The sequence below is a fragment of the Arabidopsis thaliana genome, chromosome 3 (assembly GCF_000001735.4).
Source record: "Arabidopsis thaliana chromosome 3, partial sequence".
NCBI classification, from domain to species: domain Eukaryota; kingdom Viridiplantae; phylum Streptophyta; class Magnoliopsida; order Brassicales; family Brassicaceae; genus Arabidopsis; species Arabidopsis thaliana.
This window is the reverse complement of record NC_003074.8, coordinates 22,090,891-23,103,041: the sequence shown is the minus strand read 5'-3', so window position 1 is coordinate 23,103,041 and position 1,012,151 is coordinate 22,090,891. Positions and strand designations below refer to the sequence as shown.

At 36.9% G+C, this 1,012,151-nt stretch overlaps 282 protein-coding genes, 39 long non-coding RNA genes, 23 other non-coding genes and 16 pseudogenes across 604 annotated transcripts in view, besides 1 other annotated feature; 183 read left to right on the top strand and 177 right to left on the bottom strand.

The window, feature by feature from the left end:
• Positions 1 to 2,474, top strand: part of AT3G62455 — a pseudogene marked incomplete at both ends in the record, with an annotated part of 4,013 nt that extends 1,539 nt beyond the window's left edge. The window contains one exon of the mRNA in view: positions 1 to 2,474. This exon is cut by the window's left edge and continues 1,539 nt beyond it. The product of the transcript in view is annotated as an uncharacterized protein (mRNA).
• Positions 2,475 to 3,971: 1,497 nt separating this feature from the next.
• AT3G62450 (DNA mismatch repair protein) lies at positions 3,972 to 5,023 on the bottom strand. Its single transcript, NM_116110.2, has 2 exons — positions 4,799 to 5,023; positions 3,972 to 4,536 (listed from the first exon to the last, which is right to left on the bottom strand). The coding sequence occupies exons 1-2, from the start codon at positions 4,896 to 4,898 to the stop codon at positions 4,412 to 4,414; spliced, it is 225 nt and encodes a 74-aa protein (NP_191804.1). The 5' UTR covers positions 4,899 to 5,023; the 3' UTR covers positions 3,972 to 4,411.
• A 292-nt stretch (positions 5,024 to 5,315) lies between these two features.
• Positions 5,316 to 6,938, top strand: SAF1 (F-box/RNI-like superfamily protein; the record flags this gene model as incomplete). The annotated part of the gene is made up of 3 exons (NM_116109.1): positions 5,316 to 6,260; positions 6,430 to 6,567; positions 6,648 to 6,938. The coding sequence occupies 3 exons, from the start codon at positions 5,316 to 5,318 to the stop codon at positions 6,936 to 6,938; spliced, it is 1,374 nt and encodes a 457-aa protein (NP_191803.1).
• A 446-nt stretch (positions 6,939 to 7,384) lies between these two features.
• Positions 7,385 to 9,591, top strand: AT3G62430 (Protein with RNI-like/FBD-like domain). The gene is made up of 3 exons (NM_116108.2): positions 7,385 to 8,622; positions 8,731 to 8,871; positions 8,960 to 9,591. Exons 1-3 carry the CDS (start codon positions 7,738 to 7,740, stop codon positions 9,245 to 9,247), a joined length of 1,314 nt encoding a protein of 437 aa, NP_191802.1. The 5' UTR covers positions 7,385 to 7,737; the 3' UTR covers positions 9,248 to 9,591.
• A 600-nt stretch (positions 9,592 to 10,191) lies between these two features.
• On the top strand, positions 10,192 to 11,456 carry BZIP53 (basic region/leucine zipper motif 53). Its single transcript, NM_116107.2, has one exon. The coding sequence runs from the start codon at positions 10,758 to 10,760 to the stop codon at positions 11,196 to 11,198; it is 441 nt and encodes a 146-aa protein (NP_191801.1). The 5' UTR covers positions 10,192 to 10,757; the 3' UTR covers positions 11,199 to 11,456.
• Positions 10,489 to 10,575: a sequence feature (AT3G62420.uORF1).
• A 5-nt stretch (positions 11,457 to 11,461) lies between the features above and the next one.
• CP12-2 (CP12 domain-containing protein 2) lies at positions 11,462 to 12,098 on the bottom strand. The gene has a single exon (NM_116106.3). It carries the CDS (start codon positions 12,034 to 12,036, stop codon positions 11,641 to 11,643), a length of 396 nt encoding a protein of 131 aa, NP_191800.1. The 5' UTR covers positions 12,037 to 12,098; the 3' UTR covers positions 11,462 to 11,640.
• Positions 12,099 to 12,220: 122 nt separating this feature from the next.
• On the bottom strand, positions 12,221 to 13,446 carry AT3G62400 (cytochrome C oxidase subunit; the record flags this gene model as incomplete). Of its 2 annotated transcripts, NM_180407.4 has the most annotated exons (2): positions 12,221 to 12,758; positions 13,339 to 13,446. In NM_180407.4, the coding sequence occupies one exon, from the start codon at positions 12,627 to 12,629 to the stop codon at positions 12,369 to 12,371; it is 261 nt and encodes an 86-aa protein (NP_850738.1). The 2 variants fall into 2 exon arrangements, with proteins under 2 accessions (NP_850738.1, NP_001319820.1); NM_001340157.1 differs by lacking the exon at positions 13,339 to 13,446 and having other exon boundaries at positions 12,553 to 12,747.
• Positions 13,447 to 13,684: 238 nt separating this feature from the next.
• TBL6 (TRICHOME BIREFRINGENCE-LIKE 6) lies at positions 13,685 to 16,053 on the top strand. Of its 2 annotated transcripts, NM_116104.7 has the most exons (5): positions 13,685 to 14,474; positions 14,674 to 14,866; positions 14,953 to 15,143; positions 15,219 to 15,377; positions 15,458 to 16,053. In NM_116104.7, exons 1-5 carry the CDS (start codon positions 13,900 to 13,902, stop codon positions 15,765 to 15,767), a joined length of 1,428 nt encoding a protein of 475 aa, NP_191798.1. In that variant the 5' UTR covers positions 13,685 to 13,899; the 3' UTR covers positions 15,768 to 16,053. The 2 variants fall into 2 exon arrangements, with proteins under 2 accessions (NP_191798.1, NP_001326574.1); NM_001340156.1 differs by having other exon boundaries at positions 15,219 to 16,053.
• Positions 16,054 to 18,006: 1,953 nt separating this feature from the next.
• On the top strand, positions 18,007 to 19,519 carry AT3G62380 (F-box/associated interaction domain protein). The gene is made up of 2 exons (NM_116103.3): positions 18,007 to 18,535; positions 18,802 to 19,519. The coding sequence occupies exons 1-2, from the start codon at positions 18,190 to 18,192 to the stop codon at positions 19,431 to 19,433; spliced, it is 978 nt and encodes a 325-aa protein (NP_191797.1). The 5' UTR covers positions 18,007 to 18,189; the 3' UTR covers positions 19,434 to 19,519.
• On the bottom strand, positions 19,514 to 22,336 carry AT3G62370 (heme binding protein). Its single transcript, NM_116102.5, has 8 exons — positions 21,999 to 22,336; positions 21,707 to 21,774; positions 21,478 to 21,544; positions 21,254 to 21,408; positions 21,035 to 21,105; positions 20,632 to 20,700; positions 20,360 to 20,460; positions 19,514 to 20,107 (listed from the first exon to the last, which is right to left on the bottom strand). Exons 1-8 carry the CDS (start codon positions 22,251 to 22,253, stop codon positions 19,808 to 19,810), a joined length of 1,086 nt encoding a protein of 361 aa, NP_191796.1. The 5' UTR covers positions 22,254 to 22,336; the 3' UTR covers positions 19,514 to 19,807.
• Positions 22,336 to 30,296, top strand: AT3G62360 (Carbohydrate-binding-like fold). 2 transcript variants are annotated; one of them, NM_116101.3, is made up of 28 exons: positions 22,479 to 22,697; positions 22,926 to 22,991; positions 23,084 to 23,170; positions 23,248 to 23,304; positions 23,412 to 23,476; positions 23,591 to 23,766; positions 23,943 to 24,004; positions 24,202 to 24,285; positions 24,468 to 24,627; positions 24,829 to 24,944; positions 25,045 to 25,173; positions 25,234 to 25,323; positions 25,475 to 25,546; positions 25,659 to 25,754; positions 25,832 to 25,909; positions 26,121 to 26,249; positions 26,386 to 26,556; positions 26,682 to 26,885; positions 26,980 to 27,093; positions 27,179 to 27,411; positions 27,599 to 27,644; positions 27,726 to 27,974; positions 28,151 to 28,381; positions 28,553 to 28,644; positions 29,008 to 29,236; positions 29,322 to 29,678; positions 29,762 to 29,835; positions 29,917 to 30,256. In NM_116101.3, the coding sequence occupies exons 1-28, from the start codon at positions 22,587 to 22,589 to the stop codon at positions 30,020 to 30,022; spliced, it is 3,684 nt and encodes a 1,227-aa protein (NP_191795.1). In that variant the 5' UTR covers positions 22,479 to 22,586; the 3' UTR covers positions 30,023 to 30,256. The 2 variants fall into 2 exon arrangements, with proteins under 2 accessions (NP_001327489.1, NP_191795.1); NM_001340155.1 differs by lacking the exon at positions 25,234 to 25,323 and having other exon boundaries at positions 22,336 to 22,697; positions 29,917 to 30,296.
• A 979-nt stretch (positions 30,297 to 31,275) lies between these two features.
• AT3G62350 (F-box/associated interaction domain protein) lies at positions 31,276 to 31,962 on the top strand (the record flags this gene model as incomplete). Its single annotated transcript, NM_116100.1, has 1 exon — positions 31,276 to 31,962. The coding sequence occupies one exon, from the start codon at positions 31,276 to 31,278 to the stop codon at positions 31,960 to 31,962; it is 687 nt and encodes a 228-aa protein (NP_191794.1).
• Positions 31,835 to 33,553, top strand: WRKY68 (WRKY family transcription factor). Its single transcript, NM_116099.3, has 3 exons — positions 31,835 to 32,670; positions 32,751 to 32,900; positions 32,994 to 33,553. The coding sequence occupies exons 1-3, from the start codon at positions 32,408 to 32,410 to the stop codon at positions 33,412 to 33,414; spliced, it is 834 nt and encodes a 277-aa protein (NP_567127.1). The 5' UTR covers positions 31,835 to 32,407; the 3' UTR covers positions 33,415 to 33,553.
• A 2,022-nt stretch (positions 33,554 to 35,575) lies between these two features.
• On the top strand, positions 35,576 to 35,822 carry AT3G09765. Its single transcript, NR_141564.1, has one exon. It is a non-coding gene; the product is annotated as an other RNA (long non-coding RNA).
• A 1,423-nt stretch (positions 35,823 to 37,245) lies between these two features.
• On the top strand, positions 37,246 to 40,403 carry AT3G62330 (Zinc knuckle (CCHC-type) family protein). 2 transcript variants are annotated; one of them, NM_116098.4, is made up of 6 exons: positions 37,248 to 37,363; positions 37,623 to 37,937; positions 38,028 to 38,493; positions 38,798 to 39,099; positions 39,357 to 39,737; positions 39,902 to 40,403. In NM_116098.4, the coding sequence occupies exons 2-5, from the start codon at positions 37,623 to 37,625 to the stop codon at positions 39,711 to 39,713; spliced, it is 1,440 nt and encodes a 479-aa protein (NP_191792.1). In that variant the 5' UTR covers positions 37,248 to 37,363; the 3' UTR covers positions 39,714 to 39,737; positions 39,902 to 40,403. The 2 variants fall into 2 exon arrangements, with proteins under 2 accessions (NP_001326688.1, NP_191792.1); NM_001340154.1 differs by having other exon boundaries at positions 37,246 to 37,363; positions 38,798 to 39,737; positions 39,902 to 40,293.
• Positions 40,404 to 40,643: 240 nt separating this feature from the next.
• On the top strand, positions 40,644 to 41,237 carry AT3G62320 (Polynucleotidyl transferase, ribonuclease H-like superfamily protein; the record flags this gene model as incomplete). The annotated part of the gene is made up of 2 exons (NM_116097.1): positions 40,644 to 41,041; positions 41,120 to 41,237. 2 exons carry the CDS (start codon positions 40,644 to 40,646, stop codon positions 41,235 to 41,237), a joined length of 516 nt encoding a protein of 171 aa, NP_191791.1.
• Positions 41,238 to 42,310: 1,073 nt separating this feature from the next.
• On the top strand, positions 42,311 to 45,802 carry AT3G62310 (RNA helicase family protein). 3 transcript variants are annotated; one of them, NM_116096.5, is made up of 7 exons: positions 42,311 to 42,759; positions 42,891 to 43,093; positions 43,184 to 44,268; positions 44,640 to 44,765; positions 44,861 to 45,099; positions 45,180 to 45,298; positions 45,397 to 45,802. In NM_116096.5, the coding sequence occupies exons 1-7, from the start codon at positions 42,481 to 42,483 to the stop codon at positions 45,524 to 45,526; spliced, it is 2,181 nt and encodes a 726-aa protein (NP_191790.1). In that variant the 5' UTR covers positions 42,311 to 42,480; the 3' UTR covers positions 45,527 to 45,802. The 3 variants fall into 3 exon arrangements, with proteins under 3 accessions (NP_191790.1, NP_001325530.1, NP_001325529.1); NM_001340153.1 differs by lacking the exons at positions 44,640 to 44,765; positions 44,861 to 45,099; positions 45,180 to 45,298; positions 45,397 to 45,802 and adding an exon at positions 44,522 to 44,637; NM_001340152.1 differs by lacking the exons at positions 44,640 to 44,765; positions 44,861 to 45,099; positions 45,180 to 45,298; positions 45,397 to 45,802 and having other exon boundaries at positions 43,184 to 44,637.
• Positions 45,759 to 49,038, bottom strand: DUF7 (agenet domain protein (DOMAIN OF UNKNOWN FUNCTION 724 7)). Of its 2 annotated transcripts, none has more exons than NM_116095.3 (7): positions 48,334 to 49,007; positions 47,839 to 48,252; positions 47,470 to 47,718; positions 47,198 to 47,282; positions 46,895 to 47,098; positions 46,705 to 46,809; positions 45,759 to 46,610 (listed from the first exon to the last, which is right to left on the bottom strand). In NM_116095.3, exons 1-7 carry the CDS (start codon positions 48,793 to 48,795, stop codon positions 45,961 to 45,963), a joined length of 2,169 nt encoding a protein of 722 aa, NP_191789.2. In that variant the 5' UTR covers positions 48,796 to 49,007; the 3' UTR covers positions 45,759 to 45,960. The 2 variants fall into 2 exon arrangements, with proteins under 2 accessions (NP_191789.2, NP_001190163.1); NM_001203234.2 differs by having other exon boundaries at positions 45,784 to 46,610; positions 47,198 to 47,285; positions 48,334 to 49,038.
• A 110-nt stretch (positions 49,039 to 49,148) lies between these two features.
• On the bottom strand, positions 49,149 to 51,498 carry ARFA1E (ADP-ribosylation factor A1E). 3 transcript variants are annotated; one of them, NM_001203233.1, is made up of 8 exons: positions 51,293 to 51,498; positions 50,608 to 50,764; positions 50,227 to 50,297; positions 49,970 to 50,089; positions 49,767 to 49,885; positions 49,586 to 49,667; positions 49,456 to 49,502; positions 49,225 to 49,371 (listed from the first exon to the last, which is right to left on the bottom strand). In NM_001203233.1, exons 2-7 carry the CDS (start codon positions 50,753 to 50,755, stop codon positions 49,497 to 49,499), a joined length of 546 nt encoding a protein of 181 aa, NP_001190162.1. In that variant the 5' UTR covers positions 50,756 to 50,764; positions 51,293 to 51,498; the 3' UTR covers positions 49,225 to 49,371; positions 49,456 to 49,496. The 3 variants fall into 3 exon arrangements, with proteins under 3 accessions (NP_191788.1, NP_001190162.1, NP_001190161.1); NM_001203232.1 differs by having other exon boundaries at positions 49,461 to 49,502; NM_116094.4 differs by having other exon boundaries at positions 49,149 to 49,502; positions 51,293 to 51,411.
• Position 51,499: 1 nt separating this feature from the next.
• Positions 51,500 to 51,572, top strand: AT3G62285. Its single transcript has one exon. It is a non-coding gene; the product is annotated as a tRNA-Phe (tRNA).
• A 160-nt stretch (positions 51,573 to 51,732) lies between these two features.
• AT3G62280 (GDSL-like Lipase/Acylhydrolase superfamily protein) lies at positions 51,733 to 53,718 on the top strand. 2 transcript variants are annotated; one of them, NM_116093.5, is made up of 5 exons: positions 51,733 to 52,178; positions 52,291 to 52,473; positions 52,549 to 52,712; positions 52,978 to 53,248; positions 53,332 to 53,714. In NM_116093.5, the coding sequence occupies exons 1-5, from the start codon at positions 51,926 to 51,928 to the stop codon at positions 53,556 to 53,558; spliced, it is 1,098 nt and encodes a 365-aa protein (NP_191787.2). In that variant the 5' UTR covers positions 51,733 to 51,925; the 3' UTR covers positions 53,559 to 53,714. The 2 variants fall into 2 exon arrangements, with proteins under 2 accessions (NP_191787.2, NP_001326329.1); NM_001340151.1 differs by having other exon boundaries at positions 51,890 to 52,178; positions 52,978 to 53,718.
• A 3,170-nt stretch (positions 53,719 to 56,888) lies between these two features.
• AT3G62270 (HCO3- transporter family) lies at positions 56,889 to 60,830 on the top strand. The gene is made up of 12 exons (NM_116092.4): positions 56,889 to 57,512; positions 57,592 to 57,674; positions 57,773 to 57,965; positions 58,047 to 58,185; positions 58,263 to 58,428; positions 58,615 to 58,781; positions 58,858 to 59,031; positions 59,105 to 59,200; positions 59,286 to 59,417; positions 59,499 to 59,818; positions 59,892 to 60,162; positions 60,248 to 60,830. The coding sequence occupies exons 1-12, from the start codon at positions 57,409 to 57,411 to the stop codon at positions 60,512 to 60,514; spliced, it is 2,112 nt and encodes a 703-aa protein (NP_191786.1). The 5' UTR covers positions 56,889 to 57,408; the 3' UTR covers positions 60,515 to 60,830.
• A 1,543-nt stretch (positions 60,831 to 62,373) lies between these two features.
• Positions 62,374 to 64,776, top strand: AT3G62260 (Protein phosphatase 2C family protein). 3 transcript variants are annotated; one of them, NM_116091.4, is made up of 4 exons: positions 62,374 to 62,818; positions 63,200 to 63,385; positions 63,459 to 63,694; positions 63,965 to 64,776. In NM_116091.4, exons 1-4 carry the CDS (start codon positions 62,651 to 62,653, stop codon positions 64,524 to 64,526), a joined length of 1,152 nt encoding a protein of 383 aa, NP_191785.1. In that variant the 5' UTR covers positions 62,374 to 62,650; the 3' UTR covers positions 64,527 to 64,776. The 3 variants fall into 3 exon arrangements, with proteins under 3 accessions (NP_191785.1, NP_001327483.1, NP_850737.1); NM_180406.1 differs by having other exon boundaries at positions 62,472 to 62,818; positions 63,197 to 63,385; positions 63,965 to 64,752; NM_001340150.1 differs by having other exon boundaries at positions 62,410 to 63,385; positions 63,965 to 64,775.
• A 256-nt stretch (positions 64,777 to 65,032) lies between these two features.
• On the bottom strand, positions 65,033 to 66,024 carry UBQ5 (ubiquitin 5). Its single transcript, NM_116090.3, has one exon. The coding sequence runs from the start codon at positions 65,902 to 65,904 to the stop codon at positions 65,431 to 65,433; it is 474 nt and encodes a 157-aa protein (NP_191784.1). The 5' UTR covers positions 65,905 to 66,024; the 3' UTR covers positions 65,033 to 65,430.
• A 65-nt stretch (positions 66,025 to 66,089) lies between these two features.
• AT3G62245 lies at positions 66,090 to 66,162 on the bottom strand. The gene has a single exon. It is a non-coding gene; the product is annotated as a tRNA-Ala (tRNA).
• Positions 66,163 to 66,233: 71 nt separating this feature from the next.
• AT3G62240 (RING/U-box superfamily protein) lies at positions 66,234 to 69,687 on the top strand. Its single transcript, NM_116089.3, has 7 exons — positions 66,234 to 66,556; positions 66,746 to 67,054; positions 67,158 to 67,366; positions 67,449 to 67,497; positions 67,576 to 67,665; positions 67,753 to 67,815; positions 67,900 to 69,687. The coding sequence occupies exons 1-7, from the start codon at positions 66,389 to 66,391 to the stop codon at positions 69,448 to 69,450; spliced, it is 2,439 nt and encodes an 812-aa protein (NP_191783.1). The 5' UTR covers positions 66,234 to 66,388; the 3' UTR covers positions 69,451 to 69,687.
• A 208-nt stretch (positions 69,688 to 69,895) lies between these two features.
• On the bottom strand, positions 69,896 to 71,511 carry DAF1 (F-box family protein). The gene has a single exon (NM_116088.3). It carries the CDS (start codon positions 71,451 to 71,453, stop codon positions 70,068 to 70,070), a length of 1,386 nt encoding a protein of 461 aa, NP_191782.1. The 5' UTR covers positions 71,454 to 71,511; the 3' UTR covers positions 69,896 to 70,067.
• Positions 71,512 to 71,886: 375 nt separating this feature from the next.
• On the top strand, positions 71,887 to 74,024 carry AT3G62220 (Protein kinase superfamily protein). 3 transcript variants are annotated; one of them, NM_116087.4, is made up of 8 exons: positions 71,887 to 71,978; positions 72,165 to 72,262; positions 72,345 to 72,595; positions 72,683 to 72,809; positions 72,891 to 73,164; positions 73,242 to 73,374; positions 73,464 to 73,550; positions 73,638 to 74,024. In NM_116087.4, the coding sequence occupies exons 2-8, from the start codon at positions 72,178 to 72,180 to the stop codon at positions 73,764 to 73,766; spliced, it is 1,086 nt and encodes a 361-aa protein (NP_191781.1). In that variant the 5' UTR covers positions 71,887 to 71,978; positions 72,165 to 72,177; the 3' UTR covers positions 73,767 to 74,024. The 3 variants fall into 3 exon arrangements, with proteins under 3 accessions (NP_191781.1, NP_001326308.1, NP_001326307.1); NM_001340148.1 differs by having other exon boundaries at positions 72,345 to 72,809; positions 73,638 to 73,988; NM_001340149.1 differs by having other exon boundaries at positions 71,887 to 72,262; positions 73,638 to 73,942.
• A 682-nt stretch (positions 74,025 to 74,706) lies between these two features.
• On the top strand, positions 74,707 to 76,441 carry EDA32 (Putative endonuclease or glycosyl hydrolase). Its single transcript, NM_116086.3, has 2 exons — positions 74,707 to 75,205; positions 75,570 to 76,441. The coding sequence occupies exons 1-2, from the start codon at positions 74,929 to 74,931 to the stop codon at positions 76,130 to 76,132; spliced, it is 840 nt and encodes a 279-aa protein (NP_191780.1). The 5' UTR covers positions 74,707 to 74,928; the 3' UTR covers positions 76,133 to 76,441.
• A 622-nt stretch (positions 76,442 to 77,063) lies between these two features.
• AT3G09755 lies at positions 77,064 to 77,280 on the bottom strand. The gene has a single exon (NR_141563.1). It is a non-coding gene; the product is annotated as an other RNA (long non-coding RNA).
• AT3G62200 (Putative endonuclease or glycosyl hydrolase) lies at positions 77,238 to 80,261 on the top strand. The gene is made up of 3 exons (NM_116085.3): positions 77,238 to 77,665; positions 77,784 to 79,302; positions 79,398 to 80,261. Exons 1-3 carry the CDS (start codon positions 77,371 to 77,373, stop codon positions 79,603 to 79,605), a joined length of 2,022 nt encoding a protein of 673 aa, NP_191779.1. The 5' UTR covers positions 77,238 to 77,370; the 3' UTR covers positions 79,606 to 80,261.
• Positions 80,262 to 80,268: 7 nt separating this feature from the next.
• Positions 80,269 to 82,017, bottom strand: AT3G62190 (Chaperone DnaJ-domain superfamily protein). 4 transcript variants are annotated; one of them, NM_116084.3, is made up of 6 exons: positions 81,831 to 82,017; positions 81,470 to 81,562; positions 81,353 to 81,383; positions 80,783 to 80,815; positions 80,569 to 80,707; positions 80,269 to 80,482 (listed from the first exon to the last, which is right to left on the bottom strand). In NM_116084.3, the coding sequence occupies exons 1-6, from the start codon at positions 81,894 to 81,896 to the stop codon at positions 80,428 to 80,430; spliced, it is 417 nt and encodes a 138-aa protein (NP_191778.1). In that variant the 5' UTR covers positions 81,897 to 82,017; the 3' UTR covers positions 80,269 to 80,427. The 4 variants fall into 4 exon arrangements, with proteins under 4 accessions (NP_191778.1, NP_001319819.1, NP_001327418.1 ...); NM_001340145.1 differs by having other exon boundaries at positions 80,569 to 81,005; NM_001340146.1 differs by having other exon boundaries at positions 80,569 to 80,815; positions 81,831 to 82,003.
• Positions 82,018 to 82,443: 426 nt separating this feature from the next.
• AT3G62180 (Plant invertase/pectin methylesterase inhibitor superfamily protein) lies at positions 82,444 to 83,458 on the top strand. Of its 2 annotated transcripts, none has more exons than NM_001340144.1 (1): positions 82,444 to 83,458. In NM_001340144.1, exon 1 carries the CDS (start codon positions 82,467 to 82,469, stop codon positions 83,208 to 83,210), a length of 744 nt encoding a protein of 247 aa, NP_001326183.1. In that variant the 5' UTR covers positions 82,444 to 82,466; the 3' UTR covers positions 83,211 to 83,458. The 2 variants fall into 2 exon arrangements, with proteins under 2 accessions (NP_001326183.1, NP_191777.1); NM_116083.3 differs by having other exon boundaries at positions 82,482 to 83,420.
• A 1,074-nt stretch (positions 83,459 to 84,532) lies between these two features.
• On the top strand, positions 84,533 to 86,868 carry VGDH2 (VANGUARD-like protein). The gene is made up of 2 exons (NM_116082.3): positions 84,533 to 85,782; positions 85,859 to 86,868. Exons 1-2 carry the CDS (start codon positions 84,705 to 84,707, stop codon positions 86,545 to 86,547), a joined length of 1,767 nt encoding a protein of 588 aa, NP_191776.1. The 5' UTR covers positions 84,533 to 84,704; the 3' UTR covers positions 86,548 to 86,868.
• Positions 86,869 to 87,085: 217 nt separating this feature from the next.
• AT3G62160 (HXXXD-type acyl-transferase family protein) lies at positions 87,086 to 88,915 on the top strand. The gene is made up of 2 exons (NM_116081.4): positions 87,086 to 87,644; positions 87,834 to 88,915. The coding sequence occupies exons 1-2, from the start codon at positions 87,234 to 87,236 to the stop codon at positions 88,707 to 88,709; spliced, it is 1,287 nt and encodes a 428-aa protein (NP_191775.1). The 5' UTR covers positions 87,086 to 87,233; the 3' UTR covers positions 88,710 to 88,915.
• Positions 88,916 to 89,011: 96 nt separating this feature from the next.
• ABCB21 (P-glycoprotein 21) lies at positions 89,012 to 94,389 on the top strand (the record flags this gene model as incomplete). Of its 3 annotated transcripts, none has more annotated exons than NM_001340143.1 (12): positions 89,012 to 89,354; positions 89,451 to 89,831; positions 89,923 to 89,977; positions 90,072 to 90,247; positions 90,320 to 90,780; positions 90,860 to 91,385; positions 91,486 to 91,759; positions 91,853 to 92,703; positions 92,785 to 93,051; positions 93,137 to 93,400; positions 93,487 to 93,780; positions 93,934 to 94,287. In NM_001340143.1, exons 2-12 carry the CDS (start codon positions 89,463 to 89,465, stop codon positions 94,285 to 94,287), a joined length of 3,891 nt encoding a protein of 1,296 aa, NP_001327192.1. In that variant the 5' UTR covers positions 89,012 to 89,354; positions 89,451 to 89,462. The 3 variants fall into 3 exon arrangements, with proteins under 3 accessions (NP_001327192.1, NP_191774.2, NP_001327193.1); NM_116080.3 differs by having other exon boundaries at positions 89,433 to 89,831; NM_001340142.1 differs by having other exon boundaries at positions 89,133 to 89,831; positions 93,934 to 94,389.
• AT3G62140 (NEFA-interacting nuclear protein) lies at positions 94,293 to 95,959 on the bottom strand. Its single transcript, NM_116079.2, has 7 exons — positions 95,709 to 95,959; positions 95,540 to 95,614; positions 95,393 to 95,450; positions 95,163 to 95,218; positions 94,941 to 95,003; positions 94,778 to 94,855; positions 94,293 to 94,673 (listed from the first exon to the last, which is right to left on the bottom strand). Exons 1-7 carry the CDS (start codon positions 95,763 to 95,765, stop codon positions 94,416 to 94,418), a joined length of 645 nt encoding a protein of 214 aa, NP_191773.2. The 5' UTR covers positions 95,766 to 95,959; the 3' UTR covers positions 94,293 to 94,415.
• A 76-nt stretch (positions 95,960 to 96,035) lies between these two features.
• Positions 96,036 to 98,254, bottom strand: LCD (Pyridoxal phosphate (PLP)-dependent transferases superfamily protein). Of its 2 annotated transcripts, none has more exons than NM_116078.4 (2): positions 96,677 to 98,254; positions 96,036 to 96,463 (listed from the first exon to the last, which is right to left on the bottom strand). In NM_116078.4, the coding sequence occupies exon 1, from the start codon at positions 98,046 to 98,048 to the stop codon at positions 96,684 to 96,686; it is 1,365 nt and encodes a 454-aa protein (NP_191772.1). In that variant the 5' UTR covers positions 98,049 to 98,254; the 3' UTR covers positions 96,036 to 96,463; positions 96,677 to 96,683. The 2 variants fall into 2 exon arrangements, with proteins under 2 accessions (NP_191772.1, NP_001327694.1); NM_001340141.1 differs by having other exon boundaries at positions 96,036 to 96,417; positions 96,504 to 98,198.
• A 395-nt stretch (positions 98,255 to 98,649) lies between these two features.
• AT3G62120 (Class II aaRS and biotin synthetases superfamily protein) lies at positions 98,650 to 102,012 on the top strand. 3 transcript variants are annotated; one of them, NM_001340140.1, is made up of 13 exons: positions 98,650 to 98,853; positions 99,178 to 99,222; positions 99,262 to 99,384; positions 99,476 to 99,565; positions 99,670 to 99,786; positions 99,859 to 100,046; positions 100,221 to 100,287; positions 100,420 to 100,542; positions 100,623 to 100,775; positions 100,855 to 101,139; positions 101,251 to 101,469; positions 101,563 to 101,656; positions 101,751 to 102,012. In NM_001340140.1, exons 2-13 carry the CDS (start codon positions 99,193 to 99,195, stop codon positions 101,813 to 101,815), a joined length of 1,554 nt encoding a protein of 517 aa, NP_001326276.1. In that variant the 5' UTR covers positions 98,650 to 98,853; positions 99,178 to 99,192; the 3' UTR covers positions 101,816 to 102,012. The 3 variants fall into 3 exon arrangements, with proteins under 3 accessions (NP_001326276.1, NP_191771.1, NP_850736.1); NM_116077.3 differs by having other exon boundaries at positions 98,721 to 98,853; positions 99,178 to 99,384; NM_180405.1 differs by having other exon boundaries at positions 98,750 to 98,853; positions 99,181 to 99,384.
• An 808-nt stretch (positions 102,013 to 102,820) lies between these two features.
• AT3G62110 (Pectin lyase-like superfamily protein) lies at positions 102,821 to 106,021 on the top strand. Of its 2 annotated transcripts, NM_001340139.1 has the most exons (8): positions 102,854 to 102,889; positions 103,013 to 103,085; positions 103,180 to 103,556; positions 103,995 to 104,312; positions 104,397 to 104,517; positions 104,606 to 104,780; positions 104,867 to 104,937; positions 105,017 to 106,014. In NM_001340139.1, exons 3-8 carry the CDS (start codon positions 103,539 to 103,541, stop codon positions 105,727 to 105,729), a joined length of 1,416 nt encoding a protein of 471 aa, NP_001326987.1. In that variant the 5' UTR covers positions 102,854 to 102,889; positions 103,013 to 103,085; positions 103,180 to 103,538; the 3' UTR covers positions 105,730 to 106,014. The 2 variants fall into 2 exon arrangements, with proteins under 2 accessions (NP_567126.1, NP_001326987.1); NM_116076.4 differs by having other exon boundaries at positions 102,821 to 103,085; positions 105,017 to 106,021.
• A 211-nt stretch (positions 106,022 to 106,232) lies between these two features.
• Positions 106,233 to 107,356, bottom strand: IAA30 (indole-3-acetic acid inducible 30). Of its 2 annotated transcripts, NM_116075.3 has the most exons (3): positions 106,841 to 107,356; positions 106,614 to 106,710; positions 106,233 to 106,503 (listed from the first exon to the last, which is right to left on the bottom strand). In NM_116075.3, the coding sequence occupies exons 1-3, from the start codon at positions 107,205 to 107,207 to the stop codon at positions 106,449 to 106,451; spliced, it is 519 nt and encodes a 172-aa protein (NP_191769.1). In that variant the 5' UTR covers positions 107,208 to 107,356; the 3' UTR covers positions 106,233 to 106,448. The 2 variants fall into 2 exon arrangements, with proteins under 2 accessions (NP_191769.1, NP_001327812.1); NM_001340138.1 differs by having other exon boundaries at positions 106,240 to 106,710; positions 106,841 to 107,265.
• Positions 107,357 to 112,074: 4,718 nt separating this feature from the next.
• Positions 112,075 to 114,415, bottom strand: AT3G09745. Of its 4 annotated transcripts, NR_141562.1 has the most exons (4): positions 114,012 to 114,415; positions 113,558 to 113,862; positions 112,875 to 113,104; positions 112,075 to 112,748 (listed from the first exon to the last, which is right to left on the bottom strand). It is a non-coding gene; the product is annotated as an other RNA (long non-coding RNA). The 4 variants fall into 4 exon arrangements; NR_141561.1 differs by having other exon boundaries at positions 113,558 to 114,415; NR_141559.1 differs by lacking the exon at positions 112,075 to 112,748 and having other exon boundaries at positions 112,751 to 113,104.
• PIL2 (phytochrome interacting factor 3-like 2) lies at positions 112,333 to 114,495 on the top strand (the record flags this gene model as incomplete). Of its 4 annotated transcripts, NM_116074.2 has the most annotated exons (6): positions 112,333 to 112,408; positions 112,534 to 112,981; positions 113,065 to 113,172; positions 113,251 to 113,316; positions 113,419 to 113,484; positions 113,580 to 114,495. In NM_116074.2, the coding sequence occupies exons 2-6, from the start codon at positions 112,547 to 112,549 to the stop codon at positions 113,943 to 113,945; spliced, it is 1,041 nt and encodes a 346-aa protein (NP_191768.2). In that variant the 5' UTR covers positions 112,333 to 112,408; positions 112,534 to 112,546. The 4 variants fall into 4 exon arrangements, with proteins under 4 accessions (NP_191768.2, NP_001190160.1, NP_001078329.1 ...); NM_001203231.1 differs by lacking the exon at positions 113,251 to 113,316; NM_001084860.1 differs by having other exon boundaries at positions 112,333 to 112,981.
• On the bottom strand, positions 114,265 to 116,868 carry AT3G62080 (SNF7 family protein). 2 transcript variants are annotated; one of them, NM_001084859.1, is made up of 9 exons: positions 116,738 to 116,868; positions 116,468 to 116,662; positions 116,316 to 116,375; positions 116,069 to 116,236; positions 115,781 to 115,963; positions 115,406 to 115,536; positions 115,084 to 115,252; positions 114,852 to 114,981; positions 114,265 to 114,763 (listed from the first exon to the last, which is right to left on the bottom strand). In NM_001084859.1, the coding sequence occupies exons 1-9, from the start codon at positions 116,849 to 116,851 to the stop codon at positions 114,525 to 114,527; spliced, it is 1,389 nt and encodes a 462-aa protein (NP_001078328.1). In that variant the 5' UTR covers positions 116,852 to 116,868; the 3' UTR covers positions 114,265 to 114,524. The 2 variants fall into 2 exon arrangements, with proteins under 2 accessions (NP_001078328.1, NP_567125.1); NM_116073.3 differs by having other exon boundaries at positions 116,468 to 116,866.
• Positions 115,515 to 115,803, top strand: AT3G09725. Its single transcript, NR_141558.1, has one exon. It is a non-coding gene; the product is annotated as an other RNA (long non-coding RNA).
• Positions 116,869 to 118,475: 1,607 nt separating the features above from the next.
• AT3G62070 (uncharacterized protein) lies at positions 118,476 to 119,525 on the top strand. Its single transcript, NM_116072.4, has 2 exons — positions 118,476 to 119,160; positions 119,247 to 119,525. Exons 1-2 carry the CDS (start codon positions 118,560 to 118,562, stop codon positions 119,330 to 119,332), a joined length of 687 nt encoding a protein of 228 aa, NP_191766.1. The 5' UTR covers positions 118,476 to 118,559; the 3' UTR covers positions 119,333 to 119,525.
• A 266-nt stretch (positions 119,526 to 119,791) lies between these two features.
• Positions 119,792 to 123,194, bottom strand: AT3G62060 (Pectinacetylesterase family protein). Of its 2 annotated transcripts, NM_001340136.1 has the most exons (13): positions 122,715 to 123,194; positions 122,358 to 122,440; positions 122,089 to 122,218; positions 121,927 to 122,000; positions 121,731 to 121,817; positions 121,502 to 121,626; positions 121,349 to 121,409; positions 121,183 to 121,236; positions 120,991 to 121,068; positions 120,783 to 120,888; positions 120,526 to 120,671; positions 120,312 to 120,418; positions 119,792 to 120,061 (listed from the first exon to the last, which is right to left on the bottom strand). In NM_001340136.1, the coding sequence occupies exons 1-13, from the start codon at positions 122,917 to 122,919 to the stop codon at positions 119,947 to 119,949; spliced, it is 1,371 nt and encodes a 456-aa protein (NP_001326878.1). In that variant the 5' UTR covers positions 122,920 to 123,194; the 3' UTR covers positions 119,792 to 119,946. The 2 variants fall into 2 exon arrangements, with proteins under 2 accessions (NP_001326878.1, NP_191765.2); NM_116071.5 differs by lacking the exon at positions 119,792 to 120,061 and having other exon boundaries at positions 120,083 to 120,418.
• A 689-nt stretch (positions 123,195 to 123,883) lies between these two features.
• On the bottom strand, positions 123,884 to 125,040 carry AT3G62050 (Putative endonuclease or glycosyl hydrolase). Its single transcript, NM_116070.3, has 3 exons — positions 124,707 to 125,040; positions 124,427 to 124,624; positions 123,884 to 124,342 (listed from the first exon to the last, which is right to left on the bottom strand). Exons 1-3 carry the CDS (start codon positions 124,735 to 124,737, stop codon positions 124,098 to 124,100), a joined length of 474 nt encoding a protein of 157 aa, NP_567124.1. The 5' UTR covers positions 124,738 to 125,040; the 3' UTR covers positions 123,884 to 124,097.
• A 1,398-nt stretch (positions 125,041 to 126,438) lies between these two features.
• Positions 126,439 to 127,714, top strand: AT3G62040 (Haloacid dehalogenase-like hydrolase (HAD) superfamily protein; the record flags this gene model as incomplete). Its single annotated transcript, NM_001340135.1, has 5 exons — positions 126,439 to 126,563; positions 126,668 to 126,926; positions 127,004 to 127,129; positions 127,221 to 127,418; positions 127,493 to 127,714. The coding sequence occupies exons 2-5, from the start codon at positions 126,834 to 126,836 to the stop codon at positions 127,712 to 127,714; spliced, it is 639 nt and encodes a 212-aa protein (NP_001319818.1). The 5' UTR covers positions 126,439 to 126,563; positions 126,668 to 126,833.
• Positions 127,664 to 130,038, bottom strand: ROC4 (rotamase CYP 4; the record flags this gene model as incomplete). 3 transcript variants are annotated; one of them, NM_001161212.1, is made up of 9 exons in its annotated part: positions 127,664 to 128,058; positions 128,166 to 128,251; positions 128,345 to 128,399; positions 128,491 to 128,579; positions 128,667 to 128,820; positions 128,898 to 129,086; positions 129,281 to 129,383; positions 129,747 to 129,767; positions 129,950 to 130,038. In NM_001161212.1, 9 exons carry the CDS (start codon positions 130,036 to 130,038, stop codon positions 127,903 to 127,905), a joined length of 942 nt encoding a protein of 313 aa, NP_001154684.1. In that variant the 3' UTR covers positions 127,664 to 127,902. The 3 variants fall into 3 exon arrangements, with proteins under 3 accessions (NP_001154684.1, NP_191762.1, NP_001190159.1); NM_116068.5 differs by lacking the exons at positions 129,747 to 129,767; positions 129,950 to 130,038 and having other exon boundaries at positions 129,281 to 129,476; NM_001203230.1 differs by lacking the exons at positions 129,747 to 129,767; positions 129,950 to 130,038 and having other exon boundaries at positions 127,754 to 128,058; positions 128,667 to 128,817; positions 129,281 to 129,478.
• A 700-nt stretch (positions 130,039 to 130,738) lies between these two features.
• GLP10 (germin-like protein 10) lies at positions 130,739 to 131,684 on the top strand. 2 transcript variants are annotated; one of them, NM_116067.4, is made up of 2 exons: positions 130,739 to 130,961; positions 131,049 to 131,684. In NM_116067.4, exons 1-2 carry the CDS (start codon positions 130,850 to 130,852, stop codon positions 131,597 to 131,599), a joined length of 663 nt encoding a protein of 220 aa, NP_191761.1. In that variant the 5' UTR covers positions 130,739 to 130,849; the 3' UTR covers positions 131,600 to 131,684. The 2 variants fall into 2 exon arrangements, with proteins under 2 accessions (NP_191761.1, NP_974477.1); NM_202748.1 differs by having other exon boundaries at positions 130,803 to 131,684.
• On the bottom strand, positions 131,658 to 138,508 carry AT3G62010 (metal ion-binding protein). 2 transcript variants are annotated; one of them, NM_116066.4, is made up of 19 exons: positions 137,948 to 138,508; positions 137,493 to 137,624; positions 137,308 to 137,379; positions 137,080 to 137,150; positions 136,896 to 136,995; positions 136,710 to 136,808; positions 136,443 to 136,569; positions 135,908 to 136,047; positions 135,763 to 135,822; positions 135,448 to 135,683; positions 134,818 to 135,247; positions 134,367 to 134,690; positions 133,648 to 134,253; positions 133,387 to 133,560; positions 133,059 to 133,292; positions 132,704 to 132,987; positions 132,343 to 132,612; positions 132,130 to 132,252; positions 131,658 to 132,025 (listed from the first exon to the last, which is right to left on the bottom strand). In NM_116066.4, the coding sequence occupies exons 1-19, from the start codon at positions 138,095 to 138,097 to the stop codon at positions 131,893 to 131,895; spliced, it is 3,765 nt and encodes a 1,254-aa protein (NP_191760.2). In that variant the 5' UTR covers positions 138,098 to 138,508; the 3' UTR covers positions 131,658 to 131,892. The 2 variants fall into 2 exon arrangements, with proteins under 2 accessions (NP_191760.2, NP_001190158.1); NM_001203229.1 differs by having other exon boundaries at positions 131,665 to 132,025; positions 134,818 to 135,238; positions 137,948 to 138,428.
• Positions 138,509 to 141,720: 3,212 nt separating this feature from the next.
• Positions 141,721 to 143,989, top strand: AT3G62000 (S-adenosyl-L-methionine-dependent methyltransferases superfamily protein). Of its 2 annotated transcripts, none has more exons than NM_001203228.2 (9): positions 141,721 to 142,110; positions 142,186 to 142,239; positions 142,348 to 142,431; positions 142,527 to 142,652; positions 142,926 to 142,993; positions 143,083 to 143,152; positions 143,225 to 143,290; positions 143,378 to 143,459; positions 143,560 to 143,989. In NM_001203228.2, the coding sequence occupies exons 1-9, from the start codon at positions 141,862 to 141,864 to the stop codon at positions 143,817 to 143,819; spliced, it is 1,059 nt and encodes a 352-aa protein (NP_001190157.1). In that variant the 5' UTR covers positions 141,721 to 141,861; the 3' UTR covers positions 143,820 to 143,989. The 2 variants fall into 2 exon arrangements, with proteins under 2 accessions (NP_001190157.1, NP_191759.1); NM_116065.3 differs by having other exon boundaries at positions 141,833 to 142,110; positions 143,378 to 143,455; positions 143,560 to 143,957.
• Positions 143,990 to 144,023: 34 nt separating this feature from the next.
• Positions 144,024 to 145,988, top strand: OMTF3 (S-adenosyl-L-methionine-dependent methyltransferases superfamily protein). Its single transcript, NM_116064.5, has 9 exons — positions 144,024 to 144,425; positions 144,516 to 144,560; positions 144,666 to 144,749; positions 144,848 to 144,973; positions 145,075 to 145,142; positions 145,217 to 145,286; positions 145,368 to 145,433; positions 145,509 to 145,586; positions 145,683 to 145,988. The coding sequence occupies exons 1-9, from the start codon at positions 144,132 to 144,134 to the stop codon at positions 145,722 to 145,724; spliced, it is 873 nt and encodes a 290-aa protein (NP_191758.1). The 5' UTR covers positions 144,024 to 144,131; the 3' UTR covers positions 145,725 to 145,988.
• Positions 145,989 to 146,075: 87 nt separating this feature from the next.
• AT3G61980 (serine protease inhibitor, Kazal-type family protein) lies at positions 146,076 to 147,042 on the top strand. Its single transcript, NM_116063.3, has one exon. It carries the CDS (start codon positions 146,345 to 146,347, stop codon positions 146,696 to 146,698), a length of 354 nt encoding a protein of 117 aa, NP_567123.1. The 5' UTR covers positions 146,076 to 146,344; the 3' UTR covers positions 146,699 to 147,042.
• Positions 147,043 to 149,776: 2,734 nt separating this feature from the next.
• On the bottom strand, positions 149,777 to 151,719 carry NGA2 (AP2/B3-like transcriptional factor family protein). Its single transcript, NM_116062.3, has one exon. The coding sequence runs from the start codon at positions 151,211 to 151,213 to the stop codon at positions 150,314 to 150,316; it is 900 nt and encodes a 299-aa protein (NP_191756.1). The 5' UTR covers positions 151,214 to 151,719; the 3' UTR covers positions 149,777 to 150,313.
• Positions 151,720 to 155,808: 4,089 nt separating this feature from the next.
• Positions 155,809 to 155,934, top strand: AT3G61962 (Putative membrane lipoprotein; the record flags this gene model as incomplete). The annotated part of the gene is made up of 1 exon (NM_001125415.1): positions 155,809 to 155,934. One exon carries the CDS (start codon positions 155,809 to 155,811, stop codon positions 155,932 to 155,934), a length of 126 nt encoding a protein of 41 aa, NP_001118887.1.
• A 1,778-nt stretch (positions 155,935 to 157,712) lies between these two features.
• AT3G61960 (Protein kinase superfamily protein) lies at positions 157,713 to 161,277 on the top strand. 2 transcript variants are annotated; one of them, NM_116061.3, is made up of 13 exons: positions 157,713 to 158,276; positions 158,374 to 158,491; positions 158,597 to 158,655; positions 158,741 to 158,805; positions 158,908 to 159,001; positions 159,088 to 159,168; positions 159,266 to 159,377; positions 159,477 to 159,531; positions 159,623 to 159,852; positions 159,940 to 160,256; positions 160,326 to 160,584; positions 160,661 to 160,731; positions 160,888 to 161,277. In NM_116061.3, exons 1-13 carry the CDS (start codon positions 158,046 to 158,048, stop codon positions 161,074 to 161,076), a joined length of 1,881 nt encoding a protein of 626 aa, NP_567122.1. In that variant the 5' UTR covers positions 157,713 to 158,045; the 3' UTR covers positions 161,077 to 161,277. The 2 variants fall into 2 exon arrangements, with proteins under 2 accessions (NP_567122.1, NP_001030916.1); NM_001035839.1 differs by lacking the exon at positions 160,661 to 160,731 and having other exon boundaries at positions 157,754 to 158,276; positions 160,326 to 160,529; positions 160,888 to 161,270.
• Positions 161,278 to 161,533: 256 nt separating this feature from the next.
• On the bottom strand, positions 161,534 to 163,654 carry AT3G61950 (basic helix-loop-helix (bHLH) DNA-binding superfamily protein). 6 transcript variants are annotated; one of them, NM_116060.3, is made up of 4 exons: positions 163,349 to 163,654; positions 162,338 to 162,931; positions 161,897 to 162,265; positions 161,560 to 161,790 (listed from the first exon to the last, which is right to left on the bottom strand). In NM_116060.3, exons 1-4 carry the CDS (start codon positions 163,379 to 163,381, stop codon positions 161,710 to 161,712), a joined length of 1,077 nt encoding a protein of 358 aa, NP_567121.1. In that variant the 5' UTR covers positions 163,382 to 163,654; the 3' UTR covers positions 161,560 to 161,709. The 6 variants fall into 6 exon arrangements, with proteins under 6 accessions (NP_850735.1, NP_567121.1, NP_001325697.1 ...); NM_180404.4 differs by lacking the exon at positions 163,349 to 163,654 and having other exon boundaries at positions 161,534 to 161,790; positions 162,338 to 163,123; NM_001340132.1 differs by having other exon boundaries at positions 161,897 to 162,931.
• Positions 163,655 to 164,464: 810 nt separating this feature from the next.
• MTPA1 (Cation efflux family protein) lies at positions 164,465 to 165,872 on the bottom strand. Its single transcript, NM_116059.3, has 2 exons — positions 165,690 to 165,872; positions 164,465 to 165,597 (listed from the first exon to the last, which is right to left on the bottom strand). Exon 2 carries the CDS (start codon positions 165,595 to 165,597, stop codon positions 164,593 to 164,595), a length of 1,005 nt encoding a protein of 334 aa, NP_191753.1. The 5' UTR covers positions 165,690 to 165,872; the 3' UTR covers positions 164,465 to 164,592.
• A 916-nt stretch (positions 165,873 to 166,788) lies between these two features.
• AT3G61930 (uncharacterized protein) lies at positions 166,789 to 167,532 on the bottom strand. Its single transcript, NM_116058.4, has one exon. It carries the CDS (start codon positions 167,444 to 167,446, stop codon positions 167,117 to 167,119), a length of 330 nt encoding a protein of 109 aa, NP_191752.1. The 5' UTR covers positions 167,447 to 167,532; the 3' UTR covers positions 166,789 to 167,116.
• Positions 167,533 to 169,679: 2,147 nt separating this feature from the next.
• On the top strand, positions 169,680 to 170,588 carry AT3G61920 (UvrABC system protein C). The gene has a single exon (NM_116057.5). The coding sequence runs from the start codon at positions 169,841 to 169,843 to the stop codon at positions 170,402 to 170,404; it is 564 nt and encodes a 187-aa protein (NP_191751.1). The 5' UTR covers positions 169,680 to 169,840; the 3' UTR covers positions 170,405 to 170,588.
• Positions 170,589 to 172,585: 1,997 nt separating this feature from the next.
• Positions 172,586 to 174,036, top strand: NAC066 (NAC domain protein 66). The gene is made up of 2 exons (NM_116056.2): positions 172,586 to 172,806; positions 173,017 to 174,036. The coding sequence occupies exons 1-2, from the start codon at positions 172,635 to 172,637 to the stop codon at positions 173,847 to 173,849; spliced, it is 1,005 nt and encodes a 334-aa protein (NP_191750.1). The 5' UTR covers positions 172,586 to 172,634; the 3' UTR covers positions 173,850 to 174,036.
• A 2,626-nt stretch (positions 174,037 to 176,662) lies between these two features.
• On the bottom strand, positions 176,663 to 177,300 carry AT3G61900 (SAUR-like auxin-responsive protein family; the record flags this gene model as incomplete). The annotated part of the gene is made up of 3 exons (NM_116055.2): positions 176,927 to 177,300; positions 176,819 to 176,853; positions 176,663 to 176,735 (listed from the first exon to the last, which is right to left on the bottom strand). The coding sequence occupies exons 1-3, from the start codon at positions 177,227 to 177,229 to the stop codon at positions 176,663 to 176,665; spliced, it is 411 nt and encodes a 136-aa protein (NP_191749.1). The 5' UTR covers positions 177,230 to 177,300.
• A 2,801-nt stretch (positions 177,301 to 180,101) lies between these two features.
• On the bottom strand, positions 180,102 to 180,492 carry AT3G61898 (uncharacterized protein). The gene is made up of 2 exons (NM_001035838.2): positions 180,476 to 180,492; positions 180,102 to 180,389 (listed from the first exon to the last, which is right to left on the bottom strand). The coding sequence occupies exon 2, from the start codon at positions 180,340 to 180,342 to the stop codon at positions 180,172 to 180,174; it is 171 nt and encodes a 56-aa protein (NP_001030915.1). The 5' UTR covers positions 180,343 to 180,389; positions 180,476 to 180,492; the 3' UTR covers positions 180,102 to 180,171.
• Positions 180,493 to 180,716: 224 nt separating this feature from the next.
• On the bottom strand, positions 180,717 to 180,836 carry MIR166b. The gene has a single exon (NR_141708.1). It is a non-coding gene; the product is annotated as a microRNA ath-MIR166b precursor (primary transcript).
• A 2,713-nt stretch (positions 180,837 to 183,549) lies between these two features.
• Positions 183,550 to 183,832, bottom strand: AT3G00960. The gene has a single exon (NR_143887.1). It is a non-coding gene; the product is annotated as an uncharacterized misc_RNA (transcript).
• Positions 183,833 to 187,648: 3,816 nt separating this feature from the next.
• HB-12 (homeobox 12) lies at positions 187,649 to 188,888 on the top strand. The gene is made up of 2 exons (NM_116054.3): positions 187,649 to 188,156; positions 188,343 to 188,888. Exons 1-2 carry the CDS (start codon positions 187,803 to 187,805, stop codon positions 188,694 to 188,696), a joined length of 708 nt encoding a protein of 235 aa, NP_191748.1. The 5' UTR covers positions 187,649 to 187,802; the 3' UTR covers positions 188,697 to 188,888.
• A 6,195-nt stretch (positions 188,889 to 195,083) lies between these two features.
• CYP78A9 (cytochrome p450 78a9) lies at positions 195,084 to 197,175 on the top strand. 2 transcript variants are annotated; one of them, NM_001203227.1, is made up of 3 exons: positions 195,084 to 196,126; positions 196,299 to 196,922; positions 196,995 to 197,174. In NM_001203227.1, the coding sequence occupies exons 1-3, from the start codon at positions 195,152 to 195,154 to the stop codon at positions 197,061 to 197,063; spliced, it is 1,668 nt and encodes a 555-aa protein (NP_001190156.1). In that variant the 5' UTR covers positions 195,084 to 195,151; the 3' UTR covers positions 197,064 to 197,174. The 2 variants fall into 2 exon arrangements, with proteins under 2 accessions (NP_001190156.1, NP_191747.1); NM_116053.3 differs by having other exon boundaries at positions 196,299 to 197,175.
• Positions 197,176 to 198,904: 1,729 nt separating this feature from the next.
• On the bottom strand, positions 198,905 to 200,551 carry AT3G61870 (plant/protein). 2 transcript variants are annotated; one of them, NM_116052.4, is made up of 3 exons: positions 200,131 to 200,551; positions 199,606 to 200,035; positions 198,905 to 199,325 (listed from the first exon to the last, which is right to left on the bottom strand). In NM_116052.4, the coding sequence occupies exons 1-3, from the start codon at positions 200,338 to 200,340 to the stop codon at positions 199,147 to 199,149; spliced, it is 819 nt and encodes a 272-aa protein (NP_191746.1). In that variant the 5' UTR covers positions 200,341 to 200,551; the 3' UTR covers positions 198,905 to 199,146. The 2 variants fall into 2 exon arrangements, with proteins under 2 accessions (NP_191746.1, NP_974476.1); NM_202747.2 differs by having other exon boundaries at positions 198,983 to 200,035; positions 200,131 to 200,404.
• A 95-nt stretch (positions 200,552 to 200,646) lies between these two features.
• Positions 200,647 to 202,992, top strand: RS31 (RNA-binding (RRM/RBD/RNP motifs) family protein). The gene is made up of 6 exons (NM_116051.4): positions 200,647 to 200,770; positions 200,862 to 200,988; positions 201,787 to 201,899; positions 201,984 to 202,213; positions 202,301 to 202,615; positions 202,701 to 202,992. Exons 2-6 carry the CDS (start codon positions 200,883 to 200,885, stop codon positions 202,729 to 202,731), a joined length of 795 nt encoding a protein of 264 aa, NP_567120.1. The 5' UTR covers positions 200,647 to 200,770; positions 200,862 to 200,882; the 3' UTR covers positions 202,732 to 202,992.
• A 2,317-nt stretch (positions 202,993 to 205,309) lies between these two features.
• On the bottom strand, positions 205,310 to 207,774 carry DAG1 (Dof-type zinc finger DNA-binding family protein). Of its 5 annotated transcripts, none has more exons than NM_116050.4 (3): positions 207,524 to 207,774; positions 206,338 to 206,842; positions 205,434 to 206,253 (listed from the first exon to the last, which is right to left on the bottom strand). In NM_116050.4, exons 1-3 carry the CDS (start codon positions 207,545 to 207,547, stop codon positions 205,892 to 205,894), a joined length of 891 nt encoding a protein of 296 aa, NP_191744.1. In that variant the 5' UTR covers positions 207,548 to 207,774; the 3' UTR covers positions 205,434 to 205,891. The 5 variants fall into 5 exon arrangements, with proteins under 5 accessions (NP_001118885.1, NP_850734.1, NP_001325590.1 ...); NM_001084858.1 differs by lacking the exon at positions 207,524 to 207,774 and adding an exon at positions 207,188 to 207,313 and having other exon boundaries at positions 205,484 to 206,253; NM_001125413.2 differs by having other exon boundaries at positions 205,310 to 206,842.
• Positions 207,775 to 209,737: 1,963 nt separating this feature from the next.
• On the bottom strand, positions 209,738 to 210,576 carry AT3G61840 (auxin response factor, putative (DUF688)). Its single transcript, NM_116049.4, has one exon. It carries the CDS (start codon positions 210,494 to 210,496, stop codon positions 209,969 to 209,971), a length of 528 nt encoding a protein of 175 aa, NP_191743.2. The 5' UTR covers positions 210,497 to 210,576; the 3' UTR covers positions 209,738 to 209,968.
• A 1,010-nt stretch (positions 210,577 to 211,586) lies between these two features.
• On the bottom strand, positions 211,587 to 215,153 carry ARF18 (auxin response factor 18). Of its 2 annotated transcripts, NM_116048.3 has the most exons (13): positions 214,826 to 215,153; positions 214,439 to 214,554; positions 214,257 to 214,355; positions 214,130 to 214,186; positions 213,886 to 214,038; positions 213,723 to 213,807; positions 213,545 to 213,635; positions 213,301 to 213,465; positions 213,097 to 213,210; positions 212,952 to 213,024; positions 212,384 to 212,863; positions 212,115 to 212,302; positions 211,587 to 212,004 (listed from the first exon to the last, which is right to left on the bottom strand). In NM_116048.3, exons 1-13 carry the CDS (start codon positions 214,869 to 214,871, stop codon positions 211,863 to 211,865), a joined length of 1,809 nt encoding a protein of 602 aa, NP_567119.1. In that variant the 5' UTR covers positions 214,872 to 215,153; the 3' UTR covers positions 211,587 to 211,862. The 2 variants fall into 2 exon arrangements, with proteins under 2 accessions (NP_567119.1, NP_001327870.1); NM_001340129.1 differs by lacking the exon at positions 214,826 to 215,153 and having other exon boundaries at positions 211,607 to 212,004; positions 214,439 to 214,774.
• Positions 215,154 to 215,719: 566 nt separating this feature from the next.
• On the top strand, positions 215,720 to 215,851 carry AT3G61829 (uncharacterized protein; the record flags this gene model as incomplete). The annotated part of the gene is made up of 1 exon (NM_001125412.1): positions 215,720 to 215,851. The coding sequence occupies one exon, from the start codon at positions 215,720 to 215,722 to the stop codon at positions 215,849 to 215,851; it is 132 nt and encodes a 43-aa protein (NP_001118884.1).
• A 467-nt stretch (positions 215,852 to 216,318) lies between these two features.
• Positions 216,319 to 216,411, top strand: AT3G61826 (uncharacterized protein; the record flags this gene model as incomplete). The annotated part of the gene is made up of 1 exon (NM_001125410.1): positions 216,319 to 216,411. The coding sequence occupies one exon, from the start codon at positions 216,319 to 216,321 to the stop codon at positions 216,409 to 216,411; it is 93 nt and encodes a 30-aa protein (NP_001118882.1).
• Positions 216,412 to 221,163: 4,752 nt separating this feature from the next.
• Positions 221,164 to 221,235, bottom strand: AT3G61825. Its single transcript has one exon. It is a non-coding gene; the product is annotated as a tRNA-Gln (tRNA).
• Positions 221,236 to 221,266: 31 nt separating this feature from the next.
• AT3G61820 (Eukaryotic aspartyl protease family protein) lies at positions 221,267 to 223,322 on the top strand. The gene has a single exon (NM_116047.3). It carries the CDS (start codon positions 221,517 to 221,519, stop codon positions 222,966 to 222,968), a length of 1,452 nt encoding a protein of 483 aa, NP_191741.1. The 5' UTR covers positions 221,267 to 221,516; the 3' UTR covers positions 222,969 to 223,322.
• A 1,052-nt stretch (positions 223,323 to 224,374) lies between these two features.
• AT3G61800 (ENTH/VHS protein) lies at positions 224,375 to 228,679 on the top strand. Of its 2 annotated transcripts, NM_001340128.1 has the most exons (3): positions 224,425 to 226,038; positions 226,160 to 226,381; positions 226,511 to 228,487. In NM_001340128.1, exons 2-3 carry the CDS (start codon positions 226,196 to 226,198, stop codon positions 228,317 to 228,319), a joined length of 1,995 nt encoding a protein of 664 aa, NP_001326668.1. In that variant the 5' UTR covers positions 224,425 to 226,038; positions 226,160 to 226,195; the 3' UTR covers positions 228,320 to 228,487. The 2 variants fall into 2 exon arrangements, with proteins under 2 accessions (NP_191739.1, NP_001326668.1); NM_116045.3 differs by having other exon boundaries at positions 224,375 to 226,381; positions 226,511 to 228,679.
• AT3G61810 (Glycosyl hydrolase family 17 protein) lies at positions 224,492 to 225,874 on the bottom strand (the record flags this gene model as incomplete). Its single annotated transcript, NM_116046.2, has 3 exons — positions 224,492 to 225,546; positions 225,630 to 225,683; positions 225,775 to 225,874. The coding sequence occupies 3 exons, from the start codon at positions 225,872 to 225,874 to the stop codon at positions 224,573 to 224,575; spliced, it is 1,128 nt and encodes a 375-aa protein (NP_191740.1). The 3' UTR covers positions 224,492 to 224,572.
• Positions 228,680 to 229,208: 529 nt separating the features above from the next.
• On the top strand, positions 229,209 to 231,345 carry AT3G61790 (Protein with RING/U-box and TRAF-like domain). The gene is made up of 3 exons (NM_116044.4): positions 229,209 to 229,726; positions 230,010 to 230,396; positions 230,703 to 231,345. Exons 1-3 carry the CDS (start codon positions 229,499 to 229,501, stop codon positions 231,066 to 231,068), a joined length of 981 nt encoding a protein of 326 aa, NP_567118.1. The 5' UTR covers positions 229,209 to 229,498; the 3' UTR covers positions 231,069 to 231,345.
• Positions 231,346 to 231,429: 84 nt separating this feature from the next.
• Positions 231,430 to 235,622, top strand: emb1703 (embryo defective 1703). Its single transcript, NM_116043.2, has 4 exons — positions 231,430 to 233,839; positions 233,958 to 234,577; positions 234,661 to 234,873; positions 234,956 to 235,622. Exons 1-4 carry the CDS (start codon positions 231,580 to 231,582, stop codon positions 235,226 to 235,228), a joined length of 3,366 nt encoding a protein of 1,121 aa, NP_191737.1. The 5' UTR covers positions 231,430 to 231,579; the 3' UTR covers positions 235,229 to 235,622.
• Positions 235,623 to 236,474: 852 nt separating this feature from the next.
• Positions 236,475 to 238,499, bottom strand: AT3G61770 (Acid phosphatase/vanadium-dependent haloperoxidase-related protein). The gene is made up of 2 exons (NM_116042.4): positions 237,715 to 238,499; positions 236,475 to 236,955 (listed from the first exon to the last, which is right to left on the bottom strand). Exons 1-2 carry the CDS (start codon positions 238,405 to 238,407, stop codon positions 236,794 to 236,796), a joined length of 855 nt encoding a protein of 284 aa, NP_567117.1. The 5' UTR covers positions 238,408 to 238,499; the 3' UTR covers positions 236,475 to 236,793.
• A 313-nt stretch (positions 238,500 to 238,812) lies between these two features.
• Positions 238,813 to 242,744, top strand: DL1B (DYNAMIN-like 1B). Of its 3 annotated transcripts, NM_116041.3 has the most exons (14): positions 238,813 to 239,078; positions 239,320 to 239,383; positions 239,462 to 239,566; positions 239,676 to 239,780; positions 239,970 to 240,020; positions 240,114 to 240,175; positions 240,302 to 240,392; positions 240,621 to 240,685; positions 240,877 to 241,071; positions 241,157 to 241,276; positions 241,378 to 241,448; positions 241,529 to 241,805; positions 241,900 to 242,268; positions 242,368 to 242,744. In NM_116041.3, exons 1-14 carry the CDS (start codon positions 238,950 to 238,952, stop codon positions 242,494 to 242,496), a joined length of 1,833 nt encoding a protein of 610 aa, NP_191735.2. In that variant the 5' UTR covers positions 238,813 to 238,949; the 3' UTR covers positions 242,497 to 242,744. The 3 variants fall into 3 exon arrangements, with proteins under 3 accessions (NP_191735.2, NP_001325984.1, NP_001325985.1); NM_001340126.1 differs by having other exon boundaries at positions 241,900 to 242,719; NM_001340127.1 differs by having other exon boundaries at positions 241,529 to 242,268; positions 242,368 to 242,717.
• Positions 242,745 to 242,842: 98 nt separating this feature from the next.
• On the bottom strand, positions 242,843 to 242,915 carry AT3G61755. The gene has a single exon. It is a non-coding gene; the product is annotated as a tRNA-Ala (tRNA).
• A 457-nt stretch (positions 242,916 to 243,372) lies between these two features.
• On the top strand, positions 243,373 to 245,465 carry AT3G61750 (Cytochrome b561/ferric reductase transmembrane with DOMON related domain-containing protein). 2 transcript variants are annotated; one of them, NM_116040.2, is made up of 3 exons: positions 243,373 to 243,994; positions 244,072 to 244,471; positions 244,556 to 245,465. In NM_116040.2, exons 1-3 carry the CDS (start codon positions 243,788 to 243,790, stop codon positions 245,143 to 245,145), a joined length of 1,197 nt encoding a protein of 398 aa, NP_191734.1. In that variant the 5' UTR covers positions 243,373 to 243,787; the 3' UTR covers positions 245,146 to 245,465. The 2 variants fall into 2 exon arrangements, with proteins under 2 accessions (NP_191734.1, NP_001326254.1); NM_001340125.1 differs by having other exon boundaries at positions 243,373 to 244,471.
• A 560-nt stretch (positions 245,466 to 246,025) lies between these two features.
• SDG14 (SET domain protein 14) lies at positions 246,026 to 252,231 on the top strand. 2 transcript variants are annotated; one of them, NM_001084857.2, is made up of 23 exons: positions 246,026 to 247,219; positions 247,303 to 247,358; positions 247,443 to 247,611; positions 247,881 to 248,000; positions 248,073 to 248,141; positions 248,231 to 248,299; positions 248,392 to 248,483; positions 248,620 to 248,712; positions 248,915 to 249,050; positions 249,158 to 249,230; positions 249,317 to 249,416; positions 249,508 to 249,632; positions 249,821 to 249,966; positions 250,066 to 250,170; positions 250,313 to 250,377; positions 250,459 to 250,684; positions 250,792 to 250,878; positions 250,990 to 251,034; positions 251,118 to 251,207; positions 251,303 to 251,389; positions 251,476 to 251,550; positions 251,623 to 251,726; positions 251,819 to 252,231. In NM_001084857.2, exons 1-23 carry the CDS (start codon positions 246,494 to 246,496, stop codon positions 251,907 to 251,909), a joined length of 2,949 nt encoding a protein of 982 aa, NP_001078326.1. In that variant the 5' UTR covers positions 246,026 to 246,493; the 3' UTR covers positions 251,910 to 252,231. The 2 variants fall into 2 exon arrangements, with proteins under 2 accessions (NP_001078326.1, NP_191733.3); NM_116039.4 differs by having other exon boundaries at positions 246,070 to 247,219; positions 250,795 to 251,034; positions 251,819 to 252,205.
• Positions 252,232 to 252,566: 335 nt separating this feature from the next.
• RMF (reduced male fertility) lies at positions 252,567 to 254,615 on the top strand (the record flags this gene model as incomplete). Its single annotated transcript, NM_001340124.1, has 8 exons — positions 252,567 to 252,826; positions 253,230 to 253,429; positions 253,508 to 253,552; positions 253,686 to 253,850; positions 253,926 to 253,973; positions 254,072 to 254,242; positions 254,335 to 254,442; positions 254,533 to 254,615. The coding sequence occupies 8 exons, from the start codon at positions 252,567 to 252,569 to the stop codon at positions 254,613 to 254,615; spliced, it is 1,080 nt and encodes a 359-aa protein (NP_001319817.1).
• A 575-nt stretch (positions 254,616 to 255,190) lies between these two features.
• On the bottom strand, positions 255,191 to 255,519 carry AT3G09705. The gene has a single exon (NR_141557.1). It is a non-coding gene; the product is annotated as an other RNA (long non-coding RNA).
• A 597-nt stretch (positions 255,520 to 256,116) lies between these two features.
• On the top strand, positions 256,117 to 256,637 carry AT3G61723 (PHD finger protein). The gene is made up of 2 exons (NM_001125408.1): positions 256,117 to 256,333; positions 256,431 to 256,637. The coding sequence occupies exons 1-2, from the start codon at positions 256,256 to 256,258 to the stop codon at positions 256,572 to 256,574; spliced, it is 222 nt and encodes a 73-aa protein (NP_001118880.1). The 5' UTR covers positions 256,117 to 256,255; the 3' UTR covers positions 256,575 to 256,637.
• Positions 256,473 to 257,296, bottom strand: AT3G61721 (annotated as a pseudogene). The gene is made up of 2 exons: positions 257,263 to 257,296; positions 256,473 to 256,841 (listed from the first exon to the last, which is right to left on the bottom strand).
• Positions 257,297 to 257,643: 347 nt separating this feature from the next.
• AT3G61720 (Ca2+dependent plant phosphoribosyltransferase family protein) lies at positions 257,644 to 260,031 on the top strand (the record flags this gene model as incomplete). The annotated part of the gene is made up of 1 exon (NM_116037.1): positions 257,644 to 260,031. One exon carries the CDS (start codon positions 257,644 to 257,646, stop codon positions 260,029 to 260,031), a length of 2,388 nt encoding a protein of 795 aa, NP_191731.1.
• A 418-nt stretch (positions 260,032 to 260,449) lies between these two features.
• Positions 260,450 to 260,520, bottom strand: AT3G61715. Its single transcript has one exon. It is a non-coding gene; the product is annotated as a tRNA-Gly (tRNA).
• Positions 260,521 to 260,595: 75 nt separating this feature from the next.
• Positions 260,596 to 263,810, top strand: ATG6 (AUTOPHAGY 6). 4 transcript variants are annotated; one of them, NM_116036.4, is made up of 10 exons: positions 260,596 to 260,939; positions 261,174 to 261,520; positions 261,635 to 261,805; positions 261,903 to 262,027; positions 262,121 to 262,169; positions 262,434 to 262,592; positions 262,673 to 262,758; positions 262,863 to 262,934; positions 263,064 to 263,213; positions 263,322 to 263,810. In NM_116036.4, the coding sequence occupies exons 1-10, from the start codon at positions 260,789 to 260,791 to the stop codon at positions 263,563 to 263,565; spliced, it is 1,554 nt and encodes a 517-aa protein (NP_567116.1). In that variant the 5' UTR covers positions 260,596 to 260,788; the 3' UTR covers positions 263,566 to 263,810. The 4 variants fall into 4 exon arrangements, with proteins under 4 accessions (NP_567116.1, NP_001327722.1, NP_974475.1 ...); NM_001340123.1 differs by having other exon boundaries at positions 263,064 to 263,810; NM_202746.2 differs by having other exon boundaries at positions 260,610 to 260,939; positions 262,673 to 262,934; positions 263,322 to 263,790.
• A 43-nt stretch (positions 263,811 to 263,853) lies between these two features.
• Positions 263,854 to 267,915, bottom strand: AT3G61700 (helicase with zinc finger protein). Of its 4 annotated transcripts, none has more exons than NM_001340121.1 (9): positions 267,096 to 267,915; positions 266,614 to 266,757; positions 266,049 to 266,204; positions 265,797 to 265,902; positions 265,338 to 265,526; positions 265,068 to 265,227; positions 264,688 to 264,989; positions 264,502 to 264,591; positions 263,854 to 264,300 (listed from the first exon to the last, which is right to left on the bottom strand). In NM_001340121.1, exons 2-9 carry the CDS (start codon positions 266,626 to 266,628, stop codon positions 264,239 to 264,241), a joined length of 1,080 nt encoding a protein of 359 aa, NP_001327945.1. In that variant the 5' UTR covers positions 266,629 to 266,757; positions 267,096 to 267,915; the 3' UTR covers positions 263,854 to 264,238. The 4 variants fall into 4 exon arrangements, with proteins under 4 accessions (NP_001327945.1, NP_001327944.1, NP_001078325.1 ...); NM_001340122.1 differs by having other exon boundaries at positions 266,391 to 266,757; positions 267,474 to 267,915; NM_001084856.2 differs by having other exon boundaries at positions 264,502 to 264,606; positions 267,474 to 267,915.
• A 242-nt stretch (positions 267,916 to 268,157) lies between these two features.
• Positions 268,158 to 268,376, top strand: AT3G09695. Its single transcript, NR_141556.1, has one exon. It is a non-coding gene; the product is annotated as an other RNA (long non-coding RNA).
• Positions 268,377 to 268,933: 557 nt separating this feature from the next.
• AT3G61690 (nucleotidyltransferase) lies at positions 268,934 to 275,503 on the bottom strand. Of its 3 annotated transcripts, none has more exons than NM_001340119.1 (10): positions 274,448 to 275,503; positions 274,179 to 274,367; positions 273,950 to 274,042; positions 273,671 to 273,853; positions 273,489 to 273,591; positions 273,209 to 273,394; positions 270,696 to 273,028; positions 269,956 to 270,262; positions 269,694 to 269,802; positions 268,934 to 269,574 (listed from the first exon to the last, which is right to left on the bottom strand). In NM_001340119.1, exons 1-10 carry the CDS (start codon positions 274,691 to 274,693, stop codon positions 269,565 to 269,567), a joined length of 3,759 nt encoding a protein of 1,252 aa, NP_001327686.1. In that variant the 5' UTR covers positions 274,694 to 275,503; the 3' UTR covers positions 268,934 to 269,564. The 3 variants fall into 3 exon arrangements, with proteins under 3 accessions (NP_001327686.1, NP_191728.2, NP_001327687.1); NM_001340120.1 differs by having other exon boundaries at positions 268,938 to 269,236; positions 269,352 to 269,574; positions 269,694 to 270,262; positions 274,448 to 275,158; NM_116034.5 differs by having other exon boundaries at positions 269,694 to 270,262; positions 274,448 to 275,158.
• A 367-nt stretch (positions 275,504 to 275,870) lies between these two features.
• Positions 275,871 to 279,619, bottom strand: AT3G61680 (alpha/beta-Hydrolases superfamily protein). Of its 3 annotated transcripts, NM_001340117.1 has the most exons (6): positions 279,225 to 279,619; positions 278,772 to 278,877; positions 277,339 to 278,433; positions 277,181 to 277,240; positions 276,617 to 277,033; positions 275,871 to 276,514 (listed from the first exon to the last, which is right to left on the bottom strand). In NM_001340117.1, the coding sequence occupies exons 3-6, from the start codon at positions 278,410 to 278,412 to the stop codon at positions 276,116 to 276,118; spliced, it is 1,950 nt and encodes a 649-aa protein (NP_001327424.1). In that variant the 5' UTR covers positions 278,413 to 278,433; positions 278,772 to 278,877; positions 279,225 to 279,619; the 3' UTR covers positions 275,871 to 276,115. The 3 variants fall into 3 exon arrangements, with proteins under 3 accessions (NP_001327424.1, NP_191727.2, NP_001327423.1); NM_116033.5 differs by lacking the exon at positions 278,772 to 278,877; NM_001340118.1 differs by lacking the exon at positions 279,225 to 279,619 and having other exon boundaries at positions 275,959 to 276,514; positions 278,772 to 279,061.
• Positions 279,620 to 281,011: 1,392 nt separating this feature from the next.
• On the bottom strand, positions 281,012 to 284,453 carry AT3G61670 (extra-large G-like protein, putative (DUF3133)). 2 transcript variants are annotated; one of them, NM_116032.4, is made up of 6 exons: positions 284,136 to 284,453; positions 283,876 to 284,022; positions 281,750 to 283,667; positions 281,615 to 281,675; positions 281,313 to 281,536; positions 281,019 to 281,226 (listed from the first exon to the last, which is right to left on the bottom strand). In NM_116032.4, the coding sequence occupies exons 2-6, from the start codon at positions 283,988 to 283,990 to the stop codon at positions 281,172 to 281,174; spliced, it is 2,373 nt and encodes a 790-aa protein (NP_191726.1). In that variant the 5' UTR covers positions 283,991 to 284,022; positions 284,136 to 284,453; the 3' UTR covers positions 281,019 to 281,171. The 2 variants fall into 2 exon arrangements, with proteins under 2 accessions (NP_001326344.1, NP_191726.1); NM_001340116.1 differs by having other exon boundaries at positions 281,012 to 281,536.
• Positions 284,454 to 286,378: 1,925 nt separating this feature from the next.
• Positions 286,379 to 287,053, bottom strand: AT3G61660 (uncharacterized protein; the record flags this gene model as incomplete). Of its 2 annotated transcripts, none has more annotated exons than NM_001340115.1 (1): positions 286,379 to 287,053. In NM_001340115.1, one exon carries the CDS (start codon positions 286,918 to 286,920, stop codon positions 286,501 to 286,503), a length of 420 nt encoding a protein of 139 aa, NP_001325625.1. The 2 variants fall into 2 exon arrangements, with proteins under 2 accessions (NP_001325625.1, NP_191725.1); NM_116031.1 differs by having other exon boundaries at positions 286,501 to 286,890.
• Positions 287,054 to 287,825: 772 nt separating this feature from the next.
• On the top strand, positions 287,826 to 290,960 carry TUBG1 (gamma-tubulin). Its single transcript, NM_116030.2, has 10 exons — positions 287,826 to 288,159; positions 288,335 to 288,647; positions 288,752 to 289,152; positions 289,291 to 289,344; positions 289,419 to 289,523; positions 289,626 to 289,700; positions 289,793 to 289,837; positions 289,973 to 290,101; positions 290,192 to 290,296; positions 290,373 to 290,960. Exons 1-10 carry the CDS (start codon positions 288,031 to 288,033, stop codon positions 290,439 to 290,441), a joined length of 1,425 nt encoding a protein of 474 aa, NP_191724.1. The 5' UTR covers positions 287,826 to 288,030; the 3' UTR covers positions 290,442 to 290,960.
• AT3G09685 lies at positions 290,557 to 290,795 on the bottom strand. Its single transcript, NR_141555.1, has one exon. It is a non-coding gene; the product is annotated as an other RNA (long non-coding RNA).
• Positions 290,961 to 292,017: 1,057 nt separating the features above from the next.
• AGP20 (arabinogalactan protein 20) lies at positions 292,018 to 293,001 on the top strand. The gene is made up of 2 exons (NM_116029.3): positions 292,018 to 292,527; positions 292,650 to 293,001. Exons 1-2 carry the CDS (start codon positions 292,413 to 292,415, stop codon positions 292,757 to 292,759), a joined length of 225 nt encoding a protein of 74 aa, NP_191723.1. The 5' UTR covers positions 292,018 to 292,412; the 3' UTR covers positions 292,760 to 293,001.
• Positions 293,002 to 294,316: 1,315 nt separating this feature from the next.
• On the bottom strand, positions 294,317 to 295,307 carry AT3G09665. Its single transcript, NR_141553.1, has 2 exons — positions 294,893 to 295,307; positions 294,317 to 294,444 (listed from the first exon to the last, which is right to left on the bottom strand). It is a non-coding gene; the product is annotated as an other RNA (long non-coding RNA).
• On the top strand, positions 294,390 to 294,795 carry AT3G09675. The gene has a single exon (NR_141554.1). It is a non-coding gene; the product is annotated as an other RNA (long non-coding RNA).
• Positions 295,308 to 296,514: 1,207 nt separating the features above from the next.
• CRF6 (cytokinin response factor 6) lies at positions 296,515 to 298,044 on the bottom strand. Its single transcript, NM_116028.4, has one exon — positions 296,515 to 297,862. It carries the CDS (start codon positions 297,766 to 297,768, stop codon positions 296,821 to 296,823), a length of 948 nt encoding a protein of 315 aa, NP_191722.1. The 5' UTR covers positions 297,769 to 297,862; the 3' UTR covers positions 296,515 to 296,820.
• Positions 298,045 to 298,937: 893 nt separating this feature from the next.
• RRP41 (3'-5'-exoribonuclease family protein) lies at positions 298,938 to 301,827 on the top strand. 2 transcript variants are annotated; one of them, NM_001125406.1, is made up of 12 exons: positions 298,938 to 299,207; positions 299,962 to 300,020; positions 300,121 to 300,185; positions 300,275 to 300,321; positions 300,414 to 300,474; positions 300,567 to 300,608; positions 300,688 to 300,752; positions 300,840 to 300,918; positions 301,013 to 301,049; positions 301,139 to 301,341; positions 301,426 to 301,515; positions 301,613 to 301,821. In NM_001125406.1, exons 3-12 carry the CDS (start codon positions 300,132 to 300,134, stop codon positions 301,658 to 301,660), a joined length of 726 nt encoding a protein of 241 aa, NP_001118878.1. In that variant the 5' UTR covers positions 298,938 to 299,207; positions 299,962 to 300,020; positions 300,121 to 300,131; the 3' UTR covers positions 301,661 to 301,821. The 2 variants fall into 2 exon arrangements, with proteins under 2 accessions (NP_001118878.1, NP_191721.1); NM_116027.5 differs by lacking the exon at positions 298,938 to 299,207 and having other exon boundaries at positions 299,850 to 300,020; positions 301,613 to 301,827.
• On the bottom strand, positions 301,811 to 304,058 carry AT3G61610 (Galactose mutarotase-like superfamily protein). Of its 2 annotated transcripts, NM_001340114.1 has the most exons (9): positions 304,002 to 304,058; positions 303,452 to 303,543; positions 303,299 to 303,373; positions 303,148 to 303,204; positions 302,900 to 303,063; positions 302,688 to 302,822; positions 302,496 to 302,598; positions 302,302 to 302,401; positions 301,811 to 302,221 (listed from the first exon to the last, which is right to left on the bottom strand). In NM_001340114.1, coding segments are annotated over exons 1-9 (936 nt in total). In that variant the 5' UTR covers positions 304,003 to 304,058; the 3' UTR covers positions 301,811 to 302,012. The 2 variants fall into 2 exon arrangements, with proteins under 2 accessions (NP_001327278.1, NP_191720.1); NM_116026.3 differs by having other exon boundaries at positions 303,452 to 304,058.
• A 659-nt stretch (positions 304,059 to 304,717) lies between these two features.
• Positions 304,718 to 307,620, bottom strand: POB1 (POZ/BTB containin G-protein 1). 2 transcript variants are annotated; one of them, NM_116025.4, is made up of 7 exons: positions 307,080 to 307,620; positions 306,853 to 306,987; positions 306,636 to 306,757; positions 306,475 to 306,538; positions 306,016 to 306,295; positions 305,105 to 305,914; positions 304,718 to 304,988 (listed from the first exon to the last, which is right to left on the bottom strand). In NM_116025.4, the coding sequence occupies exons 1-7, from the start codon at positions 307,336 to 307,338 to the stop codon at positions 304,973 to 304,975; spliced, it is 1,686 nt and encodes a 561-aa protein (NP_567115.1). In that variant the 5' UTR covers positions 307,339 to 307,620; the 3' UTR covers positions 304,718 to 304,972. The 2 variants fall into 2 exon arrangements, with proteins under 2 accessions (NP_567115.1, NP_850733.1); NM_180402.2 differs by having other exon boundaries at positions 304,718 to 305,914.
• A 711-nt stretch (positions 307,621 to 308,331) lies between these two features.
• Positions 308,332 to 311,144, bottom strand: HWS (Galactose oxidase/kelch repeat superfamily protein). Of its 4 annotated transcripts, NM_001340112.1 has the most exons (3): positions 310,563 to 311,144; positions 308,796 to 310,140; positions 308,535 to 308,654 (listed from the first exon to the last, which is right to left on the bottom strand). In NM_001340112.1, the coding sequence occupies exons 1-2, from the start codon at positions 310,572 to 310,574 to the stop codon at positions 308,893 to 308,895; spliced, it is 1,260 nt and encodes a 419-aa protein (NP_001327207.1). In that variant the 5' UTR covers positions 310,575 to 311,144; the 3' UTR covers positions 308,535 to 308,654; positions 308,796 to 308,892. The 4 variants fall into 4 exon arrangements, with proteins under 4 accessions (NP_191718.1, NP_001327207.1, NP_001319816.1 ...); NM_116024.3 differs by having other exon boundaries at positions 308,332 to 310,140; positions 310,674 to 311,108; NM_001340111.1 differs by having other exon boundaries at positions 308,535 to 310,140.
• A 3,925-nt stretch (positions 311,145 to 315,069) lies between these two features.
• Positions 315,070 to 317,020, bottom strand: SLD1 (Fatty acid/sphingolipid desaturase). Its single transcript, NM_116023.2, has one exon — positions 315,070 to 316,995. It carries the CDS (start codon positions 316,787 to 316,789, stop codon positions 315,440 to 315,442), a length of 1,350 nt encoding a protein of 449 aa, NP_191717.1. The 5' UTR covers positions 316,790 to 316,995; the 3' UTR covers positions 315,070 to 315,439.
• A 1,839-nt stretch (positions 317,021 to 318,859) lies between these two features.
• Positions 318,860 to 319,083, top strand: AT3G61571 (uncharacterized protein; the record flags this gene model as incomplete). Its single annotated transcript, NM_001125405.2, has 1 exon — positions 318,860 to 319,083. One exon carries the CDS (start codon positions 318,860 to 318,862, stop codon positions 319,019 to 319,021), a length of 162 nt encoding a protein of 53 aa, NP_001118877.1. The 3' UTR covers positions 319,022 to 319,083.
• Positions 319,084 to 319,103: 20 nt separating this feature from the next.
• Positions 319,104 to 323,601, top strand: GDAP1 (GRIP-related ARF-binding domain-containing protein 1; the record flags this gene model as incomplete). 2 transcript variants are annotated; one of them, NM_116022.5, is made up of 15 exons in its annotated part: positions 319,104 to 319,603; positions 319,748 to 319,846; positions 319,931 to 320,053; positions 320,395 to 320,508; positions 320,702 to 320,810; positions 320,890 to 320,954; positions 321,054 to 321,221; positions 321,342 to 321,455; positions 321,564 to 321,704; positions 321,919 to 322,215; positions 322,296 to 322,361; positions 322,446 to 322,648; positions 322,743 to 322,797; positions 322,894 to 323,079; positions 323,211 to 323,601. In NM_116022.5, the coding sequence occupies exons 1-15, from the start codon at positions 319,400 to 319,402 to the stop codon at positions 323,403 to 323,405; spliced, it is 2,139 nt and encodes a 712-aa protein (NP_191716.2). In that variant the 5' UTR covers positions 319,104 to 319,399. The 2 variants fall into 2 exon arrangements, with proteins under 2 accessions (NP_191716.2, NP_001327121.1); NM_001340110.1 differs by lacking the exon at positions 323,211 to 323,601 and having other exon boundaries at positions 319,181 to 319,603; positions 322,894 to 323,169.
• On the bottom strand, positions 322,851 to 325,301 carry AT3G61560 (Reticulon family protein; the record flags this gene model as incomplete). 3 transcript variants are annotated; one of them, NM_116021.4, is made up of 6 exons in its annotated part: positions 324,923 to 325,301; positions 324,596 to 324,776; positions 324,361 to 324,502; positions 324,135 to 324,204; positions 323,704 to 324,037; positions 322,851 to 322,858 (listed from the first exon to the last, which is right to left on the bottom strand). In NM_116021.4, exons 1-5 carry the CDS (start codon positions 325,122 to 325,124, stop codon positions 323,871 to 323,873), a joined length of 762 nt encoding a protein of 253 aa, NP_191715.2. In that variant the 5' UTR covers positions 325,125 to 325,301. The 3 variants fall into 3 exon arrangements, with proteins under 3 accessions (NP_191715.2, NP_001325840.1, NP_001319815.1); NM_001340108.1 differs by lacking the exon at positions 322,851 to 322,858 and having other exon boundaries at positions 323,871 to 324,037; positions 324,923 to 325,242; NM_001340109.1 differs by lacking the exon at positions 322,851 to 322,858 and having other exon boundaries at positions 323,611 to 324,204; positions 324,923 to 325,239.
• Positions 325,302 to 325,679: 378 nt separating this feature from the next.
• On the bottom strand, positions 325,680 to 326,800 carry AT3G61550 (RING/U-box superfamily protein). Its single transcript, NM_116020.3, has one exon. It carries the CDS (start codon positions 326,596 to 326,598, stop codon positions 325,960 to 325,962), a length of 639 nt encoding a protein of 212 aa, NP_191714.1. The 5' UTR covers positions 326,599 to 326,800; the 3' UTR covers positions 325,680 to 325,959.
• A 247-nt stretch (positions 326,801 to 327,047) lies between these two features.
• AT3G61545 lies at positions 327,048 to 327,120 on the bottom strand. Its single transcript has one exon. It is a non-coding gene; the product is annotated as a tRNA-Glu (tRNA).
• A 10-nt stretch (positions 327,121 to 327,130) lies between these two features.
• AT3G61540 (alpha/beta-Hydrolases superfamily protein) lies at positions 327,131 to 329,656 on the bottom strand. The gene is made up of 10 exons (NM_116019.3): positions 329,316 to 329,656; positions 329,096 to 329,232; positions 328,840 to 329,013; positions 328,514 to 328,750; positions 328,334 to 328,434; positions 328,186 to 328,258; positions 328,031 to 328,099; positions 327,832 to 327,939; positions 327,615 to 327,740; positions 327,131 to 327,537 (listed from the first exon to the last, which is right to left on the bottom strand). Exons 1-10 carry the CDS (start codon positions 329,641 to 329,643, stop codon positions 327,343 to 327,345), a joined length of 1,548 nt encoding a protein of 515 aa, NP_191713.1. The 5' UTR covers positions 329,644 to 329,656; the 3' UTR covers positions 327,131 to 327,342.
• Positions 329,252 to 331,637, top strand: PANB2 (Phosphoenolpyruvate carboxylase family protein). 2 transcript variants are annotated; one of them, NM_202745.4, is made up of 6 exons: positions 329,252 to 329,628; positions 329,721 to 330,136; positions 330,290 to 330,496; positions 330,597 to 330,743; positions 330,944 to 330,997; positions 331,102 to 331,637. In NM_202745.4, the coding sequence occupies exons 2-6, from the start codon at positions 329,729 to 329,731 to the stop codon at positions 331,348 to 331,350; spliced, it is 1,065 nt and encodes a 354-aa protein (NP_974474.1). In that variant the 5' UTR covers positions 329,252 to 329,628; positions 329,721 to 329,728; the 3' UTR covers positions 331,351 to 331,637. The 2 variants fall into 2 exon arrangements, with proteins under 2 accessions (NP_974474.1, NP_191712.1); NM_116018.4 differs by lacking the exon at positions 329,252 to 329,628 and having other exon boundaries at positions 329,686 to 330,136; positions 331,102 to 331,600.
• Positions 331,638 to 334,199, top strand: AT3G61520 (Pentatricopeptide repeat (PPR) superfamily protein). The gene has a single exon (NM_116017.3). It carries the CDS (start codon positions 331,768 to 331,770, stop codon positions 334,066 to 334,068), a length of 2,301 nt encoding a protein of 766 aa, NP_191711.1. The 5' UTR covers positions 331,638 to 331,767; the 3' UTR covers positions 334,069 to 334,199.
• A 2,832-nt stretch (positions 334,200 to 337,031) lies between these two features.
• Positions 337,032 to 339,547, top strand: ACS1 (ACC synthase 1; the record flags this gene model as incomplete). Its single annotated transcript, NM_116016.2, has 4 exons — positions 337,032 to 337,479; positions 337,580 to 337,711; positions 337,968 to 338,128; positions 338,542 to 339,547. The coding sequence occupies exons 1-4, from the start codon at positions 337,312 to 337,314 to the stop codon at positions 339,545 to 339,547; spliced, it is 1,467 nt and encodes a 488-aa protein (NP_191710.1). The 5' UTR covers positions 337,032 to 337,311.
• A 1,106-nt stretch (positions 339,548 to 340,653) lies between these two features.
• Positions 340,654 to 342,501, top strand: AT3G61500 (BPS1-like protein; the record flags this gene model as incomplete). 2 transcript variants are annotated; one of them, NM_116015.5, is made up of 5 exons in its annotated part: positions 340,654 to 341,178; positions 341,259 to 341,361; positions 341,468 to 341,620; positions 342,315 to 342,350; positions 342,473 to 342,501. In NM_116015.5, 5 exons carry the CDS (start codon positions 340,654 to 340,656, stop codon positions 342,499 to 342,501), a joined length of 846 nt encoding a protein of 281 aa, NP_191709.5. The 2 variants fall into 2 exon arrangements, with proteins under 2 accessions (NP_191709.5, NP_001154683.1); NM_001161211.1 differs by lacking the exon at positions 342,473 to 342,501 and having other exon boundaries at positions 341,468 to 341,645; positions 342,270 to 342,414.
• A 70-nt stretch (positions 342,502 to 342,571) lies between these two features.
• AT3G61490 (Pectin lyase-like superfamily protein) lies at positions 342,572 to 345,281 on the bottom strand. 5 transcript variants are annotated; one of them, NM_001340106.1, is made up of 5 exons: positions 344,855 to 345,281; positions 344,141 to 344,613; positions 343,882 to 344,056; positions 343,711 to 343,781; positions 342,572 to 343,626 (listed from the first exon to the last, which is right to left on the bottom strand). In NM_001340106.1, exons 1-5 carry the CDS (start codon positions 345,181 to 345,183, stop codon positions 342,905 to 342,907), a joined length of 1,770 nt encoding a protein of 589 aa, NP_001327412.1. In that variant the 5' UTR covers positions 345,184 to 345,281; the 3' UTR covers positions 342,572 to 342,904. The 5 variants fall into 5 exon arrangements, with proteins under 5 accessions (NP_001327412.1, NP_191708.1, NP_974473.1 ...); NM_116014.3 differs by having other exon boundaries at positions 344,929 to 345,281; NM_001340107.1 differs by having other exon boundaries at positions 342,632 to 343,626; positions 344,855 to 345,003.
• Positions 345,282 to 345,911: 630 nt separating this feature from the next.
• Positions 345,912 to 353,262, bottom strand: AT3G61480 (Quinoprotein amine dehydrogenase, beta chain-like; RIC1-like guanyl-nucleotide exchange factor; the record flags this gene model as incomplete). 2 transcript variants are annotated; one of them, NM_001340105.1, is made up of 23 exons in its annotated part: positions 345,912 to 346,667; positions 346,751 to 346,813; positions 346,905 to 347,021; positions 347,197 to 347,274; positions 347,361 to 347,496; positions 347,594 to 347,721; positions 347,817 to 347,858; positions 347,958 to 348,017; positions 348,240 to 348,297; positions 348,489 to 348,671; positions 348,793 to 348,905; positions 349,034 to 349,213; positions 349,389 to 349,442; positions 349,636 to 349,810; positions 349,882 to 350,024; positions 350,148 to 350,343; positions 350,547 to 350,770; positions 350,859 to 351,291; positions 351,558 to 351,970; positions 352,068 to 352,149; positions 352,262 to 352,410; positions 352,730 to 352,837; positions 352,930 to 353,262. In NM_001340105.1, 23 exons carry the CDS (start codon positions 353,062 to 353,064, stop codon positions 346,566 to 346,568), a joined length of 3,372 nt encoding a protein of 1,123 aa, NP_001326817.1. The 2 variants fall into 2 exon arrangements, with proteins under 2 accessions (NP_001326817.1, NP_001319814.1); NM_001340104.1 differs by having other exon boundaries at positions 346,566 to 346,667; positions 352,262 to 352,290; positions 352,930 to 353,058.
• Positions 353,263 to 355,597: 2,335 nt separating this feature from the next.
• On the bottom strand, positions 355,598 to 357,528 carry LHCA2 (photosystem I light harvesting complex protein). Its single transcript, NM_116012.5, has 4 exons — positions 357,254 to 357,528; positions 356,742 to 356,929; positions 356,123 to 356,637; positions 355,598 to 356,027 (listed from the first exon to the last, which is right to left on the bottom strand). The coding sequence occupies exons 1-4, from the start codon at positions 357,304 to 357,306 to the stop codon at positions 356,010 to 356,012; spliced, it is 774 nt and encodes a 257-aa protein (NP_191706.2). The 5' UTR covers positions 357,307 to 357,528; the 3' UTR covers positions 355,598 to 356,009.
• A 2,741-nt stretch (positions 357,529 to 360,269) lies between these two features.
• On the top strand, positions 360,270 to 361,531 carry BRH1 (brassinosteroid-responsive RING-H2). Its single transcript, NM_116011.2, has one exon — positions 360,758 to 361,531. It carries the CDS (start codon positions 360,829 to 360,831, stop codon positions 361,339 to 361,341), a length of 513 nt encoding a protein of 170 aa, NP_191705.1. The 5' UTR covers positions 360,758 to 360,828; the 3' UTR covers positions 361,342 to 361,531.
• Positions 361,532 to 362,929: 1,398 nt separating this feature from the next.
• Positions 362,930 to 364,689, bottom strand: SYP73 (syntaxin of plants 73). Of its 6 annotated transcripts, none has more exons than NM_001203224.2 (9): positions 364,432 to 364,689; positions 364,224 to 364,349; positions 363,959 to 364,118; positions 363,785 to 363,870; positions 363,629 to 363,697; positions 363,502 to 363,546; positions 363,350 to 363,412; positions 363,192 to 363,268; positions 362,930 to 363,101 (listed from the first exon to the last, which is right to left on the bottom strand). In NM_001203224.2, exons 1-9 carry the CDS (start codon positions 364,585 to 364,587, stop codon positions 363,089 to 363,091), a joined length of 795 nt encoding a protein of 264 aa, NP_001190153.1. In that variant the 5' UTR covers positions 364,588 to 364,689; the 3' UTR covers positions 362,930 to 363,088. The 6 variants fall into 6 exon arrangements, with proteins under 6 accessions (NP_001190153.1, NP_001326528.1, NP_567114.1 ...); NM_116010.1 differs by having other exon boundaries at positions 363,058 to 363,101; positions 363,629 to 363,690; positions 363,781 to 363,870; positions 364,432 to 364,648; NM_001340102.1 differs by having other exon boundaries at positions 362,943 to 363,101; positions 364,224 to 364,658.
• Positions 364,690 to 364,910: 221 nt separating this feature from the next.
• Positions 364,911 to 367,379, bottom strand: CYSC1 (cysteine synthase C1). 4 transcript variants are annotated; one of them, NM_116009.4, is made up of 10 exons: positions 366,993 to 367,363; positions 366,754 to 366,863; positions 366,615 to 366,672; positions 366,259 to 366,522; positions 366,036 to 366,173; positions 365,899 to 365,950; positions 365,737 to 365,816; positions 365,599 to 365,658; positions 365,443 to 365,523; positions 364,911 to 365,348 (listed from the first exon to the last, which is right to left on the bottom strand). In NM_116009.4, exons 1-10 carry the CDS (start codon positions 367,155 to 367,157, stop codon positions 365,250 to 365,252), a joined length of 1,107 nt encoding a protein of 368 aa, NP_191703.1. In that variant the 5' UTR covers positions 367,158 to 367,363; the 3' UTR covers positions 364,911 to 365,249. The 4 variants fall into 4 exon arrangements, with proteins under 4 accessions (NP_191703.1, NP_001190152.1, NP_001327883.1 ...); NM_001203223.1 differs by lacking the exon at positions 366,615 to 366,672 and having other exon boundaries at positions 364,916 to 365,348; positions 366,993 to 367,379; NM_001340099.1 differs by having other exon boundaries at positions 365,047 to 365,348; positions 365,443 to 365,658; positions 366,993 to 367,295.
• Positions 367,380 to 367,647: 268 nt separating this feature from the next.
• PIP1A (plasma membrane intrinsic protein 1A) lies at positions 367,648 to 369,799 on the bottom strand. Of its 2 annotated transcripts, NM_001084854.2 has the most exons (5): positions 369,598 to 369,795; positions 369,058 to 369,444; positions 368,498 to 368,793; positions 368,119 to 368,259; positions 367,707 to 368,024 (listed from the first exon to the last, which is right to left on the bottom strand). In NM_001084854.2, exons 2-5 carry the CDS (start codon positions 369,383 to 369,385, stop codon positions 367,929 to 367,931), a joined length of 861 nt encoding a protein of 286 aa, NP_001078323.1. In that variant the 5' UTR covers positions 369,386 to 369,444; positions 369,598 to 369,795; the 3' UTR covers positions 367,707 to 367,928. The 2 variants fall into 2 exon arrangements, with proteins under 2 accessions (NP_191702.1, NP_001078323.1); NM_116008.4 differs by having other exon boundaries at positions 367,648 to 368,024; positions 369,058 to 369,799.
• Positions 369,800 to 370,889: 1,090 nt separating this feature from the next.
• On the top strand, positions 370,890 to 376,334 carry AT3G61420 (BSD domain (BTF2-like transcription factors, Synapse-associated proteins and DOS2-like proteins)). Of its 2 annotated transcripts, none has more exons than NM_116007.5 (20): positions 370,890 to 371,347; positions 371,446 to 371,524; positions 371,612 to 371,673; positions 371,760 to 371,823; positions 371,927 to 372,041; positions 372,108 to 372,183; positions 372,274 to 372,369; positions 372,454 to 372,498; positions 372,800 to 372,856; positions 372,956 to 373,111; positions 373,214 to 373,279; positions 373,826 to 373,949; positions 374,133 to 374,189; positions 374,309 to 374,436; positions 374,525 to 374,698; positions 374,794 to 374,907; positions 375,048 to 375,125; positions 375,258 to 375,305; positions 375,503 to 375,571; positions 375,742 to 376,334. In NM_116007.5, the coding sequence occupies exons 1-20, from the start codon at positions 371,282 to 371,284 to the stop codon at positions 375,805 to 375,807; spliced, it is 1,740 nt and encodes a 579-aa protein (NP_191701.4). In that variant the 5' UTR covers positions 370,890 to 371,281; the 3' UTR covers positions 375,808 to 376,334. The 2 variants fall into 2 exon arrangements, with proteins under 2 accessions (NP_191701.4, NP_001326379.1); NM_001340098.1 differs by having other exon boundaries at positions 371,088 to 371,347; positions 371,423 to 371,524; positions 375,742 to 376,049.
• A 273-nt stretch (positions 376,335 to 376,607) lies between these two features.
• SK21 (SKP1-like 21) lies at positions 376,608 to 380,332 on the top strand. 2 transcript variants are annotated; one of them, NM_116006.4, is made up of 10 exons: positions 376,608 to 376,753; positions 377,333 to 377,500; positions 377,909 to 378,133; positions 378,223 to 378,414; positions 378,499 to 378,609; positions 378,707 to 378,776; positions 379,219 to 379,319; positions 379,393 to 379,574; positions 379,765 to 379,880; positions 380,058 to 380,332. In NM_116006.4, exons 2-10 carry the CDS (start codon positions 377,465 to 377,467, stop codon positions 380,078 to 380,080), a joined length of 1,056 nt encoding a protein of 351 aa, NP_567113.1. In that variant the 5' UTR covers positions 376,608 to 376,753; positions 377,333 to 377,464; the 3' UTR covers positions 380,081 to 380,332. The 2 variants fall into 2 exon arrangements, with proteins under 2 accessions (NP_567113.1, NP_001118876.1); NM_001125404.1 differs by lacking the exon at positions 380,058 to 380,332 and adding an exon at positions 379,974 to 380,030 and having other exon boundaries at positions 376,618 to 376,753.
• A 13-nt stretch (positions 380,333 to 380,345) lies between these two features.
• On the bottom strand, positions 380,346 to 382,121 carry AT3G61410 (U-box kinase family protein). 3 transcript variants are annotated; one of them, NM_116005.4, is made up of 6 exons: positions 381,765 to 382,121; positions 381,535 to 381,656; positions 381,341 to 381,462; positions 381,144 to 381,248; positions 380,787 to 381,060; positions 380,346 to 380,685 (listed from the first exon to the last, which is right to left on the bottom strand). In NM_116005.4, exons 1-6 carry the CDS (start codon positions 381,928 to 381,930, stop codon positions 380,590 to 380,592), a joined length of 885 nt encoding a protein of 294 aa, NP_191700.2. In that variant the 5' UTR covers positions 381,931 to 382,121; the 3' UTR covers positions 380,346 to 380,589. The 3 variants fall into 3 exon arrangements, with proteins under 3 accessions (NP_191700.2, NP_001326697.1, NP_001326698.1); NM_001340096.1 differs by having other exon boundaries at positions 380,346 to 381,060; NM_001340097.1 differs by having other exon boundaries at positions 380,369 to 380,685; positions 381,535 to 382,070.
• Positions 382,122 to 382,395: 274 nt separating this feature from the next.
• Positions 382,396 to 384,196, bottom strand: AT3G61400 (2-oxoglutarate (2OG) and Fe(II)-dependent oxygenase superfamily protein). Of its 2 annotated transcripts, NM_116004.2 has the most exons (3): positions 383,554 to 384,196; positions 383,057 to 383,384; positions 382,396 to 382,896 (listed from the first exon to the last, which is right to left on the bottom strand). In NM_116004.2, the coding sequence occupies exons 1-3, from the start codon at positions 384,084 to 384,086 to the stop codon at positions 382,645 to 382,647; spliced, it is 1,113 nt and encodes a 370-aa protein (NP_191699.1). In that variant the 5' UTR covers positions 384,087 to 384,196; the 3' UTR covers positions 382,396 to 382,644. The 2 variants fall into 2 exon arrangements, with proteins under 2 accessions (NP_191699.1, NP_001325662.1); NM_001340095.1 differs by lacking the exon at positions 382,396 to 382,896 and having other exon boundaries at positions 382,935 to 383,384.
• A 355-nt stretch (positions 384,197 to 384,551) lies between these two features.
• AT3G61390 (RING/U-box superfamily protein) lies at positions 384,552 to 386,804 on the bottom strand. 5 transcript variants are annotated; one of them, NM_116003.3, is made up of 7 exons: positions 386,408 to 386,804; positions 386,213 to 386,316; positions 386,006 to 386,127; positions 385,825 to 385,929; positions 385,494 to 385,710; positions 385,086 to 385,409; positions 384,552 to 384,990 (listed from the first exon to the last, which is right to left on the bottom strand). In NM_116003.3, exons 1-7 carry the CDS (start codon positions 386,622 to 386,624, stop codon positions 384,772 to 384,774), a joined length of 1,308 nt encoding a protein of 435 aa, NP_191698.2. In that variant the 5' UTR covers positions 386,625 to 386,804; the 3' UTR covers positions 384,552 to 384,771. The 5 variants fall into 5 exon arrangements, with proteins under 5 accessions (NP_191698.2, NP_850732.1, NP_001325791.1 ...); NM_001340094.1 differs by having other exon boundaries at positions 384,664 to 384,990; positions 385,163 to 385,409; positions 386,408 to 386,693; NM_180401.2 differs by having other exon boundaries at positions 384,552 to 385,409.
• A 4,160-nt stretch (positions 386,805 to 390,964) lies between these two features.
• TRM14 (Phosphatidylinositol N-acetyglucosaminlytransferase subunit P-like protein) lies at positions 390,965 to 394,560 on the top strand (the record flags this gene model as incomplete). Of its 3 annotated transcripts, NM_001340090.1 has the most annotated exons (7): positions 390,965 to 391,080; positions 391,192 to 391,483; positions 391,750 to 391,901; positions 391,994 to 393,076; positions 393,170 to 393,291; positions 393,379 to 393,568; positions 393,651 to 394,560. In NM_001340090.1, the coding sequence occupies exons 3-7, from the start codon at positions 391,763 to 391,765 to the stop codon at positions 394,271 to 394,273; spliced, it is 2,157 nt and encodes a 718-aa protein (NP_001319813.1). In that variant the 5' UTR covers positions 390,965 to 391,080; positions 391,192 to 391,483; positions 391,750 to 391,762. The 3 variants fall into 3 exon arrangements, with proteins under 3 accessions (NP_001319813.1, NP_001327158.1, NP_191697.1); NM_001340091.1 differs by lacking the exon at positions 390,965 to 391,080 and having other exon boundaries at positions 391,179 to 391,483; positions 393,651 to 394,273; NM_116002.4 differs by lacking the exon at positions 390,965 to 391,080 and having other exon boundaries at positions 391,460 to 391,901; positions 393,651 to 394,273.
• On the bottom strand, positions 392,552 to 392,922 carry AT3G09655. Its single transcript, NR_141552.1, has one exon. It is a non-coding gene; the product is annotated as an other RNA (long non-coding RNA).
• On the bottom strand, positions 394,533 to 396,800 carry AT3G61370 (pre-mRNA-splicing factor CWC22-like protein (DUF3245); the record flags this gene model as incomplete). Of its 3 annotated transcripts, NM_001340088.1 has the most annotated exons (5): positions 396,686 to 396,752; positions 395,760 to 395,820; positions 395,178 to 395,313; positions 394,986 to 395,065; positions 394,662 to 394,896 (listed from the first exon to the last, which is right to left on the bottom strand). In NM_001340088.1, the coding sequence occupies exons 3-5, from the start codon at positions 395,244 to 395,246 to the stop codon at positions 394,662 to 394,664; spliced, it is 384 nt and encodes a 127-aa protein (NP_001327737.1). In that variant the 5' UTR covers positions 395,247 to 395,313; positions 395,760 to 395,820; positions 396,686 to 396,752. The 3 variants fall into 3 exon arrangements, with proteins under 3 accessions (NP_191696.1, NP_001327737.1, NP_001327736.1); NM_116001.4 differs by lacking the exon at positions 395,760 to 395,820 and having other exon boundaries at positions 394,533 to 394,896; positions 396,686 to 396,800; NM_001340089.1 differs by lacking the exon at positions 395,760 to 395,820 and having other exon boundaries at positions 396,398 to 396,730.
• Positions 396,361 to 396,679, top strand: AT3G09645. The gene has a single exon (NR_141551.1). It is a non-coding gene; the product is annotated as an other RNA (long non-coding RNA).
• Positions 396,801 to 396,900: 100 nt separating the features above from the next.
• AT3G61360 (Tetratricopeptide repeat (TPR)-like superfamily protein) lies at positions 396,901 to 398,738 on the top strand. Its single transcript, NM_116000.1, has one exon — positions 396,904 to 398,738. The coding sequence runs from the start codon at positions 396,916 to 396,918 to the stop codon at positions 398,410 to 398,412; it is 1,497 nt and encodes a 498-aa protein (NP_191695.1). The 5' UTR covers positions 396,904 to 396,915; the 3' UTR covers positions 398,413 to 398,738.
• Positions 397,636 to 397,870, bottom strand: AT3G09635. The gene has a single exon (NR_141550.1). It is a non-coding gene; the product is annotated as an other RNA (long non-coding RNA).
• Positions 398,561 to 400,410, bottom strand: SKIP4 (SKP1 interacting partner 4; the record flags this gene model as incomplete). 2 transcript variants are annotated; one of them, NM_115999.5, is made up of 3 exons in its annotated part: positions 400,285 to 400,410; positions 399,358 to 399,861; positions 398,561 to 399,262 (listed from the first exon to the last, which is right to left on the bottom strand). In NM_115999.5, the coding sequence occupies exons 2-3, from the start codon at positions 399,837 to 399,839 to the stop codon at positions 398,668 to 398,670; spliced, it is 1,077 nt and encodes a 358-aa protein (NP_567112.1). In that variant the 5' UTR covers positions 399,840 to 399,861; positions 400,285 to 400,410. The 2 variants fall into 2 exon arrangements, with proteins under 2 accessions (NP_567112.1, NP_001327045.1); NM_001340087.1 differs by lacking the exon at positions 400,285 to 400,410 and having other exon boundaries at positions 398,668 to 399,262; positions 399,358 to 400,283.
• On the top strand, positions 399,924 to 400,150 carry AT3G09625. Its single transcript, NR_141549.1, has one exon. It is a non-coding gene; the product is annotated as an other RNA (long non-coding RNA).
• Positions 400,411 to 400,511: 101 nt separating the features above from the next.
• Positions 400,512 to 402,008, top strand: AT3G61340 (F-box and associated interaction domains-containing protein). 2 transcript variants are annotated; one of them, NM_001340086.1, is made up of 1 exon: positions 400,512 to 402,008. In NM_001340086.1, the coding sequence occupies exon 1, from the start codon at positions 400,520 to 400,522 to the stop codon at positions 401,825 to 401,827; it is 1,308 nt and encodes a 435-aa protein (NP_001327275.1). In that variant the 5' UTR covers positions 400,512 to 400,519; the 3' UTR covers positions 401,828 to 402,008. The 2 variants fall into 2 exon arrangements, with proteins under 2 accessions (NP_001327275.1, NP_191693.1); NM_115998.3 differs by having other exon boundaries at positions 400,561 to 401,988.
• A 982-nt stretch (positions 402,009 to 402,990) lies between these two features.
• AT3G61330 lies at positions 402,991 to 407,049 on the top strand (annotated as a pseudogene; the record flags this gene model as incomplete). The annotated part of the gene is made up of 1 exon: positions 402,991 to 407,049.
• A 238-nt stretch (positions 407,050 to 407,287) lies between these two features.
• Positions 407,288 to 409,621, bottom strand: AT3G61320 (Bestrophin-like protein). Of its 4 annotated transcripts, none has more exons than NM_001340084.1 (4): positions 408,360 to 409,234; positions 408,127 to 408,294; positions 407,834 to 408,040; positions 407,288 to 407,744 (listed from the first exon to the last, which is right to left on the bottom strand). In NM_001340084.1, exons 1-4 carry the CDS (start codon positions 409,221 to 409,223, stop codon positions 407,568 to 407,570), a joined length of 1,416 nt encoding a protein of 471 aa, NP_001327826.1. In that variant the 5' UTR covers positions 409,224 to 409,234; the 3' UTR covers positions 407,288 to 407,567. The 4 variants fall into 4 exon arrangements, with proteins under 4 accessions (NP_001327826.1, NP_191691.2, NP_001327825.1 ...); NM_115996.4 differs by having other exon boundaries at positions 408,360 to 409,169; NM_001340085.1 differs by lacking the exon at positions 407,288 to 407,744 and having other exon boundaries at positions 407,785 to 408,040; positions 408,360 to 409,169.
• Positions 409,622 to 409,891: 270 nt separating this feature from the next.
• On the top strand, positions 409,892 to 415,432 carry AT3G61310 (AT hook motif DNA-binding family protein). The gene is made up of 5 exons (NM_115995.6): positions 409,892 to 411,053; positions 411,369 to 411,436; positions 411,538 to 411,669; positions 411,755 to 411,916; positions 411,998 to 415,432. Exons 1-5 carry the CDS (start codon positions 410,597 to 410,599, stop codon positions 412,241 to 412,243), a joined length of 1,065 nt encoding a protein of 354 aa, NP_191690.2. The 5' UTR covers positions 409,892 to 410,596; the 3' UTR covers positions 412,244 to 415,432.
• AT3G61300 (C2 calcium/lipid-binding plant phosphoribosyltransferase family protein) lies at positions 412,423 to 415,472 on the bottom strand. Its single transcript, NM_115994.4, has one exon. The coding sequence runs from the start codon at positions 415,378 to 415,380 to the stop codon at positions 412,462 to 412,464; it is 2,919 nt and encodes a 972-aa protein (NP_191689.1). The 5' UTR covers positions 415,381 to 415,472; the 3' UTR covers positions 412,423 to 412,461.
• Positions 415,473 to 416,134: 662 nt separating this feature from the next.
• Positions 416,135 to 418,635, bottom strand: AT3G61290 (O-glucosyltransferase rumi-like protein (DUF821); the record flags this gene model as incomplete). The annotated part of the gene is made up of 5 exons (NM_115993.2): positions 416,135 to 416,650; positions 416,741 to 416,951; positions 417,053 to 417,117; positions 417,251 to 417,443; positions 418,118 to 418,635. 5 exons carry the CDS (start codon positions 418,633 to 418,635, stop codon positions 416,270 to 416,272), a joined length of 1,368 nt encoding a protein of 455 aa, NP_191688.1. The 3' UTR covers positions 416,135 to 416,269.
• A 637-nt stretch (positions 418,636 to 419,272) lies between these two features.
• AT3G61280 (O-glucosyltransferase rumi-like protein (DUF821)) lies at positions 419,273 to 422,082 on the bottom strand. 2 transcript variants are annotated; one of them, NM_115992.4, is made up of 6 exons: positions 421,721 to 422,082; positions 420,869 to 421,467; positions 420,563 to 420,755; positions 420,276 to 420,340; positions 419,962 to 420,172; positions 419,273 to 419,818 (listed from the first exon to the last, which is right to left on the bottom strand). In NM_115992.4, exons 1-6 carry the CDS (start codon positions 421,895 to 421,897, stop codon positions 419,453 to 419,455), a joined length of 1,611 nt encoding a protein of 536 aa, NP_191687.2. In that variant the 5' UTR covers positions 421,898 to 422,082; the 3' UTR covers positions 419,273 to 419,452. The 2 variants fall into 2 exon arrangements, with proteins under 2 accessions (NP_191687.2, NP_001118874.1); NM_001125402.1 differs by having other exon boundaries at positions 419,962 to 420,340.
• A 450-nt stretch (positions 422,083 to 422,532) lies between these two features.
• On the bottom strand, positions 422,533 to 425,008 carry AT3G61270 (O-glucosyltransferase rumi-like protein (DUF821)). Of its 2 annotated transcripts, NM_115991.3 has the most exons (6): positions 424,635 to 425,008; positions 424,005 to 424,531; positions 423,736 to 423,928; positions 423,580 to 423,644; positions 423,282 to 423,492; positions 422,533 to 423,192 (listed from the first exon to the last, which is right to left on the bottom strand). In NM_115991.3, exons 1-6 carry the CDS (start codon positions 424,770 to 424,772, stop codon positions 422,830 to 422,832), a joined length of 1,497 nt encoding a protein of 498 aa, NP_191686.1. In that variant the 5' UTR covers positions 424,773 to 425,008; the 3' UTR covers positions 422,533 to 422,829. The 2 variants fall into 2 exon arrangements, with proteins under 2 accessions (NP_191686.1, NP_001327420.1); NM_001340082.1 differs by having other exon boundaries at positions 424,005 to 425,008.
• MIR8182 lies at positions 424,763 to 424,890 on the bottom strand. Its single transcript, NR_141548.1, has one exon. It is a non-coding gene; the product is annotated as a microRNA ath-MIR8182 precursor (primary transcript).
• Positions 425,009 to 426,190: 1,182 nt separating the features above from the next.
• AT3G61260 (Remorin family protein) lies at positions 426,191 to 427,981 on the top strand. Its single transcript, NM_115990.5, has 5 exons — positions 426,191 to 426,560; positions 426,963 to 427,016; positions 427,098 to 427,185; positions 427,275 to 427,356; positions 427,445 to 427,981. The coding sequence occupies exons 1-5, from the start codon at positions 426,341 to 426,343 to the stop codon at positions 427,637 to 427,639; spliced, it is 639 nt and encodes a 212-aa protein (NP_191685.1). The 5' UTR covers positions 426,191 to 426,340; the 3' UTR covers positions 427,640 to 427,981.
• A 2,021-nt stretch (positions 427,982 to 430,002) lies between these two features.
• AT3G09605 lies at positions 430,003 to 430,232 on the top strand. The gene has a single exon (NR_141547.1). It is a non-coding gene; the product is annotated as an other RNA (long non-coding RNA).
• Positions 430,233 to 430,290: 58 nt separating this feature from the next.
• MYB17 (myb domain protein 17) lies at positions 430,291 to 432,313 on the bottom strand. The gene is made up of 3 exons (NM_115989.4): positions 431,604 to 432,313; positions 431,216 to 431,345; positions 430,291 to 431,127 (listed from the first exon to the last, which is right to left on the bottom strand). The coding sequence occupies exons 1-3, from the start codon at positions 431,734 to 431,736 to the stop codon at positions 430,491 to 430,493; spliced, it is 900 nt and encodes a 299-aa protein (NP_191684.1). The 5' UTR covers positions 431,737 to 432,313; the 3' UTR covers positions 430,291 to 430,490.
• A 971-nt stretch (positions 432,314 to 433,284) lies between these two features.
• AT3G61240 (DEA(D/H)-box RNA helicase family protein) lies at positions 433,285 to 436,895 on the bottom strand. Of its 2 annotated transcripts, none has more exons than NM_115988.3 (10): positions 436,166 to 436,895; positions 435,935 to 435,995; positions 435,601 to 435,835; positions 435,272 to 435,510; positions 434,651 to 434,902; positions 434,381 to 434,561; positions 434,201 to 434,289; positions 434,053 to 434,126; positions 433,828 to 433,966; positions 433,285 to 433,722 (listed from the first exon to the last, which is right to left on the bottom strand). In NM_115988.3, exons 1-9 carry the CDS (start codon positions 436,450 to 436,452, stop codon positions 433,888 to 433,890), a joined length of 1,497 nt encoding a protein of 498 aa, NP_191683.1. In that variant the 5' UTR covers positions 436,453 to 436,895; the 3' UTR covers positions 433,285 to 433,722; positions 433,828 to 433,887. The 2 variants fall into 2 exon arrangements, with proteins under 2 accessions (NP_191683.1, NP_974472.1); NM_202743.1 differs by having other exon boundaries at positions 433,546 to 433,710; positions 436,166 to 436,859.
• A 456-nt stretch (positions 436,896 to 437,351) lies between these two features.
• Positions 437,352 to 438,617, top strand: PLIM2c (GATA type zinc finger transcription factor family protein). The gene is made up of 4 exons (NM_115987.4): positions 437,352 to 437,676; positions 437,759 to 437,858; positions 437,957 to 437,985; positions 438,067 to 438,617. Exons 1-4 carry the CDS (start codon positions 437,539 to 437,541, stop codon positions 438,439 to 438,441), a joined length of 642 nt encoding a protein of 213 aa, NP_191682.2. The 5' UTR covers positions 437,352 to 437,538; the 3' UTR covers positions 438,442 to 438,617.
• AT3G09575 lies at positions 437,418 to 438,455 on the bottom strand. Its single transcript, NR_141546.1, has 2 exons — positions 438,181 to 438,455; positions 437,418 to 438,095 (listed from the first exon to the last, which is right to left on the bottom strand). It is a non-coding gene; the product is annotated as an other RNA (long non-coding RNA).
• SDR1 (NAD(P)-binding Rossmann-fold superfamily protein) lies at positions 438,549 to 440,193 on the bottom strand (the record flags this gene model as incomplete). Of its 3 annotated transcripts, none has more annotated exons than NM_115986.4 (5): positions 439,998 to 440,193; positions 439,652 to 439,904; positions 439,485 to 439,550; positions 439,201 to 439,371; positions 438,549 to 439,106 (listed from the first exon to the last, which is right to left on the bottom strand). In NM_115986.4, the coding sequence occupies exons 1-5, from the start codon at positions 440,015 to 440,017 to the stop codon at positions 438,726 to 438,728; spliced, it is 891 nt and encodes a 296-aa protein (NP_191681.1). In that variant the 5' UTR covers positions 440,018 to 440,193. The 3 variants fall into 3 exon arrangements, with proteins under 3 accessions (NP_191681.1, NP_001190151.1, NP_001326283.1); NM_001203222.1 differs by having other exon boundaries at positions 438,686 to 439,106; positions 439,652 to 439,925; positions 439,998 to 440,089; NM_001340081.1 differs by having other exon boundaries at positions 438,726 to 439,106; positions 439,652 to 440,165.
• A 2,952-nt stretch (positions 440,194 to 443,145) lies between these two features.
• Positions 443,146 to 444,410, top strand: AT3G61210 (S-adenosyl-L-methionine-dependent methyltransferases superfamily protein). Its single transcript, NM_115985.3, has 2 exons — positions 443,146 to 443,385; positions 443,535 to 444,410. Exons 1-2 carry the CDS (start codon positions 443,227 to 443,229, stop codon positions 444,159 to 444,161), a joined length of 786 nt encoding a protein of 261 aa, NP_191680.1. The 5' UTR covers positions 443,146 to 443,226; the 3' UTR covers positions 444,162 to 444,410.
• A 49-nt stretch (positions 444,411 to 444,459) lies between these two features.
• AT3G61200 (Thioesterase superfamily protein) lies at positions 444,460 to 445,587 on the top strand. Its single transcript, NM_115984.2, has 3 exons — positions 444,460 to 444,967; positions 445,061 to 445,207; positions 445,300 to 445,587. The coding sequence occupies exons 1-3, from the start codon at positions 444,692 to 444,694 to the stop codon at positions 445,441 to 445,443; spliced, it is 567 nt and encodes a 188-aa protein (NP_191679.1). The 5' UTR covers positions 444,460 to 444,691; the 3' UTR covers positions 445,444 to 445,587.
• Positions 445,588 to 446,442: 855 nt separating this feature from the next.
• On the top strand, positions 446,443 to 447,158 carry AT3G61198. The gene is made up of 2 exons (NR_143962.1): positions 446,443 to 446,640; positions 446,735 to 447,158. It is a non-coding gene; the product is annotated as an other RNA (non-coding RNA).
• Positions 447,159 to 451,405: 4,247 nt separating this feature from the next.
• BAP1 (BON association protein 1) lies at positions 451,406 to 452,883 on the top strand. 2 transcript variants are annotated; one of them, NM_001203221.2, is made up of 2 exons: positions 451,444 to 452,439; positions 452,667 to 452,883. In NM_001203221.2, the coding sequence occupies exon 1, from the start codon at positions 451,627 to 451,629 to the stop codon at positions 452,203 to 452,205; it is 579 nt and encodes a 192-aa protein (NP_001190150.2). In that variant the 5' UTR covers positions 451,444 to 451,626; the 3' UTR covers positions 452,206 to 452,439; positions 452,667 to 452,883. The 2 variants fall into 2 exon arrangements, with proteins under 2 accessions (NP_567111.1, NP_001190150.2); NM_115983.3 differs by lacking the exon at positions 452,667 to 452,883 and having other exon boundaries at positions 451,406 to 452,588.
• A 976-nt stretch (positions 452,884 to 453,859) lies between these two features.
• AT3G61185 lies at positions 453,860 to 454,347 on the top strand (annotated as a pseudogene). Its single transcript has 2 exons — positions 453,860 to 453,919; positions 454,023 to 454,347.
• A 526-nt stretch (positions 454,348 to 454,873) lies between these two features.
• Positions 454,874 to 455,318, top strand: LCR54 (low-molecular-weight cysteine-rich 54). Its single transcript, NM_001035835.5, has 2 exons — positions 454,874 to 454,952; positions 455,090 to 455,318. Exons 1-2 carry the CDS (start codon positions 454,904 to 454,906, stop codon positions 455,269 to 455,271), a joined length of 231 nt encoding a protein of 76 aa, NP_001030912.1. The 5' UTR covers positions 454,874 to 454,903; the 3' UTR covers positions 455,272 to 455,318.
• Positions 455,277 to 457,550, bottom strand: AT3G61180 (RING/U-box superfamily protein). The gene is made up of 5 exons (NM_115982.3): positions 456,818 to 457,550; positions 456,498 to 456,617; positions 456,270 to 456,402; positions 456,024 to 456,188; positions 455,277 to 455,928 (listed from the first exon to the last, which is right to left on the bottom strand). The coding sequence occupies exons 1-5, from the start codon at positions 457,360 to 457,362 to the stop codon at positions 455,752 to 455,754; spliced, it is 1,140 nt and encodes a 379-aa protein (NP_567110.1). The 5' UTR covers positions 457,363 to 457,550; the 3' UTR covers positions 455,277 to 455,751.
• A 672-nt stretch (positions 457,551 to 458,222) lies between these two features.
• Positions 458,223 to 458,678, top strand: LCR53 (low-molecular-weight cysteine-rich 53). The gene is made up of 2 exons (NM_001035834.2): positions 458,223 to 458,299; positions 458,394 to 458,678. Exons 1-2 carry the CDS (start codon positions 458,251 to 458,253, stop codon positions 458,570 to 458,572), a joined length of 228 nt encoding a protein of 75 aa, NP_001030911.1. The 5' UTR covers positions 458,223 to 458,250; the 3' UTR covers positions 458,573 to 458,678.
• Positions 458,679 to 459,732: 1,054 nt separating this feature from the next.
• LCR52 (low-molecular-weight cysteine-rich 52) lies at positions 459,733 to 460,059 on the top strand (the record flags this gene model as incomplete). The annotated part of the gene is made up of 2 exons (NM_001035833.1): positions 459,733 to 459,781; positions 459,875 to 460,059. 2 exons carry the CDS (start codon positions 459,733 to 459,735, stop codon positions 460,057 to 460,059), a joined length of 234 nt encoding a protein of 77 aa, NP_001030910.1.
• Positions 460,060 to 460,859: 800 nt separating this feature from the next.
• On the top strand, positions 460,860 to 461,329 carry LCR8 (low-molecular-weight cysteine-rich 8). The gene is made up of 2 exons (NM_001035832.2): positions 460,860 to 460,977; positions 461,100 to 461,329. The coding sequence occupies exons 1-2, from the start codon at positions 460,932 to 460,934 to the stop codon at positions 461,276 to 461,278; spliced, it is 225 nt and encodes a 74-aa protein (NP_001030909.1). The 5' UTR covers positions 460,860 to 460,931; the 3' UTR covers positions 461,279 to 461,329.
• Positions 461,330 to 461,682: 353 nt separating this feature from the next.
• AT3G61170 (Tetratricopeptide repeat (TPR)-like superfamily protein) lies at positions 461,683 to 464,351 on the top strand (the record flags this gene model as incomplete). The annotated part of the gene is made up of 3 exons (NM_115981.2): positions 461,683 to 463,332; positions 463,439 to 464,114; positions 464,204 to 464,351. Exons 1-3 carry the CDS (start codon positions 461,805 to 461,807, stop codon positions 464,349 to 464,351), a joined length of 2,352 nt encoding a protein of 783 aa, NP_191676.1. The 5' UTR covers positions 461,683 to 461,804.
• On the bottom strand, positions 464,225 to 467,239 carry AT3G61160 (Protein kinase superfamily protein; the record flags this gene model as incomplete). Of its 6 annotated transcripts, none has more annotated exons than NM_202742.3 (13): positions 466,771 to 467,226; positions 466,506 to 466,664; positions 466,321 to 466,413; positions 466,161 to 466,220; positions 465,806 to 466,078; positions 465,647 to 465,721; positions 465,505 to 465,561; positions 465,279 to 465,419; positions 465,137 to 465,187; positions 464,958 to 465,053; positions 464,767 to 464,850; positions 464,586 to 464,688; positions 464,225 to 464,510 (listed from the first exon to the last, which is right to left on the bottom strand). In NM_202742.3, exons 1-13 carry the CDS (start codon positions 466,831 to 466,833, stop codon positions 464,449 to 464,451), a joined length of 1,317 nt encoding a protein of 438 aa, NP_974471.1. In that variant the 5' UTR covers positions 466,834 to 467,226. The 6 variants fall into 6 exon arrangements, with proteins under 6 accessions (NP_974471.1, NP_191675.1, NP_001326847.1 ...); NM_115980.4 differs by having other exon boundaries at positions 466,527 to 466,664; NM_001340078.1 differs by lacking the exon at positions 464,225 to 464,510 and having other exon boundaries at positions 464,554 to 464,688; positions 466,527 to 466,664.
• A 647-nt stretch (positions 467,240 to 467,886) lies between these two features.
• On the bottom strand, positions 467,887 to 472,711 carry HDG1 (homeodomain GLABROUS 1). The gene is made up of 9 exons (NM_115979.5): positions 472,103 to 472,711; positions 471,816 to 472,024; positions 471,615 to 471,732; positions 470,858 to 471,544; positions 470,665 to 470,763; positions 470,373 to 470,573; positions 469,793 to 469,970; positions 469,201 to 469,568; positions 467,887 to 468,562 (listed from the first exon to the last, which is right to left on the bottom strand). The coding sequence occupies exons 1-9, from the start codon at positions 472,271 to 472,273 to the stop codon at positions 468,167 to 468,169; spliced, it is 2,427 nt and encodes an 808-aa protein (NP_191674.1). The 5' UTR covers positions 472,274 to 472,711; the 3' UTR covers positions 467,887 to 468,166.
• A 189-nt stretch (positions 472,712 to 472,900) lies between these two features.
• Positions 472,901 to 476,875, bottom strand: FUS6 (COP9 signalosome complex subunit 1). The gene is made up of 7 exons (NM_115978.4): positions 476,318 to 476,875; positions 475,369 to 475,689; positions 475,157 to 475,273; positions 474,991 to 475,076; positions 474,415 to 474,649; positions 474,121 to 474,323; positions 472,901 to 473,356 (listed from the first exon to the last, which is right to left on the bottom strand). Exons 1-6 carry the CDS (start codon positions 476,705 to 476,707, stop codon positions 474,147 to 474,149), a joined length of 1,326 nt encoding a protein of 441 aa, NP_567109.1. The 5' UTR covers positions 476,708 to 476,875; the 3' UTR covers positions 472,901 to 473,356; positions 474,121 to 474,146.
• A 358-nt stretch (positions 476,876 to 477,233) lies between these two features.
• Positions 477,234 to 481,130, bottom strand: GAUT1 (galacturonosyltransferase 1). The gene is made up of 11 exons (NM_115977.4): positions 480,731 to 481,130; positions 480,493 to 480,645; positions 480,140 to 480,165; positions 479,981 to 480,040; positions 479,765 to 479,890; positions 479,612 to 479,675; positions 479,488 to 479,534; positions 479,039 to 479,373; positions 478,587 to 478,944; positions 477,898 to 478,476; positions 477,234 to 477,803 (listed from the first exon to the last, which is right to left on the bottom strand). Exons 2-11 carry the CDS (start codon positions 480,641 to 480,643, stop codon positions 477,528 to 477,530), a joined length of 2,022 nt encoding a protein of 673 aa, NP_191672.1. The 5' UTR covers positions 480,644 to 480,645; positions 480,731 to 481,130; the 3' UTR covers positions 477,234 to 477,527.
• Positions 481,131 to 482,512: 1,382 nt separating this feature from the next.
• Positions 482,513 to 484,783, top strand: AGL13 (AGAMOUS-like 13). The gene is made up of 8 exons (NM_115976.2): positions 482,513 to 482,757; positions 483,379 to 483,454; positions 483,626 to 483,687; positions 483,783 to 483,882; positions 483,985 to 484,026; positions 484,117 to 484,152; positions 484,279 to 484,427; positions 484,541 to 484,783. The coding sequence occupies exons 1-8, from the start codon at positions 482,576 to 482,578 to the stop codon at positions 484,626 to 484,628; spliced, it is 735 nt and encodes a 244-aa protein (NP_191671.1). The 5' UTR covers positions 482,513 to 482,575; the 3' UTR covers positions 484,629 to 484,783.
• Positions 484,784 to 485,614: 831 nt separating this feature from the next.
• Positions 485,615 to 486,461, top strand: AT3G61118. The gene is made up of 2 exons (NR_143961.1): positions 485,615 to 485,744; positions 486,220 to 486,461. It is a non-coding gene; the product is annotated as an other RNA (non-coding RNA).
• A 22-nt stretch (positions 486,462 to 486,483) lies between these two features.
• AT3G61117 (uncharacterized protein) lies at positions 486,484 to 486,612 on the top strand (the record flags this gene model as incomplete). Its single annotated transcript, NM_001125401.1, has 1 exon — positions 486,484 to 486,612. The coding sequence occupies one exon, from the start codon at positions 486,484 to 486,486 to the stop codon at positions 486,610 to 486,612; it is 129 nt and encodes a 42-aa protein (NP_001118873.1).
• A 388-nt stretch (positions 486,613 to 487,000) lies between these two features.
• Positions 487,001 to 487,376, top strand: AT3G09565. Its single transcript, NR_141545.1, has one exon. It is a non-coding gene; the product is annotated as an other RNA (long non-coding RNA).
• Positions 487,377 to 487,464: 88 nt separating this feature from the next.
• On the top strand, positions 487,465 to 488,657 carry AT3G61113 (Ubiquitin related modifier 1). Its single transcript, NM_001125400.2, has 4 exons — positions 487,465 to 487,649; positions 488,004 to 488,079; positions 488,168 to 488,250; positions 488,343 to 488,657. Exons 1-4 carry the CDS (start codon positions 487,627 to 487,629, stop codon positions 488,458 to 488,460), a joined length of 300 nt encoding a protein of 99 aa, NP_001118872.1. The 5' UTR covers positions 487,465 to 487,626; the 3' UTR covers positions 488,461 to 488,657.
• Positions 488,658 to 489,039: 382 nt separating this feature from the next.
• AT3G61111 (Zinc-binding ribosomal protein family protein) lies at positions 489,040 to 489,951 on the top strand. 2 transcript variants are annotated; one of them, NM_001125399.2, is made up of 4 exons: positions 489,040 to 489,125; positions 489,303 to 489,404; positions 489,571 to 489,599; positions 489,686 to 489,951. In NM_001125399.2, exons 1-4 carry the CDS (start codon positions 489,123 to 489,125, stop codon positions 489,810 to 489,812), a joined length of 261 nt encoding a protein of 86 aa, NP_001118871.1. In that variant the 5' UTR covers positions 489,040 to 489,122; the 3' UTR covers positions 489,813 to 489,951. The 2 variants fall into 2 exon arrangements, with proteins under 2 accessions (NP_001118871.1, NP_001326659.1); NM_001340076.1 differs by lacking the exon at positions 489,571 to 489,599.
• A 185-nt stretch (positions 489,952 to 490,136) lies between these two features.
• RS27A (ribosomal protein S27) lies at positions 490,137 to 491,521 on the bottom strand. Its single transcript, NM_115975.6, has 4 exons — positions 491,330 to 491,521; positions 490,951 to 491,052; positions 490,628 to 490,656; positions 490,137 to 490,536 (listed from the first exon to the last, which is right to left on the bottom strand). Exons 1-4 carry the CDS (start codon positions 491,330 to 491,332, stop codon positions 490,410 to 490,412), a joined length of 261 nt encoding a protein of 86 aa, NP_191670.1. The 5' UTR covers positions 491,333 to 491,521; the 3' UTR covers positions 490,137 to 490,409.
• Positions 491,522 to 491,551: 30 nt separating this feature from the next.
• On the bottom strand, positions 491,552 to 491,632 carry AT3G61105. The gene has a single exon. It is a non-coding gene; the product is annotated as a tRNA-Leu (tRNA).
• Positions 491,633 to 491,720: 88 nt separating this feature from the next.
• AT3G61100 (Putative endonuclease or glycosyl hydrolase) lies at positions 491,721 to 492,713 on the top strand. Its single transcript, NM_115974.5, has 3 exons — positions 491,721 to 491,785; positions 491,894 to 492,103; positions 492,188 to 492,713. Exons 1-3 carry the CDS (start codon positions 491,776 to 491,778, stop codon positions 492,466 to 492,468), a joined length of 501 nt encoding a protein of 166 aa, NP_191669.1. The 5' UTR covers positions 491,721 to 491,775; the 3' UTR covers positions 492,469 to 492,713.
• A 475-nt stretch (positions 492,714 to 493,188) lies between these two features.
• AT3G61090 (Putative endonuclease or glycosyl hydrolase) lies at positions 493,189 to 494,002 on the top strand. The gene is made up of 3 exons (NM_115973.3): positions 493,189 to 493,247; positions 493,360 to 493,563; positions 493,638 to 494,002. Exons 1-3 carry the CDS (start codon positions 493,220 to 493,222, stop codon positions 493,946 to 493,948), a joined length of 543 nt encoding a protein of 180 aa, NP_191668.1. The 5' UTR covers positions 493,189 to 493,219; the 3' UTR covers positions 493,949 to 494,002.
• Positions 493,873 to 495,943, bottom strand: AT3G61080 (Protein kinase superfamily protein). 2 transcript variants are annotated; one of them, NM_115972.4, is made up of 9 exons: positions 495,803 to 495,943; positions 495,482 to 495,635; positions 495,306 to 495,396; positions 495,136 to 495,210; positions 494,971 to 495,059; positions 494,758 to 494,876; positions 494,539 to 494,679; positions 494,384 to 494,460; positions 493,873 to 494,305 (listed from the first exon to the last, which is right to left on the bottom strand). In NM_115972.4, exons 1-9 carry the CDS (start codon positions 495,888 to 495,890, stop codon positions 494,159 to 494,161), a joined length of 981 nt encoding a protein of 326 aa, NP_191667.2. In that variant the 5' UTR covers positions 495,891 to 495,943; the 3' UTR covers positions 493,873 to 494,158. The 2 variants fall into 2 exon arrangements, with proteins under 2 accessions (NP_191667.2, NP_001327024.1); NM_001340075.1 differs by having other exon boundaries at positions 493,943 to 494,460; positions 495,803 to 495,912.
• A 220-nt stretch (positions 495,944 to 496,163) lies between these two features.
• PEX11E (peroxin 11E) lies at positions 496,164 to 498,948 on the top strand. Of its 3 annotated transcripts, NM_001084853.2 has the most exons (9): positions 496,220 to 496,330; positions 496,445 to 496,510; positions 496,875 to 497,074; positions 497,206 to 497,280; positions 497,379 to 497,453; positions 497,556 to 497,636; positions 497,719 to 497,781; positions 497,862 to 498,035; positions 498,134 to 498,440. In NM_001084853.2, the coding sequence occupies exons 3-9, from the start codon at positions 496,883 to 496,885 to the stop codon at positions 498,167 to 498,169; spliced, it is 696 nt and encodes a 231-aa protein (NP_001078322.1). In that variant the 5' UTR covers positions 496,220 to 496,330; positions 496,445 to 496,510; positions 496,875 to 496,882; the 3' UTR covers positions 498,170 to 498,440. The 3 variants fall into 3 exon arrangements, with proteins under 3 accessions (NP_001190149.1, NP_001078322.1, NP_191666.2); NM_001203220.1 differs by having other exon boundaries at positions 496,164 to 496,510; positions 496,878 to 497,074; positions 498,134 to 498,948; NM_115971.3 differs by having other exon boundaries at positions 496,245 to 496,510.
• PP2-A13 (phloem protein 2-A13) lies at positions 498,460 to 500,226 on the bottom strand. 2 transcript variants are annotated; one of them, NM_115970.4, is made up of 3 exons: positions 499,550 to 500,226; positions 499,340 to 499,458; positions 498,460 to 499,132 (listed from the first exon to the last, which is right to left on the bottom strand). In NM_115970.4, the coding sequence occupies exons 1-3, from the start codon at positions 499,874 to 499,876 to the stop codon at positions 498,706 to 498,708; spliced, it is 873 nt and encodes a 290-aa protein (NP_567108.2). In that variant the 5' UTR covers positions 499,877 to 500,226; the 3' UTR covers positions 498,460 to 498,705. The 2 variants fall into 2 exon arrangements, with proteins under 2 accessions (NP_567108.2, NP_974470.1); NM_202741.1 differs by having other exon boundaries at positions 498,464 to 499,132; positions 499,340 to 499,461; positions 499,550 to 500,132.
• A 1,403-nt stretch (positions 500,227 to 501,629) lies between these two features.
• Positions 501,630 to 505,826, bottom strand: NTMC2T4 (Calcium-dependent lipid-binding (CaLB domain) family protein). 2 transcript variants are annotated; one of them, NM_115969.3, is made up of 13 exons: positions 505,651 to 505,815; positions 505,453 to 505,562; positions 504,954 to 505,055; positions 504,606 to 504,656; positions 504,123 to 504,243; positions 503,800 to 503,918; positions 503,604 to 503,702; positions 503,422 to 503,502; positions 503,243 to 503,328; positions 502,817 to 503,042; positions 502,560 to 502,724; positions 501,938 to 502,487; positions 501,630 to 501,649 (listed from the first exon to the last, which is right to left on the bottom strand). In NM_115969.3, the coding sequence occupies exons 2-12, from the start codon at positions 505,555 to 505,557 to the stop codon at positions 502,110 to 502,112; spliced, it is 1,533 nt and encodes a 510-aa protein (NP_191664.1). In that variant the 5' UTR covers positions 505,558 to 505,562; positions 505,651 to 505,815; the 3' UTR covers positions 501,630 to 501,649; positions 501,938 to 502,109. The 2 variants fall into 2 exon arrangements, with proteins under 2 accessions (NP_191664.1, NP_001030908.1); NM_001035831.2 differs by lacking the exon at positions 501,630 to 501,649 and having other exon boundaries at positions 501,855 to 502,487; positions 505,651 to 505,826.
• Positions 505,827 to 506,916: 1,090 nt separating this feature from the next.
• CYP76C7 (cytochrome P450, family 76, subfamily C, polypeptide 7) lies at positions 506,917 to 509,069 on the top strand (the record flags this gene model as incomplete). 2 transcript variants are annotated; one of them, NM_115968.2, is made up of 4 exons in its annotated part: positions 506,917 to 507,293; positions 507,626 to 508,130; positions 508,205 to 508,489; positions 508,639 to 509,069. In NM_115968.2, 4 exons carry the CDS (start codon positions 506,917 to 506,919, stop codon positions 508,966 to 508,968), a joined length of 1,497 nt encoding a protein of 498 aa, NP_191663.1. In that variant the 3' UTR covers positions 508,969 to 509,069. The 2 variants fall into 2 exon arrangements, with proteins under 2 accessions (NP_191663.1, NP_850731.1); NM_180400.1 differs by lacking the exon at positions 508,639 to 509,069 and having other exon boundaries at positions 508,205 to 508,633.
• Positions 509,070 to 509,358: 289 nt separating this feature from the next.
• AT3G61035 (Cytochrome P450 superfamily protein) lies at positions 509,359 to 511,479 on the top strand (the record flags this gene model as incomplete). 4 transcript variants are annotated; one of them, NM_001340074.1, is made up of 5 exons in its annotated part: positions 509,359 to 509,802; positions 509,876 to 510,403; positions 510,944 to 511,026; positions 511,135 to 511,179; positions 511,277 to 511,479. In NM_001340074.1, 4 exons carry the CDS (start codon positions 509,773 to 509,775, stop codon positions 511,148 to 511,150), a joined length of 657 nt encoding a protein of 218 aa, NP_001326537.1. In that variant the 3' UTR covers positions 511,151 to 511,179; positions 511,277 to 511,479. The 4 variants fall into 4 exon arrangements, with proteins under 4 accessions (NP_001326537.1, NP_001326538.1, NP_001326536.1 ...); NM_001340073.1 differs by having other exon boundaries at positions 511,135 to 511,479; NM_001340071.1 differs by lacking the exons at positions 511,135 to 511,179; positions 511,277 to 511,479 and having other exon boundaries at positions 509,393 to 509,686; positions 509,731 to 509,802; positions 510,636 to 511,002.
• Positions 511,480 to 512,188: 709 nt separating this feature from the next.
• AT3G61030 (Calcium-dependent lipid-binding (CaLB domain) family protein) lies at positions 512,189 to 517,387 on the bottom strand (the record flags this gene model as incomplete). Its single annotated transcript, NM_115967.5, has 18 exons — positions 512,189 to 512,342; positions 512,431 to 512,635; positions 512,707 to 512,870; positions 513,578 to 513,709; positions 513,829 to 513,940; positions 514,086 to 514,235; positions 514,324 to 514,379; positions 514,668 to 514,796; positions 514,889 to 514,987; positions 515,080 to 515,113; positions 515,303 to 515,388; positions 515,486 to 515,566; positions 515,670 to 515,768; positions 515,869 to 515,948; positions 516,195 to 516,291; positions 516,648 to 516,698; positions 516,838 to 516,897; positions 517,334 to 517,387. The coding sequence occupies 17 exons, from the start codon at positions 517,385 to 517,387 to the stop codon at positions 512,590 to 512,592; spliced, it is 1,530 nt and encodes a 509-aa protein (NP_567107.5). The 3' UTR covers positions 512,189 to 512,342; positions 512,431 to 512,589.
• Positions 517,388 to 518,103: 716 nt separating this feature from the next.
• On the top strand, positions 518,104 to 521,569 carry AT3G61028 (Putative endonuclease or glycosyl hydrolase). 3 transcript variants are annotated; one of them, NM_001203219.1, is made up of 9 exons: positions 518,104 to 518,187; positions 518,289 to 518,326; positions 518,639 to 518,693; positions 518,828 to 518,938; positions 519,049 to 519,087; positions 519,175 to 519,251; positions 519,593 to 519,824; positions 519,894 to 519,989; positions 521,322 to 521,569. In NM_001203219.1, the coding sequence occupies exons 4-9, from the start codon at positions 518,833 to 518,835 to the stop codon at positions 521,534 to 521,536; spliced, it is 765 nt and encodes a 254-aa protein (NP_001190148.1). In that variant the 5' UTR covers positions 518,104 to 518,187; positions 518,289 to 518,326; positions 518,639 to 518,693; positions 518,828 to 518,832; the 3' UTR covers positions 521,537 to 521,569. The 3 variants fall into 3 exon arrangements, with proteins under 3 accessions (NP_001190148.1, NP_001078321.1, NP_001327266.1); NM_001084852.3 differs by lacking the exon at positions 521,322 to 521,569 and having other exon boundaries at positions 518,161 to 518,187; positions 519,894 to 520,292; NM_001340070.1 differs by lacking the exon at positions 521,322 to 521,569 and having other exon boundaries at positions 518,161 to 518,326; positions 519,894 to 520,331.
• Positions 521,570 to 525,473: 3,904 nt separating this feature from the next.
• AT3G61020 lies at positions 525,474 to 527,555 on the bottom strand (annotated as a pseudogene). Of its 2 annotated transcripts, one of them has the most exons (5): positions 527,170 to 527,555; positions 526,936 to 527,072; positions 526,563 to 526,766; positions 526,291 to 526,440; positions 525,474 to 526,009 (listed from the first exon to the last, which is right to left on the bottom strand). The 2 variants fall into 2 exon arrangements; another variant differs by having other exon boundaries at positions 526,936 to 527,555.
• A 176-nt stretch (positions 527,556 to 527,731) lies between these two features.
• Positions 527,732 to 532,084, top strand: AT3G61010 (Ferritin/ribonucleotide reductase-like family protein). Of its 3 annotated transcripts, NM_115965.3 has the most exons (16): positions 527,787 to 528,131; positions 528,250 to 528,455; positions 528,551 to 528,587; positions 528,859 to 528,969; positions 529,114 to 529,194; positions 529,324 to 529,432; positions 529,584 to 529,636; positions 529,752 to 529,887; positions 529,966 to 530,158; positions 530,250 to 530,596; positions 530,720 to 530,802; positions 530,878 to 530,961; positions 531,054 to 531,126; positions 531,276 to 531,337; positions 531,485 to 531,550; positions 531,625 to 531,715. In NM_115965.3, exons 4-14 carry the CDS (start codon positions 528,863 to 528,865, stop codon positions 531,291 to 531,293), a joined length of 1,284 nt encoding a protein of 427 aa, NP_191660.3. In that variant the 5' UTR covers positions 527,787 to 528,131; positions 528,250 to 528,455; positions 528,551 to 528,587; positions 528,859 to 528,862; the 3' UTR covers positions 531,294 to 531,337; positions 531,485 to 531,550; positions 531,625 to 531,715. The 3 variants fall into 3 exon arrangements, with proteins under 3 accessions (NP_001319810.1, NP_191660.3, NP_001319811.1); NM_001340068.1 differs by having other exon boundaries at positions 527,732 to 528,131; positions 528,551 to 528,969; NM_001340069.1 differs by lacking the exons at positions 527,787 to 528,131; positions 528,250 to 528,455; positions 528,551 to 528,587; positions 528,859 to 528,969; positions 529,114 to 529,194 and having other exon boundaries at positions 529,413 to 529,432; positions 529,514 to 529,887; positions 530,878 to 530,951; ... (1 more) ...; positions 531,276 to 531,550; positions 531,625 to 532,084.
• A 982-nt stretch (positions 532,085 to 533,066) lies between these two features.
• On the top strand, positions 533,067 to 534,084 carry AT3G60990 (glycosyltransferase family protein (DUF23)). The gene is made up of 2 exons (NM_115963.2): positions 533,067 to 533,241; positions 533,624 to 534,084. Exons 1-2 carry the CDS (start codon positions 533,069 to 533,071, stop codon positions 533,757 to 533,759), a joined length of 309 nt encoding a protein of 102 aa, NP_191658.1. The 5' UTR covers positions 533,067 to 533,068; the 3' UTR covers positions 533,760 to 534,084.
• Positions 534,085 to 536,268: 2,184 nt separating this feature from the next.
• AT3G60980 (Tetratricopeptide repeat (TPR)-like superfamily protein) lies at positions 536,269 to 537,733 on the top strand. The gene has a single exon (NM_115962.4). The coding sequence runs from the start codon at positions 536,364 to 536,366 to the stop codon at positions 537,600 to 537,602; it is 1,239 nt and encodes a 412-aa protein (NP_191657.1). The 5' UTR covers positions 536,269 to 536,363; the 3' UTR covers positions 537,603 to 537,733.
• AT3G60975 (uncharacterized protein) lies at positions 537,730 to 539,039 on the bottom strand (the record flags this gene model as incomplete). The annotated part of the gene is made up of 4 exons (NM_001340067.1): positions 537,730 to 537,744; positions 537,961 to 538,035; positions 538,169 to 538,296; positions 538,985 to 539,039. The coding sequence occupies 4 exons, from the start codon at positions 539,037 to 539,039 to the stop codon at positions 537,730 to 537,732; spliced, it is 273 nt and encodes a 90-aa protein (NP_001327250.1).
• A 643-nt stretch (positions 539,040 to 539,682) lies between these two features.
• Positions 539,683 to 540,092, top strand: AT3G09555. The gene has a single exon (NR_141544.1). It is a non-coding gene; the product is annotated as an other RNA (long non-coding RNA).
• A 373-nt stretch (positions 540,093 to 540,465) lies between these two features.
• Positions 540,466 to 541,126, top strand: AT3G60972. Its single transcript, NR_143960.1, has 3 exons — positions 540,466 to 540,524; positions 540,713 to 540,815; positions 540,903 to 541,126. It is a non-coding gene; the product is annotated as an other RNA (non-coding RNA).
• Positions 541,127 to 541,325: 199 nt separating this feature from the next.
• ABCC15 (multidrug resistance-associated protein 15) lies at positions 541,326 to 545,760 on the bottom strand. The gene is made up of 11 exons (NM_115961.3): positions 544,371 to 545,760; positions 544,192 to 544,278; positions 544,026 to 544,103; positions 543,468 to 543,914; positions 543,210 to 543,374; positions 542,833 to 543,127; positions 542,536 to 542,750; positions 542,150 to 542,455; positions 542,007 to 542,070; positions 541,672 to 541,911; positions 541,326 to 541,594 (listed from the first exon to the last, which is right to left on the bottom strand). Exons 1-11 carry the CDS (start codon positions 545,505 to 545,507, stop codon positions 541,467 to 541,469), a joined length of 3,162 nt encoding a protein of 1,053 aa, NP_191656.2. The 5' UTR covers positions 545,508 to 545,760; the 3' UTR covers positions 541,326 to 541,466.
• A 175-nt stretch (positions 545,761 to 545,935) lies between these two features.
• On the bottom strand, positions 545,936 to 547,399 carry AT3G09525. The gene is made up of 2 exons (NR_141542.1): positions 547,041 to 547,399; positions 545,936 to 546,126 (listed from the first exon to the last, which is right to left on the bottom strand). It is a non-coding gene; the product is annotated as an other RNA (long non-coding RNA).
• Positions 546,041 to 546,737, top strand: AT3G09545. The gene is made up of 2 exons (NR_141543.1): positions 546,041 to 546,182; positions 546,408 to 546,737. It is a non-coding gene; the product is annotated as an other RNA (long non-coding RNA).
• A 1,974-nt stretch (positions 547,400 to 549,373) lies between the features above and the next one.
• On the bottom strand, positions 549,374 to 550,482 carry AT3G60966 (RING/U-box superfamily protein). The gene has a single exon (NM_001035830.3). The coding sequence runs from the start codon at positions 550,322 to 550,324 to the stop codon at positions 549,905 to 549,907; it is 420 nt and encodes a 139-aa protein (NP_001030907.1). The 5' UTR covers positions 550,325 to 550,482; the 3' UTR covers positions 549,374 to 549,904.
• Positions 550,483 to 550,512: 30 nt separating this feature from the next.
• AT3G60961 (P-loop containing nucleoside triphosphate hydrolases superfamily protein) lies at positions 550,513 to 561,723 on the bottom strand (the record flags this gene model as incomplete). The annotated part of the gene is made up of 6 exons (NM_001125398.1): positions 550,513 to 550,696; positions 550,785 to 550,857; positions 550,940 to 551,047; positions 551,127 to 551,207; positions 551,337 to 551,406; positions 561,641 to 561,723. The coding sequence occupies 5 exons, from the start codon at positions 561,721 to 561,723 to the stop codon at positions 550,789 to 550,791; spliced, it is 411 nt and encodes a 136-aa protein (NP_001118870.1). The 3' UTR covers positions 550,513 to 550,696; positions 550,785 to 550,788.
• AT3G60965 lies at positions 551,649 to 561,551 on the top strand (annotated as a pseudogene; the record flags this gene model as incomplete). The annotated part of the gene is made up of 1 exon: positions 551,649 to 561,551.
• A 2,634-nt stretch (positions 561,724 to 564,357) lies between the features above and the next one.
• On the bottom strand, positions 564,358 to 567,366 carry AT3G60960 (Tetratricopeptide repeat (TPR)-like superfamily protein). Of its 3 annotated transcripts, NM_115960.3 has the most exons (3): positions 566,092 to 567,366; positions 564,747 to 564,844; positions 564,358 to 564,576 (listed from the first exon to the last, which is right to left on the bottom strand). In NM_115960.3, the coding sequence occupies exon 1, from the start codon at positions 567,311 to 567,313 to the stop codon at positions 566,102 to 566,104; it is 1,212 nt and encodes a 403-aa protein (NP_191655.2). In that variant the 5' UTR covers positions 567,314 to 567,366; the 3' UTR covers positions 564,358 to 564,576; positions 564,747 to 564,844; positions 566,092 to 566,101. The 3 variants fall into 3 exon arrangements, with proteins under 3 accessions (NP_191655.2, NP_001325930.1, NP_001325929.1); NM_001340065.1 differs by lacking the exon at positions 564,747 to 564,844 and having other exon boundaries at positions 564,388 to 564,576; positions 566,092 to 567,352; NM_001340066.1 differs by lacking the exon at positions 564,358 to 564,576 and having other exon boundaries at positions 564,666 to 564,844; positions 566,092 to 567,352.
• Positions 565,625 to 565,759, bottom strand: MIR1888b. Its single transcript, NR_141541.1, has one exon. It is a non-coding gene; the product is annotated as a microRNA ath-MIR1888b precursor (primary transcript).
• Positions 567,367 to 567,485: 119 nt separating the features above from the next.
• AT3G60957 lies at positions 567,486 to 569,259 on the bottom strand (annotated as a pseudogene). Its single transcript has 3 exons — positions 569,164 to 569,259; positions 568,767 to 568,876; positions 567,486 to 567,849 (listed from the first exon to the last, which is right to left on the bottom strand).
• Positions 569,260 to 570,787: 1,528 nt separating this feature from the next.
• On the top strand, positions 570,788 to 572,606 carry CYP76C8P (annotated as a pseudogene). 4 transcript variants are annotated; one of them is made up of 5 exons: positions 570,788 to 570,983; positions 571,057 to 571,584; positions 572,125 to 572,207; positions 572,316 to 572,360; positions 572,458 to 572,606. The 4 variants fall into 4 exon arrangements; another variant differs by having other exon boundaries at positions 571,817 to 572,207; another variant differs by having other exon boundaries at positions 572,316 to 572,606.
• A 129-nt stretch (positions 572,607 to 572,735) lies between these two features.
• Positions 572,736 to 578,567, bottom strand: AT3G60950 (C2 calcium/lipid-binding endonuclease/exonuclease/phosphatase; the record flags this gene model as incomplete). The annotated part of the gene is made up of 22 exons (NM_115959.5): positions 572,736 to 573,295; positions 573,370 to 573,441; positions 573,612 to 573,692; positions 573,777 to 573,816; positions 573,888 to 574,051; positions 574,144 to 574,247; positions 574,618 to 574,675; positions 574,759 to 574,890; positions 575,010 to 575,121; positions 575,267 to 575,416; positions 575,505 to 575,560; positions 575,849 to 575,977; positions 576,070 to 576,168; positions 576,261 to 576,294; positions 576,484 to 576,569; positions 576,667 to 576,747; positions 576,851 to 576,989; positions 577,119 to 577,145; positions 577,342 to 577,472; positions 577,828 to 577,878; positions 578,018 to 578,077; positions 578,514 to 578,567. The coding sequence occupies 22 exons, from the start codon at positions 578,565 to 578,567 to the stop codon at positions 573,272 to 573,274; spliced, it is 1,884 nt and encodes a 627-aa protein (NP_567106.5). The 3' UTR covers positions 572,736 to 573,271.
• Positions 578,568 to 579,340: 773 nt separating this feature from the next.
• AT3G60940 (Putative endonuclease or glycosyl hydrolase) lies at positions 579,341 to 581,596 on the top strand. Of its 2 annotated transcripts, NM_115958.3 has the most exons (8): positions 579,341 to 579,367; positions 579,469 to 579,506; positions 579,819 to 579,873; positions 580,008 to 580,118; positions 580,229 to 580,267; positions 580,355 to 580,431; positions 580,802 to 581,030; positions 581,105 to 581,596. In NM_115958.3, the coding sequence occupies exons 4-8, from the start codon at positions 580,013 to 580,015 to the stop codon at positions 581,425 to 581,427; spliced, it is 774 nt and encodes a 257-aa protein (NP_191653.1). In that variant the 5' UTR covers positions 579,341 to 579,367; positions 579,469 to 579,506; positions 579,819 to 579,873; positions 580,008 to 580,012; the 3' UTR covers positions 581,428 to 581,596. The 2 variants fall into 2 exon arrangements, with proteins under 2 accessions (NP_191653.1, NP_001325824.1); NM_001340064.1 differs by lacking the exon at positions 579,341 to 579,367 and having other exon boundaries at positions 579,427 to 579,506.
• Positions 581,597 to 582,766: 1,170 nt separating this feature from the next.
• On the top strand, positions 582,767 to 585,892 carry AT3G60935 (annotated as a pseudogene; the record flags this gene model as incomplete). Its single annotated transcript has 1 exon — positions 582,767 to 585,892.
• Positions 585,893 to 586,170: 278 nt separating this feature from the next.
• AT3G60930 lies at positions 586,171 to 589,015 on the bottom strand (annotated as a pseudogene; the record flags this gene model as incomplete). 2 transcript variants are annotated; one of them is made up of 3 exons in its annotated part: positions 586,171 to 587,011; positions 587,080 to 587,801; positions 588,986 to 589,015. The 2 variants fall into 2 exon arrangements; another variant differs by lacking the exon at positions 588,986 to 589,015 and adding an exon at positions 587,878 to 588,627.
• A 782-nt stretch (positions 589,016 to 589,797) lies between these two features.
• On the top strand, positions 589,798 to 599,714 carry AT3G60920 (beige/BEACH domain protein; the record flags this gene model as incomplete). Of its 2 annotated transcripts, none has more annotated exons than NM_001340063.1 (27): positions 589,798 to 590,893; positions 591,119 to 591,193; positions 591,309 to 592,000; positions 592,105 to 592,251; positions 592,332 to 592,736; positions 592,899 to 593,033; positions 593,155 to 593,259; positions 593,437 to 593,550; positions 593,658 to 593,734; positions 593,952 to 594,033; positions 594,288 to 594,614; positions 594,772 to 595,394; positions 595,665 to 595,749; positions 595,933 to 596,127; positions 596,241 to 596,552; positions 596,764 to 597,213; positions 597,349 to 597,491; positions 597,593 to 597,662; positions 597,768 to 597,851; positions 597,972 to 598,025; positions 598,129 to 598,197; positions 598,290 to 598,379; positions 598,483 to 598,599; positions 598,787 to 598,936; positions 599,215 to 599,274; positions 599,354 to 599,413; positions 599,493 to 599,714. In NM_001340063.1, 27 exons carry the CDS (start codon positions 589,858 to 589,860, stop codon positions 599,712 to 599,714), a joined length of 5,979 nt encoding a protein of 1,992 aa, NP_001325702.1. The 2 variants fall into 2 exon arrangements, with proteins under 2 accessions (NP_001325702.1, NP_191651.3); NM_115956.3 differs by having other exon boundaries at positions 590,011 to 590,893.
• On the bottom strand, positions 599,670 to 601,498 carry AT3G60910 (S-adenosyl-L-methionine-dependent methyltransferases superfamily protein; the record flags this gene model as incomplete). 2 transcript variants are annotated; one of them, NM_115955.6, is made up of 8 exons in its annotated part: positions 601,132 to 601,498; positions 600,900 to 601,013; positions 600,732 to 600,800; positions 600,617 to 600,636; positions 600,478 to 600,530; positions 600,334 to 600,364; positions 600,141 to 600,222; positions 599,670 to 600,065 (listed from the first exon to the last, which is right to left on the bottom strand). In NM_115955.6, the coding sequence occupies exons 1-8, from the start codon at positions 601,313 to 601,315 to the stop codon at positions 599,860 to 599,862; spliced, it is 759 nt and encodes a 252-aa protein (NP_191650.2). In that variant the 5' UTR covers positions 601,316 to 601,498. The 2 variants fall into 2 exon arrangements, with proteins under 2 accessions (NP_191650.2, NP_001326988.1); NM_001340062.1 differs by having other exon boundaries at positions 599,860 to 600,065; positions 600,900 to 601,368.
• Positions 600,484 to 600,754, top strand: AT3G09495. Its single transcript, NR_141540.1, has one exon. It is a non-coding gene; the product is annotated as an other RNA (long non-coding RNA).
• Positions 601,499 to 601,802: 304 nt separating the features above from the next.
• On the top strand, positions 601,803 to 603,750 carry FLA10 (FASCICLIN-like arabinogalactan-protein 10). The gene has a single exon (NM_115954.3). The coding sequence runs from the start codon at positions 602,201 to 602,203 to the stop codon at positions 603,467 to 603,469; it is 1,269 nt and encodes a 422-aa protein (NP_191649.1). The 5' UTR covers positions 601,803 to 602,200; the 3' UTR covers positions 603,470 to 603,750.
• Positions 603,751 to 604,942: 1,192 nt separating this feature from the next.
• On the top strand, positions 604,943 to 606,167 carry ZPR2 (binding protein). Of its 3 annotated transcripts, NM_001340061.1 has the most exons (3): positions 604,943 to 605,095; positions 605,571 to 605,724; positions 605,826 to 606,159. In NM_001340061.1, the coding sequence occupies exons 2-3, from the start codon at positions 605,600 to 605,602 to the stop codon at positions 606,016 to 606,018; spliced, it is 318 nt and encodes a 105-aa protein (NP_001319809.1). In that variant the 5' UTR covers positions 604,943 to 605,095; positions 605,571 to 605,599; the 3' UTR covers positions 606,019 to 606,159. The 3 variants fall into 3 exon arrangements, with proteins under 3 accessions (NP_001319809.1, NP_191648.1, NP_001118868.1); NM_115953.3 differs by lacking the exon at positions 604,943 to 605,095 and having other exon boundaries at positions 605,211 to 605,724; positions 605,826 to 606,161; NM_001125396.2 differs by lacking the exon at positions 604,943 to 605,095 and having other exon boundaries at positions 605,567 to 605,724; positions 605,823 to 606,167.
• A 177-nt stretch (positions 606,168 to 606,344) lies between these two features.
• On the bottom strand, positions 606,345 to 608,303 carry DHDPS1 (dihydrodipicolinate synthase 1). 2 transcript variants are annotated; one of them, NM_180399.3, is made up of 3 exons: positions 607,871 to 608,303; positions 607,510 to 607,593; positions 606,345 to 607,427 (listed from the first exon to the last, which is right to left on the bottom strand). In NM_180399.3, exons 1-3 carry the CDS (start codon positions 607,954 to 607,956, stop codon positions 606,500 to 606,502), a joined length of 1,098 nt encoding a protein of 365 aa, NP_850730.1. In that variant the 5' UTR covers positions 607,957 to 608,303; the 3' UTR covers positions 606,345 to 606,499. The 2 variants fall into 2 exon arrangements, with proteins under 2 accessions (NP_850730.1, NP_191647.1); NM_115952.2 differs by having other exon boundaries at positions 607,510 to 607,590; positions 607,871 to 608,178.
• A 485-nt stretch (positions 608,304 to 608,788) lies between these two features.
• On the bottom strand, positions 608,789 to 610,231 carry AHL18 (AT-hook motif nuclear-localized protein 18). Its single transcript, NM_115951.2, has one exon. The coding sequence runs from the start codon at positions 609,836 to 609,838 to the stop codon at positions 609,041 to 609,043; it is 798 nt and encodes a 265-aa protein (NP_191646.1). The 5' UTR covers positions 609,839 to 610,231; the 3' UTR covers positions 608,789 to 609,040.
• An 875-nt stretch (positions 610,232 to 611,106) lies between these two features.
• Positions 611,107 to 618,645, bottom strand: AT3G60860 (SEC7-like guanine nucleotide exchange family protein). Its single transcript, NM_115950.4, has 11 exons — positions 617,037 to 618,645; positions 616,602 to 616,919; positions 616,156 to 616,501; positions 615,631 to 616,053; positions 615,233 to 615,525; positions 614,806 to 615,079; positions 614,083 to 614,582; positions 613,640 to 613,961; positions 613,177 to 613,555; positions 612,395 to 613,092; positions 611,107 to 612,158 (listed from the first exon to the last, which is right to left on the bottom strand). The coding sequence occupies exons 1-11, from the start codon at positions 618,236 to 618,238 to the stop codon at positions 611,532 to 611,534; spliced, it is 5,382 nt and encodes a 1,793-aa protein (NP_191645.1). The 5' UTR covers positions 618,239 to 618,645; the 3' UTR covers positions 611,107 to 611,531.
• A 146-nt stretch (positions 618,646 to 618,791) lies between these two features.
• AT3G60850 (uncharacterized protein) lies at positions 618,792 to 621,163 on the bottom strand. Its single transcript, NM_115949.3, has one exon. The coding sequence runs from the start codon at positions 620,987 to 620,989 to the stop codon at positions 619,043 to 619,045; it is 1,947 nt and encodes a 648-aa protein (NP_191644.1). The 5' UTR covers positions 620,990 to 621,163; the 3' UTR covers positions 618,792 to 619,042.
• An 898-nt stretch (positions 621,164 to 622,061) lies between these two features.
• Positions 622,062 to 625,469, top strand: MAP65-4 (microtubule-associated protein 65-4; the record flags this gene model as incomplete). The annotated part of the gene is made up of 13 exons (NM_001340060.1): positions 622,062 to 622,185; positions 622,398 to 622,481; positions 622,564 to 622,761; positions 622,849 to 623,100; positions 623,200 to 623,406; positions 623,494 to 623,649; positions 623,759 to 623,918; positions 624,049 to 624,200; positions 624,278 to 624,365; positions 624,461 to 624,534; positions 624,619 to 624,693; positions 624,781 to 625,036; positions 625,126 to 625,469. The coding sequence occupies exons 2-13, from the start codon at positions 622,410 to 622,412 to the stop codon at positions 625,467 to 625,469; spliced, it is 2,034 nt and encodes a 677-aa protein (NP_001319808.1). The 5' UTR covers positions 622,062 to 622,185; positions 622,398 to 622,409.
• Positions 625,470 to 626,596: 1,127 nt separating this feature from the next.
• Positions 626,597 to 629,059, bottom strand: ARP7 (actin-related protein 7). Its single transcript, NM_115947.3, has 5 exons — positions 628,442 to 629,059; positions 628,098 to 628,239; positions 627,608 to 627,849; positions 627,348 to 627,531; positions 626,597 to 627,262 (listed from the first exon to the last, which is right to left on the bottom strand). Exons 1-5 carry the CDS (start codon positions 628,742 to 628,744, stop codon positions 627,042 to 627,044), a joined length of 1,092 nt encoding a protein of 363 aa, NP_567105.1. The 5' UTR covers positions 628,745 to 629,059; the 3' UTR covers positions 626,597 to 627,041.
• An 11-nt stretch (positions 629,060 to 629,070) lies between these two features.
• PBF1 (N-terminal nucleophile aminohydrolases (Ntn hydrolases) superfamily protein) lies at positions 629,071 to 631,273 on the top strand. 3 transcript variants are annotated; one of them, NM_001203217.1, is made up of 8 exons: positions 629,071 to 629,279; positions 629,414 to 629,521; positions 629,994 to 630,075; positions 630,184 to 630,313; positions 630,399 to 630,541; positions 630,641 to 630,727; positions 630,930 to 631,013; positions 631,140 to 631,211. In NM_001203217.1, exons 1-7 carry the CDS (start codon positions 629,233 to 629,235, stop codon positions 631,002 to 631,004), a joined length of 672 nt encoding a protein of 223 aa, NP_001190146.1. In that variant the 5' UTR covers positions 629,071 to 629,232; the 3' UTR covers positions 631,005 to 631,013; positions 631,140 to 631,211. The 3 variants fall into 3 exon arrangements, with proteins under 3 accessions (NP_001190146.1, NP_191641.1, NP_001030905.1); NM_115946.3 differs by having other exon boundaries at positions 629,103 to 629,279; positions 630,930 to 631,273; NM_001035828.2 differs by having other exon boundaries at positions 629,103 to 629,279; positions 630,641 to 630,731; positions 630,934 to 631,273.
• Positions 631,136 to 632,523, bottom strand: AT3G60810 (DUF1499 family protein). Of its 2 annotated transcripts, none has more exons than NM_115945.3 (7): positions 632,327 to 632,523; positions 632,186 to 632,242; positions 631,983 to 632,105; positions 631,827 to 631,893; positions 631,627 to 631,719; positions 631,434 to 631,547; positions 631,136 to 631,339 (listed from the first exon to the last, which is right to left on the bottom strand). In NM_115945.3, exons 1-7 carry the CDS (start codon positions 632,461 to 632,463, stop codon positions 631,286 to 631,288), a joined length of 645 nt encoding a protein of 214 aa, NP_191640.1. In that variant the 5' UTR covers positions 632,464 to 632,523; the 3' UTR covers positions 631,136 to 631,285. The 2 variants fall into 2 exon arrangements, with proteins under 2 accessions (NP_191640.1, NP_974469.1); NM_202740.2 differs by having other exon boundaries at positions 632,186 to 632,227.
• A 205-nt stretch (positions 632,524 to 632,728) lies between these two features.
• AT3G60805 lies at positions 632,729 to 632,801 on the top strand. Its single transcript has one exon. It is a non-coding gene; the product is annotated as a tRNA-Lys (tRNA).
• Positions 632,802 to 633,418: 617 nt separating this feature from the next.
• AT3G60800 (DHHC-type zinc finger family protein) lies at positions 633,419 to 635,928 on the top strand. The gene is made up of 7 exons (NM_115944.4): positions 633,419 to 633,978; positions 634,144 to 634,369; positions 634,459 to 634,550; positions 634,655 to 634,778; positions 634,872 to 634,957; positions 635,244 to 635,309; positions 635,437 to 635,928. The coding sequence occupies exons 1-7, from the start codon at positions 633,769 to 633,771 to the stop codon at positions 635,554 to 635,556; spliced, it is 924 nt and encodes a 307-aa protein (NP_191639.2). The 5' UTR covers positions 633,419 to 633,768; the 3' UTR covers positions 635,557 to 635,928.
• Positions 635,929 to 636,093: 165 nt separating this feature from the next.
• On the bottom strand, positions 636,094 to 638,419 carry AT3G60790 (F-box family protein; the record flags this gene model as incomplete). The annotated part of the gene is made up of 4 exons (NM_115943.1): positions 636,094 to 636,408; positions 636,486 to 636,656; positions 636,745 to 637,362; positions 638,057 to 638,419. The coding sequence occupies 4 exons, from the start codon at positions 638,417 to 638,419 to the stop codon at positions 636,094 to 636,096; spliced, it is 1,467 nt and encodes a 488-aa protein (NP_191638.1).
• Positions 638,420 to 639,208: 789 nt separating this feature from the next.
• On the bottom strand, positions 639,209 to 640,429 carry AT3G60780 (hypothetical protein (DUF1442)). The gene is made up of 2 exons (NM_115942.2): positions 640,288 to 640,429; positions 639,209 to 640,008 (listed from the first exon to the last, which is right to left on the bottom strand). The coding sequence occupies exons 1-2, from the start codon at positions 640,345 to 640,347 to the stop codon at positions 639,412 to 639,414; spliced, it is 657 nt and encodes a 218-aa protein (NP_191637.1). The 5' UTR covers positions 640,348 to 640,429; the 3' UTR covers positions 639,209 to 639,411.
• Positions 640,430 to 641,262: 833 nt separating this feature from the next.
• Positions 641,263 to 642,853, top strand: AT3G60770 (Ribosomal protein S13/S15). Its single transcript, NM_115941.4, has 5 exons — positions 641,263 to 641,408; positions 641,485 to 641,557; positions 641,975 to 642,113; positions 642,213 to 642,399; positions 642,484 to 642,853. The coding sequence occupies exons 1-5, from the start codon at positions 641,386 to 641,388 to the stop codon at positions 642,515 to 642,517; spliced, it is 456 nt and encodes a 151-aa protein (NP_567104.1). The 5' UTR covers positions 641,263 to 641,385; the 3' UTR covers positions 642,518 to 642,853.
• Positions 642,854 to 643,839: 986 nt separating this feature from the next.
• Positions 643,840 to 644,426, top strand: AT3G60760 (uncharacterized protein; the record flags this gene model as incomplete). The annotated part of the gene is made up of 2 exons (NM_115940.1): positions 643,840 to 643,893; positions 644,112 to 644,426. 2 exons carry the CDS (start codon positions 643,840 to 643,842, stop codon positions 644,424 to 644,426), a joined length of 369 nt encoding a protein of 122 aa, NP_191635.1.
• A 1,157-nt stretch (positions 644,427 to 645,583) lies between these two features.
• On the bottom strand, positions 645,584 to 649,374 carry AT3G60750 (Transketolase). Of its 2 annotated transcripts, none has more exons than NM_115939.3 (7): positions 648,556 to 649,374; positions 648,314 to 648,404; positions 648,105 to 648,210; positions 647,734 to 648,016; positions 647,504 to 647,652; positions 647,264 to 647,417; positions 645,584 to 647,177 (listed from the first exon to the last, which is right to left on the bottom strand). In NM_115939.3, exons 1-7 carry the CDS (start codon positions 649,036 to 649,038, stop codon positions 646,218 to 646,220), a joined length of 2,226 nt encoding a protein of 741 aa, NP_567103.1. In that variant the 5' UTR covers positions 649,039 to 649,374; the 3' UTR covers positions 645,584 to 646,217. The 2 variants fall into 2 exon arrangements, with proteins under 2 accessions (NP_567103.1, NP_001190145.1); NM_001203216.2 differs by having other exon boundaries at positions 646,107 to 647,177; positions 648,314 to 648,401; positions 648,556 to 649,346.
• A 146-nt stretch (positions 649,375 to 649,520) lies between these two features.
• Positions 649,521 to 655,797, top strand: TTN1 (ARM repeat superfamily protein; the record flags this gene model as incomplete). 3 transcript variants are annotated; one of them, NM_115938.6, is made up of 17 exons in its annotated part: positions 649,521 to 649,932; positions 650,031 to 650,578; positions 650,734 to 650,836; positions 651,036 to 651,212; positions 651,372 to 651,554; positions 651,884 to 652,000; positions 652,102 to 652,206; positions 652,329 to 652,499; positions 652,596 to 652,811; positions 653,034 to 653,232; positions 653,424 to 653,629; positions 653,713 to 653,934; positions 654,034 to 654,543; positions 654,631 to 654,900; positions 654,967 to 655,011; positions 655,093 to 655,278; positions 655,367 to 655,797. In NM_115938.6, exons 1-17 carry the CDS (start codon positions 649,717 to 649,719, stop codon positions 655,655 to 655,657), a joined length of 3,765 nt encoding a protein of 1,254 aa, NP_191633.3. In that variant the 5' UTR covers positions 649,521 to 649,716. The 3 variants fall into 3 exon arrangements, with proteins under 3 accessions (NP_191633.3, NP_001327227.1, NP_001327226.1); NM_001340058.1 differs by having other exon boundaries at positions 649,678 to 649,829; positions 655,367 to 655,657; NM_001340059.1 differs by lacking the exon at positions 655,367 to 655,797 and having other exon boundaries at positions 649,678 to 649,932; positions 654,987 to 655,011; positions 655,093 to 655,106.
• Positions 655,769 to 658,152, bottom strand: AT3G60730 (Plant invertase/pectin methylesterase inhibitor superfamily). The gene is made up of 5 exons (NM_115937.2): positions 657,634 to 658,152; positions 657,054 to 657,467; positions 656,778 to 656,969; positions 656,550 to 656,681; positions 655,769 to 656,183 (listed from the first exon to the last, which is right to left on the bottom strand). The coding sequence occupies exons 1-5, from the start codon at positions 658,085 to 658,087 to the stop codon at positions 655,816 to 655,818; spliced, it is 1,560 nt and encodes a 519-aa protein (NP_191632.2). The 5' UTR covers positions 658,088 to 658,152; the 3' UTR covers positions 655,769 to 655,815.
• A 1,013-nt stretch (positions 658,153 to 659,165) lies between these two features.
• On the bottom strand, positions 659,166 to 661,271 carry PDLP8 (plasmodesmata-located protein 8). 3 transcript variants are annotated; one of them, NM_115936.4, is made up of 3 exons: positions 660,281 to 661,271; positions 659,561 to 659,668; positions 659,166 to 659,438 (listed from the first exon to the last, which is right to left on the bottom strand). In NM_115936.4, the coding sequence occupies exons 1-3, from the start codon at positions 661,005 to 661,007 to the stop codon at positions 659,434 to 659,436; spliced, it is 840 nt and encodes a 279-aa protein (NP_191631.2). In that variant the 5' UTR covers positions 661,008 to 661,271; the 3' UTR covers positions 659,166 to 659,433. The 3 variants fall into 3 exon arrangements, with proteins under 3 accessions (NP_191631.2, NP_001326962.1, NP_001326963.1); NM_001340057.1 differs by having other exon boundaries at positions 659,168 to 659,668; NM_001340056.1 differs by having other exon boundaries at positions 659,195 to 659,438; positions 659,561 to 661,271.
• A 263-nt stretch (positions 661,272 to 661,534) lies between these two features.
• AT3G60710 (F-box family protein) lies at positions 661,535 to 662,844 on the bottom strand (the record flags this gene model as incomplete). Of its 3 annotated transcripts, NM_115935.1 has the most annotated exons (4): positions 661,570 to 661,920; positions 662,001 to 662,141; positions 662,287 to 662,581; positions 662,669 to 662,844. In NM_115935.1, the coding sequence occupies 4 exons, from the start codon at positions 662,842 to 662,844 to the stop codon at positions 661,570 to 661,572; spliced, it is 963 nt and encodes a 320-aa protein (NP_191630.1). The 3 variants fall into 3 exon arrangements, with proteins under 3 accessions (NP_001325775.1, NP_001325774.1, NP_191630.1); NM_001340055.1 differs by having other exon boundaries at positions 661,535 to 661,920; positions 662,216 to 662,844; NM_001340054.1 differs by having other exon boundaries at positions 661,535 to 661,920; positions 662,001 to 662,844.
• Positions 662,845 to 663,747: 903 nt separating this feature from the next.
• On the bottom strand, positions 663,748 to 664,819 carry AT3G60700 (hypothetical protein (DUF1163)). Its single transcript, NM_115934.3, has 2 exons — positions 664,267 to 664,819; positions 663,748 to 664,180 (listed from the first exon to the last, which is right to left on the bottom strand). The coding sequence occupies exons 1-2, from the start codon at positions 664,638 to 664,640 to the stop codon at positions 663,895 to 663,897; spliced, it is 660 nt and encodes a 219-aa protein (NP_191629.1). The 5' UTR covers positions 664,641 to 664,819; the 3' UTR covers positions 663,748 to 663,894.
• Positions 664,820 to 666,988: 2,169 nt separating this feature from the next.
• Positions 666,989 to 668,178, bottom strand: AT3G60690 (SAUR-like auxin-responsive protein family). Its single transcript, NM_115933.2, has one exon. It carries the CDS (start codon positions 667,778 to 667,780, stop codon positions 667,268 to 667,270), a length of 513 nt encoding a protein of 170 aa, NP_191628.1. The 5' UTR covers positions 667,781 to 668,178; the 3' UTR covers positions 666,989 to 667,267.
• Positions 668,179 to 670,935: 2,757 nt separating this feature from the next.
• Positions 670,936 to 673,082, bottom strand: AT3G60680 (DUF641 family protein (DUF641)). The gene has a single exon (NM_115932.4). It carries the CDS (start codon positions 672,794 to 672,796, stop codon positions 671,297 to 671,299), a length of 1,500 nt encoding a protein of 499 aa, NP_191627.1. The 5' UTR covers positions 672,797 to 673,082; the 3' UTR covers positions 670,936 to 671,296.
• A 3,590-nt stretch (positions 673,083 to 676,672) lies between these two features.
• Positions 676,673 to 678,606, top strand: AT3G60670 (PLATZ transcription factor family protein). Its single transcript, NM_115931.3, has 5 exons — positions 676,673 to 676,850; positions 676,968 to 677,144; positions 677,251 to 677,325; positions 677,505 to 677,645; positions 678,003 to 678,606. The coding sequence occupies exons 2-5, from the start codon at positions 676,968 to 676,970 to the stop codon at positions 678,345 to 678,347; spliced, it is 738 nt and encodes a 245-aa protein (NP_191626.1). The 5' UTR covers positions 676,673 to 676,850; the 3' UTR covers positions 678,348 to 678,606.
• Positions 678,607 to 679,564: 958 nt separating this feature from the next.
• Positions 679,565 to 681,698, bottom strand: AT3G60660 (spindle/kinetochore-associated-like protein). The gene is made up of 9 exons (NM_115930.3): positions 681,465 to 681,698; positions 681,259 to 681,383; positions 681,002 to 681,114; positions 680,809 to 680,896; positions 680,605 to 680,672; positions 680,421 to 680,526; positions 680,316 to 680,345; positions 680,098 to 680,211; positions 679,565 to 679,952 (listed from the first exon to the last, which is right to left on the bottom strand). The coding sequence occupies exons 1-9, from the start codon at positions 681,559 to 681,561 to the stop codon at positions 679,875 to 679,877; spliced, it is 819 nt and encodes a 272-aa protein (NP_191625.1). The 5' UTR covers positions 681,562 to 681,698; the 3' UTR covers positions 679,565 to 679,874.
• An 826-nt stretch (positions 681,699 to 682,524) lies between these two features.
• Positions 682,525 to 683,927, bottom strand: AT3G60650 (uncharacterized protein). Its single transcript, NM_001340053.1, has 2 exons — positions 683,554 to 683,927; positions 682,525 to 683,061 (listed from the first exon to the last, which is right to left on the bottom strand). Exons 1-2 carry the CDS (start codon positions 683,689 to 683,691, stop codon positions 682,768 to 682,770), a joined length of 432 nt encoding a protein of 143 aa, NP_001319807.1. The 5' UTR covers positions 683,692 to 683,927; the 3' UTR covers positions 682,525 to 682,767.
• Positions 683,928 to 685,493: 1,566 nt separating this feature from the next.
• Positions 685,494 to 687,291, bottom strand: ATG8G (Ubiquitin-like superfamily protein). Its single transcript, NM_115928.5, has 6 exons — positions 687,131 to 687,291; positions 686,888 to 686,937; positions 686,757 to 686,812; positions 686,475 to 686,527; positions 686,261 to 686,379; positions 685,494 to 686,171 (listed from the first exon to the last, which is right to left on the bottom strand). Exons 2-6 carry the CDS (start codon positions 686,922 to 686,924, stop codon positions 686,071 to 686,073), a joined length of 366 nt encoding a protein of 121 aa, NP_191623.1. The 5' UTR covers positions 686,925 to 686,937; positions 687,131 to 687,291; the 3' UTR covers positions 685,494 to 686,070.
• Positions 687,292 to 690,378: 3,087 nt separating this feature from the next.
• Positions 690,379 to 692,802, top strand: HAM2 (GRAS family transcription factor). Its single transcript, NM_115927.5, has one exon. The coding sequence runs from the start codon at positions 690,675 to 690,677 to the stop codon at positions 692,544 to 692,546; it is 1,872 nt and encodes a 623-aa protein (NP_191622.1). The 5' UTR covers positions 690,379 to 690,674; the 3' UTR covers positions 692,547 to 692,802.
• Positions 692,803 to 693,148: 346 nt separating this feature from the next.
• Positions 693,149 to 693,630, bottom strand: AT3G09485. The gene has a single exon (NR_141539.1). It is a non-coding gene; the product is annotated as an other RNA (long non-coding RNA).
• Positions 693,631 to 694,294: 664 nt separating this feature from the next.
• Positions 694,295 to 696,729, bottom strand: CDS5 (cytidinediphosphate diacylglycerol synthase 5). 2 transcript variants are annotated; one of them, NM_115926.4, is made up of 7 exons: positions 696,263 to 696,729; positions 695,832 to 696,142; positions 695,559 to 695,749; positions 695,347 to 695,471; positions 695,137 to 695,270; positions 694,954 to 695,069; positions 694,295 to 694,882 (listed from the first exon to the last, which is right to left on the bottom strand). In NM_115926.4, exons 1-7 carry the CDS (start codon positions 696,503 to 696,505, stop codon positions 694,803 to 694,805), a joined length of 1,200 nt encoding a protein of 399 aa, NP_191621.1. In that variant the 5' UTR covers positions 696,506 to 696,729; the 3' UTR covers positions 694,295 to 694,802. The 2 variants fall into 2 exon arrangements, with proteins under 2 accessions (NP_191621.1, NP_001327716.1); NM_001340052.1 differs by having other exon boundaries at positions 694,422 to 694,882; positions 694,954 to 695,270; positions 696,263 to 696,709.
• A 483-nt stretch (positions 696,730 to 697,212) lies between these two features.
• On the top strand, positions 697,213 to 697,495 carry AT3G60613 (annotated as a pseudogene). The gene has a single exon.
• A 498-nt stretch (positions 697,496 to 697,993) lies between these two features.
• Positions 697,994 to 699,805, top strand: AT3G60610 (annotated as a pseudogene). The gene has a single exon.
• A 512-nt stretch (positions 699,806 to 700,317) lies between these two features.
• On the bottom strand, positions 700,318 to 702,932 carry VAP27-1 (vesicle associated protein). 3 transcript variants are annotated; one of them, NM_115924.4, is made up of 8 exons: positions 702,406 to 702,932; positions 702,248 to 702,318; positions 702,082 to 702,163; positions 701,866 to 701,981; positions 701,602 to 701,757; positions 701,467 to 701,520; positions 701,052 to 701,129; positions 700,318 to 700,747 (listed from the first exon to the last, which is right to left on the bottom strand). In NM_115924.4, the coding sequence occupies exons 1-8, from the start codon at positions 702,503 to 702,505 to the stop codon at positions 700,634 to 700,636; spliced, it is 771 nt and encodes a 256-aa protein (NP_567101.1). In that variant the 5' UTR covers positions 702,506 to 702,932; the 3' UTR covers positions 700,318 to 700,633. The 3 variants fall into 3 exon arrangements, with proteins under 3 accessions (NP_567101.1, NP_001030904.1, NP_001030903.1); NM_001035827.1 differs by having other exon boundaries at positions 700,339 to 700,747; positions 701,052 to 701,540; positions 702,406 to 702,647; NM_001035826.1 differs by having other exon boundaries at positions 700,339 to 700,747; positions 701,052 to 701,520; positions 702,406 to 702,647.
• AT3G60590 (cytochrome P450 family protein) lies at positions 702,785 to 704,814 on the bottom strand (the record flags this gene model as incomplete). Of its 4 annotated transcripts, none has more annotated exons than NM_115923.3 (3): positions 702,861 to 704,156; positions 704,276 to 704,305; positions 704,622 to 704,707. In NM_115923.3, the coding sequence occupies one exon, from the start codon at positions 703,997 to 703,999 to the stop codon at positions 703,289 to 703,291; it is 711 nt and encodes a 236-aa protein (NP_191618.2). The 4 variants fall into 4 exon arrangements, with proteins under 4 accessions (NP_850729.2, NP_191618.2, NP_001118866.1 ...); NM_001125394.1 differs by having other exon boundaries at positions 703,289 to 704,156; positions 704,276 to 704,310; positions 704,622 to 704,668; NM_180398.4 differs by having other exon boundaries at positions 702,785 to 704,305; positions 704,622 to 704,727.
• Positions 704,815 to 707,224: 2,410 nt separating this feature from the next.
• Positions 707,225 to 707,468, top strand: AT3G09475. Its single transcript, NR_141538.1, has one exon. It is a non-coding gene; the product is annotated as an other RNA (long non-coding RNA).
• A 329-nt stretch (positions 707,469 to 707,797) lies between these two features.
• Positions 707,798 to 709,219, bottom strand: AT3G60580 (C2H2-like zinc finger protein). The gene has a single exon (NM_115922.3). It carries the CDS (start codon positions 709,033 to 709,035, stop codon positions 708,169 to 708,171), a length of 867 nt encoding a protein of 288 aa, NP_191617.1. The 5' UTR covers positions 709,036 to 709,219; the 3' UTR covers positions 707,798 to 708,168.
• A 1,114-nt stretch (positions 709,220 to 710,333) lies between these two features.
• Positions 710,334 to 711,889, bottom strand: EXPB5 (expansin B5). Of its 2 annotated transcripts, NM_001340050.1 has the most exons (4): positions 711,642 to 711,889; positions 711,429 to 711,541; positions 711,157 to 711,341; positions 710,334 to 710,921 (listed from the first exon to the last, which is right to left on the bottom strand). In NM_001340050.1, exons 1-4 carry the CDS (start codon positions 711,793 to 711,795, stop codon positions 710,579 to 710,581), a joined length of 795 nt encoding a protein of 264 aa, NP_001319806.1. In that variant the 5' UTR covers positions 711,796 to 711,889; the 3' UTR covers positions 710,334 to 710,578. The 2 variants fall into 2 exon arrangements, with proteins under 2 accessions (NP_001319806.1, NP_001325988.1); NM_001340051.1 differs by lacking the exon at positions 711,642 to 711,889 and having other exon boundaries at positions 710,402 to 710,921; positions 711,429 to 711,567.
• Positions 711,890 to 713,135: 1,246 nt separating this feature from the next.
• On the top strand, positions 713,136 to 719,120 carry AT3G60565 (annotated as a pseudogene; the record flags this gene model as incomplete). Its single annotated transcript has 1 exon — positions 713,136 to 719,120.
• A 1,143-nt stretch (positions 719,121 to 720,263) lies between these two features.
• On the bottom strand, positions 720,264 to 720,584 carry AT3G60560 (uncharacterized protein; the record flags this gene model as incomplete). The annotated part of the gene is made up of 1 exon (NM_115920.1): positions 720,264 to 720,584. One exon carries the CDS (start codon positions 720,582 to 720,584, stop codon positions 720,264 to 720,266), a length of 321 nt encoding a protein of 106 aa, NP_191615.1.
• A 1,551-nt stretch (positions 720,585 to 722,135) lies between these two features.
• CYCP3;2 (cyclin p3;2) lies at positions 722,136 to 723,302 on the bottom strand. The gene is made up of 2 exons (NM_115919.3): positions 722,787 to 723,302; positions 722,136 to 722,683 (listed from the first exon to the last, which is right to left on the bottom strand). The coding sequence occupies exons 1-2, from the start codon at positions 723,194 to 723,196 to the stop codon at positions 722,401 to 722,403; spliced, it is 693 nt and encodes a 230-aa protein (NP_191614.1). The 5' UTR covers positions 723,197 to 723,302; the 3' UTR covers positions 722,136 to 722,400.
• A 1,165-nt stretch (positions 723,303 to 724,467) lies between these two features.
• Positions 724,468 to 725,638, bottom strand: AT3G09465. The gene is made up of 2 exons (NR_141537.1): positions 725,295 to 725,638; positions 724,468 to 724,881 (listed from the first exon to the last, which is right to left on the bottom strand). It is a non-coding gene; the product is annotated as an other RNA (long non-coding RNA).
• A 1,487-nt stretch (positions 725,639 to 727,125) lies between these two features.
• AT3G60540 (Preprotein translocase Sec, Sec61-beta subunit protein) lies at positions 727,126 to 728,178 on the top strand. Of its 3 annotated transcripts, none has more exons than NM_115918.3 (2): positions 727,133 to 727,217; positions 727,640 to 728,178. In NM_115918.3, the coding sequence occupies exon 2, from the start codon at positions 727,665 to 727,667 to the stop codon at positions 727,908 to 727,910; it is 246 nt and encodes an 81-aa protein (NP_191613.1). In that variant the 5' UTR covers positions 727,133 to 727,217; positions 727,640 to 727,664; the 3' UTR covers positions 727,911 to 728,178. The 3 variants fall into 3 exon arrangements, with proteins under 3 accessions (NP_974467.1, NP_191613.1, NP_001327136.1); NM_001340049.1 differs by lacking the exon at positions 727,133 to 727,217 and adding an exon at positions 727,220 to 727,339 and having other exon boundaries at positions 727,640 to 728,090; NM_202738.2 differs by having other exon boundaries at positions 727,126 to 728,079.
• Positions 728,179 to 728,487: 309 nt separating this feature from the next.
• GATA4 (GATA transcription factor 4) lies at positions 728,488 to 730,029 on the bottom strand. Its single transcript, NM_115917.5, has 2 exons — positions 729,485 to 730,029; positions 728,488 to 729,407 (listed from the first exon to the last, which is right to left on the bottom strand). The coding sequence occupies exons 1-2, from the start codon at positions 729,692 to 729,694 to the stop codon at positions 728,895 to 728,897; spliced, it is 723 nt and encodes a 240-aa protein (NP_191612.1). The 5' UTR covers positions 729,695 to 730,029; the 3' UTR covers positions 728,488 to 728,894.
• Positions 730,030 to 732,089: 2,060 nt separating this feature from the next.
• On the bottom strand, positions 732,090 to 732,732 carry AT3G09445. The gene is made up of 2 exons (NR_141536.1): positions 732,617 to 732,732; positions 732,090 to 732,193 (listed from the first exon to the last, which is right to left on the bottom strand). It is a non-coding gene; the product is annotated as an other RNA (long non-coding RNA).
• Positions 732,733 to 736,033: 3,301 nt separating this feature from the next.
• On the top strand, positions 736,034 to 736,286 carry AT3G09425. Its single transcript, NR_141534.1, has one exon. It is a non-coding gene; the product is annotated as an other RNA (long non-coding RNA).
• Positions 736,066 to 736,286, bottom strand: AT3G09435. The gene has a single exon (NR_141535.1). It is a non-coding gene; the product is annotated as an other RNA (long non-coding RNA).
• A 268-nt stretch (positions 736,287 to 736,554) lies between these two features.
• On the top strand, positions 736,555 to 737,337 carry AT3G09415. The gene has a single exon (NR_141533.1). It is a non-coding gene; the product is annotated as an other RNA (long non-coding RNA).
• A 3,125-nt stretch (positions 737,338 to 740,462) lies between these two features.
• AT3G60520 (zinc ion-binding protein) lies at positions 740,463 to 741,611 on the top strand. 2 transcript variants are annotated; one of them, NM_115916.4, is made up of 2 exons: positions 740,463 to 740,675; positions 741,003 to 741,611. In NM_115916.4, exons 1-2 carry the CDS (start codon positions 740,575 to 740,577, stop codon positions 741,289 to 741,291), a joined length of 390 nt encoding a protein of 129 aa, NP_191611.1. In that variant the 5' UTR covers positions 740,463 to 740,574; the 3' UTR covers positions 741,292 to 741,611. The 2 variants fall into 2 exon arrangements, with proteins under 2 accessions (NP_191611.1, NP_001327390.1); NM_001340048.1 differs by lacking the exon at positions 740,463 to 740,675 and adding an exon at positions 740,683 to 740,786 and having other exon boundaries at positions 741,003 to 741,512.
• Positions 741,612 to 742,765: 1,154 nt separating this feature from the next.
• On the top strand, positions 742,766 to 746,288 carry AT3G60510 (ATP-dependent caseinolytic (Clp) protease/crotonase family protein). Of its 3 annotated transcripts, none has more exons than NM_001035825.2 (14): positions 742,766 to 743,152; positions 743,238 to 743,318; positions 743,555 to 743,623; positions 743,713 to 743,776; positions 744,053 to 744,132; positions 744,234 to 744,317; positions 744,461 to 744,545; positions 744,756 to 744,841; positions 744,930 to 745,051; positions 745,144 to 745,204; positions 745,280 to 745,378; positions 745,450 to 745,574; positions 745,659 to 745,700; positions 745,785 to 746,090. In NM_001035825.2, exons 1-12 carry the CDS (start codon positions 743,039 to 743,041, stop codon positions 745,456 to 745,458), a joined length of 954 nt encoding a protein of 317 aa, NP_001030902.1. In that variant the 5' UTR covers positions 742,766 to 743,038; the 3' UTR covers positions 745,459 to 745,574; positions 745,659 to 745,700; positions 745,785 to 746,090. The 3 variants fall into 3 exon arrangements, with proteins under 3 accessions (NP_001030902.1, NP_191610.3, NP_001190144.1); NM_115915.5 differs by having other exon boundaries at positions 742,825 to 743,152; positions 745,473 to 745,574; positions 745,785 to 746,288; NM_001203215.1 differs by having other exon boundaries at positions 742,924 to 743,152; positions 745,144 to 745,378; positions 745,473 to 745,574; positions 745,785 to 746,078.
• Positions 746,193 to 749,197, bottom strand: CER7 (3'-5'-exoribonuclease family protein). 4 transcript variants are annotated; one of them, NM_115914.4, is made up of 10 exons: positions 748,926 to 749,142; positions 748,661 to 748,800; positions 748,227 to 748,436; positions 748,034 to 748,129; positions 747,829 to 747,943; positions 747,644 to 747,724; positions 747,365 to 747,553; positions 747,036 to 747,274; positions 746,878 to 746,936; positions 746,193 to 746,792 (listed from the first exon to the last, which is right to left on the bottom strand). In NM_115914.4, the coding sequence occupies exons 2-10, from the start codon at positions 748,795 to 748,797 to the stop codon at positions 746,602 to 746,604; spliced, it is 1,317 nt and encodes a 438-aa protein (NP_191609.1). In that variant the 5' UTR covers positions 748,798 to 748,800; positions 748,926 to 749,142; the 3' UTR covers positions 746,193 to 746,601. The 4 variants fall into 4 exon arrangements, with proteins under 4 accessions (NP_191609.1, NP_974466.1, NP_001327293.1 ...); NM_202737.3 differs by having other exon boundaries at positions 746,294 to 746,792; positions 748,661 to 748,817; positions 748,926 to 749,197; NM_001203214.1 differs by having other exon boundaries at positions 746,417 to 746,792; positions 748,661 to 748,809; positions 748,926 to 749,159.
• A 3,386-nt stretch (positions 749,198 to 752,583) lies between these two features.
• Positions 752,584 to 753,734, bottom strand: AT3G60490 (Integrase-type DNA-binding superfamily protein). Its single transcript, NM_115913.3, has one exon. The coding sequence runs from the start codon at positions 753,513 to 753,515 to the stop codon at positions 752,745 to 752,747; it is 771 nt and encodes a 256-aa protein (NP_191608.1). The 5' UTR covers positions 753,516 to 753,734; the 3' UTR covers positions 752,584 to 752,744.
• Positions 753,735 to 754,690: 956 nt separating this feature from the next.
• AT3G60480 (StAR lipid transfer-like protein) lies at positions 754,691 to 755,591 on the top strand. Of its 3 annotated transcripts, NM_115912.5 has the most exons (3): positions 754,691 to 755,073; positions 755,189 to 755,270; positions 755,349 to 755,591. In NM_115912.5, the coding sequence occupies exons 1-3, from the start codon at positions 754,834 to 754,836 to the stop codon at positions 755,360 to 755,362; spliced, it is 336 nt and encodes a 111-aa protein (NP_567100.1). In that variant the 5' UTR covers positions 754,691 to 754,833; the 3' UTR covers positions 755,363 to 755,591. The 3 variants fall into 3 exon arrangements, with proteins under 3 accessions (NP_567100.1, NP_001327547.1, NP_001327546.1); NM_001340046.1 differs by having other exon boundaries at positions 754,803 to 755,073; positions 755,189 to 755,591; NM_001340045.1 differs by having other exon boundaries at positions 754,803 to 755,270.
• Positions 755,592 to 755,920: 329 nt separating this feature from the next.
• AT3G60470 (transmembrane protein, putative (DUF247)) lies at positions 755,921 to 758,284 on the bottom strand. Its single transcript, NM_115911.3, has 2 exons — positions 756,885 to 758,284; positions 755,921 to 756,435 (listed from the first exon to the last, which is right to left on the bottom strand). Exons 1-2 carry the CDS (start codon positions 758,227 to 758,229, stop codon positions 756,158 to 756,160), a joined length of 1,623 nt encoding a protein of 540 aa, NP_191606.1. The 5' UTR covers positions 758,230 to 758,284; the 3' UTR covers positions 755,921 to 756,157.
• Positions 758,285 to 759,465: 1,181 nt separating this feature from the next.
• Positions 759,466 to 760,721, top strand: DUO1 (myb-like HTH transcriptional regulator family protein). The gene is made up of 3 exons (NM_115910.2): positions 759,466 to 759,738; positions 759,836 to 760,097; positions 760,170 to 760,721. Exons 1-3 carry the CDS (start codon positions 759,542 to 759,544, stop codon positions 760,611 to 760,613), a joined length of 903 nt encoding a protein of 300 aa, NP_191605.2. The 5' UTR covers positions 759,466 to 759,541; the 3' UTR covers positions 760,614 to 760,721.
• AT3G60450 (Phosphoglycerate mutase family protein) lies at positions 760,712 to 762,183 on the bottom strand. 2 transcript variants are annotated; one of them, NM_001340044.1, is made up of 4 exons: positions 761,725 to 762,183; positions 761,478 to 761,636; positions 761,279 to 761,387; positions 760,712 to 761,075 (listed from the first exon to the last, which is right to left on the bottom strand). In NM_001340044.1, exons 1-4 carry the CDS (start codon positions 762,154 to 762,156, stop codon positions 760,855 to 760,857), a joined length of 921 nt encoding a protein of 306 aa, NP_001326035.1. In that variant the 5' UTR covers positions 762,157 to 762,183; the 3' UTR covers positions 760,712 to 760,854. The 2 variants fall into 2 exon arrangements, with proteins under 2 accessions (NP_001326035.1, NP_191604.1); NM_115909.5 differs by having other exon boundaries at positions 760,727 to 761,075; positions 761,725 to 762,151.
• A 1,107-nt stretch (positions 762,184 to 763,290) lies between these two features.
• AT3G09395 lies at positions 763,291 to 763,495 on the top strand. Its single transcript, NR_141532.1, has one exon. It is a non-coding gene; the product is annotated as an other RNA (long non-coding RNA).
• Positions 763,496 to 763,521: 26 nt separating this feature from the next.
• On the bottom strand, positions 763,522 to 765,251 carry AT3G60440 (Phosphoglycerate mutase family protein). 2 transcript variants are annotated; one of them, NM_115908.4, is made up of 4 exons: positions 764,818 to 765,251; positions 764,497 to 764,655; positions 764,275 to 764,383; positions 763,522 to 764,099 (listed from the first exon to the last, which is right to left on the bottom strand). In NM_115908.4, exons 1-4 carry the CDS (start codon positions 765,220 to 765,222, stop codon positions 763,897 to 763,899), a joined length of 876 nt encoding a protein of 291 aa, NP_191603.2. In that variant the 5' UTR covers positions 765,223 to 765,251; the 3' UTR covers positions 763,522 to 763,896. The 2 variants fall into 2 exon arrangements, with proteins under 2 accessions (NP_191603.2, NP_001327708.1); NM_001340043.1 differs by having other exon boundaries at positions 763,522 to 764,383.
• Positions 765,252 to 765,424: 173 nt separating this feature from the next.
• AT3G60420 (phosphoglycerate mutase family protein) lies at positions 765,425 to 767,029 on the bottom strand. The gene is made up of 4 exons (NM_001203213.1): positions 766,597 to 767,029; positions 766,188 to 766,346; positions 765,986 to 766,094; positions 765,425 to 765,887 (listed from the first exon to the last, which is right to left on the bottom strand). The coding sequence occupies exons 1-4, from the start codon at positions 766,972 to 766,974 to the stop codon at positions 765,712 to 765,714; spliced, it is 822 nt and encodes a 273-aa protein (NP_001190142.2). The 5' UTR covers positions 766,975 to 767,029; the 3' UTR covers positions 765,425 to 765,711.
• Positions 767,030 to 767,183: 154 nt separating this feature from the next.
• AT3G60415 (phosphoglycerate mutase family protein) lies at positions 767,184 to 768,618 on the bottom strand. Its single transcript, NM_115906.4, has 4 exons — positions 768,264 to 768,618; positions 767,859 to 768,017; positions 767,640 to 767,748; positions 767,184 to 767,543 (listed from the first exon to the last, which is right to left on the bottom strand). The coding sequence occupies exons 1-4, from the start codon at positions 768,594 to 768,596 to the stop codon at positions 767,332 to 767,334; spliced, it is 813 nt and encodes a 270-aa protein (NP_191601.1). The 5' UTR covers positions 768,597 to 768,618; the 3' UTR covers positions 767,184 to 767,331.
• A 771-nt stretch (positions 768,619 to 769,389) lies between these two features.
• On the bottom strand, positions 769,390 to 771,615 carry AT3G60410 (hypothetical protein (DUF1639)). 3 transcript variants are annotated; one of them, NM_115905.4, is made up of 4 exons: positions 770,525 to 771,615; positions 770,359 to 770,430; positions 770,156 to 770,257; positions 769,390 to 769,737 (listed from the first exon to the last, which is right to left on the bottom strand). In NM_115905.4, exons 1-2 carry the CDS (start codon positions 771,428 to 771,430, stop codon positions 770,362 to 770,364), a joined length of 975 nt encoding a protein of 324 aa, NP_567099.2. In that variant the 5' UTR covers positions 771,431 to 771,615; the 3' UTR covers positions 769,390 to 769,737; positions 770,156 to 770,257; positions 770,359 to 770,361. The 3 variants fall into 3 exon arrangements, with proteins under 3 accessions (NP_567099.2, NP_001030901.2, NP_974465.2); NM_001035824.3 differs by having other exon boundaries at positions 769,429 to 769,737; positions 769,931 to 770,257; positions 770,525 to 771,557; NM_202736.3 differs by having other exon boundaries at positions 769,449 to 770,257.
• An 88-nt stretch (positions 771,616 to 771,703) lies between these two features.
• Positions 771,704 to 773,994, bottom strand: SHOT1 (Mitochondrial transcription termination factor family protein). Its single transcript, NM_115904.3, has one exon. The coding sequence runs from the start codon at positions 773,947 to 773,949 to the stop codon at positions 772,273 to 772,275; it is 1,677 nt and encodes a 558-aa protein (NP_191599.1). The 5' UTR covers positions 773,950 to 773,994; the 3' UTR covers positions 771,704 to 772,272.
• A 2,706-nt stretch (positions 773,995 to 776,700) lies between these two features.
• AT3G09365 lies at positions 776,701 to 777,195 on the bottom strand. The gene has a single exon (NR_141531.1). It is a non-coding gene; the product is annotated as an other RNA (long non-coding RNA).
• A 3,185-nt stretch (positions 777,196 to 780,380) lies between these two features.
• HAT3 (homeobox-leucine zipper protein 3) lies at positions 780,381 to 782,462 on the top strand. The gene is made up of 4 exons (NM_115903.3): positions 780,381 to 780,870; positions 781,029 to 781,387; positions 781,472 to 781,551; positions 781,945 to 782,462. The coding sequence occupies exons 1-4, from the start codon at positions 780,672 to 780,674 to the stop codon at positions 782,252 to 782,254; spliced, it is 948 nt and encodes a 315-aa protein (NP_191598.1). The 5' UTR covers positions 780,381 to 780,671; the 3' UTR covers positions 782,255 to 782,462.
• Positions 782,463 to 783,413: 951 nt separating this feature from the next.
• On the top strand, positions 783,414 to 786,271 carry AT3G60380 (cotton fiber protein). The gene has a single exon (NM_115902.3). The coding sequence runs from the start codon at positions 783,898 to 783,900 to the stop codon at positions 786,127 to 786,129; it is 2,232 nt and encodes a 743-aa protein (NP_191597.1). The 5' UTR covers positions 783,414 to 783,897; the 3' UTR covers positions 786,130 to 786,271.
• A 145-nt stretch (positions 786,272 to 786,416) lies between these two features.
• AT3G60370 (FKBP-like peptidyl-prolyl cis-trans isomerase family protein) lies at positions 786,417 to 788,405 on the top strand. Of its 2 annotated transcripts, none has more exons than NM_001340042.1 (7): positions 786,417 to 786,557; positions 786,665 to 786,740; positions 786,824 to 787,008; positions 787,122 to 787,231; positions 787,361 to 787,469; positions 787,584 to 787,660; positions 787,920 to 788,401. In NM_001340042.1, exons 1-7 carry the CDS (start codon positions 786,422 to 786,424, stop codon positions 788,040 to 788,042), a joined length of 816 nt encoding a protein of 271 aa, NP_001327191.1. In that variant the 5' UTR covers positions 786,417 to 786,421; the 3' UTR covers positions 788,043 to 788,401. The 2 variants fall into 2 exon arrangements, with proteins under 2 accessions (NP_001327191.1, NP_567098.2); NM_115901.4 differs by having other exon boundaries at positions 786,431 to 786,557; positions 787,920 to 788,405.
• Positions 788,406 to 788,614: 209 nt separating this feature from the next.
• On the top strand, positions 788,615 to 790,784 carry EDA14 (embryo sac development arrest 14). Its single transcript, NM_115900.4, has 9 exons — positions 788,615 to 788,814; positions 789,021 to 789,095; positions 789,181 to 789,271; positions 789,458 to 789,549; positions 789,671 to 789,764; positions 789,858 to 789,937; positions 790,128 to 790,208; positions 790,292 to 790,391; positions 790,473 to 790,784. The coding sequence occupies exons 2-9, from the start codon at positions 789,040 to 789,042 to the stop codon at positions 790,563 to 790,565; spliced, it is 687 nt and encodes a 228-aa protein (NP_191595.1). The 5' UTR covers positions 788,615 to 788,814; positions 789,021 to 789,039; the 3' UTR covers positions 790,566 to 790,784.
• Positions 790,785 to 791,797: 1,013 nt separating this feature from the next.
• ARABIDILLO-2 lies at positions 791,798 to 796,554 on the top strand. Of its 2 annotated transcripts, none has more exons than NM_115899.4 (10): positions 791,798 to 791,957; positions 792,310 to 793,957; positions 794,050 to 794,130; positions 794,445 to 794,576; positions 794,701 to 794,916; positions 795,010 to 795,104; positions 795,238 to 795,301; positions 795,380 to 795,555; positions 795,642 to 795,948; positions 796,033 to 796,554. In NM_115899.4, exons 2-10 carry the CDS (start codon positions 792,446 to 792,448, stop codon positions 796,234 to 796,236), a joined length of 2,787 nt encoding a protein of 928 aa, NP_191594.1. In that variant the 5' UTR covers positions 791,798 to 791,957; positions 792,310 to 792,445; the 3' UTR covers positions 796,237 to 796,554. The 2 variants fall into 2 exon arrangements, with proteins under 2 accessions (NP_191594.1, NP_001319805.1); NM_001340041.1 differs by having other exon boundaries at positions 791,856 to 792,102.
• On the bottom strand, positions 796,530 to 798,890 carry AT3G60340 (alpha/beta-Hydrolases superfamily protein). 2 transcript variants are annotated; one of them, NM_115898.3, is made up of 12 exons: positions 798,784 to 798,883; positions 798,560 to 798,654; positions 798,283 to 798,367; positions 798,145 to 798,196; positions 798,030 to 798,050; positions 797,839 to 797,943; positions 797,669 to 797,731; positions 797,518 to 797,583; positions 797,396 to 797,434; positions 797,204 to 797,323; positions 797,031 to 797,123; positions 796,530 to 796,937 (listed from the first exon to the last, which is right to left on the bottom strand). In NM_115898.3, exons 2-12 carry the CDS (start codon positions 798,645 to 798,647, stop codon positions 796,653 to 796,655), a joined length of 1,017 nt encoding a protein of 338 aa, NP_191593.1. In that variant the 5' UTR covers positions 798,648 to 798,654; positions 798,784 to 798,883; the 3' UTR covers positions 796,530 to 796,652. The 2 variants fall into 2 exon arrangements, with proteins under 2 accessions (NP_191593.1, NP_850728.1); NM_180397.2 differs by having other exon boundaries at positions 798,560 to 798,890.
• A 433-nt stretch (positions 798,891 to 799,323) lies between these two features.
• Positions 799,324 to 804,669, bottom strand: HA7 (H[+]-ATPase 7). Of its 4 annotated transcripts, none has more exons than NM_001340039.1 (22): positions 804,536 to 804,662; positions 804,229 to 804,332; positions 804,007 to 804,126; positions 803,817 to 803,915; positions 803,541 to 803,678; positions 803,331 to 803,465; positions 803,065 to 803,244; positions 802,770 to 802,976; positions 802,569 to 802,688; positions 802,350 to 802,469; positions 802,132 to 802,254; positions 801,920 to 802,024; positions 801,692 to 801,836; positions 801,434 to 801,589; positions 801,108 to 801,346; positions 800,982 to 801,014; positions 800,826 to 800,907; positions 800,571 to 800,731; positions 800,272 to 800,484; positions 799,990 to 800,172; positions 799,720 to 799,895; positions 799,324 to 799,632 (listed from the first exon to the last, which is right to left on the bottom strand). In NM_001340039.1, exons 2-22 carry the CDS (start codon positions 804,277 to 804,279, stop codon positions 799,533 to 799,535), a joined length of 2,886 nt encoding a protein of 961 aa, NP_001327362.1. In that variant the 5' UTR covers positions 804,280 to 804,332; positions 804,536 to 804,662; the 3' UTR covers positions 799,324 to 799,532. The 4 variants fall into 4 exon arrangements, with proteins under 4 accessions (NP_001327362.1, NP_001327363.1, NP_001190141.1 ...); NM_001203212.1 differs by having other exon boundaries at positions 799,369 to 799,632; positions 803,065 to 803,240; positions 803,327 to 803,465; positions 804,536 to 804,669; NM_001340040.1 differs by lacking the exon at positions 804,536 to 804,662 and having other exon boundaries at positions 804,229 to 804,493.
• AT3G60328 (uncharacterized protein) lies at positions 804,517 to 804,675 on the top strand (the record flags this gene model as incomplete). The annotated part of the gene is made up of 1 exon (NM_001125392.1): positions 804,517 to 804,675. The coding sequence occupies one exon, from the start codon at positions 804,517 to 804,519 to the stop codon at positions 804,673 to 804,675; it is 159 nt and encodes a 52-aa protein (NP_001118864.1).
• On the bottom strand, positions 804,536 to 806,112 carry AT3G00950. Its single transcript, NR_143886.1, has 2 exons — positions 805,612 to 806,112; positions 804,536 to 804,591 (listed from the first exon to the last, which is right to left on the bottom strand). It is a non-coding gene; the product is annotated as an uncharacterized misc_RNA (transcript).
• Positions 806,113 to 807,512: 1,400 nt separating this feature from the next.
• AT3G60320 (bZIP domain class transcription factor (DUF630 and DUF632)) lies at positions 807,513 to 811,156 on the top strand. Its single transcript, NM_115896.3, has 4 exons — positions 807,513 to 809,005; positions 809,104 to 809,288; positions 809,376 to 809,599; positions 810,180 to 811,156. The coding sequence occupies exons 1-4, from the start codon at positions 807,814 to 807,816 to the stop codon at positions 810,967 to 810,969; spliced, it is 2,391 nt and encodes a 796-aa protein (NP_191591.2). The 5' UTR covers positions 807,513 to 807,813; the 3' UTR covers positions 810,970 to 811,156.
• Positions 811,157 to 811,573: 417 nt separating this feature from the next.
• AT3G60310 (acyl-CoA synthetase family protein) lies at positions 811,574 to 815,360 on the bottom strand. 2 transcript variants are annotated; one of them, NM_001340038.1, is made up of 8 exons: positions 815,034 to 815,360; positions 814,763 to 814,949; positions 814,498 to 814,672; positions 814,155 to 814,358; positions 813,729 to 814,031; positions 812,539 to 813,629; positions 811,987 to 812,174; positions 811,574 to 811,891 (listed from the first exon to the last, which is right to left on the bottom strand). In NM_001340038.1, exons 1-6 carry the CDS (start codon positions 815,259 to 815,261, stop codon positions 812,663 to 812,665), a joined length of 2,064 nt encoding a protein of 687 aa, NP_001327463.1. In that variant the 5' UTR covers positions 815,262 to 815,360; the 3' UTR covers positions 811,574 to 811,891; positions 811,987 to 812,174; positions 812,539 to 812,662. The 2 variants fall into 2 exon arrangements, with proteins under 2 accessions (NP_001327463.1, NP_001319804.1); NM_001340037.1 differs by having other exon boundaries at positions 811,625 to 812,174.
• A 133-nt stretch (positions 815,361 to 815,493) lies between these two features.
• AT3G60300 (RWD domain-containing protein) lies at positions 815,494 to 817,904 on the bottom strand. 2 transcript variants are annotated; one of them, NM_001203211.1, is made up of 8 exons: positions 817,513 to 817,779; positions 817,316 to 817,345; positions 817,209 to 817,247; positions 816,987 to 817,124; positions 816,560 to 816,699; positions 816,353 to 816,456; positions 816,168 to 816,283; positions 815,531 to 816,085 (listed from the first exon to the last, which is right to left on the bottom strand). In NM_001203211.1, exons 1-8 carry the CDS (start codon positions 817,669 to 817,671, stop codon positions 815,660 to 815,662), a joined length of 1,152 nt encoding a protein of 383 aa, NP_001190140.1. In that variant the 5' UTR covers positions 817,672 to 817,779; the 3' UTR covers positions 815,531 to 815,659. The 2 variants fall into 2 exon arrangements, with proteins under 2 accessions (NP_191589.3, NP_001190140.1); NM_115894.5 differs by lacking the exon at positions 817,316 to 817,345 and having other exon boundaries at positions 815,494 to 816,085; positions 817,534 to 817,904.
• Positions 817,905 to 818,335: 431 nt separating this feature from the next.
• AT3G60290 (2-oxoglutarate (2OG) and Fe(II)-dependent oxygenase superfamily protein) lies at positions 818,336 to 820,619 on the bottom strand. The gene is made up of 3 exons (NM_115893.4): positions 820,129 to 820,619; positions 819,379 to 819,626; positions 818,336 to 819,201 (listed from the first exon to the last, which is right to left on the bottom strand). The coding sequence occupies exons 1-3, from the start codon at positions 820,378 to 820,380 to the stop codon at positions 818,628 to 818,630; spliced, it is 1,074 nt and encodes a 357-aa protein (NP_191588.2). The 5' UTR covers positions 820,381 to 820,619; the 3' UTR covers positions 818,336 to 818,627.
• Positions 819,323 to 821,413, top strand: AT3G60286 (uncharacterized protein). Of its 6 annotated transcripts, NM_001340031.1 has the most exons (4): positions 819,323 to 819,553; positions 820,154 to 820,321; positions 820,787 to 820,862; positions 821,052 to 821,337. In NM_001340031.1, the coding sequence occupies exon 4, from the start codon at positions 821,078 to 821,080 to the stop codon at positions 821,216 to 821,218; it is 141 nt and encodes a 46-aa protein (NP_001319803.1). In that variant the 5' UTR covers positions 819,323 to 819,553; positions 820,154 to 820,321; positions 820,787 to 820,862; positions 821,052 to 821,077; the 3' UTR covers positions 821,219 to 821,337. The 6 variants fall into 6 exon arrangements, with proteins under 6 accessions (NP_001319803.1, NP_001325888.1, NP_001325890.1 ...); NM_001340035.1 differs by lacking the exon at positions 819,323 to 819,553 and having other exon boundaries at positions 819,814 to 820,294; positions 821,052 to 821,319; NM_001340034.1 differs by lacking the exon at positions 819,323 to 819,553 and having other exon boundaries at positions 819,814 to 820,321; positions 821,052 to 821,319.
• Positions 821,414 to 822,350: 937 nt separating this feature from the next.
• UCC3 (uclacyanin 3) lies at positions 822,351 to 823,557 on the top strand. Its single transcript, NM_115892.4, has 2 exons — positions 822,351 to 822,568; positions 822,667 to 823,557. Exons 1-2 carry the CDS (start codon positions 822,409 to 822,411, stop codon positions 823,173 to 823,175), a joined length of 669 nt encoding a protein of 222 aa, NP_191587.1. The 5' UTR covers positions 822,351 to 822,408; the 3' UTR covers positions 823,176 to 823,557.
• Positions 823,558 to 824,204: 647 nt separating this feature from the next.
• On the top strand, positions 824,205 to 825,245 carry AT3G60270 (Cupredoxin superfamily protein). Its single transcript, NM_115891.2, has 2 exons — positions 824,205 to 824,445; positions 824,616 to 825,245. Exons 1-2 carry the CDS (start codon positions 824,280 to 824,282, stop codon positions 825,011 to 825,013), a joined length of 564 nt encoding a protein of 187 aa, NP_191586.1. The 5' UTR covers positions 824,205 to 824,279; the 3' UTR covers positions 825,014 to 825,245.
• A 504-nt stretch (positions 825,246 to 825,749) lies between these two features.
• Positions 825,750 to 829,243, bottom strand: AT3G60260 (ELMO/CED-12 family protein). 4 transcript variants are annotated; one of them, NM_115890.4, is made up of 10 exons: positions 829,018 to 829,243; positions 828,655 to 828,786; positions 827,864 to 827,973; positions 827,660 to 827,728; positions 827,364 to 827,479; positions 827,236 to 827,290; positions 826,947 to 827,067; positions 826,647 to 826,694; positions 826,461 to 826,555; positions 825,750 to 826,304 (listed from the first exon to the last, which is right to left on the bottom strand). In NM_115890.4, exons 2-10 carry the CDS (start codon positions 828,737 to 828,739, stop codon positions 826,203 to 826,205), a joined length of 801 nt encoding a protein of 266 aa, NP_567097.1. In that variant the 5' UTR covers positions 828,740 to 828,786; positions 829,018 to 829,243; the 3' UTR covers positions 825,750 to 826,202. The 4 variants fall into 4 exon arrangements, with proteins under 4 accessions (NP_567097.1, NP_001078320.1, NP_001030900.1 ...); NM_001084851.2 differs by having other exon boundaries at positions 825,753 to 826,304; positions 828,934 to 829,199; NM_180396.2 differs by having other exon boundaries at positions 825,896 to 826,304; positions 828,655 to 828,783; positions 829,018 to 829,199.
• Positions 829,244 to 830,868: 1,625 nt separating this feature from the next.
• On the top strand, positions 830,869 to 832,772 carry CKB3 (casein kinase II beta chain 3). Of its 3 annotated transcripts, none has more exons than NM_001125389.2 (5): positions 830,869 to 831,284; positions 831,371 to 831,589; positions 831,678 to 831,787; positions 831,884 to 832,046; positions 832,198 to 832,772. In NM_001125389.2, the coding sequence occupies exons 1-5, from the start codon at positions 831,080 to 831,082 to the stop codon at positions 832,326 to 832,328; spliced, it is 828 nt and encodes a 275-aa protein (NP_001118861.1). In that variant the 5' UTR covers positions 830,869 to 831,079; the 3' UTR covers positions 832,329 to 832,772. The 3 variants fall into 3 exon arrangements, with proteins under 3 accessions (NP_001118861.1, NP_191584.1, NP_001325549.1); NM_115889.5 differs by having other exon boundaries at positions 831,884 to 832,049; NM_001340030.1 differs by having other exon boundaries at positions 831,884 to 832,772.
• Positions 832,773 to 833,013: 241 nt separating this feature from the next.
• AT3G60245 (Zinc-binding ribosomal protein family protein) lies at positions 833,014 to 834,354 on the bottom strand. The gene is made up of 5 exons (NM_115888.3): positions 834,237 to 834,354; positions 833,994 to 834,033; positions 833,633 to 833,721; positions 833,452 to 833,534; positions 833,014 to 833,355 (listed from the first exon to the last, which is right to left on the bottom strand). The coding sequence occupies exons 1-5, from the start codon at positions 834,237 to 834,239 to the stop codon at positions 833,292 to 833,294; spliced, it is 279 nt and encodes a 92-aa protein (NP_567096.1). The 5' UTR covers positions 834,240 to 834,354; the 3' UTR covers positions 833,014 to 833,291.
• A 191-nt stretch (positions 834,355 to 834,545) lies between these two features.
• Positions 834,546 to 841,394, bottom strand: EIF4G (eukaryotic translation initiation factor 4G). Of its 3 annotated transcripts, none has more exons than NM_001084849.2 (9): positions 841,004 to 841,394; positions 840,786 to 840,898; positions 840,530 to 840,664; positions 840,343 to 840,410; positions 840,209 to 840,265; positions 838,593 to 839,930; positions 835,758 to 838,501; positions 835,164 to 835,358; positions 834,546 to 835,077 (listed from the first exon to the last, which is right to left on the bottom strand). In NM_001084849.2, exons 1-9 carry the CDS (start codon positions 841,198 to 841,200, stop codon positions 834,747 to 834,749), a joined length of 5,178 nt encoding a protein of 1,725 aa, NP_001078318.1. In that variant the 5' UTR covers positions 841,201 to 841,394; the 3' UTR covers positions 834,546 to 834,746. The 3 variants fall into 3 exon arrangements, with proteins under 3 accessions (NP_001078318.1, NP_001078319.1, NP_001078317.1); NM_001084850.1 differs by having other exon boundaries at positions 834,597 to 835,077; positions 840,530 to 840,670; positions 841,004 to 841,392; NM_001084848.1 differs by having other exon boundaries at positions 834,597 to 835,077; positions 840,343 to 840,404; positions 841,004 to 841,318.
• Positions 841,395 to 843,197: 1,803 nt separating this feature from the next.
• Positions 843,198 to 843,957, top strand: AT3G60238. The gene is made up of 2 exons (NR_143959.1): positions 843,198 to 843,447; positions 843,529 to 843,957. It is a non-coding gene; the product is annotated as an other RNA (non-coding RNA).
• Positions 843,958 to 846,864: 2,907 nt separating this feature from the next.
• Positions 846,865 to 848,479, top strand: ATL4 (TOXICOS EN LEVADURA 4). Its single transcript, NM_115885.3, has one exon. The coding sequence runs from the start codon at positions 847,248 to 847,250 to the stop codon at positions 848,250 to 848,252; it is 1,005 nt and encodes a 334-aa protein (NP_191581.1). The 5' UTR covers positions 846,865 to 847,247; the 3' UTR covers positions 848,253 to 848,479.
• A 1,663-nt stretch (positions 848,480 to 850,142) lies between these two features.
• AT3G60210 (GroES-like family protein) lies at positions 850,143 to 851,995 on the top strand. Its single transcript, NM_115884.3, has 7 exons — positions 850,143 to 850,423; positions 850,525 to 850,583; positions 850,691 to 850,741; positions 851,113 to 851,178; positions 851,266 to 851,313; positions 851,404 to 851,433; positions 851,528 to 851,995. Exons 1-7 carry the CDS (start codon positions 850,333 to 850,335, stop codon positions 851,597 to 851,599), a joined length of 417 nt encoding a protein of 138 aa, NP_191580.1. The 5' UTR covers positions 850,143 to 850,332; the 3' UTR covers positions 851,600 to 851,995.
• Positions 851,996 to 852,473: 478 nt separating this feature from the next.
• On the bottom strand, positions 852,474 to 854,150 carry AT3G60200 (uncharacterized protein). Its single transcript, NM_115883.4, has one exon. The coding sequence runs from the start codon at positions 853,720 to 853,722 to the stop codon at positions 852,805 to 852,807; it is 918 nt and encodes a 305-aa protein (NP_191579.1). The 5' UTR covers positions 853,723 to 854,150; the 3' UTR covers positions 852,474 to 852,804.
• A 915-nt stretch (positions 854,151 to 855,065) lies between these two features.
• Positions 855,066 to 858,873, top strand: DL1E (DYNAMIN-like 1E). The gene is made up of 15 exons (NM_115882.4): positions 855,066 to 855,537; positions 855,627 to 855,690; positions 855,778 to 855,885; positions 856,010 to 856,111; positions 856,197 to 856,247; positions 856,339 to 856,400; positions 856,539 to 856,629; positions 856,722 to 856,786; positions 856,977 to 857,171; positions 857,264 to 857,383; positions 857,473 to 857,543; positions 857,625 to 857,850; positions 857,928 to 857,978; positions 858,065 to 858,457; positions 858,547 to 858,873. Exons 1-15 carry the CDS (start codon positions 855,391 to 855,393, stop codon positions 858,673 to 858,675), a joined length of 1,875 nt encoding a protein of 624 aa, NP_567094.1. The 5' UTR covers positions 855,066 to 855,390; the 3' UTR covers positions 858,676 to 858,873.
• A 43-nt stretch (positions 858,874 to 858,916) lies between these two features.
• Positions 858,917 to 860,542, top strand: AT3G60180 (P-loop containing nucleoside triphosphate hydrolases superfamily protein). Of its 2 annotated transcripts, NM_115881.4 has the most exons (8): positions 858,917 to 859,056; positions 859,154 to 859,205; positions 859,286 to 859,403; positions 859,551 to 859,707; positions 859,837 to 859,917; positions 859,997 to 860,104; positions 860,193 to 860,265; positions 860,354 to 860,542. In NM_115881.4, exons 1-7 carry the CDS (start codon positions 859,027 to 859,029, stop codon positions 860,259 to 860,261), a joined length of 615 nt encoding a protein of 204 aa, NP_567093.1. In that variant the 5' UTR covers positions 858,917 to 859,026; the 3' UTR covers positions 860,262 to 860,265; positions 860,354 to 860,542. The 2 variants fall into 2 exon arrangements, with proteins under 2 accessions (NP_567093.1, NP_850726.1); NM_180395.2 differs by lacking the exon at positions 860,354 to 860,542 and having other exon boundaries at positions 858,981 to 859,056; positions 860,193 to 860,302.
• Positions 860,543 to 861,877: 1,335 nt separating this feature from the next.
• Positions 861,878 to 862,887, top strand: AT3G60176. The gene has a single exon (NR_143958.1). It is a non-coding gene; the product is annotated as an other RNA (non-coding RNA).
• A 3,079-nt stretch (positions 862,888 to 865,966) lies between these two features.
• Positions 865,967 to 871,019, top strand: AT3G60164 (annotated as a pseudogene). Its single transcript has 2 exons — positions 865,967 to 866,248; positions 870,858 to 871,019.
• On the bottom strand, positions 866,511 to 870,530 carry AT3G60170 (annotated as a pseudogene; the record flags this gene model as incomplete). Its single annotated transcript has 1 exon — positions 866,511 to 870,530.
• Positions 871,020 to 873,554: 2,535 nt separating the features above from the next.
• On the top strand, positions 873,555 to 879,778 carry ABCC9 (multidrug resistance-associated protein 9). Of its 3 annotated transcripts, NM_115879.7 has the most exons (11): positions 873,643 to 873,871; positions 873,951 to 876,310; positions 876,402 to 876,488; positions 876,577 to 877,212; positions 877,307 to 877,471; positions 877,554 to 877,848; positions 877,931 to 878,145; positions 878,226 to 878,531; positions 878,616 to 878,679; positions 878,769 to 879,008; positions 879,086 to 879,778. In NM_115879.7, the coding sequence occupies exons 1-11, from the start codon at positions 873,847 to 873,849 to the stop codon at positions 879,211 to 879,213; spliced, it is 4,521 nt and encodes a 1,506-aa protein (NP_191575.2). In that variant the 5' UTR covers positions 873,643 to 873,846; the 3' UTR covers positions 879,214 to 879,778. The 3 variants fall into 3 exon arrangements, with proteins under 3 accessions (NP_001327769.1, NP_191575.2, NP_001327770.1); NM_001340029.1 differs by having other exon boundaries at positions 873,555 to 876,310; positions 879,086 to 879,553; NM_001340028.1 differs by having other exon boundaries at positions 873,822 to 873,871; positions 878,226 to 878,679.
• On the bottom strand, positions 879,530 to 881,070 carry AT3G60150 (NADH dehydrogenase ubiquinone 1 alpha subcomplex assembly factor-like protein (DUF498/DUF598)). 4 transcript variants are annotated; one of them, NM_115878.3, is made up of 5 exons: positions 880,718 to 881,070; positions 880,503 to 880,619; positions 880,179 to 880,213; positions 879,865 to 879,965; positions 879,530 to 879,778 (listed from the first exon to the last, which is right to left on the bottom strand). In NM_115878.3, exons 1-5 carry the CDS (start codon positions 880,888 to 880,890, stop codon positions 879,692 to 879,694), a joined length of 513 nt encoding a protein of 170 aa, NP_191574.2. In that variant the 5' UTR covers positions 880,891 to 881,070; the 3' UTR covers positions 879,530 to 879,691. The 4 variants fall into 4 exon arrangements, with proteins under 4 accessions (NP_191574.2, NP_001326483.1, NP_001326484.1 ...); NM_001340027.1 differs by having other exon boundaries at positions 879,530 to 879,776; positions 880,718 to 880,977; NM_001340026.1 differs by having other exon boundaries at positions 880,179 to 880,619; positions 880,718 to 880,977.
• Positions 881,071 to 881,617: 547 nt separating this feature from the next.
• On the bottom strand, positions 881,618 to 881,954 carry AT3G00940. Its single transcript, NR_143885.1, has one exon. It is a non-coding gene; the product is annotated as an uncharacterized misc_RNA (transcript).
• A 263-nt stretch (positions 881,955 to 882,217) lies between these two features.
• DIN2 (Glycosyl hydrolase superfamily protein) lies at positions 882,218 to 886,502 on the bottom strand. Of its 2 annotated transcripts, NM_115877.4 has the most exons (12): positions 886,155 to 886,502; positions 885,279 to 885,348; positions 885,105 to 885,160; positions 884,699 to 884,774; positions 884,521 to 884,598; positions 884,331 to 884,418; positions 883,850 to 884,224; positions 883,546 to 883,763; positions 883,408 to 883,442; positions 883,211 to 883,313; positions 882,828 to 882,936; positions 882,218 to 882,722 (listed from the first exon to the last, which is right to left on the bottom strand). In NM_115877.4, the coding sequence occupies exons 1-12, from the start codon at positions 886,287 to 886,289 to the stop codon at positions 882,332 to 882,334; spliced, it is 1,734 nt and encodes a 577-aa protein (NP_191573.1). In that variant the 5' UTR covers positions 886,290 to 886,502; the 3' UTR covers positions 882,218 to 882,331. The 2 variants fall into 2 exon arrangements, with proteins under 2 accessions (NP_191573.1, NP_001327679.1); NM_001340024.1 differs by having other exon boundaries at positions 882,828 to 883,313.
• A 2,657-nt stretch (positions 886,503 to 889,159) lies between these two features.
• On the bottom strand, positions 889,160 to 893,016 carry BGLU16 (beta glucosidase 16). Of its 3 annotated transcripts, NM_115876.5 has the most exons (12): positions 892,553 to 893,016; positions 892,415 to 892,484; positions 892,147 to 892,205; positions 891,979 to 892,054; positions 891,812 to 891,889; positions 891,595 to 891,682; positions 891,258 to 891,513; positions 890,462 to 890,795; positions 890,338 to 890,369; positions 889,977 to 890,079; positions 889,775 to 889,871; positions 889,160 to 889,596 (listed from the first exon to the last, which is right to left on the bottom strand). In NM_115876.5, exons 1-12 carry the CDS (start codon positions 892,697 to 892,699, stop codon positions 889,392 to 889,394), a joined length of 1,545 nt encoding a protein of 514 aa, NP_191572.1. In that variant the 5' UTR covers positions 892,700 to 893,016; the 3' UTR covers positions 889,160 to 889,391. The 3 variants fall into 3 exon arrangements, with proteins under 3 accessions (NP_191572.1, NP_001078316.1, NP_001030899.1); NM_001084847.1 differs by lacking the exon at positions 892,147 to 892,205 and having other exon boundaries at positions 889,202 to 889,596; positions 889,977 to 890,046; positions 892,553 to 892,796; NM_001035822.2 differs by lacking the exon at positions 892,147 to 892,205 and having other exon boundaries at positions 889,202 to 889,596; positions 892,553 to 892,608.
• An 869-nt stretch (positions 893,017 to 893,885) lies between these two features.
• Positions 893,886 to 897,111, bottom strand: BGLU27 (beta glucosidase 27). The gene is made up of 12 exons (NM_115875.5): positions 896,954 to 897,111; positions 896,797 to 896,848; positions 896,545 to 896,705; positions 896,236 to 896,367; positions 896,034 to 896,111; positions 895,859 to 895,946; positions 895,506 to 895,761; positions 895,295 to 895,410; positions 894,966 to 895,183; positions 894,722 to 894,859; positions 894,522 to 894,630; positions 893,886 to 894,408 (listed from the first exon to the last, which is right to left on the bottom strand). The coding sequence occupies exons 2-12, from the start codon at positions 896,802 to 896,804 to the stop codon at positions 894,090 to 894,092; spliced, it is 1,623 nt and encodes a 540-aa protein (NP_191571.4). The 5' UTR covers positions 896,805 to 896,848; positions 896,954 to 897,111; the 3' UTR covers positions 893,886 to 894,089.
• Positions 897,112 to 901,590: 4,479 nt separating this feature from the next.
• AT3G60110 (DNA-binding bromodomain-containing protein) lies at positions 901,591 to 905,513 on the bottom strand. The gene is made up of 3 exons (NM_115874.6): positions 904,586 to 905,513; positions 903,977 to 904,490; positions 901,591 to 902,830 (listed from the first exon to the last, which is right to left on the bottom strand). The coding sequence occupies exons 1-3, from the start codon at positions 905,047 to 905,049 to the stop codon at positions 901,883 to 901,885; spliced, it is 1,926 nt and encodes a 641-aa protein (NP_567092.4). The 5' UTR covers positions 905,050 to 905,513; the 3' UTR covers positions 901,591 to 901,882.
• Positions 905,514 to 905,937: 424 nt separating this feature from the next.
• AT3G09355 lies at positions 905,938 to 906,220 on the top strand. Its single transcript, NR_141530.1, has one exon. It is a non-coding gene; the product is annotated as an other RNA (long non-coding RNA).
• A 374-nt stretch (positions 906,221 to 906,594) lies between these two features.
• On the bottom strand, positions 906,595 to 910,312 carry CSY5 (citrate synthase 5). Of its 3 annotated transcripts, none has more exons than NM_001340022.1 (19): positions 910,104 to 910,312; positions 909,967 to 910,020; positions 909,809 to 909,850; positions 909,613 to 909,678; positions 909,457 to 909,522; positions 909,254 to 909,367; positions 909,098 to 909,161; positions 908,879 to 908,961; positions 908,730 to 908,782; positions 908,569 to 908,646; positions 908,326 to 908,454; positions 908,118 to 908,160; positions 907,933 to 908,019; positions 907,699 to 907,800; positions 907,410 to 907,517; positions 907,284 to 907,334; positions 907,126 to 907,199; positions 906,991 to 907,042; positions 906,595 to 906,888 (listed from the first exon to the last, which is right to left on the bottom strand). In NM_001340022.1, exons 1-19 carry the CDS (start codon positions 910,152 to 910,154, stop codon positions 906,796 to 906,798), a joined length of 1,410 nt encoding a protein of 469 aa, NP_001327513.1. In that variant the 5' UTR covers positions 910,155 to 910,312; the 3' UTR covers positions 906,595 to 906,795. The 3 variants fall into 3 exon arrangements, with proteins under 3 accessions (NP_001327513.1, NP_191569.2, NP_001327512.1); NM_115873.3 differs by having other exon boundaries at positions 908,879 to 908,946; NM_001340023.1 differs by lacking the exon at positions 906,991 to 907,042.
• Positions 910,313 to 911,293: 981 nt separating this feature from the next.
• Positions 911,294 to 912,260, bottom strand: AT3G60090 (VQ motif-containing protein). The gene has a single exon (NM_115872.2). It carries the CDS (start codon positions 912,182 to 912,184, stop codon positions 911,711 to 911,713), a length of 474 nt encoding a protein of 157 aa, NP_191568.1. The 5' UTR covers positions 912,185 to 912,260; the 3' UTR covers positions 911,294 to 911,710.
• A 1,847-nt stretch (positions 912,261 to 914,107) lies between these two features.
• Positions 914,108 to 915,767, bottom strand: AT3G60080 (RING/U-box superfamily protein). The gene has a single exon (NM_115871.3). It carries the CDS (start codon positions 915,405 to 915,407, stop codon positions 914,487 to 914,489), a length of 921 nt encoding a protein of 306 aa, NP_191567.1. The 5' UTR covers positions 915,408 to 915,767; the 3' UTR covers positions 914,108 to 914,486.
• A 358-nt stretch (positions 915,768 to 916,125) lies between these two features.
• Positions 916,126 to 916,207, top strand: AT3G60075. The gene has a single exon. It is a non-coding gene; the product is annotated as a tRNA-Ser (tRNA).
• A 177-nt stretch (positions 916,208 to 916,384) lies between these two features.
• Positions 916,385 to 919,799, top strand: AT3G60070 (Major facilitator superfamily protein). 6 transcript variants are annotated; one of them, NM_001340018.1, is made up of 14 exons: positions 916,385 to 916,841; positions 917,030 to 917,255; positions 917,339 to 917,408; positions 917,512 to 917,708; positions 917,804 to 917,879; positions 917,957 to 918,040; positions 918,135 to 918,214; positions 918,296 to 918,422; positions 918,509 to 918,568; positions 918,659 to 918,709; positions 918,802 to 918,960; positions 919,045 to 919,177; positions 919,286 to 919,487; positions 919,575 to 919,799. In NM_001340018.1, exons 2-13 carry the CDS (start codon positions 917,101 to 917,103, stop codon positions 919,468 to 919,470), a joined length of 1,377 nt encoding a protein of 458 aa, NP_001326855.1. In that variant the 5' UTR covers positions 916,385 to 916,841; positions 917,030 to 917,100; the 3' UTR covers positions 919,471 to 919,487; positions 919,575 to 919,799. The 6 variants fall into 6 exon arrangements, with proteins under 6 accessions (NP_001326855.1, NP_191566.5, NP_001326856.1 ...); NM_001340020.1 differs by having other exon boundaries at positions 916,713 to 916,841; positions 917,041 to 917,255; NM_115870.6 differs by having other exon boundaries at positions 917,041 to 917,255; positions 919,286 to 919,799.
• A 164-nt stretch (positions 919,800 to 919,963) lies between these two features.
• Positions 919,964 to 920,751, bottom strand: AT3G60060 (NAD(P)-binding Rossmann-fold superfamily protein; the record flags this gene model as incomplete). The annotated part of the gene is made up of 4 exons (NM_115869.1): positions 919,964 to 920,138; positions 920,220 to 920,350; positions 920,452 to 920,534; positions 920,676 to 920,751. The coding sequence occupies 4 exons, from the start codon at positions 920,749 to 920,751 to the stop codon at positions 919,964 to 919,966; spliced, it is 465 nt and encodes a 154-aa protein (NP_191565.1).
• A 320-nt stretch (positions 920,752 to 921,071) lies between these two features.
• On the top strand, positions 921,072 to 923,042 carry AT3G60050 (Pentatricopeptide repeat (PPR) superfamily protein). 2 transcript variants are annotated; one of them, NM_115868.3, is made up of 2 exons: positions 921,072 to 921,280; positions 921,353 to 923,042. In NM_115868.3, exon 2 carries the CDS (start codon positions 921,390 to 921,392, stop codon positions 922,809 to 922,811), a length of 1,422 nt encoding a protein of 473 aa, NP_191564.1. In that variant the 5' UTR covers positions 921,072 to 921,280; positions 921,353 to 921,389; the 3' UTR covers positions 922,812 to 923,042. The 2 variants fall into 2 exon arrangements, with proteins under 2 accessions (NP_191564.1, NP_001326964.1); NM_001340016.1 differs by having other exon boundaries at positions 921,088 to 921,280; positions 921,358 to 923,017.
• A 271-nt stretch (positions 923,043 to 923,313) lies between these two features.
• On the top strand, positions 923,314 to 927,190 carry AT3G60040 (F-box family protein; the record flags this gene model as incomplete). 5 transcript variants are annotated; one of them, NM_115867.2, is made up of 9 exons in its annotated part: positions 923,314 to 923,707; positions 923,984 to 924,150; positions 924,255 to 924,330; positions 924,793 to 925,760; positions 925,841 to 925,984; positions 926,078 to 926,326; positions 926,402 to 926,462; positions 926,557 to 926,694; positions 926,786 to 927,128. In NM_115867.2, the coding sequence occupies 9 exons, from the start codon at positions 923,314 to 923,316 to the stop codon at positions 927,103 to 927,105; spliced, it is 2,517 nt and encodes an 838-aa protein (NP_191563.1). The 5 variants fall into 5 exon arrangements, with proteins under 5 accessions (NP_191563.1, NP_001325684.1, NP_001325683.1 ...); NM_001340013.1 differs by having other exon boundaries at positions 924,790 to 925,760; positions 926,786 to 927,105; NM_001340012.1 differs by having other exon boundaries at positions 926,078 to 927,190.
• A 517-nt stretch (positions 927,191 to 927,707) lies between these two features.
• AT3G09345 lies at positions 927,708 to 927,950 on the bottom strand. The gene has a single exon (NR_141529.1). It is a non-coding gene; the product is annotated as an other RNA (long non-coding RNA).
• On the top strand, positions 927,778 to 929,181 carry AT3G09335. The gene is made up of 2 exons (NR_141528.1): positions 927,778 to 927,883; positions 929,027 to 929,181. It is a non-coding gene; the product is annotated as an other RNA (long non-coding RNA).
• On the bottom strand, positions 928,965 to 929,221 carry AT3G09325. Its single transcript, NR_141527.1, has one exon. It is a non-coding gene; the product is annotated as an other RNA (long non-coding RNA).
• A 2,821-nt stretch (positions 929,222 to 932,042) lies between these two features.
• AT3G09315 lies at positions 932,043 to 932,293 on the bottom strand. The gene has a single exon (NR_141526.1). It is a non-coding gene; the product is annotated as an other RNA (long non-coding RNA).
• Positions 932,294 to 933,057: 764 nt separating this feature from the next.
• Positions 933,058 to 937,462, top strand: SPL12 (squamosa promoter-binding protein-like 12). Its single transcript, NM_115866.4, has 10 exons — positions 933,058 to 934,149; positions 934,238 to 934,419; positions 934,524 to 935,020; positions 935,107 to 935,181; positions 935,262 to 935,369; positions 935,459 to 935,576; positions 935,658 to 935,793; positions 935,865 to 936,015; positions 936,102 to 936,668; positions 936,755 to 937,462. Exons 1-10 carry the CDS (start codon positions 933,632 to 933,634, stop codon positions 937,184 to 937,186), a joined length of 2,784 nt encoding a protein of 927 aa, NP_191562.1. The 5' UTR covers positions 933,058 to 933,631; the 3' UTR covers positions 937,187 to 937,462.
• A 203-nt stretch (positions 937,463 to 937,665) lies between these two features.
• Positions 937,666 to 938,412, top strand: SK5 (SKP1-like 5). Its single transcript, NM_115865.2, has one exon. The coding sequence runs from the start codon at positions 937,737 to 937,739 to the stop codon at positions 938,196 to 938,198; it is 462 nt and encodes a 153-aa protein (NP_567091.1). The 5' UTR covers positions 937,666 to 937,736; the 3' UTR covers positions 938,199 to 938,412.
• Positions 938,413 to 939,440: 1,028 nt separating this feature from the next.
• SK13 (SKP1-like 13) lies at positions 939,441 to 940,128 on the top strand. The gene has a single exon (NM_115864.2). The coding sequence runs from the start codon at positions 939,484 to 939,486 to the stop codon at positions 939,946 to 939,948; it is 465 nt and encodes a 154-aa protein (NP_567090.1). The 5' UTR covers positions 939,441 to 939,483; the 3' UTR covers positions 939,949 to 940,128.
• Positions 940,129 to 940,174: 46 nt separating this feature from the next.
• QWRF6 (QWRF motif protein (DUF566)) lies at positions 940,175 to 942,227 on the bottom strand. 2 transcript variants are annotated; one of them, NM_115863.4, is made up of 6 exons: positions 941,261 to 942,227; positions 941,052 to 941,171; positions 940,845 to 940,961; positions 940,671 to 940,760; positions 940,447 to 940,577; positions 940,175 to 940,342 (listed from the first exon to the last, which is right to left on the bottom strand). In NM_115863.4, exons 1-6 carry the CDS (start codon positions 942,110 to 942,112, stop codon positions 940,324 to 940,326), a joined length of 1,329 nt encoding a protein of 442 aa, NP_191559.2. In that variant the 5' UTR covers positions 942,113 to 942,227; the 3' UTR covers positions 940,175 to 940,323. The 2 variants fall into 2 exon arrangements, with proteins under 2 accessions (NP_191559.2, NP_001118860.1); NM_001125388.1 differs by having other exon boundaries at positions 940,470 to 940,577; positions 941,261 to 942,158.
• A 1,860-nt stretch (positions 942,228 to 944,087) lies between these two features.
• MAP2B (methionine aminopeptidase 2B) lies at positions 944,088 to 947,337 on the top strand. 4 transcript variants are annotated; one of them, NM_001203210.1, is made up of 12 exons: positions 944,088 to 944,377; positions 944,473 to 944,656; positions 944,893 to 944,935; positions 945,022 to 945,129; positions 945,365 to 945,464; positions 945,543 to 945,688; positions 945,786 to 945,877; positions 945,958 to 946,052; positions 946,266 to 946,362; positions 946,460 to 946,603; positions 946,699 to 946,916; positions 947,011 to 947,337. In NM_001203210.1, the coding sequence occupies exons 2-12, from the start codon at positions 944,491 to 944,493 to the stop codon at positions 947,119 to 947,121; spliced, it is 1,320 nt and encodes a 439-aa protein (NP_001190139.1). In that variant the 5' UTR covers positions 944,088 to 944,377; positions 944,473 to 944,490; the 3' UTR covers positions 947,122 to 947,337. The 4 variants fall into 4 exon arrangements, with proteins under 4 accessions (NP_001190139.1, NP_850725.1, NP_567089.1 ...); NM_115862.3 differs by having other exon boundaries at positions 944,312 to 944,377; positions 944,458 to 944,656; positions 947,011 to 947,323; NM_001035821.1 differs by having other exon boundaries at positions 944,317 to 944,355; positions 944,458 to 944,656; positions 947,011 to 947,323.
• Positions 947,338 to 947,400: 63 nt separating this feature from the next.
• On the top strand, positions 947,401 to 948,798 carry AT3G59980 (Nucleic acid-binding, OB-fold-like protein). Its single transcript, NM_115861.3, has 3 exons — positions 947,401 to 947,942; positions 948,074 to 948,280; positions 948,371 to 948,798. Exons 1-3 carry the CDS (start codon positions 947,472 to 947,474, stop codon positions 948,512 to 948,514), a joined length of 822 nt encoding a protein of 273 aa, NP_191557.1. The 5' UTR covers positions 947,401 to 947,471; the 3' UTR covers positions 948,515 to 948,798.
• Positions 948,559 to 951,878, bottom strand: MTHFR1 (methylenetetrahydrofolate reductase 1). Of its 3 annotated transcripts, NM_115860.4 has the most exons (10): positions 951,277 to 951,878; positions 951,102 to 951,184; positions 950,834 to 951,007; positions 950,439 to 950,612; positions 950,238 to 950,338; positions 950,020 to 950,131; positions 949,708 to 949,788; positions 949,435 to 949,612; positions 948,889 to 949,223; positions 948,559 to 948,796 (listed from the first exon to the last, which is right to left on the bottom strand). In NM_115860.4, the coding sequence occupies exons 1-10, from the start codon at positions 951,737 to 951,739 to the stop codon at positions 948,719 to 948,721; spliced, it is 1,779 nt and encodes a 592-aa protein (NP_191556.1). In that variant the 5' UTR covers positions 951,740 to 951,878; the 3' UTR covers positions 948,559 to 948,718. The 3 variants fall into 3 exon arrangements, with proteins under 3 accessions (NP_191556.1, NP_850723.1, NP_850724.1); NM_180392.1 differs by having other exon boundaries at positions 949,435 to 949,788; positions 951,277 to 951,821; NM_180393.1 differs by lacking the exon at positions 949,435 to 949,612 and having other exon boundaries at positions 948,889 to 949,088; positions 951,277 to 951,821.
• On the top strand, positions 950,592 to 950,857 carry AT3G09305. Its single transcript, NR_141525.1, has one exon. It is a non-coding gene; the product is annotated as an other RNA (long non-coding RNA).
• Positions 951,879 to 952,458: 580 nt separating the features above from the next.
• ASHH4 (histone-lysine N-methyltransferase ASHH4) lies at positions 952,459 to 954,853 on the bottom strand. 4 transcript variants are annotated; one of them, NM_001340008.1, is made up of 12 exons: positions 954,691 to 954,853; positions 954,490 to 954,610; positions 954,285 to 954,396; positions 954,084 to 954,183; positions 953,930 to 954,008; positions 953,659 to 953,830; positions 953,483 to 953,563; positions 953,252 to 953,402; positions 953,142 to 953,169; positions 952,973 to 953,063; positions 952,818 to 952,865; positions 952,459 to 952,727 (listed from the first exon to the last, which is right to left on the bottom strand). In NM_001340008.1, exons 1-11 carry the CDS (start codon positions 954,706 to 954,708, stop codon positions 952,829 to 952,831), a joined length of 990 nt encoding a protein of 329 aa, NP_001319802.1. In that variant the 5' UTR covers positions 954,709 to 954,853; the 3' UTR covers positions 952,459 to 952,727; positions 952,818 to 952,828. The 4 variants fall into 4 exon arrangements, with proteins under 4 accessions (NP_001319802.1, NP_001326226.1, NP_001326227.1 ...); NM_001340009.1 differs by having other exon boundaries at positions 952,973 to 953,169; NM_001340011.1 differs by lacking the exon at positions 952,818 to 952,865 and having other exon boundaries at positions 952,704 to 952,727; positions 952,973 to 953,169; positions 954,691 to 954,713.
• A 476-nt stretch (positions 954,854 to 955,329) lies between these two features.
• On the top strand, positions 955,330 to 958,762 carry AT3G59950 (Peptidase family C54 protein; the record flags this gene model as incomplete). 5 transcript variants are annotated; one of them, NM_001340006.1, is made up of 10 exons in its annotated part: positions 955,351 to 955,557; positions 956,079 to 956,151; positions 956,246 to 956,620; positions 956,695 to 956,780; positions 956,855 to 956,905; positions 957,025 to 957,404; positions 957,652 to 957,790; positions 958,044 to 958,099; positions 958,190 to 958,260; positions 958,390 to 958,574. In NM_001340006.1, exons 3-10 carry the CDS (start codon positions 956,413 to 956,415, stop codon positions 958,572 to 958,574), a joined length of 1,176 nt encoding a protein of 391 aa, NP_001325933.1. In that variant the 5' UTR covers positions 955,351 to 955,557; positions 956,079 to 956,151; positions 956,246 to 956,412. The 5 variants fall into 5 exon arrangements, with proteins under 5 accessions (NP_001325932.1, NP_001325933.1, NP_191554.1 ...); NM_115858.6 differs by having other exon boundaries at positions 956,079 to 956,620; positions 958,390 to 958,762; NM_001340007.1 differs by lacking the exons at positions 958,190 to 958,260; positions 958,390 to 958,574 and having other exon boundaries at positions 955,330 to 955,557; positions 956,079 to 956,620; positions 958,044 to 958,103.
• On the bottom strand, positions 955,897 to 956,099 carry AT3G09295. The gene has a single exon (NR_141524.1). It is a non-coding gene; the product is annotated as an other RNA (long non-coding RNA).
• Positions 958,603 to 960,186, bottom strand: AT3G59940 (Galactose oxidase/kelch repeat superfamily protein). Its single transcript, NM_115857.2, has one exon — positions 958,603 to 960,142. It carries the CDS (start codon positions 960,031 to 960,033, stop codon positions 958,777 to 958,779), a length of 1,257 nt encoding a protein of 418 aa, NP_191553.1. The 5' UTR covers positions 960,034 to 960,142; the 3' UTR covers positions 958,603 to 958,776.
• On the top strand, positions 958,761 to 960,149 carry AT3G09275. Its single transcript, NR_141522.1, has one exon. It is a non-coding gene; the product is annotated as an other RNA (long non-coding RNA).
• Positions 960,187 to 962,082: 1,896 nt separating the features above from the next.
• Positions 962,083 to 962,453, top strand: AT3G09265. Its single transcript, NR_141521.1, has one exon. It is a non-coding gene; the product is annotated as an other RNA (long non-coding RNA).
• Positions 962,454 to 962,721: 268 nt separating this feature from the next.
• Positions 962,722 to 963,550, top strand: AT3G59930 (defensin-like protein). Its single transcript, NM_115856.4, has 2 exons — positions 962,722 to 962,981; positions 963,095 to 963,550. Exons 1-2 carry the CDS (start codon positions 962,915 to 962,917, stop codon positions 963,268 to 963,270), a joined length of 243 nt encoding a protein of 80 aa, NP_191552.2. The 5' UTR covers positions 962,722 to 962,914; the 3' UTR covers positions 963,271 to 963,550.
• A 573-nt stretch (positions 963,551 to 964,123) lies between these two features.
• On the top strand, positions 964,124 to 964,195 carry AT3G59926. The gene has a single exon. It is a non-coding gene; the product is annotated as a tRNA-Asp (tRNA).
• Positions 964,196 to 964,245: 50 nt separating this feature from the next.
• Positions 964,246 to 964,319, bottom strand: AT3G59923. The gene has a single exon. It is a non-coding gene; the product is annotated as a tRNA-Val (tRNA).
• A 176-nt stretch (positions 964,320 to 964,495) lies between these two features.
• On the bottom strand, positions 964,496 to 968,091 carry GDI2 (RAB GDP dissociation inhibitor 2). The gene is made up of 12 exons (NM_115855.4): positions 967,799 to 968,091; positions 967,335 to 967,481; positions 967,138 to 967,245; positions 966,872 to 967,044; positions 966,664 to 966,775; positions 966,487 to 966,567; positions 966,318 to 966,380; positions 966,083 to 966,184; positions 965,683 to 965,807; positions 965,139 to 965,349; positions 964,978 to 965,052; positions 964,496 to 964,871 (listed from the first exon to the last, which is right to left on the bottom strand). Exons 1-12 carry the CDS (start codon positions 967,883 to 967,885, stop codon positions 964,821 to 964,823), a joined length of 1,335 nt encoding a protein of 444 aa, NP_191551.1. The 5' UTR covers positions 967,886 to 968,091; the 3' UTR covers positions 964,496 to 964,820.
• A 988-nt stretch (positions 968,092 to 969,079) lies between these two features.
• On the bottom strand, positions 969,080 to 969,324 carry AT3G09255. The gene has a single exon (NR_141520.1). It is a non-coding gene; the product is annotated as an other RNA (long non-coding RNA).
• A 113-nt stretch (positions 969,325 to 969,437) lies between these two features.
• AT3G59910 (Ankyrin repeat family protein) lies at positions 969,438 to 972,559 on the top strand. Of its 2 annotated transcripts, NM_115854.5 has the most exons (4): positions 969,438 to 969,521; positions 969,724 to 970,613; positions 970,953 to 971,385; positions 971,466 to 972,559. In NM_115854.5, the coding sequence occupies exons 2-4, from the start codon at positions 970,009 to 970,011 to the stop codon at positions 972,261 to 972,263; spliced, it is 1,836 nt and encodes a 611-aa protein (NP_191550.1). In that variant the 5' UTR covers positions 969,438 to 969,521; positions 969,724 to 970,008; the 3' UTR covers positions 972,264 to 972,559. The 2 variants fall into 2 exon arrangements, with proteins under 2 accessions (NP_191550.1, NP_001327032.1); NM_001340005.1 differs by lacking the exon at positions 969,438 to 969,521 and having other exon boundaries at positions 969,523 to 970,613.
• Positions 972,560 to 972,569: 10 nt separating this feature from the next.
• On the bottom strand, positions 972,570 to 973,537 carry ARGOS (auxin-regulated gene involved in organ size). Its single transcript, NM_115853.5, has one exon. It carries the CDS (start codon positions 972,999 to 973,001, stop codon positions 972,609 to 972,611), a length of 393 nt encoding a protein of 130 aa, NP_191549.2. The 5' UTR covers positions 973,002 to 973,537; the 3' UTR covers positions 972,570 to 972,608.
• A 2,874-nt stretch (positions 973,538 to 976,411) lies between these two features.
• Positions 976,412 to 979,060, top strand: AT3G59890 (Dihydrodipicolinate reductase, bacterial/plant). 2 transcript variants are annotated; one of them, NM_115852.4, is made up of 9 exons: positions 976,412 to 976,564; positions 976,669 to 976,888; positions 977,109 to 977,346; positions 977,526 to 977,659; positions 977,747 to 977,821; positions 977,896 to 977,997; positions 978,087 to 978,196; positions 978,308 to 978,395; positions 978,477 to 979,060. In NM_115852.4, exons 1-9 carry the CDS (start codon positions 976,551 to 976,553, stop codon positions 978,543 to 978,545), a joined length of 1,050 nt encoding a protein of 349 aa, NP_567088.1. In that variant the 5' UTR covers positions 976,412 to 976,550; the 3' UTR covers positions 978,546 to 979,060. The 2 variants fall into 2 exon arrangements, with proteins under 2 accessions (NP_567088.1, NP_974464.1); NM_202735.1 differs by having other exon boundaries at positions 976,558 to 976,888; positions 978,477 to 978,844.
• Positions 979,061 to 980,105: 1,045 nt separating this feature from the next.
• Positions 980,106 to 980,282, top strand: MIR827. The gene has a single exon (NR_141707.1). It is a non-coding gene; the product is annotated as a microRNA ath-MIR827 precursor (primary transcript).
• An 802-nt stretch (positions 980,283 to 981,084) lies between these two features.
• Positions 981,085 to 982,166, bottom strand: AT3G59880 (uncharacterized protein). Its single transcript, NM_115851.3, has one exon. It carries the CDS (start codon positions 981,971 to 981,973, stop codon positions 981,596 to 981,598), a length of 378 nt encoding a protein of 125 aa, NP_191547.2. The 5' UTR covers positions 981,974 to 982,166; the 3' UTR covers positions 981,085 to 981,595.
• Positions 982,167 to 984,743: 2,577 nt separating this feature from the next.
• AT3G59870 (uncharacterized protein) lies at positions 984,744 to 986,933 on the top strand. The gene is made up of 6 exons (NM_115850.4): positions 984,744 to 985,190; positions 985,551 to 985,754; positions 985,843 to 985,959; positions 986,052 to 986,201; positions 986,351 to 986,409; positions 986,546 to 986,933. Exons 1-6 carry the CDS (start codon positions 984,990 to 984,992, stop codon positions 986,679 to 986,681), a joined length of 867 nt encoding a protein of 288 aa, NP_191546.1. The 5' UTR covers positions 984,744 to 984,989; the 3' UTR covers positions 986,682 to 986,933.
• Positions 986,934 to 988,133: 1,200 nt separating this feature from the next.
• AT3G59860 lies at positions 988,134 to 989,191 on the top strand (annotated as a pseudogene; the record flags this gene model as incomplete). The annotated part of the gene is made up of 1 exon: positions 988,134 to 989,191.
• Positions 989,192 to 991,309: 2,118 nt separating this feature from the next.
• AT3G59850 (Pectin lyase-like superfamily protein) lies at positions 991,310 to 993,939 on the top strand. Of its 2 annotated transcripts, none has more exons than NM_001340004.1 (4): positions 991,310 to 991,904; positions 992,407 to 992,696; positions 993,157 to 993,385; positions 993,481 to 993,939. In NM_001340004.1, the coding sequence occupies exons 1-4, from the start codon at positions 991,344 to 991,346 to the stop codon at positions 993,697 to 993,699; spliced, it is 1,299 nt and encodes a 432-aa protein (NP_001326406.1). In that variant the 5' UTR covers positions 991,310 to 991,343; the 3' UTR covers positions 993,700 to 993,939. The 2 variants fall into 2 exon arrangements, with proteins under 2 accessions (NP_001326406.1, NP_191544.2); NM_115848.4 differs by having other exon boundaries at positions 991,433 to 991,904; positions 993,481 to 993,938.
• A 1,163-nt stretch (positions 993,940 to 995,102) lies between these two features.
• Positions 995,103 to 996,799, top strand: AT3G59845 (Zinc-binding dehydrogenase family protein). Of its 2 annotated transcripts, none has more exons than NM_115847.4 (5): positions 995,103 to 995,496; positions 995,569 to 995,746; positions 995,830 to 995,996; positions 996,089 to 996,171; positions 996,249 to 996,799. In NM_115847.4, exons 1-5 carry the CDS (start codon positions 995,257 to 995,259, stop codon positions 996,619 to 996,621), a joined length of 1,041 nt encoding a protein of 346 aa, NP_567087.1. In that variant the 5' UTR covers positions 995,103 to 995,256; the 3' UTR covers positions 996,622 to 996,799. The 2 variants fall into 2 exon arrangements, with proteins under 2 accessions (NP_567087.1, NP_001078315.1); NM_001084846.1 differs by having other exon boundaries at positions 995,118 to 995,496; positions 995,576 to 995,746.
• Positions 996,800 to 997,520, top strand: AT3G59840 (allyl alcohol dehydrogenase-like protein). The gene has a single exon (NM_115846.4). The coding sequence runs from the start codon at positions 996,896 to 996,898 to the stop codon at positions 997,187 to 997,189; it is 294 nt and encodes a 97-aa protein (NP_567086.1). The 5' UTR covers positions 996,800 to 996,895; the 3' UTR covers positions 997,190 to 997,520.
• An 80-nt stretch (positions 997,521 to 997,600) lies between these two features.
• AT3G59830 (Integrin-linked protein kinase family) lies at positions 997,601 to 1,000,395 on the top strand. Its single transcript, NM_115845.3, has 11 exons — positions 997,601 to 998,150; positions 998,230 to 998,304; positions 998,382 to 998,486; positions 998,580 to 998,665; positions 998,763 to 998,883; positions 998,973 to 999,115; positions 999,198 to 999,319; positions 999,424 to 999,509; positions 999,599 to 999,723; positions 999,809 to 999,940; positions 1,000,030 to 1,000,395. The coding sequence occupies exons 1-11, from the start codon at positions 997,719 to 997,721 to the stop codon at positions 1,000,034 to 1,000,036; spliced, it is 1,434 nt and encodes a 477-aa protein (NP_191542.2). The 5' UTR covers positions 997,601 to 997,718; the 3' UTR covers positions 1,000,037 to 1,000,395.
• Positions 1,000,396 to 1,000,817: 422 nt separating this feature from the next.
• On the top strand, positions 1,000,818 to 1,005,063 carry LETM1 (LETM1-like protein). Of its 4 annotated transcripts, none has more exons than NM_001340002.1 (15): positions 1,000,818 to 1,000,967; positions 1,001,221 to 1,001,863; positions 1,001,951 to 1,002,263; positions 1,002,358 to 1,002,504; positions 1,002,604 to 1,002,692; positions 1,002,789 to 1,002,881; positions 1,002,968 to 1,003,094; positions 1,003,209 to 1,003,273; positions 1,003,360 to 1,003,534; positions 1,003,643 to 1,003,837; positions 1,003,932 to 1,003,979; positions 1,004,053 to 1,004,199; positions 1,004,287 to 1,004,369; positions 1,004,451 to 1,004,566; positions 1,004,648 to 1,005,063. In NM_001340002.1, the coding sequence occupies exons 2-15, from the start codon at positions 1,001,283 to 1,001,285 to the stop codon at positions 1,004,734 to 1,004,736; spliced, it is 2,268 nt and encodes a 755-aa protein (NP_001319801.1). In that variant the 5' UTR covers positions 1,000,818 to 1,000,967; positions 1,001,221 to 1,001,282; the 3' UTR covers positions 1,004,737 to 1,005,063. The 4 variants fall into 4 exon arrangements, with proteins under 4 accessions (NP_001319801.1, NP_001327201.1, NP_001030897.1 ...); NM_001340003.1 differs by having other exon boundaries at positions 1,000,818 to 1,001,118; NM_001035820.3 differs by having other exon boundaries at positions 1,000,878 to 1,000,967; positions 1,004,650 to 1,005,014.
• Positions 1,005,064 to 1,005,075: 12 nt separating this feature from the next.
• LSM6A (Small nuclear ribonucleoprotein family protein) lies at positions 1,005,076 to 1,006,573 on the bottom strand. Of its 3 annotated transcripts, none has more exons than NM_115843.3 (4): positions 1,006,446 to 1,006,573; positions 1,006,087 to 1,006,226; positions 1,005,508 to 1,005,621; positions 1,005,076 to 1,005,422 (listed from the first exon to the last, which is right to left on the bottom strand). In NM_115843.3, exons 2-4 carry the CDS (start codon positions 1,006,199 to 1,006,201, stop codon positions 1,005,376 to 1,005,378), a joined length of 276 nt encoding a protein of 91 aa, NP_191540.1. In that variant the 5' UTR covers positions 1,006,202 to 1,006,226; positions 1,006,446 to 1,006,573; the 3' UTR covers positions 1,005,076 to 1,005,375. The 3 variants fall into 3 exon arrangements, with proteins under 3 accessions (NP_191540.1, NP_001327469.1, NP_001327468.1); NM_001340001.1 differs by having other exon boundaries at positions 1,005,134 to 1,005,422; positions 1,006,087 to 1,006,272; positions 1,006,446 to 1,006,539; NM_001340000.1 differs by having other exon boundaries at positions 1,005,134 to 1,005,422; positions 1,006,087 to 1,006,539.
• On the top strand, positions 1,006,558 to 1,008,679 carry AT3G59800 (stress response protein). 2 transcript variants are annotated; one of them, NM_115842.4, is made up of 5 exons: positions 1,006,558 to 1,006,954; positions 1,007,358 to 1,007,459; positions 1,007,890 to 1,008,025; positions 1,008,117 to 1,008,163; positions 1,008,257 to 1,008,679. In NM_115842.4, exons 1-5 carry the CDS (start codon positions 1,006,868 to 1,006,870, stop codon positions 1,008,443 to 1,008,445), a joined length of 561 nt encoding a protein of 186 aa, NP_191539.1. In that variant the 5' UTR covers positions 1,006,558 to 1,006,867; the 3' UTR covers positions 1,008,446 to 1,008,679. The 2 variants fall into 2 exon arrangements, with proteins under 2 accessions (NP_191539.1, NP_001327718.1); NM_001339999.1 differs by having other exon boundaries at positions 1,008,117 to 1,008,679.
• On the bottom strand, positions 1,008,639 to 1,010,642 carry MPK10 (MAP kinase 10). The gene is made up of 6 exons (NM_115841.2): positions 1,010,371 to 1,010,642; positions 1,009,969 to 1,010,098; positions 1,009,741 to 1,009,878; positions 1,009,325 to 1,009,657; positions 1,009,052 to 1,009,232; positions 1,008,639 to 1,008,977 (listed from the first exon to the last, which is right to left on the bottom strand). The coding sequence occupies exons 1-6, from the start codon at positions 1,010,592 to 1,010,594 to the stop codon at positions 1,008,802 to 1,008,804; spliced, it is 1,182 nt and encodes a 393-aa protein (NP_191538.1). The 5' UTR covers positions 1,010,595 to 1,010,642; the 3' UTR covers positions 1,008,639 to 1,008,801.
• Between the last annotated feature and the right edge of the window lie 1,509 nt (positions 1,010,643 to 1,012,151).

The following is a 1,012,151-nucleotide window of genomic DNA, read 5'->3' as shown; positions in this document are numbered from 1 at the left end:
GTTACTTATTTGTTCTTGTTGACGATTTTTCTCGGAAAACATGGATATATTTTCTTGCTGACAAATCAGAAACTTTTGAAACCTTCAAAGTCTTCAAAAGCTCAGTCGAGAAGGAAGCCAGGACTGTTGTTCGAGGGCTGCGCACAGATAGAGGTGGAGAGTTCAACTCAGACAACTTCAACAAATTCTGTAGCGACAATGGCATCAAGCGACAACTGACAGCCGCATACACGCCACAACAAAACGGAGTAGCAGAGAGAAGAAACAGAACAATCATGAATATGGTTCGTTGTTTGCTGTCTGAGAAGGAAATGCCGAGATCTTTTTGGCCAGAAGCTGCTAAGTGGACTGCTCATGTGTTAAATCGAAGTTTCACAAGGTCAGTCAAAGACATGGTGCCTGAAGAAAAATGGTCGGGAATCAAACCAAAGGTTGATTATTTCAGAATTTTTGGGTCAGTTGGTCATGTTCATATTCCTGAACAGAGACGAATAAAGCTTGATAACCGCAGCCACAGATGCATTCTACTCGGAGTAAGTGATGAATCAAAAGCTTACCGCCTTTTCAATCATGTTACAAAGAAAGTCACAGTAAGCAGAGACGTCATTTTCGAAGAAGATGCAAAGTGGGACTGGAATCTCAGCACCTCAGAACCAAACGTCCTTGTTTGGGGAGAAGATGGAGAAAATAGTGTCGATGCTGGGGAAGACACAGATGTAGAAGAAGCTGATGTTGCTGCCGATAATGAAACTGCAGAGGAACAAGATGAGGTTGCAGTGGAGACAGTGACACCTAGAGTTGCTGCTCCGTCTGAACTTGGGGAAACGTCTAAAAGGGTGAGAAAGGAGCCTGCCTGGATGAGTGATTTTGTGAGTGGTGCGGAGATAGGGGAGGAAGAGGCAGAAGAAGATATGTCTTATTTTGCCCTGTATATCTCCAATGACGATCCGGATCACTACTACGATGCTGCAAGGGAAGAAAAGTGGCAGAGTGCTATGGAAATGGAGATCCAATCTATCGAAAAGAATAACACTAGGGATCTTGTGGAGCTGCCACCGCAAGCGAAAAAAATTGGCGTAAAGTGGGTCTATAAAACGAAGCTGAATGAGGAAGGAAAGGTGGAAAAATGCAAGGCTCGATTAGTTGCAAAAGGCTACTCACAGAGGGAAGGTGTGGACTACACTGAGGTTTATGCTCCTGTTGCAAGATGGGATACCATCAGAAGTCTCTTGGCAGTTGCAGCTCAACAAGGTTGGAGTGTGTATCAACTAGACGTGAAGAGTGCTTTTCTCTATGGAGAATTAAAAGAGGAGGTGTATGTTGATCAGCCTGATGGGTTTGTCAGAGTAGGGGAGGAAGACAAAGTCTACAAGCTGAGAAAAGCGCTTTACGGCTTGAAGCAGGCGCCGAGAGCTTGGTTCAGCCGAATTGAGAGCTATTTCAAGAGAGAAGGATTTCAGAAAAGCAGCTATGATCACACTTTATTTTTTAAGAAATCTGAGAGCAAGATATTGATGGTGAGCTTGTACGTTGATGACTTATTATTCACAGGAAATGATGAGTTGATGTGTGTGGAGTTTAAGGCATCAATGCAAAAGGAGTTTGAGATGACAGACATGGGGAAGATGAAGTTCTTCCTTGGAGTGGAGGTTCATCAAAGTGAAGATGGCATACATATCTCTCAAAAGAAGTATGCTAAAGAAGTTTTGGAGAGGTTCAATATGGGGAACTGTAATTCTGTCAAGAATCCGATTGTCCCAGGTACTGAACTTTTGAGAGAAGGCGTCCGGGGAACTGATGCAACACTCTACAAACAGCTCGTTGGCTCCCTAATGTATCTTACGGTAACTCGTCCTGACTTGATGTTTGTAGTGTATTTGCTTTCTCGTTTCTTGGCTGACCCGAAGGAAGAACATATGATGGCTGCTAAGAGAGTACTAAGATACTTAAGTGGAACACTGGATTTTGGAGTCTTTTACAAGAGATCGTCGGTGTTGAATTTGTTGGGTTTCACAGACAGTGATTATGCAAGAGATCGGTATGACAGGAGAAGCACTTCTGGGTATGTGTTCTTGCTTAATGGTGCAGCAATATGTTGGAGCTCACGCAAACAGGACATTGTCACTTTATCGTCTACAGAAGCAGAGTATGTTGCAGCAACTTCCTCGGCGTGTCATTCTGTTTGGCTGAAGGGAATCTTGCAGGAATTGGGTGTTGAAAGCTGTGAGTGTATTGACATTATGTGCGACAACAGTTCTGCAATCAAGTTGTCAAAGAATCCAGTCATGCATAGGAGAACAAAACATATTGATGTGAGGTATCATTATCTTCGTGACTTGGTAAATGAGGGAGCTATGAGATTGTTGTTTTGTGGAACAGAAGATCAAGTGGCTGATATCATGACTAAGCCAATCAAGCTGGATCAGTTCGAGAAGCTTAGAGAGATGCTTGGAGTTCGGCGCTTGAAGGATTAAACTGATGCCAATGTGCGTTTCAGTTTAAGGGGAGGAATTTGTTGGGTTTTGAATAAGTCAATCACTAAGTCAAGTCTTAGCTTGTTTTTAGGAACTGATTGAGTTTTCTTGTTTTGAGTTTGTTTCGTTTTTCAGTTCCGTTTCTTATTCCTTAGTTTTCGTATTCACGTTGTAAGGCTCTTATAAAAGCCAATTTCAGTCTAATGAATTAAACACGAATCATTCAGAGAATTGTATTGACTCTGTTTTTCTATACTAATGTCCTTTTGTTCTCTGTCTAAAGGCTTTATGTGTCTCTGTGTAATGAAAACATCCACGTTTCATCTTCCTTTTGTTCTAAATCTGTGTCTCTGTGTAATAAAAACATCGACCTCTCATCTTCCTTTTGTTCTAAATGCATCTTCCTTTTGTTCTAAATGTGTGTCTCTGTGTAATAAAAACATCCACCTCTCATCTTCCTTTCGTTAAAACTTAAAAACTCTTTTAGAAGGCATAATTTTTTTATAAGAGCGCACAACAACTGTTGTTACTAGTATTTTCTTCCAAATCAAACACACTCGTAATAATATTATTTAGCAAATCTGTGAATCGTTATTTTCTTAGCAAATCATTTCGAAGGTTACACTAGTTGTTACCCAACAATATTATTTGGCAAATCTGTCTCTCGTATGATTCATTGCCACACTTTCTCTAGGGCTAGTTAGTTCTGAATTCTGATGGTAGTGATGACGATATTGAATCTGAATGCGACAATGATGATGAAATTGGGAAGTTGTGTTAAAACAAGTACTCATCCCGAAGAAGTAGATAGAGAGTCTGCAAAGTGATTGACGTATTGTTTTGCCCTAGATAGAAACATGGAAGCTGTTGTTGATGAAATGAAACTAAATTTATCACATGATCCGATCGTTTAGGTTTGATGATATGCATTTAGAATCTGTCATCAAGCTTTTTTTGTAATAAAAATAATATTAATAACAGTTGTGCACTCTAATGAAATTTTTTAAGCATACTTTCTCTGAGAAAGTGAAGAAATGCAAGTAGGACGAGATGATCACGAAACGGAGTTGTCCTTACAAGAACTTCTATCAGAGGGCTTATAGGTCAAGGGAAGTCTAGAGAGGCGTGTGCAGAGGAGATGCTTGACAAAGGATTGAAAACTCCTTTGCTTGACAAGTTTGCTGCAGCAGAGATGATCTTCGTGATGACTAGAACCGAATTCAAACATGGAAGATTGATGACTTGGGGATCTTAACTGGATATTTCAACTCCTTTTTAATGGGTAAATGGTTCTTGGTTAATATTGCAGCCAACACTTGAGGTTCTAATGGCTCAATGAGAATCCATTGAGAAGCATCAGGAAGCCAATATACGAATGGAGAGAACACAAGCTGTTTTATAACATCAGCACAACATGTATGGTTACTTATCAAGTCCAAAACTCAAACATGTCTCTGCTCTTTGTACTATAACATTTGCCTGAACAGCAACACATTATCTGTTATATCATTGTAACATGCTACAATAGTGGGTTTATAGTTTTCAAAGGTCTTATTTAACCTTCAAACACACATAAACATATGCGTATAATGTAAACCTAAGCATTTCCTACTATGAGTGATAGTAGTTGATCAAAATTTCAAAACTAGTCTTGTATTCTTTGAGATATATAACTTGTGCAGTTCTGCGACACAAGTTATGAAAGACGTATATAACATATACATACACAAGACTTAAGAATCTTTGATGGTTTGACCTTAATATATAAACATCTCCTATCTTGGTAACATGGGTCAGGAGATGCTGCACTTAGCATTTGGCAAAAAATACTAAAATGAAATATTGAACTTTCAAGCAGTAAGAAACTGAAGCAGCATTTGCGAAAGTTTTGAGAGTGAAATGAACTTAAACGAGAATTAAAGAGCTCCTTGAATGATTTATGGGGTTTTGCTTGTTTCTGCGTCCTTGTTCCTCCAAGGATTAAGAGCTTCTCTGATGGCTTGAGCTTCAGGAGAATTTTCCAACGCCCGTCTCTCTGCTTCTATTACAGTAACCTTGTCGTCTGCAAGACAATTTCATCAAAAGATGGAAAGTAAGAATCTTCAATATCAATAAGCATTCTTACAAGATCAGATTTGATATTAAGCATAAAAGTCCCCATAAACCAAAAATGCATAACATTTCTATCCAAAATCCAGTGAAATTAAACTGCTCACAGAAACCATGTCAAGCAATTTTCGATCTAGTTGATTGATTGACGAGTTATGGAGAAAAACACACATAAAATTGAAAGCGAGAAAAGAATAGAAAAGATGGGAATTTACAGAAACCAGTCTTGATCATGAAGAATTCCATGCCTCCGCCGATAATAGCCGATCCAATCGCGATCTTCAAATACCAATCCAGAAATCTCGTCTTCATCATCCAGAGATATAATTTCTAAGATACTTTCCCGGTGAAGCAAAGATTTAACCCAACTACCCAAGATTTATGCCCGGAAGGGTTTCAGTTCACCGTGGTTGTAATTTGTTTCGATCTGCTTCTTCTTTCTTCAAAAGTCTCAAATGATAACAATGTCCAAACACCAAAACGCTGTCGTATCCAATTTTGGTTAGAGTGGTCGGTTTAGGCAAACCAATTAAAATTTCAAGTGGCGCGGTTTAGAATGGCAAGCAGGAAAACGAAAGCAAGTCACACGCGTGGCACGTTTACATTGGATTAATCCATATAATGCATTGTGGTCCTGCGCACGGAGGATTTTCCTAGATTACTGGTTTTATTCACTTGAAGCGGGCTAGGGTTTTGAAGATTACAAGGGAAGTCTCTAGGGTTTGCTAAAGTATGGATCGGATCAGCAATCTTCCAGACGAGATTATCTGCCACATCGGTTCTTTCCTCTCGGCCAGGGAGGCTGCTTTCACTACTGTTCTCTCTAAGCGTTGGCATAATCTGTTTACCATCGTACCAGATCTTCATTTTGATAGTTCGGTTAAGGATGGAGAAAGTCTTACTGATTTTGTGGACAGAGTAATGGCTCTTCCAGCCAGTTCTCGAGTAAACAAATTGTCCTTGAAATGGTGGTTTGATGAAGATACTGACTCTGCTCAGTTTGATGAAGATACTGAGCCTGAAGATACAGAGCCTGCTCAGTTTGATCAAATCAACCGTTCTCTACGTGTTGTGCTCAAGCGTGGGGTCGCGGATTTTTATTTGTGGGTACATGGCAAACAAGGATATACACTGCCTTTTGAAGTTTTCACTTGTGAGACAGTTACTAAACTCTCACTAGGGTCTGGGTTTGCTATTGACTTTCTCCCTGAGAATGCCCTACTTCCAGCGCTCAAGACTCTCTCTCTTTATCACGTTAGGTTCTACGAGTTTGGTCGTTGTGCGTTCAAAACGCTTCTTGCTTCGTCTCCCGTGCTCGAGGAACTAACCGTGTGTGGTGTCAACTGGGAACTTTGGAAATGGTCCCGCACTGTTTCTAGTTCTAGCCTTAAGAGACTTACTATAATGCGTAAACAGTGGGATGCTTTTGATGATTCTGATTTTAAGAGCATTAGTTTTGATACTCCTAGTCTTGCCTACTTATATTACTCTGATTATGTTCCTAAAGAGTATCTAAGTGTTAATCTCGACTCCCTTGTTGAGACTAAGCTCTATCTTTGTCCGGAAGAAAATTATATGTGGGGTAAAGGAGATGAAAAACGATTTAATCCAATAAATCTGCTTCATGGGCTAAAAAATGTCGAGACTCTTAACTTGTACACTATCATGACTGCAGAGGTAAGTTTACTCTATTGTTTTCACTCGATCTTTAAATTTTTACAACTACTTTTTAAAAAATGTTTTACATTTTGGAACATTAGGTGACGTATAAGAATCAAAATCTTGCTAGGTAGTTCTTATGTTTCTAATACTGTAGTTGGTTGGTTTTCTTATATATATGTTTCAGATGTTTTATGTCTTCCGTGAAGCACTCCCAGTGTTTCAAAAGCTGTCTCATTTATCCGTTAATCTCTCTAACTTCTGTTGGTCTTCTATGCCAATGCTGATCAAGAAAGCTCCAAATCTAAAGACTCTCAACATCGACGTATGTATATTGCAAACACAAAAGTTCATTAGATACTCATATAGAACCTTGAATCTCAAGTCTTCTGCGTCTTGTTTCAGGGTCCCTTGCACTACGAGAGTTACTATCGTTGTGCAGGCGATATTTTTTGCGAGTGCGTGTCAGAGTATTCTTTCCTAGTTTCATGTCCTCTGGAAGTCCTAAAGATAACTGAGTACTATGGTAGCTTTAGAGAATTGATGCAAATGAAACATTTCTTGGAGAAATTGTCATGTCTCGAGCTAGTGGAAGTTCATTCTCAAGCAACTGGTGAAAGAAAGCTGAAACTCATAGCAGATCTGGAAAGGCTACCCAGAGCTTCGTCCAAGTGCAAATTCGAGGTCGTTTCCTAGATTTACTTATTAAGTATCTTCATTGATTCAACAAAATTAGGTACAAACCTTTGTTGACATATAAGAACGTTTGTCGTTTTTTTTTTTTTTTTCCAATCTATTTTCAAACAAACAGCTTCGCATTTTCTCATATTCAACTATAGGAATTACACGTCCAATTTAGATTGAACCTTCAAAATCGTTGAAATAATAATTTATTTTATTCTGAATTAAATAGAATAATCTGAAAAATCGACTGAAAATATATGTAATTTTAATTTGGTAGTTTTGTTATGCTTATACCAAATAATTCAAAAATCTAAACAATTCAACCCCACACTAAACCGAAATTTGGAGTGGCGGACTACAGGTGGCGCAAAATGATTGGCTCAAAAACGAAAAGGTTTTGTTTTTGTATCCGAGTATATAAAAAATGAGCAAAATTAATAGATAATAAAAATTCAAATTTCTTTCCTCTGCTCTCAAGAAAATGCTACGGCTCCGCTCTACTTCTTCGTCCATTTCTCATTGAAGATTCAATTTCGCTTCAGAAATCTCTCAAATTGATCGGATTGAGTGTCTCGTCTACCCCAATTTCTGCAAATTACGCTTCGGTTTTCTTGGTTCTGCATAAACGCGATTGCGATGATTTCTAGGTTTCTGCTTCATGCCTACATGTGAAGTAAGCTCGTCTTAGCCTTTGAAATTGATCTAGTTTGGGAATTTTGGTTGATGTTGAAGTCAAGTCACTGAAGGTTCCATTAGAAATTGAGGTTTTTCTGGGTAGTGAAAAGAGGGTTCTTTAGGGTTTGAGAAAAGAATGGATAGAATCAGTAATTTACCAGATGGTGTTATCTATCGCGTGATCTCCTTACTTTCGACAAAAGAAGCTACTTGCTTGAAGTATACCTCCAAGAACTGGCTGAATCTGGTTACCATCATACCGATTGCTGTTTTCGTTGATTCCTCGGCGTCTGCCATTAGTGCAAGTTTCAAAGATTTCGCTGATCGAATAATGTTAGCTCGACTTGCCAGTCACCGTATTAGGAGATTCTCTCTAAAGTTGCAGTCTTTGAATTTTGCTCAGTATAAAACTGTCAATGATTGTTTACGCAATGTGTTGGAGTGTGGAGTCTTGGATCTTGAACTGGACATCAATGTCAGAGGAGATTACTCACTGCCTTCTGAGATCTTCACTTGCAAGAGCGTTGTGAAAATGAAACTAGGGTCTGGTTTTGTTATTGACATTCTCCCTAAGAATGCTTGGCTTCCTGCTCTTAAGACTCTCCTTCTTGATACAGTTCGGTTCGAATTCGATAACACTGCTGGTTGTTCGTTTACAAAGCTTATTTCTGCTTGCCCTGTGCTCGAGGAGTTAGTCATAGATGGCCACAACTGTGAAGATTGGAAATGGTCTCGCAGAGTATCTAGTCAGATCCTTAAGCGACTTACTATTCGGCGTAAAGAATGGGTTCATGATGGCTCTAGTTTTGAGCCTATCAGTTTGGATATTCCTAGTCTTGAATACTTTAAATACTTTGATACTCTCCGAGATAGCTATCCAGTTGTTAAGCTCAACTCCCTTGTGGAAGCTAAGCTAGAACTTCCTTCTCTTTATATTGGGGATACCTACAATGTTAGGAATCTGATCAAGGGGTTGAAAAATGTTCAGATTCTGCGCTTAGGAGCTGTTGACACGATGCACGTAAGTGCTCTCCACTGAGATATTAAAATAAAAAATCTTTCTATACATTAGAATGTTTATTGAAGTTATGACTGACTAGTTTTTTTTTTTTTTTCAATTCTGTTCCAGCTGTTTTGGGTCTTCAGGGAAGCAGTCCCAGTGTTTGAGAACCTGTTTCATTTATCAGTTAGTACTCATGACGCTATCTGTTGGGATGATCTGCGTATTCTTCTTGAAAAATCTCCAAATCTAAAGACTCTCACCATTGAGGTGACCAAAAACCCCAAAAGTTCATTGGACAAACAAAAGAATTGAAACTCACAAAATCTTCAATCTCAAAATTCCGGTCTTTTTGCAGGCTTTGCATTATCATGGCTATGGGGATGAAAACTCTGTTTGCGAATGCTTGGATGGGTATTCTTTCCTTTTGTCCTGCCCTATTGAGATCCTAAAGATAACTGAGTTCGGTGGAGAGATTGAAGAAATGGAGCAAGTAGAGTATGTCTTGGAGAATTTGCTGTGTCTGGTGCTGTTGGAAATTCATGTTAAGACAAAGAAGATTGACAGAAAGCTGCAGATCTTGGCGGATCTCCTAATGCTTCCGAGAGCTTCATCCAAATGCAAAGTCCAGGTCAAGTTTGTTTGAACAAACAAGTGTTTGTTGCCTCAACATGAGAACTGTTGGAGAAATGGTGCAAATAAAGCACATGTTAGAGAAATTGCCAAGTCTTGAGCTTTTGGAAGTTCAGCTTAAGCCAATAATAAGAGCTGACACAAAGATTCAGATCATGTTGGATCTCCTAATGCTACCGAGAAATTCATCTAAATGCAAACTTCGTATCAAGCCCTCTTGAACAAAATCTTAACATATCCCATTTATTGACATGAGAGAACTGAGTTTGTTTTTGTATCACACTCTTAAATCTTTGCATAAGCTCAGAATCTAGTTTGTGAAGATTGTGAGAGAAGTAATCTTAAAAAGATCAAACTTTTGTTGACATAAGCTTGGCGTTTTTCTTATCTCTAACTGGATTTTTCGAGTGTGTAAGGGAGAGCTAAGCCCATCAGCTGAATTAAGGCTATTATAAAGCCCACGAGCCAACTTCCCAACTCAGTCTTGTGTTTTGTAATTTAAAATCGTGTCAATAAAATGATGTAATCGTCACGTCATCATTTAAGTTTTAACCAAAGAGAGCCGCATATAAACAACAATCTGGTAGACTTTCGTTATAGTTAATGGTCGTTTTATAATTACGCTTATGAATTGTGTGTTAGACGTTGCTTTCGTGAGGAAATTTTCAAATTCAGAAATATATAATATTCAGTTAATTAACACTTGGCAATAATATTTGATATTTTCTGAGGAGGCATCTTGGTGGAATATTCCATCCGTGAACAGACGGAGAAACTTCCCTCAACAAAACGTGCTTCCCTTATAAAATTCCAGCTGGCGGCGTCACAGCTGGCGTCAGTTTCCCCCAGTTGCGTTTTAAAAAAAAACAAAATAAAAAGATTTATGACCAAAAGTTAATTATCTTCCTTTATTAAAATATTGTAAAAATAAAGAAAAAGGCTTAGGACAGCTCATCACCATCTTCTCCTTTAAAAGGATAAGCTTGGTGTTACTTTATCGCCTTCTTTCGTTTGGCCTTTGATCCTATCATAAGCTTTTTTTCGTTTATCAATCTTCTCGATTCAGCCACAATTCTTGTTTCTCAGATAATTCATCTCCTTTCTTTGATTCGTTTCCTTCTCTTCTGTCACTCAGATCTAGATCTAGATCTAGGTTTTTTTCTTTCTCATCGGAAATTTGGCTTAGAGGCTTGTTTTGATCTAGGGTTTGGTTTTTGGGAATTTTGAAAAAAAAACAAAATTAGGAATGAATCTATGAGCTACTCAATCCTGTTTCGTCGGATTCGAATTCTACACTCTTTCTCCGTCGTTTACCTCTACTACACCTACGTTTTCTCATGAAGTAATCGTTCTCGATCTCAGTTTTCGTTTTTGATCTAACTTATTCTTTGATAGATTTAGAAATCGGGGATTTTCAGATTGTGTTTTTGAGAGGTTTTTATAGGAAAATATCTCTAGAAGAAGAAGAATAATATTATATTGATTTTAATTTTGGTGAGAAGAAGTCAAAAAGTCAACGAGAAATGGGGTCGTTGCAAATGCAAACAAGTCCTGAATCCGATAATGATCCGAGGTACGCCACGGTGACGGATGAGAGGAAGAGGAAGAGAATGATCTCTAACAGAGAATCTGCTCGGAGGTCAAGGATGAGGAAACAGAAGCAACTTGGTGATTTGATCAACGAAGTCACTCTTCTCAAGAATGATAACGCTAAAATCACTGAGCAGGTTGATGAAGCTTCAAAGAAATACATTGAAATGGAGTCTAAGAACAATGTCTTGAGGGCACAGGCTTCGGAGTTGACGGATAGGTTGAGATCATTGAACTCTGTGCTTGAGATGGTTGAAGAAATTAGTGGTCAGGCTTTGGATATTCCTGAGATTCCTGAATCTATGCAGAACCCTTGGCAGATGCCTTGTCCAATGCAACCAATCAGAGCTTCTGCTGATATGTTTGATTGCTGAAGATGGATGATTCATATCTGAAGGATCAAAAATGAAGCATTGAGTTCGAGTCTTTGGTCTGTTTTACTTACTGTCCTTGTTGTAACAATTAGTGTGTCATTGGTGAATTGAGTCTTGTGTTGTCAATGGACAACGCAATCTTTATGCAATTTCAATTTGTTCGTGTCTTTGTATGGTTTTGTAGCCTCAGTCCTCTAGTCTTGTGTCTCATGTAATTGGTGTCTAATGTGTTTCTTATTGAATTCAAGCTTTCTTATTATTCGCTGCGCATTACCTGTTATGAAATTTTGGCTTTTGTATTCGTTTATGGAACTACAAATTACAAATGTTTTTAGAGCTAATTCAGATTCAAAGACATGATTTATATAACCTGACATTACCAAATGGACCGGAACAAAGATTTGTCGTATACGTATGAATCCGGAACAGGATCTTGATCGCTTCAGTTGTCGTAAGTACGGCACTCGTTGGTCTCAGGATTGTCTTTGCAGTATTCCTCCAAAGGGTCCGAACCATCAGCCTTCTTCTTGTCTCTAGCATGGCTAGCTGCTGCGCTAAGTTCTTCAACCTCGTCCCACGCAGCTACACACTCTCCACTCACAGGATCGCCCGCACAAGTCTCCTGAGCTTCCTTAATGCTTTTCTCCACTACGTCCGATATCCCTCCTTCCGGTGCTGCTTTAATCGGCTGAAGTTTCATCATCCGGTTAGTTGTTCTTGACCCAAGATTCCACGAATTGTTCAAATGGACCGGACCGGCGAGACAAACTGGCCGATTCTCGCTGGTGACGAAGACACGCTGGGTTGCAATGTTAAGACCAGTAGCTATAGTTGCCATCTTTGGATGGAGAAGGTACACGGCAGCCTGTGAATATAGTTTTTGATAAAAGAAGATAGTTCAGATAATTGGGAGGGAACAAGATATATGAAGTGTGCGTGAATTTAATTCTGTGAACCCCATTTCTTATCCTCTATTAACCAACAATTAAGTTCCACGTATTTGATATCGTTTATGAAGCAGTACGATGTTGAAAATTTGCAGCCATCCAAGCCGTTTTCTAAGATACAAGTGCCTGTTGCGTATTTTATCCAAAAAAGATGAGAAAAAATAAGCTGGTAAGTATAATAAAATGATCACACACTGTTTAAGGAAAAGTCAAGACAGATGTCTCAAGTTTCAACCACTGTATCTCCGGAAAACAATGTGTTAACAAATATCCAATTTTGATGTCTGAGTGGTTGTTTATTTCTCAAGCAACCAACTTTCTTAGGTAACTTATCTGAGATCTCAAGAAACCATAAAAACAGAAAAATCGAGCCAACAACATTGAGAGTGAGAGAGAGGCATTCCCATTCACTCTTCAGAGGCGACAACACCGATCTCACCTCTCTCAAGCAAATCATAGAAAGTTCTAGTTTTCCTCTGCTCATTCCAATGGTGCATCTTCCAGAGACCACCAGCAGCTAAACCAAGCGTCAAACCAATAATCAATTCCTTGACAACACTCGGGCCTTTCAATGTGGCATGCGCAACCTTGTGTCCTGCCATTTCTTCTCAACCTAGCACACATTTTAATCATAGAGTCAATACTAACATAATTGATACTTTCACAATGCTCACGATTCCTAAAGCTGAAAACTTTATTGACAACCAATAAAACATCTATACACACACACACACTAATCTACCTGATCTCTTAATTTCTACTGGTTTGCACTTGGAGTCTATATATACACATAAACATGTACAATTTCGATCCATTTTCTGTCTAACCTCTTAACTACGTCTCTATTCAAAGGAAGATATCAAAGGCTTTGAATTTATTCCCAAAATGATACAAGAACCCTAATCCACAGGATCCAGATACTGAAAATAAAATTGGCATTTCTCCCGAAGAAAAGGATTAACGTTTCAAAGCATCACAACACTAAGAGCATCAAATCTAAATCAACGGAAGATTTAAACGAGAAATTCCGATCTTAAGCACACCGATCTACACGGGAAAAAAAACGAGAAATGGATTCGAATCTGATAAAAATTAATCGTAACTTCACAATCCGCCACCTATCTATAACGAAAATCACCACAAAATCATAAAGGAAACAACAATTATCATCAAGGGAAGAATATGGACTTTACCGAGTCAGATTGTGTAGATGAACGAGACAGAAGCTCACGACGAAAACGAAATGGTGGGTGATTGAAGAAGTTGCGTAAGCAGATAATCACTTCTCTACTCCATTTGTGTCTTATTGGGCCTTAAACATGGGCCTGATCTCTTATTTCTTCAATGGGCATTTTATGGAATTTGCTTTTTAAAAAAGTAAACCATTCGCTGCTCGTGTTCCCCGAGTGTGTCCCACCACGTTAATAATGCCAAATCCAATCTGTCAACACACTAAACTAATTTCCTAATCCTGAACTTTTTTAAATAATCATTATCTTTCCCTCTGTTCCGTTAATTATTGTAAAATTCATGAGCTCACGAGTTTGTAAGAACGTCATTATCATTTCTTCACCGAATCTCTCCTCTATACCCCACTAATTCAACCACCTTTGTCGACTCCAAAATTTCAATCCTTTTCTCAAACAGTTCCATTTTTCGATTTCAAATTTCTCTGATTACAGATAATTATGAAACTGTTTTTTCTTAACTAACTTATAACAGTTACAGAGAAAAAATAAATAAAGAGATAGAAGATGGAGAGACAAAGAAGTTTCTCTGTGAAGTCCACAAGAGTCTTAGCATTCATCATCACAATAATCTCTTCCGCCATTGTTTTCTTCACTTTCTTCTCCTCTTCCTTACTCAAATCTAACTCTTCTCTTTACCCAACACCAGAAGCTAACTTCCAGATCGATTTAAGCCCTATTGCCGCCATTTCCGATTCTTCAGTTTCTCCTCAAGCAAGTCCGATTCTGATCTCTACCCATTTCAATTCACCCGAAAACACTTCCGGGTCTTCAAAAATTTCTGTTTTTGAGCAGAAGATTAGCGGCGAGAGTTTGGTTAAGGAAGTTAGGGAAATTGCTAATTTAACTTCGATTAAAGTGATTGAACTTCCGAGCAACAATGGTGAAGATAAGAAGACAGAGAAGAGAATCGAAGAATGTGATGTTACGAAAGGGAAGTGGGTTTACGATAGTGATTATCCATTGTACACAAATGCGTCTTGTCCTTTTATCGATGAAGGATTTGGTTGTCAAAGCAATGGAAGATTGGATCTTAATTACATGAATTGGAGATGGGAGCCTCAGGATTGTCATGCTCCCAGGTTTAATTTCTTCTTTCTAATTTTGTTGTTTTCCTCGTAGGCCTTTAAGAAGATCTCTCTATTGAAGTAGTAGTGGTTGGTGATAGTGACTGATGATGATAAGTGGGATTCATAGTTCCACTGAGCACTTAATCTCTCTGAATAAGTAGGAATGCAATTCATGGTCCTGAATTGGAAATTGTGGTATGTGTGAGTTTAGGTTCAATGCTACAAAGATGCTGGAAATGATTAGAGGCAAGAGGCTAGTGTTCGTTGGAGATTCAATTAATAGGAACCAATGGGAATCTATGCTTTGTTTGTTGTTTCAAGCTGTTAAAGATCCCAAGAGAGTATACGAAACGCACAACCGAAGAATCACCAAAGAGAAAGGGAATTATAGCTTCCGTTTCGTGGTACAATATGACTTTAATCTTAATGGACCATTAAGTGTATTTCAGGCGTGTGGTTGTGTTAATGTCATGTTTGTGTACTTGACTAGGATTATAAATGCACTGTGGAATTCTATGTTACTCATTTCTTGGTTCGTGAGGGTAGAGCAAGAATAGGAAAGAAGCGAAGAGAAACACTTAGAATCGATGCTATGGATCGAACCTCTTCCAGATGGAAAGGTGCTAATATCTTAGTGTTCAATACAGCTCATTGGTGGTCTCATTACAAAACCAAATCAGGGTCAGTACTTTTTCACTTTAAAACTTCAGAAGAAGAATGGAACCAAGATATTGATTGATTAGTTTGGGTTTGCAGGGTCAACTACTACCAAGAAGGAGACCTGATTCATCCCAAACTCGATGTATCAACCGCTTTTAAGAAAGCTTTGCAGACTTGGTCATCATGGGTTGACAAAAATGTCGATCCGAAGAAAACTCGCGTTTTCTTTAGAAGCGCTGCACCTTCTCATTTCAGGTCATTGTCCTGTCTCTCGTGTGGTTTTATAGACCGATCATATGTCTCCATTATCATCTCTTTATTGCATCTTTGGACAGTGGAGGAGAATGGAACTCAGGAGGTCATTGCAGAGAAGCCAACATGCCGTTGAACCAAACCTTCAAACCAAGTTACTCGAGCAAAAAGTCCATTGTTGAGGACGTACTGAAGCAAATGAGAACACCGGTAACCCTCTTGAACGTTAGCGGTTTATCTCAGTACAGAATTGACGCCCATCCTTCTATTTACGGAACAAAACCCGAAAACCGGCGTTCAAGAGCTGTCCAAGATTGCAGCCATTGGTGTCTCCCTGGTGTTCCTGATACTTGGAACCACTTCCTTTACCTCCATTTGCTCCATAAACGATAAATACAGTTACAAACTAATCAAAGCTCCAGTTACGTGTTCAAAAGTTTGTTTAATGTAGGCATTGCTCGATCCGATTTAACCAACCAAACCAAAACCATTTTGGAAAACCCACTATGACAACTGAACTGAAAATACAAAACCAAATTTTCGTTTTCCTGTGACTCACGCTGGTCCCGTGAATGTCAATCTCTTGGTTCATTGTTTAGGAAAATAACTAAATAAAGTTACTTGGACCATCTCTTGGTTCATTGTCTACAATTGTGTATGTAAACAAATCTGATGGTCAAAAAAAGAATATACGACCATTTAGAATAATTAGTAAACAAATAGTCTTAAAGACCTCCTCAAGGAATGGAGTTGATATTCTTCATCTTATTCTTAGCGATTAACTCCTCAACGTGCACATAATATAAGCGTCAGCGACCTCCTCTGGGAATGGAGTTGATATTTTCATCCCTCTTTGTGTATTTAGAGATTTGTCTCCGGGAAAGTTGGGTTTCTCAGGGAACCATCAAGCGTGGGTTTGTGGCAGTACACTAGGGTTTTTGCTGACAGTCAATGCTTGTTTCCCATTTGTGGTTCATTTAAGAAACCCGTTACGTCTCTGCCACCTTTGATATCTTTTGAGGATGTTCAGCGGTTGCTTCAGTCTCAAGTTACATCCCCCAAATATATAAAAAAAGGTATAAAAAAAGGAAAATACTCAACCTTACAAAAGAAAAGGAAATTTCTGTGATGAATTTCCTTTTGTTAACAAAATTTACTTTATTTCATTGAAACCTTCTAACGGCTAGAAATCTATATAAAATCTAGTAATCTACCATTACCAAACAAAGTGAATCTTTAGCACCTTTTTTTTGTGATTTTGAAGAAACCGAACTTTTGCTTATAAGTACTCTCTTCTTCTTCTTCTTCTTCTTCGTCTTCTTCTTGAGAAATCAAAATTATCTTTTATCCTTCTTCTTCTTCGAGAAAGAAAAACCAAAAAACACAAAATTAATCATCTATTTCTCTTTTAATACACGATGCAGTTCTCTTGTCGACACAGAGAGAATAGATCGCCGATGTATGTGAGCCTCGGGATTGAAGTAAGCCGTGATTTCATCATCATCATCTCTTTCGTGATTGAAGTATCTCATGGATCGATCAGAACGCTTTCAAATCCCTTGACGCTTTATATATATACTAGATTTTAACCCGCAGTACACCGCGGAAACAATTTATTTTTTAAAGTTAGTATACATAAAAGTTTGCAAATTGTATCTATCTATAAATATTTTTATTTTATAGTTTACAATTGTTATTAAGTAACGTCCTGTCAAACCCGTCCCGCCAACCCGTCCCATAAAAAAACATTTATTTTATTAATGTTAATCTTATTTATAATATGTTTATGAATTATTGTCTAAATATTTTGTAATTTTGTAATAATTAAATGCTATCAAATATCTCTGCGGTTTGACGATTATAATTGAATTGTTATAGTCATCGAGAAAAACAATATCAAAAATGATAATTTTGTAGTAAATAAATGATATTAAATATTTTGGAAGTTTTATTTTAGTAACTAATCGTGTAGTTAATGTGGAGAGATTTAGGGAAGATTGTTAAATGTCAAATATTTAATTTGAAGATTTTTTTCCTAATTATCAAAAACAAACATTAAAATCCAGTGGCAGCTATTGTAAATAAGTCTCAACTATATATTTATTTCACAAAATTGCTGAAAAATGTATATATAGATATATATATATTAATTAAAGTCCTGATTTTACGTACTGTTATGGATTGAATCTCAAAAAAGATTAACATGAAGTCGGCACGTACTCTGGAAGGAGGGGAAATATGTAGTAAGCTGAAAAGATACGTGTTATTTGACAAAAGAAAAAATAATAATTAGTTTCAAAATTACAAGAGTCATCTTTACATGGCCCTACCTAACCGGATAATCAAATGTATACCAATTTATTTTTTGCTAACACGTGTAAACTGTAAAGCTAACGATAATCTTTTTGAAAATATTCATTTAGATGATCGTTTTTACAATTACCAAATATGAAGATATATTTATACATATATGTTCTTCCTATAATTGGTTTACTTTCATTGTATGTAGGTTTATTCTCTTTTTCGTTTCCTTTTTGTTGACAAACTTTATTACTAGTGGATCTTTTTCTCCCAAAATATTCATTATCGTATATTGACTCTTCCTTAGTTTTGAGAATACAAAGGGCTGAAAGAAATATTAGAGAATATTTCCTGAATCGTCTATTGAAAGGAAAAGAATTACAACATACGTACATCTATGTATATATAATGAAATCCAAACACTTGCGAAGTTGATAACGTTGAAGAGATTCTTGAGCGTCTTCCGGTGAAATCGCTCTCCCGATTCAAATCCGTGTCGAAGCAATGGAGATTAATGATCGAATCTACCTATCTCGCCAAGAAACGTCTTGTCCGACACCCAAATCCAAAACTCCTTGTTCTTCGATTGGAAATGTCTAGTGATCGTTGTTCAAGAACCCTATTTTTGGAAACTTATTCAAAAGATCATCACGACCACATAAACATCTTTATTCATTCTTACACATCTCCAGTTCCATATCCCAAATATTCTACTTATGATACAGTTGGTCAAATAATGGGGTATTGCAACGGAATAGTCTGCATCTACGATCTCGGTTACATTTATCTGATTAACCCCGCAACGAGAAAACTCCGGATTCTTTCTCCCGAGTTTTTGCGAGAGTATACAGGCCGCACTGGTATGAAACACTTTTATTTCTAGATTTTTATGCTGATTATATACAATATACAATATACAATATATCTATTATAAATAAATTGTTTCACAAAAAAAATAAAAAAATTATAAATATAAATTACAAAGTAAATTAAGTATATATATATATTTAAGTACTTTTCAATTTTATAAAGGGCTATATTAATTTATATGCATAGAAGAATTACCAAAAAGTATAGACGTTGACTAGTTGTTATAGTACTTTAATGTCTATTTTTTTTTCTTTAGGTTGGTCGAATGATTTGCCAATTAATGTGGGATTTGGAAGAGACATGGTTACAGGAACATACAAAGTAATCTTGATGTATTTATTCGATCGTAATTTTGTCAAGACCGAAGCCTTAAACCTAAAAAATGGCGAACGAAGATACGTATATTTCCCCATTTCTTACGGTCAACTTGGCAATGATAAAAGATCAATCTTTGCAAATGGATCGCTTTATTGGTTGCCAAAGCCAGACGTTGATTTTTACACTAATCAACTAATAAAGCTGGCAGCCATCGATCTTCACACAGAAACATTTCGTTATGTGCCACTACCGAGTTGGTACACCAAATACTGCAAAAGTGTGTACTTATGGAGTCTAAAAGATAGTTTATGTGTATCTGATGTGCTACAAAATCCGAGTGTGGACGTATGGAGTTTGCAGCAAGAAGAGCCTAGTGTGAAGTGGGAAAAGATGTTTTCAGTTAATATCTTAAGCACGAATTGTTTAGACGCAAACTTTTGGAAGCTCTGTCTAGCTGCTTATTATTTTAGGTCGACCGGAAGAGATCCAGCTAATAATACTTTAGATCAGGTCCCCGATGATCACTGCACCAACGTTTTGTATACGGAGAAATTGGGTTCTTCGGTCTAGTTTCATTGTCCAATGCTTTAAACAAATACTGTATGTTTCTCTATTTCTTCAATTAATGAGTTTATATATTGGCTTTCTATTTCTTTACTTATTATAGTCTCCTCAATGGCCAATACTCGATATTTATCTCATCTTTAAACGACCATGCCTCAATGTTTTCCTTATCATGCTGCACTGAACGTTTTTTTATGACCAACTTTCAATTTTCTATGCGATCTAGAATTAATCTCTGTAAGTCGATCGATACGGTTGCAACAGCCACATAAAGCAACAACAAATCAACCCATTTTACCTATAAGCCAAAAAAGAAGAACCTCTCTCAACGTGGAACCAAATCAGCAATGAGACCAAAGGGACTAATAACCATATTTCTCCTACAGATTGTTTTCCATGGGTGTGAATGGAACGTTCCTGGGACTAAATAGCCTATATGCAATAAAACCCGAAAACACAAGAGATATCATGGACAACAAAATGGCTGTAATGCTGGCCCCATCGCTAGAGCCCTTGACAGTTGAAGCCGTGAGACCCGAAGAAGACCCCGAGGAGATATCTAGCGGTGTCCAATCGCAGTTGATCGTGTAGTGTCCTGATCCATGCCATGGTTTGCTGTCCACTGGGTACCAGAATGCGACGGACATTTTGGCCGGCGAGCCAAGCGTGAACTGAACATCCTGTAGATATCACCAATCTAGGACTCTTAGTTTCTTAAACAGATGTTCTTTATACATAACTCATATTGACCAGGTTTCAGTTCTACCGGATAGATTTGTTGTTTCTACAACTACAAGTGTCTGACACATGTGGATTTGGTTTAAGAGTAACTACTATTTCATAGAGGGAAAAAATGCCTGGAGATTATACTAAATTTTAGGGAAGGGCCAATGGTAACTAAACGTCATCGATCGAGTAGAAGATTTACTGACCTGTTGGAGACGGTCCATTGTCCTCAAGGGCCTTGAAAACTCAAAATAGTAAGTTCCTTTCTTGCCATCTGGCGTGTAAGGGCTGTCTTCCTCTACATAACCTGTTAAAAACTTCAAAACCAAGTAACTAGAGGAGATGCCTATGGCTACGATATGGTTATAAACACTGCGACTAAATTACACCTCTTATTTTTTCCAGTTAAAAGCACGATTATTATATATCTCTGTATTGGGAACTCATGGAACTGATTATGAAGGTATGTAAGGCTGACCTGATAGAGTGGTGAAGCTGCTGTGCCACCACGCTCCATGCCAATCGTTCTGTGCACTGGAATCATTTCCTGTAAAAAGAATATCCATGTGATCACATATTTGTAATTTGCACACGAGAAAGAGATCACTCTAGAGTAGCTAGCATCCAATTAGAATACACACAATTTATAATTTAAGGACGACTTATACTTGGGGAAACACATTAGAGGGTTAAGAACCTAACAAACTTGGTAAATAATTGAAGACCATAGTCAATTACTAAGCTTCCATGAACCAAAGCAGATAAAAAGGTAATTTCTGTTCTTAGTTGAAATTGGTTATTCTTTAACATCGTCATAGGGAATTTTTCAGTCATTAAAAGCTTTTTGAGTTATGATATAGCCCTCTGATATAAGAAGGTACCTGAGGGTCCAAGACCATCAAGGTACCGACAATGTGGATTCCATGCATAAATGTCAACCAGATGACCAAATCTGTTCATATGAAAAACACACAGAGACATTCAATAAAACAAAATAAACAGAGGTTCAGATAAGGAGCTAAACTAGATTCACTATATTGGTACAAGACAAGAACAAAGTAGGAGAGAGACAGAACAAACGACATTTTACTACAAATCACCTGTCACCTCCATTTCCTTCCCCGTTGTCTATTGGATTACCACCGTAAAGCCGTCCTGGAATAGCATTTCCAATGGAGAAATGCATAATATCAACCTCGAAGCCTCTGCAAGCCTTGCTGGTACATGAGTCTGTCCCTTCTTTACAACCACCCATCTTGTGGACCAGAAGGTTGACATCAGTTGTTTAGTTGAACAAAATACTCAAGCCAAATGAGAAACTTACATTGTGATAAGTAGCTTGATCACCAATTTGGAACATGAGAGCCACTGAAGGACACTTGTTGTTTTCACTGGATTTAAAGAAGCAAGCGGTTCACTACAAATAATGATAGACTTGCAATTTGAAGTTATGTACGCAGTTACTATCTACTTCAGGTAATGAATGGTCACCGGTTCTTGGATCATGCAGAGGTCTAGAAAGGGTATAATCAAATAATAAAAGACACACTTACCCTTTATCATAAGCGTAATTTCCATCAATCTCCAGAAGAAAGTAGATATCTCGACCATCATGTAGTGCCTACAAAGATCTACCAATCAAATGTTAAGAAGGAAATCGAACTCAAAGTCCATAAAATCCAGATTTATCAATCGAATCCAAATGTCGGAATGAGGTCAGCATCACTAGTCCTATGGTCAAACTCACCAAATAGATCTTGGCAAATCTGAAATTTCATCAATATTATACATCTACAAGTAATGCCAATAAGATAATGCAAAATCCGATTCGAATCAACACATTACCTTGACTGTCATCTTCCCGGCGTCATACTCGTGATCGGAGTCCGGATCAAGTGCAGGTCGGAGCGGGAACTCGGAGCCGTCAATGTCCTTCCAGTCATCGTTGTGACCATCGAGGGTGATAATCCCCGGTCTGAAATCGGCTAAGACCTGAATCTCCGAGTCCGATTCACAACTCCATTCGCCGGATTCCTGGTGAGGTACAACCGTCTCCGCCGTGAAAATCAAGAGCCACGCTACAACCACGAGCTGAAGCATTTTGATTTTTCTACCGGAAATTTGGTTTCTACAGTTGACTGACGATTACTTGACTCTTCTTCAAACGGTAAGCAAATCACGACAGCTGTAATTAAAAAACAATTATTTTTAATTAAATATTATTTTTAATTAAATATTATTTTTAGTGGGCTTTATAAAGCCCATTAAGCCCTAAAGAGTCAAGAGAACCTTGATAAAACCAACGGAGATCTACAGATCGGAGTCATCGGTCCGATATCTTGGATCCGTGCTCCATTGACGAACAATAATCATTCTTCTTTTTCTTAAGTTCAACCATTTTAGCTCCTTCACTGGAGCTTCACGTCGGGTACAATGGCGGCCAGTAGGAAGATTTGTCATTCTCTGATCGTTTTCCTCATAGCGATTTCTACAGTCTACGGTGTTTCCGCGGATTCGATAAAAGGCTGCGGTGGTTTTGTCGAGGTTTATCTCTCTTTTTTTTCTTTCTTTCCCGATTCGTTTTATCCATCGTTCTGATTGCTTCCTGACCGATTTTACTAGCTAGTGTGTGTGTTTGCTTCTAAAGTAGATTCAGTGTAGTTGGAGGATGTTTTGATTTTTGGAGATTATCATGGGTTAACGAACTAGCAGCAGTAAGAACGATCGGATCTGGATTTATTAACTAACGCTGCTGAATTATTAAACGTGCAGGCGAGTTCGTCTTTGGTCAGGTCTCGGAAAGGATCCGATGGGAAACTGGATTTTTCTCATATCACAGTAAGAATTCAATTAGTTGACTGTTTTTTTTTCTATCTTTTTCTGAGTGAGGTTTCATTGATTTGTTTGTTTGTTCCCCTTCAAATTACAAGGTTGAGCTTCAAACAGTAGATGGATTGGTAAAAGACAGTACACAGTGTGCCCCAAATGGTTACTATTTCATCCCAGTATATGACAAGGTATTCATCATACCCTTTTCGGGGTTAATCGGTGTTGCATTTATTCTGCAAGTGATTTCTATGCTTTCTTCTCGTAGGGCTCATTCATTCTCAAGATAAATGGACCTGACGGATGGTCATGGAATCCAGATAAGGTTAATCTGTTTGCCATTTTTTCTCTGAGGATTATGCATCAAGAATCTTTCTTGATAAAAAAACATCCGGCTTGTAGCTAGTTATGACATTAAATTTGGTGTTGCAGGTAACTGTTGTTGTTGACGACTCTAGTTGCAACAACAATGATGATATTAACTTCCACTTCACGGGGTTCGTTTTAGTCTATGCGTTTGCCTCTTTTTTCTTTTTTCAACTTTGTAATTGGTGGTTTGGTCATCTTTCTTCGTTTAAAATTTTCATGCTTTACTCTTTTGTATATTGCAGTTTTACATTATCCGGTAAAGTCTTGGGAGCTGTTGGTGGGGAGAGTTGTCTGATTAAGAATGGAGGCCCAGCAGATGTCAATGTTGAATTGTTGTCTTCTGATGGATCAGAAGATCCTGTCGCTTCTGTTCTCACATCGTCAGATGGGAGCTACTTATTCAAGAATATTATTCCAGGTAAGGAGTAAGCTTTCATCATCAGTGTCTCTTTTTCTATTTTTCTATCACTTTGTTATTCTTGCCTTGCATGTATGTAGTTGGAAGTTTTCCCATAGAGTAATATCAAATGTCAAGTGCCTAGTTTCCAGGTATCTTGTTATAATCAAATGACGAGCCTGTCTGATTGGTTGCAGGAACATACAATATCCGTGCATCCCATCCAGAGCTGCAAGTTGAAGTTCGCGGTTCAACAGAGGTCTCAGATCTTTTTGATTTTGCATTTAATTTTTATTTTACTTTTTTTGTATAAAATTCTCCAGACCAACCTTTTCCATTTTAAGTTCACATGTCTTTCCCTACTCGGTTCTTTACTATTGTATCCGTTTCTATATATTTGGCTTGAACTTTGTTAATTATGCATGCTAATAGTTCAAGTTCTCTGTTTACCTGTAGGTGGAACTTGGATTTGCAAATGGCATGGTTGATGACATATTCTTCGTCCTTGGTTATGATCTTAAGGGGTCGGTTGTTGCTCAGGTAATCCCTCTATTGCTCTGTTTCTTTTTTCTTCCGATGTTCAAATCCAACTACATTCCTCTGCTTTCATGAGTAGAATCTGAATATCATTGGTTTGATTGGGTTCCTATCCATCATGCACTTGTCTGTCTCTATTCTTAATTTTAATTTTTTTATAGAAATTATTTTGTTTCCTTTTGTAGGGGAATCCAATCCTGGGTGTCCATATATATTTGCATTCAGATGATGTTTCCATGGTAGATTGTCCCCAAGGATCTGGTGACGCTGCTGGAGAAAGGAAATCTCTTTGCCATGCTGTATCCGATGCAGAAGGAATTTTCAGTTTCAAGTCCATCCCTTGTGGTAAATCATTACTTATCCATAACCAATTCATTGAGCATTCATTTTACCTTAAGCTTTAGCCTGATGAATTATGTATTGTACAACATAAGTTAAATGACTATTAAGCATGTTGAAGTTCAAGAAGGACGCTTGGAATTCTGGTTGCATGGTCCAGCTCTATATTTCTATTGACCTGTTTTTTGGTCACTTTGATTTACTCAGGAAAATACGAATTGGTGCCGCATTATAAGGGTGAGAATACGGTCTTTGATGTTTCACCTCCTGTTATGCCTGTATCTGTAGAGCATCAACATGTCACTGTTCCCCAAAAATTTCAGGTCAAGAATAACTGCAAACTCTTATACCACTCTGTGTTTCTATAATCGGACTCTGCTTACATGTTCTGTCCACTAAATATTGAACTGAATGCTCCTTTAGGTAACAGGATTCTCCATTGGGGGTCGCGTAGTTGACGGTAATTCAGTGGGAGTTGAGGGCGTTAAAATCTTAGTAGATGGTAGTCTAAGATCTGTCACAGACAAGGAAGGCTATTACAAGCTTGACCAGGTATACGTAAATGCTATCTTCAATTTAAATTTATACCATATACCTTGTTCCAGTTGTAAGCCTGCTAAATTGGTTGTTACTCAACCTCTCCTAGTGAATTTTTTGAGGCTTCTAGAGTCTAGAGTAAAGAATATGGCTAGATTTCTGAAGGTTATGTACTAAGCAAAGCATATGTATTATTATATATATAAATTTTGTGCCATCTGGTTTTATTTCACCACCCTTCAATCTTATAGCTTCATGTTGTGATCAATAGTTTTTACAGCAGGGGATGTAACGTAATATTGGTTTAATTCCGTAGGTTACCTCAAACCAGTATACAATTGATGCAGTCAAGGAGCATTACAAGTTCGACAAACTGAAGAAGTTCATGGTATCGGTCTCACTTATTTTTTTTCTTGCGTGCTAAATTAATTGTTCCAGATATGGCTTCACCTCACTGAAGTTCAGCAAACTAAAGTAATCACTTAAACTTCTTTGCTTAGGTTTTACCAAATATGGCTTCACTTCCAGACATCAATGCTGTATCCTATGATATCTGTGGTGTGGTGCGAATGTTTGGTTCTCGTCACAAAGCAAAGGTAAATTCTTGTTCATAGTTATGTTTCTATGTTGTTACTTGTCTCTCATGTTTAACGTTCTAATATTTTAAATCTAGGTAGCTTTGACTCATGGACCCACAAATGTCAAACCACAAATGAAGCTAACAGATGAGACCGGAGCTTTCTGCTTTGAGGTTTGTTGATGCGGAGATGTATCTCTTGTAAATACAGTAGACAAAAGTTAATTTCATCAAAGAAACCAAAAAGGCATTGCTTATTTGGAGAGTTGTTTCTGGCTTATGTGGGATCTCGTTGCTTTTCTGTTTATGACTGAGTTCTTTATTTCTTACTCTGTAACACATTCTTTTTCATCTATTTATTGTATTTCCATCATATATATTCCAGGTTCCACCAGGCGAATATAGGCTGTCTGCTTTGGCTGCTACACCAAAGGGTGCTTCTGAGCTTCTGTTTTTGCCAGCTTATGTTGATGTTGCCGTTAAAAGTCCTTTGTTGAACATAGAATTCTCTCAGGTGATTCGCTTTGAATGACTCTACTCTCTTGGAAATGTTTTTGTAGCATTGTATATATAGGAGTTGGATGGCCAATATACTTCCACATGTTCTGGATGTTTTCTTTCTGTTAAACTTTTTTTGGGTGTTGATGCAGGCCAGAGTCAATGTGCATGGTTCTGTTACTTGCAAGGAGAAATGTGGTCCTTCTGTCTCAGTGGTGCTTGTGGGAGCTGCTGGTGATCGTGACAAGAAGACAGTTGTTTTAACCGACGAGAGCAGTCAATTTCTATTTTCAGACATATTGCCTGGAAAATATAGAGTTGAGGTGGGCTGCTATAGTTTCTTCTAAACTTTTTTCTCCTGTTGGGTACTTCTGTAAGGAGACGGAAAAATTCACATTACTAGCTAAGTACATTAACTAAAATTTCTAGTCACGGTTGATTATGTTAGGTGAAAAGTATTTCACCGGAAGCCGCATCTGATGAAGACAGTTGGTGCTGGGACCGTAGCTCCATTGATGTGAATGTCGGAACTGAGGATATCAAAGGGATTGAATTTGTCCAGAAAGGTTACTGGATTAATATTATCTCCACTCATGAGGTGGACGCTAGAATCGCTCATCCTGATGGATCGCCTACTAGTTTGAAAATCAAGGTATTCTTTGTCAGGTGGATTCTCCATGAGTTTTGGCTATTTAGAGTTAACATCTATCAAAACTAATGGTTTTCTTCGTTTGTGGTAACTACAGAAAGGTTCACAGAAAATATGCATTGAGTCACCTGGAGGGCATGAGCTTCAGCTTTCTGACTCATGCATGTCCTTTGGGAGCAATTCAATAAAGATAGATGTCTCAAATCCACAGGTTTTATTTTGTAATCTTCTCTCTTTTGTTTCAGCATTCTTTGGCTTGTCCTTCATTTAGCATCTCTATGCGTTTCTTTCTGCAGCCTATTCATCTGAAAGCAGAGAAGTACCTCCTCAAAGGTCTGATAAATGTGGAGTCTAGTTCAACTATTGAGTCGGAATTGCAAGAGAATTTCATTGTTGACATTCAAGACAAGAAAGGGAATGTTATCAACACTATTGCTGCCAAACTTGCATCTGATGGAAGTGGCGTTTATGAGTACTACACCTGGGCTAGTCTTGGTGAAAAGATTAGCTTTGTTCCTCAAGATTCTAGGTATGACCTGCTTTTATGATTTCAGGGGAGCTTGAAATAGACTTCTAATGTTTAGAGTTCGGTTTCTTAGGAATGTATCATAACTCATAGAAGAGAAATTCGTATTTCAAAATCAAACACCAAAAGAATATTATTGGAGCTATTATTCTTTTTCAAGTTACTCAGCAATATCTATGTTCTGTTTCAGGGGTAATGTAGAGAAGAAGATGTTGTTTTACCCTAAAGAGATTCATGTAAGTATTAACTAGAAGTATTGCTAGCCACAAAAGATTCTAGAATGGAATATCAAGCTTAATTTATGTTTATTTTAATAGGCTGTAGTGTCAAAAGATGGATGTCAAGCTTCTGTTTCTCCATTTACTGGTCGGCTTGGTCTTTACATACAAGGATCAGTCTCTCCTCCTCTTCCTGGTGTTAATATTAAGATTTTTGCGGCAAAGGACAGCCTTATTTCTTCACTTAAGAAAGGGGAAATAGCTATTGAAACAAGCACTTTATCAGCTGGTTCATTTGTTGCTGGGCCTTTGTATGACGATATACCATATGCCACTGAAGCTTCAAAGGTTGGTGTATATTATACTGATATATTTTTCATGTGCATGTAAATTGACCTTGAGATGATGTTTTTCTTCGCTTTTCTAATCGTAGGTTAAATCTCATGCATTTGGCTACACTAAAATTCTCACTTACATTCAATTGTTTTGAAATAATGTGTTCCTAATCTGGCTTGCACATGCAGCCTGGCTACCATATTAAAAGGTTAGGACCATATTCCTTCTCCTGCCAGAAGCTTGGTCAGATCTCTGTGCGTGTAAACTCAAAGGACAATGCTGAGACATCAATACCTCCACTGTTGTTATCATTAAGTGGCGATCATGGTTACAGAAATAATTCCATATCTGGCGCTGGTGGACTCTTTGTGTTTGATAGCTTATTCCCTGGAAATTTCTACTTGCGTCCCCTTCTTAAGGTAATTAATCCATACGCCCTTGCATTCTTAGCAAAGCTTGACTGACTGTGATCTTAAATAGAAATGCCAATAGCTTTCATTGGGAACATTCTTCGAAGGCTTTCTCAAAACGTTAAAGTAGCCGAAAAGAAATTAAGGAAATTTTTTCTGATTATCTATCGTGTTTCTCAGGAATATTCTTTCAAACCTTCAACACTGGCTATAGAACTGAATTCTGGGGAATCCAGTGAAGCTGTCTTTGAGGCTACTCGTGTTGCCTACAGGTTTTGATCTATTTCTAAATCATCCTTTTTCTCACTATTCGTTCCTGATTTTACTTTTGTCAAAATAAGCTGTTACCTTGATTAGATTTTGGAAGAAATTGCTTTCTACTCCTAAAATTGCTTATTTAAGTATGATTACACCAAGGTTTCAGTTCTCCTGAAATAAAATTAGACCAAAACACTGTTTTTGAAACTTGTACCAATTCAAAATGACCAGTTACATACTACATTGGTCACTTTAAGTTTCAATTGCAATCTCATAGATTTCCACTATTAGCACATTTTGATTTTTGTCCACATATGTGTGGGCTTAGATTACATTCTTTATTTCTGTAACATTATATCTTGTCAATTCCTGTGCAGTGCAATGGGTAGAGTCGCTCTTCTATCGGGCCAGCCACAAGAAGGTGTTGCAATTGAAGCTCGCTCTGACTCCAAAGGATACTATGAGGAGACTACAAGCGATATTAATGGAAATTATCGACTGAGAGGGTTACATCCAGATACAGCATATGTAATTAAAGTGTCGAAGAAAATTGGTTCAGCCAACAATCAAATTGAACGTGCATCTCCAGAGTCGGTTTCTCTTCAGGTTTGTTTCTGTTTGTCCATATAATGTTCATTCTCATCATCCGCAATTTCAACAGAGTTTACCTGACCATTGTATTGTCTTATAGATTGGTTATGAAGATATCAATGGGCTCGACTTTTTGGTATTTGAACAACCAGAAACGACCATATTGACATGCCATGTCGAAGGAAAACAAAACGAAGATCTAAACTCGAATCTGCTAGTGGAGATCAAATCAGCCATTGATAAATCTAAGATAGAGAATGTCTTTCCACTACCACTCTCCAACTTCTTCCAAGTAAAAGGCTTACCCAAAGGTAAGCACCTTGTGCAGCTTAAATCCAGTCGTCCTTTGATCTCCCACAAAGTAGAATCAGAGATTATTGAAGTTGATTTCGAGACCAATGCCCAAATCCATATTGGTCCACTTCGATACAGCATTGTGGCAGATCATCAGAGTCAGGTAAATAGATAACTTACATAATCTTCGACATTTTTTCCATTATTCTTGTTTGCTCATTGTGGTTTGATTTGTATCGACTTCAGGAAGTGACACCTGCAGCTATATTGCCACTGGTTATTGGAGTTTCGGCAATTGCTCTATTCCTCAGCATCCCCAGGTAATAATTTATTACCAAACTGTAACATTTGTAATTTGGAACATTTCCACAACTAGTAATCCACATGCTTATAAAAAAAAGGTTGAAAGACATCTACCAAGCCACGGTTGGAATTTCGTCTCCCGGGTTCACTACATCTGCCAAGAGAGAACCTCGAAAAGCTGTTGCTAGAAAGAAGACGTTCTGAAGAATTTATTCATCTTCGGTCTTCTTTTTTTTGTTTTTTGTTATATAGTATCGTTAGAGGGAATTTATTCAAAACATTGCAGAACTCAGAAACTCCTCTAATCCATTTTAAAGTTTAGAGAAACACTCTTAACGGTCAATTTAGTCTTCTTTTTTAAATGTGAATTGTGTTAGAATCTTTTTCTCCATGACTATTTCCAAAAACGCTGTTATCAGTTTTTACCATTACTTTTTAGATTTAATTTTTAATGATACAGTTGGTACAAAATTCAAATACATCTGAGAGAATTCCTATTTATTTTTTTCTATTAACTAAATTATCAACAAATCTCCACTTACACTACTATATATATATATATATGTTGTATCTTATTTAGTTACAACAAATATCATAACAGAAACAATTGTTAGATATCAAAAGGTTTCTCTTAGATTTTTTTATAGATGAAAATTTAAAACATTAATTTCAATTAAAAACTGTTAACAAATAAATCAAAGTATTAGTACTTAAAAAAAAATTATGTGAGAGCAAAATATTTAATCCTTATCTTTAACATTTTCTTTTTTATTTTGTATTTGGTATTTATTAAAGATAAAGATTATATATAGCTGATTTATTTATATATTTCATAATTTTACATAAATTAATTTTATACTTTTTTCAAAGTCATTAATTTTCAATCTCCAGTAGTTGAAAACTGATGATTAGATCATTAGATACATATTTTTTTTTTCTTAAGTATATAATATTGATGATATAGAACTCTCAACTGGGAACTATCTCGTTGCAAAAGAATGGAGAAAGACAAAAATAATCGTGAGACTATCATTACATCAAATGATATTTTAGAAGAGATCTTTCAATATCTTCCAAGCTAAGTTCAAGGCCGTGTCGAAACAATGGAGATTGATGATCGAATCAACCTATTTATCCCACAAACGTCTCGTTCGATGGGGATTACAAACCCCGAACACGAAACTTCTTGTTGTTCATCAACTGTCATCAAATTCTGACTCAACAACTTTGCTTTTGAAAACTTTTAAAAGAGATCATGACAATAACGGACAAATATGTCTTTCTTCTTCTAGTTCTTATACTTTTCCTGATAATCCAATCAACCAATCTCGACACGAAACTATCCAAGTCTTGGGGTCTTGCGACGGATTGGTCTTGGTTGGGACCTACGATTTTAAGTACCTTTACTTAATCAATCCAACGACGGGAGAGTGGATATTTGACAATTTTTCTAATATATGTATTTTTGTTCATTTGAAGGAGAATTTGTGACCATAAGGCCATTTTGCGTTGGATTTGGAAAAGACATTATTACAAAATCATACAAGGTGATTTTGATGTACTCAGAAAAAAATCATCCTCATGGATATTTTGATGGTTTCAATATCAAAGCTATATCTCTTGATAATGGAAAGCAACGAGACGCCGGTTGGTACGTTTTAGATGAGCACGAAATTTGCAATGAACAAACACCGGTTTACGCAAACGGATCACTCTTTTGGTGGACAACATTTACTTCTTGGAAATATCGAATATTTTCAGAATTACCTTCACAGATATTAGCTTGTGATCTACACACACAAAATTTTCGATGGGTATCAATACCGGAATGTTACACCCGTTACACTCGTGGAGTGCAAATGTGGAGCCTAAATGAGCGTTTGTGCTTATCAGATGTGCTACACAGACAATGTTCAGAATTAGACGTTTGGAGTTTACAAGATTCTACTCAAAAATGGGAGCATTTGTTTTCTTTTAATATTCTTAATATCGATCGATTAGATGCAAAATGTTGGATGCTTGGTCTAAGGGCTGCTCACTTTCGAAGGATTGGAGAGGACCAAAATCAAGTTTCGTTTGATAGTATAAGAACGGTGATTTGGTATTCGCCGACTATGATTTCTCCATCAAATTTGTTGGTTTGATGTTGTTTCAACCTTCTATGATTAAATAAATCTCAAAAGCTTTTGAGTTTTTAACTTCACAAGTACAAGTAGAAAGAAAAGCTCTTGACTTAAAGAGGAAGAGAAAAAAAAATGTTTTGTATTTAAAGAAGGTACAGTATAGTGGAATGACTTGAAGTATTGGGCTGCACATGATCCAACGCTGAGGATTTTACAATTATAATTCAAAAGCATATATCTTGGTCATACCGGTTAACTACTGAAGCGGTCAAAAATAAAACACACGAAAACGTATCTTGTCCAAACGACACGCAGATTAATTACTGTTTAAACACATTAAGCCACGTACAATAGCCGGTCACCAATTCAAGGCATTTATTTAGCAGGCATCCATGTTTCATTCCTCACTCTCTCTCTTTTTCTCTAACCATAAAATCTCTTTGATCTCTTTCTCTGTGTTTTGATAATGGAAAATGTTGGTGTTGGGATGCCGTTTTACGATTTAGGGCAAACAAGGGTTTACCCACTCTTGTCTGATTTCCACGATTTATCGGCGGAGAGGTATCCGGTAGGGTTCATGGATTTACTGGGTGTTCATCGTCATACACCCACCCATACGCCGTTGATGCATTTTCCGACCACACCTAACTCGTCCTCGAGCGAAGCTGTGAATGGAGATGACGAAGAAGAAGAAGATGGAGAAGAACAGCAGCATAAGACAAAGAAGCGGTGAGTTTGAGCTTTTGTTTTCGTTTTGCAAACCAAATTGTAGCAACTATATATGCTTGCTGAAAATTGGGATTATATAGGTTTAAATTCACTAAAATGAGTAGAAAGCAGACGAAGAAGAAGGTGCCAAAAGTGTCATTCATCACGAGGAGTGAGGTTCTTCATCTAGATGATGGTTATAAGTGGAGAAAATACGGTCAAAAACCTGTCAAAGACAGCCCTTTTCCAAGGTAATTAACACTCATATATTTCCTTTGGGATAGATTAAAAAAATTATGAGGTTTACAAATTTTTAAGGGGTTGTGTTTTTTTCCCTTTGCAAGAAATTATTACCGTTGCACAACAACTTGGTGTGACGTGAAGAAGAGAGTAGAGAGATCATTCAGTGATCCAAGCAGTGTAATCACCACTTACGAAGGTCAACATACTCATCCTCGTCCACTACTCATCATGCCCAAAGAAGGCAGCTCTCCATCCAATGGCTCAGCTTCTAGGGCCCACATTGGCCTCCCTACACTCCCTCCTCAGCTTTTAGATTACAACAACCAACAACAACAAGCGCCGTCTTCTTTTGGAACCGAGTACATTAACAGGCAAGAAAAAGGAATTAATCATGATGATGATGACGATCATGTTGTGAAGAAGAGTCGAACTCGGGATCTGCTGGATGGAGCTGGTTTAGTCAAAGATCATGGCCTTCTTCAGGATGTTGTTCCCTCTCATATCATTAAGGAAGAGTATTAGTTAATCGCATAATTATGTAGCTAGCTAGCTAGGTTTATTTTTTCTAATTGTCAGGATCCTTACCTCTCATATCATTAAGGGTGATGATGTTCAAGATGACACATGTATTTGATTTTTGATGGGTATTTTTTCTAACGAGAGGAATCATACTTGTTTAATTGAGATATACTATTCCTTTATTTTATAGTAACCCGTTTGATGATCTAGGATGAAAACACTAATTAATCTTATTGAACCGTTTGATATATCCAAACTCGAACAATGTACAATATTTTGAGAGCAATGATACGTTCTAGCTAGGGTTTAATGTTTTTTTCTCCATATGGAGCCAAAGTCGGTAAACCTTATTAATTTCTGATTGATTGTCCCTTCAACAGAGAAGCATAATTAGGTGGATTCAAAAGGGTATATTGATGTGGAAAAAGCCAAACTAATGTTATGTTACATAATGTATGCATGGATCGAAAAGGATATGGGATGGATCAGTATATATTTAATTAAGGAAAAAGATAACTTGAGCTTATATATATGATAATTGTAAAAAAGATATTCACCACTTGTATTTCATGATTACCCTGCAGCGTTGAAAATATATAATACACTGTCAAGTGTCAATGTCGCTTGCTATTTTAAACTTTTAACGTTTTCTTTTTGGTTTTTATTTTATTCTTGTGGTTTCCTCTAAAGCCCAAAAACGAAAATGAAGGAGTAAAACAAATTCAAATTCTAACCTAACCTCTAATAAATGATTTTTACTTTTATGAAAAACAATGACGTGTGGACTATTATTGTCTATTATGATACTCTCATGTATGTTTGTTAATTAACATTTGAGATTCGTTCCGTCTTCAAGCTGTTTGGAAGCAGTATTAAACATAACGTTTGAATTGAGTCAAACATCTTGTATCTTTTTGGATTAGATTAAAAAAATAACAATAATTAGTGGTTAATAAAATTATTTTTGTCGTAATTAATGGTTAGAAGAGACAAAGGGTTAAAATTAAACCTAAGGTAAAAATAGTTATTAAATCGCTACATATCTTCTAAGATTGTAACTAATAAAATGCAATAATAAAAAAATCTCAAATAATTTGACCCCAAAAAAAAAAATATAAACTTACATGGATTTTATGTAAGCTGATAAATTGCAGGTTTAGGCTACCTTTTTAAATTATTAATTATATCAAGAAAGATTGTTTGGAAGTTGCAATTGGCAAAATTTGAAAATTTGTTGTCATACTCAATAAATAAATAAATAAATAAAATGTCATACTATTTCCGTCCTTGCCTCGCTCCACCGATGAAAAACATCATCGCATCTTTCAATTGTCAATTCCATCATGAGATCATTAAGGAGAAAATCGGTTTCACGATATGGATGATTGGTGAATATTTCATTATCGATTTCAGAGATCGAAAATGGATTATCTGTTATCAAACGAAGCATTGGAGAACTGCCTTTCCCTAATGCTTCTAATGATGATCACCATATTCACACATGCCATTGGTATGAAGAGTGTCGTCGAAGGCTACTCATCGATGGAGATGCGAAACTCCGAACTCAAATAGCTATCGCCCTAACCAAACTAATCGATAAACAAAAAATCTTTCTTCATGATATTTCTTCAGGAAAACTCAGACAAGAACGAGCAGAAACTGTTAGGTTAATAGCGTCGTTGTAGTTGCTGCCTAAACATGAAACTTTGGGACGTGCGACTATTACTTTTTATAGCGGAGAAATCAGGAGATGCATGAAATCTATATGCCATCAAGATATAGAGCTTAACCAGTTATGTGTAAAAGCAAGTGGTGAAAATTAGGTTAGCTTGCTTTCTAAGAAATTGCAAGAACAAAGAGATATGTGTGACCAAGCGTTGTATCAGTTGGTAAAGCACCCTCAACTCAATCATCTAACTTTTTTGTTACTGAAATATATATAAAAAGCGGTTTAGATTCTTAAATTTTCGTGACTATATATATTTATACATAGAAAGCAATCTTTTTCGGGACCGCGAAGAACGATGGTCCAGCATAGGAGGCAGGCAATATATGAATGTGTTTTTGTAAGTCCATACTAGGGACGACGCCAATGTGTTATTTTAAAATTGTTTATCTTATATTGAATTTTGAACCTTTGCGATATTATTCGATTTCATTTTCTTTATGGTCACATAAGCGATTAATACTTTATTTACGCATCATGGGGTAAATCGATAAAGTTTACATATTATTCATTTGGGTTATTAATGTAATTTCACATGCTGTTGATTAGTAAGAGAAAGAAATATTGAAAAATTTGTAATAACAATTGAATAAAGCTAAAAGGAAACCTAAGCCCTTATTGCAAATCTGGAGGTGGCAAAAAGGGGAAGAAACCCTAAAACGATTGCCGTCCTACCCGAGGATTTAGTAAAAGAGAGATCATCCAACACCTTCCAGTGAGATCTCTAATTCAATTCAAGTCGGTATCGAAACAATGGAGATCGATGATCAAATCCACCTATTTCGTTAGAAAACATCTGGTTTGTCCTTTCCCATCAAACCCAAAAATTGTTGTTGGATCAAGGACTCATGATGACGAGAACTCGCTAACTATTCTTCTAGAGACTTTTTCAAGAGACCATCCAGGTGAAATCGACACACAAATCAGTTGTTCTCCTTGCTCTTACATTTTTCATGATCCAAGAACAGTGTGCCCAACTTTAACCTTATGTCGAGTTATAGGGCCTTGTGGTTTGGTCTGCATCCAAGAGTTAAGGTACTAATTATCATGTACATAATTTGGTTGACTAGCTATCATGAGTCTTTGCATATGCAAGGATTACAAAAATTGGTTACGTTTTCGATATCGTCAGTGAATTTTAGTTTTGTCTTCCTTTTTTTTTTTGTACCTGTGATATAATCATTTCAACAAATCTAATTTCCTCAATTTTTGTTTGAAAGTATTGTAATGACAATGTTTTCGTTAATCATCACTAATATTATAACCTAAACTTTAGCTGTCGGGAAAAAATTGAATCAAGTGTAAATCAAGAGAGGACCGGAAAGTTTATCCAACGCAGTTGCATGCAACATGGTCCAGGTTATATGTCGTACGTTTAATTCGTCTCAAACTTGCAAATTTTATGAAAGCAAATTTATATATACTTAAAAAAAAAATAAAAAAATTGATAATATAATTTGAATATTAACATATGTTTGTTGTTTCTCTGTAGATTTTATGCCTCTATTGCTATTTGCATTGGATTTGGGAAAGACATATATAGTTACAGGAACATACAAAACGATAAATATAAAATTTCCCGAACGTCTTCATGACTATGCTGTGCATCTCAAGACCTCGGTTTTGACTTTTGACCCTCAACAATGGCAGCGAACAAAGATACATTGGTGTTTTCCCGATTTTCAACAGAAACATTTCTAGTGAGCAAACATCAGTCTTTGCAAATCTAGATTTAATCTAGTGAGCAAACATCATTTCTAATGGCAGATTTAATACGATATAATGTTGTTGTTTTTTTTCTTAACTACTCTAGATTAATGATAAATGGCTTTTACTTACAATTTTAAAGTTTTGTTTTCACTCCTCTTCTTCAATGTATAATAATAAGAACTCGTTTGAGATTTCAGAGCATGCATAAAAGATTTCTAATAATATGTTTTTTTTTTGTAGATCAACTCATTCTGATTACCATAAGTAAAACGACGCCGGTTATTAATAAAGAACGTGACAACTTACAAAACGACGACGGTTTTTAGTTGAGGGTATATGTGTTATTTACAGAATACGAAGGTTCAAAAGAAGAAATTAAAAATTGAATTTTGGGAGCTGTAAAATTTCAGTTCACACACACAGGTACCGAACCCTAATAGCTAATTTGTCTCGTTCAGCAATCTTCTTCTTCTCGTTTCCCAGAATTTGGGTCGCCATTGATTCGCACCTCGCAAGGTAGGATAAACCCTAATTTTAAATTTCGTTTATCTCTATGAAAGATGGCAACTTTTTTGATTTAATCGTATTGACTAATGAAGAATTTTCTCATAATTATGTTATTTGTCTTTTGTGGAAAAATCTGGTGTCTTTCTTCTAAATTCACAATTTTTCTAATTCTTAGTGATAGAGTCTTCTACGGATGAATGAACTCTGGATTGAATCATTGTCTTTGTGGAAAATTGAAATTGAAAGTTTGTGTTTTTTTTTTTATCAGATGGAAAGCACTAGATCAGATCCAGAGCTTGATGATGACTTTAGTGAAATCTACAAGGAGTATACTGGTCCTGCAAGTGCTGTGACCAACAACAATATCCAAGACAAAGACAAACCTGTCAAACAACGTTCTGAAGAAAGATGTGATGAAGAAGAAGAGCAACTTCCTGATCCCAACTCTGTACCAACTGATTTCACTAGCCGTGAAGCTAAGGTTTGGGAGGCTAAATCCAAAGCTACTGAGAGGAATTGGAAGAAGAGGAAAGAGGAAGAGATGATCTGTAAAATTTGTGGCGAGTCTGGTCATTTTACTCAGGTAATCCTCAAACTAACTCCTTTTGTAGTATATGCATCATTTGGTTGTCTATCTGATTGTTGCATCATTACTCTTTGTTCTTTATGTTAGGGATGTCCATCTACACTTGGTGCCAATAGGAAGTCTCAAGAATTCTTTGAAAGGGTACCAGCTAGGGACAATAATGTGAGAGTTTTGTTTACTGAGAAAGTTATGGAAAGTATTGAAAGGGAGACCAGCTGCAAGATTAAATTGGATGAGAAGTTCATAATTGTTAGTGGCAAGGACAGATTGATCTTGAGGAAAGGTGTTGATGCTGTTCACAAGGTTAAGGAGGATGGTGAGATGAAAAGTTCTTCTGTTTCTCACAGGAGCAGATCCAGGTCACCTAGGCGAACTTCTGTTGGACCATCACGTGCTCGAAACTCTGAACCTCAAAGGCAGCAGCTGCCATCACATGGTTCGTCAAGTTTCCCAGAGCGCTCTGGAAGGCAAGATAAGTTTGTGGATAATCGTTTCCGCGAAGAGACTCGTGTTCGTGAGAATCAGAGAAACGTTCCTCGAGGATCACCACAAGGTAGGGACAGGATAGGATACCTTAGAGACCTGGTTATTTTCTATTTTAGTCTTGTCTTTAAGGAAGTTGATTGGTCGTTTTCCGGCTTTTTTTGGCCGAAAGTGTCCATTCCTTGTCTTTATTTTGCAGCCAAAGGTAAGTCCTTTTGTTCAAGCATTTTGTACAGTTCTGAAGTAAATAAATGTTTACTGAACTTTTGCTCGATCTTCTCTGAATGAAGTTGAGATCACGTATCTTACTCTAGCTGTAACCTTTCATTCAGTCTCGTGGTCAGGCAGTTAACATTATTATTCATTTTATGAAGCTTATGGTAGTGACAGAGCTCGGAGTCGTTCTACACATTCGAAATCTCCAGGGAGACCTCGTTATAGTGGATGGGATAAACCGTATGATAGGCAAAAGCCTGAGGTGAGTGGTTATAGGTCTGAAAGATGGGATCAAGAGAGAATGGGTGGCTCCAGCGATATTCAGGTGAGTCATCAGTTTGAACGCCCTCCTTTCCCACAAACGTTAGAAGAACTAGAATTGGAATATACGAGGGATGCATTGGAGCTTGAAAAGAAACGCGATAAGGAAGAAGATGAGGAGAACAACAAGCATCGTGAGGTAAGAGATCCAGTGACTGAATGTGTTTTTCTTAGATTCAAAACCGAGTATAGGCTGGATTGAATTCTATCACCTCAGAAATCGCAATTCCTAGGAGTTCCAACTATGAAGGTTTCATGTTTTTTTACATTTTAGTTGCTCATAGTATTGGATGGCAGTGGATCTCTCCATATGTAATATAGTCCCCAATCTCCTAGTGAAATGCAATTCCTGTTGAGGAATTTCAGCTTCTGACATCAATTTGTGCGAGTTTATAGACAATCCGGGAACTGAGAGAGAGTTACATGAAGAAACTGGCTGGACTAAGGGGTATGAATGCTAAACAATGGGATGACTTCCTTCAACTCGATGCTCAGAGACGTCAACAGCAAGCACGGCAGCAAAACTCTGGTCTGAGTTATGGTAACTATAGACAGTTTCCTCCTTATGCTGAGTTTGATGATGGCTACTCTTCAAATCCTCCTCCCTATGGTGGAAACAATATGCCAATGGATTCCAAGGGAAGATATCCAAATCATGGAGATAACTATTCTTCAAGGCATCAAGACAACAATTATGGTGGGTTCCAACGCCAGAGACGTGAAGAATATGGAAAAGCCTACAATCGTTATTAGATGACTGTAGTCAGAACTTGTTTGGTAAGTTGTTTCTCCTCTATGAAGATGAAAGTTAGTAATGTGCTGTTCTTGGAGTTTATGGTTTTGATTGAGTAGCAGATCGAAGTGTACATTGTGGATTTTTGAAGAGTTCATCTTTGTCTCTCCCTACTTTGTGGCCTAAAAAAGTTGTTTGAAAATTTCAGGGTCTGCGACTCTGCTGAATATGTGTTACGACGAACGAGCAAACCAAGGGTTGTAGGTAATCTGAATTCTTATTAGGTTGTACACAATGTGGCTTGGAGACAATGAGCAAACTAAGGGTTGTTTCCTTGCTGTTACGTCACTCTCATATGTAGTAATGTTGAATACCACTATCCTTTGGCTTTTGTTTTTAAATATCTAAAGATTTCTTGTTTAAGAGTAGTGATAAAACCATTATGATTGTACTCGTAGTTTAGCCTTTAAAGATATTGTTTTCTTTGAGATATGTTTCATTTGTGCATATGAATCTCTTTTGCTTCTGTCAAAATGGATTCTGTCTGGCCATGGTTTGCAAGAGTTCTCTGCTTTCCAGGAGCTAACGTCTCAAAACTTGATCGGAAGAACTTTGTTTAATACTAATTTCAAAGTTTCCCCAAATCTCGTTCTGACGTGCATTAGTTATGTTTTGACTCTTCGTTTTCCTCTCCAAAAGTTGCGACTTCCGCGCTTCCCAATAAAGATGCAGAGCTTGGTTGGAACTTGAAAGAACTTTGTGGTGACATTAATAATGCAGAGCTTGGTTGGAACTTGAAAGAACTTTGTGGTGACATTAAAAGGGTCGTATTGTCTCTTCGTTTTCTTCTCCAAAGGTGCGACTTTTGTTATTCCCTTTACGCCTATATAATGGCGGACGCATCTCCCAAGTTTTAAACATATATCCCATTCTCTCCTTACCTTTGAGAGATGTCGACATCCACTGTAGAAACTGGATATGGTGGTCGCATCAGAGTGACAGTGGCTAGAAATGACAGAGACATTACCAGTGAAGTGAGAACATTTCTGTGTAATAAAGAAAACGCGAACAAAATCATCGGTCTGGATACAGAACGATCGGTTGTAGGAGGCGATAGCGAATACCCACCGGAGAGCAAGCTCGTGATTCTCGAGCTCAGTGATGGCCAGAATTGCCTAATAATCCCGCTTCCTTATGTACAAGGTAATAAGCTGCCCGTTTCTCTCACCAATTTCCTCAATCTTCCAGATTTCACCTTTACAGGTGTTGGTATAAACAAGGCTTTGAAAATGCTCAAGAGCGAGTGTGGTTTGACCTGCAAGAATGCCGTTGATATCGGACCTTCGTCGTGGGCCTCTCTCAGCTAGATTCGTGGCGAGATCAAACTTCATTTCAGTCATTGGGTCTCGTTTTGGAAACCAACAAGCCCTATCTATGAAGATTGGGACAATGACAGTCTTACCGAGGATCAGATCAATCTTGCAGCAGCGAATGCTTACTTGGCTTTCAAAGTTGGGAATTTGATTAGAGAAGCTATGTATTGAGTCATGCCTCTGTTTGTTTTTTTGTTTGTTTCGGTCTCTCCTATGTTTTGTCTTGTTTTGCTCGTCAATTGCCTGCAGTTCAATGGACGATTTTGTCACCATCTTAAATCATTTTGGCCCCAAGGTCTAATATTTGGTAAGGTATGCCCGTATGGGATTGTTACTTGTTAGAAACTTCATCACTTTGCAACACGCGACATTCGTAAATCGCAACCCCCATTACTTTACCCGGCTACCAAAGGGTTGAATCTTCTCACCAAAATAATTTAGTCCATAAAAGGTACAAATATTCGGCTTGTCATCTCGTTAATTATTGGGCTGGGCCTGAAATTTTAAAACCTATTACAAATCTATTATTAGCCCACAAACCTGGAACAGTTGGGCTCTTTTAAAAATTTAAAATTATGGGTACTGGAATCCAACGGCAGAGACAATGGATAAGCCTACAATCGTTATTAGACCTTTTTAGTCTGTCTGATTGTGTACAGAAGATTTGTTTCAGTTTAGGCATTATTGCATTTTGAAGACTTGATGGAATGGTTTATGTGTTGCCATGAAGAACTTATTCAGGAAGATAAAATCTAACGTTATGACATTACTAATATTTGCCTCATGAATCTTAAAGGTCAAGACAGCTGTACTACATGCATTTAACTTTCGACTCTTCGGTTTCCTCTCCAAATGATGTGGCTTTTGAAATCTAACGTTATGACATTACTAATATTTGCCTCATGAATCTTAAAGGTCAAGACAGCTGTACTACATGCATTTAACTTTCGACTCTTCGGTTTCCTCTCCAAATGATGTGGCTTTTGAAATTCCCTTTTACCTATAAAGATGCAAGTATATCTTGAGCACTTGGATTCATCATGTACCCTCATTATTCCAGTAAAATATGAATTCGAAGTGTTAAGACGATAATTTCAGTATATTCAGATATTGGGCCGGCCTGACAACTTTATACTTATTACAAAAGCCTATATTAGCCAACATAACTAACACTTGGCTCCTTTTCCAAATATTTTGAGGGGGCTAAAGTATATATTGTTTAGATTTGGGGTCAAATTGAAAATTATAATTAAACTTAAGCCGCCTCTCTCTTCTTCTAACTCACGCAGCCGAACCCTAGCTTTCATAAAATTTTCATTCATCATCGTTCTTGCTTCTTGCTAAAGGCCTTGCCTTGTGCTTCCTCGTCCTATCTCTCTTACCTCCGTAATTTGTTCGTAAGAGAAGTATCGTGATGGGTACTGAGAGAAAGAGGAAAATTAGTCTGTTCGATGTTATGGACGATCCGTCTGCTCCGGCGAAGAACGCCAAAACCAGTGGTCTTCCCGACGGCGGAATCAACAGTCTGATCAATAAATGGAACGGGAAGCCTTATTCACAGAGATATTATGACATTCTGGAGAAACGGAGGACTCTACCTGTCTGGCTGCAGAAAGAGGAGTTTCTCAAAACGTTGAACAACAATCAAACCCTAATTCTGGTTGGTGAAACCGGTAGTGGTAAAACTACTCAGGTAAAGTTTTCATCTTTTCCATTCAGATATTTGGAATTTGATATGTAGGCTTGGGAATGATTGTATATGGAGGAGAGTTTCTTTTGTCTAGAGAATGAAAGGCTAATGCTGAATTTTGTTTATTTGTACAGATTCCACAGTTTGTGATAGATGCTGTGGATGCTGAAACATCGGATAAGCGTAGGAAGTGGTTGGTTGGATGCACACAGCCTCGTAGAGTTGCTGCCATGTCTGTGTCCCGTCGTGTTGCTGAAGAGATGGATGTAACTATTGGGGAAGAAGTTGGTTACAGCATCCGTTTCGAGGACTGCAGTAGCCCCAGAACGGTTCTTAAGTAAGCATTGTCTCTTCTTTTAGCTTCTCATCTTTATAATTGATGTATTTGTGGACTTGTATCTAATCATGTGTTACTCACTATGACCAGGTACTTGACTGATGGTATGCTCCTGAGAGAAGCAATGGCGGACCCTCTTCTAGAGAGATACAAAGTCATTATTCTTGATGAGGCCCACGAAAGGACTCTAGCCACAGATGTGCTGTTTGGTCTTCTGAAAGAAGTGTTGAAAAATAGACCTGATCTTAAGTTAGTTGTGATGAGTGCAACTCTAGAAGCTGAAAAGTTTCAGGATTATTTTAGCGGTGCTCCTCTGATGAAAGTTCCTGGTAGGCTTCATCCAGTTGAGATCTTTTACACTCAGGAGCCTGAGAGGGACTATCTTGAGGCTGCTATTAGAACTGTTGTCCAGATTCACATGTGTGAGCCACCTGGCGATATTCTTGTTTTCTTAACTGGGGAGGAGGAGATTGAAGATGCATGCCGCAAAATCAATAAAGAGGTTGGTAATCTTGGGGATCAAGTGGGGCCTATTAAAGTAGTGCCACTGTATTCTACTCTTCCACCTGCGATGCAGCAGAAGATATTTGATCCTGCTCCAGAGCCTGTAACAGAAGGTGGTCCTCCTGGGAGAAAGATTGTTGTCTCCACTAACATTGCTGAGACTTCTCTCACCATAGATGGGATTGTCTACGTCATTGACCCTGGTTTTGCTAAGCAAAAAGTCTATAACCCTCGAATCCGTGTTGAGTCTTTGTTGGTGTCCCCAATTTCAAAGGCAAGTGCTCACCAGAGATCTGGTCGTGCCGGTAGAACACGGCCTGGAAAATGCTTCAGGCTTTACACAGAGAAGAGTTTTAATAATGACTTGCAGCCGCAGACGTATCCTGAAATATTGAGATCAAACCTTGCAAATACAGTTCTGACCTTGAAAAAACTGGGTATTGATGACTTGGTGCACTTTGATTTTATGGATCCCCCTGCTCCCGAAACACTGATGCGAGCCTTAGAAGTTTTGAATTACTTGGGAGCACTGGATGATGATGGTAACTTGACAAAGACAGGTGAGATCATGAGTGAGTTCCCCTTGGATCCACAGATGGCAAAGATGCTCATAGTCAGTCCTGAATTCAACTGCTCAAACGAGATTCTCTCAGTTTCAGCTATGCTATCAGGTACGCCCTTTACCTTTATCTTTTTGTTTTTGCTACCTTGGGTTAGGTATGTAGTTAAGGGTAGGCGTAAACTTGCTGGCAGTTTCCATTCTGCATATATTCTAATGTGCATTAGATCTCATCTTTTATCGTTCATGTGTATAATTGTCATTTAGAATTAAGTAATAGAGTTAGGTTGTCATCAGCTGTCTCTAGTGTGGATTCTGCATATCCATGGTTAGGGGGTGTCCTAAGCAATTGTTGATGCAAATAGTTGCAGTTTCTCAGTTATTCTCTCTCATGAAGCAAATGGTATCAGTCTCATCGCCTCTATGCATCTGCTGACCTCTTCCCTGGACCTCTTCTGTTATAATTACCAATTCTTTCTCTAGTACCGAATTGCTTTATTCGGCCTAGAGAGGCTCAAAAAGCAGCAGATGAAGCTAAAGCTAGGTTTGGACACATTGAGGGAGATCACCTCACATTGTTGAATGTCTACCACGCTTTCAAGCAAAACAGTAAGTGATTATCCCTTTATCTTCCTCATTGGTTTATAGTTGCTTTAGACAAATGTAATGACTGTAACTAACTTGATCAATGTGAATTCTCGCAGATGAGGATCCAAATTGGTGCTATGAAAACTTCATCAACAATAGAGCGATGAAATCTGCAGACAATGTTAGACAGCAGCTAGTCCGGATAATGTCAAGATTCAACCTGAAGATGTGCAGCACTGATTTTAACAGCCGCGACTACTACATCAACATAAGGAAGGCCATGCTTGCCGGTTATTTCATGCAAGTGGCTCACTTAGAACGTACTGGCCATTACTTGACCGTCAAAGACAACCAAGTATGTCAAAACAAATTCAGTTTAGGTTGTTTCCATTTAAAATGTTTCTCTTTGTTCTAATCTGATGGTTATATTGGCAGGTGGTTCATTTGCATCCATCCAATTGCTTGGATCACAAACCGGAGTGGGTAATCTACAACGAATATGTTTTGACTAGCCGGAATTTCATCAGAACTGTGACAGACATTCGTGGTGAATGGTAAGTTCTTGCATTTCGTGTTCTTGTTTTCTTTGGTTATTATCTCTCGGAGGTTTTCTTTTCTAAAAAAATCTCTCTTTTGCCATGTGGATTCATAGGCTAGTTGATGTTGCTTCTCATTATTACGATCTTTCGAACTTTCCCAACTGTGAAGCCAAACGTGTAATCGAGAAGCTTTATAAGAAGAGAGAAAGGGAGAAGGAAGAGAGCAAGAAGAACCGGAAATGAAGGAGAATCTTATCCTCTCATGTCGGCATCTGATTCTACTTGGACAAGAGGACCAATCCGTGAAGCCTGTTTCATAATTATAGTTACCTATTTGATCATAAGATTCTAGCAATTATCGTTTTCGGAGCTGTTGTGTTGAAACAAATATTTGCATTTGACCCAAATGGTTGTTTCTTTTAAGAGCTTTGAAGATTCTTATTACTGAGTTCCCTTTCAGGCTTTCTCTATGAGTTATGACAATTAGCAATAATAATTTTGGAAGATTATAATTTTCATATATGATTCATGATTGACAAATCTGAAAGAGAAAAGAGATACGAGACGCAAGGCGAACAGAGACATTACTTGATATATTAGTCAAAGTTATGTTTTCTACCAACAACGTACAGAGATCTCAATTATTCTTAAACACAAAGGTTTGATCAACGACTTGCTTATTTCCATGGGGCAGCGAGAATTGCCTGAAATTCGTGATCTACATTCTGAACCTCTTGGTCAAGAACAGCTGCTTGAGACTGCATCCGAGCTATCTCATTGTCTAGTGTGACTTTTGCTTCCTTCATCAACACTTCTTGCCTCTGCAATTCAACAATATCTTCTTCATACTTCCTTCTTTTATTGTCATTCTCTGTGATCTTTTCCTCAACAGCTTTTAATTCCTCCAATGCGCATGTCTGCCTTTCTTTAATGGACAGTATCTTGGCTATCCTAGATCGAGGTGTTGTAACATTGAACCCGTGTTTCTCAAGCTTGAGGAAACACTCGTCGATCCTGTTAATCGAGCTTATTGGATCGTCGACTTGTAGATTGTTGACTTTCTCTAACAGCGAACTAAACATCACCATTCTACCAATGGCGTCTCCTTCACGGCACTCTTCTTCGCTCTCTAGCAGAGGGCTGAAATGTGGACTCTGTGGCACGACTTTGAAGACCTCCATTGATTCAAGGACTTTCCAAAGCTGTGACTTCTTTACAAATGGCAGAACCATTGTCGACTCTCTCCCTGGGGGAGTTTCCACAATATCGACATGCTTTTCCACAACTGTATTAAGCCCTATATCAGGAGTCCGAGAAACAGATTGCCCTGTGGAACAAGGTGAAAAGCAAAACAATGAGAACCGAAAGCTAAAAGAGCACCAACTGTGTAAAAGATGTGTCAGCATTTAATCCAGCAGTACCCGATGATGAATTTCCAGTGTGGACCCATGAAGCGAGAGGCCTATCATCATCAGTCATATCGGCATGTTCAATAGTGGCAGCCTTTGAATTATTACCAGACACACCTACATGTTATTATGCCAAGAATGTTTCAAGATTGCAAAGAAACAAATGCTGGTTTACTTATCCACTAAAGTTAAGACACCATACCAATCTTCTGCTTAGGCTCTGCGACTATGAACTTGCGTGGCTGTCCTCTTTTCCTCTTGTTAACACTCACCTTCTCTCCAACAGAATCATTTGTAGAGCTCTTTTGATTCTTCATCGCTTGAAGTTTCTTCTTCGGAGTTGTTTTTCCTTGTGTTTTGACTGCTGCAGCTACGCCCAGGACTACCGATGGGTGAAACTCTTTTGCTAGAATCAGTAAATATGTAGATTCATTTCGGGACACAAACAACTACCAATAAAAATAACCATCATACTTGTGAAGGTAAAGAATGATATAACACTTACGTGCTGCTATCTCCGGTTGGCTTGTGACTGGAGCGCTCTCATTCATCACAACATCAGCCAAACTATTCCCTAGTTCTCCAGATAACTGCTGCAGGAAACACACAAAGTTAACCCTAATTACCCAATAATTTATGTCATTGGAGCAAGATTGCTTCAAGCAAGTTACATTCACTGAAAAAGTTATAACCTTAACTCGTTGATTCAAAACTTAAGACTGTTAAAATAGCGTGCAACTAGAGATAGAGAGGGACGGGAGGAAATATCTAACTCACAGCTGCAGTTTCGAAGAGCGGTGTTTCATTCACAGTGACAGATACTCTACCAGCCTCTGCAACATCTCCTCCATTGAAAGAGGCAGGAAGAGGGTTATGCATAGCTCCACTAGAAGAGCGTGTCGTCCTCACATTGATTCCAGTACCCAAAGCTTTTTTCTCTTTCAAGGCAGTTCGAACAGTGATCCTTATGCGGGTTGAAGCAGCTGTTTCTTCAACTGCATGCGAACTTTCCTCGCTACCTGAAACCTAAAAATTGGAACCAAAAATCAGATTACAATGTATGTTTTCCAAAAAGATGCACAAAGGATCCAACACAACAAATACACACAATGGTGTTGTTTCATTTAAGAAGCACGAAGTAAGTACCTTTTCTTTTCTATGCCAAATTCCATCTTTCCACTCTATAGAAGGTCTTAACTGCAAGCGGCTAAACTCCTTACTCTCCCTGTTTGGCCCCAAATCCACTGCGTATCTCTTCCCAGCAAGAACTTTACTAACAACACCAGGACACCAACCAGACTCTACTAGCGCATCCACGTTTTCCATCAATTTGTAATCTCTTAAACCAATAGGCAATGGCGAAGGTCGGATTTCGGAATAAGAAACGCTTATCTTTGTGCAATTAACCTCTTCCTCCTTCAAAGTCTTCAACTTCACCAACATTGTCCCATCCTCATCCTCCTTAATGACCATAGCCGGAGCCCAAACATCGCCCAATTTGTCTACCTTGGTTCTGACTTCAACAGACTTTCCAGCACTAAAATCTGACTCAATCAATTGCTTCAACAACAACAAAAAATAACATGATTTAGTGTTGAATCAAACTCAATGAAGAGAAAGAGAAAACTCTCAGACACTTACTTGTTTCTCGCATCGAAACCACTCTTCATCTTTCCAAACGAAATGGGGACGCAGATCCTTTCGTAGAAGCTCAATGACATCAGGTTGGAATCTAAGATACACTAAGAAACGCCGATTTCCCAAAACTTTAACCACCGAGCCAGAACACCAACCACCTTTATAAGCAGCGTCAACCACGTCACCTTCCTCAAAATCGACCTCTGGAAATGGATCCGGCGGCGGAACTGGACGCATGAAACGATGCACGGTGGTTTTGATTAACGGAGGAGAATAATCATACTTGAGCAGAGGATCCAAGTGACGGACAGAGAGCTTCTTCCGCTTCGATTTAGCTAGATTTTCTTCGAGAATGACACAATACCAGACATTTCCACTACCATACTCATACTCTTGAGACGAGATTTCAATTTCAGAACCTTTAGAAACAGAGAGTTTCTCCTTTCTTCCCGTAGTTAACAACATGCTTTCTCTCAGAAAACCCTAAGAAACAACCACAATCTTCTCCACCAGAACCCTAGACCTAAGAAGAGAGACGAAAGATAAAGTGAGCTCTCCTTCTTTGGGAAACCTTTAGAAAAAATGCCGCTAAGATTTTGAGTGTATGTAATTGTTAAAAGTGTAGTGGAGATCTACTATTAATTAACTTCTTCTTCATTTTTCTTACAACGTATTTAATTATGATTAAATCGGGAACTGTAGCTCTTTGTACTGGTGCTGCCCCCATCCAATCAGATTTGCGGATTAGTTCTAAATTCAGTTTTTTTTTTTATTAGTATACTTGATGACATATAGGAATCAAAATACGTTGATTTTGATTTCTCTTAGTTATACCGTTTGAATACTGTTTGGATTCTGTTCCAACATTTTTCAAGTTCATCTCACGAATTTGGGCCATCTCAAAGAAATATATTCGGTAAATGCAGAAGCCTAAAGAAATTGGATGCCGGCAAAAAAAAAAAAAAAATTGGAATATCCGCCGAAATTGGGCCCCATTTTATAAGAGTCTGAATTATAGGATAAAAGCAACAAAAAAAAAAACTTGTAAATTATTAGAGCGAAGAACAAAGAGTATGAAATGATAAGAGTTTGAGACGAAAGAACAAAAGATAGAAGGAAGAAGACAAGACTCTCCTCGATTAAAAACCAAACCACACGTTGTTCTCCTAAGCCTGCAAGTTAATCACACATTTGAGTAAGTCTTTAACAATCAATTTCTTACTAATACGATTTCAAAAATTGTAAAGTTGTATACCTTGTTTGCGATGTTGTTAGAGAGCCAGTCAAGTCCCTCATAAAGCCCTTCTCCGGAGGTAGCACATGTGCTCTGTATGTACCTGTTCAACAAACCCCACCAACGATTTACATCAGCTTTTCATGTTACGATATAGGTATCTGGTAAATAAAGAGATTTGGTTTGGTTTTCTTTGGCTCACCAGTGTCGTTGACGGAGAGAGTGAAGTCCAAGCTTATCGGTTATCTCAGCGGCGTTCATCGCATTTGGAAGATCTTGCTTGTTAGCAAAAACGAGAAGCACAGCATCTCTCAACTCATCCTGCAACAGTCAAAAAGGAAACAAAATGATGCCAACTGCTTCATAATGTAACATTAGAGAAGGAGATTTTTGTTTGAGTTTTACTTCGTTCAACATTCTGTGAAGCTCATCTCTGGCTTCCACAACACGGTCACGATCATTGCTGTCCACCACAAAGATAAGTCCCTGAGTGTTCTGGAAGTAGTGCCTCCACAATGGACGAATCTGGATGAGCAAGCAAACAAAAAAGGTTATATTGGAATAGTGAAAGTGCCATTCAGTAAAATAGGACAGCTCATGGAGAATCAAGGATTTAGCTATAGTAATTGTCGAATGCTGGTAAAGGACTGTAATCACAATACCTTGTCTTGACCCCCGACATCCCACACGGTAAAGCTAATGTTCTTGTATTCCACAGTCTCCACATTGAAACCTAGCAAGAACAGGTATTGTCAATACGACAGATCTAAAAAATTCAAGCACTCATTCTATGAATCATACACAAACCATGAATCAAAGATGAATGCCCTTGAGCAAGTAGAAGTACACCGCATGCAAACCAAATGAAAAAACTTGCAACTATATATTCAAGTTCCAATCTAATCTAGGAATCCAACCATGATACGAAAAATTCAACCTAAGCCCTTGAGATGATTGCATAACAATGTGTCAATTTCACATACTAAGTTTAGAGATGAATAATAATTAGATGAAAGAAAGAGTATGCAAAGTTAGAAACTCACCAATGGTTGGAATCGTAGTCACGATCTCTCCAAGCTTGAGCTTGTACAAGATCGTAGTCTTACCAGCTGCATCGAGACCCACCATGAGGATACGCATCTCTTTCTTTGCAAAGAGCTTGCTGAACAACTTTCCGAAGGATAGACCCATTTTTCAAGCCTGTTTCAGAGTTTTCAAATAACACCTTCAGTCTAAACGCATACTCAATTGCAGCATTCATATGGAATAAATACTTTAGAAAACAATCACAAAGCAAAGAAGTTATCATGCAATCCTAGGATTATAAATTCTCTGGAACTCATTTTGCATCAATCACATAGATTCAATATCCATCACTTGAGAAAACAATTACAACGCAAAGCAATCCTATGTTTCCAAATGCTCTCGGATCTCATTCGTATGAGCAAGTTTCAATAAAATCAACATGATTAACAATAAGAGATCTAAATTTCGATCTGAAAAAAGACAAATCTAGATCACTATCTATAACGATCATGCAGGATACAGATCTATCAACCCTAAGGAAACGAATCACAAGAAATCATGTCACATCCATAACGAAATTAAGCGCATACACACAGATCTGGAGATGACGGACTCCGATCGCGATATACATAATCGAAAGAGACGATCAAGTAAACAAAAAGAGAAAGAGGGATACAGATTCGGCGATGAACGGAGACTTACCGGGGAAAAAACTACGCCGAAGAAGAAGAAGACTCTAGACTTAACACTGTCGCCGATGGTCGTCCAAAGAACAAGAAATGGTCTTCGAACGTGAGAGGAGGAATCGTGGAACACAACTATTCTCTACTTATTGCCAAAAAAAATCACAAATTCTCGCTTTTACAAATATTTGTATTTATTTTATTATTTTAGCTTCGATAACAAGTAGCGGGGATAGCTCAGTTGGGAGAGCGTCAGACTGAAGATCTGAAGGTCGCGTGTTCGATCCACGCTCACCGCATTTGTTTTTGTTTTTTCGCACTCGATTAGTGGGCCTGGACTTCGAACAAAATATTCGATAAGGTCCATTTATTTTCGGATTTGGCCCATATTAATCAAATAAGTTGTACGGAGTATTTTAATAGCTCAACAAGTTCTGACAATCCTTATAGAACATGGCCGATCGGATCTATAGGTTGATTGATTGCTTTTACTTTGAGATTATTTAGAGATTTATATAATGCGACTTGCAATAGTACTTATTGACTTACATTCAAAAAATTTGACTTTCTAAGCCAAAGACATTACTATATGTAAAAGCTTCAGATCGTGAATCTTGATTAAAATTATCTGAGTAGCAAGAATTCAAAAGAAATGGATTACACTGTTTCCTCTCTACAATGCTTCTTCTTAGTTTTATGTCTCTCTCTTTTGGTTTGCTCTAACTCTGAAACTAGTTACAAGTCAAACAAGAAACCTATATTGATAAACTTCGGCGACTCTAACTCCGACACCGGAGGAGTTCTTGCTGGAGTTGGACTTCCTATCGGACTCCCTCATGGCATTACCTTCTTCCATAGAGGCACTGGTCGTCTCGGTGACGGTCGACTCATCGTTGACTTCTACTGTGAGTCCCAATTCTTTCTCTTTTTTTTCAACAAGAGTTTCAATTCTTTAAATATATGTTTTATGTACATGTAATGTTATATATTTGATTAAACCTTTTGATATATGATCAGGTGAACATTTAAAGATGACATATTTGAGTCCATATTTGGATTCACTTTCACCAAATTTCAAAAGAGGAGTCAATTTCGCAGTCTCGGGCGCCACCGCTCTTCCGATCTTTTCCTTCCCTCTTGCCATTCAAATTCGTCAATTCGTCCATTTCAAAAACCGTTCTCAAGAACTTATCTCTTCCGGTAATTACTTTTGTCCCAAACAATTTATACATATCTCGTCTTAATTACTTACAAAATATGTTTCCTTGTTGATAGGTAGAAGAGACCTTATTGATGATAATGGATTTAGAAACGCGTTGTACATGATCGATATTGGACAAAACGATCTTTTACTTGCTCTATATGATTCGAATTTAACCTATGCACCCGTTGTCGAAAAAATTCCTTCCATGCTTCTTGAGATAAAGAAAGCCATACAGGTACTTCATTTCTTCCACAATTTTTTTTTATTTTTACATATACGTAAACTGTTAGCCCCAAAACTTATTTTTTCATAAACTTATTAGGGTGGTAAATCGGTAACTAAAAACTTCAGGGACATTATTTAAGTAAAACTAAAAAACTCTACCCATATTTGATTTTCCAACTTTCTTGGGGCAAATGGGCAATTGTTTAAAACTTTCTAGTTGACTATTAAACCATACCTAATACGGCTGATTTGTGATTTGGTATGTTGTACTGAAGACTGTATATTTATACGGAGGGAGAAAGTTTTGGGTACACAACACAGGCCCATTGGGCTGTGCACCAAAAGAATTGGCGATTCACCTGCATAACGATTCGGATCTTGACCCGATTGGTTGTTTCCGGGTTCACAATGAAGTCGCCAAAGCCTTCAACAAAGGACTCCTTAGTCTCTGCAACGAACTGAGATCCCAATTCAAAGACGCCACTCTCGTCTACGTTGATATTTACTCCATCAAATATAAACTCTCCGCCGATTTCAAACTATACGGTGCGTATCGACCGCATCTATAAAAGTCCTATTTTAATTAGTTAACCGGTTTTGATTGGTTTATTTGGTTTATGAGGTTTCAGGATTTGTGGACCCGTTGATGGCTTGTTGCGGTTATGGAGGAAGACCTAACAACTATGATCGAAAAGCAACGTGTGGTCAACCCGGTTCAACTATTTGTCGTGATGTAACCAAAGCAATTGTATGGGATGGGGTTCACTATACTGAAGCTGCTAACCGGTTTGTCGTTGATGCTGTTTTGACGAATCGGTACTCTTACCCAAAAAATTCCCTTGACCGGTTTTGGTAGATCTAGAACAAATCAATCTATTTGACTGGTTTGGTTAATAAAGTGTTTGTTTTCGATATAATCAGAAAAATAAAATAAAAAAACGACCAATGTGTGTTATATACATGTAAGGATCTTAGCCGTTCATTAATCTCACTAATCAGTCCAACTATTGATGGTACTAAAATGACTAATGGTTACGCTATCAAGTGAATGTGTCAAGTCAAACTATATATTGAGCCATTATCACCATGTTTTTGGCTCCATCTTCTTACAGATTGAAATTCGAGTGTTTACATGCGAAATGATGAGAGAAAATGACCAACCACTTTTTCTATTTTGTCTTTCACCTCTCACATATTTTATTTCATGTTTCTCTCTCAATTATTATCGCTCGTTCATAATAGAAAAAAGTCGTCCCTAGCTAGACATCATTATTGTTGGAATAATATTTGACTGCATTGCATACATTCACCAAGCACAGTTAAATTGTGTTCGACTATTGTGATGTCATAACACACATCAAGTGTATATTTATTATTGTGTTCGTTGTATCTGGTTTACTAATCTCGTATGGGACGACAACATATATCATTATTGGATTTGTAAATTTGGTACTAATTTCCTTTGAATTTGAATACGGATATGTACCTAAAAGTAAATGGTGTGTATGTGTAAAACGAAAGTTGGCATATTTGAAGTTAACTTGGTAGTATTATATATGATGGTCCAACATGCAAGAACCTCGTATTAATGGAATTTTAAAGTGAAAGCAAAGATTCCTCACAGCTTCTATATAAAATATATTGGGTAGATGAAAATAATTAAGCACATCATCATAAAAGCATATATATTTTAAATATGAAAATTTTAGCTTTGTGAAAAAAAACAAAAGACATGAAATGAGTGAAATGCATGATTGAATCTTTAATAATGTAGCAAATAATATGTACACTGTAGTGTTGAATAAATTAGACGATACTATTCATTCAAAAAAAAAAAAAAAACTAGACAATACTCAAAAAAGAATTGATATGTGTGAGTTTGGTGGACAACTTTTACAAAATCTAGATGAATAATTAATATGAAAGTTGATCAAACTATTAAAAACAAATAAGCAGTTTTGCTGTTAGAGCAGTGTATAGAGTGTGTTACCCTCACTTGGCTCGACAAACTGTACCAGACCGGTGAAAAGAGTCTCGATGTCAAATTAGATGCATGGCTAAAATACAAATTAATAGAGCACCGATTACTTGGTTAGTCACAGTCTTCGATTATTGTCAAACATATAACAACTCTTAAACAGTTAAACCTGTCCCAAATAAGTATTCACTTGATTAATTGATATTTTAAAATTTTTACAAGTAACCAATCCACTGAAACAATTACGCCCCGTTAAGATGTATAAAGAACTCAACGTCATAGGCAGGCGATATAATACTTCATATAAATGAGTCGTTGACTGCCTTTTTCATCGTGTCGTATAGAGACAAAATCGAACTCAATGTCATAGACTCGTAGGCGTGTGATTTGTGGTTAATCGGTTACATGATAATTTAAACAAAATTCGTGTAATATATATAACTAAATGTTACGTCATGTCCCGTCCTCGATCTCAATAATTTAATCCGGGAAATATCTATGGAGTATACACATAGTAGTTGACCTTTTCTCGAATTAAGTATAGAGACAAAATTAAACAAAAACTTATTTAAGATGAGAAGCATATAAACCAGAAAGTGACATTCATTGTTTATATAGAAAAGGTTTTAAAGTAACAATCGTTAGGAGTAAATGATAGAAATATCTTTTTTAAGCATGCTTTTATTTAGGTCCAACCATCAATCCAGACTTATGATTGAATAAACCTCTCTAACGAGGAAAAACAAGTTCAAATTAAGTTTTTTTTTTTAACGTAAAATAGTAACTTAATAGTAATGAAACAAAATTAGACGGTGGATTCAAATTCAAACTCATTTTTTTCCTAATAACTTTCATTGTGATTGTCTACTCATTTTTATTTTTAAGAAAGTAAAGCCACTATATATACAAAGAAACAAGGACTACAAAAGGCATACTCACATGTGCAGACCAAATGCGTACGTGTATTTACATGATCTTCATTCGCAAGTCAGTCAATAACTTTCTAATAATTACGTAGCTATGAGTTATAACTCGAATTCTAAATGAAATCGAATAGGCTGGTTTCTCGTGATGAAGAGCCTCAAGTGGCTGCAGTGTTTTCAAGAATTCTTGTTATGTATCTTATCATACAACCAAAAAAAACAAACCAACGCATGTAATGATGATTTCTGATATGTTTCCATAGAAACTTCAAGAGGTTTCATCATAAACTTCAAGTGGCATGAACTAGAAATAAATTAGATGTCATCATGATATTGTTTATTAGAAAAAGGTAGTTGGGAAATATATGGCTGTGAATTCCAATATTGTATGTTGTGGTTGCGTCGAATGCTAAGAAATGAGTTGTCCAGAGCACATGGCCTTCAACCTCTCTTCATACATACATTTACGTATGTTAAAACAAAGAACATGTAGTTTATATTTATTGTGTAAGTAGAAGATATATGGTGATGGTGGTTACATTTTTATAATGAAGCAGTTAATACACGGTGTAAGTACAATCTGCAGCAGAATGTTGGAAGGACAACTTAACGTGTTAAAATCCAATTCCTAAAGTAAGTGACAAAAAAAGAAGGTAATGAAACGAATGGTGATTGGATCATTTAATTAGGTCAAACTCTGCTTTATTCAAGTTTATTAAAAGATGTTCGTATTTGTTAGGTTGAGTTCTTACTATTACAACGTCAGTGTATGGATTAGATGTATATTATCTCGCCACCACCCCTTCCAAAAGTGACCCTTTTTTCTTCTTCTTTTTTTGCCTTTACACAAAACATCGTACAGTTGCCTTTTTAAGAAAGCAGGTAATGAATGTTTAAGTCGTTTCCTCACGTAGAAGATTTGATTTTTACTCAATAATACTATAACTTTTAGTATAAATTTTGAAAAAAAAATTGGACGTCTTCGATCGAAGGTTTTTTCTTTTTCTTTTCTTGGGAACAATGTGGACATTACTTAGAAACATTTTTAATAACGTAAACTGAACTAAACTTTTCAAAGATAGAGATTTGAATACACAATCTATAACTCTAATTTTTTAGTTTTTCTCTCATTATAAATCATGTAACTATGTGATGAATAATGATTTTTACAATAAAAAGGTCAAAGGTAACGGTGGTGGCTGGCTACATTATAAATGATTATAGTAATTTTTTTATAAGCTTACCGTCGAAAAACTTGACGCGCTTCGTTAATCCTTCCTAATGATTTGTTAATAATGTCCGTCATTATTAGTATTATATATAGGGATGCTTCGGCTTCATCTTTCTTGCCACCAAAGACATATACTTTGCAATTTGCACAGCTGAAACCACTCTTCGTCACTTTCTTGTCATCCAAACAATACACAGTCCCCTTTTTCTCCATTATTACTTCTCAAAAAAAATCATGTAAATTTGTTCCATGAATCATTCCCAATCTTCTTCAACGAGATTCATTGTTATTACGAGCTCCTTAATATTTGGTTTTTTGCTTTTAGCTCTTATTGTCTGGATTTTTGTGCATTTTTCTTCTATCCCCTAAACTTGTAGTATTGAGAATGTTCTCTAATATGGGTTTCAAGTAGTCTCCTTTTCGTGTCTCCCTCATATCGGGTTTAAACTCATCTTCTAACTCTTCTTCGCGAGTGTCTAACCAAAGAAGCTCTCCAAGTGTTCGACGATTTGTCTGATAGAAAACGAAAAACAGAGTAACTTAAAAACAGAGTAATTTACAGAGAGAAGCCACCATGGAAGAGACTTTTGTTCCGTTTGAAGGTATCAAGAATGATCTTAAAGGAAGGTTAATGTGCTACAAACAAGATTGGACCGGAGGAATCAAAGCTGGGTTTAGGTACTCAATTTGTTTACTTTTTTTCAAAATTTATATGTTTTAATGAATTTTTCACCTATATGACTTCTCATTTCTGTAGGATTCTGGCTCCTACCACATACATATTCTTCGCGTCTGCGATTCCTGTTATTTCATTCGGCGAACAGTTGGAACGAAGCACTGGTATTTAATCTTCTCCTCTGAAAAGAAAAAAAGTTATCAGCTTTGTGAATGTTAGTAGCAAAAGATCGCAACTTGAATAAGATTCTGTAATTTTGTAGATGGAGTTCTTACCGCTGTTCAGACACTGGCCTCTACAGCCATTTGTGGAATCATTCACTCGATCATCGGAGGCCAGCCTCTGCTTATACTCGGAGTTGCAGAGCCAACTGTTATTATGTACACATTCATGTTTAACTTTGCTAAAGGGAGACCTGAACTGGGACGCAATTTATTCTTGGCTTGGTCTGGATGGTAATGTTTTCTCCTAACTTGATTGTTAATCTTGTTAAAATGTGAGGAATAAGGTGTTAAAATCTTGTTAAATATGTGTAGGGTTTGTGTCTGGACTTCGTTGATACTGTTTGTGTTGGCTATATGTGGAGCTTGTTCATTTATCAACAGATTCACCAGAGTAGCTGGAGAATTGTTTGGCCTTCTTATAGCTATGCTCTTCATGCAACAAGCCATCAAAGTAAAAGAATTTGCAATTTTTTAAGGTACCAATAAATTGTATTTTGATTGCCTCTAATGCTTTGATTATATATCCAGGGATTAGTCGATGAATTTCGCGCTCCTGCGAGAGAGGATCTGAAACTTGTGGAGTTTTTACCTTCCTGGAGATTTGCAAATGGGATGTTTGCTTTGGTTCTTTCCTTTGGTCTTCTGATAACTGCACTTAGAAGCAGAAAAGCAAGATCATGGAGATATGGAACAGGTAACGAGGCACTTAGTCAACTTTTCTTTAATTCTCATGATCTGGAATCTCCTTATTCTATGGATCTTGAGAGAAATCAATAATCAATTAAGCAGTCATTGCTTACAAGTGGGGAGATCTCAGTCAAATATTCCTTGTTATGGAAGAACTTAATTCCTTTTAAAAAAAACATTATTCTTGGACCAGGCTGGCTTAGAAGTTTAGTAGCTGACTATGGTGTGCCACTCATGGTTCTGGTGTGGACCGGTGTCTCCTACATCCCAACAGGAGATGTTCCAAAAGGAATTCCTCGGCGACTTTTTAGCCCAAATCCTTGGTCCCCTGGTGCTTATGAGAATTGGACTGTTGTAAAGGTGTGTCTTTATCTTGAAATTCAAACACACCCCAACAAGAACATATGACTAATGAACAGTGACTTTGATTTCTCAGGAGATGCTTCAAGTTCCAATTGTCTACATAATTGGAGCATTCATTCCAGCAACAATGATTGCAGTTCTTTACTACTTCGATCATAGTGTAGCATCACAGCTTGCGCAGCAGAAAGAATTCAATTTGAGAAAACCATCTTCTTACCACTATGATCTGCTTCTTCTTGGATTTCTGGTAAGAATCTACAGGAACTAGTAATTTCTTCTTTTGCTTGACCTTGATCTACTACTTACTCCGCCATTTTCAGACCTTAATGTGTGGTCTACTTGGAATTCCTCCATCAAATGGAGTCATCCCTCAATCACCAATGCATACTAAGAGCTTAGCAACACTAAAATATCAGGTACCTTACCAGCATCGTTTTTTGTTTTGGGATCTTTTTCTCCTTCAGGCCTTGGATTTAAGCTTCTTGTTTGCTCTTTCCACAGCTGCTTCGGAACAGACTAGTTGCAACTGCTCGCAAAAGCATCAAGCAGAATGCGAGTCTAGGACAGTTGTATGGAAACATGCAAGATGTTTATAATCAAATGCAGACTCCATTAGTCTACCAACAGCCTCAGGTAAAGAATATCCTGTGTAACTTTTCAATGGAAAGTAATTTGGTTTGGGGCTAAGTGGTGGATAAACTATCTCTTCTGTAGGGTCTGAAAGAGCTAAGAGAATCAACAATCCAAGCAACAACATTCACAGGAAATCTCGATGCTCCAGTTGATGAGACTCTGTTTGATATCGAGAAAGAGATTGATGATTTATTGCCAATTGAAGTCAAAGAACAGAGAGTAAGCAACTTGCTTCAAGCAGTAATGGTTGGAGGGTGTGTTGCAGCTATGCCTCTCCTTAAAATGATCCCTACATCAGTCCTTTGGGGCTACTTTGCCTTCATGGCAATCGAAAGCTTACCCGGAAACCAATTCTGGGAAAGAATCTTACTTCTCTTCACAGCTCCTAGTCGTCGATTCAAGTAAAGTCTCAATCATTTTCATCTTCTTTTACTCTTTCAAGAATCATTACTCAATTACTCAACAAATTTGCAGGGTCCTTGAAGATAACCACGCGACATTCGTGGAAACCGTTCCATTCAAAACGATCGCAATGTTCACAATTTTCCAAACAACTTATCTCTTAACTTGCTTTGGTCTCACGTGGATACCAATCGCTGGAGTTATGTTCCCTCTACTGATCATGTTTCTGATACCCGTAAGGCAATATATCCTCCCAAGATTCTTCAAAAGTGCTCATCTTCAGGACTTAGACGCAGCAGAGTACGAAGAAGCACCCGCTTTACCGTTCCATCTCGCAGTACCGGTAAACGACTCCATTACTAATTCGAATCAAAATCCACTTTTTTAGCTTCTTGAAAAATCTTATTAACCGATTTTGGATTTTGCAGGAAGCTGAGATGGGATCAACTGCTTCGTATCCATGTGATTCTGAGATTCTTGATGAGTTTATTACAAGAAGCAGAGGAGAGTTTAGACACACATGTAGTCCTAAAGTTACTAGTTCGACTTCAACACCGGTTTATAATCGGAATCTCTCTCAAGTGTTTAGTCCTAGAGTGATTGATTTAAGAGGTGAGATGAGTCCAAGGCTCTCCGGGAAAGGCCAAAATAGTCCAAAGCCGAGTCCTTTAAACCCATCATCATCGTCGAAATGAGTTTACCGATGATGGAGGCTTGATAAAACCGGAGGAGATTATGTTTAAAATTAGTTAATTAATTGATGTTGTATCTTATGCATTCTTGAGTTTTTTTTTTCTTTTTACCTATGTTTAAAATTATGTTTGCATTTCTGTTCTTGATTTAGAATCATTGTAAAATCTCTCTAAATACCATGTCAAATGTCGGTAAAACATTATACTATGTAATAATAAAGCCATGAAACATCAGCTTATAATATAGACGTTCACGATAAAAGAAAGTTCGAGAGAAAAAATCTAACGGAAACATGAAAATAAAGAACAACAAGAAAAGTTAGTGGCTTTTGCCTTTTGGTTATGTGGTTGTCTTAAACTGTGTTTGTTGCGTCTCGATTTTTATTGTCGGATCAGAGATTAGATTAAGACATTCTCATTGACCATTTTTCCACGCGTAGGTACAGTAACTTAACCTGATTAAAACCATTCTAGTTTGACTAATATAATGTTTTAAAGATCCTTCGCAGAATTTAAATACAAAAAAGGGCTAAAAGTTGCACCTTTTTCTTATTAATATTATAGTCGAAATCTTAAGGCCAACTATTCCCTTAAAATCCAACAAGGAAGAAAACCTTACTGAATCCAATGGGCTTAATACTTTCAGACAGTTTAAAGATTTATGGCTTTCCTCGAAATTATGATCCATTAAATGCGTGTCTCCTCATTGATGATCATCAGCAAATCGTGTGTCATATTATATTAACCCTAATCATAATATATTAATACTATAACACCAGCAACATTATGCTGAGTCATACATATATATGCTAATAAGTACTAGTAGTTGTTAATTTTTATTGGTAAGATACCATAACACTAGTTTTATATTAGACTTTACACGAACAAGTTTCAAAATTTTAGCAACGCATTAGATCTTGAGCATCTTGGTTTCGTCTAAAGAAACATTATTTAGTTGAATGTCTTACATAGTAAGACAAATATTTTTGGGTAATATATAAAAAATGTGATAATTTTTAACTTTTAAATTAGTATTTAGGTTAAATTAGATCATACATTCTTAATATGATAACAAAGTGTATTACCGCCTTAATAGACAGTTTTTTTATAAAGAATGGTTTTGCACCTACTCTATACAAATAACATGTCTTATTATATTTTCGAAATGTTAAACTTACTCATATTGCTTAGGACAAAATTTTTAAGTAATAAATAAAACGTGTGGTAATTCTTAAATTTGGATTACTATGTCAGTTTAGATATTTTAATTAATTTTTCCAATAGTCAAATTGAGAAGGAAAAAACAACCACATAAAATAATAAATTAGGTAATGGCTTTGGATCATAGAGAGCACTTAACTTGTTGATCTACGCAATGTGTAAAGCTTGATACCACTAAACTATTATTCGTGACAAAAATTAAAAAGAAAGAAAAGACTGCTGACCTGGCATGACAGATAGTTAAACCTTGGGAGGCAAGTTCATCCTGGTGATTTTAACGGTCCAGATTCATCTAGATGCAACGCCATTGTGTGATTAAAGATCGTCACTTGCAGGTGTGTACACGGACAAACCTTTAGAGATTCTGGTCGAGAAAGTTCTGTACTTCCTAAAGTACCCCTAAACATTTAATCCTATTACAGAAATATCCCCGTTATTTCCAAAGAAAGTCCTCGGAAGTTGGTAAAAGTTTAAAAAGGAGTGGTTCAGAATCCGACGTCGTTCGAGGGTACGCGCGTCAAAGCTCGAATGACACGTGTCATAATTAGGGCTTAGTCTTAGCCGTGTGTAATCCACAAACTAAACAGAGATCATAATCTACATAAGCAACCGACTCGCCACAGATGATGGCCACGTGTCAACTGAATTTTACCGGTTACCCAGTCACCCATAATCGAGTCTTTTTCTTCTTATATATAATCAGAGAGAAAAAGCCCACGCGGCTCAGAAATTTCGTCCACGAGAGGAATAAATTCACACGCGAACTTCGATAGTTGTTAATTTTCGTTGAACACAAGTGACGAATTTGAGAGAGAAAAAAAAAGAAAATCAGAGATAAAGAATTTGAGTTTCTTGGAATTAAAGGATCGATTTTGTTGAAGTGAAATTGAAATTGATTGTGAAAAGAGAAAGAGACTGATGGTAGCAGAAGCAGAGGTTGTGTTTCAACAGAGTTTACCGGCGGTTCTGGAGATTGAGTTGTTTGACGGAGTTTCCTCCGCCGTTAAATCTCCCGTTTCTTCTCCGAAATTGGGTTTTACTCAGTCAACGGCGTCGGTTTCCGGAAGTTTAACGACTTCTCCTGTGGTAAGTCTTGTTTAAAGTTTACATTTTTATTTTCTGGGTGAGAATTTAAGAAGCTGGGTTCTGAAACGTAATTAGAAATTCGACTGAATTATTGGTTTTAGTCTATTAGGAATCATCAAATAAGATGACTTTATTGTAAATATTTTGCAAACATATCCTTGGATCTCTTAGGCTTAGAGGACCTCTAGTTCATGTGTGTTTGCGTGTCGTAGCAAATATAGATGCTTGTTGTCTATAACTTTGCCTTAATGAAGCAACTTTAAAGCTGTTGGAGAAGCCCTTTGTAGTTATTGTGTGTTGTTAACTGTCTTGTCTTCACTGCTTGTGTTTTATTTGTTGCTATACTCAATTGAGCATCCGTGTATACCTTTTATTTAGCAGGCTGATATCTTTCCAGAGGGTGATTGCGATCCTAGTGTCTTGGATTATATTCCGACCATCCGGTCTGGAAGCTTTGCTGATATTGGGCCAAAGAGAAACATGGAAGATGAACACATTCGCATAGACGATTTATCTTCTCAAGTTGGTTCCCTTTTTGAGTTGCCGAAGCCTAGTGCTTTCTATGCGGTATGTATCGTTGCTTCCTTATAATCTGATGCTCTTTTAAGTATACATTCTGACTTGACTTTCCTCTGCTTAGGTTTTTGACGGGCATGGAGGACCAGAAGCAGCAGCATACGTACGGGAAAATGCCATTAGGTTTTTCTTTGAAGATGAGCAGTTTCCACAGACATCGGAAGTGAGTAGTGTTTATGTGGAAGAAGTTGAGACTTCATTGAGAAATGCGTTTCTTCAAGCTGATCTAGCTTTGGCAGAGGATTGCAGTATCAGCGATTCTTGTGGTACCACCGCTCTGACTGCTCTTATTTGTGGAAGGTACGTGTTTCATTCAGTTTTGTTTAGTTCTCAATCTATCTTTAGAATCTTAAGAGATCTCTTGCGCATATACGAAGATGTGCACAAAGGTAAATAAATCTATTGTTAGGATCTTAAGAGAGCTCTTACATATACTAGATTGTAAGTATATAACCTGTGACATGAGCAATATTGGCTATGGTTTTATACTTTTGGTTACTCTTTCTGTTGTTGTCTTTGGGGTTTAACTGTGATTTTCTCATGGGATACTTATGTTCTTGTCTTTTGCAGACTCTTAATGGTTGCAAATGCCGGAGACTGCAGAGCGGTTCTATGCAGGAAAGGCAGAGCGATAGACATGTCTGAAGACCATAAACCGATTAATCTACTTGAGAGAAGAAGAGTGGAGGAATCCGGCGGTTTCATCACTAATGACGGTTACCTAAATGAAGTCCTAGCTGTAACCCGAGCTCTGGGCGACTGGGATTTAAAACTGCCACACGGCTCTCAATCTCCACTGATCTCGGAACCAGAAATCAAGCAGATAACTCTAACTGAAGACGATGAGTTTCTTGTGATTGGGTGCGATGGGATTTGGGATGTCTTGACGAGCCAAGAAGCGGTTAGCATTGTTAGGCGTGGCTTAAACCGGCACAACGATCCAACAAGATGTGCGCGAGAGCTAGTGATGGAGGCTCTGGGGCGGAACTCATTTGATAATTTAACTGCGGTGGTGGTATGTTTCATGACAATGGACAGAGGGGACAAGCCGGTGGTGCCATTGGAGAAGAGAAGGTGTTTTAGTCTTTCGCCTGAAGCTTTCTGTAGCTTGAGGAATCTGTTGGATGGCTGAAACTAGTGTGTTTTCTGGTGAAAACCGATGATTATATAATTGATGATGACGAATAATCTCTCCCACGGCTGCTTTTGTATTTAGAGATTTTACGCAGCTGAGAGAACTCTTTTGAGATATACTTGTGTATTAAGTGTGTTTGTTGTGTGCACAGTATGCGATTACAGTTTTGTGTACATACATACTGTTAGTTGTCTATGAATAACGAAAAAGAAAAGATTAAGTGATCGCCACTTTGTCAAGATAAAATTGCATCTTTATTTTTTTGATCAAGATAAAACTCCATTCAACACGACCATTTAAAACTAGGAATGTATCATCATTTCGAGACTAACTTTCGTTCTTCGCTTAATAAGATTTACAAATTCATGCAGCAGAAACTATTTTTGAACAACTTCAGTTTAAAGATAAATCAAACTTATTCAAAAATCATTAGCAACACGTTTAGAAACCAAAAAGACAAGGCTACTACTACGCATGAGAGCAGCCTTAAGAATCAAAGCGTAGAAACTAATCACTCATCACAAAACTAAAATCCTAGATCGAATATTATTCGAGAATTAATCACTTGACTAAAAAGAATACAAGACAAATCATAAATTCCGCTACGTTGCCATTGCAAATCATCTATAAATCTGCAAACAAATGATTTGAAATGCTCTCACAACTACGTTATAGGATGATTCAAGAAGTAGCAACCAATGAATATCAAAGTATAGAACGAACAACATAATGAATATCCATAAAATCCTAAAACCTTCCATAATTTATAATCCAGAACGAAAGATGTTCAACATAGAATCCATGATAACTCAAATTAAAGAGCTTACAAAATTCCCAAATAGAAATGCAGTTTTTAAAAGATAAGAGAGAAAGAGAAGGATCGATCTACCGCTACAACAGATCAAGCTTCAACTCCTTCTTTCTGGTAAACGTAGGTGAGTCCACACTTACCACAGTAATGGCGATCAAAATGACTCGCCATGAAAGTCCCAGCTCCACAGGTTGCGTTAGGGCACTCCTTCCTCAAACGCTGAACCTTTCCAGATCCATCGATTTTGTAAAACTGAAGAACAGCGAGCTTAACCTTCTTATGCTTGTGCTTGATCTTCTTCGGCTTGGTGTAAGTCTTCTTCTTCCTCTTCTTAGCACCACCACGGAGACGGAGGACGAGATGAAGCGTCGATTCCTTCTGGATGTTGTAGTCGGCGAGGGTACGGCCGTCTTCAAGCTGTTTCCCGGCGAAAATCAATCGCTGCTGGTCCGGTGGGATTCCTTCCTTGTCTTGGATCTTCGCCTTCACATTGTCGATGGTGTCGGATGATTCAACCTCAAGGGTTATGGTCTTCCCCGTTAGGGTTTTCACGAAGATCTGCATCTTTTGAGGCAACGGCTGCTGAAGATTATCAAAATGGGGATTTTGTAGGCGAAGGAGACCTCTAGGGTTTCTTAGCTCAATTACGTTACTACCCTTATTTTATTTGGGCTTAGTTTTGGGCTTTCACAGAGCAGTCTATTGGGCCATTAAGCTCACCAAAAGTTATAAAAAAAAGAAAATAAAAATGGAGATGCAGGGAATCGAACCCTGTGCCTCTCGCATGCAAAGCGAGCGCTCTACCATATGAGCTACATCCCCGAATGATTCTCAACACTTTTTTAACTAAATAGTATCAACGATTAATTTATTTATGTATTTGTTTGACTGGCCTTGATGATTAGGAGACCTTTGATATTCTTCTTCATCTAGCCCTTTTATTTAGCGAGCCCTCTTTCGAGAACCCTAGATCTCTCTTGCTCATCAATCTCTATTGTTGTCGTTTCGAAACAATTTCCTTATCTCGATCTCAAATTCAGGAAGAGACATGGATGATAGCTGTGCCGTCTGCGCTGACAATCTCGAATGGGTTGCCTATGGATCTTGTGGTCACCGAGAGGTTTGCTCCACATGCGTCGTTCGTCTCCGATTCGTCCTCGACGATCCTCGCTGCTGTATCTGCAAGACCGAGTCTCCTATCGTTTTTGTCACCAAGGTGATCACGTTTTCTTAATCACTGTTTGCTCTTCAATTGCATCAAATAGATAATTCAGCTAGAATTTTGTAATTGCCCTTCTATTACAATTACATAATAGTGATGAAGTTTTGAACTTTATCTATCTTAGCTCCTTTATGTCCCCCAATGAATGCATATATAAGGGATTTCGTGTAAATTTTTTGTCAGGCATTGGGTGATTATACAAGGACGATCAATGATTTCTCCACCTTCCCATCAGCACCAAGGGAAGGTCGAGTAGGAGCTTTCTGGTATCATGAAGACACTCAGGCTTTCTTTGATGACTTGGATCAGTACAGGATGATCAAAGCTATGTGTAGACTTTCTTGCGGTGTTTGTGATAAGACGGAAGATAAACCTAGAGAAGGAGGACCAAGACATCATCGTCAGCGGATTAAGAGCGTCGAACAGTTGAAGGGTCATTTATATCATAAGCACAAATTGCATATGTGTGGTTTATGTCTAGAAGGGCGAAAGGTTGGAGCTTCATATCTGCAGCTTATTTGTTATTATCTTCTCGGAAAATTTGCACATTTGTTTACATCTGTGTGTGTGTGTGTCTCTCTCTCTCTGTGGACAGATATTCATATGTGAACAAAAGTTGTATACTAGGGCACAACTGAACCAACACATACAGACTGGTGACTCTGAAGTTGATGGAAGTGAGAGTGAAAGGGGAGGCTTCGCAGGACATCCTATGTGTGAATTCTGTAGGAATCCTTTCTATGGTGATAATGAATTGTATACTCACATGTCTACAGAGCATTACACCTGTCATCTATGCCAAAGGTAATGCCAATTTATATTATGAATTCTTACTGTTGAGAGTATGTAACCTGAATGACTTCATTGATTTTAATATCCAATATAGGTCACAGCCAGGGCAATATGAATATTACAAAAACTATGATGACTTAGAGGTAACATCAACAACTTTCATTACAGCACAGGTTAAATTGTGGCTGCATCTGTTCTGATTCTACATGTTCATGCAACAGATTCATTTCCGTAGAGACCATTTCCTCTGTGAAGACGACTCCTGCCTTGCTAAGAAGTTCACAGTTTTCCAGAATGAATCAGAGTTGAAAGTAAACACTTTTAAAGAATTTCTCCTGTATCTTTTTTTTTAGTTTGACTCCATAGACTTTTGTTGAGGATTTCTATTCTTTTTTCAGAGGCATAACGCTATTGAGCATGGAGGTAAAATGTCTCGGTCTCAGCGAAGTGCTGCATTACAGGTATGTAACACCTCTTGCATGTTGTCATTGTTAATTTATGGTCCAGTTTGATTGCCTGTGTTTAACAATTGGATTCAACTCCAGATACCGACAAGTTTCCGATACAGTCGTGGAAATGATCAAGAGAATCGTCGAGGAAGACCCCGATCATTTCGTCGCGAGCCTGGTGATGAAGAATATAATCTTGCAGTTCATGCCGCTCTTCGTTTATCTGAGTCTGAGTATTCTCGGCAAGAGCCTGCTCCTCCACCCTCAAGTGCACCACCCGGATTCTCTGAAAACAACAACATACACGTGGATGATACTGATCCCCTTATTCAGCCAATGGAATCTCTATCAACTACAGATATGGAACCCTCTTCACGGTATCTTCAAGCTGTAGGAAGCTTTGGTGGTGGTGGTTCACGTCTTGGAGAATCTGCTTTTCCTCCTCTTTCTGGGCAACAGAGTTCTGGACAGAACGTAGAGAGTTTACCAACTAACACCATGGCTGCTCGTCTAAGACGCCAAACAAATCGAACTTCTACTGCTTCCGCTATTGCTAGTCCTTCTCAAGGATGGCCAGTGATTAATCGAGGCCCAGGACAAGCATCTATTACAAGTGGAGGTAATCATTCTTCTTCAGGATGGCCAGCTATAGGTCGAACGCCTGTACAAGCCTCTAGTTCTTCAGTCCAATCTAGGTCCCATAACAGAGTTTCACAACCTCGACCTCTGGCTTCTGCAGTTCCACAGGCTGCTCGTAATGCAAATAGGATTCCTCACTCTTCCTCAGCCCCTAATCTATCTGATACAAGATCACTTCAGCCTTCTCATTCAGATTTTCCTCCAGTTTCTTCTGCTGTTGTGCAAAATCGTAAAACATCATCAACCACTACACAGGGATCGTCAAACACTCAACCCCCTCCAGATGTACAATCTGCCAACAAGTCATTGATTGAGAAAATGCGATCTGCACTTGGTCATGATGAAGATGTATTCGTGGCCTTCAGGAATATATCAGGACAGTATCGTCAAGGTTCCATTGATGCAAAGACTTATTTGGAGTATGTGCAAGGTTATGGATTGTCTCACTTGGTTATTGATCTTGCTAGACTGTGTCCTGACCCTAAGAGGCAGAAGGAACTCATTGATACCCATAATGCCAGTTTGAGAGAAGAGGATTCAAAGGATAATGGTCGGAGTGCTGCGCAGAGCTCTTCTCAGCCTAAAGAGAGTCAAAGTTCAAAGAAAAACAAAGGAAAAGCTGTGAAAGTTGTTGACCCTAAAGAAACACTAGCAGATAACTTTATGGACACAGTAAGGAGATTACAATCTTCTCAGAATCCACAGGAAGAAGAAGAGGAGGCGATATCAAAGGATAAGAATACCTATAGATCAGACAAAGGCAAATCACAAGTAGTAGGAACGGATTCTTCTTCCACAGGAAGCAAACAGCAACGTAAGAAAACTTCTAAGTTTCACAGAGTACGGCTTGGAGATGGATCAATGGCTGCCTTGCTGGATCTTAACAATTCTACTCGCGAGTCTGAACAAGAATCTAAGGATAGTAATTCCAACAGTAACCAAAATCAGACCGGTGGTTTACCGGTTCGTGGGGTTTGGCGTAAAGGAGGTGCTAACCTTTTCTCGTAAAGAACTAATTCTCTCTCTCTCTCTCTATGTTATTTTGGCTTATGAGTAAAGTGTGCGATTAGATGTTTACTCTCTCATTTTTTTGTCAGAGTGATAGAGAGCTTTTTGAGCAAAATTTAATTTGATATAATATGGTGTTTTTGCTTTTTCTATATTTCATCTATTTCTGACTTAATTAAATTAGTCTTTATTTGGCATTAAAAAAGGAATTAGAATCGTAAGAAATAATCTAAACGCAATTTTTAAAAATATTTTGTTTGAAGTAATTTATTTCTTTAATGTTACAAAAGAGGGTTGATTGAGCAAATTTTATTGGTATAGTAAGTTGTGTAAATATTGTGTTTATCATCAGAAAAATTTCTACTATATTTTTTTATTTTGTTTTTTTTTCACAGTGTTAAATATAAAAGTTTTAATACATATTAGCATAATAAAGTAATGGAAAAAAAATAAAATTACAATTAAAGTTTTAATACTTTTTATTATTAAGTTTTAAAAGGGAAATACAAATGTGTGATTACAAATCCAGGAACCACAATTGAAGTTTATAACTGAAAAACAACATAAGATAGGTAATACACCCAAATTTATCCATCCTTAGATCCCTTAAAGGTTTCTTAGTAAAAAGTAACGACCAAATTCTCCGAACGAGCCTCGAACTCTCCCACCCTATCAGCTGCAGCACGTATCGGAAGCAGTTGAATATCATCCAATCCAATTGGCTGATACAGATCCACCCTCTCCAACATACGACCATAACGAATCAGATACTCGAGAACACGTAACTCGTGCGTACCACCATAAAAGCTCCACACCTCCACTTTCTTAAGTGTTTTCTTCAAACATTCATGACTGGTATTCTGCCCCCAATAAGCCTCTGGATCGATCTGAGGCACCATCTCTTCGATGGGCCGAGGACCCACCATCTGGAATGAGAGTGTCTCCAGATACGGAGAACTGTTAAGCATGAATCTGATTCCAACAAACTCATTAGGTTCAAAATTTGTCTTCAGAACCAACTGTCTTGTCTCCATCGGTGCTTTCAGTCGCACCGGGTCTTCACACTCTTGGATCAATTGAAGGACATACGGACAGATTGTGAATGTCTTAGCAGACAACATACTGTAGAGAAATCCACTGATTATTGCTCCTGCACTCACGTTGTAACGGCTCTCTTCACGGTAGTCCAGATATGCCTCCTCCATTAACTTGTTCGCACTCGCGAACTCAAAGCGATAGACTTTCCCAAAGTACTTGAAGATCTGAATATTGGGCACGTCCAGTGTGGTTTGCTGCGCGGAGAAGGAACAATACTTGAAAACCAACTTCATTAACCGGTCGTTATATCCGGTTATCGCATCAAGACCAATCTCCCAACAGTTTTTGATGTTCAAGATCTCGAGAAGAGGTGTCTTTGCTATCAAAGCCGATAACATCTCGAGACGGATCCAGCGGAAGAACATGGTTTTCACCATACCCGGTTTCGCGAGCCTCGATGGTTCAAACCGGCAACCGAATAACTTCAACGTCACGAGACTGGTAATCTTGTAAAAACTCTCCGGTAATTTGATCAAACCCGGTTCTAATTGTGCAGCGTCGTTATTGGTAACCCAACGAGGTTCTGAGAGGTCAAGAAAAAGATGCTTGACATTCTTGGAGACAGCGAATTCGATCAGTGTGGTGACCCCTTCTTCAAAAGCATACGAATTAGAGAGACGAAGCTCGAAGCTTTCAACAACTCCACCGGTAAAATTGTTAACCCAACCAACCATATAGGCAACTAATGCAGCCCTTTGGTAATAGCGAGCAACGGAATCATCAGCGAATGTCACGATCTCGTCCTCTCTGAAAGAGATGTTTCTCGTTTCGCGACATATGTGTCTCCAGCGGGTGGAAAGGCGACTGGTGCTCAAAGCCTCCTTGAAGGAAAGGTTCGAAATGATCAGGACGAGCAGGAAGTCTGAAAGCGTCGAAATGATGTCCACTGCACTTCCTGAGTCCATTGTTAATGATTTTGGAGTAAAAGTAATGGATTCAGGAAGAGAATAATGTGTGTGGCGTGAGGGAAAACAGTGCTCTTCCTTGTCTTTATATATATTTTTGAAAGGTTGCGACTTTTTGTTCGTTTGGCGGTTCTCGTTTCTCTAACCGCTCTTTTTACAGAGGTTAGGGTTTGTCCGTTACTCATTGAAGAATTGCAACGATACGCATTTTCTAATTAATTCACAAAAGCCATATTTAATTAATAATCGAACCCGACTGGGCCGATAATAAATTTACTTATAATAGGCTTTATTTTTACGACCCAATTAATTAGGCCCACTAATTATTGCGGTTAAGGAACGTTGACTTTAAGTCAAATTAGAGAGAGCACAGTCCAGGGACTAAAGTGGGTCCCTTGGATTTCTTCCTCTCTTCACCGATTTCTTAGATCTTCGAAACCTCTCTCTCTCTCTCTCTCTCTCTCTCTCTCTCTCTCTCTCTCTCTCTCTCTCTCTCTCTCTCGTTCGTTTGGTTTTTGGATCAGTGTAAGCTTCTCCATTATTTTCGGATTCGCTTCCTTCGTAGTTTGTTCGTTTGCTCTGATTTGTAATCGTAGCTTAGTTTCCGTAGATTCTCAAATGATAACGCGCTTTACGAGTTTTGGGTGTGACTAGGGGTTTCTCTCTGTGTTTTCTTATTCCTCAATGTTATTTCGAAATTGAATGCTACAGATACAGAGATTCAATGAGCTGTTTTGGCTGTTGCCGTGAAGATGATTTGCCTGGAGCTAATGATTATGGAGGTCACAATATGACCAAACAATCTGGAGGTAATTTTCAGTTACTGTCTCTCATCATGTTCTTAAATTATTAATCTCTGCTAATTTGTTTTCTTTGATGGTGGGAGTGAAGGAAATGATGGAAGGCGCAACGGCTCTGAAACTGCACAAAAAGGTGCTCAGAGTGTGAAAGTGCAGCCTATAGAAGTAGCTGCTATTCTCGCTGATGAACTGATTGAAGCAACGAATGATTTTGGAACTAATTCTCTTATCGGTGAAGGCTCGTATGCGAGAGTGTATCACGGGGTGTTAAAGAATGGTCAGCGTGCAGCCATTAAAAAGTTAGATTCTAACAAACAGCCTAATGAAGAGTTTCTAGCACAGGTTTGGTTAATATAGATAGGTTATTTGTTGATGGATTATGGACTTATGGTCCCACTTTACATGTTGAATTTGGGAATGAATCTTCAGGTTTCCATGGTTTCGAGGTTGAAGCATGTTAACTTTGTTGAGCTGCTTGGTTACTCTGTTGATGGGAATTCGAGGATACTTGTCTTTGAGTTTGCCCAAAATGGATCTCTTCATGATATTCTTCACGGTACAATTAGAAATGACTTTGTGTTTTATTTTTGTTTAGAGAGTGGTTTTGTTGATGTTAACATATGCTATGCTTTCTCAGGGAGAAAAGGTGTGAAGGGAGCAAAGCCTGGTCCACTCTTGTCGTGGCATCAACGAGTGAAGATTGCTGTTGGAGCAGCAAGAGGGCTTGAGTATTTACATGAAAAGGCAAATCCACATGTCATCCACCGTGACATAAAATCCAGCAATGTTCTAATCTTTGATAACGATGTAGCCAAGATAGCTGACTTTGATCTCTCAAATCAAGCTCCTGATATGGCAGCACGCCTTCATTCAACTCGTGTTCTTGGAACCTTTGGTTACCATGCCCCTGAGTAAGTTGGTTTTCTTTTCTTCTTATTCTCCATTGTTCAATCCTCGATCTCTCATATGCTCGTATTCTCTTTACTAGATATGCAATGACTGGGCAATTGAGTGCCAAGAGTGACGTATACAGTTTCGGAGTTGTACTGCTCGAGCTTCTTACAGGTCGAAAGCCTGTTGATCATACATTGCCTCGAGGCCAGCAAAGTCTAGTCACATGGGTAAATTTTTCTGATCTCTTTCAAAGATGAACAATCTTGCATCATGTACTTTTTTCAAAATTCTTATTATAACAATCAAAACTCTGTAGGCTACACCAAAGCTAAGCGAAGACAAGGTTAAGCAGTGTGTTGATTCAAGACTGGGAGGAGATTACCCTCCAAAAGCTGTTGCTAAGGTATAAACTGTAACCAGCCTTGAAGATAGAACCACAGTCTTGATATAATTGTTTTGTGTTTGATCATCGTTGTTGTTGATAATGCAGTTAGCTGCTGTTGCTGCATTGTGTGTACAATACGAAGCTGATTTCAGACCAAACATGAGTATTGTCGTGAAGGCTCTGCAACCATTGTTGAATGCTCGGACCGGACCTGCAGGAGAAGGAGCACCTTAGTGTTAACCCGTAGCCGTTACCGTTTAAGAAGTTCTTTTATTTATACTGGAAACATAATTTTCTCATACAACAACAAACATAGTGTTCATAGAATTCTGACATTGGAACTTATTATGATTTGACCACTAAAGTCTCCTGTTTTGTTTTAAATTTAAATTAAATACAAGTGGGAGTAACTGAATATTTTTTGAAGTAAGCTATGGATTAGAAATTTGTGCGAAATATATCAAATCTTAAGAAAAATATGCTGTTTTACAGACTATTATTCAGCCAAATACGAAGATGTTGTAACGGTAATAATTTGATTTGTTTTATAAAAGAAATGGAAAAAGAAAATAATTAAAATTACAAAATGATACGAAAACTAACCGAATTTTGGATCTTATCATTTGATATAGACATTTGATCGTTAAGCGTATCTAATAATTCAACTTGTTTTTATACAACAAAGAACACATCGTTCATAGAATTCTGATGTTGATAGTAATGATTTGACCACTAAACTATCCTGTTTAAACTAAAACAAGTGGTGGTAATTGAAATCTTTCTAAAATAAATTTAAATTTGAAACAAGTGGGAGTAATTTATTACATTTGTTATAGATGATTTTCTTAGAAATTTGTTTTTTCTTTATTATTAGATAAATAGTATAATATTTATATTCCCTATTGATCAACTGTTACGTTTATTGACTATTTTATCAAACATACCAAAAAAAACATGAATATCTCGTAAAAATTTGTGGAAAATTGAATGTGCAATGAAGAAATGAGTTTGAAAAGGTCGTGTGACATAAGTATAATACAAATTACTCGATAAGAAAACGGAAGGAAGTTTCGTCGGGCTAACAAGCATTGCTTCGTGCTCACTTAGAAAGCTCTTGTTGAGCTAATGATGAGTTTCAAATTCCCTTTTTTTTTTTTGTCTGTGCCTAGTAAACAAACATTTCTCTGTAAAGAAGTACTAGTTGATGTAATATATTTAACCTTTTACGTAAAATAAAATAAAGTTTCATCGTGGAAAGTGGAAACACTGACGAGTGAGGAGTCTTGGTCGTCAACTAGGAGATTGAGATTCCTTTGAAGAAGATTGAAGAGAAAGAAGTGGTTTTCGTTGATAACAGAAAGTCCTTCAAAACAAAAATTCCTTTTCGCGATCGGCGATGAATACGGCGGGGAAAGAAGATTTGGGAACGGCGGATACGGCTGAGGCTCAGTACGTGATGGCGAAGACCTCAGTATGGTGGGATATAGAGAATTGTCAAGTCCCTAAGGGTCTTGATGCACATGGGATTGCTCAGAATATTAGTTCGGCGCTTAAGAAAATGAACTATTGTGGTCGGGTCTCAATCTCCGCTTATGGTGATACGAGTGGTATCCCTCATGTCATCCAACATGCTCTTAATTCCACCGGAATCGAGCTCCACCATGTCCCGGCCGGTGAATTCCTTAAACCCTTTTATGGTTTTCTAAATCTAGATCTACTCTCTTTTTCCTTTCTTTTTATTTGTTTTTTTTTTTCTGATAATAAAGATCTGCTAGTGAGCTTGAATGTTGTTGATCGTTGATGTATGCCTTATGTTTCTTTTCATTCTTGTTTTTTGTTAACAACTAACGTTGTAGGCATTTATAATCATTGGTTGTATTATTTCACTTCTCAATCGAAATCGTTTTAGGGTTTTATACTGTTTGGTTTGCTGTTGATTTTGACTACCTCGATCGTTGTTATTGATCAAAGAGTGTTAATAACCAAAGTGTTTCGTTTTCCTTTTTTTTTTGTGTGTGTGTCGATGTGTTATTTCAGGGGTGAAAGATGCGAGTGACAAGAAGATTCTAGTGGACATGTTGTTTTGGGCATTTGACAATCCTGCGCCTTCAAATATTATGTTAATTTCAGGAGATAGAGACTTTTCCAATGCTCTTCACAAATTGAGTCTGAGACGGTACAATATTCTCTTAGCACACCCTCCTAAAGCATCAGCGCCGCTAAGTCAAGCTGCAACAACAGTATGGCTTTGGACAAGTCTATTAGCCGGAGGAAACCCTCTCATACGAGGCAAAGTTAAAACCTCACAACTTGTTGCCAATGCGTCAACTTCTAGTAATGTCATGAGTAGTCCTCCTCACAATCAGTTTCCTGATCCTCCTAGATCAGGTCCTTTGCATGCTCGTCAGCCTTACCTAAACCCTGATCCTTTTGTGAATAACAGAGATCCCAATGCTGCCAGACCAGGACCTTCTAATATGCGGCCACTTTGTCCTAATGCTATCCGTCGTCATCGCCAAGAGAAGCTGGAACGCGCTCTCCCTCTACTGATTTTATTGGTCTTTATGTTTATGATACTTGCAACTGTGAACTCAAATTAAATGCTGCATGCACCATTTTCATAATAATGAGCTGTTTTTGGCTGTTGCCGTGAAGATGATTTGCTTGGAGCTGCAGACTACGGAGAACTTAATCAACTCAGAAGTTAAATGCTGCAGCCACTATGTCTTTCTCTTTATTGATTCTTTTCTTTCTCAGCTTGTGTTTTCGAGCTTAGTTGTGTGAGTATTTACCCTGATGTGATTATACGCAATTACGCATTGTTTTATCTCCATGGGAGAAATCACGATTTTGAATTCCGACGAATGATTTTATTGTTATATATTTTTATATAATTTGTTTAATATTTATAACCATCCATATATTTTTCTTGTAAATCCTAATTCATCATCGACAAGTTTAGCACAAGGGAACTTCTTTTAAGTTTTAGCTACAAACATTCATATTCGATAATGCCAGAAGTAATGTACATTGTCACTCAAAGAACAAGAAGTGGGTACATTAGTGTTATGCGTATTATATAATACTTTTAAACAACATAATGCCACAATCAATGATTAAAGTAGAAAATTTTGCTAGAATTATCTCATTTATTAAAAAGGACGGCTTTCCGAAATATTAATTTTAACCAACTATTAAGATGTCGACAATAATCATTTGTTTTATCAACTTGTTTCTTGTTTTCATACTACCACGTTAATAAATAGGCTTAGCTTAGGAAATTTGAAAAACAAAATTCACCATTTTCAAATATTTATATGTAAAATTTGAATCAAACAAAAAGTATATAGAAAAAACATTGACTACTGTATTAGATAAAAAAAAAAAAGATTTCAAGGGAAGTTAGGACGTAAACGTCGTGACAGATGGAAAACAGAGAGAAGTTTTCTTCGTGAAAAACAAAAACGGTGAGTCTTTTTCGTTGAAGTTGAAGTAGAAGTCATCATGGTCAACGTCAACTACAAGAGAACGGACGTAAACGAAACGGTGCACGAGAGCGTCCACTAAACCAACCACAGTATCACACCACTACTCAACCGATGCCAACAAGGCATAAACCACGACTCTCCACCAATCAAAACGCTTCACTTTTTCTTTCCTAAACTACCCTTCCCCTCGCCGATACTGTAGGGACAAAATTGTCAAAGAACACTCGCTTCATCATCAGGGAAATATAAAGGGAAGAACAGAAAAACCTTTTCGGCTAATAATTGAAAAATCCCTTATTCGAAGATTCCTTTGGCGATTCGTAGTAGTAGCTTACGGCGGCGGAAGATCGATGTCGACGAACTCGGCGAGTGATGGGGATTTCGGAACTAATTCGGTGCCGGCAGAGATGGCTGAGGCTCAGTACGTGAGAGCGAAGACTTCAGTGTGGTGGGACATAGAGAATTGCCAAGTCCCTAACGGTCTTGATGCTCATGGAATTGCTCAGAATATCACTTCGGCGCTTCAGAAGATGAACTATTGTGGTCCTGTTTCTATCTCTGCTTATGGTGATACCAATCGCATCCCTTTGACCATTCAACATGCTCTTAATTCCACCGGAATTGCGCTCAACCACGTCCCCGCCGGTAACTTCCCCCTTTTAAAACTATCTCTATTACTTAGTTTCTGTATCTTTATCTGCTTGGTTAGATTTCAATTGTGAATTGATTGTTTTTCTTTTCATGTGTATGGTTACTGTTTCAGGGGTGAAAGATGCGAGTGATAAGAAGATACTAGTGGACATGTTGTTTTGGGCGTTAGACAATCCTGCACCTGCGAATTTTATGTTAATATCAGGAGACAGAGACTTCTCCAATGCTCTTCACGGATTGAGAATGAGACGTTACAATGTTCTTTTGGCACAGCCTCTCAAAGCATCTGTGCCACTTGTTCATGCTGCAAAGACTGTGTGGCTTTGGACTAGCCTATCTGCTGGTGGAATCCCTCTTACACGAGCCGAAAGCTTACAACTTGTTGCCAACCAAACGACCCCAAAGCCTGGTTCAGAGATTCCATCAAGCCAACCTCTGGATTCAAATTCTGACTCCAGGAGAGTCTTTGACAACAAATCCAAAGTCAAATATGTTCCAAAACCATCTAATCATCAGCCTAACAATAATTACCGTCAGCAACAACAGAATACTCAAGGGAAACAGTTTAAGAAAGCCCCACATGAGTTCTTTGGCACTAGCGAGCCATCTGTTTCCACTAGCAGACCTCCTCCTCCCAATTTACCCTCTAGCAATGTTAACACTTTCCCTGGTAATGTCATGACTAATCCTCAGAATCAGAATCAGTACACTTATCCTCCTCGCCCTGGTCCATTCCCTCCTAGACAACCTTACCCTAACACTGATCCTTCTTGGAATAATGGAAACAGCATCCCAAACCATGCTCAGAACTATTATCCCAATGCTGCTAGGCCAGGTGCTGCCACTATGCGGCCACCTTATGGTAATGTTTTCCGTCCTTACCGCCCAGAGAATCTGAATCCTCCAGTTGGTAATGGTTTCCGTCCAATGCAGCACCCGCGAAATGACGGGCCTAGATTTCCGTCTCCACCTCTCTTGACTCCACTTGATATCAGCAATCTAAGTGTGTCTCAATATCCTAGTCAAACTCAAAACCGTCCTAATTTCAATCCTCAAGTTAGACAAGAATTCAGACCAAAGATGGAATCCTCATATACTCATAATGGTCCAAATAAGAGTTATATTCCACGGTGTAGTAGTGCCCCGGTAACTCAATCTACGACAACCACTGCCCACACCTACCCTTCCAGTCCTGGAGTTCCACCTTCTCAGCCTCCAATGGTTACTGGATCTGGTTCTAGCAATGATAGGTGGGGAACACAAGAGTGTCCACCACCATCTGAGTATGTTCAAGGCCTTATAGGCGTTATCTTACATGCTCTACACATCTTGAAAACTGAAAAAGTTATGCCTACCGAGCCAAATATCTCGGATTGCATTCAGTATGGAGATCCTAAGCATCACGGTACTGACGTAAAGAAGGCTTTGGAAAGTGCTTTGGAGCATCATATGATCATGATGACAAATGTAGGTAAACTAAAGCTCTACATTGGCAAAAATGAAGCTCTATGGAACTGTGTAAACCCTTTAGGGGCAAACGCTAAGCAATACCCAAAAGAAACTTGGGATAGAATACAACAGTTTCTAACCTCATCTTCTGGGCGTGTGGAGTTTACGGCAACTACGTGCAGGTTAGAATGTTTGTTTACTTAAGGATCTATAGTTCCTTCCTTACCCATGAAAATGTTATAACATCCTTTTCGTCCTCTTTTGATCTAATATATAGGTATGAAGCTGCACAAGTTCTGAAAAAGGAATGTCTAAAAGAGTTTACTTTAGGTGACATACTACAGATCTTGAATATAACAGCAACCACAAAGAAATGGATTACCCATCATCAAACAGGATGGAAACCAATTACTATTAGCCTTGCTGCAGAGACCACAAACGAGACAGCTACTGAAGCGGATCCAGGTATCCAAACCGTTGCCTGAATCTAATCTTTGTTCAATGAAATACCGAAGAAGATGTAGTAGCAGCCATAAACAGAGCATATATGGGTACTACCTTGAATATCAAATATAGAGAACACTAAGACATGGAAAAATAGGGTTTTCCATATCTAAAACTTCAGAATGAGATGATTCTGAAGTCTAAGTACTAGTTCCTTAGTAGAAGCAGCACTTTTTTTTTTTAATTTTACTTTCAGTCGGTTCAGTATGAAGGAGTTAAGGCTAAAAGTTTGGGGTAGTTAAAGTTTGGACCTAAATGTCATGTACTAGATCATGATTAGGTTCGTAAAAACCTTAGTGTTGCCAACTTGCCATCATCAAGAAGATCGCACAAATTCATGAGGATGTGATTGGGAATCTCTGCATCACCAAAGTTTCTGCATTAGTTACGGCAATCTGTTTCTTTTGGTCTTACTATAGAGGTTACAGTTATATTCGTGATATTCCTAATGTCGTTGGGAAAAATATCTGTAATCTTACCTCTTTTTTCTTTTTACCTACGTATGTCTTATTCTGAACCTTCAAGCTTTTCCTTTTCTTTTAAAAGACGTTTATGTTTATGTATGAAAGTAATTTCTACTGGTACTTTCGTTTATCATATTGTTTAACATAACAGGTGTTAGAAATGATGATCTGAAAGTTGTAGCGAAATCTTGCGCATTCATTCTATAATTTCTAAATTTTAAATAAAGCTATCGATCCTGAGATACAAGTTTCTTAACAAAGGTCCAAGTAGATTCATTCGTACAATACAAAGGTTACATATCCAATGATTCAAAGTGTTGTGTTGAAAGAGACTTTGAATCAAGGAAGGAAAGGATTGTGAGATGGGAACGTCTGTTTTTGCAGATTATATGCCCTGCAAGTGCCAAAATTCCCAATAAACACTAGTACTAATAATAGTTCCAGTTAATACAGTAATAGAAAAACACAAGTGAAACTCACCTGTTAGCTTTGATTCCACCAAGTCCGATGGTTCCTAAGACAATCAAAAGGAAAGGTGCACCGATCAACCAACGGTTACCTCTTTTGGCAGATGAATATGGCCGAGGAACCCCAGTCTTGACGACCCTCGAATACACACCTTATCAAAATTGAGAGTCCCATCAGTGTGTATAACCCATTAAGAACACATCTGAGTGTTGAGTAGTCTTTTTACCTGCTCTGTAATACCATTGACCTTTAACATCACCTGCAAACAGAGACCAATGTTGGAAATTACAAAGCTTGATATTGTACTAGAGATAATGGTTATGGAATGTATCGAAGTATATAAAAACAGAGTAAACGTGTCCTGATTCTGCAGACTTGTAAACCCAAATGAGCTAGATTTTATTCTCATTCTTCCAATTCCAACAACAATAGCTCCAAAGGAGTCAAATCTGCGATATCAATACCAAAACTAGAAATTTCACTCATTGGGAACTAGAGAAACATCCAGACATCGAAGCACTCTACCTAATGAGCAACTCATTGTTGCACTGGCCTACATTCAGTTTCAGAACATCTCGTGCAAAAATGAAGACAGGCAAAAGATAGGAAAAATAAACACTTTAACGTTCGTCAAAGCTATCAGGATTTAGTTCCTCATGCAGTGGTTAAAAATTTCACCGTATGCATTCATCAGGAAAGTTCACCCACAAGTAGCACCTACTAGCTCATTTGGGTTTGTGCAGACCAAAGATTCTCTGACAAACAAGGAAAAGGGTTCAATCTGAGAGAGAATTACCAGACTCTAGGCAAGAATAAGCTTCAGATATCTGCAGCAAAAATTTCAATACTAACTTTAAACTTGTCTTGTGAGAAGAAATAGAAGAAAAGAATTTGCAGAGAAAAGAGCACAAACCGATTTGAACTTAGACTCGGCAACAAGCTTCTGATCATCAGGAAATAAGTCAGGATGTGATTCCCATACTTTCTTCCTGTAAGCAGCTTTAACCTATCATCGATTCATATCAACACATGTATTAAAATAAATCCACCAATCTCCCTCGCAATTCCCATACCTAACAAACAAAACTTGTGGATATACCATCGATTCAACTAAAATTGACATCACCAAATTCGAGTCTATAATCGAACCATTTCAGCTCTCAAATTCAAAAGACAGATAGATTCAAAAACCCTAATTGATCGAATTCAGTGATCGAAAATCTCGCGGAGAAACTCACAAACGACCGTAATCGAAAAAGAAGAGAAGAAGAAACCTGAGAAGGATCGGGACGAGAATTAGGAGGAAAGCCGAGCAAGATCTTGGCTTCCTCCACCTCCATTTTCCAAAAAGCTTCCCGCGTCTACGGTTTCGCTTCAGAGAGTCGGTCCTTCATATATTAATCTCATTTTTAGCTTCAGAATCATACGTGTACCTCTCACAACCACTGCCCTACATTTCATTTTCTTTCGTAAATATATAGTTTTGAACTGGACCAATATATACTTTTTAAAAATAAAATTTTGTAGAAATTGTTGGAAAATGATTAAAAAAATGTTCAATTATCACAAGAAAATTAAAATTTAGTAAACAGAGAGTTTCAAAATATATATCTACAAAAATTCTTATCAAAATGTTCGAATTTCAAATATACCACAAAATCTTATTTTAGAAATAAAAAGTTCATAAAATGTCGTAAATGATTTGAGAACTTTCTTCTAAACTCTAAATATCATTTTCTTTTTAATCTAAAAAATGTAATATCATTTTGTCATCATCAACTAAAATATTACACAACCGTTTAACCCGAAAATTAACGCGCAATTCACTCCCTACCATATGTAATTATTAACAAAAAAAAAAACTAAAAGCTAGCTGCCAAATATAGACGAACTATAAATATATACAAAACATGCATTATCTTTCTAGCTATATCAAAAAACCTCTCTTCTTCCTCCGAGATCCGTTCCTTTCCGATCCCTTTCTCCGTTCATACGAAAACACAATCATGAACACTCCAATCAAACTCTTCTTTCTCTTCATATTCGTTGCCGCAACCGCAACGGCTAAACCAGTCAAACGAACGAACTACCTTTTCACACCGCACGCCAAAGCAGTCGCGGGAATCTGCACCGTTATCCCAACGGACACAAGTCTATGTTGCAAAACCCTTAAACACGTTCCTACCAATGACCCCATCGAACTAATCCGAGCATTAGTGGCTGCCGCTGAAACATCCGTCAAACAAAGTGTGACTTTCCTCTCTGGAATCAAACCAAAACACATGTCAGACGCAACCGCAACCGCAGTGGTCAACAGCTGCGAGAAAAACTTGAATTACGCGTTGGAAGATTTCGCCGATTTTTGGAAAGCTACGGGGAAAGATGTAACGACGTTGGCTCATAATTATTTTACGTGTAAAAAAGAGTTAATGTCAATCATGGGGTATCATTCGACTTGTTTGGACGATATTGAAGACAAGATTTTGTTGAAGGAAGTGGGGATTGGGATTGGAGTTGGGAAGAATCTAACAAGTGATTCTTTTGATGTGTTTAATAACTTGAATACTATTTTCAAGACTTTTGGTATTAAGGTGAAGCTTAACGAGGAAGACACTTCGCCCCGACCGCCACCCTTGTCTGATTATTATTACTGATGATCGTATTAAGGGATTGGATGTAATAATTAATTATATCGTGTAAGGCCTAGAGCAATCGCGAATGGAATCATAGATGGTTGGTTCTGTCATGTATGATTATGCGTCGTTTGTGATGTAATGTTGTAGGTTTTATACATGTACGGACGGATTTCGTGATGATTGGAAAGGATATATTAATTAATGAAATGTTATTATTTTTTGTCTCTATTTCAACATTTTTCTTTTAAATACATATCGTTAATGATAACAAAAGTATTAGAATGATGATTTAGACATTTAGCCTCAGGAAATTTTGAAATCTGCAAAAAAGTTATATTATCTGCTAATCTCATTTGAACATATCCACAGTCCATCGTGTATTCGAGTTACAAGTTTTTTTTCTCTCTATATAAATGAGAGTGGTTTAATTATGCAGTTACGGTTGTTGACAATTGACAATTAACCGGTTGTTAACTGTTAACCACTGCGAATTAACAAGGCTAACTACACAATTAAATCTCTCTAATATCGTGATATCTATGATGCAAATTTTCTCTCTCTTTTTTATTATCATCATTCCGTAATCGTTATTGCTATTTTAGTATTTTTTACCGTTTTGCGTCATCAATAATATAATTCGAGCGTAACGACAGTTTACCGTATACAATAGCTCATTTGGTTGACCAAAGTCTAGGAAGAGGTTGAATCATATTTGTTTGATTTATTGAGTATCATATGATTTCGGTTTTTTCTGTTTTTCTATTGAATAAAAGCTTACGAATTCGGTTTTTCTATTCAAACACTTTAATCAAAACTAATTTTGAATCTTTAAGCTCATAATCCTTTCGTTATAAGACATAAATTAGTATACCATTCATGCAATGATACCGTCATAGAGAAGACATAATTTCTTACTAGCTACCAAGTTTTATTGTAGTGTACCAACTAGTTTTAACCTTAAAAGGATGAGAGCAAACTCTCAATAAGAAGTTTTCGAATACTTTACTTTCGGATAAATAACTAAACTTAGGAATGAATAATCCAAAATATATTCACAAGATTAGAATTAGAGGATATGTTATATGTATAAGTAAACTAGAGTTACTGCCACATACATTTTTTTTGGTTGGATCTACGTTTTATATTTTTAGTAATCGAACTCTTGATCAGGACATAATCAAATCATCTTGTGGTGACCAATTTTTAGTCTCATAGCCAATATTTGATTAGAGAATTTTTAGCCATTCAACGACCTTAAATCTCTCCCTAGCTCCATGCAAACCCTAATTTTAGAAACTACAAATCCTATAAGAATGTCTCCACAATGCACCACAATCTCTACCAGCCCCATTAATAAACCACCGGGCTCTGTTTCAATAAAAAAAATCCCCTCCCTCTCATATTTACCTCCCGAATAAAACCGGAGGGAGAGAAAAAACATAAAAAGCAAAAAAAAAGGTAAAATCAAAAAGGGGAAAAATATATAACAACAAAAAAAAAAAGTTAGAAAAAATGGCAGTAGGAAAGGTTGTGGTATCTGTGGCATCACTCCTCCTAGTGGTGGGTGTTGCCATAGGAGTTATCACGTTCGTTAATAAAGGAGGCGGCGCCAATGGCGACAGTAATGGTCCCATAAACTCTCATCAGAAAGCGGTTCAGACAATTTGCCAGTCAACCACAGACCAAGGTTCGTGCGCGAAAACACTCGACCCAGTCAAAAGTGATGATCCAAGCAAGCTTGTCAAAGCCTTCCTGATGGCTACTAAAGACGCGATCACAAAATCCTCAAACTTCACGGCTTCGACCGAAGGAGGTATGGGTACTAACATGAACGCGACCAGCAAAGCCGTTCTTGATTACTGCAAGAGAGTATTGATGTACGCTCTTGAGGATCTTGAGACCATTGTTGAAGAGATGGGTGAGGATCTTCAGCAGAGTGGAACTAAGCTTGACCAGCTCAAACAATGGTTAACTGGAGTTTTCAACTACCAAACCGATTGTCTTGACGACATCGAGGAAGTTGAGCTAAAGAAGATCATGGGTGAAGGAATCTCTAACTCCAAGGTTTTGACCAGTAACGCTATCGATATCTTCCATTCCGTTGTTACCGCGATGGCCCAAATGGGTGTCAAAGTCGACGATATGAAGAACATAACCATGGGAGCCGGAGCCGGTGGAGCTGCACGTCGCCTTCTTGAAGACAACGACTCTAAGGGACTCCCCAAATGGTTTTCTGGTAAAGACAGGAAGCTTATGGCTAAGGCCGGACGTGGCGCTCCAGCTGGCGGTGATGATGGTATCGGTGAAGGCGGTGGTGGTGGCGGTAAGATCAAGGCGACTCATGTAGTGGCTAAGGATGGAAGTGGACAGTTTAAGACCATTTCTGAGGCGGTTATGGCTTGCCCGGATAAAAACCCTGGAAGGTGCATTATCCATATCAAGGCTGGTATCTACAATGAACAAGTCAGAATCCCTAAGAAGAAGAACAACATTTTCATGTTCGGTGATGGTGCTACACAAACCATCATTACCTTTGACAGAAGTGTTAAACTTAGCCCAGGAACCACTACTTCACTCAGTGGCACCGTTCGTAAGTCCCACAAAACATTATGTTTTACATTGCTACATAATCGGCCAAGGTACTAACATTTAATATGTACATGCAGAGGTCGAATCTGAGGGATTCATGGCGAAATGGATTGGGTTTAAGAACACTGCTGGTCCATTGGGACACCAAGCGGTCGCACTCCGTGTGAACGGAGACCGTGCGGTCATATTCAACTGTAGATTCGACGGTTACCAAGACACACTCTACGTCAACAACGGACGTCAATTCTACAGGAACATTGTTGTATCCGGTACAGTGGATTTCATCTTCGGAAAATCCGCAACTGTGATCCAAAACTCTCTCATCCTCGTCCGAAAGGGAAGCCCCGGACAATCCAACTACGTTACGGCTGACGGTAATGAAAAGGGTGCAGCGATGAAGATCGGTATCGTCCTCCATAACTGCCGTATCATACCGGACAAGGAGCTCGAAGCTGACAAGCTAACCATCAAATCGTACCTAGGAAGGCCGTGGAAGAAGTTTGCCACGACTGTGATTATTGGAACTGAGATTGGTGATTTGATTAAACCAGAAGGATGGACCGAATGGCAAGGAGAACAAAACCACAAGACTGCTAAATACATTGAGTTCAATAACCGTGGACCGGGAGCTGCCACTACTCAGAGGCCTCCTTGGGTTAAGGTGGCTAAGTCTGCGGCTGAGGTTGAAACTTACACCGTGGCTAACTGGGTTGGTCCAGCTAACTGGATCCAAGAAGCCAACGTGCCCGTCCAACTAGGATTGTAAGAGGACAACACAAAAAAGTTAAGAATAAAACAGTATGTGATAATGTTAAGGTAACGATACGACGTCGTCTCTGGGGATCAGAACTCTTTTTTGGATACTATATACAAAGATAGGGTTCTAGACGTGTTGAGATGATGTTTGTATAAGATTGCTTTCGTTTCACGTGCAAAAGAGGAAAAAAAATTGTTTTGTTATTTTTTTTGTAGTACAAATAATTAATTTTTTTTTATCACATGTTGTATCCTTAAGAAAATTGATACACAAAATATTTTAAATACCATCATTTGCTAAAGTTTACCATATTCCACTTTCATGATTATTCTTACAACTACAAAAATAAAAATAAAAAAATCTAGTAAAAATAAACAAACCAAAGATATTTATTTCACATACGTGTTAACAGACATGTACTAGTTTTGACTTTTGACAAATATTCACAGATTTTAATTATTTTGCATTGCTATTGTTTAAGTCTAGATAGATATATTTTTTATGAGAAGTGTAAAATGTTAGCAAAAGCGAGCCCTACATCACCTAATTATAGTCCACTTCAAAGCGAAGCTGTCCCATAGATAAGACTTCACCAATATCTCACACAATATATAAGTATAGCAGTCTTCTACCACCAGAAATGTCACACAACTCCTAAGCCAATCTTTTCTTTAATCAAGTCAATCTTTTCTTCAATGGCTTTTTCATTAACCAGAGTAAACCGAGTTCTTATTCAAGCATGTGAAACGACCCCATCAGTAGTGTTGGATCTGTCCTTAATCGATAATATTCCGGTTCTACGATGTTTCGCTAGAACAATACATGTGTTTACTCATGGACCTGATGCAGCTAGAGCCATACAAGAGGCATTGGCTAAAGCACTTGTCTCTTACTATCCCTTGTCCGGTAGATTGAAAGAGTTAAACCAAGGTAAACTTCAGATCGATTGTACCGGGAAAACTGGAATTTGGTTCGTTGATGCGGTTACTGATGTTAAGCTAGAGAGTGTTGGTTATTTCGACAATCTAATGGAAATACCTTACGATGATCTCCTTCCTGATCAAATCCCTAAAGATGATGATGCAGAACCGCTTGTCCAAATGCAGGTAAGTATTTAATCTACAATCCGCTAGAACCGGTTTGTTTGACAATTAGTACCGATCTTGAATTATGAACGGTAGTTTTCAAAATCCGGTTCAACGGTTAATAAAAAGCAGTTATAAATTAAACCGATTAGCTTGACGACTGTATTCGACTGAAGTTAAACTGAACCGGATTTTATAATGTTACTGCAGGTGACCCAATTCTCTTGCGGCGGTTTCGTAATGGGCCTTAGATTTTGCCACGCAATTTGTGACGGCCTTGGAGCGGCCCAATTCCTTACCGCGGTCGGAGAAATCGCCTGCGGCCAAACGAATCTCGGCGTCTCTCCCGTCTGGCATAGAGATTTCATTCCACAGCAGCACCGTGCGAATGATGTCATATCTCCGGCAATCCCTCCGCCGTTTCCACCGGCGTTTCCAGAATACAAGCTAGAGCACTTAAGCTTTGATATCCCATCAGATTTGATCGAACGGTTCAAACGTGAGTTTCGTGCGTCGACCGGAGAGATTTGTTCAGCCTTCGAGGTCATCGCCGCTTGTTTCTGGAAACTTCGTACGGAAGCGATAAATCTGAGAGAGGATACAGAAGTGAAGCTCGTATTCTTCGCTAACTGTCGTCATCTTGTTAATCCGCCGCTCCCGATTGGTTTCTACGGCAACTGCTTCTTCCCGGTGAAAATCTCCGCCGAAAGCCACGAAATCTCGAAGGAGAAATCAGTGTTCGATGTGGTGAAATTGATCAAACAAGCGAAAACGAAGCTACCGGAGGAATTTGAAAAGTTCGTCAGCGGCGACGGAGACGATCCGTTTGCGCCGGCGGTGGGATATAATACGCTGTTTTTATCGGAGTGGGGAAAATTAGGATTCAATCAGGTGGATTATGGATGGGGTCCACCATTACACGTGGCACCAATCCAAGGGTTGAGTATTGTCCCTGCTGGCATCGTAGGATCTGTGCCGTTGCCGAAGAAAGGTGTACGTTTGATGACGTGGTGCGTCGAGGAGACTCATTGCCAATTGTTCGATGATTTGATGACAAATAAATTGACATCTAACAAAACCGAATAATCACTAATCCAGTTTATTAAAATATTGTATAGTGGAATTTGGGAAAACGAGTAAGAAAATTCATTGGCTGCTTGAAAGTTGATTCGTTACGTACTGAAGTGTAATGTGCACATAATAATAATAATAAAAATTGTAAAGAAAAAGTTATGAGTCATTCATTTGCCAGCTAAAACAAATGCAAGTTGCATATAAGAAAATCAATCTGAATTTGATATTTTGTCTGCATACAATAGAAATGCGGTTAATGGCAATTGTTTTATACTGTATGAACAAAGCAAAGTAAATGTTGATTAGTCACACTAAAGTTTGAAAGAAAACTCGTTTTTTGGTACTCTTTTCTTTGTGAAAGAAAAAGTTAGGTGCTAATAAGACTATCCGCAGAACAGAGACCAGACCACTTGGCGTCTGACCTGTCACGTCATAACAAGGTCGTTTTTGACGACTCTAGTCCTTGTTTCTGGAAGTAGGTCCTGAACTTCCACTTGAATCAATTCAATAGACGTAAACGTCTTAAGAGAAGTTCTTGAAATCGAAAATCCACTGCTTCTTCTTCAAGTAATGAATTAGAGTATATTATATATTCAACCCTCCACGATCCTTGTTTCCTCGGCTACTAAGAAAAGGAAGTGTATCTGTGTTTTTCAGGTACATGCTTCTCTGTTTTTTGTTGTCCAATAAAGTTTAAGGTTTCAGTTTTCTAGATTTTAAAGTTTGGATTTTTAGCTTTGGTTTTCTTGATAGGATCAAAGAACAATGGATAGTGTAATAGAATCAGAGGAGGGCTTGAAGGTGGATTCACCAAACAGAGCAGACGCAGAGACTTCAAACTCTAAAATTCATGAAGAAGACGAAAAAGAACTTAAGACAGAGTCTGATCTGAAAGAAGAGAAGAAAAAAACAGAGAAGAACAAACAAGAAGAAGATGAGAAGACCAAAACTGTACCGTTTCACAAGCTGTTTGCCTTTGCAGATTCATTTGACATCATTTTGATGATCCTCGGAACAATAGGCGCGGTGGGTAACGGTCTTGGCTTCCCTATCATGACGATCCTCTTCGGAGATGTCATAGATGTGTTTGGACAAAACCAAAACAGTTCAGATGTTTCTGATAAGATCGCTAAGGTAATAAATATATTCTACTCTTTTACCTTTCTAGTTTAGACCCACAAAAAAAGACCACAATGATTGATCTTTAATACAACTTTACTCACAGGTGGCTCTGAAATTTGTATACCTTGGGCTTGGAACTCTAGTGGCAGCTCTTCTCCGTAAGCACACACTCGTTGATTCTGTCCGAAATCTTTAGTGGGTTTGAATGTGAAAGATTTTAATCTTTTAGTGGATGTTTTTGTATATAATCAGAGGTTTCTGGTTGGATGATCTCTGGGGAGAGACAAGCTGGAAGAATAAGGAGTCTGTATCTGCAAACTATATTGAGACAAGACATTGCCTTCTTCGACGTCGAAACCAACACAGGAGAAGTTGTTGGAAGAATGTCAGGTGACACTGTGCTTATACAAGACGCCATGGGAGAGAAGGTAACAGAACATGACACAGTTACAAATTTTGGGGGTTGAATTAGATTACTAAGTTTCAAACCTTTTTTGTAGGTTGGAAAGGCTATTCAATTGGTATCAACGTTTATTGGTGGATTTGTGATAGCTTTCACTGAAGGATGGCTTCTTACATTAGTCATGGTATCTTCAATTCCACTTCTAGTAATGTCTGGTGCAGCTCTAGCTATCGTCATTTCCAAAATGGCTTCCCGTGGACAAACTTCTTATGCGAAAGCTGCGGTTGTAGTTGAGCAAACAGTTGGGTCAATAAGAACGGTTGCATCGTTTACTGGAGAGAAACAAGCGATAAGCAATTACAATAAGCATCTTGTCTCTGCTTATAGAGCAGGGGTGTTTGAAGGAGCTTCCACAGGACTTGGACTTGGTACACTCAACATAGTCATCTTTTGCACTTATGCTTTAGCGGTTTGGTATGGTGGGAAGATGATATTGGAGAAAGGATACACTGGAGGACAAGTTCTCATCATCATCTTCGCGGTTTTAACCGGTTCCATGTGAGCTTCCGAATCAACTTTGTTGGTCCTTCAACTTCTTATTTTCTGTAAGCTAATTTGCTTTTCATGCTAATATCAGGTCATTAGGACAAGCATCTCCTTGTTTAAGCGCGTTTGCAGCTGGTCAAGCTGCGGCATACAAAATGTTTGAAGCAATCAAAAGAAAGCCGGAGATTGATGCTTCCGATACAACTGGAAAAGTTCTTGACGATATTAGAGGAGACATTGAGCTTAATAATGTGAACTTTAGTTACCCGGCAAGACCAGAAGAGCAGATCTTTCGCGGGTTTTCACTCTCTATCTCGAGTGGTTCAACCGTGGCTCTAGTTGGGCAGAGCGGAAGTGGGAAGTCTACTGTTGTGAGTCTGATAGAGAGGTTTTATGATCCACAAAGCGGTGAAGTCCGAATAGATGGGATTAACCTTAAAGAGTTTCAGCTAAAGTGGATCAGAAGCAAGATAGGACTTGTGAGTCAAGAACCGGTTCTGTTCACTTCAAGCATAAAGGAAAACATCGCCTACGGGAAAGAAAATGCAACAGTCGAAGAGATTCGTAAGGCCACAGAGCTCGCAAACGCGTCTAAATTCATTGACAAGCTTCCTCAGGTTGAGATTAAATTCACCTCTCCTCTGTTATTTTTTTGTCTCTGTTTTCATTTTGATGAAGCTTGTAAATGTAACTGAATTAACTAACTGTACATTGCAGGGTTTAGACACGATGGTTGGAGAACACGGAACTCAGCTTTCAGGTGGGCAAAAACAGAGGATTGCAGTAGCTAGAGCGATTCTGAAAGATCCAAGAATCTTGCTTTTAGATGAAGCAACAAGCGCACTTGATGCAGAGTCTGAGAGGATTGTTCAAGAAGCTCTTGACAGGATCATGGTTAACCGAACAACCGTCGTTGTCGCTCACAGATTGAGTACGGTGAGAAATGCAGACATGATTGCTGTGATTCATCAAGGCAAGATCGTAGAGAAAGGTAAAACTCAAAGTATCTAACACATATACATGTATATATATATATATCCAATCCTATCTGATAGTAAGTGCTGATCATAAAATGTATGATCAGGTTCTCACTCTGAGCTCCTAAGAGACCCGGAAGGAGCGTATTCTCAGCTCATACGTCTACAAGAAGATACTAAACAGACAGAAGATTCAACGGATGAGCAGAAACTATCAATGGAGTCCATGAAACGGTCTAGTTTAAGGAAGTCGTCACTAAGCCGGTCTTTAAGCAAAAGATCTTCTTCTTTCTCTATGTTTGGTTTTCCAGCAGGAATAGACACCAACAACGAAGCTATACCAGAGAAAGACATCAAGGTTTCTACTCCGATCAAAGAAAAGAAAGTCTCTTTCTTTAGAGTCGCTGCTCTAAACAAACCAGAGATTCCTATGCTTATACTCGGATCTATAGCCGCGGTCTTAAACGGAGTTATTCTTCCGATATTCGGGATTCTAATCTCAAGCGTGATCAAAGCATTTTTCAAACCACCTGAGCAGTTAAAATCCGATACAAGGTTTTGGGCAATCATCTTCATGCTTCTTGGTGTAGCTTCAATGGTGGTCTTCCCAGCACAAACGATCTTTTTTTCCATAGCCGGATGTAAACTAGTGCAGCGGATAAGATCAATGTGTTTTGAGAAAGTTGTTCGTATGGAAGTTGGATGGTTTGATGAGACTGAGAACTCAAGTGGTGCTATTGGAGCTAGGCTCTCTGCTGATGCAGCTACGGTCCGTGGTCTAGTTGGAGACGCATTGGCTCAAACGGTTCAGAATCTTGCGTCTGTAACCGCGGGTTTGGTCATAGCGTTTGTGGCGAGTTGGCAGTTAGCTTTCATTGTTCTCGCGATGCTTCCGCTAATCGGGCTTAATGGTTATATATACATGAAGTTCATGGTTGGCTTCAGTGCAGATGCAAAGGTACGACTAAACTCTCTTTGATTTTCTATACAAGTTACATATCTCTATTTTTTGTCTGATGAAACGGAAAATTGTTGGCAGAGAATGTATGAGGAAGCGAGCCAAGTAGCGAATGATGCGGTGGGGAGCATAAGAACGGTTGCTTCATTCTGTGCAGAGGAGAAAGTGATGAAAATGTATAAGAAGAAATGTGAAGGTCCTATGAGAACAGGAATACGTCAAGGCATAGTTAGTGGTATCGGTTTCGGTGTTTCTTTCTTCGTCCTCTTCTCTTCTTACGCCGCCAGTTTCTACGCGGGTGCAAGGCTTGTCGATGACGGGAAAACAACCTTTGATTCTGTTTTCAGGGTAAAGGCAACAAAAACATTTCAGAAACTCATGATTCCTGTTTTTTGTCCCCTTCTAAAGAGTGTTTTGTGTTGTTTCGAAACAGGTTTTCTTTGCTTTGACAATGGCGGCTGTAGCTATTTCTCAGTCAAGTTCATTGTCTCCTGATTCCAGCAAAGCTAGCAATGCGGCTGCATCGATCTTCGCGGTTATAGACAGAGAATCGAAGATTGATCCAAGTGATGAGTCTGGGAGAGTTCTTGATAATGTTAAAGGAGATATCGAACTTCGTCATATTAGTTTCAAATATCCTTCAAGACCAGATGTTCAGATCTTCCAAGATCTCTGTCTGTCTATTCGCGCTGGCAAGGTAAGATATAGAAAAAATGAATCAGTTTGGTTCAGTTCGGGTCAAATAAAGTCTCTTATTTTGTTTTGTTTTTCCCTCTGTTTCAGACAATAGCTTTGGTTGGAGAGAGCGGGAGCGGGAAATCGACAGTGATTGCGTTGCTACAGAGGTTTTACGACCCTGATTCTGGTCAGATCACTCTTGATGGAGTTGAGATAAAGACATTGCAGCTGAAATGGTTAAGGCAGCAAACCGGGCTTGTGAGCCAGGAACCGGTTTTGTTCAATGAAACGATTAGGGCAAACATTGCTTATGGTAAAGGAGGAGATGCTACTGAAACCGAAATAGTATCCGCAGCTGAGCTATCTAACGCTCATGGCTTCATCAGTGGACTACAACAGGTAACTTTAACCGCACCCAACCAAAATTCTAAGTTCTAACATTGAACAGCTTAAAATAACCCGAATAATCGAACCAAAAAAAAGAGTGTCCAGCCATAATTTCCAGGTCCATATGGATACAGATTAAACTGAAACTTTTGCTTACCGTTGCAGGGCTATGATACAATGGTGGGTGAAAGAGGAGTTCAATTATCAGGTGGGCAAAAGCAGAGAGTAGCCATAGCCAGAGCAATCGTTAAAGACCCTAAAGTGTTGCTACTTGATGAAGCCACAAGTGCTCTAGACGCTGAGTCAGAGCGTGTGGTTCAGGATGCATTGGACCGGGTTATGGTTAACCGAACCACCGTGGTGGTGGCACATCGGTTATCAACAATCAAGAACGCCGATGTAATTGCAGTGGTTAAGAATGGAGTCATCGTGGAGAAGGGAAAGCATGAGACTTTGATTAATATCAAAGATGGTGTTTATGCTTCTTTAGTACAACTTCATCTGAGTGCTTCTACATAAAATTTCCTTTCTAATGATTTTTTAGCATTTCTGAGTTAATACTATACAATGGAACTGACACCAAAAGATTCAATATTTTGATTCATTGTGAATGTTTATATAGATTATTGAGTCAGTAACACAAAATATTAATCATCGTCTTCACTTTCATCACTATATGAGACTAAGGCTAAACCAGTTTGCAGACCTTCAGTAGTTTTACCTGTGACATTGCCTTTTACAGAATCTAAAGAAGCCTGGTCGATATGGCTGGCCGGTTTTCCATTCCCTGGGATCTCTTTCTCTTCTTTCTCTGTTGCTTTAGCCTTCTTGGGTTGTGGCTTGACTTTTATGATCGCTTTAAATGGACGAGTCGCAGGATTTCTCTTCCCGATTGGTTTTTGTTCCTGTAAAAGAGTTCAAGATATATATAACCCCTTGTGATTCAAATGCTCAGATGAAGATCTGCAAATTTTATCTAACATTCCAAATTGAATCATGAGATACTCACCTTGGTGACTGGCGCTGGTGGTGGCAGTGCTGCTTCCTTTGGTTCGTGAAGGATTGCAGATCGTGCTGCAACCGCTGCCTGAAAATAGAACCATGATACAATCTTAATCTAACAATTTTGTAAGCTTTTGTTAACTGTTATTCAAGATTCAAAAGAAAGTTACCTGGAAATTACGAAGCTGTTCATCTTCTTCATTTGCCAATTGACGTTCATATTCCCTCTTTGACTATAAACAACAAGTGCAAATGAGGGTGTTAAGATGACAGAGAAGATATAAGCCCAAAGATCACGCCATAAAGTCATGATCCTTCAGAGCTTATAAGCACTAACTCAGTAATATCTACACTGATATGCAGTCCATTGGCAATAAAAGAAGATAGCTCACCATTTCCAGTTTATCAAGAAACTCGGTCTCATCTTCATCCAGAGCTTTGGGTGGCCCTGTAAAATCCCAATTCAATATAGTCTCTTCTTTAGTCAAACCATTCAACAGAAGGTAACATACCAAAAATTTGAATTTCAGAAAAGGTAAACCAAAGCAAAGATCTTGACATAAGAATTGATCACAGCTTGAAACAATGGAATCAATACTGCTATACAGAGATAGTGACTCACTATGCTTGAATCGTTCATTAAACTCAGCGTCCTTCTTGTCTTTGTTCTCTTTCAAAATCTGCAATTGAAACACATTACAAGTGAGGAAGAAGAAAACGAATGATTTACTCATGGGACTGAAAACGACAGTGAAGGATGGAGAAATACCTCGTAGAGAGCCCTGTCCCTCTGGAATGTTCCATCTTCAACTCTTTCTCCTCTTTCTTTCTTCGATTCATCTAACTGGATCACCAAATCAATTTCTCAGAAAAAACAAGCAATTTTAAATTGAATTTCACAAAACTAGGGTTTCGATAGAGAGAGAGAGAGAGAGAACCTGTTCCTCGGAGACGAAATTGAGTAACCTAATAGGTTTTTCTGTCTCATCAACCATCTTCTTCCTCTACTCCACAACACAATCACGCTTTTTTTGCTTAGCTCTGAATCAAAAAACAGTCGGAGTTTCTTACTCGCCGGATTTAAGACTCTTCTTCTCCGATAAACCGCCTGATGGATGACACGTGGTATCAAGTTAACTCAAATCTCAAGAGTTTCAAATTCTCCAGGAATACCCATTGGTTATTATTTAGTAGGATTTGACCTGACAGGTTTCATCGGAATCAATTTAGTACTTTTGACCCTTTTTTAATTGAACTTTGAAGTTGGTAAATAGACATAATAGACATAGATGTGAAAACGAACCAGAATCATACAAAACAATGATAAATTAGGTGTCATTACATATCTATGAATATGCTTTCAATGTGAGGGAAAAAGTTTTCAATAAGGAAAAATTATTGGAACTGCGACAGGAGATTCGCAAGCAGAATGTTTGAGGAAGATAAGATTAGACGCACATGATTTTATTTGCAATAATCATACAAAGCCGTTAAACGTTATAAAAGACTAATAAAAAGAGAGGGCCTCTCAAGGTTAGCTTCTTCTTCCATTGCAAGCCGCTCCTCCACAAGCTCATCAATACATGTTACCTCCGGAATCTTTGCCCGTGGCTCTTCCATCGCCTTATTGTTACACCGGCAGTTGATCTATGAAAGAGTCTCAATGAGGCTCTTGTGGATTATCAAAGTATATCTGCCACCAAAACCAAAACATATGTTTAGAAGAACAATACCTTAATTGGTTTGGTTCATATACGATCAAGCAATCATCACCTAGAGCATGGAAAAAAGATCTAAAGTTGTCTGCTTTTTTACAGTCCACCATTTTGAAGGCAGAGAAGCCAACAGATGTTAAGCATGGCAATCAACTCTAGATGGTAAGCAAGATTGTGAATCTGAAGCATACCTGGTTACTACAATGCAGGAAGGTTTTGACAAGTCATCTGATCCTTGACTAACTCTGTTATTGCGTCTCTCAATCTCTCATAATCCTCAGTTTTGTTATAGACCTGATGAGAGATCCGAACATACGCAGTAATTAGTCCACTGTCTTTGTCTTTCACTCCTTCCTCTCCATCCCTCAATCCGAGATAAAAAACTGGAACCTCAACTGAGTAATGAACCCGCAGATATGACCGCAACTTAATAGCATCTTCATCACTTCCAACACAGAGTTTTGAAGGTAAACCGATCATAACCATCCCAACACACATTTCTGGAGGTGACCCTAGATTCGTTCCCCAAGCATCAGCCAGCATTAAACCCATTCTAACAGCTTCATCATGGTTCTTCATCATTATCCCTTCCATCCCTCCCTCGAACCTGTTTACAAACTCCATCACAGATGGAACCACAAGCTGTGAACTGTAATCCCTAGTCCCAATCCAGGCACTTTCTATAGGCAAACCATTTCCAAACTCATGAGACACCACAGGGTGATGAACATCAGACTCAGAACCACGTTTCTTACAATAGAAAAACGCGATAGACGGTGGACAAAAGAACCATTTATGCAGATTACTCACATAGTAATCAGCTCCGATTTCTTTCACATCAACTTTAACACTACCAATGGCATGAGCTGCATCAACAAAAACCTGCTCCACACCTTCCTCTCTGCAGATCTTAACCAATTCTCGTACCGGCATCAAAACACACGGCATCGACGTTATATGATCAATGATAGCTAACCTAACCGTTCTACCATTCGCTCTACCTTTCTCTAGTCCTTCTCTAAACTTGGAGATAATCTCTTCGTTCGAATTTACAGGGAAAGGTAACCTAACCTCAACAGTAGAACCTCCCACACGAGAGACATAAGCCTGAATCGACTTCTTCACACTCTGAAACGCACAGTGAAACATCACTACAGTATCTTCCTTCTTATACTTCCCTTCCGAGAAACACCTTCCAACTTTCTGAAGAACAATAGCAGCAGCAGTGGTGGCGTTATCAACGAGAGAGACCTCATCAACATCATCGGCGTTGATTAGGTCACTGATCACAGTTCGAGAAGCGAGAAGTCCACGACGGAGACCGTTGAAGTAGAACTCATCAGGCTGACGGAGATAACGAAGCTGCCACTCGCGTTGCGCCTCGAGAACGGAGCCAGGACAGCACCCGAAGCTACCGTTGTTGATTCTGGCAACACCGGTCTGGTGGTGAGCGAACTCAGAGTCGATATCTGACTCGGTTAATAACCCAGCGAGACGTGGCTTCTTCGGTGCGCGGTGATTGTGACTCATCGAATCGCCATTGCGCCGCTCTCCCGCCTCCATCGGAATTGAAAAAAATCAGAGCTAGGGTTTCGTCTCGAATCCCAAATTGAGAGAGAGAGAGAGAGACTGTGTGGGTTTTTGGGGGTCAAATCATTCACTGTTGGTACGTCATCGTTGATTTTTGTGGTGCGGTAACACTTTTCCGCTTCCCGACAATTCATAAAAAAAAATTCAAAATTTTAGTGAAATTAATAATTATATCATTTTATATGCGTTACACAACGTTAAATAAATTTTAATTGACATGTGATGATCGATGATCATTTGCATCCTTGTTAGATTTGAGTTTAATCATATACTACTAATTTATCATTTGTTAACTTAAATGTTAAGATTTGACCGTTATTTCAAATTTGGGCTTTAGTGGGCCATTAAGGTGGGCTGTTACTAGGTCGAGTTATAATGACATGTGAGGATTGATTTTACTCATGAGTAATAAAATACAGCTTTTTTATTCCATGACCTAACCATTATTCAAGTTGCAAATGGATCGACTGCGAAACTGGATTAGAATATAAATCCATCTTTTCTCCACAACTATAGTATAAATAATTAATGCATCGATCGTTGACTTATTGGGCTTGGCCCATGTAAACTAAGCATTTAGGCAAAAACCAGATCCAACCCTAACACGTGGCCGTATATAATTGGAAGTTCAGTAACAAAGCTCGTCAAGCGAGTCAAACGTTCGCAACTTGTAACGCTATTTTGCTCTCTCGATTCCTTTCTCTCTTCTCTTATCTTTGCTGCTTCTTTTGCTCCGCCGTCTTCAGCTCAGTCCTGCTTCAGCTCTCCGGCGAAATTGGTAAGTTCTTCTTCCCTTTACCTCAAACGTTTCTTATTGTTCCGTGAATCTATTGTGATTTTGGTAATTCGCTAGGATGTCTTTAGTGTAATCCATTGTCGTGTTTCTTAGGTTCCTTAGCTTTTTAGTTTTCGCCGGATTTTGTTTTTGTGTGAGTGGACAGTAACTCGATTTTGGTTGAGAAATTGACGGAAATCTCAAACGATTCGCAGATCCCGAAGTAGCTTGCCATTGATTTTACTAATCCATTAGCTTGGTAGTGATAAACCTTGATTTTCATAACTTTGATTGTAATTGGATTTCGTTATTGGTAATGCATTTCAGAAGAAGAAGGTTGCAATGGCTGATCCCAGTGAACAAAAAGAAAAGGTTGTGAAAGAAAAGAAAGAAAAGGTTAAGAAAGAAAAGGTTGTGAAAGAAAAGGTTGCAAAGGCTTCTTCGAGTGGACAGAAGAAGAAGGACGTCAAGAAGGAAACGGGTCTCGGACTCAGTGTTAAGAAAGATGAGAACTTCGGGGAATGGTATTCTGAGGTTTGTTTATATGTTCAACGATGAGTGTTTCCACATTCTTTTTTGTCCCAAGCTGGTTATATGACATCTGCTTTTCTTTATGTCTGTCTAGGTTTGTAAACAAGATATGATTGAGTACTACGATATCTCTGGATGTTATATTCTACGGCCATGGTCAATGGCCATTTGGGAGATTATGCAAGTGAGTATCATCGTTTCTTTATTGTGATTTGAGTTAATCACATTGATTGAAAGTGGAATCAAGTGTGTGAAATGATCATTTTGTTTTCATTGGTTTTTCCATAGATTTTCTTTGATGCGGAAATCAAGAAAATGAAGGTCAAGAATTGCTATTTCCCTCTGTTTGTATCTCCTGGTGTCTTAGAAAAGGAGAAGGACCACATCGAGGGATTCGCCCCTGAGGTTTGTATATCTTGTAGATCTTGTTTGTGAAGAAAAAGGCCTTCTTATAACAGATCTCATTGTTTTGTTTAGGTTGCGTGGGTTACAAAGTCAGGTAAATCTGACTTGGAAGTCCCAATTGCTATTCGTCCAACCAGTGAGACAGTGATGTACCCTTACTACAGCAAGTGGATAAGGGGGCACCGTGACTTGCCTTTGAAGCTTAACCAGTGGTGCAATGTTGTTAGATGGGAGTTCAGCAACCCTACCCCATTTATCCGGTATTTTATTATCATATACTCCTTTCTACTTTTTCTGTTCATTATCATGTTAGTACTTTTTTTCTTGAGCTAGTCATTGTTTCTGCTGTAAATATTCGGCTTAACGTTTGGATTGAAACCTTCGACACAGAAATTTGCTTGCCACAGCCCACTGCCTAACCTATTTAATTGCAGGAGCCGTGAGTTCCTTTGGCAGGAAGGTCACACTGCATTCGCCACAAAAGCAGAAGCAGATGAAGAGGTAGGTGAACCTAAAACTTTTGCATGTGATCCAATCTCTCCTTTTTTTTTTGCTGCAAACTAAGCGTTATATTAAGCAGTTCAACATCATTTAGGTGAAATTGTTTCATCATACGGCTTCTGTTGTTCTTAGGTCCTTCAAATTTTGGAGCTTTACCGTCGCATATATGAAGAATATCTTGCAGTTCCAGTTGTGAAAGGTATGAAGAGTGAAAATGAGAAGTTTGCTGGTGGACTTTACACTACAAGTGTAGAGGTATGTAATCTTTTTGTTCTGAGACTTAACCTTTTTTCTTGTGGGTTTACTCTCTGTGAAGTTGAACTTTGATTTTATAGGCTTTCATTCCAAACACTGGTCGTGGTGTACAAGGTGCAACCTCTCATTGTTTGGGACAAAACTTTGCGAAGATGTTTGAGATCAACTTTGAGAATGAGAAAGCAGAGACAGAAATGGTGTGGCAGAATTCTTGGGCCTACAGTACCAGGACGGTAAATACTTGGAAGTACTTAGATTATTTTTCTCATGTGCTCTACAACTGTTAACTTATCATTTTCAAACCTTTTATAGATTGGAGTGATGATTATGACTCATGGAGATGACAAAGGCCTGGTACTCCCTCCTAAAGTCGCATCTGTGCAAGTTGTTGTGATTCCTGTTCCCTACAAAGATGCTAATACCCAAGGAATTTATGATGCTTGTACTGCTACTGCATCTGCCTTGTGTGAAGCCGGTATCCGTGCTGAAGAAGATTTAAGGGACAACTACTCTCCTGGATGGAAGTATTCAGACTGGGAAATGAAGGGTGTTCCATTGAGGATTGAGATTGGTCCCAGAGACCTAGAAAATGATCAGGTCAGTCCGTTTAATATCTCATCAATTCCTTCGACATATAATATTGAAGTAAGTGCCTGGTTTAAATATGTAACTTGTAATGTAGCTAAACGGATTTCATTTATCCCATAGGTCAGAACTGTGAGACGTGACAACGGAGTTAAGGAAGATATCCCAAGAGGTAGCTTAGTCGAACATGTTAAGGAACTGCTTGAAAAGATCCAGCAAAACATGTATGAAGTTGCTAAGCAAAAGAGGGAAGCATGTGTTCAAGAGGTAAAGACTTGGGATGAGTTTATCAAAGCTCTTAACGAAAAGAAACTCATTTTGGCTCCCTGGTGTGATGAAGAGGTATGTTACAGCAAAAACTTCTTATTCCAGCTTATAGAATTAAAACTCAAGAAGATAACAATTTTAAGTTCCTTAAACTTAAATTCTTTGTAGGAAGTGGAAAGAGATGTTAAGGCACGTACGAAAGGTGAAACAGGAGCAGCTAAAACCCTTTGTTCTCCATTTGATCAGCCTGAACTCCCTGAAGGTCAGAGACCCTCTAAATTTAGAATCTGTTTGAGAAATTTGGCTCATAAATTTAGTCCATCCATTGACACGAAGCTTCAATGTTTTCGATGCAGGCACTCTCTGCTTTGCTTCAGGAAAACCTGCAAAGAAATGGACCTATTGGGGCAGGAGTTACTAAGTGTTCATCATGTTTTGATTCAATTCATGAAAATTTACTTTTGGCTTGTAAAGACTCTCTCAAGTGCATTGTGCTTTGATCTGATATTTTGACCAAAAGCTATTTGAGTTATTTTGACTGTGATTGCACTAAGAATTATAAAGAGTTGTTTGATTCAAAGATATTGATGGAAAACGGTACCGAATTCGTTTTAGCATAAATTTCAGACCAATATTACGTAAACCGGAAAGTGGCCTGGTTTACTATTTGTTAACGGAAGAGAACCCCATAATCATATCCCAAATGTCGTTGTTAAGATTAATTAATCACATTATGTTTTGTTGCATTCAGGGAAGCCTGCAAAGAAAGTGGACTTATTGGGGGCAGGACTGCAGGAGTTACAAAGTTGATGAAAATTGCTTCTTCTTGTGTTTCTCTTGTTTACTTTGGTTTAGACTCGTTTTCGGTTTGGTTTTGTTTTCAGGCGTAGATTTGATCTATTGACTATTGATTGATAGATTAACTGATGATATTCAATAGTATTTAATCTATGGATCTCACCATTAAGCTCTGTTTTTACAGAAAAAAATTGATTTGTCTTAGTCAATAGTGAATATTTGAAATAATTGTTTATATAGGGTATTTTGACCAGATAATCCGGTCCATGATGGTGGTATGTTTGCTGAATAATTAAAGGGGGGGTAATTAAGTATAGTAATTATGGATGTTGTATTGTTTTATTTATAGACAACAACAAGTCTGTCTCATTACTATGCCTGTCTTATTAATTCTTCTCTCTAATTTCGGAATATAATTTCAAAAAATCCCTTCACCAATTCTAGCTCTTTTTCTGGTGTCCATTTATCTTTTTTTAACTGAAATTATGAAAACGTATAATTAGCAGAGTCAGTCAACTCTCACTACGTTACGACTTACGAGACCAAACGCCACGTGTCACGTGATCCGTTATCTTCTTCCAACTAAACGACAGCGTTTCGTCTCATTAGTAAAAAAAAAAGAATTACAGAGCTTTTCAAAAAACCCTTTTTTGCTTCAATAGAATCAATCAATCTTCGATGTAAGAAGAATTTGAAGGTCACAATTTTCTCTTTATCCTTTTTATAATAATATTCTTTTAGTTCGGATCACATGAAATACGCTGATTCCTTCCCAACAAAAGAAACAATTGATTTATAAGTGTTGTTCATATTAATACAGACTGGGTTTCTCTTTCTCTCTGGGTTTCTCTCAGTGACCCTCTTTGTCTCTTTGTAACAGAACATCAAATAAGGTATCTCCAGACATCTTAGATATCATCGAATCGAATGTTCTTCTTCTTCTTTAATTATGGTTTAAAGTCTCTAATTATATCTTGGTTTTCGTAGGAGGAAGATATTAAAAAATTGGTAATGGCGATGATCATGGGTACGGAGAAGGTAGAAGATGGACCTACTGCTTGAATTTTGGCGGGCAGAAACGGTCTCTTTCAATGATTTTTATGTCCATTGTGGGTTCCCCAGTTTCCTCTCACCACTGACCCATCTAATCAATCTTTGCAACTTGCTACTACTATCCATCCATCCATGAGAGAGAAATTTTTTGTGATTCAAAGTTTTGATTTTTAGCTACCAATCTATGAGTGAGTGACTGAGAAACAGAGAAGGATTCCAAGCTGCTAAAGATTTTTTGTCAAGATTTTTAATTTAAGTTTCCTGGAGGAGGAGATCACAGATCTTCTTTTCATATGAAGAGATCTTTCCTTGTAAGTCTTTATCAATTTATCTCTTCTTTCTTTGGACATTACTTAGACAATTCCAATGCTCTTGTCTCTCAAATCTGGTAATATGTATATATATCTTTGTCTTTAAGATCTGAAATCTGGTTTAAAGGTTGAGAATTCACTGTTTTTACTGTGCAATATTTCATCTTTCTTCCTGATTTGATGTTTGTTAGCTTATAGATGTGAAATGCGGCTCTCACCTAAATTGTGCTTCTTCCACTGTTTAATGTGTGAGTTTCATAAAGCTTGAGACTTGAGAACATCATAGGATCACAATGTTCTACAATAGGTGGAGAATTTTTATACAACAAGTGTTCTGATTGCTTTTGCGCATTGCTTAGTTTTAGAGTGAAATGTGGCTCCAGTGTGCTATCAGAGTTTCATTAAAGCTTGAGACTTGAGAAATTTTGGTTTTTGCAGCTCTTGTATGTGCTCCTGGTACAGGCCTTCTATGGGGCTTGGTGTAGTGTTGGAGAAAGCCTGCATTGTGAATATTCCAATTTAGCGAGTCTTCACCGGCCTCACAGCGTATCGATTACAGAGTTTGGAGCGGTTGGAGATGGTGTGACTCTAAACACTAAAGCCTTTCAGAATGCTCTGTTCTACCTCAATTCTTTCTCTGATAAAGGCGGGGCCAAGCTTTTTGTTCCCGCTGGTCAGTGGCTTACCGGGAGTTTCGACCTTATCAGTCACCTCACCTTATGGCTAGATAAAGGTGCAACGATTCTCGGGTCAACGGCAAGTCTCTGCCTTTTTGAATCTTTACAAGCATACCCTTTGCTATATGAACTGTGATCACTTATACAACTTGTTAACACTCAGAGCTCAGAGAATTGGCCCGTGGTTGATCCATTACCATCATATGGACGAGGAAGAGAATTGCCCGGTAGAAGACACAGAAGTCTTATATATGGTCAGAATCTCACAGATGTAGTCATAACAGGTACTAGTACAGCATTTATAAAAAATGATTAGTTTTGAACTGATGATGCTAGTTTTAGATATGCTGTCTGATGATATCAACATTTTAGGCGAGAACGGGACAATTGATGGTCAAGGAACTGTATGGTGGGATTGGTTTAGAAATGGAGAGCTTAACTATACAAGACCTCATCTTGTTGAGCTCATGAACTCTACTGGTCTGATCATCTCCAACCTCACATTCTTGAATTCACCGTTTTGGAACATTCATCCTGTTTATTGCAGGTCATAATAACTTAATCATGATTTGATTTTGATATCCACCAAATTTCTCTCTTCAATGTTCTGATATGGAGTTTTTGTCTGAACAGAGATGTTGTTGTAAAGAATCTCACAATTTTGGCTCCTCTTGAATCTCCAAATACAGATGGAGTTGATCCAGGTGAGTTTCCTTGCAAATTTTACTCGTAGATTCAAGATATGTACCTTATTATTATCTTTGGAAATTGTTCTGTTTGCAGATTCATCAACTAATGTTTGCATAGAGGATTGTTACATAGTTACCGGGGATGATTTGGTATCGATAAAAAGCGGATGGGATGAGTATGGAATATCCTACGCAAGACCGAGCTCCAAGATCAAGATTAATCGGTTAACAGGTCAAACTACTTCAAGCTCAGGAATAGCAATAGGAAGTGAAATGTCGGGAGGTGTATCCGAAATATACATTAAAGACTTACATTTGTTCAATTCGAATACTGGAATCAGAATCAAGACTTCTGCTGGAAGAGGCGGGTATGTTAGAAACGTTCACATCTTGAACGTGAAGCTCGATAATGTAAAGAAAGCGATTAGGTTCACCGGTAAGTACGGTGAACATCCTGATGAGAAATACGATCCCAAAGCACTCCCAGCTATAGAGAAAATCACCTTTGAGAATGTAAATGGCGATGGAATAGGTGTTGCGGGTCTTCTTGAAGGTATAGAAGGAGATGTGTTTAAGAATATATGTTTCCTTAATGTTACTCTTAGAGTGAAGAAGAATTCGAAGAAATCACCATGGGAATGCTCGAATGTGAGAGGTTATTCACAGTGGGTTTCGCCGGAAATTACTTGTGATTCTTTGAAAGAGAGTATATTCCCGGAACATGGATCTGATTGTTTCGGGTTATCGGAAAATAATATGGAGATATCAAGTGGTTTAAGTAGATCACCATGGTTACTTTCTTGGTAAGTTACTGTGAAGTTTTGAACATCAAAGGGGAAACACAGTTTGCTTGATTCTGAAGAAACCTCTTCGATTTTGAAAAATGATGCTTTCTTTCATCTTTTGTTGTTTTCGTGTAAATTTGTGTGCAGTGAGGAAAATAATCAGAGTGGCTTAAGAGTTTTTGTTTTTGTTTTCCTTGTATGGGCTTTAATGCTTTTGGTGAGCGGAACAATTGTAATATCTCCGACAGAGTCTGTTGAAATTTTTTGACAATTATTTTTCAATTTCAGATTCCATAACTAGAACAACTATATTTCACTGTTTATTCCGGTAAAATAGTTGAATTGAGAAGTAAATGATAGTATGAAAATATGAAATAGATCTTGATTTGGTTAAACTAGTAACTCAACTGAAACTTTGTGAAAACTAGAATACGAATATGAACCTAATTCAGCAGTGTTCCAAAACAATTCATATTTCTAGTATTATCTAATCTATGTCTAAAACCATAAAAATAACTACTAAACCAAAAAGGATCTGCATTAGCTACAGCTTTTTTTCTTGAAAAAAATAGCTTCATTACAAGTTACAACCGATTTTTTTATAAATGTAATAAAACTAGAAACAAAATTTGAATAAAATCTCGAACAAGTGATTTACATTCAGACAAAACTAACTTTTTCCCCCACCACCACTGACTGTATTGGTCAATCCTAGATTCTTCCAAGTTTGCTTTTAGAAAATCAGTAGTGATAAGCTCTTGAGATCTTTAGTCTTCTCACGCTAGACAAGAACATCCTACATAATCAATTAAGTCCCCATTAATTAAAGGGAATTTTTACATAATTATGTCAAAAAAAATACTTAACTAGAGATTTTTAATACACTAAAATTAAAAAAGAACTTACTCCCAAGGAACATCTCCAACCATCATCCAGTCACCTTCTTTGTCTGCGTACGTTAGCACGTGACTCTTCTCACTACACATATCTTCTTCTTCAGCCCCTATTTTCACAATTTTTTTATTGCCATTAGTTTTGGTCTTAACTATATACATGCAAAGAGAGGTATAACAAATATAAATATTAACTAAGTCTACATGCAAAGATGTAATTAAGTGTGTGTAGATACTTACAAAGGATTGAAGCATTGAACATGTAGTCGAGAGTTGTGATCAAATCATGATATCCATTAAGAGATAAAAGATCGATCTTTCTCCCAATAGGAACTCCTTCCATGTTCACTTTCACGTAGAAGCTTCCGACACTATTACACTCGTTTTGCTCTTCTTCTTCCATGATCATCATTTCCTCTGCCGCACCGACTCCATCATATTCATGGTTATCTCCACCGTTGTAATATTGTCCGGAAGATGATCCGAAGCTGAGCCCGAGTCTCAGGTCCGTGCTTAGGTTCCGAGTATTACTCGAAGACACACCAAATGGGTTGCTTTTGCAGCTGCTCTCTATCGATGAAGACGATGAGCTTCTCCCTCTTCCCATTTTTTTTTATTTCTTTTACTATTTCTCTCTCTCTATGATTTTATCTAAAACAGGTGATTAATGATTTGAACGTGTGTGTATTATATATAGAGAATGGAAATTTTTATTTAATTGTTAGAGCTTAAAAGGAAGAAGTAATAATATTGGAATGGTCTTTCTGATATGTTTTTTTTTTAATTAAAGAAAATGGTGGAATGATGAGACAGTGTTGTTAAAGATGTTGTCCATGTAGCAGACAAATACACGTGTCATGCAGACACTTGGTCAAAGTGTTGGTTTTGACTTTGTGCTCGGATTTTTTTGCTGGGTGTGTTCTAATTAAATTTTGTTTGTTTCAATGTAAATATACTCGACTCCTAGTACTACCTTTCGTTTAACAAAAAAAAAAAGAAAAAAGATTGTTTGATTTCTTATAAAATAATTAGGGTTGGATTTTAGAATTAACTGAATTATTTTGTTAAAACACTATAAATGAATAAGAAACTGTGACTGATTTAGTTTAAAAAGTTTAGGCTTAGATTTAAGGAATCATATGAACGTAGACAAGATAGTTCTAAACCGGATAAGAACATGTTTTCTTAAATAAATGTAGACCAATGTACAATACATAGTTTACTTCATTATCCGTCTTAGTAAAATCAAGTTCAATGCATGAGACTATCGTGACGCGCATTGATGCATTCGTGGGTTCGACAAACAACACTTCCATAATTAAGGTTTTTTTTATAACCGCGAGACACTTTAAGCAAAAAAAATGTTTTTGTTTTAGCATTAAAGTATGTCAAAATGTTTTTTAAATTGAATATCAACTGCTAAACACGTCTCATGTACGTCATTAACTCTCTAATAATGTTCTTTAATTATGACAAAAAATATTGAAAATAGTCTACGTGGACTCCATTGTATCTAAGCATGACAAGAGTTTGAGCTTTCCATGATTTTAATCCACGTCGCTGTTAGTAATTACACTCCTCTACTAATTTGATTGTTCCTTTTAATTTATCTTATCATGAAGCATCTATAGTCAAGTCCAACCACTACTATATTTTTCCAATACTAAACCAATTTACCAACCTTTTATGTGTAGCAATCAAAGTGAATCAAGTGGTGCTAATCTCCCACAAATCTTAATCAGAATTTCTGTATCTTTTCATGGCAGAGACCAAAACACATCATATTGGTGATCTTAGTCTTATCCGTCGTTAGTATTCAAAATAGTGACTTTAATAAATGCTTCTCTTTGGTTGGCACACCAAGATTCTATTTGTGTAATATTCATTGGATTTAGATAGAAACATGTATGTGGTATAGTCAATTCGGTTGATATATTAAACTTTGGTCACCAGAAAAAAGTGCATGCTTCTTGGTTTTGTACGTTACATGTAATAAATTAGAAGCGAAGAAACAAATAGAGGGGAATATAGAAAAAGAAAGAAAATGAGAGAAGGGAAGCATGAGTAATGAATGCGTAACCTTAAAGAGAGGAGCTAATGAGAGATGCTTCGCCTATGGACTAAGGACTGAGGATACGTCACAATTCTCACACTCCAAAACATACATATAGTTTTGCAAGCACGAGACAGTAAACACTATCGACAACATTTCACGTTCCCCACGTCACGTGCCTTTTTCCACGTGTCTCCTCACTTTGTCGCCTCCACTTCCACTCTTCTACAATCACTCCTTAAGCTTCTTCATGACCTACCAATCAATATGATTAGAACTCTTTGTTCTCTCTTTTATAATTGGAAGATTTTGTCCAAAGTTATTTTTACAATCAAATCATATTCCATTCCGTCTTTTAGTTTATATGTACAACGTAACTTGTTTCTTATTTTTAATTAATGGTTTTAGAACTTAAAGTTTTACGGATTACAAATAGTATTCTTAAGTATTAAAGTGTTTTTCATATTATATATAGTTTTTTAAAATAATTTGAAACGATCCTGAATCTCTTATCAAGTGTCTTTATCATTGAGCCAAAAACATATATAGTATACACATTCATACAAATCTTTTGAACCCGAAACATCCAAACAATGTCGTTATCACAATAACCGACATGTATTGCGTAGATATCGTTTGGTTTGAAGAAACAAATAGATACTATTAGAAAGAAGAAGAGAAAAAGATTTAGCTTGAACCAAAAGAAACTCCAAACATGATTTTTGAGAGAGAAAAAAAAAAAGGGAAACTGATAAAGAAGAGATATGTTCCCCACCACCCCTACCATTATCATCACAATTTCCTCACTTTTTTTTCTTTCTTCTTCAAACTTTTTTCTCCACACCATTCTTTGTCCCCTTTGTTTTTTTTTTTTGTATCTTGTACTCGTCTTTTGTTTCTAGATAACCAATATGTTATTACATGTATTTGGTCAAGTATTTTCTTTGAATAACGTATAAAATTCTGGAAAGCGAACATAGATAGTAAAAACAAGAAAAAAATAGAGTCAATTCTAAGTAAATTAAATCCTATTTGTGAAAGTATAAAAACAATACTAAAAGAAAATTGGAGAATTGAGATTTCACCATATGTACATAGAAATGAAATTCAAAAGAAAAACAGTGATTCTCAGATTTTCAAGGCACTCATAGTTTTTTAGTTTCAAGATTTAATGATAATGTCTCGTCCTTTTACAAATCATTAAGTTGTAAGAGAGTTTTGCTTCTTTTTGAAAGAAAAAAAATACTACTCATAATTTACTTTATGTTTATCATAAATTATGATAACTCGACTTTACTGCAATGTGTTTGCTTGTCAGTAAAAACATGGGCTGGCTTCAAATCCGGATGATTGCATGTCTCGTGACTCTTTTGTAGCCTCTCTTGTTGGCCAACTCATTCCATTTTCTCGTTTTAGGCTCTTTCTTTTTTTTAGTCACAAAGTTGACCATACCAACATGCAAGACCAATTATTATATCTCTTTTTGACATAAACCAATTATTATATCTTCAAAATTAGAGGTTTTTGACCACCACTCTGATATATTTTTGGCTTCGAAACCAACCAACAAAAAACATAGCGGTTTAAAAATTAAAAAACCGTCTTTATCATAAACCAAACCATAAAATGCAGTGATTCACCTTCTAATCTTCTGTTTGACGTACAAGTGATAAATGACTTCAAAGCTACTCCCGTTTCTTTACGAGTGATTTCATTTCATCATAAAGAAATATGTGTTGCTCTTGTTCTTAGAAAATTATTTCTCCCAGTCCTTTACAATAATGTAGATTTCTTCTGTTAGTATGATAAATATATATATGATTGAATGTATATATTTAACATGTTTTACGAAAAAAGTCAGTGTATACTATTTATGGGAAAAGTATCACTAACTTCGAAATATAGTTGATATTTGTTAGTTTTATGTCTACTTTAATTTAAGTCATTTAATCAAAAATTATAATGTTGAGGTCCATAAACTTTAAAAGTCCCAATAATGTGTAATTAAGTTTTAGAAAGAATACTTATTGGATTTTCATCTATGACTCTATTTAGAAAAGTTGTGTCTACAGTGACTAGCTGCAAAAAAAAGGTTATGTATAGTATCGATTGCCCCTTAAAACGGAGTGAAAACATGTTTTCTTGAATCAAATCCAAAGTTTACAAAATAGAGGAAGATTTAGATATGGTCTCTAAAGTCTAAAGTAGTCTAGGACTAGGAGGGCAATCTTGTGAGGTATTAGTGATGTTCTTTTCATGTATTTAATATATAAATGTAAGTTTGCTGAAGCTTAATACATTAATGAATATGAATGCATGAAAACTCGATAAAGCAAGATACGTGCGTGTTACTACTATTTGAGGTTTCGTTCGTGCCTTTTAGAATAGACCTATTGATACTATATTTTATTTCAATAATTTGGGTTAGATTACGCGCTAACCCCGTGATTGATTTGTTTTTTTTTTGTCTTTAATAATAATAATTACCGAATCTTAAAACATGATAATGATACGTGTGGGTGTGTGACATTATGTTCTCTTTTAAGATTCTATATGACGTCATTTCCCTTCCAAATGACATTTGATTTGCCCTTGTGCCGATGCATAGTTTTAGGCTCTATCTCTTTCCTTTTTTCGTGATGACAAGGTTAAAGCCTTATAACCTCTTGGCCCAATAAATTTGTATTTGTATATGTAATATGTTAGATCAAAATGTTTTACTGTGCAATGTTATTTTACTTGGTTTAATATTTCAAACGACAATGTTACCCTGAAATAGTATAATAGCTAGAGATCCCTACTTGTAAATATCAAAACATTGAAAACTATTTTTCTGAATCATTTGGTGTAACCGGCTAAGTTATATTATTGGTCGGACACCAAATATTATAGAATAGAAAAATAAAATAAAATAAAAGGATGCATGAGTGAGTCATTTGTTATGGAAGAGTAGTGAGGACAAGTGTCTAATACACTGCATACGGGTACCCCCAAAAAAAAAAACACAAAGGTACATTGAATCACGTGGCTTTCACGTGAACTTCACGCTCTGCTTTTTTTACTTCTTCCATTGTTTGGTCTACTTTTTCCTTTCAAGAGAATGCTGCCAAACACCTTGTAGGTCCTATCAATATTTTTTGTGGGCCCAGCCCATTCCTTATTGTTCTTGTACTGTGAATGTTCTTCCCACAACCACGTGGGCTTTTTGGCCCGTTCTCTCTCTCTCTCCTCCCCAACACTTTTTTTTTTGTCGTACTATCGGTTTGTGAAACAGAGATTTGTTGTTTCACTGATGTTTACAAAAGATATTTGTCTATGTTGTGGCAATCTGATATTCTGACGGATGTCTATTATTATATTTTTAAGTCCTTTCTATTTGTATTTTATGTGATTTCGTTTTTGGAAACGACATCCCTTGCATTTAAATAATCTTTTTATAATTTATAAAGGCACAATAAAGTATCAAAAAAAAAATCTCAAAGATGCTAAGATTCGACTTATATAAACAGTGGTACTGTACAACAGGAAATTCATTGCACCTGAAAAAATAATTAAAAACAGGTGAAAGAGATAATAATACCAAAAAAATGAAAAGGAAAGAAAAGCGAAATATAAAATAAGAGCAAAAGAGTCTGAAGTTGATCAACAAAAGAAAGATTAGCTTTCACTTACTTCCACTGAAGAAATAACTTTTGGAACATTCAACAAGACAACAAAATATGACTTCCCCATCATCCACCTTCAGACCAAATTAAGTTCTTCAATCTTGTTTCCCTGTTTCACACACATATATATATATATATATATATATATATATATATGTGTGTGTTTGTGTGCAGACGATGATGTTCTTACCAACCGATTATTGTTGCAGGTTAAGCGATCAAGAGTATATGGAGCTTGTGTTTGAGAATGGCCAGATTCTTGCAAAGGGCCAAAGATCCAACGTTTCTCTGCATAATCAACGTACCAAATCGATCATGGATTTGTATGAGGCAGAGTATAACGAGGATTTCATGAAGAGTATCATCCATGGTGGTGGTGGTGCCATCACAAATCTCGGGGACACGCAGGTTGTTCCACAAAGTCATGTTGCTGCTGCCCATGAAACAAACATGTTGGAAAGCAATAAACATGTTGACGATTCTGAGACTTTGAAAGCTTCTTCATCAAAGAGGATGATGGTTGATTATCATAACCGAAAGAAGATCAAGTTTATACCTCCTGATGAGCAATCCGTGGTTGCTGATAGGTCGTTCAAATTGGGCTTTGACACTTCCTCCGTAGGTTTCACTGAAGACAGTGAAGGATCGATGTATCTAAGCAGTGTAAGAGGGATTGATTCACAATTTTTTTGGTTTGGTCTATCTTGTTAGGTTCTTGTCTGAAGACAGGTTTTGTCTCAACGCAGAGTCTAGATGACGAGTCAGATGATGCGAGGCCACAAGTTCCTGCAAGAACAAGAAAAGCTTTGGTCAAAAGAAAACGAAATGCAGAAGCGTATAATTCACCTGAGAGAGTAAGTAATCTCTTTAAGATACAAAGCATAGTGAACACTGAATCTGATACAACGGTATAATGGTATTGTGCAACACAGAATCAAAGAAATGATATCAACAAGAAAATGCGTACTTTGCAAAATCTACTACCTAACTCTCACAAGGTTTATCATAAGAACCAACTTTTTCATTTATTTCGAAAGAGATCAAAAGCTTTTTAAAGAGTCTATACTTACATTTCCCTAAATACTCAATATTGTCCATAGGACGACAACGAATCGATGTTGGATGAAGCAATCAATTATATGACAAACCTTCAACTTCAAGTTCAGGTATAATAAACAAATACTTCAAACACTTTTTCACATCAAAAACAGATTCAATCTAAAGATTCTTTGTCCTAACCTGTATAAATGTTGGATGGTAGATGATGACGATGGGTAACAGATTTGTTACACCATCAATGATGATGCCTTTGGGGCCGAACTACTCTCAGATGGGTCTAGCAATGGGTGTGGGAATGCAAATGGGCGAACAACAGTTTCTGCCTGCACATGTTCTAGGAGCTGGCTTGCCTGGGATTAATGATTCAGCAGATATGCTAAGGTTTCTTAACCATCCTGGACTAATGCCAATGCAAAACTCTGCACCTTTCATTCCAACGGAAAATTGTTCCCCACAATCTGTCCCTCCATCGTGCGCTGCTTTCCCTAACCAAATACCAAATCCCAACTCTTTGTCAAATTTAGATGGTGCAACCTTACACAAGAAATCAAGGAAAACTAACAGATGAAGGAATTCTCCCTGGTAAAAATCTGGAAACCCGTGAGCAGATGAAGTAAACAGTGATGATTGTTACCTGCGGATTCACGGTCTTCTTCTTCATGAGTTAGTCGTGAGAACACTAGAGCCATCTCAAGGTGAACCATACAGATCCACAAAAGCACTACAACGACATCAGAACAACTACCATGGAAGGATCTCCTCAAGGTTCTCTTTTTTAGTGCCGGCTTTTCTAGTTCATGTAACATATAGATATAGGAAAGGAGCTATAATAATAACAATAATAATCACGAGTACTAGTTTCCTTCGAATGAATAAGACTGCATGTTAGAAACATTAATAAATTATCGAACACTATCGGAGTGATAAAAATCATAACTCGACGTTCCTCTCTGTTTATGAAACAAGCTGCTGACTTTATACAATGGAGTGAAGCTATTGTTTCTAGAATCCAAACAAGAGGCATAGCATACAAATACTCAACTCACTTTACCCGGTTCTATTCTATTTATATGATACTGAGTGTATTTCTTCACTAAGAACAACAGGAAGAGAAGAGATCGCACCGCAATGAAGATGCATTGTTCAGCTATGCTGCTTCAAGAATCTTTTTTCCGCTATCTTTCATCTGAGCTGGCTCAGTAGCTTGCTCTTCCAATGTTTGTTTCGTCTTGCCAAGTTTAAGCTCTGAGAACATCTCAGTCAGTGAATCTGCAGTATCTGAAGTCGCTGGTAGGACCTGAGAACTTTCACTTTCAAGGTCCATCTCTAGTTCCAGTAATTCTTCTTCGATATCTTCATCATCAATATCTGGATATGGAGCTGATTCTGCCGCATTAACAGAAAAAATCTAGCTAAACACAAAAGTTGATGAAGTAATCGTGTATGTATGTTTAAACGACAAAACACCACTTACCGAGAGCTTTTTCGACTTGCTTCTGTGATTCAATAGTTTCCTCAAGTTCTTCTAGATAGTCATGAACATCATCTGCACTGATCTTGATGTCCTTCATAACCCTAGCTCCAGTTTTAATTGCTTCTGAGACCTGCCAAACACACATAGATACTTCTAAAATCCATAATTGATACTATTACATAGACCCAAACATGGTCGTTCGACCTATGGGGTTTCTCAGTGTTTGAAGTACCATTTTCGTAGATTCGGAATCCGCTATAGTGTTCAACACTTCTTCTACTCTGTTCAGAAGTGACGTGCATTTTTCTCTGCTCTCAGTCACCACCTTCAATTCCCTTGCATGCCTTAGAGCAACTTTCCTGTGTCCAGACTTTAGAGATGCCAGCGCTGATTTCTTTGACCTACAAAAGGGAAAAGAACGTTTAAAAACACTTGAAGTCAATCTATTTAACCATTTACAAAAAAGATAAGCCAAGTTATATTTTTCAAGGCTATGATCCATGTACGAGAAAATTGAACCATTTGGATACAGATCAAGAATCAGAAGGTGTTACTTTTCACAACGTTGGTCCATCACTTCAAGTTGATCTTGGAGCTTTTCTGTAGTCCTTAGCAAGTGCAGAATATCACAGTCTAAAGTTGAGATACCGGGAAGTGCTGTTTGTGAAAAGGACACCTTAACACCCTGTAAAGCAAAGTATGTAGGATTCGGACACTATGCATAGGTCATGGCCTGAACTGAGTCTAACTTTCTAAATTTGTCAAATTGGCCTCTTTCTTTTTATTTTTCACTGGAATTTTGAGTGCTTATCAAAATTCAAGCAAGATATTTTTACATGCATTTATTGACCAGATATACTAACAGACTAACAAATCTCTCCATCAGAGAGCTGAGACAAGACCAAAAAAAGATGGATAAATAACCAAACCTCAATCAGTTCTCCCCGATTGATAGAGATTTTATGCGCTTTTCCACACCCTGACAAGTGACTCAAAACAGCTGAAGCCTCATTCGAACCGTTGCACAAATTCCGAAACTTCTTCAGCGTGACAACACAAGTAGAAGTCCAGTGTCCCTCAGATAATATCTTCACCACGTCAGCCGCCTTCTCCTAGACATCACATAGACTTATTTCAATCAGCCACATACTTATATAATAAACTGAGAATTCTTCTCCTAGATATAGATGGTTAAAAGTGAGAACAAACAGAAGCACCTTCAAGAGTGGAACAAGAACAAGTGTATTTTCCAGAATCTCTTCCTGCTTCACTGGCTGTTGAACCATTAAGTTCTTCACTGTCCTCAATAAACGAGCAATACGACCACTACCGGGATCATCGAGATCACTAATCCGCACAACATCACCTTCACTATGCATCAATAACTGGAAACACGAGCCACTTATATAATCGATCTTAAAGAAGATAAATCCTCTTTGGCCACTAAATGCAGCAGAAACTCACCACAACATCATCAATGCATAAAGGCGTCATTCCTCCTCGATCAAACCACGCCTTCTTCACCTTTTAGAAACAAGTGAACAAATCAACGTTACATAATCAGTTCTTCCTACTAGTTACTAATTTCATCTAGAACCAAAAGCAATTGACCAGACCTGGACAGGATCAATGATGAACAACCCAAACTGACGCGAAACCTTGATGATCAAATCACGCCAAAACTGAAATTTAAGTTCCCAATCGGACCTCTGACCACTAAACGCCTTGAATCTAGCCATCGCCACCACCTCATCGTCCCAATCTGGAACTTCCCTTCGTATAAACTCCTTCACAGCTTCAGGATCCATTTCCTTCACTCAGATGAAAGAATTAGGGAAAAATTAACAGAGATGGTGAAGAAGAATCTTGTAGACTCGCAACTATACAAGAATATCGACAGAATCCTGCGAATTTGAAAGTCGATTTCCCGCCGGACTAAGTTTTATACGAAGATCGTCGGAGAGATAAGCCAAGTCTCGGAGATGTTCTCGATTCGACATGCTCTGCCGTTTGTCCTATGAAATTTAGCACTGTATGACGTTTTTAAGAATTCGGCCAGGCCCATTAACTAGAGAGTACTAGGCTTTGACTTTCAAAATTAGGCCCGGCCCATTAATTAGAGTGTACTAGGCTTTGACTCTCAAAACGAGACTGGTCAAAACTCAAAAGATCCCAGGGTCAACGTCGCTCCGGTGGTTTTAACAACAAATCCACCATCAAATAATGTACCTAAACAACCTCTTATAATAATGTTTTATTTTACAAAATCAGTGTACTTACTATTCAATTAAACTAGAAAGCGACCAAATTTATTTTTAAAAACTTAGTTCTTAAGGATAAGTAAAACGTCCCACGGGACCGGCCATAAGATGACCCAATGCAAGTTACACGTTGATAGTTTTTTCATGAATTAGAAAGAAAAAAACAATTGAAAATGGGAAAGTCAAGTAGTAAAATAGTAATTGTTTTTTGTTTGTTGGGTGATGAAAAGCTAAAATTAATTTTTAAAAAGTGAGAAACTAGATAAGAAAAGTGTAAAAGACACAAAGGAGACAAGAAGGACCGTCCATGATTATAGTAAATGCGTAATATTAATTACGATAATGATATGTTTTATATATAAACACCACACAATACACCTGAGGCAAGCCAATTCCATACACATATAGATGTTTATCTACACAAAATAGAGACGTTATAACGGCTTTAACTCATCCTGGTCTGGGATATTTATAGCATATCACGTGATTTTGCATATTAGATGTTGATATCCATATCTGTTTCAGTCCAGCTTTATGGTCTATCTATACTATAAGTTATAGAATGCGTTTAGCATTGTATATCCAGAATCAATGCCAAACTTACATAGTTACATTTTCAAAGGATAAACTGATTATTTATAGCAAACCAGCTCCATTTTTGGTCGTTGAAGCAAGATTATAGGTGGCATTTATTAAGTGGGCTAATACTTTTAAGTTCCTGAATTGGTTTATCAGTCTCAACTCTTAGCCGATTCCGCGTTAATGGATAAAATATGGTTTAATATGTTAGCGATTAGTGATGTAATAAACGGTCGATTAGTTAAAGCTTCCCATATTGGATTATGGGCTATGGCGTTTATAAACAAGTTATAAGGGTGAACATGTGTCACTTTTTAATGCTTGAGAGCGACAACAAATTTGGAAATTGTAGGAATAATCAATCTCGTATTAAGACAATGGCGAAAAAAAGGTCACTAACTACGTGAATACCTTGTTTTAACATTGAATTTAATGAGAATTAAATCTACTTTCCGGTGGATTTTTTTTGTAATAAAAAAAACCAGAGTCGTTCTATCTCCGCGTTAAAGTAGGACCCAGGGGAAAAAAGTAACGTTTCTATTGAAAATAGTAAAAAAATCGACCAAGGTTTTTCAAATAAATGCAGTGATTAGTAGTAATCCGAAGCTATTTTAGTAATGATAGAATCAAACAAAGTGAGTTAGATATTTACCCCCAAAAAAGGATTAAAGTAGAAATAAAAATTGCTGTTTTCAAACAAAAAGAGGGCTAAAAACGTAAATAGCACAAAACCCGAGACTCGGGTATAAATGAAAGTGATCAAAGGGAGTTAAAGCACGAGTTGACTCAGTTAAGTTTCACCATTATAACGATATAGTGGAGACTCCAAACGTCAGTCTCTTCACTTTCCTACTTCTTCTTCTCTTTCATGGCGTTCGAAGAGAGCTTAGTAATGGTTTCTTCTTTGTCGAGATTGTCTATATGTACGAGCTCTGCTTACGACGAAGCAGCCACGAAGAATCAACCAGATTCGTGTGTTTCCACATCTCTGGAGAATTTCGACGGAGCAGAGGCGGATGGGGAAGTTTCCGATGATGGAGAAGGAAAAGAGAACGTTCGAGAGTCAGATTCCGACAAAGAGACACGTGGGTTTTACTCTCTTCCGGTGACTCCATCTCGCCGGAGAAGAAAACTTACAGTTTCCGGCGAGTTAGATGCGAATGAGAGTAACAAAAATGGCAGTAAGTGTAGTTTACGGAGGCAAAGGAGGGAAAAGAAGAAAAAGGGAGTTAACGGAGAGTGTGACGTCGGTGGAAGAGAAGGCTTAACGGTGTTGACGAGAGCAAGAGGTGGAGATAGGTCGTTGAGGATGGGGTTACAAGAAGTGAAAGCTTGTAGAGATCTCGGGTTCGAATTAGAGGTTCCGGTTCCGGGTCGGATATCTGTGTCAACAACCGGGTCGAATTTCGATACTCAGACTAGTAGCGGCGGCGACTCACCCATCGCCACCTGGCGTATCTCCAGTCCTGGTAAGTAAAGTAATAGTCAAATATGTTTACTTATGTTTTATTTATGTTTGAATTTGTCTCTGAATAAATTTATGTTATTAAATTAGGTGATGATCCAAAGGAGGTCAAGGCGAGGTTGAAAGTGTGGGCACAAGCGGTAGCTTTAGCTTCTGCGACACGTCAAGCTTCTTAGTCATATATCTACTTCTCTGTTTTAGTTTTTTCCTTCTTCTTTTTGTTGAAGTTATAGACTTAGCGTTTTTGATGTTTTTTTTAAGTTATGCTTTATGGGGACGAGTTTTTAGAGTTGGATTTAGTTCCTTTTCTTGCGTTTGTAAATACGATAAACAGTAGTTGTTTTCATGGATGATGAGATTGTTTCAGTCAGTAGTGAGAGCCGTTCTTAGAGGGATTAATTTTTTTGCGAAATTCTATCGAACTTGTTAATCGAAGTATAATTTTTTTCCTTATAGCTAACACTTTATGCACTAAATCGAACCTACACTATGTTACCACGCGTGCGCTTCAATTTGGTAGAAAAAGGTGAAAATTAAAGCGATTAACAATTGGAATTTCAAAAAAAGGGACATCTCAAAAGAAGAGTTCATGATCGGTTTTTGATATTCGGACGTTTTGTGTTAGAGTCCAATGAATAAAGGAATATGTTCTTTTTCCTTTTTTTGTTCTCTTTTTGATATACTATTCTATGTAATGACATGGATTTTGTCACTAACTAGATTCGACATTTGAATCAAATGGTTATTTAAAAATGAGGTATGAAAGAATAAGGCTTTTTCACTATACCTACTAAACTAAGAATTGGAGGATGAATTTTATCAACATTAGGGAGACCAGAGAGGCTCTAATGACAGGAAAACAAAACCTTGAAGAAGCTGAGATCTCTATAGCTGATTGATCAAAACTGCACAAAGAATATATATGAAAAAAATCGATAAAAATAAACATCGAAAGAAAGCTTATTTCAATCGAAAAATCAAGGTCATGCAAATATAAATTATGATCTGAATCGACAAACTAAATGATTCTCATTTGAGATACACAAATGTTGCACATTTGGAAGTTAGGATAAATATGGAAGGAATTTAAGGCAATAATGGTATAACTTATAAGTTTGAAAGAATCAGAGAAATGGGGTTCAACGATTTACTCACTCGAAAATCAGATTGTGACATGTTGTGTCACAAGGGTAAGGACAATCGATAGCTTTGACATTTTTTGCTCGGTCGAAGTACCAGTCACCTACAGACTCTGCGACTCTCTGATAATAGACAATTATGGACAGAGAGTTTTAACAAACTTGTGATTGCTATATTAATGTTTAATGAGATAGAAACCGCATGAACAGTTTTGGACGAGTAATGTTACCTTTCCGTTTAGTTGAGGAGAATCTTGAGCAAACCAAGTGTCCTGTCTTTCAGTCTGACAATGCGCGAAGCAAGAGTTTATATAAAGACCGTTCTGGTCAGAGTTTGAGAATGAGTTTACAGCAAACAGCATTTGATTCCTGAATTCTATTTGGTGTAAGCAAAGAAAAAATGACATGGAAACCATCAACATTGTGCAGACTCAACATAAAGTGGAGAGAGTGATGATAGCTAACAAGCGTGAATTAAAAAGTTCACCTTGGAAGAATTGGATCTGTGATGAATTACATCGCGAGTGATCTGATTTGCATGCCTTCCAGATACCGCCTGGATCAGCAGTAGGAGGAGCTAAGCTCTCTTGGATCTAACAGAAAAAGTTCATACATATGTATTCTCAAGAATCAAACACTGTGGAAGGACGAAGTAATTAATGAGCTAGATGAATCATGAATGACATAATTATTACCTGCCAAGAGTCATATGCTGTGTTGAGAAGAAACATTGGGGTTTTAATGTCTGAAACCAAGTTCTGGGGAAAAAAGCACTGAGGAAAAGAGAAAGGACACAAAGGACAATGTCAAAAGATTCTCTCAAACCTTGTCTACCTGGAAAACTTTGCTACTGAAACAATGATACTAATAAAGTGAAAGAGATATACCGAAGTAGGATCCAAATGGTTTGTACAAGTACTGGACAAGTCCTTTTGGAGGTTCTATAAATTAACAGAGAAGAGTATTAAGAGTTAGAGTAAGTTTAAGATAAAGTTACGTTGTCTGCACTTTTAGTCATGCTCATTTCATCAAATTTTGAATATGAGAGATTACCTGCACTGTAACAACACCTTGGAACATATTCCTAAGCGAGTGGCCCCCAGAGACATCCACTCTGCAATTTTCATTAGAACATTTCAGGTTTGGATACTTTTGTAAGGAAAAAAATACTATTTCAAACAGAAAAGCCAAGTTCAAGAGATTTACGAGTCCAGAAACATTCCAGCATCACTTAAGCATTTTACTTTCGTGGAACTAGGTAATAGTTCCCTGAACTCATCACAGTGCAAAATAGAAGCTAATCCTCCAGCTGAACATCCAGAGAGCAGAGCCTGTGATGAATATTTATTTGCAAATGGTTAGATAAGACGATAACCGGAACATGAACAAGAGCACAAAATCCAATAACCTGATAGACTCAATGAAATGCAAAGACCTGGTTTGCTTGCTTCATGCCTAAAGACAGGAATTCTTCCATAGCCACTTGCCAGATTCGTTGTCCTCGATAGAAAAGTTGCGAACTCTACATAAAAGCCATTGTAACAAATTATAATACATATTCAGGGTACACTAAGAAGAATTTATTAAAATCCTAGGTTTCATAGAACAATATACTCTTGAGTTTGACAAACCTCGTCCTGACTATCACCAGAGAAAGACGCACCATCGCAGTAACGCAACTTGATCCTGTTCCAATTAAAGAAGTCTGCAATCCACAAAGAGAAAAAAGAATCGATACAAGAACATGCATTTTCTACACAGTTTCTGCATTAAAAAAACTCATAGCGACAAACCAGGATTCTCTTCAGATCTATTGCTCAAAATTCCAGTGAAGGCCAAAGCTTTTTCCATGAATTTAGAGGAACCACGTCGACTTGTTTTGCGATACACACAGCTCCTATGGTTGTTACACCATCCTCCACCCTAAACCACTCATTGAGTTAAAAAAAGAATATCTAGCTTCTAACTTCTAAGTCAGTCCTCAGTAGCAGCAGAAACTTCCATTATATACTTAAACTAGCAAAAGTCCAAGACTACTACATAAGCTGTAAAATGCACATACCTCAAGCTGGATAAGCCAACTGTTAGCACCTGATCCAAAACCACGATCTAGATGATAACCAGGTAGCGTCCCATCTAAGCACACTGCACCAATTTAGAGTTGAATAAACACTAATCATCATCACAACATTCAAAAAGTAATCCACCAAAGATTCAAAGAAGTCTACGAAATCGAGCAACAGAACAAAATCAAACGCCATAAAATTTCGGATTCCAACTAAGAGAGCCAAAATCTAAACTGAATAGTGGATAACAAAGGTCAATGTGATAGTGAAAACATCTCCTTTCAAGCATATCCTCAAATCCCAAAGAAGAAGAACGAAAGAGAAGGAGAGAGAGAGACAGAGAGTGTGTGTACCAGCTCCTTTAGAGTCAGCTCCGTGAATCAAGGTGAGAGGTATCATTGGAACCGAAGGCGCCATCAATTTATACTCCAGAAAAGATATCGCAGTCTCAGTATCTCTGGGTTTCCCAAATCCGTCGCTAGATCCGCTTTGAACCACCGCCGCGACTGAACATAGCAAGCACACGACCACCGCAATCCACAACAACAAGCTCCTCATCTCCTCTTCCGCCCAAGTCCCGGAGCTCCGGGAGATACAGAAAAGACGAATCGAGCGCGAAAATTTGGATTAAGGATCGATGACGATAGTCTTATTAGTCTTACACTTTAGTCTTTTATCACTTGCATGAAGTCGAAAATAAAAATGATTTTGAAAAAGAAAAAGAGTAAAGCAGAATGATTTCTAATACTAACTTATAAATATTACTGAAAATCTATTCTGTATTTGTTTCCTATATTAATTGCGATGGATTCATTCATTTGGGAAACACACATTCATGTACCAATTTTTTTGAAAAATTTGCTTACAGATTTTGCATTTAATATTGTCAGATTTGATGATAAAATATCTTATCTTAAAGAGTTAAAGGCTTAAACGAAATCATCATATACTTTTGGTTATTATATGGAATGACATGATACAGTTGTCTGTTTTTGCTAATTTGTAAAATGTGTAATATCTGAAAATTCTTTTCCCCATATTTTGATTTGGAATTATTTAGAAAAATACAATTCTTATAATTTTATTTACTGATTGGGCATATGTTTGTGCTTCATTTCATTGGTATCTATTAGAAGGTACACTATATAATCCTTATTTCTCTTTAACATAATGTCAAGTCAAGTGCAGTGTTTATGGATTGAATGTTCCTCCTCAATTTAGCAGAGATTTCTATCATTCTCAAGGCATAAATAATTACGTATGCTAGATTTTATTCGTGCCCATCTGTCGGTCTGACGTGGAAGTCTCTTTAACAGTGGTCCCCACTCTGGACCTACTTTTAGTTCTTTTTGAATTCTTTGGAAATTTGAAATAACTAATTCAAATAAAAAAATGATCCTATTTTTTGGTTATTATTTTTCATCCATTTATCTTTTTTTGTCTGAAAATGAAGTTCACAAAACAATTGAAATGTGAGCACTTGTTTATGAATTCTCTTTATGATTATACTTCATATTGTATATGCAACTTTAATCGAACAAACAAAAATTATGATAATTGGCATAAACAATAACCAAATATCATCCGCATTTTTTTTTGTTTTGTTTTTTGAATTGAGTATATAATAAAGGAATATAGCCAGCCAACTTCCTGCACATTGATCATAAGCTCTCTCTCTCATTAAGTAATATCTTTCTGTAATTCTCATTAACATCTTCTTCTTCGCTTAGCTTAGCTTAGATTAGTAAAATGGATGGAATTGGAGCCAAGTACGAGTGTTCGGTTTTTTGGTAATACACATATAAAATAAAGTTGTATATGATAAAGTTGTAATTTTTCTTGGATTTCAAAAGTTGAACAACGTCGAGGAAGTCTCGTGAGGTGTCTCCAACGATTAGGAACAAAGTTGACGGTTCAGGATGTTCAGCTGACCAGGAAACGATGTCTTCAAGCATCTTGGTCTGTCTCGCGTATCTCTCTCCTGAAAACAAACACACAAAAATATAGAGAATATATCTGATCATCATGATACACAAAATCAGTAAGATTACACATTACACATTACCTGCGGGGAAGTGATTGAGCTTAATGCCCTCAGAAGGAAAGTCAAGACCGGTCGTATCACCATAAGCCCTTACTGAGACCGTACCATGATGACCATCACTCGAAAGGGCCGATTTAATGTTCTTCAAAGCATCACCAGCATTGAGATCATCAGGGATCTTGCAATCTTCTATGTCCCAGAAGATGCCTGTCTCAGCCGCTGCCATCAAAAGGAAAAAAAAAAAAAAAAACTTAAATGAATTACCAAATGGGGAAGAAAACGAGACAGAGAGAGATTTTACCTGCGAAGTCGCCGGGGAAAATATCAGACATTGTTTTACCGGATTGATTGAGAGAATGAGAGATTGGTGAGTAAATCTAGGGTTCAACCTCTGTGGCTGCGGACGAGAGAGCAAAGCAATTGTGTGTTTCTTCTCGGTCTCAGGTGGTTTCCTAATTTCGATTCTACCCCTACTAAAGCACATAACACAACCAAGTAGCTGTGGGTACTTTTGTAACTTCTCTTGTCAAGTTAGGAAAAGCACGACTTGGGCCACATCATAGCCCAATTCTCATTCTCAGGCTCATTATACGTACAAACAAAAATTATGACTTGGACCACACACTGGGCCTTATTTCTCTGATGCAATTTCTGAGTGTTTGGTTCTTTGGTAATAATACACATGTAAACTGTAAATGTTTTACGATTAAACGAGTTTAAATGGTGGTTTGGATTTACAAAAGAGAATTAGGGTTTAGATTTTATAATTAAACGAGATTATATATCGGAATTGCAGATGAATACGATGTCTCTATCGACTCGATATTCGTCCAAGACAGCCAGCCGTGAGATATCGTAGGCTTTGTCGAGCATTCCCATCTCGATCATTGTCGTCACTCTGTAACACAGAGAAATTGGCCGGTTATCTAAAATGGGAGATATACTTTGGGCCATTTTAGGTGGAGTTAACACTTAACAGGCCTGTTTCATTGTAATTTTAAATCCACTCAGAAAACAACAAAAATTCCAAATCAAACATGCCTATACAAATTATTAAACTTTGTAAATGATGAATTCTTTTTTACGGAACCAGAAAATGAACACATAATCTATGTCATTAACCTAACTTTTAGGTTTAGGCTTTACACCTTTTTGCTATTATAATAAAGAGAGTGCTCTATGCATCAGCTAACCATTCATTCGAATCCGTTTATATATTATATGCAGATTTGATTCAGTTTCATCTGTGTCTTGATGGTGGACAAAAATCATAATTTATATTAATTATTTGGTAAACATGCAACTTGTTTGTGATTTATAATCAAAATAGTTTTAGACAGATTTTCAAAAAAAATAAAAAATAATATGTTCTTCACGATTAAACTTTATTCTGCTGCTTTTGATCCTTGACAAATTTTTTTCGTTCTGTCTACACTTTTGACATTTCAGAATATTTGAGAGTTCACCTTTATTTTCACCCTTTGTTTTAGCATTATTTATAGAAAATGAAAATGGCAGGTCACGACGGAAAGTGTGGGAAATGACAAAGAAATTAAAAGAATGATAAAAATAAATGATAGTAGATGCTAAACACCTCATCTTATTGCCCGCATCAGCATAGATGCAACATGGTGGATAATTATCATGATCGTCAAGTCACCTTCAACAATCATGCTTTCTGAATTTATTTTGTACAATCAAGTGGATGCATGGTGCTTTTTGTGAATTTTAGAGCAACACACCAACCTAACTAGTTTCATTTCTTGGGACAAATGATTTATGCATTAAACGTGATATTATTATTAGCTAGTTCTAGCCGCAATAGAAAATTATGGATCCAAAAACCGGAAGTTAAAGGGTATTTATGATACAAACCCTAATGCATGCAAAAAAAAAACTAGAATGATATCATATGTTTCAAAACGATATTAGATAAAGACTAGTAACCAAATATTCTATGTGTCCTAACAAAATCCACTACCTTTTTTGAATTGTGTATATAAATACAACCAACTCCTTCACATTGTTCATAAGCTCTCTCTCTCTTTTCATTATTAATCTTCCCGTCTATAATTCATTAATTCTCGTTAGCAGCTTCTTCTTCGTTGGATTCGTAAAATGGATGGATTTGGAGCTAACTACGAGTGTTTGTTCTTTGGTAAATAATACACATATAAACTATAAACCAATCATCTTCAATCTTATTTCCCTTGTGCAATTTTTTTTTTGTAAAGGAATTAAAACTCTTATCTGTTGTTGCAGATATGGACGATACTTTATACCCTTTGAGCATCGGAATCAACTTAGCTTGTCGAAACAACATCCAAGGAAAAGAGACTTAACATTTCAAGATGCTTGTCTTTACTTAATCATTAACGGCCATATAACTGAATTTTGTATCCCTTTGTTTTCGTTATTTGCAGAGTTCATGCTTAACCAACTCGGAATCGAAGAGAGTGAAGTTCCAAAGTTGTGTTTGGATCTTTACAAAGAATATGGAACCACCATGGCTGGTCTCAAGGTAACTTATTTCAAAATTCTTGATCTTAAACATTCACTGAGGAAACTGAAATAACCAAAACAGAGGCGTACTTATAGGTTATGGGTTACGAATTCGACAACGATGAATTCCATGAATATGTCCATGGAAGACTTCCCTACGAGAAACTAAAACCTGATCCACTCCTCCGTAACCTTCTCCTCTCTATGCCTCACCGTAAAATCGTAAGTTTCTTCCTTCTTCAAGCTTTGTACTCGAATTCTCCACTGAATCTTTTTTTCTCATCCTCTGTTTTTTCATTTTCCCTTCGAACAGATCTTTACTAACGCAGACAAAGCTCACGCAACACGAGCTCTCAACAGATTGGGTCTTGAGGACTGCTTTGAAGGAATCATTTGCTTCGAAACACTAAACCCTTCTTCTGATTCAAACACTCAAATCCTCTGTAAACCCTCTGTTGAAGCATTTGAAGCTGCAATTCGCATTGCAGACATTGTTGATCCACGCAAAACGGTAATAGAAAAGTCACTATGATCTTTCACAGTTTCAGATACCAAACTTAAAAGTCTATATCTTTTTCTTTTCAGATATTCTTCGATGACAGTATTCGTAACATCGCTAGTGCTAAAGCAACAGGGCTAAAAACCGTGTTTGTGGGGGAATCAGTGCTAGTTCCAGGTGCTGACTATGCACTAAGCAGCATTCATAACATAAAGGAAGCAATACCTGATTTATGGGAAGACAACAAAGATGAGAAGCTCGAGCCAATTGTTCAGCAAGCCGCGGTTGCAACCATGGTCAATGCTTAGAGAGACATTCTAATAAGAATCCCACATCGATTAAAAGAACTTATAACTCATGTATCCGAAATATATAATAAATAAAAGACCAGAATTTGAAAATCTTTGGCTTTTTGATGGTTTGGATTCCTCAATAGTCATAATAGCAAAAAACAGAACAAAGATGGCAAAGACAATGCATCGGTCAATAGTGATTATCAAGCATCTAACGGGAGCTCTCCGCAGGCATAGATTCTACAACCTTTCTTGGGAACATCGAAAGCGCGAGTCTCTTGAGACTCAAGAGTCCTAACAAGCTTCATACCTTCAATTACTTGTCCAAACACGACATGCTTGTTATCTAACCATGAAGTCTGCACAAAAAAACAAATTTGTGAAATAAATATTAATCAAAATGGGAAGGCAAACATATGAAAGATCGATAACTCTATAGATGATGTGAAGAATTGAGAATCTTTACCTTGACGGTACAAATGAAAAACTGGCTTCCATTAGTATTAGGACCAGCGTTTGCCATGCTCAAGATTCCAGGTCCAGTATGCTTCACTGCAAATGCGGAAAACAAAACCATTAATACCTCAAAGAAGTAATGCCATATTTGCAGAAAACCAGAGTTTTTCTTTGTTTGTGAGTACTTACGGGTGAAGTTTTCATCTTCGAACTTGGCACCGTAAATACTAATACCTCCAGTACCCTGTGAGACCATATCGAAAAAGACGATTTAGAAAGAAATATCAAAATAACAAACAAACAGTCTGAAATGTAACTTGTTGGAAAGAACTTACATTTCCCTCGGTGAAATCACCTCCTTGGATCATGAAATCCTTAATAATACGATGGAAAGAGGAACCCTTGTACCCGTATTTCTTCTCACCTGAAGAAATCAATTTCCTTTAGACAATGGTTTTGATTGTGTCTATAAAGTTCCAAACTTTAAACATCATTTTGATAAGGAGCTTACCAGTACACAAGGCACGGAAGTTTTCAACGGTTTTAGGCACAACTTCTCCAAAGAGACCCATCACAATTCTGCCAGCAACTTCACCTCCAATTTCCACATCAAAGTAAACCTTGTTTGTCACTTTAGCTTGAGGTTCGATTACTTCTTCTTCCTCCTACAAACCAAGTTCAAAAATCAACACGAATCCATAAGGCAACAGAACATGAATGATTTATGAAAAAAGTAACTTACAGCAGCCATGGATTTAACACAAGCGGTTCTCTGATGCTTGGTGGTCGCATAAACCCCAGAAAATTGCTTAATGGGTGATGCATAGTGCAATCTCGAAGATAATGCAATTCCAGAGGAACGAGCTCCAAAGCAAACTGATTGAGTTGTTCGATTTGCAGAAACTAATTGCGACTTAACACCGAACCCAATCTACACAGAAAACCAAACAAAAGAGATTTAAGACCAAAAAAAACCCACAAGAACAGGAATAGTATCCGATTGAAATTTCGTTTTAACTCACAGAGACACACTACTTAAAGTGAAGAAGAAAAAAGGATAGAATTCAAAGCATAAATCTTCGACGAAAATTGAAAAAACCGCAAATGTAGGATTAAGTTTAGAACCTGGGCAATGGAGCGGGAAGTGTGAACCATCTGCATAGAAGACGAAGAAGCCATTGAATGATTAAAGATGAAGACTTTTTGTTGGTTCGCTTTAGACAACAGTCTTTAGTTTTGCAGATAAGAGAACCGCCTCGAGCCTTGTTTTTTAAGTTAGCAACTCTATGGATTGGTGGTATCCTTAGCATCTCATGCTAACTTACGCCTAATGATAATGACAGCTAGAGGCCTATTTTTAATTTCTTTTAGGCCCAGCCCAAGTCATTTATCCAAATGCTTTCTCTCTTAAGTTACAACAAAAAATTGGGTTAGGGTTAAACCTGTGGTTGCGGATGACTATCAAGTACAATTGCCGTAGAAAGCCTTTTTTTATTATTTGCTGTAGAAAGCCTTTTTTTTTCTTTCTAAAGCACACAATTTTTAATTTTCCAAAATTTTGATATCATTCTCTGAAAATTTAACTGCTTACAGATTTTGGCATTTAATATTCCTAGAACAAAATCATGTTTTTATGAACAACATCATAAGACCAGCAAGATTAGTTTTGTCTATTATTTCACACTCAATAGATCAAAACCACAAACTCCAAGAACCAACAAAATTGTTCATGTTTTCATACACAAAGCTACTACAGTCTTTGGACATTATTTAAACACACATAATTTGCTGTACCATGCATCAGCAACTTTCGTCTCTCTTGGAGTTTGTAACAGCTTCTGTTGAGCACCGACTGCGTAAGGGAGAAGAAGTAAACGGAACATCAGCTAAGAGTTTTCGCCAAAGCCATTCAAAGCTTACATAAGGAAATTGTATTGCTGATGGGGGTGGGTTCCTTGAGTGCCAAGAGTACTTTGATATTTCTCATCCGCTAAGAGATTGTTTGGTAGCTGAGAGGGTTTTAGTTAGATTTATCTGTGGTTGTGGATGAGTGAAATTTACTGGTTTGCTTTCACTGGTTGTCGTGTGCTAATTTCGACTCTACCCCTTGCCAAGGCACATTCACAACCATGTAACTGTAGGGTAATTGAGTAACTTTCTTTGTCAATCCAGGAAAAACATCACTTGGGCCGCACCATGGCCCAAACAAGGCACGGATCTGCTTTAACCTAACACCTCGATTTAATTTACCCTATCGATGATTACCACAAGTGGGCCTATTTGTTTATCTACCAGGCCCAGCCCATCATGATAAGAAAATGCTTGTCACTCAAGTTTTTAATTAACTTTCCAACTCCTTACCAAGAATTTGAAACTGAAACTTTTTATTATTGATCTATAGATCTCTGATCTGGAATATATTTCGGTTAAACCAAGAATTCTAGCTAACGAAAACCAAAACTTAAAAGTTAGATTAAATATGTACATGTGTAAGAAAACGACATCACATCTTTCCTCCAACTCCCAAGCTTTGCTTTGCGTTTAAGTTAGTTAAGCTATGCATAATTTCTCCTCAAACAGATTCAAATATTTATAACGATCCAAATCGAAACAAAAACATATCACACAGTTTCAAATTAGAGCTTCAAATCTAGTTACTTGTTCTTCTACAGTACATCATCAAAAGTCAAAACCATGGACTCGAGATGTTTTGGCTTCTTCTTTACTTTGTTATCTCTAAATGTGATTGTTCTTGCTTACGATCCTGACACACTTCAAGATCTCTGCGTTGCGGATCGCACTTCAGGTACACATATATCTTCAAATTAAATTTACTGTCTACTTTGAATGATTTGTTAAAGTAATGAAATGTCGTCGTTTTTGGATTATGTAGGGATAAAAGTGAATGGTTTCACATGTAAACCCGAATCAAACATCACCGCTTCAGATTTTTTCTTCGCCGGAATCGGAAAACCCGCCGTCGTTAACAACACAGTCGGGTCAGCCGTCACGGGAGCAAACGTAGAGAAGATCGCAGGGCTTAACACGCTCGGAGTCTCACTCGCGCGTATCGACTACGCTCCCGGAGGTTTAAACCCGCCGCACACGCATCCACGCGCCACCGAAGTGATCTTCGTTTTGGAAGGCGAGCTTGACGTTGGATTCATAACGACGGCGAACAAGCTCTTCGCTAAGACGGTGAAGAAAGGAGAAGTGTTCGTCTTCCCTAGAGGATTGATTCATTACCAGAAAAACAACGACAAAGCGAAACCGGCGTCGGTGATCTCTGCGTTCAACAGTCAATTACCGGGAACACAATCGATCGCCGCCACGCTATTCACAGCCACTCCGGCGATTCCGGATCACGTTTTAACGACGACGTTTCAAATCGGAACGAAAGAAATCGAAAAAATCAAATCTAAGTTTGCTCCCAAGAAAGTCTAAAAATCGCGTCGTTATATATATATATTTTAAATTTTATTAATTGGTTTTTAAATTTTAATAAAGGAAAAAATAAACCTTGTTCATTAGAATAACCTGCTGAATCAGCTGGAGGGTTTTAAGCAATGCATATAAAGGTACAAACCTATAAACAGAGATCTCTCTACAAAGCAGACGAAGGAGAAGAGAAGGCTGTACAATTTTTTATACACTAAAAGCTCTGTATAAACCAAACAACATAACTTTGCCTAGATTTATACATATATGTATGGACACTGAAACCCAAAATCACACTTTTATTTATCTATCCTGAGGTTATGACAGAGATGTCCAAGTTCCGGCCGTGACTTCATCCAATCCAAGAATTTCATTTCTTCCGGCGACGTGCTATAGAGGTATGATCTGAATGTTATCAGGTAAAAGTAGCGCCTGCTCATACAAAACAATCATATTATTTGTTTGGATATGGGAAGAAACGAAACTCATGGTTTGGTTGGATCGTTTTAACCGGATTGAAGTTGTAAGTAACTAACCTTAAGGCTTTAACACCCATGTCCATGATGTATGAACGGTTTTCATCTTTTGTAATAGGAAGTTTGTTCAGCTCTTTACTGTAGTAAACGATGTCTTCTCGCAAATGTCCTGCACCAGCACACCTATAAAATGCCAAAACAAGAAGATGAAATCATGAGCGATGTGTAGTTTAAAGTGATAAAATTCTCAAAAGAGATTGATTGATTACATACAGTTCGACTATTCCATCTACGTCTGATTTGCTCTGAGGACCATGAGAAAGCACTCTTATGAGACTCAGTATGTCGCGGTAGTCTCCCATACTCAACGCTTCTTCATCACAAGCCCCTGAAGGCGAATCATCTTCTTCTAAGGTAGAAGAATTTGTGGTTGGTGTAGCTGTGAAGTTCTGACCAGGTTGAAGTAGGAGACAAGTTATAGCCATTGCATAAGAAACTCCTCCAAAACCGGTGTGCGATACAAACAAGTAACTCCCAGCGGAACTGTGATTAAAACATCGCCACAAGTTAATTACGGAAGAGATTCGGTAAATATGTAACATGTGAAAAATTAAAACAGATGATTGATACTTACTCGTCTTTACAGTACTGGATCGCGTCTACATCGGAAGCTAATGCGTCTTTTTCTCTGGTTAAAGGTATTCTCCGGTAAGATATATTGTAATTTTCATCTTTCAGAGCAGCATATACTTCTGCAGGTGTCTTCACATTTTCTGGTTGAATATTCTCCCAATATCCAATAACCCGAGATTGATTTGATGCCGGGCTGTATTCTTCACGATGCAATAGCATTCGGCCTCCAGTCTCTCGAACTTCAGCCAATATATCTTCTTTTAACCGTGTTTCTAAGCTTTCTACCTGCATTGAGGATACAAATATAAAAAACTGCTTTTGCAATTTGCATAATATTAGCTGTGATTGAAACATACCACTGCACCGGTTATTCCAACATGCTTAAGCGTATCAACAGGTTTACTCAATTCTCTCAACACAAATGGAGTTCCATTGATGTAAACAACCGCTTCTTCTCTCAAGTCTGTTACCACTATTCTTTCTGTTGAACCCCCACCTTCTTCCTTAAGTTTGGTGCCTAAATAGGCGAGCATTTTTTTAGCGCCTGAAATTGTGGGAGTTGCCATGCTATACACAGGATATCTATCGACCTGCAATGAACGTTATGTCATGGTTAAGTATGATCATTTTAAGGTTACCAGTTATCAGGAAACCACACAAGAATCACATTTCCTTGAAGCCTACCTTGTATACGTGAGGTGCACCGTTAATTTGCAAACGACTTGAAGTTCTTTGGCCAGGGAAAAAGTACATTTTAAGTATAGAACCTTTGCTCAAGACAGAACCACTACGTTCGTTGACAATTGACTCCATGACTGCATCTCCGTGTTGTGATTCATGTTGTGCCCGCAATTCCTCCTACATGAATATATTCAAAGTTGTAACACGCAAAATAAAGAAGATTATACAGTTTCCCAAGCCTGGATAATGAGACATTTGACTCACAGGAATGGTAAAAAATCGCCCAGGTCTTAGCCTTATGCTCCACTTCATTGCTTGCACCTCAGGCCTCTGATGCAACCAATTCTTGAACGTCACCTTAGATTCTCCTTCCACAAAGAATCCATCAAAAGCTTTGCTTCCTAGATAGGCTGCAAAGGCAATCAAGCGGAAGTATCTCTCCAAGTATTCAGCGCCACGTTTCAAGGCAGCACTCCTTACTCGTGGCTCAACATGTTGTTGGTTGAAAACCTTCCTGTACTGCAGAACAGCTTCACGAATATTTTGCAATGCAGAACATCTATCAATCACAGCATCTAACGCCTCACGTGATTCAACTCCATTATCGAATAACCTAGTGATTTTCCACAGCAAAAGGATGTCATCCATTCCAAATGCACGACCTTGTTCCTCCTCAGTTCTTCGTCCTGAATTACGAGGTCTTGCTTCAGCATTATTACTTCCAGTTTCTTCACCACCACTTGAGGAATCTTCATCCACAATTTCATGGGTCAGAACGTCATAAAGAACCTTGATAGGTCTCCCATAATTAATGCGGAGCTTCACTAGACAGGCAATGACAGTTCCAGTGGTTGTTCTACCTCTCCCCATCTGTAAATGTCGATATGAAAAATGAAATGCTGTAAGTTTAACAGATAAGCTTAAGAGGATTACCAAATATATCGAAATACACAAGCAGATTGGGACAAAGAAGGAAACTAAACCTGGCAATTGAAGACAAAAGCAGTGTCTTTGGAAGCAGAAGCAATATTAGATGTCAATGTGTCAAAGTCTGAGCTTTTGGGGGCTTTACCATCAGTTATAGGTACACGTGCATACTTAATAGGAAAACCATCAGCCTCTAAACATTTGTAAACCTCGAGGGGTGTTTGAACAGAATCAGCATCTACATTTTCCCATAAGTCAAAAATCTGTCCATCTTTGGTTTCATGAATGACCATTATCGCACCGTCATATCGCTTAGCTTCTCTCAGAATATCCTCTTTTAGACGAGCCTCCATCCCTTCAACTCTATCTCGATCAATTCCCTACATAGAGGTATTTATGTAAGCTTTCAGACCAATCCATAAGAGTTGAAGAGAAACTGAGGGTAATCACTCAAAGGTATTGCATCTAAATAGTATTTGAAATATGTTTTAAAACATAGATTATTACCGTATATTCTAGCATGTTCTTATATGGCCTTTCAACTTCTCGTAGAACAAATGGTTTCCCGTTGATATATATAACAGGTTCTTCTCTCATATTGTGCCAAAAAACTGGCCGACCACCTCTGGAACTCCCAACCCTTTCAATGACAGATCGAATACCATCTATAGTTGGATTTGCAACACCATACACAGGAAATCCTGGAACCTCCCTAAAATTCGGAGCTCCTTCCACCCTCTCTGGTAGATTTAAAATTTGACAGCCAGGACTGTGATCACTCTTTAGAACAGTTTGACTTCCCAGAACTGCCCCACTTCTAAGCGCAGCAACGACACTCATCTCGTGAGGGCGCCCGTCGGTAGATTCTGCAATCTTTATCAAAGAAGGCTTCATAGCTGCATATCCAAGGGCACCCATAGGATCTCTCCTGAGCAACCTAGAAGAGACAATGAACATACATGAGACATCTGAAGATCATATGCTACAATAGTGTAAATAGATCAGCTGCCGGGAGCTACTTAAATATAGGAAAAGCCTCTCAAAGTTGTTCTTCAACTGCTCCTATGGAAAACTGAGATACAGCCAGATTTACAAGCAAACAGAAGCATACCAGGTTACAGGCAAAAATATCAGTACCTGCGAAGAATGCTATAGAGCTCTGGCCTAGCTCGCATCCAATCAGCAAAACTGACATGGCCAAGCGAACCAGATTGGAGAAAAGCACCCTCCGAATGAAGATATACTGCAAAGCATATAAGGAAGTAATATCTTTCCAAGTACTCAACAAAAAATGAGAGTGCTGCCTCTCTCTTCTTTTCATCGGGTTGACGCAAAATACTACTGCGATAGGTTGCAATTGCCTCTCGTAGATTCTGTAAGTTAATTCATGAATAAACCTTAGACATTTTACCCTAAGTGAAACCCCATAAGATAAAAACTTAACACAGATACCTGCATGGATGCACATTTGTCGATGACTTTATCAACTTGCCTTTTTCCTTCTACACCACCCTAGAATCATGAAACCAATAAATAATTAGAAGCAGCAGGACCACCAAAATAATCAGATAAAGACAAACGGAAAGAGACTAAATACCTCTAAGACTCTAATTAAACTTCTAACGACCGCATATTCCCCTCTACGGATTGCCTCCTCCGAATTCGGCAGATTAACAGTAATATTTTCACCAGCTTTAAAGATTCTCCCAAAAGAGTTGTTTCTTGGGAATCCTTGATCTTTATTCAACATCAAATAGCAAAGGAAAAAAAATGACAGGTTAATAGATACCATAATGACCTGACTTGAACACCAATCTGTCTAGACTAATTGTCTATGGGATATATTTTTCGAGAATATGTGGCTCCCTAGATATATACATAAGAACAGGCTTGAGAAAGAGGGTTGAGAGATGATTATTGGGCTAGTCGATAGTGTTTCATTTCTCTATGACAAATAAAGTACTTGTAGATTTGATACTCCAAAAGTGGAATAAAAGTAAACGATTCAATAATAAGGTATCCCCAATTCAGCTTTTTTTTCCGAATAACATATAATTCACTGAAAGAGCATTTGTTATACTCTCTTCTCACATGCTTCTTCGCAAGTTGAGCGGTTGGAGATGATGAAGTACCTGATGCCCCAGTACGTTTGAAATAGACCAGGGTTGCAATCACCATTCCAGTCGTCGTGCGTCCACGTCCCATTTGACAATTGAAAATGATCTCCGTATTAATGTCAGCCTGAGATATCTTCCTAATCTGAAATCATAGTGTATTGAAAATTTTTATTGACAGGAACATATTAATCACAATATAATGTTATGCTCCCAGCAAATACCAAATGGCAAGAGATAAGATCATTCAAGGTTGTCGACTACGAGGAATGGCATAGGACTTACCAACAGATCAAAATCTGTTTCTTTTGGTGACTTTTCATCCGTTATAGGAACACGTTCATAATCGACAAGGTAGCCTTCAGCTTGCAGTTCTTCGTAAACCTAGATCCAGAGAATGTATAAGCAAAAACAATGATATGAACCTGGAAATCCCATTAAAGGGTGTACATATGATGTTTCATTGCCTACCTCAAGTAGTGTCTTCAAAGAATCAGTTGAGACTGGCTCCCACTGGTCCACCATCTGACCATCTGGCAGTTCATCGGTGACAAGTATCTTATTCCCATATCTGCAAGGCAAATGGTCAAATACACCCAACGCAAAAAAAAATGATGCAAACAAAGTTAGATCATTTAAAGGACCTAATGGTTACCTCGACGCCTCCATGAGAATATCTTCTTTTAATCGTGCTTCCATTTGCTCTACCCTTACCCTGTTGATTCCCTGATCAGAACATAAGCTTAAGGTCACAAATGAAAGGTTCCACGGATAATCAAGTTTCTGATTTACTTTGTTAGTAACTGTACTTTGCATGTAGCCAACAAACTAATGTACAACAACAGTGTGGAATCAACAACATATTAGAACAAGGCTTTTGTACCGTGTACTCAAGATTGGTGAAAGGTTTCTCCACATCACGTAGAACAAAAGGTCGCCCGTTTATGTATACTACCTGACAAATGTGTAGTAAATGGCAAGTTAACAAGAAAGAATATGGAAGCACCAATAAATGGCACATGCCTAGGATTTGCATATTGGCAGAGAAGTTCAAGAAAGTGAAAATACCGGTTCCTCCCTGAGACTAATCCAAAGAACTTTTACTTGTTTACCGTCCTTGTGAGCTCCAATGTGTCTAAGAACGTTTCGTATCCCCACAGCAGTTGGAATTGCCACCCCATGTACACGTAGTGAATCAGCCTGTAACAAAGACCACAAAAAAAGAGCAGATAACAAAATGAGAACACATTAAGCCGCTGAGTATCTCAAAACCAGCTTCAATAGATAATTAGTACTCGAGGTTTATAAGGGAATCTGCATTTTGGAATACACAAAGATCAAGTTCTAGAGATAGAACGAGTGTAGTACATAAAAACTAGATTCTAGCTGAAATATAATTTAAACTCCTACACATAGGATTCGTTTCTGTGATCCGATTCCCATGTCATTGACAGATTCAGCTCACTTGAAAGTCAAATTTCACAAAACAAAGTAAAATCAAAATCGGAGAATGGGAGAGAGACCTGACGGTAATTAGGAGCGCCTTCGATCTGAGGAGTCATACGCTTATTCTGACAACCTGGAAAATGGTCACTCTTAAGAATCGTCTTCTTACCAAGTACCGATCCATCTCTCATCTTCATCACCTGCTCTGGCTCCTTCGGTATCGACATCTCTCATCCAACAAAAACTCCACAGAGAAACTTCGAAACCTCGCAGATTCTATGCAAAAAAAACACGATCTCGCTTGTTCTTCCAAGACTCCGAAACACCTCTCGACTCTTCTTCACTCTTTAAACTGTTCTTCGAATCCCGGAAACACGACAAAAATCCTACGCCAATGCGGGACGAAGAAACGCTGGAATATTCGTGATTCGCAGACAAAATCCAGAAATTTTCTCGCGCGAGAAAAAGGAAAATCGAAGTTAGAGAGAAAGAGATGAAGAAAATGGATAAGGTCGCGGAACGAATCGATTTAACAAAAACGCGGAGGATAATTCCAACAAACTTATTTAGAGCGGAGAGATTTAAGAGAGATGAGCTCACACGCTAATCTATTTCTTTAACTCTAAATTAACTCCGACGGATATTTATGCACATAAGATCGGATTAAATAGTTGAAAAACAAAACAGAATTAATAAAATAAACACGAACAACAATTTTTTGGATAGGTTATTTAAAAAAATAGCATAACGAGAAAGTTATCTAGAAGGTTAGAGGGGTTTGTGTGGCTTTTTTGGTTTACGGAGATAGAAATCAAAATAAAATTGAGGTTTATATAATTTTGTTTGGTGTTCTAATATAAACTTTTTTTTTTATTGTGATTGGGGATTCTAACCAAAATATTTACTAATCTCAAGATGTCGGAAAAAACTTTTACCATCTTTTAGGATCATAATTACTTTATATATCTATATTGTGATTTCATCTTTCAACTTATAATGTTTTTGTTAGTTTGATCTTCTTAGATTCAATTTATTCAACACGTTTAAAAGCTTCAATATAAGCCAACCATAAGAGATAAGAAATTTGTTTACTTGTCTTGGTAATAAAGTTAACTTTTACGTTGTAACTAAAATAATATAAATAAAGTAAACTTTTTAAAAAACATTAATTAATAATAATAAATTAGCCTCCTCTGAAGAAGGAATAATAAGAGAGGAAACAAATTTTCGATTGGTCAGATAAATGAGTTGTGGGTCTTGCATCGCACATAAACGTGAAAGGCATGTCTTTTTCTTTTGATTTTTTTTTTTAGTAGTTATTAAAGATTTTGTCTGCTCATTTCTAATTTTTCAAAGATATTTATTTTTCTATACAGTTCAAGTAACAATAGTTTCAAGAAAACACTTGATATTTTTACTTTTATGATAGAAATAAAACATCATGTAATTTGAGAATTCTGAATCCTTGTTATCTCTAATCGAACTTTGAACATTTTTTTTATATTAGTCTAGTCAGCTGACGATTCTGACCATATAAAATTGAGAAAGATTTTGCATTTAAATGTTTTTTAAACACCTTGAAACGAAATAAGTATATTCGAATACAGTTTTAAGTATTGTCACTCATGATCATATTACTGTTTTATTTAACCAACGTATGTTTTCTCTTGTGCACCTCTTTTATCCATTGTCGATAAATTTTATGTGATTTTAAAGATCACAAAATAGTTTATGAAAAGAAAAAATAAGATAAATGTAAACGATGGGATATTCTTTTTGGATGCGACAAGGGCATTCATCCACCATACATTTGGTGATTTTACCATATTCACATGCATACAAATGAAACAAGTATTCGAACGTGACAAAAACATAGCTATCCATGACTTGAGTTTGTGGAAACAAAATTACCACTAACATTTTATAAATCAAATCCATATATAGTAATTTATCATTACAAAAAAAAATACATTTCTTTCAATGTCTATCTAACAACAGAAACAAACTTCTTTTTTTTGTGCAAAACAACAGAAACAAACTTCAAGAGTTCAAGTAATACTGATTAGTGTCCCTTCGTAGATGGAAGACGACTAACCAATACAAGACCATTGACGTCAAGGAAATGCTAGACAATCGCGTGGTCCATTCAAAACGTATTGATAATGGAGTAAATATATATATACAGATGTCATGACATGTAAGTAATACTTTATAGATTTAGTGAATGCATATAATTCGTAATTAATATACATGCTCAAATATAGTTGATCACCTACGCTAAATCCATTGATATTGACTATATAAAGTTGCAGGTCACATAGATGTCTAAAAAAATGACAGGTCACAAATATTCTTTAATCTAGTCTTAATCTTATTAGTCACCGTATGAGAAACTAAAAATTATTGGTAAACGAGTAAACGACTCATTTAACGCGTCGTGAATTAAACATGCTCAGATTCTTCGCTTGGTTCTTCTATTTTTTTAATATGGGTTCCCACTTTTTATATGACATTTTTACAATTTACAAATACTATAAACAAAGACACACGCATTAAACGCGGTCGAAGGTTAGAAAATGGTTTTCTTATTCTTTGGTCATCGTTTATCAAAAAAAAAGTTAACAACAACCATAGTTGTCAAATGACAACCCAAGAAAAAAACACAATTATTATTAAACCAATGTGTGTTTGTAACTTCCTTTATTATTATTTTGCAGAGTTTTTCTATATAAAAAAAAAAACACAATTATTATTATTATACCAATGTGTGTTTGAAAGAATTATAATAATGAGAATGTAATTAAAAATTAATTACTTTAGATTAAAAATAGTTATAAACTAGATGTAATCGCTTTCTACCCAAATGTCGTTGAATAAACATTATTATTCGTAGTCGTATCATTTAATCAGATTAAAGGGAACATGTCAACAACTTAAGTGTATGACATATACCATGTTTAAATAATTGTAACCTGTCAAGTCACATCAAACTGATTGATGTTTCATTTTCAAATGCGATTCTCGTGGACTTCAATATGTGGTTCACAAGCTTTTTGTAGTTGTCTTCTTTTTATTCTTCTTTTATATGTGTAGTCATTAACAAATGTTTTTTTAAAAATTTAGCTTTAATGTCAATCTAGTCACGTTAGATCATTACCAAACCTGTAATCAAATGAGCGATCGAGTATTCAGTTTACTTAAATCTTTGTATTATAAACTTGTTAAATTATAGATTTATTTATATTGTATGCAATAAGTTTACAACAAATTTAAAAATTTAATACTTAGAAAATTTAATACGTTTTTAGTCCTCATGAATTATCAATCAATCCAATGGACTGCAAATGATCAACTGACTTGCGTTTCGTCTACCATTTTGCAAGCATCATATATGTATGTGCAAAGTATTAAGCTGTTACGTTCTAAAGTTGATTAAAGTTACTATGTTCCAAAGCCCTATGTTCATTTTTTTTATAATAATAATCTATCTTGAACTTCCCTATTTTAAAAATCATAAACGTACTACAGAAATTAAAATGTTGAAATCATATAAAATTATCCTAAATGTGTTATCTTACAATATGAATTTCTTAACAATATGTATCTTGACTGCATATGTTCTACAAACCATATGAATTTTGATATCGTAATCTCTTGTATTAAACATACCATTTGGTCGAGATTTGTAATCTAATTGATCAATACTTTTAATGTCTCAAAATCATTAATTGAAATTGGATAAGAAATAGAAGGTTTTTTTTTCCCAAAATACAAAGGTTATTTTATCAATCAATATAGTTCACGCTCTATCTGTGAGAGATTTTAATACCAAGAGGTTTATATGCAATTTATTCTAAACTCAATAACTTAGCAAATTATTTTGACCCGTTTCAACATCAATTTGACCCGACCCGGTTGGTTGGAGCATACGAAGATAGATTTTCGAGTTATCGTCTCCTTTTCCCGGTCAGTTTTAGTGGGGAAGCAGAAGATGTCGACCGGTTTAGCTCTGAATCGCTGTTCAGTTTCGGTATGTAGAACGGCCGTTACTTTACTTAACCGGCCAACTGTCTCCGTTGCCAGGAGTTTGAAATTCAGTCGCCGGCTAATCGGAAACTGCTCGATAGCGCCGGCGGATCCTTATGTTGTGGCGGACGACGATAAGTACGGTAACAAACAAGTTATCAGTCTCACTCCTCGCCTTTACGACTATGTCCTCTCCAACGTCCGCGAGCCTAAGGTGTGTAACTCTTCCTCTACTTTGATTTATAGAGATTTTACTTGTGGTTCGGTGTCTTACTTGATTTTGTTTTAGATTTTGAGGCAACTTCGGGAAGAGACTTCCAAAATGCGAGGTAGCCAAATGCAGGTAACAGTTTCACTGGATTCATCTTGTTGATGAGCTCTGGGTTATGCTAATTGTTTGGAATTTGAGGTGAAAATGAAGAATGCACAATACATTTGATTTTGGCTGTAGGTGTCGCCTGATCAAGCGCAGTTGCTTGCAATGCTTGTACAGATGCTTGCAGCAGAAAGATGTATTGAAGTTGGAGTTTACACGGTGTTTAATCTTCTTCCTATGAGTTTCTTGAGCATTGTTATCTTAGCTCAATATCGTCACTTTCGACAATAATGATGAGCTTGTGTTTTTGACAGGGATATTCTTCATTGGCTGTGGCGTTAGTTCTACCAGAATCAGGGTGTTTAGTTGCCTGTGAAAGAGATTCTAACTCTCTTGAAGTTGCTAAGAGGTACTACGAGCTTGCTGGAGTCTCTCACAAGGTGAGACCGAAAAACATCACATTCAATTGTTGCGAAAATCAATGCTTTTCTTAGGCACGAAAGAGTTCTGTTTTATACTTTTTCATTTGCTGTTTCGAGACTGCTTGAATCTTATTTTTAAAGACTGATACTATACTTGTATAATGGTTCCTCAACATATATATGGCCTCTTGGAAACCCTTATAACATTTTGTTTTGCTCTCTTGTCGATTCAATTCTAAGAGATTCATCATGAACAACTGTATGATTCTTTGATTTGTTTACTCTAGTCAGGTTAATGTGAAACAAGGTCTTGCAGCTGAATCATTGAAATCCATGATTCAGAACGGTGAAGGAGCCAGGTAAATACACTACGCTTCTTTTATTTTAGTGTTCAGAGTGGCTCTATTTGAAATGATTGCCTAAAATTTCAGCTTTTTATTACATGCAGCTATGATTTTGCATTTGTCGATGCTGATAAGAGGATGTATCAGGACTACTTCGAATTGCTTCTTCAACTTGTAAGATGAATAATGCTAGTCTCTTTCCATAGTTGGCCAAGTTAGCTTTAGCGGTTATCTCTGTTGACGCAGGTCAGAGTTGGTGGAGTCATTGTGATGGATAATGTTCTTTGGCATGGACGAGTTTCGGATCCTATGGTATGCAACTTACACAAACACAGCCATGCTCTTAAAGCTTCTCGAATGAGAGGAAAGACCATAATCTCATATCGATAAATTCAACAGGTGAATGATGCGAAGACCATCAGCATTAGGAATTTCAACAAAAAGTTAATGGATGATAAACGTGTAAGCATTAGTATGGTAAGTTTATTTTCTCGATTCTATCACTTTGTTCTCCTAAGTCCACAACACAACAAGCTCTTCCAAACTCTCGCTTGAGTTTATCACATTTTTTGGCGCGTCAGGTACCGATCGGCGATGGCATGACGATATGCCGCAAGAGATAGTCATCAGGAAAAACCAATTGGGTCACAGTGAACCTGATCCAAGAGAGAAGTCTTTTAAACATGAAAGGATCTCCATGAAGCCAAGATATACATGTTTCAGGATAGGGAATCATTTCTTTTGTTCTGAATCCATTCTCACAAACACTTCGAAGACTCATCTACTTGGGATGGTAACCACTAACGCATGTACTTTTGTCAAATTGTTTAACTCTTTCTGATTAGTGGAAATAGAGTTTTGATTAAGCTTTTGTGATCATCTTAATTTCTGAAAAGGGTCCCAAAGTCCTAACAAAGCTCACAGCTTAATTTCTCATTGTTGTTTCTACTATAGTATTTTTTTAATTACTTTTAAGATAAAATTTGTGTAGAATAAGACGTTGCAACTTTTCAAAAGCCACCGCCTATTATTTAAATCATATTCTCTGAGCATAGAGCCGAAGTCCTCACCAATCACCACTCACATGTTATCAATAATTGCTTATAAGAATTTGTATTCCCACTCTAATCATCAACTCTATTGATTCCACGCGATGACGACGTTTTCAACGAGCTTTCTTTTCCTTTTGTTGGTTTTCTGCTTGATCGGTTCACTAGCTGCCGATGATCTCCAACATAAATCCGGTCGGGACGTCTGCTCCGGTGGTTCTGATCTTAGAACCCCCGATATTCGTCTTAACCGGCCGACAGACTCTGTCGTCGGAAACTGCCCGACGGAGGCGAGTCCTTTAGTTATGGCTGACGACGAGAAGTACGGTAACAAAATGGTTATCAGTCTCACTCCTCGCCTTTATGACTATGTCCTCAACAACGTTCGTGAGCATGAGGTGTTTAACTCTTCCTCTGCTTTGCTTTTTTTCGTCTTCCACTTAATCAGATTTACAGTGATCTTACTTGTGACTTGATTTATCTTTTAGATTTTGAAGCAACTTCGAGAAGAAACTGCCATTAGTCAAATTCAGGTTCTTTTACTGTTTTCAGCTTGTTGATGAGCTCTGGTTTATGATGCTAGTTCTTGTCACTGTCAAGATAACTTTATGGGAAATTACATTTGATTTTGGTTGTAGGTGTCACCTGATCAAGCGCAATTGCTTGCAATGCTTGTAGAGATTCTTGGAGCTAAACGATGTATTGAAGTTGGAGTTTACACGGTGTTTAATCTTTTTTTCCTTTTGAGTTTCCTGAGTATTGTTATATATGTCGGCTTCGATTTCGTTTGACAATGATAACGAGCTCGTGTTTTTGACAGGGATATTCATCACTGGCTGTGGCGTTGGTTCTACCAGAATCAGGGCGTCTTGTTGCCTGTGATAAAGATGCTAACGCTCTTGAAGTTGCTAAGAGGTACTACGAGCTTGCCGGAGTGTCTCACAAGGTGAGACTGAAGTCTTAGCCATGCTTGTAAAATAGTTTCTCAATATTGTTGATCTCATTACAAACAACTGGTTGATTCTTTGATTTGTTTACTCTACTTAGGTCACTGTGAAACATGGTCTTGCAGCAGAATCTTTGATGTCTATGATTCAGAACGGTGAAGAGTCCAGGTAAATACACAGTAAGCCTCTTTCATATAATTGCTGAAATGATTCGACCCATTTCAAGCTTTACTTATTTGCAGCTATGATTTTGCATTTCTTGATGCTGATAAGGCGATGTATCAGGAGTACTTCGAATCGCTACTTCGACTCGTAAGACCAAGATCATAGTTATGCTAGTCTTCTTGCCATAAGGGTCAAGTTTAGCTTTAGCTGTTATATCTACTGTTGCAGGTCAGGGTTGGTGGAGTCATTGTGATTGATAATGTTCTTTGGCATGGATGGGTTGCGGATTCTACGGTATGTATCTTACGAACAATCATGCTCTAAAAAGCTTATCGAATGACCATAATTTCATATCGATAAATTCAACAGGTGAATGATGAGAGGACCATCAGCCTAAGAAATTTCAACAAAAAATTAATGGATGATCAACGTGTAAGCATTAGTATGGTGAGTTTTTTGGATTCTATCACTCCCTCTTCCTAAACACAAAAAGCTCTTCCAAGCTCATAATTGATTTTTTTCCGCCTTTCTTTTGCTCATAAGGTATCAATCGGCGATGGTATGACCATATGCCGCAAGAGGTAATCATCCGTAAAAACCACTCAGCTCGCAGTGAACCTGTTTCAAGATAGAAGAAGTCTTTAAACATAAAAGGATTGATGAAGCCAAGATATCCAGTCTCACAAACACTAAAGACTCATCAACTTTTCCCTTTTCAGTCAAAAATAAGTTGAATAATTGATAAACCAATGTGTGGGCCTATTGGGCTTTGATATGTACTGTTTTCTATGTCCGTTTGAGGCCTTTTATAAAATCGTCTTACGACCCAATAAAAAAAAAATTGATAAACCAAAAACCCAGGTTTGCTGAACATGCATCAATACGCCGTAGAAATACACGACATGACGTTTAGTTGTTTAAGTATGAACGACATGACGTTTGATGGTTTAAACAAATAACTGCGCGTAGTTTCTGTGGTTTGCTTTACTCGGTGCGTGAACCAGCTGTACCACCAATTCAAACAACACGGTTACGCAAACTCTCTCTGAGAAAATCCCCAAATCTCATGAAATTAGGGTTTCAATCATTCTTTGAACGCAAAATTAGAAACCTCCTCTCCATCCGCCACGAATCTCTAGGGTTCTTCTGAAGGATTAGATTTCTGGGTTTTAGAAATCTGTCTCTCGTCATCAACAATTCACGTGATGCCGTCGTTAACACTGAGCATTCGTTTCCTTTTCTTAGTTCTCTGCTTGATCGGTTTACAAGCTGCGGATGATTTCCCAGATAAATCCCGCGGTGACGTATGCCCTCGGGTTAAGGATCGGGGTGGATGCACAATCAACTGTTTCCGGGCGGATCCGGTTTGTGGAACCGATGGAGTCACGTACTGGTGCGGTTGTCCCGACGCAGCTTGCCATGGCGCTCGCGTAGTCAAAAAAGGAGCTTGTGACACAGGTAATGCAGGAAGTGCTTCTGTTCCTGGACAAGCTTTGTTATTGATTCATATTGTTTGGCTCTTCTTGCTCGGACTCTCTCTTCTCGTTGGTGGTTTCTGATCTCTAGAGAGTTAGTGGTGGAATTAGACAAGGAATTAGATAGATCACACGTCCTGAGTTTGTTGTATGTGTATAGTTGAGTATTGTTTTGCTTTGTGTGCTATATATATGTAATAGATTCTGTTGCAGTTCATTCTAATAATGAAGATTTGATCGGACAAAATGCTTATTACTTCAACACTATCAAATTCATTTTGGTTTTGTTAAAAGGGCGAGTCTTTGGATCTCTTCTTCGTTTGGTTTGTTCTCAAGTAAAAGATACTTGATGGATCTGTCATTTGGTAGTAGTGGTTTGAGAACTTATCCATGGAGATTGAGCATATAAAGGTTTCAACTTTTAGACATGATCCGTCAACTACAAGAATATTCTATACAAATTTGAATCCTTTCCTTCTCTAACTACAACCATATGTCTCCAAATATGATCTTTCTGCTTTAGATACAGTTGTTTTGAATACTTGGTCAGCTCTATTTCTGCTTTAGGTCTAAATGTTTCAATAGATTCTCTAGTCTGGAAACTCATTTGTCATAATCGGCTTTTGGTTCAATCGAGCCATGTCGGTTACGAATCAATGATAAAAGTCAATGCAAGAGAAGAAGATAAACAAGCAATGAAAGTGAATCTAGCCATATCGGTTACGATGAGTACACAAAACCTTGTGGACGTAGTGTTACGAGAAATTAATCCAGGGTTTAGACATAGTGGTATGAAACTTTAAAACAAAGCCTTGATCTTGGATATAACTGAAAATTTTGGTTCTCGTTAATAACGCTTGGAACAATGGGCTACTACTACCAATCGTAGGCTTCTTAACTTATGGGTTCAAATTATATTCTGTAATGGGTGTTTTATGTTAAATGGGCTTAAACTCTTATGGCCTTATTGCCACCATTTAATTAATTTAATGCACCAAATTAACCAAAAATTTAATAATAACAATTCAATTCTTCGCACAAATGCCTATTGTATTCATCACAATTCACGCAAATGCCTAATCTTTTTTTTTTTTTTTTTTTACTGCAAAATGCCTAATCTATTCACACAAACTGTTTAAATCTAATCTGTGTCAGTTTGATTAGAAGTATAAATCTTTAACTAAAATGTGGAAGTGATGCTCAGCTCAGACATGGTGCTAAAGGACGACGATGACCATGACCCTGTGGAACAGTGGAAGTGATGGCGGGCGAAGAACATATGGGAGAAATTGTCGACGAAAGAGAAATCGCTTCTGGGACTATACTGATAGTTTTGTCTTTTTAATTGAGAACTATGAGTTTATTAAAAACAGCACCGTTTTTATTTGACGGTCATTACAATAGCTAAATAGGAGTTATTTTTGAGAAACGGTATGATCAAAGTGGCCTGATCAACATAAGTTTGAGATTTCAAACGTCTAATGAATAGTTAAGAGTCTTCGAGACTTCATGGCTAAAACAAGTATGTTACCGTTTTTGAAATGATTTTTTAACATTCGTTGGTCCAAATAGTTTTTCATTTTAAATGATTTTAGTCATGGATACAAAAGATTGGATTTTAAGGAAAATTGCAATGCCCATGTTTGCTCACCAAATTAAGTGTTCCCTCTGTTCCTAAAACAATGATGTTTTGAGTTTTTCGCACAAATTAAAAACAATAGTTTTTATATTATTTTTATTAGTTTTCTATTAATTTAATAATATATGTTCTACTTCTTTCTTCTTTCTATTAATTATTAATAAAAATAATAATAATATTAACCTACAACATTAATCTTCATGGAACAAAAATAAAATTCAAAACATCAGACTTCATAAAACAGAAGAAAGTATAACATAAGAATTTTAAATTAACTTTTAGATCGATTTAATTTTTCTCTTATTTTATTTTTTTGGAGGGATACGTAGCTCATATAAATCATCATTATTATTCGTAGCTCAGGTCTAATATCTCATATGCTCATCACATATATAGGCAATTATATGATTACATAATGTAATCTATAGGTATATAGCCCTCGCTGATTTCGATGGCCTTTTTCACAGCTATGGTATGTATAGGCAAATACTTTAGCTGACATGCTCCTGCTTTTGCTTAGTTTAACGAACTATAAATGTTATAAATCTATAGATTTCTATCCCTTTTTCAAGTTAAGATTCCTCACAAAAATAGCAAATCGTATATATACACATGCACACATGTAGATAACTAGATATACATCAAATACTCCTAAACTAAAACCAAAGAATAATTATGGTGAAAACAATGTCTTCTTTATAGTTTATAATGTACATTTTAGACAATACTTTTCTGTAAATATTGTAACTGCCCAATACTCATCTTACATAGGCTTACTTTTGAGTTTGCTAAAAAAAACTTATATATGATAAACAAATACTGTTAAAAAACCTAAAATTTATTTCAACCTTTCCAAAAGGCTATAGTTTCTTGTATTGTGTAATATCATTCGTGAAAAGTTTGAATGTTTAATTTTATTGTGACATTCTACCAAAAACAGTAAGGCTCAACAAATCTAGACCTAGAAAGATATCTTTTTAACTCATCTGGAACCAACTATAAGCCCTAGATATAATGACGAAATATATAGACTAATGGACGTTTGTGACTAGATATATCCACAAATCATGAAAACACACATATACACTATATGATATCAAAATTAGTATATATAATCTATAATTTCATCACATATATATGTATTAGTAGCTAGTTGAGTTATTACTTCGTCTAAAACTCTTGAATGTTACCAAGAGAATGCAATTACAGTAATTGATCACACGCATAGTCACACCGAACAAGACCTAACATTAACAATCCCTGCCTGTATATATATATGTGTGTGAGTTGTAAAATGGTCCAGACAGAAATCAGTTTGTTAACAGAAAATAAATTTATATAAATTTCATTTACTTCTGTAAACAATCAATGCATCAGCAATATCTGTAAAAACAGATCATACCTTTTCAATCTTACATAGATGAAAAAGCTCTTCTTTATATTTTTTAAAAAAAATAAAAAAAAATTCAGATATAATATATATATATATATATATATATAAATGAAAAATAAAAAGTGTATCCATTTTTGTCTCTGCCCATCTCCTGCAAGCTGCAAAATCTGCTTGACTAATTAAGCAGCAGAAACAGCTTCAGAAAAATGCAGCAGTAACAGGACAGCAGCCATATCAAATAAACTAAACAAAGTAAAAAAGTTTGATAACCATTTAATGTCATTTTATACACAATGCTGCAATCACATGTTACATACACATTTCACTTTTATAAGACAGCCCATATCTTCTGATTAGTTTCTGACTAGAGGGACATGGGTTTTTAAGTTTTACACTGATCCCTAGCTATCCAAAGTTCTGTTCTGTATAACACCGACCAAACCAAAGCTAAATAAGAGACTCATTAAGGAAAAAGCTTTTTGGAAGAACAAAATCAGGAACCAAAACAAAAGACTTTGTTAAAACCAACCAACATGGAATCTTTAAAACATGTTATTTCTTGATAATATCATTAAATCTTGAAAGACATCTTTGTGTCATATATAATATATGGTATAAATTATCATATATATGCATTTTTAAATAGTGATTAATCTCATGATAATCATCACCTATCCAAATCAAAAGACAAAGAAGGTTTTCCTTTCTTTGTAAAGAAGTGATGATCCTCAAGACTTGCAGCTTCCATTGCTACTAAAGACTCATCATCACTGCTCACTAACCTCAACTGGAGGAGAGAACCAGCACCAACCATAGAAACTCTGCCACGTGGTATACTACCACCGGAAGACGACGACTCTTCCTCCGTACTATTCACACTCCCTCCTCCTCCTCCGCACTCCATATCTACACCAAACAGCCTTAACCGCTTCTCTCCTCTCGAAGCCATTGAAGCCACTTGTGCTCTCCTTTGCATCATCACCGGCACAGATTCAATCACAGCCGTTGGATGACTCCTCTCCATTGACCTCACATAGTATCCAATTCCTAGATCTCGTTGATGAAATCGATGATAAAGGTTGTGAGTTTCGTAATTTGTCGGCATCTGAGGATGAGGAAAAGTGTAAAACCTAGGGAACATAGCTCCGGCGAATTGCTGATGATGATGATCGGGAATCTTAGGTCGTCTCCTCCAATCGATGTAAAGCTTGTCTTTATTACAAGAATCTCTCTGAAAAGAAACGATGTCTCCAGCATCAAGCTTCTTGTCTTTGACAAAACGGCTCCAACCTTTAGTCATGACATAGCTTTGACTACTGTTCCAGTAAGAGTAACGGAACCTCCATGAGTTTCCACTTCGATCTTCGAAGTTTAGAAGCAAACCTTTGTTGCTGTCGTTTGTTGTGGAGTTATCTAATGGGAAGTATCTCTCTGCGTGTTGCTTAGGGATCACGAGTCGGTTTAGTTTGCCAACGTCGCTTGGTGTTACTACTTTGTCGAACATGTGTTCTCTCTCCATTGATGAAGAAGCTTCTTCAATAGGCTTCTCTTTATCTTCTTGATTCATCTTCTTACAATCTCAGATCTCTCAAGATTTTGACTTCCTCACCATACGATTTGAGAGTAATTCGATAAAACCTTTTTTGGTAGACAAGAAAGAGAGAGGAGGAGATAAAAAAAACCCTAATTTCAGAAGGAAGAGAATTGAGTATGGTGGTGGATGAGATTGACCTAATTATACAAAAATGGCAAGTGGGTTTTTGCCTAACTTCACTGATTAGCACGATTCTCTCTTTGAAGCTTTCTCTCTCTACTGTTTATGGAACAAGAAGCTCTTCAATTCCAAGAAAGGAAAAACAAGTTAGGATCAATCTCTAAGAACAAGGAAGGAGAAGAGAGAAGGAGAAGGAGAGAGAGAGAGAGCTCATGTAATATAAGATTGATAGAGATATGGGTCGAGAGGAAAGAAGAGAGAGGTGAGAGGGGGGCCCATGAACAATCTGGTTCTGTTCATGTGAGCTTCTTGTCCTTTTTCTACCATCCTCGTTTCATTTTTCTCTATATGGACATATTCATTTACATTTATTTGGCCCTTTTCTTCTTTTCCCTAATATATTTTGATTTACAAAATAAAATCTACTTGTATACGAACCACTCTCAAGATGGAAGAGAAATTTTTGATGACTAAAGTATATATAGTCATAATCAGTGAAAATATATATAGAAAGGAAACAAAATATTAACTTAATATACCATCTCTACCTTTTGATGGAATATTACAACAGTAGTTATATGCGATTTTATTTTTTTGCCAACCCTTCAAAAATTGTATTGATGAGAATATAAAGGCTAAATGGTTGGGATATGAGGAGAAATGTATGAAAATGTCGTGGGCTTAGGAATATCTATAGAGATTTGTTTTTTTGTTTGCAATTATACGGAAATAGTAAAGAGAAGAAGACTATTGGATTTTTATGAACAGTTAATAATAAATGCTAATTATTGAGCTCTGTGGTAAGGCTTTTTGGGATGGGTTGCCTCAATCTCCTTTTACAAGGACAAGATGACATGTCGTTTTATAGTTTTCGTCTTTACTGTTGACTTTTATTTGTTTGCCTTCACTCTTATTTTACATTAAAGATTCACTCTTGTTTTAATTAATTGCAAACAAATAAGTGAAAATTCATTTAAACACCAATAGTGTAGATGTAGTAGAGTGAATAGAGGATTTGCCATATATGGATCAAAGTTAGAGATCGAATTCATATCTACAAATAATTGTTGTAGAATATTTTAGGTTATTGTATATCTGGGATAACTCATAATCTTGGTCTATGATATATATATTAATCACACTCACAACCACTTTAATTTTTGTTATCCCAATCAAAGCATTATATTGTCCACATATACTACGTACATTTTGGCTCTCAAGTTTGAACCTAACAAGTTTACTAGAAAAGAAACGTTAGGACCTGACGACTTAAACTCATACCCATCTCTTTTGGAAACCATGATTGCAATTTACGGACCTAGCTAGATTCCGTTTTTTTCTTCTTTTTCTTTATTGTTGTGCCTAATAGATAAGGTCTATGTATTACGGAGAATTGTCCTCTGCTTCCTCGAACTTATAAAATTAGATGAAAGCGATTCATCACCATCTGCGATTGTGAAATGGTGGGCTGATTTGTTTGTGCTTTTTTTTCAACTACTCATAGTTTTCTTATTATAACGAATCTCGTCATTCTTAGCTTTATTTTATGAAGCTAAACATTCACGATTATTTGTACATAACATGAGTACATCTAAAACACGGATACAGAAAGAACAAACATGTTTTCATTATCATATTAAATTTATTATTACGAAGCTGAAAGCTCAAAGAATGATTTATACGTTCACATAAACCATTCTTTCATCTTTAATATCATATCACGTGAAAAAAAAAAAAAAAATTGTAGAGGAGTTCTCGTGGACCGACCAAAGTATCTAGAGTTATAGGGATGAAGATTTATATATATATATAGTTTTTGTTAGAAGGATTATAAAATTTTCAAAATCAAACGGAAATCGATACATATTTAGTTTTGGGTACAGCTCATAATTTAGACCGACATCACGTCGTAAACATTACTACAAAATACACATGTAGTTCTAGAACAAGACACGTGGCAATCACATGACCCTTCCAATGAAAACTATAAGCTTGTTTTAAAAGAATTCACGTAAATTCATGTTAAATCTTATCGTTATTTACGTACGTGGTGAGTGGTCCTGAAAGAGACAAAGCATCATTCATGTCTCTATGGCTAATTTCGGCTTAATTAAGGGAGAATAATCAACTAAATAACTCTCAATTAACTAAGGCTGGATTTAATACAAAGGTTAAAGTTCATGTTTTCTTTTGAATTTTAAAAAATTAAAGAGTAGGTGAAACTCATGAAAGAACATTGATCAATGTGGTCCAAACTCTCATCTCACATTACATAATTGAGTGGTCACAAAACTTTCAGGCGATTACCTGTTCTTTTTTTGGTTTGATGGTTCTTTATCAGAGATTAAAAACATATATCAACTATATTTACTGTTTGTATTAACTTATAATATATGGTAGTGTAATATATGTTCTCACCCACTTTCTTTTCTTTATTTCATGATAACGCCCCAAAAATTTAAAGTTATTATTCACAACAATTAATCGGTCCAAATATTACTCCATCCGGGCTGGCCAGTGGGATTTCTTTTAGTGTTTCTCTGCAAAGTAATAATGACGAGTGAAACAAATTATTTCTAAATTCTGAAAAATGGTGAAAAAGAGAAGAAATGAAATGTTTAATTTTATAGAAATGGAGGAAATTAGGAAGGGGACGTCGTAGCGTCGCCCTTTTCAAAGCATATACCCTTGTAGCCACGGGACCTAGCTATATACTTGTATTATTATTCTACAAATCTTCCTTTTCATTCTTGTTTTGAATTTGAATTTGCACCTTCAGATGCAAAAACTTTGCCATATATACACATATCATTAATGGAGAAGACGATAATGCAAACTAAGATTAAGAGAATCCGCTTTCTTCCTTCTTCCTCAACTATTTGTTTTCCAATACGTACGATGTTACACTTTAGAAGGAGATATATTTCACTTAGTTGTAAAAATTCTATGTGATCCCTAACTTAAAACATTATTGTACAACTCAGAAATATCTGAATTCGTGCGGTTTAATTGAAAACATAAAAAGAAAAGAGATGGAGAGTAATATGGTGGAGGTAGGAGTATGTGTTGAGATATGTGAGGTAGGGATATTAAAAGAAGAGTTTAGGGTAAGGACCACTACTTATAAATAGACTAAACCCAATTAGCTTTTGCATTGCACTTAACTCTTTTTAATGTCTACTTGCTCTTTTTATATGTTTCCTTCGTCCACCTACACCATTGCTAACTAACCCTATCTATTTTTTTCACCACTAGGTAGTCTCTCCCTTATTTTACTTCCTTAAATCGGAGGAAGATAAGAAATAAATTAATGAGCATAGGAATAGAGAATGATATTTTCCGAAGATAGATTTATATTCTTCTCTCTACGATATTGATTATTATATTTATTTGTGACCGATTGAGGTGTGCATGTGGGGGATCAACACAACGATATTTTGAAGGCAAATGATTTAGGGTTTCTCATTTTGTTTTGTTCTAAGTAATTAAATGTAATATATGATATATTTTGGACAGAAGCGACATGCATGTACATCCGTGTTAATCAAATCTAGTATCAAATGTTATATACCGCGACCATATCATGGGAGAGGAAAGCAAAAGCGAAATAACAATATATTTGATTGTATATGGATGGATACGATAAGTCGCAATCAAATAGGGTAGTGGTGAAATAAAAAAGGCGGACCATTTTATTCAATAATAATAATAATGACAAAATTGAAGGATGGATGGTGCGATAATGGCGACAACATTTTCCAACTGTCATTTGCCCCCCAGGGTCTAGGACCCTTTCTCTATCCCTAGCCAACCCTTTCGTCTATTTATTAAATTTTATTAGATAACTTAAAGTAATTCATTTAAAAGCAATATGGGTCTTGAAAAGTTTCATGTAGATTATAAAATCTTACCTTTGGTATCTAATTCCGAATTGCTTTTATTCTGATAGCGAAGGCTTTAATTTATACGTTTTCGAGCATTGATTTTTGTTGTCCACATTATTCTCAGGATTGCTTTGTATACTGGTTCTTTTCTCGGCTTTAGTTTAATTTGATTATTGCATCTCAGTGATGGCCATCAAGAATATTGCGTCTCTAAGAACAAATCGACTAATGTGTTGTCGTCTTGATCTTTTATAACGGAATCTTATATATATATTGAAAAGAATCTAGTTAGACAGACTCAAACTGATATTTAGTTTTTAAAAAACAATTCTTTTTAAGATGAACAAGTGCAACTACTTGGAAATGAAAGAGCCTTATCATATAACAATTTAAGACATGTAAATTGATAGTTTTAGCATTGACTTGACTTCATCTCTTAACCTTAAGGGTTCACACACACACATACAATGATCACATATGCATTGATTTATTTTGAAAAGTACATTTGGTGGTAGGGTGTTATTAATTGATCACCTTAGAATAAACATAAGAAAAAATATATAGATGGGATTAGAAAAATATAGATGCAAAATGTATGAAGGTGGGGCAAGTTTCGTATGGGGAGGGGGATGCAGAGGAATCATTATCAAGCCCAAGTTAGCTGCAGAAAGGGAAGATTCAATTGTATGAAAAATTGGATATGTCTTAACTATTAAATTCAATATCATGTTATTTTCTTATGTTTATATCAAAAAATATTCTTCCCATTATAACACGTGTAAGAACCTTCACATTGACTGTTCTATATTATCAATATACTCTGCGAATTTGGCAATACATATACACTCCTTCATTATACGAATTATGGCCTCTGCAATAGCTGCAAAAGTCAGCTGCTCATGATCCCAACCTCTAGATATATAAACACATTCATTCATTGACTACACTTCCACTGTATACATTATGTATAATGTGTATATATGCACATGTGCATATAACATAAGGCATATCAACAGTTGGAATTATAATAAAATGTGGATGTCTATGTGATAAGTTCTAACTTCTATAAAAAAAAAAAAATTAGTTTAAGCTTTCTGCGTCAATATGTCTTTGTATGATAAAAAAAAAAAAGGAGAGTTTATGATAACTACTCGCTTGACATACAATTAACTACTAGATAATTTCAATTGATCATAATGTGATTTTTTGGATATAACTATAAGTTTTGACCTGAAATTAATTAAGTTACATATGAAAGATGTAATGAAGAAGAAGGTGAATTAGGTGGTCCAACCAAATAAAGACGATAGATAAAGATCAAAGAGTCTCCATTGTCCATTCACAAATCTCATATATCTTTGTTTTTTAGGTTTAGTCGCTTTCCCTTCTTCCACCAACAACAATGCCAAGATTTTGTAAATCTTATTTTATATACCCTATGGCTTATTCACTCACCCTTATTATTATTTCTCTTAAGCCTCATTTTAGATCTTACATACGGAGTTTCAGTTTCTCTTACATTCAACTTTTCAAAAATTGAGATTGTTGGGCCAAATAATGGGTCAATATAAAGCCCATCTGTGGCCTGAAAGTTTTTATAAATTATGGGCCTTTTTGACTAATTCTTCCTTTTGGTGGCTCTCTTCTTCGGCGGGGTAATATTGTTCTATTCTTACAGAATTGGGCCTAAACAGGCTCTAATGGGCTTTACTTGTAGTTGAGTTACGTGGCACTTTCACGTGATAATGTTTAGTTTCATGATAATTAGAGCTGGTCCCATTGACATTGATTTGTGCCAGGTCAAAGGTGATGTGGCATTAACAAACGATTAGTTTAATTAATCAACTTTTTCAGATTATCACCGCACCAAAAATCATCTAGAAATATTCAGTAGCGATAACTATTTCATTTAAATAATTTTACAGCATATATCCTTAACATTATAATATTTGGATACGTCACCCAAAATCATGAATAAATCTTGTTATTATTAGTTACATCTACGTTTTTAAATTGACATTAAAGCAACGTTATATGTAAGAAACAGGTCGACTATATCAAAGCTTCAAGTTCAAACAATCAATGGTCATGGTAAAACATAGATATCGACTATAAAAATTATATTCTAACGTGTATTTTTTTTTATATCTTTTTTAAGGGTGTGATTTTCTACCTTAAAAAAAAAAAAAAATCTTAATACCGTATTATTATAAAGTACATAAATTCAATTGTTATTTTTCCAACATTATTATATTAAAGACTTCATTAATGGGAAAATGTTTATCTTCGACTTTAAGAGCTATAGTTGAACTTTAAACTAACAGTTCATAGAAATAAATGAAAAATAGCTAATGTTTTGCTAAATTTGATGATTGTAAAATTTTGATATAACAAAATTAATTGAAGTAGGAATTTTAAAAGGTAATAAAGAGAGATATTTCCTGCGTATTTTCCTTGTGGAAATTGGATTCAAAACGTCAATTTCAGAAGGTTTCTTCTGGACTACTACAAGTAAGAAACTCTTTGCTCATAAGCTATAACCAAATCTCAATCTCCACACACAAAAAAACCTTTATTAAAAAAAAAAAAAAGTCGATAGCTTTACTGTATAACATATATAAAACTCAAATCGTCTCCTTTCGTTAACAAAAACAGTTCGTTGTTCCTTTAATCCGTAAAAAAAAACAAAAAAAGTTTTGATTTTTCTCTGTGAGTTTGAGTAGTAGTAATTAATAGAAACAATGGAGGTTGATTCAAGCAAGGATCCGAAAGTCTAACGGGTCAAAACCAAAAAATTCCGGATGGAGTCGGCACGACTTGTGGGTGACTACGCACTTGGCCCGAGAATTGGGTCTGGTTCGTTTGCGGTGGTGTGGTTAGCGAAGCATCGATCTTCTGGTTTAGAAGTTGCCGTCAAAGAGATTGATAAGAAACTTCTTAGCCCTAAAGTAAGAGATAATCTTCTTAAAGAGATTTCGATCCTTAGCACAATCGATCATCCTAATATCATCCGATTCTACGAAGCAATCGAGGTTTGATCTTTTCGTTATGTTTACTAAAGAGTGAATTTTGGATGATTCTACTGGTAATTGAAATTGAAATTGAGGGTTTTGATTTGGAATTGTGTAGACTGGAGATAGGATATTTCTTGTGTTGGAGTATTGTAGTGGAGGTGATCTTGCTGGCTATATCAATCGCCATGGCAAAGTACCTGAAGCTGTTGCTAAACATTTTATGAGGCAATTGGGTAACTAAATTTATCTGCTTTTTTGGTGTTTTTCATATTTGTAATTTGGAGTTTTTTTGTTGATCTTTGAATCTCTGTTTTTTTTTTGTTTCTTGTGTTGTGTAGCTTTAGGGTTACAAGTACTTCAAGAGAAGCATTTTATTCACCGAGATTTAAAGCCTCAGGTAAAACTCCCAGTGATTCTCTCTTATGTTGTAGTTTGATGATTGTATTTGTAATCACTGTTCTGTTCTTCTTCAATATTTTCAGAATTTACTTTTATCTTCCAAGGAAGTAACTCCATTGCTAAAGATAGGAGATTTTGGGTTTGCAAGGTAAGATTTAGATCTTATTTTTCATGAAAGTGTTTTCTTTTTATGGTTAGTTTGGTGATATATAGACTAATCTATTTGGTGTGCTATTTTGGATTTTGGTAGGTCTCTAACACCGGAGAGCATGGCGGAAACATTTTGCGGTTCTCCATTGTATATGGCTCCAGAAATTATCCGGAATCAAAAGTATGATGCTAAGGTGAAGAAACTTCCTCATTTTAAGAAAAGTTTTGCTCATTCTGTTTTTTTTACTTCTTAGTAGTTTCTTGTTGATGGATGTTTCAGGCTGACTTATGGAGTGCCGGTGCGATTTTGTTTCAACTTGTTACTGGGAAACCACCTTTTGATGGAAATAATCACATACAGGTTCGTTGTTAGCCTAAATCGATAGAATTGCCTCGTATGTGAACTTTTAGTGAACTTACTGTGACCTTTATTATTCTTTGGTGTCTGATCTCTGCAGCTTTTTCATAATATTGTGAGAGACACTGAGCTGAAATTTCCTGAAGATACTAGGAATGAGATTCATCCAGATTGTGTTGATCTGTGCAGAAGTCTTCTCCGCCGAAACCCAAGTATTGTTATATGATTCTCTTTTTGTTTACTTTTCTTTATGATCAATCAAATCACACAACTCAGAATTTTCATGGAAACATCTGGTTTTTTTACTGCAGTTGAACGCTTGACATTCCGAGAGTTCTTCAATCACATGTTCCTTCGAGAGCCAAGGTAAAGTCTGTAGATTTTGACTAAAACAACCTTCATCATCCAAAAGCTATAATTTTTCTCCCCTTAATTATGTCATACTAAATGTTGTTAGACAAATTCCGGATGTTGAGCATTCTGGTTTTAGTACCTGTACGGGGAAATCACTGTTGCCCTCCGCACAACCGAGTACTAGTACAAACCGTTTTAAATCAAGTGCAGAGAATGTTCACAAACATGGGAGTTCCTCTAGTGCCTCAAATTCTCAAATTTCAATGCCACATACCTCTTTTGAGAAGACTAGAAAAGATACTGAGGGACAATGCTCATCAAACCAATCTGGAGGTTTGTTATTCGCAATTTTATGTCTGATCTCTGTTGCTCTGTATAAGATCGTATTACTCACATACTCTTGCTATGTCATTCGTGCAGTTGTTGATTCACTCGAGCTCATAGAGAGAGAGTATGTTCTTGTAAACCGTCCTTCTGCCTCGCTGGAAGGTTCATCAGATTGTTTCGACACATCATTGCAAGATTCCGGTTTTCCTAATATCTTACCAAGGAATGAAAAAGTTTCATCGAGTTCACTTGAAGCACAGAAACCATTATCTGATGTGTCAGGTCCACGACCAGCAAGCGTTTCATATCTGCTAACAGAAGTACAACGCTTAACGATTGTCCATCCTCCAACTAAACTCCAACTTTTGCATCAGTATGCACAAGCACTTACAGAACTAGCTAGCGAGATGGTAACTTGAACTCCTGAACTCTGGGTTCTTAAATGATAACATTAGAGCTTCTAACACCTTTGCATACAGGGCAATACAGGGCAGGTAAAGGAATCTTTTGCTGTTACGCTCGTCGTTTTAGCTGTCTGGAGAAAAGCCTTAGAGATATGTGATTCTTGGATGATGTCCGTTGGAGAGAATGAAGTGAACCCAGATCCAACCACGGCTCCTGAGACTTCGATTCCAGATTTGAATTCACCTGCACCAGCTAAAACGTGGGTGACACAAGAGTTTGTTACCGCGTTAAACCAAGCCGAGAATTTATCAACTCAACTAAACGAAACAAGTGGTTAGTACCTAACCGAGCAATTCTCTGTTATGCTTCTTTGAGATTATCTGAAGGCATCTCCTGCGTTTCATTACAGCTGCCACTCATATGCCTGACGCCATGGAAACAATATACGAGAGGGCACTAGCATATGGCAAGAGTGGTGGGGTAAGTACAAAGTTTCCATCTTTTTCGCTTATGTTTTTACCATTTGGTTCTAAAGTCTGAAAGTTTTATGAAAAGCTTCTTTCTACCTTTCTATCTACTGATTTGTCCTAAAAGTCTGAAACATAGTGGGTTGATCCATTTGTATTTGTTTTTCAGGCTGAAGAATATTTGAGTAACAAAGAAAGTGCAGCAACATTATACAAGAAAGCAATTCTTCTACTCTCCTTTATAATCGAGGAAGCAGTGACTCTATCTCTAAACCCCTCTTTCTCATTAACCCCTGACGACAAGAAGCGGATTCTCTACTACATCTCTAACTTACAGCATCGTCGGTCTCATCTTTAGCGAAAATAGACCGCGGGCATTGTATATAAGAAACTTTCCTGGCTCTGCTTGGGTCAAGTCTATAACATTTGTGGCTTTTCCTTATATTCTCTTGAAATTTCGAAATGGTTACTCTATATTGTTGATGCTGTGACCAAAAAGTATTTGCCTCCCTCATTGTATAGTGCCAATATCAATAATAGCTTAAAATACCAAAGATGCAAACTTTGTTGGTGCACAAACTCTCCCGTGTGAAGCTCGAGGAGGATCACTCCAAAGGCGAAAGCTCTAAACGTCCCATTTGGAAACGAGAAGTCTGGTACACGACATCCCATTGACAATGATCGTAAAGTCAACACTTAAAATAGGGACAAAAGTCAAACCATGATTGATGAAATAATAAAGACGAATAAGATCAAACTTTTAATAAGATGGGACCCAATCTCACAAAACACCCAAAGCCTGAACAATAATAATCGAACAATCCAATAATATACGAACAAAACAGAATTTAATTCTGTCAGTAGGAAAATGAAAGAACGAAAAACGAAATTTTTTTATTCTCTTAATTCTTAAAAAATTGGTACAAGTAGGAAAAAAAAAAAAGATACCATTTTGTCAGCTGTTAATATTTTTGGAATTATATGTGTTTAATCAAATTGTCGGAATATCGAAAATCCGATGAACAGCCGCCGTAATCTCGTCGGCTGACTCTAAGTCGCACTCATCTTCCATCTGCTCCGACACAATTGAAAAAAAAAACAAGATTTTTTAATTAAAGATTCAATTTTCAATGTTGGGTTTTTGTTGATTGAAGTAAAAAATGGAAAGTAGTGTTTACCTTGAGGTTGAAGGAATAAGAAACAGAGGAATGAGACGAAGTAGTGATATTGAGATGAAGAACAGTGAGTTTAAGCTTTTCAAGTGATATGATTCCTTTGAGAAGTTGTCCTTGTTTCTTCTCACATTGAACTTTAAGGCTGACATGGTTTTGTATCACTGTAGCTTCGATTTTGGGGATACAAGTTTGATCTTCAAGAGTTGTCCACAGGTCGTTCGACGAAATGCCTGAGAGATGATTAAGTGCGTTTTCTACTACCTCACTGTTACTTTGTTGTTGCGTTCTCTTTTGCGATTCGAGAGATTGTATGATTTGCTCGAGGACCTTCACGTAGTTTATTGCTCCTCCTACTATGGAAGCTTGGTCTCCCTGCAGGACAACATTTGATAAGGTTTTGATGATTAAAGGTTGAAACTTTCATGTATGCTTTTGGTTATTTACTCGTTGGATGTAGGAAGGTGGGAGAAGGGCCCGGAGAGAGTTGATATGTTCGTTCATTTGACGTCTTCTGTTTCGTTCAACAGCAATGTGGTTTATTCTTTGATTCTCAATCTCTTCATTGTTTTTACTTGGTTTTGTTTTCCTCCTCTTTCTCTTTTCTCTAGTCATTTCTTGAGGCAGCAAGTGGTTGATTTTGCGCTTTCGTCTTGAATGTGCACTGAGTGGTGATGAGGTAGAAGAAGGGAGTGTCATGTTTGCTTGGCTAAAGGGAATTTCTTGGCTTGACACAGCTTGATTGGCTCCTTCCATGAAGCGGTTGGTCTCAGATTGGACCGGTGAATGAAATTGTGAATCCTCAAGTGAAAGATATCTTTCGAGTTCCCAAGGCTCCTTGAGGGTTTGAAGAGACAGTAGCGTCAGAAAGTTTGGCTCTTTGATTGAAAAAAACGATGAGGGGTCTTCACTTTGCAGCATCTGTAGAAATGGAACTGTATCTTGTAAGCTTTCTTCCTCTTTTTCTTTGAAAGCAAAGCTTTGAGCCTCTGCAAATCCTTGAACCTCGAGGCTTCTCACATCCGGTTTTCGATCGAAGAACTGTAAAAATGACAGAGGAATGAGATTAGCCGGTGAGACGCAAATGATTGAAAGAGAAGTGTAATTTAGTTCTACTGTGGGTTAGTTTGGTTCTTAGTACAGAGATAAGCAAAAAAATAGAAAGGAAAATGGAATGTTTTCAAAGAAAGGGAAGCAAAAATGATTGTAGAATTGTTACTGTTTTCTCTAAAACAAACAACAAAAGCATTAAATGCACAGTATCTGGACTAATTAGGAATTGTTACTGTTTTCTCTAAAACAAACAACAAAAGCATTAAATGCACAGTATCTGGACTAATTAGGAATGAGTAAATGCAAGTCCATGTCTCTGAGTATGGAAAAAAATGATTCAAGGGAAGAGAGAAAGATTGAAGAAAGAGAGTTAAAAGTTTTCTAAATCAAGCAAAAGATACATACACAGGGGTTGATGTGTCCTTGAAACCTTTCCATTTGAGAGCTCTTGTTTGGTATGTAATGTAATGAAAAGAAGATGAGTGAGTAATAATAAATGCTAAGAATCACCAAAGAGGCAGAAGAGGAAACTCATGTACTCTCTTCTGATTCTGAGCTTTTATGGACTTGTAACTGTTAGCTTTATATAGAACAGTGAGTCTTTAGTAAAGCTATTGAGTAGAGTGGAAACAGAGGAGCTGTAAAAAACAGAGAGGTAATAAGATAGATGTATTTGGGTACTGTAAGAGTTGGTGAGGCTGAGCAGAGCAGATGAGAGAGAGATATTATTGGTGGAAGCAGTTTTGTCTTGAAGTGGAGACAGACTTTGTGGGGACAGTTCTAAATTACACAGAAGAAGAAGGTAAAAAAGAGACATGTCATGGGTAAGAGAGCTTCTTCCTTTGGGTTTGTGTCATCTTTCTCATGATGTCTCAATCATCCTTTCTTCACTATTCCCATACCACACCATTCCTTTTCTTCAAGGCTCAAAAAGCTAAAACTTTATACAGATACCATGTTGCATTTGCATGCATCCATCATGTTCTAATGATTCGAACCTTTAATAGATGTAAGGTTTCTAAAGTGTGGGATTTTGTTTATTACTTTGCAATCAAACATATCTTGATTACAATTAAAAGAAAAAGGTTGACTCTAAATGCCTTGGCTGCTACGGCATTAAACAGTGTTTGTCCTATAAAAATGTCCCAACATGTCCACAAGCTCAATCCAAACGGGTAACTTCATATCCGGTCTCACAAAATTTGAGCAAAGAAACAAAACATTCGTGCTTTGCATGGTTATTGGTTAACGAAGACCTTAGAAACCTTATCAACACATCAAAACTCCAAAGAAAGTTGAATCTTTGTTTATCAATTGTGTACTGGATATGGTTGTTAACTGTCACACACGAGCTATGGTTACTTGCTCTTAGGACAAACATGCCCCACTCTTTTTGGTAGGTCTATTATCAAAGATAAACCCTAAAGATTCTGATTTTTCTTTAGTAGTAACTTAACACAAATCCCTAATCTCAAATAAAGTTATGTCCTTTTAATTACCTTTTTCAAGACAAGACAACTTATTCATAAACAAGAAAGACAATGGCATATGTCACAACAAGGTAATGAGAGCATACGAGAAAGCGAAAAAAGATTTAACTTTGATCATGAAAATGACAGAAAACCAGAGAAATGAACCCTTTTGTTGTTTTAACGCTCGATTTGTATCGTAACGTGACTGATACGATACTCTCTCCAGATGTAATCGATCACTTTGTTCAGCACCATTTCATCACCAGCTTCTGGTCTAACCTTGACATGACAAGAAAACAGAGCTTTTCCAACTGTAATTGCCCATATGTGCAGCTCATGAACATCCACAACTTCCTCAATTTCCATCAATCCCTTTTCGAGCTGCCTCGCGTCTATCTCTCTCGGTGTGCTCTCCATTAGAACTTCAAGTATGCTTCGAAGCATCTTAATGGTTGTCCCTAAAACAATAACTGAAAAGAATAACGTGCATATCAAGTCAATTACTTTCCATTTAGGGTTATACCAAATCATACCCCCTCCAATCATTACCCCAATGCTCTGAATTAAATCCCCAAGAACATGAAGATAAGCCCCTTGCACATTAATGTTCCTTATTTCCTTGGATTTCTCCAACAACTGCTCAGCTCTTTCCCCATAACTATGACCATGATCATGACTGTGACCATGATCATGCCCATGTCCGTGATCATGTCCAAGCACAACAATCATTATGATGTTTACAACTAAACCAAAAGCAGCAACAAGAACCATAAAGAAACCATCAACATCATCATTGGTCTCTTGAACGAGTCTAGTTACGGCTTCGTAGACCAAAATCCCAGTGAGTAACCAAATGAGCTGGATTGAGACAAGAGTGCCTAAAATCTCTATCCTGAAGAACCCATAACTCTGTCGCGGATTTGCTTCCCAAGAAGAAGCCCACAAGGAGAGCATAGAGATAGCAAAAGCACCAACATCAGTGAGCAAATGAGCTGCATCTGCTAATATAGCCAAACTGTTAGCCTTAATGCCACAAACAACTTCTATGCTCATGAACAAAAGACATAACACCACAACGAAACAGAGCTTTCGCATTGAAGCAGCTCGTTTCTTAGCATCACTTGAAGATGTTGAAAACCCACAAGCTGTTTCTCCACAAACTTTACTTCTTCTTGAATCCATCTGCAGCAAAAAAGATTGTAACTTTAGAGCATGAATCAATATTCAATGGGTTCTATACGCAATCCTATGAATACAGTATATAGATTTGATACCTTACAACAAGATAGTAGAAACTCAATTCAGGAGTAAGGTGTTAGAGTTTGAGACTTGAAGGAGATTTTTAAAGGTGGAAAAAACAGAGACATGCATCCCACAACTACACAAGGATGCGAGCAAACCAAAAATTCACATTAAATGATATGACAACATACTCATACCATAACAGAGAGTCAAACCTCAAATCATATTGTATAACATGTGTAGAAGCATTAGAAAATATATTTAAGTAAAGACCCAATGTAACAATGACGAAATCTAAGCGACATCAGATTCCGATTTGGGCCAATTCTGATATCACACAGAGAGTGGAAAGAATCTTGAAACAAAAGCCAAACTCTCTCTTCATATCGTCTGAATTTCCATTAAAGTTCATAATTTTTTTGTTTTTTTTTGCATAATCTTATTGACGATAGTCCACGAAATTGTTTGTTTTTCAACGAAACAATTGAATCTTTAGGCTGTACAGAATAACAGGCCCATTTTGAAAGTTATATAATGGGCTAATGATAAATGCTAGGCTGACTAAATAAAATAATATACAGAATTACTTCGGCTGCTATGGTTACGAAGAAAATTATTCGGCCTATCTTAGACGTCTCTGACTTTCAACGGGACTCAATTAATTGAAATTTTGAAAAATACAAAAACAAAAAAAAGTACAACATTACATATTGATGGAATGTTAACGTTTGTTTTCTGTAATGATGAATTTGGAAAATTCCAAACGAGAAAATATAAATAAATGGAAACGTCTCGATTCGAACTCTGAATGGAGAATCCAGGTCTGTAAAAAATTTATGTACAAACACACAATAGTCAAATATTATCATAATTCAATTAGGATAACCATAGTAGTTATTTTAAAAATAGAGAAATAAAATATAAAGATTATTAATTATCCTAATTCTGTTTTACATCATTTGGTACAAGAATAAAGAATTTGATCATTTTGAAGCCTTCCGATGGTGCCAAGGAGATCTTAAGAGGCCCAAAGAGAGCAACCAAGCGCAAAAACTTATCTACGTTCCGGAGATTCTATGGGTCGATAAACGACTTGGATGAACCAGATAGTTTTATGGCTCTTAGAATAATTTGAAGTTGTCAATTAGACTTGAAGTTTGTCTTTAAGTTTACCTTTTGAGATGTCCACAATTATGCGATGCTAAAACGCCATCAAAACTCTTATATTTGTTGACGAATAAAAAGTATTGAGATTTACACTTATATCTTTAATTAAATGCGTGACACAAACATACTACTTTTATATATTTTTCTTTTCAATTTTTTGATAACGAAACTCCTTTTTTTTGTTTCTTTAGCCTTACATATAATTGTTGATCTAGAAAACGTTATTAAAGTGTCGTCTATCTAAACTTTAAAACTATATGTATTGAAAGACACATATATATATATTAATGAATTATTCCTCGGTGATGGAACCCAATCTCCGATACACCATGTAACTTCCACGCCGTTGAGATCGAACATCGCCACCGGAGCCAAGAACACTCGCTGGTAAGCGACCTTCCATACATTCTTTAAGAATCAAGAAACCAATCTTACCACCGTCGTCCGATTGATCACCACGACGCGCCAAGTACAAAAGCTCTTCGAGTTGATCTCTTCTCATCCTCACTTTAATCCGCACACTACTTGGACGTTGTTGCGGCGGCTCGTCCACGTGTCTTCCTCTTCCTCCGTCGCCGGAAGCCGGGTGCACAGCGCAGCTTCTCCTAAGAAAATTCCCCATTTCTTGATCTTTCTTGTTTTTCCAAATGCTTGCATTTAATTGATACGTGTATGACTTGTTTCTATATATGACTATGAGAGATTGTTAGGCATTTTCTATAAGCGAAGGCATTTTATATAGGCGTGTGCAATTTGGTTTTCCGGTTTGGGTATTTCGATTTTGCTGTCAAAGTATGTCCAAACGAAACCACAGAAAAAAATGATTTAGTTTGGTTCGATTCGGTTTGAAAATTTTGATTTATTTCGGTTTTAGATAACTATTTCTAATGAAAGTAACTATACATAATTAACTATGTATAATTCAATATATAACTGAGTATAATTTTGAAATCCATTTGATTAAAAATGTTATTCTTGATAAAATCTAGTAAATTTAGTTTTGGTTCGGTATGTAAATGGTTAGCATTCGATTTTCAAAGTCAAGTACGGTTAGATCTCGGTTTGAAACCATTTGGGTAAAGTTTATTGGAATGATAAATGAGGAAGGAGTTGAGTAAGAATGTGAACTACGATGCATGGGGCATGCGAGGTTATTAGACGGAATTATTAAGTGTTGTTCTGGTTCACGTATCTGCTGACGTGGAATCTAAGTAAATTAAAACCCATAACATAACACAGGGTGTGTTTCACGCGTCAACTATCTTAAAGTACGGTCTTTATCCCCGGGATTTTGTCACCTTAAACCTCTAATTTAATACTAATCATCACCTATTTCTCGTTTTATATCAAAATAAAATATTAGATCGAACGGAAACGGAGAACCTCCCCGTTTTTTCTGATTGGGTTTCGATTAGATTAAATTTTTGTATGTAAGATCCCCGTTTAGCAAAGCTCATCAAAGAAGGCAATGTCATTAGTTTTTTCTGTTCACAAAAGAAGGCAATGTCATAATCAGGACCACAAAGAAGAAATTCATAATGTAGTTTTTCGTGAGGCCCATTATGTAGTTCCATTCAGTGAAGTTTAGCCCATTATTAGTGTTGGCAATGGTTTGGGCCATATAGTTTGTTGATGTTAGGCTCAAATGAACTTCTTTTCTTTATAATTAAGAAACTTAAAATAAATAATTAAAAAAGTATCAGACAGAAACCAAGACCAAGATTGTACAGAACAATTTATACTAAACTCAGTTTAATTTAGGCTAGCAAAAAGTACATATGAACCAAAATCACATTTAAGTCCCTAACTAAACACCGATACACTATCTCACTTGTTTTTTGTTTTTTTTTACAAAAATAATAAATCAAACTGACAAAAACAATAAATGAATAAAATATCATTTGTATTTCTACAAATCTTGATTCTTTGTTAGTATTTGCAATTTCAGCATGTGGTATGTGAGAGACTGTGACAATTAGCTAGTGGTCTTTTTAAAAACAATATATTTTGCACTATGGTGGGCTCAAAGCTCTCTAATATAATTTAAATAATAGGAAGAAAAAAAGAAGAGTATGTAATATGGGCCATTGCCCATTAGGACCCTTGAAATTAATAATGACCCGCCAAGAAATTGTTGGTGTACGTAATTGAGTGCACCGAAAGGTACTACTGTTTTTTTTCCTTCGTATTCCAGAATCTTTCTTTTTTGAACTCCGTATAATATAAAAAGACAAAATGTTATATTGTTGTAGGACATGGATCCACACAAGTTATGTGACATTATATTAATCAATTCGAGTAAAAACAACATGCAATTATATACTCTGTTGATCTGATAAGATGTACTCTGTTTGGTCCATAGTTTCACACGTTCCATTTATAAATTTATAGAATTAGTTTTCGTGGAGGTTTTCTAACAATTTGGTAAAATGGTTAAATTCATTAATCATCCATAATAATTTTACAAAGATTAAAGTCTTTTTGTCTCTGTCGGCCTTTTCACCTTTTGACCTCACGTGAACATTATTACCCCTATCACTTACCTTTCTAAATGGAAAATAGGTTAAGGAAAACCATTTATCTTACTTTTTGTAATTTGTTTAGATAAGGTTTTATTTTATTTATTAATCTGCCAATTATTCTACAGAAATTAGTTCATTTTTTATTTTACCTTCAAATGTTTTCTACTTGTTGTCAATTGTTCTACAAACAGACCATTGCCAATTACTCTCAATTCTCAAATAACCAAAAATAATAATCATTTATCTTTCAAAGACTAAAATAATAGTAATGATGATAATATCGCAAGCACAATATCTTCGGTCCTTTTGTTTACAAGAAAAGTGGTGGACCATTCGCAATTTTCATTTTTTCTTTACGTCGTAAAGATATATACTTCATCTGCTCAAAGAAAACGTTTGTCTTAAACCCTTCTCCGTCTTGGGGTTTTCTTTGGATTCCATACATTACATATACACAAAATAATCAGTTATTATTTCTAACTTATGTAGCAAAAATGGGTAACTGCGTATTCAAAGGCAATGGTGGTTCAAGAAAATTATACGATAAAGATGATTCGTTGATAAAAGTGGTGACTCCAAACGGTGGCGTGATGGAGCTTCATCCTCCCATCTTCGCCGAATTCATCACCAACGAATTTCCCGGCCATGTCATCCACGACTCTTTAAGCCTCCGCCACTCATCTCCACCGCTTCTCCACGGCGAAGAACTCTTTCCCGGTAACATCTACTACCTCCTTCCTCTTTCTTCTTCCGCAGCCGCGACCGCTCAACTGGATTCCTCCGACCAACTATCAACGCCGTACAGAATGTCTTTCGGGAAGACGCCGATAATGGCGGCTTTGAGTGGCGGTGGTTGTGGAGTGTGGAAGGTGAGGCTTGTGATAAGTCCGGAGCAGTTGGCGGAAATTCTTGCGGAGGATGTGGAAACGGAAGCGTTGGTGGAAAGTGTGAGGACGGTGGCGAAGTGTGGCGGTTACGGCTGCGGCGGAGGAGTTCATTCGAGAGCGAATTCAGACCAGCTAAGCGTTACGAGTAGCTTTAAAGGGAAATTGTGGTAAAATTTCGAATTATGAATAAACTACGTTTATGTTTTAATCTGTTTCACGATTTAAGCATTTAAATTAGTATGTTGATTTCCGTATTCATTGAAGACTTGGAACGATTATATAAGTTTATCAACGTAGATATATTTGAAATATCATTGTTATCTCTCATGAAACAATTAATTTATGAAGTCGTAGACTCGTAGTTAGAGATTATTTAATCTTCCCTATTCAATGCCAAAAGTCTAGAAGAGCAAAACAAAAGGGAGAAACTCTTTTATTTCAGGCCCAATGACACAAAGCTGGCCAGAAACAGTTTAAGATTAGGCTAAAGTTATAAGTCCGACAAGCACGAGTGCTAATATATATAGTTATATGACGTCTCACCATTAAGGGTTTAATAAATTTTGAAACACCTCAAATTAAGATTGCTTCCCATGCAAACTTCCTTCATCTTCTAGAAAAATTACGATTTGTAATACTTCAATTATATCATTTTAGTTTTTTGTCACTAATTATCATCAATTTATCATAGCTCCGTGCCGCAACAACGTTCGTTTTAATCAGATTATATATTACTCTGCTATAAACTCAGAACCATGTTAGAAAAATGAAAAAGACATTTCAGAATATTCATTAACTCAAAATTTTAATCTCATGATTTAATTTTTTATTAACAATGTTATCCTATAGCACATGGCAAATTTGAACGGCCCTTGCGTATTAATCTATTATAATCTCAAAACCATGTGTAAGAAAAAGGAAATTCAGAAAATAACCTTTTGTAAATAGGCCCCCACAAAATCTACAACATACGTAGATACCTCCTCGCTTACAGTTGTAAACAACTGTTCATCTAGATTCATGCCGTCATTCAAGTTTAAATTAATACAATAATTTAAAATTTTAATTTGGATGAATCGAATCCACCGTCGTTTCCTGAATACCAGATAGGTTAACTTTATGATTAGTTCGAGTGAACCACATGCACAATATTCGAATCTTAGACATTCGTTGCAATGTTAACTTCACATATATTTGATAAACGCTTCTTGAATCAGATCTTAATCTCTTTCTTTCTCTCCATCTTCTAAGGAGGTTGTGGATTATCATGTAGTATATCATTATCTTCGCATCACCTTCAACAAGAACAAGCTACGAGCTTTAAAGTCGTATTTAACACAATAATGTATAAAGTCTTTCTTCATCACATCACATACATTTTTTGTTGCCATCACCCTTCATTCACTTTTTTTGTTAACACTATTCGTTTCTATATAAAATAAAAATAAAATGAGGAATGTCTTGTCCATAGAGATTTTTAAGGTCGAGGGTCATCGGAGCGATGTGGGCTTGCTTCCTACATTATAGTTGATATGTGGATCCCGCGTGGACCATATTTTTACCCAATAGCTACGTGCATGGTCCCACCGCTCTCTCTCACGCACTATTCCGAAATTGCCATAAACAATTTCACCGGACAAAAAGAGCAAATAATTTCGATGTTTAATAAAGAGACCATTAGTATATTTGACCCAAAAAAAAATAAAAAAAAAAGAGAGACATTACTATAACTTTTATTAGATGAAATATTGCAACATTGTATTTATAACGGATCTAATTTACTGAATCATATTTTTTTTCTTTGTTAAAGAGATACTGAATCATGCAGAAAAATAGATAGATTTTTAAATACTAGGTGAACTCATGACGAATCAACCATTACGAGAGATTTCTGGATAAAAGCAAAAACAAAACAAAACTAACATGCTAATCTAGGCAATTAGTAGAGCGAAAAGTCGGCAAAACCAAAGGCCGAAGAAGCTTGATCGATATACTTTTTTTTTTTTGTTTTGGCTGGATATACTTGGTATGAACTAAGAATTAAGTAAAAACTCATAGGGAGTAATTTTTCGAGAAGTGCATTCACTATGAGTATAAAACAGACATTTTCAAATTATTAAAACAAGCTCTTAGAGGCTCATATGTTTAATTGTAAGTGGCGGCTCATGCGAACTTATAATGAAAACATCAAATATTCGGAAAAATAATACTCCACTGTTAAAAAGAAAACTTAACAAAGGAATTAAAAATATGAGAGCAAAAGAACACATGCATTTTCTCATGCATGTACTATTATTTATTTTTTTGCAGAGTTGATGTAAAAAATATACACATATATATAGACATACTTTGGTTAGTTATAAACTCGTTCTATTTTCTTCTCCTTTTTCTATCTTTAGCAATGAACATATCAGTAAACGGACAGTCACAAGTACCTCCTGGCTTTAGGTTTCACCCAACCGAGGAAGAGCTCTTGAAGTATTACCTCCGCAAGAAAATCTCTAACATCAAGATCGATCTCGATGTTATTCCTGACATTGATCTCAACAAGCTCGAGCCTTGGGATATTCAAGGTTCATCATTTATCTTTTATTCTTGATGAAACGTATTAATAGGGCTTGTATATATTAATTAAATTAGTTTTTTAATGCATGTGTTGAGTCAAGAACTAAAGCTCTGAATTCAGGAAATTTTGCAGAGTAATATATACTTTTTGTGATAATAAAATTTGCAGTAACAAAATTCAGTCAAAACTTAACACAACTCTTGTTTTTTCTATGTAGAGATGTGTAAGATTGGAACGACGCCGCAAAACGATTGGTACTTTTATAGCCATAAGGACAAGAAGTATCCCACCGGGACTAGAACCAACAGAGCCACCACGGTCGGATTTTGGAAAGCGACGGGACGTGACAAGACCATATATACCAATGGTGATAGAATCGGGATGCGAAAGACGCTTGTCTTCTACAAAGGTCGAGCCCCTCATGGTCAGAAATCCGATTGGATCATGCACGAATATAGACTCGACGAGAGTGTATTAATCTCCTCGTGTGGCGATCATGACGTCAACGTAGAAACGTGTGATGTCATAGGAAGTGACGAAGGATGGGTGGTGTGTCGTGTTTTCAAGAAAAATAACCTTTGCAAAAACATGATTAGTAGTAGCCCGGCGAGTTCGGTGAAAACGCCGTCGTTCAATGAGGAGACTATCGAGCAACTTCTCGAAGTTATGGGGCAATCTTGTAAAGGAGAGATAGTTTTAGACCCTTTCTTAAAACTCCCTAACCTCGAATGCCATAACAACACCACCATCACGAGTTATCAGTGGTTAATCGACGACCAAGTCAACAACTGCCACGTCAGCAAAGTTATGGATCCCAGCTTCATCACTAGCTGGGCCGCTTTGGATCGGCTCGTTGCCTCACAGTTAAATGGGCCCAACTCGTATTCAATACCAGCCGTTAATGAGACTTCACAATCACCGTATCATGGACTGAACCGGTCCGGTTGTAATACCGGTTTAACACCAGATTACTATATACCGGAGATTGATTTATGGAACGAGGCAGATTTCGCGAGAACGACATGCCACTTGTTGAACGGTAGTGGATAACGGAAATGGAAGAGAGGAAGTGACTAAGTGAGTGACATACCAAAACATTGTGTAGAAAGATATAATAATCATCATACCATATATATAGTTGTTGAAACTTTTACGGTATAAATGGTCAGATTGTGATAATTACAGTACGTAGTTATGTGATATCATTACAGAAAATAAAAGTTCTCTATATCTGTGTACATTTTATATCATGATTAACTTTATAGAAAAGAATTGGTTGCATAGTTGAATTTCTTTGGATCAAGAATATTAGTTTTTGTCTTTTTGAAACTTAATTGCCATTCGATGAACAAAAAGGCAATTACATTTTCTACTGTAAGAAATCATAGTCTGTCACATGCATCGCCGGGTGTTTTCTAATTACAATTATATGAAAAAAGGATTTTGACCAAAAGTTGATTATGATTTCAAGAGAGACAAAAGACCAAAATGATAATTAATTCGTCGACAAATTAACTTTAGGAACAGATGATTTCCATTACGTTAATTATTCAAAGTTTCTCATTTTACTCTCAATTAAACTGAAGTTTTATTTACTAGAAACTTGAGATATTTAGTTGGTAAATGCTTAGTTTGATGTTGAATAGTTTGCTTCATTCATCATTAGGAATAGATTAATTACCCAATTAATCACCCCAACAAACTTGGATTAAGATGCACCAAGTGCTTAATAATAGTAGCTAATTAACCTACCCATCAAAGCTAATCACACTCATTATTTTTCAATTATAGCATTTAATCAAACAGTATTCGTTCTTATTGTTGAATAATCTCTTTCAAGGTGCGGAATCTTACTTTTGAAGAAAAATGGAGGATTCAAATATTCTCATCTTTCTTTTTATCATGTGATAATATTAGTAACAGACTCCATAACTGTAACGTTTTGACCTTTCATTTTCCACTTTAGCTTTCTGAAATTAGATTCGATTTATTATAATGATGTATTGATATTGATCATGTTGTAAATACTAAACGCAACAATTACATGAAACTTGAATTCGAGGCATTAATTTTTCTCTTTTCTCTTTGACCTTAGCTGATGCAAAATGGAGGATTTCTCAAATATCCTCACTGTTATTTATTTTTTATTTTTTGGGTTAAACCTTAATAAAAAATATTGGAAATATCAAAAATGTGTGGGCTGTTACATGTGAGTTCTGCTTGGTATTAATTGTACCACAAGTATATTGGGCCAGGCCCATTTTATTAATAGGTCAATAACGACATCAAATGGACTGTGAGTGTAGGTCCACTCGATGTCTTAATTCGTGAATTTTAAATTTGTGAGACCTTGTTTTTTTCTCTTTGTTATTCCCTTATTAGGAATTGACAAATATAATATACGGTATAGGATTTTAAAGTACTAATTAATGTTCGGTTGTGGTACGGCTTGAATATGTAAATATACTTTGATTTTCGTATAATTTTCTCGCATCATCACGTCCTCTTCTCTCACGTAAACTGTTTGATGAAGTAAACAACACAATGGAAATTCCGACTTCACAAAAAGCCGTATGATTTAACACACGAAACATATAGTATATATTGCTAATTTTGTGCCCTTTATGGATTAGTTTCAAGTAATCTTTCACTGACTACTAATGTAAAAAAGAATTAAAAAAATAAACACAGGAATAAGAAAGGGCATATTATTTATAAAAAAGGTATGCTAATTATTGTTATAAGCATTATTTAACAAATTAATAAAGGCTTTCCACTAATAGCGACACACTCGACCGACAAATGAATCCAGGCCACTTATTACATGTGATTGATGACTGATGATCGTTTGGCTTGAGTGGATTCGTATTCGTACTCCTTTGCTTACGGGAATTTGGGGGAATCTCCAGAGTTCAAACAACTAATGAATGTGTATATCGTTTACTTTTTAACTTTTCTACTTTGATATAAAGAACACCATAGTATCTCTTTGTTACAGAGATATCACACATAAATAATAATCAAAATGATTCTTTTAAAATGGGGTAAAAACTACAGTACTCGCAAAAATTATATTAACATAGTTATGTATTTGTGTTGGAAGCCAATACACAAAAAAGAAAGTGAAAAAAAAAAAAAAAAACTTCTTGGACTTTCTTTAGTTTTCATGCCTAGTGGTTGGTTGACTGGTTTGTATTGAAAAGGGTAGTATAATCTTTGGAATTAACGCATTGAGTAAAGACTTGTTTTTTTTTTGGATTAGAACATTGAGTAAAGACATCGATTAGAAGAGACTTATTTTCATGCCTAGAGGTGCCCATTTTTGCCGACTTTTTCTTCCATTCCGTTATTCATATCTTTGGAAATATCGAGTACAATAACTTAATTTTCTTATTATCTCTATATTCGTTTTAAGTATTTCTTAAAATCAAATAAATTAGGTCATTATTTATAGAAAGAGATTTCTTTTCTAAACTCTCTGAGGACAAATATTTTCTTTATCTGTAACGTAGTCTATATGGAAAAATAGATTTGTTTTTCGGGTCAATAAAATTTAATGCGATGTCGAAACTGGCCGTTACAACAGAAAGATACAAAAAAAAGATAAAATTTGAAATCAACGGAGAATCTCTTCTTCTTTTTTCTCCTAACAGATATAATAAGGGAATTAATTTGTTTTTGTCGTAATAAGGGTATTTATTTATTAGTGACAGTTTTCAAATTTATACGTCTCTTAACAAAAATATCATATACGCAAATTGCCAAAACTTGTTCGTCATCTCTCGCTACCATCAATCGGATAAACATATATCACAAGAAAAATTATACGAACAATTAATTTATAATCTCACACTTATTTATATTTATGGATATTTCCAAACACCACTAGAACTTCTACTCCTAATCTTGTGGGTTAGGCCGTGTTTGGCTCCACAACTCCACAAGATCAAACCCATTAGAAAAGAAAGGAAAAACAAAACAAAAAGAAGAAACTAAATATGAAACGCAAATTTTTACACCCCGTTTGCTTGCTTGCATCATCATCATCATCAAGCTCTAAAACATCCAACAAGATGATTATGACTTTGATTATGACGATGATCATGATGGTTGTTGTGGTAATTAACCGATCTCTCTCTGTTGATCATGTCTTGAACATATCGAAAAACTTCCACGTGGCAAGGGATTGTGATGGTACCTTTCTGCTCGAATCCATACTCTTCCTCTGCTTCCCTTAGGAGTTGCATGAACAATGGATGGTTAAAATAAAAAACAGGAACAACAAATCTCTGTTTCTCCTCTTCTTTTGATCCCACTTTGATTGCTAAACACCCTTTTGGCACATCTTTGATCCCATGTTTGCTATTGCTTTTCACGTTATTGGGACGGTTTGAATGGACGCTCTTGAGGATTTTTTCTCCGGAACCCATTACTCCGAAGACGATGAAGAAATAAGAAGAGTAAGAGGGAACAAAATTTCTAGAGAACGGGAGAGAAAGGCCAAGGGTCTCTACTAGTGGAGGTGGAGCGAATTTAAGAGACCTTTATAAAGTTGTTTATTTTTTACAGAATTTGGATTTAATGAGTGGAATAAAAAGGTCAAAACTCATATTAAGGAGATGTTTTTAAAAAGGAAATCGTAATATATAATTTAAAAAACATACCTTTATTATTACATATGTTGATCACAAAATCTTTACAGAGAATTTCAGTAATCATTTTTGGGAAATCAATTTAGTAGTTGACCAGAAGAAAAGATCCAACAAATTAACAAAATTTATTGGAAAATGTATTCTACATCTCTACTGATAATAAATAATAATCAATAGCATATTTTTTCATTTTATTTATATGGGCACAATATTTAAGATGACAGTCATAGATATAATTTTAAACTAAATTAAATGAGAATATCCATTTCGCAATTAAAAGAAACTTGGTTGTAACTTAGGATTGCAGTATGGATATTTTTACATTTCGGATATGCATCATTTAATAACAATCCACTTTGGTACTTTTATATTTTAAATTAATTGTGAGGAAAAAAAAAGAATATAGGGAAACGCAAGTAGAGAGACACCATTTGCATTTGTTTTTAGTTAACAAAAACCAGACACTTGCAAATATTTCATCTGATACACAAAGACAAGTAAATTAATAAATTTGATACGTGGAATAATCATCATTATAACTTGCATTTGCGTTGTAGTTAGTTATAAAAAAAATAGAAAAGGTGTTGTCTGTTGATGAATGTGTATATGTGAAGAACAAGAAGAATCAACGTCAGGACATGCCCACGTATGGATGTCATTTAATAACATATGTCCTTAGTCATCGACTTATTCAGACGATATCGACGAGTAATCGTTCAAACAAATTTTATTTTCTTATTTGGTTAAAGGTTTAGAAAATCTGTCCCTAAAGAAAGAGTTAACCAGTCATATATAATTACATATATATTTAATTTGTGCAAAATTTAATGAATTTAAATTTTGTTTAGTAAACATAATTTTCTGAGCTTTCAAGGGCTGCCTAAATACTTCCAAGAAGTTAAGTGATAGAGTTGGCCGAAAACAAACTGATCACAACTGAAATTTTGTGGACAGTATATTTAAGCAAATACAAATGTTTTAGGTTCGTGTTTGATTCATTTTCAAGATTAACGGTTTGGTTCACCTTTGTATGCTACTTAAACTTTATTCTTAATAGTGATTATAAAAATATTCTACCAATTACCATAAGGAAAGATAAAATAATAGTTATGTTTTGGAAGAAAGTATAAATGAAAAAGAGTTTACAAATGTAGGATGGACACAAAAGAAGAAAAAGGACCGTTCCAAGTTGGTGATGGGGAAGCTTCTTCACATCTGGAACTTATTATGAAAACATATAATTAATTATGAACGATTAGCTGTTTAAGGGCTATAAAATCAGATGATCGTTTAAGTTTTATACTAGCAAAAAATTTCATCGATACAATATCAATAAATTACACAATTTGGAGGTCGATACCACAAAATAAAATAAAATGAAGCATCTTTTCTGGATTTGTGTATGCGAATTACAAAAATACGAAATATTTGTTCGAGACAACAAATTTCCAAGAAAATAACTCAACCCTATGGCCAAATGGGCGATGTGAAATTAATTAGGCCCACTCAATGGGCCGAACTGGGCCTTCATTTTCACTTAAAATGTCCAAATCTGAAGTTCCAGTTACCAAATGTTTCGAAATCTTGTTGATAAGTTGATCATTTATTACCTCCAATGTGGTTAATCATGGGATAGAAATAGTTTTTTCTTCATCAGAAGCAAAATCTATCAGAAAACATTTCCCGTACATAGATGAAACTATTAGTTAATGTATTTCTTCAAAAATTATTCAAAAAAGTTGCAGAATAATTAATAATGCGTCACGAATCTCACGATCGATGTAAAGAAAAAATAAATGTAATGGAATGAAGAATTAAATTTGACATCAAATCCTAGAGGTAGCTACTAGTAAGACGGACACTGAAACCGTAGATAGAAAAAACGAGGTCAAAGTCGTCGTTAATAAAGAACATAGTAACTTGTTAAAAGCAAACGAAGTCAAAAAAGACAAAATGTAAGAGTCATGGTAATTTGTGTAATCACTCACTAGTGAAAAGATAACTTTTGGAAATCAAAAAGCAGTTTTTCTTATACAATAAAACTTTAATTTCTTTCACAATTTCTTTAGATTGGTGTACATTTTCAGTATTCATCCTTTAATTTATTATCTTCTTTTTTTTCTTTTCTGCTCCAGTGAAATGTCTAAAAGAAAACATTCCTTCGTTCCTACACTTTATATCCGTTCACTTCGTAAATTTTCACTTTTTCACAGAGGATATGATATGAAAACCAAAGAGTTTCACTTCCTCTTCCACACTACATTTCACCAAACGTGCAACAAATTGTAATTTCTTAACATAAATGTTGATTATTGGATTTGACGACTTGATTCTTACCTTCAATGTGGTTGATTTAGATTGGTTTATAGCATACAAGTAATAAAAATAGTTTTCACAAACAGTACGATTCACTACGATGTCTTTGTTTCTAATTTACATGAGAAATATATATAAGCACCACCAAAAACTGTTTAAGATGGATCCACTATGTAAATAAAGATCAGCTATACATTGACATATATTGGTATAATTAAGATAGAACAGCTAATCCGATGTTATTACATTTTCAATATTGCAAAATTAGACAAAATCTGATCAGAGTTTCTTCATCTTCCATGCTTGAAGTAACTGCTGAAGACAAAATGCGAGTGTGGATAGAACAATAACAATCAACCAGAGAAAGAAGAAAGAAAAATATGAGAATCTATAAATATAAAGTATTAAATCTTTGAAGTAATGTAATGACGAAACCCTAAGGCTAATAGTTGTACTAACAAGAAACATAAATATAGCAGTAGTTTGAAAGACTCAGATCTACTAGCTTCAGATCTAGCAGATCTGGTTTGATTTTTTAGAAACAAACGGATCTGAAAGTAAATAACCCTAATCATTAATCATGACCAGGAATAGATTTAGCCTCTCTGAATGCTAACTTGTCCTGACATCATAAAAAAAAAAAAAATCATTACAAAATCATAGCTAGAGAAAAAGTTAGTAATGATGATAGACTTTTTAGTTTCTCACATGAGTCAGACTCCTTCATCATTACACCAATCTGTTTAAAAAAAAAATCAAACCCACCTGAAACTCAGAAGATCTTGAAGACCTACAAAAATAATTGAGTCAGAGAAAGAGTTAAAGATCGAACTAAGTTTTACACTGAATTATTGAAATATATCACATGGATTCATAGATAGAAACCCTAGATCAAAAGTTGAAAATGGACAAATCTTCTTCGTTAATTCGGATTGTGAGGGAGTGATAATTGGGGGGAATGAAGCCTGGTCCGACGACACTAAAACCCTAATCAATCATCAGATCTGAATGTATTCAAATGAGATTGTATTAGAATAAGAGTCCTCGAGCCAGACAACAGTCCCCTCAAAAGAAAAATCCCTCTTTAAATCCTCTTCTTCTTCTTCTTTAAGAAACAGACCTTTTTCTATTAGGTTTTTTCGAGAAATTTCTTATATTTTATCTATCTCTCATGTGTTCGTCCCCCAACAGATCCGGCTAAGATCAAGGAAGAGAAAGAGAGAGAGAGAGAGAGAGAGAGAGAGATGAATGTGGTGATGATGAAGAGAATGATGAGAAGGATAAGTGAAGAAGAGGTTTTTAAGAAGAGAAAAAAACTCAAGAGAGTAAGTAAGTGGAGAGAGAGCCAAAGCTATACAAGACAAAATAAACATGGGTTCTGGATGGCTGGGTCCCATATCTATTTACTTTGTGAATATTTTGTATTTATGTTTTGGTCAAACAGTGTAAAAATATTTCAAGTTTCAAGATTTTCAACGTAAACATTTGGATTTACTTTTTGAGACATGTCAATGGATTTCTCATTTTACCATGGTTTTTACTTGTTAAAGTAAAATCACGAACGTAGTAGTCCATACCCTATCAGTTTTCCTTTCACGCCCATAATTTGTAAGATTTTTTCATTTACTGATTTACTTTGGCTTTGCGACGATTTGACCAAATCAAAGGGGAAAAACAAGGAAGATGATAATCAGTGACCGTGAAAAGGAAACCAAAAAGGGATGAAGGTAAAAGAGAACGATCAAATCACAAAAATAAAGATGGAATAGTAATATTATTAGTCTTTAGTGTAGTAATAGAGAAGAAATGGAAAAGGGAATCAAAAAGAGAAAAGAGGGCTGTCTATAAAAGTTAGTCAGGGGAGTGGTTGAGTTATTGATCTGCCCAATATTACCATTCTTCATTTATTGTCTCTCAGCCTTTTTTTTTTAATCCCATTTTCTTTCTCCTTTCTAGTAATGAAAATTAATATTCGCCATCGTTTCATTATAATTCTTCTGTTCCATTCAACTTTTTTGTATAAGATAGAAAACGTCGTCTTTTTATATTGCCTTAGTATATTTTTGACTAAGTATTATATGCGCTAATGACGTACGGAGTTACACTGAAAAATATTGGTAAATCAGTATAGATAGGAGAATTAAATTTCCTACATTTATTAATTATACTGGCAGTTAGTTACACATAACAAAACTTAACTAGTGAAACAAAAATAAAATAAAATAATTAACTAGTGTCAGCAAAATCTACTTCAAATATCACTATACTGTAATTATTCTAAAAACGGGGAACACAGAAAAAGGTACTTTCCGAAGAATTCCTTTCAGCTAGAACAAAAAGTCTTTCCTTTTGTCAACCAAACCAATATCGATATGTTTGTATTTGTGCATTTTAAAAAAAAACGAATAATACGATCACCCAGCCAGCTGTAATATTATAGATTCAAAAATATTTTTATATAGAAGATTCAAAGTTAATTTAACTTAAATCATATGAAATCATCTGATGACCGTTGTAGTGAAATGTTTTGTTTGGGTTTTAAAAGATCTTCTTGAAACTCGATATATATACTAGTATATTATTTCATACGGAAAAGGTCTTAACGTATTTATTGTTTTGTACATCACCAAATATGAAATATATACAGAAGAAAATATTTTTAATGTTTTAAAATAAAGATTGTAGCTTTAGCTAGAGAGTGCCCGCGACATGTGCTGAAACATTTTGTTAGTTTCCTAGTGTCCAAGAAACCTAATGAAATCTCCTCGTAATATATAAACAGCGAAATCTATATTAAAATTTACTGCAGCAAAAAATTTAATTGAGTATAGATTCTATGGTCTATAATTCAAATCTATGGTCAGAAATTTTAGTTCTATTTAAACCAAAAACTAACATAGAGATGAAATATCTGCAAATTCATGTATGTGTTATAAAAAAAAAAAAAACAGGTATATGATATCTTCATAGCTACATATGATTCGGTTTTCAATATGTTTCAAGTTGTCAACGAAAGTTTCGAGATTATCGAGTCACTTATACAGGTATGTACAAAAGAATGAAATGCATGCGTATGTTAGTGTAAGCGTGGAGTAATACGTAGACTGTGCATGAGAATGACAAATGGAGAAGACGATTCTTAGCTCCAATTTCAACGTTGTTGACAGTCTTCGAGAGATGTGTAATGTGTTGTATCTTGGAAGAGAGAAACAAAGAGGAAAACGTCAAATCCCCACGTTGTCCCACTCCTACATTCCTTTTCATTTTCAAAAGCAAATAATTATACATCTTTTAGTATGCTAATATCAATTATATATTGAATCTCTTAACAGAGGAAACAAAAATTATTGAATCTCTTAACTTACACCAATTATATATTGAATCTCTTACACATAATTTGTGGAAAAAGTGTATTCCCTTCTGTCAAGAATTGTGAATTCGTTCCAAAATATGACATCAAAATTAGTAGGAAACTTTTACGTTTTTATCTAAGTCCCACTTTTACATCATGCGTTATAAATTGCCCACAACATAAATGAAATTTTAAGACAAAAAAAAACATAGATTGTTTTAAAAAAAAAATGTTTTGCCGACTTGGGCATTATGGCTTTTTGAAATTTCAAAATATCACCTACAACAATATAAGTAATTTGAATTTCGATTTACAGTTAAAATGTGGAAGTAGGACCAAAAGAAAATAAGATTTTAATGTAAGTATATATATATATATATATATATATATATATAACTTAATTCTGTAAGAACCAATTTTTTATATTGTGTACAATTGAAACACGTATAATTGTCAAACTTTAATTTGTATTATGTTTACATATACAAACTACTACTAATATATAAATTCTGGTCCTTAACGAGCTTTTGCAGTAGTTTAATCTGCAACAATTCCCAAATAAACCAATTAAGAGGAAAGTGCATAAATAAATAGGGTAGGGGTAGCATTGTAATTAGGGAAAAGAGAAAGAGCGAGAGTACAATAGCATTTAATGCCTCTTTGTTCGTATTCTCTGCCATCTTCTTTCTCTCATTAATTACTCCTTCTGCTCTCTCGTCTCAGATTCCAAACTCATTTAAATAGCTTTTTTATTTGTACCTAATTCATTCGTTTATTATTAGTATGTCTTTTGCGGTCACAATGAAAACACTTTGAAATTTTTCATAAGAAACATTCAAAGGTCTTTTGATAAGACGCTTGTCATAGCTTTTTTTTCACTGTTCTTTTTACCATGTCCTCTAAAAATGTCCATCACTCTTTCATATTAGACTTGTCTCCTTTTTATATAACAAGCATATCTACATAACAGTACACTACTTGTATACAAAGCCCATTCTAGCTATCAAATAAAACTTGTATAACTGGTTCAGATGGTCTAACTGGGCTTTTAATTTAAGTAGCTTCTTATTTGGGCCTTCTAATTCTGATATGGGCCGAATTTTAGAAAGAACCAAACTCGATTTTAAAGATGTGTTGCTGACATTCAGATCTTTCATTCACACACTGACAAACGCATCCGAACGGTCAATATATACCAATCTTGTCATGAGTTATCATGACAAAAAAAAGGTTTCAATTTTTCTAGTAAATGTTTGTTTCTACCATTATAGTAACAGGAAGAAAATTAAACAACTCAGCGGCATGGGCATATGTAATAACAAATTACGATCTTTTGCCCATCTACTAACACCGAGAGTAGTGCCTTGCACGTGACTTTATATTACAAACCTTCTAGATGAATCCGAAGGTTCCTCAAGTAGTAGTTTTTTTTTTCGTTAACAGATTCTTCAATTAGTAGTTAAATAAGTAGCGGAAGATTGTTGGCCATTAGAGTTTCGCGTGATAGAGAGTTTAATCTTAAAGTATACTCTATATAGTTTGCAAATAACAACATCAATAAACTAATGAGTGAATTCATCAAAAGTTCTTTTTATAAGTTCTTTTCATTTTTGATATAATTTCTGTAAAGGTTATTATCATCACATATAGTTTGTGTTTTAGGACGGTGGTAAAATAAATGTCTCTTCCTCATTGGATTGGCATCTTATCATGGACCCTACTTGTCTTGAATAAGTTGGATCATATTCATTTCATCAAAAAAATTTCTTTTCATTTCATCGTTTTTCAGATGTATTTATTTATACATGGTATTTATGGTAAGCTTAATGATCACTTATTTATTTTCACAAAATCGAGGTTTTAGTATCATTTTCGAATGACAGTTTGTGCTATTTTAGCCAGTAGATCATCATAATTAACAGCCTAAACATTACCTGTATGTATTTTCATATACATTAACTGAAATTTAAGCTTTACGAAGAATGTGCATATTTATAAATCTGTGAATATTTCAAAAGCTTTACACGCGGCAAGGCCAAGAGGTTGGAAGAATATGCAAAATACAAACATGAAATGACAAGGCGCCTTAAAAATAATAATTAAACAAATATGACTTTAAAAGGCTCTATAGTCTTATGTATATGTTCTGTTAAATTTATCCAAATTAAATGAGCCAAAACTACGTTTAGTAAGTATTAGAAATCATAGCCAAGATGTAAATCTAATTAAAGAGGACGAAATTTGATTTCTTAAGTTTTATTTCTCAAAACCATATTACTAGTTTAATCTTTATCATTAAACAGAACCAGATTTCTCTTAGACAAATGAAAGAAAAAATAGAAGTAAAGAATCATCTTCTCTTACGCATCTTATCAAGAACTGCTACATTTAAGCTAACCTCGACACGTGATAACATTTGTCGGACGCAATTTTCATACACAGCCACAAAGCAATCACCACGTCATCTTCTCATCAACTTGGCTTTCTTAATGGTGCCAAATGGCAATGAGTCAGTGGTTGATCTTGACAACTTTGATTGCTACTTGTCTGAAATGTCTACAGATCTGATTCATTACATTGTATACCAAAACTTTCGTCCATTTCCTTGTTGAAATAAGTCGATGTAAGTCATTCTATTCAAATATTTTTTTTCATGAAGTAATTTTCTGGTTTTAAAGCAAAGTAATAGATTATTTATAATTTTTTTAATTTTAATGGCTTAAGGCTAAAGTGACGTTGGATCGATGAAGCCGCCATAGTTCACAAATGGCCGAATTTAATTTGTTGTTTGTATTTAATAAGTCAAAAGAGATTTCCGAGAAGCAAGGTGAACGTAACCTTAAACTAATCATTAGAACATTAATTATATAAGTTGCGTTTATCATTAATATTGTTGCTTAAAATTACAAACTTTCAAAATCCCATGGTTAAGATAATTAGTGTTTCAGAGCCTAAGACGGAACGGAACTTGTGTAATTTTGTAAGAATAAACATATTAACTTCGTGTCTAAAAAAAAACATACTACACTGACTTCGTTTTCTAATAAGTAATTGTTGTAGAATTTTAATTTATTTCTGTTTATGTAAACTGTTATTTTGTATGTTTAATGCATATATTTTAGACAAGATACTTCTATCCATAATAGTTAGCTTATTAATAGAGGTATAATAATCTTTTTAGATTTCATATTATATTTAGTACTATTGGTTTTAGAAAAATGGAAAAAGGTCAAATAAATAATAGGAACACCACTGGTTTATATTTCTTTTCTGGATTGTGTATACTTTTTAGAAGAAAACTAAAACGGCATGTTGAAAAGGAAACCAAGAGGATAGTAATTAGGTCAGATTACTTGTTTAGTTACAAGAAAGTCAAGAAATCTCATAATTGAGTTTAAAACTTTAAACATTTGCATGGAAGTCAATAAATCTATAATCCTTACTCGTGATCATCTTATTGTTTCCGTGTAACGAAATTAAACGCGTAAAACATCGCGTAAACTATAGTACGGTATGTGATATGCAAATATATCTTAATTTATTTTTTATTTTTTATTTTTCTTGGGCAATGAATTGAAGAGTTGCAAAATTATTTGCCAGCTTACCACATGCGGCCACAATTTTAACCATGATTAATCTTCTTTTGGAATTTAGCGAGATAAATCAAGAGTAGGTTTATTTTAGAACATAGTATATAATACACTAATGAAAAGTCTCGTTAAAACGTGTTTCACGTAACCGACCTCTAAAGTATGGCGTGCGAGTAACGACAAATGAAATCTCAAATGAAAATGGAGATTATTTTAATCTTAATTATAACACACTAATTAACACCCGTCAAACATCCTGATATGTGAACGTGGAATCTCGTTACACAATCGAATAAAATTATTGCTTAATACGATCCGTCTTTCTCTCTCTTTCGTAATGATTATCTATCAATATTATCTTGACTAATAAAAGTATCGCAAGGCCTTGGCAGTCACATGTTAAATGATGATATACGTTGTTGCATGTTAAAACATAGTACAACGATCATCTAGGCTGCTGCTAAATTCTATTTTCAAAAATGCCTTTTATATGCAAGAAAAGCAAAATAATCGAGTTTTTTTTTTTGTTTCATTATAAACTGCTTCATTTTTCTTAGGAACGGCCAAACTGTTAAAAAGTAAAATATGTATGGTGATTAATTGATGTAACCAAAGCCAGTTCGCCCGTTTGATTGTCAACCCACGTTATCATTCACTTGATCACTTCCATGAAACATATAAAAGCTGATAATACTTATATTATAAAGGAAAAAAAGTATGAAAATATTATCAGTAGTTAGATGATTAGTTCACATCTAAATGAAATACGACTTAAACTGAAAGAGACATGAGCCAATTCGTGTCGAGCCACAAATTTTGGACGTATATTTTTAGCCCGTGGTTCCACAATATTTGCAGGTCTTTTTATTCAATGAGTTTATTTTGTCTTGGTTGAATAATGAAATTTCCAAATATAAAAAATAATAGAAATCCGAGGCCCTACACAAGCACACATAGTAACTCCCACATTATATATAAGCGGCCAATATCAGCAACTCAGAGATTCCAGAAAGAAAGAAAAAAAAGAAACAAATAATTCCAAAACCTTCTCTCTTAATCAAAATCAAGAAACTTACAAGATCTGGTGAAAACCATGGAAGAAGGAGATTTTTTCAACTGCTGTTTCAGCGAGATTAGTAGTGGCATGACCATGAATAAGAAGAAGATGAAGAAGAGCAATAACCAAAAGAGGTTTAGCGAGGAACAGATCAAGTCACTTGAGCTTATATTTGAGTCTGAGACGAGGCTTGAGCCGAGGAAGAAGGTTCAGGTAGCTAGAGAGCTAGGGCTGCAACCAAGACAAGTGGCTATATGGTTTCAAAACAAGAGGGCTCGATGGAAAACTAAGCAACTTGAGAAAGAGTATAACACTCTTAGAGCCAATTACAACAATTTGGCTTCACAATTTGAAATCATGAAGAAAGAAAAGCAATCTCTGGTCTCTGAGGTACATAATGATTCTATCGATATCTTTATCTTTAATTGAACAGTGATAGAAACAATAATTGATAATGATCTTTTTTTTTTATAAAGTATAAAATAGCAAATACAGTCTTGGCATTTATTGGTTTTTGGGGGATGTAAATTCTCGATCATTTTGCCTAATTTGATATTAATCAATCTCTATTTGCAGCTGCAGAGACTAAACGAAGAGATGCAAAGGCCTAAAGAAGAAAAGCATCATGAGTGTTGTGGTGATCAAGGACTGGCTCTAAGCAGCAGCACAGAGTCGCATAATGGAAAGAGTGAGCCAGAAGGGAGGTTAGACCAAGGGAGTGTTCTATGTAATGATGGTGATTACAACAACAACATTAAAACAGAGTATTTTGGGTTCGAGGAAGAGACTGATCATGAGCTGATGAACATTGTGGAGAAAGCTGATGATAGTTGCTTGACATCTTCTGAGAATTGGGGAGGTTTCAATTCTGATTCTCTCTTAGACCAATCTAGCAGCAATTACCCTAACTGGTGGGAGTTTTGGTCATAAAAGCATATAAGAAAAAAACAGAACATAAGCGAAGAGAAAGAGTGTGAATAGTTTGTAAATTATGTGTTAAGAAAAATAAATTTAGTTTAGTTTAAATCTTGTTTCGATCTATGTATCTACTATGTTCAATACTCTTTGTAGCTAATTAGTAGCTTATAATGAGACTAGAAAAGTTTTGAAGTCACCAAGGTTAAATTTGTGATTGCAAGTTGGCTCTAAGAGTGTTGGACCAAGCGTAATGATCACAAGTACAAGAGTCTTCGTCCATAATGATCTCGAAACGGACTAAAAATTGACCTAAATTTGAAACTAAGTGCATTTATCTCTATATTGGTGCTCTGCTATAATGCTTTCAATATCCTCGAGATGAATTGTCTATGAATTTTATCACCAAATATCAGTTTTGATCACATTCCGGTTCATCAGCTCAGGTTACTCTGTCACTCCCTTCCTATGAGATATTTGTAGCTGGATTGGCAGATATGGAACAACTTCTTGTAGATGCAGAACTAGTTCCTTTTGGTGTTTGTCTTTCCAGTTTATAAGGAACAATCGAGTCATGATAATCTTCCTATGATTGATGTCATGTGGGACATGTGCTTTGTAACCAGACTCTCAACAGAATGTAAAAGAATGGCTCTAAGTCAAGTCTTTATAGTGTCCTTAATCTTGTAGCAACGGTAGCCCCTGGATCATCCCTTCTTCCTTGAGAAATCAAAGCAAACCAATGTTTCTCTTATGGTTCTGTTCTGTATAATATGGGGGTATTTTGGGAATTGAAGTTTTCAACGTCTCTTTCATATGTTTCCTTTTTTAAAGTCCCGCTCCTGTATAAAGCAAACCCTTCGAAATGGGTCGGACAATATGGGCCTTATCACGATGGGCTTTAAAACTCTTATTCATCAAACTAAACCCAACTTAGAAAGAGTTACCCAACAGGGTTTGCATATCACTTCCATTTTACTTTTTATCTTCGAAACAAATCCAAATCTTGGACCAAGAACAATATCTAGATATTGGATACTTTCAGTGAATAAAATATGAAAAACCACTGTTAAATTTCTATACATACACATTTTGACCTGACAAGATCTTTTACTCTCAAAAGAGATAAAGCTTTACTGAGTGAGAATATATTTGTTTTGTACAAATAGAAATCACACAAATATCGCTGGTGAGGAATTTAACCTACTTTGGTAATCAAAAAAGAAAAATATTACATGCACGCATATATATATAAAATTTGTTTTGTTTAACACGGATGTCGATTGATTGGTTATTTCCCTGCTGTGATAAATTCCAAAGTTCAAGATTCTTTTGTGTTATTCTATTTTTTGCTTTTTCTAGTGACAGAGACTGTCAAAAGTTTCCGATTCAACTCCACGATTCGACATGTTGTTTGCTTTATTTGATTTTTAGACCCTCGAATATATATGACTTGGTAATAAATAGCAAAATATATATTATTGTAATTAAGCATATCAGACTATGTCATCACTGGTGGTCGTGTCTAAAACTAGTGAAATTTGAAGTGTGACATATATAGATTCCAATTGTCTGAATTTTTTGGTGTGACTTATATCAGTGAATTAGTTTAAAACTTGTCTTTGATATAAATTTAACCCTATATGCTTTAGAGTAATATAAAAGTTATTCAGAGCTAGAAACTATTTATGAGATCATTAGTCATACTTCTCATGAACATTAATACATAACTAGCCAGGTAATTATACTCGAATTCAAATATAACTATGTTCTAATAAACCAGCTCAAATTGCACTTTTATTTAAATGATTGGATAAAAATAAGTATGGTCTTAAATCTTAATGGAATACATGCACACTAAATCTATAATAAATAGGGTCTTTTGATCCGCAAACTAAAACCAAATCAACAGATTATTCGATATATCTAAGATTAATATTCCCACACATATTGAGCAAATCAATTGGCATTAATCTATGCAAAAGTTTAGCCAACTTTCTAAAGTACAAGGATGCTGTGTACCTAGCTACGACGGTCCACTGAGGTACCAATACCATACGAAGTAAAATAATATAAAGTTATTTACCCTTTGAATGGCATGGTTTATTGTTTAATAGTTTAATATCTAATCTAATCATATGATTATGTAATCATATCAACAACGGATTAAGGAATCCGTGCAATTTGCTCGTAGATTTAGTCAGCTTTTGTAAAAATGGAACGTTATACATATTTGATAACTATATAGCTCACCCACCAACCCCAATTGAAATACAATATTTGCTTATTCTGCATCGTTTAAGCTATCTCGTGTGTCAATCGATTATGAGTTATGATATCTATGATTAATACTCTTTTTTAAGTCCTAGATATATAGTGGTAGTTTTGTAATCTACCTTAACCTATGTTTGATGATTGAATATGGTGGCATACACACTTGCAAATAGCTTTGTAAACAGAAAAACATTTAACAACATGTTACAATAATTTGCCCCTTCTAATAGGGCAACGAACACACATTTATCATGTAACGTTAAGTTCTAGTAGACTAGTAGTATATATATAGATGTGTCCCCCTAATAAATTGACTTATCATACTCATCAAATGACAAATTTCAGACAAATTAATGGTCCTAATTGCAATAATGTTCTCTCGTTTTTAGATAATGACAAAACATTCGCTTACAATTTAATTTTTTCCATATACATATTTCCATTCTTGTTGATGGTAATTAATTATATGGAATTACCAAAACTGGCTCGTGATTTTATCTAAAAGCATGTTCTCTCAATTTTTTCTAATTATGAATCATTGTTATTAGGTGGGAAGTTGCAATCAGAATTTGTGTTTGTGTTGACACAATTCAGCTCATTCTTAGTCTTCGGTCCTCACCTTATTAACACATATTCTCTTTTATTGACTAGTTTTCATTACTCCGTCTAAAATACTATATCTATTTTGTTTGAATTATTATAAACTTTTACTTGCCAAATAAATTTGGATTATATGATCATTTGTATAATCGAAAATTATCCAACATTTTTCCGGTATCTTTGAATACAAAAAAATAAGTATGTGGTAATAGCTAATGGGTAATGGCTAGATGAGTAAATTTTAATCCGGAAAAAGTAAAACGAATATAAAAATATTAAGCAAATGACTATTCAATTGTTAAAAAAACTTGTAGTAGTTATTTGTCTACTTTTATAAATGTCCATAGTCTACTTAGTTTAGTTTACTCGTAAAAAAAATATAATGTTGATCTTTTTTTCACAAGACTAAAATAGATGAGCAAAACTTTAGTAAATGTTAATTTAGTTTTGTTTTCTTCCGCCTTTAGTAGATGTTAATTAGATCAACGGGTAGGCATCTCTCACACTTCGATCAGCAAAATGTGACCGTTGATAGAAGGCATCGACGATTAACAACGAACCAATTTGGGGGGACCAGGTGGGATACCGGTCAAGTGAGTTGTCTGATTCCTGCAGAGACAGATATACCCTTCCTCTAATCGTAATGCGGACAAATCCTTCTTTTTCATAAAGATGGGTATTTTGGTAATCGACACTCGAAGAAGACACGCCAAGTGTGCATTTCTAAATTTAACCCACCATACTGCAAGAACCTCGACGATCAAGCCTGTGGGACGTTTTGCATGAATCAAAAATGAGATCCAACGGATGAAAATCAGGAGGTGTAGTTGTGTGCAGTGCACCACGCCATACCATATCTCAACCGACAATTGAAGATCCACATAATCTATTTGTGACCCAAAAAATGTCTTCTTCACACGCACAAAGTCAATTTGTGTCTTAAGCCCATACCAAAAGGTCAATAATACATTGTTCTTTATAATTATCATTTATTTATTTGTATATGTTTAAAAAATATATTTATTTGTTAAGTTCTGTATTAACCATTTGTTTTTGTGTGGCGCCCGTTATGCATTTTAAATCGCCATTTAAAAAATATAATATACATATAAATGGCATAGTTGATTCATTTTTTATTTACAAATTTAAGCTATGAATTTATATACTATCAAATAAGAATGTTCTATCACGAAACTATTTTCTCTGATATAGGAATATACCCAAATAGAATTTTGTTTTTTTTCATTTTTTGCACTTCCTCATATGTCGCTTTCTACTCGTTTTTAATTATAATCGATGAGGTATATGCTATTAATTCGAACTTCAACATAATTAGCGGATATGGCCTGATGTCTATTTAGGAAATTCGACAAACTTGACTAAAAATGACATTTGAGTTTTATTATATTTACTGTTTCATATGGTCAATCGTAACTGTTTTAGGATGTCGGAAGTATGGCAATGTATTGGACCATTAATAATTTGATCTAGCTGACCATTGTCCTAGATAAGCGTATGCTTAATTTAGAGAATATAGATTTAAAATTTATTCATTGATCTATTCCGGATGAGTAGAGAATACATATTGGTCGTTTAAAATGATATTAATTTGTAGTTTACATAACAATAGATGTGGACAAGCCATTGTTGAAGTCCTTGATTGCCCCCACGTCTTCGATGATAAAATAGGTCGAAAGGGTCAACAACAGGTTAGTTAACGTTAAAACTAATTTAACTCTTGGAATAGTATATTCAGTTAAATTTAAAATAAAGTATATCTCGTTTTATAATAAGACGTACAGTTGATACTTATATTCAAGAGAAAATTAAATAAATTGCTGATTTAGTTTACATTCAACTTGAACATTCTATTAACCAGATATTGTTGTATTCTCTGTATATTATTATTACGTTATATCATATATGCTTAGTATCTTCTAAAAATCCCCTGATTCGGTTGACTTCGATCATACATATATCGATTATCGAGCAGTAACACAAAGCATATTATAAAAGAGCTCTTCGAATATGACGTCATCCGAAGAATCATAGATCACACAAAGCGTAAGTGTCACGCGCCCTAACGTAACCTGCCATTCAGTTCACATCCCTCGCGCATGGCGGCGCTAAACCGTTAAATCTCATTTTGCCAACAACAACAACTCTACCGTTATAATTTGTCTTTTAAATTATACGTTTACACTTTCTTGTTACTATTGGATGACATATTGTTGATTAGTTTAATAGATAGTTAACATTAACAAAGGAAAGATAACTACACTCCTTATTACGAGTGAAAGTTAAAATATACATAAAAAACGTTACGATCATGGACTGTATTTAACAAAGATATTATTCTTAAATGTCCAACACACTTACTGTTAGTAAATAAATATAATAATATATAGTGCTGCAAGCCTGCAACCGTGCAGCATACAGATTAAATCAATTATTTTTTCTTATAAAATAATCATCAAGTATTAAAATATTAGAACTTGATGTCGTATGCTGTGATCGAATATGTACTTAACTGCACCGAGACTAACGCATATGCACTGCAAGTAAAAGTAACCGTTGTTTTTAAGTTTTAACAGTACTCTCAGTTGGAATTAATTCCATAACAAAGCTATGACGTTAAATCTATAATAAAAGACATTTTTACAAAAATTTACGAATATAGATATATAGTTTACCAGTTAAATCAGCTAACTACGATTACAATTAACAAATTCAATGAATTCACAATAGTGGGTCTATCAAGTTTCATCAGTTTTATTTAACGGCCACGAGAAGTTATGTTAATTGCTATATGCATTACTGCCATTGCATTTACACCTCTTGATCTTACGTTTTTAACTTTGTAACTGACTTTGTCAATAATTTTTCGAAATGAAGATTAATTTTACATTCAAATCCATCTCATGGTATGAAAAAAAAAATTCCCGGAGCTTACGTTTCGTTTTATAAAAAGATATGTTTTGTAAGTGGTCCGAAATCTTAATCACTTTTAATTTTTGCACTTTTATATTTGATGTGTATTTGTCTACTAGATTGGTGAATAAAGAGCATATTAATTCATTGCATTTAATCAACTTTTTTTCTTGTGGCTGCAAGGCCTTGCTTTTTTTTAAAAATATCCTGAAATAAATTTGGTTTATGTTTAATCAAATAAAATAATTATCAGAACCCACATAATAATACAAGATTTTCGGTAAACTTCAAATAAATAAAGGTTTTAAAAACTTTTTTTCGGAGAAAAACTACAAGTTCAAATTTTATGTTACAACAAGGAAGCAAGCAAATTCAAACTTGCCCAAGTGTATCAAGTTAAAAGTACAATATTAAGGTAAGAAGAATGAAATACACACAAAAAATATAGTGTTTAATATAAAAAACAACATTTCCTTCACTCTTTCAGTTATATAATAATAATACCTATTATAAATGAAATATAATATAGTTTTTGAACTAATTACAAAAACTAACAAGAGGGGCTTCTAATGTTTTTTTCTATATAAATACCTGAAGCCTTTCGTCTTAAACCCCACAGCAAAAAGCCACTCTCCTTTCTCTCTCTCTCTTGTTCCTCTGCATCCATGGCCACCAAGCTCGACACCAGTAGCTTACTTTTGGCCCTCTTGTCCAAATGTAGCCTCCTTACTCAAACCAATCTTGCTCTCTCTCTCCTCGTAGCCTCCCTAGCTTCTCTCGCTCTTTCTCTCTTCTTCTGGTCTCATCCCGGAGGACCCGCATGGGGAAAGTACTTCCTCCACCGCCGCCGTCAAACCACCGTGATACCCGGGCCAAGAGGCTTACCTTTTGTCGGAAGCATGTCTCTCATGTCAAACACTCTGGCTCACCGTTGCATAGCCGCAACCGCAGAGAAATTTAGAGCCGAACGGTTAATGGCGTTTAGTTTGGGAGAAACTCGCGTGATCGTCACGTGCAATCCTGATGTAGCTAAAGAGATTCTAAACAGTCCGGTTTTCGCTGACCGCCCGGTTAAGGAATCAGCTTATTCCCTCATGTTTAACCGTGCTATCGGTTTCGCTCCTTACGGCGTTTACTGGCGAACCTTGAGAAAAATCGCGTCTAATCATCTTTTCAGCCCGAAACAGATTAAACGTTCCGAAACGCAGAGAAGCGTGATCGCGAATCAAATCGTGAAGTGTCTCACAAAACAGAGTAACACCAAAGGTCTCTGTTTCGCACGTGACTTGATCAAAACGGCATCGCTTAATAACATGATGTGCTCTGTTTTCGGAAAAGAATACGAGCTTGAGGAAGAGCATGAAGAAGTGAGTGAGCTACGTGAATTGGTGGAAGAAGGTTATGATTTACTCGGTACACTGAATTGGACCGATCATCTCCCATGGCTCTCTGAATTTGATCCTCAAAGAATCCGGTCTAGATGCTCTAATCTCGTCCCAAAAGTAAACCGGTTTGTGAACCGGATTATCTCTGACCACCGTGAACAAACTCGTGACTCACCGAGTGACTTCGTTGACGTATTGCTCTCTCTCGATGGTCCTGATAAATTATCCGACCCTGATATCATCGCCGTTCTATGGGTATGTACACGTGGCTTGTATTTTTACTTTTGTACTGAAGAAAAAACTTACAAAAATTCATATTTATTGTACTGTATGCGTTTAATTACATTTATACTATGATTTTTGGATAATTAAATATGCCATTTTAAGTAACTAAAGTATTGGCAATTTTGGGTTTTAATAACAACAGGAAATGATATTCAGAGGAACTGACACGGTGGCTGTTTTGATCGAGTGGATTCTTGCTAGGATGGTCCTTCATCCAGATATTCAATCGACGGTTCACAATGAGCTTGATCAAATCGTGGGACGATCAAGGGCTGTCGAAGAGTCTGACGTGGTGTCTCTAGTATATCTAACGGCTGTGGTGAAAGAAGTCTTGAGGCTTCACCCGCCAGGCCCACTACTCTCATGGGCCCGTTTAGCAATCACAGACACGATCATCGACGGTCGTCGTGTTCCGGCGGGGACCACCGCAATGGTGAACATGTGGGCTATTGCACACGATCCACACGTGTGGGAGAATCCGTTGGAGTTTAAACCCGAACGTTTTGTAGCCAAGGAAGGTGAGGTTGAGTTCTCGGTTCTTGGGTCTGATTTGAGGCTTGCACCGTTCGGGTCCGGTCGTCGGGTTTGCCCCGGGAAGAATCTTGGTTTGACCACCGTGACGTTTTGGACTGCGACGCTTTTGCATGAGTTTGAATGGCTGACGCCGTCCGATGAGAAGACCGTTGACTTGTCCGAGAAACTGAGGCTCTCGTGTGAGATGGCTAATCCTCTTGCTGCTAAATTACGCCCCAGGCGCAGTTTTAGTGTATGATAAGGCTAAGGCTATACACAGATACAGTGGTAACTAAAGCGAAGGAAAATTAGTGTGAATTTAAAGCAAAAGAATAAAATAAAGAACAAAGAAAGTAAAGGAAACAAAAAAAAAGAATCATACAAAAAATACTAATAAGAATGGTAATGAAGCTTTTATATTAAACTAACATCTTGATACGTGTTGTATATATGATGAAAACATTAATGTCACAAAGAAAAGTTAATACTATGTGTTTTTTAATATTTTTTTCTCGCTTTCTTTTGGCATTCTGATTTTTTGTTAATCTAAATTTCAAAACTTGATTTCCTCGTTTCATGGGAAACGATCTTCGCTTGAACACAAACAAAGCCCCGATTACAAGCAAATATACTATATCATCCTTTCATCACAGATCAGAAAACTTAAAACATAGTAATTAATAATGTAATTATTATTTAAATTCATTTTATTTCAAGAAGAAAAAATTACAATAATAAATGTTGAATACATTAGGCTATACCAATTCATCATAATGAAGCAAGTTCATACATGTATAGAATATATTTTTGGGTAAGAAACTCAAATCCCATGTAACCTTAAATTTTTAAAATTGTCGACCGATAATGCTAGCGAACACATATTTTTCAAAAAAAAAATAGCCGAATAAATCGAATGAGTTGTTTTCACATTTTTTTTCCCCAGCCAAAAATATACAAAAAGTTTCGTCTTTATTAAAGTTGCAGATTCGACATATCATCTCCCTTACTGTTTATTATTTGTCTACTATATGTGTAAAGATCAATAATTACATTACAAATAAACAAAAAATATAACGTATGTGCTGTAGATATATTTACTTAAAACTACTATATGTATATATGGAATTCATATTTTATTGGTTTTAAATTATTTCTTTCTATTTTTCATATATAATATTAGTTGAAATAGAGTAGCCAGAGTTCTCACTCGATATAATTAATATAACTTTCCATGTTTTTTGTTTTCTTTAAAAATAAAAGAAAAACTCACTCGATATAACTAAAGTACTAAACAATCAAATTCAATAATCAATATAATTAATAAAACTCAATTTATGGTATAGTAAACGATTAACAACTTAATATAGAGAAAACGACCGGCAGGCCTTTATACTTGCCCAAATCTACTAGACACCCATTTTAAGAGAATGGATAATAATCTCTTAGACATATATCAAGATGGAGACCTCCTAGTTTAAAATGTTGGCCACATGGTTAGTGTGTTTGACAAACAAACTAACCACTATTTAAAGCCTTTTCAAAAAAAAAAAAAACCTAACCACTATTTACTACTAGTCGATTACTAAATATGGAAAAGAAAAAAAAAACTAATTTTAAAGTAATAGTTTATATAAGATAATTTGACTGAAAATATTTTCAAACTTCAAATTGTGTGATCGAACATAAAAAAATAAAAAATCATGATAATAAGAGTTCTTGAATTTATGTTTATAGATACGAAAGATTGTGACACATGAATTATTAAAGGATGGTGGTATTTTTGATCCAGTGAGGAGCAGGCACATAAGCATTAGGAAAGAACAAAATATGACAAGATTTGAACTAATTGTGGTCTAATCATATATACAACTGAGAGATCTTAAAAGTGGATAAGTATCTCTATAAAGAAAGTTTTTTTTATGGTGGAAACATCTTCACTGGTTGCTGAGAGGTTTTCATAATGACGCGACGCCATGTATGTTTCTCAATAAAAGTGATTGCAGCAAAAGATATGACTATTTTGTTTCCGCAATTTGTAGTCCAAGTGCAAACAAAACATGATTTACATGTAAACTGAAAATTGGCTTGATCAAGAATTATCGATAACCAATTTGGGCCTATCAACATAAATACCATTGTATCTATATACATGGGCCAAAATTGACAAAGTATATTATTTGATAGACATTTAAGATATAATAAATGTCAGTATTCTTTTTTTTTTTAGGTGAGACAAATGTCAGTAATCTACTAATCTTTGACACAATCATAGCGTATCCAATTTATATTTGACACAATCAGGTGAAAACAAAGGACTGGTAAAAGAGTATTATTGATCGTTTTTCCACCATTATTCCAATATCCACTCTAATTGCATGATTTTTACAATTCATCATCTACAAACCTCAAAAAAAGTTGAAGAATATTTGCATATATAGAGTCACAAACTCATAAATAACACATCCAAATATTAATATCTATGGCCATTTAGTGAACTCAAAGACCTTAAGAACGATATCAAGACCTGTTGGGATTTGCCAAATGAAAAGAAGAACATTTACTGCATTCAACGCTATATGTAGACTCCTCGCCGTATCGTTCCCTTTCTGCATTGCCGGCACCAATGCTGCCGCCGCCGCCCACAACACCGTTATTCCTGCCACCACCACCACCATGAACACAAAATGTGACACGTTTTGTACATCCAATAACAAATATAAACCACATTTTTTCTCATAGTTGTGATGAATGGTAACTTTTGAAATGGCACAATACTATTTATACCAATATAACTAAAATCCAAAGTTCTGATCAAAACTTAAACCACATCAGACCAAGCCAAAACCTGACTAAGCAACCCAAGATTACACACTTTGATAAATTAGAACCTAAAATCAAGGAAATGAAAAATAAGACGAGAGATAGGTTTAAGGTACCTGCACCGGCGTAAAGATGAGGACCGGGGAAGAGTTTACCAGTACGAAGATAAGTGTTAACACCACCAAAGACAGCTTCCAAAACACCGAAACCTAACAAAACAGAGCCAGCGTCAAAGTGTTTGTCTCTGTAAGACCCTTTGACCAACTCTTTCCTCTCTTCAGTTAGCCGTTGGATCTGAAGCTCAGTCGTAGAAGGAGGCGACGAAGAATCAACGGCTGTGGAACCATCAGGGGAAACAGGAGTTGGTTTAAGCTGTTTCTTGAGATCACTAATCTCACTCTGTATCGTACGGACACGTCTCCATTGCCAACCTAAGTAACCAGTCCAAAGAGTGTATGCAAATAAACCTCCCATCACAATTGGGTGTATCAACGCAAATGATCTCCCTTCTAATATTCCGAATTCTCCTCCAGCTGCTGCTGCATCCTTTTGAAATTGCAAAGAAAACAAGAATCTTGATCATCTGGTTATATTTGTAGAATGTGAAACTATTGGGGAAAGATGTGAAACTTTTTGATTACCTGTGGGTCGAGGAAGAAAGGCAATGCGATGACTGCGAGAGGGAGAGAGGATGATTTAAGGAGCTGAAGAGCGTTGGGAGTGGAGGGTATTTCTGGGGTTTTACATGGTTGTGATTTGGTGGTGATTGGTTTGAGAGAGTTTAGGGTTTTAGGGTGATGAGTGCGAGGAAGAAGATGGAGTGTGGAGAGACAATGAAGTGTGGTCGCCATACTCGCGATTCTTGGAACAGAGATTGTGGCAAAAAGAGTGAAGAAGAAACAATAGAGACATCCTAAACCGCAAAAATGATCGAACCAAAACAGATAAGAGAACTCCGTTGAATCTCCACGTGTCAGAAAACTGGACACTTACATAAACTTTAATTCTTTTCTTCTTCACCGACGGAAAATGGGTCTGTATATAAACATGTATAAATTTAATTCTATAAGAAAAGACTCCAACGAGTTCTTCGGTATGGGGCTAACTTATTGTGGGCCTATTTATAAAGAAGGCCCATTATGATTTTTGAATTTCCGAATGTACCCATGATGGTATGACGGGCTTTTTTAAGTCAACCAGGCTCTGCTTTTCTTCGATGAGCGTAGTAGTCGTCGTCGTCGTCTAGGGTTTGTTTTTCGTTTCTTCTCCGATTGTTCAGAGGTAACTTTTCTCCGATAATTATACTTGCTCATGTCCATATACCTTATTTTATCCCTTACATGTTACTAATTTCGAGTTATTGGATCGTTAGGAATTGCGAATTAAGATAAAGATGAGGCCAGTGTTCGTCGGCAATTTCGAGTATGAAACTCGCCAGTCGGATCTGGAACGGTTGTTCGACAAGTATGGGAGAGTCGACCGAGTGGACATGAAATCTGGTAAAGTGTCTTCTAAGTTATACGCCGGTGAAATTTTGTTGTTTGTCCGTCTCGAATTCGAATTCGTCTTCTGGTTGATAAATCATCTTTGCTTAGGTTTAGTTTCTGCTTGACCTAGGATTCTGGATACTTAGAACTAGTTCCAGTTTCATACATGATTTGAAGGTTTATATATAGTACCGTTACATAGAAAAGATTGGTTTTATTTTTCCCGAATGTGTTAAGTGTGGTAGGGGGTTTATGCAGTAGAGAGGATGGTTGTATTGAGTGTTTATTTGTTCGCAGGAACTTTTCTTCAAAGGAACAAGATTTGCCATCTTCTTCTTCTTCCTGCAAAATCATTTCTACATTTTCATACCTGCCTTTATCATCTTGTGCCTACCAATCTTCACTGACTCTAGAGAAACTTTGGAATTTGTCTGTCTATTACCAATCATCGATGCTTCAGATGGAAGTCTATTGAATCCATCATTGCCATGCCTTGCCTTCCATATCTGAACTCCTCCACTCAGAATGTTTAAGCATGCCTGGCAAATCACTCAGATTTTTTAATATAAAATTGGTGTTTTTAAAAATAAAAATCCTGAATTCCTGTGTTATGCTACAAATCTTGTTTTTCTACTACATCATGGAATGCCTCTACATCTCTCATATTCACCAGCCTTCACTTATATGAAGGTGTTGTATATCTATTTAGTTATTTTCTAGGGTAAACGAGATATGCAGCAGGTTAATGGACAGGAGGATTGTCACTCTTTGTGTTGCGTTTTGTAATCCTTGTGCTTTCTTTTGTTGCAGGATATGCTTTTGTGTACTTTGAGGATGAACGTGATGCTGAAGACGCTATTCGCAAACTCGACAATTTTCCTTTTGGATATGAGAAACGCAGGTTATCAGTTGAATGGGCAAAGGTATAAATTTTTTTCTGGTTTTTATTGAAGCTTGCACTATGCCGCATATTTAAGAAACCTTTTAAAGTTTCTTTCGGTTTTCAGGGTGAACGTGGCAGGCCTCGTGGTGACGCGAAAGCCCCTTCAAATCTGAAGCCTACAAAGACACTGTTTGTCATTAACTTTGACCCCATTAGAACAAAAGAGCACGACATTGAAAAACACTTTGAGCCCTATGGTAAGGTCACCAACGTGCGTATCAGACGCAACTTCTCATTTGTTCAGTTTGAAACACAAGAGGATGCTACAAAAGCCCTTGAAGCTACTCAAAGAAGGTAAAACAACACTTCTTCTAGTTACTTTTTCCGTCAAACTTTTAGTACATTTGCCTCTCTAAAAACATCCCCTTTTTGTTTCCTCAGCAAAATATTGGATAGGGTTGTTTCCGTGGAGTATGCGTTGAAAGATGACGATGAAAGAGATGATCGAAATGGTGGTCGTAGCCCGAGAAGGTCTCTTAGTCCTGTGTATCGTAGGCGTCCAAGTCCAGATTATGGCAGGCGTCCAAGCCCTGGTCAGGGTAGGCGTCCAAGTCCAGATTATGGTCGTGCTCGAAGCCCAGAATACGACAGATACAAAGGTCCAGCAGCTTATGAAAGACGGAGGAGTCCAGATTATGGACGAAGGAGTTCTGATTATGGTAGACAAAGGAGCCCTGGTTATGACCGATACAGAAGGTAAAAAAAAAAAAAAATGGCTTTGGCTTCTTACTGTTCACTCAAGTCCCATTGATGTTCTTATGTAATGTTTTTGATTGAACAGTCGTTCTCCAGTCCCAAGAGGAAGACCTTGATCAATGCAGAAAACAGAAGCTTCGAAGAATGAGTTTTTCGAAAGGGTAAATTTATCTATGTTGTGTTTTGAGTTAGAAGATGCTTTTTGATGTTTTGAAATCCTTGTTAACTTTGGGATCTTAGACTTTTATCTTAAAATCAGTAGAAACTTCATAATGGCGCTTTGTCACGATCTGTTACTTGGTTCATATACTCTTTTCATTCGTCATTAATTATTCTAAATCCCATATAAATTAACAATGACACAAGTTTGCCAGAAAATAAATCATTTTGATGCAACTTTTTTCCTATATGACAACGGAAGGAAATTGTCACTTTGTTTGAACAATTAATTACCTGCAAACAATTACTTTGAGGGCAACGCTTCCCATCAGGTGGGATAATTGGGCCGATAGGCCCAAAAACTCTCCGAAATTCTTTAGTCAAACGCTATGCCGTCGCTTCTAATAAACTTTTTTTTTTTTTTTGATAAACATTCTTATAATCTTTTGATTTTTGTGAAACTTGTGATCGAAAAGAAAGAAAAATTGTATAAGGTAAAATTGTAAAAAAAAGACAATTGAGAATCGAGGTGGAATTCTTTTTATAACTTTTCTATAATGATATTATTAACTAGTTAAAATATTTGTGAGACATGTCCTTTTATTCCTTCGATTTCTTTGGCCTGAAGATAAACAGCTTTGTATAATATTTTTATAAATATATAGTTGACTCCATCGATCCGTTGCATTATGTTTTCTTAATTGTTTTGAATAAAGCGACCATGCGCGCAGATAAATGTAGATTTCTTATAGACTAGGAGAATATCGCGTTTGATTTCATCTTGGATATTTAAATTTAAACAGGAGTAGTCATGTAATTAAATAATCAAAACAACACAAACCCAATGAAAAATTCATGTTTGGTTGGCGGGCACTATAAAGTGGGCATCTACTTCCGCATTTCAAGCCAGCTACTAATCATCATGTGTTCATACACAGTATTTACATTATTACATTTACTATATTCCGACCATAATATACGTACGTCCGATAGTTTATGAATATTTCATACTTGAAACCGTATATTATCATCATTTCAGGTTAATGAAATGTAAACTAAACGTTAAGCATTGACCAAAATATGTAGTGTATATAAAAAATAATAATGGTGAAATGGTTTGTTATAGAGTGGATTGTGTCAATACACTAGTATAAGTCTATAAATCAATAAGAAGATTAATCTTTTCCGACTAATTGGAAGATTAATTAGCGGATCGGATTAGGTGGATGAACTGTGAAGGTACGGTATTTATATTAAAAAAGGAAAAAATAATGTCAAGTGGGAATGTGACACTGCGGTAAATCTGGTAATAACGAGAATTCAAGGAAACCGTGCCGTCGTCTCCGAATCTTAGTGGGTGTTTGCTTTATGAGAATTTAATTAGTATAATTTACAAATGATGATGATTACTTAATATGACCAAATTTACAGATCTACATAATACTACAAAATCTACAATTCTTAACGTGATTAATGTTACAAACGGCTTCTAGTTGGGGTAGGTTAACGTAGGCCTAAAAGAATTTATTTTTGCTAGTTAATTCCTTGCTTGAAGTTCTTAAAAAAAGGTATAGATAACTTTTGAAAAGCAAAATAATCATCGTTTTTGTATATCTTGATTTAAAAAATAAAATGTTTGCACATAATCAATATGGGTGAAAGTGAAACATTTGATATTAAAAAAAAATATCAACTTAATTTATAGGGGTATACAGCGACACAGGATTCTATACATAATTTCGAAAATCTATTTACTGGAAAATTATGAATATTTTATTTGAACAATGGAGCTAGGGAGTATTAATTTGAAAATGTAGTACTTAATTTACATGAAAGAAGATAAACATTGCTACGTTCACGCACGGGCTCAAAAGTCAAAAAGCTGAGGAGCTCTATAAGTTTATTTATATTAGTGTCCCCAAAATGCGATGCTTTGGGATTTGATAATTATGAGTCATATGACTATTCGTGGATGATGATTCCGATCATCTTTATTTTTATCAGCAATTATATGAACTAAAAAGACTACATATTATGAAATCTTTAAGTTTTGGGCTGTAAATGGTTTAACTTCTGGTTGATTATTAGTTGGTAAAAAAAAACGAAAACAATGTATACACATAAATTCGAAGGTTTTATTTTTGTGTATTTTTATATTTTGACAGATTGGTACTTATTAATTTAGTTGGTTATAGTTTCTTTTTTCTTTTTACTATTTAATTTAAGAAATCAGTAATAATTGTATATTTTAAGATGACAAAAAACTGAGAAATATCGTCAGTTTCTATAGTTCACACCAATGGCATTTTTTCATATTTATTTTAAGGTTTAGTATTTTATTCTAATAGTGCCGTTTATACATGAATAATTTGGAATTATCAAGATTAACAAATTTCATAAGTCTCAAGAACAATTCACTAATTAATTAGCGTATCAAATCTTTATTGATATATACCATCATATAATTTGTAATCAATACCGTCATAACTTTGTTCAATAGTTCCATATATTAGTTTGTTCTATCTGAGACTCTCAGTAAGTAATAAAGTGTCACTCATGTACAACGGCAAGTAACTGCACTGGAGTAAATATATAACAAGTTACGATGGAAATTCTCAACAAATTAAAACAATCTATTCAAGCTTAGGGTTAACACAATTTTAATTTCAATCGGATAATGATTGGATATAAAGATGATTTTTTTTTTTTGTTGAAAAATATGAATAAATTACAGAAATACTTCTACAAATAGAAGAAACGATGAATACAGATCTCACTGATTACACACGAAGCCCTCGTATTCACTTATTCTTCTACCCTCACACCCCTTAACACTCCCTCATGAACATAGACTCTATTTTGATACTAATAAATATGAATGATCAAACCCAATTATGAAATACATATTTTAAAAAGACTGATAAAAAAAGGAAAAAAGGAAAACCAGAAAGAAGGAATAAAAAGACAATCTGTAAACTAAGTTCTGACAACTTTAAGTAAAGTTCCCCATGTGAGAAAAAACAAAAGATCATCAAAGTAAAAACTATAATAAAATAGGAGAAAAAAACAGAAAAAGAGAAGAAAGCTGATAGTTCATGAGCTCTTTTTAACCTTTTTTCACCATGAAGATCCTCCTGTATTACTGAACATCCCATTCCAATATGTATTATTACCATGACTCTTCTCTTGGGTTGTGCTTGAAAGCTCTTTCATGTCTGAAAAAGGGAACAAAACCCTACTTGCTCCATTCATGTCATCATTGTTATCTTGAGCTCTTTGGTTACTGTTGATGGTGTTATGTCCAATCCCTTGATGATGATCAATGGAGAATGAAAGGTTGTTATTACTCTGTTTGTAATCAGGCATTGTTGGAAACCCTAAAGATGAGTACAGGACTGAGTTTGAATCCATCATTTGACCAGGCAAGAACGTGTTCATGCCTCTTGAAGAGACTCCATTGGATCTTAGAAGCTCAAGAGCTGAGACAGGAGATGATGAAGCATAGATTGAGGATGAAGTATTGTTGTTCTCTATCTTGGGCATATGAAAAAAATGAGACATACCATGATGATGATGATCTTGCATGACCGGGAAAGATAGCAAGTTGAGATCTTTATTTGACTTATTAGGGATTTGGCTTGAGAAAAGAATCGGTGGGTTTAGATCTGGAAGTTTGGGATTAGAAGGTGAAGCTAAAGGTGTAGAGGATCTCTTGTTCTTTCTTGAGCTACCTCCGACTGGGACGTTACGAAGAGAGCCACCTTCGGTCCAATACCTTCGACAACCTTTGCAGAAGTATCTTGGTTGCGTGAGACTGTAGTTGTTGTAATAACAGAACTTTGTGTTTGTTGAGTTGCATCTTGGACAATTTACTTTCTCTTGTGGCCTCGCCTTTCTAGTTTCCATCGTAGCCGTGTTGTTGGTATTTCCTCCGGAGCCACCATTGGATGCGGTGGCGTTTGGCCTTGTGTTGGTGGCGATGAATGTTGGTTGTTGTTGCGGTGTGTTGTTGTTGGTGCTAGAAATCATTTGCTCCATTGGCTTTACGTTTATCATTTCTTGAAAACCCTATAAAATTAAGACATACTTTAAGTATTCCCTAACCATGTCAAATTAAAGAGAGAACAATAACAAGCAAAACCGAGTCCTGAATTCCGCCAAGATTGTGGAAAAATTAATTAAATTTATATATATAAAAGGAATTTCGCCAAGATTAGGGTTTAGTGTGAGATAAATGAAATTGAAGTAATAATTATGCTCTATTGAAAAGAAAAAGAATCTAGGTTTTTTTGTTAACGTTAAATCGTCAGTGCGTTAACATAAAATTAATTAAAGAAAGGAGACTAATTAAAATTTAGGAAAAAAATGGTAAGACCTGAGCACCAAGAACAAAAGGTAACTAACAAAGCATACCTTTTTTATCCATTAGTTATCAGAGTTTTATAATTAATGACAAGAAAAATTGAACTTGTAGAGAACAAAACTTTCTTAACTCCATTCGAGAACTTCGGAAGTTTCAAACGGATATATAAAAAGTCTAAATTAAAACACATCATATTGATATCTCTATATAGACTATCTGTATAACCACTACTGGTTTCATACATACATATAAACATGCATACACACACATGTATATATTTATGTGAGTAGAGAGATAAAAAGAGAGAGAGAGAGAGAGAGAGAGCGTAAGAGTCAGGGAGAAGCTAGAAACAAACAGATATAGCAAAGAGATATCTTTTTACGTACCTGAGTCCACTTCGTAGCATCCATGAACTTCAACAAAGAGAAAGGCAGAGAGAGAGAGAGAAACTAAAGAGTAAAGAGCTAAGAGAGAATGTTTTGGAGTTGTTTTTTTTTGGACTTTTGCTTTTTTTGGGACGATATGGCTCTCTCTATGCGTTAGCTTTCACTTTATGGATGATGAAAGAAAGCAGCCAAGAGGAAGAAGAAGAAGAAGAAGAAGAAGAAGAGAAGAAACCTGCAAAATAAAATATAATAATTTATATGAAAAAGCAAAAGGAGGGTTTGTTGTTTTTGACTAGTGATAATAATGTCTCATGGCCTCCCTCTCTGGTTCTTTTCTGGCCCCTCTTTTAAATATTTTTAAAGGAAAAAATATCTGGCTATAATATTGATTGTTCTATTTAACTAATTGGTTGGCTCAATAAACTAGTGATTAGTATCCAGTAAATAAAAGGTTCTACACATCGTGATTTAAAATATTCGAAATTTGGAGTTGAAGCACTAGCCATCATTTCGTAATTTGCGAGTGAATTGTGAAATACTTTTTTGATAAAAGGTAAAATTGTGTATTAAACCATGTAGTTATGTTTTTTAAGATGAAGAAATTATACATCTTTATTATGCATGTTGATTACTCTTATTTCATATCCTAATAATACAAAAAGTGAGTGGAATTATGAGTTGTATACTATTCCCGCCCACCCATTTTGTAATTAATATTATTTGTTGGGTTACGATCCGTCAATGTTACCTTGCCAATTTCAAAATTCATATACCATGACTACATACATAGATATCATAATTACTCTACATATATATATTTTATCTATTATATGTAGATTAGGTTACGAAATTCGGTGGCGAACTTGGAATTCTAATTACAGATTAATTTATGATAAAGTTGTGACTTAATATGGTCGATAAAACATATGATTTAATTCCTAACTTTATATAAAGTACTAAATATATAATATGTTGACTGTATTTCAGGAATATGGATTATTCTTCGGACGTAATATACTATAACACTTTCTTTTATTTAGTTCTGTTATTTCGACGAAGAAAAGGGACACCAAATTTCACCCTTTATTTCAATTGTGATCTGCTTTTTTCGTAGAAGGACCATTATTATATATTACACCACACATGGCTACATAAAGGTAATATGATTTTATTCTTAAATCGGTAAAGCCATACAACAAATGTCGCGTTAATCAGATAACTAAAATAAAACTTTGTAAAAAGCACATAAACTGAAAATCGAGGCCAAATATAAGAAACCAAATACACTTTTCAAACTAACAATACTGCACGAGTTATTGTGTCACATATAGCTTTTCCGTTTGTAAATAATCATTCTAAAAATAATTTAATCACGTGTTATTAAAACGTTAAAATTAATCATCCAACGTGCGATATGGTTTACTAAAATGATTAAAATCATATTTTATGTAATCAGATTATCGTGGTGGAATTTAGTTAACTAACACCAGTTACTTGAGCATAAAAATATAATCGCTTATAACTAATTTTTATATCAATACAACAATAAATTACAGACCACATATCTTAAACTAATATAGAATTTTGGGTCTAATTTTGACCAAAGAAAGTAAAACGGTTTGTTATGTAAATATTCAAAAATGAGGGGTTGGAGAAGAAATAGAGAAGGACCGACAGGAAGCGACAAAAAAGAAGAGATAGGCCCCAGTTTTGAGGCGTGATTAGCTTTTATGAAATCTAAGGACTTTTTTTTTGATTCAATCCAAATCCCTGATGTTGACAACTGTCTTTCCTACCCAAACACCCACCCCACATTTCGTGTCGTTTTGATTTCCTAGATTCGCCTTGCGTGGCGTTTTATTTAGCCTTAAACGACCTACCAAGTCGACCTGTTCTTTATTCTCCGGCCTTTTATACTAAATGGCCTATCAAATTTATTGGGCTTAAGAACATCGGTATATATTAGTTAGTTGCTTGACTCAAATACAAAATGAACGAATTTAGCCACCAGAATTCGAAACTTTTTTAATTTTTTTTATACAAAAAATAATTCGCAGGACCATTTGATGTAATGATTATCGCATATGGAAGATCACATCTTATGCATTATTTGTCCATTTTACTGGCCCACATTGCCTTTTCGCAACATCCTATCTTCTATACATTCGAATCCAGCTCGAGCATCATAAAATAATTTGACAATTATTAAGGTGTTGGGCCAGTATATAGACTAAGAAAAGCCCATAATTGAGTAAGTATGGTCCATACAAGTAAACGACGGCGTATTGTTTTGTATTATTTTTTTAAAAAGCTCTCACAGAAGCTTTCATTTTCAGCTTCTTGTTCTTCCATGGAACTTCGTGCAAAACAAAAGAAGATACAAACATGTTCTTTCTGACAAGACAAGAGAATTTTTTTTTTAAAGAAATAGAATGAAGTTTAAGGTTAATTTACCCAGAAGTAACACCTAGTGACGTAAGAGAAACAATGGAGACCTTTTGTTCTTGTGGTCTTGGTATCATCTTCATCTTCCGATGGATAAATATAACTTCCACTTCCGGCCACATAAGCATCACCATCTCTCTCTTTCTTCCACCGGAACCACCGTTTCCACCCGGCGAGATAACGACCATGATTCGCTGTCCGAGGCATTTTGGTAAATTCGTCAGGAAAGAGCATCCTCGGTGGCAAATCAAGACACTTGGAGTAAGAAGGATGACGAACATGGTGTTTAGGCTTGCCAGGTTCTTCTTCCCATGAGAAAGGAATCGAAGCGCGAGAGAGTGAATCATCAGGGGACGACATGAGTGACAATGACACGTCTTTAGTCGTTACCGGTGATGATAAGTATTGTAGCCTTCTCGATTTCGCGGCTAATACATGTTGAAGTTTCGATGTGATGATTATCATCGTCTCATTATCGTCTGCGTCAAAACTTGTATCTTTCTTGTTCTTTTTTTGGGTTTTAACCATATCTCTTTCTTGTTTCTGCTTATTATGATTCGTTTGAAGAAGAAGACAATGGATTAAATATATGTAATTGTCATTGAAGATGCAACGCTGTTTAACTATAACCATTCCTCGAACTGAAAGTCAAACCCGTACTCTTTGGTTGAGGAAAATTAGTCAGATTTAATTCGACTACAACTAAAACTACGATCGTGTTTAATTTTGTTTTCTGTCACCTATTAATTTCTTAGTATATGTATGAAAATTTAAGTTTTGTTTGATTTTATATTAATGGAGTACGATATTTGTAGCTCATACTTTGAGTATGATGGTCCTATGGATGTTCGTTTTGTATGATTTGTTCGGACTGAAACTTTATATCATTTATAAAGGTAGAAATGTTTTTACAAATCTTTTATCCAAACAGAAAAATGTTTTTTTTTTTTTTCTATACTACAGCTCCAAAATCTATTCAGTTTAGTTAGCTTGAGGCTTTTTTGGTTTTTGTCAAAGTAAAACAATTTCTCCATACCAAAAACAATTAATCTTTAGCAAAAAAAAAACAGTTGCTCCATACTACATAAGTACATAACCACCACCAAACCAATACTAAGTTTGAAAATAATTGTATTGTTTTCTTCTTCATTATAAGGCAAATCTGAATTAAAAGTTTAAAACAATATTTTTTTTTTTGACAAATATCAACTACAGTATACACTTCATATGTGACTTTATCCGAAAACAAAATAGATTTTCTTTCTTTTGTCATTTGCATTTTATTAAAGAAAAATCTGATGCAGCTAAAAGGTTTGGAAATTAAAACTTAAGAATTTTTATAGAGAACATCATGGAGACTTATTTTTGGCACGATAACATGAACTTCCAAAGTTTAGTTTTCATTTTTTTCGATTTCAGTTCAATTTTCTAATAACACTATATCCTAGAAGTTCATTAATCCACAAATATTTTTACCAACTCCAAAAGAGAATCTTAACTAGTCGTTTGACTCCTTTACTTTTCCATGACTTTCATATGATGCCCGCCGCGTTGATTTCCACGCCTTCACGTATTTTGTATTCTTCTCTAATACTGTAGTTTTTTTTTTTTTAAGCCTTAATTATTGATTAGAAATATAATCTTTGAACCCATAACTAATTGAATGTACTTGGTTTTGAAAATTGAATGGTTATGGAACAAGTACATACACATAAAAGATGTAAAACCGCCCCATCAACCACTGTCCCAAAACCGAAATATTAAATCGCCAACTTGAAAAATTGACATGAAAAAGAGGACAAGACTTTATATACACAGACTAAAAAAAAAGTCTTTAGACACTTACGCACTAAAACGACGTCGCCGAATTAACCTTAATTAACAGCTAAAACTCTCACCCCCTACTACGATTTTCGAATGATTCATTACCATATTCCTCATTCTCTAACGACGAAGAAATCTTCAGTTTCGTTGTCATTTTCTTAACCTCATCGCTCGAATATATAAATATCTTCTTTGCCATCTTGCAAAACTCACTGCACAATCCCACACAACAGAACATTGCAAAATCAGTTCCGGTTTAAGTTCACATTTAACTGATTTGAGCTAAACCGGAAATGTTTAACTCTGTTATTTTAGAACTTACTTCCACGGATCATCACCAGCAAGCATCATATCTCCTTCATCATCAGTGAAGACAACGATCCATTTGTCTCGGGCAAGAAGCTGTCCTTGAATCTCAAACATCTCCTCAAGCTCATCAATCAGTTCATCGTAAGATTTCAACAGTGTTAAATCAACCGCACGACCAACCGCAATGCCTTGCATTTGCACCTTTTTCAATCCAAGATCAAAGAAATCAGATTTTCAAAACATTGTTGCTATGTTATTATATGAGTTGATAAAGAAAATTACTTTAGTTCGACTTCTTGATGTTTGTTGCTTCTTCTGCTCACTCATTGAGGTTGGAGTGATGGGTTCTTGACACTTGGCAGCTCCACAAGTATCCATCGGTTGCTTGTCTTGAGGGATTGGAGCAGGAGAATTGCTTGTGAGATCAAATCCAAACAACCTATAGCTACAATTCGTTGGAGGAGGAGGAGTCTCGGGTTTGAAGCTGTTGTTTGAGGAGTATCCACCTGAAATTCTCTCAAGTGATGGATCTTGAAACAGTTTAAGGGATGCATTAATGGAATCTTGGCTCTGAGGGAGGCTGTACAAGAAACTAGGTGGGGCTGGTGTTTTAACTGATGGCTCGATGGGTCTTGACCGCTTGCATTTCGATTGTGGTTGTTGAGCAGGAGTTGAAATTGGGGAAGTTGCCAAGAAAGGCTCTATCTCCCATGGTGAGACTTTATCTGGTCTCTGAACTGTTGTTGGCTCATCCCATTGTACCTAAGAAAGACCAAGACAAAAACGTTATATAAAGACCACGTAATAAGTAAAACACTAAAATGTAAGAACGTGGAATGGTTAACTGAACCTGCAATGACCTCCATTTAGAAGCTGGCCATTGTGAAGATAGATCTCCACTTCCCACAATCGTACCAGTAAATCTGAAGACGTTCCAGGTTTCAGAATCAAGAACACTGACAAAAAAGAAATGATCAGAGAAAATGGATTCTTACATTCTCTCAGGAGACTCTTCTCCTTCAAACCTCATTCTGAATCGGGTACCGAGAGAAAATCCATGCTTTATAGCTTCCATATACTTGTTCACCCCAACTATGAATTGGCTTATCCTGCAAAGAGAGAAAACTTTTCTTCAATCAAAGAGTCCTAAACCATCTATGTATATAAAGCAAAATCATCTAAAGAACATTACTATATACCTAGGCTTGTAAAAGACAACAAAGATTGTTGTTGTACGCACAGCATGAGAAGCTGTAGCAAGAACTCCCAAATGCATGCTCTGACTTGAAATAACCGAAGTAGGCATTGTGCTTTGATGCCGAGCTAATCGTCTCACTCCAACCCGTAAATCCCCATTCTCACCCCTGAAAAACACAAAGGCATTACATTTAGGTTCATGAAACTAAACAAGACCAGTGAATAAAGTTTCAATTTCAAAAGTACCTCAAGAACACAAAAGCATCTCCAGCTACAAGTCTTTTCGAGGATACAAATGTACTCCAACCCGTAGTAAGCAAATGCCTCCGTGGTTGTCCTAAACCAAAAACGGCACTCAATGAGTCAATGTCTCATTTAGTCCAAACACAGTTTCACAAAAACACACCAAGATTAGAATCAATACCTCTGAATATATGCTTAAACCTCCATTCAAAGCCATGAAGATCTCTAGTCACAAGTTCTTGAGTAGGAGTAGCTTGTGTCATATCCTAAAAAGTGTAAAATTGGAGTGAGAATTCAAGCTAAAGTTTCTTGAATTGAGAAGGTTTCTTTAAGAATATATTTACCAAAGAAGGCAAGCATTCAGTGGCGTGTTTACGAAGAACAGAGAATCCACCATGAGTGCTTGTATCTGAAGCCGTTAAAATCTTAACAAACGAATGAAACTCTTGCTTAGTTGGTCCAACAATAGGTGGATCAAGACTTGTTGGTTCACTTTGCTGCAAACAAAACAGTAAATTGAAATCAATTCCAATCAATATAAATTAACACTCACTGAAATAAAGTTGAGTTTTTTTTTTAAGAACTTACATCTTCCTCTGGTTGTAATGTGATCTGAGCGTAAACCTCATCTGTTTCATGCTCCGCCTATAAATCAAAATTTAGTTAACAGATTCAGGGGAAATAAAACATTTTAACATTTATGATCCAACTTTACCTTTAAAGTGACATCAAGAACTCGACAAAGTATCTTTGGAGGAAGATCAAAAACAGGTATTTCTTCTGAATTGATTCCTTGATTAGTTGACGCCACAAGCTGCAAAAAAACCCAGAATTTAGAAAGAGAATGGAAAAAGAAAAATTGGGGTAAAAAGAGATGATTTTTGGGTGGGTATATACTTGTTCCATGTGACCCTGAGGGAAGTAGAAAACTCTCTCTTGAGCACGAGGAACTTCCACTAATGGACCTGCACAAACTTTCCATAGCTCTGTGTATAGTTGATCTTGATAAGACCCTAAAATCAAACAACAACAAAACCCTAACAGTCACATTTCCGCGGCAAAACTATAACAAAAATGTGAACTTTGAAGCTATACGAGAAAAATAAGAAAGTTGGGGTTTTTTCTATTTCTTTCTAAGCTCGTCTCCCGAGAAAATGAAAGAAAAAAAAATCGAAACTTTACAAAGCTGATTTTGATTCTACAGAGTAAAACCCCAAACAGAGTCACTGTTAGAAACAAAAAAAAAAACAAAACTTTCTAAAGTCTCAGCCTTTTACTACTCACTTGACGAAGAACTTCCGAAATCATCATCACCTTCAACACTCGCCATTGAAGAACCCAGATGAGAACTGGAGAAGAAGAAGTAGAAGGAGAGGAAATGAAAGAAAATAGAAAGAAAAAAAAACCTTCACGCGGTAAACACTAGTCTTAACCCCATGAAAGAAACACGAGAGAGAGAAGAAAGAAAAGACCCATCAATGGAGAAAATAAAAAAAGCAAAACTTTATAAACAGGACACAACGGACGGTTATGTCCGTATTGATTGCAGAACGTAATTCAGGCACTGTTGGATAAAACTAAATCTCTCCCCTTTTTTTTTCCGTCAGCCACGAAACCGATCTCTCTCTCTCTTCCTCTTAAAATCTTTTTTTTTTTTTGTCTTCTCCTTTCCTTTCAGATTCCGTGTTGTTTTGCTTCAACAATCACAAACTTCTCGCCGTTTTTATCCCGATCCGCAGCAAACCAAAGCTGCTTCCTTTACTGAAGAAGTCTCACAGTATCATGCACATACATATATTCACACTCTCTCCTTCTTTATCTCTCTCTATATATCAAAATATAGAGAGACTTTCTCTTAGTTCAGATCCTGGAGACCTGTCATTTCCACCCACAGTAACTTCAGTTGAATCTCCCTATTTTTCTATTCATTTAATTAAATGTTTTCTAAAATTGTTGTTTTTTGTTTTATCATGTCATCGCTAAAAAGGAAACTCAAATATATTAAATGCGCTAAAATAAAACAAATTGTATTCAAAGGCAAACGAAGGGTCACGCGGCGTTTTGGGAATTGCTTATGAACTAATTACATTTTATTATGTAAAAAAAAAACGTACGGTGCATTTAAAGGAGAGGGCAAATCTCAGCCGTCCGATCAAGACGATAGTAATAAATAAGCTTATGACTTTACTCTATATCCCTAAATTGCCCTTTTTACTGATGACCCCGTTGCCGTTAGCACTTGACGGTGCCGTTACCCACATCGTCTTGTGTCTGGATCGTGGCAGGCAAACGTGTCGGCTTCTCTATTAAACCCCGGCCACATTTTCTTTTTTCCGTTATTTTTTTTTTTTGTGTAACATCAGATAGATTGTTTTTTCCGTTACAGATTTAATTTTTATTTAACACTGTGGAATGTGAGTTAATTACACATTATGCCATTGATCGTTTTTTTTATTTAGGACCCACAAAGGCTATGGCTACACCCACACTCGCACAAGGTCACAGCCATGACTCTTTATGGGACGAGCGTCTTGGGAAGCGTGTGAGTTTTATGTTACCACGTGCCGAGTCAGTTCTGAGTCGCTGGTGTTCATGCTGTATTCTTTTTTTTCTTTCACGCGCTTTTAATCTTAGCAAATCAAAAATCGAAATTATTTGAAAAATTCATGTTTACGGATTTCATATAATTATCGTTAATTGCTTTTATAGAAGGAACTTTTGAAACGTCAAATTTAAAAAATTAAATCGGATAGAGGTGGGAGACACGCGCTTAGTAAATGAGAATGGTGAAGAAGAGTGATAAAAAGTTGAGAAAGCCATGCCGAAGTGTCGGAGGAGAAAGTGGTCCCCACATGGACACGTCAGAGTAAGAGAAATTGCCACGCTGTTTAGTCGTATTCATGACCGACACGTGTCAAATGCTGACTTGTCCTACCAATTTTGCTCATTTACAGAGGAAATTCTATCGCTATTTTTCTTATTTTATTTTATTTTTCCCAATGATAGTGAAGAAAGACTATGATCCAAAAATATTATTGCGTTTTGATTTGTGTACACCCTTGTATTTAATAAAATTTGCAACACGAATCAATGTTGGCTTGTAACCACCCGATGAGACTAATGCTATCACTCGATACTATTTGGGTTTCAAAATCTTTTTTATAGCTTAAGATTTACCTAGAAAACGTCGACGATATTACATAGCCTTACCACTCTTTTTTACTTACAAGTTTGTATAATCATAAGTTCATAGTATTTTTATGTTACCATATACGAGTATTTATTTCCACTCAAAGTTATAGTGTAGACTGTAGAGTTCTCTCGCTAATTACATAAGGCCTACAAATGTGTGTTGTTGATAGTGAAACACTATTACAACATTCAAGCTTCGTTGATGAAGATTATGTGGCCGCGTTACAAGACGAAATATAGATGTGATGTATTATTGATTGGAATCATATATAGTCTCACTTCTCTAACTAGCTGATAGAGGGGTAAAAAAAACTTTTTTGAATCCCACCCAACAAAAAAATAATTAAAATAGTGCATATGATTATTGTACGGACAAATCCTTGCAAAGCGGAGACGAGATATGAAAGAATCGAATTTCATCACCAAAGGTTGAACTAAAGAGTGAAACATAATTTTAGAAAAGGTAATAGGATGATATTACCATAAATATAACGGAATTAAAATAAATTTAACAATGATTCTTATCCTGCATGAGATTTCATGCTTGCATATCTCTCACAATAATATACACCTAAAGATGATGCCAAATTTGAACGTCATTTTAGTTGCGTTCGTTTTTCTTGGGTGAAAATTTGAATATCTTTTTTTAATTCAATGACTAATTTAACGAGCTGCTGCGGATATTCTCTCTAGTTGAAATTATTTATACACACAAAAGGTTCAAATAGTAAAATAAATAAATAGGATTACGAATATGATCATTCAAAGTGAATATGAACGCATGGATGGGAATAAATAACTATACATTAGTTAAGTATTTTTATTTTTAAATTGCGTAGTGGTTTAGTGGAATCCATTCCACAAAATCTTTTAATTTTGTTTATTCTTCTTAATCACTGTTATATTCCATTGATATATTTGATAATATACTTAATCACCTGTTTAGTCATAGTCACCACGTCATTTTACAAGAATATAGGAATATTTGTATTACTTATATTTATATATTGAACTAATCGACAGTATTCATTTGTTATGAATTGTAAAAAGAGAAGGAAAAGTTGTGGAAAAATACCAACATGGTCCTATCTTCTACTATAAGGTTATGGTTATCAACAGTACACTACTTATCATTGCAGAAAGATTAAGAAGTACTAATCAAACCAATATGTTTAGATTGTTTTAAGAACCAAATTTCTTGCTTAGGTTGATAACCCAGTCAAGCAAATAACATTTGATTCCAACTGTCGTATTTACCTTCAACCTCTTGCAATAATTGAACTTTCAAACTTTCCACAAACCAAACTTATTTTGTACAATTTTACTATTTGACCGTACACCACATTTCGTCCCTGTCTTCCATTATGCCTAATTGCTTATAACGAGTATACAATATACGTAACATCAGAAATTTGTAGAGTTTTATATAAGCAGAAACTTATTTATTGTTTTCTTTTGATTTTGGTGGAGCCTTAACAAGAGCATTTTAGGGGTAATTATTTTAATAAATCTTAGCATAGGTCTTGTTAGACAATAGTAAACAATAATTTTAAGCTGTGCTAAAATCATAAAAACGACTCTTCCCTCCACTTAAAGGGTAAGGTGTCTTAAAACTCTAAGTTTGCTAATGACCAATAATTATGATTATCTTTATAGTCAATAATACTAATCTACAAATTAAAAGCTCTCTATGCGTATGCCCCATGCGGTATGCATCGGATCCGTTGATTCGATTAGGGTAAGTAATCAGATCCTTCCTTGTTTCCATACGTAACAGGGAAATGTTTTCCTTTTGATGAAATTAAATTATGAAAGCATTACGTGCAAAAAAAACTTAAAAAGTATTTGAAAAAAAAAACTATTTTTGTACTATACAATTACTTAAAATTTTAGTAGTTTGTATTAGTGATATCCATGTCTCGCCATTCGGATTCAAACTTTTATATTCCATGTTATTAATTAAATAACAAAACTAATTAGCACGACATGTATATATAATCGTAAAATACAGGCATGTGTGTATATTTAACATGTTTACAGTTTATTTGGCTCAAATGATTACGTTTTTTTTTTTAAATGTCTTTTTTGTACTCCGTATGATTACAGTTTATTTGGAACATAAGATATGATCATTACTTTTGTAGTATATATCGATAAGGTTATTTGTTCTTTATTTTCTCAACAATATATAGGTTGATATAATTTTCAATATATAGGTTATCGATATAGGTTGATAAATATTAGCCACAAATTCATTGAAAAAAAAAAAATAGCCATAAATATTTTGTAGAAATTTCATACGTATTATTATCCATTCGTTATAGATCAGATTAATTATTTGCTCAAATCTGATGGTTCATAGTGTATACACACAAAAAAAAAGAGAAAAAAGAATAAGAGTTGAATTATAGAAACTTTCCAAATATGAAAAAGTTGGGACTTCTGCATTAGACACATCTAAAAGAAATGCAAATGGTGTAATCATATCATTCGCACTCTTTGGCTCTTTTCTCCGCTTCTTCGATCCCAAACCTGAAGTGGAGACTCACGCAGGTCGCAGGAATTGTCAATTATTAAGGGGTATTTTGGTAATTCTAATAAAATCGTCCGTACAGTCCCAAGGGTCGCTTTCGACCTACTTCACTCCCACTTAACCGTAAGGTCAAGCTCCCATCTGGGAGAATCTTTTCGAGATCCTTTTACCAAAGTATACTATTTAAAAGACTCCGTACGTTTTCTTTATATAAAAACAATCTCATTGAACGAGTTCAAGAGTCAAGACTAATGTTTGATACAATCAATACACTGTTAAAACAACATTAATGATACTTGCATGGCACCACATTTAAATCCAGTAGTTATGAAAAAAACCAAACATTGTTCCTCTGACCAATATAGGACTAACTTAGGTGAGATTCTGTGTTTTCGTCCATTAATGTTCTCTTTTATTAAATTTGTTTAAAAATAGTTAGGTATGACTCCAAGGATATACCAATCTATATTTATTGTTTTCATTTTTATTCAGTTAATCAAATGTGAATGTTACATCACAATTTCGACAAGGGATATTGATCGATTTGTTATCATTATAAATGGAAAGTAAAGAACAGCCAAAAGACAAAAACAATGCACATATATATGTTTGATTCTGGATTCAATTATACACTATAAATTAAAATTTATGTGTAGCTTTGAGTGAATCCGTGAGTGAGTGATAAATTCAGTTTTAGATTGATGTGAAAAAGGTGAATAATAATATAAGAGCAGAGGGGACCATAAAGATAGATATATCACATGATCTCTTGATCAGACTCTGCGAAGATGGGCCTCAATTTCTCTTCTTCCCCCATTATTTGTCCCTGCATATATAAACCTTCTGGTTCTGGTTAAGTTTTTACTTGTAAACGTTTAAATCTTTTCTGGTATATTGAAAATTAACACTATATAGCAACTAAACACTCTAACAATAAATGTTTAACTATAACATATTATTGTGCTAGAAACATGAATATGTCAGTGAAATTATAGGGGATTAATATGAAAAGAATTGAGAGAGGGTAGGGACCAAGTGAGGATGAGTTATATAGGCTATGGACTTTAGAAACCGAAATTATTGGGAGATGACAATGAGAAATGGAGGCGATTAGGTGTAACTAATTAATAAACTAGACTAGATTAGTAGATAGGGGCTTTCGTGTTCATGCTCCCATTCTCATTTGTTCATTAGCTATCTCTTCTCCTCAAGTTTCCACTTTTTTTGTTTTCTAAAGAGTTTTTAAAATCCAATACTGGCAAAAATTTAATATCAATTATGGAGCATGTGTGCCACCTACTTCTCCTTCCACTGGTTTTTAAGTTTCTTAGTTATTCTATTATCTCGTTAAGCAAATAAATTAAACTGATTTTTTCAATTAACAAGTATATCATAAAATTTCGTTTTTTAATTTTAGAAATGGAGCTTTCCTCGAATTTTATGCAGACTTTTGAAATATTTCGTGCTATATTTAGCAAGCGTCGTATTTCTTCTATAAAATAAGTAAAGAACCCTTCAAAAATATACAAACCCCAAGTATTATCTTCATAGTTTCTGTATGCTTGCTTCACACAAAATCTCCAAACTATTAAATCCAACTAAATTGCCAAACTGCTAGTTCCGGTAATCCTTAATATGATGGACTCCAAATTTTACAACCCATGAAGGGAGATATCAGGCCTTAAGTACATAAACTCAACGAGCCCACATAGTTTATCTATCCTTATTGGTTATTGGCTTATTGCATAACTCAAATGCTTTAGAGATAATTCTCAGTGGCCTCTTAGACATTTTTTGGCTATGTCTTGAAGCCCCACCCTGCCCCCAAAAAATATGGGCTAAAGTCTCATCAAGAATACTAAAAGTGTACAATGGAAACAAAAAAATTCTAATTTAAAGGTTCCACCGAGACTTGAACTCGGGTTACTGGATTCAGAGTCCAATGTCCTGACCACTAGACCATGGAACCAATTTGCACCGTCTCACCCAATAATCTTATATATTCCAAGCTACAAAATTAGAACTCCATTACTTCGTCAGTAGGAAATGGGGAATAAAGTCAATAATTTGGTAATGATAAAGAAAAAGAAAGAAAAAACAAAGTCGTTATTACATAATTAAAGTAAACTATGTGCTTTCACACACGAGCTTCATTTTGCCTTTGTATACTTTTGAGTAGATAGATAGACAGACTATAGTCTATATAAGATCCATGTGACAATAGTTAAAATCCTCATATTTTCATTTCCAATGGAGCGCAAAGTCTTGAATACCCTCGCCTTCTCCGTCTTTGCCGTTCTCTTCTTCACCTCCTCTGCTTCTTCCCAATACCAAACTCTTGTCGTCAACACTCTTCCTTCTTCCGCAACACTCTCATGGCCCGAGTCCGAATCTTTAACTGATGAATCTTTATCCGAGTCCACAACTTCACTCTCTGTCCATTTATCACACGTGGATGCTCTGTCTTCCTTCTCCGACGCATCTCCGGCGGACCTCTTCAACCTCCGTCTCCAACGAGACTCTCTCCGCGTCAAATCTATTACCAGCCTCGCCGCCGTATCAACCGGACGAAATGCTACGAAAAGAACTCCACGTACCGCCGGTGGATTTAGCGGCGCAGTTATCTCTGGCCTCTCACAAGGAAGCGGAGAGTATTTTATGAGGTTAGGTGTTGGAACTCCGGCGACTAACGTTTACATGGTGCTCGACACAGGAAGCGACGTCGTTTGGCTCCAATGCTCTCCTTGCAAAGCCTGTTACAACCAGACCGACGCCATTTTTGACCCGAAGAAATCCAAAACTTTCGCCACCGTACCATGTGGATCTCGCCTTTGCCGGAGACTAGACGACTCGTCGGAATGTGTCACTCGTCGAAGCAAGACTTGTCTCTACCAAGTATCGTACGGTGACGGATCATTCACCGAAGGAGATTTCTCAACTGAAACGCTGACGTTTCATGGAGCGCGTGTTGATCACGTGCCGTTAGGATGCGGTCACGATAACGAAGGCTTGTTCGTTGGTGCGGCTGGGCTTTTGGGCTTGGGCCGTGGTGGGTTATCTTTCCCGTCGCAGACGAAAAACCGTTATAACGGAAAATTCTCTTACTGTTTGGTTGACCGGACGAGTTCCGGTTCTTCTTCTAAACCACCGTCAACAATCGTGTTTGGAAACGCCGCCGTTCCGAAAACCTCTGTTTTCACGCCGTTACTAACGAACCCGAAACTCGACACGTTTTATTACTTGCAGCTTCTTGGAATCAGCGTTGGTGGTTCGCGCGTTCCCGGCGTTTCGGAGTCGCAGTTCAAGCTTGACGCCACCGGAAACGGCGGTGTCATTATAGATTCCGGTACTTCGGTTACTCGGCTGACGCAACCTGCTTACGTAGCGCTTAGAGACGCTTTTAGACTTGGTGCTACGAAGCTGAAACGTGCTCCATCGTATTCTTTGTTCGACACGTGTTTTGATCTCTCGGGAATGACGACTGTGAAGGTTCCGACGGTTGTGTTTCATTTCGGAGGCGGAGAGGTTTCGCTTCCGGCGAGTAATTATCTGATCCCGGTTAACACTGAAGGACGGTTCTGTTTTGCGTTTGCCGGAACTATGGGGAGTTTGTCAATCATTGGAAACATACAGCAACAAGGTTTCCGGGTCGCTTATGACTTGGTCGGGTCACGGGTCGGGTTTTTGTCTCGCGCGTGTTAGATTTTGAGCTTGAGTTGACTGATTTATTCCCAAAGACTTTTTGGGAGAAAATTGACAAAGCAAATTATCAAACATTGTTATCATCATCGACTATCATACTACTCATTAGTCATCATTCATGAAGATCCCTAGATTAAATATTGTACTAGTACTTCTGTACTGTCAAAAGTCAAAGAGAAGTGAATCTTAAAGGTGCTTTTGTCCTTTGAAATTTCTTAAACCAAAATGAAATTATTGGTAATTCACTAGCTTAAGTGCTCGTTTTAAAGTGAAATTCAATGTATCTTCTCATCTTGCTTTGGATTAGTAGCGATTATTTTTTTCCTTCTTTTCATAACTCATCCTACTATTGTGCTCAATGCTCATGTTATATATGGCATTGGTTAGTGCATCTCGATATTTTTGGTATGAGCGTACATATATGTATATATTGTGCCTATCGTAAACGACACACGGTATCGTTAATGCAAGATGGACGTATGTTCTTGGTTTTTGGTTCTCCATGTGAATGAGAGAGTGTGAATATCCGACACCAGTTCTTGGTTTTATGTGTTATGTGAAGCAGTCTCTATTTTGACAAAATAATTGCTTCAGTAAGTAACAAATCACTAATCATTAATAATAACAAAAATCATAAGTGAGATGGGAAAATAAAATAAACAAAAAAATCCTCAATGACGGATACAGAGACAAAGTGCGGTACGTTGGCCCACATGGACAGAATAATGCAACCACCGAACGAGCCACCAATTTTATACCCACTCCCTTCCCGCTCTTTCCTCCGTAAATATCTCCGATCACTCACTCACTTGCGTATTTAGTGGGCGATGTGTGATCAGTCATTTTTATGCTCCTCTTATCAAAATTCAGCCTTCTAGAAACTTATTATTCAGATGAATATATAGTCTCTATATACAACAACAAGACTCACTCATTAGTCATTAGTCATGAGTCACGAGTCATGATTTCCATTCTCTCAATAAATTATGTGAATTTAACATATTTGTCAAATTATTGGTAATTCACTAGCATATGTTTTAATGTGATTTTGGAGCCTTACAACTTATAACAAGGTGATTTTATTTGTTTCTATCATAAAATACACATTATCCATCAACACAATTAAAACGTTACTTTCCATTTTTCCCATATTTCCACCCTTATTTATTTTCATTGGTTTGTAAATAGAGTGGCTCTCACTTCTTTTATTTTATTTTTATTTCGTTCATATAAAAATAAAATAAAACTGTTAAAACTAAATTTAAAATATAGGACAACTTTCAGTAACATGATGACAATTTGCATTTCCAATTTATTCCGGGACAAATGTTTTGTTAGATTGATTGATATTACTGACTCCAAGTCCACGAATCTATCATCTTGCACGTGACATATGGGACAAAGGAAAAACATGACACAAGCCTTCAATCATCTCCACTTTTTATTATTTCTTTATCAACTTTGTATTATTTACAAGTAAGCCCGGTGGATTAATATGTCGTAATACTGGCCTGGTCTAAAAACAATTCAATAGACCCATAATAAAACAAAACAATAGGCCCATTACCTCATAAATCTTCTTCCATCTTTGCGCCGTTCAAACTTCAAATCGGCGGCGAGAAATTCAGATCATACTTCCTCGATCCGTTACCGTAAAGCAATCCCCAGTGCTTCTCCACGGCGTTTCCAGTTTTCTGGTCTTCATCGAACAGAGCAAAGATATACACCGGAACTTTATTCCATCTTCTTCTCAGATGCTCAACGAGCCGTTGGTTAAAAACCCTAGCGTTCTCCAAATTAGCAGCTGTTTCACCCGGATCTCCCCTCGTCGGCCACCCAATCTCCGATACAACCACCGGAATTTCAGGTAACCCTAAGGATTTCACGGCGGAGTCAACAGAATCCAGCATTATGTCGAACAGATTGGTGTATGCAACTCCAGTGTACGGATCTATGTATCTCCGGCGTCTGGGGCTGTTCATCGGCTGAAACAGAGCAAAATCCAGAGGAATCGAAGGGAATGATTGTTTATAAGCGAGGTAAGGGTAAACGTTCACCATGAGAGGTGAATTTGTTCTTTGTAGAAACCTTATGAGTGGTTCCAAAACCGAATCACCGATCGATTGATGGAAAACAGCAGTCGAAGGAGGGAATCTTCTGGAAAGAATCGCGAGAGAATGCGTTGTGGAGACTTTGATCTTCTTGTGTAATCTGTATCTCTTGATTGCTTTGTGAACGTTGACCATAGCTGAGACTAGGTGGTTGGAGAATTGCGGGAGTAAGGAGACTTCGTTTCCGACGGAGATTGCTGTGATGATTGTGTTCTTGTGGTAAGGTAAGATGAAGTTTCTGATGATTGATTCAGCTTCGGAGAGATTGGTGGCTAGAGATGGGATCTTGTCGTTGGGGATACAGAGGGAGAGAGTGATTCCAGTGTTGGCGAAAGATTTGGTGATTCTTGGATCCAAGTCAAAGGTTTTGACATGTTTGATGGAGAGAGAGTTGACTAGCGATGGTATTGCTTCTGGTGGTGGTAGGTTTGAGCCGTAACGACCATAGTTGATTCCGATCACTGGACCTGGAAAAACAAACAAAAAAAAGTCATTGAGAGTTAAAAAGATTCGATGTTCTCGTGAATCACACAATGGAATCGAAGATTACTACTATCTTCAAGATTGGAGCTGTATTCTCCGTAGTTGATTCCGATTTGTGGACCTGGAAAACGAACGAGAAAGTGAAGGAAAATGAGAGAAAAAGAATCAATTTTTTCTCGGGAAAAGTATAACAGAATCACCAGATTATTTACCTACAAGCGATGGAATCGTGGAGCAAGAAGCCATTGAGATGGAAAAAACCAAGAGAATCCAGAAAGCGTTTTGCATCGTCGTCATCAGGATCATCTTCATCTTCTCTCGACTGTGTTGAGTGATTTTGGTGGGAAGAGGAAAACTTCACATCAACTATATAAACGATATTTATCGTAATTACATTAACACCCATCTAAGTTGGTGAATAGAGGTTAGACAAACAGGGGCAAATACGTTACTTCGAACCAATTGGGGAGAGAGGGGTAAATAAGTCATTTCGTTTAACCAAGTAAACCGACTATAGTGGGTACAAATATTAAACCAACACAAATCTAATTTTTTCTTTTTCGGTTTTCTTTTTATATCGTCTTCTTCGGAAATTAGAAAGGAGAAGAAAATCTGAATTTCTGATTGCCGGCGATGGAAGGAAGAGATGACGGCGGAGGGAAAGTTATTGGGTTGATAGAGAAAGCGACGAAATCAACTGCTCAAGAGGTTGACCCGAGGCTTCTCAAGGCGATCAAATCCATTGTTCGCTATTCTGATTCGGAGGTCCGACTTAGTTCGCAAACCCTAATGGAGCTCATGAGACATAACCACTCTCAGGTTTTTTTCACATTATTTGAACAATTTCTGATCCGTTCAATTCATTGAAACTTGCTCTTTTAAGGACTAGTCAATGTTGATTGATCAGGTTTGTTGGTCAAATAACGCGGTGATAATTTTCTTTGACAGGTTCGATATCTGACGCTTTTCATAATCGACGAGCTATTCATGAGATCAAAGCTCTTTAGAACTTTGATAATTGAGAATCTTGATCAGCTTTTGAGTTTAAGTATTGGGTTTAGAAGCAATCTGCCTCTTCCTGCACCACCTGCTGTTGCCACTACGTTGCGTTCAAAGGCTATTGAGTTCTTGGAGAAGTGGAATTTGTCTTTTGGGTTTCATTACAAGGAGCTTAGACTTGGGTTTGATTACCTTAAGAATACCCTCAAGTTAAAGTTCCCTGATTTACAGGCTAATGCTGCACGGATTCAACGAGAGAGACAGGAGAGGGAGATGAAGACAAAAGAGATTTTGCGGAACAAGTTTGATTCCTTGAGAGTTAGTTTTGGACTCTTCAAGTATGAGATTGAGGTAACGATAAAGGAAATCAAGGAGTGTATGGAAATTGTTCAGTGGAGAGGGGATGATGGTGTTCCACTTGCGATCTTAGATGAGGAAGATTTTGAGGAGATCCGTTGTTCTCATCTGAGGCAAATTCGTCTTGATTCACTGAAACAATCAGAAAAGGTTGAAGAAACTGGTGAAAACAGAATTGTATTTGATGTGTTGAGGGAACAGTGCAAGCTTCTAGTGACAAAGCATCTGATCTCGGTTCAAGAAGGGATCTCTCTTCTCATTAGGGTTGACGTAAGTGATAACAGAACGAGAGATTCCATGTTGAAGGACTTGATTGATATCAGGAATAACATATTGGCAGCTAAAAAGAAATGGGAAGAAGCTGGTTTTACAATGTCAAGAATGACTGATATTCACGGTAATGAAGAAACAAACGAGGAAGAAGAAGATATCTGGGAGGAGGATGATGGCAAGGTTAAAACTGATTCAGTCAAGAACGTGGCTCATGTGATGAGAACTCAGCAGAGTGAGAATTCATCTTTACCATCATCAGGTGAAGCAAAGAAGTCTACATCAGAAGCTAGGTCCAATAAAGTGTCGAACACTAAAAAAGTTGGAAGCAGTGGAAACTCTCTTAGAGACAAGCTAATTTCTGAAGCGCCTGTGATGAATTGGGGATCACAGTTGACTAATTGGGAATCAACTACGGAAGTTCGAGCTAATTACCGGGGTTTAGAGATCGAGAGCCACTGGGGCAGGGTGGATCAAGATGCTATAATTCCAGCAGATAAAATAGCAGAATTGAATCTTCAGGCAACCGTGTATAGAGAAGAGAGAACAGAGACACCTCCATGCCGTGCTTCTCTAAAGAAAGGTGGTCTTTGCCAGAGAAGAGATCTCAGAGTCTGTCCGTTTCACGGACCCATTGTACCCCGGGATGATGAAGGAAACACCATAATCCAGGAATCTCCATTAGATGAGAGTGAAAACCAAACTTCTTCAACTTCAGGGACCAACCAGGATGTGTCTATGGATGAAACAACTTCAGATTCTGATCCTAATCAGTTAGCTAGGCAAATAGCGAAAGAGGCTCTGAAGAATATCCGGGAGAAAGACAAAGAAGTGGTGAGGAAAAGAGCAAAGCTTGTTAAGGTTAAGGTTAAGGAACACAATCATGAAGTTCTGCGTGGTGCGGCAATAGCCTCAACTTCTAGATCGAATGCTATGGATGATGAGTTTGATAGAGTTTTTGCTGAAAAGAAAAACAAGAAGCAAACCTTTTCCACAAGGCGTAAGAAAACAACGGCTAAAGATAGAATATCCCAGAGACTGTTTAGTAATCGAGTAAAAGGTACTAATCCACAGCAGTTGGCTCAGGGCAATGATGAAAAGTGCCGGGATACATCGGCTAACCAGTGGTAACAAATAACTAAAATCTTTCTAGTTTTGATCCAGTAGTGCCTTAAATTTGATTGTTTGATGCAAATAGGAGTAAAAAGCTAAAGAATATTTGATGAATGAATAATCAGATCCGCTTGTGATCTCTTGTAGCTGTGAAAACAGTTCTTAAGTCAAGTCCCAGATTCTTTGAAGCTTTATATTTTTCTCAGACAAAAGTCACAAAACCCAACAGAAAGATAATAGTACAATTGACATGTTCTGTTAAAAAGCAACGACAGATCATTGAAGCTGGATGGATCGTTGTTGTTCGCTTTTTTCTTTTTCTTTTATGTGGTGTGTTTAAGGATGATATCACTCATGAGACCGATCACTGATGAGAAGCAATTATTAATTGAATAATTTGCTTTTAAGATTGTGAGAGTTTGCTTGAGATGAAGAAGAGTAAAATGTTCATTTACATTATCATTGGTCTTTGAAGTGACTTTGAACCCAAGCCACATCCCATTACTTATTATTCCTCTTATGAATTTCATATTCTTAAACCGTCTAATTTTACCTAAATACATCTCTTAAAGTTTTTGTTAAAGTAAACAGAAAGATGAGCATGTTTTTCATGAATCTTTGAATTTAGCTGTCATTTTAGAAGTTGAAAATCATTTTTCTTGTACAAAGGAAAAGAAATTGTTTGAATTAAAAGTAAAAAAAGAACACACAATAATGATAGACAGAATCCCACTAGAGAGAAAAACATCTAGAATAAAAAAAAAGAAGCAATCATGTGCACCATGTACATATTTAGGCCCATCTCTACTGGATCATGGCCCTTTAATTAAAAACAAAGAAATCATTGAGTGAGAGAGGATATACTGTACGTATATTATTAGAATATGATTATTTTTCCCCTATCCAGTAAATTCTTCTGAATCTCTTATAATTCAATTTGTTTCCAAATAACATTCTCTCTTTAACACAGCCGCCTTTGTGACCGTCCGATCTTAAATCAGCGTTTCCGGTTCATTTGACGGCAACTATCTCTCTCTCTCTCTCTAGAGAATTGATGAAGAAGAGCATCTATCTTTTTTGTTTTTGAAAATTAACAACACTTCACGAGGGTTGACCTGTTTCGGTGGTGTTTCTTCAATTCCGGATTTTGATCTTTCGTTTCGATCGAAGATCAATCAAAGTCTCCACCTTTCTTCAATGGATTTGGATAGCATGGACTGTACATCAACCATGGATGTGACAGATGATGAAGAGATCCACCAAGATCGCCATTCCTACGCTTCTGTTTCCAAGCATCATCATACTAATAACAACACCACCAACGTTAATGCTGCTGCTTCTGGGCTTCTCCCTACCACCACCAGTGTTCATGAGCTTCTCGAATGTCCTGTCTGCACCAATTCTATGTACCCTCCCATTCATCAGGTCTTTCTTTTCAATCCCTTGTTCTCTGATTTCGTTTCCCCGGATCTTTAATTTGTTGATTTTGTTTAGGGTTTTGAGTTAATGATGTGAATCATGGATGTTGAAGCAGTGGTTGTGTTGCTCTTGTAACTTGAAATTTAGTTTTATCCATTCACTAATGGCTACAATTGAAACAATTGTCACTAAATTTTGTCAATAGCTTTGATAGTTTCTAAGATTCTTCTTATTGTTTCTTTAGAGAATTATGGAATAACAGATAGACAATTATTTGATTTCCCTACAGTGTCACAATGGACATACGTTGTGTTCAACCTGTAAAGCCAGGGTTCACAACCGCTGCCCAACTTGTAGACAAGAGCTCGGTGATATCCGTTGTTTGGCACTGGAAAAAGTAGCCGAATCACTTGAACTACCTTGTAAACACATGTCACTTGGATGTCCTGAAATCTTCCCTTATTACAGTAAGCTCAAACATGAGACTGTATGTAACTTCAGACCTTATAGCTGCCCTTATGCTGGATCCGAGTGTTCTGTTACGGGCGATATCCCTTTCTTAGTTGCTCATCTGAGGGATGATCATAAGGTGGATATGCATTCTGGGTGTACTTTCAACCATCGTTATGTCAAGTCTAATCCTCGTGAAGTCGAAAACGCCACATGGATGTTAACTGTAAGTACATATGAATCGTGCTTCATAGTATACACTTAGATAAGTTAGGAGGCTTTGTTTAAAGTAATAGGATTATATTTGTGATAAAATTTGATCTGTCTGGTATAAACTGTAATGTGATCAGCTGAGTCAAATTTTGCTTTTGTTGCGAGTTAGCTTTCCTAGAGAAGGTCCAGTTATTTATCTAATCTATGGTTGTGAATTGTGAATCTTCCATCTCGCTATACATGTTGACTTGATATACTTTAATGCTTATCAAGGTTTCCTCTGTTTTGGTTTTGTTTCTGGTTCAAAAATGAAAATCAGGTCTTTCACTGCTTCGGTCAATACTTCTGTCTTCACTTTGAGGCATTCCAGCTCGGAATGGCTCCAGTCTACATGGCGTTCCTGCGTTTCATGGGGGACGAGACAGAAGCTCGAAACTACAATTACAGTTTAGAAGTGGGAGGTTATGGTCGGAAGCTGATATGGGAAGGAACACCAAGAAGCGTAAGAGACAGCCACAGGAAAGTTAGAGACAGTCATGATGGACTAATTATACAAAGAAACATGGCTCTCTTCTTCTCAGGTGGAGATAGGAAAGAGCTGAAACTTCGAGTCACTGGAAGGATATGGAAAGAGCAACAACAAAGTGGTGAAGGTGGAGGAGCTTGTATCCCAAACTTGTCTTGAAAATTAAAAAAAAAAAATCAAACTGATTTTGAAAACCTCACCGATTTGGCCTTGTCTCTGTAACCATGGTTATCTGTAATTAGGGTTTTCTCTGACGATAAACTTGGGGTTGTTCTTATGTATCTCTCTCTGTCTTTCTCATGTCATGGAGGTTTTTTTATTATAAAATATATAGTTCATTACAATTCTGCTATATCTGGAGGAAAAACGTAAAATGTTGAACCTTTTACTTTTATCAACTGTAGTGTTCATAAATTTATGTAATGCTTGTGTTGTGTCCACGAAACGACGACGTTTCATCATTGTTCTGTTAAACCCAGCTTTTGGAACTTGGAAGTGATGAGCTTTATATCTGGAAAATGTAAAATGTTGAACCTTTTTTCAACTGTAGTGTTGTTCAAAGGCGTTAGCTTTGTTTAAGAAACGACGACGTTTCATCATTGTTCTGTTAAACCCAGCTTTTGGGGGTTTTCTCACTCGGAAGTGAGCTTTATCCCTTTGGTTTCCATCAATGGAGGTTCTACTAAACTCCAATGATGGTTTCTTCAATTTCTCGTCTTTCTCGTCCAATTCGAACAGGAGACTCGCTAACCAACGTCGATTCAACTTGCCCATCTCCAAATTCCACTACTATCGCGTTTCAATTCTCCGAGTCTCGGCTCGGTTCGGAGAGACCTCGAGGCGACGTAATTCGCTGAGGAAGAAGATCATCGGTGATGAGTATTGGCGTTCGACTCCGAAATCTTCTGAACCAGGTACGAAACCTCTAAACGAAAGCCATAAGTTTGGTCACTGTGATGATTTAAGTAGCACCGAGGGATTGAAAGATAGGGTTGCTCAAGATTCAAATTTGCTGAATGAGCTTGAAGATTGGGTTGCTCGGTATAACAAGGAAGCAGAGTTTTGGGGTATTGGTTCGAATCCCATTTTCACTGTCTATCAGGATTCTGTTGGAAACGTAGAGAAAGTAGAGGTTGATGAAGACGAGGTCTTGAGTAGAAGAAGATCAGCTCTTGGGGATTTGGAATCAGTGAGTTCTAAGCTTGTATATGCGAAGAAATTAGCTGAACAAATGGAGAATGGGGAACATGTGATCCATAAGGAGAGTTCTCTTGTCAAGTTCGTTTCTTCTTCTTCTTCTTCAGAGGAAGAGTTTCGTCTCGTTAGCTCAGTCCAAAACGCAATTCTTCGTCTTGACTTAATTCCAAAGTTGCCGGCGATTGGAAGAGCTGTTTTGTGTGGTTACATTGGACTCTGGTTGCTGAAGACGGTGCTTGTGTATAGGAAGAGTAATGAGGTTGAGTGTACAGAGTTGGAGAAGGAGATGATGAGGAGAAAGATGAAAGCTTGGCAGGAAAGGGATATGTCGGAGAAAGGTACCGTGGAAGTTTTGCACAAGGAGGGTTTGGAAAAGCCATTGATGTCATTTGAGAAGCCTAAGTTTGATCGAAATGAACTTATGACTAGTATTTCTAAAGTTAAGGGTTCAGAGAAGAAACTGGAACTCGTGAATTCTCCTCATGTTGAGCTGGACTTTGTTGATAAGATCCATGAAATCAAAGCAATGGCTAGACGAGCACGGGAGATAGAAGCTGGCATAGAACTTAATGAAAAGCAGAAGCTCGATGTGAACAAAGAAACAGGCGACAATGAGGAAGATATAAGCATTCAGTCACAGAAGAGTCTTCCACATGAGGCTTTGACACACAGTGAAGGTGATGATGATAAAGATGAACGCTTGGGAACTTCGACTGACAGTGAGAACACTGAACTTTCTGGTTTTGCTGTTCCGATGTTGAATGGGGCTATGGTAGATTTTGGTTTTCTGAATCATGAAATGGCAGCATCTGACAAAGAAAAGGTGAGTAATGTGGTACCACCAGTTCCTACAGACGGAGTCATCCAATCTTCTGATGTCTCTAAGGATCAGTTAAGTATGATGAAGAATAGCACTGGTCGTAAGTCACGGGTCATACGGTCTGTAAAAGAGGCTAAAGAGTTCCTTTCAAGAAGAAGTGGTGAGAAAGAGCTTACTCAGGAACCTTCTCAGATGATAGCCCAAGATAGTGTTGAAATCTTCTCAAAGCAGAGCGACGAAGAGCGTGGTGTAGCTAGAAAACACGAATTGGTTGACAAAAATAAAATCCTTGGTGCAGCTGTCAATGGAACCTTGAAATCTGCACTTGAGTCTACTTCTTCTGAACCGTTGGGGAAGGATGCTGATTGTCAACCCCAAAAGAATGATTACCAAAAACTCTCAGAACCTGGGAATGCAGTTAAGGGATCGAGCAAGCAAATAAATTCTTCAAATAAAATCGAAGAGCACAATTTTAAATTTGCCAAAAGTTCTTCTGGTGGTACTGAACATATAGAGAAGGAAGAACCATCAGGGAAGGGGAATTGGATAGAGAATAACTACCATGAATTTGAGCCTGTTGTTGAAAAAATGAGAGCAGGATTTAGGGATAATTATATGGCTGCTAGAGAGGGTGAAACTCGGGAGCCAGGTACAATTGCTGAAATTGCAGAACTTTACCGCAGTGAGTATAATGATGAGCTTGAGTGGATGAAGGACGAGAAGCTAAGGGACATTGTCTTCCATGTTCGAGATAATGAGCTGGCTGGTAGGGATCCATTTCACCTGATTGATGATGAAGATAAAGCTATGTTTTTGCAAGGCTTGGAGAAGAAAGTTGAGAAAGAAAATGAGAAACTGTCTCATCTGCATCAGTGGATTCATTCAAACATTGAAAACCTTGACTACGGAGTAGGTAATCTTCTACAACTTTGATTGAGACTCAGTTTGCTCAATATCTTACGTACACAAATTATGCATTAATCAGCTTGTCAAAATATATCTCAACCATCTCCCTTCCTCTTATTATTCAGATGGCGTCAGTGTGTATGATCCACTAGAAAAGATCATACCGAGATGGAAAGGGCCTTCACTTGATAAGAACCCCGAGTTTCTCAATAACTATCATGAACAGCGTGAAGCACTGTTTTCTGAAAAAGCTGCATCTGTATCTCCTGTGAAATATGAAGAACAGAGCTCTCATCAGGAATTATCAGAGTCTGCTTCCTCTGAGAACACTCTCACCCCTTCATCTGAAATTACCTCAAGCCAGCCAAAGATTGTTGTAGAAGGAAGTGATGGATCTGTTAGACCTGGTAAAAAATCAGGAAAGGAGTATTGGCAGCACACGAAGAAGTGGTCACGTGGGTTCCTTGAGTTGTACAATGCAGAGACTGATCCAGAAGTGAAAGCTGTTATGAGAGACATGGGAAAAGACTTAGACCGATGGATTACTGAAGACGAAATCAAAGACGCTGCTGATATAATGGAAAAGCTGCCAGAGAGGAACAAGAAGTTCATGGAAAAGAAACTCAACAAACTCAAGAGAGAGATGGAGTTGTTTGGTCCTCAAGCTGTTTTGAGCAAATACCGCGAGTATGGAGAAGATAAGGAAGAAGATTATCTATGGTGGTTGGACCTTCCGCATGTACTGGTATGTTTTCCTGCTAAACAGTTGACTGACATTGGAGAAACACAAAAGTCCTTGAAAATCTGATATGTCTTTTCATGTTTTAGTGCCTTGAGTTGTACACAGTTGATGAAAACGGAGAGCAGCAAGTAGGGTTCTACACATTGGAGATGGCAACAGATCTCGAGTTAGAACCCAAACCACATCATGTGATTGCTTTCGAGGACGCTGCAGACTGTCGAAACCTCTGTTACATTATTCAAGCTCATTTGGATATGCTACGAAGTGGAAACGTTTTCATTGTTCCGCGCCCGCCAAAGGTAATGAATTTAGCCAATGAAGAAACTTTAACTAGACGTGTTTCTGTTATCAATTCAAAGTTGTTCTCTTTAACCTACACAGGATGCATATCGAGAAGCCAAGGCGAATGGATTTGGTGTAACGGTTATTAGGAAAGGAGAACTGAAGTTGAATATTGACGAGCCATTAGAAGAAGTAGAGGAAGAGATCTGTGAGATAGGAAGCAAGATGTACCATGATAAGATCATGGGAGAACGATCTGTGGATATAAGCTCGTTGATGAAAGGTGTCTTTAACCTGAAGACCAAACCTACTGGCCGAAGAAGAAAACGATCAAAGCAGGCTCTTAAAGATTCTAACAAGAAAAGTAGCTGAGGCACCAATCCAAAGGGCCTATAGCAAACAGAGATTGGAGGCAAACTTAGAAATGATAGCTGAGGGTACTTTCGTAGTTCGTTATGTTGATTCGTCCAGCGAATTTGGGCTACTTCTTTCTTCGTTACATATGTTAATTCGTTCAACGAATTTGGGCCCTTTTATGCACAAGAAATCCAAAGGACTGAAAAGGCTCAAATCCATATTTTTTGGGCTTACAAAATGCCCATTCCCACAATCTCCCCCAAATAAATAGCTTCTATTTTCGTGTATGATAGACACATGTTGTGTGTTTTAAACCTTGCCTTTTTGATTGATCATAGGTTGGTTAGAGAGAGAGTATGTGATCCTACTTTAGTTCTTGGATCACCAAAGCGTATTAGTCAGTTCTTCTTAAACCCTCTAAGAGACCCACAAAAATTTGTTGTTGTCGATTATCTGTTCTAAGATAGTCTGTCTCTAACATGCTTAATCTGTTGTGCAGTTTGAGAGTTACAGTAAGTTACTGATGCATTAAGTCACTAAACATGTCATCATCATAAAGATTTGCATTGGTTTAAACAAAAACAAGCTCTCATTGCATATTCAGGGAATACAAAAAACGCAAAAAAGAACCCTCAAGGAAGAAGAAATAAAGAGTTTACTTAATTTAAAGAGTTTTCTACAAACAAGAGATTTAGAGAGGTTCAAGGTATTCACACATATGGCTACACAAAATCAGTAATCCTTTTGCCTCACTAAGCTGTCCTCTTCCGGTTTGGTCAATAGGCTTGTCTCCAGCTGATAGGCTTGTCCAAAGCCATAGTGAGCTTGGAATGGTTAGTAACAACCCTGATGGGTTTTGATGCTGTGCTAAGATAACATTGTACTTTGCCGCTTTCATATCGTGATGATGCAATCTTCTTGTGAGATGTCTCCCATGATTAGCATCACATTTGATGGTGCAGGATTGTCAACCGCCCCAAAATAAAGATCTACGAAAATCTTCTTATCTCTCCCATCTTTATTGTCTGAAACCATATATCATCAATCAACGCATAGATCAAGATCTAACGCTTCAAGGAGACGGAAGATTACGAAACGAACACGATAAACTAATTGGAGCAGAATGATCAAGGGGTTTAGGATTTATTAGATCTTACGGGAGAACATTCCGAGCTAAGAAACTGCTTTTTGGCCGTTAGATCTCAAGTATATCTGTGCTATCCTCTCCACTAAACACTTCAGTTGCTTGCTCTAATGACGTAAATCTTAGTTATTATGGTTAACTTTGTGTGTGTGTGTGTGTGTGTGTTTCTGCAGCAGTCACTGAACATGTCATGCATTGCTTTAAACGCTTTAAACAAAAGAAGCTCTCATTGCATTCTCAGGGAATACAAAAACTCAAAAAAATAAAAGCCACAAGGAAGAAGAAACAAGAGTTTTCTCTATTGCTGAACAAAACATATGATACTACAACATGAATCTTAGCCAAAATCAATGTTAAGCGATACTTAAAACACTCTGTTTTTTTAGGCTACCCAAATCAAAAACCAACCAGATCACTTGGAATAAAAGACATCTTCTTAGACTGAGACGAGATAGCCTTGGCAACAAAAGCAAGCAATCACAATACCAACCAATGCTCCAGCAAGAACCTGCGAAGGAGTGTGACCAAGCAGTTCCTTAAGCTTTCTTTGACTGATGGGATGTCCTTCGAACAAGTCCCTAATGATCAAGTTCAGAACCTGACATCAACAAATACAAAACATTGTTAATCTTATCTTACAAAGAACAACAAACTAGACTTAGACTCTGTACAGACCCTCTTTCAAAACTCTTAATTCTCTGCAATTTTATCAAGATCATTCTACAACCAACAACAACTATCATCAATATGTGGCTAATATCCATAATTTCGAGAAACTTGTATTGTGCTCTCAACAATGCAAAACCATCATCTAAAAGATTTAAGAACCAAGAGCAAACATGACTTAGACTCTGTGTGAATCCTCTTTCAAAACTCTTAATTCTCTGCAATTTTATCAAGGTCATTCTACAACCAATAACAGCTATCATCAACATGTGCCCAATGTCCATAATTTCGAGAAACTTGTATTACGCTCTCAACAATGCAAAACCATCATATAAAAGATTCAAGAACCAAGAACAGAAATCAACATCTAACTCTCCATAATTCCAAATCTAGTGATGTACTTCAATTGTGCACACATTGAAAACTCAAGCACGCCAACTTTTACACATAAAAGCATTCACAAAAATTCAACAATGTAGTGAAAGTCGAATCCATCACCAGATTCTAGTAATACATTAAACTATACACACTCATCAACATGGAAATAGTAATACATTAAACTATACACACTCATCAACATGAAAATCTAGTCAACTTGTAGAATAGACAAAGCATTTAATAAGACCAAAGTCAAACTCTGTAAAAATCTCCAAAACTCAAAACTTGAAGCAGATTTGGTTTAACTTTTTACCTCAGCTTGCATACCGGCATGGCGTCTAACACCAATTGCATCATACATGACAATCAAGCTAAACCCTAAACAAACAGGAAACAAGGAATCTGCAACTCCATGACAAAGCGCCACAGAGGTCGTCAAAGCCATACATAAAGCTGAGTGAGACGAAGGCATCCCACCAGAAGCATAGAGAAGACGAAAATCCCATTTCCTCTCAATGAAGAAATTGATAACCATTTTACTCGATTGCGCAAAGAACCACGCGACTACAGCTGAAACGAAAGTTGGATTCGCAGAGAGCGTCGCAACGAAAGGGCTAATCTTTATCTTAGCAGAAGCAGTAACGCTCAAAAGGGCAATCCCTAATCCACCGTTATGCTTCAAATCTCCAGCGAAATCCTCAGAAAACGCCGCCGTGTCGTCTCTGTAAGCTCGAAAACGAGACATCCATTGCCTGGATTGAGAAGAAACCAAACCCTTTATTGTTCGAATGATTGGACGCAATACACATAAAGGGTTTAACTTGATACGACGATTGCAATCTGGTTTAGGATTCGAAGATGATTTACAGCAGAATAACGATAAGGTGTTGTTGGAAGCTTCCAACTTTTGGATAGAGGTTAGCTTTACGAAGGAGAAACGAGAAGGGTAATGAGAAATGGTTTTAGAGAAACAAGCGAAGGAAGGATTTGATGTAAGAGACTCCATGAGAGAATTAAGTTGCTGCTACTTTGCGACATACAGAGAGATTAGAACACAAAGTGTTGTGGGAGACTTGGCGAAGAAAGATTGGAGATTTTCTTCAACCCAACTGGGCCTAATCAACGAAAACAATTAGTTTAGCTAAATTAAACACACTTTTTTGGTAATTAACATCGAAATCGTGTGGTTGTAGAGAAAAGAAGAGACATTGTTTTCGTAAATTATAACGGAAATACCATTCGAGTATCGTGACTCGAATATACCAAAAATGTGTCCAAAAGAGGATAACTGGGCTCAAATAAAGTGGGCCTTTGGGCTTGCTACAAGGTTTGACTTTTCAATAGGGGTACTTTGGGTATTATGAATCTTTAGCTTATATATTTTTATTTTCTGAGAAAAATTCAACGGTCGCCCGAATGATAGCAATTCTCGCGGTTATAACGTTTGCGTTCTCTTCTCCTGCTCATACGGACCCGTCGGAGACCAAATCTCGCCGGAAGATTGATTCATCCGTTGATTAATCGGAGCTCCTTAGTTTTGATTCCGTTATGGAGAGTTTGATTGCGCTTGTGAACAAGATTCAGAGAGCCTGTACGGCTCTGGGAGATCACGGCGAGGGAAGCTCCCTCCCAACTCTCTGGGACTCATTGCCTGCAATTGCCGTCGTCGGTGGTCAGGTTTGGTCTCTTTCTCTTGATTTTTGGCATGGAATTTTGAATCGGTGATCTTTAGATCATAGGCATTGCGTAGAAATAATCTCATCTCATTTTTCAACGAATCGTCTGATGGCTCCCATTGAATCATTGATTTGATCGAAACTAATGATAATGTTTCTGTTGTGAGATCCTTTGTTCTTAATCAAAAACTGTTGAGTATTCATGCAATGCGTGTAATCCGATCGATTTGATGAAATTGTAGAGTTCTGGAAAGTCTTCAGTGCTAGAGAGTGTTGTTGGAAAAGATTTTCTACCTCGTGGAGCTGGTAAGCTTTCTTAGAAAAATATCTGAAGATTATTTTCTGAAAGAACACTTACTTAGAACAACAATGTCTTCCGTGTAGGGATTGTTACACGCAGACCTCTTGTCCTGCAGCTTCATAGAATTGATGAAGGGAAAGAGTATGCAGAGTTTATGCATCTTCCAAAGAAGAAGTTCACAGATTTTGGTATTGTTTGGGAGGAGTTTATGCTCCTTAGTTTTCCTGTGACTGCTTGCAGTATCTGTAGTGTTGTTTACGTGCCCACATTCTTCTCATCTTCTTCCTTGTTATGTAGCTGCTGTGAGGCAGGAGATCTCGGATGAGACAGATCGTGAAACTGGTCGCAGCAGCAAAGTAATATCCACAGTCCCAATTCATCTCAGTATCTTCTCTCCTAATGGTAAGAGAAGCCTTTGTACTTCCTACATTTGCATTAAGAAATTAACTAAACATGCTTTAGGATCCTTAGGTTCTTGTACACAGGGTGTGAAATTCAATCAAATCTTAAATTTATGTTTTCTACCATCTTTCCCATTTGTCTTCCAGTCTCCATACTCTTAACGATTTTATTTACTTCAAATGTTTGTAGTTGTGAATTTGACACTTGTCGATCTTCCTGGGCTAACAAAGGTAGCTGTTGGTAAGTGAGACAGTCTTTGTTTTCCATGATATCCCACACCCCAAGTCCTCTTTAGTGAAAGAGTAATGAAATATGGTGCCAATTATGTTGTAGATGGCCAGCCTGAAAGCATTGTTCAAGACATCGAGAACATGGTCAGATCGTTTATTGAGAAGGTAACTATGATTTGAAAGAAATTACAAGTATGTAGCAGAATTCAATTGTGGAAAGATGATGCTACTATCCTCTAAAGGTCGTGTGTTCAAGCAAATAACAAAGATTGATCATTCACCTTTTGACAGCCCAACTGCATCATACTTGCTATTTCCCCTGCAAATCAGGATCTTGCAACATCTGATGCCATTAAGATCTCTCGTGAAGTTGATCCCAAAGGTGCCAGATTCTTCCTTTTTTATATTTTGATACAACTGCTTTCTGAATTCACTTTGAGCTTCTTTTTTGTGAGATATAAGCGACTAGGACATGGTAAATATGGTTTAAGTTCTATGGAGCATTGTATATATGATTGATTAGCATCATCAATGCTTAGATGATGATAGTATTTCGAATTGATTGATTCTTGTTGTTTAATGTTTGCTTCGCTGCACTTTATGCTATCAGGAGACAGGACTTTTGGAGTTTTAACAAAAATTGATCTCATGGACCAAGGCACTAATGCTGTTGATGTAAGTTTACATTCAGATGATAGTAATACATTCTACATATCATTAGTCAAGATTATCGTCTAATCTGCAAGCAATCTATCTCTAACTGCATTATGAAAGGACACAATGAAGATAAATATGAGAATCTCACTAAAGAATGGTTAGTGAATATTTAACAGTCCCTAAGTATTCTAAATGTTTGGAGATTTCAGATACTTGAAGGAAGGGGATACAAATTAAGGTATCCTTGGGTTGGTGTTGTAAACCGGTCTCAAGCTGACATTAATAAAAGTGTTGATATGATTGCTGCTCGTCGGCGTGAACGTGATTACTTCCAGACTAGCCCAGAGTACAGACATTTAACTGAAAGAATGGGTTCAGAGTATTTAGGAAAGATGCTCTCTAAGGTATATAATTGAGGAGCTTGGTATGTATGAAGATTTTAGCATAAAAGATTTTGTAGTTGCTCTAAAACCAGCTATAACTTTTCAGCATTTGGAAGTTGTTATCAAGTCTAGAATCCCGGGACTTCAGTCTCTTATCACAAAGACAATTTCCGAGTTAGAGACAGAGCTAAGCCGTCTTGGGAAGCCTGTAGCAGCTGATGCTGGTGTAAGGATCTTCTGTCTTAAGGACCTTTTAGCCTTTCATTCTTCGGTTTCTTGTCTCATTTCACATCCCTCCTTCGTTAATACTCATTCTCCTGAATGCAGGGAAAACTTTATATGATCATGGAAATTTGCCGTGCCTTTGATCAAACTTTTAAAGAACACCTGGATGGCACGTAAGTCATCCGCATGTTTCTGGATTGTTGCTAATTCAATTTTCTAGCTTTATAATTGATAACCACTAACAACCTTACAGGCGTTCAGGTGGTGAAAAGATAAATTCTGTGTTCGACAATCAATTCCCAGCTGCCATTAAAAGACTGCAATTCGACAAACATCTCTCCATGGACAATGTACGGAAACTGATCACTGAAGCAGATGGATATCAACCTCATCTCATAGCTCCTGAACAAGGTTATCGCCGGCTCATAGAATCATGCTTAGTCTCCATTAGAGGCCCTGCTGAAGCAGCTGTTGATGCGGTTCATTCCATTCTCAAGGATCTTATCCACAAATCCATGGGCGAAACATCTGTAAGAATATCTCTGCTCAAAGTCATAAACCCAACAACAACAATAACACTTATGAGTTTTGAAGCATGATTATGTGTTTTCATCATGACTACAGGAACTGAAGCAATATCCAACACTCAGAGTAGAAGTATCAGGTGCAGCCGTGGATTCATTGGATCGAATGAGAGACGAAAGCAGGAAAGCAACTCTGTTACTAGTGGACATGGAGTCTGGTTACTTAACGGTCGAGTTCTTCAGGAAACTCCCGCAAGATTCTGAAAAAGGTGGGAATCCGACACATTCGATATTCGACAGATACAACGATGCTTATCTCCGAAGAATCGGCTCAAATGTGTTGTCATATGTGAACATGGTCTGCGCTGGCTTGAGAAACTCCATACCGAAATCCATTGTTTACTGTCAAGTCCGTGAAGCAAAACGAAGCCTTCTAGACATCTTCTTCACCGAACTTGGCCAGAAAGAGGTAACAATAAAGATATACTAAAAAACCTATATGAGCAAATTGACAATTGTATAAGATACGAGTAAGAATGTTAAAATGGTTTGGTGTTAAAAATTATAGATGAGCAAATTGTCGAAATTGTTGGATGAGGATCCTGCGGTTCAGCAGCGAAGGACTTCGATTGCGAAGAGGCTGGAATTGTATAGAAGTGCTCAAACGGATATTGAAGCAGTTGCTTGGTCCAAGTAGAGAGACGAGACCCTCTCTTCACACTCCATTTTTTGTTTCTTTAGGATACGTTTCCTTCTACATTTTTTTGTCTCTTTTTTTTTTCCATTTGTCATTGTATTCGGTGTTCGAGTTATCATTGTTTCTGAATAAAAGTTTTTGTAAGACGATGGTTGGCGCAGTAGAATATGGTTGACCAAATTATTTTTCAAAAAATAAATAGATTTCATGGACTGAAGAAACATATGACGTGATCTCCTCTCTGTTTTAAACCACCGGAAAGAGAGAACAAAAGGAGCAAGCAAACAGAAGAAGAAGAGCAAACAGAAGAAGAAGAGCAAACTAAAATTAAAAAAATCAACAAAATTGGAGATGCGGGGAATCGAACCCCGTGCCTCTCGCATGCGAAGCGAGCGCTCTACCATATGAGCTACATCCCCATATTGGCTAACTTATTATGTTAATCCCTTTTATTATGTTAAAGTTGAATAATTTTGAATTATGATATCGATTACATAAAACGCTTAGTCGTTGACTGATACCGATCCCGCCATGCGTAATAGTAATACTGTTTAAATTGTTTTACATTACCATTTTGCAATTGCAACACAATACCTTTTTTCTCATTTGAGTTTGTGTTTTACAACGAACAAATGAAATTGTTTGTTTGTGTGATTGGTACTCATGGAAGCTGTAAAGCTGTACTCATTGGTTAATTTATTATTGTTTACTTTGTTTCCAAGTTCCCTTCCAATATCTCCTCCAAGAAAAGAAAAGATGATGTTGATCGTGGCACTATCCTGACCAAATATACCTAATGAGTAATGATTCAGACTAAGACTGATCCACTTCCCACTATGGTCCAGTTTACGACCCCACTCTCTCGCTCCCATCTCTGTCTTCTTCTTCTTTTTTTCCCTAAATAAGCAAAGTAAAAAACTCCAGATTGTCCATATCTTAAAAATCTATTCGTAATTTCTCAACCTCAAATAGCAATTGCCAATTGTTTTAACTGGCAAAGAAAAAGCAATAATTTCATAGCATCTTGGTATTTTTCTGTCGGTTCACGTGTCGATTTAGTGACAGAGGGGACATAAATTGTCCGATACTTAACCAGTGAAACATCAACTCCAAGTATCTTTCTCAAAATCCAACCGGAGCTGATTTAAAACAATTTGATGATTATGATTGATCTCCATCTCCAACCACTTTCACCACCAAACTCAATCACTCTTCTTCTTCTTCAAGTAACCATCACCCAAAAAGCTTCCATTGTTCCTCGCTCCTTCTCGTCTCTGTTTCGATTCCAACCATGAAAACTTTGGTCGGATTTTACATCCTCTGTTTCTTAATCGGACAAGATCTGCCTTTCTTAGCTGCAGATGACGTCAATGTCATAAACGATTCGACCCAGAATCTCTGTTTTGCAAACCGATTATCCGATTTCCTCCCTCCACCGTACAGCAATATCTCCGATAACATGCCCTGTACTCCTCTTTGGAACACGTTCGTCTTACGGGTAAACCGAAAAACATAAACCAACTTTTCCTAAAACCCATAATTTTGATTTTCAACGCTGCTTGCTCTGTTTTGCAGTACTCAGAAAACAGAGACAATGTGATGACGATTATAGTATCGGCTTTATACACAACCGGGTGGGTTGGGATTGGATTCTCGAAAGAAGGAAGAATGGTTGGATCAAGCGCGATGATCGGATGGATTTCGAAAAAGGGTCACGCCAAAATCAAACAATACTATCTCCAAGGAACGGAGAGAGACCAAGTTGTGCCGGATCAAGGAGAATTGCAACTACAAAAAGTCCCGCCGGTGGTGGCTCTTCACGGAGCAATGATTTACTTAGCTTTCCAGGTGAAATTCGCCGTTAGAGTTCCTCGGAGAGCTGTCATTCTAGCGTTTAGCACTGCTTATCCTTCCAAGCTAGGCCGTTTGACTAAGCATGATGATAAAACTACAGTCATCGTCGATTTTTCCAAAGGTAATATAATGTATATACTAGTCTAATCTATACATGTTAAAAACAGGGGAGAGTTCAATAGTTGTATGTTCTTGGTCAATGCAGCTAGTGGAGCAACCTCCATAAAGACGACAACTTCTACGGAGAAGACAAAACATGGAGTAATGGCGATACTCGGATGGGGTTTCTTACTTCCTGTAGGGGCAATCCTAGCAAGATATCTAAGACATAAAGACCCTCTTTGGTACTATCTTCATATCGGTTTTCAGTTCACGGGCTTTATCTTCGGTTTAGCCGCAGTTATTCTTGGGATTCAGCTTTACAATAGGATCCAGCCGGATATACCTGCGCATCGAGGCATTGGGATCTTTCTTCTAGTCCTTAGCACTCTTCAGGTTTTGGCTTTCTTTGCACGGCCACAGAAGGAGACAAAGATGAGGAGATATTGGAATTGGTATCATCATTGGATTGGGAGGATCTCTCTCTTTTTTGGAGCAGTGAACATTGTTCTTGGAATTCGAATGGCGGATAATGGAGGAGATGGATGGAAAATTGGATATGGATTTGTTCTGTCAGTCACGTTACTTGCTTTTGTTGTTCTTGAAATATTCAGGATTCGTGGCACTATCGGCTCACCATCTTCTCGCAGCCCTCCCTCTTTTGAGACACATCCAAGTTCTAGTACTAGTGTTTGATTCAAGATCTTCTGTTTTTTTTTTCTTGTACATAAAGGTACTTTTTTTGTTTTCCCCATAATCATTGGTCACTGATTTTATAGTCCATATGTGTTGTAATTTTTTTTTTTTTTTTTTGGTTCGGCAATATGATTTTCAAGTGGAAATCGGTCTTGGTTTAGACTTTAGAGCAACATGGTGATATTTGTTTTTTTAAGGTTTGTTTCTTTTTGGATCTCAATTTGTTGTCATGTAAGTTGAGTTTTGAAGGTTGTTGTTCCTGGAAAGTGAAATATACGTAATTCTTTAATTCCTTATGAGTTTGTAAATGTGCATAGACGTCCCTAGACCCTAAGGCTAACATTATGGAGCGATTAACAAAAATATGGTCCTTTTGTATGCAAATGCAATCTCTCATCTTTCATATAAATCATGAACGTATAATTGGATGATAAGTTTTGAGTCTTATTTGAAATGAAAAAAGGATCATCTTCCTCCATTGTCTGGTAATGTCAAAATGTTGTTGCATGAGAAACATACAGTGTTCATATTGGGCCTAACTCGAAGTTGTTTCTTTTATTAATTGTCAAAATGTTCCACGAGAAACATCGTAGGCCCAATATGTAGCCCAACAAGCTTCGATTTTTCTAAATAAGTTGTGTGACAAGAAGAAAAACGAGAGAGTTATTTATTGATGCGCCACGTCAGATTTGATGAAAAGGAAGATTTCGACTTGGCGCTCTCGTACGCCTGAAAATTCGCAGTCTTCCCTCGTCCCCAATCCCTGGAGCCAAACACTGTTCCATTCAACCGCCACGTCAGCATATTCGTTTTTTTTATTTTCGTTTTTATTATTTGTTTAGGCGAATTAATTTCAGAATTAACCATAAAATAATAATAAGGAGAAATATATAAACCGACGACGGACGGTGTGTGTCTCCTTCATCAGAACACAAAGATCCTTCTCCTCCTCTTTTGTTTTCCCTTGCCGTCGATTTTAAGGTTTTATCTTCTCCGTACTGAAACCGACTGATAATTTTCTCCAGGGAATCTACGAGGAGGATTTGTTGTTTCTCCGTCGTTTTAGAGTTTAACGATTTCTCCGTCGTTTGATTTCTTAATTCTATCCTGTTGAGGGAAACGAGAATTTGGTTTTCGTTTTCGAATTTAGGGTTAGAGAAGCGGTTTCGCATTGGGTTCGTTGACTATTGAGCCAATTTGCGAGAGGAATTTAAACGTTACGAGTTTCTTCTTTTTCCTTCCGGAGGTCCGAAGTGCGAAATCTGTTTTGTTTGATGAAATTAGGGTTTTGGAATCGGAATTTGGATAGTCGTTTATGTTGAATAGGCGAGGATTGCTTAGGTAGGATATGATTTTGAAACGGACCTTGACGACATTCGAGAATCAGAATCTGAAGCGGTGCAAAATTGATTCAGAAATTGAGTATGGGAGGAAAAAGGGTGAGATTATAGTGTATAAGAAGAGACAAAGAGCAACCGTGGATCAACCATGTAGCAAAGAACCAGAACTTCTTACTAGTAGCTCAAGCTCCTTGACAAGCAAAGAAGAATCTCAACAAGTTTGCTCTGACCAGTCCAAGTCTTCGCGTGGCAGAGTTCGAGCGGTTCCTTCTAGGTTCAAGGACTCCATTGTTGGTACATGGAAATCTAGCCGTCGCAAGGGAGAGTCGACGGAGTCTAGTCATGATGACGACGACGTATCTCTGGGGAAGAAGGTCAAAGGTTTCAGTGGAAGCTCGAAATTGCATCGCAGCAAAGACTCGAAGGTGTTTCCACGTAAGGATAACGGAGACAGCAGTGAAGTAGATTGCGATTACTGGGATGTTCAAATTTCCTACGACGATGCTAACTTTGGTATGCCGAAAAAGTCCGACGCCTCGCGTAAGGGCGTGTACAAACCAGAGGAATTTACGGTTGGCGATCTTGTGTGGGCCAAGTGTGGGAAAAGATTCCCAGCATGGCCGGCTGTGGTGATCGATCCGATATCACAAGCGCCTGATGGGGTCTTGAAACATTGCGTCCCTGGCGCAATTTGTGTCATGTTTTTTGGGTACTCCAAGGATGGAACTCAGAGGGTAATCTCTTTAATCCTAATCTGTCTTCAAGCTGGCGTTTATTTTTACTATCTTTTTTTCTGAAAACTTGTGGTCATTAACAGGACTATGCATGGGTAAGACAAGGGATGGTGTATCCATTTACGGAATTTATGGACAAGTAAGTACATGAGACGCTCTTTCTGGAAATCTTTCATACTTGTGTGTTTGTTTCTTGTTCCTTACTAGTCTTTCATCTCTTCAGATTTCAGGATCAGACAAACTTGTTCAATTACAAGGCAAGTGAATTTAACAAGGCACTAGAGGAAGCAGTTTTAGCAGAAAATGGTAATTTTGGAGATGCTGAAATCATCTCCCCAGATTCCTCTGCGACGGAATCCGACCAGGACTATGGACCTGCTTCTAGATTTCAGGCACGTTTTCTTGACACATATTCCTTTTCTTTTTTTTGGTTAGATGTTCAAGTTTGCTCTTCTAATTGTTTTGGGAAGACAAAAGTAAATCAATTCTGGACAGTTCTATAAGCATCTTGTAGTGTCTACGTCTGGTGATATACTTTCTGTTCTAAGTCATGAAGTTTAAACATACTACATAGGCGTAGATGTACTGTTTGTATCTGACTCTTTTATAGTTACTGGAAATACCTTCCCCTAAACGATTTGCTGATTTAATTATTGTGTAGGGTTCATATCATGAGGACATAAGGACATGCGACGGTTGTGGCTCAGTAATGCCATTAAAATCTCTAAAAAGGACTAAAGACTCACAACCGGAAGAGCTTTTATGCAAACACTGCTCAAAGGTTCTTATCAAAACTTCCTCCCTCTTCAGTTTTCTTTGATCGACGGGAATTGAATCCAAATTTTTGTTTCAGTTGCGGAAATCCAATCAGTATTGTGGCATCTGCAAGAGAATATGGCACCCTTCAGATGATGGAGATTGGGTGAGAATATCTGTGACCATGTTTGGTGAAATACTGACCTGAGTAAGAAATTATAATATCTATATAGCTGACTTGATTTGATGTATTAGGTTTGTTGTGATGGGTGTGACGTATGGGTACATGCTGAATGCGACAACATTACGAATGAACGCTTTAAGGTGCCGTTATACATCGCCGTGCATCTTATCTTTTGATTTTAAGTATTGAAGACTATTGTCGAATGACTGTTCTAATTTGGTTTCATCTTAAGGAACTGGAGCACAACAATTACTATTGCCCTGATTGTAAAGTCCAACACGAGCTTACGCCAACAATATTAGAAGAACAGAACTCAGTGTTTAAGTATGTTGTTAACATCTCATGTTCTCTCACTTTAGTCTTCTCGAAAAAAATATCTTCTCCTGCTTTTATTATTTGCATTGTTCTATTGCTAATTCTTTAATTTGCAAAATTCCTCTTCACAACCTCTTTGGGACAGGTCTACAGAAAAGACAACAGAGACTGGGCTGCCTGATGCGATTACTGTAGTCTGTAATGGCATGGAAGGGACATATATCAGAAAATTTCATGCGTAAGTATTAGATGCATCATCTTTATTTCAATTTCCTCATTTGAGCAGGATTTTGTTTGTCCATGACTGTACAATGCAATGCCGTAAGATGATTTTTTCTCTGAAGACGACAATTCTGCGCTTGATCCTAGGCTTCTGTTACCATTCTCTTGTTGTTCCAGAGATTAAAACAACACATTTATCTTGGAACTATTGTTTTCAGAATTGAGTGCAAGTGTGGTTCATGTGGGTCAAGGAAGCAGTCACCAAGTGAATGGGAACGGCATACAGGCTGCAGAGCCAAAAAGTGGAAGTATAGTGTAAGAGTGAAAGACACAATGCTACCTCTAGAAAAATGGGTACATCCCTTATGCTTAACTCTCTCATAAACTTTCCCTTATATACCCCTGAAATTTACATGCATGATGTCTATAAGAAGTATAATACTGACAACAAGATATTACAGATTGCAGAATTCAGTACCTATACTCTAGAAACCCAGATGTTGGATAAGCAAAAGATGCTCTCTTTGCTAGAAGGTAGAGTATATCTTAATTCTTGGCGTCCTTCTTTTGGAGTTTAAAATTGCTAAGATACTTGCTTACTACTTATTTTATATGCACAGAAAAGTATGAGCCAGTCAGGGCTAAGTGGACGACTGAAAGGTGTGCTGTATGCAGATGGGTAGAAGACTGGGAAGAAAATAAAATGATCATCTGTAACAGGTTACTTTAATGGCATAATTTGGTTATACTGAATTCTACAGCGTTCTTATAACTAAACATGAGTCATAAATCTGACCAAATCTGTAAGCAGGTGTCAAGTGGCTGTGCACCAAGAATGTTATGGGGTAAGCAAATCTCAGGACCTCACTTCCTGGGTATGCAGAGCATGTGAAACACCAGACATTGAGAGAGATTGTTGTCTTTGTCCTGTAAAAGGTACTACTGCAGAATTAGCTCTCTTTATGATTTTTTTCCTGATCTTGCATTAGTGATGTTTTATTCTTGACTGTCCTGTCACAAGGTTCCATACAGTCATTCTGAGAATTCGCTTTTGGGTAGATGTGCTCTAAATTGAACTCACTTTCCATATTTCTAGTTCTTTCCTGAACTCTTCCATTATGTAGGTGGTGCTTTAAAACCAAGCGACGTTGAGGGTTTGTGGGTTCATGTAACATGTGCTTGGTTCCGACCGGAAGTTGGGTTTTTGAATCATGAAAATATGGAGCCTGCTGTTGGACTTTTCAAAATTCCAGCAAATTCATTTCTTAAGGTATAAATGAATGCTAGAAGTGGAAAGTATAACCAACATGTTCTATTAGAAGTTTTATTATATTATACATCATTCATATTTTCTGAAAATTCCTTTTAGGTTTGCACAATTTGTAAGCAGACACATGGTTCCTGCGTTCATTGCTGCAAGTGTGCAACTCACTTCCACGCAATGTGTGCATCACGGGCAGGTTACAACATGGAGGTTAGTCAAGTCCTTAAACTGCTTAGCCTCTGTGCTTATGATAATCTTCATTTTTCACGTTAAACCCCTTGCAAAGGTGTTCTGTCCTGTTAGTTAATCATCTTAGGGATGTGTAAGTGATGTTTTTGTCTATGGAATTTAGTTGCACTGCCTGGAAAAAAATGGTGTGCAGAGAACCAGGAAGTCAGTTTACTGTTCATTTCACAGGTTTGTTTCTCCGACATATTCTTTAACTGACCTGTTATGTGATACTGGGACCAACTGATCGCCTGTATCATTACTATGTAGAAAGCCAGATCCAGATAGTGTTGTAGTTGTGCACACACCCTCAGGAGTATTTGGCTCTAGAAATTTGCTTCAGAATCAATATGGGCGCGCCAAAGGTTCAAGACTCGTTTTGACCAAGAAGATGAAGCTTCCAGGTTTCCAAACCCAAACCCAAGCTGAACAGAGTCGTGTATTTGATTCTCTTTCTGCAGCAAGATGCCGTATCTATAGTAGATCAAACACAAAGGTATGCATCTGGGGATCTTGTTTATTCTTGGACGTTGGAGAGTCTTTCGTTATTAACTATTCCCTAGCAAAGCTACTACTTCATATCTTTTACTGCTGACGTTTCAGAAGATTGATCTGGAGGCTATATCCCACAGGCTTAAGGGACCAAGCCATCATTCTTTGAGTGCAATCGAGAATCTAAACTCTTTTAAGGCAAGTTTCTCATTCCGAGCTCCATTCATGTCAGTGTTTTGCTTTCTTGGGGCAACGTTTTCTGAATATCTTAGGAAGATCTTAATTTCCATTTACCTTGTTACACACCAGGAAGCAGATTTTACATCATTCAGAGAACGGCTAAAACATTTGCAGGTAAACATTGATTCATGAAGAGTTAATATTTTCTCCATCTTGTTATCCTAGAATATTTATAAACAATATATTATCTTCTTCAGAGGACAGAAAATTTTCGAGTCTGCTTTGGTAAATCTGGCATACATGGATGGGGTTTGTTTGCAAGGAAAAGTATTCAAGAAGGAGAAATGGTATTTAGTTTACGTTGTATTATTCGTGGTTTTGATATGGCTAAATTGAAATTCTTGAGGCAAACTAACTACTGATTATTAAAATTCTTGTGCAGATCATCGAGTATCGTGGGGTGAAAGTTAGGAGAAGTGTTGCAGATCTGAGAGAGGCAAACTATCGTTCGCAGGGCAAAGATTGTTACGTAAGTTCCGATTGCTTGCTTGCTTAGATTAAAACATTAACCGCTGCATCTAATAAGTAACTTATTGTCTAACAACAACAACGCAGCTATTCAAGATAAGCGAAGAGATAGTAATTGATGCCACAGACTCTGGGAACATCGCACGATTGATCAATCATTCAGTAAGTTCCCTAAATTGGCACACGAGATCAAAACCTGGTAATTAATACTAAGGATGTTTATGTCTTGTGCAGTGTATGCCCAATTGCTATGCTCGTATAGTGAGTATGGGTGATGGAGAAGACAACAGAATCGTCCTCATTGCAAAAACCAATGTCGCAGCTGGGGAAGAGCTTACGTAAAACATTTCTTCAGCTTCTCTTTTCATAAGATATAGATTAAATCCATATGCATTATTAACCTTGATCATGAAAACCTATTTCTCTACAGGTATGATTATCTCTTTGAGGTTGATGAATCTGAAGAGATCAAAGTGCCCTGCCTTTGTAAAGCTCCAAACTGCCGCAAATTCATGAACTAGAGCTCTCTTAAGTCTAAACCATTCTTGCAAACGTTCAAACTTGCTTTCTAATTGAACAGTAATGGCGGTGGGAAGCTAACCGATTTGTTTCCTCGGCGGCTAGCTTACGGGAAATCCCTTGACATGATGCTGGCTTCTTTCCGATTGATTCATTAAATGTACATTCAGCTAGATACTTTTCCGGCGTAGCAATTTTGTAAATGTCTAGAATTCACCGACTCTAAGAAAATAACTTCACAGCCAACAACCTAAAGTTCCAAAATGTTGAAGTGTTAATATAGCTTTTAACATTTTCCATAATACAGTTTCTGAATTTTCTATTAAAAAAAATCCATACTATCTTGATTTTTCATAATCATGGAAACCACACTCACTGGGACCCTCTCGGTTAATGCTACGTCTGTTGGTGCTAAACCGGGTTCTAACTAAAATTGAAAAGTATTTTAAAAATTTTAAAATCTACAGAGGTAGAAAGTTTGTTACAGGGGTATATACGTCATTTGACATTCGAAATTTTCAAATTCGCTGTGTCTCCCTCGCGGCTATATATCACAGCTACACGGTTCAGAGCAAAAACCAAATTCTGAAACAATTTTCCGCTTAACAAATTAGCGACTAGTGAGATACTGAGTGAGAAGAGAGATAGAGAGAGAGAGAATGAAGACGAGATCTAGTGATGCCGAAGGAGATAGTAGAGGGAAGATGATAGCTCCGGTGGGAGAAGGAAATGGTGGACGGAAGAGAAAATTGGTGCAGAGCAACGAACAGAAGAACGATATTCAGAGAGAAGAAGATGGTAGAGCTAAGAGAAGAATCGTTCAGAGCAGCGACCAGAAGAACGGGAAGATCCTCAGAGGAATTCGTGGCTGTGTATCTCCACGGTGCTCTGCTCAGACTTACCAGTCTCGCTTTTCATGGTATTTTCTTCTCCCCTATGAACGAAATAGATCTATTCTCAGATATTATTTGTGTGTGTGAGTTTGGGTTGAGCTCGAATTTGATTTTGAAATGTTTGTACGGCGTTTAATCTTACTGTATTGGATGGATCTAGGAGATAGAGTTCGATCAATCATCTTCGGTACCTTCTGGAATCAATTTGATTTGTATGAGATTCAGATGCTTATATCGATCTCTGATCGTGACTGTGTGGTTGCTGAAACCTGGGATTTGAGTTTTTCTTCATATTATTCCGCTTTCAATCGTCAAAAACTGAATCCAGATTCAAACGAGGAAGAATTTTGAAAATCACATCGCTATATCACGTTTCTTAGATCTAAGTCTCTATATCAGCGTATCTTATAATTTTCTCTGCAAAATCAGGTATGAGCAAGATATATGGACATACATTTCAAGGTTTTTGGATGGTAAATCACTGGTGAAGCTGGGAGCAACAAACAAATGGTTCTATAAGATCGCAATGGAGGATACTGTTTGGAGGTTTGCCTGCTTGCGTGATCTTCAGGTCCCTGTGCCGTTTCCCGTTTCTTCCACCTGGATTAAGATTTATGCTTCAGCTTTTGGTAAGTTTCACATCCATTTCGGACTTATGATACATTCTTCTACAATGGTAAACTAAGAAAAGATATGGAAAACTGCAGATGGGAGTCACTCTTACTTGTTCCGTCAGAAGGAGAAGCATATTGGTTAGTCCTTGAATTGGATCCATCATACTCTCTTCTTAGTCATGTTAAGATGTTGTACAGATCTTTGACTTTGAAGTACTTCATTTGCTGATCACAGCCTCATTTTGATCTCGTTTTGACACTGTCATTATAGATTGGATGCGGATAGGTGCCTTTGTTCTTGACTCTCGAACTTCACTCCTGACTGAGAGTTTGAGTGGTCGTCTGAAATTCCCAAGGGAAGGAACCATAGAACGGATGTTACAATCCAGTGGTTCATGTCTTATCAACGACATCAAAAGCGGTATTTGGATTGCAGGTAAGAACAATTTCTTTAGAAACTTTATCTACTGCAGAAAAAGAAAACTATAACATGGCTTATCTCATGTTCCAGATTTACAGCTTGTACGTTGCCCTGTTTGTGACCTCAGTACCTGTGATGGTAAAAGACACTAATCAACTTCTAGTCTGTTTCTATTGATGTTAGTCTATGAAATAACTAAATTGCAACTAAGAGAGTTTCTGTTTTACTATGTATAGGAACAATGCAAACTCTTGATGCTAGGCACATTGAACTCTTCCTTAGTGAAGGCTACAAAGATGGAAGCTGGGATTACAATCTGATCGGATCTCATAAGTTGCAGAAAAACGCAAGTGCAGCTTGTGGAGCCATATTTGACCTCAAACACCTTAAAGAATCTTCATATTCAGGTAACTTCAAATCTACATTACTTTTCTGTTCCTTTACTCCTCCTCTTTAGATCATTCTCCTTGGGTCTCATACATTTTCACATGAATAATAGGTATTCTCAACCTCAAGTCTTGGACCGGAGAGTCAAATGATTCCCAACCTAAAGCAGTTATCGCACCCCACGCTGTTGCTGTTCACACAAGACTGCAAGAAAACGAAGGTACATGTCCAAATCACTTTGCATAATCAACCATCTTTATCTAGCAAGTAAGAAACACAATTACAATTCTTTTACAAATCTAAATTGCAGGAATCCTTGTGAAGTACCACACAATGAAAGCAGGAACAGACGGTGACATTGTTTCCATCAGAATCTCCCAGCAACTTCTCTGATTCCTTCACAGTGCATTGTCTCAAAGTCACACAAAGCTTTAAGCATTTCTAGTATTCAAATCCTTTTCCTCTTCAGTAACATTTATTTGTCCCCAGAATATGTTGCAAGAATAATCTGACTGAATATTGAACTTATATACACAACACAAACCCAATGAATATTTAAGAAGCTTTAGTGTTGGACCATTCTATAACGAAATTAGACTATTTGCTGTTTGGCAAGATGATGACTTGCGCTTTATAATGAATGAGATGTAGGAAAAATGAGCTGGTTTGCCATGCGTCCATAGCATCCTCTAAGAAAGAAGACTCTGTTTTTGCTCTCTCAATTCTATTTACTCTGTTTTTGATCTAGCTCTGTTTCTCTTATTATCAAAATATCAAAAAAGCTGATGTAAAAAGTATATTTTTTCTTTTGAGTATAATTTGACATTTTATTCAAAAAAAAAAAAAATGAGCTGGTTTGATGTTCCGGTTCAATAATGGGAAGACAAAAAAGACGAGAAAAGCCAATTGTTCAACAAGCCATGGTTGCAACCATGGTTCAGGTTTAAAGAGAAACTCTATTAAGAATAGTCATAATAAGAAAACAGAACAAGGATATCAATGACAATGCACCGGTTTTAATGGTGGTTTTTAAGCTTCCATCGGGAGCTCTCCGCAGGCATAGATTCTGCAACCTTTCTCCTGGGATTCAAGTGTCCTCACAAGCTTCATACCTTCAATGACTTGTCCAAACACAATGCATGTTATCTAACCATGGAGTCTGCACAAAGAGTAAGAAAACCAAAATAACAAAGTTTACAGATGATGCCAAGGGTGTATGAATCTTTTACCTTTACGGTGAAAATGAAAAGTAGTCCTTTCTAGTATTCACCACGGGCGATGAAAAGAGCCATCAACTCATATAAATATTTGAATTTGAGCCAAAATTTAGTCTAAGCACATATTATTAGTTAGAACACTTAGTTTATCACTATAAAAGACATTCGTCAAAGCAGTTGCAACACCTAACTTTTGTTAGTCTAAATTTACAAATCTTTGTTTTGTATGAACATTTAATTATGGTTTCAATATAACCATTTTAATTGTTTTGTATTTAAATGCATCAATGCCAGTTTATATATTACAAGTTTTGTTCACATTAATTCTAGTTTATTATTTGAATTATTTTTTCTGGTAAGTTTAGGATTCTATAAATGTGTTTGGCAATTGGTGTTAAAATAATCAGAATAGGTAATATCAGGAAATATATGTGTTTGGCAAAATTTGGTGAGAATAAATGTGGGCTTACCACATTAGGCCTAAATTAATGAGCTTCAAACAAAATCTGAGGCCCACACAATTGGGCTTGAAATAATATGGGCCTCATATCCATTTATTTCTACTATCCTTTTTTCTCAACTTCTGCTCATTAATCTACTATGCATGGTTCAGACACTGTTCAAAGGTTCTTACCAAAATTTCCTCACTCTTCAGTTTTCTTTGGCCAAAAAGAGTTGAATCCAATTTTTTTTGTTTCAGTTGTGGAAATCCAATCAGTATTGTGGCATCTGCAAGAGTCTCTTTGACCATGCTCGGTGAAATACTGACCTGAGTTATAAACTATTACATCTACAATATGTAGCTGACGTGATTTGATGTATTACGTGTGTTGTGATGGGCGTAACGTATGGGTTCATGCTGGGTGCGACATCATTACGAATGAGCGCTTTAAGGTGCAGTTATACATCTCCGTGCTTCTTAACTTTTGATTCTAAGTAGTTAGGACAACTGCCGAATGACTGACAGTTGTAATTTGGTTATCGTTTTAAGGAACTGGAGCACAACAATTACTATTGCCCTGATTGTAAAGTCCTAGAGAGTCTCTTCCCAGATACAACACGCAGTGGTTGCACGCCTCTCTGGATCCGTAATGCCGCAGCCAAGCGAGGAAGTCGCGAGGACAGGTCTCGATGAGTCTACGATTGAGTCATACAAGAAAGTTGAGCTAGGGGAGAGTAGGAGACTCCCGACCGGGTCCAGTGATGTTGTATGTCCCATTTGTTTGTCGGAATACGCAACCAAAGAAACTGTTAGGTGTTTACCTGAATGTGAACATTGCTTCCATACCGAATGTATTGATGCGTGGCTCAAGTTGCATAGTTCTGCCCGGTTTGTCGGCGCGCGATTAATTGTTTTTAATAGTCTTGTAACGTTTGTATAGAATTTGGAATTTGGATCTCTCTATAATTGCATTAAATACTATGTCAAAACCAAACCCAAACCCAAACGCCAAGAGAAAAGTAAAAATGCCAATGAGAGAATTCGTAGATTTTCTTCGGCAGATTCTATGAAACCACGAAAATGGGAAAGTATTGCAAATTAATTTCATATAAACATTTTCATCGTTTTAAAGTTGTTAACAATTTTAGTTTACAAATAATAGCAGATTACATTGTTTCTATTAGGAAAGAAGATATTACATATAAGCATTCGACTCTTTGTAAATATCCTATAGATTATTCTCTAAATCTTGTTTCTCTATTCAACTCTTTGTGTATATTCTATATGAGTTATATATATATATATATAATATATATATATATATATATATATCAAAAAGAATAATCAAGCCTTGCTTTAGAAGAAACCTAAGGAAGCTGACCGGAGAAGACGGAAGCAAAACAAGTCCCAAACATTGTCTGTGAGTTACTTCCTTTGACTCATCTCTCAAATATTTACCGCTTTATTTGCTTCATCTCGATTCTTCTCTGCTTCTTTCTCTACTAAAGGTTCGATCTTTAATTTCCCCTAAGATCCAATACCTAATTTATTCACTCGGAACTTGAAAACTGTTGATATATGTTAAAGGATCAAAAATTTGGTAGTCTAATTCTTATTCCCCATAGATTTGTATTTGCTTCAGGGTTCTTGTTTAGCTATCTAAGTCAGTTCGTTTAAAGCTTTATTACTAATTCGTGTGTTTACTTATGTCTGAAATTCAGTTTCTTATTCATATCTTTCTTTTTTTGTTTTTGTTTCAGAGATGGCTGCCAATAAAGATGAATTCTCCGTCAAGCAAATCTTTCCAAAGCTGGGAGGAGAAAGAGGAGCTCGAAACCCTCGTTACGGTCCAACTTCTTCACACGACCTCGTCGAACAGATGGAGTTTCTTTACGTACAAGTAATCCAAGCCATCAACAACTCTGTTGTAAACCCTAGTGCCCGCATATGTTGCCCCGTCGTCGAAATCACTCTCGGGAACTACAAATCCTCTACCAAAAATCTGCCAATGGGACCAAATATGGATTGGAACCAAGTCTTTGCTTTCGACAAATCCAAAGGTGATGTCTTGTCGGTTACTCTTAAAGACGGTCCGACCAATACCGTAATCAACAAGCGCAACTTCAAGCTGGCCTCGGAAATTCCGACTAGGGTTCCTCCCGATGCAAGAATCGCACCGCAGTGGTACTCTATGCATAATACCGAAACCGACTTTTACATGGAGTTGCTGATGTCAGTTTGGTTCGGTACACAAGTTGATGAGGTTTATCCAGAGGCTTGGTTTTCAGACGCCTGTGAAGTGTGTGCCTCTCGCGTGATCAACACGCGACCTAAGGTCTACCTAGCCCCAAGGCTCTGTTATGTTAGGGTTACGATTGTTTCAGGTCATGATTTGATTTCCAAGGATAAAAACAAGACTCCTTCGGTTTATGTGACAGCTACTCTAGGTAAAGTCGCTCTAAAAACGAAAGTTTCTTCCGGTACAAACCCGTCATGGAACCAAGATCTAATCTTTGTTGCATCAGAGCCGTTAGAAGGAACTGTCTACATTAGGTTAATCGACAGAGAAGACGAACAACACGAAGGATGCATAGGGACGTTGAAGAAGAAGCTGACAGAGATGACTCCGCTCAAAGTTCCAAGTTCCGCACCGGCTTTGTTCTACGACATTGAAATGCCGACTGAAGTCAAACCGGCTGGCGATTCGAGGAGGTTCGCTAGCAGACTCAAGATGAAACTAGCCACTGATCAAGCTTATCACGTCGCCGAGGAATGCACCCAATACTCGAGCGACAATAGAGCTTTTGTAAAAGGGTTATGGCCCGGTCTGCTCGGGAAATTAGAAATCGGGATCTTGGGAGCAACCGGTTTAAAGGGAAGCGACGAGAAAAAACAGACTATCGACAGTTACGTAGTGGCTAAATACGGGAATAAATGGGCCAGGACTCGAACCGTGGTTAATAGTGTCTCACCCAAGTGGAACGAGCAGTATTCGTGGGATGTTTACGAGAAGTGTACGGTGTTAACCCTTGGAATCTACGATAATCGACAAATCTTGGAGGACAAGAATAAGGCGAACGATGTTCCGATCGGGAAAGTGAGGATTCCATTGAACCGGGTACAAAGTGACTGGATTTACACTTGCTCGTATCCTATTCTGAAGTTGGGAAGCAGCGGACTGAAGAAGATGGGAGAGCTTCAGCTAGCAGTTCGTTTTGTTTATGTTGCGCAAGGGTATGCACGGTATTCAGCTCCTTTCCGTTGGATGTTACCGAAAGCTCATTACAAATCTCCATTGTCCATGTATCAGATCGACAAGTTGAGAGCACAAGCTGTTGAGATTAATTGTGCGAATCTTGCGAGAACAGAGCCGGCTTTGAGAAGCGAAGTTGTGTCAGATATGTTGAAACCAAAGAGTAGGAACTTCAGTATAAGAATATCCAAAGATAATTTTGATAGGCTTTATACAGTCGTTAAGATGGTCTTGTGGTGTGTTTCGGTCATTGCATCGGTCAGATCCACGACAGCCTGTACTCCGAAATTCATTGCGCTTGGAGTCAGTTTTGTGTTTCTTTTTTGGGAGTACTACATATATTGGTTGGTGACTTCGTGGCTAGTTGCGTATTGCATTGTGCTTTGCATTGTGGTTATACTTTTACGGGAAATCCTCAAGTCCCCGAGGCAAACATATAACTGGTTGTTTTATCGGAACGTCACTCCGCCTCCTTTGATTCTCGTCGATTTGAAGCTACGGAAACTTGACTCGATCAACCTAGACGAGTTAGCCGAAGAGTTTGACTCGTTTCCGTCGTCGGAGAACGATTTGAACATTCTTAGGATGAGGTACGATAGGTTGAGGAAGATTATGGAGAACGTCATGTTATTAATGGGGGATGCTGCTACACAAGGCGAACGGTTACTAGCGGCTTTTACGTTGCTTGAGCGGCCATTCGTTTTGATTATCTTATTGGCCCTCTGTTATTGCTCCATGCTCGTCGTTTGCCTTGGTTGGGATCTACATGTTCGTAAGTGTTTGATTTTCGTATTTATTTGCTACTGGGTGCAACTACCGTGGTTCCGCAATAATTTACCCGATGGGAGCCTCAACTTCTTCCGAAGATTGCCGAGCAACGAAGACCTCATGTTCTGAGACAATTCTCTAGCTAGGGTTTTTGTTTTTTTCTTCTTTATTTATTTGTTTTGTTTTGCAGCTATTATTTCTAGACCGTTGATTTTTGTTTTTTTGGACGGCTCATATCTCTTATATACATTAGTGTTTAAAAGCCCATTATTTAGTGATTTGTTTTTAAAACGTAACGATGATTTAATTAAATTATGAGGTCTGAGGATATACAAACTTGATTTTTATGAGGTCTCGAGGATACAAACTTGTTTTTCTTTTCTTAATGTTTTGTGTGTGTAATATAACAACAACAAAAATTATCGTCAATCTAATGAAACTTGAATAGTTTACAAACTAAACTCGTTTATGTTTTAATGTAATCGAAGTTCACGTGCATTGTGAAGTTTTGAGCGATAGAAAAATATTTGGAAGGCAAAAATAACAATGCACCAGCCGGGAATCGAACCCGGGTCTGTACCGTGGCAGGGTACTATTCTACCACTAGACCACTGGTGCTTTTGATTAAGACATGATAATTTTAGTTTAAAACTATAAATTCCGTGTGAGTTTTGTCTACAAATCTATCAAGGTCTTCCTTCTTCTTCAGTTTATCGGATTTCTATCTCTGGGAGAGAAATCTAAAATTAGGCGGTGAATGATTTAGATTAGTAACAAGCATCACACACACAGATTGTTTGGTGTAGACAAATTCAAACCCTAACCCTAGATTGATTGCGTACGGAGTTTCTCTTTGGTTAAAACCCCCACAAAAACTGGGAGAGCGATGAGGAAAGAGGAGATTCCAGATAAAAGTCGGACTATCCCGATCGATCCGAATCTGCCGAAATGGGTCTGCCAAAACTGTCACCACTCCCTTACCATCGTCGGCGTCGATTCCTACGCCGGCAAGTTCTTCAACGATCCCCCTCCGTCCGGTTAGCCCCTTCTTCCTCCCTCTCGTTCCCTTTTTTGGAATTCATGTTTGGTAATTGCGTTCTTGTTCATCATAGATAGATAGAGTTCAATTGTTGATTTAGATCCAATCTGTAAGTTAGGCCTTGGAGAATTAGGATTGGTTCTTCTTCGAGCATATTTTAAGTTATTACTATGATGAATGATTTGTTATGTGTCTAAAAGTTCATAATGAAAATGTGATTTGTTGCATCCAGCTACGCAGGGCTCATCTATCCATGGAGCTAACAGTGTTCTTGGTTCAACACGCATGGACAACTCTTTTGTTGTTTTACCTCGACATAAGCCTCCTCAATCTCAGGGCATTCCTCCACGTCCTCGCGGGGCGTCCTCACCTCAGCCTGATGCTACTCAATCTGGAAAGGCGATGGAGGAATCGTTTGTAGTTGTCTATAAGTCTGAGCCTGTTTCTGATTCTGGTGGTTCTCACAATCTGTCTCTTGAAGTGGGCCAAAACGGTCCCTTACATTCAAATACTTCTGGCTTTAATGCGACTATCAATGTCTTAACTCGTGCTTTTGATATTGCTAGAACTCAGACACAGGTATCATGACGCTCTAACGTTTTTGTTCTTGTTACAAGAGTATATCTGCTCGATAAATTTGAGTCATGTGGACCTGATAATATGTTTTACTTTCCCCTTTTTTGAATTTTATAGGTTGAACAGCCATTGTGCTTAGAATGCATGAGGGTATTGTCTGATAAACTTGAAAAAGAAGTCGAGGATGTGACGAGGGACGTGGAAGCATACGAAGCATGCGTTCAGAGGTTAGAAGGAGAGACGCAAGATGTTCTTAGTGAAGCTGATTTTCTCAAGGAAAAGAAGAAGGTATATTTCAGCTTTTACCATATTGTTTGACTCTAAAGATGATGAATTTCATATAATCTTAAGTTAGAAGTTGGTTGTTGTTTCCTGCTCTACTTAGATTGAGGAAGAAGAAAGAAAACTTGTTGCAGCTATAGAAGAAACAGAGAAACAAAATGCTGAAGTAAACCATCAACTGAAGGAGCTAGAATTCAAGGGAAATCGTTTTAACGAACTTGAAGATCGGTAAGCTCTCTCACTGTTTCCTTATTGGCCAACGATACATTTATAATGCCTGGTTTTATTTTCTGACATGTTTTTTCGACTTTTCTGGTATAGGTATTGGCAAGAGTTCAATAATTTTCAGTTTCAATTAATTGCCCATCAGGTGCGTTTCTGGTGATACTCTTAGGGTTCTCCCTTATTTTTCATTTTACTAAATGATACTTTAGAGAGTCCAGAGCCTTCATTCGTTTGCTTCACAGATTCGTGATAATAGTTCTCTCTCATTGTGGTATTAGTATTCATAGCACTTGATAATAGTTCTCTCTTATTGTGGTATTAGTAGCCATAGCACTTGATTAGGTTTAGGCTTTATCAGTGTAACACTCGTTTCTTAGATCTAGTGTAAAAGATATGTCTTTGTTAACAGGAAGAGAGAGATGCAATCTTGGCAAAGATTGAAGTTTCACAAGCACATTTAGAGTTATTAAATAAGACAAATGTACTTATTGATGCCTTCCCCATACGGAATGATGGGGAATTTGGTACAATTAACAATTTTCGACTTGGAAGACTCCCTGCCATAAAAGTAAGTTTTGCTACTTTCCTTGTATGTTTATAATCTCGTTCTGCTCATATTTTTGTCTAAACAACATGAAACATATTTAGGTTGAGTGGGATGAGATCAATGCTGCTTGGGGCCAAGCCTGTCTTCTCCTCCATACGATGTGTAACTATTTCCGGCCAAAGTTTCAGTATCCTTATAACTATCTCACAGTCCTTTTCCTTATTTTACCCTTTTTGTTTGATTCTGTTGACTGTATATGAAGTTTATCCTTGACCAGTAACCCCTTTTAAGATGTCAAGTTAAAATACAGCCGATGGGGAGTTATCCTAGAATTGTAGACAGCAACAACGAAACTTATGAGCTGTAAGTAAATTGCATATTCTTGTCCTGGTTTGTTATTGGGGTTGAACTGAAAACAGATGTCCTGTGCTGAGTTTTGTCTTTGTTTTTCTTGACCCTTTTTAACTAAAAGCTGTTGATAATCTTCGGCAGGTTTGGTCCTGTTAACTTGTTTTGGAGCACTCGGTACGATAAAGCCATGACACTGTATTTGATGTGTCTTAAAGACTTTGCTGATTTTGCAAATTCAAAGGACCAAGAGAACAATATTCCACCAGATAATTGCCTCAACCTTCCATACAAGCAAGTCCCCATTCTTTTAGACCAAAATCTTTGTCGTCGCTTATCTTTTTTTGTTAATGGGTGCAATGGAAAAACTTACAAGTTTCTCATATAAAATCTTTTTTGCAGGATCGAAAAGGACAAAGTATTGGGGTATTCAATAACACAGAGCTTCAACAAGCAAGAGAGTTGGACCAAAGCACTAAAGTATACTCTCTGCAACCTCAAATGGGCTCTCTACTGGTTCGTTGGAAACACTAATTTCCAACCTCTCTCTGCGACGGTCTCTCTGCCTTCTAATATATCAGCGGCTGGTTCCTTGTACGCCAAGCGAGGTCCTGACTCTAGTAAGCCTTCATGTAAAAAAACTTAGAAACTCGTGATAGACTGAATCAACGACTTTGTGAATAGTTTATAAGCATTTATGTCATAGCATCATCGAATAATAAGAAACATTGATGCTTTTAAGTTTTTTTCCCTTTTTTTGTACAGTCTGATTTGTGTGATTATAGGCCTTTTTATTTCGTTAGTACTTTCAAGCTTTGTGCTTCTTTTCCGGATTCGACAACGCGAAAGACTAAACATAAATCATTAATTTTTGATCTGTTAAACATAAATCTCACCTCATTTAGACAAATTTCTTATAAGTACACTTACGCTCTCACCTCATTTAGACAAATTTCTTATAAGTACACTCAAGCGTATTATGTCTCATATCCGGTTTGATGCAGAATGCTGCTAAAGAGTTCAACGACATTTACAGTGTTTTGTAAGACATATTTCTAAAAAAGTTTTTAAAGAAAATATCCATTTAGAGATAACTACAACATAACATATGACCAAAGCATAGGATTGAAACAAATAAAAGAAAAGGAAACTAGTCTACGCCTATTTCTTGCTTCATTTAAGAGAATTGTAATAGAGATACAAGGAGACTACAACTGCAGCTTCATTTTATTCATAATACTCTGATTTATATATCAATACTTGTTATTTTAATAATGCTTGGTGACTGTAGATGATTATGGCCGTCTCTACCTTTCAATTCAAGGCTTCTCTTCATCTGAATTAGAACGAGGTCCAGGCACCGAATCCACGAAAAACTCCTCTATTCATACAGATAAAGAGATAATGTGCATCAATTTAAATAATGATCAGAGAGCATAACACTATATCAACCAAACTTGAAGTTTATGTTCAGCTTCAAATTGGGTTTTCAATTTATTATTCATTGTACCAAATCTAGTTCAATCTGATTCAAGACTAGTGAAACCGGAGGAAGAAGAAGAGTTGAAAAATAAGAGAGTACCTATGTCCTCTTGTTCAGGAGAATCCAGGAAAATCTCTGAATCAGATGGAAGAAATGGAGAGCCTGGATAGTTTCCTAAGGCTCCTAAATCTGCAACATACATATCTTTATCTGATAATCAGCTCTTTATAAAACTGACAATTCCATAGCCAGAAATAAAAAGAGAAGGATGACATTGAAACTTACCTCCCAGATTTGACAAATCTGCGGTGAGATCAGAAAGGCTAAAGTTCCAAGGGATCTGATCAAATGACCTGAGGGAATCTCTGGAATTCCCGGCTCCTTCTCCATCCGGTCCAACGTCAGATGTGAATGCCGAATCAAGTACTGAAGTGTCCATTACCATACCCGACATGTCTGAAGCAGCAAATGGAAAGTGTCCACTTGACGCCACAGAAGCTGGACTCGCTACCATCTCAGGCATCGCACCACTGTTTGGTGGAATCACTTGAGGAGTTGCATCGTTCGCAGTTGTATCGATCACCATACTAAGAAAAATGGAGATTTTTCTCAGGACATGCCATCAACTGATGATAATAATCATTCTACTGCGAGTTAGTTCTTACTCATTCGCTGTATTCATTCTCAAAGGATGGAAATTAGCAGGGGCAGGGACTCCATTAACAACATGGCAGCTCGATACTCCCATTGCATCAAGATGATGGGGATGGCCTGGAACATGCATTTGAGGATGTTGTAGTACTGGGTATCCCATCGGCATGTTAACTGCACTGCGAAACAACAGTGTTAAATAAAAGTGAAGTTCAATATCAAACTTATTTTACTTGTGATAAGTATACAAGTTTTTAGGTGATATAGGGTTTCAGACTTATTACCAGGTGCCATGGGATGCATTCCGTTTTGTATCGGTGCCAGAGGAACTTTTGGAGGTCCAGGAGGATACTTCATGAGATGGTACTGGTGCTCAAGCAAATGATTGAACAAAATTATTTGCTTCTTCAGTTTCAGCCTTATATAATATGCCCTGAAAAAGTCTGCGTTTTCTTCTTCCAATTTCTGCCAAACTGATTTCACACATAAAATAAAAAGGAGAGTCAGAAATAGAGATTTCATTTCATGTTTCACGTTGCTAATGCTATAACTAAACAATATATAACATGCATTTTGTGTCACTCTTCAACAACCCAGTATCCTATGTAGCTCTTCTATCCCACGTCAGTACAGAAGATGGAGTTATGCTAATGAGAATTCTTAAAATCTAAGACTGAAAGAAAGGCTATGATGCAATGAAACAAAATGAAGCAAAGAGAATTTAATAACCTTCAAAAGCTTACCCAAGGTTGTAAATCCAGGGTCTATCCTTGCACGAGTCAAGAGAGTCTTCACGACCTCATCTCTGTTCATGTACAACTGAAGACATCTTTCTATCAAATTTTGAACCTACATCATTCAAAAGTGTTTATCATCACATGTTACACATATACGAGGGAGGACACAACATATTTACACTTAGATAGGGAGAGAGCGATGAAACCTACTTTTTAATAGTTAAAAATGACAAGAAGGAGCTCAAATTTGTTTCTTACAAGTTCAATATCTTGTCGTGAAACTTTCCTACTGTCATTGCTTGAAGCAGATACAGAACCAGAATCTTGTATAGGAGCATCTATTGATAGGTTGGTTTTCTGGTCACCTTGAGAGTCATGTGAAGCTTGAGTGGAAGATTGTAGCTCCTGTGCGCACTGCCATCAAATAATAGTTATTTTCTAAAGTTTCACTTTTTTGTAATCAAAATCTACAAGTACTGACACAGCTTAATTATTGCTAGTAAGGAAATTTAAACATTGTCCAACTTCTTATGTGAAAGTGTTAACCTAATCCACCAATCTTTATAGCTATAAGGGACCAGAAACTACTTGTTAGCTTACGATCAACATTGTCCAACTTCTTATGTGAAAGTGTTAACCTAATCCACCAATCTTTATAGCTACAAGGGACCAGAAACTAGTTGTTATCTTGCAAAAAGGAAAGGCATATCAGAAGTTACACAACTTTTGAAGAAGACTAAAGCAAATACAACAAAGGTAGAATAATTGTGTTATAGAAGAACCTGTCCGGTCTAATTTGATCCAAAAAAAAAAAGAGAAGAACCTGTCCGTTCTTCATTACTGCTGAATGTAAAGTGAAAACATCCTTCAATCAGAAGTGTTCTCTTTAGCACCAAAAACAACAATGCAGTCCATAGAGTTCAACATATTGGTCAATTTGTATCAAAATTTTCAAGCAAACATAAACCTGAATAACAAAAGAAAACCAGTTAGCCGATGGCCATAGTTAGTTTTTCTACAGTACTAGTAGTAGCACAAGTCAACAAACAATCAAAGCAATAAAATATATTAGGAAGCTAAAAAGAAGAGAATAGTAGTAGTATAAAGTGAAAGCATTTTCCACAGTGATTAGTTTAATTAATCAAAAAATCATGAAAAGTGAGTCTCTCAAACATTGTTTAATAAGGTTTCAGATCCCAAGTAAGCACTCTACAGAATCTATCTAATTAAAAAAAAACTATTTCATAAGAAAAAAGTTAAACACAAAACCAAAACCTAAACAAAAATCCCAGATAAAGAACAAACTGCAGTATGTGTGAAACCTAATTCCAGAATCTTTTTGCCATTTATGAAACAACAAAACAAGCTTTGATTTTCAGAATTTGAAATCATTGATTGTAAAGAACGTGGAACAGAGTTTGAGTGAGTTCATCAACTCCAGATTGAGGGAAATTGCCGGAGATTGATGAATAAAAGAGAGAGTAATATAATTCTTAAAAAAATAAAAACAGAAGAAGAACAAAGAACAAAAAAAACCCACATGAACAGAAACTTTGAAAAATAATATTGTAATAAAATCAAAAAAGCAGAAAAGTTTAGATATATATATATATATATATATATATATACAATGAGGAGAGGAACAAACTAAACAACAACAAAAAAGATCCAATCGAATCTCACCTTCCCGCGACCCTGAAGCCTTTGAAGAACGAACCCTAAAAATCTCACACACTCGAAAACACACAAAGTTATGTCGACGAATTGTTAATAGCCAATATAAAAACCGAAATTGGCGAACTAGAAACACTGAGAAACGCGATGGATTAATAAATGACAAGTCTGATGAAATCCAACAAAGATTATGAAGATAGTGTAAAACAAAGATCCGACTGTCCTTTGAAGAATTCAAACAAAAACTCCGAAGACGGAGACAGCGAGAAGATATCGGAACGCCATTATCGAGAGAGACGAAGTTGCTTGCACAGAGATAAGAGTAAAAAAAAAAGAGAGAGAGAGAGAGACCAAACAGGAGAGTAGACTGTAGAAAGAAAGAAAAAAAGAAAACGCTTTTCTATTTTATATTTCCCTTTTTTATTAAATAAAAATCCCATCTGTAGTAAATATGTAAAAGACAATATTTGCAGTAAAATGGTAAATTACGTAACCTTGGATTTAAATTTAACCGTTGGCCCAACCAAAATCAAAGCGAACCAAGAGAAAGAAATCGAATTAAACCATATAACCGTAATGGTCATCAAGTTGTTGATTGTTGCGTTACGAGACAAGACGCAGGCAGGGTATGGGCATGGCCTGCTCGCTCTATGGAACTTTCTGGGAATACCATTTTCTACGTAATATTCAACCATTGCTTCAGGACCACCATTTTTTTTTTTGTGAAATTACTCTCTATATTAATTGATACCAAATTCGATTTCTCATAAACGAGTGGTCCGACTTCCTACACTTTATAAAAAAAAAAAAAACACTACAAAATAGTTTTGTGTCATTAGGCAATAATAGGCACCAAACAAGATCTTCTGATTATATATAGTTCCGCGCAATGTTGACTTGCTTGCTTTTTCCCCTGATTATTTTTCTCTTTTATAATACCATACTCGCCGAGTTTATCAAACAACATAAGAACCATGTAATTTGCAATGTGACAAAACAACTCATCATATTTCAAAGAAAAAGCCTAAGATCCATCATGATATGAATCTCAAATTATTATATTCTATAATGTTTGGTCAACTATTATTAGGTCCAAAACAATGCATTTATTTCTCTTTTACGTCTAAGTTTATTACTCTAAAACAAAACAATAACTATGAGCTCGTTTTGATTAACTCAGACGTTTAAGAGACATGAAATTATTGTTAGTTTTGGCATTTTCTCCGTACAATTTATCACAGTCACAGGTCATGGCTACACAAAAAGAATGATGGGCTATACTGTTTTACTTATATTTTCATACTACTTTCGAGCCCATTAATGGCCCAAAACATAAGCCACACTATTTAGGCCTGGCCTGAATAAGCGTCATCATTCATAGTTTAATACCTACAAACGGTTATCTTATATGAATTTATGGTTCCCTTTTCTTTTTTTTTACACTTGACTTTTTTTAGACTTACGAAGTTATATGATTCAACATCTTCTTCTGGTCATAACCGTAATTTTCCAAAATTAAGCTACAGGTACAGCTAAAAAGTGTACTACAGTTTTCTTTTTCTAAAAATAGTAGAGAAATTCTTTCTTGAATTTTTAGAAACAAGATTGACGATAAGCCCTGGATTCTATTAGTTTCTATGTGGGCAAAAAAGGCTACATTTTCTATGGAAATAAAATGCTAAGGGAAAGCGAAAAGAAACAAAAAACAGAGAAAAGTTACCTAACCGAACTAGATCTGAGAAAGAGTTCCTGCGTTTTTTCATCCATCTGGGCTATCAAAACCAAACAGCAATCTCCGTGAAAATGATGATTAAACCGATGATCATGGGCGGTAATGGCTTGATTGTAGTGTACATACAAAGAACAATCCAGGCTTGGGTCGCTTACCGATTCCCCTTTGACTTGGCTTCCTTCTTTGCTGCTCTCCAGACCACACTTGAACAGAAATATCCAGATTGGTCTGAGCTCTATCAAGTCTCTCCTTTCACGGCTTCACAACTTTTTGCCTTCTTTAGATTTCCAAGACCCTAGTGATGTGATCGTACAGTATTCTTCTAAGTTCTTGAGTTTATTGCAGCTAAACTTGAGCAACCATCGATGTTACTTTCCCCTGTTTAGTGAAATCAAGAGGAAACTCTGAGGTCTACGATACTTTTTTAATCAAGAATCTTCTTCCTCTCTGTAATTTAACATTGGGCTGTAATAGGAAGTCTATAAAACCAAAATTACCTGGGGAAGTGAGGCGAGGAAGGATCGTCAGGTGAAGACATATGAGCAGAAGCAGCAGCACCACGAAACCTTGGCTGATCCTCGTCATTTAAATGTGGCGCTTCACCACCTGGTCCAAGAGACCCATACTCATTGTGTTCAGATGGTGAATTGTAAACATTATTATGGCCATATGGATAAAACATCATGACAGATGGAACGTTGTGTCCCTCTGAAGAAGTCACACTGTTTTGCTTCATCCCCGGTGGTAATCGGTACATACCATAAGCAATATTTCCAGAAGCATCTTGTGAAGTGTTTGAGCGAATTGGACCGTTTTGAGAATGATGAGCAGAATAGGAGGACGATTCATGTCTGTACGACGACCCCCAATGCCTATCAGATCGGTCTTGCCTTGAAATTGGCTTATTGTCAGCTTGGTTACGATTGTTGTGGTTACGTCCAGAACCTCGTGTCTTTGAACCAGCATTCCAATTCCCTTCTCTATCGCTATGATGGTCGGTTCTGTCATGCCCATAATTTCCACGCCTCATGCCAGAAGTAGGCCGCTGCTCCCTAGGAGAAATCTTCTGCAACAAATTCAGCACAAGTTTAGAGCAGTGTGGCAAACCAAAACCGTCATGAGTAAAGACAGGACAGAATCAATAAAGGTATAACGGAAAACAAAAAACGAAAAAACGAAAAGGTAAAGAAAAAAAGGTATAACGGAAAAAATCCAGAACCATATAGCCTGCAACATGACCAAATTTGTCAAGTTGCAGATTTGGATGCAAGTACGGTAAGCAGACAGATCATGCTGTAAATTCATTAAAGAAATATAGGGCTGCAAGACTGACAGACCATTTTATTATTAATAAGCAAGGTAAAAGCACTTCATTTAGCATTTGAAAATATCTATGGTTCGTTTCACAAGACCAGACAATAAAATGAAAGTTGTACCTCGATTAACCAAAGCATGCACGCAAGTATAAAGGAAGCTCAAGGAAGGTATTAAGTTCTTACTGGATTTGGAAAATAGGTCCCTGTTCCACTTCGATATCTGGGAGTTTCATTAGCGTAACGAGGGTAAATGTTGGGTGGCCTGGTTGAAACAGGTTGTACAGGAGCAACCGGTACAAGACGAGGTCCGTAGGTCATGAGTTGATTCACAGCATTGGTGTAAGCCAGAGGTCTTCCAGGACCATCCCATGGTAAACGCCCCTGGAGATAAGCAGGTGGCACTACAACAGGAGCAGGATACAACACAGGCGGATGTTGAGAATTCTGGCAAGAGCGGCCATACTGCAAATTTTGCCAATGGCTTATAAAATCACCATTGAGTATATCATTCTTACGCTCCACCTGTTCTGCAGAAGAGCCCATTCTAGTGGAGTGCGAAGAAACTACTATCTCAGACTGATCAAGTCCCCTGGACGAGTCGAAACTTTTACAGGGTTCATGATTCTCTACTCCTTCATCCACACTGTGGTGGCTTGCCAGAGCATCTGATGTTGCATTACCACCAGCTTGGTAATTGTACATTGGAAGCATTGCAACAATCGGAACAGGTGGTCCTGTGGGATAAAACGTATATCCAGAATTATCAACCTCGTTTTGTTGCATGCCATGGCCAAGGATAAACGGAGCAAGAGACACTGTGGACTCTGATCCACTTGCCTGAGCTAGTTCATGACCATGTATTTGATGCCTCTGAACTTGAAATGAAGGGACAGTAGGACGAGGCCCCAGATCTCTATCTATTATTTCATTGCTAGATACAGGAATCCATTCTCTGTTATCATCATCAATCTGGATTGAGTGCTCAGGAACACTCTTTCCTTTTCCATACAGTGTAGATGCGGCCCCAGACACAACTTTCCTATTCCGTCTATCCTTAGCTGGCTTTGACCCCCTTGTAGTTGATCCATCCCAGGAGCTTTCAGATGAAGTCCTGCTTCGAACGGAACTAGCGCCAGACACAGATCTAGAGCCTACAGTTCTCTCCTCACTCTGAATCTGACTGCTTCCTCTGACTGGAGAGTGGGAATTTTCTAAATCATCCCCCCTTGTCAGCCGATTTTTCCTTCTTGAAGGTACAAAACTGTGCTCTGCAAAAGATGACTGATGTTTATCATCTGCCTGATGCATTCCATAACCACCATTTTCAAGTCCAAAACTATGAGTTCCCCTTTCTGGCTCGTGCCAGAGATCATTGTCAGACTCATCGACATTCACTTCTGAAGACCCCATGTCATCACTACCAGTTTTGCTCGGCTTTTCTGAAATTGGGTGGGCTCCACTGGGAAAATAATGGGTAAATGGTGAAGAAACAAAGTTTTGCGGAAATTGCAGATTAGTACTCCAAGGTGCCTCGATGAAAGGAAGGTTAGAAGGAACAATACCAGGCATATTCCTCTGACCATATCCCATTGAAGCTAAGATAGAAGGTGTAATTGGAAACGGTAAGTGACCCGTTGAAAAATTAAAAGGGAAAGGAAAGTGTCCATTAAAACCTTGCCCAGTAACAGATGTCATCGAGTTAACAAGATCTTGCTCTTCCTGTTCCCCTGCAACAGAGAAGTCTTCATTCACGGAAACGGACCCTACTTCATCATAGTAACTGTTCACTGCACTGCTCATGTCAGCAGTACTATCAGGACTTTGAGGGGATGGAGTATGCCTAACTGACGAAGAGTCGGCTGAATATCTAACACCACTTGACAAAGTTTCAGACTCAAGACTTTTTTTCCTGATACTATCAACCCTGGTAGAATTAGTTTGGCGTTTCCCAGCATCTGGGGCGGCTCTACTACGACGAGATTGTAAAAGAGCTTCACCATGTGTCTCAGTAAGCTCAGGGCTAGAGCGGGTCCTGGCAAAAATATGCCTACCATGAAAATTGTTAACCAGAGTTTCTGGCTTAACAGTTTGCTGAAGCTTATCATTTAAAGCACTTTGATTGGAATTGACTTCCTGAGCAGGTTGGTAAGAGTTGCCTCGACTCTTTTGCGTTTGATATGTTACTCTAGATGTAATTTCTGTTCCACAGTTATTCTGTTGAGAGGGCATACTCCGAGCTCCGTGAACCCCACCAAGACGGATGGCATTTTGGTTTCTTTTGTTGTTTAAAGAATTACTAACATTTTCAGCTTGATGATATGGCTCAGGATCTCCCAGTCTTGATAGCCATAAGTCATTTCCAGGAGCATCAGGACGTCGACCACTGCCGTGTCTTTCCCATGTGTTCATAAAAAATTGGTTAACCTCATGGATCAAATTCTCCTTAGGGCATTCAAGTAACCTGGTCAACTTCTTGGCACCCAGGGTAAATGCGCTTCGTATCCTAAAGAAGTTACCTGACACAATAATTGAACAACAAAAACATAATCCAAGCATGTAAGGAAGTCAACATGTTTGTGCATCTTCTAGCTTCATACTGTATAAGCAACTAAGGCAGAATGCAAACAGATTAACATTCAATAATAAAAGTATTGGTTTATAAAGAATAGTAAACAGCATTCAACCCAAGTAAGTACCTTTACTGACACTGCGTCCAAGGTTGTTGTTTTCACGCAAAGGGTCTATAACATTGAAATGTTTGGACACAAAAGGCTGGCCCTGTATCTCTTGAGGAGCAATATTAACTGCATAAACTCTACTACAAGCTCTATAAAACGCTTCACTAACTCGTAACTCTCCAACATCCCTTCGTGGAGGCTCCGCTGCCAAAAAATTGCATAGCAAGACAATCAGTACTAGAGACAGTTAAGAAGCACAACTAATGCAAAAGTATGATGGACATCAGTTCGTAAATACCTGTTACATCTGGTAGTGAACTAACTGGAACAGGGCCCCAGAGGCTAAGACAAAAATTCTGCCAGTCAAACTTACTAAAGAACTCAAGAAAACGATAGAGAACCTACAAATGCAAGAAGACCAGTCAGGAAGATTGAAGAAGCAATCTTGACAGAACAAAGGCAGTTTCATAATGACATTACCTCAAGAGGTCCCGAAAATGAGTTGTTGAAAAGATAAAATATGTAAAGAACCAAGGTTTCCAGGGCATATGTCGAAATAAGCCCATGGTGAGCTCCCAATATACGGCTCTCGTAGTAACACCAGGCTTTAATCAATATAATACTACGCTTGAATAAATGGTTCTGGTTTATATAGTGATCAACCTGCATATATGAACAGTAAAGAGGTAAGAAATCAAAAGATCTGCCTAACTCAGGAAGAGAAAGCAAGAGGCATGTTGTCTTCGGTGGAATGCTAACCTCCTCAAGGAAGCATAATGTACACAGCCCTCCAATCTGGTTGAAAGATATATCTACCACAATATTCTCTACCAGACACTTAATTATCTTCACCTGAAACATTGTACCAGTGAAAAATCATTAGACGATCCAGTACGTCAAGAGACTCAACCTTACTTGGAATAAATATCAATGGTTCATACAGCAAACATAGAAAGAGGAGAAAAAAGAAGCATTCTAATTCGCATACTTCTGCTTGTATATACTGGACTTCTTTGACATGGAATTCAGCATTCTCATTCTTCTCTTCCTTTTCAAGCATATCACGAACCAAATTAGCCCAAGAATCCTTCAGATTTTGGTTAGCGCTAAAAGCCGTTAAGTCGATATCTCCATCAGGCAAATAAGTCTTGAGAGGTACAGATCCAAACATAAAGATCTAGAAGACACAAAATAGTTACTTGTTACATTATCTCAAGGAATAAAAACAAAAGTTTAAAAACAAGAAAGTTAACCCACCTGAACCTGAGGGAAGCATTCCATGATAAGCCTCCTGACGTAACTGGCAACAGCATTACGGCGATCTTCGGAAGGTGGATTTGGCTGGATGCAAGCAATGAGCTTGGCAGTTCGATCCTCCGCCTTGGCCCATCGCTCAGCATCGAGTGGCCTAGTCACAGATGCAGCCTTGCCTGGTAATAAACCGTTGGGATGTAAGCCAGAGGGTGACGGCGGAGAAGCCGCCCATGATTCATGCTCACCCATGCAAATCTCTGCCGTGACAGTCACCGACGAAAGCTTACCCCTCTAATCCAAACAAAGACCTTAAACCAACCGTTACGTTTTCTTCAACGGTTGCTAATAAGCAACCTCCCTGATGAATCGTAGCTTCAAAGTCACCGGAAATGGGGAAAACAAATCAAATAGCTACGAGCCTAAAGAACCTTGGATCTATCTGGCTAATCCAATAACCCCAAACAGACAAATTTGTAAAGAATCAAATCGAAATCGGAGAAGGGGAAATCGAATTGAAGAAGAAGGAAACCCTAGGAGGAGGAAACGAAGGAGACGGGAGTTAGATTCTAAAAACAGAGAGTGGGTGGCGGAAATCAATAAGAACCCTAGAGGATAAATCGAGAGAAAATCTAGCAGTATCGACGAATCGAGAGGCAAATGCGAGATTGATCAAGGTTACCACTGGCGGACTGAAATCGTGCGGAAGAAGATGATGAAGAAGACATGACCAAAAATGAACATCTATATATTTTGATTAGGTTTTTTTTTTTTTTTTTAATATCTTCTTCTTCTGTTGTTGATGATATTATTCTTTTTCTTTCGTTCTTTCTTTCTGGGAGGAAGAGGAAAAAGTGGGAGTGTTTGGTGACGAGGATAGGCAATCCCGGTGAATCTCAGCTTCTCCATGGGCGTTTTCGTCATTGTATCATAATTTAAATAGCTTATTGACATTTAATTAAAACTATGCCTTACAAAATAATTGTAAAGTCACACACACAAACAACGCAATAATGATATATTCTGTTTTTATCAATAATAAAACCAATTAAAATGATAAAATGTACGTGTTTTCTATTTTGAGTACGCAAATTTTCCACGTGCCTTACTAATTTCTCATGGCCCAAAATGAAACCATTCCATAAACGACATTGAAGTCATTCGTTGATTTAATTTTGATGTGTACGTATATATATGAGAATCGCCTCTTCAAACCAAATCTCCTATACGAATGTTGTATTTATGGATTAATGAATATATATGAGACATTGATAAAACTAAAAAGAAAACCCTTTTTTTAAAAAAAACAAAATTAAAGGATGGTTCTTTTCTTTCTTTTTTAATAAATACGCCTGGTTTAATTAGTGGGCCTTACTATCGAAAAGAAGATTTCAAATTGCATAAGCCTATTATTGGGCCTAATTATTTCTTGCTAATATATGCCCATTTTTGTAAAACGGTGTGCATCGAATGGGAGTGAGTGATCCATGGAGTTGGAGAAAACCAAATTTTCCAATCTCCACCAACCATAATTTGCTTACAATATTTTAGAAGTTTAGAATAATTTATTCTTTACAATATTTTATTCGCTTGTTTCGGCTCACCCACAAGAAATGTAAATAAACGCATAATCAGAAGTGATTCCACTTATATACAACCGTACATTTTCCTTCATTAGACACGTGTCATGATCTCCTCGGCCGTCGTCAGGCTCTCGTTTAATCCACGTCCTGCTGATGTCAGCACGGGCCAAACACTCCTCCTTTGTATCCTGGCTTTCCTAACTATGAGCTTCGTGTGCTGCCTGAGAACTCCGTTCACGGCCTTAACGTAGTTCTTGGAGTCGTGGTCCCTCAAGACTGAACCTTCCGAGCCATAAGCTGCGCGTTGACTCAGCGTTTCGAGCGGGTGAGGGCGGTTTAAAAATGCTCGTAACGCCGTAGGAGAGTAACCTTCGTTGCTATTTTCTAAAATGTACAGAGCGTTTCCCGGTGGAAGCCATGGGTGCGTCGGCGAGACGCTCTCACTCGGCTGTAGAATATATACTTTCCCCATCGGTGAATACAACAGTTTCTGTCAAAACGCAAAAACACAACCAAAAAACTTCAACATCCGTATTTTTAATTTAAGATGTTCAAAACGTTAAGCCAAAAAGGAAATTATAGTAAGACTTACATTTTTGTTGAGACAAGGATGTGTACGGAAGGAGCCATTCAAACGCTTGAGAACGAGAGCAACATGGTCAGGATAATTACACGAAAAGGCTCGTGGGACGATATCTCTATGCATCATCACACAGTGAACATGACTCTCGTCAAGACCAAGCTCCGCTAGAATCTTCTCACCACCACAAAACACAAACGGTGAACCGAACGTGACAACGGATTTCATAGCTTCAGAGCTAACGAGTCCTCTAGAGATAAGCATCAAATTCACTATTAATGAGAGACTGCCTCCAAGAGAATGACCCGTGAACTGAAACTTAGCTCTATCTCCATGTCTAGACAAATGCTCTGTTATTTCTGGTAAGAACTGTTCGTATATTCCTTTTGCTGCCTCGTAGATTCCTCTGTGGACTAATACATCTGTGTCCTGCGACATTCATATCAATATCTTAAGGTCTCTAGGATAAACACAAACCAAAATAATTGTAATGTAACCTAAGCGATTGGATAAACCGAGTTAAATAACCGAATCAAAAACCAAATGTACATCCCTAGCCAAGATCAAGATCTTTACCTCAAACTTAGTTGGCTCGAAGAAAAGGTTTGCTTTCCAAGAAGCTAAAGAATCAGATCCCTGCAACGACATAACACTAATTAGCTAGCAGATTCAAGGATCATGATGTGAGGAAACAGAGGATTTGCTTGAAAGTAGTAACTTTGAACACATATTACCTGAATCACAAAGCACCTAGTGTATGTGTTTGGATCATCACAAACAAACCACTCACAAGGAGATGATTGTAGCGACTGTAACTCCCTTGCCGCTTCTAGCTTCTCCTCCTCACCCGCAGCAACCACCGCGGTCATGGTAGACGCTGCAGCCTGAGCAGCAGCAGCTGATTTATAAATTGGTTCTGAAAGATCATACTCTTTGCAAGAGTGAATGTAAGACGCAGCTGAAGCAGCAATCTTGTAAGCAGAAGCAGAAGATGAAGCTGATCGTTGAGACTGCTTCTCGGATTCTAAATCCGGGGATGTAATAACAGGGACATGTGTTGGATCTTGCTCTAGTTTCTCTCTAAGTATCGCTGCTTTAGCTTTCTTTTCCAATGAAGATGTCACAAACTTTAACCCATAGTTTCTTCTCAAATCCTCACCCTTGATCTCAGGTATCGTGTAAGCCAAGTTACACAAATAAGCTAACTGAGAAAGCTTTTTAGCCTCAGACCAAGAAACCTTCACAAGCAATCTAGAGAACGATTCTCGTCCCCAATCACCATTTACAGATCCGTAATTCGCAATGCAACCTTCTTCTTCTTCACAACCACACGTAACGTCAACACTTTCCTCTGCAACGTCACTGTTTCCACTCTCTGTTTTTTGCTCTCTCTTCCACTGTCTCCTTATCTCAAGCAGCCTCTCGACCCAATTTGCCTTCTTGGCTCCATCTAGATTTGGCTCTGTCTCAATCTCAATCTCATCGCTCTCTTGCTCGTCTTGAGACGTGTCCGTTTCAAATAGCAACGTTTTTATCGGACTTGGGATTATAGAACTCGATATCTGAAACGAGAACACTCCCACAGATCGACTCGTTTTCATCCCCGGACGAACAGACACAGCAAGAATGCGATTATTATTATTACCGGAGCGACAACACAAGTGATTGTCGGAACTCGATCTCCGTATACCACCGCCTTTTAAGACGAGATCTTGACCGGACAACGATCTACGGAGGCCAATATGTTCTCTTAAAACGTCATTTGCCGCCGCTGGAGATGTAGACGCCATAGCCGTATTAAACGCCATTCTTTATGAACAAAACTCCAACTATAGCAAACAAGACAAGACAAATAGAATCCTAATTATTAAACACAAATAAACAGAGTATAATAAAAGAAAATTAAATAAAAGGAAATAAAAACAATCTCAATCAGTCTAACTGTTCTTAGTAATTTTTTGTTAGAAAATCTTTATATATTTCATACTATTTGCGGAACATAATGAAACGTTTTAATAGGCCAAAAAGTAAGAAACGTTTTAATTAGTTTGACTAGGGTTAAATGTTGGCATAGTAGGAATGTGTTATTATGGATCGAATTTAGGTAATTAGCCAGCTATAAAGGAAATAACAGGTATTAAATTCACCTACGAGCCAACTTAACAACCTTTGCTATGTGTGTGGGGTTCGAGTTGGACTGGGTCCGTCGTACAGAAGTGCTTCCACGTGCGCCACGTACGATGTGCTCATCTTTATTAACATCTTTTCATTTCCTTAACAAGTAAAAGTAGGTTTTGTCTAATTCAAATAAGCAGCATAACTCTAATTTCTTATTCTCTTGATTTTTATGTTGTTGCTCGTTATGATAAATCACTATGAACAACAACGAACATTACATGGAATTATAGTTTTCGTTTATTATAGCAGGAAATAAACAAATTAAATCGAAGAAAAAAAGACAAAATTATTGAAATGTTGAAAAAACAAAACAAAACAAACAAAAGCATATGATATGTGTTGTTCATTAAAAGACGGAGAGATTACGGATATTCACGAGAATAATTTGGAAGAAACAAAACAAAGATTGTTAAAACAATGAGTCTCGAGATGCGTTAATTACCTTATTTCTGAGTGTTGATCGATGGCAAACAACAATGGAGGATCAAAAACAGCGTTGCTTAACCGTTATTGGATCAGTCGGAGATCAGGATCATCATTAGACCATGCTTTGAAACGATAGCAAAAATCGAATACCAGATCCTTTGATAAGAAACGATCGAGGCGGAGATTCCAACAATGGCAAAGAAATGTAGATTTGAATACGTACAATGAATCTTAAACGAGAAGGTTACAAAGAGTCAGACCAGATTCTGAAACTTGTTCGTGTTTCTGTAAAAAGATTCATGAATCTCTCTCTCTCTTTCACAGATGTAGATGGAGCCAGATTAATATATACGTGAAATGAAAGAAGAGAGAGAGAGAGAATCAAGTCACGTGGATGGAGAGAAAGAGAAGCTAAGTAAGGACGTAAATGCCCTCGTTGTGGTCACAGACTCAAAGATCGGCAAAACCGCGCGTAGTGGTGGTGGTTGGAGAGTAGTTAGGCCCTTCTTTTGCTTAATTATCGATTTCTTTTTTGGTAAATGTCGTTATGAAAAAATAAATTTGTCGTTCTTGTATCCACAAGTTTGCTAGGCCTCTTCACAATTTTAGTCAAACCTCATAAATCTAACAAAATCGATTTGCGCTGGAGTGTCGAAATAAATAACGTAACGAATTTTTCCCATACGACAATGCCAGTGTGTTGTGTAATAATAATATCAAACGTAGAGAGTCTAAGGGTATTTACGTCATAATACATGGGAAGCGTGCGTGAGAGATGAAAATATCTATTTGACCACGGAGGAGAACACGGGTAAAAGAGTAATTTGCAAAGATGAGAAGTAAAACGATCACGACGAGCCAAATGTTCGGTTGCATGAAGCAAAGAGCGTCAGTAACCTCCACATATCGTCCCCCAGGTGGTGGCAGCCGCCTTTTAGTTTCCGCCGGTTTTCAAAATTTGTGAAATCGTTTTTATCATTTGTTTGTTTCCTTATTAATGTTCTGCCAAAGAGACTTGCCACTTGTTGCCACAAGAACCCTCCGTTTCATTCTAGTTCATGGGCTTCTTACTAATGGACTTATATCTGGAAAACATTCAAAATCTAAAAAGAAAGCCCATCACTTAACTAAACGTCGATCCAATGTTTAAAAGTCGATCCAAACTTGTGGACGGAGAAGATAAAATTTTGCATAGATTAGCCATGTTAACACTAAACCATATGCTAATTAAAGCCACACTCTCTCAGCTAGCTAACGTGTGCTTACTCACATTGGGCTAATTAATCTTAAAATAGAGAATTTTTGCAGCTGAAGGAGGGAATAAATAATACTCTGTCTTCCGACTACCCAGACAGCATACTTGAGTGATTACATAAACACAGTTACAAAGATCAATCGAACCAAACACAAACACTCTAAATAAGATGCAAGACTTATACTAACCATCAAAGAAGACACTGTTGTGGTTTGGATAATGAGATCATTTGGATCCGATAGCAGATTCTATTGCTACTTCAAAGCCATGGAGTTGTAGATCATGTAGTGGGCAGAATCAAGATTTGAGGACAAATGGCATGATAACCAAAGCAATTGATGGCTCCAACATTCTCATAACCAGGCCGCTTCTATCTCCGCACAAAGACTAGCCTGATGTCAACGTCTGTTAGATCATCAATCACTGCTATTTCTGTTCCATTTAAAGGAGCCAATGTCATCATAATGTCCATCATGAATTGTTTCTTGAGAATTGGTTTAAGAATCTTTCATCTCAATTTTTTTGTTTGTTTTCTATTGAGACGTATGACAAATTCATTTCAATTGTTCGTTGTAGCAAATTTTGATTGAAGAAGTCTAAAAATTAAACTTGGAAGCAAATAATACCAATTTCTAAATACATACATAAGCTCTCTCTTTCTAAACAAAAGATATTCAGCTAAATACATATCTCTCCTCTTATCTTCTTTCACGTAGTTCTCTTTGGAAGTCTCATCCCAAACCCACGCTTCAATTTCTCAATCCTGCACCATCAACAAACAAACCAACTGGATCACACATAAATTTCTTGTGAAGAAAGTAACAAAAGTTGTGATGTAAAAAGGTTTACGTTGGGGCTAGTTTCCCGAGGCAATCGAGCTCTTCACCGGTGTCTTCATCTATGACTCTACCCGTTATGTCAACAATGTAGGATCTATCTCTGTCCGGAGGAAGTCCTCTACCCGCAAGCAAGTCCAAATCTTTCCGGTGAAGCTCTCTTCCGTTCACAAACACTCCCGTTGTTCCACCTGAGCAGTTCTCTGGCATTGGGTAATTAAGCTCTTCTATGAATGGCTGCAACAAAAAGGATTCCGCCTTTTTAGTAAGATTCAGGAACATATTGACAAGAAGCAATATCAAAAATGTGTTTACCGGTAATATTCCAAGACCTGGACCTCCCATTACTCCCCAGAATCCAGCTCTGTAATCATACCTAGAATGTCCCCAAAACACATTAGCAGTCATGAAGAAGATGTCATAACAGAAGAGGCATCGAAAGTTACTTACCAGTAGTTTCCTGGCTGAATGACTCCGGCTTGCTTCTCTGCTTTTCTCAGCAGACGTTCGGTTAAAGGATGTCCATTTATCGAAACATTGCTTTTGTTCCCTTCATCATTCTGAATAGATTTTGTCAGATCTTTGAAGCTTTTCTTCACAATGCTCGCGAATCCGCTCTTCTTAGCTCTTTGCTGCTGATCTTTAGATACTCCACTGTTACGATGAGAGTAGTCGTTGAAGTTAACTTCCATCTCACTTGCAAGTGAAACCTCTTTCATGGAGTTCTGTCTCATGGCTGTTGCCTTGCTCAGTGTGACCTTGTCGTGTTCTGAACGAGAGCTACGGCTGCCTGCTCCAGACCGGTCATGATTGATCGAAGAGTAATCAACAAAGTTTTCGTGAGCTTCAGCTAGTGGCTTAGCGGTTAGACTGTCTGAGCTTAGCTCTCCCTCGGAAAGGCTGGCGGAATGAGAATGAACGTGTTGCATATCTTGAGACTTGTCTGAAATCAATCCCGGAAGATCTCTTGGTTCATCATCCAACGAGTGAAATACATAACCAAGAAGATCATAGTCATCAGAAGTGTAATCAGCAGCTACACGGGCTTCTCCTTGTCTCGTTGAAGCTGTGTTTGTCGAGAGAACGAATTTGTTATTAACAACAGATAAATCTATCAAACAGGAACATGCTCCACACCGCACTTTCTGTTGTTTCTTTGTACCAGCCTCTGGTTTCTTTGGCAATTGTAGAAGCTCAAAGCAGTTTTGACAGGTTATAAACGGTGCACCACCTGCCAAAGGGCGGATATGACGAGATCCGCCTGATAATACAACTTTAGGAGGACGAATCCGAGAAAGAGCATCCATTTGAGCATCACTGAAGTTACTAGGCCATCTTCCATGAGGCTGTAGACCACGAGAACCATAAGTTCTAGGATTATGCGGTGGAGCAAAACCCATAACGCTCTCATGAGGATAAAAACCAGCATTATAGGGTGCATCAGGGACCACCGGTGCTGAACCTCGCCAGTATTTATTATCATAACAGTGGTAACAAGAGCAAGATGAGTGATGAAAATGCCCGTTTTGCTGCGGGTATGCGTCAAAGAGATCATGACCGTTGTTATTATTACCAACATATTGTCCCGAGAAGTAGGGATGAGGACCTCTTCCGTGTATCGGGAACCTATGAGGGTCTCCATAAGAGGGATGCATCAGACTGTGGTGCATAGGGGCTTCATTGATGTTGTTGTTGTTGTAAGGAAACTGTGGTTGATGGTAATAAGAAGGACCTCCAACAGCGTGATTTCCTGTACTGTGAAACCGCATTGGAGGCGCCTTGTTCAACCCCGAGGCGGACGAAGAACTAGGAGCCTGTTCTTTAGACTTGTCAGTTGCCACATTGCAAGACTGAACAAGCTGTTCTTTGATCTTTTCTAACTGTCTCAGAAGTCCAGCTCGGTCTTGCTCAATTGCTTCGTTGCTCTGATCTTTCAAGTGTTTCTGGAATTCAAGGAGTGAATCTGGAAAGTAGTTTGCTGAAGAAGAAGTGCCTTCATCACAAGGATGCCTAGAAGTGGATAATCTGTTGATGACACTTTGAGAATCACATCTCTTGGTTGTTCTTTTCCTAAACCGATCCCAACCCGAATCTTGTTGTCTCCCTGATTGAGATTTAAGGTCATCTTTATCCCCTAATAATATAGATCTGTTACCTTGTTCAAGAGAAGAAGGTTTTGAACAAGGATCACTCTCAACATCAACAGGAACAACATTATGGTGGTGTCTCAAAGATGGAACATCAGAGTCAGATGAAGTTTCACTAGAATCCAATATTGCTTTCTCTGGGGAACTAGCTGAAACCGGTTTGGCTGTATCTTCAACGGACTTGACTGAAACAGAATCTGCTTCACGCTCCTTGGTTTTGGCTGTATGTTAAACAAGTCTCATTAGGGTAAGCATAAGAAATACAAAAAGCTACTTAATTCGAATTAAACAAAACCAGATCGCTAATAACATCACAAACAAGAACTAAAAAAAAAGATTCTCTGCATTGATTCCATCAAAAGCACAATCATCAAATCCTACAAAATTGGGCATCTCTGGTTGAAACTCAAAAAAGTTAAGAGAAGTTACCACGAAGAACGGTGAAGCAGCCACCGCACTGGAAAAAGGGAGAATCTTCAGGCTCTGATAAGAGATTCTCGCATTTTGGGCAACGAACTAGCCTTACTTTGGTCGAATCGGCCATTTCTTTTTAATTAAAACAAACCCAGAAAATGTCTGACAGAGAAAAAGTACACAGAAATCAGAAGGAGAAGAAAGAATGACGACTTATTAGTGAATGAATCACACAAAGAAGATTTCAGTTTTGAAGAAAGAGAGAAAAACTGAACCTTTTGTTCAGAGAGCTTTCTCTATGATTGGGTTTATTAGCTTCAGCTTCTGCTACTGGATCCCTTCTTTACTAGCTCGGGATATCCAAACCGGAAGAAGGAGTAAACCCACAAAGAGCAAAGGACAGAGGAAAACGCTGTCTGGAAAAGAACTTTGGGGTTAAAAAGTAAGAAATTTATGAAATCTCTGTCTCTCTATTTCGCGTTTTGGATAATAGTAGTTCTCGTAGAGTTCGAAGTTTGATCTTGTTGGGAGAAACTCTCTCTCTTTCTCTGGGGGGTTATGCTTTGTTTCTTCTGCAAATTTCGCTCCTTTCCACACGGCACAGAGTAAGAAGTAGTATAAAACATCTCTCTCTCTCTCTTTCAGAAAATAAATGACGTCGTTTTAGCAGCTACCAACATTTATTGAAACGACGGCGTTTTTTACAGTGAGCGTTTTTACTGTAAGTTACTTGGTGGTTATTTGTTTTCATTATTCCTCTCTGAGCTGTGACGCAACCACCACAATGGTCCGTATCTTCCTAACGGCGAAACTCTCAGTTCCGTCTGCTTCTTCTTCTACGCCGTTATTAGTAGTGTTTATGCTGATGTGTACTTTTTCCATTTTCACACACTCTTTTTTGTTTTTTATTGTTGTAAAATACGAAATGGTTGGTTTTACTTTTTATCTTTTTTCAGTATGCATTTTGAAACTTATTAGTGGATTATGAAGAAAATAAATAAGTTGGGGGAATTTTGCTTTTGCTTTATTTATAACAACCATATACATAATAGCTTTTCTTTATAGCTTCTATGTCAGCGACCACTGAGGTAAAAAGAAAAGCAGGGTTTTGGCCTTTGTTAAAAGATGTGACAGAATAAAGATTTATAGCATTCATCAATTACACGAAATCAAAATGGCAGAGAAAATTAAAACAAAGTAAAGAAATGAAATGGCAAACAAAAATATAAAGAGAGAGAGGAAATATTCGTAAATTAAAAGGTCAAAGACGACGAAACGTTAAATTAAAGTGGTCCATGTGTATACTTTGGTGGAGCCCAATGCCACACCAAACGACCCAACCCATTCGAAGCTTCACCACATTTTCTTTCTCGTGTGTGTTTCTTTTGACTGTTTTTCTAACTCTTTTTTATGACTTTCACTTTAAGAAATTGGATCTTTATCTTACTACTAAGTCTAAGTGTTAACCACAGAGGAAGAAGAAGCAATTTAGGTGGATCATTTTACGGATTTGATTTTTTACTTTGATCTTAACAAAATTGCTTCTTTTGGTAATAAAGTAATTAAATTTATAAAACTTTAAAATGAAAATGTGGAGCCCATAAAAGATCTCTGAAGTTGATGGAGAACCATAGAAACGAGAGACTTAACTGCTTTTTGAGACAACAATTGGTAATGGATTATGCAATTATAGCTATTGGTCTATTTCGCATTCATTTTACACTTTCTTGTGATTTTAATTATTGTGATTTGTTCCTCTCTTTTCTTTCTTCAGCAGCCTTTTGTACTCTTGATGATGTGAATTGGAGTGTAATATAACACCCCTCAATGTTGTTAATATAAGTGTTTCAAAAATAGTCTACTTATATGATATAAACTAAAGTATATGGAGGAACAAATTCGAAGATGCTCGTTGTTATCATAAGCTTTAATACTTTATTGAGGAAGCATTTTATGTTGTAACGGCTAAACTATACTCAACAAGAAAAGGTAAATTCTAACGGAAACAATATAGCCTTTAATTCTGTTCAAAGTTATAGAGATGGGCCGTTACAGACTTTTATTCAAGAAGCCCATCTGCGCATACTCAACACTTTTTTAAAGAGTAACAAATTACACAAATTTACCAAGTTCCCAAGACCTAAATCATTGACTGAGTCAAGAATCATTTGCAATTTGCATGTTAGAATATTGTCAGAAGAATCATGAAATTTTCAAATTGCTTCACATGTTTTGTCCTTTGTTATTCACTTGAGGATTTTCTATGAAGTTCATATTTTTCTTCTGACACCCCGATGAACTGTTAGTAAAATGGCAATTGCTAAACGACTCCTATATCATTCTATCGCTATATATCTCATATTCCCCAATGTAAACGTTGATTGCATGTTGATCCACGTTTCACTCTTTGCCTAAACGTTTCAGAGACGTATGATGTGATGGATATTAAATCCATGAAATTCTTCAACTTAAACTAATTACTCTGCATTTAATCCATAAGTCAATAAAATGTATTTCCCGTTTCATTACAGTTTATTCGATTAAATTTTCAAATTAAAAAACATGAGCAAGTAATATACTTAATTATTATTTTACGAAGGATCAAACAAATACTAAAAACAGAAAAAGAAGATATGAAAATCACATCTTCGAAGAACCAGATCTTGTTGTAGAAATCCTTATCTTAGAGAGGATCCGACAAAACATATTCTTCTTCTTGTTGTTGTAATTATCGACGACAGCTTCGGTGTTTTGCTTTCTCTTCCACCATTTGGTTCCAAAAGCACCGCACAACAGTTTACCAGTCGTCGAATCAGAGGAACAACACAGATCAACGACGGTGTTGGCCCCACGATTGGCCTTTTCTTCCAGATCAGACGGTCTTCGAGAGCAGCAAACTTTTCCGGCGCCAGCAAGAGAAGGTAGAGACATGAAATGGCGTTCAATGATGTGAGTAAGAGAAACGAGCTCGTAGGAATCATAGAGTGGACTTCCACAATCCCATAGTATACGATCATCATCATCAACCATATTCTTCGTTTTCTCTGTGGTCTTTTTCATGAATGATGTTTTTGGAAAGTGGAAGTGTGTTTCTCGATGTAGATTTCTGACAGTGAGTGCGTGTCTTCTATTGAAAGTGTTTTAAGGTTTTTGTTTTCTTCCTCTAGTCTTTGTTTTTGGTCGAATGGACTTATAACAGTCAAGCTGGCGAGATTTGTTTATGTTTATTTGACGATTATTTACCTTTAATGGAGGTTTTTTTTTTTGTTGTTAATTACTCGTTAATGAATCCGGAAATTGGAGAATATAGATACACTACGAATTTGATAAAGGGAAATATGTGATTATCATTTTACCATTTTAGTTGGTTTAAAGAATGAACTCTTCCAATTTATCATTTTACCATAAAGGGAAATATGTAATTTAAATTTTTAATTTTATGTTGAATTTCAATTTAATCATAAATTTTCGTTGACTAAGTTGGTTAAGACATGTCGTTAGAAATTCTTCCAATAAAAAATCTTAGATCTTGAAAATAGATTTCCAATTTTTTTTTCTTTTTCTTCGGATTCTTGCTTCTTTTTTTAATTTAAAGTAATTTTTCGTCTCTAAGTCGACAGATAGCATCGAAAAAGAAGAATTTGTATCTCAATTAGCTTACTCAACGAGAATTCATGATTAAATTGAAAAACAACATAAAATTAAGGATTTAAATCACCATACCCAAAATTCATATTTTAAACTAACGAAAATGGTAAACTAATGATTTAAATGACATTTTTCCCATTTGATAATCAAAAAACTCTAAAAATTAATCTTAAAGTTAAAAGTTATTATTCCATCCTTTACATGCAAAATTCTTCCTTTTTAAGATTTATTGGGCTGAAGAAATACAAAACGGGCCTATAATTGGCCCAATATGAGTAAGCAGACGTTAGTTAGCTTAGCTGAGAGAGTGTGGCTTTAATTAGAGCATATGGTTTAGTGTTAATCTATGCAAAAATTTATCTTCTCCGTCCGCAAAAATTCTTTAAAGCATTGGATCGAGTTTTAAAAAGGTATCCGCGCCAGAGCTTAATTTAATCATTTTCATTTCTTCATCATTCATCATCTTCCTCACAGTCTCGAAACCCTAGTTTTGTACCCAATAACAACTTTCTGGGTTTAGAAATGCCTCGGGAGATAATTACGCTTCAGGTTGGACAATGTGGGAATCAGATCGGTATGGAGTTCTGGAAACAGCTTTGCCTCGAGCACGGTATCAGTAAAGATGGTATTCTCGAGGACTTCGCTACTCAGGTCCTTCTTCTTCTGAACCAACCAAGCCTCTCTTTATAATTAATTGTCTACTTGAATTTCTTAGGTCTTATTGATTCGAAATCGTTGTTTCTGGGTTTCTATTAATCGACAATTGAATACCCATTTGGGATTAGTGGATTAGTGGATTTTTGATGTTTTGATCTTGTTTGTGAAGGGAGGTGATAGAAAAGATGTGTTTTTTTACCAAGCGGATGACCAACACTATATCCCACGAGCTCTCCTCATTGATTTGGAGCCTAGAGTCATCAATGGTATTCAGAATGGTGATTACCGCAATCTCTATAATCACGAGAATATCTTCGTTGCTGACCATGGTGGTGGTGCTGGTAATAACTGGGCCAGTGGTTATCACCAGGGGAAGGGTGTTGAAGAGGAAATCATGGACATGATTGATCGAGAAGCTGATGGAAGTGACAGTCTTGAGGGTTTTGTTCTTTGCCACTCTATTGCTGGAGGCACTGGCTCAGGTAAATGATGAGGCTTTCTTCTTTTAGCATTCTCATGTTTTTTCACTGCTTCTTCTGATGTGAATGACTCCCTCCATCTCTCTCTCTCTTTCTTTCACATGAAGGTATGGGATCTTATTTGTTGGAGACTTTGAATGATCGCTACAGCAAGAAGTTGGTTCAGACATACAGTGTCTTTCCCAATCAGATGGAAACGAGTGACGTTGTTGTCCAGCCCTACAACTCACTTTTGACGCTTAAGCGGCTTACATTAAATGCTGATTGTGTTGTTGTCCTTGACAACACTGCTTTGGGAAGGATTGCTGTGGAGCGTCTACATCTGACAAATCCTACCTTTGCTCAAACGAATTCTCTAGTGTCTACTGTGATGTCTGCTAGCACAACAACACTGCGTTATCCAGGATACATGAATAACGACCTCGTTGGCTTGCTTGCATCTTTGATCCCAACACCAAGGTGTCACTTCCTCATGACTGGATATACACCATTGACTGTTGAGCGCCAGGTAAGATATCTCAACGAGTTTAATATCACAAAATAATTTTATGGGAAGCGATCATTGTATCTTGAACATAAATTCTACAGTGTGCAAATGGTTTTTTTGATTGATTTCCTGCTCTATTAACTGACTTGTTCTTGGCAGGCAAATGTCATTCGTAAAACTACTGTGCTGGATGTTATGAGAAGACTTCTACAGGTGAGCTGTTTGCCTTCTCCAATCTTTTTCCGAAACTTGAATCGGTTGTGCTTCTAACATGATTGTATTTGCAGACAAAAAATATCATGGTTTCGTCTTATGCTAGAAACAAAGAAGCTAGTCAGGCAAAGTATATATCAATATTGAATATAATTCAAGGAGAAGTCGATCCCACTCAGGTACTTTTACCTAGCTGTTTTTTGATCGGACACATTGAGGATGAATTGGTTATTCTTTCTTGCTGATGTAATCTGCTCTGTTATTTCGCTACTTGATACTAGGTGCATGAGAGTTTGCAGAGGATACGAGAAAGAAAGCTTGTTAATTTCATTGAGTGGGGACCTGCAAGCATACAGGTTCTAACCTAATTGTGTCTGCAAATTAGTTATTGCTTTTGGCTTCACCATGGACTTGAATCATAATTTTTTCCATATCTTACTCTCAACAGGTTGCTCTTTCCAAGAAGTCCCCATATGTTCAAACTGCCCATAGGGTAATCTTATATCACTCTATATCTATCTGTCATACTGAGAGTTGCCGCTCCTTACAGTTAATGTCTTAGGCTGCTAGTTCCTGCTTTAGAAGATTCAACAAAGACTCTTATTTTATGGTGTATTTGATATTTCAGGTCAGTGGTCTTATGTTAGCAAGCCACACTAGTATCAGGCACCTATTCAGCAAATGTTTGAGCCAATATGATAAGTTGAGGAAGAAGCAAGCTTTTCTAGACAATTACCGGAAGTTTCCCATGTTTGCTGTAAGTTGACTGCTCAAGTATAATGGCTTTGTTTGGCTGATGTTTAGTGCAACAAACCCAGCTTTGACAGTTACATGTTGATATGAACAGGACAATGATCTTTCAGAGTTTGACGAATCAAGGGACATAATTGAGAGTTTGGTAGATGAATACAAGGCCTGTGAGTCTCCAGATTACATCAAATGGGGAATGGAGGTATATAAGCTTTTCCCATCAATAATCTTACTTATGGATGAACTCGAAATGATAACTGTATCTGTGTCTGTCTCAGGACCCTGAACAGCTTATGACTGGTGAAGGCAATGCTTCAGGAGTTGTTGATCCGAAGTTGGCGTTCTGATTATTATATAAAAACAAAAACCAGAGTAAGTCGCATGAAGTTTCACTTTTAACTGAGATATTTCAGGTGATCATAGGATTACTTAAAAATGGGTTTTGGTAGGAGCAGTAGTAAGTGTTGGCACGTAAAACCTTGGAATAGTGGTATGATGTGGATGAGTTTTTTAGTCTGTTAGATGAATGTGTGTTTCCTGGGATTGAGAGCACACAAAGTTGCATCTCCTCACTCCTCAGGAGAAGGAATCTAGAATTGTAATATTTATGGGTGTTTTAGCTCATGTCTCTGTGATCGGAGTATCATGTTCTCCATGTGTGGTTAAAAGACTCGAAAACTCTAGAAAGCAAGAAGCATGTTGTGTTGATGAAGGAATTGGGTTTAATGGATTCTATTTTCTTTGTATATATGCTGTGATCTAAACTTTTACTAGTGCCGTGTTGATCATAGTAAATTCTATCGGTCAACTCTCCTTTGAGTTTCTTTTTGCATACGACGCCGTTCTGGAAGCAAATCAAACTTAACCAACAATATAAAATCATATTTATAAAAAAAAACCTTTGCAAGTTGAATTGAATTTACTTACTATATAAGAATTTAAATTTCGTGGACCTCATATTTTATAATATAATGGGATTAGGTAACAAATTACACTAATGATTTTCCAAGAAGTCGTTTTAGACGCGAGTATTTGTAAATTAGTAAGCAAATAATAAAAAGAGATGTTGACAAAACGATAAACAATCCGACATCAACTGCGATTTATTTGGCCTTATGATGAATAGATTTTACTTTTTAGATATCGAAAGTGTATGTTACTTTGTTTGTTAGCTAAGTCCTTATCTTTCTTCTTATTTTGAAACTAAGCATAATCTTACGAGTAAAAACCAAAATCTGACTAAAGACCTATAACAACACTTACTTACTAGCCGTTACATATGTTTCACTCAAAGCATAAATTTTTATAATAACAATTTGTTTTTATTCTCGTATCAATAATTTTTTTTAAAAAAAAGGGGAACAGCTTGGCGAATTATTCCATTTTTTTAATTTAAAAGTAAAGAACTGAAAAAGGGGGAATCTCAACATCATCACATCACATGGCCTCTTTCTTACTATTATGTAACTCAATTATTCCCTCTGCAATGTTTTTCTGGTCCCTAACTATAAACATCTTTTGTGATGTTTGGTACTAAATGATATTTTATTTATTTACAAATAGATAATTATGCTAGTAGTAGTACCATACTAGAATTTAAAGAAATATATGTGGAGGCTGGAGAGAGAATTACAATTTGGTTTTGCATAATTATGTAGAAAGGTTTAGAAAATATCTAGTAAGGTGAAGTTTTATTGTCAAAATATTAGTATGAGTTTTGGAACAAAAACTAGTTGATCTCTTGTGTAATTAAAGCGTGTTGTAGTAATAGTAATAGTAGCAAAAGAAAAGAGATTTCAAATGGGAGATGCACATATGGACACGGATTCGTACAAAGGTTAGAAGAAACACATGTTAAGGTTTCAAAGAATAAAATCCACCCCTGTTTAATGCTCCTATACACGAAAGAGCTCTCAACGCGTAATATCTGTCAAATTTTAATTCAGAGGACGTGTTAAATTAGCCATAACTTTAGTTTAAAGCTAAATTTGATAATAATTACAATAAATTCCAATTCCATTTGTTGAGGGAATAGAAAGAAATTAAACGAACCAACTAGGAACGGTCATTTAGCCAGAAAATGACACATGTCAGTTAACTCCTTTGAACAATTGACAGAAAAGTTCTAGAGTGGATTACCGGCTATACCCGGTAAACAGTCAATTACTATAAAAACGCGTTATAGCCATATATATGATCCAAAGGGGTTTTTGGTTGTCCGTGTCGTTCGTCGTCTCTCTCGCCGGACTTGTTCATTCAGATTTCGTCTCTCTCTCTCTCGTACTCTTCTTCAATTTTGTCCTCCGTAAAATCTTGAGATGGCGTCGAGGAACTCCGTTGCCGTAATCGCTTTATTCGCTTTCGTTTTCGCCGTCATCTCTCCATTCGCCGGCGCTCAATCCTTAGCTCCTGCTCCTTCCCCCACTAGCGACGGTAATGTTTTCCGATTCCACATTCTCTCACCAGATCTGATATTGTTCTCTTAACATTGCATTCAGAATCAATTAATTTTGGGGGAAATTAAATCTATGATTGTTTGATGATTGATAACACAGGAACATCGATTGATCAAGGAATCGCGTATTTGCTAATGGTGGTGGCGTTGGTGCTGACGTATCTCATTCATCCTCTTGATGCATCTTCTTCCTCCTACACCTTCTTCTAATCTTTTGGATTTCTAAATTTGAGAGAGTTTATGAGTTCTTTAGTGTTTCAACTTTCCTATTTTCAGTGAACACAAACCTCTTTCGCTAATATTCAGAAATTAGAGATATCTTTTTTGTTATTTTTAGATTTGTTTATTGATTTATGTCTCCTATATAATTTGTTTATTGTAAACGTACCCCTTTTAATTATGTTTATTGCCAATGTTTCCAATACTTTAAAAATATTCCAAAATTGTTACTTACTTTACTGTTATTAACACACATGCTCCAAAAGTCTCACCAAGCATGCGCATACGCGTGGTTGCTAAATGCGTGTCATAAACGTACCGTTCAAATCTAATCGTCGTTTTCGTTTTAAAGTAAACGCATGTTGTAACGCTTTTCTATAGACAAAAACGCTTTGAATGACACGCATTTTAGATACCGTGCTCTCAGTGATCTGGGCCTTATATGGGCCAAAAGTTTTCCGTTGTTGAAAGGAGCCCATTTACATTAGAAGTGTCAATGATGGTATGTATATACTATACCAAGTGAGGTTCTGATAACAAATATTGTAAATTACTCTGAAGATTTTTACCGCAAAGTTGTTATAACTACATTTAATTTGGTGTATTTGAGAATAAGGATTTTCTATTTCAACAAGAATGAAATCTCTTATTAATGACCCAATTTGAAACATGAATGAGAGTGACTCATGCTTCATTCATTTTCTTATTTTATTCTTCTTCTTGACCTACAAAAAAAGAAAAAACAAGAGTATAATAAACGGTATGAAATCTGTAAAGGGGGTGTCTTGAGGAGATCTAGTTGGGGCCCGTAGTAGATTAGATTTGTGGCCAGTGGCAACTTGCCTCACCTCTCAATCTTTTGTGGCCCAATCTTTGACCAGTTCGTTGTGCACGATATTTGGGCTTATTAGACCCGCTCTTATTACTCATCTATAATATTTAATGTACTTCTAATTCAGTTTGAATCCAGTTACTCGAAATTTCAACTGAAAAAATATCAAGATTGCAATAAACCTGTATCTGTATCAGATCATAATCATTTTAGTCATATTAAATTAGTTAAACATATTAAAGCTGAGTTTTATTTTATTTTTTTAATTAAGCTAAGTTTGTCCTTTCATTTTTATATTAGACATGTTGCTTTATCTAAATTGTTATACATCCTATTGAAAACTCTTAGAAACTTAAAAAACAGTCTCGAACGAGTATATTATCCACCCAGTTTGAATTGAAATGCAGAAACATAATTGGGTCACCGCTCATAATAATAATTGAATTGAATATTTGATTATTATTCGTATTAATTTCTTGAATCTTGTTCCCCTTTGTTTTGCATAATATGGTCGGTCCAAGCTGCAGGCATTAAATGCTCCGATGTTTTACATGTGTGTTGCAAGTGGTTCTGAGTATGTGATCAATCTCTATGTTTTGTTTTTGTGCGTATTCTTTCGGATTCCACAACTCTACTGGTAAGAAGATTTAATCATGTCCATCCACTATAACCACAAAAACAAATAAATGGATTCGCAGTTCTTGTTATCCTTTTGCCCCAAAATAGGTGCGTAGGACATTCGATATTGAATTCACTATGGATACTAACTACATCCCTTATATTTTACTGATCTGATTTCTCTCTTCTTCCCGCGCTCAGTACTTACTTGTACTCAGGGTAACTGTCTCTAACTTCTAACATAAGAACACACACATCTTTATTATTTTTTCTTCACACCATATGTATTTTTAAAATATTAAGGTTTTAAAAAACAACATGAACGTGACCAGGAAGCTTCTGAATGAGTAGTTTCTCACTCGAGAAGCCAAACCTATGGGGAATATCAAATGCTGCAAAGGATCGAAAATTGTCGAATTGGTCAAAATATTGACCTTCAAAAGACCAAACTGTTTGTGTTACTCTCTTTAGTCTTTTTTGTTGATTATTTATAGCGTGAGGATAATATTTTAGTTTTTTTTTTCTATAGGGAGGAGATATTTTATTCCAAATTCTATTTGCAAATTAGTGGGGGAGGAAATGTATTAACTATAGAAAGGAAAATAGAGTGAAGACAGGGAATAAGATCAACGAGACAAGGTCGTGAGGAAATTTCAAATCTATTGGAAGACTCACCTGTATAGAGATAGATAATCCAATTCTTTTAATCATGCCATTTTGTTTTTTAATTTTTCTTTTTGGAGGGGCCGAATCATGTCATTTACCCCATCTATAGATAACCAGCACTATTAAGAGGGGTGTTAAGAATTAAGATGGCCGATTTTATTTTATTTTATTAAGAGAAGCAAAAGTTAGTTCTTAGTTAAGATTTTTCTAAATAGGGATTCTTGAAGTATTTTTGACAACAACAAAAAAAAAGGGATTCTTGAAGTATATGTATCCTCAATTGTCCTTATAACTCTACATAAACTTATAATGGTTTATATTGAAGTATTGAGCTAAAGTTCGATGAATGAGGCCATGGAGCTTAGATCGCTAGAGATTTGTCCCATTTTCTTGGATGGACCATGGTACAAAACAGAAAACAGCCATTTAATTAGAAGACAACGCACTTTGTCCTTCGAAACTGATGTATACCAAACTCTATTGTCTTTCTATACGTAGACTACGACCAATTTTGACAGGATGCAAATGTTTATTGTATCATATATATAGATATGTACATATATGAAAAGGTAGAAGTACTTGGTTATCTGTTATAGTTAATATGAGAACGTGAAGGATGTTTTTATGAGTGGAGACACAATTGGTAGGGTTAATATAGGATTCAATGGTTTGGTTTTTCACATGAATGGGCTTTGTTACTTAAGTAGAAGAAAACAACAGCAGACACGATAACATGTCCCTCGGCGATACCTTGAATCTTCACTTCACCCTACACCCACTCATATCTATACGAGGATAATCAGTTAAATTTTGACCATATATATTATTTGTTTAACCCATTTAGAATATGTTTTTTTTTTTTTTTGAATATGTTTGTTTTATTACTATCAAATTTAAATTCGAATTTAATCTTATGTTTGGAGTAAAAAACGAACTGCGTCGTTGTCGTAATCCACATGCAACCCATATATCTACCGTATAAAAAATATGGAGTCTATAGTATGAATTAAATTTAGATTTTTTTTTTTATCAACCATATATTAATTAAAAAATAACTCCATGATAAAATTTAAAAATTTAAAAATTTTATTTATCATAAGATTTTTCACAATTTGTCACATACTTTATATTAAAGATTTATGTTATATATAAAAAAAGGATACGGATTTACATTTAATACACTCAACAAAACCAGCACCAATTCTACATGACTGAGAACATTTTTGTAGAAAGCGATAAGTAAACCATGACATCGCTTCATAATAATTGGTAGATAGGAGCACCACAGTTTTATTTTATTTGTCACAACAAAACAACAATTGCATATGCAAAAAAAAAAAAAAAGAAGAAGAGAGGTGTTGGTGCATGGTGATTACTATTTAAAATATAATTTTTTATATTTTAAAGTACTATATATATAAATATTTTTTGATCTCTAATCACAAAAGATGATATCAATAATATGATACAATCATTCATTTATAATTAGTCAAGATCATGACTTTTCTTGAATTTCCAAGACTGTTCTGACAATTCTATTTGTGAATAAGTTTTTTTTTTGTTTTTTTACTTCGAAGTAAAGACTTGTTTCACTTGTCGCATAATCATAATAAAATTCCATACGATTTGTTTTTCATAAATAATTTATAGACATAGAAACACATTTATATACTGCTTCCTACCGTTGAGACAATCTCAGAGAGAGGAACCAAAACAACGAAAGGTCCAAACCTTGATAAACATTAACATACTTATCTTCTTCTTAACTAAAATATTTACCCACAAATTAATAAAACAAAACCCTAGTTTTTTTGGGTTTGCGCTTCAGTTGATCTGAACAGTCCACGTCATTCAGACTAAAAAAGGTAAGCCGACGGTCACGATGTATCCACGTCATCATCACCACACAAAAATTTCCCCAAAAAAGAAGAGATTTTTAATCGAAAGAGTGATGATGATGGTCGAAGAAATGATCCACATCCCATGGAGAAGACTCGAAATCATCAATCAAACCAAACTCGAAATCTTCAGTTTCGTTTTCTCCTTGTTTCGAAACCTCTGTGTTTGGTAACAACGTTGATTGGATTTTGGTTTCTTCATCGAGAAACAAAAGGTCAGGGGCAATTTCGGTATCCCAAAAACATTCGCCGGCGAGAGATAAATCCGGTAACAGATACGGATCCGGGAACACCAAACCCGCCGACGATTCTTCTTCTTCTTTTATAACCGTCGACTTTCTCTCCGGAGATAGCTCGATCGCTTCAATCTCATGCTCTGTTTCCTCGTTGACGTTGAATCTTAGAACAGAGGTCGGTGAATGAAGGCTCTGCCGAGAATCTCTACCGTAATCGCAGGCGGAAACCGTTTGGAGATCGATAACCGGCGTTGGCGTCGGCGGAGTTAGGAAATTCGTGAGCGCTTTAGGTCCTTTGAGATGAATCGCGGCTCTATCGTACGCTATAGCAGCTTCCTCCGCCGTGACAAAAGTCCCAAGCCAAATCCGAGTACGGCTCGACGGATCTCTAATCTCCGCCGCGAATTTTCCCCAAGGTCTCTGTCTCACGCCTCTGTACTTTTTAGGCTTCACCGACGTCGACACGTCATCTTCAACCACTACGCTTTCCTCCTCCTTGTGCTTACCTTTCCTCGCCGCGGTGGAGGAAGAAGATTCACCTTGGCAGAATCTAATCTCCTTCACGTATCGTTTCACTCTTGGAACCACCGTGACGTTGTTGTTGTCGTCGTCGTCGCTAGACGAGTCAGTAGCGAAAGGATCAGTAACAGTGATACGGACCAGTCTCGGAGACCCGTTAGATGGTGTAGCTGCTACGTTTGTGACCGTACGATTCTCTGTGAACTTCACTCGTCTCGTTCGTCTCTCCATAGAGAGAGAGAGAGAGAGGGAGTTAAAAAATGAAGAGAGGTTTTTTTCACTGTTTTGAATTTGCAGAGAGAGAGAGAAGAAGAGTCAAAAGGTTAAAGAAGAATCGCCGTTTCTCAGGAACATCCTTCTTAAATACTATTAACTCATCACTATTTTTGGAGATTTTTGTTTAGTAACGTGATTTTTTCTATGTAATTAATTTAATTAGATTTTAACTGTTACAGAGAAATTGATGCGTGTTCAACACTATTCATATGATATGAGACACTGACCCAATCAAAACTCATTCAACCTTATAACTAAACGTATCTTAAAATATAGTTGGTGAAATGACATACGTTTATCAAAGCTTAACCTATTGAAATTTAATCCGGTTAATGGAGTTTATAAACCGGGAATTAGATTTGGATTTAATGTAAAGAGGGACGATGCTTAAGGGCGGTTTCGTGGCGGCCAATGGGGGATCCAGAAACGGCTTTCCGCATCTCAGATTGAGACGTTAGATTTATGACACGTGGTAGTTACCGTACCGAAAGTAGAGCCAATTGTCCTAATCTATAGCTTGGTCTCCAAGCAACTTTTAACTCTTTTACGCGCGGTCTGTTTTACGTTTGCTACACGCGCCGGCTAGTGGGCTCCACGCGTGTGAGATTGGTCACGAGTATGTGTCAATTCGCATTGACCCAATATGGAAATTGTGAAGTTTAATGGTAATGAATCTAACGATGTGTTTGAAAGAGTAATAAAATCTCGTCTTTAATATTAAAATATATTTTTAATTTCGGAAAAAATTTATGATCTTTTGCTTGGAGACCAAGTCTCTTATCAGAAACTTTATTAGAAAAAGCTACTATTAAAAAGGTAACTAGAAATTAGATTTCCATAGTTAATGGTTGAGCTTTGACTAGATTTGGTCCTAAAATAATAATTGAAAAATAAGCTTTTATTATATCGATAATTCTACAAGTTAATATACCAAATCTTGTAACTTACAGTAATTCTATATTGTTTTATTTTGAACCTTATATAACTTACACGAATTCACCTGTGATTTTATAAAAAGATACATGTGATTTCAAGACTTTTTTTTTACGTGGGATTAGTCAGGTACTCGTGTTAAAAGTTAGACCTTAAAAATAACAGTCAGTTTGATTTAATAATAGTTAGTAGTATGTATATGGAACATTAAGTCGGAGAGGGGTTAAACTCTAGTGTATCGGGTTGCTTGGCATGGAACAGATATCGCGGAACCGGTAAGTCGGAGTGGTTAGCTTTCTGGGAGAGTTGTGGTGGGTTGGTGCGACGGCGGAGATAGGTGCAGATGGAAACCGGAATCTTCCAGCTGCGTTTCTCGATCCGTCGTCTGCGGCCGCAAAGCTGTGATGCTTGAGTCCGCCAGATATAAGGCTCCGACCACTCTGCTTCCGACCAGCAGCAAGGTTCGAACCTCTTTGTTTGTCGGTGACTTTTTCTGTTTAACCTATTTTGTAACTGGATTTCATCTGTGTATTGGGTCTTAGCCCATGCCCTATTGGGTTGTTTTTAATATATTAAAAAAAAAAAAATTGTATATGGAACATTAAATTGCATGACATTCGTTAGGATAGTCGTAGTAGGTACTACTTTTACTAGGTAGAGACTAGAGAGTGGTCTCTCTTAAATTGTCTAATATGGTTTTGTATACTTTTTGATCCAAACATACATACATAAAAAAAGAAGATGTTAGCAAACCTTAGTAAATAATTCCATCATCTCCTCCGTCAGGAACCCGTCATTTTCATATACCTCACTTTGCATTCATTTGTCGGCATTGCCACACGTAACTCCCGACACGTTGATACTACTATCAATATACTATTGACTTAGAAATTGATCTAGATACTATATTACTATTACTAATACATACTTGAAATAACAGAGTCAACAAGAAAAGCCTTGATAAAAGAAAACAACAACAATTTGAGCTATACTTTTGAAGGGATCTCACTCTTAATTCTCTTATTGCATGCATGTTCCCGCAATTTTGAGCTTTACTTTTCTTTGCAAGCGAATTACCAATTTGCCTGGCTTCATAAACTAGAAGTTATAAAAAAAAATCCTCCTGTGATTTGACGGTTTTACCCTTAAAATCTCACTTAATTCACAAAAAGGAACCAAAAAGCCCTAATCTTTATGTTGTCGACACTCTTTCAGTTCTCTCGACGCCGTCCATCGCCCTCCGTCATATCGCCGCCGCTAAAGTACTGGCAGAGGTAAATTCGTCTCTTGTTCCCTGTTCTGTGGGATCAGAAAGTATTAAACTTGTTCTGTTTCTGTCTTTCATTGCTCTCATCCTTGATTATCTCTACCTAGAGTTCACAACAATGGAGTACGTAAACCCTGAAGGTCTTCGATTAGATGGTCGCCGATTCAACGAGGTATGTTTGCATCTCTATTCACTGTCTTTGTAAGCCACTGCCTTCACAAGTTAATCGGTCTATTCGTGATTGCTTGTAATGAATCTCAGATGAGGCAAATCGTAGCTGAAGTTGGAGTTGTTTCTAAGGCTGACGGGTAAAACTCAAAATCTGTCTCTTATCTTTTTCCGTATCTCAGTTCTATATTCGGCACTTTTATATGAACAAAAATTCCAACTTTGTTTCCAGTTCTGCTGTCTTCGAGATGGGTAATACCAAAGTAATTGCAGCTGTTTATGGTCCAAGAGAGGTACTTGATTACTCTGTTACTCACCTATCAAGATTGATACTTTAATTGTATAATTCAGCGAATTGGTTATTTCTGTTAATGTGCTCCTTCAGATTCAAAACAAGAGCCAGCAAAAGAAGAACGACCATGCAGTGGTATGTATATGCTTTGATCTTGTTTAGTATTGTTCTTGGTGAATATGGAATGCTTATTGCTAATTGTATGTTTTGGTAGGTGTTGTGTGAGTATAGTATGGCTCAGTTTAGTACTGGTGATCGTAGAAGACAGAAATTCGACAGGTTACATTTTACTATATAGCTGAGAGACTCTTTGCTTTTTCTTACGAAAATCATAAAGTTTGAATTGTTGTGTATTATGATGGTCAGGCGATCAACAGAGCTATCTCTTGTCATCCGTCAGACAATGGAAGCTTGCATATTAACCGAATTGATGCCTCACTCTCAGGTTTACTTTTTACTCTCCGGCGATATTGAAATCTAAATTTTCTTTCTTCCTCCTCCTTTTGCTTGCTTCCTGATGAATTGTTTCCTTTATGCAGATCGATATTTTCCTTCAGGTTCTACAAGCTGATGGAGGTAAAATTAAACTAAACCTCTGTTCTGAAGTTGACCTTTTGATCTCTTTCAATCTCTGATCAGCCATTAGTGTTATGTTCTGTAATCAGGAACAAGATCAGCTTGTATCAATGCCGCGACTCTAGCTCTAGCAGATGCTGGAATTCCAATGCGTGATCTCGCTGTTTCCTGTAGTGCTGGATATTTAAACAGTACTCCTCTTCTTGATCTGAACTATGTTGAAGACAGTGCTGGAGGAGCTGATGTAACCGTCGGTATTCTACCTAAATTAGACAAAGTGTCACTCCTTCAGGTTTTTCTTCAACTCTTCATATCAGATTTCTATACATTCGCATTCAGATGATTCTAGACGCTTACGTTTGGGTTTAATGTGTAGATGGATGCCAAGTTACCGATGGAAACATTTGAGACAGTGTTTGCATTGGCTTCTGAAGGTTGCAAGGCAATTGCAGAGAGAATACGCGAGGTAACAATGGACTTCTGAATCTTTCTAAGTTTTCCCTTTCCACCATTGAAAAGCGTTCTTTGTTTTCTAAGTCTTTGGCTCTTCTGTCTTTGTGAAGGTACTTCAAGAAAACACCAAACAGCTAGAGTATCGCCGAGCTGCATAAACTTTAGAGTTAGAGAAAAAAACGTAAAGCTCCAAGATTTTTGTTAATTAGATTTTGCTGTTGTTTGTGGAAGTTGAGGATAAAAAGCTAGTAGTGCAAACTCTTTTTGGGAAAAATGAATCAATTTGGTAAAAAGATCAAACTGAATCGATTGAACACAACTTGTCCTCACATTCTTACATTAAGCCGAGGAAAAAAAAGACCAGAGGCTTTTTCTGTCACTACATCACAAGACTGGTCTGAGAAATCACCAGGTCATAAGCTCTAATGTGATAAAACAAGAATCAACAAAAAGAAAGAGATAAAAGAAACGGTGGCTCTGCTCTTCCAATGTTGCATACAGAAACTAGAGTCAGAATCCCTTGCTCTGTAGTTCGAGTTGATCGAAGCAGAAACTGGATTTAACAGCGGTCAATATTAGCCGGCCGGTCCATTCTTCTCCTGGCTTCAAAGTGATCGGTCTCTCCACTGCTGCACCATCCACACAAAGCATGCTTTTGTACTCTTCATCACCAAAATCCGCCATTGTTTTCGATTTCTTCTCCCATGGATTCCACACCACTGTACCATCCATCACGATTAATGAATCATATCATATACAACAAACAAGTAATCGAAACGAGTTGTTGTGCGATTATTACCGGTGTCTGGAAGTCCTTCCTTTCCGATAACATATGTTCTTTTCCGTTCATGATCAAGAACTGCAACCACCTTTGGTGATCTAAGGTATGTCCGGTCCATCTGAAACATGAATCAAAAGAAACTTCTGATATGAAGTAACCGAGCAAAGATACTTGTTCACTATCGATAACTGCAGAATCTTGTTAAGGTTTACCTCGGATTCAAAGGTTATTGCATCGCCTTGTTCAGTCAAAAGCTGTCTTTGGCTGAGGTTGTCTAAGTAGTCCAATGTCTCCAACCCTTCAATTCTCACTTCACTGTAGAGAAGAAAAGTAAACATTGTTGGGTTATAAAGATTTCACCAAACACTGAATAATCTTTTGCTTGACTTATTGAAGAGTAATACCTTATGTCAGAGACAGAGAGGTAGGTGTGATATGCAAATGAGAAGCTAAAAGGCTTGCCATTGATGTTTCTAATCCGAGAAGTCAATGTTAAGTCGCCATCTACAGCAAGCGAAACCCTAAGACGGAACTCGAAACTGCAAGGGAATAAGCATAGAATTTTAGAATCTCTGTCAAGAGGAAAAAATGAAGAAACAAGTGATGAGGAGATTACCTATGAGGCCATTGCTTTAAGTCATCTTCTGATGGTTTCAAAAGAAGATCAACAAAGGATTTTCCTAAGGATTCGTTTGAGTTAAGTGGAGGTGGGTTCTCATCGATTACCCAAATTTTGTTCCTTGCAAACCCATGTTGATCCAGTGATCCACAATCCCCAAACTTCACAAACACACACACAAAACTTCAATGAAAAAGTGATCAACAAAAGATCTCAGTTCAGTGAGCGCTACTAGTAAATTTTACCTGCGGATAACAAATCTGAATCCCTCCACGCATTGATTTTGGGGGTTTGAATATAGCCTAACAAATTCATAACAATATAAAAATCAGATTTTTACTTTTTATGTTTCAGATTCTTCACAATGTATCAGGGTTTTGTAGTGAGATCAGATACCTTATTGCTAGTGAAAAGAAGCTCTTCGCCTAGTTCATTCCTCCATGAAATCACTTGTCCTCCATGTAAACTTATCTGGAAAATCAAACACAGAATAAGCAAAAGAAGCTCGAATTTTTATCAGACAAGAATGGTTGGAGAAAAAGTGAAGACCTTGGCAGAAGCACCATGTGGGTTTCTGAGAAGGACTTGGTCAACGCCATTCCAATCTTTGATTATCTCACTTGCTTCTTTTTGATCCCACACTGTTGCATATTGACCCATTTTCAATTTTGAAAACCTCAACAACTTACACACTGACAAGTTTTCTGATTTTTTTCCACAGCCAAAAGAGAAGAAAAAACGACAAAAGAGCTTTTCTTTGTCACAAAAATCTCATGAAGACGATGTTACTAGATCTGGAAATCTATAGCTTCTACACTCTTCACTCAAGGAAACAAAAAAACATTAAAAAAAAGAGACAAGGAAGGAGAAGAAGAAGAACACATGGCGATAGAAAGAGCAAAACAGCTATCTTGATGTTTAGTAAATTAAATTAAACCCAGATAACTCTCATTTTTGGAAGTTTTTCAATATATATATTATATTAATAAAAATCTCAGGTTTGCTTTATAAAATTGGATCTGAAGAAAAGAAAAACTAGTTCTTATGGAAACAGTTTGATGAACTTGAGAGTTTATATTTAAAGGAAGAGATTAAATACTTGTTGAATTTAAGGAGATGGACGAGAGAGGCTACGTGCATTGCTTTCAGATAGAAATGGGCGGAAACAGAACTCAACTTCCGTCGGGATACAGATGAAACTCTTTATTCTCATTTATTTTTTAATTTTAATTACTAATGTATTTTATATTTTAAAATATTATTTATTAATGTCAAACCTGTCATTAATGAATTTAAATAAGAGATACAAACATAATTTGGTGTTAGAGGAGAAGAATAACACCTTAATTAGTGGAACTAGATTCTTGGTGCACGAGGATTCTCTGATTATAAAATAAAATAAAAAAAACTATTGCACTTTCTTAATACTTAAATGCATAATCATTTATACATATTTAAGAGCTTAATTATTTTTCTTTATTTATTACAAAACTAGTTTACTTTCCTTAATCTAAGACATTAAAATAAATTTTAGAACAAAAAATAATCATTTGTAAAATTTGATCATTTCTGGTAAAAGAGTAACAAAAAAGTTACTTCACAATTCCATGTATGATTAATTGTTTATTACAGTACTTTGTCTCATGATTGTCTAATAAAGAAAACAAAGGACTGTGAACTGTATAGTATTATAATAAGATATCTGTGACATTGTACCACGTGTACGGTATATAATCAACGGTCAATATGATTTGAATTTTTTTGAAATTGATTGCAGGAATTTAAAATAGTCCAACTCCAACAACATACGCATGGCCCAAATCGAAAAGTCATGTCTATTTCAATCCAACTAGATAAATTAGTTAAATGAGACGAGAGAGTTACGTTCGTTCTTTTCTGTTCACAACTTCGTTCATAATACAAGAATCTCTACGCTAAGAATTTCATTGAAGAGTTAAACTTATAATCCAAAGCCAAAAGAGTAAGGGTAGATAGAAAAAAAGAACGCATTTACATTCTTCTTATAACGTTGTCGTCGAAACGTTTTTAACCTTACTTTTATAAGCTTTATTAGTCTTCTTCAAGCCTTATAAAAGAAAAGAAAAAAAAGGCAAGTTAGAGAGAGCGAGAGATTTAGCAGCAGGTAAAGGAAAGAGAGACAGTGACAATTGAGAAGTAAACGGTCACTAAGGATCTGTAGACCTTTTGATGGTAAGCTCTGCTCTGAGATGGAGAATGCCATTGATGAAGTATTGACTATCTTCCGCTATAAAAGACGTCCATGGGACCCCAAACAGGTTTCTGTAACCTACTGCTTTCCCTCCTGTGAATGTGTAGTTCCCTTTGTATTTGCTTATGAAATCCTCTGCGGGCTTTGACCTTGCCGAGAATTCATAGTCCACTCCGAAACTCACCGACCCTTTCTCCTGCATCCCTAGGAACAGCCCGAAACAGTGGAACGAGCTCTGTTGGTCCATGTTGCAGTGAGCTGACAGGAAAAACCCTTGACCTCCCAAGTGAAAGGCCTGCGAATACACTCTACCCGACGGGAACAGTCCCCCACATTCTTCTCTTTTCAAGTCTAGGTAGACTACACACTGCGGTCTAGGAAGCTCAAACTCGACCACTTTGACGGGTCTGTATTTGTAAGCCCTCTCTATCAGGCGGCGGTTCAGGGATGCAGATTCTTCGGAGGCTAGGCTACGTTGTCTGTGTGGGGCTTCTGCTTTGAAGAAAAGAGCTTCTAGAACAAGCTTTGATGCTATTTCATGCTCAAAGTCACTGCAAGTCAGCACTTTCTTCAGCTTTCGGCATGTCATGAATGGGAAGCGGATGGAGAGTGCAAGGCGTGACCCGAGAATCTCTCTTCGCTCTTCCAAACAAGGGTATTGCGCCCTTGCCCACTTCAAGATAAAATCATAAACTGCATCCTCTGATGCAATTTGGAGTTCATCGCTTGATAGAATTGCCTCAATTCCAGCCAAAGGTAGAGACATTACCTCCTCATGAAACCTGGAAAAGAAAGTTTAGACATGCCTTATAAGAATCGCCCCACCATCTCATGTGCTCTTGATTACAGTAATATCATGGATATGTAGTTTCAGGGGCTTTACTTGGTAATATCCTTGTAGCGGGCTGCAAGGAACTGTTTTGCAGCATCAGTTAAAGGCTGAACAGCTTTGGCCATTAGAACACTAGAGGGAAGCTCGAGATAGAGCAGGGCAGACTCTGGAGTCATAGGCATATTACGGAGAAGTCTACTGCAGTACCTCATACAAGAGGCAACTTCAAACTTATCAGCAGCCATCAACACATCTAATAAGGCAGGTGCTGTGGTGACAGATACCGCATTGCTATACATAAAGTTTAAAAGCTCCATCAAAGCAGCTTCCTCTGTAATACACACAAAGTAGAGTATAATATGTAAATCAATCTAAGAATCTCCAAGTTACCTTAACAAACTCAAATCAAAACCATATTTTGATTCTGTGGACCTAATAGAGAACGGTACAACTGTATCTAGTGTGATAAATCAATAACACGTTCAGATAGCTAATGTTGCAATGGCGTACCTGATGCATTAATCCTAAGGGTGACATGCCTTTGCTCAGATTCCCTCATTCCATTGGAGAACAACTATCAACATTTCCGAGAAAAAAAGAACACAAATGGATTAAAGAGTAAGGTACACATGAGAGCAAAAGCAAAATCCATCAACAACCTATTTAGATACCTTGTAAAAGAAAGGGCTTTTGGCAGCTAAAATAGGAGAACTAATATGAAGTTCTTTAACCCTAACAACTGTAGAACAATCCATTCCCCAGTTTGGCTCACTAGACGTTTCCTCTTCATCACCTAAACATTAAATAAATAAAACACTTCTCAGAACAAAACAAGCTCCTTTGTGTACAGCTAAAACTTCGCCAAAGGATGTTGCTCTATAGTAGTACCTGATAAAGCTTCTTCAACCATTGCCTCTCCTCCTTCATCATCAGGATTCTCACCACCAGGACATCCATCCATGTCAGGTTGTTCATCAGTTAAAATCTGCTCCTCAGGACATGCCACAATGTCTGAAATCGTGACTGCAAAATGAAATCACAACATTAAAACCCAAAAAGACTTGGACTTCGACTTCAATAACAAAAACCCTAAACCATACGAACAAATTACATACCACCAGATTCCTTCTTGATATCTTCTCTTCTTCTCTTGCGATGACGAGCCCAATCAGCGATACTCGTACACCCTTCAACTTCAGACCGAGAATCCGAAGGTCCACCCATGATCTCGATCCGAAGCAAACGATCAGAGAAGTTACTGTCGTTAAAAGCGAATCCAAAATCGCCGTCGGAGGAAGAACCATGACGAGTGAAGTCAGGATCCATTTGGGTTTTGGGATCGAACAGATCCGTATTCTCAGTAGTACCTCTCATCACCTTCCTTCAATTAATTTCCTAAGCCGGAGAAACTGATCGGAGAGCTTTTGATTTTGGAAAGAGAAAGCTGAACGTCTTTCTTTCAGGTGAGAGATAGACGAAAGGCTCAACGAGACCAAAGTGATGACTGATTGTCTGTCTTCTTATCTTTCTATGAACCGGTTTATGACTTGGTTCGGTTTGATTCGTATTGATGAACCACCAATATTCCTCCGGTTTTCTCTCGTGACATTTTTTACCTAGTAGCTTTGAGCTGCTGGTACAAAATTTTGAATTTCATCTAGGAGGCTAGGAGTCAGATTTGTACGTGTAAAAATTAGTTTGAATTTATTTGTTTTGTTCATAATTATTTTACGAAAAACCCGTGAAAAACAAATCTTTCAAAACTATTTTTAGAACGTTGAAATTCTGGGCTTTAATTCTTGAGAATAGAGGTGGGTTTTAAAGTATTCCATATTCGTTTGAGAGAACTAGTGGGCACTATATGTGTTGTGTGGTCAATTTTTTGGTTTTAAAGAGTTTTAACTTCCCCCATTGACAACTTAACTCGTTAATGCTTGTTACTATTTCATTTTGGAAAGCCAACGCTTAAATTAAAAAAGAAAAAACAATACTAATGATGTTAAAATCGTATTTGTCTTCTAATGGTTGAAAACTTTACTACCGAAATTTGAGAGACTAGTGTTCGAATCTGCTTACTATGATTCTGATCATGATTTATCATTATAAATGCTTTTAATAACAAAAATATGTGTTGCTAGTTTGGTATATTTAGTTAGGTTTTAGCTGATTTGATGTGTCAGAGTAATTGTCTAAATTTTCTTTTCCTTTTGACATTTTGGCATAATGACACAAATTAATTTTGTTTTTAGTATGTAGAATCTATATATCACTTCGTCAACTTTTATACGATTATAACTAATGAATGACATTTTGTTATATTTTAAAATTTAGTAAATTATTATAGCTATGAAAATTGAAAATAAGTGACCCTTGAGAAAATGATAAAATACACAATAAAATAGCTGTTGTCCATTACCCGTAAACCTAACACTGCCAAACCTGACAAATCCCATCACGAAAATAGGTCCCAATTTTATACAAGTACAGAAACATAATTCTTTAAAATAATTTACAACAATAATTAATTAATAAAACATGAAAAATCATTATGAATATATGTGGAAAAAAAAGGAACAAAATCATTATTTTTATCCACCAGGAACAGCAACAAGACAACCTCCAGTTTCAGAATCCGACCCATTTACATGAGATATTGTGGGCCACATGTTGAAAAATGTTCTTATATTTCACTGAGAGATAGAGAAGGGTTCGTTTGTTCAAATAAAAGTATCTGGGCCTCATTTTATAAATTTATAATTAACAGAGTACCAAATTGCAAATAACAATATTCCTGAAAAACATTTCCAGTAACTAAAATTTAAAAACATTACCGTATCATCATCTTCATAAAGCCGCCGGCGATTTCTCTGTGCAAAAACAATCCAAAAGACCAAGACTTTCACAGACCCATTTGCTTCTTCATTGCAACTAAGGAGCAATCTCGAGTCTTGGTTCGAAGCAAAACCCAGTAAAGAGCTGAAGAGGGAACTTTTTAGTAACAGGACATTTCTGAGACCATCTCCAATACTTGAGATTCATGTCGAACGTGAGAAGCGCGGGAGATCCATAGCTTTGAATGTAAACCAAATCATCCGTGCCACTACTCGCGAAAACCTCGTCGAATTCACCAAAACCTTGGAAGAATCTTTGAGGCATTTTCGCCATCTCTACCCATTCCTTCCCTTTCAAAACCCAAATCCCTATCCCTTTTATAACCTCTGGTCGATCATGTTTCCCGATTCCTCCGACAATCACAAGCCTCTCTCTTAGATTCATCAATCTCCCGCAGGTTAAAGAACACGGCATTGGAATGAAACTCCTCATCAAGATTCCGCTTGACGGTGATCCTATCGAGGATAGATTCGAAGCGATCAAGCCGTGGCGATGATCTGAGCCTCCCGTTGAGTATATCATGAAGTAAAGAACATTGTTGCAGATCACACTCTCGTTCCCTCCTCTCCATCCGGATAAGACATCGTTTACTAATGTTGTCCAAGTCATTGTTTCAGAGCTGTAGAGATGAATAGAGAGATCCCATTGGAAGAAATTCCCTGGAACTTGCTTCGATTTCACTATCGAGACTGAGTAACTCCGGTTTGCGCGGTTTACTGCTTGGTTCGCTCGGTTTACGGAGGTAGACATTGCCGTGTAATCTGTCGATTTGTGACCAGGAGGTTCAATAAGCGTCCTCCATTGTTTGGTAATTGGATTTGAGACATAAATCTTGTTTCTGCAATCATTGTCCATGAAGCAAACCAATCCACAAGAGGAAGCAACAAACCAATTGGATGTTTCGATACAAGGGAGATCGAAACTGTACCATTTGCGGATAATGGGGTCATAAGCATAACCAGATGGATCATCCGTGGTAGTGAACATGAAGTACCAAGGCCTTTGGGAAACCGAATTGTTGGAGAAATTACATAAGAACCTCCGAGAAGATACAATCTCGTTCCATCTTTTGCAGACAGTACCAGCTCTGAAGATGCTTGCAATGGGTAGAAACGAGAGGATTCGTTCTAATAAATCGTCAGGGAGAAGAGAATCCATTGAAAAGGTTTCGACTTTGGCTTCATCGTCGCTCTGCTCACGGTATGATTCAGCTTCAGGGACATATGTAATGTAGCTGTACGGATAATTGGTCCAAGACGTTTCTGCTTCCATTCTCAAGAGCCTCTGAAACAACGATACAAAAAATAAATAAATCCATTACCAAGAAAAGAACACATAAAGATTTAAAGCTTTACGAATCTGAATCCCAAATATCATTCATTTCAACAACACAAAACAACAATACATAAATCAAGAGAAAACCTTGTCAATCAGATTTGCTTTAGCATACATGCATAATGGTAAATCGAAAATGCAGAAGACGAAGAAGAGAGATAGTATTAAGACTTTGTCTAACATTGCAATACATTTTTCAGACAAAAGAAAAACAAAAAGGAGAAAGCTTGTGTCATCCTTTCAACGTCAAGATTCCACTGATGACAATTAATACAACAAAATTTAGATGTTAGGTATACAAAAAAAAAACGTTCTTAATAATGAAATTAGACTATAGGCAGACATCAATCAAACATCTGATAACAACATACATCATCAATCATAGATTACGAACACGGAAGAGATCAATGAACCACTCAGAAATGAAAGCAGAGAAAGCGACAGTGAAATCAAACAGAAACCCATCTCGATTCGCTACACACCTTCGACTATGGAGACTCTGAATCTTCGGAATTCTCGAGATTCAAACCGATAAAAAAAAAAAAAAAGTATCGAAATTTAGAATAGATTAGCGAGAGGAAATGCGGGTTTCGTGGATCTCGGTTTATCGAAAAGAAGAGGTCTTTCTAGAAACAGAAGAAGGAAATGAAATGGGTTTCTCGGGAATTTGGATTTATCAAGAGTAAGAATGAAGTAAAAGGGTTCATCAAAGAAAACGAGAGCGAGAGCGAGAGAGATTGAGATTGAGAAAAATCTGGTTTTTATAGAGAAGAAGAGACGTTTCGTGGTTCGATTGTAAATAAACACGAATGAATGATACAGACAGATAGAGAGACGAAAGGGAAAGACAAAAAAGAGAAGAGAGAGCAAGCGCGAGGATGAGAGAAGAGTAGACGTTTTTGCTGTTTTTCTTCCTCTTCTTCTTTTTTTTGTCATTTTTATTTCCGAAATGGGGTTTGAATAAATAAAATGATTAAAGTTGAGGCGCGTGTTAGCGCGTGTTATTTCCTTAATTTTTACTATGTGAGTATTAAATATACAATAATTTAATTATTTGCAAAAGAAAGAAAAAACAAAAATTAGAACTTGCAAACACAAAAAACAATGAAATATCATAACACCAATAATAATGCTGTCTTACTCATAAACCAACCAATTAAATGATTTTTTAAACCCGGCGTTATTAATATTGTACCTAGACTAAATATGATTATTTCAGTTTTATTTTATTTAACCAACATATCGGATTACTAATATAAGAAGTTTTATATATTTTTTAGCAGTATATTATATATTGTTATAAATTTAGGAGGGCGAAAGATAACAATTATACATTAGTAAATTAAAAAGTTACTTAATTTGGTATTTACTCTGGCAACCAGAGGGGTTAGCTGAAAATGACATACCACATGAGGTAACCTTTTTGTCATTTTTTGTTTATATTTATTTTAGAAAGATTGTCTTCTAATTATTTGATATTTGAATAAATAAATGATCATTTTTAAAAATTATAATTTACCTTTAGTAATTATACTTTGCTTTTGAAACACTGAAAGGTCTGTCTCTCTACTTTCCTTAGCCTAGACTTCTCGCAGTTTCTCAGTGGCCTGTCCTTTACCTAATACACTCACTCTACAAATTCAAAATTAAAAATCAACGCAAATTATCTCAAGTGTATTATTTTTAGTTTTTCGTCATGTGCACTAACTACATTTAACGTGTAAAGCTATATACTGATCTCAGCTCCATATGCATTACTTTCTTTCTTCTTTCGATCATATGCCCTTACCCTTTATGGTTTATATAGCTAGCTACTCCCATATTTATATATTCCATTATATTACAAGTGTGCGATTAGTTGCTGGCTCATTAAACTATATGATCACATTGCTCCTTAGTGCCTTTTTTTAGAACAAAATTGGTTCTGTTGTCTATGTTTTTTAAGATCTGAATTCAATTGTTAATTATTTATGTGGTGGTTCTATGAAAATATAAATCACTTTTACGATCCGTTGCATTTTAGTGTAGCAAGACTGAAATTGTTCTCATGGACGATTGATCATGTTTACGTATATCTTCAGTTAAATGGAACATGCATGATCAATTGGCCACTAATCTCAATCTAGTTTGAGAACATAAACTTTTATGGTATTATACGCGTTTTCATGGGCATTGGAAACTGAATTTGTTTCGAAACTGTATACATTGCTAAACTGTAAAAGTGTGAATCATGTACCTAAATTTTTAATTAGAGAATGCGGTTAAGGCGAAACGAAATTAAAAAGAGAATGAAATATCCAAAAGAATATACCATATAACTTTTTTATTTTTATTTTTTGAAATCCAAGAAGTTTTGGGCCGAAGCCCGTAATCCCCTCAGGCCCGAAACCACAGCATGTAATATTAGTTTCGTCCCAAACATCACACGAACCGGCGACCTCTAAGCTTCGCCTAAGGTCTTTACCAATTGAGCTAACGACAATTGGTTATACCATATAACTTTTGATTATCATAAATCCATAATCAAAGCATATACCAAATTAGACTATGTAGTAATAAGCAGTATAGTGACGCACTGCCTTAACTATTTATTTAAAGGAGTTGAACGTAAACAAATTCCAAAATGCTATGTTGTCATAGGGATCGGCGGATCTACACGTATCCGTCACTATGTGAAAATCCATAATGGCAAAAGAAAAACGTGTCCAGTGCAAAATATTAAATTCAAAATGTTTTCATTCTTACATAAGCACATGTATTTGTACCGGCAGAAGTTTAACGTTAGTTTTGTGGAAGTATTACTGCAGATAGGTAAAGGTGTAACTGTGAAAAAACTTTCAAATCTAGCTAGAAACCCTATAGTTGTCGTTAAATTTCGAAAAAATGTGAAGGTTTTGAAGACTTTGTTAGGATTGGATCCTTCTTTACACAATAAATTAAAGGAATGAATCAAACGACATGTACAATTTATTTTGGTTCCTCTTGGCACGATATAGAATTATCTATAGTCAGATTATGGATACGTTCTAATATCCATTGCTGCGAATTTTATAAATACTAAAATTTCAGCAACTATATTTTTGTTTCTCTTTTCTTCACTCGTAAACAAATAAAACGCAACGATAATAATGAAAACAAACTCTAATAAGATTTGTTTTTGCAACTTCTTTTTGGGTACCTTCTTGCATCGTTTATGAAAAGCATCTAACTAATAACTTTTAAAATAATAAAAAAACTTTAACTAACCTAGAGAGTAGAAGCTGTAGTCAAATCGTGTTTCGTGTATCTATATATGAGTTAAGAGTGTGAAAACAACACTTTTTCTTCTTAAAAGAACATGATTACGATGTGAAGATTGTGGGAAGATCTAGCAAGATCAATATGCACTAATCAATTTGGCCCATTTGGTGGTCCGTGTAAAGACACAGAAAAACAATAAACAAAGAAAGGATAAAAATGTATATAGAACATAGTGGCAAATACTAATTTGTCACTTGGGGGTGTTATGGACCAGGCCTTGATCTTTCTGCCAAAGGCACCTTTGTGCACATTAAGTCACTTCTCACTTCTCATTCTTTACACTATGGAGCAAACACACTCACACATGCACACATTCATTTTTAAAAAATAACTAGTAAATTTCTTTTCTGAATTCTAAACCATTTTAAAATCCTTCATCCAGACTTCATATCAGAATACAGCTGAAAAATAGAAAAGATTTTGGAGAAACGTATCAAAAGACAATGAAAACTAGTTATAAGCTTTGACCATGGCACTTACCCATTCAACACATATGTCGATATAGACAGTCTCTTCATTTTCACCACACACCACGATTACTAAAGACTTAATTCAAACACGTTTTAATAAACTAATCAGATGTACACCAAATTACCAACATATGAATTAGGTATTGTAACATAATCGTGGGTTTTAACAAAAATCGTTAGAAGTAAATCAAAAAGAGAAATGATTGTGGAAGTGGACTAATTTTGCTGTTTTTTGTTGTTGTTGTAGGAAAGTGGAGTAAACTTAAAAGTCAACTAATGACCTCATACTTCTTCTGTTCCACATTTTGTTGCTCTCTTTTCTTACTGTTTCTCTCTCAAGTTGTTATTTTTAGTACTGTTTTCTCACTCTCTCTCTCTATCTCCTATTTTAAAGAAAGATTTATATAATTATATATCCATTTTATCATAAAGATGAATTCTCTAATCTCAGTACTATTAGAGAAATAATGTGAATGTATTAACCTTCTCATTAAGCTAAGTATGATACAATTGAGTTTATATACATACAAGTAAACCAAAGTAAACCAACTACATAATTACAGTAAACCGGATAAAGGAAACCGGATTACATAATCTAAAAAGTACAAAATGTTCCCAAAGACTTATCCTTCCTCATTCGCAATCGAGGATCCTCCAAATTCAAGATTTGACTCATAATAAAATAACTTATCGAGATTACCAGATAACAGTAAGCTACGTGAGTCTCATAAGTCATGACCATTCATCTTTGAAATCATGAACTAGTTCAGAAAACTAAATCCTTCACCTCTTCTTTTATCGGCTTAAACATTTCAAGTGAAACCATTCCCTGACTTATTGTGTTTGAAACATATAACATTCCGAAATTTTGTGTGTTTCTTTCTTCTTTTTGGAGTTGGGGCCATAAGTGTTTGTAGTCACGGGCTTGGGTCTGAACAAGTGGTGCATAACTTAGCCCATTAATTGAATATCAAAAAGACCAATATACAAGCTTGATACCCATCTTAGCCCACTAAGAAGTATGAGGTCAAAAAAGAAGCCCATATCTTTGCAAGTTGCAACGTTTCGTGGTTACGAATCACACACCCAAAATAACACAACGACCGTTGATCTGTTAAAACCTTACATATAGAGGATCTCAAATAGCATCCACACACGTATTTTAATGTAACACGACAAAACATTGAAAAGGCCAAAAGCCGCAAAACCACAAAGTAAGTCACAGGCAACAAAAAAGAGCCATGTGAAACAAAAACTTATATAAAAAAACAAATTAAATTCAAAATAATATTATTAATAAATCATTACGATACGAAGAGTTGTCTAATAAAAAAATCAAATCTCGATTCAATTTCGATCTAAAACATCTCTTCCATGTAAGTAAGTAACAAAACGAAATTCAAAGATTCAATAAAGCATAAAAACAACACATCAAATTTAACCCAAACAAAAGCATATTTTGTTTTGATTAAAATCATTTAGCCATGAGTATTCAAAGCTTCCCAAACCAAGTTCTTAACCACCGGATTAGCCACGTCTCTAGCTTGATAAGCTGCTGTCTTCAAAGTGTTAATGGTCAACACATTTGCTTCAAACCACGACATACTCCTATACGGAAGATTATGCTTCTTGCAAAGCTCTTGAACCACCGGAGAAACTTTCCGGAGATGGCAACGAGGTAAGCGAGGGAACAAATGATGCTCAAGCTGAAACTGTAATCCACCAAAGAACCAATCCATGTATGATCTACAAGAGATATCGATTGTTCCCGCCGCTTGCTTCTCGAACCAGTCGCTACCGGTGGGTGGACCAACGTAGACATCAGCAGCGAAATGGTTAAGCGTGAATTGAATGTGTTGAAGCGCCGTGACGGTGAAGCTTGTGAAGACGAAGAAGAATCTCTCAGGCCAGTTTGGTAGACATGAGACTAAGAGTGGGAACCAAGTCCAGAAGACTAAGATTCCGGCGAAGTTTAAAGCACGATCTGGTACTTCACGTTTGGAGAAGAGCAAGAGAAACGTTTGAATGAAGAGATTGATTCTTCCAAAGCACATAACTGGATAATAAGTAAAGTGTTGATAGCTGACTAAGAATCTCGCGACTGGATCAAACGTGAGTTTCCGATCGTAGAATCTCGAGGTCAATGAGGAGAAGAATTTGGTGGAGACGGCGAAGACAGGGATGTGTTGTAGATCTGGATCGTAATCGAGGCTGTTACAAGCTAGATGATGAGCATTGTGAGTCCATTTCCACCACGCGATTGAGATTCCGGTGAGACAGTTACCGGAGAGAAGCTGAGCGAATCTGTTATAAGATTTGTTCGACATGATAACGTAATGACCAGAATCGTGACCTATGTAAGCGCTCTGGATCCAGAGGAGACCGAGAAGCGCGGCGGCGATTTGGTGAGCGAAGACGGAGGTACAAGCCAAAACACCGTAGAGAACTCCGAGGAACATGGCGGCGACGAAGGCTAGAGTGTAGAGAGTAACGTGACCTTTGTTTTCGAAGAGACCGAGTTTACGAAACTCGGCAGCCATACGACGGTAATCGCGTGAGACTTCGGAGACTTGGAAATCTCTGATGTGGTAACCGGTGAAGAGATGGTCGAGATGGTGCCAAGCGGTTCCGGGATGAAATGCGATGAAAGCATCGGTGACGTCTTGACCAACGAGATTGAGAATCACCGTGTCGCCTCCGGGATGAGTTTTAATCCAATCGGAGACGTTGTAGACCTTGCCTTGAATCGCGATCCATAGATCTCCAGATTTGTTGTGTTTTTTAAGATCTTCGTTCGTAATGTACTTTTTCTCCGTCTCTTCCGCCATTGACGACGAACCAAAAGCTCCGAGATCCGATGAACGCACAGAGAGAAGATGAATCTCTTCCCACGATTTGCTTTTTCCGAATTTGAAAAAAGCTTTGAGATTAGAGAAACACCAACCTTTGTTTGCCCAGGAATGGATCTGGAATCGGATTTTTGAATCTCTCTCTGTCTCTCTCTCTCTCTCCGCTTATCTTCGACTCCTTCCTTATCCTCCTTATATTATGGGTTTGTTTTATATTTAGTGAATTTTCGCGGATTAATATTGAATTTTTGGAGACCGAAATTACGTGGCTAAAGCGTGCCGACGTCAGTCGTTCTCACGTGTGGGACTTTAAATATTGGGTTTGATGTTAATTTTGGGTGGTATATCAGAATTGGTAAAGAGGGACCATTATTGGGCAATTAAGAAAATGGTTAGTTATGGTAATTAGAAAGGAGGAAACTTAGTGCTGTCCCTCGTAAGTAATCATGAAATGCAAGACAGACCACGTGTTACCTTAGATATTTTCTGTATGTTCTGTCATTGGTTGGTGTCCGTCAATTTTTTTTCTACGCTCCAAAAAAGTTAGTAATGTCAACATTAAGAAAATAAATAAGAGTATCACCAAATGCCAAAACCGAAAAAGAAAAGTATCCTCTAATTGTGGTCAATAAAGCCTTATTCTTTTACAGAAAAAAACAAAAATACAGGTTTTACCTTTAAAAATTTCATTTTTACTATAAATTACCCGAATATTAGCATATGTGTTGAGTCATGAGTGATATGGAAACATAAACTAACCTAAAGTTTATGAAATGTAAAATTTATAAATAGAAGCATATGGTTTTTACGATATATTGATGACTTTTGGCATATTCCGTTTTATGTATAGAAAGATTTTTGAATGCAACCAGCACCGTCCATGTTGTCTAACTGCTTCTCAAGACTTGGTCTCAAAGATACACAGCTGTTCTCTTCCATATCTTTTTCTGATTTATGGTTAACTCTTCCAAGATATTTTCTTCCTCAAGTGGGATATCTTTATTTTATCCATGGAGGAGAATAAAAGTCAGATAAACACATTGATAATATTACTAAAAGAACAAATTAAATAGCAAAAGGGAGGGAAATTGCTCAACTGGGAAATAAGAAGACTTTTTTTTTTTGTTTGGTGTAAGGAATACAAAGAAGACTTGGGAAAGCAGTGGGAAGATGGTTGGTTATTCATTTTTATAATATAGGAGATACTATTTCTGATGTCACTTTTGTTTATAAGTAAAATTATAAAATGCATACGATTCGAAGCCTACAACGTGTGACAAATGAAAATTGGTGCATATATTTTGTTTTGTTTTCAAGAAGATAATTACGAATGCCAATTTTGTAGAAGAAGATATTTTGAAGTTTTGATGTTCAGTCAAATGAAATTTATTTGGGCCTACACAACGGGTTGGAAAAGGGGTCTTGATCTGAAATCTTAATTTGAAAATGGGCCTTATTCTGGAAACTCAAATCCAAAAGGGCCGCGATGAAACCTACATAGTATATACATTACATATATAGATAATTGGATATATGGAAATGATTTCCTAAATTCCTAATAGTTCAGAACCGTTGATTTAGAAAAAATTAAGAACATGTACGGCCTTAAATAGGACGGTCTATTACAAATTTATACCGTATATGTGAATTTTCCCTTTTCTAAAATTATGTTAATGTTAAATTTTACTTTCTTTTTTTTTTCCGTTTTTTTCTCTTACGTCCTATATGAACATTGAACGGGTAGTGCCTGAATAAAAAACTTTAAAGAGCACATTCAAATTTGATAAGTCGTCATTCTATATTTTTCTCTGTAATTTCTCGTATAAAAAAATATGACTAGCGCAGATAATGAGATTTTGAGGTTGAGGCACGAAAGGTTGATGAAGATGTCGGAGAAATTGTTGTACATGATGGATTATGCTGACTCACAAGTGGAAAGGTTCAAGTCGATATTGACATCGCGTGACGATCCACTGGCTTCGTTTTGTGCGGTGGTCGTTTGTCTTGTCGTTTGCTTGGTTCCATTACAGATTTGGTTTTAAGTTTTGAATGCCCAGTTGGCCTATTTCCCAGTTTCTTCGCAGTGACATACCAAGTCGAATCTACAACTTCTTCAAAAGTTTGCCGCTGACCAAGGCAGAGCTAGACTTTCCAAGTGAAATCAACAACTTCTTCACAATGCCTCCGACCATCGAAGAGCACATGTCCTGACAGATTTTGCAACGACGGCTGTTGTGTTTGTGTTTTTTTGTCTAAAGATTTATTTTGACGTCTCATATTTATCTATTGGGCCTTTGTTTTTAAAAGCCCATTAATAATAATAACTTGCTACGAGTAGCGATTTGTTTTAAAACGTAACGATAAGAGTTAATTAATTAATGAATACGCTAATTCAATATGATCTAAACATTTATTTCAATTCCAAATCTCTTCTCTCTGACCGGGAAAAGAACACGAAATTCATTTCTGCTTATTGTTTATCTGCGCTCAATTCCGACGAAGATTCATTGTCTCTTTGATAGACAAGTGATCTGTGTTTTTGTGGGGTTTTTGAGCCTTTGAGGCTGCAGTAGGTGTTGAGATAGAGCTATGTGGAGTTCAATTGAGAATATGAAGGCGAACTTGCACAAGATCGTTCTCGATGTGCATGAAGACGACGAAGAAGAAGACGATCTCCACAAATATGGTTCCGCCAATGGCGTATCGAACTCTGATCGGAGGAATTCCAGTGGTTTTAGGTCCGTTTCGAGGTATTCGATCTCCAATGGAATTGAATCGCCTGCTCATCATGAGGTATTTGGTCTGAATTGGATAAATTTATTGCTAGATTTAAAGATTAAGCATCTGAATTTCACTGGAAATGTTACTCAAAATCTGTGATGTAGTTGGTCTAGTGTTAAGTTTGTTTTTATGATTCAATTTTGTGTCACATTTTAGATTGAGCGGTATAAGGCAGAGATTAAGAAGCTTCAGGAATCAGAATCAGATATCAAAGCCTTATCTGTAAATTATGCAGCTCTCTTAAGAGAGAAAGAGGTTAGTTTCTGACACACAATCTTCAAGCCATTAACTGTTTTTCTCTCTTTTTCTTACATCAAAGACCCTATGGGATTATTACAGGATCAGATTTCCAGATTGAATCAGGAGAATGGCTCTTTGAAACAAAATCTGACCTCAACTAGTGCCGCTCTTAAAGAGGCTAGAACCGACATTTCCAGGGGATCAAACAACTATGCTATCAAGGTAGACACTTCATATCTTTGTTTCATCTCTATGCGATTCTTTGCGCATACTGTGTGTGAAGGATCACGAGGATCATGCAACTACTTAAGAGTTGTAATGTGTGAAGCATGTTTTGGCATGGAACGCATTATTGATAGGATTGGTTATATGCTAAGTTTATTAGTGGGATTTACTAGGATAGAAAGCGTATTATGAGATCATATATTAGATCAAGAAAGTTTTGTCAACATCACTATTTTGATAAGTATGTCACATTTGTTTATGTGTTTATTTTGCTGAGAGATGCGTTCTTAAGTGAAGGTCTTAAACTATTCAATTAATTTGTTATTTATCTTCTCCAGGGAAACAATGATCAGTCACCCAATAGGCTACACAAATCTGTTTCGCATTTAAAAAGTCCAAACCATATGTCCAATGGAAAAGGGAAGGATACCGATTCGTTTATAAAGGAAAAGGTAACGCTAATGTTTATTTACCATTAGCTTAACATAAAAGCTTTGGGGTCTTGAAAATTGGTTGTCAGTAGGATACATACTTCTGAGATTCTGAATTTCTTTAGATACATCTTCTAATACATAAGTAATTGCTCTGCAATATTCTTGTTTGGTAAATACCAAATTATAAGCGATAAACTGGATGTCCTTTTAGGACCTTGCAGATATGCTAGAAGATAGAACCAAATCAATGGCAGCTGTTCAAGCTACGGAGCTTGCCAAAGAGCGTGAAAAATTAAGAGATTTTCAGCTATCTCTACAGGGTATATAATATCACTTGTAGCTTGGTGCTTCTTTTGTATCCATGTTAGCTAGTATTCTCACTTACCTTACTTCCATCAGAGGAGCGGAAAAGGAGTGAATCTTTCAAGGAAGAACTCGAGTCTATGAGGTTAGATAAAAACAAAGTAAGTCTTGGAGTTAGAAAAGACACATTTATTATTTTCTTAGGAATCACCATCTCTAAGTTACAATTTTCTTATTTTCTGTATTGAATCTGTTTGCAGACCTCCATGGAGATTAGCAAAATGCGTAGTGAATTGGATGCAAAATTACTTGAAATCAAACACCTGCAGATGAAGTTGACTGGTCAGGAAAGCCATGCTATTGGACCTGGCATGGAACATCTGAAAGAAGTTAACAAAGCTCTGGAGAAGGAAAACAACGAGCTTAAGGTTTATTGTGTTCCATACTGCTGAATGGTTGTGCAAGCAAAAATTGCCAACATTGTGTATGTCTACGTTGACTTTTGGAATCTGGAACCGAATCTGATATGCTTTTTCATCACTTCATAGTTGAAACGAAGTGAGCTAGAAGCTGCTTTAGAAGAAAGCAGGAAGCTAACCAATAGCAAAGTCTTCCCGGACGCCACAGAGTCTCTGACTAGGCATCCTAGTACTTTGGACAAGGTTCTTAAACTAGAAGGAACTTAATTATAAACGCATTTTGCATTGCTTTTCATTAAATGTGGAGCTACCTTTTTCCTTCCTTCTTATGCCGTTTCCATATTTTACTAGGAGAAGCCTGAAAGCTTTCCTGGAAAAGAAGAAATGGAGCAATCCCTGCAGAGGTTGGAAATGGATTTGAAGGAAACACAAAGAGAAAGAGATAAGGCACGGCAAGAATTAAAACGACTCAAACAGCACTTGCTAGAAAAGGTTAGCAGCTGTCGTAAAAGCTAATATTTTACTGAATCTATTAGTGTGGGACATGGTTACATTTGTTGTAGTATTATAGCTTTTGGATCATTATTTTGCAAATTATTTCGTTTTCTAGCTTCTAAGATTGTTATGAATTCAGCCGAGACAATATTTTCTTGATAATTTTCTGTGAAGATGATTGAAAAGTGTGTTCTTTGCCATAATTTCACAGGAAACAGAGGAGTCTGAGAAAATGGATGAAGATAGCCGACTGATTGAAGAACTCCGCCAGACTAATGAATATCAAAGGTCTCAGATATCACACTTGGAGAAAAGTCTTAAGCAGGCCATCTCGAATCAGGAGGATAACAGATTGAGCAATGACAACCAAATCCGAAAATTAAAGGACACAGTTGATGACCTAAATCAAAAACTTACAAATTGTTTGAGAACAATCGAGTCCAAGAATGTTGAACTTTTAAATCTTCAAACTGCTCTAGGCCAGTATTACGCTGAAATCGAAGCTAAGGTTGGAATTAGGAAATTCAAAAATCTTTCCTTTTCTATTCTTACTCTCAATTTATCAATGCGTTCGTATTCATTTTGTAGGAGCATTTTGAACGAGAGCTTGCGATGGCTAAAGACGAGTTGATGAAGCTTTCTGCTCGTTTGAAAGTAGGAATATAACTATCTTTTCCCTTTATAAACTACAACCTGCCATAACGATATCTGTCTGATGCTATTTTGCGGTTGCTGAAGGATTCTGATGAGCGGTTAGAGTCATCAAATAAAGAAAAGGAAGATGTCACATCCAAATTATTGCATGCGGAAAAAGTTGCAGCGGAATGGAAAAACAGAGTAACCAAGGTTGAAGAAGACAATGCAAAAGTACGACGTGTTCTTGAGCAGAGCATGACAAGGCTCAATAGAATGTCAATGGAGTCTGATTATCTTGTTGATAGGTACACCAATTAACACTTGGACATATATAGTTTCGATTCTCCTGTCTGAATTAGGTGTTCTGATGCAATGATGAACCAACATGTGTCTTTGCAGGCGAATCGTTATTAAATTGCTGGTTACATACTTCCAGAAGAATCATAACAAAGAGGTAATAGACATTGATATTATTCTGAAATCCAGTTTGTGACATACACATATGAGAAATGTCTCTGATATACTTCGGTTGTTTCATGCTTTCGCCTAGGTTTTGGACCTCATGGTTCGGATGCTAGGATTTTCAGAGGAAGATAAAGAGCGGATTGGAGCGGCAAAACAAGGAGGAGGTAAAGGAGTTGTTAGAGGCGTATTGGGCTTTCCGGGCCGCTTTGTCGGAGGAATTTTGGGTGGGAAATCTGCAGAGTTACATGCTAATGCAGCTTCTGATAACCAGGTAAAAGTCCTCCATAACATAATAAAGTACACTGATACACAGGCAAGTTTTGTTTTTTTTTGTCGGCTACACAGGCAAGTTTCACACTAAGAGAGATATTATTGTGTGTTTTTTTGGAATTTGTATTACAGTCTTTTGCGGATCTATGGGTCGATTTCTTACTCAAAGACGCGGAAGAGCGAGAGAGAAGAGAAGCAGAAGAAGCAGCAGCGAGTAAAGCCAAGCAAGATTCGGAGAGGACGAGACAAGAGGCGGCTTTGCATGATTCAGAGTTCTCTACTGTGCCTCTCAGATCATCTGAGAGTAATCAACGACTCTCGAGATAACTTCCTTAAAAGATGGTACATAGATAAACATTATACATACTTACATTTAAAATAGGAATTTGAACCTCTATTGAGTCTTTTGTTGTAATTATGATCTCACACCTTTGTTTGTTCGTCAATTTTTCTTTTGTTGATGTATGCTGCTGACTTTTTGATGGAAATTTTGATTGAAAGATTAAAATACAAAGTTACATCAGCTGGTACTGTGATTTTCTTTGTGAAAGGTTTTACCATTACATGAGCTAACGACTAATTGCATCTTTTACCAAAATTTGATTAACACAGCATTCACAGAAACCATTTTAAATCATTTCCCACGAAAAAGGTATTAGTCAAAATTAGAGAAGGGAAAACACAGAGTAACATTTTTTTTCTGAAGTAACAAATAAAAATGCCCCAAGACACAAAGCAAAACGTCAAGGGGAAAGATAATAAAGAGAGGGAGGTTGCTTCACTCTAAAGTTTTTAACCCAACTTTGCCTTAAGGGAAGCAACAGGAAGCTTAGAAAGAACCTTCTCATCAAACACCATGTAATGTTTCTTCAGCTCCTTCAACGTCTTCTCTGCCACTGGATCTACCTTGTCCTCATGTTTCTCATACAACATTGGTACTGTATGTAACACCACAAAACCTGTTTTTTTTTGTTTCCCACACACATGGAGATAATTTCAGACTCAAACAAACAAAAAGACGAAACTAAAACCTTTTCTATCGGTAGGAATACTTACAGATGTATACAAGAGTCAAGAAGTTGAACCAGTTTCCCACAACCGAGATTATCCACAGCCCAAAAACCACCTGAGATACCAATATATATACTAGTCCTTGTCACAAAACCCATGATAGAGAAGGTTTCATAAGTAGATTGAATAAGTTCTGAACTTATGCTACAACAATATCATATTGTTCTCTTAACTCAAACGTATACAATAACGAATTCGAACACAAACATACCATGAGAAATTTCTTCAAGTCCCTTCCTAAGGCAATGCTCCTTAAAATAACAAAGGCCTGGTTCAGCTCGTTTCTCAGTGCAGAAACAATCATAAGGAAATGTTCCTCTTTAATATGGATTTCAGGAATTTTAGGTGGAGTCCTGAAAATAAAAGTTTTTTTGGAACCTTTAAGCAAAGCAAAGAAAGAGAAACGTGTAGATTGTAACTTGAAACATGGCAACAAAAAAGCTTACTTGTTCATAAAGGCATGAGCATTGGACAATAAAAACAGGGCTGCGAGAGCGAATATCAAAATGTGACACACAAGACTCAAGAAATGATACTCAACCAATTCAAACAGAACCCATATCGCAGTCGCTACACCAAGAACAGAAGCTGAGAGTTTTTTGTCCCTCCACAAGAACACATCAGCCGCTGCAAACATAAGGCAACAGTAAGACAAATCCAAATGGTTTGAAAACATAGCAAAACACTTATTATCAACAAACATAATCAATCCTCATATCATATAGCAGATCAAGCATCGACAAACGATTAAAAGAGATGAGAAGAAAACGTACGTAAGCCACCACCGAGAACCTTATGAACAGGCTTCTCTCTACCAAACAAACGATATATCTTGGCCTTCAAAGCTGACGGAGACTCTGGTTTCTCGTGCTCGGAATCAGACGACGACGAAGAGTCGTGATCGTGGATCTTATCAGCGATCTTCTCCATCAGAGATTCTTCCTTGTGCATAGATTTCTCCAATTCTTCCGCCATTGTCGTTTACTTTTGTCCGATTTCGATCCAACGTGAAGCGAGAGAGAGGGAGAGAACGAACGGAGAAATAGGTTTATTAGGCAACTTATGAACGAGCCTTTAGATTCGTGACCCGAACCACAGAAATACGTTAACGACGTTAGTCTTTTTTAAAGAAGGAATAAACGGACGTCAACGTTTAGTGCCTGGAACGTGGAGGCAACCAAGGATCCAACAAAGGCCTAGTGGGCCTGGTGCGCTCTGTAACTCCTCTTTTTTACTTACATAAAGTAACCGACAAGCGTAAGGAGATTCCGTATACGTGGCAGACTGGCAGTCATCGGTTCATATAAGAATAATATCAACGGCTCACTCGTTTAAAAAAAAACAAACGGTCGATAGAACGACGTCGTGGGACATTTCGTCAGTGAGTGGCAAAGTCTTTATCTCGGTTAGAGACTTTCTTTCTTTCTCTTTTTTACATTCTTTGACATTTCAAACACATTAAAATTGCTTAGAAAAACATATGTTTTTTTAGTCAACGTTACCGATATTTAGGAACATTTTTGTTTAAATCTCAAATTCCAACTAATTTGTTCCCATCTTTAGAGACATTCATCTCCGACAATTAATCTAATCTAATTTGATTAACTACATATTTGACTTGACTTTGTAGTCCAAATCTCGATTAGCTAAAATATAAGAAGATGAATGCAACAGTGAACTTTTTGTTTGTTTGTTTGATACAAACTTAATTACATGACAAAGAGTATGTAAAGCAAATCAATAAATTATATATTATACCAAGAAAAAAAGATTTAATAATAAATGCCACGGAGCAAAAAAAAGAAATGTTTTATCTTCTGGATCTCCTCCGATCGGCGGCGTATTGAGACAACGGCACAACTTCCGACAAAGGAGTTGACTGCGGCGTAGATTGCGGCGTCGGAAGTGGAGAATTCCGACAAACGGGACAAGAACCATTGAGCTTAAGCCAAGCGTCAAGACAATAAACATGGAAGTAGTGTTTACACTCAGGCATCATCCTTAACATCTCTTCTTCCATGTACTCACATAAACAGATCGAACACGTCGTCTCTCTTCCTTCTCCGTCGTGAAACCCATCACCGTTTACTACGGCGGTGATATCTTTAGTGAAATGGAATTTAGGGTAAGAGTTGATGACTGAATGATCAAGACCTCCAACGACGACGTTTCCAGACTCAAGATCGTCGTCTTCAGCTACGAATATGATTCTTGGGACGATAACGCCACGGTCGCTAAACGATGCGTTTGCGTTTGCGTTTGCGGCGGAGGCAGAGAAGCGGAGGCGTGAGGCGCGGCAACAGATGTAAGAAGAGAGAATGATTGTGGAGATAAGAACGAGGAAACCTAGAGCTATGGCTATGGAGTAGCCAAGGCCGAGGCTAGTTATATAGGTAGGGATAGGGACAGGAGGTGGAGGAGGGAAGACGACGAGGGTGGCGGTTGACATTTGATGGTGAAGAAAGAGGTTAGGGCCATGTGGGATTGGCGTCGATGGCAAAAAAGAGTGATGGAGAGATTATTATTGGTGTATTTATTTTTTTGGTGTTTTGGGGAGGTGGGTGGGGAAATGTAGCTACGGCATTGAATACAATGTTTGGCAAAATATTAATAGCTTTGCATTTATTAGGTTTTCTTGTTATACGTTTTGTGAATAGTGACTTCACTTAGTAGTGTGGCCCAAGGGAGGTCAAGTTTTTCTAGTCTTATTTAGTTTAAATGCTTGAGCCGTATGACATTGACATGTGTGATATTTTGTTGTTGTTTACCTCTAGCTATTTTCGTTTCATCATTCAACATTTTATTGAGCAATGAGCAGATAGTAACAGTATCTCACGACTTCTAAGTTCATTCTATTTTACAGTTTCCGGAAATAAAAAAACAGAAAGCAAAAAAAGACTCCGTTGCCGGGACTCGAACCCGGGTCTCTCGGGTGAGAGCCGAGTATCCTGACCAGCTAGACTACAACGGATTTTGCTAAACCAGCATCGTATATTGTATAAGTAGTATCTAGAATTTACATTATCTCACTGTCTCTCGCCCAACTGTCTGCATGAACACTAAATGGAAAGGAAAGTCAAAACTTGAAAGACTTTCTTTTATTCATTCTCTTTCTTTTTTACTCATTTAATTCTCAAAGAAAGTGTATAACGAAGAAAACCACAAGTCACAAAGTACTGACTAGTACAAGGAATCAAAAGAGAGGCTTTTTCCCATTGATCATTCCCAACAAATGATCAATAATTTGTCTTCCAGCATCACGAAGACCCGAATGCATAAACTCATTCGTTACCCAAAGTCTGATACCCGATATATGAGAAGCTGTTTCCGTCACCAGCTTGAAGTTTACATACATATCTTCGTAGTAAACCGCTGCAGCAACAGGCACCTACAAAAAGAAATCATGTGAAACAGAGTAAAATTATTTGATCCATATGAAAGAACGATCAAGATTCTGAAACAGACCTTGTTATTCTGCAATCTAGGAACATCATATAATGGAGGCCAATCCTCTTTCTTGGCCAAAAGATCGGCGGCAGCTTTAAATGGCTTCAAGGCATGAATTTCATCAAACATCCATGGAAATATCATCTATACAAATCCAAATTCTATTTTAGTTAAGCAATGTGGACCAATCATCCAAGCTATGAGCCATACAATTAGAAATACTCAAAACCTGTACCTCTCCTGTGAAGAGTACAGGCTGACTTTCTTTGACTGCCTTCATTGCGTCGAATTTGTACTCATATTTATCCCGTAATCTATGAGCAGACCATCCTGATGAAGCACCCTGAAAAAGTTTCCATTTAAACATAAACGATAACAAGAAGAAGTAATTGTCTGAAATAGAAAAAAAGATGAGAAATTTGAAGAGACTATACCTCACAGTATATGGCCTCGTGGAGAAGAGCATATAGTGGATTTGTATCAAAAGAATGCCAACTCTCAAACTGCAGCAACGATAAAATGTCTCAGACTATTGAATTCCTTATTTGAGCTGAGAACAGAAAACAACAAATTTTTGTGGGTCTCTTACAGCGTTTAAGAAGAACTGACTAATACACTTTGGAGCTCCAGTAACTAAAATAGGATCCCATACTCTCTCCAACCTATGATCAATTAAGAAGGCCAGATTTAACACAGAACATGTGAGGTGGTTGATAAAAATTAAGCTAAACTCTTACATATAATGCAGGCGCTCAAAACCAGTACTTGATCCTAAACCAGAAAGACCAAGAGTTTGAAGACCCTTAGGAGTAAGAATGCCTCCTGATGGGAGAGGTACCTAAAGACAAAGAAACAGAGACAAGTAAGGAACTAAACTAAACTGGTCAGTGGATTGAGCAAATGTTGTAATCCCTCACCCCGCCACCTTCAGATTCAGCCAAGTAATTTACGAGTTCACGAACAATCTCAATGTCTTGAGGGAATCTCTTGTAGTATTTTTCATTTTGGCGAGCAACTTGTTCAAAACCGGCTTCATATACATCATCTGCTGTACATGCTTTACCAATTGGTGGAATTCCTCCAGTTATTAGCACTTGTTTGAGTCCTTCGGGTGCAAAACTCAGATATGTAAGTGCACAAAAGCCACCGAAACTCTGTAGATTTGAAGAAAAAAAGATGAATACAAAATCAAATGACAAGAACTGAAGCAAGATGACCAATAGACAATACAAAGACAAATTACCTGACCCAAAATTGTCCAAGGATCAGCCTTAGGAACAAGACGAACTCTAATAAACTCAGCATCTTTAACTATATTATCAGCTCGAAAGTGAACCAAATAATCAGCTAATTCCTTTGCTGATTTGAATTGAAGCATAGAGGAACATGTTAAAGGAGTGGACAAGCCTGTTCCTCGCTGCAGGACAAACAAAATTAGAACAACACAAAGACTAAAAAAACTGTCCAGAGAAGAGTATAAAACTATGAAAGCATCATACTTGATCGAGTAAGACCACTCGAAACTCTTCACAAGCTCTTTGAATCCATCCACTAGCTTCACTAGGCCTTGGACCTTCAAATCCTGGACCACCTTGCAAATACAATAAATACGGCATTGCTTGCTCCTCTTTCCCAACTACAAAAAACAAAAGACACAAACTTTTAGCTTCGTAATCACAGAAAGAGCTCTGAATCAAAAAGCTCCAAATTTCAAGTTACCCGCAACGATCTCTCGAGCAAAGACGGTAATTTTGGGAGAACTTTTGGAATAATCAAGAGGAACTATGAACCGGTGGTCACGCAGTCGGAGCTCCGGCACCGAAAACCACTTCCCAGTAACATGCTCCGACTTCGATTCCCCAGCTACATCGACGTAAACCGATCCCGCTTCAGCCATGGAGGTGATTACACGACAAAATCTCCGGCGACGGTAGAAATCAATCAAACCCGGAACAGAACCAGACAATCTTGATGGAGTAGTAGATAGAGAGAGTACGAAAGCAGTCAACTTTGGAATCGGAGTCACCAGCGCGTGAGTCGCCAACATCGTTTTTATTCTTAAAAGAAAAATATTTATCCAAAAGTCTTTAAATTTATAACTAATTCCAAAATCGCTTTCATCAGCAACAACAATGGCTGCTTCGCTCGTCAGGAGTTGTTGCTCTCGTGCTTCGAGAGCCATCACCACCGTCCGGTTTATGAGCAACGTACCGGAGGACACGGTTTACGGAGGACCGAAACCGCAGAACTCGAATCAGAGAGTGACTTTGACGCAATTGAGACAGAAGCATCGGAAAGGTGAGCCGATAACTATGGTCACCGCCTACGATTACCCTTCTGCCGTTCACATCGATACAGCTGGAATCGATGTTTGTCTCGTCGGAGATTCAGCTGCCATGGTTGTCCATGGCTATGACACCACTCTTCCTATCTCCTTAGAGGAGATGCTTGTTCACTGTCGCGCCGTTGCTCGCGGAGCCAAAAGACCACTTCTTGTCGGCGATTTGCCGTTTGGTACTTATGAATCTAGCACCAATCAGGTGAATAATCTCGAAAGTTGGATACTTTGTTTCAAATTCACAACCCAAAGGATCCTATCCTATGTTTCAGTTAATCGCTTTGATATCAAGTTTGTTATTGTTCGAGCAAAGCATCGATTTGGTTGATTAAGTTTTAGTTTGAATGATGTTCAGGCGGTTGATACTGCAGTTAGGGTGTTGAAAGAAGGAGGAATGGATGCTATTAAACTTGAAGGAGGATCACCTTCAAGGATCACTGCTGCAAAATCCATTGTGGAAGCAGGGATTGCCGTTATGGGACATGTTGGGTTGACTCCTCAAGCTATCAGTGTTCTTGGTGGTTTCAGGCCACAGGGCAAAAACATTGCTAGTGCTGTTAAGGTTTGAATGTAATGGTTCAGGCATGTGTATGTAATCCTTAAGAGGTTATTTTTTAAAGGGGTGTGTGATAAAATTATTTTTCTCTTATTTGGTGGATTAGGTTGTGGAAACTGCTATGGCTTTGCAAGAAGCTGGATGTTTTTCGGTTGTTTTAGAATGTGTTCCACCTCCTGTGGCTGCTGCTGCAACCTCTGCTCTTAATATTCCAACCATTGGCATAGGAGCTGGCCCTTTCTGCAGTGGTCAGGTTCGTTTTGATACTCTTTACATTGTCTTAACGAGAGCAATAGGCTTCTTTCGGTTTCATGTGCTTATACATGGTTTGATTGAATAAACCATATTCTCAGTTATTGGCCTTTTTGCATGATTAAAGAGTAAGATCAGCACAAAAAGAGTGAGTTATCTACATTTCTGATCAAGTATGTCACATTTTTCTTGTGGATTCAGGTTTTAGTCTACCATGATCTTCTGGGAATGATGCAGCATCCACATCACGCTAAGGTAAAATCCTGGACCATTCATATATCATCATGCTTCTTCCTGTATTTATGATTCATTATCTGATAGTTTCCGCTGTGTTGCATCCCTATATTTTTTCATTTCAGGTTACTCCAAAGTTTTGCAAACAGTACGCTCAAGTAGGAGAAGTGATCAACAAAGCCCTCTTGGAGTATAAGGAAGAAGTATCCAAACACTTGTTTCCAGGTCCTTCTCACAGCCCTTACAAGATCTCCTCAAGCGACCTGGACGGATTCTTAAGCGAGTTACAGAAATTGGGATTAGATAAAGCTGCTTCTGATGCAGCAGCATCAGCTGAAAAGATGGATCATTCAGATTCACCATCTTCTCAGTGACAAAGCTGTTGCAATTCTCGTAGCTCTTCATTTTGAGTAGGTTGAAGAAATAAAAATCCTTTAATAGGATAGTTATTAGCGGGTAAAACTAGTGTAATCCATAGGAGCTATTTCAGAGTTCAGGGTGGTGGCTTGATTAATAAAACAAAGAGGATAATTATATGAGAAAAATAAAGATTCGTCCTCATTTTGTTATAAATATAATGTAATCAGTCAGCATAATAAAAAGCTCACGTTCAGTTTTATGAGAAAAAATAAATTTTTGTACCCATTGTGTAATATTGTAAAGGTTTATTTGGGCTAAATATGTGTAAGCCCATTATTTAAAATGGGCCCAACTTCTTGTTCGTTGAATTCGCCGAACAGAGTTCGTCGTCTCACTTTTCCCGGTGGCCGTCTTTTTCAAAACCTTAGACGATGAGTATCATGCTATCAATTTCCCGGCGCCGGAACTCTTATATTCTGCTCAACCATTCTCGATTCCTCCGTCGTTTTTCATATGATGTTGACCCACGGCCGGAAATCAAATTGGAGAGCCAGGAATTTGTAGTAGTCAAATTTGTGAAAACTCTTCAAAAAACCCCGCAACATGATTGGGCGTCGAGCGAGTCGCTAAGTGCGCTTGTCGTATCTTCTTCTTCTGCTTCTCCTTTAGTATTCTCGCAAATCACGCGGCGGCTAGGATCGTATTCTCTAGCAATCTCGTTCTTCGAGTACCTGGATGCGAAGTCTCAGTCTCTGAAACGCCGTGAAGAATCTCTCTCCTTGGCGCTTCAGTCGGTCATTGAATTCGCCGGTAGTGAACCGGACCCGCGTGATAAACTTCTCCGTCTCTACGAGATCGCCAAAGAGAAGAACATTCCTCTTACTGTCGTTGCCACTAATCTTCTGATCCGATGGTTTGGGCGTATGGGTATGGTGAATCAGTCGGTTCTTGTATACGAAAGACTCGATTCGAATATGAAAAACTCGCAGGTTCGTAATGTTGTGGTAGACGTCTTGCTAAGAAATGGACTTGTGGATGATGCCTTCAAGGTGCTCGACGAAATGCTTCAGAAAGAATCTGTTTTTCCTCCTAATAGAATCACAGCGGATATTGTGTTACACGAGGTTTGGAAGGGAAGGCTTTTGACAGAAGAAAAGATAATTGCTTTGATTTCAAGATTTAGCTCTCATGGTGTCTCCCCAAACTCTGTTTGGTTGACTCGGTTTATATCAAGTCTATGCAAAAATGCTCGCGCCAATGCTGCTTGGGATATTTTGAGCGACCTGATGAAGAACAAAACCCCACTTGAAGCTCCTCCCTTCAATGCGCTTTTGTCTTGCTTAGGAAGGAATATGGACATTAGTAGAATGAATGATTTAGTCTTGAAGATGGATGAGGTGAAAATCCGGCCTGATGTTGTGACTTTAGGGATTCTTATTAACACTTTATGCAAATCAAGAAGGGTAGATGAAGCTCTCGAAGTTTTTGAAAAAATGCGTGGAAAGAGAACTGATGATGGAAATGTGATTAAAGCTGATTCGATTCATTTTAATACTCTCATTGACGGGCTCTGCAAGGTGGGGAGGTTGAAAGAAGCAGAGGAGTTATTGGTAAGGATGAAACTGGAAGAGAGATGTGCGCCCAATGCAGTTACTTACAATTGCTTGATTGATGGGTATTGCAGAGCTGGAAAGCTTGAGACGGCTAAAGAAGTCGTTTCTCGGATGAAAGAGGACGAGATTAAACCTAATGTGGTAACTGTTAATACAATCGTTGGTGGGATGTGCAGGCACCATGGATTGAACATGGCGGTTGTATTCTTTATGGATATGGAAAAGGAAGGCGTGAAAGGGAATGTGGTTACTTATATGACATTGATTCATGCTTGTTGCAGCGTCAGTAATGTAGAGAAGGCTATGTATTGGTATGAAAAAATGTTGGAAGCTGGTTGTTCTCCTGATGCAAAGATCTATTATGCTTTGATCTCTGGATTGTGCCAAGTTAGACGGGATCATGACGCCATTAGAGTGGTGGAGAAACTGAAAGAAGGAGGGTTTTCTCTTGACTTATTGGCTTACAACATGCTTATTGGGTTGTTTTGTGATAAGAATAATACAGAGAAAGTCTATGAGATGCTAACCGATATGGAAAAAGAAGGGAAGAAACCTGATTCCATCACTTACAACACTCTGATTTCGTTTTTCGGTAAACACAAGGACTTCGAGAGTGTTGAGAGAATGATGGAGCAGATGAGAGAAGACGGGTTAGACCCGACTGTCACGACATATGGAGCGGTGATTGACGCTTATTGCTCAGTCGGCGAATTAGACGAAGCATTGAAGCTCTTTAAGGACATGGGTTTGCACTCAAAGGTCAATCCGAACACTGTAATATACAACATTCTCATAAACGCATTTTCTAAGCTGGGGAATTTCGGGCAAGCGCTCTCTCTGAAAGAGGAAATGAAGATGAAGATGGTGAGACCTAATGTTGAAACTTACAATGCCTTGTTTAAGTGTCTTAACGAGAAAACCCAAGGAGAGACATTACTTAAACTGATGGATGAGATGGTCGAACAGTCTTGTGAACCAAATCAGATCACAATGGAGATTCTAATGGAGCGTCTCTCAGGTTCTGATGAGTTAGTTAAGCTGAGGAAGTTTATGCAAGGCTACTCTGTTGCTTCGCCGACCGAGAAAGCTTCACCTTTCGATGTCTTTAGCTTGGGATAATGTTCGTTTAGATACAGTAACCATTACTATAATGTTTTTAATAATTTCTTGATTATGCATTTTATATAATTACACAATCGCTATTTATTTATGTATGGTTATTTGCTAAATTTTGTTAAAATAAAAAATCCAGCTTTCTACAATTCTCAATGCAGTAACTTAAGTAAGCCCATTTACTTATGGGCCTCGTGTATTTGAGGTCCCCGAGACTTGGACAGACACGTGTCTCGAATTGAATGGTTCTTCGAGCTGACTAGTAGCGAATCCTAAACAGAGAATTTGACTCGGCTTTCTTTTTTTCAGACAACTAAAGAAGCGGAAGTCAAAGCTGCCATTTGTTCAACGAGTTGATTAGTTTTGTTTTAATTGTTGACTAATCATTATAACTCCCCTAACCCTAGGGGTCAGGACCGTTAGATCTTCGCACTTAAATTTCATTAGTGTATAAATCACGATTTATCAAATGTACACCTTTTTCGCCCTATTGTTCCGACTTATTACGTGCGCACATTTTATTATGTTTTGAGGAACATTTGTATATTTTCTACGTAGAACTAAAATATTCTTCTCGAATCTTATACAATATGGATATGGAAATTAAGAATACAGATTCTCTTTCACCTCTTGAGCTTTTGTTACAGTTAACCGTCAGAATTTTCAAGCGCCATTTAGGTTTTGTATCATGCGTCAAATAAGAATTGATTTTATGTTACAATCTACAACTTACAACCAATTTGACAAAGAAAAACATCACATGCATTTACTTAAACTGACAACTTTGGAAGCTGAACCTCTAGCTTTGGTTCCGATCATTGGTTCCGATCATTGGTCATATTGTTAGTCACGATTTAATGCCAAAAGCATCACATGCATTTACGAAGGAATAAGGATCAATATTTTTAAAGACTAAAACAAGATAAAAGGAAGTTGGTGTAATTAATATCACAGTCACTGTTGTTGATGCACGAATCACACAAGTACGAAAATGGGACCTCTAGGGAAGGAAGAAGAATCTTTCTATTAAAGACGAGCCTGCGACTTAGGCGAATTGGACGGATTACAAAGGATGATTTCTTCAACGAGCATAGATGGAGTAAGAACGAGCTGATTGTAGATGAAAGGTGAGCTTGAGGCCGGAAGACGAACTTGATGTCCGAGGAAGAATAGAGTTTATTCGTTTTATAGCTGAACCTTGTAAAAGGTTGCCTACGTACCCTTAGAAAGGGATCAAGCCACACGTAGTTCATATTAGAATAAGTGAGCTAGGCCGTCATTGGAGGTAGGTCGGCAGGTAGTTGACGAGCCGGCAAATGTGCGACGAGCTGGATGAACCGTGGAAGAGAGACGAGTTGGACAAACCGAGTTGTTTGCTGAAGGTGTAGACGAGCTGGGGGACGAGATAGGTGGACTATGCAGTCAATGGACGAACTGCCGCTAGGCGAGGAGGTAGATGAGTTTTGCAGTCGAGGGATGAGCTGATAGCTAGACGAGTTGGACGAGCTGACTAGCTGACAGCTAGGCGAGGAGATGGTCGCTGAGTGATGGGAAGAGCTTGAAGACGAGCTGAGGAGCTTGAGGACGAGCTTGAGGACGAGCCGAGGAGCTTGAAGAGCTTAAAGGCGAGCTGAAGAGCTTGGCGATGAGGAGCGAGCTAACGAGCTTCTTGAGAAGGGCGAGCTGACAAGCTACTTTAGACGGACGAGCTACTTGAGAAGGGTGAGCTGACGAGCTACTTGAGACGGGCTATTCTTTGTCTCTAAGTGTCCTGGCGGAATCCCCCCTCGTGACAGGACATGCTATTCGGTATTTATAGCACTATGCGTGTAGGGCATTCATCGAGGGATTTGACGAAACTACCCTTCGCCTTAATACTCCTTGGTTTGGAACTTATTTTGGGTTTTTGACTTGGGTTTGGGCATTGGGCCAAGTAGGCCCAATCCGACCCCTAACAACTGTACGTGCGTATACGTATTCTTTTTCCCTACAAATACACTCTAAGAAAACGAGTAATCACTCCACTTAGATACATACAGCGTGTCCATCTAGTTTTAGTCTTTTCGATCTCCGACCAATTCAATCTAAGGCAAAGATTAATGTAGAGAGAGTTTTACTATGTCGTAAATCTAGAAAGCCGCCCAAAAAGATCTTTGATCGCCAATTCAGTGGGCTGCTCCACGTGTCAATACTTTTTCACATGTTAATTTTGTTGGATTACTATAAACATAATGAATGACCTTGAAGAACTCTTTGGAGCTAAACCCAACGACCAACCCATTACGGCATTACCATTCTCTCTACATGATTTTCTTCCTCTTAAACTAATTTAAAATGGAGAAAGACAAAATTTGAAATTTTATTTTCACGTGATTAGACCATGATTACGTTTCGGTCGACACGCAAGTAATTTTAAAACTTAAAACATATGATTTGAAAAAGGTAAAACACCAAGTCATGGTAAACATCTCCCCCCGAATCTTATATCAACGTGGGTCTAATAATAGAGTTCGTAAGACTTGAACTTGTTAATTTGTTACTCCGTTGAATCTTTAAAACACTCTCGACTTTTAATTTGTTTTTGTCTGTAAAACCTCTTGCTTGATCTAATTGTTTAACTAAAATTAATGAAACACAAAGTCTTTTTAATGTAATTAGTACTTAGTTATTACCGTGATACCAAGTCGCGGCTGTATTTTTAACACAAAGTATACTTTGTCTTACAATGTTTTTCATAGTATATAAAGTTCTTAAATTTTCAAATGTACCATCTGCATGGTACAGGTGTGTCTAAAAAAATCTACAGTTGTTTATCATCATTAATTCTTATTTATTTTTATATCAAAACTATAATTTTCAGTTACAGAAATTAAATGTTTGTTCATTTGTTGATTATAGATACTCATAAATATTAATAAGACTTTTTTTTGGCCATATAACAGTTCCGTTGTAAAAAAAAAATGTTATAATTGGCATAGATGAAGAAAAAAAAAGACTAAAAACATTTTGGGCTTTGGCCGTAGGTTTGACTTCACGCAAAATTAATACTACTAGTTTTATAGAAAACAGAAAATTTCAGTTAAGTTTCCTCATAACGGAAACAAGTTTCTTTCATATGCTCGCTCTCAATATCCCACTATAAATAATCCTCGAATGCTCCCATTCATTTACATATCACAACTCACAAGTAAACTAATCCATCAAATTCACAAAAATCACACACATTGTTCAAATTACTGGAACGGATAAATGTCTCAGGGTGCATGTGAGAATCAACTTCTATCCAAATTAGCTTTGAGTGACAAACATGGAGAAGCTTCGCCGTACTTCCATGGCTGGAAAGCTTACGACAATAATCCTTTTCATCCAACTCATAATCCACAAGGAGTTATTCAAATGGGTCTCGCCGAAAATCAAGTTCGTCTTCTTATTAGTTACATCCTAATGAGTTCGTTATACTTTTTCTTCTTCTAATAAGTTTTTTAATTTAGTTTATTTTATTGTGATTTGCTTTCAGCTTTGTTCAGATTTGATCAAAGAATGGATAAAGGAAAATCCACAGGCATCTATTTGTACGGCGGAGGGAATTGACTCTTTCTCCGACATTGCTGTTTTTCAAGATTATCACGGTCTCAAACAATTTAGACAGGTATTTATCTCATTTCTTATAAGGTTTTTTTATTATTATACAGTATCTATTAAATTATTATATACTTATATATGTTACAGTATCAAGTATTTTTATGCTCATTCACGTACTCTTGTTTGGTAGTAATTATACACCTTACATTTATGTAAGATTATGAATTGAGTATATTATAATCTTAGGAATTTGAGATTTGTATATTTCTAGAACTATAATTTGCTTTCAAATAATGTTTTGTTTGGGGACGGAAAATAAACAGGCGATTGCGACGTTTATGGAGAGAGCGAGAGGCGGGCGGGTGAGGTTTGAGGCGGAGAGGGTGGTGATGAGCGGAGGAGCCACCGGAGCAAATGAGACGATCATGTTCTGTCTTGCTGATCCCGGCGACGCTTTTCTCGTCCCTACTCCTTATTATGCTGCGTACGTATATATACACACTTTACTAGTATTCAAATAAATATTATTTTGGTCATTAATAATTAAAAAGACACATGAATTAGGGATTTTGATGTTATGAAATAGAATAAGTAAACATTATACTATATTAAAATAAAAGTAATCGAAAAGGGCAAAAGTTCTAATGATTTCATAATTACATAGGTCAAAAAACAAAAGTCTCTTTTGATAATGGGTTTTCACTTTTCAGAATTATTTGTGAAATATACCTCATTTGATTGATTCAATATTTTAATTTGGTAAGCAACCCCGTCCACACAAGTTACAACTATGATCAAATTGTCGATTGACTCTTCACAAAAGTCAAACCATTAATTAACACTTGCTTGACTTGCTCTCTTCAGTACTAATTATACTGGGTTTACTAAAAATTCCAGATTCGATAGAGACTTAAGGTGGAGAACTGGAGTTAGAATAATCCCTGTGGAGTGTAGCAGCTCAAACAATTTCCAGATTACAAAACAAGCCCTAGAATCAGCGTACCTTAAGGCCCAAGAAACCGGTATCAAGATCAAAGGCCTGATCATCTCAAACCCTCTTGGAACATCTCTCGATCGAGAAACTCTTGAAAGCCTTGTCAGCTTCATCAACGACAAGCAAATTCACTTAGTATGCGACGAAATATACGCAGCAACGGTTTTTGCGGAACCGGGATTCATCAGTGTTGCAGAGATCATCCAAGAGATGTATTATGTTAACCGTGATCTGATTCATATCGTCTACAGTCTTTCAAAGGACATGGGTCTTCCCGGTTTCCGGGTTGGAGTGGTTTACTCTTACAACGATGTTGTTGTGTCCTGCGCAAGGAGGATGTCGAGTTTTGGATTGGTCTCGTCGCAGACACAAAGTTTTCTAGCTGCTATGTTGTCTGATCAGAGTTTTGTCGATAACTTTCTTGTTGAGGTTTCGAAAAGAGTAGCGAAGAGACACCATATGTTCACGGAAGGGCTTGAAGAGATGGGGATTTCTTGCTTGAGAAGCAACGCGGGTTTATTCGTTTTGATGGATTTGAGGCATATGCTTAAGGATCAGACATTTGATTCCGAAATGGCGCTTTGGCGAGTTATTATCAATAAGGTCAAGATTAATGTCTCTCCTGGCTCGTCGTTTCACTGCTCTGAGCCTGGTTGGTTCCGAGTCTGCTTTGCTAATATGGACGAAGACACACTCCAAATTGCACTTGAACGAATCAAAGACTTTGTGGTTGGAGACAGAGCCAACAAGAACAAGAACTGTAACTGCATTTGCAACAACAAAAGGGAGAACAAGAAACGTAAGAGTTTTCAAAAGAATCTCAAGCTGAGTTTATCTTCGATGAGGTACGAGGAACATGTTAGGTCACCAAAGTTGATGTCTCCTCATTCACCATTGCTTCGAGCTTAAAATTTGTTATGATTATACTCAAATAGATTGCGTATATATCAATATAACAAAATAATTTGTATAAATTAAATAGATTGTGTATATTTCAATATAACAAATATATTACATGATTCAATAAACAGGTTCAAATTGAAACTAGAGAAACTATCTAACTATCAAATATAAAAAAATTCCAAACAAGGATGAAGTTTAAATGTTGCATATGTTTTGCTCGTTTTTTTTTGTTGCTTATTTTCAATCAAAATTTACAAAATTGAAATATTACTTTGGACTTCTGATATCTTTGGATTGATCATGTGTAAATGCCAAAATTTAAATTGTTTTAATTTTAGTTAATTACAAATGATAAATTTTAAAAACATGTCAAAACCTAATCAGAAAGATCTGATTAGTTTTTTTTTTCCTCTGATTTTTGTTTTACTAGATATAAAGATTGTCATTTGTCAATCACATAAATATAAAGATACTCTTTTATTAGGCCAAATTAGAATATAAATATAAATATTATGATTTGCTTCTTTTTCTTATGTTGTGTTAACTTAAATTTGTACCATTTATCAAATAAAAAAATATTATCTTTGTTTTAAAAAGAAAGTATCTCTTATTGCTAGAAAATTTTAAAAATGTAAATTTGAATTATATTTTTAGGCCAAATTTTTAATTATCTTTATATGTCATATAAATAATATTTATTAACTTTAGATTAATGATTTTGTCCCAAAATATCCATATATTAATGAATAAATCCAGATGTGATTATTGATCAAATAACTACTGTAGGCAGAAGAAGATTTGCCAAAATTATGTCTTCCCTAATTTATATCAATCACATCACGGGATACTTATATATTTATTACGATGTCCTCTCTCAATAATACAGTAATACCTATATAAAAAAAAAAAACTTGTGGTACATTTCTCGTCTACCTACATCGATACATTTTGTTGTGATTTCTTGACTTCGGAAGGTATAGTTCTCGTTCATTATTGAACTGTGATTTTGCTTTCGAATTTTCTTGGACATCAATGTTCATATAAACGACAGTTTATCAAACAAATCGAAATTCTGATGACTTCTTTTTTTTATTTCTCAGAATCTTTTCAAGATGATCTCAAAACAAGGGATTACAGCGCAATGTTTCTTCCGGCCAAAGAAATTTTTCAGGATGTTGTTTCCAAAGAAAAATTTATTATTGAACAACTTTGAGTCATCATTAACCGAGAGATTGAAGAAACTCATACCTCAAAATACAGATGAGATTCTCACCTTACCTTGGATGATTCTAGCTATGGAATTACTTTATGATACACATAATGATATAAACATTCTCATCACTGATCTCAAGCTTCATTATATGACTGATTCGGAGCATGGATATTGGTTTGAGAATTACATGAACATAAATACAAAATTGCTCGATCTGTGTAACGCTTTTATGTCCTTGCTTCGTCACATGAACCATGGCATTGTTTGCTTAAAGTTCCTTAGGCATAAATTAGAAATGAAATCTGAGGATCTATGCACTGAGATTTGTTCCGCACTTGATAGTTGGAGGGAAAATATCACCGCGGAAATATCGAAATGCCGCGAAGTTCTTGGGAGATATGTTGAATCATTAAACTTTCATAAAGTCAAGAATTGTATAAAAGAAGCAAAGGTTCTTATGAAGGCGTTTTATGGGGCTAATGTTCTTACGGCTTATATCTGCAGTGTCTTTGTGATAGTTTTGTCGAATTCCGACAAAGATATTTTGCCTATATATGTCTGGAAGCAATCATTGTGGAAAAAAGATTTCTTGGATTTGCAGACTATCGTAAACGTCAAAACAAGAGTTAATATTTCCACTGATGGAACAATGGTACTCCAAGAGTTAGAATCTGTTGCTGCCAAAATGAAGAAGATGTATCTTACAATTCAAGAAGGTGATGATCTTGTTCAAGAGTCCTTTAAGGAATCTATTGAGGAATGCAAAGAAGAAGTCGAGAAACTGGAACATGGGTTAGATGAAATCTTCAGGAAAATTGGCAACTTGTCTGATGTAACCTTTAAAGGACGTGAAATCATTCGTGACGGTTTATTTGATTCAATGATTAGGGAGTTAACTCATGGACCATACATATATGATTAAATCTCATTTTTTCTTTATCTTTAGACAATGCCTCTAATACTATATGTATACATTAAATCCATTTGGAACTATTTTGAAACAAATAAATTGAACTCATGACCCTATATGATCTTCTTTTCGATTGTACAATATGACTTTGGATATATAAGATTTTCAATTTTACCCATTTTCTCTCAGTGTTGTAATCTCTTTATGTACTGAACAATAAAACCCTTCGTACTGGTACAGTGGTACATTAATAACTTAATAATGAACACTTACACTAGTATCTTCTGATCTCATTTTCAATGAATGGTAATATAGTTTTCTTCATTTTGTATTTATGTTCATATATATAATTCTCAAACCAATATTCCTGCTCCGAATTAGTCATATCATGAAGCTTGAGATCAGTGATGATAATGTTTATATCATTATGTGTATCATAACGTAATTCCATAGCAAGAATCATCCAAGGTAAGGTGAGAATCTCATCTTTATTTTGAGGTATGAGTTTCTTCAACCTCTCGGTTAATGATGAACACGAAGTGGAGGAGTTGAATCCAAAGCAAAAGGCCACAACGTGTTGACAATACTTATACTACTGCTTGCAGCAGAAGCTCACAAGATGTTACACCGCATCCAACTTCTGCTTGTAGCGGAAGGTCACGTCACGATAATAGAGGCAGTCGAAGGTTAGACGACATTGAAATGGTTTTGTTGCCAATAGGCGGTCTTCCAACTTCTGTGCGTAGCTGAAGTAAGTGCAACATTAACTCTTTTTTATTTTGGTTGATTTCATTGTTTTCGTTAGCAGAAAAACCAGAGCTTAGAGTGTTGGCTTAGCATTGATCTGTGTTTGCATCATAGATTGTACGTGTTTCTTCTTTCTGTTGCTGCCTTTGGACACAACACAGTCTTTAGAGACCCATTAAAATGAGATTTGATCAACTCTGTTGCAGGAAAAGGTTCAACATTTCCATTTTCCTCCATGACATGAGAAAGAGAGGCATATAGAACAATCCAAGAGAAAACTTCTAAAGAGTCTGGTCTGATTCAGTTTCTTTATGAACAAGTAATCATTGTCTCAGCTTCTCTGTTTCATCTCCCAATCTCACATGGATTTGTTCACTTTCTATCGATAACTTATACTTCTTCTCACAGATTGGTTAACCAAAATCACAGATAATCCCTGCAGAGAAATTTTCGTAAATATGAAATTAGGTCAAAGAAAAAGACTACAACTTTGCTAACTCATTTGATAACTACAAGTCTTAAGCTCAACATTATCAATCTCCAACACATCAGTAGGAAAATCACATCCACCGTCAATCATCTTCTTCTTCGTCGTCTCTGATTCTTGTCCATCAAGCAAATCACAAGGCTTAGGATCAACACCACTCGTAACTCCTTCAACATCACTACACATCCAAATCGCTTTCTTATGCTTAGCCGCCATAGAAATCGTTGCATTCGAAATACAAATCCCAGTAAAAGGATCTCCAGAGATTCCCTCTAACCTTCCAGCCATAGAAACATTCTCAGCTACAATATCTCTGTAATTAATCCCGGTTATCTCCGGTAGAGCGTGAGGATCGTAATGAGAATCAGCATGAGCTTTGTAATTTCCGGTCATCCAAAAAACCCATTTCATCGTGTGTAGATTCATTCCTTTTACGTATATGTTCTTCACGAAAGCTCCTCTTCCTACGGCGGTTTTTATCCGTACGCCGGATTCTGTTTGGTATGCGGTGATATCTTCCGCTCTCACGTCTTCGATTCCGCCGGACATTTCGCTTCCGAGAGCGATCGCGGCGCTGTACGGTGAGATACAGGTTAATCTACGGATCACGAGGTGCTTCGTCGGCATTCCGAATGAGATTCCGTATTCGTCCCATCCGCTTTTCACGGCGATGCAATCGTCGCCGGATATGATGTAACAGTCTTCGATCCTCGTGTTCGTGCAAGAATCTGAACTCAAATTAAAATCGAAATTAGAGAAATAAAGTAGGAGAATTTGGAGTAATTAATCCGATCTGATCACCGGCGACGAACCTGGATTGATTCCGTCGGTGTTCGGAGATTTTACCGGGGCGATGATCGTAACGCCTTTTACGATGATATTGCTGCCACGTGGGATATTTTAATTAATAAATTAAATCGTACGGTGGTTATGGTGAGTGTGCATGGTATTAGATGAGAGTGTGACACAGGATATAACTATACCTACTATACACTGGGTGGATGTTCCACGATGGAGAATCAAGGAACGTTAGATTTGAAATCTGAATTGTATCTGAGAACATTAACTCAATCAGGTACGGGCGAGTGTATTTTAGCTTGCCACCGTGGAACTTTTGCCACCAAAACGATCCTTGACCGTCGATTGTGCCGTTGTTCCCTGTAAAATAATATCCAACGGTTCAGGTTTATTTCTCTCTAATTTCGAATTATTGAAAAAAGAAAAAAAGGATAAAACTTTTACCGGTGATAATTACGTCGGAGAGATTAGTGCCGAAGATGAGACTAGCGAATCTTCCACCGGCGGCGTCACGTCCTCGTCCGTACGAAGGCAAAGCCTTTAGAATTGGGTATTCGTTTAAGTCTTGAGCAGCGAGAAGAATTGCGTCTTTGTGAAGAAACAGAGTGAAATGGCTTGTGAGGTTGAAACTTCCGGTGAGCCATTTCCCGGCGGGTACAAAGAGCTGTGCTCCGCCTTCAGATGAGTATTGGCTGAGATGATCAACGGCGCTCTGGAAGGCCTTTGTGTTTAGCGTCTTGCCGTCTCCTACACCACCGTACTCTGTTATGGAGGCACTGTGGGATCTGCAAATAATTGCTGTGTACTCAAATGTTTCAAATGACTGTGATACCCTTCTTCCTTGAGAAATGGTTATGAGGTTTGAGAGGGTTATGATGGTAACTATGCAAGCTAGTATGTTCTTCATTGTTTTGTATCTGAAAAAAAAAAAGGAAGAGAGAATGGTTAGTTCCTTAAGTTAGTTAAAGAGAGAGATATAAAAGGTTGTATCTTTTTTCGTAGTTTGGTAAATAAATGGGTGCATGTGAAAGGTTAGTAATTGTTGTAAAGTTTTGTTTTTTTTATGAGAATGAGAGCTAATCAATTGGTTTTGGTGAACAACTTTTGGGAAAAAGAAAAAGAGAGTTTAATGTAAATGAGACATAGTGAACAACTAACATTTGAAAGCAAAAATGGTGGGTTTGTTTATACATTTGTGTGTGTTTGTGCTTGAGAGAGAGAAAGAGAATTACTTGAGACTTGTGAGCCCTTTGTGAGTGTGGAGAGGCTAAATGGTTTGATGAGGATGTTAAGAGGAGAGAATAAGAGTATTTATAAGCGGATAAAGAGTGGAGAAACGAAGAAGCAAGATTCAAACTTTTTGTCTGAGTGTTTGGTGATCTTATAAGATTAGCAATGATTTTATCATTTAGTGGTATCAATTGATTGGAAGATATAGCGGTAACATTGTCTTCAGAAAAGGCTGAAGTGATAGCAAATAGAGACATATCCTTATTATACTAGCAAACAAACATAGGTATATCGTTAGTGTGGCCATAATTGTTTTAAACGTAAAGATGGCATTCGAGTAGTGACTAGGATGAGGAGATTAAGTTAACTTATTATGGTCTCTAGCCTGAATGGATTAAGGTATTAAGGTTGTATCATCACTCTAAATCGAATTCATAATCGTGTTCATTGCTATACGTATAATAGAAAATCATATAAGCATTCGGCTCAATCACAACATATTATTTAAAATGTGTTGCATGTATCTTTCCAAACATATAACAATCATAATTTGTTTAAACTAGGGAGAGAATGTGAGGTGAGTACAACGTCAATTCCTTTACTTCGTTTGTTTACTCACGGGTTTTAATGTGTGAGGTTATTTTTGCATCTGAAAAGGATATGATACAAGAATGGGTGATTGTCTCTATGTGACTTGTGACTTATGAGAGTAGAGTATAGATACATCACTTGTTTGTCACTTTCGACGTGGCTACTAAATTTTACATTACCATCTTATACTACTCGGTAGTTACTACTTACGGCAGTTAGTTTTTATAAAGAAAAAGTTAGAAATAAAACTATCTTTAAGTGAAGTAACATGGACTATGCAAATTTGGGGGGCATACAAGAGCATCTCCAGTTACGCATGTAACATATATAGGAATGAGAATGTGTTAAACCATGTTAATTTTCATTATTGTTGCTTTTTTTTTTTTTTTTTTTTGCATAAAAGAGCATCTCCAATTTTGTTATTGTTGTTTTTTTGGTTTTCTAATTAGCCTCTTGTGAACTTTGGGGTTGTCCCACTTTCACTCCACTCATCCCCACTTCTGCCGACCCACTTCTGCCGCCTCCATACTTACTCACGGTCACGGGTGCTTACGCTTATCTTACTTTTCAGTTTTATTTTAATACAACTCTCTTTTTCTTTCTCCGATTGTTTTTTTAATACCTCTAATCTACTATTTGTAATAATAACGACCAGAACATTACACCTAGTCAGCACTCATATACTTTTGTTCCAAGCTTCATTGATTTGAATAAAAACATGTTATACTGAATAGTAAATCAAAATACATATACATTTATCTTTTTATGTTGGACAAAACAATGGTTTTATATACACGCACATTACACAAAATGCAGAGTGTTTTTTTCAATTTATTTTCGATTTCAGGCTGTAACAATTCGATTATTTAGGCCAAACATGATATGACTTCTACATTTCTTTTCCTTTCTATTGTGACCAAAATAAATAGTAAAAGTATGTGAGGTGATGTATTTCTTATTTCTTCTCAAATTATGTTTATCTACACGAACGTGAAAACTCAGGCAGAAAATGTTTGATGTGAAAAAGCTTCAAAAATAAAATGATTTATCAAGAGATGGAACCTCTATTGCTTTCTTCTCGTGAGGTCGCTGAGAGTTTTGCCTCTAAAATCTGAAGTAAGTCATGGTACTGAGCGAAAGCCAAGTGAGACTGAAACAAAGAACATGTTTTAAAGAGGAGACCCGCACGTGATGAAATCGATATCGATTGTTATGGAAACAAGAGTTTGTTACCTCTAATGTCACGCTATATGCTTTCCACAACCGTAGATCATACCGGAAAATATCATAAAGAACCTGTGTTGTGACAAAATAATGAAACAATCTGGTTATATCACTGTGAATGCTTTAAAGTCGTGATTACGGTGGAAATCTAAAAGATTTTTACCTCAGACCGTTGTAAAAGAGTGGCAAGAACAACTATCCATTCTTTGAATTTGACGGAGCACATCTGAGCCAATAGAAACTCTGCATCTAACCGGTTCTGTAGCTCACTCATTTGCAGCTGAGGGATTTCAATAGTTAGACTTCGATGTAAGATAAGTTTACTCAAATATGCAGACTTTTACGATGCGATAGGGATCTATGTTTTAGTTATCAAATTGTTTCAAGCAGCAGAATGAGAGGGAAAAATAACGAGTTTTGAACATCAAAGAAACCACAAGGGGGTTGATTCTAACCTTTTGCCCAATCAGTTCAAGCCCTGCAGCAAAATTCTGCAGCTGCGCACAACCATATCTTTCTCGTTGAAGAAAATCCTGGAATTTTGGTATTGTTAGTGAATGACTATATACCTTATTGGTTCCAAGCATGAAAAGGTGAATGGTACAAATTGTATACGTACCACAATATCAAACTGGGTGCCTTTGACGAATGCAACAAGCTTTGAAAGTTCTTTACCAGACATCAAGTAACTGGCATGACTTTCAAGTATGCTCTTTACAGAAGCAACATGAGGACTTTGCTCTTTGAACGAGGAGCTACATTTAGGGTCACGTTTTACAAATAAATCTTGATCAGAAGACAGTTGTATCACTCTAGAAAATCAAAAACTACAATCAGAGTTGTAGTTTCCACCTCTTATCGAGTGATGATTTCTTGTGGCTGGAGCCAAAAATAAGAAAACCGAGAAGCTTAGGCGATAATGAATCTGATTCTGTTGGCGCCTGCTCAATGTCTCTTCCAGATCTTAGTAAGAACCTCACCTAACAGCATAATTGTCATAGAATAACATCATTAGTTAGGATTTAAGCTTTGAATTGCCCATTTTAAACAAACAACAAGAACATCAAATACATACTAGCTCTCCAGCAAGATCATAGAGGGACTCGTCAAGTGTCGCCTGCAAATATAAAAATAAACTTTCTTAAGAACAGAAAGAACAAAATTGACAAGAAAGGACTCGAAAGATATAAATTCAACATGCTACAGCCGAAATTACCTGCAATAGCCGTAAAGCACAGTACTGACTGACAGCAACACCTTCTAGTTTTGCAATCACCTGCACCATTTCTATACTTAGTGTACGATTTGAAACATAACCTAATAGATTTCTTCAGTGTTCTATAATAGTAACTCCATGCGCTTTTTTTGTCCCAAGAGATTTTAATCAAATGACAATTGACACTGCTACTTGCCTAGTAACAAACAGAAGACTGCAGTTTTATTGATACAACATTATTTAACTAAACATACTCGAGGGTTAAGGGCTTCTGAGTCTTACAAGGATATAGCAAGCTGCAGTTCGATACCATCTTCGCTGGAAGCAGTCCTCAAACAATCTAGAACCCAAAAGAGAATATCAAGTTTCGTAGCACAGAATACAGTTTACTCAACAAAAAGAGCAGGCAAGATTGGTGAAGTTTGCTATCTTAGCAACGGCTAACTGCTCACGTGTCTAGTACAGTAAACAAAACTAGTTTCATACACGTTACAAGAAACAAAAGCCAAACACAGAGATAGAGAAACATACGTTGTTGATATCCCAGCAGCAGAAAATAAATCAGCCCAGTGACGGGCATCGGTTTTTCTGGCTACATTCACAACCACATCATAGTACTCGGGGAAATTTTTTATTAAATCACAGGCTTTTCTCAAAAGGGATAACTTTTTAAGATGTCCAGGTCCTGAAATCTGGTTCCTGTTTGGATTTGGCCTTGAAATTTGGAAGCCACATGTTCAGTACAAAAAATCAATTAGGTGAAGCAAGACAAGAAGGTTAAGTATAAATTACAAAGAACAGAGATACGTTATAAAGATTGATAGGAATTGGATACCTAGAAATCTCTGCATCAAAAACAGTAAAAAGAAGCCACTCCAGACAATGGGAGAAGTGGGGTTTCTCTGCCGATAATTGTGCTAAGAGTAACGCCTCTTCATTTTTATCTCTCTGTCCAAAATAAGAGAAAAACAGAATAAGATTCTGAGAGAAAAAAAAAATTGCAAAGGAGAAATGAATAAAGGAAGAAAGAAGGGATCATTCTAACTTAAGAAAAGAGAAGCCAGGACCAACAATACCTGAAGGAGGTGACGGAGCAGGCAATGTAGTATAGTCTGAGCCTGGGGTGTAGGCTCAAAACACGGAAACTCTGCGCTTGCCGAAAATGACATTCTCTGAGAAACTCCAACAACGACGCCCACGTTTGGTAAAAGTCCCAAGGGATACACCTCACGATCAAATTCCAACTCTGGATCCAGCTGAAGAATGGAACATAATAAAAATGCATTTGAAACAATGAAAAAATTAGAAATTTATAAGAGGGATGTGTTTGAATGTCAATGTCGTCAAACAATAATGTTACAGACAATAAAAATCAGAACAAAAAGATAAGCCACCAATGGCGGTGAAAATGGACTCTACTAGCATGCATACCTGCAGGAAATCCTCTTGCATAAAAGGATCATCCCCTAGAGAAGGATACCAAACCTATAATATAGAATCTCAGCGTTAAACAAATCAAAAAAAGTTACAAAAGACAGGGATCAAACAGAGAGTTACTGTCAGACACTTAGGGGCAGGGCAACCCTATAACGAGAAAAAGAAAAAAGAAAAAAAAAAAAAAAAAAAAGAAGAAGAAGAAAAGTGAGCATAACAAGCAGCTTTGAAGCAGAGGAATTACCTGCATTCCTCGGTGTCCATAATCTAGCCAAGATACTTCCTCGACAAGATTTGTCTTCTCTTCCGATTGACCACATGTCACCCAAAATAGTTCAACTGAGTCTGTAAGTTCCCTCTCTCGTCCATCAACCAAATCAAGAAGTGAAAGCTCCCCATTTCCTCTCAGTATAAGACATCTATGGAGACCACAAAGGCAATTAGAATGACAGCATAAACTGAAAGGATATTCTACTCTATTGATGATTACCTTGAGGGTTCCCTTTCTGACAAATCAGAAGACAAATTATCTTCATCCAATTCGCCTTCTCTCGGGTGCTGATCAGGAACAAATCGCATTGCTGCTGGATGGCTCTTTGCAGTCATGATGGACAACTCTCTTACTGTGGAAAGCTGTTTGTCATTTAATCACTTTAAGGTGCATGAAAAGCAACTCAAGCGTTCACATTTGGAAGTTAAAAAGTATAATTTACTGAAAATGATGCAGAGAAGAAATGAACCGGAATAACTAACTACCTGTAGATCTGCTTTGCTTGAAGGTGTCAATTCACCATATATCTTCACATGGTAGACGTGGATGATAAACGGAAGATAAGATACAAGTATATAATCCTGGTAAACATCCATCACCATTGGTTTGCCAAGCAGCACTTTACGACAAAGTAAAGAGCTCTGATCAAGGTGATATCTTGGATAGAAAAGCAGCTCATATCTGCAATAATTAGCGAACATACACGTGAAATTAAACAACATTCAAAGACAAAATGCTCAGAAACGTTTATCACATTAATGTAAAAAAGTCTGGAAGAGTAGCAAACACATTTCTATTAAAAGGCACTTTCTCTTCCTTGTAAACATTAATAAATATAGCCAGTGAACCATGATTAGAAACTAATAATATAGATCGGGACTTACGTCTCAGAAGCTTCAATGAAGTTACAGATTACGACAATCTTCCCCAACCATAACAAACCCTTGCAATGAATCTGTTGTTCTTGACTGACATCTCCAAATACCCTCCACTTCTTAAACCTAACGTCATACAAAATCAGGCCATGTAAACCAGCAACCGCCAAGTATTTCCCATCCTCGCTAGCTGCCACGTGTTGAACAGGCCAATTTTGGCTAATATAAGAAACCTGGACCAAGAAAATATATATAAGAAATTTATTTCAAAGTGATACGATGAATGAGCAAAAGGGGATAACGGATATGATGATACTCAACTGGAAGTTTTAGATGTAAAAGCTTAAGCTCGTCAGTGTCCTCCGCCTGAACCATGAGTAGTCTATCATCACCATACATTACCTGACGAACATAAGTTTTTCCTGAAACTCCTCTATTTAAGCAACATTTCCCAAAAGAAAATGCAAGAATTCTATCACATGATGCCTCCTCTGTAGCAAATAGTCTATATCCATATTCATCCCACTGGATGGCTGAAGTACCACTCATCAGTGGTTCGTATTTACAGTCTTGTTTTGGATTAATTTTAGGGGAAGATGTAGAAGTCAGTCCAATTTGGCGGACAGTTGACATTAATCTACATCCAGAAACAGACCAAACTGCAAGTCCTCTCGACTTCCACCCAACTGCAAAAGCAGAATTATCAGGCGTCCATGCAATGTTATTTACAGGCCCAGTGTAATCCGCTGAATAACTGCAAGTTTTAAAACAGTTTTATTAACGATGCAGCCAAAATATCAAGGGCATGAAATAAATCACAGTAAGACAACTTGAAAACTACCAAAGGCGTATAAACTTCCAGTTGTAGTATGACAAGTATGATATTATGGTCTTTACACAACACCACAATAAAAACTACTCAGATGAATAGTAATACTCAAACCTTTCAAAACAAATATTAAAAAATAAAGGTTCATCACAAAATTCCACCATCCCTTTTCATAGTAACAAGTTGCTTACCCCCAGTCATGCAAAGAAACTGTTCGCAAGAGAGAGATCGAGTGTGACAGATCATATAACTCCACCATCCCTTTTCTTGTACCCACAGCAAGAATTTGTTGCTCTGAAGCCACTGATGCACAAACAGCATCACCACCCAACTTCTTCTCAGCTCTAATACTCTCAGTGTACTTTAAACCTTTCTTATTCACAGAGCATACTACTAGCTGCCCATCCGAATTTAACACAAACAATAACTTGGAACGAGTGCAAAGTTCCAGCTGAACAATAGCCGGTTTTGTAGAGAATTTATCATCAGATGCAAGTGTTGGTGAAGCTACTCCAGAGACTAGCCCATTACCAAGAGTGTAGGACAAGAGTCTATCATCGTTGCTAGCAGAAGGGTGGGAGCCAATACTGAAAGCTCCACCAAACTACAAAGACAAACAAAACATGAGAAATCAGGAATCTTGCACAAAGAATTCAAAAACCCCAAGAACAAACAATGCAGATGAAGCAGATGTACATTACCTCTCCTTTCCAGGAAATACTATATAAAGATCCATCGGAGAGTCCCAAAAGCATAGTTTTGCTGTCCCTAACAAAATTGCTCCTGCAGAGAGAGAAAGAATTGGCCTTACATTTATAATCCCAGAGTTTTAACTGTGTAGACTCCTACGGCAAATGTTGAGCACGGCAGAGACACGTACAGAAAAAGCACTTACACAGACAAGTCCTTGCCAGCAAAAGGGACCTGCTCACTTAGCAAAAGAGATATGGTTGCAAAACACAACTCCGAGGGTTGTCTCTCTCCGGGTTTTACTCTTTTATCGGTAAACTTAATTTTATATATATGAAGGAAGAACGATGATGTCTGCGAATCAAAAAATAATTGGTGAGAAGACATACAAAAAACTGGTTTTTTCACAAGTTCCGAATTTTCATGCATCTTGATCAAACGATTCAAATAAGATACTACTGAAATTAGAGGCTTTAGAATGTCTGAAATCATCAACCAATCAAACCTAAAAACATGTTTTTTCTCATCCTTACACATAAAGAACAATCTGGAGAAGATCCAATAACAAGATTTTGTATAAACAATTCAATAAATTCTCAGCTGGATAAAGATTGATAGTGACTAAACAATTAGCAGAAATTAGCAAAGGAAAAGAGTGAGACTAAGAACTTACAAGAACAGCAATCAATTTGGAGTCTGGACTCCACACAGCTTGCAAATTCTCTCCTTCTTCTCGCAACGACTTGTCATCTCTCATATACTTTCCCAACCTCACTCGTTGCTAATTGCGGGAAAATCAAACAAAAAGCTATATAAGTTAACCAACTCTAGACTCCAATTACTACGAAATGCAGAGAGATGATGATAAAGCACCTGAGAAGAACCCCAAAGCTCCAGGTGAGACGGAGAAACGACCAGTAATAGCCGGCCGGCGAGCTTAAGGTACACGACTCGCTGCGATCCAGGTAGAAGCGGGATCACCTGCGGCCACCCGTAAGCCATATACATCTTTGGCTACCTCGAATTGAAATGGCTATCTCTCTCTACAATGGATCTGATTACAGATTCTGTTCATACACAGAGATCATAGGAACATTCGTTGGAAGAAGAAGAAGGAGAAGAAGAAGAAGATGGATCTCGCAGTCGCAGATCAATAAACGCTCAATAAACGGAGCATCAAAATTGGAATTGCCCGACCGGTTTATGTTGATCGGATTTTAATTTTGCGAATATAATTGGTTTCGGTGATACGAATCTAATTTTACGAATAAACCGGGAATCAATTATTGATTATCCTTGGTTCAAGGAGAACTCTCTCTCATTTCTCGGTTTACTCAAACCATTCTATAGACTATTAATTTAATTCTATAGAGTAATAATAATAGAATTACAAAACTAGTATACCTTCGTCTAAATTTTTAATAATTAATAATACAACTAAACTTTTGTTCTTTTTTAATCTGAATTTCCGATGTTTGATAAGTTTATATTAATTTATGATAATGATTATTAATTTATAATATTACTAGACTATATAATTACATTATATTTCCAACCAAATTATTATTTTATTAAATTATGTTAAATACTACATTGATCTCACTCGAGATTAAAAAAATAATTAATTTATAGTAATTACTAATTTATCGAGTGAGATCCTTTCTTCGTACAAAATATTTACGAATTTAATCGGTTACATATTGTGAAAGTAAACATTTTATTTAGTATTATTGAAGCTAATAACGATTTCATTAAGACACTCGTGCTATATGATACTAAAAAAAAATCAAATAGATACAAGACGTTACTTAGCTTGTTCAAAAAATAGTACTCACATGACAGAGATTCTGATGCCCCCATACTCTTTCACTTTTCTTAGTTTTATTTTTTTGGTCAAATATATAATTTCATTTGGCTAAAAGATTTAGAAATTGGAGATACAAATATTTGTCATCAAACAAGTAACATGTCTTGTCACTAACTAAACAAGAAATGATTAAAATGTATATTTATGAAAAAGCTAAACCACATATGTGGGTTGATACTTTCCATGGGTTGATTAGTTTTGACACCAAAACATAATTAAAAAAACGAGTCAGTTAAAAATAAAGTCGGATTACTTGGTTTGAAAAGAATTCTGAAACGCTAAACAAACTACACATATGTGAACTTAAAAAAATTTGGGTTGGGATTTTTTGTTTTTGACTTTAATCAACCGTTGTATTATTAATATTGATATGTGTGTTGTATAAAATGTCTTTGATAAAGAGGTATTTATATCCAATATCCACTTGTATCTCTACTATTTCTCTAGGTTAAAGAAAATAATATTTATTGTAAGTTTCATATTTAATAAAATAATATTTCTACGATTTCATAGAAACCCCAAAAAATAAACAATTAAATTTCATGTACTACTATGTAAGTTTTTTTTAGCTCTCTCTCTCTCCTCCGTGCACCATTTCCCGATCATCACCGCCGTGCACCATATTCCGATCATTACCATTGCTTTCTCTGTCTCTCTCCCTCTTCTCCGTGCTCTCTCTCTCTCTCTCGTGTTTTTATATAAAAGTACTTAAGAAAAAAACAAAAAAACAAAAGATGGTTCTTCGTTCTCACACACTATATATTCGGAAAACCATCTATATAAGCTCTCACTCTCTCTCTCTGGATGGAAGCTCTCGCTCTGATCTCACAATGTAAGCTCTCTCTTTCTCTCTCTCTCTGTTGTGTGTTTGTATTTCTCTCCGACGCTAGATTTCTCCATGGTTCTTATGAGCTGAGCACCGCCGAAGCTTTCCTCTGCATTCCGTCTTCTCTCTCTGTTTTTTTCTCCTTTCTCCGACAACATCTCCGACTCTAGACTTCTCCATGGGTTTCTTATGAGCACCGCCGAAGCTTTCCTCTGCCTTCCGTCGTTTCTCTCTGTTTTTTTTCTCCTTTCTACGACCCTATGAACACCGCCGAAGCTTTCCTCTGCATTCCGTAGTCCCTCTCTTTTGTCTCTTTCTCCAACCCTAGCTCTCTCTCTTCTCTTCCGTTTATCACCATCGCCGTTAGCCCGTTACCATTCTATAGACTATTAATAATGGGATTACAAAACTAGTATACCTTCGTCTAAATTTTTAATAATTAATAACATAACTAAACTTTTATTCTTTTTGTAATCGGAATTTTGATGTTTGATAAGTTTATATTAATTTATGATAATGATTATTAATTTACGATATTACTAGACTATTTAGTTACATTAGATTTTCAAACAAGTTATTATTTTATCAAATGATGTTAAATATTACATTGATCTAACTCGAGACTGAAAAAATAAGTAATTTATAGTGATTACTAATTTATCGAGTGTTAATTGATAGAGGTTCTTTCTCTGTACAAAATATTTACAAGTTAAACTTCAATTTACTCATGTGTTCACTTTTTTCCACCTTATCTATTTGGAAGTTGTATAATTGCTAAATCATGTTCATAATTAACGTATAACTACTATCTTAGATTTAACTTTAGTGAATATGCATTAGACAATAACAAATTTTCAGTTGATTTTCAATATTTAAATTTGTCATGTTATATTGAGAGAGAGAGAAAAGAAGATAGGTGAGAAAGAGAGATTTAGAAAAAGGTAAGCAAGAGAGAGAGAGAAAGGTGAGAAAGAGATATTCGGAAAGAGAGAAAGGTAAGAGAGAGAGATAGAAGAAGAACATAAGCTTAGATATCAACAATAACGAAAAACAATTAAGATGGACTCTTTTATGCTCCGAATGACAATGTAAAAGCATCTTATGATCATTGAGTTAGGAAAAGAGTGTTACGGGGAACCTTAATTTGCATTCGACCACAATTTATATAAAGTACATAATAATTTTAAGTTCAAAATGATATTTGTACAAACATGATCACACACAAACGCATTCACCTCCCCATAACCCTTTTTCGTTGTCTCACTTGGGTGTGAAAGCCTGTAAAAAAAACACACACACAAAAGCTAGTCAATTAAACGTGTCGACGTTATGAACATTTAGTAAAGATATGTTTTGATTTGGATCACACTTACAGCGAAGATTGTGGCGTGACCAGGATCAGCAAGATGTGCAAAAAGGTTATCAATAGGACCAGTGCCAGTGTAGATGTGTTGGAACCAAGCACCCATCACTGCCAACATAGCCAACCTTCCGTTCTTGATCTCCTTGGTCCTCAACTCCTTGAGCTTAGCCGGGCTACCGGATCCCCAACCCAACGGGTCGAACCATAACCCACCTGGGTAACCAACGTCTGTGCCCGTCAGTTTGTTGTTTGGGAAGACTGGGTCAGTGTTGACGCTACCGGGCTTGATGATATCGGCCCATCTACGTCCTTCTGCCCATCCGATCAAAATGAGCTCAACGACAAAGAGTGTGGTTTTGTCCGTGAAATACTCTTGCTCTCCCGCCGTGTACCATGACGGAGTGTTGAGGATTCCGATCTTCGTTAGGAACTCTGGGATGAATATCCCGGCGGCTCCTAGCATAGCCCATCGGCAGTGGACTATCTCGGCTTGTACGTTCCATTTTAGACTGTCCGGGTCCGATGCTGACATGTGTCTAAATTTTGTCAGAAAATTATAAATATAGTCTAATTTTGTTTATAAAACTTGTTAAAAAGCATGCAAGGAGGAACAAAAAAAATATACTCACAAAGACCAAGAGGATCAAATCCGAAGTCACCAGGGAGGCTACCGTCTAGCCACTCTGGAGGAGTGCTTCCCGGGAACCAGATTGGTCTATCTGGATCAGCTGCGACGGCGCGCACCGACGCATCTGGCCTGGACACAGCTGGAACAGTCAACTTCTTCTTCAGCCTCAGTTTCTTACCACCCAAGAAACTGCACATATATCATAGCCCTAAAAATTTAGTCACAACTTCAATAACACCAACCATGCATAAATTCATATTATTACATAGGGCAGATCGGTGTTTGGATCACACAAACAATAGTCGCACAACGTTTAATCTAAATGGATGATGGATCACTAATTTTACAACCGCACACACATTCTCGGATACTAGATCATAAATCCCAATCAATGGATCACTATCATAGTCATGTTAACGAAACTAATTAAGTACAACTGTACAAGGATCTTAGTCTCATTCCTACATAGCAAGTGATGATAACTGATAAGAAGAGAGAAAAAGATGAGCTTACCTTGGAGAAGAAATGGCAGCGATGGCAGAAGAAGCACAAAGAGATGATGCCATTATTCTCGACGTTGTTGACCTTCAAGACTCAGAGTGTGTTAGAAGAAGAAAGAAACGAACGTGTGTTGTGTAATCTATAAAAGCACTCTGGTGACAAAATCAGATTCTGCTTATCTGATTATCCCTACGGATAACGCACTGAGTTTCCTCATTGGTCAACTCATTGGCACGTGGCAACTTCGTCCCACCACATCTTAGATTTTCTCTCTATTTGAACATAACTATTAACTGAGTTTTAAAGAAAGAAAATATAAGCTAGTATTCCAAGTGACTGGGCTTATAAAGAATACCAAAGCCCATATGTTTTTGGGCTTTTTTTAATCTTCAGCTGATAGCATTAGGCCTTCAAGAAAATAACTACGGCTTTAACATTTGCCGGAGCGGGACCTCATTTATGTACCTTCTACAAATTAATTGCAATTTTTCTATATCCAATTTGATAATAAAAACATGGAGTGGTACCAAGCAAAAAGAAACATGAAGTGGTACCATGTGACGTGTAGGAGAAAGACAAGACGACGAGATCTAAGACTGTATACTCACTAGCAAAATGATTAAATATCTATAAACATCGTTGTTAATCGATCATATATTATTATAGCGAATGATTGTATACGTTTATCTCTTTCTATCTAGAAAACCACCCCTGCTTTGTAGGAAACAAAATTGCGAATCACATCTATAAAATCTTATGATTAGCAAAACACTGATTAGCCATGTTTTATGTGACCTATAAATTATGAGATTCATAAAGACATCAGTAGGAATAGGAATCATAAAGATAGAGAATAAGCTAATTATATCTTTATCGTATAATATCAACAACAAAAGGTTCCTAAGACCCTAACAGAGACTGAATACATGAACTCCAATCTTTTTATTTGAAAAACAATTATAGTGTAATAAAAAAATCTGTATTGTCGTGACTTTTTCAGTATCATCTAAAATTTTATTTAATTACAAATGAAGCAATGATTGAACCTCATATTCCACCGAAACATCATCTTAAATCTAAGATCAATATTGGATCAAATAGGGTTTAAAGTAGGGTATATAGTTATGAAACAAACAAGAAACAGTCAATCAAGTATATTCGTATCGATGCATCATGGGACCAGAGAACGAGATGGTGCGAGTATTCAAAAATTAAACAGTGACATGACAAAGAGAAGTGTGGGAGAGGTAGGAGATGAGATGATATGCATACAAGCAATAGGGCCATGTGGCTGTCTCGGCCTCATTATAACATTTCCAAATCAACACACCATTCTCCATACTTATTTCGTTCCTCTTATCGTTTTAGAGGGTTTTTTTTTTTGGATCGATGGTAATTGACAAATTGCATGTTTTTTTGTCGTATAACATACACATTGACTAGTTGAGCATCATGAATTTTCTCATTGAAGTTTGGTTTGAATTTTGTGACATTAATTGATTACAAAATTCTACTACAATACATGTATTCTTGTACTACCATCGTGTATAACTAATAAAATAATTTATAAATGTATAGGTGTATTAATGCGTTATTATGGTACCAATACGTCTTGTCAAAATAACTTTGAATGATTTTGACTATAACAACAAAATGAGCTCAAACGTTGATGGTTTACGAGTTTTTGATACTTTTGTGGGTTTTTGTGACCGTTCTACTAGGCTATATAGATTTTCTTATTGTTATTTTTTTTTTTTTTTGAATGCGTTTTCTAATTATAAGGTTTCAGAATTCAGCGTGTGATTATAAATAAGGCCCATACTTCATAAATATTACCAAAAAACATCAATTTTATTATTTATCTCTGGTTATTTTTGAGTGAGTCAACTATATATAGGCTATAGAACCAAATAAATTCCTACTAAGTTTGAATATATCATCGTAAGTAAGTTGTACATCTTATGAAAAAATTTCCACATGACTATAAGTATTAGAGTATATATATACGACCACTTGATTTTAAAATACGATTATAGATAACAAAACATATATGTTCATTGCAAAAACGACATTTCTCCGATCATAGTTGAGCCATGAACCATTGCCGGTTGGTGGAAGGATCATTGCCACCGACGACTTGTCTCCTATACCTCTCTCCGGTCCACCACTCAGTTAAACAATAGACTTTTTTCTACTTTTATATAATTATTAATTATGTATATATATAATCTATCATTTTCGAAATTGAGGGTGAGGGGTATAGATAAGGTTGATTCCTCTTCTTTATTAATCATCTCTTTAAAGCCTCCTTGACCCACACACACCCTTCTCTCGTTTCTCTTTGCTTTCTTCATTTTTTTTTTTTGAACTTTTGCTTTTGTAATGTTTTTACTCAACCTAATATGCCTTTAATTTGATCATCAAATATATATATTTCAATTAAACATTGTACCGATCTCAAAACATATTATCATCTTTTTCAAAACTAGAAGCAATCCTAACTATATTACTGTAGTCAAAATAAGAAACTAATCCAAACCGTAGTGCAAATTAGAGCATAGTTTCCTATATATATAAGAAAGACAAAAGCAGCTTACCAAAAAAAAAAAAGAAAGACAAAAGCAATGAACTGGTTTATAGAAATAGTAATATTTTAGGTGATCCCTCGCATTATTTGATATATACACCTCCACTGATGCCAACATAGAATCACAAAACAAATATCTAAACTTGTTAAATAAAGAAAAGAACCTAATACAGTAGTTAGCTACTTAGCTTATCATATGTAATTACAAAAGAATTTTATACTTTTCAAATACATTTGTTGTTTTCCTATAACCAGTATAAATGCTAATAGAGACAACGCATGAGACCTCTTTGACGTGTGATTTACGGAATGAAGCTCAGCCATTTGATCTTACTTTACTACAAGATTAGTTAACGATCTTGATAAAATTTTCATATACTAATGTCTTTTAAAATAATGATAATTAGTGCTCTATTTTTTGTTTGTTCTTATGAAAATGTCCTAATACCGAGAACGTAACCCTATTTATCTACTGCCTAGTGTAAATTTCACGTGTTAAATAACATTCAACGAATCCCAAAAATTAAAATTAAAAAACGTAATTCCATTTATAAAAAAATAGGACGAATTAATTCCTCAATCCACATCAACCGCACGTACCACGTGTGCTGATCGTCGTGCAACTTGCAGATACTTTTATTCCCAAAAAAAAAAAACCAAGTTATACTGTAGAGACGCACGTAGCCAAATCCAACAATGTTGGTGACAGAACCAAATCTCACAGTCCAACTTCAATCTTTTCCCATTTCTACTCTTTTTCACCTCATTGGAACGTTCACATAACAAACGTCACAGTCAGTTAACTCTATCAAAATCAATCTTACACGACACGATGTCGTTTAGACGAATCCTGTACCTTCCTTCCTTCCTTCATCTTCTTCCTTCCTTTGATTTCTATAAATCAAACTCCTCATGACATTAAAAAAATCAACTTTTTCAAAAAAAGGAAAAAAAACAGAGCTCACTCATTATTATCTCTCTAAAAACCCTAGCTTTCTCCATGGGCTTTCCCGTAGGTTACACAGAGGTTTTCTTACCGAAGCTTTTCGTACAAACGCTTTCGATTCTCGGATTCATCAGAACCATCGTCTTCTCTATCTTCCGCTTCTTGGGTCTCTCAGATTTTCTCGAAATGGATCAAACCTGGCCCGATTACACATCGTACCCGACCCGAATACCCGAAACCCGCTCACCTTTCTCCGCACTCCTAATTAGAGAGATCCTACCGGTTATCAAATTCGAAGAGTTAACGAATTCCGGCGAAGATCTACCGGAAAACTGCGCCGTTTGTCTATACGAATTCGAAGGAGAACAAGAGATCCGGTGGCTGAGAAATTGCAGACATATATTTCACCGGAGCTGTCTTGACCGTTGGATGGATCATGATCAGAAGACGTGTCCACTTTGTAGAACACCGTTTGTTCCAGATGAGATGCAAGAAGAGTTTAATCAACGGCTATGGGCTGCTTCTGGTGTTCATGATTTTCACTGTCCCGTGACCGAATTATTATAGAAGAAGCCACGCTTTTCTATCTTTTTCTGTGTCCCTTATGTTCTTTTTTGTTTTGACTTTCACCCCTCTACTTTTGATGTTGCTTTTTTCACCCCTCTTACTGACATTTAGACTTGCCACGCTTTTATGTGTGTATATACTCCTTACATATGAATGAGAGATGAGCAATAAATATTACCGAGACAGGAAAATAAAAAGTAGTTTATTTACTTTGAAAGTTAAAAAGAAAATTAAAAATTGAGTTACATGCTAAGAATATCCAAAATCAATACCATAAGTATAAATTTCAGTCTTACATTTTTATAATCCAGTCAAGTGGTTTATTTGCAGATTGAAAGTTATGACCTTAAATTTCCATTTACAGTAACTTATGCTATTTTAATTAAGTCTAAGAGTTATTAATGTATTTTTAACCGGGAGTAGTTAAGATCTTGTCAGAACTTGTCTCTGACCAGTGACCAGTGATCACTTCTGTAAATTTTGTTGGTAATTATGGTAATAAATATTTTAAAGACAAGAGTCATCTTTTTATCTTTAGTTTTTTACCAAAAGGATCTAAATTCAATGGATCATGGTAATGCGTAAAGGCAGAATCTCGTAACATGCTTGGTCTGCAGATCCATCAGTCAATTCTAACGTAATAATTCAATGAATTTATTTTACTTGAATAGAAATATACCAGAAATCCAAAAAATCTTGAAAACCGAACATTTCTGATTTATTTATTGTAATAGTTACTATGATTATTCTACAAATTATATATAAACATAAAAATCAGAAGAGAAAATCTAAAATGAAAAACTGAAATTCTAGTCCTAATGTTCTGGAATACCTATTTATAATCAGATGTTTTATTTTTGTTTTTAATCAGATGTTTTATTGATGTAGCATTATTTTGACTGAAGGTGATCAGATTCATTGTAGGATGGTAAGGGAGAAGACATGCTTTCACTATAGAGAAAGATAATTGAAGAGTACCAGAGTGGGTAGGTTAAAAATGGGGGAAAGTGGCATTTACTATTTGGGTAATGATTGAAAAGATGACCAATACAAATCACCATCATCTATAATCCATATCATGCCCTGTTCTAGATTTCATGTACTAGCTAGAGAATCTACTTTTATAATAGTCTATCTATCTATCAGCAAACAACAAAGCAATTTGAGTTGGTTTAGATTTTCGTAGACTCGTAGTCCACACACACACACGTATACAAAACATTATAATATAATATTATGGGAATATATGTTTTATAATGTATTTTGTAAATTGTTATAGTTAGCAGCACAAGCACCTCCGAGAGCATTGCTTGCAGTTGCGCAATAAGAATCAGGAGCTATGTAGTGGTTGGCTCCACTTAAAAGTCACATCGTGAACTGATTATCTGAATCAGCATCACCAAACAAATCTTAACCTGGCTGGATTTTTTGCTAGAATTATGATGGATGTGATGCAAGTTGTAATATCTGTCATGTATTTCTTCTTCTCTTGAAGTGAGCTCATGAACTTGAATTTGCAATGTCTTTTAGAGTAACTTTTTTTTATATAAATAATGATTTTTTCTTTTAGATATCAGTGTGAGATAGCTATAGATTTGCATTGGAGTTTACTTGCTATTTTATTTAGACCAACTAATAAGCATATTTTAAAATACATGGGTGTATAATAGACAGATGAAAAGTGAAACTTCCATATTTTGTCTCTACCATAAACATGTGTAATGTAAATGACAGGCATCACCAGCTTTCACTTCACAGAGCTGCAAAATCGCCAAATAAAGATAAAGAAGATGAAAGCAAGATTTCAACTCTCCAAGATTAAGAGCGAGTAAATAAAAAAGGTTACTTACTTGTATATGAAGGCAGCGATTCCCAGGAGTATGCATAAGAGGATGATGTCTATGCAGAAGTTGCGGCTGGATCTCAACTATATTACCAAATAGAATGCAATGAGGTTAACTATATATTAAAACGAGATTGGTTTCGATCTCAATATCAGTTATATCACCTTTGTTACAGTATCCTTGAGCCTCACATTGGTGCTTTTCAAGTCAGTAGCTGCCTTGTCAATCTGAATGATAAATACCGAATCAAGAAACGGTAAAGACGATCTCGTTAAAAACAAAACTCAGATCAGGGACAAGTGTTAGTTAATTAAACCTTTGTATCTATTTCATCCATGAGTGGTTCTTGCCTATCAAGTTCCTGTAATGTAATGTACCAGTAAGAGGATCAATAAAGGAAACCAGAACATCAACCGCAGAAAAGAATATCGGTATAGGTGAACCTCATTGATGTCCTGAGCCATATTCTTGAGTGTATCCAGTCCTTCAGCTATGTAATCCAATCCTTGATCCTGCTTACAGATAATTTAGACTCTTGTTTTTAGAAATCGATCGTTATAGACCTAATGATAAACCAAATAAGCAACACACTCACTTGCCTGTTTTATTCTTTTCATCTCATACTCTTGCTTAAACTGATCAGACTCTCCGGTTGGCTGGAAATATTCACTACCAATTCTGTCATCTGATACAATTGAGAAAGTCTTCATTAATCAACATACTAATATTATAACGCAGAGGTCACAAACTACAGAGAAACCATTATATAATACCCGAGACATTAGTATCGAATCTGATATTCGAGTACGATGTTGAAGCTTCCCAACCACCTACAACAGGAGCAGAGCTTTCTGGTATGGCCTCAATCTTATCTCTCAATGACAAAACCAAATCATTCCTAGCATCAAGCTCCTCCTTTGAAAGTCCTTTGACCTAAAAACAACTCCTTTCTTATCATCACATGCAACAAAACCAACCTCTCACCAACACAGACTTTGATAGAAAATTAGGTCATCGAACAAAAATTAAGAAAAAGACCTTTTTGAGAGAAAGCCTCTGAAGTTTTGGAATTCCTTCAAGCAATCGAGCTTTAGTTCTTCGAATCTCTGCGTTCATCGCCACAGCTTTCGCTTTGTTTGTCTCAGACGACAAATCCTCTGTTTTCTATAACGTCCCTCACAAGTTTACAGTTAACAAAACAAAAACATACAGAGAACGAAACGAAATCGGAGAAATCTAAACGAACCTGAAGAACAGTTTCGAGAGCATATTCGACGGCGGAGTAAAGGCGGGAGAAAGCATCGTCGCCGGAGACATTAGCGTCTCTCTGTCTATTGATATCATACTTTTCGTACTTTTTACAGATGGAATCAACCCTAGTGATCAAATCAATTACGCCCATCTTCGCCGCTCGACGCTAGGGTTCTTTTTCGCCGGAGATTTCTCCGAAAGGTTTTTTCAGGTTTCTTCTGAAAGTTTTTGTTTTGAATATGATCAGAACAGTTACAGAAATGACACGTGGAGCTTATAGCTTACAAAAGCACAGAAGATTGTTTTGTGGCCGTTCGATCTGTTGCCACGAGGGCGTATCATGAAGATTATACTTTCCTTATAAAGTTGAAGATTATTTTCTTTATTAAGTCAAAAATGTTGATTCTGAGTGTGATATATTGGTCAACTACTCAGTCGTTGTTAGTATATTTATGGCTTTTATTTAATAGTCAATGCTTGTAAATGTATACGTTTTATTTCATCAAAAAAGAGTAATGATTTTCCAATCCTCTGTTTTGTTGGAAATCGGTATAGCTCTACTTGTAAAATGTTATGTTACATCAGCAAAATCTCAGTTAGACGGAATTTACCAGCAGAAAATCCCTATTTGAAACAGAAAATGATGAACTTTATTTAGTTGGATCTTCAATATCCAAGATCAACATCAACAATACTGTGATTATATTATACATCAACAATAGAACAATATAAACACAAACTTATTACTCTTACATCTTTCTTTTTATAATCTTTTGCTCCCGAGATTTTTGGTAAAGTGTCAGTCTTCCTTCATCAATCCACTGAAACTGGCTTCATCTCCTCTGCTTCTTTCCTCAGCTCATCAAACAGAACAGACGACAGATATCTTTCTCCGAAGCTCGCATGAATTGTCTATATGATAATAAACACAAAACAATAATTTCTGACCAAATCATAACACATAGATCAATAACAAAGACCAAAGAAAACACTTGTCCTCTCTTACCACAATGAGTTTGCCTTTATTCTCTGGCATTTTCGCCAGTCTAATTGCTGCCACGGTGTTAGCTCCCGACGATATCCCAACCTACAAGTTATTGTCCATACTTACGACCAGAAAACAAACAAACAAACTATCTCTGTACATCATCAAAACACTTACCATGAGACCTTCTTTCAATGCCAATTCTCTAGCCATCTTTATAGCATCCTCACTACTAACCTGTTAACGTATTCTCAAAACATAAGCCTTAAGAGTTGAGATTATTGAAAAGATGGAAGCTTTAGCCGTATACTATACCTCAAGAACACTCTCCATAACATCCATATCCAAGATTTCTGGTTTGAATCCAACACCATTGCCTGTGATAGCATGTGGACCTAACTCAAAGTTCAAAACTCTACCATCAGCAACCGCAATGAGGATATACTAACAAAGTCTTTAAGTATTCAAAATTCTCACCTGGTTTGCCACCGTTGAGTATGTTGCTTTCAGCAGGCTCCACTCCATATATCTATCATTTGGAAGACATTCATGATCAAACGCAATCTACTTTTTTGATATTCACAAGATTTCTTCAGAACTTAGAGATCACTCACCTTGACATTGGGGTTTTTAGATTTAAGGTATCGGCCAACACCAGAGACTGTGCCTCCACTGCCAATTCCCATCACAAATATATCAACATTTCCAAGTGTATCTTCCCAAATCTCAGGACCAGTTGTATCAAAATGAATCTGCATTCCAAGCATCATCTCTAGATCAAATGAGAATGCACAATAATAATAAAAAAAGATCTCTTTCTCTAACTCATAAGTGTACCTGAGTGTTTGCAGGATTAGCAAACTGTTGACACATGAAAGCATCAGGAGTACTATCAAGGAGGTCATAAGCTTTCTTAACAGTTCCACCCATTCCTTTGGCTGGATCAGTGAGAACAAGCTCAGCACCAAAGGATCTCATCGTCACTCTCCTCTCCAAGCTAGTGTACGAAGGCATCGTCATTATAATCCTGTACCCTTTCATAGCAGCCATGAAAGCCAAACTGATTCCCATGTTTCCTGAAGTAGGCTCTATCAGTGTTGTCTGAAAATTAAGCATCAAATTCAGAGGGTAAGAAACTCTTGATTCACCATTAATTTGAGAATTAACTAAGAGAAAAGAAAAAAGCTATTAACTTTTCCAGGGATGATTAGTTTTTTCTTCTCTGCATCTGCAATCATGGCTATAGCTGGTCTAAAGACAGGAAATGGAACAAAATCAATACTTGCTACTAGTGCTTTTGAAGGATTTGAAGACTAAGATTTCACAAAGCACCTGTCTTTAATGCTACAAGTTGGCTGGAAATGTTCTTGTTTGGCTGCAACATACGCTTCACAACCTTCAGTGACTTTGTTGAGGAACACAAGAGGCGTTTTCCCAATAAGCTACAACGTTAACACAGACGAATTTGTTAATCGACATCAGAAGAAAGACGAGAAATTTGCTACAACCCAGATCGCAATTTTGTAGATACTCAATAAAAAAAACGGTTTCTTTTTTGTTCGTTCTTTTACCAGAGAGGCGTCACGTTTGGCGTTGGTAGAGGGGAAGTCTTTGGGGAGATCTCTGAGTCTCTGAGCAAAAGAAGGAGATCCAACGGTGGAGAAGAGTTTCCTCACGGTGTGGCTGAAACAGGGGATCGTCTCTCTCCTCAGTAACCTCCTTGAAACAGAGGCCATTGTTGTCGACTAAAACGGAGTAACCGAAGTTTGAAGAGACAAGAGAGTGAAGAAAAGTTTAGAGGAGGAGTGATTGGTGAGGTGGAGAAGAAAGCAATCATATAAATGGATGAGAAAACGAGACAAATACATTGCATCATCATCCATTACCATTGGTGTTAAGAATATAATAATACAAGTTGCTTGTTGGAACTATGTGAGAAAAGTAATTGTGGATTTGTGGTAAGTGAAGTGTTCTTGTCAGAGTTTTATTCGTACTCGTGGAATGATCAAACTTACAGTCAACTTCTTACACCTGTTTCTAGTAAATTTTTAACTTCTTTTCTTATACAGTTTACTTTTTTCTATCGGTCAAGGAATCTTCGTGCTTTGTTGAAAAGTATTTGACAAATGGAACCATTTTTCTGATGGTTTTTGGTGGCTGTGTCTCAATTCCATTAGGATTTAGGCGAGGTTGGTGACACTGACACGTTTAAAATACCATTACAATACCTAACCGGTTAAGCGGTGATAGACCATCTTAATTTGGGTTTATATAGGTTCTCGTTTACCAATATCCATGTTAAACATCTTTGATCTGTAATAAACATGTTAAACATCATAATTTGCAAATAATTCTCCTTTGGAACTTCTTCCTTGTTTACAAATATTGCATTAAGAGGGCACATAGATAAACACATTGCACACATACATGTAGTAGATCAACAATAGAACTATAGAAGCAACTAAGGACAAGGCCAGAAACCAGAGGACTTGATGTCTTGTTTTTACTTAGCTTCTGGACTTGAAGGGGATGGCTCTGATGACAACCACATGGTAAAGAGCAGCAAGTGCAGCTCCAATGAAGGGGCCAACCCAAAACACCCACTGGAATGACGACAAAAAAAAACGAAATTGTCAGGGAAAAATGCTCGAAACCGAGTTTGGAATGCGATTTGGTATATAGTGTGTGGAAACTCACGTGGTCATCCCAGGAATGGTCTTTGTTGTAGATGATTGCAGCTCCAAGGCTTCTAGCTGGGTTGATGCCTGTGCCAGTGATTGGGATGGTTGCCAAGTGAACCAAGAAAACCGCAAACCCGATTGGGAGTGGTGCAAGAATCTGCACAATTATTACAAAACTCAAGCCGGTAAGCAACAAATCCAATATTGAGAATCAGTCTTTAGTGCACACTAATGGCAGCTTCAAGTTCACTCATTTCAATTGTTTCTAGCAATTGTTACATGGACTGGTTACTTACGGGGACATGAGAGTCACACTAAAGGCAGCTTAAAAGTTCACTCATTTCAATTGTTTCAAGAAGCTATTAGCAGATATGTTACAAGGAGTGGTAACTTACAGGGACATGAGAGTCACGAGCATTTCTCTTGGCGTCAGTTGCTGAGAAGACTGTGTATACAAGAACGAATGTGCCAATGATCTCAGCTCCAAGACCACTTCCCTTGGTGTAACCATGAGCCACAGTGTTAGCTCCTCCTCCTAGAGCCTGGTATTGCTTAGGCTGGAACCCTTTAACCACTCCAGCACCACAGATAGCTCCCAAGCACTGCATCACTATGTAGTACAGAGCTCTAGTAAGCGACAGCTTCCGGGCTAAGAACAGACCAAAAGTAACCGCTGGGTTGATGTGTCCACCTGAGAGTTACATATAAAAAAAATACATTCCAAGATTAGGCTAAAGGACACAATTCATATTAGAAAACTGCAAATTCCACCAAGATTGTAGCTTTCTGAGATTTCTTGAATCAGATACAAATGGAACAAGTTCAGGCTAAGAAGCTATAAATCTAAACACAATTTTCTCAAGATTATAGCTTTATCGTCTTCTTTCACAACCCAAACACTCGGAAACCTAATTACAGTAAAAAGGCGTATACTTGGAGAAGTAGAGTGACTTACCGGAGATACCAGCGGTACAGTAGACTAAGGCAAATATCATACCACCGAAAGCCCAAGCGATTCCTTGGATTCCGACGGAAGCACACATGTTCGGTGACCTTTTCACTCCCATAACAGTCAAGACAGTGATGTAGAGAAAGAGAAAAGTAGCGATGAACTCAGCGATCCCAGCTCTCCAAAAAGACCATGAAGAAAGCTCACCAGGTTCGAAAAACGGAGCTGGTGGTGGTTCCTTGTAGTCCTTGTCACTCTGAGCTGATGTTCCGATTGGTTGTCTCTCCGGGAACTTGTTAGCTCCAACTCTAACGTCTTCTTCCTTGCCTTCCATATCTTCGATCTCTGTAGAGAGAAATTGTAAAGCTCTGTTTTTTTTCTTCTTCTTCTTCTCTGAGTGTGGGATTTGAGAAAGTAGAGTGGTTAATTATATAGTTGGAAGATGTAATGCAAAGAAAGTTGAGAAATAAAAAATAAAGACGATGATGACAAATTGACAATAACATAAAATTTTGTTAATGTTATCTTCGTAGTAATCATACTTACTAAATAAATCTAATTATTGGATTGGGTCAGTGATAATTTAACCGTTTGGACTTTGGACAGAGTTTTGAATGCTCCATTCCAGCTATTTTTGTAGTTTTATCAGTAATGTTTTCTAATCAAAAATAGATCAATGTCTGTTTTTAATAATCCCTCATGATTGTCACTAATTTGGTTAGTTACTAACTGTTACGAACAAAACATGATCCTCCAGTTGAGATGATCTGGCGTTTGCCAGCCAGGATAAGAAGTTAAGAACATCTGTACCATAAGCACCATGCACATTCATTATGTACCATGACTATGACATTCTCCATAATGATTAATGAGTGTACCTACAGAGTTGGGAAATTAAGAGATAGTACCAATAATTCTGTTTTTTCTCTCTTCATGATCGTCTAAACTAACTTTTTTTATTTATGATGATTGATAATCGTTATCGAACTAGTGAATAAATTTTTTCTATCATCAAAGTTACAAAGCACTGGTTTGTGCCAAGATTACAAATTATTTGTTCCTACCACAAAACGTAAGTAGTGTACTAATTGCCAAATAGAAAAGACAATGTTAAAGAAAACAAAAACATGCTTAGTGGTTGCTATATTGTTCTGGAATGGGCCCTATGGCCCTACGCTCTTGTAGCATCCAAGGGCCATCTTGATTACCACCTAGTATTTTCCAACTCCTTATCAATCATTTTGACACTGTAATTAAGTAATTAATGATAAAAAAGGCTCATGTGAGATACTTTCTCAAACTAAAAATCCACATTTACACGATTTGAGGACCTTCAATCTTTAAATTATTATTTTTATATGTATATTTAAGCTGCAAAATAGAAACACTTAAAACCAAAATGTTGAAACATCAGCTAAAATCACTAGCCACTAAAAAAAAAGACCGACCCATTAAGCCTCATGACATGATAAAAGAATGTGTGAAGTGTGATTTTGGAATTTTTATGTTGGAGACTGATTATTTAATAGCCGTCCAATGCATCGACGATAAGATACGTGGAGTCATACCACCTAATGCCGGCGCCTTACATATCCAAAACCGACCATTTATCTTATGACATATGTACTCGATCAATTTATTAATTTTATTGTGGCTGCTATTCATGATTGCATTTGCCCCACCTAGCCACCCCCATTTGCGTCACGGCTCCATAAAAAAAAAAAATATTCATTGACCAAACACAAAAAAACAAGCGAAAATTACCAATGTCCTCCTAACATGAAATTAATAAGACAAATGTTATCGTCTGCCTATAATAAACTAAAAAAAAACAATAAAAAAAAGTTGCGACTTTTAGCTCGAGACAATAAATGGGCCATACATATACGGGCTTAAGCTAACAACACTACTATTGATCGCAGGCCCGGTTAAACAAGGCTCGTACACGTGGCTCTTGAGACTCATCAACTTCGGGTGTGAACTGTTGAACCATCTCAAGACATGAGCTATCACGGCTCGTACACGTGGTTCTAACCACCTCATTATCTCTCGAACTTAAAATTAACAAAATTCCCAAATTATTTAGCTATTTTTGTCTGATCTGCCGACGCTAGCCGTTCTCCTCCGCCAGATTCAAATATTTCCTCCGCCGTCGACACTCCTTACCTCCTCCGGCTCACAAACTTAATCCACCAATTTTACCATGCTTTAGAACCTTGGGCATATATCAATGGAGAAGCGAGTCAAATACAAGAGCTTTGTGAAGGATCCAGGAACTCTTGGATCCCTCGAATTAGTAAGAATACTTTAACTCTTTGCCACTATATGATTTCTATTTTTGTTTCCTTACTCAATGGTTTTTTTCTCAAAGGATCTTCCAATTTTTGTTCTCAGAGTGAAGTGATGCTGCTCTTTGTCCCAAATGATCCTAAATCAGATTTGAAGCTTAAAGTTCAGACTCACAACATCAAAAGTAAGTGTTTGATTATCCATATTGTTCATTCAGATTTATCATGAATAATTTCTCTAAATGATTATTGTGCCATGTTAAATTTCTCAGGTCAGAAATATACCAAAGAAGGATCAAATAAACCTCCTTGGCTCAATCTGACCAGCAAGCAGGTTGTTTTTCCTCGGCCCTTTTTGCTCAAGGCTAAAAAATATTGATAGGTGTATCACTGAAGTTTCCTCGTCTTTGATTATTACAGGGAAGGAGTCATATCTTTGAGTTTGAAAATTATCCTGACATGCATGCTTGTCGTGATTTCATCAGTAAGCTCCACGTGCCATGATTTGGTGTTATTGATTCATTTTAAGTATTTTTTCTGTGTTTCTTTCGTGGTGTTGTTGCTGTAACCAATTGTGCTATGAACAGCTAAGGCCCTTGCTAAATGTGAAGAGGAGCCTAATAAACTAGTTGTCTTGACACCTGCTGAACAACTTAGTATGGCAGAATTTGAGCTACGCTTCAAGCTTCTTCGAGAAAATAGGTGTGTAATCACTTATAAAAGTTGCTTTCTTTTTGGGTAAAAGTTTCTGATATTATGATAATGAAGTGAGTTGCAGAAATTGCATAAGCAATTTGTGGAAAGTAAAGTCCTGACGGAAGACGAATTCTGGTCTACGAGGAAGGTTGGTTCTTTGTTTGTTTCCTTGATGTTTCAGTTTTGCTCTTCTCGTAAGTCTCAATCGTAATAGTTATCAACTGTGTTCTGATCGCAGAAATTACTTGGTAAAGATTCCATTAGAAAGTCAAAACAACAGATGGGGCTCAAAAGCATGATGGTTTCAGGCATCAAACCGTCTACTGATGGCCGGGTATGGTATAATACATCCATTTGCTGATAAATTTTATATGACATTTCATCTGGTTTAACCTCTCTTCAATTTTTGATCTTTCAGACTAATAGGGTGACGTTTAACTTAACGTCTGAGATAATTTTTCAGGTTAGCTATCTGGTTCACTATCTTTCTCATTGATGTAAGGGCTATATAAGTTTCTGAATTTGAATCCAAGCGCGATCCTCCAGGGTCGGGATAAGTTTATATGGCCAATGGGGTTGAAGTTGCAATTGGTGATATATTGAGTCATAAATTCATTACTAGATGTTCGGGTTGCATCATGTGCTTGAACTTACAAATTCCAGTGGGAAACTAGAATTGAAAAGTAAAAACATTTTTAACTAAATGCTGCTTCATTCATACTACTGTCCTTTTCTCACATATGATATCTTCATAACTCTTTCAGATTTTTGCTGAGAAGCCGGCTGTTCGCCAGGCATTCATAAATTATGTTCCGAAAAAGGTAACAAAGACTTCAGCACTCTGACCATCTTTGTTTATTGGTTTAATCATCAAATACAATGATTCATAACTGCCTTTCGTAGTTATTTTTCTACGCCAGATGACAGAAAAGGACTTTTGGACAAAATATTTTAGAGCAGAATATCTTTACAGCACAAAAAATACAGCAGTAGCTGCAGCAGAAGCTGCTGAGGATGAGGAACTCGCTGTCTTTCTGAAGCCTGACGAGATATTGGCTCAGGAAGCTCGTCAAAAGGTCATTTCTTTTTTATAATTAATTATTTCCATGTCATTTGCTTAAAAGGATAATGATTGTGGTCTAACCAATAACCATTTATTTTAAATGTCATGTTTGTAGATGAGACGGGTTGATCCAACTCTTGACATGGACGCTGACGAGGGAGATGACTACACCCATCTTATGGTAAGCCAACTATCAACTCATTCTGCATCAAGGTTTATTGAAACGATAATTTCAAGTTAACAGTGTAGAAATTTCCACAGATAAAATAGGTCTCTCATCGGCTTTTTCAGTGTTGGTGTTTACATATTGTCTCACCCTAGAAGTAGTAGTAGCATGAGAAGCATTGTGCTCCATAGATGATACTAATACTGACGGTGATAAGCATCAACTTGTAACAGTGTGTCAAATGTTTTGTTTTCTAGAATTTCATCAATCCTTTTATAAGTTATTCAATCAAGAAAATTTATGTTCTCACAAATGTAAATTATGGACTGTGTAAACTATATTTGAATTATGTGATCTATTTCTTGCTTAGAAATTGAATTTCATTTAGTGCTTTATCTCCCACTCAGGTCCATTACTTTATATTAGCCTAACGCTAGTATCCAGAAAACAGTGATCTTATAACTTACATTTTGCTCTTTCTATATGTTGGTTGAAAGGTTATTCACATTTTCTGCTGGATCATATTTTATTTTGTGCTTAATTAAATTTCCTGTCACTCAGGACCACGGGATCCAGCGCGATGGCACCAATGACATTATTGAACCACAGAATGACCAGCTTAAGAGGTCACTTTTACAAGATCTTAATCGTCATGCTGCTGTTGTATTGGAAGGAAGATGCATCAGTAAACACTTTCAACTCTGATTGTTTCATCTGGTGTTTTGTGTAACAGTATAAAAAATAGCCATCAAATGACTTCCCAACAGATAGTTGATGAGGGATAAACATGTATTTTGGCCCTCTGCTTTTAGTTCTTGGTGGTAAAGTATACAATGATACTCACTTATTCTTTTATACTGGAAAGTAGATGTTCAGTCTGAAGATACGAGAATTGTTGCAGAGGCTCTCACACGGGCGAAACAAGGTTTGCTGTTTCATTATGATATGCTCTACTTATCTTTTTCTTTTTCTATGCTGATCAATGGCCAATGCTGCAATTCATATTCATCTGACCTAGGTATCCATGTCTATTACCCCTGGTAGTAAGCAAAGCTGATGGTGAAATCACCAAGGACGCTAATCAGGAGAGGTTGGAGAGAATGTCCCGTGCAACAGAAATGGAGGATCTTCAAGCACCACAAAACTTCCCATTAGCACCACTCTCTATCAAGGTCTTGGCTTTTTGTGATAAATAGGTTTACACTGTTGATGATGAAAGATGGTGCGTAAATCCTCGTACCTTCTCTTGTTTGGAATCAGGACCCTCGTGATTACTTTGAATCTCAACAAGGAAACATCCTCAGTGAACCCAGAGGAGCAAAGGCGTCAAAAAGAAATGTCCATGAAGCTTATGGATTACTAAAAGAATCCATTTTGGTGATTAGAATGACGGGATTAAGTGATCCGTTGATTAAACCTGAAGTTTCCTTTGAGGTGCTATTCTATCTCAATATAAAATGCATGCTGCCTAAAGAAACCATGGCTTATTGCTTTGTTCCCTGAGCTAAATATTGCTAAACCCTATCCAGGTTTTCAGTTCGTTGACCCGAACTATCTCAACTGCCAAAAATATTCTCGGGAAGAACCCGCAAGAGAGCTTTCTGGACAGATTACCAAAGTCCACTAAGGATGAAGTTATACATGTAAGTCTGACATCCTCCAATGTCCCAAGTAACAAGCAGCTCAATATATACTGATTACTGTAATTTGGTTAATAATGCCTATGGATATTGTTGTCCCCTCAAATGCATCAATACTTTTTCCTTTTTTCTCTCATATACAGCACTGGACATCAATACAAGAATTAGTGAGACATTTTTGGTCATCTTACCCAATAACAACGACATATCTTAGTACCAAGGTAATGTTGTTGCCACTTCACATTCTTCCAATCATAGAGTTTGCTATGTACATAGATTCTTCAGGATCAAATTGAAATTTATTTACACTGAGAGGAAATTCTTATACTAGGATGTTATATTTTATCATGCAGGTTGGTAAACTGAAGGATGCAATGTCCAATACTTATTCACTACTCGATGTAAGCTATGGAATTCTTCTTCAAATCTTTTTCTCGGAGTAATGCGTTAGAAAAGTAGTTCATTATATCTTCATACGAATGCATTTACACAAACATGAAATTTGGGTAAAATGAATAGGTGCAGAGTTGTAGTCGAAACTTACAGCATATGGTCTAGTGTTTATGGTTTCCGTAATATTATACCGAATGTAAACCAGGCAATGAAACAGTCGGTGCAGTCTGATCTCCGGCATCAAGTTTCCTTACTAGTTCGTCCAATGCAACAGGTTAGCTTCCTTCCAATTCATAGATAGTTTTATTACATCATGTCTTGGTGAAGTCTTATTTTTTCCACTCGCATTGTATCGATCCAATTTAACCAGCAAAACCAGACATTGCGTTGTAATCCAGTTTATGAATTGAAATCTGAGTGATATTAACCCGTTTTCTCCACCAGGCTCTTGATGCTGCGTTCCAACACTACGAATCGGACTTGCAGAGAAGAACCGCTAAGATTACATAGAGAACGTTTTGTACTTGGAAAGAAAGAGATTTCCTTCGACAAAAAATTAAACATTGGACTGAACATTTAGATTTTGTAGTGTAATAGATAAGATTCTTAAAGAACTTGAGTGAGAAGCATCATTAGCGGGATTTGGCCAAGAATGTTGCTTGTGCTACAAGGAACCTCTCAATACCCCAATTGTTTTTTTTTTGGGTGGCAAAACAGTTGGTTAAGAACTTGATTGAGAAGCATTAGCGGGGTTTGGTTAAGAATGTTGCTTGAGCTATGTAGTCACTGAATCGGTCATTAAACTCTCATAAACAGAAATCGATGATGCTAATACTATTGTTTAGTTAAAGGTTAGATATGTTGCTAATGAATTTGTTTAGTTTTGTAAGAGCATAGTGATAATTGAGAAATTGGATAATATATAGAGAAGACGATGGGAAGTGTATAGGGGTATTCGGGTTTAATTAACCTAGCATTTGTTTTGAGAATGTTTGTAATAAATTTGTTTACCATAAAAAAACCTTATAGAAATTAAATTAACCTAACCTAAAAAAAAATAAAAAAATGAAAAATGAGAATAAGAAAGAAAGAAAGTGAAGACAGAAAGGTTCACAGAAATAGCCATCTAGAAGAGCCTCACCGACTTCATCAGCCACCAACGAACCCTGAGATTCTATTTTCATCATCTCGAGCCATGAGCCATCGCGGCTCGTACACGTGGCAATTATAACCCACTCCATTTTCTCTCTTGTCTTTTTTTTTTTTTTGCGCGAGAAAAACTTAATTATTAAAAAGAAATCCCAAAATATTATTAAGCCCTTCTTTCTCTCTCTTATCCGCTCCTGTCTCTCTCTCTCTCTTGGTCTGTTTCTGCCGCCGCCGTCGCCGTTATCCCCCGCCAGATTCAAATCTTTCTTCCACCATCGTCACTCATTGCTTCTCCTCCGGTCGTAAGGTACGACACGCTTGTATTCTTCTTATCTATTGCTTTCTCATCGTCGTGTTTCTCCATTATATGTATCTCTCTATGCGTGTGCTACTTGTTCGATTGTATCGTTTGATCATTTGAATGTTATCTATGTCTCTCTCTCTCGCTGTTGGTATTCACTCTATTCCTCTTTTAATTTCAGTCTCCATTGTATCAATTTAAGTTTCGGCACCTCTGTCTTTTGTTTCATTTTTGGTATTTAGCACCTCTCTCTTCATTTCTGGGCTTAGGGTTTTACGAATTCATGATTGAGGTGCCTCTTCACATTCGAGAGAAACTTACTTTCCATCAAAAAGAGAAAAAGTTGAATCGATTCTGAACTTACTAATCTAGACTCTCTTAGTTTGTGTGGACCTGGTTGATGCATTTTTGATTAGATGCCAGATTCAATCTCGAGCTTTCTGAGTGTTTACCAAGTTTGATTTCAAATTTATGATCAATACATTGTTTCTTCTCTTGTACCCAGTTTAGTGTTAAGTTTCCGGAAATTGATTGAGATTGATGTCTCGATGCTCATAGACCTGAAATAATCCTCCTTCTGTGCAGTATTTGGAACCTTGAAGACTTAAAAATAACAACTTTTTATAGTGGGCGCTGTCCAATATATTGGAGAGCTTGACAGTGTAATAAGATATATACTCTACAAGCGTTATACCCGAAGACTGGGTCTATAAATCAATGTCAGAAGGTGAAATGGCCATCATTAAACCAGAGGTAAGCTCTGATACTTTAACTAATGTGGATTTTGTTGGCGTATAGCTAACTAACTCACATGTATTTCGTTTACTTATTATGGCAACAAGGACCTATGTTAGTTATCATAAAGAGTGAGGGTTAGTATTGTTAGATATTTTGCTCAAATGTACTAGCAAGGTTAGATTTTGGATACATAACAAGTTAGCAACCATTTGCGTCAATGTTTTATATTAATCGTGATTAATTAGTCTCTAGTAGTTCTTATCATATGCGTTTACATGACCTACTCGTTACATCATAGATTCTTTTCATAGTAATAGTGTTTTATTTTAAGTGTTATCTTCTTTATGTATGGAGTTTTTGAATGATTAGTTGAGCTTTTACCTTGCACCAAGACTAATTACTTTTTTTGTGGTATCAACATAGATGATGAAATCCTATATATGGCTTGAAACTGCTGATGGCTCAATCCAACAAGTGGAACAAGAGGTTGCAATGTTCTGTCCCATGATATGTCAAGAAGTAATACAGAAGGGTGTTGGGTCTTCTAAGAACTACGCAATATCTCTTCCACAGCGAGTCAATCCAGCCATGTTAAGCCTGATTTTTGATTACTGCAGATTTCATCAAGTACCTGGACGTTCAAATAAGGTTTACTTGAGGTTATTAAATTTGAAACAATTAATGACATGTCGATTATCCTATGCCTTTTTTTCATAGAGCTCTTTGTTACTTTTTAGGAACGTAAAGTTTATGATGAAAAATTCATCCGGATGGATACAAAGAGGCTCTGTGAGTTGACCTCAGCCGCTGACAGTTTGCAGTTGAAGCCGTTGGTTGATCTTACTAGTCGTGCCCTTGCACGAATTATTGAGGGAAAAACCCCTGAGGAGATACGCGAAATATTTCATTTGCCTGATGACCTTACTGAGGTATGTTGTGCCCAAATCATCTCTTTTTAGGAGGCGTCATTCCCATCTGCTTCTATATTTTAGCTTTTTGTTACGATTTATCAGGAGGAGAAATTAGAGCCTCTAAAGAACACAATGGATGATCCACGGATTCGATTGTTGAATAGATTGTATGCAAAGAAAAGAAAAGAATTGAAAGAAAGAGAGAAACTAAAGGTGTGTTGAGCATTTTACTTAATATTAAGTCAGGAATTGGTTTGTAAGAATGAACTATTGCACTAGTTTATATATTATGGCTATTTCCATGTCCTAGAGTGTCGAGGTCGAAGAACATGTCGATGAGCGTTCAGTGGATGACCTGTTATCATTTATTAATGGCAGAGGTACTTTTCTTAACTTCATATCTCTCTGTATGTCATGATCCTTTTTTCTTTTTCTGCTCCGAGTTGTCTAAATTCATGTTGATGGTACCACATATTGGTTCATGTCTGGACTCTGGAGTCTATTTTGATGCTCACGTTCAACTATTAATTTTTGTAAGACTCATTTCTAGTTGCTAAGTGAGTGCCTGATATGAGATTTTCACCGTCTTGTGCTTCAATTTTTTGGGCTTTTTATTGGTCATTTTCATTATCAGTATACTCTTGCTTATGCATTTATGGCCGAGTTATTAGATGATTTGATGCTCAAATCCTGGTTGATATCTTGGGTATCCTTGATTGAGATATATGATGCGTGAGTTTTAAGTTAGCGTTCCTTCTTGGTCTTCTCTTTTCTACTTCCTTTTAAAACTCTCACTCTAGAGAAGGATAATTATGTTCACAGATCCCAAGGTGGTAAAGACTTCCAAGAGCAAAAAGAAGAACAAGAAAAGGAAGGAACAGAAGAATGGTTCTTCAAATGGAACATGTGAAGCTTTGGAAAAGGTTTAAACTAGTTTCTCTCTGATTGCTTCTGGTTGGTAGTAATCAATTTACTGAGTCCGTTCCTTCTTCTTAGGATTTACATAATCTTGATTCCAAATCACAAAGTGCTGAGATTGTTGACAATACTGCGTCCTGCTTGGGAGATGTGTCTAACTTACCTAGTATGGAAGATGACATTTTTACGCCAAAGACTGAGTTTGAAGATGGTTATATAGATGATGAAATTGATCCAGCTTTGAAGGAACTGCTTGATAGGTAAGTGGTTCTTTTTCTACCTGAAGTATTCGTTTTGGGCTGAAATAATAATTGATAGCAGTCACCTCTCCAAATATACCTTCTACAAACCTCGGCTTCTAGACTAAATATGAAGATCTACATCGAATTGTGCGGCCATTAAGTGAAACTAAATTAAATTATTGAACCTTATGTTAATATGTTAATACAGAGAGGTAGAGGATTTTGCTCGGAGATTGAACTCTAGTTGGGTTCTATCGATAGGACAAGAAAGGCAGCCTGTGAACTTTTCCATAAATGGCAACGGAACTTCAAGACGATTGACAGGTACATGCTATCCCTTTTTCCTGGTTAATCTTTACATTTATGGTAATAGTGTAGCACAAGGTGCTGTTGAACTGAACTACCTATCGGTTTTAGAAATAGGACACACTTGAGTCTTCAACACAGCTTTAGATGACTGATGATAGATGGTTTGGTTTGCATGCGTTTTGAACTTTGAAGGTCCAGCTGCAGGACACAAGTGAAGCTGAAAACGCTAGCCCAATGGCTGGAACAGTTTTGGTGAGATCCCCACTAGAATGTAAGCAATTAGAGAGAAAGTGGTGTTCCGGTCACCGGCGGTTGATGTGTGTCATCCTGTAATTTTTCTTTCTTTCCACAATCTGCTTTCTCTCTTTCTTCTCAGTTAATCCGAGAGGTAGGATGCAGTTTTGTTTTCTTTTTATTTTACTCCTTTTTAGTGATCAACCTTTTGTATACAACTTTTAATTAAAGCATTTAGTTGGTGGGCTCATTTGTTGGTTATCTTTCTGTTTTTTGTTCTTTGAATTTTAACGCAAGAATAATATAAAGAAGATAATTTACAAAGCCTCACATTCACAAGATAAGGAGAGTGGAGGACTCAAAGCAGCTTCTCCTCACAATTGGGTTTACAAATATGAGCTACATTGTATTTACAGATGTGATCAAGATCTTTGTAGCTTTATGTTCTTGTCCTCGTCTTCTTTATGTAGCTTTTCAGGTAATGGTGGGGTCATTCACAATGCTTATGGTTTTGAATTGCAAGCCTTTGCCAGAGTTTGGTGGAGTTAATCAGGAAGGTTATCATGCCCAGTCCCATTCCGCTGCACTGGTGGATCAGCACCGTTAGGCATTTCATGAGCCAGGTGAAATGCAAAGGAAAGAAACAAAAAGAAAGGATTCTCTCTTATTCAGGATCGCAGGACTTACCGGTAAAGATGGTGGAGATGAACGGTTTGATATCTCTTCCATTACACTTACACTTGAGGAAGCCTCAGATCCTCCAAAGTATGACAATGTACTAGCAGACCGAGAAGAGCTGGTTCGTGATGTTCTCTCCTCCTCCTCCCCCTCTTCATGCTCACTTTTCCTCTTTGAACCTCCACTGTCTTGATCTAAATTGGCGCTACTTTGTGAGGTGACAAGCCGTTGAAAGTCAGATAGTAGAGCTGAGAGAGCTCGGACTTCATCCATTCTAGCTTCCCTACATTGATTGCACAGATATCAACGTTAAAGCATCATCTGCTGTTTGTATACAGATAAAGAAAAGAGGCTTCTGGCTTGAACCTTGTATGGATGAGATATCCTTTGCAGGTAAACCGTATATGACAAGTAGCAGAAGCTTGTTGGCAGACGAAGATGGCTTTCTTTGATCTCAAATCCTCCATTTTCCTGCAAATTGATCACCTCAAATGTCAAATTCTATACCTGTTAAAGAAGCATGTGAAGCAGAAACACAAGCGTGAAGCCTAAAAACACAATACGTTGAAAAATGTTTGTCTGAAGCTGCTCCCATGATGAACTTCCTGACTTTGTTCTCAGAAATCATCTGCACAATTCCTTTCTCGATCGAGTTCATCTCAACGCACAGCTTCTCTGCTTGGACCTACAATACCAATCTCCTTAGGAATGGCCTAAACTTCATATCCCTTATGTATATGTATAAAAATATACATACCCCTTTCCGCAAGCAAATTCTAAGGTACTCATCAAGAATCTTGTCTGTTTTCGCCTTTTGTTTCTCTCTGTATGCTCTCACTAATTCTTCATCTACCGTTGCAGCATCGAACTTGGTACCCACTGTGAAAGTAAGAGAAAGATCATTGAAAGTCAAACTCTTTAAGAGCTCTGTTTCGTGTATAAAGCCGTTCGAAAGATGACAATATAGGAGTTGTTGGGGGAACTTACAGACAGGAATCATTTGAGGAGGTCGGTGAACAAGAACGATACAGATCTTGTTCCCTTGACAGTTATCTAATACCCATGCCAGATTTGACTTGTTATTGGCTATTTCTCTCCCTAGTGCAACATATATTCTCTCATCCATCACTCCTGCTTCTTCTTTTTCTTCCATGTTGCTCTTTCTCGCTTCCTCAAACTTGAGATTTTCTCGGGAAAAAGTTGTTTGTAAAAATCTTTAGAATGGCTGGTTCGTTTCAGACAAGAAGCTTTGGTTTTGTCTTCTTCTCCGGAAAATGTTTTTAATAATATGGAATTAAGAAAGAAAAGATCCGATTAAGGCATGTGTCATCCCTTTCTTGTGTTACTCTGTTCTTTCGAATATTCGTTCTGGAATGTCATGTATATGTATTATTTTCTTGTGCGGTTTTACTTTTAAGCCCTTTGAGTGTCAACGACCTAATCAAACTCAAGGAAGTAATCAATGTCGATTATATCATTAAAATATACTTAAAACAAATGTGCGTGTGTATTAAAAGATTAGGTAGCAATGGGTTATTATAACTAGCACCATATAAACAAAAAATGACTACTTGATGTAAAAACAAAAAAGAAGAGTGGGTCAATGGGCCAAACGGTGTGTGTTTTCAAAGACATTTTATTTGGTCAATGTCTCATATCCTAACATAGAGTGACACACATACATACATTATGTTACAAGGGTACATTTTACGGATGTTTTACGTCGACATATCCGTGCATGGAGTGACACACATACACACATTACGTTACAAAGGTACAGTTTATTTGCTCGATGTCTCAAATCTTGAAATTGAGTAAACGCATACGAACATTATTTAATACAAAGACATTTTCTTTGGTCGATGTATCAGATCTCTAAACGGAGTAACGCAGAGGTATTGATCTCTTTAGACGCGTACATGCTTGCGAACTCGGAGATGGTGGTGTCCCTATACTTGGGAGGGTTTTGTTCTGACAGAAGCTCTTTTATGGGTCCATATACTCGATGGCTCTCCCTCATCACGGTGCTGAAGAAACATGGCACTGAAATCCGCGGTTCAGCCGCTCTATTTGCTATCACCCTGTGCTCCACGCTTATGAACTTGCCATTGCTTATAAGCTGCACAAATTCAAATAAAAAATCAACTCACATCTCCATTCAAATCATAACTAGCCTATATCTTTTACTTACTACTTTAAATTCCATATTATTTCATATATGATATTCCTAACAAAGATAGAGCTAAAATGTTACAAAGCTAAAAAGTCACTTCTTTAACCTGGAGAAGATCTCCGAGGTTAACGACAAGAGCCCCAGGGACGGGAGGAATATCGATCCAATATTGTTTATCATGGAGAACTTGAAGCCCACCGAGATTCCCCTGAAGAACAATGGTGAGAAAAGAAAAATCGGTGTGCTTGCTTAAGCCTAAAGTATGGTCAGGCTGCGGACAAGGTGGATAGTACTGGCCGAACAAGACCAAAGACTTGCTGCAATCCATGTCTTTGAGGTGATTAGAATTATTCAACCCTAGAGCCTCTGATAGAAGCTCAAAGATCAATTCACCTAAATTCATTATTTCCTTTGCATACTCCATCATAATCTCCCTGCCACATATCAAAACATCAATTCAGATTCATGAAAAATACAAATGGATTTACTTTAAAAATTCTATAATTCACTTTTTAAAAAATAATACAAAATTTTTTTTAAAAACCTTTCTAAAAATGTTATTAGCTATAAATAATTAAGCTCATATATATATGGAAACCTTACCCACAAACCTCGGGCAAGTCCTCCGATGTGGGAGGATCCGGGGCCATATAGGCACACATGGTATCTCTCCAACTCGCTTTCATAGCGGTGAAGAGATCCAAGTTACTATAGTAAACCATTTTTCGAGTGTGATCACGAGAGTAGAACCGTTTCTTCAATTCAGCATCCTGCTCGTGAAACGCGCGAATCCCTTCTTTCACCTTCTCCAGCACGTCGAGCGGGATCCCGTGGTTAACCACCTGGAAGAAACCCCATTTCTCCGCTGCATCTCCTATCTTCTCAACCATGCTTCTCCGTGTAACTGAATCTTGATTCTTGTAGTACACTACTCCTCCGTTCAGATCGATGGTTGGGATCGTGAACTGCAAAGCTAGTGGTGGTTTTCGGCTTGCTAAAATAGCTGGAGGCTCACGGAACATAGCTGGAACCTCTTTGATTCCGGAATCAACAAGGCCTTTCACGCCTGTCATAGTCTCCTCGAAAGAGTTTAGTTGACTAAGACGATCACTTGCAACGGTGGCTGTTGAATCCATTGCTTGTTTGTTTTTCTTTTCTTCTTCTACGATTTAGTGTTTTTCCTTGTGCTTGTTATAATGACTATCACGGCATCAAAGGAATATATAGTGTGTAGTGGGCAACCAAACCACCATATTTCCGTTATATTAAACGTCATGAGGGAAGATTAATTAAGAGAACTAAATCTATGCAAGATTCAGGCTAAATTTATTATTATTATTCCATCAAATAACAAAATTACAAAAACGTGGATGAATCCAATACTAGCTTTAGTGTTTTTTTATGCTTGTTATAATGACCACCAATGCATCAAACCAAATTTAACAAATAAAATAGTGACCACTATACCACTATATATTAACTAACTAATATTATGCCATGAGGGAAGATTTATTAAATCTATGAAAAAATTCAGTCATAACCACTATATTCTTATAGTTCACAATTCATCACAAATATTAAAATCTAAGTAGATCATAGTCTATATTTAGTATATACGTGCGTAACCACCCCAAAAAAGAGTGACCAAACCAATAATACTAGTGATAGAGTAACAACTCCTATTAACTAAGAAGCATATGTGTTGTAACGCACTGTGCATTGATATAATAATATAAACATTAATTAGAGAAAGTTGAATTGACAAAATTTGAAAATGTTTTGATTTATGATAAATTTGTCACTCTGATTAAGGCGAATCACTTATATCTCTCTGCAAGCAGAGGGTCTGTTCAATAATTCACGAAGTTGAAGCCATTCTTGAATTGCGGATCGAAGAGCAAGATTTGGAACCAAGCTCGTGTGAGGAAGCCTTTTGTTTATCATTGGAGAAGTCTCATGTCCTCTCTCAAACCAACGGCTTATGGCTTCTCCTTCATATGTAAATCCATCAGCTGCTACATGTGGATCCTCCATTATATCCTACAAATAACAAAACTGTTGGTCTTTTTTTTCTTTTCTTAAAATTATAACATTTTGATCATTTAGTTTTCATTGATCTTGTAACGTTTCCTCACGTGTGTAATGGGACAAATAAAGTATTGTGGCGGTTCACGGTGGTTAGAGGTAGAAGCTTCCTCTTCCTCGCGCTTACCCTTCAGCTTTGATACTTCTCTAAGCTTTATCTTCAACTCTTCTTGTTCTTCTCTGATTCCTCTAAACGTTTCCATTGATAAGTTGTTCTTTTCTTGAAGCTTTCTAATCACAGTATAAGATTCGGTTATTTGGGTCTCGGATTCTGATCTCATCTTTTCAAGTTCGTCATTTCTTTTCCTCAGTGCCTTCTCTGTTTCTTTCCTCTGCTTCAACTCCTCAAAATACACATTTTCCCATTGTTTAGCCTACAATTGTTTTTGTTATAGATAAGAGTTAGAAAAGTTTGATACTTCTAAGCTAAAAAAACATGTTAAAAGGAACTTACATACCTTTTTGAGTGCATCAACTGCAGTTTTTTCAGCTTCTTCGCGCTTACATGCCTCAAAGCGTGCTTTCCTTTTCGAAGCCTCAGCTTCTGTGACAGCTAATTTGATCAGATGATCATCATCTTTAACTATACTTTCAGTTCCTCTAGTTATGTCGGATTGACTCAAAGAATTTGACGATGCACATTCTAGATACAAGTTATTTGCTCTTCTAGCTTCCCTGCATTGTAGTGTGACTTGTGAGACAAGTAAAACTCAAAGACCAGTCCTTAACAGTGACTAGTATGTTCAGCTAACACAAAAGAAGATGAAGAATTGACTTAATTAGCCAAACCTTGAACAAATTAGGTAACCGTTGCACGTAAACCATATAAGACAAGTGGCAGGCGCTTCTCTGTGAATGTAAATAGCTTTCTTGGACTTTAAGTCTCTCATTCTCCTGCAAAATCAACGTTTTTTAATCTATATATTAGATCACAAAAAGTCTTAGTAGTCTACACTAATTAGCCACTTACATTGAATAGTGTCTATCAGCTGCTGCTCCCATAACGAGTTTGGTGACTCCGCGCTGAGATATCAATTGGAGGATACCTTTCTCTACCGAATCCGTTTCAATATATATGATCTCTGCAGTGACCTAATTCACAATTTGACTGGAAATTTAAAACCAAACATCTCTTCTACCATCAAAACACATGGATAAGAAGTAAGGATATAGATACCTGCATTTGCCTGCATATTTGAAGGTACTTCTCCGAATTCTTATGTGCTTTGTCCTTCTCTTTTCTGTAGAGACGCAATTTCTGCTCGTGAAACATCTCCCCCGCTTGAAATCAAGAACACAAGATACTCCAAATTTAACCAAATAATCCTTAACCTCTGCATAAAAAGATTCTTGTGGATGTTTAATTACTTACGGATAGGTTGATGAACATGGACGATGCAAAACTCTTTGCCTCCACTGTTCTGTATCGCCCAAACGAGACTAGACTTGCTTTCTAGATCTTTCTCTGTCACTGCTACATAGATCTTCTCTTTTTTGTTGATTTCCATTGATTCAGGGATATCGATGCCATGAGATCTTAAAGAGCCAACCATTTTCACCATCTCTTGGATCGGAATCTTTAATGTCATTGTGACTCCGGTCCATATAAAAAAGAACAGAATACTTTTTGCGATAAATTAAGATTTGATCTAACAGAGTATTTGATGAGCCAAGTATATAGTATATATAGGGATAAGAGGAAAAGGTTTCAATTATAAGACAAACACGTATCTAATCACGAAACCGTGTTCCTTAAAAGCCTTACCGCAGAAGCATAATCAGATAATAATGGATAAGCCTCTGACTTTCAATATTGAGAGCCGACCAAAGAATCTCAAAGTGATGGTCTCTGTCATTGTCAAGAGAAATGTCAACATTACGAAAGTGAGATCGAAATTTCAGATGTAACTAAAGATAAATTTCAGGCGTTCTTTCTTCAGGTTTGATGTCGTCAACTTTTAGTATGTTTTGACGGTTATGTCTAACAGTCAACCGCTTTTTTTAACGACCTCGTCTCCTTTCCCGCGTGATAAGCTTTAAGAGTTTCGTTTAATTCAAGTTCATTGAGCAAACAAAGCTAACGTCCACAAGTTTAGTTCATCTACAGAGAAATTTATTTTAGTTTCAGTTATTTACACTCTAAATTCTAATACATATAAAGTATTCAAGCAAATACATCATCACTGAGATCACCAATTTAAAGTCAACCAAGGTATATCACATTAGATAATAATTTTAGTCCCTAAACTTGTGATTTTAGCTTTAGTTCCTGAACTTTGTGGTTTTGATTTTTAGTCATGTTCTGTATCGTTGAGATTTAAAATTAGTCCATTAGCTTTTTATTTTAAGTTTAGCCCCTTAACTTTTGAGTTTTAACGTCAGCCCCTTTTGCTTTGTGATTTTAACTTTTGGGGTTCGAATGTGGTCAATGGGCCAGAAGAGAATTTTGTTTATTTTAGGCCCATTATAATTTTGGGCCGTCTGGGATAGGCCAGTAGTAGCATTAAAATGTGCGGCCCAAGACCTTCTATTTTCAAAGGAATCATTTGAGCTAATGTTTTTCCAAGATCCTTTTTCAAAATATAATAGAAGTATAAAACTACCCATAAATAATTTTATGAGCCATTCATCCAAAAAAGAGATATTTCTTCTGCGAAATTTTATAAACAATCCCTTGGTGTTTCCGGTTTGTATTCAACTTTGTTGTATCTAAGCGTGATAATTTTGTGTTAAGCAAAGATAAAATATAAAAACGTGTCCAATACACATAATCTTGCTTTCTGTCACCCAGTAAATATATTTAGGTTAAAGATTAAAGTTTAAAACATATATGGTTGGATCATATATAGTTGGTGAGACTATGATGACTCTCTTCGTCCATTTCTTAGTTTTTGTCTTGTTTATGGGTTTAAAATATCATAAATTCCTAATCATTCTAGACACACAGACACATATATTTTAATGCTTATTAGATATTAATCGATATGATAATTTCTTTAATCATGATATTAATAATGTTTTGTGGATATATCGATATGATATACAACGCTTAATACTTCTTTTAGTAAGAGACATACATCGCACGAACCTAACTCAATCAATGTACAGTTTTTCCATAATCTTTTAAGCTTGTTATGAACAACATGAATATAATATATAGCTATATTAATTTGAAATAATTATGTACAACTAATTAATTGATATACAATTTGGGGTGAGTTAGTTGTTAAGTACCTATTGATCAATCACATTATCTGATATATAAGGAGATGGCGTTAATTTATTGGTGTGTTTACTTCGCAAACAGCCAATTTTCGTGGACCGAATAAAGCATTAAAAAACAAAATTTGTATAAAGTGATAATTAATAGTGCTAATAATATGAAACCGCCCACTAGTGATGTTTTAGTTTCAACAGAAAAATCTTACGCATTTTTAACATTTCCAGAATGTTACGTTCCCACATCGGTTGTGTGATTGTATCATTGCATGCTGATGGATTTCAGTTTAGTAATGACATATAAATTAAAGTACTTAATTATTATTTTATCGAAATTTTGGTAAAATATGACGACTTTGGAAATTGAAATATATGTATTACGACTTTTTCTTCTACAAAATTGTATGTATAGGGTTTAAAACGTTATGTTAGAACTGTTTTATCAAAAGTAATTATAAACTTATAGAATAATATATATATATAGATAGATAGATAGATAGATAGATAGATAAACTTATTTAGGATATCAAAGTTTTTAGTATTTTTCGAAGATTTGGAAATATTGACCCAAAAAAACGAAGACGAGCTTCAGTGTTATATATAAACATGTACTCCAATAATTTATCATGCAAAATAGTTTAAAACCCCAATAATTAGCTTTATTATGTCGCACTAGATAACTTTTCGTGCGATGCAAAAATTGTTGTGATGATTTTATTTGATTTACAGCCACCAAACAATAAATTTCATTTATGTAAATTAAATGAAAACAATAAATTTTATTTGATGTACTTAATACATATATAAACCTAGGGATGATTTCGTTTATGTATATATATGTCATCAATCTACAAAAAAGTACAGAAAGATTAACAGACACATTTTAGTCTCTCTTTTTGAACTAGACATAGTTTGCTCTATAAAAAGAAAATGAAACCTTTAATTTATCCTTCTAATGCACCTTTAAGACAAACTGAAAAGGTTATGGGTTTGGAGGAGAATCCTATGAAAAATAAAATGATTGGTATCTCTTTACTATTACACAGCTTTGTAGTGATACTTTGTTTTCTAATATTAATTGTTGGGTACGTACAGATGCAAAGACAAACGTCGTCGTTCATTATCTTCAAGTATCTCAACGCATATTTCTTAATCATCGATCGCTAATACAAAATAAACCTTCTTAGCTCAATTTCAAAGATGTAGATGTTCATTATATTATAGAACTTTCAGGGTGTGTGTGTTTTGTATAAAACTGTCGGCAAATATTAATTTCAATAGATTACTACATTACGTAAATGGACATTATAACTACTAGTGCATATAAGTACAAAACAAAACTATATACATATATATCTGCATACAGAAAAAACAAAAATTAATGAGTAGGTGATTAGCTAGTGGGCTAAACAAAGATGAAAATCGTTGTATATTGCATTATGCTAATTATAGTATATGTCAGAGTCATATCATAAAGAAAGTTTGGTAAGTGCTATTCTATTGGTTTTCTTAATTAGAGTCTGATCTAAATGTGTGTGGTGTAATTAGAGGGTAGGCAAACCTCGGGGCAGTAAATAAAAATTAAGGATTATAAAATCAAGTGTATTTTTTTTTGGTATCTTAATTTGGAACATGAACATGAACAAGACTGAGCAAAAAAGCCATGCATGAACGAAACTCTTAAAAATTAAGTTATTTTAATATTTTAGTATGACTCTGAGAAATATTATTATTGTCAATTTGTCATTATCATTTCTTTATATAATATATTACTATATTAGTTTAGTATACTGCAAGTCTGCAAACATGTTTCTACAAACTACAAACGTATATGTAACGACAGAAGATGAACTACAAATAACATTATAACAAAATGATATTACGTCAAAAATAGAAATGTAACAAAATGATAACTCCGAATTTGTTTTTAAATGATAACCTACAATATGTAATCTCTTAGTTATCAAACGTTAATCGCCATTAGTCAAAAGAGAGCTATATATTGGTTTAATCGTTGGATGGTAACATCGTAACGGACTCTTTTTCACATCCCTATTTAGTCGCATTCTATAGCAGAACATATAAAATAGACTTTTTTTTATGGATTATAAACCATACGTTTTATCTTCCGTGTGACCAGAAAAACTAACAAACTAGGTTGGTGACATAGGAGAATTAGCCATTAAACCATCAACTTCATGCTTCAGCATAATTAATTTCTTAATAGACACATAACTTTTTAAAAATGTTATGCTCAGAATCGAAATGTCGTGTTCGTGTATATGTGTGTCATTATTAACAAAGAAAAATTTGTCCATAGTGGAAGAGACTCTAATGTCATTTTTGACTTTTTCTTCATTTATTCTAATTTCTCTCTCCCTTTTTTTATTTTGATTTTCTTTGATATAAACTATTTTGACTTTGCAATTTCTGTTGAACGAAATCACCATAATACCCCTCCCGACACATTAGTTATGTACGGTACTACTCGCTGCATGCGACGACTCCTTCTAGAGGACCATTACCTACCTACCTGCATCACCAAACCTTCTCTGTCCATATACGTATAAATACATATATATCTATACACATTCATTACAGTCTCGTGAAGACACTAATACACATGTATATACAATGACAATGATTTGTATATATAATGTATATAGAGTTATGGGCGAGGTTTCCAATGGCTGCTGCACTTTCAAGTGAACCACGTCAATATTAACCCCAACAAAAAAAGAAAAGAAAAATCTTTACTCTTTATTGGCTTCGTAGATGTGTAAATGATGAAACTTGATACAATCAGCACATTTACTCATAATCTAGGTTGGTCCTTTTTCTAGTAATTTATTCAACTCGTGTGACTTTATGCCTAATTCTCCATTTTATAAATCTATATTGATTTTCTCTCACTCTTTTCTATTTTAATCTTCACAGTGGTTTTCATATTCTGGTGAGAGAAATATGGGTCTTCTTCATCTAAATTGAGACACTACTGTGTTCAACATTTGCCCTCGTGTTTCGAGCTTCGTTATTTCGTTTTATAAAATATTAAAGCCGCAAATTCAGCGAACGTTTTCCGGGAAAATCCGGTGAAAGCTTTCTTCTTCTTCTTCTTCTTTTTGTTTTCGTGGAAAACAGCTAAAAAGTTGAAAAGAAAGTTTCTTATTAATCACTCTCTCCAGCTGCATTATCAGATTTTCCCAAGTATCGGATCAGATTCTAAAAGGTATTGTCTTTAATCTTTATACCTCTTTTTCTTCTTCTTCTTCACAATGATCCCAAAAAAAAAAGGTTCTCTTGCTTGTAAAGGAAAGGTATCGAATTATGAACAGTAATGATCACAATGCGTTTGTGTGACTGATGAGAAAAAATCATGAAAACAGAGTTTTAACAGATCATTTGCATGATGAATCTTTTTTTTTTTTATTATATTCAGACATAAGTTTATTCTTTGCTTGTATTAACAGTTTCCTTACCACTTCTCTATTTAAGTGTCAACTGTTAAATGGAGAGAAATTGTCGGAGAAATCTTGAAAGAGAAGGTATCAATGGTATAGGATGTGTGTGGGTGTTCATTAGTCTCTTTGGATCTAACCAGAAACGTCTCTTGATGGATAACAAACGTGGAAGCAAACGAGTTTCAGGTTTTTGTTTCGTTTAACATTATGTGTCTAAGTCTAACAAAGATTCTTGTTATAATCAGTCTTCTGATCCTATATATTACTCATTTATGCAGGTAATGAAATGAAGCAGATTACATGTTCTTGTGAGAGCTCTCATGAGAGTGTTGATGAGGAAGATATCCATGTTTCGGTCGCCGGTGATGAACATGTAGAGACTGAGGTTTGTAAGAGTCTAGTTGATGAATCTGAAGAGAAATTCAAAGAGATTATCAAACGGTTGATAGCTCAGAAAGAAGGAGAGATCCAAACCTGTAAAGACTTATTGGAGGCTTTTCATGTTTTGGGTTCTGAAGAAGAAGAATCATTCCTCAAGAAGAAGCTTTCAAATGAAGATGCTCAAACCTTGGGAGATTCTAAGAGAGTAGAAGAAGAAAAGCCTGAAGTAGTATCGAAGCAAGAGGCGGTGGTGATACCGAAGAGGAAAGCTAACTTTTTCAGCAGGAAATGGAAATCAGAAGAGAGGAGAAACAGATCTCAAGTTGCAAAAACAATTGTGGTTTTGAAACCTGGTCCAAATACTTTGGATGTTGATTCTTCAACTGGACTGCATTCTACTGCCAACAAGTCCAAAACCGGGAGAACATTTTCTCGCTTCCTTATCGGTTTAGTCAAGAGAAGACTACAATCTGCTGTTGGAAAGAAGTCATGTGATGTTTCTGTTGATAAGAGGAGCCAAAACTGTTCTACGCAAGAAGAGATACAGAGTAAATCAGAGGAGAAGCATGATGTTTCGGATAAAGAAGAACCGTTCTGTGACGAAAGAACGACCGAGGATGGTAAAGAGGAGACTATCTACTCAAGCGAAGATTCAAAGAAGATAATGTCTGGCTTATATATTGCAGCCAAGAAACACTTGTCTGAAATGCTTGCAAATGGAGATATAGATGTGAATTTACCAGACAAGGAAGTGCCAAGAATCCTGGGGAAGATTCTTTCTCTCCCTGAGTTCTGTTCACCAGCAGACAGTCCTAGATTGATCCCGGCACATGATTTGGTTAGTACTCTAAGTCAGACAACTGAGCAACCAGAGATTCTACAAACACCAGAAACCAGTTCAGCTACAAATGATCTGATTGATGAAGATTCGGATAAAGACGACGATACATTATTTACCATTGATGTCTCTGTTCCTAGAGGTGATTTGTTTCTTCTTCTCTTTTTGAGATGTTTCTTTCTATCCCCAGCAGATCTTAATATTGTTCTGACAAAATGTTACTAAATGGTTTCAGACTATGGGAATGAAACTGAGAATATAGACAATGATGAGGAGAGTGAGATAGATCCATTATCTGAAACTTGTAGCTCTTCCGTTTCCCGAGAAGTCGAAAATGTTGATGAAGATGTAGAAAAGGTTAGACAACTTGTGTATGTGATAAGTGAATACATTCTCTGTTTTTCTTGAATGAAATTTTAGATTTCATGGTTTATCTTGTTCCAGGAAATGTTGAACCACCAAGCGCATTCGCCGGCTTCTCCTCTAGAATCTCCAACAACTTGTTCAGTAAGGTTGACTGAATGCAAAGAAACTGCCACTGATGCGCAGGGAAAGTTAAGTCCAGTGTCTGTGCTCGAGACTTTGTTCACAGATGATGACAGTAGCCCAACAACAAGCACAAGTTTCAGTTCAGGTATTTAAGAACTTTAAAAATCAGCTCAAGGTTGATTCATCAGAACTTGGTTTCTTACTACTGTTTCTTAATTCTCATTTAGCTGGAATGCGGATGCAACCACTCTGTATAAGATTCGATGAAGTTGATTCTCCAAAACCAGAGAAGGACAACAATGTCGAAGCAACCATAGATGACAAGGAATTGACACTTGCATACATTGAAGCCGTTGTGAAATCTGCAGCCTTGAGCTGGGAAGAGCTTTTAACAAGGCCCTTTTACTCGGAACAGCTTCTTGAGCTAGAACTAACAGATGGCATAGTTTTTTCTTCTACACAGCTCTGCGACGATAAGAATCTCCTTTACGACTGTATCAATGAAGTTCTTATGGACTTCTGTTGGAATGAATTCAATCCCGGGCCTTGGATTTCATTCGTGAAACCTGAGGTCCAGTTGATCTCAGACATGGAAATCGCAGCTAAAGTAGCACAAGAAGGAGTTTACTGGCATCTCCAACCTTTGCCTTTCCCTCACACTTTAGATCAGATAGTAAAAAAAGACATGGCTAGAACTGGAAGCTGGATGGATCTCCGGTTTGAGATCGGTTGTCTAGGTTCCTATACAAGTGAAATGATCCTTGATGAGTTAGTAGAAGAGATCATCATGAGCTGCAGAGACATGGTTCAAGTTGAACCGATGCAGGAACCCAGCAGCGACAACCTGTGATGAGGCTCTTTGTTTTAACCTTTTGTCTATCCTGTACAGTTTCATTGCCACTGCCATGGTCAAATCTCTTGACATTCTTGTGCAGTGGCACAACCACAGCTTTTTTAACATAAACAAAGACTTCAGAATCTCTTATATTGTTTCTTTCACTTCCATACTCTGTTTTTGCTTTCCAGTGGCATCTGTAGTTTTACTCGGCCAAGAGAGTTGTGCATGAGTTATAACTATAGAGTGGTATAACATGAGGCTTGAACTTAAATAAGACAAAGATGATGTTTTTTTACCAAGCACCATGTTCCAATAGAACTACAATTATGCGTTTTAGCTCTTATCCAACAATCAAAACAAATACAAGGCCATGACTTTTTACTATAGTACATCACAAACTCTAATGAGGAGTACTTGTATTTTTCTTTTTCTTACCAAATGCTTGGCTTTTGCTTTCTGATTCATCATCATCCTCACTGTCATCACCGGCATTCTTACTAGAACCAGCAGCTTCTGCAACCAATCTTGCATTTTTTCTTTTCACTGCAGCAAACTTGGCTTCTAGTTTCTGATCGAGAGGGTCGTCTGAAGGTCTACGCTTTGTTTGTCGTGACACTTGAGCACCAAGTCCAAGCCTAACACAGGGGTTACAACGATACTTATATTTAGCTTCATTTTCTCAAACGAAATGCAAATTTACATGTAAAAAGATATTTGCGTTCACCTGTGTGGTCGTTCTTCTTGTGCAGTCTCAATAGGATCATCCTCTGTGGGCCTCGTCATACTGGCAACCCACTTCTCAGCCTGCAAACCGCAAAAACTCAAAGCGGTGAGATTGAAACCAAATTATATGAAAGCAAGAAATATCTAGATTTGATTCAAGGATTTTTGTGCTTCAATGAGGAAAAAATCTTACAAGTTTTTGTGCCTTATCTGTTTTAAAAATCTGTGGAGTTCCCTTCTTCTTTGCCGTTTCCGTTGTCATTGCTACTAGAGTATCACCACCTCCCAACTTCCTATAGTCCCAGAAGTGATATGCTTACTTCACTTTACTGCAGTAAGACAAGTTCACAAGCGATTTTTTCGGTAAGCTCTTGTTAAATCTTAGTCACATTGGCCAATCACTAGTTGAATGCAACAAGTTAACCTAAGGAGTTCTCTTTCACCAAACCTTTCGAATTGGTCCCTAAACGGTTTAGGCTAATTAGCAATCATCAATGCATTCAGAACAAGGTAAGAGACTTGTTAAAGCACATCAAAACTAACATCCTTTCAAGCATTCCTAACAAGTTAGTTCATAGACTGCACCTTAAATTACTCAGTTAGTCAGTCTCTTATGTATGTTATATAATGTTCCAACGGTGATTAGTTATTAAGTGTTTTAGATCTATGTATATATAAAAAAAAACTGCATGACTTCATTCACAATCACAATCAACTTAAACCTTATAATAATAATATGAATTGTAACACTTATGTTACCACGGAGAAGTCTAACCTTTTAACTAATCAATCATGCAACTTGACCCCAGAACCAATGAAAGATAGACATCTACTCTCTGCGGTCAATCAAATGATGAGAATAAGGATCAATTAGATTTTTCAACAATAGTCTTAGAAGTGACTTGTGGGAACTATATTCTGTGACCTATAAGCAATGTGAGCACAAGATATACGCATAAGGTCAGCAATATAGAGTCTTGACATATAGACTGATTCAAAGCTGACTCTGCAAAGATAGACATCTACACTCTGTATAAATCAAAAGATGAGAATTTTCACAGACCTTAAGAATCTTGGTGGTCCTGAATTGCCCTAGTTTGCATCCTAGTTAAGCCTAAAACAAGAAGCTATTCTCTGATATCAAGGAGAGAACAAGCACACACATGAAACGAGCTCAATTTTCATTAACTACACTTCTCGTCACATTCACATATTCCAGTCAAAGTAATAATCTCGAAACGTGTCTCAGATACTTAAGATTCTAATTCTCTAGCTATTCCTAAATCAGGTTAGAACCAAACAACTAATCTATGAAACAACAATGCTTAAATCACAGATAAAAGCACACATAAAGCAAAAATCTCAAAACCCCAGAAACAAAACAGAGAAAATTGCCTTGAGGTTGAAATTTACCAGTTTGAGGATGCGGGCTTCGTGCAGCTGCAGGTTTAGGCTAAACCTAATATCTAACGCGAGAATACAAGTAAAAACATTTAAAGATAAAAACCCACTAAAACTCTCCCCACAGACACTATGTGACACAATTTCATCACAAATGGAATCATTAGATTTTCACAGACAAATCAACAAACACCTTCCGTGCATATACAAAGTGAACCAAACTTTGAGCTAGAGAACCGCAAGTAAATTCATACACGAACAAGAACTCACATATCTTTGCGTGGATTAATGAGAAATTACCAGTTCAAAACATGAAATTTGCGTCGCTGCCAAACGAACTCCTTCCTTCTCTACAGATGCCGATGAATAAGCTCGCGGAGCCGTCCAACAAGTTTTAATAACCAAAATAAACCGATGTTCGATTTCAGTTCCTTCGGCATAATTTCGGTTCGGTTCGCTTCGGTTAACTGAAATGGGCTCTTTAAGGTTTCTATTTCTTCTCGGAATCTAATTTTCTGGTAGAGAGAAAAATGCTTCAGAAGATCTCCTCCGATTCGTATCGTCGTCTTCTTGCTCCAGTACTATCATCATCTTCATCTTTATCATCTACATCGATAAACAGAACAGAGATCGAACGTATTACAATAATCATCAATGGTCATCCATTCCCAAATCATCCGATTCAACCCATTCTCGCCAAACACATCCCTTTATCTTCTCTGTCACCGGAATTTGTATCAGAAGTTCTCGGTCGTCTCTTCGCTGCTCATTCCAATGGCCTTAAAGCTCTCGAATTCTTCAAGTATTCACTTAAAAGCTCTAAATCTTCTCCCACCTCTGATTCCTTCGAGAAAACACTTCACATTCTCGCACGGATGCGTTATTTCGATCAAGCTTGGGCTTTAATGGCGGAAGTGCGAAAAGACTACCCTAATTTGTTGAGTTTCAAGTCCATGAGCATACTTCTCTGCAAAATCGCTAAATTTGGGTCTTATGAAGAAACTCTAGAAGCTTTCGTGAAGATGGAGAAAGAGATATTCAGAAAGAAATTTGGTGTCGATGAGTTCAATATTCTTCTACGAGCGTTTTGCACAGAGCGAGAGATGAAGGAAGCGAGATCAATTTTCGAAAAATTGCATTCTCGGTTTAACCCAGATGTGAAGACGATGAACATTTTACTTCTAGGGTTTAAGGAAGCTGGTGATGTTACGGCCACGGAGCTGTTTTATCATGAAATGGTGAAACGAGGATTTAAACCAAATTCCGTCACTTACGGTATCAGAATTGATGGGTTCTGCAAAAAACGAAACTTTGGGGAAGCTTTGAGGCTCTTTGAAGATATGGATCGTCTAGATTTTGATATCACGGTACAGATACTCACTACATTGATCCATGGGTCTGGTGTAGCTAGGAACAAGATCAAAGCACGCCAACTGTTCGATGAAATTTCCAAGAGAGGTTTAACACCTGATTGCGGAGCTTATAATGCTTTGATGAGTAGTCTAATGAAGTGTGGAGATGTGAGTGGTGCAATTAAGGTGATGAAGGAGATGGAAGAGAAAGGAATTGAGCCTGACAGTGTAACTTTCCACTCGATGTTTATCGGAATGATGAAATCAAAAGAGTTTGGATTCAATGGGGTATGTGAGTATTACCAGAAAATGAAGGAAAGATCTCTGGTTCCGAAAACACCAACTATAGTGATGCTGATGAAGCTGTTCTGTCACAACGGTGAAGTAAATTTAGGATTAGACCTGTGGAAGTATATGTTGGAGAAAGGGTATTGCCCTCATGGCCACGCATTGGAACTCCTTACCACTGCTTTGTGTGCTCGAAGAAGAGCCAATGATGCATTTGAGTGCTCATGGCAAACAGTAGAGAGAGGAAGGTGTGTGAGCGAACCAGTCTATCGGATGTTAGAGACCTCATTATCAAGCAACAACGAGTTGAAGAAACTAGAAGAACTCAAGGAGGAGATACAAAAACTGCATAGCTTTTTGCCTCCTCCTGAAATACAGCTAATGTAGAAGTAGCTTCACTGTAGTGTAATCACTCTTGTCTGCAGACCAACCACATTGTGAGATTAGTATGTTCATTCGTATAACTCTTTTTATCACCCAATTTTGAGATTTTGAATTGGGGGTTGTTGTTTATGAATCAGGAAGACAATAATTTGTGTGATTCAGACAAGCTTGTGAATTTACATGAACAACAGAAACAGCATATGTTGTTTACAAGGACGAAGAATTTTGAGCCAAGAGAAAAGTAGAGAGAGCTAGACATTATATGGCTACAGATTTACAGCTAATAACATCTATATCATCATCCCAAGTCTTTGGTATAGAAGAACACACCATTACTCCATTCATCTTATTCTTCCTCACATTCTCAACATCAATTACCACAGTAGAGCAATCCTTACCAATCACAAAGATACTATTCCCAATAGATACAAGCCGACAAGGCTGCTTCATCACCAATTGAGATAGCTTCCCGATATGAATCCACATTCTCGTATCCTTGCACCACATTGTTAGCTTAGCTCCAAAAGTCTGATCCAAAACATAGAGATCACCTGCCACAACAACTGCTGGACCTCGCCATCCTGATGCCATATCATCATCCATACGTTCCCAAATCCCGCTAGATGCACTATAGACTGCAGTGGAAGATCCTCCAACACCACCCCGAATATAAATCCTTCCATCCATTACAAATGAATCTTCCATTTCAGGGACAATATTCACATCAGAACAAGATTTGCAGGTTCTGGTCAAAGGATCATAGATGTCCCAAGTTCGTTTAGCGTTTGGATTCAATCCTAACCCACCAATTGCAATAATTTTTCCATCCAGCGTTTCACAAGCAAAGTAGCATCTGCATATGCAATCGAAATATCAAGGGCTGGAAAGAACAATATCGAGCTGGTTGCTGCTAATGGCAAGATTAAGAATCCTGAGAAATATTAGTACCTTTTAGTTGAAAGAGGAGGTACTACGTCAAACCAAGTGTTCATAGCAGCATCATAGCAATAAATCTCATCAGTAGCATCTTCTAACCAACCACATCCACCCAACACAAACAGTCTCTTACCCAATACTGCAAAACCCATGCCTTCTCTCATTGGGATATATGGATAATCATTGATTCTTTTCCATGACCTTCTGGACGAGAACGGATTCAGCATGTGTAAGAAGACACCGCCAGATATGTCGCGGCACAACGCGTAAATCCAAGATTCAGCCAAGTTAAACTCGTTTCGATAGTCGCACATTTCATCACTGCACACAAAATCTCTCCATCTCCTTGAAACACATTTCATTGCCATGTGATATTCTCTTGGAACTCTAGCTAAGCAGGATTTTGAGATATCATCAGGAACTCCGCTTATAAGTGCAATTTGTGTCTCATTTGATTGACCTGCACGTTGTGGATCCTCTACTATACACGCCATTGTGAATTGATTCTACAAAATCCTGTTCATGACCAAAAGAGAGACAAACACTGGCTCAGATATGGCTAATCCCTATACTAACTTAAAGTAGCAATTCACATAAGTGGCCTTTGTGATCAAGAGCAGCATTAATCAAGATATTTGAAGATAAACAAGAGCATTGCCATAACAACAAATCAAACATTCAAAGATGAAGAAACAGATCGAATTCCAACAAGTACAGATCCAATGTCAAACCAAATTATTTAACTCTCACAGTCCACTGATCAAACCCGTCAGCAATTACATCAAATCCACTACACATACAATCAGATCTACAACTCCAGCAATAAATAAATAAATAAAATCAGAATCGAAACAGATCTTAAATCGTCTCAGAAGAAACGAGACTGAGGAAAAAGTAAGAAATAAGATGAGAAATTGAGAGGAATCTAGAAGAAGTTACCTTCAGGGCACGTCGCAAGGAACAGTAGAGTATATTCCGTTTGTGAGCTTCCCGGCGAAGAAGAAGACGATCACTTTCTTCTAAGAAACCACAACGGCATCGTTTTGAATCGTCAGCTCATTTTTTAATTATTTTGCAGCCATACCCTCATACTATTAATTTTATACATGTAGGCATTTATATTCTCATTTAAATCAGAAAGACCCAGGATCTTGAGAGACACGTTTTAAGCGTTATGATTATTATTAGGTTTAATCAGACGGAAGGGAGAAAAAAAGTCATTAGGGTTTTAAGAGAAGCCGCCTCCACCATGATGACACGGCGCAAGAAACGATCTTGTTCGAATCAAAAGAAAGAAGAAGAGAAATCCGAACGGATCCCGTTCGATCTCGTAATCGAGATACTCTTGAGATTGCCTGTCAAGTCTATAGCTAGATTTCGTTACGTATCGAAGCTATGGCAGTCCACATTGCGAGGTCAGCATTTCACCGAGTCCTACTTGACCATATCTTCGTCTCGTCCGAAGATCTTGTTTACATGCCTAAAAGACTGCGAAACGTTCTTCTTCTCATCACCACATCCTCAAGATCTGTCTCCTATAGCCGCAAATTTGCATATGAGTTTCCCGATTAGCTGTCCCTCTAATATTTGTCGTCCTGTTCGTGGCTGGTTATGTGGTTTACATCAACGAACTACAAAGGGAACGACGGTTACTGAGCCATTGATATGTAACCCTAGCACAGGGGAATCCGTGGTCTTACGTAAAGTGAAAACAAGGAGGAAAGGAGTGATAAGCTTTTTGGGGTTTGATCCGATCGACAAAAATTTCAAAGTATTATGCATGACGCGTTCATGTATAGGACGAGCTGATTCTGAAGAGCATCAAGTTCACACGTTAGAAACCGGGAAGAAACCGTCAAGGAAAATGATCGAATGTGACATACTACATTATCCTGTTCCTGTGGAGCATACTAATGGCTTTTCTCAATATGATGGGGTATGCATCAATGGTGTTTTGTATTACTTAGCCATTGTCCATGGTGTTTCTGACGACAGGTATCCTGATGTAGTATGCTTTGAGTTTGGATCTGACAAATTCAAATATATCAAGAAAGTTGCTGGTCATGACATGGAAATATTGTACTTGGGAAGGCGGCTGAATTCAATTCTAGTAAACTACAAGGGTAAATTAGCTAAGCTTCAGCCCAACATGCCTAACAACGTATGCACCGGTATTCAACTATGGGTTCTTGAAGACGCGGAGAAACACGAATGGTCAAGTCATATCTACGTTTTGCCTCCTCCGTGGAGGAATGTATATGAAGAGACCAAGTTATGTTTCGTTGGAACGACTCGTAAAGGTGAAATTGTGTTGTCCCCAAACACTATATCCGACTTTTTCTACCTTCTCTATTACAATCCCGATAGGAACACTATCACTATAGTTAAAATCAAAGGAATGGAAACTTTTCAGAGTCACAAAGCTTACACCTTTCTTGACCATTTAGAGGATGTTAACCTTGTACCCATTTGGAGGATGTGAAGCTTGTGTCAAAGTTTTCAGGATTTTGGGCTCGTATAACATAGCCCGTTTATTATTTTCTCAGATTACTTTTATGTTCTAGTGATGGTATTCGTCTTTTATTTCATACACTTGTAAGACATGGTTGTTTTAAGCTCAAATACTTTGCTATTTATAAAATTTCACGAGCAATCAGACTTTGGGAATTGTGTCTGATATTTAATAAGCAAACTACAATAGAGCTAACGAATTTGTACCACCCCTCAAAACCCTAGTTTATTTATATCCTTTTTAATTTTTGGTAATATGAGTTCTATATAAGATTTTTGGTAATTTTTAGTTTCCGAGATTGTAGATGAATAATAGACATACACTTCTGAGTCATGGTTGCTTTTGGCTCAAGTTTTGTAGCTTTTTAAAACTCTTCTTTTCATGAGCAGTTTTGCCAATTATCTTAGATGAGTTTCATATTCTTATTCATTTAGGTGCAATAACAACATTACAACAAGGCTAAAGAATTAGTTTCAAGAGATAGTAAATGGATTCTAAATAAAGCAAATATGGTATAACTGGCTTCCTGACCCAAACTATGACTTATGTAAAAGTGTAAAAAGTTGAATCTGCATATTATATATACAACATAAACATATACAAAAGGAAGATATACAAACGTTTACCTATCAACTGGTATAAAGTGTTGTATCTTCTATACGATGTTGAAAGTTAAACTTGATTTTGAATCAAGTTTAATTATTGGATCAATTATCCAATAATTAATTATGGCCAAATCCAAGTTCTAGAGTTTTCTCTAGAAATATCATCATTTCCACCTCCTTAAAAGATTCTAGAAATTTTCTAGAATCATCTTCCACCTCCTTAAACATAAAAATCTAGATACTCTAATAGAATAATCTAGATAATTTGAATAATGTAATCTAGATCTTATGTAAGAACTCTCTAGACTTAGGATTAAAATATTTTAGATATTTTGTAGTTTGGAGGCTATAAATACCTCCTCCCCCTCTCAAATGTTGCAATGTTGTGAAGTTGTATTCAAGTTTAAAGCAAAGTAATAAAAGTTCTATTTCCTAAAAAACTCTCTCAAAACACTTAAACACTTTCTCCATTACCTCTAAAAGAATTTTACTCTAACAAAGTGGTATCAGAGCTTGAAGATCCTAAAGATGGCGAGTAACAATGTTCCCTTCCAAGTCCCGGTGCTCACAAAGAGCAACTATGATAATTGGAGTCTACGAATGAAGGCTATCCTAGGAGCACATGACGTGTGGGAGATAGTTGAGAAAGGTTTCATTGAACCGGAGAATGAAGGTAGTCTTTCTCAAACTCAAAAAGATGGTTTGAGAGACTCAAGAAAGAGAGACAAGAAAGCTCTCTGTCTAATCTATCAAGGATTAGATGAAGATACGTTCGAGAAGGTCGTTGAAGCTACGTCGGCGAAAGAAGCATGGGAGAAGCTTCGAACCTCTTACAAAGGTGCCGATCAAGTCAAGAAAGTACGTCTTCAAACTCTAAGAGGAGAATTTGAAGCACTACAAATGAAGGAAGGTGAACTCGTCTCCGATTACTTCTCAAGAGTGTTGACGGTTACTAATAACCTTAAAAGAAACGGAGAGAAGCTAGATGATGTGAGAATCATGGAGAAAGTTCTTAGATCATTGGATCTAAAATTTGAGCATATTGTCACCGTCATTGAAGAAACAAAAGATTTAGAAGCTATGACAATAGAGCAACTTCTTGGGTCATTACAAGCTTATGAAGAAAAGAAGAAGAAGAAAGAAGATATCGCCGAACAAGTCCTCAATATGCAAATTACAAAAGAAGAAAACGGCCAAAGTTACCAAAGAAGAGGTGGTGGTCAAGTACGAGGACGAGGTCGTGGTGGATATGGAAATGGACGTGGTTGGAGGCCACATGAAGACAACACAAACCAAAGAGGTGAAAACTCATCAAGAGGTCGTGGGAAAGGACACCCAAAATCAAGATACGATAAATCAAGTGTCAAATGCTACAATTGTGGGAAGTTTGGACATTATGCTTCTGAATGTAAAGCTCCTAGCAACAAAAAATTTGAGGAGAAGGCCCACTACGTTGAAGAAAAAATTCAAGAAGAAGACATGTTATTAATGGCTAGCTACAAGAAAGATGAACAAAAAGAGAATCATAAGTGGTACCTCGATAGTGGTGCAAGTAATCACATGTGCGGGAGAAAAAGTATGTTCGCGGAGCTTGATGAATCGGTGAGAGGAAATGTGGCTTTAGGAGATGAATCGAAGATGGAGGTAAAAGGTAAAGGAAACATTCTCATTCGATTGAAGAATGGAGATCATCAATTTATTTCCAACGTTTACTATATTCCGAGCATGAAGACAAACATCTTGAGCCTTGGACAACTCTTAGAGAAAGGTTATGATATTAGATTAAAAGATAATAACCTTTCAATAAGAGACCAAGAAAGCAATCTCATTACCAAGGTGCCAATGTCGAAAAATAGAATGTTTGTCCTCAACATTCGAAATGACATTGCACAATGTCTTAAGATGTGTTACAAAGAGGAGTCTTGGCTATGGCATCTTCGATTCGGACATCTAAATTTTGGAGGATTGGAGTTGCTTTCAAGGAAGGAAATGGTGAGAGGGCTACCTTGTATAAATCATCCAAATCAAGTGTGTGAAGGATGTCTACTTGGAAAGCAATTCAAAATGAGCTTTCCAAAGGAGTCAAGTTCAAGAGCACAAAAACCGTTGGAGCTAATACACACCGATGTGTGTGGTCCGATCAAGCCGAAATCACTTGGTAAAAGTAATTACTTCCTTCTCTTTATTGATGATTTTTCAAGAAAAACATGGGTATATTTTTTGAAAGAAAAATCCGAGGTGTTCGAAATTTTCAAAAAGTTTAAAGCCCATGTTGAGAAGGAGAGTGGTCTTGTGATCAAAACCATGAGATCCGACCGTGGAGGAGAATTTACATCCAAGGAGTTTCTTAAGTATTGTGAAGACAACGGCATTCGAAGACAATTAACGGTGCCAAGATCCCCTCAACAAAATGGTGTAGTGGAAAGAAAGAATAGAACAATTCTTGAGATGGCAAGGAGCATGCTCAAAAGTAAGAGACTACCAAAAGAGTTGTGGGCGGAAGCGGTCGCGTGTGCGGTTTATCTATTAAATCGATCTCCAACAAAAAGTGTCTCCGGAAAAACACCACAAGAAGCTTGGAGCGGAAGAAAGCCCGGTGTTTCTCATTTAAGAGTCTTTGGAAGTATTGCTCATGCTCATGTACCGGATGAGAAGCGGAGCAAACTAGATGACAAAAGTGAGAAGTATATCTTCATTGGTTATGATAACAACTCCAAAGGCTACAAGCTCTATAATCCCGATACGAAGAAGACAATTATTAGTCGAAATATAGTGTTCGATGAAGAAGGAGAATGGGATTGGAACTCAAATGAAGAAGATTATAACTTCTTTCCACATTTTGAAGAAGATGAGCCGGAGCCAACAAGAGAGGAGCCACCAAGTGAAGAGCCTACTACACCACCAACTTCACCAACAAGTTCTCAAATAGAAGAAAGTTCGAGTGAAAGGACTCCGCGTTTTAGAAGTATACAAGAGCTCTATGAGGTAACCGAAAATCAAGAAAACCTTACCTTATTTTGTTTATTTGCGGAGTGCGAACCCATGGATTTCCAAAAAGCCATTGAAAAGAAGACTTGGAGAAATGCCATGGATGAAGAGATCAAATCAATACAAAAGAATGACACATGGGAGTTAACTTCACTTCCAAATGGACACAAGGCAATTGGCGTGAAGTGGGTGTATAAAGCAAAGAAAAACTCTAAAGGAGAAGTGGAAAGATACAAAGCAAGATTGGTTGCAAAAGGTTATAGTCAAAGAGTCGGAATTGACTATGACGAGGTATTTGCTCCCGTTGCTCGTCTAGAAACGGTTAGACTAATCATCTCACTAGCGGCTCAAAACAAGTGGAAGATACATCAAATGGATGTCAAGTCGGCCTTCTTAAATGGAGATCTTGAAGAAGAAGTTTACATTGAGCAACCACAAGGCTACATAGTCAAAGGTGAAGAAGACAAAGTCTTGAGGCTAAAAAAGGTGCTTTATGGATTAAAACAAGCCCCAAGAGCTTGGAATACTCGAATTGACAAGTATTTCAAGGAGAAAGATTTCATCAAGTGTCCATATGAGCATGCACTCTATATCAAAATTCAAAAAGAAGATATATTGATCGCATGCTTATATGTAGATGACTTGATATTCACGGGTAACAATCCAAGCATATTCGAAGAATTCAAGAAAGAGATGACGAAGGAGTTCGAGATGACGGACATTGGATTGATGTCTTACTATCTCGGAATTGAAGTAAAACAAGAAGACAATGGAATATTCATAACTCAAGAAGGCTATGCTAAGGAGGTACTTAAGAAGTTCAAGATAGATGACTCAAATCCCGTTTGTACACCAATGGAATGCGGAATCAAACTATCAAAGAAAGAAGAAGGGGAAGGAGTGGATCCAACAACCTTTAAGAGCTTGGTTGGAAGCTTGAGATACTTAACATGCACAAGGCCCGATATTTTATATGCGGTCGGAGTTGTTAGTCGTTACATGGAGCATCCAACAACAACTCATTTCAAAGCGGCAAAAAGGATTCTTCGCTATATCAAAGGTACTGTAAACTTTGGCTTACATTATTCAACTACTAGTGATTACAAGCTTGTTGGATATAGCGATAGCGATTGGGGTGGAGACGTAGATGACCGAAAGAGTACAAGTGGTTTTGTGTTTTACATTGGAGACACGGCTTTCACATGGATGTCGAAGAAACAACCAATTGTCACTCTATCCACTTGTGAAGCGGAGTATGTAGCGGCTACGTCATGTGTATGCCATGCTATTTGGTTAAGAAACCTCTTGAAGGAGTTAAGCTTACCACAAGAGGAACCAACGAAGATCTTTGTGGACAACAAGTCGGCAATAGCTTTGGCGAAGAACCCGGTCTTCCATGATCGAAGTAAACACATTGACACACGCTATCACTACATTAGAGAGTGTGTTAGCAAGAAGGACGTGCAATTGGAGTATGTGAAGACACATGATCAAGTAGCCGATTTTTTTACCAAGCCTCTCAAGCGTGAAAACTTTATCAAGATGAGGAGTTTGCTTGGAGTAGCAAAATCAAGTTTAAGAGGGGGTGTTGAAAGTTAAACTTGATTTTGAATCAAGTTTAATTATTGGATCAATTATCCAATAATTAATTATGGCCAAATCCAAGTTCTAGAGTTTTCTCTAGAAATATCATCATTTCCACCTCCTTAAAAGATTCTAGAAATTTTCTAGAATCATCTTCCACCTCCTTAAACATAAAAATCTAGATACTCTAATAGAATAATCTAGATAATTTGAATAATGTAATCTAGATCTTATGTAAGAACTCTCTAGACTTAGGATTAAAATATTTTAGATATTTTGTAGTTTGGAGGCTATAAATACCTCCTCCCCCTCTCAAATGTTGCAATGTTGTGAAGTTGTATTCAAGTTTAAAGCAAAGTAATAAAAGTTCTATTTCCTAAAAAACTCTCTCAAAACACTTAAACACTTTCTCCATTACCTCTAAAAGAATTTTACTCTAACATACGATACGTATATATCAAAGCTAACCTAAGCCATCACATGTTCTTAGCTCCCTCGGGAAGACAACCTACATCACTCACACCAACCGGTAATCAAGATCTATGGCGACCATTTGATGAGTGCTTGAATTCATGGAGCTTTATCTTTGCAATGATGCGGTTACGTATGACTTTCTCAGATTTAACAGCTTCTTGGATGTTACTATGCACAAGATCGCAAAGCTCATCTAAGGCCAACATAGGAAATGGTTCTTCTATAAGAACACCCACCTGCAGAGTTTCCAATCCAAAAAGAAGGTTTAATGGTTAAGGATTCAAGCAAAAGAGGGTAAGTATGGAGGAGGAGGAGGACAAAGTACTTCTTCTATGCAGAACAGAGAGGCAGCACTAATGAAAGTAGCAGGAACAACAATCCAATGGCATTCATCCCAGAGAATGATTGGGAGAGTTAGATGCCAAAAGACTAAAAACCTCGAGGTTAAGCGTGTGTAAGAGAGAGGAATCGGAATGCCCATGAGTTGTTCACAAACTCCAATTCCTTCATGTAAATGCAGCATCTTTGATTCCTGCAATGACGCAAAGAACATATATTGGTGTCAAGTGTTCATAGCAAAGAATTTTAATAGAGAGTTCAAGGATTCAAGAATGCTACCAACAAATCTCTCTTTGCATCGTCTAGTTTTAGCAACTGAATGCTCTGAGAAATGAACTCGATTACACAACGCGGACGATGCTTTGCTTGAAGAATCAGAGATAAGTCATCTGCTTCTATCAAGTTCCGGAGATCTCTTGCTATATCTGAACCATAAATCACATGACACTGCAAATGAAATTAAAGCATCAGAAACCAACAATAGAGTCAAGCAAGAGATGAATATTTTTTACCTTAAGAGCAACAGGGAAAGCTGCAATGTAACGAAGAAGCAAATCTTTGATGATCAATTCATCACCGGAGCTATCAACGGAACAAATAACTTGCCTAGCTAAATCATTAGTTCCAGCAATAATCCCAACCCAAGCTTTCCTTCCTTCTTCATACCTAGAATACGAAGCCTCCGTACGAAAGACCAGAAGAAGAGCCAAAGCCGGAGCTGTGAGCTGATACGGCAACGACGAGGATCGAAGAATTGGAAAAATACCAGGAAGCCAATCCAAAGCCACGGCGGAGTTGTAGCTAGCGATCACAACCGCGACGCTTGTGAAGAAGAAAACAGGTGGAATCAGGGAGAGTATAACTCGTGAAGAAAAGCTCGAGAGTAGATGACGCACATGGCGAAGAGAGCTTCTATGTTCAACCCATTTCTCGTGTGTGTAGAGAGAGCGTTTCTGCTGCATCCCACGCTCTTTAATCTCGTCTGCCCAATCTGGAACAGCTCTGAGGAGATGGATAAGCTTATCGGTTAAGGTTTCGTGACCTGAATCGTTGGATTCAGGACCAGATGAGACACGGGGAGGTTTGAGATTGACGGATTTGCGGAATCCGGTGGAGAATATAGGAAATCGTGATTCGAGGAGTGATCGGTGAGTGAAATTGGAAGAAACTGATAGATTCATGGATTGATACATTGGCGGGAAAATAAGGGGTTTTAGGTTTAGGGTTTGATAGAGACGAAGATGAAGAAGAGAAATGGTGGTTGACACATGAGGCTGCGTAAGGGTAGCAAATCGGAGGACTTCGAGAGGTGAAAAAACAAGTGATAGGAAAAAGGTAGTTGAAACGGTTGTTCCAGGATTGTTTACGTTCCACATTCAAACGTCGTCGTTTTAGGACAACATTGGGCTTTGATATGTTAAATACTGGGCTTAATTATTCTAAACGACGTTCGTTCCACGACAACATTGGACTTGGATCTGTTAAATGTTATTTTGTTTGAATATACTGGGCCTAATTATCCCACCGACGATTCGACTTCGATGTGTTTTTGTTTGATGTGTTAGATACTGGGCCTAATTATTCCTATCCGGCCCATAGAAGATTATAGCAAACAATTAATGTTCTTGTTGATCTTCTTCACTTCACTTCACATGACATGAGTACTAAACGTTCAGATTCTGTATTGTTGATAAACTCTTGGGTCCTAATGATTATTGTTTGTAGAGAAAAATGAAGATTTAAAGTGAACAGAACAGAGACAAGAACAATATTTACTCCACAAAATGGGAATTTATATTCATGTTATATGTCTCTTAATGCCAATATATAATCATTAGTCTCAAGTATTTATGGTAAAATAGAGTCTAAAGATAGATTGGGGGATTCATAAATTTTGAAAGCTTATGATGAAGTGGAAGCCAGTGAGGAACAAAGAAAGTCTTGACTAGATCACATCACTATTCTCTCACTCTCGACATCAGAAGCGTGAGATTCACTCTCTCATTCCCAATGCTTCGTTTGATACACGCACCTAATCTATAGCGTTGAGAATGAGCCACACAAAGATGATGATGATGATGGATGGATGGATCCCTCCTACAAATTGCTAGATGCTAGAAAGAAGTCTATTAGAGAGATAGAGAGAGAGCTTATATCACAGTCAAAAGTCAGAGACTTCAAATTTAATTTCGAATTTTGAAATCCTGCCTCATCATCCCATTGTATTGTAATCCACAGTAAATGCTTGGAGAAAGGATCTTTTTTTGTTTGTTTCTGTTTTCCCTCTGTCACCCAGTAAAAGAAAAAAAGCAACATCACATACACTCTGAAGAAAGAAAGAGAGAGAACCCTAGAAAACTTTTTTTTTTCTTCACCATTGTTGATTGATGGATGAGAAAGCTTATTCACACTTCATTTCTTTGCTTTTGGTGAGAGAATGAAACAGAGAAGAAGAGATGAAGAAAATTAAAGTTCTTTCCTTTTCTCTTTTGGATCTAATTTCATCTTGAGATTTTCTCATAGCTTGATACTAAAGCTACATAAAAAACAATTAGGTGAAATGAAAGTTTGTGTGTTTTGATAAGTTTTCAGAGATTTTCGGTTGCATGTTGTTATCTTGCTCTTGAAGTCTATCGAACCCTTTTAGATTCTGATTTTGTTCTCTTCTTATCCCTCCTCCTATAAGTTAGCCATTTAGGGTCCCCATCGAATTTTACTAAGTTAAAGTCAGAGTCTTTTTGGTTAAGCTATGGATCGAAGAGACGCAATGGCGTTATCCGGGTCGGGTTCTTACTATATCCAAAGAGGAATCCCCGGTTCTGGTCCTCCTCCTCCTCAAACTCAACCAACGTTTCACGGATCACAAGGATTTCATCATTTCACCAATTCCATCTCTCCTTTTGGGTCAAACCCAAACCCAAATCCAAACCCTGGAGGTGTCTCTACTGGATTCGTGTCTCCTCCTTTACCCGTTGACTCTTCTCCGGCTGATTCGTCAGCGGCGGCGGCGGGAGCTTTGGTTGCTCCTCCTTCAGGTGACACGTCTGTGAAGCGGAAGAGAGGACGGCCTAGAAAATATGGACAAGATGGTGGTTCTGTTTCGTTGGCATTGTCTCCTTCTATCTCCAACGTTTCCCCGAACTCTAACAAACGTGGCCGTGGAAGACCTCCTGGCTCCGGCAAGAAGCAACGGCTATCTTCCATTGGTAATATCCCTAATCTCTAACTTATGAGTTTTATTTTCCGACAAGGACATTGGCTCTGAATATGGTGGGAAGTTTTGAGCTTAATTGATGATATAGTTTTTCAAATGAGGACATTGGTGGGAAGTTTATTATAAGCTAATTCGAACTGTTAAGGATTAATTAAAGCTGTGGAATTTTATAATGTCAAATTGTTGAATTCAATATTTATTCTTTTATTATTCCTTGGCCTTTCTCTTAAACTTTGTTATTGCTCTGTTTCTCCCTGATTACAATTAGCTGTGATTTTTCTGAAGACATTTGATTCTTTTTTGTAAGGTGAAATGATGCCTTCATCAACTGGGATGAGCTTCACACCGCATGTAATCGTAGTTTCCATTGGTGAAGTATGTTTCTTCTGTCTCCTCTTGAATAAATCTGTTCTTTTTTTTCTTTGTAATCTTGCCTCTAGTTCTTGAGATAACCATACTCTCGGTGTTGCTTTCAGGACATTGCTTCAAAGGTTATATCGTTCTCGCATCAAGGTCCACGAGCGATATGTGTCTTATCCGCAAGTGGTGCTGTCTCTACTGCAACTCTTCTTCAGCCAGCACCTTCTCATGGAACTATTATATACGAGGTTTTATTGAATCATCACTCACATTTTATTATCTTTTAGAAGACAAAAACATTACTTATTTTGGTGTATACTTTGAAACTTATAGGGTCTATTCGAGCTCATATCTCTCTCAACTTCTTATCTGAACACAACTGACAATGACTACCCAAACCGCACTGGAAGTCTAGCGGTCTCACTTGCTAGCCCCGATGGTCGTGTCATTGGTGGTGGAATTGGAGGTCCTCTAATAGCAGCAAGCCAAGTCCAGGTGAGCTTACGCTTGTTATCAAATTCCTTAGATGAATTTAGATTTCTTATGCTTAACTATGTGTGTTTGCCTCCTTAAAAGGTCATTGTTGGCAGCTTCATTTGGGCAATTCCGAAAGGGAAGATTAAAAAACGTGAAGAAACTTCTGAAGATGTCCAAGATACTGATGCTTTGGAAAACAACAACGATAACACAGCAGCAACGTCACCTCCTGTTCCTCAGCAAAGTCAGAACATTGTTCAGACTCCTGTAGGCATTTGGTCAACTGGTTCAAGGTCAATGGATATGCATCACCCCCATATGGACATTGATCTAATGCGTGGATGATTCATGTATATATAAGCATTGAATCTAGGAGAAGAAGAAGAAACTTGAGCTAACCTCCCTGAAACAAAGTAGTCTATTGGTATTGTTTAGGAAAGAAAAAGACAATTAGTAAGTTTAGGAATTTCTGCGTGTTTTCGAGCTTTCAGTTAGTTGATTTGGTCTCTTGACTTGTTATGAATGGGAAAAAAAATTGCTTGTTTCTTATACGTTTTAGCATTCTACAGCATACAATCTGTTTTAGCAGGAAGTCGTCGGAAGAAATTAATAGGTCCAGGAGGTGTCTTACCCCTGAATCTTGGAGGTCTCATGATGTATAGTCCGGCGAGAAGAACAAAAACCTTAAACGGCACAACATACAAAACGACAGTAGAAACCAAACAAAGCACCATGAAGATCGAAGTTGCTCTTGGATCTCTCCAGCTTAACAGAGCCTGAACTCGTTCTCCTTGACCTGCTATATCTCCCACAACCGTTTGAGCTCTACTAGCGATACTCCTTAACCGCTCGTACCGCATTTTTACAATCCCCGGGTCTTGAGACGAAAAAGGGAAGGTATCGAACTCTTCGTTAAGCTCTTCCGGGTGGATATTGTCTGCAAATGATAGTCTTGTGTCCATGTGTGGAGGTTGTCTTGGACGGAGCCTGTAGTTCCATACCCCAAGCATGAACAAGCAAAGAGACATCACTGGAAGAATCATCTCCGGCGAACACACTAACACCAAGAAGATTATATGAATAGCTGTAGTTTCTACCGGTTTCTTCCACCTGCAGATATCTTGAAACCATTCTCCGGTTCCTAGTAAACCAGAGAAAACAGAACTCAATCTGAAGAGATTTGCACGGCTCTTCCTCATGCTCCATAAATGCGAATTTGAATCCGAAATGTATTCAACTACTTCTTTTCTAAGTGGCGGCTCGGCTCTACTTAACCGAGCTGCCACTAAGTTAACCGCATGCTGCCTAAGAATCTCCTGCTGCACTACTTTCAACGGTCTTGCGTAATGCATCTTGGGAAGAAGCGGTTTCCAGTACTGCATTAGCATCTGAAACATCGATGAGCAGGAAAACCTAATCGCTAAATGCAACTCCCCCATTTTCTTTAAACCTGAAGGTCGAAGAACAAGAAGCGGATACGAGTGACTGTAGATCCTTCCGGCTTCGAGAGTCGAGATTCTAACTCTGATTTTCCCAATTTTCCCATCTCCTTTGTTACCATTACCACTATTGATCTGATTGTTATCGAAAACACCGATTGTTATTACAGTTGCTGGCTCATAAACCTCCCATGTGTACTGCTCATTGAACCGCGGGTTTAAACAGTTCGTAACGGTTCGAGTCCTGACCCATTTGGTTCCATACTTAGCTACACAATAAGCATCCACCGTCTCCTTCTTCCCTTCTTGGCTCAAATTCAAACCTTCAATTCTCAAGATTCCTAATTCAAGAACACCAAAAGACGGTTGTTTATGACTCAACAACTCTTTCATCGACGGTCTGAAATCGCTGCTGTAGTAAGTAGATTCATCAAGAACGTGGTAGCCTCCTTCTAGACAAACGTTTAGATGAAGTCTCGTCGTCGCGAATCTGACTCTTCTCTGGTTCTCAGTTTTAAGACTAAACCAACGGTTAGGCACTGTCCGGTTATCGTCAATCCGTTTATCAATTGTACCAATCGGTATATGTACCTCTCCCAGCGTTTCCTCTCGGTTAGGTGCGACTCGGTCTTCAATCGAGATGATCAGATCTTCAAACGGTTCAGCCGCGACGAGAGTGAACTCTTCGTTCCATCTTGGATTCAGCGAGTGACTCGGTTTGGTTCGAACCACTTGGTTATTCAACCGGATTTTTACATATGGATTTGGCAATCGAGTCCGGTCTGGTACAATAACTAAGTCTTGTGCCTCGATGACATTAACCCGGAGGTACCAAAGCCTTGGAGAATGATAGACTTTAGAACGCAAACTCGATTTGTTAACAGCGTTTAAAGCGTCTGAGTATGTCGCGTCTGAGAACGCTTCGTCGGCTTGAGTACCGAACCAAACAGCCAACATAATCTCGCCTCCTTTCTCGTTGTTGACTCTGTACCATTCTGGAGCTAAAGGACTGTCTGGTGCGACACGTGTCGGAATCTGATTGAGATCGAACCGGATTAAACCGACGAAATCGTCTTTGACCATGTCTTTGTCCATGACGATGACTTCAAGAACGTTTGATTGTTGATTGGATTTGGAGAAAGCGAAGACTTCGTTCCAAACCGGGTTTTGATTCTTCTCAAAATGTTTGGTTTTGCCGGTATAGTTTCCGAGTTTGACTTCGATGTATGGATCTAGACTTCCGGTTAAGTCCATGGATGGAAGATTTCTAGCTTTCACGATTTTGATGAAGAGAAACTCCATTGGCTCGACGAGATCATGATCACTTGATCTTGCTCGTTTGCCTCCTCCGAGAATCGGTTTCGTCTCTTTGATAGAATAATCCGGTGGATTCGGATTAAACCCCATAGTTGTAGGTATCGGAGTACCAAACCTCGGTGCTTGATAGAGAGAAGACTCCATCATCGGTGGCGGTAGAGCCGTTTGCGATTGAGGCGGAGGCGGTTGCGGTTGAAACGATTGCTGATTCCCTCGTGGGCTATGGTTACTCTCATTTGTGGGGATGTTGTGAAATTTGTGCCTTGATTTAGAAGGAATCTTCTTTGTAGAGATTAGATTCGGTACCTTGGGAGAGGGGTTATCAGTGAGGAAAACTTTGAGAGCGAGCTCACCTCCATTGGCGGCAGCGGAAGAGAACATGCTCCATTTCTCTTTCTCTAGAGGATAAGGCAATCCAACAGCTTCTGAGTACGGGAGAAACGCAGTTCCCAATATTCGAATCTTACCTAGACAAGATTTTGTTATGCTGCTGGTTTTATTGTAAACGTAAGCGTCAAGAAATTGATTTGATAAATCCTCTGTATCAGAGATGTTGAAGAAGAACTTCTCGTTCCACACCGGACTAGAGTCATCGATCTTAGTCATAGTTATGACTTTCTGATCGTCAAATCGTAGCTCGACGTAAGCGTTAACACCGCCATAGTCCTCTCTAGGTTTGAGCCTTGCGCTTATGACTTCAACGCCAAGTTTCAGATTACTCATCATTTTTACTTAAAAAATTTCTGAAGAAAACAGAGCAGAGGTTTTTGAAAGTTTCTTCTACACTTATGAGATCGTGGAGACTTGTCTTACAAGACAACTAGGCAAATGTTTTTTTGGGGGAATTTTGTAATGTAATTAAACGTTGACCGTATTTAATTAGGGTCACGCAACGCGCTTATCTGTTATTAATCGTGACGCCAATCATCAGAATTCTTTTGATTATGAATTTATATGATATTAAATAAAAACATTATTTGTCAACAAGTAAGATTGGGGATAATGCAAGGGCTTATTAGGTACATTGTCGTATTTAAATCCAAAATTAGTAAAATTGCGTGGTAGGGTTTTCAGAAAATGTCATGTATGTTATCAGAAAAAAAAAAAGACATGAAATTTGTTAAAACCTCAAGCAAAAAAAATCTATCTATCGAATTCGCTTGGTAGGTTTTTTCTCACAACTATCTATCGAAAATTATTTTGCAGATAAATAAATTGAATACCTTCCACAAATTGGCTATTTACTGTAAATATATATATATATATATATATATATATATTTTGGGCAAATGCCTAATTTTACAATGTAAACTCGTAATTTTTGGGGTCAATTATGCAATGCTTCTTTAACTTGTAACTAATTTATTTCATTTACATTAGCACCAACGAACCAAGGTTCCAATTATTTTCCCTGCATTGTTTAAATGATAAATTGATAATATTTATGTGAAAATCGGACGTCTAACCAATAATGATAGTTAACAGAAAAGAATTAATGATATCATATTCATTTGTTAAAAAAACAAACAAAGTTGGTGCTTATATGACGACTGACATAAAGTTTTAAACATTTAATATTGTTATACCACTTGCATTACTCCCGGGTGAATTGTACTTACTTTCTTTGTTGAAATGTCTTGTTTTGGGCCTCCCAATACTCATTGGTCCACTTCTCAACCTTTCTCTCCGCACTTTCTTGTTTCTCAAGAAACCTCTTCAGCTCATCATCTCTATAAGGCCGCGGCAAATCACAAGCCGATTTAACGCTTGGAGACATAACCAATGAGTCGTCCATGCACTGCCTGATCAGGCCACCGTCAGTGATCGGACAAGCCATCGTCTCCGAACACACTTCGGTTGCATTTTCAGGCACAGTCACATCCAACTTCATTAGTTTCCCGTACCCTTGCAACACATACAACATGTAATCATACACATACTTCATCTCTAGGTTCTTCATAATGTAATCACTTCCCTGTCTCCCTATAACTTGCGCCTATATATATAGATTTCAAACGATTATCGATGATTGAAATAGATATAAGATCTTGGATACTATATATATAATTATATAGATGTTGCTTACCTTCTTAGTGTTGTTGTTACCCCATTCCACGGCGAACTTGAGATCACCACATTTCTCGTGAGATTTAATGGGCCAGTAATGTTCTAACGGAACCAAACTTCTTCCGAAGAAATCGAAGTACTCGGCTTTGATCAGTAGAGTCATACTGTCGCATGCTAGTATGTATTTTTTGCTCACCGACCATGCTCGACCTTCTATGTAGATCTTGTACCTTAATGTCCAATTCCAAATCCCCAAATCAACAAAGATTTAACAAAATCCAAAAAAGTTTAAACATGAATAGTATGAGATAGCTATTCATTGCATATAAACCTATGGGTGCATTGGTCTTCTAGGTTTGAACTTTTAAACCCTATCTCCCTCTCCTTCCCCCAATCCTGAAATCGCCATTACTATTACGTATCAGATTTATTTTCTATAAATTCGTGAGCTAGTACTGTAATGCTCTGAGATAGACCTCCACAAAAATTTCACTTAAACTGGATGCTGGAAAGGGATGGACAAATATACCTGCTCATAGAGACGAACCATGGGATCATACTTATCGGAGAAGTTACATTTCATAAGGTTTCCTCTTTCGCGATGAACCCCAGAGTTCCCTTTCCAGTAAGCATATGGAACTCTATCGTTCCATTTAACCCTTTTGTTGGCTTCTCTAATCGCCACAGATAATTTTGTCCACTCCTTTATATTCACCTCCGGCCTATATCACAACAACAAAATAATAGTTACAAAAAAAGTTCTTTCACTATTAGGTGGTAAGAATATCCGGTTTTCTATATGTCTCAGTCTCACGGTCTATTAGCAAGTTAGCATTGTATTTTACGTTAAAAAAAAAAAAAATGTTATGCTATGGGACATTTACATTTCTGACCAATTTTGTTTTTGTTTTTAGTCTTGTAATAGGTTTTGGCCTTTTGGCTCTGGTTTTCGTCTTGACCAATTTCACTATTAGATGTCTTGTAACGTTTTAATTCGGTTAATGATGTAAATGGTCGACACTGGCTGCTTGTAGGATTTTGTTAATAATACCAGTTTGGTTAATTCATTTGTTTTGTCAATTGGTTCCATTATGGATATAAAACGTTGTTAATTAGTTTCGCTATAAAAAAAAAAACTTCTTCAAACGTTGGTATTTTCATGTTGTACCGCTTAAAAATCATTATCCAAAAAAAACACTGATTTCAAATTCCTAATTGCTATTGGTTAGTAATGATTTTTATTTTTTTTTCCCTGAAAATGCCATCCGAAAATATTGTTTATTTTAAAGTAGTTAGAAACATATAAACCTAATACCTAAATCATAATTTAGAAATTTTTAATGAAAATAAATATATGTGAAAAATAAATAAATTAAACACTTACTATAATACGTACCAGCCCCAGAAGCTCCAATCAGGGAAAACGATGCCGTAGGCTTCACGGTGACCACAGTACTGAAACAACGGCGGAGGAGGCCACGTGGCATTTGGTTCCGGTTGCCTAAAGTCTCGTTTCCAAATAGCTGGTATATCATGACAGAAGAAGAGAAGCTCAAGATCAGGGACTTGACCAGGATACATTCTTAAAAGTTGAAGTATCCCCCAGATTGTGAGCACATCTCTTGACTCATAAGCCTTGTCGTACTGATGAACGTACAATCTCCCTGACTTTATCACTAGCCTGAAATGAGCCTTTGGTTTTGCTCTCTCTAGTGTTTCCCTTGTGATCCCTGTCTCTTCCCATACTTTTAGGTCTTGTTGGATCCATCTGAAGTAGTCAGGACAAGTTTCCAAGGAAGAGATCATTGGTTCCAATCTGCTTGGATAAGTTGAAGGACATGTTTGTGTTGCGTTGCACTTTAAAGGGATTTTGATGATTGTGTTTGTCGTTGTCAATATTGATGTAGTCATCATTTGGATCCTACCTATTACAAACTATATGAAAAGTCAAAATTTTATAGTTGTATGTATGTATAAAATGATTAGAAAATGAGAAAGAATTTTAGTACCAAATCCATCCAAGCACTGCAGATTAGAATGAAGATGATGATGCAGAGAATGATGGCTAATTTAGAATTGGAACTCAGATTTTGATGATAAATTCCACGTGGCTTCTGATTAAAACCTCTGTTGTTCATCTTCATAGTTGCAGGTTTCGATTTAGATTACCTCGTTTAATTTCTCAGAAAAAAAACCCCTACTTATAAGAGAGATTCAATTATTTATTTTTATTTTTTTGGTAAGAAGATTCAATTATTTATTGTAATCTGATATAATGAACATTAAATTACTATATTAGGCTTTAGAAAAGAAGTAATAAATATCTTAAATTATTGGCAATACAGGAAATATATGTGACCAAATAACTTAATTGCTGTTTTATATTATTTATTTCTACTTTTTTTTTTTAGCAACATATTATTTATTTCTACTTAATTTATATTATTCTCTACTAGATGCATGTATATTAGGTCTGCAAAATTTAAGTAAGATAGATTCTAATGTATCAAGTAGGATTTCATTTTGTTTTTAACACCGATTAGAATCTCTTGATTATAAATCAAATTAGATTGTATGAGAAAAAATATGACATGCATTAATTATAGGGTCTCTATTAGTCAATTCAAATACAAAAATTAACCAGACTGGCAAAATTGGATTCTATTTATTTTCATACAAATTAAACCAGACTCCTACTTACAATTACACTTTCACCATGGACGAAATTATCTTATTTTGGATCTCTCAAGTTCCAATACTTATTGGTCCACTGCTCAACCTTTCTCTCCGCACTTTCTTGTTTCTTACGAAACTTCTTGAGCTCATAGTCTCCATAAGAAGGTGGCAAATCACAAGCCGCCTTGACACTCGGAGACATAACCAACGAGTCGTCCATGCACTGCCTGATCCGTCCACCATCAGTAATCGAACAAGCCATCGTCTCTGAACAAACCTCCGTGGCATTTTCAGGCACTGTCACATCCAACTTCATCAATTTCCCATAGCCTTGTAACACATACAACATGTAATCATACACATACTTCATCTTTAGGTTCTTCATCATGTACTCACTTCCTTGTCTCCCTATGATTTGTGCCTATATATATATAATGAATTTAAGACAATCACAAAAAGAATCATGGGTGATGACAGGTTATCACTGATCAGAAATTAGAAACTAGTCACTAGAATTTAAAATTATTGAAAATTTCAATATAGATATTAGATATTTTTGGTTACCTTTTCGGTGTTGTTGTTGCCCCATTCGACTGCAAATTTGAGGTCACCACATTTGTTGTTTTGTCTAATAGGCCAAAAATGCTTCATTGGGACCATACTTCGGAAGAAAAAGTCGTAGTACTCTGGTTTAACCAACAGAGTCATACTATCACACGAAAGTATATACTTTTCGCTCACCGACCATGCGTTTCCTTCTATGTAGATCTTATATCTAAATGTCCAAGTTCAAATCCAAAATGTTTACTAATATATTAAAAACAAACCTAATATTAATAAGATATACGTGATCTAGTGAATGTATCCTGCACATATACCTATGAGTACATTGATCTTCTAGGTTCGATCCTCTGAACCCTGCCTCTATCTCACTCCTCCAATCCTAGACAACATATGAGACAAGGTCACAATGAAATGATGAATCAATGAAAAATTTAAATCACTTTAGTACATGTTTGAGAATACCTGGACAAGATCACTATAGTACATGTTTTATTATTTGAGAATGCGGGTGACGTCATTAATTTCAAGTTTCATTAATTATTTGGTTTCAAACTTACATACACATTGAAACATGTATATATAGGAGACATATATGTAATACCTGGACATAGAGACGAACCATAGGATCATACTTGTCGGAGAAGTTACATCTCATAAGATCTCCTCTTATAGGAGAAACATGAGGGTTTCCTTTCCAATAAGCGTACGGAACTCTATCTTCCCATTTCACCTTTTTGTTCCCTTCTTTTAGTGCCACAGATAATTTATTCCACTCCTTTATATTCAGCTCAGGCCTAAAGAAAAGAATAGTCAATGTTTATGTCATTTGTTTGTTAATACGGGCCCATATACGTTCTTGACCAGATTTTAGAGATATTATTGTGATAATGTTGATGAAAAGTCATACCATCCCCAGAAGCTCCAATCAGGGAAAACTATGTCGTATGCATCACGGTGACCACAGTAGTGAAACAACGGCGGAGGAGGCCACGTATCCTTTCGTTTTTTCTTCAAGTCTCTTTTCCAAATGGCGGGTCTATCATGGCAGAGGAAGAGAAGCTCAAGGTCAGGGATTTGACCAGGATACATCCTTAGAAGCTGAAGTATTCCCCAGATTGTGAACACATCTCTTGTCTGAAATGCTTTCTCGTATTGATGAACGTACAATCTCCCTGACTTTATCACTATCCTGAAGTGAGCATTTGGTCTTGCTCTCTCTAGTGTTTCCCTTGTGATCCCTGTCTTTTGCCATACCTTTAAGTCTCGGTGGATCCACTTGAAGTAGTCAGGACATGTCTCCGAGGAAGAGATCGCTGGTTCGAACTTGGTTGGGTAATTTGAAGGACATGTTTGTGTTGTGTTGCTGTTGAGTGATGTGCAGTTTAATGGGATCTTGATGGCGATCTTGGGGATATCTGTAGTTGTTGTTGTTTTTGTGGGAGTGCTTTTTTTGGTGTTTCTTGTGAATATTGATGTCACTTGGAATTTATTCTCACCTAAAACAAACTTTTTAACGACACCACGTAAAATAATTTAAGATCCAACTTCGGAATACAAGTATATAAGTAGCAAAATATGAAATTATTTAAATGGGTTAAAGAGTAGAGAAAACAAACAAACACACACTGGTTACAATATATAATTCTCTTTAACGTGTCGTATGAGATATTGTTATATGTATAATTTATCATCAAGCCAAAAGAAAGAGGTTTATATATAGATATGACTGGTGGATCAAGAGAAAGAGAAAAATATATACCGCATACATCCAAGAGACAGAAGCACTAAGGAGGATGATGAAGAGGACGAAGATGAAGATTTTGGTGGTGAACAATGTCCATATCTTTGCTAGTTTAGAGCTTAAACAAGTTATTGGGGTTTGATGTCTCTGGTGATGATCTTCTGTGAATTGAGCCACTTGTGTGTTCTCTCTCATCGGACAAAACACAACAAGAACACAAGAACTAGAAAGAGATGAAGCAGAGCTCACTTATCATGGATCTCTTTTATGAGGTAGAAAATGGGTTGATTTAAGGGTTTGGAGGTCTAAATTAGTACAATTATATGTTTGATTTTTAAAAAAAAACAATTTTCAGCATGTGTTTTAAAAAGATCATGACTGATATTTAATTAGTGCTGGCTTATTTTATAAAGGCTTTAAGGAGAACCATAGCCAAAGCCTAACTAAGTCAAGTCAACCCACCTACGTATATATATTCCATGTTAATTAATTTATTAATTTTGGGAGAAAATATTCTTACAGTTGTTTCTTTTTGTCAATGAAACAGACTTATGGAGCCCGAGTGATCTCACAAAATTACCAACAATGAAAGAAATTATAAGTTACTTTTGAAAAAAAAAACTTTCTAGTTGAGATGAGATGAATGATTAAGAAATTTCTAAGAAAGAAAAAGAATATTCAATTGGTCAAAAAGATTGGCAGGATATTAGAAAAAAAGGTTTGCCATGATAGGCCAAGTTTAGGACTAGTTCCCACCTTATCTTAATATAACAATAGTGCCCTCCAAATTTCTGTATTTAATTCACTTTGACAACAAAATCACTTCATGCCAAAAATCGTTTAAATTTTTTTCACTTCTTCTTATTTATATACGAGCTAGAATGTAGATGTATTCGAAAGACTTACATATCTCTTCTGATAATCTAATTTAAAAGGATCAATGAGATGAGCATATAACAAGACCATAAACAAAGTATACTTTGAAAAGTATATTCGACAAATGGTTAATGATGATAGAAAAAAAAATCAAGGTTTATAAGTCAAATCAAGAGAGTATTGATCCTCCCACGACTGAACTATTTGGTTGCGGTTGATCTCGTCAACGAAGAAGGAAAAAACAAAACAATTTAAGGTTTGTTGGTAAGATTTTGAAAGTATTGGTTTTCCCACAACTCAACCTGACGAGTTAAATTAGCTTTTCTCTCAAGAACCTCTTTTAAAGCTAGAGGATCATAAGGAGGAAGCATCTCACAAGGAGACTCTTCACTAGGAGATATAATCATTGACTCCGCCTTAAAATCTCTCCACCTTTCCGTCGCGGGACACCCCATACTATCCGGCGTGATCTCCTCTGCATCTAACGGAATCTCCGGCTTAAATTTCAAGAGTGTTGCATACTCTTTGAGTAAATGAAACATATAGTCATACACATACTGCATATTCACCTCCTCTCTTATAAATCTACTTCCTACCTCTCCTATCTCACGAGCCTATACACAACAACAAACACAGGGTTAAATTGATACAAATCAGACGTAAAGATTAAAGATGTAAGAAATCTTTAGTTAGATATATGGACCTTGTCCTCGTGTGTATTGCCCCAATGTACGGCGAATTTGAGAGAAGTACACTTGGAATCGTCTCTGATTGGCCAATAATGTTGTAATGGCATCATTCCTCGTATGTAGAAATCGTAGAATCTTGGTTTTACATATAATGTCATTGAGTCACATGCCATTATGTATTTCTCGCTAACCGACCATGCCCATCCTTCTATATATATCTTGTATCTGTTTTAATTCCATAAAAGAAGAATCGAAGACTTATAGTAATTAAAAATAAAATAAAAAGTATAGTAATACTTTCTTTCTTTTTACCTATGAGTGCACTGGTTCTCTAGATTTGAGTTCTTGAATCCTTCTTTTGTTTCTTTATCCCAATCCTTTAAAAGCAACATTATTCAAATTCAGATAATCTATCACAAAACTTATATTTATATCATAATCTTTTGGAAAGTGAAATTTGGGAGAAACCTGAATATAGAGACGAGTATTCCACTCTTCATGTTCTGTAGCATTACACTTGAGAAGATCTCCTCTTCCAGGATCAACATAAGGATTACCTCTCCAATAAGCGTACGCCACGCGGTCCTTCCATTGCGTCATACTGTTCCCTTCTTTTATTGCCTCCAACGATTTCCCCCATGGTTTTACGTTCACTTCAGCCCTGGCTCATTAGAAGCCCAAATATTAACAAATCAGTAACAACAATAAGCCTTTTATCATCTTATTGGGCTGCTTACCAGCCCCAAAAGGACCAATCAGGGAAGACAATGTCCAAGCTTGCGTCATCTGAACAGTAACGGAAAACTGGAGGTGGTTCCTTCTGTTGACCAATAAAGTCAACTGATCGGACGACGGGACGATCATCAGCGTCGAACATTAGCTCGAGATCAGGTAATTTACCAGGGTACCACCGTAACAACTGTAAGATTCCCCACAGAGTAAATTCATCTCTTGTTTGTATTGACTTCTTATATCTCTTAACGTACGCCTTCCCGTTACGGATCACCAATCTAAAATGCGCCGTTCTACTCGCTTCTTCGATCATCCCTCTAGTTATCCCCGTTTGTTTCCATGGCCGTAGATCTTCATGGATCCAACGGAAATAAGAAGGACACGTGGATGATTTTGAACTGTTGTTGGGGTTTAATCTCGATTTGCGGTTTTGTGAGATAGGAGTTTGACTTGATTGGTTCTGTACGAAGTCGCATCCGTAAGGATTTGGTTCTTTTGTCTTTGTTGTTAGCTTTAAACCTGCAAAAGCATTCTATAAAACAAAACAATAAGACAAATTATGATTATGATTAACGTTAACTACTGCGATTTATATTAAAGATAAACCAAGAATGTAAGGTGATATTAAAACCCACGAAATCGAGATAGCCCAGTAAGTCTAAGATAGCAGCTGAAATGAATAGAACGACGATGAAAACAGTAGCCTTCACGATGCTTTTTCGAGGAAATGTCACCGTTTTATTATGTTGGCCGTCGTTGTTATTCATCTTCATGCTTCTGTTTTGTGTTTATGTTGATGCACGAGTTTATGTAATAAAAGATTAACGAGAGAGCCGAGAGGATACATAAAAGGAGAATCAACAGAAACGCAACACAAAAGTATGAAGATAACAAAAAAAAAAACATGATATGACATCAAACTCATATATTTATTCCCTAAAACATACAATAAAGAAGTTTATTGTTTATAAGTAAGAGATGCATGTGATGTAATACAGGTCTAGAGATTTTGTTTTATGTTAATAGTATTTGTATAGACATTTTGTTTTAAGTGACGTATTATTTATTAGTATTTGTTTCCAGTAACATTAAATGGTATTAACATGGCACGGTCTAAGAAGTCAATATTTTCTAACTACCTCCAACTACGAGAGTGGACGTGCCAAATTGCACTTTTAGTTTTAGTAAGTACAACAAGATCAATAATGTAAGATGCACTTGATAATTAGGCACATTCCAGTCACTAACTCTTATCTTTGTCCATATAAGCCATTTTAAATTGTTTTTATTGACTTCTTTAAAGATAGCAAACACTAGTTAAACACACAAATCAAAGTTTTATAAGGTATGCGATATATTAATAACTGACGCTGTGAATGTGATTAGGCCTTTTCTGAAGTCATGCTTTTCCCACTTAGACATAACAATTTTACCTTCATCCCTATTCAGATGGAAACAGTTGGTTAAGATCGGTTTACGTCCATGGTTTGGATTTTGGAAGATATCATATCAGTGTTGGTTATAGGTAGGTGTTGTGTTAAGTGTTAACATCTCCCCTAATTTTTTTGTAAAATCAAAAGAGCTTCATTAAAAGTTACTAACTTCTATGCTTGATGTCTAGTGAGTAGTGACTTAGTTTAGTAATGGAACTTAAACTATGATATCTGTACAGTTGTACTAACGCTTCCGCATCATATAGAATGATAGAAAACAAATGTGTATTTACGGAGCGAATCTCGGAGTAGTTTGGATCAGTTTAGTCTTTTTGGAAAACAAATCCTGTCAGATAGCTTTTGGATCTTTCCTAAAAACCTCTAAATAAAGAATATGAATCGAGCCCAATAAATTAGGCCCATCTTATACGGCACGTCTTATACACGCGCTCCTACAAACATGGATAATATCCACGCGCCAATAGAGTGCGTGGGGTCACAACAACTCAGTATCTTATCTGTCTCCAGCGTGTCTTCCTCCACGTCACGCTTTCGTCCGACATATTATTATTTAAACAGAAAAACAATTTACTAATGAAAACAAATTGACATTTGCTTACGTGGCATATGTTTAACCGCATTACCTGTCTGTCGGCAAGCTGAATTTTTGTGTTCGGCTGCATCGCAGTTCACGTGGATACACAACAAATGGATTTATAACCGTAGGATCTGATGCCTTTATATATCAACGGATAATAAAATAAGGTATTTTTAACCCCAAAAAAACGCGGCTAATACGTATAAACATCTTTCTGTTGCTTGGAAATAATATCTTCAATTTTTCATATTTCGTTTTTAATTTGGTTTTCTTTTTTCCTCTCTATTTCTTCGGCTGAGAGGCGGCGACTATGGCGGAGGAACAGAAGATAGCGTTAGAATCAGAATCTCCGGCGAAGGTTACGACTCCTGCTCCAGCAGATACACCGGCTCCAGCTCCGGCAGAGATTCCGGCTCCAGCTCCAGCTCCGACTCCGGCTGATGTCACGAAAGACGTTGCAGAGGAGAAAATTCAAAACCCACCTCCGGAGCAAATTTTCGATGACTCCAAAGCCCTTACTGTTGTTGAGAGTAAGTTAATTTCTCTTAACGCATGTAATTATGGATTCTGTTCTCTGATAATCTTCTGCTTTGACGAGGAAATATTGGTTTTGGGGTTAACTTGGTTCTGTATTTTAAAAATTAGGTTTTATTGGTTATTAGGATTGGGTTGCTCCAGAGATAGAATTTGTCATTGAAATACGATTAGAGTGCACAGTTAAATTCGAATTCGTTTCGATTTAAAGTCTCGAGATTGGTAAATTTAGTTTTGTTGTGATGTATAATTCAATGTATATGGTCATTAAGCACCCAAAAATTGTAGCTTTATGTTCATAACCATGCATATGTTTTGTATGTGTTTGCTTGTGACTCTCTTCTGTGGCAATTTTGCTGGTTATGTTTGAAATTTTAACGGAATGAATTTTTTTACAGAACCTGTAGAAGAGCCTGCACCGGCGAAACCTGCGTCTGCATCGCTCGATAGAGGTGAGCTTAAACAAAATTGTGTGACTTCTTTCTGGATGTAATGTTTGTTAAAGTTTCTGAGTTCCATTGTTTGGTTTGTAGATGTTAAGCTAGCTGATTTGTCAAAGGAAAAGAGATTGTCTTTCGTCAGAGCGTGGGAAGAAAGCGAAAAGAGCAAAGCAGAGAACAAGTAAGACATTTTATTTTATCGTCACTGGTTTTAGGTTTTGGCTTTTTTATGTTCTTTGCCTGATTTTGCTGACTATTGACATGAAACAGAGCTGAGAAGAAGATTGCAGATGTTCATGCTTGGGAAAACAGCAAGAAAGCAGCTGTCGAAGCGCAACTCAAGAAAATCGAGGTATAATAAACTTAGCAATAGAGAGGTGAAACGGTTTTAATGTGATTGAGAAGTGAAGTGTTAATTTGTGAGTTTTTTCTCAATGCAGGAGCAACTAGAGAAGAAGAAAGCAGAGTATGCAGAGAGGATGAAGAATAAGGTTGCAGCGATTCACAAGGAAGCAGAAGAGAGAAGAGCAATGATTGAAGCTAAGCGTGGAGAAGACGTTCTTAAAGCAGAAGAAACGGCTGCTAAATACAGAGCCACTGGAATTGTTCCAAAGGCAACTTGTGGATGTTTCTAATCTTGAATTTGCGAATCAAAGTTTCAAGACTTCGTAACTGTAAAGTGTAATCAAATTTCTCTGTTCTCTTTAATGGCTTGTAATGTTGTTTGTATATTGATTTTGTGTGTGACAATCAGAGTGAAAAATATGTTTCATTGTTTTCTTTCCGCAATTTTCTCAAGCATTGTCACATCACATCATGGAGAGAAGATTGATGACTCAAGTCATTAAGAATATGAGGAGATTTTCTAAAGTTCTTCAACTAATAACAGTAGCTAATGGACCAAAAGAAATTCGAAGGACGGGATCCTAAGTTCAGTTTGTTTATAACGTATTTTTGAATGTAACACTTAAATTTAATTTCGTTTAAATTATAACAATTTTCTTCGAAAATTATTTGTGAAAAACATTAAAAGCTAACGAAATGTGAGATTTACAATACATGAAAAAATGTTGAACTAATAACACAAAACTTACAGACTAAAAGGACATGATGCTAAATCAGTTTTATTTTTACATCTTTAAATTAACACTTATGTCTAAAACATATTTCAAAATAAAAACAGTTTTAATAGTAAAAAACTTTGAGTTAAAAATGAAAACAATTTACTAATAATATTACTTGTGAAAAACCTTAAGTGTTAAATTTTGAATATGTGAAAACGTGTTAAATTTAATGAAATCACAATACTTACAAACAAAAAAAGACGGAATGCTAAATCCGGTTCTTTTACGTAACTAAATTAGTTTACACAAAATTTAAAAATTTAATACATATCCAAAATTTAAAAATTAAATAGTAATTTAAAAAATATTAGTTTTAAAATAATTAATAAAAGAAAAACAAGTGTTAAAAAGGAAATAATTTATCAAATATATTAAACCTAAAACACCGCTTAGGGGTTTGGATGTTGTATCCAATTAGTTTACACAAAATTTAAAAATTTAACATTTATTCAGAAAAAGAAAACCATAAAGTTTTAATAGTAATATAAAAAATGTAAGTTTAACAACATTTTTTAAAAACAACTAGTGTTAAAAATCTAAATAATGTGTAAACCATAATGAACCTAGAACACCATTTAGGGGTTTGAATGTTGTATCCAATTAGTTTACATAAAATTTAAAAATTTAACACTTATCCAAAAAAACAAAATCTTAATTTTAATAGTAATATAAAAAATATTGTTTAAGAAAAAAAAACAAGTGTTAAAAATCTAAATAATGTGTAAACCATATTGAACCTAAGGGGTTTGGATATTGTATCCAATTAGTTTACACAAAGTTTAAAAATTTAACACTTATTCAAACTAAAAACCTTAAAGTTTTTATAGTAATATAAAAAATATATCTTTAAAAACTTTTTTTTTTACTAAAAGAACTAGTGTGTATAGTAAAAAAAACTTTGAATTAAAATATAAAAAGTGAATATTTAAAAATGAAAATTAAGATGGGATAGAAATTGACCTGACTAATAATCTGATGGACTATCATGGGCTGAATTTCCTTTTCTTATTGTTGGGCTTCGTATGGTTTTGAAGATTGCAATCCAACCGTTAGTTTCTCCGCCACCGTGACTGAAAACAAATCCTATAATCCCCGATCAAAATTCACCGCCTCTATCGCCATCTCCGTCGTCAGTTGCCGTTTATACTGCAAATTCCTCTCAAAATCTCCGGTAGATTTATCAAGACGTGATGCTTCTGAAATGTCTGACCAGACTTGATCTTCTTAATTCGTCGCGTACTAACGGCTATGTGAACAGAGCCGAATCAGAAATCACCACTGAGCGTTGGCGTTAATATCTGGAATGATTCTAAACGAAGAAGAATATGTATCATCTTCCATCACGACGCTCTTCTCTTTTCTGGTCTGGTTAATAAAAGAATATGTTCTCTAATGTGTTAGCCGTTAGGGATTCAAGTTTCCTTTTTTACTTTCTGTTTTTCCTTTTTTCAAAAACTCTTATGTTGTTAATTTCCTTTTTTCACTTCTCGGTTTATTTGGCAATTACTAAACCATCAAAAATTAATTTAATTTAGTTACTTAACGGTCACGTAACCTCTGTTCACTAAAAAATCAGAAGACCCAAAAAGAAGCAAAATTTGAATATTTTCTCTTAGATATTAGGCTTTCATAAGATAAGAATTAAGAAACCATATATTGAGACATGACCAACATGAGTCTGTGTGTAGCTCTTCTCTTCCAATAAGCTCATATCATCATCGCTTATCGGAAAATTAAGCAGAAGTTGAAGAGCAGAGTCTGTTTAATTTTAGTTACGTAATCGTCACGTAGTCTCCTCCATTCGCCATTAATTAGAATTCTAGTTTCCCTATCTAAAGGATTTGACTGTGGTTCTAACTTTGTTTCTTTGTAGTAGAGTGTTAGGGTTTGATCATGTTCTTTTTATAAGGCGTACAAAACATAAGTCTATAAATGTTTTTATAACCTAGCTTCTCATTCAATTCTCACAAAATGTTAGGATTCATTCGAAGTTTTTGTTCTTGATCTACAATTTTCTCAAGCATTCTTATAGCGAAAGAAACGTCTGCTAAATACAGAGCCATTGGAATTGTTCCAAAGGCAACTTGTGGATGTTTCTAGTCTTCAATATGCAAATTTCTTTATTCTCATGTAATGTTGATTGTATATTGATTCTGTGTGTGAAAACATGAGAATGAATGGTTAATTGTTTAATGTTCTGCAATTTTCTCAAACATGATCAAATCATAAAAGAAAGGGTTGATTAAGTACTTCAACTAACTAATGCTGATTTACATAGATACTATATCCCTACTTATCATCACTAAAAACCAAAAGGAAGCAAAGTTTGAATCTTTTTCTTAGATATTAGGCTCTCATAAGACTAGAATTTGGAAACCATGGAAACAAGACCAATAGGAGGAGCCTGTGAGTAGCTGTCAATGTTCTCTTCCAAGAAGCTCATATCATCATCGCTTATAGGGAAATCAAGCAGAAGTTGAAGAGCAGAGTCTGTTGAATCATCTTCAAGATCATTTGAATATGGAGAATAATCTGAGCCATGAATCGCCACAGTAACCTCTTTCCCTCCCCAAGAATTTGTTGAGCTCTTCAGAAGTGCAGATGAGGTCGATGTTGCCCTCGAGCAAGGGCTTTGACTAGTAATAGTTGATTCATCTAATGGAGCGAGATTCCTGAAAGCTTCACCAATCTCGGAATTCCAAATGCGTAAGAAGTGATCACATTCAGTTTTTACTACACCAGAGTAAAAAGAAGGGCTAAAGAGCATTGATTCTCTAGAAAGCCTTGCCTCAGCTTCAACCCTAGCACTTTCCCATTGAGCCATGTGGCGAGTTGTTGGTGAAGATGGAGCTTGTTTAGCTAACCCATATGAAGGTAATGGCTCATGAGTTCTGGGATCAAGACCCATAGATAAAAGACGTTTCTTCAAATGAGTGTTCCATAAGTTCTTGATCTCGTTGTCTGTTCTTCCTGGAAGCTGTGCTGCAATAGCAGCCCACCTGAGGAAACAAAAAAAAGCAGAATTCAGACAATGAAGAAGAAGATAGCTAGAGTAGAGAAGGAAGGTGGAGAAGCAAAGTAAAAGACCTGTTGCCGAGAATGGCATGAAGCTGGATAACAAGTTTCTCTTCATCAGCAGTGAAAGGACCTCTCTTTATGTCTGGTCTCAGATAGTTTGTCCATCTCAGCCTGCAACTCTTCCCACAGCGAAGTAAACCTGTTTCACCATGACCGACAAGAAAGTTATAAAGATTAAAGCTTTTCTCTATGTAATCTCTGAAGAACCCCAGTTAATGGAATTTTCTCCAAAGGGAACAAAACCTTAATAAATGAGATAACTTTCCTTCTCCAACAAGTCAAAGAACCATAGTTATGGAGTTTCTAGTAAAAATGTTGATGTAAAGATGAAAACTTTCCCCGAAATCTCCTCAAGAATCTAACAAAAACGAAAGAGGAAGAAGAATATGAAGTTTACCAGCAAGTTTAGGAAGTGTTCTCCAGCTTCCATGTCCATTTTTCTTGATATGCGCAACAAGAACCTCATCTTCTTCAGGCGTCCAAGGACCTTTCTTCAAACCAATCTTGTCACAACAAGGTGTTCTTCCCATTTGTTCCTCACCCCACTAACAAGCAGCGAAAGACTCTTTTTGAATTTCTTTCGGTTTTGAAGAAGAAGAAACACAGAAAGACAAAACTATTGAACAGCTAGTAGACTTTTAGACTCATAATAGGAGAGACAGAGAAAGCACAAAGTGAAAATAAAGAGAAGAAGATAGGAATCAAAGAGAGAATTTTAGAAAAAAGGGAAAAATGATAAATGTATTTGGTCTGGTCTGGTTTTAACGTCGTCTAGATGAAATAAAAAGCCAAAGGAAGCAATGAATTTACGATCTATATATGATGATTCTTTACATTTTTATACTTATATTTGATGGATGGGAAACAAAGTAAAAAAAGTTTGAAATAAATACGATTGTGTGTTGCTATAGAGACACGAAAAAAGGACGATCAGCGAGCTTCGAGCCGGCCCTGACCATTTATTACACGCAAAATTCGTACAACATTTATTAGATTTGTATTTAATGTTCATGACAGCAACTACAGGTCTCCTTCAGAAACAAAAAATCATGATTGCAAATATTTTTCGATTTTTTTTCTTCTCTTTTCGTGAAATGCAAATCTAAAAGAATCCTATCTACTATTGAAATGGTAAAGGTTTTTGAGCTTTCGAAAACTTTTTTGTTTTTGTGAATTGGGAACATATTTTATCAAATTTGAAGATTGATATGAGTCATATGACCAAAATTTTGATGTCGAAAACAGCTAAGGCAAAGTAGTAAATAAGTGGGCTAGGATTCTCAGGGATTCAAATTGCAAGAAACAGGAAACAAAAGAGCATTGATGGCGGATAATACGAGACATCCTCCTTCTTTAGCCGGGAAATAATAAAGAGAGACCAACATTTATTGTTATTTATCTTAGAATTGTTTTTGAACAAGTTAATAAAGAAAGGAGCAGAAGTGGAAGTAATGGAGATGACAGTGACTTGTTGTTGTAGTAGGAGCCGAAGGACATGAAATGTGATGTGACAAACATGTTTTAATGAAATTATAAACTAAAAAAACGAATAAATTGTTCATAAATGAACCATGGCTATTTATGCATATATTTTCTTTTCTAATCTGTGAGTTATTTTTGTCGAAGTTTCTGTGCTGAGCTATTTACTTCAATTTCACTATTACTTGTTTTCTTATAAAAAAGATTACAGAGTCACGAAACAATCCAATAAAATGTAGACACGTATTATGGGTAGGCTTAGGGATCACAAAGAGTCAAAGAAACAGAAGAAGATACTGTTGTGTAAAGACCTTGCAGACACTCAGTGGGGTCCATTTATATATATATGTCGTAAATGTAGTCAGCTACAAGTCAAAGCCGTAGTTTTCATATTAATAATTTTCCGTTTTCCTTTTTTTTTTGAATGTTTGTTGTTTCATAGATATGCTTCTTTTTCTGCTACATATGTTTCATATATTTTTATTTCATGAAAGAATTAAATTCATCATATCTATTCATCAACTAGGGAGAGATCTCCACAGGATTCAGATTTACATGATTTATGTTTAATAACCCAAATAAATAAATAAACACGTGAAAACTATAATTTCTCAATGGATATAACACTATAAAACAAGATTGGTTACGGTTCAAACATTTTGACGAAAATAGCTTAATACCAAACTAGAATAATAAGCATGTGGAAGAAAATATTTTGGAAAAATCAAAATAATTCCGTGGAAGCAAAAATTAAGAAGTGCAACTTTCATGATAAATAGATCCTAAATAGGATAAAGCCCATAATTCCAAACAGAGCCCAACACGAAAATAAAAAAGAGGAGAGTCATACGTTCTATCTTTATTACTAACCAAGTCAAAGGGAGTCTCATAATAAGTGCAGCGTAAAGAGGTTTCCATAGAACCAGATAACAAGTGTCTTTAAGAGAGATTAGGAACCAAACCACTGAGTAACGAGTCTTTACATGAACCGCCAAGTACTAGTTGCCTCATCTCCTCCCCTCGAGCTTGAGAAACACCTGAAATATTGGGCACACTGGTCTTAAACATGCAATATAGCTTTTTGATTTTAAATGTTGTTTTGACAAGTTAAGCCTAAGAGAGAGGATTCGTCTTACTCTTACCATTTTAACCATCTTGTACCTCTCATTGGGTGGAGACACGTTTCATGCACAGTTACAAGTTTACTGACAGTAGATTGCTTGATCGATATTAGAAGGAATTGGTTTGATTTCGGTCCCAAGTTCTTGCTCAGTCTGATACCTGTTTTCAAAACATGATAAATGACTAAGAAAACTTTAACAGAATAGAAAAACCGGTTAGAACATTGAAAAGAAGGAACGACATACATTTTGAAACGGTCCTCATAAGTTACCAAATTCACAGCCAATCCAAGGTGTCCAAACCGTCCTGATCGACCCACCTGAACATTTCGCAACATGAGTTAAAATGAACATGTAAGAAACTAGATCACAAACCAGTTTTGTTTCGACTAACCCTGTGTAGATATGACTCAGAAGTCCTAGGAAAATCAAAGTTGATCACGACATTCACAGCTTGAATGTCAATTCCTCGAGTAAACAGATCTGCAGTCATTTTCCAATAAGCCAGATCATCATCATCATAATCTACACTTGGTCAATGTTCAAAGTACATGCTAAAAAACACAAAGCTTACCAGTGCAAACGAGATTCCTGCAAGCACCATTGCGGAACTCGTGGAATACTCTGTTCCTGTGGTCTTGAACCATCTTTGCATGAATGTAGAAGCATGAATAACCAAGTTCTGTGATTTTCTTAGCCAACAGCTCCACGCGATTGACAGAGTTGCAAAAGATTATCGATTGATTTATTTGCAGCTGGGATTGAAAAACCATAACCACTTTAGAACATCTAAATCAAGCCCCTCATAATTCTGTAGTTACAGGGATAAATCTAGACATCTGACCTTAGAGAAAAGTGTGTTGAGGCAGTGAACCTTCTGTCTTTCTTCGACAAAAGCATAATATTGCGTGACACCCATAAGCGTGAGTTGATCCATGAGATTGATAACATAGGGCTTCCGGAGATGTCGATCCTTAAAAGCCTTAACAGTGACAGGGAATGTGGCGGAAAACATCAAAAACTGACGATTTTGGGGTAGAAACTGTATCAATTCCTCTAGAGAAGGTTGGAATTCTGCAGACAAAAGCTTGTCGGCCTGGAGAAATCATTTTTAAGGAGTCAGAAACTTTGAAGCTTATGACACAATAAAACAAAATAAACTCAGGTGAATATAACAACACACAAGAAAGATCTTCAAAATTCACCAAAGTAAGGGGTAAATGACTGTTAACAGTAGTAAGTATAACTATGCATATGTATAGAGGATGATAAAGTCAAATTTTGAGTCTTTGACAGAGAAAACTAAAGAATAAATTAAGAAAAATTCCTTCTAGCAGTAATCCTACAGTTTGTTCATCATCAATTTTTAGCAATAAAGACATGAGGAACATACACTGCAGGAGCCATACCACAAAACGAAGATATACTTAAGATCTAGATATTAGGAAAGCAATCAGGAGCTCACCTCATCCATTACAAGCATCGCACAGTCTTTCAAAACACAGACACCCTTTTTTGTAAGATCCAATATTCTTCCAGGAGTTCCAACCAGCAGATGCACAGGTTGATGTAATCGCATAATATCATCTCTCAGACTGGTACCGCCAGTGGTGACCATAACCTGGATATTCAAATATTTGGAAAGCTCCTTGCAAACTTGTGATGTCTGAAGGGCCAGCTCTCGCGTTGGAACTAGAATCATGGCTGCATATAAAAAATAGAACAAGTGGTTCAAGGACAAACACAAACAGTCAACTGATCACTTATCAACTCAACAGGGAAAAAGAAGTATACCTTGAATAACATTGTTATTTGGGTCAATTTTCTCGAGGACTGGAATGCAGAAGGCACCAGTCTTTCCTGTACCGTTTTTAGCTCTAGCAAGAATATCACTACCAGTTAAAGCAATTGGAATGCTCTCTTCTTGAATTGGAGATGGCTTCTCAAAACCCTTCTCATATATTCCCTTTAACAGATCTCTTTTCAGAAAGTAATCTTCGAATTCATTTCCCTTTGTAGCTGTCACATCCTGCAGACAATATGGAAGACATTGCTCAACACGAGTTTATTCAATATCCTCAATATTCATAATTCCTACACAGAAAAACTCAGAAGAAAGCAGCCATACCGCTGTCTGATAACGAGTATCAGGAGGTGGTAGCCTTAACGTAGCCTTCCAGTCTTGACCACTGAGAGTAACAGAGAATCCATGAGCACACTAAAGAGATATAACTTAACCTCAAAATAACACATACATCTCTAACAGCACAAATCATTACTCAATGCAAACAAAATCATTCATAATAATTACTCCAGCATCATAATTTGCAACAAGACGTATTCAGGAACAAGAACTTACTTAGCATCGCTGCTAGCTTCGGGCTGGGTCGTCTGCTGAACCACCTCATTAGCGTTACTAGCGTTTCCAGGAAGCTGAGGGCGTCTTGACCACTGTTGCTGCTGCTGTTGTTGTTGATGTTGTTGCTGGAGTTGCATCTGCTGAGGGTTCTGAGAATAACCGCGTTGAACATACTGCTGATCTTGAGGTGGTTGTTGCTGCCGATACGACTGATGATAATCTGGATTCGGAGGCGCACCACGACCCGTTCCAACACCCGGTGGATATCTTCCTCTGTTAGTATTCATCACAAATCTCTCTCGATCTCGAAAACTAGACACAGACAAACCCTAAATCTACCGAAATACCTTTTACAAAACTACAAAGAATAGAACGAAAGAGTCTGCGATAATCTGGAGAAACAGAATGCTTGTGTAAAACCTAGGGTTTAAAGAAACTGATCGTGGAACTCAGGGCAAGATCGGGAATGTTCAAATAAAAAACCACAAAACCGGTCCGCCACAGAAGAACGGAGAAGAAAGCGAATCGAGAGTTCCGATTGGAATTACAACAATCTAAAGAAGAAGAAGAAGAAGAAGAACGAAAGAGAGATTAAGAAAAAATTTCGTTTGAGTGGGTTGGGTTACAGGAAACTAGAGAAAGTGACGAATACACTCGCCGGCGTCTTTTGTTAGGGCGTCAATGGATTTTCTCCTCTTTCTTTTTTTCAGACTCTCACTATTTATCAAAATGGCCTTTTATGTTTACGTTAAATAAATACATGACCCATAAGCTTTATATTATTTACAGTATAACTCGGATTTACTTTTCTTTCAGGTATTCACCCCATGTTGTATTGTTTTTGTCATTTTAGACCCCCAGATTCTTTGCCCTTTGATTAATGATATCTAACAAAACAAATTATGCTTATGATTATTAAAAGCTATGCTTAAAAGGCAGTCTTGTGATGTTAGATTAGGTGTTACTTATTTTGTATAAAGATCCTTATAATTGTGTATATGAATTAATAACATCTTAAAATCGGAGGCTAACTATATATAAACTTTGCACCTAATCCCTTGGTTTACACGATATAATTTAGAAAGCAAAACAAAAATAAGTGTTAAATAAAATAAAATATAGCCAGAAATAGATTTAGAATGTAGAAGAACATTTTAAGGGCTCTCCTCATTTGAATCTCAACCATCAGAAGAAAATTTTACCCCTAAAAATCTCAATCCATGATTTTGATATAATAAAAAGGCAGAGAGCTCATAGATGATGGCAAAACAAACCTTGATTCGTGTCTAAACGAACAACAAAAAGAAGAAGAAAACTTTTGATCCATCTTCCAACTCTTTCGTAATTTGAAAGAAGAAGAAGAAGAGATACCAATGGCGGCGTTTACAGGGACAACAGACAAATGCAAGGCGTGTGACAAGACGGTATACGTTATGGACTTGATGACTTTGGAAGGAATGCCTTATCACAAGTCATGCTTCAGGTGCAGCCATTGCAATGGCACTCTCGTGGTATCTATCTATCTTCCTTTTCCTCCATTGTTCCCTCATGAAAAAAAAAACACAAAGAGAACATCTTTCTTCTCCTTTTCAGATATGTAACTACTCATCCATGGATGGAGTTTTGTATTGCAAGACCCATTTTGAACAGCTCTTCAAAGAATCTGGAAATTTCAGCAAGAATTTCCAAACAGGTTGCTAACAAATCCTCTGTTTTCTTTGCTCTGTTTTTTATTAACCTCTCTTGAAAAGCTAACAATCTTTGCTACTTTCTCTTCTTGGTCTTTTACAGCTGGAAAGACCGAGAAATCGAATGATGCGGTAAGCACATAATTCATCAACATTCCTCTGTTTTCTCTTTTTGTTTTCTAATCTGATTTCTTGGTGTGATCATTTGCATAGACGAAGGCTCCAAACAGGTTATCATCCTTCTTTAGCGGCACACAAGACAAATGTGCAGCTTGTAAGAAAACAGTTTATCCTCTAGAGAAGATGACAATGGAAGGAGAATCTTACCACAAGACTTGCTTCAGATGTGCACATAGTGGTTGTCCATTAACACATTCTTCATATGCTGCTCTCGATGGCGTCCTTTACTGTAAGGTCCACTTCAGCCAGCTTTTCCTTGAGAAAGGTAATTACAATCATGTCCTCCAAGCCGCGGCTAACCACCGTCGCTCGACGGCTGAGGAAGACAAAACCGAACCCAAAGAAGATGAAGCAAACCCTACAGAAGAAGAAACTTCTGATGCAGCAGCTGAAGAACATGAATCCTAAGAAATATCCGGGAGTTCCTTTTGTGAAATATATATAATCATAAATTGTTAAAGAGATAATTTCTTAACTAATGCAATGAAGTAGACTCAAATTTTGTTTAGTTTCTTCTTATGGAACTATATATTATTCTGTTTGTAAAGTAATTATATTCAAGTTTATGAGTAATTACCAAAACATCTCATAAAAGTTTTTGTTTATCTAAGAGTATATGTTCGACATTCAAACGATAATCCTCTCATTAAATTACTACATTTTTGGCTTATTATTCTCACACAAAAGAAGATTCAGAATTCTGAAACTTGCTTGCGACTAAAGAAACAACCAGAAGGAGTTTCTTGATGCGGAAGTAAAGCCAACCTCACAGGACTTGAAGCTCCTTCTTCCACAGACAAGACTCCAGTCTTGAAGTTCATATCTGTCTTAACAAATCCAGGACACACAGCGTTTACGCGAAACTCGGGATGTTTCTTCGCCAGGACCCTCGTGTAACCATTCAAACTTGCCTTTGAAACCACATAAGCCGACATAAATTTAGCCCAGTTTTTTTCCTTAACTGTACCTTCTTTGAAATCATTGAGAAGTTGGTTGATCACTTGGTCGATTCTTTCCTCAGTGAGATTCTCTGCGTCGCTCAGGATTCCTTTTGCCCATTCGTTTAGTACATTCTGGTAAACAATAATCAATTGTAACATAAATAGTGTTTCTTAGCCAACAATACATCTCTCAAGCTTCCTTGATATCTAATCTTTTCTTACTTACCTTTAGTTGACCCATGGAGGATGATACATTGACGATTCTTGGTGAATCAGATAACTTCAAAAGAGGAATAAACGCCTCACACATTCTCTTTGGTCCATAGTAGTTTATCTTGATGCATTCTTCAGTTAACTCATAAGTCTCCGTGATGATTTCATCCCACTTGAAACCTTCCTGCCATGTCGAATATAACAAGAAAACATTTAAATACTTCACAGAAGATCATCAATACTAATAATATCATGAAAGTAATTGCTTGCAAAATAATCACAAAGATTATCTCATACTTTCCCTGCCCCAGCTCTTAAAGCTTCAGCATCAGTGATTATACCACCAATCCCTGCATTATTGACCTGTAAAGCAATCATTCTAGTCAAAACCACGTTTGAAACTGTAAAGTCTAAGACCTGTTTCAGAGTAAACTGATCAAAGAGAGTTTACTAATAATGCCTACCAAGATATCGAGTTTCCCAAATTGGGTTTTCACAAACTCAGCAAGAGATGTGATACTAGCAGGATCAGCGACATCAAGCTGATGAAAAAGAAGGCTTTGATCAGAAATCTCAAGCTCTTTCTTCAGTGTCTCAACAGCTTCAAGTCCTCTGTTTTCGTCTCTAGAGGTCAAAACAACTCTAATCCCTTCACTAGCTAATTGTCTGCATATCTCAAATCCAATCCCTCTGTTTGCTCCAGTAACTACAGCATATCTACAAAAACCATTAAACAATCTGAGAAAATCAGAACCAAACTCACTAAGATTACAGACTAAATCAAGAACTAAGAGAAGATTTAAGACATACCTTGGAGTTTCCTCTGCCATTTTCGAACCTTTTTATTTCTGGGTTTTAGACAAAGAATATCAATAATTGGCGTTTCTTTTTTTCTTATGCGCATGCAGTGAATGCACAGAAACCATACGAAGAAATGTGGAGGCAAACGAAGCCACGTAGCTCAGAAATTGATGTTCATGGGAGATTAGACTTCTAATCCGACGCCGTTGTTTTAGTCTTGCATTATTTAAAGTTGAACATGTTAGTATATTTACCTGTGACGTCGATTTTCATAATTTACAGTTTTTTTTTCTTTTTCTTGCATTATATTGACACATATTTGAGATAACTAAAGTTATTATATTTGTTTGGAACAAAACGTTAATAAAGGCAATTTGTTTTCGTTAATAAAGGCAATTTGTTTGGAACAAAACGTTACTGATGATAGTTATCATATTTGGGCGATGGTTAATTACAAACTTACAAGTTATTATAATTTATTTTAGAGAATATTATATTGTGAGACACTTTTAAAAAGTTATTTGTCGATTTAGGCATTTTTAAGTTATGAGACACTTTTGTTAGACAAAATTCTCGATTTGCCCTTTAACTATATCTCTCCTACATTTACGCTAACAATTCTTCTTATTATAATTCTCTCTCTTTCTCGATACAATTCATCTCTCTCTCTCTTCCCCCCCTCCAATTCAATCCATCTCCCCCAATTCAATCCATCGGTTCACGGTAATTTCACAACAACAAAACAAAATCTTTTTTCTTTTCTCCTTCCTCACTCCAAAAACAAAATTTCACAATCAATCAATTGTTGTGAACCAAGCTTCTCGCTCAAATTGATTCTTCATATCTTCTTTCTTATGGCGACATGAGTTAGAACGTTATCGACCGCTTGATCAACATCACCGGCGCTTCTGACGTCGTCGTCGTTCATAAACTCAAGGTGATTTGAGTTTACTCATCTCCATTCATGTTTACTTTTGTCTTGCTTCGTGATTCTTCGTGTTTTTGAGGTGTCATAGTCTGGTTTTGATGTTATTGGAAGTTTCTAGAATCGGTATAGTGGAAAGTTTGATGTGACGAGATGCAGGAAGTTTCAATGTTGCAGAAATTTGAAAAATTGTTGTGAGATTGTGGATTTGATTGATTGTGGAATTGAAATTGTTTGGAATTGAAGGTATAAACTAACCTTAACTCTTATGATGAAATTAGATTGATTTGAACGATTTATTCAGACTTTGATTTTGCTAGTGGAGAGTATTAGCGTCAATTTACACATATATAGTATTTGATTGAGACACATTTATCTCTTTAGGTTTGATATGGAGGAGTGAAGTGCATCCCTTGATTTTTGTGTGGTTATTTCTCCTATAAAACTAAAGATTAATGGTTTGGTTTACTAAAAGCTTCCAAGTGTTTGGTGATCTTGTTCATAATTCTATGATAATGTTAGATAACTTCTCTGCCCCGTTTGTTTGAAATTCAGTACTTGATGTTCTCTATTGGACTACAACATTTGGACAATCCGTAATGGACAACCACGTATTTTGTTTGCAGCATATGTGTCTATAAACAAGTGATCAACCCACATAACGATGAGAGTGTCTATAAACAAGTGAACTAGTGGTCAACAAAAAATGGACGCTACTCGTGAAATTGGTGATATTCATTGATGTATGAACTTTTGTGTGTTGGTATGATTTGTTTTGACCAAGTTGTGATTCTTGCATCACCAATGATACTCTTATTCATTCAAATTATAATTGATGAAAGCTCTAAACATGAATCATTTGTGTTCAAGTGTTTGTCATGTTTCACCATTACTCCATATGGTCAAGTTTAAGTGGATGAGTTATCATGGACACAAACTATCATTATCTACTTGGATTTAGCGTGTTGATGTTTGAAAGTAATGTCTACAGATTGTTCTTGTGTTTTGGAGACCTATATGATTATTAGTTTCTACATAATGAAATCGTGTTGGAAGCTTTGATAATAACATGTCCACTTAGACGTGACCATGTGGAAATAATTGATTCTCGTATGCAAAGTAAAATACTCTTAACTTAGAAGTTCAACGATATTATCAATTTATCGAGCCAAAATCATATGATACCAAACAAGCTGATCAAATGGATATAAAATTCAATACTGGAATTGGCCAATTTGGTTTATTCACAACCTGGTGGTTCATGAAATCGAAAAATAAATTATTTAAGAGCAAAAACAGAAAACGATAGAAAAACGAAGAGGATGTGAATATGTGATGATATTACCATGGCAGTTCTTTAAATCCAACAGATCCTCTCTTATAAAAATCAGATTCATATTCTGAAGTTGGTGATCTGAAAAATTCTCCTTAATCAAAGCAGACACGGAGAAATCGGGAGATCCGATTAACTGGAAAAATAAAGTTGAATCTGATTGTTCAATCAATCTCTCTTTTTGTAGAAAGCTGATGATTTGTTGAAGAAGGAAGAAAGAAAGAAGTTGATGATTTCTTCTTTGCAAACGTTCAACAACTTTTTTCTCTCTTTAATGGCGTAAAAAAAATGTAAATTTTGAAGATTTGTTTTCTTGATTTTTTATTTTTGATAAAGCGAGAGAAAGAGAGAGAATGGATACGAAAAAGAGAGAGACAAAATCTCAAGGGTAATTTTGTCTATTTTCTCACCAAAAACAAGATAAAGTGCCTAAACTCTTAAAAGTGTCTAAAACGGAAAAACATTTCTTAAAAGTGCCTCATAGTGTCACATTCCCTTTATTTTATTATTATTCTATTCGATTTCTAGTTACTTCAAGATTTTTCCAGTTGTTAATCTGAACTGAAATTTACTTCAAAAAAAGCTGTATTTATTTAGTACGTAGAGTTTTTCATGTATGATTTTAGTGGAGTTTATTATTTACGGACAAATCTGTAACGTAGTTAACCTATGCGATAATCGTTATTTCCTTCAATTCGGTGAGGAATAACAATAAAACATGTTCTTTTATAGTGGATTGCGGCATAAATGCGATGTTAGACGTTATATTTCTGTAAATTCGACATCATCTTTTTCTAGCATCCTTATCTTCAAAGAATATAAAGACTTAAGACCTAATCTAGTTGAGTAAGGTATGAGATTCGAGTTTTTTCTTTTCCAAATTTTCGTGACTACTATAAGTAATATTAAATTATGAAGTGAAATTGTAATCTATCAACCAAAAGCAAAGAAAGAGAGGGGGAAAAAACACAAGGAAAAAAATGGCTCAATTGGCTGCTTTGTCGGGAAAGCAAGCTGATGAGTACTTGAACGCAAGGCCGAAATATCCTACAATATGGTACAAAGTGTTGGCTGGTCGAACCAGCAACCATAAGGTGGCTTGGGATGTTGGGACCGGCAACGGTCAGGCTGCTATTGGGGTTTGTTTTCTTTCTAAAACAATAGTGTTACTTTGAACCTTTTGAAGTTTTGATACATTTCCTTAAAAATACTTCAAGCCACGATCAATTTTTATGTGAAGCCTAAATGAACTAATCGTACGTGAGTCAAATATATATTGTGTAATTAGGTCGCTGAGTACTACCAGAAAGTGGTGGCAACTGATATAAATGAATCACAACTCCAACGTGCAATGAAGCACCCAAAAGTCACTTACTATCACACTCCATCATCAATGTCCGACGACGATCTAGTGACTCTACTCGGTGGAGAAAACTCCATAGATATCATAATAGCCGCTCAAGCTCTTCACTACTTCGACCTAAAGAGATTCTACCCCATAGTGAAACGTGTTCTTCGTAAACAAGGCGGTATCATCGTAGTTTGGGTTTACAACGATCTCATCATCACCCCAAAGGTTGATTCCATCATGAAACGTCTTGTGGATTCAACATTACCTTACAGAAACCCGACTATGAATTTGGCGTTTGATGGTTATAAAACAATAGAGTTTCCTTTTAAAAACATTAGGATGGGGACTCAAGGAAGGCCTAAAGCTCTTGACATCCCACACATGCTTTCGCTAGATGGATTTCTAGGGTTCTTAAAATCATGGCAGCCTCTAGTGAAAGCAAAGGAGCAAGGAGAGGATCTTTTAACTTCTTATATGATTGATGAGTTTAAGGAAGCTTGGGGTGATGATGAACAAGTCAAGGATGTTCACTACAAGGCATTTATGCTTGCAGGGAAACTTTAGGTAATTAATATATGTTCCCCTTTGAGATATATATTAACTATATGTCATACACGCATGTCATCAATGATCAATCGAATTAGGATTGAAAACTTATGTTTAACAGGTCTTGAGAGCAACCTGGTTGATTTAAATGCGGATCATTACTTTGTATAACTTTCGTTTCTGTATAAATTAATATATTAATTAATATATTTATAGCACTGTAAATATAAAGATGTTATATATAAATAAAAGGTTAATATAAGCAAGATGCTCATATCTGAAATAAATTTCTTCACAAATTGATTTTCATTAGTTACACTTACCCAAATAACACTATTTAATAAATCTAATTCAAAAATTTAAAATAGTGAATAAACTAATTGATCGGCATAAAAAAAATTGTGGCTATAGTTTTGTACACTTCACCTAAAAAAGTTCTTACAGTTTTTTACTGTCTAAAAATAGGAAAAAAATAATTACAAAAGAGAGAAAAGTCAACATTACACAAAAAAAAAATCAATTTGGAAAAAAATCAGAGTAGGTTAAAAATGAATTGGGCAAAATTCCGTGAAACTGGGAGCCCAGAAGACACCGACATGTCTTCTACTCCGATCTCGTCCGACACGACGGCGGTGTCCAAAGTGATCGATCCAAATTACGTATTAATGGTTGCTGATTTCTTCAAAGCTATTTCCCCAGACGAATCTTGCAACGATTTCACCTCTTTCGACTCTTTCTCCGTCTTATTTCAAAACAATACCAGAGCTCTCTCCATCGCACGCGGCCGTGTCTCGTGCTCCGTCACCGTCACGCCAGGCATATCCGTAATCATCTTCTTCTCTCTAATTAGATCAAATGGGTTTCGTAAAGTTTCGATCTTTGATTTGTAAAATTGATTGGTTTCGTTGTGAAAACAGAATTTCTTTAAGGGGTTACATGGAGGAGCGGTGGCATCAATTGCAGAGAGAGTAGCGATGGCTTGTGTGAAAACTGTTGTGTCTGAAGACAAACATCTGTTCATTGGTGAATTGAGTATGTCTTATCTCTCTTCTGCTCCTATTTCGGTAAGCCACCTAACATTCATTCTCGTCTCTCTTAAGACTCTCTCTGATCTTCAAAGCACAGAAGCTTATATTGTTTGAGATTTATTTTGCAGAGTGAATTGTTGGTGGAGGGAACGGTGGTGAGGACTGGGAGGAATCTGTCGGTGGTGACTGTTGAGTTCAAGATCAAGGAGACCATGAAAGTCACTTACCTATCTCGTGCTACTTTTTACCATTCTCCCATCTCTAAGCTTTAAAGCTTTTTCACATGCTCAGTGATCTTTTGCTGATCTATTTACATTCTTCTGTTCAATAAAACAAGATTCTGTATACAGATATTACTGTCTTTAATCAGTTTATACAACACTACTACATTATCATCCACCTACGAAGAATTTTGCATCCCCATTTAGCAGAGTATGACAAGGTGAGATCTCTGAAGTCTCTAAAGTAATCAAGTGCAGTGGTTTGACATAGATACATGAATGGATGCCGTTTGTGTTGGAAAGTATAGATCTATGGAAGAGCATCCGGGAACCAGGTTTAGGCCTCAGGCGTATATTGCTTAGGAAAAGGCCTCATCACGTTTCTCGGTGTTTCCATCAAGGACACCAAGTAAGATTTCCTGAAAATGGTAACTTGCATGATTCTTACACGAAATCAACCCATCTATCAAGCTAGCTGTAATTAGATTGGGGGCCTCAAATATTTAGTAAAATGGTGGTGGTGCATCAGATGTGTCACAGCCTGTGAGAGAGAAGTACAAAAGGAATCAATGTTTAAATTGGTAGTGTGCCACAACAATCTCACATACAGGTCCTCTTTTATTGGTCACTTGCTGCTGCTCAAAATGTTTTCACCTGCTTCCACTAGCGTCTATCATCACTTCATCGCAAGATTTCTGGTTAAGAAAATGCTCAGAGACCCAATTCACTGACAAATGTAGATCTTTTAATATTGAGTTCCTGATAACATGCTCAAATTGGGTTTACGAAACTGTAAGAACCAGAAAGCCATGCCATATTGCCATCCCATACCGTGTGGTAGAGAGCTTAAATGGAGCAATAAGATAATTGGGCTATTGATATAATTAAGTGGGCTTTTGCCCATTTATCACTGCTACCCAGTACCCAACTACCCATGTACGCTTTTCTTATAAGTTCCTACACATTATCCCACATCGCTAATATGACAAAAAACACTTGATTGTATATAAAGTGTGAGGAAGCATTGTTGGTCACGACCTTACTTGAACAGGATCTGTTCTATAGGCTCGTACCTCTGTTTCCTTGATTTCTAAGGAGACAGGCCCTTAACCCTGGTTGATGAACCATGGCCGTGCGATCAGAGCGTGATTGACGGCTACGATCGTCTTAGGACGCATCTGGTGCTGTAGAGGATCGTTACTCGGCTCGGTTCTACCTTGCCGGGGTGGTTGCACGGCGGTCTGACAGGTTCCATTTTTTTTCACTCCTTATATTGTCTTGTGGGATGTTTTGAGATGACCACCAAATTTGATATTCGAGCACGATTTTTAAAATTTTACAGTAATGTGGGTATTTCGTCCCAAGTCAACCACTTTATATGTACAACTCTACATTCCCTCTACGAAGATAGTGCATCCCAATAATGAGCAGACTATGAGAAGCTAGCAGAGATATTCTTCTTTTTTTGGTTTAAAGAAAAGCTAAAGTCTGTCAAGGAATCAAGTCCAATTGGATCCTGCACTGAATACCATTCGTGTATGAGGCATGGAACTAACGAAGGAGCATTCAGGAACACCTGCTTTGAAAAAAGGCATCACCATGGTACTCGTCAATGGAATCTCTAGCTTGTGTAGACCAGGATTTACATAAAGCCACAAGTAGGAGCTAGCTCATGTAAATGGAGAAATGCAAAAGTGATTTGAGAGCACTGATCATCACAAATCACATTAAAATAATGATGCTTATGAACATACCTCATCTAGAAATCTCTCAACAACCCTAAAAAGTATCTCTGTGTCTTTCGGTTTTAGCAAATTTTACATGTAATAATGAGAATGCGGATATTCATAATTCTGTTTCATTTCATCGTAATGAACTCGGAAATTCATAAGCCCATCTTGAATTCCTCATAATTGCTGTCTTGACCTGTTAAAAAACAAACAAACCAAGAGTCAACCTTGACCTGTATACCATCGTATTGTCTTAGTCGTATCCATGTTTAATTTCGATAGTGTGAATATATGTACGAGTTATAGACGATATATAACACTTTTTGATCGTTTTGTGATTAAATCACATGACATAAATTATATGTCATGTCAAGGCTAATATCCAAAATTTTATGAAAGAAAAGAGAACAATTTTTTTCCTATTAATAACAAAAATGATCATCATTGACTAAATCATATGATATGTCCAAGTTTATCCTGTGATACGATGCAACTGTTGTTTCTTTCCATTTTTCCAAATTATAGACCATTAAATGTCAACTGGGATACACAGTACACTGCATCAGTGCATTCAAAATTTCCAATGACAATTACTAGCTCTGGACCAAAAAATTAAGTACCGCTAATCATTTTTTCATTTAATGAAAGATTGGTAAGATGTGTTATGAGGTCACCGAGTATCATGTCACGCACATGACTCTGCATTATCTGACAGAGATGCAAATGAGAATCATAAGATAGAGTAGATATGTGGAAGTTCGTGGAAATTTAGATTTTATAGACTTGCTATAGGTATTTATAGGTCAACTTCTTTTAGTGTAGCTTTCCGGATATATATGCAACGTAAGGCACAATTTTCGTCTAATAATTACTAATAAATTCATTCACCTAACTTTATTTCGAATTTGATAAGATTATGAAGTGACTAGGTAACAATAAGATGTACTAATTTATAGGCTCTAACCGGTGAAATCATTTGTGGGGAATAAGCCAAATTATACGCTTAAACATGAAGAATGATGCTGACATATAATCTTTTTTCTTGGTGGATATGCTGATCATATATAATCTGTTAAATAATTAGCATTTAGCAAATATGTTAGCAAATTAACCATAAAACAATATTTTTTAAGAATTTTATTTTTTGATAATAAATATTAGCTAACTTGGTATATATAAAACCTAATACCGATCTTTAGGTAATTAGATGGAAACATATGTTGGCAAATGGGTGAGTTCATAATTTTAACATAAATGTAAATTGTTCAAAATTTCTCAATGTAACAGCTAGGTTTTTGTCTTGATTTCACTGTCTTTATCGAATACTGTAGTAGGTTTCCCAGCCACTGCCTTTTTTAAATATATGTATGTAATATTTTTCTAAGGCTCGATCGGAATCAAAATGGAAAATCCCCACCATATCCTATCAAAATGGAAATACACATCATATCCTATCATTTCCCTTTGTCGCATATGTAAAAACACTATTAAATTCGTTGTCAGGAACACTTGAAAGTGGCTTCGATCGGTGACTTTAGTCTTTAGATGAAGTCAATGGACTTGGCAATGTTTTTTTACCCAATATTTCCGGTTTTATAAATCTAGTGAAGTTCCAGACACTGTGATTTAAACATTATTTCGGAGGAGACTAAGTTATCCGTTTTAGTCTCTAACCAATTTAGACGTATTTAGAGTTCAGTTCCAAACTTCACAACTAATAAGAAAAGAAAAGAAAAAACAACTTCTTATGGTTGATATACGAATTGATTCAGTTTCGATGGCTATATGATACACGCCGATTTAATTACTTTGGTAGCAAATTAGACCCTTAATTTGAAGAAATAGATAAATTTGCAAACCTAGCTACCAATGCGATTAATCGATTATATATCAGATATCATTGTTTCACCAAGAAAAAACACTATAATTATTCAGTGTCAGAATATTTTACACGCAAGTACTATAGTTGATAGATCGCACTATAATAAAATTATCAGATGGGGTTTTAATTCCACAAAGTGTGCTGACAAACACATGGTGACGTCACACATTGTGATCCATGCATGCATGAAAAATCCAAGGCATGCTAGTATAAGATTAGACAACGTAACTCCTCCTGTTATAACAATATGATCATTACCCTTTTATAGTACATATGGCCAATCTATCTCAAATTTATACAAACTAGTATATAGCACACCCATACGTTAATTAAAAACACAATGTAAATCGGTTTGATATTACAAGTTAGCTTTTTGAACATTAAGGGCTATTATATTTATCTTTTATTAAAAAATGATAATTAAGGGGCATTTCCACATAGAAAAATATATGTAGTATATATAGAATCGTATATATGCGACTATGATCAGTTTGCGGCTCTCGAGTGTTGTGGGACGTTAAGTTGTTCTTCCTCCAAATCGAATGGCCGTAAAATGTTAGCTTTTCAGATTATGAGAAGACTTTTTGAAAACTTGACGCAAAGATTAGAAAATTGAAGCTGTCGAGTTAATGTATTTTGCTCTACATCCAAATTTTTTTTTTAATACTTGAAAAAAGATATACAATGCGAGTAGAAAACAAAATACAACGTTTCATGGAAATCAACAAGAGAAAAAAGGTTCCAACGAAATTCGTAACTGCAGGTTAACCCAAACAGATGTTTCCAATACATGAGAAATTCGAAAGTTATGTTTTTTTTTTCTTTCTGCAAATGATGTTTTGATGATATATATGCGGTACATATTTTCAAAAATAGATATTATATTTTTTAAGGCATATATATTACGTGGTGAAGACTTAATTGTAATTGTACCTTACGTGCAAACATGATCACATAATCATCATAAGAAACCATAAATTTCTTTACTATTTGTTTTACTATCTTCACTTTAAATTGAAGTTTATTTTTTTGCACAACCTGTCCAAGAATTAAGGAATGGTACAAGTGTACAACCGTACAAGTAGGACATGGAGTCAACGACTCCCCCAATATTTTCCATGAGTTTTCGTTCCACTCGTAAAAAAAGAAAAAGACGAAAGTAATCTATACGTATTAGATAATTAGTATTTTTGATTGTTTGATAAAGTCTACGTATTTGAATGTCTAAGTAAATTCCAACCTTCTTAAACAAAAGTTAACTCCATTTACACTAAGAGGTCGTACGAAAATATATTCAAATGAGTTGAATAATTCTTGATCAATATTTGGTGAAAAGTTATAACTATAGTTTCCGTTCAAATAAACGTTTTGCGAAGGAATTTTCCACATAATTTTCTCACAAGTTAAGTTTTTTAACATCAAGAAAAAGTATTTTGATGTTATTATCCTGAGTATGTAAGTTCTAATTAATATCTAAAAATATAATTAAGACTCTGTCGACAACTAAATATCAAGGCCATATAGAGCATACTTAACAAAAAAAAAAAACTTACACCATAATACGATACGAGTATGGACACTTCATAATTTTAGTAAATTATTTAGAACATGATTACCACATTTTATTTTATACGACAAAACTACATGGATTTTAGGAAATCTTGAGCTGGAGTTGAGATAAAAAAGAGTCAATTTCAAAAACGAATAATTAAGTAGATCTTAAGGAAGAAATAAACGAGTACTTTCCTTTATACAATTATACTCGTGTTTCATCGTAGCTGCTGGTACGCGCATTTTTTTATAACAACGAACGTTCTCGCGTCTCGCCGCGTTTATCACGCTGCTGGATTCAACTCGCTTATGCGGTTATGCCACATTGTTTTAATTCCTTTTTGTCGTATTACACTTTTAACTAGACAACATTATTCAAAAAACAAATTGTGTTTATATTAATTAGAAATCTTGAGATTGATGTTACGTAAATAAACTAACATCGTGATTCGCGAGATTCGAAATGTCATATAATCACAAAACTAAATTTTTTTTTTTATTATTATTATACTAGTAATAAAATACTCAGAATTTAGTTTATTTTATATTAAAAAATGTTTTTAAAAATGTAAATATATTTGAGAATTTATGACCACTTATAATTTATAGTCCTTTTCATAATTTACACATTCATCTAAATAGAAGAAAATGAAGGAGTAATATTTAAGCTGAAGCACAAAATTATATATGAACTAACACAGCAAAGAGTTAAGTATTATTTATCAAAAAACAAAAAATAATGATTCATTTGAAAACAGTTTTATTGTTTTCATAAAATATATTCAAACAATTTTATTTTATTTTTTGATATAAAACCGAATTCAAATGAACAAAATACTAATCTAAAATTTAAACGTAATTTCCTTGTCTTTTTTTTTTGTTGTCTTTGCCCTTTTTTGTTTGGTCGACTTCTTTATATCTTGATAATGAGCTGGCGGGAAAAAGAGAAGAAATCTCCGAGCGACTTCTTTCCAAACTTCCTTGTCACCTTCCTAAGTGATGTTGTCTATATATAAACTTGTTCTTTCATTCTACTTAATGATTAGACCAACAAATAAACATTAAACCCAAATGATATATTTTGGTAGATCAATCGACAATCATTATACAACAATGATGACAAAAACATTGGAGATTGATTTGAGATCAGCAGAAGGGCTTAAGCTAAACCGGAGACCCATCAAGAAAAAGACTTTCGCCGTCGTAAAAATCGACGAGAAATGTCGAAAATCTAATCTTGACGAATCGAGAAGAAGCAATCCTACATGGAACTATAAATCAGAGATGCCCATCAATGGTAATGAACAGTTTATCTTCATTGAGGTATTTTATCGAACAGGTTCTGGGCATGATAAAAAAATCGGAGAAGCTAAAATCCCAACGAATGATTTCATGGGAAGGTATTCACCTGAAGGTCACTTAAACTTCTTGAGCTATAGATTGAGAGATGAGTTTGGTGATAAGTGTGGGATCGTCAATCTTTCGATTTTGGTTAAATCGGATCCCACCAGAGATTACGGCGCGTGTTCGTCCCAAGCGGCGGTTACTGGTTTGTGGAGGCCGAGATTAGAGACGGCATCGATTGATGGATACGGTGGCCGGACTGTTACCGGAGTTCCGGTTTGGGGTCTGTATCAACGCCAATTTTAAAATCTTTTTTTTTTGGGGGGGGATGCACATATTATTAATTCTTCGTCTTTGTTCCATAGATTTTCCCAATTTGGAATTGAGGAACAAAGATGTGTGATTAATTTTTGTTATAATACTCACGAAACCAAAATTGAAAATAGAAAAGTCAAATTTGTTCGACGATGATATCTAAGAACTTGTTGTTATAGTTCGTGCATGGTGTGTTTGTTGGAAGAAGAAAACAAAAAAAAAAAAGTCTTGCAATTGTTCTGGTTTGTATTTAATGATTGTGAGTTATTGTAACGTTACTTGCGTGGTGATTTGTTGCGGATATGATTAAACAAATATCTAGTGGTATGTTTATAATCAATTTAAATTGTTTTGAGAATGTTACGTCATATAATCTTTTTTTTTTTTTGTCAAAGTTACGTCATATAATCTATGATATTTAATCCTTCAAAAGAAGAAGGATTTTCCTCAAGTAAAAAAAAAAAAAAAAAACAGAGACAAATTGAAATATTTATATTTGTTTCACTATGATAGATTATGGGCATGTTTACAAAAAAATCGAAATGAAATTGTAATATGTTTATGCTGTGACAATTTTATACCGCACAACTTTAAGACTAGATAAAAGTAGTTTCTCTGCTGGTTAGAGAAGAGATAAGACTTCCACGGATATAAAATGTGCAGTGTTAGATGTACCTCACGTGGGCACTTTGTTATGGACTTATTTTGGCTTCACTACGACCGTCTGTTCTTGTTTATGATTTTTTGTTTGAATTGATTTACTAATTAACAACTTCACAAGATTATAGAAATTTCAACCATTTTGGTAAAAGTTTGTTGGCGCAATTGGGCTTAGTCTCTGATTTCGGCCGACTTTTAAAATAGCGGCCACTGGCTTCAAGCCTTTTACTAAATCCACACGTTTCTCTCTCGTTCGTTACTTACGAGTTACGGCTTACGACTACAACACAAAACCCATTATTATTTTAGATAATCTTTATATGACTCTTCCTCTTTATCGCCCCACTAAAAACCAAAATTTTTGAACCAAACCAAACCAGTATTCGGATTAATTATCCCTACTTACAATCATATACTCATGTCAGGAGGACAACTGTATACACCCAATATTTTTAGTTTTCTTAGATACATAGTTTAATAATCAAAAATTATGATTATCCTAACGGACTAATTCATATATTATATGCTACTTTGAGTGTTCTCACACATCTGATGTTGCATATAACAAAACTAGGTATGATTTATCAAGTTTTTGTTTATTTCCATTTATATATCAAGTTTCTAAATCTCTTTCCTGTTCTTATAATTTTTTTCTTTATTTTCGAGAATCTATTTAATTATTTATTGACTTTTCATTTTTGTTTTATTCATGTATCATATAGACTATTATGTATAATTAACCAAGTTCTTATTTGTTTCAAATTTTATTTTATTCTTTTAGATATTTTTCTTATTTGTTTCAAAAGATCTCTTTCCGTTTACCTACTTAATTACTAGTTGATTTATATTAAAAAAAACTAGTTTTAGATTTTGTGATTGATTATATATATATATATATATGATATTTGGGTGTACATTATCGTTTTACTTTAAAGTTTTTCATTTCTATTATATCATCTAAAATGACTAAAACCATCGTTATTGCTATCTTCATAGTCGTCCTCTTCTAGGTTTAGGTTTGCTTTATACATATAACATATTAAATGTATTTTCACCTTTTTCTCATTTGTTCACAGTTCAGTGTGTTGATATCACTTCTTTATTTTATATTAAAATTTTGAAATTATATATTTTATTATTATTATTAGGGATGGTGACTAAGGAAACACAAGCAGAAGGAGAAAAAGTGTGTGTCATCATAATCTTATAACACCAACCGAAGGCTGTAAAGCTTCGCCGTGTGATGCTATGTGTGCTTCAAGGTTTAAGGGAGTAGGCGGGTGTTCTAAAACCGATCAGTTTACCTGCAACTGCATGTTTATTTGCAAAACATGATTTGTCTCTGTTATCCATAAATCATCATCAAAATTTGTTTTTTTTTTTGTATCAAACCATCATCAAATAGTAATAACAAAGCAACGGGTTTGGAAAAATTAATATTGCAGTCTCCAGGTCCTCTTTCTTTGTTCTTTCCTCTGTAATGATCAAAGAATTATAAACATGTTTTAAGGTAATGATGAGCTCATCACATTCACAAAGACTGAGAGCACAAATTTCCTCCTCCTCACACTTGCTCATTGCCACTATGTTCACCATTTTTGAGAATATGGAATTTGGAGAGGGCAAGTCGCGTTGATCCTTAGCCATTTGTCTACACATAAACTGTAGAAATGTTGTCTACAAGGAAGTTTTGTCGGACTTTTAAAATAGCGGCAATATTGGCTTTAAGCCTTTAACAGTTTAACTACTTCCACACGCTTCTCTCTTGTTGCTACTTACGATTACAGAATAACCACATTAGTATGGTAGATAATCGTAATATGATCTCTTTCTCTTTTCCACTTTTATACGTTTCCACTTTTAAGTTAATTTCTCTTTGTTTGAATACAACATCTACTTAATTACTTGTTGATTTTTAACTAATTTTAGAGATTTTGTGATATCTTATATATGACATTCACGTGTAGATGATCATTACACTCATTGTCATCTTATTTTTGATAATTTCATTTCTGTTGTATTATCAAAAATGACTAAAGCCATCACTCTTGCTATCTTTATGGTCGTCCTCGTTTTAGGTTTGCTTTATACATAACACATATTTTAATATTTTCCACGTTCCGTCTTTATTATTCATACTAGTTTTTCTTCAACAACACCTTTTATTTTTCTATCAAAAGGAAACTGAGACTATGTTTTAATTTTTTTGTATTAGGGATGGTGACAAAGGAAACGCAAGGAGAAGAAAAACAGTGTTATGATTATCTTTTAACACCGCAGGAAAACTGCGAAGGTTTGATATGCGCACATGAATGTACTATGCAGCATGGTGGAAACGGCGTGTGTGTTGATACTACAAGCACGGTCTGCATCTGCACTTATGACTGCACCAGTTGATTTGTCTTCTGTTATCCACAAACTATATCATCAATCTTTGACTTACTACGTTGAATAAATTTTTAGAATACAATTGATTGCAGTGATTTATATATATATTTTTGAATGTGAATTCTGATTAAATAGTGATCTCTCTCTCTCTTTTTCACCTCACTACAATGACGTCACAGCAATATAAACATGCATGGTTCATCACCGTACATTAATCTAATTAATCCGTTGCTTAAAAACACCAAACGGCTAAAATCACAACTGACTCGATGAATAACATCTTCCAACCGAACTATATATACTTATTGCATTTACAAATATCATATCCAAAAAGACAAGATGTGCAGCTTCATCTCAAAACAAATCTCAAGGTCTTCTTTCTTGTTCTTTCCTCTGTAATGGTCAAAAGAACAAACAGGCTTTGAAGTAAATGATGATGATGAGCTCATCACATTCCACAAAGATTGAACAGCAAAATCTTTCTCCTCATCACACTTGTTCACTGCCACTAGGTTCACCATTTTTGAGGATATTGAATTTGCAGAGAGGGCAAGTAGCGTTGATCCTTAGCCATTTGTCTACACATAAACTGTGAAAATGGTGTCTACAAGGAAGCTCCCTTAGTTCTACTCCATCTTCATAAGCACATAGACAAATGCTGCATTCCTGCAATGGTTTTTTTTTTCCGGTTTTGCTAAAGTCAGTTCAGTGTCTTTATCCAAATTCGATAGAAAATGGGAGATTTGATTATGGTTACTTACAGCATCTTCGCTTAATAACATACGTTCGGTTTGAGACTCGGTATCTAATCCAGTCATTATCCCTCCTTGAGTTTCCCGTATTTCGCCATTCACTTTCTCAGAATTCTTTACTGTGAGAAACTTGAATTTTAAAAGCCTCTCTATCTCTTCATCCGGTGCACCTTCCTGAAATTTACAAATCGCTTAATAGGATTCACCAAGAAACATGAGACTCATTTGTTCTTCATCATCATAATGTTTCTTTACCTGATCTGCTAATGCGTACAAGATCGCAATGATGCAAGGTAAACAGCAACAAACAGCAATACCAATAAGACTAGCAACCGCTACGCAAATGACAACAAACATAACATCAAACGCAAGGAATGCAACACAGAGCCTGCAAAACACACAAGAAACAAAGATTAAATAAATCACAGAAACAAACTCTTGAGAATACAAAATCACAACAGCCAACTTTTGTTAGAAACAAACCAGTAGAGTTGTGGCGAAGATTGAGCTAGTGCCTCGGTATCAGCCGTCACCCAGTAAAACCCGATGATCCACCACACAAAAGAGAACATGGTATTCGCAGATTCAAGGTGCTTAGTGAAACTAGAATAGGAAACAAACCACATGAGAGTAGATCAATGGGAAACAGTTCTCATTCAGTTCTTTATTTCTATACAATCCTAAAAGTTTCCTTCAACCTAACATGGCTCTGAATTCTAAGCTAGTATAAGTCTATCACAAGAACCAACATTGCTCTGAATCTAAGCTAGTATAATGCTGTAGCCATAAGAAAGAAATTGAACCTAGTTCCATGGTCATCATCATCAGTGTTGTTAATGCTATAGCCATCAGATTCATCTTCACTTCCGCTAAGAGACTCGTGATTGGAGGAATCTTCACCACTAGGAGGAGGAGAATTAGCAACACGGCGACGTTTATACTCAGCAATGACACATCCAACATGAAACAAACACTGAACATTATACCCAATGATCCACAACCTAAGAGGAACATCAGGATCTTCATCAGAACTAAACCCTAGAATCGCGATTGAAACAATCACAAATAGGAAATTCCAAAGTATATCGAGAACTATAATGGGTTTAGAGTAAGCCCATTGACTCTGCCGTTCCTCAAGCTGCTCAGCCGCCACCTCACGGACTCGAACGGAGGGCTCACGGAGCATCATCCGGCGGTTGCTAGCACGGCGGAGAAGTCTCGACGCCGCGCCACGAATCGGCTGAGAGGACCGTGGGCGGTTACGTCTGTTCCGGCCAAGAAGCGGCGAAGCGTCCATCGTATCAGTCGTCGGAGAAGAAGATACGGTAGAAGGGATCGATTGATTCATCAATTAGAAAGATTGGATCTTGGGTAATCGGGTTGATCCAGAATCTCGATGGATCGGGTTTGAATTCGCTGGAAATCTGTCGACTTTGCGGGGTGGATGATTCTAGGTTTCGAGGACCAGTTTCTATCTAATGGATAATTGACAAAACGACAAGAGAATGTCTTGTCCCCAATAAACGTTTTGATATCATGAGACTACAGTAGTTTTATTCTTCCGGGAAATTCTAAAAAAATACATAAACTTAATGTAGTTGCTCAAATCTTTTTATTTTCCAAAAGGACTTTTTATATTTTTGCTAACATTTTTTGTACCCCCACAATTTGTGTTATGTTAAGTTTATATCTAAATTATATCATTGTAGTAGACATACTTTATTTTCGAGGTTTAAGGCTCAATTCAATATCTAAATTTTGAGAGTTTAAACTCCAAATATGCGTATTATAGTTAGAAGGGGATTATTTGATGGATCCTTACAACTTATTTTTTAAAGATTAATCCAACTTATTGTACATGAAAATCAGAATTGTAAGATAATTAACTGGATTTTATTTACATATATTTTATAGATAAAAATCTATGAGAATGCACCTTGGACCATTCAATGTATTACAAATTTTAAAATTATTAGTTGTATATATAAGAGAAGCTCTCTTATTTAATTTTATTTTAATTGATTTTGTAAATATCCTTCCTATGTTTATATATTTTATGATTTTGTTTCCATTCCCACCATCTAAATAACTATTTATTTATTGATTTTGTCTACTTTTTTTTATTCATGTACATACTATATGTATATATTTAATTTCTTTTATATATATATAATGATATTCACATCTATATTATCATCAACATTTCTGGTTTTTTACTCTAAAATTTTTATCAAAGATGGCTAAATCCACCATATTCGCTATTTTCATGATCGTCTTCGTTCTAGGTTTGCGTTACATATACCATTCTTTAAAACATTTAATACATCTTTTTGGTTCTATGAAGATTGTGTTTAAAGCTTATGTTTTAATATTTGTTAGGGATGGTAACGAAAGAGACGAAAGGACAAGAAATGTGTCGTGATCTTTTAATGAGAGCTAAAAACTGTGACGATAGCACTTGTGCTACTCTGTGTAAGCAAAAATGGAAAGGAAATGGATCGTGCTTCCCAAACGTATATAGAAAAAGCTGCCTCTGCACATTTCCTTGCAAAACTTGAACTCTTACAAAGTCAAATTGTAATTTATAATAGTAATAAAATAATGATAATAAAACTAATGATAATGACAATGTCACAATGATAATGACATGAAATAAAATTAAACTTACACAATGTCTTATATTATTATATAAATTCTGATTTCATTTTCTTATTTCACATGAACTATAAGCTACTACTTGAGCATATGAGCTTCACAGGGATGGATCATGGATATAACAATTATTTTACAAAATTAAAACATTGGTATATTTGAAACAAAAGTCTTAAAAACACATGAATGAAAGCGGAATGAATAATCTTAGTTATTCCTTATCTAAATTAAAAACATATACATATTCATTAACTAAATAAAATCTGACCTACCAAAAAAAAAACAAAATCAAATCCAATGGTTTTGATGTTGGGCAAGAAACAGGAAATCTAGTTACAAAAAAGAGGTTTTCTTTCATATCTTATTGTTGAATTAGATGGCATTTAAATCAAAAGTTTATCTCATTCTAAAAGTGTTATTTGAATTCAATTCTATTTATATTTGAACAGATTACTTTCTAAAACACTTACTTCCATTCTCACTATCTCTTGACTTGTCCATCTTATGAATATACAGTTTATTTGGATTTTTATTTTCTTTCTAATTAATATACTTGAATGCTTTCCAAATCAAATGCGTCCAACTTTTTTTTCTATTAGGATTGATTGTATATTAGACACGTAGACACACAACTTCACACATATATATAAAGATGATATTTACAAGTCACATATATTACAAAAACCCTCATTTGGTTTAAGATATTAAAAGAACTTCAAATCCTTTTTTTATAGATAAATATCAATGAGAATGCAATTTGGACCATTCAATATATTACAAAATTTAAATTATATATATATAAAGCTCTCTTATTTTATTTAATTTTTATTGATTTTTGTAAATATCCTTCCTATGTTTATATATTTTATGATTTTGTTTCCATTCCCATCATCTATATAACTATTTATTTATTGAATTTGTCTATTTTTTATTTTTTTTTCTTCATGTATCATACTATATATATATATATATATATTTAATTACTTATATATATATATATATATAATATTCACATATATATTATCATCAGCATTTCTGTTTTTTTACTCTGAAATTTTAATCAAAGATGTCTAAATCCACCATTCTCGCTATTTTCATGATCGTCCTCGTTCTAGGTTTGCCTTACATTTACCATTCTTTAAAACATTTAATACATTTTTTTTGGTTTTATAAATTTTTTTTTAAAGATTATTTAAAATATTTGTTAGGGAAGGTAACGAAAGAGACGCAAGGACAAGAAATGTGTCGTGATATTTTAATGAAAGCTAAGAACTGTGATGAAGGCACTTGTGATACTCTGTGTAAGCAAAAATGGAAAGGAAATGGATCGTGCTTCCCAAACGTTTATACTTATAGAAAAAGTTGTCTCTGCACATTTCCTTGCAAAACTTAACTTTTATAGACTCAAATTCTAATTTAAAATAGTAATAAAATTATGATAATAAAACTAATAATAATGATAATGATAATGATAATGATAATGATAATGATAATGATAATGACAATGACATGAATTAAAACTAAACTTACACAATGTCTTATATTATTATATAAATTCTGATTTCATTTTCTTATTTCACATGAACTATAAGCTACTACTTGAGCATATGTGCCTCACAGGGATGGATCATGGATCATGGATCATGGATATAACAATTATTTTACAAAACTAAAACATTCGTAAATTTGAAACAAAAATCTTAAAAACATATGAATGAAAGCGGAATGAATAATCTTAGTTATTCCTTATCTTATATTAAAAATATATACATATTCATTAACTAAATCAAATCCAATGGTTTTGATGTTGGGTCAGATACGGAAAATCGAGTTAAAAGAAAAAAGGTTTTCTATCATATCTTATTGTTGAACTACAGTAGATGGCATTTGAATCAAAAGTTTATTTCATTCTAAAAGTGGTTTTTGAATTCAATTCTATTTATATTTGAACAGATTGCTTTCTAAAACACTTACTGCCATAGTTCCCATTCATTTTCTCTTTACTTGTCCATCTTATGAATGTATAGTTTATTTGATTTTTATTTTCTTTCTAATTATCATACTTGATTGCTTTCCAAATCAAATGCGTCCAACTTTTTTTGCTATATTAGACACGTAGACACACAACTTCACACATACAGTATATATATAGAGATGATATTTACATGTCACATATATTACAAATACCCTCATTTTGTTTAAGATATTAAAAGAACTTCAAATCCTTTTCTTTTTCCAACCAAATCCTATTATATCATCAAAAAGATGAGTAAACTCACCAATGTTGTCATCTTCATTGTCTTCTTCCTAGGTTTGTTTTACATTTCCATTCTCTAACTATATTATAAATGACCATTAACAAATTAATCAAATAAATTTTCACGTTTTTATGCTTTGTATATTGAAATTTGATGTTTAAAAATATTGTTTTAGGGATGATGGCGAAAGAAACGCAAGGACAACATATATGTCATCAGATTCTGTTAAACAACAATTGTGATGGAGCCACATGCACAAGTCTCTGTGACAAGCAGTTGCAAGGAACTGGCCAGTGCTATAAAACCGTTGACAAAAGATTTATTTGCCTCTGCAATTATCTTTGCAGAACTTGATGATTTTTTTGTTTTGCTTTGTTCTTATCTACTATATAAACGATCATCAACAATAAATAATAAAATAAAATAGCAAAAGTTTCTTGCAATCTTTTCTAATCTTAATTACATGCATGTAAAAAATTGCATGTTAAATGTCCATCGATTTCCAGAAACTATTGTTTGTTTGTTATTTTACTTTGAAAAATGCATCACTCCAAATTCAATACATCCAACAAAAAAAAAAAATCAAATTAAAGTCTTAAGGTTTTTACTTTTTTTTTTTTATTGACACTCATCCAAATATCACCAATTACTAGCAAGCAATAGATTTAATGATATAATCACACTTTTTTTTAATCAACTTAATCTAATGTTAAATAATTTACTTTTGTTATTTTAATGTTGTACAAAACTGTGGGCCGGCCGTGGCAATGGCATATTCGAAATTTGGTATTTGTCTTGTATCCGTAAACCTTAACAAGTGTTTTATTTTGTTGTCTTGTGAAAGTGAAAGAGAGAGTATATATAATTTGGCTCTGTCGTAATGCACAGATTGAACTACAGAAAATGGCGCCTTCCTTTGAAACCGTTTGGTAGTTGTATTCACAGCTATGCTGATAGAACGAAGCTTCACTCGAATCTGCTTTTGGGAGATTTGTCTAAATCTGGTCGGGTCGATGAAGCCCGCCAAATGTTCGATAAAATGCCTGAGAGGGATGAGTTTACATGGAACACGATGATCGTTGCTTACTCGAATTCAAGGCGACTTTCTGATGCAGAAAAGCTTTTTCGTAGCAACCCAGTGAAGAATACAATCTCCTGGAATGCTCTTATCTCTGGGTATTGCAAGTCTGGAAGTAAAGTTGAAGCTTTTAATTTGTTTTGGGAAATGCAGTCTGATGGAATAAAACCTAACGAGTACACTTTGGGTAGTGTTCTTAGGATGTGTACTTCGCTTGTTTTGCTTCTGAGAGGTGAACAGATTCATGGGCATACAATAAAAACCGGGTTTGATTTGGATGTTAATGTGGTGAATGGCCTTCTTGCTATGTATGCACAATGCAAGCGTATCTCTGAAGCTGAATACCTCTTTGAGACAATGGAAGGTGAGAAAAATAATGTTACATGGACTTCAATGCTCACTGGTTACTCTCAAAATGGATTTGCTTTCAAGGCAATAGAGTGTTTTAGGGATTTGAGAAGAGAAGGAAATCAATCGAATCAATATACATTTCCTAGTGTTTTAACTGCTTGTGCCTCGGTTTCTGCTTGCAGGGTAGGAGTCCAGGTACATTGCTGCATAGTTAAGAGTGGTTTCAAGACCAATATCTATGTTCAGAGCGCATTGATTGATATGTATGCTAAATGCAGAGAAATGGAATCCGCAAGAGCTTTGTTAGAAGGTATGGAGGTTGATGATGTGGTATCTTGGAACTCGATGATTGTAGGGTGTGTTAGACAAGGTCTTATTGGAGAAGCTCTGTCTATGTTTGGAAGAATGCATGAGCGAGATATGAAAATAGATGATTTCACGATCCCATCCATCTTAAATTGTTTTGCTTTGTCTAGGACAGAAATGAAGATAGCTTCTTCTGCACATTGTCTGATTGTGAAAACCGGGTATGCGACTTACAAACTTGTGAATAACGCCCTTGTGGATATGTATGCTAAAAGAGGGATCATGGATTCAGCGTTGAAAGTGTTTGAAGGGATGATTGAGAAAGATGTGATATCTTGGACAGCTCTTGTGACAGGAAATACACATAACGGATCTTATGATGAAGCACTGAAGTTGTTCTGTAACATGAGAGTTGGAGGCATTACTCCTGATAAGATTGTTACAGCGAGTGTATTAAGCGCCTCGGCGGAGTTAACTCTTTTGGAGTTTGGGCAACAGGTACATGGGAATTATATTAAATCTGGTTTTCCTTCATCTTTGTCAGTAAACAATTCTCTTGTGACAATGTACACAAAGTGTGGAAGCTTAGAAGACGCGAATGTTATATTCAACTCTATGGAAATCAGGGATTTAATAACATGGACTTGTCTTATTGTGGGTTACGCAAAAAACGGTAGAGCCAAGGACTCACTACAGTCATACGATTTGATGATAGGCAGTGGCATAACACCCAGATTACATTACCTTTATCGGGTTACTATTTGCTTGCAGTCATGCAGGTCTCTTAGAAGATGCTCAACGCTACTTTGATTCGATGAGAACAGTTTATGGAATCACACCAGGACCGGAACACTATGCCTGTATGATTGATCTCTTTGGTAGATCTGGTGATTTCGTAAAAGTAGAGCAATTGCTGCATCAAATGGAGGTTGAACCAGATGCTACTGTATGGAAAGCGATTTTGGCTGCAAGTAGGAAGCATGGGAATATAGAAAACGGGGAAAGAGCAGCGAAAACTCTTATGGAATTGGAACCAAACAATGCTGTTCCTTATGTTCAGTTATCAAACATGTATTCTGCAGCGGGAAGACAAGACGAAGCTGCAAATGTTCGTAGATTGATGAAATCTCGTAATATAAGCAAAGAACCTGGTTGCAGTTGGGTTGAAGAGAAAGGTAAAGTTCATAGCTTTATGTCTGAAGATAGAAGACATCCGAGAATGGTTGAGATATATTCCAAGGTTGATGAAATGATGCTTTTGATCAAAGAGGCTGGTTATTTCGCGGATATGAGTTTTGCTCTCCATGACTTAGATAAGGAAGGGAAGGAGCTAGGTTTGGCTTACCATAGTGAGAAATTAGCTGTTGCGTTTGGTCTACTTGTTGTACCATCTGGAGCTCCAATCCGGATCATCAAGAACCTTCGCGTCTGTGGGGATTGCCACAGTGCAATGAAGTATATATCAAGAGTATATCTTCGGCATATCATCTTAAGAGATTCTAACTGCTTTCATCACTTTAGAGATGGAAAGTGTTCTTGCGGAGACTATTGGTAACATTTGCAATAGAAGGAAAACTCGGAAAATTCTGCATTTCTGTCTGCAACAATGAAAGCTACAAAGTTACAAACTTACAATTATACACTTTCAAACTGCTAGTCGATGTGGTTGCAGAGGTCAGTGAGGGTTCATAACCAGCACAATGCTATACTTGTGAACAAGAAACTCTCAAAATAAAAAAAGATTTATATATCAACATCTGCGTAGAGAAGCAGCCATTAACCCAAATGGTCATTTCCTTGCATGCTCAGGTATTAAGCGATGACGCAGTTCAACAGATGCCCCAGCAAGTTCTGCAAGAAGAGAAAGATAAGCATTTTCCGGTTGGGAGGTAAGTTATAAAAGAAGCAAAGTGTAGTTGCCAAAACCTTGAGCTGTGAAATCAAACAATGGAGGAAGTGCTCTTCCATTAGGCAAGGATGCTCTCGGGTCTCTCAGATCATCGAAGAATGGGTGTGCACATGCTTCAAGCTGAAAGCAGAGTCAAATTAAAGGAATTGAAGCAGCAATTTTAATAGTCAGAAATCAACTGTTTTTTTTTTCTCTTACCGCTGTGCATCTCAGGTTTGGTGAATACTGGAGCAATCTAGAGGCAAGATCCATTGCTTCTGGAGATACCTGTCTCCGGAAAATCTGAAAAATCATCGGAAGATTTTGAGTGTGAAAAGTTGCAGATTCATTTGTAAGCAACATATTATCAAAATTTGTAAATCACTTGGTTAAATTTGTTATGTATAAACCTTGTGCCACGGCTGAGCTTTGATCTGAGGGAACTTAAAATCATTGTAACGAGGATTCATGTTCTTTATCTCTTCTCTTGCTGGTGTCCCTAAAATCTGTTTATACAACAACTCTAAGAATCTGAGCCCCCCCAAAAAAACAACAGATAAAAGTAATAAAAAAACCAATATGTTGTTACCTTAATGATCTCCACCAATTGATCAACACTGGTTTCTCCAGGGAATAGAGGCTGTAGACATTTAAAGCAAAAGAGAGAGGTTCAAAGCAAATGTCTCAAATCAAAAGTTGAAAAAACTCAGAACCAGATACTTTTTTCTTACATGTCCAAGAAAAAGCTCAGCCATGACACAACCTACAGACCACATATCGATCGCACTTGTGTATTCGGTTGCTCCAAATATGAGTTCAGGAGCTCTGTAATACCTTGAGCATATGTAAGATATATTTGGTTCTCCTGGAATCTGAAACCAACAAGACATCACTACTCATTGTTTTCATATATAACAAACAACCCCTGAAAATCCCATTAAGAGCTATGAAACATACCAGCATTTTGGCGCTCCCAAAATCGCATATCTTTACTTCATGCGTAACATTATTGACCTGCAAAATGCATCAACATTTCTCAAATTGAGTAAGAAAAGTAGTACTAGCTTTACAAGAACTAGTCTTAAAATGCTGTGCTTACCAACAGATTCTGCGGCTTAATGTCACGGTGACACACTCCAACCACTTGATGCAGATAATTCATAGCACGGCAAATCTGGTTTCAACAAACAAATGTTTCTCAGAACCCCAAAAGTCAAAAATAGAGCTGAATGCAGAAAAGAGTACACGGTCTTAATACCTGATAGGTGTAGAGCTGAATATAAATCAAAGGCATATGCTGATTCATCTTGGTGTAAGATCTGGAAGCGCGGTAAATAGTCTCGGGTACATACTCAAGAACAAGGTTAAGATAAAGCTCGTCTTTCTCAGTCGTGGAAAAGAAAGAATGCTTGAGCTCAACGACATTAGGATGATCAAGCATTCGCATGATCTGAAGTTCTCTGTTTTTGTATCTCTTGTCCTGTAACACTTTCTTTATTGCTACTTTTTCTTCCGTCTCTAAGCACTTAGCCTACATCAAAACCAGGAATCAACTTCAAAATCAAATTTTTAAAACAACTAAATAAAATATCTCGAGTCTAAATTTTATTTACCTGAAAGACAACACCGAATGAGCCAGTGCCAATTACATGTTCAGCTCTGTAAGAGATTGTCTGCATAATAACAAACAATATATAAAAAAACAGATTTTCATGGAGAACAATTTTAGAAATGTGTCATTACAAAGAACACAAGCCAAAACTGAAAAGTCACCTTGTCTTTTTGATCATTCAAACCCTTCTTTTTGGTGGTAATAATCCGTCCAGATTCTGTTCCATTTCCCTTGATGATTCCACAGTCCATATCCTATCAAATCCATTTGAACCATTAGCTCAAAGATCAGAGAAACAAAGCAAATCAGAAACTCAAAAGGCTAAAAAAATCTCAAAAATGGAAACCTTGTCATCTCCAAGTCCCACCTCACGGATTTCCTTTGGTAAATGATCAGAGTTCTCTGAGGAAGAGACAGAATCTTTCTCGTACGACGTAGTTTCCGTAGACTCTGTTTCTTCACGATTCTGGTTAGGCTTTGATCTCGGCGTCTCAGTTTCTCCTACCTACGCAAGTTACAAAAACAAAAGAGTCCAACTTTAAACAATCCCCAAATCAAGAAAATAAATACAAACAAACAAAAAAAACTCAAAAAGTTTCAATATTCTTTACGTTATCAGAAGAAACGAAATTACGTCCAGAGGCAATACTCGTTAATCTCCGCACCACATTCATCGTTTTTTTCTTCTTAAAAAAGCAGAAAACAATTCCAAGGAAACAGAGGAATTAACAAAAAAAAAAGTGGTTTCAAGAACACCAAAAGATTACACGAGAAGAGAAAGAGAGAAAGAGAGAGAATCGCTTAGCTGCCAATTCGTCTCTCCTTCTTCTCTCTTCTACCAGAAAAACGAAACAAAGATAACAAAAAAAAAATGATCTAAGGATTTTTCTTCCTTAATCAAAACTCTCTGTGTATATATACAAAAACATATTTATAGAAATATCTATATATATCTCTGCGGCGGAGCGGATATAGCTTAAACTAAAAAAGAACAGATGGCATTTCTCGCCATTGGTCTATTACACAATTCCAAGACCAATCAATCATTCTCATACCCTTAATTTCTGTTCAGAGATCATCACCCCACAAGAAAAAAATGGAATTAAATAATCTGTATTAGATACGATCGTGACCGTTTGTTCATTCAACGGTGGCGATCGAACGTTAAGCGCGCGGATTATTCGGAAGTTTGACTCTTCCTTTTGACTCTTTTCTTTCGGCCCGTTTGTAATAATAATATTATTGTCGTTTGTAATAATAGTATATACTCCAATGGACTTAAAATCTAGCCCAATAAATTAGTTAATGATTGGCCCAATACACTTTGAGAAGACTTACTTGGTAGCCATAATAGAGTAGTTAATGACAGGCTTTAGATAAAAGCCCATTAGTAGCCTGTGGTCTCTTCTGATGTGACCTTTGGATCTAGGCTAGCATTATCAAACAATCTCTAAACCAACCTAATCAATTAGCCTTTCGTTGTAGTTGTCTACATTGCATGGATATAATAACTATAAGGGATTGCAACTAAATTCATGCACTCACGTGTTTCACTCTTCTTCGTTCGTTCCTTTTCCATCTTATTGAGAAAAGTACTGTAAACTTGGAACAACATTAAATAAAGGACACGGTCCAAACCAATCCTTTCACATTATAAACTACCACAAAAGTAAACACGGATTGTGCTTCTGGTTGCCTTGATTTATAACCAAAAAAATGATAATACGTTTTTGCTTATAACTAATTATTTGAGCTCCCCTAAAAAAAACTTGTGTGTTTCATATAATGCTGTCCCGATATTATCGAGTCATTACAAGAAGAGAAACAAGAAACAATTACATTTCATCGACATGATCCAAAATAAAACCGATCCAAATTACAACATTCTTTGTTTTTTTTTTTTTTTTAAATTTCATCGAGTCAATACCCGAACCATCACAAAAACGGATTCATCACAAAATGAGGTTCGTTCTTGACTCAATCTCCTCCATCGTCTGATCTCGATGATCAGGTGCTATCACAATGAAGAGCAGCTTTAATCTTCTGAACGGTGCACGATATCAAATTATTAACCGTCTCCACAGATTCCACCGTTAGCTTAGCCGTAGGCAAACTATTCACCAGTATCTGAAACGCCACCGTTAGTAACGACCCTCCTTCCTCCATGCACCCACCGTTACCAATACTGTTACGTTCCTCTGCGGCGCAGCGTTGCGTACCAGCCTGACCGTTAGGGAGAATGGCGAATCCTGAAGGAAGGAGTGCCACGTAAGCAGAATCTCCACCGTTCATCACAGCTTGCATTGCTGGGATATCAACAGGCGCGTACACGACAACCGCTCCTGCAGCGTCTATGCTTGTCTCTTGTAATATCAGCATACTACTCTGATTCGCATTTATCGCCTGCATGAAAAAATCAAAACAAAATTAAATAAATGGAAACTTTGGTGGTAGAAGAGAAAATTATAAATCCCAAAAGGGGAAACAATAAATTAAAAGATGATGAACGAGGAGACTTTTACAGTGTCACCGTCACAAGCCAGAAAAAGCTCAAGGGGTACAACGGAGAAAAGACACCAATAATGCAGAAATAAAGAGAGAAAAAAACAGAGGATTTTTCAAAACGTCGGAGCCAAAAAGGAAAGAAAAAGGTCAAAAATGTCTTATTACTATTGACTTTTATCACACAATACTTCCAAATTCTAGATTTGTCACTTTCCAATCACACGCGACAAGATTCATATGACAACACCATCCTGGGGTCACACAACACAACAAAGTCCTTTCATACACTGTTTATAGATCAAATATTCAATGTCCACACAAGTCGGTTTAACTTTAATTTATCTAAAACCAACCCAAAAAAATCAGAAAAAGTTGAAAACCGTAAACAAAAAACTAAACCGACTAAAATTTCAAGTTTTCCAAAACCATCTAATGTTTATAAAATACTAAATTCACCAAAACCTAAACTAAAATTTGGAGATTAGCTTAGCTACTTACGCATGCAAATAGAAAGTGTAATAAATATGAATGCTTACGCTGGCACGGAGGAGGGAGACGGAGTTGGAACGGTCATGGCCTTTAGCTATATGGGCCATCTCTTTCATTGGTCCACCGTTGGATAAGATATCCCATTCCGATCTAAGCCGTTCGTTTCCAAGGAAGTCAAACAACCGCCTCGGAGATACCGGCATCCAAACTGACGTCGCCGCATTTAGAATTATCCCAGGCGGCTCGCCAGGATTGTTTACACTCTTCCTAGTCATTATCCTAACGTCTTCGTCGACGTTGCCAACGTTGAGTTTGCTCCATTTCTGTAACGACGAAGCACAAACCCCTCCACAGAAATTATCAGTCATCCTCTTCGCTAGCTTTAGCATGCTTTTTCTCCCATTGCAGTTTATAGCTGTGCCCATTAATATAACCAAAAAAAGATTAATTAAACTATATAGTTTGATAATTACAGAATCAACAGCTATCATCTTTTTCTTTGTGACTCAGTCAACAGTTCATACTATTTATTAAATCTTATTTATTCTGGTAGGATAAGATATGAATCACGTCAACAACAACAAACAAATATATATTTCTACAAAATAAATCAGAAACGCAGCGTTTGAGGGAGCTTACGGGATGGATTAGTGGAAGTGGAAACAGTGGAGGACATGAGAATCGTGAGGCATTCGCATTGACGTTGTAATGCAGCCATCCATCGATGCGCACCAAACGCTAGACCGCACCTGAGTAATGGGCGGTATAAACGGTGGATGTGGTTTTCGTCATACTCCGTGTGCTCGATCCATGTTACCTGCAAATTTCTTAAACTATTTTGCGTTAGGTTTATCACAATCGTTTTTTTAGGTCTAATGTCAGCTTTAACACATAATTAATGATAATCAAAGAGAAAAACTTCTATGAACGTGTAATGATAAAAATTAATGCACGATCCAAGGGCACAGAACTCGGAGATATTTAGATGCTTCTGATCAATAAAATAATCCTACTCCAATGCATAAGTTAATTTAAAGTTATAAACCCAATGCATAAGAAACCTTTATCATAATTTCTCGGACAAAAACAAAGAGCTTGCCTGTGGTTCCTAGAGAAATGTGAACCAACCAACACTAGGGTAACTCCTAAAGGTGAAAAGTTAAAACTATACAGTATACTACTATTACAAATAATCATCACCCAGAAAGAATAATTTTACCTTTGAGTAGCCATTGGCCATGTCTTGTACGAGGCAACCGGATGGTAATCTTCTACAGCTCGAAGAAGAACCTTCTCTAATGGAATCAATTGAGACATCCACGACTGCCCAAACACCTTCCGCGTGCTGTTTACAGAACCGCAAGAACGACACTTGTCTAACCGGCACGAGTGGAGACAGCAGTTGAAGCTCTGCGTGCATCTAATTAACCAAAAACAAAACATTAAAAGACCCATTTGTTGAATTAAGATTTTATATGTGTTAATTAAATGTTAAACGCATAATTACATACCAGGTGAAGTGCACCATTTCGCCCTCCCATGCCACTAGAGATAATCTCTGTGGTTGAAGTTCTTGAGACCATACTAGGAAACATTTCCGCCCACCGTTCCTATAAAAAACATTGTATCAAAAGATTAGTACTTTCTAGAACTTTTGCTGGATTAAGCTCATTACTAAAATTAAGTGTTTTAGTAACTACTCACCGAGTCCATTAAGGTTTCAACGAGCGCTAAGCTATTGATGATAACAGTTCCAGCTTCTTTAGAAGCTTCTGAGACAAACCCATCTTGTTTTGGTCCAACACACCGAGAGAAACTTGTGTCGTACTCTTCCTGGTTCAGCACTTCAAAACCAGAATCCGAGCTTCGAACCCAGAGCGGCTCACGTGTCTGAGCCATCTTCACAAGCTCATCCATAGCCGCAAGAGCTAAATCCAAATACCTCGATCTCTGATCAAAATCACTAACACTAACCGGTTGTTGACGGTTAACCGTAGCCACCAAACCAGAACCGGTTCCATTAGAAATCTCAAATCTAGGAGAAGCTTGAGGCAACAGCGGAGAAGAGAGAGTGAAACCACCACCAACATTACATCCACCAGAACCAACACCAACGCCGAGAACAAGTGCTGAGTCCGGTATATGATGTGAACCATTAGACCGGCCAAGAAACTTACCGGTTAAGGCACAGACTCGGTCTAACTCATCTTTGAGACGAGAGTTTTCAATTCTCAGATGTTGCTCTTCCATTGAGATCTCACCGATAACGGCAGGTCCGCCGCAATTACCACACATAGGGTTTCTCATAGCTTCGCGTACAGACATATTCTCAGCTCGAAGCTTATCGTTCTCTTGCCTCAACAAAGCATTCTCATGTCGTTCGATTTGAGTCTGTAAAAACAAATCAAAAATCAAAACAAAGAAACCAGAAAACAAAGATTAGCGATTCGAAGCTAAAAACCTTCATCTGAGTACGACGATTCTGGAACCAGAACTTGACTTGACGAGGATCTAAGTTAAGTCGACGGCTAAGATCAAGACGTTGCTTCTCGTCTGGATGTGCACACTCTTTAAAAACCCTAAAAATGGAGGATTCATCAAAATCAAAAATCAAAACGATTCGTAGAAGTGTAAATGGAGATTTTGTGTATAGTGAGTTTACGATTCGAGGTCTTGAATTTGTTTAGGAGTGTGACGATGGTAACGTTTCTTCTTCTTTAAAGGTCTATCGGAGGTATCTAAATCGTCACCGGAGACAGCTTCAGCGTTATCACTTTCAGATCTGCTTTCTACATCTTCTCCTCTACTACTCTTACGACTTACGTTTGACTCCATAATCTCTCCGTTTCTACTCATTTCTCCATTTGTTTGCTGCCAAATTTACAGAGATTATCATAAGTAGTAGAAGAAGAAGAAATCGAAGATTAAAAGAGGAGATAGTGAGCTTACGAGTCCGAGAGAGAGGCCTGAAGAAGAGAAAGGAAGAGACTGAGAAGGAGCAATGGCGGCGCTTCCGAGCATGGTGTCTACGGCGGAGAAAGAGAAGTGGTTGTTGTACGGAGCATCAGAGAGTAGCTTTGAGGCTCCAGCACCGTCGTCGAGAAAACCGTTGAAATTCATGAGATTTTAATAAAGAGGGAAATATTTAATGAAGATAGAAGAAATCCGCCATGGATGAGAGAAAAGCCCTAAGCTTTGTCGCTTCGGTGCATGTCCATGAATAGAAGATAGAGATAGAGATAGAGAGAGAGAGAGAACAGTAAATGAAAAAGGTAAAGGACGATAGTAACGACGAAAAAGGAAGATATAAAAGGTTCTCTGATTTGTTTCGTGAAATTAATTTACTTCAAAAGAAAAAATAAAAGAGAGAGAAGAGAAAAGGATAAAAAGGGAAAAGAAGAAGATGTGGAGTCATGGAAAGCCTTACACAACCTTTGAAAAGTTGGGTTTGACTCTTTTGACGTTACTCAACTCTTTTTGCTATAAAAGTCCACTTCAAGTGGTGAATCAACGCTGTCTTTCTTTTAAAATTACTGTTCTACCCCCTTCTTCTTGTGCTACTTTTTATTTGTAAATCCCAATTTCATCATGGGATGTGAGATTCTTCGTTTGTTGAGCGTTTCATTTGTCAATTCATTTGTTGAGCGTTTCATTTGTTAATTCATGTATTTCGGACATGTTTATTCACGATGACTATTGTTTTTGCATCGTGAATCGTACCTAAAGAGTTATGTTTTATTTTCCATAGCGAACAAGAAGTTGTTTATATTTGTATTACTCACAGTTTAGAAAGATGGTTATTAGTCTCCAAAAATAACTAATGCAAAGATCACAAATAATGAGATCCGGTTTTTGATACACAACCTATCAATTATACAAATTACTTTCATCAATGCAACCCAAAATAAATGGAGTATTGGGGTGAGTAAATTTAGAGTTGGCCCATCTTCCAAATTTGGCGGATTCTTAACTTCATGGTTTGTGAGTTTTGAGTAAACATGGAGTTATTGCGATGCTACCTAAGACTCATTTAAAAGGCAATATCATTCAATAGTTGATTAATAATGGACTGTCCATCTTAGAATAAAACCTTTACTTACTCTAAATGTCATCGACTCATTGAAACACTTGGTTCTTACAAAAAAGTAATCTTGCCCAATTTCTCGTTTGGTTCGAATCTTGAAAAAACACCCTTGAATATTCCTGGCAAACACAAACATATAGAAATATATATATATAAGATACCTCAAACTACAAAGAGAACAACTTCAAAGAAATGCATAGAAAAGAACTACTTGCAATAGTAAAAATAATAGTACCAGATAATGTGAACTATCCCATTCAGTGATAAAAATTCTATAGAAGAAACTAATAATGATGAAACGTAGCTATCGAGTGATTAATATCAAAAGTTCTTTGACACAAGAAAATCAAAAGTTCACACTTAGTCTACATGATGCGTTTGCCGACATCAAATCTTGGTTTTGCAATTTTCGAGATTCTACTTATAAAAAAAAGACCTAACCGTTTTGATTATTATTTCTTGTAGATAAGAAAAAAAAAAGTCTTCAACTATAGAGTGACAACTGTGCACAAAGCCACAAACTATCATATAATATACGACGTTTAGTTGACAAAATGAAATGGATATTAGTTGGGAGATGAGATTTTTGATCCCACCACCCACATGCATACAAAGATCATAAATCATATCGGCCCATGAAACCAAGTGTGTGTACTTATGTCTGTACTCTTTGACCATTTCACTTTCAGTGTGATTCATGCGTCTATAGATTCACACTCGGGATTTCATTCAAAGTCCATAGATAATTCAAAGAATCTTAAACTAAAAGTTGACAAAACAAAGCGATAACTAGAGAACAGAGAAGGTCAGATAGAAAGCTAACCAGTAACTAAACCAAATTAAATTTTAACAGATATCTTATGATCTTGGAATAGGCCATTACCTCTCAGTTTAGCAAAGCAGATGTCATCAAAGTTTCCTTGCCGATCTGGCATGATACTCATGTTTCAGGAGGTTGGCTCTTAACAGCATCGCCCTGACATCTCTATCGAATTCGTTTCCCATCTGAAGTACCTTTTGGAAAGTTGCATTCCTCTGATCCGCGTGTCTTGCATAGAGGATTTTGTTGTGTGAATCAATCCTTGCCTGTCCGGGATGGAAAAAAGATTTTGCCTCTATTAAGGTTTTTAAAATGACAGTAACATAAAACAAAGTTATTTCGGGAAACACTACGGACCTGAATCTGGTTGTCTGTGATCAAGGCTTCAAGTTCTTTCTCTAGACCAGAGACGCTAGTCTTGAATGCATCGGCCATCCTGCTCAAATCAACAGAGACAAATGGCAATGTGTACTGGATCAGTGCCTTCTTCCTTATCTGATCATATAGTGTGTCAACGTGATCATGAAGATGGATGTCCAGCAGCAGATTCGATTTGAGACTTGCAAGATATTCCAGGCAGGAAGCATAGCGGCTGCAACAAGCAAACTTAATAATTAGATTCAACGAGAATACAGTCTAAAAGGGTCGAGTTTGCATGTCTTACGCATTGTTAACATAGATAAGAATTTGGAGGGCAACATTGGAAGCCTTCATAATCGATACAGGATTAGAGTCTAACGTCACAACAGCTACTTCAGTTTATCAGAGTCAGTGATTAGAATAAATAGTGGATTCAAGGGACATAATAATTATGAGGGACTTCGTTGGGTAAATCTGGTCTTAGTGGGTATTCACACTAATAATCCTTAGTTCAAGGTTAGTAATTTGGTGCTATGCAAGAAATAGACGAGAGTCTTGGTAAGAATATGCAACCTTGAATAGAAATCGTTGATAAGTTCCCTCACATCAGGCACTAGCTCCAAGAAATTCCGGAAGTTGATATTGTCAATGACTTTTTGCTGCAAAATTAGACTAAGTTATAGACCAAGTGTTGGAGAAAAATGGCAGAGTTAAAAGAAATGCTAAATAGGATACATGCCTTCAATTCTGATCGATCAAAGCTTGCCAGGGCACAGAGTCCACCATAGGTGGCAATATCTTGAGGAGCAATGACTTCATTATAGGAATTTCCAAGTTCTGGGTTAACATCTAAGAACTGCACAAGACAATATTCAAGTTCAATGATTAGATTTCAGTTAGGATATGAATAGGATCCATAAACACATGAGCAAATATGGGAAAACAACAGACCTTACGAGCAGCTAGCTTGTACTTCTTCAACTCCAAATGAGCCAATCCAGATGCACATCGCAGTTTTGCATTAACCATAGGTTCAAGGGTTTCAGGATTCTGCTCTGCCTTGTTCACATAGCTTGTAACATGAGTAAACTGACCCATTTCGATGCTGACAAGAATCGCATTCATACACATGTGAATGATGTGCTTTGTCGTAGTGCAGTAGTCGCGTGTTCGGATATAGTTCTTGAAAGCATCTCCGAGCATACCACATGCGTAATAGAAATCTCCAAAGTCATTGTAACCCATTCTGATGCTTTCCTTGATCAAATTTGTCTGTATACACATATCAATACACATATCAAGAAGAAGAATCAACATTAATGCAATTTAAGAATCAAGCAAGCTATTACCATGAAAGAGCTATGCATAATGCACACGCTGAACAACACAAAAAGAACAGCACATACTTCAGTCTCTAAGAAATTAATTATTAAACAGAGAGTTAACATTATACAGCTAACCATGAGAGCCAATTATGATGCTTTCCTTGATCAGATTTGGTCGTATACTCATACCAAGAAGATGCATCAACAATGATGCAATTATTCAAGCAAGTGATAAACTAGAAAAGAGCTAAGCACACACTGAGCAACACATAAACAGCACCACATACTTCACTCTTTAAGCAATTAATTGAGAAAGAACATCATCAAAATCAGCAGTAAAGAGTCAATAGAGCAGATTTGGCTGTATACTCATATCAAGGAGATAAATCAACATTAATGCAATTACAGAATCAAGCAAGCCAGTGTAACGAGCTATACGCACAGTAAGTAACACAAACAACACTACATACTTGATTCTCTAAGAACCTACTTGAGAAAAAGCATCACCAAATCCTAGTAGAGAGTCAATAAGCAAGGAATAGAGATAATGAAAATTAGGTCAAAAATGTAATTACCCGATAAGAACTGAGCTCATTCTCCAGCTTTACTTTCTTCTGTTCAGCACGACGATCGACGGCCTCACACCAAGCAAGATCCATCCCATACTTTTCCCCAAGCCTGTTGCCAATCTTATTGACCACTTCTCTGAACAACTGCGTATTCTCACCCTTTTTGATCTCATCGTAAGCCATCCTCAACGCGTCAAACTGAAGCGCGTGGTTTCCTCCGCAGTGGTTAGCGATGAAGAGAAGCCGCATGATCTTCGTGCGACCTTTGTAGAGAGCCGCGTAGGCCTCGATGTCGAGCGGTTCGCCACTTATGATAGGTCTTCGATTAGACGTCTCTTCGCCGCCGTTAGTGCACATCTCCATCATCGGTCCACTCGCTTCTTCGTCTCGCTCCATTGATTCGTTTGGGATTAGGGTTTCTAGCTTTGGGATTTTTCTCTTTTGTTTCAGTGTTTGTTCTTCGTTTCGTCTTCAGACCTTAAGGAAGGGCGATTTGTATTAGTAAGCAATAAGCGTCGGTCCGATTTAAAGCCCATCTTCTATTTTCACTCAATTTGGGTTTCTATCATAGTTGGGATTTATTTATTTTGTAAAATTTTCCACTAATAGTCTAAAATCTAAATACTATCTAATTTTTTAAATTATTATTATATGTCATATTACCATTAAATAGTTGCTTATATAAAAAAAGAGAAACCACAATAGATTTTTTTCCAAGAAAATATATTATTTTGAATATTTACAATTGGAAAATAAAGATATACAATATGATCCAATACAAGAAAAGAATATGAACATCATAATGATAACAATTAAATTAGCAATGGAAAAAAAAAAATTGGATATCCAAACATAAATAAAATTTAAAATGTGTAACCAATCCAATTATTAATGATAGTTATTTATTTATTAATGACACATCAACAAAAAATTGGATTATTATTTTGACTTACAGTATATAGTAAATAGAGAGATAGTATGTGTTCTTCAATTTTTTCACAAGACCATCAAGAGAATCTCCAGAAACATATTACTATCATTAGAAAAACTCAAAAAATAACATAAGTGTTTTTAACCCGAAAGAAGAAGAGAAGAAAAGAATGACTAAAAAACGATATGAATAAACAATTAACAATGTGTGGAATAAAGAGCAATGGAATGGGAACAACAGAACATTAGAAGTAATTACCTCAAATCATCTAACAAAGATTTGATTTTATTCATGAAGGTTGCAACGACGAAGATATGGGTGATCAAACTTGATGTACTTGGTCCAATACGGCCGATATTTGGACATTGCCAACTCCAACCATGGTTTCATGTTCCCGTTATAGTGAACCACTGCTGCATTCTCAATGTCCTTCTTGTCGATACTCGGGTTATATCCAAGTCCCAGCACATGCCACGCCTTGTTTAAGGGATGTGTTAATCCGTAGAATGTTATTAATCCTGGTGGCAATGTCCCTAGCTTCCATAGTGTCCTGTTCTCATTCTAAACAACACAAGCCAAAATGAGCAAACCACAATAAATAAAATAATAAACCATCATTAGACTATTTGTTGCAAAGAATTAAAGAGTTATTTACCATGTTTTGCCACTTGTGGTATATACCAGTGATGTCTCTCTTCTTCCATTCCTTTAGGTCGAACATGTTCATTCCATAAGCCCATCCACAAGCATTTGGATTGAAGTTCCTCGCAATGTGAGGATTCGAAAAGTTGAGATACTTGTCGAATCTGTGGAAACTTTCCCCACAGGTTTCGACTGCACCGTTGACTTTGCCGTTCAGGTTAACTTCCCAGAGTGGAGTCAAGTCTTTCTGAACAATGATGTCATCGTCCAGGAAGAGGATTTTGTTCAGCTTGGGATAAACCTCAGGGAGGTAGAATCTCAAGTGATTCAACATGGATAGATACTTTGGGTTTCTGTATTTTAGATTCGAAGAGCCTGAAGTTGGATGGTCTGCTTTAAAATAGTACTCTCTCATTGCTGCAGATTCAAGCTGACGAAGGACAGGACAGTAAGATGAATTGAGCCACTTAAACTCATCGACGTTTTCCACATGTATGGTTGCCTTTCCGGGTGGGTTTAGGAGGAACCACATGTTCATTGCTCCGAAATTGAGTTTATCCGTGACAAGGTGAAAAACATGCTTAGAAGGATCCTGCACATATAGGGAATAAAGACATTTTTAATTTCAGCTCTGCAATGCGTATCTAAAATTAAACATACAGATATTAGGACGAATCAAGTGATAAGAGCTAATGATTTTACCTTGGCATTCATGATGGTTGAGTTAACAACTACTGATGCAGCTAATACATTGTCGGAAAAGAGGGCATAATGATAAAGATTAGGGTTTTCTAGGTTTTCACTCCGAGGGAATTTTCTTTTCTCCGGAGACAGAAGATAGTAATCGATAGTCAAGCGCATTGATAGGCAATGGATAGGATTTGGAATGGTTTTTGCTGCTAACTGAGCCAGAAAAGTACTCTGCTTCTTTAAGCTCCTCACTTGTTCGTCGGCAGTCTGAAGCATTGCTCTCAGCTTTCCAGTAACCAGCTTGCAGTCATATAACTGCATCTTAGCTTTAGCCAAGACTTGACCCATGGCTCTGAGTTTCTCATGCGCACTATATGAAAAGTAATTTAGAGAGCATGTTACTTTAAGAAGTACACAAGCAGTCGAAAAAAGGCAAGTAGTAGAAACCAAAAGGAGTAATTTACCTCCGAGGAAGATCAGCATCAGATGTTGCTTCCCCCAAAACCCGTTGGCTGTCCTTAAGTCGGGCCTGGAGTTCTTGTAACAAATCGTTCTTGTTTTTCAATTTTGCAATCCCACTATAGACTCTAGCCATTATTACTTGATCCCGCATCAAGCGTATATTTGAATCAGAGTTGTCATTCTCATTTTCTCTTCTCCAAATACTGTATTTACCAAGGACTGCAGAATCAACAGACTTAGAGCGTTCAATGGCAGCATTTTCGAGTTTCAAAATCGTGTCATCATTGTGCTGAACTAACTCATTTGCCCGCATCTCACGCCTTTTCTCTCTTAGTTGCTGAAATGTCAAGATGGATAAAAAAAATGTTGATAATGAAATACTAAAGACACAAGAAGTCCCTAAAGAGTATTTGATGCATCATGACATTGAACTTTAATAAATAATAGTTACCCTTCTGTGAATCTTTGTAGGTGTCTCAACTTTCTGATGGATACTATCTGCATCAGCAATATATAGAAGAATCAGAGATGGAAAACGTCAAATCAGAGATGCCACTTAAATTAAAAGCCACTACCTTTTGAAATGCTGTCACGTTTTTCATTCAGGTTATTAGATTTGACATCAGGAGTTGCTGGATTCTGCCTCAAGTACAGCAAAAGATGAAAACTATGAGAAAACATCATTGAGAATAGAAGCTTAGAAAAGAAATGAGACACTTAAACCACACCTCAGAATGTCTAAAGGAGGGGTCTACTCCGGTTCCCCGCCATGATGCAGACAAATTGTTTTTCTTAAAAGAATCAAGGCTAAGAGGACCCAAATCAGCTGTGCTGGTTGCTATAACATCTAGTATCTGGACAACAAATTTAGTAAGAAACTATCCAGTCTCAGAAAAACTGACAAAGACAATAAATCGAAGCAAAGTTTCAAAGATTTAAACTACCTCTTTCGAGAAAAGAGATCTAACAGATTGCATTGCTAAACGTTCTCTCCAGTCAAGATTCTGCCAAAAAAAACAAAAAAAAACAGTCCAATCAAACAACATTCTTACTTCTGTCAAAACATACAAGTAGATAATTTGATAGAGTTTAAGCCGACATACCTGCTTCACAGAAACAATTGAATAATCTGCAGTAATGAAAGTAAGCTCCATCAGATGGACAATTCGCAGATAAATTATATATGTAACACAAAATCGAGAGACACTAATCCTTGAAACCAAAGCTCGATAGTAAAATAGCAAAGAACCAATTTTGCCAGTCTAGAAAAATAGCAATTGTCTGAATATCATCAGTGTCACATCAAGCTAAAAGTAACTTAAAATTGAGATAGTAAAGGCTGAAAACTAAAGAGTGGTAAAACTATGCTAATGTTCTCAATCATTAATAGAATTTCTGAATCTCTATACATGAATCTGCAAATTAGTATATAGAAAGATAAGCAATATATGCATACCATTTGAGGAATCGATATACACTCCTCGGCCAACAAAGAAGCAAAGAGGTGCAAAAACACAGAAAAATATGAGAAGCACAAGCACAGATCGAGATCCACCACCACTTCCTCTAATCCGGTTAACTCCAGATAGCCCTCGCTTTAGCGCCATCCCTATCAAATTCAAAAAAAAAACTAAATCAAGCAACGAAATCGTGGAAGCAACCCGAATATAATGAAGGAGAGAAACAAATCATACTCGGAATCTAATAAGAGATCAGGTGAGAGAGATTTGAGAAGAATCCAGCGTTTACGCAAAAGCTTCACAGGTAAACAGACTAAAACGCCATTGCTAATTTCCCGGCGAGATCTGACAAAACTCTAGCACAACGGCGACGAAGAGAAAACTCGGAATTGAAGCTAATGATTACGATGAAGAAGAAGAAGAGAGTATGAAGAGGATGATGATTGATTGATATGTGTAACAGAAAAACGTTGATTCACCGACAATTAACCAATCGCTATCAACGCCAGGATTTTTGTTTGCAGAGAAGAGAGAACCTCACGCGTACTTTTGACACAGATCTCTTTTATCGATTACAATTTACGAATCTCCTCCTATCCGGTTTACTTGGTTAAAATTAAAATCGATATTATACCAAACGAACATAAAATTGATTTGTTTTTTCTTCCTTTTTTGGGCTGATGATAAATAGAACGATGACACTGCTTGCTTTCAAGTTTCGACTTCGACCCATTAATAATTAACTGGGCTTTTGTATATATTATAAGCCCAAGCCTATATAGATAGATGCGTCACGTTGAATTTCGCCTTTCTAATTTAATAGTTTTTTTTTTCCAGTTTTCATGAAAATACATTAATTTTTAATTTGATATGACAATTCAATTTTCATCTAGCAGTATAGTATGGCATGATTTTATAATTTAATTTACAATTTTGCATGTATGTAATGACTACACAAATTAAAAATGATGATAGTAATTTGTTTGGTTTATTACTAAATGATTTACAATACAGTGTAACACTGTAACTAGACCTAGTAATGGTTTTTTTTTAGCTGATTTTATTTTTAGTAATAATGATCAAATACAACCTTGGTAAATGTTTGATTCAGTTGTCAAACCATATAAATAAGATATAACCAAAATTTGTTTTCTCTTGAAAGGCTTTTTCATAAAAACCTTACTTTTTTTTCTTTTGAAAAGGAATGCAACTTTTCAACAACAAATGATGAACCTTCCTGCGCCTTTTGACCAATTAAAACTTCCCGAACTAGTAATAAACTTCACACACGTAATATAGTTACACTCTGTTTTTTGTCATTAGGGTCGATGTCTTATATGTTTTTTACTGACTCCACATCGGTTCAGGTTGAACAACATTTAGTGGATGAACGTTTAATTGTTTACATGTACAAATTAACCTTGACGAAATCATAGCCATTGAACAAAAAAAAAACAGTTTTATATAAGTGTTAGTTTGAAGAATCACAATAGATGTAAACTTTATTAAGTAAAAAGGTTTGGTCCAACTGTTGCATATCAAAAAAGAATATCAATTTTTCTTGAGTGCCAGTTTGAACTTTGAACAATATGTCATCAAATACTGATATTAAAAGAAATAATGATGATTTTTCCAGTGGTCCAACTGTATTTCCATACTTCTAATTCTAGGTAGGAGAAAGTTTTCGTTTTGTTCCTATCAATTAATTTTTTATATACCAAAAGAATTTTCATTTGGGTCAAACAACAGTAAGATCATTACCATTTTACACTCTAGCTATAATTAATAAACGGAAAGTGAATTCTTCTTGCATGGTAATTGAAATGAGAACTTTGTAATTTATGATGAGATATTGTCCTATTGAGATAAAACTCGGTTCCACTATGTATGTAGGGTTGAAATAGGTTGATAAGAAAAAGAGAAACTATAGGGTTAATAAATACGCTTTTTTTTTTTACGTATATCCAGCAATAGAACTAAAGTAATTCATTTTGATTGATATGTACATGTAAACTTCCAACATTGAGAGATATTAAAGACAAGAAACAACGTAGAAAGAAGAGAGAGAGCGAGTGAGAGATGGGAAGAGGCAAAGTGGAAGTGAAGAGAATTGAGAACAAGATCACTAGACAAGTAACCTTCTCCAAAAGAAAAAGTGGTTTGCTCAAGAAAGCCTACGAACTCTCTGTTCTTTGTGATGCAGAGGTTTCTCTCATAATCTTCTCCACCGGTGGCAAGCTCTACGAGTTCAGCAATGTCGGGTACGTATATCCATTCATTCAAGATCATTAATTCGGTTTTCCTAATGATGAAAACCTAGGTTTTCATGGGTAATATGATTAAGATCATCCATGTTTGATTTGTGTCTGTTCTTAAGATCAAGAAACCAAATTCTGTCTTGTGGGTATCTGAAAAAGGTTATGTCTTTTTATTCTAACCCTAACTAGTTAAGGTTGATCACCATCCATCGATCTCTCAGGATCCATCGGACATATGGGTCAGTTTAGCTTTTAGATCCGGTAAATCTTTTGAAAGAAAACTTCTTTGTTTTATTTTGGGTTTTAATTGTTATCACCAGCTTTGATATGTGTATGTCCTTAAGATCCATGAAACCTCATATATACGTTTTGCCTCTTTAAATAGATATGTCTTTCTAATTCTAATTAGAGAAATTAATTAGGGTTTATCATGGGTAGCCGTAGATCTATAATCCATTACGCAGATATATCTTCCCAGAGATTTTTGTGTAATTAGAATTTCCTTTAGACATGCATTAAAAGTTAACACAGAACTTAAGGTTTTCGTTCTTTGGTTTTGAATTTAAGCAAATTCAGATTATTAATTAAAATATCTTGTGGTTTCTTTTGTTTTATAAACTGTAGAGTTGGCAGAACCATTGAGAGGTACTATCGCTGTAAAGACAATCTTTTGGACAATGATACGCTTGAAGATACTCAGGTCAATCATTTTTTTTCTTAAGTATGTTCATTTTATCTTTATATATATACGGAATTTGACCTTTGTTCATTCTAAGTGTATACATAGTCAAACTAACTATTATATTATAACGATGTATAAAATAAATAGAGCTAAGATAAATTGTAGTTAATCTTCTGCTTTTTGGTGCAGGGCTTGCGTCAAGAGGTGACAAAGCTCAAATGCAAATACGAATCTCTTCTTCGCACTCATAGGTTTAACTAATCGTACTCCTCGTAATCCATTACTTCCTATAATTGTACATTTCCTAATTTCTGCTACTAATAATCGTTTTGAATCGTTGAAAAAGGAATTTGGTTGGGGAAGATCTTGAAGGGATGAGTATAAAGGAATTGCAGACGCTGGAGAGACAGCTTGAAGGAGCTCTTTCCGCAACCCGAAAACAAAAGGCATGACATATTTCATACGTAGACCAATTTTTCTTGCGCATCATTTAGACCTGCAAAATACATTATTGAAATGTATATCTTTATATGCATGTATGTATATAGACGCAGGTTATGATGGAACAAATGGAAGAGCTTCGGAGAAAGGCAAGTACTCGAAATGATGTTCTACAATATATGCATGCATTGTATGTAAATGTACTCATGTGTATATCATTTTTGTATTTGGAATGGCAGGAGAGGGAGCTCGGAGATATAAACAATAAGCTAAAGGTTAATGTTTTTAACTGGACATCCAAATTATATATCAAGTCTTTCTTAGTTACTATGATTTTGTGTTAGTTAATTAGTGTATTGTCTACTCATAAATCTTATAAAATGGATAATCTTCATAATCAGCTTGAGACAGAAGATCATGATTTTAAAGGCTTTCAAGACCTACTGCTTAACCCGGTGCTCACCGCCGGTTGTTCCACTGATTTTTCCTTGCAATCAACTCATCAAAATTATATATCGGATTGCAACCTTGGATATTTTTTACAGATTGGGTACGTAATAATCGATATTTTTGCTTCTCTACTGATGAAATACAAGTCATGGTTTTATGAATAAATTTGGCCTTATTGGATACATATATAATATGAATATGATACATATGTAGGTTTCAACAACACTATGAGCAAGGTGAAGGATCTTCGGTGACAAAGAGTAATGCAAGAAGTGATGCTGAGACCAACTTTGTCCAATGATGGGTTTCGTTGTCTTGGTTTGGACTCATTGAGTCACGACGAAGCGTTTAGGTCATTTACTATCGGGACATACTCTTTTTTTTTTTTTTTTTCTTTTTTTTTTTCACAAGACATACTCTTTTCTTTAATTTCAATTATTTGTTAGAGTTCTCGTTGATTTATTGTTTGGAGGTTATATATGGGATAAGTATGTACCACTAATTTTTTTGCGATTAGTGGATTTTTTTGTTAACCGTCCTAAAGAACAAATAGAAAAGAACTCAACCGTTTCATATTGGTAATAGTGTAGTATGTGTTGTTGTTAATGAACGATATCAATCGAATTTACTTTCTACTAGTAGACTTGAAACTGGTATTAACATATCAGAGAAGCACACACAAACATAAAAAGAAGAATAAAAAAAGAATCGAAGAATTAAAAAGGAATTATGGAAATTTAGACAACATAAATCATCAATGAATGCAGTGGAAGACCATAATTAAGTAGATGATGCCTTTCAAATAGTAGTAGTAGTAGTAGCAGCAGCAGTAGTAGTCGTGAAGAATAATTATATAATTACTTGAATAATTCAAAAGATTGATAGCAGAAAAATTAATTAAATTACATTTACTTGGATGTGTTTACTGTTTACTTTACGAGTTCCCAATTTATTTAAACGTTTTTTTTTATTTGACTTGATGAGAGTAGGAAAATATCAACGCTGCGGAACGGTAACATTTTTGAATAAATATTTTAAATTGAAAACTTTTTCTACATTTTAATTTGACCGTTTGAATTAGATATTTTTAATGAAAATAATTAAGATAATGGACTCTTATTCTTACACGAGTCTGCCTTGAGATTAGGAATAAACGAACGTTGTGAAACGGTAACATTTTATGACTGTTTGAATTATTATTTTTAATAGAAAAATTAAGATAATGGACTCTATAAGTACTACTTTCTTCGGACAGATGATCTGAATTCTCTTACTCGTTCTTTTGTTCTTTTTCTTACAAATGTTAAATACACTCTGTTTTTATCATCTTAGTTCTGTTCGCCGACTTGTGTTCCGTCCTCACACTTGTGTTGTCACTCAAAGTCTCTCAAGCAAACATAAAGGCAACATCTTACAGGTAAATAATCTATAGTTTGTTTACTATTAAAAGATTGTTGTCAGTCTCTGTTAATAACCTTGTTCGTCAATTTTCAAAAAAAAATTATGGAGTTCAACAAACGTTTTAAATCCCTTTTATATCTTGACTCTAATGATGTGTCTCTGATCGTAAACTGGTTTTAGATATATATATATATATATATGTACGTCTTTAATAAAACTGATTTTTAGTTATATATGTTTGTTCGTTAATTGTACATCCAGTATATTGACTTGATGACTTCATTGATGTGAGATTAATTTTATGTGTGATGGTTTTATGAGTTGTTTATATGTTATGTCTAAGAAAACGTAGAATGGGTTTATAATTGTTGTGAAAACCAAGAGAGAATTTTCCTCTTTTTTTTTTTTGTAAGAAACGTACTTATGCATGTACCGAAATTGTTGACTAGTAGAGAAAAAAATTGTATTGAAGATTTCTATTGATTTTGCAGAGGGTGGACAAGTGACTGTGTGTGTCCGAGAGTTTCCCCATTGAAGCGCTTGGCCACTGGCCAGCCTTTTGAAGTTGTTAACACGGCTGTGTATATGCAATATGTGTATTTTTGTTTATGAAGGATGTATAGATGTATAGGGTGTGAATGTCTCATGCATAAATCCATAATAGATGTATGAATGTGCGGCATGAATGTGTCTCATATGCATAATAGATGAATGATAGGGTGTGACTGTCTCATGCATATATCCATAATAGATGTATGATAGGGAGTGAATGTGCTTACGCAAGGCGTGAACGTGTCTCATATGCATATATGTATAGGGTGAACACGGGCACAGAGAGTGAACGTAGAGAGGAAAACACAAAAATAACAATAAACAATCGCTAGTCAAAAAACACTCAAAAGTTCTATTGATTAAAAAATACCAAACAATCGCTAGTCTAAACACTCAAAGCGAATAAAACCAACAAAAATAACAAACGAGCGCTAGTGAAAGAAACTCAAAATTGCGATTGAGTAAAAAATACCAAACAACTAGTCGAAACTAGTCAACACCAATCTTGACCAAAAAACACCAAACGAACGTTAGAAAACACTCAAACTACAAACAAAATGTTCAAAAAAATAGCTGACACTCAAAATGGGTAAAAATATTTTCGGTACACTTTGGGTATTAATTGAAAACTGTCGAATTATATGGTCTTTTTTTATTCGGCGGATTCGTGGCGGAAATTTTCATTCTTCTATGTGATATCTACGGTTTAAATGATGACGCGGAAAGATCTCGTTCTCGTGCTATCTCCACGTGTTAAATGTCACATGAGATATAGCCACAATTGAAAACTGTCGAATTATATGGTCTTTTTTTATTCGGCGGATTTGTGGCGGAAACTTTCATTCTTCTATGTGATATCTACGGTTTAAATGATGACGCGGAAAGATCTCGTTCTTGTACTATCTCCACGTGTTGAATGTCACATGAGATATAGCCACAATTGAAAACTGTCGAATTATATGGTCTTTTTTTATTCGGCGGAATCGTGGCGGAAACTTTTATTCTTCTATGTGATATCTACGGTTTAAATGATGACGCGGAAAGATCTCGTTCTCGTGCGCTATCTCCACGTGTTGAATGTCACACGCCGGAGAATGTCTACTGTTTTGATTCTTGCCTAAGAAAACAAACTGTTGTGATTCTGTTTCAATAAGCGTTTGGGTATTTTTAAGAAGGGCTTTGATATTTGGTGATCATGTTGCCTAACTTTAAGGGCCCAAACCAAGAAAACGAAAACGACGTCGTATGGAGTTTTGCGTGAACTCAAAGCGGAGATCCTATCGGAGAGAATCGGAGAAGAAGAAAAAGAAGAAGAAGGGTTTTGTTACCGCAAAACTTCATTGAAGATGCAATTTACTCTTGAGTTCGGGTACACTATTACTCGTTTGTGTCATTTGCCCACTCTCATAGTGGTTTATATTTTGATTTCATTTGATTGACTCTCAAATGTCAATGCCTGTTTATTGGTCGGGAAAAAACTGAAAACTTAGTGCTTTAGATTATGGTTTCTCTATTTGCTTGGGATATTATAATGCACAGTTTGTAGCATAAGCCTATCTTTGTTTTGCTTATTCAGTGCTAATAAAGTAATGATTTTTGGATTGGGAAAATCATAAATGACTTTAGACTTTTTACATTCCGGTCATCATCAGATCAATTGGTAGTGAATGAGAGTTTCGTATTGGTATTAACATGAAAATATGTGCTTGTTGATCTCCTGCAGTGGAGGTTTAGAATTGCTCTGTGACTCCGTAAAGATTCATAAAGTTAACATCAACTTACTCAATGATTCTGATATCGTAAGCTTCTCTCTTTTGATGATTTTTAAATACCATTGAGTTTATTATAGTCATGTAAAACTTCTCACTGGTGTTTCATTCAGTACAGTTGACAATGAAGGATTTGCTTTCATGGGTTCGTACCAATTTGATCAAGGAAAGGCCTGAAATGTTCATGAAAGGCGATACCGTGTAAAGCTTCTCTCTTTTCTTTCCTTGATTTCCAGCAAGAACTCTGTTTTTAGTGTTTAATAACAATGGTGGTTTGGAATTCATAAACGCAGGAGGCCTGGAGTTCTCGTGCTGGTTAATGACTGCGATTGGGAACTTAGTGGTCAGCTCGATACAACATTAGAAGATAAAGATGTTATAGTTTTCATTTCGACTCTGCACGGTGGATGAATATTGAAATAGCAGAGCCTTGATCATTTTGATCGTTTCCAACTACTTGTGATGAACATTCCACAAACCTTTGTAATCTCTGGCTCATTGTTATTACTTTGAGTTTATATTTGCAACCACATCATTCGTAATTGAGGAGTTTTGATGTTATGAATCTTAGCTACCAGAATCAGATTCACCTCATGGTTGCTTTAATGCAGTGTGCCTTATGGATGTAGTATTAGTATATTATTGAAATTCTCTCTACATACTGAAAAATGTTTGGAAACAAGACTTACATAAGAAAAAGTTAAAAAAAAAAAAAAAAAAAAAACTAGACAAATTTAGGATGTTTTTTGTTTGTTTATTTATGGATAAAAAGAGAATGTAAATTCGTGTTCAAAAAAAAAAGAAAAAAAAAAAAAAAAAAAAAAAGAGAATGTAAATAAAGCCTCTACTTTGACTGAAAGGTCAAATTTGTTGTGTTTTCTTAACTATGTAGATGCTCTAGGCCCATTCTAGAAGATTTTCAGATTAATTGGTCTCCAAGTAACTAAGTAAACCTAATATATTCCCATCCTCGTTTGTTCACAACCGGCAGTGAGTAATTATAAAAACCTCTCTCGCGAATTGTTGCCGTTGCTTGCTAGCTTTCGCCGTCGTCTCTTGAGAGTCTTGCGAAGATGGTTAGATCTCTTGCACTGGATGCTCTCCATTTACATCTCCTGATTTGATTTTGTTATAAGGGTTTTAATCACGGTAACGAGATGGGAAGTAAGCTAATTAGAAGTGTGGTTGTGTCATTTGATTTGAGTACTGATGAGATGCAAAGTTAATTGTTATTATTTGTTGATATGGAACAGGTTCTTCAAAACGATATCGATCTGCTTAATCCTCCGGCTGAGCTTGAGAAGAGGAAGCATAAGCTCAAGCGTCTTGTTCCATCACCAAATTCCTATTTCATGGTAATAAAACTTTGAAACCTTTCTCCTTATTTAGAATCCTGTAAAAACCAAATCTCTCTGTTTAGAAACTGTAATACTTCAAGTTTTTTAATCGGATTCTAATTTACTTGTATGAAGTTTATCTACTCTTTCTGTGGACTCTGATTTTTGTTTAATTTTACTGTAGCTTGTTAGGTGCTCTGACTGTATCAACATGTAAGATTTGAAATCAATATTTTCCTGTTACATAAGATAAATTAAGAAACTTAAAACTTATTATGGGCTTTGTTCTTTTACTGCAGCACAACTATTTTCAGTCACTCACAGACAGTCGTGGTATGCGGAAAGTGTCAGAACGTTCTGTGCCAACCTACAGGAGGCAAGGCCAAGCTCACAGTAGGATGCTCTTTCAGGAAGCTTACCGATTGAATCAGATATCATCATAAGCTTGTCTCTTTTTTAATACCAACCAGTTTTCAGTCCTCCTTTACCATTGGTTGTTTCAAATATTAATAGTTGACACTGAAGGATTTGCTTTCATGGATTCGTTACCAATTTGATCAAAGAAAGCCCTGAAATGTTCATGAAAGGCTTTTTTACTCTCATATGTCTTTGGTCTTCTAGCAACAACCTCGTTCTTCAGTGTTTTAAAACAACGTTTGGGATCCATAACGATTGGGAGCTTGGCGACCAGCTTGATAAAAAACTTGCATAACGGTTGCTTCAAAGTTCAAACACAAACGTACCAACATTTAGTTCTTAACTTCTTTAATTACTTTTTTTTGACGAAATATAAAGTACAAACAACCAATCAAAGTGAGTATTTTGAGATACCAAATGGATTAGATGCAAGCAAGCAGTAAACTATTTTAGACTTGGGGATAATCTCAAAAGTAAAAGAGCAAACTCTGCTTACTTATATTAAAAATCCAAACATTTTAAAATTCCAGAGATAACATCATAGCCAACAACAACAAAAAAAAAAGAAAAAGAAAACAGCCTTCATTATTTTGATGATTGCTTCAATCAATCACCCTTTCTCCTGAAAGAGCATCCTTCGGTGAGCTTTGCCTTTCCTCCTGTAGGCTGGCACAGAATTGTCTGGCAGTTTCCGCACACCACAACAGTCTGCGAGTGACTGAAAACAGTAGTGCTGCGATACCAAAACAGAACCCGATAAGATTATGTTCCTCTATATATGTGTAATAATGTCGAAAAAGAAAGAGATTGTTTTCAGAACTTACATGTTGAAGCAGCCTTGGCACTTCACATCCTACAGTAGTAAGATATACAAGAAAAGAAACAACAATCAGAGTCCATAAAAGAGTAAATGAGAATCAGATACAAATCAAATTCACAAACTCAAAACATACATACAATTCACAAACTCGAAACTAGTTACATAGATTCTCAAACTTACATCCAAAAATCGCCATCACATAACACACTGTCAAAGCTAGGGATTATGAGAAAATCATTAAACTCCAAATTAACATACAGTTCTAATCACAGAGACTTATTTGCTAAAGGGTTCAAGAGAAGGAGAAAGCTTTAAAATTTTGATTACCATGAAGAAGGAATTGGGAGACTGGACAAGACGCTTGAGCTTGTGCTTCCTCTTCTCAAGCTCAGCAGGTGGGTTAAGCAGATCGATATCGTTTTGAAGAACCTGTTCCACATCAACAAAAACAAAATTAGCTTAGAGCATTAGATCAACCCAATGATGAAAACCACACTTCTAATAAGCTAATATATATTTCGTAAACGTGACTAAAACCTAAAGATTCAAGCTTTTTATAGAAGAAGATATCAAAAGAGAATTTACATAAAACTCTTGAGTGACTCGAAATTTCACTAAAAGGATTCGTTTTTCTATAACAAAATCATATCAAGAGACGTATAGGGAGAGAGATGAAGACGAGAATAAAGTGCAAGAGAGAACTAACCATCTTCGCAAGAAGCTAAAGAGACGACGGCGAAAGATAGCAAGCAACGGCAACAATAGGCGAGAGAGAAAGGGTTTCTAGGGTTACCACTTAATGTCTCCTTTATATATTAACACCATAATCTGACCTTGCTATCCTTTTGAACCTTCTCATCGAATTGGAGGGTTTACATTCTCTTTTTATTTTAAGAAGAGTCATCCACCAAAAGACAAAAAAGTAAATTGTTGACAGTGGGATTTGAACCCACGCCCTTTCGGACCAGAACCTTAATCTGGCGCCTTAGACCAACTCGGCCATATCAACTTTTGTTGCTCTGTTTCGATTTCTAAATTACTAAACCAAAGTTCCCGGACCATTTCTTTTTAAACCCAACCAAACCAAGAGAGAGCTCGCTCTTCCACCGCCGCAGATCTAAAACCCTGATTTCTCGGGTGTTGGTCGAAACCATGACCACTGGTTAGCTCTCTCTCTCTCTATCTCTCTAATAGTATGTGGAGGAACAAATCAATAGTAATTCTCTGGATACTGATTGTTAATGCATTTTGCCGCCTTTTTTGTATCTAGAGGAAGAGGATAAGGTAGTCGTCTTCTGGGACGTCGTAGAATGCCCACTCCCTGATGATCTCGAGCCTTCTGAGGTTTCTGAGAATATCGAATCAGCTCTAGATAGACAGGGTTATCTTCCTTGTAATGTGTCAATCAGGGTTTACGGTAAGAAGAATCATGAGTTCAAGGATGAGTTTCTCCTCGCTAATATCATGTTCGTACCCGCAGGTGATCATTTCCTCTCCCTCTTTAACACTACTCACTCCCCTTAGTTGTCTTAGATATCTCCATTGATATAACTATGGTTTTCAGGAGATGCAAATGCGAGATATAATAGGATGGTGAAGGATATTGATAAATGGGCATTGGACAATGATGAATCAGATTTGATGGTGATCTCACGAGTCAACTCGAAGTTCGCCACTTATCTCGCAGATTGGAAAGCCAAAGACTTGTACATTTTCGGAGCAGAGCCAGAAAAAGCACCAGGGAAATGTAGCAACTGCAAAGTTACGAGTTTGGACGAGCTTTTCACTCAACAATGGGTTTGGGAAAGCCTATCACTTGGAGGAGACCCTATCACCCGAGCTTAGTTAGTTATTCATCGTTTCAATCGATTGTGAATTCTACTTGACATTACCGACTCGAAATTGGATTGTTTTAACATTTTCGTATCTTCTCATTAATCAAAAGGGTGAATCTTGTTATAGTTCTTAACGTTTTCTGTGTTAAAATTAAAAGTTTGTTGCTCCTTTGAATGCATTTGCTGCTCTTAAACTCACTCCTTTGCATGAATATTGATTAATCTTATAATAAAACTGAATATGATACTTGTGGGTTCTGATGAGTATTACAAGTTCCCGACATAGATCGAGTAGTAGGGGCTGGTTAAGTCAAGTTCCCGGTACGACCAGTTCAGCTGCTCTTAAACTCACTCCATGGCCTTCCCAGTATTACAAGTTACTCAAAATGTAAACTTGCACAGAATTCTTGATTAGAGAGATTGGTGTTGTTTCTCATTTTGAACAAGACTTTTTTTTTTTTCATCTCATTTTGAACAAGACTCTGTTTACTATATACTAGTAGAAACGAGAAAGGAGCATTCTATGTTCCAGAATTCACATTTTGAGCAACTTGTAAATAAGAAGTCCCTAGTACAACACCCACAAAAGAGCCCATTAACTTCGTTGTACAGAATGCAACCATTCCGGGACCATTTATTTTAAAGCCCAACCAGAGGCCCATTACTGACCCTTTCTAGTTGAGGAACAATTAATAACTTTTGTCCCAATGTTGTCAACTTTGTTCAGAAGAAGTCTCTCTCAGTCTAGGTCACTCGAAACCATGTCTTCTTTGACAAGCGAAAATGCTGGTAAGCTCTCGTTCTCTCTCTATCATGTCATTTGTAATGGATCTATTCAAATTGTATTCTCTCGATGCTGATTTGTAATGCATCTTCCGTTTTCGAAAAACCTTGCTGACAGAGACTAAGGTAGGCGTCTTCTGGGACGTGGAGGAATGCCCAGTCCCTGATGGTGTGGAGCCATCTGTGGTTTGTGAGAATATCAAACTTGCTCTTGAGAAAAAGGGTTATCGTCCATGTAATGTCTCAATCAGAGTTTATGGTGAGAGGACTAATAAGTTCAAGGATGACTTTCTCCTCGCTGATATCATGTTCTTACCCGCAGGTAAAGAAACACAGTACTTGTCTTTTTCTTTTACTTTATGTCCGTATCTTAGAGATCTCTGTTGATGGTTTCAGGAGATGAAGGAGCGAGATTTATGAGGATGTGTAATGATTTCTTTTGCTGGGGAAATGACAATCGTAAATCAACTTTGATGGTAATGTCACGAGACAGCACTGAGTTCGCCTCTTCTTTCGTAATGTACAAAAACTTGAATTTCAACATTCTCGTAGCACAGCCAGAAAACGTAGACAGAAAATGTCCTGTCTGCAGAAAGCCTTTGGAAATGATCATCACTGACGAATGGGTTTGGGAAAGCCTCTCTGCTGGAGGAGACCCTCTCCCCAAAACCCAAGAAGAACCAGACCTTAGTAACTCTTGTCATTAACTATGCTGCTTTTATTACTAGTTGTTATTTGTAATGTTTAAAATCGATTGTGAATTCTTCTCTCCATCACATTACCACCTATGTACAACCAGATCATCGATTTAAACATGTATGACAGACATCTTTCTTCGTATAAACCACCTTACATAACACCAACACACAAATACACACATAAAGAAAGCATATAAGCAGCAGCTTTCCCTCCTCATCTTAAGCTTTGAGCATCCGTAGATAATCATCGATGATTGACATCGCAGATGATCGGTAGCCCGAGCCAAACAGGTTATAATGGTTCAAGTAATGATAGAGCAAATACAGATCCCTCCTCTTCTCATATCCCGCTTGTTTTGGCATTACCTTGAGGGAGCAATGAAACAAAACAACCTTTAAACTTGATTTTAGTTGATACAGAAACTGTGAGAAAAGGAAGAGAACCTTGAAATAGGCATTGTAGAAAGATTCTCCAAATCCTGCGCACCACGACATTCCAAAATCCGCCTCGTTATGCCCATCTGTGGAGGAGGAATGAGATCAAAACGGTGCTTGAAAATGGTAAAATATATCAAGAATTTGAGAATGAAAGCTTATACAGTAACAGGCAGGATCAAGAATGACAGGTTCGTTGTTCTTGTCGTATGCGATATTCCCGCTCCAGAGATCACCATGTAACAAGCACGGTTCTATGACAACATTCTCAAAGAGAGGTGCCATGTTCTGTATCAGTGTATGACCTGTTCAAATATTTTCTTCAAACCTTAAACCAATCTGTTCTCACCAAGTTTATAACGAGAGAGAAGAGAGAAAGAAACCTTTCTGATAAATAGCAGAGTCACCATACTGATCCCTAGCTAACTTAAGCTGGTAACCCAATCTCTTCTCACCATAAAATTCAATCCAATCCGAAGACCAAGTATTGATCTGCGGGGTACTAAAATAGGCACATTGCACATCATGAAGATTGTGAGAGAAGACAGCAACTCAATAAAAGTGACTAAGATTTTTGAAAATGGAATTCATTCCACCTGCCAATAGTGTTGTCAACCTCAAAGCCAAAACCTTTCGAAGTTTTCCCGGCTTTATGCATCTCAGCTAGCTTCCTTCCTAATTCAGCCTAATGACTAATAACCATGAACCCATGAAACTAAAGTTCTTAACATTGGTTCATAGTTTATATTCATCATTATCACCTGATTGCCTCTTGATCCCCCAAAATCTATAAACTCCATGATGATATAAGATCCACCTGTTGGCAATTCCCCAGCCTGTTAACACTTTTAAACAAGAATCTATGATTAGAGAGATCAACAAAAATAATAATGTATATACGCCAAAGAAAGAAAAGAAAGATTAAACTTGCTTTGTGTGGATTTGGAACACGGATTGTTCTGGTTTCATACATAGCCTCAAGACCAAGAGCCTCTCCCTCAAACATGGCAGGTCCAATACTCCTAAAACCAGTGTAACAAACAACAAAACATTAAAAGTCTTGACTATGAATACCAGAGAGGTTTAGTAAGACATCAATTAATATACCTGTTAGTTTTAACGAAGAAAGAACCAGCATCAGTTTGATAATGACTTGCAAGATTAATGCATCCACCACCAACAGAACCAATCTTTGTTATCTGAGTTGCTTTTCCTTCTGTAAGAATCCATTCACGAATTGGATCCTCACTCATTGCAGCCACTAACCAATCAATTAAACAGATGAAATTCAATTAGTATGATCAAAACAGTAACTAAAGTTTGCTCTTTTGAGAACAGAGAAATACAAAATTCGTAAATTTGCCTCCATTATATCAAAACAATGAAATATTGTTCATCCAACACCAACATAAGCTAAAGATAACTTACTAGCAACAAATTTGGGTCGAGGAGAGAAGTTGCGAAGAAGAAGATGTGGCCGAGCAGAGAAGCAAATACTAAGAGAAGCCACCGCCATTTTCTTCTTCTCCCGGCTTTGGTATTATTCTTCATGTGGCCGTTATTCAATTTCCCGTCCAAGCTTATTTCGGTGACTGTTTGGATACAAAGTTATCTTCATCCTTGTCTTGTTTAACTTCAGAACCAGCTTTTTAAAAAAATGAAAAAAATAAGGCTTCTTGAGGCCTGGCCCATTAACACTACGAAACGCTGCGTTTTAAGATGTGTTCTCCTTCCTCGATAAGTGTGCCACACGCGCGTATAGATGAGGCCTGTGGTGTACACGGAACTTATCGACGGTTAGAAATGAAACGATTAGGAGATTAGATCGTTGAACAAAACGACGTGTTTTGGTCTATTTATAAAGAAAGAAATAAAAAGGAGAGATGACCAAACACGCCTTTATCATAGTTTCTATCTCCGATGACACAAAACGAGGAAGATTATTTGACATTTTAAGTAAGAACAGCTAGCTTTGCCATCTCCCTAAAGGCAATAAATCTCGGATCCACTTTCACGATATTTTGATATTTTTTCTATTTATAATCTTTCTGGGTTTTGAGTCTTTTGAAGGCTGAATTGCTCTGAAATCTCAATTGTATAATCATCTCCTGGGTCGTCGTTATCGTGATCATCTAGGTAAGTGGATTGGAATCCCAATTTCTGAAATTTTTGAATGTTTTCAAGTTTCACATGCCTTAGATTTGACGTTCTTTTTCATTTTTGTAAACTTGCTAATTGCATTGTTGTGTTTTAAATCTTTGTGGTTGGTGATGAAGTTAATGTTCTGGCTTGAATTTGATCAAAGCCAACATTTTTCTCATGTTTCTCATTAATCAAACGTGACTTTATTAGAGAAGGATGAATTTTGCTATAGCTCTTGATTTTTTGTGTGTTTAATTTAGATGGGAACAACTCTGTTTCTAGATTCATAGTTTAGTTTGAGCTCGTGTAAAGGTGTGTTGATGAATCTTGGGTTGCGTTGTTGTTGTTTTTCTGACAGAAGAAAGCATGACTACACTAGATTTGACCAGAGCCGAGCTTGCTCTTATTGTTCTCTATTTGAACAAAGCTGAGGCTAGAGATAAGATATGCAGAGCTATCCAATATGGTTCCAAATTTTTGAGCGGTGGCCAACCTGGTACTGCTCAAACTGTCGACAAAAACACCAGCTTGGCGAGAAAAGTTTTCCGTCTTTTCAAGGTCATGCCCTCATTGTTGCTATTTCTATCTTTGTTTCTTAGAATTGGAACCGGCTTCATTGTTGCTTCTTTCTTATTATTTGGATTGAAAATGTTTTGATTTCTGATTAGCAAATGGTTTCGAATGTGCAGTTTGTCAATGATTTTCACGGTCTTATCAGCCCCGTGCCTAAAGGGACTCCACTTCCTCTTGTCTTACTCGGGAAGGTGCTAAAGAGATGTTGAATTTTCACATCATTTCTTCATATCTTGATTTGATTCAATCTCTTTAACTTCTGTTTTTGTTTGTTGGTTGACCGTTTCAGTCGAAGAATGCGCTCTTGTCTACCTTTTTGTTTCTTGATCAAATCGTCTGGCTTGGTAGATCCGGCATATACAAGGTGAGATAAGTTTAAGGCAATAATCCATAATGGTCTTTTGAAGTTTTGATGTTTCATTTGCTCTGTTAAGTGACTAAAGATTCTTGTTCAATCGCATCGCAGAACAAAGAACGAACTGAATTGCTTGGACGTATATCACTTTTCTGCTGGCTGGGATCATCCGTTTGTACAAGTGCAGTCGAGGTTTTTTTTAATCTCTTCTCAACATTTTGATTTGCTCGCGTATAAACATAAATCCCGATCTTGATCTTCCTATGTGTATCAGATTGGTGAGCTTGGAAGGCTCTCTTCATCTATGAAGAAGATGGAAAAGGAACTCAAAGCTGATGTAAAAACTCTCATGTGTAACTCCTCTCATCTTTTTTCTTCTATCTTTATCAAAACTCATTCCCTTTGTTAAAAACGCAGGATGAGCTGTATCGTGCTAAGCTTCAGAAATCAAACGACAGAACTCTAGCTTTGATTAAATCAAGCATGGACATTATTGTAGCCATTGGTCTCCTTCAGTTAGCTCCAAAGACGATTAGTCCTCGTGTCACTGGTGCTTTCGGGTTTACCACCTCACTTATCTCTTGTTATCAGGTAAAACTCTCTCTTCCTTTCCACAAACCCACTTGCAATTTCACATCCTTGTCTGATATCGAAAATAATTCACCATTTTTTCTTCTGTAACCACACAGTTGCTTCCATCGCGCCCCAAGTTGAAGACACCTTGAAGAAGGAATAAGCTTGTTCTCTAGACTTTCAGAATAATTGTTTCATATTCATCAGTAAACCTATTGTGTTCAGGTATTCTAAGGAGTCTATGTTCCTCCTTTGAATGAATTTGCTGCTCTTATAACGCGTTTGCAAGAATAATGATAAGTTTTAGAATAAGATTATTATGATACATCTTCAAGATTTTTTGATTAGAAATTTGTGTTTGTTTCTCATTTTGAACAAGACTCTGTTCCTACATAGTAGAGAGGAAATCATTTGATGTTCGATAATTCATGTTTTCATCAACTTTTGCAAAATATGAAGAAGCAAGCAAGTGTAATAATCTCTGAATGGAGAAGTAGTATTTACAATCACGACCACCTTGTAACTACAGACAAAACTAGAGACAACCCAACCATGTGTACACAGTTCCAGATCTGAGATTCATCTTGAGAATGCAGCCCAGATCAAGAAAAAAAAACAGTATAGTGAATGTTTCACTGAAAAATAATCTCTCACCCTTTACAAACAATCTCACTCTATATCTACAAAACTATTGTGATCCAATGACTTCTTTTGCACATTCTTTAGGTAATATAAGAACAGAGTCTATGCATAGCCCACCTTTCGTGTGAGTGCAATCGATTTGAGTCATGGAGAATTTGATTCCTGTTGATACATCTGGATTTGTCACTTTGAAATCTCCAACGTGATAGTGACTCCAGCTCCCAGGGTTGTTGTTCAGATAACACAATGATACAGCTTGTTGGTTGTCCGAAGTGGCGAGCTGGAACCTTACAGGTTTTATGTCCCATCCATGAATGTGTTCAGAGTTGCAGATCCTCCTTCCAAGCCTCTTTGATGTTTTACCGAGCTGGATACGGAAGAAGAGACTATATGTTCCAGATGGAAACTGGATCTCAAACTCTCCTCCTACTTCAAACCACCATATCTGTTGAACATAAGCAGCTGACTGGAACCTGCATATACATAGATATTGGATGAGATTACTCATTGATCTCAAGTAATTCAAAGATTTGGGGTACAAGCTCATTGCAACACAACCATGGAATATAGTTGAAACTAACAAGATGGTCAACAATACTAGAGTCTAATCAAGACAAGAAGATGGTCAAAACTGATGAAATTTCTTAGGAAAAAACCACACCTTTGATCGTAATCCTTACCTGGATTCATCAGTTGGGATATGACTCCAGTATCTCCGATCATCAATTCCAGTAATCCTTAGTGCCTTTGAAGAAATAGATAAACAAAGACGACCCGTGTTCTTATCTATCCACAATTCCTGCTCAATCATAGAGAAAGTTTGAAAAATAAGATTTTTTTTTTTAAGATTTAAAGATAAAGAGAGATTCAACGGGAACAAAATTTCAAACCTTTGTGCCATCGTCGAAGAGATTAGGCTGGCTAAGCTTTGCATAAAGATCTTTCTTTATTAATTTCGTCAGAGTAATTTCATCGAACACCTTGTGTGCAATAACACGATAATTCGCAGGCAACTTTGATTCCCAAATGAAATCAGCTGAGGAAGCGCGACGGAACATCCTGTTGAGACGAGCAAGCCGGCAAATCTCAGGTGGATCAAGCCGTGTCATAATCAACGCTACACAATTCTCAGGTAAATCCACCAATCTGAGTTTCCTCGAGTAAACGTCATCGTTCCGGTCAAACTCCGGTGAACCTCCCGAGATATTCGCGCCCATCAAACAAAACGAAGACCCTAAATTTGCATGGTCGCGGAGAATCGAGAACAAATTGATACGACAGGATTTAAACCAATCGATCGACGAAAACTCAAAAAACAAAAAAGGAAGCTTTTTGTTGTTGTTATTGTTAAACGGTTTTGAACATACAGAGACTACAAAATATTCAAAGCAACTTTATATATAGAAGAATTTTTTAACCGTATGAAATATTCAAAAGGTCAATTCTCCTGAGCCTAACAATTATATAATCCTGCAGTGTACTATACGTATCTACTACATCTGAAGATGTGTGTACATACATATACTCGTGGTCCGGTTTATGTCGATCGGGTCGGGTCGGGTTTAGTCGTTCAGATAAAGTGATCAAAAGTTGGCCACTTGGCCTAATAGTTTTGGTTAAAAGTGCATTACATTACACGTGTTGTAGTCAATACGTGGGGTTAGGGAACTTTTAACCAGAACACCTGGCTAAGTTTGTGTCTGAGGTTGAATTTTTTAGTTTTAGATATGGTTACTTCTTAATAGTAACTTGAAGTTAGAATAGTTTAAACATCTGTTTGATTGGATGTGTATATAATTAACAACAAACATTTTAATTTGGTGATCATACATTGTCGACTCGAGTCCACGTTATCCATTTTTGTTGTTCTTTGTTTTATTTTTAAAAGTTATGGATATGGAGTGTTTTGCTGCGGTGATCAAGAGCATCTAATAACGGTGGAACTCTCGATCGAAATGAATATAATTGGATATAATTATATAAATACATAGTTCGTGGACTACAGGTGTTGTTCAACAGCATAAATAAATTTCGATTTCCAAAATGAATTATTGTAAATATGCAAAATTTGTATGAACTTTCCGTTGTTATTGTATAAGTACGTACCCGATTAATAATATGGATTAAATATGTAGCATGCATGGTGAAATTAATACGGTACATATCAAATGTTGCAATCAGTGTTGTAAACTGATCAACTAAGAAAAATATATTGGGAATTGTGATGACATGACGTAATGTACTTTTGATCGAAGGCTTCGTATGATAACATTAGTAGAAGAAAAAAGGAACAAGATTTGCATTAATTAGGATCTATTTTGACCTAAGCTGGCCAATTAACAAAAGCAAATTGCCTTAACTAATCATCATTTCATATATTTGGAAAAGTTCCATATCGTGGCCACTTCTTAATGCAATTATTTACGAATAAAATAAGTAAATCATGTCGGTCTTGTGGTCGGGACACTTTATCCACTTGGCTTACGTATCAACCAATCAGTACACAGTTTAGAACTTCCCACAGTTCAGGCTTACGTGGATCCAAGTCATAGGCTCGTGTTAACACGTCATCCAATTTTCTCGTCCCAGTCTCCAGATATTGTTATGATTTTTAATAAGTAGATAATATCAACAAACGCAATAGATATTGCTGATCATCATCAACTTGATCTTATGAAGATGAAATAGTTCAAAGCTTTAAAAGAAAGAAGAAAAAATATACAATTATTTGCGTTTACAAAATTTCGTTTGTTTGTATTTTAATGTAGATTCTTTTTTTAGATTTTTTGAGTGAGGTTATCTAAAACTATTGGTCTTGCAACGACTAAAGCCTAAAGGTGGAAGAGACACTAATCGACTGGAAGCCACATATTTTAACATAATATTAACATATTATAATACCAATAATGGTACTTTGAAAATTGGTCCAAAATAGATAAGAAAGATTTTCCTCTTGTGCTCTGTCTGTTAGGGATTTTTGTTTGTTGAGTCTATCTATATTTTCTCGTCATGATTTATACATATGACAAGGAGAGCTCCGAGAACGACCTTATATCTGAAAGTGGGATGGCGAATGCCACTTATCTATATTCTTAACTGAGTAATTTACTTGCAATCAATCAGTTTTTATATTTGTAAACTTAAACCGATGATGTTAGCATGTTTTAGATATACTTAACTAGTGTGTGTATGCAAGTCTGACACATAATTCCCGTAATATAACATTCTGGAAAGTTAAACCACCAAATCATTGAGAGGGAATCTATTGTTTATAGGACGATTAAGCAAATGACTTTTGTACAAGATTTTAATTTGAAGGCTCACAACGAAAACAAATTACTGCAGTGAATCCAGAAATCAAGTTCGAGAGAGTTAAAGGGGAAAAAAACAGAACAATAAAGAGTAAAAACGAAGTCATGATCACAAATCTTGCTTAAACCCAAAGTTTACTCACTGCTGTTTTGCACCATCGTTTTCTGGAACGGTATTCACAGGTGTTGAGGAGCCACTACGTTTGCTAGACTGACCTGTGATTGTTCTTCCCATAAATCTCCCTGCTTTGCTCAATCCACTACCGACCGCTCCAAAACCGCTACCAACCATCCCAACACCCGAGCTCACACCGCTTCCAACCAATCCGACTCCTGTGCCAATACCGGTCCCAACCATTCCTACACCAGCACCGAGCCCACTTCCCACCATCCCGACTGCATCCATTGTGCTACCTATCACTCCTGCTTCCTTCAGTCTCTTCCTTTCTTCCATGATCTTCTTCTCGTCTTCCAACGCAGCCATTTGCTCCTCTTTGTTGAACTCATGATAATGTACCTTCAATTCAAGTCAATTTAGGAATCAGCGAAAAGAAAAGGTTTGCAGTTTATTCAAGGAAGATCTATATACCTTAAGAGTTATGCTTCCTCTATCTTTCTTATCTTTTACTTTCAAAGTATCAAGTGAAGACAACAGATTTAGCTCCAGTTCTTTTGTAACTCCGGCTTCCAAACTGCTTAAGGGAAGTTTCACAAGTCCAAGGCGCTCATCTTGACCTACGTCTTTATCAAATACCTGCAAAATGTTTAATAGAATGAACAGAATAGTTAACGTTTGCAATGGCAAAATTGAACAAGTATGAAGCATAAATATTTCAGATTCCAGACCTCTACAGTGAGCGACTGGGTTTCTTTGTCCTCTGCAATCAATTCGAATGTTTGATCCCAGACAGGATTCAGATTGTTCTCGATTGCCTTTGTTTTATACTTGAATACAGGACGAATGTAGATGGTAGCATAAGGGTCAGATTTTCCAATCAATTCCTTATTCTTCAAGTTAGTTGCTTTCACAACTGTTACTATAAGCTTTCCCTGTGGCTTAAGCTCCAAATCACTGGGAAAGAGAAAAGATAGAGAGAATCGTCAAACTATCTAGTGCTTTCTCAATACGTATCATGACCTCCCCAAGATTGGCAATACGTAAATCCTATGGCTATAACAGAAGAGAAGAAAAGACAAAAGATTGGCAGTGGCAGGCAAAAATGTTGTGAGTGAAAAAACGCAAAATGAAAATCAAGCAGAACACATGAGTACCTTAAATCAACAGGAATACCACCAATGGGAACAACAATTCTATGAGGCCACTGAAGCATGTCTTTGACGATAGTATCAACAGTATCCTAACATAGAGAGAAGCAAAAGCTGTGTATAAGACCAAATGGGAACAAATAAAACCTCTTGAAACTGCTTGAACTACCAAGAGAGGAACTTACATCAATCATATCAGATAGTCCAGGAATTGCTGTTAAGCTTCCACCAACAGCCTTCAGAGTGTAATCAATTCTTGGTTTTGGCTGGTTGAGATCATTTAAATAGTTGGTCATTGTAAGACAGGAGATATAAAATGATATAAGAAAAATGAATCTTATTCTGGACCTTTACAGGAAAAGTGTACCTCAGCAAGTAGAGCAACAACAACAGCAGATATACAAGGAATCTCATCCGCAAGTTGAAAGATAACACGTGCAACTGTGAAAACTTGAAGATCCTTCAACTGTTTCAGCCAGAAACAAGTGTTTGTAGAGATACTCAATCTCTATTGGCACAAACGACAACCCAAACGACAAATACTAAAATATCTCTCTAGTAACCTGAATGGGTATGGAGGCAACAAGTGCTGTCACACCTAAAACAATATTTGGATCACCACCCCATCGAAGATCAACGTCCATTGTGACTTGACCTTCCTTGAAACTTTGAACACGAATACCTGCAACAATGATTTATTATGCATATGCTCAGGCTTACAGCAAAACTAACCTAAGAGACAACTGCATGATGTTCTTTCAAGCACAAGGATTCATTAGCATTTGGCAGGTAACTCATCCAAAATAAATAATAGGACAATACCAGGTTGAAAAATGGAAGAGAAAAGATAGCCATCACAAAAATTATGTTGTCCACCGTACTTTACCTTCAATCTTTGGTGCTACGTTACCCAACGTCAATTTGCTGAACTTCAGGGAAGTAATTCCTGGTGGTCTGTAATCTTCAAGCAGAGGTTCAACAGAATCTCTTATTACCATTGTTGCTGCCTGGAAATTAGTCAACACAACAACGAATATTACACTCTTTGATTTCCAAGCTGCATTATGGCAAGTGTTTTCCATTCCAACAAATTGGACCTATCTTAGGTGTCAAGAAACACTCGATTTGTGTAGCAGAAATAAAAAAGGCAGTCTACGAGTCCAATCTAGATAAGCTAAATCTTACTGTTTTTCAATAATTTCGGACTTTGTAGTACAACTTGACAGTATAACAACTCTACTCTTCCTAGGATATCTTCAGTTACCATTATTCAGGGTAAATATGCTAAAGATTTAATAGCCAACTTCCAACCGCATACACGGGAAATTAAAACACCTAATACTGCAACAAAAGAAAATTAGAATCTCACCTCTGCAATATATGGCCACATCTTGCTCAGTAGTTTATTCAGCCATTTGACCTGAAAAAAAAGAAAGAACAAAAGGTTTGCAGTTTAAAATTTTTGCTATGTTTCTGAGAAACCGAGAAGTTAAACTGTAATAGACTGTTCCAAAACCAGAGACATTACGCAAATTCAAGTATTGTTAAACTCAAGGATAATGGAACCAGAACTAGATTTCTCCAATCAGAGTAATGAGGCAAACAAATCTATAAACTCAATGAATCACAGAAATCATGTCAACCACGGACCACCCAAATATGGAAGATGAACACTGAGTTAGAAAAGTTAACAAAGAGAAATGATGACAAGTAGTACCTGTTCAAATGCTGGAAACGATATCCATTGAGGGAAATTATCACCACAAATTTTCTTCAAATCGTCTCTGCTAAGAGAGCCTAGTAGTTTCATATCAACTGCCTGTCAGAAGGTAAGAGTATACGTATTCTGTTATTGTAAGGCCAAGAAAATCCTCTACTCAAACTTAGAAAGTAAAGCAAGCCATGTCACTTCTCACACAGAAGCATAGTTAATCAGTAAAATAGTGAACCACCAGCACGCTAAGTAGAGTCAACAGATGAACACTAAATTGGTACATTGATGTCAATAGTTAGAAATTGCAGAGGGATTTTGCTAAGCCGATAGTGATAATTTACGCGATTCAGCTAATTCCCGAGACCGAGACAAACTAATCTATCCAACACATATCACGACGAATTTAAAATCCCAGATTTAAAATCTTAAAATATCTCCGATGAATCAATTTCAGAACCAAATCATGGATTTTAATCGAATAAGTACATTGATTTAATCGAACCTTGGCGACTCGCTTGGACGATCGGTGAGTCATCATACGACTCCAGCCAGCCATTAGAGCTACGCCGAAGATAATCCCGAACAGAATCCCAGAAATCAAACCCATTTTTCCTGCAACCGAAACAAAGATTACCGAATAAGCTCAAACAACCGATCAGGAACTTGAAGAAACCCTAGAAATCGAACCACGAATGCAAACCTTTCCGTCACAACAAAACCGGTGTTATCGGCGAGAAGCGTCGGCAACAGTTTATCCTCACGGGGTTGGTCAAGTGGGGAGAATCAGAACAAAATTAAGAACGCATTGAAGTATTTTTGGTAGGCCAGAGAGTGAGATAAATGGGAAGAGGATGCGCCAGGCGACAGATTAGAAACGGTTCTTTTCGAATCGCGATTGTATTTAATTCATTTTCCTTCACTATTCATCCCTCATATTTTATATTTTCTCAAATTTTGCCCTTCAGTTTCTGATTCTACTTTAGCATCAAATCATACATGATTCAGTTAAGTGGAATGCCATATTGTTGAATAATTTTTTTATTTTTTTTTTAAAAGAATCAGCTTTATCTTTTATTTTATTTTATTTTGTCAATAATCCCTATTAAAAAAATTCTTCTTAGATAATAGAATTGAGAATTTGGTACGATTGAAACAATAAACGAATATGTGGTCAAAATTGGAATGTGAGCAATAATACATGGACCATTTTGAGAAATTAAAGATTCTGCCTCGTTAACGAGGCAACGAACGTTTTGATGATTCGATGTTCCACGTGAGTCGTGACTTGGTAAAAAACACATCTCTTTAAAGAGTTAAAGACGTCTTTACCACAAAATCACATCTCCTACACGGGCGACGTTGACCGTTGACCATCGATGAACTAGCTATAGGAGGCAATTAGTCGTTTAAATTTATATACGTCAACTTTTGTGGTTAAAGATAAGCTGTTTCAGTTTTATTGAACTTGAATTCTCTAATTCAGTGTTAATTAATGATTTTACGTTTTACATAATCGTTGCACTTATTACCAAATTTATATTTCACATTTAAATATGGCTAGTTTCGTTTAGCATGCCCCAATTTGTTATCACTCGTAAGAAATGGAAAGTGGAAATCAGAATATGTTATGTCATTTCAGCTTTGTGATTCGGTTCAAAAGTTATATATAGAAATTTAGTTGATTTAATCAATTTCATGAAAAAGCATAATTTCAACAGTTTTATCTGATAAAATTTGCAAGAATCACTTGTTGGTTGGTCGACCTCCACATGTAACATCAAGACAATGGAATCGGTGAAGGGACAAATAACGTGTCTTCCTGATATAATGACACAGTTTCTTACAATTACAAACCTCAAATTTTCTTACAAAGATTGTCACTACTTAAAATGTGCATCATATAAGATTTTCCTAAAGCACTTCCAATAATTTATAATCTGGTTTGACGAAGCGTGCATAATATTAGATGGATATTGTAGCAATAGTATTGTCTCTGCTCTTTATCTTCTTTCTCTTCTTCTTTTTCTACACCACCGGAAAATCATGTCCCGGTGGAGCCAAGAACCCACCGGGTCCTTCAAAGCTATCTCTGCTTCGTAACATCCTTCAAACTGTTGAAAAACCTCACCGTTCACTTGCCGATCTCTCAAGAATTTACGGAAGCGTTATGAGTTTTAAGCTTGGCTGTTTGACCACAGTGGTCATATCTTCACCGGAAACAGCAAAAGAAGTGCTGAAAACACATGATCATGTCTTGTCTTATCGAGTCTCCAGTGACCCGGTTCGAGCCGCTGGTCATCACGAGCTTTCCTTGCTCTGGATTCCTCCGTTGGCTCGTTGGAGGTAAATAAATACAAGTCGGTGCGGTTCAGATTTAAATCGGTTTTGGTTCAGTTTTGAGTATAGAGTATAAATGAATGAATAATTTCATGAGTATTAGAAAAACTAGTGAATTATTTTCTTTAAAAAGGATTATTGTATAGTTTACTTTATTCAGTTAGGTTAAATTTTGTATTACTTTGGTTTTGGTTTGTTTTGTTCCATACAATGGTAGTTATTACAAACTTACTGACTTAGTATTAATCAGTTTTTTCAAAATGATTGGTTTCGCTCGATTTCAATATAATATGCGTCCCTAAACCGTATTGTTTCACATTTTTTGTACACTTTATCAGGTTTCTACGAAAGATAACGAGGAACCAATTATTCTCAACGCAACGTCTAGAAGCAACCAGTGCTATAAGGACGAGGAAGGTGCAAGAACTCATGAACTTCGTTAACAAATGCTGCGAGAGACGAGAAGCTGTGAACATCTCTCGAGCATCATTCATCACATCACTCAATATAATCTCGAACGCTCTGTTTTCCACAAACCTCGCAAACTTTGATGACTCAAAGACATTTCACGATTTCCAAAACGTGGTGATTCGGATGATGGAGATCTCCGGAAAACCCAACCTCGCTGATTTCTTCCCTTTTCTTGGGTTTCTTGATCTGCAAGGAGCTAGAAAAGAAGCGAGGCTATTGATGCACAAACTGTTTAGGGTTTTTCAAGGATTCATCGATACAAAGAGATCATCAACTTCGAGAAATAACAACGATATGTTAGATTCTCTTTTGGATATTGCTCATAAGAAGGAGTCAGAACTCGATGACAATAATATCAAACATCTGCTTCTCGTAAGTCTTAAATAAGCCAAAACAAATTGGCTTCTATACATGTTCTTAGCTAAATCCATGTAATTGTGTATTAGGACTTGTTTCTGGCGGGAGTAGACACGAGTTCGAGTGCGGTGGAATGGGCTATGGCGGAGTTACTTCGAAACCCTAAGATGATAGTGAAAGTTCAAGAAGAGATAAGACAAGTGATAGGGCTAAAGGGCACCGTTCAAGATCTTGATATCGTTAAACTACCTTATTTACAAGCAGTTGTGAAAGAGAGTCTTCGTTTGCATCCGCCTGCTCCTTTCCTCGTCCCTCGAAAATCAGAGTCTGATGATGTCCAAATTTTCGAGTTCCTCATTCCTAAGAATACTCAGGTATTTACTCATTCAAACTAAATCGGTTCTGGTACCGGTACGGTTAATTAAGTAAACCTAAATAGCTACTTCTTAATAGTAAATAATATGGCGGGTTCTTGTGTTGTGTTTGTAATTACTAATGATTTCCTATTGTGCTTTGAAATAAGGTTCTTGTGAACGTGTGGGCAATAGGGCGAGATCCGAATGTGTGGAAGAATCCGACGCAGTTCGAGCCAGAGAGGTTTTTGGGAAGAGGAATAGATGTGAAAGGTAATCATTTTGAGCTGATTCCGTTCGGAGCTGGACGACGGATTTGTCCAGGAATGCCACTCGCGTTTAGGATAATGCATCTAGTTCTTGCGTCTCTTCTCTATGGCTTTGACTGGGAGTATCAAAACGGCGTAGTTCCTGAAAATGTGGATATGAATGAGGCCTTTGGTGCTACCTTGCACAAAGCCGAACCATTATGTATCGTGCCTATCAAGAAACGTGTTTGACAATTGACATCAATTTCGATTTCTGTAGTTCTCGGCCGGTATAGTTCGGTTTCTATCTGGTTCGGTCATAACCTTTGAAATTATGAAAAAATCTAATTTATATAGATCATCTAAAATTAAATTACGTCATATATTAATATCATTCGTAAATTATTTATAACTAGACATATCACATATTGTTGTTGATAATTAAAAACATATCACATTTTGTTTCTTTAGCTTTTCAAACGATCGATAAATTGTACATTTGACTTTTGAGTCCTAGAGAAAAATGGGGTTTTCTTTTTGTCAACAAGTGTACTTAATTAGAGTGAAGCTGTTGCTCAAACTAAAGCCCATAACGATAGCAATTTTATTAATGATAGATACAGTATCATTTCTATAAATAAGTAAAACATGTGGCTAGGAGAACACACTCGACGAAATGACGATGAAGCACACAATAGCTCTAGCTCTGCTTTTGATACTTAGCTTCCTTTTCACGTATCTTATTCTTGTCGCTGTTAAATCACGACGACGGAGATCAAGCTCACTGGCACTGGTTCCGGGACCTCCCGGACCTTCGGGATGGCCCATAATCGGAAACCTTCTCCAGATCATCGGAAAAGCTCCTCACCGTTCATTTGCTGATCTCTCGAGAGTTTATGGACCAGTCATGAGTCTTAGGCTTGGAAGTTTAACCAAAGTGGTCATTTCTTCACCAGATGCAGCAAGAGAGGTTCTTTAAACGCTTGACCATGTCTTATCCGGGCAAACCTTTAGCAAGACGGTTCGAGCCTTCGGCCACCACGAAGTCTCCGTAGCATGGCTACCTTCGACGTCGTCTCGTTGGAGGTAAATTATAAGTTAATGTGATTAATTAAATATGGTTATCTATCTATATATATAAATACAATGTTCCAATTAGGTTATGGATACTGGCGACAAAACTTTTCTCACGGGAGCATCACAAAGCCACGAAGTCCGTAAGGTCGAAGAAAGCGAAAGAACTTGTAACATTTCATTATCCAAAGAGGCGAACGAGGCTTCTCCGTCGACATTGCTCGTACGTGCGTGCTTCATCACGTCGCTTAATGTAGACTCAAACGTTGTGTTTTCGATCGACTTAGGTAGTTACGATCCGAGAGCCTCCACGGAGCTCCAAGACTCCTTGTCTCGTATGATGAAAACAATGGGGAAACCGAACCTCGCAAATTATTTTCCGTCTCTTGAGTTTCTTGATCTACAGGGTATCCGGAAAGAGATGAAGGTCATGTGTTCGGAGAGGTTGTTTCAGGTTTTTCAAGGCCTCATCGATGCTCGGATCGCGGAAAGATCATCGCAGATTGGACCTAGAGTCGATGCACTGAGAGGCGATTTGTTGGATTCAGTGATCGATCTTATTCAAGAAGAGGGATCGGAAGTCGACATGAATGATATCAAACACTTTTTATGCGTAAGTGATATAAGTCTTAAATTATGGTTTGACTGACTTTTTCGTTTAGCGTTTGTTTTTACGTAAAATATTCAATGGATATGTCTATTTTGGAAACGGGACATACCATTTCCATTTAGTATTTATTTCATTTTTTCATTATAACCATAAAATATTAATATATAGAAAAAAACGATAAAAAAGGAAAATCGTTTGGATATAAAAGAGTAATTTCTTTTTTGTATATTTGAAGGGACTTGTTTTATTGCGCGAACGGAGACGAACTCTACCATTGTGGAATGGACATTGGCTGAGCTACTTCATAACCCAATAGCTATGGCTAACACTAAAGTTGAGACCAACTTTATTGTTGGCCAAATCGTTACGTTTGTGACTCCAATCTCTTAGAGTTTTCTTAATTGCTCTTAGATGAAGAGTTTCACGTTACTGTACCTCACCATTTGAGTTAGTATAAGTGGAAACAGTCATAGTCATACTTGTTTTTGTTATTTGTTCTCTCTCCATATGTTTTCTTGCTTTTTAATTGTCATTCATCTGCAGAGGTTAAGGCATTACTCTGAACCTATCAAGAAAATGGTGTATAAAATTAAGGAACTTGGCAAGAGAATCAACGATCTATCTGGGTATGTGCACATTCTTTACTCATTAAGTGTTGGGCTTATATTGATTACTGAATTTTGCTTATTGGTTGTGATATATGGTTATTGGGATGCTTATATGGATACTTGCAGGTATCAAGAAGTTTGATAAAAAAATCTTGCTTGTATGATAAAAAGGTTGTCTCTGTTTGTCCTTTTTCGTTTTTGTTTACTTTAGAATGTGTTGTTCCATGATTACTTCTTAAAATCTTAAGTTAATTAGTTTTGGATTTAGTTGTTGTGCTCATCTTCATTGAAAGGCTGTGAACTTCAAAGAAGAAGAAGAAGAAGGAATGCAAAGTGTACGTGGCCATAGCAACCATGAGTTTTTTCGTTATCTCATTTGATTGCTTTGTATTTTGTTTTCCTCTTTAGAGATAATTTGTTCCTTGTTTCATTGAATTTTTATGTTAAAATTTTATATCAATAAAATGATTTGGTTTTCTATATATTATGAATTGAATATTGGAATTCAAATTTTAAATTCAAAAATTTTAAATTTAAATTCTAATTGCATTGAATAATATCATTAATAACAAAATTGAAATGCTATTGTAAAATCTAATATTTCAGCAAAGAATGCGCTATAATAACTAACAGTACAATAGCACAAAGAAAATCCGCTATATTACGTCTTCGACCTACTATGACGGACGATGATAGAGCGCTTGTTAAAACGCTATAGTATAGTTAGATAGCGTTATTCGAACGCTACAAAAGATCAATATTCTTGTAGTGAGCTGTTGTAACAGAGACCCTCCTTTTGCACCCACCAAGTCTATTTCTCATCCCGCATAAATTTGAGTCAAACATAGAGATTTTAGGGTATCCCATTCCTGAAAATACTCAGATTCTTGTGAACAATTGGGCTATAGAAAGAGACTCGATCATTTGGGAAAACGCGGAACGGTTCAAGCCATAGAGATTCTTGGGACGAGGCATTGAGACGATAGGTAAAAATTTCGAGATGATATTGTTTGGAGCTGGACTAAGAATATGCCCAGGAATATCATTGGCTTTGAGAATTGCACCTCTCATGCTTGCTTCACTTATATATTCTTTTGAATGGTATCCTAAAAACGTAAAAAAACAAGGTCGTTCGTGAGGACTTGAATCTGAATATATGTATCAAACGAACTTATCGTACCTTTGTTGGTTTTGCGGCCACCATGGCGATAACCCTAATAAGTGTAACCGACAACACCAGATATGCTGCTTCCTAAATGTATCTACAAATCCCTTATCTAAGAAGTTTGAGACTGTCTTTCTTCTATCGTAAAACCAGCACTTCTTCTGTTCCCCTAGTTATAAGATATGGTGGAGAATTATGAAACCTGAGAGATTACTTTCGATGGAAAAACAGGGGAGGGAAGAACTCGAGTTAGTTACCGCGGGATTGAAGATATCAATCTCTTCATGAGCACAATTTAGATCACCAGTCAAGACTACAGGCTTAGACTTCTCCAGATCCTGCAGATGGAAAAGAGCCATTGAGCTTGTGTAAGAAGGACATATACAACAAAATAAAGAAACTCTGAAGAAACGTTTTCATACTTTGATGTGATTGCTAAGGGTTCGATCCCAATCTTCGATCCTGTATGTGAAAACCCACGGAGTCCATTCGTTAGAATAAGAAGAAAAGTAGAATATCTATGTCAACTACACGCATTTAATTTGAGGAGTACCAGTCCTTTTAAGCCATCTACAGAATTAGGGACATAAGTACTTATCAAGTAGAAGGAGTCGAATTCAGCAGTTACCATACGCCCTTCCATGTCATGATCTGATCCAGATAGACCAGTACCATATCTAACTCTGAGTGGTTTTATCTGCAAAAGACCAAACTGATTAAAACACATACAATTCAACTTAACATATCAAACATATTGGATAACATGGATATGATATCACAAATAAGCACATTCTTCCATTCTTTTGAGATATCTTTTGAAGAAACTACTTTAGCTTTCAAGTTTTTCTCAGTAGACTGTTTTACTCTTTTCTCTCTGTTTTCAATGCCATAAGCTTCAGAACTAATGCATTCATCTTGAGTAGGCTCTTCTCTGTTTCAGATCTTTCTTTTAATCGCGACACTTTCTAAATGCGTGGACAAAGTAGCTTCCTTTTTTTCTGAACCAGAACTTTCATCTGTAACAAATAAACAGGCAAGGACTTGGTTTTTCACTTAAAAGAGAAAATTTAGAAGAGACACAGCCCAACAAAAAAATTCTTTACAGCTCTCGCAAAATAATCAGAAGATATAGCACTTCTGAGACTTTCATTCTAAATCAAATGGATCAAGCTTAAAAACTACTAAATGGAAGCAAGCTCGTGCCTTTTCTCGATATGATACATAAAACAGAAAAATGTGTGTTCTTGGTGTGCAGTTACATACCAGGTAAAATTGCTGTCCATATGAAGTCGTAAAGTTGAGATAAGTTCTTGTTTGCGTCCTTTCACAGGGAGCCCAACTTTTCTATAACCAAAACAATTGTAACACAAATACAAAAATGTCCCACATGTTTAAACAATGAACAAGAATCTGGATGTCCACAGAAACAATAACAAAGCAGCAAGAGAAACGAAAAGAGTATAGACTTGCCTCAATGTGACTCTTAAGTTCTTGAACCGTCATTGCCTCAATTTCATCTCTATCACTATCACTTCCCTACACGTCAAAACTAACAATTAGACTAGAAAACCCACACAAAAAAAAACATTAGCTACAAGTGCAAGTGAACTGATCAATCAAAAACTTAGCACAAACCATCTGATGACAATTCTGACCATAGCTGCTCCTACTATCTTGAGTTCCTTTCCCTTGCTGTTGTTGATAGAGAAAGGTACAGATTTAACTGTAGCATTTGACATAAGCCCTTGTTGAAACTTCTTGTTCCTCCTACTCCAAAACCAACAATAGATGAACCAACTCTTAAACTCCTAAGAGGGGCCCCAGAAGCCTAGGATCATCATCAATCACGAAATGTGATGAACAAGAACTCTACGAATCGACAAAAAAACAAACAAATCAAATCCTAGCTTACGGGCTTATGGCTCTGTCAAAGTCTAGCATGAAACATATCTTGACATCCTCTTCTTTTGGTTTGCAGCAACATCGATCACGTCTTGCAGTAAGATCTGAAAATTTCGAGTAAGTGTAGTGAAGAATCGCAGCTTCGCCTAGTTTCATGATGCTGTCACAACAAAGATGGAATCAATCTCAGATTCCATATGCAAAAGAATGGATCTCTATGTCTAAGCTAAGTGAGGAGAAGAACATACTTTGGGTACTTCATGTAGTTGTGACAGCGATGAGCACCATTAGGCCGAAAGATGGTCTTGAATCCGAGCAGCGGATCATCCGTTTGCATAGGTAAGAAAATAGTTCAGATTGCCGTGAGTGTTCCATGATAAACATCTCGAGGAAACATCACTGAGAAATTTGCTCAGTGGTGTTCAAGCTAAATCTCACCCTTCTTCAATAATTTCGAACTTTGGAGTACAACTTGACAGTATAATAACTCTACTCTTCCTAGGATATCTTCAGTTACCATTATTCAGGGTAAATATGCTAATGATGTTATAGCCAACTTCCAAAAGTATACACAAGAAGATTAGAATCTCACCTCTGCAATATAAGGCCACATCTTGCTCAGATTTAGCTCCAGTTCTTTTGTAACTCCGGCTTCCAAACTACTTAAGGGAAGTTTCACAAGTCCAAGACGCTCATCTTGGCCTACGTCTTTATCAAATACCTGCCAAAAGTTTAATAAAGCGAAGAGAATAGTTAATATTTCCAATGGCAAAATTGAAAAAGTATGAAGCATAAATATTTCAGATTCCAGACCTCTACAGTGAGCGACTGGGTTTCTTTGTCCTCTACAATCAATTCGAATGTTTGATCCCAGACAGGATTCAGATTGTTCTCGATTGCCTTTGTTTTATACTTGAATACAGGTGAATGTGGATGGTAGGATAAGGGTCAGATTTTCCAATCAATTCCTTATTCTTCAAGTTAGTTGCTTTCACTACTGTTACTATAAGCTTCCTCTGTGGCTTAAGCTCAAAATCACTGAGAAAGAAGAGAGATACATAGAATCGTCAAACTATATAGTGCTTTCTCAATACATATCATGACCTCGCCAAGTAAATCCTATGGCCATACCAGAAGAGGAGAAAAGACAAAAGATTGACAGTGGCAGGAAAAATTCTGTGAGTGAAAAAACGCAAAATGAAAAACAAGCAGAACACATGAAAGTACCTTAAATCAACAGGTATACCACCAATGGGGAAAACAATTCTATGAGGCCACTGAAGCATGTCTATAACGATAGTATCAACAGTGTCCTAACAGAAAGAGAAGCAAAAAGCTGTGTATAAGACCAAATGGGAACAACAACTAAAACTTTTGGAAACTGCTTGACCTACCAAGAGAGGAACTTACATCAATCATAGCAGATAGTCCAGGAATTGCTGTTAAGCTTCCACGGACAGCCTTCAGAGTGTAATCAATTCTTGGTTTTGGCTGGTTGAGAACATTTAAATAGTTGGTCATTGTAAGACAGGAGATATAAAATGATAATAACAAAAATGCATCTTATTCTGGACCCTTTACAGAACAAGTGTACCTCAGCCAGTAGAGCAACAACAACAGCAGATATACGAGGAATCTCATCCGCAAGTTGAAAGATAACACGTGCAACTGTGAAAACTTGAAGATCCTTCAACTGTTTCAGCCAGAAACAAGTGTTTGTAGAGATACTCAATCTCTATTTGGCACAAAACGACAACCCAAACGACAAATACTAAAAATATCTCTCTAGTAACCTGAATGGGTATGGAGGCAACAAGTGCTGTAACACCCCCATCGAAGATCAACGTCCATTGTGACTTGACCTTCCTTGAAACTTTGAACACGAATACCTGCAACAATGATTAATTATGCATGTGCTCAGGCTTACAGCAAAAGTAACCTAGGAGACAAATGCATGATGTTCTTCCAAGCACAAGGATTCAATAGCATTTGGCAGGTAACTCATCCAAGATAAATAATAGGACAATACAAGGTTGAACAATGGAAGAGAAAAGATAGCCATCACAAAAATGATGTTGTGTCGACCTTATTTTACATTCAATCTTTGGTGCTTTGTTACCCAAGGTCAATTTGCTGAACTTGAGGGAAGTAATTCCTGGTGGTCTGTAATCTTCAAGAAGAGGTTCAACAGAATATCTTACTACCATGGTTGCTGCCTGGAAATTAGTCAACACAACAACGAATATTACACTCTTTGATTGCCAAGGTGCATTGTGGCAAGTGTTTTCCATTCCAACAAATTGGACCTATCTTAGGTGTCAATAAAACACTAGATTTGTGTACCAGCAAAAAAAAAAAAAAAAAAAAAAAAATCAGTCTACGAGTCCATTCTAGACAGGCTAAATCTGACTCTTCTTCAATCATTTCGAACTTTGGAGTACAACTTTACATGGATATCTTCAGTTACCATTATTCAGGGTAAACATGCTAGTGATTTAATAGCCAACTTCCAACCCTATACAAGGGAAAAGAAAACACCTAAAACTGCAACATAAGAAGATTAGAATCTCACCTCTGCAATATAAGGCCACATCTTGCTCAGTAGTTTATTCAGCCATTTGACCTGAAAAATAAGAAAGAAAGAACAAAATGTTTGCAGTTTCAAACTTTTGCTATGTTATTGAGAAACCAATGACTCACAGAAATGATGACAAGTACCTGTTCAAATGCTGGAAACGAGATCCATTGAGGGAAATTATCACCACAAAATTTTCTTCAAAATCGTCTCTGCTAAGAGAGCCTAGAACTTTCATATCAACTGCCTGTCAGAAGACAAGAGTATAACTAGTCAATTGTAGAGTATTTGAAGGACAAGAAACTCCTCTACTCTGTCAAACTTAGCAAGTAATGCAAGCCGCATGTCACTTGTCAGTTCTCACACAGAAGCATGGTTGTTAAATAGAAAAATAGTGAGCCACCACCAGCTCGCTAAGTAGAATCACCACCAGATGACACTAACTTGTTACATTAATGTCAATAATTAGAAGTTGCAGAGGGAATTGCTAAGCCGAATCTATTATAAGTACACACAAAACAGGCACTGTTAAATTACGAGTTTCACCTAATCCCAAGACCAACACACACAATCACGACGAATTTTAAAATCCCAGATTTAGAATCTTACAATTTCTCCGATGAATCAATTTCAGAATCCAGATCCCAATCACTTTGAGAATAAGCAGATTGATTCAACCGAACCTTGGAGACTCGCTTGATGGATCGGTAAGTCATCATACGACTCCAGCCAGCCATTAGAGCTACGCCGACCGAATCCGATCAGGAACTTGAAGAAACCCTAGACCAAAATCGCGAGGGAGAGATAAATGAATTATTATCACTTATGCCCCTTATTAGATTTTTCTTATATTATTACTCCAGCACCAGAATTATTCTTTGTTTTTAATGTTCAGTTATGTGGAATATCATATGATATCGTTGATTAATTAATTTCTTATTTTTCGTATTCAAAATGTCTAGTTATAAACGTGACAAAACTACGTATTTTATCACACGAGTGATCATCTAAGAGTAAATTTATTGATTACATTTAAATACAAAATCTAAGCAATGATATATTAGTTTGACGTAGTTAACCACATGTTACATCGCCATATACTAACCTTCTTTAGAGTTAATTGGCGAATAGACAATAACGTGACCAATGCCGTAATTAAGTGCAAATCGATGTCATTAATTAAGTGCAACAGAAATATTTATATGGTCGATCAGCTAATGGAAGTTTCTAGTTATCTACGATGATATTAAGTGCAACATAAATATTTAGATGGTAAATAGCATTAATCTTTTGGCTAATTTATCTACACTAATATTATTAATCCAATGCCGTAAATACAATGAAGATAAGTTATGATTTATAAAAAATAAAAATATAAAAATTGGGAGAAATATAGATTTGGTGGGCCCTTTGAAACGGAAAAGGGTAAATCCGTAATAAGCACCTCGAGCACGAAGGTGGTACACTCTCTTCCTTCTATATAAAGCACCATCGTCTTCAGCACATAAACCACCACCATTTTTATGCATCAGTCAAGGTTTTATTCTTCGTTTTTTTTTAAAGATTTTTATTTGTTAATCGGTATAGTGTCGATTTCTTAAATCTGATTCCGAGATTTTGTTTTCCGATGCATTTCAGTCTGAGAAGAAAGCTTGGAAGCTCTCTATCTCGCTCAAGTAAGCTCAATCTCTCTCTCTCTCTCCATTTACAGATACCGACGATTCTGATGTAGATTTCCTGATTATCCATCCGATGGATCGTGTATATACCGATCGCTTTAATAACTTTCGATTGTTATTATGTTTTGGATTATTGGTGTGATCGCTCTTTCTGTGAATCGGAAACTGCTTCGTATATCATAATTTTGCTTAATTTGATGGGTTTTGCATTTGCGATTGTGATTCTTTGAGTTCTTAAGTTATTTTTTTGAGTTTTTATAAGTATAATGTCAAGTTCTGTTTCCCTGAGTTTTTTCCGATGCATTTCAGGTTGAGGAGAAGCAAGCGTGGAAGCTCTCTCTCTCTCTCACTCTCGCTGGCTCATGTAACCTCCAACTCTTTCTATCTCTCTGTTTTTACCGTTTTAGCTTCCTTGACTAGATCTGACGCTTCTAGTTTAGACGTCGTGACATTCCGATCCGTTTACATTTTGACCTTCTTTTTGTTTATTTGTTTCAGATAAAATGTTGCTCAAGCTATTTCAACAATCCAGGTTCTTCAAATCCATTAGCGGATTGGGAAACGTAGCGTCTCCATCTCATGGATTTGTTGGAACCAGAGCATCACGTCGTAAGTTTTTTCATATTTTCTTTTAAGAAATGGAGCTTCTCGCTTCGTTTTATCTGTTTTACCTCGTTTTTTACATACATGTAAAAACTTGTTTTTTTTTTTTATCCTAGCTCCAGCTGTATTTGGTACTCACTATCTTCGTCTTTTAGGTTTGTTTTTTTTCCCCCTCTGTTTCCTTCTGTTTTTCCATCATCTTAATGATTATCTTACTTTTATTAATATCAAATTTATTAAAGCTACGGATTCATCTCCTCCAAACGATACTATTGGGCCTCAATATGGTGATCCGGTCAGACTACCTGGTTACCCACAGGTAAAAATGTTAATTTTATTTTGGGCCTGGGCCTTTGTTTTCTCCTCTTAATGAGTGCTTCGAAGTGTTGTTTCCATATGTGAATGGAAAAAGAGAAATTGTAGACGGGATTAACATATATTGACTATCAGGAAAAATATTTGACTATTGGAGGGTCTGAGTAATTTATCCGCTCAAATCTGGTTTTACAAATTCTAACGTACAAATGTTTTTTTTTATAACTTTCTTCTATACGCAATTAAAGGGTAATAGTTGAAAAGCTCTTAAGATTTTTTTAATATTTTTATTTTGGGTCTTGGTTTTTATTTTTTTTCCCTGACACAGTTTTTTTTTTGTTATAGCCTAATCTATGTACAGCCAAAACGGAAATTTGGTGGGACGTTGACAGCTGTAGACTTCCGGACAGCGTCGACCCCTACCGACTGGTGGGAAACCTCCGAAAATCGTTAAATGAAAAGGGTTACCGAGGACCCATCACATCGATTAACGCATTCGGTAACACTAACCGAATCGATGAGACTACCATGTTAGCGCTTAGTGCTACTGGAGTCTATACTCGCCACATCCCTGATGGTTCGTTCTATATATTTACTCAATTACTTATTTTTTCTCAATTTATATTAGTCTCATTCTTTCTTTCAGGTAGAAAAGAATCTGCGCATAAAAAAATTTTGGTCGATTTGCTGTGTTTTGGAATGGATAACATTCAACAGCCATGCAACATAATGCTCATATCCGGTAACCGCGACTACTCGGATTCATTACATCAACTGAAGTCGCGACTATTCAACATATTATTGGCACAACCCGAAGACTTTGCATCCACTCCCTTGATACATGCAGCTTCAACAGTTTGGATTTGGAGTTCATTGGTACTTGGGGGAAAACATCTCTCTCCTACCCAAGTAGAAGATTTGCTTGCCCATACCAAGAAAAGAGATGAATAATGAGACCTTATGTTTGTTTGTTGAAGACTACTCTCTGTTTGTTTGTTTTGCACGAAAGTAACTTAATAGTTTAAAGTTTGTCTTAAGTTTTCACTACCATCGCTTAAGTTTATATTCCAGCAGTATGTACAGTGTTGGGGTCGGATTCCCCCACAAGCAAGACCGAGCCAAACAGTCTGAGAATAACAATCACCTCATGGTTAAACATATGATTGGCCCCTAGCCTAGAACAAAGCACCTCGGGACCTTATTCGATCGACCGTCCCGAAGGGAGTTTGTAAAATGGCTCGGGTGTTAATCATATGAACACAGCCCGAGCCAATCGTGAGAACGCTGCGGGAAACATCTATATCGGCTAGGGAGACAGCCAACTGAGCTTAATGGATAGTCATCAAGCGCGCCCCGAGCCGGTACATACCGTTTGCCCCGAAGCCACCTCACAAACGACCACCGAGCCGTGAAGAACACGCGAGGCAAAGACTTGAGGCTCCTCTTTTTAACAAGCCCGAGCTCACTTCGTTAGGGTCTGTTTTCTCGGAGATACTGCCGTTCATCTGCAGAAGACAGTCTGACAAAATACAGATCGATCTGTATCCGATCTGTTGACCTCGGAATAAAATTCCCAGCGATCTAAAAGGCATCACGAGGCGACCTAAGTATCAACTGAAAGCCCCGAGGCTTATCTTTCAATAGAGACCGACCTCATCCAATTCCGAGCTGTTTACTAAGCGTTATCACTGTTTCAATAAAACATATAACACCTGTCAAATCGCAGATTCGAACTGTGGGAGCAACTGGATTAGAAAGCAAACTCCCAACGATTCAGAAAACATCAAGAGCCCATCTTAATATCATCATGAAGCTCTGAGGCTTATCTTTCCAACAAGATCGATTTTGCTCCATTTGGTGCTGTCTTCCGAGAGTTATAGGTTTTCTCTCAAGCATGCGTTGTTTATCGAGACATAGATCCGTCTACACCCGATCTATTTCCCGGCGATCTAAAAGGAACCAGGAGCCGATCTGCACATCATTTTGAAGCTACAAGGCTTATCTTTCTAACGGACTCATCCTTGCCTCAGTTGATTACGTCTAACAAGAGTTATTACTGTTTTTCTGCGACAAGCACGTCCTGGCTGTAGCCCAAAGATGCATGTCTGCGGCTATCAGATCAGCCACCTTTGTGACCGATTTTACGATTCCACCAACATGCCCATCTTAGGCTTCACGTCTTCACCTCGCCACCGATGGTCTTCAATTTACGAAAGCTTCACGTCATCGCCACACTTCATCACCACGGACCATGTGTCATGGAGGCATGGAACGCAACATATATCTTAATCACTAAGAACGCAACAAAAAAGGTCGTTGTTTAGATTTAACAAAATCAACTGCAACCCGAGTCAAAAGCCCAAAATAAGTTCCAAACCAAGGAGTATTAAGGCGAAGGGTAGTTTCGTCAAATCCCTCGATGAATGCCCTACACGCGTAGTGCTATAAATACGGAATATCATGTCATGTCAAAAGGGGGGAATGCCGCCTGACACGCAGAGAGACAGAGTAGCTAGTCAGATCGCCCGTATCACAAAGCTCGTCTACTCGTCCGTCTCACAAAGCTCGTCAGCTCGTCCGTCTCAAAAAGTTCGTTAGCTCGCTCCTCTTCGTCAAGCTTCTCAACTCGTCTTCAAGCTCTTCAGGCCATCACTCAACGACCATCTCCTCGCCTAGCTGTCAGCTAGTCAGCTCGTCCAACTCCTCGTCTAGCTATCAACTCATCCCTCGACTGCAAAACTCATCTACCTCCTCGCCTAGCGGCAGTTCGTCCATTGACTGCAGAGTCCACCTCTCTCGTCGCCCAGCTCGTCTAAACCTTCAGCCTCTACCACGGTTTGTCCAATTCGCCTCTCTACCACGGTTCATCCAGCTCGTCGCACATCTGCCGGCTCGTCACGTACCATACGACCTTCCTCCAGTAATGGCCTAGCTCGTTTATCACGATATGAACGTGTGGCTTGATCCCTTTCTAAGGGTATGTAGGCAACCTTTTACAAGGTTCAGCTATAAGACGACTAAACTCTATTCTTCCTCGGACATCAAGATCGTCTTCCGGCCTCAAGCTCGTCTTTCATCTACAATCGGCTCGTTCTAACTCCATTTATGCTCGTTGAAGAAATCATCCTTTGTAATCCGTCCAATTCGCCTAAGTCGCGGGCTCGTCATTAATAGAAAGATTCTTCTTCCTTCCCTAGAGATCCCATTTTCGTACTTGTGTGATTCGTGCATCAACAGTTGACTAAAATTTGGACAAAACCTTCGTGGGACTACCAGATAAAGATTCAATGCAATCACTCAAGGCTTCCACTCATTCATCAATGATGCGATCTCCAATTTTGTCTCGACGACCTCCCTCATAAAAGATAAGTTCAATTACTTTCTTACATATTAATTAAGCTTGATTGACATTCTCACTTATATCACAAGCATTCATCCTTGCTTCTCTCTTTTACGCAAAGATGAGATCTCCTCTAACGAACAACATCTTAAATGTAGATTTTCATACAACGACGTTTACAATCTCAGAGATTCAGATCGTCCATGCCGTAGATATCATCATCTCTATGTCCAAACAATTAAGATAAGTGTTATCTATTATAATCTAACAAGAACAGCTTAATCATATATATGCTTTTTCTGTTATATTTTTTGCGCAAACTTGCAAAAACACTCGTCTACCGAGCAAAAAGACTCGTCTACGGAGCAAAAAAAGCAACTCTTCTATCGAGTAAAAAAAGAGCTCCGGCCTCTTCACCATAACCTGAACTACGGGTTGGCTTGATCCTTGCAAAGGGTACGTAGGCAGCTTGTCTCCGGACGAGTTCAGCTAGCCCCCACAAAAAAAAAAGGGGGGGGGAGTGGGGTCCGTATATCCATACTCCCACTTCAATTTTTCTACTTCGAATTTTCTTGGAATTTGATTTCTAAATCTTTTTACTTTGAAATATTTTAACGGGCGACGGCCTATTATTTTCAAAGTTTCATTTACACCGCTTCGGTTACAGCGCGCTATATAAATATTCAAGATAAGAATCTGCTCGAATGTTTTTCCGAGCAGGCTATGAATTCTATCTTCTGAAACCCGGTTATACGTAACACCGGTGCCCCAGCTCGTTTCTAAACGCTGGTAAAAGATTGAATCAAATCGGGTCGCAACCGTGGGTATTCAAGTCTACTGAAATCCAGTTACTCTAAACACACTGGTACCGAGTCAACCGCCTCGGAAACTAAAACCCAGTTATCATAAACACTGGTGCCGAGCTTTTGCTTCGGCTAAATACAGTTTCTTATCTGCTTTGGTCTGTGCTTAGAAATAACCTGGTACCGAGACGATCAGCTCGGAACAAAGTATACTGAACCCAGCTTTGACTCGAGCCAACCACCTCAGTTCCTCTGTAGCTTTCCTAGCTCGAAGTTCGTCTAGCTAGCAGCTCGTCGGCACTTCGCCTAGCTGAGAGCTCGTCTGCAGCCTTCCTAGCTCCCAGTTCGTCTGTAGCTTACCTAGCTCGAACTTCGTCTAGCTTGCAGCTCGTCTGCACTTCGCCTAGCTAACAGCTCGTCTGCAGCCTTTCTAGCTCACAGTTCGTCTGCAGTTGCTCTGACTCGTAGTTCGCCCAGCTAACAGCTCGTCGGCAGCCTTCCTAGCTTGCTATTGCCCGCCTAACAGCTCGTCAACAGCTTGGAGTTCTTCAACAAGTCTCCTAGCAGCTTTCCTAGCTCACAACTTGTCAACAGCTAACATTTTGAGTTCGAGATAGCAACACCCGTCAAGAACAGAATCTCGTAGCACCAAGAAAAAACAAGCCTTACTCTCAAAAGATACTTAGGTCGAGTAGAAGAAGATTTGCTTGCCCATACCAAGAAAAGAGATGAATAATGAGACCTTATGTTTGTTTGTTGAAGACTACTCTCTGTTTGTTTGTTTTGCACGAAAGTAACTTAATAGTTTAAAATTTTTGTCTTAAGTTTTCACTACCATCGCTTAAGTTTATATTCCAGCAGTATGTACAGTTATAAAAAAATCTTGAAATCAGAGAAAATAAAATCATGTATAAACAACTTAAGGCCTTATTTGTTTCTTCATCCAGATGGATCATCTATATAGAGATGAAAAATGATGTTTGTTTTTTACAATTTAACAGACCATTTGGATGAATCACTTAGATGATCCATCTAAATGACTTTGTAAGTTTAAACAAATTTTTAAAACTCATTTGGATGGACTTGATTGGACCATTTAGATGGAGATGATTTTGTCAAAAAGAACAAATGACAAATATACCCTTTTAATAATACTAACTTTCTACAAATTTTTAATTTAATATTTTTTTTTAAATTACATATTGCATCAAAAATAAATGGGAGATTTGCAAAAGTACAATTTTTCTATTACATTTTGCAACAATACCCTTTCCTGTTGTCCATTTTTTCAAATACCCTTTCTCTTGAGCAAAACGACCAAATTACCCTCGTCTAATGAGAACTTGTAATTAGAAATTCAAATTTTCCCGCCAATTTTTTTTTTTTGCCAATGATTGAAAACGGGTAGTGTTGAAACGACATTCATAGCAATTATCTAAAAATTGTGAAATCACGGACTATTATTTAACGTCAAAATTATATTCATTATTTCCCGCCAAAACTGCAAAATCATGTTTTTCCGCCAAAACCGCAAAATCATGTTTTTCCGCCAAAACCGCAAAATCATGTTTTCCCGCCAAAACCGTAAAATCATGTTTTTCCTACAAAATCATATTTTTCCTCCAAAACCGTAAAATCATATATTCCCGGCAAAACCATAAAATCATATTTTCCCGCCAAAACCATAAAATCATGTTTTTCCGCCAAAACCCGTAAAATCATGTTTCCCGCCAAAATCGTAAAATCATGCTTTCCCACCAAAACCCGTAAAATCATGTTTTCCCGCCAAAACCATTAAATCATGTTTTTCCGCCAAAAACTTAAAATGCTTTTCCCGCCAAAACCGCAAAATCAAGTTTTCCCGCCAAAACCGTAAAATCATGTTTTCCACTAAAAAACATACAGTATTTTTTTCGTCAAAACTGCAAAATCAAGTTTTCCCGTCAAAGCTACAAAATTATATTTTTCCGCCAAAACAATAAAATTATTTTAACAGGCCAAAACCGCAAAAGCAAATTTTCCCGCCAAAACCGAAAAATCCCAGTATTTTTACAAAAACCAAAAATCATATTTTCCCGCCAAAACAGCAAAATTAAATTTTCCATTTAAATGAGAATGTGGATGAACTACAAAACGATCAAACAAATAAAGATCCATTTAAATGCATCATTCAGATTAAATACCAAATGATCAAACAAAAAATACAAACATCATTCAAATGCATCATTCAAAAATCATGTAAATGGAACATTTGAATGAAAATGGTAAATAATGAAACAAACAGGGCCTTAGCAAAGAAAAGCTCGTTCCAAGTATTTTGAAGACCAGGCAAGCACCAATGTATACAGCCTACTGAGTAGCTAACCGGATTTGCTAGCTGATCCTTCGTCATATGGGCTCCATGGCTTCTTGTAGATTGATGTGTGCGCGTCTTTCCGATAGCTCGTGAGTTGTGTAATGTTAAGTACCGTCACCAGAAAATCTGCTCTTTGGTCTAATTCCTCTCCTATCACTTTCATTAAGGTTTTGCTGCAGTCTGATGGCCAATGGTTCATGTCTTGGATCGGTGTCGTTTGATTGTAAAAATTCTTTCCTTGTTCGCCTCCCCAATCCTCGATCCTGGTCACGGAGGTAGAAAAGATGAAACCTCTGTATTCTAGGGCTCTGTTACGAGCTAAATCTTATTCTGGTTTCTACTTGTGGATCATGTCAAGGCCACATTTACTTGAACTATTAAAGATAAACCGGATCCTTCTAAACCCCATTACTCATTTCATTTAATACCAAATCCGGACTATATTATTCTAAGCCATCTCCTCCCTGTTCAGTTCCTAGATTTGAATTTGAAGAACCTGTTTACGGATGACTTAAATCACAGAAAAGATGGAATAGTTACTGACTTGTAGTGAGTAGGAGACATGGTAGAAAAGAAAACTTTTGTCCTCAAAGGATCCATACTCTTCTTCACCCATTTACCCATGGTCATCAGATATGCATCTTCGCTCTCCATCTCAACGATTCTCTTGTTCCCATCCTTGAAAGAACTTTCCCTTCAAATAACACAAATTGAAAAAACTATCAAATCGAAAGTATTGGGGGTATACAAAAAAAGATTTGAGAACCTATCACTAGAAATATTGAAAAGAGTTTAGATTTCATGATTGGTACATACAAGATCTTCATTCTGAAGCTAGCTAGTCCTCCACCACAAGTATATGTTGAACACGACTATATCAGCGCCTCGCCAATGCTTACCGTGTTTGTTGATCAAGCCTTTCCTCATAATTCGATCAGATACTATATCAACTATAGCGTTATCTGAATTCGATTCAAGAAGAAACGGTGCCCAATAGAACTCAATCATTGCATTGTAATCCTACATAGACATACCAGAAGCTTCTATAAGAATCCTAGCAAGCAATTTTCAAATCCAACCTTAGTCTTTATCATTCTCAAACTCATATCTGTATTTGTATTTCATGGACCACAAGGATTTCTAGATCTGAACAAACAAAAAAAGGGCTGAACAGATGGGATCCAATTACCTTGAGAGAGAAGACGGTGAGTGATCCAAAGGTAATCCATGGATTTATAATTTTCTGGGATTTGTGAATGAAGAAGACAGATCAGAGAAAGATACATTTCCTCTGTTCCAACAAACATCATCTTCTTCCCTCTTAAGCTTTCCAACAACGACAGAGCAAACCGATCTGAAGATCAATCACCGAAACAACCTAATGGCATTCAAAATCGAGACTGAGAGAGAAAGAGAGACTAACGAAGTAAGTGAGCAGGACTCAGGTTGCCATCTCCAGGACTGATAATCACTATCTGGATGACCATGCGTGCGGCAAGGGAGCTGCGGATGAATGTACGGGCACTCAGATTCTCGGTACAACGGACGCGTTGACAAGTCTATGACCCAATTCCCTTTGAACACATCGCATACTTCCGAGATCGACGGGAGAAAGAGATGAAATCGTGCCCGTAGATGACGGCGGCGAGTAAGTGTGTGTGTGCGACGGCGCTTGTAATACGATGAGTCGGTGAAAAACGTTTACTTTTTTTTTCCCCCTTTTTATGCCTCTTTTTATGTATCCTTAATTCTCTGTTTTAGACCTACCTTTGTCTAATTTGGTGGCTGAAGTAGCCTATGCGATGTTGCAAGGCTGGCTTATGATTTAAACACTCTTTTAGGCCTTTATTAATAGAATGACCAGATGACAAAAAAAAATAAAAAAAATTAGTACTGTATTTGGGATTAAAAAAATGAAAATTTGGACTTCAGTGAAAAAAAAACATATTGCTGATTAGTTACTACTAGTAGCCATGGTGGTGGTAGTTGACTTAAGGTCAATTCGTTTTCTTTTGATTCAATTCTCGTTTGGAACAATTTCGTTGCTCAATCTTGCCAATCCGTCGTTACCTATATATTTCCCGATCAAAGCTCTTCGAGACCTGAAATTTCGTTATTACTTCGATTCCTTTTCACTTCCAGTTTAATCTCTCCACCGTTCCTCTCCGGCGACACTCCGATGACTTACCGAATCGCCCAAGGGATTTAGTCCGCCACGATATGAAAGGAGGATGAAGAGGACAAGTGGATATATATAAGGGTGTGAAAACGACGCCGGATTTGCGAATCGTTTCGGATGGACATTTTTGTTTACTTCTCTCCTTCTCTGGCCACTCTTCCTCCTTCTGCTGGACCAATACTGCTCATAGGGATGATGGCGTTAAAGTAAGTATGCTCAAAACTTTTGAATTTTTCAACATCCAACGTTTCGATTTTGGTTGAGATATCTATGAATTTGCTGATTAGGATGATAAAATTGGAAAATTTGATTGTCTGTGCTCAGAGAGATGAATCGCGATTTGTGTATTGCTGAGGATTTTTATGCGCAGAAGTGTTTATGGAAACTTGAAGGTATTGGGGACTTTCATCACAGAATGGGATGAAGTAAAAGCTACCTGCAAAGAGATGCTTGCCACAAGGGAGTCTGCTCAGATGTATGCAGTGCGTTTGGCAGAACTTGCTACTTCTCTAGGCTTTGATGGGTGGCTGGTGGGTTTTTCTTGCTAGTATATATCTGTATTTGAAACACACTACTCAAGTGGTGTGAAGAAAGGCTTCTCTAATATATTGACGGCCACTTGCAGATAATCATCGAGATGAAGAACAGATTCCGAATTTGAAGTAATTCCTAAACCATCTAACAAAAGTCTTGTATTTATCTGCACCTGGGGCTTTAGTTATATGATGGGTTGCTCAGAAGTTTTTTGTTGTCCGTTTTGCAATCCACTTCGATCTGATTACTTTCTCCAAGTATAACAGTGTCATTGGTGGTGGGCAATGGACTGTATGCCTGATAAAATCTCTGATTTTGCATCTTTGTTGGTGACACAGTGAAAACCAATAATATGTACATTAGTATTTTCTTCCTTGTCCGCTGCTTTTTACATGCTAGGTAAATGCTGCTCTATTTGCTGAAGAGAAACAATGTGTCAGCTGCCATGTTTGCTCCTGGATGGGTATATGAGACTGCACAACAACCCAATTTTAATTCGGCTCAGAATAAGTAATGCTTTAAATTATTTGCAATTTCCTTGCCATCTATAAATTTTAAGCTACCATTACTGTGTTTGAGCTCCAATTTTTTTCTTTCCTAATTGTTGTAAAGGTGACGCTGGATCTTATTATCATTCATGTGTTTTCTCTTCAGATGGTGGTCACTTGTCGAGAAGTCATGTGGAATAGTCCAAACTATCCACAAGTCTTCCCTTTTTACTCGGATTTCAATCAGGTAAGGTGAGATTGATCAAGTCTTTGTTCTTATCTTGTAACACTAACACCACGGTAAATCATGCATTGATTTTCTTGGTTATGATTATGTTCACTTATGTTCTGAAATTCTCTTCTCTCTTTTGTTCAGGGCTTTGGTTACCATGTTTCACTCCAAGGTCTCCAACAGTCAGATTGTTGCTTTTAGTTTTATTCTTCACAGATGCCCCATGGTACAACATTTCTGCCAAAGTCTTCAGGTTCAACCATCTTACTGTCTTTGATTTTACTGCACACATCTAATGTTTACATGAACCCCATTTCCTGCCACAACATGACAGTTGATCTTCTTGATCTGGGGGTCTCTCTCCTCTCATCTGATCTCCGTCTTTGTTATATGCTTCACATTAGCCTCTCCTAGAACTCAATGAAGACAACAAGGATGTCATTCAGGCCACTCTTGAGTGAGTTCTGGCCCTAATACTATCATCATATTTATTTCGGCAAAGCCAAAAAGGGAAAAATGTTTTCGACATTTCTGAGCAAACATTTAAACAATAAGTACTATGAGTCTGATAGTACTCGAGAGGCATCTTTTAACGGAGGAGACTACATCACTTTTAGAGGAAAACTCGAGGGAGATGCGTATTTCACAACAAGGCTCTTCAAATCCCATCTTCATCTTTCATCTTCCCCCATCACAATTTCTTTCTCTGTAAGTCTCTGCTTCTGGATACACCACAATATGAGATCTTGCTGTTTTTACTCATGGAGGATTTTGGAACTGGTGCAGGTGACATCAGATGAAACCTCTAAACATGGAATCCTGCTTTCTTTCTCATCTCCATCACACGAGACGAAATCCATTCTCGTTTCACGACAAGAATCCATCTGTAGATTCAACAACATGTTCTTACAGTGTCTCGCCACGTCAGCGCAGACTGTATCCGAGTGGACAGTACAGGAGACAAGCCTTGTCCTGGATGGTCACAGACTTACTGAAATCTCTGCATTTTGCTACAGACCAGAGAATTTGACAAAGAGAACAGAATATGTTGCATTGCTCGGACACTTAAGATCATGTTCAGTACCAGCAGAAACCCGAGACTTTACTTCCGGCATCACCGTTGGTCATTGAAGCTCATAACATGGAGCTTGTACCCGGTTATTCTGGTTCCAAGAGCCTCAGGGTTAAGCTAGAATGGAGACAGAAAGACCTTGAAGATTCTGCATTCCCAAGGTACAATGTGTATGCGGAGAATGTAAAGTCTACTGATCTAAGACCGAGGAAGGTTCTAGAGAAGCCGAGAAGCGAAACAGTGTTTCTCGGAGTCGCTCACGTACCATCCTATTACATAGCAGAACTGGTGGTAGAATCAGACGTGAAAGGAGTCCGCTTTGTGTTCAAGCCTGTGCTAAAGATGGTTCATGGGGCAAGCTGGATTTTTATTTATTTTACACCATCATAATCGTCTCATTTGATTTATTTTTGTTTGTTCGGTAATCTCTTTCATAATTGATTTATGGGTACTTTTCTACTGATTCAGCTACGATTCACTTATCATGGTGGGGCTGGTCGGAATCGCAATTGTCATTTCTTGCTTTCAATGATTTTGCTTGTGGGAATCGAGTTAGCTAAGTTAACACGTGACGATGTGTCTGAATCTTAACATTCATTTTCTTATTTGCTTTTTGTGAATCTTAGCGTGGAGTACAATGTCTCCTATGTCTACCATGCCCTAGATGCCTACATCGAGAGAGACAATGTCGGCTTGAAAGGTTTCACCAAGTCAGTTTCTTTAGTCTAAAGGAAAACCGTATTTGTGTCTCTTCAGCTGGTGGATCATCTTTTTGTTATTGTTGAGGGTTTAACGCTAATAGGTTCTTTAACGATTCAAGTCTTGAAGAACGAGGTTATGCTGAGAAGTTTATGGAGTATCAGATGCATTGTTTGGTATGTAAATTCAAGCTCATCTCTTTTTTGTAGCGGCAGTTTGATAATCTTGAGAGTAATATAGATCTTAGTAAGCTTCATATATTATACCACTATCGTCTTTCTAATAGTATTAAGCTCTTGATAATTCTGACTCTTCCATGAATCAGCGATGGAGCTTGCACTGACTTTGGAGAAACTTATTAATGAAAAGCTTCTGAAGTTACAAAGTGTAAGGACCTTATCTTTTTATCAATTATTTCATCATTAAAAGAAGTAATAATGCTAAGCCTTTAAACTCGGAGATTTCAGTATCATAGAGCACACTTTGACAGGAAAAGGATGATTAGATAACTCTCTCATGTGTTTGATCCTAAAGGTTGGTGTGAAGAACAATGATGTTAAGCTGGTTGATTTTGTAGAATCTGAGTTTCTAGGCGAGCTGGTAAGAACAAAAGTTTTTAACATTATCATTACTTTAAACCTATGCAACGATCCTCATGTAACCTGTAAAAACAGGTCGAAGCCATCAAGAAAATCTCAGAGTACATAGATGGAACAAAAATAAGGTCAATGCAGTGGTGAAGCTGAGATCGGATGTTTCTGATATAAGCTGGCAAGTGAAGATGGAGGGTCAAAGACTAACCCAAGGCTGGCAAAAGTTCGCAACAAGCCACGATCTCCGAGTCGTCGACATAGTTGTTTTCAGACATGATGGAGATTTCTTCTCAAAACTTTGAAGTCTTTGAATTCTTTGTTTCGAGATCTATCGATACTCGACATCAAAGAACTCCTTATAACTCTTGATTCATTGAAACAAGAGTAGGCATGTCAATCGAGCTATCCCGGTCCGACCCGAAACCCGTAATACCCGTATATGTTTGAGTTTGGGTCAGAAAAGCTCTGAGCCTATATTTTAATTTAGGTATTTCCTGTATTTTTTATTTTTTGTATTCAATTTCTCCAAAATTAGTGGAAATTATCCATATTTTCTTTCTATTTTTTTAAATATTTCACATTACGTTTTAAGATATATCTGAATTTCCCAAAATAAACAATTAATCGTCCCAAAATTGATCTTTACGCAAATTAGTGAGAGTTTAAGGATTGAACTTAGCTATCCAAAATTTTGGATCCTGCCCGTAATACCTGTAATTTCTATCCCAATCGTGTGGAGTTATGTTTGTAAACATTTGATTTGGTATCCTCTTATTATTAAAAGAGAAGTACAAATTGAATTTTTGTCTAATTTAGCCTCAATTTTGATTTCAATTTTGAATTTTGTTCTTCTTTATCAAGGGTAAAATCGTCCAAACCAAATAACTAAATTAAACAGGATCCGCGTTTTACATAGACGGGTGAGTTATGTTTAATGGGCTTTTGATCACATGTAAAACTACATAATGGGTTACCATCAAGTAATGCAATCTTAGCCATAACACGATTAGTTGTATATCTCAACAATTTTTAGTATCTAATACACGCATATTCCATCAAAATAGTCTGCATATTTAATTACGATTTTAAGAATCTTCAATCATATATTCACCCTCCTCACTAATCACTATAAAATCGGCATAGACGAGCTTATTCGATTCTTCTAACTACCATAACACGATAATACATTCCATAAATTAGAAAAAAATCTTATAAATTTATTCTCTTAAATCTAAAACTAACCATAATCAACTAAACATTATTTACCACTTATCTAAATATAGCCAATCATTATGAACTAAACCAAATTCGAATCATTAGTGAGGATCCAATCTTTGATTTGCAACTTATCCTGCAAAATATTTTCGAATATTTTTGAAAATATTAGATCCAACAACCCTAGCCTCCTTCATCACTATAAATATCAAAGTCATTCTCATCACAAACCAAATTGAGATCAAGAACGATTCGATGGTTATTATCATAATCAATTCATGATAGTGAATGATTGTTTGCATAGGTATTCATGACGAAGTGGATGTTCTTCTTTGATGTTGATGAGTTTTTACATGTTCCGGTGAAAGAGACGATTTCGTCTGTGATGGAATCTTTGGAGGAATATTTTCAGTTTACTATTGAACTGATGCCTATGAGTAGTCGGGTTTGTTATTCCGGTGATGGCCCGGCCAGAACTTACAGGTAACATTCATAACTTTGTTGATTTTAATGATTGAACGTTAACCAAAGCCCATGTGTTGTTTATTGAGTGACTTAGAATATTAGTCACAAGTTTTTTGAAGGTGACATATAATATCAATAAGCATCTGATTCTGTCAACACTTGGCTTGTAAAAGTCTTTGTGCATTCTGTATTAGTCTCCTATGTCGGTCACGATCTTTGCTTTTATTGAATATCACATGATATTAGTGAGAAATGTTGTAAAGATTATTTCTTTTGTTTGTACCAAATATTGAATTGTAATTGGTTTGTATATTTTCTGTTTTTAGGAGGGAACATATCGGTTATTGATTTGGTTTAGTTCAGGGACTAATCTAAATGGTATTTTGGTTTTGTGTTTCAGAAAATGGGGAATTGAGAAACTGGCATATAGAGACGTCAAGAAGGTTCCAAGACGGGATCGGAAATACGCGGTCCAGCCGGAGAATGTATTCGCGATAGGCGTACACATGTCTCAGAATCTACAAGGGAAGACATAGCACAAGGCTGAGAGCAAAATCCGTTACTTCCATTACCATGGTTCGATCTCTCAGCGCCGCGAGCACGCACTCCTTATGTGCTAGACACTACAATCCGTGATGTTGGCCTTGCTGTGAGAACGTTCGAGTTGAGAACGATTGGTGATCGGCTGCTACGGACAAGACAATGAAGAGATGAAAAACATGAATAGTGAATCTAATCAATCTTTAGAAAGAAGAATTAGGTGTTAAGATGATTTACTTTGCATTGTTTTCTTTTGGGGGTATATTCTTTTATTGTATCATATAATTTGGGTAATGGGATCATTAATACAGCTTCAAAATACTCTTTAGTATATATATTCTGTATGATTTAGAAAAAAGGTCTCCTCATAAATGTTATTGTCTTTGTTTTGCCAAAAAATAAAAGATAAAACATACCAACTTTGGTTTTTAAAGATCTTATAATCAACAAAATAATTACACCATCTATCATTATATTACATTTTTGTCACCATTTTACTTATATCAAATACACATTTAGTAATTGATACACAACTTTAAACACAATAAAATACATGATTCTAATCAGTAAATAGACTCCATACTAATAAAAGATTCCAATCATTATTTATACCAGTTTTAAAAAAAACTAAATATATGTTACTATTTTTTAATATAACACACACTAATTTATTTAATAAAAAATCTATAAAAGCCTTCGCCCGCGGGAAACCGCGGGTTTAATCCTAGTTTCACTTATAACCGTACTCATCTCTGTTTAAGTCTAATATTCGGTTTGGTTTTAATTGAATGTTAAAAATAATAATGGTTTCATATTTTAACGAAGATGGATATTTTAAAGATTTCATATTTTTTTATAAAAATATTATATAATAATAATTTTAATCTCTTAATATACTTTAAAGAGTATATTACTCAATTGTTTAATAAGAATAAAGTAGGTTTTAAATTTTACATTGGAAATACAAAACTTCTATTTTAGTGAGACAAATTTTTTTCTAAAAAATCTATTTTTATAGAACAGAGAGAGTATATCATTAAACTCGGACCAATCCGGCTGTCATATTTGGATTGACCGTGAACCATGGTTGGTTAGATTTCTATTAAATTCGTTAACTATCAAACCAAATATAAAACCGCCAAAAACTTTTAGTGCATGAACCGAATCGGCCTGTTTTCAAAAACTTTAAAACAATATTACACTAATTATAAAAAGAGACTAATTGACTTATTTATTTCTATTACTTTATGTTTGGTTCATCTAAATTGGACTTTGTTTCTCTAATCTTTTTCTATTTGGTAGATGATTATGCAGATAAGTTGAAAGAAACATCCTTAAATGTATGATTGCAAGCGTTGTTTTATTTCAGTTGTAACAAGTTATTTTTTTGGAAATTCCTATCTCGATCTTTTTGTTCCATCTCATATCTGTCCAAATTTAAAGGAAAACAAATGTTCAAAATTTATATAGTAAGATTAATAAAAGATTATTTTCCTTTTTGGTAGGATAATTTTTTTTTATCTTTCTAAATATATTGAGAATGTTTTAAAGAATTACTTTTTATAAGATATATAAAATTTTGTTTTATTTATGTATATATTTTGTTTTTAAGATTTGTTAAAAATGTTCTACTTTTATTTTAAAATATATTAATAAATTTAAATTTGACATATGATGATATCTCATATTTTACGTAACATATGTATATATATCGGACATATGCGAATTAGCAACTTTGTAACCAAATTTTTATGATACTAAAATATTAGTTAAAATAAAAGTTTAGCCGGAAATAAAATTTTTCTTTCCAAAAAAAAAACGGAACGAAGATTTCCTTTCTCAGGCGTTGTCTCTTTTGAGGAAGCTGGTTCCTCAGGCCACAGTGTTTCACATTTGGAAGCAGCGCAACAATTCTCTCCACAACAACCTTCTCCTGCCATTTCAGTCCACCTTCAAGTTGATCGACAAGGAAGTTCGCAACTCTATTTCTGCTAGACGTCATAGAAAGCATTTTCGAAACTTAATGTTTCTTTGGATTCGGTGACTTCTTTCTTTTGATGTCAATCTGTTTGTTGCCTTGTTTTTTATTCTTTTTTGGCAAGGTCTCAAAAGCCATAGGTTTTATCTACGTAGATCCTAAACTTTTCATTTCTAATGATATTTACATTTATATCAAAAAAAAAAAAAAGATTTCCTTTCTTTTTGTGTGAATAGATTCGGACATCAACTGAGTAATTACGTATACCTTTTTCGAGTTGCTGAACAACCTAAGACTTTGAGGAGAGTCTAAAAGAAGAATTTAGCAACACAAAATATAAATTTATATTTAATATAATTCATATAAATAATGAGGAGAATCTCATGGTTCTCATCGTCTGCCGTATTTTTTTATTTAATATTTTCATGTTTAGATATTCTCTAAGAATTAGAAAGAAAAAAAAAAAGATATTCTCTAAGAAGATACGTGTCTCTCTTGTCCAAAACCCTAGCCGTCGTTTTATTTATTTTTCATTCTATTCGTCTCACTTAGTCTGAGTTTTAATAATTTATTTTCCATTTTTCTGTACAGCCAGTCCTCGTCTTGCTGGCCTGCAATAATAATGTCTCTGATCGGCCGCCTCAATCTTGGTCGGCGCTTCTGCACCGCCGTGCCAAGAAGATCGGAAGACATAATGTCAAACCCAGATTGCCGCCCTTCTGATCTATGCTTGAGGGTCTCGTACTTGATCAGATGCGTTGGGGATCTCGACACGGCGGCGAAGTACGCTCGTTTGGCTGTTTTCACCAGCATCAAATCGGAGTCAACAACAACAATATGTCAATCCATCATCGGAGGCATGTTACGGGATAAAAGGCTCAAGGACGCTTATGATCTCTACGAGTTCTTCTTCAATCAGCATAACCTCAGACCCAACAGCCATTGCTGGAACTACATCATCGAATCTGGTTTCCAACAAGGTCTTGTCAACGATGCTCTGCATTTCCACCACCGATGCATCAATTCCGGTCAGGTCCACGACTACCCAAGCGACGATTCTTTCAGGATCTTGACTAAAGGGTTAGTCCACTCCGGTCGGTTGGACCAAGCCGAAGCCTTTCTTAGAGGCAGGACAGTCAATCGAACCACCTACCCAGATCACGTGGCGTACAACAATCTGATTCGCGGGTTTTTGGATCTTGGAAATTTTAAAAAGGCGAATCTAGTCTTGGGCGAATTCAAACGCTTGTTTTTGATTGCCCTATCCGAGACCAAAGATGATTTGCACCATTCAAACTATGAAAACAGAGTCGCATTCCTGATGGCCACATTCATGGAGTACTGGTTTAAGCAAGGTAAACAGGTGGAAGCTATGGAGTGTTACAACCGCTGTGTTCTATCAAACAGGTTACTGGTTTGTGCCGAAACGGGTAACGCCCTTTTGAAAGTCCTGCTCAAATACGGTGAAAAAAAAAATGCTTGGGCATTGTACCATGAACTCTTAGATAAAAATGGAACCGGTAAGGGTTGCTTGGACTCTGATACCATTAAGATAATGGTGGACGAGTGCTTTGATATGGGTTGGTTTAGTGAGGCTATGGAGACCTACAAAAAGGCGAGACCCAAGAACGACTACCTCAGTGACAAATACATTATTACAAGGTTTTGCGAAAACAGGATGTTGTCAGAAGCAGAGTCTGTTTTTGTTGATTCACTTGCTGATGATTTTGGATATATTGATGTTAACACTTATAAAACAATGATCGATGCTTATGTGAAGGCTGGGAGAATACATGATGCTATAAAAACCTCCAACAAGATGATCGATGCAACTCTAAAGGAGGTCTCCCATCTCTTTTGACCATTCCTCGTCACTTGGTGATCTTTATTTAATGTCCCTTTTTAATATATTTTTTATCAGACAATAATAGATTTTTGTTTGTTTTTATTGGTCGGCCAATTTATCCACTAGATGAAGACATAAACGTTTACAGAACATACATCTAGAAAATCCAAGAGATAGTAAAAGAGGAATCCTTGATTGTAGCTTCTTTTGCTAACACAACAGCATAATGCCCATATGGATTTTACTTATATCATTAACTCTAGAAAGATGTGAAGGTTGGATAGAGGTTGAAGTTTGCCACCACTACATAGAAAAGAGCATGGCTTCATAAGACCTGAAATATTTATTTGGTCAGTTGGAGGACTTCTATTACCTCTAGCTGATCGTTGTGGGGGTAACGGTTACATATGACTTGAGTAAAGCCACCAAAAGAATCAGGCCCATAAGCCTTCAAAGCATAACCAGTAATCACTAAAGATCAACCTTGTACAACAAAAACTTTCCAGGGGATATACAAAAATTGCTCCCAAAACGCCAAAATAAAACCACGAAGGAAATCCCAAAGCTACATAGGATTGAACCCTCCATAGAGCAATGAGAGAAGCTCCTCTATTCGCTGTGTTACCTTCTACAATCAAATCACATTCCTCCATAAGACCCAAAGCCAACAAGATATCCGCATTCCCACTCCTGCGGTCTCTTAGTAACTCTGACCAAAAAAATCTTCCTCCACTGCAAATATGACTCTGTTAACTTTGTGACTGACCATACTTTCCGCACCCCACACAATACTGAGATGTTGAACCTCTAACCTTGTTCTGATATTGTTGAAGCACGCCTAGTCGCCTACGATGCAAGAGAACTGTTAAAAGCAAAGGCTTCTTGTTGTCTCAAAGAACACAACAAGTGTTTTACTTGTTGTTCTGTTTCTTATGAGAAACACAATCGAACAGAGCAAAAGAGTAACAGGAAACTGACTTTTATTGAATCGGAAACTTGTGTGTTTACATTATAGCAAAGAGTTGCATCTCTTCTACTTGTGACTTTTGGACAACACAACATAACTTAAACGTCACGACTCTTAATTAATAACTAACTTAATACATTACAAACTCAACTATCGATCAACAAGAACAAGCCCATTCTCATCTCGCAAACCCAAGCCACACCTGCTAAAAAATTCCTCCTCGACCAAGAGAGGCCAATGTTACTTACATTTAACCCAATCATACCTCGGAGGAGTCCAAAACCACACTCAAACAAGGATCCTAAATAGGCCTATCCTCCACACCATTCTGCTATCCAATTAAAATTCTTTCTTCTTCAACAACTTGAGGGCAAACCAATCTTCAACATCACATCTGATTTTCTTCACAGAATCAAAAGCAGAGAAACACCTATCTTCAAAGAAGAAGGTGTTTCTACTTTTTCCATATCCTCCAAATGATCCATGGAAAACTCATTCTAAATTCCTTAGGCCATCTCAAGTTATCTCTATTATCAAGAGATGATAGATATTGAAAAAAGGAGACCTATCTTCAAAACCACACTCAGGAACAGGAAAGTCAGACATGGCTCAAACTTGTCTAGCAACAGAGCAAGCAAGACATGGTGTATAGATTCACCCTCCAAACCAAACAATTGACACCTACCATTAGTCTTCTAAACATAACAATTATTTGGGCATACAACAAACAACAACTACGTCAATTATGTTCATGTAATCCCTTGACTTTATTCTAAAAAAACACTACAAACTGAAATCATCTGTAGTTTAATAATTAATTTATAAACTAAAAATATAACATGTAGATGCAAAATAGAAAATAAAGAATTGTTATGCGATGTACCGTGGAATAAATTCTAGTTCTACTACAAAATTAGTGCTCTTTATGATATCCACGGGCATTCATAAACCAATAAATTGCTACAACGTCTCATGTCATGTGTTTGGAAACTATTAAATTAAGGTTCAAATTTTAAGATTAGCTGACATATGCAATGTTGCTAGACAAGTTTAGCTGCATAAGAATAAGAAGACTCTTAACAAACACAGAAGGCGACCTTTTACAGAGAAACAGTTTTTCGATAATTACTCCGGCCGGCGTCGACTCCGACGTCGGCCGTACTTCTCTTTCTTCTCTTCTGTTTTCTTTTCCTTTATAGTTTTTAGTTTTCCATATAAAATCTCAATCGGAGACGCGATTGTATGTGCGAGTATCACCAAATCTTCAGTTTCTCTTGCTTGGCCCTTTCTCATTCGAAATGGTTTCGTATGGCAGCGTCAGTGATAGGTTTTTGGTGATAGGTTTGTCTGGCAGCGTAGGACATGGCGATCTGGATATGAGAATGTCATTGTTAACAAATCCATGGTTGGGTTTTTCTCAATTCTGGGTCTCTACATCGATAGCCGACGCTACTTCGATTCTCGCTATCAGAGGATCGCCAACGACTTCTTTGATTCGAGATGTATAATACGATGGGATTACACTAGTACGAAGTCAAACGTTCTTATGCGCATTTGAGGCTGGGCAAAAAAACCGGAAACGATTACCCGAACCGGAACTGACCCGAAAAATTAGATCCGAAACCGAACCCGAACCCGAAGATTTACCCTATTAGATCCTAAATTCCTCTACCCGAAAAACCGAACCCGAACCTGAACCCGAAAATACCCGAATATTTTATTCGAAAATTTAAATTTTATCCGAAACCCGAAATTTTACCCGAAAATATGGGTATTTACCCGAAAATTCGGATATCGGTTCCAAAAAAAGGACCAAAAATCTAATGTTCTGGACTCTTTCTACTTGTTTTCTGAAATATTTGAAGTTAATGTGTCATTGCTAAACAATTTACATGTCTAATTCATGGATGCAGCTTGTCAATCTTCCAGACAGTTCGACCAATTCCAGGTTCTATACATTTTAGCATTTTGTAAGTTGATTTATTCCACATTCCTTATACAATAGTCTTTGTTCCAGGATCGTTAGAAACTATATGATACGTTTGCTTACGCCATATTTTTAGTGGCTAAAAAGTAAAAACCTTTTGCACATATTGAAGTGTATCATCAGTGGTTTTTGACTCTCCTTTTTCTGTGTTTTTTTTTCACAACAATCTCTAGAGCTCTTGATTGTCGGGTGTGGAAGATACAACCACCCACTGAATCCCCAAGTCCGTCAGTTCGTAAAGTCAATCGGCATGAAGCTAGAAACTGTTGATTCTGTATGTCCTTTGTTCTATTCAAGTATTTGTTCTGTTGGTTTGGAGTATTTGTCTGTGCTTATTGATTAACGCTCTGATCTATCCACAGAAATGCTGCATCAACTTACAACATACTGAATGAGGAAGGCAGGATCGTAGCTGCTGCATTGCTTCCTTATGGAGTTACATCGTAAGAAACTCAACACCTCTGGAATACTGTAGAACAAACTTCGAACAACTTGCCTCGATCTTTATAGTTGAAACACCAACATGGTCTTCTTGTCTACTGTAAATGATATATTTCACTCTATTTGTAAAACTTTTGCAAAAAATTCGAAATTTACAGGATTACCACCTTGTTACACAGCTTTAATTTGATTGAGCTTTATCTGAAAAATAGAAGATATAGATTCCTGCTTTATTCCATTGGTTTACATGGATAGTTCTCCAAGAACACACTGAAAACTCAGTATAGAACCTAAAACACAAGTACTGATTAAAATGTTGAACTGAATTTTCTTCGATGCACCATGCTTCTAACCATGGTGCTCTCTCCATTTCTATGTTCAACTTATGTAGTACTAAATAACTAGTTAGACTTTCAACTTAAGCTTAACTGTGGAATTGATATTTCGTTTTCTCTGCAAAAGATCATCCATCTTTTAGTGGTATTTAGCTGAGAAGATCATTCGAGCCGGCAAAGTGATTAGATCTCAGCGAATACTCTTTTATGAGTTTGGAGAAGAAAGAATCTTCTCTCTGTAGCAGTTTTGCAGGTGAATCAAACTCTGCGATTCGTCCTGCTCGTAGAAAAGTGACTTAGACCTCATAATTATGTGTGTGAATGTATATGAAAACACATGTATATTGGTCTTACCATCACTCAGAACCAGAACAAGATCACTCTCTATCACTGTGTGGATTCTGTGTGCAATAGTCACCACTGTCCGATCTTTAAACTCTTGATTGATGATCTTTTGTATTACACCATCAGTTGCAGAATCAACTGAAGCAGTGGCTTCATCAAGCACCAGAATGTTGCTTTTCTTCAACAACACCCTCCCAAGACAGACTAACTGTCTTTGTCCTACGCTCCAATTTTCTCCATTTTCAACCACTGTTACATAGATTCAAGAATCTTAGTTTTCATTGTCCAAAGTACATTAAATCAAAACACTTTTTCATCATAATGATTTCAGAAAGCAAACTGACCTGTAGCATCCAGCTTCTCATCCTTTGCACGAATAACATCTCCCAGTTGACATTTATCAAGAGCCTAAGTATTACATTGTATTGGAGTATTTGTCAAAGTAAATCAAACAAGAACTACAGAGAAAATTTTGCAGGTTTCTAACCTCCCATATTTCGCGATCAGTATACTGAGCTAGAGGATCTAGATTCAATCTGATTGTTCCATCAAATAGTGCATTATCTTGAGGAATAATCCCAAGCCTTGATCTCAGGTCATGTAGACCTATCTTGGTTATATCCACATTATCAATAACTATGGTTCCATGACTTGGCTCTACAATCCTAAACAATGCCTGAATTAAAGTTGATTTGCCGCTTCCTGTTCTTCCTACTACTCCAATCTTTTTTCCTCCTGGAAACGCACAAGTGATGTTCTTCAAGACAGCTGGGAAATGTTCTGCATAACGGACCTGGAACAAAGAAATCTCAGGATTGAGAATCTTGATTACAACTTGTTTCTGAATGTATTAACATCTACTTTGTTATTTACCTGTAGGTCTCTGAAGACGATTGATCCTACATTTGGCCAGTTATCAAGAGGTCTCTGATCATCAATTACTAGAGGTGCTTCACTGGGGATCTTAGAGTGCTGAAGAATTCTTTCTACAGAAATCATCTTGTTTTCTGCATTGCATATATTCCATATCACTGTGGCTTGTAGAACATTCAGACTTAAGCCATATGTGACCCCAAGACCAGCAATACCTGTAAGGAAAAGTGAAAATGAAGTTTGATTTCTGATCCCATTAGACAATGTATTTTCTGGTTTATGATGTATGAGACTTACTTGGATTGATGACACCTTCAGGGAGAGTCACAAGTAACACCAAGGAAAAAGCAAAGACAAAATGAGACAGCAAATTCAACCTGAAGGAAAGCCACTCCATTGCTGATGCAACATGGAACCATGGCCTTGAGTGGCTATCTATTAGAACAAGGTTTGAGCTAATGAAGCGATCTCGTTGATCAAAAGCACGTATTGTTGTTGCACCAGCAAGCGATTCAGCGAAATGGTGGAGGATTGGAGCTCTTTCTACTCCTGACATGCGTGACAGTTCTCTCTCTGTTGGTGTGTAATATCTCTAAAGAAAACACGAGTAAACAAAAAAGTAAGCAAGATTTGTTGTATCATTGTCAAGAATTTGGATTTTTTTTCTCTCTTGCCTGGTAAAACACGCAGGCTACTGCTACTGGAATGAAGATGACACACACTTGCCAAGCAACTTGCGACATGACGAAGATGGTTCCAACAATCTGAATGATCGAGAAAGCACACCAACCTAGTTTGACTGCCATTTCCAAATCCAGGACACTTTGATCTGTGGATGCCTATTACAAAACATGAAAAAACCAAAGGTATTTTCAGTCTTGATTATAAAAAACAAAACCATGTTTTTTGTTAAATTGATTCTGGTACTTCACCCTGTTCAAGATTCTTCCTGTTGGAGTTGAATCGAAATATGACATTGGAGCTCTGAAAATGCTGCAGAGCATCCTTGAGAAGAACGTCTCTGCTGTTGAAAGTCCACCTATCGCGACTAGAATAGTCCGTGCTAAAACACAAAGTGAACTTCCTGCAGCAAGAAGTGCATAAACAAGTAAAATCCGACCCATTCCTAACTTTGGTATGGATTCAGCAGTTGGAGGAGCAGTCCATGCCATCCAGTAATTGCTAGCAATCTGTAGCATTTGGAAGCAAGACTGAGCCAATATTATGAATGGCACAAGCAATCCGCCTTTTACCGTTGTTAAATATGTCAAGTAAACTTCTTTGCCAATTACTCCTTTCTCTGTTTCTTCATCTTGCACTAGCTTTGCTTCTTTCTTTTTATTCTCTGTTGAAATGTTATGCTCTGAGTCACACTGAGTCTGGAGACTCTCTGCAATTGATGTGGTGTCATCTTTTCATTCCTCTTTGAAGTTTCTGCTTGACTTTTCAATTGATAGAATTGAGTCTAGCGCTTCGTTATGAGCTCCCACAAGAACTTCAAAACCTATGTTTTGCTTTAGAAGCTCTTCAAACTTTCCTGCTTGCATCACTCTTCCGTTTTGCATCACCTAGTATACAAAGTACACACACTAATGTTAATGGAAAAACTAACAGCTTCTTTTGCATTTGCTTATTATCAGCGGCTGTTTCTCTTACCAGGATTAGATCTGCTGCTGGAAGAAACTCGACTTGATGGGTAACGTAAAGTACAGTTTTGTCTTTCAGTATCCCCATTAAGCAATCCTGCAAAACAAGTAAAAACAAAACATTGTCTATTGTGGAGTTTTAAGAGAGAAAGGATCAAAGATTACAAATTTTCATGAACATTATTATACTTCAAAGAGTTCTCTTCCTGTATGAGCATCAACGGCGCTAAAAGGATCATCAAGTAGATATATATCAGCGTTCTGATATACCGCTCGAGCAATCTGTATCCTTTGCTTCTGACCTCCACTCATGTTTATCCCTCTCTCTCCAATCTCTGTCAAGTCTCCATTCGAGAAAAGCTCAAAGTCCTTTATCAAAGCACATGCTTTAACAGTTCTCTCATACTTTTCGCTTTCATAAATGCTTCCAAACAAAATGTTATCTCTTATAGTCCCGCTTAGTATCCATGGTGATTGTGGAACATAAGCTTGTTTACCACTGACTCTGACTGTTCCCTTCAGCTTCTGAATCTCCCCTAAGATTGAAGAGGGTAAGCTTGATTTTCCTGATCCTACAGCTCCGCAGATCGCCACTTTCATTCCGCTTTTTACTTTCAGTTCGATGTCATCAAGAGTTGGTCTGCTTGACTCAGGTTCCCAACTAAATGCTCCATTTTCTATTTCAACACTAAATTCTGTATGATCATTTGAGCAATACTCAACTGCATCTTTCTGAGTCTCGCTTTGTTGCAAGTAAGAAGCTATTCTATCTGCAGAAACCTTGCTCTGAACAAGCGCTGAGAGGAGATCAGGTAAACCGAAAATCGGACTTTGTAACATTTGAAACGTTGCAAGAGCAGATAAGACTGCTCCAGCTGTTAGCTTCACTCCCATTAACATACAAGTAACAAAAGTCACCACAGAGATCAATGAAGGAGCTCCCCAAAGTATGAAAGTTGTGAAATCTTGTAACCTCAAAGACTTCCATAAACAATCATACTCTTTCTTTCTTAATGTTTTAACCTTGTTGAGAAACTGGTTATCCCATGCTTGAAGCTTCAGAATCTTCATGTTTTTAAGAATCTCTGAAGTTGCTTTCATTCTATCATCTTTGGCATTCATGATATCTGATTGGTAGTTTCTCTGAAGCCTTGTCAATGGGTAGTTGCAAGCCATCACCATTAAAGTTGTGACCAATGCAGCTAAAGCTCCAAGTCCCAGATGTTTTTGCAAGATATAAATCGCTGAGAAAATCTGTATAGGTAACATCCATATGCTGTTTACATACCAAATGAAGTCAGTGATTCTCTGAACATCTACGCTCATGTAGTTGATGATCTCTCCGCTCGTGTGGCTTTGCCGAGATTGACTTAATAAAAGTAAACCTTTCTGGTATATATGCGATATCAAAGCTGCTCGAAGACGTAGTCCTAGCTGACGAGCTCCAAAGATCCATTGTCTTTGAGTAACTGTCTCAACGATTTTCGCAGTTAGAAACCCGAGTGCAAGAAGGTAACCATGGTTTATATTACGATATTACGAAGATATGAAGGACTACTCTTGCAATTAGACTTACTTGGAGAATAAGTAGAAGATATCCATTAGACTTACTTGGAGAATAAGTAGAAGATATTCTCTCGTATCTATCTTTCTATAGATGAATGATCTTAGACCGACTTGTATAGAATATATATATAGGGTTGTATCGATACCTTGAGAACACACAATAATATACAGAGCATTCTTAACTTGTTAGTTTAAGCTCTGGGATTGTTTCTCACTTAGAAACTCTACAAAGTCATTGATGAGATATGGTCCGATGTAAGCTGTGCTAGCGTTTACAACTGCGAATACCGCGTTGATCGCGGCTTTCCTCCAGACATAGCGAAGAACCGAGTTATAGAAGAAACATTTCCAGGTTCTTCTTTTTCTTGGTGGTTTTCAGTTTCTGGTCAAAGGCATGAGAGCAAAATTGAGCAGAGTCTTTCACATCGATATCTGGTACATCATCTTTTTCAAGAGGTCTCTTGTATCCGAGGGAGAACAAAGGGTTGATCCATGAGAAAGTGATGCGTTGGAAGAGAGTAGCGTTCCCATATGGAGAAGAAGAAGAAGAATAAGAATCTATCTTGTTCTGCTCTGTTTGGTCACCAAGTAGTAGTGGCTCTGTGATTCCGCTGGATTTTAAGAAGACCAAAACCGGTTTTGCCTCTGATTGAAACAGCCAACAAGAACAAGGATGCAAGAAGACCAGTCAAGTCGGCATAATCTTGAAACCCGAGAGGCTCGTGTTTCGCGGTAATGAAATGAGCATCAAAGGCAAAGGATAAGATGAAACGACAGAGCCACCATGACCTTAACATCCAAGGAAACTTAACAAGCCTCTTCTCTCTGATCTTCATCACAACAACAGAAACAATCAGCCACGAGAAAGACTGCGAAACCTCAGCGAAGACAGAAACAGAGGAATCACACCGTGACACCACGCTGTCTCGAAACAGCAAAAGCAAGATAAAGCAATGAGTCCCTAAGACAGAAACAGAGCAGAGAAGAGATATGTTGTAAGATAAGCTCTGCTTCACAGTTATGCTCTGCTTCTTCAAGTCTTCTTCTACATCATTAGATCCTCTGTTTCTTACTACACCAAACCATTTAAGTGCCAAATGAATAAGAAAGAAAGCGAGGAAAGTCACTTGCATAGCGATGCTTATACGTTCCTTCAAGCAAAGTGAGTTTCCTAGCTGCAACCATTGCGTTGTTAGGAGACGAAAACCCGTTTCTGCTGCTCATATCAAAGCAAACACAATCAGGTAAAACGAAAAAAATATCATTTTTCCGAGTGAAAGAGTAACAACTTTACCTGCGAAACCAAAGGGCTTGAACATAGCTTCTTTCTTGGTTTGAGAAGACACGTGTCTTCGTACCGAGAGTGTAAGTGAGAAGCACTAGAGATGATTGGAGACGATCAAGTTCCTGTTCTGTTTTCAGATGGAGTTGCAGGAGCCGGAGAGAGTGTGAGACAAGTTTTGAGTTTATAGAGAAAAGTGATGCCAGCTACAAAACAAAACAAAAACCCTCTATTGAATATGATGGATAAGTTTAGGGACATTGGAGAACAACAAATTGAATTCTCTTAAATATACGTTAGGCCGACCAAAAATATAATTTAGAAATACGTATATATCTAAAACGAATGTCTTTTCAGAATTACTTTCTTGTTTTAAAGTATTCAAACTTTTCAAATTAATTTTGTATAATCTGAAAGTAAAAAAATAATTATCAACAAGACAACAACATGCATGATATATATTGAGTGAGTGACGATATTCACACTAACACTACTTATTTTTAATAATTACGTACTACTATCATAACGAACGAACGAGCATAAGAATATTATTAATTTAAACCTGTGAAATTGATTTGAGACAAATATATTTGGGATCTAGTTTTAAAATGGAGAAAATCACATGATGATGAGCTCAGGTCCAAAATTATTGAAAAATGAAGCAATAAAAGAGACTTGCAGAAGTTAGGACCTGAATAATAATGATGCGGTCACTGGTCACTCTTATTAAACGTGGACAAATGTCAATGTAATTACTGTTAATCATGTGGTCCTTCAAAAACATTAATATTGGAACGCCGAAAGCTCTTGATTTCCCTGCCTTATGCAAGGGAATGCAATGCAAGTCGTATGTTCTTTCACTTCGTGATTAAAACCTTAGATGATCCGGCTTTTCATTAATAGTTAAATAGTTTATGTCTAGACTAACTTGATTTTTATGGAAATGTGACTACCGTACGTAATCGACTAATCGCTGACTTGGATTTATTTGTTTATAGTAACTCACGGAAGTAAAAACACACACACAGTAATTACAAATATAATAAGCTCACGTGTAAATTATCGTATTGACGAAGAGTATATACGAAATAATCAAAAATAATAAAATCGTTGAACTAAATACATATGTTTCTTCGTAGAACTTTGATTAGACTTGGTAGTACTGAGAGTTCTGTTGTTTAGCGTAATTAAGGATGAACGTGTGAGGTTCGTAGAAAACGACTTCCTTATATGAAAGTTAGGCTCGACTCTTTTGGAAAAGAGTGAGTGGGACGTGGGAGAGATTCCAATCCCGATTTGATTCTATTGTATCCTGTCCTTTTCAACTGAATTGTAGGTCGCTGGGACCATATTTACTCGACTCCGATATTACATCGTATCTTCGAGTACTGTATAAACCAATAAATAGTATCTGACAAAGTTGATCTGGCCGTATGGTCTCAAATCATCATCAAAGTCAGTAAGTCACCATAAAACCCAGTTAGGGTTCGAACTCCTTTGAGAAAGTTGAAAGGAAAAGTGGTACAGAACCACCAAACTAGCTAGATGACCCGAAAGACAAAAACCTATAGTAATAGTATTGTTTCTTATCTACTTATTACGTGATTAGTTCTCTTTTTTCATTGATTTTTTGTTCTTATAGTTCTACTTGCCATAATTTTGCCTTAAATTGCTAATTTCAATGCCGACAAAAAAAAACTGTAGTATTTTTTTTACGTTTGATCAAAGTGATGATACTCCAATAGTCATCGTCGACGTCTAGTAATTAAATCAAAGTTAATTCCTTAATAAAATAGTTTGACTTTCTAAGAATCATATTCTTTTCTTTTCTTTTTGTGCTTTAAGGGTCGTCATTCCACAAGATAACTAGATTAAAGTATAAGAATATACGTGTACGGTCTGCCACAACATCAGAGTGAAGAAGCACGTTGGAAATTAAGGTCGATATAAAAAAAAAAAAATTGTAGTATGTGATTATTTAAGTCGATGTCCCTTTTTTTTTGCTTTTGTTTTTGTCTTCTTATAACGATAAACAGAGTACAAAAGGGTATGGGATTATATAAGTCGATGTCTTTTGGCCCATAATTGAGTCGGGATGTTGCTGACCTTAATAAAAAGGGTATGGGATTATTTATTTCATCTAAGTAAGTAAGTACCAACAAAGATTTTCTTAATAAAAGCATCTTTAATCTTTATTAGTATCAATTATTATACAGAAAATCAATGTATTTTACCATATTTTGAATCTAAATAGATACATATTTCTTAAGAATATCCGAAGAAAAAAAACTAGACTAAATAACTGAAAGGATGAGTGGATGACTAAAAAACCAAGGCGGTTCACAGAGTTGAGTCATCATCTTAAAATAAATATCTGATATATATGTGTTAAATTGACAAACAAAAATATTATTAAATTTTGTATGAATTATGTCTTGTCATGTACACATATGTTAGTGATTTCCACGTGAGTTTCTTGGCTGTTTCGGTCCTTTTTCTTCATATATGTTTAGCTGCGTCATCAACTTGCCTTTTTCTTAACTTTGGAAAAATGCAAAAAAGTACATTAGAAAAAGACCCCACCTCAATTCAAATGCTAAAGTCTGTGAATTGTCAACGTTCATTGCATAGATTACTTATCCTATGAATTTAAGAATATAGTACATCTGAATACACTGTAATCTTAAATGCATATATTTAGTAGTCTATGCAATTAATGTGGATAACAGATAAACATATCACACACACTGATTATTACGTTACGTATAAGATCTTGGGCCTGCCTTTGTATAAGTGAAACAGTCAGATATCACATGAAGGCCCATTAACTTTAAGGTAAATAAACAGAGAATTAAGAAACAGAGAGAATTCGAAGTTAGAGAGCTACGCGTCGAGATTCTTTCTTGCTGAATAAATCAATCACACCCGCCGGAAAAAACAGTAAGAGCATAGGACTTGCCGGCGGTAACGGAGGAATCTGAGCTCTACACAACGGACACTTGGACATTTCACTGAGCCATGTATCTATGCAATCCGCGTGGAAACAGTGACGGCAAATCGTCAATCGCCTCATCTTCTCTCCTTCCTCCGCCTCTTGTAGACACACGGCGCAGAAAGGTGGAGACGAATCATCGTTTTCCGCCGCTCTCCACCGACGGAACGTGAATGTGCGGTGGCGACGCCATGGACTTGTGACGATCAAAGTGGCGAATCTTTCAGAAAAGACGGCGACGGAGGTAATCAAAATAGAAACGGTGATATATTCGCAAACTCTATACACAGATTGAGTCAACATCCTCCAACAAAAAGTATTAACAAGTGATTGAAGAACGAACGAGAGACTCTTCTTGTGGCGTGTCACGTGTGTGTGTAATAAACCATAGACGCGTGATCATATAACTACAAGTCTTTGTGAATAAATTGATGAGGTAACTTCGTGGACTAGGAGTCTTGATTAAAGAAGTCAAGCTAAATAAGTTTTTAGCTAAAAATATGGTTATTACGACGAAAGTTTGGCTATATCGTATGATGAGAACATGTAAAATGTAGAGATATTTACATATACAAATAAGCATGAATCTGTAAACTTAGTTACGTATACGACAAGGCACATCATTGACTTTGGAGTCTCTGTTTTGTTCTGTTCGGTGAATCCAAGTCCTTGATGCTACAAAGACAAAGACCAAACAATAATGCATTACATATCTACAAGGACTAGAGAGAAAACTGTATGTTTGGATGATCACGAGCATCACCTTGTCAAGTTTCAGATGCAAATAGAACTCTGACAGCCTCGAAAACCTCTTCGCTGGATTTTGCAGCATTGATCTGGAAAAAATCAGAAACAAGAATCAGGAACAGTGTATGATAGTAATGATCATGGAAGAGAAGTGGAGAACCAAATCCTAACCTTTCGAAGTTTCCCTTTAGACTGGTAGTAGCTAATAATAGGGAGGGTAGATTCAACAAACACTTTAAATCGCTTCTTTATGGTCTCTATATTATCGTCTTCTCTTCCCTTCATAACCAAGAAACGACACTAGTAAAAGAGGTACCGGACCCTAACTAGACAACAATTTCCAAGTAAAAATACCAACCTGGTTCCTGCTCATAATGCGTCTTTCTAGTTCTTCTTCTGGACAATCAAAGAATAGAACAAAAGCAGGCTCGATTCTAGCCTGTCAAGATCCAGACAGTATTAAACCAAGGAAGGTTAACGAGACAAGTAGGACTTGATTATAGACTATAATAGGAATCAACGAGAAGACAATTGACAATGAGTTCAAGAGAAGGAACATGACCCTTACAACATTTTCGAATACGATCCGATTTTCTTCATTGCGAGGGAAGCCATCAATAAGGAACTTATCATTGCCACTTTTATTAGAGATGGGCTTCGATGAATGGGCTTATATGAAGTCCAAAGAAGAATAGAAGAATGACTTGGTTTAGGTTAAACGTTTGTATCGCATATATATGTATCTTCTCTTCTATCATCAATATACAACAGATATTCAGAGCAATAACCTAACTTGAAATGGTATCAGAGCCAACTTTTGGCCTGTGAAGATTGCTTTGAATATTGAAATCTCACACAAATTTCAGATCGTGAATCAAGAATGACTGGAAGTGACGACGTCAAGAACTCCGGCAAAAGTGTCGTTGGAAATCCAAGTGGTGAAGGAGCTTTGATGTCTCCATATCACCTCAATTCTATTGACAATACAGGACAAGTCTTGACGCCAATCCTGTTGAATGGTACAAATTATGAAAGATGGTCCAAACTGATGATGAATTCCTTGCGAACCAAGCGTAAGGTAGGGTTTCTCAACGGAAGCCTTAAGCGACCAGATGGTGAAGGAGATGATGCAGAACGATGGGACATGGTGAACTCGATGATTATAGGATGGATCTATAGCAGCGTGGAACCAAAACTAAGATCTTCGATTTCACTTGTGGAGGACGTTTCTGAGATGTGGGCTAGTCTCAAAAATCGTTTCTCTGTTAGCGACGGCACGAGAGAACATCAACTCCATGCTGATCTTAACGGGTGTAAACAAGACGGACAAACCGTAGAAGAATACTATGGACGATTGAAGATTCTTTGGGATGACATTGCAGACATCGACAAAGGATTCACTTGCTGTTGTGGGAACTCTAGTTGTTGTTCCATGAAGAAATATAAGAAGAAACAAGATGGGCTTCATATTCATCAATTTTTGATGGGGCTTGATAATCAAAGATTTGGCACAACACGATCAAATCTTCTTTCTCGTCTCCATGATCTGAACCTAGAGAGTGTTTATTCGCAAATAATTCAAGAAGAAAGACACATTCAAGCTACTCGTGAACCACAAGAAAAGGGAGGAGCTGTTGGGTTTTCAGCATCAGCTGCAGGTGCTTTCAAATCACAATCATCGACTTGCTCTCACTGCGGGAAAACAGGTCACGAAAAGAGCCAATGTTACAAAATCGTTGGTTATCCTGAATGGTGGAATGAACCATCATCTTCAACTGCGGGGAGAGGTAATTCTGGTCGAGGTCGTGGTTCTTCAAGGGGAAGAGGACGCGGTCGTGGTGGTCCAGTGTCCGCTTCACATGTTTCGGGTGCAGTAACTACAGCTTCAACGACAACTAGCACTCCACAACTCACGGACAGTCAATTGAGCTCTCTAGCTGAGTTCATTGAGAAAAATAAAAAGTCTAACGGAGCAAGTAAAGAGGGATTCTCTGGTAAGAGCGAAAAGCTGATTTTGTATGGAACTCGCAGTCGTTATAATTTGATTATTGATTCAGGAGCATCCCATCACATGACCGGTGACATGAATCTCTTGACAGAAATTCAGAAAATAGATCTATGTCCTATCAAATTGCCAAATGACAAGATCACTTGGGCAACAAGATATGGCACACTTATCCTTGGTGGAAAGCTCATACTTCATCACGTGTTTTATGCTTCAGAATTGTCAATTACACTTATATCTGTATCACAACTCTTGCGTGACATTGCAAGCACTGTCATTTTTACTAAAAAGTTTTGTGTGATACAGGACCAAGCTTCGAGGACTTTGATTGGAGTGGGTACTGAACGTGATGGGGTTTATCATCTTGCGGATGCGGTTATTCCTCAAGTGAATCGTGTCGGGACAGTGGATGCTCGGGCTTTGTGGCATAAAAGAATGGGTCACCCTTCACCGAGAGTTTTGACTTTTCTTTCAGAAATTGGTGCTTTTAGTAGTAGTACTAGTGCTTTGGAGGAATGTTGTGATGTTTGCTTTAGAGCAAAACAAACTCGTGTTTCGTTTTCTGATAATTCAAATAAAGCCGATGATTTATTTTCTTTAATTCATTGTGATGTTTGGGGTCCTTACAGAACAAAAGCTACTTGTGGAGAGGTTTATTTTCTCACTATTGTAGATGATTTCTCCCGAGCTGTTTGGACACACTTACTTCTCGAGAAATCGTCGGTCTCCACAGTACTTAAAAACTTTGTGGCTTGGGCCCTTCGAAATTTTGACAAGAAGGTCAAGACTATAAGAACAGATAATGGTACGGAATTCATGTGTATGCGCTCCTATTTTGCAGAAAATGGTATCACGCACCAAACCTCATGTGTAGATACACCTCAACAAAACGGTAGAGTTGAAAGAAAGCATCGACACATACTAAACGTTGCTCGAGCGCTTTTATTTCAAGCTCAACTACCAACTCGTTTTTGGGGTGAAAGCATTCAAGCGGCCACTCATTTGATTAATAGAACGCCATCGATTCTACTCAAAGGGAAGACACCATATGAAGTTTTGTTCAAAAGTCTCCTTCATACGATGACATAAAGACGTTTGGATGTCTATGCTATGCAAAGTTAGTACGACGTTCGAATGATAAGTTTGAACATCGCAGTGCTCGATGTGTTTTCCTCGGATATCCATTTGGAAATAAAGGATGGCTAGTAATGGACTTGCAAACTGAGAAGACGTTTGTGTCCCGTGATGTTATCTTTCACGAAGATTCTTTCCCTTACCCTTCAAGTACTCTTGCGAGTGAAGATGATCACATGATTACAAATCCAGTGACTACTAGTCGACATGGGGAGTCTTTGTCACCTCTTGAAGATCAACCATTCGATCTAGATACAAGACTAGTCGATTCAGACACAGGACCGATCGATCCTGATACACGACAGATCGATCCAAGCTCTGCAGAAGTCACAGACACGACCCGATCGATCGATCCAGAGTCCAGATCGATCGATCCAACACTTCTGCCCGATGACGTAGAAATCCTAGACACGACGCGATCGATCGATCCAGTTACACAGTTAGTCGAAACAGAAACATTAAACACTGATCGATCGAACGATCCGGTGACTCGATCGATCGATCCTGTTAAACCAACAGCATCATCTTCAAAGGAAAAGAAGGTCGTTCAAACAGAAACTGAGACTCGTACTGAGACTGAAATAGAAGAACTTAGGGTTGGCAAATGAAAGAAGATGAGGTCCGTACTACTAGAGCCATACGTCACTTATTCGGGAACGCAACTTGATAATCCCCCTCATGCTTCATCTCTTTCCATTCAAATATCCTCAAGTAAGTGTATCTATCCCTTAACTGATTATGTCTCACTTGATCGGTTCTCTCCTCCTCAACAGATGTTTTTGGCCGCTATTAGCGCTGGTTCAGAGCCCGTTTCATTTAAACAAGCAATGAGTGATCGAAGATGGACTCATGCGGTTAAAGGAGAAGTTGGGAAGAGAATGAAACTTGGGATATAACAACATTGCCAGAAGGAAAACATGCGATAGGCTGCAAATGGGTTTTTCGCATTAAGTATAACTCTGATGGATCTATCGAAAGGTTCAAAGCTCGTCTTGTAGCTCTTTGGGAATAGACAAGAGGAAGGGACAGATTACACTGAAACGTTTGCACCAGTTGTGAAGATGACAACGATTCGTACTCTGTTGAAAGTTGCTTCCGCTCGTAATTGGGAATTATTTCAAATGGACGTTCATAACGCCTTTTTACATGGAGATCTAGAGGAAGAAATTTATATGACGGTTCCACCGGGTGTTGAAAATGTGGATTCTTCAAAAGTTTGCAAACTTAAAAAGTCGCTTTACGGACTTAAACAAGCTCAGAGATGCTGGTTTTCAAAACTCTCCGGTGTCCTCTGATCCGGCCGCCGTTGTTGTCGTTCCAGCTCACGTTTCTCCCTCTAATGCCCAATCGACTGTCCCTGTGACGGACTTGGCCATAATTTCTGCAGATCTGACAGACCCAGCGTCGTCGATTTCTCAGATCTCCTTTGTTGCTCCTGTGATAGCCTCACCCGCTTCTGCAGAACCAACTTTAACAAGTGTGAAAGGGCCAAGTGTCCCAGTCACTACTCCTACTGCGCCGGCCATGAAAGTGGCTAGTCCAGAAACCATAGCTCAGAATTCTCCGACTTCAGAACCATTATGGGTCAATCTTGGGAATGTCACATCTAAGAAGCTGCAGAAGCAAGGTGAACCCTTTCTTCTACCCTCTGGAGAAGCGTGTGTTAAAATACCCAATTCTGTCATTGAGAAGAATCGCAGATCTTGGGATTGCTTTGTTCTTGGCCAGTTTTACTCGGATCCCCCTTCCCAGGGCATCATCCACAATATTGTGAATGGGATTTGGAGTCGCCAATACAGAGATGTGTCAGTTTCAAAGATGAAAGGGAATTCTTTCCTTTTTCGTATCCCGAATAACTCCACGCGGAACCGTGTCATCAATCAAAGACTTTGGCAAATTGAAGGTCAGACTATGTTTGTAGCAAAATGGGAACCAGGTGTTGTCCCCGAAAAGCCTGAGCTCTCATCGGCACCAATTTGGCTGGAGCTTCGGCATGTTCCGTTACAATTCTTTCATGAAGATGGTCTTGGACGAATTGCTGGGCTGGTGGGGGATCCGCAATTCCTTCACCCATCCACTGCTAACAAGACTAATTTAGAGGTGGCAAAGGTTTTCACAATTATTGACCCAAGGAAACCGCTACCTGAAGCTGTCAACGTTCAATTTGATTCCGGAGAAGTAAAGAGAGTCCTTGTCTCAAGCCCTTTTATGCCTCCGGTTTGTGAGCAGTGTAAAGAAATAGGCCATCGTGCCCGACGCTGCCCGAAAGCTCCAATCTCTTGCGAGAATTGCAAGTCGACAGCTCATAACACAAATCAGTGTCCTAGAGTCAAGACCTCTACAACTAAGCGCAAATACCAAAAGAAGAATAAAGATGCTGCTTCTGCTGCTCCTGCAGTTTCTAAACTTGGAAGTCCAGGTTTGGATGCGTCCCCAGCTGGCAATGCAATTGCTAATAACTTCAATCCTGTAAACGAAACTCTACAAGAAAAAAAGTCGGACATGCTTGTCGGTGACTCGAGTGGGTTGTCTGTTGCTACTAAAAGCATTTCGCCTCTTGTAGCTGGAAATAAGGTCCCAAGAGAGACTTGTTCTGAGGTTGAACAAGACTCCTCGGATACTCTATCCTCAGAGCCTGATGAAGAAGTCTCATTGGGAGACGAGTTTTTGGATTTCACAGATGTGCTGCCTCGCAGGCGGCGAACAGGTTTGAGAGGCAAGGGCCTCAAATCCACATAATTTTATGTGTACAAACCTTTTTTGTTGGAATGTCCGTGGCTTTAATATAGCAAGTCATAGAAGCGGATTTAAAAATTGGGCTAGAGGTGCAGAACCCTTTTTTGGCGGTTTAATTGAGACGCATGTACAGCAGTCGAAGAGTAAGAAGTTTATAGATGAACTCCTACCTGGCTGGTTTTTGGATGATAATTATGGCTTTTCAGACCTTGGAAAAATATGGATCTTGTGGCATCAAAGTGTGAAAGTTGTGGTGCTTTTTAAATCGTTGCAGATGGTTACTTGTGAGGTTCTTCTTCCGGATTCGCAGGAGTGGATTATTGTTTCCATTGTCTATGCTTCAAATGATGAATCGACTAGATATGAGCTCTGGACAGAATTGGTGGACTTATCCACTTCTCAATCATTGTTTGGAAAAGCATGGATTGTTCTTGGCGATTTCAACCAAACCTTGGTCCCTTCCGAACATTCAAACCCGCATGACTTGAACGTTGATAGACGCATGCGTGATTTTAGAGGCTGTTTAGAGGCTGCGGATATCTTTGATCTTGTCTATAGGGGTACTACTTATACTTGGTGGAATAAATCGAAGATCAGACCGGTGGCCAAAAAGCTTGATAGAATTTTGGTAAATCACCATTGGCTGAATGTTTTCCCTGAGTCTCTTGCTACTTTTGGCGCACCGGATTTCTCTGATCATGCTTGTTGTGGGGTTGTGCTTAAACAAGACAGGCTGAGAGTAAGGACTGCGTTCAAGTTTTACAACTACCTTTTATTGAACCATGATTTTCTGCCTTTGATTGCTTGTCACTGGTTTTCTTGCAATATTACTGGATCTGATATGTTCAGGCTCTCACACAAGCTAAAAGAGATGAAGAAAGTGATCAGAAAATTTTGTAAAGAGAACTACTCTGAGTTGGAGAAGAGAGTCAGAGAGGCGCATGATACCTTGTTGCGTTGCCAAACTAGAACTCTAGCTTATCCCAGCTCTCTAAACACTAATAGAGAGCTTGAGGCACAGAAAAAATGGCAGGAGTTATCTACTGCTGAGGAATCTTTTTTCTGCCAAAGGTCAAGAATCTCTTGGTTAGGTGACGGTGATAGAAACACTCTTTTCTTTCACCGTATGGTGGCCTTAAAAAAGTCTCTAAACCAAATCCATCACATGATTGGAGACGATGGTACTATGTTTGATAGTCAACAAGGAATTAAGGACCATTGTGTCAAATATTTTTCTGATTTGTTGAGTGGTAATGAGGCGCCTCCTTCGATTGTGCAGAGTGACATGGAGCTTCTTCTTCCTTTTAGATGCTCTCAAGTGCAAAAAGAATTCTTGGATAAGCAGTTCACTAACGATGAGATTCGTGATGCTTTCTTTTCTCTTCCGAGAAATAAGACAAGCGGCCCTGATGGATACTCTGCTGAATTCTTCACGGGGTGTTGGCCTATCATTGGTCCTGAGGTCACTGCTGCTGTCTCAGAATTTTTCAAGTCAGGTTAGATCTTGAAACAGTGGAATGCTACGAGTCTCGTTCTTATCCCAAAAATAACCAATGCTTCAAGATCTACAGATTTCAGGCCAATTTCTTGCCTTAACACTGTCTACAAGGTTATTGCCAAGTTGATCGCTTCAAAGCTTCAAACTATTCTCTCACATGTTATCTCTCCCTCTCAATCAGCTTTCATGCCGGGAAGATTACTTGCTGAGAATGTCTTGTTAGCTACTGAACTTGTTCAAGGTTACAATAGAAGCAACATTGAGTCAAGAGCAATGCTTAAAGTTGATCTTCGGAAGGCTTTTGACTCGGTAAATTGGGATTTTATTTTGTCTGCGCTGCGTGCCTTGGACATTCCTGCTAAGTTTATTGGTTGGATCAAAGAATGTATCACTACTCCCACTTTTTCTGTGTGTGTTAACGGTTCCTCAAGTGGCTTTTTCAAGAGTTCAAAAGGGCTTAGACAGGGAGACCCGATCTCTCCTTATCTCTTTGTGCTTGCTATGGAGGTGTTTTCAAGACTCCTCACCTCTCGGTTTGCCAATGGATATATCAACTATCATCCCAAAACCTCTGAGCTTAAAATCTCTCATCTCATGTTCGCGGATGATGTTATGATCTTCTTTAATGGAAGTGAATTCTCTCTTCATGGTATCAACGAGGTTCTAGAGGACTTTGCTAGCTGGTCGGGGTTACATATGAACAAGGAGAAAACAAATCTCTACTATTCCGGTCTAAATCAAGGGGAGGTAACGGCCATTACAAGATACGGGTTTGATGTGGGAAATCTGCCTATCAGGTACCTTGGTTTACCGTTAATGCACAGGAAGCTGCGAATTGCCGAGTATGACCCCCTTATTGAAAAGATAGCTTCTAGATTCAGGGGATGGGCAGTAAAAGCATTATCTTTTGCAGGGAGAACTCAGCTTATCGCTTCTGTTATATATGGTGCAGTCAATTTTTGGATGACATCTTTCATGATTCCCCTTGGTTGCATAAAGAAAATCGAATCCTTGTGTTCTCGTTTCTTGTGGTCTGGAAACATTGACAGTGGAAAGGGAGCAAAGGTGTCTTGGTCAAGTGTTTGCCTACCAAAAACTGAAGGAGGGCTTGGCCTCAGAAGGTTCAGAGAATGGAATACTACTCTATGTCTCCGATTCATTTGGCTCTTATTCTCTAATAGTGGTTCTCTATGGGCTGAGTGGCACAGATATCACAACATTGGTAATGCAAGTTTCTGGAGCCTTAGTGAAGCAAGGTCTAACTCATGGACTTGGAATTCGTTGCTGCACTTAAGACCTTTGGCAGAAAAATTTCTAAGATGCAAAGTTGGTAACGGGCGTAGGTGTAGCTTCTGGTTTGACTCATGGTCGCACCTCGGCCCTTTGATAAAGTTCTTGGGTCCTGAGGGGCCTAGAGACGTAAGATTACCAATTCATTCCAAAGTGATTGATGCAGTTTCTGACTTGGGATGGTCTATTCCGTCTCCGCGCTCGGACCGTGCAGTCTTATTTCATGCATTTCTTACAACAGCGCAGGTTCCTTATTTTTCTGCTGATGAGGATCACTTTTTCTGGGTTGTTGGAAATGTTTTTAGCAATTGTTTCTCTGCTGCTAAGACTTGGGAAGTACTCAGACCTAGAGGGGAAGAGATGATTTGGGCCTCTTCTATTTGGTTTAAAGGAGCAATACCAAAACACGCCTTCAACATGTGGGTTGCTCAACTTAACAGGTTGCCGACGAGACAAAGGCTAGCTTCTTGGGGTATGAACATATCAACGACATGCTGCCTCTGCTCAGCTTCCACCGAGACGAGGGACCATCTGCTCATTAACTGCCACTACTCTGCTGCGATTTGGAGACTGGTTCTATTGAGGCTAAACCCACAGCGTCAAGGCTTTCTTTCCTGGGATGAGCTTCTTTCTTGGACAAGACTTCATTCAACCGCGGCGCCGTCTCTATTAAGGAAGCTGGTTGCCCAGGCCACAGTGTTTCACATTTGGAAGCAGCGAAACAACTCTCTCCACAACAACCTTCTCCTACCTCATCAGTCCGCTTTCAAGTTGATCGACAAGGAAGTTCGCAACTCTATCTCTGCTAAACGACATAGGAAGCATTTCAGTAACTTGATGCTTCTTTGGATCCGATGACTTCACTCTTTGATTTCAATCTGTTTGTTGCCTTGTTTTTATTCTTTTTTGGCAAGGTCTCAAAAGCCATAGGTTTTATCTATATAGATCCTAAACATTTCATTTCTAATGATATTTACAATTATATCAAAAAAAAAAAACTCTCCAATGCACTCACAGAGTTTGGATTTACGAATAATTACACGGATTACTCGTTATTCACATATTTCAAGGGGGGCTCGTGTTTGTATGTTTTGGTTTACGTGGATGATTTCATTGTGGGTGGTAATGATTCCAAGCTAACTGCAGAGTTTAAGGCATATATGAGCGAATGCTTTCACATGAAAGATTTAGGTCCTCTAAAATTCTTTCTTGGGATCGAAGTCTCCAGAGGAAAGCAAGGGATTTATATCTCGCAACGCAAATATACTTTGGATATCATCTCTGAATGCGGACTTCTTGGAGCTAAACCCGTTGACATTCCTATTGAACAGAATCATACTCTAGCCAAAGAAGACGGTGAATTCTATCCTGAACCAACCAAATACCGCAGGTTAGTTGGCCGGTTGGTTTATCTTTCTATCACCCGACCAGACCTTTGCTATCCGGTTCATCTTCTAGCGCAATTTCTCGGACAACCACGTAAACGTCATTGGGATGCAGCAGTTCGCCTAGTACGATATCTTAAAGGGACTTGCGGACAAGGCTTATTACTAAGCAACGCTGATGATCTTCATCTAGATGCCTATTGTGATTCAGATTTTCAAACATGTCCAAAAACGCGTCGTTCGCTGTCCGGCTATGTTGTCTTACTCGGCAAACCCCCTATATGTTGGAAAACAAAGAAGCAAGAACGGGTATCACTCTCTTCAGCTGAAGCTGAATATAGAGCTATGGCTTATACTTATCAAGAACTCATATGGCTCAAGGAGCTGCTTCTCATTTTTTCAAGTTCCTCATCCAGAATCCATAATTCTTCATTGTGATAATAAAGCTGCAGTACACATCGCAGCTAATCCGGTGTTTCACGAGCGTACGAAACACATTGAGAGAGATTGTCATTTCGTTCGAGATGGGATAAAAGACGGAATTGTGTCTACTCGACACGTTCGTACGACAGAGCAATTAGCCGATTTTCTTACCAAGGGTCTTGGGCGAAATCAGTTGCAGTATTTACTTGGCAAGATGGGTGTTCGAGATCTCCACTGTCCATCTTGAGGGGGAGTATTAGAGATGGGCTTCGATGAATGGGCTTATATGAAGTCCAAAGAAGAATAGAAGAATGACTTGGTTTAGGTTAAACGTTTGTATCGCATATATATGTATCTTCTCTTCTATCATCAATATACAACAGAATATTCAGAGCAATAACCTAACTTGAAAACTTTCCTCCATAGCTTTACACAAAAGTTTCACTGTGATCTCAGACGGCACTATTCTACCCTCTGCAATCATAGTCGATACGGACTAATCGGTATGGGATTGTCGGATTTTCAAAACTTACTAGATCATTACCTTAAATTTATAGGATATTATACTGAATTTTATATATTTTATAATTGAAAATAATATTTTAATTTATTGTATTAGTTTATATATCATTTCATTATAGTTATAGTTAATTATATATTTTTAATGTTAGAATTTTAATAATATATATTTTGAAGCAAGGTTTGAATGTGATTATAAAACATAAATATGAAAAGTATTTTGTTTAAAACGCTAGATATTTATTAAGATAATTTAATATCTATGTCATATTTTGTATAAAACTATGGTTAGTTTGATTAGATATAATTTGTAATGTACTTGGCTTTTATTTTTTAATTCTTCCATATTACAGTGACTTATACTCGTAGTACAACAAAAACTGATTTATAAAACGCGGCATTTTACGACCGACCCGAACAGTCCTCTGGCTATAATCTATGATCTAGACACTTATCCGGTATGGGTTTAGTGCTAATATCCGCCAATTTTAAAACCATTAAATCTCATAAAAACTATTAACTCGCAATCTAGTGAAACAGTTGAACTGACCGGGTATTTATTAAAAACAAATTCTATTTTGGAATAAAATATACATGATTTCAGTCTTGTAGTGTATTTACTAATCAATTTCAGTTATTTTAAAAACTTTTTTCAGTTCTTCGTATTCACTTTCCTACAATCTTAGTATTTTTACGGCTTTAGTTGAATTTAATTTTATCTTCTCGGTACAGATTTTGGAAGGTTCATCGGTTGAAATTATTTTTCTTTCTGAATATCGTTTAGGAATAGAAGCAATTAACTGAGGGAGGAAAGTCGTTAAATGAGAATGAGGTAGTTGACATTATTGCAACAAAAAAATGTAAGAAAAGGCTAAAGAAGATTTCTACACTAAAGGGAATGCGATATCAGAAGTGCAAGACATTATATACATGATCTTACATGCTCTAATACTTTTAAAGAAAGAGAAGATTTTCACTACGAAGCAAAACATAGATCATTATGATAGTATCTCCAGCTTGAATGCTTTGAGATCACAAAAGTTTTAGATGTAGTATAAGATTAATGCATATTTAAGACAAAACAAATAATACTAAAATCATATTTTACTAAATTTATATATATATATATATATATATATATATATATTGATAAGTTTATGCAATTATTAGTATATGATAATGATGTGATCATATAGTTACATTTGATTTTCAAACAAATTATTATATTATCGAATTATGTTAAATATTATATTGCCTCGACTAAAGACCAAAAACTTTTATTAGTTATAGTGATTATTAATTTTTCGAGTATTACATTATAGAAGTTTTTCTATACAAACTCTTCACAAATTAAACTTGAATTTACAATTGTGGTCACTTCTTCTCTTCACCTAATTTATTTATATAATTTATAAATCATGTTCATAACCACCTTAAATTTGACTTTAGTGAAATATGCATATAAACAATAACATATTTTAAGTTCATTTTCAGTATTTTAATTTGTCATAATATATTATAAATTTCTTTTTTGTGAATTAAATAATGTATTTCAAACGATACAAAACATTATCAATAAACTCACTTAGGCCTTCATTATTTTAAGTACAACTCTACATATAAGTTGCTGCTTTAATTAAAAAACTCGTTCTTTTCAATTTGTTTTATTTAAATTCTAGGTATTCCTCTTGTACTAAGATTTGGACTGAGTATCGCCATTTTTTTCTTCTTAAAAACACGGTTAACATTTTTTATATGCAAAGGTATATTTATTTATTTAATGACACCATTTATTTATTTGACTAGATTTTAATTCGTGGGACTATATTTTTTAGAGAAAATAAAAATTTAGTTTGTTTAATAGATTAAAAATATATATGATTTAATCTTTTGTATTTTCTAAATGTACAACTCTTATATCTATATAGTATTTAGTGTGCAAATACTATGTTTCATTTTTACTGTTTAAAAATATAGCAACAATAACATACAGTTCATTAAGTTAAAATCTATATTATGATGAAATAATTTAAATTTAAATTATATGTGTTTTGTTAATATTGTTTATTTTGTTTAGTGTTTAAGATAATTGTATTTTTATTGTTATATTTAGGATTTCTCCCGTGGTAAACCGTTTCGTATTACTATAGACACAAACCCGTCCTAACATTTAATCTCATTCAGTGAAATTAAATATATCTAATGAATTTTACCTGTGGGATACCGTCTTATATTATTATCGATCCAAACCTGTCATATCATCTTACTCCATTCAGCGAAATTAATAGTTATTTTTTTATTATTTTTTTAATAATATTTTAATTTGAAAAATATATAATTCAAATCAATTTTAAAAATTGCAACCATGTTGTTAAACGGGTTATGTTATTTCTTCATATACCAATCTTACTCTAATGTGATAGGTAGTGATGTTATAATGGACTATATGTTTAACGGACTGGGCTTACTATTAAAATTTAGATCCGAGACTCGTTTATTTATACAGTAAAATTAATAGGATTTAAAGGGCTAGGCCCGTTTAAACTCGTGGGCCTAACGGGTTTGACTAAATTTAAACGGATAGTCGTTTTTTTTAACATCTTCTTATTGATATTAGTTGAAAAAATCCAAAACACTGTGTATATTACATTTGAAATATGAGAGAAAAACATGAACTTTGTATTTCGAAACATATTGTGTTTAGCGAGTAAATCAGCCGGTTTGTTATGCTGCCTTGGCACCCAGTGAAAACGACAATCTTGGAATTTCCTTCTCCAGTGCTCTGCATCTCTAATCCAATTGAAAGCGCCAAAATGACCTGTGTGTCCATTGAGAATCTCAATCAGCTTCTTATTGTCACTCTCAAAATAGATTTGTCGATGACCATGACTCCAACAATTTTGCATAGCGAAGTATATTATTATTTTACTTTCTTTCCAAAAACGCTGCCGTTCAATACTTTAGAATTTTCAAAACCTCGTCGCCTACCTCCTCTGAACTTCGCCGAATCTCTGCCTCCGCAATTGCCTCTTCATCTCTTACTCCATTATCGCAGTTTTGATTCTTAAGTTTTGAGACATAGCCACCTAATGATAACATTGGAGATTGAGGACGTTGTGCAGAGGAGAGTTAGATTACGGTGGGAAACTACGCCGCACCACTAGATAACGTGGTGGTGTTACAAGATATCACAGTTTTTTGTCAAAGTTTTTGGTTTTCTTTAACTAGTTAATCAGAGACAAAATTTAATTAATTGAAGAATATATGCAAACACTAAATTCATCGTGAACTTTTACTCTACTAAAAAAATGAAGAGAGCTTCGATCTTCAATGGTGGAAATTTGAAAGTCTTTTTTTTTGCTCAAAACTTAATTTAAGTAATTAAGTAAAGAATAAATGAAAATACTAACAAAAAATCGTGAAAACATTGACACCTAGTTAAATTTTAAAACATGTAAAAATATTGTATCAAAACTGTTGTTTTCTCAGATATTTGATGTTTATTTGAGAAAAGAAAACATTGAGTAGCTAGAATTCTTCTTTAAACTTGTTTTCATTCAAACACCGTTACAAGAACTCATTGCTCCGTTTTCTTCTTACACACACTTAGACCATCATTATTGATGGGTTTTTAAACAAATTTCTTAAGACTTCTATACACAAAATTATAATTAAATATAAGAAGACTCTTAAGATGAGGAGGGAGACTCTTAAGATGAGGAGAGAGCGAATAAAAAATCTCTTATTTAAAAGTCAATTTACTCTTCTAAAAGAATCCTTTTCTATTTATTTTTTTATATTTTATTTTATATAATATTTTAAGAGGTTTTCAAAAATATTTAAGAATCCATTGATAAGACCACCATTATTAGTGGTATCTTAGCCAAATCTTAATCTAAGATTTGGGAAGAAAAAACTTAAATATAAGAGTAAAAGCTCTTATATAAGAGCCTTTTCTTCACAAATCTTAGCCTAAGAATTTGGGTAAGATACCACCAATAATTATGCTCTTATAGAGAAAAGCAAACAGACAGTTACACCCACACGCCTACACCTTACCTACTACAAGACATCACCTTTTGTAGACAAGTTTCCTATTGATTCTCCATGATTTAAGCAAAAAGCAAAAGATACTAAAAAGTACTTAGTTAACCAAACCTCTAGTTGTAGCTTCTAGTTAGTTTCTCCAATTCCTTCAGTTCGGTTTTAGCAACAAAAAGACATCACTCAACAAACTCACTAATACCAATCGATTAGTAAAAATTCAAAGAAGAAAAAAAAAAAAAAAAAAAGAATAAGAAGACTTTAAGGATAAACAAGGAAAAAAAAATACCAAATCCAACTTATGGGGCTTGATGAATAGCAAGCTTTCTGAGATTTGAAATCCGCATCTTGTTCAAGGTCTTGATAGCATCATCCACTCTCCCTACTGAAACATAACCATTGATCATTGCTCTGAATATTAAAAGGTCAGGCCCCACCAACAAGTCCCCTCCGTCAACATCGGTAAACATCTCGGCGAAGAGTTTCTCTGCGTCTGACACTTTTCCATGCTCGCAGAGACTCACGATCATCTTCCTATAACACGTTTTCCTAAGCCGCTCGAATGGTACAGTCTTCTCACTAAAATACTCGGACATTATGTCAACAGTCTCGGAATCACAAATTTCTATCATCTCTCCAAACAATTCCCAGGCCTCTGTTTTTTTACCGTGCTTCACCAGAACTTGCAAAACCCTGTTTCCGACAATGGGGTTCAGCACTTGAGCATCTTCCAGATTTGCGAGAATCTCCATAGCTTCCTCATCTTTGCCTTGCTTGAACCAATAGTTCATAAACGAAACATTAAAGATTGCATTTGCCTTGTGATATTCTCTCCCTGGAAGTTTACTATCCAGTCCTTTCAATTCCTCGAAGATTTGGCTAGCCTTTACGAAATTCCCTATATCCAAGAACCCGCGAATTAGAATGTCGTAGACCATGAAACTACAACAGCTCATGGATCTCGCCAAAACACAAGCTTCATCGAATCTTTTAGCATCAACCAAGGCTTTCGCGAGTATCATGTATGTCTCGATCCCTGGAGCTACACGTCCGTCGAGCAAAATGTGACGGTAGAGCTCAAGAGCATCGTCGACGTGACCTTGGTCGCAGTGTGCTTTGATGATGAGATCGCAGGAGAGCGTGTTTGGAAGAGTCTGAGACTCGTTGAAAAAGTAATTGAACAGAGAGATGGCATCGTCGTACCGTTTGGCGCTACACATGGCGCCGATTACGGAATTGCAGATGAAGACGGTGTCTCTGTCGACTAGAAATCCGTTCAAGACAGCTAGCCGCGAGAGCTTCGAGGCTTCGTCGAGATTAGACATCTCGATCATTGCCCTGACTCTGTAGCGCAGAGAAATTGGGCGGCTATCGATATAGCTGATGGATACCGGATCAAGCTTTGGGAGTGAGGAAGGATCTCTTCCTAGTGGGTAAGGCATGAACGCCTTCGCAACCGGAACAGCCTTTGATACGGTCGAATTTCGTACAATGCGGCGGAGGAGGGACATGACTGATCACTTAGGGTTCAGTTTTGCAGGTGCATTAAATATCGCGATAATGATGATGGATGGTAAAGGTAATTTAACATGGCTTTTTTCAAAGGCCCATAGATACGCATTTTCAAATCGGTCCATTTGGATCTATTTGTTTCTAAAAAGCCCATGAATATAATAATGAGACCTACACGTGAACACCGGCGGCCAACTCGTCTCCACCAGAGAGGCGGAGACCAGAGTCAAAGCGGGGTTTTCGAATCATGTCTCTGATCCGCCGTGCCATCTTTTCTCTGAACTGCACCGCCGTTCTAGGAAGAGCGGAGGATATAATGTCGGATCCAGATCGTCGTCCTAGGGATGTATATTGGAGAATGGAGACTGGAGAGTCTTGTAGCTGTAGCTCTGTTAGGGATCTCGACACGGCGGCAAAGTTAGCTCGTTTAGCTGGCCTGTCTTCACCAGAATCAAAGCGGTGTTCACAGAGATTACATATTAATCCATCATCGGAGGCTTTTTCTGGATAAAAGGCACAAGGACGCTTACGATCTCTACGGTCAATGGAAAGAGTGTTTTCATATCATATGGGTCAGGTCAGTGTAGCGAGGCTATCAAGACCTACAACAAAGCGAGAGCCAGGGAAAAAGCGAAAAGCACAGGAAATTTATTTCGAAATTTTTCCAACCAGTAATATTCTCCGTTTCGGGATTTGAAATTGAAAACGTTCTGAAAATCTCTTTCTTGTTTTCCAAGTCATCGAGATTTAACATCAATGCTTCAGATGTCTTACGTTTGATTATATCTTCGGATTCATATGTAGGCTGTAGCTTAGGTACTCTGTTTCGTTCTTCTTTTTTGCTAAGACTGTAAATATTTCGTAAAAATGAAAAGTTTTCGTTCTTCTCTGGACAAAGAAACAAAGTATTTGGAGGTTGATAGATCGCTGTTACATCTGTGACTCACTAAATACTTGACTTCGTAGCAAATTGGATATGTTGGACCTGCTTGAACGCCAAACTCCCTCGTGATGAGTGAGTTTACAAAAGACAAGATGAGTGATGTGACAGTTCTTTAATCAGTCTACAAAAGGTAAGAAAAGAAAGGTGGTTAACTTGGGAGACGATGGCGCGGACATTTCACAATCCCAGCAAGCTAAAGAGTTTTGATATTTAGTATGTTGGATGTTTGAAACATGAGTTGACAAGATTATAAGTATGCCATAGAAGAGTGACAGTTGATATGAACCTGGGGAAGCGACAATAGAATGTTCAGAACTTGAGGAAGAAAGAAGATGAGGGTTTCACTGCAAAAGCGAACTTTCAGAACAGAAATATGGCATGGGAATTAGTTGCATGGTCATACACTAGCTGGATAGTATGATGCAAATGATGAATCTGAGAGTTGGTAGTTTCCATGTATTAGTGACGTGCCTGTGCCTCAGAGAAGGTAAGTGGGTTTGGAAGTATACCTGAAGTGACCCAGAATACCAACAACTGCCACAGTCGTTCCAGCGAAGACTGTGTAAGTATCTCCAACAAAAACTGAAGAAGGATACCTAACAGCAGACGATTGCGGGAACTGGTCAGAAAAAGCATTACTTCACTCAAGAAAAAATAAGTTTGAAAGAGAAAGCTGTGAAGGATTTTACCAATTGTAAGCAAGCATTGCCAAGGATGTGGCCATCAGCGGTTGATTAAGAAATATCGAGAAGGTACGAGCGTGGTGATACTCGGGATCCACAGATGCTCCGATTTGCATAACGTTGTGTATCAGGATCTACAGGTAACTGGGACGCATCATATCTCAACCCAAAAGGGGCAAAGAGAGAAAAATTCAGACACATTATCTATGACCATAGGATTTACAGCAGCGGCAGTAACAACTGTGTGACCGATTTCAAGGCCATTCAGACCAGCGTGGATGTTAATAGAGTTTGGACAAAAGACAGCAAGTAACCCCATATATATAACTTATATATCTGTCCTGCCACGTTAAAACATTGTTGGTGCCGGAATTAGCACCTCCGACAATACCGGCTTAAACCAGAAGAACTACGAATTAGACTGAGATTTCAATCAAACCGGGATATCCCGGTTTAGCTTGTTAATGGGCCAAAATAAGGAGGTCATTTGCCGACTTTAGCCCGAAGTAGGGAGACCGTCTAGCCGACTTCCTAATTCGAAGAAAAAGAAGTTTTCTCCTTTGAAAATAGGAAGTCTTTGGAGATAAAGGAAATTAGAAGATTCAATCCTCGAAGAAATAGAAGTTTAACAAATCTTTTAACCGTCTTAATAGTGTATAAATAGAGGGGTTTGTCCTCTATTCGGGGGATCCGAAATTTAATACTAAAAACCCTCTTCATTGTTTTTGGGCAAAACCCTAACTTTGTCTCTAAGCAACGTTGTTCTTCTTTTCATTGAATCTTTGGTCACTAAATAGCGAGAGAGAGTTAAGTAAATTTGTTTACCCCCTTTAAACAAATTTATTGTGTGATTTTCAGAATCAACAAACATCTATTGAGTTAGCTGACTATAATCATTTACCTCCTCAAAAGAAAAATACAATTATGGAAGTCAATTTGTACAAATAGGTGGTAACATGTACAAGAACCATTGCCTAGATCAAGCACTAGCGGAATCGTTGGCTCGTTTCGTTTCCCGCGCTCTGGATTTTGACTCCAAAATCTGTTCGCATGGCCTGACAAGGATTTCAGAGCAATTACCAATCTGCGTCACAACGACCAATAGAAATTTGTCACGTCTCTGAATTACGACACCGTGTCATCCAAGTAGAACCTTAAGTTTGCCACGTCGCTGTAAAATCTAGTATGTGTGTTGATTAATCATAACTTTAATTCTCCATATATGACCCCAAAAAGCAAATGTTTCAATTCTTCTGGCATATATAACTTCCTGTTGCTACAAAAATATCATAACTTCGTGGTTATGAAAGGAGTCTAATTTATATATATATATAAAATAACCTTAAAATCAAATTACGTCATATGTTAATATTATTCATAGCTAGACATATCACATATTGTTTCTGTAGCTTTTAAAGCGATCGATAAATTGTACATTTCTTTTTTGAGTCCTAGAGAAATGGGATTTTCTTTTTGTCAACAAGTGTATTTAATTAGAGTGAAGGAAGCTATTGCTCAAACTAAGCCCATAATAACGATAGCAAATTTTATTAATGATAGATATAGTATCATATCTATAAATAAGTAAAAGATGTGGCTAGAAGAACACACTCGACGAACTGACGATGAAGCACACCATAGCTCTTGCTCTGCTTTTGACACTTAGCTTCCTTTTAACGTATCTTCTCCTTGTCCGTTGTCGCTGTTAAATCACGACGACGGAGATCAAGCTCACAGCTCACTGGCACTGCTTCCGGGACCTCTCGGACCTTCGGGATGACCCGTAATCGGAAACCTTCTCCAGATCATCGGAAAAGCTCCTCACCGTTCACTTGCTGATTTCTCGAGAGTTTATGGACCAGTCATGAGTCTTAGGCTTGGAAGTTTAACCAAAGTGGTCATTTCTTCACCAGATGCAGCAAGAGAGGTTCTTTAAACGCTTGACCATGTCTTATCCGGGCAAACCTTTAGCAAGACGGTTCGAGCCTTCGGCCACCACGAAGTCTCCGTAGCATGGCTACCTTCGACGTCGTCTCGTTGGAGGTAAATTATAAGTTAATGTGATTAATTAAATATGGTTATCTATCTATATATATAAATACAATGTTCCAATTAGGTTATGGATACTGGCGACAAAACTTTTCTCACGGGAGCATCACAAAGCCACGAAGTCCGTAAGGTCGAAGAAAGCGAAAGAACTTGTAACATTTCATTATCCAAAGAGGCGAACGAGGCTTCTCCGTCGACATTGCTCGTACGTGCGTGCTTCATCACGTCGCTTAATGTAGACTCAAACGTTGTGTTTTCGATCGACTTAGGTAGTTACGATCCGAGAGCCTCCACGGAGCTCCAAGACTCCTTGTCTCGTATGATGAAAACAATGGGGAAACCGAACCTCGCAAATTATTTTCCGTCTCTTGAGTTTCTTGATCTACAGGGTATCCGGAAAGAGATGAAGGTCATGTGTTCGGAGAGGTTGTTTCAGGTTTTTCAAGGCCTCATCGATGCTCGGATCGCGGAAAGATCATCGCAGATTGGACCTAGAGTCGATGCACTGAGAGGCGATTTGTTGGATTCAGTGATCGATCTTATTCAAGAAGAGGGATCGGAAGTCGACATGAATGATATCAAACACTTTTTATGCGTAAGTGATATAAGTCTTAAATTATGGTTTGACTGACTTTTTCGTTTAGCGTTTGTTTTTACGTAAAATATTCAATGGATATGTCTATTTTGGAAACGGGACATACCATTTCCATTTAGTATTTATTTCATTTTTTCATTATAACCATAAAATATTAATATATAGAAAAAAACGATAAAAAAGGAAAATCGTTTGGATATAAAAGAGTAATTTCTTTTTTGTATATTTGAAGGGACTTGTTTTATTGCGCGAACGGAGACGAACTCTACCATTGTGGAATGGACATTGGCTGAGCTACTTCATAACCCAATAGCTATGGCTAACACTAAAGTTGAGACCAACTTTATTGTTGGCCAAATCGTTACGTTTGTGACTCCAATCTCTTAGAGTTTTCTTAATTGCTCTTAGATGAAGAGTTTCACGTTACTGTACCTCACCATTTGAGTTAGTATAAGTGGAAACAGTCATAGTCATACTTGTTTTTGTTATTTGTTCTCTCTCCATATGTTTTCTTGCTTTTTAATTGTCATTCATCTGCAGAGGTTAAGGCATTACTCTGAACCTATCAAGAAAATGGTGTATAAAATTAAGGAACTTGGCAAGAGAATCAACGATCTATCTGGGTATGTGCACATTCTTTACTCATTAAGTGTTGGGCTTATATTGATTACTGAATTTTGCTTATTGGTTGTGATATATGGTTATTGGGATGCTTATATGGATACTTGCAGGTATCAAGAAGTTTGATAAAAAAATCTTGCTTGTATGATAAAAAGGTTGTCTCTGTTTGTCCTTTTTCGTTTTTGTTTACTTTAGAATGTGTTGTTCCATGATTACTTCTTAAAATCTTAAGTTAATTAGTTTTGGATTTAGTTGTTGTGCTCATCTTCATTGAAAGGCTGTGAACTTCAAAGAAGAAGAAGAAGAAGGAATGCAAAGTGTACGTGGCCATAGCAACCATGAGTTTTTTCGTTATCTCATTTGATTGCTTTGTATTTTGTTTTCCTCTTTAGAGATAATTTGTTCCTTGTTTCATTGAATTTTTATGTTAAAATTTTATATCAATAAAATGATTTGGTTTTCTATATATTATGAATTGAATATTGGAATTCAAATTTTAAATTCAAAAATTTTAAATTTAAATTCTAATTGCATTGAATAATATCATTAATAACAAAATTGAAATGCTATTGTAAAATCTAATATTTCAGCAAAGAATGCGCTATAATAACTAACAGTACAATAGCACAAAGAAAATCCGCTATATTACGTCTTCGACCTACTATGACGGACGATGATAGAGCGCTTGTTAAAACGCTATAGTATAGTTAGATAGCGTTATTCGAACGCTACAAAAGATCAATATTCTTGTAGTGAGCTGTTGTAACAGAGACCCTCCTTTTGCACCCACCAAGTCTATTTCTCATCCCGCATAAATTTGAGTCAAACATAGAGATTTTAGGGTATCCCATTCCTGAAAATACTCAGATTCTTGTGAACAATTGGGCTATAGAAAGAGACTCGATCATTTGGGAAAACGCGGAACGGTTCAAGCCATAGAGATTCTTGGGACGAGGCATTGAGACGATAGGTAAAAATTTCGAGATGATATTGTTTGGAGCTGGACTAAGAATATGCCCAGGAATATCATTGGCTTTGAGAATTGCACCTCTCATGCTTGCTTCACTTATATATTCTTTTGAATGGTATCCTAAAAACGTAAAAAAACAAGGTCGTTCGTGAGGACTTGAATCTGAATATATGTATCAAACGAACTTATCGTACCTTTGTTGGTTTTGCGGCCACCATGGCGATAACCCTAATAAGTGTAACCGACAACACCAGATATGCTGCTTCCTAAATGTATCTACAAATCCCTTATCTAAGAAGTTTGAGACTGTCTTTCTTCTATCGTAAAACCAGCACTTCTTCTGTTCCCCTAGTTATAAGATATGGTGGAGAATTATGAAACCTGAGAGATTACTTTCGATGGAAAAACAGGGGAGGGAAGAACTCGAGTTAGTTACCGCGGGATTGAAGATATCAATCTCTTCATGAGCACAATTTAGATCACCAGTCAAGACTACAGGCTTAGACTTCTCCAGATCCTGCAGATGGAAAAGAGCCATTGAGCTTGTGTAAGAAGGACATATACAACAAAATAAAGAAACTCTGAAGAAACGTTTTCATACTTTGATGTGATTGCTAAGGGTTCGATCCCAATCTTCGATCCTGTATGTGAAAACCCACGGAGTCCATTCGTTAGAATAAGAAGAAAAGTAGAATATCTATGTCAACTACACGCATTTAATTTGAGGAGTACCAGTCCTTTTAAGCCATCTACAGAATTAGGGACATAAGTACTTATCAAGTAGAAGGAGTCGAATTCAGCAGTTACCATACGCCCTTCCATGTCATGATCTGATCCAGATAGACCAGTACCATATCTAACTCTGAGTGGTTTTATCTGCAAAAGACCAAACTGATTAAAACACATACAATTCAACTTAACATATCAAACATATTGGATAACATGGATATGATATCACAAATAAGCACATTCTTCCATTCTTTTGAGATATCTTTTGAAGAAACTACTTTAGCTTTCAAGTTTTTCTCAGTAGACTGTTTTACTCTTTTCTCTCTGTTTTCAATGCCATAAGCTTCAGAACTAATGCATTCATCTTGAGTAGGCTCTTCTCTGTTTCAGATCTTTCTTTTAATCGCGACACTTTCTAAATGCGTGGACAAAGTAGCTTCCTTTTTTTCTGAACCAGAACTTTCATCTGTAACAAATAAACAGGCAAGGACTTGGTTTTTCACTTAAAAGAGAAAATTTAGAAGAGACACAGCCCAACAAAAAAATTCTTTACAGCTCTCGCAAAATAATCAGAAGATATAGCACTTCTGAGACTTTCATTCTAAATCAAATGGATCAAGCTTAAAAACTACTAAATGGAAGCAAGCTCGTGCCTTTTCTCGATATGATACATAAAACAGAAAAATGTGTGTTCTTGGTGTGCAGTTACATACCAGGTAAAATTGCTGTCCATATGAAGTCGTAAAGTTGAGATAAGTTCTTGTTTGCGTCCTTTCACAGGGAGCCCAACTTTTCTATAACCAAAACAATTGTAACACAAATACAAAAATGTCCCACATGTTTAAACAATGAACAAGAATCTGGATGTCCACAGAAACAATAACAAAGCAGCAAGAGAAACGAAAAGAGTATAGACTTGCCTCAATGTGACTCTTAAGTTCTTGAACCGTCATTGCCTCAATTTCATCTCTATCACTATCACTTCCCTACACGTCAAAACTAACAATTAGACTAGAAAACCCACACAAAAAAAAACATTAGCTACAAGTGCAAGTGAACTGATCAATCAAAAACTTAGCACAAACCATCTGATGACAATTCTGACCATAGCTGCTCCTACTATCTTGAGTTCCTTTCCCTTGCTGTTGTTGATAGAGAAAGGTACAGATTTAACTGTAGCATTTGACATAAGCCCTTGTTGAAACTTCTTGTTCCTCCTACTCCAAAACCAACAATAGATGAACCAACTCTTAAACTCCTAAGAGGGGCCCCAGAAGCCTAGGATCATCATCAATCACGAAATGTGATGAACAAGAACTCTACGAATCGACAAAAAAACAAACAAATCAAATCCTAGCTTACGGGCTTATGGCTCTGTCAAAGTCTAGCATGAAACATATCTTGACATCCTCTTCTTTTGGTTTGCAGCAACATCGATCACGTCTTGCAGTAAGATCTGAAAATTTCGAGTAAGTGTAGTGAAGAATCGCAGCTTCGCCTAGTTTCATGATGCTGTCACAACAAAGATGGAATCAATCTCAGATTCCATATGCAAAAGAATGGATCTCTATGTCTAAGCTAAGTGAGGAGAAGAACATACTTTGGGTACTTCATGTAGTTGTGACAGCGATGAGCACCATTAGGCCGAAAGATGGTCTTGAATCCGAGCAGCGGATCATCCGTTTGCATAGGTAAGAAAATAGTTCAGATTGCCGTGAGTGTTCCATGATAAACATCTCGAGGAAACATCACTGAGAAATTTGCTCAGTGGTGTTCAAGCTAAATCTCACCCTTCTTCAATAATTTCGAACTTTGGAGTACAACTTGACAGTATAATAACTCTACTCTTCCTAGGATATCTTCAGTTACCATTATTCAGGGTAAATATGCTAATGATGTTATAGCCAACTTCCAAAAGTATACACAAGAAGATTAGAATCTCACCTCTGCAATATAAGGCCACATCTTGCTCAGATTTAGCTCCAGTTCTTTTGTAACTCCGGCTTCCAAACTACTTAAGGGAAGTTTCACAAGTCCAAGACGCTCATCTTGGCCTACGTCTTTATCAAATACCTGCCAAAAGTTTAATAAAGCGAAGAGAATAGTTAATATTTCCAATGGCAAAATTGAAAAAGTATGAAGCATAAATATTTCAGATTCCAGACCTCTACAGTGAGCGACTGGGTTTCTTTGTCCTCTACAATCAATTCGAATGTTTGATCCCAGACAGGATTCAGATTGTTCTCGATTGCCTTTGTTTTATACTTGAATACAGGTGAATGTGGATGGTAGGATAAGGGTCAGATTTTCCAATCAATTCCTTATTCTTCAAGTTAGTTGCTTTCACTACTGTTACTATAAGCTTCCTCTGTGGCTTAAGCTCAAAATCACTGAGAAAGAAGAGAGATACATAGAATCGTCAAACTATATAGTGCTTTCTCAATACATATCATGACCTCGCCAAGTAAATCCTATGGCCATACCAGAAGAGGAGAAAAGACAAAAGATTGACAGTGGCAGGAAAAATTCTGTGAGTGAAAAAACGCAAAATGAAAAACAAGCAGAACACATGAAAGTACCTTAAATCAACAGGTATACCACCAATGGGGAAAACAATTCTATGAGGCCACTGAAGCATGTCTATAACGATAGTATCAACAGTGTCCTAACAGAAAGAGAAGCAAAAAGCTGTGTATAAGACCAAATGGGAACAACAACTAAAACTTTTGGAAACTGCTTGACCTACCAAGAGAGGAACTTACATCAATCATAGCAGATAGTCCAGGAATTGCTGTTAAGCTTCCACGGACAGCCTTCAGAGTGTAATCAATTCTTGGTTTTGGCTGGTTGAGAACATTTAAATAGTTGGTCATTGTAAGACAGGAGATATAAAATGATAATAACAAAAATGCATCTTATTCTGGACCCTTTACAGAGCAAGTGTACCTCAGCCAGTAGAGCAACAACAACAGCAGATATACGAGGAATCTCATCCGCAAGTTGAAAGATAACACGTGCAACTGTGAAAACTTGAAGATCCTTCAACTGTTTCAGCCAGAAACAAGTGTTTGTAGAGATACTCAATCTCTATTTGGCACAAAACGACAACCCAAACGACAAATACTAAAAATATCTCTCTAGTAACCTGAATGGGTATGGAGGCAACAAGTGCTGTAACACCCCCATCGAAGATCAACGTCCATTGTGACTTGACCTTCCTTGAAACTTTGAACACGAATACCTGCAACAATGATTAATTATGCATGTGCTCAGGCTTACAGCAAAAGTAACCTAGGAGACAAATGCATGATGTTCTTCCAAGCACAAGGATTCAATAGCATTTGGCAGGTAACTCATCCAAGATAAATAATAGGACAATACAAGGTTGAACAATGGAAGAGAAAAGATAGCCATCACAAAAATGATGTTGTGTCGACCTTATTTTACATTCAATCTTTGGTGCTTTGTTACCCAAGGTCAATTTGCTGAACTTGAGGGAAGTAATTCCTGGTGGTCTGTAATCTTCAAGAAGAGGTTCAACAGAATATCTTACTACCATGGTTGCTGCCTGGAAATTAGTCAACACAACAACGAATATTACACTCTTTGATTGCCAAGGTGCATTGTGGCAAGTGTTTTCCATTCCAACAAATTGGACCTATCTTAGGTGTCAATAAAACACTAGATTTGTGTACCAGCAAAAAAAAAAAAAAAAAAAAAAAATCAGTCTACGAGTCCATTCTAGACAGGCTAAATCTGACTCTTCTTCAATCATTTCGAACTTTGGAGTACAACTTTACATGGATATCTTCAGTTACCATTATTCAGGGTAAACATGCTAGTGATTTAATAGCCAACTTCCAACCCTATACAAGGGAAAAGAAAACACCTAAAACTGCAACATAAGAAGATTAGAATCTCACCTCTGCAATATAAGGCCACATCTTGCTCAGTAGTTTATTCAGCCATTTGACCTGAAAAATAAGAAAGAAAGAACAAAATGTTTGCAGTTTCAAACTTTTGCTATGTTATTGAGAAACCAATGACTCACAGAAATGATGACAAGTACCTGTTCAAATGCTGGAAACGAGATCCATTGAGGGAAATTATCACCACAAAATTTTCTTCAAAATCGTCTCTGCTAAGAGAGCCTAGAACTTTCATATCAACTGCCTGTCAGAAGACAAGAGTATAACTAGTCAATTGTAGAGTATTTGAAGGACAAGAAACTCCTCTACTCTGTCAAACTTAGCAAGTAATGCAAGCCGCATGTCACTTGTCAGTTCTCACACAGAAGCATGGTTGTTAAATAGAAAAATAGTGAGCCACCACCAGCTCGCTAAGTAGAATCACCACCAGATGACACTAACTTGTTACATTAATGTCAATAATTAGAAGTTGCAGAGGGAATTGCTAAGCCGAATCTATTATAAGTACACACAAAACAGGCACTGTTAAATTACGAGTTTCACCTAATCCCAAGACCAACACACACAATCACGACGAATTTTAAAATCCCAGATTTAGAATCTTACAATTTCTCCGATGAATCAATTTCAGAATCCAGATCCCAATCACTTTGAGAATAAGCAGATTGATTCAACCGAACCTTGGAGACTCGCTTGATGGATCGGTAAGTCATCATACGACTCCAGCCAGCCATTAGAGCTACGCCGACCGAATCCGATCAGGAACTTGAAGAAACCCTAGACCAAAATCGCGAGGGAGAGATAAATGAATTATTATCACTTATGCCCCTTATTAGATTTTTCTTATATTATTACTCCAGCACCAGAATTATTCTTTGTTTTTAATGTTCAGTTATGTGGAATATCATATGATATCGTTGATTAATTAATTTCTTATTTTTCGTATTCAAAATGTCTAGTTATAAACGTGACAAAACTACGTATTTTATCACACGAGTGATCATCTAAGAGTAAATTTATTGATTACATTTAAATACAAAATCTAAGCAATGATATATTAGTTTGACGTAGTTAACCACATGTTACATCGCCATATACTAACCTTCTTTAGAGTTAATTGGCGAATAGACAATAACGTGACCAATGCCGTAATTAAGTGCAAATCGATGTCATTAATTAAGTGCAACAGAAATATTTATATGGTCGATCAGCTAATGGAAGTTTCTAGTTATCTACGATGATATTAAGTGCAACATAAATATTTAGATGGTAAATAGCATTAATCTTTTGGCTAATTTATCTACACTAATATTATTAATCCAATGCCGTAAATACAATGAAGATAAGTTATGATTTATAAAAAATAAAAATATAAAAATTGGGAGAAATATAGATTTGGTGGGCCCTTTGAAACGGAAAAGGGTAAATCCGTAATAAGCACCTCGAGCACGAAGGTGGTACACTCTCTTCCTTCTATATAAAGCACCATCGTCTTCAGCACATAAACCACCACCATTTTTATGCATCAGTCAAGGTTTTATTCTTCGTTTTTTTTTAAAGATTTTTATTTGTTAATCGGTATAGTGTCGATTTCTTAAATCTGATTCCGAGATTTTGTTTTCCGATGCATTTCAGTCTGAGAAGAAAGCTTGGAAGCTCTCTATCTCGCTCAAGTAAGCTCAATCTCTCTCTCTCTCTCCATTTACAGATACCGACGATTCTGATGTAGATTTCCTGATTATCCATCCGATGGATCGTGTATATACCGATCGCTTTAATAACTTTCGATTGTTATTATGTTTTGGATTATTGGTGTGATCGCTCTTTCTGTGAATCGGAAACTGCTTCGTATATCATAATTTTGCTTAATTTGATGGGTTTTGCATTTGCGATTGTGATTCTTTGAGTTCTTAAGTTATTTTTTTGAGTTTTTATAAGTATAATGTCAAGTTCTGTTTCCCTGAGTTTTTTCCGATGCATTTCAGGTTGAGGAGAAGCAAGCGTGGAAGCTCTCTCTCTCTCTCACTCTCGCTGGCTCATGTAACCTCCAACTCTTTCTATCTCTCTGTTTTTACCGTTTTAGCTTCCTTGACTAGATCTGACGCTTCTAGTTTAGACGTCGTGACATTCCGATCCGTTTACATTTTGACCTTCTTTTTGTTTATTTGTTTCAGATAAAATGTTGCTCAAGCTATTTCAACAATCCAGGTTCTTCAAATCCATTAGCGGATTGGGAAACGTAGCGTCTCCATCTCATGGATTTGTTGGAACCAGAGCATCACGTCGTAAGTTTTTTCATATTTTCTTTTAAGAAATGGAGCTTCTCGCTTCGTTTTATCTGTTTTACCTCGTTTTTTACATACATGTAAAAACTTGTTTTTTTTTTTTATCCTAGCTCCAGCTGTATTTGGTACTCACTATCTTCGTCTTTTAGGTTTGTTTTTTTTCCCCCTCTGTTTCCTTCTGTTTTTCCATCATCTTAATGATTATCTTACTTTTATTAATATCAAATTTATTAAAGCTACGGATTCATCTCCTCCAAACGATACTATTGGGCCTCAATATGGTGATCCGGTCAGACTACCTGGTTACCCACAGGTAAAAATGTTAATTTTATTTTGGGCCTGGGCCTTTGTTTTCTCCTCTTAATTTTTATTTTTTTAAGCACAAAACGACGTCGTTTTAGAATTTAATGAAATTGTTAACATTGACTTAAATCTGTTAAATTGACCAGTTTGTTAATTTAACGACGTGTTTTATTTGGCCGAGTCAACAAAAATTAAAAATTTAATTGAAAAGTCAACTAAAATTGAGAATTTAATTCATCAGACCCAAAATTGATGCTTTATTTCATCACTTTTGGTAAATCGATAATTTTTTTGACATTTTTCCTGGCAGACCAGACATTTTTGTTTTTCCAATTTGTGGCATAAGCGACAAGTCTTCTTCTTGTTTTTCTTCTTATCAGTTAGTAGATTTTAGCACTGCCAAAACTCAAGTTTGGTGGGACACCGAGAACTCTCCAGTTCCAAGAGGCTTCGATGCCTACAGAATTGGAGGGAACATTAGAAACGCGCTCAACGAGAATGGCTATCGCGGGCCTATTTCTATACGTGCTTTCGGCAACATGAGACTCATACCTACCCCGATCCAGCTGGCCCTCACTTCCACTGGTATCGATCTATACCACGTTCCAGGTAAAATTCTCTATAAATTTATTTATTTCTTTTGATCTAAATACTATTATTTAGGTTGTTTTTTTCTTTTTTAGGAAATAAAGTTGGTTCGCGTAAAACGATAAAAGATGCCAGTGACTTTAAAATTATCGGCCATGTTTTAACTTGGATTGCGCTCAATCATCCCCAACCTTCCAACTTGATGGTAATAACGGGCGATCGTGATTACTCCGTCGCTCTTCATCAACTGAGATGCCGCTCATTCAACATACTGCTGGCTTGTCCCGAAAGTTCTACTTCCACTGCCCTCCTTCGCGCAGCTACATCGGTTTGGAAGTGGAACTCGTTGATTTTGGGACAGAAACCTTTGGCTGAGAACGAGATTGAAGATCTCATAGCTGCCGGTTTGAAGAAATAAAACTATTTTTTGGTAAGTTGAAGAAATAAAACTCTAGCCTATATGTTTATGTCGTTTTCATAAATAAACTTAATTTTATTGTTGTTTGTTTTGTGTTTTTTTCTAATTTGTGTTAAAACTTGAAAAATGGTATAAATGCTTAACATTTTAGTTTATTTAATTTATTTTTGTTGTAATCACTTTTCTTAATTACCTTAGATTTATGGGTGCGAAATTGCTGAATCAAACATCAGTCCCTCTTTCTCGCGCGCGCCTTTCTCCGATCCTCTCTGCTTCCAATCGACGATTAGATCCTTCTCCTTCTCCGATTCTACAATGCATTTCTTACGTCGTCGGAATTAAACTCTTGATAGGCGAGCTGGGTTCATAAATTTGTTTCGACATTTTCTCTGATCCTTTGTTGGGGTCGGATTTGACCCAGGATAGCGTGCCGACCATACCGCCTCGGGAGCCATAGATGAATTATCCCGAACCGGACCAAAACACCTCGGAGTTCTCGTCAAGAGCCCATACCGACCCGACCTCGGAACGCCTCGGGAATAAGACTTGGACAATCATCCCGAGGCGGGCTCGAAAACACCTCGGGAGCTTGCCTTCAAATACCGCAGACCAAGCATCCCGATCATGACCCGAGGCCAGCTTAATCACGGCTCGGAAAGATCTCGTTTTAGACAGAAAGACTTCGAAAGACTTAGCCGATGTAAGTTCAAAACACTTCATCTCCGAAAACCCCGGAAGAGATAATCTTCGAAGATATCACCGGATACAAAAATCCCAGAATCTTCGGAAGATAAAGACAAAGAGGAATTTTCCGAGAATATCGCAAGGGATGATATTCTCGGACCCTATAAAAAAGCACCTTAGAGAACAAACAAAGGGACGCACAAAAGGGCTCTCAACTTGAGGCTATCAAGAACGCTCTGACTTTGAAGGCAAAAAACACCTGTTTCTCATATTTTATCACACTTGTATGATAAAATCATTACTTTCTCATTAATAAAATCAAGAACACCGTCCACGGTAATTGAGAATTCTGTTGTTCTTTGAGAATCTCACAAAGATCCGTTCTTTGAAGAAACCTTTAAAACAAATTCTATTGTGCGAATTTTGACTCTCACAATTTGGCGCTAGAAGGAGGGGGTAGAGATTTCTCTAACACCCGGAACACGGAACCAATCACCCAATTCACAATGGTCAACAATCAAGTCTCCAGTAACGTAGTTGATACAGAGGGGAACCCAATCCCTCCAATCCAGACAGATGCTCCTGAAGCCGTTGCTCCCGCGACCCTAGCAGAGAACTGAGGAGTATGATGGCTCAACTTCAACAGGAAAACTAAGAATCGAGTATTTCAACGGGTCTTTCGATCCAAAAGGGCATTTAAAGTCGTTTATCATCTCCGTGGCCCGAGCCAAATTCAGACCAGAAGAAAGAGACGCTGGTCTCTGTCACCTGTTCGTCGAGCACTTGAAAGGGCCAGCCCTGGACTGGTTCTCGAGACTCGAAGGGAATTCTGTGGATAGTTTTCAGGAGCTATCGACACTTTTCCTAAAGCAATATTCGGTGCTAATCGATCCCGGCACGTCAGACGCCGATCTATGGTCGTTATCTCAGCAGCCTAATGAGCCACTTCGAGATTTCCTCGCAAAATTCCGATCCACCTTAGCCAGAGTAGAAGGAATCAACGACGTGGCCTCGGAGCAACATTGGCAGCAAAGTTCCTGGCCGGAGAAATTGGTGGAGGCTTAACCATCGATGATGAACCCCGAAGATCAAGAAAAAACCGCTTTCTACACAGAGCAAGGAATTTTTTGCTACCGAGTGATGCCCTTCGGACTCAAGAACGCCGGGGCGACCTATCAACGCTTCGTCAACAAAATTTTCGCCTTACAGATCGGGAAGACGATGGAAGTCTACATCGACGACATGTTGGTGAAATCTATGGAAGAGAAAGACCACATAACCCATTTGCGCGAATGTTTCAAACAACTAAACTTATACAACGTCAAACTCAACCCACCGCGGCATCGAGGCGAATCCAAAGCAAATCGAGGCATTGTTGGGAATGGCATCGCCTCAAAACAAGCGAGAAGTGCAGCGCTTAACCGGAAGAGTTGCGGCCCTTAACCGTTTCATCTCTCGATCAACAGACAAATGCTTAGCCTTTTACGATGTGCTTCGGGGAAACAAAAAGTTCGAGTGGACGATCCGATGTGAAGAAGCTTTTCAAGAACTCAAGAAGTACCTAGCAACACCACCCATCCTCGCCAAACCCGTAATCGGAGAGCCATTATATTTGTATATTGCCGTATCAGATACTGCAGTCAGCGGAGTGCTAGTCCGAGAAGACAGAGGCGAACAGAAGCCGATTTTCTACGTCTCAGACTTTCACCGGCGCGGAAGCTACGACCTTATTTTCAATCCCATTCCATCGTAGTAATGGGATCCATGCCACTCCGCGCCATCTTACACAGTCCAAGCCAATCAGGACGTGTAGCTAAGTGGGCAATCGAGCTCAGCGAGTACGACATCGAATATCGGAACAAAACATGCGCAAAATCGCAGGTCCTAGCTGATTTTATCGTCGAATTACCCACCAAAGAAGCTCGGGAAACCCACTCGACACAACTTGGCTCCTACATGTAGACGGTTCGTCATCAAAACAAGGCTCGGGTGTAGGCATCAGCCTCACCTCGCCAACGGGAGAAATCCTCGAGCAGTCATTCAGGTTAAACTTCGAAGCTACCAATAATGTGGCCGAGTACGAAGCTCTCGTTGCCGGACTTAATCTAGCTCGGGGGTTAAAGATTGAAAAAATCAACGCTTTTTGCGATTCCCAGCTCGTCGCGAATCAATTCAACGGGGAATATACAGCTCGGGACGAGAAAATGGAAGCCTACCTGATTCATGTTCAAAAGTTAGCAAAAAATTTCGACGAATTCAAATTAACAAGGATTCCAATGGAGAAAATTCATCGGCCGACGCCCTAGCTGCTCTGGCCTCAACCTCCGACCCGAACCTGAGCTCGGCGAAGAAGAACACGTCCTCCCGATACAAATCAGCACGGATCAAGATGACCCGGACGAATGCAGCCCAAAGTGGATGGAACCCATCATAAGCTATATATCCGAAGGGAAATTGCCCTCGGATAAATGGAAGGCTCGTAAACTCAAAGCTCAGGCTGCACATTTCGTCTTAATAGGGGAAAAACTTTACAACTGGCGATTATCCGGACCATTGATGACCTGCGTGGAAGGAGAAGCGACTTGCAAGATCATGAAGTAAATTCACGGCGGTTCGTGCGGAAACCACTCTGGGGGAAGGGCTTTAGCCGTCAAAATAAAACACCACGGATTCTTCTGGCCAACGATGATCAAGGATTGCGAAAAAATTTCAAAACGATGTGAAAAATGTCAAAGGCATGCGCCGACAATCCATCAACCAGCCGAGCTCTTGTCATCAATCTCCTCGCCATATCCCTTCATCAATGGATATAATTGGACCTATGCATCCCTCGAAGCAAAAAAAGTTAGTCCTCGTTCTAACCGACTATATCTCTAAATGGATAGAAGCCGAATCTTACGCCAGCATAAAGGACGCTCAAGTCGAAAACTTCGTGTGGAAACATATCTTATGTCGCCACGGGATACCGTATGAAATTGTTACGGATAACGGCTCCAAATTTATATCGACCCGTTTCCAAGGCTTTTGTGATAAATGGGGGATTCGACTTAGCAAAGTCAACACCACGATATCCCCAAGGGAACGGCCAAGCCGAGGCCGCAAACAAAACGCTCCTCGACGGCTTAAAGAAACGGCTCGATGCTAACAATGGCTCGTGGTCCGACGAACTCGAAGGCGTGCTTTTGTCGCATCCGACAACTCCTCGCCGAGCCACAGGAGAAACCCCTTTCGCCTTAGTCTACGGGACAGTGCATAATTCCGGCCGAGATGATAGTTCCAAGCCTACGACGAAGCCTATCCCCGGAGAACACTCCTGATAACTCTCAAAGGCTCCTCGACGAACTTGATCTGATTGACGAACGAAGAGATTCGTCCCTGGTTCGAATACAAAATTATCAGAATGAAACGGCTCGTCATTACAATTCAAATGTTCGGCAACGAAGATTCCACGAAGGAAATCGGGTCCTCCGAAAAGTTTACCAGAACACTGCCGAACCGAACGCTGGAAAACTCGGGACGAACTGGAAGGACCATACTTAATTTCAAAAGTCATCCGACCCGGAGTGTATGAGCTCGCTGACTTAAACGGTAAAGCCGTTCCAAGATCATGGAACGCAATGCACCCAAGGAAATACTACAACTAAATCCGAGGTGACTAAACTTGAACTACGAGGTGGCTTGATCCCTGAAAAGGGTACGTAGGCAGCTCGTCTTCGGACGAGTTCAGTACGTGGGTCCGTATATTCATACTCCCATTTTTACTATCAAAAATTAAAAATTCAACTTTTTACTCGTCTAATACAATGAGCGACGGCTCGGAGTATCCATTACGCCTATTCGGCTACAGCGCGCTATACAAATACGAGGTGAAAACTTATCAGATTATTTCTGATAAGGAATTTTCATCTTCAGAAACCCGGTTATACTTTTAACACCGGTATCCCAGCTCGTTCCTAAACGCTGGTCAAGGAGTGAATACGATCGGGTCGCAACCGAGAGACTCACTCTAAACATTTTTTATCTAATAAAACAATTCAGAATTAATAAACCATAACTTTTGGGTTTCAAAAAATGACTTAAATTGGATAAAGCCATCCAGGCAGGTTCTACATAACGGATAAAGCCATCCAGCTATAAGTATTATAACCGAGCAGAGAGAAGAAAAACAAAAAACCGCCTCGGGTCCCTAGTCGAGATCTTCGGATGGTCGATTATCCTTGGCAGGGAGGAGAGATCCGGCTTGATCTGTAATTCCCGCCTCGTCAGCCAATGACTCGACCGATCTGTGACCACCCGGACTCAGAGGAGCGGGCTCGGGAGCTGGAGCTTTGAGGTCATCTTTCAGCTCGGACATGAAGCGATTAAGATTTACCTCAGCATCGGCGAAATCTTTTAACCACTCATCAACTTGCTCCTTCTCACTCTCCAGAACTCCGCCACCTTCGAGGGCCTCGATCAGCTGCGCGTTGGCTCGCGCCTGAGACAAGTACATGAATCGGTCATTGACCTCATCAAGGAGCGACACTTTGTGCTCGGCGTTCTTCATTTTAGCAATAAAAGTCTCGGAGACCTCCCGCCTCGTCGTCTGGACGGCCCGAGCCACCTCGCTGTCACGAAGTCCCCTCGCCTCGGATAACATCCGCTTAAGACGGACGATCTCAGAGTTCGCCTTGAGATTCTGCTCGGCCATCTTAATGGCGTTCTCTTTATTCACATGAGCCGTCCTCTCGACCTCTTCCTTTTCCAGTTTCGCTGCAGCAGCTTCGGAGAGTGCCTCGTTCTTCTCTCGCTCGATGGCCTGAATCCGAGACTCCGCCTCGGCCAATTTACCAGCCACCTCCATGTTGCTTCGCATAGCCGAATCATACGAATGTACCATCCGGTTCATCGAAGCGACAGCCTGGAAAAGAGAAAAGTTAGCTTTATAATGATAACACCAAGATAGGTTATAAGCAACAGAATTCATACCCGCAGAAAGTGAGATGCCGTCTCGGCATACTTCCGAGATTCCAGAAGAGTATCTGGAGGAGGAAGCAAGGGACCAACACATCCCCCGAGCAGATTAGCCGAGGCAGTACGATCTTCAAAGATGGGGAGTATTTTCTCCACCTCGGAGCCGGATGCCTTCTTTTTCTTCTTCTTCTTCTTTGACGACACATCGTCAACCCGAATGCGCTTACCTGCCGCTTTGTCAATCGCAGGTAACGCCAAAACCGCCTCGGGCGCAGCAGCGGATGGCTCGGCTCCCTGAGCCTCAGCGGGCGCCGCGTCAACCGGCCCGGCAGTATAGGGATTGACCCCATCTCGAGATGCCTCGGGAGCAGTCTGCGGCGCGGTAGCATCGGGAATAACATTCCCATCTTGGGTCGCCTCAGGATCGGCCCGCGGTGAGATCAATCCCGTATTAACAAGGCGCCTCTCTTCCGCCAATCGCCTCTCCTTGTCCTCTTTCTTCTTGGCATAGACCTCCCGCAAAGTAAGTTTCGTCGATTGCATGTCCACGAAAAATTGAGTGCGATGATCGGAAGATTCCGAACTAGTGGGACAAGAAACGCCGTGAAGAAGACGAAGCGCACACTCAACTCGTTCCCGAGAAAAATGCTTCAGCCAATCGCACTTTCGAGCCGACAACGCGTGAAAAGCCGAAAGAAAATCGTCTGGAATCGGCTCGAGAAACTTGAGAGTGCGTTCTGCAAAAGGAAAATTGCAATTAGAGAACGAAATTAACATCACCTCGGGTACTAATAAATTTCTAACTACAACTACCCAAAATTCCCCATCTCGTCAGAACAGTCCCGAGGAGATCTTCATGAATAGCATCTTCAATGGCTACAAAGAAGAAGTGATCGGTATATGGCTCGTCTTTGCTCGGGAACCCATCGATAATCTTCTTTCCCTTAGCGGGGGAAATGTAGTACCGGTCCACTTCGGATTTTGGCACCCGCCGGATCTCGAGAAAATTTCTCAGATGAGCCAGCGTTATCTCCGTTTCAGACTCGTAACTTCGAATCAAAATCCCGAGCAGATGTCTCAAAGACCGCATCGTGATCTGGGAAAGAGCGATCTGATATGATGTCACATATTCCAGGACCAATCTCGGGATCGGCAACCATAAGAGACAGCCGTAGAAGAATCCCTCGTACAGAGTATAGAAACCTGCAGGAGGACTGTCGGCTCGCTCTTCAGGGCTCGGAACACGCAAGGTTACAGCACCAAGACCAAATCGAGCCTTAAGATCCGAGAGAGATTGCTCGGTACACATTGATGAACCGGGAGGATTTGGCATTACCGCCTTTTTCTTCTTTTTCCTCTTCTTCTTCTCAGCTTTCTCGAAAGCCTTCTGCTCGTTAAGACGCAAGATATCCTCTGTCTCATTCGGGCCGAAGTAAAGAAAGTCCTCGATCTTAACCGTCGGCATGAGGGGCTCGGACGCATCTTGCCAATTGGATGTCCCAGCTTCATCGACCATAGGAGCAGAAGACCTCCGAACGAGATGCGGCTCGGGATCGTCGGGTAAATCCAATTCCCGAGCGATATCGGCATTGGTGTCTTCCCGAACCGTGAAGGGAGTCGTCTGCTCGGGGGAATTCGATGAAGAAACAGCATCTTCAGAAGACGTCCAAACTGATCTCCGTTTATAGATCTGAGGCAGATCGTCTGGATGTTTTGAATCGCTAGAATCGACAAGAGAAGCGCTCGGGGTCGACGGTGATTGCGAAGAACTCATTCTCGGCTCGGGACGTTAGACGAGAAGGAAAACAACCGGAAAACTCTATTTCTATCCCGGCAAAATCAAAAATAACAAAGAACAACGGGACCTCACCGGAAAAGAAAAAGCAATAGAAATATCAAGATCAGAGAGAAGGAAGCAAACCTCGTTTATTTTCTTCGAAAACTTCAAATGAAGTTATTGAAGGAGTGGCTCGCTGCTTATATAGAGATTTTCAAAGGCGCGTCGGGTCCGCATTAAACATCCAAAACGCGTTCAAGCGCGTGGGCTCGGCAGAAGAAAAAAGATCCGCATGATCCTCGGGAACAAGCGAAAAACGTTTCCACTCCTCAAAAATAGTCGGTGACACGCAACAGAAGTTTGACCGTCCGAGAAGATGAAGCGACAAAAACTAGAAGGTGAACAGTCGGCTCGGGAAATCCATTCATGAAGCTCATCATTCTACTGAATCATTTAGCTGGGGGGCAAACTGTTGGGGTCGGATTTGACCCAGTATAGCGAGCCGACCATACCGCCTCGGGAGCCATATATGAATTATTCCGAACCGGACCAAAACACCTCGGAGTTCTCGTCAAGAGCCCATACCGAGGCGATATCGAGAACGCTTCGGGCAGTCTCATAAAGTAATCCCCGACCCGACCTCGGAACGCCTCGGGGATAAGACTTGGAAAATCAACCCGAGGCGGGCTCGAAAACACCTCGGGATTTTGAAGACCAGGCAAGCACCAATGTATACAGCCTACTGAGTAGCTAACCGGATTTGCTAGCTGATCCTTAGTAGCAACCCTCCTAGTGTCATGTTAAACTCTCGTGCTGCCATTGTTTCTGGCGAGCTTATTCCTTGCCTACCTTGTTCTGGTGACAGTGTCAGTTTCATGTCCCCAAGGACCCGCATGGTTCGAGGATTACTAGCGATTTTACGTTCTTGCACAAGAAACAGAGCTATGTGTTCGGTGGCGGGTTTATTATGTGTTCTCTTGCGATCAGTGGAGGAGATAATATCCAAGGACGCCACTATGATGTGGAATGCAGCAGTTTTTTTTCACTGTATTCAACATTTAGCCGGGCACTCTCTTAGTGTTGATGATTTGTATAGATGGCTTCATGTTATCAAAAAGTCTCTTCCAACAGTGTGGTCAAATCCATTGATAGATGCCTTGGAGAAGGCAATGAATGGAAAGGAATCAAGAGGACCTGCGTGTAGCTTTGAGTTTGTTGGTGAAAGCTCAGGTTTACTTGGTCCAGGAGAAAGTCGCTGGCCTTTTACCAATGGCTATGCATTTGCGACTTGGATTTATATTGAATCATTTGCTGACACATTAGATGCTTCAACCGCGGCAGCTGCAATTGCTGCTGCTTCAGCGGCAAAATCAGGAAAAATATCTAATGCAGCGCCTGCGAATGTACACACTGGTGAGGGTACTGCTCATATGCCTCGTCTGTTCAGCTTTTTGACCCCTGATAATCAGGGAATTGAAGCTTATTTCTATGCACAATTTTTGGTGGTTGAGAGTGGCAGTGGGAAAGGAAGTAAAACTTCACTTCATTTCACTCATGCATTTAAGCCTCAGTGTTGGTACTTTATTGGCCTTGAGCATACCTGCAATCAGGGACTTTTAGGGAATTCAGATAGTGAATTACGGCTATATATTGACGGGTCGTTGTATGAAACTCGACCATTTGACTATCCTCGGATATCCAAACCGCTTTCTTTCTGTTGCATTGGGTCAAATCCTCCTTCTACAACTGCTGGTCTACAACGTCGTCGACGTCAGTGTGCTTTGTTTGCTGAGATGGGACCAGTTTATATATTTAAAGAACCGATTGGTCCTGAAAGAATGACACGATTGGCAACTAGAGGTGGGGATGTTTTGCCTTGTTTTGGCAATGGGGCAGGTCTTCCATGGTTAGCTACAAATGACCATGTCCGTAATGTGGCAGAGGAAAGTAGTCTTTCGGATGCAGAGCTTGGAGGATACATTCACCTACTTTACCACCCATGTCTACTAAGTGGGCGGTTCTGTCCAGATGCTTCTCTTTCTGGAGCAGCAGGTGCTTATATTATACTCTTGATTTTTAATATATCTGAGAAGGCTCTACAAGTCTGAAAAATATTCCCTAGTATGATGTGTTTTATTAGTACTTGTTTTCAGATGCTCATTTGGTTGAGTTTGTTGTATACTTTTATCTGTTCTTGTGCTATCTATATCGCTTTCACTCGGTCTCACTATTCTCCATTTTCATATGAACTTTGTTTTTATTTATCTTGTGTCTTAGGAGATGAGAAAACACCATATTCTTTTTCTGCTGTAGTTTTCGCACTTTGTTATTTGGTTTTCCCTTACTTTGGAAGTTCGTTATTTTTTCTTGATTAAGGCACTCAAAGACGACCAGCTGAGGTAATTGGACAAGTCCATGTTGCAACGAGAATGAAGTCTGGAGTCCTTCTGGGCCTTAGCTTATGGAGGACCCATGTCTTTGCTTCCTCTAACCGTAAGCAGTGTGCACAAAGATAATCTAGAGCCATGTTCTAGAAATGTTCCATCTTCTTTGACAACATATTCTCTGGCTGCACCTATTTTTAGAATGATCTCATTTGCTATTAAACATCCTGGGAACAATGAAGAGTTATCTCGTACTAGGGGGCCTGAAATTCTGGCCACAGTTCTCGGTTACCTTCTTCATTCACTTGCATCCTTTGATATCAAGCACGATAGAGTAGGAGATGAGGAGCTAGTTGCTGCTATTGTTTCTCTTTGCCAATCTCAAAAGATCAATCATGCTCTTAAAGTGCAGCTCTTCTGTACACTATTGTTGGATCTGAAGATATGGAGTGTGTGCAGTTACAGACTCCAAAAGAAGCTGTTGTCATCTCTTCAAGATATGGTTTTCACCGAAGCAACAGCTATGAGGAATGCTGATGCCATTCAGGTACTTCTGGATGGATGTCGAAGATATTTCTGGACAATTCAAGAGAAAGACTCCGTGAACACGTTTTCTCTAGATGGGGATGCACGTCAAGTGGGGGAAGTTAATGCATTGGTTGATGAACTTTTGGTGATTATTGAACTTCTAATGGGAGCAGCATCTCCTTCGTTTGCTGCTGATGACCTCCATCGATTACTTGGCTTTATAATTGAGAGTCCACAACCAAATCAGGTAACACGTTTCTTAGTGATATTTCATAATTGTTAAACATGTGTCATTTCTCAGATCTTTTAATATTTTTTCTCTGACATCATTCAGTTGTTACCTCTATTTAGGTTGCAAGGGTATTGCATCTCATGTTTAGGTTGGTTGTACAGCCAAATGCTGCAAAGGCTCAGACATTTGCAGAGGCATTTATCACATCTGGTGGGATAGAAACACTTCTTGTTCTCATAGCAAACAGAGTCAACACAATGGGCCTGGTTTGTTAAAGTTGGATTCAGTTCCACAAGATAATGAGGGTGACCCTCATGCTCATGATGATAATGTAGGATCTTTGAAGGAAACAGAGTCATTTCAACAAGTAAAAGTGCATGGATCCGAAACTGTCATTTGTGAGACTGGCTCAGTTACCCTCTCCAGTTCCGTGAATGCTGACAGAATATCCTCTGTTTCTGAAACTCCATTCAATAATAATGCAAGAAACAATGTTGACGATAGAGATCGTGTCATGGTTGGGATCATCAGATTGATTGGTGCGTTGATTTCAAAAGGGCACTTAAAATTTTCCGTTGGTGCCAAATCTGATGTAATGAGTAACCTCATGGGTAGTGAGTTTCGTGAAAATGGTGGAACAATGTTTGATTATAAAGTCGCATTGCTTCTATTTGCTCTGCTGAAAGCATTTCAAGCAGCTCCAAACAGATTGATGACCGACAATGTCTACACAACTTTGCTTGGGGCTTCGGTATGACATGTCTTAATATATCTTTCATTTGTTTGATCTATCTTTAAGCGTAGCTGGTTTAATGTCAAGAATTTGGTGGAAAAAGAGAGTCTCTGAGGTGCAACTTTTTTTTAGTAAGATTTATATGTATACCTGGTTTAATGTCAAGGATCTTTCTTGCAGGTTAATGCTTCATCAACTGAGGATGGCCTGAACTTTTGTGATTTAGGTCATCGATTTGAACATCCTCAACTTCTGTTAATCCTCCTGCGTTCTCTACCATTTGCATCTAAGGCACTACAAAATCGAGCACTTCAGGTATAAATGTCATAGTTAAAGACACTTTTGTGCACCAAATGCACTTGTGAAAGTGCTCTACAAACTTCTACTTGTCCGGTCTCTACAATGTCTCCTTCTGAACTCACTTTTTCTACGTCAGGATATTCTATTTTTGGCTTGTACCCATCCAGAAAAAAGGAGTAGTCTGACCAAAATGGAAGAGTGGCCTGAGTGGATCTTGGAGATTTTAATCTCTAACTACGAGGTATAACTCAAACGTTAAAAATTTTAAAGTTCGCCTCCATGATTATTGTATCAGTAATGAGCCAAGTTGGCTATATTTACACTAGTGTGATAAGGCGAGTTACATTTTTTATCTGGCAAGTCTCTTAAGCATGTACCATAAAACTTTAAAAATGCTGACTATTCTGCGTACACACAGAAAGATGCAGGGAAACAATCTGCTTCACCCGGTTCTGCTGAAGAGGAGGATCTGATTCATAACTTCTTGATCATAATGTTGGAACATTCAATGCGCCAGAAGGATGGCTGGAAGGTAAATTTGTTTGTTTCAGCGGTCTACCAGATTAATTCCCTTTCACGTTTTTTCCAAGCTCATTTGTGTTTATTTATATTTTTCGCTACATCTGATTCCTTTTACAGGATATTGAGGCTACAATTCATTGTGCAGAGTGGCTTACTTTTGTTGGTGGGTCTAGCACTGGGGAGAAACGAATTAGGTATTTTCATGCACTACTGCGCCACATTTTACGCGTGCCTTTTGGGATGCCAATAACATTTTGAGTGTCATCTGTTTTTCTTGTCACATTGTTAGTTTGTGAAGGTATCTTTTGGATCATATTGTTGTTGCACTGTAGTGCTTCTTCCATGTATTTTGAGATAAGCATGTTTCTGTTCAATTATATTTACACTTTTTTCCTAATACTTTTTTCAAAGGCGTGAGGAATCACTGCCAATTTTCAAACGAAGACTTTTAGGTGGATTGCTAGACTTTGCTGCCAGTGAACTGCAAGCTCAGGTATAGCTCCTGTTTTATCTTTGACTTATATGGTTAGTTATACAATTCCTTGCTAGAGAAACACGAAGTTCGTCTTACACATGCATTGTATAGTTGACATTGGTCGTACTCTCACAAGAAAATATTGTCAGATCTTTTTTTATTTGCTCTATATTAGCTATAATATTGTTAAAGACAGTAAGCTTTCAAGCCTTGTTCTGTTATGTTGGTCGACTGCTATAATTTAACCTACACATTAAACTTTCCCCAAACAGACTCAAGTTATAGCTGCAGCATCTGCTGGTTTCGCGGCAGAGAGTCTAACACCAAAAGATGCAAAAGCGGGAGTAGAAAATGCTGCACTGCTTTCAGTGTTTCTAGTGGAAAATACAGTTGTGATTTTGATGCTTGTCGAAGATCATTTGCGACTACAAAGCAAGCAAAATTGTGCTGCAAGCGCAGTTGATGTCTCTCCATCTCCTCTTTCACTTGTTTATCCTCCCAACTACCGTTCACACACATTGCCAACGGTCGGAGAATCATCAGAGGTTTCTAGTAGCTGTGCTTCAGTGTCCAGTGATTCAGGAGGGGTCCATTTAGATGTAAGTGGAAATTACTCTCAATTTCTTTCTTCCGGATCAATATCTCCCCTTATTTATTGGCTTTTTTCCTTTTTGTTTTTATAACATCATTTAAGAAAGATAGTTCTGATCATCTGATTAACTTTCTGCTATTTTCCTGCTTTTACTTTTTCTTCAGATACTTGCTTCAATGGCCGATGCAAGTGGCCAGATATCTACAGCCGTAATGGAGCGTCTTGCTGCTGCTGCTGCAGCTGAGCCCTATGAATCTGTTTCTTGCGCTTTTGTTTCATATGGAAGTTGTACCAGGGATTTGGCTGATGCTTGGAAGTACAGAAGTCGATTGTGGTACGGTGTTGGACTACCTTCTAAAACTAGTTGTTTTGGTGGTGGTGGAAGTGGTTGGGACTCTTGGAAGCATGCTCTACAAAAAGATGCTCAGGGTAACTGGATCGAACTTCCTTTGGTTAAAAAATCAGTATCCATGCTTCAAGCCTTGCTGCTAGATGAGTCTGGACTTGGAGGTGGCCTAGGAATTGGTGGAGGATCTGGTACCGGGATGGGAGGGATGTCAGGCCTCTACCAGTTGCTAGATAGTGATCAGCCTTTCTTATGCATGCTTCGAATGGTACTCTTGTCTTTGAGGGAAGAAGACCATGGTGAAGATAGTCTGTTGATGAAAAATTTAAGTTCTGAAGATGGTATAACTGGTGGACTCCAGTGCCCCTTAGGAAATTCTGCCTCAGTAGATATCAGTTCTCAGTTGTCTATGCGACAGTCACCATCAGCTTTATTGTGGAGGTAAAGTAATAACATGTTTTTTCTTACTTCCCTATGTGACTTTGCGAATTATAAACCCATCTGCATTGATACGATTTTGTCCAAAGTATGTTGTCGCTCACTCAAGATTATGACCACATGCCTTAAGCATTTTTAGACTAGACTTTGTCACAAAATTAGAATACAAGGGCATATTTGGCATCTTTTGGACGCCTGACTTGACGTTGCATGCCTTCTAAATGGTTGTTTGCTCATAGAGAATTTAATGTGACTGTTTTTTTTTATCTCCAGTGTGCTCTCTCCCGTTCTAAACATGCCAATCTCTGATTCTAAGAGGCAGAGGGTATTGGTTACTACATGTGTTCTATATTCTGAGGTTAGTTCTCCCCTAATTAAGGTTCCATACTTCAATTAATTATGGTCTGGTCTCACATTTTCATGTTGAGTTTTTGGAGAACGATAATGGAAATTGCTCCCCTAGTCTTCTTTGTGAACTTAATAATGCTCACTTTGTTTTATTTTATGGTTTTTCGATTTTTTGATTCAAAATCTGTTGCAGGTATGGAATGCTGTTAGCAAAGATAAAAGACCACTACGTAAGCAGTATCTAGAGGCTATTTTACCACCATTTGTTGCAATTCTCCGAAGATGGAGGCCTCTTTTGGCTGGTATTCATGAACTTTCCACTGGTGATGGTGTGAATCCCCTTGTCGTTGATACTCGTGCTTTGGCTGCTGATGCACTTCCCATTGAGGTTCCACAAATCTGTTCACATACCCTGTAGTTTCTATCACATATATTTATAGCTTCTGACAGTGCTGCTTCATCCCTTAGCCTAAGGTATTAAACTGTTACTTTTTATTCTAGGCGGCTCTCTCTATGATTTCTCCGGAGTGGGCAGCTGCTTTTGCATCGCCTCCTTCTGCAATGGCACTGGCAATGATAGCTGCAGGGGCAGCTGGTTGGGAAGCGCCGGCACATCCAGCACCTCCAGCGCCTCCACCTCTTAGGCGAGACAGTTCATTACTTGAGCGTAAGAGTACCAAACTTCAGACCTTTTCAAGCTTCCAGAAACCCTTGGAGGCTCCAAATGATGATACACCAGGTCGAGCAAGAGATAAGGCTGCTGCAAATATTGATTCACATTTATTGATTCAACCGCTCACCAGATTGACAGGCGTATGCAAAATGATAAAATAGTGAAAAATCGCTTATGCATGGGAATCCGTGGTTGGCGCAAACTCGTTCGTTACTTGGTGGACATGAGATGCTTCTTTGGACCCTTCGGAGACCATTTATGCAGTCCCAAACACGTAAGCTACGTTGTTCTGGGGTAAATTTAAAACATGTTGAGAACATTTCCAGTGATGTAACATCATCACATATGCAGGTTTTCTGGAAACTGGATTCTATGGAAAGTTCTTCGAGGATGAGACAATGTTTAAGGAGGAATTATTCTGGCACTGGTCATCTTGAGACAACAAGAAACTATGGGGATCAGACATACTTGATGAATAATCACGACTCACCTGTTCTTGCTGTTGAAGCAATATCAAAGGAAATAATGTATGAAGATGATGAACATGGAGATGCCGATGATCTTGAAATAGAGGGTAATGTTGGAGAACGCAAAGGGGAAAACGAAGAGAGAAGGTCTGGCTCACTTGAGGATGCAATAACACTGTCAACTGGAATCAACGATCATCGACCTTTGAGTGAACAGAATATGGTTCAAAATTCTACAGAAGTAAAAGATCTCAGTGAACTTAAAGAAAGGATTGTTCTTGAAATTTCCTCTACTATGGTCCGACCACTAGGGGTTGTGAAAGGAACCTTTCAAGTATGCTCTCACTAACACTACCTATTTATCTTTTGAACAAATAGCTGACACAAATGAGTATTCCATTGATGACCAAGAAATAAAACAGAGCATAAGTGACCAGATTTTGTAATGTTTGTTTTCTGTCTTTCTCAGATCACAACACGGAGAATAAATTTTATTGTTGACATCAGAGAAGACCAACATTTGGATGAAAAGTCAGACGGTTCAAAATCAAGAGACGAAGAAAGAGATCGAAGTTGGCTGATGTCTTCTCTTCATCAGATTTATAGCCGACGGTAAAGTTCATCATTAATGTTGTCTCTAGCTCACTATTTCCTCCGCATTATCATGTAAATAGATGGAGACCTATATCTTTGTTAATATTTTTCTTTCACAGATATCTACTGAAGAAGAGTGCTCTTGAACTATTTATGGTGGATCGCTCAAACTTCTTCTTTGATTTTGGGGTATCTAAAAAACTCTCTCTGTTACATTACATTATTTGATCTCTTTCGTTGGAAATTTCAAGTTTCTAGCTCCTCTCACTATATGATGTTTGATGAAAACTATAGAACACCGAGGGACGAAGAAATGCTTGTCGGGCTATTGTTCAAGCAAGGCCTCCTCATTTGAAAAATATTTACTCGGCAACTCAGGTTTTTTTTTTTCCCTCCGTTTGCCCATTCTTTAGTGCATGGTGGACAAAGCTAGGAATCAAGCTGAGTAAATTTTTCTCAATGCTGCAAAACTTACATAAAACGTTTCCTTTTTAGAAGCCAGAACAAGTTTCGAGAAGAACACAGTTAATGGAGCGTTGGGCTAGATGGGAGGTAACCAGAGAATATCCTTTATCTCCATCATGCAATTTCATTTTGTTCCCTTGAATAACATCTGGCAGTAACTCTCGCTGGATACTTTGCATCTTTTCTGCAGATCAGCAATTTTGAGTACTTAATGCAGCTCAACACATTGGCTGGGCGTAGTTATAATGACATCACTCAGGTAAATCTCGTGCTAGTTAAAATGTTTTTTCTTATAATCTTTGATATCATTTTCTCTTTGGTTATCTTGATCTATTTTTCATATCTTTGCAGTATCCTATTTTCCCATGGATTTTATGCGACTATGTATCAGAAATTTTGGACCTATCAAATCCATCTAATTACAGGGATCTTTCCAAGGTGGTATTATTAGTAATTTATTATTAGTAGTTTTTCGCTTTATGCTTGCCTATAGTTATCCATAAACCTATAAAACTGGTTGTAATGTGGATCCGTATATGTTCAGCCAATTGGTGCACTGAACCCGGAGCGGCTGAAAAAGTTTCAAGAAAAACACTCTAGCTTTGAAGATCCAGTCATCCCCAAATTTCATTATGGTTCACATTACTCAAGTGCTGGAGCAGTAAGTTATCTTCTCTATGATATCTGCCATAGTTTTTATCATTTCTTCTCTTACATTTTCTTCGTTTTAAAACTCTGTTCCTCCTATCACCAAAGAAAGACAATAATTAGTATTTTGATTTGCAAGAGGATAGAGTTTTCACTAAATACTAATGATGGTCTAATAATTTGTTATTTCTTGTGTGTAGGTGTTGCATTATCTAGCTAGAGTCGAACCTTTTACAACCCTTTCGATTCAACTGCAAGGTAGAAAGTTTGATCGTGCAGACCAAATATTTTCAGACATTGCAGCCACTTGGAAAGGAGTTCTCCAAGATATGAATAATGTGAAGGAGTTGGTAAGACTTGGTTCCTCCCAAAAACATTCAAACGAGTATCCATAATCGCCGTCCTTTGCTTTGCAAGTGAAGAGCCTAGCCATATTTATTTTGCTTCCTCATTTTCGTATATTATACGACCATCTATCTTTAGGGTTTATGAACTTACGGACAAACCCGGAATTGTTCAAAAGTTTCAGGAAAATTTATTGCAAATGGTAAATTCAGTTTGTCTTTGGCGTTTTAGTTACATTCGTTTTTCATGGTATCAACATTAATGTGATTTTTTTTATTTACAGAACACAACTGATCCAAACACTCACATGGTCTCAAGCTTTTCAAACCCAACTACCAGCGAGGTTTGCTACTGAATAAGCATTAGATAGACAACAAATTTCATTTAGGGATAAGTAATTATTTTGGTGATATCTTTTTTAGACTGAACCTGATTCAGACATGAACATTGTCTCTACCCCTTCAAATGCAACTACAAATCAGGTAATAACTCTAACGTTCCATTACATTTAATTTTCAAGTGCTTATGTATTTTAAAATTTTGAATTTTATTTTTGTTTAGATTGACACTGAATCTTCCGAGGCGGCTAACTATGAAAACAGCAACTCGTCTATCAAGACTTCTAAGAACACTTCAAAGATCACTAAATTGACCCCGACGTCAAAACGATCACTAACTTCATCGAAAGATAATGCAGCTCAAAAGTCATCTACAAAGCCTAAATTGTTGTCCAAGGCTGAGATAATAAAGGTTGATGTTTATTCGTATATTATGAGTTTATAGAGCAATTCTGAGACTCGGACCTATCAATTGGGATAAGATCACAAGACACATAAAATACAACAATAGATCGACTGGTCTAAATGGGGATCAAAAAGACAAACACACATGCACAATTTTGCATTGTTTGAGCCTCTGCGTGCCATCACTACAAAACATCCTCCATTAATGGGTATGAGGGTAGTTGAGCTTCTTCATCTTCATCCTTCTTCTTGCATATGTAAATAAAATGGGAATCAGGATCCTCCAGAACATAATCATGTGGCAGCATTCCCTCACTTGTTATAGGTATAGCTTCCATACAAGACTTTGCTGACGAGCTGCAACTTTCTGGCCTTTTAAATCCTGGTCTTGCTGCAAGAACACGGAAGGAATGAAGCTAAGAATACAATTTCAAAAGAAAATTTGTTGCAAAACATGGAAGCTTACGTATAATGTATAAGGAGATCTTCCAGTTGTACGCAGAACGAGTCAAATGAGGCATTCTCACTTTCGGATCACCGTAGGTTATCTACCAAACCACCACAACAAACACAAAATATCTTATATATCCTTCTAGTACCAGTGACAATGACTATGAACAGTTACAGACATAGAATGCAAGAGAAAGTATGTTTGTTACCAAAAAGTAGGTCCCTCCAGGTTTAATCAGCCTGCAATATGAAAAAAGAGAAGAGTTTTATTGAGAATATATATATTAAAAAAGAATCCAAAAACTGGCATCTATATGAGATGATCCAGGAGCAGCCATGATGATATTAGTGACCTGCTAACTTCACCCAACATTCTCGAAGCACTTAGAAGAGCATCACTGCCACACTGGAACCCACCGTATCACACAAAACAAGAAAACTTAAAAACACATGTAGACATGAACACGAGAAACAAAAGATCAGGTTCCGTACCATCAATGAATCAAGGGTTCCTACACAATCCAGCAGCCGCAACAACAGGTAACAATATATCACTTCTAAGCTTTTCACCATAAAAACAGAGTAATTGGTGGTTGCTACAACATACCTTTATCAATAATAGTGTCAAAGGAATCGTCTTCAAAGTAACTCATATCTCTAACATCCATTTGCATATCTGTTGGGTAAAAACAGAGTATAATAGGATAAAGCTTCTTACTTTACATATTTCTAAAGCTAAAGTAATATAAACTAGAGATGTGAAAAGAAGTGTTACATTTGAGCTGAGGAACAGATGCATATTTGGTTTGCATCATCTCAATAGCCACTGAAGAGATATCAACATTCATGATGTCCTCATACCCATCCTTCACCATATCCTCTGACATCACTACACCAAAGAGAAGAACAGGGCAATCACAGTGTATTAAATTTGGTTGCTGCTCAAGTCAAATTCAATCACTGGTACAGACTTCTTCAAATCTATTGGCAAAAGGAGAGAGAATTACGGGAGTTGCCACAGCCAACCATGAGGACTCGTGAAGAAGTAGAGACGAAGCTGCGGACAAAAGGGCGGAGAGAAGAGTAACATTGGTACCAGTCGAAAGAAAGCGCGTCTTGCACGTAACGAGCGTCCCAATAGAGAGCGTCTCCATAGTTGTAAGTGTTGCAGCTCGACACGTCCCTCTGCATCTTTCTCTCTCTCTCTAAAGATCCGATCTCAGATTCTGCGGCGGAGCTTTTTCTCTTCGTCGTTGTTTTTGACCAGCTTACGAAGTTTGGGCTTATTACAGGCCCAATACATAATCATGTGAAGCTGAAGAGTGACACGTGCTCACACATTGTTATTAGCCTCATAATTGGGCTCAAAGTAAGGAATTAAAGCCTCATCTCCGCCCATTAATTAATACGGAGTAATAGTTTACTGATTTGTGAAGGTTTATTTTATTTTTTTCTAATCAAATGATAAAACTTTTGCAGATTTTTACATGACAGTAGTAAACTACGTATTTTGATTTGTCGTTTTTATAAAAAATAATAATTTCTTTATCAGTGCTGTGTCGGGCAATTAGAACCTTCTTTCCATTTCTAAAAGATGTTACCAACTATTGACCAAGTATTTAAAACTGATAACGACACTTATTTATGAGTCTACTAAGTACTAACGATATTACTAGTTGTCAAGTAAAAATATCTAAATCCTTTTTATCTGAGTGCCTTTTACAAAATTTTGGATGATTATCTAATGAGCATCCATAAATAAGCTCAAATTTTAGTTAGCTACTTGACCATGGTTAACTCTAACAAGGATGATAAATTGATAATGATATAACGGTTCGGTTCGGTTGCTTTTGGAAGAGGACGAACCATAAAGAAAGAAGCTCAAAGCCCACCCATTTTCGTGATTACAGGCTTTTTAGCAAAAGGAAGCAGCACGTGTTCTCAAATTAACCATAGTTAACTCTTCAATATAACCATGGTTAACATTTAACCTCTTCTTCTTCTTATTAACTTCATCACTCTCTTTGTCTTCTCACTTTCTCTTCTCCACAGTTCAACTCAACCTTCCAAATTCCAATGGCGACATCACGAGCTTTCACTCTCTTCGCTTTCACATTATCTCTCCTCACCGTAGCTTCTACCGTCTCCGGCCATAACATTACTCAAATCCTCTCTGATACGCCGGAATATTCCTCATTCAACAACTACCTTTCTCAAACAAAACTCGCCGACGAAATCAACAGCCGCACTACAATCACCGTCCTTGTTCTCAACAATGGCGCAATGTCTTCCCTCGCCGGAAAACACCCACTCTCCGTCGTCAAAAATGCTCTCAGCCTCCTCGTCCTCCTCGACTACTACGATCCTTTAAAACTCCATCAGCTCTCTAAAGGCACAACTCTCACCACCACGCTTTACCAAACCACCGGACACGCTCTCGGGAACCTAGGATTCGTTAACGTCACCGATCTCAAAGGAGGCAAAGTCGGCTTTGGCTCCGCCGCTCCTGGCTCCAAGCTCGATTCCTCTTACACCAAATCCGTTAAACAAATCCCTTACAACATCTCCGTTCTCGAAATCAACGCTCCGATCATCGCTCCCGGAATCTTAACCGCACCTGCTCCTTCTTCCGCCGGAGTTAGCAACATCACCGGACTTCTCGAGAAAGCCGGTTGCAAAACCTTCGCGAATTTGCTCGTATCGAGCGGTGTTATTAAAACATTCGAATCCACCGTTGAAAAAGGCTTGACGGTTTTTGCACCGTCCGATGAAGCTTTTAAAGCTAGAGGTGTACCAGATCTGACGAATCTCACACAAGCTGAGGTGGTCTCGCTCCTAGAGTATCACGCCCTCGCTGAATACAAACCCAAAGGATCGTTAAAGACTAACAAAGACGCTATCTCCACTTTAGCCACTAACGGCGCCGGTAAATACGATTTAACGACGTCAACTTCCGGTGACGAGGTTATTCTCCATACCGGCGTTGGTCCGTCGAGACTCGCCGACACGGTGGTCGATGAGACACCTGTTGTTATATTCACTGTGGATAATGTGCTCCTTCCCGCTGAGCTTTTCGGAAAATCTTCATCGCCGGCGCCGGCACCGGAGCCAGTGAGTGCACCGACACCGACCCCGGCTAAGTCACCGTCTCCTGTGGAAGCACCTTCTCCAACCGCAGCTTCTCCGCCAGCACCACCGGTGGATGAATCTTCACCGGAAGGAGCTCCGTCAGACTCGCCGACAAGTTCAGAGAACAGTAATGCGAAAAACGCGGCGTTTCACGTTAACGCTCCTGCGTTGTTCACCGCATTGGTCACTATTGCCGCCACATCTCTCTTGTTATAAACAAAACCTTAATTACGAAGACTGCCATTGTCTTCCTTCGACGAGTTTTTATTTCTTTGTGATGCTGTTTGTTAAAAACTGGGAATTAGAGTGTTACGGTTTACGTTTAATCTTATTAGTTAATTTAGAATTGGATGATTGTTATTGTTTTGTTTTGGTGTGTTAGTTTGTAGTAGTGTCGAAATATTGAGATCTTCTAATTGACTAGTTTCCATTTTGTGGTTTGTGTTCTCTTGCGTTTTTATTTGTTCTAAATTTCAAATTAATTAATTATGCTAAACAACGTCGTAAGATTAAATGCGTGGATTAATGGACCATTGGAATTTTGCACCCAAAAAAATGGACCGTTGGAACTTGAACCTGTGATATCCCACGTGGAGAGAAAACGAAGAGTGTCTTCTGGTCCACACCGTCCTTTATAACTTTCTTTTCAAAATAGAAAATACAGGTTTCATATAAGCCCATTAACTTATATTCAAAGCCCAAGAGAGCCCACGTTATCAACACAGCCTGTCGTTTTTAGTTTGGTAAGACGACACTCATTTTAGACTGTTTGGACTTCAAAGTACCCCGCCTTTTTCATTGTTTCAAACGGTGTCTAATGTTGGTCAAAAGGAAGAAGACGAAAGATAATGTTGCGTCTGAACCACTCGATGCCAAGCTATTATCTAAACGTCTAGCTGAGCCTAAATCCAAAGGATCACATCAACTAGCTCCTTCCCCGATAACATAGCTTATCGTAACTACAATTTCTGGAGTCCTCACCACTTTTTTCTAATGCTTGGCAACTGAAAAACTAGATTCCTTTAGGTGATTCTCTTTTAATCTTCAAATTTCATGCCTAATCTGTGAAACTAGGAATTGCTGATAATGTTTTTGTGGTTGACAATGTAAGTATAATGCTTAAAGATTTGAATATTTACATATCATAGATAGAGACGCATTATGCATGGGAGTGCTACTCTAGTTAGAGATTCACATATGGTACCATCTTGCAGTAATGAAGGGGCGTGGTGATTTTGATATGGACCACTTGTATGCATCAAAACAAAACTCATCATTGTAGCAACTCCAGAAATTACCCACGAAATCGTTTGCTATTTATGATTCCTTCTTCTGTGTTTTTTATGCCTTAGCTTGTATGAGATGAAGAATAACTTTCATCTTTTTGTTTGTGGTGGACAATGCCTAGTCTAAAAATAGTAAATAATATAGGTAGAGAATCATAACAGCTTTGATCATTTTGAAGCATGATAATAATTCCGGATGTTGACTAGCTCCTACAATTTGCAATTTAGTCTTTATTAGTATAAGTTTTCTTCCCCCTTCTTTATTTCTTTTCTTGTTTGTCTTTCAAATTTGGTTGCATCTCAAAAAAAAATATCAACACAAGAAATGAGTAAGAGTTTTATAGTGGTCCTAGTCCTTAGATCAATTATATTTATTTTTTACTATTCATATCACATGCTTAGATTTCATTTTACATAGGAACAAGATATATGTCTCTTTGGAACCAAGGTTTTTTCCTTAAAATTAGACCCCAATTATGAGGGAAACCTGGTTTGAACACGAGATGCCAAACCGCGAATCCAAGACTTCGACCTTTGAAATGGGTTTGGTATTAAGGTAAAGGAGTTTTCTTTTGAGCCTCTTTTGAAAATAAAAGGTGCTTATGGATTAACTTTTTAAAATCAAATTGTAGTACATGCATAGTTGGTCCAAATTTCATGTGATCTTTCTCTGTAGTTGATTACAACTAAAGTAATCAATTAGTATGAAATTGAATGATTTGGTATGGTCGATTTACGTATGTACCTCTCAAGTGTTTTCTACTAAGTTTGCACTATTAGTACAGTAACTATTCAATCAAGAACAAGAAACAGAGAGTCTGAGAAAGAGAAGAGTCTGTTTTGGTCTTCTTCTTCATCATCTTCGTCCTGAACTCATGCATATCTCTGGCCCCTCTATAATCATGAGTTTCCTTTTGCCATCATTACCTTCAAAAGCCTTGTCTTTCTTCATCACTCTCTATCTCAAAAGAAACAACTACAGCTTTATAGATCGTCTATATAAAGCTTACTCTTCCATTGTGTTTACTCAGTTCGTTTTGTGTGATAAAACCACAAGAAGATGTGTCTGACAACTTCAGAGCCACCATTCCCAGACACTGACACACCAACTATGAGATCTGCTTCGTACCATATCAAACATAAATCTAAGACACAAACCCATCTTCGTATCCTTAATCTCACCAGGTTCAATTTCATCTTCCGCATATATCAAGCGTCCTCAGACATTGACTCTATTTTTGTTTCTGAATTATATAAAACAGTACTTTCTTTTTCATTGTAAGCAGGAGGAGAAGATTACTGAAGGAACAGAAGGAGATGGAGATGAGGAACTTGAAGCTTTTCGTAGAGAATCAAAGCATCATACGAGAGAATGAAGCTTTAAAAAAGAAAGCTCTTCTTCTCCACCATGAAAACAATGCTCTGTTTGCTCTGCTTCACCCAAAATACTCCCCTGTTTCAACCTCCTTGCTTCAGTGATCTTCGTGAACTTTGTTTATTGATTCTTCTCGTCTTCTTCTTTCCTTTTCCAACCTTTAATGGTACTAAAATAAAATCAAACTAATGATTTATGGGTGATTTACTCTTCTATGAAAGCTTTGATTATTCTTTTTCATGTACCAAGTATTAACATACATATCCATGATCACTTTCAACTAAAAAATTTCGTTGCTTAATATGCCGATCCGTGATAGAGATGTTTCCGACGACCCAAACCTCAGACAACCATCATGTCGTTTTATACAACAGAGCAAACACGCAAAGACAAAACACAATCATCCAGAGAGGAGAGGGAGAGAGAGATAGAGTAAGCAAAAGCCATTAGATTCATCACCAAAAGTAACAGACCAAACATTACAACAAGTAGAAGTCTTGATCCATCTGTGAGTTTCTCATCAGCTAAATAACTAACAACTGAACGAAGAAAGTATAAACACAACCAATCTTCAGGGAAGAGACTCTAATATCGACCGATTAAGATGAAGTCATCATCATCAAGTACCTGAACATCTCTGTCTCCTACAAAATGCTCCCTTCCGATTTCCTTCACCAGTTTAACGAACTCAATCCTTTTGGACAGAGGCAATGGCACATAAGGTAACCGAAAAACCGGCCTCGCAACTCCTAACTGAGCCAAAGCAGTGTTTACACCAATGGGATTCGGTTCTTGGAATAGCCAATCCATTAAAGGAAGAAGCTTTGCGTTCAACGCTGAGTTTCTACCTTCAAACATCAACTTCCTCATCAAACCCGGAACTAAATTGCTAGTAACCGATATCACTCCAGTGGCACCGTGATCCCATCTAGAATCATGGCACTGATCATCATTTCCACTCCAAACGACAATTCCCTTCTCAGTATACTCTTCAACTCGGTTATTACCAACGCATTCCTTAACCCCAGCCATATTAGGGTTCTGAGAGAGTTTAAAGATAACCTGGGGAGGTATATCCTGGCACGTTCGACCTGGCACGTTGTATATAATAGTCGGTCCCATATGAAGAACGGTTTGAAAATGCGCATTCATGCCTTCAATGGATGTTTTTCCATAGTAAGGGTTAATGTGCAGTGCCCCGTGCATTCCCATGGCGAATCCTTGCTCAGTGGCATGAATAGCTTCCCTAGTCGAGTTACTTCCAGTGTTTCCAATGACTTTGATCCTTCCCCCAAAACAATTTACAGTATGGCCGATAAGCATTATGTGCTCATCCCAGCTCATCAATTGGCCTTCACCAGTTGTACCACCAACAATCACACCTTCAGCACCGTTTTCTATCTGCGTGTTGACTAAGTCATCGTATGCTTGGAGGTCGAATCTTCCATCAGGTAAATACGGTGTCTTAATGGCTGTGATCACTCTAAGGGACCTTATGTCGTCTGTGTTTGTCCTGCCAACACAAAAATACAAGAGAAAGCTGCTGAAGTATGAACAAAAACAATAGTAAACATGAGAAGGAATAGAAGATGCACCTGTTTTTATCCTCGAGACTGCGCATAGGAAGATGGAAGTTAGGTACAACAGCTGCTATTGGAGAGACCCATTTTGCATTCCTTCTGGTTTGATGAGCAAATAAATCAATCACTCAGAGATCATAAGGCAATGTCTAAGCATTAATCTAGCCAATCGATCAACAGATATAAACACAACTACAAATCCGATTCTTCAAGAGAAAAAGTTATTGCTTTAGTAACCAAAGCAATATATTCATTGTTCTACCTGTGATACAAAAATTTCAATTACACTAGAGAGCTGTCGAAACCAAATCCAATACCAGTAACTATAATCCCAATAAGATTAGGCATAGAGAGAGAGAGAGAGAGAGAGAGTAACCTCTTATAGCTCTGCAATTGATTTGATCGAGGAAAATGGAGGGCAGAATCAATGGAGATCAAGCCGTAATTTTTCAAAGCTGACATCTTTCAAAACCCTAAATTAAATCGGAGCTCACTAGTAGAATCAAATTGGAACAACGAGAGAGATGGCAAAATTAGTTGGAGGCGGTGATGATACGAGTGGAGACACTGTTGATAATCGAAGAGGGAAAACGTTTCAACGAGGCGAAGATCGATTGAACTCTGGAAGTGGTAGCAGGTATGCTGACGTCAGATTCCGACAAAAGTAATCGGTTTTGTAAAGATGAAAGAAAGCGGCGGGAGAGAAGGTGATGATGAACGCAGGACGCCAATCTTTAGGGCTTCCCCTTTCTCTTGATCCTAATCAAATTGGGCTTTAAGAGGGTTTAGATTCGGCCCACACGTCCAGAGATTTCCGGGCTAGACTTTTTCTGATAGGATTTCGATTCATATTTTTGTTTAGGAGAATTTTTTTAAGTTCTTAGAGCATCTCCAATGGTTAAGAACGAACTACTTCTTAATCTAATGCTAAGATGTTTGCTAAGATTAGGCTAAGATATATCGTTGGGGATGCTCTTAGTTATAAGTTAACCAGGGTACAATTATTGATTTTCATAATTTTTTGTTCTATAGTTTACAATCGAAATTTTAGTTTTATAAATGTAACTAGAATACAAAGTATTGACTTGTGTCTATAACCTAGAAAAAAGTCTAGAAAAGTGTATGCCAATGTAATCATCTTGTTCCCAAGTCTTGCCATTAAACAAGGAAGCAAGATTATTCTCTTTAGCTACTTGTGCACGAAAATTTTAACCAGTCTTCTCATGCATTTTTCTATGCTAACTTCTAAATCTTGATCAAGCTATAATCATTTATCAAAAAACATGAAGATTTCATTCAATATCAACTACTACATTATAAACATCAACTCAAGGAAGATCACAACACTAGCCCCTATATATATAAAGATCAATCCGAGATCAGACCGTTGCGTTTCGGCTCGCAACATAAATCCTTTTATCCGATCGAAAATTTTCCAAAAACCTTCAGGTATTAATCAAACGTTAAAACAAAACCTAAGAAAGTGAAAAAGGTAAAAAGTGAAAAAGAATAAGAAGACGAAACTTATATTATCAATGATATTATCTTAGAAAGACGGTCGTTGCGTTCCCCAATAAGCTTCACCTGGCAACGAAACAGAGTTAATTAAATTCGACGGCGACCCAATAAACGATGTCGCATCTTGCATTAACTGTTTCTGCGTTTGCGTTCCAATCGCCCTAGCCGCGTTTCCATCTATTTCTCTTTCAGTTTCCTCCTCCTCCTCTAGTGGCAGCCTCTCGTAAGATGCGTTTCCAAATGAAGCTGCCATAACGACCACCGGACTTGATGCCGTAAGCGGTCCCACCACACTGCCTCCGATCACTTGACCTTGACCACCGGCTAAGTAAACCTTTAAACCAGACGCAGCTGGTGGTGCCGGTGGAGGAAGAAACGAACCCGAGAGAGAAAGAATCTCAAACCGTCCGTGTAAACTGACGACGCCTCCGCCAGGTTGTCTAACGGTGACGTTTGTAACGGCCCCGTTTCCGGTCAAGACGCAAACGCCACGCTGACGGCGTCTAGCGAAGACGGCTAGGCTTTCCATTACATCGCAGGCGTTGGTTATCTCCATGACGTGACATCTGAAGGCGTTCGCGGAGTCGCGAGTGACTATGATTGGTGCTTTGGGTTTGTTCTTGGAACCAGCAGGTCTGCCACGTGGCCTTCTCTTCTTGATATTCTCTTCTCCGGAAGGAAAGGTGGCTAGGTCTTCCCCTATATTGTTGGGTTCAACTCCTTCTTCTTCTCTGCCGCGTTTTTGTCGTCCAGCGTTTTGATGGTGATAGTGCTGATGATCACTTGATAGAAATTGCGGTGTATGAGAACGAGATACCTCATCCATTCCTCTTCTGATTCGCTAAAAAGTTGGTCAATATAGGGGAAAAGAAGGCTTTTAGGTTGAATAGATTTGGTGTCCCTAAATTAATGAATCAAATATAGAGTTATTTATATATACATATAGTTAGGGCTTGGGAACGTGAGGTTGATGAAAAGTGGAAGTGAAGCAGTGATACATGTAGGAGAGAAAAGGGTTTGAAATATGGAGGTTTAGGGTTTAAGTTGTGGCTTAAGGTAAACAAATCAGAAGGATGATGGGTTCTGTTATGGCAATAACACAAGAGCGTGCCCCCATGGTGCGGTATATGGGTTCCACTAGTTTTGGTCTTTTGAAGTGTGATGTTCAAGGAAAAACAAAGAGTTGAATAAGAAAATGAAAAATATGAAGCAATCTAACAAACAAACAAAAGTAAAGATGAGGCGCTTTTTGAAAAGATACACCAACGAATTACCGTTAACCGTGATGGTGAAATTTATGAAAAGGGAAAGATTTGAATGGGCGTGAAACCGAGAAAGACGAGCATGTGCCGGACATGGGGAATTGGATTGGGACCCAAACAACACTAATGAAGTCAGATTACAAAACACAACGAGTCAGACCGTGTCTTGTGGGATATAGAACTACTCATAGTTTACCATTCTACTACATTACTACATTAGTCCCTTTTGGCTATTTTAATTAGTAGAAGAAAATAAGACTTCTCTTTCTGTCTATATTCATTGATTTGTCGATCTTAGTCTTTATCTTTGTAAATTATGTCAGAACCAGACCTATATATATTCGTGTATGTATAATTGAAATGCTAATCCCTAAGTAGGTTAAGTATTAATACCAAAAACCTTATGGAAGACAAAGAAAAGAAGAGGATGGGGTTGGAGACAGCAAATGCTAGGTGTCAGTCACACGTGCAATTCCTTCTGACGCACGCGTGAAGTTTTTTTCTTATAATTTCTTTTCATTTGTTGAAGTTTGAATTTATATATAACCAGGTGATTCTAGCACTTGTCTTTTTAGCAACGCCCTCAATTACACTCCGGACGACAAAAGTGAGTGGATTTGGATTGTGTGCGAATGTGGTTGACCGATTAGGATTAGGAAGAAGAGAAGTTTGCGTCCAATGAACCACGGCGTGATCCCTTCAAGTTATGTTCACTCCTACCCACTTACCCGACCAGTTCATTTGTTAGAGAGCCAATTAGTGATGATGGGCGCATGTGGCTCTAATACAATGCAACATCATGTAATACTTACTATATATAGTACTTACTCACGTCAAAGCACTCACTCACTTGACTAATTGTCTCGAAATAGGGTTCAAACCTCGCCTTTGAGATTTGGGCGATTATATCATGCAACGTTCACATATCCCATACTATACACTTGTTCCACGGATTTCAGTATTTAAACCAATTTTTACCCAAAAAAAAAAAAAGTATTTAACCAATTAGAAGAAATTTTGAAAAATGAAAAATCACTCCGCAGAAGGACAAATACGCGTCGTATCATTGGAGACCACGGAAAGTGCCTCGAGAACAGCTTGCAAATATATGGGCCTACGCGACCTTAAGCCCATCAGGTCCATTAAACGCTTGTTATATTGAACCGCTATGAATTAAGAGAGAACTCTATAAAGGCAAGTATTAACATGACAAGCCAAAGTCAAAGATGAAAGCCAATAAGAAAAGAGAGAAAAAAATCAGCACCATTGGAGTAAAACCGGGCCAACCGATAGGCCAAGCATGTCAGCAAGAGCAGTCTGAACCTCGTTAGAGCCGTGTTCGCAGCTAATCAAGTTAGCCAGAAGTGGAAATAGACATTTCAGGTTCTTCTCAAATGATGCCTCATCCAATGTACACATTGCTTGAAGTGTTGCAACTATAAGAGGAGCTCTTGCTGATAGTTCTCTTCGTTTTCCTGATCCCAAAGGTATTCTCCATCGGTATTCGCTGGCCCGTGATGATTCTGATTGTAATTTTTTCGCAGAAGAAGAAGTCTCGATGTAGAAGTTGAGAACTTCTTGACAGATGTTGACTAGAAGTGATTCTATTTCCTCTTCTTCTTCTTCTTCTTCTTTTTTGGTTTTGTCTGCAACAAGATTCTGTAAGAATGTCAGGCAGATTTGGTAAGACTCGTTTTCAAGACGAAGTAGTGGAGGATCTTGCATCTGTGTCATGGGTCCTAGCTCTTGTAGTCTTGAACGAAGTATTGTGTTACTGTTTATTCCGTGAGCATGTAAAGCTACACCGTGCAATGCATCTACGAGGACTAATGTGTTTTTCGCTGAAAGCTGAGGTCTGTACATGTTGTAAATCTCCATCACAGCCTGAAAAAAATAGAAACATTACTACAATAACAGCAACAACACAAATTGCATTTACTTTTTTTTTTTGGTAAATTGTAAACGGAAAAGACTCCCAAGTTCCTCCTTCTGTTTGCGTTTGCCTTTTGAGTTATCAATTTACAAAAGAACATTTGATTAAAGAAAATAAAAGTTGTCGGTTCATTTGAAGGAACACACATTATTATAATACATAAATGTAAGGCTTGAGAGGAACTAACCTGGATCAACAAAAGTTGAACAGCGGCTCGGCACTTAGCATCAGAGATAGCAGCGTAAAGATGGGTTGCTGTTCTCTGACTCTCTTCATTGCCATCGGTAGCAGTTGGAGCAGCAGACTCAGCATTACTGTTCTGAATGTTGAGAGCACTTCTCTGGCTTCTTGCTACATATTCTTCGCTAAGGAAATACGAAAAATCTGGGCAAGTTGTTTTCGCCGCTTCTTTTAAAGCTGACACCACCTCTAACCACTTTTCTTCAGAGAACAAGCCATCAGCATCGCTCATCAGACGAACAAACGCAGCAATACCAATTCCTGCAAGGCTCTGGTGAGGTCTCTTTATGAAGCTTACAAGAAGCATTAGTACTTTCTCTAGAAGTGGATTGACTGTAGTGTAAAATTTGACAAAGAGATCCACTACAAGCTGTAGTGCTAATGTACAGGTCTCGTAGAGCCAGGCGTCATGATCTAGCTCATCCACTTCACCACCAGAACTTCCTTGATCAGCAGATTCGTCTTCGCCAGAAGGATCAATAGAATGGCGTACGTAGTCGAATATAGGAAATAATACAGACTCGAATACTTTTTCCCATAACGGCAGAGAAAATAAATGGCCATGGTTGCGTAAGGTATCAAACATAATCTGTAGTGCGCTTTTCCTGATTTCTGGTCTTGGATCGAAACTAAGCTCTGATAAACCTGCACATTAGACAGAGGAAGGTGAAACACATGAATAGAATCTTCAACTTAAAGTAATCTTCTCGATAAATTATAGTGTTATACCTGATAGTAAGGGAAACCAAAAATAAAGATGATTGTTGTTTACAATCTCTCCGTTCTCTTGTTTCCCACTTTTTCCACTGTGGAGAGATGACTGAGGAATCTTTCCAGAAGTTCCCTTGTATTTGTTTGTTGATGGCGAGTTAAGATCTCCTTCTGCAAGCTTTGTTGCACAATACCGGAGGAAAGCTATAGAACTGAGACTGATATCCTTGCTAAATCTGTTATTGGTGAATGCAACTAGGCAATTCACACAATCTGTAAAAGTGGTGGTTTCTGTCTCAGTGATGTATGGGAAATATTCTCGAATAATCTTCTCGATAATTTCAAAGGACAAAAACACAATATTTTTGTGGTCGTCATATGCCGCTGTGGTAAAAACCTGCAACGGAAGAAAACACATTGTGAGTAAACCAAAAAATTCTTAAATTAATGTGGTTACCAGAAAATTACAATAAATGCCTACCATAAACATGCTTTTCCATCCTGACTTAACATTATTTACACGTGACAATACCATCTGAGAAACACATCGGATGATAAGTTCTCTGATCTCAACATCATTACTTCTACGCATAACAATGACAAAAGGTGTCATAAATTCATTTTGGAAGTTGTAATTAGCCAACTCCTCCCGTTCCAGAAATTTCATTGACAACTGGCGGAGAGAATCCATTGCAAATATTGCAATAGAAAGATTCTCTGAGCATCCAATGGTCACAAAGAAACCTGATAGCACTTGCCAGATGCTTGACCAAACAAGCCTTATGCGATTCATGTTATAATGCCTGTCACAAATGACAAACAGAAAATTGTCAGACTACATACTTAAAGTTGCTAAGAACAGAGAACGTCTCTTATATGCAGTATATGAGAGAACAGAGAGGAACGAAACTAGGAGATTCTTACGCTATCTCAACAATCTTTGTGAGGCTAAAAACGCGTGGATTAGAAGGAGACCGCAACTCATCCATAGAAACTTTGCAGAGAGCTTTAACAAAGTCTATTATAGCTTCACTGTTTAATTTCTGACTCTGAGAAAATACTTGATTCATTTCACCAACCTGCTCCAACAAGTTCAAATTTGAGACTATACTGCTCATCTGTTCTTGTCTCACGTTCTTAGAACCTTTTCCGCCAAGACTCATGCTGTCATATGAACCCCTCAAGACACCTGTAGCTGCATATTGACTTTTCCCAGGACCCTTCCTTTTCAGAACAGGAAGTATATACTGTTTGGGTTGCTTTGATTTCTCTGACTCATTTTGCTTGGAAGCAAAAAAAGTGGCATCTGGAGGAGCACCTTCTCCCAAGAGATGTAGTTGCTCAAAACGGGAAACACAAGTTAGTATATGCTCCCAGGCATCTTGCAAATAGTTGCCCTCTTCATCAGCAAGTCTGAGAATCGCCTGGAGAACAACCAATATTAATTTGGGATCCAGACAATTTTAGAGGGGAAAAGGCGACAGTTAGATCAGGAAGGAAATAACATCGAGATAAAAAGTGACAAGGAATGGACTGAGAACGAGGTCAGATGGGGAAAGTATACTCAAGATACATATCATGTTTTTTTGGTACAGCGAACTATTACAAACAACAATCACGTAAACCTTAATGAAGTAGAATACCAACCTTAATGGCTTCAATATTTCTCTGCTTGATATCAGCTGGGGAGTGAAGTGAAGTGAACTTCGCTAGTGAAGTCACAAAAGCATCTCTATGGGTCTTCATTGACATCAACGAAGTGGCATGGATTGCATGGTGGAAGCCTTCAAGACATATGTTGATCACTATCAAATCATCACTCTGGTCTAGCGGCACACTGAATGCAGCAAGCATAGGAGCCCAACAAGCCTCAATCATAAATCTGAGAATAACCACATCTGTAGCAGCATAGTAGGTTGACCTGAAAACGAGTCAATTCAAATACTGCATCAGCTAAAAGTTTCCCAAGAGATGAAACAGTTCAGGAGAGTAGTTCTGAGTTGAAATGAATACTAAGTCTACAGAGAAATGGTTGTTATCAACATATGATGCAAGTAAGAGAGAGTGATCTTACTCTGATTTACGAGCTTTTTCCTTAAATTGCTCTTGCATATGCTTCATCAGATCATCACTTGTTTCCGCATATGAATCTCCCCACTGCTTACGGATCACTATGTTTAATATACCATCCAAACCAAGCATTCTGTTTGAGTTTGCGTACTGTTTCTGTTGCAAACGTAAATCATCTTCTTTCATCTTTATCTCATGCTTTGTTATCCTTTCATACAGCGATCTCATGTAGTCCGCAGGTAAATCTTTTCCGTCGTCTATTCCACGATTGTTTCTGATAAAGTCATCAGCAGACATCTATATGTTCCAAGAGAAAAAAAAAAAGGCACAAAGAACGTCACTAACATTTTACCTAAAACTTCCACAATAACTGTATTATCCTAGACAATGAATGAAGCAAACCTTGTTCTTCACCATGGGGTTGTGGGCATCAGTATTGAGCATGATCACAGAATATGCAAGAACATAAGCTGAATCTGCGCTAGTAAACACCTTAGGATTACACTTGCAGTAACGTTCAGCAAACTTTTCCATGATTCGGTCAATCTTTTGTGCTTCTCCTGGCAGCCTAAAACCTTCAAGAAAGGTTCTAATTGCCTCATCAAATTCCATGCCTCGGAAATCAAAAGAATCCACATATGCATGCATCACCTTGAGAGCTAAATCTTCTCTTTCTCCAAGATAGTCGCCTATCAAAGTTTTATTTAACCCTGACGCGTCTTTGAGAAAACCTGCTATTTCTTCAGGAGATTCACCCACCTTACCCGCATTGATGAGAAACTCAATACCTTTAGTTGGCTTCCGATTAAAAAGAGAAATACCTTCCTGGGACAAACATTTAAAATAGCATTAACGACCACAGAAAAATTATAAAATGTCACTTTCTACAATAATCTGCATAATACACAAACATCTTTAAGTTCTTACCTGAAGCTCGAGTTTGTAAGCCCGGCGCTGCTCGATAGCTAGAGCATCAGATGTACCTCCTGAAGATTCAGAATAAGTATCTGATCCGTCAGCAGACTCATCAGCATTTCCATTTGCCAACTGGGGACTTCCGGGTCCCAAATCAATCTCAATTACGTCAGATTTATTCAATGAATTAGAAACTGGCAGGCGCAACTGCTTGTTCAACCAATCTCCCATTGATTTCAATATGGCCACTAAGCATTTCATGGCTTCAAGTTTCATAGCTGCCTCCTGTGGTGGCATCAATGTTGTAGCTGTACCAGGAGGAACCCCTTGAGCCGTTTTAAGGAGACCATTGACCATCCTAAACATGATCATACAGAGGAAACATAAATTACGCAAAGAACTTCCACCTGAACGAAACTTAAACTTTAAACAGCGAAGCATCAAGGGACATAACATACCTCTCAAAGATATTTGATGAATTGACATCGCAATCGTAGTTCAAGAATATATCAACTAGGATTTGTGAATCCAAACAAAGTTTGTCAAGAAACCGAAGAACAATCATCTTTTGTTGAAAATTAGGTTGAGCTACATTCTCCACGACTCTAAGAACAATCATTGGAAAAAACACTCCAATTTCGGCCTTTAATCCAGCCCGGAATCTTGCAACCAGACTGATGAAAATAGAGCAAGAAAGCTGGAAGATAATCATAAGAGTAGAAGCACTGTTCTTCAACAACGACAAACACAAAAACTGTTTGATATCAGCTGAAAACCTGTTCAGCAGAGATGGAAATTCATCAGAAGAATACAAAATCTAATTTTTCTTGATACGGTGGATCCACCCTTATATTCAAAAAAAGAAAAAGGAGCTAAAGAGGTATTTAACATACTTCTCGCTTGTTCTAAAGACAGCTCCAGCATTTTCCAACAAGATCTTTAACAGCTCAAGAGCCAGAATCTTCCCTCTCATCGACTGCGGATCTGCCGAAGACTCCTTTGGCGGCGCCTTCATGGAGAGCTTACAAAGCGCCCTGAAAACCAGGCAGGCATCTCTCCGCAGCTTATTCTCTATCTGAACTTCTAAATCATCATCTCTCTCAGCGTCTCCGTCAGTTAGCTCCCCCTTCCTTCCCTCTAGAGCTGACTTGTACATACTGATCTCCCAGTACTTAGCGTCCAACATGTCCTTATCAGTGGAGTCCAACAAATCCGTAGGATTCGTAGTCTCCACTGTGGTAGTCCCATATGCCCCATCTTGGCCTCCTGACCCTGATCCTGATCCTGATCCTGACATTGTCGGGTTCAACACTCCGTCAATATCTTGCATGATTTTGGTGATGAAACCCTGAACAAACTGCGTCATTGTCCCATCCGCATCTGATTTTTCGAGTGGCTCCATGAGCTCAGCCACTACAATCGGCTGAATTGGAACCGTTGACGAATCCGCCTCCATTCTCCGGAAAACAATCACCAGAATCTGGATCAGCGAAGCCTTGGCAGTCGTCTGATTCACCACGTTTTTGCTTCCCAAGTAAATGTCGTAGCAAGTACGAACAACTAGGAGCAAGCATTTGCCATGGATCCTCAGCGAGATGGAGTTAATGGCAGATAACAGAGTCTTTAACACAGGTAATTCAATGGATTCATCTCCCAAATCATGGCATTTACAAACGGAATCGATCAATTTAAAAAGGAGAAGGGACTCCGCTCCACCGGACGGGTCCGATTCACCACGAATGTAACCATGCGCGATAAGTTTCTGAATGCAGTCAATAGCAGGTTCGATGATCTTGGCGAGGCCAGTGCCACAGGCATTGATCAGAGGGCTGAAGATGAGTTCCGAATCGGCGAGCGAGTACTCGATCGAACCACCGTCGTTAAGTGGACCGGGAACAGAGGATTCAGACTCGGAGTCAGTAGCAGCAGAGGACGAAGGAGGTGGTGATTTCTGCAGCGAATTTAGCCGCTCGATAACAGCTTTGCATTCGTTAGCTAGCTTCGAGTGTTTACGCCACGACGCGTTCTTGACGATCTTCTCTAAAGCTGGTGTTACGACTCGACTCAATCGGGAATCAGCTTCCGAGGAAGCCATTCCCAATTTTCACGGCGAGCTCAGCGACTCACAGATCTAGAACAAATAGACCAACGGGAACGAAACAGTCTCTTCCCGTGAATTGCCTCGGAGCTCTGAGTCCGATCCGAGTTGGGTCAACGAGTCTGACTCAAGCCGCTGCAAAAGGAAATTGCAGGGTACAGAGCAAAGAGGTAGATGAGACGATACTTCAGATCGCGTCGTCGCAGTTTGATTTTTCTGCCATCGAAATGAAAATTCACTATTATATGACCGAAATACCCTTCAGTTGACACTGGACTTCCACAGCAACTTTGTGTAATTGAAGGAAATTCAAACACCAATTGCGACATTTCACATCACTACGTTTCTGAGCTGTTGATCGCCGGGAAATTCGTAGCCTGTTCCCGGTCTGGAGTTACTTTTATTTCCAAGATCATACGTATTTGTATATTTACAATTCAAAAATTCATAAAGTTTATTGAGTCTTGATTAAAAATTAGAAATATTTGGACAAATTTGCTAATGGAGTCTTAAAAACCAAGAGATGATCACTTGGCAATAATCAAAAAGTGAGACACCTTGAAAGCTTTCCGATCTTAGATATATGCATAGAAACAATCTGAGTTTGAATTTACATAACACAAGAAGGAAACAACACCTACAAGAAACACAGCCAAACAAAAAAAATCCCTGAAACCTTGTAATAGAACACATAAAATATACAATCTGGTTCCCATTTATGAGTTGGGGAAGGGTATGCATAACGAGATGTGTGAGATAGAAAGTTAGAAATTGGTTATATCGAAGAACCTTACCATGTTTCTACAAAATCTCCCCATGTCTGCTGAATCCAGTGTCTTCACCGTCCGTGTTTGAATCCAAACCACAAGGAGAGTCATACCATTTCGAGTTTTCTTGATAGAAGCTATCGACTTGTATACCAGCTAAACCTACATCTGTTTCTATACTACCTCCATCGTGGCTCATCGGTTTTGTTAATTTAGAATCTTCGCTATTCAGAATGCTATTCTCATCAAAGTCATTGCACTTTAACCATTTCTCAGGCTTACATGTCTCAGACAAAAGATCCTCCTTTTGATTTGTACAATCTGACGGTGGCGTTATCTGTTCCCAAGGAACAACATCATCAAGGCTCCTCTCAAAACTGTCCTCATCGTCTTCAATAAGTTCTGCATCCTTCCCATCTCCATATAAATGCTCGTGGTGATGGTCACTCCAATGTACTAGATCGTTATCTCCAACAAGTATTTCATCTGAGTGTGATTTCTCTGCAACCAAGCCCGTTGTATCCTGGGCACTCTCAACGCCGATATTTCTGATCTTGTTGAGCATCTCAAACAACTCTGTGGACACTGAACCCAACATCTCTTGTGAAAAATTCCCAATCTTTCCTTCTAGAGTGCCAAGTTCGCTCCTTAGTTCCTGCACCTGATGCAAGACAGTAAACTGCATCTCGGCACGTTCATCCTTCCCAGTCAATCCCATCCCTTCGGTTTCCACGTCTTCGTCCCGCACTCCGTAGACAGTCTCTTGATCCATCAAAAAACCCTTATGACCAACAACCCGATGCATGATTCTCGCATTTCCATCCATAGCCCCCGGCTCATGCCCTGAATGGACAGCGTATAGCTTAAAAACAGCTGTCCCTTCTTCCTGATATACAAAAGTTTTGGTCTTTTCACTGTAGTTAGCAATGGGAACAATAGCTCTAATCCTAAAACCACAACCGCATCTCTTTGACTGATAAGGCTCCCTCTTCAAAATCCTAGACTTCTTAATTGATACAGGCTCTCCAGCTCTGTGACAAGCATAATCCTTCACCTCTGCCATAAACGGCTTATACCTAATATACTTCTGCCTTATACAGAGCACAACCTTGTGCTTAGCAGCCAGTTGCTGCAACCTATCGGGAACTTCCTTGGCAGGCACATCAAGAGACTCCGTATACTCAAATCGACGGCGTTTGTTCCTCGAAGCAGAACCAGAGTCGGCATTGCAAACAGGACACGCCGCTACACAAACCCTAATAAAGCTCTCGGGAATTCCATAGAGCTTAGCACCAACAGTCCAAACTTGCTTAATCCTATCAATAGTCTCTTTCTGGCCTAAGTGTTTCAAATCACCATCAGCGTGAAACCCCATGACTATATCTTGCCACTGGTTAATGTGAGAGACGAATTGCTGAGAATTATTCTTGAAGCAGAGAAATTCGTTACCGGTGGCTGGGTCGAGGCGAGAGGTGAGCTTATCCTGGATCCGTTTCCAGGCGGTGAGGTAAGCCGTTTCCTCGTTACGATCCTTCCAAACGGCGCGCCATGACTTGAGGACAGACCTCGGTGTAGCGATACGGATCTCCGCCGGAGTAGCGAGACGGCCCTCGCGGAGACAGCGACACATGAGAGAGTGAGAAGCTGCGTTGAATGTGTAGAACTGAGATGAGATATGAGGATCGGGGCTGATGAAAAGCCCATCTCTTCCTGCACTCGAAACCCTAGAATTTGACGAATCAGCAATTTGGGGGTTTCCGGTAAGGGAATCGTCTTGCTCGTCTGAGGAGAGACCGGGAGAATCTCCGGAAGGAGAAGAGCGGAAGAGTATGAATTCCGGGAGAGAAAACGCGGGATCGACTTCGGAATTGTGGTCGTGGTGGTGGTGGAGAATGGAGGGTGGTGATTGAACGAGTATGTCAGCCGTCGGATCAAGATCATGATGGTGGAACAGACCTTCTTCGGTTTTGTGAGTATTCATCAGGAAGATGAAGAAGAAGTAGCAGCGAGACAGAGAGGAGGAGACGGAGAAGACGACGGCGACGATGAAGAGAGAGAGAGAGAGATTTTTCAGAAATTTTTATGTGTTTTGTTTTAATTAATTTTATTTTCAATTATTAAGAAGCTCAGGCTTTGCTCTGACAATACTGATAAGTCCCAGGGGTATTATTTTATTTGTCTCTCTCCACATATTTTAGTTTTGTTTTAATTTCTCTTTCCAGAAGAAATTCAGACAAGCCTTTGGTTCGTCGTCCTTTATCCACTTCCCCAATCATCATTAACAATTTGGTTTGTACGATTACAATAGATGTGGTGATTACTAATGATTTTACTTACGTTAACCAATATGACCATTGTCCATATGTATAGACTATAGACGACCAAAACCAATGTTAAATTTATATTAGTTTTGTGATTGAACTATAGACTATATACTATGTCCACTTCTGTTTTTTACATAATGTTTGAAAGGTTTTTAAAACTTTTTACACAAAATTTAAGTTTATTTGAACGATGTATCATACTTTTATGATTACAGATAACGCATGTTTTAACTTTAAAAGCAATGTAGTTACTGTAACATTTTGTTGACGAAATAAAAGTTCTAAACAAAATATTAGAGTCTCATTCTATAGTTGCAAAAATAGTTATTTTGCGTTTATTCTTTACATTCTCTTATCATATGCATGGATCAGTTCAAAGTCAAAGAGTATATCAATGTCAAAGTAATAGAGATGTCAATGCAGTCATTATCCATTTTTTTTTTTTTTTTACTATGAAAAGATTTTGATAATTTATGTGCTTTTTGAAAATATATTTTAGTTGTTTAACTGGCCTACATTTTTATTTTATTTAAGATATCATTATGGAGCCAATTATATTTCAAAAAAATCCATTTCGAAATTCAAGGCTTTATTGCTTACTAAATCTGGTCCGTCAAATAAAAAGGAGAAAAGCAAAAAACGGAAAGAGGAATTTAATACAACGGCTCAGATGATTCCACGTCAAAATAAATCGTGAGACTCGGATCGTAACGGACCCTCCTCCCGCTCCTTGTTCAAATTTCAATTTCACATCCGTTATACTCACAACACTTATAAACCCTAATTTTGCTCTCTCTCTCTCTTTGATCAATTCTTCACAACATCTTCTTCTTGGCGCTGATCCTCAAACCAGGTAGTTTCTAATTTCTCGCTCTTTTCTCTTGTAGATGTTAAAAATCTTCTTGAACTTTTCATGAGTCATCGCGATTTTGTAATTTAACTCTGCGGAGAAAACAGAGAAAATTCTGTATCTGTTTCCGAATAATTTGGTATTTGTGTAATCGAGAATCGGAGTCACGAAACAATTCAGCTGTGATGTTGATAATTGGGAATTTTTGTCTATAGGTTTTAATCACCATGATACGGAATTCAACAGAGCAGTTTTCGAGAATCGAGACTACATGTGGATTGTTACTTCGCCAATTGCAGGTCTTTTCTTGAAGAAGATTCACATCCTCGTTTTCTTTGTTTATGTTCAAAATTGGGAATTTACCAATTTTGATGATATCAGGAAATATGGAATGAAATGGGAGAGACTGAGGATGAAAAAGATGCTTCTTTGGCTGATATCGAGAAGGAGTGTCTCTCGGTTTATAAGCGAAAGGTCGAGGAGGCTAGTCGGGGTAAAGCGAATTTGCTGAAAGAAATCGCTGTTGGCAGAGCAGAAATTGCAGCTATTGGCTCTTCTATGGGTGGACAAGAGATTCATGTAAGTGTATTCAAGACTTCAGTTTTGATATATTTGGTTTTTGTCTGCTGGAGTTATGGCAAGTAATGGTGCATTTTCTTCTTACAGTCTAACAGCAGGTTAGGAGAAAACTTGAAAGAGGAGCTTGAGAATGTTAATGTGCAATTGGATGGACTGCGCAAAAGGAAAGCTGAGAGAATGATTCGGTTTAATGAAGTTATCGATCAGTTACTGAAGTTGTCACTGCAACTTGGAAATCCAACAGATTATCTGAAGAAGTTTGCTGCTGAAGAGACCGATCTTTCGCTTCAGAGGTTGGAGGAATTGCGTAGCCAGTTGGGTGAGCTCCAAAATGAAAAGGTTGGTTTTGCTGTTAGATCTCATGATATGGGACTTATATTACAAGAGCATGTGCACCTGTTTTCCTTATGTTAACTTTGAATTCTTTTCAAAATGTAGAGCAAAAGATTGGAAGAGGTAGAGTGTTTGCTGAAAACGCTTAACTCGTTGTGCTCGGTTCTTGGTGAAGATTTCAAAGGCATGATAAGAGGGATACATTCATCTCTGGTTGATTCCAACACTAGGGATGTGAGCAGAAGTACTCTTGATAAGTTGGATATGATGATTGTGAATTTACGAGAGGCCAAGTTACAGCGAATGCAGAAGGTTACAAGTCTGAGCTCTTCTTTGTAATGTAGTGCAAGTTTTTCTGCGTGATTATGGTTTCTGACTCTCATCACTTTGTTTTTCTAGGTTCAAGATCTTGCAGTGTCCTTGTTGGAGCTCTGGAATCTGCTGGACACGCCTGCGGAAGAGCAAAAGATATTTCACAATGTCACATGTAGCATCGCTTTGACTGAGTCTGAAATAACTGAGGCCAACATACTTTCTGTTGCTTCCATTAAACGCGTGAGTGCACAGGACCAAACCTTTCTGTGTTTTCTCCCTGTATTGTTTAGTCTATCCGTTTATAATAGTATAGGAACAATCTTTTTTATAATGTGAGTTTGTTTTACAGGTTGAGGATGAAGTCATTAGGCTTAGCAAGATCAAAATAACTAAGATCAAAGAGGTGATACTGAGGAAGAGGCTTGAGCTTGAGGAAATATCAAGGAAGATGCACATGGCCACCGAAGTTCTTAAATCAGAAAACTTTTCAGTTGAAGCTATAGAATCTGGTAAACCATTATTAGGAACAGCTTATTCTTTACATAATATGATGTGCACAAACTCCAGAAATGTTATGCTCATTATACTGGTAGATAACATGAACATGCTAATAATAACATGTTTCCACTCATCTTTTAGGTGTCAAGGATCCTGAGCAGTTGTTAGAGCAAATTGATTCCGAGATTGCAAAGGTCAAAGAGGAAGCTTCAAGCAGGAAGGAGATTCTTGAAAAAGTGGAGAAATGGATGTCAGCTTGTGAAGAAGAGTCTTGGCTGGAAGAGTACAATCGGGTTAGACATTTAAATCTAAATCTATTCCTTTGCCTCAATCTTTTTTTTGTTTTGTTCTCACATCGTTGGCTTCGCAGGATGATAACCGGTACAACGCTGGAAGAGGAGCTCATCTTACATTGAAGCGTGCAGAAAAAGCCCGTTTACTTGTCAATAAACTTCCTGGTAACATTCTTGCTCTTTAGATTATATTACAAAAACCTACAAACTCATAACTTATGATCTTTTTTGTCTATTGCTTTCTGCTGCTATTGATGCAGGGATGGTGGAAGCTTTGACCGCCAAAGTCACTGCTTGGGAGAATGAAAGAGGAAATGAATTCTTATATGATGGGGTAAGTGGTTTTTTACTGATCAATGATCTGTTCTACACAATTATCAAATCAGCATCTTTACACAAAAGCACGTAAATATTTCAGGTCCGAGTCTTATCGATGCTTGGTCAGTACAAGACTGTATGGGAAGAGAAAGAGCATGAAAAACAGAGACAGAGAGTAAGGAAAACTGTTTTTTACTAGGAACCAAGGTCACTATGAGCCAAAAGCATCATTGGCAATTTGACATTGTTACTTTCATCTCAGGATATGAAGAAACTTCATGGACAACTCATAACAGAGCAAGAAGCTCTTTATGGGTCTAAACCAAGCCCAAATAAAAGCGGAAAGAAACCACTGAGAACACCAGTAAATGCTGCCATGAACAGAAAACTCTCCCTTGGTGGTGCCATGCTTCATCAAAGCTTAAAGCATGAGAAGGCAACACTCAATAGCAAAAGGACGAAGTACTATGACCAGAACGCTACTAGTAGAAGAGATTCAGCTCTTCCAACTCTTTCAGGTACATAATAATAACACAAGATTTTGGTTTACACTTAACAGAGACCAAGAGAGAGATTTGTGTTAAGAGAATTATGTCAATATGTGTAGGGAGGAGAAACTCAGAGCTTCCTGGTCGTATCAGATCAAAGAACGTTCCGGTTGCAGGAAAAGCTGCGAGATCTCCAATGCTTAGGAAGCCTCTTTCACCTGTCACTTCCAATATCTTGAATTCCCCAGAAGATCATCACAAGGATGCTTACACAACAAAGGAGAGAATCTTGACACCTAAAACCAACGAAGAAAAGAAAAGAGCTGTTCCAACAACTCCTGCAGCTTCAGTCGCTATGACAGAGGCAACAACGCCGTTCACTCCTGCTGTGGAGAAGAGAATGGATGAGGAAGACGTTATTGTTGAGTATTCGTTTGAAGAGGTTAGGGCCGGTTTTTGCTAAACCGTGAAAAAACTGGTCTCCTCTCTTTAGAAAGCTGCTACACCATGTATCCGATTTACTGCTTTTTCTAGAAATTTCAAGTCAGATACTTCGTTTGATGAGACAAGTGAAAGAAAACTGGTTTCTTCCCTTTTGTGTCTATTCACACATACACTATAAATTAATACTCGATAAATTAATAACCTCTATAAATTAATAAATTCTTCCGGTCCGAGTTGGAACTACTATAAAAAACAACACAAATCGATAAATTAATAAGATAATATTTTTTTTGAAAATCTTAAGTAAAATATAGTCTCATCAATATCATAAATTAATAATTCTATAATATATATATATATATATATATATATATATTTAAGAAAATTTAGTGAAATATGATTATATTGTTGTTTGCTTATTCTTCAACTTTTTTGGAGTTCATCTCTAATCTTCCTTACTGCATTAAAAACTTCTGGGGTTGTCTTTTCAAATCGCATCAAATCGCATCAAAAAAATTATGAAGTGAAATTTTGAAATCATAGAATTATAACAAAACTCCTTATTTTTACATATAGAAAAGTTTCAAAAATCTGAAAACCAAAAATTCTCTTTATAAATTAATAAATTAATATCTCTCTAAATTAATAAAATATCTTTGTCCCAACATTATTAATTTATAAAGGTTTTATTGTACTAAACTAACACATACTAACAAAAGAGTTGTTTCAACAACACCGTATCTTTAGGTGGTTAACATTGATTCGTTTGGGAACATTTTCGAGAGATGCGTTTAATACAGTGAGATTGGGTGGTTTCCTTTACTTGTGACGTCAACAGATGGTTACTATTCTGGTGGTCACAGACCTTATAAGTGAGTGAATTTTGTTTCTGTTCTTGAACGTTAAAAAATGAGTCTTGTGAAAGAAGGTACTACTACTTCTTCTGAGTTTATATACGTCACCAATTTAGAATCTAACGGGTTGCGTGCAAAATTTCAAGAATTAATAGTTTTTTTTTAATTATGAAAAAAAAATCAAGAAAGTCAAAGAAAATCTACTAATTATCTTTCCATTTTAAATTTCACTAATTAAAAACTTTTCCGATTATATAGATGAGAGAAGGGATGAGATAAGCTAACAACAAGTAACAAGGTAAAGAGGCAACCAATTTACAAAATAAAAAAAATTGAATTCTGTTTAGACATTAACACTGACCCTTTCCTTCTCGAATTTCAGCAAACAACACCAACAAAACAAAAAGGGACTGTGTTATTTGATTGTACAAGTACTAAAGATCTCAAAACAAAATGAAAAAGAGGATCTTGGCCATTCTCTGCATCAAAACCAAGAGTTTCACTGGTTACATATCTGCAAAACCATTTAGAGTTCCACTGACAATGGGTGTGTGTTGGCATTGGCAAAGTTACCTTGTCAATGTTTTCAGAAAAGGGCTCATTGAACACATATTAGTCGATATTTGGAAGCCATAATTTGAAATGTACTACATAATCTGGTCCACATCTTCAAACCAAAGCCAACCAAAAAAAAAATCCTCAGCTACAACAACAACATCGTTTTATAGTCTATGGTTTCAGAAACATTTCCTGTGAACCACTGATGGTCCAGTCTCGTCATAATCTGCTTTAGTAACGTGCTGATTCTGCGGAAACACCACTTTAGCTAGTATGGCTCCTCCAACCCAAGCCGAATACATCCCCAAATTCTCCGGCATATATTCTGGCGGTTTCACCAGTGTTGGCCTAATGGCAGATGAGCACAAGTTTGCTTCTTTCTGGAATCTACTTTCGAATCCTGCCATCGACCATTCCAACAAACCCTTCAGTTTTCCGACCCAAAAGATATTCAAACACACTATGATATCAAGTGTTGTTAGTACCTGTCATGGAGGTTGTACCACCACAAAGTACAGTGTTCTCCAAGAGCTGCCTATGGTTCTCAGATGACACTGTGGAGATAATCCGGACAAGCTGCTCAACGATTCCATGCTCCTCCAGTCCCAGTATTGATGGCTGAAACAGAGCTTCTCCAACCGAGTATCTCTCTCGCCCGATGCTTATCACCTATAAGGCCATTGGTTTTGTTATCTATATGTATAAGGTAACAACACAAAATGTAGAATCTTGATTTCACACAAACCTGTCCATCAGGAAGAGTATGCTGCTCGATTTCACAGTTTTGGGTTTTTTTGTAAGCAATTTCGTCCTCGGCACAGTTTGCATACTGCTCCTTGAGTTTTTCAACATCAGACATGCTGAGATTCATCGACGGGTTGGTTTTTCCAAGCTCTTGGGCAAATAATTTAGTTAGCTCGGTTCCACCTAGCTCAAACCGTTTCGAGGCAATGTGTTGTACTGCACCTTCAAGAACTGGGGCAATATCTGAAAAGAGTTGGATCAACCACAAAGTTAAAACATCAGACATAACAACATCCTGATCATATCCAGCTATAAACACAAGAAGAATCCAAAAAAAATTGGTTTAACAAAACGTTTAAGATCATGGAAAAAGGTTAGTATAGGGAATCAGCATCTCATGTAACATCATAACTCACATAAAACATGGAATTATGAGTTTATGACAAAGTGAAAGACACAAAGAGTAACAAAGGCCAAGCAAGTTATAATACCTATCTTCCCATGACCAATATCAACAGTGCAACCGGAGATGCGTCCAACAGCATAAAGGGACAACACTGCTTGCTCAGATGCATAAAATCCAGAGACATTGAATGTTTCAAACATCAACTGCACCAATTGCTCCCTAATAGCCTGTCCACAAACAAACATTTGCAGAGCCAAATCAGGTCGAAACATTAAAAATAACAACGTCTTACTATCTAAAATGAGGTACTAAAAGAACAAAATTGTTCCTTTTCATAATCCAACAGAACAGGATTATGGGAATTGAAAAGAGACTCAAAGTTGTAATCTTTTAAATTAAGAACAAAGGAGGAAATTTGGAGATAAGAACCTTAGGAGTACAAAGTGGATCTGTAAAAAGTATATTGCCTTCGTTTCCCTCTTCCCATCCAAGCCCAGTGTAGACAACATAACGCAACAGATCTTCCATAGCATCCCAATCTCTAATCAAACCCCTTTCAATAGGATCAAGAGTGACATCCTCAAAGACAGTGGTGGGGTTATCAGCTGAAGAAGACCCATCATCAACCATTCGTTTCATTTGAGAGGGAATTATCATTGCAGGAGACTGGTCAGGAATTGCTGCTCCTGCTTTCAGGAACTTAGAGCCAGCATCAACAACTAGTGCTTCCATTGTTTTCACACACACACCCAAAAACCCTAAATTCCCAACTTTCCACAAATGCCAAGATTTAGTGGTAGCAGCAAGTCAGTGAAGCTAGAGAAGTAGAAATGAGAGAAGGAACTAGAGTGAGAGGCAAAAGAAAGAACGGTTTTTTCGAAGAACAAATCAATGGTCTAGAAGGGAAAATGGAAGCAGCTTACGAGTTTGCGTTGAGAGAGAAAATCGAAGACGAAGAAGAAGAAGAAAAGAAAAGAAAGATTATTTCTTTGGAATTCAAAGCCCAAATAAGGCCCATTATAAAGCCTATTACAGCCCGTAATTTCCACGTCCAAAACGGTATTGTTTTGAGTCTCCGTCTTTTTCTTGTTAACAAAGCCAGAGCTAATAAGATCCGATTCGGAAGTTTCTTTGACATCAAAACACAAACCCGGAAAGCTTCGTCTGCCATTTTTCATTCTTCTAAGCCCTAGCTCAAAGCTTTCTCTCTCAAATCCGCCATGACTAAACAGCACGCGAACTGGTCTCCTTACGATAACAATGGAGGGTACGGATCGTGTGACCTTTAATCAACCTGCTGGGTTTCTTCGCTTAGTGTCTTTCTTCTTTATTCTGATTTGCTATCTGGGCGATTGTGTTACGATTCACTTACTGTGAATTTAATCGTTGTGTGTTTTTCAGAACATGTGTGGCCATCGCTGGATCGGATTACTGTGTTATCGCCGCCGATACTCGGATGTCTACTGGTTACAGTATTCTTAGTCGCGATTACTCCAAAATCCATAAACTGTAAGTACCCATTCTCTTTCTTCTCTCACTGTTGATTCTTTGGGAGAGTGATTCCATGCTGGCAATCGAACTATTATTGCTGTAGATTATTAGGGTTTTTTTGCAATCGTAATTCGTAGATCTGGGTGAAACCAGTTATATATGGGTGGAGATAAAATAGGTTTCTTAATTATTATTAGACATGGCTTTTGATAGTGGTTACAATTATCTCTATATAAACTTTGTGATTACATTGATCATTCTATAATCCGGTTTATTGCTTAGCTTATTCGTTTTCTTATAACGTTTATTGACAATGTGTGTAGTTCTTTGAGTTTGTTCAACCTTACGTAAAGAGTGTTTGTTACTGTGTTGTTGATCTTATATACCACAAGTATTCATTCGTATGGAAATAGATAGAATTCTCGTGTTTTTCATCTTATGTAACTTGTAAGACTCTTGTTAAGCTGTTGTCTTCTTTTAACTTTTCCAGAGCGGACAGAGCTGTTTTGTCTTCCTCTGGCTTCCAGGCTGATGTGAAAGCTTTGCAGAAGGTTCTCAAATCCAGACACTTGGTGAGTTAAACTTTGGTCGTTTGATCAATTATCTTTCATCCTTCGCAGTATTAGAAAATGATGAAAGACTTGTGTAAGAGTGTTTTCTCTGTGTTTGGTTTCCTTCAGATCTATCAACATCAGCATAACAAGCAGATGAGCTGTCCTGCAATGGCCCAGCTTCTCTCCAACACGCTTTATTTCAAGCGGTTTTTCCCCTACTATGCCTTTAATGTTCTAGGAGGGCTTGACGAGGAAGGTAAAATGCTCCTCTTTTTTTCTCCGTTATGATGTGACTTTAGAAGAGGGTACTTTGTGTGATCTTTAGTCTTGAATATATCCAGGAAAAGGGTGTGTCTTTACTTACGACGCTGTTGGCTCATACGAGAGAGTTGGATACGGTGCTCAAGGTTCTGGTTCCACACTCATCATGCCTTTCCTTGACAATCAGCTCAAGTCTCCAAGTCCTCTTTTGCTACCTAAACAGGTTTGTTGATATTCTTCATTCGTGCTTTTGGCGTTTCGCATTGTAAAGATAAAATGAATCGTTCTGTTGCTTATTTGTTCGTCTTCTGCCACCATGTAGGATTCAAACACGCCCCTTTCCGAAGCTGAAGCAGTTGACTTGGTTAAAACTGTTTTCGCATCTGCCACAGAGAGGGATATCTACACTGTAAGTTGTCCTATTTGTGTCTTCTTTTGTCACCACGCCACCTAAAGCTTGCCTTTGTGCTCATATCATTTGCATTTGGTTCAAGTCTTCAAAATATTACCAAAACATTTACTTAATCTATATCCCTTACGTTGCACAACTACTTCATCTTCCTCAAGTTTTTTTCTCTAACTAATGCTTTGTGGATTGTTTACTGTAATAGGGAGACAAGCTTGAGATTATGATACTTAAGGCCGACGGTATCAAGACCGAACTCATGGACCTGAGGAAAGACTAAGCTCCTTTAGTGCATTTAGCCAACCTTATCGGTTTGTTATTTCACTTCAACATCGAGCTTCCTGAGTTGTAGAACTCGTATGAAATGCTACTGGGTTTGATATTTTACAGTTAAAATCATGACTCGTGTTTGAAGTTTCTCCAAAACTGTTTCCTTATGTATGAGAATCACTCGAATCCTTGTCTTAAATCAATGTTTCTCTCACTATTTATGGCAATGTTTTTACATAGATCACATTAAGATATTTAATAGACAAGAATAGAATCTGGAAACTCTTTTCTTCAGAAGCTGTTCTCTGATACCCATCCCTTCTTCTCTAGCTCTTGTCGCAATGCCTCCATAGGTAAAAAATGAAGAAAAGTGTGAGCATATTATCTATTAGCCAGTGGCAATAACAGAGATATATCACTTGAGTATCCGAGTTGTTACCTTTATTCGCTTTCTATTGACATCAAAGTCGAAGTTCCCTTTACGGGATGCAGATCGATATTCCACTTTCGAGTTCTTCCCAGGAGTGAACAAGAATTCAACATCGTCTACTAACTGTCAAAAACCAAAGGGTCTTGTCCAATATATTGAGGTATGGAGGTTGAGAGAGCAACATAAAGCTTACTTAACTTACCCCCAAGATTGGACTTTCATATTCCACATGAACGTAGTCATCCTTCTTCTCCACAATCCGCGGTGTAAATTTATCCGGTTTCACCGACTTAATCTGCAACAATGGTGATAAAACCGCTGTAACTACTGGAAGATTACAAGAACTTCAAATGGTGACTGGATTCATATCTTGAGATTGCAGTTCATGTTTAAGGATTGTACCACATTAAGAAGCTCTTTCATTGCAACTTGCCTGTTCACAGGTGTTTTCCTTCCTCCATTATAGTTCCTGCCCACCAGGACAACAAGACAGTGTTTGATGATCAAACATTTCAAACCAGAAGACCCAAATCTGAACACAAAAAGCTCTTGAATTACCATGGTGGAGCATAATGCACTCGATCACTGATATTCTCAGAAGTGGAGATACAGTTATTAGTGGCAGGACATAGAGCCAATCTCTCGTTCTTTTGTACTCCTAGATAATCTGGTTTTTTCCCACTAAAACCACTCACAAATATTTCATCATCATAATAACACCTCAGCCGTGGGGATGTAGAATTCCGGTGAAGAAAACATACCTAAGCTGGAATATGGCTCCGATCATAGCTAATTCACTGCTCCTAAGAATGATATCTCTTCCAATTTCACAAAGATCTCAAAATCAGATACTTGGTTCGGTGATAAACACGAGCACAAGCAGGAGAGAAAGAGACTAGTACCTTCGACCAATTAGCTTCGGATGTTTGTCATATGAAGTCTCTGGAATCGAGGCACTGATACGACGGGCATAGAAAACAAGTTTTCTCCGGCATTTGTGGTGGTACAAGCAAGTGGTCGGTGACGCCATGGAAGCCATCTTCACTAGCTCGGATTTCTCTTTACTCTTTGGAGTAAGAGAAGAAGAAGAAGAAGTTTGTTACTTCTTACAGGGCTTACTACTATCAATCTATTATTGGCCCATTGGAGTTTTACTCGTTCGTTCAGGAGCCCAATAACAGAAAACCCACATATAACTACCAAACTGATATGATAGGATTTTTTTTTTTTTATGATAGCTGTAAAATGTTGTTAATAGGTACACCAAGTTAATTAATAGCGTAATGTAGAAATATTTTCAAGAAGCCCGTCTAGCTCAGTTGGTAGAGCGCAAGGCTCTTAACCTTGTGGTCGTGGGTTCGAGCCCCACGGTGGGCGATTTGTTATTATTTTTTTTCATTTTTGTTTTTTCCTTCACTAGTCAAGTGTCAAGTCCTTTGAGAAATAAAATCATCATACCAGGGTTACAAAAAAAAAACCTTCAAAATGTCAGTTGGTAACATTTTAAACCTCTAAAGAATTCCACTAACATTATAAACCACTAATATAATTTTGCTAACATTTTAAACCTTAATTTAAATTTACATTACTTTATTATTTATTATGATTTTAAGATTAATAAAAAATTCATCATCTTCGACTATTCACCGTTCGACCATGAAACGAAAATTTTTTTTATATCAAATTCATTGTATATGTTCACCATCATTTTGTTGTAATTGGTATTATGAGATTCTAATTTATCCACACGAAGCATAAAAATGCTTATGAATCAATTTCTCAATTAATTTTTCCGATTATATTATAATCTTCCAAAACCAAGGTTAAAACAAAAATTTGGAATTTTCAAGATGTAAAGTATGTTCACCGCAAGATGCTTGGGTTGCTTTGAATCAACCGGGGAAATTACCGAAATGTAACATTTTCTGACGCTAGTAGTAAAAAATACATATTATTTACACAGTTTGAGTTTGGGCTTCTGAAAGATTGATTGACTAAAAGTCATTAAATTACAAATCTAAAGTTAAAAGTGTTTCGTCTGAAATTTCTTGTTAGCTCCAAAAGAGGAAAACGAATCCAAGAAGGAGAAAAAGTCTCATTCCTCAAGCTCCGCATCATTCCTCCTTCATGGGGTCTCTGCATCTTACAATTTAGCACTCTCATATTATTATTCCTTAAACCCCTTGTTTTGATTTTGTTTCCAGATTTAAAGAAACCCTAAGACCTCTTCGAAATCTCCCCAGAAACACTTATTTCATTTCTTCCTTGGCCTTGACTACGCGTCTTTCCTTTTACTCCGGAAGGAAGATCCAGAAAGGTTTTCTTTCGATCGTTGCTTTTGACTATGCATAGATCTGGTACAACAATGGCGTGGAACGTATTCAAGTTCTGTACTGCCTTACGAGGTCTTGGATCGATCATGATCCTTTTGGTTCTTGGTGTTGTCGGTGTTACTTATTACGCTGTCGTTTTGACTAATTATGGTCCTGCACTCTCTCAAGGTGGCCTTGATTCTCTTGCTGCTCTCACTATCTTAATCCTCTTCCATTTCCTCGTAAGTCAATCATCTTCCCCAATTCAAAATACTAAAGCTTTGTGCTTTACTCAATTCTGTCAATAAAGTTTGGTCCTTTTTTATTGCTTTAGATGTGAAGTCTTGTTCTGTTTTAGATTGAAGTTTTGTGAATTTAGACAAGGATGTGTTTTTATCTTGGTGCAGCTGGCAATGCTTTTGTGGAGCTATTTCTCAGTGGTTTTTACTGATCCTGGTGTTGTGCCTCCTAATTGGAGACCATCTACTGATGAAGAAAGAGGTGAATCTGATCCGTTAAATAGTTTGGACTTTGTTGGTTTACAATCCGATTCTTCTTCTTCAAACCCAAGAGTTCGGTTTTGTCGGAAGTGCAATCAACTAAAACCTTCTCGTTGTCATCATTGTTCTGTTTGTAAGCTTCCTCAGTTTCTCTTTTCTTTTCTTACCATGTATACTTAAGAGTCTTGAAACTGAATTGTTGTGAGGTTGATTCCAATATAGGTGGTCGGTGTGTGTTGAAGATGGATCACCATTGTGTTTGGGTTGTTAACTGTGTAGGAGCACTGAACTATAAGTATTTTCTTCTTTTCTTGGTAAGTTTGTTTTCTACCACTACTAATGTTATAGAATCTTCTTCAGCTTGTAATCTGGTCCTCTTGTCATAACTTGTGTGTGTTTTTCTTATGTTCATATGCAGTTCTACACATTTTTAGAGACGACCCTTGTGACTTTGGTTCTTATGCCGCACTTCATTGCATTCTTTAGTGATGAAGAAATACCTGGAACCCCAGGCACTCTTGCTACTACTTTTCTTGCATTTGGTATGTTCCTACTTCCTTATACTATATATGGTATGTAGTGTGTAACTTGGTTTCATTTATTAATCATTCTCACCTTGTTTCATCGTACAACAGTTTTGAACTTGGCATTTGCGTTGAGCGTGATGGGTTTCTTAATTATGCATATTTCCTTGGTAGCTGGCAATACCACAACTATAGAGGTAATTCCTTTTCCTTTTTCTTTTGACTTGAACCTATAAAGTTTCCCGTGGCCAAAGCTAGAAGCTCCTTTTTCATAAACGAGAATTTGGATCTTTAGAGTTTTGGTGCATCTCATGGCTAAGGCTTTGAACTTTTGCTTAAATGAGATTTTTGGATCTTTCAACTCCTTACACTTTGAGGTGCATCCCATTGCTGCTTTGAGCTTTCCTTTGCTCAAATGAGAATTTAGGTCTTTAGACTCTTTACTCTTTCTCATGAAACTTTCTTGGTGTTGAGTTGTAACAGGCATATGAGAAGAAAACCACTACAAAATGGCGGTATGACCTCGGTAAAAAGAAAAACTTTGAACAGGTTAGCTAGTTAAAGTCATTGGCTTAGTTTCTTCTTCCATCTGAATGTAGCACTTCAAAGTTTTTAAGTTGCTTTCTCTTCTCCCTCACTGCTATGGCTTTCTTTTTTGGGGATTCATCGTGTTTAGGTATTTGGAATGGATAAGAGATACTGGTTAATCCCAGGATACACAGAAGAAGATCTAAGGCGAATGCCGGAGCTGCAGGGACTTGAATACCCTTCGAAACCCGACTTTGATTCCCAGTGATGCTCAAGAAGACTTTGATCATCATCATCATCCCATGTAAAACAGCAATACGTAGAAAAACAGAGCAAGTGGCATGTCAAGGAGAAATCTACTAACATGAAGATGGATGCTTCACTTTAGGCAGTGTAGATGTCTTCCCATGGAAGGCTAAGTCATCATCAAATTTGTGGGTTTTGAAAAGAGGATGATTACAATTTAGCTTTGTTGGCCACATATATGTTCATCATCTTCAATAGTTCATATATAGATATGATCTTATTATAAATGTAGAACACACATGATTTACCCTAAATCCTCTTGACTCTTTTGTTTGAATCAGCTTTTACCCAATATGGTTTTGTTATGCAATTATAACATAATCCCATTTGACCAAAACAAAAACCTCAAATAATATCCAAACCAATACATATCCAAATGTCACATTAAAAATAGAGAACAAATACCCAAAAAAACACAGTTGTTGAAATTTAAAACCATATAATCCTCAGAGTAATAAAGGAAAGAGTACCAATGGATAGATTCGAACCAAAACCATCATCAAAAGCATTCAATGTCCAAATACTCGTAACCTTTAGGAAGTTCCATTAGCTTGGCCACTTTTGCTTCTGTCATTAATTGCTTCACTGGAGGATACGTCGATGTCTTTATCATCAACTTTTCAGTCACTGTTCCTTGTGTCACAAAACGTGACGCTAATGCAAATTCCTCTTCATTAGAACCATCGAAATTATACATCCACACAGTACAAACGCGGAAGAAATCATCTGGAAACGGTTTTTCACCATCCCACCATTTGTTACGTGCTCCACCAGTAATAAAAGATTCACCTTCTTCTATAGGAGCATTGTTGTTCTAAAATGCAAATATGACATGTGAGTGATCAAATTATTTATCCACATAGAAAAAAAAAACCATCAAGTAAAATGTACCTTGAAGAGGATCTCCAGATCCATCATCTCTCCATCCCACAAAAGTAAGACTTCCTTCAAAATCTCGACTTCGTTCGGATTTCTCACATCGACACTCACGGATAAGGATCCAGTCCGTTTCATATGATAAATTTGGCTCACCATAAGCTCAAGCCAAATTCTTATTTTCTCCTGAATTCATAATACAACAAACCATGTCAAAACAAAATATTATGTTCAAAATTATATCCAAAGGCATGCATGTTGCTTGTACTTGTACCTGAGCGAGACTTGATATATGGTAGCTAAGATGAGGGTAACTCATCCCACCAACCCAATAATCTCTTTTAAACATGCTTAATTTAGGGGCTTCAACTGAGTAGCCAAAACAGTAGATAGATTTGATGTCAAAAATCACCAAACGAGGTGTATTCACTTCCATCCTATTCATCAGACAAGGCCAAGTCACTTGCAAGAATTCTAATTTCTTGTTTTCGATCTTCAACGCACTTGCTTGGTTTAAGAATGTGATTTGCAACACAAGCACCTCAAGAGAGGAGCAAGCTTTGATAACGTTGCTAAGGACACTAACATCGGACATGATGTCATAAAGCTTCAGGATCTTAAGATTGCAGCAGTTCTTGAAGGCTTTCTCGAGTAACTTATATCGAGTAAGTGAGAGTGAAGTGAGGCTAGGATGACAGAATGCACTTGGGGACAAGTGAAGACTATTATATCTAACAAAAGGTGTCATGCAACCTATATTGTTGACAAGAGTAATCTCCTTGGTTTGTTTCTCACGAGTCACTGTTTGGATCCACCTATCGATGAACAAAAAAATGAACTGAATATGGCTGATTGTGCAGCTCTCTAGATGACCACGATGATTGTTTAAAGTCTGCACAACACAAATTGAACTGTTATATGTTATACAATAATATTTAAACATATGCATGCAATAATCTTTGTCAATAAATCCTACATTGGTTTACATATATATGTTGAACGCTTTGGAAAGGTTGAGATGCGTTGTATAGCTAGTTATGCATGACTTTTATATGTTTAATTCACTTTCAAACATCAATAAGTTAAATCTGTTAATTGAAAGAGAGAGGTATATCATTAGATTCAATTGATACATTTGTGGGTATATTTTCTCTATGATGAGTAAACTCAAGAGGTAAATTCTGTATAGATCTTCATTCACTATACAATTCTAATACATTCACTAATCAATTTCATATCTCTAGATTGTAATTTTTAATAATGTGAAAATTATGCCGCGAAAAATCGTTATCTAATACAAGATAGATCATAAGTTAGCTAGATTTTTGGCGCGAAAAACCGTTATGTGAAATAAGAAAAGTATTTCACAAATCTCTTAGTTGATGAACTATAACATATATATCTTTCACCAAACGTTGTGTAGAACATTTCTTCTACCACAACTTCAAAAGTACTAAATGATCTATCCAAACATCAGTTTATTGGTAGACCTATTTAAAATGTAGAAAATCTTCAGAAAGAAAAGGATTAAAATGAAACCTTATAAGAGAAAGGGCTTGGGAAAAAAAGAAGTGAAATTAACAAACCTTCGTCATTGATTCAGCAAAGCGGAAAGATAATTCATGAACATAGCTGGTCGGGTTTGTTCTCATAATATTTCTCATGTCCACGCAGAGATGTGGTATGCGCTTCCACTGATCCACCCATCTTTTCGACAAGGTGCTTGTTATCACGGCATCTTTAGTTGATAGTGTCGAAAGGATCTTTTGTAACATTTCATCCGGAAGCATGCTTATCCGATCGACCGGATATTTGATCCCTTTTCCTTTTCCTTTAGATGATGCTCCTGTCCTTAAAACTTTGCATCTTGCATTTGATGCTAATAGTGGTGGTGTTGATGATAGTGACGAGGGCAATGATGATGATGATGATGATGATTGTGTCGTCATTGATATTGGATGGTAGAGGTGATAAACTGTACCCTGACAGAACTATCTCGAGAGACAAGAGAAATGGAGTTTACGTTGATAGAGGGAGGAGAAATTGAGGACTATTGTTTATAATATCACTCGAAGAATAAGAAAATAAAATATTATAATAATTTATTTATTGTAATAGATTTCTTTGTTTGGACTAGCTATTAAATTTTTTAATTTTCCTTTGACTTTTTTTTTTTGAAAAAAAAAAGATATAAGGAAATTACTTTTAAAGGACATTTTAAAAATTTATAAGGAGAAGAATATCCATTTGAGCTATTAATTTCTCCCAAATACATTGAAGTTGGACAAATTAAATTGATTCTGTGTAAATACAAGATTATCTTCAAATGAAAGTAAATTGTAGACTATATTCTTAGATACGTGTACGAACGATTATTACTCTATTAGGCGTGAGATGCGTTACATTTTAAAATAAAAAAAAATCACACATTTAAGATAATTCTCCCAAGTAGTGATGGCTTATAATCCCACAAAAAAACCCTAAAATAACTAACAATTTTCAAAAGTACAGACGAATATATTACTTCTTCTTATTGTTTTTAAAAGTTGTGTTTGATTGAGATTACACACATTTAGGGTTTCAATCCCATTACATCATAAAGTCCAAGACCAAGTCTATCACTTCTTTTAGGAGTGTAAAATCAAGTCCCAAGTAATTATTTATGTTTCATTAGCAACTGAGTGAAAATTAGACTTCTTTGGTTGGCCAAATCAGGAGGAATATTAAAGGTATCATGGGTTTGTTCTCATCTAATTCAAAAATAACATTTTTGGGAAACAAATCTAGAAGCAAAAGGAAGCTATACATTTGGAAACAAATCACCAATTACTTCTTGATGTGGTGATATTCTTTTCTATCTATTACATGATTAGAAATGGTAATTGTTATGGAAAAAATACATGACATTGTTTTTGATTAAAAGGGAAAACAAAAACGTTGACTAACGCTTAAACAAGTGTTCCTCTCCAGATCGAGGATCTATGTGTTTAATCCAACGGCTAGGAATCTTCCTCAAACCATTACCACCACCACTGGCTCCCACGTGTACGATCTCTAATCCTCTCCCGACGGGTAAGAACACCGATCTCACGACACGTGTACCTCGTCTCAAAAGACCTTGCCATTTAAACCCAGGGATAGATTTCAGCGTGGCGTTTTTACACACCAAAACGGCGCCCATTTTGCTCGTTTTCGCTAATCCCAACGCGTTTACGAACTCGTGGCGTTTCGAATCAACCACCATGAAATCCACGCCGGAGATTCTCTCCACCACGTCCTCCGCCGAGTCTAAGACCATAACCTCCGTTGAGTCACTCGTAACGGCTCCTCTCATCACCGCCTCGTACTCCGACCTCGACTCTTCGTCAGGAACTATGCACACGTGTCTTCCACATGTGTGTATCGCTGCCACGGCGAGTCCGACGCTAGTTGCGATCGGATCTCCACGTGACCAAGTCTCAACGATCAGCCTCGTGTTCCATCCCGCCGCCGTAGCCGATAAAAACTCCGCCACGCTCGAGTCTCTGTAGCTTTTACACTTCAAAGACACACATATAGAAATAATTACATCAAGATTCTAAATTCATATATGTACATGATACATCAAGATCGACTAAATAAAAACCACATATACTTCACAGCGAAGAAAATATTAATTATAAGAACTATAAAAATTGTAATTCATATACATATTGAAGATTTCCTTGATCAAAATACAATTTAGGTCAACAAGTTGAATTGACGGTGAACAAACATGAACAAGAAAACAAAAGATGATGTACAAAATGCGCCATCTGAATTAGAGGAGGATTCTTACTGATCTAACGGTGTGGATGTAAGCGTTAGAGGCAGTTTCCGGCGACCAGACGAGCCTCATGATCGTATTCTTGTGTTAATATCTTGATAAAAATGTTTGGCTTTCGAGAGAAGAAAGGGTTTCTATATAAAGAGAAGTTGAGGAAAGGAAGGTGATGACAAGACGGTTAGGCAGTTAGGTTAATAAATGGGTGTGGTTTGGCTTTAAGGAATGGACTTAGCGTTGACATTTGTTTAACCCAATCATTTACGTGTCCTTCATTCCCTTCTATCTTCCCATTTATTTACTCACTTCGATTCTTAGATTTTGTTTTGAATAACATTTAATGTCGATAGCGAATTTATTTCTTTAGGTCTAGGGTTTAAATTCTACACCCTGTGCAACATATTAAATGACTTTTGATTATGATCATGTGTAATGTGTTAAGTATTCGTTTGGGACTGTGATATATATGTAGTGTAACGTGCTTGTTAGGTTAATGTGTATACAATGACGTTTATCCCTATTTTGTGTCTACATACATTGTGAATAGATCGGTATTGCATAAACCAATTTAGCTAGGTTCCGTTTTTGTTTAAAATGAGTTTTGCTATTAATGCGTCTTTGTTGTTCACTTATCCTTAGGTTGATGACTACTTGATTAGACTTCTAATCAGAACGATTGGATACTTTCTTATGCATCCTATTGTAATAATATAGTTTCAATTTAAAAGTTCATTACACAATAAACAACTAACAAAATTGTATACTTAAACCTGCTAATACTGATTATGAAAAAGAACTAAATGCTAACTAATTTAAAACTAACGAAAGTTTTTATCTATTTTCGAAACGGTAACGTTTACATATGTGTTGTTTTATACATGAGTTTCAAGGCCTCCTTTTGTAGACTTTTAATTTTAATTGGGCCTATGTATGAAAACTAAAGCCCATATAGATTAGGGAACAAAAAGACCTGTGGCACGACCATAAGATACGAGGTATATATAAAGAAGCAATTTAGGGTTTGTGGATTCTCTGAAGCGCAGCAGCAGCCGTAAGAAAGAAACCGAGGAAGAACGATCTCAGTGAGAGGACGATCACTTCGCCGTCGCAGTCATGGGTCGAATGCATAGTAGAGGGTTCGTTTCCTTCTCGTATCTGATTGAGTCTTGATTTGAAAACTTGTTCTCTTACATTTTGTTGTGTGTTCTGTAGTAAGGGTATCTCGGCATCTGCTTTGCCGTACAAGCGTTCATCTCCGAGCTGGCTCAAGACAACCCCTCAAGATGTAAGATTCGTAGACTTAATCTAGATTTCTGTTTGATTTCATTTTCAATTTGTGTTTCGAAAATGTTATCGCTACCTCTCGCATGGCTGAACATAGGATTTGATTCTAATTTTGGTTAGGAAATTTGGAATATGAGAATCTTCTGCATTTTAGTTTTGGTTTGTCATTGAATTTGATTTTATTGATGTGATTTGTTGTTTGTTAGTTTCAATCCTTTTGTGACATATTAAGAAATAGAGTTATGATCTTGATGTGATAGTTCGTTTTAGTGATTTAATCTGTTGATGAGTACTATCTGTGATGCAATCAATATTGATGTGTTTGCTTGCACTCTCCAAGTTAGCTTACTTGATACTTCTTTGAGAATAAAGTGTTTACTTTGATTGGTCCTGATGTTTGTTTTGATAATTGAATTAGGTTGATGAGTCCATCTGCAAATTTGCGAAGAAGGGTTTGACCCCATCGCAGATTGGTGTCATTCTTCGTGACTCTCACGGAATTCCACAGGTGAAAAGTGTTACTGGAAGCAAGATTCTCAGAATTTTGAAAGCTCATGGTACTATTCAATCTCTCTTGATTCTTTTGTAAGTGTTTGTTTTTTTTTTGCTTATTGAATAATCACTGAAACTAAGAGATCTTTTGTAATTCTCTCTAGGTCTTGCACCTGAGATCCCTGAGGATCTGTATCACTTGATCAAGAAAGCTGTTGCTATCCGCAAGCATCTTGAGAGGAACAGGAAAGATAAGGATTCCAAATTCAGGCTGATTCTTGTAGAGAGCAGAATCCATCGTCTTGCTCGTTACTACAAGAAGACCAAGAAGCTCCCACCCGTCTGGAAGTAGTAAGTACTTGAACATCTAAGAGTTCTTGATTATCATCTCTTGACTTTGAATTTTGATGCCAACTCTTGTTCTTGCTTTTGCAGCGAGTCTACAACTGCAAGCACTCTTGTGGCTTGAGAAGAATAGAGTTGATCATGTCCTTCAAGAAGGACCATTTCATTGTCTGCATTGCAACTCAAAGCTCTTCTTCTTTTGAACCTATGTATCTGTTTTCGCTAGTTTTGATGGGTTACAACTTGCTATGAGATTTTGATTTTAGGGAACGAATTTGTTTATGCGAATCTTTCCATTATCGTTACAGCTTATCTTTCAATTAACGTTAATTATCGTTCTCAGAGAATTTTTACAGATTATCTCCGCTAGTAGCGTCCAAGTTGAAGATAATTTAGTGTTGGGCTTAGATATTGTCTTAATACTTCTTTCAGTTGCATGTTTTTAATGTCTGTTCCTTTTAACTTATTGTTTAGCAAATTAGACAAAGACTCTAAAACTCCGACGATGATAAAACAAATTTCCGAGTCTACAAGCGCAGGCATTCTTGTGGTTTTTGTAATCATCAGATTGGCTAATACCTTGGAAATGAAGGAATCCTATAGAAGTATAGTTCTTGATGATCCTTCACCTAGATGGGATGGACATGTTAATGGAAGACATAAAAAAATTTGTAAGCTTGTAAGTGTTAGTTTGTAATAGAATTTCCGTTTTATGTTATACTCCTATAATTAAGTGTGTATGTAAAAGTCTAACGGTGTCATAACACAATCGTGTCGGTTGTGAATGGGTATCAGTGTCCGAGAAGTTACAAGTCGTTGCTTTCGTGTCTCAGTGAAATAAAAACAAGTTCCCACTTACTTTGTTCTCCTTCTCTCGACAGATAAAACAGAGCAGTTCTGGTTACATCATAAACCTAAATATGTTCTCTTTTCTTTTGCTCTTAAGTAACGAAAGAAGCAAAGTTCAACAGTAAGTTCAAATACAAACAGGAGAAAGATATAATTTGGAGGTTGCTCTGGTCATGCAAAGAATATGGTCATATGGATTGTCAATAGACTTTAGTGAAGGAAGGTGACTTGAGTCGAAATCAATGGATGATGAAATAGAAAGATGCTCAATCAATAGGAGTTTTTTAACATGACTTATAAGTTGTTGCAGAGAGTTCCTTCTTATCATGTGAAGTTTCTCACAGAGGCCAAACCATTTCAAAGTCTGCAGTTTATGATACAAGATCACATGTCTCAGTCCCAAGTGTCAACAACTTTTGGTGAATTTAGACAATGAAGAGAACGACCATAAAATCTAGGCAGGTAAGTACAGATACGTGTCACTATTGGTGGATTGGTTTGGTTCAGTGTAGCCATTGGTTACTTGGAGGAATCACAAGTACGTGCAACATAATCAACTTCTTGGAAAAACAATCAGCAAGTAGACATGTTTTTGGGATGGCTTTGATGAGAGAGTTTTTCACTGTGGCTTTTGCATACTCAGATCTAGTTGTAGGTCCAGGCCTAAGAACTTATGAGTAGACATGGCTTATAGTTAAAAGTGTTGAAATTGCAACTTGATGGAATGAGAGAGTTATGGCAGGAAAACGAAACAGAGAAAGATGAGAAGCATAAGCATAGTGGAAGGACAAATATGTAATGTGGTCTTCATATATTCATGGAACGAAAGTATCAAGTATTCATGTTGTTACTGCAGAATATTGGAATAGGAAGCACCACCTTGGGACTGCAAGATTCTAAGTTTGGCTTCTTTGGAGAAACAAGGAACTGCAGCACTTGGACTATTGTCATTTCAGTTGATGTTCGAAAACAGTTTCGTGGATGAACAGAACAGAGTTCCGAGATTTGTGGTAGTTTCAGCACTTGAGAGGTTTGTTCGGGTCAATCTTCCATTGAGGAATAGATATGGACGATCAAATATGGTGAAGGCTTCAAGAGATGTGACAATTTGGAATCCAGAACTTAAGAGACACATACTTATTGTGAGAGTTACAAACAGTTTTGACATCGCCATCAATGCTTAAAGGAAGAGATTTCTTGTTGTTACACAATCTACTTGCAAAAGTTGCTTACACAGAATCAGAAACATGGGCGTTTTCAAGCAATATTTACTTGCTATGGAAAATAGGGATTATAGTATTATACATTTGCTCACACCAATACATCTTGAGCAAGAAAATATGCTAGAATTACATAATTTCTTCATTATTAATAAAATTAACTATATGTAATCAAAATATTATCTCTAAGACTTGACAAACATATATTATAATATATAATACTATCCAAAATTCAAATATAAAATTTCATCCAATTAATTACATAAAAAAAAAATACACTTAAATAATACAATCAATAAATCTAACATTTCAACCATTTGCTATAACACTTAACAACACATATATTATAATAAATTTGTATTAAGAATTTGACAAAACCATAATATTAACAAACCAAAAAAATTTACTCCACAATACAATTAAAATATCATGGTACAATATCTTCAAAAATCCGAAGTCTTGTATTTGTTTATCAAAACTTAACACCAAAGTTGCATTCATGACCAATTTCGGTTCGCCGTCAATCAGAGATGGTCCAGCGTTTTCGAATAGCCAATCAGCATTAAGCCACGTGTTACATATGCGTGTGGATGTTTTGTCACGTGCATGGGAGCTACAAATTAGTGTCATTAACTAGGCCTAGAGTTTAATTCCATTGGACAGTATTGTGCTTTACTGGGCCTATAGCCCATTAACTATCGGAACAAAAAGGGAATCTGAATATACTCTTTACTGTTGAAGCATACTATAATGTTGGGATGCCAACAAGTAGTGGGTCCTACTTGTGTTGTCGTCACTGATGAGTGATGAGTAATGACAAATTGACGAGTGACAAGCGTAGCTTTCTTCATCTCTTGTTAGTTGTTAGGCTTAGTACATGGATATTTGGATATGCCAAGGTAGAAGAAACATGACCATTCCTTCAATATCTCCTCTTATGATAATTATGGACCCTAAATGTAGATATACGTAAACGTACCTTAAGAAGAACCAAACCCTAATTTCTCTTGTCCACCCAATGCGTATCTCTGTTTATGTAGGTCATTTTAGTCTACACCAAAGAAACAATTGCTAGGAAGTTTGCTGAAATTCAAGCATTTAACATTACACGAATGATAGTGGGAGTTTTACATTGTCTTTCTAAATCGTTTCTCTTCTCAAACCCAAAAGGCCAAAACCTTAGTTGACCCAAATTACAATAAACAAAAAAAAAAGGTGAAAGTCTTTGCGTCTTGTTGTACTTTATTTTGAGATATAAGACACTCTTGTGAATAGCCTTGTTTCCAGATCAAGTTTCAGATAAAACCCCCAGAGATATGGATATTTGGATATCTCAAGGTAGAAACTTCACCATTCCTTCAATATGGATAAATAGGGCCCCCAAATGTAGATATACCTTAAAGAAGAACCAAACCCTGTTTTCTCTTGTCCACCCAATGCTTATGTCTGCTTATGTAGGTAATTTAGTCTACACCCCAAGAAACAAATGCTAGAAAGTTTTGCTGAAATTCAAGCATTTAGCATTACACGAATGATCATGGGAGTTTTACATTGTCTTTCTAATTTGTTTCTCTTCTCAAACCGAAAACCTATCTTGACCTGAAGTACAAAAAACAAAAACAAAAAAGAAAGTGAAAGTCTTTGTGTCTTGTTGCACTTTATTTCGAGATATGAGACAATGTTGTGAATAGCCTTGTTTCCAAATCAAGTTTCAGACAAAACCCCCTCAGAGAGAATGGTCCGATCTTAAATCTCTTAGAAGAATGACTTGGCCGCATCAACAACAGCTTCAACGGTGATACCAAACTCCTTGTAGAGTAAGGGTGCTGGTGCGCTGGCTCCGAATGAATTAATACCAATGGACTTTCCTTTGCCTCCAACAATCTTTCCCCATCCGAAAGTCGAAGCTGCTTCAATGCTAACTCTAGCTGATACATCCGATGGCAACACACTCTCCTTGTATTCATCTGATTGCTCGTCAAATAGTTCCCAGCACACGAAAGAAACAACTCTAACGGTTTTGCCGTCTTTCCTGAGCACCTCCGCAGCCTGTGCAGCAATCTCTAGCTCAGAACCAGTTCCAATCAAGATCACATCGGGTTTGTTGCCTGAAGAGTCGTCAGAAATTGTATATCCACCCTTTTCCACTCCTTCGATGGATGTACCTGGAAGATGAGGCAGCTTTTGCCTAGACAGAGCTAAGATAGATGGTGTCTTGCGCTTGGTGACAGCGATCTTGTATGCACCGGCTGTTTCATTTCCATCAGCAGGACGGAACATAAGAGTGTTGGGCATAGCACGGAAACTTGCAATGTGCTCAATGGGCTGATGGGTTGGTCCATCTTCTCCAAGACCAATGGAATCATGGGTCATAACATAGATAACACCAGCTTCAGACAAAGCTGAGATTCTCATGGCACCTCTCATGTAGTCGGTGAAGACAAAGAACGTCGCACAGTAAGGGATAAGACCGGGGCTGTGAAGGGCAATGCCATTGCAGATGGCTCCCATTCCGTGCTCCCTAACACCAAACCTAAGATTTCTTTCTTCAGGTGTGGCCTTTTGGAAGTCGCCAAAGGCTTTCAGCAATGTCATGTTGGATGATGCAAGGTCAGCACTTCCACCAAGGAAACCGGGAACAACTTTAGCAAGGGCGTTAAGACATTGCTGTGACAGGTTTCTGGTGGCATCACCTGGAGACTCTGGTGTGTATGTCTAAAAAAGGAAAAAGAAAGATGTTCTATAACTCATATCTAGAATACCAATTGAATTGTACAGAATGCAAAGAGAGTTCTACTTACAGGTAGAGCCTTCTCCCAGCCAGCAGGTAATTCACCAGTGATAATAGATTTCAACTCAGAAGCTTCCTCTGGGTACTTCTTTTCATATGCTGCAAACTTTGCACTCCAGTCAGATTCAAGAGTAGCTCCTTCAGGTGTATGACGACTCCAGTGGCTAGAGAAGTGCAAGTCAAACAGTAAGTCATCAAGGCAACTTCAAAGCAATAAAACCAAACATAAGCCTGCTTTGGATTTACTAACCTTTTTACATCGTCAGGTACCTGGAACGGCTCATACGGCCATCCAAGGTTATTTCTGGTAGCCTCAACTTCCTTCTCGCCAAGTGCAGCTCCATGGACACTGTATGAGTTCGCCTTGTTGGGAGACCCATAACCAATGGTAGTAGTGACCTGGATTACGCAATATGGTAAATCAATATCAAAGGTCTTTAGACCAACCGATGTTTGATGGTTAAGAAATTGTGTAGTTACCTTGATCAAAGTAGGCTTGTCAGTAACAGTTTTAGCTTCCTTAATGGCAGCACGGATCTCGTCATACCCAGTGTTTCCATTCTTCACCCAGATAACATGCCATCCAAGGGCTTCAAATCGCTGGTCCACGTTCTCAGTGAAGGCAATTTCTGTGTCTCCATCTATAGAAATGTGATTGTCATCGTAGAAAGCAATGAGCTTTCCAAGTCCCCAATGGCCAGCTAGAGAGCAAGCTTCATTAGAAATACCCTCCATCTGACAACCATCTCCAAGGATCGCATATCTAGACAATCAATCAAAAACAGTATTTCTATTATCAGAGCTATATACAAACCAAGAACGACAACATAACTATGGGTTATATATATTACGTGTAGTGGTCGACTACTTCAGCATCAGGTTTGTTGAATCTAGCAGCCAAATGCTTCTCAGCAAGAGCTAAACCAACAGCATTAGCGATTCCTTGTCCAAGAGGACCTGCATAGCAGCCAAAGCAGAGAGCACAATTGTAAATACAGTTATAGATAGTTTCTGTGAAATTTCACATGAACCATAAGCCAAAAGAAGCAAAATCTCAAACCAGTAGTGACTTCAATTCCAGGAGTCTCGAAATTCTCAGGATGTCCTGGTGTCTTGCTTCCCCATTGACGGAACTGCTTCAAATCTTCCTCCTAATAAACAAATCCAAACACCTTTTCAGTGAATCTACTTCAAGCAGCCATCAGATGAATATCAAAACAGATTCAATCTATCCACTAAAGTTACTACATTCATCAATTACGATCAGATCGAAAGCAATTAAACAGAGAAGAGATCACAGACCTGGACGCTGTCGTAGCCGGCAAGATGAAGCAACGCGTAGAGCAACATACATCCATGTCCAGCAGATAGAACGAATCGGTCACGGTTGAACCAATAAGGGTTCTTGGGGTTATACCTCATGACCTCATCATACAAAATGTGAGCCATCGGAGCACAACCCATAGGAAGACCAGGATGACCTGATTTGGCCTTCTCCACCGCATCGATAGCCAAAAACCTAATCGAGTTGACCGATTTGTCCACAATCGACGAATCAGTGGTTGGCTCAACAGTCTCAACAGCTGCAGCGCGAACAAGAGGACGGAGAGATCGGTTTTTGGTCATGGATTGAGCGATACGTCGACGAGACGAAGCTGAGGCGCGTGAACCGGTGGATTTGAGTCCAGAGAAAGCTGGTAAAGATCCACGTTGGTCAGAACCATGGTGAGAGATTGCACGAGCTAGGAGAGCTTGAGAGAGAGCGAGGGAAGAAGTAGAAGCCATGGATTTGACTCTCTTGTGATAGAGAGAGAAGAAGAAGAAGAAGAAGGTGTGTGATGATGGTGGTGAAGAAATGAAGAAGATGAGAGACTCTCTCTGCAACTCTTATTTTATCAGTGTGTTGATTTTTAGCCAATCAAACAAAATTTCGCCATCTCTTCGTTTTCACTAAGGGACAACTTGGATCAAATATGACCGTTGGATCTCACTAAAAGGTATAATCTTGACCGCTGATTAAGGCTAAGAGTTTAGTGATCCTCTATGCCTTTCGCTATTTTTATTACTACCATTTTTTGTTCTTTGGATATTCCGCCATAATGAAATAGGATAAAATATCTTTTTTAAAATGAGGTACGACAAAAAAAAAGTTATTTTTAAGGAAATGTTTGCTTATTCTTGAATATACAAAACCAGAAAGAGATTCAAGTATCAAGCCTACCAACTCTGGTTAAGCCGGTTTATAAAAGCACCCAAAGATGGAAAATCTAGACCAACGAAGCTACATTGAGGAAGGTTATAGGCCCAAAATAGGAACATGGGTATATAGGCCCAATAAATTACTATGGGCCTTAACATGTAAACTCATCGTCGACGTCACCGATCTCGTGATTTGCCGGTGGTTCTACACTGAGAGTATTATCGGCGGGCGGGAATTTATTGAACCCCTTTCTCTTTCCAGTAATGGCATCTAGAGCAGAGGAAATGTCGCCGACGAAGATCGAAATCGAAACGGCGGTAAAAATTGAAGAGGAAGAAGACGATGAGCATGATTCTAAGGAGAGAGTTCTACAGAGGTATTTTTTACAAGAATGGAAGCTCGTTAAATCTCTTCTCGATGATATTGTTTCAAATGGCCGTGTTGTTGATCCTACTTCTGTTCATAAGATCCGATCCATTGTACGCTTCTTAGTCTTTTGACTTCATCTACTTGATCCAACCCATGTTTCAGTATCATGTTGATTTACTTTCTCCGACTTTGTTTTGTTGTATTGTAGATGGATAAATACCAGGAGCAAGGTCAATTAGTGGAACCTTACTTAGAGAGTATAGTTTCTCCATTAATGTTTATCATCCGCTCCAAAACAGTTGATTTAGAGGCCAAACCTGATGAAATTCTTGAGATTATTAAGCCAATAAGCATCATTATCTATGCTTTAGTTACTGTATGTGGGTACAAAGCTGTTATCAAGTTCTTTCCGCATCAAGTATCCGATCTGGAACTCGCCGTTTTGCTCCTCGAGAAGTGCCATAGTACAAATTCTGTTTCTGCCTTGAGGCAAGAAAGCACTGGAGAAATGGAGGCCAAATGTGTTACTCTTTTGTGGCTTTCAATCCTTGTGTTGGTTCCGTTTGATATTTCTTCTGTTGATACAAGCATTGCTGATGACAAGACCTTTGGTGTGGATGACCTTGCTCCTTTGGTATTGAAGATATTAGGTTTCTGTAAGGACTATCTGTGCAGTGCTGGACCAATGCGCAGGATATCGGGGTTGCTACTCTCTAAGCTTTTAACTCGTCCGGATATGGGAAAAGCTTTTTCGAGGTCTGTTCCTACCACCATCAGTGCTTCAGTGTTGTTTCACTTTGAACACTTAAGATTGTTTCTAAACTGCTGTTTTCAATTGTAACATGTACAATTTACTCACCGTGAATGGATTAACTAATTTTCTTTATTCTATTGTGGCATTTCCGTTTCAGCTTTTTTGAGTGGACATATGAAGTTTTGTCTTGTAAGGAAGATAGTGTCACGAACCACTTTCGCTTGCTTGGTGTAATGGAAGCTCTATCTGCCATTTTTAAGGTTTATTCTGTTTGTAACCTGGAATTCTCTTTGTTTTAACTTTGGTCCATACTTAACACGTCAAACATATATAGATGTCTGTAAAGTACATAATCAATTTGACTTATCTGTTTTGTATCTTGTAGAAATATTACTGGTTTCTATTACTTAACCTGTTCCAATTTGCATCTGGATCTAATATGTCTACTCATGTTGGCAGACTGCTAGCCGGAAAGTGTTGCTAGATGTGCTTCCTATTGTTTTGAATGATGTGACTGTGCTAAGCAAATCAAACGCGGCGGCTAAAAGTTCTCTGCTTCGCAAGTATTTGATCAAGTTAACTCAGAGGATAGGGCTTGTTTGTCTTCCTCATCGCTCACCTTCCTGGCGCTATGTGGTACATACCTTTTAGCTTGTAGAATAGTAGTGCAAAGAGGAACTCTTCCTCGTCATGTGTTTTTATATTTTTACTCTATGAATAATGTCAATATTGACATAATGTTTGGTAGTCATTTTCTGTTAGTCATCCGAGACTTATTTATTGAATTACCTGCAGGCTCAAACCGCCTCTCTTTCTGAGAATATGTCTACGAGTTCATCTCAAAGATTGGCGCCTGATCATACTGTGACTGCCATCTTACAACCAGAAAGTTTGGATGATCAAGAGGATGAAGATATGGATGTTCCAGAAATCTTAGAAGAGATTATTGAAATGCTACTATCTGGTTTGAGGGACACGGTATGTTTAAAGGGTGAGATACTACTGTTAGGCTGATAACTTTAGGTGGTTATCTCTAAACTTATACGAATAGATGCCCACACAATAATTTGAGTATAAGTAGGCTGCTTTATATTAAGTTGTAGACTCGAGTAACCAGATAGTACTTAAACAGATCTTGAATGTTATACATATCTGAGATGGCACGTAAAGCTGTGATGGCCTGAATTAATATCTTATGTGAACTTTCCGCCTCTTGAAACTTTCAGCTGCCAACCAGACAATCGCACATGTTACTAGTATCTGCAAGCATTGTCCTTTTGAAATTTATTATTTTCTGAACTGTGTAGGACACCGTGGTTCGTTGGTCTGCTGCAAAGGGTATAGGTCGTGTTACTTCACGTCTAACATCTGTTCTGTCTGATGAGGTGTTGTCATCTGTATTGGAGCTTTTTTCACCAGGAGAGGTACTCGTTGTGGATATGGCAGCATGGCTTGCGTGTACTTAAATCCAATTAAAAGCATGCATTATCTAGCTGACAGTTATTGTGGTTTTCATGGCATTCAGGGAGATGGTTCATGGCATGGGGGTTGTTTGGCCTTAGCTGAACTGGCTCGTAGAGGGTTACTTTTGCCTAGAAGTTTTCCACTAGTCGTCCCAGTTATTGTGAAGGTCGTACTCTATTTCATGCACATGAATACTTATATCTATAGTCATCGCATACGAAGAAATGGCATCACCCACCCACAATAGTGCAGAAGTTCTGTGGATTTACATCTAAATTTCATTTACAGGCACTCCATTATGATGTTCGCCGAGGTCCACACAGTGTTGGATCTCATGTGCGTGATGCAGCTGCCTATGTTTGTTGGGCATTTGGGCGCGCCTATTCCCACAAAGATATGAAAAACGTGCTGGATCAGCTTGCTCCAGATTTATTGATAGTGGGTTCCTTTGATAGAGAGGTACTAATCCCTCTTTTGACTATAATTTTTTCGCCGTTTCTTGCTTTATTTTGAAGTTCTCTTTATTGCGTATAATTTATTTATTTCTTTTGTCAGGTGAACTGTAGAAGGGCTGCTGCCGCTGCTTTCCAAGAGAATGTTGGAAGACAAGGAAATTACCCTCATGGGATTGACATAGTGAGCATAGCTGATTATTTTTCCCTATCTTCTCGGGTGAACTCTTACCTTCAGGTTGCTGTTTCCATTGCTCAATATGAAGGATATCTATATCCTTTTGTGGATGAATTGCTATACAACAAGATCTGCCACTGGGTATGCTTATCTTAAACACTGTTTGATATTTGGTTTATCTCTGATTTATCTGCAAATCTAATATCTCTTTAATGCCCTGCTTGTATTTACTGTGGGAACGGTTTAAGTGTTCAACAACTAATTTCAAAATTCAACAACCCATGAACTAGAGCCAATAGCTTGATTGGGAACTGTATCATATAACTTTTATAATATGTTAATTATTCAATATTGTGATATCAGGATAAAAGCTTGAGAGAACTTGCTGCAGAAGCTCTTGCTCCTCTTGTTAAGTACGAGCCTAAGCACTTTGCCAACTATGTGCTGGAGAAACTAATTCCTTGTACCCTTTCAACTGATTTGTGCATGCGCCATGGTGCAACATTGGCAGCTGGAGAGGTTGTGTTAGCTCTGCACCAGTGTGGCTATGTCCTTTCTGCTGGTTAGTACCATCTATTTTTTCAGCTTTGGCTTTTGTGGCACCTTTGCATATGGAAAGTCAAAAATATGGGCACCATCTTGGAATCTAGACTTTGTAAGCGGATTTTTAATCAGATGAAAAATTAACAGAGTTTGATGGTTGGCATCGTTATCCCTTATATTTAAGGTTCATGTTGCACTCAATTTTTACAGATAGCCAAAAGCGTATGGCTGGTATTGTTCCTTCCATTGAGAAAGCACGCCTTTACCGTGGAAAAGGTGGAGAAATAATGCGACTGGCTGTCTCACGATTTATCGAGTGTATTTCGTTATCGCATGTGACTTTAGCTGAAAGAACAGAACGGATCTTGCTTGATACTCTCACTGAGAATTTAAGACATCCCAATTCTCAAATACAGGTACCTATCTTTCTAAAAGTCATGAAGTTATTCTCATCCTATTAGCAGAATTCAATAGTTGACAAGTTTCACTTATTATACAGAATGCAGCTGTCAGTGCTGTTAAACAGCTTGTGCAATCTTATCTCGTTGGCAATGATAAGAAATCTGTTGATTTAATATTAAAACACCTAAAACATCTAACGGACCCAAATGTAGCTGTCCGAAGAGGTTCTGCACTTGCACTAGGTGTCTTGCCATATGAACTATTGACTGCAAAATGGAAGGATATAGTTTTGAAGCTCTGCAGTGCGTGTAAGATAGAGGTAATGAAGACTATATTTGACTTCATTACAGAATGATATAATTAACTTTGGAAAACAGAATGAAATAATTGATTTGATGGATGTTTTTCTTCCAAGCAGGTGAACCCTGAAGACAGAGATGCAGAGGCACGTGTGAATGCTGTAAAAGGACTCACATCCGTGTGTGAGACTCTTACTCAGAAAAGGGCTAGCGATCCTGGAAATGATGACCTGTCTCTTTTTCTTCTTATCAAGACTGAAGTGATGGATACTTTACTGAAAGCTCTTGATGACTATTCAGTTGATAACCGAGGTGATGTAGGTTCTTGGGTTCGTGAAGCTGCAGTCCATGGTCTTGAGAAGTGTACATATATCCTCTGTAAGAAAATGGAAACATATTCAGAGGGTGATTATAACGATGATACGTCCTCACTTTTCGATTCGAATCTTGCGACCCGTCTAATTGGAGGTATGCTGAAGCAAGGAGTGGAGAAAATGGATAAATTAAGAGAAACAGCTGCAAAGGTTCTTCAAAGGATTTTGTATCACAAATCTGTTTCCGTCCCTCATGTACCTTATAGAGAAAAACTGGAAGAAATTCTTCCCAACAAGGCAAACTTACAATGGGCGGTAAGCTGATCCTGGAGACTTGGTTGCTTCATCGATTATTTGATGGAATTTCTTATCTGACTATAAATTATATATCTTCCTTTATAGGTTCCGGCTTTCTCTTTCCCACGGTTTGTGCAGCTTTTGAAACTCCGTTGTTACAGCAAAGAGGTGATGTCTGGATTAGTAATTTCAATTGGAGGATTACAAGATTCACTTAGAAAGGCTTCTCTCGTTGCATTGTTGGAGTATATGAGGGAAGGTGAAGCTAAAGACCCTAAAGAACAACAATCCAGAGAGTCTGCCCTGGGAGATGACATTCTCTGGATACTTCAAGAGTACAAGAAATGTGACAGAGTTATGGTACCCTGTCTACAGGTAAAAACTCCCCGTCTTAACCTCTACTTCCATGTTGTTATGTCTTAACTTCTCTCTTTTACACAGACAATTGAGATCCTCTTCAGCAGCAAGATCTTTCTGAATCAAGAGGTTGGTTTAAAATTGCCAAAGGTTATAGATTGATTCTAAACACATTCCATACAAAGCTAATCTGTCATCATTTTATTTCAGTCGTATACGTTTAGTTTCTACGCGGGTGTCATGGATTCTCTAGCCATCGAACTAAGAGCTTCTAAGGATTTCACAAAGTTAAAAGCAGGCCTTGCAATACTTGGATATATTGCTTCAGTCTCGCATTTCATCAGCACAAAAGCATTCTCTCAACTTCTATCATTCCTTGGCCACCGATACCCAATGGTTCTTGTCACTTCAATATGAAACACAATTCTACCTAAATCTTAAAAGCATTTTGGTTTACTCGACATTTTCTTTTCACATGATCCAGATCCGAAAGGCGGCAGCGGAACAAGTCTATCTTGCGCTACTTCAAAACGGAATCTTAGTGACAGAGGAGAAGATGGAGAAAGTGATAGAGATAATTTCAGAATCTTGTTGGGAAGCAGACATGGAAACGACTAAGACTCAGAGGTTAGAATTGTGCGAGTTGGCTGGTTTAGACCATGAAGTAGTGTTCAAGACCAGAAACAGATTGGTGATTAAGGATATAGCCGGAAATAAATCGGCTGCTGACGAAAATGCGTCTTACTCTTCATTGGTCGACTCCTCTGGCTTCTGATTTTACGCATTGTCCTGGAGTCAGTTTTTGTCTCTTGTTCTTCGTAGTACACTTATATGTGCTAAATTATTATCCATCATACTTCTAGTTTTGCTAGGGTTTGGTAATATTCTTAAATATGTTATATTGTGTTGATGATTTATTCATTCAAAAGTGACTCAAACCCCAGCTGAAAACGGCACACCGGTGATAGGGATCCAAGAATCTCCTTGTATGAATCGGCTGACGGTAAACGGAGAAGCCTCTTCCTCACCGCGTAGGACGTGAAATCCCGGCCAGTTCACCCTTCTACCAGTCCCTGCTCCAGCTCCGGTGTTCATAAACTCGCCGTAATACAACGTCGACAAAGCATAACTGCCACTCCATTCTCTCCACCCTCTCGGGTCAATCAACTCGTCGATATCTGTTTTGAGAAACACTGTCCGTGAGTACTTCTTCCATGGCCGGCCCAAGTAGCTCTTAAACCGGCCTTTAACTGCTTCGAATTCTGGTGCGGCCCTGATCCGTGAGTGTTGGATCGAAATGCCTAATCCAGTAAGGTAAACAAAAAATTCATGGTTAACACTAACCATGGGTATCTATTAACGATAGGAGTTTTCAATATGAATTCCGGTTTGGGGTTGGTTAAAAATTGGTTTCCAATTCGATTTCTGTTCAAGTTTGATTATTTTAATTTTTTGGTAATTTGTTCAAGTTTGATTATTATCAAGTCAAACTTACACTTAAATTTTAATTCGATTTTCCTCCCTTTCGCATGCATTAGTTTTTGGATATTTTCATATGAACAATTTTTTTAAAAATATAATCTGATTAGAATCGGTTGGTTCTAATAATTTCGGTATAGTTGATGACCCCTGATTGATAGTCAAAAGATGGCCAAACAAAACATTACCTGAATTTGTATGTGGGTCGTCTCTTCCTTGAGCTGTGATCATGTTGCCTTGATGATCCATAGGCCGCCTCACAAATATATCACAGTTCTGAAAAACAGCTGCCGCATCTCCAAATATGAAATCAATCGTACCTATTCCAAAATTTCCCAAAAATTCTTAATCCATGTATGATCATGACTAGCTTCCATACGAGTTTAAACAAATGGTACATAGATTAAAAATAATACCATAAATATGACAATCGCGGTAGAATTGACGAAGTGAGTGCGTGAAAAGAGTATCTTGATATCCTTTGAAACTACACCGATAGAATAAAGACAAGTCTGAGCTCACTCTCAACGCCACAGCTTGATGTTTATGTGGTCCTGCAGTATTCTCGAACGTTATGTCCCGTGCCCAAAATCCATCCCCGGACACTCCTATATAACGAGTAAGCGCAGTAATTATTCAACATGCATGATCTATGTATGAAGATTAATAGTAGAATTTTAAATATTTTATACCGAATGTCGCTGATCCATAAGTCGTGGAACCGTCCGGGACGTTTCGGTTATTGGTGACAATTGTACGGTCCATACCATCACCAACTAGCATGATGTTTTTCATGTGTCTATCTATTTCGATTTTTTCGTTATAAACACCAGCTTTTATGTATATTATCACTCTATTCAACCGACTTTTACCCATTCTTGAAACGGCGGCTAATGCTTGGTTTATCGTCCGATGAGTCGCCGAACCGTCCCGAGCCACCACGAAATCTGCCCTTGAACTTGTTGGATTCCATGACACTAACATTCCACCGTTTTGGTTTGGTCTTGATGGTCCATGGTGTGATCTTCCTGGTCCATGATTTGGTCTCGTTGGTCTATGTTTTGGTCTCGTTGGTCCATGGCCCTGTCTCGCTGGTCCATGCAGCCCTACCAAATGTTATTAGAGATCCATAATAGATAAACCATGATATCTCAAACAAAAATTTACACTTATCTTGGAGTCTACAATCGTTATTTAGTGATAAAACAGAGCGATTTATTGTATCATTTTATTTAATTATGTATACATGAATGTATGTGTAAGTTTTCTTACTCTTTTTCATATGACCTCTAGACTTTTTGTAGAAAGCCAAAGCTTCATGGAGCACGAACGTGACGTTGCTATGGACCAAAGGCTTATGACCTTGACGTTGCTGAATTAAACCGTCTAAACAAGTGTGATGATTCGCAAGCACGCCACTTAGCCACGTTCTAACATCTTCAACGGTGAAATTCTCATGATCTACGACCAGTTTCGATAGCCTAGCTTCACTCTCATCGTAGAGCTTCTCGCATTCACTTAACCCCAATTTATAATAACTACCAGCAACTTCACTAGTTGCCTCAGTCACAGCCATTGACCCAAAACTAGTCTTGGCTTCAACCACAGCAGTTCTAGCCATTTCAAGTACATCCAACTCGGCTGTGTTTGAGGCGGTTATGACGGCAGCAATGGCTAGAAAGAACATGATAGTGATTAAGTCGGTGACTTTTACAAACGTGGACATTTTTAGTAAATGTTATTATAAGATTGTTGTAGTGTTTAGTAATTTTCTTGAAATGCGTTTTAAGTAAATAATTATTGATGTTGTTGTGTATTTAACAGCAAACGAAGAATGGAACTTGTCGTAGAAATGTAGATGAAGATGGTGGCGAGGAATCTAACAGATGGAGAGAGAGATAAGGCACGTGTGAGAGTATGTGTAAGCTTTTGTTTATATGATTATTGATGGCCCATGCATATGAGACTAACTTCATTAATTACGTTATACATTTCAGGTTGTAAATTAGTGCAACGCTCTGTATCAAAGTGAGTAAACGTATACGTCTATGTGTCAAGAACACAACCTTAAGTTGTTCTTCTTCATCATAAGTTTATTATCTTCAAGAGCTGAGAGACTACTATATATACTGGATTAAACCTAAATTTTTATATACTGGTATAGTGATATATAATCATAATCCCATTATTACGAATTTACGATGGATAAGATATATATATATATATATATATATATATATATATATATATAAATAAAAGAAATTTTCAGGATTTGGAGTCAAAAAGAAAAGAAAACAAAATCCATGAATGATCAGTTATATTTTAATAGAATAATATATAAAGTAATAATTTTGTTGGAGTAATATGTTGTAACATTAGTGAAAATTACTATTTTTGTCATGGGTTTATATGTTTTTGGTAAAAGAATTTCTTGAATTAATTTTTAAAAAAATACAAAAAAAAAGGAATGGTTGCATGGAAAATGTTTTAGTCTTTTAGATATGTTACACGGCTTAGAAGCTTAGTAGGCCGAGGCCCAGTCCATAATAATTTAATGGCTCAATGGAATATGTGGTGAAACCCATGAGAACCGGGTAGATCCGGATCGTAGAAAACCAAAGAATTGATTGAATGGAACCTCTCAAGTCTTATAAGCCTTCTTCTTTTTTTTTTTTGCCGGCAGAACCTTTTAAAGTTTAATGATACTCAATCGATCGAATCACGTTGTTCTCCGGAAATGATAATCTACTTATCTAAGTATGAGTATCGAATAATTGCGCCTGCTAAGGAAAGTGGATTTTAGTCTAAAACTAGTTAATGGAATAAAGTTAGCATCTTTTTAAGGCAGACAATACGGGTCACACTATACAAATATTTAATACCTCAAAGCTAAAAATCATTATATCATCAGTCACTAATAGTTTTCCTTTTGATAAACCAAAAATTTCAGCAAGGAACGGTAACGGATGTGTTCCTCCTACAAAATAAAAGGAATAGTGGAATACAAGAGAGTTCAAAAAAAAAAAAACAGGTCCCTAGAATCTTGTATCCCGAATCATGCCTTTCATTATATCAATCTGCAAATCAGATAAGAAAAATTATGAGATCATGATACTTATTTCTAAATATATACTAAAAATGAGTGATTTGATCTTAAATCTTAATCATGTGAAGATTAGGCAAGTAAGTATAGACTTACGCATGGAGTTTCTACAAAGGGAGAGGAGAACAACAAGAATTGCGAATCCAGCAATGACTCCTACGATGATCGCGATTGATTTCCCCACGTGATCTCCATTCGTTGGATCTTAATAACGAAAATTAGATCAAATTTAAAAAGATCTTAATATTGTATGTGACAAATTAAAGTACATAAGATAAGGACAATATAGTATCAAGCTAAGAATTAGATTTTCTAAGATGCAATGACTTTTGGACTATGTGATATTGATCAAGCTATAAAGAATATATAAAATAAAGTTGAAAATGGGGACATGGGTGGCTATGCCTATAAAGAAAAGAATAATATATTGCAAAAACATTCTTTTCTGACCAATGATATTATAATCATGATACTCGAATTTTCCAACGAATGATTCAAAAGATTAATTCTATTTTATTCAATACTTAATGGTGTCTTTCCAGTGGAAATTACAAAAAAAAAAAAGCAACGAAAATTTTATGATTTCTTCAACTTTCTCGTGCTACCAAGGAGCGACTAGACTTGTGATTTTCTCAATTATAAGCGGCGGAAATTTAAATTTTGTCAAATTCTCACACATTTCTATACAGTTCATTACTACAATTTTCAATTATATTATCATGGCACTAAGCATGATTCACGAATATAATTAAAGAACTTACGTAAATTAGAGCAATAGCTAATAAATGAAATAAAGATTTTAATTTATGGACTGACCTGAAGAGAAGTCATAGTAACCAGAGCCCCAATAACGAGCATAGCACTGAGCCAAGTAAACCTCAGCTGCAACCGCCGAGCCACAAAGATTCTTTAATTTTCCGACAGACTCGGCAAGACAAGCCGTACAGTCACTAGGACTCAAGTCACCAACACACTGAGCATAACCTTCGACTAAACCGGACCGGCTAACTTTGTAACCGAGTTGAGTCGACTCAAGATCCGACAACACATCGTCTCTCCGCTTAAAGAAATCGTAGTCATTCTCAACGCTCTTGGAACTACACTTCTTGTACCTAAGACTTGTGTCTGGTTTCCCTAGAAAATCGTTTGTTTCGTAACGTAAGAAGCAGCCTTCGAGCTGGAGAGAAGCGCCGTAAGAGTAAGGACAAATGAGAGTGATTTGATCGACTGAGGTTTGGATGCATTTTGAGCAGTCTGATGATCGGAGATCGTCACGGCATTGATAGAGGCCGAAGACGGCGGAAGAGGATGAGGAGGAGGAGGAGTCGTTGCCGACGGCAAAGCTGTTGAAGGACGCGTCAGAGGAGGAAGTGACGACAGAGGAGAGGAAAGTGTCGCGGTTTGACTCAAAAGGTGTGTTTGGTGTGTATTTTTCCGGTGAACATCCTCCGTAGATGAAGATGTGAGATTCTGATGAAGATCTTGAGGAGGAGGATGAGTAAAAGAATAAAAAGAGGAGAGAGAAGAGAAAGAGTCTTCTCATATTTTCTTGTTCTTTGAGATTGTTTTCAAAGGAGCTTTCGTTTTTGATCTATCTTATTCCTTGTAGTGTTTTATTTAACAATAATAATCGAGAATGATTATTCATCACTATGGGTCCGAAACTTTTATCGGCGACATTAATACAAACATGTATAATGCATACCGTAGTTAAGAAATAAGTGGATATATATAAATGTAGCTAGGATGAATACAAAACTACATAATAGATCAACAAACGTGGTCTAGAACATTCACTTGTAACGAATCAATACCAAAGTGTAGACAAATTGGATGATAACATTATTGTTTTGTTAAGAGTGCCTAAAATGATTTAGACATGATTAAAGAAGATTTGGTTTTGTGGGTATAATAATATCTTGAAACTTCTTTTGTGCAAAGAGGGTCCCATTTTAGGCATGTCCTTTTGATTAGTATATGTTCGCTAGATCGATTCCATCACACATATTCTCATCAAGTTAGTGGAGAATTTTCAAGTGATAGAAACAACTTTCTTTAAATCCTGACCACGACCAAAAGGGCTAATTAGATTGATCATAAGAGATTTAAAGAAAACGACGACTAAAGTGCTTAGCTTCATCAAATGTATAACCTAGGCGAAATTTCGATGCTTCTCGACCTATCTTCACCTCTACAAAAGAGTAATTTTGAAAGGTGAGAATTTTCTCAAGGACGCTGCTAGACTCGTCTTCTTCTTCATCATCTAACCATAGAGTGAGCTTCAGAAGTGTTGCATTCTCTAAGATGTAGTTAGCAACCTCGGTTTCAGCTTTTCGGCTTTTCTCTTGGTCAGCCTTGGGCGTCATTTTTATTTTGACATTCTCAATGGATGTTTGGAGACATTTTGGCACTGGTGAGCTTGCAATTTCCTCCATCTTTGGATAACCATGAAGCTCCTACAAAGGAAAACACCATAAGACATGTATAATATATATAGTCACTCGCTACTCTCAATACCAAGAGAAGGAATCATTACCAAGTCAATAGATTTTAGGTTGGGACTGCTGGAGAGATATATAGGCAACATCTCTGAATAGTCGGTATGGAGAAAAGCGTACAAACGGGTCAAGTTCTTGAATTCAGGCAGTTGTTGCAGTTTTGTGTAAGCATAGGTTCCCTGTCAAGAACCAACACTTGGTAAGAACAAATACATGCATCTAGAGTATGGCCAGAGATGCTAAGATCTGTGACCTCCGAGAACTCAGCAAAAAACTTGTGCAAAGTTTGCGTGTTTGAAAAGTCATCTCCCCATAAAACCGTACATCGATACACATCTTGATAGAAGAAATAACACTTTCCACTCTGAAGTCTTCCAATGGAAAATCTCTGATACGCAGAAACTCTAAGCTAGGAGTGTCAATCACAAGTCCAGATTCTCCATCATCACCCAAGGAGACATCATCATTTTCTCCCTTAAAGATAAATGTCCATAGACTCAAGCTCCTTAACGTCTGAGATCGCACTTTCAAAAAGTCAACTCCAACATCACAAATGCTCAAGACTTGAAGAACAGGAGAGCACGAGATAAGCATCTCTAGAACCACATCACTCGGTGTACTGCGAAACCCTAAATGCATAACCTCAAGGTGAGGTAGATAGAAAGACTCACAACTATCAAAATCATCCAGAATTACATATTCTAACCGCAAGTTTACAAATTTAAGAATCTGTCGAGAAATTAGGTACAAACCAGGAACACTTTGCCAGAGATTTCTCCATCTTGTCGGTAAGACACTTGTCCTAACAGACTCACTCGTGGGAAGATTCAAGAGTATCTCTTGCAGCAACTCATTGGGCAATTGGCTTATCAAATCTTCCATTGGTCCCTAAATTGATCAACAGAACAAAGAGACAAAGACACGGTATTTATTAGCTAAGGTCTAAGAAAACAAATCAAAATTAAACCGCGTTCTGCAACATGAGTCGTAGAAATTTCTAGACCAGTTAACACGAAATCGCATTCATAGAAAGCAAATTAAGTTGAGATCAAGTTCACAATCAACGTACGAGCAGAGCACTCTCAGATATTTCCAAAACCTAATAAACCAAAAAATTTGAGACGAGTTTATGGAAAGAAGGGTTTTGGTTTCACGTTAAAAAAGTATCTTATCTTCTAAAGACTCTGGTCTAAAGAGAGTGTTTCTACTTTTTTTACAATAACGAGCTTTCGAGACATGACTAGGGTATACGTATATCACAATTATTATGTATGAGGTTAATTTCTATTTTTCGTTACTCTTTCTTTCTTATTAATTATGTTTTAAGAAAAAGTTGTATATTTAGTCATTATCTTATTGGAGACTGGAGAGCATGAAACCACACACAAAAATCAAGATACTTGGTCGAGAGAACCAATATCCTAGTCGGTAACCTAAGAGCAACCACATTGGTGAGCTTTTAGCAAATATTTTTAACAATAATTTTATAATTTATTTTGAAATTAAGAGTTTTAATAAAAAAAAATTTTTTAAAAGTGTATTTTGTCTCTTATATAAGAGTCAAATCTTAACTATTTTACCAATTAAATATTAAATTTAAATTTTAATATCTCTAAAAATTATATCAAGAGCCCACCAATGTAAATGCTCTAAGAGCTTGTTAATCCATATATAGCACAGTAGCACTAGCGTTATAATATTTAAATCGAAATGTAGAAGAACAAAATAAATCAAATTAATAAATTATCGTCAATTAGCAAATAAAGATTGAAAAAATTATAAGATTGTTAGTCAAGGGAGAAATCCACACAAAATCTATATCAAACACAGTTTGGTAAACTCTACGAGATGTTTTATATCTGATGGTATGCGTTATCCAAAGTATATTACACATAAAGAAGGTCCAATCTTCATATAAAGTTAAACAAGAAACTAGTGATCATCATAGAGGCAATTAGGATAGCCAACCACAGTTGATGTAATCTTCTGTTCATAACTCGACTCAAATTTCATTTTGACCTCATCACAAGCAAATTTCATGGTCCCTGCCTTATTTTCTCTGCAATCCGGAAGAAACAACCGCAACCCCAAGCGCACTTCGCTTCTCTCTTTAATGTCGTTCACAATGTTTTTTCCAATCGCGCCATTGATATCCTCTTCAGAGACATCCCCTGAAACCTTGAGCAGTTGAGGCCAATGAAACAGAAGATTGTTGTAACTGATCAAGCAAAAAAAAATAGATTTTTCGTTATAATAATATAATATATATGAAGAAAGTTAAATAATTAAAATAGATATTTGAACCTTCTTGGGGGTGAAGTAGCAATGGTAATATTCTTGTAAAGTAAAGAAGCTTGAAAGTCTCCTTGTAGACATATATAGGAACCAGGAAGGTTTTCGGGAACTCTAATGGATAAGTTCCATTTTGCACTAAGATGAGTATTTATATCAAACACCGTAAAATTCATAAAAGCTATTGTACTATACGGCACATGATTAGTTGTTATAGATTTCGATAGGAAATAGGAACACGAAAACTTCACGGCGCACAACGTTACCCATACTACCAACAATTGGGAAAAACAACAGAAAATTAGTGTTGCTGCTGGTTCCCCTTTTTTTGGAACTTCTTCTCTGAGTTCTTCTTTATCAACAAAAGCTTCTTTTTCGAGGTCCATCTTGTATCGTTGACCAAACAAGATCAAGGAAGAGAGAAAAACAAATGTGGAGTGCACGAAGAAGATGAGAGATTGTACAAAAATGTATTATAAAACATGTTTATATATACACACCAGATTTTGATACACCACTTCTTTAGTTTTTTCTTCCATATATAAGATCTAGCTATCTCCTTTAGATATTTTACTATTTTTTTGTTATTTAGAGTTATTTCTTAAATTTATAGATTGTGCTATTAATTTAAAATCCAACAAAATTTCAAAAGTATGGTCTCTAATGAAAAAGCTGAGTTGTTTCTTAACTTTGATAGGTTGTGCTATTAATTTAAAATCTAACAGAACTTTATATGAAAGAGCCATATCTCCATTTATTAAATGCTTCTACTGAAAAATCTAGCTGTATGTCCATTTATTAAAGGAAAACATTTATAAAATACTATTAATTAGGTCTCTAATATTATAAAAATTGAACATATATACTATGTAACATTTAAGAAAATAAGATTTAGGTATATTTCAAAAGCTGGACTCTATTTCTTTTTGATAAATTATCATCGGAGCTAAACATATGTTATAATGGATAGTAAAATGTACTTCAATATTTTAAAGTGATATCTATCAACTTAGTTAGGTCATATATTGTTTTTCTTAACTCAAAAGTTTTTTCCATCCAACACTATATTAAACTAAATCTAAATCCTATACAGTTATGGTGTGTATCAGAATTCTTAGTATGTAGTGTTAGTACAATAATCATCAAAATTAATTTAACTTTCAGTTTAGATGTCAGTTACAATGAAAATTATAGAAATGGTTGAGTTAAAATATATGTTCAAGGAAGATACAACTATTGGGCTATTGACCTGCGAATGAGTTCAAGCCCATGTTTTGATGGTTTAATTTGCTGGTCACTGGACTGCTTTGTACACGCTATTGAGCATAACTATTACTTTCTTTTGGGTCAAGTTCAACTAATCATTAACCAAGATTCTTAACTAATTTGGGATCATGTTTTAGACTTTTAGTAATTCAAAGCTCTATATTTATATTATTTTTTTGGTCAAAAAACTCTATATGTAGATCAAATCTATTTTTTACTGGCATAACCAACAGATATATTAGGATGTCTTCCTCCCGAAGTTTTTATACATACATTATATGCAATAACTTGGACTAAGATTTTGTTGTCTGACGATAACTGGATCCGGTTCGCTTGAGTTTGGTTATAGAAGTCAAAGATGGATTAGGTTAATAGGTCGGAAGGTCTAACCTTGTGTTCTCAAGTTGGTATATGCCTTCGGAAAAGATCAACCATTGATTGTTACAGCCACTACTTATCCATATTCATTTCAACTCGATGGAAAATTGGACCAATCTATGAACCAACCAACTTGCCACTTCAACAACCAACGTAACCCCATAAGAAATCTGAAATACCCACTGATATGAATAAATTTATTTTCAAACGGGAAATAACGCATTTTCAGCCTTATAACTTTGGCAAGATATTCCACATAATATTAGTTTGTTTGAAATTTAAGTAACTATTTTATATATTAAAAAACACTAAATTGTAATAATGCTAGTTTAACAAAGCAAATTAGTCCACTTTTTGATCCAATCTATAAACGAGACAATTACGAAGTTTCATAGAACAACACGTGATCAACACTCGTTTGTTGTTCCATGATAGTAAATATACAAGTAGTAAGTAAACTAAATCTCATAAAGTGAATTTATCTTATTATTTGCATACGTTAACTGTGTTTCTTATCATTATTCCGATAAACTGGACAAAAATACAAATCAAAATTGTAAAAAGAAAACCTATGCTATAGCCACGCGTGACTATTCTAGTTGAGCGAACTCAATATTTAGTTCTTGTTTAAACTAATAACATATGAATGTGTTTTTTCTACGTATATATTTATTCTTGAAATATATCTTTTTGGCTTGCCGTGAAAATCATTGATTTTTGTGGATTCTCCACTAAAAAAGTCATATCTACGTATTGAGATATATCGAAAGGGACTCTAATGGCGACGAACACTTCAAAGCTATAATATTTCTATCTCCTTTTGGCAGTATTTTCCCCAACCATGTCTTCAACAATTCTACACTTGCACGAAACTAGATTGAATAATAATCACAAAAACCAATTAAATTTGGAAGGCTATCATTTTTATTGCCAGTATTAGTACTCTTCCTGATGAAAATTTCTGATCAGAAAAACACTAACTAATTGATTAATTTCCCAATATATGTAGAAAATTAGTGGGATTAACAAATGATGAATTATTGTGATTGATAGCAAAATCTTGTGTAGGTCCACAGATGAATAGAACCGTGTTAAACTTTTCTTTGCGTTTTATCATTTTCATAATTCACCTTTAAATCACTATCCTAATCAGAAATTCACAATCATATAATCATACCAAAAACAATCATGAAAAATAAAAAATCTCTATATTATTTACATTATCGCCTAAATTCAAACCTCACTTTTCACATACAGAATATGTACATATCTAACAAAAGGGTAAAAATAGTAACAAAAGTGAAAAGGTAGAAAATAGTAAAAAAGAGTTAAAGAACTTTTTCATCATCATCATCTTCTTCCACCGTCGTTATTGCCACCGCCGGCTCCAGGGAAATTTACAGAAACCCGACCCGGATTCAATTCGGGTTTGGACCCGTTTGAAATCTGAGTAAGGACAAGGGATAGTGATTCCACCTTCTTGAGAAAACCCAAATTCTTCTTCAGCCTCTCTAAGAAGCTCACCAAACAGAGGATGGTTAAAGTAAACGATAGGCACCAAAACTCTCTGAAAGTCGCCGTCTTTTTTACCGATGTAAACCGCCGAGTGACCTTTCGGAACCGGGTCGGGCTTTTCTCGAATGGGTTCTTGACCAATTGGTATGTACCCTGAATTGGAGCATTTAGACCCAATAAACCTGGCGCTGTGGGATGTGAGACTTCGACCCCAACTTATGAGTTTTGTGATGGCTCTCGGCTTGCAAACCGGGCGGTTTGGGCTTAACCGGGTGTATCTTGAACGACGAATCTTAATTCTCCGGAGGATCCATCTTGAGATTTGTTTAATCGGTCTTCTAATTTTGATTCCTCTTAACTTCCTCATCGTTGAAAAAACAAAGTAACAGAGCTTGAAAAATGTTTTGAACAGAACCGTTTACTCTGTTTTCATCAAACAAGCTTTGGAGTTTCAAACGGGAAGAGAAATATAGAGTATTGAGGAATTTGTGGCTGTGTAAACGCTAAAGAGGAAGAGCAGAGTAAGAGACAGAGCAGTTTAAATAGAGAAGAAGCCAAGCGAGACTGAGTCAGCTCAATGGACGATTGGATGTAAAGAAAGTATCACAACCGTTGGATTAGATTGTAGGAAACGAAACTTCCCCTTTTTGCTTTTCTCACCTAGAGAATTCGTCATTAACTCCACTCATTAATTAAACGACTTTATTTTTAACACATTAACCACAATCTCTTAAGCATTTTCAATTTCTTTTCGTGACGTTTTACTTGCGAATTAAATTTATAACTGATATCTAATCTTATAACCAAAAAAATATGTAGATGCAGAGAAGAGGATGAGTCAAGGAAGGTTCAACTTTGTTTGATGACAATTATGATGCAATCACACGTGTGATACCCACGTGGCAAACATTTTCTGCCCTGATTAGGTAACACACTACAACAGTCCACACGATATCAAAAACATCTTCTCATTTATTTTTATTTTTTTGTCATTGATCAATTTAGCTGCACGTTATGTTGGCAATTATAAGGTTTTACAAATTTAATTTGTGTACGGATGTCCTTTAGATGCCTCTCTATAGATTTATTCATATGCAGACAAGAAACACACAAGATAACTGAAGAGTACAGATCTGAGTTTTGGCTCTAATTTTTATTTTATTTAGACCAACTTGAGACCAATTTGTGCTAATCTTGTCAGAAAAATGTTTTGGGAGTATTCATTTATATATTTCTGTTGTCTTCAGAGTTCAGACTAAAAGACGATTATCGTTACTAATAGATTTGAGCTTCATCCAGTAGATTCGTCTGTGTAACGATGGGATGATGCCAAAACTTATCTATATTTTTTAGTTTTTATAGTCAAGAACTCAAGATTCATGTGTTGTTGCTTTGTTTTGAGCAAATAATTGGCATATTGATATGCATAATGATACCTATATACACATATATTCCATTATATGTATATATATGTTGTTTTATATTCCAACGAAAAACGAAAATGATGTGTAATTACGCTATAGAATATGGTTTGCGTGCGAGAATGCTAATTTTTTCTTTCCCATTGTGAAAACGATACTTTATAATAGTATGATCAACTATTCATCGCTCATGACTCCGTACAAGTCGATTACGTACACGAACGTGCCGCTCACAGCTTTAAATGTGTGGGGCTCATTTGACTCACGTATGTCCAAATTATTATTATTTTATTTTTCCCAAATTATTTAAACATATCATTACTCTCACGAAAATGTTAAAAAATGGATGATTCTTTTTTTTTTGTTAAAGTAAATGGATGATATTAGCAGATTGTATTACAAAACTTTTGAAAGAAAACTGATTTTATATGTAGTCTAATGGTTTATGTAATTGTCATAGTATAGTTGTTTCTCTCATAAGTTATGCTACGAACCACAAATTCTATAATTTTCTCTATGTACAATATTCAACTATATGCGATAGCAAGAACAAAATCTTGTCAACTCTGAGTTTATTCCTCGAACATCGAACAACACCATATGCGCTGACGTTCGAATAATGCTTCGAGTTTCAACCTTTCATGTAAGACCAAACTTTTGTATATTTTTCTTCATAAGGAAGACCTCAACGAAAGAAAGACAAAGACAAACTTAGAAAAGTCACGCATTCATAACGTTAATTACTCCATGCTACATATGATCTACGTCTAATACAATTTTAAATAAATATATCAATTTGTTGACAAAAAACAGAATTTTCAATTTGCTGGTCGCCGACTGATGGGAATGGTTTGTTATCAATCTAACTAAAATAGGGAAAAAAATCCACTAGTAGGAGGTTTACAAAATAAGTATAGGAAGTCAACCACAAATTAGTTATAACTTAGTCACCAATTCGGATGATGTTGTTTTAATTAGTTGGTTTATCAAATATTCTTAATTAGCTGATAAATATAGAATATGAATTGTATTTTTCAGTGCGATTCAATTCATTACCTGCTTTGTTATATTAAATATTTAATCGTGGTGAGTATGTAAAACACAAACAAACAAAAAATATTAACTAATTATGTGTAGCATATAGTACATGACATATGTAAATACTATCACTTAACAAACAAATTTATATAAAGTTAATTTTCATTTAGTACATGGTTGAAAAACTAAAGTGGGTTTTGAATTTCTTTATAGAATTGGATATTTGTCTTATACGAAATCTATTCAAATATTAAACAAAGATTAATAATTAAAAATATTTGGGTGCTGACTGTTGAGACGAAAAAGTTGTATAGTGGGTATTAAAGGTGAAAATTTCGATTAGCGATATTTTGTCTCTATTCGTACGGATAATCGTACCTGACGTGTCCATAAACGCTTTTCGATGCCTCGAAGGGCAATTCAAGGTTTCATACAAAAACGTCCGATTAATAAAATAACACGTCGTTAAAGCTTAATTGCCCTCACATAAAAGCAAAGATAATCGTTTGTTCTAAATACATTAGTCGGTTCCTAGATATGCGGTCAATTGAATAAGTATAACGTTTTTAGAACAATAATAACTTTGGTTTTAATTTGAACTACTTACTTCAACAAATCGATAGTCAACGAGAGAAAAAAAGACCAAATAATATACACAACTGTATATTTTATTTATCATAGTCGACGATCGTATATTCGTATTCAATAATCCTCGTTAGTCGTTAAGCTTGTCGTTGTACGTAAAATGACGTCGTACCGACTTGTACTCCTTGGTCAAGTCAGCCATGCCAACCAAAATTTGAATGTACGTCGAATGAATGTTTTCCTTATTAATGCCACATGGACCTTTACACACGTGCAATACTTTTCAATTTAATTGGTGAACAATGGGCCTAATAAAAGCCCAACAATCATATAAGCGTGAGTAATCGCATGATATCACTAATCGGCCCATATGATACAGTAGGGCCCAAAGTTAGTAACAGCAAGGCCGTGAATGGACTTTTAATTAATTTCACGAATAAACCGGCACGTAGTGCTACTCTGAAAAACAAAAACTGCAAGAAAACCCAGAATTACAAATTAATGTGAAATTTGATCAAACAGAGACCACAAATAGGAACACTTTGTGAAAAACTGACTATATTTTGATAATCAATCTGTTACATCTTACTACGATAAAGAGAAACAATTGAATTCATTGCAATTCAAACAAAGAAAAAAATCACCATAGCTTTAGAACCTTCTGTACACTTTAAAACGAAATCAAGAACTCAAATCAGACTTAAAGGAACACAATTAATCACAGAAAAGGAAGAAGGTAAAAAAGTTATAACTCATATAGTCTTCGTGAGCTGCCAAGTTCTTGAAGCAGCTTTGTGAAAAGAAACTTGAGCGCCGGCTTAACCATCGGTCTCTTTCATTTACATTTTGGAGCCGCCGGTAAGGTAAACTTGACACTGAATCACGGTGCACCCGATTTTAAACCCGGGAACCACTGTGAATCCTACTTTGGCTCGAGTAGGACTCATCGAAAACTTCTTATCTTGTTTTCTTTTTAAGACATTCTCCATGAAAACAATCGAAAATTCCACTCCGCTTTCAACTTGGAAAATCTCAACTGCAGGATCAAAGGACAAGGCTAACTTGTGAAGGGTCCAAATCGAGCTAGCCATCGTGACAAACGATTCATAGAATGTGCTCAAAGATCTCCAAGAACTCAACACAGCTTCGTTTTCATCCATGTTACTGAATATCGAAGATGCCATGTTCGGATGAATCAGCTCGTGATACTTCTTATCGCAAAATCTAGAGAATGCACAATCTTTATCTCTATCAAGAAGCTCCATCGGATTACTCGATACATGTTGCATCAATTCCCTCAAGGAAGAATCTACAGAACTTCTCTCAGACTCTTCATAATCATTCTCATTTAGATCAAATCCTTCTCCATCAAAACCACGAAACATCCCCAAGCAAACATACGACAACAATGCATACCGGTTATGTCTCTCCTTAGCATAATCTACCTCAGGATGAACAGACTTAGCCACTAAATCCAAATCCCACCCAGCTTTTTCCATCAACTCAATCAGAATCTTAGTGAATTTCTGAGTAGCTTTAAAGGCATCATACAACAGAGACTCAAAAACCCTAACCGATAACAGAACATCCAACGATGAATTTGAAGACAATCTCTTAGACAACTTGGAAGTAGATTTCTGAATCTCACCTAATTTGTTCCTCAGACTCCAAACCTGCAAATCCTTTGCATCCATCTCAGCTTGTAAACGATTTGAGACGGTTTCCAAAGCTCTAAGCTTGCTCTGATTCTCCTGAACACGAGATTCTAAGCAAGACCCAATAGCTAAATCAGACTCAAAATCCAAACTTTGGCGATAATTCCTATAAAACTGCTTCAAATCAGACAATTTCTGGAGGTTAGATACGAGAGCTCTATCAGCAGCCTTGACATTTTCCTCAACAAACGGCGCGTGAGCAGCTTGCAATTGAAGATACGAAGCTTCAAAAGACGAAGCAGTAGCGAAAACAGAAGAAATCAAACTCAATCCCATCTGTGTATCCAATTTCCTAACCTGAGAAAGCTTCTTTTGATTAGGTTTAACAACACTTACCACACCCAAATTCTTCGTCTGAACATCGTTCACCGGAGATTCAATAGGAGATCCCGGAGAAGAAGCACTAAGAAGAGGCTTATCGGGTTTAAGAACGACGACTTTCTGATCGGTGATAAAATCCTCGGAGGAATCGAGAAGAGAGAAACCCTCAGCATCGGTTCTCTCATTATCGTCTTCGGTGAAGAACTCGTAGGTCTTGGTCTTGACGGCCATGGCTAATTTCTGAAACATTTGAGAGAATTGTGGAGGAGCTGCTGTGATTGCCGTTGTTTCCACTTCCCGCATCGCTCAAAATACGCAATCTCGAGAAGAAGAAGAAGAAGAAGAAGAAAACAAAATCCAAATCGAATTGGGAAACGAAAAAGACTTGATTCTGATTGACCAACCTAAGAGTTAATAACAGTCAAAAAAACTTGAGAGAAGGTTTTTGCTTTGAAGGATTTTAATGGTGCTTTGCTTTGGATGCATTTGGAAGAAACGAATGCACACAAAAAAAAAACCTTTACCTTTTCGCTGTATTATTATTTTTTACATTTAGAGTTTTTTTTTTTCCGCTGACTTTTTTTTAGTTTGATGATGATTTGGTTAACGGTAACAAGTGATTAATACCATTTCGTTTAATAATGGTTAGTGACACGACTAAACCGGTTATGCAAATGGTGTAACAGAGACAACATATATTGGCAAAGTAATTATATCATTTCGTTAAGTGAAATTAACTTCTTCTAGTGCGTACACAATTAACGTTTTCACATTTCTTTTTGGGTTGAATTATTGTTTTGTAATTTGCTACTGATTGGACATATAAATTGGTTATAAAATTAAACAGGACCTTACGTCTACGTTACATATTTAACACTCGTATCTATAAATGTGAACGGCACGAAAATTAAGTGTGGCATCCACTTTCAAACATTTCTTTGATCATTTAGACTTGAATACTCTGATAACTAATAGACTAATACTAATAGTAGTAAGAAATATTTTAACCGTCCGGTTAGTCATTATTGTATGATTTGGATATAAGAAAATGAATTTAAGAGTTTTATTGATTTCTTTGTTGTATTAGAATGTGTAAAACTTTTATTAATTGACCCACTAAGACTAATCATGGCTTTGAAGACACCTTTACAAGGACATGTCTTTCGAAACTCATCTCCTAGATTCTTGCTTTATTTCTTCCCTTTTCTTCACGTCTTTGTGATGCTTTTAGCTAACATTTTTAGTGGTTAATTGTTTATAATTAATTATGTCCTATATTCCTTTTCGTGTAATCATAACGCAAATTAAGGGTTGTATCTTTTTCACATATACCACTAGAAAGAAACGATACTTGTGTTTTTTTTCATCTTTCATCTTTTCTATTTTTCTTGTTTAACAAATGTCTTTCGAAACTCATCTCTCAAATTCTTGCTTTAATTCTTTCTTTTTTCTTGACAATACTTTGTGATCCTTTTAACCACTAACAATATTCTAAATTATATCTCGAAGATCAAGATAATTGTACAAAATCTTTAAAAATATATCAAACAAGTTTGATTTTTTTATTTTTATTTTGTCATATTCAAGAGTTGCCGCATAAGCTAAATAGAGAGTCCATGTATTTGTGTGTTAGGTGAGTGGTATAGTCAAAGAAAGTACAAATGGGAGAACAACACATTTGAAAAAAAAAGATTTGATCGACAATCCTGAACAAGCCTCACGGTCGAAAACGCCATAAGACTATCAAAGGTATCTAAAAGATTTAATAGTATCAAGTAACTTTCAAAATTTGCGTTGTCAGCTTAATAAAGACCAGTATCAGTGGTTTGTGTTCAAAACCGATGAGAATAACCAGACTATGTTCGAACTGTTACCATTAAATTTATCAAATATTAATGTCTAGATGTTTTTTTGTACAAACTACTGACAATTTAAACTTCAATGATATTTATTATCACTTTTTTACTTCACCTAATCTATTTAGATATTGTATAATTGCTAAATCATATTTACAATCACCCTGAATTTATTACATTAGATTTACTTTAGTGAAATATTCATATATATAATAATATATTTAAGTTAATTTATATATAGAACAAATTTTAATGTACCTTTTCATTACATTTGATATTTTATGACCATTTGTATCATGAAGTCTCTTATATTATTGGTTAAAAAAAATAAAAAATTAGATTATAGTTTTTGATATAAATAAATAAATCTTAAAATATGTAAGTATCCTATATTTTTTAAGAGAGGAAGTAGTGAATTAGTGATGCACCTTACATTTACCGTGTTCGAGTATATGCTGAAAGTGAAAGGTTTTTAAGTTAATAATTTGTGTAACTTTTTGTAATCTGATCCCGCTAAAAAAAAAATAACATTTTACATTGATACATTTGTTTATTATATCATTCTGTCTAAATTCCACAATGACATATAGAAATAGTTATCTTTTTTATTACATTGTGGGACATAAAATCAAATACAAAGACAAAATTGAGGGTCGTATGTCACTTTCCCTTGATTTCATTTGACCGTTTGGTTACCAACGATTTCGGTTGTTAGATCAAAGTTTGTTCTTCAACGACGTCGGTTTTGACTAAATCAATAACACCAATCGTGCTGTTGTGATCAGGACCACCCCAGATGTTTTAAATTCGATTAAGGAGAAATGTGGATCAACCATAACAAACAATCGTAAGTAGCCCAAATAAAGGATAAAAGCCCCAGCCCATGTAGATATCGTAAATTGACTAAAATACCCCTGATGATCAATAGTAACTAAAAGGCTAACGAGAAAAGGGGACAGCTGGATCGAAATCGAATCGGATCAGATCAAAAGAAAGCAGTGGCGTCGCATTCTTTCTCTGCCTGAGGCTGCTGCTGCTGCTCCTCCGTACCAACTCTGATCCACCTCTCTGTCCCTCTCTCTCTCTCTCTTTCTATACATACACTCATATTCTTTTTTTTTCATTTTTAAAAATTTGTATGCAAAAATTGAGAGATTATTTTACTTATAATAATAAAATGAAAATAATAATAGGTGGTCTAGTGAGGTACGTAGGTAAGTTTAGTAGTATAAGCAATAACTAATAAATCCCATCAACTTTGCACTGGTTTTCGAGAACAGTCTACAGCTGTGACAATGGGTCTTAGGGTTCTTGGAATTTGCTCTCTATTTCTTCCTCTATTCAATGTATCAATCATATACTTCATTTAGCTATTACAATTATGTTTTCTTAATTATTAATGAAGCTTATTTTTATTTTTTTGTGTGGATGGTAATGTTTTTAATTATAAAACGGTGCTTAGCTTTAATTTGGGTATTTATTCTCACATTTTTACTGAACGAAATACACGTAGTAGTAAAAAGAGAAATTTGTTTTTAGTAGGTTATATTGGGTTTACGAAATCGCCACTTAGAAATGATCAAATGAAAAGTAGACTGTTGGGGAGAGTCTTGTCATTTAGCACTTTTTCACAGTGAACCAGACAGACCTTCTAAACAAAAACAACACATACAATTATATCATGAAGAGACGATACAGGAAAATCAAATTGGTTGTATAAAGAAATCTCGTTTTACTTTCTTTTTAAAAACCCAACTCATATTGTTATAAGAAAGAGAGTTTTTTTTTTCTGTCTAAAGAAAGAGAGATTAAAACTCTGAATTTGGCTTTAAAATTTTGATATTGACGACTGTCACATACCAGAGGACTGAATTTTTTTTAATACTATTTCTGAAGAAAATGCTTTCTTAAATTTAATTATTAATTATAATATAAAGTTCATATTCACACGGTATATAAAAAAAAGGTTTTTTCATATGACAGTAAATATAAAATTTATTATTATTGCCAAGCTGAATTCTAATAAATATACACTTCTGTTTGTCAAGTTGGAACTGTATCTGTCAATGAAAAGGTACTTAATAATGATAAATAACCCAAAATTGTTACTTTTCAACACTCATAATCGAATTCTGCTATCTAGTAGTAGTCATTACGTAGTAAGTTAGTAACGTATCTAAGTGAACCACTTCTCTAACTAATGGATAAAACTAAATGAGAGTAAATAATCAACAAAACAAATTAATTAACGAATACTAAAGATTACAACACATCATTAAGGAGAGAAAGAAGAGAAGACTCATTTGAATTTAAGCTAGTGGTCACTCTCTCCAGGCGCCGCTCTCTCTTTCCTTCTTTCTTTCTCTCTCTCTCTCTGAGAATGGTCAGTCAATTTCACCACTGAGAGAGCTCAAAATCGCCTGACCTTGACCTTACTCTCTCTATCTCTTCCCCGAGAAAACCACCTCCCAGTGTAGATAACCAGAAGAAGATAAGCCAAGGTGGGTCTTCTCAATTTTACCTTTTTAGTCCAAAAAACATGAAATTGAAACATGGGTCTTGATTCATGTATGGGTTTCGTCTTTAAAGTTTACTGTTTTTTTTTTGGTATTTTGCAGATGGAATCTGGAGAATTTCCTGCATGGCTTGAGGTTCTGTTAAAAGACAAGTTTTTCAACGCTTGTTTGGATCATGAAGATGATAAGAAGAACGAGAAGAACATATTATGTATCGATTGTTGTCTTACCATCTGTCCTCACTGTCTCTCTTCTCATACCTCTCATCGTCTTCTTCAGGTCTCTCTCTTAAAATAAACAAACTTTTTTTTAATGGTTTCAAAAATCTTCATATTTGTCGGAAGAAAAATATGAACTTGGTGTGTTTCTGGGAATCTTTACGCAGATAAGAAGATACGTGTATAGAGACGTTTTGAGGGTTGAAGATGGTTCTAAGCTAATGGATTGCTCTTTAATTCAGGTATAACTCGGTTCTGGTTGTATTTAATTATCATGATAAAACTCTTAATCCGTTTATTGTATACATTAAAAGTCCAATTTTCATTGGTTCTTGTGCCCTAAAATTTTGACAGCTTTAATTAATACTCGTTGTCTTTTTCTTTTTCTTTGTGTGTGTGTATGTGTTGATGATGATTAAAGCCATACACAACGAACAGTTCAAAAGTTGTGTTCATCAATGAACGGCCTCAGTCTCGACAATTTCGTGGTTCCGGTAACATTTGTATCACCTGTGACCGGAGTCTCCAGTCTCCTTACCTCTTCTGCTGTCTCTCCTGCAAGGTCTGCTTTTTCTTGTTCTAATTACTTAAAAGGAACATCTTTTCTTCGTTAATTAAGTTTTCATTTAAAATTCTATCACATACCCAGTCCGATTTACCACTTTTCTTCATCTGGGTCGATCTTCTTTTTTAGAAATTTCATTTTTTGATGCACGAGTACACGAAATTGTCGTCAGATAAAAAAGGAACGTTTTTATTTGTTGTCTCATTTATTTTTCAAATTCTTTCAAAATACACAATTCAATTTCTTTCTGTTTTTGTTGTTTTTCTGCTTTTTAATATAAACACGCGTGTACGATCATATTTACACGTAATTGTCGCTGAAAACACAAACACATGGTTTGTTTGTTTTATGTAGATTAGTGACGTCATAATGAGACAAAGAGGACTCTCAGGGTTTCTCCGCGTCTGCAACGTTCTTGATTTAACCGACGAAGTCACGACAACGACACCGAGTTCCACTCTCGAGCCCACCGGGTCGAACCGAACATCTTCCGAGTCAAGTGGTAACGAAGGAGAAGACATGTTCTGGTGTCAGGCGCTCGCTTGCACCGCCACTACTGAAATCGTTAGGAAGAAAAGAAGCAGCTTGTCGACGACTTGCAGGAGAGTCACGGAGGTGGTTTCAACGACTAACACGGAAGCTCCGGTGAACTTTTTAAACCGTCGGAAGAATCCGCCGCAACGCGCCCCGCTTTATTAACTCGTGACGTTTGGCGAAATTTGGTTGGTCCAAGTGGTAAGTAGAATGAATACACGTAACTACTATAGTCTTATTTTATATTGTTAATCAATATCTCTAAATAACGAATCGAATTTTAGGTTTTTTTAAGAAATGGAATTAAGAATAGTTGAAAAGATCTCTCCTGGTTTTGTCTGACTCTGATATCTGTACCGCGTAATGAGAGAACTCTATGTTATTTAATTTAAATACTTTTCGTATAATGAAACATGTTTTCGTATAATCCGTTTTATTGCTTCCCATTTTTTATAATTTTTTAAAAATACCTCTTCCTCCACGAATAGCAATTTCAGTACTATTGAGACGGCTTGATTTAACATTTACAGCGGCGAAGTAAATTCTTAAAGGATTAATATTTGTTGTCATTAAATGCATTAGACCGACCATATCTTTCTTGGCTGAGTTAAATGATACGTTTTGAAAATAAAAGAAGTAAAATGGTAGTGATGGAGAACTCTATAAGTCTAAATGTGGTCTGCAGAAAATTTATGAATGTTTCTTTCTTGTATGTATATAAAATTTAGGTCACAACTCACAAAATAGTAAACATGTTAATTAATTATTTGATATCAGTTGGTTGGTAATAAATGTGAATTTTCTTTAAAAAATGCATGCGATAAGACTGTATAGTGTGTGTTTTTGTCTTTATGCATAACGTATTTTGTGGGTTTTGCACGAACGAAAGACGACTAAAATTGGTTATTGGTTATACGAAAAAAGAAGACAAAGAGATTGGAACAGACATTATGGATAAACGTGAAATTGTGAATGTTTCTGAGGCAAATAGTCTTTTTTTTTTCTCTCCTGTTTCCCTGGACCACTTTCTTCTTCCCATTTCGTAGTGCCTCTTGATTTTTATTTCAGGACATATGAACAACAATAATGCAAGGATCGTCGTTTTCGCTTGGTTATTAGATTTGTTTTCTTCTTCTGTTCGGAAAATAATGTTGCCAAATTTACTTGTCCGTATCAAGATAAATGTATGGCAGCTACAATTTACTATCTATTGATTTTACGAATAGACAGTGACACAGATAAGATCCTTAAAGGTATTGGAGTATTAAGAAAACTATGTGGAGGTAAAAAGTCACTAAATAAAAACGGAAACCGAGTTTTGCTACTTTGTAGGTTTGAATGGGACAGGCCATTTGTGCACTGGAACTTGAACCAGATTGCTTAGAGAAATTGCTTTTTTAATATTATGAAAATAACGGAAATCGAGTTTTTCTACTTTTATGCAAATGTGAAAATTGCATTAAACATTTTTGTCCATATTATAAATTCAAATCCTGGGCCTAGCTGGGCCTGTCAGGCGGGCCGGTCTTAAGGATTAAGATTAAGGCTTAATGATGTTTAAGGGACCAGTAGACCTTCTATGATTCTATGGTACAAGGAGCTCAGAAGAAGCAAGAAACTATTGAAAAATGACGGAATTACCCCTTACGCTTGTGAAAATGAACAACTTACTTGAGGCAAGTTGGTTGGTTTCTAGTGAGGCTTCATAAGAATGATGACGCGGTTTTGTCCAATGCGAGTCTCACTAATACGACCAAGGTGGCGAAGAACCTGTTAATAGACACATCAAAATTTGACAATAAGCATGTGTTATCGATGTTAGTCTAACTCTGGTGAAGAGTTTAAGGAAGCATGAAAATGTTGTTTCTTTTTTGTTGAAATTTTGAAATGAAGGGAAGATATATTAGTTACTTACAGTAAGTATTGCTTTTCCTGTGTTGTCTAGTTTCAAACTTGGTCCCTTCATGTCAGTTTCAAGAAAGAAATGTTTGCCCTTCACTGCTTGCTCTGTTACGATATCTCGTAGTTTCTGCATATAAGAGTTTCAAGACAATCAAAGATTATAACAATGTTTTCACTAGTGAACGGATACTATCATCTAGACAGTGTGGTTGATGAGTTATATTAGCTTACAAGTGCTTTCTCCCAGAGATTTTCCGCTAGCTTTGGCAATATAAGACAAAAGCGTCAGTACAATTGTAGCCTATATAACTCAATTCCTTCAGCTGGTAAATATACCTTCTGTTTTGAGGCTGCAATAAGATGAGCATTTGCTTCAGCATATGAGGCCATGTCATTGATAGCAGCATTCACTTTCTCAAGGGTGAGCCTTCCTCTCATGTATCTTGTTTTTTGGAAAAATGTCAGAAAAGCGGTATGCATTTCACATAAACAAGGAGAAGAGAAAGTAAAATGTACTTACGATGAGAGTGAATTGAGTTCCTCAACAGTTATGTACCAAAGGGGAGGAGACCCGCGACCCTTCTTCTCCTGGAAACAAAACCAAAGATCAACCATAGACAGAGATAACAGAAATACACAATAGCAACAGTTTATCATTCATCGCCATTGAGTCTTAGAGGCCATAAAGTCTCTTTGAAGAAAACAAAGTATATGCAAGTTCTACCTTGGGTAAAACAGCTGCTTCCTCATCAAATTTCAAAGAGCTGAGAGTAGAATGTTGCTCGTACTGCTTGGCATTCTCTTGGAGCAGACTGGAATGAGAAACCACTAATCTTAATCAAACTTCTGGAGTAGTAATAAAAATCAAAGGCTATACCTAGAAATTGAAAAAAGAAGATGCAAGTAAATGTAAATACCATCTATTTAAATCTGAATTCAACATAGTAGCCTTGTCAGGAAAATGGGAAGGTGCATAAATAGACATCTTCTGCAACTTCCCTTGTTGTTTCAGTGATGCCTCTATAAGTTTCTACAGTCAACACACAAAACTCTCAAAGTCAAAAACCCAGGTCCAGATTCTAAACCCTAAATTACTCAAATTCAAATCATCTTACAGTGTAACGACGTTTCTAGAATCTGAATTTCAGAAATCTCGGAAGTAAATAAAACGTACCTTAGCTTTTGGAATAGCTTCGGTTTCTTCACGTAATCGGTCCTTGATCGATTGTACCTGAAGCTCCATTGAGCTCAACGCTGTGTCAATCGCCGATAAATCCGGGATGGTACTTGCAGGATACACTGCAGGAAATTGAAATTAGGTCATCAAATGAAGATATTGAATAACGAATTGAGTATTGAGTGTTTAGAACTAGGACTCACTGTTTCTGGCGATGACGAGTTCCTGCAATTCGCCGATTCGTTTATTGAAAGAAGCAATCAACGAATCTAGAGAAGATCCAGCTTGATTTCCCTCCATTCTTCACTAACCTCTCTCAATCTCCCAATCAAAGACTATCTGCTTCGCTTAGGTTTAAGAAGTTGGAAACTGCAGAAACTTTTTCCGGCGGGAAAGTTTTATTAGCCAGATCGCAGCTTCTTTGTTCTCTGTTGCAGGATATGTTATGGGCTTATGACCCACTATTATATCTAAATGGGCCTTATACTAATAAGTTCGCTCTTTTCAACGTACTAATATATCTAAACGGGCCTTATATATTTTTCCGCAAAATTTGAATTTTATCCTCTCGATGTAACAAAATTACGTTATGACATATGAGAAAGAAGAAATTATGGAAAATAAAATAACAGAACGTTTTGATAAGAAATGAGATAGACAATTTTGTCTTTGATTAATTATTAGTAGTATATTGTTTTGTACAAGTCAATTTTAAATTTAAGATACGTGGATTTGGGACATCTGATTGCATTGGAACCATACGCGGGATCTTCGTCCTTTTTGGACATCGTTAACAGTGACTTTGCACGCGGACTCATCTATATATACAAACTATAAATAATGCATTTGACTAGTGGTAGTATTACTATTCTTTAATCGGATGAAAATATTGCAAATTTGCAAGTACTGTATTACTATTTTTAAGGTCCACCAAGTTCAAGATACTATGTATATTATATACATACATATTTAGTATCAGTTTTGTCAACATTAGAAACGAAAATTAACAGACTAACTTAAAAGATTTATGATTAGCAGAAAACCACATGTATTACTATTAACCTGCAAGTCTTTTTAAATTACATTTGTTAACCTTAGCTAATACTATAACACAATTGTGAACAACAACAAAAATACATATTGATATAGTAATTTAGCAACGAAATGATCATACACATGCATGTGCATATAAAGAGGAGTAAAGTATATATTGTACATCATGATGATATGCATTCAACTTGCAAGTGTGATATGGTAGCAACATCAAGAAACCCAACGGAGTAGTATTGAACAATTAATACCGATAACAGTTTCACTATAATCTAATTCGTATATGTATTAATTTTAAATATAAAAGCTTATTATAACTAGGTCGTTTCTGACCATACATCATGATATATCAAACGAGTAAAAAGTGGAAATTCTTCGTGACTTGAGTTATGATATTTGATAAACCACGATATGAAATTTGTTTATGCATGGAGTTATTACATGATCATTAAGAGTTCAATTATGATGAGGCGGGTGTGTAGTGGGCTGCATATAATCAAGATTGAAACCCGGATGTTCTTGATCTGATTTAGGCTGCTTCTTTGGATACTTAGGGATTTTCCAAGTTCTTGAGACTCTTTTAGACGACACCTTTTTGTCTGAAGCTCGTTTTACTCTGTGAATTTCCTTCGTCTTCTTCCCGTTGATCTGACCATTATCACCATGATTAACTACCGCATGTGATTGGCTCAATAAGGTGTTCGTCTTGTTTGTTGATGGAGCTTCTAGTTTTGTAATCTCTTCATTGTCCTGTGCCATGGAATAAGAGTTAGTATTCATGACTTAAGTTTTTTAGTTTTTTAGTTTTTTTTTGTCATTTATTAATAAGTATTACACTAAAAGTGGAGTATGTTGAATACAAACCCATTTTACATGGGAATTGTTTTATGAAAATAAGTGAAACTAGCTAGTGTTTACCCTCGAACTTCTTAGTTGTGCACTATATCTAGTGTTTATATACATGCATACATACGGAATCATTTAAAAGTATTTGGAGCCCCCCTACAAATTTAAATTAGAGGTATATTTGATTTTGAAAAGGAAAAATATGCATTCAATTCTTCTACATATCTATGTAAAAGACATTTAAAAAGTGAAAATCACACACATATATATAAACAAATTAAAAGACTATATACCATACGCATCTTAATATCAATGATCAAAAAATAATTGCCCGTGTTATGAAAAAACTAACACCATATTAACCATGACTCTTAACATCACAAGCGAAGGGCTTACCTTATTTAAAAGATCAAGATTTACACTAAGCTTCTTCTCCATGTGTCCAAGATGGCGAGAATCGCATAAAAGAGACCAAGAAAGGATGACAAACACTATTAATAGGAAGTAGAAACAAGCACTCCTCAACATATCCATACGAGTAGTATCGATCAAAGAGATGACTTAGATTATAACCGAGACGGTTGTAGATATATATAGAGAGATAGAGAAAGATATGGCGGTTTAAAGGTATCGTGATTGTTATAAATGCTAAAGGAAGAGAGATTGTGTAATAAATGCAGATATAGATAGAGAGAGAATGAGTCGTTGATGGTAGAAGAGAAGGAGAGAACATGCAAATGTATGGGTGTGAAGAAGAAAAGAGCAGTGAAGGTCAGATATGGTGTTGAGTGGCCCCCTCTTCTGTCTCTGAGGAATCCACCGACCCAAACTAGAGAAACCTAACGAAAGAGAAAAGACCAAACTTATGTCTTCTCTCTCGTAGTTATAGCATTCTCAGATTGACCCCGCTCACTGATTTTATCTATATATTTTTTTATGTAATTTACATTAAAAATGGAGCGAAAATCTAGCTAGTCATCGAAACGAGCAAAAGGGAGAATTAGGGTTTTTGATGCATATGCTTATTTGTTTATCTTAAGAAGAGGTTTTAAATCTCTTAACTCTTTGTCTCTACGTTGAGGCCTTTAAACACTTTGCATGGTTTTACGCTACCTTTCTAACTTTGTCTCCTCGTTTTTCTATTTACATGTGTGTGTTTCTCGGGAAGCTTAACATCCGCGTAACGATCAATATTTTTAATTGCGTAACAAAAAGTAAGCATACATTTTCAACCAAACATTCTTCAAAACGGATTGTTCCATTCCTGACAGGAACAAATAAAAATATTTCCTATATATCGTCATGATCATCTGTATAATGGACATTAGGTTATAAATCCATTTTGTCGTTGAATTTGTATTCATGGAATGTGCAGTAAAAGCAGATCTCTTTTCCATATTGCTTCCAGTTATTTGTACGTAGCATTCATTTATATATGCTTAACTTATCCATTAATTAACACATTATTCAAAGAAATGATATCCATGTGTAAATATATTATCCTAAGTGTATGTGTCTATAGTTGATCAAGACTAATAAGTATGCAACGGTCTTGTCTGTGATTAGTTATGTTGTTAGATGTAATTATCACATTGAGATATAAAATGATCATTTCCCACATGATATTTGTTCATATACGTGAACACAATGACGTTACAACCACCTAGCTATTTCGTTGCATTGCGATGACTTATCTCGGAATTATTTATATATATTTTATGCATAATAAAGTAATGGTTTCCTCGCTTCTAATCACCAAGGGACATAGTATGATGTTCTCAACAAGTGGACACTGGTAGTGTACATGTCTGCTAAACCCTCAAAAGTCAATAACAAATTTTGTATTATATCTGTTTGACTGTTTCAATAGCCAAAAACATTTAAGTCTGAAGTTATTATGTTCGCAAACATGCAAAATTGTACTGAATATACAAATATGATTAAGCCTTATGATCAAAGTCTCCCAAACACGATAACATCTTGTAGTGAAATATCTGAAAACTTTGATACTAAATCTTAAACACACACTACAAACAAATTGGTGCTGAATTTGGTGCAGTGATTTATCGGAGTAGATTTCCGAGAAACTCTTTTCAATTTTTGAATAATACCTAATAAGGCAATCCGGGGAAAAAGAGTAATAAATGTGTTCAAGAGAAAATTAGTGTATGGTTTAAATACACATCATATACACAAGACACGATTTTGTTACTTGGTGAAGCGAGAACGTACCCAAACCAAAATAGATATTTTGGCATTTCTTGTTGTCAACTATTGGGAAAAAATAATAGATTAGACGTACTAGTGTAGTTATAAATTAGTAGTTGACATGACATGGGAGAATACATTATGGAAGGAAAATGCAGAGTGAAGAACGTGTGGGGTCGAGAAACAGCAGACAAGTGTGCGTGGACCATCACCGCTCTGTTTTTGTGTTGTTCGTGAAGGTCGTGCCCTAACCGCAACCCCAAGCCGCCATTGCCGCTAACTTTAACACGTGGCGCTTCCCCATGTGATTTGTCTTTTACCGCCACGTCGGCCTAGCCCACAATCGTTCTTCATTGTGGTCTAGATAAAGCCCAACAGCCTCCGTGGGCTCGACCCGGAATTGCCGGGACAAAACTCTAATTTCTCAAACCAAAACCAAACTAACACTTTGTACCTGGCTCTTGTAGCTCGTGTGGTCTGTGAAGGTGCAACATATGATGTGTGTGATGCTCGAGCAAGGCACAGAAAGAGAAAGATAGATATAGACCAAAGAAAAAAACAGAGGATAAAAAAACCAACACTTTGTTTGCAAACCGATTGGTTGTGCCTACATAAGCCATAATAATCATATCCGCATCTAAGCAAGTTCACGGACAAGAAAAGAAAATGGAATATTTACATTCAATTAAAAGCAAGAACACCAAATTAAGTCATTGACGATCCAAAAGTGTTTTCCCCACTGTAGGTAACATACAAGAAGCCGTCTTCTTCCTTATTCTCATCGTAAATGGTTGACATCATCGCTCCTGCAATTGAGTTTCCAATATAAAAACCAACAGGTTTATGTAAGGACTAAAGAGTTGTTTAAGTAGAGATTGAGAGGAGGAGACAGTACCGGTGGGAGGAAGAACATTATCAACAAAGATGAAGATAGCTTTCTCTGCACTAAGTTGGATTCTCTTACGAATCACATACACAAACTGGCCTACCGTTAGATCAGCTGGGACAAGGTATCTGTAAAATGTAAAATCCAAAACATGAAAATTAAGCAAGAGAGACTCCAATGTTAAGAATCAGATTTGATATTATAAAGAAAAAGAGGATCATACTTCTTCTTGTCAATGTTTGGGATATCACTTTTCTCTGACTTCTCCACAATCACCTATTACAAAAGAGAGACATTAATATAACCATCTTATTCTGAAACTATGCATTGAACTCTCAACAAGAACCACATCTATCTATCAAAAAGTGTTATTTTTGCAAGATTTCAATCAATCAGGCCTCACAAGAGCTTCTCAAATAGGGTATATTCCTATGTGAGCAATATCAGGAAAACTAGGAAACAGAACAAAATCGATGGCAGTGACATAAGAAGAGAGTAAGAATACCGGGACTCTGTCAGAATACTTCTCTCTGATCCTTAAAGCCTCAGCTTTCCTCTTCTCTGCAATATAAATCAATCATCAACCAATCATACTAACTTAAATTACTGGAAAAAAGAAGAAGAAGATTTATATACCGAAATCATGATCCTGCCTGAAGCTGACGTTACTCATCTTCTTTTGATTCCTGAATATATATAACAAATTTCCAGAATCACCAACCCAAATAAGAAGAAAAGAAAAACGATAATTTACCAAATCCCAACACAAAACCCTAATTTTTCTACTACCCAAGTCGTAATACACTTATCTCTGTATATTCTTGTAGAAATCAAACATAAATTATATGCATAAACGAAATCAAATCGGAGAAAACTTACCTCTCTGGATTATGCGACTTGGTTAAGATCAAAAACTTTGGATTCGACTTTGTGTGATTCAATTAATCTTCGACTGCGATCGTCACAGTTATATGTGTATATATACAATTCGTGTAACCTTTTCCTTTTTTGTTTACCGAAAGATTATCGAATTAGTGAATGACACGTCAGCTGATAATTTAATTTAATCAATGCAAACCAAAAATCGAGGTAAATTAGCATGATTTAAGGAAATGTTTAAGTGATGTTGTTACCAAATACAATTGTAGTGGTTATTTATGCACTAAGGCCCATAACTAGTTAATAATAACTCATTACTCTATGAAGCCCATTATAAGTCTTCCGTATATTTGTTTTCATAGAAGATAAGAAACCCAGCCCAACGTTTTTTTTTTTTTTGGTGGTTCAGCTGAGATCAAACCAGCAGGACATATCTAAACCAGAAGTTTTTTCTGTATTAAAAGGTCAATAACTAAAGTTTAAGGACAAAAAATCTACATTGTTGAATGTTGATCATTCAAATTTGTAAGATCGTATACTTAAAATATAGTTTTAAGAGATTGTATATCATAATCCTTGACTTCAAATCAACGATGGATCAAAACTAGCTTTTTTTTATTGAACTTTTAATAGTCAACAGAATTGAAAACTGATTTATGATAGTCATTAAGATTCTAGCACAATATCCACACTAGTTCCAGGCTCGTAGCTTACGTAACGTAACCTATATGGTTATCATATACTTTTGAGGAACTCTCCCAGTAATTAAGTCATTGAAAACCAGTAGTGCCATGCGGCGGTAGGACTTTTTCGTCTAATTGTTTTTTGTAGGTTAACAATGGTTCAAACACTAATAATTTATATAGTTTCACCAAACAATTAAAGATAATACTACATGGTTGTGTTGGTTGTTGTATTGACAAATTATAAGTTCATACAATCTATCACTATCTTTACTTTTTCTTTTGTTTCCGCCGTCACTGTATCTATCCGCTAAGCGAGACAAATTTTTATCGTTTGTGTTGTAATGTGTCTCCTAAATATATAGTTGATCTAATTAATAATATATAAACCAACCAAAATGTGACATGCTTTGTTATGAATAAGAAAAAGTTACATTGTCCTTGTTTAGTGTTTGTGATTTGATTAAGATATTATGATATGACATGATTCACATAAGTTAACCCCACTAGCATTCCTGAACATAAAAATTGAAAACTTTAAATAAAGAGAAAACAGAAAGCTTTGCCCGTGAGTCGAGGTTAGCAAAGGAGACTATATACCGTCTATTTTGAGGACTTTAAGTTTATTTTGGGAAATTAGCAAATCTAAAAACATAGTGGAAGTGAATTGCAAATATGACATTTGACATAAACTGAGATAATTTGGTTACAGGGTTAATATATTTCTACATCGAAGTTAATTTTTTTACTTGTTTTATATCACTGTAACCAAATTACATGAATTTCCGTGAAACCGAATCACGAGTATGTATGCAAGGTAACACACGGTCGATGTGTCCCTCCACTAGCCAGTCATCAACCTATAGAATGTATAGAATGAGTTGATTAAATTACGCAAATTGGTCATTTTTTAATCCTAAAATATAACAACAAAGCAGAAAGAAATACTAGTTTAATAGAATACATGTTGTTAGACATATTACAAGGTGGTGGAAATTCACATGGAGGTTTCTTGTTTGTCTTGGAGGAAAAAAAACATGTCTCCCATTATTACAATGTCCAATTACAAAGATTTTTGTTTTTATATTATTTTGGCTTAAAAAATAGAAATATGTTTAGGGCAATCACATAAGCCATGTCTCCCTTCCATTCACACACAAACTACCAAAAGTTCCAACTTGTCTTCGCAATCCAGCTCCACCTCTTTTCTTTTTAATCTCCTTTTGGTATCCTCTATTCTATTACCGCCACCAATAAACGGCCACTTAAGTATTTCAAGTTTGTCAAAGAAGTGAAAAAAAGAAGAAGAAATGATATAGATGATTTTAGAAAAGAATGGTGGAATAAAACGATTTGATTATCGCAAACACGTGTAAACATCAACTAACATAGGCTAAAGATTTGTCATAATTTTAGTTTTGACCGTGTCTACTTGTCGTTCAAAATTAAACTTGATTAGCAAATGCAAGATTTTATAGTCAATATGTCATTTATTAGTTAGTTTATAAAAAATCTAGACTAGAGCCATGAGATCTTCTCCAGAGTTCATGCAATTTCAACCGTTAGATAAAAAAAAAAAACAGAGTGTGTTAATAGAAAGCAAGGGTAATTATGGAAAACAATGATTAACAATAAAGCCATCTGTATCAAATTCGCTTTTTGCTCTGAAACCTCGGTATATGTTTTTGATTTTTTTAATAGTACTGTCTTTCAGATTGATCGTTATCTAACGCGCCTCAACAGTTCTGGACTATTGAATTACTTACTGTAAGACAATCAACTAATAACTGACTCTTTTAGGTTTTTGGGTTTCGACAATTCAATTTATTTTCTTTCTTTTCTTCATACTCCTATTACTTATTTAGTTTGATCTAATGAATTATACACTATATGATCCCATATTCTTAATAAATAAGTAAATAATTTTGACTATTTTAAGTATTTTTACGATTTCGCTCTCAAAATGTTTTTTACCTGTAATTTCAAAAATAAATTTGACACATCCTTTTTTTTTTGTCAAACATTTGACACATCCTTTAAGTAAACAAATCTATTGGTTTGAAGAAAAAAGAACAAAAATCTTTTGGTTCATTTTCATTTGACCCTTGACTTAGTTTTTATACATATATAATGAAGTATATTTTTACTATCATACTATTTAATATAAAACATGTTACTGCACATATATATTAAATCACCCAATTGCTATTTCACTAAATAACAAATTATTTTACAAGATGCAAGTTTATTTTATAAATCGAACAAAATTTACGAAAAATGTAGAATAGTAATTTTGTCGATATGCATAAAATTTATTGGTTTCCTTGTTTTTTTTTTCCTCAATCCAGTGTTTTCCTTATTTATTATGTTGTCATCATAGTAATTTAGTCAATTTATGATTAAGGCTAAATTTATTCGATTAATGACACTTTGATTTCGATTTTCATGGCTTAAACTTATATAATCAATGATCTCTTGGAGAGTAAGAGTGACGCGCCGTAAGTGCGAGTAGGGTTAGAAACGAGGGGATATAAAATGAGTACAGATGTAGATAAGTAAATCTACAGACACAAGGCACCACACACACAGCAAAAACCAAATCCTTTACTTAAAAAAAAAAAAAAGAGAGCATTTTTTATGAAGATCATCACTTTGGAATGTTGTTGGAATCATCCAGAGTCAATATACATAAGCAACGAGAAGAAAGATTGTTATTAATACCGAGTGTGAGATAATGTGGGCGCCAATTTCAGTTTCAAGCTTTCATCTTCGTCTTCCTCTTTAAGTTCTGAGATCTAGGGTTTTTCTGGGTTTCTTTGTTCTCACTCTTAAATTCTCTTTCTGACTCTGTAAGATTGGTCATGCCCCTGCCCTTTGAGCAATTTCAAGGGAAGGGGGTTCTGGGTTTCTTAGATTCTTCTTCTTCTCCGGGATACAAAATCTGGGCTAATCCAGAGAAGCTCCATGGACGAGTAGAAGAAGATCTCTGCTTTGTTGTCAACAATGGTGGTTTCTCGGAGCCGACGTCTGTTTTAGACTCTGTTAGAAGTCCAAGCCCTTTCGTCTCTTCTTCAACCACCACGCTGTCTTCTTCTCACGGTGGTCCCAGCGGCGGCGGCGCTGCTGCTGCTACTTTTTCCGGCGCCGATGGGAAATGCGACCAAATGGGTTTCGAGGATCTCGATGGTGTTCTCTCCGGTGGCTCGCCGGGACAAGAACAGAGTATTTTTAGATTAATCATGGCTGGCGATGTAGTGGATCCGGGTTCGGAGTTTGTGGGTTTCGACATCGGTTCTGGATCCGACCCGGTTATTGATAATCCTAATCCACTCTTTGGATATGGCTTCCCTTTTCAAAACGCACCGGAAGAAGAAAAGTTTCAGATTTCAATAAACCCAAATCCGGGTTTCTTCTCGGATCCTCCGTCGTCTCCTCCTGCGAAACGGCTCAATTCGGGTCAACCCGGATCTCAACACCTCCAGTGGGTTTTCCCGTTCTCGGATCCGGGTCACGAATCTCACGACCCGTTTCTCACACCGCCAAAGATAGCCGGAGAAGACCAAAACGACCAAGACCAGTCAGCGGTAATCATCGACCAGCTATTCTCTGCGGCGGCGGAGCTCACCACAAACGGCGGAGATAACAATCCCGTTCTCGCGCAAGGGATATTGGCGCGGCTCAATCACAACCTTAACAACAACAACGACGACACTAACAACAATCCTAAACCTCCGTTCCACAGAGCAGCTTCGTATATAACAGAAGCTCTTCACTCTCTCCTTCAAGACTCATCATTATCACCACCGTCTCTCTCACCTCCTCAAAACCTAATCTTTCGGATCGCAGCTTACAGAGCTTTCTCAGAAACGTCACCGTTTCTTCAATTCGTCAACTTCACAGCAAACCAAACGATTCTCGAGTCATTCGAAGGGTTTGATCGGATCCACATTGTCGATTTCGATATCGGTTATGGAGGTCAATGGGCGTCTCTGATTCAAGAGCTCGCCGGAAAAAGAAACAGATCTTCATCAGCTCCGTCGCTAAAGATTACAGCTTTCGCTTCTCCTTCAACTGTCTCCGACGAATTCGAGCTCCGATTCACTGAAGAAAATCTCAGAAGCTTCGCCGGCGAAACAGGTGTCTCCTTCGAAATCGAGCTCTTAAACATGGAGATTCTCTTGAATCCAACTTATTGGCCACTGTCTTTATTCCGATCATCGGAGAAAGAAGCAATCGCTGTGAATCTCCCAATCAGCTCCATGGTCTCCGGTTACCTCCCATTGATACTTCGTTTCCTCAAGCAAATCTCACCAAACGTCGTCGTTTGCTCAGACAGAAGCTGCGACCGTAACAACGACGCGCCGTTCCCTAACGGTGTGATTAACGCGCTTCAGTACTACACATCTCTGCTCGAGTCTCTCGACTCTGGGAATCTGAATAATGCGGAAGCTGCTACGAGTATTGAGAGGTTTTGTGTGCAACCGTCGATACAGAAACTGTTGACGAATCGTTACCGTTGGATGGAGAGATCACCGCCGTGGAGAAGCTTATTTGGGCAATGTGGGTTTACTCCTGTGACGCTGAGTCAGACGGCGGAGACACAAGCGGAGTATTTGTTGCAGAGGAATCCAATGAGAGGGTTTCACTTGGAGAAGAGACAGTCTTCGTCGCCTTCACTTGTCTTGTGTTGGCAGAGGAAAGAACTTGTTACTGTCTCAGCTTGGAAATGTTAAGACGAAAAAGGAGGATATTTTCACGGTTTAATTTTCTTTTTGTAGCTTTTCAATTTGGGTTAGATCACGTTTTAATATGTTTGATTGTGATGTTAACCAATCAAATGATATATATATAATCTCCTTATGTTAGTCTTTCTTTTTTTTCCTTTTTATATTTCTGCATACTGAGATATGGATCCTTTAATACTTCATTTTTTAAGAGACAGAAGATTTGACATGTAATATGTTATAGGTACTAAAGATTAAGAGGTTTCTCAAAAAAAAAAAAAAAAAACTAAAACTTAAGCTGCCTTACACAAATTTCATTTTTCTCTTGGAAGGTCGACTATACTAAATTCGTAGTTCTTTATTCAAATACTAAGCATAGTAGTAATCCTTAACCTTAATCTAACAAACGAACACTGATAAATAAGAGATTTGTGGAGAAAGCTCTAAACCAATGCAAAAAAACTCAATCAGATCCTCAAAATGTCTTGGAATTCGAACGTGTAACCAAGAGGGTAACCAGGAGGGTCTTTGGCAGTAGCAGCGTTTATAAGTTTAGTCTTGCATTTTGGAAGTTTTTCCATGAAGATAGTAATTCCACAAGCTCTTAATAACCGGATCGGTCTTTTGAAATCGATGTCCCCCGTGATGACCATGATGTTGCAAGGAGTTTGGAAATTGGATGTGATGATATTGGCTTGTGCTGGCAAATCATCCGGCGATGTCGTGTTTACTCTCATACCTAACTTTAAAAACAAAACAAAAAGATGTAAATGATTATTGTATGCGTTTGTGAAAGTGAATCAACATAATCTTAAACAGTGGAGAAAGCTCATCAAAATAGAGTTCAAAACCACAACAGTAAATAAACATCATTTATAAATCATATTTGTACAACGATCCCGACTAACAATTTCATACACCTTAACACACAGAGCAGGCAAATAAAATATCAAACCTAAATTTCAATTACTTGTACGGGTCAAAACAGGTCACAAATACTAATTAGCAAGTATTTGCCTTGTAACGAGTCCTACACATATTTACGAAGCAAAAACTGTCATTTTTACTCACAGTGTCCCCATATAAAAATGTGGAGGTGAGTGTACCTCAAACAATTGTTTTGTGTTCTCTATATCCCACAGTACATGGAAACATAGTTTTCTAAAAATTATTATTAAAAAAATGATATTTCAGGGAATAATTTTCTTTTTAGCTTTTTAATTTAGATAATATCATGTTTTAATATGTTTGAGTGTAATGTTAACCAATCAGATAATATATATATAATTTCCTTATGTTATTCTTACTTTTTCCTTTTTTATTTTTCTGCATATTGAAATATGTTTCCTTTACCTTTATTATGGAGTATATTTTATCATTTTCCTTGAAATGTTTGTTAGAGACATACAATTTACCATGTGTTAATTAGGTCTACTAAAAATTTAAGCTAATGGTAAACAAACTTCATATTACTAAACTATGTATTAACTTGTGTTTTGGGGTTAATGTTGTAAACGATGAGATAACTTGTGTTTAAAGACTTTTTACCTTTTTAGTATAGTAAAGAGATTGCGTAATACGAGTTTTGTCCGTGTAATCAATCACATGGTCCTCGCAGAATTGCTGCTTAGATTTGATATTATCATAATACGACCACTTTATTACTTATTAATCAACCACTTTAGTAAGATTCTGCAGTGAAATTGTGAAAGTATAACATTTGTTTATTGTATTGGATAACAAAATCCACCCATGTCTTTCCTCTTCCCAATCATTTCTTAATTTTCGCCTCTTTATTAGTATCATTGATATTTGATTATTCATTTACATAGTTTCCTTTTTTCATTTCAGATTTTTTTTATAATTGCACTCTAAAAAGTCTGCTTGGGAACAACGCTTTCATTAACATCCCCACATGATTTTAGGCCTTTTTCCTTTAATCCATTATCTGGAAAACAGGAGGAAATTATTTTGGAAAGTAAATCAAGAATGAATCTCTAAATCAATTACCAAACGCCGCCGTTCCATTACCGGTCAGGCAAGACAGACCAACGGTCCGAGAATTCGCCTAACGAACCAGTTTACTCGCATTTAACCAAAAATTGCATACCGGTTCAATCAAACAACAGAACAGACCAATCTCAGAAAATCTGCAGCCATTTCACCATCATTGCTATATGTTGCTTTGAACTTCACTCTTGCGAGGGGAAAACTTTGTCAGTTTCTTCTTGAAGCTATATGTTTTCTTGGGATACAGCAATACAATCAAACTCCATGAAGTCTTACGAACGAGTAGGCTAATGCACCAGTGAAAATGTAACTATCAACTCTGTCCAATATGCCACCTGCAATTACAGAGGACTCGGTTAGAGAGGCAATGATAGACAAATTCCGGTCTGGTTTGACGTGTCATTACCGTGTCCAGGGATGAGTGAGCCGGAGTCTTTGACACCCGCATCACGTTTGATCATTGACTCAGTTAAGTCACCAAAGACCGATCCGAAGAAGTTAAGAACTCCAAAAGCTATGGTGCTGTTTAAATCGAACCAGTCAGAATAAAGACATAATAGACTCCAGGAATTCTATAGGATTTGAGTACCTGACAAGAGATTGAGGCCAGGACAACGATTTGGAGAGTAAAATGGTAATGGAAATACAACCAACAAGTCCTGCAAAAGCTCCTTCCCATGTCTTCTTTGGACTAATGCTAATAAGAGGAGTTCTACCAAATGCCTGCAACATTAGTTGATTAACTTCAGCCAGGAGAAGTTCTTGCGAGACTATATGCATGCCCTGAAAAGATACATACCTTGCCACCAAGAAAAGCAAACGTGTCTGAGGCAATTATACCACAGAAAGAAATCAATATAGCAACAAGTCCAACTGTCCAATGTGCTTGGCCGCCGAGGATAGTAGGCCAGCTTCTCCCAATTCCTATAAGTAATTAAACTGCTCAGGAGACTTGGCTTTGATTACTTTACGGATCAAAGCTAGGAAAGATAATAATAAGGGAGTGCTTGCCGGTGTTTAGAACTGGAGCAGTAAGACCACAACGTAGCTTAACCCAGAAACAAGGAAGATATCCACAGTAAAACAGGCCAAACATCGTACTACTCAGCTGAGAAAAACGCGGGTTTCCTCTCTGTAACAACAATGCCATTGCAACAACAAACGCCGCTGAAGTTATCGAGATATCTATATGACCAAAATACCTACAAAAAAGATAAAACCTTTATTCAGAACAAGAGAAAAGATCACAGGCTTTTGCGGTGTTTACTGACTGAAACTACTCACAATGTAAGTATGGGCATAAGAGCACAGATAATGGAGCAGACTCTAGAAAGATATCGTGGAGGAGGTGTCATTCCTTGAGCAATTCCTTTACTTCTCACCAGCTCGAAATATTCCCGGGCACTTAGAAGAACCGCAGCTGCTACTGCTACTGTGAATACCCATCCTCCAGCTAATACAATACCTCCTACAGACAATCCAATTCCTAGACCGAAAGTTACTCTTTTCTTAAACTGGCTTCTAGATTTTTGCTTCTGATCATCTAAACTCGAATCTTCTTCAACATTTTGCAATTCTTGATCTATGTTGTGTTCCTAAACAGACAATAGTTACAGCAATGCCATGATAAGTTTCTCAGCATCACATAGCAATCCACAAGAACGATTATTCGTACTACTAAGCTAACACATCAAGAGAAAGAGGAGTAAAGTTACCTCCTTTGAGTTGGCATCGTCACCAATTTGATTTGATTCAGCTCGAGCAACGGCCGTGATAACTCTCCGGTTAACAGAAATCGGAGTAAAGCGAGAATGAGACAACAATGGTTTCGGGTACTTTTCAGAGAATTGAGGAAGAATTAGATATTTCCTTGGAGAGGAACGGCAAGGGCATGTACAGAGAGAGCTCAATGAAAGCGGTAATGGCTTATACCTACAGACTTCAACAAAAGGCGCCATTGGAATCCGGTAATCGGAAAGAAGAAGAATTCAAAATCCTAAAATTTGGATAAAGGACAAATCTTTACGATAACGGAATCATGGAAGGAAGAGATTTTGAAGATTGTGTGATTCGGTGAATCTAATCGGAGCTTATACGTTTTGTACGGTGGAGATGCTAATGGTGGACCTTGGTGGTACGACGAGAGAGGATCTGAAACCCACGCGCCCCTGTTAGCGCGTTGATAACTCTCCTTCTTTGTTATTGCCCGAAAGTCTCTGGCTGCAAAGGAAGGTCTTACGTGGAACTGGAAGCTGACCTGAGTGTCAAGTGGCATATTGTTTTGTTTGTTCCTTGGATAAAGGATTGTCTTGTTCTTCATGTGTGTTTTAAGCGTTCCTCAAGGTCTTCACAATGTGGATGGTGTTAGTCCTACAGGAGTGAAGAAGTTTGCATCTTACATCTTAGTATCAGAGGAAGAAACAGAGGAATCGGATGGAGACTGTGGTAGGGCATAAAAGAGCGAAGACCCCAAAGGGCAAGCAACTTTTGATCAGTAGATTTTGGGATCTTTGTTAGTCTTCGAGTTGAACAGATTCTCAAGGACAAGCAACTTTTGAGCACTGTGACTTATGTGGAACCTTATAACCTTGAAACTTGTCTTGGAGTAATATGCAAATTTACCAATTGTTCATGTTAGAGGGAAAATGTATGAGATTGGTGAATTGCTTTCAGAAATATTGCTCTATTAGATGAATCAACTACTAGTCAAAGCCCTTGCTCGAGGACAACGTCTACATCCTTTGCACTTTTAAAGAGCTCAACAAATTCCTGTGGAGGGAAAGAGGTTACTGTGGCGATCCATGGCTCAGAGTCTTCTCCATGTTCAAATGATCTTGAAGGTGATTCAACAGACTCTGCTCTTCCTTGCAATCTAATTCCCACGAGAACATTGACAGCGGTACTCACAAACTCTTGTTGGTCTTGTCTCAATGGTTTCTAAATTCTAATCTTATGAAAGCTTAATATCTAAGAAAAAGATTTAAACTTTGCTTCTTTTTGGTCTTCTGATCTTTAGTGATCAGAAGTAGAGGCGATATAGTATCTATGTAAATCAGCATTAATTAGTTGAAGTACTTGAAAAATATCTGATCATTTCATTCTTAATGATATGAGTCATCAATTAATCCTCTCTTCATGATGTGATAATGAATGCTTGAGAAAATTGCAGAAGAAAACAATGAACAAAAACTATTATTACACTTACGTTCTATACGCCCATTAAAGAAGATGATCAAAGCCTAACACTATCTACAAAGAAAAAAAGTTACAACCACAATCAAATCCTTTACGCGGAGAAACTAGAATTCAATAAATGGCGAACAGAGGATGCTACGTGACGGTTAAGTAACTAAAATTTAAATTTGTTTAATTAGTTTTTGATGGTTTAGTAGTTGTCAAATAAACCGACAAGTGAAAAAAGGAAATTAACACGAGTTAACTTTTTTTGTTTAAAGGAAATTTGAATCCCAAACACATGTGAAAAAAGGAAACTTGAAACCTAAACACATGAGAGAGTTTATAAATAGTAGTCGGTCGCTGCTCTTCAATTATCTTCTCGAATCTAATCGATTGATTTCTCATTTGGATTCGTCAAGAGAATCACTGAAGCGTTTGTGTTCCAAGTAGAAAGATATGGCAACTCTTGAAGATTCTTTCCTTGCTGACCTTGACGAGTTATCTGAGAATGAAGCAGAATTGGACGAGAATCATGGTGATGTTGGAAAGGAGGAAGAAGATGTGGATATGGATATGGCGGATTTAGAGACACTTAACTATGATGATCTCGATAGTGTTTCTAAGCTTCAGAAGACTCAGAGATATGATGATATTATGCACAAAGTAGAGGAGGCTCTTGGGAAAGATTCTGATGATCATGAGTATAAGCTTATTGTGGATTGTAATAAGCTTTCGGTTGATATTGAGGATGAAATCGTTATTGTCCACAACTTTATCAAAGAAAAGTACAAGCTTAGGTTTCAAGAGCTTGAGTCGTTGGTTCATCACCCTATTGACTATGCATGTGTTGTCAAGAAGATTGGCAATGAGACGGATTTGACTCTTGTTGATTTTGCTGGCCTTGATCTTACTCCAGCTATTATCATGGCTATTTCAGTTACTGCTTCAACTACGAAAGGGAGTGCACTGCCAGAGGATGTTTAGCAAAAGGTGTTAGAGGCTTGTGATCGGGATTTAGATCTTGATTCCGCAAGAAAGAAGGTCCTTGAGTTTGTTGAAAGTAAGATGGGTTCTATTGCTCCTAATCTTTCCGCCATTGTTGGGAGTGCTGTTGCAGCCAAACTCATGGGGACAGCTGGAGGTTTGTCAGCACTTGCTAAAATGCCTGCCTGTAATGTTCAAGTTCTTGGCCACAAGAGGAAGAACCTTGTTGGGTTTTCTTCTGCAACGTCTCAGTCCCGTGTGGGTTATCTGGAGCAGACAGAGATTTTCCAAAGCACGCCTCCTGGACTTGAGGCTCGCGCTGGCAGGCTCGTGGCTGCAAAATCAACTTTGGCAGCTAGAGTTGATGCTACTAGAGAGGATCCGTTAGGGATAAGTGGAAAAGCTTTCAGGGAGGAGATCCGTAAGAAGATTGACAAGTGGCAAGAACCTCCTCCTGCAAGGCAGCCTAAGCCACTTCCTATTCCTCATTCTGAGCCGAAGAAAAGAAGGGGTGGTCGCCGTCTAAGAAAACTGAAAGCAAGGTATCAAGTAACAGATATGAGGAAGCTGGCCAACAGGACGGCCTTTGGTACACCTGAAGAGAGCTCCCTCGGTGATGGACTAGGAGAAGGTTATGGAATGCTTGGACAGGCAGGAAGCAAGAGGCTGCGAGTATCCAGTGTTCAGAGCAAGCTTAAAATTAATGCCAAGGTCGCCAAAAAGCTTAAAGAAAGGCAGTATGCGGGTGGTGCAACTACCTCTGGTTTGACATCAAGCTTGGCTTTCACTTCTATGCAGGGAATAGAGTTGTGCAATCCTCAGCAAGCTTTAGGATTAGGAAGTGGGGCTCAAAGCACTTCTCAGAGTCAGGAACCTTCTCGAAGCTGAAGAAGATCTAAAATATGCAAGACAGAGATACAAGCTTACAAGTGTTGAAAAGCCGAGCAATAAAAGTGTAAAAATGATACAAAGGTGGAAAGAAACTGCTTTCTCTATCTCATGTCTGTTTTAAGGTTTCTTCGGTCACTAAAGAGACAAAAGACATTGTTTGTTTGATCAGTCTTTGAATCACTTTTTGAAACGAAAATAAAAATATAGATGTACTCTCATCGTTTTAGTATCATCGATCATCATCATAAACAAACCAGAGAAACAAGAAACAGAGAGAAATAGTCTCATCGTTATACTCTCAACACATATAAAAACGTAAATTTGTTTTATCTATAATCTTTGATCAATTCTCCAAAATTTCTTCTTCTTAGCGCTGCTATCTGATCCAGGTAGTTTCTATTTCTCGCTCTTTTCTCTTGTAGTTTCTCCCATTTAGTATCTTTCTTTGCTTCAAGTTTTATTTGTGTAGCACGTCGGGTGTATGGACCAGACTAGGACAAATGAATAGTAAACCAAGAAGATGCAACAGGGTAATGGAGAACCGAGTCTTGTTGGTCTATTCGTTGTCCAAGTCCATGGTTCTTAGATGGAAACTAGAAGAAGATACTAAAAGTTGCACATGATTTAGCTCTTTCTTTCCTCATCAGTAAAAAACATAAGCATGAAACATTGCCGTTGTAGTTCATCTCTGTTCAATATTGATGTAAGAAATTATGTGGTAAAGGAAGAGAAAAGCATTTGGAACAAACATATACATACACTGACTAATGCAGACACGGAGGAAGGTTTGAGATGGAAAATGAAGTTAAGAAATATAAGAGAATTAGTGGAGAAAGAACCAACGCAAAGTCATTTGGATTACAAAAGTTGAAAAAAACATAGCAAACTGAGTTACGAAACACAAATCTTCTAGGACACCTTTTTAAGGCGAAATTGACAAATACAGAAGAGAAAAAAATGTCCGACTGAAAAGAGTTAAAAGTCTTTTTTTTTTCCTTCGTGGCGGGTGAGGGATTAATTTCAAGGTGGGTGGTTTATGTCCTCTTCATAATGTATCCCAAAATTAGACCGATGAGTCCGACCAAAAGAACGTACATGAATGGGATACCACCACTTTGGCTCTTTTTGCTTTCACGCCTTAACTGATCCTGCCACATCAAACCAAAATCTTTGTCAGATAAACAATCTCAAGATTCTAAACTAAGCTTGTGGAATATTCATACAAGACTGGTTTTGATTAATGGTATGGTGAGATAAGTCAACCATGGAAACAGAAGCCAATGCAAAAGATAAGTTAAAGCATCTCTTCACAAAAACAAATGATGACTTTAAGCATACCTTCTCAAAACCATGGAAAAACACTACAAACGCTACAGATTGCTAATCATCAAAGTAACAAGAGCATGGAGGAGATTCAGAGATAATAAAGGATCCAAGTGAGAGTTGTTTTACCAGTTCTCTTTGAAGTCTGTTGTTCAGTTGAATGGCAGACTGTTTTTCTTCGGTTAGCTTGGTAATGAGTGCCCTCGCCTGAAATCATACAAAATTCAGCGGTAATAGAAATAATGTAGAATGACTGAAGCAAAATAGTGTATAGTAAGTGGTAACTGTGTCAAAATAACATCTACGAGGATTTGGTGCACAAAAAGACAATTAATGGACGGCTTGAGCACTGGACAGGCTTCTAAAAATGTAGTGAACCTTTTAAGTAATCAACATAAAGAAAGATTCTCAACCTAGTAAATCAGCCTAAAAGGCAACTTTCCAGTAAAGCTACCTCCAAAAATCAGTTTTAAACAGAGCAAAAGCAAAAGATGATGTCACATGGTTTTGACGGTGACAAACTTGGAAGAATTGTGAAAAATACCTCAGATGTGTTTTCTTGATGTCCAGCCTTGTTGTCCACGATAAATCTCTCAAACTAAAATTAAACATGAAAATCTACATATAAATATGTCTACCAGAGAAACTGAAATCTAAACTTAAGTTAACATGTACTAACCGAAAATTCAGAACCATGTCCATTATCTGAGACAGAAGCCCTGGGTGAAGAACCCTCTTCAGATCCTTCGTGAACCGGTGATGGTGGTCGTGGTGGAGCAACATAAGTAACTCTCAGTTTAGTTTCCTCAACTCGATGTCCAGCCTCTTTGCTAAACTGCAAAATTTCATTACAAGAAACAAGAAAAATACTGCTTTTAAGTAAAACCAACACCAAACTGTAACCATCCATATGAAAACTGTAACCATCCATATAATAATATACCATCTCAGGAGTAACTTCCTTGGCTGTGACACCAGGACTAGCTATCACACCTTGAAGCAGAAACTTGTCCTTGCACTGCATATCGGAAGGAGCTTCCTTTTGAGCTTGCATGGTCACTATATCAAACCAGACATTAAGAATTCATCAAATTCCCTAATCCAATAACCAATTTAGCAAATCGAAATTAACAAAAAAAAACACAAATCGAGAACAGACCAAGAACTTCGCAAGTAGACCTCGGGAGAACAACTCCAGTATTAGGCCTAACACAATACTTTTTCGGATTCGTCGTCTTAACCTAAATCATCACGAGAAGCCTCAGAAACACGAAACAATTTTTCTCGATTCCAAAATTGATAAGGCTAAATAAGAGAATTATAACCTTAAAGGCAACATTATTGTCGGTCTTGTTCGTCAAATAGAGAGAGCAAGAGATCTGCTTCTTCAATTCAACTACATCAAATCAGAGAAGAAGCTTAACACATAGATCTGGGGCAATAAGACATGCGAAATATTGAAAGAGTTATGAATAAAGCTTACAAGGGAATTGAAGATCGAGAGGCTCGACGGTGAGAAGCTCGCTGTTACTCATCCCGATCAGATCGCGGTTACTCATCCCAATCAGATCGATGTTACTCATCCCGATCAGATCGCCGGAGATTCAAATCGATTTTCCGAGAGAAAAAAAAAACGGTTTCCCGGCGATTAGATTCGTCCCGTGACACCGTCTCCGGTTCAGAGAGAGAGCAGTCGTCGATCGAGAGAGATTAGACAGAGCTAATGAATAGAGTGGGACATCGCTATTTGTCTTGTTCATTTCTCAAGGGTAATACTGTCAATTCATTTAAAATTGATAAAAACGCAAACGCGCCCTAATCGCAAACGCGTGGAGATGAATTACAACAACAACAATTCAACTAAAGTAAAGAATATACATTATAATCTGATCATATTTCACAACGTAACGTATAACTTTCTTTTTTTTACTGTTACCAAGTACTCACCAAATGCAAAAACCTATTACTTATAAGGCTATAACACAGTACATATATTTTTCTTCTTCTTTCTGACATGACTTAGTAAAAATACAAAACCATATAAACTAGTCTTATTCGACATTATGCTCTACTTTCTTAAGAGAAACATTTTCATCATTTTTCGTAAATTCTTAAATGTCTTTCTTTGACAGGAATCTGTGTCAACCTTTGCATATTCTCAACCTTAACGTCAACCTATCAGCCTTTAATATTGAAATGAATAACATCACATACCTAACTAAAAGAGCGAATATGATCATAAAGAATATGTGTTTTTTTTTAATCCTTATCACCAACCCACGAATAATAAAAGCTATACAGTGAAGAAAGAGTTACAAATCTTTGACATGACTTTAAAAACTAAACGAAGAAACATTTATCTGTCTTTACTTAGAAGCAACAGATTGTGGTTGCTGACCTGTTGTTGTTCTAGATGCAAAACCAGCAAACCAAGCAACTCTCATGAGTTGCATTCCCAAGATCAATACCCACCAAGAGACAAGCCCACGAAGCATATGAACCACCCAAACCGGTGCGTTGACCTCTGCACTAAGTGTCAACCCTCTCATCAGTTGCAAGATTCGGTAAGCCTCGTAGACAACTGGTGTGACTAGCCAGACCGGTGATTGCCAGTGCCATGTGAGGATCTCTGTTAATGTCTGAACAGCAAGGAGAATGAAGTACGGGAAGAGGATAACAGCGGACGAGAGGAAAGGAATCTGGGGCTGGAGAGAAGCGAGAAGGCCAGATTGGGATCCGAAGAGAAGTAACATTGGGACTAGAAACCCGATTATGAGTGAAAACATGTTCCAGAACTTATAGCTAAATGGTGGTTTGCTGTTGCAGGACTGTGATGGGTCTTTAGGACGTGCGCAAGAATCAGCCATTAAGAGGAAAAGGGTTGCTCCAAGATTGAAAATGCAATCTAGACCGATCAAAGAAAGTAGACTAACCACGTTGGAACCGAGAAAAACCGATGACAACGGAAGCCATAAAGTAGGCGCCATACCGCTTGTGAGGAGAACAGATGGACCCAAAAGCCATATTGGCCATTTAAGTACCTGAACTTGAGAATTAGTTCGTTGTTGCGCTGACATATCTACTTTCTCTTCCTCTGCACTCTCGGAGACAATAGATTCGAACACATTCGCGGTTTTGTCCAATACTATATCAGCAGCTTCTTCTGCAGAAGCATGAATGAAAGGTGACGGTTCCCACTGAGACAGCTTTGGTGTGCATAAGACACGGAGATTTCTGAAACGGAAATTACAAGATCCAGTCTTTAGTTTCTGCAACATATTCGGATTCTTGAGACGGACTCTTGGAGTCATAGTGCATAGAGACTTTGTAAGAGATACCATTCCTTGGCTCACCATTGAAGTCTCTAAAAAAAGCTTCAAACTCTGTTCTTAACATAAACAAACAAAACAGAACATTTCAAAATCATCAGGACCAAGACGATACATGGACACAGGGGAAACACTTGAAGCTACTAAACCGGATAATCGATATCAAATCAATACAAGTCAGAATCAAAACCGGTAAGTGAAGCAATTAAGCATAAGGAGGGATAAACCAAATTGAAGTCGATTATCAAAATATATACCGATCAATTTTACCATGAATTCTCGGGAAGGTAATCACGATAACATATAAGGAAATCGAATTAAAGAGTAAGAAGCCGATATGAAATCGGAAAAATAAAATAAAAACACTCACCGGCGAATCGCAGAACGGTAAGATCCCTAATCCGTTGGCTGTTTCTTCTCTTAACGTCTCCGGAGAGAAAAATCTTTAGAATAAACTTGAATGTGACGTGTTTGGATACTAAGATAATCATGTCCGGAACAAAAATACAAAGAGCTACTATGATTATACGACGACGTGTTGATAACTTGAATAGTCGGCCCATCCTTTTTAAAAAGCCCACTATAGATCGGTAGCTTATGTTTATATTTTGTTATAATTTTTGATAAGGAGGATTTACGTGTCTTCAAAAAGCTAAGACGATGGCCATGGTGGCACTGTTCACCGTTGACGTTGTTTTTGTCACTGCCAAATGAAACGTCTTAGCCCGCGTAGTTCTTTTGGCAGTTGGAGTGGTCTAATCTCGTACTTTCCGACGTCTCTTTGTCCCTGCAGGGAGTTTATGCATTATTTTGGTCGTATGGATTAAAGGTACGTATGGAATGGTAGTAACAATGATAACGAGATTTTGATAATAATGATGGTGTGAACAGAAATGTAAAAGTGAGTCATTCTCATTGGCTTCGGACAAGCAAATCTAGTGAAATGTTACTTTACCAAGTCACGACACTATCCAAAAACCAGACTTATTGAAACCATTTGTTTGGCTACCAACTTTTGTATTGCACTAATTCATAATCGAGATTTACAATCAGAATGGATCATGTAAAAAGTTACTTATGAGTTTTTGTTTTCTTTTAATTTGGAATCTCTTACTATGATTTAATTCATGATTTTGTATTATTTTATTTTTCATTTATGCATACATTTTTTTTTTATTACAAAAAGGGTATTTTGAAACGATTTTGCGCTTGGTACACTAAGAATTTAGGGTTTGGGAAAGGAGACTTTGAGAGTTGAGACGTGACTTCAAGAAAACAGGACAGAGACGGAATTTTGAGAAGCATGCATCTTTTCCTCCGTTTTAGTCCTTTTGAACTTGAGACTCGAAAGAAAACTGCAAGACAAAAACTTGAATTTTACTATTAAAACAAGTTCTAATTAGTCTAGTTTGGGGTATGGGAACAATAAGACAGGTAAAAGTATATATTAGAGAGCTGTCCGATTTAGTTGACTGTTCATTAAACTTTTTTTTTTTTTTTGATTGATGATGACTTTTTTTTTTATCGTATCCATAATGTACCACATATTTTGTTTATCAGAAAAAATTAATACCGTTTGGTATCTCTATCTTTTTACCTATATTAGTATATTACAGACCTTTTTCTTGCCACTTCTGTTATTTTGTTGTCGTTTTTTTTTCATTTTGAAAACTTTTATCATTTCATGTCACTGATCGTATCTACTAGAATTTTAACTGGTCCAAGTATTAAAGCATGTACACGTTATCCATTAATCAATTGATTCAGTTATTTGAGTCACAATGTAAGTCGTAATTCAAAGCGGTTAATGTTCTTGAAAGTTACTTTATGAATCAGTTGACCATTTAAGCTTTAGCGTATTACGTGGGAGTCACTGTTTTTTTTTTTTTTCTTTTTCAAATTAATATATATATATATATATATATACATTTGTTCTCGATAACTAATGTAAATTTCTAACAAACGAGTTGGTTTTCCAAATAGAATCTTGTATTGAAACTTTTTCTATGTTGACTTGTTGAGAGATAACGGTGGTTGTCTTTAGTGAGTCATTATTAGAGGTTTCTTTTTTCATTAAATCAAACAAACTGAAGTTAGGAAAATCAAACAAAAAAAGGAGAAGTCGAAAACATTTAACTAGAAAAATAAAATTAAATGAAGAAGACTTGAAGCTGAAACTGGTGCATTGAGTCAGAGAGACACTTTAATCACGCCCCAACCAAACATCTTTTCGTTGTGCTTCTCTGTTTTAAACCACACCCAATGTGATTTGTCTCCTTTGTTTTCTTCTTTCTCTGTTATCAGTTTTAAATAATATAATGTAAGATTACAAACAAATTATATTAAAAAAATTAAGAGAAAGAAAACGATAGCTTATAGTCATAGTTTAAACCCATTTTAGGTCACAAAATATTTGTTGCCTGATTCTAATTTGTTATTTTTTCTTTTAATTCTTTTATCTAGTTACTTTGTGGTTATCCGTCCTTTCATGCAATATCATTGGTTGCTAAGTGAAAACAAGATTGTAAATTCACAGTAAATCTAAAAACAATTTCCGGGTTTTGGTTGTTTTAACCCGGTTTAGTCTTCCCTAAGAATGAGTGCATTACCAATCAACAGCAACATAATTGTGAAGTAAGCCATAAGTTGAGCAGACCAAACTAGTTCAACTTTCTAATCGTATTTTATTTATTTATTAATTTTAGTTGAAGATTTGAGTTTGCTTTTACTTTATACTTTTCATAGGCGAATATTAGTGAAGGTTAGTGTCAGTCTCAGGATCTTTGTACCAACGGCTGGCATCAAATGGCCTCACAAATTTAGACAGAGAAGATGCATTTAATAAAATTAGATTTTTTACGATTTAACTCTCCATCTATTTTTGTCACTCACTATATTTTTCATTCCAGATTCATGCAATTTAATGCCTCCAAAATTTGGAAAAATAAATTATCAGACGAAAATGAATTCAAGGAAACTAATCTCACCAAATCCCAAGTAATTAGTCTTACCAAATGAATAGTGTGAGATTAGTCAAGCTTGCAATTACTTGGATACAACCACTCTGAGTCACAATTTGTTGGATTCTATTGGGGCGGTGAAAGTTAGTGGGTTTTGCTTCAAGTCATAAGTAAAGAATAAAGTATACTCGAAGAATATTTCTACATTTGTGGTAGACCAAACGCGAATCTAATTGTGCAGCCAAGTCTTCTATACTATCATTTTAAGTAAAATATAATTACGCTGGTTAGCATTACAAAATGAGCTTAAGACAAGTATCTCACTAAGAATTTGTGAACTTAATTAAGATGTGTTTTGTAAGCAAAATTCTGAATAGCCGAATGATTAAAGACAAACATAATTTTGTAAGATTAAGTTGGAATTAGTTGGAACTAGAACTTTACCAACCGAAACGTCTTGTTTACTTATAGACTAAATATCTTTGGACTTTGAAAACGATTCTCAATTCTTAGAGGATTGACTAACTCTTTACACAAAGAGAAATTAGATAAGTACTCAAGTGGGCACTCTTACTACTAGCTAGAAGTAGCTTTCAATAACAAAGTAGAAGAAGCCAAGAAGAGTCAAAATTACGCCTTAACACAAACATTAAAAGTCTACACTTTCAATAATAAAGCCAACATTAATAGTCTATAAACTAAGTAGAAGCTTATTTGAATGTTCTTCAATTTTATGTGGTTAGGCCAACACGACGTGAGGCCAATACGAAAAAAAGAATCGGCGTTAGAACATGTAAAAGTAGCCTCCTTTGCATTTAAAATAAAACATTATCTTTCTTTTTTTTGTCTAGCTCGACCCCAAAAATAATAATAGTAAAAGAAGAAAAAAAAAGATTCAAACTTTACGAAAATTTGGACGACCCGAATCACGCAAAGTCTGTTACCTTTATTCAGCATTCATTGAAACACCACAGAGACTTCGTCTTCTTCGGTTGGTGCAGGAAGATTAAGATCTATCATCCTCTGTTTCACAGACTCGTTTCTATGAACTCGACGTTGTTGATTCACAGATAAATTCCCTACCCCGTGAGATCTTTTGTGACCTCCAAGTGCTTGTCCCGATGCGAAAACTCTTAGACAAATCGGACATTCATGGATTCTCTTAGCAACAACAACAACATTATCATACTCTGTTTCGCTTCGTTGCTCTGTTTTGTTGTTACTTACTCTGTTCTTCTTATGACTTGCTCTATGCCCACCTAATGCTTGATAAGATTTGAACACTTTCCCGCAGGTCTCACACTTGTATCTTCCTTTCGTTGTTGCTCGATTAATCTTGTTGTAACCTTCTGATTCTTCTTCTGTCTCGATCTCTTCCACTACTTCTTTATTACTTTTGTTCTTCTTCCATTTATCTCGAGAGAGCATCATGAGACAAAAGGCAAGATCTTCCTCCGTCGTTGTATCAGAAGCTGAGCTATGAGGAGGCTCTTGATCAGACTCAGGCTTGTATCCGAGTTGACTCGTTTTCACCTTCTTGGTTACAAACGAATCGAGTTTCCGAGTTCGCTTGGATCGTTTCCGAGTCAGGTTAATAACATTCCTCGACGACTCGCTCTCGCTTTCACCGTCTTCAAGAAGAACAGAGCTCGTAAAAGCAAACTTCGGATCAGACGAAGAAACATCGGACTCAGTCTCATAACTGAGTTGACTCGGCCTTTGTTCTTCCTCATGTGAATTACTCATGTGAGATCTCATGTGACCACCTAAAGCTTTTCCGTTAACGAAGCTCTTAAAGCAAACCCTGCACTTGTAACTCTCCATCTTCAATAACAAGAACAGAGAAGAAGAAAAAGAAGAGAGAAATAAAAGTAAAGAGAAGTGGAATCTACAAGCATTCCTCTCCACCAATGAACTTAATATTTGTACTCAAAGAAGATTAAGAAAGCAACTAAATTAAATTTTATTTATCTCTCTCTCTCTCTCTTTCTCTTACTGTTTAACAAAAGAAAAAAAAAACTTAAATTTAATTTTTGATCTGGAAAACGGAAAGAAGAGAAAAAAATCTAATAAAAGCGTATGCATGAAGTTGAAGAAGCGACAATGTAACATGCGAGCCTTGCCCGTTTCTGCAAACTTCTTATTACAAACTCCCTTCTCTTTTCTTCAATTTCCCGATTTACCCTTCTATTTAAGCTTAAAACTTTCCTGTTTTTACACCCGAAATAGCAGAGACGCAACGCAGCTGTCTTTTTTTGTCTATTTCTAGGACGGGTCTTTTAAACTTCTTAATTTTAACCCAAAAAAAACAAAACAGTTTTTTTTAGTGAAAAGGGTATTTTCGGAATTTTAAAACTTTGTTGTTGTACGAGAAAAGTCTTGAGGAGGAGGTTTGTTTTGTTGTGTTGTAACGACGAACCAGCTAAACAAAACCGTTGTCCAAAAAAATGTTAACATCTCTTTGCTGTGAGTTTTACAGTACGTGACAGCCACGTACTAGTCCAATGACGGTTGTTTTTAATAACTCTCACCGAGCAGTAACTTTAACAAATTAGTTAATTAGAACAAAATTCCACAATAAATCAAAAAAATTAAGGTTGAATTCAATGTGATTTGACCATCTTACTAGTTACTATTCGTAACAGATTCAGAGTATTTTTCTATAACAGATGAATTAAGCTTAAATACATAGAATCACGATAAAAAAAACATGCGACGTGTGATTAATTATAGTTTATAACAATATGTTTTTTTCCCCCTTTTAATCTGGATCTTTCTTAGTTAGATTAATTATGTGAAGAAAATAGCGTTGTCTTAGGAAAAAGAAGAAGTCAAGATGCCATAATTATGGCAACACCATATACCAATTTAGAGTTCTGTTTTTTTCTTTTCTTCTAACAACAAAGACAACGTTCTATATTTTCCGTTCATATTTGTGTTTAGCTAATAAAAACGCGTTTTTAATTTTTAACTTCAACAAATTTACGTAGTTAGGTAGTTTACCACAAATTAAGAGACTTTATGAGTGAACTTAATAAGTCTTTATTTACCAAACTTGTGAAGAACAGTCCATCAATGCTTTGTGCAAGTACTTTCTTCCCTCACATACAAAATAAATTAAACGCCTCTCATAAACCGATCTGATCCGGTCTATGACTCTATTATGTTCCACATCGAATGGTAAACCAAACCGAATTCCATTTATTAATCATGGGCTTTTTTAAGCCGAGCGACAACAACTCTAGGCCCATATGAAGAACAAGAGTAGATAAGAAAAAAAATTCAAATTAGTTTACTATCCGTTACAAGTTTAACCCCTCTTTCTTTAAAACGTTACAATTCGTTTATGAGGGGAAGAAAAATTAAATCATTTCTGCTTCCTTTGAACGGGGAAGTTAACCTTAGAATGGTAAATAGCACCAGGACTCCACTTTTCCGGGATAACGCCTTTCGCAATGATCTTCTTACCGGACACGGCGGAGGTAAGCCTGATGTTGAACGGACCTTTCAAAGGAACACCAGGGCTTAGTCTCCAAACAGCGGATCTCATTTCCTCCATTTTCATATACTGTCCTCCGGCCGGTTGGACCTCAATGCAGGCGAAGTTCCCATCACCGTTTGCAAACTTAACCGCGAATGACATGTAGTAAGGATTTGCTCCGGCGTCGACATGGATAGCGATCATAGTCTTCGGGTGTTTGCAACATGCACTAAATATACGTATGATATTGATTAGAATTTAGTATATGGTTTTACAATCCAACATCAATGTAAGTTTATTAGAATTTATTGGTTGAACAAAATAAGTCACTAAAATTTTATATTTCAAATTAACTCTAGTAAATTAATATAACATTAGTTTAAAATGACTATTTATATTTGTGAATATTTTCTATCCAAAAAACCCGACCTAACCGAACCAAATTGGTTTTTGACTATACGTACCGTTTGTAACTAACTTTTAGTTCTCCAAGGTTGCGTAGTTGATCTCCCTTGCCACGTTTGGCCAATGCACCAAAGGCCTTACCGCTAAGATCAAAATGGACAGACTCCTTCGTGCAGCCGGGACACTCATCCGATATCATCACCTTGATCGGCTTTTTCGTGCACAACGGATGGTCGCATTTAAGCTATAACATATAAACATGGTTAGTATATAGTTCTACATTACAAATATCATATTCAATGAACTGATATTGTTATATATAAATACCCACCCTGTAACAAGCCCCACAACCCTTTCCGTCTTTGAACAATGAAGGTCCTCCGGCTGAAACCATACATCTGTACGGGTGTTTTGCCACTGCATCACCATATCCACAAGCTCCTCCTGTGTACATATTTTACGAACCGTGCATATATAGGTAAATATGGGAAAATGTTTTCGAGTTTTATAAGTGTATTGGAACAATTAAAGGTTTGATTAATACCTGTGGTGCCAGGACCTTCTCGGTCGCCATACCACGTGATGCCGGCGGTGTTCCAGTGGGTTTTATTGTGGCAATAACATGGCTTCAATGAGATTGCAAAGAAAGTTGTAAGAACAACGATAAAAGAAAAACATTTGAGAGATGAGGAAGCCATGTTTGATTTAGAATCTTGAATGGGTAGAGATTTTTTAGAGCTTATATATATATTTTTGTTTTTAGCTTTCAAGGTTTTAATTAGTTTCTGGTTGTTAGAATTTAACAAACTGAAATAGCTTTAGGTTTCTACTAAAAAGACAATTATAGACTTCTAGTTGTTTTTTTTTTTTTTTAAGACTTATAGTTATCCTAGATTTGAGGAAATAAAAAACTTTAAAAAGCTTATTGGAAACTATGATTGTTTTTCTTTTTCTTTTTAGAAACCAAAAACTATAACTAAAACCGCTACCGTTCAAACAAAGGTTAATTTTGATTAGTTTCTTATATTCACTTTCTAAATTCTATATTACTTATTTTGGATTATATATGTAACGTAATATTAAGGATCAATTAGAGTAAATGATTTGATCAATCATGTCTCCTAATTATGTATTCTTCTTACTCTCTCTTTTATGTAAAGTATAATATTGTAATTAACTTCTCTACAATACTCTAGCTACTCTCTGTCATCTTGCTATACAATAAAGATTATCAATTACATAAACATTCATATCATCGGGTGGTATCAAAGGAACTCGATCTCTAAACCTAAAATTTTCTTTCTCAAACCAAGCACACAGTCGTTGTCATGTACAATCCTCCGACTATGCAAAACACCATCACTACAAACAACCAAACACTTCTTTTTTATGTTTTTGAATATGATTTTAAATTATACTCAAAAGAAAAAGTTACGGGGTATTACATATGAATGTAAAAAACTTGTCAGAATATATACAAGAAGTTAGGGATTCTAAGTTCTAACCAAACACTTCTTAATCTAAATATGACTAATGTAAGGTGTTAGAAATTATAATGAAGTTGTCATATTTTCAATGTTTTAATAGTTTCTTATGACATCAGGCTTGGTTGATGTGTGGCTATATGGAAGCTGAATTTGGCAAATTCTTCATATATACAACATCATAAGATGGGAATTCAAGCCTTAACTCATAAAACGTATAGTGTAAGCAACAAACAAGTAACCGGCCCAACAACAACAAAAGGCCCATCTCAGCCCAGTCAAATAGAAGAAGACAAAATAGACTCCAGCTCAAAACAGAGCAACGATCGTACAGAGGAGGGGCGTTTTGCCTGATGACTCACCATAGCCAGCTACACAGCATCTGCCATATTCTAGACTGTTCCATATCTACCTCCTTCTACAATGTCTATAAAAGAGTAGTGTAAAACCCTAATGTAATTATTGAGAAAGAAACGATTTTTTACCAAAAGCTTGAAACTTTCTCTAATCGTTTCATGGTATCAGAGCCTTTGTAGCCTTAACAGGTATTTCAAATGGCGACCTCATACCCTTTTCCAGATAATGTTCATGTTACAAGTTCTGTTACTCTCAAACTCACAGACAGTAACTACCTCTTGTGGAAAACTCAATTCGAGTCTCTCCTATCGAGTCAAAAACTCATAGGTTTTGTTAATGGCGCCGTCAATGCACCATCTCAGTCTCGCCTTGTCGTCAATGGCGAAGTCACCTCCGAGGAACCCAATCCTCTGTATGAATCTTGGTTCTGTACCGATCAGTTAGTTCGGTCATGTTCACAATCTAAGCACCTCTCGTCAAATTTGGGTGTCTCTAGCTGAAAACTTCAACAAAAGCAGTGTTGCTCGTGAGTTCTCACTTCGTCGGAATCTCCAGCTTCTCTCCAAAAAGGAAAAGCCTTTCTCTGTCTACTGCCGAGAGTTCAAGACCATCTGCGACGCTCTCAGCTCCATTGGCAAGCCAGTCGATGAATCAATGAAAATTTTTGGTTTTCTTAACGGTCTTGGTCGTGACTATGACCCCATCACCACGGTGATTCAAAGCTCTCTCAGCAAGCTTCCGACTCCAACTTTCAATGATGTTGTCTCAGAAGTTCAAGGCTTTGACAGTAAGCTACAATCATATGAAGAAGCGGCATCTGTTACTCCTCACCTTGCCTTCAACATTGAAAGATCTGAGTCTGGATCTCCTCAATACAACCCCAATCAAAAAGGAAGAGGACGTTCTGGTCAAAATAAAGGCAGAGGAGGCTACTCAACTCGTGGACGAGGGTTTTCCCAACATCAATCCTCCCCACAAGTTTCAGGTCCAAGACCGGTGTGTCAGATATGTGGTCGCACTGGTCACACTGCTCTCAAGTGTTACAATCGGTTTGATAACAATTACCAGGCTGAAATACAAGCTTTTTCTACTCTCCGGGTCTCAGATGATACAGGCAAGGAATGGCATCCCGACTCAGCTGCGACGGCTCATGTAACATCATCGACCAATGGACTTCAGTCTGCAACAGAGTACGAAGGGGATGATGCTGTCTTGGTTGGCGATGGCACTTATCTCCCGATTACTCACACTGGATCTACCACTATCAAATCCTCAAATGGTAAGATTCCTTTAAATGAAGTCTTGGTTGTTCCAAATATACAAAAATCTCTTCTCTCTGTGTCAAAGTTGTGTGATGACTATCCTTGCGGTGTTTACTTTGATGCTAATAAGGTTTGCATAATCGATTTACAAACACAGAAAGTGGTAACCACGGGTCCTCGTAGAAATGGGCTCTATGTGTTGGAGAATCAAGAGTTTGTGGCTCTTTATTCAAACCGTCAGTGTGCAGCAACAGAGGAAGTATGGCATCACCGACTTGGACACGCAAATTCTAAGGCTCTCCAGCACCTTCAAAACAGCAAGGCGATTCAGATAAATAAGAGCAGAACATCTCCAGTTTGTGAACCTTGCCAGATGGGGAAAAGTTCAAGACTACCATTTTTAATTTCAGATTCTCGTGTTTTACATCCTCTAGATCGGATTCATTGTGATTTATGGGGTCCTTCTCCAGTTGTATCCAACCAAGGCCTCAAATATTATGCTATTTTTGTTGATGATTATTCAAGATACTCTTGGTTCTATCCTTTGCACAACAAGTCAGAATTTCTCTCAGTTTTTATTTCGTTTCAGAAGTTGGTAGAGAACCAGCTAAACACTAAGATCAAAGTATTTCAGAGTGATGGAGGAGGAGAGTTTGTGAGCAACAAGTTAAAAACACATCTCAGTGAGCATGGCATCCATCATCGAATCTCATGCCCCTATACCCCACAGCAAAACGGATTGGCCGAACGAAAACATAGACATCTTGTGGAGCTTGGATTGTCTATGCTCTTTCATAGTCATACACCTCAGAAGTTTTGGGTAGAATCCTTCTTCACTGCCAATTACATCATTAATCGCTTACCATCCTCTGTCTTGAAGAATTTGAGTCCATATGAAGCGTTATTTGGGGAAAAGCCAGACTATTCATCTCTCCGTGTGTTTGGTTCAGCATGTTATCCTTGTCTCAGACCTCTCGCTCAAAACAAATTCGATCCGCGCTCCTTGCAATGTGTGTTCCTTGGATATAACAGCCAATATAAGGGATATCGCTGTTTTTACCCTCCAACAGGCAAGGTCTATATCTCAAGAAATGTTATCTTCAATGAGTCTGAAAAACCATTCAAGGAAAAGTATCAATCTCTAGTCCCTCAGTACTCAACACCTCTTCTTCAAGCTTGGCAACATAACAAGATCAGTGAGATTTCAGTACCTGCAGCTCCAGTCCAATTGTTTTCTAAACCGATTGATCTTAATACATATGCAGGATCTCAAGTTACAGAACAACTGACAGATCCTGAACCTACCTCTAATAATGAAGGAAGTGATGAAGAAGTGAATCCAGTAGCAGAAGAGATTGCTGCAAATCAAGAACAAGTAATCAATTCTCATGCAATGACCACAAGATCAAAGGCAGGAATTCAAAAGCCAAACACGAGGTATGCTCTCATCACCTCTCGAATGAATACTGCTGAACCAAAAACCCTTGCATCCGCTATGAAGCATCCTGGTTGGAATGAAGCAGTACATGAGGAGATTAACCGGGTCCATATGTTGCATACATGGTCGTTGGTTCCTCCAACTGATGATATGAATATTCTAAGCTCCAAGTGGGTTTTTAAAACCAAACTTCACCCGGATGGCTCAATCGATAAACTGAAAGCTCGTCTAGTGGCTAAGGGCTTCGATCAAGAGGAAGGGGTGGACTATCTAGAAACGTTCAGTCCTGTGGTTCGGACAGCAACAATTCGTCTTGTTCTTGATGTCTCAACATCAAAAGGTTGGCCTATTAAGCAGCTTGATGTCTCCAATGCCTTCTTACACGGTGAGCTGCAAGAACCGGTCTTCATGTACCAACCCTCAGGTTTTATTGATCCTCAGAAACCCACTCATGTCTGTCGTCTCACGAAAGCCCTCTACGGTTTGAAACAAGCGCCACGGGCATGGTTTGATACTTTCAGCAACTTTCTTCTTGATTATGGATTTGTCTGCAGTAAATCGGACCCCTCATTATTTGTGTGTCATCAAGATGGAAAAATACTCTATTTACTGTTATATGTTGACGACATTTTGTTGACTGGCAGTGATCAATCTCTCTTAGAAGATCTTCTACAAGCTCTCAAGAATCGGTTTTCTATGAAGGATCTTGGTCCACCTCGCTATTTCTTGGGTATTCAAATTGAAGATTATGCTAATGGTCTCTTTCTACATCAGACGGCTTATGCGACAGACATTTTACAACAGGCAGGAATGAGTGATTGCAACCCCATGCCAACTCCTCTACCACAACAATTGGACAACCTCAATTCTGAGCTATTTGCAGAACCAACCTATTTTCGAAGCCTTGCGGGAAAACTGCAGTATCTCACCATCACACGTCCAGACATTCAGTTTGCTGTCAATTTTATTTGTCAGAGAATGCACTCCCCTACAACCTCTGACTTCGGACTGCTCAAACGGATACTACGGTACATCAAAGGGACAATTGGAATGGGTTTGCCAATAAAAAGGAACTCTACTCTTACTCTTTCTGCCTACAGTGATAGCGATCATGCGGGCTGCAAGAATACTAGAAGGTCTACTACTGGATTCTGCATCTTGTTAGGCTCCAACTTGATCTCTTGGTCGACAAAACGACAACCTACAGTGTCTAATTCCTCTACCGAAGCAGAATACAGAGCTCTAACCTATGCAGCACGAGAAATTACTTGGATCTCTTTCTTACTGCGAGATCTCGGCATTCCCCAATATCTTCCTACACAAGTTTACTGTGATAACCTCTCCGCAGTGTACCTATCTGCAAATCCGGCTCTCCACAATCGTTCAAAACATTTTGATACCGATTATCACTACATCAGGGAGCAGGTCGCACTCGGTCTGATCGAAACACAACACATTTCAGCTACCTTTCAATTAGCTGACGTGTTTACAAAGTCACTTCCACGCCGAGCATTTGTTGATCTCAGGAGCAAACTTGGTGTGTCTGGTTCACCCACTCCAAGTTTGAGGGGGAGTGTAAGCAACAAACAAGTAACCGGCCCAACAACAACAAAAGGCCCATCTCAGCCCAGTCAAATAGAAGAAGACAAAATAGACTCCAGCTCAAAACAGAGCAACGATCGTACAGAGGAGGGGCGTTTTGCCTGATGACTCACCATAGCCAGCTACACAGCATCTGCCATATTCTAGACTGTTCCATATCTACCTCCTTCTACAATGTCTATAAAAGAGTAGTGTAAAACCCTAATGTAATTATTGAGAAAGAAACGATTTTTTACCAAAAGCTTGAAACTTTCTCTAATCGTTTCATGGTATCAGAGCCTTTGTAGCCTTAACAGGTATTTCAAATGGCGACCTCATACCCTTTTCCAGATAATGTTCATGTTACAAGTTCTGTTACTCTCAAACTCACAGACAGTAACTACCTCTTGTGGAAAACTCAATTCGAGTCTCTCCTATCGAGTCAAAAACTCATAGGTTTTGTTAATGGCGCCGTCAATGCACCATCTCAGTCTCGCCTTGTCGTCAATGGCGAAGTCACCTCCGAGGAACCCAATCCTCTGTATGAATCTTGGTTCTGTACCGATCAGTTAGTTCGGTCATGGCTCTTTGGCACGTTGTCTGAAGAAGTCCTTGGTCATGTTCACAATCTAAGCACCTCTCGTCAAATTTGGGTGTCTCTAGCTGAAAACTTCAACAAAAGCAGTGTTGCTCGTGAGTTCTCACTTCGTCGGAATCTCCAGCTTCTCTCCAAAAAGGAAAAGCCTTTCTCTGTCTACTGCCGAGAGTTCAAGACCATCTGCGACGCTCTCAGCTCCATTGGCAAGCCAGTCGATGAATCAATGAAAATTTTTGGTTTTCTTAACGGTCTTGGTCGTGACTATGACCCCATCACCACGGTGATTCAAAGCTCTCTCAGCAAGCTTCCGACTCCAACTTTCAATGATGTTGTCTCAGAAGTTCAAGGCTTTGACAGTAAGCTACAATCATATGAAGAAGCGGCATCTGTTACTCCTCACCTTGCCTTCAACATTGAAAGATCTGAGTCTGGATCTCCTCAATACAACCCCAATCAAAAAGGAAGAGGACGTTCTGGTCAAAATAAAGGCAGAGGAGGCTACTCAACTCGTGGACGAGGGTTTTCCCAACATCAATCCTCCCCACAAGTTTCAGGTCCAAGACCGGTGTGTCAGATATGTGGTCGCACTGGTCACACTGCTCTCAAGTGTTACAATCGGTTTGATAACAATTACCAGGCTGAAATACAAGCTTTTTCTACTCTCCGGGTCTCAGATGATACAGGCAAGGAATGGCATCCCGACTCAGCTGCGACGGCTCATGTAACATCATCGACCAATGGACTTCAGTCTGCAACAGAGTACGAAGGGGATGATGCTGTCTTGGTTGGCGATGGCACTTATCTCCCGATTACTCACACTGGATCTACCACTATCAAATCCTCAAATGGTAAGATTCCTTTAAATGAAGTCTTGGTTGTTCCAAATATACAAAAATCTCTTCTCTCTGTGTCAAAGTTGTGTGATGACTATCCTTGCGGTGTTTACTTTGATGCTAATAAGGTTTGCATAATCGATTTACAAACACAGAAAGTGGTAACCACGGGTCCTCGTAGAAATGGGCTCTATGTGTTGGAGAATCAAGAGTTTGTGGCTCTTTATTCAAACCGTCAGTGTGCAGCAACAGAGGAAGTATGGCATCACCGACTTGGACAAGCTCCTCCTGTGTACATATTTTACGAACCGTGCATATATAGGTAAATATGGGAAAATGTTTTCGAGTTTTATAAGTGTATTGGAACAATTAAAGGTTTGATTAATACCTGTGGTGCCAGGACCTTCTCGGTCGCCATACCACGTGATGCCGGCGGTGTTCCAGTGGGTTTTATTGTGGCAATAACATGGCTTCAATGAGATTGCAAAGAAAGTTGTAAGAACAACGATAAAAGAAAAACATTTGAGAGATGAGGAAGCCATGTTTGATTTAGAATCTTGAATGGGTTGAGATTTTTTAGAGCTTATATATATATTTTTGTTTTTAGCTTTCAAGGTTTTAATTAGTTTCTGGTTGTTAGAATTTAACAAACTGAAATAGCTTTAGGTTTCTACTAAAAAGACAATTATAGACTTCTAGTTGTTTTTTTTTTTTTTTAAGACTTATAGTTATCCTAGATTTGAGGAAATAAAAAACTTTAAAAAGCTTATTGGAAACTATGATTGTTTTTCTTTTTCTTTTTAGAAACCAAAAACTATAACTAAAACCGCTACCGTTCAAACAAAGGTTAATTTTGATTAGTTTCTTATATTCACTTTCTAAATTCTATATTACTTATTTTGGATTATATATGTAACGTAATATTAAGGATCAATTAGAGTAAATGATTTGATCAATCATGTCTCCTAATTATGTATTCTTCTTACTCTCTCTTTTATGTAAAGTATAATATTGTAATTAACTTCTCTACAATACTCTAGCTACTCTCTGTCATCTTGCTATACAATAAAGATTATCAATTACATAAACATTCATATCATCGGGTGGTATCAAAGGAACTCGATCTCTAAACCTAAAATTTTCTTTCTCAAACCAAGCACACAGTCGTTGTCATGTACAATCCTCCGACTATGCAAAACACCATCACTACAAACAACCAAACACTTCTTTTTTATGTTTTTGAATATGATTTTAAATTATACTCAAAAGAAAAAGTTACGGGGTATTACATATGAATGTAAAAAACTTGTCAGAATATATACAAGAAGTTAGGGATTCTAAGTTCTAACCAAACACTTCTTAATCTAAATATGACTAATGTAAGGTGTTAGAAATTATAATGAAGTTGTCATATTTTCAATGTTTTAATAGTTTCTTATGACATCAGGCTTGGTTGATGTGTGGCTATATGGAAGCTGAATTTGGCAAATTCTTCATATATACAACATCATAAGATGGGAATTCAAGCCTTAACTCATAAAACGTATAGTTCATCTAAACGATTCAAATGAAACTGATAGTCTAAAAACGCAGTAAAAGGCAAAGAAATAGTCTTAGATGCTACAATTGAGAACAAATCCGAGTGCTAACAGCGGGACTTCATGAGATTGGAGCCGTAGATGATGCATGTGCTCGCGTTTTGCAACTTCAGTTTGAGCTCCAATCTCATGAAGTGCCGTGCATAGCCTTTTTGTGTGATCATCCATTGCCTGGATACTTTTGTTTGTGCCCGTTTCAATATCAAGATCGGTTCTCATCTTCTCCACCTCGGCGCCATGTTTTTCCTGTATTGAGTAGAACACCAGTAAAGTGATGCTCCTGAGAATTTGTAATGATTTCTCCATTGACAGCTTTGAGTCTCGAAGTGTTTCCATCTGGTTTGCTCCTGATGCTTTCTATTCTACTTTCGAGGGTTTGATCATACGTACAATTACTTTGTTTTATCATGATTTTTAAAATAATAATCAGTTTGCCGATAATCAAAACCCGTAAAGGTTGATACAAGGGTTTGTTTGGGTCTCTTTGGGCCCAACTGAGAAAAATGGGCTGACAACGCTTTAACAAGTATTGCTTATCCAATAACTTAAACCACAAGTCATCTGAAATCCTCAAGATTATTTCAAACACATACAAAAGTATAAAGTTTTTCACGACAAAATTATAAGAACATTAATTATTACTACTATCCACCAACTTCAACGAATATAAAATTACCACCAACTCGTTCGGTTAACAATAGCCCTTAAGACCATCATCGCAGCTATATCCAACCATTTAACCTTTTTTGGTTAAAAAGCGTAGATCCAACCACTAAACCCCACCCTATTATCCCCCACCTGAGTTAATTTGTTAAACAATAATCAAGTCAACTAACAGGACAACTAACCAAAATGATAACTGCAAGAAAATAAGAGGCTAGTTACGTCTGTTCATCAGAATTAATACGTTCTACAAATTACATATCTCCCATTAAAAGGAAAAAAAAAAAAAAGAGTTCTCCTAAACTATATAATGATTAACGTGTGTGATCAATTGTGGAAGTTCGAACCTTTAATTTGTAAGACTTTGTTAGCATTATTATATAACTTAAATCAACATAATTAAAATATCGAATAAAGACAATGTCAAGGTTAGATTAAAAAAGGGTATACAAATTAGTGTGGTATACCTTTGGTGAGGCAATTATTAGACATCTTATCAACACATCGATCCTAATCTTATTCTTTTATATACTTGATACAAAGGATTAAGCCAAATGATTGATCGATGCCTTTGGTTAGGTAAATGCTCGTGAACCACACTACACTGTTCTTTTTGTGTTGGATTATGATAAATTTATACAGAACCCATTTTGTATTCTTATTCAAATGGCATAATAATTAATTAGGGTTGATTAATATATATATGTAAACGTTTTCTACTATTTTCTGGCATAAGAATGAAAAGATACAATGCTAACTTGTGAGTTCCTACAAAAATATGTTGATGATGCGTTTCTTTTACCACTTTGAAAGTCGAAAATTTATATGGGAAACTAGACACGATCATGGTTTCCTACATCCCAAAAATGAGAAAGATTCAATTAATCTGAAACTATAATTATAATTGATATATTTTATATTAAGAAAAGTTGGTGCGCGTCTAATAGACATAGAAAGTATAAAACATCTTTGTTAAAGAATTTTATAACTATTGGCAATAATGGATGTATGTAAGCCACCGTTTAATCAATTATTAGACACCAAATCAACACATAAATCCTATCTTTTAGCATACAGATATATAGTTATATACATACACATTGGCAAAAGAAAATGTCAAATAAGATATCGTTTAGTTTTATATAGGCAATTTTTTTATAAATATTCAAGAAGTTAAGTTATCTACACATTTGGATATGACAATACATAGGCTAAATTTATCGCCTTAGGAGACCTGAAATAAGTATGTTGATTAGCTGAATGCAAGGACATAGATTTGAACCATGTTACAAAAAATTCAATTGACATTGAATCTCATACTTTACATCACCGCTCATCTCTACGCTTCTATATCTACATTTACAACCTACCAAATAAAATAAAAACAAAAGAAACTCTAACCAACAAGTTTGTCAGAAAGTCAAGACCACAATGCACAAACGACAAAAGAAAAAAACTAAGACTAAAAACAAAACAGAGTTTGTTTTCTCTACAACAAGATTCGAGCAAGCTGATGATGATGATGATGATGTTTAGGATCTTGAATGATCATTTGTCTGGATTTGATTTCCTCAGCGCAACGCAATGCCTTCTCGATCTGATAACCTCCTCCAAAGCTAACCTCTCTTTCAAGATGACAACAATAACTCTCGAACACACTCACATTCACATGTAGCTTAAATCCCATCAAGAACAGAAACTCTAACTCTAACTTATTCAAATCCTCTGTCTCTAGTCCACCTACTTTCGCAAAATATGAATTCCTATAGTTCCTGAAAACCACCAAAGAATGTAACCAATTCAAAAAAATGAATCTTAAATAGAAAAATATGTAAGACTTTTTTGGTTAAATTGAAGTTTTTATTAGATACTTACAAATCTTCGACGTATTTAGAAGCGATCATGATGGTAGTGATGAGTAGACGATGTACATTAGTGAGACTGATTCTAAAACCGGGATTGGTTTGACAGAACCGGTCAATGTAGACATAAGCCACCACGTAAACCGAAGGACCGGCTTTAGTGTACCGGAAAATTCTCCCTAGGTATGACTGGATGGTCATATCAGGGATTTCTCGGCAATCAAAGATCTGAGTTTTGCCACCGGCGCCGGAGGAAGGCAAAGCTCTCCGGCTAATCCTCTCGTTTCGAGTCAGAGTTCGATCAATCAGTGACGATAGAACAGAGATAACCAGAGGTGTCTTGGAATTGTTTTGGTATGAGTATGAGTAAAGATCAGACCGGAGTTTCCTCGGAGAGATTGTTAAAGAATTCGAAACGGCCATTGATGTTTCGCCGGAAAGTACTTGAAAATGTTTGATCAACGAGGAAGAGAAGACTTGAAGTGATGAAGTGAAAGGGAGAGGTTTTGTTGAGGTTTTATATACAAGCCTTCTAATGTAACGATTAGGTACCTTCATCGTCGTTTCTTTTAATGATTACTTTATTTAAATGTTTGTTAATCTTACTAACCTTCGTGTGTATTATATCGTTATAAAAATAGTTCTATATCATGTTCATGTAGTAACAATTTAAATACAGTTTCATACGTACGGTAGGTCAGAGTATTGATTAGGTATAAATATTTCAGATTCGGATCTCAGTAATCCATGTTGAACAAAATTACAAGTGTAAGTTAAAAGGTTATGACTTATGAGGAAATGATGTTTTAAGATTTGGAATTAATTATTGCATCTAAAATCGTATAATTTTAGTTTATTTATGCAAAAGGTAATTAAGCTATTTTAATGATTCAAGAAAAAGTTTTCAAATCATATACAATCAAAAGGTTATATGCCTCTTTTTGTATCTTTAATTTTTATCAATCGTATTGCTTATTTTTAGAAAAATTATTCATCGTCATCGCGTTAATTAGTAGGTGTATGCATGTATTTAGGAGATCAAATATTTATAGTGATGAATTGAATTGTACAGTTTTTACATTGTCCGAAATAGATGCAATATCACAAAATACACAAACAAACAAGTACAAATCTCTGAAACACGGAAATAAATTAGACTCAACAAATATTTAATATATTACCTATAATTATATATATACAACTGGAAGAATTTCAAATGGAATTTTATGGAAAAAGAGAAACGACATCGATTTTTGGAGTCTTATGGGAAGGTGGAAAGAAGCTACTAAAACAAGCATTTCTATTATTATTTTTTTTAATAAAAACTGCTATAGGAAAATAAAATAGTTTAAAAGATTTGGGTGTCTCCTTTTTGTAAGCAAACGTACAGATATAACAGCTAAGCATTTTTCTTTCATATTGTAGTTTAATTATGTTAAATAACCAAATCCAAAGTACTTCAAATAAACAAATCCCAAACTAAGAATCGCCGCCGACAGTTTGGTGAAGGTGAAGAGAAGTCAGCGTAGTGCAAAGTCTCTTTGACAACCAGAAGCTTTAGCTTCAGGAACCACCTGATGACACGTATACTGTCATTCACACGTGTGACTCTCGTCAACTCATAGTCGAAAAGTTTGAAATACCAGAAGGAGACCCACACGTGCGGTTACTTCATCATGTGAAAACTTGTTTTTCATGGTTATAATCTAAAATTTTATGGTTTTTCTCTTGTTATGTGAATAACAGATTTTGGTAATGCAACAAAGGTACAAGTCAACATCGGTCGCAGAAGAGAGAGTGGTCTGAAATCCCACCGTCTAAATAGGTATAATATACTGGTTACCATCAAGAATACATTGCATGTGCAACGCATATATTGCCTTGAGACATATCAACTTATCAAGTACTGTCGTCTTTATTGAAATACCTAGTTTATGTAGTGATGTAGAAACTTTTTTTTTTGTCACTAAACTGAAATTATATTCATTAATTTGATGTGGAACCAAGGAAGTACACAATGCCCAAATAAAGGAAACCAAAGCCGACGGACGAAGTTAAAATCCTCGGAATCAAAGCCGGAGGAAAACGAAAACATCCCCGGAAACAAAGCCCTAAAGAAAGGGAAACAAAGACCCTAAAACCACAAAGCAGCAAAACAGAGACCCTAAATGAAAGAAGATGTATCCAAATACAATAGCAGAAGCAACAAGGCTAAAATCCAAAAAAACAATAGTCACAAGCGGCTAAGAAAAACTCCTCCTCAATTGCACCTGCGAAGAGATTTACTACGGCTGCCCACGGCCAACCCGAAATAACATCCGCCACCTCCTATCATGAAGAGAGCCAATCTCTCGAAACCAGAAACTAGGACTTCATAACCCGGCAAGCCAAACCACAAGAAGAAACTCGAAAACGCTTCCGGATGCGACGACGACGACTGAGGCGTCTAATTGCGTCTAGTTAGAAGCCTTCAAAAGGCTAACAGAAAAGATCTGAAGCAAGTACAAGGAGTGAAGCCTAACCTCTCGAGAACCTTCATCGAGAACAAGCACGACGAAAGAAGGAGGAAGCTATCAAACACAGAAACCAACACCAAGGAGGAGAAACCAATTGCCAACAAAGAAGACTACCACAACAGAAACAGAACGAAACCTCCGGAAAAAAAAGGGACGCAATTCTTCAGTAGAAACTATATACGTCATTCTTTTTCATTCTTTTATTCTTATGTGGATAACTAAAAATCTAAAATCCGTATGGGTAATAATAATAATAGTCTACTTGTAATGTGGACGCAATAAAACCACAAGTACTAAATGGTCTGAAAATCGAAAAGATAAAAAAGCTATACCAATCTACCACTACCGTACGAACTAACATATCCATCAATCTAATAGTATATCAAAATTCTTGTTTTGTAGTACGAATGAATATCTGAATGCAAACAAATCAAATCAAATTGTAAGGGATATAGAGTTTACGGTAAGATTGTTAAAAAAAGATATCAATTGCACTGTCCAATTCAGATTCCAAAAAAAAAAAAAAAAAAACCACATATGATCATCTCTTAATCAAACTATAACTACTTGTACCGTTGTACGTAGTCATTGTCTACTTATATTAAGATTGACATCTATGTCTGTGTATCCCTACACTATATTTATTAAAATGACAAGAAGTTATGTTCTTTCTACTTTTCAACAAACTATACACACTGAGTTCGTTGGAGTGTTTTATACTGTTTATATGCGACGTATACATATATGCTTCGATATATTAAACTAAAATTGTCTCCAATGATTTCTCATTTTTCGTTGGATTCTACCTTTGTCGTTGGACTATATTGTTCATAATAATACTGTGTCAATACAGTGATATACATATACAGCAGATTTCAATTGACAACACTAGCCTTCTAGGGATGAACCCAAAAATTGTTTAAGTGTATCGAAATAATGTTATTTCATTTATCAATAAGTGCATAAAATGAATGCGATGATTAAAGAAAATATATTTACAAAGCAATAGAATCATATATTTTTCAGTAAAGTTGTAATTTGGTGACTGATTAATGTTTTCGTGTTGGTCAAAACTAAAAAGTCAAAACACAAATTTGAACTATCCTGAGAATTAGTGTTGTTGAGAGTTTTCATCCTTCTCGTCGGCAATAATTCAGAGCAAACCGTATTTGATTAATTTTCTTAAATTGAAATAAGAATTAACGTATCTAACTAATTGTATTCCCCATTCCTTGCAGAGTAACCAGAAAAAGGAAGTGCGGATAATGGGCCATTATTCAGAGCAGCCCGTATTTTATGGGCCATAATTCAGATATAAGCCCATTTATCTGAAACTTGAAGTGTAATAACAAAATAGTGGTCCTTTTTCCTTTGAGTTCTGAGCCGTCGGTGATGCACTCGTGTTGTCGAATGGTAGTCAAGAATGTGTGGCTTGATACCTTTTCCAATTTCCAAAATTCATCTAGCCGTAGAGATTCAGCTATCCTGATAATTAGTGTTGTTGAGAGTTTTCATCCTTCTCGTAGTCGTAGGATCATCATACTGATGCTCAAATAACGGCCCCAGCCCAATAAATAGGAAAAGAGAAAATGGCTTTGGGCCTATGCTTGAAGGTGTTTATAACAAGTTGTCTCTAATCTCAATTAGTTTGAAGAAATTTCTAGGAACGAATTTTAAAACCAAAGGCAACGTCGCAAAGACGCGGACTATAAAGATGTTCACATTACATACGGATTGTCTTCCACGTGTCAATATAAAATTGGATGTCTTACATGTAACGAACCACGTGGCGTTATATTATTGGTCGTCACGCGAACGAAGCCTCAGAACAAACGAAAAAATTCAATTCATAAACAAAAATAGTCGACAAGTCTGCGATTTACGTTCATTGACGAATTCTTCTTAATCAGAAATTGAAGCCGAATCAGGTGAAATTCTTTTACTCGAATCTCGTGAATCTAAGAGACAATTATGATTCATCTGATCTCGCAATGTTTGATTGTTTTGCGATCGAAGATTCTACAGATGTAATGAATATCGGATGCATAGGGTTTGTAACATGCTCGCATATATTTGTCTGATCTAGAATTCTAGATGTTGATTTCGCTAGCGTAACATTTGGACTTGTCCGATTATGACACGCTTTATTGATCTGCATGCCCAATGTTGCTTCTTTTTTCGGTTGTGATGATGAATCTTGATTTTTGGACAATATGGATCAGATTATCAAGAATTATTACACTGTTATTAAGCCAAATTGTTCATAGATTTCATCTTTGATCTCTATGGTTTTATAAACATTTGAGATTCTACTTCATTCTTTCTTAAGTTTGTGTTGTTATTGACTTAGTTGAAAAACAAGAAGTGAAGCAAAAATGGTTGGTGGTGGAGCTCCACAGAGAGGAAGTGCAGCTGCAACTGCAAGCATGAGGAGGAGGAAGCCTGCTGGTGGCAGCAGCAGCGCCGGTGGTGGAGCTGGAACAATGCTTCAGTTCTACACAGACGACGCGCCTGGTCTCAAGATATCTCCAAATGTTGTTCTTATCATGAGCATTGGTTTCATTGCTTTTGTAGCTGTTCTTCATGTCATGGGTAAGCTCTATTTTGTCAAGAGCAAATGAAGACGATACATACAGAGCAATGTCATCGTACCCTTTTTCACTGTTTAGAATTTTGTCAGTATAGTAGTTTCATTCATGTTTTGAGTTTTGTTGTTGTTTTCTTGAGTAGTCTCAATTGACCTCAACATTTTTGCAGTTTCTTGATATTTGAATTTTTGTCTTTCTTTATACATATATTTGATCCTCTTTTTTCTTGGCTTGGTTTAGTTGATAGTTTAAGCGGAAAATTAACCAAATTAGATTAGTTTTGTATGGTATTTCTGGTTCGATATCTTAATGTTAAGACCTTGCTTTGGTTTCTATTAGGATTCGGTCTGTCGGGGTTCTGGATTTGAATAACGGTGACACTATACACCACATTATGGTTCAATTTTCAGATCATTTGTTTGTTCTGTTTCGGTGTTACCGCCTAACCAGTTTAGTTTATTTATAAGAGGTTTAAGCACTTTGTATAAGAGTATTGGTAATTTTTGGTTCAGATGGAATAAAGCGAAAAATTGTTAGATTTGAATAGCCTAAACCAGAGAGAGTTAGGTTTGGTATGGCTTAGGTTACTATTTTTTAAGAAAGTAGTAAACTGAATTGCCTCGTGAAATGCCAAAAACTCAAATTCTCAAGCATGTAACATGTATGATGTATGTATGAAGATTAACCAGCATTGTCATGTGTGATATAACATCATAAGTCACAAAAAGCAGAGTCCATGGTGGTTGAGAAGCTTTTATATCTGAAAAGAGGAAAATTAAATGCCGCCAATGAAATCATTTAATGATATAACTTTAAGGAGAGCCGTGAGACCAATAAACAAAAGCAAGAAAAAAATCAATAGAAATTACCAACAAATTAATTAGCAGAGATTTGCAAACTTTAAACTAATACTGATAATTAAGTCCTTAACCCCTCCCGTCGGTCACGTGATCATCACCGTTAAGATTACGACACGTCACCAAATCACAAAAACCCTTGAAAAGAAAACCCCCAAATTTACTGCGGCTGAAACGGCGGAATTCGAACGCAAGATTCTTGTTGTTCCTTCTGTCGCCGGAGCTCCATAACTTTCCGATGAGAGTTCGAATGCTGAGTCAATACAAACGTCGGACTCGACGCCGGTCTGTATTCCGGTACAAGCCTCCCTGATTTGTAACGAACTCCACAAGCGTTACAAAGTGTTTTAGGTCCAAGCGGTCCAGTTCTCCACTGTGGCGTTTTCTCCGAGGCACAGTGCGTGCACCGCCTCGCTCCATCCGCCGTAACCGATTCAGCGTTGTAGACTTTCTTCGGTTTAGGTTTAGCGACGGAGTGACAAAGCTCTGATTCAGACATCGGAGCCCAAGTTCCAGCTACGGAAGGTGCTGGTGCTCTTGATCGGCGACTTCTAGGTTTTCCGGTGAATGAAATCTCGGGTCTAACGGTCATGGTTAAAGGATTTGCTGGGAAATCGGAGAATGAATCGTCAACGAATCGCGATAACCATTCGAGATGAGCTGCGTCGTCACTCTGCAAAACTCAAAATCAGAACTTAGAAATTCAAAATCAAAATCAAAATTAGGGTAAATTGAAATTTGAAAACGTACGGGAACGCAGAGATCGTGAGTGAAGTCGGTGAGGAGAGTAGGAGAAGTGTAGGTGGAAGAAGGAAAGCTGAAAGGGTTTTCGGAAGAAGCGGCGGAGGAAGCGGCGGAGGAAGTGACGGTGGAAGAGGAAGAGAAGATTTCGTCGTTGGAGAAATCGAGAAGGTCGTCGATACGAAGCAAGTCCGGTGAAGACATGCCGTAGACGTCCATTGTTGACTCGGACTCGCTTACTGAGTATGTATGTGGTCACTGGTTCAGAGGTTTAATATAGAGAGAGAGAATTAGTGTAAGTGAGGAAAGAGACGAAGATGAGAACGTGCATAGAGTTAGCATGCACCGAGACTGACCTGACCACTCCCTTTTTTTCTATTTATTTATCCACTTTAATATATTTGTCTACATTTTTCTTTGAACATGCATGTGCTATTTAATTTACTTACCAGAGGATTAATTAACCATGAATTACATAATGCATATACTAGTCTTTTTTTAAAAACGCATATATTATAGATCGAGCTTATATTCTAAACAAGCATTTTGAAAACATTTCTTTCAAAACAGACACTCTAAACAGTAAAAGCATATAATACTTCAATTTTTATTGTTACGGACATTTTTGCCCTTAAACTATGAACTGGAGTTGAGAATGAGGTGAAAAGAATGTGTTTATCTTCTAAAAATTGTATCCCCATCTCTGATTCAATTTTAAGTTTCTTTTGACATCCAAAGATATATGGCTTAGATAGTGGACTTGCAGCTTCGACGGTAGGCATGAAGCTTTGACGATAGCACAAAGATTTGGTGGTGGTTCACGGCTTTGACAACGAGGGGTAACGAACGGCGTCAATGGTAAACGCTATACCCTAGAATTAGACTTGTAAACCCAAACCGTCAAATATAGAGTATGCAATTCTTACATACACACAATAACACAACACTACAACCATCCTCATTATCATCAAACACCATTAACATGAACAAAAATCAATGTACTTGTAGACATGATTATGAACATCAATTGAGCAATCAACAAAGTATCAATCACTTCTTGAATTCCTTAACCTGCACAAAAATCACTGAACAAAAAAACGTGCAAATCGTAATACTAAATCGTGGGACTTTTTTGTTTCTTGTTTTTTTTTTCCAGATCTCAAAATGTGGGATGTTAAAAATCTAGATCGCATTCACATCTCATGAGGACCGATTGTTAGTCGTCTGAATTTCCAATCGTCGCTGACATCACTCTGTAATCAATGACTCCAAAGTTGTTGGTGTTGGTCGCAAGTATTTTTGATTTCTAGTGTAAAACGTAAAAGTTCATCAACAAAGAAAGAACAACATCATCTCTCTGTAAGGGTAAAAACGACTTTCCCCAGGAAAGAAGTGCCTAAATCTAAAGATCATTTCAAAAGTGCCTAAAATAAAATATATATCTAAGACAAATGCCTTATTTGCAATAAACTCATTATAGATCATAGTCTATAGTTTTATTAATTTAAACAAGTAATGAAGGGGAAATTAAATAAATGCAAGGTTACTAATTTTATTTTTTTCAATAAGCCTCTCTCCCTTTTGTTAATTAAATTCTTCTGCCATCTCCTAAAAAGGTTTTCCGATTTTTTTTCTTAATTTTGTTGAAATTTGTGAGTTGGATCATTTAGTATCCCGTTGAGTTTTTTTTTTTTTTTATGTTTTCTTGTTCAAAGAAAATAAAATAATATTCTCCGGAATGTGTAATCAATCATAGAGTTGAATTTCAACATGACCAAAACAAGGAAATAGAGAACAAAATTGGCTCAACAATTTATTAATACAAAGTGATGCGAATGTATAACTATCTTGTTTCTTGTGCTTACATGAATATTTCGCATTTTGCAATCACACTTACAGAAAAAGAAAGAGACACAGAAGTGGGACTAGCTTCGATCGTTGTAGAATAGAGTGTACACAAGTATCTAATATCATTCTTCAGTAACCTAGCATGTCTTTCACAGGTTTGATTAATAACTAATGTGATAACGTTTAGAAATATCCTTACTACCAGAAGTAACGAAAATTTAGTTTTGATAAAGAGTTGTTTTGACATATTATTTTAAACATTGAAGAGATAACTATAAAAATGTAGTGGGGAATGGGAAAATGGATGGAGACAATGAAGGAGATGAGTCGACCGACGATCCGAAGTGCATTGCACTTTGGTTCTATAAATTCCTATGGCCCTCTTTTTAGGTTTATATATACATATTTTTTCCCTATCATTTATCTTCTTATGTCTCTTTCATGCATTGCTCCTTCATTAATTTATTCAGTTTTTCAACTATACAGAAACTACTCATATATGTACAAACACGCACGGCACATGCATATGATATAAAGAATGGGGAACCAATTGTTGCGAACATTGTGTTCATATTCGGCTAAAATATAAACATTCATATGCATCACTATCTTGTGTTCAATTTTTATGTGGCACCGCCAATCATCATAAGGCTCTAATTCGGGCAGATGTATCTGATTTCTTATGTCTTAACCATCTAATTACAAGGTACAATTGAATTAGAATTTAGGTAAATACATTGCGTGTATATGCAGTAAAAACATATTCCAATATTGTACTTTGGATGGAGGCATCAGTTTTAAAGAGTACACAGAAATATCTCTGCAGGGCTTTGATGTGAGAACAGTGACTCCTTTTTCTTTTCTCTTTTACAACTGCAATACATGAATTTGTTAAAATTTAATACAAAATAATACATTAAGTCACATATATCATCATAATTCATAAAATAACAAAATTGTATATAAACTGATTGAAGGTTCGCAGAATAGCGTGGCGCAACGTGTTGAAGTGTTTGGTCTGTTCCACAAACGTTCTTTCTTTTTTCTTTTTTTTGTCACTAGAAATTTTATTAGAACTTGAGATGGAACCTTACAAGAAACCAAACGCCCAAAAGAAGGAAACTAAGTCAGCGGACAACTAAAAGTCCCCAAAGTCATAAGCCGGAAGAAACAGTGAATTCTCCGGAAACTAAAATGGAATCAAGATACACTAAAAATACAAAGCATAAAGTTCAAGCCGATATCAAGAAAGCTCGAAATCCAAATCTAAGAACATTAGCAAGCTAACATAAACCTTAAGAATGATGCTAGTCCAAAAGCAACAAATCCACTTCTTCTTATGATAGTCCTATGAACGTTCTTTCTATAGTAGAGTTTTGTTTGGCTTAAGCCGGAAGAAACAGTGAATTCTCCGGAAACTAAAATGGAATCAAGATACACTAAAAATACAAAGCATAAAGTTCAAGCCGATATCAAGAAAGCTCGAAATCCAAATCTAAGAACATTAGCAAGCTAACATAAACCTTAAGAATGATGCTAGTCCAAAAGCAACAAATCCACTTCTTCTTATGATAGTCCTATGAACGTTCTTTCTATAGTAGAGTTTTGTTTGGCTTATAAATTAGTGATTTATGATACGAAGCCGACAATAATAATTATTGGCCTATCCATAAAAGTTCTGAAGCTGAAAATATTTTTATAATATCTACGTAAAAGTATTACAAGAGAAAAATACAGACTAATCGGTAAATCCACGTGGCTGCATGTGGGGACCGTTCTCATCTTCACGTTCCTCGAAGATAAAGAAGATTTGTTGTAGTTAAAGTACAAGATAAAAGAAGACGAAGTTGTGGAAAAAGAAAAGAAAAAAAAGAAGACGAAGCCATGAAGAAGGTAATAGAAAAACAAAAACAAAAAAGCGAGAATTGGCTTTGAAAGATTTTATATATACTAGGTTTTTAGTTACTACAAACAAATGTAATCGTAATCGTAAGATGACGTGATATATTTTCCTATAATAGTCGCAACATTTCTGAATATCGTTTATTCGTTTACTATATGACTCATACTTGAGAGTCCGACTGCAGTGGACATTAACTTCTAAACCAAGATGGCACGAAACTAGAGGAAAAGCTACGGAGATAAATTATTTTTATTCAATTTAATTTTTAGTTTACTACCGACAAAAGTTTTTCCAGCTGGCAACTTCTGTCTCATTCAGAAGGTTCACTTTCGTAGACCCATATATGATTATTTTTTCGTTGTAAAACATTTTTTTTGGTGTCCTTTATTTGCAAAACTTTTAAAAGTTAATCACAAGTAGTAGGAAAAAGTTACATCGTAAATTTTGTATAGTATTTGTTGTCATTTCTGTCCGAGCTTACTTATTCTGTTGCCATGAATTTGAAGTTTTGAATTATGGGTGTCTCACAATTGCATACACACTTAACCACTAGGCAACTCTATTTTATCGTATTGTTTTATTCAAACGTCTCTAAAAGAACCAGTAGGCAATTATGTAAGTCGGTAAGTATCCAGCCAATAAGTTGACCAAACAGAATTCCTAGCTGACCACAAAGAAACACAATTGTAAAGAAACTAATCATAAAAAAATAGATTTCTCTTTAATGAAGAGATATGATTTATGAAAAAGAAATTCAAACTTAATTCAAAAATATCTAAATTATGTGAAATATTGAAAACAAGAAAGACGAGCGAGAAAAACGAGTGTAGGGAGAATGTGACAATGCTTAGTGGACCCAGCCTGTCATGGTTCAGTCTCTTCTGCGAGAAAACATTTGTTGAAGTGATGAAGCACGATGATAATATTCGTATCGTATGTATCATACATAGTAAGTACATCTACGTACGGTGCGATTATCTTCACCCCAAGCGTCTCTCTTTTTCGATTTCGTAGTGGTAGTGGTTCCACTTACTTTTATTCGTCCTCTGAGATAAGAAGAATCTCTGATTCTAATTATTCATTCATTTTGATGATATACGTACCTACGAATATTATCATCGTGCTTCACTCCAACAAATTCCTAGTTCGGCTTTCTTGAATCACGTGACGGCGGTGATCCCAAAGCAAACACGTGCGACCTCATGTGCCCATAATGACAAATTTATGTTTTAATAATATGTTTGTTAACTCACTAGCTAGAGTATGTACTTTATTCACCACTTAATCACCTCTTAATTAAGTAAATAAATATTAATCTAATTGAGATAATGTTATCCTTCTGACGAATAACATGCAAAAATGATGACCTTATGCTCATCCTCTGTCCTTCTTGTCTCCCCCTTTTTTTTTTTTTTAATAATGTGAATTGAGTTGTGTATTGACTATTGAGATATTCATGTTTTGTGGTTAATTTTCGTTTTCTATGCCATTTTATACGTCTTATGCAGAATTTTAACCGACGACAGTATATAGTTAGTGGTTTTTAAAAAGCAAAAAAAAACATTACCTAGAGATATGAGCCGAATCCGATCAATATAAGAGCTAATCAGTAATGCAAAAGATAACAATTTTAAACAACAGTACTTATTGATTGTCAAAAAATAAAACAACAGTACTTGTTAAAAACGTATGCTGCAACATGACAGTGAAGTTGTGATACTGTAATATGAATAGATTAAATGGATCAGTCTGTTGTAATTGTTATATATTTGAATCATTTCAGTAATCTATTTTTTTTTTTCAATAATCTATTTCGTTCCTGTGCTATAACATAAATGGCTACATATTACTTTTTGAATTCATCGGAGTAATAAGAATCTGATTATGTATTCTTTGCTTAGAACCGTTCCAGAACAAAACGAAACAAAAAATCTGATTATGTTGTAGTAAACACAAAATAAAAGATTGATTCCACGACTTTTATTGACGTCCGTGAAATAAAACCATTGTGGTGTAAACTAGATTTATTTCAAAGCATAGAATTTAGTAGTAAAACCAGTTAGAACGAATGTATTTCATTGAATATTTGGAATCTGCAGCGGAAGACTTGCCCCAGTGAAGTACTAAAAGTACACGTCAATGATTTAGCCACGCAAGCTTTTTCGGTTTCGTTTGTTTCCACGTCAAGTTCAACAGTTTTGAAGACAACAAGATAGCGAGAAGGTGATGTGAAATGGGCTTCTGTTTGTATTGTGAATATAATTATGGGCCGTGGGGCCCAACCTCCATTGAATGCGACAACGACGACCACTTGGGGGACATTGTTAAGCACAGAACATGTGTCGGACATAAGATGTACAGAAAACACAAACGGCGTCGTATAAGCTAGTAGCCTTTTGGAATGGTGAGTTGATGTGCGTTGGAAATATCCGGCAAAGCCAAAATTTTGAATTGGGCCGTCATATCTAAATCATAAGCCCATTTAGAAAAGATCTATCCATTATGGACGTAAGTACAGTATGTAACAGATGACAACGCCGTATATTCGATCGTACATCAAATAAAAGTAACAGTCCATGTTCATAACGCATACATTGATACTCCATAACATCATTCACGAATTTTTCTTTGTTTTTGCTAAAATACAACTTTTTACTGAATCAACTTTTATTACGGGACAACCCAATAATACTCTGCAGGTTAATTTATGATTAATCAAATCAATTTTTTTGTACGTTAAGGTTGATTAATCAATTTTAGATTTTTCTGAGATTTTTTCCTCGAATATCTATCGAAGACAGAAGAATTGATGGTGTCAATTGCTTACTGAGGGAGATGGTGACAGGTGGATGTGAGTCCCACTCCCACAAAGAATCGGGTGAACGGTCGCTACTATTTGGCCGGACCCATTTCATCGCCGATTCGAGCCACGAAGAGACACTACAAGAGAACAAAGTCTTTTTCGACAACTTTTTCGACGGTAAATAAACGGTCGGAAATTTTCGACGGTTTTGTAATGATATTTTGACGGATTTCTGACGACATGTTTCCCGTCAAAATATTGTCGAAATTTTTCGACGAATTCTAAATGATTGAAAATTCTTCAGTTATTTCCAACGAAATTCCGACCAAATTAAATCCGACCAAATATTTCGACAATTTTCCGACCAAAATATATCCGTTTTGACCCCTCGAATATTCGTCAGAATATGCTGCACTTTTCCGACGGAATTCCAACAAAATACACTCGATCAAGTAGCCGCCGGTTAAATAGTTGCCCGGTCAAATAGCCGTGCGTTTAGTTTTAAAAAAAATATATATATATTCAAAAGTCCGTCGGAAATCCGTCACTGATTTGATTCTCATCTTTATATTCTTCTACCATTGATAATTGGTAACATTGATAATTCTCATCTTTATATTCTTCTACCATCATTCACAAATTTGATTCACAAATCATGTGACCAATCAAAATTTGCCACATAGATTTTTTCTAATTTAAATAATTAACATAAAATCTGTAAAAGAAATTTGAGATCGTTATACAAAAATGTGCAATCAAATTTTGACATATGGCAAGTTTATCAGAAAAGTAAGGAAATTAACGAAGATGAAAAAAATTCAAAGGTAAAATAACAAATCATATTTTGCCACATCATTTGACACCAGAATATTTGTTCTTCTCCACGATCTCCTATCTTCACCGTTTCTACTCCACGATTTTCATCTAACTGCTTCATCTGCATCTTTAAAAGACTCGAAATTGCTTTTTCTCTCCCTTGACGAACTCACTATCTTCTTCTCACTTGTGCTGACTCTCTTTCTCAAATCCAAAAACTCATTCAATCACTATTGGAGTTCGCTATGTATACAACATCTAAGAAGAGACATTGGCATTTAGCATATGCCATTTAGCATAAGTGCCTAAATAATTCTTTATTTTTTCTTCTTCGAGGTAACAACTTCTTCAATCTGTAGCTTTACTTTAAAAGTGTAATTCATATACTTCTTTAACAACTAAGCTTGATACACTTGGTTTTTTTTTTTTGGTCAAAGGCTTGGTACATTTGGTTAACAATTGAGATTTCTCTTATTTGGTGGCAGAATAGAGATGAACGATGTTGGGCAGAGAAGCTGCTGGTTGGAACTTGGTTCAACGAAATCTTCAATTTAGAATGAGGAACAAACGTTCTATACGGTTATCACTAAATGTGAATTATATGTTGCATTAGATATTGCAAAAAAAGTAACTTGAAGTTTATTATTTTAAAAATTGTAACAAGTTGTGTGACTTTTTTTTAGAAGAATAAAAAACATGTATTTCTTCAACATGATTAATTTTTTGTTATATTACTCATATTTTAATCAAAAGTTCAATCAACAGTTTTAGTTTACTAGCTATTTTTACCTTTTACAACTTCTGGATTTTAAATCACCTTTTATCGTCATACTAATTGAAAATATGAAAAATTTTAAGTGTATCCCGTCGGAAATACTTCGTCGGGAATCCATCGGGAATAACGTCATCGGGAAACCGTCGAAGAAGATACCGACCGATTTTCAACAACGTTTTGATGCAATGCTTGACAACAATATTCGTTAGAAAATAGTCGGAAACTATTTTCGACGAGGATCCGACGATCATTTTCGACTAGTTTCCAACCGGTTTCGCAACCAATGTTATCGTCAGAAAAGCGTAGAGAAATTGTTGGAAAATACCTCGTCGGAAACCCGTCGAGAATTTGTAACACGTTTGCGACGACATTCAGATTTCCGACGAGATAGAATCGACCAATCAATATCGTCGAAAATTCGTCGAATACGTTTGTTTCCAATGTTATTCCGACGATTTCGTCCGTCGGAAATAGTCTATCTTCTTATAGTGAGAGTAGGTCACACGCGCTGTGACTTCTAGTGAACTTGCCGTTAACACAACGCTAAAGCTGAGATATTTCGATTCAGACACGTGTAAGGTGTAGATTAATGGACAGAAAAGGTGTTCAGAGAAATGGTCCCCTTAAAGGTAATAACAGGAACGCATGGAAGATATTACGATGCATGGAACAGAGTCTCTTCTCTTGTGTCCATTTTCTAAATTATCCACATATATGGCCTGCCTCTCACATTCACATACATAGCCTCTTACGAAGGTTTATGAATTTTCCCTACTTTCCCTTTATTATTCAATGTATATATATCTTCATCTACATCTGCAATACTACATACGATACATGTGTTGTGTATACATACACTTTACAATTCAATATTCACCAAAATTACTGTTGTATATAATTGAACAGTTGAAAGTGACTCATTTCGCTGGCTCTATTAAAAGAATGAAGATAGTATATAGTATATGTTTTCTTCTGAGTCGTGTATCCTCTTTTAAAATGTCATGACAATTTCATGAAATGAACATCGATCGTTCGTTTTTGAATAAATGAATTCTTGCTACATATCCGTACATTTCGTTTTTTAAATTAGATAGACTAGATCATTAACTTTAACTAGCTAGTAAGATTACATTTACTATCTCTTTGGATATGAACTAAGTTCTTGTTAGTAAGATTACATTTACTATCTCTTTGGATATGAACTAAGTAAACTAAACTAAGACATGAATAAAACCAGTGAAAAAAATCTACGTCTGAAAGGTTTATGATATTTTCTTCTTGTACAAACACGTTAGATGTGTTCTTGTTTTGTCGCGTGAATTGGCAAACATATTGGGAAGAAATGTTGTCAGAGTTGACTGGCATTATTATAGCATGATTCTCGAATTGGCTATTCTTTTCTACAAATATGTGTTACCATAAAACTTACATTTTTTCCCAATGTAAATATACACCCAAGAAAAAAAAAAAACAATGGGCTCCACTTTGTCGATTTACACTAAAATACCACCGTGTGTATATATATATATATAAGTCAGTGTGATTAATCTTATCTAGTTCTCCAAAAATACATAACCAATCACATTTATACACGCCTAAATAAGTAAGTTTTCACGGCATATATAATTCATGGCACACGGTTTTAGTGGCACAATAGTATGTCACATAGATACACTACAGATTTTATTTAATACAATTAGAGTGTTCTGGAAATGGTACGTGATGTAATTCGTACATGATTAGTTTTATTTGGTCATGGGCGACCATTTTTTCTTTGATATTGGTCATGTGAATACATTAATTTCCATGCTATATTTGCTAAGAAGTTTCATCAGTCACATTTATTTTCTAGACCTATAGGCTATGATATAAAAAGTATTCGAACGAACGAAGGAACGAACTAAAGACTTAGGATTCGATAAAAGTCTATTTAAGAAATTAATGTGGCGCACGAGAAGTTGAATGAGTTGACTAGTCTCACTTTAAATTCATTATCGTGTAAGCGCATAGGTGTAGATTAGATATGGATGGATTCATAAAAGTGGATCTCTTTATAAACATGAAATAAAAACATTTTGAAACTTTCTTTCATAGTGGATAAAACATAATTTTTGGGATGTTAAAGTAAATAACTAAACAGGTTATTGTGTCAAGATCATCGTGCAAATAAACAGTGATCATAATAAATTCTCAATCTAGGGGACTCAGACAATTTGTTTTTTTCATTAGGAGACTGAAAGTCTGAAACCATTAGATTTCTAAATGCTCGTGTTTTCAAGTTTTAACTAAACAATTCTTTTTGTTTTAACCATAATTATACAAATCATTTGAAGCAGTTTATTTTCACGAAGAGATCAGAGTTTCTTTCACCAAATACAACAAATTTTTTATTTAAAAATTGTATAATTAGTTAGAAGAAAATGCTATTTGTAAAATTATGAGCCTTCTAACCAAACGGGAGTGTCTATCACGCTCTCAACGGAGATAAAGTCAAAGATATGCATCCCACAAGTTTCTCTCTTTCTCAAATTCCTAAAAAAGACAGAAAAAAGCTACGAAAGTAACATCCCAAACAAAAAAACAAGGGCAAAATAGTCATTTACAAATAGTCGATTTTTATAATTTAAGGTTCTTTGTTTCTCCACCTCCCAAGCTCCAACTGAAAACGACTGCAAAGCAACCTGCGGTCTCTACCTGCCTTATTACGCTATTATACTTTTTTATTATTTATTTAACATATTTCTTGGTTTTTTAAATATTATTATTATTTATGGACCGACTTGCGAATATAATAAGTTTTCCATAACCAATTTATATATCTTTTTTTCTCCTTCTTTATAGAATCAATTCTTCCCTTTTTTATTTTGTTTATCTCTCTCTCTCTCTCATTCTCTTCCAACTCTTCCTCTCCTTCATATTCTCCGTCTGTCTTCTGCTAATTTAAGGAAACAAAAATGGTGGATCTTGAAAGAAGAGTGTGTTGCATGTGTGGTGATGTGGGATTCTTCGACAAGCTCTTTCACTGCAGCAAGTGCCTTAATCGCTTTCAACACTCGTATGTTCTTACATATTTCTTTATCTCTATACCACATGTACTTATGTGTGTAATTTACTCATCATCATGCATATTTACAGCATATAATACAGATTTAGATCGCAGTAGACGGTGAGATCTTGTGCCACGTGCTTTATATCTATGTAGCTGATGATCATTCATCATCATATTAAATCAAAAGCATGCATATATCATATACATATATGTGTGTATATATTGTCAAACTAGACAAGAAATGTCTCAACAACTACCATATATACATATACATGATAAATATACATGGATTATCATCATCAATTCATGACCATGATCATAATCTTGATACAGGTACTGTAGTAGCTATTACAAAGAGCAAGCTGATCCAATCAAGATCTGTGATTGGTGTCAGTGTGAAGCAAAAAGTCGAACCGGAGCAAAACACGGTGTTAATGGTGGATCGTCTAAGAGATCGTACCGGTCGGAATATTCTTCACCTCATCACCAAATCAAACAGCAAGAGATTAACCAAACCACTAGTAGTAGTATTCCTCCAGCAGCCGACAAGGGAAAAACTGGCGTGCCTTCTCCTAGACCGGCCACTCGTAGGTACAAGCTTCTCAAGGATGTTATGTGTTAGTAATGTTTTCGAAATAACCAAAAGTTAAGAGAGACATAGAGAGTTTATTAGGATCTGGGATGATGATAATAAGACACATGTCTGTAAGATATATAAAACTAGCTAGGGCTATGATAGCTGTTGTTATGGTTTGAGAAGCAATGTAATATACCTGCGGAGTTATTTCATGGATTAGTAAGTGTTTGAGATAAATTAATTAAGTATATCTATAACAAATGAAATCTCTCTCTTTTTTTTTGGGTTGGGTGATTGATTTTACTAGATAAGCGATGAATTTTGTGTGTGAGTTTTGTTGTTGCTATCCTTCATGATCAGCATATGATGACACTATTCTCTCGCTATTCAAAAGCCACACATATAGTTAACAATCATTTAAACACTTTTTTTTTAGTTTTTTAAAAACAAGTTAATCAATGGAGCCACTATTATTAGATTTGAGTTTTAACATGATTGAGTCATTCCTAGCTAGTTTTAAGAAGTGTGTTTATTGGATTAAGAATTCGTGCAAATACATGTAAAATGTGTGTCATGACTCATACATTAGTACATGTTTTGAATGCTTTAGGTATTCCATGTGGCCCTCTAGTAAATAAGGGTTTTGTTTTGATGCAAACGTTACTAGCTAAACTTAGTTTCAAATCATCAAAGCGATATGTTCGTCGTCATAGTCACACAAATATTGAGATACTAACAAAGTAGTTGTTGTATACGATTAGTCGAGTAGTCATCAATAGTTTTGTTGAAAAAGACATTTGACCACTAAAAGGCTTACACATATACAGTATATATAGTGTAGTAGATTAAATCCACCGCGATGAGAAATTCGCATGGCGATTGCTTTACATATAACTTGACTCAGATCCAAAAACATATCTAATGATGCACCCTCATTCATATTTATAGCTGTTCATGGTCTCACCGTGTGCAGGACCCAAATATGAAAATATCACAAATTATATGAATTGAGTCACAGGCAAAGCAGTGTCACGAACATCGATCCACATATATTGCTGAGATTCTTCAGGAGAAATTAATACATTTTTAGTCCTTCGTCTTGTTTCCTCTTTTGGACCCAAAATAAAAAATAATACTATAACAAAAACTAAAAGCTGCCACCTTCTTTCTCTGCCACTCAAATTCGTTCCATGTCTTTTCTCTTTTTAATTTCCTTTTGTCACTAAACTATTTTCGCTTAAACAAAGTGATAAAACATGTGACCAAACCGCATCATTTCTAATCCTTTTTAGAATAATGCATACATCACCATAATCACATGAAAACATTTGGTTTTATTTGCTAAAAGAGATCGTCCTTGCTTTACCAAAAAAAAAGATGAGAGGTCGTCACTACGTCTCCACTCCAAAACGACGACGTTGTTATGTTCAATGTGAAATATCAAAATTAGGGTTTTATTAGACAAAAGGGAATCACAAACAGACGATTGAAATTTGAGAGCAAACACGTATATAGGAAAGGGTACTATGGTAAATTAGTTATTGGTAATATAGGAAGCCCAGTAAACTAAATTTAGGTTCGGGATCAGCCCATTATCCCCAAAAGAAGGAACACGTCATCAGGAGTGAGAGACGAGTCAGAAACCTCTGTCTGGGCTAGAGGTTCTTCCGTGGCATCGGAGCTGATAAACTCGCCACGACACGAAAACGGAAAATCGATCCGCCATGTTTGATTTTGCCAAATAAGAGAGTAGAGTTCTCTAGTTTTGAACGAAGAAGAAGACGAAAGAAGAATGCATAACGCGAAGGGATTGTTGGGACGAATCGTTCGAGATAAGCTATGGAGATTTGGTTATCGGAGGAGCTTGTGCTCGCTTAAATTGACTTCCGAGGATCTTGATTACCAGGTTCGGAGGTTTTATCGTCATCATTCTCACTCTCTGTTTCAATTTACGGAAATTTTGAATGATCGTTAGCTCAATTTTTGATTAGGTTCTCGTTGAAGGAAGTGGTTGTTCCCGTACTGCGATTCTCAATAGACCACCTGCTCTCAATGCACTCACCACTCACATGGTACTCTCTACTGTTCTCTGTTTGTATCTTTCCTTCACTCCTACTAGCAATTGTGGTCTCTTCGAGGCTGGATTCTTCAATTTCGTAATAGAATTGTATATATTGGTCTCTCGCTCTCAACTTTTGGATTTTCTACTACTCCTGTTTTTCTTTGGTACATTGATTATTGGTTTCGACTTTTGATGGATATATGATTTCGTGGCATGAGACATTGATTTGTGTGTGTTTGTGAATAGGGATATAGGTTGCAGAAACTTTATAAGAATTGGGAAGAAGATCCAAATATTGGGTTTGTGATGATGAAGGTAATTTGTGCAACACATTGTTGCTTCTACTTTCTTGTGTTTGAGGGGAGAAAAAGTTCCTAACTTTTATTTCTCTTGATCTGTTGAAGGGGAGTGGAAGGGCATTTTGTGCTGGTGGTGATATTGTGTCTCTCTACCATTTAAGAACGAGAGGTACAGGAAAATTCTGTATACATTGTGATTATTTAATTTCTTGGAGGCTAGTTAGGTTCGTAAACGAAAAAGGGAGTTTTATTCATGAAGATGAAATGGCGTGGGAGGGTGTATGTTAATCTAATACTTGCCACTTTTTGTAGTACTTTAGGTATCTATATTTGGGTTTGAAACTTAGTATGCCTTTTTTACTGATTAGCGAGGTTTCTGCGGTATCTTCTTACTCTCTGTATTCACTGCTCATTGCTTTACTTATTTCTCCTTAAATATATGTAGGTAGCCCGGATGCTATTAGGGAGTTTTTCTCGAGTTTGTATAGTTTTATATACTTGCTAGGCACATATCTAAAGCCACATGTAAGTTCTCTTTACTTTTTGATCATTCTGAATTCCGGTACCAATAGGAATAACGATGTCACCAATAAGTAGAATGACACCATGAGTTTCTCTGCATGCAGGTGGCAATTCTTAACGGTGTTACTATGGGAGGCGGAACTGGAGTTTCGATACCTGGGACATTTCGTGTAGCTACTGATAGAACTGTATGTAATTTCTCATCTATACGCTATTTCTCCATCTTTCACCATCTATTTCTTCCTTTCAATTAGTCGGACAGCTGGATTCTAGTTTAGTTCGGATGTCCAACTTCTTGGAGGATGCAGTAACTAGCTCATGGATATTGCAGATTTTTGCTACCCCTGAAACAATCATCGGTTTTCATCCTGATGCTGGTGCTTCTTTTAACCTCTCCCACTTACCTGGTCGCTTAGGTATGCTAGTGATATGTTTTGAACTGCTTAAATTCTCTCTAGGTTTCTCATAATCTCATTTGACTGTGTTATTAACTGCTGTAAAGCAATTTTTATTTGGACAATTACCATAGAAATCGCTGATCCAGCAGCAAAGTTAAATATCAAATTCTGCTGTTTCATAGTATACATTAGCTCCCTCAGATGGACGATTTAATAGAGTCTATGCAGGGGAGTATCTGGGTCTGACTGGGTTAAAGCTCAGTGGGGCAGAAATGTTGGCATGTGGCCTTGCTACACATTATATTAGAAGTGAGGTAATTTAGATTATATAATTTGAGATCTTTCTGTTTCCATAAAACTTATCTTACCTGCTAAATAGTATAATTTCTTGTCCTACAACAGGAGGTTCCTGTAATGGAAGAACAGCTCAAGAAGCTGCTCACTGATGATCCTTCTGTTGTTGAGTCATGCTTAGAAAAATGTGCAGAAGTTGCCCATCCGGAAAAGACTGGTGTTATTCGTAGGTTTGTTTTTTCTGAAACCTGAAGATACAAAACTCATGCCTTGTATTCTCATACCAGCTCCCTGAGCTTGCTTTATTTCTGATTTTTCTTAGGATCGATTTACTTGAAAAATGCTTTAGCCATGACACAGTAGAAGAAATTATTGATTCTTTGGTAAGTTTCTTTACGAATGATTCTGCGAGTATGACCATCTCGGTCACTAGAAGTAACAGTGTTTTGGGTCACCAGGAAATCGAGGCTAGTAGAAGAAAAGATACATGGTGCATTACGACTCTACGTAGACTTAAAGAAAGCTCACCGTTATCTTTGAAGGTGGCATTGAGATCTGTAAGTTCACAATCAACTTTGCTTGTAAAAATCTTCAAAAAATTCAAATTTCCTTTTCATGACTCATGCAGCTTCTTTAAAACGAATCCAACAGATCCGGGAAGGAAGATTACAAACACTTGACCAATGCTTAATCCGAGAGTACAGAATGTCGCTACAAGGATTAATCGGGCCAATGTCCGGCAATTTTTGTGAGGTATGTGAATTTCCAGTATTAAAAAGCTTGCCATTGCAAACAGAGTAATGAGTCACTAATGCGTAATGTTTCAATACTGAAAAGGGAGTACGAGCTCGATTGATAGACAAGGATGAAGCACCAAAGGTATAATGTTAAATCATATTTCCAATAACCCCATTACTGTGTACATAAGGAAGGCATTACTGATAAGAATTGGTGGGTGTGCAGTGGGATCCACCGAGCTTGGAGAAAGTATCAGAGGACATGGTTGATGATTACTTCTGTGCCTTGACTCCCACGGAACCTGATCTTGACCTTCCTGTCAAACTCAGAGAAAGCATTTAGTTTCTTGATGAAAAAAAAAATCAACTTGGCTAACATCAGTCCGACACTCCCCTTGGTATTCGTAAAGAACTTGTTTGTTGGGAGACTGATTTCATTCTTCCTGAAGCAGAATGTGTTGCAGAATTTTTGTATTGACAAAAATAGTACTTCAAAATTTAATAAAATAACTATTAATATAAGTAATTTACTAATTACGCTTTTGATGCCTTCTCCATACATTGTCGCGCTTAGTGTATACATGAATATTATATATGTGAACACTTTTGCATGTAAACATAATTCAATTTGGTGCGATGAATTAGGTTTAAGCTCAATAGTCTCACCAAAAATGAAGTGTAGAGTTTAATTTTCAAACAATTAACAAACCCCTAAGCAACTCAGGTGTCATGTCTCTCACCCGCCTCCGCTCCGCCCTCTCTTTCTCCTCTCCGATCTACCAGCTCCGCCGCCAAGCCTCCTCTCTCCCATTTAATTACTGCCTTAATAAGGCCCTGCTTCCTCCTCCAGGAGGCCCATTTAATTACTGAAATATATTATGTTGAAATCTCATCTACTGGGTTTTTAATCATGGGCCTCATCTTATGAAACAAAATTTAACAAAACTTTTGACTTTTTTCAGATACAATTGACCATAAACCGTCTATAGTCTTGAGTTTCAAGGGAAGAAGAAAAGTACGAGTGATCGGGAAAATGCTTTAACTCAGCTTTTGTTTTTCCGCTTCTTTTTAGGTTTGACAGCATCTTTAAGTGTCATTTCTCCATCCTTGTGTTTTGTATCCTTCTTCCCTAATTCTCCGGTTACTTCCTCAACTGAAATCTCAACACCAACCTTCTGCGCATTTCCAGAGCCGTTCATTTTCTTCGTGCTCGATGACTTAGTAACGGGATCCCCTGATTAAACAAAACAGAACAGTATCAGTTTAGCATGACTCGAAGAGACATTGGGAGTAAGAAGCCAAAAAAAACAAAATTTTACCTCTTGAAGCAAGAGAAACTTTCAGTGAATCAACATCCATAGCTTCTGAGTAAGGGTCCCTGAAAATTGTTTCACAACAGAGATTTTGAAAAGAAAGATCCACAAGGAGTCATGGAGGTTCCTTCACAAACCAGAGAGTGAAACATTCAAGACTATACCAATTTGAGGGACCGCCTTTGAAATTGGCAGCTTCTTCTTCCTTACTGCTTCTTACTTCCTCCGTAGAGAGCTTTAGTCTTTCAACATGTTCTCGAGATATCTCTGCAGCTCTTTCCTGATCTGAGGACTTCCTATGTTCCTCCTTCACAGCTACAGTAGGTCCAGAAACTTCAGATTTAGCCAAAGTGGGATGTCGCTTCACCTTCTGTAAGCTTCTCTCACAGTTATATGCTTCAACCTACACCATGAAAACAAAGCACAACAAACTATGAGTTGTTGAATATTTTTGGATTCAAAAGAAATATGCTTTGGATTTCAGAAACCTTACTTCTTCTCTAATGATCTTTGTTGTTGCAGCAGCTCTTGAAGAAGCAAGACGCAGGCAATGAAGGATTACACTCTGGTTCACGCCTTCTTCCCCCGGTTTTTGGATTGCGCATATATCGCCATTGGCATTAACTGTCACAGTCATTCTCCCACACATAACTGCTTCTTCAACATAAGTTGGGTCCATCACCTGCATATAACAACACATCACACTTTATATCTCAGAAAAGAAAAAAGAAAAAGCAAACTAGACTCTCACTAAAAATACAACTGTTTTTACCACAATGTTGCCTTTATTAAAAAATCCAAACGTGAAGGCTATTGGGAGATGATGTATTATCAATGGAAGTGGTTCCCTTTCCTGCAAAAGAAAGTAAAGATAGAACAAACAGTTAAAGTTAAGAACTGTCTTCTCCACTTAACAAATTCTTACAAGTTTCTCTAAACCGAAAACATATGACTAACCTCTAGTGGATGTATGATCACTTCTTGACCATTCTCTCCTCCTACAGTGCAGTCGGGTCTCCTAAATGTCATGAGAGCTGCTAAAGCAGCAATATTTGCAGCATCAACTAAGTTCCTATACATAAATGTGTAACAAAAACACGCATTAAAGATCATTTTAAAACCAGAACCTTCAATGAGATATACTGTAGCCAACAAAACTTACCCTCCATTGTCCAAGATATGAAGGTCAATGCGAACAGACCAAACCATCTTTCCAGCTAGAACGCAGAGTGACTCTGTATCTACTGCACGGCTTTCTCTGCAATCAACACAAAGACCAACTTACCATTACTCCAACCAGAACAGCCAGCAATACTCTTGCAGCATCAACAAAGTTTGTCCAAAAAAACATTTACCTTAGACCACGATCGATAATGCGTCCCAACTCCACTGCAGATTCGCCAGGACGACCAGGCTCAAAAGACGGATCAGCCATTGGAGAAAATTCCGTGAAGATCGAGAGAGACCCTTCATTAGGTCTGTCTTTGTAAGGTTGTACCAACTGAGCAGTCACGAAACCCATTACATGAGTCTGACCAAGTTGAACTTCCGAGCTACCATATTCTCTGTTAATTCAAACGAGATTAAAAGCTGTCTTTGGTTACAAACACTAAAAGAAAAGCATGCTAGTATTCGTTCTAACAGAGGTAATAGACTGAACAAAGTTATCTACATTCAAATTTATCACAAAACTCGACAAAGAGGGAAGCTTTAGAGCTAAAGAAAGCAAACAAAGCCTACAAAGTGCAGAAAAGAAACGGCATCAATAAGCAGTTCTATGAGCACTTACTTGCCAAACTTAATAGTAAGCTTGCGATAATCATAAAGGCCACGACCATCTACTCTGAGCTCAGATTGCAACGCAGTTTCCACGAATTTACTTTCGTTAACAGTCAACCTCCACATATTAGCCAATCTCCCCTCCATTATCTGCTATCACTAGTAAACTAAAAATCAAAACTTTGAGCAACCCTTACAGCAAATCAAACACTCTAATCGATAGAAAACCTTCTCTTAGGCTTAGAATCAACTCTGTAAATTAAACCAAAACGTACCTACTGGAGAAAAGAGATGAGAAGAGACACTTGGACTTTCTTCTTTCTTTTATTGTACTTCACCTCCGGCTAACTACGAAGGAGCTCCAAAGATTTTAGGGAGAGGCGGCAAAATCGCACAGATGTTTTTTTCTATCTATCTCTCGGCCTTAACAACAGTAAATGTAAACACGGCGGCGATTCAGAGAAAGCTTGGTGATGGGAAAACACAGGTTTCGGAAAAATTCGAGAGGGTGAATAACTAAAAACGCTGTCGTTCTGGATCAACAAACACCGGCGTCGTTTCAGCTGTTACCGACGTCGTTTCATATATTATTTGTTATTTGACAAAAAAAATTATAATGGATATAAGCCCATGGGCTTACAGACATTATCTTGATGCTTTTTGGGCTACTAACTTCAAAGGGAAAAACGTCAATGAGTTTTTTATTTTATCTTTTTGGTGTAAATGTTAAGAAAGTCAATGAGTAGTATGTTGAACTTTTTAATATCTCAGCAATTGTTGTTTCAGCTTGGAAAGATTAACTTTGACGCACATGTTTGCTTACTTACTGATAAATTGTATTTTAGATTTAGAATATTCAACAAGCCAGTACAGTTTTCAGAATCTTTCCCACAAAATCCTCAAGAATTGAAGATCATGCATGTACACTTACTAGATTTGTATTGCTTGTACGTATTTTATCCTACTTGTTCCAGCAGCACCACTCAAATATATCGTTTTCTGTACTTTCTTCAACATTTGGACTAATTAAGACTTTAAACGATTATTTATTAACAATGAGAGAATTTTGAGCAAGCTTTCAATCCTTCGATCTCTATTTCAAGAATCATCAGCTATTTAAAGTCTTCAACGAGAACTATATTTCTAAAGAAACTATCAAGCGTAAAAGTCTGTTATGAGCAGCCAAAAAAAGTTTACAGATTCCGCGAGATGCCTTGCCTCTTGTGGATCTTTTCGTCACCATGTCTTGGTTTAAGTCACTTAATTAGTGTCTCTTCTTAAGTTCCGTCCTCTTTCCTAAACTTGGAACCACATCGAATTCTTTAAAAAGAGAAAAGAAAAAAAAAACTGCTTATTTGGTAAGGGTCAAGAAGATATGGTTGTATCTTTATGATCATCTTAATTTGGATTGTTTACTATTACTTAATTATGAACAAGAAACATGTTGGGATGAATCTAGAAACTGATAGAACCATGTTTATGTTTGCTTCACGCACACACAAACTACATCATGTAGTCTACATGAACGAGCCGGAGACAGCTTAAATCTTTGATATTGTTTGCCCAATTTTTTTTTAAATTTTGAAATTACATTATAAGTAACTCTCTTAACTTATTTGAATGAAATTAGTTAAGGTTTACTTTCATTATTTCCGATTGGTTTTCAATTGTACGTTTCGCTAATTTTGGTATAACAATTTCAGCTTTCCCCACATGCTCTCCAAATTTCCTTCTTCTTTTTTTCATTTCTTTTGATTGAGATGTAAGAAAAAATGTTTAGTAAGAGTGAACAATATGAATCTCCATTGTTTTCTTCTTCTGCTGTTGCTTTCATTTTTCTTCTTTCTGTTTGCTTATTTTTTCTTTTCCCCCACTTTATTCCAAAGATAAAGATCGCATGTTTTAATATATATATATATATATATATATATACACTTTTATTTTAATTATGTTTTATTTGATAAATTAATTATGTGTACAATTATACTTGGACTAGTCTATGTGCATAATGGAAGGCGCCAAAAGAAGAATTCAGCTCCTTGTAATTTGTAAGCTTTTAATTTATAGTATTGTCCAAAGTCTAAAGGTATTCGTGTGGAAACGGATATGGATATTGTAATGTATCAGCAATAATCATAATCATTTCCCCCAAAAATGAAAAAAAAAATACAAAAGATTAGGTAAGTGTGGGAGCTAAGTATATTACTCACGGCTGAGGAACCCATTATAAAAAAGGATATATATCTATTAATTACTTAGATAAGAATAGTATAAAAAGATTGGCTGCTATCAAGTAGATACTCATGCCACCACTAAACCAATGAAAAAAAGAAGACTCTTTATGTCTTCCTGTTAATTTCTATGGAGGCTCACACACACACACATTCAATTCAAATCCTAACATCATGAGAATATAGAATAAGTACACACTAATTGCTCGGCATGTTTAATAATACATGTACGTAAAACTAATGTGATAGTGAGCTCACTACCACATCCACTATCTTTATATGTTTTTTTTAAATCAGTGGCCTCAGTCGTAATTCATGAGTCTACTTAACTACACACACAAGAAAAAAAACATTCATAAAGTCAACCAAAAGAATGTACATGTATTGCCTAAAATTGCTTTATTGAAATATTTTTCACCAAGATTTGTCCTGTTCCGGAGTCAAATTCCGTTTTCAATCAAAGTTATATACCCATGAAACTTCGAATGACATTTGGTTTATGTAATTTATATTTATATAATTACTAATTTTTTTCCTTCTTCTAAATGTTTCATTAATGGTCTGGATTAATAAAATATAAAATAAGATAAAAATGTGGTCTTTAATATACAAAAAGTTTGATTTTGCAATTTGTTAGAATTTTACTAATTTATTCGAAATATCCAGTTATTATTATTACTAATATGCTTAATGGATCCAATGAATGTGTTTGGGAATCCATAACAGTCGTGTTATGCCTCACACAGTGGACAAAGTAAGATGTTGGGCAAAAGCATTCCCATTGTTATAGCATATATCCTTTCACCTTTTACGCAAATTAAAGAAATGGACAAATGAAAATAAAGAAAGTGAAAGGTTATTAACTTATTGTAACTTTAAAAGAAAAAGAAAGAAACAATGATGAACATGTGAGTCATGTTATATTCCCACCCCAAATATAATAAAGCGATAATTTAATCAAAAGCTTGTCTCCTTCACTTTCAATTTCGCAATCATCGTCTCATCAATGACGCATATGACATATATGGTGCCTGCGCTAATCTCATTTATATAGGTCATGTATTAAGCAATTTATAAACAGTTTGAAAGAGAATTGAAAATGGTCCAATCGATTCGGTCGGACTGCAATCAAGGTCATCGAATCGATTTTTATCGTAATATTTGCTTATCTAACCGAATATGCGTATCAAACGAAACAAATATCCGTTTGGTAATTAACATGATTTTGTCAATGGATATTCGTTTATACATAGTATCCGGTAACATAATTAATCAGAATTAGAAAGAGTGATTGCAACTTTGCTAGTCAAGGATCGAATATACCAAAATTGCTACATAGCTACTTTTATCAATGAAACTTGAACGTATATTAATGTCGATAACATAGACTAATTTACGATGCAGACAGCAAAATGGAGATTAATTAGGTTTCAGACACTGATACATGTGTAACATGTGTGAGCGTAAGTGGAGGCTTTGTCTCTTCAAGTCAAAATCCATCGACATTCTACAAATTTATCTAGGGGCCAACGAGAGTCGAGAATACAAAAAAGCCTAAAAGTTCGAGACAGCGTCACTGTCAATAAACGTTGCCTAAATTTCTGTGTACGTTGCATATAATTACGTTTTTGCCACTGGCACTTATTAGTCACTTTCCACTTATCAATCACTTGCGTTACTTCAATTTTGAAAAGTAAATATTCAAAACGAGATCAATTTTTTCACATAGTGACAATATACTCAGATGTAGAAACAAGAAAAGAGAAAAGGATAGAAAAGATTAGTTAATACCGTAATGGAAATATATGTTCTTTATCAAGAAAATTATATGTTAGTAATTACAGTAAGCAAGTGGAGGGCGGTTTAGTCATTTTGCCAATTAAACGGCTCTTCAAACCTGAACCCTACATCCTCCTCTCCGTAAAGCTGCCACGTAAAGGTGCCGTTGCATAAACAAAACGCATCGTTTGGGTTCATAAGCCCGTCCGTGAAAAGGTCCGGCAAATCAAACACCGTCTCTTCGTTGCTTTCCTTGTCCGTACTAGAAGTCTCCGACGTGTCCGAAGAAAACACGAAACTACTAGAAGTCGAAGACTGAGCGGTAGACAACAACTCAGAGTGGCTTAGCTCATCAGCTAATTTCTTATCGATAACCGGTTTGTGCCACGTGGTTGCTTCGGCGGCTTTGGTAGCTGCAGCTTGTATATCCTTAGGAGAGCAGCTAACCGGACGAGGAAGCAAACCGGATAATTCAGGGAAATTAAGAAAACCGGAGTTGCCTTTAATAGCTAAAGCCGCCACATCATGAGCACGAGCTGCCATCTCTGCCGTTGGATAAGTGCCAAGCCATATTCTTGATTTCTTCCTCGGCTCTCTAATCTCCGACACCCATTTTCCCCAACTCCTCATCCTCACTCCTCTATACGACGTCGGATTCTTGTTATCATCACTAACGTTGCTCTTCCGCCGTTTCCCTCCGGAGTCATTGTCTTGCACTAACGATCTTTTGGAGGTAGACCAAGAGTCTGACGAAGACGTTACGACGGAGGAGGAGGATATCGTGGCTGTTATAACGGAAACAATATTGTCTTGATGATGAGTAGCACTACTCTCTATGTTGATTTGTTTTCCCATTTGAGAGAGAGAGAGAGTAGTGTTAAAGCTGTAGGTTGCGGTCTGAAGTGGGCTGCTATAAATATTCTTGCAAATTACTTTAGTCTAAAGAAAAAGGAAACATTAGAGAGTAATACTATATAGACAGAAAAAAAACCACTATAATAATTTCGTTATACATAGTGGGTCCGTTGTCAATCGAGTGTAACTTACCCCCATGTGAAATTAAATGAAAATAACGTGTTTCAATATATTATATAAGTAAAATAATATTCTTATATACGCAAAAAAAGAAAACGGAGAAAAGAATCAAAAAATCGAATAACAATTTAGATGCATTCGTTGAAATGGGATGTTATTTGACCATATATCTCTTGTTAGATATGGACGAATCCTTGTGCATGTATCATGTATGTACGCCACTCCATAAACCATAATCCATCAACTCTGCTCGAGATTGCGTGACGTCATAATTATCAATAATTAGCAAAAAAAGAAATCTCTATTGTACATAAAAGTTTTGTGTCGGCCCACTTTGATTTGTAATATATTGACAATCTAATTAATTTGGACGTAAGAATTACACAAAATTGGTGTTAATAAAGAAGAAGAAAGAATATAAAATATACTACTAACTCAGTAATTTTTTTCTTCTTATGAAGACGCATGGGTCTGGATTGTTTTATTCGATTCGGCGCCATTATAACTAAGAAGCACTTTTATTTGATTAGTGATGAAATTTGAATTACTAATCAACCAGATTTTCCTACAAAAATCATTGAATAGTGTATATATTCTATTATCATTGTTGCTATTTTTCTGGTTTGGTCGATAGGCTTTCCTTGTGCTGAAAGGCTTTCCCACAGCCATGCTGAGCTTGGAGTGGTTAGTAGCAACCCTGATGCGTGTTGAGGCTGTGCTAAGAGGACACTGTAAGTCTGTGTTCTCAAAAACTTAATGGACTCCACAATGGCCGCTGAGAGACGTTTTGATGAAAGGTTGGTCAAATATTGTGGCGGATGACGTACAATGAGGTAGGGTTGGACCTCCGATACGATCGATTGGGCCTCCTATGAGCTCAATCTTGTTTAACTGAGATTAAATTTTATATAATAACGGTGTGAATTCTCTGTTATATGATGTTGGGCCTCCTATGGATTCTGATATCATGTTGAGTGATGACAAATATAGAAAAACCTCGCCTTGATATATTTATTAATTATGGTCCTAAAGCCCGAAAATGGGCCCATTAAACCAGCAACGATCGTAAACACGAATAAAGGAATTTCGGAATCGGAATTTTGACCCATTTCACCAAATCGGAGAAAAGACGGCGAAAATGGAGGAACAGAACGCTGGAACCGGTGCCGGCGAAAGCAGTTTGTTGGATGGATCAGGTCACTGGTGGTGGGCATTGGGAAGTGGAGCCCAAATCATGTGGGGAATACGATTGATTCGGAGAGGTTACGCCGGCGACGTTCGATTAATGCCGCTCAAAGCCTTCGGTGTCGCATCACTCTTCGTCGGGTCGTTAGCCACCAGCTCCGTCGCATTAGTCCGCGCCACGGGGATCCACACGGTCAGATTCTCGTATTGAAATCAGATTGATCTCTATCTATCTTATGTGTGTGTGTGTGTGTGTGTGAGAGAGAGAGAGATTGATCGGATCCAATTGGTGGTGAAAATTGAAACAGGTTCAAGATGCGATTGATCTTGGAGCCAACATTAGAACCAATTTGGGGGTTACTCCTCAAATACCGGATAAGCAAATCACCGGTACGCCATTTTTATTCTATGGTTTAATTACAAATTCGACTTCTGGCTGAATCGCAGGGTTTTGGGAATGTTTCGCAGAGAGAGACGGGTGATTTATCATGAACAGATCGAGCTTGAAGCTCTATCGGAATTACTGTGAGACGATCATGGAATTAGGTCTCTGGTAGATGATTCCATAATTATGTATGTTTTATATAAGATAAGACCATAATTTATAAGGTTTTTGGGTTCATAAAAATCAGATGTTATGTGAAAAATTAAAAGGTTATGTGCTCTGAGACTCTGATTGGTTCAATAAATCATATCTCAAGATTGACGAAATCATATCTCTCTATGGGAGGATCAAACTCTACGACTTCACAAATCACACAATGTAATTGTCATACAAAGGCCAAAACATGTCAGTTTACTATTATAAGGCAACAAATGAAGCTAGTAGTTAGTAACTGTTTTCATACTAGAGTTCTATTTGAGGACTTCCGAGAAAGGATAAATAAAATAGGTGGTCCTCTCATGGACGAGCCTTAACTTCTCTATACACAATCAAGGAAATGATGTCTTACAGTTTCCTAGCTAGAATAGTGGTCTTTTGTTTATTAGCGAGTCTTCAGCAATAGAGCTTCTCGATACATTACTCGGGCTAAAATTTTAGACTTCATAATAAAGTATCATTCACGACCATTAAGTCTTTGTTTATTATTATGAGATATAGAAGCTAGAAAAACAAGATCCATTTTGTGGGGTTGGGAGGAAGACATGACTAATTTATTAAACACAAATTTATGAAGAGAGAGTGAAATGATAGATCGTAGATACGTCTAATTTATTAAACTCAAGAGACGAACCGGAGAGAGTGAAGCATCGTCACCCAGGTACGGGAAGAACATTCACTTTTGCATAACCTGAAGAATAGAAGCCACCGTCTGGATAAGAGTCATCACCAAAAGAAGCGCAGCGGCGACAGTAGCGGTACCTCTCCATAGATTACCGAAATACTGGCGTCCGAGGATGGTGCGTGACCTGTTGACTGGATTTTCATAATAGGCGTTGACTCTAGACGCTATACCAGCATAGTAAGAACGACTCTCCACCACCCCCGAAAATAGCGTGTTCACCATCTCCGCCACCGCCACAGAACTCTTCTCCCCCCAGTTGTTTAGTATCCCTTTCAAAACCATATATATCATATTACTGTCACTTATTCAAGAAAAATTAAGCAAGCAGTATAACCTAGCGAACACGGAGACGAGCAGTACTTAATTGGAATTACAAGATTTTATACTGTTTAAACATTTGTATTGATAAAAGTAAAACAACATATGATATATAACATGCTGAAAAACATGATTTACAGATAATAGGGGTTCAAATATTTCTAAACATCAATATCTTCGTTTTAAGAATAAATGCTAGAAATGTCTATCTAATCAAACTCAAGTATGAAATTCGTCTTAAGTATTGATAATTCTATGCATCAATATAAAATTTAAACGTCAAATCTTGTAAATTTAACCAAAAATAGCTAACGAGTACAAAACAAGACAAGCATTGATAATGTGGAAAATGGATATTTAACACACAAACAATATATATATGTATACGTAGAAAGGGTACCGTTCTCCATGAGTAAGTCCACGTCTTTATCAGTGTCGATGAGGAAATCCAAGAAACTGACGAAGTTACAGACGTATGCTTTGAAAGGGTAATGGCATTGCTCAAGCGCCATTATATTTCTCAGTGTGATCTCTGCATCATCAGGAACCCACAAACAAGGTATCTTCAAACAACCATTCTCAAATGTCACATCTATCGAGAACTCATCTGTCACGGCCTTGAACTTCACTCCTGCACTTTGTAGCTTTGCCGCGTTATACATGTGTTTGATGATCGGTAGCTCTTTTGTTTTTTTTGAGCCATGACCATGTGACGTCTCCTCCATGCGATGAGTTTTGAGTCGTTCAAGACGACTCTTTTCTTCTCTTTTCGAACCTAGTGTCTCCATCGGAACACACCGGAAAAGATCAGCTATATATCTGAATGTGCTCTTTGTTGGTTCTCCTGACCCATGTGTCTTCTCCATGCGAAGAGCTTTATGTTCTTGAGGACGACTCTTTTCTAATTCTCTTGACCCGTGTGTTCCCAAATGGACAAATCGGAACAGACCAACTAAATATCTGAATTTATTCTTTGGCATCTTTGGCCTAAGTGTCTCCACGCGGACACATCGGAATAGATCAGTGAAATGTCTAAATCTGGAGTCAACTCCGATATTACCTTGGAATCTGAAGTAAGTGATGACTATCTGGCGGAGTGTTTGGTTTGGGCGGAGTATTGGAACGATTGGATCGAAGAGTTTCTCGAGGATGAAGTAAGGAAGTTGATTCTCGAGCAAAATGAGGTCTTCATCCACAGTAGTTTGAAGACAAGGCTGCTCAAATATAGGATCCCATGTTTTCTTGATGCATGATCCTTGGTCCTCAAGTAAGGTGTAATCTTTACTCCTTAAAAGGAACTCTATTATGAAAACAGAGTCGTGTAGGATCATGTCCACGAACTTTGGAGATTCAATCCAGGCAGTTGACTCAGAGTAGCTTGCCCTTATTATATCTTCTTCTTCTTTGATTCTTCTTCTGAGTTCATCAATCGTTTTTTGACCTGCAAGCCTTTCTGAGAATCTCGCAAGGTAAATCTTCTTATGCTCCTCCATGTTTAAGTAGCCCATTAACTTTGTGTTTGTGATATCTCCACGAGAGTTGAGAGCTTGAAATTTTAAAGAATGGTGAAGAGGTCCAATGAGGAGTAATTGAGGCGTGTAAGCTTCTGGATTTACACGACGTAGACGGTCAGGGACTCGGTAGATGCAACGATGCTCAGGATTTGTAGGAAACCACCACATCCCAGGAGTCGATTCGTTTAACTCAAGGACCGTGTCCGGTTCATGATTCAACCTTCGGTTCATTGTTCTGGAAGTTTGTTGTTGAGAGAGCAAATGAGAGTAAATGTGAAGAAGAAAGTTGAAAGAACTTAACGTCCGAAGTTTCCCTCTTGGTAGTAAACTAATGAGGAGGAAGGAAATGATTAGGAAGTTTCCCCGACGACCATATACATGAAAGTCAATTGTTTACATATGTAGTAATAAATAGCACATGTAACAATATATCTTATAACCCTATCTTATATCAAATTATAAGAACTTTGATACTGTGTAATTTTTCTATTAATATAGGTTTGTGGATTCGGAGCCATATCATGTCGTTCGAGATTTTTTAATTTTTTGAAGATTTACTACATTGTGTTGGTCTTTTTTAATATATACTTTTTGCAAATGCGTGGAACAATAATGGATCCTTATTCAATGCTCAAATGTGTTTTTTTTTACACTTCATATGTGTACTATTTATACAATTCAAACTTAATTATATACGTTTTTTAAAAGACGTAAAACTTTTATACAAAATACAGTACGTATAATAACAATGTGACGTAAATATATATTAATTGGCGAAAACAAGTGAATAGTAATTTATAATCCTTGCTTTTATATCAATATACGGATTTGAAAGTTTGAAACATTTGAGTTTTCTCCCATTCCACCATTGGACTTTGGACATATCCAAGGTGGGAGATACTACAATCTAAAGATAGCATAGTACAAAAGCCATGAGAAGAGATTGACTTAGTGAGTGCATCTGCACATTAGATGGTTTGAGTCAACCGTCTTTAAGAGAGGAGAATAGTAAAGTCATTTAGTGGTTTACCAAATTCATTTATTTAAAAATTTGTCTCCTCCCTCCTTCCTTTCGGTAAATGTCCAATAAAGAATTCAATGTGCAAAGTCATATACTATCCTGATTATTACTGAGTTTGTCTGGCCTTTGTTTGGACAGCTGTCCTGTAAAAATTGATTCTTTCTACATTTGCTGTAAAATACGGTATCTAAATACGTAGTTTCAACTTTCAAGGCTCTCGAGTCTCGAAGATCCTTCACATCATTTTTTTCCACCATATATGCATGTGAAATAGAGGGCCTTACACGGGCTGGCTCACATGATTTGGGCTTTGTAATTCTAATTACAACATCAGGGGCATTTTGGTAATAACATCAAATTCGAAATGCGAGAGAAACTTGGGGAGTGGGGTACTGAAAGTGGAGGGTAATGGTAATGTGGGTGATAACCGCATCCAACCGCCACTACAAAACCCAAAGAAACTTCCGCACACAAAAACAGAGAAGAACAAAAACACAAAATCGAGAGAGAGATCGATTAGCGATGAGGAAAATGGAAGCGAAGAAGGAAGAGATAAAGAAAGGTCCATGGAAAGCCGAAGAAGACGAAGTACTCATCAACCATGTCAAGAGATACGGTCCTCGTGATTGGAGCTCCATTCGATCCAAAGGTCTTCTTCAACGCACCGGCAAATCCTGTCGTCTTCGTTGGGTCAATAAACTCCGTCCCAATCTCAAAAAGTATACATTTTTCTCCTTCTCTTTGTTGCTCTCTCTCTGCAAATTCAATTTTGGTTTTGTTTGCTTCAAATTTAGGGTTTTTTGTGTTTGTTTATAGTGGATGCAAGTTCTCGGCTGACGAAGAGAGGACTGTGATTGAGTTACAATCTGAGTTTGGTAACAAATGGGCGAGAATCGCTACGTATCTACCGGGAAGAACTGATAACGATGTGAAGAATTTCTGGAGTAGCAGACAAAAGAGACTCGCTAGGATTCTTCATAACTCCTCTGATGCATCGAGTTCGAGTTTCAATCCCAAATCTTCTTCTTCTCATCGACTCAAGGGCAAAAACGTCAAACCAATCCGTCAATCCTCTCAGGTACTAATGATGATTTACAAAATTCACAAGCTCTGTTTTTCGGTTTTTTGATTCTCAATTTTGTGGTCTCAGGGTTTTGGTTTGGTTGAGGAAGAGGTTACAGTTTCTTCTTCATGTTCCCAGATGGTTCCTTATTCATCTGATCAAGTTGGTGATGAAGTCTTGAGGTTGCCGGATTTGGGTGTTAAGTTAGAGCATCAGCCTTTCGCTTTTGGCACTGATCTTGTCCTAGCAGAGTACTCTGACTCACAGAATGATGCAAATCAGCAAGCAATCAGCCCTTTCTCTCCAGAAAGCAGAGAGCTTTTGGCTAGACTTGACGACCCTTTTTACTATGATATACTTGGACCAGCTGATTCTTCTGAGCCATTGTTCGCTCTCCCTCAGCCGTTCTTCGAGCCTTCGCCTGTGCCGAGAAGATGCAGACATGTTTCAAAGGATGAAGAAGCTGATGTTTTCTTAGACGATTTCCCAGCTGACATGTTTGATCAGGTTGATCCAATCCCAAGTCCTTAGATTGTTGATTTTTTGTTTGTAGATGGTTTCCTTTGTGTGTTTAGGTCTATAATCTAACTACATTCTTATGTAATGACAATTCTTGTTCCCTTGTTATTATGTGAAGGAAGTTGTGTTGTTGTTTTCTTTGGACTCTGATTCGATTGAATGAAAACTTTGAAACAATGTTTCATAATTCATACAAAAGCAGTTCAAATACAATTCAAAAGTACAGAAACAGAGGACACTGAAGACAATTTGACTAAACAGGTGAATGGCTTATGACAGGTTCATAACTGACAGGATCATGACTAAACCTGATCCCAGCTTGACCATGACTCAAAACCACCTCATAGTCCCCAGCTTTAACAGACCCATCTTCACTTGAGACTTGTCTTCTCATTTCAACATAAGCACAGTAGTCTACTTCGTACACTGTTGTATCTTTATAGAATGTCGAAAATGTAGTTCCAACTCCTTCCCCTGAAAAAATTCATCAAAGAGGTTTAGAAGGTAACAACATCCAAAGTGCACAAAGGTCATCAGAGACGGATAGGATAGTTCAATGTAGAGAAGGGACATGGTTTACATCTGATTGAGATTGATCAAGATGACAAAGGATAGGAGGGCATTTTACAGATACACATAAGTCAAAATAGGAAACCAAGAGTCAGAAACTTGCATACCGTGGGTTACTAAGAGCAAGTTCTCTTCAGGATACTTATCAGCAAGAGCCTTTACAACTTTAACATATCGATCTCTGCAACCTTCCACAGACTCTTCCCATTTAGGCAACTGAACAGAAGGAACAAAAGGATCAAGTTGTCTACCAAAGTAAGGAAAACGATCAACACTTTAAAAGGTCCTGTAGAGTGTAAAGCATACCTCTTTATAAACCATATCCACATTATGATCAACCATTCCCTCAGGAAACATAGTTTCAATATCTGAAACAGTGAAGTCAAATTTCCCATCTTTAGGAGCAAGCTCACGCCTTATAGCCACTGAGTTCAACATCTCACACAAACCTAATTCAATAGAAACCTGAGAAAGTAGCCAAACATCTCAGCTGATTTCATCATACACACATTTCTTCCTAAATCTGAGTTTAAGATTATAGATATGACCAGACCTTGAGCTTAGATTTATCAATGGAAGGGACGTCTTTGGAAGACATGGCGTTAGGATCGACATTGACGGCTGATAGAGCTGCGACGACTTCGGAAGCTGTCTGAAGACATCGGAGGAAAGGGGAGACGAAGACACGGTGAATCGGGAACCCGATCTGAGATCGGATCCTTTGACCGGTTCGAAACGCTCGAATCATACCGTCTTGAACCAAAGGTGGATCCCAAGGTCTCTCGGCGGTTGAAACCCAGAGTGGCTCGAAATTGTCGATTCGATCACCGTGACGCATGACGAAGATGTTTTGGTAGCCATCGTCGACGTTAGATTTGGGAGACTCCATTGTTTCTTTCTTCTTCTTTCTCTTTCGTTTTCCGACACTAATGGATCGTTGTTTATAAAGGAATGTGATTTTTTTAACCTTTGTGGAAAATGTCATAAAGTGCCACTACTTCTTTTGTATTCTTCTTCTTAAAAGTTTCTAATTTAAAAAAGAAAAAGATATATGGTAAAGTCAAGTCGTTTTATTATTAACAAATTTAACTTGTAAATTGTTGAGAAATCCCCTAAATTGTTTTTAATATCAACTGCGATTTTTCATACTTTTAGCATTAGAAAATTGCAAAGATTTTTGATTGGTTTGCATTAAAAAAGCTATAACCTTTTGTTTGTGGTTGTTGTTATGCAATTGTGTTACGTAACTAAACAAAAAAAGGATATAATTTACATAAGGCTACAAACATGTTTTTTAACTTCATATTAATATTCAATATGACTTGGAAACTAGTAATTTGATTTGTCTCCATCGATGGGGTTACATTAATGTGGACAGTCGACATCGTATTAACGACTAGTCTTACATTCCTACAAGATAATATACTTTTTGGTGTTTTAGGAAGATGGGTGGAATGGATGATGAATGACGTGACGAAACAAGGCTTATGATTATGATCCTTTATATCAAAAAGTCTGAAATAAAATAGGTGGGATGATATACAGTTTGGATGTTAATAAGTCGGTATCATGTAAATGTATAAATATAAGTCGAACCATTCCTTAATGGAGGAGGTAGTTGAAAATTACCCCACGCTAGTGACTTCTTCATCAAATAACATCTTTGTTGATATAGTCGACCGGTTATATATATAGCATATTTAACCTTAAATTTATCTTTTATTCGGAATTTCTTATGGTCAAACAACGATGGGTAGTTGTTAGGTGTTAAAAAATTAACTATATCCCAACCAGTTCCAAATATACTATCCATCGTTGTTTGTTTACTCTGACCATAACAACCAGTTACAAATATACTCTTAACCACATGTTGAGTGTTTACTCTGTTTTTGGCATCTCGGGAGAGGTGAAGAATCAACTCATTGCTTGGGTTCTCTGCTGATGCTTACAATATGCACGTACGAAAGAGCTACTTATATAAAGGGCTTCGAAGAATCATAGATGGATTTTATGATCCGCTCCACAAAAGTATACTAACCACAAGACTGTCTTCTTTCATGTTAGTATGAGAGCTTTGGATAGACTTCAAGGTCCAATGGACGTTGGGACTGGCTGCATCTTCCGCAGAGAGCATCATAATGATCATATTTAACCTCTGGTACTCCCAAACAGATTTGGTTACTCAAACTCTATCGTTGCTTTGATTCCAGTAGCTGATGATGGTCTAGTACGAAGTTTTTGGTGGTACTTGCACTCCAAAACAATTTTTTTGCAGAGAAGAAGCAAAAAGGAAAAGACTTTTTGCAGTGCAAGGAGTGGCATATGGCTTGTTCTTAAATGAGACTCAACCTACTTGGTGGTTATGTTTCCTGTTGAAGAGCCGGTCTTGTTTACAGCTTTTGGTTAGTCGGAGACAGAGTAAGTAAGAAGACATCAAAACACATGACATTGTAAAAATAAAAACGCAAAATCAGTTTAATCAATAGTATCTGCCCAAAATTACGTTTAGAATCAATAATAAACAACAAAATCATTTTCAACCGCCGGTACAACACTTAAAAAGAAGTTCTCTCTTCGAAACCGTATCTCCAATCTGTCGGAAGCAACACATTACTATTGTAGTATTCCGGCAAGGTTCTCATCTTCTACAGAATTGTTTCTAGATAACCAGTATCCGGTTTGATTCCGGTTTACTAGTGCCATGATCATCCGGAACATCATTGACTTAAGCAGAAGTTTGGTCTGTGGTGCTCAAGGAATGGTACTTGATTCCACATTGACTAAGACTTGTGATCACCTCAAAGTCTCCAGCTTTAGTAGACCCATCTTTACTCGACACCTGTCTTCTCAATTCAGCACAACCACAATACTCTACGTCGTACACATGTACGCCTTTAAAGGTTGCAAATGTAGTCCTTACTCCTTCCCCTGCATTTTCTCAACAAAGAGACATTCAAACACAAAATTTGATCGATAAAAGGGACTATTCATAGACTCTTTGCTTTAATAAAACCTTAGAAGAAGATGTTCTCTCCAGAGAAACAAAGCAGAAAGAATGTGTAAAAGATCCAAAAAGACTTAAGAACATAATGTGTTTGTTTACCGTGAGTGACCAAGAGCAAGTTCTCTGAAGGATACTTATCAGCAAGAGTCTTTATCAAACTAAGAAATCTATCTGTGCAGCCTTCCACAGTCTCTTCCCATTGTGGCATCTAAACAATGCCAACAAGAGAATCAAGTTTAAACTCAAATTGCTTCGAAGATTAGAAGATAAACAGAAACAGAACAAGACAAGTCTAGATACTACAAAATTCCAAAACCTCACCTCTTTATAAACAGGATCTACACTATGATCAACCATTCCATCAGGAAAAATCGCTTCAAGTTCTGAAATCATGAAATCGAATTTCCCATCTTTGGGAGCAATCTCAGGCTTAATAGCAATTGAATTCAGCATCTCACTCAAACCAAATTCAATGGAAACCTGAGAAGTATACAATAATCAACCTTAAATGATTAATATCACACATTCAACAACAATTCAGCTCAACATTCTTAAACTAGAATTCAATCAACAGAGATTCACAGATACACATGGAACACCAAAAGATTTCAAAATCGAAGGCGATTACAGCGATTATCTGACCTTAAGCTTATATTTATCGATTGAAGTGACGTCTTTGGACGAAGTAGCGTTAGGATCGAAATCGACGGCGGAGAGAGCAGCGATGACTTCGGAAGCAGTCTGTATACATCGGATAAAAGGAGAGACGAAGACACGGTGAATCGGAAATTGGATCTGAGATCGAATCCGTTGACCAGTTTGAAACGCACGAACCATACCGTCTTGAACGAGAGGAGGATCCCAAGGTCTCGCAGCTGTATCAAGCCAGAGTGGATCGATTTTGTCAATGCGATCACCGTGACGCATCATCAAGATATTTTGGTAGCTATCGGGATTTTTTGATTTAGCAGACTCCATTGTTGCTCTGATTGTTGCTGCTGCTGCTGTGACCTTTGAGACTACGTTGGAAGTGATTGTTGTATACATGGCGCTTTTTTATTTATTTTTTTTAATTTCTGTTCCTTCTCTTTTCTATGTTTTATAAAAACAACTTTTTTTTAACATCATCGTAATGGACAAAACCGGCTAAACCGGAAACTACAAGATCATGGATTGGGGATTTTTGTGGTCCTTGAATTTGAAAGATACTCCATGACTAATAACCACATTGCTTAATTGATTGAGACTTAGCTAACCAGTTTATGTATTTAAAAGTATGTTGATGTAAATAAATTTAGAAAATCAGAGGTTAATCGACAACAAAACCAAACCGCAATCAAAAATTTGAAACAATTGAGAATAGATAAATAATGGTGATGATAATATCTTTTATTTGAATTTAAAATTACTAAGTGAAGGCAAATTCTGAACCAAAATAAAAAAAATCAGAGATTTCAATATAGACTGAATCAGTCAAGCGACGGCTAACGCCGGTTTTATCCGGTTCGTAGGGATCATACGAAGACAATGACAAAATTAACCGGAGTTAGAGGGAGGGTACATGATACCATCTTGACCATGACTTGTAACGACTTCAAAATCTCCAACTTCACTAGAGGAGATCTGTCTTTGTAGTTCAACACAAGCACAAAAATCTAACCTGTGCGTTGCCTCTTTATAGAATGTGGCATATGTAAAGCTTACTCCTTCTCCTACATTTCCATGGACGAGTTTTTTAAAAAGACTATGATACTCAAAAACACTATAAAACAAGAAAAAAAAAAAAAAACAGAATGTGAGAGTCACTTACTGTGAGTGACTAACAACAGATTCTCACAAGGATACTTATCAGCAAGAGTCTTGACCAAATTAACATATCGATTGTTGCAACTTTCCAAAGTCTCTTCCCATTGTGGCATCTGTATGTATATATACAGAACATGTCAAATTCTTGTACTTATAGACTTGTGTTCAAACTAAAGAATACACGCAAAGATTTCTTAGAGACCAACCTCTTTGTAAACCGGGTCTACATTATGATCCACCATTCCATCAGGAAACATAGCTTCAAGTTCTGAAATCTTGAAATCAAATTTGCCATCTTTTGGAGCAACTTCAGGCTTAAAAGCGATTGAGTTCAGCATCTCGCTCAAGCCAAATTCAATAGAAACCTGAAGCACACGATCAAGCTTCTTAAATTGACTTATACAGTACGTACACTATAACACTACAAACAACAAGTCTCTTAGCATAATGTAACTAGAACATTCAAACACGTTGTAACGAAAAACAAATGCATAGGACTTTCAATGACATAGAGACAACATGCACGACGATTAACTGTTCTTAAGATCTATGAAAAAATCTGAAAATCTTCCATAGTTTAACATAAACACATATATACGTAGATGGTCATTTGACCTTGAGCTTAGGTTTGTCGAAGGAATCAGACGAATTTGCGTCGGGGTCAGAAAGGGCGGCGATAACTTCGGAAGCGGTTTGGATGCAGCGGAGGAAAGGGGAGACAAAGACACGGTGAATGGGAAAATGGATCTGAGATCGGATCATCTGACCGGTTCGAAACGCTCGAAACATGCCGCCTTGAATAAGCGGTGGATCCCAAGGCCGAGCAGCAGTCGAGACCCATTGTGGCTCAAACTTATCAATGCGATCGCCATGGCGCATCATGAAAACATGTTGGTGGCCATCCATGTTTGATTTAGACTTCATTTGCTCTGTTTCTTGCTGCTTCATGGCGTGATGCAAGTATAGTATATTACATGCAATTAAGAAGACCATTGACTTTTTATTGTATTTTCATTTGTTTTTTACTATTGTAATAAACTCGTCAATAGGCATCAGACATGAGGAAGACTACGTATAGTTCAAAGTTTTTTTTTGAATACTAAAGAACAATTTTTTTTGTCGTTTCAGCAGTTTGCTAAGACTGTTCTCTTGCTTATAGCAATGGTAATTTAAATACGTTCTGACAAATTCTTGTTGAACAACAATTTTGTGTTAGAAAAATTACAACCCTTTAGCTTTACATATTTTTGTAAAATTTGTGGAAGAAAAGGAAAATAACTGAACCATTATTCTTATATATTTTTTTTTATTGAAGCAACCCGTTAAACCAGATATTCACATATAAACCGGTTAAAGGGGAGATTGGCGGCTTACAACTACATGATCATGGACTGGGATTTTGGTGTACTTATAAGATACTCCATGACTAGTAACTACCTCAAATTTACCAAACCCATCACCATTCAAAATCTGCCTTCTCATTTCAACACTACCACAATAATCTACCACGTACTTAGTTGCGTCTTTGAAGTAGTTGTAAAATGCAACACTTACTGCTCCCCCTGCAATTTCCCATCCCAAAAAAAAAAACGAACTACAAGATTAGGAAAACATCAATTTTGGTTAAAAACTAAAAAAGCCATAACTGTTTTGCTTACAATGAGTGACTAAGAGCAAGTTCTCAGAAGGATACTTCTCCGCAAGAATCTTCACTGTCTTATAATATCGATCCTCAAAGGCTTGTGCAGATTCTCCCCATTCTGGCACCTAAACAGTACAAACAAGGAATCGAGAATTATCGAAATAAAGTTTAGATATAGTCACACAAAACAAAACATTAAGAACGAAGACACGACAAAACAAGTCATATAGAGCACCTCTTTATAAACCATATCCACATTAGAATCCACTGTTCCTTCAGGAAACATAGCTTCAAGATCTGAAATCTTGAAATCAAATTTCCCATCTTTGGGAGCAACTTCACTCTTAATAAAGATTGGGTGCGGTATCTCGGACAATCCAAATTCAATAGCCACCTAAAGCAGACGAGACAAGACATATATAAGCATAAAACATCTCAAATGCTTCAATCAAAATGATCAGCATGGTTATAAGAACAACATAACAGAATTTTGCTTAGAGAATCATTAAAAATTTCCATAGTCCACAATATATGTTTTTTTTTTTTATAACGTATGTATGACACGGACCAACACTAGCATAAAACCACTAGACTACAAACCCTGGTCTCAAAAAATATATAGAGAGATATTCTGACTGACCTTGATCTTAGTATTGTCGATGGAAAGCACGTCTTTAGATGACATAGCAATGGGATCGAAATCGACGGCTGAGAGGGCGGCAACGACTTCGGAAGCGGTCTGGATGCAGCGGAGGAAAGGGGAGACGAAGACACGGTGAATCGGAACCCCAAGTTGAGACCGGATTCTCTGACCAGTTCTAAAGGCCCGATCCTTACCGTCTTGAGCAAGCGGTGGATCCCACGGTCTCGCAGCTGTTGAAGTCCAGAGTGGCTCGAAATTGTCGAGTCGATCACCATGACGCATCAGGATGACATTTTGGTGGCCACCGATGATTGATTTAGCCGACTCCATTGCCTTTCTCGGTGTGATCTTTGTTACTAGAAGTGGGAGGTATTTATACATATATGCAAGCAATGAGATGTTGAGTTTTGTTTTTTTTACTATAAACTTTTGAAGGAAGTTAAAATTGCATTTCTTTTCCTCAGTAGGAAATTGCGAGGAAGCTTATCACACAAGAAAGTAACAAAATTCTTTTAAAACACGACTCATCATTGTTATTACTACGAAGTTTACATCTATATAAATCCAACGTGATAAGAATTAATACCAAAACCACTCGATATAGACGACTCTCTCTTCTTCTTCTTTCTTTTAGGTCAACTAGTTAGTACAAATCTCTTTCTACAATATGTAATTAATGCATGATACATAATACATAAAAGGACCAATATGTAAAATATACTAATGTAAATAATTAAGTACTAATAAGTAGTCCAAAAATACAAAATGGATAGAGGTCCAAACAATCAAAATTTGTTATTAATCCGTAATTTTTTGGTTTTACTGTGTACGGATAGTGCATGAAGAGTTGGATAAACCAAGGGACAAAGCGAGTGGAGGTGATGAATTGATGATGAATAGAGTGACACATCAAGCCTGTGGTCCTTGTATAAAGTCCAAATTATAATATTGACCGTTAAAGTCCAGATTATATTCTTTAATTTACTGGATCAGAGTTTGAACTTTGAACTTGGAAGTGGGGTTAAAATAACAATTTGTAAAAACGCTATCAAATTTGCAGGTAATTATATTTTCTTCTGTTACATGTTTGACCAAATTATCCGTCTTTTTTGCTCTATTTATTAATGAAAACTAGAATGATTTAATTTATGAAATTTAGTAATGGAATAAATAAATTATGTTGATAATTCTGATTTTATTTTTCCACCTTTACAAAAAGTCAGGCTATCCCACTAATCTTATTACACAAAGTGAATGAATTAAACAGAAAAAAAAAAATAGAGGCCGTATCAACACCTCACATCAGTGGTAACAAATAAGACGACTGGATCAGAAAACTAGTTTGATTCACATTTTATACTGCCGACAGTTAGGACTTAAGACCGTATCTGAAGTTGAAGTTGAATTCGGCTCTTGAAACCGACGAGCCAGTAATGAAGCCAAAACTTGAAGAAACGAATCATTCGCAGTTCTGCATCATCACAGTACAGATAGAGACATGAGAAAGTGAAGGTTTATTATACAAAGTGAGTCCATTTTATCTAAGTCTAGACCTCGAAATCATAGCAACTTCAGAGTTCACATCCTCACTCTACACCAAATCAGGATTTTAAAATATGTAAGGTTAAGACGCAAATCATTAACATTAAGATAGGAACTTTAACCTTAAGGAATGATATGTCCCTAACTATCGGAAATCTAAGAACACCAAATATTAGCCACATCACATATCGTCCAAGCAAGCAAATCTAAAACTCTTCTTCAGGGAAATCAATTTAACATTTTCATTCATGAATCTACAATATTTTGTTGCACTGCAAAGAACCAATAAGGGATAACACCAAGGAGAAAGTCTAACTCAAAAATGACAAACAACATTGAATCACTACCTTTTATACCTCAATCAATGGAAGAAGCTTCTTCGACGCTCCTATCTGATTTCAGTCGAATCCGATTCAACAAGATTAACTTCACATCATTCTCATTCAACCCTACAAGATTCAGAAACAATTACATTATTTCCTCAATCACAGACTATACAACAGTAAACAGGAAGAAGTAATCCAATCGGATTCATCAAAAATGTTAATACCTTTCAAGCATGTTCTGAGACCTTATATGCTTCTGAAGAAACGTTACCCATCCACAAACCAGGGAAAAGAACCTGAAAAACGATCATACAACAATTCAAGCCAATATTGTTAGGTCAGGTTTGAGTAAAACAAAGGTAAGATTCTGATTCAACGTGAAAATCTTACATCGAGCTGCTTCTGCACGTTCTTGGCTCTCTTCTTTGGTCTTCTACTAGGTTTTGATCCAGTCAACGCGTAGATATCTTCATCTATCTCCAGCTTTGAGAGCGATATCGATAACCTCGGTTTCTTCTCCTTTCTTTCCGTCGTCGCCATCTTAGCATCTACACCGTTCCTCGATCGTATTGACTCTGTTCTTACCGTTCCCAGAGATTTATTCTCCGGTAAAGCACCGTTACAGCTCTTCAATACCCCACCGCCGTGTCCAATTGACCGCTTCTTCGTCGGCGGTGGTCTCCTCGGCCTCAGATTCCAAGTCTTCGGTCCAAACTCGTCTGCTTCCTGACCACCACCATCGGAGATCCGTTCACCTTCAGCATCGATCGCCGGACCAGCTGAATCATCAGTCACTTGAACAGAGGCGGCGACGGAGGTGGCGATATCAGTCGATACAGCTGTTTCTTCGTTGTTCTTCGTGCGGATCCGTATAAAGATCTTCGATCTACCGTCCGGCGTCGTTGACTTCGTCGCGGATCTATCTGCGGCGGAATCGCTAACACCAGACGCGTTTCCCTTCTTCTTCTCCGGTCTCAATTCAAACGAAGAACCTGAAGCTTCGTTCACCTCCTCAATCACCAGATTTCCTTTCCCAGTATTAGCTTCACGAAGCGGAGATCTACTCGATGCTTTGCGGAGCCGGTGTGTATTGGCGTGATTCATAGCCCATCTGAGATCAGACAAAGGGAAGTTATGAAGCGGATGAGATTTCACCGGCGAAGAAGAAGCTGCTGCAATCTGTTGCTGCTGCCGTCTAGAGGTTTCAATCCCGTTCACCACCGACGGCGGCTGTGGCGGCGGCGGTGCATCGGAACCATGGATCGGTGGAGGAAACGCCATGGATTGACGGAACATATATAATTCAATCGATCAAAGAAGTGAGAAAACCCTAATGGAAATCAATAGATAATTCAAAAAACACAGAGCCAATGTAGAGCGAAAGAAATGAGAGAGAATGAAGAGCGGCAGTTATGTTATTGCTGATAGAAACCCCAAACCAAAGTGTTAACCAAAAAAAAGATAGAAATATGTTAAATGACTATCTTACCCTTCCTATATCGTCGGATTTACAGCCGCTGCCACACTGACCACAAGGGCTCCAAACGTAAGACGCACGTGACTTGCACGCACTCGTTTGCTTGCTTTCCAAGACTTTAAAGCTGAAATGTAGTCAAAACTATCCGGACGTATATAACAAAGCAGCTTGATTTATTTTCACTGGCAAGTGTGCGATTTGGTTCCACGTTTTGCAATCAAGTCATTACTACTATCACCGACACGGGCCTGTGACACGTGCAGATTGTTTCAGGGAGCCCAAAATCAACCAGTTGCAATTTCTTGTTGTCTGATCGAAGAAAAAAAAGTAGTATATACAATCCTAAAATGTATGTAAACCTCTCACTTCATAATCTGTGAAGAGGCCAAAAACGGAATCCACCGAGTGGTACAGATAAGTTCTTCCCACTCTAATTGGTAACCACAAAATTATCCAAGTGTGCCCATCATTTCTACATCCCACAAACAAACAAACGTCTCATCTGCAATCTCCCACACGCAGTTGCTACCATTTAGAGATTTTGTAACGTTTTTGAGTTGAGGCAATAAGGTTCCCTTTGTGTTCAGGTCCACAAATCTGAAAAACCTCAAGGGTACATTGCTCCCAACTGCTGCAAGATCCAAAGAGTCTTTTTGTTCAGTTAGGATACAGTGTCTCTGGTTTTTCTGCTGGAGAAGCGTTCGAACCAATGTTTCGGGATTGCAGGATGAATCCCATATAGACGAGCTATGAAGGCCTTTTCGCTTGTAGCTACAATGCTTGCGATTGAATAGCTTTTCTCGCTAAACCCTTTCTCCACAAGCCACTTATGGAATCTAAACCTTGGACTGATTCTGTTCTCCAGGTCAAAACAAAGATAAGCTGGGAAAACCTCTAGGTAATCCAAAGAATCTCCCATCTCGCCACAGAGGAACCTTAGTTTATCTTGTATGCTATGTGGTTTCTGATTCAAGATCTTTGGTGCTGATCTTATCAACATGCATATCTTTGAGAAAATGATGCCACTGTTTAGTAAGATTTGGAATCGGTCGTGGAGTTCTACCGCCGTACCATGTACATGTTGTAGTACCTTCATGGTGATGCCGTTTTCGCCAAACCCTATTTCATGAAGGAAATCCAACTTTTGAATGTTGTGTCTTTTGGTTCTTGAGTTTTGAAGCTCCTCCAAGCCTTCTTGATACTCTCTCTCTAAGTCTTCATCGGGATCCATCAAGGTATAGCTAGCGAGTAAATGATGGTTCCCATTCTTCAATATATCAAAGATCCTTTCATGCAAATCTATTGCTCTAAGCACATAAGGCAGATTCTTCAATTGGTTTCTACCAAAAACATACGGGTACTTCTGAGCAACAGCATCCACTTCATCCTGTCTCAATCCAAAATGCTTTAGCATTCCTGTAACAGAGATCACCGGTTTCTCTAGATCAAAATTCATAATAGCGGGATTTCGAAGAATCAAAAGAGCAGCATCTTCTTTGCTAACACCAAACCTACAAAAATATCCAGCCTTATTCATCAGAGCTTCTTCAGAATATTCCAGAAAAAGTGACTTATTTCTACACATCAACTCCCACATCTCTTCATTCTCACAACCCAAATCGTAAAAGATCCTAATCTTCCTGCTAACGGCGAGCCAAGAATCCACATTTTCTTCAAAAAGATGATGTGAATCAAACTCATCAAAAAGTCTTTTCAGCTTAACAAACAAACAACGTATCTCCGAACCCAATTCACCACCTCCACAGAGAGTACGAGGAATCGCTAAACAAGTACCAATCACCGCAACTGTACTGAATCCTATATCTTTAAACTTAAGTAGCCTGGATTCAATTTCTCCAGGACGCTGCACAAAAACCAACCTTTCCTCTTTATACAACTTACCAAGCTTATTCCAAGGAAACCCAAATCCAGATAAAGCAAAAGCTGCATCCAACACAGTCCGATCCTCAGAGAAGAAGAATTTCTTCTCAGGCAAAAACTCGCTAACCTCACTGTAGTCAATGCCAATGCTCTCGAAGAAAAACTCGAATTCGTTAATAGGATGGTAACTGAGATGCTTCCGAAGAGATTTGGAGAAGGTAGGAACAGAGAAATCGAGTTTCAGGATGAGGTTTCGAATCGAAACGGAGGCGTTTGAGGCAATTTGTTCAGCGTGAGTGTAGGAGAGAGACCTGGTGGTGTGGAGATAGTCTGTAATGGCTTGCTGGGCTTTTCCGATGGCTAGAGACTTGTATTTCGACGGCACTCTTCTATGTTTCGCCGCCACCGTACTGAAATTATGAGAGATCGATGCGAATTTCAATCGAACCATGAACATGGTCGAATTTGGGGGATTAGGGTTTTCTCCACCGGTGGTCTTTCTCTTCCCGTGCCGTCTATACCGTTAGCAAAATGGCCTCGGAACTTCCATGAAATTGCTGTTTTGCCATTTATGGTTCGAATCAAATAAAATAAGAAATGAACCGGACCAGGAATAACCGTGGAGAAATGTACCGGTTAACCGAGATTGGTGGAGTAGAGAGTAGATTGCTTTTGCATAAATGTTGCCAATTTGTATGCGGAATTCGAAACCTGGTTATGGTTTGGTACCAAAAACTCAATGCAATCATCATCTACATTCTTTTGGTTCTGCTTATTGATGGAGTGTTTATTCTGGTGTTGACCGTTAATGGGTATATGAAGTTGGTTAGTGAATTTTCATGTTTAGCCAGACGAATTTTAAATCCCCCTTATGATCAGCAGTGAAAATTGACTAAAATATCTCTAGACGCACAATCTTTAGATGCGTTATACAACATCTTATTTTAAGATAGTTGATGTGTTCATTTTTTATTTTATATATAACCTGAACTGGAAAAAGAAAAAATGGTTTTAAGGGATTTTCAGTACAATTTTATTTTAGTGGGCTGATACAGGCCCAAAGAAAAGTCCTCGACATTAGTGTCTTAAATCGAACAAGATTTGATTTGATGAAATCCTAGTGGCCACGAGTGTAACCAGCTTTCTTTCCTTTTGTTTACATATCTGGTTTACTCAAACCCAAAGAGGGAAATTTCTTCTATTAAAGGGTAGAGACGAGGTCACGTGCGAGTCACGCTGAGTATAGCTGTAAATATGTAAACACACACAAAGGCAAAAGCTATCATATTGAATGATTGAGGCTTTGATAAGCTCATGAGTGGATGATGGATGCCCAAGGGTATAAACGTCATTCCCTAAGTAGCTAAAGAAAAGCAGAATCGCAATCGCATCAAATGATTGGGAAAGAAATTGGGTGTCCGGTGAGGGAGGGACAACGAGCCACGCGCGAAAAGGTAGGCCCACGTGTCCTTTTCCTTTTTCTTGTTTCTGTGACACGTGGACGTTATGTCATGTGCATATCCACGTGATTGCTCTGACATTTATACTACAAGATTTTTTTCGCTTAAACCCATGCTCTTTTACACACCTTGCTCACGTGGCTTTCACTCGCTCCTGTCCCTTTGCAATTTAACTGTTTATTTTAGTGATTCAAGTCTTTACCATAAATTAGTCACTTATCTACAATAAAAATTTTGATGATCTCTTAGCACAAAATGAAATATTGCTTCAAACATTTTCACGATTTTAAGGTGTGTGTTATCTATGTAGCAATAGTAATCATTAAAAGAAAAAGGTATAGTTGGAGACAAAAGCAGCCACACATTGATTCTGAAAGTTTGTTACAAGATCTTCTTTTTCTTTTCTTTTTTTTTCTTCTCTTTTTGTACAAAAGTCTCAAAAGCTAAGATTTTCTATCGATCCATAATCAATAAGCGGAAGATTTTCCTAAAAGACGACAATCTTTAAGTCATGCGTAAGTTTCATGATGATGTTTCAAGATTATATTCACTTCATGATATCATAATAGGCAGACAAATTAGAACTATAAAATTGCATTTATTAGTTTATGTATGTCGAACCAAACTGTTAGATTTTTCTAAGTTTATATAGATGATGTATTGTCCTGATGGTTCATTTTATATTGAGATCGACGGTAGACAGAAACAATTACAAATGTCGGGTCTCAATACAAAATGAATCACTGTGATAAAGACCATGCCAAAATTAAATTATGTTTGTGATCGTTTTGTTCATGGAAAATGGTGATGGGTGGTGTAACTTTAATTCGATCGAGTGTACGAAGACGAAAGCAGAAAGTATAAATGAAAGTGCTTTAGCACATGGTTGGGAACGCACGTGGGGCCATAGATTAACATCATGACATAATTTTTGATTAGTTTAATACTCTACTATCTATGGTACGTAAGTGATAAAATGATAAGCTAATTATTTTAAAACGTTGCATTTTATATTAATCAAACGACCTCATTATTGGGTAAACATGATAGGTTTGTTGGTCGGTTGACATTGGATCCCCGTATCCTATTCGTTTCTTACCAATATCATGATGATGATATGACTTAACTTTATTTGGCACCTACCTCTGTAAAGTCCCTCTTATCAAATCTAAAAACCGAGGTTGATCACATTACCTTTTTAAAATGTCAAAAAATGTGATATATGGTATGGTTGAAAAGAAATCTATAGACATAAGTCACAGAAGTAACATGTTATATTTGAAAGAGACTAAGGCGTTGGTTTAACTATATCCCACTTATAAAGTTATAACAAATCAGGTCACATATATTATAAGGATGTAAATTACATTCTTCAATGGTTTAGGACTTAGGAGCTTAGAAAGTCTACACTAAATTAGTTAAAATAATATGCAGCTGGCATACAAAATTTACAAAATAATGATGAACGAATAAAACATTGATTATGGACTTATCCAACATATAATGTTTAGCACAAATGACAAAACTATATATTATCATTTGAAATCCACATTTTTCATCTATGATTAAGTTCATTACACCCGTTGAATATCGACTAGCTAGTACTACTATAATTAATTATGCATTATAAAGTCACATGAGCAGATCTTTATATTATTTGGACATGGTACATATCTATCCTTTTTTGTACCACATCAAAAACTTTAAACAATACTACAATTTTACTATAATAAGGCGTGGTGGTGTACACGCTGACGATAGAGCGCGTGAGAAGTGTGTTCAAATGATTGTTGATAAGTGGGATGTCTGGTCGTGGAGGAACAATGTTACACCGCACGAGTGTGGTCACTGGGAACCACGTGTTGCCACGTCAACAAAATCTCACATGCTCATGCACGTGAACGTAGTGTGATGACCTCTATTTCTTCTTTTCCCCTCCCATGGCTTCCCCACTCCACCTCTTCTTGTTCTTAGATCTTTGCCTGTCATGCTCACTCGCTTTTTTATCCCAGATTTCTTTATTTGATTCATTTGTTTATTAAAAACCACACAAACTCATATTGAAAAAAAAAAGTCATCGATGTAGATCCACAATTACATTCATTCTATAAGACTATAACATATAAAAGAACCATTTTTACATTACAGTCATAATGTAATTTTACAAATATACGAAATCCATCGATCTATTCATTTCTTTATGTTGGTAAATGGTTAAGCGATTTACAGGGATCAAGATGGACTGATCTATACAAAAAGTACTCTTTTTATCATCATATGGTTCAATGCTACTGTGTATACTCCGGATGCTTCTTTCAAGTAACAGTCCAAAATTTTAATATTGTAATTCTTGTGTGTGTCATTGTAAACAAATATATTAAATCGTATCGCGATTCATTAATAGGCGGTGCTATCACGTATGTGATGTCTGAAAATATCTGTAAAAACCCATGCTTGTTTAATATATTTGTATAAAACATGATCTCTCGACTAGTATGTACGTATTAATAAATAAATGAATCCAGCTTTTTATATTTGTCGAGGACAACACGGCTCTTTCTCGCGTGAAAATAAAATCTACGTATACGAACGGTATACTAGATAAACATCTGACGTATGTCTACATTAATATTTAAGAGGAATCCTATCTCCGCAAAACAAAGCTTTAAATTCAGTAAAATATGTGTAATTAGTTTTATCTTTGATCAGGTTACCTTGCCAAAACCAAAAAGCCCTAGTTGATCCTCATCGTTTTTTTCATGTCATATAACGTACTAGCGTGCCACGGCCGGTGTCACACTGCCTCATCGCTACGAACTATAAGTAGCCAAATTCAACAAATATGAAAGAAAGAAAAAAAGTAAAAAAAAAACTCAACAAATATGAAAACTTTGAATTTCTTTCAACAAAAAAAAAAAGTGTTGAAGTTTTGTACTTCTATCAAAAAAAGGTAACCTAATATGATAGTATTTTGAAATTTCTCTATCACTTTCTACTTGATATATAAAATGGTAAGATGAGCTAAAGAAATGTTTGAGCAACAAAAGAAAAAAAATGAAAAACATTAAAGAAATTATACTTTTTCTTTGTTTTCAAAATTATAATTATACAAAGCAGGACACTAGTGACAGGTCCTTTTCTCGTCTCTTCTAGTATAAAACTAAGAGAGGTTATTAGTTTATTACGTAATGGAAGTCACATGCTTAAATAACAACGATTTCTCGAGATCTGGTCCATCTGCACCGTTCAATTTCAGATCAATCTGCGAATTTAAACACATCATAAACTATTAGCTAGGTTTATGACCTGACTTACTTTTATCCGTGCTTTTGTTTATGATTACTTCACTAGGTTCTTTTAGCATTTGTCTTTTTTGGTTTATTGGCTCATTGTAAACACAATTTAAGCCCGATAGTCCGATACCACAATATATCTATTCGGTCGATAAAAATAATTTATTTTATTTTGTATAACAATACAAATTGTCAACAAAAAATCTACTACAATTTTTACATTCCATAAAATACAAACAAAACTTGAATTTCCATAGACTTCAGAGCTTGAAAGTCTCTCGTATAACAAAGAGGTAAAACAAATAAACTTTGGCTATGTTTTTTTTTTTTTTGCGTTGAATAAGTGTGTTAATAATAAAAGGAAAACTTGATCAAATATATTTTGTCTTTCTATTTTCACAAATGCTTTTTTTTTTGGTGTTTTCTAAAAATCTAAGTAACAGTGTTATTAATGGAGAAAATAAATGAGAAGAAGGGTTATGTTTAGATTGTTTCCTGTGTAAATGTAAAATCAAACATATAAATTAAACACGAGCAGGAAATTAAATAAATAGAGCTGACCTGTCTTGTCTGTGTAACTGCTGAAAGTTTTGAAGAGACTGAAGGCAGAAGTAATGATGGCAATATCAATAACATATATGGAGTCATCATTAATTAAATAGTAATTTAATTACTCTCTTATTAGTCATAAAAATCAGCCAACACCACTTGTCGTGCGTTTTTATTTATGTTTGACTGACAGATGAAATTAATGAGAAAGTTAATTATCTTTTGGTATCACATTGGGAAAAAGGAACAATAAATGAAGGAGGGAGGCATGGAATGGGAATGCATGTTGGATTCGCAGACAACTCAAAATCCATGCAGTGTTTAGGGCTTTTAGGTTCTCTGTAACCTATCTATACGACACCGTATCTCTGCCCCCTCCTGATTCCATACCCATTTTGAGCCCACCGCCTTATTCTCCCCCCACCTCACACTCGCCCATTCGCGCGTATCTATTCTTTCACGCTTACCTATTATTCCAACATCCTCATAATCACATTTTAACAATAACCCATTGAAGAATAATAATTCATTTCATTCTTTAAGAAAGTTTGGTTTGTAACTAGGTTATATAATTTTACCCAATAAAGGTTATAGAATGGTTTAAAACTACTAAGAAAAACATAATTTAGCTGATCTTTTCTCAAAAAAAAAAAAATAGTTGTCATAATCGAATGCCAATGATGAAACATATTCACCATAAAGCTAACTTAAAGAACCTTTTCTAACCAACAAGTTAACAAGTGATGGTGAATTTGGAGAGTGGGTGAGATTTGTTTTAAGGATATAATTCCATGTTAAAATGGGAAGTACAATTATATGGTTTGATATACAGTACTACAAATTATGCTTTAAGAGTACTAATATTAAAGCGAAGCTGCATTATTTTTGAGATACGTAGGACCCCAATGGTCAGAGGGAGAAGTAAAGTTATGATGATAACAATAAGGCATGATATGATGATGATGTTCATAATGATACTGATGATGATGATGATTTATTAATTATTATGATATGATATCATTATTTGATCACCCTCACGAGCGCGTGGATTTTACCGTCTGGTCGCTGCTTTTTTAATCCTCTCAATCAGTCAACGGTCAACGAGCGAGAAAGCCGCTTTCGTAATGAAAGCCACATTACAAAAAGCCAATTATGCTTGTTTGTGTGTTTTTGAAAAAGAGCTTCTTTTACATTTTCTTTACTTTGAAACTCGGGTACACAAAATCTCTACTCAATTATATTGTCAACTACTAATCTTTAGTATCTTTTAAAGTAGAAACTCAGCTTTTATCTATATTTAGTAAAACCTCACATGAATGGATTTGGGTGAATGAGTTTATCATATGTATAAGAATCTAATATAATATTTGAAAAACGCTCATAGGTTATTTTGTAATTAAGAATAGTGACAACTTACAATATACCAAACGGAAAATGATAGAGAAAGAACAAGAGACTTGGACTTTTTTTTTTCTTATAATAAATCAATTAACCATGGTTGAAAAGGGATGTGAGGTGAAAGTAATAACTCCTGGTTTTAATTTTAACCATGGTTAAGTTAAAATAAAGAGAGAAGGAAGCAGGTTTTTATGCAGTATATATCATCATTGAGGTAACAGAGGTCTCTCTGACACAAGTCATCATTGAAACCCTAAGCCTCCCCACAACCCCATATCTCTTTGTCTGAAAAAACTCTTTTGCATATATAAATAAATATAAGCCATATCTTTTGAAACTGTACTGCTGCACAAGTGTAGAGGCAGTGGCACAACATCTTTAAGAAAGAGAGAGAGAAAGAGTCATTTATTCATTTCCTCGCTTAAAAATCTTGAGCACCCAGACAGAATTCTTCTTTCTTCTTTCTGGGGTTGAGAAAAATGAGTGAAAGAGATGATGGATTGGGGCTAAGTTTGAGCTTGAGTTTAGGTTTTAATCAAAAGGACCCGTCTTCGAGGTTAAATCCAATGCCTCTGGCTTCTTATGCATCTTCATCACACATGCAGCATATGCAGCAGAGCAATTATAACCATCCTCAAAAGATTCAGAACACTTGGATTAACATGTTTCAGTCATCAGGTATTTACCTCCTTTTACTAATCCAGATTCATGTCTAAGATTATAGGTTTCTTTGTTTTAGATCCGATCTTTTTATTACACTTTATCCTATAATAGATAAAATTTTCTTGATATGTTTGTGATTTTTAATCATTTGGCGTGATTAACGTAACGTGCAGAGAGAAACTCGGACATGAGATCGTTTCTCCGGGGAATAGACGTGAACAGAGCTCCATCGACGGTGGTGGTTGACGTGGAGGATGAAGGCGCCGGAGTTTCGTCTCCGAACAGCACCGTCTCAAGCGTGATGAGCGGGAAGAAGAGCGAGCGAGAGCTAATGGCTGCGGCAGGTGCAGTTGGAGGAGGTAGAGTAGAAGATAATGAGATTGAGAGAGCTTCTTGCTCGCTCGGCGGTGGTAGCGACGATGAAGACGGTAGCGGGAACGGAGATGACAGTTCGAGGAAGAAACTCCGATTGTCTAAAGAACAAGCTTTGGTTCTTGAAGAAACTTTTAAAGAACATAGTACACTCAATCCGGTCAGTGGCATTTCCGTAGTTTTCTTCAATAGGTTGACTTTTTATATGTTTTTCATTGACTTTTTTTGTTGTTGTTGGATGCAGAAGCAAAAGATGGCTTTGGCTAAGCAATTGAATCTGAGGACGAGACAAGTTGAAGTGTGGTTCCAAAACCGAAGGGCAAGGTAGAAATTTTTATTCTATTTTAAGGGGTTACTTTCGTAAATTTTATATAGTCCAACAAATAAAACATTAGTAGTTATTGCTATGATGGTGATATGTGTAATGGTCCATTTTATGACCCATAAGATTATCCTAAAGGATTTTAATGGGTCTCTCATGTCTTAAATTAGGAGGTTTGGTTTAAGCTATTCAGTTTTCCCGGTTTAAGAATTAAAACCGCCAATGTTGTTTTTGAGTCAAATTTTGGTTAAAGTGTTTTCAGTTTTCCGGTTCAAGAACAATAACCGCCAGTTTCGAATACAAGAAACAAATGTACTTCGGGTTTTCTCTTTCCCGGATAGTTAAACCGGATATCGGATTTTAATGTTTTGGACTGTTTGTGTGTGTGTTTATAGGACGAAGCTGAAGCAAACGGAAGTAGACTGTGAATATCTTAAGAGATGTTGCGAGAATCTAACGGATGAGAATCGGAGATTGCAAAAGGAAGTGAGTGAGCTTAGGGCTTTAAAGCTTTCTCCACACTTATACATGCACATGAAACCTCCCACTACTCTCACAATGTGTCCTTCTTGCGAGCGAGTCGCTGTTACGTCATCTTCGTCATCGGTGGCTCCTCCTGTGATGAATTCATCGTCTCCGATGGGTCCGATGAGTCCGTGGGCTGCCATGCCTCTACGGCAACGACCTGCTGCTGGTTCTCATTAGAGTTTAATTAGTCTAAAGATAATAGGTTTGGTGATTTGTTTTTATTATATTGTTGAACGGACTTGGAAGTTCTTTTCAAGAGTTGGTCCCATGCTCTTCTTTCCTTTGTTTTATTCAGTTTCTATTTATAGCTGAATTCTGGATAATGGAAAATCTACTAATATTATTGTCCAATTATTAGTTTGGGGAAAGATAAGAGGTTCTATCATTCTTTATTGTTATATATTTTGATTACATCATATCTGTTTTTCACCAAATCCAGAGTTCTATTTTAAGGCCATCGAATCATAATAACGAATGGTGCATAAACTAATTTTCAAGAGCGTCATTTATTAAAGTTGTAATTGTTTAATTGGGGTTTTCTTTCTTTTGCTTGGAACTTAAGAAAGGGATTTGTAAAGATGATTATTAATTACAGTAGAAGATTAGTTAGAAGTATAAAGTAAAAAGAAGCAATGAAAGGTGTTATGATTGATGGAGCAAGCGTGTGTTGTTTGCATATGTAATAAGTAAATGTTAGCCAATACGAATATCGAGACATGTACGTGACATAACATAGCATTTGGTATGTATATGGAGATATTTGGGTCCACATAGACGAAGTCAGACCATTAGAATCTCTTGCAGAACACTGAAGATACGATATTTTTTTCTTCCCTTATGTCAAAAGATCTCAACCGACAGAGAAAGAGAAAATGAGAGGTACGACCAAGATATCTCTCGGTGTTTCAATTTTTGGCAGAGGCAAAAATAGAGAAAATTATACAGAAACTAATAAATGGGCCTTTGAAGGCATGCCACTTCCCACATGTGGCTATCGAGTATAGGCTTTAGGTGGACAGTTAAATCAAAATGAGCGTTAACCAATTTGTATATAAGCCCTGGTTGGTTCTATACGCTCCATACCAATCAAACTTAATCACAACCAAATTAGTTTCTACCAAATCGAACTGGATTTTTTTTAATATATTATTTTATTAAATATTAATACTACAAGGTAAAATTAATACTATATAAAGTGTGGTGAAACCATGAAAGCGTCATACCAATTACCAACCGTTACTTCAAATTTTTGGAAAAAATGAAATGTTGATGCAATGATTCTTATGTTGAAGCGATTACAAAATAGCACTGTCTCAAACTTGTGAAGTAGGATTAGTGCATCATGTGGCTAGTGGTCCCATAGCTAAAAAATCTCTGAAGCTTGCAAGTTGGAGATTCGATTTCAAATAGATCGAAAATTTTAGAGATGTTCTAACCAAATTTTATTAACACAATTTTTTATTCAAAACCCAGGAGGCAGGAACAATGGACAGCCTAAACGTCTAGAACTGATACGACGGCGTTTAGGAAGGGGTCAAACGATACGACGTCGTATAATTCTGGATTGAATAATGCCAAGGTCAATTCCGTAAATCTCGGCAACGGTCTTTGTGAGCGGCTTCGTCTTTTTGCTTTATGGTGGTGGTCTGCTGCTGCAGATAGTTTCCATTCTCACTCTTTCTCTCTCAATGGTTAGATCTGTCTTTTACGTCGCTTCGAAGTCTTCTTTCTTCCCTTCACATACCCAACGAATCCTCTCAAATCCCTAATTATCCAATTTCACACTCGAGATCTCGAATTGGAGTCTCTCATCATCACCAATGGCGTCTCCAAATCCCTACACCAAGCGCCGCTCTCCGCCGAATGTCGTTGTACCGCCACAGCCTCGGTATAAATCCATAGGAGGAGGAGGATTTTTCTGTAAGTCTGTTCTATTCGCTCTTTTTCTCCTCGCCTTGCCGTTGTTCCCTTCTCAAGCTCCTGATTTCGTCGGTGAGACTGTGCTCACTAAGTTCTGGGAACTGATTCATCTCCTATTCGTCGGCATTGCTGTTGCTTATGGTTTGTTTAGCCGTAGGAATGTTGAATCCGCTGTTGATTTAAGGATGACTCGTGTAGATGAGTCTTCTTTGTCTTATGTATCTAGAATCTTCCAGGTTTCTTCTGTTTTTGACGAAGAGTTTGATGATAATTCTTGTGAGTTTGTTGATGTGAGGAGTGATGAGAGTGTGAGTGCTCGAGCTTCTGTGGTTGGGAAATCTGAGTCTTTTGTTGTTGAAAGCGGCGAATTGGAAGAATCGTCTGAATTTGGTGAAACTAATGAAGTCCGAGCTTGGAATTCGCAGTATTTCCAGGGTAAGTCTAAGGTTGTGGTTGCTCGACCTGCTTATGGTCTTGATGGTCACGTTGTGCATCAGCCATTAGGCTTGCCTATTAGGAGGTTAAGGTCATCTTTGAGAGATAATGCTGCTCTTCAAGACAAATCTTTTGCTGATAGCTGTGATGGAGCTGTTAATGCGGAAGCTGAGTCATTATTGGCTGATAATTTTTTTGATGAGGTCTTGGCTGCTCCGGCTTCACCTGTTCCATGGCAAGCTAGACCTGAAATGATGGGAATCGGTGACAACTATCCTTCAAATTTCCAGCCTATATCTGTGGATGAAACCCTTAAATCGATATCTTCTCGGTCTACTGGTTCTTCTTCATCTCAAACTAGTTATGCATCCCAGAATCAGAACAGATTCTCTCCTTCTCGATCTGTTTCCGCAGAGTCACTAAACTCAAATGTGGAAGAGTTGGTCAAGGAGAAGAGTCGCCAGAGTTCATCACGGTCTAGTTCGCCATCCTTGCCCCCATCACCTTCACTGTCTCCATCTCCACCATCGCCAGAATTAGTGCCCAATGATACTCGCAGACGTTCGCCAGAATTAGTAACCGATGATACTCCCAGGCGTGCGTCACATTCTCGGCATTATAGTGATGGTTCCTTGTTAGAGGAAGATGTAAGGCGGGGGTTTGAAAATGAGTTGGAGGGGAGTAAAGTCAGAGGCAGAAAAGCAGAATTCTTCAGTAAGAAGGAACGGGGATCTAAATCACTTAATTTGGCAGCTGAAAGTTCCCGGAGAGGGAACAAGTCTCGCAGATCCTATCCTCCTGAGTCTATCTCATCTCCCGTTGGTGGTGCTGATGACTCCACAACTAGAAGACAAGATCTTCAGCAAAAGAGTAATTGTCATTTGCTTGAAGAAAATATCAGGAAAGGAGTGGAAGCTGACCATAACAATCTGAGGGTCAAAAAGGGAAGGAGTCACGACTCTTTGGAGCTAACAGCAGAAGATTCTGCAAAAGATGAGAAGGTCAGTGAATCTTTTCCTGCTCTTGATGTAGTGTTCCAACCAACAAATGCTAAAGCTTCAAGGCGCGCCATGCGTTCTTCACGAGGGGGACGTGACACTTTGCCGGAGAAGGATGTTGTCACCAGAAAATTAGAGGATGACACTGTGGATTCGGATAAGTCCAGGAAAAAGGACCTTCCTGGTAAAGACAAGGAAATGAAATTAGACGGTCCAAGAATTGAACCACGTTCTTGGAGAGCTTCCAGTAATGTATCACTGAGAGGAAAGTCCGTGAGGACCATAAGATCTGATCGTCATGGGAAAGATGTAAAGACAGATGGAGATTCATCTGAGGATCGGGCAGAAGCTAAAGTAGAAAGCCGAGGAAGAACGAAATCGAGAAGACCACGACAAGAAGAACTATCGATTGTACTACACCAGGAGAAAAGTTCAGAAACTCGCGCTAAATCCGAGCCAGAAGAGGTTGCTATGGAAGAGCCCCAGGCCGAGCAGCAACCTGAAGTAACTTTCGAAGAGGAGGAAGAAGCTGCTTGGGAAAGCCAAAGCAATGCAAGCCATGATCATAATGAGGTTGATAGAAAAGCCGGTGAGTTCATAGCCAAATTCCGAGAACAAATTAGGTTGCAGAAACTCATATCCGGTGAACAACCTAGAGGAGGAGGCACTGGTATTTTCAGAAACAGCCAATTCAGATGACACTCACCACCATTTATTGCCTCATTACTTGTATTAATATTGTAATTTTAATTCATCGGCATTGTTGATGAGAATCTGGTTGTCACTCTCTTTGTTTGAAGTTTATATTGTTGAATAAAAATGAACTTTTAACCTTATTAAATTTTGCTCGGAGTCATTGTCCAAAAATACCAAGTTGGTTAAGAGTCCACAAGACCACAAGTAAAGTTTTCGTCAACTTTGTTTGACCAATGACCACACGGATAAATTGGTAACAAAAGGAATTGTGGGTCCAAATTATAATAAACTGAAAATGGATGGTGTAAAATGTAATTTATCTACAAAATTAAACTTTAGGATAAACATTGGATTTTTGCAGGAATCGCCGGAGGGAGAAGCAATGGTGACGATTCTATCAACTCCTCTCTCTCCAAGACTTACATTTCTCTGTGAGTTCTTCCCTCTATCTCTCAAAACTCTTATTGATCTTACGATTCAGTAAGCTGGTTCCATAAGACTAGTTAAGTGACCAAAACTGTTCCATAAAATCTTATAGGTGAAACAAAACTGTCATTATCTCGGAGCAATCGCTCGGTATGTTGTTCATTGAGTGAAGAACCAAAAGACCAATGGTAAAATTTGCAATCTTGAGAGATAATTTTTTTTCCTTTTTTTGGTTTGATTCTGGAGATAAAGCTTGGTCTTTTAATTGCAGCTTGAGTCGGAGAAGTCTTGTTTATGTTTTAGTTGCTTCGCCGTGTTTGTTGTTACCAGCGTTGTCTTCATCTGCGAAGACTAAATCAAAGAGTCCTTATGATGAGAGACGGTTACTAGAACAGAACAAGAGGATACAGAGAGAGAACAATGCTCCTGACGAGTTTCCTAACTTTGTTAGAGAAGGTTTAAGCTTTTATTCACTGTTTCTTTGAGTATTATTCATTCTTGAGTGGAAGAAGAATATGAGAACTTATTGTCCTTTTGTTTGTGTTTATGTTTTTGCTGATATAGTGCAGGTTTTGAGGTTAAGGTATTAGCTTCTGATAATTACATCAAGGCTGATTCTGGCCTCATATATCGGGATTTCAATGTTGGTCAAGGTGATTTCCCAAAAGATGGTCAGCAGGTACTACTTCCTCTATGTTAGATTAGTTAAACTTAGGATCTGAAGTTAGATCATTTATGGAATTGGTATGCTCTTTACTTGGATATATAGAATTGAAGATATCATTGAGTTTTATGGTTATTTTGACAGGTGACTTTTCACTACATTGGCTACAATGAGTCTGGAAGGCGAATAGATAGTACTTACATACAAGGTTCTCCTGCTAGAATCCGCATGGGAACCAATGCACTTGTTCCAGGCAAGTAGAAGACATTAACTTGGCTCTTTAGTAGTAGGATGTTAATGAAGAATCTTCTTTGACAGGAAACACATATTGAAGATTTTTAATACTATATGGATAATGATGATGCAGGATTTGAAATGGGAATTCGTGACATGAAGCCCGGTGGGCGAAGAAGGATTATAATCCCTCCAGAATTGGGACCTCCGGTTAGTGTTCTTACTTGTTCCTTACAAGTATACACTTGTCTGAACTGTAAACCTGACTAGTGGTAAACTTTTGCTGAGCCATTCCGTTGAATATACCATCCCTCTATCAACAATGTTTCAAATGGAATTACTAGCTTGAGCATGCTCGTTTAGGGACATATCTAAACCAATGTAGATTAGACTTGTACTGTGTAAAAACTGTCTTCACTTTGGTTCGATCATATTTTTGACAAAACAAAGTTCATTGGGCTCTAACCAGGTGGGACCTTCGACCTTCTTCAGCTCGAAGCAATTTGAAGTTTTCGACGTGGAGTTGCTCAGTATCCAGAATTGTGAGAGGAGGACTATAATAGGTTTCTACTCAGATGTCACATGCAGTTAACTTCCAAATGATGGTCATCACTAAGCTTCAATGAACCTGCATTCTTCAATCTTCAATACTCTAAATCTGCACGGCAGATGAGAACTACAAAGAAACAAAAAGAACAATTATTCTTTGCTTAGGCATTTATCTTGTGGGTTTCATGTAGAGATGCACAATTACATAGAGAGACAGATAAAGATCATGTAAAGTCTCGACCTTTTTCATAATCGTAGTTTACTTTTGTTGCTTTGTTGATCACGTTTTAAGCGTTTGGAGCTTTTTGATATCTTCTGTCTCTCTGTATCTGTGCGTTTGTCAAGTTAAAGCAATGCATTGTTTCGTTAGTTTTATAATTTCTACCCCAAATTTTGGCACTCTTTATGAAACACCCCAAACAAATAATAAATTGTACAAAGATACATTGAAATTTGGAACGGTAGATGTGCAATGCTCATCACATTTGGAAAGTTAATTACGAAATTTTCATCTAAAGACGTTAAGACATTTTATGTGTGGAAACTATAATTTGCAAGTAAAGCAACTAAAACGATAAAAAGGGTAAATGAGTAATTGCGACGTATCCACTAAACCCTTAGTCTCAGCTAGAAGGTTCGGTTTGAGTTTTCTTTATCCCCAAAAAACCCTAAACTCTTCTTCTCGCCGACTTCTCTACTCCTTTCCAGAAACCAAGTTTCAGGTCATCGGTGAAATTTGTTGTGTTCCCGGCGACTTCTACTTTTCACCTTTCTTCTCGGCGTCGTCTAATTTCTAGGGTTCCCCTGTATTTCACGTGAGAATCTTTGGCTTCTTTTTTTCTTTCGTTTCGTCTGTTCGAATGCATAGTTAGGTTTAGACTTGAGAATGTTGCATTGTTGGATTAGATTCATACTTCAGATTAGGGTTTCAGTTTCAATTCGTTAAGTTGATGAGCTCGAGTAGCTTAAGATCATCTTTAAGCTCTCTTAATTCTAAACAGTTTTGTGACTGAAATTGCAGCGTCAAGAGCAAATCCAACATGTCGTCGCTGCGTAATGCTATTCCACGGCCTGCTCATAAGGAGCGATCTCAACCGTAAGCTATTATTGCTCTCAGGTGTCCTTTTTGTTCTTTTCTTCGTTTCTCTTCTTAAAGTTTGGATTTTTAAACGTATCATCAGGGAAGCGAGGAAGAGGTTTGGCATCCTCGAGAAGCATAAGGATTATATTATCCGAGCTAATGCTTATCACAAAAAGCAGGAAACTTTAAAGGTAACTATTACACTCTCTGTTTTCAATTCCATCTCTCCTATGATTATACTGTCGAGATTATGTTAATAAAGTCTTTCAAGTAGACATTTGTTAGTTTACGGGATTGATTGATGATATCTGTGAGATAGCTAAGAAACTAAATCGTTGGGAGTTCAGTTTCTCTTACACCGTTTTACTTTACTGCAGATACTTAGGCAGAAGGCTGCATTCAAGAATCCAGATGAATTCAACTTTAAGATGATTAATAGTAAAACAGTTGATGGACGTCATAGACCAAAGTAAGCATATCGAAACTCTTCGTTTTCTTCTTTTTGCTTTTCACTATTATCTCTTTTGCTATTCTCATGGTTTCTCGTTTTCTTCTTGGTTTGTAAATTTTGACAAAGTTATTGTTTTCAGAGATGAGGTAAATAAATACTCTGCGGAAGAGCTTATGATTATGAAGACTCAAGATATTGGATATGTGTTCCAAAAATGGCAGAGTGAGAAAAACGTAAGTTATCTTTCCTCATACACACCCCAAGAGCTTTCTGCTTACGATCATATTTATCCAGTTTTTCTCTTTGTTCCTTCTTATCTTTTGTAGAAAATTGACAAGCTGACTGCATCGCTGCAATGTACTGGGGATCAGTCAAGCCGTAGACATGTTTACTATGCAGAAGACAGGTTAATCCCAACTTTTAGTCCTTTCTTTACTTGGTGTAGCTTTCGTGATTTTCTCATTCATTTTGAATGTGTCATATGGACACTGCAAAATTTGATCCTCCTTACCTTAACATTTAAAAGACATTACCGGTACCACATTGTTTGTGTTTTCTTATAATCTTCTTTTTTAACTCTGTTGTTCCTTTATCAGAGAGGAGGCTAGAGAACTGGAGGTACAAGGTAGAAGCAAAAGTGATATCTCTACAGTAGAGATTCCGAAAGATATTAAAAAGTATGTATCTGAAATGAATTAGATGTTTTCAAAGGTATCAAACGGACAATCAATAGTCATTGTATTCTATTTTCTTAAAACAGGAAAATGGATAGGTCCTATAGAGACCTCGAGGGGCGGAAGAGCAGGGCTAAAGATTTGGAGAAGTTATACACGGATATGTCAATGCAGAAGGAGTTACAGGTTATCATCAGTCCCCCGAACACATTACTGTTTCTTGGTATGCAACTAGACCATCTCTGATTAAACTCTTTTAATGGACAGAAAAAGGGTCGCAAACGGAAGCTGCGTGATGACGAGCTGCTCAATCCAAATGGTAAAGCGGTATACAAATGGCGCGCCGATAGAAAACGCTGAAGAGAAAAGCTTTCATGGTTGTGTAGCTTGACATCATTTTTCTGATCTCTATTAAAGTTTATATAGCAGGCAGTTTTATTATAGTTTTTTTGATCTCCAGAACCTGCAGAACTTTACATACAATTTTGGATGGGACAATATCTGTTTACTTTAAGCTCTTTGTTGCGTATCTGGAAAAGTTTTACTAATGTGATTGACGAAATATAAACACATGAATCCAAAATAGAAGATTGAAGACTTCAAAATTTTACCACTAAGATAAAGTTCGGTATACACAAAAAGACTGTTTGTAAATAGCAAATAATGGGCCCTTTTCTTTCTGATTGGCTTTTACCAAAAATACGCAAATCTTACTCAGCTTTTAAATTTTGGTTTTTGTTTAAGTTTTAGATTTTGTTACTTAAAAGACTCAAAAAATATTGGTTCAGCCTTTTTAATTTATTATTTATTTACTCTTATGTAAAGAGAGAAAGAAAACAAAAAGCAATGGGACTTTAAATGATTTGGTACAATTGCTGTTTTAGTACAAGTTTAAATTTGGAATCAAATCCTAACTTATAAAGAAAAACAGCCATCTTTGGCATATAACACAAATGCACTGGCTTATGATATTTGCTATTTCTACTAAAAAACAATTAGTCTTAAATAATTTCAGAAAACATTATAAAGTCATTTTAATTAAAGGCATAAGACACAAATGTTACCCCTATGTTTATGATATGCGTTATTAGTTCCAATTTTTCAGAAACCTATTAATTGTCTATATAAAATAAACTTATAATTAATTATGTTTAGCCAAAAGATTTAAAGTATATAACATTTTAAAATTATTGATAAAAAATAAAATGACTAACTAAAAGAAAGAAAGATATGATACACCACTTTTCTGTATCTCAATATAAACACGCTAAATTTTACGGATTATCCGTTAAATTTGTTATATTTTCAACTATAATTCAAATAAATTTTAATATAATATACATATAAATGTGCAAAAATTCTGTTAATACTAATCAAGTAGTTTTCATAACAAGTCATCGTGAATTATTTACATACTAATATATCACAAGAAAAACGTTTATCGTAATTTAGAACACTGGTTAGAACAATAATTATTTATCAAATTGTTTTTTAAAAAATGACAAAAATAAAAGTTAGGATTTAAAAAAGAGAAGAAAAGAGGAATGGTAATTGGGTAATATATAATGTACCGTGCAAAGGAGGTGATTGAAGCTCTTTGTTACAATTACAATGCCTATATGAGCTGTGGTTTCAACATCCGCCCTTCTCGTCTCTCTCTCTTTACCTTCATTGCCCAATTCCTCTAATTCTTCCTCCTTTCTCTGTCTCTCGGAATCAGGGAAGATAAAGTTCTTCCTTTTTTCTCCAAAGGTGATTACTTTAAGCTCTTTTGCCCTTTTTTTTTTCGTGTCACAACAGTTTCTCTGTGGGCTCGTCTGAATTCTCTCCGACCATCATCACTCTTTCAATTGTTATTTCCAATGGAGTTTGTCTGAATTGAATTTGCATAGTAAAGGTCAGAGATTTGTTTAAGTCTCTCCTCGCTTTTCTGTTCGAGGGTTTTTCTTCTCAGAATCCGGCGAGAGCATTCCTCAGTTCTTTCTGTTTGTTGAATTTGATTTCTCTTTTATCTGCTATGGGATTTTAGTTTTGGAGCCATTGAGTATCTAAATTTTCCAAATTGGGGACTTGTTTGATCTTATTGTTTCTTCTTGTTCTGCAGGTTTGGATTTTCTTCTAGGTGGAGTAGGATCTGCGTTTATTTTATCATTATGGTCTTTATAAACAGAGTGCTTTAATTTTGGTAGCTGCAAGGGATTGATTACTCGTTAGAGTGTGTATTTATATCTGATCAAGATATGAGTCGTAGGGTGAGGCAGAGAGTGGAGGATAATGGAAAGTATAAGGTTGATTCACCAAGTTATACTGTGATTGGAGTTGAGGATTTAGCACCTAAGGTTCAACAGTATGTGAATTGGACTAGTTTGCCTTATGACACAGTGTTTCATTTGTTTACTCGATTGAATTATCGCGATAGAGCTAGCTTAGCCTCGACCTGTAGGACATGGAGAAGCCTTGGTGCTTCTTCTTTTTTGTGGAGTTCATTGGATCTTCGAGCCCACAAATTTGATCTTTCAATGGCAGCTTCTCTTGCAACTAGGTGTGTTGATCTTCAGAAGATTAGGTTTCGTGGTGTTGACTCTGCTGATGCCATAATTCATCTCAAAGCAAGGAGTCTGCTTGAAATTAGCGGCGACTATTGTAGGAAGATTACAGATGCTACATTGTCTATGATTGCGGCACGCCATGAAGCTCTTGAGAGCCTCCAACTTGGACCAGATTTCTGTGAGAGGATCACTAGTGATGCTATAAGAGTTATAGCCTTTTGCTGTCCGAAACTAAAGAAGCTACGGGTTTCTGGCATGAGAGATGTTAGTTCTGAGGCAATTGAATCTTTGGCCAAACATTGCCCACAGCTCAGTGATCTTGGATTCTTAGATTGCCTGAACATCAACGAAGAAGCATTGGGAAAAGTGGTATCTCTTCGCTACCTCTCTGTTGCTGGGACATCAAACATAAAGTGGAAAGTTGCATTAGAAAATTGGGAGAAGCTTCCAAAATTAATCGGTTTGGATGTCTCAAGAACCACCATTGACCATATTGCTGTGTCCAGGTTGTTGAAATCATCGCAGAGCTTGAAAGTCTTGTGTGCTTTAAACTGCCCTTATCTCGAAGAGGATAAAAGTTACAGCTCCAATAGATTCAAAGGAAAGGTCTTGCTTGCTGTGTTTACTGATACTTTTGATGAGCTAGCTTCTATATTTGCCGATAACTCAAAGAAACCAAAGAATATATTTTCTTACTGGAGAGATTTGATAAGAAAGGATAAAAGCATTGACGAAATAATGCTTTGGATTGAGTGGATCATTTCTCATACACTTCTACGAATTGCAGAGAGCAGCAATTCACAAGGATTAAACGATTTCTGGCTGAATCAGGGAGCTACGTTGCTTCTCAGTTTAATGCAAAGCGCACAAGAGGATGTCCAAGAGAGAGCAGCCACAGGACTTGCAACTTTCATCGTTGTTGATGATGAGAATGCTAGCATAGACTGTGGAAGAGCCGAAGCTGTTATGCGAGATGGAGGGATCCGTCTTCTTCTAGAACTTGCTAAATCTTGGCGAGAAGGTCTTCAGTCAGAAGCTGCAAAGGCTATTGCAAACTTGTCGGTAAATGCTAAAGTTGCAAAGGCTGTTGCTGAAGAAGGAGGGATCAGTGTTCTTGCTGATTTGGCAAAGTCTATGAATAGACTTGTGGCTGAAGAAGCTGCTGGTGGGCTATGGAATCTCTCTGTTGGAGAAGAGCATAAGGTACGGTCCCCTTGTAAAGTTTTAAACACACATTGAACCTTTTGCTCTTTCACTGACATTGTTGTTTCTTATTTTTATTTTTTTTCTATTAGAACGCGATTGCTCAAGCTGGAGGAGTGAATGCGTTAGTTGATCTTATCTTTAGATGGCCACATGGTTGTGATGGAGTTCTGGTACACGCTTGCCATCTTTAAAGCCTCACACTTTTCATTTGGAAATATCCAAAATTAACACTTCTGGCTAAGTATTATCATCTGAAAGATTGATTATCAAAACTAGTACAATCTAGTTTATCCTTTTGTATTAGGGTTTTAGATTTAATAATTATTATGAAGTTGTAGAGACAAGGTATCTCGGTCGTAAAATACAAGAATTTTGCTAGATTTGGTAATTCGATTTTCGTGGTATCCAACACTGTTTTTAGTGTTATTTTTCTCTATATTTGTTCTTTCTAAAACGGAGAAATCTACACTTTTTTGGTAATTAGGAACGTGCTGCTGGGGCATTAGCAAATTTAGCAGCAGACGATAAATGCAGCATGGAAGTTGCAAGAGCAGGAGGTGTGCATGCCTTGGTGATGCTAGCTCGGAATTGCAAGTATGAAGGAGCACAAGAACAGGTATTTCCTTGTTTTCGAATGCACCTCATTTTTATTTTTTTATTGATTCGATGCTTGTAGTATTTTGAGTTCCGGATGGCAGTGAGTGTGTGAACTGAGTTTGTGACAAATTGTCTTATTTCAGGCGGCTCGTGCTTTGGCTAATCTAGCTGCTCATGGTGATAGCAACGGTAATAATGCTGCTGTTGGACAAGAGGCTGGTGCATTGGAAGCTCTTGTTCAGCTTACGCAATCACCTCATGAAGGTGTTAAACAGGAAGCTGCTGGGGCTCTTTGGAATTTAGCATTTGATGACAAGAATCGAGAATCCATTGCTGCATTTGGTGGTGTTGAAGCCTTGGTATTGTGATTTCCTTTATTTTTCCTTATTTCATTTTATGTGTTTCAGCTTCACCTTCAGACAACTTATACATGTTTCTGATTATAAAATTAGGTGGCACTTGCGAAGTCCTCTTCAAATGCATCAACGGGTCTACAAGAGAGAGTAGCTGGTGCTCTCTGGGGACTATCTGTCTCAGAAGCAAACAGGTGCAACCCGTTGAATTTATTTATTTATTTGTTACTGCATGCGTGCATATATATCAATGCTAACATGATTATACGTAAAACCTTAATGACAATCTTTCCATTTTTGTTTTTTTTCTTGATATTTTTCTATCAGCATTGCAATTGGCCATGAAGGTGGTATTCCGCCTCTAATTGCTCTTGTACGATCTGAAGCTGAGGTAAACAATTTGTTTCGTTATAAGTTCTCACATCCCACTCTTTTGGGTTAATCTGATGCAGCTTTTGCTTTTTTCCAGGATGTACATGAAACTGCTGCAGGAGCTCTGTGGAATCTTTCTTTTAATCCTGGTAACGCTCTGCGGATTGTGGAGGAAGGGGGAGTTGTAGCACTTGTTCAGCTCTGTTCGTCTTCTGTTTCCAAAATGGCTCGTTTTATGGCTGCATTAGCATTGGCATACATGTTTGATGGAAGGTACGTAAAACTTAATTACTGTAATCATATCCACATTTAAGGTAATTTGCAGATCTGACTTTGATCTTATCTATCTATTATAACAGGATGGATGAATACGCGATGATAGGGACTTCATTGGAAAGTACATCTAAAAGTGTTACCTTAAATGGTGCTAGAACAATGGCTCTTGATCAAATTAAAGCCTTCATTAAAACTTTCATGGAACACCAAATCTTCTCAACTGGTGCTTTATCATCTGCTCCATCTATGTTAGCACAAGTCTCGGAGAGAGCTCGAATCCCAGAAGCTGGCCACTTGAGATGCAGTGGTTCCGAAATTGGAAGATTTGTTACAATGTTGCGAAACCCTTGTCTTGTACTCAGAGCTTGTGCAGCTTTTGCACTTCTTCAGGTACTTTTTATGTGTGGGAAGCAATTTGTTTTTTTGTGCACGCTTTAATCAATTGCATTTTAGTACTAACCGATGAAATGACAGTTTACAATACCTGAAAGCCGTCACGCAATGCATCACGCAAGCTTGATGCAGAATGCTGGAGAAGCAAGAGGCTTGCGTTCTGCAGCTGCAGCTGCGAGTATGCCTCGTGAAGCCAAGATCTTTATGAAAATTGTGCTTCGCAATCTAGAGCATCAGCAGGCAGAATCTCCTGAAGGAATGAAAGTATCTTATAATAGGATTTGAGCCTTTTTCTTAGCCAACCATAGTGCTAGATACCTCTGCATCTCTCAAACTATACAAGTCAAGACAAGTAAAGAATCAGGCTCATGCTGCAAAGAATCAGAATTTGCCTCAGAAGATGTTTGATTCGGATTGAAGACAGAATGCTGTTGTAATATATATATGTGGACTTATGTTTCTTTGTCTCGTTCTGAGATTTTCTGTAATAACAGACCTTAAGGATCAATGGTGTTCTTCATCATCCCTTTATAAGGCTCTGTCCATTTCTTGTGACATATATTTGACATTTTATCAATGACTATAAGAACTTTTTTGAGAGGGATTTTGGAACAGTTTTCTTGTTTTATCTTCAAGTTACAAACATATCACGAGACGATCGTGTTTAGTAAGAGAACAAACAACAACACAGGACATCAGATTTACACATGACGTAGCACAAGCTGAAGCTGATCCACTTCTGGACCAATAAGATCCATAATAATGTTCCCTACACTTGGAAGCCACTGGTGTGAGGAAGATGATCCGGAAACTGCCATTGTTGTGGATGATGACGACGATGATTTATCACAGAGGTATGGCACTATATGCTTCTTCATGTCTGTATGAGATATCTGAAGATGATTTCCAGAGACGTTAACGAACTTCACTTTTCCAGCTTCATCTAAGGTTCTCAAACCAATCCAGTCTTCAGTATATAGCTTGGTCTACAATAGGAAAAAAATCCAAACATTTACTACAACTCAATGTATCTGCAATATTGAGCCATTTAGAAACAATGATTGAAGGGTTAAAGTTACCTCTTGCGGCGGAAGAATGGTCTTGAAAGACCCATCAGGATAATATCCAAACCATGAGGTTTCTTTAGGTATCAATATTGTGTCATGCTCAAACTGATATTCGATCAAAAATAAAACGTTACCATCAAAAAGAAACTTATAAGTTACGCAGAGAAGTTGGTTCGATGACTGACCATAATAAGCACAAGATTCTCCAAACTCGAGAACCTCTCCTTATAAGTCGAGTTTTTGACTGGAAGTTCGTTGTTTAGCTTTGGGAGAAACCTACAGCCTTCCATGTAACCCGCTATGTCCTATGAAAAAACATTAAGTTACAACAAGAATGAAAAGTCGAAACTTTTGAACCTTTAACCAAAAATACTTACAGTTGGGATTTTGAGAAAACCGCTAGGAGCCAAATGTTCCTGAAACTCAAACAGATGTACTAAGTTTGATCCCCGTAACAGAAAATTGCGCAGAAGTGGTAAAATACTCATGAACATAGTACCTGCATATAGTCGCTATAGATCTCTGCTTTGATCATACTGTCCAACATGATGCAAATCCAGGTAGCCTGCAAAATCGAGAAAATATATTTAAAAAAATTCCCTTGTCAATATAGAAGAAACCAACTTTTTTGGAGGGAGTTAGTTACTTACACCACAGAACGGAATCGATGCAGTGCCAGCATGAGGACCCGCTACCGAAACAAAACTCTTAACCTATTAACCGCCATAAACATCAGAGGAATAGATAAGATTGAACAAGCTAGAATAAAAGCATAAAAACATACATACACATAGGCATATGGACGTTTGTGGGAACTTACAGGTGGTGCTCCATCGCAAAACTCAATGAGAGCTCGACCAATCATGTTACCCTGAGAAAGCCCCACAATGCTGTAACCGTCACTAAGCTCTGGCATACTTTTCACCTGTGGTATTAAACATATATCTAACGATAATGAACTTTTAAAAGCCAAATTTGGTAAACACTTGATGATAGTAGTTTAAGTCTGACCTTCTCACAAACAACTGATGTCTGCAAAAACACACAAAAATGAGACCAACAGTCAGTTTCTTTTTCCGGTATAAACTCATACAATTTTCATTCTTCCAACATGTGACATCAGTACCTGATCAAGGAGAGGCATAGTCCATGAGTCCCATGAGCCATTCCCAATCTCCCTGAAATTTACACAATAATGGATTAATACCAAATTTAAGCCATATTTGAATATGCTAGTTGTATAAAGAGGAGATAATAGACATACAAGCAATATCCTTGAGAACCAGACCAATCGCTTAAAAGCTCTGTGAATTGTGTCACTCCTGCATTACTGCATTTATCCCCAATTCCTGAGAAAGTAAGACACAATCTTCTCTTTACTTTTTCCAGAGATTTGGGAATTCCAAGAAGGACACTTTCTAAAGCTAAACTAATCTTCAGTAAAATTCCAAGATTGATACTTTTACAAATAAGAACATGATTGTTGCTGACTCAAAAGGGCAAAAAAGGAGAAAAGGGAAAAAAATCAGATTGCAAATTACCATGCAGAACTATGAAAGGAACAGAAGACGCCAGTGAGGCGAAATTGCAAATTAGGGCAACTATAATCGTTGCCTTAAGAAAATCCATTCTCTTCCTGTGATTTAAGACAACAAACAGATAAATCTCTTAAGTAGAGACTTTTTCCGGTAATTGAAGCTTTTAATCTAGGGTTTTAGTGGTGGGAATGGTAAAATTTGAGAACAGATACGTAAATATCCGGTACCGGAGAACAAATTTTGCGGCGAAAGTAAGTCTCGTCGCCGACCGGATTTTATAATCAATCTCTCGAAGGATCACTGAGAATTTATTATTTTTGTTCAATGAGAATATGAGATGAAAATTGTGGCATTCTTATCAACAGATAGGCACGTGTGGAGCACGCACTTGTGAGTTAGTTAACTTTTAGTTGGGTTGTCTTACACGTGCGAATTTGGCGCGTGAGAAGTAATTAGTCAAACAGTAATTGTTGGTTTGCGAGAATTAAAACTTTAAAAGACTTGGATACTTCTGTTCTATCTGAAAAGAAACAAATTTAAACCGGTCTGGTTAAAAAAACAAACATCTCTGTGGAGTATATTCTTTTGCGTTAGGTGTAGTTAGGGGGTGCATTTCGGTTTATTTTCGGTTCGGTTAATTCGGTTGTAATAAAACTCTAGCGGACCTCAACCATAGTTAGTTTGGTTCGAGTGTCCTCAACCATAGTTAGTTTGGTTCGAGTTGTGTTCAGACGGTTTAGTCTAGTTTGGTTTGACTCGGTTTGGTTTTATTTCAGTAAAGAACCGAACAAAACCAATCAAATAAGAATTTTCATCAAATAAAAAGTAAGAAAGTTACAGGCATCAATTGAAAGATTACAACATGTGAGACATCTTCCACAAAGATATCAAAACTAATGTCAATATATCAAGAAGAATTAATAATAATACATCGAAAATAAAAGACAAAATGAACTAAGCAGAGATTGAGACTGTCTCAGATTGTGTAGTTGTTGCTGTTAGGATCCTCAAGATCATAGCCTTTCAGCTTTGCAGCTGATTCAACCTTCCCCTTCAATGTCTGAAGCTCTCTCATTCTGCAAAATTCATCAGCATACTAGAAATGAGATCATCTCTCAAACATGACAGAGACTAACGATCTCTAATATAAAAAAAAAACTAACCTTGCAATTTCTGCACGCCTTTTAGCTTCCTCAGCCATATTGTTAAGTTCCGTTGCGCTATTTCTCTCATAAACTGGCTTTTGACCCGTCTCTAAACCGTGCTGTGTACGCTTCTCGGTGGCCCACGCAGCCATTCTTTCTTCTTGGCCAAAATTCTTCTTTCCTGTGAGTGCAGTCTGCAAACAAATCACGAGTTCTAGTTAGGCCAACGTAATTGTGAAGTACCGAATTTAGAGTTAAGTGATTCTGTCTTTTTTTTGGTCTACGTACCCTCCCCTCGACCATTCGGTCCCATGATTTGCCACTTAGAGCATAACGGACTAGGAATTTGATAGGATCAAGTAACATGTAAGTTACTATGTTGAATATCCAGATAACTCCAGTCCAACCCCATCCAATGCTTCTGATTCCAGCAAAAGGCCAATTTGCCATTGCCGATATCACCGATGCAACCTATCAAAATAATACAGAGTTGGATTCTATTAACAAACTATAAACAAAGAGGTAAGTAACTAAGGAAAATAATGAGATAGGTGACGGAAATCTCTTTACCAGCTGAGCTATTAGGAAAGCAATTACAAGAAGAAAACCGGGACGCTCAACAAATGACCAGCTCCTGGAACGGGTCACGAAGATCAACGCTTGGCTGATCGTGCTGACTTGAAGGTAGACCGCGGAAGCCATCTGTTCATTCAAATGTGCAGCCACTTTCTTGTCTTTCATTTTGAAATGGTGCTGGTTGAAGTTTCTCACATGGAAAATGTTCTACCACAAAAGGGAAAAAAGTATAGTTATATTTTGCTGACAGTTGAAATTAGAGTAAACAAGGAGAGGGATAGTGTGTAGCTTACATGGAAGAAGTTGGTTTCGTATGCTGCCCAGAAAAACACAACAGTCATGATCGCCAAGTAAGCTCCAAGCACAACACCAGTAGCAAAAATTTCTTTGAGTTTCCAACAATCTGGAGTTGGAGAAGGCTTGACTCTGTCCTTGGATATGGTCATTATAGTACCTTTTCAACAGGAAAGCAAATTTAGCAGGGTGAATGCTTCAAGCACCAGCAAAAGCCGTAAGCTAAATCATCGAGGGAGTTAACAGTTACTAACCATCGTTAAGGATTGCAATTACAAGAACCATGAATGGAGGGAAGTCAAACTCCCAGAAGACACATAGAAGCATGAAACCCATCTGTAACACAAAGGTATAGAAAATAAGACCAAGTATTTGTGAAAATCTGATGCAATTTCGACTGAGAAACTTACGACAATACGTATAGTGATAGAAACAGCATATATCTGCAAAATGAAGGTAAACCAAAAAAATTCAATATAAGCATTCAATTTAAACTTTATCAGGTAATAGCCAATGAGGCAGAAGCATTTATGTACCGTGTAATTTTTCATTCTCTGGAAAATTGCACGGCTAGTCAAGACAGCACTGATGATAACACTAAGTCCAGGTTCTGTTAAGACAATATCAGAAGCACCCCGAGCAGCATCAGTGGCATCATCCACAGCAATTCCAATATCAGCTTTCTTCAAGGCAGGTGCGTCATTCACTCCATCACCAGTCATACCACATATGTGTTTTCGGGATTGTAATCTCTTCACAATCTCATACTTATGCTCTAAAAATCAGAAAAAGGGGGTTGTCAATGTCAGATATCTCTCAAAGATCATAGTTACAAATGAAGTTTACAAGTAAGTAGCATTACCAGGAAAGACTCCTGCAAAACCATCTGCGTTCTCGATAAGTTCATCGACAGAAACTCCTTCAGTGTTGTTATCAGAAAGCAAAGATGAAGATGGGTACATGTTTGTGCCCATTCCAAGCCTTCTTCCTGTTTCTTTGGCAATTGCAAGCTGGTCACCTGCAAGTATTGAGATTTTTGACATTTTATGAATACACAAGAATCCAAGGTGGAGTAGGACCTAATGATATGGCGGAAAGGAGCTAAAGACTGGCTCTTTACCTGTGATCATTTTAACACTGACTCCAAGATGAAGTGCTCGCTCAATTGTCTGTGCACTGTCATGACGAGGAGGATCAAACAGAGGAAGAAGAGCTACAAAGTCCCATGGACCACCTTCACCTTTAACATCACCATCTGGTACTTCCTATTATTGGAAAAGGGATCGTTACAATGGAATCGTAGGAGTTATCCCATTTAAAACAAGTGCCACATTTAAAACATAATTACCTGATATGCCAACCCAAGCGATCTTAGGCCACGTTCTGCAAATTTGTCGATTGTAGCATGTACTTTCTCCTTGATTTCTAATTTGTTGTGGGCCATATCCAAAATCTAGAGAAGGACAAATCATCAGAACAATATCTTAGGAAACAGTGGGTAAACTTAAAGTAATGTAGTAATAGCTATTTATAAAGAAAGTTGACAGCAAAGGTTATAACCTCTTCAGGCGCGCCTTTGCTCACTCGGTGCATTTTGCCTTCTCCGTCTAGGTACGTTAGTGCAGTTCTTCTATTAGCTGGACTGAATGGAAGAAAATGGAGTTCTTTAATCCCGGCACGTGCCTGAAGACAAAGTATCAGATCAATACATCACAATGTTTATACCTTTGAAAGTAACTGAATCTTGTTTACTTGAAAGTTGAGTCTTTAATTAATACCTCTTTCGGGTCTGACAACATCGAAACAATTGCAGTATCAATAGCATCTTGGTTCTCTAAACGTGCAGCTCTTGCAGCCATAAGCACAGCCATATCTCTGTCGATGCCCCTCTTAAAAACCTGTTTTAAAAGAAATGAAAGTGCTCTAATTACATCATCGTCCTCAACCTATCAAGATTTTTAAATACAAAGTAAGAAGAACAGAGGAAAGAGGCAAACCTCGATCAGATTCTTATCCACAGAAAGCTTGTTGAGCGTGAGAGTACCTGTTTTATCACTGCACAGAACATCCATTCCTGCCATTTCTTCAATGGCTGTCATTCTCTTTGTTATGGCACCCTGAAATGGATTTTAAAGTCATTTATAAAGAAACACAAATCAACAAAAGTTAACTGACTCTGTCTTAAGACTTGTATTGACCTGTTGAGCCAAGCGATGAGCACCAATTGCCATTGTAACAGAGAGAACAGTAGGCATTGCAATGGGGATCCCACCAATCAATAAAACAAGAAGGTTATCAATACCAACACGGTACCCTCTCTTTTGAAGACCGTATATAACAACGATTTCAATTGCCATTCCTACTGCAATCGAGCAGATACAGAAATTTCCTATTGCTGTCAAAACCTGGAAACCAATATACAAAGATTAAATTTAGTCATTGACTCCAAAATCTTTGTAAACTTTTATATTTTACTCCAAAGTGAGAACAAACCTTCTGGAAGTGACCGACATGCGTAGTACTATCCACAAGATGAGCCGCCTTTCCAAAGAAAGTGTGGACACCAGTCGCTATAACAACTGCTTCAATTTCACCTTGCTTGCAAGTTGAACCAGAGTACACTGAAGCACCAGGATTTTTGGTTACCGGAAGAGATTCACCTGTAAGTGCTGACTGAGGAAAAGATAAATAACCAAGATTAGTCAAGGGAGAGATAAGATACAGAGCAATGATAAACCAATATTAGAAGTAGAACTTGCCTGGTCAATCTTTAAAGGGTCTCCTTCAAGAAGACGAGCATCAGCAGGAATGATATCTCCAAGTTTGATACTAACTATATCTCCTGGAACCAACTCAGCTGCATCTATCTCATTCCATTTGCCATCGCGGACGGCCTAAAACAATTGATTTGTAAATAAGCTACTACCATCAAATTTAAATGAGCGCAACTAAAAGGAATAAATTTAAACCTTCGCTTTAGGGGCTAACTGAGCCATGAGAGCAGCAGCTGCATTTCCAGCATTGTTTTCTTCTACAAAACTGATTGTCGAGTTTATCAAAAGTAAGACCACAATACCCACGAAATCGTGATAATCCGCTGGCTTTCCCTGAAGAGTTGAGACAAATTAGTTTCTTCAGACTCTCAAAATTGTTTTAAAATTCTATGTTAAGCTATACCTTTCACAATTTTACGTATTTACATATTGTGGAAAGAAACGACTAATGAGAGGGAACAAAAGACGTACTCCTCCATGTGCAAGACCAATGGCCATGAGGGCTGCAGCTTCCATGACCCATGAAAGTGGATTCCACATGAATCCCAAGAACTTGAGTATCTTACTCTCCTGCAGAACCAAATAGAAAGAGAGATCAACATACCATCCATAGAGAGAAAATAAGAGATCAATGCAAGATTGAAAAATCATTTTTTAAAACCTTTTTCTCCTCAAGTTTGTTGTAACCAAACAAGGTAAGTCGCTCCTGCACTTCATTGGAGGTCAATCCTTCTTTCGTGCATTTGAGATGTTGAAAAACCTCTTCAACGGGAACATTTTCCTGCAACGATCCATGAGAAATTGCATTTGTTCATATTTGACATAAAAGCTATCAGAAGCAATCATCTGCAAAAAAAAAGTGGTGAGGTATAAAAGTACATACCAGATCAATGCTCTCCGTGGTGATAGCCTTGAGAGCTTCTATGTCCGTCATATCGAACTTCCTTTTTGCTTGAGCCGGAAGTTACTAAAACTCAGTTATAAAATCTGGATAGACAGATAAATCTATTACTCATTAAGACACTAAATATTTTCCTTCTGCCTTAAGATACCACAAGACCACTTTTTTTTCTTATCATAAAGCATCTCCCCTAATAATTTTTTCTACATAATCAACTCAAACATAAATGAATTATTTGATGTTTATGCAGACGTGAATCAAAGAGAAGCAATGCAAAATAAGCACAAACCTGGACCAGAAAAAACCTTCACCAAAGCATCACCCGTTAGCCCTTCAAAGCTTGACCTTCACAAAGGAAACAGGACAATCGTTTTAAACCAGGGGCAAATCTGGAAGTTGAGACAAATGTGTAATGCAAGCAATATATAAAGAAGACAAGAAGGTCTATATAATAACGAATTCAAAGATTTTGCCGGCCAGATTAACCCAATGCAGAAGAAAGCTGACTCATTCAAAATGCAACTAACTCTTCTTCTTCTTTTTTTATTGTCACTATTGTTACCGCAAAATGTAATTAAAATAAGGATGAAAAAAAAAGATCTGAGAAAACAGATATTCCTTTACCAATGTACATTTGAAGACGTAGAAAATTGTAGCCCCTCTCAGCATCTAATGGCATTAGGGTAGTAAGAAATCTAAACTAAACTGCATTAGGTTTCTTCTTTTGACTAACATTTTACCTCCGTAAGAATCCTAGATTAATTGTAACTCCTAATCCTAGTAATCAGGAGAAGAAAATTCACAAAAGTCAAAAAACAAATCTGACTAAGTTGTTAATGTCTAAGGTCGAGCTAATCAAAGCATTGACCTCTGTTTTTGTCTATTGAAAAGGTTAGAGGGACAAACAAAACAAAAAAAAACAATTGGCACACGCGTCAAATAATTCGATCAAAATTCTCCCTTAATCGCATTATTTAGCACGGTCCTATTCTTAGAACGTGAAAGAAAGAAAACTCTCAGAAAATGTAAAAAATCTATAATAAACAATTCAAGATAGTGGTGATCCATAATGTTGGGATTTTTATATTTTCTACGCTAATCAGGATATTCCGAGATTCTTGAGAGCTTAACACCGTCCATTATAGCAAAATCAATAATTAAAAATATGTATGACAAGTTTATGACCATATAAATCTTCAGAAGACAAAAGAACCATTTAGTGGACAACAACAATTTAGCCGGACGTCTTTTCGACGACAAGTTTCTTGCCTTGTTTAATTCTGTTTTCTTATTGTTTAATGAGAGCAAGATCCATGCCCGTACCAATTACGGAAGATAATAAAATAAGGGTGAAATTTGTGGTACCTTGTTGGATGTGACATCATGCAACTGGTCAAGAAGTATCCATAGGCATCAAAGTGCATCTTCAGATTGCGAAAGCCTGTAAAAATAAAGCTTCCATGGTCCTGTAGTTTTCTCCATTGAAATCTACAGCTTCTGGTTTTGGCATTACAACTCAAGGAAAACATAGGCATTTCACTCTACTTTCTAAGACTCCAAGAGTTTCTCGAACTCATAGTATATAAATAAATAAAAGAAACTAAAATCAGCAAAAATCATTTGAAGATGTAAGCATGAAGTTCATTGAAACACTGGTGTTTTGAGAAGTTCATGTGGACATTTTGACGAACAACTGGTGCGCAAGTCAAGTAAACATGTTCTGCGAGATGTTCGAATAATGAGACTACACTTAAAAACGAACTTGGTCATTACGAAATTGGATTGAAACTTAAAGTAACAATCCAGTTTAATCTTCAAATATAAGTGTTTCACGTCCTATTGCTTAGCTACTTCAAAGTTTTCAGGAAGCCGTTTATATACTTCAGATGAATGTATTTTGTTGCTTTTTATTGGGCTATGTGGCCGTCATGGGCTTTTAAGGCTTGTAATTTTCGTTTTAATGGAAGTGTAAAGGAAAAAAAAAAAAATTGTTCATGTTGGTCGTCACGTCACGGTCACTTGCCCAATTCACTTATCTTTATTCCAGCTTTTGGATTTGAGATTGTTATAAAAAATTCTATGAAAATGGAATTAAAACTGAATAGTTTCCAATTGATATATATGGCAAACTGCTCTTTATATTTTTTGTTTTTTCTTTTCAACAATTGGAGCTATTACATTACGAGATTATCTTGTATTGTCAATATAACACTTATATCTTTCTTTCTTTTTGGCTATATTTATCTACAAAACATGCCAAATGAAAGATAGAAAACACACAAAAAATTTCTTTACACATGAAAAAAAAGAGAAGTTAAAACATGGGTGGAGATTATTTCTGTCGGTACTGGTAACCAAGTTGTGATCCACTCTATATATTACGTACATATAATAAAACTATATAAGAGTCATGCGATATATTTTTCTCAACCAAAATATGACTACTTCAAAGAATGAGTCATTTTCTTAAGTGGTGAGGCCTCCACTTCTTGGACTCAGTCAAATCATTTTACGGCCACCAGGACCCCAACTAATAACTTTATTTCCTGTTTTGCCTAGCTAGTTGTAATATATATTGCAACATTTTTGTGCACTTACAAAGTAAACCATTGCTATTCATTTGTTCTTTATAACTCAATATACTCATAAAACAAAAAAGCCACATGTAGTGAAGTGAAATGAATACACATAATCGTAGATGCTCTTTGGTACTTATAGTTATATAATAAGCAGGGTCTCCACCAGAGAATATCTGATTAATAAAAAGCATCTAGATTTTGGTGTTGTTTTTGACAGGGCGGTGATGATGAGTCTTTTGGAACAAAGTGATTGGTAAAGAAACTAGAAAGCTCAAAAAAAAGGAAGAATGCATGTGGTTTCCTTTTGTTCTATTCACTAATAAAGACTTTTTCCAAAGAGGAAAGTAAAACTTTTCACCGTTTTCAGCTTCAGCTTTTCACCATCTTGCCGTTTTCCTCTCTATCGGTGCTTTTTTCATCTTCTACCTTAGCTCGTAAGCCTCAGATCCACGAGCCACGAGGACCACGACCCATTTTTTTTTTTTTGCTTCGCATTACTTATTTCACAATATTTCATTTAATTAATTAAAGAGCTACTAGTAACTAAAAAATGACTTTTTAAAACGTTAATGACTAGGGTTCTTTTGATCAACTATTTAATATTGTGATTAACCGTATTATTGTAATGTTGGTTCTGGTAACCGTTAATAATTGTGTCAGAAAATGTCTCTTTTTTTTTAAATTCTAATTTGTTTTTACTAAAAAACAAACTGAAAAAGAAACCGAAAGGTAAAATTAATCGAGGTTAATGCCACCATTTGAAAATGATTATTTAACTTTTTTTTGTTGTCGGTTATAATTTTGTTTTTCCGATAAATATGAGAAAATTGAGAGTACAGTGAAGTAGTATAGTGTAGTGGGAAAGTCTGGAAACAGCTGTATCTAACTTTTTCCCTTTTCTCTATGATTCTGTTGTGAATAATGCAGAGCCGCCGTGAGCTCAGGCGCCACCGTAACGAAGAACAAACCTGAAGGAGAAAAATAAGCCATGGGATGTGCGGCGTCCAAGCTCGATAACGAAGATGCTGTACGGCGTTGTAAGGATCGCCGCCGTCTGATGAAAGAAGCTGTCTACGCTCGTCATCATCTCGCCGCCGCTCACGCCGATTACTGCCGATCGCTTCGTATCACTGGATCTGCTCTTTCCTCATTCGCCTCCGGTGAGCCTCTCTCTGTATCTGATCAAACTCCGGCTGTTTTCCTCCATACTCCCCCTCCTCCGCTTTCTGAACAATCTCCGGCTAAATTTGTCCCTCCACGTTTTTCGCCGTCGCCTGCTCCTTCTTCTGTTTATCCTCCTTCGACGTCTCCTTCCGTCGCCAGTTCTAAGCAGCCTTCAGTCATGTCCACCTCTTCCAATCGACGCCGGAAACAGCAACCAAAACCTAGACTGCCTCATATTCTCTCGGAGTCAAGTCCTTCTTCTTCTCCGAGAAGTGAGAGATCCAATTTCATGCCCAATTTGTATCCCAGTGCTTATCAGAACTCTACTTACTCCGCTACTCCTTCTCATGCCTCCTCCGTCTGGAACTGGGAGAATTTCTACCCTCCTTCTCCTCCCGATTCCGAATTCTTCAACAGGAAGGCTCAAGAGAAGAAACATAACTCCGATAATCGATTCAACGACGAGGATACGGAAACAGTGAGGTCAGAGTATGATTTCTTCGACACGAGGAAGCAAAAGCAGAAGCAGTTCGAATCAATGAGAAATCAGGTGGAGGAAGAGACGGAGACGGAGAGAGAGGAAGTACAGTGTAGTGAATGGGAGGATCACGATCATTACAGCACCACGAGCTCCTCGGACGCAGCGGAGGAAGAGGAAGAAGATGATGATAGAGAATCAATTTCCGAGGTCGGGACACGCTCCGAGTTTGGATCTACGGTGAGAAGTAATTCGATGAGACGGCATCATCAACAACCTTCACCAATGCCGCAAGTATACGGCGGCGCTGAACAAAGTAAATATGATAAAGCAGATGATGCTACGATATCTTCTGGTAGCTATAGAGGCGGAGGAGATATCGCTGACATGAAGATGGTAGTTAGGCATAGGGATTTGAAAGAAATCATCGATGCCATTAAGGAAAATTTCGATAAGGCTGCTGCCTCAGGGGAGCAAGTCTCTCAGATGCTCGAGCTTGGCAGAGCTGAGCTCGATCGTAGTTTCAGCCAATTGAAGAGTGAGTTCTATTGTTCGTTCTGTTTTCTTTCTTTGATAACTTGGATTATCCTGCTTTTATGAAATTGAGTTTGTGACATTGTGAATTTTGTTTATTAGAAACGGTGATTCATTCGAGTAGTTTATTAAGCAACTTGAGCTCGACATGGACCTCGAAGCCGCCATTGGCAGTCAAGTATAGGATAGACACGACTGCGCTGGATCAACCGAACAGTTCGAAGAGCCTTTGTTCCACTCTTGACCGTCTCTTGGCATGGGAGAAGAAGCTTTATGAAGAAATTAAGGTCTTTTACAGTTTGTCCAAATCAAAGGTTTTTCCTTTTATGAAATTTAACAATTGATTGTTGGTAGCTGATGATTTCTTTTTCCAGGCTAGAGAAGGTTTCAAGATTGAGCATGAGAAGAAGTTATCACAGCTTCAAAGCCAAGAATATAAAGGGGAGGATGAAGCTAAGTTAGACAAGACAAAGGCCTCTATAACGAGGTTACAGTCACTGATCATTGTTACTTCTCAAGCTGTTACTACCACATCTACTGCCATCATCCGTCTTCGTGATACTGACCTTGTTCCACAACTCGTTGAGCTCTGTCATGGGTAAGTTTTCTCTCTATATATAACTGAATCACCAGATGCTGATGTTATCTTGTGATCCAACAGTTTTCTTGAATCTGACATTTTTGGCAAGCAATCATTATTCTTTACCCATTTGGTTTCTTAAATTCAGTATAGTATTATTATTCATTGCCACCTACTTTTCATATTTTTGAAAGAATCTTGTGGACTCAATAAGTAGGTGAACAATTATGAGCCCATGCGTTTTAGAATTCTGTGGTCCTTGATATGCTTAGAGTGAGACAAAAAGGTCTCTTACCTCTCTTGTCAATTGTTACAATTTATTTCTTAGCTTTTTAAGTTTTATAGCTTATCCTGTGAAAGTTTTATAGTAAGTTGCTGAAATTGGTAATTAGTTGAGAGGCAATAACATTGTTGGTTAGGCGTACTGACTAATTTCTAGTTTTGCCAGAAATGAATGTCTTCTGGTTTCTGGTATTCATCATGTGAATTCTGTAATCAATTCGAGTCTCTGGACATTTTGTTAAACAAAATCAAAACAAGACATTAATTTTGACCTTTGGAGACATTAATCTTTGGGTTTGTTTTCCACCGGATGCAGCTTTATGTACATGTGGAAATCTATGCATCAATACCATGAGACTCAGAACAGCATCGTGGAGCAAGTCCGGGGGCTCATTAACAGATCGGGCAAAGGCGAATCAACATCTGAGCTACACCGACAAGCTACACGTGACTTGGAATCAGCTGTCTCTTCTTGGCACTCCAGTTTCAGTAGTTTGATTAAATTCCAACGTGACTTCATACACTCAGTTCACGCCTGGTTCAAGCTGACCCTTCTTCCGGTTTGCCAAGAAGACGCCGCCAATCATCACAAAGAGCCGCTCGATGCTTACGCCTTCTGCGATGAGTGGAAACTCGCTCTAGATCGTATTCCCGATACAGTTGCATCTGAGGCAATCAAGAGCTTCATCAACGTTGTACACGTGATATCCGCAAAACAAGCCGATGAACACAAGATAAAGAAAAGAACAGAATCAGCATCAAAAGAGCTTGAGAAGAAGGCTTCGTCGGTTAGAAACCTAGAGAGAAAATACTACCAGTCATACTCAATGGTTGGTGTCGGTTTACCAGAGTCAGGACCCGATAACCAACACATGTTAGACGCTCGAGACCCGTTAAGCGATAAAAAGTCAGAGCTTGCGGTTTGCCAAAGGAGAGTTGAGGAAGAGATGGTGAAATACTCAAAGGCAATAGAAGTGACAAGAGCCATGACTTTGAATAATCTGCAGACAGGGTTGCCTGGTGTGTTCCAATCTTTAACAAGTTTCTCTGCTTTGTTCATGGAGTCTCTTCAAACGGTATGCACTCGCTCATACTCTATCAAATAGGACATTATATATTATATATATATATATATTGATATGCTTACAGAGTTTACAGTAACAATTGTGAGGTCAGTTATTGTAATGTTCCTTTTTTACCAAGAAAGTGTTGGATACATTTCTATTTATTACAAGGAGAATGTATATAAACAAAGTTTTGAAACTGAGGGAGTCGCTAAGATCTTACGGTTAAACGTGATATAACCTCTAACATGTTCTTATCTCGGCGATGGTGTAGGCATTCCTTTTAGTTGTTTTATAGAGTTTGTGATTTATGTATTGGGTTTGGCGAGAATATGAAGAAAACTCGGAAGAAAGCATAGTTAACTGTAAGCAATAAACTAGAATCTCTGTAGTGATGATTTACTAAAAGCTTTGATATGATCTTCAATTCCAAGTGGGTGGGGTCTTGTCTCCATCGGATTCTCTCTCGAGTTCACATCTGACAACTCTTCATTTCTTGTCTGAAAGTGAAACCACATGGTTTTGTAAAATCAGGATTTACCGGATCTGCTCTGTGTCTTCTTCTTGCCTTGTGTCCCTCCCCGAGCCTAATAGACAGAATCTCTCCCATGTCCCCTCTTGTCTTTATCCCTTTACTGTTTGAGGATAAAAGATCCATACCACGGAAACAAACAAAAAATATTGGAAAATAAATATCTCTTAATAGCTCTTTCCATATGAAAGCCTAGACCTGGCTGGCTTCCATCTCCAAAGGTGTCTATTCAACTTATCTGATGTCAACGTAATGACTATTTTAAGCATACAAGGTCTGAAACCAACTGATTCAATAAGAAATATTTAACAACATGATTAAAAGCCTAAAAGGCAAAACCCAAGTACATGTACTCACAATAACTCACTTCTCTGGATCATACTCCTTTTGCAACTCTCAGGGGCTTGGGATGACGAAACTCAGATGCCCTGGCTAATTGTGTTTTTGCGCATAATTAGCCAAGAGATCTAAGAAACAAATGACTATTTGAACATAGAGAGCAAATCATGATAATGAATCTACATTACCCTTTTCAGCAGGAAATCCGGTTATTGTTTTGTGGTTATCAAGTGGAATTAAGAGAGCATGGCAAAGGCATCAAGTGGTTCCAAGGCTCACCATTGAATAAGGCATCAAGTGCTTTCAAGGCTCACCATTGAATTGTCCACAATTCTCTGGTCCAGTCCAGGCAGATCAAATAATTTCAGTTGTGGAGCTGAAATAGAAAGGATGAAGGTAATATGTTATTATGATCACAAAAAATTTAACAGTATTATGAAAAAAAAATGCAGGTCAAATGTCTCATCACCCATGTAGAGTAATATATTAAACATAAAGCTCCCTTGATGATAACATATGATAGCCACCAACATAAAAAACTTTAGGCTCTAAACAAACTAGTGTACTAGATCATATTTAGCGGTGGCAACATATTATAGATAACCATTACACTGATACCAAAGACATTCAGACATCCAACTCAAATTTAGCCAAGAATGTTGCTACTTTGACGACTAAACCGGCTTATCACTTATGATTGTGTTACTGTATTAGAAATTAGACCAATCAATTACAATTACCTGTACACCAGTTATATCCTCATACCAGTCGTGCGAGTGCTTTGAACAGTTCACATTTGATCACCATTTTCCCAAAAATTAGTGTACCACCAAATATGACACAAGTCAGGCTATATGGTGACAGTTACACGCGCGAGAATATGCAGGCCAACTTAGCAGCGATATCATCAAGAACTTTGTTAAAATGTGGATCTTCTAGTCCTTTTACTGTCCATTGCAGCAGTCTGATATTAATGTCACTTAGTATTGGATCTCCATCTTGTGTACAGTGAAGTTGTATCAGGCGATCTATGCATTTGACCAAGTACTTGCTGGATCTCAGCTTAAAATGGTTAATAAACTTCTCTGCGTCCTCTTTGGCCTCAAAACTTGATACACACATACTCTCCAAAGTGTCAGTTAAGTTGAAAACAAGAAGTGTGCCTTCTGTAGCCTCCTCCTTGGTAATTTCATTCGACAGTAAAGCAGATATTCTAGAGAATTTCTTTCCTTGTTTGAATCCGGTACTCCGTGATTTCTTAAAGTCAAGAATTTTCCCAGTTGCTGCATAGTGTAATACCAGTTCATACTCCTCATCTGTTACTGAATATGGAGAACCAAACAGAACGCCAACCACAACTCTTCTTACCAACAAATTGTTTTGGAGGCCAGAGCTGAAAGATGGATGCGTTTTCCGAGAATCCAAATCATAAGAAACTGAATTGGTGATATTGTTTTCAAATTCTCTCAATAGGTCTTCCACAATACTGGAAGCATTTATTTTGCCAGAAACGAGCCTATCTGGTTTCTTTCTCTTGCCAGTTATAGTCTCAGTACGATATGCTTCTGAGCCGCAACTTTTACTGATACATATCTCTGAGACTCTAATGAGAGACTTACTTACTGACTCTTGAATGGTTCCACTTCCAGGGTTTAGAATCCAAGAAATGTATGTAGCCGCAGCAATGGAGAGATCTTCTACATCACATACTTGTCTACAGTCAGCCACTTTTGAAGCGCATATATGGTGGATATTTTCAAACGACTTTCCTTCTGAGAAGAGCATAGCAGATGCAAAATAGAACCAATCTGGGAAGTTAATAGCCAAAGCCCTGCCAGAAGATACAACATCATTCAAAAACCACTCACACGCACGTATATATAAATAGATCAAATCTGAGGGTATCAATTTGCATTTTATGTAAAGTTACCATTCGGTTTTGTCATCTAATGCTTGAACTTTTATTGGAGTAGGCTTACAATTAGTATCCCGTTGTTGTTGCCCAGGGACAGCAGACGCTTTACTGACAGTATGAGCTAACATTAGGAGGGACTTGGAACTGAGAGGACCCGCCAAGATTCTCAGAAATTGACACTGGAAAGGAAAGTATGTATCAGAAAATGGCAACATGGAAGCTAGTTCCATTGGTATACCCCACAACGATGGCCTTGAAATTGTATCCATTATTGCAGAGGCCAAACCAGCAAGTACTTCAAAAACAGAAGCAAGTCCCCTGGCGTAAAGAAAGAAATTGCATCAGAAAGCAAGAAAGATGGAAAACTAGAGATCACAACGCATAAGATTACACATGTCTATTATTGTAGATTTACATGACACCAATTGGATAGGAACTCACGTAAGCAAAAGCCATTTATGTAAGAGTGATCTAGTGTTGATAAACATAGTAGGAGATATCGCTAGGCAGATGACAATATCGCGCCACTCCCCCCTCTCGAAAAGCTCCCTTTTTACACAAAGGAAAGGCCTTTCCACCACCTCTTTCAAGATTCTGGAAACATCTACCTTCAAAGACAATGGATCTCGATACCAGAAAAGAATCCTGATCATCAAAAAGTGTCAGACCGGTCTACCTTTTTCTGAAACAAGAGAGCAAACATCTCAGAAGCTGTGGCTTCTTGAGTAATATGGAAAATGCAGACTAACATAGCTTGGAACAGAAACAGTACAAGAGGTCAAACCTCAGAGGTATCTTGTGGTTCTCTATAGATGATTCTCCCGGTAAGTAAGCAAGAAGCTTCGAGACAGCCCTATTTCTTCCATCCATAAGCTTTCCATGCGCGTTGAAACTGCTGATCTTACATGTTGAGGCTGCTGACCTTACAACAGCTTCGAATAACAATGTAGCCAATCTTCCTATGAACATTTCCAAGTCAGAAAAATATGAGAGAACAAACAAAAGTTAAAATCTTCAGATAACTCTAGGATAAGCTAAATCAAACGCACCATTTCCCCACAGTTTCTCAATAATATCCTTAGAGATTTCGATCAATTCTTCAGAGCAGCCAGGTAAATTGGAGCTCCCAAACTGTAATGTTTCCTCGTTTCGATACCTAATTACCTTACAATTGCTTGAAGATGATAAGGCGCAAACAATTGTTCGTACCATAAACTCAATTGCCGAATCAAAAACCTGAATTTTAATAAGAAAATCACTCACAAGTAAGAACTCAGCTACGTAGAAACAATGCAAGTCCAGGATAGATATGATACTAACCTGAGGTGCCTTGAAGCACATTATAGATAACGCTGCGTCCACAACCCTGACCCCAGAATCCTCGCAGCCGATATCCAGAGTCAGAGATCGGTTAAGCTCCGAGATAGCTAGTCCCATAGAAGAAGTAGACTCTTCCGCTTCTTCTTCTTCTTCGAATAATTCATCTCCGTTCTGAAGCCTGTAAGCAAGAGCGGCCAAGAGATCGGCGACTGCAGACGGAGAGGGCATCGAAAAGATGAGCAGAATCAATCGCCGGCGATGTAGATACTCGGAAATTACAAATGGCTCGGAACCGGTTAAGCCAAATATTTGTAATGCCCACTCAGATCATAAACCGGTTGAGGTATGAGTAGTTATGAAGTATGAACTTAATTAACACTTTGACGAAAAAAAAAAGAAAGTAAGATATTAAGCCCAAGCCCAATTGATAGTGAGGCCCAATTATGAGACGACACCATCTTTTTTTTTAAAGCGGTTTGTATTTTTGTACTTGCTATTTTCCTAAAGCTACTTTATCAGAAACAAATATGCTCACAGAAATGTATTTTCGTTGGTAATATGCTCACAATATATATATATCTTGTGTTTGAGTTTGAGTTTGATGTATCACACAAGATTAGCATAAATTATTTGTCTCCTTCTCTGGCTCTCTGCACCCATTGTCTCGTCGGTTTTCTTGGATCTTGCGAATTCGGCTTCCTTTCATTGACAGTAGGTCCCCGGCCTCTGCTTCTGCCTCTGCCTCTCCATCTCCCTCGACCTCTCCTGTTGGTGGAGCTGCTAGAGTTTGTCTCTGATTCAGCTTCTTTGGGTTCCTCTTCTCCTTGTTCTTGGCTTTCACCAGCTTCTTCTTCTTCGTTTCGTGACGTTGATGCATGAGCTGGTGGAGGAAGATACATACCGGGCACCACCGATATGTTTTTCTTCGGTTGAACCAAACCACCCTTTTCTTCCTGCGTCTTTAGAATAGACTCAAACCGCTCTCTTCTTATGTTCTCTGAATCTGACTGGAGCAGCGGGTCTTGGTCCTTGCCTGGTATTAAACTAGAGTCCTACGTGTAAGCCAAATTGTGAATTGAGGGGTTAGATCAATGAAAGGCACTGGATTGAATCCGAAGTTGATGGCTCACTCACCTGTAGAGATGATTGAGCACCAACTAAGTCAAGAACATGTTCAATGTCACTCGAGTGAAAAATTTTGCGGCACACTGGACAGTTTCCCAAGCTTTTATCTGCTGATCCAGAATTACCTGCAATACTTGTTCATTCAGATTACTTTTTCAGTAGTTTCCGTCAAAAAAAGACCTTATGATACAAACCTTCTCGAGCAGTTGATCCTCTACGCATATGTAAAGTGTCACCAGATTTCGAATCAGCCTCTTCCTGTGCATGAAGCCAATTCCACCACCTAATGATGCACTCACTGATCACTTGAAATCATTAAAGAACAATTAGACACCTTAAACATTTGGAATACAATCCCAACATAAGAAAGAGAATTGTAACTGAGGCTAACTATTCATTACCAGTGGAAACAATGAAAACAAGACATCAGCTTCATAAATGGCATTTGTTTACTCCCGCCATCCTCAGGGAATAACGGATACAAACACAGTGGACAATCTCCCTCCGGGTGATTCATAATTGTGAGCCTCTCCACTGCTTCCTAGAAACATATATTTTTAGTATACACTACATGACATTCTAATCTTAATCAAGATTGCATATGTAAATCCACGCACATACACACATCGTCTGCTCGTGATTCAGAAAACTCTACTTTTTCTTCTGCATACGACTTATTTCCTTTTAATTACACTAAATCTACCAGTCGATTATTTTTCATCAAGGAAAAGAAGTCACATTCTGAGATTTGCAGTAGCATGGTGCAATGAAGGAGAATTGCTCCACATACAGTACAGTAGAATAGAAGAAAATATATAGAGTAGTTACCTCACAAAGTTCTACAAGCATTAAAGAAGATGATAGTTGAGAAGCTTTCTCTTGCACTATGCCAATCAAAAGCTTTTGCCTTTGCTCGTCAAGACCCTTGGATTCAATCAGACTAATCCGAGGTGGTTCATCTGGATACTGTAATAACAAAAGAAGATACTTTAGCTTAATGATTCTCTACGCAAAGCTCCAGGATAATGACAACATTGATGACAAATCTACCTTAGAACCTGCTTGGAATCTAACAACGGCTTCCACAAACTGCAGAGCAGAAACAATGTTATACATCAAACATCAGATCATAGAGAAAAAAAAATTCAGAGGATCACTGAGTTCTTGCAACCAAAAAAAAAAAAAAACTTGAAAGCAAATTTTGGGCAAATCGAAGTCACATCAAATCATACAACAAAAGCAATTAAATTTTTCTACTTCTTAAGATCGAATTACTTATATGGATGATCGCCAAATCTGACAATCTCATTGCGTAAATTCTGGAGTTTTCAGATAGTTCTCGATTCCGAAGAACAAATTGGGGGGAAAAAAAAACCTGCTGAGAAGAGATTTCGGCGGTACGGGGCTTGATATGGAGGTGAAGATGAGGAGGATACGAATCCAGTATAACGCAGTCTTCGCTGTAAACTGCTTCTAGAGCTTCCACTTCCATAGCTACCTCTTCCTCCGTCATTGTTTAGAAGAGGAAGAGGAAGAGGCCGCACAGAGACGGCGAAGAAGAAGCAGACTTTTGTTTTTTCACTAATAGTTTTCATTATATATTTTATTGTAGCTTCCTAAAATATCTGAAACGGCCCAATACTATATAATAATTCTGATTTTGTCCAAATTAAATAGTTTTTTCTCAAATTCACCCTTTTTCCCTAACTTCTAATCCCCGAAGTTTCTACATTCTCGATAAGTAAATGTTAAAACATATCTGTTAAAAAGAGTAAATATGAAAAAGATTAGGAATAAAACAAATATAAAAAAAAGACGTAAGCGATGCCGGAGTTAAATTTTACCGGGAATCTGCCGACGGGGGACCAAGAGGCTGTGGCCGTACATACTTAGAGAACTTGACGGTAAGCTGTTTTTAATTCTGAGAAGTTTTATTTTTCTGTGTTTGTTGGAACGAAATCAAGCTTATTTAACAGATTTTGTACGATTTATGTCGTTGAATCGAGCATTTTACTTCCTTGTTTCGATACGTGGCTGGTTTGTGAACATGTTTGATTCCCTGTATTGTAAAGATGGAGAATTTAAGCTGTTAAATGTTTGGTAATTGTTCACATCTCATTTCATTGTCTGTGTTATCTGGTTGATTTTTTTTTTTTTTGTTCTCTCTATAAGCTTCAGGACAATTCATGTTTATATAGAGTTTGAAGAATGTCTTGGAACTTATTTGAGATTTGATAAGTCTTAACCCTTACTGTTTTGATCCATTTATCAAACTTTGCTCTTAGATGAGAAACTAATATGAATCTAGCATAAGGATACACTTATATGACAACTAAATATACTTTTATGTGATATAAACAAGGACTATTCACTTGCACAAGATAGTCATAGATTAAATACAAGATGCATGCAACTAGGTCCAAATAATCAACCATCGGAATTGCCGTGTCGAGTTATATGACACCATCTTCAGAGGTTTTTCTTTCTGAGTGTATCAATGAATCTTTTCTGTGTAATATCGTTTCTGGATATATAATCAAGAAAATCGTTGAAGCTGAATTCTCCATATGCAGCTGGTTTATTTTCATTGACGAGCTGAGTTGCTGGACTTATTTTCTTGTGCATAGGTAGACTGTGAAGACTTGCAAAAGAGAGCCGCTTGTAATCTTTGTTCACTGTTACACGATGAACCACACTCTTGTATATGCCATTGCTCATCACTTCTACCTGATCTCCCAACTGGACTATCAGAGCTCCTTCAATATACGGCACACAAACCCAGTTGTTGTTGCAGTCCTTTATCTGCAGCCCTTCGCTACTCTGGAGTAAGATTGTCAGCGAGCCATAGTCCGAGTGTGGTGGCATTCCCAAGGCAATCTCGGGTTCAGGACAAGCTGGATAGCAGTTTACCGCCATGACTTGTGAGCCTTCTTCTATTTCTTCCTGTAAGTAATTTTTCTCCAGTCCTAGACTTTCTGAGATAGCTTCAATTAGTTGCTTATGTAAAACATGCGTTGCTTCTGCGTATTTCCCCACCTTTTCCCTGATAGGAAAATGATATTTCGAGATGATCAAATCAGTTCTGAGTCACATTCTTTAGATACAAATTTCTTGCAAATTCTGAAACATCTATTGAGAAATTGGATTCTTAGACCAGTAAAAAGAGAACAAATTTGAGTTATTATCAGATAGTGAAGTTGGCCTAGATAGGTTTACTTACTTGTAGCAGGGAGGATTGGAAGGCCACAAATTGATCCAGTTTGAGAGAGGATGGGAGTAATGTTTTATGAAATCTCTCCAGTAATGAACTCTGTCTGTTGAATGGTTTATGCTGGTACCATACCTTACTGGCTCCTGAAAATTATCAGAAACCAGATGCATCTTCTCATCGGCAGGTAAGTCAAAGAACCTTGTAGCTGAATCTTGTGCATCTTTCACCACTGCTGATGATATTCCATGGTTTATAACCTGTAGAGAAGATCAGAGTAATGTAATTAATAAGAGGGATGAAAATGACACTAGTGTAGTGTTTTTAAAGAAACTGGGCAGTATACTTGACATCTGTGTAGAAAATGAAGATAAGCATCTTCACATGGCTCTCTACTTGTTTTATCCTCAATAAAGACAGAAACCAAGGACTTTGTCTTTTTCATTTATTTAATTTTTGATAAGGGACTTTGTTGGGTATGATAGAAATGCAAAAGATAAAAACTGCATTTCTCATAAGTCATATATCAAGCATGATTGGTAGATGTGATAAGTACATTCCATACTAGTCCTAGTGACCTGAGAAATGAAACTCATGGCTGAGTTTGATGATCTGAGAAATATAGACACATGAATAGGACAGTTAAGCATCAAACTTCTCTTTGTTTGGATTGTAACAATGCATGAATCTGAGTCGCAGAACTTGCCATGTGTCTTACCTAACAGACATGTGTAGTGTATGTAGCCAAAACACGAGTGTTACCTGAAAGAAACCAAATCCCTTGCAGGCCAATTCAATCTCATGGATGACACATAGTCTAAGCAAAGGATCGTGTAAGAAGGAGAGATCAATGACAGGAAGATTGATGGTACTGGTGCCAATGCTTGGACCGAGCATTGGTCGTTGTGAAGGTGGAAGAATGTAACGGGTAGGCACGTGAGGGTCACCTGACTCTGTAAGTTCCATAGCACTGGTAAAGTAATCATTAACCACACTCTTATTTGTTTCCTCCATTGTTTTTTTGCAAGAAATCTGTTTTGGTACTTGGGATTCCACTCTGTCCTAAGTTATAGTAAGCAAACATGCAAAGTCCGTTTTTATATACGCATGAAGATAACCTGGTTTTAGAAAAGGTCAACATTTCTGCTTTTCTCTTTGAATACGGTTTTGGAAACTACCTGCTTGTGTTCATATACACAAAACATTAAATGAATGGTTAGATGATTTCCCGAAATAAAGAATTCCCATTTGGTTTAAAGATATTCCACATTGGATTGAAAGGTATCTGTGAAGGGTGTATGACTAGTTGCATGTTTTGCTATTTGGATATATTATCAAATGAAAATAGTCATCATGCATGTTTTTCATAACTCTTATTATATTGTACACCTCAACGGTTTCTCTCTTTTTCCTCATCTAGGTCATACATAGGATATTTTCTTCTGCGAAGACGTCATTAAAAAAAGTGGAAACATGGACTAGTGTTGGTGGTATAGGTACATAAACATAGAACTATTCTTTTTATTTAATTGATGATGATATAAATATCCAAAGAAAAGGAGAAGTTATGGAGAGGTTTGGAGGTATATGAAAATGAATGTTATCTGAATGTGGCTCGAATCAGTGAGGTGATTTCCTTGGGATGAAGAAAAAAAGTGATGATTTGTTTTCTTCTTGTGACTCAGAAGAAGATAGAGAGTGGTGAGATTCAATGGAAGGAGACAGAAGGAAACCAACAAATAATAAGTGGTGCAAGTTGAAAGACAAGATTCAAGTTGGTGTTGGTTCCAAAATTATATCAACAAAACAATTCTTCTTGTTCGCATCTTTGAGTCTCCTCTTCCACTTCTGAAACGCGTTGACTTTGGCTTATGTCGGTATTTGGGCCAAACAATTAGTGTTAGCCCATCTTTGTAATAATCAGTTTGGGCCTTCGGTTTTAGCCCTTGAAGTTTTCTTTTTGGTCTTTTTTGGGCTTAGTTTTCTTTTTCTTTTAGCCTTGTTGTATGATTGTTTATTTTACCAAACTCAAATATTTGTTTTAATGGTAAACAAACAAAAAAAAAACAAGATTTCTTTCTCTATTTGGACATAAAAACAAAAAGTGGAATAGAAGAGCAACATAACATTTTTAACTACCAAAAACAAAACAACAAAAGCAAACTAAATTTTTACAATTCTCAAATTATCCTTTTGAGTATTATTTTTTTTTGTTGCTAAAGAACATGTCAACCACTTATATTTTCTGGTAGGTTTTAGTTTCACACGTTTTTATAATAAAACAGCCGTACTTCGAAGATTTGGTGACAGAATTGATTGGATTTTTTTCTCAATAATAATAGTTATTACCTTTAGTCAAACGAATAGTAGTAATTTTTATTTTATGGGATTCTTGTTCTGTCATTGACCTTTTTTCGTAGGCAGACTAAAATTGCTAACTATTTTGTTTGGAATCACCGTACCGAATCTGTAATTCCATTATTAGAACAGAGGTTAGTGAACGTGGTAGCCATTTGGCCCATTTCCCTGATATATTATCTTAAATAACCTTTTTTTTAAAACAAAATCTTAACTTTTTTTTACCACAAATAAGGTATCTCTCCAAACATTCAAATTCAAAATTCAACAGTGTTAAAAAAAAAAAAAAGATTGATCAATTGTTTCATTTTTCCCAGCTGGTTGAAATATGCATCTTCTAATTTTGTTACGTGTGCACATAGTAGAATTTAAAAAGAAAAAAAAAAAGTAGAGCTAATTGCACATGTATAGTTCGTCATTTACAACAAAGCAAATTGAAAAGAGGAAAGAATTGGTAAACATAACAACAATGAATCAAATATACGACGGAATTGATGAAATGAGTTGGCAATTGATCAAAGCCACGACTTCTTCAAACATTCTTCTTTACTAACTCTCTCATAGTAGTCTGTAGTCGTCATCGTCCTCCTCACCCCATAGCATCTCTATATAACTCCCCTCACCATTTTACTCCTCTTCTTCATCTCTCTCTGTCTCTTTATCTATCTTCGTACATTATATATAATGGGATCAACCGTGGCCGCCGCTCTCCTCCTCTTCCTAGCGGCAGTCCCTGCCGTCTTTGCCGCAACTTTCAAGGTCGGCGATATTTCTGGCTGGACCAGTAATCTTGATTACACGGTTTGGCTCACTGGAAAGACTTTCAGAGTCGGTGACACTCTAGGTAAATAAAAATGCTTGATTTTACACTACATGTAGATTACTTGTTTCGCAAGAATCATCTTTTTCCCCTCTAACAAGCTGATGATTTTATTCTTACAGAGTTCGTATATGGTCTTTCACACTCGGTGTCCGTGGTGGATAAAGCTGGCTACGATAACTGCGACAGTAGCGGAGCCACACAGAACTTTGCCGATGGAGACACTAAGATCGATCTTACCACAGTTGGAACAATGCACTTCCTTTGCCCTACTTTTGGTCACTGCAAGAACGGCATGAAACTCGCCGTTCCTGTCCTCGCCGCCGCTCCATCTCCTTCGACTCCTTCTTCGCCTCCCTCCACTCCTTCGACTCCTTCTTCCCCGCCCTCCACTCCGTCTACCCCTTCTTCGCCCCCCTCCCCTCCTTCGCCTCCTTCTCCATCGCTCCCCCCTAGCTCTCTGCCTCCATCTGCATCTCCGCCGACCAATGGCACGCCGGATTCAGAGACATTGACGCCTCCGCCAGCTCCATTGCCGCCTTCGCTGTCTCCAAACGCGGCATCTAAGGGAGTCATGAGCTATGGAATAATTGGAGTCACGATGATATTGATGTACGCTGTTATGACCTAAATAACAGGGTGGAAACAGAGCATTGTTTTGCTCCATGTCTTTTTTGGTCGGCGGCCTTTGGAAATACTACACCACTACGTGCTCTTTTGTGTGTAACGGAATTTTTTTGCCATTGACAATTTTTCCTTCTTCCTTCTTTTTTTAATTACTTGTAGGGGTTGATAAACGTTATAGCCATCTCCAAGCTATTTTATCTTATTCTTACCATATTTCTAAAATATTCTTTAGATTTCATTTCGATTGTTTACTATAACTCTTATTTCTTTTTTGTTATACACATTCGGACAAACGATTGATCTGTATTTGTCACACTTTTTCAAAATAAAATAAAAAACTGTAATCTCTCCAAAAACTGTTAGACAATGGAAAACGGTATATCTTCAACTGGTTGAACTAATTATGTTACATATGGTCAACCAATTCAATTGTCAAATCTTGTAATTGCATTTAAACAAAACCCCAAACATTGATGTAAGCTTACGAAATCTGTAGAGCATATATAAAACATTGCTAACAAACCATACCGTATGTATCGTTAAAATCTTGTTCAGCCAAAACTCATTCCAATTATTATAACAATAAAATAAAATTAAAAGAACGATTTTTCTTTCTTTCAGAAAGATTTTGTTTTAGTCGGAAACTTTCATATATTTATGAAGCATTTGAGTAGTATTAGAAGAAGTAAAAAAACCACCAATCTTCTTCTCACTCTGTTAATCTTCGACACTATCATATTTTCAGATTCGAAATTTATATGTCGATTTTACATTGTTCAATACATCATGTCATGATTTAAAAAAATGAAGGACAAAAGTTTGCATATGGCTAGTTGGTCATTTACAAAGAGAAATTTTGAAAAGAATAGAGAATTGGTAAACATAATAACAAAGAGATTTTTAAACAAACAATTCTTATAAAATAGAAAACAGCTGACGATTTTTTTTTTTTTTTTTTTTTTGTGGTAAACACAGCTGACGAACTTGATATATTGAATTGGCAATTGATCAAACCATGATATATTCAAACATCTCACGTCACGGCCTTTTTCTATATAACTCACCTCATATTTTAGCCTCTTCCTCATGATATATATAGAATATCTCAATGGGATCAACCGCCGCCACCGCTCTCCTCCTCCTCCTCCTCCTAGTGGCAGTCCCTGCCGTCTTTGCCGTGACTTTCCAGGTGGGAGATAATGATGGTTGGACCATTGGTGTCGAGTACACGAGTTGGGTTAGTGAAAAGACTTTCAGAGTCGGTGACACTCTAGGTAAATAAATTGTTTCTTTCATTACTTGCTTCACTTGTTTTCCCCATAACAAACTAATAACCATTTAGGTTAGAATTTGTTCATACTGATTACTTGTTTCACAAGAAACTCCTTTTTTACCTTCTAACAATCATAAGGATTTGTTGGTTTCTTTTGTATTGACCAATCAGAGTTCAAATATGGTCCTTCGCACTCGGTGGCCGTGGTGAATAAAGCCGACTATGATGGCTGCGAAACTAGCAGACCGACGCAGAGTTTTTCTGACGGAGACACTAAGATCGATCTTACAAAAGTAGGTGCTATACACTTCCTTTGCCTTACTCCTGGTCACTGCAGCCTTGGCATGAAACTCGCCGTACAAGTACTTGCTGCCGTTTCATTAGAGCCTCCACCGTCTCCATCAGCTCCATCGCCGTCTCCATCAGCTCCATCACCGTCTCCATCAGCTCCATCGCCGTCTCCATCGCCGGGAAACGCAGAAAACTTGAAAAATGCGGCGTCTAAGGGAATCATGAGCTATGGAAAGATTGTGGTGACGATGGTGTTGATGTACGGTGTGCTTAATTAGATATTCCCGCAACAATTGCCTCGATCTATTTTTGGTCTTGGTCTTTCGAACTAGTCCATCATGAAGTGCTCTTCTTGTGTGTAATAAATTATTTTCTTCATCAATACTTTTTTGCTTATTGTTATCTTTACTCGATCTCTTTTGTTCTATTACTCATGGTCGTAGCACAGCGTTATCGTTATCATGTTCTACATGCTTATTGAGTACAGTACAAATTAATCTTAGATTCCGGTTCCTTCCTCTTGGAACAATATTTACCGTTCGAATTTTGGGACATAAGGAAATACAAGTTGTCTTATATCTAAGCCAAATTAGAGCGTCAAAGGACGGCTTAGAGAGATTAGAAAACCAAATCGTATAAAGAAAGAGACGTTGTATTAAATTAACCCGTTTGTAAATTGTAAGATATATATATATAGTCATCTCAACTTGTATTTTTTGAATAACAAGTTTATTTCCAACAGCAACATTACATTTGACTAGTGTGAAATACACATCTTGGCGGACCCGGTTATTATATGGACTGGTAAAAATTGAACTATGTGGCAATAGACCAGTCCATTGTTTGACCGTCATAGCTAGTACGGTTTATGATATTGATGGTATAAAACTGACATGGTTAAGGAGAAGACACCATTATCAGCTTCAGCTTTGTGAAGGAGAACCGATCATTCACAAAAAAGGTTGTCAATATTGGACCGAGAGAGAAAAGCAAAATCATATTGATTAGTATAGACAAATTTGGTGGAGAAGCGTACTTCAAAATTTTTGTGTAGTATAGACAAATCTCATCACGAGTCTTTTATTTGTAAATTTGAAATGTGCTACACAAGATCGCGCCATTAAATGTTGAGAGAGTCCTTTTTTGGGTCTTCTGAGTAGTGGAAATGTAACCAAATGATTTATTAGCCCAAAACACCAACTAACCAACAACGTTTTACAAGCACCACAAGTTAGAAAATCTGACCCCATAAGAAACAAAATCTGACCCTGGTTTCATAGAAATAACAACCCAAATTTCATGGAACCAACACTAATATCGAGGAAGATGGAGTGAAGAGCGAGAGAGAGAGAAACCTTGTCTTCTTTTTTGCTTGCTTACTTGCTCTGCTGTTGTTTTAGCTTTGATATAGGGTTTCTGAGCTGTTAGATCTTTCTACTTACAAAGTAGTTTTTGGTAAGCTATTTGCTATTGACTGAGAAGACTGTATGATGGCAAATCTTCGAGACTTGTAATGTCTTCAATCATAATCTCTCTCTCCAGTTGCCGCCTTGTTGATTTCATCACAGTCTGTTATTCCACACAACTACCACTTTAGCCACAATTCATTTGATCAACTTATGTATAGCCCAAGATAAAACACCAAGAGTCAAATCTATTAATACCCAAGTTTCTTCGAATCTATAACTTGTTGCGACATTAGTATAGGCTACAGAATATACTTACGTTAAACTCCATGTATGAAGCACGCATGGATAGCCATTGCTGATCCATTAGCTTGAAGGCAATGCAATAAAGAAGGTCAAACGCAGACTCGTTCACTGATGACAACACAAGTCGTAGGACACAGGCTTAGTAATCTAATTCGTGACACAAGAAGAAGTCATAATATCAGAATTGTCTGAAAATTACCCGAAAGGAATCTTAGAAATGTTTCCCCAACAATACTTCGTGGTTTCACTGTAAAATTGAAGGGTGTCTATTGTTAGTATACACAACTAGTAGGATATTGTTACTGAACCTGAGTATCTCAAATAAGATACTCAAAATAAGTACTCAAGACTAATGCATATGCCCAGTTATAAGATTAAGAAAACAAGGAGTGGTAATTGCTATTTAAGCTAGTTGTTGCAAGATTGCTGCCTAATGCATGTAACAACAGTTCACAAAGGAATATCTATGTAATCATGGAAATAATAAATGTGGTAGTACCTGCTTCAAGGTCAAGCATCTGGATGAGCATGAATGTTATATTGATGCCAGCAACAGCAAAGGGGTATTCCCACACAGAACGATCGCCAACCTGTTTCCGCAGAAGGCCGTGGAAAGATTTCTGCAGGAAACAAATAAGTGGCATCAGGAATTGAGAGACTGGATTGAAATGGTATTAACTGATCGAAATACTATGTGATGGATACAAGTACGGTGCCACTGGAATTGAATGTTTTAACGAAAATACAGTTTTGAGAAGCATTTGCAACTGGTTATTATAAAGGCGTACCGGGAATTTCCTAGCGAAGTACAACAAGTTTTCGAGAGAAATAAAACCACCACCCCTGCCAGATGCTCTACTGTGAGTCAATTGAAGTGGGAAAATCCAAGGATAATGACAATGAGATGAGACGTTACCTAAAATCTGTCGATGGATCTTTTCCCTGCCAACCCATTTCCTTCCACTGATCAGATACAATTCCGTGTAGCTCTTCTTCAGGAAATGCAAGTTTCCAAAGATCCTTTAGAGCTTCCTACACACATATGAAATAGCAAACAATATATTTATGTAAACGCAGGTAGAGTTTTGACCAATGAAGCTAGCATACAGTAAAACTGAAGAGCTGGTAAACTTGAAACAGAGACCATCTAATTTATGGAACAAGTTAGTTGTGAGCAGTCCTTACAAACACAGCCCATAAAGGAAAGCATACCTGATGCTGAGGTATTGAGCTGTCATAAGCAACATCAATGCGGCTTTGCAACCTCTGCAGGCATTCCTCCTGCAAGCATTGACAATAAGGATCATACAAGTTATATATACTACTTGAAAAATACTAACCAGAAGTCAGCTAATATGAGAGGAGAAACAAGCAATCATTATAAAGTAAACCAATTAAAAAAGAGGAAAATGGTACCTGAGCAGGCGTTAGATCAAATGAAGGACGAGGGTCACCGTCTCTACCCTGAACACAAACACAGGAAAGGCCACGGCCTAACCACGCTGCCGATCCAGCTACAACCTCAGCTGCAATAAAATTAAAATCAGAATTGTGATGTTTTTTGATAAAGAAATGATTTCTTAATGCAAGAGGGTGACTAGTCAAACATCTTTTAGCTGACTTTTATATTACAAATACGATAACTAATACGTGAGAAGCATACAATGTCATTTAAGCATCAGACTTGTCAAAATACAGAACGATGAAAGAAAAATCAAAGATTCCAGAACACATCATCCATTAGCTTCAACTTATTGACTATCAAAATCGAAGCAAGTAACAAAAGATTTTAGCAAAACATGCTTCCATGGAAAAACAAACTAGCAATATAGTCAAAAAGAGAAATGGAATCTGCAGGGAAGAAGACTAATCTCAACTAGAGAAATCAACGCAAACAATTTCGTATGGGAAATACTAAAAATAGGACTTACAAAGAAGATCAACACACATAACAAAAACTCCACGAATTTATGAGAAAGAGCAACGAAAAAGCAAATGGCGAAAGGTAGATCTGCGACACTAAATCTCAGATAAAAAGGCAATCGCCAGCGAATACACAGAGAGAAAGAGAAAACGTGGAAAAAGTGGGAGAGAGAGAGAGAGAGAGAAATAGAGATAGAGATGTATAATGATGAGAAAACGCGTTTGTTCCAGAAGAAGCAAAAAAAATAGAAAGAATCATCGTACAAAGTGAAGATGAAATTTACCAGAAGAAGAATGATAAACACTTCCTCGTTCTAGACCTTGTGAAATCCTTCTCACTGCTACGAACGATCCTCCTCTATCATCCATCTCTCTCTCTCACTCTCTTCCGAGTCACCTCAATCACCAAATATCTTCTATCAAATGCAGAAACAAACAACAAATACAAGTTATCGAATCAATCGGAACTTTCGGAATCTGAATCAAACAGAGACGCAATGCGAATCCATATCATGAGAAACTGATCAAAAACACCTAAACAGAGATAATCATACTATATGTACCCGCCGGAAAACGAACAAATCGGCGTCGCTGCTTTTAGATACAACAGAGAGATAGACGAAAACAGTTAGGATTGAGAGATCTACCGAGAGAGTCGCCGGAGTTTAGGCGGCGATTGAGCTTAACAGATGGCGGAATTTATGAAGATTCGGCCGTTTCTCTTCTTTTTTTTCTTTCTTTGGGTTTAAGAAAATAAAAATGGGGATTTACAACTAAAGGATCTGGCGCGTGTTGTTCAGTCGCTATCAAAAGCTTAGTAACGGAAAATAATGACTCGTGCGGTCATCGGTATTTAAGTCGGACGACGTCAACGACAATCTTCTAATTCATTTTTTTTATTATTATCTTTCAATCTTCTCTATTTTTAAGCATCTTTTTAAGATTCTGTTTTCTACTGTTGTGAACATCGTGAATATTGCTGTAACACAATAGTAATTCGAAATGAATTACATAATTAACTTATGGTTATTTGTTTTCATTTTTTCTATATACTAACCAACCATTAGAAAGTTATACTTTAAAATCAAAGATCTACTTGGTTGTTAACACATTCAAAATAGCTGAGCGGTTAAGGAATGGTTAGGCAACAACAAAATTTTGAATTACCTGATCAAAATATTGAAATCTAATCTCACAGAATTATATGATTAGTAAAGTCTTAGTGCCACACTTCCGTTTGCAACTAGTGACGCTTCGAGTTTGGAAATGCATTATCGAAATTAAACTTTATTTAATAAAATCTATCTAAAGGTTAGCTTTCAATCTAGTTTTTGTTTACTTTCTTAATAAAACAAAACATCGAATCCGAGTAAGATAATATAGCATGTAGAGTAATAATGTTGTCTTACAAAGCTAACCACATAAGTGAGATCACGGTATCATGGGTGCGACAATTTCATTAAGGCGTGGGCCAATACTATCACCGGTATGGTTCAAATATAGCCGACCCGCGTGTAAACTGCCTTTTCTTTTTGTTCGTGTGATTAGACATTCACTTAGTAACATGTCAATTATTAGTAGATCCTTACCGTTTAATGCAAAAATAAAATTTCAATATACAACTACTAGTATTAAATTTACAACTTCTATAAAACTTTTGGGAAATTGTCAAAAGTCGTTGTAACGAGGCATGACTACTTTCTCCGACAAAGGCTCCGTTCTGCAAGCAAATGTTTCTAGATCCCAAAAATTATGTTTGGGTGTGTATATTACATGATATGCCAGTCCAATTTTTATCTATCAATTTTGTATATAAACGTGGATCACAAACTTTACTTGAACACAAACGAAGAAATACAAAATATTTCTCAAACTAAAAAAAATAAAATAAATACAAAATATTTCTCAAACTATTGTAGTATTTAACTAACAAAAAAAGTCGAGATCTTTTTTTTTTTTTTTGTCGTAAGTCGAGATCTTTTAAAAATGAAACTTGTGTTGTCTGAAACAAATGCTTAGATTTTGAATAGATAATATAATGAGTTTTATGCAGAGTCGTGCACCACGCCACCACAAGCTCGTGTACCTTCAGTTTCTGAAACACGATTCAACTCTAGATTTTGTATAGAGTTCAATTCGTGCTCTTCATGTCCGATTTTTTAAAATTAAAAAGTTTCCTTAATGTTTACGATATTATTATTATCCGAAGACCTTTGTCAGGTCTAGCTCCGTTGACCAATGCATCTTCCAAGTTCCAACATGTATATGTACTCTAATTCCAAAAATCGTAATCTTGTTGGTTGTCATGTTTGTTCACGATTTATGGATTTCATCTTATGTGGGCTGTGGCCCATCTGTTTTGGTCGTTTCTGATGGAAGCAAGCAATGAGACTAAACTGACTTTAGCTAACACAAGGCCCAATTATAGAAGCCCATTGTAAAATAGAAAGAACAAAAACTGGAAAGCAAAAAAAAACAAAACAGTTGAGAGGAGAAAGAGAGACCATCTTTACATCGCCTATGTCCTGTCCTCCACTCTGTTACCAAAATTATATATAATTTTTTTAAAAAAATTAAAATTAAAAAGAAGAAAACCCTAGATTTCTCCGTCTCTCTAATTTCCTTTCTCTCTCAAGCTTCTCAGAAAGTCTGACACTTTCGAGAATCTAATCTCCAAATTTCTTGTCTTTTTGGAGAAGGAATCGAATTATGTACAAGGAACGTAGTGGAGGAGGTGGTGGTGGGTCATCGAGATCAGAGATCCTCGGTGGAGCTATTGATCGGAAACGAATCAACGATGCACTCAATAAGAAACTAGAGAAATCTTCAACTTCCACCACCACATCTAGGGTTTTCTCTTCTAAAGACAAAGATCCCTTTTCCTTCACATCTACTAAAACTCAGCTTCCTGATGGTTTGTTCCTCTCTTTTTCACATCTGTGAGTCTTTTTGTTGGTTAATTGCTTTCTTTCTGATGATTTTTTTTTTTTGGTGTTGCAGTGGAATCGGAAACTGATAGTGAAGGGTCTGATGTGAGTGGATCGGAGGGTGATGATACGTCGTGGATCTCTTGGTTTTGTAATTTGAGAGGGAATGATTTCTTCTGTGAAGTCGATGAAGATTATATTCAAGATGATTTCAATCTTTGTGGTTTAAGTGGTCAAGTCCCTTACTATGATTATGCACTTGATCTCATTTTAGATGTTGATGCTTCCAACAGTAAGTCATCTCTCTTCTTCTTCTTCTTTCTTTTTTTGTTAATAAGGAGCTAGTAAAGTTTGGTCTGAAATCTTGTATCTATGTTTAGGTGAGATGTTTACTGATGAACAGCATGAAATGGTGGAATCAGCTGCTGAGATGCTATATGGTCTTATTCATGTTCGTTACATTTTGACTACTAAAGGAATGGCTGCAATGGTTAGTGAGAGAATCTCTCTACTCTTTTGTTTATGTTTTGGTGCTTTTAGCTTCGTTATTTGATTAACGACGTCTCTTGTTTATTGATCTCTGTAGACTGAGAAGTACAAGAACTGTGATTTCGGGAGATGCCCGAGAGTTTTCTGTTGCGGTCAGTCTTGTCTTCCAGTTGGACAATCCGATATCCCGAGATCGAGTACTGTGAAGATATACTGCCCTAAATGCGAGGATATATCTTACCCGCGATCTAAATTCCAAGGCAGTATCCTTTTTCTCTGTTCATAATCCATAATTTTGGCTTTGCCATTTCAATATTTCAGTGAAAGCTTAGGTCTGATTTTGCTTCAGTTGAGACACTCTGATCTTGAGTGTCATTGTATCTTAGCGTTTTCCTTAAATGACTTGTGCAGATATTGATGGAGCGTACTTTGGAACCACATTCCCTCACTTGTTCTTGATGACTTACGGGAACTTAAAGCCGCAGAAGCCTACTCAAAGCTATGTCCCAAAAATCTTTGGCTTCAAGGTACACAAACCATGATACTAGTGCTCTGCATTCTCAATGGTGATACATTTAGTGGCTCTGTAATTGCATCCGGATGAGCAACTGAAACGATAGCTGCGGTGACTGGAGCATACATCAACCATTGGGTTAGAGGATGAGAGCTGAAGTTGAAAGATGGAATCTTGAAAGAATCTCATGAAGTTCCAAGAAAACTTAGAAGTGCAACAGCCTGGCTCATTGGGGGAAAAGAACGACACACTTGGGTCTTGTTGTTGTCTCCGAAAAGATTTTCCCCAGTTAGTTGGATTTTGTTTTGAACTGTTGGATTATTATTCGTTTTTCTAATTTCATGTAAAACTCATAAATTTCAACTGAAGTATAACTTAGATCAATCAATTTCATCAAAGATCATAATGAGACATGTATGGCCATTAAAATACACTCAAGGGACCAATATCTTAGGATGATTACGACACAAAAGCATATAAACAAGTCAATATATAGATTTTATAAGAGATCATTGCCAGACATAAAAACCAGTAACGTTAGTATTTGTTTATTCACCGACTTTTGTGTAATTAAACTTAGTACACTCAGTTATAGATTGTATTATCGTAAGGATTTCTAGTAAAGCACTTTGAAAACACACATCAAACTCTAAAAATTTTGATCTGTAAAGACTCGTGCGAATACTGTTACCAAGTTATAGGGTTAAAGAAGTGCTGATCAAAATAAAGTATAAGAAACATCACATTAGATCAGGATTCAAGGATTTATAATTAGGTGTTGAATAGGATCAAACATTCAAAACCTCAAGCCTAACTTTAGGTTATATAGCTAGAACTATTGGTAATGAAACTTTGAAAATTAACTCAACAAAAAATAAAAACCTGCTTAAACTGCTCAATGTATAAGTCTTGATTCAAAATCACAAGCATAGAGTTTGCAAAACTTAAATTGTCAAAACAAGGAAACCAAATATAAAAAGCCAGCAGACTTTTAACCCTCGATCTGCTCCCTCAACCTTCTGATCGTGCTTCTAACAGTGACCGCACTGGCGGTGCTGCAATTCACAAACGAAAACAATTTCATCAGAAAACAAATCATTGATTGATAACCAACACAAAGCTAATACAAATATAACTCAGAAATCACTTACTTCATTGTGTAAGCACCACCTGCCTTGACCTTGCCACAATCCTTGCAACCCCAGATACCAACAGCCTTTCGCTTCACTCCGTACTGCAATCATTTTGATCAAACCACAGTTACCACAATAATCCAAAACCAAAAGAGATTTAGAAATGAAAACAGTAACTGAATGTTAATCTCTTTCATACCTTGCCACAGAACTCACAGAAGTACTTGCTGTGCTGGCTGACCTCCATCTTCTTAATCTGCTTCCTGATACTCGCACCATAACGTGTTCCTGAATCACATAACCATACATACGTTAGGAAGAGAACTCACAATACATATAATAACCAACTTAGACCCCAAAATGAAGAACGAATTGCAATATGAAACCAGTGTAGACAGATCCATTACATATTGACAACATGTAATCAAAAATGAACGATACATGTTAATATACTCCATTAAAATGAGCTACAAGACTAAGCAAATTTGCAGATCCTATCCTTATTTTCGATAGCATTAACATCCTAAGCGATTCAATAAGAGATGAGTCAGGAACATTACCGTATTTGCCGACGATTCCAACCTTCTTCGTTCTCTTCGCCTGTGAAACATCGAAAAAGAGTAATAGAGTCAAAAGACAAAATCACAAAACTAGACTTCTATCAGAATCCACAGATCAACTATGAAACTTGAAATCTCAAAACGAAAGCTAGAACGAGACAGAAGGAAGTATACTCGAATAACTTGCTATGGAATTACAGAGATTCAAGAACAATAACAAAAAGAAAGGATTAGGTTTTTCACCATTTTTCAGAGCAGGAAGGAGGAACACCACGCCGTCGTAGATGAGAAACCCTAATGAGCAAGTTCGCTTGTCACATTAAGCGTCTTTATATACGAATCGAATCATGTTAGGGCATTTTTTAATATGGGCCTTTGAACTATCATATATGGGCCATCAAATCAACCATAAAGACATAAAAGCCTTGTTGCTCATATGAAGTGCAGACTTTTTAATATGGCCCTTTAACCTCATGTGGTAATATAACTCCGATTTGATTGAATTTAATCAAAATTTATTAATAACGATATTGGAAGAACATTGAGCTCTCTGTGCTTTAAAACTGATGTACGAAAAGGTTAAACACAGAAATGAGAAATTTTGGAAGTTTTTTGCTATATAATAAAATAGAGAAACTCCCTTTATAACAAATTAGTTTTGTTTGAAGCACTTGAAAAGAGAAAAGACTTTTAAGAGAGAAACAAAAAAAGAGAAGAAGAAAGGAACCCAAAAGATGGTTCCATTTTTTTTTCCTAAGTAAATTTCTCTAATATCTTAGACCGGTTAGGTGCATGAGGTTTGAAATTTTCAATCCTCAGACCTGAGCTCCGGCGAATCTCAACCAACGTTTCTTCTCCAGCTTCTGTTTTTATCATCTCCAAAACACTCCCAAGAACATCGCCGCCTAATCCAAACTCTATCAGACTTCCTGGTTCTTCTCCTCCTTCCTGGATTAACCGACCAATCTCTGTCAATGTCACTACTTTCTCTGTCACACTTTTCCCAAATATTCTACCAAGAAACTCTGCTGCTTTTGGAGCATCATTTACTGCATCCTCCAGGGTTTTCAAAACCGATTCAAACCTGTGAAAAAAAAAGCAGTAAAAGATTTAAGCAACAGACGTTTGATTAGACTAGGGCTTCAAGATTTATGGGCTTTGTTTACTTACCCTTTCACTAGCTGGACTTCGTTTAAGGCGTTGTCAGCAGATTTCACGAGGTTCACAAGGAGCTTTGCTAAGAGATCCCTTTCTTTGTCTTTTCTCTCAAACGAATCAGTTACCCAGAGAGAAATCATTGTTGGGTGGTAAGCTGGTGAATTCATATCTTTCATGCACATACCAATCTCATTCTCATCTCGGGCACTGCACAAGAACACATTGGAACGCACCAGAGTGCTTATCAATAATAAAGAGGGTAAACGAATAGAAACTAACATCATACATAAAACGCACAGTCAGTAAAAAAAACAGAGTTTACCCCTGTATTAGAGATTCTATTAAAGTCAAAGAACAAAGTCTCTCATATGTATTTTTAAGCCGTTTTGTTTGGAGCAAATTCTAATTTACATACTTCAAGAAATATACACTTTATCAGATGATCTGTCGTTGTAAACAAACGCTCTAACTGTAAACGAATGAACTGTAATTTGATCCAATTATACCTACACAGGTTCCCACAGAATAATTTCCTAAATGTGGCAGTATCTGATGACTTTGCGAAGAATGAAACAAATGACCAGCAAGAAAGGAGAGATATAGTACCTGTAATATTCCTTAATTGCGGACAATGACAGATTCTCTAACTGTTCTTCAGACAAAGCATTTTCTCGAGGACTGTTTACTGTAGCTGATGGCCCTTGTAGTACTTGCCTAGCGGACGAAACTTCTGGTGACAGATCAGAAGCACGCGACAGACTTGCAAATTCCCTATGAACATAAGCTGTTCCCCGCTCTTGAGGACTTGACCGTCCGTGAGTAACAGGACTTGCAGGTCTATGTGAGCCAAAACCATTCAAACCACCGGCCGGTCGCCTAGAATCTCCACCACCGGCCTGAGTAGCATCAGACTGATAAGTGTTTGATGCTACTGCAGGCCTTCTAATAGACATTCCCTGACCAAGACCACCTTGCGGACCCAAGGTAATAGGCTCCTCACATACTGACCTTTGCGGCATTGGAACCATCCTAGGCTCATAAGATGGCCTGTCATCAAATCGAATGTCCTGATTACTAAAGCCACGACCTTGAGGTGGTCCATGGTAACTACCCATTTGGGCAGCTGGAGGTGATAGCATTCCTCCTCCTCCCCTAGGACTACTAAACTCCATATGCCCCCTTCTTCCTGACGAATTCATTGAGGGTCCACGTGAAAGCCTATTCGCTTGAGTTTGGCGTTCTTGTGCAGCATCTCTGTGCACTTCCTCAATTTTTTTCGGCCCTTCGACCTTCATTCTCTCCTGCCATTTGTTCTTTCTCAGATCGATGGCATTGATCAACATGAACCTCACCCTAGAAGACAATTCTTGTTTGCATGATAGCATTTTCATTTTCTCAAAATATCCATCCATCTGGAACTTAGCTTTGTTGTGATCGATCATAACTCCTATCGTACTCATTAGTTTACACAGAGCTTCAATATTCTCTTCATGTGGATCTTGATTATACCCGAGCAACTTCTGGATGCATGCGTGCATGATTTTCTCAGTCAACATCCTTTTCTTGTATAACTCACCAATAAGTCTGATGTTACCAAGCATTCTCCTTCGCACCTGAAGTCTTTTCTCTTCCCTTTCCTCCTCGGTTTGTTCTACTTGACCTTCTTCGGCAACTCTACTGGCTTCCTCCTCTTCTTTCTCCCCCCTCTCGAATTCTTCCTGACATTTATTGAGAAGCAATCTTTTGAAGGTAATCTTTTCACCATTCTCATTAAAATCAGGTAACGCCCCAGAGAGATGAAAACAGAAATCTGCATACATCTCACAGAATGTTGGCTCCATCAAGGCTTTGTCAAATATCTGTGAAATGACACCAGAAAGTGTAACAGCGTTGTCAATGTTGACACTTTTAACTTGCTCAAACAGTTTCTCAAAGTTTTGTGGGGTCAACTTGTTCAGGATGCTCTTTAACTGCCTTTGTTTTGCTTGTTCTTCATCTGCAATTGTCCCCACTTGGTATTTTCTCTCGGCTTTGTGCATCACTTGCATAGGAGTGTGCGGAGAAGGAAAAAGTCCTTTTTGTTGGAAATTTGAACCACGTTGCCACCTTTCTAAGTCGGGGGTATTTCTACCCATTCCTCCCATAGGACCCACAGGTTGCATCGGTCTAGATATAATTGGTCCCTGCATACGAGGGTTTCTTAAAACTCCCGAGTTTCCTCCTTGACCAGGTCGGAAACCTACGTTACCCCCATATCCTGCTGGAAGAGAACCCTGATTCTTCGTCCATCTATCATCACCAGCCACGTTGCTGGGACGGCGATCTAAACGAGCACCACTTGCTTGGCGATCCATAACCTTTCCAGGAGTAGGATATGAATCATGTTCATGATGTGATGCACCCATATATGCAACAATCAAGGCATTAGCAATATCAGGCGAAACGTCAAATCCCTCAGGAAGAGCAGTACACAGGTCTGCAAACTTTAGGAGGAAATCCCGGGAGTACTTCTTTTCTGTATTGATGCAGTTGTCGCTGACCTCATCTGAGGAACCTCTCTTTGCATTCACAGAATTATCTGCAGTTTCCAGCTTTGGTGTAGAAACATCGGCTGCATCTTCCCAGTCTTCTGGTTCATTTTTCACTGGTTCAGTATCCACAATGGCTTCAACAGCCTGAGGTATGGCAGGTAACAGGTTCTGGTTCGAAACATCATGAACAACATTTGAGCTCTCTTTCTTTTCCTCAGGCCCTTTGTAAGCCATATAGAGATCAGAAGTTGTCCCTGCAGCATCTGCTTTTTGAAGGATTTCTTTTATCTTCTTCTTTCCTTTTGTAGAAGTATTTCTTCTCGTGTTTGTTTCAACAGCAGATTTATGTGTTTCCGAATGTCCAAGAGGAACAGTAGAAGACAGAACATGAGTAGAATGTGGAAGGTCAGAGCTCGTATCATCTGTAACAGCTAGTTTTTCAGAGACAGGACAGACATCTGTGGCACCATCTACCTCATTCTGTGCCTTCTCAAGCACACCTGACAGTGTTTCGTGTTTTGCATCAGAAATTACAGACCTTTCATCGAGCTTGTCAGAAGCAGTCCGGTTATCACATTTTAGGTCTTTCTCTTGCGGTGAAGAACCAGAAATCTCCGATGAGGCATGGCTTGAACCTTCCGTAGATTTGTCAATACTTGTATCTACTGAGTCAGAAGTTGGAGCATCAGATGTAGTAGACACCTTCAGGAGTTGCTTCCTAAACCCGTTGGTAGCTGGGAGTGATAAATTTTCCTTGGCAGCAACGGTTGCTGTTTCAGGATCAGAGACCAGAGAGTCTGGCATAGTCTGTCCACGATTCTGAGTGAACCAGCCAAAAAAAGAAAATAATTTAATCAAATAAGAAAAAGAATTAATGAATAATACCCAAAAACAAAACACAGTATCATACCTCAGTCAGATTATGAGGGGGTTCCACCTTACATGTCTGATCTTCAACTGAGATCGACTCACTCACCATTTCCGCTCTTCTGATTTCAGTCGTTGTAACTGGAGCAGTCTCCACAGACGACTTTACTGGCGGAACAGTCTCCACAGACGACTTTGCTAGCGGAACAGTCTCCACAGGCGACTTTGCTGGCGGAGCAGACGAATTTGGTACTCCAGAGACAAAGCTAGGTTTCGGCTGCTGGGAAGAGCTCAACGAACATGCCTCCACGTTCTTTTGTGACAGAGAAATGTTAACTTCTCCATGTGACCTGTCTTTTGGTGATCCAAGCTTTTCAGAAACCCCAGCTGGCTTCACTGATACCTTCGCATTTACAGGTAGAGCAGATGACATTACATTTTGGGCATTGCGTGCTTTCACAGAGGAAGTCGAATCAGAGGAAAGATGTGCAGGAGCAGCGGGTCTGATAAGCTGTGGAGCAGTATGAGCAGGTTGGTTGATAAGTTGTACTCTCTGAGACCCATCAATAACTGGGTAATGATATCTCGGTGCCTGAGCGGATGACATTGGACCATTATTTAACGGTACCGAAACCGGGGGATATATCATGGTATTGGAGTTATATGAGGGTTGCACCAAATTGACTGGTCTTGGAGCAAATGATGAGACTGGCTGTGATCTGGGAGGTGGGTTAGAATGTGGTTTTAAAGCCGTTGAATCGCCTTCTGAATACGGGTCACCACGTCGATCAAGCCTCAGCTCTTCGTGTGTGTCAGGATGTGTAATCTTTACAGGGGTGGTCTTGCGTGCCCCACCATATTTTCCACCTTGCTGCTGGGGATACTGAGGGCTCAAACCCACACCCACATGGCCTAACTGAGGATGAATCTGAGCACCCATTGGAGTTGCAAAACCATGTCCCTGAGCCTGATGCATCATACCCTGATGATGCATCGGATGTGGTGGATGTCCCTGATAAAACACCTGCGGCGGGATTTGAGGAGTATTTCCCATAGATAATGCCATTGGCATTGGCATCTGAAACGAGGTTGCAGTCACGGGAGTCTGCATATGCATATTCGGCCCACCAAAATGTACAGGGTGAGGGACCTGAGTATGCTGATATGGTGTCTGCACAGAAGGCATGCGAATATTTGTAATTGGAGACTTCTGCGTTTGACTTGGAGGGGCTATATGTGGGACTTGGATATCAGCTTTTTCACTCGATGGATTGTGCCCCTCTTTCCTCATCAATTGATTATCTGCACCCTTATTTGATGAATCTTTTTTGGGTACAGAAGCTGGCACATTTGACGCCGTTCTTAAAGAAGATTGCTGCATCTGCAAAACAATGTTTGCTCGTGTCATAAACGAAAGGTCAAGTTCAGAACAAAGTGAATAAAAGACATCTTAAGTTTCAGTATATATTCTTTAAACCAATTTGAGTTAAAGATCAAGCAATCAGGCCAGCAAATCGCAATACAAGACAAATGATAGAGCATTTAAAAGTCAGAAGCAAAGTTCGAGACACAGACTATTCATCATCCTATAAGAAAGAATTATTTATGTAGGCAACAATCACAGTAACGGCAGATGCATAATACTAAAAGGTGTTCCACCTGGGCACGTTTCTGGTCATCCATATTCGGAGGTGCTGAGGTAGTTCGAGCAGGAACCTAGAAAACCAACAGGGAAGATTATTCAGGTGTTGATGGAAAAATCAAACAAACAAAGGAAGGAACAACAGCATTACCATCAAATCAGGACCAAGTGACCCAAACTGGAGAGGAAATGCCTGAGAAGCGTCTCCAGAGGCTGCCACTAAACAAAACAAAATAAACATTATAAAACTTATACCTTTATGGAATTACAGAGGAATTTAGTTCAACTTCAAAGCTCAGTATGCATACAAAAAAATAGACGATGCAACAAAAACCTACCTTTAGCTGTGTTGGGCGTCTCATTGATCTTGGAACTCATGACGGTAGACTGAGAAGTTGGAGCCTTTGGAATAGGTCCGGTGTTTCTGTTGAACGATTCAGTTGGATTGGTTGGTCCACCAACACCCGGTTCTCCTGTAACTAACAGTGTAAGATAGATTGAACTAAACCAAACGATCACTCACACACTGACCAAATTAATCTGAAATTATACAAATTTAAAGACTTTGCGGCACTCCGTGAATAACGATCATACCTTGAGAGCGAGAGTGAGCATTGGGACCATTGTTGTGATTATTAGGATGATTCACAGGTGGCAGATTCACCCGAGGCTGCCCTCCTCCTTGAGCATTGCCGGGCTTCTTAAAACTGTCATAAATAACAATAAAGGATCAAACTTTGCATAATTAATCATGTCCAATAATGGCTCAGAGAATCATCCAAAAAAAAAAAAGTCGAATTTGAAATGAAAACCTGCGATTGGAAGACAAGGAAGAATTATCAGGATAAGTGGAAGGGGCAGGCGCAGAACCAGGAGCGCCGGCGCCCTTACCGTAACCGGCGGCGGAAGAAGATCGGTGTTGTTGTTGTTGTTGTTGGTTACCGGTGGATCGACCAGTTCTACGATATTGAGTCTCGCTTCTGTCGGGTCTGGATTGATTGTAGGACATCTAGAACAAACCCTAATCTTCACACTTTTTGGCAAGCTAAATTCTACAACTCTGTAATGGAGTGAAACGACGCAAGGAAAGATAAAATTAGGGTTTTATTGGACGGACATGATTATAGGAACAAGAAAAGACGGGGAGAGAAAGAGATGAATGAAGAGAAACTATGTGTAATCAAAAAATAAATTGGAAATTAAAGAAAGAAAAAAAAAATATAGAGATTTTGTATTAGTGAAAGAGTCTGGTTAAAGTACTTGATTAGTAAATTACGCTATGTCTTAGGGGTAAATTCGACAACTCATTAAGTTTATCTCGTTACTCAATCAAAAAACTTTTTTTCCGGTCAATGTGCAAAGAGAGGTTTCAGGTGGTCACCCCAAAAAACTCAACAAACTTTTTTAAGCCAAATTTTTAATTTTAATTTTAATTAAAATATTATTTTTTACTATCATTTGAAGAGATAAAACATAATGCGTTGACAAAACAATAACAAAAAGCTGAATTTTCCGCACTAAAAACCAAATAAATGTAAATTTAAATTAACTTCATTGATAAAATATTAACACGTGTGAATTTGGCTATAATTTGTGGAGACTTAGTACATGAAATATGGATACAAAAAAAACTTTGTTGTTTATTGAATGTAAAGTGTGAAAATAGTCTTCACTGATTTATAGACATCACATCACGAGTAACAAAAATTTTAAAAATTGTCAAATATATTGGTATAAGGTTTATAAAAAAAAAAGACTTACAATGTGTGATTTCAATTTTAAGTTGATACGTCGAATCATACATTTTGAACTGAACATATACGCATTATATTGTCAAAAGTTAGGTGATTTTTGTATTTAGTTATGAGAGAATTACTAGATTCATTGTGTATATAATAAAGCTTGCTCTTAGTAGTAGAAAGTTAGGTGATCTCTTATGTGATCAATTAGGTGGTTTACTTTTTGGAGGGGAAGTATTAACTGAATTACTTAATTATTGTACCTATTAAAAAGAGAAGTTGAACAACACATTTCCATGTCTCTCGTAAATATTAGGTCATGTTCGTTTGTATGTAGTTGAATCCAGCGACAACGATCCTCGACCAACGACAATATGTATTCTTCGTTTGGTTGTCGTTGGATTCAGCAACTAATTGCAACAACAACTGTCGCTAGTAATTGTTGTATTGTTCGTTTGACTGTCGCTCTAAATCGCTATATTTTTTAAATTTTAAATTATTTTTTATGATAATTTATAATTTAAACTAAAAATGTAAATTATATATATTATACACCATCAAAAGAAAATTAATACATTTATTTACTTTAATTTTTTTCAAATTTAATTTGACTATACTTATTTTGATTTATTTGAATTATTTTCATTTAATTAAATAAGATTTCATTTAATTTTATTATATTTTATTTTATTTTAACTTAATTTTATAAGATTTATTTGAATTTAATTCAGATTTATTTAATTAAGTTTAATTTAAATAATTTATTTTATTTTATTTTAATCATTAGTAATTTATATTTATGATCGTTAAATTATTCGTTTACTTATCGATTGATTCAGCGACTGATCGCTAAAAAGTTTAGCGACTGAAAATTGTGGTTGCTACTCGCCGATGATTGTCACTAATTTAAGTCACCAGCTACAGACAAATGAACTGGACATTTGTTGTCCGAGGGGACGTTCGACAAACGGGTCAATGTTTGGGATTTGGTAAATGGGCCACAAAGGGCGATATTGGGCTCAAGTATTTAAGAAGAACCCCATTTGAATTGTAAAAGAACAGAATATTTTTCATTGTTTTCTTCTCATGAAACCGAATCAAGAAACACAAACAGAGTTTATCCATTTTCTCGTGGTAAAAGACCATAATCAAAAATATAGGTAGAGAAAACAAAAACTTCACAACCAACAATTGGCTTCTCTGTTCTCTGTCTCTCTCTCTTTGTTTATTAACCGCCACATCCAATTTAGAAACTACTAAGCCATGACAAGAGTCTTCGTCCGTACAGTTTTGATGGCGACGGAATATTTCGAATCAGGCGATTTCCGGAGAGATTATGATCTGGAAATCGACGTTTTTCTCCACCTCTTGGATTATGTTTCATCAGACTCAATCTGTTCTTGCCTACACTCTTGGCTACAGAATGCCATGTCCCCTCTGCATATATTGGAGCAAGATATCGATAAGAAAATAAATATCTAAAGCTTTATTCGAAGAAAAAAAAGTTGTACCCAATGGTAAGTTCTTTGTTTATATAGCTGTCTCCAGATTTTCAGAAATCAGATCAGAAAATTGATTCTGATGACCGATTCGTTTAGTTGTTTGGATCGCAAGCAACGAAGAAGTACCTGTACCTGTACGTAAAACCAAGGCCCAATTCTCCAATTCAGTTGTCCCTTAAGGGCCCATAACAGCTACCTTCGCTTCCCCGATCGCACAATCAAACTATGCGTGTGGCACAAGCACGACCGGTTATATTCCCTCGTGCGCCAGCTAAGGTCATAGACTATGATACGTGGCAGCCTTGCAGCAACGGAAAGCCGCCAGAGTCGAGACTCGCGTCTTGCATGCAATTAAATTTTTTGACAGAAGAGTAAAGCCTGTTTTTTCTAATACATATTTATATTTCATTATGTTGGCGGCCCAAATAGAGATGGGCGTCAGTCTTCAGCCCATTTAAGACATAAAGTACAAATTCAGAATTTGCAATTTTGCAAAACCTTGGAATTTGACAAGGCACCTTGACGGGGTTTAAGGTATATTTTACACTCTCAGCTCTTATTTCATCTACCTCATTTGCTGAATTTGTGATGTGATTAGCTAAGCTCAGGAAAATAAGAAAAAAAACCTGAACTTGGAGATTAAGTTTAAGGACTCCTCTAAGTTTATTTTGATACTCTATAGAAAAAAAGAAGTAAATGTGGGTGGGTTTGGAAACTAACGGTTCATACTGCGAGTATCCACATATGTACATTCTGGTCACCACAAAGCCTTTTTCTTTGACCTTTCAATTCTGGTTCTGAAACTGTGCTTCCTATTCCAAGTACCCTCTCCTTTTTCATGTATACATTGGTTATCACCAATAAGCCTTGTTTTTGGCAATCTAAGACATGTGAATATTATATGGAATGGAAGATGAAATTGCCTAATTTTAAGGTTTTTGTGTTTGTTTATTATGTATCTCATCTCGTGAATGTCGATCTTATTTTACATTTTTCAGGAGGATAAGATAAGAGGCAAGAAGTCTTACCTTTACAAAGCATGGTTTCTATCAGGGGTCGTATCTTGTTAGGGACTTTGTGACAGTGCCAAAATGCACAGGAAAATTGTCGGTATTTATTGAAGAAGCATCAAAGTTGAAGAAAATACTACTTTGCAGAGACAATGCTCTGTTTTGGCTATGGCTGTCTTTTGATTAACGTCACTTGTTTTAATCCTCAATAGCTACAAGATTAGTATCTTTAAATCTCACTTTCCTATATTATAAGTACCTTAATATGGAAGTTCTTTTATGTTGATTGATACTTTCTTTTTTAAAAGCGATTGTGAATTGTATACAAGTTCAGAATGATCCCAAGATCTTACAGTGAATCTGTTTTCATTCTTTGAGCTTACCCTTTAATCATCTTGGCTCACAATTTGTTCGATCTGTCTTTACACTTTAAGCGGCTTTAATTTTTTAGGGATCATTTGACTTTGAGCTAGCAATCTAAGAGATATAGACTATTCTGAGAGGAAGAAAATCAGTTATTTTTTTTTTTAGTTGTAGATTAGAAAAAGAAGAACATGCTTAGAGTGCAATACAAGTAAAGTAGGACAAAATCAAGTGTACAAAATTGATTTGGAAAGGAAATAAATGAGTGACGTGGAAAATATTCATGGTTGGATGAATAAAGTAGGTTGTCTGTTTTTATGACTTTGTTGTCCTTCCAAGGGTACAGACACAAGAGCACACCATGTTTCTTTCATTTCCTCGTTACATAAATTTTATTTCTTTCTCTAACCGAAATTTCTTTTGAATTGATATCTGAATTTATAGCATGCTCTCTAAATTCAACAGCACTAAAAAGAAAAAGAAAAAAAGGAGTAATTAAGATTAACCACAAAAAATGGGAAAATGTTTTGGCTTCGATTTGTATATGATTAGCTCAACATCGAGAGATGATTGTTTTAGTTTAGGGATTTAAGTTCTTTTAATCACTAATGATCAGATATAACTATAATTATACTTACAGCTTAAACCAAAATAATAATTATTATACTTGCAGTTACAGGTTGTATCTACATGCATTTTACGTATTTGGTGGCATAGTTTCTGGAGAGCGTGATATCTTCGTATTGTATAATCCATAATGCTTTTTGATATATATGAAATAAAATAAAACAGAAACCGTGAAAACTCCAAAGTCCAAACTAAGACCTAAATGGAGTAAGAGGCATGCTACGAACGTGCAACCGCAACCTTATTTTACGCAAAAATACAGATAATATCCAAAAAAAACAAAAATATCCAATAATGAGTAGTCACGTGTCTCTCTGCATCTATATTGCATTACGTGATGGACTTAATATTACAAGTGTCATTCTGATTTTGCATATCCCTAATTAATATAAGAGCTGTGTTCACATGTCCCCTGCGGAGTCGTATTAATTCTAAGCCAACTAACTTGTGGAATTCTTATAATACTACTATATAGTTTCGTTTCTTTTGACCATATATGAATTATTATAAGGTTCTGGATAATATAGAATGTTTATAAACATTCTATTCAAACAAAAACAAACAAGCTATGTTTATTGCAGCACTGTTATCGTCTTTCCTAACAAATTTACGAAAAATAATAATATTCTTGTGTAAACATTTCTTGGCAGCTGTACGTATTTGTTTGGAGTTTAACCTATAAACGTATTAGTTGCTTTAATTAATCTTTTTACTTGTAAGAACATATATATATATTTCGAATGTCATCGCATTTACGAAAATATAAAAGTAAAAACTTTTATCTAAGAGCCCTTTTTTCATAAATCTTAGCTTAAGAATTTGACTAATATACCACTAATAATGATGTTCTAAGTATATAGAGAATCTTACTCCTCAGTCACTTCTTGACCATTGTACATTATTTCCATTTGATCTCTGATATACGAATCCAATTAATTCTTAGAGATATAATTATTTACTTACATGTTCTTTATCAGGTTGATTATCATTCTAACAGCTTATAGTTATCTTGTTAAAATGTTCGTACTTTTCTCCATTTAAACCGGTTTGCTTTCTTGACGCCTGAATTCGTTCACGCAAGGAGACAAACTTTTCCGGATTCTATTGCATAAATAAAAAAAACATCGGATTTTGTAACACTTGGCAGCAAAAAAAAAAAAAAACTACTAATGGATATCAGAAAAAGACAGTGTGAAAATAATGATAGCATCACTCATATATCAAAAAAGCAACATAAAGTTGAAAAACAATAATAATCATAAGAATTGGGGAAAATGTCAAAAATGGTATCGATCTGTTTTTAGACTCAACAAGGTAAGCATAAAGAGCAAGGACTCAAGAAATGATTCCAACACCTCCAAATAAAACTTTATTTGTATTGTTTTCTACAATTTTGTTTACATATTTGAAAATGAAACTATGACTTTGGTGTGAAAATGTTTTACATAAATACATGTCACAACTCTCCTCAATTTATGACCTTAACAAAATGCAAAAATACCTTAAGAAGATAGTGGACAAAATTGAAAGCAAAGTGAAAAGCCAATTGATTTGATATAACTTTATAGAATTAAATATAGACAGTTTGAGTTGGTTCGATGACATTTATTTCTCTGCCTCTTTCCCAACGTCCCCCTTCTTTATAAGGCAGAGTAGAGTAATAAGACCGGTCCATGACCCTCACGTGACCTCTCTCACTCTCACGTGCCTCTCTTCTCCTCCGTCATTAATATAAAACAGTTGGGGAATTTATAACTTTCTTCTTCTTCTTCTTCTCTCTCTGTTTCTCTCTGTGCGAGCTCTCTCCTCTCATCAATGGAATCTCTCATCAATCCCAGCCATGGCGGAGGAAACTACGATTCTCACTCTTCTTCTCTCGATAGTCTCAAACCAAGCGTACTAGTCATCATTCTCATTCTCCTCATGACTCTTCTCATCTCCGTTTCCATTTGCTTCCTCCTCCGCTGTCTCAATCGCTGTAGCCACCGCTCCGTTCTCCCTCTTTCATCTTCCTCTTCCGTCGCAACCGTAACTTCCGATTCCCGACGATTCTCTGGACATCGAGTCTCTCCCGAAACAGAACGGTCCTCCGTGCTTGATTCGCTTCCGATTTTCAAATTCTCCTCCGTCACTCGCCGATCTAGCTCCATGAATTCCGGAGATTGCGCCGTTTGTTTGTCGAAATTCGAACCGGAGGATCAGCTCCGTCTTCTTCCTCTCTGTTGTCACGCTTTTCACGCCGATTGTATCGATATCTGGCTAGTCTCTAACCAGACTTGTCCTCTCTGTCGCTCTCCTCTCTTCGCTTCAGAATCTGATCTCATGAAGTCTCTCGCCGTCGTCGGCTCAAACAACGGCGGAGGAGAAAACAGCTTCCGTCTCGAAATCGGATCCATCAGCCGTCGTCGTCAAACACCGATTCCAGAATCCGTTGAGCAGCATCGAACTTACTCAATCGGTTCGTTCGATTACATAGTAGACGACGTAGATTCAGAAATCTCAGAGTCAAATTTCAACCGTGGAAAACAGGAAGACGCGACTACAACAACTGCCACAGCAACGGCGGTTACGACTAATCCGACGTCGTTTGAAGCTAGTTTAGCGGCGGATATAGGTAACGATGGTTCTAGAAGCTGGCTCAAGGATTACGTTGACAGACTCTCACGAGGTATATCGTCGCGTGCAATGTCGTTTAGAAGCTCTGGTAGATTTTTTACTGGGAGTAGTCGTCGGAGTGAGGAATTGACGGTGATGGATTTAGAAGCGAATCATGCCGGAGAAGAGATAAGTGAGCTTTTCCGGTGGCTCTCAGGGGTGTGAGTGACAGGTGAGTTGGTGACATTTGTTCATTCACTTGGAAAAAAAAACAGAGCATTACTTTTGGTTTGTACATATAAACACTATTTGAAGTTCTTTGCTTCAATTACCGATTTTTTTTTTCTTTTTCTGACGATATAACAGATGAATTCTCTAGTTATATATTATTACTTTTAAATGGTCTATTTTCTCTTTTATTATGTCCAGTGTGATTCAACATTGATAGCGAATTTTCATTTGGATAACTTTCTTATTGAATATCAGGAAGAAAAGAAAACTATTAGGTTTATAACACACACAAAAACAAAAAAAAACCAAACCGTATTTAAGAGAACTGGTTTTCAAAGATGAGAAGCAAAAGTTTTTGGGCCAACATAGTTAGCCCAAACTAAATCGAACAAAGCACATAAACTTTTTAAAGAAGCAACAAGAGAAGTCTGTAGAAGAAGTGTTTGGTCCAATAACAAAACACACAAACACAGCAAGAACGAGCGAATCTCCTCAACTTCCCAACCTAATAATAGCTTGCCGTGTCGTGACTCACAGAGTAGGAAGCTAACGTTATCCAATGCTTCGACTTTCATTACAGTACCTAAACCCTTCTTGTCTGCAACACTAATAGCAACTGTGACCTTCGCTGCAAGTTTGACATTACCCGGTGGTTATATTAGTTCTGCTCCAGATTTAGGCATGGCTGCCTGCCTGCATTGGTCAATGAGTTAAATTTTAAGGTATTTCTTTTGTTCAACAGCATTGCAATGTGCAGTTCTGAACTACGTTTAGGACTACGTTTTAAGGAAAATGCAGGGGAAGGATTAAGGACTACGTTTGCAACCTTTAAAGGCGTAGATGTGTACCATGTAGAATATTGTGCTTGTGCTGAACTGAGAAGACCAAACTCCTGTTTAAGTCAATGTTCCAGATATGATCTTCACTACAAATGGGAACATATATAACAAGAAAAATATTACTGTATAGCCAACCCAAGAAAAAAGAAGCTGATGAGTCATTTAACCTTCGTTTTTTCACTTATGGATTTGTGGAAACTCTTGAGTTGATTCATTGAATAAGCCAATAAGTTTTAATAGGCATCTTCAACGGAACATAGCAGATTCTATTGCCACAAACAGAGTTGTAGATGTAGTGGTCACAATCAAAATTGAGGATGACTGGGCCATTAGACATGATTGCGTTGGTTATAACCAAAACATTCGTGGCTCCTGCTTTCTTGTTGTGATCATAACCATGCCGCTTCTCTCTCGAAACATCAACTAGGAATGGTAGCCCCTGATGCCAATGTCTGCTGTATGAATCAAGTTGTCAGTATCTGCTCCATAAACCGGTTCTACTTTTGGAAGAGCCAACATTGCCTGCAACAACCCACAAAGTAATGGAACACAATTTAAAAGCTTGCTTGGAGAATTCCAGAGATAGTAGAGGCTTCAAAGAAGACAAAGCTTGCTTCTTCTTCTTTCATGTTGTTCTGCACTGAGAGTTGAGCGAGCTGTATAGGATTACATGTCCAATTCCAAAGCTGGATCCTTTGACCTCTTGCAAGGAGAAAGATTATCAAAGGAAGAGAGATTGGACCAGATGGAAGTAAGGAAGTACCTTTTTTTATGGTTTACACATAATTTTAATTTTTAACATTTGTTTTTAAACTTTTTTTTTTTTATCACTATTAAAGTTTAAAGGTTTTTTTGAAGTGTTAAATTCTAAATTTTTGTCTAAACTAATTGTACACAACATCCAAATTGTTTTTATTTAAAAATGTTTTAAAACTTCTATTTTATTTTTTTCAACAATTTTGTTTTTTTCTAAGTGTTAAAATTTTAAAATATTTTCTTCAAAACCGTATTAAGAGAACTAGCTTTCAAAGATGAGAAGCAAAAGTATTCGGGCCAACATAGTTAGGCCCAAACTAAATCAAACAAAGCACACAAGGAAGGAAGCATCAAGAGAAGTCTGTAGAAGAAAGGTTTGTCCAACAACACAGCAAGCACGAGCGAATCTCCTCAACTTCCCCAACCTAATAGCTCGCCGTGTCGTGACTACTCACCGAGTAGGAACCTAACCTTATCCAATGGCTTCGAGTTTCATTACAGTACCTAAACCCTTCTTGTCCTTCCCCATCAAAACCAATGCTCCTACTCTACCTCAGCAGACCCTTCTCGGTACAAATCTTAATCCATGTTTCTTTGTTTTCTGGATTAGCTTCTCTTTTGTCTGTGTCTTCCCCATCATTGATTCCTTTCTTGTTTACGGATTTCTATAGGAATTCGAAGAAATTCCTTTAGAATTAACGCCGTTTCCACCAAATGGGAACCGGCAAAGGTACGACCTTTTAGTTTTTTTTTTCTTCGTCTCCTTTTATTTTTGGTGGTGATTTTGTTTTAATCAGGAGATCATTTCATTTTTATTTGTTGCAATGGGTTTTGCAGGTTGTACCACAAGCAGACAGGGTCCTTGTCCGCCTTGAAGTGCTTCCTGAGGTTCTGTCTCTTAGCTTTCTTCTTTTTACATTTTCAATCGATCCCCCTCACGACGACTAGAGTATATTTGCCATTTTCCGGTGATTCCTTAGCTTTCTTTTCCAACAATGTTGCTGTTGAAATGTAGTTAGTTTCCCTTATTCACTGAAGTCTTGAGATCGTTTCTGTTTTGTTAGAAGAGAAAAGAAACACACACAAAAAGGGAAACAATTTAGAACACTTAAGATTACAAAGTTTAGTTTCTCTGCTCGTGGCGCTGCGGTTTCTGTAGACGAATCATGAGTCTTGGTCAATGTATCATGTTGTTACAATACTAGTTGTGAGTTCTAATGTTGATTGTGAGTTGTGACAATGCTTTTGTGCTTGTGCAGAAATCCTCAGGAGGAGTACTGTTGCCTAAATCAGCTGTGAAATTCGAGAGGTACCTAACAGGCGAGGTAAGGCTCTCTCGTCTGTCCTTTGCTCTTTAATTGGATGTTATTAAGACTTAGAAGGAACAATTGATATGGAGTTGAGGATTTCAGGTTGTCTCTGTTGGGTCTGAGGTTGGGGAAGTGGAACCTGGCAAGAAGGTATGTTTCATCTTTTAACTAAAAACACGATGAAGTAACTGTATAATCTCCTTCTTCATTCATTTGTTCATGCTCTTGTATCTTTTGCAGGTTTTGTTCTCTGATATGAGCGCCTATGAGGTTTGTATTTGATGATTATGATGGAACATTGAGACCATACTTGATGACTTTGATCATACTTGTGAAACTGAGACATCTCTTTTGATTTCTTCAGGTTGATTTTGGAACAGAAGATGCTAAGCATTGCTTTTGCAAAGAAAGCGACTTGTTAGCTATCGTCCAGTGAAAAGTAGCATCGAAGTTGTGCATTCAATGATATCATCTACCAAAGAGTTTCTGGTTTTCTTGTAATTTCAGTGACAGCAGCATATGTTCTGTTGTTTGAGTTTCATGAAAGAGCTCAAAGTGGAGATTGATCGGAAACCGAAATTGTTAAAGTCAACAATGTTCTCTCAAACAGAAATCGTTTTATTTGCAAATTTCTCATAAGCCTTATGTTCATAGCTTAGCTGGTGAACAAGACCGATCCCATTCAATTTTTTCAAGGATTTGATCTTTACTTGATTTCTTAAAAACGAATTATTTTACCAGAGCGTAAAGGAGATTCACGGACCCATGGAGATGAACCCCGTGGACCCTCTTCATTTAAACTCTTTCGAGTTATTAGACAACTTTTATAAAGTTGAATTGAAAGCACTCTATGTCGTACTTGGATTTTTATTAAAAGTCGATAAAAGATATTTTGATACTTGTGTCATAAGCGATTCCAATATAGCTTTGTAGGTCTATGTGTTGAAGTGGACTAGAGAAGAAGGACTGTGAAACCCAAGATAAACTTTTCCAAGGTGATGACAAAAAATAAGTCAAAACTGTCGCACTCTTATTATTTATAGCCAGAAATTCATGGGTCAAATTTCAAAATCTAAGCACCCGCATTACTACTACTACTACTCAAAACCGTAATGCTTAGTGTAATGACATTTGAGTCTTTGACTATATGACATAATACATTTGAATTAATACTTCAGCACATATAGATTGACTAACCTGATTCGGTATTATTGGCACGGTTCATATAGGATCTTACCGCTATACGAACCCATACTGATTTTGTCCAATTTTTTTGGAATTTAGATCCGGTTTGATCAGGTTCCACGGTTCTACCAATCAATCGATCCGGTTTTATCTTGATTTCTTGTCCTAATAATCGGTAAGTAATTCTCATAAGTAAAAAAACAAGAACACACTACATTATTTCTCTTAATCTCCTAAGAACAATATATTTGGCCATTCAAACTCTACAATTACAATCAGAAAACATTACAATTTTTTATAACAAAAGTATTGTTTGAGCTATTTCCCATAGAGATTATTCACCACAAGCCATATAAAAAGCTTGATTTTGGCAAAATCCATCTTCAGAAAGCCGTAGTTTACTATCCAATAGTCAAACACGTTGACCAAAGACTAATCCCACCAAAATAAAAAAACTCAACGGCGGCGATCAACTCTACCTAAATCCACAAGCTTCTTCGATCTATTTGCACAAAACGACGCCGCTGCTGATATATGAGGCTTTTCCGGCACCGCCGTTACCTCCCCAGAATTACCAAACTCCGATGGAAATCTCATTTTCCGTTTAAACGGACAGTTAGGACTAGCTCTCACCAACGGACTCAAACAAAAAGCCATCCCCGACATGCTCTTCCCTATCCCCATCGCAATCTTCCTCCTTCCCGGAGTTTTCGTCGCCGGAGTTCTCCTCAATTCCTCGATTGATTCCGCCGACTGCTCCGGTTCCGTATCTCTTACAGGTGACATTCCTCTACAGTATATACGTTGAGGTCTACGCGCAGCGATAACGTCTTCGATGTAACACGCGGTGGTTGGTTGCTTTTTACGTCGACCGGTGGAGAGAATCGTCGAGATCCATGAACGTGAAGAGGAAGAAGAAGATGAAATCTCAGACGCGTCGCATGAGGAGAATCTAGGATTGTTGGATTTGGGATTGGTATCGAAATCTTCAGATCTAGCTCTGAATAGATTCGAGAATCTAGATACTTTTTTACCTTGTTTTGATTTATTTGATCGATTCGATTCGAAATCTTTGCATGAATATCCGACGAGATCTATCTGTGGCGTGGTAATGAATCTCCGATTAGAAGAAACTAAAGGATCTCCTCCACCGGCTCCGGCGTCGGATTTTCTACGGGTAACGTAAGGAGAAACAGAGCGAGGGAAAATCAAAAGCGGAGGATGATTATTGTTATTAGATTTCTTTGATTGATTATCTTCTACGGCGGCTGATACGGCGGCGGAAGCGGCGAGAGAGAGGAGACGTTCACGGAGGCAAGAAGCGCAAACGCCGTTGCTGCTGCTGAGATCGACGGTGTGTCTTTTACACCTCATCGGAGGAGAATTGAAGATAAAAGAAAAAGCTTTGATTTTTTTCGAAAGGAAGCTTTTTTTTTTTTGGGTTGGGCCGAGAGTTTCGGTGGTTATAGTGATGTGACAACCTGTAAAGATGAAGGAAGAAGAAAAGATCTGGTGGTAAAGATTTTGTCTTCTTCTCCTAAGATCTCTGTTTTGAGATAGGCTTAGAGAGAGAGAGATAGCATTCTATGTCGGAAAACCAAAAAAAAAGATAGATGAGAGAGAGAAACTAATTTATTTATCTAATGGAGATTTGTAAGCACAACATTTTGACAGATCATTTTATCACTAACCATTTCTTTAATGCAAAATTTAATTATGCGATGGTTAGTGATTCAATTGCAATTTTTGGTTCGTAATTTTGCCAACTTACAAAAAATTGATCTAACGCGCCATTATAGTTTCATAGTTGTAGAAGATAAAATCTAGTTATGGTTGACCTTTCTTTAATTCAATATACGGACCAATACCATTGGATTTGAATGGGATGTGTAGTGATTACCTCAGCCACTGACTTGAAACAATGATATAACTGTATAAATAAATAAAAAACCTAAAAGAGAAGCATGTGACGTTGGATGGTAAAAGCCGACAAGTATTAGGTGAAGACGAGCCATCGTCGTTTTCCACATATCTCACACGAATGTTCGTCCGTTTCTTCTACATATTGCCACGTGGTTTTCATATTTCATCAATAGGCCTTAACTTCATTATTGGGCTTTTAAAGCCTTCCTAAAGTCTCCTTGTCTATTGGGCCTGTCATGTGATAATCAATGATGTAATAAATAACGACAACCTATACTTAGTTTTTGCTTCTTCTTAGTTTGAATATGTTATGTTAGTTTGGTTATTTCAGTCATTTAGTTTGGTTTGGTTGATAACTAAATCATGATGTTGAGAGAAACTCATTGTTTTTGTGTTTATGTCTATGTTTATTGTGAAGAATGATTCATTATTTACCAAGTACTAAGAAATTCAAAATTTTCTAGAAATATTATTTTATGTTTGTGATTTCTAAAATAAAATCTAAAATAATTCAGACTGGATAACACAAAACCCATAAAAACTAGAGAACCGCTTGTATACATATAGCCTCCTACCCTCTTCCTGGACCTAACTTTATTATTGGGTCCTTTTAAAAGTCTTCTATATCTATTGGGCCTTCTAAACAATGTTGATTGTTGTTTCTAGACTTATTATTTTGTATTTGTGTGAGGGGTCCATGTGGAATTTCAAAATTCGAAAATTCAAACAGGTTACAAATATCTCAAATTAAAGGGACACAAATCTTATCTTCATTATTTTAGATTTGACCGTCTAGAAAAGTAAGAACCAGACCGTACCGAACCAAAACGAACCAGAGCCAGACGACTCCTTAACGGCGGCTAAGCTATCTGTAAACCGACCGAACCACACAGCCACAGGCACACAAATCAAACCTTCTAGAAATCAAAGAGAGACATTTATTCTCTAAATTCATTTTCCTATTTTGCCCCTACGAATATTTTTCTTCTTCGTCTCTCTCTCTCAGCTCTTGAAGTCTTTGGTCTGTTGGCGAATTTTCAAGCAGCTTTCTAATTCTGAACTGAAAATTTCGTCTTTGGAACTTTATATTCTCTCATCTGAAACTGAAGGAGAAGGAAGATGACGACTATGGAGAGTTTGATTGGGTTAGTTAATAGGATACAGAGAGCATGTACCGTACTCGGTGACTATGGTGGTGGAACTGGAAGTAACGCTTTCAATTCTCTCTGGGAAGCTCTTCCAACCGTCGCCGTCGTCGGTGGTCAGGTGATTTCTCCGGTTGAAATATCTTTGACTTCTTCCTAGGTTTTCTCTCTGGTGACTCTTCAACTTACTTTTTTTTTGGGTTTGTGCAGAGTTCTGGGAAATCTTCGGTTCTTGAGAGTATAGTTGGGAGAGATTTTCTTCCTAGAGGATCTGGTTTGTGAAAATTTTCCCTTTTCTCTTATGTTTGTATATAAAGCAAGGAGGAGCTTTGGTTTTGAGGAAGAAGTATTGTTTGTGCAGGTATCGTTACGAGACGGCCTTTAGTGTTGCAGCTTCATAAGACTGATGATGGAACAGAGGAGTATGCAGAGTTCCTTCATCTTCCCAAGAAGCAATTCACAGATTTTGGTATGTACCTTAACATTTATGTCTATCTATGTTATGTATATCAATGTATGTTTGTTCTGCTTCAAGTGTGTTTTAGTTGAAAGTGTTCATTGAATTTTTGCTTGAAAATTCTTCGATGTTTCAGCTTTGGTTCGCAGGGAGATTCAGGATGAGACTGATAGAATCACAGGGAAAAACAAACAGATATCTCCAGTTCCTATTCACCTCAGTATCTACTCTCCAAATGGTATCTTTAATAATCTCAGTCTGATTCCTGTAACATTCTTGTTTGTTGATTTAACATTGATGTTTGCTCTTTTTTATGGAAACAGTTGTGAATTTGACACTCATTGATTTGCCCGGTTTAACTAAAGTGGCTGTTGGTATGTTTCTTTTGACCTCTTCTTTGGGTTTCCATTTCTTTATTATTTGATGACCGTATATGTAGTTATTGATACTGCCTCTGATTTCCAGAGGGACAGCCGGAAACCATTGCTGAGGATATCGAATCCATGGTTCGCACATATGTTGATAAGGTGAGAATTGCTAGATCTTTCATTTTTTTTTAAAAATGCAAAAACCTTATACGACTTTTAAACTATATGCTCAAGTTCTAGTTGCAGATGGTTAACTTTTTTAGTAGTACCAATAGCTTAATTTCTGTTTGTTTGCAGCCCAATTGTATCATATTGGCTATATCTCCTGCCAACCAAGACATTGCCACATCAGATGCAATTAAGCTCGCAAAAGATGTCGATCCAACAGGTTCGTTTACTATTTTGTTACCTATGATTGATATATATATATGGCAGGAAGTACTGTCTTTAGATGATGAAATAAGTTTTTGATCGTCTCAGGTGAGAGGACATTTGGTGTTCTTACCAAGTTAGACTTGATGGACAAAGGAACTAATGCGTTAGAAGTAAGCACCTCTTCGTCTCTTTTGGTTCATGTGTCATGGTCCACTTTAATGATTATACATGACTGGTATTATGATTGGCAAACCAATCTAGGGATGATAAAAGTAACTAAATCTACAGCGTGCTTTCCAGTTCTTACTTTTTTTAGTTAGAAATTTTGATCTAACATTCAGAACTGCTTGCCTTAATAAGGTTCTTGAAGGAAGATCTTACAGGCTGCAACATCCTTGGGTTGGGATAGTGAACCGTTCACAAGCAGATATTAATAAGAATGTCGATATGATGCTTGCAAGACGCAAGGAACGAGAATATTTTGATACCAGTCCTGACTATGGTCACTTAGCCAGCAAAATGGGTTCAGAATATCTGGCAAAGCTGCTCTCTAAGGTATTCAATCAAAGGCTGAAATACTTGAGACTTTATCGGATTGTTTATTCATTGTTATTCATTTGATTTATGGTCTTTGTTTTTTTATGCAGCACTTGGAGTCTGTTATCAGGACCCGTATTCCAAGTATACTATCCTTAATAAACAAAAGCATTGAAGAACTTGAAAGAGAGTTAGACCGAATGGGTCGGCCTGTCGCAGTTGATGCTGGGGTGAGAGAGTACAATTATGTGAAACTATTTCTCTTCCATAAAGTTTTACGTTTTTTGATATGTGCTAAATCTGTTGGTCTCATTCTCAGGCTCAACTATACACTATATTGGAGATGTGCCGTGCATTCGATAAGATATTCAAGGAACATCTTGATGGCGGGTAAACATCTTTGCTAATCTTCCTGTGGAATTTTTTTTGCTTAGGTTGTTGATTTTTGGTTAACCTCTTTTTACATTTTAGGCGTCCTGGAGGTGACCGTATCTATGGAGTCTTTGACAACCAACTTCCAGCTGCACTTAAAAAGCTTCCTTTTGATCGCCATCTTTCTCTACAAAGCGTGAAGAAAATCGTGTCCGAGGCAGATGGTTATCAACCTCACTTGATTGCACCAGAACAGGGTTATCGCCGTCTAATCGAAGGGGCACTGGGTTACTTTAGAGGTCCAGCTGAAGCTTCTGTGGATGCTGTAAGTTCTTCTACAGTGTCTCCTCACTTCACTTTTATAAATACAAGACCGTAATGAGAATGGCGCAAATGCAACAGGTTCACTATGTCTTGAAAGAGCTTGTGAGGAAATCAATATCAGAAACTGAGGTAAGTTCACTATTGATTTTTCTTATACTGGTAGAATGTACTACACGGGTTTGACTGGATCTCCCTTCCCTGGTGGCAAAATGCAGGAGCTAAAGCGTTTCCCTTCACTGCAAGTCGAGCTTGCTGCAGCAGCCAACAGCTCCTTGGAGAAATTCAGGGAAGAAAGCAAGAAGTCGGTTATTCGACTTGTTGACATGGAATCTGCGTATCTAACCGCTGAGTTCTTCCGGAAACTTCCTCAAGAAATAGAAAGACCAGTAACCAACAGCAAAAACCAAACCGCTTCTCCTTCGTCTGCAACATTAGACCAGTATGGAGACGGACATTTCAGAAGGATAGCATCAAATGTATCTGCGTATGTTAATATGGTTTCGGACACACTTCGTAACACCATTCCAAAAGCTTGTGTGTACTGTCAGGTTAGACAAGCCAAGCTCGCATTGCTCAATTACTTCTACTCTCAGATCAGCAAGAGAGAGGTAAACTGAAGCTAAAATAGAATGTCTCAAATATTTCATATTATGTGGTATGCGCATCAAATCTTATAGTTGGTCGGAAAATTTCACAGGGGAAACAGTTGGGACAGTTACTAGATGAAGATCCGGCATTGATGGACCGGAGACTAGAGTGCGCGAAGAGGCTAGAGTTATACAAGAAAGCAAGAGATGAGATTGATGCTGTTGCTTGGGTAAGATGATAAAACCTAAAAGTGTGTTTCTGGTGATGGTTTTAGAGAACTATAAATTCGTCTGTTGTTTAAGTTCGTTGACTATGTCTTTGTATGTATGTATATGATCATCAGACCCTATTGAGAGAGACTTGAGACGTTTTGTAATAAACTTATCATTACTATTTAAAAACGCCATAGCGTGTACTTTCCGTCTCGCTTCACTTTAGAGAACCGCGTGCCGTTTAAAACATGCACGTTGCAACCGTTAGCAGACTACACGCCGTTTTTCTTCCTTAATTTCTCTATCTTCTTCACCTGAATCTTCTTCGCCTGGACTTGTCAAACTTGTGCGTGATTCATCGTCACATCGCCTTGATCATGGAAACTCCTATCGATGCTCCGAATAAGGTGTTGTATTCACCTGTCTATCCAATTTCATTATCATTGTAACTAATAAAAATCTGGTATTTTTTTCTAAATTCTCGAGGATATTATTTGGTTACAGGACGAACATGAATGCCCTAGGTGGAAGAAATCAACTGTAGTTTTTGTGTTGGGTAATAATAACTCCACTCTATGTAATCATATGCTTGAAGGTTAATTTTTGTGGTGTTGAGTGGTTTGATTGATTCTATAGGTGGTCCTGGAAGTGGAAAAGGTACTCAGTGTGCTAATGTTGTGAAGCACTTTAGCTATACCCATTTTAGTGCTGGTGATCTTCTCAGAGCAGAAATTAAGTCCGGTTCTGAATTTGGGTAAGTACATGCTTCAGTGAGTCTCATGTCTCTAACTAATTGTTGTGTAAAGTGAATCTTGTTCTAATCTTATGATATGGTTTTTTGGTAATGAAAACCAAACACTTGGTGAAGTTTTCAGTTTCTTTTTCTGTGGAATTGTTTCAGAGCCATGATCCAAAGTATGATTGCAGAGGGGAGAATAGTGCCGTCTGAGATCACAGTGAAACTTTTGTGTAAAGCTATGGAGGAAAGTGGTAATGATAAGTTCCTTATTGATGGCTTCCCTCGCAATGAAGAAAATCGAAACGTATTCGAAAATGTTGTAAGGGTCATGTTCCTTCTCTTGAACACATTGTCAATTGTCTTCTCGTTGATTCCTATTATAGTCTAAAATCAAGTTCTACTTGTCTCGTTAACCTTCCTTGGTTTAATACTGTCTGGATCTTGACAGGCTAGAATCGAGCCTGCTTTTGTTCTATTCTTTGATTGTCCAGAAGAAGAACTAGAAAGACGCATTATGAGCAGGAACCAGGTTGGTATTTTTACTTGGAAAATATTGTCTAGTTAAGGTCCGGTACCTCTTTTACTAGTGTCGTTTCTTGGTTATGAAGGGAAGAGAAGACGATAATATAGAGACCATAAAGAAGCGATTTAAAGTGTTTGTTGAATCTACCCTCCCAATTATTAGCTACTACGAATCGAAAGGGAAACTTCGAAAGGTTAGGATTTGGTTCTCCACTTCTCTTCCTTGATCATTACTATCATACGCTGTTCCTGATTTTGATTCTTGTTTCTGATTTTCTCCAGATCAATGCTGCAAAATCCAGCGAAGAGGTTTTCGAGGCTGTCAGAGTTCTATTTGCATCTGAAACTTGACAAGGTGATGCTCGTGATCATCCAAACATACAGTTTTCTCTCTAGTCCTTGTAGATATGTAATGCATTATTGTTTGGTCTTTGTCTTTGTAGCATCAAGGACTTGGATTCACCGAACAGAACAAAACAGAGACTCCAAAGTCAATGATGTGCCTTGTCGTATACGTAACTAAGTTTACAGATTCATGCTTTATTTGTATATGTAATTATCTCTACATTTTACATGTTCTCATCATACGATATAGCCAAACTTTCGTCGCAATAACCATATTTTTAGCTAAAAACTTGTTTAGCTTGACTTATTTAATCAAGACTCTGTTGGGGTCGGATTCCCCCACAAGCAAGACCGAGCCAAATAGTCTAAGAATAACAATCACCTCATGGTTAAACATATGAATGGCCCCTAGCCTAGAACAAAGCACCTCGGGACCTTATTCGATCGACCGTCCCGAAGAGAGTTTGTAAAATGGCTCGGGTGTTAGTCATATGAACACAGCCCGAGCCAATCGTGAGAACGCTGCGGGAAACATCTATATCGGCTCGGGAGACAGCCAACTGAGCTTAATGGAGTCATCAAGCGCGCCCCGAGCCGGTACATACCGTTTGCCCCGAAGCCACCTCTCAAACGACCACCGAGCCGTGAAGAACACGCGAGGCAAAGACTTGTAAAAACCATTCATTCTCCAAGGATCATTTCCGGTAAAATGGGATCTTTTATGGGACTTTCGGAAATGATAAAGGAGAATCTTTGAAGATAATGTTGAAATCAGGAAATCTCCCCAAAACCTCCGAAGAATAAGGAGAATATCCTTAGGACGATTATCCTCTAGAACCGACCTAAAGATAAATAAGAATCTTCCGAAAAATATCGCTAGGGGGGCGGTTTAAGGATCCTATATAAAGTGCCTCAGGGACTTCACAAAAGGGAGATCTTTGGATACGGAGAAGAAACACATAACTTTATACCTATTGAGAACTACGAATGGCTTGATCCCTTCACAGGGTACGTAGGCAATCCATCATGGATGCAGCTATACCTTTTTAAAACCCTAACTCTTTTTCTGTTCTTGAGCAAAACCCTAATGTATTTCATAAGAGATTAGAACATGTTTTGTAATCGAGTCTTGGATAGAATACCTAATGAAGAGAAATTACTAGATTTGTTTTCCCTCTCTAAACAAATCTATTGTGTGAATCCTTGGTTCAACAATTGGCGCCGTCTGTGGGGAACGACAAAGAACTCTCTTCGCATAACATTCATCCAAGTATTCGATGTACGCTCATCAAGCCAAGACAATCAGATCCGTCTACTAGCGGGGGGATTTCCCGTCAAGATACAATGAACCAGATGACGTACAACCATTCCACGGATTGCCCCGGAGATCAGCGTTCCAGGGAATCTAACCGTAACTCCATCGGATACCTCTGCTCAGAGTTATCACCGTTTTTCTGAAGTCGATGCTGTCTGTTTCTTAACGAATCCGTCTGAATAATCCAGCTCACCACGGGGCCGATTTCCCGACAAATCACAAGGAATCTCGTAAGGTTTAATACATCTACGGATCGCCCAGAGAATCTTCCTTTCAGAGAAGTTGACCTCGCCTTAATCGAAGATATATGCTGAGAGATATAAACGTTTACCTCAAGCAAGTGCAGCCAGTCATAGGACCCAGCTCTATAAAACCAGTCAGCTTCGGAATCGTTTTCCTTGAAAATCCTGATGAACTAGGCAATGATATACCTATCTACAGATCGCCCCGAGTCAGCTTTCTAAAGAAGCCGACCTCGCCTCGATCCGAGATGTCTATTAAGGAGTTACCATCGACCTCGCCTCGATCCGAGATTCGTCTCTATCCGACCAGCCGAACTCAAGCTCAATTTCCCAGTGATCTAGAGCGACTCAGAAGACTCAGAATATCGTGTCATGTCAAAAGGGGGGAATGCCGCCTGACACGCAGAGACACAATGTCAGCTCGCCCGTCTCACAAAGCTCGTCATCTCGTCCGTCTCACGAAGCTCGTCAGCTCATCCTTCTCAAGTAGCTCGCCCTTCTCAAGTAGCTCGTCTTAGCTATTCAGCTCGCCTTTAAGCTCTTCAAGCTCCTTAGCTCGTACTCAAGTTCATCAGATCGTCTCCAAGCTCCTCAGCTCGTCTTCAAGCTCTTCCCATACTCAACGACCATCTCCTCGCCTAGCTGTCAGCTATTCAGCTCGTCCAACTCGTCTAGCTATCAACTCATCCCTCGACTGCAAAACTCATCTACCTCCTCGCCTAGCGGCAGTTCGTCCATTGGCTGCATAGTCCACCTATCTCGTCGCCAGCTAGTCTAAACCTTCAGCAGAACTCGGTTTGTCCAATTCGCCTCTACCACGGTTCATCCAGCTCGTCGCACATCTGCCGGCTCGTCACCTACCATACGACCTTCCTCCAGTAATGGCCTAGCTTGTTTATCACGATATGAACTACGTGTGGCTTGATCCCTTTCTAAGGGTACGTAGGCAACCTTTTACAAGGTTCAGCTATAAGACGAATAAACTCTATTCTTACTCGGACATCAAGATCGTCTTCCGGCCTCAAGCTCGTCTTTCATCTACAATCGGCTCGTCTTAACATATATCTAAGAAAAATTGTCCCTTCCTCGCCTTGGAGAGCTTCTGCTTTATCTTAATCACAAAACGTTGTTCAGATCTCACAAAAACATGTCGTGTAATGAAAATTCAAAGGAAAGAGAAGTAAAGAAAGATCACCAGAAGTCAGCCAAAGAGTAAGCATCACTGGATACTGCCTCCTATATTCACTGAGGATCGTATGTTGCTACCAGAGCAACCGAAACCAAAAAACAAATATAGCAAAGGAAGAAATATTCACTTTGTCACAGCAACTTCATAAGACGGTAGAAGCCTCAGGCAATATCTGATCTGACTAAAATTCGGACAAAATCTTCGTGGGACTATCAGCTAAAGATTCAACGGTGGGATCAATAGTTTAACGGTTCAAACGGAAGTTATCAGTTCTTCTATAAATCAGCAAAAGGAAATACATTACACCAACAAGTGACAATGGATCATCACTAGCAATCGCTCAAGGTTTCCACTCATTCATCAATGATGCGATCTCCAATTCTGTCTCGACGACCTCCCTCATAAAAGATAAGTTCAATTACTTTCTTACATATTAATTAAGCTTGATTGACATTCTCACTTATATCACAAGCATTCATCCTTGCTTCTCTCTTTCTACGCAAAGATGAGATCTCCTCTAACGAACAACATCTTAAATGTAGATTTTCATACAACGACGTTTACAATCTCAGAGATTCAGATCGTCCATGCCGTAGATATCATCATCTCTATGTCCAAACCAATAAGATAAGTGTTATCTATTATAATCTAACAAGTACAGCTTAATCATATATATGCATTCTCTGCTATATTTTTTGCGTAAACTTGCAAAAACACTCGTCTACCGAGCAAAAAGGGGGGGGTGTGGGGTCCGTATATCCATACTCCCACTTCAATTTTAAACTCTCGTTTCGGTTTAAATTTGAACTTCGATTTTTCTACTTCAAATTTTCTTGGAATTTGATTTCTAAATCTTTTTATTTTGAAATATTTTAACGGGCGACGGCCTATTATTTTGAAAGTTTCATTTACACCGCTTCGGTTACAGCGCGCTATATAAATATTCAAGATAAGAATCTGCTCGAATGTTTTTCCGAGCAGACTATGAATTCTATCTTCTGAAACCCGGTTATACTTAACACCGGTGCCCCAGCTCGTTTCTAAACGCTGGTAAAAGATTGAATCAAATCGGGTCGCAACCGTGGGTATTCAAATCTACTGAAATCCAGTTACTCTAAACACACTGGTACCGAGTCAACCGCCTCGGAAACTGAAACCCAGTTATCATAAACACTGGTGCCGAGGTTTTGCTTCGGCTAAATACAGTTTCTTATCTGCTTTGGTCTGTGCTTAGAAATCCAGTTATCCCGAAGAACCTGGTACCGAGACGATCAGCTCGGAACGAAGTATACTGAACCCAACTTTGACTCAGGCAATTTGTACCCGAGCCAACCACCTCAGTTCGTCTGTAGCTTTCCTAGCTCGAAGTTCGTCTAGCTAGCAGCTCGTCTGCACTTCGCCTAGCTGACAGCTCGTCTGCAGCCTTTCTAGCTCCCAGTTCGTCTGTAGCTTTCCTAGCTAGCAGCTCGTCTGCACTTCGCCTAGCTAACAGCTCGTCTGCAGCTTTCTTAGCTCCCTGATCGTCTGTAGCTTTCCTAGCTCGCAGTTCGTCTAGCTAGCACCTAGTCTGCACTTTTCCTAGCTCAGTCCGTCTGCAGTTTCTCTGACTCGTAGTTCGCCCAGCTAACAGCTCGTCGGCAGCCGTCCTAGCTATTGCCCGCCTAACAGCTCGTCAACAGCTTGGAGTTCTTCAACAAGTCTCCTAGCAGCTTTCCTAGCTCACAACTTGTCAACAGCTAACATTTTGAGTTCGAGATAGCAACACTCGTCAAGAACAGAATCTCGTAGCACCAAGAAAAAACAAGCCTTACTCTCAAAAGATACGGATCAGTCAGTATAGATGCGGAAGCAGCTGGCTCGGTCACACCATTCATGAAGCTCGTCGCATTAACTCTTAACCAACGAGCTGGGGGGCTAACTGTTGGGGTCGGATTCCCCCACAAGCAAGACCGAGCCAAACAGTCTAAGAATAACAATCACCTCATGGTTAAACATATGAATGGCCCCTAGCCTAGAACAAAGCACCTCGGGACCTTATTCGATCGACCGTCCCGAAGAGAGTTTGTAAAATGGCTCGGGTGTTAATCATATGAACACAGCCCGAGCCAATCGTGAGAACGCTGCGGGAAACATCTATATCGGCTCGGGAGACAGCCAACTGAGCTTAATGGAGTCATCAAGCGCGCCCCGAGCCGGTACATACCGTTTGCCCCGAAGCCACCTCTCAAACGACCACCGAGCCGTGAAGAACACGCGAGGCAAAGACTTGTAAAAACCATTCATTCTCCAAGGATCATTTCCGGTAAAATGGGATCTTTTATGGGACTTTCGGAAATGATAAAGGAGAATCTTTGAAGATAATGTTGAAATCAGGAAATCTCCCCAAAACCTCCGAAGAATAAGGAGAATATCCTTAGGACGATTATCCTCTAGAACCGACCTAAGGATAAATAAGAATCTTCCGAAAAATATCGCTAGGGGGGCGGTTTAAGGATCCTATATAAAGTGCCTCAGGGACTTCACAAAAGGGAGATCTTTGGATACGGAGAAGAAACACATAACTTTATACCTATTGAGAACTACGAATGGCTTGATCCCTTCACAGGGTACGTAGGCAATCCATCATGGATGCAGCTATACCTTTTTAAAACCCTAACTCTTTTTCTGTTCTTGAGCAAAACCCTAATGTATTTCATAAGAGATTAGAACATGTTTTGTAATCGAGTCTTGGATAGAATACCTAATGAAGAGAAATTACTAGATTTGTTTTCCCTCTCTAAACAAATCTATTGTGTGAATCCTTGGTTCAACAGACTCCTAGTCCACGAAAATAACCTCATCAATTCATTCACAAAAGACTTGTAGTTATATGATCACGCGTCTACGTAGGTTTCTTACACACACACGCCACAAGAAGAGTCTCTCGTTCTTTCTTCAATCACTTGTTAATACTTTTTGTTGGAGGATGTTGACTCAATCTGTGTATAGATTTTGCGAATATATAACCGTTTCTATTTTGGTTACCTCCGTTGCTGTCTTCTCTGTAAGATTCGCCACTTTGATCATCATAAGTCCATGGTATCGCCACCGCACTTTTACGTTCCGCCGGTGGAGAGCGGCGGCAAACGATGATTCGTCTCCGCCTTTCTGCGCCGTGTGTCTACAAGAGGCGGAGGAAGGAGAGAAGATGAGGCGATTAACGATTTGCCGTCACTGTTTCCACGCGGATTGCATAGATTGTGAATTGTTTGACTAAAAGTGATACTTCATTAACGAGAAAAGATGGCTTTAAATAGCCTTACAAAGACTCGAAAGAAACAACAGAACAACTAAAAAATAGGAACAGACTCCATGACTCCACTACACGAACTGACTCAATTCCACAACTCCACTACTTAGACTCCTCCATAAGACTCGGACATAATTGACTCCAGAAGCAAACCAACGACTAACAACCAAAGACTTTTTCAAACACCAACATACCCTCCCTTAAGCTAATTCTCCTGAATTCAGCTTACTTCAGACATATTAACCATTCCAAGCAATGCACGCAGCTTCTCAAACTGTTCCAGCTTTAAGGGTTTTGTAAAGATATCTGCAACTTGATCCTCTGTTGGGCAATACTCCAGCTTAACAACGTCACCATTCACCAAGTCTCTGAGATAATGAAATCTCACCTCAATGTGCTTACTTTTCCCATGAAGAACTGGATGCTTTGACAATTGAATGGTTGAGCTGTTGTCACAGTTAATCACAGTTGCAGATTTTTCTTCTGCTCCAAGCTTCTCTAACACTTTTCTAAGCCAAACACATTGACACGCACAGAATGCTGCAGCTATGTATTCGGCCTCGGTCGTAGAAAGAGCCACCACCGGTTGTTTTTTTGAAGCCCAGCAGATCGCTCCGGACGCCATCAAAAAAACGAAACCCGACGTGCTCCTCCGATCATTCAAGTCTCCGGCATAGTCACTGTCCGTAAATGCCATAAGCTTCAGGCTCCTATTCTTTCTTCTCCTGTAAAATATACCAAGCTCAACCGTACCTTTTAGATACCTTAAGATCCTTTTTGCAGCGAGCCAATGTGACATCCTTGGATTAGACATGAATCGACTTATCAAACATACTCCATACATTAAGTCAGGCCTTGTCACTGTTAAATACATGAGACTTCCAACCAACTGCTTGAACATGGTTTCATCAACTTTCTCGCCATTTTCATCCTTCGTAAGCTTTGTTCCCGGAACAATTGGATTTTTCACAGCATTGCTCTCATCCATTCCAAACCTTGCTAAAACCTCCCGAGCGTATCTTCTTTGACAAATAAAAATCCCACCATCACTCTGTTTCACTTCTATCCCAAGGAAATGCTTCATCTTTCCCAAATCCGACATTTCAAATTCCAGCATCATTGATTTCTTAAACTCATCACACATAGCTTTATCACTTCCAGTAAATATTAAATCATCAACGTATAAGCTGACAATTAAAATATTACCTACTCTTGTCTTTGTAAAAAGCGTATGCTCACTAGGACACCTTTCAAACTCTTCTTTCAAGAAATAAGCCTCAATCCGGCTGTACCAAGCTCGTGGTGCCTGCTTCAGCCCGTACAATGCCTTCCTTAGCTTATAAACTTTTTCTTCCTCTCCTTCCCTTATGAATCCTTCCGGTTGTCTTACGTACACTTCCTCCTTGAGCTCGCCATGTAAAAAGGCACTCTTGACATCTAATTGAAAGATCTCCCAATTGAATTGAGATGAGATGGCAAGAATGGTGCGAACTGTATCAAGCCTTGCGACTGGAGCGAACACTTCGGTGTAGTCTATACCATAACACTGTGCATATCCTTTAGCTACTAACCTCGCCTTGTATTTATCGACTTCTCCATCTTCATTCAGCTTGGTTTTATACACCCATTTTACGCCAATTGGTGTAAAACCTTTAGGCAATGTGGTTAGCTCCCATGTGTTATTCTTCACAATTGATTCGATCTCATGCTCCATTGCTTCTCTCCAGATTTTATCTTTCACTGCATCATCAAACTGAATGGGATCAGCTTCCGTCATCATCATTAACAACATGACAGATAAATTTTCTTCAATCTCTTCTCCTTCTCCAGTTTCATAGTCAGCCATCCAACCCGGTGGTCTCCTTTCTCGTGTTACTTTTGCAGCAACAGGACTCGGAGCAGGACTCGACGGAGCTAAGATTGGTGACGATGACACATTGTTGTCGCTACCCACATGATTTGGAGATGCCACAGCTATTGGCTCAACTACCTCTGAATTTTTCTCATCATCTTCATCTCCGCACTCCAATGTTACTTCCTTTGCTTCTACATCAGCTTGATCCCAGTCCCAACTTTTGTCTTCATCGAAGACTACATCTTTACTTATCACAATTTTCTTCATCACTGGATCATAAAGCCTCCATGCTTTTGACTCCTCACTAACTCCCAAAAAAACACATTTCTTGCTTTTATCATCCAACTTACTCCTTTTCTGATCTGGTATGTGCACATATCCTATGCACCCAAACACGCGAAAATACTCTACCACTGGTTTTCTACCGCTCCAAGCCTCTTCGGGTGTCATTCCTTCTACTGCCGCCGTGGGAGACCGGTTCTGAATGTGCACACTCCATTTGGTCGCTTCAGACCAAAACATTTTGGGAACTTGCCTCTCGCTTAGCATAGATCGAACTGCGTTCATAATCGTCCTATTCTTTCTCTCGGCCACTCCGTTTTGTTGTGGTGTAAACGCTGCTGTCAACTGCCTAGAGATGCCATGAGATCGACAAAATTCTCCAAATTCATTCGAAGTAAACTCTCCACCTCGATCTGTCCTTAAGCAAGTTAGAAACGCACCAATCTCCTTTTCTACACTAGCTTTGAAGATCTTGAATGTGGCAAACGCTTCAGACTTTTCATGAAGAAAATAGACCCATGTTTTCCGAGTAAAATCATCGATGAAGCTTAAAATGTACCTCTTGCCACTGTGTGAAATTGGTGTGATAGGCCCACATATGTCTGAATGCACCAATTGAAGCTGTGTCGATGATTTCCATGAAGTTTTCTTCGACATTGACTCTCTATGCTGTTTTCCGGTCAAACAAATAGCACAAATCTCCTTGGTAGCTTTCAGTATAGGCAGTCCAATGACCATCTTTTTGTGTGCGAGAAGCTTTAATCCTTCTTGATTCAGATGTCCAAACCGGCAATGCCACAAGTGGTTCTCCTTATCCATCACCTCTTCTGTTTGTAAGCATAAAGAATTCTTCTGCGGTTTGGAAGCTAGAAGAAAGAACATCCGATTACCACTCATGTTGGTTTCCATAATCGCACCTTTACTCGGATGATACACCTTGCAAGTTCCATCACGAATTAGAATTGCTAAGCCCCTCTCTTGTAGCTGTCCAAGACTCAACAAGTTGTTCCTAAGCTCTGGAACATAATAAACTTCAGGTATGACTTGAGTAACACCATTAACTTTAACTTTCACACTCCCTTTCCCCACCACAGACATTCTCGTATCATTTCCAAGCTTCACAGTACGGTTGAACCCTTCTTCTAACTCTGAAAACCACTCCTTACTCCCAGTCATGTGGTTGCTGCACCCTGAATCAAGGAACCATACTTCATCTCTGTTTGCCTGATTCTGCTCCACATACGCCATCAATAACAGTTCCTCTTCTTCTTCTAACTCCGCATAATTTGCATTCTTTTCCCATTCTGGGCACTCATACTGAAAATGCCCCAAATTATGACACTTGTAGCACTCCACAATGGCACGATTAGTACCACTTCTTCCTCTTCCTCTTCCTCTACCACGACTTCCTCGGAACACTCCACGACCCCTTCCTTGACTTGGTCTTTCCTCGTGAGTCACCTTTAACGCCTGCTCTTCTTGTACATGCCCATTCAGCCTCTGCTCGTGAACAAGTAGACTCCCATGGAGCTCATCAATACTCAATGTACTCAGATCGTTTGATTCCTCAATCGAACAAACCACGTAGTTAAATTTTGGAGTCAAGGATCTGAGTATTTTGCTTACAATTGTGCTTTGTTCCATCACCTCACCATTGGTTTTCATCTTGTTCACCACCGTCAAAGTTCTTCCCAGAAAAGTATCGATCTTCTCTCCTTCTTTCATGGCCAGCAATTCAAACTCCTTTCTTAATGCTTGTAGCTGTGCCCTCTTCACCTTCGTAGAACCTTGATACTTTTTCTTCATCGATTCCCAGATCGCCTTAGAGGTGCTCTTGTCAAGAATTGTTTCCAGAATCTCTCTATCGATAGCCTGAAACAAAAAATTCTTGACCTTCAAGTCTTTTAGCTTAGCCTCTTCCACTGCGCTTCTTTGCGCTTCACTGACCGGTGTTGTTCCAACGACAATTGCCGGAATTCCTTCCTCCACCAATCTCCACAGTTCTCTGCTACGGAGAAAATTCTCCATTGTCATTGACCAGAAATCGTAATAGCCATCAAATCTCGGGATAGCTGGCTGCACAAATTTCTCAGATGACGACATCTCTCTTTTTCTCACTTTTCTCTCTCTCTTTTATCTTTCTCTCTCGATCACTCTCTCACACAGGTTGTTTCTTGTTTGCAAGCTCTGATACCAAATGTGAATTGTTTGACTAAAAGTGATACTTCATTAACGAGAAAAGATGGCTTTAAATAGCCTTACAAAGACTCGAAAGAAACAACAGAACAACTAAAAAATAGGAACAGACTCCATGACTCCACTACACGAACTGACTCAATTCCACAACTCCACTACTTAGACTCCTCCATAAGACTCGGACATAATTGACTCCAGAAGCAAACCAACGACTAACAACCAAAGACTTTTTCAAACACCAACATAGATACATGGCTCAGTGAAATGTCCAAGTGTCCGTTGTGTAGAGCTCAGATTCCTCCGTTACCGCCGGCAAGTCCTATGCTCTTACTGTTTTTTCCGGCGGGTGTGATTGATTTATTCAGCAAGAAAGAATCTCGACGCGTAGCTCTCTAGCTTCGAATTCTCTCTGTTTCTTAATTCTCCCTAAAGTTAATGGGCCTTCATGTGATATCTGACTTGTTCACTTATACAAAGGCAGGCCCAAGATCTTATACGTAACGTAACAATCAGTGTGTGTGATCCCTATGTTTATCTGCTATCCACATTAAATGCATAGACTACTAAATATATGCATTTAAGATTACAGTGTATTCAGATGTACTATATTCTTAAATTCATAGGATAAGTAATCTGTGCAATGAACGTTGACAATTCACAGACTTTAGCATTTGAATTGAGGTGGGGTCTTTTTCTAATGTACTATTTTTTTGCATTTTTCCAAAGTTAAGAAAAGGCAAGTTGATGACGCAGCTAAACATATGAAGAAAAAGGACCGAAACAGCCAAGAAACTCACGTGGAAATCACTAACACATGCGTACATGACAAGACATAATTCATACAACTTTTTATAATATTTTTGTTTGTCAATTTAACACATATATATATCAGATATTTATTTTAAGATGATGACTAAACTCTGTGAACCGGCTTGGTTTTTTAGTCATCCACTCATCCTTTGAGTTATTTAGTCTAGTTTTTTTCTTCGGATATTGTGAAGAAATATGTATCTATTTAGATTCAAAATATGGTAAAATACATTGATTTTCTGTATAATAATTAATACTAATAAAGATTAAAGATGCTTTTATTAAGAAAATCTATGTTGGTACTTACTTAGATGAAATGAATAATCCCATACCCTTTTTATTAAGGTCAGCAACATCTCGACTCAATTATGGGCCAAAAGACATCGACTTATATAATCCCATACCCTTTTGTCCTCTGTTTCTCGTTATAAGAAGACAAAAACAAAAGCAAAAAAAGGACATCGACTTAAATAATCATATACTACAGTTTTGTTTCGACCTTAATTTTCAACGTGCTTCTTCACTTTGATGTTGTGGCACACCGTACACGTATATTCTTATACTTTAATTTAATTATCTTGTGGAATAACGACCCTTAAAGCACAAAAAGAAAAGAAAAGAACGATTCTTAGAAAGTCAAACTATTTTATTAAGGAATTAACTTTGCTTTAATTACTAGACCGTGACTATTGGAATATTATCACTTTGATCAAACCTAAAAAAATACTACAGTTTTTTTTTTTGTCGGCATTGAAATTAGCAATTCAAGGAAAAATTAGGGCAAGTAGAACTATAACAACAAAAAATCAATGAAAAAAAGAGAACTAATCACGTAATAAGTAGAAGAAACAATACTATTACTATAGGTTTTTGTCTTTCGGGTCATCTAGCTAGTTTGGTGGTTCTGTACCACTTTTCCTTTCAACTTTCTCAAAGGAGTTCGAACCCTAACTGGGTTTTATGGTGACTTACTGACTTTGATGATGATTTGAGACCATACGGCCAGATCAACTTTGTCAGATACTATTTATTGGTTTATACAGTACTCGAAGATACGATGTAATAATATCGCAGTCGAGTATATATGGTCCCAGCCAACTACAATTCAGTGGAAAAGGACAGGATACAATAGAATCAAATCGGATTGGAATCTCTCCCATTCACTCTTTTCCAAAAGTGTCGAGCCTAACTTTCATATAAGGAAGTCGTTTTCTACGAACCTCACACGTTCATCCTTAATTACGCTAAACAACAGAACTCTCAGTACTACCAAGTCTAATCAAAGTTCTACGAAGAAACATATGTATTTAGTTCAACGATTTTATTATTTTTGATTATTTCGTATATACTCTTCGTCAATACGGTTATTTACACGTGAGCTTGTTATATTTGTAATTACTGTGTGTGTGTTTTTACTTCCGTGAGTAACGAGTTACTAAACAAATAAATCCGAGTCAGCGATTAATCGATTACGTACGGTAGTCACATTTCCATAAAAATCAAGTTAGTCTAGACATAAACTATTTAACTATTAATGAAAAGCCGGATCATCTAAGGTTTTAATCACGAAGTGAAAGAACATACGACTTGCATTGCATTCCTTTGCATAAGGCAGGGAAATCAAGAGCTTTCGGCGTTCCAATATTAATGTTTTTCAAGGACCACATCATTAACAGTAATTACATTGACATTGTCCACGTTTATTACTATCAATAATAAGAGTGACCAGTGACTCTGCAAGTCATCATTATTATTCAGGTCCTAACTTCTGCAAGTCTCTTTTATTGCTTCATGTTTCAATAAATTTGGACCTGAGCTCATCATCATGTGATTTTCTCCATTTTCTAACTAGATCCCAAATATATTTGTCTCAAAACAATTTCACAGGTTTAAATTAATATTCTTATGCTCGTTCGTTCGTTATGATAATACATAGTACGTAATTATTAAAAATTAAGTATTAGTGCGAATATCGTCACTCACTCACTATATATCATGCATGTTGTTGTCTTGTTGATAATTCTTTTTACTTTCAGATTATACAAAATTAATTTTGAAAAGTTTAAATACTTCAAAACAAGAAAGTAATTCTAAGAAAGACATTCCTTTTAGATATATATACGTATTTCTAAATTAAATTTTTGGTCGGCCTAACGTATATTTAAGAGAATTCAATTTGTTTTTCTCCAATGTCCCCAAACTTATCAATCATATATTCAATAGGGTTTTTGTTTTGTTTTGTAGCTGGCATCACTTTTCTCTATAAACTCAAAACTTGTCTCACACTCTCTCCGGCTCCTGCAACTCCATCTGAAAACAAAACAGAAACTTCATCGTCTCCAATCATCTCTAGTGCTTCTCACTTAGACTCTCGGTACGAAGACACGTGTCTTCTCAACCCAAGAAAGAAGCTATGTTCAAGCCCTTTGGTTTCGCAGGTAAAGTTGTTACTCTTTCACTCGAAAAAATGATATTTTTTTTCGTTTTACCTGATTGTGTTTGCTTTGATATGAGCAGCAGAAACTGGTTCTCATCTCCTGACGACGCAATGGTTGCAACTAGGAAACTCACTTTGCTTGAAGGAACGTATAAGCATCGCTATGCAAGTGACTTTCCTCGCTTTCTTTCTTATTCATTTGGCACTTAAATGGTTTGGTGTAGTAAGAAACAGAGGATCTAATGATGTAGAAGAAGACTTGAAGAAGCAGAGCATAACTGTGAAGCAGAGCTTCTCTTACAACATATCTCTTCTCTGCTCTGTTTCTATCTTAGGGACTCATTGCTTTATCTTGCTTTTGCTGTTTCGAGACAGCGTGGTCTCACGGTGTGATTCCTCTGTTTCTGTCTTCTCCGCTGAGGTTTCGCAGTCTTTCTCGTGGTTGTTTGTTTCTGTTGTTGTGGTGAAGATCAGAGAAAGGAGGCTTGTCAAGTTTCCTTGGATGTTAAGGTCATGGTGGCTCTGTAGTTTCATCTTATCCTTTTCCTTTGATGCTCATTTCATTACCGCGAAACACGAGCCTCTCGAGTTTCAAGATTATGCCGACTTGACTGGTCTTCTTGCATCCTTGTTCCTGTTGGCTGTTTCAATCAGAGGCAAAACCGGTTTTCATCTTCTTGAATCCAGCGGTAACACAGAGCCATTACTACTTGGTGACCAAACAGAGCAGAACAAGAAAGATTCTTATTCTTCTTCTTCCCCATATGGAAACGCTACTCTCTTCCAACGCATCACTTTCTCATGGATCAACCCTTTGTTCTCCCTTGGATACAAGAGACCTCTAGAAAAAGATGATGTACCAGATATCGATGTGAAAGACTCCGCTCGATTTTGCTCTCATGCCTTTGACCAGAAACTGAAAACCACCAAAGAAAAAGAAGGACCTGGAAATGCTTTCTTCTATAACTCGGTTCTTCGCTATGTGTGGAGGAAAGCCGCAATCAACGCGGTATTCGCAGTTGTAAACGCGAGCACAGCTTACATCGGACCATATCTCATCAATGACTTTGTAGAGTTTCTAAGTGAGAAACAATCCCAGAGCTTAAACCATGGTTACCTTCTTGCACTCGGGTTTCTAACTGCGAAAATCGTCGAGACAGTTACTCAAAGACAATGGATCTTTGGAGCTCGTCAGCTAGGACTACGTCTTCGAGCAGCTTTGATATCACATATCTACCAGAAAGGTTTAGTTTTATCAAGTCAATCTCGGCAAAGCCACACGAGCGGAGAGATCATCAACTACATGAGTGTAGATGTTCAGAGAATCACTGACTTCATTTGGTATGTAAACAACATATGGATGTTACCAATACAGATTTTCTCGGCGATTTATATCTTGCAAAAACATCTGGGACTTGGAGCTTTAGCTGCATTGGTCACAACTTTAATGGTGATGGCTTGCAACTACCCCCTGACAAGGCTTCAGAGAAACTACCAATCAGATATCATGAATGCCAAAGATGATAGAATGAAAGCAACTTCAGAGATTCTTAAAAACATGAAGATTCTGAAGCTTCAAGCATGGGATAACCAGTTTCTCAACAAGGTTAAAACATTAAGAAAGAAAGAGTATGATTGTTTATGGAAGTCTTTGAGGTTACAAGCTTTCACAACTTTTATCCTTTGGGGAGCTCCTTCATTGATCTCTGTGGTGACTTTTGTTACTTGTATGTTAATGGGAGTGAAGCTAACAGCTGGAGCAGTCTTATCTGCTCTTGCAACGTTTCAAATGTTACAAAGTCCGATTTTCGGTTTACCTGATCTCCTCTCAGCACTTGTTCAGAGCAAGGTTTCTGCAGATAGAATAGCTTCTTACCTTCAACAAAGTGAGACTCAGAAAGATGCAGTTGAGTATTGCTCAAAGGATCATACAGAATTAAGTGTTGAAATAGAAAATGGAGCATTTAGTTGGGAACCTGAGTCAAGCAGACCGACTCTTGATGACATCGAACTGAAAGTAAAAAGCGGAATGAAAGTGGCGGTTTGTGGAGCTGTAGGATCAGGAAAATCAAGCTTACTCTCTTCAATCCTAGGGGAGATTCAGAAGCTGAAGGGAACAGTCAGAGTCAGTGGTAAACAAGCTTATGTTCCACAATCACCATGGATACTAAGCGGGACTATAAGAGATAACATTTTGTTTGGAAGTATGTATGAAAGTGAGAAGTATGAGAGAACTGTTAAAGCATGTGCTTTGATAAAGGACTTTGAGCTTTTCTCGAATGGAGACTTGACAGAGATTGGAGAGAGAGGGATAAACATGAGTGGAGGTCAGAAGCAAAGGATACAGATTGCTCGAGCGGTTTATCAGAATGCTGATATATATCTACTTGATGATCCTTTTAGCGCCGTTGATGCTCATACAGGAAGAGAACTCTTTGAAGTATAATAATGTTCATGACAATTTGTTCGTTTGATCCTTTCTCTCTTTAAACTCCACACTTGACTATGTTTTGTTTTTACTTGTTTTGCAGGATTGCTTAATGGGGATACTGAAAGACAAAACTGTACTTTACGTCACACATCAAGTTGAGTTTCTTCCAGCAGCAGATCTAATCCTGGTAAGAGAAACAGCCGTTGATAATAAGCAAATGCAAAAGAGGCTGTTAGTTTTTCCATTAACATTAGTGTGTGTACTTTGTATACTAGGTGATGCAAAACGGAAGAGTGATGCAAGCAGGCAAGTTTGAAGAGCTTCTAAAGCAAAACATAGGTTTTGAAGTTCTTGTAGGAGCTCATAACGAAGCGCTGGACTCAATTCTATCAATTGAAAAGTCAAGCAGAAACTTCAAAGAGGGATCAAAAGATGACACAGCATCAATTGCAGAGAGTCTCCAGACACATTGTGACTCAGAGCATAACATTTCAACAGAGAATAAAAAGAAAGAAGCAAAGCTAGTGCAAGATGAAGAAACAGAGAAAGGAGTAATTGGCAAAGAAGTTTACTTGGCATATTTAACAACGGTGAAAGGCGGATTGCTTGTGCCATTCATAATATTGGCTCAGTCTTGCTTCCAAATGCTACAGATTGCTAGCAATTACTGGATGGCATGGACTGCTCCTCCAACTGCTGAATCCATACCAAAGTTAGGAATGGGTCGGATTTTACTTGTTTATGCACTTCTTGCTGCAGGAAGTTCACTTTGTGTTTTAGCACGGACTATTCTAGTCGCCATAGGTGGACTTTCAACAGCAGAGACGTTCTTCTCAAGGATGCTCTGCAGCATTTTCAGAGCTCCAATGTCATTTTTCGATTCAACTCCAACAGGAAGAATCTTGAACAGGGTGAAGTACCAGAATCAATCCAACAAAAAAACATGGTTTTGTTTTTTATAATCAAGACTGAAAATACCTTTGGTTTTTTCATGTTTTGTAATAGGCATCCACAGATCAAAGTGTCCTGGATTTGGAAATGGCAGTCAAACTAGGTTGGTGTGCTTTTTCGATCATTCAGATTGTTGGAACCATCTTCGTCATGTCGCAAGTTGCTTGGCAAGTTTGTGTCATCTTCATTCCAGTAGCAGTAGCCTGCGTGTTTTACCAGGCAAGAGAGAAAACAAATCCAATTTCTTGACAATGATACAACAAATCTTGCTTACTTTTTTGTTTACTCGTGTTGTCTTTAGAGATATTACACACCAACAGCAAGAGAACTGTCACGCATGTCAGGAGTAGAAAGAGCTCCAATTCTCCACCATTTCGCTGAATCGCTTGCTGGTGCAACAACAATACGTGCTTTTGATCAACGAGATCGCTTCATTAGCTCAAACCTTGTTCTAATAGATAGCCATTCAAGGCCATGGTTCCATGTTGCATCAGCAATGGAGTGGCTTTCCTTCAGGTTGAATTTGCTGTCTCATTTCGTCTTTGCTTTTTCTTTGGTGTTACTTGTGACTCTCCCTGAAGGTGTCATCAATCCAAGTAAGTCTCATACATCATAAACCATAAAATACATTGTCTAATGGGATCAGAAATTAAACTTCATTTTCACTTTTCCTTACAGGTATTGCTGGTCTTGGGGTCACATATGGCTTAAGTCTGAATGTTCTACAAGCCACAGTGATATGGAATATATGCAATGCAGAAAACAAGATGATTTCTGTAGAAAGAATTCTTCAGTACTCCAAAATCCCCAGTGAAGCACCTCTAGTAATTGATGGTCACAGACCTCTTGATAACTGGCCAAATGTAGGATCAATCGTCTTCAGAGACCTACAGGTAAATAACATAGTAGATGTCAATACATTCAGAAACAAGTTGTAATCAAGATTCTCAATCCTGAGATGTCTTTGTTCCAGGTCCGTTATGCAGAACATTTCCCAGCTGTCTTGAAGAACATCACTTGTGAGTTTCCAGGAGGAAAAAAGATTGGAGTAGTAGGAAGAACAGGAAGCGGCAAATCAACTTTAATTCAGGCATTGTTTAGGATTGTAGAGCCAAGTCAAGGAACCATAGTTATTGATAATGTGGATATAACCAAGATAGGTCTACATGACCTGAGATCAAGGCTTGGGATTATTCCTCAAGATCCTGCACTATTTGATGGAACAATCAGATTGAATCTAGACCCTCTAGCTCAGTACACTGATCACGAAATATGGGAAGTAAGAAACCTGCAAAATTTTCTCTGTAGTTCTTGTTTGATTTACTTTTGACAAATACTCTATCTAATACAATGTGATACTTAGGCCATTGATAAATGCCAATTGGGAGATGTTATTCGTGCAAAGGATGAGAGGCTGGATGCTACAGGTGAGGTTTCTGAAATCATTATCAGGAAACGTTTTTAAGTTAATGTTTTTTGGACAATGAAAACTAAGATTCTTGAATGTATGTAACAGTGGTTGAAAATGGAGAAAACTGGAGCGTAGGGCAGAGACAGTTAGTTTGTCTTGGGAGGGTGTTGTTGAAGAAAAGCAACATTCTGGTGCTTGATGAAGCCACTGCTTCTGTTGATTCTGCAACTGATGGTGTAATACAAAAGATCATCAATCAAGAGTTTAAAGATCGGACAGTGGTGACTATTGCACACAGAATCCACACAGTGATAGAGAGTGATCTTGTTCTGGTTCTGAGTGATGGTAAGAACAATATACATGTGTTTTCATATACATTCACACACATAATTATGAGGTCTAAGTCACTTTTCTATGAGCAGGACGAATCGCAGAGTTTGATTCACCTGCCAAACTGCTACAGAGAGAAGATTCTTTCTTCTCCAAACTCATAAAAGAGTATTCGCTGAGATCTAATCACTTTGCCGGCTCGAATGATCTTCTCAGCTAAACACCACTAAAAGATGGATGATCTTTTGCAGAGAAAACGAAATATGAATTCCACAGTTAAGCTTAAGTTGAAAGTCTAACTAGTTATTTAGTACTACATAAGTTGAACATAGAAATGGAGAGAGCACCATGGTTAGAAGCATGGCGCATCGAAGAAAATTCAGTTCAACATTTTAATCAGTACTTGTGTTTTAGGTTCTATACTGAGTTTTCAGTGTGTTCTTGGAGAACTATCCATGTAACCAATGGAATAAAGCAGGAATCTATATCTTCTATTTTTTCAGATAAAGCTCAATCAAATTAAAGCTACGTAACAAGGTGGTAATCCTGTAAATTTCGATTTTTTTGCAAAAGTTTTACAAATAGAGTGAAATATATCATTTACAGTAGACAAGAAGACCATGTTGGTGTTTCAACTATAAAGATCGAGTCAAGCTGTTCGAAGTTTGTTCTACAGTATTCCAGAGGTGTTGAGTTTCTTACGATGTAACTCCATAAGGAAGCAATGCAGCAGCCACGATCCTGCCTTCCTCATTGAGTATGTTGTAAGTTGATGCAGCATTTCTCTGGATAGATCAGAGCGTTAATCAATAAGCACAGAAAAATACTCCAAACCAACAGAACAAATACTTGAATAGAACAAAGGACATACAGAATCAACAGTTTCTAGCTTCATGCCGATTGACTTTACGAACTGACGGACTTGGGGATTCAGTGGGTGGTTGTATCTTCCACACCCGACAATCAAGAGCTCTAGAGATTGTTTTGAAAAGAAAAAAACAGAAAAAGGAGAGTCAAAAACCACTGATGATACACTTCAATATGTGCAAAAGGTTTTTACTTTTTAGCCACTAAAAATATGGCGTACGCAAACGTATCATACAGTTTCCAACGATCCTGGAACAAAGACTATTGTATAAGGAATGTGGAAGAAATCAACTTACAAAATGCTAAAATGTATAGTACCTGGAATTGGTCGAACCGTCTGGAAGATTGACAAGCTGCATCCATGAATTAGACATGTAAAGTGTTTAGCAATGACACATTAACTTCAAAGTAGAAAGAGTAGATAGATATTACAAAGTTAGATCAAACACAGCAAACAGATACTAGTACGTACAAGAGAGGCCACACTAGACAGACTTCAACTTTCGCTGAAAAGGACTTAACTAAACATTCATTAGAGAGGGTCATGAACAATGAAAAGATTATAACTTTACGCAATCTCTTAACTCTAGCTCTAGTCCTGTATAAGTAAGCTGAAGAGAAGGGAGAAGGTGGTACTGGTACCTATCCGTTGTGATGTCGGAGAAGTAACGAGGGCTCCATGACATTAGCAAATTCCCAACACAGAGCAAGCTTCCTTCGTATTTAACCCCATTCACAGTGAAACTCGTCTCATCAAACCTGCAAAAAGCACCATTAATTGATTCATTTCATACCCGAAAATCCAAATTCCCTTGCTACATAGTCAAATTAGGAACATGACTGAGAGAGATGAATACTCCTGAAATCGGAGCTGATCCTCAGGAACGTTATCGATGAGATTGATCTGATCGTAGAGAGAGAAAGCTCTTCTGAGAGATGGTAAGACAAGACTGGGCTGCTTCGTAACTTCGTTTCTCATGCTTTGAATCAGTTTCGGCAACGTCGCCATTGCTTTTTGTCTCACTGCCATCTTCACCGTCTCCAACTTCTCCGCGCTCTCAAGTCTAAACTGTTCCCAAGGGAAGACTCTTGAACCAAAGCGGTTTATTGGTTTCGGTTTCTAACCAGAAACCAATGATCCAAATCGGTTTGCACTATTTAATTGCAACCATTCCGATACACTACTTACTTCTTTCTTTTTTTGGTAAGTCAGATACACTACTTACTAAACAGATTGATTATTCCGTTTACGTTTCGGTTAAGAGTTTTTTATTTATTTTCTGTTTACCAATTTAAAACCGAATGTATACAGTAGATTGGTTTGATACTAAATTTTAAGGAATGTAAAACCGTTTAATTTGACTAATGCAAAACCATTTCATAATTTTAAATCGATTTTTAACTATTCGGTTTGTTTTGGTTTAGATTTTTCATATTAATGACGTCAAATCAGAAGGCAATCTTACGGGATAAAAAATATAAATGAATATATTCATCTTTCAATAACAAAAACGCAAAAGCCAAACGTTATGAGTTTTTTTTAATTTTCTTCAATCTAGGTCTACAGTGAAAAGAAGAAAAACAAAACTGGAGTCCACATCTTAGAACGAGAGACACTTCACCACGACTCAGGGACCAGTCTGCTTCGAGAAATGGAGCGACACCGAGTTTGACTCTATTTTCACCAAAGATAACAAAAATCTCCTGAAAACTATATATAAGCTTCGGATATTTTCTGGTGTAACTATAGTAGTTTTATTTTACATCGGACCGGTTGTTACGTTTTTGACTTTGCTCCAATGTTTTATGCCAGCGATAAGTGTTGCTGACGAAGAAGAAAGCTAGCACAAGTTTTGATCTCTGACTGGGTACTGTATGTAATTGTGTCGTTTTTGGCTGCTAAAATGTTTAAGAAAGCCACAATTTGACACTTGTCAGATAAAGATCCAGCATATTTTTGGTGACGTGATGAAAGAGATTGTGGTGCGATCAACAATTTGTTAACGATGTCAAAGAAGGTGATCCTCATCCAATATTATTATAAACTGTAGAAAAAGAAAAAAAACAGTTAAAGAAGTAAAATATTGTTGTAAGAAATAACAAATAACCATGAGATAACAGTTTAAGAATAGTTTATAATATACATCGCCTTGCCGCGAATAAACATTTATATAAACTTAGTTTAAAAAAAAAAAATCATATATATGTTGATTAACGATATATAATATTGTTTATATTATGAAATTTTTTAATTGGCTGTTGAACTCATTTGAAGCGTCGGATTAATTAACAGCTTTAAAATAATATATGTATATTGTCACACAAAGCCAGAACCCATCATGCCAGTATGCCACCCATTAGATTCCAAGAAGAAAATATTACCATGAAAATGTTCATATATTAACATGAGCTAAATTCTAATTAACTACATGTCCAACCATAAGGAATTTAAAAACATAAGGGATTTGAAATCAATAAAATGAAGATGGGTTCTCTATGCCTTGCAAAACACCAAAATGAGTATGAGGAAAATCAAAGGAGCAACGATTATTCTCCTCATCTCTCCTCGATTGGTTCATTGCCATGAAAGATGCAAAGAAACCCGCCGATTCTTCGAAACCCTTAAAAGTCTTATTCCCTTCCGCGCGTGACATCTCCTCTACCTCCTCTTTGTTACTCTCTCCGACGACCGATTTCTTAAGGAACCGCTTAAACCATTTGACCGAATCTTTTGGATAACGTTTGAGACCATTGACAAAATCAACATAGTATAGACCAAATCTTGCAGTGTATCCATGCTCCCATTCAAAATTGTCCATCAATGACCATGCGTAATATCCTCTTACGTCACACCCATCTTCCCTATAAACATATCATAAATTTATTAGTTAAAAAAAACTCGACCGAATTTGATTAAATATTGTCAGAAAGATCAGAGACTAAACCAGAAACAGATCAAGAACTAACACTATAGCTTTGTGAAGTTCTTCGAAATGTGTCTTATGGTATTCAATCCTAAATGTGTCCTTCACAATTTCTTCTCTTGGTTTTGTACCGTCGTCGTTGTCATTAATTCCTGTAATTCAGTAATCAACGTAAATTATTAATAGTCACACCATTTTTTTTTTTTTTTAAATCAGTTTGTTGAACTGGTTAGGGAAATATATTTAAATCAAACTTCAGTTTCAATTCACTGCTAGGATATTATTAATGTGTGGTAGAGTTAAAAAATAAAAAAATAAAAAAATCTTTAGTTAAATAACTACGTACTAAAAAGTTTTCTGAATTTCTAGTTAACAAAAAAAAACTTTCTGCTTTAGCAAAAAAAAGAAAAGGAAAGAGTTTCTGACCATTTTCTTTGATGTAGACTGGCATGTTATTGTATCTCTCTTTAATATAGTTAAGAACTTTTCGTAAGCCTTCCGGGTGTGAAAATAAGAAGCCCCTTTCTTCCTGAGGATATATAATACAAAATTTAAAATATCTTAGAATGATTACATGTAGCTTTTGAAATTGATAGTTATGAAAAAAAGACGTAAATACGTACCCCAGGTCCGATGATGTGACCACTGTGATTAGTCACTGTTCCAAAACAATTTATAAATCTTGTTTAGTTTTACCATGTAAGCTTAATTTATATATATGCGTATGGATCAATCTTTAGTAATTAATTAGCATTACTTACGTTTCCATTCCACATGGTGGTCAGTTTTGAAACGAGGTTTTTCAGGGTCTATGTGAGGAAGATGAGCAGCGAAGCGAGCCGTGTAGTAATTAATTCCAACGAAATCTGATGAATTTTGTAACATCTTTGATTGTTCAACAGTAAATGAAGGTAATTTATTTCCCGCGTACTTTTTTACAATCTCTGGATAATCTCCGTGAATGACTGGATCAAGATGCCTATACACATATAGAATGAATATCAAGATTACAAATAAATATGATGAGAAGCAAAATCGTTAAATTTTTTTGCTTATATAACTTACCATCCAATTTCAAAGGCAAGAGCTCGTTCAGCTGCTTCTTTATCGTCAGTTGAATCGGAATGATAAGGCTCGAACCATCTTGGTGATAGTACTATCCCAATTTGGCCATCATGCGAAGTTTTTTCACATTTTCGAAATTCTTCCACTGCAGCGGCATGGGCAAGAAGAGTGTGATGTGAAACAATGTAAGGCTCGGTACTCGAATCTCCAGCCTGACACTTTTCGTTTACCCATTTTGAGCATCGTCCAGCCGCCTTGTTACCTTGATCATAACCCGCAACAGTCATTATATAAGGTTCGTTGATTGTTGTCCACATCTTAACTTTATCTCCAAACTCTTCAAAACAAATTCTTGCAAAATCTCGAAAATCTTCTCTGTTTTCAAAAAAAGTAAAAAATAAATTAACAACAGTATATTAATGTATACAATAACAAAACTTTTTTGCGTTTGAAATATTATATATGTGTTAATTTGGCTTACACGATTTTAGGGCTTAGAAAGCCACCATATTCGTCCTCCAAAGATTGTGGGTGGTCCCAATGATAGAGCGTCATCGAAGGTTGTATGTCTGCATGTAATTAGTATGATTTTATTTTGATTATTTGAGTTATAACCGCACCTTTAATTTAATTAGAGAACTTTAACTTAACTAATGAATTAATAATCTTACCATTAGCAAGAAGTTCGTCTATGAGATCCTTGTAGAATTGTACACCTTCTTTGTTTACTCCATCCTTTAGCTTTCCACCTATAGTAATTAAAAATTCACCACATAACGAATTCGTATAAATAAGTGTTAATAAAAAAAAAAAAATCAACAAAAAGAGAGAGAGAGTAAAAAAACTTACTGGGTATTAATCTTGACCACGAGATTGAAAATCGGAAAGCGTCCATGTTTAGCTCCTTCATCAATTTTATGTCATCCTGTTTTATTTTTGTCGGATTAAAAAGGATTCGTTAATCAAAAGATAAATAAATAAAAATCTTGATAACCAAAACAAAAATGACATCTATATATAAGTCCAAGACTCCAGGTTCAGTGCACCAACTTTTCAAGAAAGTAAATTGACTTATTTCGAAAGTTGTTTTAAATTTGATGTTTTATTTACAAAATTTAGAGATAACCTGATTTTTGATATAACTCATTTACAAAGAAAATTTGATTTTTTGCTTTTTTTTTTCTTTTGATAATAAGATTAATTATAAACATGTATGATTTAAGTAAATAGCTTGATTATAAATATTGGATAGTACCTTGTAACGATGATAAAAATCAATTGCTACATCTGCATTATGCATTTTGGTCCTTTCTGCAGTCAAAGAATTAATAAAATAACCATCAGTTTTTAGTCACATCTCACAAATATGGTTTTGTTGGTATAGAAGTGTCAATAAAATCGGTCCGTTGATTTTTGTAATCGGACAGACCTGGATACGTGAGGCTGAAGTGATCCCATATAGTTGGAGACTTGCCACCTTCACTTGTTGCACCTTCGTACTGCATAAATATATACTTTTTAAAAACATATTTTGATCGCAGAGCTAATTTGTAAAGCAGATATTCTTTTTGTCCCCAAATCAAAACATTACAGTTTTATTATGATGATGCAAGCAACTTTATATGACAAGAAGAGAACATTTGAGGGGGAAATGAAAAAAGGAACGTTAGCATCTGTAGACGTCAGCAAATAATATAGTATTTGATATTTTCTCCTAGTTAATTAAATTGAAAGTCGAGCAGCCTTTTCCACTTTGAAGTCCAGCTGCCCAGATGTGTTTAAGTTTACGGCTCACTTTTTTTGTTTTCAAGAAAAAAAAAGAGAGCATGTTTTGTAATTAAAACTGTTTAAAAACACCTAAGTGAGAACCCGCAAGCAAAAAAAGAAGTGGATATTAGACAAGAGGATCCACATGAAAATTCTTTTGCAACATTTTTAAACGTAAATTAAATAACTTTTCAACAGTTAATTTCTGAACTAGTTATTTTATTCTACTATGACTTATATAATATGACCATAATACTGCAAAATGGTAAAATTGTATTTTAGAAAAAAAAAATATGAATGCATAATGAAGATAAGATTATTAAGCAAATTATTTTTTTAATTTAATTGTGAATTTGATCCCAAAAAAAAGAGTGATATTGCAGAGTTTCATGATTGTTTCAACATTCAAAGTAACATAATCAAAAGAAAACAACAGAATAATTGAATTTAAATAATGATTTTAACTCTGTGACTAATAAAAATTGTAGAATCACAAAGCTATTTTGCTATTTTACATATTACAAATCAAAGAAATTACCTGAAACGCCGAGGCAGCTGTCCCAAAGATGAAATCATCAGGAAAACTATGCCGATCTAATTCTAGAGAATTGATCATATTTTCTAACATTGAGATGATAAAAAGGATAATGAAGAACCACGATCCCTTAGCCATTTTTCTCTCTCTCTCTCTCTCTTTTTTTTTTGTCTGTCTTTGTTTTTTTGCTTGGTGTCTTTTGAGATTTCAAAGTGATGAGATTTATTACTCGAGCTTCTCTTCCTTATATAGAGGATTATCCTCGGTAATATACGTCATCTACGTGGAAATGTTTGGACATATATATCATATCTAGATAGAGAGATAACTTATAGTATTTTTCTTAATAACATAAGATTTCTTTCCAAGGAAAGACTATATACATATATATTATTATATAGGTCTCGAATTCCATTTTGGGTTCTTAGTTTTGTACTATTTTTGGCACAATCATATTTAAGGCCAGGAGCTTTTTTTGTCCACAGTCAGTTTTGAATGTGCCCGTGATCACTGCTAACATTCACCATCGTCTTCTCTGAATATTCCCGTCATTATTGCTCACATTCACTTACATGTACATATGTATATATAATCATATATTTGTGTGTAAAGTAATGTTTGTGTTGACTGTTGAATGTGGTCAACATTATGGCTACGTTCACTGTTAAAGTGTTAACATAACGAAGAGTGCATGTATTTCGCGTAGTACGGCTACGATTTCAAATGTGTGTCATCTTTATCCGAAAATCATGCTGATTTGTTCTGTATAATGATCATTTTAATTTTACCGGGTATATCATACACAGAAACAAGCTTTCGTAATATTTTGGGCAATGAAGTTTTGATAAGATTTTAATTGCTTAGAAACAATCTTTTGGACATTTGACTACACATGCACTGAATTGAGAAACTAATTGGTACGAAACTAAGAATCATATATATGAAAGTTGGCCAACTCTCTTCATATGATTGACACATCATCACTTTAGCATTTGACATGTGTCTATTAAATAATTAATGTAAGCTCTTCAACTTCTAATTTATAGGTTAATGATATATTTCTTATTTAATTTTATTTTACATATTTAATTATACTATTACTAAATTTATTTTTATTTTATATGATTTTTCAATAAAACTATTTTAATAGTTTTCTCATACTCGAAGATTTTTTTTTGTAATCCAAATTCAAAGTATGAATGTATAATAGTCGTAGATTACTTAATGATTTGAGTAAGTTATTCTCTTAAATTGATATTTATATTCTCTTATGATATTTATAGAATAAATCACTGACGCTGAAGAATACGTAAGGAGCTTTATCATCATATTCTTAGGTTTCTAGAATCCAATACTACCCTCTGTTAAATTAATTTAAGATAAATGTTGTTTATGAATTATATGTATGATGCATTGTTGAGAATATTGTTAGAAAAAAATATTTTTAATACTAAAGTAATTGCTTATTGTATGAGTGAATGATTAGACAAATAAAAATTAAATTTAAATTAAATAATATAAAATAATCCAAAAAAACTGCGGCGTAGTACGGGTGATCATCTAGTGGTATTAAAACAGCAATACATAATTTCTTTTTACTGAGTGCAGATTTTGTATGGAAGATAATCAGAGAAGAGAAAATGTACATCTTCAATTAAAAAAAAAAAAACAGATATGAGCAATTGTCCTTATCGGATTCCACTAAGGAAAAAAAGAGATGAGAACAATCAACTGGCAGTGACATGTTTTCCTATTAAGAAATTGTATATTGTAAAGGAGCAACTAATTTTCCAACACAAGGAGATGGGCTTATATATTCTTCTTCTTCTTTTTTTTGTCTTGTCCCTCCCTTTTAGTAAATTATACATTTCTATATTTATGATTTAATAATAAAATTTAATAAAACATATAAGAAATTAGGAGAAAAGGTGTATTTTTTATTTTTTTCATTTGTTACCTACTATCATTTTCAAGAACGAAACAATGTCTAACAACGAAAACGAAAAAAATAATGCAGGAAACAAAAAGATTAATACAAAAGAACTTATCATTTATATGAAAAGGAAAAATATCCTTCGTGAGAAAGTCAAAAAATATCTTTTTAATCGAGTATTATTAGCTCAATTGGTAAAAGATCTTAAGCAAAGTTTAAAGGTCACCGGTTTAACGTTTGGGACAAAACTAATATTACATGCTATGATTTCAGATCTAAAAGGATTATGGGCTTTGGCCAAAAACTTTATGCTATTAAAAAAATGTTTTTTATAAAAAAATCATAATAGTTTTAGAAAAATGTATTATACTAGTTCTGGATTGATTTTGATTCTTTTCACTAAACGTTGAATTAATTTCCCTACGAAAATACAATTCATGTTTAAGAAACAAATTTTATGACACGTCCAGTTGCCAAAAACAAGATGAGAACAACTACTAGAAATTGAACTATGCACTGTCTTACTTTTTTTTTTTTAATCTGTTGTCAACACGGATGTTTTACCTCTAATATATCACTATATTGCATGTACTGGGAACAGAAGCAATCAAATCAATCAAACTAATTAGACGCGAAAAAGTCAAAACAATCAAACTAATTTTACATATTTTTATTAAACATTTGAACTATGGTATTTTCAACACAAATTTCTGCGTATGAAATTTCTTGTTTTAGCTGACGAATTAGTATATGATATTTTTGAGTGGCTTTTCTAACATGGCCCAAGCCCAAAACTGTTCATAATGGCTTATACTTTTTAGAATATCCAGAAACTTGTTCAGTTATTAATATTTACCAACACGAATTATGTTTTTAAGAATTAATTTTAAGATATACTAAAATAGGTGCTGCTTAAGTTTATATGGCACTGTTTTGAAGCGGTTTCAAGAGAAATGTTTAATGGTATAACCGTATAAGTAATCATATTACCAAGTACAAACTTTTGCAATTTTTTAATAGTTATGTTTTAATCGTAACTAGTATATACATATAGACTATAATATTTTGTTACAGTCAAACTCTTACGTAATATTTCGAACATTTACAGACTAAATCTAACCTCAACTCTTTTATTTATTTATTTATTAATGTTTGGTTTGGAAACTAACAAACGCCAAGAATTACCAATATATATAGTAACATCCAAAGTCCAAACAAAGCCACCTCTTATTTTGGAAAGTTTATTTTCTTTCTGTACATAGAGCAAAAGAAACAGTAGACTAAATTGACCAATGACTCGTGGTTTATTAAATAACAGCCACCTGCTCATTCGTCCCACCATGCGCTCCCTTCAACAATCTCCTAAACCACTTAGCTGATTTCTTCAGATACCTCTTACGTCCATCTTCAAAGTCCACAAACACTAGCCCGAACCGGACCGTGTATCCTTCCGACCACTCGAAATTATCCATCAATGACCACGCGAAATATCCCTTCACATTCACCCCGATCCTGCATTTTATGTAATATATGGTTTTCACTTTTCAGAAACCTTCTTTTAAGCCTCCGTTGGCGTCTCAAATACATACATACATACATTATAGACATGGCCAATCTAATTTTGGCTTCGAATGCTTTGGTTTACGAAAGAAAGAAATTTCAATATAAAAGATTGTAAAGGAGGACTTACGAGATAGCATCGCTAACCATCTTGAGGTGATGAGCATAGTAATCAATTCTCAAATCGTCGTTAAGAAATATTTTGCCAATATTTGCTTCATCCACTCCTACATGATTTGAAGAAAGAGACGCGATATAAAATGATTAGTCTGAACTAGTTTTTAAATTCAGAAATATAAGTAATAAAAAGTCTATTGAATGCTATGATTTACCATTCTCTGTAATGTACAAGACGGGATCATTGTATCTGAATTTTGCATGTAGTAGGAGATCACGAATACCCTTGGGATATATCAAAAGCCAATCCGATCCAGCCTGAATTAGTGAAACGAATCATAGATTATAATATACGCATCACACAATGTTAACAATTATTTCGGATAAATCATGCATTTTTAACTTGTAAAATTCTACTTCAAGTACTACTAAAACAGAGAGAAAAAAACTGCGTACAAAATCAAATTCTATCACAATTTTACCTAAACTATCAGTCTATCAATGATAACTTTGATATGATCAGGAGATTGATCTAATTCTTAACTAAACAAAGCTGAATAGAATAAATAATCGTACCGCTGGACCGATAGGCACTCCATTTCGTTCACCTAATACAATTAATAACAATTAATTAGTTGACGAATGTCTAAGAGAAAAAGGTTAAATTATAGGTTAAGAAAAAGCCATATGGTTGACGGACCTACGAGGCTGACGCAAGAATCGGTGGTCATGGTGATGTTTTCAGTTGCACACGGCACGTCTTTTGCGTAAAGAGATGAGTAATAGTTAACGCCTATGAAATCATATGATCCTTTGAGCATTTCGGACTCTTCTGGTGTGAAGGTAGGAAGACGACCGTCTTTAACGTGGCTGACCATTTCAATTGGATATCTACCGTACACGATTGGCTCCATGAAGTAGTCGAAGGTGAAGGCAGTCGCTCGAGTCGCAGCTAACCGGTCAGCATATGAATCTGAATAAGGGTAGTGCCATGCTGTGTTTAAGGCAATACCAATTTCACCTTTCTGAGTTGCCTATGGACATCATATTAGGAGGAAAATGTTGTCACAATTTACAACAGTCTACCTTTTATGAGGATTTGGTAACCAAAATTAAGATTCGATACGAGATTGATCAAGCCAATCCCAGTACTGTTACGGTAAAGAAACATACTAGAGCATAAACAGAGCATAGTAGAACTAGAGTAGAGCGGAAATAAAGTAAAACAGAGCAAATGGTAAGCAGAGTAAAAACAGAGCAGACAAGAAACAGAGCGAAAACAGAGCAGACCGGAAACAAGAGTAAAACAGAGTTAAAGCAAAAACAGAGTAAGGGACTCTAAAGGACAATGTAAACATTTTTATTTTACAAACAAAAGGATTTTATTAGTATGATAAAAAATTACTATGAGATCATTTGGAAAGAGTACACATCAAATCTAAGTTCAAACACAAACAAACAATTCTACTCTAGATAAAAAAATAGAACAAACATACCTGGTACTTTTCTCTATATACTTTTACGGCAACTCCATGAGCAAGGAGGAGGTTATGGCCGACGATGTAAGGCTCCGTGGCTGCATCGCCACCTAAGCAATCAGGTTTATAGAAATTGGAACATCTTCCAGGTGCCTTTTGACCTGTTATATAACCTTCATGTACCATTGTATATGGCTCGTTTAGTGTCGTCCACTGCTTCACTCTATCTCCAAACTTCTGGAAACAAAGTTCTGCATAGTCTCGGAAATCGTTCCTGTTTCATTACCAAAATATCAACAACAAATCTTCGCAGTGTCGTAATCTTACCATATAGAGATCTTATGAATGAACTTACACAAATTCATCTCCAAGGAGGCCACCGTAAGCATTTTCGAGTGCATCTGGTAAGTCCCAGTGAAAGAGTGTGACAAATGGCTTCACTCCTGACACATTTACAACATTACAAGAAAAAAAAAAAAAAATTACAAGGGTTTTGGCAATATCCTAAACATCACCAAGATTTCCTCTATGTGCATTAAAATCAAATAGACTGAGAAACAGAGAAACATTACCTTTAGATATAAGTTGATTAATCAAGTTGTTATAATATTCAATTCCAGCCTGGTTGATTCCTCCCTTTAGAGTCCCACCTAATAAACAATTGAGAAGAGTTACATCAAGAATATATAACAACGCTTACAAGTTACAAAGATCTAATCCGATAATATCGATATCTTACGAGGCAAAATCCGTGACCATGAGATCGAAAATCGGTAAGCATCGAAGCCAATTTGATGCAGCAAATTCACATCTTCCTGATTTTCCAAAAAAAAATCATGAAGCAAAATGTAATGCTTGATGTATAATTGACTTTATTTCTTTTTTGGGTGAAGAAAGCAAATAAGACCTTGTAAAGATTGTAAGAATCATCTGCAATGGACCCATTACTACCATCCATTATCTTTTCTGAAAATGAAAATGACAAAAATATTTATCTTTAAATTTAATACCAAGAAAAAGAAAGAAGTATCAAGAAGGTTCATCATCATCAACCCATTTTTGTTATGAACACAAGACAAAACCAGATTCACATATATGAACCAAACTCCAACATTTTGAGGCTTAAATCTTTATAGAGATCTAAAGCTTTTGGGGTTTCTAATTAGGAAAAAAACCTGGGAATTTTTCAGAGAAGGAGTCCCAGATACTTGGACCTCTACCATCTTCATGTGCAGCTCCTTCACACTGCAAAATCGAAAAATGTTAACATACATACAAAAAAGAACCAATGGACAAAAGAATAAGAACTAAACCTGATAAGCAGAAGTAGCAGATCCAAAAACGAAATCTTGTGGGAAATCATTTCTTCTTAATCTAGGCCTTGTGGAATGCTTCTTGGCGGAAACTCCAATGCAGGCCAAAGTAATGAGCAACAGTAAACTTAGAAATTTACCTCTCATTGTTTTCTTTTCTTCTGTAAAAACTAATTAAGTTTTTATTTTTTGATTTATAATGGAAATTTGGTTGTGAAAAAACCTTTATAGAAGAAAGGGACTATGTTTTGATTTTGATATAATGTTATCTATAAATAGAGTTGTTGGAGGGAGAAAGGGTGTAGCCCCAAGCAACTTTATTTTACTAGTAATTGTTATAAAAGTCTTTAAAGTGAGGAAATTTTACAAAGTAAAAAAAAAAAAAGACGCACATGTGATAAATGTTATGTAATAAGTGTATATGTGAAGTTAACGTCATTATGCAAGCACAATAAACTCATTCTTTACTTCAATATATAGAACGATGAATCATTCATTGTAAACATAACATTCACATAATTTCAATTATAAAGAAGTAAAATTGCTCTTTCGTTTCTCTTTATTATTCAATATCCCTATCCTTTTGCAGGTTTTATTTATATTAATACTCATTATAAAATAAAACACTTAATTATAACATATTTTATTTTATACGATTTCCTAATCGTTGCAAGAAACCTTATCCTCTAACGTTATTGTAACTCAAAACCAAAAAAAAAAAATCTCTTTGTTAATCAACAGCTGTTTTGATTGTGGTATCTTAATTTGAAAAATATATATATTTCGTATATAAATTCGTTGCGTGAAACGGTTGGGCACGATTATGTTGGTCAACGTCAAAAAATAGATAAATAAACCAAACGTGGGAAATTATCTAAATCCTATAATATCCATTTCTGGAATGATGACCTAGGTGTTCTTTAAAATGTCGAAATAGGGCCCTTAAAACATTCGTTGAATGGCCTCGTTAATAGGCGCGATATATTTCAGTACATCGAAGCCCATTTATAAATTGGTAAGTAAAAAAATAAGTCATCTTAACCCATCTACACTTTTATTAGTTGTTTAATCCTTGTCATTCAATTATAGCATAGGCCCATTTTAAAAAGTAAAGCATACGCCCATAGTTACTACATATTAATGTTTTTAATTGAATGACAATACTCCATCACGGGTTTATGGGCTATGGGATTGGGTCCGTCAAAGTCCAAATAAATGATTTTGAGCCCACACGTTATCATCGGGACACTCTTCTACTTTTTAACCCACGCGCATCAATCGCGCGTAGATCGTGTGTGCTAACTCCGGCGCGTGATGCTTTTTATAAACCAACGAACGATTATCTTATTTTAATGATTGATTTGAAATTTTGAAATCAACAACTGATAGTGTACAAAGGAGACCAAAAAAGGAAGAAAGTTTAAAGCCGCAAAGCACCCTGCATTAAGCCTTCTTTATTGAAGTACTTTGCTTTGCTTTTTGACAAATCAAATTTTTTTTGACAAATCAAATTTTAATAAGGAAAACAAAATTAAACCTAGAATAATAGTTCGAGGGCTTTAGAAGATTCAGACATCTTAGGAATAAAGCATGAAGCTGATGAACCAGTTGCTAATAAGAATCTCTTCTTGTTCATTGTTGACTTCAACACGTACTCTTCTTCTTCTGAATCTTCAATTTCTTCTTCTCTCTTCAAGAATTCTTTGAACCACATCGCCGACATTTTCGGGAAACGTTTTAGTCCATTGTTATAATCGACGTAGAATAGTCCATATCGAACTCCATAACCGGCGTTCCATTCACAATTGTCTAGTAATGACCACGCAAAGTATCCTTCAACTACAACCCCATCCTCCCTGACCAAAACAATTTTCATCGTCAGTATGAAACAAAGTATATGGTTTCAACACAGTAAAGTTTCTTGTCCCACAAGAAACTTATAATGGAGATGTTTAGAAGAGACACTTACTGGATGGCTTGTTGGATGCTTTGGAGATGTTTCTTGTGGTACTCTGTCCTTTGGAGATCCATCAAGTTAGAAAGTTTAGGCTTTTTCTCATAATCTATATCACAGTGTCCTGAACAATTTTAACAAAACAAGAGTTAGTAAACTATATCCCGGATTAAATTGAGTAAGACTAATTAAAGAACTTCTTATAAAATTATTACCGTTTTCGGTAATCATAAATTTCGGGCTTTCATATTTATTCTTGGCATAATTTAGAAACTTTCTAAGGCCTTGTGGATATAGAAAGTCCCATTCCGAACCACCTCTTACACCTAATGTTTGCCCTGCGTTGTTTTCTTCTGTACCAATAGAAATTGAAAACTTGTGAGACAAGAAAACAGTAACAAAAAGCTTGGAGCCAAGAAACCCTAAAATGATATAAATATTATATACAACTCCACTTACTTCTCCATTCGATGCGTGCGTCTGATCTCCAATTGGGCTTGTCATGATTCACTTCATCAATATTTTTGACGTAGAAAGCACTGTAATAATTCACCCCAACGAAATCAAAAGATCCTCTAAGCTTCTTGGATTGTGCTGCGGTAAATGATGGTAATCTTTTTCCGATCGATTTTTTCATGACTGCAGGGTAATCTCCATACACCGTAGGATCCATGTGCCTGTTAATTAAAGAAAGCACCCAAACAAAAATAATTAGAAACTTAACAAAACATATGTACTAGTTTTATTTTGAAATATGTAACCTTTAATTAAGATATAAAACCACTCACCATCCAAACATAAACTCCATAGCTCGTTCGCATGCTTCTATGTCTTTAGGGCAGTTCGAGTCATAAGGCTCGAACCATACGGGACAATGAGCGATACCGATCTTGCCATCTTTACACTGTAATCCAAACAATAAACGTCGTATATCTCAATAAGTATGTTTTTAAAGACAAAAATGCTCGTTAAAGTGAAATTAATTATCCTTTTCCGTACTTTGGGATTGTTCCTGAAGACCTCAACAGCTTCGGCGTGAGCCAGAAGTAGATTGTGACTAACAGTGTAAACCTCGAGACCAGATTCTCCTGCCACGGCTGCTTCGTTCATGTATTTGGAGGCACGTCCGGGGGCTTTTCTTCCCGTGTCATAGCCACCAATACTGTACACCCATGGTTCGTTTAGTGTGACCCACAATTTTACACGGTCGCCAAACTCCTCAAAACATAAGGCCGCAAAATCCTTGAAGTCATCACTGCAAGATAGTATATTTATATGCATATATGTTAGGAACATTAATTTATCCGAAAAGTAGTCAAAAACTAATATATTGATTGTTAATAATCACTTACACAGCTTCTTCGCTTAAAAATCCACTGTATTCATCTTCAAGTGCTTGAGGAGTATCCCAGTGAAATAAAGTGGCGAGAGGTGTTATTCCTGTTCATACATAATATGGAACATATTAGAATATGTCAATCCATAAGGTTAGGTTATATATGTAAGTTAAAATAGTTAAATAACTACCGTTAGCGAGGAGTTCATCGATGAGATCGTTATAGAATTGTATTCCTTCTTTGTTCACTCCTTTGCTTTTCTTTCCAACTATATTTTTAGGGATATGAACAAAACAAAAGGTTAAATCTATTGAATTGTATGAAGAGCACTGATCAATATCTTTAATCGAAGAAAATAGTGGTATACATAAACTTATGAGCTAAGAACTTACGAGGAAAAATCCTAGGCCAAGAGATAGAGAATCTGAAAGCATCCATGTTAATATCCTTCATTCTCTGGATATCGTCCTTGTAATGGTTATAGAACTCGATTGCTTGGTCCGCATTAGAGTAGCAATTTCTCTCTACAAAATGTTCATTTCATTAATTAAAGTTACTTTGATGAATATCATGATTGAATAACAATATGACCTTGACAAAAAAAAAAAAAAAAAAAAAAAAAAAAAAAAAAAGAAGAATAACAATATGAAAATATATAAACCTAAATATTGCAAAAAGTAGGTTTTTAGTTATATACAAACCTGGATATTTGCGAACAAATGTGTCCCAAACACTCTCTCCTCGAGGAGCTTCGTTTCTGGCTCCTTCATATTGGTAAGCCGATGAAGCTGTACCGAAAAGGAAACCCTCTGGGAAATCTGATCGGCCGAACGAGTTTTTCTTCGAGTACATATTCTTCCTTCTGTAAATATTAATTAACACACAAAATTGTCAGAAACTATTTTATAAAGATTTGTAGAGAAGTGTTTGTTTGTTGGAGTTTGCTCACTTACTGCGTCATTGTTGAAAATGGTTTATAAGGGCTTTTGCAGAAAACTTATAAATCTACATAAGATATAAACAAGATTATATAATCTGAGCCAATTGATCACAAGAGAATTTCTAAAATCATTATAACATAACTTTGATATATAAGAGAAGAAAATGTACCAATTTAAAGATATTTTTTATTTGTTTCTTAATATCGAATGAAGCTGATTAAATTTTCAAATATGAAATAATGAAACAAATTATTTGCTTTCTCTCTTCTTGCAAAATAAATAAACGAATTAATTTAATCTTCTTTCTCAAACGAAAGAATATTGTGGAGATGGTTGAGTTGTGAAAGAAGTGATGAGATATGTGAAGGTATATATAGGCAAAGGGACGTGGAAAATTCATACATCATTTAGTCCAACTCGTTACATCTACGTATCCCGAACGTTTATTTCTTCCTCTCTTTTTTGGTCAAAGCATGAAATGAATTTAATGTAAAAAACATGAGATGAATTTAATAATAGTAAGTCGTTGTGTGGTCTTGCGCTGTGTGATGTTGAACCAAATAGATTCGCTATGTGGTCTTGCGCTGTGTGATGTTGAACCAAATAGATTACTCCTATGTTGACTTCTACTAAAATCAACACAGAGAATTATCAATTATTTAATACAGTGCCGGCGAGATCCCTTTGCTAGAGTGATCTTTTCTTTTGAGTAATTTTTTTTTTTGGTCCGCCATTTTCATATTAGTCCAATGGACAATATAATTAGCGATAACCAGAAGGCCAATTTCCCATCGTTTATAATTATGATTAATATAAAACAGCTCATTGCATCCATTAAGATAACTAGATAAAGATTTTCTAATATTTTTTTGATTCAATATCTACTGTTTTTCCAATTCAAGCATAATTTCAACTTTCAGCACCTTACAAAATATACATATAATGTAAATAAGTTTTTTTTGAATAAATTTTATATTTACTAAAAAAGATAATGAACAATGAATAGTTTAAGGAGAGAAATAATTTAGTCCCAAATACTGGATTGAGATGGTTACAAATAATGAACTTGATGAAAGTGTTAACACCCATTCTGAATTGGGGAGTTGCTGTAGCTTATTAATCCTCATCTTTTTTACGAAACCATTATCTTTTTTAGAATTAAATAAGTAGAGAAAATTAGGACGTATATGTGATCTACAATCTCTTGCCCATATGCTCCCTATGTTCTTAAAATTATTCATTCTATTCCTAAAAAATTAATTTTTTGAGTTTTTTTCATGTTCCACAAAAATTGACTTTTTATACATTTTTAATTAATTAATGTTAATAATTTTCAATCTTCAAAAAATAAATTGAAAATATTTGAATTTATGAATTATTATTACTCCATAATTAAATAGTATATTTTCTGGTGAAAGAAAATAATATTGTATTTAAAATTAGTAATCATAGTTTTTGTATAAAAACTCCTAAACATCAATATTTGGGGAACAAAAGAATATGCAATAGTGCTGAAACGCTATTTATCCGTCATTTGGTTAAAGACAAGTTACGCGATCTGTCTATGTAGAAATTAAAGAACGAGTTCTAGCTGTATCAGTTGTCTGCATGTGAACATGCGATCATCTTTATAAAAAAACGACTACATGCATGTTAAGAAATTTATTTTATATCTTAACCTGAGTCTCTAAATTAGTTTGTCAAAAAGATAGCAAAGACTTTGACCTTTTCAGTCAATATACTGACTCATTGATATGATTATGATTAATGTATAACCCCTTAGCAAAAATAAAATACATATCATTAGTCATTTCACCAACTCTGGAGTCTGGAGGTCTCTAGTAAATCGTAACGAGGACTTTCACCACGTGTCATACTATCCTTAAAGTCCAAATGCACAAAGGTGGAAAAGTATGCACTCTTCCGTTTCAAATTTGTCCGTACATGTTTAAAAATAATGAATACAAGTATACAACTATATATGAACTCCTAAGATATTTTTTTGATATTAATAACTCCTACATTAGTTTTTTTTTTTTTTACGTCAAAACAATTTCATTAATTAAATAGTGTTGTTACAATGATGTTTTTGAAGCCAACTAGGTAAAAGTCCAGAATCTGAATAAAAACAAGATGAATTACAACTAAATTTCGCCAGATCGTGTGCGATCATGTTACCCTCCCTCTTGACGAATTTAATTTGAATGCTTCTGAATTTTCCAGCCCAAAACTGAATATCTGTGAGTAAATTCGCTAAAGAGCAATGTGAAGCAGAATTAGTAACAAGTTGTATCAAAGTTTGGCAATCTCTTTCCATGATGACATGTGTATAGCCTCGGATCCAAATTTGCTGAAGTGCTGCTAATAAAGCCTTTGTTTCTGCCTCTAACGGTGTGCTAAGTAAATAACTCCTACATTAGTTATTTACTTATTCATCTCCAAAAAAAAACTCAGATAAAAAGACTAGTTTACAAGTAATTTATATCAAAACTGTAAGTATCATTAAGAGTTTAGGACGTACGTTGATGATTATTAGACACGTTCCTTAATCAACCAACAGAAAAAGGCATGTAGTTTTCGTTTATTTTGTTAGAACTAAGGCCATGTGATTATTTCGGCAAAAATAAAGGGCCCGCAAAATTTCTGAAAAAAATCAACGCTACATTTTAAAACAGCCTCGTTGAAAAGCTATATATTATGTATCTATACATATGTATAAATATATCTTAATTTAGGAAAAAAACAAATAATTCATTTGTTATTCTTATACTCTCATGCATTTTATTAGGTTAAATCAACGGTCGTATAAAACAAGCTACATATACCAATTAATAAAAAGGAAACAAATAACTCATTTTGATTGTTGTTCATTGCGTACGCATGCATGCACAGGGTTATATTATATGTACATCGAGTTATATTATAAAATTGACTGGCTATAATAAAATTAAAGGAAACTACGAGGAAATTAATAACGACTGAAATTTCTAGTGAAGGCCCTTCATTAGCAAGAATAATTTGAAAGACTGTTTGTATTTTACAAATTAAACAAAATATGAGCATGCCATTTTTGATTAATCAAATGTTATTTAATATAACTAATTAACGAGTACACAACAAATAACAAAAAAAAAGTGATATATATGAGCATTTATTAGGTCATTTATAAAAATTTGTCAGACAATGTATCTATTTCATAATATGAAGATATAAATGTCACACTAATCATTTCAACTTTCCCCTTCTGGTGAGTAGATTGTTAATTTTTGAATTTTGATTCAATATATTACAAAACGAATGCATTAATTTGTGTTTAATTAACAGAGGTGCATAATATAGCACACCATCTTGAATGGGAAAACATAAAATGGATTAAGTACTATTGTGTGTTACTGTGTTGAATAGAAAACATCGAAACATTCAAGGAAAGTGATGCTTAGTCCGTGGAGCAACTTTGAACACTGCCCACACGGCCACACCATCACAAATTGTCTTCTTCCAAAAAAATCCCGCAAATGTGCATTATTTCGTGAGATGCCTAATAAAATGGGATATTTCACAGAATTTCCCAAAACTTTTGGACTTTACTTAATAAAAAAATAACTTGGCGGTCATACATATTTAAACATTTATTTAACATTCAAATTACAAGAAACCCCAAATTACAATCTTTTGAATTTTCCAGTGGCCAATAGTAGTAGTGGTTTCTAACTTGGCATGTGGAATTTTCTACTTTTATTATTAATTTCTTTTTTATGGTAGAGGGTATTTTAGACTTTTTAGTCATTCTCTAAACAAATTAGTATTGGGCTTTGATAATTAACTTATGATTCTCTGGCTGTTTATAAGGATTGAAAAACAAACGTTACACACATAAGTAATGAAATCGGGTATGCATGCAACACAATGGTGATTAAACCGTTTTTAAGCTCAAGCCTTAAACCAGTCATTTGCTTCATTAACTATATCTCTAACTCATAGATATGATTGAATTATAAGTTATAACATATAAAGTCATGGATCTAACTAGATTGAAAAAACTATACAAAGTCGAAGAGGTGATTATACCGTTTTTAAGCTCAAGCCTTAAACCAGTCATTTGCTTTATCGAGTATATCTCTAACTCATTGATATGATTAAATTATAAATTATAACATATAAAGTCATGGATCTAACTAGATTGAAAAAACTCGACTTTGTATAACATAGTCGAAGAGATAGGTAGGTACGAGATAGCTACTAGCGAGTAGCGAATAGCCATATACACTTAACTTAAGGAACAATTTTCAATTTGTTATTGTTTCTATCTTAGGATATTTCAAAACAAAACAAACAAACTTCTCATATCACAAATTAATATCTTCCTAAAAGCACAAGTGTTATACAAATGTAATGTTGCATCAGAATGTTGATACTATCAATTCTGATGTATATAATTCTTCGAATACCAGGATTAGGATAAGTGGATAACGAGAATAAGAGATCATTACATCGTCAAAACAAATATAATAGAGAAAAGAGCTCTAAATTTTCTTAACCAAATCATAAACTAAAATAAATCATCCAAGAAAAGTTAGAAACCCCATCCCAGTTTTTTAAAAACTGATAATAACTATTTTTTTTAAAACATAAAAAATGGGAGTCTTTTTGGTGAAAAAAAAAAGTAGAGCATTTGCATTTTTTTTGTAGATTTTCTCTGGCAAAAGATGAGCTCTGGCCCAATATTATTAGGGGACATATTGGAAAAAGGGCAAAACAACAATGATAAATATTGGCTTTATGGGCCTTAAGTGCTCTGTATATATTGATGTTCTTTGAGATTTGATTTTATTGCCAAAGTAAAAACCGGGTTTCAGGTTTTGTGAACATGAATCGATCAAACTAGACAAATAAATGAAGACACAGTTTATAACCACTATAGTTATACCCTCTAACAAGGAAAACACAGTTTAAACAAAAAAAAAAACTAAACTGGTAACTATGAGAATAAATACCTAACAAGACCTATGATTCCCTCCGAAACAGTGATGTTAAGAGGAATGATGAATACTTCTGGCACATCAAATGTACAAATGCTTAACCACAGGCTAGTTCAGTTTCATCTTCTGCTTCTTTTCCTTGGCTGTTTATCGTCTTTTCCCGATTCCCTACCTCGTTTTCCAGTAGCCACCTCTGCTGTTTCTTTCGTTTGTTTTCGTTTCGATGAGCTCTTACTATTATTATTCTCTACCTCAACCTTCTTTTTACCCGTACTACTCCTCAATTCCCTCGGTTTCACTTTACTGTTCTCTTTCTTAACGTTTCCATCACTCTTCTTCTGATGATCGTTCTCTTTCTTAACGTTTCCATCATTCTTCTTCTGATTTTTACTCGTTGTTTCTTTTCCTTTCTGTGGAGAGTTCTTCTTTATCCTCTTCAAGAAATCAGCCACGCTCTTCTTCTTATCCGCTACTGTCTTCTTCTCTGTTTTAGAATTCTCTTCCTTCTCATCATCATCATCGTCAGATGATTCTGTTTTCGTATCCGTTTGTTTCTTAATATTATTCTTGGCTCTTCCCGTTTTAGTATCTTTAGCAACAACAGCAATCTCTTTGCTCGTTCTCCTCGAGCTTCTTGCACTAGTAGTAGCAGTAGTAGTCACAATCTTCTCCTCCGAAACTTCCTGAGATTTCTTCTCATCTTTTTGTCTAGAGCTTGAAGAAGGAGACGTCTTTTTCAAAGCAGAGCTCTTCTTTTTACAGGGAACAAGAGAAAGAACAGAGGATTTCTGTCTAGAAACCGAAGATTCAGCCTCTGATTTGATGACACAGTGACCCAATTTTCCCGTTCGTTTCTTCATCTCGTTTGAGACGAGTGTTCTTAGCTCTTGAGCAGCTATGGATTCAGAGGAAGATGTAGGAAAGAAGACAATGGCGTTTGTGAAGAGAAGCTTGAGGTCTCTGTAAAAAGAGAGGCTTGAAGAAACATAAGATCCTTTCTCCATCTTCTTCTCTATTGTCTTCATGTCCAAATGCTGCCTTATCAACCTCTTGTAATCCTTAGTGTCCTGCGAGATGACAGAGATGAGAAAGTATGAGACCACCATAAAAACGTCATAAGTAATGGATTTCTAGAAGCCCAACTAAAGCCCAAAAACTTGTCTCGCTTAAAGGCGGCTGAAAAGTCAATAAGTTGACCATATCTTGAAAGACACGACAAAACCACGATTCAACCGGAAGCTGCCAGGTGTCCAGTGTTGGGTGATCAAAATGGTAAATGAGTCGAAAAAAACAAATTTCTTCAACGAAAAACCTTGTGTGTTGGTAACAAGAAAAACGTTATAAACAAAATGGGATTCCATAAGAAAATTACCAACTGTACGAAAATCATAATCGGATATGGAAGTGAAATTTACAGAGCAAACACACAAGGAAACATCGATATTCAATACTATATAGTATATATATCGTAAAGATATTTGCTACCATATGAAAAGTTATATACGTTTCATACTAATAACAATAAGAAACAATAAAGCGTAATTCGGAAAATGGAAAAGGTGTTGATCGAAAAAAAGAAGAGAGAAAAGAGTTTTAACACTATAAAATAAGGAGTGGTCCCGACCAAATTGGACAATGTGTGGATAATTTCTCATAATTTTATTGGTCTTCCTTGGAAATTCTTTCAAGGGAAAGAAGAGAATGGAAACAACAAAATCTACCATTAAAACATAAAGATATAATGAGAGTTTAAAATTAAGTTGCAAAGCCAAATCATTCGTAAACAAAATAAGTTTTGCATTTATTTGGCGAGATAGTTAATAAAGTTCTGAAAGTAACACTACTATTTGAGTCGGAGAATTGGAGTTTAAAAAACAAAAAACATTAGGTTGGCTATATATAGACCTGAATATATATGGCTAACTATAAACTATCAATCTAAATACTTGATTAAGTCTTATTAAGAAAACAATATTATAGTAATGGAATGCAACATATTAATAACATTGAACGCGAGATATTTTAGAATAATTGTTGTAAAAGTTTATCAAAAAGATTTTATAGTTTTGACGCATGTTGCAAATGATCGTAACGTTGGAAAACGACGACAAAAAAAATCGTTGGAAAACAAGATATAATTGTGTAATTAATTGTTGATTAGAAAATTTTACTTTTAAAAAGAAAGTCGAAAGAAAATAAGGCAATTTGCTTACCTGGCTCCTAAGCCGGGATTCGAACACGGAACCACGGGGATGAGACCGAATAAGCTTAATGATATCTATCAACGGCTGTGATTTATCGCCGGCCGATTTGACACCACCGCCGCCTCCGCCGCTTCTGTATTTCTGTCCTTTCCTCTTTCCAAGACAATTGGACGTTCCCGATTCATCCAACTCGCCTGAGTTACTCATTTCCGATCTTTTACTAACCGTTCTTTCTTCCTCCTCCGGCGTCTCCGCCTTATTAACCGGATCGGGATCTGGATTTCTCGAATTCTCGTTAGCCTTAACCATTTTATCTCCGTCTAATCGGTCGTGATCGGCGATTTTATCGACGGAGGCAGTTGAGTTGGACTCGTTCATCGACCTATTATCATCCCGGTCAGACTCCGTCGTTTCCCGGTTAACTCTCACCGGTTTAGTTTCGTCGTTTTTCAGATCTGGTTTATTGTCCCCATCATCTCCGTCTTTCTCCTCCTCTAGTTTCTTAACTTTTAACTGAAGCGACCTAATCAAAAACACCAAAAAAAATATTCAAAAATGAACTAAAATAAAAATGAAAAACTCAGATCCAGCGGCGGAGAAATAGAGACTTCTCCGTACAGTATCGAGTCGTCACATCGTTGAACCTCACGGCGGAGCTCCGCCATATGAAGACTCCGTAACTGCTCGAGCCAAGAGATTTCACCGACTTCATCCTCCTCGTTCGCCGCCGCTTCGGTATTTTCGTCTCCGACGTCGACGGAATCTTGGAACCTACGTTTGAGATCTTGATACTTAAGCCTGCAATTGACGGCGGAAACGATGAGAGAACTCCGGGAACGAGCCTGAACCTCCTTAGCGACGGAGTCCCAATCGGAAAAAGCATGACGTTTAACGGCGCATGTTAACACCAACTCCTCCCACGTTCCCCATACTTGTTTGATCTGATTCAGATTACTGTTATCGTCTCCGTCTCCGATACGATTGTTATCAAATTCAGTGGAACTGTTGTTAATATTGTTAGTATCGTCGTCGTCGTTCATGCCGTTCGATATCACTGCTTCTTCTTCTTCGTCCTCCTTCATAACAATACGCTCGTTTGTTTTTAGGGATTTAATTTTTAATTTGCTTTTTTTTTTTCTTTTTTTTTTTCTTATCACCTTGTTTCGTATTATGAAGCCTTTAAATATATGAAATGAAACTATATGTTATAAGAAAGAAAAAAATATTTAGGGTCTCGTTAGCTATATATATATATCTCCACTTCATATGGAAATGATATAGACCTACGTATAAGATTTTCACCTTTGCTTTACCCATTTTGTGTTTATATATATAGTAACGGGTCGGGTAGGTTCGGGTCAAACCAACCTCGCTTTGTGTGCAACAACCGTCTACGGAGAGGAGGAAGGAAGGCAGATCTATTTACAGGAATGACCCTCATGGGTTACTAGAAATAGAATGTTCCTTTTATATCGATGTTGGTTAATGTGAGTAACTTGGGCATGGAATTTATCCACTTCAAAAAGACATGGGCTTTAATTCGTTGTAAATGGGCCTCTAATGGAGATTGGACCCAGATTTGTCACTTATTTAAATGATAAATAAATAATTACGAAAAGGTGTGACTAAAATATTTGCATTTATTAGTACACACGAATGTTTGTGTGATACAGAGTTACAAGACACGTCTTGATGGGTTTTGATGACACAATTTTAAACTTTTTAAGTTAAACCCATCATTAAATAAATCAATACTTTAATTCACACTCACACGCAAAGATAAAGAAAGGGGATTAATTTTGGTAAACTTTAGAAGAATAAGAAACTCGTGACCAACCCTTGCATGACGAGACGGGTCAAGCCAGAAAACGCGAAAGGATTGACTAATATTTGAACCAATAATCTTGTATAGTTGTCTGGCTTTAGTAAGGAGGTGCCTAATCTATGTCAAGACTCTCTGTCACTTGACTTGGGTAGTTGGGTTCGAGCCCAGGAAACCGTAAGCCTCAAGGAAGTCAAGTTCCTTTTTCCGACATGGTTTTGGTTTTCCGAGGATGCCGTACGGCTTAAGCAAGTCAAGTCCATCACATACTTGAGTTGGAATTGTATGTTTCTCTTGCACCACTGGACTGGCCATGACAAGGAAGACTAGGATATGTTCTAATAATATATTTCCTGTCCTAGCTAGAAACCTCTGCTCTCGGTTTCTAATAATTCTCGGTAACAGGATCCAGCGACTCCTCTGAAAGTTAGAGAAAACTTGTGAGGAAGAAGACTCAAAATCAATTTCGCATTTCTGGCTTTTTGTGATTACGAAGAGTCTTATACTTAGCCAAATATCTGAAGGTTTAGAAGAGAACACGTTGCATCTTACTGTTCACTGAAGATAGCAAATGTGTTTTGTAGAATCATCATAAAGCTTCGTAGGGAGCTTCTTAAGATAGGAGGAAGCTTCTGTTTGATCCCGAGGCTTTGAATTTCTTGACTCTGCTTCTGTTCACTTCAAACACTCTGTTTGAGCGGGACTGGTTGCATGAGTATTGTTTATTATGCGATAATTCACCAAAGACTAATCAATACATATCAATGGTCATCATTTGTCTATCAAAGTTGAGGAACAATAATATGGTGTCTCAATCTGAGAAAGACTGTTTCTTTACTTGTTTGACTTTATTGTTTTTGCAGAAGAACCAAAATGAAAACTCTGTAGAACAAAATTTCGACGAAAAATCGTTTTTTTTTTATCTCTAAAAGCTACCCAATCAAATGGAAGAGAAGGCTGAAGTGATAAAAGAGAGAACCTTGACCAACATCAGTCAGGGATTAACTTAGCGGTTCAAGCGCGTGAAGTTATCGAGCCAGTCCATGTTTACACTCTTTGGTCTCTCAAGTGGCAGTCCAAGTGCCCTGTCCCATATCAGCTGAAACAGAAAAGGAATAAAAGATTAGTCTGACTTTATTGTGAAGGATATGGCGATACGTACTAAAATCGAATTGTCGATGGCATGAATGTATGTATGTACCTGCGAGCAGATTCCAAGACTTCTTGAGACGCCAAAAAGCACCGTGTAGTATCTATATTTGAAAGGAATGTCACTCTATAATAACCAAGATTCAGCAAAACAAGGTCAAAGCCTCGATACACAAGTAGTTCCTACCTTGCTTCGGTTAGACCATAGTAGTTCAGAAGCACTCCGCTATGAGCATCAACGTTAGGCCACGGGTTCTTGACCTGATACAGCAATTTCAAGATTCATAAAACCAGAGAAAATCAGAAAATCTGGTAGCACATGAAATGAATGAGTATAAGTAGTACCTTTCCCAGCTCGGTTAGAATAGGAGGCACCACTTCATAAAGTTTTGAGACCTATAGACTTGCATAATTTGTGAGCCAGTAAAATTTTAAAGCATGACCAAAGATTTGAGGGGGAAAAAAAGTTACCAGCTGAAAAAGAGGATCATCAGGTAGATGCTTCAAGGCAAACTCTCTTTGGCATATATATCTTGGATCCGTTTTACGCAAAACACCATGGCCATATCCTGGAACAACCTGCAAGACAAATGTTTATTTAAGTTTCCTGACAACATTCACAGGCAAACCCCATAATCAAAACATAATCCGAAGCTTTTATTCATTATTTATACAATAATTCAAGTTATGGCCTGTCATGATTAGCATGCAATACATATGGATAGTTTCAAAAGGCAAAGCAGAGCATAATTTTGTCAACCTTGCCACTGTTTAACGTTTTCCAGACATAATCTTTTAGCTGTTCCTTTGATATACTTTCTCCACATTCCTCAACAACTAATTTGATCCACAGCAAAACTTCCTACAACAAGACAACGAAAAAAAACAGAGTAAGATTCCAAGTTTAAGCTTATAATTAAGAGTCAATCTTAGAGTTCAAGTTATATACACTTGTAGATTCGAACAATATAAGACTCATTAAGGATATAAATACCTGATTAGCCAAACCATGGAGTGGCCCAGCTAAACCATTCAATGCAGCAGCAAATGAAAGATATGGATCTGAAAGTGCACTCCCAACCTAAGTGAAGAAACATCATTAGCCAAAAACAGAACCATCAGAAATGTCTATAAGTTCAAAACATTATCATGCATCAAGATCATGTGGCAAATACATACCAGGTGACCAGCGTGAGCACTAACATTTCCACCTTCATGATCACTAAAACAGAAACCAGTAGACAAGGGAAAAAAAAACCTTGATCATGCTATAGAAATTTGGTAAGAGTTGGTAAAATAAAGGAAGATCATCATTATATACAAGAAAACTTTAGCTTATGTATTCTAATTAATGAGACATGTTGAAACGAAGAGAACCAGGACTAACCTGTGGATAGTGACATAAAGCCTCATGAGCTCTTTCATCTGAGGACTATCAAATCCCAGCATGTGTGAAAAATTTGCACCATAATCCAAAGAATCATCTAATGGAATGATGCTACCATCCTTGTACATCCTGCAATGTGAATTAGAATGGACATTGAAAAATAACACTCTGAAGAAAGGAAAATCTAAGAAAATTAACTAGTCCAGGAAGCTAAAAGCATTGGAAAAGATCCTAAAATTTAACCTCCGATAAACGTATGAAGCTACAACAGGAACACGAGCAATCAAGTTTAGGGCATCTTCGAAGGTTGGTTCCCAGTACCTGACAAGAAACCTCAGTTTCTATGATGCCTACTACTATAAGCCAATCAAGAAACAAAGTATAGAACTATTGAAAGTTTATACTTTGACTTAGAAATATCACCCTGCTCATACGCCTTTTGAAACTCACTTTGAACCTGAATAACAATCAACAAGATAAGATGCTCCTGAAAATAAACAAATTCTAAGAGAATGCATAGAAAAAAAAAATAGTACATAACAGAGCAATCCACCTGAAGGGCCATAACACCACTAGCAAATTGAGTCATTGGATGAGCTGTTGAAGGCAAAGCATCTATAGCTTTGTATATATAATCTGCAATGGAGAGTTGTTATATTTGCAACATCATAATATCCAGTTTATAATTATCATCAGCTTGTATTTTGCTAAGTTTTGATGAGTCATGAAACTGAGGTCATAAACAAACAGAGCCTAGAGGTGAACTACAAACCTGGCACAGCCGCACGATGAGCCAACTCTGTTGACAAAGCATTAGCTTGCTCTTTAGTTGGCACCTATACCGAAAGGAGGGAAAACTATACTTTAGATCATTCATATATAAAGTTGAAACTTATTGTATGTATAAAATGTTTTAAGATTATCACACCTTTCCAGTTAATAGAAGCCACAGAAGACTCTCAGGCAAGGGCTCTTCTCCAGACTCAGCTGAAGGTAATATTTTCTGACATTCAGGAATCGACATGCCTCTAAACCGTATTCCCTGATACAAAAGATAATATCATATGTTATATAATTCTAATTCAAGATCTGACCTGAAAATTATCTATGTGATCAAAATTATAACCATACCTCATCTGCATCAAGCAATGAGGTTTCCCAGAGTAATCCAGTCATCCCTCTCATTCCACCAAGTACCTTCACAAATACCACATGTAAAACTATATATACGAGTATGTTTAAAAGATAAAGCCTTTGTGTAATCACAAATATCATTAGAATCCGTACCATATCAACGGTGATGTTCCCCACTGGAACCTTTCCTTGTTCTGATTTCAGTTTCTTCAAACGGTCCTGAAAGTTGAAAGTTGTGTTTGTGTATGAGAAATGACATCAACTAAAACAGAGAGAAGAGCTTGATCTCTACATGAAATCTGCCCTAAAATTAGAAACAATCTCAATCACAACGAAGTAGAAACTAAACCTGTTGTTCTGGAATGATCTCTTGCATCTGCGACTTCAAGTCCTGCATTACCATCATTTTAAGCAACATCAACACAAAACCTAGAAGGTAAAATTCCAAATTTTTGGTTCTCAAACTGAACCGCATGATCACGAGAACATGAAAACCTAAGAAAGTACCAATTCAGAAGAGTGGAGCCATCTGACGGAGTTACTAAGTGAGGATTGTTGCACCTGTGCTTCTTATATTAGATCTGATCATCAAATTGTATCACATCAAACAAAACACAAAAAGGATGAAAGCTAAATCTACTCACTGCTCGAGACCGTAGTCTTGAAATGGCTGATACGCTGCGAAAAAACACCATTCTTTCAAACCTCACAACACTGATCGGTTACGAATCCAAACAATCAAGATTGGCTTAACCAGATAAGAGATAAAGGGAAAGAGAAAGCGTGGAGAAGAACTAACGGGAAATTCGAAAGTTTCTTCAACGTAGAGAGAAAAATTGAGAGATGTTGAGATATATCTGCAACGTGATGAACAAGCGTCAAATTACAACATATGTAAACCAAACACACGGATTCTTCTTACCAAACCGGTATAATGAACCAATTGATTACCATTTAGAAAACCAAACGAACAGGTTATGTTCGGGTTCGGTTGAGATTGGTTAGTTCCGTCGGTCCGTGAGACGCAAGATTCGAAGCAGCCGTAACGATTCTAATGCCTAAAAAAACGGTCATTAATAAATAAAGAACAAATGGTATGTAGCTTTTGCTGTTGCTAAATAAAAAAGTAGCTTCTTGGTAAAGTCCAAGGGTTTAGATAAAACATAATTTTATTTTGTTGGAAATAAATAAAGTAAAAATGACATTTCACAATTGAAAAAAAAAGTTATAAACTTCGTTATTATAATTTCTTGGTCGAATGGGCGGTTTGATATTCTTCATTCTCCATTAGTTATCAGAAATTTTTATATTCTTTTGAAATACTATTTAATGATGTAACACAACTATTAACAATGATGGATATAGCTATAGCTAGTTAATATTAAAACATTGGATATCATATTATATGACACTATTGATCGTTATGTCATCCAAAAAATAAACTGATATTTCAATGAATGAGATTGGAAAAATATGACATATATCCATTACAACTCATTATAATCATATTACCATATCATTTTAATGTTTATGAAATGTGAGTCCACCTTTCATAATCTAACGTTTTGAGAAGTTAAAATGTAATTTAGCCATAAAGTTTTGAAGGTATATATCAAGAACATCGCCAATAAAACAGAACTTTATTCATTTATATATTCAAATCGAAACTCTTTTAGAGTCATGTAAGAATCATTTATCATTATAGTATTTCGTTAATTCAGTTTAATGGAATTCATTTTTGTTTTATCAAACAATTTGTTGTAAGTAACATGACTTATATATGAATTAACAAACAAAATAATTTGACGAAAAAAAATGAACAATCTAAAAAATTCAATCACAATATCATTCTCGCTTTTCTATATATAAAACTTGCACACGCACGCGTGAGTACAACGTTACACCATTTTTAAGTAGAGTTTTCACATGATCGGAGATCAAAACACAAACTTACTTTTTCTTGGCAAAATCAGTCTACAAACTCATCACTACACTCTTTCTTGGTAAATTAAGTCAGTCTAACAAATTAAATCAAAGGGCACCCAAGCCCAAAAAATCCAAACATTTGTACATATATACAAGTTATGTATGTTCCTACCTATATAGATGATCATCGTCTCAACCTTGGTCTTGTCTTGACCCATGTCTTGTTATGCTCCATATCGAATAAATGATCAAATCATCATCAAAACCAACAGGACTTACGATTAGTAGAAACCCTACATATTAGGGTAAGGTGTGACCAAACTAATTATTGTTGTTGAAGATCAAACCATCGACTTGAGAATATGTTGTCGTCTTCATCAAGATCGATCAAACCGTCAAAATCAAAGTAAGTATTTGTGTTTGAACTTGATCCCCATTCTTCCTTCACCACGTGGCTCCCTATTATTCTGTTGTCCAGTTCAGCCGTATGTTCTTGGCCGGAATCTTGAGGCAAACCCGGTGGCGCAGGAAAATTTGTGTTGGTTATCTTTTTCTTAGAACCGGTTTTGGTGATCTCCGGTTTCCCGGTTAGACTTTGGACGAGTGTGCGGAAGTTCTTGACATCGGTGTTGATGATCTCGGGAGCAAATATATGGATGATACGGATCTTAGGCTTGATCTTGGTTATTATTTGGGAGTTCTTGTTCATGGGAACCAAAGTTTTTGAATAATCACCATAAAAGGTTTGATGAGGAAGATGATCTATATCGTACTCAGCCTTCATAGAATTTCTCACCATATAAACGTAAAAAGAAGATGAAGAAGCGAAGATTTTGGGTTTTTCTTTTTTGGATTTCAGGTTTCTTGTATTGTTTTGGGAAATGATATGCATATGTTGTGGATTATATGTCTCTATATATATACACAAAAAAAACAAAATGTGAATATACAGTTTTATTGTTGGTTTGTAAAAAAACATTAATAAAATACTATTTCTTAAAGACAAACAAAATGAAAATAGTTAAAAATATAAGACGAAATAGCTATGGACCTGCCTTCCATTACACACTTTTCAACAACTTGAGTTAAATAAATTGTAATTTAAACAAAAAGAATGATCTGTTTCTTTTACGCTATCGGAATAAAATGGTTTTTAATTTTCCAACTGATGATATATCATATAATCAATTAGCTATATAATTAAGTAAAAACATACATATGAGTAGATGGCGTGAGCGATGTTTTATTTAATATATGTGGTTGACTATATAATATAGGTCGTCGACTTAACCTTTGGAGGTGAATTTGACTTTGTTTTATTTACGAATTTGTTAAAATGTCCTTTACCAAAATAATAATAATAATAATTTGTTACATGGCTTATGGAGATAGGGTTTCTTGGAGTTGTACATATATTTTAAAACAATCTTTCACTACATATGTGAAATTCGTCTTAGTAATTTTCACGGAGCATATGTGAAATGTAATTATTTATTGTCTATGGTAAACATCGTTAATAGTAAAAAAATTACATTTGTTTCGGAATTAAGAGATTAGATAAACCGACAAAAAGAAAAACAAATTCCGTGTGCCCTATACTAATAACTTAATAAACACGACAGATACTCGTCGGACGTGATATGTGACTCATCTGTACACGTGCAAAGCTTTTTGTTTTGATGTTTTGATTCCTTGGATCAAAAATCCAAAATTGTTTGACCCAAAAAAAAAGATTAATTAATTATCCAAAAAAAAAGCGGCCACTAATCATATGGAGAGGTCACTAGGTCAGACAATTTCGTTTATCCAAACTAGTAAAATAAGTATAATTAGTTACATCAATCGATTTTTTTTTGTTCACTACTTGAATGTTGCATCAACTGATTTAAAGGTCAAAGTTATCTATTTAATTTAAATAGATCATAGTTTGACATTAGCGTGTTTCGGTTATATAAAATTTCAAGAATTTGACATTTGTAGTTAACAATAGCTGTATGATATTTTTGTAAGAACAAATCGTATTGTTTTGGTCATTATTTAATGTTGATACGCGGGATTGTTGACTTACTCTCCTTAAAACTAGTGAAACAAATCTCCCTATACTAACTACCATGTGTTGAATTATACAACCGTTGATCCAACTTTCTTTGGATGCTTTGAGTTTCTACTCGATCAATTTGTTTTTCACATCATGATAAACTAACTTGTTTTACGTCAAATCCTTTATTTTCAGTTTGTTGTTGTCTAACAGGGAGATGTTTTTCGTATTATTTATCTAATGTAACTATTAATTGTTGCTAACCAAAATATCATTTGATCCTAAACCTAAACTAAAAGGGCAGAAAATTGCTTAGAATCACTAGTGTCTCAATCATTGCATAATTCATACAATTAGATGTTTTAGAGTGCATTGGTAGAAGGATTTCACCAAAACCACTGGCTCCTACCATCCTATTTTTTAGGTGATGGTGTTTTGATTCAAGCAGGTCTGGTTAGAAGACATCATCAAGGGTGAAGAGTTTTGTTAATGACAACTATATAGTAGAGCTATTATTATTATTAATTTGTAGTACTAGTTTAAAACCACAATTAGTCGAACAATTGGGATTCTTTTGTAAGAAGCAAAATCAAATCATCAAAACTGAAAATCAAAAGACAGATACATGCGAAAAGGTCCAAAAACAAAAATTGGTTAAAAATCAAGTTTTAATCATCTTATAGCCCAAGATTCTCAGCCCAATTTTGTCTTTGTTGGTGGGCCTTGTATTCACTTTTATTTTTATTAGAGTCAACCAGATCAACAGACTACAGTCACCACTCACCGTATCAGAAAGTCGAGAAATGAAAAACGTAGAACAAATCATTACACTTACGTTTATTTCATCAATTATTGTATCGAAAGTAGACAAAACTCAAAAGCAAAGAGATCATCAACATTTGTCTAAAAAGTAAAAACAATTGAACATGAAGAAAAAAAAAAAACTCTCGTTATTGTAACTATAATCAATAATCGATTAAAACGCCGATCGGTAAAATAAACAGAGAGCTGAGAATTTGAAGCAAACAAAAAAAAAACTCATATTTGAATTTCGAAATCGTTCTTACAAAGGCGTCGTTGTGACGTTGCTTCTGTCTGCTTCAATCTCTTCTCTTCTTCTCATACCAATTCCAAGACCTGAAACAGTCCTAGCCAAATTCCTCTCCATCTCTCCCACTCCCAATCTCATCTGCTCATGACGACGAGCCAGTCTTCTCAACGCGTTTCTGATTCCAAGCCAATCATCTTCCACATCATCACCATCTGCAGCAATCGTAGCCAGATCCGATAATCTGATTCTCATCTCAGCCTCTGAGCCACCGATTCCCACCTTCGCCGTCGTAGGGAGCTCAAATCTACAAAGCGGACACGAGTTATGATCCGAGAGCCAAGGGACGATGCAATCGGAGTGGTATATATGACTACACGGTAATCTCCGAGCAGATTCTCCGATGATGAAATCCTCTTTGCAAACGGCGCAGAGTAAAACGGAATCTGGATCTGAATCATCGGTGGAACAGAGCAAAGAAGACGAGATCTGAATCGTGGGGATCGAATCGATATCTGAAGATTTCAATAACGAAGAAGAAGATGAAGACGAGGAAGAAGAAGACGATCCTGAATTATCGGAAGCGAGATGACGAAGAAGACGGTGAAGGTAAGGACTATCGAGGAGGAAATTATCATCGGAATTAACAGCTGGATCAACGAAACACCAATCTTCTTCGTCGTCTTCATCATCGTTTTCTCCGTCTTGTTCTTCAAAATCACCGATGGTAACGTCAAAGAGATTAGAAGAAGAAGAATCGTGATCCATACGTTCGAGGAAATCGACACGGCATTGGGGACATAACAGAGGAGAGGAATCGGAATCGGAATCGGAGGAGGAGAGGAGGGATAAACTCATATCGCATTCATGACACCAGTAAGTTCGTCGTTCAGGCTCGCCGTGGACGGTGGTTGTTGTGGTGGTGGAAGACGACATTGAGAAGTGGTGGTGGTGGTTGTGAGAGAAAGAAAGAGAAAATGTGAAAGAAGAAAAAAAGGAAAGGAGAAACAAAAGTTAGTGGTTGTGGTTGAGTACTAGTGATAATGGGTTTATGATTGGTTTCAAAGCCTTTCAAGGCCCTTTTTTAATATATAAAAGTTAAAATGGATTAAAGTTGGTTTATAAAGGGCCTACCATTTTACTTGGCTTTATTCGGAAGGTTTGGTAGTGGGTCTCTCTATTCTTTGAAGTTTATTACAAGTCTTTGCACTTACTAATTGGACTTTGCTAGTGATAATATTGTTTGATTATAATAAGTATGCATATGTGTGAATGATAACTACTTTGCTATACCTCTATTAGATCAAAAAAATCACAGATTTGTTCGTTTGACAACTGCAACAAGTAATCAAATTATATACAACATTTTCTATTGTTCGTTTTCTAGCGGTCGCTCTTAATTACCATATTTTAAAACGTAATCTTTTTTTCTATCATTGATCATCGTGATATTCAAACGAACAACGTTGGATGTAGTCACCAAGTAATTGCCAAACATCGAATCTGCGATACTATATAAGTTATATACGGTACATTTGTTTATTGTAATCTCGTATGATGTATTCTAATCTTTGATATATGAGGGCAGTTGACAAACAAATGTATAGCAAAGTAGTCACATTTAAATATCTAATAACGTGTAAAAACATCAAAAGTCGCTTTGGCCGAGTGGTTAAGGCGTGTTCCTGCTAAGTACATGGGGTTTCCCCGCGAGAGTTCGAATCTGTCAGGCGACGTATTTATTTTTTTAGTGGCATTTTAAATGTTGATGCTGCAACAACGTGCCTTCTCGTGTAAGCAAGCAATAAAATAAGGAAAGTGAGAAAATCACAATCATAAAGATTTGAGCTTTTAATTGTTTGTTTTCTTATCTAATGAAAGTATGGGCGTTACAAGCGTTTAGTAGTAGATTCCAGTTGCCTGCAAAAAAATTACAACTTTTTTAAAAGAATCTCTGACAAATTGCTATCAAGATTCTATCCATTAACTGATCCCTTGCAAACAAAATTCCAAAAGTCACCCATAAAAGCCATAACCAAATCTGGAAAATGAAACCGACATGACCGCATGATTTCTCAGACTATCCTGCCTCTCTCATTCACTCTCTGATCACTTCAATTTCCAATATTTTATAATACTATTTTTTCAAGGTAAAAGAAAAGGTCTTATGTTCATAGAATGACTCACATAATGACGTTGGAAGAAAGGTATTAGTTAGGGTTAGTGGAGAGAGTGCTCAATATGAAACAAGTTTTTCTCTGTCTTCTTTACTCCTTCTTTTTCCCTCCTTTGGGGGAGAAATTGTTGCTTTTGAGGTTTCTTATAGATCAATCTCTCATCACAAGGGCTTTCATTTGAAGTTGATTCTGGGTATGTGAAAGCTCCTTCCTTTGATTTTTACTCCTTCATGGGTTTGAAAATTTCCCCTTCCTCTGTTTTCTAGGTCTGAAAGTTCCTATTTTTTTCCTGATTTAGGGTTTGATAGCTCAATTTTCATCTCTTTTGTTTCTGATTAGCTCAATTAGATCTTATTGAGGAGTTTGATAATTTATTGCTAGGGGTTTCCCAGGTCCAGATTGATTAAAAATCCTCACTTTATTCCGGGGAAAATTTCGAAGCGGTTGAGAAAATGACCGGAGGAAGTGAGGAGGATCCATTCACAAAACCCATTGGAAGATGGTCTGTCTTCTTCTATGGAGTAGGGCATATGCTTAATGACATTACTGCTTCTTGTTGGTTCACTTACCTCCTCCTATTCTTGACCCAAATTGGTCTCTCCCCTAGGTGCAATTTTATCTAAATTTTCATATAATTCTGACCCTTGATATGTAATAATTCAACCATAATCAAGTTTTCTTCTTCTGTAGAGATGCAGCCATTGTTATGCTCTCTGGCCAAGTTGCTGATGCATTTGCTACTATCTTCACTGGTGAATTGGTACTCTACTTCTCTGTTTCTGATTTAGTCTTTAGCTTGTTGTTTCTTACTAGTGGTGCTAATTCAGTTTGAGGTAGATGAATATGGTCTTCTGTTATGGCAGATTGATAGGTTTGGACATTTCAAGATTTGGCATGCTGCAGGATCATTACTGGTTGCAATCTCGTTTTCCTCCGTTTTTGGAGGTTGTCTGCCTTGTTCGATCCTCCATAACGACTCTTTAACACTTGAAACCTTCTCCTACAGTATGTTTGCAGCTATATTTAACATTGGATGGGCTGCTACTCAAGTTTCCCATATGTAATCTCATCTCTTTTACTTCTTCATCTTTAGCCATATCCATTGTTTTTTGCTCTGTGTGTGTGTGACTGTCTCTTTACGTAATTACACTTCAGGGCTATGGTTAATTGTATTTCATTGAACTCAACAAGCAGAGTTGCTTTAACAAGCTCTCGTAACGCGTTTACTATGGTCAAGCTCTTTCACTGATCTTTGTTTAGTACCTGAATATGCTTCTTTACATAATGACGTCTTGATTTGGTTTTCAGGTTGCTAATCTTGGCTTATATGCGATTGCTTTAGTAGTATTCGGTGTTATTAAGGCTGGTTCAAAAGAAGATACCGAAACTCAGGTTTCATATTTTGTGTGTGTTCTTCTCCAGTATGTTTATATTGAAGTAAGTGTGTTTCAATATTGATTGCATGCTTTCTCGTGAAATTCTGCAGTATCGCTGGATTGCATATTCATCTATCACAATTGGATGCTGCTTTGTGGTCATATTTCTTATGGGGACAAAAGAGCCAAGGTATGTTGTATATGCTCAATTCTCTGCATTCTTGATTTTAACATTAGAGTTGTATAGTTATATGGATTTTAATGTTTAAAGGCTGAGGATAGATTTGAAAGAAACTAGCCGAGCGAGAATACCGTGGGTCTATTGGTTCCGGAAAATTCTGTACTATCAAGTTGCCATGGTTTACCTCCTCACTCGATTAGTATTGAATGTTTCTCAGGTCGGTTTCTGCTTTCTTTGTTGCTTCTGTCTATGTTCATATTGGGGTAAATTCTCACACCAAGTGTTTCATTCCATCCTTCTCAGGCATATCTTGCGTTCTTTGTTATCGATGATTTGCAAATGGATCAATCCGCTAAAGCTTTGGTAATATTTTCAATAAGCTTTTTCTTTCTCTTACATATGATCATTTTAGCTTTATATAATATACTCTTGACTAAATGTTATATATTTCAGGTTCCTGCAATTATCTATATCTGCAGCTTTGTTGTATCGGTTCTGCTTCAGGTTCGAAATTCTCATACATATGTTGTCAGCTTCTCTTTTTCCTTTGTTTTTGCTAAGTAATTACAACTATTCTTTGTGTGTAATCATGTTAGGAGATTCCATGGAACGGGAAACGCTTGAAGGCGTATTATACAGCTGGTGGTATAATTTGGATATTCTGTGGTGCAGCAATTCTTCTATTGCCTAGAGACATAAGTTCTTTCATGTATGCGATATCTGTCTTTATCGGCATCGCGAATGCATTAATGATGGTATAATGTTCTCTACCGCTCAGTTTGATATCATTGTCGGTTATAAGCCATGCTTATATATTCATTGGCTATACAATTCTACAGGTAACAGCAATCAGTATGCAGAGTGTGTTGGTTGGTGCAGAAGTCGGTGGTTGCGCATTTGTTTGCGGCTCGTTGAGCTTCTTAGACAAGATGTCTTGTGGACTTGCTCTATATGTTCTTCAGTCACACCAAAGTAAGTCAAATAATCTGATGACTGGAACATGGCCCTATAAAGTTTATAACCATTCATTTTTCACCGTGAGATTAGCGGTTTTGTGCTGAAACTGTTTTTGGTTTACAGCTACTTCACCTAGAGGCCAACTAAACAACAACCAACAAAGTGTTTACCTTTCAGTTACAAGATACGGTTTAGGTCTTGTTCCAGCATTGTGCTCGTTTGTTGGTGTCGCTGTAACGTTCTTTATGGAGCTCGAAGCTGCTGGATCATTATCGAAGCCTCTGCTGCGTGAGCCGTTACTAGAATGACAAAATAGTCTTCTGAGGTTAAAAACACTAAATGCTCGATTGTTTCTTTTGAATATGTTTGATTTCTGGTTCACTAATATTTTACTATATACAAAATTTGCCAGATTCTTTAGACGACGGTTTTGTACATAAGGATAGATCACAATGTGACATCACTTACTTGTATCAGAAAAAAAAAAACTGAATCTAAATGTGAGACCTCGGGTTTGATTGTTTGGGTTTTACCATTTGTAATATACACAAAATATTCATATTTTTGACAATGTAACACATACTGAAGTATATTTGTCTGGTAGGACACAGATTATCACATTGTGAACACAATCACATATTCACATGTACTAGAATTACTGAAAAACACTTAAACCTTATTTTCCACTGATGAGAAGTCATGTCTCTTTATTCCATAGACATCTCCTTTATCATTCTCCTTGTATTAGTGTCATCAAACCTGATAATAAGGAGTCAGTAATCTGATAGCTATCTGTATGTTTTACGGAGCTTGAAAGAACGCGTAAGGCTCATACAATTTGGCCATGGCCACAAAATACTTTAGCTTCTTCTTTCCTTTGATACTCAATGTAATATCTGACTCCCTTTCTCGCAAGTTGTTCCCTCTTTGACATGCATCTGAATAAATCCTCCAAGGACCGGTGAAATTCCATAGGCTTTATTATCGTTGTCCATCAACTCGCACAAAAATAAAAAAAAAACAGAACAAAACAACAGAGCAAAAGAAACATAGGAACCTGTCGTCAAAGGTTGTGGTAGCAGCAGAACTGATAATGATATCAATCTCCTCACTAATCTTGAGTGATGTTTCAGAGTCCACCCCAAGATTATCTTCTGCAATGTCTTCAACTACTGGAAGTAACTTGCTCTTCAAGAAAGTATCATATGACTTTCCATGCCTTTGCTTCAGAAGCTTGAATAGATCCGAGCTTATGATCTGTTGGGAAAACTAGTGAGGGAGATGTATACAAGAATTGAAGGATGGAATTGGAAATAGAGTCTCTTCTTGGCTGCTTCTTGATCATTGGCTTTAATTACAAGGACGATCTTCCCTCAACAACTTCTCAATAAAACCTGCACAACTTTCAAGTCAAAAGTCAGTTTTGCAAGACGTACGTAAGATAATTGGCTTGCAAAAAGGATGGAGGAGAAGAAGACTGGTTCCTTACCTTTGGCAAGAAATCATGTTGCACCGGTGACGAATAGCCTTTCCCTTGCAAGAAAACAAAAACTGAAAAGTCTAACGCTACCGAGATCGACGGTAGCCATTGTTAGTACCAAACAAAGCTTTTGGTCTGAGAAACAAAAACTGAAAGTGTGAATAATGTTGAGAAAACAGACATGTTTATTCATTGGCTGGACTAATCTAAGCAAAAAGCATAAGCAAACCAAACCAAGTCAATGTAATTGTTAGACCAGGCTCAGTAAGTTGGCTTGTTAAACTAATGCCAGAGAAGGTTTTAAATCAGGCCCATCAAATCCACATCTTTTTTTTTTTTGTGTGGGCTTCGTATCATGTAAGACATAATTGGGTTAGGCCGGGTCGGGTCGGATCTAGTCTAACTAATAATGTAATATGATAATTTAAAATTATCTGCAAAAAACAAATTTATTTTTTCTTCAGTAGTGAATTAAGTTCTTCTTCTTCTGCTAGAAACCCTAATTTTTGGGGACTGTGCAATTAGTCGCACTCTCAGATTCGGCCCTGGAGCCATCGTCATCGATGAATCCGATGAGGTCTTCTTCTCGACGAGCAAGATAAGCATTTTTGTCTTCTGCGGTTTTGACTATTATCCAGGTAATAAGAAACACAGTCTAAACATTGATATCTTGAAAGTGAAATTGGAAATTAAATATTTGATTATTGCAGGAAAGATCGCAGAGAATAATGGGGATTGAGATCAGATATGAACTTGGCACTTGTTTTAGGCACAAATGTAGTTCGTAAAGCTTATCGCTTTCTCTTCATCTCCAGAAAATTCTGCAATGGGAACTTTGGTGGTAATGAAATCGATAATGGTTTCCCTGATTTGGATTGTGGATTTGACGAGGACTCCAATATCAGTGAGCTCAGAAGCATCGATCGAGAAGTGATCTCTGTTCGGAGTAGGTTTTTGGAGAGTGCCAATCATAGTGCGTCTCGTGTTCTCGTGACATTGCAGCTAGATGAATCTGGATTCAATTCAAAGTCAGTTTTAGATGAATTGAATGTTAGAGTCTCAGGGCTTCTAGTGAGGGAGGTTCTTGTAGGGATCTTAAGGAACTTGAGCTATGATAATAAGGCAAGATGTGCGAAACTAGCTTATAGATTCTTCCTGTGGTCTGGAGAACAAGAGTGTTTTAGGCACACAGTGAATTCTTATCATTTGCTTATGAAGATATTTGCAGAGTGTGGAGAGTACAAGGCAATGTGGAGGTTAGTTGATGAGATGGTTCAAGACGGATTCCCGACAACAGCGAGGACGTTTAATCTGTTGATTTGTAGTTGTGGTGAAGCAGGTTTAGCGAAACAAGCTGTTGTGCAGTTCATGAAGTCCAAGACTTTTAATTACCGACCTTTCAAACACTCTTATAACGCGATTTTGAATTCTTTGCTAGGTGTAAAACAGTATAAATTGATTGAGTGGGTTTACAAGCAGATGTTAGAAGACGGGTTTTCGCCAGATGTTCTGACTTATAACATTCTCTTGTGGACAAACTATAGGTTAGGGAAAATGGATAGATTCGACAGGCTGTTTGATGAGATGGCTCGAGATGGGTTCTCTCCGGATTCTTACACATACAACATTTTGCTGCACATTTTGGGGAAAGGGAATAAACCTCTCGCTGCTCTTACTACGTTGAACCATATGAAGGAAGTAGGAATCGACCCGAGTGTCCTCCACTACACTACTTTGATAGACGGTCTGAGCCGTGCAGGGAATCTGGAGGCGTGCAAGTACTTTCTAGATGAAATGGTGAAAGCTGGGTGCAGACCGGATGTTGTTTGTTACACAGTGATGATAACAGGGTATGTTGTATCTGGAGAGCTCGACAAGGCAAAGGAGATGTTTAGAGAGATGACAGTGAAAGGGCAATTACCGAATGTATTCACATACAACTCAATGATTCGCGGGTTGTGTATGGCGGGAGAGTTCAGAGAGGCGTGTTGGTTGTTAAAGGAAATGGAATCTAGAGGGTGTAACCCGAATTTCGTAGTGTATAGTACATTGGTGAGCTATTTAAGAAAGGCAGGGAAGCTTTCAGAAGCTCGCAAGGTAATAAGAGAGATGGTGAAGAAAGGACATTATGTTCATTTAGTTCCAAAGATGATGAAATATAGGAGATAGACTTTTGTTTTGTTAATTTAGGTTGTTTGTTCTCTTCTGGAACTTTAATTCTTCTCTTTTACAAAAGAAAAAAAAAGAGAGAATATTAGTAGGGGCTTTTGACAGATGAAGAATTTCTCTTCGATATCACAACGACTCGTATTTAGACTTTTGTTCTCAGATGCAGTGCGTATACCAAATTACAAAAATATAGTCCGTCTGTTTCTAATTAGATGTAGTTTAAAGTTTTTGCACAATATTTTTTTAAGTACATAAAAATTCCAAAATAATCTCATCCTCCATCTTGTATTCCAATTTTTGACTAAAATTGATTTAAAGCATGAAGGGGTAAAAATGAAGTAGTGGCAAATCTTATCTAGAAGAAGGAGAATAAATTTTTAAAAAAGCTCATATAAATTGCCATTCCAATTTCCAAAGTCGCACAAGTCATCTAGTTTATTCATATCAAACTTGGTCAGTTTGTTGTTTTGTTGATGCCTCATGGAGTTCACCAACTGAGAATATGGGAATTGGCTGGTCCCTGCATAATAGGGATGGAACACAGATACTTCATGGTTCGGGTGCTATACACCCAACCCAAAGTCCAACAGAAGCCGAAGCGGAGGCCCTTCGTCTTGCAGTTCTTGATCTTCGTCGACTGGGTTATTCACATGTCACATTCTGCGGAGATCTCAAGCTCATATATGATACGCTGCAAAGATGTGCACTACGGGGAAACAATGCATCATGGAAGTACCTCCATATTGCAACCTATCTAGCTGACGTTCTTAAAATCTCAAAGCTTTGCAGCTTTAACTTTATTCATATTTCTCGTGACGCAAATGATATAGCAGATAGGTTAGCAAAACAGGCTCGATGTAATGGTCTTGACTATGTAATTTGTTGGACTTCATCTTGTATTTGACAGTTCACGTAATAAAATAGTTTGACGACAAAAAAAAAAAAAAATATTCATATCAAACTTGGTCATCTAGTTTATGTAATTTCCTTTATTAACTTGGTCATATCAAACTCACTTATATGTGACTATGGGATTGGGTTTGTTTCCCGTTTCCTTATGACTCATTAGACTCGGCTTCTTTCTCCTTCGACCCTTAAAAGCTTCTTCCATGAATTTTCTATATGTTCACTCCACTATTATCACCACTCTTTATATCCTTCCATTTTCTCAGCTCTTGTTTTGAATGTGAAACAACGTAATTACGTAACTGATATCTACAATGATGTCAACAATATTAGCAGCATCAATGCCTTCCAAGATTTAGCAGGGTCATTGGATGAACTCAAAACAACAAGTTTCATTGTCGTTTTGACGTTCTGGGTTTGTTTCCTTATTAAGGTTAATGGAAAATCTCTACCATTTTTTTTTGAGTAATTTTCCTTTTATATTTTTCTCTATATATAGATAGAGAAATAACCCAAAAATCCTTTGATATCAGAGAGACTCCGATCAAATTTCGAATCGAGGGGACAACGCCATCATTCTCTGGATCTGTTTTCGCCCTTCTCCACGATTCAGGTTTGTATCTATTTGCTTTCACTTCTTCATATGAAAAGCTTGCACCTTTAATTAATTCAGCATCAAAAAACAAAAAAGCTTCAACCTTTTGTTTTCTATACGGTCTTTGAAGTTTCCTTTTTTTTTCCTCTCTGAATTCTCCTTAATTCCGCTTAGCATGCTCATATCTATATACTTGCGAAAAGTGGATGTTATTGTTTTTCTGGACTGTGGATCTTCTCTGATACTCTCTGCCATCTTTAGCATCCTCATTCAATTTTTTGTGCTTGTTGCAGTCTGGTAACCCAGAGGTTGAAACTATTCGAGCGTGAAAGCACGACCCTTTAATCCATACCAAAAAAAGCTTGAACCTTTAGTTTCTTTGCTGTCTTTGGCCATTATTGAATTATTGTTTCCTGCTACAATGTCAATTCCGCTGCATCATGTAGTTGATTGCTCAAATCTTTGTGATTAATCCAGCAGTTTCAGGCACTTTTATCTCTATGGATGCCAAAATGTTTGACACAATCTGCTCGAGAGATGCGATCAGCTGGCTCCCTGACGAGGTTCTGGGTAAAATATTGTCTTTAATCCCCACCAAACAGGCTGTTTCAACATCTCTCCTTGCTAAAAAGTGGAGGACTATCTTTAGATTGGTGGATCATCTCGAGTTAGATGACTCTTTCTCGCTGCAAGCCGTAAAGGACCAAACACCAGGTCTCCGTAAACATGTGAGGTTTGTGTTTACGGAGGACTTCAAGATTTTTGTGGATCGAACTCTGGCTTTGCAATGTGATTATCCGATCAAGAATTTCTCTCTAAAATGCCACGTTAGCAAGTACGATGAGCGTCAGAAAGCTTGTGTTGGCCGCTGGATATCTAATGTCGTAGGGCGCGGTGTTTTTGAACTGGACCTAAGGATGAAAGATCCAGGTATACACTTTCTGCCTCCTCATCTCGTCGCAAGCAAAACACTGGTTAAGCTGACGCTAGGCACACAGCTCTGTCTTGGACAGCTTCCTTCATATGTGTCACTTCCATCTCTTAAGTCTCTCTTCATTGATACGATAGTTTTCTACGACATTGAAGATTTGTGTTGTGTGCTACTTGCTGGTTGCCCCGTGCTTGAGGAGTTATCAGTTCATCACCATGACTTTATAGCAACGCCTCACACCATATCGAGTCCAACCCTTAAGAGACTATCAGTTGATTACCATTGTCCTGATGATGTTGATAGTGCTAGTCATATGTCATTTGACCTCCCAAAACTTGTCTACCTTGAGTATTCTCACTGCGCCTTGGGTGAGTATTGGCAAATTAATCTGGAGTCCCTTGTCGAAGCTAAGCTGGACCTTGGTCTGGAAAGAAAGGTCCTAAGGATGGATGTAACGGATCTCATTATAGGGATAAGAAACGTCCAGAGCCTGCATCTTTCTCCTGATTCTGTTCATGTAAGTATTCCCATTTTCTTTCTTTCTTTCGTATTAGAAACCTTGGACATTCATTCTTGAACTGTGTTTGTATGTTTCAGGTGATTTATTCATACTGTAGACATGGGCTCCCGGTGTTTAAGAATCTTGTTAATCTATCTTTTGGGAGTAAGAATAAGCGAGGTTGGAGATTACTGGCAAATCTGCTTAAGCAGTCTACGAAGCTTGAAACTCTAATTGTCAAGGTATCTTCAATACGCAAAACTGATGAACAGTTATGTAACACGGACTTGGTGGTTGATCATTTGCACATATCTTTTTGATTGATGCTTGTTCAGGATCTAAATGGTTACACTGGCGATGTCTCCATGCCTCTGAACAAAGTGACGTCGCTGCATATTCTTGGTTATCGAGGAACTGCGGATGAGGTTAAACAATTGAAGAGCTTTATAGGGGAATTCGAATGTCTTGAACTGGTTCAAGTGGATGTTGCAGAAGCTGCAGAGGATAATGGCAAAATATTGCAAAGCAAAAGGGATCTAATGATGCTGCTTGGAGTTTCACTTCCATCCAAGTGCCAGTTCAAAGTCACATAAGTTATCTACTTCATTCATAATACTATGTAACATTAAAACTCATATAAATCTGGATTTAATACAAAGTCAGTTCTAGATGAATTGAATGTTCGAGTCTCAGGGATTTTAGTGATAGGGGTTCTTGATGGTATCTTAAGGAACTTGAATTACGATAATAAGACAAGATGTGCGAAGCTAGCTTATAGACTCTTTGTGTGGTCTGGAGAACAAGAGTGTTTCAGGCACACAGTTACTTCTTATCATTTTGCTGCACATTTTGGGGAAAGGGAATAAACCGCTCGCTGCTCTTACTACGTTGAACCATATGAAGGAAGTAGGAATCGACCCGAGTGTCCTCCACTACACTACTTTGATAGACGGTCTGAGCCGTGCAGGGAATCTGGAGGCTTCTAGATGAAATGGTGAAAGCTGGGTCCAGACCGGATGTTGTGTGTTACACCGTGATAACAGGGTATGTTGTATCTGGAGAGCTCGACAAGGCAAAGGAGATGTTTAGAGAGATGACAGTGAAAGGGCAATTACCGAATGTATTCACATACAACTCAATGATTCGCGGGTTGTGTATGGCGGGAGAGTTCAGAGAGGCGTGTTGGTTGTTAAAGGAAATGGAATCTAGAGGGTGTAACCCGAATTTCGTAGTGTATAGTACATTGGTGGGCTATTTAAGAAAGGCAGGGAAGCTTTCAGAGGCTCGCAAGGTAATAAAAGAGATGGTGAAGAAAGGACATTATGTTCATTTAGTTTCAAAGATGATGAAATATAGGAGATGATAATTTAGGTTGTTTGTTCTCTTCTTTACCCATTTTTGTAACTTAAATTCTTGTTCATTTCCTAAAAAAGGAGAATATTAGTAGGGGCTTTTGATAGATGAAGAATTTTTCTTTGATATCAAAACGACTCGTATTTAAACTTTTGTTCTCCGATGCAGTGTGCGTTGTTGCGTCTTACCGAATCGCAAAAATATAAACCCTCTGTTTCTAATTAGAAGTACACTAAAATTCCAAAATAATTTCATCTTCCATCTTTTATTACAATTTTTGACCAAAATTGATTTAAATTGTAAAGTATAAATGGGAAAAAATGAAGTAGTGGCAAATCTTATCTAAGGGAAAAGAGAATGTCTCATTCTGAAAAAAAAAACTCTTGAACTAAACAGAGGGAATATTATTTTTTCAATACACGAATATAGTTTAACTGTAGACGATTACAAATCCTTTTATAAATATAATTTTTTGGGGATTTTTTTTTAAAAAAAAAATATTATTTTGTATGTTATAGATACAAATTTTCCTAATTACTATCCATTGTCTTAAATAAAAAAGGAAACTGTATTTCTTTTTTTTTTACATCGAAAAAGAAATTATCTGTATATATTATCTCTAATTGACGGGAACAGAAGTCCAAAAACTTAGTTCTGAATCCATCGGAGACTCCGATCTAAATCCCGAATCAGTCTGTACCTGTTTTTGCCCTTCGCCATCACGCACGCACGGGTTCGTATTTGTCTTTGAATGTTCTAAATCTCTCTCTGAATTATCCTTAATGCCTGTGTGCTTTGCTCAAATCTATATATTTTTTTCCTCTCTCTCTCTCTCTGCTTCTCTTGCTTCCATTCAATTTTGTGTTTGTAACATTCTGTGTAATCCAGCAGTTGAATTATTCGAGCGTAAAGCACAAACCTTTTAACCAATCCAAAATTTTGAGAAAGCTTGAACCTTTAGTTTATCGGCCGTCTCTGACCATCTTTTGTTTCCTGAAACAATTTCAATTCCGGTTAATCTTGTAGTTGGTTGCTGAAAGTCATGTACTTGTAATCTTCATTGACGAAAATTTTGAGATATCAAACTTGGTCATCTAGTTTATGTAATTTCCTTTATTAACTTGGTCATATCAAACTCACTTATATGTGACTATGGGATTGGGTTTGTTTCCCGTTCCTTATGACTCTGTTAGACTCGGCTTCTTTCTCCTTCGACCCTTGAAAGCTTCTTACGTGAATTTTCTATATGTTCACTCCATTATCACCACTCTTTATCCTTCCATTTTCTCAGCTCTTGTTTTGAATGTGGAACAACGTTGCTGATATCTACAATGATGTCAACATACATAGCAGCATCAATGCCTACCAAGATTTAGCAGTGTCATTGGATGAACTCAAAACGACAAGTTCCATTGTCGTTTTGACTTTCTGGGTTTGTTTCCTTTATTAATGTTAATGGAAATTATCTGTGTGTTTTTTTAGTAATTTTCCTTTTATATTTTTCTCTCTATATAGATAGATAGATAACCCAAAAAATCGTGACTCCGATATAATTTCGAATCGAGACGACCAACGCCATCATTCTCTAGATCTGTTCTCGACCTTATCCATGATCATGTTTGTATCTATTTGCTTTCACTTCTTCATATGAAAAGCTTGCACCTTTAATTATTTCAGCACCAATGTATTGAATATTGGGATCTAATTTACCTTTACTCCAAGTTGGTAGCTGCAGCCTGGTTTTTCTACTTCAAGGTTTCTTTCTTTGAGCCCGAGTGACGGATAATGGCCATCATTCACCTTATGATCTCGTTCATTCGTATTTACTACAGTCACTGCTTTGTTGTTGCTCTGATTCCACAAACCTAGTCCACTATAAGCCATCCATAATATGGCTCCATCATAATCTACTCTAGTGTACTTGTGCAGTCTGGAAGACCCATTGTGTGGCCTATGCATTTATCTCTGAGACAGTACTGCCCCCATCAAATGTGTGGGAAAGATATCATGTGATATGAAAAGACTCTAATAACTGAAGGTGAATATCATACTAAGACAGTCTCGGGTATGGAAAGGATTTATTGGCAATTGAGGGTACAGCCAACGGCAAGCTTAGGCGGTACATGATATCTTACCCAGTAATATTTCATGGCAATTGAGGGTCGAGAGATCCCCTCTTACTCAGTAATATCGATTTCATCCACTATAACGATTGATGTTCTTGTTTTTTCTTAAAAATAAAAAACAAATGAAATACTGAATTAGTTTAAAAAACAACAATAAATATCCATATAAAACAGTATACACATGCAAGTAGTGCTAAAAATTTTTAAATATATATTGTTGTTAGGTTTAGGTTTCAATTTTAAATCTTCAAAATATGAAAAATTCTTGCAAAACAATTTTAGTACAAATTATTGAATGTAAAATATATTGAAAACGATTTTCATATAATTTAGTTGATATTGTTTTAGAAAATAGTGTGACATCTTTAATATAATAAATTTCAAACTAAACAATAATTTTATTTCACTAAATAGTTTCTTTAATATAACAACATGCATTTTCGAATTTATCATATATAGATGCTGAATATTTAATATTTCACATAAAACTCAAATCTCTACCAAAAATATACAGAAATTATTGTTTAAATATTAATAATATTAAAGTGTGCAGAGATAACTAAATGAAAATGGAGTGCCACAAATTAAGAGTGAGACATGTTGATACCCAGAGAAATTCATAAATTCATAAAAACTAATAATAGCAAATTTGGAGAATTAACAGAAGACATGATATATTATGTTTAATTGTGGTATTAGTACGATTTTTTATTAATGATTAAGTACTATTTCTGGATATCAATTATGGTTAAAAGAACGTAATTGATATTTGTTATCTTATCTCATTATACATGGGATCTCGTTTGCTTCCATAGTTTGGAAAATTAAATAATGAATTTGAATATATGGATGATATGATTTTCGTCATTTTAAATAAAAGTAATTAAATGCTAGCTGGAATATTTTCAATGATATATCTTGTAATATTCCACATAACATTTGGTAATTTTGCTAACAACATTGCACAAATAATAGTATAAATGTAGGCTAATTATACTCTTTTAATTTGCAAGAGAGTGAACGATTTTCTAAGGAAGATGGTAGAGAAAAATAAGAATATAATAATTTGTAGAATGAGAAAATCAAAACTGATCGAAAGAACAAAGTAATAATAATAATCATGATTACTATCTCTGAATTCTTTTTTTTTATTTTAGAATTTCTCATTGTTTTCTAATTTCTATATACTGTATGTTTTTTGTTTGAAATTATAAGAAGAGTTTCATTAAAAAGAAACAGGAATTTATACTTATGCCAATATTCTTAGCGTGATTAATGGATAATCCGAGGTACATCGTTTCATTCGAGTTATACCAAAATATTGAGAATAGGCCTTCATGGCCATTTTATCCCCGTCCGCAATGCATACGAAATCTATGACTGATTTGTACTAGTTTGTCATCCATACATGTATACCAACAAGAGCATTAGTGTTAAATCTTCGTACGCAAGGTTCCACATCAAGATATTCACTCTCCATCAAGTTCTTCCAATTAATCCAAGTGCCACATCAAGGTCTCACGTTTCGTTTAGTTTGTTCATAAATTATATGCAAAACTTAGAGACTTATATTAATTGTTTCATGTCACATTGCCCTTTTCAGGATGCAAAGTTATCTTGATTTCATTTTTTTTTGTTAATTAAAGTTGGGAACTTTTCCTCTTAAGACATATAATAAGTAGATAAATGTGAGATCACTTTTAGATCACATACACATACCAATTCATAGAAAAAATTGTGTCTTTTTAGACTACAATTGAAACAGAACTTGAACTATAAACGAAATTCCATATTCCTAAACCCTAAGCTCAGATCATTCGATCTTCCTCTTTCTTACGAGTGCTCACGTTCTCTCACATTCAGGTATTTTTGAGCTTCTAACGTTCTAAGTATATACAGTATAGAACTTCAAGAAGACAAGAACTTTGTGGACCGAACACTGGATTTGCAATGTAATTCTTCTATCAAGAAATTATCTCTGAAATGTCACATTGGAGAGAACAAGAAAGGGGAGATGGCTTGTCTCTGCCGCTGGATATGTAACGCAGTAGAACGCGGTGTTTTGTAAGTTGGTCATAGACTCATAGTAAAGCTACGCACACGAAGAAGAAGAAGAAGAAGAAGAAGAATAGATATATATTTAGTGGTTGATCCTTTGCATACATCTTCTTGATTTATGCTTCTTCAGGGTTTGAATGGTGGTTACACAGGCGATGTCTTCATGCCGCTCAACCATGTGAAGGTGTTGCATATACTTGGTTTTCAAGGAACTAGTCTAGAATTGAAACACTTTAAATGGTGCAAGTGAATGTTGTCGAAGCATTGGTGGATGATGACATAAAAAAGGAGCTAATGATGCTTCTTGGAGCTTCGGTTTCACCCAAGTGCCAGATCAAAGTCACATAAAATGTATCAAGAGCTATAGTAGTTTTTATTATTTATCTTTTGACCTTTGTGATTTTTCCCCATATAGACGATTTGACTTATCTTTACTAATCATCATATTCATATCATTGGATGAATCTCTTTTGGAATCCAAAGGAAAACGACCAATTCTTTTGACGTTTAAGTTAGGAAAGTAGACAGTAAAAACCCTATTTTGACTTACCTACGGGAAGTATTAATATTTAGTAAGATAGTATATATACTAAATAACTGATTGGCGGTGCCTAGCACATTAAAGAACCGTATATTTGCATCTTATTGTGTTATGTTAACTTTTCTTTTTCGTTTTTGTTTTCTTCTTCTATTCTATGTTAATTTTGATTCCCAAGTTGTAGAGATAAGGCAATTAGGACTTATATATATACTCATCTTATGAGATAGATATACAAACTAACTTTTTGCAAAGTAACCTTTTGTCTAGGGTTTTGTCAAATAAGAAAGGGAAAAAACAACTTTTGTCTAGTAACTTTGTTAAGGAGACACGAAAAAAACAAAGTTTTGGTGGGGTGGAGAAATAAGAAACAATATGCTTCCTTTGGGTGTAATATATAGTTGTGTGATATTTGGTTCTTTCGCGGCCATAATTATCTTTCTTGTGTTCTGGAATTACTGTATCGCCGCCGACCGAATACGAGTCACGCCCGATTCTAATGAGTAGCTATTATCATGTATCCGTTGTTTTTTTTTTATATGTTCTTCAACGATGAAGATTTTAGTATGTTGAATAATACTCTATAGCATATCAATAGTTACGCCATTTAGTGATCAATTTTTTTTTTTAGATTAATGATATTGTAACTCTATTATATATTATTATTTCATATTCTATCATTATGTTGTACGTTGAGATCTCGGATTTTTTTGTCACATATATAAAAATTCCCAAAATTCTTACTTTAATTTGGAATATAACTTTGTTTTGTCATAAAGTTAATATCAGTGTGTTTACACACGCAAAACCGATCGAGAAATAAGTAAACAGCCAAAGATTTTCATATTTTTTTTGGTCACGTATCAGTATACTAAATAATTTCTAAAGGGATACAAATTCATTATTTCTAGATTAATTCAAGTATACAGTAAAATTAATTTTGAGTAAGTGGATCTAGAAATGGGCCTATCAAGGTTGTTTTGACTTAGTTGGACCCACGTAATCCTATTATTTCCTAAACAGTCAAAGTCAAAGCGATTTCACACCGCCGACACTTTTTTGAGTTTTTCTTCCTTTTGGCCTTATTGCTTTGTCAGCTAACGAATATTGCCACAACATCCAGTTACAGTAGATACTGCGGTTAACGTACATCTCACCGTAGGAAATTCTATCTACGAGCGCACACCAGAACACAAATGGTACGCGAAGCACAGTATCATAACCTACGAAGATTGGGGTAATTTTTTCTTATTTAAAAAGGCGAAATCGAGTGAGACACGAAATATGGGGAAGTGGTCCCCACCATTATTTCCATTTTTTTATTTCTTCTTCTTCTTCTTCTCTGTTTCTCTTTCTGTGTCGAAATGAAGATGCTTTAAATCTAACTTCTTTTTTTTGTTTGGGCACTATAAAACCATATCCTTACCGCTACCAAACGCTTCTCCTTTAATCATCATCATCATCATTTTATCTCCGTCCCTTCATGTTCCGTTACCGTTAACGGCTGTTTTTTTTTAATCTCCGGTGACCGTTCTTTTTCTGATTCCAGGTGTTGCCAGCTGTTTTTTTTTTTGGGAGATATTTTTTTTAATTCCTTTTAAAGTTAGTTATAAGTCAGTTTTGTCTGCTTGGATTTTCATTTATAAAACAAGGTGGAATTAGGTTTCTTCCGATAGAGAAAGGGGCTTGATTTTGGACAAAGGCACGTGTCTTAGTCTTTTATTCAAGCTCCGATCTATAAGTTATGATTTGGGTTTGGTTTTGAGTTCTCCAATTTTAGTCTCATCTCTGTGGTTGTTGTAACTGGGTTTGTGATGGAAGCTAGAATTGAAGGTGAAGTAGAAGGTCACAGTTTAGAATACGGGTTTAGTGGTAAAAGGAGTGTAGAGTGGGATTTGAATGATTGGAAATGGAATGGTGATCTCTTCGTTGCTACACAGCTGAATCACGGCTCATCCAACAGCTCTTCTACGTGCTCTGATGAAGGAAATGTTGAAATCATGGAGAGAAGGAGGATAGAGATGGAGAAGAAGAAGAAAAGAAGAGCTGTTACTGTGGTAGCAATGGAAGAAGATAACTTGAAAGATGATGATGCTCATAGACTTACTCTGAATCTTGGTGGTAATAATATTGAGGGGAATGGTGTGAAAAAGACGAAACTTGGAGGAGGGATTCCGAGTCGGGCGATTTGTTGTCAGGTAGACAACTGTGGAGCTGATTTAAGCAAAGTTAAGGATTATCATAGACGTCATAAGGTCTGTGAGATTCATTCTAAAGCTACTACTGCACTTGTTGGAGGAATTATGCAGCGGTTTTGTCAGCAATGTAGTAGGTAAGGGTTATAAAAGGATTCAACTTTAGTATCGGGTCTTAGTAATGAGATTTGGTTTAATCCAATTGAGAAAAATATTTGTCTGCAGGTTTCATGTGCTTGAAGAGTTTGATGAGGGAAAGAGAAGTTGCCGTAGACGTTTGGCTGGGCATAATAAGCGTAGAAGAAAAGCAAATCCTGATACTATAGGCAATGGGACTTCTATGAGTGATGATCAAACAAGCAATTATATGTTGATTACTCTCTTGAAGATACTCTCCAATATTCATTGTAAGTTGTTCATGAAAGTTTCAGTTAAGATATCCAAATTTTAGTCCTAGAAGAACGCTGAGACCAGCTCTTATTCTGTCTTCTGTTTCGTGTTCGGTTTGCAGCGAATCAGTCGGATCAAACGGGTGATCAGGATCTACTGTCTCATCTTCTAAAGAGCCTTGTAAGCCAAGCTGGTGAACATATAGGGAGGAATTTAGTTGGGCTTCTACAGGGTGGAGGAGGACTCCAGGCTTCTCAAAATATTGGAAACTTATCCGCTTTGCTCTCACTCGAGCAAGCCCCTCGAGAGGATATAAAACATCATTCAGTGTCTGAAACGCCTTGGCAAGAAGTGTATGCCAATAGTGCTCAAGAGAGAGTTGCCCCGGATAGGTCCGAGAAACAAGTCAAAGTGAATGATTTTGATTTGAATGACATCTACATAGACTCAGATGATACCACAGATATAGAGAGATCATCACCTCCTCCGACAAATCCAGCTACTAGTTCTCTTGATTATCATCAAGACTCGCGTCAGTCTAGTCCACCTCAAACTAGTAGGAGGAATTCAGATTCAGCTTCTGACCAATCACCTTCAAGTTCCAGTGGAGATGCACAGGTACAAATCTCAACTTTCATCCATTCATTTTTTGTTGCTTATAAGTAATTGTAACGGTTCTTGTTATGTTTTGGTTGCATATACAGAGCCGTACTGATCGGATTGTGTTCAAACTCTTTGGGAAAGAGCCGAATGATTTTCCAGTTGCCTTACGAGGACAGGTATATAAATTCGACAGTTAGTTGCATCACTTTGTGATTTGGAAAGTGATATTGATGTGTTCTAATATTCGAATTTTCAGATTCTTAACTGGTTAGCGCATACTCCAACTGATATGGAGAGCTACATTAGACCTGGTTGTATCGTTTTGACCATTTATCTTCGTCAAGATGAAGCTTCTTGGGAAGAAGTAAGAACCAATTCTTCACTTCTTTTCTCTATTCTTTCCCCATTGTCATCTGTCTCATGGAATCACTTCCCGTTTCTTTCTTCCGGCAGCTTTGTTGTGATCTGAGTTTCAGCTTGAGGAGGCTTCTAGATCTTTCAGATGATCCTTTATGGACTGATGGGTGGCTTTATCTTAGGGTGCAAAACCAACTCGCATTTGCGTTTAATGGTTAGTTTTGAGAATCTTTAGATTTATGAGTGTCCATATTTTTTCTTGAGATCTGAGTATTCTTCTTATATCATGGTGCAGGTCAGGTTGTTCTTGACACATCTTTACCTCTGAGAAGCCATGATTATAGCCAAATCATTACTGTTAGACCACTTGCTGTAACAAAGAAAGCTCAATTTACAGTAAAAGGCATCAATCTCCGTCGACCTGGCACAAGGTATGTTTATATACTCGTTGAAGCTTGACCCTCCATATCTTTTCTGTTGATGCTAATCGCCATTTTTACAGGTTACTTTGTACTGTTGAAGGAACACACTTGGTTCAGGAAGCAACACAAGGAGGGATGGAGGAGAGAGATGATCTAAAGGAGAATAATGAGATTGATTTTGTCAATTTTTCCTGTGAGATGCCTATTGCAAGTGGTCGAGGTTTCATGGAAGTAAGTGTACTTTCAGTTTCGTGCTCTGCGTTTCCTGTTGTTGCAGTGATATCTAAACGTGAGATTTTTGCTGGCCAATAATCTAGATTGAAGACCAAGGTGGGCTAAGCAGTAGTTTCTTCCCTTTCATAGTATCTGAAGACGAAGATATTTGTTCTGAAATCCGAAGACTCGAAAGCACATTAGAGTTTACTGGAACTGATTCTGCAATGCAAGCAATGGATTTCATCCACGAAATCGGTTGGCTTCTACACAGAAGTGAACTCAAGTCAAGACTTGCAGCATCAGATCATAATCCAGAGGATCTGTTTTCTTTAATACGGTTTAAGTTTCTAATAGAGTTCTCAATGGACCGGGAATGGTGCTGTGTGATGAAGAAGTTATTGAATATTCTATTCGAAGAAGGCACTGTTGATCCATCTCCTGATGCTGCGTTATCAGAACTGTGTCTTCTTCACAGAGCCGTGAGGAAAAATTCAAAACCCATGGTTGAGATGCTTCTTAGATTCAGTCCCAAGAAGAAGAATCAGACATTAGCCGGTTTGTTTAGACCCGATGCAGCTGGTCCAGGCGGTTTAACACCGCTTCACATTGCAGCTGGTAAAGACGGTTCAGAAGATGTGTTGGATGCCCTGACTGAGGATCCTGGAATGGTAAATTTGAATTTGATTTCCCTCTTTGACTTATATAAACTCAAAATCTGTTTTTGTCTGATAAAAAATCTTCTTGTTTGGTTCAGACTGGTATTCAAGCCTGGAAAAATTCCCGGGACAATACCGGATTCACACCAGAAGACTATGCACGTTTACGAGGTCACTTCTCGTATATTCATCTGGTGCAACGGAAACTCAGTCGGAAACCAATCGCCAAAGAACACGTGGTGGTCAACATTCCTGAGTCTTTCAACATTGAGCACAAACAAGAAAAGAGGAGTCCAATGGATTCTTCAAGCTTGGAGATAACACAGATAAACCAATGTAAGCTCTGTGATCACAAACGTGTGTTTGTCACAACGCACCACAAGTCTGTTGCCTACAGGCCAGCAATGCTTTCGATGGTAGCGATAGCAGCGGTTTGCGTTTGTGTCGCTCTTTTGTTCAAGAGTTGCCCGGAAGTGCTATATGTCTTTCAGCCATTCAGGTGGGAATTACTTGAGTATGGAACAAGCTAGTAAAACTTCCCTATACCAGACATTGAAAAAGAATCTTCTCAATAGAAGATGTGTTGGTGTGAAATCTACGAGTGTAATTTTATGTAACGTTTAATTATTTTTACTAGAATATGTATCATTCAGCTTTACAAGATTATATGTAATGTAGCTTTATCTGATGTTAAACCCCCGAATTTGTATAACTACGTTTTTGTGTGTTTGTTACATTTTGTACTTTGTCTTTGATGGCAAATCTTGAAGTGAGTGAGAATAACAACAAATCACATAAAACACCAACCAAATCCTTTTTTTCTTTTGACATTTAATCCATCTCGATCAAGTTTTGGGCCGAATCTACGAAACTGGGCCAATTGTAAAATTCGACCCGGTTCAGCTTGGTTTACTCCACTGAAAATGTTGATCCCACCGACTCTGACAGTTGGAGCTTATAAATACACAGACGCATAGATTCATAAGTTCGTTACATCATTTTTCTTCAAATCGCTCTCTAAATTCTTCTTCAATCTTGTTTCATCAACCTTGCTTTCCAGAGAAAAATCGCTCCATAACAATGTCGACGAAGATCATGTTGAAGAGCTCCGATGGTAAATCGTTCGAGATCGACGAAGACGTGGCACGCAAATCAATCGCGATAAACCATATGGTTGAGGACGGCTGCGCCACTGATGTAATACCGCTTCGAAACGTCACAAGCAAGATTCTCAAGATTGTGATCGATTATTGCGAGAAGCACGTCAAGAGCAAAGAAGAAGAAGATCTCAAGGAGTGGGACGCTGATTTCATGAAGACGATCGAAACAACCATTCTCTTTGATGTTATGATGGCTGCGAATTATCTCAATATTCAAAGCCTTCTTGATCTCACATGTAAAACTGTCTCGGATTTGCTCCAGGCTGATTTGCTCTCAGGGAAAACTCCAGATGAGATTCGCGCGCACTTCAACATCGAGAACGATCTAACAGCAGAGGAAGTAGCTAAGATTCGTGAGGAGAATCAATGGGCTTTTCAATGAGAGAGCGGATCATCAAAGTTGTTGATGCAAATCTACGTAGCTGGTGACTTCGTCTATATCGTTTTCTTCTTTAGTGTGTGTGTGTTTTCAGTTTTCTTTATGCTTCATGTAGATTGATGACTAAGACTTCGTCTATCTCTTGTTTGTTCGGTGTGTTTCTTTTGATTTCTTGGTGTGCAAGTCAACCAATGTTTGTATCTTTGCTTTAGAGACGAATCGTTTGTTGGATTTTGGTATGCTAACCAAATCTTAAGATCGATGTTGTTAAGAGTCTTTCTTTTGTTTCTGAAGCAATTCTTGAATATATGTGAAGTCAAATCTTTTTCTCATTTTCTTACTGTAATTGAGTTTTCTAATCCGAAACAGAGTACATGACACTTCAATTTCGATATTCAACTTGGTTATTTTGGTTTATATTCTTGTATCGTAATCAGACCGATGTAAATGGTCAAGATTGAACAATCAAAAAATAAAAATAGTGTGAAAGTTTTACTCTGTAAAGTTTTTGTTCTCTTTGCGACAAAGCAGGGGTTTTCTTTTCATTTTCTCTTAAGAATAAGGTAAACGTTTGCTACTTTTGAGATTATCATCAAATTTGATTTGGGTTATAACCTCTACTCAAGCCTACAACTATATAAAATTCGAGTCTAAAGAAACAATTTGGTGGATTTAATGAAGAAAAAAATATGGGATGATTCGATATGAGGTGCAAAATGCAATCATTATGGTATTAAACAGAGGCAGATATGGTTTGGATTTATTAAAATTTGGCTATATCAAGAGGGAACACATGATAAATTTACGTGACCATAATTACTTTTCTTCTTTTCTTTTGTTTTGAATGACATAAACAAAATTTGTAGATATTTTTCTTGCTTTCGGAGTTTTTTAAAATATGGAATATACACATGTAACGTTTTAGAAAGTTTCCATTTTTTTTTCTTTTTACCTCTTTTTTGTTGGTTCACTCGTTAAACTCTTGTTACAATTGTATTGAATTAGAGCCGTTCATTATGACACGTAGATTCGGATCTGATTTCCTTTTTGTACCGAAATTAGATCAATTGGGACTAGATCCATCAAAAACCCGGTTTAGGATTGGTTTACTCAACTGAATTTTCCTTTTAGGTTAAAATAGTAATTTCATCCATTATGAAAAAAGGCAAGAATTATACCGACTCTCACAATTAGGTCTCTCTATAAATACACACCTTTTGATATCTCTCCATCATCGAAAACCTTGTAAACAAAAATCGCCACCACAAAAAGAAAAAAGAAGGAAACGATGTCGAAGATGGTTATGTTGCTGAGCTCCGATGGTGAATCTTTCCAGGTCGAAGAAGCAGTCGCGGTCCAGTCACAGACGATAGCACATATGATTGAAGACGATTGCGTCGCCAATGGAGTCCCTATCGCAAACGTTACAGGAGTCATCCTCTCGAAGGTGATCGAGTATTGCAAGAAACACGTCGTTTCTGATTCACCAACCGAAGAGAGCAAAGACGAACTCAAGAAGTGGGACGCTGAGTTCATGAAGGCCCTGGAACAGTCGTCGACTCTCTTTGATGTTATGCTGGCTGCGAATTACCTAAACATAAAAGACCTGCTTGACCTTGGTTGCCAAACTGTTGCTGACATGATCACTGGCAAGAAACCAGACGAGATTCGTGCACTTCTTGGCATCGAGAACGATTTTACACCGGAGGAGGAAGAGGAGATTCGTAAGGAGAATCAATGGGCTTTTGAATGATTCTTTAGTTTTCTTTTTCGACGTTAGTGTGCTTTCTGATCTTCTTTATCAAGATCAATGTCTCGTGTTCTTTTTTCTTTAGTTTGTTTCCGATCTCTTGAACAGTGTCTTTTGTTCTTTCTTCTCTTGTGTGTATGTGTGTTTTCTTGATCAATGTGACTTCGTTATTGTCTTTTCTAATTCCTTTGGAGATTTATATGCTTGAGCAATTTTTAAGAACGATGTTGTCAAAAAGTCTTTTTATTTTATTTCTGTATAATCTATAATCGATTTTAATGCTACACTCATTCGATATAAATCTCTTTCAGTAGAACAAGAGTTGTGCTCATTTAGAAGATGACTCTTCTTTTGTTGTTTGCTGGATAAGTTGACTTCTCATAGAACATTCTTCAATCTGCAAAACATATATATATATATATATAAAGATCTTTTAAAACTCTTATACAAAGGAAAAAAAAAGGATGCACGATGATCATAAAAGTTTAAAATATTCTCAACTTATGTAAAGAAAGGTTGAGTACTTGTGAAGCTTGCGTTTTAAGAAGAGCCACAACGCAATTTTCTGTCAATGATCTTTCACTTCTAGCCACTCTTGTTAATTCTGACAACAAACTCTCCATCTCCTTTGCCTGCAAAATGTATTATCAACAAGGATTCTGATATACAGTCAATCTTCAATAGAAATAATAAAACCCTGACATTGATACTATTCTTCTACTAACCTTTGGCATATAGTTTCCAACATTTTGTGTAATGCCGTCAACAATCTTTGAAGCAGCCACAAGTCCATCTCCTAACTGTTTAGAATCAACCTGGTTTTTGACAAGCAAACTCTTAGTTGATACGTACATGCAGATGATTCTTCCTAGTTGATATTACTCATGAGCACAAGATACCATGATATCCCCATCGAGTGGAAGCCGTAATGAAGCATTGGAAAAAGCTTGGATTGTTTGTGACACCGAAGTCGAATACTCTTCTTCAATAGCAGACCATTGCTCCAAACATGGAGTCTGAAATAATGTGAAACATTTTCTCATAAGTCTCATATACGTTTATGTGAGAGTCAATAATATGGAAGTTTAAAGTATCTTTAAGCTTACTTGAGATTCTGTAATCGCGAGAAGAGCTTTAGTTTTCAATAAACGTTGAAGCTCTATGCGTTTCCTTTGCACAGAATCATGTAATTCTGATATCTTGGAACCAAAGGAATGGATCATGGTCTACAAGATAAAACAAAACACCATTAAACATAAACAGAACCTTTAGTTCAAAGATTTTACCATAAAAGCAGACCATCAGAGAAATTAACCTCAGTTTGTGTTTTATGAGTTTGAGTCTTCACTTGTGCATTGGCGTTTGCAAATCTCCATTGGAGGTAACGATTGTGGAGCAGTTTCAGAGAATGCACATCTTCCAATTGCTCTGTAACCTTCCTCTGTTTTTTAGTATCCGCTGGAACCTTGGGTGCCATTGGAGGCAATGGCAAGCCTAAACGTGAAAACGAACTGCTCTCACGAACGTTACAGCTTGAAGATGGTGAACTCACAGATCGATTAAGAGAAGAAGGTACAGGATTGTTGAAAACTTTAAGATGAGTTCTACAAGAAAGTGTTGGAAACTGATCTGAGCCGTTAGATTTAGGTTTCTCCTGAATGTTGATGATTCCTTCTTTCTCATAACAGGCTGATATGCCGCTTAGTTGGAGAAGTCTCGTTGCAGTTGGTAATCTTTGTTGGCTTAGCCGTGATCTAGACGGTGGAGGAGGAACCATTGGTGTAGGAGTTTCGAGCCGGTGAGAATTCTCGTTGAGCGGCTTCAAGTGACTTGGTTTCGATGATTTTCGGCTTTGTGAGAGTGTAAAAGGCGAGTCTAGGCTACGCGCCGCCGTCTCTGATGAGCGATTCTCATCTCCGTCTGCCATTTTTAACTGACGTCTAAGTCTCTGAGCAGAAACAGAGCGTTGAATCTGGTGGTGTTGAAGGTGGTGCTGCTTTGGAGAATTACAAGTCAAAGAGTGGAGATCTCCGGCGGAGGAAGAGGATGAAGTAACCGGAGACATGAATCTGGAACTTACTTCTCTAACTCTTGGCCGCCGCGTTGAAGGCGGAGGAGCCGGTGTTGATGGCTGAATTTGCTTAGGTCCGCTGGTTTTCGCCTCCATAACTTTTTCGAAATAGTCGGAGATTCAAGTGGCCACGAGGATTCGTCACGGTCTTCAAGAGATTATAATTGGATTTTTGAATTTAAGCCAACACTCGGAGAAGAAGATACGTTACGGTTTTTTTTTTTTTGAGAAAATGAGCCGTTGGCTTTTGGTCACAATCTCTTTGTCTCTGTAACGCCACATTAATTTTGTTTTTTCATAGTTATTAAATTAATTAATTTGTCAATTAGTGTAATAGAAAACCAAGCTCTTAAGAAACTTGTTATAGTACATTGAACACGTTCTTTGAAGACAATGAACAGGAATTTCAAAGAGTTTGTAGAGATGAAATTGTTGCAACTGGTTACTATATTTATGTTTTATGTGTCGGGTGAAGATTTCGAAGGCAATGAAAAGGCTGTTTGTTGAACGATTTTGAAGATCTCAGTTTTTTTTTTTGTTTTTTTTTGTTTTTGAAGAAGACTAATTTGTTTTTTTTTTATTGGTTTGGTTTTGTTGCGTGATGTGATAATGTGACTGAGAAGAGTAACAAACAATTCTGTAGATTTCAGAACACAATGATCAAATAACTGAGAAAACATTTCATAGGGTTACAATATCACAAGAAAAAACGAAAAAATAACATAATTATGAAATAAAAAAATAACTATATGTCTATAGCGATGTGACATTATTGGGGTCCTCTCCATTTTTATTGCGGGTATATAAAATCCAAAACCAAAGCTAGATAGATGCGACAATAACAATTCCTAACATTACGGAAGTTGTGATTACCATTGAAAGACCGAACTCCATATTGTCTATCTTTTTTTCTCTTGTGTCTTTTGAACAAGCTTCTTCCGTTCTTCGTATATATACAAGTCGTAATTTCCTTATCTCCGCAACTTGGCAATGAATGTGAACACAAGTTAAAAAGTTAACTTAACAAAAAAATCAAAAGCAAAAAAGAATATTTAACATAACAGTAACATAGCAAATAAATCCTTTAAACGTGTGGTAGCCGCAAATCATTTAGAGAATATGTGCAAGAAACCAAGCCCGACCCATAAATAAATTTTGGTAAGGCAAGCTAAATATGAGGCGGTTTAATATAGTCTAATTGTCTCATTCTGGAAATTCTCAAAAAATCTCAAGTTCAAAATGAACAATCTAATGAAAACTTTTTTAAAGGTTGGATCAATTGATTCTGGTGGGAGTGATAATCTTATTTGACGTGTGGCGCAAGGCAATAAGGTCCAGAAGTTAGTCTAAGTCTTGGTATTGAGCGAGTATTTACCATAAGCAACAAAAAAATAACATTGAAGTTCAAGTCAACAAAAAAAAGTTCTTAGTGCTTAGATCCGATTACTATATTTTATGTTTTATGTGTCGGATGAAGTTTTTTAGGCAAAGGCTCTCAAGTTTGATAGTTTTTTTTATGAAGATCTTTGTTTGTTCGGGTTGTTTGTGAAGAAGAACAAGGGTTTGGTTAATTTATGTTGAACCACGAGAGTCTAATTTGTTTGCTTGATTGGTTTGGTTTTGTTGCGTGATGTGAATATGTGCATGATTGAGAGGAGTAACAAAAAAATCTATAGAATTCAGAACACAATGATGATAAAATATAACTATTACTTAGGATATCATTAAATATGAAAGAAACAAAACCAAAAATCTGAAAGAAACTAACAAAAGGAAAAAATTCAAATAATTGTGAAATGGCAAATCAACTTAGATGCCTCTGACATCAACAAACTGGGCGTCCTCTCGTGCTTTCTTGTTGGCCTTGTAAACAAAAAGACCAACCAAGAAAACTACCACAACCATAATGCCTAAAACTACGGCCAATGCGATTATCATTGGAAGAGTGAACATCATCTTATTATTCACCACACCAAAACTTGTTCTTTCTCTTTTTTCTTTTTCTTTCTTGTGTCATTTTACCAAGGTTTTCTACTAGTATATATACAATTCATAATTTCCTTATCTCCACAACTTGGCAATCAAAGCGAACATAAGTAAAAAGTTAACTTAACAAAAACTTCAAAAGCAAAAAAGAAAATTAACATAAGAATAAGATATAGGCACCGCCAATCGTTTAGAGAATATTTACAAGAAACCAAGCCCGACCCATTAAGAAATTTTGGTAAGGCCCATTAATTAACGAAACACTATACGGGGGGTTTTAACATAAATAATATAGTTTTAATTGTCTCATTTTGCAAATTCTCAAAAATCTATCAAGGGTTTGCCGTACAAAGGTATCGGAGGAGAGAGTAAAGGGTAAACAAAAGAGAGACTGGTTTACTTCTTCTTCGTGTGCGAGTAGCTTTTTCCTGCGATTCTCATCGAGTTTTGGTTAGTGCTTTGTTATCAAGGTGAAAATCGATTTGAAGATGGCGAGCGAAAGTCCTGATGTTGCTGTTGTAGCTCCGGTGGTGGAGAATGGCGGCGCTGAGTCCTCTAATGGTAAAGAGGAACAATTGGAATCTGAGCTTTCGAAGAAGCTTGAGATTGCAGAAGATGGTCAAGAGGAGAACGATGGAGAAGAAGGAAGCAAAGGTGAATTAATTGATTAGCTCTTTTTTTGGTGTTCTGATTGATCACTTGGTTTTGTCTTTGCGTCTTTAATTTATGTACCCATTGAGAAATTATTTGATCTTTTTGTGTTACTGATTAGTAGATGATGAAAAATTTGGAGTTTAGGAATGTTATAGTGGTGATTTCAAAGTTCTCGATTTGATTCTTTGTTCTGAGAATGGTTGATTAATAAAGACATATGTTTTTGATATATGAAGCTGAGACTTCAACGAAGAAGAAGAAGAAGAAAAATAAAAGCAAGTAAGAGATGCTTTTGTTTCTTTTGTTTCTTCTGACTTCAAACTTTTGGTGTTTGCTTTAGTGATTGTTTTGTGATTATGTTGTAGGAAGAAGAAGGAACTCCCTCAACAGACTGATCCACCTTCAATTCCTGTCGTTGAGCTCTTCCCATCAGGAGAGTTTCCTGAAGGTGAAATCCAAGAGTATAAGGATGAGTAAGTTTCATAGCATTCTATTTACCATTGTGGACAGCTTTTAGGGAAATCTTTCATATGTTGTAGTTGACTTTGTGGAAGAGTCCATACCACTTTTATCTTCTCAACTCATGAATCTATTGGATTCTCGGTCCTTTTTTTTTGTGTCAAGTCTCTTCGTTGTTACCTTTATCACACTTTTTGTGCCGACATGTTTAGATCTTGGTGCTTGTCTGCTTGATCTCTGTTTTTTTAGTAATCTTTGGAGAACAACATCTGAAGAGAAGAGAGAGCTGGAGCGTTTTGAAAAGCCAATATATAACTCTGTTCGCCGAGCTGCAGAAGTTCATCGCCAGGTTTGCTTCTTGATTAGAGTTTTTTTATGGCTCTTTTCTGCAGCCGCTTGAAAGAACGTTTTGCCCAATCCTTTTCAGGTTCGTAAATATGTCAGAAGCATAGTGAAGCCTGGAATGTTGATGACTGATATATGTGAGACCCTAGAGAATACTGTTCGTAAGTTGATATCAGAGAATGGTCTTCAAGCTGGTATTGCATTCCCTACAGGATGCTCTTTGAATTGGTTGGTTATGAGATCTGCCTTTAACTATTTCTTTCGATCAACAATTGTTTGTTCTTCTTCTTTAGTCATGTTTCTCTAATGACTTTTTAACATTCAGGGTCGCTGCTCATTGGACACCAAACTCTGGAGATAAGACTGTACTTCAGTACGACGATGTTATGAAATTGGACTTTGGAACACATATTGATGGTATGGCAGTATCTGTTTTCTGTTTTTGTTTTTCATTGAGGCAAATTGTCAGATAAAATTAACATGTCTTCTTTTTGCAGGGCATATTATTGACTGTGCATTTACAGTTGCCTTCAACCCTATGTTCGATCCTCTCTTAGCAGCCTCTCGTGAAGCTACGTATACCGGTATCAAGGTCTGGACCTATTTGCTAATATGCAGTCCTTTATGAATGTACAACTACCAGTAGGGTGGAGCAATGTTGTAGTGTTTTGTTCTATTCGTCTCTATGGAATTTTATAATTCCAAACTCTTCAGTGTGAAATTGATTTCATTTAGGCTTTGATTTGTTAGGAACTATTTGGTTATTACTTTTGACCTCCTTGGTGGTTTTTTTTGGCTGGTTCAGGAAGCTGGGATCGATGTCCGTCTCTGTGATATCGGTGCTGCTATTCAGGAGGTCATGGAGTCTTATGAGGTTGAAATCAACGGAAAGGTCTTCCAAGGTATCCAATGTCACATCTAGATTACGGCTCTTACATCAATGTCACATTTTGACGTTAATATAATAATAAACCTTAACATGTTATGTCCTTTTGGCAGTTAAAAGTATCCGAAACTTGAATGGTCACAGCATTGGACCCTATCAGATACATGCTGGGAAATCTGTTCCTATCGTAAAAGGAGGCGAGCAGACAAAGATGGAAGAGGGCGAGTTTTATGCCATCGAAACATTTGGATCAACCGGTAAAAGAAACTTGGACATAGAACTATTAAAAGAAAAGGCCGCTGCATCTTTGGAATTCACCAATGTTTGATCCTCTGTATCTGTTGTATTGCAGGGAAAGGATATGTGAGAGAAGACCTAGAATGTAGCCATTACATGAAGAACTTTGACGCTGGCCACGTCCCCTTGAGGTTGCCTAGAGCAAAACAACTCCTTGCAACCATTAACAAGAATTTCTCGACTCTCGCCTTCTGCAGACGTTATTTGGACCGCATTGGTGAAACCAAATACTTAATGGCTCTAAAGAATCTTTGTGACTCTGGCATTGTTCAGGTAATTTCTTGCACAATCTAGATGATGATTCATTTATCTCGGATCTATCCTGAGATCTAAATACACTTAAATCTTGCTCTCTGTTTTATTTCAGCCGTATCCTCCTCTGTGTGATGTGAAAGGAAGCTATGTATCACAGTTTGAACACACCATTTTACTGCGACCTACTTGCAAAGAAGTTCTCTCCAAGGGAGACGACTACTGATTCAGATCCTCTGTTTTGCTCTGTTTACCTTTATTATCTCATACTGTTGTCGAGATTGTACACTTGCTTGTTTCTTTTGTCGTCGTTAACACAAGCTTTGAATCCTTTTATAAAAAGCTTCAGTGCCTCTGTTAAAAAAAAACTATGTATTTGCCATGAACATGAATTTGCTCATCAATCTTACTAGAAGTTGATTGATAAAGCTCCTTGCTTTGGAGAATTGGTAAAGCTACTAATTTGACAAGATCATATAAAAAGATATATAAATACAGATATGGTAAAGAAGAGAGAACACTGGGATCACACAGAGATCTTAGCCAATAGACTTTTGAGCTACTCGAGGCATTTCCATGGCGGCGACGATAGCTGTTTTTACCGGTGGTCTGAAAGTGAAGGCTGGAGTTCTCGCCGTTCAAATCTCATCGCTTCCTCTCCGCCGCGAATTCCCTCGTTACTTGTCGTCTTCCTCGAGGAGGACAGTAGCGGCAATCTCCTCGTCTCTTCGAGTCTCCGCCGTATATAACCATCAGCAGCGTAATCGAAGCTCTTGGCCTCGAGTTGCTACTTTCTGTACGGCGGCTCCAGATGCCGGCACGACGGTTTCAGCGGATGAATCGGAGAAGAAGAGCGAATCTCAGAAGGAAGAGGAGAATGTGAAGGAGACGGCGAATCTGTTAGATATAAAAGTAGGACGAATTGTGAAAGCTTGGCAACACGAAGAAGCTGATTCTCTGTATGTTGAAGAAGTCGACATCGGTGAAGCTGAGCCCAGAATCATCTGCAGTGGTCTCGTCAAATATGTTCCTCTTGATCTCCTTCAGGTTAGCTTCATTGTTCCTATCTATAGTTCCAATCCTGAGAACTGGGATCGGTTTGTGTGATAAGCGTACGGAACTTTCCCCATTAGATTTTGACCATTGGCTCAATTTTCCGAGACTTTGGTTCTGTGCAGGGTGCATCAGTGGTGGTGCTGGCTAATCTGAAGCCGAGGAATATGAGAGGGGTTAAGTCATGTGGTATGCTTTTAGCTGCATCTGACGCAGCTCATGAAAATGTTGAGCTTCTTGTTCCACCAGAAGGCTCTGTTCCTGGAGATAGAGTTTGGTTTGGTAACGAAGAAGATCTCGAGCAGCTTCCTGAACCTGCACCTCCTAATAAGGTCATTTAGCCTGCAAAGCACTAATCATTTCAGTACTGCAAGACTTAAGTCATGGCATATTCAAGTTCTGTGTTTTCTTTGTTGTTTCAGGTTCAAAAGAAGAAGATGTGGGAATTGGTGCAACCACTTTTGAAGACAGATGCGTCTGGTGTTTCAATGCTTAAGGAGCATTTGATGCGGACATCTTCTGGTCTTGTTACTTCCAAGTCTTTAAGAAATGCCAACATTTCTTGATTTCTGTTAAAAGCTATTTTGTGATGTTGTTTTGACACAAGAGAGAAAGAACAAACCGCTAAGGCGATTTTTTTCATTGCAATCAAACTGATGTTTTTGTTGATTCATCAAAGTAAGGTTATTACGAATCAAAAATAACTTTAAAAGGTACAAAACAAATCTCGAAATCGAATGTTTCCTCTTCGCCGGTGGTTTTCTCGGAGATCAAGCAAAGACAGAGAAGATATCACCATTGATGTAATTGTTGTCCACTAAGCTTACCAAATAGTAGCTGTTCTTCACCTGCATATTCGATTGGATCATACCATCATCATTACAGCTAAACCAATCTGGTCACTGAAAAGAAGAGAAGAAAAAAGAAGAAGATTCTTTACCTCCTCGAGCAACTTTCTAGAAGGGTCATCTTCTGGGTACAAGTTAGCCCAGCTTCTTGACCAAATCTCAAACGCTTCGTCTTTCCAGACTTTGAAACTGGCTGGATCCACGATCGTCGGTTGAATAACCTCCTTAGCTGGGAACACTCCCCAAGTAACTGCATTCACATCGGACTCACCGGTGTTTGATACCCAATTCTCTGATTTGTTCACGGCCATGTAGGTGATAGAAGGAAAAGCTTTGGATTTCTCCACAAGTGTGTCTAACTTATCCTTTGAACAGAAGAACTCCAGATAAGCTTTCTGGTAGACGTAACCACCAGGACCACCCCATCCTGCAAAGTATCAATTGCAATTATACATTTTTGTTATAAGCCAAGTAGATATTCCCAATGCAATTTAAACATTATGTTATAAGCTAAGACAGAAGCTCTAGAGGGTTTAAATAGGTTTTTAAGAAATGACAGATGAATCACAAGTCAAATAAGATTTTTTTTTTTGGAACGTTATGGTATGCTTTGTGATCACAAGTTTGAGTTTTCTTACCAATAGCTGGAGAATCGGATTTGGCTGCATTGACTGATGGTTGGCTATTAATGGTCAGGAAACCGTTGGAGTTGATTTTTCCGAGTTGCTCATTTATGATCTTTGTCTCTGGCTGGAGTCCATCTAATTCAGACCATGGGCTGCTTTTTAAGTTTCCAATGCAGAGCTCTTTGAATTTCTGATTTGTGACAGTTTTTACATGAAAATGTGCAAGTGAGTATGAGGGAAAGAGATCGAAACAATTTGTACGAGTGTCCGTAAAGTAAAGCCTACCTCTTGAACATCTTCAATGCTTTTCAGTGGGACGACCCATTCTTGCTGAAGCTTCTTGTCACGTCCTTTTGGGCGCGCAAACTATCAACACATGCATTTATATCAGCACTACTCATTGGCAATGAAAAACGCAGAAGAGATGGCAAGCAAAGCAAGCAGCTTCTTACAAGTGATAATGGTAGGGCTAAATAACAATATGCAAATACAATTTAAGCAAATTGAGAAGGCAAACTGAAAACAAGCCTTTCAGAATTCAAGTTTTCAAAATATAAAGTCGATATGTCAGAAAACTGATAAATATGTGGTACGTACCTGATAATCCGAAAGTGTACTGTATGCTGCACTGTGTGAATCACCCCAACGTCCATGTGGGAAGTCATTCCAGCCCTTTGTTCTAGATATGTAGCTCTTTGGACGGTTTGCCCTGCAAAGATAAAAAATGAAGTAACAGTATTATTCCTCCGCAAATATATCTTAAAGTTAAAGATCTGTAATAATACTCCGAGCAAGAGAAACAAAATGCAGGTTACCAGAAAATTGGGCGAACATCTTCCTTAGTACGGAAAACATTTGCAGGGCGTCTCCAAGGTAGAGAACGAGAAATTTTTGACTCATCAATCAGACCAAGGTTCTGCAATTTGAGCACCACTGTTAGGTTCTCCGGTATACACAATACCATGTGTTAAATATTACTACACAGAAACCAATTTAGAAGGAAATGAGAAGAAAACCATTAATATCCCAATAGCTGATTTGTCCACGTTCAATGTGTAGAGATGAAGGGAAGTGATTCCATGGGCCAAAATCTTTTTGCACATTTCTGTTGCAAAGTGAATTCCATAGGCTTTAACAGCCTCGTCATTATCCTTAATAGGCTCTAAGGCAGCAGTGAGCTCAGCGGGTATCTATGCAATAATAGAATCATGAGTGGAATATAAATCAAAGAAAAATGATATCTGAACACATTAGTCATAAGGCATCATCACCAAGGGTCTATATATATATCACCAAGCAACTAGATAGATGCAGTAAACTCAATCTCATCTTAAAGCCTTTAAGCACAAAGACGACATGTGTCTACAGAGCAAGCCATATCATCACACAGATGAAAGAGATCACAACATACCTTGGTCTTACAGAAACCAGCCATACGCAAGAACCCCTTGTAGTTGGAAATAGGCATAATTCCAGGAACAATGGGACAATTAATCCCGATTTGCCGACAATCATTCACAAACTTGAGGAATATATCAGTATCATAGAAAAGCTGAGTCACAATCAAATCTGCTCCAGCATCAACCTGTACCACAAGCCACAATCCACTAAACCCATCAAATCAAGACAACACAAACAATTCAACACACAAAATTCAAAACCAAGACACAAATCTGAACCTTTTTCTTCAAGTAAGCAAGATCACTCTGATAAGATTCAGGAGTAGCAAGTCCATCAGCTTCAATAACATCCGGATGAGCCTCTGATTCATAACACACAAATCCCCAATTAGAGATCAAAATCACAACAACGAAACCAACAATGAAATTGATTAAAAGGGAGCATTTTGATTACCAGGATAACCAGCAACAGTGATTCCAAAGTAATCACCATACTTGCTACGAATGTGATTCACCAGATCCAAAGCACAAGCAAATCCTCCTTCAACCTGAACAAACTTATCTTGTCCATGAGGAGGATCTCCTCTAAGAGCAAGCACATTCTGAATTCCATTAGATCTAATCGTCTCAAGCGCGTGATCAATCTTCTCAATCGGCATGTTGGTACAAGTGAGATGCATCATAGTCTCGACGCAGATAACATTCTGCATCCTAGAAGCAATCTCGAGAGTGAGATCAGCTGTGGATCCACCAGCACCCCAAGTGATATCGCAGAAGGTAGGTCCATAAGAGACCAATCGATCCATTCGTTCAAAGAGATTCTCGACGCCATCTTCTGTCTTCGGTGGGAAAAACTCGAAGGAGAAAGCTGTTTGGCCTTGCTCCGTCACGGATTTGATCTTATCAACCACCTTCATCGTTGAATCGAAATGAGATCCAAATCCAAATCCAGATTCGGAATTAGATAGGTAGAGGAAGTGGTGGTGGAGAGGCAAGTTTGGTCTCTCTGGTTTGTTTACTCACTCATTTATACTAATCTCTAAAAATGAAGATAGAGATCCAACAACTTTGGTGGTAACTGGTAACCGGTAAAAACTTTAGATAAAAAATTATATTATCAACATTGTTGTTTTTCTACACATCTATTTTGAATTTTCCTTTTTCTAATTACATAATATTTATCAATGTAAATATATTTTCAACAAAGAAATCCAAATTTAGCACAGCATTTCTGTTATCACGTTTTTTTTCTCACATTGCTATCACTTTTTATTGTGCTAAATACATATTTCCTCACTTTTGGAATTTATCTTTTCCATAATAGTAATTTTATCCTTTTCCTTTACAAAAAACTAGTTTTTATATTTTTCTTATTTTCCAACTAAACATAAGAAAAAGAAAATTTAGTTAGGTAGGTGAGCTACGACCCCACATTACCTACCACCGGTAACGGCAAATCCACTGTCGGTCACCGGCGCGTGGGTATCATCCGCTACAACGGACAGTAGGCTAGTGATATAGCAGCATTGCCAAGGAGAATCACGTGCTTAACAAACTCGAGTTATAGACAGAGCAAACCGGGTATGAGATTTTTTGTCTCTTAAATAACCAAAACCCCGGTTTAAAATCCAAAAACACTTTTCTTTATTTGGTCCAAAGATTCCACATACAGTGTAATGTACTACTGAACTACTGATTCAAGTTGGATACATACAACAACAAAGTCTAAACCTATTTGCCAACCGACACGGTTTGGTTGGTTACAAAATTTCTTGACAATTCAAGTGTAATCCTATGTAAGGGAATGAAATCAGACTTGGAACAGTCACAATATCAAGCAGTTACAACCTTCCAAACTTCTCTGCACATGTCGATGATCTCGGTAACACCATCCTCATACATGACCTGGACAAAGTCAATGTTCATTCTTTAGATTTCGTAAACTGAGATAGAATGTGAACAACAGTGTTGGCAATAAGTCAAATGAATAGATACCAAGTGCTTATTTAAAACTCATCATATTGTGTAATGATTCCAAAACACCTGAAAAATGTCAACTACTAGAGTCAAAACCTTCATCTGAGCCGTGTAATACTGTTCTTTGGTGTGGAAGAAATTGGTTTTTGAGAAAAAAAGAAAGATAGTTATACTTTTGGTTCATGGGACGTGCTAACCAGATCACCGCACCAATGCAGTCCCGGCAACATATTTTCCTCTGGCTATGATTGTTCCAAGCTTGTCCTGACGCATCCAAATTGGTTTCTCTTACCTCTGAATTGAGAAGCTTGTCGATAATCGAGCCAAATAATTAATACTAACCAGCAATGCGTCTCCCTCGAGTTTTTCCCTAACCATATGTTTGAAAGGACAAGTTACTGTTTAGCAATCACAGGATGACTAAAAAAAAGTAAGGCAAAGCTCAAATTTACCTTGGGCGTTTTCCAGGTCACTTTACATGCCACTGGCTTCACAGCTTCTTCTAAGGTTGTGTTCTTAGTTTTGCAAGGTTTTGCACCTAGCTTTTTTCTGCAACACACTGCACCACAGTAGCAATCTTGATCTGCACCAAACTGAACAAACCTGCTATATTTATTAGTATCACACAACTAAACATTTACATTCAAATACTTTATTGTTGTGATGCAAGGAAATGTTCTTACTGGTAATCGTAAGTCAACTGCTCGCCTTTGTTTATGAAACGGGTAGCAAAAATGCCGATTCTTGTCTCGCCATCAATTATCCTAAATGGGAACAAAAAGGTTCATGATCTATAACTTTGCTCAATTGTTTTGAACAGAAGAAAAGTGAGAAGATGGATAATAAGTTACAAACGAACCATTTCTGCATCTCTGTGTTAGGACTGCAGCTGTGATTGATGTATCTTGATTTATTACCCTTGTGAGTAGCATCAATCACCATGTTCCAGTTTATCTGACACAAATAGAAATTTGTCTCGACCTTATGATTCAGCTTCCAAAGCCTTTCTTCACAAATCTTGTCGTCAATAACTACAATAAGAAATGGATATAAGAAGATTGATAAGAGTAAGCAGAGTAATCACAACAGTACTCTAACTATATATGAGAAACCAAAGGTAATAACATCACCTTCTCCCACATATTCAATGATAAACTCTCCTGAGTTGATATCTTCATCTGCTACAATCCCATATCCACATTTCTCTGTCTGCAAGCAACAACTTATTCAACTAACGTTGAAAATGCATTCTTTATATAAGACAACAAATTGTAATAAACCAACCTGAACTAACTTCATCTTCTTGATATGTCGTTGTTGGAACGGCTTGTTGGTGCATTCACTACTGCATTTGCAACTAGACGAACAGCTTGAGAGTAGAATCCTATACATCAAGGAAAAAACCAACAATACATCAACAATCAGAACCAATGCCGCCACGAATATTTAGTCAGACAAGTACTTGTGATCAGATATGGAACATACCCACAATTGCAATCGCTGCCACAAAGAGTTGAAGAACCAGGATCCAAGGAGCAAGAACAGAATATGCCATGATCCTTAACTTTCTTCTTGAGTTTCTTCTTCAAGTATATATCTTAAAACCAAGCTCGTCATGTGAAAACAAATAATATTCCACAGTTTTGTATGACAAAAAAAAATAGCATCTTGTGACAACAGAAAAGGATACTGCGCTTGATGAAGATAGGCTTCACATTATTCAACCGATCCGGAGATTCAAGTTTCTCCAATTCCCCAATCTGCTTTTTTAACTTCCTCAACGACTTCCTGATTTGATTCCGATCGGAACCCTGAAATCAGAGAAAAACTAAGATCATACGAGAAATAATTTCATAAAGAGAAGAAATGAAGATTGTGAATCGAACGTAACCTTCTTCGAGGAAGACATGGCAATAGACCGGATTAATTGGGAAAGATCTAAATTTGATGTTGAAACTTTTCAAAGCCTAATATTTGAAGAGAAGAAGAAGACGAGGATGATGATGAATTTGTAGTGGCGGATCCGATTTGCAGAGAGTGAAAAGACGTAACGGAGAAAGAGCGGCAGTTGCTGTTTTTCCTTTTGAGGATTTTGAAATCCTTCTGCGCAAAAGGCAATAAATCGGCTTAAAAGGGTAAAAGAGTAATATCGATTTATTTCCATTCATCCGTTTAAAGACATAAATGGGCTTCAGATTTTTGGACTGGCCCAATACAATCAAACCCATTTTGTTTTTGGTAACAAAATAATTAATTTATTACTAGTCATTTGCATTTATTCCAGACAGTTATATCATTCACAATTGGTAACTAAATAATTACTCCTTTTTACCGTAAAATTGATATTCTGTATATCAAGATATTCAACGCACAAGGAATTTTTTTGAACAATATATTCGATTTGCTTTACTTGGTTTAAGTCGCCGGTAAAATTTATTTGGTTTAAGTCGCCGGTTTAATTTAGTTTAACACTGATACATTTGACAAATACGAACTAGTGACAAAATTATACTGCCAATGGAAAAACATATTCGAAGCTAATATAAAATGTAATGATCCATATTCGAAGCTTAAAAGATATAATTACGTAAAATAGAGAAGAGAGAGAGAGAGAACACGAAACTTTTATTTCGTAAGGTTACACGAAATCGATCTTCCGCAATTCAAACTTCGTCTCCGTTAATTCGCACTCTCGTTCTCGTCTTCGTCGCCGGAGGTCGTATCAAGTCAGCCTCAACGATCCGATTTGTTTTTTCAGGTGATCTATCTTTATATTCTGCTAGAAATTCCAAAAGTTGTGAAAATTTCGTTCCTCGGATCGGATTATGAAACTCTCTGCGTTTGTTTAGTGATTAATCGAGCTCTTACTCTTGTTCCTTTTGATTCTTATGCTTTCTGGTGTATATATACGAGATTTTAGTTGCCAATTTTATAGTTGACTGATTGATCATTTGAGATTACTGTAGAGATCCGCCCTGGAGAAATTGCGTCGGAGTTCTTTTACTTATTGCATGATTGTGTCTCGAATTTCTATTGCTGCTGTGGATTTCTTCATTTTCGAGATTGTGCATATCGGATTCGAGTACCTTTATCTTACTCGTTGTGTTCATTAGATCATCTTTGATTCCTAAATTCGATTTTTGGGGCATATTGAAATGGAGTGTAATAGTGAGATTATAGAAGATAATGCATTAGCTCACTTTGAGAAGTAATTATTAGAGGTATCTCTGTTCAATTTTAGCCTGATCTATTTTTATCTCTTATGCTTTATTATTGCAGACAAAGGTTGATTCTCTGGGTATGAGTTTTCTTCTATGAGACAGACATGTTGTATTTGGTGCTTAATGACTAGGTAATGAAGGCTATATGTGATAGATTTGTTCCTTCAAAATGTTCTTCATCAAGCACAAGTGAAAAGCGTGATATATCATCCCCGACATCTCTAGTTTCAGATTCCGCGTCTAGTGATAACAAGTCAAACTTGACGTTATGCTCGGATGTGGTTGCCTCTTCCTCCCCAGTTTCTCAACTGTGTAGGGAAGCTTCAACTTCAGGGCATAACCCAGTTTGCACCACACATAGTAGTTGGACAGTTATTTTAAAAACAGCTTCTATGGCTAGCGGGGCAATTAGGAGATTTCAAGACCGTGTATTAGGGCCGAGTAGGACGGGTATTTCCAGCAGTACTAGTGAGATATGGCTCCTGGGTGTCTGTTATAAAATCTCAGAGGGTGAATCCTCAGAAGAAGCAGATGCTGGCCGTGTATTGGCCGCATTCAGACAAGATTTTTCATCCTTAATACTGATGACATATCGTAGAGGTTTGTATGCTCCCCCCCCTCAAACTCAAACCAGCATAAAACTGTTGACAGAATACTCACTGTGGCATTTCCAGGTTTTGAGCCTATTGGAGACACAACTTATACTAGTGATGTAAACTGGGGTTGCATGCTTCGAAGCGGCCAGATGCTCTTCGCACAGGTAGTTATTATTATCATTTTGCTGGAGGCTTCAGATTTCTTAATGCATGGTCTAAAATTATGTATCTTTAACAGGCGTTGCTATTTCAAAGGCTGGGAAGGTCTTGGAGGAAAAAGGATTCCGAGGTTAGCTTTGTTATCCAATATATGTTCTAGTAACTGAATATATAACAACTAGGATCATAAATCTGGTTGGTCATGAATCCAAGCCACTTAAAATGAGCTTCTTTGGTTTGGAAATGCAGCCCGCGGATGAGAAATACTTAGAGATCTTAGAACTTTTTGGTGATACTGAGGCTTCAGCATTCTCGATTCACAATCTTATACTAGCTGGAGAATCTTATGGCCTGGCTGCTGGGTCATGGGTAGGACCATATGCTGTTTGTCGATCATGGGAATCATTAGCTCGGAAGAACAAAGAAGAAACTGATGATAAGCACAAGTCGTTTTCCATGGCTGTTCATATCGTTTCTGGCAGTGAAGACGGAGAGAGAGGTGGAGCTCCAATTCTCTGTATTGAAGATGTCACCAAAACTTGTTTGGAATTTTCAGAAGGAGAAACTGAGTGGCCGCCAATTCTTCTCTTGGTCCCTCTGGTTCTCGGGCTTGACAGAGTGAACCCCAGGTTTGTGACTTTATCAAAACGATTTCTAGACGATAAGTGCTATAGACGTCAAGAATTTAGCTTTTCTTTTTCTTCATAAGATATTTTATCAGTCTTAAAAGAAAATTGATTGCTTTTAGTTTCATGCACACACAAATCTACAGATTGGAGGGTATATAATGATAGCAAACTTTGAGTGACTTCTTATTGAATTTGGCTATGCAATTATCAAAATCTTTCTGAAGAAAGAGACTAAATTTGTTCTCAGGTACATTCCATCTCTGATAGCCACTTTCACGTTCCCTCAAAGCCTCGGCATTTTGGGCGGCAAACCAGGTGCATCAACTTACATAGTTGGAGTTCAAGAAGACAAAGGTTTCTACCTTGATCCGCATGATGTTCAACAGGTTTTCTTGATCACTCCTTATAAATCTTTATTTTAGAATCAAACTAGAATTATTGTAGTTCCAAGAAAAAACTTAACACTTCGATCTGAAGTTTGAGACATATAAGGTGGTCCATATATATTTTCCTTATATTGTCTCCATCACATTCATTTATCTATTGTCTAATTGGTTTGGGGACTGATATTACTCAGTCCATGTGCTTCATATCATATTTCAGTCTCACTGATTGAGCCTTATCGGTAATGGTTGGTAGGTAGTGACAGTCAAGAAAGAAAATCAAGATGTTGACACATCGTCTTACCATTGCAAGTGAGTTTGATTGATCTTTTTGCCTCATTTAGTTCTCTGTCTCTACATGGTTCATACTTGTTCTTAGTAATCCTACTAAATCTGCTACAGTACCCTCCGTTATGTTCCACTTGAGTCACTCGACCCGTCACTAGCTCTCGGATTCTATTGCCAGCACAAAGGTATTACCAGTTTATAAGAGTGGTGGTCAATCCTATTTACGATTTGGCTTTGGTTTTGGGATAAACAAGTTATCGGTTTGATTCGGTTACTTCTTTTTTCATAACGTGGTCAATCCTACTTTGTAACAGATGATTTTGATGATTTCTGTATCCGAGCAACAAAGCTAGCCGGAGACTCTAATGGTGCTCCTCTCTTCACTGTGACTCAATCTCACAGAAGAAATGACTGCGGGATTGCAGAAACCAGCAGCAGTACAGAGACATCTACAGAGATCTCTGGTGAGGAACATGAAGATGACTGGCAATTACTTTGAACACTTCTCCTAGCCATTCTTTTCATTGTGTGACTTTGTTCAATTATCAAAATACCATTCTTTTTACATCGATACTAAGATTTGATGTTGTATAAATAAAGAAAAACCCAGATTAAAGTATCACCCACTCTCACTTGATTTATGTATTAAGTATTAACTATTAACGTTGACTTAAGTCAAAGTGTTCTACAACAGAGATTCTTCAAACGTAGATTGAAGAACACGAGAAAGGAAGACTCGAAAAACCAGAGGGAGTGTTGACGTGGCTCCACTTCCCGCCATTCTTCTCCGCCGTCGTCTTCACCATCATCGTTCCACTTTCTTCACCACCACCGCCAATCATTGCCACCGCTTGGCCACTCAAACTTCCAGCAAAAACCGAAGTCATCGTCGTCACCGGAAGCCGAATCGTATCCATAATTACCTTCCATTTCATCGAATCGTCTTCAACTTCCCAATGAGGCTGACTCTGTCTCTCGCTATCAATAAAACACCATAACCGACAACCTCTAAAATCTCCGGGGAATTCAGCAGCAGCCGCGGCGGTGCGACCTCTCGGACTCAAATCGGGAAACGGCCAGACATTCTCGATTGTCGACCATGAATTCGTAATCGGATCGTAAATCTCGCCGTCAGATCGGAATTGGCCTTGCGTCTCCGTTCCATAACCGCTCAAAACACAAAATCCAGGATCCGTCGCCATCGAGAATCCGTGACACTCGTCTCTTCCTTCCGTCATCGGAGGAAGCATCGACCACTCGTCTTTCTCTACATCGTACACTTCCGCCGATCGGAGAGCGTTCTTCTGATCATCATGTCCTCCGGCGACGTAAACCTTCGTCGAACCAACAGAAGCACAGGCGAAAAACGATCTCGCCGCCGACATCGGCCTGCCTCTTCTGAACCTTCTTCCGCTTCCTTCTCCGGCGAAGAAATCCAGAACAAAAACATCTCGCACAGGCTGCAACGTCTCCGGATCCCAACCGCCGATTAACAACACTTTCCCCGCGTCCTGAATCGCAACGCATTCGCAGAACAAAGGAATCCGTTCAGGAATCGCGACTCGGTGCCACGTGTCCAGCGTTGCGTTATAAACGCTTAAACCGTAAAGTGGCGTTCCAGTAATACGCGGTTGTAGCAGCTGCTGCGTCATCTGAGACTCGCCTTCTTCTTCCTCTTTCTTCTTCTGACTCATCTCACCACCTTCCATCATCGCCGGAGACGGTGGTGAAGTCAGAGGTTGAACAAGGCAGAGAAGAGATTCAGCTTTACCAAAACCTATCCGTTCCTTGATAAAAGAACGACTGGAGATAACGCATTTCCATGATCGGCAAACAGATTTGATGGAAGAATGAAACTGAAAAGGAACTCTAACCAAACACTCAATTGCTAATTCCTCTGGTAACCCTGGGATTAAATCTCCTCTAATCTCACCTGATTTCTTCTTTGACACTCCCATTAGTTATTACCTAATTAGAGCTACGAGACACTAACAGATTGTGAAGATAAAAGAATCTATGATTTGGATAGATCGGAAACTGTAAGAGACACTGAAGGAGATGCTATTGGTAAGAGAAGTGGCAAAGAGGCTTTTATAACAAAGAAGATAAAGAAGACACTGAACAAAACGGTCCCTAGATAATTATCGTCTTTTCTTCTTCTATTATTATCACTTATTTTGTTATAGATATTTTCCGAAAACAAACAAACAAGAATACAGTAAAATTACGAATTCAAACCAATAGTGTGATCTAGACACTCGACAAGTAGTCTACACATAATTTAAAAATGCTAGTATTGTTCAATTTGGATCACACAAAAAACTACAGGATAGGGCGGACAATCCAAAATGGACAATGTTTAAAAATTTGCACTTACAGAAAACGACAAATGTAAACGCATTTAATTAGTCGGCGAATATGGCAAATTTTATTTTGTATGGATCGATAATCTCTCTTGAATAAATCTTTTGAATGACTAGTAAAATTATTCATATAAATCTTAATTGAAGGACCACATAAAAATATTTCTTCAAGTTAATAGATTTGTATTTTCAGATTTAAGTAAAAAGGCATTCAATTATGTAAAAATTGCCGTGAGGGATTTGATTCACTCAAACTCGTACGAGAAGAGAACTATCATGTTATAATATTTCAATTTAAAGATAACTATTGGATAATAAAAATAGGTTCTAGAAGAAAGTCCATGTGGATACGATGACTTATCTTCTTTCTTATCCGAACTATCAGTACGGTGACACATGGACCATGCACCGTCGTCGTTACGTCCCCCTCAATTTCCCCTAAATAAATATCATCATCTACTTCAATAATGTTATGTATGATCCAAATATCCAAGTAAATATCATTACCATTTAACGAATTAACAATACAGTTTTACAGTGACGTAATTCTCATTTGTAAGAAGAGCAAGCCTTTTAAAATTCAGGTATCCTCGAGGTTTTATCTTTTTATATTATATTAGGGCACACATACCACTTCATTTAAGTATAACTTTGCTCTAAGAAAACTGATTGAGCCAAAACGAAACAAACCCAAACGATGCGGGGATGAAGTGGCAATGAACATTATCCAAAATGCAATGAATAATGTCCAAAATAATGCAATTGAATAACGAGTGTGGTGGGATCATAAGGTGTGACAACATTAAAAGACATGATCCTTTTCAGCCAATCCCTAACTCCTACCATCTGCCAACCTGTTCTTTATTTCTCCTCCCTGATGATCTATTCCATTACGATACGTACGTCTCTTATAAACGTGCTTATTACAAACGTACGTATCTTTTTTTTTGTTTTTCTGATAAAGATTTACAAACGTAAATTGAAACGGTTTCGTGCCCTGTTTTAAACATGGTTCATGTACAATTACTTATTATTTTCCAAGCTTATTAACAAATTAAGCTTACATTATGTTTTCCGATTTATATATTAGTTTATCATTTCATTCGCTTTTCTGTTTATGACTAGTATTTTTTCGCAATTGTTTAGTGTGTTAACATTTATTAGTAAATTAATTCCCTAATTTATTTGATATATGTTTGACATATAAGAAAAAATGTTATATCAACGTTAGAGGGAAAATCAGGTCTTGTCTTTATCTCGTTGTTTAAGACGGATGAGGAAAACAGTTGATATTCATAACATTTTGAAAGAACATAACCCAAATTAGTAGTATATTTCTATTTTAGTTCGTTGAAGAAACTGGATTTATTTCTCGAAATATTACTAAATCGAAAAAAGAAATGAAAACGTGCACATGTTGTTATAGTGTTTAACACTGATAAATTTCAGTTTTACCTTCTTCCTTTTTTTAAGGAGTCTAGCATGACAAGAGATCTTTGTTATCATTCGGAATATGAACGTATTATAAGAAAATGATTGTATTCAAAAATAGAATAATAAATAAATAAACGAGAAATGAGCTGTGCTTTCTAGAAGAACATCGATATCTCTTTTTCGTATTTTTCGTCTTTAAGGCTGGAAACAAACGAAGGCGTACTCCTACGCCTCAAATCTTTCATGCCTTTTGGCTTTTCCCAATTAAGATTATACATACTATTTAGCAAACAAAACAATGGTAGTAGCAATTAATCCAACAAAATAAGAATTTTTAGAAACGTAAGTATTCCTCCAAAAAAGATAAAATAGGTGATTAGTTTACCTTGCCAGACAACTAAATAAAATTAATGTGAAACTTAAGATAAAAGGCAGACGAGATTTTTTAGGTTCTGTGAAGACAAATCCCTTTCTATTTCGTTTTGACATGCATAGAAGTTAACACATACTACGGAAATGCTAAAAAAACGAGATAGTGTCGCCATGATAACTGCAATGCTGCTGAAACCCTCAACTTTATTAATGAACTAATGAAGCCAAATCATTTTTATTTTATGATTAAAAAGTTGCCAAGATTCGTGCTCACTCTGTCAAAGACAACAACTTTATCATTTTTCAAACAATAGTTGATTAAACTAAACTAAAAATGGGTATACAAAATGAGTTACAACGATAAAGACAACAACGACTTTCCCTTTGTTTGATTATTTAAAACAAGTCCGTGATAAGAAGAAGATCCCACTAATGGAAAATAAAATGTTATAAAAACTGGCGGCAATACACAATTGTGGCGACATTATGAACTTGCTCAATAAGGGAAAACTTTAAAGAAAAGAGGGAGAGATTAAACAATTACAACAAATCTACCAAACTTTTGACTATAAATAGATCACTACACATGTGGATTTGTCTCATCGAAGTAAAGTTTATTAAATTGAAAGAGCAAAAAAAGAAGTCTTACTAAACGCAAAGCATTAAAGAAATGGCAAAGAACCTCAACTCCGTTAGCTTCACCGTTCTCTTGCTGGTTCTTTTGGTGGCTTCCACCGGTACGAATATATTCTCTAATCTCTATTATACTTTGTGTGTATATGTATATGCAAAAAGTTACACTTACATAATAATCTTTTGCTGATGAATTTAATGAAATGTAAAAATGTAGAAATCCTGAAGAGCGATGCTGCATGCTTCACGTTCTTAGGCGAGTGCGGGCCGGAGCCGTTTACAGGTTCAAATGCTGATTGCTTAGCGTGTTGTGTAGCTCTCTACAAGAGTCCACCAGTTTGTGCTGGACGTGTTGAGGGAGTCCCGGCTCACTGCCATTGCTACAAATCGTAAAGAGGTTAAAGTGTAACTTTTCTTTTCATTCGGTGTGATAAGGACATTACATGTGTGTGTTCACTTTTGCTTCCAAATCGTAAAGAGGTTCAAGTGTAAGTTTCTTTTGCTTCCAAATAAAACATCAAGGGCAAAGCTTCACTGCTTCCCCTAATAAATGTAAGCTCATGTTGTGTTCACTTTTGTTTCGTTCTGAATAATAAACTCGTTTTGTGTTCCTCATTTCATTCCCAACTATATTCAAATTTCTGTCACTACAAATTATCTACAAATATTGACCATTTATTGGATAGTAAAATCGGATTTAAACATGTATGTTGCCTGCTCAAAAGAGTATAGATGATTATCATGTCATAAGAAAACATGGGCTAATCTATCTATTTAAAATAAGTTTTGAGTTGGAAATTCATTAAAATCGCAACATGTACCCACACCTGAACCACGACTTACGGTTTATATGTATAATATTCTTTCATTTGTATTGATCACACCTGCAAATTTTATTCCGAAATCAACATGTTTCAAACAACTATAAATGACTAGCATGAACTATGTTTGGATTAGTGTCCTTAGAAAGATAAAACATATCTTACCTGGAAAGATAACTACAATTCCTTACGTCAACATCCGTTTCCGAAGATAATAATTATTTTTAGCCATCTAGTGTCGTGTTTTTTTTTTTTTTTTTTTTGTCAAAAAACCATCTAGTCTAGTAAAAATAGGAAATACTCACCAAAAAAAAAAAAGTAAAAGTAGAAAATTGTGTTCCTTTTACTGTTGACTTCGTCTGCTATAGAATTGTTCGGTGATTAAAATAGTTATTTTTCATGAGTTGTTTGAGTTAATCAACAGAGTCGTTGTAGTATAGTGGTAAGTATTCCCGCCTGTCACGCGGGTGACCCGGGTTCGATCCCCGGCAACGGCGCTTTTTTTATTTTAACAATTTAAAATTCCATTATAAGAAAAAGCAAATAATGGCTTCGCCCGGGTTCGAACCGGAGACCTTCAGTGTGTTAGACTGACGTGATAACCAACTACACCACGAAACCTTTTGTTCATTTAATAAAATAAAGTTTTATTAATAACTAATTATTACCGACTTGGTGAGTTGTCTGGCTGCTACCAATACCATCTCCACATGGAGAGCTTAAATCAAAACGAATTTAGATGAATCAATTATTATTTTGTTTAACTGACACAACCGCAAAGTTAAAATAACTTGTTCATATAAAAGAAAACAACACAAGGTTAGCTGAAAATTTCGTTGGTAAATCATATTCAAGATCAATCTAAAATCTCCAAAGAGAAACAAAAGTAAGGAGCTGAAAAATAGTTGAGTTTTAAAGAGCATTTATAAGTCTTTAACCGAGGAATCCAACATCAAACGGAGACACATGGTTGTTAGTTTCTAAAACATGAAGGATCATTCTGATTTTGTATTCAAAGTTCAAACCAAAAAAGAACACGAAAGCAAGAGTCGGAAACAGAGAAATGAGCAAAACAAGCTTTTAGAAAATCAACTAGAGAGGGAGCGATCTGGTGATGATTCTTCATTCCTCTGCAGCACTTGCGGCACTCAGGTCAACACTTAGGTCCAGTTGCTGCAACATAAGAAGAAACAAAACTTGTTGTGAAAAATGTCGAGGAAACCTGAGATGTCTTTCCACCGCATCAACAAATATCCGTAGCGAATTTCACAAACTTTACCTTTCCGGTGATTAGGGTATACATGTTCAACACATCCGCAACAGTTGTCTCAAAGTGTGTTGTAGCATCATAGCTCTGTAAGGACCAAGGACAGGGTTAGACACTTAAAACCCATCAAACTTAAAGTAGGCAGCAATAAAATCTAAAGAGATCTCGCTCACCGTTGAAATAAAGCAGTTGTCCAACTCTGGCTCGTTGACAGGCTCGTATCTATCATACATGTCGAAGAATATCTCATCAACAGGACCCAAAAGATCAGTTCCAGGCTTTAGTTCGGTTTGAGGGTTATCAGTCTCTGCATCTGTAGACACAAATGCAATGAATTTTCCCTTGGGAGCAACGTTGTGGGAGTACGAACAACAGAAGACATACCTGTCAGAGTGTAGAGGTTTCACAACATCAGATCCAACAAAAAAGAGAGAGAGTAGTGATTACATATGACAAAACAAACATCACTACGGCGAAATTATTCTGTGTATGTGCAATTCAAGCTATGGACTAAAGGGGGTTCCTGAATAATATTACTTTCATTTTCCGGCTACATGTACCAAGGAAAATCTTATAGCACGCTTAAAAACGTATCTCAAAATGATTGAGATGGAGCTTATGTAACACAGAAAAAGAAAAAGAAAAATGCACTAGGTATTTCAACTTTTCAAGTCCTTTCAGCCACTGGCTTATCAAAGTTAAAGTTTAAAAACTTACATATCCGATTTGCGGGCCAACTGTTTCTGGGGTATGATGACCTGCACTGAGTGAGAATCATTGGTGTTCGGAATCGGGTGGCTCATAATGGCGATGGCCCGAGCAACCCTGCCAATCTTCCTAACCTGTTTGAATGTGATTAATCATCATATAAAAAACAACAAAAAGGAATAGATTTTTCCAAAAATCCTGAACAAGACCACAGTCTAGTCATTACAAGAAGAGAAGAACTAAGTGTGTGAATGAATATAAAAACTATGGCAATCAACCAACATAATGAACAGGCCAACGGCAAAAGTCACAAGTTTCATGAACAGCAACTTTATAACGATCCTCCTGACGTGGATAAGTATGGACACAGTAATTGAAAATTTAAACATGCTAAGAACTGCAATATTACCTTGTTCGGCAGGTATGAAGGGTCACACACAATCTTTTTGCATTTAGCAGTCTCTCCCTCAGATGTTACACCAATAACCTTACCTCCCTCGTCAAACTCTACCTGGCATAAGATTAACATTGCTATATATGAGTACAGCGTTCCTCCAATACAATCTTACGGTGCATTCCCCTCTTGCAGACTTGCACAACAAGAAAGAAAACAAAGAGTTGTCATGAAGACAAAGAGAAAATACCTTGCACTCAGGTTTGTTCAACATATATGTGCCACCATAGACAGCACTAAGTCGTGCAAATGCCTGAACAAGGAGAAGAGAGAGAGAGAAGTCACAGAAGAATCAAAAATGTAATCATATAAAACTTGAAAAGTCATACAGAAGGCAAAGGTCAGAATGACAGAAAAACCTGGGGTAGTTCTCCCAACCCATAGAGAGGATAAATATATGGAGATGTTCCTTGGAAACGTGCAAGAGATTCCGCATAGAGCTAGCCAGCCATTTAAAGCAAGAATATCAACTTAGCTGCTTCAGAACTAAATGTACAACTGTTATAACAAGAAAGATAAGTCTGACAAAATTTCACCTTCATTCTCATTACAGTATCAAAGGCGGGTTGGTCGAGATGTTGGTCATTCGTGTGAAGTGCCACTGCGTGACCAATAAAGTCAATAGTGTTGCCATCAAGACCATATTTCCTGCAAAAGTGTCACATAAATGGTTAGCCACGTATATCCTCACTTGAAAGTCAGTAACACCATAAACTCTAGAAGGCATTAGAACATCAAGCTTACGCAATCAGTTCCTTTGTTGTAACTCTGGTCAAATCCATTCCATCGTGTGTTTTTGGGTCCTTCTCATCGTATTCTTGAACAAAACTGAAAAACTTGCCGGCTCGACGTTTCTCAAATATGCCCATGAGAGAAGATTTCAGGGCCTCCATAGGAGTAGCTGGCACCTTTTGAACCTGCAGGAAAATTTTCATCAACAATTTAAGAGTTATCAGCAAAATGATATTTTAAAATGTCAGCAACAAATACATCAAATGAGAAGTTTGTACCTTTCCTTTGACGAAAACATAGCTTCCATCAACAGCTTTGAAGGACAAATACTTTGTAACATCTGTATGAATAAGGGTACGAACAAGCTTGCCATTTCCCATCATAAACTGGTCAATGGCATTGAGAGACAAGAGTTAGTAAGTGACATTGATAAGATTAGCATAAAAACAAAACAAATGGCAGCTAGCTATAATACCTTAGGCATCATGTCAACATTGTAATCCCGGCTAGCGCCTAAATGCTCAGGAGCCTTCTCTTCTCCCCTGAACTTCTTCCAAAGCTGATTGAGATTAAGGGAAGTTGATTCTCCACCATAGTAGTCATTCCTGTCCATGTGAAGCACCTACTCGTCACATCCACAAAACCAATAATCAGATCGCGGGAACACTAAGAGGTCAATGTACATATGTAAAAGCCCCAAAACATTTTCAATCATCTCCATGCTCAAACTAGACAATCAAATCTCATCATCATTATCAAGATCGAAAACCTGAGCTCAGATCATACAATCGGGGAGATCTAATCTAATCTCACCGAGATCCGTTTTTTTGAATCCGGATCAAAGCAATTATGCGAAATTCAATCATGAATTCAAAGGTTCAATTGAAAATAAGAGAGAAGAAAAACGAAAAACGAATCGGGGAAAGAGAGGAAGGAGACCTTGACACCATCGACGGAAAGGAGACCGCTGAGGATACACTCCTTGAGACCGGTGCCGAGAACAATAACCTCGTACTCTTCATCCATGGCTGATTTTCGTAGAGCAAACGAGAAAGAGAGAGATCGATGAACGTAGAGAAATGAGTTTGGGAGATCGTCGTGGGAGATCAGTGACGAAGAAGTCTATTAGAAGAAGCAAAAAAATAGAGATGCCTTGTTTCTCGAATGGCTAATAAATTTTTTGATGGCATAATCGTAAAAGAACATACATATGTACCCAATATCGACTAATAAATATTAACCAATAATATAATTGTTTTCCCCTATAATACAAATACATCTAAACTGGATTTTTATCAGCGAAATGCCTTTAAATGTATATTTTTGGGTCGACATTTCAATTATTGTTGTAAAATTATAGCTCTACAAGAATATATGAAAAGTGATATATTTAAAAGAAATTGGAAGTTGTCAAATGCATACAAACCAACTAATTTAAAAACTCAATTATGATTTTTCAGAAACTCAATCAACAAAGTATGCAAATATTAGTATTTTAAAAAAAAAATGAAGAAATGTAGGATATATTTTTTTTTTATTAAGAATTATACATATTTGCAGTTTCGAACTTCCCACATCTTGGTCAGGTTTGCCCGTAAGCAACTCAGTTGCAAGTCATTTTCGCATATTACAATAACAATAAATAAAAGACTAAGTATATATAGCATTATTAAAATCGAGATGATGATAACAATTTTTTTAATAAACTAGTTGTAATAACTTCAAAAGCAAATCATTTTCCGATTGATGTTGATACTTAATAGTTTTAAATAAAAGTTATATACTGTATTTTTATGCAAGCTTACACGCATTATAGATGATTTTTATTTATGACTTTAATTATTCAAATAATTGTGAGCTTATGTTAGCATCTACTATTACATCATCATTCATTCAATATGTAACAGAGATAGTTACATATGTTTACCAGTCATTGAAACGCGTTTAGTAGTCGATGCATATATTATATTGGGGTTTTTAACTCGAATTTGTAGTATATGTGTTGTTAATTTGTTGTGTTGTTAATTTGTTATTTACTACAAATCCAATGACTTATAAAGAGTCTTCGAATCTCAACTTTCTTTACTTGTTTATAGCTGAAGACCGATCCTTATCGTCCTCTTATTTATATGATGATTTGTTTTACTTTTTCCTTCTTAATGTAATAATAACCACTAAACAAAGAAGTAAAAAGACCCGAGTCTTTTAAACTACAGAAATAGAAAGGAAAAAAATGTTAGTGATGCAATATAGATAGAATAAAAATAAGAAATGTTTTTGTATAGTTGACGCAACTTATTTAAAATCTAATTTCTAAAGGGACAACAAAAAAATGAGAACACTTATAAGTTGAATGATTCCTAAAAATAATTCCAAGTCTTTTTGTCTCCTCCATATGATTTGTAGTCATTAGTTTGAGTTCCCCTCCCATAGATTCTGAATTACAATGGGAGATTAACAGCGACAGAAAGAAGAGAGAATCTATAATTAGAATTTAATCAACTAAAGATTCGACAAATGTTAATAAATCAAGAGAATATTTTTGTATTAAAAAGCAGTACTTTTGTCAAATAAAAATAAAAAAACAGAACCCGATGCACAGGGTTTTTCTCAGCCTCTCTTTCTCTTTCTCTCTCTCTGTCTCAATGGAACTCTTGTCCAGGTTTCACCATTTTCTCTCTCTCTTTTTCTCTTCTATGGTTCATGTGCTGCTTCTTTTGTATAACGCTAATTTCGTTGTTCTTCGCTCTTTTCTGATGCTCGATTCGTTTTTTTCTGATCGGGTGTCCGATTTCGTGTTCACTGTTAATCGAATTGATAGATTTCCGTTTGCTGATGATGATGATTTATTGTTTCATTTTTAGGGTTTGTTGTTGATTTCCTATGCCCATGGTCAAGAGATAGTGCGTTTAAGAGAAGGCATCGAGGATTTACGCTGATTAGAATGAACTGTGTTGGTGGATTTTGATAGGGATCAGTTCCGGGTTTTGAGTTTTGGCCTTTGGTTTTGTAGATTTCGATGATGCAAGGATTGGATTTGCTATATACTTTGTTTAGTGTGTGGTCTGTTGTGCGGATAGCTTTTGGATGAATAAGCTTTGTGTGCTTCTTTTTTTAGTTTGATTTGGAAAGTCACAGACTTGACAAGGATGGAGAAAGAAGGTGTGTGTGATACCATTAATTTAAGTGATCAGATGTACCCTGATGAGCCTTTCTGTTCCGAGATGAAAACTGAAACCATTGCTTCATCTCAGAAATTTGAAGGAGGCGAGGGGAGTAAAGTGGTTTTTTCGAGAGAGGCACCTTTAATAGGAAAGGATTCAGCTGGAACTAATTCGGGAGAATGCTGTGGTTGTAGTGCTAAGAAACTAAATTTTAAAGGGGATGATGATCTCGTTGAGAAGGAAAATATTGAGCAGCAGAAAAAGCTTAATAGGCAAGAAAGAATTGAGTTGGGACGGCTCTTCCAAGGCGCTGTTACCTCACTGGATTGGGAACTTGCTGAGAGATTGATTCAGTTGGCTGATCCTCAGACTTTAAATGATTTGTTGTGTGTTGGTCTAGATTCAGTTTGGTTCTTGAGTACAAAGCCTGAGTTTCAGGGGATCACCGGATTGATTAAGAAGATCATATGTCATGGTGCTCATGACTTTACTAGAGCTACTCTTAGGACTTCGTTTCTCGCTTCTTGTGTCTCTGCTTGCCAGAGCCGGACAATGAGTCTTTCTGATACAGTAACTGTTATGGCTCAAAGGTAATCATGCAATCTTTTAATTTCTCTTTAAGTATAATTCTAAAGCAGATTTGGGGTGCTTAGACTGGTTGGCTGTTTCTATTTTTCCCTGTTTCTTTTTATTTTGCTTCACTCACGGGAACCTTAGGTATATTTGTAGCTGCACAAATTTTTCCTTACTGGTTATAGTGTTTGGTTATATCTGTATGTAATTGGTTGTCAGGATAATCAAATGACACTGCTAGTATTTGTGGGCGCTGATGTTACTAAATGTCATAGACAAAACAATTCCGCTTAAGAAAACTTTAAATCAGTTTGTTTAACATGTGAGTTCATATTTGGTTTGTACATGATGTATAGGTTGCATGAGCGTCTCCAAGAGTGCAACGGGGATGAGATTCTAAAAGCAGAGGCTGGTGCCAAAGTTCAGAAGTTCACTGAATGGGCTCTCAAATGTATAGGTTTCCACTCCCGATGCCAGGGGGCAAAGGATAGAGTTAGCCAAAATTCGGCTGCTGAAATTGAACTACAACTTTCTGCTTTCAAGATGTTCTTAGATCTAGCAGGAAACCATCTCTCAGGAAGAGACTTCACTGAGGCCTTTGATGCAGCTTGTTTCCCGCTCACTCTGTTCTCCAACTCGTTTGATCCTGGCTGGGCATCTGGGATGTCAGCTACTGTTATACAGGGACTGCTCGGTATGCTTGTTGAAGGTGGCGCAGATAATGTGAACCAATGTTTCCTTGAAGCTTCACGTTTTGGTAGTACAGAACTTGTCCGCGTCTTATTGCAGGTAAGCTTCCATTCTTTTGATTGCTTCTAGACTTATAGAAGGTCTCTTTTCGTGCTCAAATATTGTATTTCCTGGAGCAGATTGCCCAAAGGAACAGCTTAGATGTTGATGTGGACTTAGCTCTTGGTTTTGCCTCGCATTATTGTAAAATCGGAACAATGAAGTGCCTAGTGGAAGAAGGTAATGCCATTGCCTTCTTGGGTCCCTTAATGAGAGCAGCAGAGAGAGGTTGCATGCAAGTTGTTCAATGGTTTGTGAAAAGAGGTTGCCGTGACATGGAGCTTTGCTTGGCTCTAACAGCGGCCACTTCAAGTTGCCAAGTCGAGGTAGCTGCTTATCTCCTCCCTCGTGTTCCACCACCTGTCTTAACCGCTCTCAGCATCGAAATCCTCAAAGCAGCAGGAGAAAGAAGCGGAGGGTCTCTCCAAGGAGTAGAGTTTCTTCTCAAATCAGACTTCTTAGGAGATTCCACGGCTACATACTCAGTGGCAGACAGCATCGCAAGGTCATCAGAAGACGAATCCGTTCCTTCAGATCTAAAATCGTTTCTCCAAGAACACTGGTCGGAGTCAGCTTTTGAGAAAGGAATGAGAGAAAGCCATGACGATTTCATGAATTTCATGAGAGTTTTGAAAAAAGGGGAGTCAGCGATATCCTTAAGAGACCTTCCTGCACCGCTAAGAGTAGCAATAGCGTACATGCCGCTGTACAGAGAGTGCATGAAAGCGGACGGTCGGTTACTGTCTCAGAGGCTAAGAGGACAGCTTGTAGAAGCAGTGAGACAGCTTCAAGGCTGTGCTGTTGCAGTTGTGGAAGTAAGCCAGACTCGTAACCTTATGGCGGTTTTGGAGCATCACCTTACCGCCATTTTCGATTGAAACAAATGGATTCTGCTTTTGGGCTTCACTGGTTTTCTAATTTCTACGAATAGTTGAAAATAAGCAAATAAATACTACGATTTAAATTAACGGATATTGGGATTTGGGTTTGAGATGACGAAGTGAGGTTTTTTTTTTTTTTTTGTATAATTTCTTCTTATGATGCTTCTATATTATGTCAGTCTCTTCTCCTCCATTTCTCTTATTGTGCGTTGAAGTATTCTCACATATATATATTATGATAATTTAATGTAATATTTATAACTTACATTTATATTGTATATCAATTTCATTGGATTAAGAACCCTAAGATTAATTAAGATCATCATATAATAAATTTCAGATTTACATGAAATTGCAAGTTACATCTGTATTAGCATTAGAATGAGAAGAAGGCATGAAGGCAAGAACGACGAGTAAAACCATAATCCCAATGGGAACCAATAGCAGCATAAACGGAGGCGGAGGTAACGGCGGCAAAACTAACGGAAGTATTAACAGAGATGCCGTTAGACCAACCAATAGGAACAGAGACTCTAAACTGAAATAATTCGCCGGGATCATCATCCTTTTCTGCGCCGAGAAACTCCGCCGTAACTCTTGCTTGCTTTTCTCCGGCGAACTTCGAAAGCTCATGTTTTTCCGGTTGTTTCTTCCGACGTCCATGACTCGGTTGTTCGAATAACTGTCTTGAATGTTTATAATATCTTTTTGTAAGTTTGAGATTTCTCGAATCATCTACAGAGGTTGTTTTGCTGTGTCTGGTTTGGATTTAGAAGATCAGTGACAAAATTTTGCTCAAAGATCTGATCTTTAGGGCAACTGGTTAACCAATGCAGCTTGATCGAAGCAATTGGTGAAGAATTCGAGACAAAATAAGGATGGCCCACGATTCAGAAACAGAGGATGCAGAACAAATCCGAGTTAACTCAACGATTCAGATGTAAAGGAAGAAGCTTTGAGGTGAAGGAGTTTGAGAAGCTTTGTGTATTGGTTTTGGTTGGATCAAGAAACTGTGTGAAACAAGTACTAGTAGGGAAATGAGGAAGACAAGTAGCAATGAAAGAGGAGAATTTATTAATAAAGGAGTTGGAGGAGAATCAGAAGATATGGGGGGAGAAAGAGAGAGAAGAGGGTTCAGTGAATTTAGGGATTTTCTGATATGTTGAAAAGACGAAAAAGAGGAACGTTTATTATATAAAGGGGCTGACAAATGTGAGGAGAAGCAAGTTGCTGAATTTGAAAGATTTGAATTTCGTGTGGCCTAGTCTTCCTCCACAATCACAAGGTTCTTCTCCCCTGGTCTTCTTTTCTCTTACTTTTTCTACCATTTCTTTTACTTATATAACATATGACGTAAGCTACAATCTCCTCTGATCTGAATATGTAAGTAGTATTTAAATAAATGAGTTTTAAAACCATCTTTTTACCATTCTATAAATTTTTAAGAAAATAATTTTCTAGTTTATTTTGAATCATCCAGTTATTAATATACAGGTTGATTTTTAAAATTTTATAATCAAATATTTGATGCGATGAGGAAATTATTTTTATTAACGTACCTACCAATAATTTTGTCGATGTTTATGGATAAATAAGGACCCATAGTGTTGTTCTTCTCGAAGCACTTCATATGGTGAATGCGCTTGTTCTACCAGGAAATGTTGGGCCAATATATGTATATGCTCTCATATTTCTATATATAAAGCCAAGTTAAATAGCTAGGAATGTTTTTCAAATTAATTCACGATGCTATTTTTATATATTTACGTGTATATGGAGATCGGACATAGTAACGTGACAACACGCTTTGCATGTGAAGTCTTGATGAGAGGATGGTTTTTAATAAAGCCAAGATGTTTATATCGCCAGAGGATGAATTCTCACAGAATGATGAATTAAAGCAAATAGACTTCGCTAGTAACTCAGTCGGAAATCACTTGTTACTTTTAATATATAAATATAGTTAATCCCATAAATATAATTCATGGTTCAATGAATTGAGAAACATATAGGCCATTTCCTTTAGAAACAACGTCAAGTGGTTTTATTAGTTTTTTTCCTGGCCTTTAGATACAAAAAAGCCGATGAGTAGTTTGGGAGAATTGATAGATTACCAATACTACAACACTAGTTATCCACATTAATTGTGCAGCATTACTTTAATTAGGCCAAATTAACAATATACGAAGACTGCAGCTTCAGATATTAAACTATTTGACGTGTACCAACAAAGTTTTTTGCATGGATGACAAACCCTAAATTAATAATTTAGAATGTTTATATCGAAAGATCCGCTAGTTTCTACTCCTACTCTACAGATACGAAAATCGTATATTTAGGGATGAGAAAATGGATCTCCTTGAATCGTTGACCAAAAAAAGGAAAGAAAATTGTCAAATGGATCTTCTCAGCATAAGCTCAACTAAAAAAATCAATTTATTTGTGTTTAGTGTTTGTCTCTACAATCAAGAGAATACTTTTACTAAAATATGGGTTCATAAAAATGTTCACTGAATGTATACACTAGTAACCAAAACTTATTTGGTGCGGTTTAAGATTTATTTTTTATTTAAATAAAAGTACTTCCTTTTAAGTTCTTTGGAAACAAAAGAATTAATCAGTTTAAAATTCAGTTCACTTGTGTGTTTGTTCTTGGATAGATATACAGTATTACGATTAAACATCTCTATTTGTACGTTTTTAATTAGTAATGGAATTTGTTTATTGAAGACTAGATGAGTAAATAATGGTGGAAAGTTAAGATGTAGGTGTGTATATATGGCAACCCATGCATGATTATTGCCTTGAACACCGCACACATTTAGATTGGTGTCCAGTGGACCTGTATCAAAAAGTTCAAGAAAAAAAAGTATTATCATAATATTATTCCCTCTGTCTTACTAATAAGTCAGTCATGTTTAAATATTGCTTCTTCTTGTTTTATATACCCTACTTCTAATTTAATTGATTTTCGACAGTCAATATGCATAGACATATGTTTTGGTCTAATTCTTAGACACTTGATGCATTACAATAATCTCAATAACAAGGTCCATATGCTCAGTTTCATAACGTTCGCGAATTTTAAAGATTTTTGTTTTGGTCAGCTTTTTTAGATTTGATAATATTATTCGATTATTATCTTGTGAAATATTATTCCATTATTATACTAAGTATAATTTGAGAAAAAGATTACTACAGTATAATTTGAGAAAAAGATTACTACAGTATAATTTGGTTGATTTGTAAGGAGAAAGGCGATCGATGAGACACTGAGGATCGAACCACATGTAAACGTCACGTGGCTCTTTGCCTTTGATTCAATGCATGATCTCTCGAGTCTCGACCAAACCAACTTGCCTAATTAATATTCCTCGTACGACTCTTTAATCCCCTTTTTTGTTTGCTTAAAAAAAAAGATTACAAATTATTTTGTTTGTTGTTTTTTTTTTTGTTTTTTTTAATCCCCTTTGATACAAATTATTTTGTTATTGTGGAAATTTAACCCAAATTATTTGAAATTCTTTCCCCGACAAGCATCTCTTATTGTGGTTGGTCTAATAGGATTAATGGTCGTTTTCGTGAGTGATGTTATCATGAAACAAGTTAATTGAAAAGTGTTCATAATTTGGTTTCCAAAATTTAGGAGTATGATTAGGTTCAGAGTATCATAAGTTTGTATGTCTTAGTGACAAAGACAAGAATAGGTATACTTACTTTTATGGGTTAAACCTTTTCATTTTATCAAGCTTTAATTAATTAAAAATCACAGATTGAAAGGGAAATTAAACGAATGACGAGAAAAAAACAATGTATCTGCTGCTTACCTGAGGTCGGTCATTGGGTTCATTGCATTGATCCTAATATACCAAATTTATGGTTCATATTCAATTTTATATTTTTAGCTAGCTCCAACAAAAACAATGTTTCCGTACATTTTCGTTGTCAAAAAAACAAAAGATGATTCATGACCTCTTAATTAAAGTGAAATCCGGACTCTGACCATTAATTAAGGAAAAAGTAGAGAAACTCCGGTTTGATAAATTAATTAAATAGAAATTCCGGTTTGACCATTAAAATGAAGAGAAATTCCGGTTTTCAATTTTAGTAACCTTTCCGGTTTTGGTTGAAACACCCCAACCTTAACCAGAAGCTTTGGATCTGACGTAAAGGGAAAATGTCTAAAACCCTACCGTTCGCCGGTTCGAATTTTTCAGACAAGGTTTGAACATAAATTCTAATTTCGTTGCTCGACAGCAATCTCGGACCAAGTGGAAACCGAAAATGGCGGCGAATGGGTACAGTTTCTAAACTGGATTCACTCTCTTCCGACATTGGTTTGATGAATTGATCTTTAAAGTTGTCATTTTTGTTGTTGTTCTTGTCTGGGATTTGATCACAGGCTAATGGCGGCATCTAGTGTGTTTCTCCACCGTCCTGTACATCCCCATTTCTCGTTCTCTTCTAGAACGAATCAAATGGTTCCACTCGGCTTCAAAGGCCGTGTTAGTTTCATCGGCAATGTGAAACGCTGTTTTCCGGTGGTATTGTCAATGGGAAAGTCGGAGACTTTCGAGGAAGCTGGAAATTCCGTTGCGCCTGGTAACGGCATATCGATCATGGTATCTGATTACTTCCCTAACACTCTTGAGTTGTGACATTTAGCATTTCCATTGATGATTGTGATTTTCCCGGAAATTTATAGATGGAAAGCTGTTGCCTTTTTTTTTTTTTCTAGCAACAGAAATATTTTAGGGTAAGTTACATAGATCTTTGCTAGAGTGTAATTGTAGGATCAAGTTATAAGCCATTCGTTCACTCTTTTTAATCTTTATACTTTAGGTGAATGGATGCAGTGGTAAAATGGGGAAAGCTGTCATCAAAGCGGCAGATTCTGCTGGAGTGAATATTGTTCCTACATCATTTGGGTCTGTTGAAGAGGCTGGCCAGACTGTTGAGGTCTGTGGAAAGGAGATTCTTGTGCATGGTCCTACTGAAAGAGAAAAGGTGCTGTCTTCAGTGTTTGAGAAGTATCCTGAACTAATTGTTGTGGACTACACAATTCCCTCTGCAGTAAATGGTAAGTCTAGCAACTCCTATTCCTGTAATCTGAAGAAATTTCATTTAATGACATCATTATGATTAGATGTGTGTTGAAATTTGATTTTTTTCACTATTATAAATGATCCTGATTTATGTGAATGTGACAACACCACATCTTTAGAATCTTTCCAATGTGTGTTGTTTTGCAAAATGTAGATAATGCAGAGCTGTATGGCAAAGTAGGAGTTCCGTTCGTAATGGGAACAACTGGAGGAGACAGGACAAGATTGTATAAAACTGTCGAGGAATCAAAGATTTATGCTGTGATTTCTCCACAGATGGGTAAACAGGTACTTACCAGTGTGTCATACAAGCTAGAAATTATGTCTGTAAACTCTCATCCTTGTGACCCATAATATCTTTTCTTTGTCCACTAGGTTGTTGCGTTTCTTGCAGCAATGGAGATCATGTCTGAGCAGTTTCCTGGTGCATTTGCTGGTTATTCCTTAGAGGTACGTCTTTTACTTTGAGATATTCATTTAAGTGCTTGTATCATATTACGGCTAATTGGCTGTAATCTCTATAGGTGATGGAGTCTCATCAAGCTAGCAAATTGGATGCATCTGGTACTGCAAAAGCTGTTATTTCTTGCTTTCAGAAATTAGGCGTGTCTTACGACATGGACCAGGTGTTTATATCGTACTTTGTTCTCTAGATCTATCGTTCTCTAGTAAGATCATCATCTGTAAGACCGTTTTTGCGTACTTTTGAAATCAGATACAATTAATTCGAGATCCTAAGCAGCAGATTGAGGTGGTGGGTGTTCCAGAGGAGCATGTCTCGGGTCATGCTTTCCATCTTTATCACTTGACATCACCAGATAAAACGTAATGCAAGATTTTAAACTTTCGATGATTCTGTTTTAGTCCTCTCTGATTGCTGGAAACTGATTTGTTCTCATTGTCTGCAACATCAATGTCATCTGTTTTGTTTTGTAGTGTGTCCTTTGAGTTCCAGCACAATGTTTGCGGAAGATCAATATATGCTGAGGGTACTGTTGATGCAGTGCTATTCCTTGCCAAAAAGGTTAGACATCCTTCGAAACTGTCTCAAAAGATATTGCGGTTCTTAATCTGATCTGGTAAAAAACACTTTCATGAATTGTAGATCCGGTCTAAAGCAGAGAAGAGGATCTATAACATGATTGATGTCTTGAGAGAGGGAAACATGCGTTGAACAAACCCCAAGCTGCAGTGGCTAGTAAAGAAGAGTATATGAAACTCTATATAAAAAAATGTCATGCCAAGTTAAATGTGCTTTGGTTCTTCATTTCTTTGTAGGGTTTTGTCTTTTTATGGCTTCTCTGTTTCTCTTTTCGGATTTGCAAAATTCCTGAGAAAATTGTCATTTCTTTTCGATTATAGTCGTCTTTCTTCGGGATCTTATCTCAAGAGAAGGAAGCTTTTAGCTTTGATCGAAAAAACAGAGCCTCACTATGTTAAACTCAGCTTTTGTTACCTCCACAATTCCTAATTCTGTTTTCCAGATTGCTGAATATGCAGAAACCAATCTTCCAAGTTCTCAGAGTACGATATACCTTTTTGTCAAAATCTGACCTCAAGGGTTTTAGACATAGTCTCCGAGGAGTGGGAGAGTTTCGACTTTCGAGCAGTGTGCGTAAGCATCTGATCCCTGTCTTGGCTTACTTAGAGAGTTAGAGAACCGGTTTCTCTAGGTCAAAATTAGGAGAGTATGCTTACATGCAATTGGGATTAAGTTTCTTTGTAGGCTCGATGAGATGAGCACGGCTTAGGTTATGTCTTGATGAAGCATCACGAGATTTTAAGGTTTAAGCCCGTTGGTTGCTTATTTGGTAAATCGATCTTGATTTAGACAGAGGATTGATGGAGATCATCATTCAATCAATGAAACGATATGATATATGCAGAGATCATCATGCATCCTCGGATTTTACTTCATCAATGTCTACTTGGGATCATCGGAATTCACAGAGTCTCTGTATAAAGACTTCGCTCGAGAAGAAGAAGAAGAAGAAGAAGAAGAAGAAGAAGAAGCGAGAAATAGAGAGTTTTGATTCTTCTCCGTCAAGGAGAATTAGAAGAAGCGTTGAGAGACTGCGTGAGATGGTCAGAAGAAAAAGGAAAATCACAGTCTTTGTATAAAGACATTCGCTCGAGAAGAGAAGAAGTGAGAAATAGAGAGCTTTGATTCTGTCACAAGGAAGAATAAGAATTAGGGTTGAGAGAGTCTTTATTTATAAGCAAAGAGAGGTCCAAAAATAAAAGGAAAACTGACAATCACAATTAATTACGGTCACATTAAGATTTCCTTTTTTTCTGTAATCACCAGTAACGGTCACTTAAAGATTTCCTTTTATTTGTTCTGTTGATGAGTTTTAATTAAGATCATCTATTGGATCATCTATTGAAGGAACAGGCTATGAAACCACATGTTGAGTGTTTACTCTGCTTTTGGCATATAGGGAGAGGTGTTACTCTCTGATGATGAAGAAGTTATCTACAGACTATATTCAAAGATTTCTTTACTCTTCACCATTCAGATTTTACTCAAATTTACGATACTTGTTGTCTATTCCTACATCCCATATCATCATGCTAGCCAGTAGGAATCCTGTCAATTCAGAATAAGCTAACTAAGAAAAAAAGGCTTTATTCCAAAGCATATGCTTAAGAATATCCATAGAATATTCTTGTCTGGATTCATGTTCTTGTTTGTACTTGCACAACCTTAAACTTGTTTTTGTACATCTTTAACTTCCATGAAACGTTATAGGTTTTTTTCTTTCTCTCTTGCAACCCTTGAATGTGTTTGTTGATTGATATCTACACATGTTGATCATCCTTGTGTTGATCGATTGGTTTAGATGACCATCAACAAACTCTTTCGTGGTTTTGCATCGCTTCTTGGAATCTCGATCATGTTTTTAGCATCTTTATAACCATATTTGTTCTTTTTTTCTGTCCTCAAAGCAGCTCAAGATTTAATTACTTGCATCACCTGGCAAATCGAAAAGCTTCTTAGGGATTTGATTCTTAGTTTTAACTTCTCTGACATGGTTTTGTTCTTTTCTGCAGTCGTTACACAGCTTAGCTGATGAAGAAGAATCTTGGTCTTGTATTTGGAACCTCTGAAGCTCACTGGATTGGATTATTAAGAATCTGTTAAGCCATAGATTTGTAAATCTTGAAGTTTAAAGCAAGTCTACAATTGAAATTTGTTTTTTTTAAATTTTTTTTATGGATATTGTGTAGATAAAGATTATGATATGTGTAAAGAAAATAGACAAGTCTTGGTCTATTAAAATGCTCATAATCTCTAATAGGATAGTTACATACACCATAGTTGTGGTTGTGGAGAAATGGGACCAAAAAAGTCAACGAAACAAGTCTTTAGTTGTTCTGGTTTAGCTTCTTCTTTGATCTATATAGTTGTTGACTTCCATAGCATTTATTTGTACGCGGTTCCATAGAGGGGTTGTTTTCATGCATGATTTATAAAAAAAGATTCAGACCAAAGTTTCAGCCTTTTCACATTAAATCATCAAAATTCATTAGTGCTTGTTATATCTTCGGGGCCATTGGGACTATGACTACTGACTAGGTCGATTGTCCCCATTATGACCCCTTGAGTGTCCCTATTAGCACCCCTTGGACCGGTCGAGTTGTCTATGACTTCAACTTCTACAAATGAGAAACCCTCTATTTTGGATGTTTCTACTCTCTATATCCCTAAAAACAAAAATAGTTTCATTTTTTCACTCAAATTTAAAACCTTTTAAATTTGCATGATACATAGACAATAATACATACTGTAGTTAAGAGGATTTTGTCAGAAATAAACAACTGCAAAGATTTTCTTCTTTTTTATATGAACCTCAAGATCAAAAAACTCCTCTTCCATCTACTTCATTTGGACAATATTAGTTTTAAAACAGTTTCAAACTACAACACCCTGTAAAACGTTTCAGCGCATCGTCGTCGACTGAATTAGGTGAAGACTTTTGGAACTTATAAAGTTTTCTTTTTATCTTTTGAGCCCCAAATAATTAGAACTGTCTTACTAAGACCCCAAAACTTTACACAGCAATATCGAAATATCACCCAAACGGCCAAAAGTACACAAAATTGCGTTTTTTCCCCAGACAACTTTAAACTCTCGTAATGAAAAATCAACATTAACACAAAAAAAGATGCAAATTTTTTTTTATTGAGCTGAGATTTAAGCTTGTTGGATATATGGACAAATCATTCACCTGAGACACAAGAGAACAATCTATGGCTTCTATTCCTCACAAGTTGTCCTCGCCGCGACGGAGAAAAACCGATATCTCCGCCGTCGACACCAGATCTTTTTCCTTCCCGACAAGACATGGATGAGAAATCTCCCACTGACCATCCACGGTGGTGACGTTGTTGAACATCAACGTTATTCATCTCTATATGATCAAAAGACGACGAAGGTCGAGATACAACGGAGTGATCGGATTTAGCGGCGAAGGGGAAGAAGTCGGAATCGTCGTAGGAGTCTTTAGTCGTGCCGGCGGAGGAAGAGAGACACTCGTAACGCTTTCGGGTCCTGTTTTTCCTCATAGCCTTAAACGCCATTGGAATCAAACCATCCATTGATTCTTTTTTTTTTTTTTTTGGTTGCTCCTTTTTTTCTGTGGTTATGTTTTATGTGTGTTATCGTTGAAGAAAGAAGAAAAATAGTAAAACCAAAAACAAGAGAAGAAGAAGAAGAAGAAAGGTTATTAACTTATTATGTGTTGTGTGGGGAAGTTGGGAGGTTTATGGTTTTGGTAGTGGTTTGGTGATTTACTCAATACATACCTTCTATTTATTTCATTTGTCTATCTTTCTTTAGAAAGAAAGGGTTGTTGACTTGTTGACAAAAAAAAAAGGTTTTCATTTTCTCTTCTTTTTCAATATAACTGATTCATAAATATTCTTTTTGTTTGGCTAATATCACTAATGGTTGAATTTACGTCTAGGCGTATGTGTTAGTACTTTCTTGTATTTTATAATTTAACTGAAACTAGATTTTAACCCGCGGTATATCGCGGGACGATTTATTTTTAAAAGTAATATATATTAAAATTTGCAAATTTTACTTTTACAAAATATTTATATTTTACAGTTTATAATTGTTATTAAGTAACGCTATACCACGAATTCATGAGACAATTGTTAAAAAAACTAAAGTTTTGACCCCTATTAAAACAACATATTAATAATATTTTAAAATTTTATAAATATTGATTCAAATACATCCACCATATAACCCAATTCCAAAATAAAACACGTTCTGTAATTTCATTATCCGTCCCATGATTTTTTTCTAAAGTAGTAATTTTTATAATTTTATAATTATTTTTTATATATAAAAGTTTTGCAAATTGTATCATTCTCTAATACATTTATATTTTATAGTTTAATTATATATATATTAACATTATACATACCACATAACATTTTTGGTTCTATATAATTTTTTCTAAATTAGGATGATTTGATATGTTTAATATTAGTGGTCTTAAAAAATAATAAATTAAAGATTTAACCCATATTGAAACGGTGGATTAATATATTTTTTTATTAATGTTGATTCAAAAATCCGTCCCTCCAAATCCGTCTTGCCAAAAAGTCATTTATTTTATTAATATTAGTTTTATTAATGATATGACTCTGAATTATAATCTAAACATTTTAGCTAATAACATAGGAGTGCACCATATTTATTTAATAGAGGAATGTACCATATGACTCGAATGCATTTTTATCCAAATCCACTAAAAAAGTCTTGCAAAAATACTATAGAGATAAGAAACGATAGTCGGTTTTGGTAGATATAAGATTAGCAAATATATTAGTTAGCTTAAATTAGTTAAAGAATACAAATTAAAAAGGTATATTACATTTTATTCAAATATAGTATCAAAACTTATATAACACAGAGATTTGATAAATTTTTAATTGTTGAATACTTTTTTTTTGTGCTAATTTTTTGTGATTAATATTTAATTGATTTCATATATAAAATATTAAATTGACTTATTTGTTTATAATTTGGTAACAAATATATATTTGAATATTCAGTATATTTTGCTTCAGTTTAGGAAATCTTTGATGACCCGTCTTTAGATCTAATAAGTCTTATAATCTACAGATTAATCTGCAGTATACCGCAGTTAGGCTTATATTTTAGTTAAACTAAAAACTTTTATTGTAAAGATAATTTAAAAATATATGATATTATTTTATTTGATTTTAAATGTATAGTAGACTGTGAGTTGTAAATGTTTTGTTGATATTATCTATATTGTTTAGTGTTTAAGATTATACACTTGTAGTTTGATTGTTAATTTAAGAGTTTCACATGTAGTATACCATCTTGTATTAATATCGATCTAAACCCGTCAATTCTAGGATTTTCCAGCTTGTATTAAAAATTGAATCACATCTAATATGTTATTAACTATTGTAGTATATAAGATTATAAAATTTCAATATAATATGTATGAAATTGAGTATAAATATTTCAAATTTATGTCCCGTTATTCAGTAGAAAGTTTTCTTAAATATATTTTTCACCCGTTATAATATTATTTCATGTATTGAACAGTTTATGTTCGTTTTTAAAAATTCAAATTATGGCATATGCGAAAAAACTCTATTTTTTTTTATAATGATGATATTATTTTTCCGTAAAAATAGAATGAGAAGTGAACTATAATAATTAATAAAAAATTAATATGATAATTTAGATACCAAATATAGTTTATTGATTTTAATTGGTTACTTTTTTGGAAATTAATAATGTATTTTGTTTTTCTAATTAAATTAAATTAATTAAAATTTAGATATCAAATCTTATATGTTGATTTTGATTGGCTATTATTTTTGGAAATTAATAATGTATTTTGTTTTTTAATTAATTTAATTAATTAAATTAGTATTTGACTTTTTAATCTTTAAAGATATAAATTAATTTACTCTTTAAATTTTTATTTCTAATATATAATTACTTACAAAAATTAAGATTATATTTAAAATGTACTTCCCAAATAATATAGTAGAATTAATTTTTAGGTATTTTATTGCCTTTGTGTTGTTCTATTTAAAAGCCACCGAAAATATAAATAACAACTTGTAGTGATTTAATACTCCTAGTTTGCAAGATTTCATAATTGATATTATATTAACTATAATTAATGAATTGATTAAAAGGGCCATTGTGGGAATAAGAACGGACCGATGTGGGCCTAGTTCGATTGATACTTAAATGAATCCGTGTTTTGTGGGCTTTCGATTTAAAAATTTGCCACATATTCATAAATGGGCTGACTAATCAATGTGCGGGTTAATAAGCTGAACCAAACCTCTCAAAGCTAAACCGGAAAATTTGATTTTCTTTTGTTGTTAATTCTCTGGTTATTGGTAAAATAATAATATCCATCATCTCAGCTCACCTTTAGCTTCTTCTTCTTCCTCTTCCGATTTCAACGTTGTGTTTATCTTCTTCTTCATAATTCCGACGAATTTCACCAGAGAGAATCAAACCCCCGAAGAATCTTAATTTTCTCTCTGTATTATCATCTTCCAATTCAAGTGAAGAAACTCGTACGTGGTCGTAGTGGAGATGAGTTCGGCTCTACCTTTGAAGCTTTTGTTGCCTCTTACAACAACTTCATTGCTACCTTCTCCTTTCCGATCGGATAACCCTAACTTCTATCGCCGTCGTTCCTCTTCCTCTACTTCGTGTTCTTCTCAATCCCAATCGTTTCAGCTTTTCTCTGTTAGACGACGCCGATCCAGATCCTCCTCTCCCTCTATTCCCATGGTAATTTCTGATCACTCGCCTTCTTATTCTATTACTGCTTTTTGATTCGAGATTGATTTTTTGAAGACTTTGTTAGCCATTGGTATAGGTTGATTATGTGGCCAATTGATTACCTTCTCTTAAGAACTCAAATAGTTATTCATTGCATTGAATAAGACGATGCACTCTTTTGATCGTCAATGAATGAAAAGCTTAGTTTTCTCAGAACATCAGCTTTGATTTGTCGAAGATGTGGTGTGCCCTCTTTGTTTCGAGCTTAAATGCTCACAACATACCAATAATCTATGTGTTATGAATTGCATTTGGGTTTTCACTAATGATTTACTCCCAGGGGCTCTGTTTCTATGTGATGCTGTATAGTGCTTTCCTGAACAAACGAGAGATCAAGACGACGTGGATAGTTGGGTGAACAAAGAGGACAATGTGACTTGTAGGTTTGACTCAGATGAAGACACCACCACCACCGGACTCCGGATTCCAACACAAGCTCAAGCTATCGTTGAAGGACCTGGTTCACTTGCTGTGTCGGAGCTACAACGAGTCCCTGATGTAGATTATATACAAGTAAGTTAATCTAAATTTGACTGCCTAGATGATGGAAGACCAAATGTTTTATCAGTCTTTTAGGTTGTAACCATATGCGAATTGGCAGGAACTGTTGGCTATACAGCAACAAGGACCAAGAACAATTGGCTTCTTTGGAACTAGAAATATGGGTTTCATGCATCAAGAGCTCATTCAGATTCTTAGCTATGCTATGGTTATAACTGTAAGACATTTTGCCTACAAGGCTACAATTTCTGAACCATATGTTTGGTTCACCACATCTTATAACCATCTCCCCTGTGATTTATCTTGCAGAAAAACCATATCTACACATCAGGTGCAGCTGGAACCAATGCAGCTGTTATAAGAGGTGCACTTAGAGCAGAGAGACCAGAGCTTCTTACAGTTATCTTACCTCAAAGTTTGAAAAAGCAACCTCCTGAAAGCCAGGAACTACTGTCAAAAGTAAGAGACTAGTTTCAAGATTTTCTTTTACTCCAACTGCATTGTCTTAAATATCGAAATGTTCACTTCTATCTGCTATAAATCTGAATATCATCCATTCTTGGCTATGCTATAGTTCAACTGAGTCTCCTTTGTAATGTCTGCAACAGGTACAAAACGTGATAGAAAAGCCTCACAACGACCATTTACCGTTATTAGAAGCCAGCAGGTTTGTCACTCACCACTCTTTACCATACACGGTAGCAAAACCGAGAAAAGATGGCTTATGAGATATAGTGAAACATTGTAGAATCAATTTTCTGAGACGTATCTCCAAGTAAGTAAAATGGTGATTGGTTTTGCAGGCTATGTAACATGGATATCATATCACAAGTGCAACAAATCATTTGCTTTGCGTTTCATGATAGTAAGCTTCTCATGGAGACATGTCAAGAAGCTAGAAATCTCCGGAAGATTGTTACCCTCTTCTACCTGGATTGAGTGATTCAGTGTTTCCCACTTCAAAAAACTCTTCTTTGTCTTCTTAGTGTTTTGTTCATCTTCCTCTTCGGAGAAAGACAAGTTCCATTGTAATTAGGAATCGTCGTTTACACATGCACAACCTATTCTTTGGTCTTTCATTTTTTTATTTGCTTTATAGGGGAATCTCTCGATCATTTTTAATACGGTTTGTGGCTAATAAGTTTCGTTACATTGTCTGGCTTCTCTATCACTGTTAACTCGTCTAGTATTAAAAAAAAAAAATCTAAATTACTCGTATTAAGACTAATTTTGACAATAAAATTGTAAACCAGTCTGTAGTAGATGTGGTCTGTGCGCAACTGTGAGAAACGAATACTTGAGATGTGTTAGTTGGACGGTGGAGATTAATCATCTTATGGGCCGCGCCTGTTTGGTTTATTTCTTTGGCCGTAAGAAACGCATTCTAATTGAAGCTAAACGAAGATATTCCTAGGTCTTTTAATACAAACAATAATAACGAAACATATAGACTAGGGTATACTTTAAGTTTTTAACTACCAAATAACAGTTGCCTAAATTTTGGTCAATACTTTTGTTGATTATACATATCAAATCCAATTTGGTTTTAGAAAAAGCAATTGTATCCTATCATTTGCTCATTTGTTTTCATATCGTAATGTAAATTTTATAGTAAAGTTTCTGATTAAGTATTTGACTAAAAAAACTATCCTAAATATTAGTTTCTTTTTAGGGTAATTTGCAGGCCACACCCTTTGACCATGTTTTATTTTCAGGGATTGGCTAAGTCAAATGTGGTTTTCACGTTTTGTCTTTTCAGCTGAAATTTGACCATTTTACCCTTGCTGCTACAGTTGAGAAACTATTGAATGTACGGTTTAGTTAGGTACACTGTTCCGGTTTAGTTGGAGATATTTTTGTTTCACTTTGAGAAGTGCGGCTGTACAGCTAGAAGGGAGATTTTTTCCTTTAAAAACTAAATGACATCAACATTTAATGGCTCAAAAAGTTTAAACGTGACTCTTGTCACAATTAATGCAAAATCATCATTACATGTTATAATATTATAAAATTATTGATAATAATTGTTGAGTTAAAGATGAACCCATAAACAAACATTAATTGCGAACGTACATTGATGTTGAAGATGTGTTGATCTTGTTTATTTACGAAATTTGGGGCCAAGACAAGCATTATCGTGTAAGTAATGAAGTTTTAAAGATTTGTTTTGTTATAATACACTATGATCTTCATTGTGTTCGAAATCAATTTTGTTTTTTATAAAAAAATCCAGAATTTTTTTATTTCTAATTTTGTTGGTTGAAAATGGTAAATGTATAGATATTTATGTTTATAAGTGTGTATAACGAAATTCTATTTGTTTTTGTCGATATAATCATATTTTCAGTTGCATTTATTGGGTTTCTCCTGAATTTATGATACAGTTGGGTAATGGATAATCTCGTATTTACTATGGTCGGTGAGTGGAGATGCAAAGAAGAAAAATGGAAATTTGAACCAGAGGAAGACATGTTTGGTCGTTGTGTACGTGTTAAGGAAAACATGACGTACACGGAATTTGTATGTACACTAAGCGAGACTTTCAGTTTGAAGTCCATAGAGATCAATCCCATGATTAGTTACTGGATACCGGGAGTGATGTTAGTTATGTAGATACTAAACGCCCTCCTGTCTACATTGACAGTCAAGTGAGGGTGGGATACGATTTTTTTTATTCGTGGTGGGTATCCTTCTCTCAACTTGTTTGTCTCTTTCATTACAACCGTCAATACACTCGGAAATAATGTCTCTAGGACTCATGGTGACGATGCTGAAAGTGACTGTGTGTGTGATAGTGTTTTAATGTTGATGAAAATAATGAGACCGTAGATTAGCAAGACGACATTGAAGACGATAAAACAGATGAGGATGAAGATGAGAGGACAACGAAGATGGTGATGGGTATGATGATTATCAGGGTGACGATGGATCTATGGGGGAAGTACCATCGATCCTACTATTGATGGTAGTGAAAGTAGTGGCGAAGATTATGATTACAACAAGTGGAACGATGAAATTGTAGAAGAATATGGAATAGGGAATGTTGAGGAGAACGTCATTCTCACACAGCTGACTGTTCAACATCCAAGGGAATTCAGTCTTCTGTTGGCAGAGTGTACGTAGACAAGTCAGTGTGTACCTGGCGGAGATAACATTTCTCACCCGGGTGACCGTACACCAGTTGTGACTCCAAGAAGTATTTGTCAACATGGTTTGTACCAATGTACGTACAATATAGATTGGAGAGTGTTTTTAAGAACAGAAAAGTCATACAACAAACAATGTCTTATCTCGCAATCAAACAATTTTTTTGCTATAAGCAACCTAGGTCATATCCTACAAGATTGGTGATGATATGCGTTGATGATACTTGTCTATGACATTTGACTGCTCAAGTCGTCAAGAATTCAGAATGTTTCAAAATCACATCGTATGAACGTCTTAGAATATATCTCGCCCACTGTCAATATTGGTTTAATATTGTATCAATAAAATTTTCTTAGTAATTTAATTTACAAACAAAGATGTACGTATATTATTACACATGTACATACATTAATTTATCAACAAAAATATACGTACATTATTACACATATACGTACATAACTTTCAATATGAGGAACAAATATTATTTCACCATCTATTTCTATTTAATTATTATGTATGTATGGAGATTATTGAGATATAAGAATACGTAATAAAATAGCTTTAGTTATTAGAAATTGTACCATATACATTCGACTAAATAATTTTGTGTACGTACACTGTAAATTGAATATACGTACACAGAAGAAATTTAATGAAGGGTATAATTATAATTTTCCAGTCATTTTTAACCTGTGTATCCTTTTCTGCAAACCTAATTTTGCGGTCATCTTTAGCAGTTTTCTCAAAATCTCATTTTTTTATACGTTTTAATTACTATTTATATATAAATCTTGTAAATATAGAGTATCTTTAGTTTAAAAAGCTAAATTGTTTGAATCTGTGATTTTTTTTTGCATTTTGTTCATCTCTGAAAACAAGAAATTTCTTCCTCAATTTTAGAGTTCAATGGAGAGATGTCGAAATATGAAGAAGTAGATAATGAAGTTTGAACTTCTCTCTACTTCTCTTTCAAATCTCTCCATCTCTTTCTCTTCCTCTTTTTCTTCTTCTTCGCTTTCTTCATTTCAGTTTTTTTTTCTTTTTTTTCAAAACTGAACCATAGAAACTAAACCAAAACCAACTGGTGTGAGGTTTGGTTGATCCCATTAAAAATATTTTGGTCCAAAAACCATTCAAAAGACAAACGGTGAAAACCACATCTCACTTTACCAAATCATGAGAACAATTTTTTTTTCAGCCACTTCTGTGAAAATTTCTTTTTTTTCTATCTTCTACAATGTAGGTCTTTCTAGTCTCTCCCTCTATCCTTAAGCCACCGATCATTTTTAGCCTACTAAAATCAACTTAAGATCGAGGTCTCTATTCTCTACCTAACTTTAGGCCACCGATTGTTTTAGCCAACTAAATTTACCCTAAGAGTTATTTTCTGAACGCTAAAGACGATGGAACATTACAAGGATATCCTTCTTCTTATGGTTTAGTTTCAGCATACACTACTTTCATTCGATATTTATATTACATTTCGTGATCCTATTAACACGGCATGCGGCAATAAATGCGTTGTGTTTAACAAACATCACATTTTTCTGAATTGTTGGCCATGCATGTGATTGTGAATATGATTATCATCCTATCAAAATATTTACTTACGATATTATTGGTCAATTTCTTCTCCGTTTTATCCTCCACTTGTCACGTTTCCCACTCATGTTTGGTTCCGTATGACCCGTACATTATTTCTCCTTTAATTGCTTACTTTATTAAATATATATGCATGGATCCGTAAATTCCTTGCCTTGCTTTTAATTATTAGGATCGTGTAACGTTTTTATCGATAATTAAAGCTAAATCGGTTACTACCAATTGTAGTCGTCACATGCATTGATCTTATGCTCCCTACCATCAACATGCACTGCCCCTGACCATTCCACTTGCTTTTTCAGTTATCATATATTTGAATACAACATAGATGATTTTATGTCGAAACACATTCGAGTTCTAATCCTAAGAAATTTCAATGCGTAAATTTTCATGAGTTGATTGTATCCGAATGCTTACGAGTTAGCGTTGATTTTTGTTTTGATTCAGAAAATATGAATGTTTGGTTTTGCTTTTTTTTTGAGGATTTAAAAAAAAAAAAAACAGACAAAACTATTTTGTATACACTTACATGAATTAGATAATATTACTATATGAAATATTTATAGAGATTAATTCATGTAATATGATACAAACAATTTAAACGATCATTTAGTCACAGTAAATCTATAAATAAACAATCTGATTTTTCAGCATATAGAGTTCATGATAAACGATATAAACCCACAATAGACACAAACTTCTAAAACTCAAATCTACCACTTGCAATATTTTGAAATTTGACAAAACACTCGAATAAACTATTTAAGAAAATATACTACTGTACATATCAAATTTTATTCTTCAGATCTAAGGTTTCGTTGATATGATAATATAGAAAATAACAAGAGAAAAATGTTAATCAACAAAAAACAATCCATTTCACAAATACGCAAATACTATATATACCTTACACTAAACCGTTTCAAATCCCACACACCCATCACCACTTTTCAACTTCTCCCTCTATCTCTCACTTTCAAAGCAATGCATTCTTCACTTCTCATAGTTCTCCTCTTTCTCCTCTCGGTCTCATCTTCCTCAGCTCAAACCTACAATATCCTCTCTTACGGAGCCAAACCCGACGGCAAAACCGACTCGACCAAGGCCTTTACCGTCCTGTGGGCCAAAGCATGTGCATCGGTCAAACCGGTCACCATTTTGGTACCTAAGGGACGGTTTTTGTTAAGAAGCATTATTTTTGACGGTTCCAAGTGTAAACGCAAGTCCGTCACGTTCCGTATCCAAGGTACACTTGTGGCTCCATCGGATTATCGAGTCATCGGTAAAGAAAACTATTGGATTTTGTTCCAGCATCTCGACGGCATCTCTGTCTACGGCGGAGTTCTTGACGCCCAGGGAGCTTCTCTATGGTCTTGCAAAAAGTCCGGCAAGAATTGCCCGAGTGGCGCCACGGTAAGAACTTACCATTTTAACGTCTTGATGTTATTTGTGAATTATGCATTTATAATTTTAAATTATGCCAACCTACAAAATATTGTTGCCATAGAAATTCTAATCAATAAGTAGGGAAAATGGTAAAAAAATTGTTACATGTATAAAAGTCCATCAATTTTGTCTTATTGTTAAACTTATATTGTTGAAATCATTTAAAAGCATTTTCTTAGTAGGTATATTTTGAAAATGAATTATCGCCGTTTTATCGATGCGCTTCCGCAAATTCCGCTAGCACGATCCAAATGATGCATTTTCCGCAATTTTTTCTCCATTTTTCTGCTAACATAGAGTTACATTCATATAAATATTATGTGTCGTTGACTTCTCACGTTAATTAACGTAGAATCCTCATTCACATGTACCAATCATAGAGTCATTGATTTAGTGATAATCTTTATTATATACTTCCTATTGTTTTCGGATAAATGAAATTGACACGTGAGCAACAAATTGCAAACAGAGCATAGGGTTTCAGAGCTCACGCAACGTGGTGATCTCCGGGCTGACGTCACTTAACAGTCAGATGTTTCACGTCGCGATTAACGGCTGCAGTAACGTAAAGCTCGACGGAGTCAAAGTTTCTGCAGACGGAAACAGTCCAAACACTGATGGGATCCACGTGCAGTCATCATCTACCGTCTCCATCCTCAACTCCAAAATCTCCACCGGCGATGATTGTGTCTCCATCGGTCCCGGCACTAACGGCCTCTGGATCGAGAATGTCGCTTGTGGCCCTGGCCATGGGATCAGGTATTGAATTATTAATTTAATTACTTGTAACTTCATTTTTATCTTTCCATTATTTTTAGTTTTTATAAGGTTTTTTTTCTTTCACTTTTGGTTTATATGAATTATAGTAAACAAGTTAAAGCCGACACTAGTTTATATAGGGTTGACACGGTTTATCCGTTTATGAATTAGTAATCAACACAACTACAAAGAGAGAACAATGTTTTGTTAATTTGTTCCAATTCATTCATTTTCAGTTTCATGTATTTCTAATAGTTAGAAAAATATATTTGTCAATGTCACACAGTGGCACTAGATTAGTTCAGTTTATCAATTTATTTGTTGTGTTCTTTTTTTTTGGTTATAAAATGTCAATTATTTTAATTTTATTATACTGTAACAGTAACTGGTTTTTGGTTCACTTTCTAGTGATCATTTTCTTTTATTTATCCACATCAATCATTTTTATATTTTGGTACAGCATTGGAAGCTTGGGAAAAGAAAGTGTGGAGGTAGGTGTACAAAACATAACAGTGAAAACGGCGACGTTTACAGGAACAGAGAATGGGGTGAGAATAAAGTCATGGGCCAGGCCCAGTAATGGATTTGCTAAGAATATCCGTTTCCAGCATTGTGTTATGAACAACGTACAAAACCCAATCGTCATTGACCAAAACTACTGCCCTGGCAACGAAAATTGCCCTAATCAGGTCCACATTTTTCTCAAAACATATTAAACGTCACATAAAAAGCTATTCTTAATTTAGATATTAATTGGTTTATATATGATTGATATGAATGATAGGTTTCTGGGATAAAAATCAGCGATGTAATGTTCTTCGATATACACGGGACATCGGCGACGGAAGTTGGAGTGAAATTAGACTGTAGCTCTAAGAAGCCGTGCACGGGAATTCGAATTCAAGATGTGAAGTTGACGTACCGGAATAAACCAGCAACAACAGATTGTAGTCACGCTGGAGGTAGTGAGGCAGGATTTCAACGGCCCAACAGTTGTCTATGACCAGAAAAGAAAAATATTTGTCTTCTTTTTGTTAGTAGTGTAATTGTAAGTAACGTCGTATTTTCATATATATTACGGCTTTATTCCTGGAGGGTTGGAATACGTGAAATTATGGTCTAGTATTTTCGCAAAATCAATTTCTAATGATGCTATTTGTTATGCATTAGTCAATGCGGACTAACCAATGATTATGAACGTAGGTGGATATTTAAAATGAATGGGAATTGTGTTTAATAAAACGAATCAAATCGATAAATTGTACATCATAATGCCTATAGCCTAAGCCTAATATAGTATTATCAGCTATATAAATGAATTACGTGTAAACAATGTTGTCTAAGTAAATCGAAATGTTACAAATCCAATATATAAAAGCAAAATTTAAGGATATAATTGGACGGAGACGGTGAGAGATATTTCATCTAGCTAATACTAAGAACATTTACATTGGTTATTAGTCGTGCAATCTAAGAACATGAGTATATAAAAAATAAAGTAACATATGTTCAATCGAATTTATTTCAACTAATTTATTATTTTTGAAAAAAATAAGTGACATGTGTAAGATGAATTTCTTATTAAGTACCACAATGAATCGTGGCAGCACATTGTTGAATATTAGAGAGTTTAGGGTCTAAACAAAAGCAAAAGTGAGTCTTGGTGGCCCTCTATCGAAAACTCCGTTAATCTGTAATGCCCGATTTGAGTTGGTCTTGGCTTGGAAATGATACATGTGACGCCATATAATGCTGCGTATGGCAACTCGTCGTAGGTACTCCAGGGTTTTGGGACGCACATCACGGTCAGTCATCCACATGAAAGACTTCTAAAGACGCATCTTGGAGTTTCAGATTCATCGAAGCGCAAGATCCAAGTTGAATATTTCATGTAGCTTAGAGAATAATTCTGTGTAACATGAAACTCATGAATTGCAATACAGGTCGCATTGCTCTTACTGTTGCAGGAGCCTCTTTTATTGCAGGGAGCTATCTTTCTTTAACAATTGGCAGTCTCTCCCTCAGCTGTTAAACCAGTAACCTTAACATACCTCGTCAAACTCTACTAGACTAATAATAAATTATGTATCAATGATAAATCATGGGAAAACTATTAGAATATAATTTCTTATTTCCAAAATTCCTACAAAATGCGTGGATATTAGGTCACACTCAAGAGAATTTTAGACAAATTTGGTGAGGTTCTCTGATACCTCAGATCTAGAGTTTCAGACAAAGTATAGTGTTGTCGCATCACATAATGGAGCTGGTACAGTATCTACTAATACGTGGTTTGAATTACATTTTATAGTAATTTTGTTGGTCACTAGTCATTATCACAGTACTATGATTATGAATTAGACCATACACTATTTTAAATTTTATCTTACCAAACATACTTTATGCATGCAATTCATAATCATAGTACTGTGATAATGACTATGATGAGCCCATTCTATGTATGATGGGAGATGCACCAATTTAAACTTTGTTCAGTTTTGAAGATATATAGATCTGACCAAAGCAAGAAGGGCTTTTACTAAGAGTAAAACAGAGGAATATGGAGACCACCGTGAAAAACAAGCAAGTGATACTGAGAAATTATGTGAAGGGTATCCCTAAAGAATCTGACCTAATGATTATCACAGCTTCAGACCCCGTGGAACTCAAGGTTAAGCCCGGATCAGCGGCGGTTATGGTGAGGAATCTTTACTTGTCTTGTGACCCTTACATGGGGATTCTCATGAGAGAACCAACTCCTTCCACTCTAGCACTTTTGGATGCCTTCATCCCCGGAAAGGTAACAACTCTCCACACACATACATACATACACAAGGACTTAATAAGAAATTGTTGTTGATTCTTTGTGCAGCCTATAGCTGGAATTGGAGTGTCTCAAGTAATAGATTCTGATGATCCATCTTTTACGAAAGGCGATATGATTTGGGGAATTGTGAACTGGGAGGAGTTTAGTACTATCAACCCGGCTGCTATATTCAAAATCGACGTCAATATCAATGTTCCTCTCAGCTACTATACTGGAATCCTCGGTTAGTCACAGAAACTAAAAAAAGTGTAATAGTGTTATGGACCTATACCTATTTCTCTTAAAAGCTCTGTTTTTTCATAACAGGTATGATAGGTTTAACTGCTTACGCCGGGTTTTTCGAGATATGTTCACCTAAGAAAGGAGACACAGTGTTCGTGTCTGCTGCTTCTGGCGCGGTTGGACAGCTCGTGGGTCAGTTTGCAAAGTTGATGGGCTGCTATGTTGTTGGAAGTGCCGGAAGTAAACAAAAGGTTAGGCCATAGTTTTGAAACTCATCAATCAAATGAGTTAAACTATCTCTATATAAGTTTTCTCTAATTACATAATTTGGTTCCCACAAAAGGTCGATCTCCTGCTGAACAAATTCGGTTACGATGATGCATTCAATTATAAGGAAGAGCCTGACCTTGACTCCGCCTTGAAGAGGTTCATATTTGGCTTCTTATAAATCAGTTTCTTTGAATCATTGAATCAAAATCTCCTCACAATATTTCTCTCTGCAGGTGTGTACCAAAAGGTATTGACATATACTTTGAGAACGTGGGAGGCAAAATGCTTGACGCGGTTCTACTTAACATGAAAACGTATGGACGAATCGCTGTATGTGGGATGATATCTCAGTACCATCTTGAAACCAGAGACAGGTTACAAAATCTACCTGACATCATATTCAAGAAGATAAGGATGCAAGGGTTTGCTTCTTATGACTTTATAGATAGATTCCCAAAGTTCTTGGAGTTTGTTCTTCCCTACATAAAAGAAGAGAAATTAGCGTACGTGGAAGACATTGTTGAAGGACTCGAGAATGGTCCTGCTGCTCTTGTAGGACTTCTTCATGGAAAAAACGTTGGTAAGCAAGTTCTCAAGGTTGCTTGAGAGTAAAGAAATCTATCCATGTATGGATATATGTAAAATTACAAAAAAACTACCTTGTATGTCGTATTTTAAGGGTATGGGTTCTAATTGGAATTTATATGAAATAAAAGGGCATATAGTTAAATTCCATATTTTCGTGTTTAAATGGGCCCAAGTGAAGCGCAGCTTAATAATTCAAAGGCCCAATGTAACAAACTCAGCAGATCAGAAGGGGAAAAAGATAAACCCTAATTCCTCAGATTACAATTTGAGAACCACCGATTCGAGAGTAGCAATGGGGATTCTATCATGGTTCACGGGAAGTCCTAAGCCATCACAGTCCGAGACGTCTAAGCCGGAGATGATTCAGATGCCGAAATCAGAAACTCCAGCCCCGGGGATGAATGGAGCCATAGAAGTTCCTCGGCCCGATCGCGCGACGGTTTTCGAGTTCGGCTCCGTTGCTGCTACTGGAGACAGAGTCACTCTCGCTGGTTACTGTCCCGTTTCCGATGATCTCGAACCTTGCCGTTGGGAGATTCTTCCCGCCGACGGCAAAGACGCTCCACAGTTTCGCGTCGTCTTCTGAGGAATCAGTCAATAATCTGTAGAAGATGTAAACTTGTTCAATCTCGTCGTTGATAATTGTATTTGGTCTGGTAATGTCATCTCTTTCATTTGAAATCGAACAAGTTCTCTCATCTTTAATTAGTGCAGTGATGATTAATTTTGCTAAATTGGACTGGTTATAACAACAAAAATGTCAACGTTTGAATTAATATAAACCAATCTCCAGGTTGTATTTTCATATTAAATTAAGCTTAGTTATCAATGGCGTTGGTTAATTATATAAGTTCTAATTAGTTCATCTAATTATGTATGGATCCAATAAATAAAGAGATTAGAAAATAGTGATTACCCGCGTTTTACTGCTCAAAACGACATTTTTGAGCCAACGAAACTATTCTTTTGTCAAATCTGTTTATGGATAATCCATAAACGACGAACAATTAAAAAAAAAAAAAGCTCACCACGATCGTCCCTCTCCTTGGAAGATACAATGTGGTTTTGATCATTGACTGATCTTGGTTCTTTGCGATTCATTATCATCATCAATCATGGACAACATTGCCGCGCAGTTGAAGCGTGGGATATCGAGACAATTCTCGACAGGATCAATGAGACGAACATTAAGCCGACAATTCACGCGCCAAAATTCTCTCGATCCACGGCGTAACAACATGAGATTCAGCTTCGGTCGTCAATCTTCGCTTGATCCGATCAGACGTAGTCCTGAGTCTCTTAGCTGCGAGCCGCATATGTCTGTCCCCGAGAATCTTGATTCGACGATGCAGCTTCTCTTTATGGCGAGTAAAGGTGATGTTAATGGCGTTGAGGAGCTGCTTAATGAAGGAATAGATGTGAATAGCATTGATCTTGATGGTCGTACTGCTCTTCACATTGCTTCCTGTGAAGGTCATTATGATGTTGTTAAGGTTCTTCTTAGCCGGAGAGCTAATATCGATGCTCGTGATCGTTGGGGTAGTACGGTGTGTTCTCTTCTTCCCCTGTTTTAATAGTGTTTGGTTTTGGATGCATCCTTAAGGTGACATTTTTGACATTGTTCAGGCGGCTGTTGATGCAAAGTATTATGGGAATGTTGAAGTTTATAATCTCTTGAAAGCTCGAGGCGCTAAAGCTCCGGTATGATATTTAAAATAAAGATGATTGGTCTCTATGTTTTGCTTCATCTTCAACATTTGTTTGTCGTTGATTTTTAGAAAACTAGAAAGACTCCAATGACGGTAGGGAATCCAAAAGAAGTTCCTGAGTATGAGCTTAATCCACTCGAGCTGCAAGTCCGAAAAGTTGATGGCATTTCAAAGGTTTGTTGATTTTCCTAATTGACAAGAGCCAGGTGAGATTTTTTGTCCGAAGTCTCTCTTATTCTGATGTGTTTGTGTTTGCTTAATTTGCAGGGAACTTATCAAGTTGCTAAATGGAATGGCACGCGAGTCTCAGTAAAAATATTCGATAAAGATAGCTATTCAGATCCTGAACGAGTGTATGCATTATTCTTGAACTTCTCTGTATGATTTTGTCCGTAGCATGAAGTAATCTAACATTGTGTTTGTCTATTTCCGGTTCTTTTTTACGAGCAGAAATGCTTTCACAAACGAATTGACTTTGCTAGCAAAAGCTCGGCATCCAAATATTGTTCAATTTGTTGGAGCCGTCACTCAAAATCTACCGATGATGATTGTAGTTGAGTGTAATCCAAAAGTAAGTACGCATTGTTTCATACTTCATTTCAGCTCATTGAATCACAAATGTGGCAAGCAATCTTGTTTCATTAATCATCTCAATTTCAGGGTGATCTAAGTGTCTATCTTCAAAAGAAAGGTCGTCTTTCTCCTTCAAAAGCTCTGAGATTTGCTCTTGATATTGCTAGAGGAATGAACTACCTCCATGAATGTAAACCAGATCCGATCATCCACTGCGAGTTAATGCCAAAGTAAGACAAAGCCGAGAACAAATTATTTAATGGCGAAAAAACAGTTTGGATAATATTTTGAAAGTTTTTTGTAAGGTGCCAGAAATATTTTGCTAGATAGAGGAGGGCAATTGAAGATCTCTGGTTTTGGTTTGATAAAGTTGTCAAAGATTGGAGAAGACAGTGCAAAAGTAGTGAACCACGAAGCTCAAATCGATAAGTCAAGTAAGAAAAAGGCTGCATTTTAAGTTAGAAACAGATTCATATATATATATACAAGTTAGAAGCATTGTTCTTGAAAGATCCTATGCTTACCTTTTGAACTGCAGATTACTATATAGCACCCGAAATTTACAAAGATGAAGTCTTCGATAAAAGGGCTGATGTGCATTCGTTTGGTGTCATTTTGTACGAGGTAGTAACACAAAGCTTTAGCCTTTTCTTTGTAATTAAATGTCTCGGTTTCAAACTCTGCAATGTTGTTTTTTGGTTTCATATGTGAAGTTGACCGAGGGAGTATCTTTATTCCATCCTAAACCACCTGAAGAGGTTGCAGAATCGATTTGTATAGAAGGTAAAAGACCAACAATCAGAACAAAGTCAAAGAGTTACCCTCCGGAATTGAAAGAGTAAGCATTTCAAGATCATCAGCTATTATTACATATATGATTGTTTTACAAACATTAACATCTCAAGAATCATATGACTATGTAGGTTGATTGAGGAATGCTGGCATCCAGAAATCAGTGTGAGGCCAATATTCTCTGAGATTATTATTCGGCTCGACAAGATAGTTACAAACTGTTCCAAGCAGGGTTGGTGGAAAGACACATTTAAGTTCCCTTGGTAAAAACAAAGTTTCATCTTCTTTAATCTGAATATCAATCCTCAGTTAAGTCAAAGATTTATGTTCATCATGTTTTGTATTTTCACAGGAAATGAAATGGAAATATTGAATCAATCCAATCAAATCTTAAACTTAAACCCCAAAGATGAAGAAAAAACAAGATGAGAGTGAGATTTTGCAGAAGACTCAAGAAGATTCACAAACTCATTTGCTTTGTAGAAACAGAAGATCACTTTTTTGTTTTCATGTTTGTTTGTTTAATATCATAAGTTTTTGAGTTATTTGTAAAGTTATATTTTATGATAAACATCACTTGTTCATACTGAAATTGGAAGCACATTTTAATTTCTAGATAAGAGTCTTATCATAAGAGGTGCCGGAGGGAATGGATACAAAAAGAAATAGTAGTTGTCGGAAGTATTATCTCAAGTTGAAGGCAATTATCAAATCCAAACTAACACTTCTAATAAAATAAAGTTCATTTTGATTCAATTGGTAAAAAAATAAAACTTTAAGATTCTGATGTAAATTTGTGTGTGAAGTGAACAATATTATTTTTGATAAATGATCTAATAAAAATCATACTGGATATAAATAATACTTGGTAAAAGACATTTTTTTTGTTTGATGAAGAAGTAAAAGCTTTAAAAAAAAAAACTAATTTAATTATGAATACAACCAAAAATAATTATAGAAAAATAAAATATAAAACGATCCTTTCGTCTTGGCCCTTGGGGTTCAAGTATAATATCTGATCGTGGATTAGCCCACGTGGTTACAATCGAAAAGATCTGGGACCTAGATCTGATCCAACGGTTTAGAATCACTCACTCATACAGGTGTGAGCAAAACAAATATCTTTATTTATTCTGTCCTAAAAAGTGATACAAAAAAATAAGTAAAGAAAAATCTAAAACCCTTTCTCACGATTTATTTGCCGCATCCCTAAAACCTCTCAAATTTCTCCGGCGTGATTCACTTTCTCCGGTAAACAGCGTTCGTCATTTTCAGATTCCTCCGTCTACTGTAAGTTATACTTCGTTATTTTCTTCAATATCTTCTTCGAATTCCTCATATTTCTTAAAATCAAGGCTTTGCATTTCGATTGCTTGCGTCGCTTCATTTTTCAACTCTATTCGAGATTTCGAGAATTGTCGTCATTTGAGAGTTTTCTAGGGTAAATATTGTGATTTTTCTCATACCGATTTCGATTTATCGTCTGAGTTTTGTTTCGGTTCGTAGATTTTGATAGCGATTTTTCCTCTTTCAAATCTATCAGGAGTGTTCTCTTCTGGGAGATGTTCAGGTGATTCATCTTTGCACAACAAGGGATTTGACAAAATGGCGTCAAGAGCGATCGTTAGGAGAAAGAATATCATTTCCGATTACTTGAATGTCTATGCTCGCTCTATTCAGAGCTTTCAGTACATTGGAAACTCCTCTCAGACGGTTCATTCACATGCTTACCACTCTGGTATTAACCGTCCTCCCGTGGAAACTAAACCTGTGACTGAACACAAGTCCTTTACAAGAAGAGATGGTCTTCTATTGCTTTCTAGAAATGGATATTTCAATCGTAGCTTTCATGGTTTTCACTCCTCGGGATTTGGTTATGGAAGTTCAGAAGTTGGTCCTTCTCTGGGGATGAGATACATGAGCCTATCCATTCGTAATGCTACTACAGTTGCAGCTAAGAAACCGGAAGAAGAGGATAAAAAGGTTGATGAGCTTGCTAAGAACAGGAAAGAAGCATCTCCTGAGGAATGTGATCAAGCTGTTGAAAGTCTGAGCAGTGTTAAAGCAAAGGCGAAAGCTAAACGTCTTCAAGAATCCAAAAAGGTTGCTCGATCGATAGTACAGAGGGCATGGGCAATTGTTCTTAAGATAGGACCTGCTATAAAAGCTGTTGCCTCCATGAACAGGTTTGGCTTTATCCTCACATTTTGCGTTCTTAATCGCCAGGCTTTATGCATGGATTTTTATGTGTACTGATTTTCTGTTTTCTACAGGGCGGATTGGGCAAAAAAGCTCACTCACTGGAAACATGAGTTTGTATCAACATTGAAACATTATTGGCTGGGGACCAAATTACTCTGGGCAGACACTAGAATCAGTTCAAGATTGCTGCTCAAGTTGGCTGGTGGAAAAAGTCTCTCCAGAAGAGAAAGGCAACAGCTAACTCGAACGACAGCTGATATCTTTAGATTAGTGCCATTTGCAGTGTTCATCCTTGTGCCGTTTATGGAGTTTTTGCTCCCAGTTTTCTTGAAGCTCTTCCCTAATATGTTACCATCAACTTTCCAGGACAAGATGAAAGAAGAGGTATGTTTCAACAGAGTGTAGGCTTTACTCATTCGTTTACTACCTTCTTGCCTTCTTGGTCTCTTTCCGATGTTGCTCTTTTGTTAATGCACAGGAAGCTTTGAAAAGGAAATTACTTGCAAGGATAGAATATGCTAAGTTTCTTCAGGAAACCGCCAGAGAGATGGCTAAGGAAGTTAAACATTCAAGAACTGGAGAAGTAAAGCAAACCGCTGAAGACCTGGATGAGTTTCTAGACAAGGTAAACAGTCATAATTTTGTGTTGGCTCAAATACTTCCTCTTCTTTCGGTTTTTGGATTTGAATTTCATTCTCCTTGTTCTTAAAATCATGCCTTGCAGGTTCGAAGAGGTCAAATAGTCCATAATGATGAACTTTTGGGCTTTGCAAAGCTTTTCAACGATGAGCTTACTTTGGATAACATTAGCAGGTTAGTCGTTTCTTTTTTGTTTGATCTCAGAGATGTCTTGTGCTCTTAGAGGTTCATGTTCCGACAGTAATATACCTCTTTGTTTTTCAAATATAGGCCTCGCTTGGTTAGCATGTGCAAATATATGGGTATTAGCCCATATGGAACAGATGCTTATCTGCGGTATATGCTCAGAAAAAGACTGAGGAGGTAAGATTCTTCCATATCTCGTTGTTATTAGAATTGTTAGTTTTTACCTTAATTTGATGTTTAATTTCTACTTCTTTTCACTGCAGCATTAAGGAAGATGATAAACTGATTAGAGCTGAGGGTGTGGATTCCCTTTCAGAAGCTGAGTTACGCGAAGATTGCAGGGAACGGGGAATGCTGGGACTGGTTTCAGTTGAAGAGATGAGGCAACAGGTTTCTCCTCTTTACTCCTATGATTCTTGATTCTTTGTTATTTCTTTATTAAACTCCATCAGGAGAAGATAACTCTACAGCTATTAATGTTTTAGTATTGAAACAATTTTGTAGCTTCGCGATTGGATGGATTTGTCACTTAATCATTCTGTCCCCTCTTCGTTATTGATCCTCTCTAGGTTGGTTCCAGTACTCTTTGCTGTCATTTTTTTGTTCTTCGATCAGTTTTATTGCAAAGAAATTTCTAAGAGCAATTTATATTCAGGGCATTCACGGTTGCTGGAAGAGTTAAAGCAGAGGATGCTGTCCGAGCTACTCTTTCTTCTCTACCTGACGAGGTTGTGGATACTGTTGGTATTACTTCTCTGCCATCTGAAGACCCTGTTTCTGAGCGAAGACGGAAATTAGAGTACCTTGAGATGCAAGAAGAACTGATCAAGGTCTTGATACACCACTTGACTGTATTGGATTATGCTTGCTTGAGGAAGTTAGAGAAACCGAATTTTGGTTGCTCCAGATTTTACATTTTGTATTTATTATATTTGCAGGAAGAAGAAGAGAAAGAAGAAGAAGAGCTTACAAGGATTAAGGATGTTAAAGGTGGTGACGAGGATAAGGCACTGCAAGAGATGACCATACCAACAGCCAGCGAAGCACAAGAACAGGCCAGAGCTAGAGTTCTTGAACAACAAGATGATCTTTGCAAACTTAGCCGCGCCTTGGGCGTTTTGGCTTCCGCTTCTGTAAGAAAAATGAGTCTATGGTTATCAACAATGGGTATGCAGAGCAGTTTATTGGATATTTATTTGATACTCTGTTTGCTTTTGATATAAACAGTCGGTGTGTAGAGAGCGCGAAGAATTCCTGAGATTGGTCAAGAAAGAGGTACGCTGTCCACCAATGCTTGATCAGCACTTTGTGTCGTAGATTGAAAGACTTTGTTTTTCTGTTTCTCCAGGTGGAGTTCTATAACACAATGGTCGAGAGAGAAGATGTAGATGGTGAAAAAGCTGCAATGAAGGCATACAAAGCAGCTAGAGTAGATATTGACCAAGCTGATGAAGTTGCTGAAGCAGACGAGGTTTCCTCTGCACTAATGGAGAAGGTAAGAAGATTTTAAATCGGTTTTTAAGACTATTAAAGTCCCATGAGATTTGTTTAAGAGGCTTACTCTTCGGTCATACTTTTTAAGGTTGATGGTCTGATACAAAACCTAGAGAAGGAAATTGATGATGTGGATATCAAAATTGGCAAAGGCTGGCAGCTTCTTGACAGGTATATAGACTCCATTTTTCTGTTTGAGTGTTCTGTTTCCGAGACTTAGAATCTAAAGTGATCACATCTGAATGAACACAGAGATCGAGATGGAAAAGTCACACCTGATGAAGTTGCGGCTGCTGCAATGTACCTGAAAGACACACTCGCTAACGACGGCCTTCAACAACTAATCAGTAGTCTCTCCAAAGATAAAGGTAAAGAACAGAGCGATCCTCTCCTTCTTGAGCTCTTATCTCCCTGAAGTTGATCTTTTTTATAAATCTGTTATTCAACAGAGGGAAGAATTATGGTGGAAGACATTGTAAGGTTGGGGAGATTGGGAAGCAAGCCAGAAGAAAATGCAACGGAAGAAGAATCAAGCTGAAGGAAATAATACTATGATTTTAAGACACACATAGACTTTTTAATACTAGTGAAGAGAGTTTTATTGAGAGAAGCTCTACTTCATGTTTTGCTGCTTAGACATAAGCAGGCTACTTACATATACAAGCGGCTAAGAATACGAGACCTTTTGCTAGTAATGTGAAAAGAGGTTGAAGATTAAAAATAACATTACGCCAAGAATGATATCTTGAGCGTTTTATTTCAATGGAAACTCCTGATTCAAATGTGTCGATGGCTATGAATATGATAATCTGATGATTGACTGGTTATACTAGTTTGACATGTGTGTTTCCAGTGATCCCTAAATGACATAATTCGATTACTAAACTTTAATGATCTTCCTCGTTTCGATCTGTTGGTCACCCAAACTCAATTTTGTTTGCTTGTATGATTGTATCAAGCCATAAATTAATAATTTTTCTTCTTTATCTGGGGTCACATGGAAGAGTATCATATTACTAAGAAAAAAGTGATGTCTGTATCCCAAAAATCTACTGAAGAACATAGGATGACAATCTTGGTACATGTCTACTACTCTTTTAATATGAGGTAGAAGAAGACAACAAAAATGGCAGCCATAACATGACCACTGTTGTTGTTGTTGATGATCATGATGGGCCTAGGCTCCGTCTGCTACAGTCATGTTTACTGTACTGATGTAAAGAACTGCATCCAAAGAAACCACACTTAAAAAGAAAGATATACAAAGAAGAAGATTGAGAGAAGGATGAGTGTGAGAGATTTTAGTTACCGTTGTTTCCACGGATAAAGGCGTCACCATATTTGTTCTTGAGCTGCCCGTTTACATACTCCTCCGTCTGCTCCATTGCTATGTTCATATATCCATCAAGACAAGTAAGAGTGCCTGTGAAAAGAGTAATAAAAACTTGATCAAGAACTCAACATTAAGCTTGAACAGAACATAGACAAAACTGACTCGGGCACGAAAGGAAAGAAGTCAACAAGAATGATATAAGTAGCCTTGATAATGAGAGAAACTGACTTAAATATTCAAATATCTCAGTCAACTATTGTAACCTTATTGCAGGCAGAAAGGAACATGTTCTTAAGAAAACCATTGAACAATGTTCACAAGGAAACCTTAGAAAATGTAAGAAAAGCTTCACATATTGACTTTAAAAGAATCATTTAAAAGCTGAAGACATAACATGATAATTAAGTTACTTAAGTGGGCTTAATACAAGCAACTCTTTAATTCCCTTAACATAGACAAAAGAACTAGTCCTAAGTCAAAGCTTCTAACCTAAAGTGCAGCAGAGATAGAGAACTTGCAAAACACATAAGAACATCTAACGAGAGAGAGAGGCACCTCGATAATCAACACCAGAATTGAGCTTGACAACAACGGGTCTCCCACGGATGGATTTGAGGAAATCTGCAGGTGTCTTTGTCGTTCCAGAAACTTTCTCTTCAACTCCACTCATCTTTTAAGCTCGATCCTTTACGTAACTGCAGAAACAATTGAGATCTGAAATCAGTTTGGTCGCTCTTCGAACTACAAAAACTCAAAAGGTAAAAACCATTCAGAGTCAATCTCTCGAATCACAAAAAGACTCCGAAACCTAAAAACCTAAACCTTCAACCCAATAGAAGCGAATTCGATTGAAAATGTAAAGAGAAATCGAAACTTTAACAAGGATTAAAGGAACTGAAAGAAGAACTCCTTACCTGAGACCTACTCGAGTACGAGACACAGAGAGAAAGAGAGAGCGAAGAAATAACGAATCGGTCCTAAGGGCTTTTATTATTTATTTCCAAAACTATATACTATATGATTATTGTTATTTCGATTCGATCGAGTTTTCATATTAAAACTAATAATAATTGAACATTAGTCCTTATAGATTTTATTATTTTACTTTGGAGGGTGAAATTAAATCTCCAGTGCGTTTCGGTTCGACCTCACAGTTTCTTCTGTTCTCGTCTCTCTCTCGTTTGCTTTCTCTACAGATCCCTAAATCCTCTCCCTTTGGACCGTTAATCCCCCAAACCCTAGATTTTACAAACAATTCCTCTCAATCTCTCTAAATTCTCTTTCTCCTGCAAGGAATTTGCGGACTGTTTCTTGTGGGGTAAATCTTCTATTAGCTATGGGGAAGAATCAAGCTTACAAGGCTATGCAGAGATCTAGGGTTGGTTCCAGCTCCGCCCAGCCGGATGAGGTTGAAGACGGAATGGTTTGTACCTTTTCATACTCTCATCTTCTTCATTGCAAATTGATTCTGTTTTTTTTTACTTCTCCAAACAAAATTCCAATTTGGTTGATTTACTTATGGTTTTGTTGATCTTTTGTGTTGTTGGGTTATCGAGCTGCATTTAGAATTAAGCCTACAAGAGATCCTTTATGAGTCCCAATTTTGGGGGAAGAACTTGTATCTAATACCTGCTAGGTCTTGTAGACGATATCAAGTCCATGTTTAAATGTGATTTCGTAAAAGTGTAGCATCAGAGTTTGTGTTACAGTGATTCAAGAGTCTTTTTATTGTTGTTGTAAGCTGTGAACACAAAGAAGCATTTGGATTAGTCAAACTTTGATATTTTGCATTGGTACCGGAACATTTCTGATGAGGATTGTCTCAGGTGGATGGTTCATTTCATACACCAGAGTGGCATGCGGCTCGTTTGGCTAGCCTCAAGACTACACATACTATTACCTGGGAAGAGTATAAGCAGAAGCAAAAGGTAATCTTTTTGCCTTTTTAATACTTAAGTTCTTCTGTATGTTGTATGGAACGGTGTTCCTTGTTATAATGCCATAGAAGATAATCAATTGACCATTGATGATTTAGTGTTCATAAGATTGCTATTATTGTCGTCAATTTAGAAGCTTTATTCCAACATATCATTTTCTTTTCCTCTGCTGTTTATCATCTTCAGCCACAGATACGCAGTCTTTGTGTGTTTATATAAAAATGAGTGTGTCTTCCTTCTACATTACATCTATCCCTATCTCGCGGTTTTCAAGTAACTCTAGTCATGCTCATTTTTTAAACATTTTTATTATCTGCAATATCAGTTTTTTACTACTACTTGCAGCAGTCTCTCTGTATTGTGAGTATGGAACATTAGGAAATGTTTAACATTATATCTTTCTTTCGTGTAACATGTGTAGGAAGAAGAATTGAAAAAGGGAGAACTTGAAGCAGATACCGATAAACTGATGCGTGAGTATAGAGCTCAGCTGGATGCAGAAAGGTCGTTGAAACTCTCCAAAGGAAGGAACTATTCTAGTGATAAGTCACGAAAAGGTAAACATAATCCACTTAACTTAACATGACATCTAAACCTTCTTTCTGAGGACGTTATTAACTGGTCGCCAATGGTTCAATGACCTCGCAGATAAGAAAGACAGAGATTCAAAGAAGAAGAAAAGCAAAAAGAGAAAGGTGCCTTCTAAAAGTTTAGCTTATATCAGATAGTGTGAGGTTTTCTAGCTTATGCTAACATGAACCATGATCGGTTGTGTTATGAATTTGCAGCATTATTCGTCCTCAGAGTCGTCATCTAGCAGTGATGAAGATGAATCTAGAAGATCAAGATCAAGTTCGAAAAGATCAAAGAAGGAGAAGAAGCACAAGTCCAGCAGAGACAAACACTCTAGCAAAAGTAAACACGAAACCGATGGCCCTGTACCACTCTCTAGATTCTTTGGCAATTTGAAGAATTGACAAAAGCAAAACTGCAAATGAACTATTACAAAGAGTAAGATTGTCTTCAATCAAAATACTCAAAGTAGGATATGATTGCTTTCTTCCTTGTTGCAATGTTATATTTTTGACAATAGCTCATGTATTAATATTTGTTGGATTGAAAGTCGCAATGATGCCCACAGAATCATGGTTTTTCAGTTTATTTGCTTAAAAATGAAATTTGACAACATCAAAAGGGAATCTAGCAGAAAATCTTAGCACAACAAAATTTCTGAGAGATGAAAAAATTAAAGGAAATGAAAAGGGAAATTATTCAAAGAAAAGCAGAGAAGGAAAAGAAAAAAACAGAACAAGGATCAAAGATATGGTCCTTTTCAATCATTGCTGGTTTCAGGGTTGAAAGCTAGGGCTTCACAGTAGATTAACTCTCTAAACTGCTCCTCAGAGAATGGATGTTCATCTAAATCGAAATTGAAGGGCTCTGAGCACTCTGGTTCATCGGTAATGTCGTGAAACGAGCTAAGGTATGGATGAGCAAGTGCTTCTTTAACTGCAAAGTGGCAAAACTGATGATAAGAATCCAAATAAAACTGCAGAAGAGGCTATATGGAGACAGAAACTGACCTGAGATTCTCTGTTTAGGATCAAATGTTAGCATCTTCTCCACCAAGTCTATTGCTAAGGGAGGCACGTTCGGGAATTTCTCAGTGAAAGATTGGCGAGGAAGCGTAGGAAGCTGCCTTATGTATCGCTTAGCGTATTCACTCAACGATCCAAGCTCTTCTTCAGATGGAGTGCCAATGAGCTGCAAAACAATGTCCCAAGACTTTTTAAGCTAATCATGAATCACAAAAAACGAATATGATCTTGGCACAACAAAGGGTTTTACTTTACTACCTCCAGAAGCAAACGAAGCTGATTAACTTGATCTTTCCCCGGGAAGAGCGGTTCACGGTTCATTATTTCCATGAAAATACAGCCAACAGACCAAACATCTATTGCTGCGGTATAGTCAGAAGAGCCCAACAGAAGCTCAGGTGCACGGTACCATCTTGTGACAACATACTCAGTCATTAAATTACTCTCAGGAGTTGCACGAGCGAGCCCGAAATCACAAATCTTTAAGTCACATTGTGTACTCAAGAGGAGATTGCTTGGTTTTAGATCTCTGTGTAGCACATTGGCTGAATGAATGTACTTTAATCCGCGCAGGATTTGGTACATGAAATACTGCCAAAAATTTGAAGATTGTGTCAAGCTCACTAATCAAAATGATTTTTAAGTTTCAAGAAACAATAACTCTAAACACACACCATGCCATGATCTTTGGTTAGTTCTTGATCTGATTTTAAGGTTCGATAAAGGTCAAACTCCATCAATTCATTCACAATGTAAACATCTTCGAATGAATCTCTCTGAGGAGGCAAGATTACGTCTCTGATTGCAACAATCTATAGAAAAATGATATTACATAGTTAGCTTTTAATGAATAACAAAATAAAAGAAAAAAGGTGAGACAATAGTTATAAAATCAAACGAACATTCTCATGATCGAAGTGACGAAGAAGCTTGATTTCACGAAGAGTTCTCTTTGCTTCGATAGTGTTATCAAATACTTGCGTTATTTTCTTTATTGCTACCTTCTCATTGGTCTCGGAGTCCACAGCCGAACTGTAAAAAAAGTTAAAAAGAAAAGTAAAAACTAATGTGTCAAGTGAGGAAATTTTAAAAGTAACAAGAATAACATAAAAGTCATGAATGGTATAATAACTGTTTAGAGATCTCTATGATAGAAACGATTTGAACTTTTCTCATAAAAAGATGAAACTTATCAACCCAAACCATAAATTACACACAAAAATGGTCATGGCATCTACATTCTAAAGTGCTCAAAATGATTAGGAAAAGAAATGAAACTATTAATTCTGTTAAAAGGATATTACCAAACGATGCCACAAGCACCTCTGCCAATAGGCCTAATCGGTGGCTTATACTTTGCGGGGAGTTCAAAGATATGCCCAAATAGATTGTACTGGATGTATCTGCCGTCATGGCTGAGAGTCCCCGGAATATCGATAGTCGTCTTGAGGATTTGAGATGACGGCCAAATAGCGGTTGTAACCTCTCCTTGAGTTTCCAATGTCTCAGCATCGTTAGTTGGCTCCATGGTTTTCTTTTTGTCTCACACAACCTCAAACTATTCTGTTGAGAGAAGTGATGTTTTTGCTTTGGTTGGGTTTAGTGGTAGTGAACTAAACTTATATAGAGTGGATATGTGTAAGTATGGATGTTTAAGTCCAGGTCCAGGAGGACCCAGGAGATATGAGTTTTGATATATTTTGATAGTTTTAAGGTAAGTTTTTTTAACTTATAGGAATTCTGCTGTGAATTTCCTTTTCCATATGGAAAAAAAAAAACTAAATAATCTTAATATATTTCCAGCTAATGAATACAAAAAAACTAATTAATTTATGGAAGTGTATAAGTGAGATGATTTTAGGTAAGTTGTTAGAAGAAGATTTTTTGCTTTTCATACACCCTCTTAAATTAAATGCAAACATGGCAATACAATTTGGATACATACTCTTCATATTCATTTCCTAATTTGTGTTCATTTTTGTAAACAATTTTCTGTATTTTCATATACTTTAAATTTAGTATAGAATAATATTTTTTGAAAAATCAATTTACTTGAAATTTTAAAATATATAGATATTTGATATGAAGTTTCTATGTAATCACCATCACTTACAAAGAAACCTCAAAAATATTATTAATAAACATAATTCAAAATAAGTCTTACCATTTATTATTATTATTATTTTGTTATTATAATTTTTTTTAAAAAAAATAATACTATACTAAGTTTGGTAGTTTTTAAATATGTGTATAATTGGTTTTCATTTTTTATTTACAGGTTAATAAAATATTTGTTTCCTTACCTACAAAATATTATCCCTTCTGCTACACTTAGCATGTTTGGGTGATGATGGGATTCGTTTTTAAGTAGATTGCTGGGAATAGCAAAAAAAAAAAAAAAATCTACAACAAATTTATGAGATCTAATTTAGTTAAATGTGTTATATATAATATATTTATAAGAAAAAAATAAAGTTCATAAGATTTAATAACAAAAATGACAGTCCAGCAATCAAATGATAAATCCACTGCATCACCACTTCTGTATTTTATCATTGTTTTCTATTTGTGCTGATAAATAGAAACACCACACACTTCTGCTAATGTCGTTCGTTGATTTATCATTGTCCATTCTGTTTTTCATTTTAAATGATAAAAAATATGCTTACACATTGAAATAATGTAGTAGTGGTCGATAGACATATACAATGTTTAGTTAATCTTGTCAAATTTTCTAAGTTTCTGATTAGTATTCTTTCGTTTAGAAATTAAAACGCTTGCAAATTCACAACTTGCATAAAATTAGTAACTTGCACATACGTCGACGGGAAAATTCACAAGTACAGTAGGGAAATTAGGTAAAGAGTAATATAACGATGCTATATGAAAAGTAAAAATTCAAAGCCACGAAAGTAAGATCAAAACTAGATGGAAATACAGTTTTTTAAAGAGAAGAAACGTTTTCACTCGTCGTCAACTTCATTGATATGGCTTCAGCAGCTGAGTGAAGTGTACGAATACGGTCAATCAAGTTAGCTTTCCTCACATTCAAGGCCAAACAAAACTCGATAGGAAGAATGTAAAC

Coding starts and splice junctions, on each gene's coding strand:
- GATA4 (NM_115917.5), bottom strand. CDS start 729,694: ATGGACGTCTACGGCATGTCTTCACCGGACTTGCTTCGTATCGACGAC. Junction 729,408..729,484: donor CTCACGATCTCTGCGTTCCC/GTACGTTTTCAA, acceptor TGAGTTTTGCAG/AGTGACGACGCAGCTCATCT.
- AT3G61680 (NM_001340117.1), bottom strand. CDS start 278,412: ATGGCGTTTAATACGGCTATGGCGTCTACATCTCCAGCGGCGGCAAAT. Junction 277,034..277,180: donor TCGAGCCAACTAAGTTTGAG/GTAAAGATCTTG, acceptor TGAATGTCGCAG/GACACAGATGTATTAGTCCA. Junction 276,515..276,616: donor ATCCTTGTCTCAACAAAAAT/GTAAGTCTTACT, acceptor GCGTTTTGACAG/AAACTGTTGTATTCACCGAT.
- AT3G61670 (NM_116032.4), bottom strand. CDS start 283,990: ATGGCCGATTCGACCAAAGTAAGGCTAGTTCGTTGCCCAAAATGCGAG. Junction 281,676..281,749: donor ATTCAGCCAGGAAACTACTG/GTAAGTAACTTT, acceptor GGGACATTCTAG/GTATGATTACAGAGCTGGAT. Junction 281,537..281,614: donor CAGGTCTTGGAATATTACCG/GTAAACACATTT, acceptor TTTTTGTTGCAG/CCATTCATAGAAGAGCTTAA.
- AT3G60800 (NM_115944.4), top strand. CDS start 633,769: ATGCATAGATCTGGTACAACAATGGCGTGGAACGTATTCAAGTTCTGT. Junction 634,551..634,654: donor AGTATTTTCTTCTTTTCTTG/GTAAGTTTGTTT, acceptor GTTCATATGCAG/TTCTACACATTTTTAGAGAC. Junction 634,779..634,871: donor TACTACTTTTCTTGCATTTG/GTATGTTCCTAC, acceptor ATCGTACAACAG/TTTTGAACTTGGCATTTGCG.
- AT3G60450 (NM_001340044.1), bottom strand. CDS start 762,156: ATGACATTTTCCACAAAGGTTAAAAAAATCACATTCCTTTATAAACAA. Junction 761,637..761,724: donor TTGATAAATCTAAGCTCAAG/GTCTGGTCATAT, acceptor CTACTTTCTCAG/GTTTCTATTGAATTAGGTTT. Junction 761,388..761,477: donor TGGATATGGTTTATAAAGAG/GTATGCTTTACA, acceptor CCTTCTGTTCAG/TTGCCTAAATGGGAAGAGTC.
- AT3G61180 (NM_115982.3), bottom strand. CDS start 457,362: ATGAATCAATCGATCCCTTCTACCGTATCTTCTTCTCCGACGACTGAT. Junction 456,403..456,497: donor TCTTCGCCACAACTCTACTG/GTTTGTTTCTAA, acceptor TGTGTTTTGCAG/GCTCTGTGTTGCATTCCTTG. Junction 456,189..456,269: donor TGTACGCATTAGCAGATCAG/GTAAAGAAACAT, acceptor TGTAAATTTCAG/GAAGGTGCACCGGATGAAGA.
- AT3G60670 (NM_115931.3), top strand. CDS start 676,968: ATGGAATCTGGAGAATTTCCTGCATGGCTTGAGGTTCTGTTAAAAGAC. Junction 677,145..677,250: donor CCTCTCATCGTCTTCTTCAG/GTCTCTCTCTTA, acceptor ATCTTTACGCAG/ATAAGAAGATACGTGTATAG. Junction 677,326..677,504: donor TGGATTGCTCTTTAATTCAG/GTATAACTCGGT, acceptor TGATGATTAAAG/CCATACACAACGAACAGTTC.
- TUBG1 (NM_116030.2), top strand. CDS start 288,031: ATGCCTCGGGAGATAATTACGCTTCAGGTTGGACAATGTGGGAATCAG. Junction 289,345..289,418: donor TTATGAGAAGACTTCTACAG/GTGAGCTGTTTG, acceptor TTGTATTTGCAG/ACAAAAAATATCATGGTTTC. Junction 290,102..290,191: donor GGAAGTTTCCCATGTTTGCT/GTAAGTTGACTG, acceptor TGATATGAACAG/GACAATGATCTTTCAGAGTT.
- EXPB5 (NM_001340050.1), bottom strand. CDS start 711,795: ATGGCTTCCTCATCTCTCAAATGTTTTTCTTTTATCGTTGTTCTTACA. Junction 711,342..711,428: donor GTTGTGGGGCTTGTTACAGG/GTGGGTATTTAT, acceptor TATATGTTATAG/CTTAAATGCGACCATCCGTT. Junction 710,922..711,156: donor CTAAAAGTTAGTTACAAACG/GTACGTATAGTC, acceptor ACGTATATTTAG/TGCATGTTGCAAACACCCGA.
- AT3G59840 (NM_115846.4), top strand. CDS start 996,896: ATGGGGATTCTATCATGGTTCACGGGAAGTCCTAAGCCATCACAGTCC.
- CRF6 (NM_116028.4), bottom strand. CDS start 297,768: ATGGAGAGACGAACGAGACGAGTGAAGTTCACAGAGAATCGTACGGTC.
- LCR54 (NM_001035835.5), top strand. CDS start 454,904: ATGACTAAAGCCATCACTCTTGCTATCTTTATGGTCGTCCTCGTTTTA. Junction 454,953..455,089: donor TATGGTCGTCCTCGTTTTAG/GTTTGCTTTATA, acceptor TTTTTGTATTAG/GGATGGTGACAAAGGAAACG.
- AT3G62220 (NM_116087.4), top strand. CDS start 72,178: ATGAGCTGTTTTGGCTGTTGCCGTGAAGATGATTTGCCTGGAGCTAAT. Junction 72,810..72,890: donor TCTTCATGATATTCTTCACG/GTACAATTAGAA, acceptor ATGCTTTCTCAG/GGAGAAAAGGTGTGAAGGGA. Junction 73,165..73,241: donor TTTGGTTACCATGCCCCTGA/GTAAGTTGGTTT, acceptor TCTCTTTACTAG/ATATGCAATGACTGGGCAAT.
- AT3G60300 (NM_001203211.1), bottom strand. CDS start 817,671: ATGACGGAGGAAGAGGTAGCTATGGAAGTGGAAGCTCTAGAAGCAGTT. Junction 816,700..816,986: donor TGCTTGTAGAACTTTGTGAG/GTAACTACTCTA, acceptor ATATGTTTCTAG/GAAGCAGTGGAGAGGCTCAC. Junction 816,086..816,167: donor GTGCTCAATCATCTCTACAG/GTGAGTGAGCCA, acceptor GCTTACACGTAG/GACTCTAGTTTAATACCAGG.
- AT3G62270 (NM_116092.4), top strand. CDS start 57,409: ATGGAAGAGACTTTTGTTCCGTTTGAAGGTATCAAGAATGATCTTAAA. Junction 57,966..58,046: donor TTCTTGGCTTGGTCTGGATG/GTAATGTTTTCT, acceptor AAATATGTGTAG/GGTTTGTGTCTGGACTTCGT. Junction 59,201..59,285: donor TAGCAACACTAAAATATCAG/GTACCTTACCAG, acceptor CTCTTTCCACAG/CTGCTTCGGAACAGACTAGT.
- AT3G60260 (NM_115890.4), bottom strand. CDS start 828,739: ATGGATGATAGAGGAGGATCGTTCGTAGCAGTGAGAAGGATTTCACAA. Junction 827,974..828,654: donor TGTTTATCATTCTTCTTCTG/GTAAATTTCATC, acceptor ATTTTATTGCAG/CTGAGGTTGTAGCTGGATCG. Junction 826,556..826,646: donor ATTTCTAAGATTCCTTTCGG/GTAATTTTCAGA, acceptor TGTTGTCATCAG/TGAACGAGTCTGCGTTTGAC.
- ZPR2 (NM_001125396.2), top strand. CDS start 605,600: ATGTGTCTGACAACTTCAGAGCCACCATTCCCAGACACTGACACACCA. Junction 605,725..605,822: donor CGTATCCTTAATCTCACCAG/GTTCAATTTCAT, acceptor TTTCATTGTAAG/CAGGAGGAGAAGATTACTGA.
- SYP73 (NM_001203224.2), bottom strand. CDS start 364,587: ATGGGCGTAATTGATTTGATCACTAGGGTTGATTCCATCTGTAAAAAG. Junction 364,350..364,431: donor CTCTCGAAACTGTTCTTCAG/GTTCGTTTAGAT, acceptor GGGACGTTATAG/AAAACAGAGGATTTGTCGTC. Junction 363,269..363,349: donor TCAAGGATACTGTAACAAAG/GTGATATAACTG, acceptor TTGGTAATATAG/TTGAGATCCAGCCGCAACTT.
- HWS (NM_001340113.1), bottom strand. CDS start 310,374: ATGTTAGACAAAGTCTTAATACTATCTCTCTTCTTCGTCTTCTGCATT. Junction 310,141..310,278: donor AAGCAAATCTGATTGACAAG/GTTTTCTCTTGA, acceptor TCGTTGTTTCAG/AGGCTCTTGAGAATGGAAGC.
- CYSC1 (NM_116009.4), bottom strand. CDS start 367,157: ATGGCCTCTGTTTCAAGGAGGTTACTGAGGAGAGAGACGATCCCCTGT. Junction 366,673..366,753: donor ACTTGTAGCATTAAAGACAG/GTGCTTTGTGAA, acceptor TCCTGTCTTTAG/ACCAGCTATAGCCATGATTG. Junction 365,951..366,035: donor CTAAAAACCCCAATGTCAAG/GTGAGTGATCTC, acceptor TCCAAATGATAG/ATATATGGAGTGGAGCCTGC.
- NGA2 (NM_116062.3), bottom strand. CDS start 151,213: ATGAATCAAGAAGATAAAGAGAAGCCTATTGAAGAAGCTTCTTCATCA.
- AT3G61930 (NM_116058.4), bottom strand. CDS start 167,446: ATGGGGAATTTTCTTAGGAGAAGCTGCGCTGTGCACCCGGCTTCCGGC.
- PANB2 (NM_202745.4), top strand. CDS start 329,729: ATGGCTGCTTCGCTCGTCAGGAGTTGTTGCTCTCGTGCTTCGAGAGCC. Junction 330,497..330,596: donor ACATTGCTAGTGCTGTTAAG/GTTTGAATGTAA, acceptor TTGGTGGATTAG/GTTGTGGAAACTGCTATGGC. Junction 330,998..331,101: donor AGCATCCACATCACGCTAAG/GTAAAATCCTGG, acceptor TTTTCATTTCAG/GTTACTCCAAAGTTTTGCAA.
- AT3G61280 (NM_115992.4), bottom strand. CDS start 421,897: ATGAGAGAGAACACACAAGTGGCTCAATTCACAGAAGATCATCACCAG. Junction 420,173..420,275: donor GAAGATCAATGTACTCATAG/GTATATGTGCAG, acceptor TTGGACATTTAG/ATATAAGATCTACATAGAAG. Junction 419,819..419,961: donor GCAACAACAACACCGAAAAG/GTAACCAAAAAT, acceptor ATATATATATAG/GCACAAATCATAGGGAGACA.
- AT3G60520 (NM_115916.4), top strand. CDS start 740,575: ATGGTGGATCTTGAAAGAAGAGTGTGTTGCATGTGTGGTGATGTGGGA. Junction 740,676..741,002: donor CTTAATCGCTTTCAACACTC/GTATGTTCTTAC, acceptor ATCTTGATACAG/GTACTGTAGTAGCTATTACA.
- AT3G62110 (NM_116076.4), top strand. Junction 104,313..104,396: donor CAACGATTCTCGGGTCAACG/GCAAGTCTCTGC, acceptor GTTAACACTCAG/AGCTCAGAGAATTGGCCCGT. Junction 104,781..104,866: donor ATTCATCCTGTTTATTGCAG/GTCATAATAACT, acceptor TTGTCTGAACAG/AGATGTTGTTGTAAAGAATC.
- AT3G61723 (NM_001125408.1), top strand. CDS start 256,256: ATGTATTACGTGTGTTGTGATGGGCGTAACGTATGGGTTCATGCTGGG. Junction 256,334..256,430: donor TTACGAATGAGCGCTTTAAG/GTGCAGTTATAC, acceptor TATCGTTTTAAG/GAACTGGAGCACAACAATTA.
- AT3G60415 (NM_115906.4), bottom strand. CDS start 768,596: ATGGAGTCGGCTAAATCAATCATCGGTGGCCACCAAAATGTCATCCTG. Junction 768,018..768,263: donor TCGACAATACTAAGATCAAG/GTCAGTCAGAAT, acceptor CGTCTGCTTTAG/GTGGCTATTGAATTTGGATT. Junction 767,749..767,858: donor TGGATATGGTTTATAAAGAG/GTGCTCTATATG, acceptor TGTACTGTTTAG/GTGCCAGAATGGGGAGAATC.
- PLIM2c (NM_115987.4), top strand. CDS start 437,539: ATGGCGGCGTTTACAGGGACAACAGACAAATGCAAGGCGTGTGACAAG. Junction 437,677..437,758: donor ATTGCAATGGCACTCTCGTG/GTATCTATCTAT, acceptor TCTCCTTTTCAG/ATATGTAACTACTCATCCAT. Junction 437,986..438,066: donor CCGAGAAATCGAATGATGCG/GTAAGCACATAA, acceptor TCATTTGCATAG/ACGAAGGCTCCAAACAGGTT.
- AT3G60860 (NM_115950.4), bottom strand. CDS start 618,238: ATGGCTTCCTCGGAAGCTGATTCCCGATTGAGTCGAGTCGTAACACCA. Junction 613,962..614,082: donor ACAAAGATTGTTGAGATAGC/GTAAGAATCTCC, acceptor CATTTGTGACAG/GCATTATAACATGAATCGCA. Junction 613,556..613,639: donor GATGGAAAAGCATGTTTATG/GTAGGCATTTAT, acceptor CTTCCGTTGCAG/GTTTTTACCACAGCGGCATA.
- AT3G60490 (NM_115913.3), bottom strand. CDS start 753,515: ATGGGAAAACAAATCAACATAGAGAGTAGTGCTACTCATCATCAAGAC.
- TBL6 (NM_116104.7), top strand. CDS start 13,900: ATGGAGAGACAAAGAAGTTTCTCTGTGAAGTCCACAAGAGTCTTAGCA. Junction 14,475..14,673: donor CAGGATTGTCATGCTCCCAG/GTTTAATTTCTT, acceptor GTGTGAGTTTAG/GTTCAATGCTACAAAGATGC. Junction 15,144..15,218: donor CATTACAAAACCAAATCAGG/GTCAGTACTTTT, acceptor TTGGGTTTGCAG/GGTCAACTACTACCAAGAAG.
- HDG1 (NM_115979.5), bottom strand. CDS start 472,273: ATGAATTTCAACGGTTTTCTCGACGACGGTGCTGGAGCCTCAAAGCTA. Junction 471,733..471,815: donor CAAATTCAAGACCTCGAATC/GTAAACTCACTA, acceptor CTCCATTTTTAG/GGTTTTTAAAGAGTGTGCAC. Junction 471,545..471,614: donor ATCGTCGTACTCAGATGAAG/GTTTTTAGCTTC, acceptor TTGTTTTTACAG/ACTCAAATCGAACGACATGA.
- AT3G60660 (NM_115930.3), bottom strand. CDS start 681,561: ATGGAGGGAAATCAAGCTGGATCTTCTCTAGATTCGTTGATTGCTTCT. Junction 680,346..680,420: donor TTGCAGCCTCAAAACAGAAG/GTATATTTACCA, acceptor ATATTGCCAAAG/CTAGCGGAAAATCTCTGGGA. Junction 679,953..680,097: donor CAGGAAAAGCAATACTTACT/GTAAGTAACTAA, acceptor GTCTATTAACAG/GTTCTTCGCCACCTTGGTCG.
- AT3G62200 (NM_116085.3), top strand. CDS start 77,371: ATGTCGACGAACTCGGCGAGTGATGGGGATTTCGGAACTAATTCGGTG. Junction 77,666..77,783: donor GCTCAACCACGTCCCCGCCG/GTAACTTCCCCC, acceptor TTACTGTTTCAG/GGGTGAAAGATGCGAGTGAT. Junction 79,303..79,397: donor TTTACGGCAACTACGTGCAG/GTTAGAATGTTT, acceptor TCTAATATATAG/GTATGAAGCTGCACAAGTTC.
- HAM2 (NM_115927.5), top strand. CDS start 690,675: ATGCCCCTGCCCTTTGAGCAATTTCAAGGGAAGGGGGTTCTGGGTTTC.
- PEX11E (NM_001203220.1), top strand. CDS start 496,883: ATGACTACACTAGATTTGACCAGAGCCGAGCTTGCTCTTATTGTTCTC. Junction 497,075..497,205: donor AAGTTTTCCGTCTTTTCAAG/GTCATGCCCTCA, acceptor TCGAATGTGCAG/TTTGTCAATGATTTTCACGG. Junction 497,454..497,555: donor GTAGATCCGGCATATACAAG/GTGAGATAAGTT, acceptor ATCGCATCGCAG/AACAAAGAACGAACTGAATT.
- AT3G61300 (NM_115994.4), bottom strand. CDS start 415,380: ATGATGAGTAATCTGAAACTTGGCGTTGAAGTCATAAGCGCAAGGCTC.
- AT3G61420 (NM_116007.5), top strand. CDS start 371,282: ATGGAGAAGCGAGTCAAATACAAGAGCTTTGTGAAGGATCCAGGAACT. Junction 373,112..373,213: donor CTCAGGAAGCTCGTCAAAAG/GTCATTTCTTTT, acceptor TCATGTTTGTAG/ATGAGACGGGTTGATCCAAC. Junction 374,190..374,308: donor TCTCACACGGGCGAAACAAG/GTTTGCTGTTTC, acceptor TACCCCTGGTAG/TAAGCAAAGCTGATGGTGAA.
- AT3G60730 (NM_115937.2), bottom strand. CDS start 658,087: ATGTCCACGTTTGTAAAAGTCACCGACTTAATCACTATCATGTTCTTT. Junction 657,468..657,633: donor TAGAGGTCATATGAAAAAGA/GTAAGAAAACTT, acceptor AACATTTGGTAG/GGCTGCATGGACCAGCGAGA. Junction 656,970..657,053: donor TTATGGATCAGCGACATTCG/GTATAAAATATT, acceptor CTCGTTATATAG/GAGTGTCCGGGGATGGATTT.
- AT3G62070 (NM_116072.4), top strand. CDS start 118,560: ATGGCGTTCGAAGAGAGCTTAGTAATGGTTTCTTCTTTGTCGAGATTG. Junction 119,161..119,246: donor CTGGCGTATCTCCAGTCCTG/GTAAGTAAAGTA, acceptor TTATTAAATTAG/GTGATGATCCAAAGGAGGTC.
- AT3G62000 (NM_001203228.2), top strand. CDS start 141,862: ATGTCGACCGGTTTAGCTCTGAATCGCTGTTCAGTTTCGGTATGTAGA. Junction 142,994..143,082: donor CAGAACGGTGAAGGAGCCAG/GTAAATACACTA, acceptor TATTACATGCAG/CTATGATTTTGCATTTGTCG. Junction 143,460..143,559: donor TGTAAGCATTAGTATGGTAA/GTTTATTTTCTC, acceptor TTGGCGCGTCAG/GTACCGATCGGCGATGGCAT.
- AT3G61490 (NM_001340106.1), bottom strand. CDS start 345,183: ATGTCTCTATTTGCTATCACTTCAGCCTTTTCTGAAGACAATGTTACC. Junction 344,614..344,854: donor CACCATTTTTGCTTTCAAAT/GTTAGTTGTTCA, acceptor TTTTTTTTTCAG/ATACAAAACAATGAAGAACA. Junction 344,057..344,140: donor CTCCGACGTAATTATCACCG/GTAAAAGTTTTA, acceptor ATTATTTTACAG/GGAACAACGGCACAATCGAC.
- AT3G60810 (NM_115945.3), bottom strand. CDS start 632,463: ATGGCTTCCATGGCGTCACCGACCACTTGCTTGTACCACCACAAATGC. Junction 632,106..632,185: donor GGAGCCATATTCCAGCTTAG/GTATGTTTTCTT, acceptor GAGTGGTTTTAG/TGGGAAAAAACCAGATTATC. Junction 631,720..631,826: donor TGAAAGAGCTTCTTAATGTG/GTACAATCCTTA, acceptor CCATTGTTGCAG/ATTAAGTCGGTGAAACCGGA.
- AT3G60050 (NM_115868.3), top strand. CDS start 921,390: ATGAACTTGGCACTTGTTTTAGGCACAAATGTAGTTCGTAAAGCTTAT.
- AT3G60650 (NM_001340053.1), bottom strand. CDS start 683,691: ATGGATATGTTGAGGAGTGCTTGTTTCTACTTCCTATTAATAGTGTTT. Junction 683,062..683,553: donor ATCTTGATCTTTTAAATAAG/GTAAGCCCTTCG, acceptor TCCATGGCACAG/GACAATGAAGAGATTACAAA.
- AT3G62310 (NM_116096.5), top strand. CDS start 42,481: ATGGGTACTGAGAGAAAGAGGAAAATTAGTCTGTTCGATGTTATGGAC. Junction 43,094..43,183: donor AGCCCCAGAACGGTTCTTAA/GTAAGCATTGTC, acceptor CACTATGACCAG/GTACTTGACTGATGGTATGC. Junction 44,766..44,860: donor CCACGCTTTCAAGCAAAACA/GTAAGTGATTAT, acceptor GAATTCTCGCAG/ATGAGGATCCAAATTGGTGC.
- AT3G59880 (NM_115851.3), bottom strand. CDS start 981,973: ATGGATGGTTTGATTCCAATGGCGTTTAAGGCTATGAGGAAAAACAGG.
- AT3G60420 (NM_001203213.1), bottom strand. CDS start 766,974: ATGGTCTTCTTAATTGCATGTAATATACTATACTTGCATCACGCCATG. Junction 766,095..766,187: donor TAGACCCGGTTTACAAAGAG/GTTGGTCTCTAA, acceptor ATATACATACAG/ATGCCACAATGGGAAGAGAC. Junction 765,888..765,985: donor TCTGTTGTTAGTCACTCACA/GTAAGTGACTCT, acceptor ATGGAAATGTAG/GAGAAGGAGTAAGCTTTACA.
- LCD (NM_116078.4), bottom strand. CDS start 98,048: ATGGAGGCGGGAGAGCGGCGCAATGGCGATTCGATGAGTCACAATCAC.
- ARP7 (NM_115947.3), bottom strand. CDS start 628,744: ATGGAAGCACTAGTTGTTGATGCTGGCTCTAAGTTCCTGAAAGCAGGA. Junction 628,240..628,441: donor ATCCACTTTGTACTCCTAAG/GTTCTTATCTCC, acceptor GTTTGTGGACAG/GCTATTAGGGAGCAATTGGT. Junction 627,850..628,097: donor TATTGGTCATGGGAAGATAG/GTATTATAACTT, acceptor AACTCTTTTCAG/ATATTGCCCCAGTTCTTGAA.
- HB-12 (NM_116054.3), top strand. CDS start 187,803: ATGGAAGAAGGAGATTTTTTCAACTGCTGTTTCAGCGAGATTAGTAGT. Junction 188,157..188,342: donor AGCAATCTCTGGTCTCTGAG/GTACATAATGAT, acceptor CTCTATTTGCAG/CTGCAGAGACTAAACGAAGA.
- AT3G61260 (NM_115990.5), top strand. CDS start 426,341: ATGGCGGAGGAACAGAAGATAGCGTTAGAATCAGAATCTCCGGCGAAG. Junction 426,561..426,962: donor AGCCCTTACTGTTGTTGAGA/GTAAGTTAATTT, acceptor ATTTTTTTACAG/AACCTGTAGAAGAGCCTGCA. Junction 427,017..427,097: donor GTCTGCATCGCTCGATAGAG/GTGAGCTTAAAC, acceptor TTTGGTTTGTAG/ATGTTAAGCTAGCTGATTTG.
- HAT3 (NM_115903.3), top strand. CDS start 780,672: ATGAGTGAAAGAGATGATGGATTGGGGCTAAGTTTGAGCTTGAGTTTA. Junction 780,871..781,028: donor TAACATGTTTCAGTCATCAG/GTATTTACCTCC, acceptor CGTAACGTGCAG/AGAGAAACTCGGACATGAGA. Junction 781,388..781,471: donor AACATAGTACACTCAATCCG/GTCAGTGGCATT, acceptor TGTTGGATGCAG/AAGCAAAAGATGGCTTTGGC.
- GDI2 (NM_115855.4), bottom strand. CDS start 967,885: ATGGATGAAGAGTACGAGGTTATTGTTCTCGGCACCGGTCTCAAGGAG. Junction 967,246..967,334: donor ATGTTGACATGATGCCTAAG/GTATTATAGCTA, acceptor GCCATTGACCAG/TTTATGATGGGAAATGGCAA. Junction 966,185..966,317: donor TGAACAAACCTGAGTGCAAG/GTATTTTCTCTT, acceptor ATCTTATGCCAG/GTAGAGTTTGACGAGGGAGG.
- AT3G60480 (NM_001340046.1), top strand. CDS start 754,834: ATGGAGGAACAGAACGCTGGAACCGGTGCCGGCGAAAGCAGTTTGTTG. Junction 755,074..755,188: donor GCGCCACGGGGATCCACACG/GTCAGATTCTCG, acceptor AAATTGAAACAG/GTTCAAGATGCGATTGATCT.
- RS27A (NM_115975.6), bottom strand. Junction 490,657..490,950: donor CTCCCAATTCCTTCTTCATG/GTAATCAAAATT, acceptor TTACTACTGTAG/GATGTGAAGTGCCAAGGCTG. Junction 490,537..490,627: donor TGCCAAGGCTGCTTCAACAT/GTAAGTTCTGAA, acceptor TTGGTATCGCAG/CACTACTGTTTTCAGTCACT.
- LSM6A (NM_115843.3), bottom strand. CDS start 1,006,201: ATGAGTGGAGTTGAAGAGAAAGTTTCTGGAACGACAAAGACACCTGCA. Junction 1,005,622..1,006,086: donor TTCTGGTGTTGATTATCGAG/GTGCCTCTCTCT, acceptor CTCTTTTCACAG/GCACTCTTACTTGTCTTGAT. Junction 1,005,423..1,005,507: donor CTTTATCCGTGGAAACAACG/GTAACTAAAATC, acceptor CTTTGGATGCAG/TTCTTTACATCAGTACAGTA.
- AGL13 (NM_115976.2), top strand. CDS start 482,576: ATGGGAAGAGGCAAAGTGGAAGTGAAGAGAATTGAGAACAAGATCACT. Junction 483,455..483,625: donor ATACGCTTGAAGATACTCAG/GTCAATCATTTT, acceptor TTTTTGGTGCAG/GGCTTGCGTCAAGAGGTGAC. Junction 484,428..484,540: donor GGATATTTTTTACAGATTGG/GTACGTAATAAT, acceptor ATACATATGTAG/GTTTCAACAACACTATGAGC.
- UCC3 (NM_115892.4), top strand. CDS start 822,409: ATGGGATCAACCGTGGCCGCCGCTCTCCTCCTCTTCCTAGCGGCAGTC. Junction 822,569..822,666: donor CAGAGTCGGTGACACTCTAG/GTAAATAAAAAT, acceptor TTATTCTTACAG/AGTTCGTATATGGTCTTTCA.
- AT3G62140 (NM_116079.2), bottom strand. CDS start 95,765: ATGGTTGATGAGACAGAAAAACCTATTAGGTTACTCAATTTCGTCTCC. Junction 95,004..95,162: donor TTCTTGATAAACTGGAAATG/GTGAGCTATCTT, acceptor TGTTGTTTATAG/TCAAAGAGGGAATATGAACG. Junction 94,674..94,777: donor CACCAGCGCCAGTCACCAAG/GTGAGTATCTCA, acceptor ACTCTTTTACAG/GAACAAAAACCAATCGGGAA.
- AT3G60940 (NM_115958.3), top strand. CDS start 580,013: ATGTTGCTCAAGCTATTTCAACAATCCAGGTTCTTCAAATCCATTAGC. Junction 580,268..580,354: donor TCACTATCTTCGTCTTTTAG/GTTTGTTTTTTT, acceptor AATTTATTAAAG/CTACGGATTCATCTCCTCCA. Junction 581,031..581,104: donor CGATCTATACCACGTTCCAG/GTAAAATTCTCT, acceptor TTTCTTTTTTAG/GAAATAAAGTTGGTTCGCGT.
- BGLU27 (NM_115875.5), bottom strand. Junction 896,368..896,544: donor ATTTGTTCGCAAATATCCAG/GTTTGTATATAA, acceptor AACATTTTGTAG/AGAGAAATTGCTACTCTAAT. Junction 894,860..894,965: donor CGCACGCATCGAATGGAGAA/GTAAGTGGAGTT, acceptor CTATTGGTACAG/AAGAAAACAACGCAGGGCAA.
- AT3G59870 (NM_115850.4), top strand. CDS start 984,990: ATGAGTTCGGCTCTACCTTTGAAGCTTTTGTTGCCTCTTACAACAACT. Junction 985,755..985,842: donor CTGATGTAGATTATATACAA/GTAAGTTAATCT, acceptor GCGAATTGGCAG/GAACTGTTGGCTATACAGCA. Junction 986,202..986,350: donor GCCAGGAACTACTGTCAAAA/GTAAGAGACTAG, acceptor TGTCTGCAACAG/GTACAAAACGTGATAGAAAA.
- FUS6 (NM_115978.4), bottom strand. CDS start 476,707: ATGGAGCGAGACGAAGAAGCGAGTGGACCGATGATGGAGATGTGCACT. Junction 475,274..475,368: donor ACAAGCTAGCTGCTCGTAAG/GTCTGTTGTTTT, acceptor TGTCTTGTGCAG/TTCTTAGATGTTAACCCAGA. Junction 474,324..474,414: donor TCACAGACAACCAGATTCAG/GTCCGTAGTGTT, acceptor CATCCCGGACAG/GCAAGGATTGATTCACACAA.
- AT3G61960 (NM_116061.3), top strand. CDS start 158,046: ATGGAGTCGGCACGACTTGTGGGTGACTACGCACTTGGCCCGAGAATT. Junction 159,378..159,476: donor TCTTCTCCGCCGAAACCCAA/GTATTGTTATAT, acceptor TTTTTACTGCAG/TTGAACGCTTGACATTCCGA. Junction 159,532..159,622: donor ATGTTCCTTCGAGAGCCAAG/GTAAAGTCTGTA, acceptor AAATGTTGTTAG/ACAAATTCCGGATGTTGAGC.
- AT3G61700 (NM_001084856.2), bottom strand. Junction 265,903..266,048: donor CACGACAAGATATTGAACTT/GTAAGAAACAAA, acceptor TGAATGATGTAG/GTTCAAAATTTGATAGAAAG. Junction 264,990..265,067: donor AGAATGAATACAGCGAATGA/GTAAGAACTAAC, acceptor CATTTTTCTTAG/TATGGTGATCGATACAACTG.
- PBF1 (NM_115946.3), top strand. CDS start 629,233: ATGACTAAACAGCACGCGAACTGGTCTCCTTACGATAACAATGGAGG. Junction 630,314..630,398: donor AGGAGGGCTTGACGAGGAAG/GTAAAATGCTCC, acceptor GAATATATCCAG/GAAAAGGGTGTGTCTTTACT. Junction 630,728..630,929: donor CAGAGAGGGATATCTACACT/GTAAGTTGTCCT, acceptor TTACTGTAATAG/GGAGACAAGCTTGAGATTAT.
- AT3G61920 (NM_116057.5), top strand. CDS start 169,841: ATGGGTAACTGCGTATTCAAAGGCAATGGTGGTTCAAGAAAATTATAC.
- AT3G60960 (NM_115960.3), bottom strand. CDS start 567,313: ATGTCCCTCCTCCGCCGCATTGTACGAAATTCGACCGTATCAAAGGCT.
- SK13 (NM_115864.2), top strand. CDS start 939,484: ATGTCGAAGATGGTTATGTTGCTGAGCTCCGATGGTGAATCTTTCCAG.
- AT3G62240 (NM_116089.3), top strand. CDS start 66,389: ATGGATGATAGCTGTGCCGTCTGCGCTGACAATCTCGAATGGGTTGCC. Junction 67,498..67,575: donor AAAACTATGATGACTTAGAG/GTAACATCAACA, acceptor TTCATGCAACAG/ATTCATTTCCGTAGAGACCA. Junction 67,666..67,752: donor AGAATGAATCAGAGTTGAAA/GTAAACACTTTT, acceptor TTCTTTTTTCAG/AGGCATAACGCTATTGAGCA.
- DAG1 (NM_001125413.2), bottom strand. CDS start 207,547: ATGGATGCTACGAAGTGGACTCAG. Junction 206,843..207,523: donor ATGCTACGAAGTGGACTCAG/GTACGTAAAAAG, acceptor TTAATTTTATAG/GGTTTTCAAGAAATGATAAA.
- LHCA2 (NM_116012.5), bottom strand. CDS start 357,306: ATGGCATCATCTCTTTGTGCTTCTTCTGCCATCGCTGCCATTTCTTCT. Junction 356,930..357,253: donor GCTGCCATTTCTTCTCCAAG/GTAAGCTCATCT, acceptor ATATATGTGCAG/TTTCTTGGGTGGTAAGAAAC. Junction 356,638..356,741: donor ATTTGATCCTCTTGGTCTTT/GTGAGTATATTT, acceptor GACACATGTCAG/CATCGGACCCGGACAGTCTA.
- AT3G60090 (NM_115872.2), bottom strand. CDS start 912,184: ATGGTGAGAAATTCTATGAAGGCTGAGTACGATATAGATCATCTTCCT.
- AT3G61310 (NM_115995.6), top strand. CDS start 410,597: ATGGATCGAAGAGACGCAATGGCGTTATCCGGGTCGGGTTCTTACTAT. Junction 411,054..411,368: donor GCAACGGCTATCTTCCATTG/GTAATATCCCTA, acceptor CTTTTTTGTAAG/GTGAAATGATGCCTTCATCA. Junction 411,670..411,754: donor ATGGAACTATTATATACGAG/GTTTTATTGAAT, acceptor TGAAACTTATAG/GGTCTATTCGAGCTCATATC.
- AT3G60780 (NM_115942.2), bottom strand. CDS start 640,347: ATGAGGCTCGTCTGGTCGCCGGAAACTGCCTCTAACGCTTACATCCAC. Junction 640,009..640,287: donor ACATCCACACCGTTAGATCA/GTAAGAATCCTC, acceptor GTGTCTTTGAAG/TGTAAAAGCTACAGAGACTC.
- emb1703 (NM_116043.2), top strand. CDS start 231,580: ATGGAGGTTCTACTAAACTCCAATGATGGTTTCTTCAATTTCTCGTCT. Junction 233,840..233,957: donor AAACCTTGACTACGGAGTAG/GTAATCTTCTAC, acceptor CTTATTATTCAG/ATGGCGTCAGTGTGTATGAT. Junction 234,874..234,955: donor TTGTTCCGCGCCCGCCAAAG/GTAATGAATTTA, acceptor TAACCTACACAG/GATGCATATCGAGAAGCCAA.
- HA7 (NM_001203212.1), bottom strand. CDS start 804,279: ATGACGGACATAGAAGCTCTCAAGGCTATCACCACGGAGAGCATTGAT. Junction 804,127..804,228: donor CCACGGAGAGCATTGATCTG/GTATGTACTTTT, acceptor GGATCGTTGCAG/GAAAATGTTCCCGTTGAAGA. Junction 799,896..799,989: donor ACCGAATGGTCGAGGGGAGG/GTACGTAGACCA, acceptor ATTTGTTTGCAG/ACTGCACTCACAGGAAAGAA.
- AT3G60210 (NM_115884.3), top strand. CDS start 850,333: ATGGCTTCGAGTTTCATTACAGTACCTAAACCCTTCTTGTCCTTCCCC. Junction 850,424..850,524: donor ACCTCAGCAGACCCTTCTCG/GTACAAATCTTA, acceptor GGATTTCTATAG/GAATTCGAAGAAATTCCTTT. Junction 851,434..851,527: donor CTGATATGAGCGCCTATGAG/GTTTGTATTTGA, acceptor TGATTTCTTCAG/GTTGATTTTGGAACAGAAGA.
- CDS5 (NM_115926.4), bottom strand. CDS start 696,505: ATGGCGCCTTTTGTTGAAGTCTGTAGGTATAAGCCATTACCGCTTTCA. Junction 695,472..695,558: donor TGCTCCAGTTCTAAACACCG/GCAAGCACTCCC, acceptor AATTACTTATAG/GAATTGGGAGAAGCTGGCCT. Junction 695,070..695,136: donor TGGCCTCAATCTCTTGTCAG/GTACTCAAATCC, acceptor CGATTTAAACAG/CACCATAGCTTTTGGAGTTC.
- AT3G60850 (NM_115949.3), bottom strand. CDS start 620,989: ATGAATACTCACAAAACCGAAGAAGGTCTGTTCCACCATCATGATCTT.
- AT3G61340 (NM_001340086.1), top strand. CDS start 400,520: ATGATTATTATTAGGTTTAATCAGACGGAAGGGAGAAAAAAAGTCATT.
- AT3G60440 (NM_115908.4), bottom strand. CDS start 765,222: ATGTATACAACAATCACTTCCAACGTAGTCTCAAAGGTCACAGCAGCA. Junction 764,656..764,817: donor TCGATAAATATAAGCTTAAG/GTCAGATAATCG, acceptor TATACTTCTCAG/GTTTCCATTGAATTTGGTTT. Junction 764,384..764,496: donor TAGATCCTGTTTATAAAGAG/GTGAGGTTTTGG, acceptor GGCATTGTTTAG/ATGCCACAATGGGAAGAGAC.
- ATG8G (NM_115928.5), bottom strand. CDS start 686,924: ATGAGTAACGTCAGCTTCAGGCAGGATCATGATTTCG. Junction 686,813..686,887: donor CAGGCAGGATCATGATTTCG/GTATATAAATCT, acceptor TTTATATTGCAG/AGAAGAGGAAAGCTGAGGCT. Junction 686,528..686,756: donor AGTATTCTGACAGAGTCCCG/GTATTCTTACTC, acceptor CTTTTGTAATAG/GTGATTGTGGAGAAGTCAGA.
- NAC066 (NM_116056.2), top strand. CDS start 172,635: ATGAACATATCAGTAAACGGACAGTCACAAGTACCTCCTGGCTTTAGG. Junction 172,807..173,016: donor CGAGCCTTGGGATATTCAAG/GTTCATCATTTA, acceptor TTTTCTATGTAG/AGATGTGTAAGATTGGAACG.
- AT3G60680 (NM_115932.4), bottom strand. CDS start 672,796: ATGCGGGAAGTGGAAACAACGGCAATCACAGCAGCTCCTCCACAATTC.
- DUO1 (NM_115910.2), top strand. CDS start 759,542: ATGAGGAAAATGGAAGCGAAGAAGGAAGAGATAAAGAAAGGTCCATGG. Junction 759,739..759,835: donor CTCCGTCCCAATCTCAAAAA/GTATACATTTTT, acceptor GTTTGTTTATAG/TGGATGCAAGTTCTCGGCTG. Junction 760,098..760,169: donor CAATCCGTCAATCCTCTCAG/GTACTAATGATG, acceptor TTGTGGTCTCAG/GGTTTTGGTTTGGTTGAGGA.
- AT3G61690 (NM_116034.5), bottom strand. CDS start 274,693: ATGGGTGAGCATGAATCATGGGCGGCTTCTCCGCCGTCACCCTCTGGC. Junction 274,043..274,178: donor TCCAGTATATACAAGCAGAA/GTATGCGAATTA, acceptor ACAATGTTTCAG/GTGAAGATAATTAAGTGTCT. Junction 273,029..273,208: donor TGGACGCAGTGTCAGTAAAG/GTACTTACTTGG, acceptor TTATTGTGTCAG/GTAACTTCTTTAGGATACGA.
- AT3G61800 (NM_116045.3), top strand. CDS start 226,196: ATGGAAGGAAGAGATGACGGCGGAGGGAAAGTTATTGGGTTGATAGAG. Junction 226,382..226,510: donor TGAGACATAACCACTCTCAG/GTTTTTTTCACA, acceptor TTTCTTTGACAG/GTTCGATATCTGACGCTTTT.
- AT3G61400 (NM_116004.2), bottom strand. CDS start 384,086: ATGGATTCAACAGCCACCGTTGCAAGTGATCGTCTTAGTCAACTAAAC. Junction 383,385..383,553: donor GACTTGCCCGAGGTTTGTGG/GTAAGGTTTCCA, acceptor GATATGTGGCAG/GGAGATTATGATGGAGTATG. Junction 382,897..383,056: donor ACCTCGGAGATCTTCTCCAG/GTTAAAGAAGTG, acceptor GAATTTGTGCAG/CTTATAAGCAATGGCAAGTT.
- AT3G61090 (NM_115973.3), top strand. CDS start 493,220: ATGTCTTCTTTGACAAGCGAAAATGCTG. Junction 493,248..493,359: donor TTTGACAAGCGAAAATGCTG/GTAAGCTCTCGT, acceptor CCTTGCTGACAG/AGACTAAGGTAGGCGTCTTC. Junction 493,564..493,637: donor TATCATGTTCTTACCCGCAG/GTAAAGAAACAC, acceptor TGATGGTTTCAG/GAGATGAAGGAGCGAGATTT.
- AT3G60080 (NM_115871.3), bottom strand. CDS start 915,407: ATGTCGTCTTCCACCACCACAACAACCACCGTCCACGGCGAGCCTGAA.
- AT3G61010 (NM_001340068.1), top strand. CDS start 528,863: ATGCTGCTCTATTTGCTGAAGAGAAACAATGTGTCAGCTGCCATGTTT. Junction 529,637..529,751: donor GTCATTCAGGCCACTCTTGA/GTGAGTTCTGGC, acceptor TGAGTCTGATAG/TACTCGAGAGGCATCTTTTA. Junction 530,962..531,053: donor GGCTTGAAAGGTTTCACCAA/GTCAGTTTCTTT, acceptor TAACGCTAATAG/GTTCTTTAACGATTCAAGTC.
- MTHFR1 (NM_115860.4), bottom strand. CDS start 951,739: ATGAAGGTGGTTGATAAGATCAAATCCGTGACGGAGCAAGGCCAAACA. Junction 951,185..951,276: donor CACTGTTGCTGGTTATCCTG/GTAATCAAAATG, acceptor GTTATGAATCAG/AGGCTCATCCGGATGTTATT. Junction 949,789..950,019: donor GTACACTTTCGGATTATCAG/GTACGTACCACA, acceptor ATGTGTTGATAG/TTTGCGCGCCCAAAAGGACG.
- AT3G59910 (NM_115854.5), top strand. CDS start 970,009: ATGGAGAAAGAAGGTGTGTGTGATACCATTAATTTAAGTGATCAGATG. Junction 970,614..970,952: donor GTAACTGTTATGGCTCAAAG/GTAATCATGCAA, acceptor CATGATGTATAG/GTTGCATGAGCGTCTCCAAG. Junction 971,386..971,465: donor TTGTCCGCGTCTTATTGCAG/GTAAGCTTCCAT, acceptor TTCCTGGAGCAG/ATTGCCCAAAGGAACAGCTT.
- AT3G59845 (NM_115847.4), top strand. CDS start 995,257: ATGGAGACCACCGTGAAAAACAAGCAAGTGATACTGAGAAATTATGTG. Junction 995,497..995,568: donor ATGCCTTCATCCCCGGAAAG/GTAACAACTCTC, acceptor TTCTTTGTGCAG/CCTATAGCTGGAATTGGAGT. Junction 995,997..996,088: donor GTGCCGGAAGTAAACAAAAG/GTTAGGCCATAG, acceptor TTCCCACAAAAG/GTCGATCTCCTGCTGAACAA.
- AT3G61840 (NM_116049.4), bottom strand. CDS start 210,496: ATGGTTAAAACCCAAAAAAAGAACAAGAAAGATACAAGTTTTGACGCA.
- PP2-A13 (NM_202741.1), bottom strand. CDS start 499,876: ATGGGCGCGAATATCTCGGGAGGTTCACCGGAGTTTGACCGGAACGAT. Junction 499,462..499,549: donor TCTTCGACGATGGCACAAAG/GTTTGAAATTTT, acceptor TCTATGATTGAG/CAGGAATTGTGGATAGATAA. Junction 499,133..499,339: donor ATCCCAACTGATGAATCCAG/GTAAGGATTACG, acceptor ATGTATATGCAG/GTTCCAGTCAGCTGCTTATG.
- AT3G61270 (NM_115991.3), bottom strand. CDS start 424,772: ATGAAGATGAATAACAACGACGGCCAACATAATAAAACGGTGACATTT. Junction 424,532..424,634: donor TACTGGGCTATCTCGATTTC/GTGGGTTTTAAT, acceptor TTTGTTTTATAG/AATGCTTTTGCAGGTTTAAA. Junction 423,645..423,735: donor ATACTCGTCTCTATATTCAG/GTTTCTCCCAAA, acceptor TTGCTTTTAAAG/GATTGGGATAAAGAAACAAA.
- AT3G61028 (NM_001203219.1), top strand. CDS start 518,833: ATGTTGCTCAAGCTATTTCAACAATCCAGGTTCTTCAAATCCATTAGC. Junction 518,939..519,048: donor TGGAACCAGAGCATCACGTC/GTAAGTTTTTTC, acceptor TTTTTATCCTAG/CTCCAGCTGTATTTGGTACT. Junction 519,990..521,321: donor CAACATAATGCTCATATCCG/GTAACCGCGACT, acceptor TTCTGCGACAAG/CACGTCCTGGCTGTAGCCCA.
- AT3G62260 (NM_180406.1), top strand. CDS start 62,651: ATGGTAGCAGAAGCAGAGGTTGTGTTTCAACAGAGTTTACCGGCGGTT. Junction 62,819..63,196: donor GTTTAACGACTTCTCCTGTG/GTAAGTCTTGTT, acceptor CCTTTTATTTAG/CAGGCTGATATCTTTCCAGA. Junction 63,695..63,964: donor ACTGCTCTTATTTGTGGAAG/GTACGTGTTTCA, acceptor TGTCTTTTGCAG/ACTCTTAATGGTTGCAAATG.
- DIN2 (NM_115877.4), bottom strand. CDS start 886,289: ATGGCTAAGGGATCGTGGTTCTTCATTATCCTTTTTATCATCTCAATG. Junction 884,599..884,698: donor GTGGTCAAGATTAATACCCA/GTAAGTTTTTTT, acceptor TAATTACTATAG/GTGGAAAGCTAAAGGATGGA. Junction 882,723..882,827: donor GAACTTCACAAAGCTATAGT/GTTAGTTCTTGA, acceptor ATATGTTTATAG/GGAAGATGGGTGTGACGTAA.
- AT3G60690 (NM_115933.2), bottom strand. CDS start 667,780: ATGAGGAAGTTAAGAGGAATCAAAATTAGAAGACCGATTAAACAAATC.
- AT3G60470 (NM_115911.3), bottom strand. CDS start 758,229: ATGAACCGAAGGTTGAATCATGAACCGGACACGGTCCTTGAGTTAAAC. Junction 756,436..756,884: donor GGACTTACTCATGGAGAACG/GTACCCTTTCTA, acceptor TGGTTTTGAAAG/GGATACTAAACAACTGGGGG.
- AT3G61770 (NM_116042.4), bottom strand. CDS start 238,407: ATGGAGTCTCTTACATCAAATCCTTCCTTCGCTTGTTTCTCTAAAACC. Junction 236,956..237,714: donor ATGCCGGTATGCAAGCTGAG/GTAAAAAGTTAA, acceptor TGTTGATGTCAG/GTTCTGAACTTGATCATTAG.
- CER7 (NM_202737.3), bottom strand. CDS start 748,797: ATGGAGGGGAGATTGGCTAATATGTGGAGGTTGACTGTTAACGAAAGT. Junction 747,725..747,828: donor TGATCATACATCCACTAGAG/GTTAGTCATATG, acceptor TTTCTTTTGCAG/GAAAGGGAACCACTTCCATT. Junction 747,554..747,643: donor TTAATAAAGGCAACATTGTG/GTAAAAACAGTT, acceptor TGTTATATGCAG/GTGATGGACCCAACTTATGT.
- AT3G60540 (NM_115918.3), top strand. CDS start 727,665: ATGGTTGGTGGTGGAGCTCCACAGAGAGGAAGTGCAGCTGCAACTGCA.
- AT3G61750 (NM_116040.2), top strand. CDS start 243,788: ATGAAAACTTTGGTCGGATTTTACATCCTCTGTTTCTTAATCGGACAA. Junction 243,995..244,071: donor GGAACACGTTCGTCTTACGG/GTAAACCGAAAA, acceptor TCTGTTTTGCAG/TACTCAGAAAACAGAGACAA. Junction 244,472..244,555: donor CATCGTCGATTTTTCCAAAG/GTAATATAATGT, acceptor TGGTCAATGCAG/CTAGTGGAGCAACCTCCATA.
- AT3G60180 (NM_115881.4), top strand. CDS start 859,027: ATGGAAACTCCTATCGATGCTCCGAATAAG. Junction 859,206..859,285: donor AACTGTAGTTTTTGTGTTGG/GTAATAATAACT, acceptor TTGATTCTATAG/GTGGTCCTGGAAGTGGAAAA. Junction 859,708..859,836: donor GAAACGTATTCGAAAATGTT/GTAAGGGTCATG, acceptor GGATCTTGACAG/GCTAGAATCGAGCCTGCTTT.
- AT3G61790 (NM_116044.4), top strand. CDS start 229,499: ATGGATTTGGATAGCATGGACTGTACATCAACCATGGATGTGACAGAT. Junction 229,727..230,009: donor TGTACCCTCCCATTCATCAG/GTCTTTCTTTTC, acceptor ATTTCCCTACAG/TGTCACAATGGACATACGTT. Junction 230,397..230,702: donor ACGCCACATGGATGTTAACT/GTAAGTACATAT, acceptor AATGAAAATCAG/GTCTTTCACTGCTTCGGTCA.
- AT3G60200 (NM_115883.4), bottom strand. CDS start 853,722: ATGAGGTGTAAAAGACACACCGTCGATCTCAGCAGCAGCAACGGCGTT.
- AHL18 (NM_115951.2), bottom strand. CDS start 609,838: ATGGATGAGGTATCTCGTTCTCATACACCGCAATTTCTATCAAGTGAT.
- BGLU16 (NM_115876.5), bottom strand. CDS start 892,699: ATGAGAGGTAAATTTCTAAGTTTACTGTTGCTCATTACTTTGGCCTGC. Junction 891,683..891,811: donor TAATCAACTTATATCTAAAG/GTAATGTTTCTC, acceptor TAAATGTGTCAG/GAGTGAAGCCATTTGTCACA. Junction 891,514..891,594: donor CTCCTTGGAGATGAATTTGT/GTAAGTTCATTC, acceptor GTAATGAAACAG/GAACGATTTCCGAGACTATG.
- MPK10 (NM_115841.2), bottom strand. CDS start 1,010,594: ATGGAGCCAACTAACGATGCTGAGACATTGGAAACTCAAGGAGAGGTT. Junction 1,009,879..1,009,968: donor GTCACTTCGATCATGAGAAT/GTTCGTTTGATT, acceptor ATTTTTCTATAG/ATTGTTGCAATCAGAGACGT. Junction 1,009,233..1,009,324: donor AGCTTCGTTTGCTTCTGGAG/GTAGTAAAGTAA, acceptor ATTGTTTTGCAG/CTCATTGGCACTCCATCTGA.
- EIF4G (NM_001084850.1), bottom strand. CDS start 841,200: ATGTCCTACAATCAATCCAGACCCGACAGAAGCGAGACTCAATATCGT. Junction 840,266..840,342: donor CACTTGGTCCTGATTTGATG/GTAATGCTGTTG, acceptor TTGGTTTTCTAG/GTTCCTGCTCGAACTACCTC. Junction 835,078..835,163: donor GAAGTCCAGCTAGTGAAAGG/GTAAGTAAACAA, acceptor TTTTTTTCACAG/GTTTGAATCGGTTTTGAAAA.
- LETM1 (NM_001035820.3), top strand. CDS start 1,001,283: ATGGCGTCAAGAGCGATCGTTAGGAGAAAGAATATCATTTCCGATTAC. Junction 1,002,505..1,002,603: donor TGGATGAGTTTCTAGACAAG/GTAAACAGTCAT, acceptor CATGCCTTGCAG/GTTCGAAGAGGTCAAATAGT. Junction 1,004,567..1,004,649: donor TAGTCTCTCCAAAGATAAAG/GTAAAGAACAGA, acceptor TATTCAACAGAG/GGAAGAATTATGGTGGAAGA.
- AT3G60750 (NM_115939.3), bottom strand. CDS start 649,038: ATGGCTTCTACTTCTTCCCTCGCTCTCTCTCAAGCTCTCCTAGCTCGT. Junction 648,211..648,313: donor TGGAATTGAAGTCACTACTG/GTTTGAGATTTT, acceptor GCTGCTATGCAG/GTCCTCTTGGACAAGGAATC. Junction 648,017..648,104: donor GAAGTAGTCGACCACTACAC/GTAATATATATA, acceptor TTGATTGTCTAG/ATATGCGATCCTTGGAGATG.
- AT3G61360 (NM_116000.1), top strand. CDS start 396,916: ATGCTTCAGAAGATCTCCTCCGATTCGTATCGTCGTCTTCTTGCTCCA.
- AT3G61111 (NM_001125399.2), top strand. Junction 489,405..489,570: donor CACCAAATTCCTATTTCATG/GTAATAAAACTT, acceptor ATTTTACTGTAG/CTTGTTAGGTGCTCTGACTG. Junction 489,600..489,685: donor TGCTCTGACTGTATCAACAT/GTAAGATTTGAA, acceptor CTTTTACTGCAG/CACAACTATTTTCAGTCACT.
- DAF1 (NM_116088.3), bottom strand. CDS start 71,453: ATGGACTCAGGAAGTGCAGTGGACATCATTTCGACGCTTTCAGACTTC.
- AT3G61240 (NM_115988.3), bottom strand. CDS start 436,452: ATGAATACTAACAGAGGAAGATATCCACCGGGTGTTGGAACGGGTCGT. Junction 434,127..434,200: donor CTGAGTCATATCTACACAGG/GTTAGTCGAAAC, acceptor CGAAATGTTCAG/GTGGGTCGATCAGGACGGTT. Junction 433,967..434,052: donor TATGAGGACCGTTTCAAAAT/GTATGTCGTTCC, acceptor TTTTGAAAACAG/GTATCAGACTGAGCAAGAAC.
- AT3G61113 (NM_001125400.2), top strand. CDS start 487,627: ATGCAATTTACTCTTGAGTTCGG. Junction 488,080..488,167: donor TACTCAATGATTCTGATATC/GTAAGCTTCTCT, acceptor CATTCAGTACAG/TTGACAATGAAGGATTTGCT. Junction 488,251..488,342: donor TTCATGAAAGGCGATACCGT/GTAAAGCTTCTC, acceptor TCATAAACGCAG/GAGGCCTGGAGTTCTCGTGC.
- AT3G62370 (NM_116102.5), bottom strand. CDS start 22,253: ATGCTTCAGCTCGTGGTTGTAGCGTGGCTCTTGATTTTCACGGCGGAG. Junction 21,409..21,477: donor ATCAAGCTACTTATCACAAT/GTAAGTTTCTCA, acceptor CTGGTCCACAAG/ATGGGTGGTTGTAAAGAAGG. Junction 20,108..20,359: donor CAATGGACCGTCTCCAACAG/GTCAGTAAATCT, acceptor TGATATCTACAG/GATGTTCAGTTCACGCTTGG.
- AT3G59890 (NM_115852.4), top strand. Junction 977,347..977,525: donor AATTCCCTCTGCAGTAAATG/GTAAGTCTAGCA, acceptor TGCAAAATGTAG/ATAATGCAGAGCTGTATGGC. Junction 978,197..978,307: donor TTGACATCACCAGATAAAAC/GTAATGCAAGAT, acceptor TTTGTTTTGTAG/TGTGTCCTTTGAGTTCCAGC.
- ARF18 (NM_116048.3), bottom strand. CDS start 214,871: ATGGCGAGTGTTGAAGGTGATGATGATTTCGGAAGTTCTTCGTCAA. Junction 214,356..214,438: donor CTCAGGGTCACATGGAACAA/GTATATACCCAC, acceptor GTTTTTTTGCAG/CTTGTGGCGTCAACTAATCA. Junction 212,005..212,114: donor GCTGGTGATGATCCGTGGAA/GTAAGTTCTAAA, acceptor GGGATTGTGCAG/TGAGTTTTGCAAGATGGCAA.
- PDLP8 (NM_001340057.1), bottom strand. CDS start 661,007: ATGAGAAGACTCTTTCTCTTCTCTCTCCTCTTTTTATTCTTTTACTCA. Junction 659,669..660,280: donor TTACTATGACTTCTCTTCAG/GTCAGTCCATAA, acceptor TTCGTTATTAAG/ATCCAACGAATGGAGATCAC.
- GAUT1 (NM_115977.4), bottom strand. CDS start 480,643: ATGGCGCTAAAGCGAGGGCTATCTGGAGTTAACCGGATTAGAGGAAGT. Junction 479,374..479,487: donor CTACAAAGATTCACAGAAGG/GTAACTATTATT, acceptor TTGACATTTCAG/CAACTAAGAGAGAAAAGGCG. Junction 477,804..477,897: donor ACCACAAGTGGCAAAACATG/GTAAATAACTCT, acceptor TGTGTTGTTTAG/AATGAGAACAGGACACTATG.
- MAP2B (NM_001203210.1), top strand. CDS start 944,491: ATGGCGAGCGAAAGTCCTGATGTTGCTGTTGTAGCTCCGGTGGTGGAG. Junction 945,689..945,785: donor ACAGGATGCTCTTTGAATTG/GTTGGTTATGAG, acceptor TTTAACATTCAG/GGTCGCTGCTCATTGGACAC. Junction 946,917..947,010: donor GTGACTCTGGCATTGTTCAG/GTAATTTCTTGC, acceptor GTTTTATTTCAG/CCGTATCCTCCTCTGTGTGA.
- CKB3 (NM_115889.5), top strand. CDS start 831,080: ATGTACAAGGAACGTAGTGGAGGAGGTGGTGGTGGGTCATCGAGATCA. Junction 831,285..831,370: donor TAAAACTCAGCTTCCTGATG/GTTTGTTCCTCT, acceptor TTGGTGTTGCAG/TGGAATCGGAAACTGATAGT. Junction 832,050..832,197: donor GCGATCTAAATTCCAAGGCA/GTATCCTTTTTC, acceptor TGACTTGTGCAG/ATATTGATGGAGCGTACTTT.
- DL1E (NM_115882.4), top strand. CDS start 855,391: ATGACGACTATGGAGAGTTTGATTGGGTTAGTTAATAGGATACAGAGA. Junction 856,630..856,721: donor AAAAGATGTCGATCCAACAG/GTTCGTTTACTA, acceptor TGATCGTCTCAG/GTGAGAGGACATTTGGTGTT. Junction 858,458..858,546: donor CTCAGATCAGCAAGAGAGAG/GTAAACTGAAGC, acceptor AAAATTTCACAG/GGGAAACAGTTGGGACAGTT.
- AT3G60980 (NM_115962.4), top strand. CDS start 536,364: ATGTCTCTGATCGGCCGCCTCAATCTTGGTCGGCGCTTCTGCACCGCC.
- AT3G61390 (NM_116003.3), bottom strand. CDS start 386,624: ATGACATTAAAGATTCCGATCCAAGAGATGGTGAAAATGGTTGGCTCT. Junction 385,410..385,493: donor CAGTTGATGCACTCAAAAAG/GTATGTAAGTTC, acceptor AAACAATTGTAG/GCTAAACAATGGGAAAATGT. Junction 384,991..385,085: donor TTATTTGTCCCATTACACAC/GTGAGGAAACGT, acceptor TGTTATTTGTAG/GATATAATGGAGGATCCACA.
- AT3G61210 (NM_115985.3), top strand. CDS start 443,227: ATGGCTCAATTGGCTGCTTTGTCGGGAAAGCAAGCTGATGAGTACTTG. Junction 443,386..443,534: donor ACGGTCAGGCTGCTATTGGG/GTTTGTTTTCTT, acceptor TTGTGTAATTAG/GTCGCTGAGTACTACCAGAA.
- OMTF3 (NM_116064.5), top strand. CDS start 144,132: ATGACGACGTTTTCAACGAGCTTTCTTTTCCTTTTGTTGGTTTTCTGC. Junction 144,426..144,515: donor ACAACGTTCGTGAGCATGAG/GTGTTTAACTCT, acceptor TTTATCTTTTAG/ATTTTGAAGCAACTTCGAGA. Junction 144,750..144,847: donor TTGAAGTTGGAGTTTACACG/GTGTTTAATCTT, acceptor TGTTTTTGACAG/GGATATTCATCACTGGCTGT.
- AT3G61200 (NM_115984.2), top strand. CDS start 444,692: ATGAATTGGGCAAAATTCCGTGAAACTGGGAGCCCAGAAGACACCGAC. Junction 444,968..445,060: donor CCGTCACGCCAGGCATATCC/GTAATCATCTTC, acceptor TTGTGAAAACAG/AATTTCTTTAAGGGGTTACA. Junction 445,208..445,299: donor TCTCTTCTGCTCCTATTTCG/GTAAGCCACCTA, acceptor TTTATTTTGCAG/AGTGAATTGTTGGTGGAGGG.
- LCR8 (NM_001035832.2), top strand. CDS start 460,932: ATGAGTAAACTCACCAATGTTGTCATCTTCATTGTCTTCTTCCTAG. Junction 460,978..461,099: donor CTTCATTGTCTTCTTCCTAG/GTTTGTTTTACA, acceptor ATATTGTTTTAG/GGATGATGGCGAAAGAAACG.
- AT3G60370 (NM_001340042.1), top strand. CDS start 786,422: ATGGATGGTGTAAAATGTAATTTATCTACAAAATTAAACTTTAGGATA. Junction 787,232..787,360: donor TCCCAAAAGATGGTCAGCAG/GTACTACTTCCT, acceptor TTATTTTGACAG/GTGACTTTTCACTACATTGG. Junction 787,470..787,583: donor AACCAATGCACTTGTTCCAG/GCAAGTAGAAGA, acceptor ATGATGATGCAG/GATTTGAAATGGGAATTCGT.
- AT3G61100 (NM_115974.5), top strand. Junction 492,104..492,187: donor TATCATGTTCGTACCCGCAG/GTGATCATTTCC, acceptor TATGGTTTTCAG/GAGATGCAAATGCGAGATAT.
- AT3G60380 (NM_115902.3), top strand. CDS start 783,898: ATGGCGTCTCCAAATCCCTACACCAAGCGCCGCTCTCCGCCGAATGTC.
- AT3G61520 (NM_116017.3), top strand. CDS start 331,768: ATGAGTATCATGCTATCAATTTCCCGGCGCCGGAACTCTTATATTCTG.
- SK5 (NM_115865.2), top strand. CDS start 937,737: ATGTCGACGAAGATCATGTTGAAGAGCTCCGATGGTAAATCGTTCGAG.
- EDA14 (NM_115900.4), top strand. CDS start 789,040: ATGTCGTCGCTGCGTAATGCTATTCCACGGCCTGCTCATAAGGAGCGA. Junction 789,765..789,857: donor AATGGCAGAGTGAGAAAAAC/GTAAGTTATCTT, acceptor TATCTTTTGTAG/AAAATTGACAAGCTGACTGC. Junction 790,392..790,472: donor CAATGCAGAAGGAGTTACAG/GTTATCATCAGT, acceptor TTTAATGGACAG/AAAAAGGGTCGCAAACGGAA.
- AT3G60340 (NM_180397.2), bottom strand. CDS start 798,647: ATGGATTTTCTTAAGGCAACGATTATAGTTGCCCTAATTTGCAATTTC. Junction 797,584..797,668: donor CATCGATTCCGTTCTGTGGT/GTAAGTAACTAA, acceptor TCGATTTTGCAG/GCTACCTGGATTTGCATCAT. Junction 797,324..797,395: donor GTTTTCTCAAAATCCCAACT/GTAAGTATTTTT, acceptor GTTTTTTCATAG/GACATAGCGGGTTACATGGA.
- ASHH4 (NM_001340008.1), bottom strand. Junction 954,009..954,083: donor AGAAGATGAAGTTAGTTCAG/GTTGGTTTATTA, acceptor TGTTGCTTGCAG/ACAGAGAAATGTGGATATGG. Junction 953,831..953,929: donor CATTGAATATGTGGGAGAAG/GTGATGTTATTA, acceptor TTCTTATTGTAG/TTATTGACGACAAGATTTGT.
- BZIP53 (NM_116107.2), top strand. CDS start 10,758: ATGGGGTCGTTGCAAATGCAAACAAGTCCTGAATCCGATAATGATCCG.
- AT3G60320 (NM_115896.3), top strand. CDS start 807,814: ATGGGATGTGCGGCGTCCAAGCTCGATAACGAAGATGCTGTACGGCGT. Junction 809,006..809,103: donor TAGTTTCAGCCAATTGAAGA/GTGAGTTCTATT, acceptor TTTGTTTATTAG/AAACGGTGATTCATTCGAGT. Junction 809,289..809,375: donor AGCTTTATGAAGAAATTAAG/GTCTTTTACAGT, acceptor TTCTTTTTCCAG/GCTAGAGAAGGTTTCAAGAT.
- CSY5 (NM_001340022.1), bottom strand. CDS start 910,154: ATGGTGTTTTTTCGCAGCGTATCAGCCATTTCAAGACTACGGTCTCGA. Junction 909,368..909,456: donor CATTGCTTGATGCAGATGAG/GTATGGTTATAA, acceptor CTTTTGTATCAG/GGAATACGGTTTAGAGGCAT. Junction 907,043..907,125: donor TATGGTCTAACCGAAGCAAG/GTAGGAACTACT, acceptor TTTCAAATATAG/ATACTACACGGTGCTTTTTG.
- EDA32 (NM_116086.3), top strand. CDS start 74,929: ATGAATACGGCGGGGAAAGAAGATTTGGGAACGGCGGATACGGCTGAG. Junction 75,206..75,569: donor GCTCCACCATGTCCCGGCCG/GTGAATTCCTTA, acceptor GTGTTATTTCAG/GGGTGAAAGATGCGAGTGAC.
- QWRF6 (NM_001125388.1), bottom strand. CDS start 942,112: ATGGAGGCGAAAACCAGCGGACCTAAGCAAATTCAGCCATCAACACCG. Junction 940,962..941,051: donor TCGCGATTACAGAATCTCAA/GTAAGCTTAAAG, acceptor ACATTATTTCAG/ACTCCATGTTTGGAGCAATG. Junction 940,343..940,469: donor TTAAAACGCAAGCTTCACAA/GTACTCAACCTT, acceptor TATGTTTTGCAG/ATTGAAGAATGTTCTATGAG.
- AT3G60270 (NM_115891.2), top strand. CDS start 824,280: ATGGGATCAACCGCCGCCACCGCTCTCCTCCTCCTCCTCCTCCTAGTG. Junction 824,446..824,615: donor CAGAGTCGGTGACACTCTAG/GTAAATAAATTG, acceptor TTGACCAATCAG/AGTTCAAATATGGTCCTTCG.
- AT3G61320 (NM_001340084.1), bottom strand. CDS start 409,223: ATGTGGAACGTAAACAATCCTGGAACAACCGTTTCAACTACCTTTTTC. Junction 408,295..408,359: donor CTTTCCCTGTTGCTCTTAAG/GTAAAAAATATT, acceptor TTTCATTTGCAG/TGTCATGTGATTTATGGTTC. Junction 407,745..407,833: donor CTCTGTTCTGCATAGAAGAA/GTACTTTGTCCT, acceptor GAAACTCTGCAG/GTGGGTGTTCTTATAGAAGA.
- AT3G61898 (NM_001035838.2), bottom strand. CDS start 180,342: ATGATTAGGGTTATTTACTTTCAGATCCGTTTGTTTCTAAAAAATCAA.
- ARGOS (NM_115853.5), bottom strand. CDS start 973,001: ATGATTCGAGAAATCTCAAACTTACAAAAAGATATTATAAACATTCAA.
- AT3G61980 (NM_116063.3), top strand. CDS start 146,345: ATGCCGTCGTTAACACTGAGCATTCGTTTCCTTTTCTTAGTTCTCTGC.
- AT3G60245 (NM_115888.3), bottom strand. Junction 833,722..833,993: donor TGGAATCGTCGGCAAATACG/GTAATGTTCCTG, acceptor TATGTGATTCAG/GAACACGTTATGGTGCGAGT. Junction 833,356..833,451: donor GGTGGTGCTTACACAATGAA/GTAAGTGATTTC, acceptor TGTGAATTGCAG/CACCGCCAGTGCGGTCACTG.
- ARABIDILLO-2 (NM_115899.4), top strand. CDS start 792,446: ATGAGTCGTAGGGTGAGGCAGAGAGTGGAGGATAATGGAAAGTATAAG. Junction 794,577..794,700: donor ATGAAGGAGCACAAGAACAG/GTATTTCCTTGT, acceptor GTCTTATTTCAG/GCGGCTCGTGCTTTGGCTAA. Junction 794,917..795,009: donor TTGGTGGTGTTGAAGCCTTG/GTATTGTGATTT, acceptor TTATAAAATTAG/GTGGCACTTGCGAAGTCCTC.
- AT3G60700 (NM_115934.3), bottom strand. CDS start 664,640: ATGGACCTCGAAAAAGAAGCTTTTGTTGATAAAGAAGAACTCAGAGAA. Junction 664,181..664,266: donor GCTACTTCACCCCCAAGAAG/GTTCAAATATCT, acceptor TTGCTTGATCAG/TTACAACAATCTTCTGTTTC.
- AT3G60290 (NM_115893.4), bottom strand. CDS start 820,380: ATGGAGGAAACAAATAAGAGTGTGGTTAATGATTACTTTACCAGTGCT. Junction 819,627..820,128: donor AGGGATTTGGTTTCTTTCAG/GTAACACTCGTG, acceptor TCTTCTCTACAG/GTTATAAACCATGGAATATC. Junction 819,202..819,378: donor TCCAATCCTCCCTGCTACAA/GTAAGTAAACCT, acceptor TTTTCCTATCAG/GGAAAAGGTGGGGAAATACG.
- AT3G62050 (NM_116070.3), bottom strand. CDS start 124,737: ATGTCTGATATTTTCCCCGGCGACTTCGCAG. Junction 124,625..124,706: donor TTTCCCCGGCGACTTCGCAG/GTAAAATCTCTC, acceptor TTTTGATGGCAG/CGGCTGAGACAGGCATCTTC. Junction 124,343..124,426: donor GCTCAATCACTTCCCCGCAG/GTAATGTGTAAT, acceptor GTTTGTTTTCAG/GAGAGAGATACGCGAGACAG.
- AT3G62010 (NM_116066.4), bottom strand. CDS start 138,097: ATGTCGATACCGAAGGAGCCAGAGCAGGTGATGAAGATGAGAGATGGA. Junction 135,823..135,907: donor GTTTAATTAGAGTCTTAGAG/GTATTTAGTCTC, acceptor TCATGATTCTAG/GGTGGTGTAGAAGGAAAAAG. Junction 133,293..133,386: donor GTGCACCTCACGTATACAAG/GTAGGCTTCAAG, acceptor CGTTCATTGCAG/GTCGATAGATATCCTGTGTA.
- LCR53 (NM_001035834.2), top strand. CDS start 458,251: ATGGCTAAATCCACCATATTCGCTATTTTCATGATCGTCTTCGTTCTA. Junction 458,300..458,393: donor CATGATCGTCTTCGTTCTAG/GTTTGCGTTACA, acceptor AATATTTGTTAG/GGATGGTAACGAAAGAGACG.
- AT3G59980 (NM_115861.3), top strand. CDS start 947,472: ATGGCGGCGACGATAGCTGTTTTTACCGGTGGTCTGAAAGTGAAGGCT. Junction 947,943..948,073: donor TTCCTCTTGATCTCCTTCAG/GTTAGCTTCATT, acceptor GGTTCTGTGCAG/GGTGCATCAGTGGTGGTGCT. Junction 948,281..948,370: donor AACCTGCACCTCCTAATAAG/GTCATTTAGCCT, acceptor TTGTTGTTTCAG/GTTCAAAAGAAGAAGATGTG.
- CP12-2 (NM_116106.3), bottom strand. CDS start 12,036: ATGGCAACTATAGCTACTGGTCTTAACATTGCAACCCAGCGTGTCTTC.
- AT3G59940 (NM_115857.2), bottom strand. CDS start 960,033: ATGGGAGTGTCAAAGAAGAAATCAGGTGAGATTAGAGGAGATTTAATC.
- MTPA1 (NM_116059.3), bottom strand. CDS start 165,597: ATGGATTCAAGAAGAAGTAAAGTTTGTGGAGAAACAGCTTGTGGGTTT.
- AT3G61540 (NM_116019.3), bottom strand. CDS start 329,643: ATGTTGGCGACTCACGCGCTGGTGACTCCGATTCCAAAGTTGACTGCT. Junction 328,751..328,839: donor CTTGGACAATTTTGGGTCAG/GTAATTTGTCTT, acceptor TCAAATCTACAG/AGTTTCGGTGGCTTTTGTGC. Junction 328,100..328,185: donor GTCAGTTCTTCTTAAACGCT/GTAAGAGACCCA, acceptor TCGTTGCTGCAG/TTTGAGAGTTGGCATTCTTT.
- DHDPS1 (NM_180399.3), bottom strand. CDS start 607,956: ATGTCAGCTTTGAAAAATTACGGCTTGATCTCCATTGATTCTGCCCTC. Junction 607,594..607,870: donor CAATTGCAGAGCTATAAGAG/GTTACTCTCTCT, acceptor TCATCAAACCAG/AAGGAATGCAAAATGGGTCT. Junction 607,428..607,509: donor AGTCTCGAGGATAAAAACAG/GTGCATCTTCTA, acceptor TTGTGTTGGCAG/GACAAACACAGACGACATAA.
- AT3G60150 (NM_115878.3), bottom strand. CDS start 880,890: ATGGCAGTGAGACAAAAAGCAATGGCGACGTTGCCGAAACTGATTCAA. Junction 880,620..880,717: donor GATCAGCTCCGATTTCAGGA/GTATTCATCTCT, acceptor TGCTTTTTGCAG/GTTTGATGAGACGAGTTTCA. Junction 879,779..879,864: donor AGCTAGAAACTGTTGATTCT/GTATGTCCTTTG, acceptor TGATCTATCCAG/AGAAATGCTGCATCAACTTA.
- AT3G60770 (NM_115941.4), top strand. CDS start 641,386: ATGGGTCGAATGCATAGTAGAGG. Junction 641,409..641,484: donor GGTCGAATGCATAGTAGAGG/GTTCGTTTCCTT, acceptor TGTGTTCTGTAG/TAAGGGTATCTCGGCATCTG. Junction 641,558..641,974: donor TCAAGACAACCCCTCAAGAT/GTAAGATTCGTA, acceptor TAATTGAATTAG/GTTGATGAGTCCATCTGCAA.
- POB1 (NM_180402.2), bottom strand. CDS start 307,338: ATGAGAGGTACTACTGAGAATACGGATCTGTTCGATCCCAAAACCCAA. Junction 306,988..307,079: donor TATCAAGAAGGAATCTGGTG/GTATGTAATTTG, acceptor TTCATTTTGCAG/TCACGATTTCAGACATTGTG. Junction 306,539..306,635: donor AAAGCCCTTTCTTTTACAAG/GTATCTAAATAG, acceptor AAATGTTGATAG/TTGTTCTCCAATGGAATGAG.
- MYB17 (NM_115989.4), bottom strand. CDS start 431,736: ATGGGAAGAACACCTTGTTGTGACAAGATTGGTTTGAAGAAAGGTCCT. Junction 431,346..431,603: donor AACACTTCCTAAACTTGCTG/GTAAACTTCATA, acceptor ATGGTGAAACAG/GTTTACTTCGCTGTGGGAAG. Junction 431,128..431,215: donor CATGCCATTCTCGGCAACAG/GTCTTTTACTTT, acceptor TTGTTTCCTCAG/GTGGGCTGCTATTGCAGCAC.
- AT3G61080 (NM_001340075.1), bottom strand. CDS start 495,890: ATGGCGGTGGCTTCTCTTAGTATTTGCTTCTCTGCTCGGCCACATCTT. Junction 495,636..495,802: donor TCGACCCAAATTTGTTGCTA/GTAAGTTATCTT, acceptor TTGATTGGTTAG/TGGCTGCAATGAGTGAGGAT. Junction 494,680..494,757: donor CTCTGCTATTTATCAGAAAG/GTTTCTTTCTCT, acceptor ATATTTGAACAG/GTCATACACTGATACAGAAC.
- AT3G61610 (NM_116026.3), bottom strand. CDS start 303,562: ATGGGTCAATATGCAACAGTGTGGGATCAAAAAGAAGCAAGTGAGATA. Junction 303,205..303,298: donor TTCTTTTCACTAGCAATAAG/GTATCTGATCTC, acceptor TGAATTTGTTAG/GCTATATTCAAACCCCCAAA. Junction 302,402..302,495: donor CAATAACCTTTGAATCCGAG/GTAAACCTTAAC, acceptor TTCATGTTTCAG/ATGGACCGGACATACCTTAG.
- AT3G62060 (NM_001340136.1), bottom strand. CDS start 122,919: ATGAGGAGCTTGTTGTTGTGGATTGCGGTGGTCGTGTGCTTGCTATGT. Junction 122,001..122,088: donor TAGATCTGAAGAGAATCCTG/GTTTGTCGCTAT, acceptor TGTGGATTGCAG/ACTTCTTTAATTGGAACAGG. Junction 121,069..121,182: donor ACCATTTGGATCCTACTTCG/GTATATCTCTTT, acceptor TCTTTTCCTCAG/TGCTTTTTTCCCCAGAACTT.
- AT3G59830 (NM_115845.3), top strand. CDS start 997,719: ATGGACAACATTGCCGCGCAGTTGAAGCGTGGGATATCGAGACAATTC. Junction 998,884..998,972: donor TAGTTGAGTGTAATCCAAAA/GTAAGTACGCAT, acceptor TCTCAATTTCAG/GGTGATCTAAGTGTCTATCT. Junction 999,116..999,197: donor CACTGCGAGTTAATGCCAAA/GTAAGACAAAGC, acceptor GTAAGGTGCCAG/AAATATTTTGCTAGATAGAG.
- AT3G62160 (NM_116081.4), top strand. CDS start 87,234: ATGGCTTTTTCATTAACCAGAGTAAACCGAGTTCTTATTCAAGCATGT. Junction 87,645..87,833: donor AACCGCTTGTCCAAATGCAG/GTAAGTATTTAA, acceptor ATGTTACTGCAG/GTGACCCAATTCTCTTGCGG.
- AT3G60580 (NM_115922.3), bottom strand. CDS start 709,035: ATGGAGAGTTACAAGTGCAGGGTTTGCTTTAAGAGCTTCGTTAACGGA.
- AT3G62120 (NM_116077.3), top strand. CDS start 99,193: ATGGCTGATCCCAGTGAACAAAAAGAAAAGGTTGTGAAAGAAAAGAAA. Junction 99,787..99,858: donor TCGAGGGATTCGCCCCTGAG/GTTTGTATATCT, acceptor TGTTTTGTTTAG/GTTGCGTGGGTTACAAAGTC. Junction 101,140..101,250: donor GAGACCTAGAAAATGATCAG/GTCAGTCCGTTT, acceptor TTTATCCCATAG/GTCAGAACTGTGAGACGTGA.
- SDG14 (NM_116039.4), top strand. CDS start 246,494: ATGATTTTGAAACGGACCTTGACGACATTCGAGAATCAGAATCTGAAG. Junction 248,001..248,072: donor TATGCAAACACTGCTCAAAG/GTTCTTATCAAA, acceptor TTTTTGTTTCAG/TTGCGGAAATCCAATCAGTA. Junction 249,051..249,157: donor TGCTACCTCTAGAAAAATGG/GTACATCCCTTA, acceptor AAGATATTACAG/ATTGCAGAATTCAGTACCTA.
- NTMC2T4 (NM_001035831.2), bottom strand. CDS start 505,557: ATGGGTTTGATTTCTGGGATTCTGTTCGGGATTATCTTCGGCGTAGCT. Junction 505,056..505,452: donor CGTCCAAGCGAGTCGCCAAG/GTTCGATTAAAT, acceptor ACCTTCTGACAG/GCAGTTGATATGAAACTACT. Junction 503,043..503,242: donor GGTATTCCTGTTGATTTAAG/GTACTCATGTGT, acceptor TCTCTTTCCCAG/TGATTTGGAGCTTAAGCCAC.
- VGDH2 (NM_116082.3), top strand. CDS start 84,705: ATGGCAGTAGGAAAGGTTGTGGTATCTGTGGCATCACTCCTCCTAGTG. Junction 85,783..85,858: donor TTCACTCAGTGGCACCGTTC/GTAAGTCCCACA, acceptor ATGTACATGCAG/AGGTCGAATCTGAGGGATTC.
- ABCC9 (NM_115879.7), top strand. CDS start 873,847: ATGTTCAAGCCCTTTGGTTTCGCAG. Junction 877,213..877,306: donor CAGGAAGAATCTTGAACAGG/GTGAAGTACCAG, acceptor GTTTTGTAATAG/GCATCCACAGATCAAAGTGT. Junction 878,680..878,768: donor TGAGAGGCTGGATGCTACAG/GTGAGGTTTCTG, acceptor TGTATGTAACAG/TGGTTGAAAATGGAGAAAAC.
- AT3G61550 (NM_116020.3), bottom strand. CDS start 326,598: ATGTCAACCGCCACCCTCGTCGTCTTCCCTCCTCCACCTCCTGTCCCT.
- WRKY68 (NM_116099.3), top strand. CDS start 32,408: ATGGAAAATGTTGGTGTTGGGATGCCGTTTTACGATTTAGGGCAAACA. Junction 32,671..32,750: donor CAGCATAAGACAAAGAAGCG/GTGAGTTTGAGC, acceptor GGGATTATATAG/GTTTAAATTCACTAAAATGA. Junction 32,901..32,993: donor AAAGACAGCCCTTTTCCAAG/GTAATTAACACT, acceptor TCCCTTTGCAAG/AAATTATTACCGTTGCACAA.
- AT3G61870 (NM_116052.4), bottom strand. CDS start 200,340: ATGGCGACCACACTTCATTGTCTCTCCACACTCCATCTTCTTCCTCGC. Junction 200,036..200,130: donor CTTTCTTCCTCGACCCACAG/GTAATCAAAAAG, acceptor CAATTTCAAAAG/GATGCAGCAGCAGCTGGAGG. Junction 199,326..199,605: donor TCATCTTTACGCCGGTGCAG/GTACCTTAAACC, acceptor TGGTGGTGGCAG/GAATAACGGTGTTGTGGGCG.
- AT3G60286 (NM_001340032.1), top strand. CDS start 821,078: ATGGAAGGAGACAGAAGGAAACCAACAAATAATAAGTGGTGCAAGTTG.
- AT3G61820 (NM_116047.3), top strand. CDS start 221,517: ATGGAGCGCAAAGTCTTGAATACCCTCGCCTTCTCCGTCTTTGCCGTT.
- DL1B (NM_116041.3), top strand. CDS start 238,950: ATGGAGAGTTTGATTGCGCTTGTGAACAAGATTCAGAGAGCCTGTACG. Junction 240,021..240,113: donor GCTAACAAAGGTAGCTGTTG/GTAAGTGAGACA, acceptor ATTATGTTGTAG/ATGGCCAGCCTGAAAGCATT. Junction 241,277..241,377: donor CTGTAGCAGCTGATGCTGGT/GTAAGGATCTTC, acceptor TCCTGAATGCAG/GGAAAACTTTATATGATCAT.
- AT3G60110 (NM_115874.6), bottom strand. CDS start 905,049: ATGAAGGAGGACGAAGAAGAAGAAGCAGTGATATCGAACGGCATGAAC. Junction 904,491..904,585: donor CGATGTGACGACTCGATACT/GTACGGAGAAGT, acceptor GTTTTTGATTAG/GTCGCTTCAGTTAAAAGTTA. Junction 902,831..903,976: donor AATCCCGGCTTAGGAGCCAG/GTAAGCAAATTG, acceptor GTCATCTCGCAG/GACACTAAGGATTACAAGAG.
- ATL4 (NM_115885.3), top strand. CDS start 847,248: ATGGAATCTCTCATCAATCCCAGCCATGGCGGAGGAAACTACGATTCT.
- AT3G61950 (NM_116060.3), bottom strand. CDS start 163,381: ATGGAAAGGTTTCAAGGACACATCAACCCCTGT. Junction 162,932..163,348: donor AAGGACACATCAACCCCTGT/GTATGTATCTTT, acceptor TCATTTTTACAG/TTCTTCGATCGAAAACCGGA. Junction 162,266..162,337: donor CACCTTCCTACATCCAACGA/GTAAATAACCAA, acceptor GTTGTCCTGCAG/GGAGACCAAGCTTCCATAGT.
- AT3G62080 (NM_001084859.1), bottom strand. CDS start 116,851: ATGTCGAATCGAGAACATCTCCGAGACTTGGCTTATCTCTCCGACGAT. Junction 116,237..116,315: donor TATGCATTGATGATGTTGTG/GTGAGTTTCTGC, acceptor TCGTGTTTCCAG/TTATTGATGCATAGTGAAGG. Junction 115,537..115,780: donor ATCGGGGAGAACTGATTGAG/GTTTGGTTATTT, acceptor TTTGCTTTACAG/GGTGTTAAGGTGTCCTTTTC.
- AGP20 (NM_116029.3), top strand. CDS start 292,413: ATGGCGTCGAGGAACTCCGTTGCCGTAATCGCTTTATTCGCTTTCGTT. Junction 292,528..292,649: donor TCCTTCCCCCACTAGCGACG/GTAATGTTTTCC, acceptor TTGATAACACAG/GAACATCGATTGATCAAGGA.
- AT3G60410 (NM_115905.4), bottom strand. CDS start 771,430: ATGTTCCGTCAATCCATGGCGTTTCCTCCACCGATCCATGGTTCCGAT. Junction 770,431..770,524: donor ACGTGCAGAAGCAGCTCGAT/GTAAGATTTTCA, acceptor ATCGTTTTTCAG/GTTCTTTTCCCTGGTTTGTG.
- AT3G62280 (NM_116093.5), top strand. CDS start 51,926: ATGGATTACACTGTTTCCTCTCTACAATGCTTCTTCTTAGTTTTATGT. Junction 52,474..52,548: donor TCAAGAACTTATCTCTTCCG/GTAATTACTTTT, acceptor CCTTGTTGATAG/GTAGAAGAGACCTTATTGAT. Junction 52,713..52,977: donor AGATAAAGAAAGCCATACAG/GTACTTCATTTC, acceptor GTTGTACTGAAG/ACTGTATATTTATACGGAGG.
- AT3G59930 (NM_115856.4), top strand. CDS start 962,915: ATGGCAAAGAACCTCAACTCCGTTAGCTTCACCGTTCTCTTGCTGGTT. Junction 962,982..963,094: donor TCTTTTGGTGGCTTCCACCG/GTACGAATATAT, acceptor GTAAAAATGTAG/AAATCCTGAAGAGCGATGCT.
- ATG6 (NM_116036.4), top strand. CDS start 260,789: ATGAGGAAAGAGGAGATTCCAGATAAAAGTCGGACTATCCCGATCGAT. Junction 261,521..261,634: donor TTGCTAGAACTCAGACACAG/GTATCATGACGC, acceptor TGAATTTTATAG/GTTGAACAGCCATTGTGCTT. Junction 261,806..261,902: donor TTCTCAAGGAAAAGAAGAAG/GTATATTTCAGC, acceptor TGCTCTACTTAG/ATTGAGGAAGAAGAAAGAAA.
- AT3G62450 (NM_116110.2), bottom strand. CDS start 4,898: ATGATGAAGACGAGATTTCTGGATTGGTATTTGAAGATCGCGATTGGA. Junction 4,537..4,798: donor CATGATCAAGACTGGTTTCT/GTAAATTCCCAT, acceptor ATTGTCTTGCAG/ACGACAAGGTTACTGTAATA.
- GLP10 (NM_116067.4), top strand. CDS start 130,850: ATGGACTCGAGATGTTTTGGCTTCTTCTTTACTTTGTTATCTCTAAAT. Junction 130,962..131,048: donor CGTTGCGGATCGCACTTCAG/GTACACATATAT, acceptor TGGATTATGTAG/GGATAAAAGTGAATGGTTTC.
- BAP1 (NM_001203221.2), top strand. CDS start 451,627: ATGATATATTTTGGTAGATCAATCGACAATCATTATACAACAATGATG.
- FLA10 (NM_115954.3), top strand. CDS start 602,201: ATGGCGACATCACGAGCTTTCACTCTCTTCGCTTTCACATTATCTCTC.
- AT3G62330 (NM_116098.4), top strand. CDS start 37,623: ATGGAAAGCACTAGATCAGATCCAGAGCTTGATGATGACTTTAGTGAA. Junction 38,494..38,797: donor TCCTCGAGGATCACCACAAG/GTAGGGACAGGA, acceptor CATTTTATGAAG/CTTATGGTAGTGACAGAGCT. Junction 39,100..39,356: donor AGAACAACAAGCATCGTGAG/GTAAGAGATCCA, acceptor GCGAGTTTATAG/ACAATCCGGGAACTGAGAGA.
- SK21 (NM_116006.4), top strand. CDS start 377,465: ATGTCAGAAGGTGAAATGGCCATCATTAAACCAGAG. Junction 377,501..377,908: donor TGGCCATCATTAAACCAGAG/GTAAGCTCTGAT, acceptor GTATCAACATAG/ATGATGAAATCCTATATATG. Junction 378,777..379,218: donor ATCATTTATTAATGGCAGAG/GTACTTTTCTTA, acceptor TTATGTTCACAG/ATCCCAAGGTGGTAAAGACT.
- SHOT1 (NM_115904.3), bottom strand. CDS start 773,949: ATGTTCATGGTTCGATTGAAATTCGCATCGATCTCTCATAATTTCAGT.
- IAA30 (NM_116075.3), bottom strand. CDS start 107,207: ATGGGAAGAGGGAGAAGCTCATCGTCTTCATCGATAGAGAGCAGCTGC. Junction 106,711..106,840: donor GTTCAATGCTTCAATCCTTT/GTAAGTATCTAC, acceptor TTGTGAAAATAG/GGGCTGAAGAAGAAGATATG. Junction 106,504..106,613: donor GTTGGAGATGTTCCTTGGGA/GTAAGTTCTTTT, acceptor TTGATTATGTAG/GATGTTCTTGTCTAGCGTGA.
- VAP27-1 (NM_115924.4), bottom strand. CDS start 702,505: ATGAGTAACATCGATCTGATTGGGATGAGTAACCGCGATCTGATCGGG. Junction 701,758..701,865: donor AGGAAGTTACTCCTGAGATG/GTATATTATTAT, acceptor GAAATTTTGCAG/TTTAGCAAAGAGGCTGGACA. Junction 701,130..701,466: donor ATCAAGAAAACACATCTGAG/GTATTTTTCACA, acceptor GTATGATTTCAG/GCGAGGGCACTCATTACCAA.
- AT3G62360 (NM_116101.3), top strand. CDS start 22,587: ATGGCGGCCAGTAGGAAGATTTGTCATTCTCTGATCGTTTTCCTCATA. Junction 23,305..23,411: donor GGTCATGGAATCCAGATAAG/GTTAATCTGTTT, acceptor TTGGTGTTGCAG/GTAACTGTTGTTGTTGACGA. Junction 26,886..26,979: donor CTACTAGTTTGAAAATCAAG/GTATTCTTTGTC, acceptor TGGTAACTACAG/AAAGGTTCACAGAAAATATG.
- AT3G62190 (NM_116084.3), bottom strand. CDS start 81,896: ATGGAGGTGGAGGAAGCCAAGATCTTGCTCGGCTTTCCTCCTAATTCT. Junction 81,563..81,830: donor CTCGTCCCGATCCTTCTCAG/GTTTCTTCTTCT, acceptor AATCGATGATAG/GTTAAAGCTGCTTACAGGAA. Junction 80,708..80,782: donor TCAATGGTATTACAGAGCAG/GTAAAAAGACTA, acceptor AATTTTGATAAG/GTGTGTATTCGAGGGTCGTC.
- CYP78A9 (NM_001203227.1), top strand. CDS start 195,152: ATGGCCACCAAGCTCGACACCAGTAGCTTACTTTTGGCCCTCTTGTCC. Junction 196,127..196,298: donor ATATCATCGCCGTTCTATGG/GTATGTACACGT, acceptor TAATAACAACAG/GAAATGATATTCAGAGGAAC. Junction 196,923..196,994: donor GCCCCAGGCGCAGTTTTAGT/GTATGATAAGGC, acceptor GTGAATTTAAAG/CAAAAGAATAAAATAAAGAA.
- AT3G60070 (NM_115870.6), top strand. CDS start 917,101: ATGACCGGAGGAAGTGAGGAGGATCCATTCACAAAACCCATTGGAAGA. Junction 917,256..917,338: donor CAAATTGGTCTCTCCCCTAG/GTGCAATTTTAT, acceptor CTTCTTCTGTAG/AGATGCAGCCATTGTTATGC. Junction 917,880..917,956: donor CTCGTAACGCGTTTACTATG/GTCAAGCTCTTT, acceptor TTTGGTTTTCAG/GTTGCTAATCTTGGCTTATA.
- AT3G62180 (NM_001340144.1), top strand. CDS start 82,467: ATGCATTATCTTTCTAGCTATATCAAAAAACCTCTCTTCTTCCTCCGA.
- UBQ5 (NM_116090.3), bottom strand. CDS start 65,904: ATGCAGATCTTCGTGAAAACCCTAACGGGGAAGACCATAACCCTTGAG.
- AT3G62430 (NM_116108.2), top strand. CDS start 7,738: ATGGATAGAATCAGTAATTTACCAGATGGTGTTATCTATCGCGTGATC. Junction 8,623..8,730: donor GAGCTGTTGACACGATGCAC/GTAAGTGCTCTC, acceptor ATTCTGTTCCAG/CTGTTTTGGGTCTTCAGGGA. Junction 8,872..8,959: donor TAAAGACTCTCACCATTGAG/GTGACCAAAAAC, acceptor GTCTTTTTGCAG/GCTTTGCATTATCATGGCTA.
- RS31 (NM_116051.4), top strand. CDS start 200,883: ATGAGGCCAGTGTTCGTCGGCAATTTCGAGTATGAAACTCGCCAGTCG. Junction 201,900..201,983: donor TATCAGTTGAATGGGCAAAG/GTATAAATTTTT, acceptor TTCGGTTTTCAG/GGTGAACGTGGCAGGCCTCG. Junction 202,214..202,300: donor CTTGAAGCTACTCAAAGAAG/GTAAAACAACAC, acceptor TTGTTTCCTCAG/CAAAATATTGGATAGGGTTG.
- SLD1 (NM_116023.2), bottom strand. CDS start 316,789: ATGGCGGAAGAGACGGAGAAAAAGTACATTACGAACGAAGATCTTAAA.
- BRH1 (NM_116011.2), top strand. CDS start 360,829: ATGGGCTTTCCCGTAGGTTACACAGAGGTTTTCTTACCGAAGCTTTTC.
- AT3G62380 (NM_116103.3), top strand. CDS start 18,190: ATGATCGAATCTACCTATCTCGCCAAGAAACGTCTTGTCCGACACCCA. Junction 18,536..18,801: donor AGAGTATACAGGCCGCACTG/GTATGAAACACT, acceptor TTTTTTCTTTAG/GTTGGTCGAATGATTTGCCA.
- AT3G60990 (NM_115963.2), top strand. CDS start 533,069: ATGACGAAGTGGATGTTCTTCTTTGATGTTGATGAGTTTTTACATGTT. Junction 533,242..533,623: donor GGCCCGGCCAGAACTTACAG/GTAACATTCATA, acceptor TTTGTGTTTCAG/AAAATGGGGAATTGAGAAAC.
- ARFA1E (NM_001203233.1), bottom strand. CDS start 50,755: ATGGGTCTATCCTTCGGAAAGTTGTTCAGCAAGCTCTTTGCAAAGAAA. Junction 49,886..49,969: donor TTCACAGAATGTTGAACGAA/GTAAAACTCAAA, acceptor TGACTGTTGCAG/GATGAGTTGAGAGATGCTGT. Junction 49,668..49,766: donor TCTCTCCGTCAACGACACTG/GTGAGCCAAAGA, acceptor TTTGTTGAACAG/GTACATACAGAGCACATGTG.
- ABCC15 (NM_115961.3), bottom strand. CDS start 545,507: ATGAGCGTAGATGTTCAGAGAATCACTGACTTCATTTGGTATGTAAAC. Junction 544,104..544,191: donor CAGCAGCAGATCTAATCCTG/GTAAGAGAAACA, acceptor TTTGTATACTAG/GTGATGCAAAACGGAAGAGT. Junction 542,751..542,832: donor TGAAGGTGTCATCAATCCAA/GTAAGTCTCATA, acceptor TTTTCCTTACAG/GTATTGCTGGTCTTGGGGTC.
- SPL12 (NM_115866.4), top strand. CDS start 933,632: ATGGAAGCTAGAATTGAAGGTGAAGTAGAAGGTCACAGTTTAGAATAC. Junction 935,021..935,106: donor GTTCCAGTGGAGATGCACAG/GTACAAATCTCA, acceptor TTGCATATACAG/AGCCGTACTGATCGGATTGT. Junction 935,182..935,261: donor CAGTTGCCTTACGAGGACAG/GTATATAAATTC, acceptor TCGAATTTTCAG/ATTCTTAACTGGTTAGCGCA.
- RRP41 (NM_116027.5), top strand. CDS start 300,132: ATGGAGTACGTAAACCCTGAAGGTCTTCGATTAGATGGTCGCCGATTC. Junction 300,609..300,687: donor AGAAGAACGACCATGCAGTG/GTATGTATATGC, acceptor ATGTTTTGGTAG/GTGTTGTGTGAGTATAGTAT. Junction 301,050..301,138: donor GGTTCTACAAGCTGATGGAG/GTAAAATTAAAC, acceptor TTCTGTAATCAG/GAACAAGATCAGCTTGTATC.
- AT3G59850 (NM_001340004.1), top strand. CDS start 991,344: ATGTTAATCAACAAAAAACAATCCATTTCACAAATACGCAAATACTAT. Junction 992,697..993,156: donor GGCCCTGGCCATGGGATCAG/GTATTGAATTAT, acceptor ATTTTGGTACAG/CATTGGAAGCTTGGGAAAAG. Junction 993,386..993,480: donor ACGAAAATTGCCCTAATCAG/GTCCACATTTTT, acceptor TATGAATGATAG/GTTTCTGGGATAAAAATCAG.
- AT3G60966 (NM_001035830.3), bottom strand. CDS start 550,324: ATGTTGACTCAATCTGTGTATAGAGTTTGCGAATATATCACCGTTTCT.
- PIP1A (NM_116008.4), bottom strand. CDS start 369,385: ATGGAAGGCAAGGAAGAAGACGTTAGAGTTGGAGCTAACAAGTTCCCG. Junction 368,794..369,057: donor CTGTACCGCTGGTATCTCCG/GTAAGTCACTCT, acceptor TGTAACTCTCAG/GTGGACACATCAACCCAGCG. Junction 368,025..368,118: donor ACCATTCCTGGGATGACCAC/GTGAGTTTCCAC, acceptor TCGTCATTCCAG/TGGGTGTTTTGGGTTGGCCC.
- DUF7 (NM_001203234.2), bottom strand. CDS start 48,795: ATGTTGTTAACTACGGGAAGAAAGGAGAAACTCTCTGTTTCTAAAGGT. Junction 47,099..47,197: donor CCAACCGGAGATAGCAGCAC/GTAAGTGTTATA, acceptor TACTGATTCTAG/CAAAAGAGTTTCACCCATCG. Junction 46,810..46,894: donor AGAGCCTAAGCAGAAGATTG/GTATGGTGTCTT, acceptor AATAACATGTAG/GTGTGTCTGGTAATAATTCA.
- AT3G60510 (NM_001203215.1), top strand. CDS start 743,039: ATGCATAACGCGAAGGGATTGTTGGGACGAATCGTTCGAGATAAGCTA. Junction 745,052..745,143: donor AAGACTGGTGTTATTCGTAG/GTTTGTTTTTTC, acceptor GATTTTTCTTAG/GATCGATTTACTTGAAAAAT. Junction 745,701..745,784: donor ACAAGGATGAAGCACCAAAG/GTATAATGTTAA, acceptor GTGGGTGTGCAG/TGGGATCCACCGAGCTTGGA.
- AT3G61410 (NM_001340097.1), bottom strand. CDS start 381,930: ATGGAAGAAAAAGAAGAAGCAGGAGTGATGGATGAGAGAATATATGTT. Junction 381,249..381,340: donor TCAGACAAACATTTTTCAAC/GTATTGTGTTTT, acceptor ATCAATTTGCAG/GAAAATGGAGGATTTGAGAT. Junction 380,686..380,786: donor CATCTCCACCATCTTTACCG/GTAAGTCCTGCG, acceptor CTGATCCACCAG/TGCAGCGGAATGGGACTGGG.
- AT3G59800 (NM_115842.4), top strand. CDS start 1,006,868: ATGGGGAAGAATCAAGCTTACAAGGCTATGCAGAGATCTAGGGTTGGT. Junction 1,006,955..1,007,357: donor ATGAGGTTGAAGACGGAATG/GTTTGTACCTTT, acceptor GGATTGTCTCAG/GTGGATGGTTCATTTCATAC. Junction 1,007,460..1,007,889: donor AGTATAAGCAGAAGCAAAAG/GTAATCTTTTTG, acceptor TAACATGTGTAG/GAAGAAGAATTGAAAAAGGG.
- AT3G60310 (NM_001340038.1), bottom strand. CDS start 815,261: ATGCCCTCTCCGTCTGCAGTCGCCGATCTCTTGGCCGCTCTTGCTTAC. Junction 814,359..814,497: donor AACCACAAGATACCTCTGAG/GTTTGACCTCTT, acceptor TTTGATGATCAG/GATTCTTTTCTGGTATCGAG. Junction 814,032..814,154: donor CATAAATGGCTTTTGCTTAC/GTGAGTTCCTAT, acceptor TCTTTACGCCAG/GGGACTTGCTTCTGTTTTTG.